This window comes from Lissotriton vulgaris, chromosome 3_1, assembly GCF_964263255.1.
Source record: "Lissotriton vulgaris chromosome 3_1, aLisVul1.2, whole genome shotgun sequence".
Lineage (NCBI taxonomy): Eukaryota > Metazoa > Chordata > Amphibia > Caudata > Salamandridae > Lissotriton > Lissotriton vulgaris.
This window is the reverse complement of record NC_141689.1, coordinates 2,108,239,781-2,109,311,396: the sequence shown is the minus strand read 5'-3', so window position 1 is coordinate 2,109,311,396 and position 1,071,616 is coordinate 2,108,239,781. Positions and strand designations below refer to the sequence as shown.

The window sequence follows — 1,071,616 nt, the reverse complement described above, 5'->3', positions numbered from 1 at the left end:
ATGTTTGAATTCATCTAACATTGATAAACCCAATACTCTAGGCACTGATATAGTGCTCTCGGTTTTTCACAAGTACTTCAGGGTTTTATACAAGTACTTCCAGGCACTAAAATGCTCTTAACAGCGACGGGCGATTGTTATTGCACTGTTTCCTTCAAGATGTAGGTGCTCATAGAAAAGAAACATTTTTAAGGGCTTCATAGTGTACATGTTAGCAGTTGTAGACGTGTGTACAGAACTACTTTGACACTCTATTCCGAAGGAAAGTGTGGTGCAATCTCCAGTGATGTGTCAACGTTTTATTATGGGCCTTCAAAGTTAGTATTAGACTTAATACGCTGGAAACGCAATTTAACTATGTGTATGTAAGAGGTTATATATATTTTTATGAAATGTTTAATTTTATTTTTTACAGATTTTCCTACAGACCACATAGAAAGTAATGTGACTTTCAAATGTTTCAAGAACGTATGCCAGGTAATATATGTACATAAACTAATGATTTGCATCATTGAAATATGACCTGGGACAGATTCAGCAAAAAGGGAGCGATTGTATTTTTGTTGTTAGTCTAAATTATTTTATAGAAAGTAAGTGGTGTCCGTGTCATACTGAGAAAATTGGAACCGATTTGGGATAAAGTGAAAGAACGTTATTTGATAGTTTATTGTGGTGGACAAACGGGGGAGGGCACTGTGTGCAAACATTTAATTCCTCTGTGTAAGAGCAAATTGTGCTTTGTTTATACGGAATACAAAGTCAAGGTTTGGTCTGCCTCTCTACACAGCCTCAGTTGACCAGCTCTCTCTTAGAGGGAAAAATGAACATTAGCCTATGTAACAAAGTGCAAAAAATAAACTATATGGTCTAAATCAAAGCTAAATGGCGCACTCTTGTTTCCGGGGCTCTAGCACAGCTAAAATAAAGTTCAGTTTCAGAAGGGCTGACAGTTTCTTGTCGCACATTGCTGATGTGAAAGGTTGTTTTGCAGCCTACGGACATGATGTGGAGGTGCAGATATGTAGGCATTTTATCCTCTGGTGTAAAAGCAACAATTGTGAGGCTGCATTTTTTTTTTAGTTCAAAATGATTTTATTGAATTTTAGCAAAGGAAAAACACAGAGATACATACAGAAAACTGATAAGTTAAATCATTAAATTACATGAAGGCGAATAAGAACAATCATAAATGAACAGTCATAAATAAATTACAGCGCACAGTACAATCGTCAATCAAAGGAGAACTAATAAACATGAGAGAAGGAGGGAAGGGAAGGAAGGAAGGGAAAGGGTGAGGATACATTTCATAGCATAATAAATTAGATAAATAGAGTTACCAATAAGAGCTAAAAAACATTATAATAATCAGTGAATGAAATAGCAACATTGAAAGAACATGAATCATAACTGTACATATGAATCTATAGGAGACCAGAAAGATTGAAAATGCATAGAATTATGATGAACACCTTGGAAAGATAATTGCGCACCTCTTCTTGTGAAGATAATCCAAGACCACCAAGCATGAACTGAAAGAGAAGTAGCATCTTTCCAACAAAAAGAAATTGATTTTAACACAGCCGAAACCAAAAAAATTAAATAACTTTGCTTCAGCATCTTCAAGAGGATTAATCAGAACAACAGATTTACATATTAACAATTTATAAGAAAGCAGATCAGAAATAGGCAACATTTTCAATATCACATTCCAAACTTCAGACCAAAATTTCATAATAATAGGACAATCAAATAACATGTGACGTAAAGATCCAGGATGTAAATTACAATGCCAACATAGGTTGGATGGTAATAATTTAGCTTTAAATAAACGTAATGGTGTCCATAAATAATTAAATAAAATATAAGCATTGGTTTGATAAAGTGAGACTGGTAACCATCCAGAAATACTATTAATCCAAATTAATGACCACGAATCAGTTGATAGGGAAATGGAAAGTTCAGTATTCCAAAAGGTGGAAATTATATCAACGTTGGAGCCTAATGAAAAGGTAAGTTTCTTATAAAATACAGAGACTGCTTTAGAGGATACAGAAACAGTATTGATATAAATTAAAAAATCAGCTGAGGATATAGATGGGATACCAGTAGGGAAGGAGTCTAAAATGGAATTACACAAAAATTGATATTTTAACAAATCGGACATTGGTAGATTGAATCTCAATTGGAGTTGAGTAAATGGAATAAATGCACCATCTAAGAAAACATCTTTAAGATAGTAAATGCCCTTATCAATCCATGAAGACCAAAAAGAGACATTTCTATTTAATTTTATTAAAGCGCTATGCCATAAGGACAAATGCACCGTAGAAAGTAAAGGAGATGCAAAATTAGAGTCCAAATCAGAAAAAATTCATCTTGATGATTTGATTATGGACGAGGAATGAATAACCTTAGAGGTAGGACACATAGTTAACAAGGAGGGCAATGGAAAAGGTTTTGCAAGGGAATTTTCAATATGAAACCAAATAGGAGGACTGACAATAGGTGAAATATTAAACCATAACGAGCTCTGCTTTAAAATAAATGCCTTATGATATAAATAAAAATCCGGTAGGGCAAAACCAACTTGGCATTTAGGAATCTTCAATTTTTTATAAGCAATACGAGGAGGTTTATTATTCCAAAGAAATTTAGATAATAGTGTATCAATATCCTTATAAAATTTGAGCGGGAATTGAGTTGGTATCATTGCAAGAGAGTAAAATATTTTCGGGGCAATATTCATTTTAATAGAATCCATTCTCCCCCACCAGGAAAGATGAAGGGAGGACCATTTGGAAGTTTTTTGTTTGACATAATCAAGAATGAAATCACAATTTAATTTTAAGGTAGCATGCAAAGATGATGAAAATAATATACCAAGATATTTCAACTTGTTCTTTTGCCAAACAATATCAGGTGAAGGTAACATATCGGGAGTACAAAGCATATTTAAGGGAAAAAATTCAGTTTTAGTAACATTTAATTTGTATCCTGACACAGCTGAATATTTGGAAATAATATCAAGCAATAACGGTACAGATGAGGTAGGATTACTAATAAATAATAACACATCATCAGCATATGCTAAAGTTTTAACAGTAACATCTTTGATGGTGATACCCTGAATATCATCGCACTTACGGATGGAATTAAGAAAGGGTTCTATTCCTAATAAAAATAAGAGAGGGGAAAGGGGACAACCTTGACGTGTGCCTCTGAAAAGGGAAAATTGATTAGAAATGTGGCCGTTAATAAACAATCGGGCAGTGGGAGCATAATATAAAGCCGAAACCATACGAATAAAGAGGGTCTAAAATTAAAGGATAATAAAGTTTTAAATAAAAACTGCCAATGGATTTTATCAAAGGTTTTTTCTGCATCTAAAGCCATATTACCAGCAGGGATAAGGAGTGAGGAACTTTGTTCAATGACATGTAATAATGTTCTAGTATTGTTAGCAGAGTATCTATTCTTCATAAAACCGGATTGGTCAGGGTGAATAATAGAATGTAGGACAGGAGCTAATCTAGAGGCAAGGATTTTAGCATATAATTTACAGTCTTGATTAATCAGGGAGATGGGACGGTAATTAGAGACAAGGGTAGGGTCTTTATCAGGTTTGGGTAGGACAACAATTAAAGCTTCTGAAAAAGAACCTGAAATGGTACCTGAGGAACTATTGTGAGAACAAATATGGTATAAGTGAGGTAATAAATGAGATTGAAACTCTTTATAAAATTCAGCAAGGATGCCGTCAGGACCAGGAGATTTATTTTTTGGGAGTGATTTGATGGCATTCAGGATTTCATCATTAGTAATAGGTGAATCTAACCCAAGTCTGTCAGAAGGAGAAATATGAGGTAAATTGGAAGCAGTTAAAAAAGCATCCATTATAGAATCATCGCAAAAATCTGGTTTATTATACAAGGTGGAGTAAAAATGTAGAAATGCTTGAACAATATCATTATGGGAAAGTGCAATTTTACCTTGAGGGCCTTGAATGGAAGTAATCTGCGTTTTATCCCTTTTAATACGTAGGTAATTAGCGAGGAGTTTACCATACCTATTGGTACTAAAGCGGAATTTAGCATTGGACTTAGAGAGTTGAATCCCAGCCCTAGTACTATGGATGGGGAACATCACTTACAACGCATTTATTACAACGCACTACCATTACAACGCAACCATTACAACGCAAACCATTACAACGCATTGCGCTGGGGGGCGCTCTAGGATAGGGAATATATTTAATTTACTATCCAACACCTTCCCTACTATCCACGGGGACTGGAGTTGGAATAGTAAATTAAATAAATCACTATCCAGCGCTTAAAAGCACTATGCGTTGTAGTGGTATGCGATGTAAAAACCGCGTTGTAACAGCAGGCGTTGTAATAGCCTGCGTTGTAGTGACACCAATCCCTATGGATAGCATTAAATTCATACCTAAGTGTTTGTAATTTAATTTTATATTGAGGGTCATTGGAAGTAATAAATAAATGTTCAAAGTGGGCTATTTGTTTCTCGAGAGTCTTAATATTAGAATTAAATTTTTTATTGTCATGTGCCATAATAGAAATTGTGGAACCTATAATATAAGCTTTAAACGCATCCCAACGATTAACAACAGAAGTAGAGTCTTCTGGATTAAATATAAAATAGTCTTGAGTTGTTTGCAACAATTTTGGCTTATGAGTATCGTTGAGAACAATGTCAGCATTCATACGCCATCTGGATTGCTTAGCAAAAGAAGACGACACATTCAAAACAAAAGAAATCATGGCATGGTCTGAAATATCAATAGTACCAATGGTAGGATTAGTTGCGGATTGAACAAGAAAAGGGGAAAGTAAAAAGTAATCAATTCTAGAGTGAGAATTATGAGCGTTGGAGAAAAAAGAAAAATCTTTACCAGTGGGATAGTGTAATCTCCAAATGCCAGCTAGCTTGGTGGTATGAAGAAAAGTTTTAAAAGCATGGAAAATCTTGGAGGAACGAAATTTAGAGGTAGATAATCTATCTAGTAAGGGGTCAGCAATAATATTAAAATCCCCACCAACAATCAAAGGATCTTTTCCCAACTTCAAAACTTTGGTAGTAACTGTACAGGATACAGGATACAGGATACAGGATCATCTGCTGTAGGGCCATAAATATTAAATAAAAAGAAAATAGAGTCATGAATTTTGATTTTAACTATAATATATCTCCCTTCAGAATCCAAAATCTTATTAAGAATTTGACAATGCAACCTTTTAGCAAAGAAAATAGCGACCCCATTTTTCTTACCTTGAGCAGGTGAGGAAACAAAAGAATCTACCCATTTTTTACTCATGTACTGCAAGACTTTATCATCAACATGCATTTCTTGAACAAAACAAATATCAGCCTTGCAACTACCTAAATAATCTAGAATTTTCGTATGTTTGATTGGATGTCGCAAACCTTTTACATTAAGAGAAACAATTTTAATATTATGAATGTTAGCCATTAAGATATAGAAAGAAGGAAGGAAAGGAATCAGAACAAGAAGAGTGAAGAAATAGCCAAGTTAAAGGAGTAACTCTATGTAGAGAATATGAAGGGAAAAAACGAAAAAGAGAGTAGAAAGAACAAACAAGAAACATGAATAGAGAGAAGGAAACGCACACCCGTTCCTCAAGCATGGCCAGTAACCGTTGAAGCCCATGAATAGAGATTATGCAAAGATGTGACAAATAAAGTCAGACTAAACCATTTCAAGTGTTAGGGTCTTGAGAATCCATGGATGGAGGAGCTTGTTGGTCGAGGAACAGCCGAAGATCTTCAGGGCGTTGAAAAGACTTGGAGACATTGTCTTTCCACACACGCATCGTAGATGGATCAAAAAGACCATACTTGAAACCAAGTTTCCTCAGCTGCGGACGAAGGGAAGAAAACTCTCTACGAATAGCCACAGTTTCCTTAGCAAAGTCCTGGTGAATAAAAATTTTGGTTCCATTCACTAATAATGATGGAATTTCTCTCACAGCTTTACGAATGAGAACCAAATGATGATGACGCAGTACTTTGAATATCATTTGCCTGGGCTTTGTATGTCGAGGATTTCGATGTGACGGGACTCTATGAGCTTTATCAATCTCAAATTTTTCTGGAAATTTAATATTCAAAAGACCAGGTAGAAGAGATTCCAGATATAGTCGGCAATTTGTCCCTTCAACATCTTTAGGCAAATTAAAAATACGAAGATTATATTGCCTATTGCGATTTTCCATGTCCAGCAGTTGATTATGCATTGGAACAATTCTAGCCATTAATGGCGTGAAAGCGTCCAACTTATTTTTATTATCTTGAATTTTAATGACATTGTCTGAAACTTTCATTGAAATAGAAGCCATATCTTTACGAACATTTTTTACTTCTGAGGCAATAGTGTCAGTTTTCAGACGTAATGCTTTAAGCTCCTCCAAAATTAACGCAAGAGAAGGTTCTGAGGATTCCACTACCTTAGATTTGGTTGGAGGAGGAGAAACCTGCTGCTTCCTCTTATTAGTAGTTGGATTTTTGGAATCCATTCTGAGGTGAAAAAATATTCACTAACACGTAAGAATAGTAAAGTGAAGAAAAGCCACCACAAGATGTGAGAAAAATGATGTAAATATTGACAAAAACACCAAAAGTCTCTTCAAAACGCAGCTAAATTGGACTGTAGGCGTGGCTAGGCCCAAGCCAGGCTCTGTCATAAATATTACTCCGCCCCCAGGCAGTCAAAGCCGGCAGTACCTGCAAGCGAAGCTGGGAGCAGGAACCATGGAGCCAGAAGAAGCACTTCCGCCGAAGGAATTCGTCCAAAAATCGCTCCTCAGGTAAGGAATAGTATGTGGAGGCAAGCGCCGCTATTTTCGCCGACTTTTTGACACAAAAATCGTCGTCAAAGGAAATTTCGGGCCGTAGTATTCACGAAGCTCCGGTGGCAGCGGCCATCTTGGTTGACGCGCTCGCGCGTCTCCTCTGTGAGGCTGCATTTTAATGGTGACATTTCTGCCAATATGTAATAATACAGAGTTGATTCGTTTTAATTCGGAATGTTTGCATCTCCCGGTAACAAAAATGGAAAATATGAATCCTGTGAAAATGGTAAAAACAGTACACTTGTTTGGCCCTCTTCTTCCTATCACCTGCCATGCTGTACTATATACAGCATCCCACACAGCATTACTTTTGTTCCTCCAGCATCACTCCGCTTCTCTACTGAGAGAGGCTGGAACGATCATTTATGAATGAAGTAAAAATTAAAGTAGCCCAGACCCTTTCTATCCAAACAATTGGGTGGACTAGAAACATTTCCGTAATCAGGGCACGTGCATTATAAAACGAATGTTAGTGTTGCCATAGGAAACCAATTTAGGATGGATTAGCATCTGTAGCGCCATAAGTATTGTTGGAAGCGCTAATGGGAACTCTGTGGCGTTTCCAATAGTTTAATAAATCCACAGACATAGCAAGTGCACCGCCTACCTTTGCAAGTTATTCATAAGGCAAACGACCTGAAATGAGTTTTAACTGTTTGTTGTTTATTCCTTTTCATTTTCTCCCTGTTTCTATAGAGTGTAATTCCAGTACAAAATCCACCTAATTTTGGGCAGACCTTACCACCCTGAGGGGCTTCTTGATGAGCCCCCTGCGCCCCCGGAGCATCCCTTTTTGTGCTGCTGTGGCTGCGCAGATTACAAACCTATTTCTATGAAGCCACATAAAGCCACAATGCGTAGCTTTGAATGGCCTCATGGATATTGATTACGGCAATGCGGCGCAAATCGCTGCATTTCCCTACTCTGCGCTCTGGAGGTGTTTCACAGTGTTACAGTGGGGTTTCCCACGCAATACCCATGGATCTTGACACTGCCCCAAATTTACAAGAGCATGTGGACCTGGGGAAGCAACAAATACTTACATCTCCCGAGGTGAGCCGTAACAAGGAGACGTTTCTTTATTCCTCCTCGTTATTTCCTCTTTCTTCGTGTGCTGCATTCTACAGCACACACTGAAAGAGGAAATTGCCTCTTAAGATCTGTGGGGGATGGTGCCCCTTCCTGCACAAAATAATCCAGCTAAAAACATAGGCACCCTTGCACCAGGGTGCCTGCGTTGGCGCTGGGCAGCCAAAGAGGTGCCAGCTCAGGGGGAAGGACAGGAATGCACCATATTTCATATGGTGGATTCCTTCCCTTTCACTTTGGCGTAGGGCAGCGTAGCAAGATAACTTATGCCAAATCCCCATAAATAAGGGACTCTATTTAGTGGACTTCGATCCAAATTTTTGCAAGGGATTTGCCATACATTCTTGGAGCAAAAGAGGATGGGCTGGCAGTATTTTCTTGGATTTTCCACTGACGGCAGTGGTTGCTCAATCTGCCTGCCTTGCACCTCTGACACAAAATACGTTTGCTCCAATATTATTGTGCCTATTTCAGGGCCTCTTTGTTAATAAGAACTTAAACGAACTTTAGTTTATATGGTGAAATACAATGCTACTAAGATAACACTCAAATACTAAAGCAGACATTCAAAAAAGTAGATTTTCAAAATGTATATATGTAGGCGTTTTATGGGGATTTAAACATATTGAAATGCATATATGCTAACCAATTGTCAGATGCAAAGTGTAATTTTCCCTACATTACACATATGAATATTCTACAGTAAATGTTAAATTGTTTGGTTAGTGAGCATTTTAATACACCGCTACTCACAATACTTCCTACACACCCATTATTCTAAGCAGGTACCCTGTTTTTTCTGCAATCTATGCTTGTCGGTTAACTTCTTAAAAAGGGTGTTACTTTCTTTAGGTTTTCAGTTCATAATTGAGGAGAAGCATTTCTCTGATTTGCATTAACACAGTTTAGTCTTAACTTACTCTCTTGACCCTACCCTTCACTAGTTACTTAAAGTTGATTGATGCCTGTTAAAGAATGTAGGAACATTGGTCTACAACTGCCTACTGTCATAGGTGGCAATTCATGCTTAATTTCCTTCTAAGACTAATTTCTTTTGAGACAAATTTGCCTTCTACACTTTAGCAACAACATGTTTCTTACTCTGGCTTGCTAATTTTATGCCTTCTTTTCCTTACTCTGTGTCCATGAATCTAGTAGCTTAAATAATACTCATTTTACTTTGACTAGGGTCATAAGATTGTGTATGCCATAGAATTAAGTAAAGCCTTATACTGAAAACTAAGGGAGTGAAGCATTCACCCAAAGCAATGTAATTTCTGAAAATAAACAGGAAATTACAGAAGGGTGGGAGAAAGTTAGCCAGTGTCAAATTGTGCCATTTCCACAATGAAGATCAAACACATTATGGAACCCCGAAAATATATTGGGCCACATGTACGACGAAGTGGCGGAGCGTGTCGTTAGCCTCTGGGCTTAACGACATGCTCTGCCACTTCAGAAATGCAAATGGCACCATATTTACAAGGATGTGGTGCAGCCTTGCATTCCCCCCGCGATGGCGCTAAGTTTCAACTTAGCGCCAACGCAGGCATCCTTGCACCAGAGAGCAAGGGTGTCTGTGTGCAGGGGAGGATTATGTTTTAGGAAGGTGTCCATTCCTGCACATAAACAATCCTAAAATGCCATTTTGTAACTTTCATGTGTGCTGCTTCATGCAGCACACATATAAGTTGCAAAATGGCATTTTTAAAAAGGTTTGTTTAGGTACAGGAAGGGGCACCTTCCTGTACATAAACAACCCATGGTATTTTGCTTTTTCCATCATGTATGCTGCACAAGGCAGCACACATGGAAAAAGCAAAAACGAGGAGAAATAATGCATTTCTCCTAATTTCGCCACCTTAAGACCAGGGTTTTCCTAGTCTTAAATTTGGCACTGACACCTATGTACGCCTCCCTTGTAAATAGGAGGCAGCGTCAAATACAAGGGGTGGTGCGGTGGAACGCCCACCACAACACCCACTGCATGCCCCTTTCGCGCTAAACATAGCGTGAAAGGGTTCCTTATGTACAAGGCAGCATTAAGCTACTTTAAGTGGCTTAACGCTGCCTTGTACATAAGGCAATGCCCCTATCGCCACGAAAAGTGACGTTCCCTTGGCTATAGGGGCTTGTATATGTGCCCCATTGTTTCTTAAAAACAATTCAATGTATGTATCACTTTAAAAGAGAATCCACAATATCAATATGTGATAGAACATACTTTTACATGTTAAGTGTTTATACTAGTAATTGATTCATCATTAAGAATTTTGCTTCCACTTTTTATATACTCAGAAGCATTTTGTGAAAATACAATCTCGTTATTAATGTTACGACTATATGAACATTTTGTAAAGATAATGTTGTTTTGACTGCAGGTCCATTGCTAAAACCTTTATTTCAGTTAATTAAGGAAACCTTATAGTGATAAAACTGTTTTTCAAATAACTTTTTAACATTTTCTTTCCATAATGAGTGTAAGTTGTACGCATAACTAGATCAAATGCATAATGTATACCACGTTTATGCACTAGTCTGAGGTTAAAAGAGAGAATCGGGTATGTGGTGCTCTGCTTGGTCCAGTGACACACAACTTCTGTGTGTAAGGGATTCTGAACCATTAATCAGCATAAATAAAATACCTGAGCCAGCTGAATGTAACTCTGTGGTCATCCAATCAGCCATCCAAACTTTATTTCGCATTTTCTATTGCATAAAAGGAACATACATTACAATAAATACAATACATAATCCAATATTTTAATTTTTCTTACATCAGATTAAAAACATATAAATAGTGAGCATAAAAAACATAAAAACGGGCGTGGCTTGGACGCCGATCGGGATGGCGGCGTGAGCTCGCAGCTCCGCTCGGAATCCCGCTAATTCTCCTGTTTTCGGGACCCTAGGCGACCCGAAGAAGACGCTCCTGCCCTCTGAAGTGTAAGGGGACAGCTGGGCACAATCGGAGAGTCGCTGGGGAACTGCTGGCCCCGAGGAGACCGAGTTGAAGAGGCGGCCGAGGTGTTGCCGAGGGTGCGAAGAAAATGGCGGCGAGGAGGTCGGACGGCCCCGAACTTCAGCCCTGAGCCAAGTTGTCGCCGACTGGCAAGAGATCCTGCAATCGGCCGATCGAGGCACTAGGATCGGCGGTGCTGTGTCCTGCGACCAGGGGACGCTGACCTGATTCGCCCAGGAGCTTGGGGACCTTCGTTGGCCACCGCCCTGGGACTCATCCTTCCCCCCTCGGGCTCTGAGGGGGGCGACGGAACGGAGCTCGCCTAACTGGTCATTGCTCCTGAGAGCGTCGGTGGGGACATTACACTGCCCGGTGCCCGGAGACTGGCACGGAACTAAGGGCGCCAACGCAAAACGGGCTCCTGGACCTGTGACGCAGCACCCTGGAATGGCGGCGATCGGAGGGCCGATGGCCGAGAGACGCGCTGAGGGGGACTCGGCGACACCAACTCGGCTGAGCGAGAGTCCCTCCCCGGAGCTTGACCAAGAACAGCGGCTGAACCGGCGTTTGGATGCCATACTTGATGCGATCACCTCAACTAAGGAAGCATTGCACCACGACATTGCCCAAGTGGCCACGGGCCTGGGGCTGCTACGCGCGGATCACGCGAAGCTGGCGGACAGGGTCAAGGACCATGACCAACTGTTGCTGGACCTGAACCCATCGGTGGTGACCGCGGAGCACAGGATCACGGACATATTGGCCCGACTGGACTCGCTGGAGCGGAGGGCGGAGGATGCCGAAGGCCGCAATAGACGGAATAACGTGCGGGTCGTAGGCCTGCCGGAACGGATTGAGGGGGAGGATGCGGTGGCCTATATGGAGAACTGGTTCCGCACTGTGGTAGCGCCGGAGGGGCTTACTCCTTTTTTCACTCTGGAGCGAGCCCACCGGGTACCTGCTCGCCCGACGGGGCTTGGCCGCCCCCCCCGACCGATGGTGGTGCGGCTCCTCCACTACAAGGACCGGGATCTCCTCATCCAGCGGGCCAGGATGTCGGGCCCGTATGAGGTGGAGAACAGTAAGGTTATGATCTTCCCGGACTACACTCAGGCGGTCCAGAAGAACAGGGCATCGTTCCTCGCGGTGAAGAAGGAGCTCAGGGAGGAAGGCATCCAGTACTCCTTGCTCTACCCGGCTAAGCTGCGGATCATAATGGATGGCTCTACGCACTTTTTTCAGACTCCGGATGAAGTTTGGCAATGGCTGGAGTCGTATAGAGCGGGGACGGACAGATCGCATAAAAGTAGGCGAGACCAACCCAAGCAGCCCCGGGTGAGGCAATCACAACGCATCAGATCCCGCAACAGGCGCCAGCGGGAGAAACGGGAGGCTCAAATGGCGGCGGAGAAGAGGGATGCGCTCGCAGCGACGGCGGCCATTACAGGGTCGCAACAGAACAGTGAACGGGCAGAAACGGACTCGGGAGGGGAAGGCAGCAGGACAGGAGAGGAACTCTCAGAGGCGGAAAGCTCGAAGGGGCCGATAGTGACCCCACAGACATCGGATGGTATCTTCTGCGGCTGAGATTGAATTGGGACTAGATCGAGACTTCATGGTAGGGTGGTATCCTGTTGATGGAGGGCGGGATGCCGGGAGGGGGAGCAGTGTGCTTCGGAGGGGATGAAGGCGCGGGGCGCGGGCTCCGCTTGCTGGGGTCGGCGGTGACTCACCCCCTTGGGCCCTTAAGGCCGACTGTGGTAGTGACCACAGGGTAAGTGTGCGAGAAGTTGGTTCTTCACTAACGGCCCCACCAGACCGCCGGGGATGCCTGGTCTCACCCTGGAGATACCCATTAAGGGACCATCTCTCAGGGAAGCCAGGAAGGGTTTCGCAGCGGTCGAAGCGCCTTGGGACCCTACGGGTAAGTAGTGCGCTATATAAATGCCAATACATTTACATTTACAAGGTTTGGATGGGGGCGGCCATTGGGTTCGTGTGCTCTGTCCTGGGGAGTGGGGTTTGGGAAGTTTTTCTGTTTCGGGTATGTTCGGGGGGGGCAACTGCATTGGGGGGGCTATGAACCTTCGTTACTTGAATCGGACTGTACGAAGCTGGAATGGGGACATTACCTAATTTGAAATGCCTGACGTGGAATGTCCGGGGGCTACGAACTATGGTGAAACGTCACAAAGTCCATGCATATCTAGTGCGCAGGGGGGTTCAGATTGCTATGCTCCAGGAGACTCATCTCACCAAAAAAGAGTGCGCTGCCTTGCAGAAAAGATGGCGGGCCAGGTGTTTGGCACCACTTACTCAGCGTATGCCAGGGGGGTGTTGATCTGGGTGAGGGCGGGGATACCCTTTCAAGTGCTGAATCAAGTAGTGGATCCGGATGGCCGGTTTGTGGCGGTGGAGGGGAGGTTATATGGACGGGATGTGGTTTTCTGCTGTGTATATGCACCGAACACTGATCAAGCTCGATACTTTGATAGCCTCTCGGGGTCCTTGGCCTCTTTCCTGGCGGGCCCGATAGTGGTAGGGGGGGACTTCAATTCGATCACGGATGTGGCTCTGGATAGGTCCCATCCCCCCCTGGTGGACTCCCCGGTGCGCAGGCTGGCCGCGCACAGGAAGGACTGGCAGGATAGATGGGGGTTGCTGGATGTCTGGAGGGAGCGGCACAGGGGAGCCAGGAATTATTCCTTTTATTCTGCTCTCCATGATCTGCATGTCAGGATTGATTCGGTGCTCTGCGGTGGATCCCTGGCCCCATTACTTTCCCACGCGGAGTACCTGGCTAGGACTATCTCCGATCATAACCCCCTATTGGTACACATTCAGTGGCAGAGAGAGCGCTCAGTGATACCAACATGGCGGCTTCGGCCGGAGACGCTTGAGGATTCTGTGTTCAGCGACGCGGTTCGGCAAGGCATTGATGGCTATTTCGGAGTGAATGAGGGCACGGCCACGAGTAGGTCCACTGAATGGGATGCAATGAAAGTGGTGGTGAGAGGGGTGTGTTTGGGTAGGTTCTCGAATGCTCGCACGACTGTGTTGAACGACCTCATGAAAGCGGAAGAAACTTTGAGGGACCTGGAGCGCCGCAGGCCGGCTAGGCCAGATTTACAGGCCCAGTTATTGGAAGCGAAGGAAGTGGTTGCCACCGAGACGGAACGTTTAAGGTGTTATGACTACAGGCAGTATATCATCAGGGCACATGCAGAAAGGGACAAGGTGGGTACCCTCTTGGCCAGACTAGCTAACCCGGAACTTAGGGGCTGCCCGATCCTCAGCATTAATAATGCGCAGGGTGAAATGGTGTACTCCCAGGCAGCGGTATTGGAACGTTTTAGGGGGTATTATGAGGAATTATACCAGAGTCAGCTGGGAGTGGGGGTTCAGGACATTGCGGAATACCTGGGGGAGAGGCAGCTTCCGGTCCTGGACGAGGAGGACGCGAAGGAGCTGGGTAGCCCGATCACGCTCACAGAAATACGGGTGGCCATCAAACATATGGCCCGCAACAAGACGCCCGGGGTGGACGGACTGCCGATTGAATTTTATCAACAGTATGTGGACAGCTTGGCTCCCAGGCTGCTGGTGGTGTATACGGAAGCTTTCGAGGCTGGGGCATTGCCGGGGTCCATGCGGGAGGCCTTGATTGTACCGCTCCTAAAACCTGGCCGGGATGCCGCGGATGTGAGGTCTTATCGCCCGCTATCCATGCTGACGGTAGATTATAAGATTCTGAGCCGCATCCTGGCCACCAGGCTGGCCCCACATATGACGGGCCTGGTACACAGGGACCAGGCCGGGTTTATACCCACGAGGAGCACGGCGCTGAATATCCGCCGCCTGGTGGGAATAATGGACGCCATCTTGGACGGGGAGGGTGCTCCGGCGGTCCTGTCCGTGGACATCGAGAAGGCCTTTGATAGTTTGGAATGGTCTTTCCTGGATGGAGTGTTAGAGAGGTTTGGCATGGGCGAGGGGTTCCGCAGGTGGACGAGGGTCTTATATACCTCGGCAACGGCGAGAGTGCGTTTGGGCGGCCTGGTGTCTGCGGCGTACCCGGTGGGCAGGGGCACACGACAGGGATGTTCTCTCTCCCCCCTATTGTTTGCTCTGGCGATGGAACCCTTGGCGGTCCATGCGAGGTCAGGTGACAGGTACGCGGGGATAGCCAGCGGCGGGCAGTGGCATTATATATCGCTATATGCGGATGACTTGCTCCTGTACCTAGCTGACACCTCGGGGGCATTGGTCGGAGCGATGGATCTGTTGTCTGAGTTCGGCCGGCTGTCGGGCCTTAAGGTCAATTGGGCGAAGACTTGTGTGTTCCCGCTGCGAGCGGGATCGCCAGTCCCTGGCAGCGATTTGGGCGTGGTATGGGAGCCCTCTTGCTTCACCTATCTGGGTGTTCGCATCTACCACGCGACTGCGGACTTATTGGAGGGCAACATTGGTCGCTGTGTCCGGGCACTGAGGGGCAGCTTGTCTTTCTGGTCGACCCTCCCGCTGACGGTTCTGGGTAGGATTGCACTTTTGAAAATGGTGGCGCTCCCCCGCTTCCTCTATTATTTCCGAACGCTGCCTGTCTGGATTCCCCAGGGGGTCTTTAGAGACCTGCGGTCAATGATTATTGGCTTCCTATGGGGGCATGGCCACCGTAGAGTGGCCCTGAGCCCGCTACTTCGCCCCAAGCTAGAAGGGGGCATGGCTGTGCCCGACTTCGAGCTGTATTATCTTGCGGCGCAGTTGCAGGTCCTTACACAGAACGTAGCTAGGGTGTTCCGGGGTCCAGAGGAGGACCGGGATCGGGGGATACAACGCCACGTGCTGTCCTACATCATCATGCAACAGAAGCTCGAGTTGCGGGCCCTCACCATGGAGGAGCGGACGCTCCGGCTGTGCTGGCAGAGGAGCCTTCGGAGAGCGAAGGCATCGCGGCCTTATGCACCGGAGATCCCGATCGGAATGCTGACGGCTTTGCCGCACGGGGGAGATTGGTCCCCGTTGTTGGATTGGGAAGAGGCGGGACTGCAGGTAGTAGGCAACTTATACATAGACGGGGCTTTGGCGCCGTTCGAAGCGCTCCGGGACCAGTTCGGGCTGCCCGATGGGGGTTTCCTCCTACACGCGGCAGTGGTGGCTGCCATACAGAAGCACTGGAAAGGGGGGCTCATGGAACCAACAACGACTATGGCGTGCCAATATGTGGTGATGGCGGCAGGTACGTTCAAGGCTGTGACGTGCCTCCATACTAGGATGCTGAATGAGGGACTGGAACCACTCCAAGGGCTCAAGGCTAAATGGGAGGAGAGCGTGGGCCGGCTCATACCGGATACGGCATGGGGCCACATCCTGCGGCGCACGTGGAAGTGCACGTGAAATGCGCGCTTTCAGCAAGTACATTTCTATGTGCTTCATAGGGCTTATTTAACTCCTGAGAAATTACAGCGGTACTTTCAGGTGCCGGATGCCCGATGCCCGCGGTGTTCGTCTCTGGGAGCGGACATGGACCATTTGTTTTGGGGGTGCTCACACCTGGGGGCCTATTGGGCGGAGGTGGGGGAACTCCTGAACGAAGTGACTGACAGGGAGGTGGAATTCGATATGGCGGCGTGCCTGCTGCTCTGGTTCCCGCTTACTAAACACACCAAGGTGACAAGCAAATTCATTGACCTGGGCCTGATATTGGCGCAGAGGGAAATATCGTGGCATTGGAAGTCCAGGGGGGGACCCTCACTGCGTAGATGGAAGAATGAATTGCTGCGGTGGTCTGACTGCGAGAGTGTGCTCCGGATGAAGCAGGCTGTCAAGATGGGGAATGAGAAGGCATTGGATGCGGCGCGTGCATGGGAGTTAGTGGTACAAGCTTTGCGTGATTCTTTGGTAGAGGATGAGGATGGTGAGAACTAAGCCGGTGGACACCGCGGGGCGAACACAAAAGTATGGTACCACGCACTGTAGTGGATCCATCCAATTCGACAGGACGAGGCATACACCTTAGCAGTTGCCAGGGGAGGGGGGGCTTTGGGGGGTCTGGTTAATGGGAGTTTGGGGTGGGCCGGAAGCCATTAGATGGTAGCCCGTTAGGGCACCTTGGATCTACTAGGATGGTGGGCACTGTGTGGAGTGTGGAATGGCTGGGGAGAGCGGCCAGGAGTGTCAAACCCATAGCGCCTAGGGCGGGTCCCGACAAGGGCGGTACCACTGATTATCACTGGGATGGCTGACGGGAATGATGTTGTGGGTGGGGGGGTAAAAGCAGATACGCAAAATGACGTTTCAACCATGGTCCCTATGGGACGTGCACCGTGATGTTTTCCTATTGTATGAAGTAATATGCCGCCCGGCCTCCGGGATGCGGGCTGAATGGCTGTGTAAGATTTGGATTTCTTATTGGACGGGGGGATATCACGAGTGAACTGGCTGATTAATTGTATCCTGTGGTTTATAATTCTGCAATAAAAATATATTTAAAAAAAAAAAAAAAAAAACATAAAAACGTACAAGATTTCCCGCCAATTCATTACACAATTCATCCGATAATTAATCTACCTACCTGACCCAAAATTCGAATGGATTATAACCGAAACACAATAAATTGCATTAATGATTCTGTGGTCAATCCATGAGCAAGCCAAAGCAAATCTACAACAGAGCATACAAATATAAAATACTACCCCTGTACTACGTTAATGCGCTGGCATCCAAAAACATATTTTGATTTTTCAATAACCTTTACATCTTTCGCATTTGTTTCAGTACTCTGGACTCAGCTCCAGAGATATGTTCATCACCTTCACTCATACTGAGGCTATATCCCATAGTGCCACAATAACGCATGCAAAGTAAAAGGAAAATCTTCACTCAGGAGGTTTGATGATAATGCGATAAATGGTTTGTGTAATAATATATGCCCAAGTAATAACAATATGAACTTGAATAAAAGTTAAAAAATACAAATACCACCGTGTCAAAAAGAAAAAATTAAATCATATTGAGAAATATACATTTCAAATGGACTTCTCTATTCCATCGTTGTTTAGCCGTGAAGCTTAAATCATGATATTCTTAACCCAGAAGCAGAATGAAGTCACAAATAAAGCCACAGTTGCCCCACACCCAGATGACAACAGTTACAAACTAGTACCCTAGAGATGACTCTACAACATATTTATAGAGCATCTCAAATGAATAGCCTCAGGGCATCCTAGATTAGACAAAGCCTTTGTGAAAATCAGACACAATACAAAAACAAGCTTTGACATTGCCAGCCAGTCACCCCTTTTAAAAGAAATGAAAATCTTTTAGCTTTACTAATGGATTTTTGCAGATGCTGTTGAACGTTGGCAAAAGAAACACAAATGCTTGTTTGCTGATGCTGAGCACCATTGGAAAAAAAGCATGATAATATATATGCATGCATCATTCATGCATGCATGGTCATTATGATGAAATGCGGCCCTGCATGGTGCCATATACACTTGCATAAGGTGTAACATGGCCACCAATTTTTTTGTTAACCATTGCAAGATGGTAGACACCTAACTTTAAGTGTTAAATAATAAAAATAAATAAAGGGGAAGCAAAGCATTTGGTATGGAAGGTGCAGCTCAGCAATAACTTGTAGCTGATAGTCCCTGAATAATAAAACAAGTATTTGCAATGCGGCTGCCCGAGGCCACTGCAGGAGGCCACTCAAGAGGGCAGCTCTCTAGTGGCATCAGGCACCCCACACCCCCCTTCCTCTTGAGGGGGCAGGGACTCTGGGGGAGTCCCCTTCCTGGGCGGGGGCAGGGCCACGTCAAATCCGGTGTGCGAAGCGGGGTGAGGGGTATATAGGTCCCCCTTACCACGCTGACACCCTCTTTGTCATGCCAGACATGCCGCGGTCGCTGCCTTGCTGAACACGCCATCTCGTGGAGTGGTGTGCTTTTGTGATGCTAGTGGTTCCATGCCCCCCACCTACCCCCAATGGTGTGGGCGGGCAGGGGGGGCGAGTTGATGTTTGTTCTCAGGCAAAGCCGGACGGCCATGGGGCGAGATGGGCCCGATGCTTTGTCTCAAAGATGGCGGGGCATCTTGGTTCTTTTGTTCTTTCTTCTTCGGGGTGAGAACATAGCCCCACAGCGAGAGCTGCTGACTCTGGAGCTATGGGAGGAGGTTGGAGCCTCTTGTAGCATAATGTGGACCGTGTTAAGTGCTCCGATAACTTTGGCGCTAATTAAAGCTAGACCTGGCCGCAATGTGGTTCTGTGCTTTGAATGTTACCGTTGTAGTGGCCAAAAGGTTTTGGGCTGGATTGGGGAGGGTCACAGGCCTGGTCCCGGGGACATGCAGGGATGGTGGTTGGTTCCGGCAGCGCTATTCGCTATATTAACAAGCTGGGGGTCAGTTCGCAGTTTGAGTCGTCCTGAAATATTGGAGGGACTGCTGCATATCTTTGGGTCTCCCGGCCGGCTGTCCACTGTGCATAAGGAGGGGTGTGTACCTGGATTTAGGGTATCTTCTGATCAGCCAAATCAAGAGTCAGTGTCGCTCCGGGGACTTGCCAAAGTTTGCTGTGTCTCTCGGCATGAAGCTCCTGAGATCTAGCTGTGGCAGCTTTGTGATGTCATACTAGCCTCTGGACACTGAGATGCTTCGAGACTTTTGGTTAGCATGGGGTGGCGGAAATTCCGGGGGTGCCTCTGCACGTAAGGTGTATGTTGGTTGTGCTGGCACACTTGGGACAGGTGTCGCAAAGATCTAATAAACGGCGCGTTGGGGGGCCGGGTGAGTCCGCATCTCGTGTTACCATTGCCCAGTGTTTAAAGCCACGGACTCTGACCAATGTGTGCTGGACGGTCTGTGTTCAAATCCGGGTGTGGTGGTTCTCTCACCCCACTTACTGGATGAATGATGTGGGCATGGCAACAGCCGAGCGGGCAGAGCGCCTTGTGAGGGTGCTTTTCCTGCAATGTAATTACGTATCGCCGGGGTTGCGGGTTTGACCCGGGCCGCAATATGCTGGGAAAGCAGGGCCTGCAATGGACAGAAACCGGGTACTGCAATTTGGTGTCTGGGGTGCACAGTAGGAGGGTAACTCGGGTAGAACCTCTTCCCTGGTTACCAAAGCTCGGCCTCGCACTCTGTTACCAGGTGGCTGCCCTTTAGTGCTCCTAATTAAGTGTAAAAGTCCCCTTTTTCCAGTGAATGAGGTCTGTTTTGCCAGGCACCGCATGCTCCACAACAGATTTGAAGTGAGGAAAGTGGAGTTGACATCGAGAGGGCCACTGGGGGTTTCAGGCCAAGCCCGCATGGGAAGACCACTGCTGGGGAGATTAGCTGTTAATTCCTGGCGAGCAGTGTATACTCTTCGGCCACTGCAGGTCAGCAGGTTGTAAATCTCTTCGGATTTGAAGTTTCAATATGAGGGAAAGTGGATGCATGCACGTCCCAGTTGTCCCTCAGTCATTTTATTTAACCGACGCTGACGGCCATTTAATCTGTTTTACATTGTTTTGGTTTCACGCACGAGTCCAGCAGGGCAATTGTGCGGGCTTATACGCAGCGCGTGGTCCGAATTCCATGTTTCCAGAGCGGTTTAGATTTAAATATGTTAACATTGTTTTGGTAATATGCACGCTGTTTAGTGATAAATTAGGACAGCGAAATGAGTAGTGCATGTTGTTTTCAGGTTTGCGGGCTACACATCCCTGATCAGGGCAATGCAGTGTAGTTGACGATGGAAGGGTTTGATTTTACAGTCAGGACAAACAGTTGGCCTGTTCGGACATTAATTCGGTCTTATGTAGCATTCCGCCATGGGTATTTACGCCAACAGATGGCGCTGCTCCACTATTCCTTCGAAGAAAGAATTCTGTAAAATGAATATATTGCGAGTTGTTTTCCTGGGTTGAGGACCACGATTGGTGTGGGTTTCAAGGCAGTCATTTGACAACTGTTTTATGTTAAAGTCGTAAAGAGCACACCAATAGGCAATCATGTGAGAGCCTTTTTCATGCAAGTTTATTTTACAGGACTGATTCTTTCGTTAATTGTTTAACAAGGGGGCGAAGAGTGTGCCTCGGAGCAAATGCACAGCGCTGCTCTTTTGCACGTGATTCAACTTTGTAGATCTCTTTATTGTTGCAGCTCCAAGTTTTTGGGAGCTTCTCTGGTTCGAGTGGGTAATTTCGGATGTTGCGATCCCTGGCCTTTATTGGGAGGAAGGGGCGAGGGGGGAGTGAGCAGACCACCAGACAAGTATATGTGTGTGAAAAAGGCCGCTTTATTGAAACAGGTGCACATTAACAAATTAAAACCTCGGCCAATGCCTTACAAAACGAAACCTCACTAAATAATCACTTCCTTAATTTCCCCCAGCCCAACCCCACCCCTAACACGTCATTGACCCCGCCCCCACCTGAACATTACATCATTACAAATCCAACAATGCAAAAACCCCGCATAAACATTTCAACTTTACAAACCGTCCAAACCATAAAACAAACTCCACTGTTTGCCCTCAAACCCCTCTTGGTCCCCCAACCTATGCAACCATCCCAAACAGTTGTCATTCCCAATTCCCCCTGCCGAATGTGCCAACCAAGTAAAAACCAACCACAAACTTACCAAGCCTGACAAAAAACAACCAAACCCGCACCGCACCTGTTCCAAGCGACAAAGATAACATACAACAGAGCCCATGTCCACCTGTTCCATCGAAAAACGCCCCAAAAAGAAAAAAGGAACAAGCCCAGGAAGATAAAAAGGAAAAAAGACCGAAATGAGCTAAACGAAAAAGAAATACGAAAAAACATCCCAGAAAATAGGGAGGGAAACATTTTTCTCACAGACAAACTCCCGGCCACCAGGTCACCGAACCTAAAATGGTGTCCGGGAGGAGGAGACAACAGAATTTATACTTGGGCTATAACTAGTAGGAAAAACCAGCCCAAACTCAAAAAATGCCCGGGAGACTGCAAAAACCTCTCCCCCCCGCCTGCCCTCCCAAACCGCCCGGGGGGGGGACCTCCCCGGGGTCGGCTGCCCCCCCAAACCCCCCTTGGGAGGGAGGGGCGAGGGGGGAGTGAGCAGACCACCAGACAAGTATATGTGTGTGAAAAAGGCCGCTTTATTGAAACAGGTGAACATTAACAAATATAAACCTCGGCCAATGCCTTACAAAACTAAACCTCATTAAATAATCACTTCCTTAATTTCCCCCAGCCCACCCCCACCCCTTACACGTCATTGACCCCGCCCCCACCCGAACATTACATCATTACAAATCCAACAATGCAAAAACCCTGCATAAACATTTCAACTTTACAAACCCTCCAAACCATAAAACAAACTCCACTGTTTGCCCTCAAACCCCTCTTGGTCCCCCAACCTATGTAACCATCCCAAACAGTCGTCATTCCCAATTCCCCCTGCCGAATGTGCCAACCAAGTAAAAAACAACCACAAACTTACCAAGCCTGACAAAAAACAACTAAACCCCGCCATCCAGAAAGCGGGGGGAAGAAATACACCCCCCTTTTTGCCCCCCAAAAACCTTGCAAAGATACTAAAAACGAAAAGGGTGGGATTAACCAGCAAACTCCTGAATCTTCTCTTCTTCTGAAGACAGAACTTCTCGCAACTCCAACAGATAAAGGTCCGTACCTAACCGAGAAAGGTGTACACCATCATCCCGAAAGAATTCCACTGCATCATACCGTATGTCACCATGCGACATTTGACCAAAACCCAGATCCCTGCAAAACTTAGCAACCTCTGAGTTAATCTTTTTCCGTGCCTTATCAATTGCCTTGGGCTTGTGATCTCCTCTCTAGGATCTCCTCGGTACCAATTCCACCCAAAAAACATGGCAACCCGCCCACTGCTGCTTCAATAGAGAAAGATCCTTCTTTATTGCACGTAACAGAAACACTCCCTTCACCTTGCACAAATCGTTTTCACCCAGATGAATAACTACAACATCAGGACAGGAGCCCCCACCCAACCAAGAATCAAGAGCAGGAACCAATTCCTTCCAACACATACCCCCTCTGCCTTTCCAAATAACATTGAAAAAACGTTCATTAAAACCAAGCAAAGATCCAAAATAGCTATCCCGTGCTTGAATCTGTGCCCGCTTCACTAATGAATGGCCCCCAATCCAAATGGTCAGAGCCGTTGACCGGGGACCAGCCACCAAACCTGGAATGAAAAAGGCAGCATCAAATTTCAAGACAACGATGATGGCGCAAGCGCATCGCCCACAGCAGGTCGTACATAGCGCTGAAAACACCTGAATGACCAACGCCCTAAGCGCATAATATCTTGCCCAGACCAACCCCGATTATGAGCCTCAGTTGCTGCCCTAATTCGAAAAGAATGAGTGCCATACTTCTTTTCATTCAAACCAATACTCTTCAAAGCCTTGCGGAGAACCATGCGCAACTGATAATCAGTGGCCCTGGCGCCATCTGCATGCTGAAAAACGCCAGCCTCCATAGCCCCACCAGAAACAGTACACCATCTCCTGGCCCACCGCAAAGGACATGTAATACAAGGGGAGGATACCTCCAACCAAACACCCTTACCCTTACCTCTTTGATCTATTTTTGAACGATGCAGCCATACATGAACCCCTTTCTCAGACAAATGAACATCCCCCAACCCACACCCTGATTGGACTTAGAGCCCAACAACTCCGAAACCCTAAATGCTCCAAAAAACACCCACACCATGAGGGTGGAAAACAAGCAAACCTCAAAATCATCCGTACAAACAGAAGGTAGTGCTTCCACCACCCGGGCCAAATTTTGCCAAGACAAGGGATTCCGAACTGACTGCTGTATACTGCTTTCTCGAGCCCAGCCCTCCAACAATCTCCTCCCCACTTCACCGGCCGAAGGAGAGTAACCCCAAAGGAGTTTACCCATAAAGGATATGCCCGCTAACTTCCCAGCAATAGTAACCCTAGATAACCCTTTATCTCAAGGACAGAATAAACTGAACCACATCATCCAGACGCCTCTAACCAGGTTCACGCCTGCAAGCTCCAGATGCCAAAAATTCCCTCCAAGCCAGGTCATTTGCGGCTCAAGTAGAAGAGGACAACGAACCTACCACCAACTGTAGGACTCTGTGTTGCCGACCTTCCATAGGTGCTCCGGCATGCGGGTCGGTGTCCTGTCCGCCTCCGAGGCAAGCCCATGGAACCTCTCCCACTGCGAACGAGACAAAGCATCCGCAATGTCATTGTCCACACCAGGAATGTGCAGCGCCCTAAAGCTGATGTCATATCTAAGGCACCCCAACACAAACACTCGCAGCAATTTCAGAATCTGGGGATCCTTGGCAGACTGTTTATTGATAATGTCCATAACAGCCTGATTATCAATTCGGAACAAAACTTTTTTATGGGCCAATTCCTGCCCCCACAGCGTCAAAGCAACCAACACTGGAAAAAGTTCCAGGAACGCAATACTTCTACCACCATTCGTCCACAGTTCCAGCCACTTTTGCGCACACCACCTGCGTTGCCAATACAAACCAAACCCATCACTTCCTGCTGCATCTGAGTTTTTTTTAACCTCCCACAACCAGTCCTCCTCTTGGGCCAAAGGCACTCCATTAAAGGAATGTAAAAAGGTGGACCACATCCGCAAATCCTTCTTTACTCCAGCTTTCAAACGCACACGGTGATGAGGCATATGATGGCCTGACAGAGCCCTGCCCAAACGCCTGCAGAAAGTTCTGCCCGCCCTCACCACCCTGCAAGCAAAATTCAAATGACCCAACAGGACCTGTATCTCTTTCACTGTAACTTTTATTTTGCCAACATTGTCTGTAAAAGGTCCAGCATTTTCACTTTCTTATCCTGCGGCAAACGAGCCTGCATAGATCTTGAATCAAGCTCAATTCCCAAAAAGGACAAGGTCGCGCAAGGACCCATGGTCTTTTCGGGTACCAATGGCACTCCCAAATAATTCATAAGGTTTTGAAATGTCTCCAATGCTGCCTGACACTCAGAGGATCCCTGGGGCCCCACAAAAAAGAAATCTTCTAGATAGTGGGTGACAAGCTCATGACCAGAACAGTGAGTGAAAAACCACTGTAAAAAAGTGCTAAAGGTTTCAAAAAGAGCACAGGACATCGAGCAACCCATTGGCAGTGCTTTATCCACGTACCACTTCCCCTGGAAATGGATACCCAGAAGACACCAGTCTTCAGGATGGACTGAAAGCAGTCTAAATGCAGATTTGATATAGCATTTTGCCATTTCAGCTAAAGGGTCCGCAGCCACCACCAAAGACATGGCCACATCCACAGATGAATAGGACACTGAAGCCGGCTCTTCATACATGAAATCATTCACCGATGTACCCTCTGGCCATGATAAATGTTGGATTAACCTATACTGTCCAGGCTCTTTTTTAGGAACGACTCCTATAGGGGAGATGATCAAATCCTCCAAAGGCCAATCAACAAAGGGACCTGCCATTCTTCCTTCAAGCACTTCTTTATCTAGTTTCTCCTGTACCACTGCTGGAAACTCATCAGCCGATTTCAAGTTCCTGGACCACCTCCGCACCCGAGGGCCTGAATATCCCAATCTGAAACCCTCACGAAAACCTTTTAACAAAATATCCTGAGCCCTCACATCTCCGTACCCCCTCAAACTGACAGCCAACTGATCAAACTTAACCGGAGTACGAGCCTTTGGGCCCAACCCCAGGAGCAGACTTCCCTCCTCTGTTAGCCTGGGATTGTTGGGAGGGGCCGGATGTGCTAGCACCCTGCTGGGACCACTGTTGCCCGCCTGCTGGTCTAGGCCCCCAGCATTTGACTGATGGGTGTCCCCTACCACATTGCGAGAAATCTGCATAACTCCCTTGAACAGAGCCCTTTGTTAAAATCCCAACAGGTCCCCCCTCCTGACTGTGAGACTGCTGCGCTGCCCACCCCTCCCCTGGTGGGCTTACCTTAAAAGGGCAGATAAACCAACGGTAAGCCACTGGCTGTGAAAATGGTCTTACCACCCACTGAAACACCCATCGTGTGTTGCCAAAGATCCGTGTCCAGTTCACCCCACTTGGCATCAGGGTCCCACGCCATACGGGCCCTGAACTCTTCATCATATTGCGCCCAAGCAAAACCACTACCACTGATCTGGGCTTTTCTGATAACATCCATGTATTTAAATAAAGCAACGCAGCGCTCCGGAAACTTTCCGCAATACACACTAGCGTAAATTAAAAATGCTGACGTCCAGTTTTCGATAGTCAGCGGTACCTTTGGGCGCTTAGCCAGCTCATATTCTTCCTCCTTTGAACCCTCCTTAGATCGCACCTCTCTGTGTAGCAGCTTCAAAAGCTCTACATACTCACCTTTCCAAATCCTTTCTTTAGTAGAGAGCATCAAATGGGCCCCCAAAGGCTTGGTCACACCCATATAGGGTAACTTCTTAATTTTCAATTCCTTGCTATGCAAAGGATCTTTTCCCTCCCCTGCGGACTCAGTGTTTGTGCCACTCTCAACTTTGGCGGCCGCACCCTCCCCATCACCCGTTCCCACCCCTTGAACTTTGACATAACTCCCCTTAAACAATTTACCTCCTGTCTCACCCACTCCTGAATCACCCCCGATCCCCACAGACACCATTTTTGGTCTGGCCCGTGGTTCACAAAGCTCACCTGGGTTTAAAACGGGGGCTTGCCCTGGCCCCGACCTCCATGCCATATGGTCCATGTTGTCCGCCATCCGAGGAACCCTTCCAGCTGGGCCGCGCTCTCGAGTTGGTCCGGACACCACTACTTTCTTTGCCTGCACTGCCACTGGTGCCTGTAAAACACTACGAGACGCATGAAAATGCCCCCCCCCCCGACACAGTATCACGTAATTCCCCTTCTTCGGGGCTTTCCTCATCATAATCCAAGAGTAAAGACGCCTCCAACCGGGGAGGGCTTAGAACCAACAATCTCTTATGAGCCTTACCAGGCTCTTCCACACCAGAATGGGCCTTACCAACCCTTTGTTGAACACTTAAAGGGGGAGCCGACTGTACACGCCGGTACTCCCCTGACCTTTTTATTACTCCTGTAAGGATGTGCAACAGAACAATCCATCCTCCGTGTGTGAAGATATGTAGGGGCCAGCGAGGTCGCGCCGGACCTGCATCTGCTGACCGCGCCGGGATCCCCCGCTGGTACGGAATGTGCCGCGCTGGGCTCCACCCTCCCTTCTCCTCGGTGAACATGGGCTGGACTCCGCCCTACCGAGTCTGCTGTCCCACACCGGTCCCTAACCTGAAAAGAAAAAGGTTGGACTGATGTGCCGGGCCGCTGACTACTAACCACACCCGGACCAACGGGCCCCCTCAACCAATCTCCCTGCATAATCCCCTTTTCCTGCAGCACCACCTCACCTGAAGGAAACCCAACCCTACGAGGTGGAGGGGAAGGCTCCACCACCTCCTCCCCACTGCTCCACTCCAGCATAGCCTGTAATACAGCAGACGCAGGACCTATATATTGGCCACCAGGCGCCACCTGCTTCTGAGCCCCTACATCACTAGCCTCCTGAAAAGCAAAACTCACTCCGCTCCCGCCCTTACCTGCTCCACGAACACTCTAAGACCAGGAAGGAAAAACATTGAGTCCCTCCCAAGACCCTGCTCTCACACCATGAGTCCTTCTCACGACTCCCTTAGAGGGAAAAGAACCAGACGGCAATACATTCAAAGGAACAACCTTGCTGGACCCTAATGGAGGAACAGGAGAAGTCAACATGCATGTCTCCTGACCCTGAGCCCCAAAAGACATATCAACCCAACCACCCGTCTGTGCCCACTCCCCGTCGCCTACTGTCCCACTATAGACAGAGACTACGTCACCCCTATTGGAAACAGGGGGAGAAAACAACAAGGGGCTGAATTGCCCCATAGCACCCTGATCGAAAACTGACTCTGCCGCTTGAACTTGAAACTTCTGTTGCTTCACATTAACCTCCTGCCCCTTAAAAGACGAATGAACAATGGACAGAGAGCCTGCAACCCTCCCCAACACACTCAAATTCGGCATAGAGTCACTCGTCGAAACATCCGCTAAGGCATGTCCATCTCCTTCGAACAAAAAGGTATTTAATTGAGGGAGCGACGGGGAGCAAGTAAAGCGCACCCGCTCCTCCCCCCCTACCCGGGTAACTGACACTGAAACCAACGCGGAGGCCGAAGCAGAACGCTTCTGGCCGCCAAGCGGAGCACCTCTCCTCCCCCGCTGCGCCGACACAGAACCCGCCCGCACCGAAACCGCCGGAGCCTGGAGCAGCTCCCGCGGACCCCCTGCAGTCAAAGCCTCTACCTGAGCGGCTCTTACCATAACCAAAGACCGCTGGGCCTCGTCACTCGCCACTTCGTCCATCTTCCATGCCTGCACATTCTGGGCCGATTTTTTAACACGAGAGCGGCCACGCTCGCTCAATGACCCGAACGAGAGCGCTTGGGGGTGACACAGGCCGCCACCACAGCGGCAACACCATCGGAAGCTTGACGCTGAGGCCGCGACGGGCCCTCAGTATTACCGATAACTAAGTCCAACCTCCCAGCCTCACGGAGAAGCCGAATAGCCTCCAAAACTCTATAGTCCTCAGCAGCCATAATTCAAGAATATGACGACAAAAAGACGAAAGCAACACAACACTAACACTAAATACCTCAAGACAAAACATTTTCTCACAGACAAACTCCCGGCCACCAGGTCACCGAACCTAAAATCAGACCCTCCAGTTTATCGCGATTTCGCGATTCACGAAAAAATCGCGAAATCGGCAGATTACCGTGATAATAAGCATATTGGCCGTGATATTATGCCTTTTATTGGCTGTGCGCCGCCTCCTCCCCACTCGTGTGTGTCAGCAGCTTCCCGGGACACACACAGACAGTCCGTTTTTGAGCTGCCAGCCGCGAGTACTTCACAGGTCATTAAATGACCTTTCACTTGTTAATGAGGCTTTTATGGCTGGAAGGGGGGGGGGCGCATTCTTTTCATCCTTTCCAGGCCGGGCCCCTTGGTTACGACCTGTGAAGCGCCTCGTTGTGGGCTGCACAGTGCATCGCAGCACAGTTGAAATACCTGAATACTGCATGTGTAAAATGCCTGTCCTGAACGCTTCCTCGCCTTCTCGACGTTTTCTCGATGGCACCACTGTTTTTGAATGAAGATATTTCACTATTGCTGAACAACTATGATACCAAAAGCAGCAGAAAAGATGGGGTGATGGATTCCATGACCTGGACCCCATGTTTCACATATGTTTCTAGTTCAGTTTACAGACGTTCTTTTAAATCCACAGGCAGCGACCACAGCAGTGTGACTCAAAACCTAAAGATGACTTCTTAAACTATTGTTTGCCTTTCACTAAATTGGTAGAGAATCAATCGGGCTAAGGATTGGGAATAATTTGTATTGCAACGTAAGATTGTACATTTGAAAGAAATATACACCATTACACATAATCATGTAAAATTCTCTCTTTTACAATACATGAGGGGTTTAATGACCCTGACATAGACAAGTGGCTACCTTGAAGCAGTTGTGTGCTCTTAGGACTCCCTTGAAATGCTGGCAGTTAACTTAAAAAAAACAATTAATGACTTCTTGTAGGTCAGTTTCCTCTCCATACTTCTTAAAAGAAGGTGGTGTTTTCTTCAACTTCTACTACTGGAGTCCTGTCAAATGCTTTGTGGACTAGCGCACATATTTTAACACAAATCATTCTTATCACTTATTAAGGAGGTTAATTCTAAGGTGATTACGTATTGTTTCCATGGGTGGTCTTGCTCAACATAGGTGACAGGAGTGTTACATTTTATGTAAAAATCATGGCTCGAGCCACATTCAGTTGAATGTAAGGATAACTCAGTAAATTCAACCTAGACTGGACTTCCTGACAGGTGGTATGGTGTCTGTTCATTGATTGATGCACTTTCATTTATGTGTAGGTTTTTATATCTGCATCTGTCCATGCACCAATTGTATACCTCTGATACTTAAACTGCCAGATATTTCATTTATTAAGCTGAATTGTAATTTGTGTGATAATTAACACAAAATCGCAGTTTACCCGTGTTAAATTCTGTAAGGTCAAACCTGCTGAAATTTATCAGGTGAAAAGGTTGCGGAGTGGAGGAGGGGTGCAAAACATTAGAATTTGGTGTGTTAAGAAACAATCAAGCTCGTTGTGTGATTTTGCTTTTATTAACTCGGAATAGTAAGTATTTACTGAATGAATGGATGTGTGGGTTATGGATGCATGAGGTTGTGGGGCGAATAGACGGACGCAGCAAGGAAGGGGTAAATTGGTGGATGGATACATTGGATAGAAGACCATATGGTGAATGTATAACTTGGTGAATGGAACGATGACATTTGGAGTGATGAGTGAATGAATGGTCAAACGAACAGTTTTAGTGGCAAGATGAATAGACAGAATGATGGAAGAGGTGGATTCATGGATGGATCCCTAAAGGAAGGGTGCATAGATTCTTGATGGAAGGTTTAATGGATGAATATGTGTATGGTAGGATGGGTGCATAACGCACAGTGCCACCAGCTGTGGATTGAAATTGTGAAAACTTGTAGCATGTATCTAGCTGTAATAGTCATTAAACTGACTGGATGTTAAAACAATTATATTCGCATATTGCACTTTGCGATTTTAAGAGCTGCTGGCTATTGAAAATCCAGTCCGACCCTGCAGAAGGAACACCCAGAAGGCTCAGTCTTCCCAGAAATCAAATTTACAAACACACTCTCAGAAATATGAAATGCTGCTGCGTCTCACCTCTGCTCTTTTAAAAGAGTTTGGCAAGCAGCTTCTAACGTGACTGGCCATCGAAAACATATTTGTAACCGGGACACATTTCCTGCTATAGTGAAGCAATTTAATGTTCACAGAGCCAAACTGGACGAAAGACACCTGTTTTCAGAGCAGATCAAAGGTTCGTTTCAAAGGTTGTGCGTTAGTGCACCACTGACCGCAGAAAGCTCTGTGTAACCTGACTTTTTTAGATACAAATCAAGTAATATATGCCTGAGCGTTAATGTAACACAGGCAGTCCATGTACATGAACACACACAGTTCAGTTACATATGGACACATAAACCATGCAGGCCTGTAGCATGCAAACATGTCTCTTAGTGCACACACCGACCATGCCCACGCCAGATGGCTCCAGTCTCTCAATGCCTGTTTCCTGCTGTGTCATTTATGACATCCCTATTAAGCATACTTTTTCACAGAAATCCCCTCAAGGAGTCCATAGTTCACTTGTCTGCCCTTGGGTTCCTCCCTCACAAACTGCCTTATTCAGGCTGCTGTCTGCCTTGCATGGTCACGCGTTGCTTGTTAAGAGCCACCTCGCCTCTGCTGAAAGACACATGGGTACTCCAGGAGACACTCGTTTACAGCAGCGCTCGTTTACAGCAGCAGCCAAGGTTTCAGATGGCTATGTGTGACATTTTCATAATATCAGAGTAATTATGAGTGACATTTCAATAACTATGAGTGACACTTTCTTGCAAGCAAAATCAAGCAATGAAGGCTAGGGAAACGAATAAACATCAGAAATGACAGCCATTTGAGCAATGAGAAACTCTAAAAAGACCTTAAAACGTCTCCAAAGCCACTGTTCATCACTGAGTCAACTAGTACAAGTTTATTCCTGACATTTTTGTAAGAATAACATGCTTCTTGAGTAAACTAACTGGAGTAAGTGCAGTGACCCAATACATAGCTGTCAAAGTTTGAGACTGCTTATGTGTGTCATAGCCATATATTCAGTCTTCTTACATGACATATAAATGTCTTATGTGTGGCACTTTTAGTGATGCATGTTAGAGAACAAAGAACTGAATAGAAATCAACAGTTATGCCGATGTAGTAAGATAGTTTTCACACATTAGCCCATGTTGTGGTACGTAAACTGCCTCAAAAGCGCCCAATGCTTCTAAAGTGCCTACTCAAGATCACTGACCTACTTTTTGCTAAGAGGGTCACCGGGCAGGTATATTTGGAATAGTAATAACCAATAAAATACATGTTTTGCGACCATGACTAGAGTTTAATAAAGTTGAATGTTATGTCTAGTACACATTACAGTTAAAACAAATGGTTTGTTAAGCCGAAACAGTTAATCAATGACAATGCCTGGTAATCTCAGAGAGTCACCACCAAAAATAACTTGAATCCCAGTGCCACTTTCATAAAAGCAACATCTGATCCACCCCCACTTTTAAACTGAACCATGTTAAGTATTTTAAAATGGTAATAATTAACATGGAAAACGAAATTCGTGAGTTTCCTTTAAGAATATGTGCATTCGCCAGTTTCAAGAGAAAACTATCCAACGGTGGCGCTGTGCTTAAGGTCAATGATAGAGCATTAGTAGTGGTATTAGTAGAACAGTGTAAAATGAACGTTTAGGCCAGCATAGCGAAATTATGTTACATCAGCCCGCCGCCCTGAGAAAAGTGTTGTGCTTGAATGTTGTGGACAGACTTAAGAAAAACTTAAGACAGATTTAAGACAGACTTAAGACAGACTTAAGACAAAATCCTATGTAGACAAAGAAAAGGGTTTGCATTGATGGACAGGAAGATGTGGTGCTCATGCGTGTATGACTGGTAAGTAAATTTGTAAGTACACTTGTATCACAGTGCAAACAGGTTAGGGGAAAAATAACCAAAGCTAACAACCCCTGCACTGGTATAGGAGACCTATACCAAACATATAAGAACAGAGTCCTGTGCACACGTTTCATAGGAAAATAGGTTCTAGTGTCAGAACCCCATCGTAAGGACAATGTTCATTTGAGTAAATGAGGGTCAAACTCCAGGTTTTTGCATGTGTTAAAGATTTATCATTCAAACTTGATCAGTACAAACGATAGTCGCCAGCCCTACACGTGTTTCGTCACACTGTGTACTTGATGTGACTCATCAGGGCTGGGAAGGACATGAAAAAAGCAAATAAAGAAAAAAATGAATGATATAAAAAAGGGGGTAAAGACATGAAACAAACGAAAAGTGACTTTATGTGGAGGGAGATCACCCATGTAGGTGTGGAGACCCTATAATGTGTAAAGACATGTTGAATGTGACAAAGAACATAGACAAGAATCAAAAGTATGGTGCAAAGGTGGTCTGACATACATGATTTAAAAATGTTCTGAACAATGAAAGCACACAGTAAATCATTTGATACGTAAATCCGATGATCCGGTACTTGTCCTAAGAGAAAACACAAAACGATTTCATGTCTACTTAGTGACAGACATGCCATGGGTGCAACACTAGTGAGGAACATTATACAATTGTAAATCTGGTCTGGCAAATATGCAGTACAAAAAAACTTGTTATAACAATTGCGGAGATCATGAAGGTATGGTGTGGCCTCTCATCAATAACGTATTTGAGAGAAACAAAAGACATAGCATGTGGATAATCGCCAGAGTAAGTCTGGTAGATAAGGCAGATTGCGTGACATGGCATAGAGGAGACCATGTTCTAATTAGTGGGGCTCTAAACAGGTGAAAGAGGATCCTAAACGAAAGTACCGGGCAGAAACTAATCATCATTATCAGATAGATGTGACATAGGTCATAGGTCCTAAACTGTACAACGCCATGGCGTGATTGTGTGACTACACGGTAAAAATGAAGAGATATGATCTCATTTTACTATTACACAGTTGTTACATTATAAGGTAAAAGGGTTAAAAGGTAAGTAAAACGGTTTCATGTACACGTATCATAATGTAGCACAAGTGTCACATAGGTGAGTATATATAAATAGAGAAGGGTAGCCCCCATGGGTGTCTAGTATAAGACAGAAAAAGAAAGTGTTAGAGTAGTGTATATCGAAAATCAGGGTAACTAAGTGCTAAACTGGGTGCTAGAGTATATCGTTGATGGTCTTAAAAGTGCAGATTAGTGAAAGGTTGTGTATCGGGAAAATGTTGCATTCTTGTTTCCAGGGCAACACTCCTGGGAGAGATACATTGTAGAGCTCTCAGCTGAGAGCAGCCTGGAACTTAACTGTTTAGGAACTCGGAGCAGCAGAGAGAGCCCGGGCACAGCCTGGCGCCGCTGGTGGCGCGCCTGGCAGCAGGTGGCAATTATGCGTGAAAATGCATTTCAGTGCGGTGATGCAGATCACCGCACTGAAATGCGTGAGCGTCACACCTGTTGCGTGACACACTGGCAGGACTGCAACCTCCTTCCTACTGAGAGAAAATAAAATAACTAATCCAGCGGCTTGCTTACAGCCAAGGGGCTTGTGCAGCACCCCACTCGATTGCCTACAGACTCACTGTACTCCGTGCCCCACTCTCCTACCCACAAAAAACAAGAGCAGCTACCAGCAGCGGCTGGCACAGGTAAGCACGGTGAGGCGAGGCAGGGGGGAAGCAGACAGACGACATGATGGGTATTATTTATTTATTAATTTATTAATACATTTTCCATCGTCTGTTGACTTACCTCCTCCCACCCCAACACACCGTGCTTACCTGTATCGGCTGCCGCTGGCAGCTAGGCTCCTACCCAAATGCACTGACGTACAGATACAAATACTGTGGACTGGGCTGCTGTATACAACCCCACATACAGTACATATTGCCCTGCCTCCAGACACCGATATGTACAGTGCACCGCCCTCCAAAATACAAGTACACTGAGGAGACCAGACTTCTGCCTATGCACTCACATGAAGCACATTGGGCTCCTGTTTTTAGAGACATACACTACACCCATCACTCAGCAGCCATGCTGCAAGGCCAGTTTTCTGCCTATAGATGAGCATATACTTTACCCCTGCATTTTATGCCAGTATCTCAGGCAAATGTACAGTAGCTAACGAGTCTTGCCTGCAGCTGGGGCACAGTGTCCCACCCCTCTGAGCTACCCTACCACCCTCAAGCGCTGTGTGTGAGTAAGCCCGCAATACTTGGCTATCCCGCATAATGACCCTAAAGGGACAGCAGTGAATAACAGGGGTGTACTTGGGTGGCACTGTACCGTAATGTTGCGGTACAGAAAGAAACTGAGACCATGAATGGGTGGTATTTTCCCAGCAGGTGGTGCTAAGGGTGGTCGCTCAGATGAATACGACAGACCTGTTATGAACATGACTTGGCCCTTGATTCCACAATGGCTTTCGGTTGTGTCTCTCAGGGCCTCTATGTGCTCAGCTACTAGTCAAGGGGCTGCAGCCATAGATTTCATAGTCAGTTCTATCCCATGCTATACCACCAGGTATAGGCTTTTCTGTGATGTTCACTGAAGATTGTTCTCTTTTCTCTACGTGAGAGGAACTGTGTGGTTTCAGGACCAAGTTGATGTTCTGGCTTGCTGTGTCCATTGTACTGTAATAAATGTACCCAAAATTAAAACTAGGATTAGCCAAAATAGAAGGGTAAGCACACCTGTATATGTAAATGTATGTATGTACACAATCCATAGTTCAATCCACGGGGAAATCATATATGTTTCTTTGAGTTGATGAAAAAGGTCTTTAATTTTCATTTTGAAAGTTTTTGTTGCTGGCTTGTCTCCATGTTCACTCGGATCATCGGAAAAGTCATCAAAATTGATAAAATAGCCAGATGCAGTTCTGTCAATTGGTGGGATTGCTTCCGGATTTCCATTGATCTTTGCATTATCTTTTGTTACATTTGTATAGTCTGAGGCTACATTGTTGTAGACTGGTGTTTCTTGGGCTGTTGCAATTTGGGTTTCAAGAGGCACAAGTTCTATGGCATTGTTGCATAGTCCTTTTTTATTCACTGATGGTTTATCGAAAGTGATTAGTCTTTCAGTTTGAACCTCTTGGATTGTAGCAAGATTTGGTCTTCTGCTATTTCTCGGGAGTCCACTGGGCCTACTACTTATTATCGGCCACATGATTGTGGTTTCACCAGGTCAATGGAAACAACTCTGTTTTCCTTTTTACCAGCAAGCGGCGGTGGTACTTCTGATCTTGTTCCGCTGACAGCTAAGACAGGTACTGCTTTTCGGTAAGAAGGCCCAAATTCCTTCTTCAACGCAATCTTTTCTCTGACCAGATCCCCAATCTTTGGAATCCAGACAGGTCTTGCTGGGACAGGTGGTTCTTCAGTGGATGTTGGCTTACACTTTATGCTACTCAGACTCTTTCTTGTTTTATTCAAGTCCTGTAAAACAGCCAAACGATCTTTGATATCAAAGCTTTTTTCTTCTACCACTGAAGTATGACAATCCAAATCCTGAATTCTCATTCTGGTGCCGAACAATAGTTAGTATGGAGTGAAACCCTTTAGAGAATTTCTTGGCAGATTGTTAAGACTACGTTGGACACTTGTTAGATGTTTGACCCACCCATCACCCAAACTAATACCCTTGCCGTTATAAATTGCTTTATGTCACGGTTTTTTCTTTCCACAACCGCATTTCCCTCAGGATGGAAGGGAGAAGAGTACCGCAGTGAGATGCCCATGCTACTCATGGCCTCTTTGTAAGCTCGAGAGCTAAACGCAGGACCCTGATCAGATTGTAGCATGCCAATTGCGTATGTGCCGATAAAGACTCGCAAATCTTTTATAACAGTTCTGGCGTCAGCCGAGCTCTGGGGCCACATCTTTCGTGAATCAAGTCTTAATAATTATGGGACCGCATTTGTCCGGTTGGACGTTTGCGCATAGATAGCCTGATGCTGTCTAATAGTGGTGTCTGGGCTGGTTTCTGGTCCGGTTCACAGCTGCAATCTCTGTTGCAGTCCTCACAATTTATTGCAAAATTGTAAATATCTACGCTCATTCCCGGCCACCAGTATTGTGATTGTAATTCTATCAGAGATCTCAATATCTCTTGGTGCCTTAGACCCAATCCCATGTGTGCTTCTTGTATCAAGAAGATTCTCCTGTTCGTGTTTGGAATTACTCTATCCCCCACTCCAGGGATTCGAGCAAACGGAACGAAGTTTGCATCAATTATGTATGTATTATTGAGTGGATAGTTGAGAGGTAATGCCGCATAGTCGCCTTTTAAAGAGGCTTTTACCGCCAGCATGGTTTTGCCATCTATTTGTTTTTCTGAATGCTTTTTAGTTGCTACGGAAGCCGGTTGACCAGCCTCCGCTGTGACTCTATCAACCAATGAATTCCCTACAACGTGAACGCCATCACGTCGATGACTCAGTGTATGTATCACGTGAGTCTTTTGTAGTTCTTTCTGTAAAAGAACTACTTGTTCCCAAAGCTACTTGTGCTTTATTGTGGCACCTGTGTCATCTTTGTAACCGTTTTGTATCCACTTCTGCAGGTTCTTATTGTAAGATTGGACTCAGTAATGAGAATCGCACACTATTAGTGTGGGTAATTCGCGATCGGCATTTTCAAGCGCCATCTTTAGAGTCCTTATTTCAGCTCGCTGAGCTGTACAGTTTCTGAATGATTCAGTTTTAGTTACTAGTGGTCTGAATTTACCTAAGCGCCAACGACCTTTAACAATCGCGCATGCGTTGTTGCAAATTTGCTTTTCCACAACAAAATGTTGTGCAAATATGTCTGTGTAGATCACACTGGTGTACTGTTCTAGAGGCAGGATTTCGGTCGGCAGAGGACATTCATATTCATATTCCATATTTTCTAATTTTTTCATTTTCGGATCAAAATAGTGTTTCACGTCTTCTGCAGCAAGAGCATTTTCCCATTTTATCCATTTAGGATCTAATGCCACAGTTTTTAGATTGCGTGGACTTCTTAATGCCTCAATGGCTGATTCTGCTGTATAAACAGTTATTCTCTTGCCTTGGGCTAGGGCTCTTTCTCTTGCTACAGCAGTTTGAACCGCTGACAGAATTTTTTCTGTAAAACTGAATTTCATTTCAGCTTGTGTGTACAAATGTAATTTGTACGCTATGGGTACCGTTTCTCCCTCATTAGAGGTCAGGTATGTGAATCCGCATCTTCCTGGGATGACTCGGATTACCAGATTGCGTTCGTTTGCGCGTGTTTGCAGTTTTGTTTTAGTTAACATGTCTGTCTGTAATGATCTCAAGATTTCTGTGTGTTCTTGAGTCCAATTATTCGGTTTGAAATCTGGTTTTATTAATTCATAGAGAGGTTTAACCCTCTCTGCGTAATTTAGAATGTATGTTCTTCCGAAATTCAGGAAACCTAGTATTGATTGTAAATTCTTCAGCGTTTTAGGTGCTTGGAGTATTGCACATTTCTCTAAGAAATTGTCTGCTAGGCTTTTGCCTTCGCTTGATAATTCGTATCCTAAAAATAGGACAGTTAGATGGGCTATTCTTGACTTTTTAAAGTTGAATTTGTAACCTTCGGATGTGAACCCAAGTATCATGGTGTTCACTCTCTTTAAGTGAGTCTCCAAGTCATCGTCTGTAAGATAGATGTCATCGACACATGATAATGCCTCATCATCATACATTTGTAGTAATTCTGTTACTCTTGCTGAGAATAATCCTGGGCTATTCTTGAATCCCTGTGGGAGTCGACAAAATTGTTCTTGTGACCCCATTATTGAGAAAGCGGTCAAATACCTGCTTTCTGGTGCAATGCTTTGACTGAAGAATCCATTAGAGATATCTAATGTCGTTTTATATTTTGTGCGAACAATGTTATTCATCAGTGCTGCACTGTGTGAATTTTGGACTGCAAAGGTTTTACAGCATGAGTTTAGATGTCTGTAGTCCAAAACTAGACGATATGAATCGTCTGGCTTGGAAACAGGAAACAAAGGATTGTTCATTTGTGAGGTGCATGTTTCAATCACCCCCTGATATTCAAGTTGATCTAAGATCTCTCTATCTTGTTTTTTAGCTTCTTTAACTGGGTACTGCCTCTGTGCAGTAGGTTGAATTTTTAATTGGATTTTGTGGTGAGGAGAATCCTCATCCCATCCTACATGATTTTTATATAAGGCAGGGGCTTGGGCCACCGCCCATTTTCTTGCCAATGTGTATTTTTTATGAACTGGGATATGATTTGAGAAGGCAGGCATAATCATTTCTTCGCCATGATGGCACTCCCTGACAAACTCTGGTGGCCAGTCTTTCTCAGCCAACAGGATATCATAGCCTTTGGAAAGGTTCTCCCAAAAGAGACCTTTTATTTTCCTAGTTTTATCTCCCTCTATACGTAATGTTATTTCATATAGTTTATGGGGCACGCTAACTCGCGTGTCTGCAGTTTCCGCCTGAATGTATTCATTCGTGTTCACTGTCTCCAGAAGATTCATCAGGATCTTGCGAGCTATGGTCACTTCTGCTGCGCTGTCTAACATTGTCTGGGCCCACTCTCCGTTTTTCAGTTGTGTCCTCAGGATTCTCGGCATGTTTAATTTTAATACTTGCTACCTTCTTTCTGGGAAATTTTTATTTTTTACTTTGATGAGCAGGTTCTTTGTCTTTGGACTTGACGTGCTCTTCCTTGTGTTCTGACTGTCCTCTTCTTTCCGATTTCTGTGAGGAAGATCGAGAAAGATCAAATGAGAAAGATCGAGAGGGACATGTATCAATGTCTTGATATCTGTCAGGTTTTCTTAATTTATCCCTATGAATGAAATAAGATTTGTCTACGCGCTACTATGCCCAGTGGGCGTCAAGGCGCCTAACTCAAAAATTAGCTGCGGGCAAACAGAGACACGAGCTCATTGATAGGCTTTGGTAAAACACCAAGTTTTCAGAGCTTTCTTGAAAAGATCAAGTGAGGGCTGTAGTTTGATCTCCAAGGGAAGAGGGTTCCAAAGTTGAGGTGCAAGGATGGAGAAGGCCTTGCTCCCCCATCTTGCCATCCTAGCGCGTGGGACTACCAGTTGATTAAGCTCTAGCGAGCGAAGACATCTGATTGGAACATACCTAGAGAGCAAAGAACCCAAGGCATCGGTCGGGCCTGCCCTCAGGGCGCTATAAGTAAGACAGAGAAGTTTAAAAGAGACTCTGAAAGGGATAGGCAGCCAATGGAGATTCTTCCTTGCAGAGGTCGCAGAGGACATCCACGGCAAGGCCAGAACAAAGCGCGCCGCGGCATTTTGCACAACCTGCAGGCGTTGAAGAAGGACCTTGTTGGCCCCGGCATAGAGTGAATTACAGTAATCCAGCCTTGAGCCAACGAGGGCGATCACAACCTGTTTTCGTGCCTGTGGGGAAAGGTAGTACGCGATTCTTTTCAGAATCCTGATGACACCCCAACAGGTGGCCACTGTCCTATTCACCTGCAGTTCCATGGAGAGCCGGGTGTCAAAAATGACGCCTAGGCTCCTAGCAGATTGTGTGGGTGTGGGGCAGATGCGCCTAGGCTCCTAGCAGATTGTGTGGGTGTGGGGCAGATGCCTAAAGATGAGGGCCACCACTCACCTGACCACATTTCCTGGTCTTTGCCGAAGACCAGGACCTCCGTTTTGTCACCGTTCAACTTTAATGAGTTGAGAATCATCCAGTCTGCAACAAGTTGCATACAGGACTTAAAGTTGGACGCGGTGACATTCACGGAGTGGGTCAGGGACACCATAATCTGCGTGTCATCGGCATACGACACTACCTCCATCCCCTGAGATCTTACAAGTCTTGCAAGGGGGGCCACGTAGATATTGAACAGGGTCGGACTCAATGCCGACCCCTGTGGCACCCCACATTGCAACGACTTGACAGGGGAGAGGTGATCCCCAAGCATCACTCGCTGCTCTCGCTGATGTAGAAAGGAGTTCAGGAGACTCAGGGCCGGTCCTGCTACCCCTGCCTCCCTTAACCTAGATGTTAAAGTACCGGGAGACAGGGTATCAAATGCTGCTGTAAGATCCAGCAGAACTAGCACGGTAGTCTGTCCCAGATCGACTTTCCGACGGATGTTATCTGTGACCTTCGTCAAAGCAGACTCTGTGCTATGTAGCTTTCTAAAGCCATGTTGGGACCCGTCCAAGAATCCTGAAGCATCCAGAAAGTTGGAAAGATGGTAATTCAAATGGGCCTCCAACATCTTGGCAGGGGCCGGCAAAAGGGATATAGGCCTAAAGTTCTTCAATAGACCAGGGTCAAGGGTGGGCTTTTTAAGGAGAGGTTTTACAATGGCCCTCTTCCATGCCACCGGAAAGATACCTTGCTCAAGAGCTCCATTCATAATTTCCAACATTGGAGGAAGAATAATGTCCCTACAGTCCTTTTGTATTCTCAAAGGAACCGGGTCCAATGGAGAAGCAGATTTCGTTTTATCTAATAGGAGGTTGAGACCCTCCAATGAGAGCAAGGGAAATTGGTTCAAGACTTGGGGAGAAGCCGCATCCCAGGATTCCAGATGTTTAACTCGGGAGAGGTCTTCCTCACTAAGAGTGTTCCTCTGTGATTGAAGAGCCACATAGATGTCATCTATTTTTTTATAGAAGAAATCTGAGATGTTATTACATAGCTCCTGTGAAGCAACCACGGGGTCGGGTACCTGGAGTGTGCATAAGGAGTCAACGATCTTAAAAAGCTCTTTAGAGGACGTGAGAGAACAGGTTAAGGTCTAAGATTATATCTTTTTTAAGAGGGTTCCCTCTGGGGAGACTTGTCTCTTCCAACCGTTGACTTATTTCTCCGTTGGGGAGATCTTCCTCTGGACTGAATTTTTTTTTCTCTGGGAGTGGATTGTTTATTACCCTCCCATTTCTTCTTTTGAGAATTAAGGTTGTTTTTAATAAAGGTTTTTTCAGGATTTTCAATTAGTTGTACTAATCGGTAGTTTGTACAGTCAAGTGTAATTTGAACCAAATCTCTATATGCTTTGTTAATTCTTTTATTTTAACTAAGAGTTCTTTGTTTGACATTCCTTCAATATCTGGGTGTGGTGTGTAGCTGGCTAGAACCGGCCACGTGGCTCCTGGTCTACCTAGTGGACCGAGCCTGGTGATATGATTTTGATGTTTCAGGGCGCCTTTAAATAAGAGCTGGTGCTCTTGGTATGTTAGTGGAATTTCAATCTCCTCGAAAGGAGAGTATTCCTCTGGAGATTCCGCTACTTTATAGTAGTGGAATTCACGTGTCACAGTATGTGCTGCTGGAAAAGTTATCCAGGAATAGAATACATCTGTCTGCCGATACTCATGTGCTCCTACCACGAATACAACTGAACCACCTCTTGGTGATACCCCATTTTCTATAAGTTTTAAAGTTATGGTTTTTCTTATGTTGACCTGGATGAGTATTGCATCCGGTTCTGTATTTTGGATGACTGTGTCTTCTGCTAGTCTCACTCTTTCCCTCTCATCCTCACTGTCTGACATTTTTACTGAAAGAAAGGTTTTGTTGCAGAGCAAGTTTTGAGGAAACAAAGATTAGGTGTACAATATTTTGGAACACTGTATCCTTCAACATTGACTATACCGTAAACTAATACATAGGATTCTCATCCTACTAAGTTTCGGCGGATATTAACCTTTTACCCACTCCAGACGTCTATTGGAGTTTTTACGAGAAAAAGGGGTCTGTGTGAAAAGCACAACTGAGTTACTCTAGTATCTTGCGTTAGATTATCGCCTTACCAAACGTTGGGCGCCATGTAGTGTACTTCCTATATTCCCAATAGGCTCTGCGCATTGAAATAACATAAACAGCAGTGTAGACGTAGGACTGAGGTCTCTAGGTCTCTACTGACTATGTTCGACTTAATTAGTTTTTGCCAGCTAGCTCAGAGGTCACTAGAAACATTCTCGAATGAATAGGGAGGAGTTAACTTCCCTGATTTAGACAAGAAGGGATTAGCTTCTGACAACCATATAACATGACAACTTTGCTCTCCCAGAATAAGGAGTAAATCTCCAGAGTCGTGTGAAAACAATAGACAGCTATTTCACTCAGTCAATCGTGCATGCTTAGTTCCACCAGAGTGCAGAGAAATAGAGAGACGGGCGTTTTCAATAAAAGGTGTTATTTTATTGAGCAGTCTTCTTTCTCGTGCAAGAGAAGTGAATTGCTATGATTGCAATACTTATCATAAAGTAAAGTGCGTACAGTAAAAGGAGTATTCTAAAATAATACTATAAAAGCATTGATATGGTTTCTTAGCCATATGTTACTTTAAAATATATAAAATATGTACAGACATAAAAACATTGCCTAAACTATCTCAACTGGTGCTTCTAAGATACGCCTACCCCGGTGTACCTGAGCTAAGCCTAATACGTGGGAAGGAGTAAGTAAGTTGCAGTTTTAAGTTAAGTTGGGTTTTTTGCCAAGAATCTGAATCAAGAATTCTCTCTAAGGTTTGAATCAGCTCCGTACCTTGGTTATAGAATGAAGGAGGTCTTGTATCTCGTTTCTCAGGACGGGATCTTCCAGTAACCTGCAAGGGTGACTGGATACACCAGAGCTGGATTTCTCGGCGTGAGATAAGGCAGCTTCTCCAGCGTGTCAAAGGGGAGGGGCGGCTTCCTTCGGCTCTCGCATCAGCTGGGCTTCGGATAAGTAGATAGCCGCTCTGCTCCACACCACCGTGTGTCTGCTTAAGGCAAGTGTTGGTATATTTATACCTGGAAGGTGCCGTGTTTGACGTAAGGTTGGACATAAGACGTCAATAAAGATGTCATTAAGAACTGACTGTCCCTTTAGTGCTCGCAGGAGTTCAATGACAAATCAAAACAAAGTCACGGGGAATCCCCAGGTTACTGAAGGTTTGGTGTGTCGAAAGAACTCGTTGTGCTCTCTAGGAATCTAAGGAAGTAGCCTTGCCGTATTTGGGCTGCGTGGGCTATTGCTGAATATGGGTAACATTCGTATGTCTTCATTAGGACATGATTTATCATAACCGCATAAGGACATGAATCAGGGATAATTAATTAGAGTCCTAGATACAATCACAACAAAGTATGTGGTCGCGTTTGGTCTGCACTCACCAGTAGTGTACACCAATCACTGTATATGAAACACAAATGCAAAGTCCAAATCCTCACCGCTGACCACCAATGTTAGATCTGGGGGTCTCTAGTTGGAAATTTGTTATCACCTTTGTCCAAATAGGGACCGTTACTTCTTAGTCAGGATAAGGGGACTCCTTAATAACCCCTGCTCACCCCCTTGGTAGCGTGGCACAAGCAGACAGGCTTATCTCAGAGCATTTGTGAATATACACAGAAATACAGTGATAACACTACAGATGGACACAACACAGGTTTTATAAAAATAGGTATTCTTATATAGACTTGAACACAAGACCACAAATGACAAAAATCCACAAAACTACACTTAAGGTTGCTTAAAAGATGATTAAAGTCTCTTAGTTCAAGTTGTTGATAAATGCGACAAAGTTCTCAACAAAGTACCTCGATGCGTAACGCAAAGTGAACAAAAGGCTCGCAATAGGGGAGATGCGTTGGTTCCGTGACCCTGGGGAACGGTTGCGTTTTTCCTCAATGCTTGCGCAAATTAGGGGACTCGTTGTGAGCCTTACCGGTGAAGAGGTGATGCGTAGGTTCTCGGCCTGCGGGCCCGTTGCGGTGCGCAAGATGGCGCCTTGTTGAGATGCTCAATCGGGTTCTACGGCGATGCGATGGCGACTCTCTCGATAGCGTCACGCTTCTCCGGTGATGCGACAGCAGGCAGCTTTGATGAACACACACTTCCAGGGAGATGCGGTGAAGGCTCGCTTCTCCGGCGTTGCGATGATTTCCGCTGCGGCGGTGACACGATTCTTCTTGATGCATCGCGCTTCCAGCTCCCAGCGGCTCGCAAGAGACTGGAGTCAGAATTCCCAGCAAGGAAAATCAGGAGGGAGGTGAAGTCTTTTGTCCCCGAGACTTCAGCAGGAGGCAAACACAGTTTAAGCCCTTGGAGAATATTCTGAGGATGAACGTCCTTCCTTTTCCTTTCCCTTGGCAATGAAGCAACCACTGCAGGCCAACCAAGTAAACAGCACACTGGCAGAGGGGAAGTCCAAACTCCTGCAGCTTCCTTGGTTCTTCTCCTTGGCAGAAAGGTTTCTTGTTCCAGAAGTGATCTAATTTCTTGGGATCAGCGTCCCAATATTTATGCCCCAAAATCCTTTGTTCTCTGAAGGCAGAGAGGCTTCTGCCTAGTCCAAACCAGTTCCTGAGCACTTTCTTTACATGACTCTCTTCTTCCTTTCACTGTGCAGGGCAGAGACATCAGCCGCCCCACAAGAGGTGGAGTCAGCACAGGGGAGGGAAGATACAGCTCTGGAGAACTCTGTTGACATGATTCCTCCTCTCCTTTCACAGTGCAGGGCAGAGACATCAGACAAGCCACAGGGGGTGGAGCCAGAATTGTAGAGGGAAGGCCCAGCCATATTCAGGTCCCAGGTGAAACTCCTCCCTCCCATCTAGATGCAGATCTCTCCATTCACCACAGGGCTGCCCCAGCCTGTCTCCTGGAATTCCCCAGCCCTGTCACACATAAACCCAGACAAGCAATACACATCCCAGCAGAGGCATGCTCAAATGGTTAGGCAAGCAAATACCTGCTTTCTAAAAGTGGGATTAGCTAACACAGAATATAAAATAAACTTTCATAAAAGATGTATTTTATTATTCTGAGTTCAGGCATACTAAATTTGAATACTAAATTTTAATTTCTACCATGTTCCCTGAGTCAGTTAGGATTATAAAATTGTAATAATCTTAACGGCCCATTCGGGCCTATGAGAACAGGTAGCCTTCAATAGTGAAAAACAAAAATGTCTGTAATTCACTATTAGAACATGCTGCACACAGCAGAGCATGTCCTACCTTATACTTACAATGCACCCTGCCCTTGGGCCTACCATAGGGGTGTCTAATATGAAGCAAAGGGAAGGTTTAGGTACTGGCAAGAGGGTGCACTTGGCCAAGTCCACATGGCAGTGCTAGATTGCACAAAGGCCTTGCAATGGCAGGCCTGAGACACACTTTACAAGCTGCTTCTGTGGGTGGCACAACCAGTGCTGCAAGCCCACCACCAGCATTTGATTTACAAGCCCTGGGCACACGTGGTGCACTGTACTAGGGGCTGACAGATGAAACAAATAACCCAATCATGGAATCCAATCAGTATATCAATTTAACATGGGGAGCACTTGCACTGTGGCACTGATTAGCAGTGGCACAGTGCCCAAAGCATACATCCAGCACAAACATATCAAAACAGAGGAGGCAATCCATCAAAATGGAAGGGAGACTCACGCCAATGATGCCTGGTCTAACATTGAACAGTATCAATATTACCTAAAATACATATACAGGTGTGCTAATGCTATTATCGACAACTGCAAGTTTTTTTTCTCCAAATTAGCCTGGTCAATCTGGTGGAGGCGTACCGCAGCCTCCATCTGAGGCAGTTTCCAAAATTCATTATATGCGGAATAAATAAAACGTTTTGTTTTAGGGGGCTTTAGACCTAAATGAAAATCAGCCAAATCGATGTCACCTGACAAATGAGAGAGGTGTTGTTTAACAGATGACAGAGTGGAATGTTCCAACCATTGCTGACATAATTTCCCCACGGAATATGTGGTAACTCAATGTGACTGTGGGAAGCGTGGATCAGGTCTACTTTGTGTAAGCAAACACAAGGAGATGATGGACGGAGTGCTGAAACTTTTCAAACACTCACCCCCAATCACAGATCTGGGTTGAATCGTCTAGACCATCAAGGTCCGGCACAAACATTTTAATGCCAAAGAGCATTTCATCTGGGGTCCGCACACCCAGAGATCTTCTAGGGAGATTATTTAGTGCACATTGGACTCCGTACAAATTAGTCAGCCTACCCCTGCCAGTACCAAAGATTCTAGCTATCAAAGATTACTTTAAGTCAAGGTTCATCCACTCCACAACTGAATTGCCCCTGGGCTAATGTGGAGACAAATATTGTACCTGCACCCCGAGAGACTTCATCGCATCCCGGTAAGCCTTAGAGGCAAACGCAGATCGTTGGTCCAAATGGAAGGTGCCACAAGCAAATGTCCCAACAAAGACATGCAATTCTTTAATGACAGTTTGAGTGTCAGCACTGCGTTGAGGCCAAACCCAAAATAATCTGGTGCATGAATCCACTGCAAACAAAATATGTTTGAAAGCAGTGTCAGATATCAAAGGACCGCAACAATTAAGATATATACAGACAAATGGCTGATTACAGATATAAAGCTGAGTATGTGAAAGACGTGCAACAGTAGAAGGTTTAATAAGTTGACAAATGTCACTAGAAAGAGCATATTTACTTGCTTGTTGATATAAACCACGCCACCAAAAATGCTGATGCAAAAGGGAAACAGGTGCATTCATACCAGCTTGTACAGAAGCAACAAATTCACGTGCGTCAATGATCATAGAAAGTCTGTGGTCCTTGTTGGGAATCAGCTGATCCCCAATGGATGGCATTGTAGCAAACAGAATCTGGTCAGACGACAAGCGGTATGTATAAAGTGAAGGGAAACCTTGGGGAAATTCTGTTCCATTCTTGGTCGCAGCAATAGCTGCCAAAATGTCATCATCAATTTTAGTCATGGACCTCGTAATTGCTGCTACAGAACAAGTGGCTACCGCAGATTTGGGTGCCTCATGAGCCAGGGAATTACTAACAGCATGTGCTCCCACACGTTGATGGAAGTATGAATAACATGTGCGAGCGGCAAGTGCTCCTTAAGAGCGGCCACTCAACCCAAATCATTTTATGCTTAATTGCGCTACTTTTAGAATCACGGAAATCATTTTGTTTCCAAAAGAATATGTTGTCATTAAAGGATTGTACATAGTAAAACAAATCGCACACTATAAGCGTAGGAACATCTGGATCAGCAAATTCAAGAGCCAAAACCAAAGAACTGTAGTATAGATTGTGGGTCCATTGTGGACATCTGCTATGTTAGCATGAGCTTCGCTGCCATAAGGCTGCTTTTGCACACAACACCACATGCGTTTATTTTGCAAGGCTTTATTTGTGCCCTTTTCACATAAGAACTGTCTGCCTTTCGCGTTCTCTACTGTACTCTGAAGTTTAGTCTGCACACGATGTACAAGGTCGATCAACAATGCCCCTTTTTATTCTGTTCTGGTCAGTCCCTCGCACCTAGACATAACATGACACACACAGCTGCACTACTGGCAATAGCATGCTTTAATATTGCAAGCTAAGCATGTTGTTCACACACTTGGAGAGACACCTTTCCAGAGAGAAGAGCTGTGCTTGTCCTGATATGTAAACCTTTCATCTAGGCCTTGAGGTATGGGGTCTGCAGACAAAGCCCAGAGGTCTTCCTTTTTATAATAAATTCTTTCTTACCCGGGGAGGGTGGTTAGACACTGTAGTCCTATTCCACTGTCTTTTTAAAATGATTTCCCAGTTTGTATTCTATGGAATTGTGACTATGCTGACTATTATATGTTTATGCATTTTGCTGCTAGTAATGTCACGTGTACTGTATACTGTACCATAGAGTGCGTTTGTTAAAATAAACATTTTAAACTATACCGCGTCTCTGATTACTCGCATTGTGCACAAGTATGAGTGAGTGAGCGAAAGAGTTGTCTGGCTCCCGCGATCTCTGAGAAGGGTTAGGATTGCCATGTTCTGGGTTGTCTAATCATTGGTAGCTTCGCTGTTAGTTGGAGAATGAATGAGACACTATTGCTAGTCGGTTTATGATTTTGGGTACTAATGTGGTAGGTCAGTACACCCCCTATTCACTGAGGTCCTAGGTTCCTGCGCATAGTTCTGTATATGTGCAGAATCCCCGCAACATGGCGCCGTCATTGTTTGGTCTGGTACTTATCTGCGAGACGCTTGAGTAGTGCTCGTGCTAGTCCACAATACCCTCACTTTGGTCTCCGGAGACAGCTGTGACGGTGTGACCTCCTATATTGATGTTTTTATAGGTTCATTCAAGCTTGAAGTTTAAATAAAAGGTTTCTCTCTTTATTCTTAACCCATTGTTGAGCTGCCGCTTATTGAGTTGTTCTTCTTTGCTTTTCATGATGGCGTTTAATATTTCACCACCTAGTCGCGCACCACTCAGGGCTTATTTGGCTCTACATTGGGTCCCTGATGCGGGTGTTGCGCTGATTTTCATAGTAGAAGGGGATCCAGCATACCGCTTCGAAGTGTTTTACTCATGGGTCACCTTTCCTGCGGTGGACGGAGCTGATAATCTGTTTCATGGATACACTGCCATGGCTGTTTCTTATGAGTATCAGCCTTATCGGTTTCTAAAGGTTCCACTCAGAGTTTGGCAACACCGAATTTTTTTTAATGGCGCCCTTTCTCACCCACTCATGCTGGTCCGTTTCGGTCCTTTATCAATAGATGGGGCCACATGGTCCGTTTTGGCTGTGTATGCCCTTCACTCGCGTGGGCTTACGACAGCTACATTGCCAGTACTTTGCGTGTTACACACTTCTTTGATGCTCGTACATAGAGGTGTTATTCAGTTCATGTTGCGCAACTACCAGGTGGGACCACCTGGTGTTGCTGCGCAACCTGCTGGACCTGCTGGTGTAACCATCAGTCCTGTCATGGTTAATTCTATAATGGACAAGCTCCCACAAAATAAGGATGATTTACTTTATTGGCTTGCTGAGAAATTTGGTCAGCTTGAAGCTGTTTTTCCCAAAACAAGTCCTGTGGAGAAACACAGGATATTGACGATAAGTTTAAAGACTTGCTTCCAGAGGTGGCTGATTGTACCACCTGGGGCAGGGTGTTTGCAACCATATATTCAAAGTGTTTTGACACTCCCTCTATGACTGTACTCCCCTCCATGATTAAACATGTTCAGAATGAACACAGTACTGATGAAGCTGTGAAGCTGGGAATGAGACTGGTGGGTGTGTTCGACGTGGTTGCTGATAGAATCCTTGCCAATGTCAGGAGCGAAGCAGTAAGCTTTCAAGTAGCTAACGGCTTGGAGGCTGTACCTGATGCGGACAAACCACGCACATTATTGAAGATTATTGCAAAGGCTTATAAAACAATAGGCCGCAACAGTTTAGGAGTTAAGCCTTTTACTCCAACGCAAACACAATCTCGAAAACAACAGAAAGCTCAGTCTGATAAAGACGGGCGTCCAGTCTTTCCTAAAAAGAACTGGAAAAATAAAAAACAGGGGCAGCAACAATAGAATCAGGGTTCGCGTGCTGGTTCACCGATGCCTGGAGCTTTTGAGCGTACTTATGACTTGCTCGACTATGGGAAAATTAAGACTCCTGATAGATTTCAGGTCCCTGATCAGCATTCTCATAATTTTTCACAGGACGCATCTGACTCTCGGGTCGATGGTAGGGATTGCCAGGATCGTGGCAAGAGCCATCCTGCAACACAGGGACGTGATCAGCCTCGTCAGTTTGACGGCAAGGGGAAACAAGAGGAGCTGCTACGCTTCCTTGCCCCATTTCAAAAGAAAAAGGTTGCCACGTTGACAACGAGATATGCCTCAGATGGTGAGAACCCGACTGCTGGATTGGACTTGGGCGGTGACTCTGCTCAACAGCGCAGCGGAAGTTACCATAATGCAGGAGGCACTGCGTCCTGGTCTGGAGGCGACAGCAACTGAAACCTTCATTACAGTAGAGACAGCTGACACACGAGTTGCCCCCCCAGATAGGCTGTATAACATAGTTTTTTGGATCGAGGGCGACATTGAGCTTGTAATCACTGGGATCTTTTGTGGAGAATCTGACCGCTTCCTATGACATTTTGTTAGCAGAGGCAGATTGGCCCCCCACCTTTTGTACTGGCCTCACGAGGCAGGAGGATGTGATACTTTAGAGTTTTTCACGTTACGTCCCCAAGGAGCATGCAGAGGCTTTTGCAGCTGTGTGGGCTTTGGCCCTGGTGCTGGCAGTGTACCGTAATCAAGTAGGCTGGGATAAAGATTCTCCGCCACATGAGATTCCACTGCAGTCTACACCTCAACCTCAACCCCAATATCCCATCCGGCAAGAGGCCAAAGGTCCAGTTTTTGATGTTCTAAACGAGATGGAGTATCAGGGAATGATTGAGACATGTGTGTCACCAATGAATAATCCTCTTTTTACTGTGTCCAAACCCGATGGGTCTTATCGCATAGTTTTAGATTATCAGCATTTGAACTCTCATTGTCGTACTTTTGCGGTACAGAATACCCATAGCTCTGCCCTTGTGGTCATTATTGTTTGTAAAAAACATAAAATAACACTTGACATTTCCAATGCCTTTTACAGTCATAACCTGTCCCCTGAATGCAGTCAATGGACTGCATTCACAGCCGGTGAAAAACAGACCATTTCGGCGTTTACCTATGGGGTATAGAATAGCCCCTGGGTTTTTGCCATGCGTGTTGTCTTTTTGTTAGACAGCAAAGACCCAGATGCATACTCGTATGTTGATGATATTTATCTCACAGACGACACATTATGGCAGCATCATTGCCGTGTTGAGCGCATCATCCTTGAGTTTGCAGACTACGGATACAAATTTAATTTTGCTAAATCACAAATCCCTTGCTATGCAGTGCTTTTTTGGGGCTATGAGCTCAATAATGAAGGTCGGGGCTTGGTACCCCACTTTCGGGAGAAATGCGCATACTTGCAATCATTAACTAACCTGAAAAAACTTCAGTTTTTGCTGGGATTTTTAAATTTCGGGAGGTCTTACTTTCCCAAGTATGCCCAGCATATCAAGCCTCTTTATGCTTTGGATACAACCTACTTTTTTCAAAAGCCATCTGTCTCCAAGAACATTCTGCTATTTTGCATTCTTTGCAGTCTGATTTTCTTGAATCTAAGTACTTGTTGACAAGTGATAACCAGACACACCTGGTGATACGAATCGTGCCAGGCACAGTGGGTTTCACTTATTTGACGTTCACTGAAAGTGACACCGTTCCTTTTGCATACAAATGTTATTTGTACACTTTGACTGAGATGCGGTTTTCCACTGTTGAAAAGGTTTTGACAGCTGTGCAGATGGCGGTCCTGAAGGAACGAGCACTGGCACATGGGAAATGCATTCTGGTGGTTATACCTTACCCTACTTTAGAAGCAGTGACAAAGGCGAGTGTACCAAACTCTAAACCATTACATCCCAGTTGGATTCCATGGGCAACTTCTTTGATGTCTCCTGATGTCAAGTTTACCTTTCACCCCTCTCTTCAGATACAGGAGTTCTTGCAGTATGAACACGTTCATAGACCCTACCCCTTGACCCTGCTTCAGGCAGGTCGCTCCCCAAGCAGCAACAGCACCGCCTGTTGTGCCTGTGATCCCCCGCTCGCTGCTGCTGCCACTGCCGCGAGATCGAGGCCCTCCTCCACACGCAGGCTACCATTCCTGGTGGCCAGTGGCAGGCCGTAGGTTGGTTTATTCTGCACTGTATTGCTTCTGTTGTTGTTCACTGTATTGCTTATGTTTTTGTCAACTGGTTCGTTTCGCTCCCCCTCTATTGATTTTTGTGTCCATTTGCCTCTTCTCCCTTGTACTCTGTGCCCCTTGGTCCCGCGCCGTCCTTGCCCTGTTTTTCCCGCTGCTGCGTCCCCTGCGGTCCCGCCTCCCTGCACTGTACTGTTTTGCCTCAGTTCTGCTTGCTTTTGCATACTGTAATTGCTTCATCTTTCCCCCACCTCCCCGCTGTACCCTGGGCCCTTGTGCCTCCTTTTGCCTTCTGTTTGCCTTGTACTCTGTGCCCTGTGACCCTTTTTGCCTTCTGTCTGCCTTGTACTCTGTGCCCTTCTGACCCCTTTTTCCCTTCTGTTCCCTCGCCCCTGGTTCTTCCCACCACTGCGTCCCTTCCGGCCCTGCCCCCCACTCGCCCATCCATCCACCCCCTCCTCCCAGCTGCTCCTCACTCACACCTCCCCTTCTTATGGCGACCACTGCATGGCAGTAAAGCGGACGCGTGAAGGGGGCGAGCCTAAGGCAAGCCCGTCTGCGCCCGTCGGCACCTGGACCGCACCCAGCACCAGAACCCCTGGCCCCCACGACCGCCACAACACCCTACACCGCTACAATGCCAGCACCCTCCACGCACTCAACACTGGACGTTCACGCTCCTGCTGCCTGGCCACCCCGAAGCATACCCAAGGACCCTTCTTCTGCCGGAACTTCTGCTTCACCAGCATCCAACTCACCAACCCACCGACCAGGAAAGAACCCAACTACCTCAGATGTATCCTTCTCAACACCCGTTCCGCTCGCAAAACGCTGTTGAACTCTGGGACCTACTCGACTCAACCTCCCCAGACGTCGCCTTCCTGATGGAAACCTGCTTGAACCCCTTCTCGGCACCCGACATCGCCATAGCCATCCTGGAAGGCTACAAGATCACCTGCAGGTACCGCATCATTGGAGTAGGAGGAGGAATCGCCATTGTCCACAGGAACACGCTCAGAATCTCGACCATGGGGCGTGGCTTGGACGGCGTTGGTGATGGCCGCCTAGCCTGTTCTCTGCCGCACAGGGGAGCGATCCTTTCGTCTTTTAGGGTCGGAAAAACACCTCTTCAGCCAAATGAACAGTGGTGTTGGGCTTTGGACCCACTAAAGCACACTCGGTGAGAAGTTGGGCGACAATTGCCGGCGGGACACACCTCTTTGCCGACATGCTGCCACGCTACTGGTAGAGAGCCCGGAGCGGAGCGCCGACAGCCTGTGCGGAGCCTGGCGGGAAGCGGCGGATCTGAGAGCCGCACACTGAGGGAAGGTGAGCCTTGGAAGATACGCCAGCTGATGCATGGCTCGCGAAATATTTAAGCTAACCGGCGTGGTTTGAGATTGCCGGTGACTCCGTGTGCCCGCCTGCCTGTCCCTAAGATGGCCGCCCACCAGCTACCTCGCTCATAGTGCGCTACAATTGCGCTAATATTACTGCCAATACCCAGCGGAATGCTCCAACGGCACAGTGTCTCTACCCCACGCCTTCCTGAAGGAAGCCCCTGATAGTATGAGCGCATTTCCAGCGGGGTTATAGCTGAAAATAGTGAGAGCCTACCTTCACTGGCGCCTGACCCCAAGATGGCGACTCTGCTTGATTTTTCCACCTCTTTTTCGGCGCCAAAACGGGAAAGATGAGCAAAAACAGTGATCTGTGCACTTTAATCAAATGGGAGGTTTACTCAATCAGCCCTGCAGTCCCAAGATGGCAAGCCTAACCTACCACTACTAATGACACATTGCACATTATCTCTTGGAGGTGCAGCCACAAATGAAATTACAGCCACTAGCAGAGCTTGACACATGAACATTAACCAGCATTGAGTAAGCCAAAGGTCCAGAGCAAGAGATCCAGACCGTATCTGGAGCACATCGACACTTTCTGCCAAAAACTCTGAGCCTTAAAGTCACAACCTAGGGGTCTCTGTTCGAAGACCTAACTCGTCCAGCGCTTTGACATCCTTCAGGCCACCCTGTCCTTTCTCGCAAACTGGAAGGCCGTCGCAATAGCGTCCACCACACACGAATCCCCTTCAAAATGGCGGACAGGGATGAGAAAAAGAACAACAAAAAGGTGAAACCGGAACCCTCATTGTCGGACTCTCCTATTAAATCGAGGGCGGACGTCAGCAGTACCCTAGAGGTGATCCTGAAAAAACTGGCAGAAGTACACGACCTAGCAAAATCAACCAAATCCAACACTGACTCTATGCAGCTGGAACTTACTGCAATTAGAGCGGACATGAGCTCTGTACACAAAAGCATAGATGAAGCGGAACAGAGAATTAGTGACTTAGAAGACAAATCTAATACTGCATCCACTTCCATTCAGCAACTCCAGGGATCAACGGTCCAACTCATGAAATGAAATGAAATGAAAGCAGGATTTGTATAGCGCATGGCTGCCCGTGAGCGTCCCAGCGCTGAGATTGCATATACAGCTGAGGTGAGGAAAAAGGGGAGGGGACAAGGGAAAGAAAGAAAAAAGAAGTTTTATTGTGGGAAGAGGTGCGTTTTGAGCAATTTTCGGAACTTCATGTGGTTGGGTTCGGCCCGAAACTGAGTTGGAAGCGCGTTCCAAAGAGTAGCGGCTGTAACCGAGAATCGGCGTCCTCCAGTGCGGGCTTTCTTTGCTCTGTGGACCGTAGCCAGGTTCCTTTGAGAGGAGCGGAGGGGCCTGTTGGGTTTGTAAGGGTATATCATGGTCTTCAGCATTGGTGGACCTAGGTTTTGCAGGGCCCTATGGGTGGTGCATAGGGCCTTGAATATAACTCTTTCTCGAATCGGCAGCCAATGGAGTGCTTTTAGTGCTGGTTTGGCAGAGAGTCTCCGAGGTGTTCCTGTCAGCATCCGAGCAGCGGCATTCTGTGTTCTTTGGAGAACATTAAAGGTGGCCTCTGGGGCTGCCAGGAAGAGGCCGTTACTATAATCTAACCTCGATAGTATTAGTCCCTGTATAAGTAGTTTTTGAGATTGTACAGGGAGTAGAGGGAGAATTTTCCTGGCTGAGCGGAGTAGGCCGACACAGGTGCCAGCAGTTTCTTTGGCCTGTGTCTTCATAGATAAATCCTGTTCTATCCAGAAGCCTAAACTCTTTAGTTCCGTCTTGGGCTGAGGAAGGGGACCTAGGCAGGAGGGCCACATGGCGGACGGGAGAGGTGACAATTGGTGACCCAGCAGCATAAGCTTGGTCTTGGAGCCATTGAGTTTTAACCTTGATTTAGACATCCACTCGTAGATTCCCTCAAGACAGTCATGGAGGTTTTTTATTTTTTCACCTTCAAGGGAGAAAGACACAACCATTTGGGTGTCGTCGGCATATGTTACAGCTTTTATCCCAAAGGGAGTTACCACATCCTCCAGGGGGGCCATGTAGGTGTTAAACAATGTAGGGCTCAATGAAGAGCCCTGTGGAACCCCACACTGGAGGTTAAATGGGTCAGATTTTATATTGCCTTCACAGACCTGGAAGGTTCTGTCCTTCAGGAACGAAGAAAACCAGCTGAGTGCTTTGTCTCTCACTCCCAGGTTGAGTAGTCGCTGGATCAAGATCTTATGGTCCACCGTGTCAAATGCAGAGCTTAGATCCAGGAGGATCAGTAAAACCGATCCCCTTGAATCCAAGATGCATCTGGCTTCCTCGACTACCTTTACCAGGGCGGTCTCTGTCCCCTGGCCGGGGCGAAAACCTGTTTGTGATGGGCGTAGGAGATTGTTGCTTTCAAGATAGTTAGATAGTTGCTGGTTGACTAGTTTCTCTGCAATCTTACTCACACCTGGTAAGAGAGAGATTGGGCGCAAGTTCGAGAAATCTGAAGGGTCCTGGCCTGGCTTTTTTTGAAGGGCTTTGACGATCGCATGTTTCCAGTTTGGGGGAACTATTCCTTGAGTGAGGGAGGCATTGATAAGATTTGTTGCTAGGTGTGAAATGACAGGGCCAATTTGTTTGAGGATACGGATGGGGGCAGGATCGGTGGGTGAGCCACTTTTCATGCTTGAAAGAGTTTTCAAGAAGTCTTCATTGGACAGTAGGTGAAAGCTATCTAAGGTCGGGCCAGTTGTGGAGGGCACCCGTTCCTCAGGGGGTTCATAGTTTGTTATGGGTGGGAGGGTTTGTAAAATATTGATGATTTTATTCTCAAAAAAGGATGCAATTTGATTGCATCTGGAGGTTGTGGGTTGCTCAGAGGAGGGTGGGTTAGGGGTTTTGAGTAACTCTTTAAAGATTTTATAGGTCTCTCTGGAAGAGTTGGATGCATTTTTTATTTTTTCATTGAAGAAGGATGATTGTGCTGATTTTCGTGCTACTTTGTAGGTTCTTATAGCTTTTTTATATTCGTCTTTAATGATAGGGTCCCAATTTTTCCTCCAATTCCGCTCTTTGATCTTACAGATTTTTCTAAGGTTTTTCAATTCTTGAGAGTACCATGGGGATTTGAAGGTGGTGGTTTTTTTAGTTATGATTTTTTTGGGAGCAACTGTATCCAGAGTAGATGTGAGCCATTTGGTGAAGTTTTCGTCAGCTTTTATGGGATCGGGGAGAGCAGAGGGGGCCGAGCTTTTCAATTCTTGAGTCCAACGTTCAAGTGAGAGTTTGGACCAAATTCTGTCATGTTCTCTTATTGATGACATTAGGGGGGTATTAGGGTCAATTTGCCAGGTAAACGGGATGAGGAAGTGATCCGACCATGGTAGTGGAAGAGTTGGTCGTATTTCTATTTTCGGCAGGTTGGAGAAAATAGGGTCTAACAGATGACCTTTGATGTGGGTTACCTCCGAATTTAAGAGGTGTAGGTCCAGTGATTTAAGTTCGGAGATAATGTCCTTTACGGTGCTGTCTGATCTATCCTCAAAGTGGAGATTCAGGTCACCCAGCAGGATAAAATTGGAGGTTGTGGTGCAGGATGAGGTCATAACGTCAAGGAGAGAGCCTACAAAATTACCTAAATTACTAGGTGGTCGGTATATGAGGGTGCCCGAAAGGGATTTGTTAGGAGTAATTTGGAGGGAAAAGAATGTGCTTTCGCAGTCATCGATTCCTCCTTCTTGTATCCTGCAATTAATGGAGTTACGGTAGACAATCGCTATACCGCCTCCTTTTCCCTTAGGTCTGTTAAGATGTTGTATCAGGTAACCATTGGGTAGCATATTCACCATGTCAGCTTCAGAATGGGGTGTAAACCAAGTTTCCGTAAGGAAAAGTATGTCCAGATTAATATCTTGGATTAGGATTTTAATTTCTAAAGAGTGTTTACAAGCAGATCTGCAATTGAGAAGGGCAAGGCTAACAATGTAAGGTGAGTGGCAAGTGACTGTCTGGGGGGGTTGGCACGATGGCGGGGGTGAAGGGGTAACGGTAGGTGAGGGTGTATCGAATTGTAAGAGGTAGTCCCGAGAGTGGATAATTCGATGATGATGGAAATTGGGCATAGTGGATGGCCCTGTGCCCGGCCTGGCCCGGACGGGCCCAGACGGGCTTGCCTCTGGCGCGCCTCCGGCGCGCCCGCTGCGCCCGCCCGCTGCGCGGACGAGATGAGGACTTCATTTTGTAGTGGTTGGGGCGAAGTCGCCCAGCCACTAGAGCGCTGTCCAATCCCCCTTCCAATATGGCGCCCGTGGAGTGAGTGCCTCGAGGGGTGTTGCTAAGGGAGACCGGGAGCCTTGAGAAGCTTCAAGTCATGCAATTATTCTGCATGAGAAAGCGACTCGCTCCGGTCAGAAGGTGCAATTTGGCTTCTGCCACAAATTAAACACAGTAATAACAGTGACACGATTAAAACAACAAGTAAAGTGTTTTTAAAAAGGCGCAAAGCGCTATTAAAAAGCGGCGCTTGTCAGTTTCAGGTAATAGTTTTAGAATCAAGGGTTTGGCCTCCCGGCTTCCGCCTCAGGAGAGATGCAATCAGGGAAAGGAGAGGACGTGATTGGAGGCTCTTTTGTAGTGGTTGGGGCCAAGTCGCCCAGCCACTAGAGCGCTGTCCAATCCCCCTTCCAATATGGCGCCCGTGGAGTGAGTGCCTCGAGGGGTGTTGCTAAGGGAGACCGGGAGCCTTGAGAAGCTTCAAGTCATGCAATTATTCTGCATGAGAAAGCGACTCGCTCCGGTCAGAAGGTGCAATTTGGCTTCTGCCACAAATTAAACACAGTAATAACAGTGACACGATTAAAACAACAAGTAAAGTGTTTTTAAAAAGGCGCAAAGCGCTATTAAAAAGCGGCGCTTGTCAGTTTCAGGTAATAGTTTTAGAATCAAGGGTTTGGCCTCCCGGCTTCCGCCTCAGGAGAGATGCAATCAGGGAAAGGAGAGGACGTGATTGGAGGCTCTTTTGTAGTGGTTGGGGCCAAGTCGCCCAGCCACTAGAGCGCTGTCCAATCCCCCTTCCAATATGGTGCCCGTGGAGTGAGTGCCTCGAGGGGTGTTGCTAAGGGAGACCGGGAGCCTTGAGAAGCTTCAAGTCATGCAATTATTCTGCATGAGAAAGCGACTCGCTCCGGTCAGAAGGTGCAATTTGGCTTCTGCCACAAATTAAACACAGTAATAACAGTGACACGATTAAAACAACAAGTAAAGTGTTTTTAAAAAGGCGCAAAGCGCTATTAAAAAGCGGCGCTTGTCAGTTTCAGGTAATAGTTTTAGAATCAAGGGTTTGGCCTCCCGGCTTCCGCCTCAGGAGAGATGCAATCAGGGAAAGGAGAGGACGTGATTGGAGGCTCTTTTGTAGTGGTTGGGGCCAAGTCGCCCAGCCACTAGAGCGCTGTCCAATCCCCCTTCCAATATGGCGCCCGTGGAGTGAGTGCCTCGAGGGGTGTTGCTAAGGGAGACCGGGAGCCTTGAGAAGCTTCAAGTCATGCAATTATTCTGCATGAGAAAGCGACTCGCTCCGGTCAGAAGACGCCAGTTAGCGGAATTGGAGGACAGAAACAGAAGGGGCAACGTTCGCATTTTTGGAATCCCAGAAAATGCAGAGAAAGATGCGAATTCCTGCGTAGACTTCCTAGAAGCTTGGATTCCGAAGATAACAGGGATATCCTTCCACCATGAGTTTGAACTCGACAGAGCCCACAGAGTTCCCAGCTACATCCCTCACGGATACAGAGGCCCGCGTCCACTGATATGCAAACCACTGAGGTACCAGCATACGGAGGCTATTCTTCAATTCGCAAGACGCAATCACAAAATCACTTGGGAAGGCCATATTATAACTTTCACCCAGGACTACTCGAAAGACACACTCGAAGTCCGGAAGGGCTTCCTGGCCCTGAGAGAAAAACTTAGATCGAAAGACATTCAGTACTCCTTTGTTGGTCCGGCGAAATTCAGAATCACCATACAGGGCAAACCGAAATTCTTCACGGACCCCAACGCACTGGCACAATTCATCGGAGACTCCCCACCGCAGAACATGGACTTGTCCAACGGCTCCTCAAACAAACGGAAGACCAACTCGCAAGAAAATATAAACTCGGGTACTGGTCATGGGTGACCCTGACAGGTCAATCTCAAGCCTCTATCTTGAAGTTGATAGTGCTCTCATTATTCAGTATCTTCTACAGTAGATAATAAGTCGAAGTAATCTTCACCCGTGAGCAGCCGAACATTCTGCTGCCGCTTCAGTTTCAGTTTCTGTTGATGCTTTGAATCTGTTTGACTCCGTCAGGTAAGACCGCTCAGCGTGCATACCGAGGTCACCTGTACACCCACTAATATCCTTGTCGAATGGTTTAGAATGGAACTCGCTTTGTGCTCTCTAATCCGAAATCAGGGCGTATGCTCTGCTTCATCACCTTTAACACCATGATCCAACCAGGGACTAAGTTGGTCCTCAGAGTCTTTATATGTACCTGTAGAAAGTCCCCTCATGTCATCTTGTCTTCTGATTGCGCATACCTTTTGTTTACGCATGTCTTTCATGTCTTACACGTACGAATGTACACAGTATGCGCGGCTAAATGGTCATGCTCAGGTACCTTTTCTTCATTACTCTTATTGAATATGTTCTTAAAACTTCACTCCTTAGTTAAGTTTCATGGTTACACGATTTATCAGTGTCTCAAACACTACTAGTTACTGCTTACTAGATACAGCTAGCGAATATTGTTAGTTACCTGTTCCCTGTTACAACCACCAATCTAACCCCTTCCTGTGCCGCAGATGGATGGCAATGCCGTCGCAGTTCCCAAGTTCTTTTGAGAGGGTAGGGGGGAGGGGGGAGGGAAGGAGAGGGAGGGAGGAAGGGGGGAGGGGGATGGGGGTAAGGGGGGGGGGAGGGGGAGGAAAAAATCTGATTTGTTTCAGCATGCTTTTTTTATTTGAGGTTAATGCTCTTTCTCAACTATATGTCAGCAAAAGGACTGCTTTCCGATAATTCATGGGGGCTCCCGCAAAGCACACACCGAGATTTAACCCTTCGCGCTACTAGCCTGCCCACAGTAATAGCCTACAGTACCATGTTAGCCACGAACCCGAAATGCGTCTGCTCAATCAGCACTATTGTAACAGCAATACACGTGAGACAGTACAGAACCAATGAAACAGCTTACTCATTCATACCCATCACACACCCACCACCCTCTAACATACTCTTCAACAACATAACACCTGAACAAGAGCGACACAATAGTAACCAATGACTCGTAATACATCTATCTCGGAGGGCCTTAACATTGTTTCCCTCAATGTCAAAGGTCTTAATCATCCGGTCAAGAGGAGAAAAGTTCTGGAGTATCTGGCCAAATCCAAGGGAGACATCCTACTCCTGCAGGAGACTAAACTGTCAAAAGATGACGCTGACTTTATAAATCAACATTGGATATCTCACAATCTTTGCTCTCCAGCGGTTAGCAAAAAAAGGGGGGTTCTCACACTAATAGCTAAGAAATCCAACATCTCCGTAGTTTCACATACTCACGATGATAACGGCCGCTTCGTCATGGCACACCTTCAGAGAAACGAAGATCATATCCATGTCTTGAACGTATATGGCCCCAACAATGACGATCCAGAGTTTTGGGATTCGCTAGCCCCGACCCTAGATTGTATCCCCCAGGGAGAACTACTAATTATGGGGGGTGATTTCAACCTGCCACTAGACCCAATCACCGATCGACACTCCAATTGCGCCTACCACCCCACTCGCTCACATACTAGTTTACACCGCCTATGCTCCAGATTCAACTTACACGACTCATGGAGACTCCAACACCCTGACGGCCGTGATTACACCTTCTACTCGCCTCCTCACAATTCCTACTCGAGGATAGATTATATCCTCATTAATAGCCCCTTCACTCATCTCATCGAAGAAACCAGTATTGCCCCTAAACTGATTTCCGACCACTCAAGCATACAGACCAAACTAGTGGGCTCCAGTTCCATTCTCCCCCCTAAAAGATGGAGATTCAATGACGAAATATTTTCCGAACCGGAAAACAAAAGAAAGATCGAGGATGCCATCCTAGACTACCTCAAATCTAATGACACCCCCGACTCAGACATAGCGAATGTTTGGGAGGCACTCAAAGCCACTCTGAGAGGAGTAATAATAGGCATTCGGGCCCAAGCTAACAAAAAATTAAACAAAGACTTGTCCACTCTGGAAGGGAACATCAAAAAGCTGGAAACCGCCCATATGGCAGATCTCCAAAACTCGATGATTTTAAACGACCTCCCCAAAGTCAAATATGAATACAACTCGATACTCAGTAGAAGGGCGGGGGTCTGGGTCAATAAGTTTAAGGCTCTAAGAACATGTGAGGGCAACAAAGCTGGGAAGATCTTAGCGTCATATCTAAAACATAAAAATAAGCAATTCAACATTGCCTCAGTTAAAGATAGCAACAACATCATCCAAACAAAGCAGAACCTAATTCTTAACACATTTAAATCATTTTACCAAGACTTGTACAAAAATAACCTAGACTTTGACTCGGAAGAGTGTAATAGATACCTAACCTCACTGGGTCTTCCTAAACTCAACGATACTGACAAGGACACACTGAACTCTCCGATTACCATACAGGAAGTATCAGCGTCCATTAAAACGCTTAAGTGTAAGAAAGCACCGGGTCCTGACGGGTTCTCAGCTAGCTTCTATAAAGAACTCACGAACTCCCTGAGCCCAACTCTCCTAAAACTATTTCAATCCTTTAGCGTAACTAAGGGTATTACCAATTCGATGAGTGAAGCTACCATCATAGTCATACCTAAAGAAGGTAAGGACCCTCTGCTAACCAAAAATTACAGGCCAATCTCCCTAATTAATTTAGATTGCAAAATTTACGCAAAGATCCTCGCCACACGTCTAAATTTACAACTCCCGAAACTAATTAGTACATCACAAGTAGGCTTCATGAAACAGCGCATGTCTAACGATAACACTAGGATCCTCTGTCACGTCATTGAAAAAGCCAGAATGTTTGCAGCCCCGGCCGTAGCCATTACCCTCGACGCAGAGAAGGCGTTCGACAGAGTCTCCTGGTATTTCCTCAAGAGCTGCATGTCCGCCTTTAACCTAGGAGAACCATTCACTGATTTGGTTATGGCCCTATACCGTTCACCTTCCGCACGCATTGCTATAAATGGTTCATTGTCGGACCCCTTCCCCTTAGAACAAGGGACAAGACAGGGCTGCCCCCTCTCCCCCTCACTTTTCCTCCTGGCAATGGAACCCCTAATTGCACATATAAAAAAAAATGAAAACATCAAAGGTGTGAAATTCGGAGATAAGTGCGTCAAACTTGCCGCCTATGCGGACGATATCCTGATTGTAACGGAATCACCGGAATCATCCATTACTGCACTAATGTCCACCATAGATAAGTACTCTTCCCATTCAGGATACAAACTCAACCGGGATAAATCTGAGGTCAAACCACTCAATATTTTGACCACCAAAGAGGTGCTGGGAGACTCAGGGCTATGTTGGCAACCAGAGTTTGTGAAATACCTAGGTATCGAGTTCGGTGACTCCCTCATGGAGACCCTCCATCGAAACGAAAAAATCACTTTAAATAAAATCAAGACGCAACTAGAGGGGTGGTCCCCCCGTTTCATTACTTGGTGGGGTAGGGTGGAAACCATCAAGATGATGATTTCACCTCTAGTTAATTACCTCATATCTATGCTCCCCCTAACCCTCACATCTGACTTCTATCACAAATTAGATATGGCCATCTCTAATTTCCTATGGAAAGGGAAAAGGGTAAGAATCAGCATAAAAAAACTTCGCTTAGACAAAACCGCGGGTGGGGTCAATCTGCCAGACTTTAAAAGGTACGAGACCGCATTCCTAGCCAAACAAGGAGCCCACTGGCTCGCTCCCTCACCTGACTATACCCCAGTATGGCTAGAAATTGAGGAGGAAATTCTAGACGGTATCTCCCCTAGCGCGGCCCTCTCATCTAACCTGAACAAGCTGACCCACTCTAAATCAATATTTCATAACACAAAATCTGCTCTCCTGAAGTTTGATAGAATCCTAGAAAACAACATCCGGGGCTCACGATGGGAATCCCTTTGGGACAACCGTAACATTATGTACAAGGGTAAACCCATGCACAACGAGACATGGATCAAAAAAGGCATACTGTTCCCACACCAGCTGTAGGCGGGGGCATACCCTATTCCCTTCAGTGACCTACAAATCAAATACGATCTTGCACCAATTGAATTCTATACCTTCCTAAACGTAAAAACGGCTTTGTCCAAAACCAAACTTTCCCCGTCACCACCCTCACTCCCACCATACCTTGCCAGGCTAAACAGACTAGGACACCAGGTTTCCTTTCTCTATAGACTCAGCCGTCCCCAACAATCTGGCCTTACTGCCCCAATTACACAATTCTGGAACAACCTTTCTTCCAGGCCAATCACAGACTCAGATTGGACCAACGCATGGATATCTTGCACGAGACACAAAATCAGCCCTACACTATCACAGACAAAATACTGGCTCTTACATAAGGCCTTCTGGACCCCAGCGCGATTGTTTGCACACAACCTCACCCCAGATGCCTTTTGCTGGAATTGCAAGCGCGCTGAGGGTGACTTGTCACACATCATCCTAGAATGCGACTGCGTGGCGCAATTTTGGGGGAAGATATTCGACTTGATCTCAAAGCTATTCCACATATCACCGGTAAAAGAGCTCCCTTACCTAGTTTTCGGGTTCACCCAGGACCCATCCCTTGATGCAGATGATAGAGCATTACTTGACCTCCTCCTCTCGGCGGCGGTTAAGACAGTCCTCAGTAACTGGAAGGATACCAGCAAGGCCAACTACGCAGGGTGGTTGAATTGGATAATCAGCTTACGTGGAGCAGACAATATTACACTCCTTCAGACACCGTGGCGCCCTCCCACGAGAAAACTATGGTCGACTCTTGATAACTACTTTACGTCACATAAACCACCTTAGATTGTCCCACACACCGTCCATGACCCACCAACATATGCTCCCCGACTGCCTTCATTGCACTATTGACTACCGTAGAAAATTGTCCTTAATGAATGAGTGAACTGCTGTTGGAATACAATGTCTGTTGCTAGATTGTTATTGGGTATGAGATACGTGCTATACTGTTCTAGGCTAGTTGCCAGCCATGTACTTTTGTACTGACATTTACTGTGATATATTGTAGCGTACAATACTTCTGATTCGTAAATTTATGACCCATGTTATGCTAATGGATTTGCTTTTTATTGTCTATGCTGAAACAACCAATAAAAAAACTTTTGAAATAAAAAAAAAAAGAATCTCGACCAACACAGACGACACCCTCAGCACCACCGAACACCTGCACTTCCAGATCCTCACCGACCCCAACACCACCCTCAGAGGAACCCTCGTCTACAGACCCCCCGGACCCTGACCACATTTCAGCGACTCCATCGCCAACCTCGTCAGCACACACGCCCTCGCCTCCATGGACTATGTCCACCTCGGAGACCTGAACGTCCACCTTGAGAACAACAACGACACCAACTCCACCACCCTGATCGACAACCCCGCCAACCTTGGACTCAGACAACTCGTCACAACACCCACCCACTCTGCCGGCTACACGCTTGACACCATCTTCACCGCAAGCCCCCACGTCTCCTTCAACCACACCACCGAACTCCACTAGACCGACCATCGCTGCACCCACTTCCCCTTCCAGAAACCTACCATGCACCAACGCACCCAACAGATGCCTCGCTGCTGTTGGAGCAAAGTCACTGAAGACCAGCTAACCAACACCCTCTCCCGGAGCCCACCCGCGGACCCCACCAACACCGCCGCCCGCAACCTCAGACACTGGATCGACGACTGCGCCAACACTCTCACCCCGTTCAAGAAACCCTCCAACAGTCACAACAGCAAGAAAGCCAGCTGGTTCACTGAAGACCTTCGGGCCTTCAAGCAAACCTGCTGAAAGCTGGAAAAGATCTGGCTCCATGAACGAACACCGGACAGCTACGCAGCCCACAAGAACGCTACCCGCAGACACCATCACCTCATCAGATCTGCCAAAAGGGCCTCCTTGAAAGACTGCCTAGACAACAATGCGCACAACAGCAAAGAGCTCTTCAACATCGTGAAGGAACTCTCCAACCCCAGCTCCAACACCAACGACGTCCCACCTTCGCAAGACCTGTGTGACTCGCTGGACCATCTTCTTCCACTGCAAGATCGCAGACATCCACAACAGCTTCAACACCACGACCACGCCAACCACCACTGAGACCAGGGGCGGCTTTAGGCTCATGGCTGCCCTGGGCAAGGAGCGTAGGTAGAGGGCCCCTGAAAAGGGGGTCTGGGTGCGGCAGAGCCCCCTGGAGCTCAGGAAGGTGCCAGCTAGCCAGCAGTGGGTAGGGAAAAAAAGAAGCCAATCATGAACCAGGAGGAATGCATGCACGGAGGCCAGTGAAGAGGGGGGGGGAGGGGTCAGGGTGTTTGGAAGTGGAACAGAGCAAGAGGCCGCCAAACTCCTGCCAGGGGCCGCCACGCAAATATGTATCCATCCTCAGAGGATCATTATATTAAGGATATATATTGGCGTGGTGGCCCCTTGGGTTTGGTGGCCCTGTGCAGGTGCACAGTTTGCACATGCCTAAGGCCGCCCCTGACTGAGACCTCCTTCCCCATGACCACCATCCGCACCAACCACCTGCTCTCCTGGACCAACATCAACGACGACGACACCATCAAGATCATGAACACCATCCACTCCGGATCTCCGTCTGACCCATGCCCACACCACATCTTCAACAAAGCCATCACACCCCATCTCCGGAAAGTCATCACCATCTCCTTCGAGACAGCAACCTTCCCACAGAGCTGGAAGCACGTCAAGATCAACGCCTTACTCAAGAAAGCCAAGGCGACCCTAAGGACCTCAAGAACTTCAGACCCATCTCCCTACTCCCGTTCCAGACAAAGGTCATCAAAAAGACGGTCAACAAACAACTAACCTGCTACCTCGAGAACAACAACATCCTGGACCCTTCCCAGTCCGGATTCTGCAACAACCACAGCACCGAGACTGCCCTCATCGGCGCCACCGATGACATCAGGACCCTGCTGGACAACGGAGAAACAGCGACCATCATCCTCTTGGACCTGTCAGCTGCCTTTGACACAGTCTGCCACCACACACTACGAACACGCCTCCAAGAGAAGGCCCTAGACTGGACCACCTCCTTCTCTCTGGCAGAACACAGAGCGTCCGAACTTCCCTCCTTCCGCTCTGAAGCCACCGAGATCATCTGCGGCGTACCTCAGGGCTCATCCCTTAGCCCAACGCTGTTTAACATCTACATGGCACCGCTCGCCCACATCGCCCGTCGGCACGACCTCAACATCATCTCCTATGCTGATGACACCCAGCTGATCCTCTCCCTCACCAATGACCCCCACACTGCCAAAACGACCCTCCACGAAGGAATGAAGGTCGTCGCTGAATGGATGAGGAACAGCCAACTGAAGCTGAACTCAGACAAGACTTAGGTCCTCATCCTTGGATCCACCCCTTCGGCCTGGGACGACTCCTGATGGCCGACCGCACTGGGAACCGCTCCAACACCCACCGACCATGCACGCAACCTAGGGGTCATCCTCAACCCCACCCTCTCCATGACTAAACAGGTCAACGCTGTCTCCTCCTCCTGCTTTTACACCCTCCGCATGCTCTGCAGGATCTACAAGTGGATCCCCTCCAAAACTAAATAACGGTCACCCAGGCCCTCGTCAGCAGCAGGCTAGACTACGGAAACGCCCTCTATGCAGGAGCCTCCGCCAAACTCCTGAGACGGCTCCAACGCATCCAGAACGCCTCTGCATGCCTGATCCTTGACATCCCTTTCCACAGCCACATCACACCCCACCTGAGAGACCTGCATTGGCTCCCCGTCAAAAAGAGGATAACCTTCAAGCTCCTCACCCACGCACACAAGGCACTACACAACACAAGGCCAACGTACCTCAACAGACGACTCAGCTACTACACCCCCACCCGCCAGCTCCGCTCCCCTGACCTTTCCCTCGCCACAGTCCCCCACATCCGAAGAGCAACCTCCGGTGGCAGATCGTTCTCCCACCTCACCGCCAAGACCTGGAACACCCTCACCATCCACCTACGGCAGACTCAAGACCTGCTGACCTTCAGAAGACTCCTCAAAACCTGGCTTTTCAAGCAGTAGCAGCATTCCCCACCCCCCATCACCTTGAGACTCTCATGGGTAAGTAGTGTGGTTTACAAATTGTATGATTGATTGATTGATTCATTCATTCATCCATCTCCTCTATCTCTGCTCCCTTTGGAGGAGTACAAATGTATCATTTACACAGATGGCTCGGCGCCACCGGCCACTGTTTCTAAACATGCTTATTCAGCAGCTTGTGCTATTGTGGCAGGTACAATGGAGAATCCCTCTGGATTAGGTATGGAACTGCGCTGTAGGTTCTTTTAGACCACGTGGAGGACTACGCTGAGAAGCCACGGAAATGTTTTACCATTGAAGAATTATATTTTTATATTTTGGACCCTATACATATCTGGAAATGAGAATTGTCTACGTGATTTAACCCACTTAGCCTTGAGAAAGCCCCGGCGCAAATCGCCAAGAGGGGGCGAAACACGTGTCGGCTGTCCTTGTTCTATGAATAAAAATAAAGAAACTTCACTGCAAACAAAAATGTCTCTGTCCTCCATATCACGATCTGGAAAGAACGGATATTAATCTTGGAAAACTGATTTAATTTTATGTGGAGATCACACTTACCACTTCTCAAAACAATGGAGAATTCAAGTCTGAAATAGTGCATACACAGGCACTTGAAGACTTTACCGCCTAATTGGCTGAGCTGCGGGCTCTTGTTCTTGCTCTCGAGTTTGCAGATCCAAAATAGTCTACTCTGATTGTGTGTGATTCTTATTACTGTGTCCAGTCGTTTAACAACAACTAGTTTTATTGGTCTCAGAATGATTATCTAGATTCTAAAGGCAGCGCAATTAAGCATAAAACGCTTTGGGTTCGAGTGGTGGACCTTAAACGTCTGCCCCTCACACAGGTTATTCATACTCTTGGCCATCAACGTGTGGGAGCACACGCTTTTGGGAATTGTTTGGCTGATGAAGCAGCCAAATCTGCAGTAGCCACGTGTACAATAGCAGCCGTTACAAGGTCCATGACTAAGATTGATAATGCTTCAATTACTTACCGGTAATTGCATTACTCTGAGTCCTACTCCCTCGCTTCCCTTACTTACAAAATTGAGGCATCCCTGCCTCACCAGACACCCGTAACCACGCGATTTGTCACGTGGGGACTATATATAGCCCCCAGCCCCCACATACCTCCCGTAATACCACATAGATCGAAACCACACCAAAAGGTTGGCCTGGACCACCAGGGAGGGAGGAAGGGAAGTAAGTAAGGGAAGGGAGAGAGTAGGACTCAGAATAATGCAATTACCGGTAAGTTATTGAAGCATTACCTCATCGTCCCTCCCTCGCTTCCCTTCCTTACAAAATTGAGATGTACAAAGCCAAACAGGACAACCAAAGAAGGTATGCAAAAAACAGGTTTATTAAAAAAAACACAGAAGACCAGGGAAAAACCACTATTCAGGAACCATAGTGGAAAGAACCCTGTGTCCAAAGACATCAGCACAGTCAACCTCCTGTCCAATCCTGTAATGAGATGCAAAGGTCAGCGGGGAAGCCCAGGTGGCAGCCCGGCAGATCTCTGAAATGGAAGCCCCTTGGACCTCCGCACAGGAAGCAGCCATGGAGCGAGTTGAACAACCCTGAACCCCCAAAGGAGAAAGGTGTCCCCCCTCTTTGTACGCCAAAGAAATCGGAGAACGAACCCAACGACTCAAGGAAGGAGTAGAAGGACGCAAACCCCTATTCACAGGACCAAAATTAACAAAAAGGGAATCCGAGAGACGGAAAGGAGCGACCCGCTCCAAATAGACCAGGAGAGCCCTCCTAACATCCAAAGAGTGAAGCCGCACCTCAGACTCCGAGGACGGGGAACCAAAAAAGGAAGGAAGAACCAGCTCCTGATCCCTGTGAAATTGAGAGTCCACCTTAGGACGAAAGGAAAGAATCGGTCTCAACACGATCCTGTCATCAAAAACCCGACAAAAAGGGTGCTTGGAAGAAAGAGCACCCAGCTCACCCAGGCGGCGAGCAGATGAAATGGCCACCAAAAAGAAAGTTTTGAAGGACAACAGGCGCAGATCCACAGAAACCAAAGGTTGAAAGGGAGAAGACATCAAGGCGTCCAAGACCAGAGACAGATCCCAAGTCGGAAAATGCCGCAGAGGGGTAGGAAGAACATTGCCCAAACCCTTAAAAAGGCAACTGACCAACCCCTCAGAATCAGAGAGATTGCCCCAAGAGCTCCTAAACGCCCTAATCGCAGCCCACTGCAAACGAAGGGAAGACACCTTCAAGCCCAAGGAAGCACCATCCTGAAGAAACAGCATCACCTCAAACAAAGAAGAGGAAGTGGGGTCCAAACCCTTGACAAGACGCCACCGACTGAAAGAACGCCAGTGCCGCAGGTAAGACTTGTTGGTCGAAGCGCGCCTAGCCACCTGCAGAGTAGAGGTCAAACCAGCCTGAACCCCTCGACGCAGAAGACCTAAGCGTTCAACCTCCAAGCCGCCAAGCGCACCCGCCCAGAACATCCTGTTGAAACGCTGGGAAGACCAAAGGGGGAGGAGACAGAGGCAGCAACCACTCCACCTCCGACCTCAACTCCACCAGGAGAGGAAACCAGGAGGCACAAGGCCACGCCGGAGCCACCAGAATCACAGAAGCCCCCGAGGACCGGACCCGCAGCAGGAAGCGGAGAAGAAGGGGGAAAGGAGGAAACGCATTCAGAAGCCCGCGTGGCCATGGGCAGGAGAGAGCATCCACCGCCCAGGCCGACCCCTCCCGACAACAGGAGACAAACCGGGACACCAAGGCATTCCCCACATCCGCAAAGAGGTCCACCACCGGATCACCCCAACGTAACGTCAGAGCCACAAACAACTCCCGACGAAGGCAGAAATCCACAGACGACGGAATGGCCCTGCTGAGGGCATCCGCCTGGGAATTGGACACCCCCCGAATATGGATCGCCGAGAGCGCCAACAGATGAGACTCCGCCCAAACAAACAACCGCCTCGCCACTAGGGCCAGAGAAGAGGACCTTGTCCCTCCTGCCTGTTGACGTAAGCCATGGCAGTGTTGTTGTCCGTCCTGACCAGGACCACGGAACCCCGCAGAAACCGGGAGAAGGCCAACAGAGCCAAATGGACAGCCTCCAACTCCCTCCAGTTCGACAACATCCTGCACTGAGCGGGAGACCAGAAGCCCCTGGACTGATGAACCCCCAGCCAGGCCCCCAACCCGAGAGGCTGGCATCGGTGGTCACCGCAACCAGAGCCAGAGGAGAGAGAGAGACACCCTTCAGCAAATGACCCCGAACCAGCCACCAACCCAGAGAAGATCTGATCTGAGGGGAAACCGGGATAGGAGAAGAGAGGGGAAGGCAATGGGGAGACCAATGCGCCAGAACATGAGCCACCAGAGTGTGCAAATGAAACCTGGCCCAAGGAACCAGAAACACCGTGGCCGCCATATCCCCCTGAACCTGCAGCCAACGTGCCGCCACCTGCACTGGATCGGACAGAAGAGACAGGATGTGAGACTGAATCTTGGCCACCCGAGCCTCGGGCAGAGTGACCACTCCCAAATCTGTCCGAAACCTGGCCCCAATGAAGAGACGATCCTGGGAAGGAACAAGGAACGACTTGCCCAGATTGACAAGAAAGCCGTGCCCCCTCAAAACGGCCAGCACCAAGTCTGTGTGATCGATAGTCAACTGGAAAGAGGGAGCATGAACCAACCAGTCGTCCAGATATGGATGCAAATAAATCCCCTGACAGTGGACCAGGGCCACCAACGGGGCCAAGAGCTTGGTGAAGACCTGAGGGGCGGACTTCAGCCCGAATGGCAAAACCGCAAACTGGAAGTGGAAGCCGCCAACTGCAAAGCGAAGAAACTGTTGATGAGTCCGAGCCACAGGAACGTGAAGGTAGGCGTCCTGTAAATCGATAGACGTCATGAAGTCCCGGACCCCCACCAACGGAATGATGGACTGCAAAGTCACCATCTTGAAGTGAACGGTCCGAACCCAAGCATTCACCCTCTTCAGGTCCAGAACCGTCCGGAATCCCCCTGACACCTTCTGGACCAGAAACAAAACGGAATAACATCCCAGACCTCGCTGCGCCAGCGGGACCGGAACGATCGCCTTCTTTGACAGAAGATCCCGAACCCCCTCCAGCAGAGCCTCCCTCTTGGACGGAGACCTGGGGATAGGAGTAAGGATGGTGCCCCAGCCGGGCGGAACTGCGACAAAGTCGATAAGATAGCCTCTCCTGATAATAGTCAACACCCAGTGATCCCTTACATCCAGCCGCCAAGCGTCCAGGAAAGACATCAGCCTTTCGCCCACAGGACCCGTGGGCGAAACACAGTCGACGTCAGGACTTCCTCTTGAAGGTATCCGCCGGAAGCTTGGGACCAGGCAAGGCCGAAGATTTCCTGGGCCTGAAATGGCGTTGACGAGCAGAAAAGTTCCTGGAGGACTGGCGGGAAGACTGAAAAGACGCAGAGGAGGAAGGCGCCGGATTCCAAAAACGGCGAGAACCAGAGGCAGACGCCTTGCCCTTGTAAGGCAGAGCATGCTTACGGTCTTTGAAGGCCTTAGTGACCATACAATCCAGCTGGTCACCAAAGAGCAACTTGCCATCAAAGGGAATCTTAAGGAGAGAGGACTTCTCCGAAGAATCAGCCTTCCAGTCACGCATCCACAAGTTCCTACGAGCCAACACCAAGGAGCCAGAGGTCATGGCCGCAGAGCGAAGAACATCCAAAGAGACGTCAGCCAAGAGCTTAGCCTGCTGCTCCATGTGGACAAGCAAGCCAGAGCAGTCCGACTCCTCCTGAACAGCCGTGGCCAGCTTGCCAAAGTCAGACACCAAAGACTGCGCCGCATACGCCGAGTAGATGCCAGCACGCAAAGACAAATTCCCAGCGGAAAAGGCTTTCTTCAGCGCACCATCCACCTTTTTATCCGTGGCATCCGAAGGCGAACAATCCCCAGGATTAATAGAAGTGCGACCAATAAGAGTGGCCAACATGGCATCCACCTTCACAGAGTGAGGAAGAGAGACCTCCCCCTCCTCCAGGGAATAAAGCTTCTGCAAAAAGCGAGGAACAGAGGCGCGCTCAAGGTCCCGCCATTCCCCCGAAATTAAGTCTTTGATGCGGCCATGAAAGGGCATAGCGAGCGCAGGAGGTTTAACATACTGGGGGAAAATGTCCTCAGACCCCATGGGAGCAGCAAAAGGAGTAAACCCCAAGTTCTCCCTGATATGCTGGAGAATAGCAGGCACCTCCTCCCTACGCACAAACTTCCCCGAAGACGTAGAAGGCAAGGCAGAGTCCGAAGAAGAAGAAGACGAGTCCTCAGAGGGAGAGTCCACCGGACCCCCCGCAACATGAGAAGACCTGCTCCTCGGTTTAGCACCTCTCGCATCCAGAGCCCGAGACACAGCAGCCTCAATCATGGATTGCACCTCAGAAGCAGAAAGGAGGGCAGAAGAATCCACCGGACCCTGGGACCTGGTCCGACGAGCCGGGACAGGCACCACATCATCATCATCAGAGGAAGACAAAACCCTCAAGCGCTTTGAAGTCCGCTTAGCCATAATGAAACTGACAGGGCAGAACAGCCGAGGCAAGCCCTTAAAAATAACGTGCAACAAAGCCCCAGCCGGGAGAAACCAATAGATGCTAAGATATACGAGGTAACCAATGAAGAAGCCTCGCAGAAATCAGAAACCAATCACAAAAATATCCAAAATGTGTGGACAAGCATAAAAAACGGCCCCAAATGAGGCCCCTACCGTAAAGGAGCATCGGAAAGCAGCCAGCTGAGAAGTCACAGCACATCCGCCAGCCGCCGTCTCCATTCCGGTCATCCGAACCGGAACTACAGCCCCAGCCACTCAGGGCCGGTGACTCCGTCACCCGGAACCCGACCGCCCAGCCGCCGAGAAGTGCACCGCAACCCCCAAAACGTGGTGGGGAAGGCTCGCCCATACCAGGTCGGCGCCGCCAGACCCAGGAAGGCAACTGCATGGAGGGAGAAGCCCTCAAAACAGCAGAGAAGACCGCAGCACCGCAGAACGGCCAGCGCGTGGGACGCGCGTCTCACAGTGGTGAGACAGAAAAAAACAGGAGGTATGTGGGGGCTATATATAGTCCCCACGTGACAAATCACGTGGGTACGGGTGTCTGGTGAGGCAGGGATGCCTCAATTTTGTAAGGAAGGGAAGCGAGGGAGGGACGATGAGGTAATGACATTTTGGCAGCAACCGCTGCAACTGCGGAGGGCTCTAATTATCCACAGGGTTTCCCTTCAAAGTATTCTTATAAGTTAACTCCTGAACAAGTTCCTTTTGCTAGAATACCTGACATTGGAGATCGGCTGATTCCCAACGTGGACCGCAGACACACTTTAATCAAAGCTGCACATGAAGTTATGGCTTTGGCCCATGCTGGAGTGTCCGCAACCGTTTGTATCTTGCAGCAACGTTATTGGTTGTGTGGTTTAAATAAATAGACCTATGTAAGTATGTAATTTTTTGAGAAGTTGGAGAACAAAAAACAAAAAAGAATTTGGTCCTTCTTATCGTGCACCGGTTCCAGTGCTTGGCTTAAAGGGTACTCAAACAGTCATTATACCAACACTTCCTGGTCCCAAAGACAACCGCTACATCTCTATTGACAATGTCAAGCTACAACATCTGTCATCGAGATGGACACTGTTGCTGATCATTTGCCTGCTGCTCCTGCTTCCTCCTGCAAAGTGGAAGTTGAATACCTATATCCCACAAGGGAGTCTTTGCATAGATTGCCCAACAATGCTTTACATCATGGCAGTTTTTCTTATGACTCGTCCTCCACCTCCTCAATTGGCCCTACAAAATTGACTGTTTTTGTCTTCTAGATTAAACAGACTTATTTGGTTCCTTCTTGGACATACATCTGTTTGGTCCTCATCCTGATTTTTCTCTTCCTGACAAATGGATTGGTTACATGGTTTTTCTGCTCATCAATGGACACTATTTGCCCAAAAGCTATGCTGTGAACCTGGTTGATGGGGTTTTGGCCCCCCACTCCTCTTCCCACATCATGAAGCGTGACCAGACTCTTGTTAAGAGGAGAGGTGTGGCTCAGTGGTTAGAGGCGGCAGACCTGTAATCAGAGAACGGTCCGGGACCAGGGTTCAATTCCCGATACGGCAGGGTCGTGGACCAGGGGTCAACGGACTCGATAATTCTCGCCTCAGTGCCAACTCTAACCTGGGATCATACTCGGTAACTCTGGGCATTAAGCTTGCCTCATCTCTACAACGGCCCCCCATAGACACCAGGGATGCCTGGTTCCACCCTGGAGATACCCAGTAAGGGACCATCTCACAGGGAAAACCAGGACGGGTTCCCCAGCGGTCTGCAGCGCCAGGACACTCGTTTAGAGTAACAGTGCGCTTTACAAATACCCCACATTTACATTTACATTTAACATTTCAGCGTTCCCTGTAGCTGATGGCATTGTCTGGGATACAGTGAATTTCCAAGCACATGGGCCGACAGAGGTCATCAACGTTCCAAACGTTTTTCGTGTCTCCATGGGTAATGTGGTAACACAGGACATACGTTCAGATGATTAGGATGTGCATGCAGTACAAGCATTGTTTTCAATTCAAAGTATTATTCTGCTTTTAATGCTGAGGATTTATATTTGAATTCTGCCAATTGTGCCGATTTGTTTTGTTATCAACACTATGGGCATCATTTCCTACATAAGACACATACTTTGCAATCTGTTGTTAATTACACACAGTGGGAACTTTATCCCACTCCATTGAAAGGGGGCTCAAAAACATTCAGAAGAAAATGTACATATGTCACAGACTTTGACAGGTCTGCTCCTGAGTCCTATTATTTTAAATTGAATATTTCCTCACCTCCCAAAGTCATGTTAACTCATACTAAATAAATGTATTCTAATTCTTTCTAATTCTTTCCGACATGAGCTGTCAGTAAGGGGTTATGATCATTGCAAGGCCACCATTGACTTGAAATCGATCTAGGGTTCAAAAATCTGACAGGTACGATGCACTGAAGCCTTATATTGTGCCTGTCTCATAACAGGGCAAATTATGTTTTTAAATGAACTTAGGGGTGCTGATTGATGACCGGCTTACCTTCCGACCGCAGGTTAATGCGCTGTCTTCCTCCATTTCCTTTTTGCTCAAATCCATTCAAAAGTTTCTGCCATTTATTCCAGGAAGTGGGGAAAAAACAGTAGTTACCACGCTGGTATTATCTCGGCTGGATTATTGTAACAGTCTGTTTCTTAATGCCCAACAGGGCATACTAAACAAATTGCAGGTCCTACAAAATTCTTCAGCTCGGCTTATTACGGGCCCCCCAAAGTATGCCCCCATTTCTCAGGAGCTAGTCAAACTTCACTGGCTCCTGGTGCGAAAGCGGATCTTGTTTAAAGCACTTTGCCTGGTGTTTAAGGCCTTGCGAGGCCTTGGGCCATCATTTCTCCAACAGTATTTTTTCTGGTATCTCCCGACAAGGCATCATAGATCTGCTAACGCCGGGCTGATTGCAATTCCTCGCATTAGGAAAGCATGGTGGGGAGGCAGAAGCTTTGTGCTGGGAGCAGCCAAGGCCTGCAATGCCCTACCCCTGGCTCTTAGAAAGATGACGGACCTCATGGCCTTTAGGAGAGCTCTTAAGACCTGGCTGTTCACTAATTAAGCTTTAATCGACTGTGCCTATGGAGTTTTCAGAGCGCCAGGACACCCACAGGTAACAGAGCGCTGTACAAATGTAAAAAATAAATAAAAATAAATACAGTGTACCAATCAACTTGTTTTGGCTAGGCCACTGCAAAGGAAATGAGCACCGCTGCCATTCCCTCTTCAGCTGAATATAACAATTGGCGCTCATGCACAAATTGAACCATTGAAACATTGCAAATTTTTATTCAAAATAACACGTTTAATATGTCTGAATTGGATCCATTGAGTTGGTTAGTTTGGCAGACAAATTCTAATGCCTGCCAACTATGTTTTCACAACACTACCCTAGGTTATTTGCAAGACAGACCCGACCCAAGATTTCCAGATGCCCATTCGGTAACAACCTATTCGGTTTGTAAATTATATCAACAGTGGCTGCAGCACTCTACACTATCGTCTGTTTTTTATTTTAATCTTTTTTTATTAACAACACACGAAAGAAAAAAAAAGACATTTATAACATCCAATTAAATATGGAAAAGAAAAAAAAACGGAAAAACAAAAAGAAAGCGAGGAGGGAAGATAAAAAAAGACAATTAAGCAAAATAGATATGGCTTCTTTACATATAAGTACTGATGGTAACATAGAACGTTGCAAAATAAAACAAACCAATCAATTATAAATCCAATAAAAATTCAGCAGAGGAGAACCAGGGTATTTACCCAATTAGTTTATGATATTACTAAATGATTTAAATAAAGGTACCCCAGATTTTATCAAGTTTCATTAATGATCGGACTCCTCTTATTTTGGCTAGAGCAAACACCATAGTGTAAATTTCTTTAACCAGAGACCACCATTCTATGATATGGGGCGATTTTGGAGATATCCAAACTCGGGTGATAGTCAATTTAGCACATGACAATAAGATAGTTACTAGATCTTTCTGTGGAATAGTAACTGTGTGTATATCTAATAGTGCTGTTGAAGCAGTGAGAGAGGGTGATCTAACAAGTTTTTGTTTCAAAATCCTGTCCAGGTCTGACCAAAACTCAGTCAGAGCCGGACAGGAAAATAACATGTGCTCCAAGTCTGCCGACACAAGGTCACATTTGGGACATTTTACCCGATTGCTTGAAAGGATATTCATAGACCATTTGGAAATCCTTTCTGGTGTATGGTATAGAAAAACATGTGGTCTTAAATTGCTGTAGTCTCAAACTCGAGGATTGTACTAGGTTAATAATACTACATAGGGAAGCAAAAATCTTTTTACCGGATATATTAAAGCCCAACTTTATACTCCATTTCTCCGCAAGTTTCGGACAGTCACTAATTTTATAAGAGTTAAGACATTTATAACCTTCACTAATTAAAGATGTGTTCTTAAGTGAGTAAAAACAGTTCCATATATCTGAATCCACGATTTCCCGAACCTTCATCTTACGTATAAAGTAATCATGAATTGTAGTGTAGTTCCTATTTTCCCAATAGGCCCTGCGCATTGGAATAACATAAACAGTAGTATCGACGTAGAAGTGCGGATCTTCCAGGCCTCCACTGACTATGCTAAACTTAATTGGGTTTGTTATCAACTAGCTCAGAGGTCACTGGAAACTTTCTTGACTGAATAGGAAGTGATCAGCTTCCCTGGCACAGCCAAGAAGGGATTCAGTTTTCCAACAACCGTGCAACATGACAACTTTGCTCCTCAAATAAGAGTCAATCTCTAGAGTCGTGTGAACAATAGACAGTTATTTTACTCAGTCAGTGGTTGTGCAGTCTACTTTCACAATATGTAGAGAATAGAGAGACGGGCGTTGTCAATAAAGGGTAACATTTATTGAACAGTCTTTCTTCTCGTACAAGAGAAGTGAATTGCCACAATTGCAAGACTTGTTATTATAAAAAGTACGTACAGTAAGATGAGTATTACGAAATAATACTGTAAAAGCATTGATATGGTTTCTTAGCCATACAATGGTTTAAAATGAATAAAACATATATACATTCATATATACATTAGGCTAAAATACTCAACTGGTGCTTCTAACTACGCCTACCCCAGTGTACCTGACCTAAGCCTAATACTTGGGAGGGGAGTAAGTAAGTCGCTTAAAGTTAAGTTGGTTTTGCCAAGGTTTGCTTCAAGAATTCTCTCTAAGGGTTTAGTCAACACCATACCTCTGCAATAGAATGATGGAGGTCTGGTATCTCCTTCAGGGGGTCGATATCCCAGTCAACCGCAAGGGTAGCCTGGAAACGCCAGAGCTGGATTTCTCTGCAGGAGAAAAGACAGCGTCTCTCTCAGCGCGTCGAGGAAGAGGAGGAGGGGCAGCGTCCGCGGGCAGCTTGCATCTGCTGGGCTCTTGCAGGGGACGGCTGTTCAGCTCCTAAGTTCACCACACCATTGTTCGCTAGTTAGCAGCGATAGCAGTAGCAATAGCAGCTATGGTATCATCAGCATAACAGCAGCTTCGTCAGCAGCGATGGCATTGAGGCAGCTAGCGTTTGCTTAAGGCAACGTTGTTAATATTTATACCTGAAAGGTGCCTTGTTTGACGTAAGTTTTTGGACATAAGACGTCAATAAAGATGTCACTAGGAAGTGATCATCTATCAGTGCTCATTAGAGTTCTATTACTAATCAAAACATAGCAAGCGGGGCTTTCCCAGGTGGCTGAGTTTTTATCTTGTTGAAGAACTCGGAGTGTTAATCTAGGAATCTTAGATAGTAACTTCTGCTATGTCATTGCACTAATTGGCTGCAAAGGAAGTGGCAGAGAAAGCGATTCTGAAATGTGGCTCTGTTCGTGTGAGGCCAGAGACGAGTTTCTGAATATTGCATTTGATCGGTTATGCCAATATAGGGAATAAATGGATTTATAGCCGTATAGGGGCATAAGGTCACAGTATCGATCAGGGTCCTAGATTAGAACGCTACACCCACTCCACGAATTCATGTCCATCAAATTACTAAAACTAGAGCAATAAGATGCATGTGTAACATTGCCCACCCCAAAATACATATATGCATTTGAAATAGGCGTATTTGTAATACGTGAAAATTTAGGTACTGTACGTTTTTGAAGCATAGAAATCATTCAAAAATTATAGCATATGAAATCAATGAACGATTCTGCAAAAAGAATTACACATGAAAATATCTCTGAATACAGAAAGGAAGGGCGAGATAATTTCATCACATATAAATGCATTGCAGTAAAATGTGCTAGAGGCTGGTGTAAAGTTATTATGTCTCTAGATGTATTTAGTAATAGAAGTAGAAGCTTCTGTTCTCTATGAATAGTTCTACCTTAAGCAAAGAATTTTTCGTGCCAAAAAAGATGAATATTAAAAAGTGTTCAATTCAAAAGAATTATTGCTTGAACGGGGAAAATAGAGTTCCAACGCTTTTAGCAGTTTTTGTTGTTCAAAACTGAAGGCCGAATTCAGAGTTCATGGAAATGCTGTGTGTCGGAATGCTTCTCTAAAGTTATTGTTTCTGTTTGGGTGAGAACATCATATCAGACAGGCTCTCAAAGAATTGGTCTACAAAATCAGGTGACAGTTCGACCAAATTCGATAGCGCTGTAACTTGGCAGGTGTGAGAATGATTGCTGTCATCAAAGGCTGGATCAGCAATGCTCACAGAAGGTCGTACCTGGGTGATATTGCTTTTATCACTCGCTCCACTGTTACCACCTAGTCGTAGCACAGGAGTCTCAATGAATGCCGTCATCAGGATTGGTAGCCGCTGGGGACAACACAATGCGTGAGCCGTTATCGGACTTAGCAAAGTATCGATATCCATTGGTACTGCTGATGGAAGTGAAAGACAGGTGTCCAACACGCACTCATCTCCGCATAGCATACATCGAAGTACAGGTAAGATGCAGTTTTGCCATATCGGTCTGAATGAAAGGAACCAGGTCATGTTTAGATCGCTCAGCCTGGCCAATCCAAGGACTCTAGTTATTCTGTCCCGGTAGCGGATTGCTAGGATTGTTTCTTCCATTCCCATAGGAGTCATGACTGAGCTGTGGCTTGCCATATCGAAGCAGGAGGGTCAAAAATAAAATCCCTGCTACAAGTCCCAAAAATAGGGGTATGCAGCCAAAAACAGAGTGGACAAAATTTGGAACGATTCCCAGAATTGCTTGAAATGGTGTTAGCAGTCCCGTAAAAATCATCTTAAATATGCCTGGGATGCCTGTGGCACTAGACAGGTTAAGGAGTTGGCTCAACATTTCTACGAAATGCACGGGGCAATTTGTGGATAAAAGGTCATGAACCTCCGTAGCTGTCCTTGCAACTAGGAGATCATACGTCTCTTTTGATGACGTGATGGGCACTGTTGTCTGCAAAAGCACAGACTTCATTTTGCTTAAAGTATCAATTCGTATAGAAGAGAAATGCAGACGAGGCCAGATGGGAGTCTCTATGTCTCCAGGCCCGCTCGGGAACAATGCTTGCATACAGCATTTGACCATGGAAGTTACGCTTACGAAATACGCTTTTCCTGGCAAAAGGCCACAACATCTGTGATCCGTTCTTAGAATGTAACTCCCATTCGCGAGTTGCAAAAAGAAGGGCTCTATCTTGGTTGCAGGTGTGACAAGCTGGTGGCATGAAAGGTTGTTAGAATTACCTTCACAGGCTCTGTGTAAATTAATACCCTGGCACAAAAGTATACCGCTTAGTGAATGTTTACAGTTTTCACCACTAAGAAATACATTTTTGTCGCTGTCACTATAGCATGAATGTGTGTATGGTAATTTCCATGCTGACTTAACATATCCTTTACCTAATTGTTCATACTGGCCAGTAGGTATGTATTCAAGGCACTTTTGAAATCGGAAAGTTGTTACCGGAATTGTGATAATCCCGTGTATTATCCATTCAATGACAGGACTTTCTTACATTGTCAATTATTATTATTATTATATTCTTATATAGCGCCAGAATCGACCCCCGAAGGGGTATCTCCACGCTTGCCTTGGGAACCCGTCCTGGTTTTCCCTGTGAGATAGCCCCTACAGGGCATCCCCAAGGTGAAAGCCAGGCATCCCGCCGCGGGGGGGGGCGTTGTGGAGATTAAGCAAGCTTAATGCCTAGAGTTGCAGAGTGTGAACCCATGATTAGGTCAGGCACCGAAGCGAGAATTATCAAGTCCATGGACATTTGAGCTCAAGACCCTGCCGCGTCGGGAATTGAACCCTGGTCCCGGGTCTGACCTCTGCTTCAGGGTCTGCCTGCTCTAACCTGTGAGCCACACTTCTCCACAATGGTAATCTCTCAAGTTTTTCGATGCTGAGGATTGTATAGTCTGCTCCTTTCTGTGCCAAGCTGATTTGTTTATCAGTAAGGTTAAAAATGGAATGACGTTGTGTTGATTAAACGCCAAGGCACATTGCCTGAACGAAGATTTTGCAGCGTCCAGCCTAATTGTACAATAGAACGTAATTGTGACTGGCCATGCTGTAACATTAGCAAGTCTCTGTCTATTATATCAAAGGCATAGGATACAATATTGTCCAATGAATATATTCTGGAGGACAGAGTCATTAACCCATTGTCCACTACAGAAAGTGATTTTTCCAAATTAATACGATCAATTTCTCGTATTTTTTCTGCTGTTTCAATTTGTGTGACTTTCCAAGCCTCGTTGTATGCAGCATAGATGCTGGCCGCTATGAAAAGCTTTTGACGCTGTTTGCGTGGTCCAAGAATGAAATCGCGCAAATCAGCACCATCTTTAAGTAAAGATAAGTGTTGCTTAATTTCAGCCAGTGTGGATGATCCTAGCCATTCAAGGCAGAGTTTCCCTACACTGTATGTTGTTACTATCCCTGGATGTTGTCTCTGGGAGTATGTAGGGTCTTGTCTGGTCATTTTTAACCCCTGTGTTTTGTTCAGGAATCTATCTTGACAGTTGTTTGTGTCAGTAGGCCAGATTAACCACTTTTTCCAATCAGGATGTGTTCTGTTAAAATGTAAAATTTTAGTTACGTCTATCTCAATATCTGTTGTTGCATTTTCAGGTATTGGTTTTGGAATAGACAGTTTGTTTAGGTCTTTGATCTTAGCTAGGCCAAGACAGGATGTTTGGTGACTTGTGTCATTTAAAAACATCATTTGTTCTGGTATCATGCAGGTTCTGAATAGTGCTTCTAGGCCTTGTACCTGCCAATCTTTTGTACCCCAAATGGTTTTTGTTTCAATGTTATTTTTCCAATAATCAAAACCAAATGTCATCATTTTTTCATAAAATGCTTCTGAATATATTAATTTAGTGTTTGTCAGCATTGTTTTCATTCCTGTTTTATCTAACAGTTTGTAATAAAACGTTTCTGCATCACTGGTGTTAAACCCTGAGAAGTACTTGAATTTCTCAAAGAATGTTTTAGAACTGCTTTTAGGTGGTGTAGCACAATATTCCCATTGATTATACTTAAAAACATTTCTAGGCTGTGCAGATTTATGCAAATAATGATCGCCATAATGTGTAAAACAGAACATCTGTTCATAACTAGATGAACCTTGTAAATAATCATGTTCTGTGAATCTAGCTGACATTACTAAATCAGACATCATGTCATTAATACTATTAAAGTCCCAATCATCAAAGAATGTACTAGTTTTTACAAAGTCACTTAAAGAAACCTTCAGTTAATGAGGATACTTCAGGATCTCGACCGGACCATAGATCTCATAGTCAGTTTTCTCCCATACTACCCCACCGGGTATTGGAATGGCTGTGACATTTACTGTTGACAGTTCTCTTGTCTTCACGTGGGATGATCTGTGTGGTTTGAGGACTAGGTTGATGTTCTGACTTGCTGTGTCCATTCAATTGTAATAAACTTTCCTAAAATTAAAACTAAAATTAGGCATAGTAGGAGTATAAATACCCCCAAAATAATCCAGTGCTCAATCAATGGTGCATCCAGATATACTTCTTTGAGTTGTTGAAAGAGTTCTTTTGCTTTTTCTTTAAAAGTCTTTTTTGTTTCTGGCATCACTTCGGGGTTACTTTGATCTTCGGAAAAGTTGTCGAAGTCGATGAAATAACCAGAGGCAGTTCTGTCAATTGTTGGGATTGTTCTTTCAATCTGTCTTTCCGTAGCACTTTCTGATGCCACATTATTGTAGACTGGTGTTTCTTGACGAACTGTTTCAATCTGTGTCTCAAGAGGCACGAGTTCCATGGCATTATTGCATAGTCCTTCTCTGTGCACTGCAGGCTGATCGAATGTGATTAGTCTTTCAGTTTGAACCTCTTGGATTGTTGCAAGTTTGGGTATTCTGTTGTTTCTTGGGATTCCACTGGGCCTATTGTTGATTATAGGCCACATGCTTGTGGTTTTACCAGGTCGATAGATACAACTCTGCTCTCCTTTTTACCAGCAAGGGGCGGTAGTACTACTGATCTTGTTCCGGTGACGGCCAAGACAGGTACTGCTTTTCTGTAAGAAGGCCCAAATTCCTTCTTCACCGCTATTTTTTCTCTGACTAGATCCCCAATCTTTGGAATCCAGACAGGCCTTGCTGGGGCTGTTGCTTGTGGTGCCTCGTCAGTGGTATCTGTTGCTTTAACTTTATGTTGCTTAAGGATTTTCTTGTTTCGTTCAAGTCCTGTAAAACAGCCAAACGATCTTTGATGTCAAAGTCTGTTTTCTTATCTTGTACCACTGATACTTGACTATCTAAGTCCTGAACTCTCATTCTAGTTCCGAACAATAGTTCGTATGGGCTGAAACATTTCAGAGAATTTCTTGGCAAATTATTAAGACTGATTTGGACACTTATTAGATGTTTGACCCACCCAGCATCCGAACCTAGTACCTTCGCTGTTATAGATCGCTTTATGTCTCGGTTTTTTCTTTCTAACACACTATTCCCTTCGGGGTGTGACGGACAAGAATACCGCAACCCAACTCCCATGCTGGCCATGGCCTCCTTACAAGCTCGAGAGCTGAAAGCAGGACCCTGGTCAGAATGGAACATGGCAATTGCGTATGTGCCGATAAAGACTGGCAGATCTTTTATAACCGTTCTGGCGTCAGCCGAGCGCTGGAGGCCACATTTTTTAAGTGTTTTTAGCCTTAATGATGTACAATGGGACGCGTTTCTCTTTTTTGATAGCGCGGATAGATTGCCTGATGCTTTCTATTAGGGCTTCTGACACTACACTGGCCGGTTCTTCACTGCGATCTCTGTTGCAGTCTTCACAGTTTTTTGCAAACTCATGAATGCCTTCACTCATTTCCGGCCACCAGTACTCTGGTTCTAATTCTCTCAGAGAGTCCTTGATTGTTTGGTGTCTCAGACCCAACCCCATGAGTGCTTCCTGTAATAGGAAGCCCCTCCGGTCCCTGTTTGGAATTACCCTATCCCCCACTCCAGGGATTCGAGCAAAAGGAACGGAGTTTGCATCGATTACGTATGCATAATTGAGTGGATAGTTCAGGGGTAGTGCTGCACAGTCGCCTTTTACGGTCGTTTTTACTGCCAGCATGGTTTCCCCGTCTATGTATTTTTCTGCACACTTTTTTGTGGCTACGGACGCCGGTTTAGTTGCTTCCGCTGTGGCTGTGTTAGCCAATGAATTCCCTGCAACGTGAACGCCATCACGTTGAGGACTCTGTGCGTGTATCAGGTGAGTCTTTTGTAGTTCTTTCTGTAAAAGAGCTACCTGTTTCCAGAGCAATTTATGCTTTATTGTGGCACCTGTGTCATCTTTGTAATCGTTTTCAATCCAGCTCTGCAGCTTATTATTGTAAGAGTTGACGCATAAATGAGAATCGCACACGATTAGTGTGGGGAATTCACGTTCTGCATTTTTGAGCGCCATCTTTAAAGATCTGATTTCAGCTCTCTGAGCCAACAGTTTCTTACTGATTCAGTTTTTGTTATTTTCGGTCTGAATTTACCGCACAGCCAGCGACCTTTAACAATCGCACACGCTGCATCGTAGGATTTGCTCTCTACGTTGAAATGCTGTACAAATCTATCTGTATAGATTATACAGGCGTATTGTGGGAGAGGAAGAAGTTCGATTGGCAGAGGATATTCTTCTTCATATTCTAAATCATTCAGTTCTTCGAATTGCGGGGCAAAATAGTATTTCACATCTTCCGCTCCAAGAGAATCTTCATACTGTATCCATTTCAGATCCAGTGACACTGTAGGCAGGTTTACTGGGCTGAATAGCGCCTCGAAGGCAGATTCTGCTGTGAGGATATTAATCTGTTTACCATGTGCTAATTCTCGTTCATTTGCTAATGCAATTTGCACTGCTTTCACAGTTCTTTCTGTGTGACTGAATGTTTTTTCTACTTGTGTGTACAAGTGAGATTTAATTGAAATTGGTACCTTTTCTCCCTCATTAGAGGTCAGGTACGTGAATCCGCATCCTCCTGGGATGACTCGGATTACAAGATCGCGTGTGTTGTCACGTGTATCTAATTTTGTTTTTGCTAACATGTCTGTTTGCAGTGATCTCAAAATTTCTGTGTGTTTTTGAGTCCAATTGATTTGTTTAAAATCAGGTTTAATTAGTTCGTAGAGAGGTTTAACCCTCTCTGCGTAATTTAGAATGTATGTTCTTCCGAAATTCAGAAAACCTAGAATCGATTGTAAATTCTTCAGCGTTTTGGGAGCTTGGAGTACAGCGCATTTCTCTAAGAAGTTGTCCGCTAGGCTTTTTCCTTCACTTGATAATTCGTATCCTAAGAATAGTACTGTCAGATGGGCAATTCAAGACTTTTTAAAGTTGAATTTGTAACCCTCCGCTGCGAACCCAAGTATAATGGTGTTCACTCTTTTCAAGTGAGTCTCCAAGTCGTCGTCTGTGAGATAGATATCATCTACGTAAGATAATGCCTCATCATCATATATTTGTAGTAACTCTGTTACTCTAGCTGAGAATAGTCCTTGGCTGTTCTTGAACCCCTGTGGGAGCCTACAGAATTTTTTCTGAGACCCCATTACGGAGAAAGCGGTCAAATACCTGCTTTCTGGTGCAATGTTTTGACAAAAGAAACCATTAGATATGTCTAATGTCGTTTTATATTTTTTCCTAACTATGTTGTTCATTAGTGCAGCACTATGCGAGTTTTGTACTGCAAACGTTTTGCAACATGCATTAAGGTGTCTGTAGTCCAAAACTAGACGATATGAATTGTCTGGCTTGGAGACAGGAAACAAAGGATTGTTCATTTGAGAGGTGCATTTTTCAATCACCCCCTGGTATTCAAGTTGATCTAAGATCTCCCTGACTTGTTTTTTAGCTTCTTGCTTAATGGGATACTGCCTTTGTGCAGTTGGTTCACTTTTTAATTGGATTTTGTGGGGAGGAGAGTCCTCATCCCATCCTACATGATTTTTATATAATGCCGGTGCCTGGGCTACTGCCCATTTCCTTGCATAAGTATATTTTTTGTGAATCGGAATGTGATTCGAGAAGGCAGGCATAATCATTTCTTCGCCACGAGGGCACTCCCTGACAAACTCTGGGGGCCAATCTTTTTCAGCTAACAGAATATCATAGCCTTTTGAGAGTTTATCCCAAAATAGAAACTTTATTTTTCTAGTCTTATCACCCTCTATACGCAATATTATTTCGTATATCTTATGGGGCTCGCTAAGTCTGGTGTCGGCAGTTTCAACCTGAATGTATTCATTTGTGTCCACTGTCTCCAGATGACTCATCAAGATCTTGAGGGCTATACTGATTTCTGCTGCACTGTCTAGCATTGTCTTTGCCCACTCCCCGTTTTTCAACTGTGTCCTCAGTATTCTCGGCATGGTTGATTACTCTAATACTGGCTACCTTCTTTTTCGGAAATTGAGATTTTTTACTCTGAGCAGGTTCCTTGTCTTTGGACTTGGTGTGCTCTCCTGGGTCTGACCGTCCTCTTCTTTCCGATTTCTGCGAAAAAGATCGAGAGGGACGTGTATCAATACTTTGATATCTATCAGTTTTTTTCAAATTATCCCTATTTCTAAGGTCATATCTTTTCTCAGAGGGCTCCCTCTGGGGAGACTGGTGTTCTCGAGTCGGAGTTCTTTCCCTCCGTCGAGGAGACCTTCCTCTGGGCTGGAAAACTTTTTCCTTGGGAGTGGATTGTTTATTTCCATCCCAGCTCTTTTTAGGAGTGTTTGAATTATTTTTAATAAATTATTTTTCAGGATTTTCGAGCAGTTGGGGCTTTACTGGTTTTCCACCCAAGCTGTCTCTACCTAATTCTTCATAGCATTTTTCTATGATTCTGGCAAGCTCAATTGGCTGATCTGTTATATCTGTTTCCTTCAACTTCTGGCGGATCGCCACAGATGCTGCTTCTCCTTTTATGTTGGCAAGTAATATAGCCGAGACCTGCTTGAAGTCTTTCAGTAATTTCATACCAAGAGTTAAGGCAGGTTCTGGACCGTATTCATTTTGAATCTGTCTTAGTACATCTGGTATTACTGCCATAGACGGAACACCATGTGTTTTTGTGTAAATGGAAGCAAAGACTGTGCCCCAAGTGTCACAGTCCTCCACGTGTGGTGCGATTCCCATTTGAAGGCAGATGGTCAAGATTCTGTGTTTCTCGATAGGGGTAGTATCCGGAAATACTGCCTCTATTTGAGTGATTTTTTGCCCTAACCAGAAAGGAATTTTTTCCCATTTGATGGGTGTTTTACCAAGACATGACTGTATGTTCTGTGGTGTAATTTTATTAGTGTTCCCCTGATGAGGGGTCAGCTGTGGTACATTAACAGCTGGTTGGACTGTTGCAGTCCGCATTACATATTGGACTAATTGCCTATGTATTTTAATTAATGTTTTTAGCTGTACTAACAGCTCTTCCTTTGACATTTTTGCAATGTCTGGATGTGGTGTGTAGCTGGCTAGAACCGGCCACGTTGCTCCTGGTCTACCTAGTGGACCTAGCCTGGTAATATGATCATTATGTTTTAGGGCACCTTTAAACCAAAGTAAATGTTCTTGGTATTTTAGTGGGTTTCAGTCTCCTCGAAAGGAGCGTTCCGGTGGATCCTCTACTATATAGTAGTGGAACTCGTGTGTTGTGGCGTTTGCCGCTGGAAATTTTATCCATGAATAGAATACCTCTGTCTGCCGATATTCGTGTGCCTCTATCACGAAGACGACTGTGCCACCTTGTGTGGATTTAAAATCCTTACGCTGGCCTTCAAAGCCCTCCACTCTGTCGGTCCTAATCATATCAGGAAGCGTACCGCTTTCTATGTGCCGCGGAGGACGTTGCGGTCAGCCGACTTGGCTAAAATGGAGGTGCCTATCGCCAAACGAGTTCGGATGGGAGGACGGTCTTTCCAACATGTGGCAGCCCGCCTTTGGAACGAGCTCCCTCTCTCCCTCCACAAAGCTAAGAGTCTCCTAGCTTTCAGGAAAGAGCTGAAGACCATGCTCTTTTCCGCGTAATCACTGTGACTGTAGTGTTGCTGCCTCTGTGTTCTTAGGTTTCAGGTTCTCTTTGCCAAAGCGCCGGGACACCCCTTGGGGTAGCCGTGCGCTCTAAAAGTACGGCCTTAACATAACATAACATAACATAACAGTCCATTTTCTATAAGTTTTAACGTTATAGATTTTCTTAAATGTGCTGGGATGATAATCGCACCCGGTTCAGTAGTAGTGTCGGGACCCTGCTGAGTCGCATCTGCTGCGGCCCCAGTGGTTCCGTTTTCTCCTGGCATTGTATAAATGCTAGGTTTGCAGAGCAGGTCTCCAAGGAGACAATGATTAGGTGCACAATATTTTGGAACACTGTATCCTTCAACGTTGAATAAACCAGAGCTTTACATAGGAATCTCTTCCTACTGAGTTCGGGCGGATTTTAACCTTTCACCCACTCCAGACGTCTATTGGAGTATTTACGGGAGAAAGGGGTCTGTGTGAAATATGCACGACTGAGTTACTCTAACGTCTTGCGTTAGTTTATCGCCTTACCAAACGTTTGGGCGCCATGTAGTGTAGTTCCTATTTTCCCAATAGGCCCTGCGCATTGGAATAACATAAACAGTAGTATCGACTTAGAAGTGCGGATCTTCCAGGCCTCCACTGACTATGCTAAACTTAATTGGGTTTGTTACCAACTAGCTCAGAGGTCACTGGAAACTTTCTTGACTGAATAGGAAGTGATCAGCTTCCCTGGCACAGCCAAGAAGGGATTCAGTTTTCCAACAACCGTGCAACATGACAATTTTGCTCCTCAGATAAGAGCCAATCTCTAGAGTCGTGTGAACAATAGACAGTTATTTTACTCAGTCAGTGGTTGTGCAGTTTACTTTCACAATATGAAGAGAATAGAGAGACGGGCGTTGTCAATAAAGGGTAACATTTATTGAACAGTCTTTCTTCTCGTACAAGAGAAATGAATTGCCACAATTGCAAGACTTCTTATTATAAAAAGTAGGTACAGTAAGATGAGTATTACGAAATAATACTGTAAAAGCATTGATATGGTTTCTTAGCCATACAATGGTTTAAAATGAATAAAACATATATACATTCATATATACATTAGGCTAAAATACTCAACTGGTGCTTCTAACTACGCCTACCCCAGTGTACCTGACCTAAGCCTAATACTTGGGAGGGGAGTGAGTAAGTCGCTTAAAGTTAAGTTGGTTTTGCCAAGGTTTGCTTCAAGAATTCTCTCTAAGGGTTTAGTCAACACCATACCTCTGGAATAGAATGATGGAGGTCTGGTATCTCCTTCAGGGGTTCGATATCCCAGTCACCCGCAAGGGTAGCCTGGAAACGCCGGAGCTGGATTTCTCTGCAGGAGAAAAGACAGCGTCTCTCTCAGCGCGTCGAGGAAGAGGAGGAGGGGCAGCGTCCGCGGGTAGCTTGCATCTGCTGGGCTCTTGCAGGGGACGGCTGTTCAGCTCCTAAGTTCACCACACCATCGTTCGCTAGTTAGCAGCGATAGCAGTAGCGATAGCAGCTATGGTATCATCAGCATAACAGCAGCTTCATCAGCAGCGATGGCATTGAGGCAGCTAGCGTTTGTTTAAGGCAACGTTGGTAATATTTATACCTGAAAGGTGCCTTGTATGACGTAAGTTTTTGGACATAAGACGTCAATAAAGATGTCACTAGGAAGTGATCGTCTATCAGTACTCATTAGAATTCTATTACTAATCAAAACATAGCAAGCGGGGCTTTCCCAGGTTGCTGAGTTTTTATCTTGTTGAAGAACTCGGAGTGTTAATCTAGGAATCTTAGATAGTAACTTCTGCTATGTCATTGCACTAATTGCCTGCAAAGGAAGTGGCAGAGAATGCGATTCTGAAATGTGGCTCTGTTCGTGTGAGGCCAGAGACGAGTTTCTGAATATTGCATTTGATGGGTTATGCCAATATAGAGAATAAATGGATTTATAGCCGTATAGGGGCATAAGGTCACAGTATCGATCAGGGTCCTAGATTAGAACGCTACAGAATTTGCATATATTTGAATCTCATAGCTTCCGTCAACTTATATAAGATTTTAAGTGTCTCAAAATACAAAAAATGTTGATACCATATAGATCCCCTAGAGTTTTAATCCCAGCAGCGGACCACATATCTGCCACACCATCATTAAAGATTCCAGGAAGTCTCGGATTACCCCATAATAAAAGTTTAGGGTGAAAAAACGAGGTTTTACACATTGTCAAAATCATAAACCAGATCTTAACTGTATCTCTGGGGGTCTTGAATTTCACCCTTAATAAAAACATATTAGAGTCAGAATCTAACATAAATATGTGAAAATAGAGTTGGTTATCCAGATTGAGTACGCTACGGAGACGACCGAAAAAAGTTGCCAAAAAGTATAATTTAAATTCGGGTAAATTAAGTCCACCTTTATCTAGAGAACGCTTAAGTAGCGCCATCGACCGACAAGCTTTCCGATATCCCCAAATAAAACTACTAAGTATCCCTTCAAGCCTCTTAAAGAAAAGAATTATTAAGACATAGCAGAATGGACCGGAAAAAATAAAGAAATTTGGGAATTACCTTCATTTTAATTTAATCAATCCGGCCTATAATATTCAAGGGGAGCTTATGCCATTTTTTTTAATAAGAGGGAGATTTCTTTTAGTAGAACATCACAATTGAACGTAATTACCTCACTTATTTTAGATGAGATTTTAACACCCAGATAAGTGGCTGCCCTACAGAGCCAGACACCGCCCCAAATTTATTGGCTTCAGCAGATATCCCCTGCAAAGCCTCTACCACATCTGTGGCATAAATAGCGATGTCATCGGCATACGCTGTGATTTTTTGAGAGTGAGGGCCAAATTTGAAAGGGGTTATTCGAGACTGTGTCTGTAAGGCATAGAGAAACGGTTCCATTGAGAGCGCAAACAACAAGGGTGACAAAGGGCACCCTTGCCGAGTGCCCCAGGATATTGTGAAGGTAGAAGACATCATACCGGCATAGCTAATTCTCACAGTAGGATTGTCATATATAGCTTGTATCCATCTTACGAATTGGCCAGTAAAACCAAAGGCTGTCATTACTGACCAGAGGTAATCCCACCCCACTCGGTCGAAAGCTTTCTCAGCATCCAACAATATCATACCGAGTGGGGTGGAGAGGGTCTCAGCTATATCAAAGGCAGTTATGGCCATATTTATATGAGCTGTGGTATCCCTGCCGATAACAAATCCATGTTGTTGTGGATTCACTAGTTTCGGAATAAATGGAGGCAATCGTGTTGCCAAGACTTTGACGAATACTTTGGCATCGGTGTTTATGAGTGAAATTGGTCTATGTGACCCACACTCATCAGCAGGTTTGCCCTTTTTAAAAAAAAATATCTTAGCAATGTTCCAAGAGCTCGGGGCCTTTCCGCTCTCGCCGATAAACCTAATTACCTGACAGAAAAGGGGTAGTAGCTCATCAATACAAATTGTGGTGGGCGCATCCCAATGCCACCATTGGGACCCCCGCCCCTAATGGCGGGCAGTCCCTTTTTCCGATGGGATGGCGGGCGGACAAAGTCCGCCCGTCATCCTAATGGGGGTCAATGTCTTTAACTGAGCCTAGTAGTACTATAACAAATATTGTTCCTAGCCCTGCCTCAATAATCCCCCCAGCATCATCTGCATCCAATGTATTTGACCTATCAGTGTCAGTTGCTCCCGGAGAACAAGAAGCTGGCACTTCGCCTTTCGATATTATATTACAGACTCTAACGAATCACCGACAGGAGGCGCAAGAACACTTTTTGCAGGTGAGGGATGATAACAGTAAGCTGCAAAACTATTTGCAAGAGATGACTAATAAGCTGGAGGGGACTACACAGGAGATTGAGGATTTACAGCTAAGGATGGTTGGCATAGAAGAAGGGGCAGCTCGTACAGAAACCACGGTGAACTAACATGATGCACAGATTACGAACCTTCAGCTGAAACTGGAAGATATGGAGAATCACCAAAAGCGACTAAACCTGAGGCGCCTTGGTATTCCTGAAGGAGCAGAAGGGTCGGACTCTAAGGCCTATGTTGTTAAATTGTTCCAGAAGGCATTCCCAGACTTATCGGATTGGGACTGGGACTCACAACTCCAAAGAGTCCGTAGACTGCCTTTAACCCCAAGGAATAAAGAATGTAAATGTCCTCGTCCTTTTCTCATATACTTTGGGAACTTTTTATTAAGACAGACAGTCTCATTGAAAGCACAACCTAAATCTCCAGTTGTAATAGAGAATGTCTCCTTTTTTGTACGGTCCGACCTTAGCAAGGCAACGATGGACAGACGGTGGAAGCTTCGTAAACTCATGGACCCATTTAAATCTTTGGGGGGGCAAGTGTTCCTACAGTAACCTGCCCGCCTTAAAGTAATTAAGGGTGGTCATACGTGTTTCTTTACAGATGAGAGGGAAGCGGAGATTGCGCTCTCTAAATTAGCCTTACAAAAGGGGGTGGTGATGGATGGAGCATCTGAATCAATCAAACACTCACACCCAGTCAAAAGATCTGGGTTTAATCCATCACCGTTTTTTAGCCCACTCTGTCACCCATGTTCAGACATGTCTATATGCAAATCAGTCTGACCCTGTGCCTCATGGGAAAAGTCCAGCCCGAACTGCCAAGCCATGTCTTCCCTAGACCGGAAACAAGCTTCCGAGGACTGGTTTCTGGCATTGCAGCCGTCTTAAGCCCGGCTTGCTTGTATCCAGTGGCAAAGTGAGCAAGGGACTCACGTCTGAGCATACCCTGCCACACTTATGGCGGCCAAAAAGCGGTACAAAAGGGGGTGGTGATGGACGAAGCATCTGAATCAATCAAACACTCACACCCAGTCAAAAGATCTGGGTTTAATCCATCACCGTTCTTTAGCCCACTCTGCCACCCCAGTTCAGACATGGCTATATGCAAATCAGTCTGACCCTGTGCCTCATGGGAACAGTCCAGCTCGAACTGCCAAGCCATGTCTTCCCTGGACCGGAAACAAGCTTCCGAGGACCGGTTTCTGGCATTGCAGCCGTCTTTAGCCCGGCTTGCTTGAATCCAGTGGCAAAGTGAGCAAGGGACTCACATCTGAGCATACCCTGCCACACTTATGGCGGCCAAAAAGCTGTACAAAAGGGGGTGGTGATGGACTGAGCATCTGAATCAATCAAACACTCACACCCAGTCAAAAGATCTGGGTTTATTCCATCACCGTTCTTTAGCCCACTCTGCCACCCTAGTTCAGACATGGCTATATGCAAATCAGTCTGACCCTGTGCCTCATGGGAACAGTCCAGCCCGAACTGCCAAGCCATGTCTTCCCTGGATCGGAAACAAGCTTCCGAGGACCGGTTTCTGGCATTGCAGCCGTCTTCAGCCCGGCTTGCTTGAATCCAGTGGCAAACTGAGCAAGGGACTCACGTCTGAGCATACCCTGCCACACTTATGGCGGCCAAAAAGCGGTACAAAAGGGGGTGGTGATGGATGGAGCATCTGAATCAATCAAACACTCAGACCCAGTCAAAAGATCTGGGTTTAATTCATCACCGTTCTTTAGCCCACTCTGCCACCCCAGTTCAGACATGGCTATATGCAAATCAGTCTGACCCTGTGCCTCATGGGAACAGTCCAGCCTGAACTGCCAAGCCATGTCTTCCCTGGACCAGAAACAAGCTTCCGAGGACCGGTTTCTGGCATTGCAGCTGTCTTCAGCCCGGCTTGCTTGAATCCAGTGGCAAAGTGAGCAAGGGACTCACGTCTGAGCATACCCTGCCACACTTATGGCGGCCAAAAAGCGGTACAAAAGGGCGTGGTGATGGATGGAGCATCTAAATCAATAAAAAATTCACAGCCTGTGAAAAGATCTGGGTTTAATCCATCACCGTTCTTTAGCCCACTCTGCCACCCCAGTTCAGACATGGCTATATGCAAATCAGTCTGACCCTGTGCCTCATGGGAACAGTCCAGCCCGAACTGCCAAGCCATGTCTTCCCTGGACCGGAAACAAGCTTCCGAGGACCGGTTTCTGGCATTGCAGCGGTCTTCAGCCTGGCTTGCTTGAATCCAGTGGCAAAGTGAGCAAGGGACTCACGTCTGAGCCATACCCTGCCACACTTATGGCGGCCAAAAAGCGGTACAAAAGGGGGTGGTGATGGATGGAGCATCTGAATGAATCAAACACTCACACCCAGTCAAAAGATCTGGGTGTAATCCATCACCGTTCTTTAGCCCACTCTGCCACCCCAGTTCAGACATGGCTATATGCAAATCAGTCTGACCCTGTGCCTCATGGGAACAGTCCAGCCCGAACTGCCAAGCCATATCTTCCCAGGACCGGAAACAAGCTTCCGAGGACCAGTTTCTGGCATTGCAGCCGTCTTCAGCCCGGCTTGCTTGAATCCAGTGGCAAAGTGAGCAAGGGACTCACGTCTGAGCATACCCTGCCACACTTATGGCGGCCAAAAAGCGGTACAAAAGGGGGTGGTGATGGACGGAGCATCTGAATCAATCAAACACTCACACCCAGTCAAAAGATCTGGGTTTAATCCATCACCGTTCTTTAGCCCACTCTGCCACCCCAGTTCAGACATGGCTATATGCAAATCAGTCTGACCCTGTGCCTCATGGGAACAGTCCAGCCCGAACTGCCTAGCCATGTCTTCCCTGGACCGGAAACAAGCTTCCGAGGACCGGTTTCTAGTATTACAGCCGTCTTCAGCCCGGCTTGCTTGAATCCAGTGGCAAAGTGAGCAAGGGACTCAAGTCTGAGCATACCCTGCCACACTTATGGTGGCCAAAAAGCGGTACAAAAGGGGGTGGTGATGGACGGAGCATCTGACTCAATCAAACACTCACACCCAGTCAAAAGATCTGGGTTTAATCCATCACCGTTCTTTAGCCCACTCTGCCACCCCAGTTCAGACATGGCTATATGCAAATCAGTCTGACCCTGTGCCTCATGGGAACAGTCCAGCCCGAACTGCCAAGCCATGTCTTCCCTGGACCGGAAACAAGCTTCCGCGGACCGGTTTCTGGCATTGCAGCCGTCTTCAGCCCGGCTTGCTTGAATCCAGTGGCAAAGTGAGCAAGGGACTCACGTCTGAGCATACCCTGCCACACTTATGGCGGCCAAAAAGCAGTACAAAAGGGGGTGGTGATGGACGGAGCATCTGAATCACTCAAACACTCACACCCAGTCAAAAGATCTGGGTTTAATCCATCACCGTTCTTTAGCCCACTCTGCCACCCCAGTTCAGACATGGCTATATGCAAATCAGTCTGACCCTGTGCCTCATGGGAACAGTCCAGCCCGAACTGCCAAGCCATGTCTTCTCTGGACCGGAAACAAGCTTCCGAGGACCGGTTTCTGGCATTGCAGCCGTCTTCAGCCCGGCTTGCTTGAATCCAGTAGCAAAGTGAGCAAGGGACTCACGTCTGAGCATACCCTGCCACACTTATGGTATCCAAAAAGCGGTACAAAAGGGGGTGGTGATGGACAGAGCATCTGAATCAATCAAACACTCACACCCAGTCAAAAGATCTGGGTTTAATCCATCACCGTTCTTTAGCCCACTCTGCCACCCCAGTTCAGACATGGCTATATGCAAATCAGTCTGACCCTGTGCCTCATGGGAACAGTCCAGCCCGAACTGCCAAGCCATGTGTTCCCTGGACCGGAAACAAGCTTCCGAGAACCGGTTTCTTGCATTGCACCCGTCTTCAGCCCAGCTTGCTTGAATCCAGTGGCAAAGTGAGCAAGGGACTCACGTCTAGGCATACCCTGCCACACTTATGGCGGCCAAAAAGCGGTACAAAAAGGGGTGGTGATGGACGGAGCATCTGAATCAATCAAACACTCACACCCAGTCAAAAGATCTGGGTTTAATCCATCACCATTCTTTAGCCCACTCTGCCACCCCAGTTCAGACTTGGCTATATGCAAATCAGTCTGACCCTGTGCCTCATGGGAACAGTCCAGCCCGAACTGCCAAGCCATGTCTTCCCTGGACCGGAAACAAGCTTCTGAGGACCGGTTTCTGGCATTGCAGCGGTCTTCAGCCCGGCTTGCTTGAATCCAGTGGCAAAGTGAGCAAGGGACTCACGTCTGAGCATACCCTGCCAGACTTATGGTGGCCAAAAAGCGGTACAAAAGGGGGTGGTGATGGACGGAGCATCTGAATCAATCAAACACTCACACCCAGTCAAAAGATCTGGGTTTAATCCATCACCGTTCTTTAGCCCACTCTGCCACCCCTGTTCAGACATGGCTATATGCAAATAAGTCTGACCCTGTGCCTCATGGGAACAGTCCAGCCCGAACTGCCAAGCCATGTCTTCCCTGGACCGAAAACAAGCTTCCGAGAACCAGTTTCTGGCATTGCAGCCGTCTTCAGCCCGGCTTGCTTGAATCCAGTGGCAAAGTGAGCATGGGACTCAAGTCTGAGCATACCCTGCCACACTTATGGCGGCCAAAAAGCGGTACAAAAGGGGGTGGTGATCGACGGAGCATCTGAATCAATCAAACACTCACACCCAGTCAAAAGATCTGGGTTTAATCCATCACCGTTCTTTAGCCCACTCTGCCACCCCAGTTCAGACTTGGCTATATGCAAATCAGTCTGACCCTGTGCCTCATGGGAACAGTCCAGCCCGAACTGCCAAGCCATGTCTTCCCTGGATTGGAAACAAGCTTCCGAGGACCGGTTACTGGCATTGCAGCCGTCTTCAGCCCGGCTTGCTTGAATCCAGTGGCAAAGTGAGCAAGGGACTCACGTCTGAGCATACCCTGCCACACTTATGGCGGACAAAAAGCGGTACAAAAGGGCGTGGTGATGGAAGGAGCATCTGAATCAATCAAACACTCACACCCAGTCAAAAGATCTGGGTTTAATCCATCACCGTTCTTTAGCCCACTCTGCCACCCCAGTTCAGATATGTCTATATGCAAATCAGTCTGACCCTGTGCCTCATGGGAACAGTCCAGCCCGAACTGCCAAGCCATGTCTTCCCTGGACCGGAAACAAGCTTCCGAGGACCGGTTTCTGGCATTGCAGCCGTCTTCAGCCCGGCTTGCTTGAATCCAGTGGCAAAGTGAGCAAGGGACTCACGTCTGAGCATACTCTGCCACACTTATGGCGGCCAAAAAGCGGTACAAAAGGGGGTGGTGATGGACGGAGCATCTGAATCAATCAAACACTCACACCCAGTCAAAAGATCTGGGTTTAATCCATCACCGTTCTTTAGCCCACTCTGCCACCCCAGTTCAGACATGGCTATATGCAAATCAGTCTGACCCTGTGCCTCATGGGAACAGTCCAGCCCGAACTGCCAAGCCATGTCTTCCCTGGACCGGAAACAAGCTTCCGAGGACCGGTTTCTGGCATTGCAGCCGTCTTCAGCCCGGCTTGCTAGAATCCAGTGGCAAAGTGAGCAAGGGACTCACGTCTGAGCATACCCTGCCAGACTTATGGTGGCCAAAAAGCGGTACAAAAGGGGGTGGTGATCGACGGAGCATCTGAATCAATCAAACACTCACACCCAGTCAAAAGATCTGGGTTTAATCCATCACCGTTCTTTAGCCCACTCTGCCACCCCAGTTCAGACTTGGCTATATGCAAATCAGTCTGACCCTGTGCCTCATGGGAACAGTCCAGCCCGAACTGCCAAGCCATGTCTTCCCTGGATTGGAAACAAGCTTCCGAGGACCGGTTACTGGCATTGCAGCCGTCTTCAGCCCGGCTTGCTTGAATCCAGTGGCAAAGTGAGCAAGGGACTCACGTCTGAGCATACCCTGCCACACTTATGGCGGACAAAAAGCGGTACAAAAGGGCGTGGTGATGGAAGGAGCATCTGAATCAATCAAACACTCACACCCAGTCAAAAGATCTGGGTTTAATCCATCACCGTTCTTTAGCCCACTCTGCCACCCCAGTTCAGATATGTCTATATGCAAATCAGTCTGACCCTGTGCCTCATGGGAACAGTCCAGCCCGAACTGCCAAGCCATGTCTTCCCTGGACCGGAAACAAGCTTCCGAGGACCGGTTTCTGGCATTGCAGCCGTCTTCAGCCCGGCTTGCTTGAATCCAGTGGCAAAGTGAGCAAGGGACTCACGTCTGAGCATACCCTGCCACACTTATGGCGGCCAAAAAGCGGTACAAAAGGGGGTGGTGATGGACGGAGCATCTGAATCAATCAAACACTCACACCCAGTCAAAAGATCTGGGTTTAATCCATCACCGTTCTTTAGCCCACTCTGCCACCCCAGTTCAGACATGGCTATATGCAAATCAGTCTGACCCTGTGCCTCATGGGAACAGTCCAGCCCGAACTGCCAAGCCATGTCTTCCCTGGACCGGAAACAAGCTTCCGAGGACCGGTTTCTGGCATTGCAGCCGTCTTCAGCCCGGCTTGCTAGAATCCAGTGGCAAAGTGAGCAAGGGACTCACGTCTGAGCATACCCTGCCACACTTATGGCGGCCAAAAAGCGGTACAAAAGGGGGTGGTGATGGACGGAGCATCTGAATCAATCAAACACTCACACCCAGTCAAAAGATCTGGGTTTAATCCATCACCGTTCTTTAGCCCACTCTGCCACCCCAGTTCAGACATGGCTATATGCAAATCAGTCTGACCCTGTGCCTCATGGGAACAGTCCAGCCCGAACTGCCTAGCCATGTCTTCCCTGGACCGGAAACAAGCTTCCGAGGACCGGTTTCTGGCATTGCAGCTGTCTTCAGCCCGGCTTGCTTGAATCCAGTGGCAAAGTGAGCAAGGGACTCACGTCTGAGCATACCCTACCACACTTATGGCAGCCAAAAAGCGGTACAAAAGGGGGTGGTGATGGACGGAGCATCTGAATCAATCAAACACTCACACCCAGTCAAAAGATCTGGGTTTAATCCATCACTGTTCTTTAGCCCACTCTGCCACCCCAGTTCAGACATGGCTATATGCAAATCAGTCTGACCCTGTGCCTCATGGGAACAGTCCAGCCCGAACTGCCAAGCCATGTCTTCCCTGGACCGGAAACAAGCTCCCGAGGACCGGTTTCTGGCATTGCAACTGTCTTCAGCCCGGCTTACTTGAATCCAGTGGCAAAGTGAGCAAGGGACTCACGTCTGAGCATACCCTGTCACACTTATGGTGGCCAAAAAGCGGTACAAAAGGGGGTGGTGATGGACGGAGCATCTGAATCAATCAAACACTCACACCCAGTCAAAAGATCTGGGTTTAATCCATCACCGTTCTTTAGCCCACTCTGCCACCCCAGTTCAGACATGGCTATATGCAAATCAGTCTGACCCTGTGCCTCATGGGAACAGTCCAGCCCGAACTGCCAAGCCATGTCTTCCCTGGACCGGAAACAAGCTTCCGAGGACCGGTTTCTGGCATTGCAGCCGTCTTCAGCCCGGCTTGCTAGAATCCAGTGGCAAAGTGAGCAAGGGACTCACGTCTGAGCATACCCTGCCAGACTTATGGTGGCCAAAAAGCGGTACAAAAGGGGGTGGTGATCGACGGAGCATCTGAATCAATCAAACACTCACACCCAGTCAAAAGATCTGGGTTTAATCCATCACCGTTCTTTAGCCCACTCTGCCACCCCAGTTCAGACTTGGCTATATGCAAATCAGTCTGACCCTGTGCCTCATGGGAACAGTCCAGCCCGAACTGCCAAGCCATGTCTTCCCTGGATTGGAAACAAGCTTCCGAGGACCGGTTACTGGCATTGCAGCCGTCTTCAGCCCGGCTTGCTTGAATCCAGTGGCAAAGTGAGCAAGGGACTCACGTCTGAGCATACCCTGCCACACTTATGGCGGACAAAAAGCGGTACAAAAGGGCGTGGTGATGGAAGGAGCATCTGAATCAATCAAACACTCACACCCAGTCAAAAGATCTGGGTTTAATCATCACCGTTCTTTAGCCCACTCTGCCACCCCAGTTCAGATATGTCTATATGCAAATCAGTCTGACCCTGTGCCTCATGGGAACAGTCCAGCCCGAACTGCCAAGCCATGTCTTCCCTGGACCGGAAACAAGCTTCCGAGGACCGGTTTCTGGCATTGCAGCCGTCTTCAGCCCGGCTTGCTTGAATCCAGTGGCAAAGTGAGCAAGGGACTCACGTCTGAGCATACCCTGCCACACTTATGGCGGCCAAAAAGCGGTACAAAAGGGGGTGGTGATGGACGGAGCATCTGAATCAATCAAACACTCACACCCAGTCAAAAGATCTGGGTTTAATCCATCACCGTTCTTTAGCCCACTCTGCCACCCCAGTTCAGACATGGCTATATGCAAATCAGTCTGACCCTGTGCCTCATGGGAACAGTCCAGCCCGAACTGCCAAGCCATGTCTTCCCTGGACCGGAAACAAGCTTCCGAGGACCGGTTTCTGGCATTGCAGCCGTCTTCAGCCCGGCTTGCTAGAATCCAGTGGCAAAGTGAGCAAGGGACTCACGTCTGAGCATACCCTGCCACACTTATGGCGGCCAAAAAGCGGTACAAAAGGGGGTGGTGATGGACGGAGCATCTGAATCAATCAAACACTCACACCCAGTCAAAAGATCTGGGTTTAATCCATCACCGTTCTTTAGCCCACTCTGCCACCCCAGTTCAGACATGGCTATATGCAAATCAGTCTGACCCTGTGCCTCATGGGAACAGTCCAGCCCGAACTGCCTAGCCATGTCTTCCCTGGACCGGAAACAAGCTTCCGAGGACCGGTTTCTGGCATTGCAGCTGTCTTCAGCCCGGCTTGCTTGAATCCAGTGGCAAAGTGAGCAAGGGACTCACGTCTGAGCATACCCTACCACACTTATGGCAGCCAAAAAGCGGTACAAAAGGGGGTGGTGATGGACGGAGCATCTGAATCAATCAAACACTCACACCCAGTCAAAAGATCTGGGTTTAATCCATCACTGTTCTTTAGCCCACTCTGCCACCCCAGTTCAGACATGGCTATATGCAAATCAGTCTGACCCTGTGCCTCATGGGAACAGTCCAGCCCGAACTGCCAAGCCATGTCTTCCCTGGACCGGAAACAAGCTCCCGAGGACCGGTTTCTGGCATTGCAACTGTCTTCAGCCCGGCTTACTTGAATCCAGTGGCAAAGTGAGCAAGGGACTCACGTCTGAGCATACCCTGTCACACTTATGGTGGCCAAAAAGCGGTACAAAAGGGGGTGGTGATGGACGGAGCATCTGAATCAATCAAACACTCACACCCAGTCAAAAGATCTGGGTTTAATCCATCACCGTTCTTTAGCCCACTCTGCCACCCCAGTTCAGACATGGCTATATGCAAATCAGTCTGACCCTGTGCCTCATGGGAACAGTCCAGCCCGAACTGCCAAGCCATGTCTTCCCTGGACCGGAAACAAGCTTCCGAGGACCGGTTTCTGGCATTGCAGCCGTCTTCAGCCCGGCTTGCTAGAATCCAGTGGCAAAGTGAGCAAGGGACTCACGTCTGAGCATACCCTGTCACACTTATGGTGGCCAAAAAGCGGTACAAAAGGGGGTGGTGATGGACGGAGCATCTGAATCAATCAAACACTCACACCCAGTCAAAAGATCTGGGTTTAATCCATCACCGTTCTTTAGCCCACTCTGCCACCCCAGTTCAGACATGGCTATATGCAAATCAGTCTGACCCTGTGCCTCATGAGAACAGTCCAGCCCGAACTGCCAAGCCATATCTTCCCAGGACCGGAAACAAGCTTCCGAGGACCGGTTTCTGGCATTGCAGCCGTCTTCAGCCCGGCTTGCTTGAATCCAGTGGCAAAGTGAGCAAGGGACTCACGTCTGAGCATACCCTGCCACACTTATGGCGGCCAAAATGCGGTACAAAAGGGGGTGGTGATGGACGGAGCATCTGAATTCATCAAACACTCACACCCAGTCAAAAGATCTGGGTTTAATCCATCACCGTTCTTTAGCCCACTCTGCCACCCCAGTTCAGACATGGCTATATGCAAATCAGTCTGACCCTGTGCCTCATGGGAACAGTCCAGCCCGAACTGCCTAGCCATGTCTTCCCTGGACCGGAAACAAGCTTCCGAGGACCGGTTTCTAGTATTGCAGCCGTCTTCAGCCCGGCTTGCTTGAATCCAGTGGCAAAGTGAGCAAGGGACTCAAGTCTGAGCATACCCTGCCACACTTATGGCGGCCAAAAAGCGGTACAAAAGGGGGTGGTGATGGACGGAGCATCTGACTCAATCAAACACTCACACCCAGTCAAAAGATCTGGGTTTAATCCATCACCGTTCTTTAGCCCACTCTGCCACCCCAGTTCAGACATGGCTATATGCAAATCAGTCTGACCCTGTGCCTCATGGGAACAGTCCAGCCCGAACTGCCAAGCCATGTCTTCCCTGGACCAGAAACAAGCTTCCGAGGACCGGTTTCTGGCATTGCAGCCGTCTTCAGCCCGGCTTGCTTGAATCCAGTGGCAAAGTGAGCAAGGGACTCACGTCTGAGCATACCCTGCCACACTTATGGTGGCCAAAAAGCGGTACAAAAGGGGGTGGTGATGGACGGAGCATCTGAATCACTCAAACACTCACACCCAGTCAAAAGATCTGGGTTTAATCCATCACCGTTCTTTAGCCCACTCTGCCACCCCAGTTCAGACATGGCTATATGCAAATCAGTCTGACCCTGTGCCTCATGGGAACAGTCCAGCCCGAACTGCCAAGCCATGTCTTCCCTGGACCGGAAACAAGCTTCCGAGGACCGGTTTCTGGCATTGCAGCCGTCTTCAGCCCGGCTTGCTTGAATCCAGTAGCAAAGTGAGCAAGGGACTCACGTCTGAGCGTACCCTGCCACACTTATGGTGGCCAAAAAGCGGTACAAAAGGGGGTGGTGATGGACAGAGCATCTGAATCAATCAAACACTCACACCCAGTCAAAAGATCTGGGTTTAATCCATCACCGTTCTTTAGCCCACTCTGCCACCCCAGTTCAGACATGGCTATATGCAAATCAGTCTGACCCTGTGCCTCATGGGAACAGTCCAGCCCGAACTGCCAAGCCATGTGTTCCCTGGACCGGAAACAAGCTTCCGAGAACCGGTTTCTTGCATTGCACCCGTCTTCAGCCCAGCTTGCTTGAATCCAGTGGCAAAGTGAGCAAGGGACTCACGTCTGAGCATACCCTGCCACACTTATGGCGGCCAAAAAGCAGTACAAAAAGGGGTGGTGATGGACGGAGCATCTGAATCAATCAAACACTCACACCCAGTCAAAAGATCTGGGTTTAATCCATCACCGTTCTTTAGCCCACTCTGCCACCCTAGTTCAGACGTGGCTATATGCAAATCAGTCTGACCCTGTGCCTCATGGGGACAGTCCAGCCCGAACTGCCAAGCCATGTCTTCCCTGGACCGGAAACAAGCTTCCGAGGACCGGTTTCTGGCATTGCAGCGGTCTTCAGCCCGGCTTGCTTGAATCCAGTGGCAAAGTGAGCAAGGGACTCACGTCTGAGCATACCCTGCCAGACTTATGGTGGCCAAAAAGCGGTACAAAAGGGGGTGGTGATGGACGGAGCATCTGAATCAATCAAACACTCACACCCAGTCAAAAGATCTGGGTTTAATCCATCACCGTTCTTTAGCCCACTCTGCCACCCCAGTTCAGACATGGCTATATGCAAATAAGTCTGACCCTGTGCCTCATGGGAACAGTCCAGCCCGAACTGCCAAGCCATGTCTTCCCTGGACCAAAAACAAGCTTCTGAGAACCAGTTTCTGGCATTGCAGCCGTCTTCAGCCCGGCTTGCTTGAATCCAGTGGCAAAGTGAGCATGGGACTCAAGTCTGAGCATACCCTGCCACACTTATGGCGGCCAAAAAGCGGTACAAAAGGGGGTGGTGATGGACGGAGCATCTGAATCAATCAAACACTCACACCCAGTCAAAAGATCTGGGTTTAATCCATCACCGTTCTTTAGCCCACTCTGCCACCCCAGTTCAGACTTGGCTATATGCAAATCAGTCTGACCCTGTGCCTCATGGGAACAGTCCAGCCCGAACTGCCAAGCCATGTCTTCCCTGGATTGGAAACAAGCTTCCGAGGACCGGTTACTGGCATTGCAGCCGTCTTTAGCCCGGCTTGCTTGAATCCAGTGGCAAAGTGAGCAAGGGACTCACGTCTGAGCATACCCTGCCACACTTATGGCGGACAAAAAGCGGTACAAAAGGGCATGGTGATGGAAGGAGCATCTGAATCAATCAAACACTCACACCCAGTCAAAAGATCTGGGTTTAATCCATCACCGTTCTTTAGCCCACTCTGCCACCCCAGTTCAGATATGGCTATATGCAAATCAGTCTGACCTTGTGCCTCATGGGAACAGTCCAGCCCGAACTGCCAAGCCATGTCTTCCCTGGACCGGAAACAAGCGTCCGAGGACCGGTTTCTGGCATTGCAGCCGTCTTCAGCCCGGCTTGCTTGAATCCAGTGGCAAAGTGAGCAAGGGACTCACGTCTGAGCATACCCTGCCACACTTATGGCGCCCAAAAAGCGGTACAAAACGGGGTGGTGATGGACGGAGCGTCTGAATCAATCAAACACTCACACCCAGTCAAAAGATCTGGGTTTAATCCATCACCGTTCTTTAGCCCACTCTGCCACCCCAGTTCAGACATGGCTATATGGAAATCAGTCTGACCCTGTGCCTCATGGGAACAGTCCAGCCCGAACTGCCAAGCCATGTCTTCCCTGGACCGGAAACAAGCTTCCGAGGACCTGTTTCTGTCATTGCAGCCGTCTTCAGCCCGGCTTGCTAGAATCCAGTGGCAAAGTGAGCAAGGGACTCACGTCTGAGCATACCCTGCCACACTTATGGCGGCCAAAAAGCGGTACAAAAGGGGGTGGTGATGGACGGAGCATCTGAATCAATCAAACACTCACACCCAGTCAAAAGATCTGGGTTTAATCCATCACCGTTCTTTAGCCCACTCTGCCACCCCAGTTCAGACATGGCTATATGCAAATCAGTCTGACCCTGTGCCTCATGGGAACAGTCCAGCCCGAACTGCCTAGCCATGTCTTCCCTGGACCGGAAACAAGCTTCCGAGGACCAGTTTCTGGCATTGCAGCCGTCTTCAGCCCGGCTTGCTTGAATCCAGTGGCAAAGTGAGCAAGGGACTCACGTCTGAGCATACCCTGCTACACTTATGGCGGCCAAAAAGCGGTACAAAAGGGGGTGGTGATGGACGGAGCATCTGAATCAATCAAACACTTACACCCAGTCAAAAGATCTGGGTTTAATCCATCACTGTTCTTTAGCCCACTCTGCCACCCCAGTTCAGACATGGCTATATGCAAATCAGTCTGACCCTGTGCCTCATGGGAACAGTCCAGCCCGAACTGCCAAGCCATGTCTTCCCTGGACCGGAAACAAGCTTCCGAGGACCGGTTTCTGGCATTGCAACTGTCTTCAGCCCGGCTTACTTGAATCCAGTGGCAAAGTGAGCAAGGGACTCACGTCTGAGCATACCCTGCCACACTTATGGTGGCCAAAAAGCGGTACAAAAGGGGGTGGTGATGGACGGAGCATCTGAATCAATCAAACACTCACACCCAGTCAAAAGATCTGGGTTTAATCCATCACCGTTCTTTAGCCCACTCTGCCACCCCAGTTCAGACATGGCTATATGCAAATCAGTCTGACCCTGTGCCTCATGGGAACAGTCCAGCCCGAACTGCCAAGCCATGTCTTCCCTGGACCGAAAATAAGCTTCCGAGGACCGGTTTCTGGCATTGCAGCCGTCTTCAGCCCGGCTTGCTAGAATCCAGTGGCAAAGTGAGCAAGGGACTCACGTCTGAGCATACCCTGCCACACTTATGGCGGACAAAAAGCCCACTCTGCCACCCCAGTTCAGACATGGCTAGTGGCAGGGTATGCTCAGACGTGAGTCCCTTGCTCACTTTGCCACTGGATTCAAGCAAGCCGGGCTGAAGACGGCTGGAATGCCAGAAACCAGTCCTCGGAAGCTTGTTTCCGGTCCAGGGAGACATGGCTTGGCAGTTCGGGCTGGACTGTTCCCATGAGGCACAGGGTCAGACTGATTTGCATATAGCCATGTCTGAACTGGGGTGGCAGAGTGGGCTAAAGAACGGTGATGGATTAAACCCTGATCTTTTGACTTGGTGTGAGTGTTTGATTGATTCAGATGCTCCGTCCATCACCACCCCCTTTTGTACCGCTCTAAATTAGCCTAGCATGTTATAGGGTATATCAGAAATTTATTGAGTATCTTTTTTTTTATATATCCTCCGATGTCAGGCCAGGTATATTTCTGTTTCTTCTCTCAATTTATCTGTGTAGAGGGGAATCGATATTGAGTATCTACCGCAAAAGGGTTGGATATGTCTCCTCTCATCTCTTGAACTTTGTTTTTTCCTACTCCCGTTCTTTAGTGTTTTTCTTCTTACAGAATATTTTTGGATTTATTAAAACTGCAACAGGAATCTATTTTTTTACCTGTTTTCCTTTTTTTTTAGCTAGGTTGGGTTGCAGGGTGAGCCCCGTGCTGCTCCTCTGCACGGCTGCCTATACAGCGGCAGCAGAACATAGAGGGGTGTTCCCCCCTGAGAGATAAGTGGGAGGGGGTGGGCAAGCTGGTGGGTGGTTTAGCGAGTGGGGTAAAAAGTTTTTTGAAAACAACACGAGAATGAGACCTGTTAAAATTGCTAGGAGGGAGACATTTCTTTTTTGCAGCAGAATTGTAAAGTTAACACATTTTTTAAATGGTTCAGCAGAGCTGTTTAGCCTGGACCGTTGTAGGCCTTAATAGTAAGAATAAGAGACGACTCGTACAAGAGGAACTAAAAATGTATAATCCACATCTAGTCTTACTATCAGAGACTCATATTGCTTACACAGATAGAAAGCTACTGGGGCAACTTGGTTATGATGTAATAACCTGCTCAACACTAAGTGCTTCAAATCAGAGGGGTCGCTTTTCTTAAAGACAAGCGACTTAGAGTAGAAATTCTTAAAACCGCCCTAGACAATGGTAAGATGGGCCATAGTGCATTTGGTTGTAGAAAATTGTAAATATGTATTTTGTGTTGTTTATGGACCAAACTTAGATGATTCTTTTTTTTTTTGACCGGTTAAATATGGAACTATTGGACTGGGAAGGGGAACTTGTTTTATGGGAGACTTTAATTGTATAATGGATTATGATTTGGATACTACCAGACGTGGTGCTTTTCATCGAATGCGTAAATCACGCGCCACTATTTTAGAAATAGGGCGTATTCATAACATTAGGAATATTTGGCGAAGTATCTACCCCAACACAGCTGGATATACATACTACTCTGTGCCCCATAAATTATGCTCACGCATAGATAGGGCCTGGGCCACAGACAGGATATTGAATACTAGCTCTATTGAGATATGTCCACGGGTCACTTCAGATCATAACCCCATTCTCCTTGTTTTTAATACCCCACAAAAAAACCAGAGCCCTAGGCTGTTTTCTTTTCATAGGTATTTATTATCAGATATGGAGTATGTTTCACAACTTAAGATACATCTTACAGAATTTATTGAAATAAATCTCGATTCTACCTCACCTATCATAGTTTGGGATGCATGCAAGGCCAGTATACGGGGGTTCACGCAACAATTTATTTTAAGACAGAATTCGGAGCATCGAAAAACAACTAAAACCTTGACCACTAATATTCTATCATTAGAGAAGCAATTGGCTATAGCTTTACACCAAGGCTCCCAAAATGCTGTTGAACTGGGTTTAAATTTAGCGAACCTGAAATTCTACACTATTGTTTGTTAAGCAACACCGTTATCGTTGTTGTCCAATGACATTACTTTGGCCAACTTTGTCTTGGGACCGAGGGTTCCTAGAACAAAGAGTTTAATTTACACATCTTACAATGAAATATGGGAACTTTCTCAAATTGAAGCTGTGTCTCGTTTGCAGGAAATTGACCAAGCAACCTTAGAAAAGGTTCTTGGTGTTGTCGACAACAGTATTAGTATGCTATCTTCCCGCATTTATACTTTAGACAATATTGTTTCTTCTCTTATAGTTATTGTACTAGAAGATGTGTCTCTATTATATCATGGGCAAAATCAATTGCGTTCTGTAATGCAATTTGCATGGACTTTAAAAACTCTGAAAATGGGGTAGGTGCCATGGGATTATTTGAATGCCTCTGCTTTGTTTTTACAGTTTAATTTAACTGAGAAAAAGCAGTTTTTATCCATGAAAGAGCAATATACACTCTGCTATATATAGAAAAAATAGACCCTTTACCCTTTTCTGTAGCTGAAACTGATTCTGATGTTTGGGGTAAACACCCAAAATATCGAATTTTAAATATCGAGAGGACACAATATCGAGTCAAAAATATAGAGAGGACAGATTATCGAATTCCCAAAATATAGGTGTGTAGAATACCGAATTTGAGGTGAGAAATATTGTTTCCCATAATATCAATTTTTTTAGTGTTATGTATACTAGTATATGTGGTAAAATTATATAATATTTTTGTAATGTATTTTTGAATTTTTTTAAAGTTATTAATTTTATGTTACACCATTTTTGCATATTTTATTTCCGTAGTGGGTTGTGGGTTTATAGGGGAATAGAGTGGGAAGTAATTTAATTATAATCTATTTCGTAATATTTATTTAGAATTAATTAATTATATGTAAATTAATGTTTGTGTAATTTAATTCTGTAGCGGGTCGTTGGTTTATAGGGGAATAGGGTGGGAAATAATTTAATTAAAATTATCTATTTTATTATTTAATAATTTAATATATAATCATTTATATTGTTACGTGAATTATTTATTTTTTAATTATATATTAATTGAATAATAACAAGTAATACATTATTTTAAATATGTTAATTGTGTGAAAAAAGTATTATTAGTAATTCATTAGATATTAATAATAAATAATGAATTTGTTAATATGTTAATTGTGTAAATTTTTTTAGGAGCAGGTGGAGTGTTGATAGGGAGAGTAGTCTGTGAAGTAATTTAATTTTAAATCAAATTTCTTTTTATATAATATTTATTAAAAGTTTTTTTTTTTTTTTTGTAAAACAATTTTTATTGCAGATTCCAATGCAAGCATTACAGTAAATTTGCAAGTATGTTTGCGCGGGACCCCAGATTCTCACATTCCCTCCGAGTAGTATTCACACAGCCTCATAACCCGCATCCCGGAGGCCGGGTGGCGTTCGTCACAATCAGTGCATCCTCTTCTCCACCAAGTGTTGGCGTGGCCAGTGGTCAACCGCTATCTGCTTTTAACTTTTATCAAGAAGCCCCCCCCCCCCTCCAGCATCCGATCAGTGTTCGCTGCGATTCCTGGTATCATTAGGATGCTTCACCGCCCCCCCCCTTTCTCCCCCCCCCTCCCCCGGTGTTTTATGGTGTCCAGTGCCTGTGTCCGGTAGCAGTATACTGAAGTGTGTTGGCAATCTACGGAGTTTGGAGTTGATTATTGAGTGTGTGTGTCCGTAGTAGGCGCTAGGATCGGCACCGCCTCCCCTGGGACCCCTGGGCCCACCGCTTCCCCTTCCTCCTCACTCTCCACTGCACTATCCCTGAGTGCTTGGACTAGGATTTCCCACGCCAGTGCCATTTCCTGAGCTTTCTTGTCTGACCCCCGCCGTGCTAGTTGGTATATGATCGTGCTCTCTGCCGCCGCCCATTTCTGAAACTCGGTCAGCCATTTCCGGTGTGTTGGCGCTGTTTTTGATTTCCACCCCCTGGTGAGCTCCCTCTTCGCGATAAGTAGGCCCATGTCTATGAATTTGCTCGTCAGTTTATTCTTGCGTGTGTGCGGAAACCAGTGTAAGAGTGTAGTCGCACCATCATATTGCAGAACCCTGTCCGTGACCCCGTTCAGGGTGTCGCCCACCTCCCTCCAGAAATCCTGCAGGTGTGGGCAGTCCCTCAGCATGTGCAGTAAGTCTGCACCTAACAGCGCACACCTGGGGCACGCTGCGTCCACTGCGCCAAAGTATTGTGCTATTTTATTCCGGGTAAGGTAGGCTCTATGAAGAATGTAGAGATGTATTAATTGGAAGCAGGCGTTTCTGGTGCTTTTCCTGGCTCTCTGAACTAATTGAGCCCATGTCGTGTCCGGGATCTCTCTCTGTAGGTCTGCCTCCCATTGGCCTTTTAGTCGCGCAAGAGGCTGCAAATTGTCCATGAGCAATCTGGAGTGCAGACATGTGATTGCCTTGAACGTCCCTGCAGCCATCATCGTGTATTGGCACGGCTGCGACGTCGTGGGCTAAAGCAGTCCCTCCCCCCAGTGCGCTTGAATCACCCGCGTGCAGTAAATAGTCCCCTCTCGGGAGGTCGTATTGCTCCTGTAAGGTCTGGTACGGCGTGAGCACCCCGTCAGTATAGAGGTCCCCCACCATCTGCAGGCCAGCCTCCTCCCAACCTCGGAGGGCCGACCAGTTACCGCCATGTGGCAACGCTGTGAGCATACCCAGCGGGATTTCGGGCGCGTACGGGTGTCCAGGACCAGCTCGCCTTTGCATGCGGTTCCAGCACAGCCTCAGCGATCGTTCTTCCTGGGATAGCCCTCTGAGTGCTAGCTTCTGTTGCAGGGTAATATACGCCAGTACATGGCGGGGGTGCCAATATCCCTCTCATGCTCCGGACCACGGTACACCCTTGCCACTTCCTGCGTGAAAAATTGCAGCTGGGCAGCCAAATAATAGAGCTCGAAATCAGGGACCGCGAGTCCACCCTCATTCTTCGAGCGGGTCAGGGTTGCCAAAGCTATTCTCCGCCTGCCAGTGCCCCACAGAAAGGACACCACTTGGGACTTTAGGCGTCTAAAGACGCTTCCCGGTATCCACACAGGAAGGGTCCGAAAGAAGTACAATAATCGCGGCAGGGCAATCATTTTAAGCAGAGATACCCGGCCTGTCATGGACAAAGGGAGGGTGGCCCAAAAGGTCATGTTACCCTGCAACGTTCGGATACAGCGGCCTATATTGCCATCCAGTAGGTCTGCGGGCTCATGGTAGATATGCATCCCCAAATAGGGTAGACAGTTCGGTTCCCAGCGGAGTTCGGGACGGGCAAAGGGGCACCGCTCCGCCTTCCGGAGAGGGAAGAGGCAAGTCTTCGCCCAATTCACTTTTAGGCCCGAGACATCCCCGAACCGCGCCAGTAGGCCCTCCGCCCCCTCTACTGCCTCTTCGGCATTATCCAAGAACAGTAGGAGGTCGTCCGCGTACAACGATATATGGCGGTGAGTCCCGCCAACCTCCAGCCCCTGGTAAGAGTCACCTGTCCTAGCCAGTGCCGCTAATGGTTCCATCGCGAGGGCAAATAACAGGGGAGAGAGCGCACACCCTTGTCTAGTACCCCTATGCACCTCATATCGATCCGATATCAACGCTCCCACCCGTACCCAGGCGCCCACCGATGCATATAGCACCTTCGTCCACCGCACATAGCCCTCACCGATGCCAAAACTTTGCATCACCCTGTACAAGTAGTTCCATTCCAGGCTATCGAAGGCCTTCTCTATGTCGATCGCCATTACCATAGGGGCTCTGGTGAACGATGGGGGGTCTGCCACTAACCTCAGCAACCTGCGAATGTTGTGTGACGTGTTTCTGGTGGGTATGAAGCCCGACTGGTCCTTGTGGACCAGATCCTGCATGTGGGCCACCAGCCTAGTTGCCAGTATAGTACTCAGTATTTTATAATCTGTCGTCAACATCGACAACGGTCGGTACAACGCCGGGTCAGAGCTGTCTCTACGTGGTTTTATTAAGGGAATCATGATCGCCTCGCGCATCGAGCGGGGCAACTCCCCTTTCTCTTTTGCTTCGTTATATATTATTTGGAGCCGTGGGGCTAGGATATCTATATATTTACCATAAAACTCAACTGGCAGTCCGTCTATTCCCGGTGATTTATTGCGCGCCATTCTTTTTATGGCCCCTCTAATTTCCGCCAAGTCAATCGGGCCCCCGAGGGCTTCCGCTTGTTCCTGCTCTAGACGTGGTAAGCGGACCTCAGACAGCAGGGCTTCCATCAACTCGGCTCGATCCACCGGGCCCCCCCTATAGAGCCGTTCGTAATACGCTCTAAAGCAATGCAATATGTCCGGCTGGGTGTTGTATGTAGCGCCATCCGCACCTGTCAGGGACAGTATCGGGGTAGCGCCCCTACTGGGATTAGCCAACCAGGCCAGGAGTGTCCCTGTCTTATCACCCTCAGCAAGTGCCTTAGTTAAGTATGTCTTATAGTCAAAACTACGAAGGCGTTCCACCTCCACCGCCACTGCCTCTCGCGCTGCGCATACCCTGTCCTGCAGTTCGGGGTGGTTGGGCCGTTGTTTCTCAGCTTCCCTCAGGGCCCGCTCGGCCTTGTCCAAATCATCCACCAGCGTCCGCCGTGCCCCCGCAAATTTCCCTATACAGTGCCCCCTCACCACGACCTTGAGCGCGTCCCATTCCATGGCCCTGGAGGAGGCAGTCCCCTCATTCTCTGCAAAGTATTGGGAGATCCTGTCTTCCAACGCTCCGCTGAACGGTGGGTCATCCAACGTGTCTGGGCGAAGCCGCCACGTCGGGATCGGCGAAACTTCGTTCATCCAAGCCAGCGTGAGGAGTAAGGGGTTGTGGTCCGATATCGTGCGTGCCAGGTACTCAGTCCGGGCAACCAACGGTAATACCGACTGGGAGCACAGGAAAGCGTCTATGCGGACGTGGAGATCGTGTATGCCCGAGTAGAAGGAATAATCCCTCACAGTTGGGTGTTGGACGCGCCATGCGTCCGTCAGGTCCCACTTCCCCTGCCAGGATGATCTGTGTCTCGCTAGTCTGTTAACTGGAGATGCATGCAGTGGCGGGTGTGATCTATCCAAGGTAGTGTCCTCTATAGAGTTGAAGTCCCCCCCCCTTCAGCACTGGTCCAGTTAAATAAGAGGCTAACTGCTTGGACAGCCTAGTGAAGTATGATGCCTGCTCTACGTTCGGCGCATAGGCGCTGCAAAGCACTATCTGGCGACCCCTGAGCAAACCCTCGACCGCTACATATCTCCCGTCTGGGTCCACAGTGTGCCTAGTGACCTGAAAGGGAACACCCGCCCGGATCCAAATTAGTGTCCCCCTGGCAAACGCTGAGTATGTGGTGTGGAACAGGTGACCCCTCCATCTCCTCTGCAGTGCGGCACCCTCTTTTTTAGTTAAATGGGTCTCTTGCAGAAAGGCAATATGAACCCCTCTGCGGACCAGGTGGGAATATATCTTGTGCCTCCTCGTCATTGAGTTCAGTCCCCGCACATTCCAGGACACACATTGCAGCAAACCCATATTAGCCATCGCCCCAAGTTGTTCGATTTAAGTCAATAACAGTTCGCATCCGGACACCAGACACCATCCCGCCCCCTCCCGCCCCCAACTCCCCCCCCCATCCCCCCTCCCCAACCTACACCTCGAGTCACCCCAACTTCTCCAGGTCCCCCCTCCCCCAGAACAGGACCCAACTGCAAAGAAGTTGCTCCTATCCAAACTGGTGAGCTAATGTGCTCACTAAATTTTGTAGACTGTAGTAAACACTACAGAGGCCTTATGGGCCCTACGGCACGTGAGCTGGCTACTGAACCTTTCAAGCCCTGTCCCCATACCCCCCCGCCCCACAGTACTCAATGCGACTCATAAAAGAAAAGTCTCACAGTGGTCTGTCCCAGTGTTCGTTGAGGCGTCGCCTTCAGGTTCTCATCCCTCCGAGATCGCGGACAGCTGTCAGGCCTCGAAGATCTCCCCTGAAGTCTGTGGCGTGACCTTCGGGCCCCTGGCACCCTCCAGCCCCGAGAAGTCAGTGTCTGAGCCCGTGGCCAGGGCTTCCGAGGCTGATTCCCTCGCCGATTGGACTGGCGCCGTTCCCGATACCTCTTTCACTGCCTGCAGCGCTGCTCTCCGTTCGTCTTCCGTTTGCGAGGTCGTCGGCTTTCTGGACCCCCGGTTGCGCCCACGGAGCTGTCGCGATCGTCTGACTGTCTGTTCTGGCGCTCCTCCTCGGCCCTAAATCGAGCCTCGTCCGTTCCTGCTTTGTAGGTGTCCCACCAGGCCCATGCCTCCGCCGATGTTTCAAAAAACAGCGCCTTGTCGTCCACTATCACTCAAAGTTTGGCCGGGAACAGCAGCGAGTACTGCAACCCTTCTGTACGCAGTTCCTTTTTGATAGAGAGGAAAGAGGCACCCTGTTTTTGGGTCTCAAATGTGTAGTCCGGGAATAGCGTAACTTTACTATTGTCCACTTGAAATGGGCCAGCATCCCTGGCCCGCTGCAGGAGCCAGTCCCGGTCCTTGTAGTGGAGCAGTTTGATGACCACTGGGCGTGGCGGCAGACCCAGACGCGGGGGCCGGGAGGGCACGTGGTGCGCCCGCTCCAGGGTGAAGAAGGGAGACAGGCCCTCCGGGGCAACCACAGTCTTTAGCCATTCATTCAGGTAGCCCACCATGTCCGTGCCCTCTTTTTTTTCTGGAAGACCCACCAGGCGCACGTTGTTCCGCCGACTGCGGTTTTCAGCATCCTCTGCTCTCCTCTCCAGGGCTTGTATCCGCTCCATCACGTCCGTGAGCCGTCCCTCCATTGATTTATGTGCCGGCACGACATCCTTCAGGGTGGCTTCCGCATCCTTGACCCTGTCCGACAGTTTCGCGTGGTCCGCACGCAGAAGCCCCAGCCCTGTCGCCACCTGTCCAATATCCTGATGCAGTGCCTCCTTCGTGGCAGCAATGGCGTCCAGTATCCTGTCCTGCATCAGTTGTAGCTCCGTGGGAGGTTGTGAGGAGTCTTCCGGTGTTTCCGTGGCTGGGCTCCCATCCCCTTTGGACCCCTAGGCTTCCCCATCTTGCACCGTCAGTGCGGGTCCGGGTTCCCAAGGCCGGTCGGGTGACGACGATGACCCCTGTAATAGGCAGGCCACTGGCCTCACGGTGGCTCTGTCGCGAGCCGGTCGTCCAGCGGTGCACCGACCCTGCGGAACAGTTTTGTGGGGATCGAACCGGGCACTAGGTGTGGGGACACTGCCTTGGGGCCACTCAGGGTCCTTCTGTCTCTCCGAGCGCCAGGTGCTGGGGGGTCTGCGCTAGGGTCCGTGAGGCAGGCTCCGTCTCCACTCCCCCCCACTCTGCTCCCCCTCAGGCCCTCCTCACTGTGCAGCTGCGTCGGTGGGCCAGAGCTGCCCCCACCCTGAAGAGAGAGCAACCAGGCCCGAAACCGGGGTATAAAGTGTAGAGCACAGGAATCCGTTGCGGGCGCACCGCCCTCCCCCGGCCTCGGCTCTTCCGCATCACACAGGTCTAGTGCGACGGTGCTGCGGCCGGGCCCAACACTCCTCCGGGCCCCTCACAAAGGCAGCACCACTGCTCAGTCGGGTCCAGGGATAGTCAGCCGCCCATCAGGATCGCTAGCCTTGAAGCCGGGTCCCAGAGCAGTCCTCCCAGGCGGGGGTGGGCTGCCCCAGGGCAGCTTCTATGTCCGGGCCCCTTGCAAAGCCCTCCAGGGACAAGGCCTGCCGTGTATCGGCCGTTTATGGGCGCTCCGCCAGGGCCCGGGACCGGGCAGCACCCACAGGGGGCGCGGGCCTCAAAGCCGGGGCCCAGATTGATCGCCTCGCGGAGGGGGCGGAGCCTCGCCAGGGCACCACCCGCGATCGGACCTCGCACTGACCTCAGGGTCCGCCGGTACACTGGACAGCCTCAGCCTCTCCCCGGCAGTCCGGCGCTTCGCTTCTCCCCTCTCTCGATCAGTGAGACCTCAGGGGTGGACCCGCTGCTGCCGCAAGTCAGGACGCTGCCATCTTGCGCTCGGTGTCTCGGGTGCTCCTCGCCCTGCTGCGTCCTCTGTGGCTGTTTCCACGGCTCGCCACCCCAACCGGGACAGACCGGGACGTTATTTCCGGGATCGACCCGATTTCCACGGGGATCCCGGGTCTGGAACAGGATGAACGGCGGATTATGGGCAGAGGGTCGGGAGCCTCATTAGGCTGCGACCGTCTTCATCGGCTGCTAGCCACGCCCACCATAAAAAGTTATTTTATGGTGTTAATTGTGTGAATTAATTTAGTTATGGTGGTTATTATTTTTATTGTTAATTATCATTAGCTAATTATTTAATTCTTAATTAACTATGTTAATTGATTAATATTTTACAATATTGAAGGTAACGTTTATAGGGGAAAATGGTGGGCGGTAAATACATGTGTATTAATTAATTAATTAATTGTTAATTAATTTTAATTATATTGCAGGAGTGGGTATACTAAGTTATTCCCCTATGCTATCCAACACTTTCCCTCCTATTACACCTGTTGGAGTTGGAATAGTAAATTATTCCAACTCGCTATACAACATTTTCCCTACTTTTACACTCATTGGAGTGGGAATAGTAATTTTTACCCACCTGCTATCCAACACTTTCCTTATTGTTGCACTGACTGCAGTGGCAATAGAAATGTTTACACTACCGCTATCCACTCACTGGAGTCAGAATAGTAACTTTTACTCACCTGCTATCTAACACTTTCCCTACTGTTCTACTCACTGGAGTGGGAATAGTAATTTTTACCCACCCGCTATCCAACACTTTCCCTACTGTTCCATTCACTGGAGTGGGAATAGTAATTTTTATACTCCCGCTATCCAACACTTTCCCTACTGTTCCACTCACTGGAGTGGGAATAGTAATTTTTACACTCCCACTATCCAACACTTTCCCTACTGTTCCACTCTCTGGAGTGGGAATAGTAATTTTTACTCTCTCGCTATCCAACACTTTCCCTACTGTTGCACTCACTGGAGTGGGAATAGTAATTTTTACCCGCATGCTATCCAACACTTTCGCTACTGTTCCACTTACTGGAGTGGGAATAGTAATTTTTACATTCCCGCTATCCAACACTTTCCCTACTATTAAACTAGATTGAGTGGGAATAGTAATTTTATATCCTATGCTATGCGATGTTTTCACTATTTTTATATTCAATGTAGTGTAAAATAATATTTTTGTAAAAAGTTTTTTAATATAATAATTTATTATATCTGAAATATTTTTATATTCATATTATATTTTTATTTATATATATGTAATTGTATTTTAAATTATATCTTTAACATTTTATAATTAAAAATAAATAATTATGTTTTAATAATATTAAGTTATATATATATAAAAAATGTATGTTTAATTTTTGGGTGGATTAAATATATTATTTATTAATTTTAATATTTTTTAAATAATTTCAAGTATGTTTTACCTAATTATATTCATTATTTAATTAATGTAATATTCATTGTATGACATTTTAAAAATTCTATATTTTAGAAGACGATGGGGCCCATTAGGATGGCGGCCTACAGGTGCTGGGACCTGCCGCCAGTGGTGCAGTGGTCCCGCACCGGTGATTAGGATGCCAGAGGCACCGTGGCAGTGGCATTCTCCATTCCCAGCATTGTGGTAGGCGGTGCTCACAGAACCGCCCGCCACAATGCTGGGAATGCACTGCGTGCATTGTCATGCACAATGTGACAGGCACTGTGAGGTGCCTGCCACCATGTCCATGACATTGTAAGTGGGTACCATAGGTACCCCCATGTACACCCCGCACCCCCAAATACCGCCATCCCCCTGTGGGCGGTGGCGATCCGCCCTACATCCTAATGGGCCCCTATATTTTTAACAACTATATTTTGGAATCGATATTTTGGTACTTACCTGTTTGTAGATAGGTAGAGAATATTTTGTCTGTCGATATTCTGGCAACGATATTGTGTCCTGTCGATATTTTGTCCCTCGATATTTCGTCACTGATCCGCTGTTTGGCTAATTCATGGGGTTATATCTTTGCCTTTCTCACTGTTTCAATTCAGCTCTTGTATGAAGCACTACCCGCTAGGCCGCTTTGGACCCCTGGGTAGTGCTTTTCTGCATGAACTGTGGTCTTTGCCTTTTGCCTACCGATGTTTGCGGGAAGAAAAAGAAATATACCTTACAGGGGAGGACTGTGATTCTACAGTAGGTCATTCCCTTGTTTGCAAAAATATAAAGTTGCACAGAGCATGTAATATGTCAACTCTGAACCTTGCATGTGTTTTTAAAGGTAATCCAGTTCCCGCTATAATTCCCACGTTCACTTTGCTTACTAGGGGTAGTTATCTTGTTCTAAATAACCACGAATGCTGCGGCTTGCTGGCTGGCATACCATACATAGTGACGGTTTCACAGCGCATAATTTGTTGTAAAAATGTGCTTCTTCCTCCCCCGCTTGGCCCGCTCGATAGTTCAATTTGGCCTTCAATACCAACTTTGAAAGCAGATTTTAACAAGTTAAGCAGATTAAAGGCGCTTTTAACCCAACAAGAAGTCGCTCTTACTTCTGCAAGAGAAGCCTTCCGCCTGCAGGTGGCTAGCGATGCTAGCAAAATTCAAATGCTTTTAAAGACTAACCTCCCACTACATTTTGGAGAGTAAATACACCGCATATTCAATGCGTCTGATACATGAGGCCTTGCACATTTTTTTAAAGCTGTCGGCTTTGGCCTTGTGACTTCTTTTTAGACAATATTTGGTGTTATACCTGCATTCATTCATTCTATCTTTTCCAGGGTCTTTGGTAGATTTCCTTTAATACTGGCATTAGCTGCTGGAATCCTGCCTCTACTGTGACTGCTGCGCAATGGCTGCTTTTCGTATAATGCTGCACAGACCGGGCCCGCTGCAATTGCTCAGTGACCGTATGCATGGATGCTTCGGTACACTACCCATGGCAACTCTCAGTGTGTCTTATGGGTTGTCCTTCCGCTTTGCATATTTTACTTGCGTGCAACCAGTCTTCACATGTCTGCAATGTCTGCTTACTTGGGCGTTGGATTTCTCACTCACCAATACGTCATGCTCAGACCTGGATTTTGACCAGTTAATGGGTCCCTTAGTGGCCCATAAGCGGGACTGTTCTGGGATTGGCCTTATGGCGAGTGCGGCTGCACTTGGAGTCTTGGCTCAATGGGATATCTGTGAGGCAGCGCAGACTCTCCTAATTCATAGTTACATCGAATATCATGCAAGTTGTTCGGAGATGCTAACGGAGGCACCCGAGTATGAGGAACAGACATGTTCCTTTGATTTGCTAAACTGGATGTTATTGCTTTTTTCTACTAGCAACAATGATGTACTTCTGGAGGGTGTTGCATTTTTTTGCTTCTACACTCTGATGGATTAAATTCGGCAATTCTTGGATTCCAGATGCCTTTCTACAATATTACTTTTTTCTCCCTAATAGGTTTTCTTTTCTCTCCCTTCTTTGTTATTCGTTTGATTTGATTTTAAACCCATAGACGCATTTGGACTTTGCTCGCACTTTTTGAACTCTGTTTTCATACTAGGTCTACGAACGATGGACTTAACGGGGTAGGGTGTAGTATAGATTTTGGGTCCATTGTCAACACCTGCTAAGTGAGCATGAGCTTCGCTGCCATGAGGCTGCTTTTGCGCATGACACCACATGCGTTTATTTTGGAAGGCTTTATTTGTGCCTTTTTCACATGAGAACTGTCTGCCTTTCGCATTCTCTACTGTGTTCAAAAATGCCTCTTGTTATTCTGTTCTGGTCAGTCCCTCGCACCTGGACATAACATGACACACACAGCTGCACTACTGGAAATTGCATGCTTTAATATTGCAAGCTAAGCATGTTGTTCACACACTTGGAAAAACACCTTTCCAGAGAGAAGAGCTGTGCTTGTCCTGAGATATAAACCTTTCATCTAGGCCTTGAGGTATGGGGTCTGCAGACAAAGACCAGAGATCTTCCTTTTTATAATAAATTCCTTCATACCCGGGGAGGAGGGTCAGGCACTATAGTCCTATTCCACCGTCTTTATAAAATGATTTCCCCGTTTGTATTCTATGGAATTGTGACAATACTGACTACATTGTGTTCATGTATTTTGCTGCTAGCAAGTGTACTGTACCATAGAGCGCGTTTGTTAAAATAAACATTTTAAACTATACTGCGTCTCTGATTACTCGCATTGTGGACAAGTATGAGTGAGTGAGCGAAAGAGTTGTCTGGCTCCCGCGATCTCTGAGAAGGGTCGGCAGTGTTGTGTTCCGAGTTGTCTAATCATTGGCAGCTTCGCTGTTATTCGGAGAATGAATGAGACAGTATTGCTAGTCGGTTTGGGATTTTCGGTACTTATGTGTTAGGTTGGTACACCCCTTAGTCACTGATGTCCTGGTTTCCTGTGCATAGTTCTGTATGCGTGCAGAATCCCTGCAACAGAACTTAGATCTGCCAATTGAGCCGTGCAGTCTCCAAGAGACTGTGTGTGCACCAAGTAGGATTTAAAATCCCCATTAACAATTTTTCCAGCCACAATTGCGCATACCACCAAATAAACATGTTTAGAACCAACGGCTGACTGTGCAGATCCATCAGTGTAAACAATGCATTTGTACTGATCAAGAGAATGCAATGACAGAGGGGGGGAATAAACATGTTCATATTGTAAAAACTCCTGTGTCTGCAGAGAAGGATCAATATAAAGTTGACAGGGCGTGGCCAACCATCATGGCCGACCGGACATAACTCTGACCAACTCCGCTGCAGGCCCAGCCATATACATGATTTTGGTGGCACTTCCTCGTAACAGGGTCGCCTGATCCACTTGGGCGCCAGGTGTGCGGAGGCTCCCTGGTGGCGATATTGGGATCTCTGGCGATGCGTGCGGCATAGGAGAATTTCTGCTGCAGGAGTCACCAGGTGAGTGACAAGATGGCGGTTTTCCCCCCGCTGGGCCGCCGAGATGTGCATTGCGGTCCCGGGGGCATCTAGGGACCGCGCGGGACCGTGGTGCCTGCAGATTCCTGGGGGCTCTTGGGACTCCTCTCAATCGGACCCGGGAATCGGAGCTGCCTCCAGGGGGTAGCGCCCTGCTACATTAGCGCCCAAGGGAGGAGACACGCTCCAGCTGCTGAAACCCCTGAATGCCATCTAAGCATGGGCGGAAAATCCGTTTCGCTCGCGGATTTTGCGGATTTTCGGTAAATTCGCAATCCGCGAGATTCGCGAATCTCCCGCAAAATCCGCAAATCCGCGAGCAGTGGATTTTGCTCGCACTGCTCGCACTGTTCGCGTGAGTTCGCGGCTTCCCAGTACAACTTCGCGCCCCGCGAATAAGTGCAAAATTGCAGAAATACGATCTTAGCAAAACTGAAACTACTTACCAGGTTCGAAAGTTCAGGCTCATCATTAGTAGCCATTTCCTGTAGTGCTTCCTGAGGGGCCCCTCCAGAGTTCAGTTGCCAGTTGCAACTATTATGTGACCCTGCTCTGAACCTCAGAATAGTTACACATATGCCACAAAGGTCCTGAATTACAGCTAAGGGAGACAAGCAGGAGCCAGGCTGGAAGTTCAAATCCATTAATCAGCCCCTAATTCATTATTGTCAGTTGGGGCAGGGCAGGTGTTGTAACTAATTTTGCAACAATGAAAGCACTTAGCAAGTGCAAAAGATCACTAATCAGGAAGCACTAAGGAAGCAGGTGCCAGCTAAAAAAATATTCTGTGACACATTAATCAGCCCCAAATTAATTCAGGTCACTTGAGTCAGGGAAGGTGTGCTTGCGTTGCCACAATAATGTACACTGACTGGACAACCAGAGGGTGCTGTGATGAAACAGAGGGTGGCATGGGTGGGCCAGAGGGTGGGATGAGTAGTCAGAGAGTGGCAGTGGTGACAGAGAGTGGCAGTGATGAAGAAGAGTGTCCCAAACAGGCTGGACACGTAGAAACAACAAGTTCGCGAAACTTGCGACCCGACAGGTAAGTTCGCAATTTGCGACATTGTACAAAACCCTTGCGAAGTGGCAGAAACCCGCGCAAACACACAAAAAAAAATCCGCAAATTCGCGAGAATTCGCGGATTTTGCGGATTGCGAGTTCGCAAATCCGCAAAATTCGCGAACGCGAGATTCGCAAAATTCGCCCATGCTTAATGCCATCTAACTCGCTCCCTTATCACAGACTGCTTAGCCTTGACAAACTGGCGAAAAATTCCATGGTTGACCTACATATGGAACTTCTTCAAAGACCTGGGCCATGAGTCTTACTTTGAAGATCCTGCTACGATCGAAGATATTCCCAGGAAACAACTAAAATCAATGTGTTTGGTTCACCTGAGAGAGTTACGGAATCAAGCTGAGATCTTAAAACCACGAGAAATTCTTACTAACAAGACTTCGCTTTAACATTTTTTTCCGTTTAGTCTCATTTCCGGAAACCCAAAATTGGTTGCGCAATCTGATGAACTGTCCATGTGATGGAATTTCCCCACAGTCAACGATCCACGTTATTTTATTTTGTAAATATTACAAACTTCCACAAAAAACGTGGATTATTCCACTTCTTCGATCCAGTGGTCACAGACAATGCTATTCTGCGTTTCTCTTTTTGCAGTCTCTGAACACACGCCACAAAGCTAAACTTATAGTGACTTTCCTTAAAGCAGTCATCACAATACGTCAAAATGTTCTAAACTAATCAGAAGCATACAAAACTGTAAATTTTATTTTTAGTATGTTTCTTTGTATTTCGACTTATTTTTAAACTCATTTATATGCTGAAAGGTCTTTTTTATTCTGTATGTACTTTTTATGATTATACAATTGATAATCGAATAAAAGTTTATGAAACTGAACTGAAACCCCTGGGAGCAGTGGGGAGCCCTCTGTAGAGCCGAGGCTGACACTCGACTGGTTCGCTCCTCACTTCCGGTACGGAGAGGAGAGGGGGGCTCCCCTACACCAGTGGAACCAGCTGTAATAATCCCGGACAAGCGGTGCCTGACCTTGGCATCGGTCTGGCACCTGCATGCAGGCCCGTGAAGGGGCGCCCGGCTACGTGCTTTTGCCCATTGGGGAGATCCTGGCTCATGCGACCTGGCAACGCACCTGGGGGGGCCCTGGGCCAACCAACACCCCAACTTACAGATACTGTTCATGTGTGGCCCTGTGTGGGGGGCGCCCAAGCAAATGGTCAGAGAGAAGCTGAGGTGCCGTTCTGGGGGGTTCCCCTGAGACTTTGGGACGAGGCGCAGTCTTGATGTGGTGACCTCTGGATGGTGAACGGCTGCTGGGCTGAGAAAGGGGGCTGACCGCAAAGAGATTCGCCACACATGAGAGCATCAAGTTGCTGATTGGAGAGGGGCAGCGGTCCACCGGGACATACATTGCCTGCCCTCAGTAAGGTGCATGCCTGACTTCCGTTAGCCATCTCTTGGAGGGGTCCCTGGCTGCAAGCTGCAAGTGGCTACAGAACACCCAAACTAAGCGCCTGTCTTTCCCTTAAAGATGGACTCCAGACCCAGCGACACCTTATTATGGCATCACTGAGCATCTGTTACCCGATACAGGGAGGTCCCCCAAGCAAATCAGTGGGGCAGAACGGAGTAGCTGGTGCAGATACCAGGTACCCCCATTCTTTTCTGCTGTGGGGAGGCCCGAGCAGGCGGTGGGCACGGGTTCCTATGCCACCCAACAAGGCGCAGCCCACAAAAGTCTCCAGCTTCTTTACCCGCGCTAACAAGGGGACAGTCAGTGAGGAGGCAGCTCGGTCGGACGGAAATATGGAGCCCACACAAGAAGACCTGATGGCCTTGCTGCGAGAATTCAAACAAGAGCTGAGAGACGATGAAAAGGCTGATATGGGGGCCTCTTTTGATGCATTTAAGGCCAAAATGGGGGGCCGACCAGTGGCCCTGCAAACAAATGTCGACTTAATCGGAGCCCACACTCTAGACCTCGGGGCAAAATACCAGGAGCCGGAGGACCACGTGTGGCCTTTGGAGGCCCAATGTGGTGACCTTCATGCTCAGCTGAAAGCCACAGTGCTCATATGCGAATATCTTGAGAAGTGCTCCCGCTGGATAACATTCGTGTGAGGTGCCTGGTGGAAGGACGCGAAGACCCAGACCTGGAGGCCTTTATGGTGGGGCTTTTCTTGATGGTACTGGGAGACTTTGAGCCGAACGTTTGTCTTTAAAGGGTTCACAGGGTGGGGCCTCCAGCCCTGGGAGACTCCAGGAAACCCAGAAATGTTCTGTCCAAGGAGCTGGTCCTCCAGAAGGCGCGAGCCCTTGGCAAAGTGTCATTCCAAAATGCAAAGTGTTCATTATTTCAAGATGTAGCCCAAGCCACACTAGCTTAGCGCCAACAGTTCAGACCGGTCACAACAGCCTTAAGAGACCGCAAGGTTAAATACTGAAGTACCTAGCCCTTTGGCTTAGCTTTTTTCACTCAACAACAAGAATTATCATTGCACAGAACTGGAAGAGACTGCAGCTATTCTGGGGATCAAGGTGCCCGCCCGACACAGGCGGCAGAAAAAAGAGACATGGAAACTGAGGCAAGATCGAAGAAGCATGGAGGGTGGGGGGCCTGGTTGCAGCAGCGGAGAGCTGGCAAGAACACGACAGGCTGATGTAGACCTCTAATTATAGCATATACATAGGCTATCTGGTTTTAGGTTTAAAACTATAATAACTGATAAAACCCCACTGAAAGGAAAATAGCCATAACCGGTGTAAACTTATAAACACTGAAAAAACACTGTTGCAACCACAAACTAAGTGCCATTCAAAGAAAGGAAAAGATGAGTGAAAGAAACATTTTTTATTTCTTCCTGGAGGGGCCAATATAATGTAACTTTGTTATACAAGGTAGCATCAAGAAAGACTGGGCTAACATTATTTTGCTTGAGTTTTGTTGTTAAGCGATGTCACTAAAACATTGTCTCTTCTTCCTTCTGTTCTTTTCAGTTTTGTGGTCTTTGGTCTAAAGATGCAGTGTTTAGAAGCATGTTTAGGTCTTATTTAGTTATCTTATAAACTGTAGAGATTTGGGAAATATCAAAATCAAATTTGATATTTTGACTATATTTGATTTCACTGATAGGTAAAAGAGCTGGTTTCATAAGAATCTTTCCTAATATGTACGATCACATTTACCCACAGTTAGAGAATGGGTGAAATCCTTTGATATATCAGCCCCCTTTTCTAGTGAGTCAGTATTGATTGCAAGTGAATTGCCAAACACCCCAAGCTTTAAACATTCAATGCAAGATGTAGTGACAGGTATATGTGAAAAGAATGTTCTCACCAAGCATCTGAGATAGTGGTGAACATGACACCAGACGTTTGGTAAAAATGGAACGCATTGTCACTTGGGATGCTGCTTGAAAAAGTTCCTACCAAGCTCAATAAAGATTGGAGTGATATTGTTTGTATTTGCAGTAATTCAGCTGCATATGTGAAACAACTGTATGATGGTTTGTCAAAATCGATACCTGAGCTGAAGTTCTTCCCTGTAAGAGATCCTTGTCACTTGCGAGATGGTATGCTGAAAGCATCTTTAGAATCTTCAGAGTTATTGAAGAATGCTATTGACTTTCTAGTCCATTCTGGTGCAATAAAATGTATTTGGACCCCATATAACCTGTGCCCACGCTATCTATACACTTGTAGTATCAGTGCAGAAAGCAAGCAATAATTAAAATTGCATTAAAATTCCATAAACACTGGAAAAACACTGTTCTGTTATTGTAATGGAGCGAAAATGTGTAACCACTGATAACCACAGTTTTTTTAATGTATTGAAAAACCCCCCAAAAAAACACCAAAATGTACCAAAAATAGAAACTGAAAACAGGAAAGCCTACATATACAAGAGTTTGTTTGTTTCGCCCGAGTGACCCAGATAGTTTTTTTTAAAAACCTTTCTATTAAACAGTAGTTAGCTTTCATAAACATGATCAGAAACTTACATTGGGTTACGTACATTTTCAATGGCATACACATACTACAATGCAAAGACATGTTGTTGTATTAATAGACCCTTTGCAGTCCCCCATTCGAAATCACTCGGTCCCTGTGCCCTCCCCACCTAACTAGTCGAAATCGCCCAAATACCCTGTAGTCTTCCCATCGTTGCCAGATTTTCTCCCATTTCTAGGGGCATCCCCTGCATTAATAAATTGTCTCCGCTGCACAGCACCAGTCCAGGTCTTTTTTCCACTGGGAGACTTTGGGCGGTTGTATTGACCCCCACGCAATATTTCTCTTAGCTGCCATTGCCGCCACCTGTAGCCAGCTTTTTGTTGATATTTGGGTCAATTCAGTTCCTCAGTCGCACACAATATATGCTATCTGGCATCCAGGGAGATCCCCCGCTCCACCACGTCTGACATAATCCGGACCACCTTCCACCAGTATTTCTGTATAATCGGGCAGTCCCACAGAATATGAAAAAATATTCCCTTCTGAGCACACCCCCTCTGACACTCCTCAGTTAAAAAGTGCCCTAATTTAAACATAAGTGTACTTGTACAATAGGACCTGTGCAGGATCCGCAGTTGGACCAATCTAAAGCGTGCCCGGATTGCCACCTCCCTTGGGCTCTGTAGTGCCTTTTGAGGGTGGCAGGCTTTTGCATGGGCCTTGGGCGCATACAAGTCAGTCATCAGCCACCCCGACTCTCATGATGATTCTGAGGGTGGGGGGTGGAAATTTTATGCCCTAAATGCCACTTAAAGAACTCTTTAGCTAATGTTACATGTGCGCCACAATAGCCGTTTTACAGGCAGTGGAGGCAGAATTTGGTCAGCCCCAGATATCGCTCGAAATGAGGTTCTCCTCTGTGAATGAGAACCCCAGAGCTCAAAGTTATGGTGTGTACCTGTTAATGTTCAATTTGTTTTGGTGTCACTGTACCTTTTGTGATTACTTTGCATTGATTTGGTGCGGTGGGGTGTGGTGAGGGGAGCAGAGAATAAGATTCCAGGGGTGCAGTTGAAGAGGCAAACTGACACATCCTGTGGTGATTGATGGGGGTTAATTGTTTAACATGGAACGTGAAGGGTCTTAACTCCCCTAACAAGAGGCAACGGATCTGGAAATTCCTAATTGACCATCAAATTAAAATATCGACCCTGCTAGAGACAAACCTCCTACATAAAGAGGAACAACGGCTGAAACGTAGGGCATATCCACAGACCTTTCGCCCCTCGGCACACACTAACCACAATGGGGTGGCTCTTCTTTTTCACTCCTTAGTCCCTTTTCTCCACCACAATACTAAAACAGACAAGGAGGGGAGGCTTCTAATGGTCAGGGGTGAACTTCGGGGAAGATTTTGCACTATCGCCATGATCTACGCACCCAATACCGGGCAATATGATTTTCTGTGCTCTTTCCTAGCCTCGCTGGGTGGAATCGCAAGGGGCAACATCTTATTGTTGGGTGACTTTAACCTGATATGGGACCCTGTCTTTTACACTACACACTCCCATAGAGCGGTGGGGGGGGGGAGGGGGTGCTTAGCAAATCACTTAAGGCCGCATTGCAGGGTTTGGGGCTACTGGATGCTTGTAAGGTTGCTCATCCCACGACCTGGGACTATTTCTTCTTCTCGCACTCACATAGGATATACTCCAGGATCGATCACGCATTCATTGGTCGGTCCCTTCTCCACACATTGTCGGGTCCCAGTTCCACCCGATTTGCCTCTCTGACCACACCCCTCTAGAATTGGTCCTTGAGTGGCCCACCCCACACTCTTAGCTTGTCAGGTGGTATTTCCCCAGCTTCCTCTGCAGGGATCGGCTTCTTGGGGATGAGCTTAGAAAGACAATCACCGAGTACTTTGACCTTAATGATCCGGCACAAACCTCACTGGCTAACAATTGGGACGCCTTGAAGGCAGTAATTTGGGGGAAGTGCATCGAGCTCGACGCTACGCTCCAAAAACAGCATATGGGGTAACGTCTTCTCATCGAGGAGGAGCTTCGAAAGGCTGAGAATGAGTATAAGTCTAACCCCTTGACCCAATCCCTGCGTAAGGTTACGCAGGTTAAGGGGAAGTTACAGGCCATCTTCCCTAATGGGGTGGAAAAGATCCTCCTGCGTTTGCAGGCCCGCAGCTACGAGGGGGAAACAAAGTGGGAACCCTATTGGTGCGCCAACTGCGAGTGAGTCAGGAAAAGGAGTACACAAGAACATAATAGATGGGAAGGGGATTTCCCACCACAACGAAACAGGGAAAGCAAAAGCTTATGGGAAATTTTGTTGCTCCCTGCATACCGCAGATCTGTTGGACACGAAAGTACAGGACCACTACCTAGAGGCTTTAGATCTGCCCCAGGTCCCGGCCTCCACGAACGAAGACTTAAATAGACCCATTTCCACTGAAGAGCTCCAAAAGGCAATAGACTCTCTTAAGCTCCAAAAGGCGCCCGGCCCTGATGGTTTCAATGCCCACTTTTATTGCACATTTGTGTCAGAATTAGTCCCTCGTCTAGTGTTACTCTTTAACGATATAGCTAGAATGCAAAGGGTGACCTCTTCTATGGGAAAGTCACTTATCTCAGTTATCTCCAAACCGGAAAAAAACATTCCCGGCCTATAGTGCTTCTGAATCTGGACGTCGAGTTATACTCTAAAATATTTGCCTCGCGCCTGGAGCATGTTGTGCCGATGCTCGTGCAGCCGGATCAGGTGAACTTCATCAAATGGAGGCATATTCATGATAACCTCCGGAGGGTGGTATACATTATAAAGAAGGTACAGAGGAAAGGCATACCAGGGGCCCTTCTCTCACTGGACGCAGAGAAGGCCTTTGATCGGGTTGACTGGGGCTTTTTGACCCGCACACTACAGTGGTATGGTTTTAATGAGACCCTCATTGGAATGATACGGGCAAATTACTCCGCTCTGCGAGCCCAAGTCTTGGTGTATGTGGTGGCTTCAAAACCTTTTAAACTTTCCCTGGGAACTAGGCAGGGGTGCCCACTATCACCCCTGCTGTTTGCACTCAGCATTGAACCTCTCGCAGAACGCATTCAGTCTAATCCAGACATGGGGGGATCCCCTTTGGCACAAACAAACACAAGATTTCTCTCTTCCTATGCTGCTTCCAATCACATGGCCGCAATCTTCTCTTCTAGCCATTGAATCTGAGGTTGCCTCATATGAACAGGCCTCAGGATTTAAGGTGAACCTCTTGAAATCTTTTCTCCTTAACTTAACCATATCTAAGTAGCCCATGCAGATTATTAAACAAGCGTCCCATTTCCAAAGCACACACAAAGACATCACATACCTAGGCATCAAACTCACCCCAATCTAGATTATATACAGAGCTAATTACCCTCCCTTGTTGCGCCAGCTTAAAGATGACCTGTCCAGGTGGGGGGGCAGCCTATCTCTCCTGGATACAGCGAGTCAACGCCATCAAAATGAACGTTCACCTGCACCTGCTGTACCTTTTTCAAGGTCTACCTATCCCAGTAGATCGGGCTCTCTTTTCTGAGCTGAAAACAATGATTACTAAGTTCATTTGGCAGGGGCAGAGAGGGCAACTTTCCAACCGTGTGTTAACCAAGTCGTGAGAGGAGGGGGGATTAGCCCTTCTGGATTTCTTGGGATACTACAGAGCAGCCCAACTTAGAGTGATCACGGAGTGGTCCCTCAATGAATCAGAAATACTTTGGCCCTACATGGACCGAGAAATAATGGGCAGGACAATTTGGGAGCTCTTCTGGAAACAGAAACACAACCGACCACGCAATGCCTTTATCAGCACTCCTATGGCTACCACATTAAGGGTTTGGGACGAGCTAGCTAGATCCACGCCTCTTACCACCTTCCCTTCCCCCTACTCTCCCAGCCACTTCAACCCCGAGTTTCTTCCGGCGCTTCGGGTTGGGTCATTCGAGGCCTGGCGATTGGGTGGCTGTCTAATGCTTTCTCATCTGTTTGAGCAGGGGAAATTGCTGACATTTACGGAATGTGTTCGAGCCTTTAATATCCAGCTCGCTGAGGAATATCATTACACTTAACTTAAGCATTGGGTCCTGCAACCGCAGATATGGCAGGCCGCCACTAGGGATTTACTCCCAATGGAAAAATTTGCACAATCAAGGGCCTCCACGAAGGGGACCATCTCTTTCCTTTACTCACTCATAAGGGCTTTGGGATCTCACCCCTCCCCTAGACACCAAAGGTTCTGGGACTCGGTCTTATCCACCCCATTAGAGAGGAAACAATGGACCTCCCTCTATAGGGACATCCCCAAGTACAATCGTTCCATATTTTTAAGGGAGGCCCACTATAAAATTATGTACGAATGGTACCTACACCCTCAGAAGCTACACACTATCTTCCCTAATTCTTCTGGAGGGGCTGCAGACTGCTAGGGGGTTTCAGGCATATCTGGTGAGACTGTCCACGAATATAACCATTTTGGAAGGAGGTACTTTCGCAAATCAAACCAATTCTGGGCTATCCGATCCCAGACACGCTAGAACAAACTCTCCTAGGGATTCGGGATCCCAGACTGAAGCGCCAAACGCAGGGGTATCGCTCCATGATATGGCTGTGCCTAGGGGCATCCAAGATGGCTGTGGCAGCTGCATGGAAGACAGTGGAAGCCCCCTCCCTTACCCAATGACACAACAGGTTCTGGTGCGCACCGGTGATGGAAACAATGGCGAATATTGAGGAAGACTCAAGGAAGGGGTTCGACTATGTTTGAGCTCCCATGGTTAAATATCTGTCAGAGGGTCTGCCTTTGTTTGCACATGGGCCACGACTGAGAGCTCTCCATCTCTTTCATATCTAGAGCTTCAGTTGGCTCCCCAGATTTTCTGGGGTCGGGGTTTCCTGGGGGCCCCCTCTCTCCATAGACTTGCTCTTGCCCGCCACCAAGTTCTGGGGGGGATAGGGGAGGGGAGAGATGAACACCAAGGAGTTTTATGACCTTCCACGAAAACCTGTTGTATTGTGACAAATGCTGTGCCCATTGGAGACCTGGAAGGGTCATGCTGAGAGCATTGTGGGCTTGCCGAGTCCTAGAAACCAAACTGTATATGATACTTTAGCTTTCTGTAACTCTGGGCCTAACAATACATTGGTGTCTCCTGCCAAGGTTTGTTTTTATTGTACTGTTTTATTTCTGAAACCAATAAAAATAGCTGACGTCAAAGAACTAGCCCATTGTATCCAGCATGGATATAAGGCTTTAGAGTTCGGGACACTAGCCTTTGTAACTGCTTCTAAAGCAGGTATCAGAGAGACCATGAAAATGCGTTTACCCTGAGAAAGAGAGCGTTCTTTCTGAAACGCCATATGGATGGCAGTCAAAAACATTTCTAAAGAAGAGAAACACATCTCTGCCGAAGTGTACAAATGCGCTTTAGATGCAACGGGACCCTGTATGTATATCCTTCCGAACTTCAAAAAACCCAGAAAATATTGTAACTTTTTCAGCACATTTCTCTAGAAAGTGGGGGGCAAACCCCCTACCTTCATTGGTGAGTTCGTAACCCAGAATAAAAACTGCCAAACAGGCAATATGCAACTTGGCAAAGTTTAATTTGTATCCCACAAAAGACATTATATTGCGGTCCACACGCACAAGATGCAGTATCAATTTATCATCCATCAAATAAATGTCATCAATGTAAGAGAAAGCATCAGGGTCAAGATCATGTAAAACAGACACTATGGGGCTCATTAGGATGGTGGGCAGACTTTGTCCGCCCGCCACCCTAACGGAGAACGGGACCGCCCGCCATAAGGGCGGGGGTCCCGTAGGGGGAATTAGGCTGTGCCCGCCACTGGGGCGGGCACGTCCTCCATGTTTTGCATGTGGCGGGCGGTGCACTCTGCACTGCCCGCCACAATGCAAAACACTTGTGAACGCATTTACATGTGCAAAGCGGCAGAAACCGCGCGTTGCCTGCCGCTTTGCATATGCAAATGTGGGGGGGTACCATGGGTACCCCCCCTGTTCTCCCCCTAAACTGGCATCACCTGGGGGCCCCGTAGGGGGCAGCCGCAGCAAATACCGCCTGCCTTTCCGTGGCGGCATTGCCGCAACGGAAAGGCACCTATATGTGGCCATTGTTTTATGGCTGGCTGTGTCCATTGGACACCGCCACCATATTATTCCATTACCGCCGCGGTCGCAAGGCGACCGCGGGGGTAAAGCGGCAGATGGTCTTTCCGTCCGCCATGCTCCCCCCCGTATTAGGCGGGGAGAATCCAGGCATAGGTGTCGGGCGGATTGCCTCCGCCAGGCCGGCGGTGGCTATCCGCCCGACATCATAATGGCCCCCTATGCGTGCTGCAAAAACGCTGGGCCTATTCTTATATCCCATAGGCAAACGTGTATACCTCTTATGATTGCCGAGGGTGCTGGATGCTGTAAGATCGCGGCTCTCAGGAGTCAAATTGTGACTGTAAAAACCATTGGAGATATCAAGAGTCTTTTTATATTTTTTACGAACAATGGTATCGAATAACGCAGAGCTGTGGGTGTTCTGTACTGCAAAGGTACGAACATGTCTGTTCAAATGACGGTAATCCAAAACTATACGATATGAACCGTCTGGTTTCAATATCGGAAAAAGAGGACTATTTATCGACGAAACACAGGGTTTAATTACACCCTGATATTCCAATTGGGCCAAGATTTCACGCTTTTGCGTTTCGCTTGATTGGATATTGTGGTTGTGCCATGGATCACAAAGGAATTTCATGTACCAGCAAATCGTTATCCCAACCCACTTTATTACAATACACAGTTGGGGCTAGCGCTAGCACCCACTCTGACATGTATGCTTGTTAAGCTTCCTTCCGGGATATGATGCGAAAAAATCAAATAACATCTTCTCCTTTAGAAGAAACTATAACAAATGGGGGAAGCCAAACAACCTCCACCAACAAAATATCACAGGAAGAAGTAAGGTTGTCCCAAAAGCCCACCAAAAGCCCACCTTAATTGTACGTTTAATATCACCTCCAATTTGGAGATCTATCTCATGAAGCCTATCAGGGGTGCAACTTGTGTGTCAGCTGTTTCCACTGTTATGAACTTGTCAGTTGCTTTCGCCTCCAGACACTGGTGGAGTGCCTCCCGCACTATGGTAACTTTGGCAGCGCTGTCAACAAGTGTTACCGCCTATCTCCAATCGAGAAGCAGGGTTCCCACCATCTGAGGCATACTTTGCAGTCAAAGCTGCAACTTTTTGCTTACGAAATGGGGCACGATATTGAGGTGGTCCCTCCGGTTTGGCTTTTACGTCAAATTGGAGCTGCATGGACTCGCCTTCTCTGCGATCCTGACATCTTCCCCCGCAAACTGTTGATCCAACGATTCCTGAAAGGAAGAAGGAGAACAAGGATCAGGTACCTGAAACCTCTTGGGTGTTTTAATTTTAGAGCAGTCAATCAAATCATATCTATGTTCAGAAGAGTCCGGTGTTGGTGAACCAGCACAAGAACGAGTCTTTTTAAGAAACACCGGATGACCCTCCTTGCCCAGAGGGGATTTATTTTGTACCTGAGTATAAGGTCTGACTCCCAAACTAATGCGACCCAATGATGTATATACATCGCAATAACGATCAGTAACTGCCGCTGCCGAACAACGTCCGCCACCGCTGAAAGATGGTGACGCACTTGCAAGCTAACTGCTTCACCTTTGACATTGACCAGAATAATTTCAGAGACATAGGTACCATGCCCACTAATCTCATCCCCAAATCCAGTGCTGGACCAGCCCCGTGCTCATCTTGAACCGTCTTTAGAACGCTTGGTAGAACGCTCATGAAGGGGGTGCCAAAGCACAGTGTATACACTGCAGCAAGCACCGTCTCCAGGAGATGCAATAAGCCAAAGCAGCAACAATACCACTCAGTAAACTCACTGTAAGAATCCTATGTATCTCAACAGGTGTAGTACGGGTAAAAACATACAATGTAAACAACAAGGACACCCTGTTCGAACTTAATGATTCCTTAGGACAGGGAAATAGACTGTGTGTATATCATAGCATAATAACAAGCAGAAGGGAAGGAAAAAATGCAAAAAGGAACCACAAATACACTTAAATGCAAAAAGACACTTTTTCATTTAATAAATGTTCATATTAAAACCAAAGATACATTAATGACAATATTACATATAATTCAGCAAAAAACATGAATAGGCAAATTATACAGTATTAACAAAAAATAATCACATATTAAAAAAGACCATAAAGTGGCAATCAATGCTTTCCGACGCGCGTTTCGGCGTTACAAGGACGCCTTCTTCAGGAGCCACAATTTCTGTACATAGAAATTCAAAAAAATGGCTATTGCAAACTTTTATTCCCTTAGATATCCTTAATCAGTCTTATTCCAATGATGAAGGAAATATATCTTTTTCTAATTAATGTAAGTGTTGAGAAATTCCATGCAGTGTATAGTCTCCACTGTCAATAAAATCGCATTCTCTATTTCATAAAAAAACTTCGGAGACGTAAAAGTAATTATTCTATACGCTGCAGGTAGACGCACCAATTTGTGCTCTTATTTAGAAAACCCAGTTCGTCGTTGTCGACGCTGATAACGATCTATCGCATCAATTTCACAAGTATATGTGGATTATGCTCCGTGAGTGTCGTTTCAAGGATGTATAGAGCTATATATGAGAAAACCAAGACCCTCAGAAGCGGTGACCAATATTATCACATTAAGATGTCGAATTTGGGTAAGAATAGCGAGAGACTGTATACTGGATACGATCTCCAACGGCCACAGGACGCCAGCGGCTATCCTTTGCAGCGTCTTGTCCGAGTATACAGTCTCTCGCTGTTCTTACCGAAATTCGACATCTTAATGTGATAATATTGGTCACCGCTTCTGAGGGTCTTGGTTTTCTCATATGCAGCTCTATACATCCTTGAAACGACACACACGGAGCATAATCCACATAAACTTGTGAAATTGATGCCATAGATCGTTATCAGCGTCGACAACGACGAACTGGGTTTTCTAAATAAGAGCACAAATTGGTGCGTCTACATGCAGCTTATAGAATAATTACTTTTACGTCACCGATTTTTTTTATGAAATAGAGAATGCGATTTTATTGACAGTGGAGACTATACACTGCATGGAATTTCTCAACACTTACATTAATTAGTAAAAGATATATTTCCTTCATCATTGGAATAAGACTGATTAAGGATATCTAAGGGAATAAAAGTTTGCAATAGCCATTTTTTGGAATTTCTATGTACAGAAATGTGGCTCCTGAAGAAGGCGTCCTTGAAACGCCGAAACGCGCGTCGGAAAGCATTGATTGCCACTTTATGGTCTTTTTTTAATATATGATTATTTTTTGTTAATACTGTATAATTTGCCTATTCATGTCTTTTTGCATTTAAGTGAATTTGTGGTTCCTTTTTGCATTTTTTCCTTCCCTTCTGCTTGTTATTATGTTATGATATACACACAGTACGGGTAAAAACAGCCATGAGTTTCTCAAGTTTTTCTGCAAGCCAGTAAGGGAAATCATCCCAATTCTGAGGATGCTTGCCCATCACTGAATTAATCATGATGGGACTAATGACAAGACTACCACAATGTCCAGGTGGTTATGGAGCGCCTCCAGCCAGAGTCACTTGAATATTCTGTGACATAAACTGTATGGCAGCTCTATGTATATGAATCAACCTTGTATGTAATTGACGTAGCTCTGTAAGAGGAACATTGAGATAATTGGGATGTGGTGTAACACCAGCGAAAATGGGCCACTTAGCTCCATCGGCTGATAAGAGGCCTAAACAAACCACAGAAACAGGGTGTGGAAGGGCACCATTAAAGCATATGGTATGCTCCCAGGCTGCCAACTGAACTTCAAGTAATCGATAAGGATGATAATTCCACTGAACCGCGGCCGCTGTATATTCATGAAACAAATTATCTGTCCCATCCACCGCTAGAAATGTAACCCAAGAATAGAAAACTTCAAAGCGGTAAGCTGCATCCGCCTTGACAACAAGCAGCATGGTTAGGAGCCGTAATAGCGACCGCCATCACATCAACAAAAAGGAATAAAGCAGTAAAACGGTAGCGCAGGCTGGGAGAAGCCAAGATGGCGATCGGAGTGGACTCGTAGGCTCCCGGCTCCGCAAGCCTCCAAGCCCCGCACTGCAATCCTGCTCATGATCCTGTGATCGCGCTATAGCGGGGGGCCGGTGAATGCGCACAGGCATCACTCGCGTGATCCCGATGTCTCTGCCTGCCTTTTAACCGGAGAAATCCTCGAAGGTAGCTGGCGGCCTCACCAACCCTGGAGCCGGGACCTCTGCCGTGAAATACGGCCGGGTATCAGCTGATCAACAGCGGCCAGCTGGTCCTGGGGGGAGCTGGCCCTCCGGGACGAAATCACTACCGATGGGAAAACAAAAGTAACGCTAAGTCTGCAGGAGCGCTGCTTGTCACTCTACGCGATCAGAGTACTTCCTCGAGATGGGGCTCACTGGGCATACTGTTTAATTGCTCGAAGTTGGAGGTGAGCTGTATTGTTTCCATTTTCGAACTTGCCCGGTTTTCGCGGGCCGCTCCCGAATTTGCTACTAACCCTGTGTCGGAGAGGGGGTGACCATTACCGGAGACCGCTCCTTAGACGTGTGCTTTGGAGGCCTTGGAGATTCGGATTGTAGCCCGCCCGAGCTGGCCTCGCCCCTGCTTCACCTCCATTCTTCCTACAAGGTGGAAACGCCTAATGGCTGCCTGAATAAGATGGAGTGCATTAACATGCCTATTGAAGTGCTACGTGATGGGAAGCGCAAATCACTGCGTCATGATATGGTGTTGGGAATACAGCCTGCACTGTCCTGTAGCGACGTTCTTGCTGCCCTTGGTGACCTACAGTCCGTGTGGGAGGATGGTTCCCGAGAGTTGGGAAGAAAGCTGGACGATATCGCGCTCACACTGGGGCGACTACGGTCAGATGGCTCCCAGATGTGTGAGGATCTGCCTCTGCCTGTCTTTGAGGTGGATACTATGGTTCCGCATTGGTGCGGAGGGGAATGGCTGATCCCGAACTGCGTTGGTGCCTGCGGACAGCTGTCCGTCTGCTTCTACTATACTGAAGGATTTTTCTTACAGCTGAGGACTGTGGCTTCGTCCTTTGTTCCGCCACTATTGGCCCAGACACTGTTCTCGCAACTGTTGGCTCCAGTGACTACCTCCTCTTTCCTCTCCCTTGTTCCCTTGCTGTGGAATTCGTGTCATCGGACGGAACTGGGGGTGATGGTCGTCAGTGCAGATGGATCTATTGGTGATCGGCAACGTCCATTTTGTATTTTCATGCCGCTCTTCCGCCTTGCGAGGGCATTTTGTTCTTTTGTGTTGGCTGGGACGGGCTTTACTCGGCGGGCATACCTCGAGGGACTCACTCGAACAGGCCAGGGCTAAGTGGTTCTCTTTCACAGTTGATGTTTAATTGGCTGGCGGGGGATCGGATCGGAGTGTTCCTATGACACACTTATTTGCGCAGTATGTGATACCTCTCCCCATTTTCTACCGTATTGATTGCTTACTGTTGTTGACTGTTGCTCTTGGGGTGGAGGATAAATTTGTAGCAAGGGAGACCGGGAGCACGTAGGGAGGGCCCTCCTCCGGCTTCATATGACCTTTTTCTTTTCTTTCTTTCTCTTTTCTATATCTATATTTCGGGTACTCTTTTCCTGGGCGACAGACACACTGCTGGGGGGGGGGGGGGGGGGTAGGCCGTAGCCTCTGCATGCGTGTAGGGTGGGGGTTGGGGGGGGTTTGTTTGTGCGTTTTAAGTTCCTATGGGCCTTTATTTCTTCTCTTCCTTTCCTTAGTTCTCTTCATCTTTTCTTTCCCTTCTTCTGGATCAGCTGGGAGGCTCGGTAGGGGGTGGGTAATGACTGGTACGAAACATGAATATGTGCTCTTTTTCCTGATATGCGTATCAATGTGCCGCTCTTCCGACTGTGGTTTACGCTCTTTTGATATCCTGTGGTATGCATTGCCCACTCTGTGCCTTTGGCGGATTGTATGGCTTCTGATCCTTCTTCTTTTCTAAACTCTAAAACTCACCTTAAAATTTTTTTAAAACGAACCTTAATTCCTCCTGTGTCTCAGCAGTGCGATATGTCTTCAGTGTAATTTGGAATGCTCGCTATTTTGTGTTGAGGTACTACTAAGTCACCTTATAATTTGCGTATGTGCTTCAATTGACGCCGAGGCCGGGCGGATGGTTGTAGGCCCGTAATTGTCTGCGGATATTGCACAATAAAGGTTTTTTAAAAAAAAAAAAAAATTTAAAAACCGTAGCGCAAACCCGGGCTACAAAGAAAAACAAAACCTTATAAATTCCAAGCTTGAAAAACCTAAAAAACACAAATATAAGAGGCTAAGCCCTCATACCACGGACGTTTCCGGAAACCGAAGTGGGGGGATTGTGGACAAGCACAAGCACTACTCAGGGGTCTCCTGAATTAGTACCAGACCAATCGTTGGTGATGCCATGTTGCAGGGATTCTGCATAAATACAGAACTATGCACAGAAAATGGAACCATCGGTGTATAGGGACTGAGGCTTCCCACCACCTTAGTACCCACGAACCCACGACCGACTAGCTATAGTGTCACACATGCTCTCCTACTCCCTCACAGAGAAACAAATGACTAGACACCCCAGAACACAACGCTTCCAGATCTCTCAGGAATTGCGGTAACAAGACACACCTTTCGCTCACTCTCTTGTACTCATCCACAATAAGATCTGACTGAGACACGAAACAGTTTAAAATATTTATTTTAACTAACGTGCACTAACATGCAGTATACGAGCCACAACAAGCAGGAAAATGCATAGTACAAATATTGTCAGCATAGCAGTCAGTCCATAAATCATGAAGGTAGATGTCATCATGGAAAGACAATGGAGAAAGGACCATAGTGCCTAACCACCCTCCCCTTGCCAAGAAGAAGTATTATTATATAATAGAAGAACTCTGGGCTTTCTCAGCAGACCCCATACCTTAGCCTATAGATGGTAGATTCTACCTCATGGGTGCTCTTCTCCCCAGAAAGGTCCCTTTTCAAGTCTATGTCACCTATTCGTGCAACCCACTAAAAACCCAAGTACACTGTCCAAAGAACAGCTGCAACTGAATGTTTTGTCAAAGGGCCATGGACTGGCCAGAACAAACTAACAAGAGGCATTGTTGTTCAAACTTGCACATAATGTTCAGTCAAAATCCCAGGAACATGCAGAGAGTGAACACATCGATGAGTTCTGGTGTGAAAGCAGTCTTTGAAATTATTGCAAAAAATAAAGACGTGTAGTAACGTGTGCAAAGCAGCAGGCAAGCTGCAACATGCTCATGCTAAGTTAGTGAAAAACGACAATGTACTTTTGGGCGACGTGACACTTACTTTCCACTCCCCTCACATACACTGTCTTCATCTCAGACGTTATTTCTAAGTGCTGTTGCGTTTTTGCCTGGTTGTAGCACGCCTTGATCCGCAGCGGATCGGGATGAACCTCAATGATAAGGCATGCCACTAAGATGCAATCCTGGTGTGTGGCTGGTATGTTTTTCTAAAGTTTCCATCGCAGTGGAGAATTTGTCATTTTCTAAGCTCTTCCCCCTGCTGGGTTTTTCTATTGTTGACTACTTATGACAGCTGCCACATGGTGGCGCAATTTGTGTAATTTGAAGATGAGCAGAAAAATAGTTGTTTGTTAATCCAACATACATTCAAAACAACTAATATCTGCCACACAAGCCATTCTTAAGGCTTTGGCGGCCTCCAGCAGTCTGAATTGTCACACTTGTAGCAGTGTGATGATTAGTAGTTGGGTAAGTACAGTGAGAATGTTTGGTGCAAACTGCGGTGGCCTCCTGAGGAGGGGCCCAGAACTTATTTTTTTTTTACAAATTAAGCATTGCACCCATCTTTTCCCTCTCTCTATGTTTGTCTCCTCTCTGGTCAGTTACACCCCCACCTTTCCACTTTGCTACTTTTTATTCTCCTCCCTCCGATCACCTCTCTCCTCACCTCTATGTCCACCCTTCCCTAGTCTTTCTTACGCTTCCTCTTATTTTTGGCTGCTGCTCTCCTATTTTCCTTTCATTCCACTCCTTGTATCTAAATCTGTCATCTGGCTGAGTCAATCTGCCTGGTCAGAAGGGTGACATGAGCATGGATGCAGCTGGCACACTCCACAGGCAAGGACACCAGACTCGCACCTGTCTGAAACCAAGCTGCAATACATTGTAGATTTAGGACACGGTACAGTCTGGACTTAGCTGTGTTGATCAGGAATCAATCTGTTTGCACATGAGCTACTGCGTATATTCTGTTTTGTGCCTGATCAAGACAGTTATCCAGTCATGGGTTGAGACGGATGCCCTTGTCGTGAATTAATGATACCAATGGACCACAACCTTAGAAGAGACTCTCCGAGCAGATTTCAGCCGGAAGGAGAGAACAGTGAACAGAAAATGGCATGCCATTGTTGCAAACCATGGACATTTCTGATGAGCTGGTCAGATTGGATGTGAAGATATAAACCTTCCAGATCCAACCCTGCCAGACACTTCCTTGCCAGAATCAATGGAATACAAATCTGCAGTACTTTTTTGAATGACTTGTCTCTATTTATAGATTAACTACCTTTAAGTTTCTAATCAATCTAAATCCCCTTAACATCTTTGGAACCAGAAAGAAATGGGAGTTAACTCTTACACTCCATTCCACCTGAACAATCCCTACAGCTCAAGTTTCTGAAATTCAACACTGTCACTGGTGAAGGAACGTTTGAATTCTGCCTCCCTCTGGGTCGGAGATTAGAGAGATAGAACAGACAGGCACAATTAAAGGTCTTAGCTGGTGGATAGGTGATTATTTATTTATTTATTTATTTAAAGTTGTGTGTAGCTCAAACTCACTCAAGTCAACATCTCAGCACTTTAAATTTGGGTTTGACACAAGAGTACAAACAAACCAATAATAGTATTTATGTATTTACAGTACCAATCAGGGCTTTGCAATGCTTGGATGAAAGATTGTCATTTTTATGAAGTTTTATGTTGGTATTGAATGAAGGCATACATGTTTAAACACAGTAAATATGCTAATCTGTTGATCTCCAACCCCGATGATTTTAATCTTTTGGGTCCTACAGTTTACAGGAAAGTGTTTACTTCCAGAGTCATGAGACCTGTACATTTGGAGACGTTGGCCTCATAATTTACTTCTTAGGAGACTGCGCACAAGTCGTTTAAGGTGTACTTATCAATTATTAATTATTTTGGTCATTCCTATCTTAAAAGAAATACGTATGATATATAACTTTGGTCTGTCCTGACCCAGAGATATCTTGTTTCAGGTTTTAGGTGCTGCCTCCGAAAAGGATTGATTGAGTTTTTAGTAAAAAAAAAACATATTGTGAGCCAAGAAATAAGAATACGTACGTTAATTCAAAAATATTGAAATCTATAATGTACAAAAGAATGGTAGAGCAATGCTTCTAATCCTATCAGTGATCAGGTAATGGCCAAGAGACAACTTTACTTATGTCACCAGCCTCATGTTTCCTAAAATATCCTGGTAGAAATAAATACTTATACTCATATGCACAGGGGCATTCAGTCTCACCACTTCATCCAATGGGCTTGCCAACTATCACTCGTATTCGGAATCCCGACCCACAGAATGGGCCAGACCACTTGTGCGAATGGCAGCGTTAGGCTCACAGTTGTCTAAAAAGCGGCACACTTCACTGCCTGGCAGCTGTGCAATTACTTTTTTTTTAAATATTTTGTTTTATTTGCTTTATTTTTTCATATGACAGATGTTTGCAAACAATACATTTAATAAATGGGTTCTGGCCAGGGCTTTGCCAGTGCTTGTTATTTTAAGTGTCTAAGTTGGGAAGCATTGCGACTCTCTGTGCTGTGCATGCTGCTTGCGAGATGGTTCAACCCAGGAAGGTGTACCCCCTGTATAGTTGGAGTCCTAGTCTCTTCAGCTACGAATAGGGTAGGCCCCCTTGTGTTCCAGTGAAGCTGTCAACTGAAACTTCTATTGAGTGTGCCTAGCCAACCATATGAGTTACAAACAGGAAGTATTTGTATGGCACTATTTACAATTTGCTGGTAATCTCTAATGGATCCATTAACAGGAGTTAACAGGTCTAAGGGGTTTACGAGCAAATTGAAAAACACCTCAGACCCACATATGTTCCAATGGGGACAGCAGCTGTCAAAGCCCCTGAAGTCACTAGGAGGTGAAAATCCAGGCAAGAATGCGGACTAACTAGTGGGTAGAATGTGTTAAATTCGATTTCCCCATTATTCCCCATTACTAAGTGGATCTTCTGGGTCCAACCCATAATGGGCTGTTGAGATGCCATTCCAGTAGTAACAATGTCTCCAGAAGCCACAATTACTGGAGCCCTTAACAAACCAATGTCTTCAGCGGGTAATCAACTGTTGCCAGATCAACTTGTAGGACCAGGGTCTGACTGGGCTGGTCCCGCACATCCGTACGAGGGCTGTTTTTTAGCAGTTGTAGACCGGCTTTATGTCCAGGTGGGCTTGACTTATTGTCAATTTCCCTGATATCACCACTTTGTTTTTTAGATATCTGTTTCGTTATTTGGGCCACTTTAATTTATGATCCCTGGGCCTATTTTTTGTCCCATTTTTACCTTGCTTTGGACCACGCTTTCAATAAACACTTGTAAAACCATATCCTCAAGCTGAGCCCTGTAACATACCATTTGCATTTGTAAAGTGCATGTTCACCTGTGGGCACTTGGCGCTGAGATGCTTATTGTTACCGAAATCGAATCCACTCATGTTATTGATCTCAAAAGGACGAAGGGCTTAGTGGAGTCACAGGGATTTGAACCTGTGACCATGAGGTGGAACACAGACCTCCCCCGTGGATGCATCAGCCCACTAAGTCATCAGACGCAGCTACCAAGTCTGCTTGCCTTTCTGCTCATTGAACGCGGCTGTTGTGAGGTTCTGAAGTCTTCTTTTCAAAACACTCATAATTGCAGTCACACTTTACACAGCGAACCTTGCAGTGTACACTTTTATCACAGAACTGCATGAAAGGAGCTTAGAACGGCGCGGATGCTAAACAATTTAGTCACAATTGGATGTCCTTCAATGTATTTCCCACTGCCTACCCACTGGTTACCAAGCAACAACGAAAATAAAGCCGGTGAAAGTAGATTTCAAAGAAAACGAATACATCTTCCTGTGCCTTTCCATTCATCTTTGAAAGCGATGGCGGCTCAAAGGCTCAGCACATCTGGCACCTCCTGCCTCATACATGCCAGCAACCACCAATCTTGCTCAGCAGGCAAAATTAGGTGAACGGGGTGAAATGTTCTCCTGTCGCCTACTTTTATAGAGAGAGCGACCAATTAAACTTTCTAAAGACAAGTAAAATAACACTGAGCCGGCTGTTAAAAATTCCAAATTGCTTTTTATGTCACGATTTTAGATGGGAGCAACAGTTTTTCTTGGACAAGGGTTTTCTTGCTACCACGTGCACTTTAATTTTTAATTCTGTTACAGGTGTGTGTGGCTACTGACATCTTTAGAAAACTGAGATCTGCAGCTTTGCCTGCACCAGGAGTGGTTGTATTGTATGTTTAGAGACAAAAGTCCCAGGTCCGCTGTCACAGCTTACCATTTGTCGTTTTGTCCCTGAATTTTGTTTGTATTTTTTTGGTTTTGCAACAGGTTCAGGGGTCCCACGTCCCCTGAGACTTCCCACACTGCAGACTGGTGCCTCTCAGGACCACTGTATTGGTGAGCCCTGCGGCTGGACCCAGCATCCTTAATCCCAAGATCGTGGCACCTTTGAACTCTCAGAGGGAGCCCTTGCTGCTGGCCGCATGATAGTGTTGGTGAGTTTAGAGTCACCCAGGCAAGCTGCCTACTGGTCTGACCCTGTAGATTAATTTGAGAGGCTCTAGAACATGATAGCCCCTTTGTGTTTATGTTTTAATGTATTTATTAATATAAGAGTTTGGCGGATCGGTTACTATGTCACAAATGTTTAAGATTACCTGTAACTGTTTGTGCATATTTATATTCATGTAAGAAGAATATCTTTTGCACAGTAATGGATGAGTGCTTTCCATAGAGGATTGTCTTCCTGCTTCATATTTGCTTAATGTTTATCGTGATGGAATTCCCGTGGGTTTTCAACAGCGGGACCCCTAAAGAATTCACTTGAGCCTTTGAAGGTAGGCAGAGACACATGTTATCCTATGCTCCTCTTTGACGGAGGGAAGACTAGACACGCCTGATTGGCTCGACTTTTCAAATTGTGAGATGCAATGTGCACTACACTGGTAATAGGCATCAGCCTGCCTGAGTAGCTTTGGAAATAGCTGTATGACGACATATTGAGTACAAAATGATAAAATTGCAAAAATGCAATTGCAACAGTATTGACATCCCTATTACTGTCTTTCGTAAAAATTAATATAAATAACAAAAATATCAATAACAAAAATATTGCAGTTAAAAATATTGTGAAACAAGCATTATCCAACACAAAAATTGATAAACAAATATCTAGGACACAGTAAAAGGGACACAACACTGCCTAAATATCGATAACAAAATTAACAAACTCTAAGAAATAAAACGAATCCTCCAAAATGAAAATATATAATAAATTACTATAACATGAAATAAAACCTGCATAATATATTAGAGACATACAAAAAAAAGAATGAGTGTATTCCATATAAGGTCGACACAGAAAATCAACTTCTATCCAGACCTTTAACTAATCAAATTTTAAACCAAAACAGCTAACAAATACAAAGAAAGCCCTCATTGAAAAGGAGAATAAATAAAGGAGAGGAGAACATACCAAACAGTTCCACCTGATACCAGCTTCCCAGGAGACCATCATTGTGCCAACATGGGAATCGTTCCTACTTAAGGAAAGAAGCAAGGCACTTCAAACGTCACAAAAGTGAGTACATAAGATATATTTAAAACCTTGAACCTAAAACAATGGTAACTATAAATATATCAATCAACTAAACACTTAACTAAATTATCTTTTTAATACATTTTATATCCCTAATGCAGTCTAGAAATCTTAAAAAGTGACAACCCGATATGCAAAAACAGAAGTCAGAAGCTCATAATAATTTAAAAACATCTGAAAAAGCACTCTTATAAAGTAAATCTAATATATACAATGTTTAAAGCAATATCTTAAAATCTTTAACCGTAAAAAAATAAATACAGAAGTTTAAATATAAAACATGAAGTGTAGGATGACCTCCCCCCTCCAGGTCGTTGTTGGCACTGTTACTAGTCATGTAATGTTAAATTACAGCCTAATGCATTGTGTGTGTTCTAGTAATGTTTGGTTCCATTGAAAAAAATAAACTAACAACCCTGAAATCAGTGATTTGTAGGTGAAAGATTCGGGACTGGAGTCACTGTCTTTAGCAACTTAGAGCACGGTGGTCACACTAATGCTGTTAAAAAATAAAAGTATAACATATTCATCAACAGCTATTTAAACAACATATTTTGTATTTATAAATCCAAAATAGAAATTAAAGAGAAAATAGAAACTACCAATTTGGAAAAAAAAAAGAAAATTAATAGAAACCCTAAAATGAAAACGACTAACACTTAGCGGAACAAAAATAATGACTTTAAATTGTGAAGCATGAAAAATGTATGAATTTAATAAATATGTCTAAATAATTAATATTGATTTTATGTAACATATATTTTCATAATATTATCATCGCATATACCAATATGTGAAATATAGCAATGTGCATAACATCACAAAAAGTAACACCCCCAATTATGTCACCTATGATTAACATATATCGAGTAAAGAACTTAGTACAAATAAAAGACCCCATTTGACATGCACTAAATATTACTTCAACCACAGTTAATAAGTAGAAACATTTAAGGAACATAAGCAGCCTTCCAACATAGCAGAAGTGCATTTCAAAGAGTAGTGCAAAACCTAATGGACGCAAACGTGAGTTCCTCTTCCCCAAAAAGAACAATATTAAACAATATAATCATAAATGTTCTGAAAGAATCAATGAGGTAGATAGCTACAAACAATTTCTAACCTAAAATGACTCAATTCAATTCAGTAACTTTATTCAATCCAATTAAAAAACATGGATCATAAAAGTACAATACAGGTTAAAAATAACAAGACATAAAATCTTAGTAGAAAATGCAAGATCAAAATGGCATTGAAGAGTCTGTATTAAGAACACTTCAAGCTTAACATTATTCCAAAAACTAATTAATTAATTACTACCACGGGCAGATGGAATGAACGCTAAAAACTTCACTCAAGGTCCGCCAAGAATACAATTGCCTACTTACTTATTCACAGCGTGATTAACATGCCCGAGTTCAGAATTCCTAACGACCAACATCTTCCCAAATAGTGTATAGAAGCTAAGATGTCTAAAATGAATTCTACACAATGCAACCATCACATTTAAAAAACCCTAAAACAGGTTCTAATTACCTAATAAATACATTTATTTTTGAAGGTTATGACAAAGCCTCCCTCAAGTGTCCCTCTAATTAGCTCCATTAAGTGCTGAGTCATAGGTTATATAGGTCAGATAGCCTCTCAAAGCATCTGTGGCTTCTCAGGCATAAAGGAATATAGCTAAAGAAAAATATTTAAGAAAGTACAAAGCAGGGTGGCATTGAGTAAAATTATAACATAGTAAAAGAGGTAAAATATATCTTAATCTTTGTTCCTTATAGAAGCCACAGAAGGAAAAATAAGTGGAGGTCAGATTGCTCTGAGGTATAATTACATGGGCATGTTGTCGGTTCGTTAAAAGTATACCTCTTCACAGGGAAATCCAACATCAAATGGATAGGTTCATTTATAGCCTCAACAGAATGAATCTATGCTGAGGGTTCCTTACCTTTTCTAAATACGAGTGCTAACCCTCTGTTAGAGGCCGGTCATTTGGTATAACATACAAGGGATTTCGCATACATTTTTCCCTTTCTTTCATAATCTGCCTTGGATAAAAATAATTTCTTTAGTATCATTTTTGGGAATGAAATGCAGGAACTAGGGATCGTGAATAAGTCAGCTAATCCTAAAGAAGTCAGAGTGGTCCTTACATACTGCAACCATGTGATTTTATGTACATTATCAAATGACAAGCAGTTATTTATTATAATTTGAGTTAGGTTGACCGTGTCCCTTCTCCAAATTGAATGACATAGCAGAATAGGAGCAAGCCTTATGGTATCAGTCGCATAGGTTCTAGATGGCTTACATAATTAGAGCAAGACCCAGGAAGGCACACAACCCTCTTAAAGAAACCATCCTCTAATTTTTGTATAGAGTCTATTGTGGCCGTTCCCCAGACCCCTGCCCCATACATCGCAGCATAGATGGCCTTAGCTCTATAAACCTTTTTTTATGGGCACAAATGGTGTTGATCCCAATTTTGTAATAAAGCTGAAAATGACTGCCAAGCTTCTCTCCATTACTAGGGCCCTGTTTTCTACCATACTTGACTAGGATTGTTTTTTGCTTTTTATCAAACAAAACCCCTAAATAGGCTAAGGTGTCCACCACATCCAGTTTTCATCTCCCCATATTAAAGTATGGGATTCTTTTAGAGGTTGTTACCCCTGTCAGTAATACAAAATATTTAGACTTGTTTTTCCTCAAGTCCAGTGTTTTCACAAAGCTCACAAAGTCCACTATAAGGCGTTGTAAAGCCACCCCAGCTCTAGCTATTAAGACCGCATTGTCAGCGTAAGCCAAAATCGGGAGTGTAAATGAATTAAAAGAGGGGAAATTCAGTGTAGAACCTGCAAGTGCGGCCACAACCCCATTTGTATAAATCGAAAATAAAAAGGGGGCAGGGACGCAACCATGTCTAACGCCCCTCATAATCTGAAAGGTCAATGTGTCATTTTTACCATAACGCACATGTGCAGTAGCTTGGGAATACAGCTGGCAGATTAAATTGATTAATACTGCGTCAATACCCATCACTTCCATTATATTCCACAGTTTAGAATGGCTCACACAGTCAAACGCGGTTGTTAAATCCATAAAGGCCATGTAGGTCTGACCGCTCTTTGCTGTGGTATATTTATTAATAGTTAGACTCAGGTTAAGATACTGATCTATCCTCCCTCTACCCCTTTGGAAGCCATAAAAGGCTGGACTCAGGATATTTTTCACCCTAGCCCACTCTTCCAGCCAATTTAGCAACATACACAATCAATTTCGAGGTATTAGGTATTATCCAAAAGGGAAATTGGTCTGTAGTTCTAGGGTTTTGCTCTGTCTCCCTTTTTATAAATTGTAACAATTATGCTAGTTATCCCTGAGGCTAAGGGACTCAGCTTAGATATGGCATTAAATACATTAGTTAGGAGTGGGGCCCACAGATCTTGGTCCTCTAAGAAGAAATCAGTAGGAACCCCATCTGGGCCTGGGGCTTTAGCACTACTGCACTTACCCAGCCCATTTCTTACTTCTTCCAGATTAAATAACAAGTACTCAATTGAGGCTGGGCTGCACTGATTGGGTCTTTTGGGGACTCATTCGTGGTCCCAAAAGTCTGCTCAAAGCAGGCCACCCAGGCATCCTTGCTGACTTGAGTATCTAGTGCAATCTCTGTGTTATTTTTAAGCATGGGCGGAAAATCCGTTCCGCTCGCGAGATTCGCGAATTTCCCGCAAAATCCGCCAAATCCGCGAGCAGCGGATTTTATGGCTTGCTCGCACTGTTCGCGTGAGTTCGCGGCTTTCCAGTTCAACTTCGCGCCCCGCGAATAAGCGCTAAATTGCAGAAATACGATCTTAGCCAAACTGAAACTACTTACCAGGTTCAAAAGTTCAAGCTCATCATTAGTAGCCATTTCCTGTAGTGCTTCCTGAGGGGCCCCTCCAAAGTTCAGTTGCCTACTTGCAACTATTATGTGACCCTGCTCTGACCCTCAGAATAGTTACACATATGCCACAAAGGTCCTGAATTACAGCTAAGGGAGACAAGCAGGAGCCAGGCTGGAAGTTCAAATCCAGTGACACATTAATCAGCCCCTAATTCATTATTGTCAGTTGGGGCAGGGCAGGTGTTGTAACTAATTTTGCAACAATGAAAGAACTTAGCAAGTGCAAAAGATCACTAATCAGGAAGCACTAAGGAAGCAGGTGCCAGCTAAAAAAATATTCTGTGACACATTAATCAGCCCCAAATTAATTCAGGTCACTTGAGGCAGGGAAGGTGTGCTTTGCTTTGCCACAATAATGTACACTGGACAACCAGAGGGTGCTGTGATGAAACAGAGGGTGGCATGGGTGGGCCAGAGGGTGGCATGAGTAGTCAGAGAGTGGCAGTGGTGACAGAGAGTGGCAGTGATGAAGAAGAGTGTCCCAAACAGGCTGGACACGTAGAAACAACAAGTTCGCAAAACTTGCGACCCGACAGGTAAGTTCGCGTTTGCGAAATTGTACAAAACCCTCGCGAACTAGCAGAAACCCGCGCGAACACAAAAAAAATCAGCAAATTCGCGAGAATTCGCGGATTTTGCGGATTGCGAGTTCGCAAATCCGCAAAATTCGCAAACGCGAGATTCGCAAAATTCGCCCATGCTTAGTTATTTTTTTTAAAAGGGAGCGCTTATCACCTCCCAGAATTCCCTACTATTCTTAGTAATTGCTGTCTGTGCCAGATTTTCCCAGGTGGCTTCCCTCAGACCACTTTCTCTAGATTTCTGGGCTTATACACCTTGTATAGTGCCTTAATCTGGATCTGGTATCGAGGTTGAGCTTTAAGGGTCCTATGCAAGTCCTTTAGGGATTTTGTACAAGCCTCATCAAACTATTGGCTTACTGGGGCCTCATTAGGAATTTTAAATCGAGTTTTATTTCCCCAAGTAATTCCAGGAATATTCGTGGCAATGAATCAGAGCATAGATCAGGATCTAAACACTTTAATACCGTTTCCAACTTATTAAATAAAGTCTGTGGAGCTACTTTTACTTTGTCCATTTGAAAGAATTTTAATTAGTAGCCATTCTTTCTAGCCAAAATCGGCTTTGGTACCTTTACTGTTGGCAGAGTACTATCACCCTCCTCTTTCATCACTAAACAGAGGATTGGATGGTCACTGAAATTGGAAAATTTAGTGTCTGTTCCGCAGAGGGGTTCAGAGGCTACTACAAAGTCAAATGTAGGCTCATACTCACTGCGGACAAAAGTTTTTGCAAAACCTCCTGTGTCTGGATATACCTCGTTCATTTTTTCCAAATTCCTGATGGATAGGATCTGATTTAGGCTATTGCCATATTTATGATGTGTAAAATGATAAATTGCATTGCCCGCCAATTCCACTAAACCGTAAAATCAATGTCCATTGAATGTTTACATAGACGGACATTAAAATCAACTACCCACAGAAAGTTAATACATATTTTTGGCAGTGCTCTAAAATGACTCATAACTAGAGCAAGAAAAATCACCAGCCAAGCCTCAAAACCTTCTGAGTAATAGAAATTCCCGTCCATTTAAAAGTCACTCTACAAGCCAAAATGTCATACTCTATGACATCAAAAGATTTATATAGAATTAGAATTTGCTTTACAGCCAATAACCTACTAAAGTTCACTGAATATGCTACCACTTTGATGGAGGAGGCATTTAAATATTTCCCCCCACAATTCACACAAATATACACAATGCATGAACGGCAAGACAATGCTTATACATTCCTACATATATGCATTGTTGCCCAACAAGCAAAACCAGCGATTCCACAAAATATTAACAACTGTGAAAGACAAAAACAATAACCATAGCCCACAGAAACTCTTAATGCTCTTTGAACAAGCCATGATTTAAACAGTTCTAAAAGCTGATCTCTTTACAATGATGCAATGCTGTTGCTGTCTCTTCAAACAAGCCTTGAGAAGATACTTCCAAATATCAAAACAGAATATGGATGCCAATTGACAACTTGCATATGAAATAAAAAGCTAATAGCCCTGACCAATGCACCATCGACAGAAGTCACCAAACAAAATTACCTTTTTTCAACACCAATGACAAAAAACGATTTCCCTTATTAGAGTACTTTGAGGACACCTTAATGGGATGAATGAACCATAGGTAGCAGGTGCCTACCCAAGTTCTACACACACTGTCGAAACATTTTCCCTACAGGCAAAAACACAGTTGCAGGGTGGCACAACTCCTTCCAAGTCACTTGTTGGAAGGATCCACAAAACACTGTACCAATTTATAGAGATATTAAGAAAGGAGCAAAGTCATCAAGAATGAACACTTGCACAATTTCGAGACAAAAACTAAGATTATTAGTAGTCAAACAAATAAAACAAATTGCACAAAATACTAGCCAATCAAGTTCTCCTTTTTACAAACAATGAAGGCCTATATTATAAAGAGGCTATTATAATCACATAACTATAAAACATTACAGAATAGAAAATACACTTCTACACAAACAAACACAAGCTAACACCAAGCTATAATCATTATCCTGCATTTAATTATGTATTGATTATTATAATAATAATATATTTATAATCATTCCGAAGCAATCCCAAATCTTAAATCAAACTTGAAAGACAGAAACCGGAATAAAATAATACATACTAATATCATATTAATATTAATAATTTTTTTTAAATAAGAAAAATCCAACACATAAAAATGTATTACAGAAAGTCCACCCACAAATGTAAATATATATCATATAAATATCAAATTTAAGTAAATCATCTCATGAGAATAATAATTATACATTTCAAAAGTACAATCCAAAATATAACAATAAATCACAATACCCATAATACAAATACAAATACAAATATAAGAATATATTATTCATACATAAAACACAAATACATCTCACCAACCTTTCAAAGTACAGTTAAAAATAGTTACTTGCATTTCAGTAGCTGAGGACCTTGAACAAGAATGCTAAATCCCTCATTGAAATACTAAGCCACAAGAAAGATCTTTTTATAAAAAATCCCCCAAAATTGAAAAATACTTAAAAAAATGTATTTCATGCCAAAATATATATCACATCCTTTGACTCTCATTAAAACCCCACAAATATATAAAAGTATGATCAATAGCACACAAAAACAGCACAAATCATGGAAAATAATTATAAAACTTTGTACATAAAATACCCAATCTATTTTCCATCTAGTGAAAAAATGCAATCTGGAACACAAATCTTCTGTCCACCACTGTAAGGTACTTGCAAATAAGGAAACAACATGTATCTCCCCCATGATGCAAACAATACCTATGAAAAAACAATTTAAAAACCTTTAAAAGCATACTTCAACACATTTATATACCATATGTACACTTAAACTACAAATGCAACACTATCTTCAAATGCAAAAACTCTAAGCATTAAGGCCAACTTACTATATTTCCTAATCCTAACTAACACAAACACTATAACCTTTTGAGCCTACACATACTAATTTAACTAATTACCCAACTGGTCACCTAGAATCTATGCATGTATATGGCACCTCTATACCGTGAGCCTAGTCAAAAGGCAGCAGATAGCTGCATACGGTTAAATGCAATAATAGGGCAACAACATGGTAAAGAATTGTGTTCTTACCTGAATAGAAGAACCACACACAAGAATTGCTATCCGGTAGACTGTTGCCAAAGACCAAATTAAAAAAAATAAAATAAAATACAGCAAAGAAATGGCGACAAAAATGGCATTAAAAAAGACTGCATTGAAGCAATGGAGAGAAAATGTTACAATGTCAAACAAGAAAAGATAATTACAGTGTGCAAGAGAGTCTAAACAATGTTTGTTCAGCTTTGAAAAGTTAGAAAAATGTACAATGTAAATATAAATATAGTTGTCAATGCTGCCAAATAATGAAAAAATATTTACAATAGTTATTGCTATATAAAATGTACTTTACATTTCAAAATATACTCATGAAATGACAATGATTAGGAAAGGTTGTGTTACAAAGTGTACTTAAAATGCTTAGGGCCCAATTAGGATGGCGGTGGGACCACCACTGACAGCCCGTCGATCATTGGGACTTTTAAATTCGGCACGAATCAGCTGGCCGCCAGGTTAATAGACTTCCAGCAGCAGTTGCGTGCAGCCGGATATGCTTGGGCATTTGGTGGATAATCTGTAACGCGGCAGCCCTGCCGCGCCGGCTTGCACCATCTCATGAAATAAAGAGAGGCTGAGGTGAGAACGATTCCTCACTGACATGGCACTGTTGTTGGGGCATGAATGGACCAACGTTTTAACCGGAGCCCTGTTGAGGGTATGATGAAAATTGCTGCCATGGGGCCGATGGAACCCACTGAGGGTAACTACACGTTCCAGCATGCTCCTGGGCACTATGCCAACCCACTAAGGGCAGGACGAGAAATATACAAATGGCATGCTGGCTTTCCTGATGACCTTTATGCAGCCGCCCCTGAGGAAGAAGTTTAACACTTCGAAACAGTGTCGGGCATTGTGACTTTTAAATCCGGCATGAATCAGCTGGCCGCCAGGTTAATAGACTTCCAGCAGCAGTCGCGTGCAGCCGGATATGCTTGGGCATTTGGTGGATAATCTGTAACGCAGCAGCCCTGCTGTGCCGGCTTGCACCATCTCATGAAATAAAGAGAGGCTGAGGTAGAAACGATTCCTCACTGACATGGCACTGTTGTTGTGGCATAAATGGACCAATGTTTTAACTGGAGTACTGTTGAGGGTATGATGAAAATTGCTGCCATGGGGCTGACAGAACCCACTGAGGGTAACTACATGTTCCAGTATGCTCCTGGGCACTAAGCCACACCCACTAATGGCTAGACGAGAAAAATACAAATGGCATGCTGGCTTTCCTGATGACCTTTATGCAGCCGCCCCTGAGGAAGAAGTTTAACACTTCGAAACGCGTCTGGCATTGTGACTTTTAAGTCCGGCATGAATCAGCTGGCCGCCAGGTTAATAGACTTCCAGCAGCAGCCGCGTGCAGCCGGATATGCTTCGGCGGATAATATGTATATATATATATATATATTCGCGCTCTCTCCCTGTTGTAAACGCGCGCCATTTCCAAGATAAACACTCCAGCAATAGAAATCAGCTACAGTACTTTGGATTTGATCACATTGTAGACAGTATTAGGGGGGGGATAGGCTACACAAACTAAGGAGGTTAGAGTCCCGATACATAATAGACCTGATGACGAAACATCCCAAGGGACTTAATGCAGGAGAGGAATTAGCATCACATATTGGTTTTTGAATAAGAACTATGAATAATGATCATACTAAGGAGACCGTTCCCTAATACGTCTTGTCAAGAACACTAGCAACTTGATACTGTGTAGCACTAACGAGAAATTAATTTGAATGATGTTGCTTTTGTTTTGTTTACTAATGTAAGTTTGAATCGTACTTTATGAACTTTTCAGAAAACTATGAAACTTGGAACTCTTTGAAATTTTCAGTATTTTGTTGACTAAAATGCTAATGAATTTTGGATTGCAATAACTGAGAGCATTAATTACGAGATCTGACTTTGAGCAAACCCCGAACTAATTGCATATTATAATGAATGTATTATGTGGAAACAAATTTTGACAAGGGATACTGGCCGATCCATGGCTTAATGAACCAAAGGAGATGTACATTGTCATGTAAATCTGGTGGGGCCGATACACGGCTGTATAATTTTGTTCTTTGTGCGCATTAAATATGCCAAAGTATACTTCTATCAGAGAGTGATAGAAAGTGAGGTAAAAACTACCAAAATGGCGTTGTGACTGTCAGTGGCAACACTTAGCTAAAAACAAACCGATATACGGAACTATCAATTGATTGTGGACCATCAGAAGATGGCTTCTGATACACTGACCTTAACATCGCCAAACCTTGGCAGTATTTTATCATTAAACTACAGCCGATATACGGCAGCATCATGCACTTTGTGGACACTTTAAAATATTGTAACCAATATTATTTCAAAGCGAAGGACAACACTTTGGATAATAACGCATTTAACAAAACATAGTTAAAGTGTTCAAATGGAAAGAGTGACTTAAATGTAAATCTCGATATGAGCACACAACCAATATGGTGGTAGAATTGAGTCCCTTGTTTGTTTTCATTATGAAAGTTACGTGGATGTGAGCAATGAAACATGGCGTCTCCTCACAATGTTTGTAACATTGAGGAAGGCGGAGCGCTGAAACGCGTCTGTTGCGAACGAAATAAAGTTTAACTTGGAGAATTATTCCCGGAGTGCGTGGTTTCTATCGGAGTGGAGGATTGGAAACCTTGAGCGAGATATATATATGTGTTTAACACTGAGGTGGTAATTCACACTGAGTCGGATATCTGTACCCCTTGGTGAGACTGTAATCATCCGGTCAGCATGCTCTTCAAGGAAAGGATTGTGATAAACGGGATTAAGTCATGACTTTAAGTACTTCGAAGCGGCGGTCAGAGGTCATGTTTGGGCAGACTTTGTTTGTATTAGCTCGGGAGAGCTTTCTGGGACAATGGCAATCTCTAGAAAATACAAATAGTGACGATCGACAGCATGTGTTCCGTTTTAACACATTTCATGCATTTTATTTTAAACGCAGGCAACATAGGATGATGGGTTTGGCTACATATTTTATATGCCCACAATATTCCCACTATGGACTGTACTGGGAATTCACAATTATACTCAAATGCCCGTTTTGTTTGTATGCTGGTATTTACCACTAACTAAATATTTGCACTGTGCAATGTATTTTATGTTATGTCTTACCTGCTACAACGCTGATTTCAGCTGTAAAAAACATTGATTTGGTGCATTTGGGCCTTGAGTTGATGGGCTACTAGTCAGTATGTTTACTATGTCCATCAAATAGGTCCAGAGGGAAGGGCTATATATCTTGCTTGAATATTGGCGCCAAACCAGATTGACAAAGGCTTCTAGAAAGCCGAAACGCGTCTCTCCATGCCTTTGGGATTGAGGGCGACATGACTGATTAAACAGATGCCGAATCTTAACCACCTCGAGTCCGTGCCTTCTTCTATGGAATATCTGTGGGAGCTGGATGTTGGGATCATATATATATATATATATTACCTACTGGCGATAGCCAGTAGGTATATATAGTTAGGATTTTTTCTCTATGGAACTTTTGAAAATTCTATGTCTAATAACTTTGGCGTTTGTGGACGGAATTGGCTGAAAGTTTCAGGGAAATGGCACATTTTGTTTCTGAGCAGCCCTTGAAAATTTGGGGGGGTTTCGTCAAGGGGGGGCCGAGAAAAAAGGGGGGTCCCAAAACGCGTTTTTCCCATGTTAATTTCCATAGGGCGGTTGGCCTCACTTTTAGCTCGAACGGCTGAATGGATTTGCACGAAACTTGGCAAAATTGTAGGGACTGTTAGCCCGATGTGCCTTTGCTAGGTCTCAATATATGTGCTTCAGTGGATTTTGAGAAATTAACGTTCAAAAAAAGATATATATCTGTAATAGCGCTCCGGGCAGCGCTCCGGTTCGCGTACTTTTCGCGTAACGGAACTTTGCGATGCGAAGCTGATTGGCTCTCCGGTGTCTGTCAACATTCTAAACAGTCCGGAGCGGCCGCCATCTTGTCTCTCGGTAGGATCGAGAGACAAGAGGAGGCCAAAACAAAGGGGGAAATGAAGGAAAGGGGGCAAGGTAGACCCCTTCTGACCCCCTAGGATTGATGAGGGGGATATTAAAGAGTCCCGCGGGGCCCAAAAAAAAATTTAAAAAAATTCCGATTTTTTTCGCCGTAGAGACGCGTCTTGGTACGCGAACCGGGCAGCTAACCGGGCAGCTAACCGGGAAGCTAACCGGCAGTGTAACGGGAGTCTGAGGAGTAGCTGATTGGCTGTCAACATTGTAAACAGTCCGGAGCGGCCGCCATCTTGTCTCTCGGTAGGATCGAGAGACAAGAGGAGGCCAAAACAAAGGGGGAAATGAAGGAAAGAGGGCAAGGTAGACCCCTTCTGACCCCCTAGGATTGATGAGGGGGATATTATAAAGCCACGCGGGGCCCAAAAAAAAAAAATCCGATTTTTTTCGCCGTAGAGACGCGTCTTGGTACGCGAACCGGGCAGCTAACCGGTCAGCTAACCGGGAAGCTAACCGGCAGTGTAACGGGAGTCTGAGGAGAAGCTGATTGGCTGTTACCATTGTAAACAGTCTGGAGCGGCCGCCATCTTGTCTCTCTGTGGGATCGAGAGACAAGAGGTGGAAACAAAAAAAGGTGAAAATGAATGAAAGGGGTAAGGCAGACCCCTCCTGAACCCCTAGGATTGATGAGGGGGCTATTAAAGATCCCTGCAGGGCAAAAGAAAAAAAAATTGCGATTTTTTGCGGTAAAGGTGCTTCCCGGTATGTTAACCGGGCAGCTAACCGGCAGCGTAACGGGAGTCCGACATATTGTGTTTTTTGAACGTTTGTGATATGTGCACGTGTGGATTTTGTCTAATTAAGGTTAAAAAAAATATATATATATCTTTAAGCGTGCTCTGGCGCGCTTACGTTTTGGGTTTGGTGTGCGCTGCAGAGACGATACGTCACGGTTATGCGATGCATCATGAGGCGTCTCACGGGCTACGTGATACTTCACGTAATAAAGAATATATTTCACAGCTATAGATATTAGCTTTTAAAAAACCAATGAAATTCACAGAAAAAACCATAGGTTATAGACCATATATAGTTAGGAATTTGCATTTACAAAACCTTGAAAATTCACTGAAAAAACCATAGGTTATAGACCATATATAGTTAGGGATTAGCATTTACAAAACCTTATTTTACTCACACAAAACCATTGAAATTCCATATATAGTTAGTTGCACTAACTATATATCGCGGACCCGCAATCCACTGCTAATGATGTCACATATTACATCATTCATGACATGGTCAGTGACATCACTGATGACATCACTGATGACATCTCAAATGACATCACTGATGACATCACTGATGACATCTGAAATGACATCACTGATGACATCACTGAAATCTCATTTGACATTACTGATTACATCACTGATGATATCATTTATGTGATAATACATCTTCAGACTCTAATATAACCTTAGATACACTCAGTGTAAACAGGCACTCACAGACTGTCACACATCCATAGAGTTACTCACACATCTAGTCAGTCATGCAAAGAATCAATCACATCTCCATTTCATCAACTATACAGTTATACACACCTTACTTATTCAAACATATACTAAGACATATTTACTCTCTTATACAATCCCTGATACAAGTTCACAATGATTCATACAGCCACTCTCACATTCACTGGCTCTTATGTTCAGTTATTTATATATGTCAACTCCCACATGGACTGTGTTTTACATATGTACTTACTTTGACATGTAGCACTGAGATATCCATTCACTCACCAATACACTCATGCACACAGTCAACTGTCCAAACAGCTGTTTCTACATGCACTTTTGAACCCATACACCTAGGGAATCAACTGCTCACACATCTATGCACAGAGTTATACACCTCCCAGCCACCCACACACATACTCAGTCTCCCATACAAATACTTGGGCAACCATTCAATAACTCATATAGTTACTGATATAGCTACTGATTTAAACATGCAGCAGTTTACAGAACAACATATATAATGATTGCCAAATTAAGACACTTTAATCACTAACCCATGCACTCAGTGAGACACATTTAATCATTCGCTCATACAGTCAGTCATGCACCTACTAAATCCTTCATCCAGACACTTATACATCCACTCATTCTTCAATATGTAAGACATATTTTAACTTTACAGAAACATACAGTCACTGGGTGTTGTCATCAGTGATGTCATCAGTGATGTCATTTGAGATGTCATCAGTGATGTCATTAGTGATGTCACTGACCATGTCATGAATGATGTAATATGTGACATCATTAGCAGTGGATTGCGGGTCCGCGATATATAGTTAGTGCAACTAACTATATATGGAATTTCAATGGTTTTGTGTGAGTAAAATAAGGTTTTGTAAATGCTAATCCCTAACTATATATGGTCTATAACCTATGGTTCTTTCAGTGAATATATATATATATATGGTATAAAGAAAGCTGAAAGGGATATGAGCACTAAATAAGTTAACTTTCTGAGCGACCAGTAGAGATTGTGCATATGACTAAAATACTGTCACCTCACACCCGTCACAGTACCCCTGCTAATAATGTATGAATAAATATGTTGGAATTTTTACTTTAAATAAACATTACATGAGTATTAGCATATTCTACAAAACAAATTTACTACTCCCACTCCAACCTAAACAAAATTAGGGCAAGTTGTCAGATTTGTCAGATGCTAAGTGCCAGGTCTATTGCTTATACTGGGAAATCTTGTCTCTGAGGAAGAGATAATCCCTTTCAGTAGCCACAGTTCTAGGGGATGATTGTGAACATGACCTTTAGAATGAGCCCTCTAAAAGAAACCACAGTGAAGGAGGGGAAAGTCCTAGATATAAGAAACTTCTTGTGTGAAATCTGGTTAGGAGACAGCAACTGGATATAAGAAAATGACCAAACCAATTGTAGGAATAAAGGTAGCTCATGCCAGAAAACAGAAGCAACTGACCTGGAGCAGGACTAGAAGAGAGGAAAAACCACCAAGAAAAAATTCATGGCAAAATTAGAAGGGAGCAAAACGTCAGGAGCAAAGAACCCGCCTGAAAAAAGGGAAACTCCCTGATGTATTTGCAACACATCTAACCAAACCCTGAATGCCCTTTTATAGTGAGCAGAGGAGCGAAGTAGGTGGTGACCACGAATTGAATCTGTCACATTGGATTGGGTACTTCCCTATAAAGGAATACCAAACTTAGCTTTTCCACTAGCAATGAGAGGGCAATAACTATGCCTCCGAACCCACAGAACAAATGCACGAAACACTTAAGTGCTCCTGAACCTTAAAGTGTGTCAAGCTCTGAGTGAACAGAGGCTTGAACGCAATTAAATACTTACATGCAGAAAAGAGGAAACTTTAATTGCATGATGTTAGCTATTAATATAGGCAAATTCAGCATATGGTAATAGGTTAGCCCAATTATCACAAGTTGCATTCCAAAAAGAATGTAAGGCCTGCTCCAAAGTCTGATTGGTTCTTTCTGTCAATCCATTAGTCTTTGAATGGAAATCAGATGATAGTACTTTTGCAATACCTAAAACGGAGCAGAGTGACTTCCAGAATTCAGAGAAAAATTGAGTCCCTGATCAGAAATTATTCTAACCAAAAATCAATGGACCTAAAAAAAAATTCTGATGAACATCACTGCCACCTTTTGTGCTGTAGGAAGTTTAGGCAAAGCTGAAAAGTGTGCCTTTTGGCTTGAGTAATGCCCAACGTTGTGTTGTTCTATTTGATTATATAAAAAAAATTGAAGACCATCAACGATCACCAGAACCATTGTCTGGGATCCTTCACTGACTCAGAAGGAATTAACTTACTTGTAGGTCTGAGAGTGTCAATTTAAAATACAATAGGTTGAATATTTGGGGTATATTTTGACTCCCAAAGTATCAGCAATGATGGATAGGCTGGCCTCAATGTCAGTCAGAGAAAATAGTTTCCTTGGGTTTACCAATCTATACCACCAGTTTATAAATATTATGTTTTCAAACTTACTAATAACATCACAAACATTTTCAAGAAGATGCCATAGATGTAGTCTTGAGAGCAGTACTATTGCAGGATGACAATAAGGATTATCGGGACCACCCATCTTCTATCACTTTAGAAAAGTGAAAGAAACTATTCAGTTCTGGAACGAGAACTCCTGGCTATGAAGGAAGCTTGCACAGAACGGAGGCATCTTTTCTTAGGGCCCAGTATGATTTGGAAATTCATAGACCTCATCTGAATCTGCAGGTGTTTCAGACTGCTCAGTGTTGAAATAGTCACCAGGGCTGGTGGGCCTATGTCTTTTTGCAATATCACTACAACATCACATATTTCAGGAACCCAGAACAGGATAGCAGATGTTTTATCTCAGTGATATCCTGAAGATAAAAATCTAAATTTTCGGAACATTATTCCTCCAGACCGAGTCATAGTCGTTCTTCCAAGAAAAGCTTGGCAAGCACAACCACAAGTACCTCTGGAACGAATAAGAGAATTGGAGCAGTACAGTCTACTTAAAAACAATGGGTTATACATTTTTCGCTCATCCTTATGCCTTCTCTCTAGCCTCAGAACCATACAACAACTGCCCATTTGCTGGACATTGGGAAATTAGAAATACATTACAAACGTTATCTCAGGGATTTCAGAGGATGTGGAAATTTGTGTCAAAGTTGTTCCATATGTACTCAATGTAAAACTTCACATGAAAGTGCATTTGAGTTACAACCCTTACCTATTGTTCCTAAACTTTGGTACATAAAAGCAAAAGCCTTCATTGTGGAACTTCCACTTTGCCATGGACAGAAAACTATTATTTTTACAGTTGATAACTTCTCAAAGATGGCACACTTATCTGAGGTAATGTTAATGCCAAACTCATTACAGTAGTTCAATAATCAATAGTATTGGTTATGCTATGCTCAATTTAATTCAGGCCATCAATGTATACGACGAGATCTCTGCTCTGTGCCATCTAGACCATTGTAATGCCCTATCACTGATATACTCTTGCCCAGTTCGATAAAAAGGACATAATAATATGTCATTTTAAATTTGTTTATTGCCAAAAATACATTGCATATTTGTTGGTGTGAATCAAATGCAATGCACATATTTTTTAAAGATAAAAAGACCTTAACTGTAAATATCTAAACACCTCTTGGGTGGCTATTCCAAATTCTGCACGCACTATTTTTTAATGATTTGAGTATTCCTTGAGTTAATGATTAATGTACGAAAGTAATTTGAAGCCATTGGGAAACCTTAGGTATTTCAATTTGGTTAGAGATCAATGGGTTCATTGTCAAATACCCACTCGAGGTAATTTGAGCTTTTTAGAAAAATCAAGTCTAAGTCCTACAGTGACATATTAGATGTTCTTCGGGTGCTATAGAGCAGTGGTTCCCAAACTTTTGACGCCTGTGGACTCCCATTAAGTCACTACTGGAAGCTGGGAACCCTCAAGCAATTTGTAGAATTTAAATTTCAAACATTAATTTGAACAAAATAAACACACATGTGCACACATATTTACAAGCCCCTACCCCCAAGGGAATGTCACTTTTTGTGATGTTCCCATGGCGATAGGGGCTTCGCCTTATTTACAAGGCAGCGTTGAGGCACTTACCGTGGCTTAACGCTGCTTTGCAAATAACGCCCCCTTTCATGCAATACTTAGCGTGAAAGAGGTGGGCAGTGGGTGTTGTGGTGGGCGTTCCACTGCAACACCAATTGATTTTTATGCTGCCTCCTATTTACAAGGGCAGCGTAAATAGGAGACTGCACCAACATTAAAACAAGGAAACACCTGGTCTTAACTTGGCGAAACGAGGATAATTGCTTTATTTCTCCTCGATTTTGCTTTTTCCATGTGTGCTGCCTTATGCAGTATACATGGAAAAAGCAAAACGCCTTGTTTTGTTTATGTTCAAGAAGGCGACCCTTCCTGCACATAAACAATCTTAAAAAAATTACATTTTGTAATTTCCATGTGTGCTGCATTAAGCAGAACACATAGAAGTGACAAAACAGCATTTCAAGATTGTTTATGTGCAGGAAGGAGGACCTTCCTGTAAATAAACTATCTTCCCCTGCACACAGATGCCCTTGCACTATGGTGCAAGGGTGCCTGCATTGGCGCTACCCTGCTAAATGTAGCACCAGCGCGGGGAGGAAATGGAGGGCTCCACCATATTCTTATAAATATACTGCATTTCAGAAGTGGCGGAGCGTGTCGTTAAGCCAAGGAGGCTAACGACACCCACCTCCACTTCTGTTGTAAATATCCCTCTTAATATTTTATGTTGAAAGAATTTGCAAAAAACAAAATAATTTAATCGGAAGATTGGTGCTGCATCCCTGTGACTAACTTTTAAATGACTGGTTTTATTTTACAGTACGCGGCTCCTGCGCCTGCCAGGGCCAGAATGGAAACCAAAAGCAGCCCTAGAAATTGTTTTCAGACCAGTCCCCATACGGTGCATACCAAGTGCAGTGAGTGAGCCTGGCCACTACAGAGAGGGCTTTGTAAGGCTCTCCCCCAAAAGATTTTGGCAAACAATGTTGCAGTCTACAACACATTTATCATTACGTATTGAATTTTATTAGCTTTTAAAGAATAGTAAATGAAAACCTTACTATGCACCAGGGAACAACAATCTGGGAAGAAAAATAAGTTACTGACAAAAGCAGTATCCCACTGACCTATGCACATGAAATACATCTTTTTAAATGCATGGTACACGTTCTTTGCAGTAGGCATATTAACCCTCTGTGCTACATTAGATAAGTTAAAGCTACCACAGGACAAAACTCTCATCCCTCTCCTGCAGGTACATTAATCACTGATGTTATCTAGACACTTTTATTGTTGCTCGAAAACTGCAATGATACAGGAAACTTTGCAGTGCTTTTAAAACTGCTGCCTGCGGACCCCCTGGGAATGTGTCAAGGACCCCTAGGGGTCGCCAGACCACAGTTTGGGAAACACTGCTATAGAGGACATGGGAATCAAAATAATAATCTATTTGGGTGAGTTATCTAGATTTTCCTAGATGAATAAGGTGTTGTGGTTGAAAAAATGTGTCTGTCTAATAAGGCAGGCATACAGTGCAACCCAGTAATAATAGTGGAAATAGTTTTTTTTTCCAGCCACCTCTGAAATGTAAAAGAAAAATTAAACAATAGAAATGTATCTGTGGTGAACAGTGAAGAATATGATCAAACACTCCAGTTGCTTCAAATAAGAGGATGAGAGTTTGATTAGAATAGTCCTAAACAAAAATAAAAGCTTTGGCAGAATAACAATCTTAATATTTGCATGCCAAATCCAGGAAGCCCCTCCTGTTAGCCAGAAGTCTGCTAATTTCGCAATAATGTGGTTTTCAATTGACAGAGAACAATCCTGCAGAGGACTGGGTAAGTCAGACCCTCATGTAGTGAAACTTTTGGACCTCATATAAATGTTTGAGGAGTGTGTATCTACTGAGATAATTTTGTTGTTTCAATATTTAATTTGTAACCCGATAGTATTTTGCAACGATTACTGGATTCCTGGAATATTGGTAAATGGAAATATATTAGGTGTGATAACTAAGAGAAGAGCAACGTAGACAATGAGTTTCACAGTCGTTTGAAGGTTTCAAACAAGTTCATTTAAAGGGTTGTTGCTTTGTAACATCCAGATCAATGGCTAAAGTTTACAGAGTTCCACAATGCATTTTATTTTCTCACTTTATAATTGTGTTATTAAGCCTACTTGATAGTGGCAATGTACTACAATAAAAAGCACATTTTAGAATGCAGGTTTTTAACTTCCTTACAATGAGTTTTGCATTGAAATGAACCTCGATAGACAGGATGTTCCAGAGGGCTATAGGTGTAGTTGAATTGAACTGACTGAAAGGCATTTATGGCTAACCCCTGATCTAGCCTTACCCTTCATCAATCATGATGCCTCAAGTTCACCATTAGCTTTGGCCTTGGATCCTTTAATCCTCCAGCCAAGGACTCATGCAACAGTATGCGTAGAATCCATCACTGACCTGTATCCGGAGGGTGCTCATCATGGCCCGCTAGAAAAAGGGAAACCTAAATCAGTGGCAAGTTCGGGTACAAAACGTAAGAAGCATGTTGTAGAGTCTTCAGTGAATGGTGACTCTGGTGAGGGTAGGACATGGGTTTCTCCACAAGTAGGCAGGGAGCATCCAACATGGGTGACCAACCTGGTGGTGGATTTACAGGTCCAAGTAAAGGTCAATGTTAAGCATAAACTTAAGACTCTGTTGGAACGGGTGGATAAGCTTGCTACCTTGGTTGAGTCTTGGGTAGGCAGACAGAGACAGACTTATTTGTGGATATGGATTCCAGATTAGTATTGGGAGGAGCAATCTACAATAGCAGATGATTTACGGACTCAACCCCCCTTAGGATTGCCTCTCTATAGTCCTTGGATTGACTTGACCCCATAGGGCCCTGGAACGAGAGATCTGAACACCAGAAGGAGCTTTTGGGGAGCCCAATTCAACAGGGGGAGTTTGTACAGCAATGCGGGTATCCAAACCAGGAAGGGAACAGGTAAAGGAGTGTGCTGTTGGAGAGAGAGGAGTTGAAAGCGGCGGATGGCATGGACCTTTTGCCTGGTCCTTCCCCAGTGTGCATACTGGCATTCAATTGCCAACAGTGGGTGACTTTAAAATCCCCATCACCCATATCTGACCACTCTGATGCTAGTAATGGCTTAAGGCCAATGGGGCTGGAGACTACAAGCCCACTCCTACTAGATAATGGCACATCAATGTCTGGTGTCCAGTCTCATATCCCAGACAACTGTGCGGGCCCTCCTAGGCTGCAGGTACTTAATGGAAATTTGCAGGTCTCTCCACCAAATTGGACAATCCGGAGTGGAGGGCATTCATAGAACAACATGAGATCTGCATGTTTTAGGAAACCGGGGCTAGGGTGGACATGCATAGATTAGGCTATGCGTCATTTAGCGTAGCAGCCATTTCTGGGGGTAGGGGAAGCCCTCAGAGGGACTTTGTTCCTGGGTCATTGTGCATTTGGACTGTGTAGTGAAACAGATAGAGACATCTTCACATTATATTCTTTGTATCTTCCTGATTTTTCCTATTAAGGTCAGAATTCCCCTCATAAATGTCTATTCCCGGCCAGTTGGCTATAGCCATGAGTCCATGACTCTTGATCAATTGACCGCCTTTCTCCACACCATTCCTGACAATTAGTGGGTGATCGTAGGTGGTGATTTCAACTGTCAGTTCGAGCCACTGAATGGCTTGATTGATGGTAACCTCAGTGATGAGGATCTACATTGGGCCATGCCAGAGCCCAACATCCACCAACTTGGGCATGGACTCCACTGATGCTGCCAATGAATACCCTCACACTGAATCTCTCATTAAGAGCATGCAATGGCCGTAGAAAATCTGACACACCGTTGAATTACACTTTTAATAGACCGGGATATGACTCTGTTATAGACTACATTCTGGCAGATACAAAACTTTGGCATAGAGTGTTAGATTTCAAGATCGTGCACCGCTATGATAGTGACCAAAATGCTCTTATAATTTTGGTGATCTCAACCTGTGCTAAGGGTGTATCTGAAACACAACCACCACTCGAGTCAAGACTAACACTGACCAATGGCAGGAGAAGAGTTCGATGGGGGAATTCTGTCAATCTCAAGAAAAGCTGGCCTCTCTATACCAAACAATCATCTCATTTCTCATGGCCGCAAACCAATTTACTTTGACAGACGGCATTCCTACTTCTCTTTCGAAAATCTTTGATAACCACCAAGATCTAGTATCTACTATGGCTAACATTTTCTTTCCCAACAAAGGAATAAGGGGGATTAGAAGATCACGACACCGCTGGTATAGTGATAGCTGCCGTATGGCCAAGTCAGATCTTATCACTGCTATAAAACGTAAGGATAGGCTGTTAATAAGACAAAAAAGGGCAGCCCACTAAAGTACAATCGATAAAAAAAAGAAGATGGGAATGTCATAAATGGGACACCCTGAGAAGCGCCCTAAGTACCCGTAATATGAGGTCCTTTTGGAATGTGGTAAAGTCAAGCTCCTTAGAAGGAAAACTGGCCCTAGAACTCACTATAGGGGCGGATGTTTGGAAGGCTCATTTCCAATCCTTACATATAAGGGTAGATGATGAGGATGGGCCAGCTGATAATGAGCTTTGCCCCCCCAAGCCAATTTGTCTTCAGTACTAGCGCCCTGTTGTGGGAGTGCTGCTGGGCGCTGAGGAGGGGTGGGGGAGGGAGGGGGTGGTAAACTACGGATTATGGAAGATTAGAGGTAAGTAAACATATAAATAAATAAAACAAATTTCGTTGCGCTCGCTGTATGGCATTTGTCGATGCAGCCCCCACAAGGAAATTTGTTTTGTTTATTTGTTGGTATACTTACCTCTGTGCGGCCGTATTCCAGAGTTTATTACCCCACATCCTACCCCTCCCCTGCCCCATGTCAGCGCCAAGCAACACTCCCATAACGGGCCGCTACTGGTCTTGATGGCCTTATGATCTCCTTGAAGGAGATAACTGATGCATTGAGCAGGGTAGCACCATCCAAGGCCCCAGGGTTAGATAAGATCCCCGGGGACTTCATCTATAGTGAACCTACCATCTGGATCCCCTACCTGTGGTCTTTGTTTAATGCTATCCTGCAAGGAATGTCGATTCCCTCCACCTGGGCGGGGGTCGAAATCACACCAATCAATAAAAATTGATCTCCGCTTCTCCCTATTAACTACTGACCTATCAGCCTTATCGACGTAACCCAAAAAATATTAATCCGCGTACTCTTGGGGTGACTCCTGAGCTGGATGGAGGAGCACAATGTTCTTAGTCCCCTCCAAGCTGGTTTCAGAGCGAAGATGGCTACAATAGACCACATTTTTAGGTTACAATTACTACATTGGAAATCAGTGTGTATAGAGGGTGGTAGTCTCTACTTAATATTTGTGGACCTAAAATCCACAAGGATCTTCACTCAGTCCAACCCTCTTCAACATCTACATGAGCCCCCTCGCAGTCATCGCACGCCAACACAACCTCAACATCATCTCCTACGCCGACAACACCCAGCTCATCCTCTCCCTCACCAACGACCTCACCACCGCCAGAGCCAACCTACACGAAGGGATGAAAGACGTCGCCGACTGGATGAGGAACAGCCGCCTTAAACTGAACTCAGACAAGACGGAAGTCCTCATCCTGGGATCATTACCCTCCGCCTGGGACGACGCCTGGTGGCACCCGGCCCCGGGCACCGCTTTCAAACCAACGGACCACGCACGCAACCTGGGCTTCATCCTGGACTCCTCCCTGTCAATGACCAGACAAGTCAACGCCGTATCATCCTCGTGCTTCAACACCCTGCGCATGCTCCGCAAGATCTTCAGATGGATCCCCACTGAAACCAGGAAGACCGTCACCTAGGCACTCGTCACCAGCCGACTGGACTACGGGAACACCCTCTACGCCGGAACCACAGCCAAACTTCAAAAAAGACTCCAACGCATCCAGAACGCCTCCGCACGACTCATCCTGGACATCCCTCGACACAGCCACATCACCGCACACCTGAGAGACCTGCACTAGCTCCCCGTCAGCAAGAGAATCACGTTCAGACTCCTCACCCACGCACACAAGGCTCTCCACGACCTGGGCCCAAAGTACCTCAACGACCGTATGACCTTCTACACGCCCACCCTCCAGCTACGATCGACCAGCCACGCATTCGCCACCGTACCACGCATCCGCAGAGCCACCGCCGGAGGAAGATCCTTCTCCTACCTGGCAGCCAAGACTTGGAACTCCCTCCACACCCACCTTCGGCGAACCCAAGACCATCTCTCCTTCAGGAAGCAGCTCAAGACCTGGCTGTTCGAGCAGTAACATACCCCTCTCCCCCAGCGCCTTGAGACCCTCCCGGGTGAGTAGCGTGCTTTATAAATGCCATGATTGATTGATTGATTGATTGATTGATTGAATTTGACCTGGTACTGAGGGACAAATTGGGGGCAATCTTATTGGATATGGAGGTTCCAGCATACCTTTTTCACCATTGCAATTTTATGCCAACTAGGTACGGCAAAAAAGGTGAACTCACTGCCCAATACCTGTAGAAAGAGACGTACACCAAGGTTGCGTCCTAGCCCCAACCCTGACTCTTTTTTGCCTTTTTATTAATGGTTTAGTTGAGTCATTGACTGCAGGGAAGGATATTGATGCCCCTAAGTTGGTGAACCATAAAATACCTGCCATGATGTTCGCCGACTATACCCCCTGCTCTCAAAGTCACCCATGGGAATTCAGAGGGCCCTAGACATTTTTATTTTGTTTATAAAACTAGGGGGCTGGAGATCAACCTACAGAAAACCAAATACATGGTATTTAATGCAAGTAATAGTACCCGCTCAAATCCTCACCAAGATGGGAAATCCCTGGAGAGGGCATTAGTTTTTTAATACCTTGCTATCACGCTCACCAAATAAATTGACTCGGGGGTTCAAACTAAGAAAGCAAGTTTAAAGCTGGCCCAGACAAAGAGGAGACTGACAAAGGTATATGGGAGCTGTACCCACAAATGTGGTGGCCCGGAGGTGGAAATTTATAGAGCCCTAGCCAGGGGGGCTGCCCTGTATGGAGCTGAAATCTGGGGTCACTGCTCAACTGGCTCTATATCAGGAATTGAGAACTCTTTTGCTAGACAATTAGTGGGCCTTCCCCCAAGCTCCCCGTTCACACCGCTTCACGTGGACCTTGGGATTAGACTGGACCAATCACAGAAAAAGCCACTCTTAGACCTCCTCAATTCTGGCTATGTCTGTGGAGTACCCCGGAATTGGCTGCATACAGGGAAGAGCTGAGTGAAGTACTGAGTCTACAGGGTGCGGGCAAACTACCATGGCTGGCTTTTATTAAGAACAATCAATCAATCAATCAAGACACTTATTAATTATTATTATTAATTGGGTTTTGTAGAGCGCATAGTAACCCGTAAGCATCCCAACGCTGAACCAAGACAGTCAAAAGAGAGGTGAGTCAGAGAGGAAAGGAAATCAAGGGAAGAGGTGCGTTTCCAGCATTTTCCTAAAACGGAGGTGATCTGATTCCGTCCTTAGTTTACGGGGGAAGGAGTTCCAAAGGTTAGCTGTGTTCACAGAGAATCGACGACCGCCTGTGCGGGCCTTTTTCACTCTGTGAACTATGATGAGGTGTTCGTGATCTGAACGGAGGGATCTTGTGGCTTTGTAGGGCATGATGAAGTTTTTGAGAATGGGGGGCCTTTGTCCTGTAAAAGTTTATGAGCCAGGCAGAGAGCTTTAAACTTGACTCTTTCTCTTACTGGGAGCCAATGAAGGAGCTTCAGAGCTGGTTTAGCCGAAGATCTGGCCGGGGTGTTGGTGAGAAGCCGGGCCGCGGAGTTTTGAATTCTTTGCAGTTTGTTGAAAGTGGATTCGGGGGCTCCCAGGTAGATGGCATTGCTGTAATCCAGCCTAGATAGAATAAGTCCTTGGATCAGCAGTTTGCGAGAGGTGGTAGGGAGCAGGGGAAGGATTTTCCTGACTGATCTGAGTAGTCCAAAACAAATGCCAGCGTTTTTTTTTGCTTGGGTTTTGAAGGACAGGTCTTCCTCTAGCCAGATTCCCAGGCTCTTAATCTCGGTTTTGGGGGCCGGAGGTTCCCCCAGACAGGAGGGCCAGACATTGGGGGGAAGGGAGAGCCCTCTTTGACCAAAAAGCAGGATTTCAGTCTTGGACCCGTTGAGTTTCAGCGCTGAGTTGTTCATCCACCCTGAATTTTGGAGAGACAACTGTGGAGATTAGATGGTTCTTGGTTTGGATGTGATAGGGACACCACAAGCTGGGTGTCATCAGCGTAACTAATGATTTTTACTCCAAATGGGGTAACTACCTCCTCCAGTGGGGACATATAGATATTAAATAATGTCGGGCTAAGTGAAGAGCCCTGCGGCACTCCGCACTGGAGGGGGACTGCTGGGGAGCGGGTGTCATTTTCCCAGAACTGAAAGGAGCGGTGGTTTATAAATGACGAAAACCAGGCTAGGGCCATGCCCTCCACCCCGATGTCTCTGAGTCGCTGGATTAAGACCCGGTGGTTGACAGTGTCGAATGCGCGCTGGGGTCCAGGAGGATCACTGCCACTGATCCTCCTTCGTCCTGAATGCATCTGGTCTCTTCCACTGCAGCCAGAAGGGCGGTGTCCGTGCCCTGACCAGGTCGAAATCCCGTCTGTGAGCTCCTGAGCAAGATGTTAGATTCCAGAAACTGGGAGAGCTTTTTATTCACTATCTTTTCAGTGATTTTACTGATTCCGGGGAGAAGGGATATTGGCCTGTAGTTGGCCAGGTCCAGTGGGTCAAGTGAGGTTTTTTTTCGAAGTGCCTAAACAACGGCCGCCTTCCAGCTGGAGGGGACCTTTCCCTGCAATGAAGAGGAGTTAATGAGGTCTGTAAGGGGGGGGGCAATGGTGGAAGCCACTTTTTTAAGGATGCGCATGGGCACTGGATCACTAAGCGAGCCACTTTTGATTGTGGCGAGCGAGCTCAGGGCTTCTTCAATGGTTACCGGACCGAGGGTGTCTAGGTGGATGGTAGGGTGGTCCGGGTGAGGGCTGGAAATAGGGTCAGCTTTGGGGTGACCTTCGTCGTTGGTACTGTGGTCGACTGGGGGTAGGGTGGCGAGAATTTTCTGGATTTTTTCGTCAAAGTATTTAGACAATTTGTGGCATTTCTCCTCGGAGGATTTGGGATCAGGGGGTCTATCCGACCGAGGATCCGGGATTTTGAGAAGTTCTTTTAAAATGATAAAGGTTTCTCTGGCTGAACAAGAGGATTTTTTTATTTTTTCGTCAAAGAAGTGGCTTTTGGTGTTACGTAGTGCAAGTTTGTAGGATCTTATGGAGGCACGAAATGCGTCCTTTTTGACTGTGGATTTGTCCTTCCTCCAGGTACTCTCTGTCCTTTTGCAGTCTTTACGTAGTACGTTGAGCTCGGGGGTGTACCAGGGGGGCGGGTTCACTATTTTGGCTCGTTTCACGGTACTAGTTTTAGGGAGTATGCAGTCCAGTGATTGAGTGAGCCAGGAGTTAAACTGTGTATCGGCGGTGACTGGATCTAGGGCCGGGGGGGGGGGGCTTCCCTTAGCCTGGAGGCCCATTCTTCGAGCAAGAGTTTGTGCCAGCGTCTATCTGTGACCCTGGTAGTGAGCAGTTGGAGTTGCGGGACCTGGAGATGCCAGTCAATGGGAATCAAAAAATAGTCTGTCCACGGGAGCTGGTGGGGAGAAAGGGTCTTGAGATCAAGGAAGTTGGGAAAGACGGGGTCCAGGAGGTGCCCTTTGACATGGGTCACCTCAGAGTTCACCAAACGTAGGTCACAAGAGGTGAGATCCATGAGAAGTTCAGAGGCAGTAAGGTCCTTGGGGTCTAGAAAGTGGAGATTGAGGTCACCCAAGATAACAAAGTTGGGGGATGTCGTTGCCAAGAGGGTAACAGTCTCAACGAGAGCGCTAGGGAACTTAGAAGGGGCTCCTGGTGGCCGATATATCAGTAGACCAGAGAGGGAGGTTGCAGGTGAGATATGAAGGGCGAAATGGCAGCTTTCGCAGTCATCGATATTGCCGTTATTTGTTCTGCAGGCAAAGTGCTCTCTGTATATTATTGCCAGGCCACCTCCTCTTCCGAGGGGTCTGTTTTGAGAGTGGATTTGGTAGCCGGGTGGAAGGGTATTGACGATGTCAGAGTCGGTGCAGGGGGTGAGCCAAGTTTCCGTGAGGAACAGAATGTCTATGGCCAGATCTTGTATGAGAAGGTTTATCTCAAGAGAGTGTTTAGGGAGGGACCTACAATTGAGGAGGCCTAATTGTAGGCCGTGGCATTCTGCGCCGGCATAAGCCGGGTTGCAAAGGTCGCAGTTAGAGAAGGGTTTTTCTCCTATATAGGTGTAAGTACAGTTGATGTTTTTTGATGGTTTAAGTGCGAGGAGTTTACCTTGGCTGTAAGTAAGTCGGCTCTTCGGGGAAATGGGCATAGAGACTGGGCCTGGGGCCGACCGGGCCCGGACGGGCCCAGACGGGCTTGCCTTAGGCGCGCCCGCTGCGCCCGTCCGCTGCGCGTCCGTGGAAAGCACATTTTTCATAGGGGAAATTCAGGGCGTGGCCTACTGTGAAGGGGCGTGGCCTGAGGACAGGCGTGGTGATGGCGCCGAGTAGCGAATTCCCTATCCCGCGGCAGCGTTAATCTCGGCTGCGCGGGGGTCTCAAAGATGAATAAGTGCCCAGGAGACCACGAGGCAAGCTAGGAAGAGTGTGATTCTTTAAAATAACAGAAGTTATAAAGCACACTACATATCTGTGAAGGTCTCAAGGCGCTGGGGGGGTGCTGCTACTGATCGAAGAGCCAGGTCTTGAGGAGTCTTCTGAAGGCCAGTAGGTCTTGGGTCTGCCATAGGTTGGTGGGGAGGGTATTCCAGGTCTTGGCGGCGCAGTGGGAGAAGGATATGCCGCCAGCAGTCGTTCTTCAGATGCACAGGACTGTGGCGAGGGTGAGGCCGGCGGAGCGGAGCTGGGAGTGGGGGTGTAGAAGCTGAGACATCTGTTGAGGTATGCTGGGCCGGTGTTGTGGAGAGCTTTGTGTGCATGGATGAAGGATTATTTATAATGAATGAATGAATGATTATTTATAATGCGCGAACCTAGCCCTAAGGGCATCAAGCCGCAGACTAAAACATAAGGTATATATAAAATACATAAACAAAAAGATAGATTTAATAATAAGCCTGAGAGAAGAGCCAAGTCTCCAAGAGCTTCCGGAAGGCAATCAAGGAAGGTTGGTTGGAAAGCTCGGGGGGGAGGTTATTCCACAGTTTAGGGGCCAGAGTGGAAAAGGTTCTTCCTCCCCATTTCGCCTTTTTGAATCTGGGAACCGCAAGCAGATTTCTTGAGGATGAGCGAAGGGTTCTCTTGGGAGAGTAGGGACTAACCAGAGTCTTTATACCATCAGGGCCAGAGCCGAACACGGCCCTGTGGGCCAGACATATGAGTTTAAAGGAAATTCTGGCATGTATGGGTAGCCAATGGAGATCCTTTCTGGCCTGAGTTGCGGATGATAGCCTTGGAAGGTTTAGGACCATCCTAGCAGCAGAGTTTTAAACCATCTGAAGACGATGGAGGGCTTTCTTGTTTATGCCCCCATACAGCGCATTGCAATAGTCAAGCCTGGAAGATACCAGAGAAATTGTTGACTGCTTGCGAGCGTCAGATGACAAGTAGGAGGCAATCTTTTTTAGCATGCGGATGGTATTACAGCAGGTGGATACAGTTCTGTTTACCTGAAGGTCAAAGGAGAGGGCTGAGTCAAAGAGAACGCCAAGGTTCCTGGCCGAATTGGTGGGTTGGGGACAATCTCCCAAAGAGGGAGGCCACCAGTCTTTGGACCAGATGTCATGGTTTCCTCCAAAGGCTAGGACCTCCGTCTTCTCACCGTTGAGCTTCAGGTAATTGCGTACCATCCACTGAGAGACCGCTTCCATACAAGTTCGAAATTTGGAAGCGGCCTCCTTGGTCGGTGAGGTAGTAGAGATGATCATTTGGGTATCGTCTGCATAAGTACTACAAAATGTCTCCTGATGATGAAGCGCCTGCACTCGAGGCTAAGGGATAAGCAGACTACAATCCCCATGATTCTCAGTCGCGGAGGGATTATGTTCTGCTTAACCAATCAAACGTCAGCCTGTAACAAACAAAAAATGTCCACTTACGCAGCCCCGGCACCTCCCCATACAGCCCAGATGGCTGCAAGGTGTACCGACGGGCAGGTAAGTGTACGCTGCCACTAGTAAATATATCTCTAATATGAGGAGGATATGCGCGTAACAGGATAACATGGTTACGTAATGATTGTTTTTAACATTGAGCACCTACGAGGACCGCTATGCCGGGACCTTTCGCCATTCACCTGACCCAACAGGGATCGGACACGGAGCCTGCAGAGTGGCGCGCACAACCATAAAGAAGGGAGGGGCCTCCACTCGCAGGGTCTCCGGGCTCTTTGAAAGTCATTAGAATCTTAAAAGTTCACTATAAAACTTACTGGGTCACTAGGGTTCTCATACCCCTATCAAGCATCTTAACATAAAAAAATCTGCAACCAACGCGCCACTGGGCAGCAATATATAACAGCGAGAGAGATCTGTCTAGACAAGAATATATCTGAGGATAACTTAGATATGTACCGCCCACGTTTCATAGCGATTACAGTGCTTGGGTGCTATGAATAAGAAGCAGAGCATGAGAGATGGCATGCACTTCAGCTAACAACAGAAGAGATTGGTGTATATGCCAGGTCCCGGTCTCTTCCGCATAGATTCACAAGGGGAAAGGGAGTATAGTTCCCTAAAACGAGAATTCTACTATAAATTATGAGACTGCAGAGATGACAATGTCTCTTATTAAACACGGTGAGACAACCTCTGAGCGTGGGATAACTAGTAGGAGAGTATACAATTTACCGTAAGAAATCCTTTTGGAAGGAGGAGAGCGTTTTCATTTATCAAACAGAGCACTTTCTTGTCTAGCGTTCGCGAAGGTTTTTATTATGACTTTACATACTCATTTCTCTACATCACAGAGCGGTGCACCATCTTCCTGAGCTGTTGCCAGGTGAGGAGAAGCACGTTCCTCTTGAATGCGAGGTGGGGTAGAGGACATGTTGGAGATGGGCCGAATAGAACCCACATAATGAGTAATTGTTTCGCATAAAACTTATGGCATTAGATGACTTATACTAACTGTAGTACTGTTATCTTATTTTTGTATGTGTCTTTTTATCTATGTTGTCTGTGTCTTGATGACTTGCGCACTGGGACATCTCCTTTACACACAGGAGGACTACCAGGATTGAACAGGTGATATCTGTATCAATTTTTCCTTTAATCAGTTTGAAGCAGTAGCAAATACTTAGGTCCTGATGAAGCGGTAGATACCCTTTGGATCTTTAAATAAACGCAGAAACATGTGGACCAGAACATCCAGTCAGTAGCTATTTCCTGAACCTACTGGCCTTTTGCACTGAATTGTTTTTATCCCGTTGGAAGTGGACAGCACCAGAATAAAATGTCATTTGCGTTCACTCCCCAATTTTAATAGAGCACTTTTTCTTTTTCACAACTTTTCCATGCACTGCTTTCAGTTACTAATACATACCAGCCACTAGTTCTTTGAGTCCTTTATTCAACAGGATTAGCCATTTCCATTCTACATTAAGTGAGGTGGCAACAACAGGGACTCTCCACTCTGGGAAGTGGTCCAAATGATGAAAGGGCGGCAAAGGAAAAGTAACTGATGGATATCTCTTCACATAGTGAGATATTCTGTTGTGTGCTCTACTAACACACTTAGAGTACACATAGAGTCATCTAGACACACATAGATTTATTGTAGACCCACTGTTATTCTTTTTGTAGTACATATTGTGTTTAGGGGCTGTAACTGTGTGGTCGTTAAATATTCCCTTGGACCCTCAACCCACCCGTTTGTAGTTATTATCGTCCGCATAAGACAATATTTGATACCCAAAGGATCTTATCACCTCTGCAAGTGGGGTAACATAGATGTTGAATAACAGGGGACTCAGGGCAGAGCCCTGAGGAACCCCACATTGCACATCCTGGGAGGAAGACAGAAAGCCACCGAGCTGAACCCTTTGCTGTCTCTGAGAAAGAAAAGAAGACAGGAGACTCAGGGCACTTCCCTTCACCCCTATCCCCTTCAGCTCTCAGATGAGAAGCCTGAAGGTTATCCTCTTGTTGACTGGGAGCCAGTGCAGGTCTATCAGGTGGGGTGTGATGTGGCTGCGGCGGGGGATGTCGAGGTTCAGACGTGCTGAGGCATTCTGGATGCATTGCAGTCATCTCAGGAGCTTGGCCGACGATCCTGCGTAGAGAGCGTTTTCGTATTCCAGCCTGCTGGTGACGAGGGCCCGGGTGACTGTTCTTCTAGTTTCGGTGTGGATCCACTTGAAGATGCTGCAGAGCATTCGGAGGGTGTTGAAGCAGGATGAGGCGATGGCACTGACCTGTTTAGTCATGGAGAGGGTGGAGTCGAGGATGACCGATAGGTTGCGTGCGTGGTCGGTGGGTGTCGGGGCTGTTCCTAGTGTTGTCAGCCACCAGGAGTCATCCCAGGCTAAGGAGGTGGACGCGAGGAGTAGGACCTCCGTCTTGTCCGAGTTTACCTTCAGTCGGCTGTTCCTCATTCATTCGGCGATGGCCTTCATGCCTTCGTGAAGGTTGGTTTTGGTGGTGTGAGGGTCTTTGGTGAGGGAGAGGATCAGCTGGGTGTCGACGGCGTAGGAGATGATGTTAAGGTCGTGCTATCGGGCGACGTGGGCGAGGGGTGCCATGTAGATGTTGAACAGTGTCGGGCTGAGGGAAGAGCCCTGGGGTACGCCGCAGATGATCTCGGTGGCACTGGACCGGAAGGGGGGAGGCGGGTGCTCTAAGTCCTGCCAGAGAGGAAGGATGTGGTCCAGTCCAGGGCCTTCTCTTGGATTCCGGCATTGTGTAGGCCTGTTCGTAGTGTGCGGTGGAAGACCATGTTGAATGCAGCTGACAGGTCCAGCAGGATGAGGGCCCCTGTTTCTCCATTGTCAAGCATGGACCTGATGTCAATGGTGGCGACAATGAGGGAGGTTTCAGTGCTGTGGTTGCTGCGTAACCCAGACTGGGACGGGGCTAGGATGCTGTTCTCCTCGAGGTATTAGGTCAGTTGTTTGTTGACAATTTTCTCAGTGACCTTCGCCCGAAACGGGAGCAGTGAGATGGATCAGAAGTGCTTGAGGTCCTTGGGGTCCGCCTTTGTTATTTTGGAGTAAGGCGTTGATCTCGGCGTGCTTCCAGCTTTCTGGGAAGGTTTCTGTCTCAAAGGAGATGTTGATTACTTTCCGGAGATGGGGTGAGATGGCTGTGCAGGCTTTGTGGAAGATGTGGTGAGGGTACGGGTCTAGCGGTGATCCAGAGTGGATGGTGTTCATGATCTCGCTGGTGTCCTCGTCGTTGATGCTGGTCCAGGAGAGCACTAAGTACACAGATTGCCAGCCACACACTTACTTAAATCCTCTATTTTTGAGGGAACAAACCATAGGAGACTTCCTGGTCAGTACGGGTATATCATTCAAACCCTTTTATTATTTATTTGTTTTTTATCTTTTTTTAAGTATTGATGTATGAAAGGGACACCTTATCGTTTTGTACACCTTATATACAATTATTTACAATTCACGATTATTTACAACACAAACACATGCACATAACTAGTTGTATTATACAAAGTGAATTGCTCTGATATATATATGCACTCAAATATTCATACTACGAAGAAAAAATCATCCGTAATTCCATAAAGACCAGAGTCAAAAGTATAAACTTGATGACAATCATAAATCAATGAACTACAGTTGAATGTAGGCAGTTCAAAAAAGGAAAAATAGACTTCAAATTAATTCATTCAGTCCATTCAACCAATAAATGGCTAATCTTTTTACGCCAACGCGTTTCGAATCCGGTATGTCAACTCTACGGATTCTCATCAGGGCTCTGTCTTAATACGGGAAATCTGCAAGTGTATAAAATAAAACTTGTTTTAGCTACATTTCTGACAGTTGTTTAGCTTCCAACTACATTTAACTCGGATTCCTCATATTACCTGTTGAACCAGCAGCCGCCGGTCAAGGGTAGGGTATTAGTTCTGACTGAGTTTCTTTTCTTTTCGGGATCTAAAAACAAACGCAGGTATCATGACCTGTTCTTGCTCACTTTCTAAGACCAGAGTGGGGCACATATGTTATCAACATACCTTACTGGATCATGCTCGTGATCCTACGTTTCCACCAAATGGGAGTTAATTTTCAGTCTTGTATTACAGCCTGAAAATAATGAGAATAACGTTTTACGCGCTTTTTATGCACAGACGGAGAGAGTATGGCACTCGTTGCTCTACTCGGCATACCTGCTCTGAGGGATTCCTCGCTTGGGCTGTTCGTATTCTAATCGGTTGCAGCGGTAAACGCTTTCTAACCATGTAGGCACCGCTTTCCTCAGTCCTTATTATTTGCGCTCGCTTTCCCTAGAGGAAATAACAGCGTTTTATTAGGTTTCTGGGGCTACTGCAATATTGGTGGCAAATCAAACCCATGTTAGCTCTAGACTTACTTGAACAAGCTGTGACTCGGCATCTAGCTCTCATTCACTTAGTTTGGCAGCCATGTTGTAACATGGTTTTGGACCTACTTATAGCTACTTGCTTGGCGGCCATCTTAGAGTGGGGTCGCTAGAGAAAGCTCTCTTTCACTTAGTTTGGCAGCCATGTTGTAACTTGGTTTTGGACCTACTTATAGCTACTTGCTTGGCGGCCATCTTAGAGTGGGGTCGCTAGAGGAGGCTATCATTTAGATGTGAAAAAAGGTGAATTTAAACCACATATAAAAACATACGCGCAATTACCATCAACCCTTTCTTTTGGAGGCACTATACTAGATAAAGCTCACACTCTAGATATTTCAGAAAGCGAGTTGAGCCCGCTGAGTGCGCTATTAAACTTAAGTATAAGGTAGGCCTCTTTTTTTAGTAGAAGTTTATCATGGTCAATGGGTCTAGACTGTTGCAGAACATATAGAATTAACCACTTTAAGTCATTCTCAGTGTGTTTATTTTCAATGCAATGCTCCACCATAGGTGCTGTAAGCACTTTATTCTTGATTCTAGACTTATGTTGCGTTATGCGCATATTCACTTGTTGTGTTGTCTTGCCTGTGTAAATCTTATTACATGGGCAGATGACTATATACACAACATTTCGTGTTTTACAATTTGAGAAACTTAAGTGTTTCCACTTAATATTCCCATGTTGGAATTCCTTCCCTTCCACAGTAGTCCCACAGGCCACGCATGTCCCACATTTATGATGTCCCTCAATGGGTTTCATTCCCCATTGAGACAATAGGTCACTCTTAGGTTTGGGTAATGCTATCTCGGCTCGGACAAGATGTTGTCCGATGCTCCTGTTCTTACGATACGCAAAAAGAGGACGGGGAAATGGACAGTCCAGGACTCTGGTCTTTATGGAATTACGGATGATTTTTTCTTCGTAGTATGAATATTTTAGTGTATATATATCAGAGCAATTCACTTTGTATAATACAACTAGTTATGTGTATGTGTTTGTGCTGTAAATAATCGCGAATTGTAAATAATTGTATATAAGGTGTACAAAACGATAAGGTGTCCCTTTCATACATCAATACTTAAAAAAAGATAAAAAACAAATAAATAATAAAAGGGTTTGAGTGATATACCCGTACGAACCAGGAAGTCTCTTATGGTTTGTTCCCTCAAAAATAGAGGATTTAAGTAAGTGTGTGGCTGGCAATCTGTGTACTTAGTTATATTAATGGTCCAGCTAGCCCCACGTCCCAGGACCTGACTCCCCCATTCTTCAAGTCCAGGAGAGCAGGCGGATGGTGTGGGTGGTGGTCGTGGGGGCGCTGGTTGTCGGGGCGGTTGCGGCGTTAAAGCTGTCGTGGATGTCGGCGATCTTGCGGTGGAAGAAGGTGGCCAGCGAGCCGCATAGGTCTTGCGAAGGCGGGATGTAGTTGCTGTTGGAGCTGGGGCTGGAGAGTTCTTTCACGATGTTGAAGAGCTCTTTGATGTTGTGTGTGTGTTGTTATCTAGGTGGTCTTTGAATAAGGCCCTCTTGGCTGTTCTAATGAGTTGATGGTATCTGCGAGTGGTGTTTTTGTGGGCTGCGTAGCTGTCCAGTGTTTGTACGCTGAGCCAGTTCTTCTCCAGTTTTCGGCATGTTCGTTCGGAGACCTGGAGGTCTTCGGTGAACCAGGTGGTTTTCTTGCTGGTGTGGTTGTTGGGGGGTGTCTTGAGTAGGGTGAGGGTGGTGGTGCAGTTGTCAATTCATTGTCTGAGGTTGCAGGCGGCAGTGTTCGGGTCAGTGGAGTCGGCAGGTGGGTCATGGGCGAGGTTGGTGGTTAGCTGGTCTTTGGTGACTTTGCTCCAGCCGCGTCAAGGCATCTGTTGGGTGCGGAGGTGCATAGTGGGCTTTCTGAAGGTGAAGTGAATGCAGTGGTGGTCGGTCCAGTGGGGTTCGGTGGTGTGGTTGAAAGTTCGGTGAAGATGGGGTTGAGTGAGTCGCCGAGGGCGTGGGTGGGTGCTGTCACGAGTTGTCTGAGTCTGAGGTTGGCAACGTTGTCGACTAGGGTGTTGGAGTTGGTGTTGTTATTGTTCTCGAGGGGAAAGTTCAGGTCCCCGAGGAGGATATAGCCCATGGAGGTGAGGGCTGGTGTGCTGATGCAGTCAGCGATGGAGTCACTGAACTGTGGTCGGAGTCCGGGGGGTCTGTAGATGAGGGCTCCTCTGAGGGTGGTGTTGGGTTCAATGTGGATCTGGAAGTGCATGTGTTTGCGGGTGCAGAGGGTGTCTTCGGTGTTGGTCGAGACTCTGAGGGTGTTCCTGTGGACGATGGCGATTCCTTCTCCAACGCCATTGGTACGGTCCCTGCGGGTGATCTTGTAGCCTTCTGGGATGGCTATGGTGATGTCGGGAGCTGAGGTGGGGTTCAGCCAGGTCTCCGTCAGGAAGGCAACGTCTGGGGAGGTAGAGCTGAGAAGGTCCCAGAGTTCGACGGCGTGTTTGCGGGCCGAGCGGGTGTTGAGAAGAATGCATCTGAGGTAGTTGGGTTCTTTGTATTGGTTTGGTGGGCTGGATGCTGGTGTAGCTGCAGTTCCGCAGGTGAAGGGTCCTTGGGTGTGCTTCGGGGAGGCCTGGTAGTAGGTGTGTTCTCGTCCGGGGTTGAGTGCGTGGAGGGTGCTGGCATCGTTGCGGAGTCGGGCGTTGTGGTATTCACGGGGCCAGGGGTTCTGGCGCTGGACGCAGTCCAGACACGGACGGGCGCAGACAGGCTTGCCTTATGCACGCAGCGGCTGCCATAAGAAGGGGAGGTGAGAGGGAGGAGCAGCTGGGAGGGGGGAACAACGAATAGGCGAGCAGGAGGTGGGCCGCACGGGACGCAGCCGCGGGGAAAGTGGTAGAGAATGGCAAGCGGGGAGAAACGGTCACAGAAGCAGATAAATATAGGCTACAATAAATACGGTCACAGGAGCAAATGGGGCACAATACAAAATCTAATACAAATGCAAGACTGAAACGACGAGAGAGCGAGCGGGGGGCGGGCCGCAGGGGATGCAGCGGCGGGGAGAGAGGGCAGACAATAGCATGCGGGAAGAACGGTCACAGAAGCAGATAAATACAGGCACAGAATACAATAAAAGACGGTCAGGAAACAGATGGGGAGTGAAACAAGTACAATACAGAAGCAAGTCTAGAGCAGGAAAGCAAACCTACGGCCTACCTCTGGCCACCAGGGATGAGGCGCAGGTGGTAGCCTGCGGGTGGAAGTGGGCCTCGGTTTCCCTCAGCAGTAGCGTCAGCTGGGCAGAGACACAGGCGCAGTCAGGTGGGGCTGCGGGCATGGGGGGCGACCTACCTACCGACAGGGTCAAGGGTCACACTCTTGTGGCCATGGGTAGAGGTAACTTGTGGAATAATGCAGATGAAATCTGCTCCACAACATCAAGGAAGGACCTGATAGAGAGGTATAGGGAGCATAAACATTCCCAGATACAGGGGAGGTCTATGTCTGGCTCACTGACTATAGTGTTTTTAGGAGCAAAAGATCAGTACAGACTAGAGCCTGCCCTGGATGATATCCAGCCGGTCTGTGCCAAGAAGTTATATTTGCAGTCCAGGCATGGGGTGCTTCTGTTGCGTGCTTTTACAAATAAATGGGCGAGTTCATCCAATTTGAGTTGTCTGGCCTGTAGCAATGCAGCAGAGACGGAATATCATGTAATGTGTTTCTGTCATGGATACAAGCAGGTGAGACATCAATGGCTTTTACAGCTCTGTAGAAATATGGGAACCAGCCACTGCTCTGAGGTTTTTAGGATATTGCAATATGACACCCACATGCCCATTGAGTTTTCAATATCATGATTATTATTCTCTATGTGGTGTGTACGTAGAGTCATCCTAAAGATGAGCCTATAGGTTTTGCCGGTCTATTACTATATATTTTATAAACCAGGCCTCGATCTTCTTTTAACATGAATGAAATTGTTGTTCATTTTTAAATGAGCACTTTGATCATAATGTGTTGCATACATTGTTTTTATATTATTCTATTTGTATATACTTTTGAATGACTTTTGAAGGTGAAGACCGCTTTGTTAGCACCATGACCCCCAGTGTTTGAAAAAACTGCAAAGGCTTTTATGCTGCTCATCCATTGCACACTCACTTTTATTAAATCCTATATCTACAGGTTAATGTTTGGACCCCTGAGGCTGGCATGTGGGATAGCCAAGTGTTTCATGTAACACTACTGTAATGCACATGCTCTTTTTTGTGTAATGATTGCACGTCTGGGCATACCCATTACATTATTGTGAAAAGAGCTACGCAAACAAATGATGGGTTCGGTGGTATGTCACAGGCCCTGGCCTCCTGGGATAGTAGAGGGTTTGATTCCATCATACTTCTGCTATCATCCAACCCATGCTGCACGTAGCTTTTGGCTGTGAAGTGGGGATTTTGCACAGGTCCTGGCCTACCCACTGCTGTTAACCCAGAGCCATGCACTGCAGGCATTGGGTGCAGGGATATTACAAAGTGGTTGCCCAAAGAACAAGCAGGCCCTCACAGATTCACTAGGTCATACTTGAATGCAAGTTGGTATGGCGAGGGATGAAATCAGGCAATATATGACGACCTACAAAGAAAGGATCCGGACAAAGAAAGCTGAATTCATAGAAACAGCTGATCAAAATAGCCTTAGGATATCCTTCATCAAGGGTGGGGTGAATGGAATATTTTGGGGAAAAAATAGAAAAAGGTATTTTTAAACAAAACATTACTACACCAAAGCTGGTGTCAGTTTGCCCACTGTACGACAGGATGAAAAATATGAAAGCCATCAGTGAAATTGTAGATGAAAGTTTGCAACAATTTGGGCTGTTAGTAGATTACCTATGGTTCGACAGTGGGATAATGCAGAAAGACATGAGTGGAATAGTTCAGAACGAGGTTCAGGCCCAACATTCTACCGTTATAATGTGTCTAGTTCTTTCAAAGTGAGTCGATTCGGAGTTTGCAAGAAAATTGGCTCCAAAATAAGTCATATTCTTAGGTAAAACCATTGAGGCTGCGATTGAAGACATTATTACTGAAGTGGCAAATGTATGGGTCCTAGAAAAAGACTCAGAGAAGTTTGTTAGATTAAAGAGGATGTTTTGTAGAGAACTGATCCCTACAGTCCAAAGAACCCCAACTGTAATGTTTAAAACAGACATATCATACACCCCCAATGAGGAAAGAGTGCATTTGAGCTCCAAATAGTTTACAATTAAAAACATTCCTCCCAAAATTAAAGAAAATTGGGTACATCTACTGAGTAGATGACAAATGACATGAAAACGAGTTCTTCTGTCATGGCATCCTAGAGGAAAGTGATGGAGTAGATGGTGTGGGGGGTCTGGACATTCAACAAATCTGTATGTCAATGGGAACAAGGCCTTTTTCTAAGGAAGCAATGCTATAAAGTAATGTATAACTGGCAAATCTTGCAGAAAGAAAAGTCCCTACCTTTACTCGACAGTCTAAAATCAATTGCATGAAAATAATTTTTTTATTGAGCTATGGTCACCACCAATCAATATGGTATCAGTGAACAGTGGCTCTTCATAGCAGCAAATAAAAACAGTTCGGCTGTGAAGGCCCTAGAAAAAATGGGGAGCTTCTGTTGATGAGCCCCGCATTTGCCCAATAGAAATTAGGTAGTCACCTGAGCATTTTTATCTTGGTCTGCCCAAATATGATTAGATTAGAAATAGGTTGGTATGATGGTATTTCTCCTGGAACTTCAAAATCCATAAATCACAGAGAGTGTGGCTGACTACCTCAATGAAGCATGGAAAAAAGAGTGGCTATCAGCGGAATAACACCAGAAGAGACATCAGTTAATCACTCTATGTTACTCCATACTAGACAATAATAAACACTTTCCTATCTTAGGGGGGTATTCACAAAGACGTATGTCCGATTTATCTCCACCTTATGGCATCAAAAGTGGAGATAGATTTAACACCCCATTCACAAGCCGGTGCACACTGCAGACATCTCCAGTATTCCTGCGATAACTGCCCCACAATTTATGTCCATGGTGGACACCACCAACTAACCCTAATGAGATGCAGAGTAGGCGTCCCCATGCAAAAACACATGAAAAAAACACAACACCACTTTCACAACGATCTGCCAGATCCGCGATACTAGGTAAAACCACGCGATAAGCTGGGGTAGCAGCAGGTATTTAACACCTGCCTCCTGCAGACGTAAAGCCGCCCGACTACCTGCAGTAGGCAATGGAGCCCCGCACACAGCCACACCCGAAGAACAAACGACAGTTGGTTTTGCCATTCACATCAGGTCAGGGCCTCTTGTGCTCTTCCCTTGTCCTCCTCTGCCATGCGACGGCATTGACATGGTCCGAGGTGGTGTGCCATCTTTGCCTCTTTGTTGTCAATGACAAGTTGGAGGTGACGTACAGTTGGTGGTGGTGTTCTGGCTCATCCGTGGTGATAATAGGGTTTTCCTGGTGACTGTACCCCGTCTTCGTCTTCCTCTTCTCATTTGCCTTCCACAGGCCCTGTATTCCTGGGAGTTCCTCCGTGGGGATTGTGGGGTTCATGTTGTCCTCTGCAATTGGTCAGGGTGCATCCGTGGTACTCCGCAGCTGATGTTGTTTTTTAGTGGCATTTTCCTTATGCTGTTCTTGTGCTTTTTCCTGCATTACGCATGGGTATTGCTGGCCTCTCGCTGGTTGTCACTGTTTTCTTATCGCGTTTGGGCACATCGCATCTTTTTACGCGTTGGGGTTTGTGTTTTTATCTTCGTCGCAGTGGTTGTATTGCGGACATTGGCCAAGTTTTCAGTGCACTATTGCATGGTACTGCCATGTTGTGAATTCCACGTTGACACAGGGTTATTTTCCAGTGATGTATAAAGTTGCGTTGACATTTGTTGGAGATGTTTAGCACACGTTTTTGTGAATATACCCCTAACAGTCTTAATAATATAACTCATGCCATCAGCCATCACAGAGTGAAATCCTATACCCTAGGCATCTGCCTATAGACATTTTTACACCTCTCACGCTTGTGGTATTTCTCTTGGATTTATAATCGTATATAGGCTGCCACACTACGGGGAAATCCATAACTACTTACTTCTTATTTTTGCTTCTCTCTATTTTGCACCAGCTGCTTTATATATTGGCCAGTAAGAATACATTCGATTTACCCTTGTTAATTAAATAAAATGTAGTGACAGCAGAACACACAGTGGAGTGCACCGCATACCTATGGTTCCCTTTGCAGTCAGACTTCAACACTGAGTAAACTACATATTTCCCCAGAGGAGATACAAAACCAAATAAAAAAATACTCCAGGAGATGCCAAGAGAAAGCCGCGTTAACACAGATCCACCTATTAGGGAGCTCGCCCTTTGCTATTGTGTTATAGATGGCGCCACAGGCGGTGGGAGCTCTGATTTGCTGGGCATTATTCGCCTCTTGTCCCAGAAAGCTGATCCCACCACAGAGCCTGTACAATGCAGCTTCCACCCGCTCAGCCCCTGACTCCGATGAATATAGTACCACAGGGTCACCCAGGACATCCTTGCCTCATCTCTAGCCCATTCCAATTCCTACCTGCTGAAGCTATCTTTGTGATGGGATATCCCCAGCAGCTTCTTGGATATTCGAGTCCCATTTGAATATATTGGGCCATATATAGGTAGCCAAATACCGGTCGGTCATGGAGAAATTCAGTACATTTCACCATTACCGGCCGGTAAATAGGCATGCACGATGTAGGGAACGATTTGGGAAAAAAGAATCGGTAAATACTGATTCCTCATCATCAAATCGGAATCTACTGATTCATGAATACCGAATCGGATAATACCGATTCGGAAAATACCGACTAGGAAAATAAGAAACACTAAAAACAATAAGAGATGTAGGAAAAAACGTTAATTAGGAAATCCATGAAATTTGGTATTTAAGAGTCGGTAATTACCATGGATTGAAAGCAGGTGGTAACCAGGTGCGGGCCATAAAACAGGCCCCAAAATCCAACAGTGTGATCAGAATGGCGGCTTTCTATGTGATTGCAAGGCGGCTACGACTACAGGCAGCAGGAGTGAGGATCTGGAGATGGGAGGAGCAAGTCTACAGACAGCTGATCACACTCTTCCAACTTACTGAGGCAGAGATCCATGAAAGGTACAGACTACACCCCCACACCATCCTGGACTTGATAAGGGACCTGCACCCACTCCTGGAGCACCCAACACCAAGGGCGCACGCCATACCACCACATGTGCAGGTGCTCTGTAGCCTACACCTACTTGCGTCTGGCAGTTACCAGGGGGTGATAGCTGGGGTAGGTGGGGTGTCCTAGAGCTACCTGTCCCGTTTCTTCAGGAAGTTCCTGGAGGCCACGATGCAGAGAATGCATCATTACATCAGCTTCCCTGGCACACATGCGGAACCGCTGAAGACCAAGACTGACTTTTACCAAATTGCACAGTTCCCACATGTCATCGGCTGTATTGATGGCACACACATCCCAATCTGCCCACCTGCAGTCACTGAGTACATCTACTGGAACAGAAAGTCCACCCCCTCCATAAATGTGCAGGTAATCTGTGATGCTGCCAACATAATCACAGACGTGGCCAAATTCCCTGGAAGCACCCACGACTCCTACATCTTCCAGAACAGTGGGATCTACACACGTCTGGCAGCGGGGTAATTCGGAGAAGGATACCTGCTAGGTAAAACACTGTGACACACCCTGATAGATACTGCAGATGTAGGTGTTGTTGTGCATGTGATTAATGGCTCTCTCTCTTTTCCACATAGGCGATAGCATATATGCCGTCTGCTCATTCATCCTCACTCCCTACCTGAACCCATCAACCCCGAGTGAGAGACGATACAACGTGGCACACAAATCTACACGCAACGTTGTGGAGCGCACCTTTGGGCTGTTAAAAAGCAGGTTCAGCTGCCTCAAGCAGAGGCACACGTCAGTACTCACCCCTCATCTGCTGTAAAATCATTGCAACTTGTGCAATGCTGCACAATCTTGCCACTAGGAGAGAAACAGCAGTAGAATTAACTCATATTGAGGATTATGATGATGAATTTGCACACCCTGAGCCCAACACAGCAGGAGTGGCACCAGCAACAGATGGGAGATAAAGACGGGCAGAGATCACGCGCAACTATTTCTAAGTAAGTAAGGAGACACAGCGAGTTGTTGTATGTACACAACGTAGTTTTAATATCTTGGCACTACGCCAGTACACAAAGGCCCAAATGTGCCAGTCCAATTGTTGCCATCCATTAGGGAAGTCCTGGGTTACTTTACCCATTCCAGTTCAGGGAGTGTGGGCAGCATCAGAGTCTGCGGGCACGCCCACTGGTGCTGGATGCCATTGGCTGGCTGTCCTCACTGGCTTTGTGTATTATATTGTATTGTATTGTATTGTCGTTCTTATATAGCGCATACTGTCACCCTACGGGTATCCTGTCGCTGTAACCTGAACAGTTGGACTCAACAGATACGGGCCTGATAGTTAGTGGAAGGTATTACTCTCATTTCTGGCAAATAGCCAAGTCTTCAGGCACTTTCTAAAGCAGAGCAAAGAGCTGGCTTGTCTAATGCTTTGAGGTAGCTCTTTCCAAAGGTGTGAAGCTGCTGTGCCAAAAGCCCTGCCTCCCATCCGAGATTTCTTTAATCTGGTGGTCATTACTAGATTTACGTTAGAGGAACGGAAAAGTCTGGTGGGCCTGTACCAGATGAATCTCTCTTGCATAGAGAGAGGGCCAGTACCAGCCCCATGCTGCCTTCTGCTCCTCCGGGTGTCAGTAACAGGGGGCATCATGCTGCTCCTACTGGTGGTCTCTTCGCTCTCCCCCACATACAGAGCACCAGTATTTGCCAACTGAGCAGTCAGCAGCACCTCAACTGCACTTGTCACCCTCACAAGGGCCCTGGAGACTTCACTGCTGCAGTGTGCCAGTCCCTCCTGCATGTTGACGTAGCGCCTGCAGAGTAGGGAAATGGCAGTGGCTAGCTGGTTCACTGCCCTTCTGTGTTGTTCAGACCTCTGCCTCTCCCTGCGCCTTGTTGCCCTGTCCTCGTCCAGCTTGTTGCACAGCAGCAGCACTGACTGGGACATGTCCCGCATGCCCGCAGCCATCTCTTTCATTCCCTTCGCCATTGAGCTGATGCCCTTAGCAATGTTTTTTACATTTTCATTTAGGTGCTTCATCTGTCGTTGGACCGACTGGATGGCCTTCCCCTGCATGCACTGCACCTTTACCATACTTGCCTCCAGGCAGCCGAAGACACCAGGACCCTCGCCATGTTGGTTTGGACTGCTGTCCATGGCCCTGGGGCGTCTGGCACCTGTGTGGGCCCCCTTCGCGGTGAACTGCTGATGAGCATTGCTGTCCTCAACTGCCACGGTTGATATGTCACCCCCACCGTGTCTTCTGCGGAAGACTCCATTTCCCGGAGTGTGCCCACAACATGCCTCCTGGTTCTTTGCACTGCAGGTGTTGTTGCAGCCGGTGACGCTACCAGTTAAGGTGAGGACAGGAGTAGTGGTGAGGCCAGCAGCTGTGGGGAGGCCAGCAGTTGTGGTGATGCTGGCAGGTGTGGGGAGGCCAGCAGCTGTGGTGACGCTGGCAGGTGTGGCGAGGCTGGCAGTGTTGGTGATGTCACTGTTGCTTGTGTGGTGTGCCCTACACTGGTACTCGCCTCCTGTGTGCCTTCTCTCCGGGGTGTACTACCTTCCTTGTCCTTGGGACGCCTGCGAGATGTCTCGCCTGTGGACAGAAAATCGTACATTAGCTCTGTGGTCCTGCAGCCCTGCTTATACAATTAAATTCTCATCTCTGAAACAATCGCTATTGCCTCAGCTTGCTCATCACTGATGTGTGTCACATGCCTTGTTGTTTGGTGTGTTGTCTGACATGGTAGGTGTTTCACTGACTACATCTCCCATAATGCATTGCTGGTGTATACTAAAACCTGTACTGGAGTGAGGTTCACTCTACCACATTGGGGAAGGGGAAAGGGAAGGGGAAGGGGTGGGGGTGATTGCTGTGCATGCTTCTTACCTTTTTTGGTGGCAGCTTGGGCTGAGCTGTCTGTATCCCAAATCCCACAGACGCTGTCTGGCTCTATGGTGGACTCCACCAGCTCCTCAAGCTCAGTCTGGGCAGGTGCCCTGTTCCTCCCTCCTCCTATCTGCCTCGCTTGTTTCTGGAGCTCAGCCATTTTTCTCTTTGTCATGCTCCGAAGGTCATACCACCTCTACTTGAGGTCGTCGATGTCCCGTGGGGTCACTCCAATGGCATTCACCTTGGTTAGTATAGCCAGCCAAATCTTCCTTTTGGCAGATTCTACCACCTGCAGGGACTGCTTGCCAAACAACTTGTGGTGTTCCTTTACTACCTCCTCCACAAGGACCTGTAGCTCCATGGTGCTGAATTTCACCTTCCTCTTTCTCTCTGCTCCTTCCCTTTCAGTGTCCTTAATAATAATAATAATAATAGGGACATTTATAAAGCGCTGAGTTACGCGCACCAGCGTGTCCACGTGCTGACATCGTGCTGTTTTCCTGGAGTAAGTATCCCAGTGTCTCAAGGGCTCTGCTCTGCTCCCCCAGCCTCTCCAGCAGCTTCAGATTGAGTGCACCTGCATGGGTGTGGCCACTTCCTGGTTGGGAGGTGGGGTGGTTGCACCGGATTGGCTGATTCCTCAATTGTTTCTTTTTTTAAATTGCCGATTCGGTATTTACCGAATTGGTATTTACCAAATCGGATTTTACCAATTATGTTTTTACCAATCTGTGTTGGGGATTCGGTATTTCTTTACGGAATTTTACTGATTCTGTAAATATTACCGAATTTTTTCCTACATCCCAAATACCGAATTCTTATTACCGATTCGGTAAAATTCAGTAATAATCGGTATTTAAGATTTGGTATTTGGGATTTACCTACATATGGCCCATTGTACTTTTGGTTTTCACTGTTAATTCTTTTAAAAACATCTGACCAGGTTTTTACGTTTTGAAAGCAGCTTAAACAGATTTTCTGCTGGCATGTATCATAAACATTTAGAAGGACTTTTTGACTAACAGGGTAGGGCATTGCCTCCAAATTGCAATTGCACTAAATGAAAGATGGTCAGGAGAAAACTCTTTGCTGACCTTTGTGATCTTCATGGCTGTATCTGGGGAGGCACTGGTTCATCTGATCACCTATTGCGTTGGTTGATGCTTTCGACATTAAGGGAAGGAAAACTGACGTTCACCAGGTACTGTTATCTGGGAAACAATTGACCTGATAATATATGGGCATTTTCAGGAAATATTCATTTAATTTTAGTATGCACCTTTGGCAGCACACAGTCTTAGAAGTGGGGCATGTCCAGTTCAGGCTAAAATTAGTTAGTAATAATAATTTTGCACCAGCATATCAGCAGCTAAAAAGAAATTAAACAAGCAACCTTTGCCTGGTGAACAAGGTTGACCTGGCTGAAACATGTATGTTTTATATAGGTAGGAAATCCTGGGCATGTTTAACGGCCTTTACCTGCACAGAAAAGTTTCCATTTGTTGCTGCTTTGTTCGTTGTTAGCTGTTCTTTCCGTCTAGTAAATACATATTTGTAAATGTTCTGAATTATATGGAAATGTTTTTGTAAGGAGGCCTAGATGACCATTACCTCCACCTTCATCTGCCTGGATGCAGTCCTTACACATGATACTTCGCCACTTTAGCAGAACCAATTCCCTACTACAACAATACCGGGAGAAAAAGGGTCATATTGAAATTTTAAAGACCAGCCCAGGTTCACATCCCCAAATATTAACTTGCAAACAACACAACAAACCGGGGGCCCAGGGGCCAATAATATGGCAGGCTATTTACACTTTCACAAAAGTAAAGTGGTGCCTTAGTCAAAAATAAGCCAAAAATAAAGAACTTACAACAGGAAAAGAACCAGCTCCAGTCCCCAGTCAAGCTAGGTGAGAATGTTAAAGTTTTTATTATTTACATATACGTTATCTTGTGAACTTAACAAAGAAAAGAACGCTTATGACTTCTTTATTTAATTTGTTGTAGATGCCATCTGCATTCCTTGATGCGGAGGATGTGTAGACTACAGGTTGTATTTATTCCAACCCTATTTTCGTTTTGTGATTAGCACTATATTCCTTTCGGGTATAATCATCACTTGTATATGTAGTAGCAATATTAGAGAGCAGAGGCCCAGAAGAAAGCCTTGGGATAATTGGCCCATTTGCCTGAAACATGTTGGCCCTATTTTGGCAGCTATTTGTTTAAACTGCCTTTTTTGCACTGTTCTGTTTTTAAACTAGGGGATGTGTCCATACCTAAATAAAATGTCCTCTATTTTGAGCCACATCACCCTATTTTAACTCACCACATATATATTTTTTTGCACTGCTCCTTATTTGTCTGGCGATCAACTATTAAGTTGCTCATTGTGTTTTCCACAGTGAATGTGGGTAAGATCCAGCCCACTACCAAAGGATTGGTGGTCTCTATGATCAAGAGACATCCAACTCTACCTGGTTGACCAAATGATAATACTGATCACATCGAGAAGTTGATGGCTATCCAGACAAATTTACCACATAGTTGACCAAATGATAATACTGATCACAACGAGAAGTTGATGGCTATCCAGACAAACTTACCACATATCACTATAGCGTTCTTTTCCTGTTGTAAGTTCTTTATTTTTTGGCTTATTTTTGACGTAGGCACCACTTTACTTTTGTGAAAGTGTAGATAGCCTGCCATAATAATGGCCCCTAGACCCCCGGTTTGTTGTGTTGTTTACAGAACCAATTCCCTTGCTGAAACTAAAAAAGTTACCCCAAGATGGCCCGTTACCCATGAGCCACCACAAAAGGAACAAACAAAGCACTTCCTGTAACATACCATGCCAAAGACCCAAAATAAACAGGAAACAGTCAACCGCCATGTCCGGGTTGGGAGGGCGGGACTCAGGACGGCATCCAGGAAGACCAGAACTCGTAGTAATGAAGATTACAGGTAAGTAACCGAGGCATTATCACACCAGTTGCCATGATGGCCAAGTGTCTTCCTACTGCACACAGTGGTTGTTGCTTCTAAAACCTTTGCTTGTTCTGCTGACATTTCTGCAATCATTCAACTTGGTCATTTTTTTGTGTGCAGTTTTATATAGTGCTAACTCGTACCAAAGGTATTTCAGCACTTTACATGAGCACAAGTTACATTACACGAGGACACATTCATTTTTTTGTAAGCTAAGGGAATATGAAGTGTCTGATTATGAGTATGGCAGTGTGGGAGCAGGGCAGCATGCCGCTCCCACACCGCCAAACCTCACTGCCAGATTACGTGTTTTATCGTGCTCTGGGGGAGTGGTCCTTTGGCTTTCTCACAGTGATGCCTACTAAAAAGGCAACACAATGGGAACGCCAAAACCTGTAAGGCAACACAATGGAAACGCCAAAGCCTGTTCCTGCACAGCATGGATTGTGCTGTCCATGCATGCAGAAAAGGGCGTGAATGCAGACAGGGGGGCACACCATATGCCCTTCTACATGCATGCATCCTCAGATCATGATGGAACAGAGGGACGCCTGGGATCTGGTGAAGCGATTTATTTAATTTATCAGGTTGGAGGGCCGTTAAGAGAACTACGTGATTTTGTGCCTGATCCTAAAATGGTGCCATTGTGCGACAGAAGGAAGTGCTCCTAGGCTTTTGGAAGGCTGCTTCACGTTACTGCAACTCTGTTTTGCCCGTCGACCTTGGATGGTGGTTGGAGGAGCTGCGAAAGCAGGTTAGAGTGGGACCACTCAAAGCATCTGCTTCATCATCGCAGTTCTGTGCCTGACTTTAAAATGGCGGACACGCAAGGATAATGAAAATCGAGTAACTCTTGGTCCTAGGGTCAAAAACCCTAAACCGATAATGGTCGATAAAATGAAACTGGAAAAAACCTCAGTCTACCCCTACCTGGGAATCTTAGTGGATGATGCGGTGAACTGGCGCAAGGCAATTGACGCCAGAAACCTTCACTTCCGTCGGGCAACATCGGCATTGATTTCTTTCTCGAGGAAACTGGGGAAACCAGCGCCACCCGAACTCCTGACCATATATTATGCAAAGTGCCATAGCGTGGCTACCTATGGAGCTGGAGTCTGGGGTTATGGACGCATAGATCAGCTACAAGTAACGGAGAATGGCCTCATAAAATACATTTTAGCCCTCCCTCAAAGTTCCCCGATATTAGCTTCGCACCGTGAGCTTGGTATGGAATATATCGTTGACACTATTCGCTGCCAGCCAATTTTACTGTGGCATCAAATATGGACCAACCCCGAATGTCATTTAACTCGCTCCCTTATTACAGACTGTTTAGCCTTGACAAACTGGCAAAAAATTCCTTGGCTAACCTACATATGGAACTTCTTTAAAGATCTGGACCACGAGTCCTACTTCGAAGATCCTGCTTCGATAGAAGATATTTCCAGGAAACAGTTAAAATCAATGTGTCTGAGTCACTTGAGGGAGTTACGGAACCAAGCTGAGATCTTAAAACCATCTAACGAAAAACTCTGTGCACAACAATCTGGTAAAGGCATACAAGCATATTTGACGTATTTCTTATCAAACCACGAACATTTTTTATTAACAAGACTTCGTTTTAATATCTTTTTCCGTTTAGTTTCATTTCCGGAAACTCAAAATTGGTCCCGCAATTTGATGAACTGTCCATGTGATGGAATTTCCCAACAGTCAACGATCCACGTTGTTCTATTTTGTAAATATTAAAAACTTCCACGAAAAACGTTGATTATTCCACTTCTTCGATCTAGTGGCCATAGACAATGCCATTCTGCGTTTCTCTTTTTGCAGTCTCTGAACACGCCACATGAAGCTAAACTTATAGTGACTTTTCTTAAATCAGTCTTAATAATACGTCAAAATATTCTAAGCTAACTAGAAGCATACAAAACTGCAAATTTTATTCTTAGTATGTTCTTTTATATCTCAACTCATTTTTAAACTCATTTATGCGCTGAAAAGCCTTTTCTATTGTATGTACTTTTTATGATTATACTATTGATAATCGAATAAAAGTTTATGAAATGAAAAATGTAACTCTACTGGGGATGCTGTTCATTGCCTGTTATCTGCATGATCATTATTGGAGGTACTCCGTGTGCTCCTTAAATGAAGGGTGTCGCAGCAGGATTGTTTTTGCAGACTAGGAAAACTTGTTCCTGAAATGGCGCCAGAAACGTTATCTATGGCTCATATAAATGGTAGAGTACACTCCCTAGGCACAGTAAGGTTCTGCTTGTCTCCCTCTTCTGCCAGTATATTTAACTGAGGGACGCATTACCATAAATGTCAGGGCCATGCTTCAGTGCTGCATTCTGGTGTATCACCGCAGGGGAGAGGAGGAAGAGCCAGGTTCTTACTTGGCTGCTCGGAGCTTCTGTTCCGCTGGAGCCCCCCTTTCATCAACTAAGTGAGGCGCTTAATTCCCCACCTAAACAACAGTATAAACAATCTCCGGACATCGGGTGGTCGGGAGCGTCTGACGCTGTGATCGCCCTTCCAACCGGTTGCAGCAACTCCAGGATACTGGCAAAAATAAATTTTTACCCTGCATTTTTAACCTCAAGATGGCGCCTAATAAGGAATGGACCTGCTTTTATAATGATTCGAAGCGTATCCAGGGGAACTTTTACCAAACTACCTACCCCTCCCCGCTCTACTTTTCACCACTTTCCTGCTACTGACCTCTGCCCTCACCTGTCCTGGCTCTCAGTATCCATCCTGTTCATATGTGAATTTTCCCTCATCATTTGAGATCTAGCTATTTTGTCTGATGCCCGATGGAGCTACCTGGTTTAGCTATAGGGGAGACAGCTCTGGATTCCCTCCTTAGACGTCACTTACCCAGTCGGTCTTTAGCCAGACTTCCTTTCATCTCTCCTGTCGTCTCTTCCCGCATCCTCCCTCTATTTATGTCTCTCCTCTCTCAATGTATTGAGACTGAACTATTTTGTCTGATGCCCGATGGAGATACCTGGTTTAGCTTGGCCAATGCCCGGTGGAGCTGTCCTATTGTAGTACTGAGAATTCTGGACCCGTGTTATAAACATCGTCGCATCATGACGATTTTGATATCAGCAGACCGGTAATGGTTTGAGTATTATGCACACGCACTTCCGTCATGATCGAGTGACGGAATCACCCAGAAATCAGCATTCCCGTTCCGAACCCTCGGGTTCCATTTTGTGAACGGCATCCATTTTGTGATTGCCCTCACATAGCCAAATAGCAAAAAGCCAAAACCGAGTCCGAAGGACACGTACACCCTTGCTGACTCCTCTGTGACCTGGGCAAGCTGACTCCTCTGCCCGAAGCCAAACCTGTTCGGCCATGTCCTTTCCCAGCGGCCGAACGAGATTCGTATCAAGGCACAACATATCATAAACCTTTTTCATTGCACACAACTCATGCCTAATCTTACACACACCTGTCCTTGTTTCTTGCTTTATGACTTGCTTTACGAGGAGGAGGTGCCCGATTTTATTGGGGGTCCGTCGATATCTGATGAAAATACTGGGCCTTTCCGGGTAATCAATTACGGGCTGGATGAAATGAAATATGGACTTGTCATCATGACTCTGCCTTTTTCTTTGTAGTGAAAATATGTGAATGGTCTACTTAAAATAAGGAATGTTTGCCTAAAGCCCATTATTTCGTATATAAGGAGAAGTCTGGCTTTGTAAAGGAGCAGTCTCCTGAGAACATACATGCTGTTGTACTTCTAGGATACCTGTTACTGGCTGCAGCCAATAAATACGATCTTTGACTTCACCTAGAAGACTCTGTGTTTCTGTAGTCTAAAACCGGAAGGACTCTGAGTTTTCAGGTGTGTTCCCTGGCACCGCCGGGTTCTAAAATACCCGGTACTCCAGTTGGCGCCCAATGTGGGGCGGTATCAGCGGTACCGGTCCAAGCCAGAGGTTCGTGAGGAGCTTCGTGTGAAAATTCCGGAGGACGGCCAACCACTTCATCGACCCCTGCATGTCGACGTGGTCCGAAAGTCTTTGCTGCGAGGTTCCCCGCGTCCCGACGGCTACGAAGGACTGCTGCCCTGACCATCGCCCTGTTTTGGACCCTTGATGATTGGTAGAGCGAAACGTTAGACGTGTCTTCTGGTGACGTCATCGATACCTCAGTTAAGTATAAGTGAAGCGTCTCCCAGTTCTTAGTTTGGTTCTTAGTTTTTGGGCATCCTTCGGGATCGTTTTGTTTGGAACTTGCAAGTGCCAAAACCGAAGGACTCGTGTATTCACGAGACTATCGTAGTCGATAAACCTTCGAAGTTTGAAGCTAGATTAGAGAGCGAAGATGCCTGGTCTTAGCATACTTGGAAATTTGTTTTGTCTTGGTTGTAATAAGGACTCCCGATTGGAGGACTCGTGTCTGGTTCCTCCGATTGGAACACCAACATATGAGCTCTATGTGAAACACGGCGTAGGCCCCATCACATATAATGAAGTATGGATCCGATACACCAGAAACGATGGTGTTTTAAAATGGCCCCAATATGGTAGTTTTGACACAGAGATTTTAGATAATCTAGAGGTAAAACTTTTTAAGAAGAAAGCCCGGCCGGCAATGTATGACTCTTTCCGCTTATGGCGAAAGGAAGCCAAACAGAAAGAAGTTAAATTAGCCAAGAAAAATAAGAGAGAAAAAGGTATCTCGATAATACAAGCCGCTACGCAGTTTAGAGATAACGAGGAAGAACAGGCAAACGAGCAACAAAACCACCATGGGAGGTAGATCCTTCTCCTACCTAGCAGCTAAAACTTGGAACTCACTTCCCACTCACCTTCGCCTTACTCAGAACCACCTAGCATTCAGAAAGCAACTTAAAACGTGGATATTCGACAAGTAACTCCCCACCCTTCCTCAAGCGCCTTGAGACCCTCTGGGTATGTAGCGCGCTATACAAATCTTTTGACTTGACTTGACTTGACTTGTTATACAACACCCAGCCATACAGCCCCTAGTTCTGCCACAGCCACCAGCTCCCCTTGCGGTGGCTCCTAATCTTCTGGTGCAGCCTCCTCAAGGGCCACCAAGCACACCTGCTCCAGCTGTGCTCTCTACGACTTTACCTATTGTCCTGACTACTTCTCCTAATACTCCTTCTGTTACTGCCTCCGCCTCTGCCTTACCTCACCCTGTATTTCCTCCTGTCCTTCCGTCAGTTTCTCCTTCCGTTCGACAGAGAATGGCCAACACTGTTACTGGTCTTTTCTCACCTTTCTTTGGGTCACCTAATACGACCCCTAACGCAGAACGAAGACAGTTGCGGAGTCAACTGCCTGACTATCAAGAGAGAGAATTACTGAATTGTCTAGCACATAAATGGGTTGTCGATCCCATAAGATATGATGTACAGTCTATCGTGGAAGCCTTCCGTCAATGGGAAGCATCGAAGCAGAGATATGTTTTTGAGCAAATGTGTGCTTTTCTCTGTGAGGATCTGAAGGAGAATGATCTGGAATACGATCTGCCTAAATTGTGCCCTGTGCGGTTTGAGTTTTCAGAGGGGATGATCGTAGGTCCCGATGTTGAGAAGGCGGTTGCGACATTGTTGTCGTACCGGAACGAGGAGGGCACTTCTCGGTCACTACTTGGGCACGACGGTAAGAGAAAGGCGCGACAGTATCCCATGAGAGAGGTTCCGCCGGTATTGAAGAAAGAAGTGGCCGCTGGTCCGGGTAATAATCCACCAGTTGTACCGGTTCACTTTCAGCGTGTTTGAGTACATGTTCCATGGAAACGAACAGAGGTTTTGGCTCTCAAACAGACGTTACCTGACCCCCGTAAAAATCCTGCAGGGTATTATAAGGAATTATTACAGACTGTAAGCTCATGTATTATGAACTTAGCCGATATAGACATGCTGTTCGGGAATGTGGTTCCACAGCCTTTATGGGGGAAGATTCGCCAAGCCGATCACGATCAGGAGTTAGGTGATACATGGGTCAATATTGCTGCTGTAGATAACAGACAAGTTGGTGGTGCTAAACCCGAGCATTTAATTGAGGAACTCCCTGGTAGAATCATCACTTACATGAAGACTCTAATGCCTGAGTTGCGTGTCAATTGGGACAAGTTGTCTGCATGTAAGCAGAAGAAAGACGAAGCAGTGTCTGACTTTTTCACACGGTTTGAAGAGACTTTCGTAGATCATAGCGGTCAGGATATGGCTACTGAAGGTGGCCAGAGATTGTTCGTCGACAAATTTGATCATAATTTACTTCCCGAGTTGTGTGGTAAATTGAAGGATTCTGGGAGTGCTTGGGCTGTTTCAACGTCAGCACAGATTTTAGCTACGGCCCAGTACTATGAAAATAGGCACAAAGATGAGTTAGAGAGAGAGGATAAAAAGACTAAGGAGTTAAAAACTAAAGTTCTGCTGCAACAAGCTTATCCACCCCGTAGTAATAATCAGCCCGATTATCAGCAGCCTCAGCAATATTTGAGAAACTCGCAAAGAAATGAGTCTTCTCAACAGCGTTTACCGTATGGACCCAACCAGTGTGCGTATTGTAAAGAGGAGGGCCATTTTAAGAATAGTTGTCCGGTTTTGTTGCAGCGTACAAATGGTGCCTCTGGTACGCGAGGTCGCGGTGTCCAACAAACGCCTAGAGGTAGGGGACGCGGTGCGTTCCCGCAAAACGCACGTTCGTTTCCACCACAGAATTCAATGAATAGTTTTGACCAGCAAAATAACGCGTCTGGTAGGACGACTCAGTACTATGCTGATGACTACTATGCAGGGGATGAAAATATGGAAGGTAATGATTGCTAGGACAGCCATGGACAAAGAGAGGGAGTTGTTTCAGTTCCAGTAGACCAGAACGGACCTTATGTTGAGGTTATTACATCAGGTGTGTCAGAGCCTTTTCTGTTGGATGCTGGTGCTACAAAGAGTTCTATTATGCACTCAAAACTCCCTGGCGCACCTTTGTCTGGCGAAATGAATGTTTCAGTAGGTTTTTCTGGCGCCCCGGTTAGGAACCCGATTTCTAGTCCTATGTCTCTTTCTGTTGGACCTTGTGAATTGGAAGCACCCCTTATTCTTACAACAGGTTGTAGTGAAAATTTGTTGGGATTGGATCTATTGAAAAGACTATATGCGACTTTGTACTGTTCTCCTTCGGGAGTACAACTTACACTAGGTAAGAGAGTGATTTCTCCAATGCACTTATCGAAGGATGAATTCCCGAAAGAATTGTCTTCTGTTCTGGATACTCTTTGGGCTACTGGTCCTAATGATGTGGGCCTTTTGGAAATATCGCCATATGTTGTGACATTGAAAACCAATGCTAGAATGCCGCGCATTTCCCAATACAAGATCTCTAGCGAAGGTGAGAAGGCATTGTTAGCGATCATCTATGACCTGATTGATAAAGATGTAATTGAAGAGAAAAAAGGCAACGTTTGCAATAGTCCTGATCTGCCTGTTTTGAAGCGCACTAATTCTTCCCAGCTACCTGTTTACAGGTTTGTGATTGATCTTAGGGAGGTCAATAAAGTAGTTGTGCCACAGTTTCCAGTCGTCCCTGATATCACTGCCCTATTGACTATGATTCCAGCTTCCGCGACTTGGTTCTCGGTGATTGACTTAAAGAATGCTTTCTTCAGCATCCCGATTGCCGAAGAGAGCAGGGATATTTTTGGCTTCAGTTTGGGAGGCCGAAGCTTCCGCTTCAAAAGCGCTCCTCAAGGCTACTGCAAAAGTCCATCAATATATAGCCAGGCTTTGAAAATACAGCTTGATATGATGGTTCTACCTGGTGACGCGACCCTTATTCAGTATGTCGATGATTTGTTAGTTGCCGCATATACTGAGGAGAGTTGTAAAGAAGCTACCTTGTCGTTGTTGCGTCATTTGTCTGATTTGCATCACAAAGTGTCTCTCTCTCTCGAAGTTGCAATATTGTCGACAAGAAGTGACCTACCTAGGTCACCTCTTATCGAAGGAGGGAAGGAAACTGACCCCAGAAAGAATACAGGCAATTGCAAAATTGAGTGTGCCAAGGACACAGAGAGAAGTGCGTGCTTTCTTGGGCATTACATCATATTGTAGGCAATGGATACCAAATGTTTCCTTATTGGCCAAACCTTTGGTGGCATTAACTTGTAAAGATACACCGAATCCCATCCATTGGTCTAAAGAGTGTCAGAAAAGTTTTTCAGAATTGCGCGATGCATTGTGTTCGGCTCCTGTGTTGGGTACCCCCGACTACAGTAAGCCTTTTACATTGTACGTCCATGAGAAAGAAGGTTGTGCATTGTCAGTGTTGACACAGTCTTTTGGGGACAAGCAACGTCCATGCGCGTATTTCTCGTCGACTTTGGATCCGGTAGCTAAGGCGCTGCCAAGTTGTTTAAGAGCCACAGCCGCAGCAGCTGTTTCTATCCGACAGTCTGCTGGGTTAGTGATGAAGAGCATGTTGATCATAATGGTTCCACATGCGGTGGACATTTTGCTAAATAGAACCAAGACACAACACTTAACCAGTGCTCGATTGTCAGGTTATGAGTTAACCTTGTTAGCGAGTCATTTCCACATTAAAAGATGCAACGCATTAAACTCAGCTACGTTGTTGCCGATTCCAGTTGAGACAGAGACCGCTGAAAAGCAGCACAACTGTTTCTTTAGGACAGAAGAAGAAACGAAAGGGAGAATAGATCTTAGGGACACTCCGCTTACTGAATGCGAGGGTACCTTGTGGGTTGATGGTTCGTGTTTCAAACTTCCGAATGGTGACACGACAGCAGCATATGCTGTTACGACCTTGCATACGATTGTCGAAACTGCACGCATCCCACATAACTCAGCGCAAGCAGCAGAGTTAATTGCACTCACGAGAGCGTGTGTTTAATCGAAGGGTATGAAAGTGACCATATATACTGGCAGCATGTATGCCTTTGGTGTGGCTCATAGTTTTGGGCGTTTGTGGCGTGAACGTGGGTTCTTGACTTCGCATGGTGCTAAGATCCAGCATGGTCAGCTGGTGAATGAACTTCTTGAGTCACTGACCTTGCCGTTACAAGTTGCGATTGTGAAATGCAGTGCACACAAAAAAATTACGGATGATGTTGGTCGCGGAAATGTGTTTGCGAATGAAGTTGCGAAAGAAACTGCAAGAAATGTGATGAGTCGAATGTATGTTGCAGGCCCTGCAAGATGGGTTGGTGACGTTGGAATGTGTGAAGATACGATTGAGAGTGTAAAGTCCATCCAAGCTGAAGCTACAGAGAAAGAGTTGAGTGTGTGGAGAGAGAGTGCGGGGAAATTGGATGCGAAGGGTTGTTGGGTTGAATTGTCATACCCGATGCGTATGTGCCTGCAGTGGTTACAATGGCGCATGGAATGGCACACATCAGTGCGAAAGGGATTTGCAAGTTGTTGGCTCCAGTATGGCAGAACACTAGAATTCCTAAGTATGCAGAGAATGTAGTCAAGAACTGTATGGTGTGTCTGAAATACAATCCTGGTAGGGGAACCCCAACTCCAGCTGGTCATTTTGCTCCTCCTACGCATCCGTTCGAGGTTTTGCAGCTAGATTTCATCCACATAGAAAGGTGCAACAATCTGAAATATGTACTCGTTGTTGTTTGCGCTTTTTCAAGATGGATAGAAGCATATCCCCTGAAAGACAATACTGCCGTATCAACAGCTAAAGCCCTTGTCAAAGAATTCTTCCCCAGATTTGGAATGCCGAGAATGGTCTGGAGTGATAATGGGAGTGAATTTGTGGGTCGAGTGATGAATAAGGGTGGGCGTAAAATCCGTTTCGCCGGTGAATTTGCGGATTTTCCGCGATTTCCCGATCCGCGAATCTCGCGAAATCGCGGTAAAATCCGCGAATCAGCGGGGACGAATTTTCAGCCAAGCAAGGGTTACAGCAGCAGGTGCAAAAGTTGAACCTAATTTCTTTGTAACCTTTTACAAAAGGGTTACAAACAAATTAACTTCAACTTGGACACCTGCTGCTAATTGCTTCCTGGCGCCTCGTTGCCTACTTGCAACTATTCTCTGACCCTGCTCTGACCCTTGAAGCAGGGTCAGAGAATAGTTACAAGTAGGCAACAAGGCACCTGTCCAAGGAATTAAACCTCATCAGGAAGCACTTACAGATATAAAAAACAGGAAGAAGGGAGAGGATGGCAAATACACCCATTTTGAGTTGTCAGGAGGGGTTAAACTAAAAGAGACCTTTACAGCACAATTTTCATATGCATTTTGCTAAAAATAAAAAGCTGTATGTTCTGTAGGGGCAACTCAGGACTCTGGCCCTTCTTTCTTTCTCTCGTTCTCTCTCTCCCTCCCTCTCTTTCTCTCTCTTTCTATCTATCTATCTATCTATCTATCTATCTATCTATCTATCTATCTATCTCTCTCTCCCTCTCCCATAAACGACTGCATGGGTAACTTTGCTATGCAAGCGGCTCGCAAAGACGCAAAAAGCCCCGTGAACACGCAAAAAACCCCGCGAACCCGCAAAAAACCAAAAATCCACAAATTCGCAAAAATTTGCTAATTTTGCAGATCGCGAATTCGCAAATTCGCGGATCGCGAATTGGCAAAATTCGCCCATGCTTAGTGATGAAGAAAGTATGTGAAGGGCTAGGCATACAGCAAAAGTTCCACGCTGCAAATCACCCCCAATCAGCTGGACTAGTAGAGTGCTATAATGGCACCCTGCAGCTTAAACTGGCCAAAATCCAAGCGAGCACTGGTCTTAAATGGCCAGACGCTCTGCCCTTGGCACTCCTTTCAACGAGAATGACTGTTCATTCAAGGGTGGGACTTAGTCCCTATGAAATTGTGTTCGGCCGCCCGGCCAACATATGGGGAGTACCAAGGCCGATCAGGTTCAGCGAGTTAGAACACCCTGTACTGCTTGATTACCTGTACGAATTGATGGCTAAATTGCGTGTTTTACACTCTACCTCAAGCCACTGAAGCTCCAGGACATCCTATCGATCATCGATCCTACGTGTTAATAAAGAACTTTCAGCGGACAAAGAATGATGAGCTGCGCTGGACCGGTCCCCATCTAGTGCTTCTCTCAACAAGATCGGCTGTTTGAGTGAAAGGGAAAAAACACTGGGTCCACGGGATCCATTGCAAGAGAGTCCCTTTACCTCTGCCGCACGACCGTAGGGTCCAGGAGGGAATCGCTGACTCTGAGGCTGAGACTGTGCCTCGCTTCCTGCCTTTTAGCGATGCACGTTTAAAAGGAACAACTTCTGAACAGGAAAGCGATAATGTTTTGCAAGCAGCTGTGCCTCTGTCAATTCGATTGAACACTACAGAGCCTGAACTCTTTTTCCAGGACCAGACAGCACCTGGAAGAAACCGTTACAATTTGAGACCAAGAACTATTACTATGGACAAATAAAAATTCTTTTTTCTGTTTTTGAAAGTGCAGCTCTCCCATCTGAGAAACTTGCTTGTTTTTCGAACCGCCATCCGGGTTCTGCTGCTAGGGTCGCGGTTGCCCAAGTCTTTGGGGTGCAGCCGAAGACGTTAGGTCGACGGTTCTGGTTGGTCTAAGGGAGTTGCCCTGGACTGACAGAAGCACTCATTAGCATAGAACACCCTACCGCCGCGGGCAGCAATTAGAGAGGATGGAGTTTTTCAAGATGAAGAGACCTGCCAAATCAATGAACTTTAACTCCATGGCTGCTAGAGCAATTCCCGCTGGGTGCTGAAATATTCAGAAACCCATGCTCCATGACGAGCTCAGCTCGTCATGAGTGTATGAGAGGTGTACATCATGACGAGCTGAGCTCGTCATGAGCGTCGAAGGTGTTAAGACAAGAATGTGTATATTGATGACAAGAACACGATTTTTGATATTATGTATTTTCATGTTGCTTAGTGTAGTGACGTTTTTGATAGGAAATGTTTTATTCACTTTTCAAGTGGCATTTGCACCCACTACACAGCCCGCACCTCCTTCTCCTGTTTCCTCGCATATTTTTCACCCCCTGCCTGAACACGAGTCTGCTAGAAGATTGGAGTTTGTCAATAATTCATTCGTTCAGCTTTTACACCAACACCAATTAGTAATGAACACGACTAATTGTTGGGTGTGTGGTCTTATGCCACATACGACAGATAAAGGTATCCCATATTTTGTCCTGCCATTCAGCTACTATGGTTCTTTGTGGGTGTTTCAGACGATGTTCCTGTTTGCCATCGAACCATATTCCCCACGTTCCACGAGAAGTAACTCGGGCAAGAAGGCATTAGTGGTGGGAATCACAAATATGAGCAGAGATATTGACTCGTATAGAACGATTCCCCGAGATGAGTTGCAAGCTTACAGTACATGGAACGTAACAGAGTATGGAGTTACCTTGAGCGAAAACAAGCGAGCAAAGAGATCCTCCCCAATTTGGATTGTACCCCATCACGGTCACCTATTTCTGCAGAGAAATGGCAAGAACCCCAGAGCTCAGTTAGGGAAGAGTGTCTGTACTGAAGCGTATGTCTTTTCGTCTCAGACTTCCCCTTCATTCCTAGCAGCTAAGGGTACCTACTTCATCTGCCATGATAGGGCGTATACATGGCTGCCCCCTGACTTCTCGGGCACATGCTTCATTTCGTTCCTGTTGCCTCCCACCTACACGGCCGCGGCAGATTACCATAAGGCAAGGACGGTTAGAGGTGTCGTGAGTAAAGACGACACTGCGGGACAAGAACTTGGAGACTTCGTAAAAGGTTTTCTGCCGTTTTGGGGGCCTATGGTGAACAGCAGGAGCATTCGCCAATTGACTAGGGTGGTTGAATCCACTATTGTTGAAACTGCCGGTGCCCTTAGTAACCTGACTACTGAGCTCCAGTCGAACCGCCTTATGACTCTTCAGAACAGGGTCGCTTTAGACGTCATACTTGCAGACCGGGGTGGGGTATGGAAAGTGATCCAACCAAGTTGCTGCATTTTCATCCCTGATAACGCTCCGACAGTATACCAGGCCATCTCCAAACTGCATAAGATCTCCGAATCTATTCACGTGGATAAAGGAGACTGGTCACTGATGGGGTGGTTCTGGGAACTGGTATCCGCCTGGGGATGGAAGATTCTGATAGACATTGGGATGACCTTGGCCATTCTTTTCCTGTTCTGTCTGTGTGTACAGTGTGCGCCTGCAATATGTGGCCTCTGTGCTACATTGTGTAAAAGGAAACTTGTATCAAGAAACGAGCTAAGTAATAGGATGATGCTACAGCAACATCTCAATGACTTTATGAATACAGACCTGGACTCAGATTAGAATGAGTATTGGTTACTTTGCCTATGTAAGGGCAAAAGGAGGATCTGTGGTACTGAGAATTCGGGACCCGTGTTATAAACATCGTCACATCATTACGATTTTGATATCAGCAGACCGGTAATGGTTTGAGTATTATGCACACGCACTTCCGTCATGATCGAGTGACGGAATCACCCAGAAATCAGCATTCCCGTTCCGAACCCTCGGGTTCCATTTTGTGAACGGCATCCATTTTGTGATTGCCCTCACATAGCCAAATAGCAAAAAGCCAAAACCGAGTCCGAAGAACACGTACACCCTTGCTGACTCCTCTGTGACCGGGGCAAGCTGACTCCTCTGCCCGAAGCCAAACCTGTTCTGCCAGGTCCTTTCCCAGCGGCCGAGCGAGATTCGTATCAAGGCACAACATATCATAAACCTTTTTCATCGCACACAACTCATGCCTAATCTTACACACACCTGTCCCTGTTTCTTGCTTTATGACTTGCTTTACGAGGAGGAGGTGCCCGATTTTATTGGGGGTCCTTCGATATCTGATGAAAATACTGGGCCTTGCTGGGTAATCAATTACGGGCTGGATGAAATTAAATGTGGACTTGTCATCATGACTCTGCTTTTTTCTTTGTAGTAAAAATATGTGAATGGTCTACTGTAAAATAAGGAATGTTTTCCTAAAGCACATTATTTCGTATATAAGGAGAAGTCTGGCTTTGTAAAGGAGCAGTCTCCTGAGAACATACATGCTGTTGTACTTCTAGGATACCTGTTACTGGCTGCAGCCAATAAATACGATCTTTGACTTCACCTAGAAGACTCTGTGTTTCTGTAGTCTGAAACAGGAAGGACTCAGAGTTTTCAGGTGTGTTCCCTGGCACCGCCGGGTTCTAAAATACCCGGTACTCCACTATGCAGCTATAGAGAAGTCTTGCCCCTTGGCCGTCACCTACCCAGCCGGTCATCTGACATTGTTTTTCCTTGTCTCCCCGTTTGTGTCTCTCTCCCTCCCTCTTCGATGGAACTATGACAACGCCCCTTGGGCGGACCCCAAAACTGTTTTTACCTACCGCAGAGCCCGAGCAACCTTGGCCGATGCCCAGTGGAGCTGTCCTATACAGCTATAGAGGAGTCTGGCCCCTTGGCCGCCACCTACCCAGCCGGTCATCTGACATTGTTTTTCCTCGTCTCCGCATTCATGTCTATCTCCCACCTCCCCCTGTGATTCTTTGATTCAAATTGATGTAACTATGTAACCTGTAACTCGCTGATTCAAATGATATAACTATGTATTCTGTAACTCGCTGATCCTCAGGTTTGGGATAGGAGAGCAAGCCCTCAAATGGTTAACAGCTTTCCTGACAGGAAGGACGCAGAAGATCCAGTTGGCAGACCAGGTCTCAGACGTGGGCATTTTAGCCTGTGGAGTCCCGCAGGGATCAGCACTCTCTCTGCTCTTATTCAACCTGTACTTACAACCATTGATAGAGTCCCTGGCAAACATGAATTGTAAAGTCTTTAACTATGCCGATGATACGCAGCTGTTGCTGAGTATCGATAATACACCATCGGCTCAGTCTTTGGCCCAAGACATACTACGATTTACAGTGAATTGGATGTTGTCCAATTTGCTGAAAATCAATCCAGATAAAACGGAAGTGCTCGTAGTCTCAACCTCTACTTCCCCCTGGAATGATTTATTTTGGCCACAAGAACTAGGACCCACCCCAAAACCGTGCCGTAGTGTCAAGAGTCTTGGGATGAAAATTGACCAGGAACTTTCGATGGTCAACCAAGTATCCGCTGTAGTTGGTTCCTGTACCAACCTGATCAGGCAACTACGCAAACTCGCCCCCCTGCTCTCTAGAAACATGCTGCGAACTATTGTCTCCGCCACTATAGTGTCTCGAATAGACTATGGCAACGCGCTGTACCTCGGCCTTCCAAAAAACTCCATCAACCGTCTTCAGGTTATCCTGAACGACGCAGCACGTTTGATCTTTGGACTGCCAAGGAGGACTCATGCCTCCCCCCTGCTCTATAGGCTACATTGGTTGCCTATGACGCAGAGAGTAGAATTTAAGAGCATGTGTATCTGCCACAAAGCAATCCACGGACAGGCGCCAGCCTACATAAAAGAAAGGCTTGAGATATACGAACCTAAGCGCGCCTTGCGATCATCCGGATCTTTTCTGCTATCCTGTCCACGTTTCAAGTTAACAACAAAAGGAGGCAGATCTTTTTCAGTTCAGGCTCCGACCATCTGGAATAAGCTACCGGAGGCGCTTCGCAGAGAACCTAATCTCCTCCTTTTTAGGAAGTCCCTGAAAACCTTACTCTTCAAAGACGCATTCCCATCTCAATAGTCGGCTACCAGATCAGACACCTCTATATTCTTTTCCTTCTTTGTTGCTGTACTTGTTCAGTAGCGCTTTGAGACCTGTAGGTGAGTTGGCGCGATACAAAACACAGTTACAAATTACAAATTACAAATTAAAGCGCTCTGATACCTCCGGGTCTAGCCAGTGCTATATAAAACTTTGCAAATAAATTAAAAATTAAAAAATTACGACTGCCATGAGGCTGGTGGCGGTGATGAAACTTGTAATATGCTTGGTGGTGCCACAGTAGCACCGTCAAGCATACTGTGGCCTCAAACCACTGCCACCGCCGATCTATTGCAGTTCAGCAGGTCTGGTGGACCACCAAACTCGTAATTAGGCCCTAAGTGATTTGCCCACAATCACAGGATGTTGAGCGGAGGCTGAGACTCGAACCTGGTTCACCAGCTCCAAAGTCGGTAGCTCTGGCAGTTACACCACATCCTCTCCATCTCTCCGTTATTGTAATCTTCGTCATCATCCTGAGATCGGACTTTGCCCTCTCTGGCCTCAAAATACACCCAGGAGCTTCAACATTGCGCAAAATGTCTCCTGAAAAAGACAAAAAGAAAAAAGAAAAGTGCAATGGCATATCTCCAGGTTCAGTTGAGCACTGACTGCACTTATTCATTCTAAATATCGAAAATACACATCCATGCTGTGGAGTAAATATGCAGATATGAATTTATAAGAGGCGGGGCCAGAATGTAGATAGATGTGTTGATTTTTTTTAGTATGCTTATTTGTGTGATCATTGAATTGTATCAGAATGGACTATTCAAGGTGCAGCTATTGACTAGACACACTACAAATGTCACTTATCCTCGGGGATATGCACTTCAATTCCCTTGGGCCCATCAATGTTTCGAGTCACAGTACTTTTGTGCTGTTAGCTTCTGGGACTATTCAAGAGGTCTTACGGAAGGAGTGGATACTCCAAGAACCTTCACGTGGCCCCTTGTTTCTAGGGAAACCAGTCCAAGTACCTGAACAAAATGTACCGCAATTGCATTTTATTCTGTCTGTTTTACAAGCAATGCAAGGACGATCAGCTATTTTACTAACAACACCATAATAAACATTTCCTATCTGAAACTTAGAGTAACAGTGCACAGAGCATCAGCTTTAACATGGTCAGATGTTACCCAGGAGCTCTTAATATACTTATTTTAACAGCTCACACACTTGTACTATTTCTCTCTGATCTATGGTCGTGTACAGGCTGCACACCAAAGTAAAACCTGTAACTCAATGTATTCCTCAGTTCCGCTTTCCTCCATTTCGCACCTGCTGGTTGACATTTTTGCCAGGAAGAGGAAACTTGATTTACCCTGTTTAAGGAAAGAAAATGGAATGACAGCAGAACACACGGTGGGGTGAACTGTGTGCCAATGTTTCTGGCTCCAATCAAACTTCAGCGGCAGTGAGAGATGCTAAGAAATGGAAGTAAATACATTTGTCACACAGTGTCTGCAGGTATAAATTCTTTTCTTCAAAAAATATCTCTCCCAGTTGTATCTTCTAGGAGCATTCTAGATGAGCCCAGAAGTCTGCATGAGTCATCAATATTCATGTATTTTAATGACTGATTACTGGAAGCCTTAAGCGACTCCGTTTTCTACGATTTACATTGAAAACACAACGAAGGATCGTCATGGTGTTTTGTGGATCTTTTACTTTTCACACCTTTTTCATTTTAGTTTCCTGTCTGGCCTCAATCAGTGTCAATGGCAGTATATTTTTTTAAACAAGCACTGGCAAAGGCAATGGGCCAGGCATTATTATAAGTGGTAGTGCTTCTCCGTTGATTAGTAAGTGGACAATTGTGAGAAAGAACAGTGGATTGATGAATGGGTGAATGAGTGCATGGACTGATGAATTGTTCATTCACTCAATCAACCAACCAATCATCTATGTAGCCATCATTACATCTGAGCTTCTCGTCCTCCACCAGTCCTTACTGTTGCATAAGTAAGAACGGTGGTGGTGATGATGGTGGTATCAGCTGAAGACGCCTATTGCTTATGTCATAGAGCTATGGAATGTTGCTTTCAAATTTATAGCACAGGGGTAGAATGTTGGGAGAGTGAGGTACTGGGTTTTCTCGGAACCGATACTATCACAATAACCCAGCGGTGTCAGGGCAACACCCAAAGACCCCGGATTCCCCTGTCTTGGCAAACAGAGACACGGGATACTTCTCGATGACGTCAAAGACCAAAGTTTATTGGTTGCAACCAGGGACAGAGGTCTACGAAGTACACACAGGTAGTTCGACAGAGACTGCACCAACTCAATGAACGAAACTCGGTCTTTTATGCTGAAAATTATGCCTCTGGCAACATCACAATTTACATTCGGTGCATACAAATTAACCAATGAACAAGTAGCATTTCAAAAAAGTAACGAATCACGACAGTCAAAGTTAATCCCACTTTCCGTTGTCCAGCCCACCAAAACGATCTAAGTTTCCTGTTCGATCAGGCCGGACAAACCCACCATAAAACCTTCAACCCAGATCGATGAACATGTCGTAAAGGAAAGGCAGAAACAGATGGAAAGGAGATAGGGGAGTGGGAACCGTGTGTCATAAAGTCAAGGCACGTCCTGCTCTTTGATCTTTATCAGGCCAGCTGCTGAACAAGGAACTGGCACAGCGGGATTCGCCCCAGGCGAGGAGTCAGTTCGGCCAGGTCAACCAGAAGTCAACTAAGGCGTACGTGTCAAAGACTCGTTCGGCCACGATTCATAGAGCCTATGTTAGGGCAACCATACAAGATGGCTGCCACATACAAAATGGAACCCGAGGGTTCAAACTAAATCCTCAAATGCAGAGTGTTCTCCTATATCGATTCATACGAAAACACTCAGACACGTTACACTCGCCATTTGCGGTCTGTTGACACCAAGATCGTCCATTTCCGACGATCTTTATCAATCGGGTTTCGGAACTGTCGAACCCAATTCGGGACCACGGAACTACAGGGTGCACAGACAAAATATCGACTCCAAAATATCGAATGGACAAAATATTGAGTTAAAAATATCGATAATAATAAAATATCGATAACAAAAATATCGTTGGTCAAAATATCGATTAAAATAATGATTAAAAAAATATCGAGTACAAAAATATCGACAAAATATATATATATAGTCAAAGTAAAAAATTTCAATAATATGTAGAAAAAAGGTTAAAAAAATAAAAAAATGTATTAATAGTAATATAAATTGTAGTTAATGTTTAGGAGCGGGATGTTGGGTTAATAGGGGATAAGGGTGGGGAGTAATTTAATAATAATTATTTAATTAATATATGTTTGTAAATATTTTTTATTAATAATTAATTGGTAATTAATTAATATTAATTAGTTAATTAATTAATATAATTTTGTACATATTTTTAATTAGTAATTAATTGGTAAATAAATAATATTAATTAGTTACTTACATTAATTAGAGTAATTTATTTTTATATATAATTTTTAGTTATTGTTAATTAATTATTTGGGAAAAAATAATATTAATTATTAAATTAAATTAATTACAGCTAATGTGCTAATATATTTACTTTATTGTTATTGTTAATTAATAATTAATTTGTAATTAAATAATATTAATTAATTTTGGGTAAAGGAGTATTTTTAGGGTTCAGGGTCAGTTTTCAGTTTTTGGGTAAAGGGGTATTTTTAGGGTTCAGGGTCAGTTTTCAGTTTTTGGGTAAAGGGGTATTTTTAGGGTTCAGGGTCAGTTTTCAGTTTTTGGTAAAGGGGTATTTTTAGGGTTCAGGGTCAGTTTTCAGTTTTTGGGTAAAGGGGTATTTTTAGGGTTCAGGGTCAGTTTTCAGTTTTTGGGTAAAGGGGTATTTTTAGGGTTCAGGGTCAGTTTTGGGTTTTTGGGTAAAGGGGTATTTTTAGGGTTCAGGGTAAGTTTTCCCTACTGTTGCACCCACTGGAGTGGGAATAGTAATTTTAACCCCTACGCTATCCAACGCTTTCCCTACGCTTGCACTCTTTGGAGTGGGAATAGTATTTTTTACACTTCTGGTATCGTACGGTAATATAATAGTATCTTATTTAATTATAGTATGTTACTATATATATATGTTTTAACAAATAAGATTGTAAATTTTTTTTTATTATTTTAATTTATTATTTAATTATTATAAGTTAATGTAAGTATTTTTAAGTATATTTTAGTAATTAAATTTTAATATTAATTTAATTTAACACTGTTTTTAATAAAGTCGATATTTTTACAACTATATTATTGTAAACGATATTTTGTACTCGATATTTTTGTACTTACCTGTTTGTAGATACAAACTCGATATTTTGACTGTCGATATTTTGTCCACGATATTTTTGCAAGTCGATATTTTGTCCCTCGATATTATTTCAGTGATCCAACTACAGACCCTCCTTTTGCCCTATCATAGGCAATAAACCCAGACCCATTTTAATCTGAATCCGGATCTATATTCATCAGGTCATCGATATGCTGTTGTAGCATCATCTTATTACTATGCATTTCTCTCCGGACATGTTTCCGTACGCACAAAGTAGCACAAAGGCCACAAATAGCTGGAGCACACTGTACACAGAGAAAAAACATGAACAGAATCGCCAAAACCATGCCAATGACCATCAGAATCTTCCAACCCGAGTGGATATCAATCCCCATAACCATCCCATCAAAGACCAATCTCCTTTGTCCAGGTAGACAGAATCGGAGATCTTGTGCAATTTGGAAATGGCCTGGAGGACTGACGGAGCGTTGTCTGGAATAAAAACGCAGCAGCTCGATTGAATCAATCTACAAACTCCCCCTCGATCTGCCAGAATAACATCTAGGGCAACTCTATTCTGAAGTGTCATAAGTCTATCCGACTGGAGCTCAGCAGTCAGGTTACCAAGGGCACCGGCAGTTTCAACTATGGTGGACTCAACCACTCTCTCTCGTAAGCTGACGAATATTCCTACTGTTAGCCATAGGTCCCCAGAACGGCAGAAAACCCTTGAAGAAATCACCCAATTCTTGACCTGCAGTGTCTTCTTGGCTAAAGACACCTCTAGCAATTCTCATTTTGTGGTAATCTGCCACGGCTGTAAAAGTGGGGGGTAACAGAAAGGAAACAAAATATGTGCCGGAGAAGTCATGAGGCAACCATGTGTATGCTTTGTCATAGCAAACAAAGTAGGTACCCTTAGCAGCTAAGAACGCTGGGGAAGACTGAGACGGAAACACGTAAGTCTCAGCACAAACACTCTTCCCTAACTGAGCCTTCGGATTCTTACCGTTGCCCTGTAAACAATAGTAGCCCTTGTGGGGCACTATCCAGATCGGTAGAGGACTTTTCACACGCTGGTTAATACTCAGACTAACTCCATATCCAGTTACGTTCCAACCACTATATGGTTGCCTCTCATCTTTTGGAATAGTCTCTACTGCATTAGTCCCTTTAAACATGTCGACTATGCCTCTAGCTATAGGACTATTCTTTGGATTATCTCTCGGTGAACGTAAGGGGTCAACACTGTGGGCATATATGAACATGGTTCTATAAGCTCAAATCGAACCATTCAAACTAAAGGGCAAGACCAAATAAGGAATTCCTTTATTGGTTGTATGAGGCATCAAACCACAAATCCAGCAGTTCGTTGTATTGATCATTAACTGATGCTGGTGCAAAAGCTGTATGAAAGAATTATTGGAGAATTCCTTACGTCTGACTACCTCATATTCGGGCAAAGGGTGGAAAGAATGAGAGGAAACAGTAGGTGAAGGTGTAGATTGCACAGTGGAATTAGACGTCATTTTAAAAACAAATGCTACATAACCAACTATAAAAATTACGAAACTCTGTAGTAAAAGTATACATGGTATCAAAAAGCATTTCTTCGACATTATTTTGCAAATGCGTTTTTTAAAAGTCAGTGTCTGCACAGGTCTCTCCAACTCAAAGAAATCCATCCTAAACTAAAGTTGCTGCCCGCGGTGGTTTTATTGATTCTGCTTGAGAGTGCCTCTGCTGCACCCAGGAAGACTGCCTCGGACCAACAGAACCCAAGACCTAGTGTCTCAGGCTTACACTCCCTAGACTGGTAGCAACCGCGACCCTAGCAGCAAGAACCGGATGGCAGCTCAGAAAAACAAAAATACGTAGATCCTTGGTGGAGAGTTAACCTGCAAACAGTAAAAAAATCAACTTTATTAATCTGTTATTTGTCCTTAATTCTCAATCTCAAATTGTGTCCGTCTCTTCCAGGTAATTCTTGATCGGTAAACAAAAGATGAGGCTCGGTAGTGTCCAACCGCTCTGCAGGAGGTATTGATGCTTGCAAAAGACGATCACTCTCCAGTTCTGAATTAGTCCCAATCAAACGAGCATCACTGAACGTAACAAATTTCAGAATTTTTTCTGTTTCGGAATCTGCAAGACCATCCTGAACCCACTTGTCATAAGGTAAAGGTAAGGGTGCTTTCTTCGTATGAGAGCCGTGGATCCAGTGACGTTTCCCACGTACTCGCACCGCAGATCTCGTCGACAGAAGGACTTGGTAGGGCCCAGTCCAACGGGGCTGCTCGTTTTTCGTCCGCTGAAAATTCCTGACAAAGACCCAAGGCGTGGCCTGGATCTTCTGTAGCTTGTGGAAGAGAATTATATACCTGTTGGCGTAAAACACTCATTTTAGTTGTCAATTCACGCAAATAGTCAAGCAAAACAGGGTATTCAAGGTCACTAAATCTCGTTGGTCTTGGTATGCCCCAGATATTCGCCGGGCGACCAAACACAACCTCATACAGACTCAAACCCAATTTTGAATGCACAGTCATTCGGGTGGACAAAAGTGCTAATGGCAAAGCATCTGGCCATTGTAAACCAGTGCTCTCTTGAATTTTGGCCAACTTAAGTTTCAGAGTGCCATTATAACACTTGACTAAACCAGCTGATTGGGGATGATTTGCAGCGTGGAATTTCTGCCTAATTCCGAGACCGTCACACACTCTCTTCATCACTTGACCCACAAACTCACTTCCGTTATCACTCCAAATGATTCTCGGCAAACCAAATCTAGGGAAGAATTCTTTGATCAAAATTTTAGCAGTGGACAGAGCAGTGTTGTCCTTAAGGGGGTAAGCTTCTACCCATCTAGAAAAAGAGCAAACAACCACTAGCACATACTTTAAGTTGTTGCATCTTTCCATATGGATAAAATCTAGCTGCAAAGCCTCGAACGGATACGTAGGAGGAGCAAAATGACCAGCTGGTGTTGGAATTCCCTTGCCAGGATTATGCATCAAACACACCATACAGTTCTTGACCAAATTCTCTGCACATCTGGGTATTCCCACATTCTGAACAACATTCTGTCCCCTTAGCTGCACAACCTATTATAATGAATTTAATGCATCAAATTCGTAATCAGTGTATCATTAGTCCAATATTTATCATCTTCATCATCTTCATCTTTTTACTCCGTTTTATTCTTCAATCCATTCTATCCATTTCCATAAGAATTCCACTCTTCAAAAAACACAGGAGTCATCCTTTCCTCATGCCACGTTTTAATGTGAAATACCCAATGCATTTCGGGAATAATCCCTTCTTCGGGGGTTTCTACAGTATAAAAGAATTAAACTACATCAGTTTCACCAATGAGCATTATTTACAAACTACTTCATGCATGTTAGTGAACGTTATTTACAAGCGTTATGTGTATCAAACACTTTCTATCTTCAGTTCCATTACACTAGTATTCAACATAAATGCTGTGCTTAACAGATGCCTTCATTAACATGCACATAGAACAAACTGTTCAGTTCTCAACATTTCCCAATTTCACCTCCCACCTTCCTGTTTACTCATACGATCCCAGAGTGTTCCTTTCTCCCCTATCCCTGCTGCTGCCCAGCGATGCTAATGGTGCAAGCACGCTTACCGTGGCTTCTATTAAAAAATGCTTTCCAACTGCTGCTGACGCTGTCTCAACATTTCCTAGCCTGCTGTTCCATGTTGTAGACCGAGTGCCAAGTTACATCCCCTCTTCTCGCCGTTAGCAGCTTGACTGGCTAATTTACCCGTCCCCTGCGCTCACCAGCTTTTTCTAATCCCTCCCAAGGCCACGTGATTAATTACATGAGTTGCAGCTGCATAATCCCTTTTCTTCGTGTTACCTCTGCACCAAAAAACTCAATTCCCCATAATTCATCCCTCCTCGTGCCTCAGTAACCCACCTTCATTGTGCACATCAAAGTAACAGCTATGCTTGAAAACATGCTCAATGCAATGTCTAGGAACCAATTACTTATGCTGAATTTCCAGAGTGAAGTTCACTGCGCTTGCCCTGTGCTTCGTGTAGAATTGACATTTCATACATTGTAGGTTTAAAATATGCTAAAATACGGCAGTGGAACGTGACTACTGTGTCAACAATCTTAATCGCTCTGCTTTTACTCTTCGTGACCCTCTGAGTTTTCCTGGGTGCAACTCCTCCGTTAGGGCGGAAAAGTCATGAAATGTAAATGTAGTTGGAGAAATGCACACCTTATTTTTTCAAACTGTTCATTTACTCATATTACATCATTGGTTTTCTGAAATCTATATTAATCATTGTCGGCGTGCTAACTTTTGGCGCTCCACCCGATTGCGTCGCAATTAAGTCAAAACACAAAAAGAACAACATTCTGTCCCCTTAGCTGCACAACCTATTATAATGAATTTAATGCATCAAATTCGTAATCAGTTTATCATTAGTCCAATATTTATCATCTTCATCATCTTCATCTTTTTACTCCGTTTTATTCTTCAATCCATTCTATCCATTTCCATAAGAATTCCACTCTTCAAAAAACACAGGAGTCATCCTTTCCTCATGCCACGTTTTAATGTGAAATACCCAATGCATTTCGGGAATAATCCCTTCTTCGGGGGTTTCTACAGTATAAAAGAATTAAACTACATCAGTTTCACCAATGAGCATTATTTACAAACTACTTCATGCATGTTAGTGAACGTTATTTACAAGCGTTATGTGTATCAAACACTTTCTATCTTCAGTTCCATTACACTAGTATTCAACATAAATGCTGTGCTTAACAGATGCCTTCATTAACATGCACATAGAACAAACTGTTCAGTTCTCAACATTTCCCAATTTCACCTCCCACCTTCATGTTTACTCATACGATCCCAGAGTGTTCCTTTCTCCCCTATCCCTGCTGCTGCCCAGCGATGCTAATGGTGCAAGCACGCTTACCGTGGCTTCTATTAAAAAATGCTTTCCAACTGCTGCTGACGCTGTCTCAACATTTCCTAGCCTGCTGTTCCATGTTGTAGACCGAGTGCCAAGTTACATCCCCTCTTCTCGCCGTTAGCAGCTTGACTGGCTAATTCTATGTCAGGACAGGAGGCTCCGATTATGCTTTCTCATTTCTTTAATGAAATGCTCAGCAGCCAATCAAAAAACAGAACTACAAATCCCATGAACACTTGGGAATGACCCTAGAGGAAACACTATATAAGGTCCATAAATCAGTCTTTCTTCCTCTTTCTTTGCTGCTCCGCAGCCAGTTAAGTCACTTTTACCTTACTTGCATTGCTTTACTTGTTATTGCTCTGCTTTGGTTGTGTACACTTGCCTTATATTGCGCTGCTTGTACTTTAGTGCGCGTCGCTTGTGTACTCTTGTTCGGTTTCGTTGCCGATATTTTTTCTGCGTCCGTTGGCGACGTGTCTTCCTGGGAGCGTGTGTTCACCTCCCTGCGCCTGGCCGCGTCCTTGTGCCCGGTTGCTTTGGTGGAGTGGGAGCAGGGGTCGTCGGCTTCTTAGGAGAGCGCGAGCGCTCTCGAGCTGGTGTTTCAGCGGCAGCGACGTCGCGCATGCGCGTTGCTTGTTTCCGGTTTCTGGCTGTTCGCCTCACGCCGGTCGAGTGAAGGAACGCTTCTCACCAGCGCTCACGCCCACAGCCCTGAACTTTCGACCCCGTCTACGCCGGAGCACAGTGAAGTGTTTTGGCTGATAATTGTTGCATAGGCTCTGCCTAGAGTGGTTTATTGTTGGCAGGCTCTCTCCCTCCACGTTCTATTGTTTTGTCTGGAGTTTGGTATTTTACCAACCTCTCTCGGGCCTGCTTTGGGGTTATCACTCCCCCTTACTGGTATCACTGATACTCAATATTTTAGTCAGTCATCTAGTGGGCATTCATTTTTGTACCTTGATACAATGTCTGAAGATTACGACGCAGATGATGACTGCTATTATGACGAGGAGGAGGATGACTCCATGGAGTACAACCTGGTCGAGGAACTGGACAAGGGTGTTCAGTTTTCGGTAAACAAGGCCTTGGTTAGAGCCATTACCCCTCTAAAACGTCATCTCAATGACTATGCTGTTCAGCAAGGGTGGTTGCCGCCTTCTCAAAAGGCCGCAAAATCTCCTCACAACCCGCACAAATCGGACTTTCAAAGGCTGGCAAGGGCCTTGTCTTCCGACAAGCCCAAGACTTCTGCGTCACATACTGTGGATGAGTCGGACCAGGCTCAGGCCTCTTCCGAGCACGACTCTTCGCCTCCAAAGAAGCGTCTCCGCAAGGAGCGTTTCGTTGACGCTCCTGAGCGTCCCCTACTCTTGAATTTTGAACCGGAGGATATTATCCATCCTAATTCCACGTCCTGGTTGCCAGCCCCGGCAGTGGCCGCATATCTTGAGGCGCATGTTCGCCATCCCTTTGAGGCGCCGGTCCGGGCTCGTCTACGCTCTGAGTGTCCGAGACCGGACCTTGCGGACCACATTGCTGAAACCCCAGAGGTGGACCCCATGATGGTGACCTACCTCAAGAAGTACTCCAAGGACCCGAAGAAAGGCCTCGACCGCTCGTGGCGGTCCTGTCAAGACAAGTTAATGGACATGTTGGGCCCCCTCTCAAAGATCCTGGATTTGGGCTTCAAGGCAAAGGAGGCTTCAGCGACCGTCAATCCTGACGAGCTCATTGAATGGGCTCAAAGAGCTGTCTGCATGTTTGGCAATGTGAACTGCGCCATTTCTGCTGAAAGGCGACGGTCTATTCTCCTCAAACTAGACCCGAAATTGGCCGAATTAGCTACATCTGAAGCCGGTCCGGAGGCGCAGGGCCTTCTTTTCGGTCAACCATTCCTCAAGGAATTGACTAAATTTGTTTCCGCCTTCAGCGGCATTGACAAGGCGCAGGCATCTTTGCGCCGGGCCATGCGTCCAGTTTTCAGCAAGGCCGGACGACGGGGACGGTCGTTCGGCCGCGGGTCGCAGCAGCAGTCCCACAGAGATTCTTCACAGCAGCGCGGTGGTCAGTACGACTCCGGTTACTCCACCCGCGCAAACTTCTATCCTTCCCGGAAAGGAAAACGCCAGTACGGCAAAGGAAGATCTGGTGGCCACCAGGGACAATATCAGGATTCCGGAGCTACAGGTGAGCCTGATTGAAGCATGCGATGTGATGCTGGGGGGCAGGATAAAGTTTTTTCTGAACAATTGGCGCTTAACCTCCAGCGATGCTTGGGTGCTGGACACCGTTCAAGGGTTCGAGATCGAGTTCTATCACCCAATTCATCAATCCCGTCCGCCGACCCCTATGCTTTTTTCAAGTCACTCTCAAGCTTGTATGTCGGAGGAGATAAAGGTGCTCCTCAGCAAAGGGGCGATTGTTCCAACAGTACGCCATCCTCAGGGCTTTGTCAGCTCAGTCTTTCTGGTCGAGAAAAAGGGAGGCGGATCTCGCCTGGTTCTCAACCTGAAAGACTTCAACAGCGGGGTTGTGTACAGGCACTTCAAAATGGAGGGCATCCATCTTCTGCAGGATCTCCTTCGGGAAGGGGATTGGATGGTTCGTCTGGACCTGAAAGATGCCTATTTGTCCATCCCGATATACAGCCCCCATCGCAGGTTTCTCCAGTTTCAATGGCTGGGTCAGTTGTACGAATATCAAGTTCTCCCGTTCGGCCTTTCGTCAGCACCGTGGTGCTTCACGAAATTGCTGAGGCCGGTTGTGGAGCATCTTCGTTCCAGGGGGGTCAGACTGATTATTTACCTGGACGACATTCTTTTTATGGCAGATTGTCCTCTCAAGCTCCTACAGCATCTGGAGTGGTCCATCACCCTTTTACAATCTCTGGGTTTTCTAGTCAATATTCCCAAATCGGTTTTGGTTCCCGCTCAGTCTATCGATTTTCTGGGTTTTCGGATAGATTCGTTGACTTGCCAACTACTCTTACCCAACCAGAAACTCAGTTACATCAGGAGAGAGTTGACATCTGTTATTTCCAGACAGACTGTGTCGTTGAGGTCGTTGGCGCGTGTAGTGGGCCTTCTAACGTCCTCCATTCAGGCGATCTTCCCGGGTCCCTTACATTACCGGGCGATGCAACGCTTGAAAATCCAACATCTCTGGAAAGGTCTCCGATATTCAGATCAAATTCCTCTTTCGGAGGAAGTGCGGATGGAGATGCAATGGTGGCTAGACCACATGGAGGCCTGGAACGGTCGAGCCCTGTTCGGGTCTTCTCCGGAACTGGTGATCGAATCGGATGCCAGTCAATGGGGCTGGGGAGCCCGTTGCGGGTCCATCTCGACGGGGGGTCGTTGGTCGCCCCAGGAATTATCTCTTCATATCAATTGCCTGGAACTCCTGGCGGGTTCCTTTGCGATTCGGTGTTTTTCCCCCCTGCAGGCGAACTGTTGCATTCTTCTCCGAATGGACAACGTATCTGCAGTCCGCTATGTGAACAAGCTGGGCGGGACACGGTCCAAGATTTTAGCGGAGATTGCCAAAGATTTTTGGCATTTTTGCCTTCACCGGAAGATCACAGTTATTGCCGAGTATCTTCCGGGCCGCAACAATCAGGTAGCGGACTGGCACTCCCGTCATCTTCGGGACTACAGCGACTGGAGACTTCACCCTCGAGTCTTCCGCACCATTCTTCATCAATGGGGCCAGTGTCACCTAGACCTTTTTGCATCTCACCTCAATACGCATCTTCCCCAGTTTTACAGCTGGAGACCGGACCCATCAGCTCTGGCCACGGATGCTTTTCTCCAACAGTGGCCCTCGACTCTTTGCTATGCATTTCCCCCGTTTATGATGCTTCCCAGAGTCCTGGCTTACACCAAACGCTTTCGAGCGGAGCTGATTCTGATTGCTCCCTTGTGGAAAGCTCAGGCATGGTTTCCGGTTCTCCTGGAAATGTGCTGCGCGCCTCCTCTCCTTCTTCCCCAGAAGCGGAATCTGTTGCTGGATCCTCTCGGATATCCGCATCCCCTCATTCTCGCCGGCACTCTCCAGTTACTAGCGTGGTGAATTTCGGGGATCGTTGGTCGGTCCCAGGCATTTCTAGCGAAGCTGCCAACTTCATCAGTAACGCCTGGTCTCCCAATACCCACAAGCGGTATCGAGGAGCATGGAAACGCTGGAGTGATTGGTGTGTTCAACGGGAGGTTGATCCCGTTTCGGCGGATATCAGTCTAGTCATAAATTTCTTGACTTCCCTGGCCACGTCTGGTCTTGCTTACCGGACTGTTAATGGTTTTCGGTCGGCCATTTCGGCGGGTCATGTCCACGTTGATGGTAAACCTGTTGGGGAACATCATTTGCTTTCCAAACTGTTGAAAGGCATTCGCCTTGCGAAACCTCCCACTCCGAAGTACGTGTCTTTGTGGGATGTTTCGATTGTCCTGAGATACTTGGAGGCCTGGCCTTCTAATCTTCTATTGTCCCGGAAACAGTTGTCTGCAAAACTAACAATGTTATTATGTTTAGTTTCTTGCAAACGTGTTTCGGATATTCGGGCTTTAGACCTGGCGGGCCGCTCCTTCACTCCCGAAGGTGTTACTTTCACTCTCTCTAGAAGGACTAAAACCAACACCTCATCCATAACGTATCCTTCCTTCCCGGATCACCCCAATCTGTGTGTTGTACAATGTTTAAAGGATTACGAGGTGAGTACCGCTTCTTTGCGCGCAGATATGCAAGGTCAGCTGTTGATCGCTTTGCAGAAGCCTTTTCGCCCTGTAGCACCAGCTACCTTAGCTCGCTGGATGCGCTGGCTTATGTCCGAGGCAGGCATTGATGTTTCTGTGTTTGGGGCGCATTCTGCTAGGGGAGCAATGGCCTCCAAAGCCTTCTCCATGGGTGTAACTTTGTTTGACATCATGAAGGCTGCAGACTGGTCTTCGGACTCTGTTTTGAAGCAATTCTATTATAAACCTATTGTTAGTGTTGCCTCTGTAGTGGTAGACGAGCTTTGAACAAGCATAACCGGAGCCTCCTGTCCTGACATAGAATTCAAAATTTGCAAACATTCGTGACAAGAATTTTCAATTCTATTAAGGACAAGGAGGCGAGGATTATCCCACCCGGATTGTACTTATTTGGTATTATCATGTACTGTATAAAATTGCATACTGTTACAGTTGTGAAATTTTCTGTTTTTCCCTCCCCTGTATATCTTTTTATAGATATTGGGATATTACGGCTCTGTCTCTGTTTCAGGTTCTGACCAGAAGTGATATGGTTGATACACCTCGTGAGCCTCCTCTGTCTCCTTGCGCACGGATCCCGGATACTTCCATCTTTGTCTACAAGATCCTGTGGATTTCGGCGGCTTGCTTGGAGCTGATGCTGTTGCTTTACCTTGGATTGTTTTTTGATGTCGAACTTATTACCCAAAGAAAGAGGAAGAAAGACTGATTTATGGACCTTATATAGTGTTTCCTCTAGGGTCATTCCCAAGTGTTCATGGGATTTGTAGTTCTGTTTTTTGATTGGCTGCTGAGCATTTCATTAAAGAAATGAGAAAGCATAATCCTCGCCTCCTTGTCCTTAATAGAATTGAAAATTCTTGTCACGAATGTTTGCAAATTTTGAATTTACCCGTCCCCTGCGCTCACCAGCTTTTTCTAATCCCTCCCAAGGCCACGTGATTAATTACATGAGTTGCAGCTGCATAATCCCTTTTCTTCGTGTTACCTCTGCGCCAAAAAACTCAATTCCCCATAATTCATCCCTCCTCGTGCCTCAGTAACCCACCTTCATTGTGCACATCAAAGTAACAGCTATGCTTGAAAACATGCTCAATGCAATGTCTAGGAACCAATTACTTATGCTGAATTTCCAGAGTGAAGTTCACTGCGCTTGCCCTGTGCTTCGTGTAGAATTGACATTTCATACATTGTAGGTTTAAAATATGCTAAAATACGGCAGTGGAACGTGACTACTGTGTCAACAATCTTAATCGCTCTGCTTTTACTCTTCGTGACCCTCTGAGTTTTCCTGGGTTCAACTCCTCCGTTAGGGCGGAAAAGTCATGAAATGTAAATGTAGTTGGAGAAATGCATACCTTATTTTTTCAAACTGTTCATTTACTCATATTACATTTGAAGAGTGGAATTCTTATGGAAATGGATAGAATGGATTGAAGAATAAAACGGAGTAAAAAGATGAAGATGATGAAGATGATAAATATTGGACTAATGAAAAACTGATTACGAATTTGATGCATTAAATTCATTATAATAGGTTGTGCAGCTAAGGGGACAGAATGTTGTTCTTTTTGTGTTTTGACTTAATTGCGACGCAATCGGGTGGAGCGCCAAAAGTTAGCACGCCGACAATGATTAATATAGATTTCAGAAAACCAATGATGTAATATGAGTAAATGAACAGTTTGAAAAAATAAGGTGTGCATTTCTCCAACTACATTTACATTATTCCCACATTCTGCCAAACCGGAGCCAACAACTTGCAAATCCCTTTCACACTAATGTGTGCCAATCCATGCGCCATTGTAACAACTGGAAGCACATACGCGTTTGGCAGCAACCATCTTTGATGCTCCGACAATCAGTCCAACAACCATTCGAATCCAACCTATCCTTGCTCTCTCTCCATTCATCCAACTCTTTCTGAGTGGCCTCACTCTGGATAATCTTCACGCTCTAATTAGTGTCTTCGCACATACTTTTCTCTGGAACCCATCTCGCTGGTCCCACAACATACATTCGACTCATCACATTCCTAGCAGTTTCTTTCGCAACCTCATCCGCAAACGCATTACCACGGCCAACATCATCCGTAATCTTTCTATGGGCACTGCATTTCACAATCGCTATTTGCAAAGGTAACGTAAGAGATTCAAGAAGTTCATTCACCAGCTGCCCATGCTGGATCTTCGTCCCATGCGATGTCAAAAATCCACGTTCACGCCACAATCGTCCAAAGCTATGAGCCACTCCAAAGGCATACTGACTATCAGTATACACATTCACTCTTTTCCCTTTCGCCAACACACATGCTCTCGTAAGTGCAATTAATTCCGCCGCTTGCGCAGAATTGTACGGGATATGTGCAGCTTCGACAACTGTATGTAAAGTCGTCACGGCATATGCTGCAGTGGTATCGCCATTTGGTAATTTAAAACACGAGCCGTCAACCCACAAAACATCATTACAATCAGGAAGAGGAGTATCTCTCAGATCTATCCTCCCTTTCGTCTCTTCTTCAGTTCTCAAGAAGCAATTGTGTTGCTCTTCGCTATCATTGTCTGTCTCAAGTGAAATCGGCAACAACGTAGCCAGATTTAGGGTATTGCACCTCTTGATGTGCACATGGCTCGCTAACAACGTAAGCTCATACCCTGACAACCGAGCACTAGTCAAGTGCTGTGTCTTCGTCCGATTCAACAAGGTATCCACTGCATGTGGAACCATAACCACTAGCGTATTATCCATAACCAAACCAGCAGATTGTCGAATCGAAACAGCCGCTGCTGCAGTTGCTCTCAAGCAACTCGGCAATGCTCTAGCCACAGGATCTAATGTTGACGAAAAGTACGCACATGGGCGTTGCTTCCCGCCAAATTGTTGAGTCAAAACCGATAATGCACATCCCTCTCTCTCATGGACATATAATGTGAAAGGCTTGCTGTAGTCGGGAGTACCCAACACAGGAGCCGAACACAACGCATTTCGTAATTCAGAGAAACTCTTTTGACATTCGTCAGTCCAAGGAATAGGATTTGGAGTATCCTTAACCGTAAGAGCTATCAAAGGTTTCGCTAGAAGGGAAAATTTGGGATCCACTGTCTATAGTACGACGTGATACCCAAAAACGCACGTACTTCTCTCTGTGTCGTAGGGACACTCATTCTCGCAATAGTCTGGATTCTTTCTGGGGTCAGTTTCCTTCCCTCCTTCGATAAGAGGTGACCTAGATAGGTAACTTCTTGGCGACAGAATTGCTGTTTTGAAAGAGAAACTTTGTGATGGCAATCGTATAAATGAGACAACAAAGACACTGTGGCATCCTTGCATATGTCTTCTGTATCAGCAGCGACCAACAAATCGTCAACATACTGGATAAGGGCTGCACCTTCAGGTAAGGCCAACAAGTCAAGTTGCGTCTTCAGAGCTTGACTGTAAATTGATGGACTCTCGCAATAACCTTGAGGAGCGCGCTTAAAGCGGAAACTTCGTCCTCCTAAAAAGAATCCAAAGATATCTCTACTCTCTATGGCAATCGGGATGCTGAAGAAAGCATTCTTCAAGTCGATCACCGAAAACCAGGTAGCAGAAGCCGGAATCAATGTCAATAATGCAGTAATGTCGGGCACGACCGGAAACTGTGGAACAACAATTTTATTCACTTCACGAAGGTCGATAACAAACCTATATACAGGAGGCTGTGAAGAATCAGTTCTCTTCAAGACAGGCAAAACCGGACTATTACACACATTACCTCGAGTCTCTTCAATAACACCCTTGTCGATCAGATCATAAATTCATAAATGATCGCCAAAAGCGCTCGTTCACCATCGCTTGAAATACGATATTGTGGAATGCGCGGTAACTGAGCATTCGCCTTCAGCGTCACAACATATGGGGGAATATCTAACAGGCCCACATCATTTGGACCCGTAGCCCATAACGAATCTGGTAAAGAAGACAATTCCGGTGGAATACAATCTTTTGAAACATAAATCGGAGAGATCACATTCTCACCTAAAGTAAGATGTACCCCTGACGGGGAACAGTACAAAGTCGCATACAATCTCTTCAACAGGTCAAGGCCTAGCAGGTTCTCATTACAACCTGTAGTCAAAAGAAGGGGTGCTTCGAACCTACGAGGACCGACAGAAAGAGGCAATGGAACAGAAATCGGATTCATAACGGGGGCGCCAGAAAAACCTATTGAAACGTTATTAAAGCCAGACAAAGGTGCGCCAGGGAGTTTAGAATGCATAATAGAACTCTTCATAGCACCAGTGTCTAGCAGAAAAGGCTATGACACACCTGATGCAATCACTTCCACGTAAGGTCCACTCTGATCTACCGGAACCGAAAAAACTCCCTCTCTTTGTCCATGGCTGTCCTAACAATCATTACCTTGCTCCTCATCACCTTCAGCATAGTAATCATCTACGTAGTACTGTGTAGACCTACCAGAAGAATTCTGCTGTTGATCAAAACTGTTCATTGAATTCTGCGGAGGCAAAGGGCGCGCGTTCTGTCCGCGACCTCTACCTCTAGGCGCTTGTTGAGCACCTCTACCTCTAACACCAGGAGCATTATTAGCACGTTGCAACAAAACCGGACAACTGTTCTTATAATGGCCCTCTTCTCTACAATATGCTCACTGATTTTTTTTAATTTAAATTTGTTTTTATTGTTGCAACAAAGTATATCAGTACAGCGTAAACAATCCACCGACGTGGCCTCAACATTCAGCCACGAACAGCCATGCGTGCAACGTTTTCTTGTTTTATACGACTGGTACATATATACATGTCTTCAGTTACTCAGTACATTATAATCGTGCAAGGACGCCTGCCGGCTGGGAGACGGTGGAACAGCGTCGCCCTGGGGGCGATGAAGAATGACGGGCAGGCAAGTTCCCGTCATAATAGCGCAGGATCAGGGTCTGTACTTGTTCATATAACGGTGTTACCAGTGAACAGGGGGGAACTAAACTGTGGGAGGGAAGCATGTAGGCGCTAGCAGGGTCTAAGCAGGGGGATATTGACGGCGGGTGTCGGGAGGGGGGGGGTCATGGAGCCATGCAGTCTGCGCCCCAAAATGCGGGGGGGGGAAGGAGGGGGGATTGGCAGGGGGGTTGATGCATTCCGCTTAGGCGAGGTACTAGATGGGTGGCAGGACATACAAGAGTTTGTTAAAGGATACAGGGGGTAATCGGGACTCGATCCTGAGGTGGCTCACACCAGGTAGAGGCTACCGGCCTTCTCGGGCGGGGGGGGGGAAGGGACAGGTGGGTCTCCTGCCTGCGTGGACTGCCGGAAGCTGTGGAGGAGCATGGCCCATTCCATGGAGATGGGAATTTTACGCGCGCCCCTGGCTTCTTCTTCCCTCAGAGCATCTTCCTCCGCTGCCGCCCATTTACCAACCGCCCCCTTCCATTGTGCTATGGGGGGGCCCTCCGGGGACCGCCAGCGCATGGTTATGCATCTATTCGCCAACAGGAGCGCTAAGGACACGAAGCGCCTATGCACCGGTTCTTGTTTAGAGACGTGGAGGATGCCTAGTGCGCTGGACTCCCAGGTGGCCAGTGTAGTGAGACCTGTGAGATCCGACAGTGTGTCGTGTACCACCCGCCAAAAGGGTTGAAGGTTGGGACAGTCCCAAAACATATGACGGAAATTCGCGGCATGGGAACAGCATCTGGGGCATAGGAATGGTGTGGAGGGGTAGAACTTCTGCAATCGCGCTGGGGTGAGGTACGCTCTGTGTAGTATATAGTATTGGATGTTTTTGAAGCGTTCCTAGAGACGCGTTTTGGGGCCTCAAGTGCTTTAGTCCACTCTGAGTTGTGTAGAGCGCGGCCTATGTCCTCCTCCCATGTAGCACGCAGGGCCGTCAGGGGAGCATGTGAGAGTTCCCGGATGGATTTATATAGCCAGGTGACCAGGTGGCGACCCACCCCCATATGGAGGATAGCATGTATTACTGGATGCGTGTCTGGCTCGCCAGTTTGGAGATTGAAATGGGGCCGGTATCCTTCGAGCAGTTGCCTATATCTGAGGAATTGGCCCGGGGGAGCCCGTATTCTGCGACCAAGCGGTCGAGTGGTTTCAACTGACCCTCCTCGAAGAGCGATTCCAGATCTGTGATGCCACATTGGGACCATTCGGCGAACAGTGGAGCCGTGAAGTAGGAATCTTGCCTGGGGCTGCCTATCAATGGTAGCAGCGGGGAGTACGGGAGCCTGCTGGGGGATAACCGGTGGATCCGCATCATGCACCGGCGCGCTATCGCCACTTGGAGGGGGTATGTGCGCCGTGGCTTTCGTGCCGGGGAGGAGAAGACGGGTGAGTTCCGGGGTCGCGATTCTGCCGGTAGAGGTAACAGTCTCCTGAGGGTAACGGTCCGCCGTCCAGTAGGACAGCCATTGGAGCTGTGCCGCGAGGAAATATGCCTCGAAGGACGGAGCCCCGAGCCCCCCCTGCGTCGTGGGGAGTTGAAGGGTTTTCAGGGCGACCCTGTGCCTGCCTGCACCCCAGATGAGGTCCCCAAGAGGGAGTCAACGTCGCGGAAGAAGGACCTCGGCGGTATCACCGGAAGATTTGTGAAGTGGTAAAGGAGTCGGGGAAGCATCACCATTTTAGCTAGGGCTATCCGCCCTATCGGGGCCAGCGGTAGCTTATTCCAGAAGGCGACTGTCGGGCGCAGACTAGCCAGTATTCTGTGGTGATTGCCCTCAAAAATGTCTGCTGGAGAATGGTACAAGCGGACACCGAGGTACCGGGGAGCCTCCGCGGACCAAGGGAGTTTATGTGGCCCTAGCTCGACTTCCCGGGGGGGCAGGTCCGGGTGTAGAGGGTAGACCGTGGACTTGTCCCAGTTCACCTGCAGTCCCGAGGCGTCTGCAAATTCCGCCAGCGCTGCCCCAATGGGGGTTAGGTCCGTTTCAATATCTCGGACATATATGAGGAGATCATCCGCGTACATGGACACGCAATGGGTGCCGTCCGCAAGCGGTATGCCCCAGTCTACACCTTCCTGGCGCAGCCGAACCGCCAGCGGTTCGACCACCAGCGCGAATAAGAGAGGCGACAGGGGGCACCCTTGTCTTGTGCCTCGTCGAACTTCAAACGCCGGTGAGATGCGTCTCCCGATACGAACTGGGGTGGTGAGATCGGTGTACAGGAGGCGTGTGTATGCCATGAGTGTCGGGCCGACATTGAGGCGCCGCAGGACCGAGAACAGGTAGAGCCAGGTGAGGGTGTCGAACGCCTTTTCAAGGTCCATAATGAGGCAGGCGGCATGGGGAAATCTTTCACGCACTTGATCTTGAATATGGAAGACTCGGCGGAGGTTCTGGGAGGTATTCCTCCCTGGGACGAAGCCGCATTGGTCGGGGTGGACCAGCGGGCGTATGACCTGTGCATATCGATCAGCTAGGATCTTCCCTAGGATCTTACAGTCAGCCGACAGGAGCGTGATGGGCCGATATGACCCCATGTGGAGCGGATCTCTGTGGGGCTTGGGAAAGGTGACAATCACGACTCCCGTAGCGACTGAGGTAACCTCCCTAAATGGAGAGACGCCCCGAACATCCGTGACAGACGGGGGACTACCAGGGGAGAGAATGTCGAGTAGTATTCCAGTGGGAAGCCGTCTAGACCCGGCGCTTTATTCCGAGACATGGCACGTATCGCCTGGGTGATGTCAGAGGGAATTATCTTGGCGTCGAGTGTGCGCTTGTCGTCATTTGATATCGTGGGTAACGTCAGAGGGTCTAAAAAATGTTCCACAGGAAATGGGGAACAGTGGGCCGGGGCTCCGTACACTTGCGTATAATGGCGCTGGAATGCCAGGAGAATCTCGGCCTGCGATTGCACTAATACACCTTCCGGGTTGATAATGTCCGTGATTGGCTTGATTTCGGTATCCTGCCTCGCCATCCAGGCCAGAAGCGCCCCGGTTTTGTCTCTGTCCTTGTGTACCCTAGAGGCGTATGCCCTGAAATTGTACTTTCGGAGGACAGCGCAGGCAGTCTGATACTCCGACTAAGCCTCGGCCGTGAGCACGGCGTGTTCCTCCGAGTCATCAGGTCGTTTAGTGAGTGCAGCCAGAGCCTGCTCTGTGGTTAAAAGTGTCCGCTCTAAGGTGCGGCGGACCCCCACTACCTGTTTGATGCATTCTCCCCTCGCCACCACTTTAAACGCATCCCACTCCACCAGTACCGATGACGCTGTGTTCTCGTTGTGTGTGAAGTAATCTTGTATGCTGGATTTGTGTGCGTCTCTGAAAACTGGATCCGATAGGCATTCTCTAGGGAGGCGCCAGGTGGGGACCGGTGGGTGTGGGGGGCGCCAGGTAAGACGTATGATGTGGGCGTCGTGATCTGAGAGGATCCGACCCAGGTATTCTGTAGATGTTATCTTGGGGAGGATTGGTGCAGAGCAGAGGAAACGGTCTAGGCGAACTCGGAGGTTGTGCGGAATCGAGTGGAAGGAGTAAATGCGAGCCAGTGGGTGTAGGTGTCGCCATGCGTCAGTGAGTGCCCAGTGCGTGGTCCATGTCCTAAAGAGGTCTGCCTGTCGGGGGGCCAGGGAGTGTGTGGGGGGAGGATGCGAGCGGTCCAGGGAGGGGTTCAGTGTGCAGTTAAAGTCACCTCCCAGTACCCACGGAACTGCAGTGAACTGGGCCAAAACTCCCGTAAGGTGATCCCAAAACTGACCCTGATCCGTGTTAGGGGCGTAAATGCTGCCAAGGAGTACCCCTTGCCCATCAAGTATTCCCTCCAGAAGCGCGTACCTGCCCTCTCTATCTACCACTCGCCGGAGCACTCGGAAGGGAGTACCTGGCCTTACCCAGATTAATGCGCCGCGCGCAAACGCCGAATATTGTGTGGCACAGATGATCCCTCGCCATTTGGCCTGCAAACGAGCGAGTTCAGTAGCGTTAATGTGTGTCTCCTGCAGAAACGCTATGCCGGCTGACATGCGCCTAATGTAGGAGTATACAGAGTAGCGCTTACTGGGCGTGTGTAGGCCCCGCACGTTTAGTGTAAGGATATTAAGGTCTGAGTGGGGGACTGCCATTCCTGGGGTGATGTGGTTGGGAGAGGGGCCCCCCTGCAGCTCCCGTGGGCCGCCCGTGTATGTGTGCCATATGTGCTCCTGCGCGCCAAGCTTCCTCTAACGTGGGGGGGGGACTAGGGGAAGTAACAACAACTAGAACCTCGGGTGGGCAACTGTCCCAATACTGAGGATACGTCACCGGGGGTGGCATATCCAAACTAGTGTCCCACTAGGGGAGAAATTCAACAGAAATCCGTGGGGGTGGCAGCGTGTGTCGCTGCTGGGCCTGTGCGCGGGTCGGGCTCTAGCAGGAGAAATGTCTATCGCTCGCTAGCGCTCACAGACATCTTGCAAATTGGTCTAGGATTCTAGACGTCGCGCAATACAGCAGGCAACCATGAGAAGGATATAGCAGTTGACAGTTCAACCTTCACGAAGAGGTGGTATGTTGGCTGGCCAGGGCAGCGTCCAATGTGAGTGCCACAACCAGGGGGGAAGAGATTGGGCCGAATCCCGACATAGTTCCATCACTGTCCCGGTCTTTCTCAGGGGTGAACAGGTGTGGCTGACCTTCTAGGTCCGAAGCCGGGGGTGACGTGTGCAGTTCGGTCACCGCCCGCAGGGCGTCTCGTTGCTCCTGCATGATTTGTGTGAGGTCGGGTGAACCCGTTGGGGAGGATGCCTGGCTCTTGGGGTGGCCTGATCGAGCACGGCTCGCGCCCCGTTTCCTGGATCGTCTGGAGTCATTGTTGCGTGTCCTCTGGGGTCCGGGTTTAGGAATCAGCGGGCAATTAAATTCAGTCCAATCCTGCGCGTCCAATGCCGTATCGAAGAAGAGGGCTTTCCCTTTGTGGATCACCTTAAGGCGGGCAGGGAAGAGCAAGGAGTATTGAAGGTCGTTTACGCGGAGGCGCCTCTTGACTTCCAGAAACGTGGATCGCCGCTGTTGGACCTCTCGAGCATAGTCCGGGAACACCATGACGTGTTGGTCTTCCACTTGCAAGGGGCCCGCCGTCCGGGCCGCAGGGAGCACCGCGTCCCGGTCTCGGAAGTGCAGGAACTTGGCCAACATGGGTCGTGGAGGAAGACCGGGTTTGGGTGCCCGGGCCGGGACCCTGTGGGCCCTCTCAATGGAGAAGTACGGCGACCGGTCGCAGTCCGGGGTGAACGATTTAGTCCAGGATTCCATGTAGGTCAGAGGGTCCGAATTTTCAATCCCCTCCGGCAGGCCCAGGATGCGGATGTTACAACGTCTTGAGCGCCCCTCTAAATCCACTGTGCGCTCCCCCAAGGTCTCCACGCGGCGCAGGATCTCCTGCATGTCTGCCTCCTGCGACTTCACCGCGGGTTGTAATTCAGTCACGATCCGCTCACCCTCCTTCACCCTGTCCGCCAACTTACGGTGTTTATCGCGGATTAGGCTAATGTCCGTCGTCAGTGTGCCCAATCTCTCCTCCATCGAGAGGCGAGACATTTCGATTGCCGCCAACACCTGGTCCAGTTTCGCTGATAGTGTAGGGTCGGTTTGCGACGCATTGGCCTGCGTCCATGTTCTCGTTTGTGGCATCTTCTCGACGGCCATTTCAGGGACCGCCGTCGCCTGCGAGGCCCTCGGCTTCCCCATGGGTGCTGTCAAAAGGAAGAGGGGGGGCCCCTCGGGTTGTCGTGCGCCTCGAGGGTGGTAGGTCGTCGCCTCACAGCGTCGCCGGGTAGGTGGCAGCTCAGTGTCGGTCGGCTCCCTCAGTCTCCTCCGGCTCTGGGGCGGGGCCCGCTCCGCTTCGGGGAGCCCCTAACAGGGGTGTCAGAGGTGGCTTGCGGCCGCCGGGGCCGGTGGGCCCGACCGCGGGGGGGGGCGTGTGGGTGTCCTCTCCTCACCGGGGGGAGTGTGGCTCAGTGTCAGCGCTGATCGGCAGGGGAAAGGTCGGGTGGCATGGACCAGGAGGCTCTGGGGTGGCCGACGGCCGCCGGTAGCGTCTCCAGCGCAAGCGGGGCACTCCTACCCCCAGGGCGAGGTTCGCGTTTGTCCTTGGTGCTAGGCCTTCATGGGCGCCATTTTAGGGTCAGGCACCCGGGTCCACCGGGCTGTTTGTGGAGGTGAACATGACCTGGGTCCCTCGCTCGGGTGGCGACGTGTCCAATGACCTCCCACGGGGCCCGGAGGGAGGAGGGGGCCCCCGGGGTGCCGGTGTTGAGATCCTCGGGGGAGGGGGGAGAGATCAGTACTCACCGCCCTCAATGATGGTTACGGGCTTCAGGACTGTCCAGCCCCGTGCAGTTGGCGCGCTCGCCGGCTCCCCACAGTCCGCAGTGGCAGGGGCCACCGGGGTGCCGGCGCTGAGATCCTCGGAGGAGGGGGGGAAAGATCAGTGCTCACCGCCTTCGATAATGGTTACGGACTCCTGGAGTGTCCAGCCCCGTGCAGTTGGCGCGCTCGCCGGCTCCCCGCAGTCCGCAGTGGCAGGTCGGTCAAATCTGAGGGCTGATCAGGCTCCCGGCGGGGAAATAGCTCCGGTGTATTGGAGCCCCGGGGCTGCAGCCGCCATCTTGTGTGTCGGGGCTCCGGGACGGAGGAGGGCGCCGTCCGATGCGCACCCCCGTGGGCTGGTTTCACCTTCTCCGCGGGTTTCTCCGCTGTTGTCGGCTGGCCGCGTCTTCCAGGGTCGCCGTTTAGAGAGCCGACTCTCGGAGGCTCACTCGTCCGCCGGTCAGAGGTGCGCCCACCATTTTCGGGGTTGGCGTCACTCGGTGGCAGCAGAAGACAATCTGGCTCGCGTCGTCTGCCCGCAGCAAGTTCAGGTCACTCGGTGGATGCCCCAGTGCGAGGGGGCATCACAGGTGCTGTATTTGGCGAGTTGAGGCTCCCGGCGATCTCGGGAACTGGGCAAGATGCTAGCCCGATCGCGGAGCCTCAGCAGGACACAGCCGCCATCGTGGCTTGCTAAGCCACGCCCCCCTACAATATGCTCACTGATTAGGCCCATACTGAATACGCTGTTGTTGAGGAGTCTCGTCTCTTTGCGAGTTCCTCGAATACTGTTGAGGCAACTGATAATCGTGCTGATTATTAACAGGGGGTGGATAAGCTTGTTGTAGAAGAACTTTAGTCTTCAATTCCTTAGTCTTCTTATCTGCTCTCTCTAACTCATCCTTACGCCTATTCTCGTAGTATTGAGCCGTAGCAAGAATTGCGCCGACGTAGAAACAGGCCAAGCACTCTCAGAATCCTTCAACTTAGTACACAACTCAGGAAGAAGATTGTGCACAAATTTATCAACAAACAATCTCTGGCCACCTTCGGTAGCCATATCCTGACCACTATGATCAACAAAAGTTTCCTCAAAACGCGAGAAAAAGTCTGAAACAGACTCATCTTTCTTCTGCTTACAAGCTGACAATTTGTCCCAATTATCACGGACCTCAGGCATTAGAGTCTTCATGAAAGTGATAATTCTACCAGGAAGTTCAGCAATAACATCTTCAGGCTTAGCACCTCCAACTTGTCTATCGTTTGCTGCAACAAGATTCACCCACAAATCGCCCAATTCATTATCATCATCTGTATGCCGAATGACATTCCAGATGGACTGTGGGACAACATTCCCAAACAGCATATCTATATCCGCCAAATTCATAACGCACAAACTCACAGTGTGCGCAAGTTCTTTATAATATCCTGCCAGATTCTTCCGCGGATCTGGTAAAGTCTGCTTAAGCGCTAGAACTTCTGCACGCTTCCATGGTACATGGACCCACACTCGCTGAAAGTGCGCTAAAACAGGTGGCTGAGCAGCAGCATCAGCAGGTCTCCATACCGAAGGAACCTCTCGCATCGGATATTGACGCGCATGTCTCCTAACTGACGAATCTGGCTCAGACAGTCGTTCAGTAGGGACATCGCTACGGAGCAACAGTAACGTCGATACAGCTTTCTCAACATCGAGTAAACTCACAATCGTTCCTTTGTCAAATTCGGAACGCAATCGAGACAATTCTACAGGAACTCTACCCAATCCGTCCATCCATTGTTCATGGAGGAATGCACACATAAGCTCAAAAACATAACGCTGCTTTGGTGCTTCCCATTGTCGGAAAACATCCATAATACCTTCTAGATCATACTGGGACTTATACGTCACCCATCTACGTGCCATATGGTCAAGGACCACTCGTTCATCTGTATCGGGCAATTGACTACGCGATTGTCTACGCTCACTGACAGGAGACATACCCATTTGTCCCAAGATAGGAGTCAGAAAATTAGAAAATGCAGCGGTCATCCGCTGTCTAGGAGAAGGAACAGTCGGAAAGACAAGAGGAGACGAAACAGTAGTAGTAGTAGGATCCATAGTCGGAACAGACATAGAAGCAGTAGTAGCAGGAAGAGGCAAAGTTGGCAACCCTTGAGAAGGCTGCGCATAAGGAACAACAATCAACGAAGAAGCTGGCTGTGGAGGAATAACAGGAGGCAAAGCAATAGGTGCTTGCGCGGCTACAACCGGTGGTGGTGGTGCCGTAGCATTCTGCACATAAGGTGGTGGTGAATTCAGCAAATGCGACATCAAAGGGTCTTTCACAAGATCCTTTTCGTCTTTCTGCTCTTTAACCGGCAAGACTGGGTAGCATCTGTATACCGCTAACTTCCCCACTCTAACCATCTGCTCACTGTCTTTCTCTTCTACGTCATCTCTGTATGCAACGGCAGCTTGTACCATTGACATACCCTTTCTATTCTTCTTTGCTAACTTAATTTCTTTCTGTTTGGCTTCCTTGCGCCATATGCGGAAAGAGTCAAACATTGCCGGCCGGGCTTTCTTCTTGAACAACCTCACTTCAAGGTTATCTAAAACTTCTGTCTCGAAACTACCATAACGGGGCCACTGTAGGACACCATCATTCTTCGTATATTTTACCCAAATCTCATTATAGCTAATAGGACCTACTCCATGTTTTACATACAACTCGTATGTAGGAGTTCCGATCGGAGGAACCGGACACGAATCCTTTAACCGGGAATCCCTCAACGTACCACAACTAAACAAATTCCTAAGACTGCTAAAACCAGGCATCTTGCTCACTAGTCTAGCTTCAAACAACAAGGGTAATCTAAAAATCGATAAGCTCGTGAATACACGAATCCCTTGGCTTTGGGGCCTGCAGGTACCAAATCAAAGCTATCCACTAAAGGATACAAAACAAACTAAGAACTAGGAGACGCTCCCTTTATACTTAACTGAATTGTCGATGGCGTCACCAGAAGACCCGTCAATCGTCTCGCTCTACAATCGTCTAAGGCTCCAAAACAGGGCGACAGTCAGGGCAGCAGTCCTTCGTAGCCGTCGGGACGCGGGAAACCTCGCAGCAAAGACCTTCGGAACCACGTCGACATACAGGGGTCGCTGAAGTGACTGGCCAACCTCTGGAATTTTCTCACGAAGCTCCTCACGAACCTCTGGCTTGGACCGGTACCGCTGAAGTCGCCCCACGTTGGGCGCCAATTGAGGTACTGGGTTGTCTCGGAACCAATACTATCACAATAACCCAGCGGTGTCAGGGCAACACCCAAAGACCCCGGATTCCCCTGTCTTGGCAAACAGAGACACGGGATACTTCTCGATGACGTCAAAGACCAAAGTTTATTGGTTGCAACCAGGGATAGAGGTCTACGAAGTACACACGGGTAGTTCGACAGAAACTGCACCAACTCAATGAACGAAACTCGGTCTTTTATGCCAAAAATTACGCCTCTGGCAACATCCCAATTTACATTCGGTGCATACAAATTAACCAATGAACAAGTAGCATTTCAAAAAGTAACGAATCACGACAGTCAAAGCTAATCCCACTTTCCGTTGTCCAGCCCACCAAAATGATCTAAGTTTCCTGTTCGATCAGGCCGGACAAACCCACCATAAAACCTTCAACCCAGATCGATGAACATGTCGTAAAGGAAAGGCAGAAACAGATGGAAAGGAGATAGGGGAGTGGGAATGGTGTGCCATAAAGTCAAGGCACGTCCTGCTCTTTGATCTTTATCAGGCCAGCTGCTGAACAAGGAACTGGCACAGCGGGATTCGCCCCAGGCGAGGAGTCAGTTCGGCCAGGTCAACCAGAAGTCAACTAAGGCGTACGTGTCAAGGACTCGTTCGGCCACGATCATAGGGCCTATGTTAGGGCAACCATACAAGATGGCTGCCACATACAAAATGGAACCCGAGGGTTCAAAGTAAATCCTCAAATGCAGAGTGTTCTCCTATATCGATTCATACGAAAACACTCAGACACGTTACACTCGCCATTTGCGGTCTGTTGACACCAAGATCGTCCTTTTCCGACGATCTTTATCAATCGGGTTTCGGAACTGTCGAACCCAATTCGGGACCACAGAACTACAAGAGTTGGCCTGGGATGTTGGTGAATGGACTATGTTGTTTGGCTGATGTCTGGTGGGCTTATTGAACTGGTGAATAAAAGGAATATTTAACTCATTTCGTGCTGGACCATTACTTCGACACTACAATTATGGCAACAAGCTGAGGAAGACGTACCTCACCAAATGCCCGCTGAGATTTATGTGGCATACTTGAGGTACTTCTTCAGGCCTTAAATAAGGAAATCGCTGCCTGCCTGGAATATAAACAAAACCATGTTGGAACAAAGCTCTATCTATTTTTCAACAAAACAAACCATATGTACATTTACTAAAAGTAATATGCAGCATGATGTAACATCTTTAAAGTGACTAAGAACCATTTTTTTCTTCTGCTTGTCTTATGCAGCAACGGCCGGTTGTTGTTCCCAGGGAAATGTCCAGTGTGTGTGCCCCATGCTTAACTTCACGAGGCAATCAGTGCATGCTGTTTGAAGTGCGCATGCATTGTGCCAAAGTGCGCCTTACTGCGAGGCTTTCTGAATTGTGACGAGTGAAGCAGCAGGAAGACTAAAGCACATCTCACACCGGGGGATGTCTGAAATGTGACATGTGGTGCAGCTGAAAGACTAGCGCGCATCACATCACAGAGCTTCTTCTGATTTCATTGTTTTGTTTGTGCAGTGGAAGGGAGCATTATATAACAACATTGGCAGACCTTATTTCTCTTTCTGAGCCCTTCTAAAGTTTTTCTGTTAGACGTAAAGGGAACAAAGGGTCAATAATCTTTAAATTTAAAAAAAATACAGAAATGATAACATTTACATAATTTAACAGAAAGGAAAGCGCTAAAGATTTTACTCTTAACAGTTTTGAGTGTCAAACAAAGCAATCTTTAACCCTGTCATTCCTGGGCTACAAATTGTATAACAGTTAAACCCGCATCTGTACAACAACATGGCCAGTGCAAGTGTTTTTCTCCAGCCATCATTATTTTTACAAGTGCCAGGGAAACCTGCATTGAAATGGAAAAATTGGCACAAATCGTTTGAGAGTTATTTGATCGCCATTGACGGAAAAAGGTTTGATACTTAAAGGAAAAAATCATTAATGTTTGCTTTACTGGGAAATGCAGGTCAAGAGGTCTTTGAAAATCCATCAGAAGTGGAACCTGCAGCTGGTCAATTTGTACCAATGAATGAATATGAGGAAGTGCTGAAAAGGTTGGAGAAACATTTCATGGAAGCTCTGAGATTGATGGCAGAAAGACATGGTTTTTTCACAAGGAAGCCTCAGAAAACAGTTGAGGAGTACATTGCAAGTTTGGGTATTTTAACAGCTTCATGCACATTTGGAGATATGATAAATATTTACATGAAGGATGAGTTTGTTTTCCATTGTTATTAAAAACAATACAGGAAATAATTTTACCTTGCAGAAACCCGACATTGAATGAGATGATTGGCATAGCTAAGAGTATCAAAAGATCTCTTCTTTCAATAAAATTGTCATCCACTGAAAAAACACAAGGTCAAGCAGTGTGTGCTATTCATGATACATGGAATGAGTTGAAAGGTGGTGTCTCATCTTCTTCTAATATTCATGATAAAAATAAGTTTGGCAAACCAAGAGCAAGGAAAACTTTTGTGAATTACAGGTGTCGCTTTAAAATACACATAGATAATAATACTGGTTGTCCTGCACTAGGGGAAAGATGTGTAAAGTGTATAAAAAATGGGCATTTTGGGTCTGCATGCAGAAATGTGGAAAACTTTAGTAGAGTGAACGTGAGTTCAGTGAGTTCAGTGGAAGACTTTGATGAGGATATGTGCTCAAGCATTGTACTCACGGGGCACAGTAAACTTGGTAGGTTCAAAGGGCTGTTAGGTGTTGCTCATATTGGAGACGTAGAACTAAACATAATGGCGGATTCAGGATCACCGATTATGATTTTAGCAGATCATACCTTCTATAAGATGTGGAAAAATGTGAAAATTATCAACTCTGATGTTAATCCAAAAGCATTTGGATAGCTTCACATTGAGATGTTAATGTATTTCAGTGACATTTTGGAATGTAAGGGCCATTCCTTTAAAACCAAAATGTATGTTGCTTTCAAAGGTAGAGACATTGTGTGCTGGAAAGACCTTGGGAAACTGGGTATTTTACTCAAACCAGGTTCTGAAGAACAAGTAATATTAGGCGATTTACCAGTTCTCAGTGTAGATCATGAAGTTGGGGTACAGGACTCGATGAGATGATAGATAAACATGGTAACGTTTTTGCAGAACACATTGGTTGTGTAAAAGGGTTTCATCACCATATAAAAGAAAACGAGATTCCACTAACTCAGAAAGTAAGACGTGCCTTTATCAGTCAGACAATAGTTAAAAGATTTATTGACTACTTTGTGCGAAGATGGTGTCATTGAGGCCAATAATTCCACTGAGTGGGTTTCAGCAGTGGTAATTACTAAAATAAAAATGGTGAGATGAGGCTTTGTCCGAATTTGAGTACAATAAACACAAATATTGTAATTGACTCTCATCCTCTGCCTAGGTTACAGGAAATTTTTATTCAGTCAATGGCTCTTCATATTTTTCAATTATAGATTTGAAGTCTGCATAGCACCAAGTCAAGTTAACAGGGAGTTCAATGGATTTAACTACATTTGTTACACCATTTGGGGCTTTCCAGTAATTAAGATGACCTTTTTGCCTGGTGTCTGCTGCCAGTGTCTTTCAAAATTGATGGATCCTTTATGTGAGGGTATGCTGGGAGTACAAACTTCCCAAGATGACATTATGCTACATGCAAAAACTGTGAGAGATCATAATGAAATCTTGGATGAAGTTTTACGCATTACTGTAGGCAGAGGAAGGACTGTCAGTAAAGACAAATGTAAATTTTTGAAAACAGAAGTAGAATATTTGGGACATACTGTGTCTTCTGCAGGCATCACACCTACAGATGATTTGGTGAAGGCTATCAGGGAGGCAGCTACACTTACTAACAAGGATGCATTTAAATAATTTTAGGCATGAGCAAGTACTATGCTCATTTCATACACAGGTATGCATTCTTGGTTAAACAATAGAGAAGATTATTTTTTTTAAAGACACAATTTGACTGGTGTGAGGACCAGGAAAAACCTTTTATGGATATTGAACGGGCCATTTTGAAAGCACCAGTACTTAGACTGTATGATCACAAAGGAAGGAATATAATAATGGTTGGTGCCAGTGGAATCGCATTGGGTGCTGTTTTCAGTCCAGCTGAGCAAAATGAGGAGTACACTATAACATTTATCTCAGGAGGCCTAAGTGAGGGTGAAACGAAGTATAGTACCATAGAGAGAAACATGTTGGCTTGTGTTTGGGCAGTTTAAAAATTAAAGAATTATTTGTGGAGAAAAAGCTTTGAATTTGTGACTGACCACAAAACTTTGCTATACAATTTTGATGGGTGTTGCAGAGGAACACAACTGTGTCAACCAGATTGATAAGATTAATGTCCCAATTGCAAGAATTTAATTTTGAGGTGAGACTTATTTCCAGGGGGTTAAATAAAAGAGCGGATTGGTTGTCAAGAACACCAATCATGGACAAGGAAAAGAGTTTGGATCCTGAAGAACATGAGTGTGCTGTGGCAGTTTTAGGAGTTGACTGTTGTAAGGGTGTTATAAAAGCATGCCAGTGGAAAGAATCATTGGAACAAGATACTGTACTGCGGCAAGTATTAACTTATGTGATTAAAGGTTGGCTGCCTGTAAGGAATGAAGAACAAGCACTGAGGGGTTATGTGCAGGTGGGTGATGAGTTGAGTATAGAAGGTGATATTCTCATGAAGGCGTGATATTTTTGTACCACCTTTTACCCTTAAGAGAATGTTGGAGAAGTTGGTTCATGGTGGACTTCCAGGTGCCACTGCCAAAAAGGAAATTCTCAGGACTGGTGAATAGAATAATGGAATATTTTTATTAATTCTGTGTCCAGCCCATTACTTTAACACTAAGCTTATCTATGAGGTTTAGTTGCCCAATCCCAGGACTGGAAACAGACCAGGAACTGTTATGTCTGTCTTCTGGGTTTAGAGATATTCTCCCTACCTACATGGGAGCTGTGCCAGAGGGGAATGTTGGAAAGAATCCCCAAGCACGTTTTGTTTTAGAAAACAGGACAAAAACTTTAAAAACCTGAATAATTCACAAGGTAGATTAGCTCTTATCAACATGCGTGTACTCATTTAAAGTTGTGCTTGTTAAATGTTATTGAGCTGTATTGGTTCAGCAATCCTTGAAAACATTGTCACTGTTGTTTGCCAGTGCAGTAGGAATTAGTGGGTGCAGGTATGGCTCAGGCACGCTTGTTGATTAATTTGTTGCCTGTCACCCGCAAATGATTAATGTGTTTTCGGCAGTTGAATGTGCAATGCTTTAATGAGCAGGGTGAAAGTTATGGCACCTGTTCCCTCGGGCATTCGCATTACCCTATTGGGTCGGCAGGATTAGTGTGCCAGTGTTTGTACTTGTTGGCTAGCGCACAAACATGCGCATTTCAATATCTTGGCAGAAATTTCTAGTTGAGCGAATTCAAGAGGTGAGTACACCAGGTCACTGAAGTTATTTTGTGATTCTTGCTGTTTGTGTTTCATGATGGGAAAGCATTTAAAAAAAGGAGGCACTTGCCTCTTCTCCAAAAAGATGCTCCCCTAGTGAGTCATCTTCTCCTTCTCCAACAAAGAAAGAAATTAGGGCCTCACCAGATAAAGACCTGATCAGGAGGCTGGTGGTGGAGACTCTGGTATGCCTAAAGAAACGCAACAAAGATGTTGGCAACCAGGTGAACCAGGAAAGTCATTACTCTGACATATTGGACTCTTATTTCTCTGATGATTCTTCCCCTTCTCCACCTAAACACTGCCAGACTTGATTTTCCATGGGTTTTCCTAATACAGGGATAGAAGAGTACCCTAAGGATGCAGTTCTACAACAATTTAAAAATCCTGTTAATATGAGTGTACCTATCCATCAGCATGTTCTTGATGTGGTCATAAATGAGTGGAGAGACCCTGACAAGATTAATGTTCCTTGCTTTATGTTCAGTCTGTATCATTTAGAAGGGATAGAAGAGAAACTTCCAGTCTAAGTACATGTGGACTCTATTGTGGCTAGTCTTGTAGGTCGGTCCTCTATGGCCAAGTACATCATTTTGAAGGGTGCAGCAGACAACAAAATGGACAGGGCTCTAAAGAAGGTTTATGCTGCCTCCCCATTTGGCTCTTTGCAGTGCAATATAAGGGGTTTTTACAGCTCAGACCTTGTATCTGATTTTAGGGAACTGCTTAAATCTATGGAAGAGGGTAGGCAGTGGCCAGAATTGCTGGAAAACATGAAAAAGAAAGTTGAACTACTGTCAGATATTTCCTTAGATGCTGTATGGGAGGCTGCTTTATCATATGGGGTGTCCATAGCTGAGAAGCGGAATCTCAACAGACTAAAATACAGACTCCAATCAGAAGACTGCTGCCTTGAGAATGTCACTCAAAGGTGATTGACTTTTTGGGCCAGAATTTGGGGAAAAATTACACAAAATATTTAAGGAAAGGAGCGAAAACATTCCTTTTCCTTGTGCACACAGAGTCTACCAAAAAATGCATTCCAATATAAATCACGGTCCTTCAGAGCAGCCTTCTAGAAGATAGCAGAACATGGATCAGGCAGCACGATTCCAAGCCAGATCCTCTATCAGGAAAGTCCAGAGCAAAGGCAAACAGTATCCACATAACTCCCATCAGTACTACTTGACTATCTCAGAACAGTGAAAGCAGATGGTTTCAAGTACGAGGTTGGTGGCAGAATTTGTTACTTTCAGCACATGTGCCAGTCAACAGTGCTGAATAGATTGATTCTAAGGATTATCTGGAGAGGTTAGGAGATCACATTTGTTTCTCCACCAGTGCCTTTGGGAATCATCGCTGCGGTACCCAGGTCTCACAAAAAGCAGATGGTATTAAAGAAAGGCATTCTTTTATTGGTTAAAAAAAGGGCCATTGTTCCTATCCCAAAGGGAGAAGAAGGAAGAGGGACACATTCAATTGTGTTTCTGGTTCCCAAAGTTCAAGGGGGTATTTGAATTATCATATATCTAAAATCGTTAAACAATTTTGTGGAAAATGTACCATTCAAGATGGAGACACTACTGAGCATCATTCCCCTGATGGAACCGAATGCTTGTCTAGCCTCTCTAGACTTAATAGATGCATATCTGCATGTTCCAATGTGCAAGTCACATAAGAAGTTCCTATGGTTTTGTGTTTGGGAGAAACATTGGCAGTACAGAGTTTTCCCTTTTGGGCTCTTGTCCTCTCACAAAGTCTTCAAGAAGATAGTGGCATCGCTGGTAGCCACTCTTCATCTCAAATTGGTGTCAATATTCCCATACCTCGATGACCGGCTGGTTCAAGCCCCATCAAGCTCTATTCTGAAGCAACATATCGCCTTGACCTTTGATACTCTCAACCTTCATGGGTTCCTGTTGAGTCTGACAAAATGCCATATTTTTCATTTCAGGAATCTTCAGTATATTGGGGAACAATTCACTCCGTTGGGCAGGGTGTTTCTCCCCATGGACAAGATTGTCCATTTCTAGAGTCTACTGACTGATCTGCTTATGTGCAAAGAGCCCTTGTTGGTTCATGGGCAAGATTACATATGAGACTATTGCTGTATCACCTGCAATACCATGGCACCCTGTTAGTTAGGAAGAGGCCAATGGCCCGAAAATAAAAAAGAATTATATTGAAATGCGATTTTCTATTCTCTATAACTGTACTGGTTATTGTAATTTCTAGACTCATTTGACGGATTGCACATGCTAGAGCTGTGTGTGGTGTTTTTCGGATCTATTTGAATCGGTTTTGGGGAAGTAGGGTGAAATATTCCTCCTCTTTAAGTACCACAGATGAGATAAAGTCTAATTAGATATAAAGTGGGACACAAGTCTAGAAGTGCCACATACCCAAATGAATCACCCATTTGAGTGTGCCTGATTAAGCTTGCAGCATGTCCCTGTCATCGCTCTAATTAACTAATTGGGAGGGTTGATTTGCTATTTAGGGACATTCTGAGTCATTGTAAGACCATATGAGTCTTCATAAGAATTAGCACAAGGCTAATAAACATAACTCTACACGAGGCAGAATTCCAGATTACAATTTCATGGGTTTGTTGAAAATCATGATAATTACAGAAAGCAAAAAGTAATTAGTTAGTTCATTTGTTTTTCACAATCAAATTGTCAAAGTCATATTATGCAAGAGGACTAACATAAAGTCAACCTCTGCAGAAACCCAAGGAAAGAACTAAGTACAAAGCAAATAGACATGCAGGCAGAGTCTGGTCTTTTAAAAAACCGGGAGAGCTCTAAGTATAAATCAATAAATAGAGTAGAGCAGATTCTGCCTTCTAAGAAATAAGTCAAAAGGCTGGCTCATCTCCAAAGTAAAGCATTTTTAAAGAGTTTTCAGACAATAGGCGCACACGCATTCATAACATGAAATTATGTAAATGGACTGTACTAATATCAAACAATTATATATTCACAATCAGTAAAGACATCTTCTACTTCCATATGGGTATGATTGGTTAAAGAGGTACAAAATCCAACTCCAGAGATTAAATGAACATTAAATGAAACATTGCGCAATAAACTCCTTCTGCACATTCGTAACAACGAACATAAACTTGTAAATTAATGCTTTTCATTCTACTGAACATACGCTAGACAATTGCTGCTTAACAAGTTCAACACACACGGAGACCATGAATTGCCTCTAAATTCAAATGATTTTCTGAAAGAGATCAAACTCTTTAATATGCTGATTTTATAACACAGCTTTACAATCTTCGGTTTAGCTAATAAATAAGACATGTAGAAGACACAACCAGTTGCAAAAATAAAGGCACAATCTGAGCACTGCTTCCTCCAGATAAACACAAATATTTTATTTCAGACACCACTGTTGAAGCTTCTTTTCGATTATTTTGCTAAAATGGAAAATCCCACAGCACAAGAGAGAGAGACAGCTTTGTTCACATAAAATAATATCTCCCACAACTCCCCCCTCTGATGGTTTTATGGAAGCAATTATCACACAACACTACTATAGAATTTCTTCCATCATTGTTGTTTTTATAAACTTCTTCTGTCAGGCACTCAGTTCATCATAGGCTTGTGATTTCACCTCATCAAGCACAATTTCTTCCTTCTTGTTGACTTCTTTCTGCTAAAATTACACTCCAAAACTGTAAAGCAAATAAACATTAGTGCTACCCCCATTAAAATAAATATTATTACTGACCCGTTAACTGCTGAGGCTTTTCCACCCCAGTGCTGAATTCTTTTTCTGGCTGTTTGGGATACTTTGCACTTACGCCTCCATAACTTTTTGCCACATAAGGTAAACACGCCAAATTTGAGTATTGTTCCCAACATCATGGGTATCCAGGGTTTAGGAAATCCAATGAAGGGGACTAAGAAAATAGTCAAAAATAGATCATTTTTGGGGTGGGCTGGGGGAATGAGAAAAAGTGTAGCACAAGAAAGTGTCTGTTTCTTTTCCCTGAAAAGGGCATCAACAAAATATTGGCTGTGCTAAAATCACCAACCAACTTCCGGTTTGTGGTAAAAACAGTATGAAATTTATGGAAGGTCCTGGAAAGCTATACATTTCTGAAAAGTAGATAAAATTCTGAACTAAGCAAGGAACCATTTGTGTTGATCCCTCAAAGTATTCACAAAGAAAATAACTTTCGAAATAAAAGAATATTGAAAATAAATAGCAAAACACAGCAATTTGTGATAACGTTTTCATTTGCAACTATTGTTTATTTGGAAAAACAATCAACTGTTACATCAGTAGATTCTTCTGGTCGCAGGGATATACAGGGTTTGTAGGTTTGCCTAGGACCTGATGTACCCAGAGCCAACAACTGAGCAGCACCTTACAATGGTTTTTCACTGTGTACCGAGTATAGAACAATTCATATGGTATTCATATGGTAAAATATAAAGAGTGAAAAGTCGATTTGAAAGAAACCTATGTATTTCTGAAATGTGCAGATGCTGAGTTTGGAAACAGTGGGTATTTGTACATCTCTTAAATTATGGGTACCCAGACTAGCATGTGATTAAGAGGGCAATTTGCAAAATGTCTTTTTTCTTGCACACTGGCTTACATTTGGAAGACACAGATGCAGAGCAATTTAATTAGTAATAACAAATGTTCTACTATTCTGTATTCCCACACACCTTCCAATAAAAACATGAGTCCACTGGTGTTGCTGGGTCTAGCGCCTGCGACACAAAATACCCCGAAACTCGATCTTGAGACATCATATTTCCCATAGCTGAAGCCATGCTATTTTCTCCATGAGCAGCTGCACATTTTGATCCCTAGATCAGCTGCCACCCAGGAAAACCTACCATACCCAGACATTTCTGAAAACTACACATCCAGGGTTAATCAAGGTGGTGTGACTTGTGTGTTTTTCACAAGGTTTTCTTACCAAGAAGCTCTTGCAAACCTCCAACATTGGCTAAAAGCAAACATTTTACTCACATTTCTGTGAGGGAAAGTTCTGAACTCAGTGGGGTGATACATATTTCCTACCATCCAGCATTCCCCCATGTCTCTCTAGCTGTGGCTTTTGGGCCCTAATACAGAACGTCCCAGGGAAACCTACCAAACCTGCACCTTTCTGTAAACTAGACACCCAGGGTGTCCAGGGTGGTCAGAGTTGTGTGGCTCTCACCAGGCTTTCTGACACAGAAGCACTTGCAAACCGCAAACTTTTGCTAAAATAAAATGTTCACAATATTTCTGTGATGGAAAGTTATGGAATCTGTGGTGTGCCCCACATTTCCTACCATCCTACATTCCTACCTCAGCTGGCACCAAGGAAAGCCTACACATTTCTGAAAAGTAGACACCTGAGGGTGTTCAGGGTGATGTAATCTGTGTGATTCTCACCAGGTGTTCTTATGCAGAAGCCCTTGCAAATCAAACTTTTGCTAAAAACATACATTTTCCTCACATTTATATGAGGAAAGGTATGGAATCTATGAGGAGGCATAATTGCCCTACCACTTAGCATACCGCACATCTCAAAATAAAAATGGTACCTCAATTGTGTAGGTGGGCCTAACGCTGGTAACAGGAAAGGACCCAAAACAAAACAGGAACAGTTCAAAATTTTCCACTGAAAACTGACACTTTTTTAGGCATTTTAGTATTTTGTGGATTTTGGGCTTTAGCTCCACTATCATCCAGGGTAACACACAGAGGCACACATTTCTGAAAACCAGATACCCAGGGGTGGTGTGGCTCATGTGCCTCCCACAATGTTTTCCTACCCACAATGACCTGCACACCGCAAACTTTGTCTAAAATTATGATTTTCTTCATATTTGTCAGAGGGAAAGTTTTAGAATCTATGGGAATCCAAAAATGTACTATTCCCCCATGTCTCTCAATTAAAATGGTTACTCATCTTGGGTGAGTTGGCCCACAGCCTGTGACGGGAAGAGGCCCAAAACTGAGGAGTCATCAAGATTTCCTATTTGAAAAATTACCTGATCTGGCAACGCGGCAGCTGCTGCATTTGGACTCTGGCTTGTGGGCCACCCAGGAAAACCTACCAAACCCAGCTATTTCTGAAAACTAGACAGTGAGGGGAGTCCAGGGCGGGGTACCTAATATTCCCACAATTCACTGCGAACCTTGCCTAAAATGGAGCATTTTCCTTGCATTTCTGTGATGTAAACTTCCAGAATCTAGAGCGATTCACAAAATACCTGCCACCAATTGTTCCTCCACTTGTCTCGATAAAAATGCTACCCCACTTGTGGGGCTGGGCCTAGTACCGGCAACACGAAGAGATCAAACCAGTGTCAGCATGAGGTATGGAGAGCACTAGCCCATTGCCAGGAGAGCTGCTCTCACCCTTCTAAAAGAACATCCTGGATCCTAGTGGGCAGTTTGCCCCTCCTTGGGGCACAGATTGGATATAAAGACCTTCTATATGTGCCTGATGTGGCAAAATGACTATTCGTGTAATTGGGAGGTTGGGTCTTGGTCCAATGCCTAGGTGGCCCACCCTTACCCCTTTTTTATATAAATAAAATTCCTTAGGGTCTAGTGGACTTTCTGCCCTTCCCCAAAGCAGATGAGGTAAAAACCTCTTATATTGCTAAGTACTCTGCCTGATGTCTAGGTGGGCCACTTCCACCCCTTTTTCTGCTTTCTAAATGCATCTCTGATGTCTAGTGGGCTTTTTGAACCCCCCGGGTCAGATTGGAGGTAGTGACCTTCTATCTGCCCCATGGCGGGGCAAAAAGGCTGTTGGAATTAACTGGGATATGCTGATATGCCATATTTGCTGATCATAATTTCACAAGAGAAAAAGACTCAGCTGCTGGAGAAGATCTTCCCTAGCACTCCCACTTAAAGATTCCACAGCGTCAACGAATGCCCGATGAACACACTCGGGAGAGAATGCATGTGTCGGCCGGTGGCTGACACCCACACCTAAGAGGTTAATATGATTATTTTTTTGTAGTAGTAAACTAAGAACAATCTCACTGAACCATTAAACTATCTTAGAAAACCGTATACCCATAATTTCCCCTACACAAGGCTCTCTCTCATTCCCAGTGTTATTGATTATATTTACTAATTTCTCTCTGTTATCTGGTATATAGATGAGCAAGATGGTTTTAAATAGCCATCAAATAAATAGCAAACATCACTCTATTAAGTTTGGTCAGTACACCAGCAGTGTTATCATCCACATGATACACAGAAGAAGATAATTTTCTAATTTTAGCAACATTCAAAGGTACACCAAACACCTCTAATGGCTTTTGACCACTACTTTTATGTTTCACTCTTTTAAAATTCACTTCACCCACTTAAGTCAAACTACTTACAGGTTATATATTTGGGAATAATAATGCTAAATATCAAGAACCTATCCAAGCATTAGGAATATTACAAATGTTGTTGTATTACAAATGTGATAGATTCCTCTAAATATTAGATCTTTACCGTATATATAAAATCTTTCAGCTATAAAAATAAAACTACACATACTCATAGCTAAAATGTCTCAATAATCAGGCTGCATTCATATCAAACACACAACTCATTTCTTGTAACTCTAGGATGTATCTGTGAATCTCTAAACATAGTTTCATTTTTCAAGTGAAACTCCATTCCAAAGCACCAGTCATTCTAAATTCTCTAATAATGTTAGGATCTGCATCATTCAGTTAACATACACGTTTTTAATTTGTATTATTAGTATATTCACTATGAAACACAATGGAACTATTAAATGTATTTTAGTTGTATTTAGTCTTCTTTATGGTAACATCATAGTCTACTTCATGTTGATCTAAGTAATTATAATGAATTATTAACGATAAGTATTTGGAACATGACAAACCACACTTTAAGAGACGCTGGATATAAGATACTCCTTCAGAAACATAAGTTAAACGCTGTGTGCATATGTAACAATAACAAACATTAATCATATCTTAATATTTTATCAATGAATATGCAAAACTATTTGCCCCAAAATCTTCACTATGAATATATCTAGAATCTACTTTAGGAATTTCAGTGTCATTATATGTTTATGTTATAATATTAGGGTGGTTTCAACACATCATCCAGGGAAATACAGGCGCAGCTGAATACCAACTAAGATAGTAAAAATGAAAATCATAAAAACCATTTGGAAAGCCACACAAAATCTTTTTCTCTACGATTCCACCTTCTTCTGTTTAAAAAAGATATAGCCTTTCAATCTCAAAAACAAGGAACAAAATAAAAAGTCTTCAGGTCTTGTACAGTCAATAATTCAATAGGCACTTTAATATTTCATCTGCTATTAGAAATTCATAAATTGAAGAATGTCTAGCACACAGTTTATATCAGCATTTTGGAAAAAAAAGCTTAAAAACATGTTTCTAGAAATAATAATGTGATCACTAAATATGTGGATAGATCATTAGATGATAAGGCACACAACTTTCAGAAATGTTAAATGCTAGTAAATCCTACACTGTAGCCAGTTAGAAAATGCTAGTAAATAATAGGAGAGTTATTACAAGCATATTTGCAAGCATAAAAGTTATCTTAAAATCAATTCAGTCTCTTCAAAATCAAACAAAACATTTTTTATCACTCCTACATCAGGAAAATATGTAGCATCAGTTATTTCCGTTTTCAGTTCAGTGGTTTCTTCAAGGATGTTCATCAAGCAAATGGTATGTCATGTCAATTTATATATTGCACTAGTCACCAGTGAGTGTATCCAGGTGCTTGAGCAGCTGTGTAGGCACCAAAGTGCCAGGTCTTCAGCATCTTGTGGAACTCCAGAAGTGAGGCAGAGGCTCTGATGTGTTGTGGGAGGTTGTTCCATGTTTTGGAAGCAATGTAAGACAACAAGCAACGTGCTGCTCTGCTTTTGTGAATGGGGGATGCGATTGAGGCTAAGCGTAGGTATCTTTCAGGCTATTGAAAGTGTATGCGGCTGTTCAGGTATGCTAGTACAGTCATGCAAGGCTTTTTTATGTGTGCATGAGGAGTTTAAATTGGCTATGTTTGTGAACTCCAGAAGTGAGGAAGAGGCTCTGATGTCTTGTGGGAGGATGTTCCATGTTTTGGAAGCAATGTAAGACAACAAGCGACCTGCTGCTCTCTGCGTTTGTGAATGGAGGGTGCGATTGAGGCTAAGCGTAGGTATCTTTCAGGCTAGTGAAAGTGTATGCGGCTGTTCAGGTATGCTAGTTCAGTCGTGCAAGGCTTTGTATGTGTGCGTGAGGAGTTTGAATTGGCTATATTTGTGAAAGGGATGCCACAGGAGATCTATGAGGTTGATTGAGATGTGGGTATGGCATGGGAGGTTGAGTATGAGCCTTGGGGTGGCATTCTGGATGGTCTGAAGTCTGTGTAGGAGCTGCTTGGAGATTCCGGTGCACATTGCATTACTGTAGTTCTGTCTGCTTGTGATGAGCGCGTGTGTGATGGTGAGTCTGCTGTTCTGCGAGCCACTTGAAGATCTTTTCTAGCGTTTATAGGATGTGGAAGCACGCAGCGTTGACTGCCTTTACTTGTGTTGAGCAGGGTTACCCTCAGATTTCTGGCGTGGTCTGTGGGTGTTGTCTTAGGTCTGTCGGCCACCGGGAGGCATTCCATGGAGGTGTCCTATTTCTGAAGACGAGTAGTTCTGTCCTGTCGTGGTTGAGCTTCAAGCAGTTGGTTCTCCTCCTTTCTGCTACCATGGTCATGCAACTGGTGAAGATGGCTCAAATAGTGGTTGAGTTGTCCATCAGGGAGAGAATGATTTGTGTGTCGTCGATGTAGGAGATTAGGGTGATGCCTTAGGATCAGATGATGTTGTTGAGCATAGTCATGTAGACATTGAACAGTGTAGGACTGAGAGGCGATCCCCATGGGACTCCGCAGATCATGCTCTGGATCTCCAATTTAAAGGGTGGCAGTCTGACTTTTTTTGTTCTTTCCCATGAGGAAAGGCTAGACACACAACAAATGTCACTTTACCTCGGGGATATACACTTCAATTCCTTAGGGCCCATCAATGTTTCGAGTCACAGTACTTTTGTGCTGTTACCTTCTGAGACTATTCAAGAGGTCTTACGGAAGGAGTTCAAGTACCTGAACAAAATGTACCGCAATTGCATTTTATTCTGTCCATTTTACAAGCAATGCATGGATGGATCAGCTATTTTACTAACAACACGATAATAAACATTTTGTCTCTGAAAAGTAGAGTAAATGTTCACAGAGCATCAGCTCTAACATCGTCAGATCTTACCCAGAAGCCCTTAATACACTTATTTTAACAGCTCACACACTTGTACTATTTCTCTCTGATCTATGGTTGTGTACAGGCTGCACACCAAAGTAAAACCTGTAACTCAATGTATTCCTCAGTTCCGCTTATCCTCCATTTCGCACCTGCTGGTTGACATTTTACCAGGAAGAGAAAACGCGGTTTACCCTGTTTAAGGAAAGAAAATGGAATGACATGCGAACACACAGTGAACTGTGTGCCAATGTTTCCGGCTCCAATCAAACTCCAGCAGGCAGTGAGGAATGCTGAAAAATGGAAGTAAATACATTTGGCACACAGTGTCTGCAGGTATAAATTCATTTCTTCAAAAAATATCTCAGACATAATGTCCTCTCCCAGTCATATCCTCTAGGATGATTTCTAGATGAGCCTAGAAGTCTGCATGAGTCATCAATATTCATGTATTTTGATGACTGATGACTGGAAGCATTAAGCAACTCCTTTTTCTAGAGTTTACACTGAAAACATAACGAAGGATCCTCATGGTGTTTTGTGGATATTTTACTTTTCACACCTTTGTTTATTTTAGTTTCTTGACTTGCCTCAATCAGTGTCAATGTCAGTATCATTTAAAAACCAGCACTGACAAAGGCAATGGGTCAGGCATTATTATAATTGGTAGTGCTTCTCCGTTGATTAGTAAGTGGACAATTGTGAGAAAGAACAGTGGATTGATGAATGGGTGAATGAGTGTATGGACTGATGAATTGTTCATACACTCAATCAACCAACCATCCATCTATGTAGCCTTCATTACCTCTGAGCTTCTTGTCCTCCACCCAGTTTTTACTGTTGCGTTAGTAAGTAAGAACTATGGTGGTGATGATGGTGGTATCAGCTGAAGACGCTTATTGCATATGTCACAGAGGTATGGAATGTTGCTTTCAAATTTTTAGCACAGGGGTAGAATGTTAGGAGAGTTGGCCTGGGATTTTGGAGAATGGATTATGTTGTTTGGCTGATGTCTTGTGGGCTTATTGTACTGGTGAATAAAAGGTACATTTTAACTCATTCTGTACTGGACCATTACTTCAACACTACAATTATGGCAACAAGCTGAGGAAGAAGTACAACACCAAATGCCCACTGAGATTTTATGTTGCATACTTGAGTTAGTACTTCAGGCCTTAAGTAAGGAAATTGCTGCCTGCCTGGAATATAAACAAAGCCAAGGTGGATCAAGGCTCTATCCATTTTTCAACAAAACAAACCATATGTACATTTACTAAAAGTAATATGCAGCACGATGTAAAATCTTTAAAGTGACTAAGAACCATTTTTTTTCCTTTGCTTGTCTTAGGCAGCAACGGCCCGTTGTTGTTTCCAAGGAAATGTCCAGTGTGTGTGCCCCATGCTTAACTTCACGAGGCAATCAGTGCATGTTGTTTGAAGTGCGCATGCATTGTGCCAAAGTGCGCCTTACTGCGAGGTCTTCTGAATTGTGACGTATGAAGCAGCAGGAACACTAGAGCACATCTCACACCGGGAGATGTCTGAAATGTGGCATGTGGTGCAGCTGAAAGACTAGCGCGCATCACATCACAGAGCTTCTTCTGATTTCATTGTTTTGTTTGTGCAGTGGAAGGGAGCATTATATAACAACATTGGCAGACCTTATTTCTCTTTCTGAGCCCTTCTAAAGATTTTCTGTTATACGTATACGTTAAAGTGAACAAAGGGTCAATAATCTTCAAATTAAAAAAATACAGAAATGAATACATTTACATAATTGAAAAGAAAGGAAAGCGCTAAAGATTGTATTCTTAACAGTTTTGAGTGTCAAACACAGCAATCTTTAACCCTGTCATTATTGGGCTACAAATTGTATAACAGTTAAACCTGCATCTGTACAACAACATGGCCAGTGCAAGTGTTTTTCTCCAGCCATCATTATTTTTACAAGTGCCAGGGAAACCTGCATTGAAATGGAAAAATTGGCACAAATCGTTTGAAAGTTATCTGATCGCCATTGATGAAAAAAGGTATGATCCTGAAAGGAAAAAAGCATTAATGTTTGCTTTACTGGGAAATGCAGGTCAAGAGGTCTTTTAAAATCCACCAAAAGTGGAACCTGCAGCTGGTCAATTTGTACCAATGAATAAATATGAGGAAGCGGTGAAAAGGTTGGAGAAACATTTAATGGATGCACTGAGATTGATGGTAGAAAGACATGTTTTTTTCATGAGGAAGCAACAAAAAACAGTTGAGGAGTACATTGCAAGTTTGCGTATTTTACCTGCTTCATGCAAATTTGGAGATATAATGAATATTTACATGAGGGATCAGTTTGTTTCTATTGTTATTAAAAAATACAGGAAGTAATTTTAGCATGCAGAAACCCTACATTGAATGAGGTGATTGGCATAGCTAAGGGAATCAAAAGATCTCTTCTTTCAACAAAATTGTCATCCACTGAATAAACACAAGGTCAAGCAGTATATGCTATTTATGATACATGGAATGAGTTGAAAGGTGGTGTCTCATCTTCTTCTACTACTAATGATAAAAATAAGTTTGGCAAACCAAGAGCAAGGAAACCTTTTGTGTATTACAGGTGTGGCTTTAAAATACACATAAATATTAATACTGGTTGTCCTGCACTAGGGGATAGATGTGTAAAGTGTCAAGAAAATTGGGCACTTTGGGTCTGCATGCAGAAATTTGGAAAACTTTAGTTGAGTGAAATTGAGTTTAGTGGAACACTTTGATGAGGATATGTGCTCAAGCATTGTACTCACGGTTCACAGTAAACCTGGTAGCTTTAAAGGGCTGTTTGGAGTTGTTCATAATGGAGACGTAGAACTAAACATAATGGCGCATTGCGGATCACCAATTATGACTTTGGCAGATCATGCCTTCTACAAGATGTGGAAAAATGTGAAACTTATTAACTCTGATGTTAATCCAAAAGTGTTTGGAAAGCTTCACATTGAGATGTTAATGTATTTCAGTGACATTTTGGAATTTAAGGGCCATTCCTTTAAAACCAAAATGTATGTTGTTTTAAAAGGTAGAGACATTGTGGAATGGCAAGACCTTGGGAAACTGGGTATTTTACTGAAAACAGGTTCTGAAGAACCAGTAATATTAGGTGATTTACCAGTTCTCAGTGTAGATCATGAAGTTGGGGTACAGGACTCGATGAGATGATAGATAAACATGGTAATGTTTTTGCAGAACACATTGGTTGTGTAAAGCGTTTGAACACCATATAAAAGAAAATGAGATTCCACTAAATCAGAAAGTAAGACATGCCTTTTCAGTCAGACAATAGTTAAAAGATTTATTGACTACTTTGTGCGAAGATGGTGTTATTGAGCCCAATAATTCCTCTGAGTGGGTTTCAGCAGTGGTAATTACTAAAATAATAATGGTGAGATGAGGCTTTGTGCGAATTTGAGTACAATAAACAAACATATTGTAATTGACTCTCATCCTCTGCCTAGGTTACAGGAAATCTTAAATCAGTCAATGGATCTTCATATTTTTCAATTATAGATTTGAAGTCTGCATAGCACCAGGTTAAGTTAACAGGGAGTTCAAGTGATTTAACTACATTTGTTACATCATTTGGGGCTTTCCATTATTTAAGGTTACCTTTTTGCATGGCGTCTGCTGCCAGTCTCTTTCAAAATTTATGGATCCTTTATTTGAGGGTATGCTGGGGGGTACAAACTTCCCAAGATGACATTATGCTACATGCAAAAACTGTGAGAGACCATAATGAAATCTTGGATAATGTTTTACGCATTACTGTAGGCATAGGAAGGCCTGTCAGTAAAGACAAATGTACATTTTTGAAAACAGAAGTAGACTATTTGGGACATACTGTGTCTTCTGCAGGCATCACACCTAAAGATGATTTGGTGAAGGTTATCAGGGAGGCATCTACACTTACTAACAAAGATGCATTTAAATCATTTTAGGTATGAGCAAGTACTATGCTCATTTCATACACAGGTATGCATTCCTGGTTAAACCATTGAGAAGGTTATTTTAAAAAAAAGACACAATTCGACCGGTGTGAGGACCTAGGAAAAGCTTTTATGGAAATTAAACAGGCCATTTTGAAAGCACCAGTGCTTAGACCGTATGATCACAAAGGAAGGAATATAATAATGGTTGATGCCAGTGGAATCGCATTGGGTGCTGTTTTCAGTCAAGTTGTGCAAAATGAGGAGTACACTATAACATTTATTTCAGGAGGCTTAAGTGAGGCTGAAACGAAGTATAGTACGATAGAGAGAAACATGTCGGCTTGTGTTTGGGCAGTGGAAAAACTAAAGAATTATTTGTGGAGAAAAAGCTTTGGATTTGTGACTGACCACAAAACTTTGCTTTACAATTTTGATGGGTGTTGCAGAAGAACACAACTGTGTCAACCAGATTGATAAGATTATTTATTTATTTTTATTTTATTGAACTTATATTGCGCGCAGCTACCCGCAGTGGGTTTCCCGGCGCCAGGGATAGACTGGAGGAGAAATCAGAAAACAAGTAATTGCAAGAGGGAGACACTAGACCGGAGGAATCTGGAACTAGAACAGGAGGGTCTTCAGTTTTTTGCGGAAAGCCAGAAGACTGGTTTCTGTTTTAAGCGCCAATGGGAGAGCATTCCACATCTTGGGGCCCAGATATGCGAATGAACGGCCTCCCATTTTTGCCAGTCGGATTCTGGGAATCACAAGATTGCCACTGTTGGATGACCTCAAAAGGCGGCCAGGCTGATATGGCTGCGCAAGATTGTGCAAGTAGGCCGGAGCGGAGCCTTGGCGAATTTTGAAGAGGATGCACAAAGTTTTGAAGGCCACTCGATCCGAGATTTTTAACCAATGGAGGTCACGTAGAGCCTGCATTGCGGACATTCTCCTTGGGACATTACGCAGCAGGCGGGCGGCTGAGTTCTGTACAACCTGGAGTTTATTGATTGTAGCTTTATCTGCTCCTAGATAAAGCACATTGCCATAGTCGATATGGGACATCACAAGGGCCTGTACGACAGTTCTACGAGTGGACTCAGGCAGCATCCATATGATCTTTTGCAACCAGCGAAGGGTGTTAAAGCAGATCGCAGCGACCTTAGTTGCCTGCTGCCTCATCGAGAGTTTGTCGTCGATTAGGACACCGAGGTTGCGAGCAACAGGCACGGGGGTAGGCAGAGGACCCATGTCACTGGGCCAATGTCGTGGACCCCAGAGATCTTTTTGTTTGCCTAGTATGATCACCTCGGTCTTGTCTCCGTTGAGCTTTAGCAGATGCATTTGCATCCAAGCTGCAACGCGAGAGAGGCCGATTTTGAGGGCAGAGGTGTCCTGAGCCCTGCTGCTAGACAAAGAGAACACAATCTGCGTGTCGTCTGCGTATGAGTATATAGACAAACCGGCGTCCTCTACGATGGAAGCAAGTGGTCTGATGTAAATATTGAACAACAGAGGGCTCAATATAGACCCTTGGGGGACGCCGTAGGCAGAGGAATGAATCGCAGATTCAGCTTTGTTTGAGAAAACCTGAAAGGTGCGCTCATTAAGAAATGAGGACACCCAGGCGAGCGCAGATCCAGCAACACCGAGGGAACCGAGAGACTCCAATAGGATGGAGTGGGACACGGTATCGAAAGCAGCGCTTAAGTCAAGAAGAATCAGCGCAAAGGTCTCACCGCCATCGATACCGTGTCGGAGTCGCTCAGTTACCCCTAGGAGTGCGGATTCGGTGGAGTAATTAGCGCGAAAGCCTGATTGGGACGGATGGAGATATCCCATGTTTTCAACAAACTCATTAAGCTGGGTGTTAACATGGCGTTCTAGGATTTTAGAACAGGCTGGCAGCAGGGATATAGGCCTGAAGTTGGCAAGATTTGTGATGTCAGCACCAGATTTTTTAAGCAGGGGGACGACCATGGCATGTTTCCAGTCCTGTTCCACTCGAGATTCGGTGAGCGAGACGTTTAATAGCCTCATTAGGAATCTTCGTGGTTCAAGGTCAAGTTGTTTGAGTATCTTCATGGGGACTGGGTCCCGCGGAGATCCAGACCTGATGCTTTTTAAGCAGGATAGGAAGGAAGAGTCATCAAATGGTGTCCAGTTGTAAATAAACTCAGTGGGGGAGGTGGAGGTATTACAATACGGACCGTGTAGAGAGGAATCAGTTGGAGAGGGAAGGGAAGCAAGAGATTGATGGATGCCCTCAACCTTAGATACAAAAAAGTCTGCAATGGCATTACATTGTGTGGCATCTAGAGCCGGCAGTGCGGGGACAGTATCAGCTCCTGTGAGTTTTTTAACTGTGGCAAAAAGAGTTCGGGGACAGTTTTGCACTGAAGTGATTGTGGAAACAGTGTAGGAGGCCTTAGCACGTTTGCAGTTTGCATGATAAAGTTTTAATTCTTCTTTGTAGATCACTTTAGAGGAAGCTGAATAGGACGCCCTCCATTTCCTCTCCAGGGCTTTGCATTTGGAGCGTTGGATTTTCAGCTCCTCTGAATACCAGGCTGCTGGTGGGCGCAAGGATCTATGTTTGCTCCTGGATTGAGGGACAAGAGTCGATACTGCATCTGTCAGCCAATCAGAGATGGAAACATTCAGATTCTGGTCAGTATTGATGGAGGATGGAATAGACTCAGTTAGACGCAGGTTAAAATCGGCTATATTGAGCTTGTCCCAGCGATACGATGATTTAATTTCATCCGCATGGACCCTGGCAGAGTATAAAGCAGGTGGTAGTACAAAGTGAACCGCATAGTGATCAGACCAGACAAGCGGGCGGGCAGAGTGGGTACAGTCAAATGAGAGAGTAGAGATGATTGGATCCAAAAGATGGCCAGCATTATGAGTGGCTCCAGAGTTACAGAGTTTGAGGTTAAAAACCTCAAGGTCAGAAAGAAGGACTTTATTGAGGGGGTTGTTGACATCATCGAAGTGAATGTTTAAATCACCAAGAATGGTGAAGTTATTAGATTTTAGTAGTGTTGCTGATAAGCAATCAATAAGTGAGGGAATCCAAGGTGCGGCATTTCCGGGCGGCCGATAAATTAGCAGACCGGAGAGCGTCATTCGAGGATTAATCGTCAATTTGAACAGTGCAGCCTCACTACCTGGGAGATGTAGAGGTTCCAGTTTACATTGATAGATAGATTTATAAATGATTGCAATTCCACCACCTTTACCTAAGGGTCTGTCCTGATGCAGCACAACATAGTTAGGAGGGACGGCTGCGGCAATGTCCGGACCCGAGCTGGCCTGAATCCAAGTCTCGGTCAGGAACAGAGCGTCAGGTGATTCCTCAGTGATAAAATCGAAGATGTTTAGTTTGTTCCTAGGGAGCGATCTACAATTTAGGCTCCAGAAATGGAGAGGGGACGGGGAGGTGATAGGGCCCTTGGTGTCCCAATTGCAAGAATTTAATTTTGAGAGGAGACATATTTCCAGAGGGTTGAATAAGAGAGTGGATTGGTTGTCAAGAACACCAATCATGGACAAAGAAAAGAGTTTGGATCCTGTAGCACATGAGTGTGTTGTGGCAGTTTTAGATGTTATTGACTGTTGTGAGGGTGTTATAACAAGAGGGTACGCTGTGGCCAGAATTGCTGGAAAACATGGAAAAGCAAGTTGAACTACTGTCAGATATTTCCTTAGATGCTGTATGGGAGGCTGCTTTATCATATGGGGTGTCCATTGCTGATAAGCGGAATCTTTTCTTGACAGACTAAAATACAGACTCCACTCGGAAGACTGCTGCCTTGAGAATGTCGCTCAAAGGTGATTGACTTTTTGGGCCAGAACTTGGGGGAACATTACACAAAATATTCAAGTAAAGGAGTGAAAACATTCCTTTTCCTTGCGCACACAGAGTCTACCAAAAAATGAATTCCAATATCAATCACAGTCATTCATGCAGCCATCTAGAAGATAGCAGAACTTGGAACAGGGAGCACGATTCCTAGCCAGGTCCTCTATCAGGAAAGTCCAGAGCAAAGGCAACCAGAATTCACAAAACTCCAATCAGCACTAATTGACTATCTCAGAACAGTGAAAGCAGATGGTTTCAAGAACGAGGTTGGGGGTAGAACTTTTTACTTTCAACACATGAGGCAGTCAACAGCGTTGAATAGATTTTAAGGATTATCTGGAGAGGTTAGGAGATCACATTTGTTTCTCCACGAGTGACTTTGGGAATCATTGCTGCTTTTAAAGAAAGGCATTCTTTTATTGGTTTAAAAAAGGTCCATAGTTACCATTCCAAAGGGAGAAGAGGGAAAAGGAACATATTCGATTGTGTTTCTGGTTCTCAAAGTTCAAGGGGGTTGTTGGATTATCATAGATCTAAAATCGTTAAACAAGTTTGTGGAAAAGGTACCATTCAAGATGGAGACACTACTGAGCATCATTTTCCTGATGGACCTGAATGCTTGTCTAGCCTCTCTAGACTTAAGAGATGCATATCTGCATGTTCCAATGCGCAAGTCACATAAGAAGTTCCTATGGTTTTGTGTTTGGGGCAAACATTGGCAGTACAGAGTTTTCCCTTTCGGGCTCTTGTCCTCTTGCAAAGTCTTCAAGAAGATAGTGGCACCGCTGGTAGCCACTCTTCATCTCAAATTGGTGTCAATATTCCCATACTTCGACGACTGGCTGGTTCAAGCCCCATCAAGCTCTATTCTAAAGCAACATATCGCCTTGACCTTTGATACTCTCAACCTTCATGGGTTCCTGTTGAGTCTGACAAAATGCCATCTTTTTCATTTCCGGAATCTTCAGTTCATTGGGGAACAATTCAATACTCAGTTGGGCAGGCTGTTTCTCCCCATGGACAGGATTGTCCTTTTCCAGAGTCTACTGACTGATCTGCTTATGAGCAAAGAGCCCTAGTTGGTCCATGGGCAATAGTACATATGAGCCTATTGCTGTATCACCTGCAATACCATGGCACCCTGTTAGTCAGAAAGAGGCCAATGGCCTGAAAATAAAAAGACTTATATTAAAATGCGATTTTCCATTCTCTATAACTGTACTGGTTGTTGTAATTTCTAGACTCATTTGACGGATTGCATGTGCTAGAGCTGTGTGTGTGGTTTTTCGGATCTATCTGTATCGGTTTTGGGGAAGTAGGGTGAAATCTTCCTCCTCTTTAAGTTCCACAGATGACATAAAGTCTAATTAGATATAAAGTGTGACACAAGTCTAGAAGTGCCACATACTTAAAAATAAATCACCCAATTGAGTGTGCCTGCTTAAGCTTGCAGCATGTCTCTGTCTTCGCTCTAATTAACTAAATGGGAGGGTTGCTTTGCAATTTAAGGACTGTCTGATTCATCGTAAGACCATGTGAGTCTTCATAAGAATTAGCCCAAGGCTTATGAACATAACTCTACACGAGGCCGGATTCCAGATTACAATTTCATGGATTTGTTGAAAATTATAATAATTACAGAAAGCAAAAAGTAACTAGTTAGTTAATTCGTTTTTCCCAATCAAATTGTCAAAGTTATATTATGCAAGAGGACTAACATAAAGTCAGCCGCTGAGGAAACCCAAGGAAGGAACTAAGTACAAAGCAAATAGACATGCCGGCAAAGTCTGCTCATTTTAAAAATCGGGAGAGCTCTAAGTATAAATCAATAAACAGAGTAGAGTAGATTCTGCCTTCTAAGAAATAAGCCAAAAAACTGGCTCATCTCCAAAGTAAAGCATCTTTTATAGAGTTTTCAGACAATAGGCGCACACACATTCATAACATGACATTATGTAAATGAGCTGTACTAATATGAAACAATTATTAATTCACAATCACTAAAGACATCATCTACTTCCATATGGGCATGATTGGTTAAACGAGTGCAACATCTAACTCCAGAGATTAAATTAACATTAAATGAAACATTGCACAATGTACTTCTTCTGCACATTCGTAACAATGAACATAACCTTGTAATGTAATGCTTTTTATTCTACTGGACATAAGCTAGACAATTACTACTTCACAAGTTCAACACACACAGAGACCATGAATTGCCTCTAAATTAAATTGATTTTCTGAATGAGATCAAACTTTTTAAAATGATGATTTTATAACACAGCTTTACATAAGTCTGCTTAGCTAATAAATAAAATATGTACAAGACACAACCAGTTACAAAAATAAAGACACATTCTGAGCACTGCTTTCTCCAGATAAACACACATATATTTCAGACAGTTGAAGCTTCTTTTTCATGAGTTTGCTAAAATAGAAAAACACACAGCACAGGAGAGACAAAAAGCTTTGTTCACATAAAATAAACTCTCCCACAACTCCCCCATGATGATTTTATCAAAGCAATTATCTCACAACACTACTATAGCATTTCTACAATCATTGTTGTTTTTATCGACTTCTTCTGTAAGGCCCTCAGTTCATCATAGGTTTGTGCTTTCACTTTATCAAGCAGAATTTCTTCCTTCTTGTTGACTTCTTCTTTCTTCTAAATTACACTTCAAACCTGTAATGCAAATAAACATTAGTGCTACGCAATATAAATAATAAATATTATTACTGCCCCCTTAACTGCTGAGGCTTTTCTACCCCACTTTTGAGCTCGTTTTCTGGATGTTTGGGGTACTTCACACTTACGCCTCCATAACTTTTATCCGCATAAGGTAAACACGCCAAATTTGAGTCCTTGTTCCCAACATCATGAGTATCCAGGGTTTGGGAATTCCCCTGGGACTAAGAAAAGAACCAAAAATAGATAATTTTTTGGGGGGACTGGGAAATGAGAAAAAGTGTTGTGCAATAAAGTGTCTGTTTCTTTTCCCGGAAAAGGGCATCAACAAAATGTTGGCTGTGCTAAAATCACCAACCAACTTCCGGTTTGTGGTAAAAAGAGTGTGAAATTCATGGCGAGTACCGTAAAGCTATACATTTCCGAAAAGTAGATACCATTTTGAATTAAGCAAGGGACCATTGGTGTAGCTCCCTCAAAGTATTCCCAAAGAAAATATATCTTAACATGAACAAATACTGAAAATAAATAGGAAAAACAGCAATTTGTGACCACGTTTTCATTTGCAACTATGGTTGATTTGGAAAAGCAATCTACTGTTACATCCACTAGATTCTTCTGTTTGTGGGGATATATAGGGTTTATAGTTTTGCCTAGGACCTGATGTACCCAGAGCCAACAACTGACGTATGGCAAAATATATAGAATGAAAAAGGGATTTGAAAGATTACTATGTATTTCTGAAATGTACAGATCCTGAGTTTGGGAGCAGTGGTTATTTGTACATCTCTTAAATTATGGGTACCCATACTAGCATGTGAATAAGAGGGCATTTTGCAAAATGTCGTTTTTCTTGCACACTGGCTTACATTTGGAAGACACAGATGCAGAGCAATTTAATTAGAAATAACAAATGTTCTACTATTCTGTATTCCCACACATCTTCCAATAAAAACGGTAATCCACTGGTGTAGCTGGGTCTAATGCCTGCGACACATAATGCCGCAAAACGCGATTTTGAGACATCATATTTCACATAGCTGAAGGCACGGTTTTTTCTCCATGAGCAGGTGCAAATTTTGATCCCTAGCTCAGCTGCTCCCCATGGAAACCTACCATACCCAGACATTTCTGAAAACTATACACTCAGGATTAACCAGAGTGGTGTGAGTTGTGTGTTTTTCACAAGGTTTTCTTACCAAGAAGCCCTTGCAAACCTCAAACATTGGCTAAAAGCAAACATTTTACTCATATTTATGTGAGGGAAAGTTATGAGCTCACTGGGGAGCCACATATGTTCGCCCATCCAGCATTCCCCCACGTTTCCTGATAAAACGGTACCACACTTGTGAGGGTGGACCTTGCAACCCCAACCGGAAAGGGCCCAAAACACAACATGGGTAGATCACATTTTTCCCCTAAAAATCAATCTGTTTTTTGCAATTTGGGTAGCTGTGGCTTTTAGGCCCTAATTCAGACCGCCCCTAGGGAAACCTACCAAACCTGCACCTTTCTGAAAACTAGACACCCGGGGTGTCTAGGGTGGTGTGAGTTGTGTGGCTCTCCCCAGGCTTTCTGACACAGAAGCACTTGCAAACCTCAAACCTTTGTTAAAATAAAATGTTCACAATAGTTTTGAGAAGGAAAGTTATGGAATCTGTGGTGTGCCAACCATTTCCTATCATTGTGCGTTCTGCTACATCTCACAATAAAAGTGATATCTCTTTTTTGTGTGTGGGGTTAGTGCCCACGACAAGAAAGAGTCTAAAATGCACTTGGACAGATCACATTTGTCCACTTAAAACACCCTTTTTTGCAATTTCGGTACTTGTGGAATTTTGGGACCTACCTTAGCTGGCAGCAAGGAAAAACTAGACATTTCTGAAAAGTAGATACCTGAGGGAGTTAAGGTTGATGTAACATGTGAATCTCACCAGGTTTTCTTATGCAGAAGCCTTTGCAAATAGCAAACATTTGCTAAAAACATACATTTTCCTGACATTTATATGAGGAAAGGGTTGGAATCTATGAGGAGCCACAAATTTCCTACCACTTAGCATTCCCCCCCAAAACTCTAAATAAAAATGGTACCTCAATTGTGTAGGTGGACCTAACGCTGGCAACATGAAAGGACCCAAAACAAAACATGGACAGTTCAAATGTTACTACTGAAATGTGACACTTTTTTAGCCATTTTAGTATTTTGTGGATTTTGGACCTTAGCCTATCATCTAAGGTAACCTACAGAGGCACACATATCTGAAAACTAGATACCCAGGGGAAGTCCAGGGGTGGTGTGGCTCATGTGGATCCCACAATGTTTTCTCACCCACAATGCCCTGCACATTGCAAACGTTGTCTAGGATATGATTTTCTTCACATTTGTCTGAGGGAAAGTTTTAGAATCTGTGGGAATCCAGAAATGTACTATTCCCTCATGTTTCTCAATAAAAATGGTAACTCATCTTGGGTGAAGTAGCCCACAGCCTGTGATGAGAAAGGGCCCAAACCTAAGGAGATATCAAGATTTCCTATCTGAAAAATTACCTGACCTGGCAACGTGGCAGCAGCTGTATTTGGACTCTGGCGAGACAGTTATCCAGGAAAACCTACCAAACCCAACTATTTCTGAAAACTAGACAGTGAGGGGAGTCCAGGGTTGTGTACCTCACATTCGCACATTTTATTGCAAACCTTGCCTAAAATGGAGCATTTTCCTTGCATTTCTGAGATGTAAACTTCCAGAATCTGCGGAGATTCACAAACTACAAGCCACATATTGTTCCTCCACTTGTCTTGATAAAAATGGTCCCCCGGTTTTGGGGCTGGGTCTAGTACCGGCAACAGGAACAGATCAAACCAGTGTCAGCAGGAGGGAAGGGGAGCACTAGCCCGTTGCCAGGGGTGCTGCTCTCACCCTTCTAAAAGAACATCCTGCGGTCTAGTGGGCAGTTTGCCCCTCCTTTGGGTGCAGATTGGATATAAAGACCTCCTATATGTCCCTAATGGGGGAAGAAAGACTATTGGTGTTATTGGGAGGTAGGGTCTTGTCTAATGCCTAGGTGGACCACCCTTACCCCTTTATTAAATAAATAAAACTCCCTAGGGTCTTGTGGACTTTCTGCTCTGCTCCGAAGCAGACTTGAGGTAAAAAATCTCTTATAGGGGTAAGTACTCACCCTGATGCCTAGGCAGGCCACTTCCACCCCTTTTTTGCTTCTTAGACACATCTCTGTTGTCTAGTGGGCTCCATGAGGCATGCCCAAGCCACTCCCCACTCTGCCACCATCCTTACCTGGCGTCAAGGCCGGCATCCGCACCGGAACCCGCCGCCTAACCAGTTGGGCCGGGGGGGCCGTCACTCTCGGCGCTTCCTGACGGGGGCGTACCTGTAAAACACTTCCAACAACATTACTCATCACCCCCTCCCCCGTGTTTCCCCCTCTTCCTCCGACTCTTCCTCCTGATCACCGTCATCCAAACCAGTCTCCCGCCGCATGTCCCAGCTACCCCCTAGGGACTCCAGCCGGCTCAGCCCTGCCTTTTCCCTACTAGCCCTTATCAAGTCACCCAAATTCACGCTCTCCTTCCGCCCGTCCTCTGCATGTGATTCCACCACCTGCTCCACAGCATCCAATCTCCATCCCTGTCCCCCGGCGGCCGTCTCGACCTTTCAAGGTGGGGCTGGCGGGGACCTACCGCCCCGCCGTCCAACCTGCTCCCGCGAGCGGTCCCGAAGTGAAGCACGACCACCCGTACAAGGCTGAGCCGGCCCATCCCCTCCGTGGAGCGGAGCCGCATGCTGCTCACCCGAGCGCCTAGCCAGCTGTTCCTACCAAGAGAAGAAAGGTGGAGTACAGCATGCCGGGGAAAAAACTCCCCCCCTCCCCCAACTCCGCCCCCATCCCCCACCCCCTCCACGTGCCCCTACCCTACACCGTGGAGTGCCCCCCGCCGTGCCGGTCGCTGCCACCACCCCCCCATTTCCCCCATGCTTCTCCCCGCCCCCCACTCCACCTCCCATACCCCATACTGCACCGCTCCCCCCGCACCCCCCCACTTCGGTACTCCCCCCCCTTCCCGGCAATCCGCAACAGCCACCCCTCCTGAACCACTCACCCTCCCCTCCACCCCCACCCAAGACGTCCCCTCGCACCCTCTCCTCCACCCCCTGTCTACCCGTGGAGACTTAAGCAGGGTCTGCCCTTTCATCAGTGCTTGGTATCTATCCATGTTGGTTTCAGGTCCCACTCCTTGGTCGGTTTTCAGATCTTGCCTTCTGCTGCTCACGTGCTCGTGAGCAGTTCTCCTGGGCTTCTTTGTTGTTCCTGAGTTCTCTGTTCCTTTCGTGTGGTCCCTCCCCTTCCCTTCACTTTGTTACTTGCGGTGTTATCCGGCGCTATTTCGTGGTGCCTTGCACATAGCCTGACTAGGGCGCGGGACTCCAGCTCCCTTTCTTCTGCAAGGGGACCTTGTGTGTCGGGTGACATTGGAGTATAGGCATCAGCGCGGTAACCTGGACAGAGACGCGTTGTTTTGGAATCCATCGGCTTCGTTGTGCCAGTTTGGAGGTTTTCCGGTGCTTCCTGGGTTACATGGCACGGAGAACGCGCTGGAAGTACCTTTGTTTGTTGTTGCCTTGTTCTCTACAATACCGAGTTTATTGAATTCTAAACAAAGTCTAAGGTTTTTTTTAATGTCGTTTCTTCGACTTTTTCCCCCTTACTGCGGGTTTTTGTTCCTATGAGAGGATTGCTTCAGGATTCACCTACTTTGAATCGGCCCCTCCTCTGGATATCGTGTGCACCCATTGGATTCCTCCGTAACAAGCACCCTGCATATTAAACTGGTAAGGAGGTCATTGTGTACAGGTGGGGCATGGTCATGGATAAAGGGGTATGAGGGTTATTCCAGGTTAAGAGCAGACCATTAAAGTAGTGTCTTGTTTCATAGGTGCAGAGCTGTGGAGGCAGAGAATCCCCTGGCCTTTCCTACTCGGGTGGAAGCAATCTCTTGGTTTTTTCCCTTTTTTCTTTTTTTCAGCCCCCTCCCCTTTGCTCATTTAATTACTCATTGTCTATCATCTAGTGAGTGGCACATGGGCAGGGGTAGTGGAATGGGTCATACATCGCTCCTGCAGTGTACGGGCATTGGAGGTGGAAACTAACAGGCGACAGTGGTCTACTCGGTCCCACCACACTCCCCTCCCCCCTGATGAAGACCCCCAATCCAGCTCGCTCCCCCACCCCTCCTGCCTTCCTCCCCTCCATGTCCATCTCCTCAATCAGTAAGGGCGACCCCACCCCCTCCCCCTGCCCCCTGCCCTCCACCCCCCAGCCCCCACCCTGTTCATACCTGTGGATCCTGCAGGTACCCTTTCCAGGCCCCCCCCTGCCACAGCACGCCATCGCTGCCCCCGGTGCCTGCATACTCCGTCTCCCCCTCCCACCCCATCCCACCACACCTTCCAGGGTGCCTACACGCAGCGTCTCCTTCGCCCGACCCCCCCACAACTACAGGGCGCCCACGCTCGACGTGTCCCTCTCTCTCCCCACAACCTCCAAGGCGGCTACTCTTGGCGTGTCCCTCTTTCTCCCCCCCACCCCCCACAAACTCCAGGGCAGTTGTCCTCCCTGCACCCCGCCTCCCTCCCGCCCTTCTCCTTCCTCCTGGAACCACTTTCGCGGCGGCTCACAAGCCAACACCGCCGCCGTGGCCTCACCTGCACCTCGGGCTGAACAAGGTCCATGCACCCCGCCTCCCCAAGAAGACGGAGGGTCTCATGGACGCGCGAGTCGTCCATAATCGCCGAGCCTGCCATTCCGCCGCCTTCTAATCGCTCAACACGACCGACAGGAAACCAACCTCTGCCCACGGTAAGCCCAGCTACAGCCCACGTACAAAGCCCGCGCCGAACCACCATGCCAACCCAGCCAAAAAACGCTTGAGCACAGGTCCCTCTGGCTGCCGTGTCACTGCCACCAAAATAGTGACAAGTTACACAAAATGTCCGGTTTTAAACCCCCCCCCCCCCCAGCCCAAGGATGCCCAAGCCAGCCAAAACTAGCCTAAATGCCCAAAAGGCACCCAGCCCACGTACGGTGCTGGCTCTACCTCCCTGTCCCCCCACCCCTCCCGGGGCCCCCCGGGGGTAACAGGTCTCCCGGTGGTCAGCCACTCCCCCGCAAAGCCCCATTAGGAATATTAAAGATATTGTTTTATTACAAATGTGATACATTCCTCTAAATATTAGATCTGTACCTAATATATAAAATCTTTTAGCTGTAAAAATAAAACTACACATACTCATAGCTAAAATGCCCCAATAATCAGGCTTCATTCACATCATACACACAACTCCTTTCTTGCAACTCTAGGATGTATCTGTGAATCTCTAAACAGAGTTTCTTGTTTCAAGTGAAACTCCATTTCATCAGCACCAGTCATTCTAAATTCTCTAATTATGTTAGGATCTGCATCTCTCAGTTTACATACACATTTTTAAAATGTATGCCTCTACCTGTCTACCTGTCTCCACAGAAGTTAGCAAACAAAATCTTGGGATCATCTCCCTCAGGAATAACTTGACAACTGTCATTGCTTCACACCTCCTTGTTGGATATGTCTCAATCCATATTGAAAACAAACAAACAAACAATCATTGGTATATAGTTCAGACCAGTGGACGGTGGTATATCTACAAAATCTAACTGTAGTCTTATGAATGAATCTGTTTTTCCTATGTAACTTGTGGCTACTCTAATTTTTTCCCTATATTAACCTTCTGATGTGATACATCTCTGACACAAATTGTCTGCAATGATTGGGATAAAAGGATTAGACCAATTTTTTAAAATGTTTCTACCATTCTATCACATCCAACTTGGGTTGGTCCATGTATGTATCTTTCCATTTTTGGTAGCAGTAAATCCAGCTAAACAAACCTCTCATCTGTTGATTTCCATTGTTTGTCTTTATTTTGTTTACATCTTGATTTTCACTTTGTTGATACTTTGAATTGGCATTGAAAGAAAAGCATTTACAACTTCATTATTTGGATCATCTGCTTATGAAATGTCGTCAGAAATTGGTAACATGGTAGACAATTGAATGCAGTGTTTAGCAGTATCATCCGAGAACTGATTTTCCAATGTAATCAGGTCACTGCCACTCTTATGTGCAGCACATTTCACAACAACAATCCTTTTTGACAACTTCAATGCATTTGATAGACCAAAAATACTTGTGCCATTAATAACTGGTGTGCGGTCTTCATAAACTCCCGCTGGGACAACAATTGCCACAATCATGGACCACTCCAAAACCATATTGACTATCCGTGTAGATTGTAGCACCCAATTAACTGGTTATGCAACATGCTCTTGAGATGGTAACTAATTCGGCTACTTATGCCAAGATTACATTACACAAGTACGATGCTTCCATATTGTATGTCAGGGCAAAAACTGCATATGCTGTTCAAAGGGCTCCCTAATAAGCATGAGGCAGCCACAATTAAAATAAAATCAGCCAACTCAAATGGTTCATCTTGAATGGTGGTTTTTGGCTTGGTACATAAATCTGTTACATCAGTACAATCATACTCATCAATAATTTCTTCAACTTCGTTTTCATCTTTAGAAATAGGCACTAGTGCAGCACAATTGAGAATACTGCACCTTCAAACAGAAATCATTTCTGCAGGCAGGATTATTTGCTTATGTTTAGCAAAAAGGCTGCTTGTCGAGTGCTGAGTGGGTGTTCGAGTCAACAGTGTTTCAAATGAATGTAGTGTAACAAATACAATCAACGTATGACTCATTACAATTGTTTCACTCTGTCGGATGGCCAATACTGAGGTAGCTATGTCCTTCAAACACAAGGGGCAGTGCTGACACCACTGGGTCTAGAGTTGCAGAAAAAGAAGCAATTGGCCTCTTTGTTGTTGTAAGAGAATAGAAAGTACCTTTTCATGAATTAACCATAACAGGGTACCAAATACTCACATCCCTGTTTGTAAGTCTCTGTAGAGGCTTCACAATCAAGGGAAAGTTGAAAATCTATTGCCGACAGTTGCCAAACATTCCTAGAAACATCTTTACTTGTCTGCGTGCCAAAGGAGGGTTTGTTCTTGGACTCGTTCGTCTTTGTACACTTTACTCTTTCCTTCCTCAATTTTAGGTCCCAAATACATAACTTCTTTTCACAGTATTGCATTTTGGTGCCCATTAAGTCCATTTTCAGCCAAATGGTTCCACAATGCAATTGTGTCCAATTTACAAACCTCTTTTGGTTTTGCTCCAACCATCAAACCATCAATGTACTGTACCAGTACTTAGTCACAAGGCAATTTTAAAGATTCTAAGGGACAGATGTTCGTAGTGTATGATTTTCAATTACCAAATTATCTGATTGTTGTGATTAGCTATTTGGTACCGCAAACACCCATGTACCAATGTGTGTTTAACACATATTGGTATTGCCAGTAAGTCGCAAATGGACCTACCTCATTAATGTTCATGAGGTAAGTCTTGGTTTGTGATCCATTGGGAATCGCAAAAATCACACAGAGATGGTGGCCTGCTTGGGTCAACAGACCACCATGTCTGTGCTTGCTTTTCAATAAAGTGCTTCACTTTTACTTTTTTAAATGCAGCCATTTCCTTAAAGGAAAACAGAATGCATTTCAAAAAGGAAATGAAAAGTTTTCTTTTCATTTCTTAAGAGTAGGCAGTGGTCCGTGGGACCACTGGCTGCTCTTAAAAAATGTTTTTACATACATTCACCAAGGGGAAGGGGTCCCTCAGGAATGGGCTACAGCCTACTTGAAGTAGGTGGTAAAAAGTGAATGATTTGCGACCTCATTTTGGTTGCAAAGCATTCACACATACCATGGCGAATCAGTATTAGGAAGGGACACCCTAAATCCGCCCCTTTCTCATTCCGAATCGCAAACCCAGTTTGCAGTTTGGTAATAGGTCACTGAATCACAAATTGGGCCTTTGTACATTGGAAAACACCATTTTTCGGCTGTAAACGGATTGCGAACAAAAAAACCTTTGTACATCTGACCATAAACCTTTCCTGAGCACGTGCAAAAGATTAAGATGCTCTCAGTATATCTTTGTAGAATCCCCCACCAAACGAGGACCCTATTTTTAAATCTGAATCACAAAAATTAAACTGACTAATCAAATGAAGAACAGTAGAGGAAAATGCTGAGCACAAGTCAGTCACAGTGAACCACACTTCATCTGCTGTATTCAGTACCATGTGACAACATGAGATCACTATCTAATTTATTTTGCGCAAGTCTTGTACTATTCTCTATTTCCCATTCAGTTTGCATAAGCCTGTTATAAGTGAGTTACATACACTTCCTAGAACCTCTCCTAAAACATCCTGTTTAATCATCATTTCCATGACGGGTGTAAATTTATTTTTCTGTTTCACAAGTAAGTTTGCATTGAGTAGTATGGATATACACTGCATTTGGTTTTAGTATAATTTGCACTAGTTCCTTTCCTTTCCTTATCTCCGGATGCAAGCAGAACACATAAGCAGAAATAAATCCAGACAACCTTTCTTTCACTGGGTCCTCAACTCCACTCATGGTATGCAGGAACTGACTCAGCTCCACATTGTGTCGCTCTCATGATTTTCAAGCAATTGACCTGTTTCTGTGGAACCTTTCCTTTGTTCCTTTCAAATTTTCAATAACCTCACTATACTTTGGCATGACAATTCTCTCTCAGGGGTTTTTATTGGGCCATTGTGTTGTTGACTAACACTGAATGCATATGTCTTTAGGCACAATAATTGAGACCAACGATGCAGATTTTCCCAAAGAAACTACGAAATGGTCACATCTCTCCTTACCTCAGTATATCACTTTTCTGGTTCCTCTGTAAGCTCTGGAAATTTCTTTGTAAAAGTCCACATCGTGACAGGCTCAAGAAACATGTACATGCACTCCTCCAGGCACTTCTCGCAAGTCTCTTTCAACTGTCACTTTGCATTCAGAATCACTCTCACTCACAACTCTTTTCGACTTACGCTTTTACGGCTTCTCAGAAGTCGGACTCCACCCATATTTTGACCCTTCTACGGTTCTCAGAAGTCTGACTCCACCCATATTTTGACGCTTTTACGGCTTCTCAGAAGTCTGACTCCACCCATATTTTGCCATATGAACACCCCTGGTTCATGCAAACGTTTACAATACTCACAACAAATCCAAATGCAATTTCAAAACAAAAATCAAAGGCACAATGTACAATATCTATACTACTATTATAAAGAGAGAACTGTGTCCTTTGAGCCAGGTAAACTCGAAAAGTACACCACCAATCGCAACACCCAATACAGCGTTGGAAAGGGGAAGACCAGTAGATGGATATAGGCTATATATCTAAAAAAATATACGTTATTTAAAAAATATACAATAAAAAAAGTAGTCCCTTCGAAGTAGCGCCGGCCGTGTGCGCTAACCACGTACGTGCTGACATCATCATCGGAGGACGGGAGCGCAAGGAGGAGCGGCGGACAGGACCGCGGGGAGGAGCGGTGGACAACAGCGCGGGGAGAAGCGGAGAACTTAGCCACACTGGAGCAGCCTGAGGTACGTGAACCTCGGGGAGGAGCGGTGAAGTAAGGCGGACTGGAGCAGGATGACAGGTAAACTTTAGCGCTGCAGCGGGGCGTGTATATTGGCTTTGCTCGTTTGCAGCATCGTATGGACCGGGATGCCCGCCACACCTTCCACCACCAATCCCAATGGTAGGAGACAGACACAGTTTGAACTTTTGGAAGGCAGGGGGCCTCGCGACCCCCCCGGCCGTATTTATTAAAATATGAAACAAAATTTAAAACTTGAAATTAAAACGTTTCATTTATCATGTACAAAATTCAACTTTCATTACACTTGATGAAGACAGGTATCCAGGCTAACCTTAACAAACCTCTAATACAAAGATTTAACCAAGTCTAACATCATGTCATAATGCATTGCATACGAATTTTGTACATCCTATTGTTAGGGGCCAACGGCAAGGTCTTAACCTGTGTCAGATCCCTATCACCAAATTTCCGCCCTCTCGTGTGAGTGGCGCATGCGCAGAGGGCTTTACCCTCGTAGCCAACCGTAACTTCCCTTGTCATGGGGGCCCCCTTCTACTCTGCGCCATCTTAAGGTCATCCGAGTTCCCGTGCGGGGTAACCGTAAGAAGGACAGCATGGACTCCCCCCCTTTCCCCGCACTCTCTTCCGCCAGAGCGGATATCCGGCCCCCGGGAAATTCGTGGGAGGGGCATATAGCCGTCTCCCCGTGGGAAGGGCCTATGGCCGTCTCCCCCTGGGCGATCCCATCCATAATGGGTGCCGCCCCCCATGGGAGGGGCCAATGGCCGCCTCCCCCCGGGCGCTCCCATCCATAATAGGTGGCGCCCCCACTAGGGACCTTGAAATCACTGCTCACCGATCATGACCTTACCCCCACAGGCCAGATAGTTGACCGACTATCTGGCCCCGACACACAACTCCTATAGGTCATGTCTCCTCAATCCCACTAGCCAAGCTATTATGTCTCCTATCAATATGTCATTCCCCACCCTGGACAGGTGTACCCCATCGTCTGAATAACAGTGGTCCCCCCAGATGCACCTGTGAGGTATACTTTGAAGGTGGGTAGAACGAAACAATTTCTCCATTTTATTGTTGACCCTCTTTACCAAATGGTTCAACGCTGTCGTGGACCACCCCCCCATCCATACCCTCCTCGGAATCATGTGTGACCAACCTATCGTGCACCCCGGGAGTGTCTTTGCTAACCAACTAACTGCTGAAAGTATGTGTTCTATTAAAGCCTGTCTGCCCAACCTCACCAAGTCATTGCCCCCAATGTGCACTATGACTACTGATGGCGGTGACCTGTGCCGCCCTAACAATTCTTCCACAAAACCTTTCAGTCGGTCAATACACAAACCCCCCTTCCCATGGAAGGACACCCTGAAACCATATTCCTCAGATGTGTGGATCGTATCACCTGCCCTGAATATTTCCACGGCACGCCTCACGTATGAGTGGCCCACGACCCAGACCACTCGTCTTCCATTCCTTGTTCCTGAAGTGGTGGTTAGCTGATACTGGGCCGGTCCCAATTTCCGCCCTGCGTCACAGGCTCGTGAAACTGTAATCCAAACAAAAGACAACAAGCGTGAGTGCACTTCTTCAGTAAATTACAACATGTGCAACCGCACATAATGTTTGAAACAGTTTGAAGACCAGCGCCCCAACTGTTTAACATTGTCTGCCTGCAGACCCCCGGCCTTCGCTTCTGTAGCGGCCCCTATCCTAAACGAATGCGTTCCAAAATCACTCGGGTTCAAGCCCGCAGCTGCAATTGTGATCACCAGCACCCTCTGGAACTGAAACTTTGTTAACGGGGTGCCGTCAGCATGCTGTAGCAAAGCCCCACCCCCATGTCGCCCCCCTTTGTTTTAGGTAGGCCTCAACGTGCCTCACTGGACATCAGGGACTACCCGGAGCGCGCTGCAACACAATGCTACTCCCTTGGTCCTCCTGGTCTGTCTTTGACCTAGCAATCGTGATTAGCAGGGAATCCCCCCTCACTTGCGTGTGGTCCCTGCGCAGACCGCCCTCGGTATCCCTTTTATTGGCAGCCACTAGTTCGCCTACCCGCAGGGCCCCATAGAATGCCAACGCAAATGCTGCCCGGAATAGGACAACCTCACTAGGTGAGGAGCATGTCTCTTCTAGTTTAGCCAGCAAGGCGGTCAACCTGTCAAATCCTATTGGATGCCTGGTATCCTTTTTGCGCCCCTCTAGGCGCCGCCAGCCACGCAGCGCCTTTCTGACTATAAAGGAGTCCGTCGGGTCCCTGATCCCCTGGAGCTGAGCCATATGGCGGCCTTATACCGACTGGCGGTAGCCGCCAACCGGCCCTCCTCATGAAGTGCCACTAAAAATTGGGTAAAGGACCCCTCCTGACCACATCTATGCTCCCATGCAAGGCCCAAAAAGGCGCAGTACGAGCGGAACGCCTCTTCATAAGCTTTTCTTGTCCTGGGCACTAAACTGGCTGCCACGAGGTTTTGTAGACTGGGGCGCCGATTTGCCATAATGCTTCAGGAAATGGCGCTGCCACTAGCTCCGCTGAGGGTAAACAATCCCTGAATGCCTGCATTTTGAAACGAGAGAGTGCATCAGCTGCATTATTCAGTACTCCCGGCACATGTTTTGCCCCGAATTGTACATTTAGAATCAAGCATTTTAACACAATTTCTTTCAGCAATCGCAATATCCACTTGCAGCGTGCTGCCTGCTGGTTAATGCACTCAACCACAGTCATGTTATCAGACCAAAATATCACTGAGCGGTTTCGGAACTCATCTGACCAGGCCGACAACACTACCCAAATGGGGAATAACTCCAGGAAACCAATGTTGCTTGTCAAGCCACTTGTTTCCCACCATGCTGGCCATTTCAGGGCCGACCGTCGGTTACCAAGGATCGCGCCAAACCCCACACTGCCCGCAGAGTCGGTCCATAAACCTAATTCTGCTGCGGCTTTGCTCCAGACGACCCGGCCATTGAAATCCGCCAGGAATGCCAGCCAAATGAGCATGTCCTGGTGAACCTCTGCCCACAGCCTCGTACGATGGTGCCCCTCTTTGAGGCCAACCATGGCCTGGGCAATGGATCGGGAGAAAGGGCGAGCCATCGGTATAACCCTTAGTGCAAAATTCAGCTGTCCCACTGTTTGCTGTAGTTGTACCTTCAGGTACAACGTCGTTCCGAAGACCTTGCAACAAGGAGGCCCTGAATTTGGCGATCTTCTCCGCCGGCAGAGGGAAGCAACCCTCCACGGAGTCTAGTTCAATACTCAGAAACTCCAGGGAGGTAGTTGGACCCACTGTCTTACCTGGTGCCAACGGAACCCCGAAACCCCGCATGAGCACGCAGAATTCCTGCAATGCCCGTGCACAGTCCCGAGAGCCCGCCGGGCCGAGACACAGGAAATCATCGAGATAATACATCACATGTTGGTGCCCTGAGGCCTTCGAGAATGCCCACTCCCAAAATGAGCTAAACATTTCAAAATAGGCACAAGAAATCGAACAACCCATCGGCATGCACATATCCATGTAGTACTTCCCCTGAAATGCGAAACCCAACAAGTGCTGATCATGGGGGTGCACCAGTAGTAACCTAAATGCGGATTCAATATCCGATTCTGGTAACAATGCCCCGGGGCATAGGCGATTCAACATTACCACTGCGTCATCAAATGATGCATACCTCACACTGCGAATGCCTGCATCGATTGCCTCATTCACGGAAGCCCCCCTTGGTGCAGATAGGTTATGAATGAGCCTGAATTCTCCCGGCTCCTTCTTGGGAACTACCCCTAATGGGGAACACACAAAATTGGCCGTTGGTAGTTCACCGAACGGCCCCAAGCGAACCTCTTTTGCCATTTTTGTGGCGACCACTGTCGGGTTGTGCGTAACGGACAGTTGGTTTTTGCATATGGGGGCCCCCGAAAATCACCCGACGGGATCCTGAAGCCATACGAGAAGCCATCTCGCAGGATCCCAGCGGACACATGATCAGGGTATTTGTTCAGCCAGGGAGTCAAAGCCAAAATATCCACGGGCGATTGTTTAGTCATCCAAGGCACTGTGTCAATCCTACTTGGTACCCCCTTTTCCCCCAGTACTATTGCCTCTGGATCGGCAGCTAGTTTCGGGGTGGGAGGTGTTACCGCAACCTGCGCAGGCATGCCTGAACCTACATGTTCCCTGCGGCCTACTACACGTTCCCTTGTTAAAACCCCAACATACCCCTCGCCTATTCCCATTCCGGCCCGATCTAGACTGAGTCTCTCCCCTGTGGGCTGGTCGAAAGGGCTGTGGATGTTTCTGCTGAAAAGCCCTGAAGCCGTTTGCACTCGACCCTGATCCTCCAGCCGAGTCCGGCGTGAACTGCGCATGCCAAGATACAGTGTCCAAACAATCCCAAGTCAGTGATTCATTAAATTCTTTCAATTTTCTAAACGACACGTTATACCCTTTCCATGCGTCCCCTCCATATTTCTCATGGAAGCCCGTGATCCTGCTCTGGTAGCACGCAAGGTCTCCCAACAGTTCTGGTGTTCGCTCACCCATAATTGCTACAAAAACAAAAAAAGCCCTGATCCAGTTCATCATAGACTCTTCCACCCTGAATTCTGCCATTTTTGCCCTCCATTCACTGGGGTGCCACAAATCTTTCTGGGTCTTGGCATATTCTAATTCACGATTGTCCGTCAACAATGAAAACATATTAATATATTTATTGGCCCACACCATCTCTTTTGTGGGCATCGGAACATGTTTTGCCAGGCATTCCCACCTTGAAGGTACAGCGCCCTCCCCCATTATTGGGAGCTCCCTCTTACCGTTTTCTGTCGTACCTCCGGTCGTGTCCGTCGCCTTATTCTGATTCTCGACCGCGGCCGCGTTCGCCACCTGCAGAGGAATAGAAGGCACGTTCGCTGCTCCAGGGCCCCTTGCCTGCCTGAGCTGATCGATAATTTGCCTTGCCTCCTCAGCTGGATCTTCCGCCGCCGCGGATCCCCCCGCTCCCTTCTTCAACCAAGGCAACACCGCCGCCAGATGTATCGCTAGTTCCGGGGGTACTTAATCCTTATCCAGCAGTGTGATAATCACAGGGATTGGCAATCCCCCATCCGGTGCTGGTACCGGGCTGGCCGCTGGGGTTACTGGGACCAGCGGAACCTCCATCGGGACTGGGACCTCGCTAAGACCCCCTTTCCCTTTTTTCTTTTTTCCCTTATCCCCCCCTGGAATAACGTTCGGCAAAGCAGGCCCCACAATCCTCTTAGGTCTCCCTGAGGGCCCCACCTGAGCTTCCACTTTCTTCTGGAGCGCCGCTAGGCTGCGACCTAGGCGGTCCACTTTTCCAAATTTCCTGTCCATCGCAGACACTTGGTTTACCAGTGTGCGAAGCATCCGTTCCATCTCGGAGCTCTTTCCACTCTTGTTTACAGGCATATCCAACGTTCTGTTTTCTCTCTGCCTGATTTCCAGCAGCTCCTCGGATACGCCTCAACGACTGAAACAGAAAAAACAATGATTACCACGTTCAAAAAACTGCAGCTTGTTCCCTTGAGGGCTCACGAGCAACGAGTGGTGCAGCATTCAGAGCGCGGAAACAAGAGGACGCCTGCCTGGACCCCCGCGCCTTTTAACTTGCAGCGGGGAAGCGGGGCTGCATCCCCCTCCCGCCCAAAAGTGCACGGACTTCCGGGCGGGTGTTAGGACAACCCTCTTAGGCGGCGGGGGCGTGCTCCAACCACGCCACTTTGGGCATAACGGCCGGGACACGCCCCCCGCCTGCAAAGGTTTCCCGGGCGGTCGGTGCACCCAGCCATACTTTCGGGGTGACCGAGAGGTCACCCCTTTCCAGATGCGTGGCCACAGTGTTAGGGAGCAGGGCGTGTGCGGATGATTGGGGGCACTGAAGGTGGCGGTGAACTTGGGCTGAGGAGGTGGTTGGGGGCCTGGGTTTCGGCGACTGGGAGCAAGCCTGATTGCCCCCGGACAACGTGGGAATGGAAGTGAGCCTGGGGTTAAGCAGAGTTACCAATAAGTACCAGCGCCCAAAACTCTGCTTAAAAGTACGGGACCAGTGCAATTGCATGTCGGCGGGTGTAATACCAGCAAGCCTTATTCCCCCGGACAACGTCGGGGCTGGCTGCTTGTTAATACATAAAAACAAATAATCCTTTGTCTGCATACAGTAATACAGAAAGGACAGTGAATCAAACTCACCAATAGGTTTGAAACATAACCTGAAATCCATGAATTTTATCCTCATGCACAGAATAAAAATGCCACAATTCCTAATTAGTACTCATTCACATTTGACTATTAGGGATCATTTTAATGTCAACTTATTATAACCTGGTGCTATGCCTTATTTAGCAGACAATTTTATATCTAACTCAAGGTCTGCATAAATGCAATAGCTTTGTATAAATCACATAAACCATAAACACCTTCAACAAAATATGAATACAAGACAAATTACAATGATGTACAGTATACTACATTTAAAATGCTCACAGTTTTCGCTTGTCGCATGCAAATATAAATACCAAGACACAAATACTATCACCAAATCAGTATACCAAAGCACATGTTGCATAACTTCCCGTGCAAAAACCCAATTAATACGCACCAATCCATTCATTAGCTATCATGCGCAGGTACTCTGGCAAAGATCCATAATCTCTGAAATTCTCCAACTTTTTGCCAACCAAAATGTTTTCATTAATTAGCATAATCAGTGTTAATTATCTTAATTATTTAGCCTGATTGCTCGCATTGCCCACAAAAATCTGTTGATACTTAAGCAATAAAGAAGGTGCAAGATCAGTACTGTCTGAGTCTTCCTAGACCTTTAACATTAGATCAGTCTTATAGCAACCCCAAAAAAGAACTAAGTACTAGACAGCCTGACATATAGCCTGCTCAGTTAACAAACCAGGAAAGTTCTATGTATACATCAACAGACTAGCGCAGAATCTGCCTTCTAAGAAAAAAGCCAAAAGTCGGGCTCATCTCAACAGTGCAGCATTTCTTTGTAGGGTTACCATAGAATAAAAACACACAAATTCATAACATGACATTACGTACATGGGTTGTAACCTTCTACATTACTGCTTTTTATTCTACTGAAAGTAAGCCAGTAAAGTGTTACCTAATAAGATCAACACACAAAGAGACCATGAATTTACCTCTGAATTACAATGATCTTCTAAAAGAGAACAAACTCATCCACTTAAGTTCGTGAACAACCAATTTAGAAAATTATTTAGCAAGTTTATATAATAGGCTTTACAATAATCTGTTCAGCTAATGAATACCATGTATACAAGACACCAGCAGGGAACCATGGAAAGTTTCAAAATGAAGAACCATTCTGAACACTACTCTTTCAAGCTAAACACAAATATTACATTTCATACACCACAGTTGAAGTTTCTTTTAGGTCATTTTGCTAAAATGCAAATATATATAGTACTCGAAGAGAGAAAAAGCTTTGTTCACATAAAATAAACGTGCACTACAATTCTGCAGATGCGAATAGCTGTCAATGCAAACTAACTGAATCCTGGTCAGGCTAAGTAAACCATGTCTAAATTAGGCAGTATTTGCATGTTGCAAAAGAGTACCAAACACAGGACAAAGTGTAATAAGGCAATACATGGCAGACTCTCAAACCACAAGAACACACTGGGAAGACACTTCCATAGTCAAGGTTTCTAAAAGGTCTTCCTTCAGATAATAGAGAGGGCATGTATTATAGTTAGAAGTGTCTGTGTATGAGGAGAACTTTGAGGTCAGTTTTGAAGGCCTGGGAGGAGGAGGTGTTTCGGGGAAGAATAGTAAGGGGACGAGCTAAGAAGTGAGTCAAAGTCACAAAGTACCAAAGTGCAATGGTCATTATCAGACTTCGCATTTAAATATTGACTTAGTTTCAAGACACTACACTACGGCATCAGGCGCTGGAGGTATGCAAGTATTTGCCCCACCCAACTCATTATGAGAATGTAATGTGGACAAACTAGTACTCGTAACTGACAACTAGGCTTGGCCTTGGTAGCGTGGTGGGCATTGAGGGCCCCTCTCTCATTGCAGAGTATCCATATTGGTATATGAGGGAGGGGGGGGGCAGGTCTTCTAATGGATGTTTTATGTCTCAAATACAGGAATCGAGCTGGAGAACCGCCCTACGCATATGGGAGCCACCTGAACTATAAACAGGTATAAGGGTCATAGCACACTGGGGGGCAGTGTGCTCGGGTCTGGGACACCCAGGTTCTCCCCGGGTGTCATTACTGTCCCTGTTGGGGGGCGCGTAGGTTACAACCCATGGAAGTAATGCATTGGTAGCTAACTGGTGATTCTGAGCATAGCAGGTAGCTCCTGTGCAATAATTGGATGTTTTATCTGGTTAAACAACTGATGAGTCTGGACAATTTGTTGATTTAATGGGCAACAGTTGGGGTTTTCTCTCGGTAAGCAGTGGCAGAGTGTGGGCAAATCATGCTTCCCCGGTGACAAAATTGAAATGTGTTTTCTTTTAAACAACTGGTGTGTCGGGGCATATCATGCATCCCATGTGCAATAATGGAATGTGTTCTATTGTACAGCAACTGGTGCGCAAGTAAGGGGCTCTGATCCTGGCGATCGAGTTAGCAATAGGCTTACCTGTCAGTGTTGGTTAGGGGCTGTTTTCATGGATTTGTTCTCTCTTTCAGAAACGCTTGGGTTTCATTTTATAATGGTCAAACCACGCCTAGCAGTCCGGCCTGCCAGGGCTTGGAGCAGGACAATCAGATCAAGTACACAGGCACCACTCTGACAAGGACAGGTGGGAACGAAAGCAGGAATTGCCAGGGCGTGCTCCAGGCTAGGATCCTGAAGGCTGTTCCTGGTTAAGTGCTCTTGGGGGACAAGGTGGCAACTCGATTCAGACTTCATGTAGGGGAGTAGTAGAAGCAGTGTTAAGTGTAGCGGTTGTGCAAATACCATGACCCTCACACTTCAGCCAAGTGGTGCTCAGTTACCTTATTCAACTACTGGCCTCAACTCATAGATGACAGGAAGAATAACCACACGGGTAGATTGGCAGAAGACTAGTATGGTAAGCATTAAGGGGGTGCCCAGGGGTCTTTTCCAGTAGTTATCTGGAGGTCAGGACTTGTGACACACTATGGGGTTTGCACACAGCAGGGGAGAAGGCATGTCCAGGGGGTCAGGGGCAATGGTATGGTCAAGCCTGGACTTCCGTAAGAGCGAATTTCTGGCCCACGCTGAGACATTCACATAAGTTGCATCACCAGTGTCTTACACTCAGGCCCATTGGCAAGATGGTGATGCGGGATTAATTGCACAGAAGTTTGGGCCTGATTTAGCCACACATCCCTCCTCCAGGCTGACCCCACTAGGACCTGCTAGTCTGGCTCCGCTTTCGGTCTGGCTGATACAATAAGACTGTCCTGTACTTACGGTGCCAGGCTTTTCGGACTGACTGTGTATATTTGTGATACCCTGCTCCATCTGAGCTACGTCAGTCTCATACCTCACCAGGCAGTTTGTCTCCCAAAATATCGTACATATGTCTGTCTCACACATGCACACTTCGAGATTGGGTTATCTCACAAAGGCTGCCTCAAACCATGGTCTTCTTAGAGTTTCTTGCTGGTCAAATGGGAGTAATTACTGTAAGGGGTCTCCTGCATCCTCATTGTTTTAGTGCCAGCAAAAAAGTGTCATTCTTAGCCTTAAGGTCACTCATAATGCACCGAAAGGATGGAAATGTCACACAGGGCAGTTGAGACCTGGGCGGACATGGATGGGGGCGGCTAGCTCTCAGTTGGCTAGGCAAGGAAGCTATCGACTCTTCGAGGGTAGCTTAACGGCTAGGGCGGCCGACTCTGAAGCTGGGGACCCAGGTTCGAGTCCGGTGAAAGGCTCAAAATTAAAAATGTGTGCCTCTGTAATGCGACTGGTGCGATTGTAAAGCACTCTGATCCCCGGGGGAGTTTGCGCTATTTGGTAGCCTATTTATTTTATGCAACTAAGAAGCATGCAGTAAGCAAACAGTTGGCCTGGTTGAAGATGGTTGGCTCCATTTCTAGATGTGGGCAGGTAATAACAACAGTCTTAATGTGAATTGCAGGGTTCACACGCAGTGGAGGGCCCTGGGCTAGGTGCACTAGTTAGCGTGCGGCACGAGTCAGATTTATTTAGTGGTTATTCAGGTTCTAGGGTGGGGGGATTTTAGGCAGTATTTACATGCCCGAAAGTTGACAGTGGTCAGGAGACAGACATAATAGTTACTCTGCACGGTGTACTGGAAGGGAGATTGCTAAGTAGGTCTCAAAAGAGCTTTCAACGCATGATGGGAACAATTAGTGACCTGCCTAGAGAGGTAAGCCTTGTATCTAGGGACAGGACGCCTAGGTAGATAGCTTGGTCGGAGTACACAGGCAGGTGATTCCAGTGGGAGATAGCAGGCGGTGAGGTGTCTTTAAGGGATGGGCTAGGGACTTATAGGGCTGAAGTGGGTGAAACAGCTTTGGCAGGGACACAGATGGGTCCCCAGCGAATCCACCATGAAAGGGCTATAGCTAGACATGTGACCCACTATCTTGTAGTTCGACACCATTACTGGTATAAGTATCGAGGGTCACAGGTGGATAACAGGGTCCGGCCATCTGTAGGTTGGCACTTCACAAAATGTCGTAGGAAGGGACACCTTGCACTATTTCTTCATACCTGTTGTGACCCCATTGTTATGGGCACCAGGGATAATTTGAACATAACTATGAAGTTGTCTGGTCAATGTGGCAAAGTCGGGATGGATATGTTTCTCCATGACGTGCGGGAGGCACTGGAAGCTGCGGGATGTAAGTGGGGAACTCTGAGGTGGGGGGCTCTGTTATCGACGGCAGCCTCCTCCAGAGCTGTGGTGGAGTTACAGGGTGATCTGGAGGCAGACTGGTACAGTAAGGGTACCTCTGCGGCAGACTGGTACAGTAAGGGTACCTCTGCCTGGCACAGTAAGGGTGCCTGAGCCAAAGACCTGGAGCCGCAGGGAGGTTCCGGGGAAACCGCTGTGGTGCCCCGTTAGTTCTTCGGGTGGTTGGGGGGCCTGACCAACCGGGGGTGTGCCATACCACGCTCCACCCTGAAAGGGGCGGAAGTAGAATGCATGATCACGTGATCCAGAAGGGGATCTACAAAGGTGCTGCACTGTTCGGGCGTCGACCCACAGTGCCGGCTGGCTCATTAGGCAGGCGGGGCAGCGAGGAGCTGCCTGCCCTGGATCGCCCGTAAGATATCCCACAGATAACGGCATACTTTTGTGTATGAAAATAAACCTGTAGCAGTTCTTTACCCATAACAATGTGTCCGGTGTGATCATTATATGGGCAAGTGTATAAAATGCAAGGGGGGCGGATGACGGTGTGGGCACTATGCCGCTGCCCGCGTCCCCCACAGGGGGACATCAGCAGGGCAGCTCCCTTAGTGCCCATTAGTCGGAGCCCCCCCCTTCAGTCCTCATAGAGGGGGAGGCTAGGGCAGTTCACCAGCCCCTCCCCTGTCCAGGTGCACCAGGGATGTGCATCTGGGGGAGGGCACGTTGGGGGAGGGCTGGGTATTTAGGCCCCTGCCGCCCAGGAGGCGACCTCTTTGTTGGTCGTTCTGCCCTCTCTGCCGCTTCCTGTCCGGCCTCTGTTCCGGTCGTCCTGCGCCTGCCTGCCTCGCTGCACACACCCTATCCTCGTACCCAGCAGCTGGGCTGGTGGCATGCTGATTTGGACGTTCTAATGTTTTCTTTTGTGTTGCAGGCGGAGTTACAGGGCGATCTGGAGGCAGACTGGTACAGTAAGGGTACCTCTGCGGCAGACTGGTACAGTAAGGGTACCTCTGCCTTGCACAGTAAGGGTGCCTGAGCCAAAGACCTGGAGCCGCAGGGAGGTTCCGGGGAAACCGCGACGGTGCCCCGTTAGTCCTTCGGGCGGTTGGAGGGCCTGACCAACCGGGGTGTGCCATACTGCGCTCTGCCCTGAAAGGGGCGGGAGTAGAATGCATGATCACGTGATCCAGAAGGGGATCTACAAAGGTGCTGCACTGTCCAGGCGTCGACCCACCGTGCCGCCTGGCTCAGGCGGGCGGGACAGCGAGGGGCTGCCTGCCCTGGATCGCCCGTAAGATAACCCACAGATAACAGCAGTATGAAAATAAACCTGCAGCAGTTCTTTACCCATAACAATGTGTACGGTGTAATCATTATATGGGCAAGTGTATAAAATGCAAGGGGGAGCGGATGACGTTGTGGGCACTATGTCAGTGCTTCTCAGGTTAGTCCCTAGTCTATCCTTTCAGAGAGTGCCATTCCTGCCAGGGCACTTCCTGTCTCTTTAAGGAGTTTTTTATGCCCAGGCCAGTCCTGCTTTTCTCTTCTACCTTTCAAAGAAGGCCAGTTCTCCAAAAGCTGGACCGGCTCCATGTAAGAAAAGTGAAACAGCACAGTACATACGAATTGTGGCAAAGTCTTGAACAGCAACTCAACATTTTGTGGGATATTAACTTATTTGGAGAACAGGGCAGGGGATTTGGTGAGACTTTTCCATGAGTTTACTTTCCTAGCTAAGACTAACAATGACATAGGTGCTACCACTTACCCTTCACCGAGTACTACAATCACCACAGCTGATTTTGCAGTAAGTCTCCAAAGATCCAAGCGTTGTGTGCATTCTCCATCCAAGGATTTGCATATTGTTGGCTGAGAGGGAGGTCTAGTACGTAATTCAATGGATAGAGCAATCAGAGAAGATTCAATTTCTAGAATGGGACATTATAGAATATATATTGCTTGGTAGGATGCATAAGACCTTCTTCATTGTCAGGACCTTCTTTAACACCTTGGCTGCTAAGGCAATTTTCCTCCTGCGCTGATCCTTTAAAATTCCCATTGTTCATGACGAGCTGGGCTCGTCATCAGCACACGACCACTGTGCACCATGACGAGCCCAGCTCGTCATCAGCAGCGAAAGGGTTAAAGGTAAACAATGGGGTGTGGTGTCCTTTGCTTCACTTAAACATGACATATGAGCTTGCACAAACAGAACACTTTCGGTACATGCAGGTCTGTCACTCCCTCGAATCGAACATCCCGGCAGGGACGCTTCCCCCAACCTCGTCCCCCTTAGAGGACAGACTACTGGATGGCCACCATCCCCAACACGCCATCTCCCTCACTTACAAAAAAATCATTAACAACTCCCCAGATCTTTTGCAAACCCTGAAAACTAAGTGGGAGGCTGATGGGTTAGAAATAGATGAGGAGGAGTGGAACAGTGTGCTAGCATCCCCTAAGGAAGTGGCCATCTCGGCTCGACTCCGCTTGATCCAACTTAAGATCCTCCACCGGGTCTATATTTCAGGGACTAGACTGGAATTAATGGGCCGCAGTGTAGACGGGCTCTGTCGGAGGGGGTGTGGAGAGGCAGGGACATTCTTCCACACCATATGGGAGTGCCCAGTGCTCCAGGTCTATTGACGACAGATACACCAGTGCATGCAGGAGGTATGGGAGGTGGAGCTCCGGGTTGAGGCAAAAAGGTGTCTATTGAATATATGGGAGCCCACGGACCTGTCACCCCGTGGTAGGATCTGGGCCATGCTTGGCTTTGCTACCGCAAAAAGGAATATTGCTAGGCTGTGAGGGGTTGCTGGGCCTCCAAAACTTGGTCTCTGGAAGACAGACATGGACTGGTGCATGCTCCAGGAGAAGACAGTGTATGTGGCCAGGGGATGCCCACAGAAATGGGTCGGTATCTGGTCTAATTGGAATGAATATAGGGGTCACATTTGCGAACCCCCCCTGATTGCCAGGGCTGACGAGCCACTCGCACTTCTGAATGTACAATGATGAATTGTAAAGAACAATGTCCAAGGTACCCAACCCCTTACTCCCAATTGATTTCCTGAGGTATGATTGTATATCTTGCACTGTATGACTATGATGTACACCACTGTTTATTGAAAAGTTAATCTAAAAAAAGGTAAACAATGGCCTGGTCCTTCTTTAATGGATGAAGTAAAGGGTTTAAATGAGACTCTTCCGAATTGGCCCAGGAATTCGAGCAGAACCTTGCTCTGCCATGGCTTGCAGCATCTTTCTGAGTGAGCAGCCAAATGATCAATAGCTTTGACAGAAAATAAAGATTCTATCAACTCATCTAGGTTTGCTAACACAACTAAAATAATTAGGTGTACCACTTCTCCCGAGAATGACATTGGAGAAGTGGTAGCATTCCTTCTAACTGGGGGTAGTAAAGGAGAGTATTGAAAGGCGCCGACAAGACTGTATCCCAATGGTGGAGAGTTTAAAAGGGCAGGCGAACAATAAAGAAGTGGAGATTGTTCAAATTCCCTCACTGAGCTACAGAACACTTGCTCTGAGAAACTGACCTGACAGTAAGTGAGAAGGAGTGAGTGTGAGAATGAGTGAGAGCAAGAGTGAATTACTATCTAAACACATATTCCTTAGTAAAACATCAGCTGGAAATATTCACCCTCCTTGAGTCTGAAAAACCTGATGTCTTGCTGCTCACAGAAACCTGGCTCATCCCTGATTCTTCGCCTGATATCCTGGCAGCCTTACCCAATGAATATTATATTCTTCAAACTAATCACCCGCCAGGAAAAATGGGGACGGTGTAGCGGCCATCATCCATCAGGACCTTAAATTCACTGCCCTTACTTCTCTCTGCCTCCCCAAAGTAGATAACACTGTAATTAAATTTGTGTCCGAATTGGCCCCGCTAATGTGTTCTACTCTATAGGCCCCGAAACACATGCCCCTCTTTCCTTATGTTATGTTATGTTATGTTAGCTGTTTTTGTACCGCGCACAGCTGCCCCAGCAAAGGGGCGTTCTGGCGCCAAGAAAGGTATACACAACATCCCAATAAGCCGCAGAATCAGAGATTTTTATTAAAAAGAAAGGTTTTAATAGCACGTCTGAACTGGAATAAGTCTTCCAGTGCTCGAATTTCCGCAGGAAGAGAGTTCCACAGTTTTGCGGCTACTACTCGGAAGGAGCGGCCGCCAGTCCTACTCAGCAAGAAACGTGGGACAACAGACAGGTTCTGACCCAACGATCTCAGGGATCGAGAGGGGACATAAGGGGTTAGTAGATTCATCAAAAAAGGGGGGGCCGTGCCTTTAAAAATTTTAAAAGCCAGGCAAAGCACCTGAAACTCGATCCTCCGAGCAACAGGTAGCCAATGGAGCACCTGCAGTGCTCTTGAGACCGAACATCGCCTAGACAGTCCTACTACCGCTCTTGCTGCGGCGTTCTGCACTCGCTGCAACCGCATGAGTTCCGCCTGGTTTGTTCCAGCTAGCAGTGCACTGGCATAGTCTATCCTAGATAGTACTGAGGCCTGGACCACAAGCTGTCTAGTGGGGGCATCGAAGAATTTAAGTACAGGTCTGATGCCCCTGATAATGCCAAAACAAGAGGCAGCCACCCTCTTAGTATGGCAGGTGAAACTGATGGTAGGGTCCAGCCAGACCCCGAGATTTTTTATCTCCATTACAGGAGAAGGGGTCATTCCTAATTCGGGAGGCCACCAGTTGTCATTCCACCATCCAGGCTGCTTTCCGACCACCATGACCTCTGTCTTCTTAGTGTTGAATTGGAGACAGTTCTGATTCATCCAATTGGCCACCGCACGAAGCCCCTCGCAAAACTTGAGGGCCTCCACAGCTGAGTCCCCACTTAATGTGACCGCCAGCTGCGTGTCATCCGCATAGGAAACCATTGTCAGGCCCCAGCGTTTGACTACCGCAGCCAGCGGTCTAACATACAGATTAAATAAAGTGGGGCTCAAAGATGATCCCTGTGGGACCCCCAGTGTGAGCGGGTGAGAGGTAGATTTACCGGTTGGGATCGCGACCAGGAATGATCTCTCAGAGAGGAAGGAACGGAACCAACACAAAGCCGACCCCCTAACGCCTGCTTCCTCTAACCGCCTCAACAGGATCTCGTGGGACACCATGTCGAACGCGGCACTCAGATCTAATAACAGGAGTGCAGCTGTTCGTCCGGTATCCAGCACGGAGCGCAGATGTTCAACCATAAACAACAAGGCAGTCTCCGTGCTGTGTCCTGCACGAAATCCATTTTGAGTGGGATCCAAGATGTTGGCTTTGGCGAGATGGTCAGCCAGGATCCCATTCACGTGGGCCTCGGTGACTTTGGCAGCCCACGGCAGCAGTGAGATGGGGCGATAGTTCTCAGGTTTTATCGGATCTAGGGTAGGCTTTTTTAAAATAGGTGTTACTACCACTTGCTTCCACCTGGTGGGCACAGTCCCTGAAGCCAGCGACAGGTTGATGAGAGCTAGCTTGGGTGAGCGACATGTTGCCTGCATGTTCTTAAACTGGGCCGGTTTAAGTGGGTCCACGGGGGAGCCAGATTTGATTTTTTTTTGGCTCAATAAATCAAACCCCTCCTCAGAGAGGGGGGCCAGCAGGTCCAGAATCACATCATCGCCCATCGGACAACCAGCTGAGTCCGGATATTGCATGTTAGTTGGAAAGGTGCGGTAGATTGTGTGCACCTTTTGGATAAAGAAAGACGCCAGACTTTCGCAGTGTGAGTCTGTACAAATTTCCGCTGCAGAGGCCCTCTTAGTCATGAGGTCCTTTAGGACCTTAAAGATTAGTTTAGAGGGGTAAGGGCTGTTCCGAAACTGCTGCGCATAATATGCGGCACGGGCTCGACAGACCGCTCTATGGTATGCCTTAGTTAGAGTAAGATAGCAGGATTTAAGCGCGGGGTCATAAGCTTTCCTCCATCGCCTTTCTGCTTGCCTACAGTCTCTCTTAAGAGACGCTAAGGTCTCATCATACTAAGGGCTATGAACTTTAGTGCGGCAGTTGGATCGAACCAGAGGAATTAAAGAGTCCAGGGCCATGGCAATCCAATTGCATAATGATTCGTAGCCACAATTAACATCCGAGAAGGGAGGCAGAGGTGTCTTCTCTAGTAGAAGATAAAAGTCTTCTAACTTTAGCTTATTCCACTGACGTATGAAAGTGATTTTGTTCTGCGTCACGAAGAGAGGTTCCGGCATGGGAATAACTGCCTTCACCAGCATATGGTCCGTCCATATCAGCTGGATAGGGGGACATATAGTTATGTCCTCTAAATTGGTGAAGATCGGGTCCAGTATATGCCCGCCCTGATGGGTGGGGGAGGACACTCTCTGTGAAAGCTGCAAGGCTTCTAAGTCGGCTAGACAGCTCCGGATAGAGGGTTGGGATGTGCAGTCAAAGTGCAGGTTGAGGTCGCCTAGCACATTAAAATTAGCACAGCCAAGAGCCTCTGAGCTGATGACGTCCGGGAGAGCGGCCCTAAAGGCGGCATCGCAGCCCGGAGGCCGATATATTAAAAGACCAGTAAGACTATAGCAGTGAGAGAGAGAGATTCTGAACCGGGCACATTCGCATCCCGGAAATTTTAGTTCTTTCCATTCGCAGGGGAAGCGGCGTTTCACTGCCATGGCAATTCCACCCCCTCTCGAGCCGCGATTAAGAGTGGCCACGGCATAATCAGGGGGGAAAGCAAGGTTTAGTATCGCGGTGTCTGCATCCTGTAGCCAGGTCTCTTGTCTGGTCTTATCTGGTGACTATCAGTGAAAACTGAACCTTCTCGCACTCAAAAGTTCTAAGTTTAAGGTGAAATGGTGCACAAAGAGGTGTTAGGTGCTACCTGGGTTCCTCCTTCTGAGTCTTGGAGGTGAACAAATGTTTATGATAGCGCCATTCCAGTCGGGAATAGCGTCCCCAGAAGCACACAAAATCAAAACAATTCCTTCCAAGATTTGATACTTTCAGAATAAAGTTTTATTGAAGCTTTTTAAATGTTTCTAATTGTAATCCTTGATACTCCATCTAGTTCATAAATCAAAATTATATACAGCCCAATGCATTTCGGGCAATGCTGTCCTTCATCAGGGGCATTGATTTTCTAAAAAAAGATGAAACACAACGTGTCATAAATTTGTTTTCGAGTACATGTGAATTTCATAATGTTTAACACTATTTACTACTTGATAACCCTATGCTTGGACATATGTAAACAAAATCCATAAACATGATTAAACGTTGTCAATTGAATGTGATATGTGGCATCAAAGTCATCAAAATACATGAAAGTAACACAAGTTCATACACATAATAATCAATGTGATTGATTAACATCCTGCAATCAGTGAACCAAAAGGTGAACCAGAAAATAAACAAAGGTGGGAGAACAGAAATAAACAGATACCAAACCAACACGTACCTTCCAAACTGACTGACGTTTTTTTGTCATGTGTATCAATAGGTCAATTCAATACGTAAATCCAGATCAGTAAACCTGTGGCAAATGACAGTATTTTTCATGCGCTTAATTTTATGCGTATTAGGAATGGTGATTGTCAAGCAAAATGACAATGGTGTGTCAGCGGTCATACCTGAGAAAGTAGAAAGCCACCATCAGGCTAGAAACGTGAGGAGTGTCTACGGGTTTTGCGAACCGCGTTCTGAAAAAAGGAACCCGAATTACTTTAATTTTAAATGCCGATAAATTACGGGTTTAATTGGCCATGTAAGTAAAATACCGTGATTCAGGAAGCACTCACCTACTGTCTGGCGTTTTCATTGCACACGTGTATAATCCTGTTGTGTGTTCGAAAAAAGAAGTTTAACAAAGTTTTTGCCGGCGTCGGATATATAACCCTTCTGACCCGGAAGTAAACTACGGGAAGGTCTAGTAAACATGGAAAACGGACTGTGTGTAGTTTATGTGATTATCGGTCTGGAGAGTTAACATTGTTTGTGTTTTTCACAATGTACGTTGCGGAAAGAAGTGTACTAGGATAACTCCTATTGCCACAAAAGAATTAAATGTGAGATACGTAACATATGTCCGAAAATTACATGTCAAGTAATCATAATCAATCAAAGCACAATACATCTTATTCAGAGCGTGTAAAAAAACTTTAAATGATGGTCAAAATACATTACCAGATTATGGTGCATATATTCAAAAAACAGCGTGTGAACGATTATAATAGACCAGAATGGTGAAGAAAAATGTTTTTACTGTGTTTCTGTATTCACACACAGTTCAATAAAGTTCAAGGTGGTATGTCTTATTTACAAGAAGCAGTTTAAATCAACGCGTTCGTTAAGGCCCTTTGGTTGTGCCGTGTTCAAATGGGAGATCCAGAAAATTTCTCTTCTTAGTAAGTATTGTGTGTTATCTTTGCCTGGTAACACTGGAACTGATTCCAACACAAGGAAACGTACTTGGCTTGGAGAATGATTAAAGTTGTTAAAGTGCGATGCCAAAGGTGATTTTGCATTCTTAGTTCTAATGTTGCTTTTGTGTTCGATCATACGTGTTTTTATTTTACGTTCTGTTTTCCCAACGTAAGCCAAGCCACATGGGCATTTAATCAGGTAGATCAAATTCCGACTGTCGCACGTTGCTGTAACTCTTAATTTGATAGAGAACCCTTGGCTGGGGTGTTTGATTTCCGTGCCTTTTATGATTGCGTTGCAATTGCCACAATTGTGGCAGGGTAGCGTGCCCTTATGTTTGTTTGCGTGACTCTGTGATTTTTTGTTTAGTATCTCCTTGATGTTTGAAGATCTTTGGAATGCAAATCGTGGATTTTGTTGAAAAATACTTCTGAAATCTTCCTCCAGTGTCAATAGTGACCAGTTTTTTAATATAATTTTCTTGATTTTGGTACTTTCAGTCGAATATTTTGAAACAAATACCATTCTCTGCTCTTCTTTGGGCTTTGGTAGAGATTGTAATAATGATGTTCTTTCAATTTTGGATACCTTGGTTTTGGCTTCTTCTAGAATCTCCATTGGGTAACCTCGCTCTTGGAATTTGTCAATGCAGATTTGTATACTTTGGTTCAATGATTCCGTCGTTGATGAGATCCTTTTTATTCGCAACAGTTGCGAATATGGCAAATGTCTTTTTAAAGAGTGCTGGTGAAAACTGGCAAAGTGTAATAAATTGTTTCTGTCAGTACTTTTAGTAAAGACACTGGTTTCAAGTTTATTTTGAGTCTTCTGAATGAGTACATCCTGGAATGGTGCATTGGCTCTTTGTATGTTGTGGGTGAATTTGATCCGGTCGTTGACCTCATTCAAATCTTCGATGGCTTGTTCTAGCTCCATTTGCGTGCCCTTCCATAAGACGAATATGTTGTCAATGTATCTCTTGTATGTAATAAGATTTTTTGACCACTGTTCTTTACTCAAAATGTTGTCCAGTTCAAACCTGTGCATGAAAAGGTTTGCATAGGCAGGTGCGGCACAATTGCCCATAGAAGTACCAGAGCTTTGAATGTAAAATGACTCTTTCCATACGAAGTAGCTGTGGTATAAGGTAAAATTTAAGAGTTCCATGATGAATACCTTTAAACCATCTTCCATTTCTGATGACATGAGAAATGACGCTGTCGCATCTAAACCAAGATTGTGTGGAATTGAGGTATATAATGACTGAACATCGATGGTACAGAGTATCATTACACTGGTGAATAATGCTTTCTGATCTTCGAGTATATTTAGAAAATGGGTTGTGTCCTTAATGTAAGTTGACATGGATTGTACCAAAGGTTGTAGATGTCGGTCAATATATTTTTCAATTGGCTTGTGGATGGAATTAACTGTGGACACAATGGGTCTGCAAGGAGGATGGGTAGGATGTTTATGTACTTTCGATATCATATATATATATATATATATATATATATATATATATATATATATATACATATGGTACTGATGGATTGGTTTTGATGAGGTATTGTTTTTCTTTGGATCCAATTACACCAAGGTCCATTGTGCGGTTTATTAGTGTGGTCAGTATCTCTATGAATTCTTTCGTAGGATCTTTGTCTGTTTTGTAGTAGATGTTTGAATCATTGACATGCTCATTGACTTGGTTATCATAATAGTCTGTATTAAGAATAACAAGGGCGCCCCCCTTGTCTGCCTGACGTATGGTGATTTCAGTATTTTCTGCCAATTTTTTCAAAATGTTCCGTTCTTTATTAGAAAGATTGGTGACTCTCGACTTAGGCTGTTTGTAAAGTTTCTTTACTTCTTTACTTATGACCTTTTCAAATGCATCCAGGACCTTGTGACTCACCGGAGGGGTGAATTTACTTTTGTTTCTAAAACCCTTTAGGTTGTCCTTGGGTAGTTCATCTGTGGTTTTGATGACATTACTGAAAACGTGTCGCAAACGTAACTTTCTCATGAATTTATGGATGCATATTTGAGTGTCAAAAAGTTTGGAATGGAATGTTGATACAAACGTGGTTCCTTTTTGTAGAACATTTATTTCAGCATTTGATATTTGTTGATTAGAAAGGTTTATAACTAGGGTTTTTTACTCCTGGTGTTTTTTGAGATAGAGTCTTCCGTTACTTGACCTTTTGCCCCTCCTGGTTCTTCGGTTGATTTTTGGCCTCTCTCCAAAAAAGAATTCCCATTTTTATTTGTACCACTGGAAGTGGTTGGTTGCTCTTGTGTTTTCTTTGTAGGCAGTTGGAATCTCGAGGGTTGTCTCCTGGATTGAGAGTCGTCTGAGGATGATGTTTCATCATATTGTCTGTTTGATGTGAAATTTTGTTGCCTTCTCCTTGCATATATGTCAGCCCAGTTATAAACTTCTCCAAGCTTATAATCAAGCGTGTCACATTTGAATTTCCTGATTTTTCTTTTGTTTATGTCTTTGGTGTATGACTCCAATTGTTTGGTGATATCTTTTAGCATGTCATCCATTTCTTCTGCTGTTAGGATTTTACTTAAGTCCTGTTTTAATTGTTGTGTTTCTTTAGTCAGATCCTCAATTACTTTGGTCAGTTCTTCTACAATTAGCAATATAAGGTCGAGAGAACACTTATTTAGTATCGCTTGCCATCTTTCCGTGAATTTTGAATTGTTTTTGCACAATGTTGATTTGAGCGAGATGCGTAACCCTCGGGGGATTCTTTGAACTTTGTGGTAACGTATTAACGTGCTTGCGTGTAATTTTTGATTGACTGTTTTCTTTGACATGTAAAGCAGTTGTTTAATGTTGCTTTCTTTGGATCCTGTGCCAGGTAATAAAGTTTCACATTCTTCTATTAACGAGTATATGCGTTGTGTGTCATCTTCTGTGAATCTTAAAGTAGGAGCTCTTTCATCAGTAATCTTTATAATGTCTTCGAATTGCATTTTGTTTAATCGGTGGTGCGTAGGTTCGTGTGACTCAGAAAGGTAAAGACAATCAGTGAAAACTGAACCTTCTCGCACTCAAAAGTTCTAATTTTAAGGTGAAATGGTGCACAAAGAGGTGGTTAGGTGCTACCTGGGTTCCCCCTGACAGAAACAATTCATTACACTTTGCCAGTTTTCACCAGCACTCTTTAAAAAGACATTTGCCATATTCGCAACTGTTGCGAATAAAAAGGATCTCATCAACGACGGAATCATTGTACCAAAGTATACAAACCTGCATTGACAAATTCCAAGAGCGAGGTTACCCAATGGAGATTCTAGAAGAAGCCAAAACCAAGGTATCCAAAATTGAAAGAACATCATTATTACAATCTCCACCAAAGCCCTAAGAAGAGGAGAGAATGGTATTTGTTTCAAAATATTCGACTGAAAGTACCAAAATCGAGAAAATTATATTGAAAAACTGGTCACTATTGACACTGGAGGAAGATTTCAGAAGTATTTTTCAACAAAATCCACGATTCGCATTCCAAAGATCTTCAAACATCAAGGAGATACTAAACAAAAAATCATAGAGTCACGCAAACAAACATAAGGGCACGCTACCCTGCCACAATTGTGGCAATTGCAACGCAATCATAAAAGGCACGGAAATCAAACACCCCAGCCAAGGGTTCTCTATCAAATTAAGAGTTACAGCAACGTGCGACAGTCGGAATTTGATCTACCTGATTAAATGCCCATGTGGCTTGGCTTACGTTGGGAAAACAGAACGTAAAATAAAAACACGTATGATCGAACACAAAAGCAACATTAGAACTAAGAATGCAAAATCACCTTTGGCATCGCACTTTAACAACTTTAATCATTCTCCAAGCCAAGTACGTTTCCTTGTGTTGGAATCAGTTCCAGTGTTACCAGGCAGAGATAACACACAATACTTACTAAGAAGAGAAATTTTCTGAATCTCCCATTTGAACACGGCACAACCAAAGGGCCTTAACGAACGCGTTGATTTAAAATGCTTCTTGTAAATAAGACATACCACCTTGAACTTTATTGAACTGTGTGTGAATACAGAAACACAGTAAAAACTTTTTTCTTCACCATTCTGGTATATTATAATTGTTCACACGCTGTTTTTTTAATATATGCACCATAATCTGGTAATGTATTTTGACCATCATTTAAAGTTTTTTTACACGCTCTGAATAAGATGTATTGTGCTTTGATTGATTATGATTACTTGACATGTAATTTTCGGACATATGTTACGTATCTCGCATTTAATTCTTTTGTGGCAATAGGAGTTATCCTAGTACACTTCTTTCCGCAACGTACATTGTGAAAAACACGAACAATGTTAACTCTCCAGACCGATAATCACATAAACTACACACAGTTCGTTTTCCATGTTTACTAGACCTTCCCGTAGTTTACTTCCGGGTCGGAAGGGTTATACATCCGACGCCGGCAAAAACTTTGTTAAACTTCTTTTTTCGAACACACGACAGGATTATACACGTGTGTAATGAAATCGCCAGACAGTAGGTGAGTGCTTCCTGAATCACAGTATTTTACTTACATGGCCAATTAAACCCGTAATTTATCGGCATTTAAAATTAAAGTAATTCGGGTTCCTTTTTTCAGAACTCGGTTCGCAAAACCCGTACGACACTCCTCACGTTTCTACCCTGATGGTGGTTTTCTACTTTCTCAGGTATGACTGCTGACACGCCATTGTCATTTTGCTTGACACTCACCATTCCTAATACACATAAAATTAAGCGCATGAAAAATACTGTCATTTGCCACAGGTTTACTGATCTGGATTTACGTATTGAATTGACCTATTGATACACATGACAAAAAAACTTCCGTCAGTTTGGAAGGTACGTGTTGGTTTGGTATCTGTTTATTTCTGTTCTCCCACCTTTGTTTATTTATTTTCTGGTTCACCTTTTGGTTCACTGATTGCAGGATGTTAATCAATCACATTGATTATTATGTGTATGAACTCGTGTTACTTTCATTTATTTTGATGACTTTGATGCCACATATCACATTCAGTTGACAACGTTTAATCATGTTTATGGATTTTGTTTACATATGTCCAAGCATAGGGTTATCAAGTAGTAAATAGTGTTAAAACATTATGAAATTCACATGTACTCGAAAACGAATTTCTGACAAGTTGTGTTTCATCTTTTTTTAGAAAATCAATGCCCCTGATGAAGGGCAGCATTGCCCGAAATGCATTGGGCTATATATAATTTTGATTTATGAACTACATGGAGTATCAAGGATTACAATTAGAAAAATTTAAAAAGCTTCAATAAAACTTTATTCTGAAAGTATCAAATCTTGGAAGGAATTGTTTTGATTTTGTGTGCTTCTGGGGACGCCATTCCCGACTGGAATGGCGCTATCACAAACACTTATCTGGTGACTAATCATACCAGAATCATGCTGATGGGTGATTTTAATTATTGGGCAAATGATATGCAAGGTGGGCCGCAGTTGGCCGAGATGACTTAATTACTCAGTAATCTAAACTTCTCTCAATATGTGCTCACAGCTGCTCACACAAAAGGGCATATCTTAGACCAAAGCTGGACCATCAATATGGTGGTATCCGCAGTGTCCATTACTCCTTGTATATGGTCCGACCATCACTTGATTAAATTCATATTCATATTAAAGAATCCTACCATTAGTAAACTCCCCACAAATAAAGGGAGACTGGCGAGAAAGTGGAAAAACATCAATAATAACGATCTCGTCCCCACACTAGCCAACACTGCCCCTCAACCCATATCTGATGTCAATCTCCATGAGAAATCTAACTCTGCTTGGCTTCTAGCGGCCAGTGACAAACAAGCCCCATTCAAACAAATTAGACAATCCCGCCGTCTCGAGGCACAGCAATGGTTTAGTCAGGAATTAAAACTACAAAAACTTTCCCTCCGCCAAGTGGAAAGAAAATGGAGACGGAACTATTCACTAAAAGACAAAACTGCCTACCAATTGGCAATGAGGGAATATAAAATGTCAATCTCTAGGGCAAAGGCTATTTACTTTTCCTCTAGAATTTTAAATTCCAACAACCAGACTATGGACATTTTTGCCATTGTGGGTGAACTGTCCAATCCAGACAGAGTCCTTAGTAAGCCTCCACCGTCGCAGGCCCTCTGCGACTCCCTTAATAACTTTTGTATTGACAAAATTGCATCTATTAAATAATAATATAATAATAATAATCTTTATTCGGTTTTTTAGCATTTGCAAAACCATAAAAGATATCACAGTATACAAAAATTCACAATAAAGTTTGTTTAAAAAAGTACAGTTAAATATACATTTAAAAAGTGAAAATGCAGATGGAATAGAAATTAGTCCTCTGTTTTACAAGTTATTTCTGTTCCTCATGATACACTTTAGAAAATTTAGTACGTGATAAACAGTGCATTCGGAGTCCAAAATTTGAAGTGCCAGCATGGCTGGACGACATTGTCTGTGGCCCCATTTTTTTAGTAAAGGGATTAGCCAAATTTTTCGGTGGGTGTGGAAAAACTTACAAAACAATATTGTGTGCATGGTGGACTGTTGGGAAAGGTCGTCACATGGGCACGGGTCTATCTGAGTGTTCCAGTTGTTTTTTTCAGGGAAGGTCACTAGTCTGAAGAAAAGATTCATTCTGAACCTTGTTAGGAGCATCTTTTCATATGCTGTTATCTCCATGGTCAAGTATAACTGAATTTTCGGGGACTGCTGTGTCATAATTGCGTGGGTAACAGACTTTTTTACGATCTGTGAAGTCAGTCTCAGGGATTCCAGATGACCCAGCGCAACTTGCTTCAGTTCTTTTTTGGATATTTCTTTCAAGTTTTCTGGCGTGTGGAAGTATTTTTGTAGACCCAGGTCGAAAAAAAATGTCTTACGTAAGAGAGCCATGCTATTTTGTGGGCATGGTCCAAATCCATTGTGTCCTGTAGGATGCTTTTGGTCAGGGTGTTTTTTTCCGACAACCAAACTCGCCTCCAGAGCAAAAGAGGTTGAATTTTCATTAAATCTTCGATGTGTGGAATTCCCAGTTCCAAATGTGAGGCATAGGTGGAGGTGCCTCTTGGAATTGACAAAAGGAATCTCATGAAGATATTCTCCTCTTTTTGTATGGAGCCGGTGGGTGTATGTCCCCAGATCCCTGCACCATATAGTGCGATGGATTGGCATTTCGCAGCATAGATCTGTAGCAATTCTACTGGTGGTCTTTTTCCCAGTTTATTGGAGAATTTCATCAACGCCATGATCGCACGTTTGAAGAGATGCCTCCTGGCCTCAACCGCCGCTTTCCAATTTAGGGCGTCATCAATCATAATACCTAAGTAGGGATATTGTGAGGTCTTTTCGATTTTTTGATCTTTCAGAAAGATGGACTTAGTTGCTTTTCTTGATCCGCCGATTACCATGACAAAAGTTTTTTTGATGTTAATGTGCAAGTCCAAGGCACCCATAAAGTCTGCGTATTTGGATCAAGATTTCTGCAGTTCAATGGGGGTACGAGCTAAAATGACTGCATCGTCCGAGTAAAGGAGCACGGGGATCAAGCGATCTTTTGCTCTAGGGAGGTCCCCCCCCCCTCTCAACATATACTCTTCTAGGCCATTGGTGTACAAAGAGAAAAGGAAGGGGGCCAGGACACAGCCTTGCCTCACTCCCCGCTCTACCCTGAATGGTGCCGTCAATTCTCCTTTTGTCCCGTACCTCACTCTCGCCGTGGCTTCACTGTATAGCTCCCTCAAAAAGTCCAGAAGAGGAGGGTCTACCCCCATTACGCTCAGCAGCGACCAGAGCTTCGCATGTGAAACACAATCGGATGCGGAGGACAAATCCACATATGCCATATAGATGGAACCAGGTTTAGCGTGGGTATATTTTGATGTTAACAAGCTTAAATTTAGGGCCTGTTCGACAGTCCCAAACCCTCCCTGAACCCGAACTGTAAGTCCGAGAGGATGTTTTTGTCTTCTACCCATTGCTGTGGCTTTTCGAGAAGGACTCTGCCAACTACTTTGCCCAAGGAGTCGAGGAGCGAAATTGGTCGGTAGCACTTTGTGTCTTGTCGGTCCCGCTTCTTGAAAATTGGGACCATGATGGAAGATGACCATGACTCTAACAGGCCGAGTTTTGTTGTTGCAATACAAACTCTTGTGAGTATTGGTACCCAGGGGTCAGGCAGATGTTTAAATAAGTCGACTGGGACCCCGTCAGGGCCGGGAGCTTTCCCGCTCTTGCTTGAAGATAGCGCCATTTCTAGATCCTGCAGATCAACGTCCATAGATATTGGATAAACTACTGGGTAGATATTAGGATGGTGTTCTTCGCTAGTAGATGTCAATTTGAAGATTTTTGAGAAGTGGTTCACCCACGAATCCTCGTCGATGGCCACGTCTATCTTTGGGCCATTAGAGTCCATTAGCAAGGGGGATTTAACTATTTTCCAGAAAGCCTGACTGTCTTTCAGAAGTGCACTCTTATGTAGGGCGTTCCACAAAGATTGTTTCAGTTCTTTTTTCCTCGCTTTTCTGGCGGTGTTATACTCCCGTCGAAGAGCTTGGATGTTTGTTTTGTCTCTATCTGGATTTCCGAGAGCTTTCCTCAGATTGGTCTGTGCCTTAGTGCAGTCTCGGTTGAACCAACCTGTGGAGCTTGTTTTGTTTTGATTGGGTGTTTTGGTTAGCAGTTTTTTAACTTGCCCTGTTATTACGTTGAAGTTTTCCAAAATTTGATTTGGCTCCGCATGAGTGTCGAGACAAATCAAGATGTTATTATAGGCAGATTTTACTAACCGTGTTGTTAGAATATTGGGGTCCACTTTTTCCCATTTTATGGTATAACCGTTATTTTTGCCCAGTTCTAGCCTATTCTGCGTTAGAGTGTTTGCTATGGTTGCTATCAGTGTTCTTGGTTGATTAGTTTGAAAGATCAGGCTTAGAGCAGAATGGTCACTGAGATTGTTTTCCAGAATATTAAAGTTGTTGATTTGATCTTTCAGGCCTTCTGAGACTATTACGTAGTCAACGGTGGTCTCGTGGCCCCTTCCTCTGTAGGTGGGTTCTAGTTTGTTATTTAGCTGTTGGATGGGGTTTAAAATTTGCAGATCCAAATCGGATAGTATTTTGTTCATGGCAAGCCCCACTCCTGAATGGATTAAGTGGACTAGGGAGTTCTCATGTTCATCCACCACTCCACAGGTGTCGTTGTAGGGGCAGGGATGTAGATTGAAGTCTCCTCCCCAAATTATGTGGGCATTTTCCATTTTCTGTTTGGGGTGCCAATGTTCGGTTATTTTTTCTTGAATTAGGGAAAGAACATTCAAGAAATTGTCATCCTCTAGGTTGTTATATAGGTTGATTATTGTGATGCAAAGTTTTTTCCCAATTATGAAGGTAAGGATCTGGAAATTTGGTAATAAGTCTGCCTTGATGATCTTCATGTCAGAAATTGTGTTTGCTAGGTAGATTACCAATCCCCCTTTCGGTCTACCTGAGATGCTGGGAAGGGCGGGAGATGTAAATGTCCTGTATCCCGCAAGATGTAGAGGCGTCGTTGCCCAGGTTTCTTGTAAGCAAATAATTTGAGTGTCCTTCAAGAAACCAGCAGCCGAACCGTCCTCTATTTTGTTTCGGAGACCCGCCACATTCCAAAAGATCACCGGAAGCGGTGAAGATATGTTTTCTAAAGCTGAGTTTTTCATTTGTGGAGGAGCTGGAATAGAAGTGGAAGGGGCCAAGGTTATTTGTGAGGGCTCCGGGGATTTGGTTATTTGTCAATCGACCATTTCCAGGCCGCTAAATCGGTTCATGGTCGGTATACCTGGCCAGTTTTGCCCATTGATGGTATCTCTATAATTGGGCCCGTATAGATGCTGTGGTGGTCTCTCCCACTGCTCCCAATTTCTAGGTCTATTTTGTGGGCCCATAATCTGCCACAGGACTTCTCTTTGCTGATGACTTTGATTTACTGACCACCAGGGCTTATCGGAGTCACTATTTCGCGGCATTAGTTTTGGTCCAGCGACGTCTAACTCCCATGGCTGTGGAATTGGTTTCCGCCAGATGTTATCAGTGTCACGTATATAGTTATTGTTATTGTATCTTTTTGGGTAGAAGTATGACAGAGATCTTGTGGCGATTCCCCCTGAGGTGTTATTGTGTTCCCAGGAGCAGATGTATTCAGCTATACTGGGATCCTCAAACGTAATTACTACGCAGTCTCCCCGAATAGTTTTTTTTTCTATGGCCCACCCACGAGGTCCGGCAGACTGATGCTATTCTGCTTTTCCAAGGTGGCGGGACGGGGCGATTTGTATTCAGCCAATACTGGACTTTGTTCTTCAGTGACCAGTTGGGTTAATTCCCCTCACCTGTAAGTTCGGGGACACCCGTCATGACTACCACATATGGACATGCCTCAGGTGGCATGTTTAAAGTGGGTTTTTCGGTCAGTAGTCCCTCTCGGGGCTCCTTTTGTTTTTGGTGGATTTGTGTTTGTTGTGGCTGGGGGTTTGGGAGCAAGAGTGTTTGTGGTGACAGGGGTTTTAGAGGCAGGTGTGTTTATGCTTGGGGTATTTACTGTTGGTGTAGGATGGGAGTTGGATTGTGGGGGAATGGTCAGGGGCTTGGGAATGGATTTTTGTACAGTGGGAGGGTTTGGTACTGTAGAGAGTTTTACTGTGGATTGTTTTTTGGTCTGCGGAAGAGGTATGGTTACAGGTTTCTTAATTATAGGAAGTGTGGTCGTGGAATTTGGAACTGGCTTTGGAAGGGCTTGTGGGGGTATGGATTTAAGAGAGCTGGAAATTTTTGTTATTTGACTCTCGATGTTACTAAGTCTAGATTCTAAAGGGCGAATATAGGAATTTAGGAGGGAAGCTATCTCCTTGATTAGTCTAGCTGATTCTCTTTCTTTGCCTAATTATTGTGGGCTTGGGGGTTCTGGGATTGAGGAATCTTGAAGGTCATCTGGTAGCTGGTGTATCTTTACTACATTGTTGGTTGGGGGGGCAGAGTGATGGGGTAGCACTGCTGGGTTTGTATCACCTACCAAAACTATGAGATCGGTCGCTTTAGTATTTTCAGTGTGATCTGGAATTTTCCTAGCGTTCCTTTTCTTAATGGCTCCCTCCCGCCTCCCTCTCGTTTGCCTTACTTCTTCAGGGGTTGGGTCGGGGAAGATGTCTGGGGTTTTTTCTAGGTCGCTTTCTGTGAAAGTTACTGAGAGTTGGGAGGCTGAAAGGTCTACATTGTTCGGGAGGCTGAGTCTGTTTGCAGTCACCGAGGTTTGGGTTGGCGCTGACTGTACATCTGGGGTTCTTGCGGTTGCTAGTAGTCCCATTGAGGATCGACGTGCAATTGCAAGTTCGGTTGAAACTCTCCCCTCAATTAGGCTTATACTTTGGTCAATGAATGTATTTGCTTTGGCGAGAAAATCATCCATTGGACCTAACAGTTTTTCTTCTATCCCATTTTTTTTAGATTTTTTCTGCTTACTAGATCTCGTGTTCATTTTCCAATGAGTTGGTATAAGGAGATCTTTGAGTGGTGATTGTTGGGTTATAGGTGAGGTCAGAGAGGTGACCAGCGACGGCTCGTGGAGGGAGTTACGGTGGGGCAGGAGGGCGGGGAGGGGGAGGGGCAGGGTGGAGGTTGCTAAAAACCGGCATATGGATAATTGCAGGTAAGTAAACAATTTAATTAATAAAACGAATTTCGTAGTGCGCCTTGCATCGCAAAATGCAATGCAGTGCGAGCTACGAAATTCGTTTTATTAATTAAATTGTTTACTTACCTGCAATTATCCATATGCCGGTTTTTAGCAACCTCCGCCCTGCCCCTCCCCCTCCCCGCCCTCCTGCCCCACCGTAACTCCCTCCACGAGCCGTCGCTGGAGGTGACAGATACCTGTGTTTAGATGTCCAGAATGTAGAGGTTAGGGGGGTGGGCCGGACCGGACTCTCACGTTCTCGAACGGCCTCAAACGGCCCGCTCTTTGCCCGGTCTTCGCCCCGGGCTGCGACCCGCGCGCGTCCCGTGGTGCGCGTTCCAGGTGTCGCCTTTAAGGTGTGGTGGATTGTAGGGGCGTGGCTCTGTGAGGGGGCCCGGCTCTCACGGGAAGAGGACCAGCTGGAGCTGTTGTATGCTGGTCCTCGCAGTCCCGGGGCCAGCGCCTCACCCTCCTCTGCGGCCACGCGGTGGTTTCACGCTTCCTGCAGCGTAGATAGGCGGTGACTTAGCTACTCCCGTAGCGCAGGCAGTGAAAAGAAGGCTCCAGGCAACAGTGACAGCAAAAGTAAGTCCACGAGTGGCACCCGCGAAGCGGGTGCCGCAAGATGTTATCGGGCTTGGCTGGGGGCGTGGCTCTGTGAGGGGGCGCAGCTCTCACGGGAAGAGGACCAGCTGGAGCTGTTGTATGCTGGTCCTCGCAGTCCCGGGGCCAGCGCCTCACCCTCCTCTGCGGCCACGCGGTGGTTTCACGCTTCCTGCAGCGTAGATAGGCGGTGACTTAGCTACTCCCGTAGCGCAGGCAGTGAAAAGAAGGCTCCAGGCAACAGTGACAGCAAAAGTAAGTCCACGAGTGGCACCCGCGAAGCGGGTGCCGCGAGATGTTATCGGGCTTGGCTGGGGGCGTGGCTCTGTGAGGGGGCGCGGCTCTCACGGGAAGAGGACCAGCTGGAGCTGTTGTATGCTGGTCCTCGCAGTCCCGGGGCCAGCGCCTCACCCTCCTCTGCGGCCACGCGGTGGTTTCACGCTTCCTGCAGCGTAGATAGGCGGTGACTTAGCTACTCCCGTAGCGCAGGCAGTGAAAAGAAGGCTCCAGGCAACAGTGACAGCAAAAGTAAGTCCACGAGTGGCACCCGCGAAGCGGGTGCCGCGAGATGTTATCGGGCTTGGCTGGGGGCGTGGCTCTGTGAGGGGGCGCGGCTCTCACGGGAAGAGGACCAGCTGGAGCTGTTGTATGCTGGTCCTCGCAGTCCCGGGGCCAGCGCCTCACCCTCCTCTGCGGCCACGCGGTGGTTTCACGCTTCCTGCAGCGTAGATAGGCGGTGACTTAGCTACTCCCGTAGCGCAGGCAGTGAAAAGAAGGCTCCAGGCAACAGTGACAGCAAAAGTAAGTCCACAAGTGGCACCCGCGAAGCGGGTGCCGCGAGATGTTATCGGACTTGGCTGGGAGCGTGGCTCTGTGAGGGGGCGCGGCTCTCACGGGAAGAGGACCAGCTGGAGCTGTTGTATGCTGGTCCTCGCAGTCCCGGGGCCAGCGCCTCACCCTCCTCTGCGGCCACGCGGTGGTTTCACGTTTCCTGCAGCGTAGATAGGCGGTGACTTAGCTACTCCCGTAGCGCAGGCAGTGAAAAGAAGGCTCCAGGCAACAGTGACAGCAAAAGTAAGTCAAAGCTAGTATCCCCACCCATACCTCTCTAGCAAACTCCACTCAAACGGCTGGAAACCCCTACTTTCTCGAATCCTTTCCACTGCTGGACACCCAGACCTTCTATGATCTGTTGTCTAAAATCAGATCGGGATGCCCAAAAGACCACTGTCCTCCACATGTTCTAAAAACGGCTCTCAAGGCCTTTCCAGACCCCGTTCTAGATCTCCTGAACAACTCCTTATCCCAGGGTAAAGTCCCCACTGCCTTCAAGGAGGCAGCAGTGGTCCCCCTCTTGAAGAAACCTGGAGCCGATCCACTGACATTGTCTTCTAACTACTGCCCTATTTCCCTGCTCCCGTACCTAGCCAAAGTGTTAGAGGCCTATGTAGCAAAATGTCTATCCACCTTTTTGGAAAATTCTAACTTCCTTGACCCACACCAAGCTGGCTTTTGGCCTGCTCACGCTACAGAAACGGTAATACTGGTGGTACTAGACTCCCTGAGGGAAAAAGCTGACAGATCCATTCCCCAAGCTCAGGTGCTGCTGGATCTCTCTGCCGCCTCCGACACGGTCGACCATGGTATATTGGTGGACCGTGTCAGGGAGGCAGGCTTTCGGGGTCCAGCCCTCAGCTGGATCAACTCTTTTCTGAAAGATCGCTCCCAGGCAGTCTGCATTGTTCAATTCACTGTCCCTAATCTTGAACTCCGCACCTCTTTAACGTTTATTTGCTACCGCTGATCAGATCCCTGAAAGAAAGGAAAGTGGTCACTTTTAACTACGCTGATGACCTGCAACTATTGTTCATCATTGACAATTCCCATCAGTCAATATCAGATTTCCAGTCTACCATTCAATTCATCCGCTATTGGATGGACCACAACCATTTAAAATCAAACCCAGGCAAGACTGAACTAGTCTAGACTGGTGGCGGTCTAAGTCTGTTGGGTCCACACTATTGGCCTAACGAACTAGGCCCCCCCTTCCGACTCCCACCTCCTCAGCAAAAAGCTTGGGAGTCACCATAAATAATGATCTCTCCCTAAAAACTCACATAGGTTCTGTGGTCCCCTCTTGTTTTTTTCTGTTACGAAAAATCAGGAAATTAAGTAGACAACTCACCCAAACAGCTTTGACTCAGGTGGTGATAGCTATGGTCTTATCACGCCTTGACTTTGCTAACGCTATCTACCTCGGCATACCACTCTATCTTTCTTAAAAGCTCCAGATGGGACAGAATCAAGCAGCTAGACTGATATACAAACAACCCAGGTGGCAACACGCTTCCCCCTTCTTAAGGACACTGCACTGGCTTTTTATCCACCAGCGCTGAGCCTTCAAAGTCAGCTGCCTGGTGTTCAAATCCCTACATGGCCAGAGCCCTAAATTCATAGACTGTCTCATATCTCGTTACACTCTCTCACGCAACCTGCGATCGTCCCATCTTCAACTCCTGACTGTTCCAACCTTTAAACTGAAGCGCCAAGGGGGTTGCAGCTTTGCCACTCTAGCCCCAACATTGTGGAACACTTTCCCCTTGGAAATCAGGGCTAGTACTGACCTATTAAGTTTCGGAAGGTCTCTAAAAACTTAGCTGGTTATCAAGGCCTACGAATGAATCACCCGGCTCGGCTTTCCTAGATAGAGCCATTAAACCAATCGGTGTACGAGCGCTTTACAAAACGCTTTTAACATAACGTAACAGAGAGAAAAAGAGTGAATGACTGCATGAAGGAATCAGAGTGACTGAGTATGGGGTGTGAGAATAAGAGTGCAAGTGAATGTGAGTGAGTAAGAAAGGTTTGAGTCATATTAAGAATGAGTGAGAGTGAGTTCAAATTACCAAAATGAATGAGAGTAAGAGTGAGTGTGAGAGTGAGTAAGAATGAATGAGTACAAGTGAGTACCAATGAACTAGTGAGAGTGAGCATGGAAATTAGTGTGATAATCTTGTGTTATGCCTGCAAGCCTGCACCTGGCCCAATCATTCTGAAGGTCATTCTTAGCTTATAGAGGTACTGATGGAGCAAGGATTCGCACGTAAAGCGCCTTGCGCACAGACAAGAACCTCGCCTAATGTATAATCCTATTAACCCAGTTGTTCGTCATTTATTATGCGTTTTCCCAAACACGCGGGTGTCCCCAGGATGCTTGCTCGTATGTCTTATCCATACTAACGAAGCTTGCACTAAAGGAACGGCTGCTTCGCTGAAATTCAGTCTGCGCATGCGTCGGTCATACCCATGTGATGTGACGCACTCGCATTCTGGAGGGAATCTATTGCACCTGCGCACTGTTGCAAACATGGCCGCTTGTCTTTTACCACGCTCTGTGCTTGCTACAGCTGCTTCAGCCTATCTGTCCTTTCGCACTAAAACATAACACTATAGTTATTATAAAGTAAGGGATGTTTTAGAATTTATCATGGTATACAGTGTGATCATTATATATGTGATTTTAATTTGTTTTCGCTTACTTTTCATGTACCGCGTCTCTGGGGCTGGGAAATTCGGGAGCGGAGCCATACTTGAGGCTCTGCTGGGCTCCATCATGTGACCAGGGAAAAACTCTACTGCGCAGAAGCTGAAACCAGCCAGCTGGCTCCTGAAGCCCAATGCGCCTGAGAACCCAGCACAAGATGATGAAACTCACCTTGAAACCAAGAGACTTTGTTGCAACGCCTTGTGCACTTGTATTTTCTATTGTATTCCTATGGATGGGAACGTGAACCCAAGGGGCGGATAGGAAAATTTTGAATTCATGATGGGAAAGTTGAATTCTAGGAGGTGACAATGTCCGAGCCACCTCTCTTGACCAATCAAAATGTGGGAAACTGTCACTTGCAACATTAGTGGGTGGTCTGAGAGACCCCAAAACAGTATAACTGCCCTAGTTTAGCTTAGGAAAATTGTCCGACTTGTCCGAGTAGCAGACCTGTCACTGACCCTACGAACTCTATAGGTGCTCAATCTGAGAGTGCTGCGGAGCACTCTGTCCATACTTTCCACAAACTCCTAAGGGGTGGAAATAATCCTAAGTGCTGGCGAAGCACTTTGCTGGGAAAATTCGAAAACCCAATCGGGGTTACTGGCGGATTACTTGCAGGAGGGGGTAACGCAGGCGTTGCTGTCTGAAGCTGTAGGTGTTGGTCGTACCCTGGGAGGCCCAGTCTTGACCCAAAACCTGAGGGGTATCCTGTCCTGAACTGTCCGTGGGCTGTACCTGCTCGCATTCTGGTATTCCAATTCCTTGAGGGTCCTATCCCCGTCTTTCCAAACTGACCCGTGGCCAGGGTTAGTCTTCACTCCTATTTAGGTAAATATAAGGTGTGGGTTTGGGTTTTCTCATAGTCTTTTCTCTCACTTTAACTCATGTCCGTTTCCTTCTTCTTAAAGGGAATATTCTTGACTTTGATATTTGTTCTGGAAATGCCAAACCATATATGTTTTGCTTATTAGACTTGTTCCACATCTCTCCCTTCCTATTAGAACTTTGCCGAACTGTTGAATTTATTAGTATGTTCCAAGTTTTTTCCCTTCCTTTAGTATGATTGCGGTGAACTTAGCAAGAATAGTCTAAAGAACTTAGGTTAAGTACATGTTTTAGGTCCCATTCATATCCAATGTCTCAGTATTAAGCTGCAGTGACTAGTCCTGTTCTAAAATTCCTACCTTTAGTCTTCCCATATACTCAAATGGTCCTAGTTTTAATTCATAGTTACCTGGTGTTTTTGATTTTGATGATTGACGTGTTATTTTGCATATCGCTTATTGCCTTGGCATATTCTCTTTGAATTTCTATATACAACTTTTAACTTCATCAGGTGTCTGTGGTCATTTTACAGAAAATTGTGGATAAGTATGTTCTGATTTATAAAAGGTATTTTTCCTAGGTCCCCTGTCTACTATTTCCCTGATAGCTCCAGATCTGTCATAAGTATTTGTGCCTGTGGTAAGTCAGGTATATGGTAAGCAGAGGTGTAAGGCCAAACCTTAATTGCTCATAGAAGCGTGCAGGTGGAGAAACAGAATCCATCACCCAGTTCACCCCAAATGTCGGTAGTGTATTAAGTTTTTTGCACGCCAGAGCCCAGTGCGTGTAGAGAATTGGTGGACTCGGTGACCTGGGTGAACTGCGCGCTCTATCAGTAATTTTCTGGTAACCAGAGGATGGTTTAGACTAGTTAGATTAGGTAGACAGGATAGCTGATAAATAAACCGTGAAAATAAAATGTGCTGCTGAAATTTCTATGCTGCTGAATTTTTTTATTATTACACTGATTTAAAGATTTTGAAAAAATTTTAAGGATATATATGTCTATGTATATGAATTTTGCATTGCTGCTATTAGTGTGTATGCTATATTAACAAAAGAATTGTTTGTAAGTGTTCAGTGTAGTCCGAATCCCCGAGGAAGTATTTAGCTAACGGTGAACAGAATCCGGTTAGCTGTTGAAGTCACTGGTTTGAGTCATTAGTGCAGGGTTAGGAATAACTGGAAGCACTAATTAGGACCTTTGTTTGCATCTGAGTAAATGATAGCTACGAGTCCGTTATAAAACTTTCATTGCGATATCACCTAGTAAGGGTCGCATACGGAAGGAGTAGTAGGGTCTCCGAGGCTTGAATGGTAAGTAAATTAGTCCGCTGGTGAAAACCTGACTTAGTATAAATCCCAGGAAGAAGTGGATAAGTCAGGGGAATAGCAGGTTCTATTTTACGTATGTGAAAGGTTAGGCAAAGAAGTCTACCTCGAGTGAATGAAAAGTAGACAGAAGTGGTTTACTAGCAGCGAAAGAAAATTCTTTTATCTCTTTAGAACACTCAGACATAGTGGCAAACATTGCGTGTTGTTGACTAAGATTTGCATTCGCACTTTAGGGAAAGTAAAAAGTTTCCGTTACCTTGTGAAGGAGGGAGTCGGTCGGAAGACTGCTCTGACGTCACTCCGTGCCGCGCTGGTATTGGTCAAGACAGCGGGTGTGTAGTGAAGCTGAATTTGTGAAGGAGGGGTGAGTGCCGAAGCGTGAGACTCTGTCTTGCGAAAAGGCCGCGCACCCATTGGTTAAGAATTTTTGTATTCTCTAAGTTGATTGGGTACTACGAAATAAAAGTCGCGCTAGCATTGGAAGCACAAAGGTAAACAAAATTAATCAGGCCGAGTTAGAAGCGAGTCTGGAGAGTTGTATGTGGTATCCAGATTTTATACCGAATCCAAAGTATCTAGGATTTCATAAGGAGCAGATTGTACGAGGTAGACCACACATGATGTATGGAATAAAAAGGAAAATGTCATTTACTGATAAAATAAAGAATTTTTTCAAAACTGACAAACCCATTAGAACGAGGGAAGGCGTGCTCATTCCCCCGCCAAATACTCCTGCCTCTTTCATGATGTTTGATAAAGGGTACCACACCTGTGTATGGTTAGAAAACTGGGCAAAGTATACTGCAGATGACGGAGTGCTAGCATTCCCTGTTGAAGGTACATTTAATGGTCGGATCCTGTTTAACCTAAGGACCCGCATGAATGAATTACACCCTAGACCTAGGTTGACCCAGTATGAAGCCCTGGAAGAATGGGAGATTGAGGCTCTAGAAAGAGATAGACCCCGGATGGACAATGGAGTAAGTAAATGGTATCCGAGGGTTCAAGCGCAAACCAAAGAGCAGAAAATGAAACAGTGGAGGCAAAATATGATGACAGAGGGATTGTTTCCAATGATGGGGGTGTTAGAAGAGGGGAAAGGAAAATGTAAAGAAAAAACCCATCATTTAATGCCCGTGGGGGACTCAGAAGATGAGCACTTAGAAGATTTGTTAATGAAAAATCCACCTCCTTATGTTGCAGAATCAGAACCTGTGCATTCTCCAAACCCATTTTCAAAATATCCCAGATGCCGGAGGGATAGTGATACAGATGGAACGGGTACAGACAGTAAAACCAGTAATGGGGATGGGTTTTGTAGACCAAAATCTACGGTCCCAAATTATCAGCCGTTCGGAGAAGGTCCACCTCGGTTGGTCACTCCGACTGCTCCAAGTATTTATCCTCCCTTGGTACCTCAGGTATTGCATGACAATTCCGCAGAAAAGGCTTTACGAGAAAAGGAAAAGGAAGCCCTGGCTAGACAGCGAGATGATTTAGTTCGAACCATAGCCCAGATACATCCCCATCCTGATTCGCTGACTATTCCAGTAACTATTGGTCCTGCTATTCCACTGTATAGGGATGACCTGGCTAGTCCTCGTCCTCCTGTTATCACCCCAATTATGCCAACTCCTAGCATTCCACTCCCGAGAAAAGAAATGCTCATAGATGATGATCAAGAAAGTGAATGTGAATCAGTGGTTCTGATGGATATGCCCATCAGGGAAAACAGAACTAGCATGTCAGGATCCAGAAGTCAGAATAAGGCAAAGGAGGTTCTGATTGGGAGTACGTCGGGGGTTAGGAGTGCCACAGTAGTGTCCCCAGCAGAATTAGACAGGTGGACCAAAGAGCTGGAGAAAGAGACCACTCCCCAACCCAAAGCATTAGAAATATATAAATTGAGAATAGAAATAGAAGAGGTGATGGCTGGAAATGTGGGAGTGGAACGCCTGAACTCTTTCAGTGAAGAAGAGTTGCTGTTCATAAGTAAAAACCTTACCCGAAACGCTAGGTTGCTCCATGAAAGGTTATTGGACACTGCCACAGAAATGGGGATAGATATCAGCCGCTCCAAAATTCTTCAGAAACCCTACAGAGTAGATTTTTCCGACAAAGATTTGGAAAGCTTAAATGTAATGGGAAAACAGATCCAAATAAAGGAATTACTGAAACTCTTACAGAAATGGGGGGATGTAGGAAAGTGGAGAACCCGGTGGGCAAAGAAAAAGGAAGACAGTAGAGCGAAATCGCAAGCTTCAGAATATGTGCTGAAAGAAGTAACTCCCGCAGAAAAACTGTGCCCCATGAGAGAGGTCCCGGGGGAAAAATATGTCCATGTCCCTTGGTCCCGACAGGATATTGTGTCATTTACTAATGACTTCCCGAAATTACGGGAGAAACCAGTCGACTGGTACAGACAGGTCGAGCGATTCGTAAAAGTTCAGAAATGTCTTTTGAAAGACCTGGATGGGTTTTTCGACATTGTGGTTCCTGTAGATTTGTGGACCGATTGCAAAATTGAAATTGGTTGGCCCAGTGAGGAATATGCAAGAGACGAGAATACAGGAGCTCCCTCACCTGAAGTAATGAGGAAGTATGAACAAGTCATACACTACCTCAAGAAAAAGGTGCCCGCAAAGGAAACAGATTGGACCAAAATAGATAGAACCACCCAAGAACGCGACGAACCTGTCCATTCCTTTTATGAAAGGTTACTGCAAGTATTCAAAACTTACAGTGGTATCGATAATGTAGACATGAAAGACATGACCCATTTCAGTTACAGATTTGTGCTAGGACTAAGGCCTGAAATATCACAATGGATTCGAGATAATAAAATCAGTTGGCAGGGAAAACCTATAGATGATGTCTTGAAATACGCAAAATATTGCGAAGATGAAATTGAAAATAAAAAGAAGGCTCTCAAGGAAAAGGTAATGTGGGCACAGGTGAAATTAGCTGAACAGCAGGAAAAACAGTTAAGTAAATTAAATTCTAATAATAATGCTCAGAGTGCCACTGTTGGGGGAGGAGGGAAGCCCCGAACTAAAATGAGTCGAGAAGAGGCTATGAAGAAGTTTCTGTGCCACGGGTGCGGCCAGATAGGGCATTGGAGAGACGAGTGTCCACACCTGCAGGCCGGTAATGCCCCTGTAAATGGTTTAAATCCACAGGTGCAGAAAGAGGGGACAAGAAAGAACCAGCAACAGGTAAAATTACCTCCAGTACCTCGCGCTCCTAGACAAAATTTTAAGAATCAGGGTCAGCAGAATGAGAGGGCGGAAGTATGGGAAGTCGAGAATGAAAGAGATGCAGTCATTCCACAGTACTTGTTAAATGATACCTTTCTCTATGAAAATCAAGATTGACGGGGCCTGAGAGGGGAGGACGAGGAGTGCGTGCTTGGCGCCTCCTTACCGGTAGACCAGACTGGACCATACATTGAAGGAAAGGTTGAGGGAAAAGACGCCACCTTTCTGTTGGACACTGGTGCTACCAGATCTACTGTAAGAACGGTGGATGTTCCTAACCTACCCCTCTCGGGAGAAGCGATCCAAGTAGTGGGCGTCTCCAATCAAATAATAAGTACTCCAGTAACTGAACCAATGGAAATTTCTATAGGGAATTTTAAAGAAATGCACAGATTTGTGGTCTGTGATTCCAGTCCTGTGAACCTGCTAGGACGTGATTTGCTGTGCAAGATGCATTGTACCATCTATTGCACACCAAAGGGCGTCGAAATTCAGACCCCCGATGAAGATGGTCTGTACAAACTGATGTTGGTCAGACAAGACTCTGATATTAAACCTTTAACAGTTGAGGATTTACCTGAAGAGCTCCAGTTAAGAGTAGTACCAGAAGTGTGGGACTTCACAGGAAAAGATGTAGGCTTAATGGCAAATGTGGACCCAGTTAAAATAACAATAAAAACGAATGCTGTATACCCCAAAACCAGACAGTACAAAATGAGTGCAGAAGTGAAAGCAGGAGTAGCGACTGAGATTACCAGGCTGCTCGAAGCAGAAATAATAGAGGAAGTGATGAGCAGTCCCTGTAATTCGCCTATCATTGGGATCAAAAAGCCTAGTGGAAAATACCGGGTGGTGCCAGGTTTGCGCAAGGTAAACCAAATCGTTGTGCCTTGCTGTCCTGTTGTGCCCAACCCTGCAGTGATACTATATCAGATTCCCTGGAATGCAGAATGGTTCACTGTCATCGACCTGTGCCATGCATCCTTTTCCATCCCATTGCATCCAGAAAGCAAGTTCCTTTTTAGTTTTGAATTTGACAGTCATATCTATGTCTGGAATCGTGTCCCCCAGGGGTACACCGAAAGTCCATCGATTTTCAACCAGATACTCAAGAAGTGCCTTGAAACCCTAGTGCTGCCGAGAGAATCTGTTTTGGTGCAGTACATAGATGACCTATTAGTGGCATCTAAAACCCAGACGGACTGTGTTACCGACACAATTGCCTTGCTAAATCACCTAGGAAAGGGAGGACATAAAGTGTCGCCTGACAAACTACAATTTTGTAAGAACTCGGTGAAGTATCTGGGGCACCAGATAGAAAAAGGAATCAGGAAAGTTACTACAGAAAGAATCAAAATAATTAAAGCAATGGAACTGCCCAGAACTCAGAAAGAGGTGAGAATGTTCCTGGGAGTTGTGGGTTACTGCAGACAATGGATTGTAGGATTCGCAGCTCTAGCGAAACCTCTGATAAAATTGACCAAGAAAGGAGTAGAAGACCCCGTCAGTTGGAACAGTGAAAGCATGAACGCTTGGGTAACTTTGCGAAACTGTCTATGTACCGCCCCTGCATTGGGTATGCCTGATTACTCTAAGTCATTTGAACTATTCTGTGACACTAGAGAAAATTGTGCTCTTTCAGTCCTCACCCAGGAGCATGGACTGGTCAGACGTCCGGTGGCATATTTTTTGGCCACCCTAGATCCGGTGGCTGCCGGATTACCTGGATGCCTGAAGGCAGTGGCTGCTACGTGCGTCAGTCTGGAACAGAGTGAGAACATTGTCATGGGACATCACGTCATTGTATATGTTCCTCATTCTGTTGTAATCCTACTGACTAGAACTAAGACCCAGTACCTCACACCTAGTCGGCTGACTAAGTATGAGAGAATTTTGATTGGTGCTGAAAATGTAACCATTTCCCGGTGCAATGTCCTAAACCCTGCGACACTGTTACCTGTTCCTCTGGATGTAGAACTTGAAGAGGGAGGGGAACATAATTGCATCGATTTAACTGAGTTCAGTACTAAGCCCCGTCCTGACATCCGTGAGATAGCATTACTTGATGGAGATCTTACCGTCTTTGTAGATGGCTCGTGTTTAAGACATGAAAGTGGAAGACTGTGTGCTGCATATGCTGTGGTCACATTGACGGAAACCATAGAAGCATCTTACCTAAGCGAAGTGAAATCTGCACAGGTGGCAGAGCTCATTGCGCTAACAAGAGCATGTAAGAGGGGTAAGAATAAAAGAATAACTGTTTACACCGACAGCCAGTACTGTTACGGGGTTGTTCATGACTTCGGCCAATTGTGGTTGCAAAGAGAATTCATGACTTCCTCAGGCACCCCTATCAGGAATGGAAAGGTGGTGCATAACTTACTGGAAGCTATCCAATTGCCCAAAGAATTGGCTGTGGTCAAGTGCGCGGCTCACAAATCTGGAAATGATGATGTGACTGCCGGTAATAGGTACGCTGACCAAATTGCCCAATTTTGCGCCCGATACCAAATGTCCCTCCAAATTGCGTTGTGGGGTGGAACCAGCTGCCAACTTATGTTGTTTGAGAATGTGTCAACGTGGGAAGAATTAAAGGATTTGCAACAGGCAACAGACAGGCAAGAAAAAGGCAGGTGGGCAGCAGATGGATGCAAATTGAGAGATGATGGTGTGGTGGTAAACTCGACTGGGGTGCCTGTACTGCCTGATAGCTTGATAGACCCCATGATCAGAATGATACATGAACCAACACATATGGGAAGGGACGCAATGTGTCGGGTGTTTGACAAGGTGTTCTGTAATTCAAAATTCAGGAACCAGGCGGAAAGGCTTTGCCAGAGGTGCCTAGTGTGTCAGCAATTCAATGCAGGAAAAAGGACTGTAGTGGAACAGAGTACTATTGGAAAGGCAGTAGGTCCCTTTGTCAGAATGCAGGCAGACTTTATAACAATGCCTAGGTGTCAAGGGTATAGATACATCTTAGTCATAGTTTGCCTATTCTCCCGGTGGGTGGAGGCCTATCCCGCAAAGAAAAATGATGCCCTAACTACAGCCAAATTATTGCTCAGGGAGTTGATACCTAGGTACGGAATTCCTGAGACAATCGAAACGGACCAAGGTGGGCATTTTGCCAACGATGTCCTATAGGAACTCTGTAAAGCATTCAAAATGAAGCAAAGACTGCATTGTGCCTACCGTCCAGAGGCTTCTGGGGTAGTGGAACAAATAAATGGCACCCTGAAATCCAGATTGGCTAAAATGTGTGATTCTACAAAGATGAACTGGATAGAGGCTTTACCCCTTGTGCTGATGAGTTTGAGAAGTATCCCGAACCGAAAAACTGTCCTGAGCCCCCATGAAGTGTTAATGGGAAGAGTGATGCGGCAGCCATGGGTACCCGGACACAAACTGCTAAGCATTTCTGATGATATGGTACTAGAATACTGCAAGCAGCTGGGTGACCAAGTGCGTTCTCTCTCTCAGCAGATTGGAGAGACAGCTGACGAATGGCCAAAGACTCCAGCACATAAACTACAACCAGGAGATTGGGTGGCGTTAAAGAAACACACCCGGAGCAGTTGCCTGAAACCGAGGTGGGGAAAGCCAAGACAAGTGATCCTCGTCACTACAACTGCTGTAAAGTGCGCTGGTGTACCGAAGTGGATCCACGCCAGCCACACGAAGCGGGTAACTGGAGAAAACGCGACTGGTGCTGAAGGCAGCGCAGCTGAAGAGGCTTCCGAGGAAGAGAGTCCGGAGCTAGCTGACATCGAACTGCCGAGCACAAGTCGAGACGTTGAGTGGTTCCCCGCCGACGACCAGGTTCATGATCCAATACGAACCAGGAAATATTCCTACTTAGACAGTGAGTGGGATAGTCCAGGTGAGTTAGAAATAGAAGAAGAAGGTCAGGTCAACGAGACTCACATCACACCTGATCAGGAAATAGGCCAAGTAGGGTCAGATCAAAGCATCGAGACTCCTCCTGAAACTCCGGAGTCTGGAGAGGGACAGATAATAATTAGAGCTGACGTTCATGCAGAAGAAAACGAAGAGATCGAATAGCATGAACAGGAACAGATAGAAATAGACCAACGTGTTCAGGCAACCGAAATAAAAGCAACCGAAAATAAAAAACAAGTACGATTTGAACCTGAACAAGATCAGATTAGGGACCAGGCAGAAGAAATAGATGAAATACCTGGAACTAGTCAGACAGGTAGGGAAACAGAAGTGCCACAACAAAAAGTAAAAAGAGTGCACGAGGAAGGCCAGGTTTCCTCAACTACTGGGAGGCACGGAGGCAGAAGTGCACCCCGATACGTCAAAAGACTGAGGCTTAGACTAAAGACAGTCGAAGAAAAACTGAAAGCCCGAAAAAGGGCTGAAAGTGAAAGAAGGGCAGCCCGAGGCAAATCGCTAAGAAAGAGCGACAGAGTAAAGAAGCAAAATCGACTGTATCGGAGCCCTGAATGGACTTACTTTGTGTTGGAGGAAATTGATGAGCCCCACCACAGTGGCAAAAGTGACGAAGAGTCCACCGCTGATCGGAGTTCTGACGAAGACCCTCCTTGAGAGAACCTCAAAGTGAGCCTCTGGTACAAAGAAACGAAGAAAAGTAGCCAAAGCCACCTGTAAGCTAAAATGTCTGATTCGAGTGTCTCTGGAAGGTCCAGATTTGGGTGTTGCAAAACCTGTTGTAAAATATGCTTATGTAGTATAGCCATGCTAATAGTAATGTGGATAGGACTAACAGTTTTCTTACCTTTTATGATAAGTAAAAATCCTAACCTGTCCCCTACTGAACCAGAAGCAGTAGACGTAGGGGCCGTACCGACTGCAGAAACACCACGAAGCTTAGAAAGACGTGACAAACAAGTGAGTCTGACACACACACGACCTAACTTAGAAGCATCAGATGAGGATGGACTACACTTTCACAAAATGAAAAACAGGACGCATTTAAATGTTTTTGCTAACTTGTTAGTGCATTACGTAGAAGCCATGGAAATAGAGGACTGTTATGTCTGCATGAAGCTACCAACCTCAGTGGCTGAAGGCGTGACATATCACCATCTACCTTTAACCTATGGAATTTCCTGTAGTATATTAGCTAGCTTGTTTTATAGGAGCACTTTGCAGTACTATTATTCAAATGCTGACGTAGTATTTTCTGAACTTCCCATTAGAGGACACCTGAACCTTGTGCATGTTAGGAGTGAGGTGACCCGTTATATGGGAGAATATTTTCTGACTATAGGCAACCTAGATTTAGACGAAGCAAGACAAGCTAATCTGACCTGTTCTCTGCAAGAGCAGGAAAAGATGTTTATAAAGATGGCAGACAGAAGGAGAGAAAAGTTTCAGAAGAAGGCAAATGACGAAAAGGATAGAGTCCCTAGGTGGGCTGAGCACATGGATAACACCTCGCAAGGCGAAGCTAATCCTGCCTTGTTGCTGGATTTTGAACGAAAGGGGAAACTTTGTATCCATAGGGAAAAGACAGAGTACTATAACAATGTATTCATCGGTTCCAGCGAGTGTGAACATAATTATAAGGTAATTGGAGGTTGGGGTTTCAAAAATGGGTCAGAACCTGTGTTTCCCGGAATATATTATATATGTGGGAACAAGGCTTATTTCAAATTACCGGATCACTGGTATGGAAGCTGCTACTTTGGCATTGTTTTCCCGAAAATATACCATGTGAATAATGCAGCTGGAAGCGATGAAGAGACTAATGGCTTAGTGCGTAGTAAACGTGAGAGTGTAGGAGAAATTATAGGTGATATTTTTAGTGCACTGATACCTGGAATGGGGGTAGTTCTGAACACCCATAGAATCTGCAAATTGTCTACAGTAGTGGACCGGTTATCAACGGACACTGCTGCTGGATTCCTGATGGTCAATACTGAAATGGTTGCGATCAGATCAATGGTTTTGCAAAACCGCCTTGCTCTTGACACCCTACTAGCAAAAGAGGGCGGAGTTTGTAGAATGCTGAAGGCGCAACATTGTTGCACTTACATTCCTGATAAAAGTATCGAATTAAAACAATATGTGAAGAACATAACTAATTTGGAAAAAGAACTCAAACCATTGGAGGTTGACAGTGCCTGGACGAGACTGACTGGAGGTCTCTCCTCTATATGTAGTTGGTTTTCTAACCTAGGTAGAAATATTTTGTGGAAAATACTGATGCCAATAGTTGTGATAGGTGTGGTTGTATTGATTATTTTCATCTGCTGCAAATGCCAGAAATGCAAAAAGAAGTATCAAGTAAATAAGAGGGGGGTGAAGAGAAATATTGATGAACTAGAATTAGAAGAATTAAGAAATGAAGTCTACAAAAAGGTGAAAAATCACCACTCTCATAGAGAAGCTGAAAGAAAAATCAACAATAAGTTTGTTGAAATCCAAATGAGTGATGTGGATGAATGAAAAAGTTGGCATCTGTTTCCTTTATGTGGTGATGATAGTAAATATCATCAAAGAGGGGATTGATGGAGCAAGGATTCGCACGTAAAGCGCCTTGCGCACAGACAAGAACCTCGCCTAATGTATAATCCTATTAACCCAGTTGTTCGTCATTTATTATGCGTTTTCCCAAACACGCGGGTGTCCCCAGGATGCTTGCTCGTATGTCTTATCCATACTAACGAAGCTTGCACTAAAGGAACGGCTGCTTCGCTGAAATTCAGTCTGCGCATGCGTCGGTCATACCCATGTGATGTGACGCACTCGCATTCTGGAGGGAATCTATTGCACCTGCGCACTGTTGCAAACATGGCCGCTTGTCTTTTACCACGCTCTGTGCTTGCTACAGCTGCTTCAGCCTATCTGTCCTTTCGCACTAAAACATAACACTATAGTTATTATAAAGTAAGGGATGTTTTAGAATTTATCATGGTATACAGTGTGATTATTATATATGTGATTTTAATTTGTTTTCGCTTACTTTTCATGTACCGCGTCTCTGGGGCTGGGAAATTCGGGAGCGGAGCCATACTTGAGGCTCTGCTGGGCTCCATCATGTGACCAGGGAAAAACTCTACTGCGCAGAAGCTGAAACCAGCCAGCTGGCTCCTGAAGCCCAATGCGCCTGAGAACCCAGCACAAGATGATGAAACTCACCTTGAAACCAAGAGACTTTGTTGCAACGCCTTGTGCACTTGTATTTTCTATTGTATTCCTATGGATGGGAACGTGAACCCAAGGGGCGGATAGGAAAATTTTGAATTCATGATGGGAAAGTTGAATTCTAGGAGGTGACAATGTCCGAGCCACCTCTCTTGACCAATCAAAATGTGGGAAACTGTCACTTGCAACATTAGTGGGTGGTCTGAGAGACCCCAAAACAGTATAACTGCCCTAGTTTAGCTTAGGAAAATTGTCCGACTTGTCCGAGTAGCAGACCTGTCACTGACCCTACGAACTCTATAGGTGCTCAATCTGAGAGTGCTGCGTAGCACTCTGTCCATACTTTCCACAAACTCCTAAGGGGTGGAAATAATCCTAAGTGCTGGCGAAGCACTTTGCTGGGAAAATTCGAAAACCCAATTGGGGTTACTGGCGGATTACTTGCAGGAGGGGGTAACGCAGGCGTTGCTGTCTGAAGCTGTAGGTGTTGGTCGTACCCTGGGAGGCCCAGTCTTGACCCAAAACCTGAGGGGTATCCTGTCCTGAACTGTCCGTGGGCTGTACCTGCTCGCATTCTGGTATTCTAATTCCTTGAGGGTCCTATCCCCGTCTTTCCAAACTGACCCGTGGCCAGGGTTAGTCTTCACTCCTATTTAGGTAAATATAAGGTGTGGGTTTGCGTTTTCTCATAGTCTTTTCTCTCACTTTAACTCATGTCCGTTTCCTTCTTCTTAAAGGGAATATTCTTGACTTTGATATTTGTTCTGGAAATGCCAAACCATATATGTTTTGCTTATTAGACTTGTTCCACATCTCTCCCTTCCTATTAGAACTTTGCCGAACTGTTGAATTTATTAGTATGTTCCAAGTTTTTTCCCTTCCTTTAGTATGATTGCGGTGAACTTAGCAAGAATAGTCTAAAGAACTTAGGTTAAGTACATGTTTTAGGTCCCATTCATATCCAATGTCTCAGTATTAAGCTGCAGTGACTAGTCCTGTTCTAAAATTCCTACCTTTAGTCTTCCCATATACTCAAATGGTCCTAGTTTTAATTCATAGTTACCTGGTGTTTTTGATTTTGATGATTGACGTGTTATTTTGCATATCGCTTATTGCCTTGGCATATTCTCTTTGAATTTCTATATAAAACTTTTAACTTCATCAGGTGTCTGTGGTCATTTTACAGAAAATTGTGGATAAGTATGTTCTGATTTATAAAAGGTATTTTTCCTAGGTCCCCTGTCTACTATTTCCCTGATAGCTCCAGATCTGTCATAAGTATTTGTGCCTGTGGTAAGTCAGGTATATGGTAAGCAGAGGTGTAAGGCCAAACCTTAATTGCTCATAGAAGCGTGCAGGTGGAGAAACAGAATCCATCACCCAGTTCACCCCAAATGTCGGTAGTGTATTAAGTTTTTTGCACGCCAGGGCCCAGTGCGTGTAGAGAATTGGTGGACTCGGTGACCTGGGTGAACTGCGCGCTCTATCAGTACCAATGGCAATATCCTGGTGCTGGCATAGAGAAGGTACTTCTTAGCTATTACAGGAGGCATGGGAAAATACTGGTGCTGGCATACTGGAGCCAATTCTTCGCATGCCATGCACTAGTATGCTAGAGGTATTTCTTGGCATTATAGGCACCCATGGTAAAATACTGGTCCTAGCAATTCTTGGGATACAGGGTACTTGTAAAAAAAATGCTGTTGCTAGCATGAGTGAAGAAATTCATGGCACAGGAGACACCCATTGCAAAATGTTGGTAGCACATTGGAAGCAATTGTTAACTTATGTGGTTACCCTTGCACACTATGAAACAAAAGGGATCAACTCCTGCGGACAGTCAGATTTCATTTGCTGACACACAATGAAAGGATCTTCATATTTAATGAGAACATTTGTCTCTTTAACTAATGTATTTGAAAATGGTGTTTCAAAATGCACTGTTTGACCCGTTACAAAATGTGTTTTGTGGTGAGAAACTTCCCAAGCTCACTAGAAGAGGCCTCACTAGCTCACAACAATTTATGACAAGTATTACATCCCCACTTTCAGACATCATAACAGCACCCTAAAATAAGTGGAACCGAAAATAAACATTTATCTGTATTGTGTTGTTATATTAATCATGAAGTGATCGTGGAATTTTAGCAATGTCAATTATTGTGACGTCATTCAGGATTATGGTCATTTGACATCACTTTCTGAGAAGATTCGAAGTCATAGGTCCCCTCTTGTAATGTCATTAAGGTCAAAGGATATGTGATGTCACTTTCGTTACCCCAGGCATTGGATGTCTATGTTAACAACCAAATTAATTGTACAGGCTTTGTTGCGCTCAGCGTATTATTATGCAATGGGTGTATTATTTTGAGACGTTTTCTTGGATGAAGCCCTGCTGGGTTAAAATAGAATATTTGTGAAACTGTGGCTGGCTCTAACCCCAGGAGTGGCGAAGTGCAATATTGCAAGGAATTGGGCGGGACTCCTGCCCTGCTGAACTGGAGGACTGTAGAAATGGTCTTGATTGCTGCTGGCAAGCGAAACACACAATATTTTTGAGTAGAGGGTGCCCGAAGGAATGGAATAGATCTGGGGGAACTGGTAGAGTTACAGGTTATTAGGGGGAGTGAGGGGAATACGCGAAAACTGTTACCCCACTATGTTGGTTATCCATTTATTACCTGGTGAAATGCTACATGTACAAATCAAGGCATAATAGAAGCTGAGTTGACATTGTATTGTTGACCTATTGTTGTCTGAACAGACTGCAAGAAAAAGAAGTTTCAATAAACAAAATAATAATAATTCTTTGTAGATAAAATCCCATTGTGTCATTTGTCTGAACTTCCTGCGTTTTGTAAGCAACGACTCTTTTGTGCCATCACTCCCAGCAATTTAGGAAATCCACCAATCCCTGTGGGGTAAAAAAAAAATTGTAAACTCCCACGAGCCTGCAGAGAACAAAATGCAATTTTGAATGCCTTTCGCTTATTACATATCATGCAAATGCTTGGGTGAGGGCTCTCCTGGTAAACTGTCGACAAAGCATATTTTGTCAAGAGTCACATGAATAGAAGCAATCCTTTAGAAACCATTAATGCAGCCTTTCAAAAAATTGAATGTTCTTGACAAAAAGCACGCGCTGCCAATAACATCTCTTGTGGTCTGAAAATTCCCAGCTGATCTGGCGCAGGATAATCAATAGTTCTGACGTGTTTCATCAAGTACATACAAGATGTAATAAAAATTGCAACAGAAATCGCTTCCCCGTGCGTAAAAGAGAAGAGACGTCGGAAATATGGTGATCTATATGAAACTCGGATACTGAATTGAAAGCTACACATCCCAACATAAATAGAAATATGGTGACATTTAAAGGCGGTTTACTTCTTTAGCTGCTTGTTGAGAACTGTTGATATTCCCACTGCTCGTGCGAGCTGTGTAGCACTATACCCGACAGAAATGAAATACAAACATATCCGCGTATAAAGCGCAGCACAGACTGCGCGCACAAAACTGGTTTCATCCTGACAGTGGAGAGTGTTTGTTCGGCTTGTCAGGGGAGCTCGCAGACTCCTCTGGCGGGTTGAGACTCGAGGTCTCCCTGCGGCGCACAGGCTGCCCTGTTCGCCGGTTCGTGTGATGTAAGCACAGCCAAGTCCTGCGTATTAAAGCGCTGCTCTCCACTCCCCTCGCACAGTGCACGAGGAATCTGTGGAACAGGCAGGAAACAGAGCTCCACCGGGGCTGGCCACCACAGCACGCCCACCTCTGAGGGCGAAGAGAGACAGCGCCAAGCCAGGGAAGCTGCTGTCACACCCGCGGCTGAAATTCGGAGCGCCTCCGCCAGACGTTAAGTGCCCGGGGCACAGGGGCTTATAGTAGGTATGACAGTTCCGTTTGTTTTATGTATACTTAACTTGTATATTTTCGTTATATCCTTCTTAACTACCTGCTCTTGGTACGCAATTTGCTTCTGCAAGCCGTGTATGTTGCAATGCAGAGGCGTCGTGAAACCCCCCACCCCCCCCCCCCCCCCCCCTCCACCACCCATGGATGGAGTGATAAATGAGTGAAAGAATGAGTGAATGGATAGCTGGGCAGACAGGGGAAAGGATAGCGGAGTAAAGGGATGGATGAAAAGGTGAAAGGATGAGTGAACAAATAGTTGGATGGGCAACTGAAAGGGTGGCAGAGTGGATGGGTTAGTGAAATAATGGGTGGATAGATGGGTAAAAGAATGTGCGAATGGATAGGTGGATAGACGAGTGAAAGAATAAGAGGATGAATAGATGGATTGGTGAAAGAATCAGTGGCTGGATGGATGTATAGACGGGCGGATGGAGTAAATGGATAAGTGGGTAGACCAGTGAAAGCAAGGCAGTGTAAATGGATGGTTGAAGTAACTGACTAGATAGGTGGGTGGACAGGTGAAAAGATGGCAGCGTAAAGAAATGGATAGATAGGTAGCTGGACAGGTGATAGGATGGCATAGTAAATAGATGGATAGATGCACGTTGGCCAGATGGATGACAGAGTGGATGGCTGGATGGATGGTAGATTGGATGTGTTCATGGAAAGGAGAAAGATTGGGTGGTGGGTGAAAACATGAATGCATAAGAATGCAAAGGTAAAATAGGGGATATGTGGATGAACACTGATACCCAGATTTCCCTGAACACTACCCCCAGTTCAACCCCCCAGTTCTTTGCAGGACTTGTTTGATATTGGCCCTTAACAATGACTGGATGCCTATTCATAGGTAGAAGAACTTGCAAAGCATAAGGATATGCAACATGAAGAATGCAAATGATCTGATTGTGTCCTAACGTACCATGTTTGTTTTTTGTGCACCACAAAAGCCAATAAATATAAGTTTAAAAAAAAATCAGGGGGTGGATGAAAGTATGAATAGATAGATGCATGGATGGAAGAGACAGGGGGAGCTCTTCTAGGGAGGAGTCAGCTCATTTGCCTTGTGCCATCAGAGCTTTTATTTTAAAGCGGGTGGTACTTTAATTTTCTGGCTACTCCCTTGTTGTATGTAATGGGTCTGTAAACGGGTTGTGACTTCAGCAGCAGATGGCATGCCTTTCAGAAACAGATGGGTGACAGAAAATCTTCCGTGTCCAGTTTTAACACATTCCTTGCACTGCAACAAGGTCCCTGTCCGACCACAGTTTTGGGGTGTATTTGTAAAGGGCACTGTCACCCACAAGGGTATCCTGGTGCCTAGCCCTGCCTATGATAGTTTGGTTCATTGAAAAGTCAGGTCTTCAGATTCTTGCCAAATTCATGAATAGAGGGGGAGTCTTTGATGTGGAATGGGAGGCCGTTCCATGCTTTAGGAGGTGTAAAAGAGAACAGCCATCCTTGTGATCTGGGTCTGTGTATGGGTGGGATGTGTGTGAGTAGGAGTCCTGCGGAGCCGTGGTGTGTGGGTGGTTGGTGGAAGGAGATACAACTGTTCAGGTGGGTGGAGCCTGAGTTGTGTAGTGCCTTGAATCAGGGGTGTAACAAAGGCCCTCGCAGCCCCCGCGGCGTGGGGGCCCACAGGCTTACCCATACTGGAGGGAGCCTCCTCCAGTATGGGTATGAGTTGCGTGTCATCAGCGTAGTAGAAGATTTTGATGTCATGTGCTTGGATGACGTTGGCCAGAGGGCTCATGTATGCGCTGAAGAGGGTGGGGCTGAGAGAGGAAGCTTGAGGCACTCCACAAATGAGTTTGCAGGCTCCAGAGTAATGAGGTGACAGCTTGTGTTCTATCTGGTAAGAATGAGCAGATCCAGCGGAGAGCAGTTCCGTGAATGCCAATCTTGTGCAGGCTCCTGATGAGGGTGAGGTGTTAGACTGTGTCAAATGCTGCAGAGAGGTCCAGGACAATGAGGGCTATTGTCTCTCCTCTGTCAAGAACGATGCAGATGTTATTTGTGGTGGTGATGATTGCTGTTTCTGTAATGTAGATGGGCCGGAGTCTGGACTGCATGACATCGAGGAGCTGGTGGCTGCTGAGGTGGGCTGTATGGAATTGGTTGATTCGTTTCTATGAGACCTTCACAGGGTGTGATAGGATGGACATGGGTCTGTAGTTTGAAAGTGTGGCCGGGTCACAGGAGGGTTTCTTGATGTGTTTCCTGTGTTTAGAAATGTGGCTGAGTTGACGGAAGCATTGAGGATTGTTATTGGTGCTTCACTGAATGGTGGGAGTCCCTTGTTGAAGGCTTGGTGGGGGCAAGAGTCAAATGGAACCCAGAGTGGATATTCTTAATGGTAGAAGCAATTTTGGCAGTGCTGACAGCAGGCCATGAAGTCAGGTTTTCTTCATTGGTCGTGATGGGAAGTTGATTTGTGACAGTGACAGGGTCCAGTTATTGGTCACAGTTGCTGTATTTGGATATGCTTTTGTTACAGAAGAATTACGAGAGCTTGTAGCAAAGGTCTTGTGCTAGGGTATGTTGCAGGAGGCACAGTGAAATCTTTTATGATAGTGAAGTTTTCCTTTCTGCTGTTAGTGCTGGTGTCAATGCGATCTGCAAGAGCTTTTACTTGGTGTTGCATATCTGCTGGTTGTTTCGTCTTAGGGCTAATTTGCAGATGTCTATTTCTGCAGGGTCTTGACTTGTTCTCCATTTGTGCTCAAGTTGCTTGCAGTGGTGTTTCATCAGCCTGAGCTTCTTATGTTCTTGCCAATGGGTTACCCTGGAAGAAGCCAGAGTGTTGGTGCATGCAGTGATCCAACTGTTGAGGTTCTTAACATCTTTCGCCAATTTGCTGGTGTGCTCAGGCTGGTGCTTCGAGAGGTTGGATGTCCACTTCTCTCCTGAGAATCTTCTGCGGTGGGCGGTTCCAGAGGTGGTAGGCAGTGGCGGCTGGTGATATTTGAAAGTGGTGAGCTGTAAAAGTTCAGAATGTTTGGACTGGTTTGCAGCAACACTCTAACATGTAAAAATTACATACAACATGCCACATACACTGCATTTACTAACAAAACATTCTGCGTAATAATGCGCCCTATTCTTGCCACAGATTTTAGTCAACCATGCCACTGAATTTCCTCTTGTAAAGCTGCTTATTTCCATTACCTTGTTTACAAAGATGGCGAGTAGTTCTTGGGTCAGAGAAAGCTGACTTTGACATACCATACTACATGTTAGGCCTGGCATCTTTGGCGTGATTACCCCTATCTTTTTGCCTCTGCCTCCTGCCCACCACCGTGCCTATCTTGGACACTATGGCCTCGTATTGTTGACTCATGTCGGCTTTGAGGCCTGCAATGGCGGCCAACAGGTCCTGAAGGGACACTTCTGAGGAAGACGACATGTCTGTCCTCGGGTCTTCCAAGCCACGACTGGCGGTGCCGGGGGAACCTCTCGGTTGGGTATAGCGCTCGATCATGTTGGACTGGATCGACCCCCCCGCGAGTATTGGTCTTCCTGCGCTTCTCCGCATCGGGTTTCGTCGCCATGATGTATTCAGCACCGGCCAGGGACACCCGGGTGCCGCCGAATGGTGACGATCCTTGAACCCCAAAAGTCTAGATTCGCAAGAAAATGTCGCGGGCCACCTAGCCGGCACCGAGAGAGAAAGCGTTCTCAGCGAGAGCAGCAGAGCAGGATGAAGTTGCAGGTCCCAAGGAGTCCGAGACGAGAGGGCTGGAAACCGAAATTGAAAGTGGCACACCACCGGTGGAGCAGATGCCAGGCAGCCGTTGTTGTTGCATTACAGCTCGGCCATACTAGGCAGCAGAGACCCCGGTCACGTCGGGGGTTAGGCCAGAAAGTTGAAGTCGATGTAAAAATGGTCCCCAAGGTCCGATGTCGACCAAAAGAGGATCGACGGTATCAGTGAGAGTAGCACTTCGAAAGCCCATCGAAGCGACCAGGATAATTGCAGGATAAATCAAGCAAGGCGGCGCGGGTCTCAGGAGCTCTCTGCTCACGCGACCATCTTGGATGCCCGCGTAGCTCCTCCTAAAATACAAATTTTAAATTTGCATGTTAAACTTCATGATTCTTAACTGGGTGTTGACAAAACACAGATCTTTGCATTAACCACCAGAGAAATCTTAATTTATTAAAGAAAGAGATGGCTGCAGCACAACAACCCTTTGGTGTATGAGATCATAAGAAGCCTGCTTCCTGTCCCCATGGCTCCTCCTGCGCCCAGTGTTTCTGTGCCCCACCTGCACACATCATGTCGGAAGATGGTGATGACGTTAATATTTTGCACCCCGCCCCTTGGAAAAATTTCTGCAGACGCCCATGGGCAGGGAGGGGTGATCCTGCTCGCTGACCTACAAAGCAAATATCAGCTATCAGCCGCTAAAACCTGTCGATACTGCAAATTCGGCATGTACTACAGAGGGCATTACCAAAGCCCTCTGACCCATCACCACTCAAAGATAGGCTATTGGATGAACAAATGCCCCAAAAATATATCTCCCTCACATACAAGAAATTAATCAATAACACACCAGACACCCTAGTCCATTTACGGGAGCACTGGGAGCGAGACCTCGAAGCTCTGGAGGATGACGAATGGCCTGAGGTTTTGGCCTCCCCTAGGGAAGTGGATGTACGGTCCATGTTTCATCTAGCGCAACTAAAGTTTTACATGTTATTATGCATGCACTACTATGGTACAGATAGGCAGGGCAATGACTGCACTCTGCTCTAGGCACTTTAGGGACGTTTTTCCACATGTTATGGAGTTGCCCAATAATTCAGTGCTTCTGGAAATCAGTAGTAACGTGTTTAAACGGCATTTGTGGAAGCCACATGGAAGCCTCAGTAAAGCGGTGCCTTTTGAATATCTGGGAATCAACTGACCTCACCGGTATTGCTCAGATATGAATGGCTCTGGGTTTATTAGTGGCCAAGCGCAACATAGCATGGATGTGGAGGGCTGAACTGGCACCACAACTGAATGAATGGAAGCGAGACGTGGATTGGTGCATGTTGGAAGAGAGAATTGTCTATGAAAGCTGGAGATGCCCAAATAAATGGACTAAAATATGAAAGAAATTGGATTAATTATCAAGTTGAACTCTGTAACCCTTTTGAAAGAATCGGACTTCGGATCTTAAATCATACGCATTCTGATTCTAATGCTGGTCTGTGAATTGCAGATGAAGGGGTAGGGAGGCTGAGGGCTTTCCGAGATTGACGGGAAACTGATTATGATTGAGAATGACTTGATACTGCAATGGTCAATGCTTATTGCAATTGTTACTATGTTTGGCTTATTTGCAATAAAAAGATCTTAAAGAAAATCTAGGTGCTAATGAGGAAGTTCTTATGTTTTGCTTATCATGAACTTTAGTGTCCCCTCACTTATAGCGTAACCAGATGGCTCCCTGTCGCTGGGACACCACGTTTCTATTACTGAACTTTGATTTTTTGGTGGGAGGGCTCAAGGGGGTCGAGCTCTTTGCCGGGGCCGGTTTTCGGCCGATTTTGGTACAGGGCCAAATTTGCAGCTGTGCTGCAAAAAACGGCCCTGTAACAAAAACGTGTCCCAGCGGGCCAAAACCGGCCCCACCTGTACAGCGCACCAGGGGATTGCCCAGTGCCCGCTACGGCCAGTACGGCCCTGAATGTAGCCTCTGAATTCCAGGAGACTTTGCAAGATAATGGTTAGTGCGTATGGAATTATGGGCGCGATTCACAAAGGTAAACTGAGACGAAAGCCTAACTTTACGACTTTTAGTATTCATAAGGGCATTTACGAATAGTAAAGTTAGACTTACCTAAAGACCAAAACTTAAGTTTAACTGAGATAAAAGTCTAACTTTTCTACTCGTAAATGCCCTTTGTGAAAACCGAAAATCGTAAAGTTACACTTTCGTCTCAGTTTACCTTTGTGAATCGGGCCCTATATATCTAGCAATATTTAAACATCTTTTATAGCAGTAGGGCCACACACAATAGACACGATATATAGGCAGAATCGTAAAGAAGTACACAAGCGAGGAAACATAATCAACTTAGAAAGAGTAATTCTGCTAGGTACAAAAAGTGAGAGGGACTTCCAAAAGGTTTCTGGAACCTAAGTGATTGTAAAGCTTTGGATAATTATAGTCTAGCAAGTCTTGATGTGTGTGGTATATTTGTGTACCAAGGTACTGAAATGTAATGGGTTCTCATCTAAATGGCCCACTACTTATGTATATAGTGTGTGGTGTGTGCTCAGGATGCAAGGTGAATAGAGAAGATTTAGACCAATTCACACCCAAGCCAAATGCAACATTCGATTTCTGTAATATACATGCTATTGAGCAGACATCTATGTGCAAATCTTTAATATACAACATCACACCATCTACATACAACGAAATAGCATGTGCAGTGCTTAATTTGTGAAATAATAAGTGCCAGGGCCCTGAACAGGAGGCCACTGATGCTTGCATCTCCCAGTGCCCTGTCATGGCTGCCAATGATGGTACCAAAACGACTGCTAACCATCTCTCTCGCCTTCAAGTGCAACAGTTCAGATTATTGCTGGTCCCCAAAGCTAAAGGAATGGCTGGGGAGGCGGGCATTAGTATTTTTTATGTATATTGTTTCATGAACAACTGTTGTTAATGTTAATGTTAATATAAATTTATTGAGCGCTCGTACGCCCGGGGGCTTCATGGCGCTATAGGAAGGAACACAACGCACTGGTTAGAAGTAGAGATGAAGCGGCTCAGCAATACGCCTGGGAGAAGAGCCAGGTTTTAAGGGAGTGTCTGAAACTCAGAATGTTATCGCTCAGTTTTAATTGAAGAGGAAGGGAGTTCCAGAAGGTGGCTGCAAGATGGTCAAAGCAGCAGCCTCTTATAAGAGGGAACAATCAGAAGGGATTTGTGAGTGGACCGGAGATTGCGGGAAGGGTCATATCTGTTGAATAGATCTCTGATAAACTGAGGGCCAGAGTCATGCAGGGACTTAAATAAAATGCACCCAGTTTTAAAAGCTACTCGCTGCTCGACAGGCAGCCAGTGTAGCTGTTTCAACCCTGATCTGACAGACTGCCTTTTAGATTCAGAATAAGTCTGGCTACCTGGTTTTGAACCAGCTGGAGACATTTTAACTCTCCAGCTTGGAGCCCAAGGTAAAGGCTGTTGGAAAAGTCTAGTCTAGACAGGACCAGGAAAATGACGATCTGAGTAAGGGCAGCCGGAGAAAAAAAAAAACAGGCAATTTTCTTAATTTTCTTCAGTTGAAAGAAGCAGGATGACACAACTGCGCCTACCTGTCTTTTCAGGGAGAGATCCTCGCTGATAAAGATTCCCAAGCTCTTAACTGAAGATGACTTGGACGGAGGGGCTCCCATTCTAGATGGCCAGAAGCTAGGGTTCCAACTAAGTGCACTCTGCCCAGGCAAGACCAGTTCAGTCTTGCCTGGGTTGAGTTTCAAGTGATTGCAGCTCATCCAACTCTGGATATGAGACATGGTGTTTTGAAAATCTTCCACTGAGTCCTTGGTGTTTAAAGGAAAGATGAGCTGCAAATCATCTGCATAGTTGAAGATGGTAACTTTAGCTTTCCTAAGAGAATACAGAACGGGGCGTAGGTATAAATTAAAAAGCAAAGGTGACAATGATGACCCCTGAGGTACTCCACAGGTGGTAGGTATAGTGGGAGCTGTGAACGAACCCAATCTAACAGATTGAGTGCGGCCAGTAATGAATGAGCGAATCCAGCTCAGTGCAGGGCCCCTGAGACCTGCTTGCTCGACACGGTTGACCAAGATGGTATAGTCAAGCGTGTCGAACGCAGCCGAAAGGTCCAGTAGCACCAGAGCCTGGTGGATCCCCTCATCCGCATTCCGCCTCAAAGTATTTTGTACCGAAAGGATAACTGCCTCAGTTGAATGACATGGGCGGAAACCCGCCTGGTTGGGTGCGAGATACTCTGATTCTTCAACAAATTTGGAGATACAGTCGCAGACGTGAGCCTCCAATAATTTGGCACAGTAAGGCAGCAGTGATATGGGCCTATAGTTGAGCGGGTCCAGCGGGTTAGCTCCGACTTTTTTTATCAGGGGAATGAGGAGGGCTTTTTTAAGGTTGTCAGGGACTTTACCCTGTGAGAGAGATCCATTCAGCATGGAAAGCATGCCCTCAGGAGTAGTAGTTCCCACCTCTCTCAAAATATGTGGGGGGCAGATATCATCAGGTGAGCCTGATTTGACCCTGGCGAGAAGCTTAGATAGAGTGGCGCCGTCAATGAGAGGAAAAGATTCCAGGGTTGAAGGGTTGTAATAGGTGTCAGCCAAAAGGGAGGGGGACAGAGTGGTGAGGATACTTTGTTTTATAGTGCAGATTTTATTAAAGAAAAAAAGAATTCAATGAATTGCAAAGGTCCTGGGTGGGGGCCACAGGTTGAGAAGTTCTGTCACTGCCACTAAGACTTTCCACGATGTTGAACAGTTCTTTTGATTTATTGCGGGAATTAAGGATTTTTTCCGAAAAATAATCAGTTTTGTGTTTTTGGATAAGTTTCTGATAATCCTTTCGGGCCCTACAATAGTTGGCTTTATCTAGTTCTGAGTACGCTGTTCGCCACTTCCGCTCCTTTTGACGAACTTCAAGTTTTAAAGCTTTCAGATGAGGTGTAAACCACCTGTGAGCGTCATTGGGGTGGGAGCGGGGAAAATTAGAGCAAGGGGCATGCACGTCGGCTGCCTGAAGTAGCCAGTTGGAGAAGGCTTCTTCAGTCCCATCAATATCCTGATCTAATGGGGGGAGGGATGAAGTTAAAGTGTCAATAAAGGCAGAAATGTCAACGTTCTTCCATATTCTGACTTTCCCTCCTTTCTGAAAAGGCTGCTTTCTACTTTTTGCAGTGGTGATAGTAAAATGAATCTGCTCATCTCTAAATTAGATGAGCAGCACCACCATCTGGCAGAGTGCCATAAGTGGGGTGATGACAATTAAGTGCCAGTGAGGAGTACTGGAAACCAATTAAGTGCTGGTGCCGAGCACCGGAAACCGCAGGCTCAAATTAAATACCGAGCATGTGTTGCATCTGGCAAAAGAATATCCCAGATGTAACTCAACTATCTCAGTGTTGTGGCCAGTGGTACCACTGCCAAGGTGAACAGTAGATACAACAGGGAGCAGCCATGATGGGTGCCACTGACAACCTTGATTGCCAACGTTATCAGTATACCTACCTTGAGCCTAGTTGTGGGCTCAGCATACATCTCTCTAACCCAGTGCATTATATTTCTGGCCAAACCAAACCCAGCCAGAGCTGCCAGCATATATGGCCACTGAATGGTGTTGCATGTCTTCTCAAGGTTCGAAATTAAACAGGCCATTCAGATGGGGCATATTTGATTAAACGATAAAGGTGATGGATATTGAATAAAGTTCTCCTGCCCAGAACAAAACCACTCTAATCCTCATGATTCAAGTGAGGGAGTATTTAGAGTTATCTGGCTGGTGGGATCTAACCAACAATTTCGCATTTATTGTTAAGAAAGGACAAGGGTCTATATGACGAAAATTCAAATGGATCCTATCCGGGTTTAGGAAAGTAGACAACTATGGCTTCTCTCATCATTGGCGGGGGTACACTGCTGCTGTCACCAAATTATAAACCTTGGCCAGATAAGGGACCAGGTGGGTCAGATAGATATTATAGAACTCTTTGGGCAGACCATCTATTCCAGGGGTTTGCCAAAAGTCAGTTCCCTAATCACCTCCCATATCTCCCCTTCTGAGACCAACTCCTCCACAGATTCATGATGTTATAAGGATATTTTGGGCAGTCACAGGTCTTCTAAGAAGAGTTTTATGTTGCAGTAGGGCGTTCAGGTACACCACCATACAGAGCATTGTGAGATGAGTGAGAAAATGAATGCCATGTTGGGGGTAGTATATGATGTGAGGATAGGAGCAAATAGATGTAATCAGGGATATTGTTTTCTCCTGTCTAGCCAAATATGCAAGCAATCTGCTTCCGAATGGTTTCTGGCTGTAATCCATGCACCCCCTCTCTAGTAGGGATGCGTGATGCTCTGCCTATATTTCTGTGTAAAGCTGAAGCAGCAAGTTTTAGATGTCTCAAAGATGTTTCCAAAGTGCTTAGCTCTCTTTCAAGGATCATCTGGTGAGACCCTATCATAGATTGCATACAGTGACCTCTCATACTAGGCTTGAAAGCCTCCCATCCCATAAAGGGGGAGTCAATAGATCCCTCATTCGTTACAAAGTTTCCCCTGATACATTCACCCGAAGTGTCTTTGAAAGCTGAGGCTTCCAACATGGGGATTGTAATTTCTACAATGGAACAGGGACATGTGAGATTAGTAGTTGCATAGTGATACAGGTACGACTGTTATCCAATCTAACATAAATCAACAGTTGAGGATCAATGTGAAAGCCATCATGTTACAGCCTTAAAATCTGGTGTCATTGGCATGCATGGGAGTGGAGTGTGCGGTCGATCCAGATGAATAAAATGCAATTACAATCATTCTTCAGTCAGCCCCCAGAATCCAGCACAAGATGTGACCATCTTGTGTTGATTGATGATGGATTGGAAAGGAAATGGGGCTGTTCAGCATTAGGGGCATAAATGCTATTTATTTATAGTGGACATGCCCTAGATGTTCCAGGTCATGATTGATAGACTGGTTAATAGGGAAATAGGCCCTTATTTACAACAAACTAACTCAGCGCGGTGCTGCAAGCCATTTTGAGGTGCCAAACTGAGGGGTTTATTTATATGTCCCTTCCGCCCCCAGTGCCTCACTTTTTCCCATATTAAAAGTGAAGCACCGGCAGCACAAGGGGCTTTTAAATAAGCCCCATAGTCACTTACAAAGCACAGGAATGCGTCATATCTACAACAATATGACGGATCCCTCTGCTCCCCCTGCGCTGGCGCACAATTGGCTGCAATGCACTGACGCATGCACCCTGGCACCATGGTGCCAGGGTGCCTGCATTGCGGAGACATTGGTTTTGTGCAGGACGGGACGCCTTCCTGCACAAAAACAATCACAAGAGGTGATTTCCTCTTTCTATGTGTGCTACAAGATGCAGCACGCATAGAAAGAGGAAAAAACGAGGAGAAATGAAAACATTTCTCTTCTTTGAGCCTCCCTACGTCTCCCATGGGGAGGCATAGCATTCAGTCGCATTCCCAGGATTACGATTTTTCATTAATCTGTGAATGTGTCAGGTTCCATGAGAATTGCGTGGGAACACCCACAGCAACACCCATGGAACGCCCATTTCATGCAAATTCCTGTGTGTAAAGGGGCCGTATTAACAAGCACAGGAAAGGATTTTCATGTCCTTGTAAATAAAGAGCAGTAAAATGTGCAGCCAGTGTGTCCCAAAATGTGGTGCACCGACAGGGCAAGGGGCTTGTAAATAATCCCCATAGAATTTTTCTTTTAAAAATGAAACGTAGGTGACCCTGAATTGTGCCCAGCTGTAGAGGATGTGCAGATACATTTACTCTATGTGAGAGTGCTGTGACATATAAGGTATCCCAGTGCGTTCCTGAGCCTGACTGAAGAAAGAAAAATGCTTCCTCTCCTGCCAGAGTGAAGAAAATAGAAACCTTCTCAGGGGTCTCACTGATACTTGGTCCTTTTAAACCAAAAAAGAAGAAATTGGCACAGAAGCTGAAATATAAAAAGAATGCATTTATTAACCTCAGATGAGGGAGAATACGTCACACAATACCCTCAGAAACTGTAAAGAGTACAGAAAACAGGGGCCTTATATATGCTTAGGGTTACATAGTCGGTACAAAAGGGGGTGGTGATGGACGGAGCATCTGAACCAATCAAACACTCACACCCAGTCAACAGATCTGGGTTTAATCCATCACTGTTCTTTAGCTCACTCTTCCACCCCAGTTCAGACATGGCAATATGAAAATCAGTCTGACCCTGTGCCTCATGGGAACAGTCCAGCCCGAACTTCCAAGCCATGCCTTCCCTGGACCGGAAACAAGCTTCCGAGGACCGGTTTCTGGCATTGCAGCCGTCTTCAGCCCGGCTTGCTTGAATCCAGTGGCAAAGCGAGCAAGGGACTCATGTCTTAGCATACCCTGCCAACTTATGGTGAACAAAGTGGTACAAAAGGGGGTGGTGATGGACGGAGCATCTGAACCAATCAAACACTCACACCCAGTCAACAGATCTGAGTTTAATCCATCACCGTTCTTTAGCCCACTCTGCCACCCCAGTTCAGACATGGCAATATGCAAATCAGTCTGACCCTGTGCCTTATGGGAACAGTCCAGCCCGCACTGCCAAGCCATGCCTTCCCTGGACCGGAAACAAGCTTCCGGGGACCGGTTTCTGGCATTTCAGCCGTCTTCAGCCTGGCTTGCTTGAATCCAGTGGCAAAGTGAGCAAGGGACTCACGTCTGAGCATACCGTGCCAGCTTATGGCGAACAAAGCGGTACAAAAGGGGGTGGTGATGGACGGAGCATTGGAACCAATCAAACGCTCACACCCAGTCAACAGATCTGGGTTTAATCCATCACCGTTCTTTAGCCCACTCTGCAACCCCAGTTCAAATATGGCAATATGCAAATCAGTCTGACCCTGTGCCTCATGGGAACAGTCCAGCCCGAACTGCCAAGCCATGCCTTCCCTGCACCGGAAACAAGCTTCCGAGGACGAGTTTCTGGCATTTCAGCCGTCTTCAGCCCGGCTTGCTTGCATCCAGTGGCAAAGTGAGCAAGGGACTCACGTCTGAGCATACCCTGCCAACTTATGGCGAACAAAGCGGTACAAAAGGGGGTGATGATGGACGGAGCATCTGAACCAATCAAACACTCACACCCAGTCATCAGATCTGGGTTTAATCCATCACCGTTCTTTAGCCCACTCTGCCACCCCAGTTCAGACATGGCAAAACGCAAATCAGTCTGACCCTGTGAGTCATGGAAACACTCCAGCCCGAACTGCCAAGCCATGCCTTCCCTGGACCAGAAACAAGCTTCCGAGGACCAGTTTCTGGCATTTCAGCCGTCTTCAGCCCGGCTTGCTTGAATCCAGTGGCAAAGTGAGCAAGGGACTCACGTCTGAGCATACCCTGCCAACTTATGGCGAACAAAGCGGTACAAAAGGGGGTGGTGATGGACAGAGCATCGGAACCAATCAAACACTCACACCCAGTCAACAGATCTGGGTTTAATCCATCACCGTTCTTTAGCCCACTCTGCCACCCCAGTTCAGACATGGCAATATGCAAATCAGTCTGACCCTGTGCCTCATGAAATTTTTCTGGTCTACTATGATTTTCAACTTATCTGAGAAAAGGAGGGTATATTTCAGGCTTCGCTCACTGAGCTTCCTTTACACTTCCATGAAAGATGCCAGACTGCTAGAGTATAGTCTGGACCTATCATGATCTTGCTGCCATCACTAGCATGGTGTCCAACATTCCTGGATGCAATCAAAACAGTGTCACTGTCCCTAATGTTCAAGATTTCAATGGACTGTGGTGGGGTCCATGAGGGGCTGCTTGGCCTGAACCCAGTTTACCCTCTCCACCACAAACACATTTGAAAGGGCTGTCAGTGCTAGCTCTTTCATTAGCCAGGTTTCCAGAAAGCTAGTTGGTTCAGGGACCTTTATGCCCTTTGGGCACCCAACGATGCACATGTTGTTGATGCAGGTATATCACTCTGTATCATCTACTCTGCCCTCCAGGACCACATACAATATATAACTCTGTGACTTTCTATTGAAGATCCTTTGTGCAAGGCTGAAAGTCCAGGAGACTGTTCTCATTAGACTTAACTCTTTCTGAGCTCTTATGCTGGTCTTTGTGGAGCAAGTCAAGGTCAGTCGCTATAGAGTCTACCTTAGCCTCCAAGGCATTACTGATGTCAGTAATAACTACAAAGATCAGTTTGTCTGATCACGGAAGGTTAGGAACAGGTTTACTTCATGCCACTTCATTTGACAATTCCACTCATGGGGGAAGGCCTGTTAGGAGGCTCACTTCTCCCCATGTAGGTAGTATAGTGTCATAGCAGATCACTAGGAAGCAGCTGGAATGGTGAATGAGGGTGTGGAAAACACACAGGTATCAGCCCGCCTTACCCAGTGTAGCAATATTTATGTGTCCTGGAAGAGGAGGGGAAAGGCACGAGCAGCTAACTCCCCAAACCAGATGCCCATGTGATTGATAGGAATAACTCATATACTGGCAGGCCCTGCACAGAAACCCAGCTCCTAGAGATGCCAGAGTCCATGGAAGACCCCTCCTCCTACTAAGGATTGCAGGCCAGCATAGGGAAGTGAGTGGGGGCACCCACTCCCCATGTGAAGCTTCATCTGCAGAGTTGATTCTATGTGTCTCCACACAGTTTCTGGGTCAACAATGTGAGCCCATGAGAGCACTCCCAGAACTAAGGAAATGAAGAGTCACTAGGCACGCAAAGGGTGAAAAGGACAATGTCAACAAGTGAACACATTCAAAGAACAGTGCTCCTTACGTGAAGCCGTCCGCCATGAAAGAAAAGATCCCTGCTCCAGAATGGGTGACTCCAGGGCATGGTAGAGACGCCTGCCAAATCTTTAGGTATGGTCACACTGGTGCATCATTGATGCAGAATCCTGGGCCTCAGAGCCCTCCCACAACTCTAGAGGGGGGCACAAACACAGGCAGTCCTATCTTTTTATGTGCGTGGACTCCGCAATAGAAAAGATGCTACTAGTAAAATACTTTTGTGAATAGCAAATAATCGTAACCTTACAGAAAAGTGTACGTTTACCTTTATGCATCAGGCCCTGAATGCACATCATCTAAGAAACTTAGACACTTCTTGAGTTTTTGTTCATCCAACTCGCTGGGACTTGCACTATTAAAGGTATTCCAGAGACATGATGAAAAGTATTAAGATTATCTGAGTCTGCAGAGTCTCTTTAAATAGTGTTTTACTTGTCCAGTTTTATCACAATCCCATCAGTCACCCCGAGGTAGTGAGGAATTGACTAGTTTCATCCAGTAAAAAGTGCTGCATGTCTCTTGTCAGCACTACAGGTAGAGTCAGTGAAGTAGTTAGATGGGCTAAGTTGCATAATGGTAGTATCAAATGGCAAAGAGATTTTCCACTGGCTATCATCTGACGATGGAGGTTGAAGGGTAGTGCTATCAATGAAATGGGCACATTCCTCACACAACGTCAGGGGTAGTGCATGAAGGAGGAACTTGTCTGACAATTTCGTTTTGGGGGGTTTCTGGCTGAGCCTGTTTGAGATCTTCTGAAGGTGGCCTTGGCTTTCTGGTTTTTGTTCTTCTTTCTAAGCACCACTTTGCAGGAGTTTGGGGACATTCCCACTCAGCTGATCTTAGAGACTTTGTTTCTTCATTTAGATCACCTTGCAAACAATAAATTAATGTTTTGATCTAAATTAGTTTTGACATTTGTTTATTAAATGAGGGGGAAAGGGTTGTAAATTTGGTAATATTAAGCTCTCTTTTCATGGAAAGTAATATCTAGTGTGAACTACACCTTCCAGATACAGCTATATATAGAGAACTATTGTACTGGTTTCAGATTGTCACATGCTTTTTTCTTCAAGTGGAATAAGTTGTTTACAGTTTCAGTCACAACCTCATTGTAGTGTCTTGGTTAAGGGGACCTATCATCTGAGTGATTGATCTGTAAGTTAACATAGTCAAGGCAAACATCTCCAGATTGGGGAGATGAATCTGCTTTCTGTATTGAGCTCATGCCTGTAGTCTTTTATGTTGTTCCATAACTTTGGTTACTGTGAAGGAGAGTCAAAAAGGAATCTGTCATTGGCTTCATCAGTCCACCAAAACTGGGTCATGAGCCGATGGTTGCACACATCAGAGGTCATAAGATCTTCTTTGGAGCCCTTCTCATGGGTTGGTGTACGAGACCTTCATTTTGCAGGAAAGAAGTGCAGTGGCTTGCATTGCTATCACTAAAAGTGATATTGTATGAACCTAGTGTATCATTGCTAGTTAAATTTACACATACACCAAATCAGAAAGAATACTTGTCCTGAGATATCGATCTCCGTCAGATGCTACTGTGCAGGCAATAAAGCAGACCATGACCCAATAAATCTGTGATCAATTCGAAAAATGTTATTCAACACTTGACAAAGTGATTTTCCAACTCCCCAGATGCATACACCAAGTTTGAACCTTTCACAAAGTGTAGGTGCTAGGACTGACATACTTGGTGTGGTTTCCACTAACTTTTGTGCCTTCAGACTTCCTATTTTGCTGCCCTTGTTTTTGCTGGGCTTTGGACTCTGTGCACTTTACCCCTGCTAGCCTGTGCTAAAGGGCTTCTGCTCCCTCCCTAAAACATGGTAACATTGATCATTGAACTGATTAAAGATTTGATTAAATCATTTATTCTAAAATCCACTTTAAAGGAATGATGACCCCCATGTGTCTTGTTTCTTGGCTATCAAAATAACTAGGGGGAAACACACTTTAGTTAAATGTGGAGGGGCTTATTTACAGAATTTTGGGGTATGACAGCACCGCAAAGCATCTTGCCGCACTGGCCTACGCCAAAAAGAAATGACAAGAATGCACTGTATTTAAGCAACAGGATTCATTCCTGACCTATCTCCCTGCACTGGTGCAGTTTCGGCTGCCTAGTGCCAACATAGGCACCCTTGCACCATGGTGCAAGGGTGACTATGTTAGATGCCGGATTGTTCTGTGCAGGAAAGCGGAACCTTTTTGCACAAAAACAATCCGAAGACGAGGTTTCCTGTTTCTATGTGTGCTGCAGAACTCAGCGCACACAGAAAGAGGACATAAATGAGGAGAAATAGACGTATTTCCCCTCATTATGCTACACCTCGAGAGGTGTATGGTTTTGGTGCTTCTTCAGGTTTACATCACTTGTAAGTTAGGGTCAGCGTCAAATTCCATAGGTGTGGCGTGGGAAAACCCACCCCAATACCAATGGAACGCCTTCTGGGAGCAGAGTAAGGCGACACCGTGATTTGCACGGCGTCGCCTTACTCATCATTTATCACAGTGTCTTCTGTGTGGCTTCATAATTCCAATGAGCGCCCTGCATCATCCATGTACCTCTTTCTTGATACAAAAATCATGAATAACGCTACACAGCAAAAGTCACCGAAATGTCATAAATGAGGCCCTAAGACTATGAAATCTGTGCAGAATATTATTTTCCATCCTGCCCTTCTGTTGAACCTGCAGAAAGAACTTACCCAGGAATCTGCTTTGCTTCAGTAGAGCCTGTAATGTGGTCAACCGGCCAGCATCTGCAGACTGGAAAGCAGATCTTTTCTTGTGTACTCATGGTAGGTGGACATGGAGGATTCCTGGTGTGTTCCTCAACTCTGTCTCAGATCCATTTTGGTGTCTTGCTTCCCAACTCCTACAAAACTCTTAGTGGCAAATTTACAGATATTTCACGCAAAGCAGGCAAGCCAACTTGCATGGAAGTGAGACGTCGGAATTGTGGCATATTTAATCAACTCAAGCTCTTCTGCGACAACCAGCATGGTGTCTCCAACTTTTAGTCGGACAGACGCCTCAGATAATGCATAACGTGTACTACTGCGCTTTACCTGCAAATGCAATTAGCTAGGTAGAGTGCGAGCCTGAGTTGTAACTTAGACGAGAACATCTTCCCTGACTCCCTACAAATGTGGTTTCTTGAAAGTAAAATGCCACGGTCTCAAATACGAAGACGTAATGTTGAGTTTTACCCAGGAGCCTCTGGATCTTTGACTTTTGCAGCTCCTCGAAGCACATGTTCTGTAAATTTCACTGCTTGCTATTGAGTGTTATTATAAATTGTATGTTTCTACTACTATGGGCAAGCCACTCAATCTAAACGTTATAGTTAATTAGTTTGCACCATTCCTTTTTCATTATGGTCTTAACAATGACAGTTTTCATATTACTTTCAGTTTACCACTTTTCCCTAACTTCTGTTCTTCCTTGTCCTTTTTTTATTTCCGATGTCCTATCCTCCAACCTTGTAATGTATTTTGTGGAAGGCTGTGCTTCCCCACCTGCTGCAAGCCTTTCCTTTGATGTCCATTCTCCTTGTCATGCTGCCTCTGTCTGCTCTGCATCCACATGAACTTTATCTCAGTGTTTCTTGGCACTGCTTCCAGTCTGCACAATCCTCCGCTTGGGTCCTTTTCACGTTGCTGCTTTTTATTTCTCCACATGACATTGGTCTTGCTCATGCTTCTTCCACAACCTTATGCCAGAGCATGAGGCTTTTTGAACGCTGCAGCTGTCTTCTCCTAGTTCCTATGCTCCTCTCTGCTCCTAGTCCCCTTACTGCTTTCCTATTCTTACTCCTTGTGCTGTGGGTCATCCAGTGCTGTTCATTGGCCTGGTGCCGTGGTTGCGATCTTCATGAGGTAGAGCACTGTGCCAATATTTTTTGCTGATCTTCTGATAATGGTACTGGTGCCATGCTCCACTCTGACTGGATGTACCGTACTTCATCTTGTGTGATTTGTTTGCTGGTGCATCATGTACGATGATATTTAACTTGATTATTAAGTAGAGGTGGTTGGCCCATGGTGGGGGATTTGGAAATGCTGTGGTTTTCTCAATGTCATGCACACCCGTGCCTTACCCCCTTGTTACTACATAATATATTGCCTTTCTCAATAAACAAGTCATAACACTTTTACAGAGTTCCTTTAAGTTATATTCCACAGCTGCTAAAACTTAAAAAAAAATATTATTATTAATCACATAGGCAAAACCTGATGCATTTACCAATGCGTGTTAAAAATGCAATCTAATACACAATTGCCAAACATACTATTCTAGTCAGCCAGGCATTAATATAGTGTAAAAGTATCCACAGTGTGATTATCAGTTGTGTTGGGAGGGGGAGGTTAAAGGAATATTTGAAGTCCCTTCCCTTTTTCCCATTTCCAGCCAGTATATAAATGACAAAAGGTGTTAGTGATGGTCCATTACTGAGTGGCTTACTCATTTTTACCACTTGAAACAAAGCATTTTTATCAGCATGATATTTCTCTTGGTCAGAGCCTGGCACACACCCTGGGATCATTTAAGTCCCCCTCAGGAGTGCCCGTCCCCCAGTTTGAAGACCTCTGCTCTATGCTGGAGATGCCCTACGCTAACTGCGTGATGGGGAAGTCAGTTTGTACGAGTTCATGACACTATTTATTAGAAATGCTTAGAAAGATATCCTACCTAAAAACAGACTGGTCCAAATTTTGCATCTTTCCCCCTAGCCCCCTATTAGACTTGAAATATGCGCCAGTTGGCCCCACTGGAGAATTGGCAAGTTCAAATACTATGATGTGTCTCATTGCAATCAATTTAGACAATGCAGTTGTGGCCACATGCCATTCCAATCCAATGGGGAACAAGCTCCCACTGTTGCCAATAGAGAGGATGACCATAGCCCAAAGGTTAGTATTCCCTAGACTACTGTACTTTTGCTCGACATTGTGATGAGTGCTGGAAAGGCCATTTTTCTACAATCTGTACAGTCTGTTGGCAGGATTTAATTGTAATATAAGTTTGGCCCTAAATGAAAGACAGTGGCCCATATCCAAAGGGGGCCTGTGTGCACCACAATATAAAATAAAATACATTGAGAACCAAGCACAATCGCCGAAGAGGTGGCTTGAAGATGGAATCAACTCATCGAGAGATAATATACAGGCTAATCTGCAATTGCATACTATTCTCGAGTATATAATGAATATCAAGACAACTCATCCTTCACACTCAAATTTCCTAAGTGCCTTATTACGAGTTTGGCGGAACTCCAGTGGTGGCGGCACTGCGCCGTCCTCTGGAGAACCGCCAAAGCCATGGTGAGCCCGCAAGGCTGGCGGTCTGACAGCAGCAGTCTGTTGGGCTCATAGGAGAGCCTAACATGCAAACGGCCACTGTAAGAGCACAGACTATACGTTTCTGGACCGTGTGGCTTGAATGCCACACCCTGCAGGAACTGGGAGTGCAGAACCAGGGGGCACAACATGCGCCCCCCTGCTTGCATCCCCAGGTCCAGGAGCAGCAGGGGGCCCTATTAGGGCCCCCTTAGTTGCCTCTCCATTACCCTTTTCATGGCGGGCTCACCACCATGAAAGAGGCGGTGGAAAGCTAACTCAGAATATGCTCTGTGGTTCTTCAGCGGCACCACAAGCATATTGTGGCTCCTGACTGCTGCTCAACCACCGCGGGATCCTGGATCCCCGACAGCCGCAGCGATCCTGTCCTGTCTGACCTCCACACTTGTAATACTGCAGGCGGGCCTGCAGTGTGGCACTGGTTGGACCGCCACCACGAGTACGGTATTCCTATGGACCTCCATACTTGTAGTAAACCCCTAAGTGTGGCTAATCGTTGTAGGCAGTACTGTTTGACAAATGATGGTTCAATGTACCCTTCTACCTGGATATACCATTGTAATGCCAACCTAGGTTTCGCAAAATTGCAGAAGGTCATAACAAACAGTCTGAGTTGGAGACGGGTCTCACCACGGTTGGGGATTTCTATGAGCACAGATTGATACACCACTTCGCAATGCAAGTGTTTCACGTCTGTAGAGGCCAATTTCTGATGTACACCTGCTTGTCGGGCCACATTGCAGATGTGCTCAAGACGCAACTGAACCCCTAAGGTAGGATTTCCTGCACATTATTCTCACACATGGACGCAATCACATAATGATAACACTACTGTACAGCGCATTACTGCCCCACTGCTTGGCATATAAGTCAGAACTAAAAACAAGATGGGAATTCCAGGCAGGCCGGGAGATCCTGGGCACAAAATGGGAAAAAATGTTAGGATGCTAAAGACTAAAGTACACAAAATTCAATTATCTTCAATACAAATACTTGCTCCCCGGGCAGATGGGTCAAAAGTATGACAGCCAACACTAACTGCCCCAGGTTGACCAACGCAGATTTTTATTAAATGGAGTGGGAGTGACCAGCAATAGTCCAATAATTGGAAGATATACTGAACTCAGTTGCAAAAATTACAGGAACACATATTGATTTGGGTCCACTCACATGCTTATTAGGTTTACTGGCGAGATCATAGAAACTAAGGCCTGTGAATAAATTCATAGATCTGGCTTTGGTGCTTGCAAAGAGATATATATCCATTTCACAGAAATCCCCAGAAGCCCCATTGACAAATATGTGGTTGCATGAAATTAAAAGATTAATTGTATGCAAGAGGGTACTTTCATTAAATGTCAAAAACAGATGGGTAAAGACACATTATACACTAGCTGGGGCATGATATTATATATATTTTTTTAATCGTTTTTATTAAACAGCACGTTAGTACATAGTTCCACCCCGGGACCCAATCAGATCTGCCATGTCCATATAATAGTACAAGCATTTTTTATCAAGAAAACGCAACCCCAATCATACCTGTGACCCCCACCCTACCCAGTATTACAGTTTCTGTTATTAAGCACATAACAATTTATACAACATAAGTATGCCATCTCACATTAGCATATCCAACCTTTACAGTCATTTACTACACGTGCATTTATACATGATGCCCACTGCAAGTCAGGGTTTCCAAGTAGGTACACAGTCAACGGAGCCCAAAACTCTTTCAGCCTAGGGGCCTCGGGTACTTCCTCTGCATAAGCCCCCAGCTGTTCCCTGCAATATATCAAATCTCGGATGTTTTCCTGGTAGTGGCAGTTTTGGCACCCCAGCATTGTGCCACTGCCCGCCTGGCAAACAGGGTCGAGACCGCAACAAATCGCCTATTACACGGCTTGAGCTTCTCTACCATCCCCAATAAGCAAACTACAGGAGTGCACACTACATTTTTTAATACTACCTCAGTGAGCACTCTTGCTACTTGAGTCCAGAATGGCGATATTTTGGACAGCTACATGCAAGGTGCATGAAGTTTGCTTCATCCTGCCCACATCGTACACAGCGCGCATTCTCCCACAGACCATACTGCTGCAATTGACTCGCTGTATAATATAGCTGGTGCAGAAACTTGAAGTGAATAATACAGAGATTACAGTTTGCCGCCAATCGGCCAGTCAACTCACAACAGGACTGCCACTGTTCCAGCAGCATTGGGGACCCGAGCAACTCGTTCCACTTATGTGAGGGGTGTTCAGTGAGTTCGCTCTCTCTCATAGATGCATTATATAGTTTAGTTATCAGACCTCTAAGTTCCTCTCCCTCCAGCACCGCCTGTAGCGCCTTAAGTATGTTCGCCTCTGTTGGATAGTCATGGAAAATAGATCTGATTGCCTGCCGCAGCCTAATGTACAAAAAGCCCAGCATTATGCTGTGATCCCTCCTCGCCTGCAGATCTAGGAGTGACCGGAACTGGCCATTCTTATTCAAATCTCCCATTTTTTTTATCTCTGCCGCTCCTAGTGCTCGCAAGGCTGCTTGCTCATGGGTTGTGGAGATATCTGGATGCTTAGCAAGTGGTAGCGCCTGGGCATATAGATAATACAGCTGCACCCTCTTATCCAGAGTCTTCCATGCCCATGCAGTACATCTAACAGAGTTGATTTCAGCTCTCGGACTGTGATAGTGCCGCCACCACCAGGGAGACCGGATGCACAATGTCCACCTCAATTGCAGTATGTGGCAAGTATTGCTGCGGGAAGTACCAATAATGTGCAAACTGCACCTGTGCGCATAGATAGTATAGCCGCATATCAGGCGCCTCAAACCCTCCCCGATCGAATGGTTGGATAAGCACACTCCAACTGCACCTTGGTTTCTTGCCTACCCATACTAGGGTCAGTACAGTCAATTGGAGCATATTAAATAGTACAAGATTCAGCCGAATGGGGATATTGACAAATAATGAGAGGAGTTTAGGCAATATCGTCATTTTTGTTACTGAGATTCTGTCAGCTAGCGAGAGTGGTAATTTTGCTCACTGTGTCGCTTGCTCAGTAATCTGCATGATGACTCAGCCATAATTCATGGAAAGTACCTATTCAGGTTCCCTATGCAGCCATATCTCCAAGTACTTCACTGGTTCGGTGGACCACAACAGCAGGAAATCCAACTTATTTCTTGAGTGCCAGCCGTCAGCGGGAAAATTGTCGACTTTGTCCAATTTATCCCTAGTCCAGAATAACGTTCGAATTTCACATACTCACGCAGCAGTGCAAGAAGATGTGTGGCAGGCTAACGAACATAAAGCAACATGTTATCAGCATATAGGGAGACCAACTTTGCCGGAATTGCAACGCTGCATGGGCATGCTTTTGACGAAGTTTACAAGCCAAGGGCTCCAGCGCAAGCGAAAAGAGCATTGGCGACAAGGGGCACCCCTGCCTCGTACCCCTCCTTATTGGGAAGCCATCAGAAATCCAGCAATTTACTCGTATCCGAGCCACCGGCTCCCTATATAGTAGTTGAATCCATTTAAGGAAAAACGGTGGCATGCCCATTCGCAGTAGTACTGTAAATATATACTCCCGCCACAAAGAGTCAAACGCTTTCGCTGCATCAAGCAGCACAGCCACTGATTGAAAATCTGGCTCAAAGTAATGCAATGTTGCAAAAATAATGTGCAGGTTATGCTTCGTCGATCTAGTGGGTACAAACCCTGAATGGTCCGGAAGAATTTGTTTGGGTACCAGTCGCTGTAGCCTATTGGCGATCATCTTTGCCAAGATATTTGCGTCTATGTTGATTAGGGAAAGAGGCCTGTATGAGTCACACCTGTTTGCTACCTTGTCAGGTTTCAGCAGTGTGACATTAAGCGCCTCTGTGAGAGTGGGGTTGAGTTACCAAGTATTCAATTCAATTCAAAGTAGCTTTATTCGATTTTGCATACAGAATCATAAAAGCACAAAATTACATTCCAATTAAAACATTATCAAAAAAACAGTAGATAAAACCTTTGAAAGGATTTCATTATTACAATGGTTAAAATGGCAGATAAGTCCTATCTCAAATTCATTTGAAAGTAAAAACATGAATACAAGAGTTCATTGAACGTTACATGGACTTTCTGAGGGCTATAATGGTCTTCAAATAAGATGCCACTGCCTTTATCTCAAAAACAGTCTCTAGTAGCTTCAGTTTGCAGTACGCATCACGACATCCTCTAATACCCCATTTAGTAAATATAGGTTTTAAAAACTGTTTCCTAGGGCCCAAATAAAAATGACAAAAAAGGATAGAATGAATGTTTGATTGATTCAAAGACCCATCACAGGGACACTTTTCCAACTGTTTAGCCCAGTCATTACATTTAGGGAATGTTATCAAACGGAAGAATGTATCAGCCCGAAACCTGGTCAATAGCATTCTGGAATAAGGACCGCTCTCCATAGTTAAGTAGAGTTTCATTCCTTCCTGTTGAATGAGTACGCCGTTTAATTTGTTGATGTTTTTTCCTTTCTCGCTCAACCACCTTTTGTTGGCCAGATGTTCCATTATAGTCTTTTTCAGGGTGCGCTTAGAGATGGTTTCCAGGCACAACGGGTCTTTAAAATATTCTTCTTGGCCAATGTTTATAGACATGTATCTCACATGGTTTAACCATTTGATACTTCACCCCCCTCTAGGTTTAGGCAGTCCAAAACAATTTCCCTGTTCAGTGATGTTTCCGGGGTAGTCCAAATTTTATGCCACAAAAGAAGGGGACTGGCTTCAATCGTGTCCTCTACATAGGAAAGCCCCAATTCTCTATGGCTAAAAAAAATAGATAATGATTTTGGCGTGGCAAGCAGATACCATATACAATTATTTTCAGCCAATTGTATATGCTTGGTATTTGTAAAACTCCAGATTCAGGCGCCGTATGTACCAGTAGAGACACATCTAGCCTTGAAAATGTGTGTAAGTTCTTTGACCGGACGGCCACCAAGTTTCCTTGAAAAGTTTATTAGTGCTCCGGTGGCTCTACTGAATGCCAGGTTTCTAGCATGGACCGCCTTAGCCCAATTTCCCTTATTGTCAAAAGTTACTCCCAAGTAACAGAAAGTGGCAGTGTTATGTATCTTTTTCTGATTTAAAAAGATTGATTTGGGGGATTTTCTAGAAGGGCCACATCTCATGGAGTAAGTCTTCGTTACATTGATTGTTAACCCACGAGTGTTCATGTAATTGGAAAATTCCACCACCGCCCTCTGCATGCCGATGGAGGTCCGCGATAGTATAGCGGCATCATCCGCATGTAAGAGGATTGGTATGGTAGTCCCTACCACTAATGGATAGTCAAACTGAAACTTCCTCATATGCTCCAACACTGTGTTTGTATATAATATAAAAAGGAAGGGTGCAAGGATGCACCCTTGCCTCACACCTCTGTTGATGTGAAACCTTCCTGAGCATTGGGCGTCTCTGCCATACCTGACTCTTGCCCCTGCGTTTCTATATAGCTCCTTGATAAATACAATGATCTTATTATCTATGCCTAAACTCTTCAGCGTGTCCCAAAGCTTTATGTGGTCCACACAGTCGAAGGCAGAGGTCAAGTCTACAAATGTTATGTGTAGACTTTCATGCTTTGCCTCTGTATATTTAGCGACCAACAGAGCCCGGTTTAAACTCTGCTCTATTGTGCCCTTCCCTTGGCGGAAGCCATACTGAAGAGGGGTTATGATGTTGTTTTCTTCCGACCAATCTTGGAGCCTATTTAGGATGATCCTGCCTGCTACCTTCATCAATGCGTCCAGAAGTGAAATTGGACGGTAGCAGGCAGGATCATTTCTATTGCCCTTTTTAGAAATTGGCACCACAATTGCCTCAGGCCATGTAGAGATAAAACCTACGGTGTTAATGCTATTCAAAACGATAGTTAGGAGGGGAGCCCAAAGTTTTAACTCACTTTTATATATATCGATGGGGACCCCATCGGGTCCAGGTGCTTTGCCCGATGCACTATCGTTAATGGCCTTTAAAACTTCATTATAATCAAAAGTGATTCCCAGCGGAAACTGAGCGGGGGCTCTTTGGTTGATGTTGGACTTACACTTCCTCTTTGGTTAGAGTTATTATACAGATGTGAAAAATGCTCAACCCACACCTCCCCTGACACTACGATTTCTATTACGTCGTTGTCTCTGTTTTGGAAAAAAAGGTGCATTAACTGCCTTCCAGAAGGCGATGTTGTCATTTTTCTGGCAAGCTAGGTGTAAATTTTCCCATAAATCCCGCTTTAATTCCTTCCTCCTAGTGTCTAGTGCAATTCTATAAAGCTTACGTGCCTCTCTGACATGGACCACGGATCTTGGAGCTTCATGCAAAGCTGCTATTAAGTGTTTGTGCGCTGTAGAACATTCCTTATTGAACCAACCCTTTTTTTTTACTGAGATGTTTTTTAAATGGTTTCAGTAAAAGGTTTTTTATCTCCTTAGTAATTTCAATAAAGGAGTCTACGATTACTTGTGGACGTTCAAAGTCCCTCAGGCAGATTGACACATGGTCGGAAGCTCTGGTCAATAAGTTTATCAGGAATTTTTTGGGGTCCGCCTTTTCCCACTTAAGGGAATACCCATTTATTTTCCCCAGAGTTATGGGTATCGGGTACTCTTTTTTTTTTGCTTGTGGCTGCTCCCTTTACTTGCAACTCCATAGAAATCGGATAATGATCCCCAAAGCGAGTTTTAATGTCTCCCAGGATAAGGCTAACCCTCGATATCGGTGCGGTAAAAGTGAGAAGTCGATTACCGAGTTTACACCCCTTCCTGTAAAAGTTGGCTCAAAGACTTTCCTTGTTGCACAAATTTCGTTCATAAAGCCCAGGTCTAGCTCATAGATCACTTCATTGAGTTTAATCCCTATACCGCAGTGAGTGAAATGGGTCGAGTCACTAATGTCAATTCCCTGCAGAGGGCAGATGCCCAGGTCATTACTAGTACAGATGGTGCAATTAAAATCCCCAATCCAAAGGAGTGCCATATCTCCAGTCCCTACCTTTTCTAGTACCCCTATGCACTTCCTTAACCTGGAGAAGATATTATCCCATACACTACAGTGGGCATTGTTATAAAAATTGATTATGGTGAGTTTGTTCACTCCTGGCCAGCTAACCAGTAGGACTTGAAAGAAGTCCTCTGAAATATTTCTAATGACTTTGATACCAGCGGTATTAGAAATATAGGTGCAAAATCCACCTTTATTTCTACCTCGGGTGCTTGGCTTCCCAGGGGTGTTAAACGTTTGGTATCCCAATAAATGAATTTCATTAGTCAGCCATGTTTCCTGTATACACAGGATACTATATTTGTGAATGACTTTTAGCCATTCAGGGTTATTCACTTTGGTTTTCAATCCTGCCAGGTTCCATGATAATACAAATTGGCTAACTTGGATGTTCATATCGCGATCGGAATTATCCTCACCTGTTGACTATTCTCTTATTATCTGTACCTCTTGGGCCTTACTGGTACCCTTTACTTGTATGTCCATTGATGTGGCCTCTGCACCTTTCGAAGCATCTTCCCTGACCTGTACAAAGCCCTGTACCTTCCCTACATCTCCTTTTTTGTTAGATTCTCCACCCTCCCCGTGTATTTGTACCTGATGTTCCTCGTTATTCCTTCTGCTATCTTCTAATGGTGGCATAGAGGCATTAACCACCCCTGAAGGGTCAGCGTCTTTAGTATGTATAAGTCAGTCGACCCCCTCCAAACCCATAAGTGGGGCAAATTGGTTTATAATTGGTATGTTAAAGACTGAGGGCATCCCTGGTCTATTATGCCATTTTGAAATTCCGGGCGGTTCCTCCACCAAGGCTTTCGGATAGAAATAGTTAAGTTCTCTAACCCTTATACTACCCTCATACCCACCCGGTTACCAGTCTTTAATAAAGGTGACTGCGCTATGGTCTCTAAAGTTTATAATGACTATGTCACCAGGGGTTGTTTTAGGTCTCTTTCCCAACCATCCTGCTCGTCCGACATGTAGAATTTCTCCATTTAGATTAGCAGGTAGTGGCCTGTGTGTTCCCAACCAATGCATAGTCTTATTCTTTAGAATTTGATGGCTTTCGAACCTACCATCAGATATTTCAGGAACCCCTGTTAACAGGATGACGTAAGGTTCGGCCTCAGAGGGAAGATTCATTTGCCTACGTCTATCTGAGGTATATCTTGTCGCCAAGGGAAGGGGAATGGAGCTATTGGCAGATGGTTGGGTACAAGGTGCAACCATTCTATCACTTGCAATCCCAAAAGCTTTAGGTTTTTCACCGCCCTGGGCCTCTTTAGCTGTTATTTTTGCATGTCCCCCTGTTTATTTGGGAAGTGGAGGGTTTGGGAGTTTATGGTTATGCTGAGTGATAGATTTTACTGCTTTTTGGGCAGTGGCGGTTGGGGGTGGTACGGGCATTGAGGTGGGCTTTGGTGGGTCTTTAGGTACAAGTTTATTATCCGCTATTGTCTGTTCTATAGCTCCCAATTGCTTCGCTATTCTCTTAAGTCTCTCTACTACCGGGAGTATTAGTGATTTAATTAATTGCTCCAAGGTGCCCATTATATCGGCACTAAATAGATCTTTTGTTGGAAAGGTTGGTGGAATAACTATTTCAGGAGTTGTGGGTACGTTAGACACAGGGCTTTTTTTCTTCCAAAAATTAAGGTGGGTATTCTTAATCTTGTTATTCTGTATACAACTCCCCTTTTTCCTCTGTTTTTTCGGTGGCTGGCCTTGGATTCGGGATGCGTTTAAAGGTGTCTTTGGTTTTTGGGCAGACTCAACTTGTAGTAGTGATATGTCTAGAAGTGCATCTAATATTGAATTTTGGGCAGAATCTGCTTGCGGAGGTGAAATGTCCAGGAGTATCTCTACATCTGGGTTAGGATTACCAGAGGACATTAAGACATTTGTAGTTGGGTCATTGATTTCAGCCAATGGGGAGGTTATATCTTGGAAAAGTAGTGGAATGCTATCATTAAGGGGCGCCTCGTATCCCTTGCTCTCATGAATCGTAGCGGGAGGGGGTGAGACGGCGTGCTGTATAGGTCCCAAGGATGATCGCTTATTTTTAATTAGTTCAACAGAGCGGCGTCTCTCAGCTCGCCGCTCTGCGAGTGCAATTTCCCTGTCAGTTACTGATGTGGGCCGGATAACAAAGTTGTCAAGCGTACCTCGTTTGTCGCCTCCTGCCAATAGAGGTTTGTCCTTAGTGAGAGACATCCTCGGTGTAGGTACGTCGGTGAAAGGGAGGGGCCCAGACCAGCCTCCTCTGGCCTAAGAGGGCCCGCCCTTTGCCCGGGCTTTGCCCGGTGTCCCGCGACGCGGGGGCTCCTCCTGATTTATGCGCCACCAGGCGCGATGATGGTGACGTCTGGCCACCACGGGGAATGCCAGGAAATGTAGTCCAATGTCTCCCTCCACACGGCGGCGGCGGGAGATATCAGCGGTGGCGGCGGGAGGGAGATAGACTGTTCCAGGGGAGAGCGGTGCCCAATGGGTCTTGCTTTCTACGAGGTAGGGGACTCCAGAGGGTGGGGAAGCTCCTCAGGTCCGTGCTCTGCGTCGCCCGCTCCACCGGGGCTCCACCTGAATTATGGGCCGCCAGGTGCGATGATGGTGACGTCTGGCCGCCACGGGGAATGCCGGGAAATGTAGTCCAATGTCTCCCTCCACTCGGCGGCCGCGGGAGATGTCAGCTGCGGCGGCGGGAGGGAGATAGACTGTTCCAGGGGAGAGCGGTGCCCAACAGGTCTTGCTTTCTACGAGGTAGGGGACTCCAGAGGGTAGGGAAGCTCCTCAGGTCCGTGTTCTGCGTCGTTACCAAGTATCGTATGCCAGTTAGGTGTGGGCGGAAAATCCGTTCCGCTCGCGGATTTTGCGGATTTTCGGGAAATTCGCAATCCGCGAGATTCGCGAATCTCCCGCAAAATCCGCAAATCCGCGAGCAGCGGATTTTGCTCGCACTGCTCGCACTGTTCGCGTGAGTTCGCGCCCCGCGAATAAGTGCAAAATTGCAGAAATACGCTCTTAGCAAAACTGAAAGTAACTACTTACCAGGTTCAAAAGTTCAGGCTCATCATTAGTAGCCATTTCCTGTAGTGCTTCCTGAGGGGCCCCTCCAGAGTTCAGTTGCCAGTTGAAACTATTATGTGACCCTGCTCTGAACCTCAGAATAGTTACACATATGCCACAAAGGTCCTGAATTACAGCTAAGGGAGACAAGCAGGAGCCAGGCTGGAAGTTAAAATCCATTAATCAGCCCCTAATTCATTATTGTCAGTTGGGGCAGGGCAGGTGTTGTAACTAATTTTGCAACAATGAAAGCACTTAGCAAGTGCAAAAGATCACTAATCAGGGCGCACTAAGGAAGCAGGTGCCAGCTAAAAAAATATTCTGTGACACATTAATCAGCCCCAAATTAATTCAGGTCACTTGAGGCAGGGAAGGTGTGCTTTGCTTTGCCGAAAATAATGTACACTGGACAACCAGAGGGTGTGGTGATGAAACAGAGGGTGGCATGGGTGGGCCAGAGGGTGGCATGAGTAGTCAGAGAGTGGCAGTGGTGACAGAGAGTGGCAGTGATGAAGAAGAGTGTCCCAAACAGGCTGGACACGTAGAAACAACAAGTTCGCAAAACTTGCGACCCGACAGGTAAGTTCGCAAATTGCGAAATTGTAAAAACCCTCGCGAACTGGCAGAAACACGGGCGAACACAAAAAAAAAAAAAATCCGCAAATTCGCGGGAATTCGCGGATTTTGCGGATTGCGAATCCGCAAATCCGCAAAATTCGCGAACGCGAGATCCGCAAAATTCGCCCATGCTTAATGCCAGTGAGCGGCTAGGCCTGCCCCCCTCCCCATAGTACTGTGCCGTGCTTCTTCTAGATCTGTGCAGATGTTCTTGGTCAACTGTTTGAATGTGCTCGGTCACGAGGTTCCTGATTGTGTTGAGTGTTTCTGGTGCCGGGTTCTACTCATACACCCACTCCAGAGCGGAAATTTCTGTCGCCAGTTTACGTATTCTTCACCGCAAGTCTTTCAAGATTCTCGCCTGTGTACTAATACATTTTCCCCGGATTGTGACTTTAAATGCTTCCCATAGCACCCCTACACTCTCCACTGAGCCCTCGTTTTCCTTAAAGTAATTTCTTATCGCCTCCTCAATGCTGCTCTTAAAAACTGGGTCAGTCAAAGAAGCCTGCTGCAGCCGCCACGCAAAAGGGGGCCATTTACCTCGAGGAGTACTGGGGAGTGATCTGAGAGCGGCTTGGCCAAGTGACTAATATGGACCACCCATGTGCATCACAAGAAAGTGACACACAACTTTGCCTGTCACAGAAGAGTTGCACAGCCTGATACACTTTTGTAAACGTAATAACCACGTACTCAACGGTATTCTCAAAGTTCATCCATTTTATTCTCATTGTTTTGTCCATGTTTGTCCGTCACATCAATGAAATAAAGTTTTATCTTTTCACGCATTTTATTTTGCACAGGAATTGCCCATCCAGGCCTATTCACAGGCACGTATAAACTTCATTGCTCCATTTTAAACAGTTCACCTAATGCATTTCGGTTAATTTAAAACCTTCTTCAGGGGTATCTACAATGGTTTAAAAACATGCGTTAATCACATATAATTAGCATACCAGCTTCAAAGCATATATTTTTACCTCTTAGCACTTGATATCTCTTGGTCCTCCCCTCTAAACCAAATGAATGAATAATAACAGCCCAATGTCTCATCACCCATGTCCCCCGCAAAAACAAAATTGCAACCTCATAAACTCCAATATTCTGAACCCCACCGTAGTGAACCTAATTATCTCCCTTGAACCACCTGATGATTAAACCTCCCATACAACAAACATATAACCCCTCATTTCAACTTTCCTTCTTACAAGTACCCCGATTTCACTAGAAACTTCAATAAGGAGACATGGCCATCCCTAATGTTTACCTGTAAAAACTTGCAGTTTCACCCACGACATTCTCTCCCCATGAACCAACGTGTTGTACTGAGCGCGATCTCCCTCTATCACTCATTTTTATTTGAAACATTGACGTCCCTGTTGGACAGGCTCCCTCCCCGCACGACAGAGCCAGGACACCGACTCTACAGAAGCCACCCTCGCAAGCCACCCGTAACCCGTCCCACACGGGACACCTGCCCCCGAACATCGTCATATCACCGGCCTGGGCGTCCACCAGCACCATTGCCCGGGCCCAGCCGCCATCTTGGACACTGCACCACGAGGCCGCGTGGCCTCAGCTCGACCCTAACCCTGGGCCTGGCCAGGCCCCGACATCCCGGCACCACCATCCACCCAGGAGGTGATCGGACCACTTGGCAGGTCAATGGGAGAGAGGAGTGTCGATGGCTCTCCCCCGCCAGGTGCCGATCGCCCCCAGCCTCCCCGGGCGCTGGCTCCAACCCCCTGCTGGGTGTCTGGAATCCCTCATCCCGGACTTCCCGACCTCCAAGTGCGAGGGTCCGGACATCAAAGGGCGCCAGACCTATAACTGGGGTAGCTCCAGAGCAGGAAGGCAGTTGTATCCTGGAGTCGAGAGACACCGTGAAGAACTCATCCTTGACGGACTGCTGGCGCTGCCGCAGCCCTGCCTTGTGAACTGTCGTCCTGCCCGCTGGCGCTGCCGCGGCCCTCTGCAACCTTCATCCTCGTCGGGACCTGCTGACTCTGCCGCGGCTCGTTGTAACTACCATCCTCGTCGGGACCTGCTGGCGCTGCCGCGGACCGTTGCTACCTTCGATCTCATCGGGACCTGCTGGCACTGCCGCGGCCCGTCTGCCTACAACACCGAGCTCGAGGATTGCGAGCTACCCATCATCTCATCGCAACTGCCAGATTGGTAACAAGACTGTCCCGCTACCCCCTTTTCCCTCCAAGAGACTAGAATCGAGGGGACCCCTGAGTCCTGACCTCCTTGTACCATTCTACCGTACTTCAGAATTGCTTATAAAGAAACGTTAAACCTTATCCTTGTGTGGTGTCCATCTGTGCGGGGTGAAGTTACTTGTCTGTACGATCGCTGGAGACGGCTCTCCCCGGAGACCTCTCCTCTTGTTCTCGGCCGACCCTCCAGGTCCCGTCTAACAGTCCCTCTCTCTATTCAACCCGTGTCCCATGGTTCACCTGCCCCGCCTATCCAAACAGAAATTCAAAATGTGCCTTCTGAGCAAAAAAAATTGAAAAAGAACTAATGTGCCGCCCTCAATTTCACTAGACAACTACAACATCCACAATCCCTTGTGCCCATTGTTCCATCTTAACAAAAAACAACATTCTACGTGAGAGCCCAATAATATTACACCAACATTTGTAATTAATGTAATATTAACACACGTATTTAGTTGACCATAACACAGAGAGTCTTTGACGTGACAAAGTTGTTTTTAGTGTTCAATTTTCACTGTGTATGGGGTGCTGCCATGGTTGGAACGGCAATAATTCATTCATTTTGAAGTAGGTATGACGCACACCCTGTTTTGTCCAAAAGTTTCTCTTGATCATATTTTTTGTGCATGCCACCTCGGACGCAAGCCAATAGTCCAATCTGGACCTCGTCCCATGTACTGAAGCGATAAAGGCACTTTCCTTTGACCCTGGATGCCGCAGGCGGTATATATTGTGAATATTCCCAGCCTCCATCAACCCCATCAATGTGTCTGACGCCTGCCTGTTTGGTGCTGTCACACATCCGGATCTATCGATATTCACATCCTGGCAAATATTAAATTCACCACCCCAGACTATCTCCCTGCGAGGGTACATAGAAATGCAACGCCACACATCAGCAAATATGGCAGAATCATCCACACTAGGGCCACATATGTTGACCAGCAGGACCTTCACACCACCCAGTTGACCCTGAAGCAGCACCACCCTGCCCTTTTCATCCGTTTCTGAGCTAATCATTGTGAACAGCACATACTTCTTAACGAGGATCATCACACCACTGGAATAGCAGGAATAAGAGGCAGCCAGGTCCCGTCTAACATTGGTGGCCAGCGGCGCGATCCGAATCAACGCGTACCGTACAGAGAGTAACTCACCCCACGACTAAAAACCACAATGACAACCAAAGAGAGCGGATCCACCGAGAAATTCCAGATGGATAAATTGGAGGAGTACAACCATCGAGAGTTAAAACAGTTCTGCATAGAACTAGGCATTGCTACCACCGGTCTGAGCACGAAAGACGATTTCAAACACACCCTAGAATCTTGGGCAGAAACCGGGGCCGTCAGACCCCAGGACCAAAACGTCGAAACCTCAGAAACCAACACCACTTCTCCCGAAGAACGGAGAGCGGGTCTCTCACAGGAAGAGATCCAAGAAAGAGACAAAACCAGACTCCACGAATTAGAGTTGGCACGGCTCAAGTTGGACGGAGAGCTAAAACTAGCGGAGCAAAAACTGAACTTAGAACACTTACGGCTCCAAGAAGAGCGGGAAGAAAAGCAAAGACAAAGAGAACTCGAAGAAAAGTGACTGGTGTACGAACACGAGCGCAATCTAGCTGAAATCGAACTACGAAAACAAAACAAAGAACTAGGGGTGCCCGAGCAACCGCGCACCCCGGGCGCTACGGAACAAAAAGTCCACATTCCCAAGGACGTCGTCCGAGAATATTATCGGAACGACGACATACAACAGTGGTTCAAGGCCTATGAGATCGCCATGACCTCCCACCGGATCGATCGAAGTGACTGGGGAGCCGGTCTGTGGGGGAGGTTCGTCAATGAAGGCCGCGATGCCCTGCTACAGCTCCCGGACCATCAAATGACGTCCTATGACCACATGAAGGCCGCCCTCCTTACTAGATATGGACTCACACCCGAGATGTACCGCCAGAGGTTCCGCGACTGCACCCGGATCCCGGGTACAACTTGGGTGGAATATGTGAACTATTTTAGCAGAGCCTTCGAAGGGTGGATCAAGAGTAGCCGAGTCACCACCTACGAGCAACTCTTCAATCTCATTGTATGGGAGCACCTCTCCAACAACTGCTTCGTCGAGCTCAGGCAGCACCTCCTCGACAGTAAACTGACTGACCCTCGGCAGCTCGCCGCTGAGGCTGACCGCTGGGAGAGCACCCGCGTGGCCCGGAGTGGGCCAACCGAGCAGAACCGAAACAACCAAGTTCACCATCGTCCCCGAGGAGGAGGAGGAGGCCAGGGCCGGGGTAAAGATGCCGCCCCAACAGCTCCCGTCAACAACACCCCGCCCCCGGCTGGGCGGGGGAACACTCCGATGCGCCCAGGGTTCCGAGCCAATGTCACGTGCCATCGGTGCCAGCGGGTCGGACACTATGCCAACGACCCGAACTGCCCCAAGAACCAGACTCCCGGGCCCCGCCAGGTCGTGGCCGCCGCCCTAGGAGAAGAACAAGCTTCCGAAGAACATGAAGAATACGAGCAAGAGCAGCCCGAGTGGGAACCTGCCGCCATGGTCCTGGCTTGCCTAGGGGGAAGAGACATGGTCCCGCGGGTCCCTTTACCCGCAAACACCAGAAAATACAGCCAGTGGGTGAACATAAATGGACGCAAGGCCGAAGCCCTGCGTGACACAGGGGCCAGTGTGACGGCCGTCCGCTGTCACCTGGTGACCCCGGAACAAATCCTGCCAAACGTCCTTTGCCCTGTCCGATCAGCTGACAATTCCGAGAGCCTATGTCGGATGGCCTGTGTCCCCTTCGAATGGGGAGGAGTGTCCGGCATGCTGAAAGTGACTGTCCGCGATGATGCCCCCATGGACTGCCTCCTGGGGAACGATCTCGAGAGTTCCCCGTGGGCGGCCGTTGAAAGAAGAGAACACCTGGGGATGCTGGGCCTCCCCGACTGGGCGTGCGTAACCACCCGGTCCATGGCTGCCCGTGCCATCCCCAGACCCGAAGAGCCCGAATGGCCAGCACCTCCTCCCCCGATCACTCCAGAGGAAGACGCCGGCCGCCCTGACCCCCCAGAACAAGCCCCGGAAGAGCCCGCTCAGCCTCAGGACCTTCCAGACCTGGCTCAGTGGCGTCAAGAGGGGGGGCCCACCCAAGAACAATTTCGGCAGGAGCAAAAGACCTGTCCCTCCCTCGAGGGACTCCGACAGCAAGCCCTCGCCCAGAGCGCGGGAGACACCGCCGGGGCGCACTGGATCTACTGGGACAACGACCTATTGTACAGCGAGCAGAGAATTGCAGAATTGGGGGCCAGTCGGGTACTGGTGGTACCCCTCCGTTTCAGAGACTTCCTCTTAAACTTGGCCCACGATGTCCCCCTGGCTGGGCACCTGGGGCAAGATAAAACCTACAACCGCCTGGTGACACACTTTTACTGGCCCAAGATGCGAAATGACGTTTCCAACCACTGCCGGGCCTGCCCCACCTGCCAGGCCAGCGGCAAGAGCGGCCGAAAACTCAAGGCCCCCCTGCAGCCATTCCCCGTTGTCACCACCCCGTTCGAACGGGTGGGAATAGACATTGTGGGGCCCCTGGACCCCCGAACAGCACAAGGGCACCGCTTCATCCTGGTCCTGGTGGACCACGCCACCCGTTATCCCGAGGCCATCCCCCTTCGAACAGTGACAGCACCGGTAGTAGGCCGGGCCTTGATGGGGATCTTCTCGCGAGTGGGCTTCCCCCGGGAGGTCGCCAGTGACCGGGGCACAAACTTTATTTCAAAGTATATGAAGTCCCTCTGGCAGCAGTGCGGGGTCACCTACCGTTTCACAACCCCCTATCACCCGCAAGGAAACGGACTGGTCGAGCGGTTCAACCGCACCCTCAAGGGAATGATTATGGGGCTGGAGGAGCCCCTACGCCGCCAGTGGGACGTGCTACTACCGTGCCTCTTATTCGCCTACCGAGAAGTCCCCCAGAAGTCCCTCGGCTTCAGCCCTTTCGAGCTCCTGTACGGGCACCCTGTCCGAGGGCCCCTCAGCCTAGTGAAAGAAGAATGGGAGATGGCCCCCCTGAAAACCCCTCCGGATGTCTACAAGTACCTCCTGACCCTCCGCAACCAGACCAGGCGATTCAGGGAGATCGCTAAAGCCAACCTAGAGGCCAGTCAGGAGGACATGAAGAAATGGTACGATCAACATGCCTCCTCCATTGAGTTCGAACCTGGACAGCAGGTGTGGGTGATGTCCCCCACCGAACCTTGTGCCTTGCAAGATAAATGGACAGGACCCTTCAAGGTGGTCGAACGCAAGGGCCCTGTCACCTATCTCATCGACATGGAGTCCCCCCGAAACCCCCTCCGGGTCCTCCACGCCAACAGACTCAATCCACACTTTGTGCGCTCGGAACTCAGCCTCCTGATGGCTACAGACAGTGGGGCGGAAGAAGACTCCGAGCCCCTCCCTGACCTGCTGAGGACCCGGGAGAGAGATGGATCCGTGGACGGGGTCCGACTCTCCGATGCCCTGACCCCGGAGCAGCGCCAAGGCTGTCGGACCCTCCTATTGCAATTTGCGGACCTATTTTCCCTCACCCCCGGGGTCACCCCCTGGTGCCTTCACGACGTGGATACTGGGGACAGTCCCCCTATCCGTCACCGGGCCTATCGAGTCCCGGAGCGGGTGCGCGCCTGCATCCAAGAAGAGGTCACTAAAATGCTCGCACTCGGGGTCATCGAGCCCTCAGACAGCCCCTGGGCCAGCCCGGTCGTACTGGTACCCAAGGCGGCCGCCCCGGGCACCACCCCCGAGCTCCGGTTCTGCGTTGACTATCGGGGTCTGAACGCTGTCACCCGAACCGACGCTCATCCTATCCCCCGAGCAGATGAACTGATCGACCGCATGGGGGCTGCCCGCTACCTAAGCATCTTCGACCTGACAGCGGGCTACTGGCAGATCGGCCTCACCCCCAGGGCCCAAGAACGATCCGCTTTCTCCACCCCGGATGGGCACTACCAGTTCACTGTGATGCCCGTCGGCATGAAAAACGCTCCAGCCACTTTTCAAAGACTTGTGAACCAGGTATTGGCAGGCCTCGAAGACTTCAGCGCTGCCTACCTGGACGATATCGCAGTATACAGCCGCCACTGGTCAGACCACCTCTGCCACCTCCGAGAGGTCCTACAGGCCCTTCAGCGAGCTGGCCTCACCATCAAGGTCAGCAAATGCCAAATCGGCCAAGGGTCAGTGACCTACCTTGGACACCAAGTGGGGAGCGGTCTGGTGGCCCCTCTCCAACTCAAGATCGCTGCCATCCAGTCCTAGCAGCCCCCCGTCACCCAAACTGAGGTACGAGCCTTCTTGGGGCTCACCGGGTACTACCGGAGATTTGTGAAGGACTACGGCAGCATTGTGGGGCCCCTCACGGAACTCACATCCAAAAAGCATCCCAAAACGGTCAACTGGACCCCCGACTGTCAAGCGGCCTTCGAGAAACTGAAGGCCGCCATGTGCACCGCCCCGGTGCTCCAGGCCCCCGACTACAGCCGTGAGTTTATAGTCCAGACCGATGCCTCGGACCATGGCATTGGGGCTGTCCTCTCGCAGATGAACTCCGAAGGGGTCGATCAGCCAGTGGCCTTCATCAGCCGGCGCCTACTGGCCCGAGAACAGCGCTGGAGTACCATCGAGCGGGAGGCCTTCGCAGTGGTGTGGGCCCTCAAGAAACTCCGGCCCTACCTCTTCGGTACCCACTTCCGGGTACAAACAGACCATCGCCCCCTGCAGTGGTTAATGCAGATGCGGGGGGAGAATCCCAAACTACTGCGATGGTCCATCTCCCTGCAAGGGATGGACTTCACTGTGGAGCATCGCCCTGGTCAAGATCATGCCAATGCGGATGGCCTGTCACGCTTTTTCCGCCTCGACGGAGAGAGTCCCCATGAGGATGGGTGACTCTCCCCGCCTTCAGCTGGGGGGGAAGCATGTTGGACAGGCCCCAGAAGGGGGCTCGCTCCCTCCCCGCACGACAGAGCCAGGACACCGACTCTACAGAAGCCACCCTCGCAAGCCACCCGTAACCCGTCCCACACGGGACACCTGCCCCCGAACATCGTCATATCACCGGCCTGGGCATCCACCAGCACCATTGCCCGGGCCCAGCCGCCATCTTGGACACTGCACCACGAGGCCGCGTGGCCTCAGCTCGACCCTAACCCTGGCCCCGACATCCCGGCACCACCATCCACCCAGGAGGTGATCGGACCACTTGGCAGGCCAATGGGAGAGAGGAGTGTCGATGGCTCTCCCCCGCCAGGTGCCGATCGCCCCCAGCCTCCCCGGGCGCTGGCTCCACCCCCCTGCTGGGTGTCTGGACTCCCTCATCCCGGACCTCCCGACCTCCAAGTGCGAGGGTCCGGACATCAAAGGGCGCCAGACCTATAACTGGGGCAGCTCCAGAGCAGGAAGGCAGTTGTATCCTGGAGTCGAGAGACACCGTGAAGAACTCATCCTTGACGGACTGCTGGCACTGCCGCAGCCCTGCCTTGTGAACTGTCGTCCTGCCCGCTGGCGCTGCCGCGGCCCTCTGCAACCTTCATCCTCGTCGGGACCTGCTGGCGCTGCCGCGGCTCGTTGTAACTACCATCCTCGTCGGGACCTGCTGGCGCTGCCGCGGACCGTTGCTACCTTCGATCTCATCGGGACCTGCTGGCGCTGCCGCGGCCCGTCTGCCTACAACACCGAGCTCGAGGATTGCGAGCTACCCATCATCTCATCGCAACTGCCAGATTGGTAACAAGACTGTCCCGCTACCCCCTTTTCCCTCCAAGAGACTAGAATCGAGGGGACCCCTGAGTCCTGACCTCCTTGTACCATTCTACCGTACTTCAGAATTGCTTATAAAGAAACGTTAAACCTTATCCTTGTGTGGTGTCCATCTGTGGGGGGGGAAGTTACTTGTCTGTACGATCGCTGGAGACGGCTCTCCCCGGAGACCTCTCCTCTTGTTCTCGGCCGACCCTCCAGGTCCCGTCTAACAGTCCCTCTCTCTATTCAACCCGTGTCCCATGGTTCACCTGCCCCGCCTATCCAAACAGAAATTCAAAATGTGCCTTCTGAGCAAACAAAATTGAAAAAGAACTAATGTGCCGCCCTCAATTTCACTAGACAACTACAACATCCACAATCCCTTGTGCCCATTGTTCCATCTTAACAAAAAACAACATTCTACGTGAGAGCCCAATAATATTACACCAACATTTGTAATTAATGTAATATTAACACATGTATTTAGTTGACCATAACACAGAGAGTCTTTGACGTGACAAAGTTGTTTTTAGTGTTCAATTTTCACTGTGTATGGGGTGCTGCCATGGTTGGAACGGCAATAATTCATTCATTTTGAAGTAGGTATGACGCACACCCTGTTTTGTCCAAAAGTTTCTCTTGATCATATTTTTTGTGCATGCCACCTCGGACGCAAGCCAATAGTCCAATCTGGACCTCGTCCCATGTACTGAAGCGATAAAGGCACTTTCCTTTGACCCTGGATGCCGCAGGCGGTATATATTGTGAATATTCCCAGCCTCCATCAACCCCATCAATGTGTCTGACGCCTGCCTGTTTGGTGCTGTCACACATCCGGATCTATTGATATTCACATCCTGGCAAATATTAAATTCACCACCCCAGACTATCTCCCTGCGAGGGTACATAGAAATGCAACGCCACACATCAGCAAATATGGCAGAATCATCCACACTAGGGCCATATATGTTGACCAGCAGGACCTTCACACCACCCAGTTGACCCTGAAGCAGCACCACCCTGCCCTTTTCATCCGTTTCTGAGCTAATCATTGTGAACAGCACATACTTCTTAACGAGGATCATCACACCACTGGAATAGCAGGAATAAGAGGCAGCCACCTGCACCCCAGCCCAGCGTGTACCCGCATTTTCTCTTGTAAATTGATACTTGTATAGCGCACTACTCACCGCAAGGGTCTCAAGGCGCTTGTACGAATACCGCTGTGGAACCCATCCTTGCTTTCCCTGTGAGGTGTCCACTCCTGGGCACCCCCAAGGTGGAGGCCAGGCATCCTTAGTGTTGTGGGGGCCGTTGTGGAGATTAAGCAAGCTATTGCCCAGAGTTGCAGAGTGGGACTCCATGATTGGAATAGGCACAGAGGCGAGAATTATCAGGTCCGTGGAATTTTGAGCCCAAGACAAACCCTGGTCCCGGGCTAGACCTCTGCATCAGGGTCTGCCACTCTAACCATTGAGCCACACTTCTCCACTGAGATCTTTGTTAGGTGGGTCTCTTGCAGAAATGCGATCAGAACATCTAGCCTGTCCAGATACACTATAACAGACGAATTTTCTTGGGGCTATTTAGACAACGTACATTCCAGGTGAGAAATGTTATATTACCACTCATGCTACACAGGGTGTTATAGATGACTTGGCGATGCCCTATATAAAAAATATGTAAAAAATATGCTGCAATGGTTCAGATGCGATGCCTGTGCAAAGTCCCAAATGTCCTTGCCCCTTTCCCCACTATCCCACCACCCACTTCAGCACTCCCATCTTGCTTAAGCCCTCCCTCTACAAAGTAAACAATACCCCCAGAATACAAACGAACAATCGCAACATCTGGGGTACTCCCATGTGGGGAACAACAGAGTGCTACTGGCCTCCTACCTGAGCAGGAGGTGGCTGTTCAGGTCTACAGCATGCTGTATAAATTACAAGCACATGTTTAGGTACTATGCATCCTGGCGGCCCCCTATGTTAAGTGGAGCCGAACACCCCAGGGCAGTGCCTGCCACAATGATTCATTTTACAAATGCTAGAACCCTCACCCACTCGCAGGTGTATGGCACCAAACATGTTCAGCCTCGCGGTCTCTCTTCATTGCTCCTCCTCTTCCGGATCATTCGATGCTTCACGCCATCTCTTTTTCAGCTTTTTCACATGTTCCAGTGCCGCCTTGGAATTAGTGAAAATGTTAAAGTACCCCTCCTGGCCAATACCCTCCGCCTGCAATAGATTCTTCACTGTGCCAATCTCCCTTCTCACTACCTTCTCACTACCTGTACCGCAACTGTAAAGTCCGGGGAGAATGCCAGCAAGTTCCCCTGGTATTCAATTGCGCCTTTTTCTCTAGCCATTTGTACTATAGCATCCCGGTCACTGTAATTTAAGAGTCTAGCAATCATAGGGCACAGCACTGCACCGGTCTCGCAGCTAAGGAGCGGTGGGCACGCTCGAAAATAAACATAGAGGACAAGTGCTCTTGGCCAAAGATGTCTCTCAGTATAAGTTTCCATCCCGCCTGTGTTGGTGGACGGCGGCAGGCCCATAATTCTGATGTTGTTACGGCGAAACCGAGCCTCCAAATACTCGTTCTTTGCCTGTATAAGTGCCAGTACTTTCTCCATATTGAGGGTTTTGCTTGACACATCTCTGAGACCATCCTCAGTGGCGGAGATCCTCTGCTCAATCTCCCCCATTCTGGTGCTTTGTTTCTCTCCAGTTTCGCGGACATGTCATCCAGTCTGTAATTTAGCACGGCCATAGTCCCTTCGATGGATTGGAAAGGAGCATTGTTTCAAGCGAGGGTGTGTCTTCGCTTGGGCATCTGCCTTCGAGTCCGAGGCTGCTTTTTGTTGTGACCTGCTGGGTGTCCACACGCCAAATGTGAGGGGAGTGTCGCGCTGCACCTGCATAAATAAGACACAGGAGTCGGAGCTGTACTGGTTCACGTCTTGCTTTATTCCCTACCAGCACGTTACTGGCTCACAGACTAAAACCTTTTCCTGTTCCTGTTTCCTGTTTACGGTATAGCTGCCTGTCCTGTCTGGGTACAGGGCCAGGCGTTACGACATTACATCTCCACCTTTTGTACAGAGTCTCGTAGTACCTCAGATTTCTTCTACCAAACGTCTTGGCCTTCTTATCTGACGCTTTGGGCGGTTCTCTCGTTCTGGTAGTCGGATGTGAGTGTTGTCTCTGTCTCTGTTATCAGCAATCCACGGAGGGCTATATCTGTCCTGATCAGTGTTATCACTGTGACTCGCCGAGTCACTTGAGGTCTGACTCGAGGAGACCCTTTGGTGTTCGCGTGAGTGATACTTTTTGAAGTATGACACGTTCCTCGTTATTTGCTTGTTGTCAGCTTTTGCGGTGATCATTGTTCCTTTCTTTTTGCTGACTTGTAACGGGGTGTCGTGATATCGACTGTCTGCCTTTGTTCGACGGTCCTTTCGAACTATCACCCAGTCCCCTTCTTGTATGTGAGAGTCCTTGGCATGTCTGCGCCGATCGGCATACATCTTCATTTTGAGCTTCCTTTCTTGATCTATATTGACTAATGTGTTATGGTCGACGGTGATGGTTCGAGGTTGTGAGTCAGTAGTTGCCATGGGCAGGCGAGTGCGAGGTGCTCTCCCTAGCATGAGAGTAGCTGGGCACTGATTTGTGGTATTGTGTGGTGTGGTCCGGTATGCCCTCAATACCTCATTCAGGGTCTGTTGGATATCTCGATGCATTAGTTCAGCTTGTTGAATGGCCTTTTTGAGAGTTCCCATAAATCGCTCCACCATGCCATTGGCCTGGGGCCATAGCGGTGTGATCTTTTGGTGCTTGAAATTGAGGTGTGTTGCAAATTCTGTGAAGTCATGACTGTTAAATGGGGGTCCATTATCTGATTTGACTCTGAGGGGAATGCCCCATGCTGCAAAGATTTCATCCAGGATTGGGATAACTGCTGCAGCCCTGGTTGACGATATCAGGTGTGCAAATGGGAATCGTGAGTATTCATCCATAACAACCATGATGTATTGTCCTGACTGTAGTGGTCTGAAGAAATCAACTGCGACTTGTTGCCATACCCCATCAGGTAGTTCAGACATTTGCAGAGGAGCTGGCGGTTCGTCTCGGCTGACAAGTTGGCATGTTGTGCAGTCTCTCAGTGTTGTTTCCACCATTTGGTCCAAGGTGGGAAACCAAACACGTTCTCTCAAAGCCTTCTTGGTGGCATTTATCCCTCTGTGGCCTTCGTGTGCCAAGTTGATGACTCCTTGCCGTAGCTTGTGTGGGATGACGATCCTCCCCCCTCTCAGAAGGAGACCCGAGTCACTGATGGACAGTTCCTCATGAACCCGTTGGAATGCGGTCAGATCTCGAAGAAGTTGGTCGGACTCCTGTGAAGTGCTTTTCATGTGTCGCCAGGAGTTCGAGCGGACTCGGGTTATGGCAGCTTGTATCAGAGGGTCATTGGCAGATGAATCTTGTATGTCTTCCAGTGGAACAGTGGGAGGGCACGCTGCGTCAATGACGAAATGAATGTAGTCGTCAGCCAGAGAGTGAGCAGGTCTCGTGGTGTCTAGGGGGTGGCGAGACATGTAGTCGGCCGGGTTTTCAGCCTTACCAGGTTTGTGAATGATCGTATATACATAGTCTTGGAGGCGCAGTCCCCATCTTTCAATGCGAGGAGGCATCTTGGCGTTGGGATTGCCGAAGATCGTAAGAAGCGCCTGGTGGTCGGTGATGATTGTAAAATGTTTTCCATATACGAACAGATGGAAATGTTCGCATGCCCAGACCACGGCCAGGCTTTCCTTTTCCGGCTGGGACTAAGCCTTCTCGGTGTCTGTGAGACTACGGCTCGCATAGGCGATGATGTGACGTTGATCTGAGTTCTCACGATACTGTGCGAGAATGGCTCCCAGGCCTACAGGACTGGCGTCAATGGTGATTTCAGTCTTTTTGTTCGTGTCAAAGTAGGCAAGGTTTATGGCAGAGCTAACAGCTCGTTTGATGATGGTGAATGCCTGCTCACAGGCATCTGTCCAGTTGAAAGGCTGACCCTGGCGTGTGAGTTCCCTTAGTGGATAGCTGATTGTGGCGTAGTCGCGGATGTAACGCGCGCAGTAGCTTGCCATGCCAAGAAAGGAGCGGAGGTCGCTGACGTCTCGGGGAGTTGGTGTGTCAACAAGTGCAACTACCTTTTCAGGGTGGGGATTCATCCCTTCTCTGGAGAATATGTGTCCATAGAACTTTAAGGTATCTTTGTGGAACTCACATTTGGCTGCGTTGAGTGTGAGATTCGCGTTCAGCAGGGCATGACATACTCTGTCCAAGGCTGTGTCGTGTTCGGTTTGATCTTTTCCAAACACAAGTAGATCATCACTGTAATTGAAGGCGTTTGGGATGCCTTGTATGACTCTCCGAATGGCTTCTTGAAAGATCTCGGCGGCCGACGAGATGCCAAAGTTTAAGCGCTTATAGCGGAAGAGGCCCTGGTGTGTAGTAAATGTAGTGATGTACCTGGACTGTTCATGGAGTTCCAGTTGATGATAGCCTTTGTTAAGGTCGAGTTTGGAGAAGACAGTGGCACCATTGAGTTTTGTAATCATGTCACTTATATGCGGCCCAGGATGGCGTTCCCGCTCGATGACGGTGTTGGGTGCACGCATGTTGACACACAGTCTGACTTTGTTATCTTGTCCCCTTTTAGGGACTACTACCACCGGGGACACCCATTGGGTGGGTCCTGAGGTGCGTTAGATGATGTCAGTTTGTAGGAGTTCTTGTAGTTCGTCATCGACAGCCTGCTGCAGGTGAAAGGGCACTTTCCGGTGGTGTTGAGCGATGGGTGTCACTCGTTCGTCTATGTGCAATTTTACCTTGAAGTGGTTCAGCTTTCCGAGGCCTTTAAAGAGTTTCGGGAATTTGGCCACGATGTCCGGGGCATCTTCGGTCATGTAGAGGAGCTCGACTAATTTCAGTCTTTCCACTGTAGGTAGACTGAGTAGACAGTCGGCTATGTCTGGCCCTTCCACCACGTGAATGTATGCTTGGATTTTTCTGTCTTTGAATGTCAGAGTCGTGTGGAAGCGGCCGAGACACGTGAGGGGTTTCCTTGCCATCCATGTGAAGATGCGGACGGCCGCCGGCTCCAATTTAGGACGTTGTTTCATGTTGTTGTACTCTAGCGCGCATATGTAATTTAGTGACGCCCCTGAATCCAGAACAAACTTTGCTGGGTGTTCTCCTATCATGATGTCCAGTTTCGGATATCGTTTCAGACGGTCCGGATCGGAGACCATGCAGATGAATTCATCACTGTCTTGTGATGCCGGCGTGTGTGATGAGGAATCACTGGACGTGTTTCGATGTGATCTGTAGGAATTCATCGTCTGATGTCGGGAGCGATGAGAGCTAACGGAGCGGCGTCTGGAGTGGTACGGGCTCGCTGATTGACAACTGGACCTGGAGGAGCTAGACGATCGGTCTTCTCTTCCTCTGACAGCACGTGCATGATGTCGTGTGCTGCGGCGTGCAGGTGATGACTTGCGTGTAGATCGCTTGGCTTGGCACGCCACTTCGAAATGATTGTCTCTTCCGCAGCGATGGCATCGCTGACCAATCGCTGGACATTGTCCTGAATGTGGGTAATCTTGTCCACACCGGTAGCATGTGGGTGGTTGCTTGGTTGACTTGTCCTGCCTCGAGTCTCGTCTAGGCGGAGAGGTGCGAGACGAGTGCTTTGACTTGTGGGATCCGTGCGAGCTCGTTGTGTGTCTCGTTGTTCGGTGTGCTTGCATGCGGAAAGCGTGGTCTTTCCGTTCGGATTTGTGAGTTCCCATTCATTTGGCATAATTTTCAGCTTGGTCATTTATTCTTGTTAGTTCCTCGATTTCCTCCAGGGTGTATGATTTCTTTAAGAGTCTTCGACGCAGAGACTCGGACAGACAGCCATCAATGATACGGAGGCGTAGTGCGTCTTCTGTTTTGAAATTTTCGAACTCGCAGTATCGCGCCATTTTCTTGATGCGTATAATAAAGTCACTCATGCATTCGTCCTTCTCCTGAGTTACCTGATTGAAGGTGTATCGTTCATAGTCAACATTGCGCTTATGGAGGAACCGTCTGTCGAGAGCTCCTTTGACTTCTTCATAAGTTGCAGTCGCAGCATTCGGTAGGTCTTTGATGAATTGCGCTATCTCTTGACCTATTAGATTCCTCAGAGCCACTAATTTCTGTTTAGGGTCTTGCACTGACGAGCCTATCATGTAGTCTTCGAAATCCTCGCTCCAATTTTTCCAGGCAGGTCCCATGGTGTTGCCTGGTGTCAGTACCAGAGGTTGCGGTTGTCTCATGAAAGGTGCCCCCAGGGACACGTGAGGCGCCGTGGTTGTGCCAGCTTGGGATGCTGGACCTGCTGTCGCGTCTCCGTCCGTCGTGCTGTTGGCAGGGGTGAGAGACATTTTCTGTGCTGTATGTTACTTCTCTTTTTGTTGTCGAGATGTTTCTTTGGAGCGTTCCCGCTCTTCTCCGCACTCTTCGTTGTGCTCTTGAGGGTTGCCTGGTTTCAAAATGGCCGCTGCCCTTGTGACTTGGGATAGCCAACGGCCAGCGTCTGGTTTGCAACTGCCGCCGTGCGGGACGCTATGTCTTGGGCCTTGGTCGTGCCACGTTTTCCATTCACTCTTTGCTTTCATGCAGTTTCCACAGGACTCACCCCTTTCTTCGTTATCTCGATTGGGTTTTGACGTCCCTCGTGGCACTGCTGCTCAGGTATGTTCTCCCCCACGTGTGCACACACGTCGTATGTTTCTCGTCGTTTCTCTCGACGTTTGCTTCGGTATCGTGTTCTTTGTATGTTTCGACAGGCTTGTATGTTGGCTTCGGCAGTCTCGGCGTCGGTTATTGTTTCGCGCCTTTACACGCTGATGGGTGCTGACGACTGCGGACTCACTGGTCAGGCCGGGTGTGTCCGGCTGGGCTGCGTGACTGTGTGGGAATGTAGTGATCCCACCCTCGTCGCCAATGTCGCGCTGCACCTGCATAAATAAGACACAGGAGTCGGAGCTGTACTGGTTCACGTCTTGCTTTATTCCCTACCAGCACGTTGCTGGCTTACAGACTAAAACCTTTTCCTGTTCCTGTTTCCTGTTTCCGGTATAGCTGCCTGTCCCGTCTGGGTACAGGGCCAGGCGTTACGACATTACAGGGAGGTTGGAATTTGTCTGTCTTTCCCATTGCGGGCGTTCAGCAAGACAGCGTAGCAGCTGCAATATGTCTGCACAACGTAGACTACTGCAAATGTCCCCCACCGGTCAAACTCGCGCTGGCTGGTCTATGCCCAATGTCAGGGTCTATTGTGCATGTGCCGTCTCCCAAACCCAGGTTGTGTCTGCGTTTTTGGGGGAAGGCCTGCTGGTGGTAAAATGCAAAAAATGAAAAAAGCGAGCTAAAAAGATGTACGAATTATTTTAAAATAAAACATTACACTTAATTAAAAAAATACACTTTTGAACTAGTCTTTAAAAAAATCTAAATGTTTTAACAACATTTACTATGTATGAAATAAAAATATAAATGTTAGTGATTATAGGATGTTTTAATCATTGTTTAAACATGATTTATCATTTATAATATATATTTAAATGAATTAATTATGTAATACACATTTTAGTAGATGATTTAATGTGCTTTAACATTATATTTTATTACTTTTAGGTTAATCATGTTTTCAATTAAATATTAAACTCTAATAATTATCCCTATACTTTTAGGAAGCTCTTCCCACACAATTTAGTCAAGCCTGTCGTATAATTTGGTCCTCACCTGCGTCAGAATTCCAGGAGCCCTGCCTACAGGTTTAGAAATGTTTGTCAGGAGGGGGGTCCTTACAACTGAAAATGTTGACAGGGGGGTCTCGGCACCCAAAAGTTTGAAGACCTCTGCTCTACCCCATGTATAGGCATTTATATAGCGCACTACTTACCCGTAGGGTCCCAAGGCGCTTCGACCGCTGCGAAACCCTTCCTGGCTTCCCTGAGAGATGGTCCCTTAATGGGTATCTCCAGGGTGAGACCAGGCATCCCCGGCGGTCTGGTGGGGCCGTTAGTGAAGATGAGGCAAGCTAATGCCCAGAGTTGCCGAGTGTGATCGCTGATCAGAGTGGGCACCGAGGCGAGAGAATTATCGAGTCCGCTGACCCTGGTCCAGAAACCTGCCGCGCCGGGAATCGAACCCTGGTCCCGGGCCGTCCTCTGCTCTCGGGTCTGCCGCCTCTAACCAGTGAGCCACACTACTTCACCATGGTGGCCGAGCTCTCCACATATGTACGTAAAGTTACTAGTAGTAGCTTTACACTTGTAAAACTAGGTGTAGGTACACTCACAAATTGTGAATAGAAAACAAGTGTAGTGTTGCATATAGGTATAGTAGAAAAATATATGTGTGAACAAATGCACACATGAATATTTACCTTTGTGAATATGACCCTTTGAGTGTTATAGTATACTGCAGTGGTCTTGTGTTTAACTGTCGGGCCTCTTTTTTGAATATGTGAGAATATGTATATGTATATAATCGGCATATAATACTGCCTTAATTATGATGCGGGTAGTTAAGAAACATTATTCTGAGTCCAATTCTGCACACAGTCAGGCTGAATCTAGTACCTGTGTAAAAATTCTTCGCTCCCCTTTTGTGGTATTGCTCAGTTAATGCCCCTTCTGCAGACGTCTGTATAAAGGTCGCAGATTCAAGCACTTACAGGTAGATTCATCAAGCCGAAATCGGCTCGCAAAGGGCCAGATTCTGAGAATCTGGCCCTTTGCTAGCGCTATTTTTGCATTTGGGATTCATCATCCCAAATGCAAAAATCGCAGTTCTAGAAATCGCTAAATTGCGATTAATTGCATTTAAGGAATCTCAATTTGAGATTCCTTAAATGCAATTCATGAACCATTTAAAAATTGCGAATTCGCAATCTGGGGCTGCTATTTACCGCGAAGTCTAACTACGTGGTAAATAGCAAAAAGTTAAAAAAAATGCACTTTAGTGCATTTTTCTAAGTTGTATGTTACACACACACATGTCCTTTGGACATGTGTGTGCGCAACACCAGTGTACATTACCATTTCAGGGGTGCTACAGGGTGTCCTTTGGACACCCTGGCACCCTTGAAATTGCTTCCTTATTTGCGATTCGCTAATTGCGAATCGCAAATAAGGAACGACTCCCCATTCTTTCCTATGGGCCTTTAGGCCCATAGGAATTAATGGGAAAGCCATTCCTTATTTGAGATTAGGAATTAGTGAATCGCAAATAAGGAAGCAGTAGAAATCGCATAAAATATTGCGATTTCTACATGCATCCCGTTTTGCGAGTCTTTAATAGCGAATCCTTAAAATTCGCTATTAAGGATTTGCAAAACATGACCATGATGAATCTGGGGGTTAGCCTTTCATTTTTCTGAAGTAGGTTGTAGTAACAGCTGGGTTCGGCTATTGATGCAGACGACTTTACTTCTGTATTGTATGTAGTCTCTAGCTGCCCTTACTGACAAGCGAAATATCTATCTAAATCGAACCGGAGAGAAATGTATCGGCGACTGCACACAATATCAACCATTCCATATTCTTCTGAAATCATTCTATTCTTTCGTTTTAGCTTCTTTCCTCTACAGACTGTGCAAACAGCTCTGTATCACGTACTGAAGAACAATCACACCCTTCTGTTAAGAGATGTGTGAAGCATATTTTGTAAATACAGACACACAAAGACGATTTCGTGGCTAAAGCCCATATATCTTGCAGTGCTGAGCTCAAACGGCGCAAAGAGGTTATTTATTTTGTTTTTTGCGTTTAGCCTGATTTCCCACGTGGTCACTTTGCGTTGTTCCCTGGCTTCTCCCGTACATGCAATAGATTCGTGTTTTGCTCTAGGTTATTTTCGAGCTTATTTTTTGGGATGTGGAATTGGAGTTGTAACTATGTTAATATTAATGAGCCACTCTAAGAGCGCGAAGGGACAGATGCCTGGCGCTACACCTTGAGGGTCCTGGAAACACATCTGTGAATGTGGATAAACAGACGTTGTGCTGCAAGGCCTAAAGATGCAAGAGCACGAAGGCAATGGAGCAGAATCTGGGCTCTTGGAGATTCACGTTTTCTCGCTCTACTCAAAATTGTAAATAGATGATATGCAAATATATCGAATACAGCAGTGGAATTTACACTCTTTGGCCTGTACCTCAGTGGAATTTACACACTTTGCACCTATATTGTAAATATATGTAATGCACATGTATAAAATACAGCATTGGAGTTTACACTCTTTGGTGTGTACCTCAGTGGAATTTACAGACTTTGCACCACTATGCCATGCACCACAGTAGGATTTGCAAACTTTGCACTTCTATGGCGTGTACCACAGTGGAATTTACACCCTTTGGACCTCTCTGATCTGTATTGCAGTGCAATTTACACCCTTTGCACCTCTATGGCCTGTCCCGCAGTGGAATTCACACCCTTTGCACCTCCATGGCGTGTCCTGAAGTGGAATTTACACACTCTGCACCTCTTCGGCCTGTATCGCAGTGGATTTTACACCCTTTGCACCTCTATGTCTGAACTGCAGTGGAATTTACACACTTTGCACCTCTATGGTTTGTACCGCAGTGGGATTTACGAACTTTGCACCTCTATGGCGTTTAACGCAGTGGGATTTACGAACTTTGCACCTCTATGGCATTTAACGCAGAGGGATTTACAAACTTTGCACCTCTATGCTGCGCACTGTAGTGGGATTTACAAACTTTGCACCTCTATGTCGTGCACTGCAGTGGGATTTACAAACGTTGCACCTCTATGGCGGTACCGCATGTCGAGGTGGCCTGATACAGTAAAAGTCATTCTTGTAAAGCACTTTGCTGCTCCTTGGATGCTGGGACTTCACTATATGAAACGTCAGTGTTGCGGCATAAAGGGCCTGATGTACAAAAATGTTTTGTGGTCGTAAAGCCTGTGGTGTCTTCCTGACTCGCAAAAATCATTTTCTGAATTACAAATTAAATGAATGTTTGAAAGAGGACGCAGGATGCCGTGAAAATTATGTCTATTCAGTAAAAATGGATCATAGTGATGGAGGTCAGCTGTGCTGTGCAGGTCCTAAACCCGAAGTCTGGAGCCATTCTTGAGGGTCACAATAGGCTTACTCTTGTGGCAAAGGTTTAGCAACCCCCTGGCTGTATACGTTTTGTGATACCACTGATTAATATATCAGCCACATCACAAAATGCAGCCCTGTTCACAAACTAATCTATGTCAATTTGGCACATTCTGGTATCCAAACTTGGCTTCATACCTCGGACCCAGAGTTTTTTATTTTGTATATATACAAGTTTAAAAAAAACTGTGAAATAAATATTGGTCCGTAATAATGTTTTGTAAAGGACCCATGTGATAACCCTTGCCCACTCCGAAGTCAAGAGAAAAAGACGACGAGAGGATTCACAGGGCACGAAACCATCCTCAGACACTTGTTACGTTGTCGAATAAACGGTAGATCGACGTGAAGATTTGGGATTTGTGTTTGCACTAACTCAGCTACAAACGTTTCTATCGCGATAGAAATCCCAGTAAGGAAATGGCCTCAACTAGATCTAATCATGGCAAAAGGCATTTTGTACACTGGGCTGTATGTGCCCGGGAAAAAAGCAATGGAACCTCGGCTGGTTACATACCAGTATCGATTACAAACAGCGTCGGTATTAAACGCCAGCCGCTGTTCCGAGGTGCGTCTGGAATGTTCTCTGTTGCATTTGATAAACATAAAAAATAAACTAATAGCAGCTAAATCGACCGCAAAACATGTTTAACTAGATTTACCTTTTGGGTGTCTGTCTTCTTATTCTGAAATTCTGCACCCAGGCATTTCATTTATATTAAAAATATTAAAAGCTCCACAGTGTAATTCATCCACACACCAGATGGTGATGGTATGGATTATGGAACTGCTATCAGAAACAGCTATATGCCCCCTCAATGGTACCCTTTAATGCTCTTAGACGCGAGGGAGGTGCAAATCTCAGCAGACGGTCCCCTCCTCTGCTCCCTTCACTCCACATTCAGGTACATAGACAGCCGAGCAAAGTTAGCAAATTGAAATTATAATGTAGTGCAACATTGAGATAGCGCTTACTATTCTTAAATAGAGCGCTGAAGAGCTTGAATCATGGTTGGCATTCGACACCTTCTACGGTGTCCGGTCAGAAGTGTCTTTTCTTTGTTTTGAGTCTATGTTGTGCATGAAGGCCACCGAGGTGCAGCTATCGTGTTGTGGACCGCAGCTCTTAGCAGTGTTATGGATGAATACGTGTGATAGTGAAAAGCGTGAAAAGCGCGCAGTGTATGGTTTTCAATACGTTGGCAGCTTTGAACAGCTCCTCCTGTCCTTCCATGCATTTCTTATGATTGTAGTCCATTTAACTGACTACTGCACTGGGATATCCATTCTAGATATTTTGTCTCCATTTTATGGTCCAGAGAAGGCAAAGGTTGGAGGAAGACATGGTGGGAGGGGGGTGCGGGAAAGGGGGGGGGGGTCTGCTCTGAAGGACTTTAGTAATTACATCCCTAATCTCGTTGTCATTGTCAGATGTCAAGAAGCGGTCATAGTGTGTAGCTTGGTGGAACCTACAATGGTGGACTAAATTACAGTCCTACATTGGTTACCGGCATGTGGCAGATCTTCGATGCCTCTTCAGTTGGTGATGGCTGGTTTATTGCTGAGTGCTGGTACAGTACTGGATGATGAACATGACCGATAGCATTAACATTTTCTGTGAGTGTCATGCAATATAAGAACATTATTCTGCAGTCTGTATGTACTACACTTGACTGCCCGACCACTCAGTGCTTGTCTTGTGACCCTTGGAATCCACTACTTTGTGAGGGTGCATGAGGTAGCAGCAGGGCAAGTCCTTCAGAACTCCTCTAAGGTTATATACAGGAAAGGTCAATAGGAGTGCGATGGAATCTGAAAAGACTGTCATTTTAAAACCACTGAAGATCGGCCGGTCTGCAGATCAGGGCTAAAGATTTGTTGAATGCTGATATCAGAGATGTACAGAAAAAATACTGATCTTACGGCTCAAAAAGATATGGCCAATACTAATACAAATTTCAAAAAGAAAAACATAGACAAGCAATAGATAATATACATTTGACCCCAAATCTCAATGACTTCATCACAAATGGAGATTTACAGATGGTCCTTCTACCACTTGATGTGAAGAAGGTGTTTGATAGAATACACTGGAAACTCTTGAGTAAAACAGTCATTACAACTAATGTTCCTAACATTCAAATATACAACTTGGCAACTTTTGTACACCCCACCACTGCAAATAAAGTTAATTAGATGAGGCGTCAAGGATAACATTAACTGGGAGAACACGTCAAGGATGCCCATTGTCCCCAACTAGGTTTGCTTTGGCAATGGAACTCTTGGACGTGGCCTTCTCTGCAGGGTCATCTCCAAACTTTTTGCCTTAACCCTCCTGTCTCCTGAACCCATATTTGTTGGGACTTTTAGGATTCTGTCCATTTTGCCACTGATAACTAGTGCTAAAGTGGTTGTGCTCTCTTCTTTAAACATGGAGAAATTAGCTTACACCTAATTGGCATATTTATTTTACTTATAAGTCAAGTGGTACTACATGAACAGACGGTCTGTAAATTAAATGCTGCTAGTGGGCCTGCAGCACTCATTGTGTCACCCACTTAAGTGTCCCTTTAAACATGTGTCAGGCCTGCCGTTGCAGCCTGTGTGGGCAGTTTTAAACTGCCATATCAACCTAGTAAAATAAACCTTTTGCCAGGCCTAAACCTTCCTTTTAAATACATATGTCACCATAGGGCAGAGTTCATTGTATTTAAAAGCTGGACATATACTTTTAAGTTTTGCATGTCCTGGTAGTGAAAACTCTTACATTCATTCACTAATCTAGGGCATACCTCTCCAATAGGAAAATGTTGGATTACCTTATTACATTTATTATGTGATTTTTTGATTGGGGGTAGATAGAAAGAGTGAGTTTGGTCTCTAAAGAATTGTAATTTAAAAACCTCTTTAATGGTAAAGGAGAGAATGTGGCCTAACGACTAGGGCTGTAGACCTCGGAGCTGGGAACTGGGTTCGAGTCTCAGCAGGGACGCTCAACATTCTGTGATTCTGGGCAAATCACTTAATCTCACTGTGCCTAACTAAAATGAATGTGTCTGTCTGTAAAGTAACTGGTGCTCATGTAGAGTGCTCTGACACCTTTGGGTTTAGTTTGTGCTATATTAACTCCACAACCACAAAAAAAGTTGGATTTTAAGACAAAATTCTGAAAATGGCAGTTTTAGAAAGTTTAAACCTTAAAGGGGTTGGGCCCTTGTAAACAACCACTATGGGCCTCAAGCAAATGCAATCAAATTGTCAAGGAGGTGGTTGATTTGATTGCAACTTATTAATTAAGGACAAGGTAAACAACATTCTTGACCTGTGTTTTCTTTTCACAATGATTCAGTAGTATTTTTTTACATTCTTATCAACATATGAAAAAGATAGGCACTCTTCTTTAACATAAACGAATTGTACTGCATTAACTGAATTCAACCAGAAAGCGAATGTACTGCATTAAAGAAAAAAATCTAATCAAATACAATAACCTTAAAGTATGAACCTGTCAAACATTTAACAGACACACAAAAAGAGCAGGTTGAATAATCTGTTCAAAGTACACAAATGGAAAGAATTATTTTTGACCAGTCCACAGAGTTTTTTTAAAAGCTGAGGGGGCTAGTATATGGCTACTCTGAAAATGCCAAACCCTCATGACACCAGTAATCTGGGTTCAAAGGTCATCAAAATATGTTCAAGGAACATAGACAAAAGCATAGATCCGAAACAAGGGGTTAAAGACGCTATTTGAGCAACTTCTCTGATTGTGCTGGGAGGTGCCCGATTTGAGTTTTTGGATGGGCTGGGAAATGCTGTTATTTTTGCTGTATCCCACTTCAAATGTCTTTCAAACCAATATAAGTTGATGGGAAATTACATTCCACCGATTTGTTTCTCTAAATCGTATACCTAGAGGTTAAATGTTGGAATGTGTAAGAGGGGAGAAGACTTCAACCCAAAAGGGGGTTAGTGGTAGGTTACGAATGTGCACATTGGAACCCGACTCTTTGTAATATGACATTGCTCAATTTTTATCGCTTATTCAGCGTAGTCGATTTTCACGCTGCCCAGCATTTTTTGTAAATGTGTCCTTAGTTTGACAACAGTGTGCTAGAATATCGCTTGCAAAACAAATGTTAATTAATACGTTGTGTCACGCTATCAATCAAAGTTCTGGTCTCTTCTTTTAGAAATAAATACAGTGTTTCCAGGTGCTTGGGAACAAACATACTATACTGTCTGGAAATCAAATGAGCTCAGATCGATCTAAATGACAAAAATCTGTGCGCTAAACTTAAATTGGATCCAATTGCGCCCTCTTGTGTTCGTTTTCAACACAAGCGTTCCTCCTCCGTTTTTATACACAATAAAAGCACCTGCATCATATAATAATTTACCAAATAATAAAATGCTATATAAACACTGCAACACCGAGCATTTTGTGGGTGATATCATATCTCAACAGTATACAATGTAAGAAAAGCAAGTGTCTTGGGAGTCGACTCGAACTGACTCGATTATACGCCCACCCTCTGAGTGACATCTTAGGTTCTGTAATTTATCTGTGACCCAGACCCAGACACTCATGCTCTACATGCACACGCTCAATAAAAAATGCACTTTGTGAATTACTCCACTGCTGGCCCGTGACTCAAGATCGAAATCTCTTCCCTTATAATATCCTACGTCGAAGAGATCCAATAAAAACATGATAGCACATGTTACTCCTTTCCCCTATGATCTATGCTGAAAGGTGCTAATTATTACACAGAAGAATTACATATTTTTTTTTAAAGTTTACGTTTATTAAGAATAGCGAAAAGAACAGCAATACAATAATACGAAAAAGTCCTGTTAACAAATACATACGGAGGGCGTATATATATGAATGATATGAATATCATGCGGTGCAAAGATTAGGTAAATAAAATGTGAAGGAAGAATTACATTTCTTCCAGGGAGCTGTGATTAACAGAGTTGTGGTCCAGCTTAAGGTCCCATGAGATGTAGAAGGTGAACCGGATGTTCAAATGTTTTCAGTGCCTGCTGCTGTGCCTGCTCAGGCTTAGCCTGGAGCTCTGGGGTGCTGGTATACCAGGCTCTGCTTCTCGTCCATCTTCAAGCTCCTGCAGCCGCCATTCACCTGAGGTCAGATGTAGCACCTTGTGGTCTTTTTCCTGAGTATCCAGAAGCTGGGCTGGCACCCGGTGCGACAATCTTTGTGGCCCCCTCCCCCACACCCCCTAGACCTCCTCCTCCCATTCCCTTTTAAGTACCCTTCAGCGATGCTCCCCATCTCTTCATAGCCCTCTTTCGCATTTTATTGCGCACATTTCAATGTAGGTTGTCAGAGGGCTTTACATCACACACAGACATATTATACCAGACACCATACAAGTGTGTGAGTCCATTTATAGGTAATGTTACTGAAGACAACCAGGGCTACAAGGTGTAGGTAGGCATCATATACTGAGAGGGCTTCGTCTGGAGAAACAAACTCAGGATTTAAAACGTAACACAGTAGTTGGGTTTCTCTATACTAATAAGAATGTATTACTACCCAAAATAATCCATCTCGGCCACTTTATGCTAACGAAAGAATGAGAAAGAAGCAAATGAGGTTCTAAACTTACTCCTTGATGCCGGATTATAGCTCACTGGGCTATATTAGAGGGATTATAATTTATGAACTGCAAGCAATATATTTTTTATTTTTACTGAGTTTTATATAGTGCAAACTTGACCTAAAGGTATCGGGTATCAGAGCGCTTTACACCAACACCAGTTGTGTTACATGAGGACACATTCATTTTTGTTAGGCACGGGGAGATGAAGTGATTTGCCCAGAATCACAGAATGTTGCGCGTCTTTGCTGAGACTTGAACCTGTTTCCCCAGATTAGGGGTTGACCGCCCTTACCATTAGGCCAATGCCTCTCCCTAATAAATGTATCTCTGAGACAAAAGCAGTAACTACAGTGGCGGCTCGGCAGAGGAGCATCACCCCACTGCTCTTGGAGCAGTGTAGAAGCAAATATAAAATGATAATAACAGAAGTTATTTCTGCTATTATCATTTTATTTTTAGTGCCAGCCAGATTGGGCGGGACGGATTGAGCTCTCGTGACGTCAGGGAGGAGGAGTGGTTGCTGCATTCCATAGTGGCACTAGGCAGCTTGATTTAGAGCCAGAGCTAGTGAAAACGCAGGGATGTGCCGTACCTTTGTAAATACGACTAATCCCTGAATTTTCAGAATGGCGGAGTGTGGCGTTAGCATTTGGTGCTTAACCCCTTGGCCGCAGCGGTAATTCCGCCGCGGCGCTGGGGGAAGGTGGGGTGGTGCGGCGCCGCCATGCTCGTGACGGAACCACTCCGTCACAAACCACGGGCGCGCTGTGCTCATGAAGGAGTGGTTCCGTCACAGCCCCGCCCACTCATTAATTCCGCCACGCAATTGCGGAATTGCTGCAGCGCGGGCAGGGCGGACACGCCGTGATGGAACCACTCCGTCATTAGCTGGGCGCGCCCGTGGCTAGTGACGGAGTGGTTCTGTCACGAGCACGGAACGGGTTAAAGCTACGCTCCACCATTCCACTGCAAATATGCCCCTTAATTTAAAGACATACTCTGGGGCAGACTAGAAATCTCATGGTTCTGCTGTATAGCCAGTACAAAGATTAATGTTCTTGCATGCCTGCTATATTATACACACACACACTCTTTTGTTATTTCTCAGTGCTGTCCTTTTGAAAGTGACGTATTCTTGTGCAGCAGCTGACCTATTGGCACAAATGCTCGATGAGAGGACCTGATTGGCTGACTTTGCCTCTGAAATGACACTGAATGGACAATCCATGGGGAGACAGTTTGGGCATTCTTTATGCTTCATGTAAGTCTCAGTTGTACGATCTCTCAGAGCTTTACATCAATATCATATGAACCTACCTCTTATTGTTACTTGCTTTACTAGGGTTCCGGATTTTCTGAAGACTCATCTTTATAAGCAACAGATAGGCCCTGATTGCAAGCTGAGCAAAACGGCATTAATGCTGTCTTTTATTTGAGACAGCTAAAAGATGTCTGTTTTTTTCCTCACCTGTAAAATAGGTTGAGGCTTCAGCTGCAGCAGAATCTCATTTTGTGTTTTTTTCTAAAACAAGAGAGCATACAATGCTCTCCTGCTAGGAACAAGCTTTCCCATCCCCCCCGCCCCCCCCCTACTCCTTCCACATCCCTCTGTCACCCCACGCCACCTACAGGCCTATGGACACAGGTATCACGTGCTCAGTGGCGGTGGTAATAGTCTGCAGTAAAACTGCATGTAATAAGGCATTTGGGGCCCGATGTAGGTGGCCATTTACCGGCCGGTAACGGCCGAAATCGGCCGTTACCGACCGGTAAATGGACATTCCTGATGTAGGTGAGCCATTTTACCGATTCGGTAAATTTACCGAATCGGTAAAATACCGAATCGGTATTTTTTACCGATTCGGTAATTTCCTAATGTAGGTGGGACTCTTCTGGGTCCCACAGGCCAGTCAGATTCGGTATTTTACCATCCAATCCTATTGGATGGTAAAATACCGAATACAGGTGTGCATGCACATGTGTGCATGCACACCAGTGCCATGTGACACACAGACATGCCCTTAGGGCATGTCTGTGTGCCACATGGCACACGTGCCTGAATTCAGGGTGCTAGAGGGTGTCAAAGCGACACCCCCTGCACCCTTGCAAAAATTCGGTATTTACCGATTTGGTAAATACCGAATCGGTAATGCCCATTGATTCCTATGGGCTTCAATGCCCATAGGAATCAATGGGCATTACCGATTCGGTATTTACCGAATCGGTAAATACCGATTCCTTCCGATTCGGTAATTTTTAAAATGAAATTACCTACATCTGCCCTTCTCTTTTTTACCACTTCTTAAATACCGATTCGGTATGAGTCGGTATTTATGAAGTGGTAAAAAAGATTTACCTACATCGGGCCCTTCATGTGGTTTGGCACTGAAAATATCAGTCCCATACAGTATTCCTCAGCCTTTGGGGTCCTACTCATAATTATATGGTACTGTGGTGATTTTACCCTGTGGTAACTAAAATCGTATGCCGTTTTCCTGCGGCCTCAGTACCGTTCAACTCTGAATTATGGCCATAGAACTCTCTGAAGAAAACTCCTCCTTCCCCACCCCATTTACGTCCGCAACACACCATGCTCTGCCAACCCCCCTCCCCCCTACCCTCTCTTCCTTCACTATCAGCTCCCTCCTACACCATCGCTTTCACCATGGAATCCAGCATCAACTTGCTGAACTATAATGGATGCTGGTCTTCTGCAGAGCACTCCTTTTCTTTGTAGCAAGGTTTGCAATATATAAACCTCATATATACATAATGCTAACATTTATGCTAGTCTTTACCTTCTTTCCATTATAGAGACATTCCCAGGGCCCTCTTTGCACTGAATGGGCTGAATGTGACTGCTGAAATTTCTGGGATTATGCACGCTTTTTCTTCTAAACTGTCTCATACGTAATCCGGTGGCGGCGGCGAGGAGCGTTGCCCAACTGCTCTATGAGCTGTGCGAAGGAAAAATAAAATGACAACGGAATGTTATTATCACTTTATTTTTAGTATAATAGAGCAAAGTAAGGGTGGAGTGGGGCTGGGCTGGCGTCAGAGGGAGGAGTGGTTAGTGCACCATAAGTGCGCATGACAGTTTGGACAGTCATCTTGTGCCGGCCAAACCTTCATGCGCACTGTATGTTCTCCAGCCGCTGTATTGCAGAGCCTGGGTGGAGAACCAGCACAGGCTTACACTCCCTGTCTGAGCACCAAACCAGGTCACTCGACCAATCACGATGCTGTAGTCATGCTGGTAATAGCAGCGTTGTGATTGGTTAGGGAAGTCTGGGAGCTGCCGGGAACCAGTAAAACGGTGAAGGCCGGCGGCTGGTGACCAGAGATAAGTCTTCTTTTGTTCCTCATCCAACGACTGCTGCCCACACCCCATCACCACCATTCCCTGCCAGCCACTGTCCTGTGCAGTAGCGGCTCCTGGTAGGAGTGTTGCGGGGCGGAGAGGCGGGGAGAGGGAGGGGCAGGGTGGGGGTAGTAAAACACAGTATACGGCCGAACGGAGGTAAGTACATAAATAAATAAATAAAATGAATTACATTGCACACGGTGCAACACCAAATGGCGATGCAGCGTGCGCAATGTAATTCGTTTCCCCCTCATAATAGGTGTTCAACAGCAATATTGGCCTGTAAGAGTCTACTGCCAGGGGATCCTTGCTAGGTTTCAGAATCAGTGTTACTGTTGCTTCCAACCAAGACAGCGGAGCATTTTCTCCTTCCAGTAACATAGTGTTAAATAGGCCTTTCAGTACTAGTACAATACTGTCCAGAAGGCTAGAATATATGTCAACCGGAAGGCCTTCTGGGACGGCCGCCTTCCCACTAGCCATCTTTCTCAGCTGAACCCGGACTTCATCCTCTGTTATCTCAGCCATTAAGGTCCTTTTCTGGTCCTCCTTTAAATTAGGGAGTTCATTTTTCTCCAGCCAGGTCTCTGTATTCTCTTTCCCCGGGGAGATGTCCTCTTTATATAGGTGGCTCATATACCTGCGGGCTTCCAAGCCAATTTTTAAGTTGGTATCTAATATGACGCCTGTTTCGTCTTCTCTTAAACTGCCTATTAGGTTTCGAGATTTATCTACTTTAGCTTTCCACGCTAAAAGTGAGCCGCTCTTCTCCCCATATGTGAAATGTTGTAATTTACTAACCCCCATCTATCCAATAGCATCTTATCTAGGGCTCCTTGATATTCTGCTTGGAGCTGTTCTAATTCTTTTCTCACCACAAAAACTTTACTAGAGCCCTCCCATGCTGCATTTTGGAGCTCCTGTTCCTTACGTTTGATTGTTTTGGAGAGTTCTTCCTCTTCTTGTTTCTTGCTTCGCCTCTAGCCCACCATTATAGAGGTGTCAATATCTCTTAAAAAAGCTTAAAACGAGTCCCAAATAATTAGAATTTTTGCTGATCCCATATTGGCCTGGAAGAAAGCCGAAACCTTGTCCCTAATATTTGATATCACTCCCTCATTTAACAGTATAGTCCTATCTAAAGTCCACCTTGTTGTGCCCCTCTTGTTATAGTGCCTCAAGGAAAAATACACAGCCGAGTGGTCTGAGAGGATAGTAGGCAGATGTTTAATCTCTTCGACTGTTGTCAACACCTCCCGATCTATTAAAAAAATAATCAATGTGGGAATGGTGGTAATACTTCTTGCTATAAAAAGTGAAGTCTTTTTTATCCCCCATCTTGCATCTCCAGATGTCTGACAAATGTAATTCTTGCATCAAATCCTAAGTACCACAGTTGTTTTAGGGGGACTGGCATATTTAACTTTGGAGGTTCTGTCTAAATCCTTGTTTTGCACTACATTAAAATCACCTCCATTTATCACCGGGGCATTGGCTGATATTAGACATGTTTCAAGCTTAGTTAAGGCATCTGGATTATCTTCTTTCGGACCATAGTAGTTGGCACAAACTATTAGCATTCCTTGTATCCTGGGGTTGGCTACCACCCATCTCCCAGAGGAATCTGTCTGATGGCTTTCTAATTTGATGCCCAGATTACATCTTATGATGCTTGCCACCCCCCTCGTGCTACCTCTTTGGTCCAAACACACTACTTCCTGAACCCAAGTCAATTTATTAGACGCAGCACTACATTCGCCCTTTTCTAAGTGAGTTTCCTGGAGCAAGATGACACTGGCCTCACATTTCTTGAGAAATTCCAGAACCTGAGCCAGCTTTCTCGTGGATCTCAAGCCGTTTACGTTCCAAGATATGAAATTAACCACATTTTTACTCATCTTTATAGATTAATGCGCCCTTCCTAACATGCCTCCTTGCATTAAGCCCTGTTCACGTAGCCCACCACTACGCTTAAAAAGACCAAATGGCCACTACTTTTTGTTAGTGTCAAACAACTACAAAACAGAATAAGGACATATTTTTTTCTTTTTTTCCCTCATGCTCCCGCCATCCAGTGCACCCCCCCCCCCCTCCCCACCCATCCACCTTGGGGAACCCTCCTTCTAATCCCAAGGCGAAGAAATCGCTGTTCGAGATACCCACTAGCCGGGGAGGGGCAAATCCAAATTAAACACAAAGTACTACGTGTAAGGGTAACAGAAACTAATATCAGCATACATTTGATCCTCTATCTCTCTATGTACAGCTCTATTCTGGACCTTCCATCTACATCAACAAGGAGTCTACCTCTTCGGGATCTCTGATGGTGTACATTTTGTTCCGTCACATTATCTTCAGCATGGCAGGGAACTTCATCTGCACCTGGGCCCCCCTTAGAATGCAGATCATTAATTTTTGCGCCTAACTCCCACTGCCTCTGCGCTGTTCTCTTACCCATATCAGACCAAATTTGGTAACTGAGATCTCCAAACTTTAAGAAACGCTCCTTCAAAGCTCGCCCCAGCGCTAGCTCCTTGACTGAGAAAGTGAGACAGTTTATTAGTATCTTCCTTGGTGCTTTTCTCCCTGGATGTAACCTAAATGGGTCCCTATGCACCCTTTGCATCTTTCTGTCTCAGTCAATATCTGTCTTATCCTGGAATAACCCACCCAGCAACTTACACAAAAACCTTTAATGACAGAGTTCTCAGGAATATTCAGAAGCACTGTTCCCAATAAGCCTCGCGCATGAGCGTGCGCGCACAGAAGTCACCCTAAGCGTGCAGTGTGCTGTATTTAGCGCACACTCCAGTTCGTGCCGCCGCTTTTACAATGCGAGCGGCACGAAACAATGCTATTTCCTCGTTGGCGGAGATGACGATTCTTACAGTTCACAACTGCGGGGCTGATTGTGGTCCTTTGAATTAGTATTTGTGCAATTAACATGAATACTAACTCAAAGGGTCACAATCAACCCTGCAGCTGTACACTGTAAGAAAAGGAATGCAGAGTGTCAAACACGGTGTGTGCTAAAGCACACGCCATGTTTGACTTTGCTTTTCTTTTCTTAATTGCGCTCAATTGCGGGGCTGCTTGTGACTCTTCCTGTTGCCTTCCTCCAGCTGTCCTGTAAAGGAGAGATGAATGGTCACCCATAGAAATCAGCAGCTGCATTAATGCGACACTGTCCACTCGCTGGAAAACCTGACACTTTTGTAATGCATTTCCTCAGTTAAGCACTGCAGAAATGATCCCTGAAAGACTAGCCTTTAAATAAACGTTTGCAGCTCATACGGACAGAAAAAGTAAAATCTCTTCTTACATACAGTAAAACACGCATCAATGCCTGACAGGCACTGAAGCTGTCTCTTTCTCGTCACCCACTGCTTTAATGCCCAGGTGCCCTGGCAGTCACTGAAGCTGTTTCTCATCAGTTACTTCAATAACCCTCTAGTCCCAGGTGTCCTGGCAGTCACTGAAGCGGTCTCTCTCCCGTCACTGCATTAATCCTCAGTGTGACGAGTGAGAGAGGAGCCTGGCATTAGTAGCTTGTAAACACAGGGGCCGCGCACCCACAGCGTCACTCCTGTTCCAACACACCCGTGGGTGAGCAGGAAGGAAGTGGGCAACCACGTATCCAGCGGGCCTCCGGATCCTGCCCTGGCAGGAGGGGCGGTTTGCACTGGACTTCACCTGTGCAAGTGTGTAAACAGGAGCCTGAGGTGGGAGGGTGGAGTAAGTGGGAGGGAAAGTACGAGGGTGCAGTGGGAGAGAGCCAGCAGGAGAGACAGAGGCATCGAGGTGGAAAGAGAGAACCAGAGGCAGACTGCAAGATAAGAATGAAACAGTGACAGAGAGTGACCGGGAAAGACAGCACGCACGAGAATTATCGAGGCAGGAGAGACAAACCTAACCAACAAATTAAAAAGTGAAACTGCACCCGCGGGAATGCATCTTGGCAGCTGCTAAAAGCCAGTGCGGGCTGAAAACAGATGACATGGGTCCCTTTAGCTGTTTGTTTCCCACCCCTTCTTTCTTCAATTATCTCCTCCTCCATTCTTCTTTCTCACTGCCCTCCCACCATACTTGTCTCTCTCTTTCTCCCTTCTCGTTCTCTTTTCACTCACTTTCTCTCCCCGTCCCTTGTGCACCTATAATGGTTACTGTCTGGACACAAAATGCTATGTTTACTTCAGGCCGCACCCGGGGAAGGGTTCTGGTACGCACTATTCCATCCACAGCCCCACCCCCACGGAGGAGCGTGAAGTCAGGTCACCAGTGCACACTGCGCCTCGACAGAGGTGTAAAGCACTACATAACTACAGTATGGCGTGCCTCAATGCGCTACAGTAACATCACTGGCTATCTTACAGAATTTACATGCGTCAGTATCAAACTTACTTAATAAACAATGCGTTGATTTTAGAACAGAAATACCAACTCTTTTCAAGTTATCTGTTGTACAGAACTATAATGCCCACATCAGGCAGATCTAATCTTTATTACACAAATATGAATAAAAATACATTCAAATCAAAAATGTTCATTTTTTTCGACTTGGGGAGGATGAAAGGTAGATTTAGCCCTGCCAGGACTCAACCAGCAAGAGGGGCCCAATCTCTTCAGCAGGCGCGTTCACCTCTTGAACTTCCAAGAGGTCTCGATCTAGTAACAGCCACCAAACCCTCCCTTTGAACCCAGCTCTTGGCTAGTTTCCTAAATCTTCGTGGCCTTCTCGGGATTGGCCCTCCGTGGCTGAAGACGGCTGATAGCCAGAAACCGGTCCTAGGATGCTTGATTCCGGTCCAGGGAAGACATGGCTTGGCAGTTCGGGCTGGACTGTTCCCATGAGGCACAGGGTCAAGACTGATTTGCATATGGCCATGTCTGAACTGGGGTGGCTTGGTGAGCAAAATAACGATGGGTTGAACCCAGATCTGTGACTGGGGGTGAATGTTTTGCCATTGTGCAACATTCCGTTCATCATCTTGTTTGTTTTGCTGTTCAACCTATGTGGAAAGGGTATGCCCAGACGTGTGTCCCGTGCTCACTGCTCCACTGGAGTCAAGCTATCCTGGCTGAAGACGGCTAATAGCCAGAAACATGTCCTAGGATGCTTGATTCCGGTCCAGGGAAGACATGGCTTGGCAGTTCGGGCTGGACTGTTCCCATGAGGTACAAGGTCAAGACTGATTTTCATATGGCCATGTCTGAACTGGGGTGGCTTGGTGAGCAAAATAACGATGGATTAATCTCAGATCTGTGAGTGGTGGTGAATGTTTTGCCATTGTGCAACATTCCATTCATCATCTTGTTTGGTTTGCTGTTCACCCTATGTGGAAAGGGTATGCCCAGATGTGGGTCCCGTTCTCACTGCGCCACTGGAGTCAAGGTATCCTGACTGAAGATGGCTGATAGCCAGAAACCAGTCCTAGGATGCTTGATTCCGGTCCAGGGAAGACATGGATTGACAGTTCGGGCTGGACTGTTCCCATGATGCACAGGGTCAAGACTGATTTGCATATGGCCATGTCTGAACTGGGGTGGCTTGGTGAGCAAAATAACAATAGATTAAACCCAGATCTGTGAGTGGGGGTGAATGTTTTGCCATTGTACAACAAACCGTTCGTCATCTTATTTGTTTTGCTGTTAACCCTATGTGGAAAGGGTATGCCCAGACATGGATCCCTTGCTCACTGCGCCACTGGAGTCAAGCTATCCTGGCTGAAGATGGCTGATAGCCAGAAACCGGTCCTAGGATGCTTGATTCCGGTCCAGAGAAGACATGGCTTGGCAGTTCGGGCTGGACTGTTCCCATGAGGCACAGGGTCAAGACTGATTTGCATATGGCCATGTCTGAACTGGGGTGGGTTGGTGAGCAAAATAACGATGGATTAAACCCAGATCTGTGACTGGGGGTGAATGTTTTGCCATTGTGCAACATTCCGTTCATCATCTTGTTTGTTTTACATGCTTCGACATGGCACAATGCCGCCTAGTACTTTGAGACGCCTCTGAAATGGCATAGCTCCACCTGGTATTGTAAAGCACCTCGGAGATGGCACAGCGCTGTCTGGTATTCTAAAGCGCCTCGGAGGTGACACAGCGCTGCCTGGGATTCTGAGGTGCTGTCTGGTATTCTTAAGCATCTCGGAGGTGACACAGCGTTGCCTGGTATTCTAAAGGCGCTGTCTGGTATACTAAAGTGCCTCGGAGATGGCACAGCACTGTCTGGTATTCTAAAGCGCCTCGGAGGTGACACAGCGCTGCCTGGGATTCTGAGGCGCTGTCTGGTATTCTTATTTGTTACTATGAAGGAGTTAGGTCCTTAAAGAGTGGGGAAAGCTGGACCTTATTTACTGTATTTGTACGAAGAAAGTGCCCCCCACTCGTTTTTTGAAAAGCTCTTAGTTATCAGCAACACATCCACAGGAGTTACATATGTTCGGTATATTTATTTGTACCTTGAATCCAACAATTATTTAGAAAATTCTGTACATTTAATGTCAGAGAAAAACGCAAATGTGACATAAATTTTGACATTAACACCACAAATATGACATAAATTTTAACATAGGGAAAGGAAAAAATCACTAAATACATATACTGTACACAACAAGGCATATACGTCAGTGTTTGAGAGAAATCACAAAAGTCAACAATGAAAGATTATTTACACAGTAATAGACAAAGTCACAAGTGGAAGGAGATATCACGACATATGAATTGTGCCAGTCGTTGCACAACAATAGTGTTTCGGTCGTGTTAATTATTTATTATGAATGCTTGCTGTTGGGATCCCCTTCCTTGCCGACGCGTTTCGAACTTCATACATTAGTTACGAGTTCTCTTCAGGGCTTTGTTATTACTATCTGCCTGTGTGTAAATAGAAACGCTATTTAAATATCAATTTGTGTGCCTCATCTCCTAAGATCACTTAGGATCTTCTGCATTTAAAACGGGTTATTACCTGGGTAGTGGCCGGGTTTGTCCTATGTCTTGTTCTCGGTAATAGGAGTTTCAGTCTACAAGACGTTAAAAAATTGATTTAGAGTCAAGAAACAGTGTTCGCCCTACAATCACATCAGCAAAGAACATTGCTAGACATACCTTTGTTATAGTTTTGAGGTGCGGGGGGGGGGTTCTCCCTATGGCACGGGGAGGCGTCAGTTACCTGTGGGGGGGCGAGGAGGAAATCAGTACCAGCAAATTGGATTCTTTAAGAAGGCGGAAACATTAGGTTAAAGGACTCCCCTTACCTCGTAAGGTGCCCCGCGGGCTTCGGGAGTGGTTCACTTTACGCCTCAAAGTTTTTGGATTTATCGTCGCTACTCAAAATCACTGCGTGGTTACTCGCAGTCACTCGCCGGTCTCATGCGCTATTAAAAAAGAGATCGGATTGAGTTTTAGTTGCTCAATTTGACAACCCATCTCAGTGTCAGCACTCAAGCCCTCCGCTCACCTCTCACACAGCGATTCACTTCCCGAATGGATCAATGTCGAGGGCGGCGGTGGGGTTGCCTGGAGACTAAATGCGGTCACATGACCGTGGGTGTTCTGGGAATTGTAGTTCTGGATACGCGAGTGTCACGCAACTAACCCCTAAGTTTCAGCATTAATGCTATTACTATCGCTTTTCCTCCTCTTGCACCCTTCGTTAAGGGGTGGAGCTCGACGGCCCCATGGAGTCCCATACAACCTTTGTGTTATAATCTGGACACCTCGGACAGTGTTCAATCCATTTTGTGCGCTATTAAATTTTAAGATCAGGTAAGCCTCTTTTACCCAACACAGGTCACGAATCAAAAAAAAGGTGATAAGTGCTCCTATGGTCCAACACTTTCTTGACTTAGACCATAGTGAAATGGATTTCAAGTGGACTGTATTGTGCTCAGTAGTGCCATCAGGCAATAAGGGCCCAATTGACATCGAGGAGACCCTGCTAAGAAAAGAGGCTTACCTGATCTTAAAATTTAATAGCGCACGTGACACCAAATGGAGATGCAGCGTGCGCAATGTAATTCGTTTTGTTTATTTATTCATGTACTTACCTTCGTTCGGCCGTATTCCGTGGTTTACTATCCCTCACCCTGCCGCTCCCTGCCCGCAGCACTCGCACCAGGAGCCGTTACTGATCTTGTGGTATATCTAGTGTAAGAAATTGGAATGCTAGACAATGAAGACCAGCTACAATTTTTTACATGAACGTTGATTTAGCTCTCATAAGACAGCACTTTGACCCACAAAGGTAAACTGGTAGTTGAGGAATCTCTAGCTCTCTCCTGTTAGGTTGTCACAAGTGACATGGTTCGCTTAGAAAACGTAAACATAGGGGCATATTACCAAGCAATAGCGATAATTATCGCTATTGCTTGGCTAGAGACAAAAATTTACCGCTGAGCTGCGGCGATTTTTATCGCAGATAAACCTTGGTATTAGCAAGGTTTATCGCAAATGCGATAAAAATCGGCCGCAATGCATGAATATCTCTGAAAAGTCCGCGATATTCATGCATTACCGAGCTAAGGCTCTTAGCTATGGTATCCACCTCCCATTGGATAACATGGCTAAGAACTGCTCAGGGCAGGTGTTAGCTTTTGGAGATATTCGCGCTTAGCGCAAATATCTCCAAAAGTTGGTAATATGAGATAGCGATGTTAGCGACTGTTTCCAGTCGCTAACATCTTGGCACGCCCACTTTGCATGTCATTAGTGATAAATATCACTGACATGCAAAGTGGGGCCCAAGATGGTCGCTATCTCCTACTAGCTGTCGCTAACTGGTGTTAGCGACTGCTAGGTAATAGGGAGATAATTTTATCTCCGCTTTCTTGGCTTTTAAAGCCAAAAAAGCAGAGATAAACCCCCTTGATAATATGCCCCAGAGTTCCTACACACTATTTCTATGTCCCTGGCCCTCGTTCCAGTCTTTACTTGTGTGGTGCACCTCACCTCTGGGCAGGAAACGCCAGGAAACTACAGTAAATGCAGCTTTGCTCTTATGTAACTGGGTGTCATAACCAGGTTGGCATTCACAGCATCTTCTAATTTTTTCTCAGAATAAACAATAAGGTCCCAGCCGGGTTTGCACCCAAAACATTGGGAGGGGTGGAGATCACGTCTTGCAGTTTCATGGTTTCCATGCAATTCATATAAGGTGATAGAGAGCTTGGTGTAATTACCCAGAGGATTCACTGCATAGCATGGCTGTAAATTCCATTTTCCCCAGCATTGGGTTCTGCATCTTTGGTAATTTTCACATCCACCTCTCCAAGGATCAAAAGAGAGCAGCTTCTGCAGTATGTGCACATGTGCTCACTTTTAGGAAGGTTACTGTTGTGCATGCTCACAGTGTCACTTTGTCAAAGACAGTGGCGGTAATTGCGCAGTCATCCCAGGTGGGGTAAGGTGTGCCAAAACTATATTGTTGTGTTACTGTACACTCACACAAACCTATCTTGGGAAGGCGCTTATCTAGCTTCTTGTAACCATGGGAAAACGTGACAGGAAGTGTTATCCTTCAGAGCTTGCTTCCTATTCACCCTACTCCCAATCCCCCAAACCAGAGAGAAAGAGTCTAAGGATGAGAGGCTAGAGAGATTAATTATTTAGAATTCTGCTGTCTTAAAAGGCAAATCTCTCTATGGTTATTTCATCCAGAGCATGCTTGTCCTGAAGGAAGAGCTGGTTTAGAACAGTTTGTTACCGAGGGTAGTGATGCAGTGGTAAACCCTGCAGAGCTTTGGGGGTGTATATTGGAAAAGACTTTCCAGAATATGGTCTTATATTTACTAATTGTAGACTTTTCCTGTGAAAGCAACTGTCCAGTGTACTATGTGAATCATTAGCACCTCTACTTGTCAGTTAGGATCTAATTTTCTTTTGGTTGGTAGAATACTGGGTTGGAACAAAGGCTGCTGGCGGCCACGCATGGACTTAATGAACTGCCCTCCTTCAACCCATAGCTGGCATAAAAACAAGCATTGCATTGCCGATAGGTCTCGCATTTGGGAACTTATAAGTGTTTAGCCATGCAACAGTTAGTGTTGTTGCACCAAGGATATTCTGCTGCATAACAAAACATTTATATGGTCCAAAAAGCAAGACCTATTCGCTATGCCAATGCGTGTTTTTTTTGTTGCTGTTTTGTTTAAGTTGACAGATCTACAATAACTGGACATGGTTTTTGTTAACAGTTCTTTGCATCAAATGAACTGGTTTTCATTGCTCTGAATTTTGTTTCCATTCTGGTTGTAGGAAGCAGTCATTCCCCGGGGTGGTGGGGCTGCCTATCTGTGCGCATGCACCAATGTTTGCAAATGAGGAAAAGACTGGTGCAGGCACAATTTACAAGTGTGGAGTGAGTGAGCCCCAGGCAGCATGACTCACTCACGCAGGAGTTCATGCACTGCGCCTGCATACTCAGCATGGTTTAAGGAAACTCGACCCACTCCCTCCCAGGCATCGAACACATATTTACCAAGAAACAGCCTGCCTGCTGCACTGACGGCTGGTGGTGTGTGTGCCTGGTGTAAGCGTGCACCGACGGCTGGTGGTGTGTGTGCCTGGTGAAAGCGTGCCCCTACAGCTGGTGGTGTGTGTGCCCGTTGTAAGCGTGCACTACTGGCTGGTGGTGTGTGTACCTGGTGGAAGCGTGCACTGATGGCTGGTGGTGTGTGTGCCTGGTGAAAGCGTGCACTGACGGCTGGTGGTGTGTGTGCCCGGTGAAAGCGTGCACCGACGGCTGGTGGTGAATGGTGAAAGCGTGTACTGACGGCTGGTTGTGTGTACCTGATGAAAGCATGCACCGAAGGCTGGTAGTGTGTGATGGCTGGTAGTGTGTGTGCCTGGTGAAAGTGTGCACTGACAGCTGGTGGTGTGTGTGCCTGGTGGAAGCGTGCATTGACGGCTGGTGGTGTGGGTGCCTGGTGGAAGCATGCACTGACAGCTGGTGGTGTGTGTGCCTGGTGGAAGCGTGCACTGCCGGCTGGTGGTGTGTGTGCTTGGTGAAAGCGTGCACTGACAGCTGGTGATGTGTGAGCGTGGTGGAAGAGTGCACTGATGGCTGGTGGTGTGTGTGCCTGGTGGAAGCGTGCACTGACGGCTGGTGGTGTGTGTGTGCCCGATGAAAGCGTGCACTGACGGCTGGTTGTGTGTGTGCGTGGTTGAAGAGTGCACTGATGGCTGGTGGTGTGTGTGCCTGGTGGAAGCGTGCACTGATGGCTGGTGGTGTGTGTGCCCGGTGAAAGCGTGCACTGACGGCTGGTGGTGTGTGTGCCTGGTGGAAGCATGCACTGACTGCTGGTGGTGTGTGTGCCTGGTGAAAGCGTGCAGTGCGACTGATGGTGTGTGTGCCTGGTGGAAGCAGGAGCATTCACAGTGATAGAAGACACAAATGAAACTGACGAAGAGTGCGAGCAGAGGAGCATGATTCACAGCTAGAATGCACAAATGAAGCTGACCAGGAGGCAGGGGGAAAGGGAGGAGGGTAGTGCAATCAGAGGAGCCTGATTACAGCAATAAAAACACAGATGGCAGCTGTGCACGTGCATGAGCTCGTGAACGCAAGTTGTAGGCCAGCAAAAGCCTCTGGTGGCACTTGAAAAGCCACTTACTAAATGTCTCGACGAGACAGCGCATGCGCTGTCTCAGGCGAGATCTAAAACAGCAGAGAGGCGAGCCCTGGAGCATGGAAACAATGGGAACAGTGGTGCAATGGGCACAGGGACAGATGGTACGAGAACGGTACAGGCTGTGGATTTTGACCTTACACATACACAGGGAAGATGGAAGGCGTGCAAATGTAATCTGCCTTTGTAGAAATGAGGAACAAAGAAATAACAACAAGCATTGGCATAGCGAATAGGTCTCGCCTTTGGGACCTTATGTGTTGGGCAGAACTTTTGGCTATGTTGTAGAGCATTGTGGCTGCTGCGCATTATGTTGAAAAGTTATAATAAAAAGTGTTAAGCAGTTTTGTTACCTTTATACAAACAAAGACAACATTACATACAACTGAAAAACCTGATTAAAAAACTGATTTTTACATAAAAAATGTCTTCTAGTTTTTTTGTACTTGATGCAGTCGATTTCCTTCATAGTAGATATCAGGTCTTGGCATATTTGATGAGGATCTTAAGGAGCCATATGGATTTATCCAGATTACTTTCCGCCCATTCTTTTAACATTTGAGGGTTAGGGTTTTCGAAACTGGGGGTCAGCATAATTCTCAGTCATCTGGGGACCATACCAACATCACAATTCTTTTGTAGTGACTTTCCCTCCCACCGTTTCATTAATTCTGTTTTCATTAGCTTTTCCAGTGTTTTTTACATAGAGATTTATATTCATTGTTCGTAGCACTCTAGTTCACACTGCCCGATCTTTGCTGGCTATGCACAATGGGCAAATTGTCAAACAGGGCAGCCGCCGCGGCCTCGTGCTCAGGTAGCACGTCGATGGACATCATGCAAAGAATGTCAATGAAAACTTTCCTAGGTTGTAGCAACATTGGGGAGAGTAGGCTTATTCCCAGAATAACATTGCTAACATCACACCTCTTCAGACCTGTCAATACTATAGCCTATTGAAGACTTACCGCCTATCTGTGAAGTGCTGCACACGTCCTCCGACTCGTGTTGTGCCTCAGTCATAGCTGCTGACTCCCGGTTGTGGCTTTAGGACAGGAGGTGAGGACACTCTGAAATCCCTTCCAGGAAACTCTACTTTGCCAGCTGAAGAAAGAGTCCACATTGCCGGGCACAGACACCAGAATAAGTGTAGAACATCAAGTTTATTATTCAGAAAGCATGGTCCATGTGACACATTTCGGCTGCAGTCCTGGGCCCTTGATCACATAACGCGCTACTTACAAATGCAAGCTATATACAGCATACAGAAATGTAACCAAACCGTGATTTACATGTGAAGAGAGCACAGGTGAAAATACATCATAACTCCGCCCCCTAGGTGCAAACGAGCATGAACATGATTGTGACCACGTAGGTCATGAACAGTATAGACAGGCTTATGCTACCACATACATAAGCTATAGAAAGGGAAGGTGTCTGTATTTGCCTTGTCATGATTGACATAATGTGTGCGGGCGCGAGGTGAGTGTCATTAATGCAACAAAATGTGCATGAGTTGATCCTGGGTGCATACTGATATGTTATAAGCTGGAGGACCGGCGAAAGCGGGGCTTCCCCCAGGCGGAGCCACGAGGGAGCCGTCAAAAGGGCAGGCACAGATTATATAATCCAGCAGGGGAAGGGGGCCTGCTTGATTCCCTTGTGGGAGCGTGCACCATATGGCACCACCATATGGTGCTGCGTGCTCCCGCAAGGGAATCTCCAGACGTGCACGAGTTGCCGTTGCAAGCAATGCAACACGTGCACGTTTTTGTCCCAAAAGCTGTGCCGATCGCATTAGGACTCTCTCCTATGCAGCGCATGCGCACTGCGTAGGCGAGACCTAACAATGTCAATAGACAAACCTACCATTAGCACAGGAGATATATTCTATCAAACAACATATTGAGGTGCAATTGAGTATCTGGCACAGTAAGTACTTTGAGTACATACTGCTGAACTATAGATGAATGGCACTAATGATGATCATTGTTACGTGTGAAATTACTTATAGAATACTTCCTAGTGCCTATTGCCTGGTTTTCTAAGCAGTGAAACTATTCTGTGTTATTTATTTGCTTCAGAAGAAGCTAGGACTGTCTATTCTTTCTTTTTAACAGCCCTAATCTTCCTACTTGTAAAGAAAGTTCAATTCCTTTTAAACAGAATTGTGACCGGACATTTTTTACCTCATTACAAGATGCCAAGTTCATTGTGATGTGTGGTAACTTCTCTTACCAGACCGATCGTAATTATGTGTTTTGTGATAAATATTGGCATGTAAAGCCTACCAATATAAAAACACCCAGTACATCTACCTACATCTATCCCGTAAATTAAGCCAGGACTGTCTAAATTACCCGAGAGACTAATATGCAAAGCAAGTACATGGTTATCAAGTGGAGACCAGTAGTATTTGAGGCCCAATGACAACCTGTATAAAGACTGTTCATAAATAATTACTGTCCATGGAAACAAAAGTCTTAAATGTAGTGTGTGCGGTTAAAGTTGATTGAAATAATTCGTTAAAATGGTTGTGCAACTTTGCAAGATCCTTTTCAATACTATTCAAACTAAGTATTCAATGTAACCGAAGTTAGTGGTTTGATGTGGCAGGTGGTAATTCAGTTCTTTGAATTGGTGTCATACAGTGGTGCCATCCTTGTTCCCATTATTGTTCTGAGATTAATGAGCCGCTATAGTTTCTATTTAAACATGGGCTTGCCAACAAATGTATTTGAAGGCATTTCAATAAAAAAAATTCAATAGTGGGTATAACATGACTGAACCTCTTTTTCATTACAGGTGAATCTGTTTCAACAAAACCTGAAAACATGAACATCCTCATTAAGAACATCACAGTCACTACAGCGTTGGTGGCCTGGTCCCCAAAACAGTTGGCCTGCCCAGACAATTTCTACAGGGTACTTTATCGCACTAATTGGAATGGTATTTTATCTAGTTTTTCAAGACAGAATTTTCACCATGAAGAAATGGTGCCTGTGGAGCACCGTTTCCTTTCCCTTCGGAAGTTAAGCCCAGCCACGAGCTATGTCCTCTGTGTCACATGCCATGGGACTCACCCGTCAAGAGACCAGTGCACCGTATTCCAGACATTGGCCCACAGTGCAGCATCACCAGCCAGCAAGAAGGTGGACCTGTCTCTGGTGATCTGGCTAATCAGCAGTGCTCTTCTCATCATCCTAGCATTGATACTGCTCTATGGGTGCATCCGCGTTTGGTGCCGGAAGTGGAAAAGCAGCGCAATGGATTGTGGGTCTCCGAAACCTGACAGCAAAAGGAAACACAAAGCATGGCAGGCCACTGAGACTGAGACCACGCTCACTGAGGATATCTTTGAAGTGCCAACAGTGACTGTACTGGACAAGATTTCAGAATCAATGCCAGACATCTTGGTGCAAAAGACACTGGAGCGAAAGCACATTTTACTGCCTCACCGAGCTGATGCAGACACTTTGGCAATCCTGCCCCAAAATGTTTCTGAATGAACCGGTTCTCTTCATGAAGCATGGTGTTGGCATGTGGCCTGATTTATATGTTTATTTCTAGGCTCAAGCTCAGCCTATTAGGCTTTCAGGAATTTTCATTAGGAATTTCTTACTGGATACTGTCACTCTTAATCATACCTGGAAGATCATTACATGGCATCCTGGGTTGTATCAAACTATGTAGCAATACGCATTTGCTTATATTAATAATCTTCAATGCCCATGCACTTTCTATGTATTGAGACATTCAGACGTCTATGGGCATATATAGTCCGTATTACTAACCGCTGTGCTTTCCTTAAAATTCATATCCCAAACTGAAGTCTGGGCAGAGTCGGATTGGGACAGAAAATAGACCAGGCACTAAAATAGGAGTGGTGCTCCCATGATGTCTGAACTGGGGTGGCAGAGTGGGCTAAAGAACGGTGATGGATTAAACCCAGATCTTTTGACTGGGTGTGAGTGTTTGATTGATTCAGATGCTCCGTCCATCACCACCCCCTTTTGTACCGCTCCCATTAGGGAGTCAGTTATGTAAAAAGTACCCCATGTTTGAAAACCGGGGCAGTATTCAACTATATATAGACACTCTGGGCATATCTATGAGCCCCTTTGCATTATTCTTGTACCACACAATGTGGTGCAAGAATGCCACAAATTACAAATAAGATTCATGGGTGTTGCGTGTGTGCTTCCACACAACATCAATGGATTTTCACGCATTCCCAGATTTACAAGAACAGGTAAACCTGGGAATGCACCAAAAAGATACACCTCCCCTTGAGAGGTGTAACGAGGAGAAATATCATAATGAGCAAATTCTTACCGTAAGGGGAGGAGGCACATCCAATTCGTCTGACTTTGTTCTTATCACCATGGTACCTCCAGCTACAATGGATCATCTCCTCTGGGTTTTTTTTCTTCGTTTTATTTTCACATTCGTACACCTGTTCACTGTATTATCTTCCTTTTTTTGTTGCTATATCCCAATTGATGTTTATACTACCCCCTTGTCCTTTCTTTCTGCCTATTGTAAAGCGCTCAGATGTCCTTCAGGATCTTGTTCACGCTATATAAAACTTTATAAATAAATATATAGAAATTTCTCCTTGTTCTCTCCTCTTTCTGTGTGTGCTGCGTTCTGCAGAACATGTACAAATAGGAAAAAACCTCTCAGCAATGTTTTTGAGCAGGCCTTCCAGCACAACAACAATCCCGCACACAACGCAGGCCCCCTTGCACCATGATGCAAGGGTGCCTACATTACGCTAGGTGGCGCATTGTGCCCCAGCACAAGGAAAAGGATAGGAATGTGCTGTGTTGCCTTAAATACGGTGCATTCCTGCCCTTTCCCAGTGACGCAGTGTAGCAAGTTGACTTGCGGCTCTGCGTTATCATAAATATGGCCCTATGTGTCAGTGTTGCAAGGTATTGGAGACTACATGCATTTGTGCTTGCAGCAGGCAGTGTATGTAGTAATATCAGGGGAACAACAATAAAAAAGTATATGGCCTGGTACAAAAAGTAACCAGGACTCTAGCACGCACAAACAAAAATTCAAGTTCTCCAATAACACATTCAAGTTTCGTTTCCATCACATCTTTAAAGGTAAAGCATCACAAATTCATTTGATTATCAATCAATATTGCATGTTCAATAAACAATTCAATATCTCATTGTATTAATATATACATAAATCAAACTGAAGGGTTAACACAATCCAAATTAAAAACCCAATGCATTTCGGGGCAAAAAGCCCCTTCGTCAGGGGTCTGTAATAAGAAAAGAAAAAAGAAAAAGAAAAAGAAAAAGAGAAAAGGAGAACTCAGTTACTTTTGAGGCTTGTAAGGAAAGTGTCGGTTCTACATGTTAAATTAGTTAGCAAAGCTTACCACGTTTGTGGAGTTTCGCAACCAAATATAGGTTGAATGATTATATTTCGTGCAACTACGAATAAAAATAAATAAAACATCAAAAAACCACTTGTAATTAAGTGGATATGGTGAATAACCAGTGCTTAAAGTGTAAGCCTGTTTACCTGAATTTTTCACTGAAGTGAAAGCTGTAATGAGAAATACGTAAAGTATTCAAGGTTAGCAAGAACCAACCTAAAAGATAAACTCTGCACAAAGCTTTGAAAAGGCATATCATAATGCTCACCTGAGTCGGAAATGCAATGAGCAGAGAATCCTGCAGAATTTAAAGAGGAAAACTAATGAGCCTTGTATATCGCTATACAAAAGTTTAGTTAATAGGCTCTCCTGAATAGAGACAAACGTTTTACCTGCAGGTCTTTCAACAGCATCTTTATATCAATCCGTACGTTGCGCTGTAAACGAAAGAATGACAGTCTTCAAACAATGATAATTTCCGCGTTCCTAAAATTATGGTCAAGAAACAAAGTTGCGAGTGTGGTGACTGCTCTGAGGTCAGAGCTTACCGTGTTACGCGAAAGCGATTCCCGTAAAACAGTCTTCCCTGGCGTCTGCACTAGCCGAGTGCAGTCCTTTTTCGATTACGTTATTTACTCGTTGCTCAGTACGCGGAAACGAAAGAAAGACTTCTATCTGAAGTAATATAGCGGGCGCCATTGTTGAACGTCGCAAGCTGGTTGTGCTAAACTATTCACTCGATTAAAATAGTCCGGCGAAAAAATACCTCAGTTGGTATTTAGTTACTTTTTGTACCAGGCCATATACTTTGTTATTGTTCAGTGGGCAGGCACTAGTCTAGCGCAGCACACATACCGTATGAAGGTTTGAAACACCGAGTAAGTGAGTGCAGCACCAGTACACATCCATTGAACAACAATAAAAACCATCCAGGCAGATCATAAAAAAGGCTCACAAACAGGTAAAAAATTGGCTAACACCCTGACCCGTAAAGCCATTCATTCTGGCACTGCCAAGTTGCCCTATTGACCAGCCCGACCTGAGGGTGGGGTATGCTGTATAGGTATTATTTTCTGTACCCAATATTACAGTAATTTGTTTCTAAGGAGAACACTCAGTACAACACATCAGTGAATATATGCAAAGGTTCTTCATTGGTCGAGTCAGCGTTAATGGTCACTAGAACCAGGGTGGCCGCACCACAATTATATACAATGAAAAGCACAGTCTTCTAACTTTGGGGACGGCCACATTTGGTTATACCCAGGGTTGCTCTTGAGAGACAGGGTGCAGAAAGCATGCAGACTCTGATTTAAAATCTCTCCAGCAAAATAATATAGTGGTCACTCATGACCTCGGTTATCACCACTGTTAACCCCTACATTGCAATGATGAATGACTGAGCTTTACATTGCATTAGAATGTTTCCTGTATGGCCAAAATTTGCCAAATAAAGATTTCTTGAATTGAAAGACTCAGTTGACTCACCAATAAGAGTCAAAAACAGAACCATCAAAACTCTACGTTGAATTAAGAAGCAATGTTGACCAAGAATGGAAAAAAACATAAGAATCGACAACAACTTGAAACAACGCTGGAGGATTTAAATAAACAGCAACAGAATAGATCCTGTTAAAGTCGCATCACATGTTAGGCAAGCTCTTCCTGAGAGGGTAAAATTGCCTCGTGGACATTTGCAGGTCTCTGCTACCTTTGCTATCCCTCTCTATGGTCTTGAGTCACTAGGCATCTATCTATGCGCCTTCGCAGGCTTGTGTTAAATACCAGTTTTGGGGAGACCACAGCTTTCTGAAAGAGCACATAGGATACAGGGTGGAAGAGAAAAAAAGAGGGACGAGAACAAAGAAAGAGAGAAGTGAAGGGCACAGCGGCAGACGGAGAGTGTGAGTGTGTTCACGTGAGTGTGTGCACGAGCACGCAACAAAGGATGAAAATCTTTCTCACTCCCCAGAAAAAGAGGTAAAATAGGAAAATCCTTTTTTTTATCAGGCAAAATAAGTGGTGTGTAAGTGACAATGATAGGAAATATATTTTTGAGGTGGGGCTGACAGTGATAGATCGATGGTGCTTTGATAAAGACAATCTAAGAACTACCATGAAAGGGCGAGTATATCATATTTGTATTTAACTTCATAAGGTTAAGGGTTCATAGTAGTTGTAGCGATATGTCAGAGGAGTAGAGGGCTTAATTTGCCACTTGGGCTCCATCTATAGGAGGTCATTTTTATCTTTCGCTATTTGGAGGTTGGTGTTAGTTAAGGGAAGTTAGTTAAGATTCAGACACCATGGGGTATATTTGAAGAAAAGGACTGAGTGCAGAACTGCAGCAAATTTAGAAGAGCCACGAGCGCCATTTCCAAAGCACATGGATGTGCCTTATTTACAACAATACGGCACACCCCTGTGTTTTCCCTTGCACTAGTGCTAAAAATTACTGCCTAGCGCCAACGCAGACACCTTTGCGCCATAGCAAAAGGGTGCCTGCTTTGCAGGGAATTATTTTTTATGTGCGGGAAGGCGCTCCTTCCTGCACGTAAACAATCAATAAGGGCTATTTGTTACTTTCATGTACGCCTTCCTGCATTTAAACGATCATCAATCACATTTTGCTCTTCCTATGTCTGCCGCAGAATGCAGCACACAAAGAAAAATAAACAGAAAGGAGAAATAAAAGTATTTCCCCTTGTTGCGTCATTCTAACGTCTGCTCTTGCATGGTGTTAGTTTTTGGCGCTGCCTCAGATTTACAGCTCCTTTTAAATCTGCGGGTGCATCGAAAGCAATGGGTGTTGCAGTGGAACGCCCACAGCAACACCCATTGCACGCCCCTTTCACGCCAATACCTGCAGGAAAAGACACCATATTTGTGATGTTCCGGTGGTGCAATCCCCCTGTAAATATCCCACCATGGTATTGCTTTCATCTAGCTCAGTAAATGTATGTAGGGGTAGTCCATGCAGCAGAGGCAGAAAAGGAACCTGTAGAATACCTTGCTTGATAGGCTAAGGGTTGTAAATGATGGAAATAGCATGGAGTGGCTAACAATGCTGAAAGTAACTAAAAGACAAAGCAAAATGAGTACTGATGACAGCTATTTATAATGTATCAAAGGGAGACATGTGAGAAATATATAGTGGACCCAGAAGCCAGACTGAAATGTGTTCATTGTACTGTGGACCGAGGATAGATTGTCAGATGAATAAACACCAAATGCTCAAGGATCTGGGACAAAAAACGAAGTTGAGAAAATGGATAATGTTTGCAGGAGTGGTTTTGTTAGACATGATACCCTTGAGTGATAGTCCCACAAACCTATTGCTTTCACCCCCCCTATTTTACTGATTTTATTTTTGTTGGCTTTAGGACTCTGTGCACTTTACTACTGTTAACCAGTGTTAAAGTGCTTGTGCCCTCTCCTTCAAACATGGTAAAATTGGCCTACACCCTCAACAGTGGTCGGCCTTAACTTGTGACTTGGTCCCAATCTTGCGTGACTAGATACTTGTAGTTGGCGCTTAGTTCTTTTTGGCTCTGTTTTTCACTAACAACTTTAAAAATTCATATCTCCTGTCCTACTCATTGTATTTAATTTTTTTGTGTCATTTTATTTATTAAATTGTACCTGTTTTTCTAAATTGGTTTGGGATTTTTCTTGAGTTGTATTTTCATTTAATTACTGTTTGTGTGTTGTATAAATACTTTACACATTGTCTCTAAGGGACTGCTTATGTGCCAAGCTACCACAGAGTCAGTTAATCAATTAATCAGCTAATCACCCAAGAGGGTATCTAGGCACTGAGATCCAAGCTTCTCGGGTGGCCTCAGTTGAATAGCCAAGTCTTGAGTTCCCTTCTGAACTCCTGAAGAGAAGGTGATGTTTGGAGATGGAGGGGATGATGTTCCAGGACTTTGCGGCGAGGTAGGATACAGAGCGTTCTCCACTGTTGCGTCGGTGGTTGAGGGGAGAGAGAGGTGGGTAGCAGGAGTCCGGAGGGTTGGTGGAAGCACAGGCGGTGGTTGAGGAATGCTGGTCCTTGGTTGTGCAGAGCTTTGTAGGAGTGAGTGTTTGATTATGCTAGCTAATGCTCTTTAATGTCTTGTATAAGTTAGCATTCGCTATGCCATTTTCTTTGACTCTGCCATTTCTAATCTAATGTTCTAAACCAATCCTGTTTTATTCCGGGAAATTCCCCTTGCTAAGTTTATTTTTTTAAACGAAGACTTATTCCTGCCAGTGCATAGCTTACCCTTGGCAAAGGACCTCTCCCACCTCTCTGGCAGTTTGATCACAGCCCAGGGTGGAACGGCATTGAAAGTGTTCTGAGCTGTGCAAGATACGATAGTAGAATTTTTTTTTTGTCTTTACGATGTTCATCGACATCTGTTTGGAAAATTCCACTGTGGGCATGTTATGGGTTGACCATGCAATGCATATAATGTGTCTTTGTGCTTACTGTTGCTTAGTTCCCTCTATAGCACTCTCTCAGGACTGTGCAGACAAGGCCCGCTTATTAGCGCATATTCTCCACAGTTTCTTTGACTCTTCATTTAGCATGGAATGCTGAGAGGCGGTCAGTGGTGACCCGGGTGGCCTGAATCGGGTCACTTCCTTCATGAGTCAGGATCTTGAATTGGCATCTCTTGTGAACGGCGAGTCAGTGGAGTTTCTTCAGGTGAGGTGTGATGTGTGTCCATCTGCAGAGGCCGATGATGAGTTCACCATGAGTTATGTACAATCTGCAGTCTCTTCAAGAGGTGTGTGGTAATTCCTGCGTAGAGTGTGTTTACATAGTCCAAGTGGCTGATGACAAGAGCTTGAGTGATGTTGTGTCTGGTGGTGATTGGAAGCCATTGGAAGATTTTTCGAAGTATGAGCAGCGTGAGTAAGCAGGCAGAGGAGACTGTGTTGATCTGGTTCTTCATTGTGAGTTGGCTGTCCAAGATGATGCCAAAGTTCTGGGCATTGTCCATGGGGGTGGGAGAAGGTCCCAGTACAGCATGCCACCAGGAGGCGTTCCATGTGAAAGTGTTGTTCCCGAAGATCAGTATTTCAGTCTTGTCTGTGTTGAGCTTGAAACAGTTGTTTTGCATCCAGTCGGCGACACTGGTCATGCACAGGTGGAAGTTGGCCCTCGTGGTGGAAGAGTCTTTGGCTAGCGAGAGGTTGAGCTGGGTGTCATCTGGATAGGAGATAACATTCAGTCCATGGTTTCTGACGATGGGGGCCAGAGTTGCCATTTAGGTGTTGAGCAGAGTACGGCTGAGGAATGAGCCTTTGGGGTCGCCACAGATGATGTTCTTGGGCTCTAATGTGAATTGTGGAAGGCAGATTCTCTGTGTTCTTCCGGTGAGAAAGGATGTAATTTATTTGAGAGGTGAAGCACAGGTCAATTTAGTGACTTTTGTGGTTCACCCTGACAAGTATTGTGGTTGTTGTCTGAATGGGGCTTCCAACCCCTACCCCCAACCAATACCCAGTTTCCTAGAAGTCAGCCCTATTTTTCTTTAGAAGTGGAAGGATGAACCAGTTTTGAAACATGGATGGTACCACTGAGTGGAGAGCCGAGTCTTGGCTTTGTAGGATCTGAAAAATCTAAAAGTGAGCATAACGGGCTGACAGCCTGAAGCACAGGTATAAACACCTTAGTGGTGCTCGGGAGAAAGATTATTCTTAGGCAGAATGGAAGAAGCTAGCTAAGTACACAAACGGGTTAGAGATGAAAAGAGAAGCATTGTCAATGTGCAACAATTGTCATTGGTGTTAATGAAAAGTATGGGGCAAGATCTAACACAGATCTATTTTTGAGTAGTAGCAGGGAGCTAAATGTGTGAGCTATTTGTTGCAGTTGCTAACAATAAGAAATGATGAGGTCTTCAAAGCACTTTATTTTGCAATGCTAAGTGTACATGTACAGGTAACACATGGTGGTTTTAGTCTGCAGGGCCCCAATTTACAAAGGTGAACTGAGAAGAAAGTCAAACTTTACGACGTTCGGTATTCACAAAGAACATTTACGAGTAGTAAATGCCCTTTGTAAATTCCAAAAGTCGTAAAGTACGACTTTGCTTCTCATAGTGTGAAGAGTGCTTAAATGCTCTGATAGAGGGTATCCTACAGGCTCATGTTGAGAATGGAACTGGACTACTACCTAGTGAAGTAGGCACTGTGGACTCAAGATACAGAAGGACTGGGGGGTCTTCGGATGAACAGTGGGGTGTTCTGATGGCACCCTCAGACAAAGATATGGAGGTAATGCAGCAGCATTGTGATTGGTCTGAGCGTGCTCTGACTCGGAATAGGAGCCTGGGTATGTTCCCCACCATGCTGTGCAATGCAGCCTGGTGGGAAACATGCAAAGTGCGCCTGACTGTTTGACCGGGCCAAGACGGCCGACCAAGCAGTCATGCCCACTTTAGAGTGTGCAAAACACTCCTCCCCCGGCTCTGAGGCCAGCACAGCTTCACCCCGCCGGCACCTTTACAGCGTCAGAGAAGAGGGAAAAATAAAATGATAATAACGTTATTATCATCAGGTCGAGAAGTGCGGCTCACTGGTTAGAGGAGGCAGACCTGGAAGCAGAGATCAGCCTGGGACCAGGGTTCAATTCCCGGCTCGGCGGGGTCTTGAGTCCTAAAATGTCCATGGACTCGACAATTCTCGCTCCGGTGCCTACTCGATTCACGGGTTCACACTCTGTGACTCTGGGCAATAGCTTGCTTAATCTCCACAACGGCCCCTCGCGGCGGGATGCCTGGCTTTCACCTTGCGGATACCCTGCCGGGGTTATCTCACAGGGGAATGCCAGGACGGGTTCCCTAAGCAAGCGCTTAGAAACCGCTCGGTGATTTGCGCTATATAAATCCCTGTACATTTACATTTACATCATTTTATTTTTCTTGTGGGGGGACACTCCTCTGCCTTAGTGGAGGAGCTACCTTGGGGGCAGTGCCTGACTCACAAGACACCTTTCAGTCACGGCCAAGTGAACCGGGATCATACACGTACAGCACAGATGGGGACCAGCTCGATGCCTGAGCGGCATACCATGGGTAAGACTACAATGGTGTGATGGTTCAGCAAGGCACCTGAAATTGCTGCACCTTCCATGATGCTGCAGCCCTAGAACACTTTATATCTCCAACCATAATTACTTTGTCTTGTGGGGAATTGTTGAGCCTCAAGTGTTTAACTGCCTGATATGTTACAATTCACCACTAGGAACATACTCCTAGTGAGAACTGGGGTTGGGAGCTAAGGGAAGATGTCAGATTGCTTACAATTTTTTACATTACACATTGGGTCGGCATGGCAAAAAGGGCAAAGGGGCATGGGCATAGAGGGGGGATGATTGACGGCTCTGCCTTTCAGCCCCTCTGGTGTACTGACCTCTAGCGAAGCGAAAAGGTGTGTTTCCTTGAAACCTCATTTACTTAGTTTTACTTTAATTGGGATGCTATAATAATACGAGAGGATGATGGTGACTGAGATGTTTAAATTTATGTCCTAGAATATCAGAGGGTTGGCATGACTAGAGAAAAGACGAAGAGTGCATGCATATCTACAAAGATACCATATCTCGATTGCATTCTTACAGGAAACACATGTTCGGGGGGAGTGTATCCCTAGTCTCCATAGGAGATGGAGAGGGCAGTTGTATGCGACCTTGTACTTTGGATATGCTTGCGGTGCCCTGATCTGGGTGGCGCTTGGGGTGCCGTTCCGGCATAGAGAGCATGTTTTAGACCCAGAATGGCAATATGTGATCCTATATGGAGAGCTGGATGGGCGGGAGATCTGCCTGATAAATTTGTTTGCCCCAAACACCGACAGTGAACCCTTCTACAGCAGGGTAGCTACTGAGGCTTACCTCACGACAGACATAGTGTTAGCGGGTGACTGTAATTGTGTCCTGGAATGGATGTTGGATAGGGACCCAACACGGGGTAACACAAAACCACAGATGACGAGGCAATTGAAAGATTTAAAGGCAATTGAGGCGATTAAGGAGGTGCTGGATTCGGGTGGCAGGGCGATGCTGGTGATGTTAGATCTGTCGGCGGCCTTCGACACCGTCCCCCATGAGGGTCTTCTCGCAAGACTCTCAGAGATTGGTCTCCGGGGGACGGTGCTCCAGTGGTTTCGTTCGTTCCTGGCAGGCCGTCGACAAACGGTCTGGGCCTCTGCTTGCTCCGCCGAGATGTCGCCTTTGGGTGTCGGAGTTCCTCAGGGCTCAGTACTGAGCCCAACTCTATTTAACATCTTCATGACCCCTCTGGCGGCTCTGGCGGAGTCTTTCGGGGCTCAGATCGTTTCCTACGCTGATGACACCCAGCTCCTCTTCACCTGTGAGAGGGGTGCGGATTTCGATGGAGGTAGGATCCAGGGTTGCCTTGAGGCTGTATTTCAGTGGTTCCAACATAACAGCCTCAAGTGCAACTCGGATAAATCCGAGGTCCTCTTCTTTGGGTGCAGTTCGGATCCGGACTGGAAAGTGTGGTGGCCAGAGAACATGTTCCCACCAGCAAGTTCGTCCCAGGTGGCAAAAAACCTCGGGATTAAGATTGACAACGGCCTCACACTGCGCTCACAGATAATTGGTCTCACGGGCACCTGCTTTGGCCTGCTCCGGATGCTGCGTAAGTTTCTCCCTCTGTTATCGGAGGAACACAGAAAGATCACAGTGCAGGCGATCATTGGCTCGAGAATTGACTACTCTAACATTCTTTATCTCGGCCTGCCAGAATATCTGCTTCAACGGTTACAGGTGGTCCAGAATTCGGCAGCACGGGCCATTTTTGGACTATCTCGCCGCGCTAGAGCCTCGGGCCTCCTGGAGGCACTGCACTGGCTTCCTGTCCGGAAGCAGATAATTTTTAAGACCCTGACTCTGGCACACAAAGCTTTGCACGCCTCCGGAGCGAAATACCTCCAAAAAAGGCTGACCTTCTACCATCCAGCCAGGTCGCTGAGGTCAGAATCCTTGTTTCTTGCTGCAGTGCCTCGTGTTAAGAGGGCACACATTGGAGGCCGCTCTTTTAGATTATTGGCGCCCCAGTTGTGGAATAAGCTGCCAGTGGCCCTGCGTAGCACCCCAAACTTGTTGGCTTTTAGGAAGGGGCTCAAAACCTGGCTTTTTACTTCTTAGTTTTTTCCTGGGCTTTTCTGGGTTTTTTTTCTCTCTGTCCTTTATTTGTTTTTTCTTGTTATGTTATGAGATTGGTGTGCAATTCAAAGCGTCGGGACACTCTTCTGAGTAGCCGTACGCTATATAAAATCTAGTATAACATAACATAACATAACATAACATTTAAGATTTGTTGCAGAGCATTTGCTTGTGGGACATCTGTCAGGAGAGACACCCATATGTCAGTGTGTTCTCATGTTTTACACCGTCTGCCGGGATGTAAAGCTGATTGGATTGCGGTTTCATGTCGGCTGGTCGGATACAGGACGTAAGGGAGGTCACATATTTGGCGCGCTACCTATTGGATCACTCCTCACTATTGATATGCTTAGAAAAGGGGATCCTTGCCCCACCTCCCTCTGTTGTGCCTGCGTGCAGATATCCTTACAGACCCGCTGTTTGTGGGCATGGGGCTTGCGGAACTCTCCCACTATTTCCATGAAAACTGGGACAGTAGAGTTTATGACTGCGGTGCAGTGAAGGTCATGATCTGGGGGACTTGTCTTAAGAACTTATATGGGGTTCGTAGACAGCTTGAACGTGACTTGAACGAGACTTGGAGCAGCAAGAAACCTGCCTACTTGAGAGAGAAAGGTGCTTCCTTTCCAGACTCAGAAGCATGAGAGTGGCAGCAAACTCGTAAAGACTTTCTCGAGGTCTGGCACAAGCTGGTAATCATGCTTATACGGCGTACGGGCACGATTCACAGAACTAACTTAAGACAAGATCCTAAACTTACTACCATTTACTCATTTTGGTATTCACAGAAGGCACTTACTCATCTCACAGAAGGCACTTACTCATCAATGAGTAGGTGCCTTCTGTGAATACGAAAATGAGTAAGTGCCTTCTGTGAATACCCAAATTAGTAAGTGCCTTCTGTGATTACCAAAATGGTAGTAAGTTTAGGAGTTTGTCTTAAGTTAGTTCTGTGAATCGGGCCCTACTAACAGAGACTGCATGCAGAGGGCGATAAGACGGGGGCAATGCTGGTGCAGTTGTTAAAACAACCAGAGACTTGGGACCCAGTTTTGGAGATACGAGATCAGTCCGAAATGTTGGTTAACACTCAGCTAGCTATTAATGGGGTATACGGTATCACCTTATCCGAACGTATGCAGAGCGCATCCTGGGACTGTTGGACCGAGGGGTAGCCTTTCTGGCCAGAATAGATCACCCTCGATTGAGGATGGAGGATAGGATAGCAGTAATGGGTCTATTTCCAAAGAGGAACTCCTGGTGACACGGATTCGACAAAAAATGTCCAAGAAGTCAGACGGCGACGGCCTCCCAACTGAATTTTACCAAACATATGCAGGCGAGGTCGCCGGTAAATTACTAGACGTGTACCAGGAAGTGCTCCAGATTGAGCGATTAACTGACACTATGCGGGAGGCCCTCATAGTTATGGTGCTGAAGCCTGGTAAGAAGTAGAAACCTAATGAGACTGCATCCTATCATTCTCTTTCTCTTTTGAATGTAGATGTTAAAATATTAAGTGCCTTAGTGGCGACGAGGCTGCTCCCACATATTTCATCATTGATACATTCAGATCAGTGTAGTTTTATCCCATAGCATACCATAGCACCATGTACAACCTTTGTAGACTTTCCAACATCTTTCATGCACCACATCTGAGGAAGGGACCTTATGTGCTGGTGCTGCTCGATATCAAACAGGTATTCAATTCAGTTATATGGGAATACCTCTGGCAGGTGATGGAGAAGGTGGGATTTGGCCTCACAGGCCTCAGGAGTACAGCCGGGGGGAGAGCTGGGCACGCAGGCTCACCGCAACTGTAGGCCCCGTCGTGCAGTGGGCTGTTATCCACGTCCGGGGATGTCCACGTCTTGCGGTGATTCCGGCACTAGGCCCCGGTCGCCAAGCAGCTAGCTCCTCTGGATCTGCGACGGGGGCACGCATGCAAATGCCACGGTAGGCTCCCGCCAAGCAGAGGCTCTGCTTGGCGGGAGCCTACCGTGGCATTTGCATGAGCACCTCAAATGTACACGCATTCCATGGAGAACTCACCAAGGTTTGCACTGGTAAAACTCTGATTTACATGGGTATTATGGCATGCTCTTGCCGACTTGCACTGTGGCGCCTCATATTTACACAGATCTCATAGCACAAACACTTATACTAGAGCATCCCCAATTTGCACGGATCGTATGGCAGACTCACAGAGATTTACACTGGGGCATCTCCAGACTACACTGACCCTGTGACAGACTCACAGAGATTTTCACTGGGGCATCTCCAGACTGCACTGACTCTGTGGCAGACTCACAGAGATTTACTCTGGATCATCCCCAGATTGCACAGATCATATGGCCGACTCACAATCTACTATGGAGCATCCCCAGTTTGCACGGATCGTATGGCCGACTCACAGAGATTTACTATGGAGCATCCCCGGTTTGCACAGAGCGTATGGCAGACTCACAGAGATTTACTATGGAGCATCCCCAGTTTGCACGGATCGTATGGCAGACTCATAGAGATTTACTATGGAGCATCCCCAGTTTGCACAGATCCTATGGCAGACTCATAGAGATTTACTATGGAGCACCTCCAGTTTGCACAGATCGTATTGGCAGACTCATAGAGATTTACTATGGAGCATCCCCAGTTTGCACAGATCGTATGGCAGACTCACAGAGATTTACTATGGAGCATCCCCAGTTTGCACGGATCGTATGGCAGACTCATTGAGATTTACTATGGAGCAACGCCAGTTTGCACAGATCGTATGGCAGACTCACAGAGATTTACTATGGAGCATCCCCAGTTTGCACGGATCGTATGGCACACTCACAGAGATTTACACTGGGGCATCTCTAGATTGCACGGACCCTATGGCCCACTGACAGAGCCGTGCACTGTCCGGAGCACTTCATATTTACACAACTCTAATGGAGAACTCACCAGACTTGCACTAGTGCAACTCGGTTTTACATAGCTCTTATGGCACACTCACACTCGGGCATCCACTGGCGCTACTCCGGAGATATCTATTGTCTCGTGGGTGCAACAATTATATGACTATGGTAAAAGCAAGCTGAGCACCTTCTTAAAGTTCGAGAATAATTTATCACAAAAGTGAACTCTATTTCAGAAATGTTGCAGTGAGGAAACAAAGGGATCCCGATAAAAGTCAACAAAGAGCTCAGAAGCCCTAGAGAGCAGTCCTCTCCGATGACTTCTATGCGAAGTCCAGAGGTACACCCCTGTAGCACACTCTCTGTTACTGTGTTTGCGCAGGACTTTAACTTCAGGTTTAGACATTTGAAGTGGGATAAAACATAAAGGAGAGCTGGATTACTGTGGCAGCTGTCAATCACTTTTGGGCATTTTCACCAATGCAATTACCACCAGCAAAAGTCTGCGGTAGTGGTTGACGATTGTATGCACTTTTCACCAAAGGGAGCTCAATTGGCTCACAGTGAGAGACAGTGAAGATGTTGATACTTCTCCAAGCCATAAAGCAGCTAAAAACTATTCAGTTCCAAGAGCAGCGCTATACGAGTGCAAGTTCCTTCCACCCTTCATCATTCATTTATTCATAAGAGGGACGCGAGACGGCTGGGGGCGGAGGCACACATACATAGGTCGAGTTAAATGAAGATTAAGAGGTAGCCATAGAGAGGGGCAGTGCGAGAGAGAAGCAGAAGAGAGGGAGAGAGAGAAAAGAAAAGAGAGAGGGAATAACAGTTCTAAAGCTACAGGGGCGGAACGGGGGAGAGCGCTATGGGAAAATAAAGAAACTCAAACAGAACGACAGAGATAATTAAACAATGAGACGTGGAGAGGGAAGAAGGAGACGGAGAGAACGACCGATGGAAAGATAAAGACAGAGTCCGAAAAACTATTCAAGAAATAGGGTTTAGTTGTCTATAAACAGGGACACTTGCAATTATGTGGCTAAAGAAGACCAAACTTGGCCACAGGCGGCATATTCTATGTCAGTATTATTTACAGCATTATCCTTTTCAAGGCAGTAATACTATGTGAGCAAAGGGTGCGCTTTATTTGTAGCAGCTCAGCACTTGTATGGAGGGATTCACAGTTGAAAGGTGAGCAGTCAACCCTACCAAGCGTTTCCATCCTTTTGAGGTAGAAACATTTTTCTTAGAAAAGTGCTAATTATGCAGCATATTGTGCGTCATGTGACAAGTGGGGCAAACAGATAATTAAGTGGAAAACACCATGGTCGTGGAATCACTCATTCTAGTGGCCTGTGGTAAAAGAGACAGAGGCAGCAGCTAAAATCGCCCAATAATTGCAGAGACAGATAGGAAGTCTGCGAGAGGGAGCGTGACAGAGAGGAGGAATAGCACATTCTATAGACAGAGTGACAGAGAGAGCGCAAAGGGGGAAGCTGGCTTAAGCAGAAGATACTATAAACAGAGACAAGCTGACCTAGAGAGAGCTTCCGGGTCCCCGGACTGCGCCAGGGCCGGGTGGGCACAGAGCAGTCCAAGCGCCTGAATCCACAGAGCCAGCCACTGACACATCTGACCACTACTCCAGCCTCCTAGGCTTGCAGACTCACCTGACCTGAGGGCTGGGCCTGGCCAGCAGCTAAGCTTCAGAGGTCGGTAGGCGCGAGCGGACGGCCGGGCAGGCAGCAGAAGCAGAAGGTAGGAGCAGGGCAGGGCAGGGCAAGGGGCGGACCAAGATACCAGAGACACCTCATGCAGATCTCACTGGCATATGCTAACGGCAGGCAGCGGGCGGGCGCATTGTCATTCCAAAGGGGATAATCAGCCTCAATCAGCCTCAATCGGAATGACAATGGGCCTGCCCGCAGTCTGTGCTAGCTCAGGGAGGGGCTGCTGCAGCCTCTGGAGTTCAACAGAGAAGTGCGAGCAGCCCCTTGAAGCTGAAAAAAAAAGTTATCGGTTTAAGTAGGACTATTCTTGCCGTCCCGGGATGCTTTTTTTTAAAAAAGAAGTAGGGGAACGGACTGAAATCATTTGTAGAAGTAGGGGCACGCCGTGCCCTTCCGTCCCCGCCCACTTCTACCGCTGAGCAGAGCAGGATGGCTCGGCCGGACAGTGGCCGAGAAGACAATGCGACTCAGCTGCCGATGAGAAAGGCCGCGCCGCCGCCGGCTGTAGACGCAACCGGGCCTCCAGGCCCGCCGGTCCCAGTGTTGAGGATAGGAGATGGGCAGCAAGTGGTGCAGCTGGGCTCCGGCTGGGGCATACACCCACAGGAAGGGACAGGGCGGCTGGGCCGTAGGGGGAGCTGGTGAAATCCGCTCAGTGCAGCCTTCGGTGGAGGGGAGGCCACCCCTCAGCCATCCATGTGCACGCCGCGGCTCCCGGGTCCGCCGGTCACGCCACCAGAAGGGGAGAGCGGGTGACAGGTGGCTCACAGTCACGGAGGCAGATCACACCAGGCGGCCCCGGGAGGTCGCGAAGGCCGACAAGGTCAGGCATCAAGGCGGTGCAGCCCCCACCGAGCCGCGGGCCGCGTTCCCAGCTGCTGTGCAGACCTCAATGCCAGATATCGTAGCTCAGCAGCGGCGGCACGTAGGGCAGCTGGATGTCACCTGGTAGTGGATCCTGGTGTCACGGAACAGGGGGGAGACCGTCATCCCCACCAGCACGGCTCCAGGAGGCTGTGGGTTGGTGCTTTAAATCGGCAGTCGCGGAGAGGCGGTAAGGAATGTCTTACTGCGTCACCATCTTGGCCACGTCCCATCAGGTACGGTTTTTTAGAAAATTTTCTTACCGCAATTGATAATGAACCATCCAGGAAAATGGCACTGCTCTTCAATCACTTGCCTTTGTACCAGCACCATCTCTTTGCAGACAATTTTCAGAAGGGTCCAGTGTTCTTTTCGAAAGACATAATTCCTTTCGGTGCAAGCAGTCCAGTGAGCAGTCTGTGGATGAGTATATTGCAGTACGAAGGGAGCTGACTGCGACCTACGAATTTGGGAAACATGTCAATATATGTATATGTGACCAGCAGTTTGTCTTTAACTGCTTTCCTAGAAAAATAAAAGAATGTTGCTACATGTGCAGAAACTGCTCTCTTCTTGAGACCATAGACCTTGCTAAAAGTATTGAGAGGTTTATAATATGGTTGCAAGCCATCTCACATCAGAAAGGATCATCTCCAGTCAATTATTTTTCCCAAGAGAGTCCAATTTGTGCTGTAAATGTCAAGAATAATAAGGCCAGAAGGAGTCAGCATACATGTTTTAGGTGGGGCTGCAGGAGTCACCTGGGGAATAACACATCTTGTCCAGCACTGGGCAAGAAGTGCTATCTGAGTCGAAGGGTCAGTCATTTTCAAGCTGTGTGCAAAAATGTGGGTAGCAGTGACAAAGTTAAAATTAGCAAAGTGAGCCTGTTAGGAAACGAAAATAGTGTGCAGGAGGGTGTGGCCAAGTTCACCAATGTTTTGTTGACAGTTAATATGCCTGACATTTCGGAAAATTAAAAAAAATGAAAGTGCCTTTGTGTCTGGCAACCACCGATGGCAAGCTAGTGACTGGCAGATTCTGAAGCACCGGTCACAATGTTAGCGGACACTACTTTCTAAGAGCTATGGTCTAAATCTATGATCTTAGTTAGACCTGGCATCAATCCTAAGCCATTCAGGGAGCAGGATATTGACCTCTTGGGATATTTCCAAGCCACCTTAGAGTGCCTAGGAAGACAGATCAGAACAAATGTTTATGTGGCAGTATCATTGTGAGCTGGATGGATCTGCCTAAGTTGGGTATTTAGTTACATCCAGGCCAGGCATTACGGCAGGTTTATGTAATAAACTCCAGACTGTTCAAAACGCTGCTGCCCGACTGGTGGAAAGAATTCCTCCCAGACAACATATTTCTCCTCTTCTCCGTAGATTGCACTGGCTACCCATTGCTAAAAGATGTGTATTCAAGGCCATGACTCTGGCCTATAGAACCTCCAAGGGTAAAGGACCAGCCCATTTGAAAAGCAGCTTACGTCCATACCAACATGCCACAACTCTGCACTCTAATTACCAACTCCTTCTCGTAACTCCTAGATTTAAAAGGACTCGTTCAGGAGGGAAGACTTTCGAGGTTTGTGCTACCCAGCATTGGAACAAACTTCCGATTGCCCTCCGCACCTGTCAGACAGAATCTGCATTTCGAAAATCCCTTAAGACCCATCTCTTTTGCTTATAACTCCCTTTTCCTTCTCTGTAGTGCCCCTGTTACCAGATCTATCAGCGCCGGGACGCCCCGTTGGGGCAGCTGTGCGCTCTATAAAATACACAAAATAAAATAAAAATAATTGTCACTCACATAGATACAGGAGAGATGCCTGTCTTGTCCTTTACCTCTGCTGATGATGTGTTGTAATCTATGATTTCAAAATTTTCAAATATATTTAAAGATGAGATCGGAACTGTCAAGGGGTTTGAGCCCAGGTTCAATCTTAAGAGGGATGGCCCACCTACTGTGCATGAAGTTGTCCTATACCCTTGAGTGTGAGGGATGATTTGAAGGAACTATTACAGAAGTTGTGCTCCGAGGGAGTAATCCGATCCACTGAATCCACGGAATAAGTCTCACCAGTCGTTTTAGCTAGCAAATGGTTGGGAGTTCTGAGTCTTTGTGTTGATTTGAGGTCACTCAACCAGAATATTCTAGTGAATTGCCACCCTCTGCCTCACATCCAGGAGATGTTAGCCAATGTCGGGGAGGCTAAGTATTTCTCCACAATAGATTTACATTCAGTGAATTATCAGATTACTCTTAGTGAGGACACTTAATCGGTCGCCACGTTTGTGACGCCCCATGGTGCATATGATTATTTGCGACTGCAATGGATGCATTATTCGGGATGATACTTAATGCGCAGGTTTTTCAGGAGGACATCCTTATTTTAGCCAATAGTAAAGAAGGACATTTTGAAATTTTTGCATCAGGCGTTAAGCGTAATAGATGAGAGGAACATGACAGTCAAATCTTAAAAGTGTAAACTTTTGGTCTAACAAGTTGATTATCTAGGGCACACCATATCTTGGGAAGGTATAAAATCCAAGAACTTGTTGTCAGTGCTCCTGAGCTGAGGCCATATGTACCAAGTGGCAAGTCATTCATCACTGTTATTGCAGGCCAGAAGGGTATTGGTGCAGTTTTTGCCAAATGGGTGGCTGAAAAGGAGAACACAGTCACATTTGCATCCCGGATGCTTGAAGAGGTTGAGGTGCACTACAGCACTATTGAACGAAATGTAAAATGTAAATTGATACTTGTATAGCGTACTACTCACCCGCAAGGGTCTCAAGGCGCTTGTACGAATACCACTGTGGAACCCATCCTGGCTTTCCCTGTGAGGCGTCCACTCTTGGGCACCCCCAAGGTGGCAGCCAGGCATCCTTAGCGTTGTGGGGGCCGTTGTGGAGATTAAGCAAGCTATTGCCCCGAGTTGCAGAGTGGGACTCCATGATTGGAATGGGCACCGAAGCGAGAATTATCAGGTCCGTGGAATTTTGAGCCCAAGACCTGCCGAGGCGGGGAATTGAACCCTGGTCCCGGGCTAGACCTCTGCATCAGGGTCTGCCGCTCTAACCATTGAGCCACACTTCTCCACAAGAGGCTCTTGCTTGCGTTTGGGCAGTACAAAAATGTAAGATGTACATCTGGGGAATGGCATTTGACATTTTTACAGATCATAAACCATTAGTGTTCGTATTGAGTGGAAATGGGTTGGGCAAGTCTTCAGCCCGTTTAGTGAGACTTCTGTCTAAACTGCAGGAGTACGACAACAGTGAAAAGCACTCAAGGCCTATCTCTCCCATAGGATGGCATTGGAATTGCCTTATTACATTTTATAACACCTTTTGTTGGTGTTTTGTATTATTTATTATCCCAGCATGCTCTGCCGCTAGTGCACACCGTGACAGTAATACTGAGCTAAAACTGCAAACTCACAACAGTATGACTAGTGAAAACACATTTTAAGCAAATCAGAGAATGACACATATTTATAATGCACATAGAACCAACACATTTTACAAAAGCCTCCAGCAACCTCTGTGCTGTTACTGCCCAGAGATGCACAACACAATATGTTAACATTAGTTAAACAATGCATCAATGTTTTTCTACCAGGCCCACATAAGGAAGGTACTGACCTTGGGATTATTACTTTCATAGCACCAATAAAGTTTAGTTCATGATACACTGCCCTCAAAGGAAAATAACTAATTACGTCACAGTATCCTGTGCTCTGCAAGGACTGCAGGGCCTGTGGGGAGAGAAGACATGCAGGGCAACATTGAGAGGGAAAGGGATGAGCAGGAGGAGTCTGAAAAGGATATCAGAACAACATCCATTTCAATAACATGGTGTCTCAATAAAAGTGGCACAACTAAATCACGCTAATAAACAGTTCTAAATTTTGAAATATTTAGAAATCATTAAAAAAAATCATTAGCACTTAAAACAATTTGTCACCCAAAATTGCACATCTTAAAAAACATCATTATATTTGAAAGAGTTGGTGTTAGACCAGGTATCATTGGCGTGAGTCTCCCTTCCATTTTCTACTAATTGCCTCCTTTGTTTTTGATCCGATTTGCTGGTTAGATGCTTTGGGCACTGTGCCACTGCTATTCAGTACAACAGTGCAAGTACTCCCTATTTTCAAATGATGTATTGATTAGTGCCTCCATGATTGGGTTATTTGATTTACGTGTCAGACCCTAGTACAGTGCACCATGTGTGCCCAGGCCCTGTAAATCAAATGCTGCTGGTGGGCTTGCAGCACTGGTTGTGCTACCCACAGAAGCAGCTTGTAAAAGTGTGTCTCAGGCCTGCCATTGCAGAGCCTGTGTGCAGTCTAGTAGTGCCATGTCCACTTGGTAAGTGCACCCACTTGCCAGTCCCTAAACCTTCCCTTTCCTTCATATCAGAAACCCCTAAGGTAGGCCTACGGGTAGGGTGCATTGTAAGATTAAGGTCGGACATGCTCTGGTGTGTGTGGCATGTCCTAATAGTGAATTACAGCCATTTTTGTTTTTCACTATTGCAAGGCTACCTGTTCCAGATAGGCCAGAATCGGCAGTTTGGTTATAACATCTTATAATCCTAACTGACCCAGGGAACATGGTAAAAATTCGAATTTAGTATGCCTGAACTCAGAATGATAAAATACATCTTTTAGTGAAGTTGGTTTTAGCATTCTGTGTTTGAAAATACCACTTTTAGAAAGTAGGTATTTTCTTGCCTAACCATCCAGCCTGCCTCTGCTAGCTTGTGTATTGTCTGTCTGGTTTTGTGAGTGACAGGGGCTGGGGGATTCCAGGAGACAGGGTGAGTCAGCACAAGGCTGAATGGGCCTATATGCATGCAGATGGGTGGGAGGAGTAGCATCTGGGTCTGAATAGGGCTGTGCCTGCCTTCCACAATGCTGGCTCCACCTCCTGTGGTATGTCTGATGACCCTGGCCCACCCTGCCAAAGGAAAGCAGGAGTCATGTAAACAAAGTGCTCTAGGACTGCACAGAACTGGTTTGGACTGGGTACAGGACCCCCTGCCTTCAGAGGACAAAGGATTTGCTAGTATAAATACGGGGACCCGACCCCAAGACTTTAGATCACTTCTGGAACAAGACGAACATCTGCTAAGGAGAAGAACCAAGGAAGCGGTAGGAGTTGTACTGCCCACCTGCCAGTGTGCTGTGTTGCTGGGTTGGCCTACAGTGGTGTCTTCAGTGCCAAGGAGAGGAGAAGGAACTTTTAAAGAACTTTCATCATCTTGCAGAATATTACTCCAAGGGCTTAAACTTGTGCTTGCCTCCTGCTGAAATCTCAGGGACAAAAGACTTCACCACCAGCTCCCCTCTGAATTCCCTTGCTGGGAATTATGTCTGCAGAAGCCTGCGTGCCGCTGCGAGCTGGAAGCACAACGCATCGAGAAGAAGCGTGTCGCTGCCGCAGAGGTCGCCGCCGCATCACCAGAGAACCGTGCCTTCATCAAAGCTGTTACCCGATGCATCACCAGAGAAGCGTGTCGCTGCTGCAGAGGTTGCCGTCGCATCACCGGAGAAGCGTGTCGCAGGGCCTGTCACGACTCCAAAGCTACAGACTTCACCAACGGGCCTGCACGCATCGTCTTCACGCCATCGCATCAAAGGTGCATCTTATCGCATCGCACCGGATTGTCGCATCGCATCGAGGCTCCATCTTGCTGCATCGTAACAGGGCCGAAGTACAAGAATCTACACATCACCTCCTCTCCGGTAAGGACCAAGACACATCCCCTAGTCTGGGCAAGCATTGAGGTCAACGCATCCTCTCCCCCGAAGCAAGGAACCAACGCATCTCCAACTCTGCGAGCCTTTTGTTTGTTTTGCGTTACTCATCCAGGTACTTTTGTGAGAACTGTGTCGCATTTACCATCAACTTAAACTAAGTGACTTCTACCATCGTTAAGTCTATTTTACAGTATTGTGGATTTTGGTTGCTTGTGGTCTTGTGTTAAGTCTATATAAAGAATACTTATTTTTATAAAACCTGTGTTGTGTCTATCCGTAGTGTTTTCACTGCATTATTGTGTGTGGTCACAAATGCTTAACACTCTGCCTCTGAGATAAGCCTGTCTGCTCGTGACAAGCTACCAAGGGGGTGAGCAGGGGTTATCCAGTAGTGTAATCCCCTTTCCCTGACTTAGAAGCAAGGGTCCCTATTTGGTCAAAGGTGTATACCATTGCCAACTAGAGACCCCAAGTTCTAACAGTTGGCTGTTGTAAAACTTGTTGAGGTTGATTTGGTTGTAAGTGATTTGTTGAGGACTCTATGATGAGTGCTGTGCTTTGATAACTGTGTCATGGTCTGTGTGAAGTGTCACTGGTGTAGAAGTGTCTTTGGGATCAGTGTCTTTCAGTGTTAGACAGGCCTGTTGGTCAGTTGGACACTGCCAATCACGGCCACAAAAAATAAGAGCAAAGAGACCTTTGTGATCATGAAGTCCTTTACGGCTCCAAAGGCAAGCAGCAAAATAGCCCCATTGTCAGCGGATTGGACACACCTAATGGCCCAATCCTTTCACGCCAAAATAATGACAATCCAGCAGTCCTTTTTGGTGTCATCATAGTTAATACTGCCTTGCTGAGTACAGAAGAGGATTTAATTAGGCCTTTTTCATCACTGGTGCCCCCACAAGGCCCTCAGTTACTACATTTTCCGGCCATTGACTTTGGGGATTCACTCTCCTATCTGAGGTGCGTTAAATCCGGTTCACCAGTAGATGCATGCCCGCGAAGCTTCTACCAGCCCTTGCTCCCACCATAAACCAACACATCAATAAGGTTTTGAATTCCTCTTTGGCAGCTGATGTTATGCCGCCGCGCTGGAAACAGGCGAAAATCCTGCCCCTTCTAAAGAAACCAAGCGCTGATCCCCTCATACCCACAAACTTCAGACCTTTCTCCAGCCTTACGGCTTTCTCCAAAGTGATGGATAAGCATGTAAATAAAATAATAATGGAGTTTGCCGAAAATCATAATCTCTTGCACCCCACTCAGTCAGGTTCAGGGCTAACTATAGCACTGAAACAGCTCTGTTGGAGGTGACAGAACATCTAAAGCAGAAGCTGGATCAGGGGAGTAGAGCGATCCTCATATTGTTGGACCTGTAGACAGCGTTTTAAATGGTGCCACATAGGAGGCTACTCGATAGACTGGAAAAAATGGGCTTCGGGGAAGGGCTCTAGCCTGGCTAACTTCCTACTTGGAGGAGAGAAACAGGTGATTTGGACTCCTCCTCCAACTCTGACAAGTCAGAAAGATTTTTTTCCGGCCTGCCCGTTGTACACGATTGGAGTCAATGTTGTTCGTAAGAATTTTCTCCACCCGGTGTGGCTCAATCCACAGTTCGAAACTTGGGAATCCATATTGATAATGTTCGCTCTATGCATTCCCAAGTTCAGGCTTTGGTGGGGACCTGTTTCGGACTACTCCGGATGGTGAGAAAGTTTCTTCTGCTTCTCCAGTTGGATTTTAAGAGGATTGGGATCCAGGCACTGATCACATCCAGACTAGACTATGAGAACATCCTCTACCTGGGCTTGCCGGATTTTCTCCTACAATACCTTCAGGTGGTGCAAAATTCAGCAGCCAGGGCTATTCTCCATCCAAAACCGAGGTCCCACATGGCACCGTATCTCAAAGACTTTAGTAACTTTCTTTAAGGCTCTTCACGGCAAGGGGCCCAGCTATTTCAGACGGCGTGTTGGCTGGTACAACCCGACAAGGGCACTGAGATCAACGCCTGTGAGGTATGCTTGTGTCCCTAAGGTGCACCTGTAGGGGCGGTAAACCATCTAGCCTCCAGGTGGCACAGGCATGGAATAAACTTCTTTTGCCCCTTGTTTAAAACTTGGATCCTTGGGAGGTAAACCATTTCTTTGTAAGCATTGTGTGATTCGGCAGCGCCGGGACACTCTTTTTGGAGTAGCTGTGCGCTTTATAAATTTATGTCATTCATTCATATGGGCCGACTGCAAAGGCCAGTGTGAGCCTTTTTCTTTAGTGCCATGAGCCATGACGGAAACAAAAAAACCAACCTGAATGGGTAGTCCAACACTGGTCCCTTTTGGCTTTCTCTAATGCCGGTAAACTGGGCGGGTGAATTGTGGGAGTCAAATTAGTCAATACTGAATGTGGTCATTACAGATGGACCTGCCGTTCCAGAGAGCAGAGCAAGGTGGGAATAGTAATATTTTGGTTGTCATGATAGACAACTGTTTGCTGCATGAAGTTGTGGCGGAAGGGCTACATTTTGTGAGAGTGAGTGGCTGAGGCAACATTGAGAATAAATGAGAGTAATAAGGGGAGCTGTGTTCCATCTTTAGTTCTGGCCTTAAGGCTGAGATCTGATGTCAACACTAGGCCATGTGAACAAGAGGAATAGTTCATTGAGCACAGGGGCAATACGCATTAAGATAGACACAGCTCTCATTTTGTAGTGTGCATCTGTCAAAAGGGAGTAGTTAACAGAAGATGTATGCTATGCAAATAATTCGGAATTATTCACTTAAAGGCTATAGATACCAAATGGGTCCAGTTAACACTAGGAAAGTAGTAAATCCCAAGAGCTAAACCTAAGAGATCCCCAGCTCATATTTGCCTTGTAGTAACTGCCCAAGGCAATAATAAGGAGCATCATCCTACTGAACTAGCACCCATGGTACCTTTCACATACTCTGCAGACACTACTCAAAGGAGCCTGTCAGGGCTGTGCTGTGTGTGAACTATACAGCTCTCTTTGGAACATGGCTATGAAGTGAGTCAGGAGGGGTTAAAGCAGTAAGCTGTGCGTGGTAGATGATGCAAATAGTTTCCCAGCAAAATATACTTGTACAATCCAGCAAATAAGATCTGTGAATATGTAAATGCTGTACGCTTTCTACTAAAATATTAATATTTTTAGCTTTCTTATGTTCCTGTGTGTCAACTGTTTTGATTTTTTTTTCCTGTGGGCTAATGTTACTAGCCCCTGCTTATTTTTCCCCAGCTCTCCATAACCAAATGCTTCTACATCCCAGCTGATGCTGTAAGGGTTTCCCTTCTGTTCGATTTCAGAACTAAAAGGTTTTGGCATCAGGCACTGGGGGCATTAACAATTAGGAGCTGCATTACTGACTACAGTAGTAGTAATGGAAAGTTTCAACATACATTTTCATTCCTGCCTTTTATACTATGGGGCTTATTTCCAAGCCCATACGTCATTTTAATTGACGCACCAGCAGCGCTATGGGATTCCCCATATTTACAAGGGCATGTAAAATCACCCTACTTGACTTTTCATAACCTTGTAAATATGGCTCCCTTTCACACATAACTCTGCGTGAAAGAGGCATTCCATTGTGTTGTTGTGGGTGTTCCCACGCAATATCCATGGAACTCAAAGCATTCCCAGATTTGTAACATTTTGTAATTCTGGGAATGCGTCAGAATCCTACCCCTCTCCAGGGGAGACGTAAGGAGGCGCAACGAGGAGAAATACTTTTATTTCTTCTCGTTTTTTCCTCTTGCTATGTGTGCTGCATTCTGCAGCATGCATACGAAGAGGAAATGCCTTTAATTATTGTTTTTGTGCAGGAAGGTTTCTCTTCCTGCACAAAAACAATCATCCCCACAGCGCAGGCACCCTTGCAAAATGACAAGGGTGTCTGCACTGGCACACGGCTGCTGTTTGTGCGCCTGCGCATGGGAGGACAGGAATGCGCCACATCTATTAGGTACGGCGCATTCCTGCCCTTTTATTTTGATGCATGGCGGTGCAGCAGGAAGGCTTGCTGCGCTGCAGTGCATCAAAATGTTGTAAATGTTCAAACCTGCTTTGTTTTGATCTTTTTTGTCCTTATTCAAAATAAACGCAATGATCAGCCAGGAAAACTGTATCTGATAATATCACTTGTAGCTTTGGATACAGTAGCAGCCAGGCCTCTTTCAATTCCCTCCCCAGCAAAGGGGCAGCATGCACTGCAGGACCCTACCGTGTTGATAAAACAGGAGATTGTCCCAAACAGTAGCCACATCAAAGGGCAAATGCTCGTACTCAAGAGATCAGGGTACACTCTGCTGGCCCAATCTTGGATTATCCTGATAGTTTGGGCCCAGTCTCGCCTGATTATCTTCAGAGTTTGAGGCAAGAGAGTCAGTGGTGCGAATGCATACTGTAGGGAATTGGGTTCTTAGTTGTGCAGGATGTGAGGTCTGTGCAAGTAAGAGGTCCACAATTTCCCTGTACTGGGAACTAAGCACCCCATTGTAGTGCTTGACTCTCTCAGGGTAGCGAAGCAGAGCTGTCCAAGGCCTACTCATGGGAGGTAGTGTGGGCTAGTGATCACTATTCACTTGCACACAATAGTAAAACTCAGTGAATGATTGTCAAGTCAGTGCTTTTTCTTTAGAAAAAGGAAAAGTACATTTATTAAACACTCTGCTAAATAATACAAATTAATTTACAAATATATATATATATAGCTAATATATCTCGGATTACACTATGAAATCAGATTTGACCTCAAAGGGCCATGACCCTCAAAATAACAGTGCCCGCCTCTTATATCAGATACCACATTACCATATTGTTAGGGGGGTATCATTTTAGATAAAACAGGCTTATTGACTTTAACAAGGGTTCATCATATTACAAAAACAATAAACCACATGTTTCAATAAACAATAAACACACCATCATTGTGTGCGTAAATGCAATGATCAATAATAACCATGGGTAAATGCAATTTAAAAATGTCAATAAAGCATATCAACCTTCACCAGTAATCACTGTTGGCATTATTACTTGAATAACACATATTAAAATGAGGATAATGTGTTTGTGTACTTTTCAGATACCTTCAAGCCTAAAAAAACAACCCTAACAACAGCCCCCAGAGAATGCCTTCTTTATACACCTTCAGATGACATGAAGTGCAGTCTTAGAGCCAGCCTGCAGAGGGCACTGCTCTCCCAGTTGTAGATCAAAAGCTCTATCCTTGGGAGTTCTCAAAAAAGCTAAACAATATTATCCCCAGGTGGAGCATTTTGAGACCTAGGAGACATAGGGTCAGTGTTTCCAATTTCTTTGGGGCGAGCTGATGGACTCCTGCAACCCCATCCTCTACACTCTCTTTCAATTGTTGGTGGCTCCCCTGCCCTTGTTGGGGCTGTCGCAGTACAGGAAAATAGGCAAATTAAGGAGCCCCGCAGGGCATTATGAGCGCGTCCTTGGGAGCAGTGACTATCAAATAAGTGGCTTTCCCTCCGGCTGTGCCAGGGAGAGACACTTCTCCTTTCTTTTTGAGTGTGATGATCAGTTCCACCTGAGCACATCGCATACCCAGATGATGAAGGCGGCTCAAGGAGCCCACCCCAGCGGACCCTTGCTGGCTCTTCACCCACCTGGCTCCTCCACAGCCAGCACATGAGCTGTTTTCCCCAGCCCCTCCACGTGGGCAGGGTTTTGTAGATGTTGTGACCGCCTCCCTCCCATTAGACATGTCCCTGGGGAGTGGAGCAGACCCAGTTGAAGATATTGTCCTTCTTAGGGGAAATTAACTCAAAACCTTTTGCTTTTTCCTCCTAAGTCTTTGCCAACTTTCTGAGTATGATCTTAGGAATTGAGGCACCTTCTCACTTTACTGCACAGGGAAGGTGCATGCACGCACCTGGCCCGTACTGGGCAGTGGGCTGCGTACGCAAAGTGATCAGGTGCCATATCTCTATCTGCTCCATGGACAGGTACACCACATACCCGGGGCTGGCAAGGCACTGGCTAGAAGTGTTAGGCTAGAATCCTGTTAACCATGTATCGGGCCTCACAGCAAAGGCCTGTGGGGAGCCATTGTGCCCTTGCCTAGCCTGGCATCAATTACGCCTCAGCCAACCCTGAGTGGGTCGCCCATACCATGAGGGGCACCCCCCTCACAGAAGCCCTGAAGGGTGTAGCAGGGGTGATAGGCTGAAGGCTGGGTGGGGACACATGGATGTTCCCTTCCCAGGTAGTGTGGAATCCCCTGCCTTGGAGTTCAGCTCTTTTAATGGGGTATTGCTGACTCTCTCGTGTGGCCTTAGGGCTCTTAGCACATCCTTCCTGTTAAGGAAGTTTGGAAGTGCTTGTGCCTTCCCACACAGGGTAGGAAGAGGTGCTGACACGGTGTTTAGACCCATAGGCTGGCCAACACAGACCTGGGAGTGAATACCTTATGCTATTTCACATACGTGTCCAGCCTGCCGTGCAGGCTTGAGGATGCACCTTGGTACCTATGGTATTTTGGATAAGTGCCCGGCCTGCCATTGCAGGCCAGTGAGTGCATACCTGCGTCCCCGGTGTTCTGACACCCATGTCAGTGTCCGTGCGCTTGCACCCATGGTGCTAGTGGCATTGAGCCCGGTCTACTGTTGCTGGCTGGGTGTGAGTAATTGCACCCGTAAGGGGTTAACCTGTGTCCGGCTTTGATTGTGTGTGAGTGATAGTTTGCGAACTGCCTGTGATTCATGTCACTGGCAGATGGTGCTGCGGTATATGTTGATTTAGTGCCTAGAGCACAATAAATTTGACATTGGACATACAATATATCTGTGTGGGACTGTATTATCAGGATTGCCCAGATGGGCCCGGGGTGGACCGGGTTTCGCAGCGCATAAGGGTGCTCTCTCTGTGGGGAGGGAGGGGTGTCTAGATTAGGACTTGTCCCCAATGTTCATACTACTGATATCATTACAATACAAGTGGGCCTAGTACTGCCAGTAATATTACCAAATATGTTTTATGCCCAAAAGTACCTGATGTTCATGTCATAAAGACTGATTATGTGCACTGAATTCTAATGTTTTTCCATACATCCTGCACTCAATGTATTTACGAGTGCATGCTGTGCCTTTGCTTTACACATTGCCCCCGAATTAAGCCTGACTGCTCAGTGCCAAGATACCCAAGGGTGAGCATAGGTTATATGGTGCGTGTAATAACCCACAGTTGACTGGAGCAGCAGGTTTTGCCTGGCTAGGGGCATCTCTATAGCCAAACAGAAAGTGCTCGTTCTAACAACTATCACAATTGGGGAGGAGGGGGCATCAGCGCTCCCCCATCTTCTGATTCCTCTGGACCAGGAGATAGGGTCCCGGGCCCCTCCTCTTTTTGCAGGGAGCGCAATGGCGCTCCCCCTGTTTCCTTGTGTCAGCTCCAGGGGAGGTGGGGCCCCCAGGAGTAATTAAAGATGAGGGGAGAGGACCCCAAGCACTGACCCTCGCTGGGGCAAATAAACACCCTAGCTGCATTACAGTGGCCTTATCTTAAAAGGTAAACACGTGCAGTCCTTTTGCTATGTAATTACAGTGAGTGAGGCACGTAGTGAGACTCATCCACAGCAAAAGGTCCAAAACCGGGTGAGCCTAGAAACCCTGTGTCATATCCTGTATGTCCTGCACTTGAGAGGTGGAAAGGCCTTGACTGCCACAGTGTCTATGTTGCCCTTATAAAGTGAATCCTGTCTGCAGACATCAGGTGGGAACTAAGTAGGCTGATATAATAGCCCATGATGATATAATAGACCATGATGACAGAAGGGCACTAGTAATTCGGAGGTGGTCTGGGAAGAGCCTTCTTTGAGCAGACGGTACTCGAGGTAGTGCATTGATCCCAGACCTGCGAAAATGAGCTGAAGGGTAGAACGGAAAATTAAAAGGGAAACACAGGCAATGTCTATGGGACTGCAGGACAGGTATATGACAATATGCATCCTGGAAGTCCAGGTCACCATCCTTTCTACTGGAAAAAACCTGAGCCAAAGTGATCCTTTTGAAACTGTCTTTCAGCAAGAACGCATTCAAAGGCTAGAGGCCTAAGATAGGTCTGAGTCATTCATCTTCCTTTACAAGAAAGTACCATCCCTCTCTTTTTTTCACCACTGATCCCCACTTTCACCACTTCATCAATGGGGATCTTGGTGAGGAGCAGATTGACATCCTGCATAAGCATGGTCTGCCAAAACGTTGCCAAGTATGGGGGAATGTGAGGGGCAGATTAAAGGAAAGATAGGGCATATCCCTTTTGAACGATCAATAATACCCAGAGGTCTGAGGTTTGGCAGGGGGGGAGGAAAGATCTGATCCTGCCCCAACTGGTGGGTTGTGATCCTGAAAGACAGAATCCGAGTTGCTTGGGGACCACTGCAGTATTGGAGGAGGAGATAGTAGATTATTATCCTTGGTGGTGTGAAATGCTCCTTTAACACTAGCAGAGTCATTTAGTGATAGAGAATTCGGCTAGTGGAAATGCCCCAAGCGGCAATGGACTGCCTTCAAACTTTTATGCTGCACATCAGATATTTCTGGCTCTATATCCATACAGGCAATGTATATTGTGGATCTCATTGTGACCTCCAAAAATGAGGAAGACTTTAGTGGTGTTGCTCCACAAACCACGTAAACATCCTCTGGATGATATTTTGTGGCCCATTGTTTATTTTGAACCTACACTGTAAAATCCTTGGTAAAGTTTGGATGAACAGTTTGATTAATTCGTATCTTCCCAGACCTGTTACACAAAGACTTTTCTTCATCAAGCGTACGCTGGATGTTCCTTTTAGTGAATCACTACTGGATGGAAACTCGACTCCCCGCTATAGCACCCATCAACATAGAAAAGGCATTAAACACAGGGTTGGAAATATCTGTTCTCGTTGATAGCTAAAACTAAAGATAAAGATAGGAGTTGACAAGGAAACACAATGACATAACCTATGAATGTTTCATAGGGGATCACTTAAAGTCTATCTGAAAATATCAGTGTTAAAATGTATATGACCTTCAGAATGTCCTTGATAGGAGAGTGACAATCAATAAACTAATATTAACCTCTCTTTTAGAGAACCAGATACACAAATGCATATTAAAGTAAAATCCATCTTTTAACTGATATTTAATGGGTAGGTTGATGAAAAATATTGCAATGTGGTAGAGGATGCAGGCAAATTTCCTAAGTGGGGTTAGCATGCGGGAAACCGAAGAAACTGCACAAAAGGAGAGTCATTTTATGACCAGATTCTTTATTCTCCTTTCAGTGGGAATACAACACTACAAAACTGGTCGAATTCCTACTCATAGGGACAAGTATAGGCAATATGCTATGCTGATAGTTTAGTAGATACTGGATAATCAAAAGCCAAGTGTGTTAGCACAAGTTGAAAATTTATTCTTTGAAATGTGGAAATTATTTTTATATATCACCTGCATATTTACTTTTCTTAAGTTAAGGTTAGAATGCCACCTGTTAGGAAGCACTCAAACTGGGGTTGTCTGTACTCATTGCAGAGATAGCTAGACCAATTGTGTCTGGTTTTGAAAGACACTGCTACATCAGTCCAGTCCACTTTGCTGGGAGGCATTATTGCGCATGAAATCTTACTTTATACCCAATTACCAGGTAGAATGAATAATTTCCTAGCTTTAGTAACGGAAAGTTTCAATTCTATTAAGGACTCAGAAGCAAGGATTATGCCTTTCTTTCTCTTTCTTTATACAGCAGCCATTCAAAACAACAAGACTCCATTTCCCATCAACCCTGGGGAAATCTGTAGTCAAACAAAATTTTCCACTCAGAACAGTCCTGGATACACAAATCGGAGTCCTCCAGCCTCAACATAGTCTGCCCTCACTGGCCCTTCCTCCTCTTTCTTTGCGCGAAGTCAGCCGGAAATTAATCCTCAGGCGTCTTGTTTGTTCGCATCTGAACCTACGAGGACAAAAGGAGATATCCATTCACGAAAGGAATCTAATGCAACCAGAGAAATACAAAATGGTAGACATACAGAAAACCTTGAAATCAATCAAAGCAGAGAACTGAGTTCAAAGTAAGTACACAAATCTGTTATGCATGTCAGCAATGTCATAAGCTCAAAACACGTCAACCACCCTTAAAAAGAGAACAGAAATCCAAATTCAAGAACTTACTGAAATACGAGGTGCGAAATCGTCTGGCGATCCCTAGGGTGGGATAATCCTCACCTCTGAGTCCTTAATAGAATTTAAACTTTCCATTACGAAAGCTAGGAAATTTTTCATTTTCATTCTATGCCAGGGCAGGAATCGAGGATTAAGCTAGTTTAAAGCTTGCTCACCACGAGGTGAGCCATATCCAGCACCGGCTTGAAGTAGAACCTCTTTAAGGTAGAGTCCAAAGACCAATCCGCCACGTTAAGGATATCCTCCAAACGGGCACCCAAGCCAAATGCTTTCGAGGCCATTACTCCTTGCGCTGAGTGGACTCCAAAGTCCTGGAGGCTAAAGCCTGCTTCTTGCATAACCCACATAACCCACTGGGCTATGGTAGGAGAGGAGACCGCCTTAAAAGGCTTGCGTAAAGCGATGAGAAGTTGATGCTCAACTGGAGGCCTAAACTCTTCTGTCATCTCCTTGTAGGCTTTCAAACAGCGAACTACACCCAATTTGGGGAATCCGGTAATTCCGGATAAGAGATCACTGCAGTTTGGCACTTAGTTCGTCTATGCAAAGTAAAAGTCACCCCTGATGGAGTAAACATCTGTGAAGTGATGTTCAAAGCTCTAACGTCTGACACCCGTCTGCATGAGATCAAACACAGCAACATTGCTAGCTTGGCTGAAAGCTTTTTCCTTGATAAAAACCTGTTAGGTTGCCAGGACAAAAACAAGTTAAGAACCTGGTTCATGTCCCAAAGAGCCGAATAACGGGCCCAGGGGGCAAGGAAAGCTGAGTGCCCCGGAGAAGCTTGCAGACAAGAGGATGTTCCCCGATAGGGGAATGATTAAGAGGCACGTGTCCAGCAGAGTTGGCAGAACGAAAGGTGTTGATAGATCATGATGCTAGGCCACTAGAGGCCAAATGGGCCAAGAAATATAGGATGCATACTATATATGCGTCCAAGGGATTGGTACCCAGTCGCAGACACCAACGGGACCATCTGGCCCAAGCAGATCTATAGTGTTTGACAGTACTGTCTGCACACACCTTCGACATGAGTTCCTCAGCTTTAGCCGAAAGACCCAAGACTTCCCATCTTCTCCGGTAATCCTCCACGCCACAAGTCGTAACGAGTTCTGCATAACTAGAGGATGAGGTACCCGGTAGGGGTTGAGAATAAGATGTGGCAAAAGGGGGAGTAAGATTGGGGAATCACAGGAAAGTTGCAGAAGAACTGGAATTCCCACTTGAGATCTCCACAGGGGGGAGAGGACTACCAATTCTGCTCCCTGCCTCTGGACCTGCACTAAGACTCGGGTGAGCATCGCAAAGGGAGGAAATGCAAACCCCATCTCTAGGTTCCAGTCCTGGAGGAAGGCATCCATTGCCACTGCCAGGGGTTCAGTCTCCAGCTGTAAAACCGGGGCAGTTAGTGGTCGAGCCTCGAGGCAAACAGGTTGATTGAAAAGGGCCCCCAAAGGTTGTTCAAACTCTGAAAGACACCTGTGTCCAATTTTCACAGACTGGAATCCCTGAAGTTGCGGGACTGAAAGTCTGCCACCAAATTCTCCCTACCCGGAAGATACTCAACCGTCACCGACACGTGGTGATCCAGGCATTACTGCCAGAAGCCTGCGGCCAGATCGGAGAGGGCTTTTGACCTTGTTCCCCCTAAGTGATTGATGTAGCAGACCGCCGAGATGTTGTCCATCTTGAGGAGCACAGAGGACTGGATGGATTTCCTGGTCCAACAACGCACTGCAAAGGAGCTCTAGACAGTTGATGTGTAATCTACGTTCGTCTGAAGACCACAACCCTCCGGTAGCAAAATCTCCACACCTGGCTCCTCAAGCCAGAGTGCTGGCATTTGACTCAATACGTCTTGAGCTGAACCAAAGAATCGCTCGACTGTTCCAGGCTTCCATGTGCTGGAGCCACCATTGGATCTCCTCCCGGGCTTCCTCCGATAGGGACACCTTGTGGGAGTAAGGACACACCTTCTGCAAGTAAAACGCTTTGAGTCTTTGTAATGCGTGATAGTAAGGGATCTTGGAAAATCGCCTGGATAGAGGCGGAAAGCAGTCCCACTAACCAAACTAGATCTATGAGGGATACTTGACTCTTGACTAGGGTCCGTCACAACTCGTGGCGGATCTTTGTGACCTTCCGAGATGGAAGACCGAGAGTAGAGAGCCTTGAGTCGAACACGAAACCCAGAAATGTCAGACATTGTGATGGAGAGAGCATCGATTTTGGGAGGCGGGTTTCCTACATGTGAGACCAGCACTACTTTATCTCCAGTCATTGAGTAACATCCGTAGTAAATTTTTGTATGGCAAATAACTTAGTAGCGGCATCTCTAATTAAATTACGCAATGCACCACCGAGTATAACCTATTGACTGTACACCCTACAAAGTTCAAACTTTTTATCTTATGTGTTGAATTTTTATCTATTGCACATCTAATGTAATTCAACATTTTTATTCTATGTATTGTTTATAAAGTATCTGTAAAATATATTTTAACATGTATGGAATGTATGTCTTTTTATGATTTTATTTAAAATCGAATAAAGTATTTTGACTGACTGACTGGCATCGATTTTGCTTTGTTGATGGCAAACCCCAGACTCTGGAGGAGATTTACTGTCATCTGAAGTTGTTGATGAAGCTGACGAGGACACGCATTCATAAGAAGAAGATCGTCGAGGTAGACTATCATTCGAATCCCCCGAGCTCTCAACCACTCCACTACTGGCTTGAGAACCTTGGTAAAACACCAAGGGGCTGAAGACAGGCCGAACTGGAGGGAGGTGAACTCCAACGTTTGACCTTGCCAAGTGTACTGGAGGAAGCGTCTGTGGGGTTGAAAGACAGGAATTACCAGGTAAGCGTCCTTTAAGTCTAGGCGAACCGACCAGTCGGAAGGGTGAAGCACATCCCTGAGAAGATGGATACCCTCCATCTTGAAGTGGCAATATACAAGCCACTCGTTGAACTCGTTTAGGTTGATCACCAGGCGTTTGCCCCCATCGGTCTTGTCCATTAGAAACAGGTTGCTGACAAAACCCCGTGGGTGAGGCACCGAGGGGACTATTGCGCCTTTGGAAAGGAGGGAGAAAACTTCCCCCTCTACCAAAAAGGAATCCTGTTGGGAGAACTGGATAGGATGGGGTCTGGCATGCTGGAAGGGGTCCCCCAGAAACTCTATGTGGAAGCCCTGTATGGTTTGCAAAACCCATGGGTCCTCTGTGACAGAAGTCCATGCCTGGAAAAAATTCTCCAGCCTCCTACCTATTTTTAAGCGGGAAGAATGGAGGACACACACCGGTGTAAGATGATGCAGCTCCTCGATAGCCTCGACCCTTGCCACGTCTCCCTCTTGTGGTTTAAAAGTTGCCAAAGCAGGACTGGTCCTGATACTGGCCCTTGTTGGAGCCTTGCCCTCAAGGCTGGTGGTTGGCACCACGGCCAGTCGAGGGGCCCCTGCCTCGACCGGCCCTGCGGAAAACCTGGGGAAAAACTTTTTTAAAAGTGGTCTGCGCCTTGTCGAGGGAAGTGAATGTGTTAACACATTTTACGTTAGTGCACCCAGCACGTCTAGGAGCTTATCCTCAGAGGCTTCCCAGGATCAGTCAATCCCCTTCTTGGGCTCACACATAAACTTCCGGAGGAAGGTCGCCATGCGGGTTCAGATCTCTGGTTTCGGGGAGACCTTGCCGTCGAAGGACAGACAAGGGCACTCTGCCCGAAGGCAAGTACGCGCTTTTTTCTCCGGTGGCTTCCTGATGCGCATAGCCGCGTACTCTGCCACCTTATCTGCTGGATCCCAGTCAGAAGAGCGTGGGTGTACGATCTCGTCTGGATCAAACATGTCCGACACATCCGCTGAAGGTGTGGTGTGTAGTGGTCTGGAAGAACCGGTTTCACCGTCATTTTCCCTGCAGCGGTCTGAGGGCTAGGTAAAGGGCCTACCCTAGTCAGACTTGGCTGGGCAGCTACGAATGTCTGTTTAAGCGTTTGGTCTATTTTTTGCATGAGCCTTTCTTTAAATGGGGACATAGCCTCTCCTACTGCTCTGTAAATGGAAGCATCCACCACTTCATAAAAATCATCATCCCATTGGAGGTCGGTCAGGGCATTTTCCCCTCCCTGGGAGTTGTCATTGTACTCAAATTCCATGAGGATGGGCAGAAAAAAAAAATTCAGATGCCCAGATGAGTTGAGAAATGAGCAAGGTTTGGTACTCAGATTTGACTGGGGAAGCGCCAGTCTATGAAGGGCTGGGTGTCAGCCTGAGTGGATGGGCGAGAAAACTCGCAATCTTTAAATGAAGGGCGAGTCCTGGGCACATGTGTCTGGTGGCTTTAGAAAATACAGGCAAGCAGAAAAAAAAACTGGCCTAGGACTAAGTTCCCACTAAGCATTAAAAACGCTAAGTACAGGACCCAAACGGGCATAGGAGGTAGAAATACTGACTCCACCACACAGTGCAGAGTGGAGCGTTGAATCAAACTGCAGATCGGATTTAAGAATGCTGGCAATCCGATCGCAGTAAATATACATCTAACAGCGTTCTCCTCAGGCCAGAACCTACGACTACGGGGAGCCGCACAAGCCCTTCAGGGATTGAACGCGCGCTCCGTACCAAATGCCTCACATGCCCCCTGATGGTGGGAGGAGTGCGGGTGCACCAGACGAGCTGCGTTGGGGTGAAGACGCTCCTGCGGCTCATTAAATCAGGACGCTGCACTCATACCACAATAAAACAACCACGCGGTGCAGGGGAGGAATGGCGCACTCTCACCTGTTGAAAGCAGGGAGACAAACGTCGCACCTCCTCAGAAAATGCACCTGAAAGGGGCAGTATGCCCCGTCGTGGTGACAGCAATCCAAACTAGCAAACAGTGAAAAATGTACAATGAGCACAAGGCAACGCATAAATACAGTAATAGCGTATTATCCACATATAGCGGCGTGAGCAGCCCACAATCTGGCAATGGCCATCAACTGTTACAGGAATAACACCATAAAGAGTGATGAGGAAAAAAAAACTTAAGTCGGCTGCGCAGCAGCGAAGAAAGAGGAGAAAGGGCCAGTGAGCCAGTGAGGACAGTCTATGTTGAGGCTGGAGGACTCCGATTGGTGTATCCAGGACTGTTCTGATTTGACAATTATGTTTCGACTACAGATTTCCCCTGGGTTGAAGGAAAATGTAGTCCTGTTGCTTTGAATGGCTGCTGTATAAATAAAGTAGAGAAAGAAGGCATAATCCTCACCTCCGGTCCTGACATAGAAATATATATTTTACTGGTACATATTACCTTACCATAATTAGGTCTCTGCCCTCATGTGTCTCTTGTGGCTTACCTAAACTGATACATGCTGTTTCCAGTACTTAATTACTCGTCCTTAAGCGTGTGATGATGTCTCAAGTCAATGAATCCCAACTAATTATTATACTATGGGCTGGCCGCCCGCTCGCCCTCCAACATTTTTACCTTCCAGAGATACAATAATAAAAACTTTAATAATTATTTATTTCCCATAGGAAAAGAAATACTTCATCCTAACTAGAATCCGGCACAGGGTTGCACAAGTATAATGATGGCCAAAAGGAGGAAAATAGTTTTTCTCTTTAATGATAACATTTAGGTTTTTTATGTAGTTTATTTATTTTTAGCCCTCATATTGCAGCTGGAAACGTACTATTCTATGAATTATGAGCAGCTGTTATCAATTAACTCAATGGCCAGCTGGACAGTGACTCCTCCCAGCAAAATGCTAATGAGGGTGAGATTACTTCAGTTAATGCCAATAGTTTTAGGTCAAAATAATTATGAACAGTAACCCATTAAAATATTCATTAAGTTATCAGTACAACATGATTGTACCTCATACTTCTAGGCACATGATCCATGACGCTACAATTCATAATATGCATTTAACTATTTTAAATTTTTTTACCATGGAAAGTCACAATGTATGATGTTTAATTAACATCAATTCTTCCTGAGTGCAATCACGCAATGCTTTGCCACACTTATAGATGCAGAAAACATGTTGTTTCCAATACAGACTCTGGTGTTTCATTTCCAAACACTGGAATCATTATTTAAAGTTAAAAACGAAGCATTTCTAACTTATATTAGAATTGAACTACATTGGCCTCCAACGTACATGGAACTCTCATCAACACTCACTACTGGAAGGGCAACTCAGAGTACTGGAAGAACAATAAGTATTAAGTCTAAAACACAAAGTAATTCGGATGAAATAGCTTCCAAAATTCAGCTACATATTGTAACAACATTACTTAGATGAGAGATCTCGAAATGGTCTAATGGTTCATGTGTAATTGATTAGAAAACCACTTTTTGCATTATATCAGTCAAAAACAGAGAAAAATTACAACAGTATGGAAATTATATGACATGCACGAATATTGCTTGAGTGAGTTAATTGAGATTCCCTATGATATGTTTACACATTCCAACCAGCTAAAGGTTTCTGCTACCAACTTACTCATCTTTAGGTATTTAACTTCATAGAACAGAATTTTAAGTCTCTAATATAAATGGAAACATATACAAGTCCATTATACAGGAACGCTTTACAGAGAAATGTTTTTGCATTTTACATGAATGAAGAACCAATGTGTAAATGTAGACTTTTCCAGTCTGTTTATTTAATAATTACACAAATTCAACATCATGCACAACGTTGGTTCAAACGAAAACGTGAGAGATGTCACGCTGAATTGTAATTGTAAATGTTAGAAGTACGAAGAAACAAAAATACATCCTGACCAAAAGCAGAAAAAAAGAATGCACATTTAGACAATACAAATGAGATAAATTCAAGTTCTTCAACAACCATTTAGGTGGCAATCGAAGTCCCCACAAAAATAACATATTGCTAAGTAATTAGATAATCCCATTTCAAATGTTAAATATTTGCATTACAATGATTTCCATTGCAGTTTCACCAACTGGCACAGTAACAACTTGTGCACAGTAGAAAATAATGCCAAACTCATGATTTACATATGTGTTCTATATGCTGATTTCTCGCTGACCCAGTACTATAAAACATTTAGGGCCATATGTAGGTAGCCCCATTGCAATCGCAAATGCTGAAATACGCAATTTGGGCAGTGTGCTATGTAGCACACAAAAAGACAAACACAAAATAAGGAATCGCAAAATTTGCGATTCCTTATTTTGCGATTGCATTTAAGGAATTGTAAATTGCGATTCTTTAAATGCAATGTAGGAAGCAACCAAGTTGTGCGAATTGTGGCTTAAGGAATCGCAAAATACCACCAACCTCAGGTTGGTGGTAAATTGCGATTTCTTTGAAAAATGCACATTTTGGCATTTTTCAAAAGTGCCATGTGGGTCACATACGTGCAAACATGTTAATTTCAGGGGTGCAACAGGGTGTCCTATTGACACCCTTGCAACCCTGAAATTGCATTCTCAATTTGCGATTCTCTAATTGAGAATCGCAAATTGAGAATGTCTAATTCATTCCTATGGGCCATCTAGCCCATAGGAATGAATGAGAAGGAATTCCTTCTTTGCGAATCTCTATTTGCGATTCGCAAATAAGGAATAATTGGGATTCGCAAAAACAATTGCTAATCCTACCTACATTTCGTTTTGCGATTCTCTAATTGCGATTCCCAAAAAATCGCAATTTGAGAATCGCAAAACAAAAATTACCTACATATGCCCCTTAGACGTGTAAGAAAAAAATCAATACATGACTACCAAAAGTGTGATCCAGTGATCAATGCTGACAACGTTTTGAAGTAATCATACTTCATATATAATAATCAGTACTGTAAATAATTACTAATTGTTCTGAGTAGACAGGAACTTTTTATAACAAAAATTGAGATTTTGTTTTTAAAGCACTTTCTACCAACATCAACACAAATAGGGGGCAACATGGTTGAAGCATGTTTCAGATGTGCTGATTAAAGTTACGATTTCCTGATTTACAAAGAAAGTGAGAAATTTACTCCTGTAAAGTTAGTTCTACATTTCGAGCAACTTCTAATGTTCTTTGAATTTCCTAAAGAAATCAAGATGCACATCAATGAATAAACATTTACAAATTCAGAAATTTTGCAGATGTGCATTTACAAACAGGAAAATGAAATGAACAAGCATGCAGTTGCTGGCATATTTTCTATTTCTTCCAAAGCAAAACATTTTTCCCAGTGTAGAAATCCCTCGCCAACCTCCCAAACAAATTCTGCCCGCCTCCTTTTCCCCCATCTATAGAACAGATATTGTGCTGCTCTTGTCAGAGGTAAATCTAGAACGATTTTTAGAATAGGGAAAAAAGAATCGCAAATATCCACAAACCTGTCAGTTTGTGGGTTTTAACCTCTGTTTTTACAGGTATCTGTTTTAACCTCTTTTTCACATGGTATCCTTTTCCCATAAGGCTATTTATTCACAAGTAAAATTAAAGAATATACAAGTGCTAATTCATGTTTGGTGAATCCCAAATTTTGATTTGTCTTCATAAATGATGAAAGCTACACACCTATGTGTCCCTTAGATCCTTAAATATGCCCAGTTTCAGAAAGTCACATGAGAAATATGTTGATCATAACTCAGTTGAGCATGAGCAGGTATCCATATCCATGATATCTGAAAAAACAATTATGTAGTACTGCCGGCAGCATCAACACAAAAGTCAAGTAGTGGGTAGCATGGAGACAACACTGCGGTCTTATGTCCCGGGGGTGATCCTGGTAATGCGGGCTACAGATTGCATGACAGTGCAGAGTAGCTGCATTGTCACTTTCAAATATGATTTGTGTTTAGTAGAAATTGAAACTCTTCCTTTTCCTGCACTGTCAGCCTGGTCTTCTCACTGGCTAACATTTTACTAATAACATTTTTAGAAAAAACTCAAACATGGAAATTTAGAAGAAATGTGCTTTCAGCGTTCTTCTATTAAAAGAACTTCCCTAACAAAAACATATGGTCCACTTGATATACATAGTCTATATGGTAACATGAAAAATACTACAATCCTAAATAAATATATTTACATTTACTTACAATATAAATATGTTTTCCGTTTTATAAAACAAATATGTTTTGCAAAAAACCTAGGAAGATAAATGTCTTCATTGTCTTAGTTTTAAAAGTATTCAAAAACCGTGGTCTGCAAAAACGTAGGTAAATATCTCTGGTAGCGTTGGGTTTCTGAAGGAAACCCTTTCTGGTCAGATTAGTCTCCACTCTCCAAGACCTGTCCTATCATCTGCAGCAAATCGCCAAATGTGGGTCGTCCTTCTGGCTTCTGAAAATAGAAAATTGTTATATGTGATACAAAATAAATCATGTGAATTAATGTACAAAGCACTGAATCGTAACAAAAGATGGCGTACTCAAGCAAGCAGGGATTGTAATAAAGCAGGGACTGATAATAAATTCAGGGCAATTGTAAGCTCAGACAACTTTAAAACTATTAAATTTCAGACCCATTCCTGGAAAACAGGGCCAACAAAATAGACATTTGGGGCCCACTAATGTGAAACAAACAAAAACGAGACCCACTTCGAAAATAGTGTTGTATGCTTTTTTACTGTACTGGATAATAAACTTGAAAAACTAAAGTGGAACTGCCAATCTCAGATTGGTTGGTTGGTGTGACGTTGATGAGGGAGGTAATTACAGAGTCCCAATTCCACTTTCTAACTCTCTAGGAGACAGGTGTCACAATGGTGAACAAGGTGCAGAGGATGATGCAGAAACTGGGGAGTTCTGCGTTTTCTGTTCTTTGCAGTCTTCTGACCTTTGGCTCATTCTAAAGCGCAATTCATGATTACGTTCACAATGAGCTTATATCTGTCCTGCATTGTACACCAGAGACTGGACATGTTTAGAACTGTGAATCTAGTAGCTCCATCACGCTTTTCAACTCTTGGTCCATTAAAAAGTTTGGGACTTCCCAACCCCTCGTAGTTAACAAAAGATGTTCCTTTCTCATGAATTCGCCTTAAATGACAGTCAATGTCATTCTTTGGTGGCCCACTACAATAATACACATGCAATTTCCTGATTGTTCGCTATGGAGGCAGTGAGAGAAGTATTTCTCTACTGGGGCTAAAGTTCAACATATCAATGTGTTCCCCTTCTAACAGCACACATAAGATGACTGATTTTGCTCCTGAAAGTATGTAGCTCTCCCCGCTCTAGGACTGCCACTTTGCTGGCAGTGACTTTTTCTCTCACTCACTAGCTATCAAAGACCAACCACCCACCATATTTTTAACCATACCATATTTCCCTGGGATACCCTAGTTAACCTAATCTTGGGAGCGGACTGTTATCCATCAAACGTTCATTCAAACCACAAAGTAGCAATGACAATTGCTTCCTTTGTAACACCTAGGTTATATACAATAAGATCAAGATACTCAATACCTATTGATTGAGAAAACCAGGGCCCAGTCATGTCTGTTGATTTGAATCTTCTGCAAGCACTAGAAATGCATACATAGTCTAGTTCTTTCTGCTAGTGGCTAACTGTATAGGGACAGATCAGGTAGTTGAAAAGTAGTTGTGTTTTGTATACAATGGTAAAGAATGCAACCAAGATGAAGACTAAAATGATACATCTTTGAAAATGCAAGAGAGCCTGGTTGCAAAAAAAAGAGGAAGCAAAGTTTAAGAGAATGTGATACACAAGTGAGTTGAGGGGTTTACCGCAACTCTATTCTGGAAGCAAAAAATACAATAAAGTGCCTTTCTTGCCCAAGAAAAAGCTTGCTATAAATCAAGGAGAATGTTGAAGCAGTTTCTTATCAGTGAAAAAGAAGACATTTAGGTATCACAATCACAAGGAAGGGGGAAGAAAATGGGAAAGGAAACTGATCTACATAGTACAAGAAGGATACCGTTTTTCTGTTGAAGGTTTAAATAGTAAAAAAGTATCCACCAGCTTGCTGGTGGGCATTTACGGAGAGGAGCTCACAAGCAGAAACATGTAATACAATGCTAATGTTACCTACATGATTTAAGATGTGGTGAACTAACAGAAATAGTTGCTTTTCAGGATTTGTATTATGATGGATTCCTGCTAATATTTAATCTGAATGAATATCTGTGAGCATAAAACTGAATCCAGAGCTATTTGAAATGCAGCCCTAACATCACATGCTGCCGGAGTAGCACCCCAAAGGTATCATTCATAAGTGATGCTGGGGCTCTATAAAGGCTCTTCCCATGGCTGTGATATCAAGTGCACCTTCAGCCTCCAAACTCCAGAAGCAAGGAAGATGGAGAGTAGATGAAAGCAACCCAACCTACATTTTTGGCAGAAGCCATCAAGGATCAATACTTGGCCCTATGCTGTTCAACCTGTACATTGGGCATTTAGAATCCTGATGGAGGTGACAGGGGTTACGAACCAGTGTCAGTGGTACCCAGCTAGCTATACCTGAAAAAAAATTCCGTCAAAATTATGTTCACTCTGAAGATCTGTCTGAAAAACTTCAGATTTGGGTGTATTTAGCTTCCTCAAACTCAACACCCATAAAGTATAATTCATTCTCTTTCCTAGACAGTTTGGTACCATAATGATATGTCCAAAATACTTTGACATAAATATTATGTTCCAAATAGATTTCACAAAAGTAGAACTCCTATGGAGTGAATGATAGAAAATGTACACTTAATGGGACAATACTTTTGTGCACACTTTTTACGAGATAATATTTCTGTCAGTAGTCTGTTACTACAAAAGTGCAGTTTGTTAATACTGAAAAGTAATAAACTTACTCAAGAATGTTAACTTCCTTAAAAGTACAGTCTGTGAATTCAGCCCCCAGATATCCGCCCAGCCCAATGCTGGATTCGACAAACCATGAATATTTCAAAAGGTGGAGAAGTTTCAAAAGAGTAATTTCTTGTCTGTACAACGCTAATAAAAGAACTGTACTACTAAGCCTATAAGACAAATATTCTAAGAGCTAAATAGACAGCTAATTCATCAAAGAACTACCCAGAAGAAGATACCATACTGGGAACCCCTGAGAGGGACCTGTGAGAATCCAGACTGAATTTCAGTTTCTTTAAGCTGCTACCTGACTGGCACCAGTGACTGCAAAAACTATTCATAGTTAGACTTTTGGAGACGCAGACAACCTGGCGGAGGCATGATGCATTTAATGTGGTCCTGCAATACATTACAAGTATTTTGGCAAAGACTGGCTAACACAATCCGCTGCTTCATTTCTTCTCAGCACTAAACATGCTACATGACACCGCTGAGTCAACAGGAATTTCCTACCTAAAAAAGGGGTTGACACTTCCTTGGTTGTAACAAAGATGTACATCTTGAGAAAGTGGAGACAACAATATCAGTGCAACCCTAAAGACTGGATGAAAGAAATGGTGACAATAGAGACTCATTAACCGGTCATCTATAGGCTGCATAATCAATTCCATAGTTTTGACTTAATTTGGCCTGCCTTCCTACCATATTTGATTGAGTAACACCAGTGTAGCTACTGATCTCAGTATGCATTCCCTCTCCTTAATACTCCTATTCCAATTGTTTTCAAACTAAAACAATGTTTAACATTCTAGTGACAATCTATTGACTGAAGATGCACTCATTATGGTAATGTACTTTCCTAAGGATTATGGAGGCAGAATAGTACCACCTTCAGTTTCTACTTTCCTACTCATATGGTTTAATTTCCACAAACCTGCCCTTTTTTTTACTGTTAGATAGGCTGTGGATAATGCTGAAACGTGATTTTTTTGAACCTACAAATGTTTCTACTTATAGCATTTATTCTCTAGGTTTCTCTTAATAATGCACCAAAATTGGGCATGGCCGAGGCAGTCAAGATGAAGGTCCAGCACTAGAGGAGCTCACGCCACCCGAGGAAGATCAGTTGTTATCCGGCCTGGAAACGACGACCTTCATCCTTGCTGGGGTTCTTGCGGGACTCCGGGGCGCTGTGCGGGTCCCTCCTTACCTCATCCTGAGGCCACTGGATCGATGATGAGAGACAGCGCCTGGCGGGTAGCAGGGCTGTCGCAGGGACTGCATTGAGGGGCGGAGCTACTGCACACTGTGAGAGCGGATAGCTCTCTGAAACTGCCCTGGAAATGTGGGATCTTTCCAGGACCGTGGAGCCAGTCTGAAGTGGGTAGCTCTAGTGGTCAGTGTGTTCTGTCCTGGTGGGAGGGGCCGAGACTTCAAGGCAGTCGGGTGAAGAGTGACGATGGCCGCACCGCCTCTGGGCAAGGGAGTTGCACCAAGAGATGTGGGCAAGCAGAGAGCCTTGAGCCCGCCTAATCCTGAGCAAGAGGAACAGCCTGGGCTCTGCTGTGGTGGACACTGCTGGCCGTAAAACTGGGGTGCAATGAGGCCGGGCTTGAGGTGAGCCTGCACGCCGGTTCAGCCAGCTGAAGGCCTGTCTCTTCTCCCTGCCCCTGCTCTGTCGCTGGCCGAGCAGCGCGAGTGGGGTCAGGTCCCCCGAGGCGAGAAGACTCACGGCGTTGCCAGGGGGCTGGACATGGAGCAGTGGAGGCTGACAAGCTGGATCCCTGCAGTATGTTTATCATCTCGCTAGGCTGGGGGCTGGACCAGGCCTGGCTGAGTTGTCATGATTAAGGCAAACAGTTGCTGCAGTGAACTGCAGGGAAATACCTTGAGGGGCAAGTCAAGTGGAATGGCCCTGACTGGACTGGACCTGGCACACCAGGTGTGAATTTCTTGGATTTGGGCTCACTCCCCTGAACTGTCTGGTAGTGGCATTCTGTGGTGGGCCTCTGATGTCTTGAATGGTCGGAGATGCAGACTAGCCGAATGTGGAGGCTGAGTCGGAGCTCTGGTCGAGGATCTTGGGTGTTGCGGGTGAACTGTTGGCTGGTTGCCTCCAGAGAGCTGGGGAAGCGGTGAGGTGCTTCTGAGGAGCGGATTGGGGGCAGTGTAGGCTGTTCTGGATGCATCCTTCCATCTTCAGTCCGACCTCAGTGGTTGGTGCTTGCCACCTGGTGGTCTGACTGGTCAGTAGCTGCCCAAACAAAAATGGACCCGTGCACAGTCCCACGACCGCCCCGTATGGGCATAGTGAAGACTCAACAGAACGAGGACCTGGCTTGGCACAGCGGGGGCAGCAGATCTGGATGTGGTCCTTATGGCCATACAGGACTCCAGGGATGCTGTGGAATCCAAAGTGGACGGTCTCAGTGTGGACCTCTCCATAGTGCGCCATGACCTGCGGAATGGATGTCTCGGCTGTCTTCCTCAGTGTCTTCCTTGGCAGAGAGGGTGCTGAAATAGATCTAGGTGTAACAATCTTAGACTTATTGCTTACTGGAGTTGGTGGAGCAGAGAGGCCGGGCGGGGGTGCTTGATGACTGGTTCAAAACATGGGTACCTGAAAACAAATTGAGCTCCTTTTTTCGCTCCCTGGTCTCGAGGTCTCCACCGGGTCCTCCCCGCAGCCTGTGATCTTGAGGCTGCTCAACTCTAAAGAACTGGATGTTATACTGCAAGAGGTTCGTACCCGCCCTGACCTGCGATTCGACAATTAGAAGATTCTCCTATTCCCTTATTACATTAAGGCAGTGCAACAACAGCACCACTCCTTTGCAGAAGTAAAGCAGAAACTCTGTGCACTGGACTTACCCTACATGCTCCTATTCCCCACCCGCCTCAAAATCTTTTCCCAATCTCTTCTTTGACACACCGGATCAGGCTTGGGAGTGGGCAACTGAGCACTGCCTGTTACAACGTTCCCCTCTTGAGCCACGGAGGGCACAAAGGAACGGTCAGGATCGCTCTCCTCCCACCACTGGAGGGGGTAGGGGCAGTCGCGGTCCCGGTCCCGGAGGGCCTGGACCGGGTGGGGCGAGGAGCCGATGAAGAGGGCTCCGGACTGGCTCTGGAAGAATTTTCGCTGAATCTTACTTCGCCTGAGGAGGTTGAGACCCTCTCAGGCACTCCAGAGAGGTTCTGATCTGCAGAAGGGACATGGGCTCCTACTACCAGATTTCTGATCAATCATGACTTGTGGTTCCTTTCTTATTTGCATTGGTGGTTGGGTTGGGGGGGGGGCTGGAATTGCTGGAGATGACAGTTGGACGCACCACCTTTTCACTGGGGACCAAACCGTAATGTTTTATCTCTTTTTGTTCTGTTGCCTCGGCTATGGTTTGAGGGGCTATGCCTTATTACACAGTGAATTTTCATTGCCAGGCTCAGAATCCTTATGTGCAGTTGCCAACGGGCAGCAGTGGTCTTCTACCCCTCTAGTTAGAGGTTCTTGGCAGTTTCTTAGTTAGAGCGACAGATGACAGATGCTTCATAGGGTGAAGTGTGGGGTGAGGGGGTTTGGGGAGTAGGTAGCTTAGTTGGGCTAATGAGCCTGGTTTGTCCCTTTGTTCTTTTTCACTGTTCTGTCCTACTGTTTCTTTTTATGTTAGGTCAATAGCGGCGCTTACGCAGACAGCAGTGGTTTGCTTGGTATGGCATGACATGGCGGGCCGTGGGGTACTGTATCCCCATCTGTTCTGGATGGGTGCCACTCTTGGTTCTCTCTGGCTGAGTCATGACCTCCCTAATGATGACGGTGCTCTCCTAGAATATGAATGGCCTTCTGGACCGTATTAAGCGTTCTGCAGTATTAAGCGTCACAGGCCAGCAGTCGTTTTCTTGCAGGAGACTCACCTACCCAGTACGAACTGCCCTTTTCTGGGCATTTTGGCTATGATAGGGTTTATCATTCATTTCTTATGTGCGGCACCAGAGGAGTCGCCATATTGCTGCACAAGTCATTCTCCCTGGCAATCACAGAATGCCATACAGACACTCGGGTTGTTACGTGGGTATTGAGGGTCGCTTGGAAGTGAGGCACTACAATTTCATATCATGTTATATTTCCCTGCCCCTTTTGCAACCTTCCTTGCAATCACTGAGATTGTTTATCTTGACTCTACCTTAGGGTATCATGGTGCTATCACGCCTGCTTGCCCTCCTGGGTGGATTCGTTGGGCCTTTGTGATGCCTGGCATTCCTGCCACCTCGTCCAACGAGCCTATAAATCAGCAGCAGATCTTCTTTTAGGTCAGTGGGTTTGCATTCTCCCACGTGGTATTTCCGATCATGCCCCGTTGTTATTGTCGTGGGGAGTTAAACCCACCGTCTTGTGCCCGACCTGGAGGTTCAATGCCTGCCGAATTCCGAATGTGAAGCCTTTGTCGAGGAGGAATTAAGGAATTTTTTTTTAACTCAATGCAAGCTCTGTAGCATCAGCGGCGATGCTATGGGCGGCTAGTAAGCCCTCCCTGAAAGGCCTATTAAGGTCTCTGTCCGTCAAGCTGAGGCACTCCGGATGGCACACCTGAGCGATTCAGAGACCCAGATCCTACAAGTGGAAGCCGTTCTCCGCCGTCATGACACCAAGCATTTCCATTGTGACTTGACCATAACCCGTAAAGAACTGCAGCAGGTTTCTTTAGGTCAGATTTTTCTACGCTTCACCCTTGGGCTTGAGTGGGCCCAAGGGTGAAGCGTAGAAAAATCTGACCTAATGCGGTCTTGATAAGACACATCTAGCGTGCCTCATGAGCTGGCAAACAAAGGGTGTTCCACGCGGTATAGTTACCACTTCATGGAGCAATGCTTTAGTCCTACCCTTCTGCCACTCCGAGGGAGTGGCAGAAGACCGCATTAGGTCAGATTTTTCTACGCTTCACCCTTGGGCCCACTCAAGCCCAGAAGCCCAACTAGGTAGCCGATTTTTGCTACTTAGTTATAGGACTTTAGGCATATATTCTTTAGAAATCAAAATTGAGTATATTTTTCCTGTAGGGACCATCAGAGGTCCTGATGAGTAAGCAGTAGGGGACTGCTTACAAAACATGTTGACCAGGTAGTAAGCAATTAGCTCTACCCACAAAACCCCTTTTTTAACGTTCCCAGCCAGAGAAGTTAATAAATTGTATTTTTTCTACTAGCCAGGGAATTTTTTAATTTTGAATTCACATATTTAGGTCCCTACACTTCACTGACATCACTTACACTGCACCACACATAGCCTATCGCCACACCAACTAGTGCTCCCATGTAGCTCGTAGGTCGCAGCCCGCCCCGCCCCGTAGAGGGACGGGAAGACCCCCATGATGAAGCATGACACTAAGGGGTTCTTAGTGTGTGAGGGGTATTTTAAAAGCACATAGTGCCCTCGTTTTGTCATCTCAAGAGAGGGTTTTGTCTCACATTTAGACTACTATCACTTGATAAATAATTATTCACCGATACACATTGAAAGAATCCTGTTGTTTATATAGATCAGTAAGGAGGGTGATTCTATCATTACCTCTACACTTCCTCTACTGTTGTTTTGAAGGTGTGAGGCAAGCCAAACTGAGGGACTAGTGGGACTACTTGAAGAGCCGGGTCTTTAGCTTCTTTCAAAATTCTAGAAGTGAGGAGGAGGTGCTTATGTGTAATGGCATGTCGTACTATGCTTTAGGAGTGATGTAGGAGAGGTCTTGACTGCTGCATCTGATTTTATGTTTACGTGGGATGTGTGCAAGTAGGAGCCCGGACAAGCAGAGGTGTCTGAAAGGTTTGTGAAAGCAAATGCAATTGTGGAGGTATGCTGGGCCAGTGTTCTGTAGTGCCTTGCAAGGGTGGGTGCGAAGAATGAACTGGAATCATTTGTGAATTTTGAACCAGTGGATCTCCTTCAGGTGTGGTGTGATGTGAGTGCAGAGTTGGAGGTTGAGACTGAGTCTGGCTGCCCACTTCTGAATGGTCTGCAACATTCTGTTGAATTTTTTGTTGGTCCCTGCATATATGGGGTTTCCCGTAGTCCAGCTTGTTTGTGACCAGGTTGTGTGTGCCAGGTTTTCAGGTGATGATTGGGAGCCATTTGAAAATATTCCTCAGCATCTTTAGGGTATGGAAACATGAGGCAATAATCGCATTGACTTGGAAGGTGATACAGAGTTTGCTGTTGATGATGATCATGAGGTTCTTGGTGTGGGTGTCAGTCCTAGCTCTGCTGGCTATCAGGTAGATTCTCATGGCAAAATGCTTTTCTCGAAGATCACAATTTCGGTCTTGGCAGTGTTTTCAGACAGTGGTCTTTATCCAGTGGGCAATGTCAGTCATGCAGGCACTGAATTTGATCCGGATACTGGGCATCTTGGCTTTGAGGAAGTGAATGAGTTGCCTGCCATTGGTGAAGGAGAGAACGTGGATGTCATGAGAGCGATGCTGATGGCTAAAGGGATCATGCATGCATTCAAGAAGGTCGGGCTAAAAGAGGATCCTTGCAAAACTCTGCAGATGTGGTTGCAATTGTCCAAGGATTTTCCAGGCTGACTGACTGGCTCCTTACAGTCAGGAACGATCAGATCCATCAGAGTGCATGTCCTTGTAGTCTTATGTCATGTAGGCGTTGGATGTTGTTGGGGTGGGAGAACTTGTCAAATGGTGTGGAAAGGTCCAGGAGGATGCGGGCCATTGTGCCGCCTCAGTCCCGAGCCATTCAGATGCCATATGTGCCAACAATGAGGGCAGATTCCATGCTGAGGCTAGAACTGAAACCAGAATGAGTGCTCTCCAGGAGTTGGTGGTTGTTGAGATGTTTGATGAGGCGTCTGTTGATGATTTTGTCTAAGGCCCTGACCAGGAATGGTAGCAGGGAGATCAATCTGTAGTTGAGAGCGTTGAAGGGTCCGCTGAGGGTTTCTTCAACAATAGGAGGACAGTTGCATGTTCCAAGCGTCTGTTCTTTGGATAAGATTGGGAGGTGTTGGGCGAGGTCTATCGGGTGTGGTTGCAGGTTGAAGTTGCTGTATGTGGCAGTGACTTTGTTGCTGAAGAATTGATAGAGATGGTTGTATGAGTCCTATGAGGGGGTGATTGAGTTGGAGTCTGCGGCTAGTGAGGTGAAATCCTTCACAATGGCAAATATTTATTTGCTTCTGTTGGTTATGCCTGATGTGGTCTGCCAGCATGGAGCGTTTGGTGGTCCGGATCTTTTCGTGGCTGCTTCTTAGGGCAGATTTGTAAATGCTCCTGATGTATTGTCATGGCTTGTTTTCAATTTGTGGTCCAGTTGTTTGCAGTGGTCTTTCATAAACAAATGAATGAGGGCACTTTTGAGGGCAAGTTTAAAGCACAGGCTACTCAAAAGTGCCCAGCTCTAAGCACTGCAAGTCAGGTAGAGAACATTAGTTGCTAAATAAGTATGTTTTAAAAAATATCCCGGGTCTGGTGGCTTAGTAGACTAATGCGTCCACTGTAGGGGCCTGTGTTCGACCTTATGGTCACAAGTTCAAATCCCAGCAGGTCCTCTCAGCCTTTCATCCTCTGAGGCGGATAAAATGAGTACCATTGAGTTAAGTAACAATAAAAATCTGTTATTCAGCGACAAGATACCCTTGGGTGAATGTGCGCTTTACAAATGCACGTTATGTTATTTGTAATGTTTGTTAATTGAAGATGGACCTGGTTCCAGAATACATCCAAATACATGACTTGACTACAGAGGAGATCTGTTCTTCATAGTTAGGCAGGCCTCAAATAGTACCCGAAGTTCATGGCTGTAGTTGTCGTGGGGGTTATTGAGAACAGCCCATCCATCCAGACAAAGGGTCATGATGAAACAACAGAATTTCAGTTTAGTCGGGATTACACTGAATGTTGGTGGCACTGAGCCAATCCATAGCTAATTTTACATAGGCTGTAAAGCCCTCTTAACCTCTCTTCCAAATCAGTTTTATTGAAAAATGCACACAGCGGAGATCGGCACAGACCCTCAATTTACCATTCTGTTTCTGTGCGACTACCAAAGGAGATAGCCACAAAGAGGAGTCTACTGGTTCTATGATCCCCTTTGCACACAAAGAACTTAACTCCTTCTCCAAATCATGTCTAATACTAAAAGGAACATTCCTGAGCTTGTGTTTGATGGGTCGAGCACCATCTTTGACAATGATCTTGTGTTGGTAATCACAAATCTTCCCAAGCTCACCAGAAAAGACAAGAGGAAATTTGTTGATCATAGATTCAAGATCTACACTGTCACGTACTACAAGAACTTGCTCACTGGTCCCAGGTCTAAGTGCCATGCCGAACAACCCTTGGTGGAACCATCCAAGAATGTTCAAACCTTTGTGAGCAACATACACTTTCCCAGCAATCCTCCTTCCTCTAAATTCCATAATGCCATCGATGTACTCAGAGGGATCGATTTCTCTACCTTCATACGAAACAGCTTTTCGATCAGGAGGTAGGAGAAGTCTAGTGGGCCATGTTTTGCTAAAAAGTTCCTGAGTGATCATAGAAATGCTAGCACCTGAATCAACTAAAAGTCTTATAACTTTCTCCCCAACGTGGACATCAACATAGGGATCAACACACAGTTCAGGATTTCCCACTCGGACAGCTTCATCTTGTACAACCACAACCATATCCCATAACTCTTTAATCATAGAGACGTCCTCATTACCATGTAAGTTTTCATCTATAACACATTTAACAGTCGAAGAATATCTGCTTTTAGTGGCCTGACAAACTTTCGCAAAATGTCCTTGTCTGTTGCAGATCCTACAAGTGACAAACCTTGCCGGACATTTGTTTCCCTTCATGTGAGCTCTGTACCCACATTTGAAACAGACATTTTGTTGTAAAAAATATGAATTTTGTCTTTCAGCATAACTCGAACGTGGCTTTTCAATTTGATGTTGTGGCTGGCCAACTTGATGTACATCCTTGGAATCCTTGGTTCTGACAGCAGAAACTGCCTCATTAGTTTTAGGCTCAAGTTCCTTTGCTGACAACTGTAATGTCTCAATGCTTTTTGCAGAGCAGACCAGAGAATCTATCCCCGGGCTTGGCCAGGATTTTAGACTCGGCATTCAACAGAGAAATCGGCCTATATGAGCAGCAGATATTCACTATACGCTGGTCTCTGGGGAGCATTCTTATGTTACAGTTTTCGTTAAACATTTTATGCAACAGGGGTGCCACTTTAGTAGATGTTATTTTATATAGTTCAATTGGAAGCCCGTTAGGGCCTCCGGCTTTATCTGATGGAAGGTCTGTAATCGCTTTGGTTATTTCAGACTCCGCTAAATCCTGCTCTAATGATTCCTTTTCCTCTGGCCCAAGAAGTGGCAATCTAAGCGTAGCCAGTACATCCCAAGAGGTCACAGTGGTAGTTCTGCAATCTGTAGCATAGAGATGCTCATAATAATCTGAGAATGCCTCTGCTATCTGACTTTCACCCCGAACAGTGGTTCCATCCCTCCTCTGCACTTCCTAAACCCATCTAGAGGCCTCAGATTTCCTATCCAAACACGCCAGCAATTTGCCTGCTTTGTCTCCCACTTCGTATAGTTTTTGCTGTATTGCCCGATATCTGGGTTTCGCTGCCTCTTCAGCTATCGCCTTAAACTCTGCTTTCTTCAAACTCAACTGATGGTTCATTCCTATGTCATTATTACTGATCATGCTTGCCTCCAGGGCCACTATACTTCATTCTATCTCCTCCAATTGTGCATGCTTCTGGGTTTTTTCACCAGTTATGAGAGAGATTCCCTGCCCCTTGATCACCGCCTTATAAGCCTCCCAAAGTGTGCAGGCCGAATCCACTGTGCCAGTGTTTTCTGTTATGTACTGATCAGTTGCTTCATACATTTTGGTTCTAATCGCAGTGATTTGAAAGTACCAGGGGTTAATCCTGCCCAGACGTTTTGTCCTGAGGTCTGCCATTTTGTAATGGCACAAATTGAAGAAAGGTCTGATATTCCCCGGGCCATATCAAATTCTCTAAACTGGGGTGTCTGCTGGGCCTGTGTGAAAAAGTAAACAATACGTGACATGCTACCATGTGCCCACGAGAGATATGCTTACTGTTGTGAATTAGGATTGAGGCCCCTCCAGTTATCGTGTAGGCCCACAGCAGACACAAAGTCAGCAAATGTCATTCCCGCCTGGTCTTGCGGTCGTGGTGGAAGACGGCCTACTGTCAGGGACAGAGCTGCATTACAGTCACCACAGATGACCATCACCCCTTCTGGGAGATTCAAAAGGAAAGCTCCTAGTTCTGGCAGAATTAGGGATTTTTGTTTGGGAGGGATATACAGTGAGATGATATTAAAGACTTGTCCCTCCCAGCCACCTATAACCGCAACCATCCTACCCTGGGGGTCATGTGTTACCCTTGGATTTGTAAAGAGAAAGGAATAGCGCATCAATATACCAACTCCTCAAGAGCCCCTAGTATATCCAGAGTGTGCAATTAATTTATAGCCCCATCGGTTGAGCGCCGCCTATTTTGTGCCCTGAATGTGCATGTCGTGTAGGAGGACCACGTCTGGTGCATGCCGTTTCAAATATTAGAAGACTATCCACCTTTTTATTCTGTCTCCCATCCCATTGACGTTCCAGGACTTCACCTAAAACCCTTTATTTTTCACCCGTGGGACCACAAGGTCCAGTATCTCAGGGCCGACTGTGTGCTTGTGTTCATTCCGAGCTTCTTCCAAAATCTTTCCAGACATAACTTCAAATTAGGTCAGTCCCATAATGTATGGACAGGCTGATTTATGGGGCCACGGTATAGTCCGCAAATTGTCAAACCTCCCTTGTTGGCACCACAATCGTCGTATATGGCAAAGACTCTTACAACCAAAACAATCCTGGTTCTCAACTTCCCCCCTCTCCCTGCCTCCCTGCACTACAGGTTCAAACTGCCCGCTACCCCAACTATGCAGAGTACTTCTGACCCAAAAACACATTTTAAACATTTGAGGAGCAGAGGCCGCAGCCATAGCTGTGAACCCACCCCCCCCCACCCCCCCTCAGTCAGTCTCATACACACACCACCAGTTTATATTACCACCTGGATGAACATTTGCTCACTGTAGGATCATTGTGACTACCATCACCCTGGGAAGCCTCATTCTAAGACTCAAGGCCAAATGGACTCCCTGAGCTTCTACATTCACCTGATCACTATATTACTCATTGTTCCTTTGTCCAAGGTTCTCTTCTTTGGAAAAAACATTTAGCATTTCACTGCAGGCAGTCTATCTCTAAAGCGTACTTATCTCCCTATGCCTCATACAGAGACGTATTCGGTTTGGACCCATCTTCACTGCAGCACTTTTCCCCGATACGCTTCCTCTGCCAACCGTTTGCCATCCCTCCAGCCAGGACCAGACTTCCTCCGGGGTATCAAAAAAACAAGTTTTGTTGTCCGCCGCAACTCTTAGTCTCGCTGGGAACAGCATTGCGTATTTCAGTTCCTTCTCCATTAGAGCTTTCTTCACCTCCAGGAATGACTGTCTCATTCTTTGAACCTGAGGAGTGAATTCCAGAAAGAACAAGATTGTGCTATTTTCCCACTTCACTGGCGGTGCTGAGCAAGCCGCCTTAAGTATCACATCTCTGTTCCTGAAGTAAAAAATTCGGGCTATGATTGGACGAGAGGAGTTACCCGGCCGCGGCGCCATTCTGGCACCCAGTGGGCGTGCTCTACTGAGAAATATTTTCAGAGGCTTTTAGGCTGGAGATGTTGAAGGATCAACTCTTCCACAAAAAAGTCGACTGCCAGGCCCTCTGCTTTTTCTGGAACATCAAGAATGCGAACGTTATTACGTCTAGAGCGTCCCTCGGCATCCTCCATTCTGTTGTCAAGTACTTGCGTTAGCTCCCTCAATTCATCCACTTGCGCTTGTAGAGTTTTAGTGTCAGTTTGGAGCGCGGCGATAGAGTCTTTGTTTTCTTTAAGCCATGCTCCCATCTTATGCAGGTCTGCTCGCATTTAGTTCACCTCCACAGAGACTGTCTATCTTGCTCTCCAGAGTGGTTCGTACTTTTTGTATTTCAGCCATGATGTCGTAAAGGGTCGGAGAACCATCTTTTTCTGAGCTCTGCACTTGGTTAGGGGAAGTATTGGTATCTCCCTCCCCGGTTTGGCCCTCAGACCTCGGCTGGGCATATTTCTCCATTTTGGTTTGAAGGGCCGTCCAGTGTCCCGGGACGCTGCCGCTAGTAGTTAGTTAGAGAGGGAGGGGCCGGTGGGGAAGCAAGAAAGCATCCCGCCGACTACCAGGCGCAAAACACTCACCAGTGGCCTGTCGCAGTCTCTCCACCTCCACCACGTTCCACCCAGCTTCTGTCTCCAAGCCCTCACTCTTTTTATTCACAATGGTGCTGGTGATGTCACACCACACTTCGCCGGCGTCTTAAGCCTCTTTTCATGCCTTCCTTATCGCCGCTATGGGCCTGTCTCGTGGCCAGGGACCACTCCAGTCCACCAGTCGCCCCCTCAGCATCGCCTGCCCAGACTGTTTTCCTCTGAGTGGGAGGGGGAAGAGCACCAGGACTCCCTGTTATTCAGGGGTTGCTCAGGAGGGGGGGTCAGCAGGTAGCGATGTTGAGGCCTCACCTCCCCTCCACCTCCGGCACCCCAGCGGTGTCTTGCAGCGTCTTCCGGATACCCTTCATCCCCAAAGTCAATCAATCCCCCTGCTCTCAGGGCACCACAGTTGCCTCAAAGTCCAGCAGACCCTGGATTCACAGCTCCGGTCTCATTAGCAATGGCAGCCGGTACCAGTCTTACACTGTCTCCGGGCTCCTAGGCAAGGCCCAGTGGACCGCAAACTTGCATCAACACCCCAGCTGACGCTCTTCACTTCCGGCCGGCACCTCCCCGCTACGGCAGCTCGCCGCATTGGAGTCTCTGCCAGGCAGCCGTCTTAACTTCTCTCCCCGATGCTTTCATCCGCCGGCTTGCTGCTCGTACAGATACCACTGGTCTCACCCTAGCTTCCACAACCCACACTGGCGGTGCGTGCCAGATAATTAGTCAGATTGATGGTGGAATCTGCGGTGGCCGGTCGGAGCTGTCTCAAGCTGCGGCCATTCCAGTCGGCAGTTGGCCACACCCCCAATTGTTGAAATTCTTAATGGCTTTGGGGAAACTGTTGCTGTGTTCGGGTCAGTGGGTGCTGGGAGCGGTGTTCCAGTCCTTGTCAGTGATGCTGTTCCAATTTTGGCAATTTGGTCTGGCAGTGGTGCTTTTGCAATGGACCACTTGCTGAACTTGATGAGTGTATGGTCTGTCCAGGAGACTGATGTGGACTCGTCAACTCTGATGTTGTCAATGGTGGTAAAATGAGATCCCAGAAAGGGCTGACGACATGGGTAGGTCCCTTCATTCATTGAGTGAGGCCTAAGTTTCCAAAGTCTTCAATGATTTTGAGTTGGGGTGGGCATAGTCTTCCACATGGAAATTTAGATCTCCAAGTAAGATGTAATTGCTAACATCAAGGGCAAATGGTGTGATGAAGTTGGTGATAGTGTCAATGAAGGAAGTGCACGGTACCGGTGATCTGTAGATGAGAGAGATCCTAAGGATGAAGTTAGCTGCGACATGGAGCTTGGACGACAGGTGTTTCATATTGGAGGAGGACGTGTCCATGGAGGTGGATCAGTTGATGGTGTTCTTGTGGATGATGGCAATTCTTTCTACGGGCTTGTGAAGTCGGTCTTGCCTGGAGATCTTGTAGCAGCCAGGGGAATGACTGGTGATGCCAGGCGCTGATGCAGTGTTCAGCGAGGCTTCTGTGAGAAAAAAATAAGACTGGGGCGTTGTCGTGCAGCAGATCTATGTGGCGTGTTTGTTGAATGAGTGGGTGTTGAGTATTATGCATGTGAATTGTGTTTCCAGGAATGCGAGAGAATGGGGTATTGGGTGCTATCGGTGCAGGTGCGATGAGTGTGGTTAAGTACAAAAAACTTGCAAGAAACGCAGGAAAGCGCTTTTTGATTTTGTGTGGAGTGGCAGTCAGGATTGAGAGCATGGAGGGTTGCAGCGGGGTAGCGAACAGAGGACGATTGTCCTGGTGCGATTCACCCGCAAATGTGTGCAGTTCGGCTTTTATTTGGCCCACAAGCAGTGCAGCCGCCACCAAGTAGGTCCTGGGCACCAGAAAAGTGAGGTCACTTCCTGTACAGATGGATGATGGGGAATCCAGTGATGTCACTACATGTGCAGATGGATGATGGAAGATTCAGTGGTCACTTCCTATGCAGATTGATGATAGGAAATTCAGTGACGCTACTTCCTGAGCAGATGAATGATGGAAAACACTGTAGACACTGTACTCTTCCTGCTACTGTCACGAGTATTGTTTATTGCTCCTTTCCATAATATCTATTTACTTGTTTATTTCCTAATACAGTTAGCAGAAGCTCAACATTAAAAGAGTATCTGGTAACTCTAGCGTGTGGGCAGTCTTTTCTAATGCAGTGAATAAGTAATTGCATTCCCCCAGAGTGAACTGACCCGGGTAACAGCCAATGCTCTCTTCGTTATCGTGCACACCAGCAGCCAGCTCTTCAGTGGGATAGAAAATGAATACAGTTTTGTATAGCCAGACTGGGTTCAGAGGGGCGTCAGAGTGTTGTACAAAAATGTTATTCTTATTCCTCCAGGATTAATACAGAAAACTGGTGCGACAACAAGCATAGAAGTACAAGCAGTTGAATATTTTGTCAATATTTTACCCATAATATGAAATATCAATGTACATATAAAGGTTTGAGTTCTTTACTTCCTTTAATTGGTGATTGTCAGAATAACAGGAACACGTAATATACATATCAATAAGATTAAAATACATATCAATCTGAGGATTTCGTCTCTTCACTTCAGATATTTGCAATACTGATATGCTAGGTCATCAGATTTTTAGAATGTGCTGCATGCAGCCAACTTAGCATCAAACCACACATACAGTAGTGAAAGAAATGGGGAATTTTGCTTAACTGCTATTGCATATGCAGTGTAAAATAGACTAAAATGAATTTGTCCCAATCACATTACAAAATAATTGTTACAGGAACAAAATGGAAGAAACAGTGCACTGCAAACAGAGCAACAATACCAGTTCGCTTCATTTTTTATATGGTAGGTTTGCAGCAAAGATTTCTTTTGCTATTCTACATTGCACCAGAAGCACAATTAGTGCAATTCAGATTTGCCACAAATGCATTTGGTGGCCCATGGATTTTACAACAGATTAAATAAAGACTAGAAACATGCTGAGCTAGTTGAAGGAATTTGACAAATTGTACTTTTTTTTCAAAATAGTAGGCATGGGCGGATTTTGCGGATTGGCAATCCGCAAATTTGCGGATTTGCGAATTTGCGGATTGCGAAAATCCGCAAAATCTCGCTGATTTTTTTTTTGTGTTCGCACGGGTTTCTGCAAGTTCGCGATGGTTTTGTACAATTTCGCAAATTGCGAAATTGTACAAAACCCTCGCGAACTTGCAGAAACCCGTGCGAACACAATGTGCCCAGCCTACTTAACAGACATGCCGGCTGTGTGTGCGCCCTGGAAAGCCCACGGGTGGGGGGTGCACAGCACTTGCATCACCCTCTCTCTGCCTGCCATTGCGTAAGTAGCTGCAAAAACAGCATAGTATGAGCCAAAACATAAGAACAGGTATTACAATGGTGATGGTTAGATATCTCTGCTTTATTGTAGTACAGTGTATGAAATAATTGTGTGCCTTTTAAATTGTGACTGAGACTATTAACATATTTCTGTGCACCTTATGGAAAAATCTAGAACTGACAATACCTCTTAGAATTGTTTTTTTATTTTGAATAGATTAACATTTTCCCTAAAAATATAAACCTCTGTAAATAACAGCTTGGGAGGAAAAGGTGCTTCTGAAATGTGGCATGTATGATGTAACTATTTTACAATGGCGCCAGCAAGCTGCCAGCGCCGTTGTAAAATAGTTACAAAGTTAGCTTGCACAGGAAGCACTTGGATAAAATAAAGCAGCACCTGCTTCGTTTTATCTAGTGGTTCCTGTGCAAGCTAACTTTGTAACTATTTTACAACGGCGCTGGCAGCTTGCTGGCGCCATTGTAAAATAGTTACATGAGTGGGGGTTCAACTTTTGAACCCGTTACGTCCGCAGATTTTTTTTTGCGGGAAATCCGCAAAATTCGCGAATTGCGGATTTCCCAAAAATCCGCAAAATCCGCAGGCGTAACGGATTTCCCGCTCATGCCTACAAAATAGTCTATCCTGATGAAATTCATGCAGCTAGGTCTCTGGAATACCAGGTACAGCCTAAAACCTAAGACTAACCTAACCGTCTGTGCTGGGAGGTCACGATAGGATCCCTCACATAGTAATCCCTTCCCAAATGGTGCTTAAGGAATCAGCATGTTGATGGTGTACACACCTTAATGCATATTCGCCTCCATGCATAGTTCATCTTGGCAGAAGGCTGGTGGCTCCACGCCGTCACAATGGTGGAACTCCTGCCAGACCTATGCCCATATGATTGCACAAATTGGCACCTGTGTTATTTCTTTAACCTTAAATGCACACACTACAAACTTACCTCATGCCAGCAATTCATCATTATCTGATATACGCTGTTATCTGCCAGCTTTGGACGGTAGAGCCTCTGCCCTTGTGACACCCTGGTCACCACTTCCAAGTTGGTGTTATTCTCAAAGGGCATCTTGCCCTCTGTAAAAACCTCCCACATTAAAACTCCTGGAAAAGAATAGAAAGGGTCATGAAAAAGAAGCTCAGGTCATAGGTATCTTGTGAATAGGACATAAAACGGGCTTTATAAAGAACAAAAAATGTTTCATATCGTCAAACATGGAGACTCATTTTTAGCAATTATGACATTCAAACTCACCGAACGACCAGACGTCTGATTTGCTGCTGAAGCGGGTATGATTAAAAACCTCTGGAGGGGACCACTTCACAGGAAATTTTGCCCCAGATGAACTTGAATACTCGTCATCGATGACATGCCTTTGGAAGTGGAGAGCTCTGTTAGGCACTATACATACAGTAGTCAAGTGAAGGAATGTTAACGTTTTAGATTGCAATGCAAACTGAATTATTTGGGGACATGAAGCTATCAGGCTGATGATTGCCTTAGGGATATACAATAACAGTACATCAAAATCGGAGTTCATGTATCAATAAGTCTCAATTTTTCTTTCCGAGGATCCCCATGACCACTGTATGTTTCCCTCTCAGCCCCTCTACAACGGTGGAGTTCTCTCAGTCATGAGTGATATCAGAAGGCATCATATTACCCTTATCCAGGCCTACTACCATGAGTAGCCTAGCCTGCCAACAGACTAATTCAGTTGCGAGCCCTGTGCTTTAATCGCAGAATCTTTGAATCCAGTGCATCGCTTTCAACAGTCTCTTTCCTGCTGATGTCCACTTTCATACTTTGCAGTCATCAAGGACTCTTTGTATTAACATTCACAGAATCCACTGAGAAAGACCTTTGCCTTTTCAGATCAGTCTTCTAGAGCTTCTTGTCATTTTTTTCAAAAACACCTCAAAATGTTTTTCCCAGCCAGATGTAACTTTTCACCTTATTTGTGAACTACCGCTCTTACTGCCTAACCACACAAAGCCAAGCACCCACGTGTGTTACACAAGCAGTAAACTTCTCATCATTAAAATCAACACTTTCACAAGCACTATTGCTCTGAGAAACAGCACGTAGGATTCTGACTTTTTTTTAACAATCTTCACATTTTCACAATTTCTTAAATTGCTGACATATTAGGGCCTCGGGACATTAGGGTGCTGCTGAACACCACGGAGTGCATGTGCTCTAAACACTCGAACATATAAAGGAATTCCTTCAAAGTTATTTGTAATAAGAATGAAACATTTTAGGATAAAGTAATTAACACCTAAAGGTTCAGCAAGCATCTCATCATAAGAACAGTTCTTAAAGCAATTATTGTAACAGGAAGAAAGAACGACAACACAACACTGAAATGTATTATTTGTTTGTATTTAGGATTGTAGGAGATGATGTATTTATTTCACAGGATAACAAAATAAATCATAAATATCAAGGGGCAGATTTTGAAACATTTTGTATTAGGCTAGCGTCACAAAAGCGATGCTAACCAGCACAAAATATTTTGAGGGGAAATTACTTTCCAGCGCATAATTTATTTTTTCGCTGGAAAGTACCCTGCCTTTTGACACAAAACCCTATCTTCAAAAAACTGTAGACAGGGTTTTGCGCCAAAAGTTAGCGCCACTTCAAAGGAGGCGCTAACAGGAGACATGTTTTCATTCCTCTTTTCTTTTCAGACTTTGCATGCATGATGCACTGTGCATGACACATACAACTTGGGGGAAAGCTTTTATCTTTGTCTAGGCATGGTATTTTGTGCAGCAAGGGTACCCTTCCTGTACAAAACGTATGCTAGGCTCACACCCAACACCATGCGCTACACCGCTAAGGTGTGAGAACGGTGCTCTGCAGATAAAATCAGCGGCAGCGCTAGGGAGAGGAGAGGAGGGGCCATACCTCTGAAGATATGGTGCTCTTCTGCTCCCTCGCTGTCACGTAATGCACAGCGGCAGCTACTCCACAATAAAATCATGTTCTATCATAGTTTTATTTTTCATTAGCTTGCTCTGAGCCAGCGGGTGAAGGGACGGAACAGGGATGAGGCATGGGAGGAAGGAGGAGGAGTGCTATGTGCAATAAGTTCTAAGTGCTCATGTGTATTTGGCCTGCTGTCTCAGGCCGGCCCAACACACATGCGCACTTAGGTTTTTCCAACCTGGCTTCAGTGAACAGGCCGGGCTGGAGAAAGCCCACAGGCTCCCTGTACTGAGCGGAGCGTCTCCCAGCCCGCTTAGGCCAATCCCCCTGCGCTGCTCTCATAGCATGAGAGCAGCGCAGGAAATGCACACGGAGTCTGTCCCAGGGGCTGCTGGGACCAGGCAGAGCACAGGAGGCACAACGTGGGAGGTGGCCGGCAGCATAAGGTCATTTCTTTATAAAATATTATTATTTATTAACACACCCCGCACTCACTCCATCCGCCCCACCACCTTTTGTTTGTGCTGGCAGCCACTGGCAGGGCAGCGCAGCTTCTTTGGGGGCTGCGCTGCATGTTTTTGTTTTGAAATCTGCCATCAATAGTGCTGGTGCTTTTGGTAAGTTAGCTGCGCATTCTCATGTGTACGAAAATTGCCCACAATGAACACATAATGTGGAGGAAACATGTAAGAAAACGACATAAAGGTTTTGTAACAAGATAGGAAGATGCAGGTGAAATATATCTGTCTGTTTAGGAACTTAAAGTGAAACGCGACATTTACAATGTATGCCCAACAAATGGCCCCTACCTTGCCATTCCAAAATCTGACACTTTCACTTCTCCGGACTGGTTCATTAAACAGTTTCTGGCAGCCTGAAAAATAAATCAAAAGTCATTTTTAACGACTGTCCGAAAAAGAAGCTTCCTGCGCGATAAACTGTAACACGGCATATTATTTATGCAGAGACATGGGATTTTTTTTGAGCTTGTCGAAAAAGACCAGTCTGAGACTGGCAGTCTACACACAGCCCCAGAATTAGACAAAGCAGTATTCGCCAGTACAGGACCATCTGCCCGTCAACACCAAACCCGTAGTGCAGCGGTGCCCTCGCTCTAAGCCCGCATTTTAGCTGTAATGATATTAGGCAGAATCGAACATTGGCCACCCCGCTCCCGCCTCCCAGCTGCTCCGCCCTCGCTCCGCCCCCCACTACGCCATTTATGGCGGAGTCCACGCGTACGCGCAGCGGGCGCGCCGATTGAGCATCGAAGGTGCGCCAAAGGTAAGCCCGTCTGCGCCCGTCCGCGCCTGGACCCCTGGCTTCCGCAGACTTCAACCCTTCCGCCGGACCTACGACGCCACCGAACGCTACGGACTCAACGCCGGCCGAAGCCCGGGCTGCTACCGGGCCACCCCGAGACGCACCCACCGACCCTTCTGCTGCCATTCCTGCAAGTTCACCTGCTTCCGGGCCTGCACTACTCCTGCACCGATCAAGCCAAGCCACAGCAGCAACCACCTCAAGTGCATCCTGCTCAACACCCGCTCCGTCCACAGACACGCCGTCGAGCTGTGGAACCTGCTCGACAACACAGCCCCAGACGTCGCCTTCCTCGCGGAAACCTGGATGAACGCTTCCTCAGCGCCCGACATCGCCATCGCCATCCCGGGCGGCTACAAGATCATCCGGTGGGACCGCGTCATCCAGACAGGAGGAGGCATCGCCTTCATCCACAGGAAGTCCATCCTCATCACTACCAACACCGACGACACCCTCGCACCCGCCGAACACCTGCACTTCCAGATCCGCGTCAACCCCAAGACCACCCTCAGAGGCACCCTCATCTACAGACCCCCGGGACCATGCACCCAATTCAGCGAAGACATCGCCGACTTCATCAGCCCGCACGCCCTCCCCTCCGCTGACTACATCCTCCTCGGGGACCTCAACTTCCACCTGGAGAACAACAACGACCGCAACACCACCACCCTGCTGGACAACCTCGCCAACCTCGGTCTCAAGCAGCTGGTGACCACTCCCACCCACTACGCCGGACACACACTCAACCACGAGTTCTCATCCAGCAAGGGCATCACCTTCAGCCACGCCACAGGACTCCACTGGACGGACCACAGTTGCATCCACTTCAGCTTCAGAAGAACCACGAGCCACCACCACCAGCAACAGGTTGCCCGCAGAAACTGGAACAAGATCACAGCCGACCAGCTCGCGACCTCCCTGAGCATGAACCCTCCCACCAGCGCTACGAACCCAAGCCAGGCGGCCACCAACCTCGAAAAGTGGATCAGCGACTGCGCAGACGACCTCGCCCCCCTGAAGACCCCGCCTAGCAAGAAAGCCCAATGGTTCACCAACGACCCAACACCGCACAACATGGCTGCCCTCAAGCTCGCCACCCGCAAACACCACCAACGGATCCACGCCACCAAGAAGTCTGCATTCAAGGAACGACTGGACAACAACGCACACAACAGCAGGGAACTCTTCAACATCGTCAAAGAGCTCTCCAACCCCAACGCCGGAAACAACGACATCACCCCTTCACAAGACCTCTGCAACTCCCTGGCCTCCTACTTCCACAACAAGATCGCGGACATACACAACAGCTTCAGCACCCAACCGACGCACGCCACGACTGAACCAGCGCCCCCCACCACCACCCTCCGCGCCTGGACCCCGATCAGCACTGAAGTCACCATCCGCACGATGAACTCCATCCACTCCGGATCTCCGACAGACCCCTGCCCTCAGCACGTTTTTAACAAGGCAGACGCCGTCATCGCACCCCACCTGCGGGACATCATCAACTCCTCCTTCGACACCGCGACCTTCCCGGAGAGCTGGAAGCACGCCGAACTCAGCGTCCTACTCAAGAAGCCATCAGCCGACCACACCGACCTCAAGAACTACCGCCCCATCTCGCTGCTCCCGTTTCCCGCAAAAGTCATCGAGAAGTCCGTCAACAAGCAGCTGGCCGCCTTCCTCGAGACGAACGGATCCCTCGACCTCTCGCAGTCTGGCTTCCGGGCCAACCACAGCACCGAGACCGCCCTGATCGCAGCCACAGACGACATCCGAGCCCTGCTCGACAACGGAGAAACAGCGGCCCTCATCCTCCTAGACCTCTCCGCGGCCTTCGACACTGTCTGCCACCGCACCCTAGTGCAGCGCCTCAGCAACGTCGGAATCCAGGAGAAGGCACTGGAATGGATCATCTCGTTCCTCGCCGGAAGGTCACAGAGAGTCCGCCTCCCCCCGTTCAGATCAGAAGCCACCGAAGTCATCTGCGGAGTTCCTCAAGGCTCCTCGCTCAGCCCAACCCTCTTCAACGTCTACATGAGCCCCCTTGCGGCCATCGCATGCCAACACAACCTCAACATCATCTCCTACGCCGACGACACCCAGCTGATTCTCTCCCTCACCAACGACCCCGCAACCGCCAGAGCCAACCTGCACGAAGGGATGACAGAAGTAGCCAAGTGGATGACGAACAGCCGCCTGAAACTGAACTCAGACAAGACGGAAGTCCTCATCCTGGGATCCTCACCCTCCGCCTGGGACGAATCCTGGTGGCCCCCCGCCCTGGGCAGCGCACCCAAACCAACAGACCACGCACGCAACCTGGGTTTCATCCTGGACTCCTCCCTCTCCATGCCCAGACAAGTCAACGCCGTCGCCTCGTCGTGCTTCAACATCCTGCGCATGCTACGTCAGATCTTCCGGTGGATCCCCACCGAGACCAGGAAGACGGTCACCCAGGCCCTCGTCACCAGCCGTCTGGACTACGGCAACTCCTTCTACGCCGGAACCACCACCAAACTCCAGAAGAGACTCCAGCGGATCCAGAACGCCTCAGCACGACTTATCCTGGACATCCCCCGTCGCAGCCACATCTCCGGACACCTGAGAGATCTGCACTGGCTCCCGGTCAACAAGAGAATCACCTTCCGTCTCCTCACCCACGCACACAAGGCCCTACACAACCAAGGACCAGCATACCTCAACAGCCGCCTCAACTTCTACGCTCCCACACGCCAGCTCCAATCGACCAGCCACGCCCTCGCCGCCGTCCCCCGGATCCGAAGAGCCACCACATGAGGAAGGTCCTTCTCCTACCTGGCCGCCAAGACTTGGAACACCCTCCCAACCCACCTCCGCCTAACCCAGGACCACATTGCCTTCAGGAAACAGCTCAAGACCTGGCTGTTCGAGCAGTAGCGGACCCCCCCCCCCCCCCCCCCCCCCTCCCCTAGTGCCTTGAGACCCTCCGGGTGAGTAGTGCGCTATATAAATGCATTGATTGATTGATTGATTGATTACGTCCACCTGGGCAGGTGTCAGGACCTCAATATGTCTCATATGCAAATGGGGGACTTAGGATGCTGAATGATCTCACATCATGTCCTATTCGCAGCTGGAATCAATCTAGCAGCATTACATCTCGAGGGAGCCTGCGTATCCTCACACACCTTAGTGACGAAACCGAAAAGGGCTGTGCAGTTCATTACTAACTCTGAAGGTGATGCAGGTGAAACGGCGCATTTTTTACACAGGTTGTGTTTTTTCACCTAGGCGGGGGACAGCATGGCAGAGTGTTTTTTCTGCTAATGAGACGCCAACAGGGTTGTTCTATTTTTATATGGAAAGAATAAAGCCCTAAATAATTATGTTATTCAACACCACATTTTTATACCTGCTGTTCAGAGTAAGAATACTCCATCCCACAGTCAAAAAGGGCTGAAACAAGTCACTTAACCCTATTCATAAACCTATTTAAGAGACTGCACCCGCTGGATCTCTTTGATCTACAACATTCTGCTAGAAGAACAAAGTTAACTCAACCAGAACTACCAAACTGCATGAGGCAGAGCAGCATTCCATACATTTTATACAGAAGGAAGTTGGCGCCTGTTAGACCATGGCAAGCCATAGTACAGAGCTTTGCTGGAAGAGCTGAGGAGAAGACACAATGTCACACAAACTCTTGCCTCGGGGCAGGTACTAGATGAAATTGTCATGTCCTGACTGTCAATTATAATTTGATGGTGCCTGCCGCAAGGCCTTGCTGGGCCAAAAAAAAGACAACCAATGGAACACCCAACAGTTTGGCTTAGGAAGGGTCTGTCTTGCCGACTCCACACCAGGTCACGCATTTTTACCAGCGCCTGGTATAAATGGACTTCATGCAACGGTGCCTGGTGACAAGGATGACATCCAACACTTTGTGTGGCAGAACAAACAGGGAGTGAAGGGATGGGAAGGCGTACAGGTTTCGCGTGTTCCATTCCAAGCAGAATGCATCTCCTATCAAGTCTTTCCATGAAAATACAACCAGCAAATCTTTAGACACTACATGTTCTTTAGTGTGGAGACAAGATCTAGTCAGGGTTCTCCCCACTGTTGGAGGATGCCCTGCACCACCTTGGGAAGTAGAGGCCATAAATGATTAGCCACACGTCACCGCTTGAGCTTGTCCACTATGGCATTCAAGTATCCTCTTGCATTCAAGGATCCCGTCAGGTGGGTCACAATCAGGCAAATGCATTGACGCATCAGCCCTTCCTAATGATTCAGACACTCCTGGCACAGTTACCAGGACCTCACTCTGCCCTGCTTTATGCAGTAACACATGGGGGTGGTGTTTTCTGTGACAACCTACACCAACCTCCCCTTAATGGAAGGCTGGAAGGTCTTCAACGCCAGATGAATGTTACACAACTCCAACAGAGTGATATGGAACTGGGTGTCCCCCAAACCCACCAAGTCAGCAGTGACACATCTATCATCCCCACAGTTCTGGGAAGAAAAGGGAACCTGCCTCCGGTCCAATTGTGGTTGAGTGGCCACCACTGCAGATCATGTGTAGTCGCCTATGAAGTTTGAATAGCATCTGATAGGTTTTCTTGCACTGTGCTCAATGGAACCATGCATTCCATTGTAGAGCCCGCATGTGCCATGTTGCGAAGTTGACAGGGAAGATGTAGTAGGCTAAAAGACCAAGCAGCTTAAGACCTGCTCTCACCGAGATCAGGACTGAGGCTGGAATATCGGGATAACCACCCAAATCTTCTGGACTCACTCCAACAGAAGGAATCCTCTGCACAGGAGTCAGGTGTGACTTTGGCGTGGTGATTGTGAGCCCCAACGATGTCAGGAGGTTTGCTGTCCTCTGGAGGAGGTGTACAACTGACTGTCTTGAGCCCGCCTTTAACAGCCAGTCGTTGAGGTACGAGAAAACTGATATTCCTCGATCTCCTAAGATGGGCAGAGACCACAGCCATTATTTTCATGAGGTAGTGGTGAGGCCAAAGGGAAGCAGGGTAAACTGAAAATGATCCTGGCCTACCTGAACCACAGGCAACTTCTGTTACATGTTTTGCAGGTCGAAGGACACCATCCATCGCTCGAGTCAAAGGCTGAAAGGATGCGGGGTAGCATGAGCCTTCTGAATGTGTCCTTCTATAGGAAGGCATTCAGAAGACAAATGTCCAAGATGGGCTAAGGCCCCATCCTTCTTTGACATTAAGAAATAGTGCAAGTAAAAACCCTCCCCTATTTCTGAGCCTGGATGCCTCTCGAAAGCTCCTTTATACAGTAAAACTTGCACTTCTTGCAACAGAATAGAAAGCTGTCCCTCTGACATTCACTCTATGTGGAGAGAAGATTTGGTGGAGCAAAAAGAAAGAGTTGGGCATAGCCATGCTGAACAAAGTTGATTGACTCATCTGTTGGACTTGATGGATCGCCACACTGTAAGAAGGTGCTAGATCTTGCCTCCCACAGGGTGGTTGTGAGCCACTAGTGGCAAACTATAGAGGCTTGGAGGTTGTTGCCGTAGTATAAGGCAACTGGAAGGACCAATACCTTTGGTGACCTGCATGTTGCCTGCCAGATCCATGTTCCCAGCTTCAAAAGCACTGGAGTGATTACAGTAGTGGTTGGGGAGGCTCATGTTGCCGGTACTCAACTCTTTAGAGTAGCCTTGGAATTTGCTAAACTGTTGAGGAAACTATTTGGACGGGGTCAAAGAACTGAGAAAGAATGTTACGACCCTATTCTCTTTGAAATGTTCCATCGAATTTACTTGTTCACAAGCCTGAGCCATCGAAAGGCATATCCATGAGAGAGGACTGGAAGTCTCTAGAAAAGCCTACGGAGCCCAGCCACGCATGGTGGTGAAGAATCACACTGAGTCACTGCATGGTTTGAAACCTGTAGTCCTGTAGTCTTAGTAGTGGACATTGTTCCTTAGATCATTGGATTGTTCCTGTATTAGGAGTCATCGTAAGGCAGACGAAATTGGGAGTGGATCTCTGGATCCACATGAGAAGATGCAGAAAGAAAGGAGCTGACATCAGCAGGCAAGGGAGGCACCTATATGTAGCTCTGCTCCGTCACTTCCAGGCAAAAGATTTCTCACATTAGAATACTCAGTCAGTGTATGGCTACATGTCACCAATTAGTGGCACACAGGGGCAGTGGTGGCAAAAGCTTTCTAGATCCAGTCTGACGCCTGGTGAGAAGTGGAGCCAACTGCAGTTAGAAGTATCCATAAGAAATATTAGTCAATCTTTCTGGATCCATCCTGATGTCTGGAGAGCATTTCAAGGTGAGAAATCTGTGGTTAGAAGTATCGATCAGAAATATGTGTTTGTATATCCAGTCTCATTGAAAAGCAGTCAAGCACAGCAGCAGGCAGGTAATATGCGGATATGCCTGACTGCTTTCTAATGAGACGTAATAAAGTAACAAATGTATTTTTGATATTGTAGTGCATTTTTGATGAATTAATTTAAAAGGTGGTGCTACACTGTGGAGTGGAGCTTTTATTTGCTGAGAGGCTATGTCTTCAGCTTTATTTGGATCTTATTGACTAGGATTAATTATAACATGCTGAGATAAGGAGTCAATATGTAGAAAAAGAGATTACAGTAGGAGAGCGAGAAACAGAAGACGATAAATTGTATGGAATTAAATACATCCTGCTAAAAATCCAATTAATATATATATCAAGACAAGCAATGGCAAAGCCACTAGGTTTTGCCGATGCAAAATCATTTGGCTTTCTCAATCTTTCTTTTACATGCCGCACAGAAGTATAAGTTGATATGCAGCATGGCTTCAAGTTTAAAAAAAGCATTATGAGGCTGCCAGCATTGACTGTATCACAGCAATTTTGTTTTCTCTTTAAGCCATGCTGCACAGCAGGCAGCACTGCTCTGCAACCTGTAAAAAAACATAGCGCAGGGATGGTCAAGCATCACGAGGGCTTTAAACACATCAGAGAGCAAGCAAGCAGCTCAGCCTTTTTATACCCTCACTTGCACCACCTTTAACAGCAATAGGGGGGATTTGGAGAAACAACAACAAGTAGAGGTGATGTGAAGGGACTGCAGACGTATGCATGCCGAAAAGTTAACAATAAGGAGTGCATGTGGCCAGTGGAAGGACACTGACCACAGGAAGTTGTACTTAGTCCTTGATCCACAGCAGCAGGATGACTGAAAGCCTAGGATACAGCTGGAGGCGAGGAGGAGGCAATAGAAAGCAAGCAAACGAGAGTGACATGGGAGCCAACCATAATGGGTGGGCTCCAAGGCCCTTTAAGATTTGTTTTTTCTTTACAAAATATTTCACAGGTGAACCTTAAAAAGGGATATTTTATTTTGTATTACCTAGTTTGTGTGAATTTTTGATAATAAACATAATTCAACTAAAACTGAAATGCAACAAAAAAATTTGGGCGCAACTTATCTTACCAGGTCTCTGTGGATGATGCTATTTTCCTCCAGGTAGTGCATCCCATCGCATACATCAAGGCACATATTAAGCAAAATGTCCTTATGGAATTCGCCATGTCTTTGTCGAAGATAGTTCAAGAGGCAGCCATGATCCATAAACTCTGTAACTATGTACAGAGGTCTTGATATGGTACATACACCATAAAGCTGAACTAGTTTAGGATGTGTAAGGCGCCTGCAAAAATTAATATTGAATAGCATCTGTATAGCTATCTTTACATAGGTATATAAAATCCTCTATCAGAGAGACAGAATAAATCAAATGTTGCTTTGAACTGCAATGAATTCACAAAATAATATATTCAGTATTAGAGGTAATATTCTTGTCATCCTTAGAAAATAGGTTACTTACCTCCAACTTTGGCATCTTTCAGAAATTAATTTTATACAAAGAACATCTGTTCAAGGTGATACCAAATATTTTTGTCTTTTAAGAAATTTATGATTTTGACTTCTGCTGTGCCTGTCGTCCATTGACTAGGCCCCCACTACTGCATGGCTGCTTAAAGTCGTGTTCCCTTCATCTGTACACTAGTCCTATTTAACATGAGATTGACCTGACATTGTGGCAGGTCATAAGGATGAGAATGGGAGGTATCATACATTAGCAAGCAGTTCAGTACACTCTAAACTGGCTGTAGCAGCAAATGCCATCTCTGTTTTGGTCACATATTCACTTGTGTTATGTGGCTGATGAACTTTACTTATTTCCCCATAGCACAATGTGTCTTGCTGTCTTTGAATCCCACAAAGGCAGCAGAATGGCTCTGCCTGCAGCAGCCCCTTCTACTAAACTGCATTTGCCCTTAAAGTATTTATGGAATAATTGCAGCAACTAACATAATATGTATTAACTGCATGTGTTTTGGGTCAAATCCCTCAAACGCTGAGCCAGATCTTAATACTACATTTTTTTAATGGGATTAGCTATTTAAGATTTTCCACTGTCCTGCCATGGGTAATTAGAGCGTTAATCATACCTCTGAACTATGAATGGAATCAAATTAAGATATGCAGATGGGCAAATCAATGTCCAATTCCCAGCTCAGCCTCAAATCATCCTTGCATGATGGAGGGGAAGTGTAAGTAGATTTTGTGGGTCTTGCCTGGAAACTTTACATAATTTAGGAGATGAATTAACATAAGCTTTTTGACAACTAGTCCTTGAAAGGACTGGGGGCCCATTTAATATTTGGTGGAAGAAGTAATCTCTGTTGACCTGGCAGAGGAATTAATGTCTGCCAGGCCGAGAATACTGCGCGCAATGAATTTAGAAATGACCGCCAAGCCAACAGTAATTTCTAAAGGATTGGCAGCAACCGCTGTCACAGAGGTTTCTGTCAATGCTTTTTAAAGTTGGCCCCACAGCTCTGTCAACATGATGGAGCCATACGTTAGCCTTATTGTTTTGAATTTTCAAAAAGAAAATGTACTCCCATGGGGAAGGCTGTATTAGACAGTTATCACTGCTTCTTACTGCCAGGGTTTTCCAGACGGTGACGGGTACTGAAAACTGACCTGTATGTTCAACCATCTAAATTAAGTGGGAGGACAGAGATCATCTCAAACGGCTCTTTCTTCTTGGGAAGGGTGTAACCACATCTAAATTCAGTGGGTGGACCATCATCTTGGTGGCAAGGATACTCTGTTGCGACGGAGTACCCTTACCGCCAAGAATTGCAATCAGGCCCTAAGTTCTGTCTGCTACTTTATGCTTCTTGTCTGCTGTGCAGCAAGGTGGGTCTGAACTCCATTGTAGAGAGAGGGAAAGGGTTCGCTGTTCAAAGATTCTACTGCCCGGGGGGCGTGGCCACGGCGGCGAACGAAATGGCCGCACTGCCGTGAAGCTCCTCCAGGCGGGCTCCCAGCGACGGCGAAAAAGATATGACCCGCGTCTGCTTCCCCCACCAGCACCGCGGAGCCGTCCCCTGATGCCCTCCAGAACACCTGGGCGAGGTTTCTATGCCGCGGGAGCAACCAGACACTGAGCACACGGCGGAGGGGACCTGAGGCCTCCGAACCTCGGCGCCATCTTTCCTTCTGCGCTGGAGCGCCGGGTGAGTGCTGCTCGGCCTTGGCGGTTGTGCGTCCTTTTCCTGCTATTCCCCTGCCGGGCTCGCGTGGGCAGCACCCTTCCTGCGCGGCTCCCGTTTTTTCTGGGCTACTTGGTTCCCGGCGCGGGGCAGAGGCCTTAGGCCCGGGTGAGCACCGGGACCTGGATTTCGGCCCGTGCGGGCTTGCGGGTGGTGGCTGTGTGGCCTGGCAGGTGGTGGTGGGGGTGGGGTGCGCAGCTGCAGGAGGTCCCGGCGGCGGTCTCCGGTGCCATACAGTGGCCCGCCGTGCGATATCCGACACAGAGTCTGTGCCTATCTGCTCCCATACAGCCCTGACTCCATGATTGGGTTGCTCCCTGGTCGATAACGTCTGAAGTGGCGAGGGCCCATACACGTGAAGGGCCCGCTTTGGGATCACTGTACTGGCTGTGCCTGACCGCTATTTACCTAACATTGCTCATGGAGTTTGGGTCCTGCTTGCAGTGCTAGTACCCCGCCAGGTCTGCACGCGCTCTGGTGGCTTCGGAGGTGGGCCTCACGTCTGGTTACTTGATTCCTGTCGCTAGCTATTGTCGCTGCTTCTGCGACTGCTTCCCGCAACCTCGACGATGGGAAAACGGGATCCTTCTCAGAGAAAGCTCAGCTTCGATAAAACATCTCTCCTCACCGCTGACCCCCCGCCTGGTGCGGCCTCTGGCGCTTCTGGGATACCGGACGGTGGCGATGCAGCATCCATGATGGCCGCCATGATAGGGGAAATGCGTGCTGGCATCAAGGCGCTTGACACGCGCTTCGACAGCCTGGAGAAGAAGCTGTCTGACATTGGTTCCACGGTGCAGGCCCACGACACTCGTCTCGACTTAGCTGAGTCCAGAATTTCAGATGTGGAGGACGGGTCCTCTAAGGCGCTGAAGCAGCTGGAACGCGTCAAGAGAATTCTTAAGGACGTGGCCATCAAGAATGAGGACTTGGAAGCGCGTAGCCGGAGAAATAACATTTGTATCCTTGGTGTTGCGGAGACAACTGCCACCGGCCGGTTTGACACTTTTGTAGAACGTATCCTCATTGAACTGTTCGGAAAAGACACCTTCACGGCCGGCTTTGTGGTGGAGAGGGCTCACAGGTCACTGGGGCCTAAACCGCGCACGGGGCAATTGCCTCGACCCATTATTGCCAGGATTATGAACTTTCGCGACAGTGACGCCCACTCCAAGCTGCACGTGAGATGGGAGAAGTGCAGTGGCAAGGAAGCAAATTGTCCTTCTTTCCGGACTATACTCTTATGGTACAAGAGGCACGACGGAAATTCACTAGTGTCAAAGCAGCTCTTCGCAATCTTGGCTTGAAATACAGTATGCTCTACCGGCGCGGCTGAAAGTGGATGTGGATGGCCGATTCCGCATCCTTGAATCTCTGGCCGAGGCCCAAGACTTCTGTCATGCCTACAAAAAGGGTCCGGGCTCGGCTGCCGGCTCCAGGCCTAACTCTCCACCTCAATCCGACTCGCAGGCCAGTGCTGACTATGTTGGGTGACGGTCTGACTCTGCTGGACTACTTTACATACCAATATCTCGTATGTCGCGCAGCTGGGTTGCCCGCCCAGGGGTAGCGTTGCTTCCCCCTATGGCGTATGCCTGTTTATTTCGTTCTTCTTGGGGTTTGTTATTTTTAAGTTTGCAGATATGTTCTATTAGTATATGTAATCGGCTGTTGGTGTTCTGCACTGCTGTTCAGAGATTGTCTGGGTTTTGCCTCTCCTGGGGTGCTGGGAGGCTGGGTGGTGGGTGGGGGATGGGTTGTGCGCTTTTTTTGTGGCTCTTTTTCTTTTTTTTGTTCGATTGCAAGACTTATGGTATCGGCTTGTTGGGTTACCACTCATTGCTTACGTTCCTTGATCTGACATTATGGCCGGATTAGGTCTGCAGTCTGGGCCTTCCAGGCTAACATTGATGACATGGAATGTTCGTGGCTTAAACACCACTCGCAAGCGTAAACAGGTTTTACAATATGCCGACCGGCATAAAGTAGATGTCCTCTTCCTGCAGGAGACACACCTGGTGCAGGCTGACACGGCTTCCTTAGCGAAGGGTTGGGGTACTCATAGAGTGTTTGCAACCTACAGTAGGTACGCACGCGGGGTTGCAATTCTGATACATAAAAGGATACCCTTTGTTTTCGCTGAGAGTAAGGTGGATGTCGATGACAGGTATGCGATACTCTCTGGTGTGTTGTATGGTTACAAGATTGCCTTCGTGGGGGTCTATGGTCCCAATACTGACTCCCCGGCCTGTTTCCACGACCTGTACCTATCACTGCTCCACGCTAACATTGAGCTGCTGGCGATGGGGGGCGATTTCAATCTATTGATGGACCCGTGCAGGGATAGCACATCTCCCTCCCCAGATCGCAAACCACTTGCCTGTGCGGCTGTTGCGGCTATCTGTTCACACTTTTCATTGCTAGACGTAGAGGCTAGACGGCACGCTGATAGTCACCACTCCAGCTACCACAACACGAGCACCAGACTTGACTACTGGCTACTTTCACCGGGCTTAGCGGGTTGGATGACTGATCTTCGCACGCTTCCATGCACTCTTTCTGACCACTCCCCTGTGGTATTGACACTATCGATCCCTAGGCTGGGCGGCTATGAACGACAATGGCCTTTCCCAGGGAGAGCCTTAGCAGACCCGGTCTTTACGGAGGAGGTCCGTACTGCAATTGAGGACTATTTTGACATCAACACTGGCTCTGTGACCACTTGGGCCACGTTGTGGGAGGGGTTTAATGCATCACCAAAGTGTTGGGGCGCTGCAAGAGATCCGTGCTACTCTGAACCGCCTTGAGGCCGAGCTATTAACGGCTGAAAGTGAAGTCCTCGCTGACCCTTCGCCGAAACGCGAGGCTCGACGTCTCGAGTTGCTACTGGAGTTCAGTGACACCGCGGACAGGGAGATGCGGTTTAGGGGCAAATACCACACAGCGCGCCGATATGGTGAGGGAGATCGGCCTGGCAGACTACTGGCTCTACCCGGCGCGGCTGAAAGTGGATGTGGATGGCCGATTCCGCATCCTTGAATCTCTGGCCGAGGCCCAAGACTTCTGTCATGCCTACAAAAAGGGTCCGGGCTCGGCTGCCGGCTCCAGGCCTAACTCTCCACCCCAATCCGACTCGCAGGCCAGTGCTGACTATGTTGGGTGACGGTCTGACTCTGCTGGACTACTTTACATACCAATATCTCGTATGTCGCGCAGCTGGGTTGCCCGCCCGGGGGTAGCGTTGCTTCCCCCTATGGCGTATGCCTGTTTATTTCGTTCTTCTTGGGGTTTGTTATTTTTAAGTTTGCAGATATGTTCTATTAGTATATGTAATCGGCTGTTGGTGTTCTGCACTGTTGTTCAGAGATTGTCTGGGTTTTGCCTCTCCTGGGGTGCTGGGAGGCTGGGTGGTGGGTGGGGGATGGGTTGTGCGCTTTTTTTGTGGCTCTTTTTCTTTTTTTTGTTCGATTGCAAGACTTATGGTATCGGCTTGTTGGGTTACCACTCATTGCTTACGTTCCTTGATCTGACATTATGGCCGGATTAGGTCTGCAGTCTGGGCCTTCCAGGCTAACATTGATGACATGGAATGTTCGTGGCTTGAACACCACTCGCAAGCGTAAACAGGTTTTACAATTTGCCGACCGGCATAAAGTAGATGTCCTCTTCCTGCAGGAGACACACCTGGTGCAGGCTGACACGGCTTCCTTAGCGAAGGGTTGGGGTACTCAGAGTGTTTGCAACCTACAGTAGGTACGCACGCGGGGTTGCAATTCTGATACATAAAAGGATACCCTTTGTTTTCGCTGAGAGTAAGGTGGATGTCGATGACAGGTATGCGATACTCTCTGGTGTGTTGTATGGTTACAAGATTGCCTTCGTGGGGGTCTATGGTCCCAATACTGACTCCCCGGCATGTTTCCACGACCTGTACCTATCACTGCTCCACGCTAACATTGAGCTGCTGGCGATGGGGGGCGATTTCAATCTATTGATGGACCCGTGCAGGGATAGCACATCTCCCTCCCCAGATCGCAAACCACTTGCCTGTGCGGCTGTTGCGGCTATCTGTTCACACTTTTCATTGCTAGACGTAGAGGCTAGACGGCACGCTGATAGTCACCACTCCAGCTACCACAACACGAGCACCAGACTTGACTACTGGCTACTTTCACCGGGCTTAGCGGGTTGGATGACTGATCTTCGCACGCTTCCATGCATTCTTTCTGACCACTCCCCTGTGGTATTGACACTATCGATCCCTAGGCTGGGCGGCTATGAACGACAATGGCCTTTCCCAGGGAGAGCCTTAGCAGACCCGGTCTTTACGGAGGAGGTCCGTACTGCAATTGAGGACTATTTTGACATCAACACTGGCTCTGTGACCACTTGGGCCACGTTGTGGGAGGGGTTTAAGGCCACAATAAGGGGGGTTTGCATCACCAAAGTGTTGGGGCGCTGCGTGAGATCCGTGCTACTCTGAACCGCCTTGAGGCCGAGCTATTAACGGCTGAAAGTGAAGTCCTCGCTGACCCTTCGCCGAAACGCGAGGCTCGATGTCTCGAGTTGCTACTGGAGTTCAGTGACACCGCGGACAGGGAGATGCGGTTTAGGGGCAAATACCACACAGCGCGCCGATATGGTGAGGGAGATCGGCCTGGCAGACTACTGGCTCAACTGCTACGCCCGCCACGGCAGGCCACATACATCACTGATATTACAGACACACACGACAGGCATCACTTTTCTACCCCCGATATTTGCAATACTTTTTTAACCTACTACCGCCATCTTTACGCATCTGCCCTTCCAGATGATTGCCGCGACCCGGGGTCATATATTAACGAAATTGCCATGGTATACTTGGAGAAGTATATGCAAGAATTTCTGGCTCATCCCATCACATCGGAATTGATCGCTGAGGCCATTGACTCCTTGAGGGGGTCCGCGGCGCCAGGTCTGGATGGCTTCACGGCCGATTTTTACCAGGAATACAAAGAGGAGCTCGTGCCCAGGCTTGTTGAAGTGTATGCGGAGACTCTGGAGTCTGGTGTTCTTCCCCCCACGCTCCGGGAAGCGGTCATCATTTTGCTGCCCAAGCCGGGACGCGACCCCACGGTCTGCAGCTCCTACCGTCCGCTGTCGCTCCTTAATCTTGATTACAAGATTTTGGCCAAAGTCCTGGCGATGCGGCTAGCACTGCTGGTGGATTCCATTGTTTCGTCGGCACAGTCTGGCTTCATCCCTCAGAGATCAACCTCCCTGAATCTTCGTACACTTTTCTCGGTCCTCCATAGGATCGAACCCTCCACTCCGGAGGCAGCGGTATTTTTAGATGCCGAAAAGGCATTCAAAACTTTAGAGTGGCCTTTTTTCTTGGAGGTGATGCGGAGGATGGGCATGCCCGCAATGTTTGTAGCGACAGTGGAATTGCTGTATGCTGCACCCACGGCTCGCATTCGCCTAAATGGCACCATCACTGATAGGTTCACGCTCTCCAGAGGCACCCGACAAGGATGCCCCTTATCCCCTCTCCTTTTCATTCTGGCGATGGACCCTCTGGTTCGGCACTTCCAGGAGAAACAGCTCCAATTCCGCACTGGCCCTCTATTGGTCTTGCTTTATGCGGACGATATGGTCCTATATGTCCGCACTCTGGAGGCCAACCTGCAGCCCCTACTGTCGGAGATTGCCCGATTTGGTGAGTACTCGGGCCTCAAGGTTAATTGGCACAAATCACAGCTATTTCCACTCACCCCCGCCACCACACGGTGGCCGTGCTCCCTCCCATTGGAGTGGTGCGAGGACTCCATTAAATACCTTGGGATCCACGTACATCTTGACACTGTGTCCATCATTCGTCTGAACTATGGACAAGCCCTGGATTTCTTGGAAGATAACACGGACAGATGGCTTCGACTCCCTCTGTCTATGGCTGGCCGGATCGCCATTGTTAAAATGGTAATTCTCCCCCGTTTTTGTACCTTTTCAATAACATCCCAATCCCTCTAACCAAGGTCTTTTTCACACAACTACGCACTGCCCTGCTGCGATTGGTGTGGGGGGGTAAACACCCCCGCGTAGCCTGGCGCACACTGACACTGCCATACGAAAGGGGTGGCTTTGGGGTCCCGGATTTTTATCTCTACTATTTGGTAGCCCAATGTTCATACGCCCACCCTTGGTACCATCCAGATGCCAGAATTCCACATTTGAAACCAGAGGCTGATGCGGCGCTCCCGGTGTCACTTAATGCAGTCCTCCCCAAGGGTCTCCCTCGGGACCCACACGATACACACCCACTCACCACGACGGCCTGGGCTTGGGACAAGATCAGGCGCTTACTCCATATAGACACAATGTACTCCCCTGCCCTTCCTTTACCCAACCCACACTGCCTCCCCATAACGGGCGAATCTATGGTCCGTCGCACGCTATCCAAATTCCAGCTCCTCACGATCGGTGATTTGTTCCCCGACGGCCACGCCTTCTCTATGACAGAGGACCCCCGTTTCACCGACCGAACATTTATGGATGCTTTAATTCTCAAGAGACTGCGTGCGATGTTACGGGCTGCATTTCCCACATTCCCCCTGCCGCCTGATGACAATCCCGCGCTTACATTCATTATACAAAACGACTCAGGGGCTCACGTGGTGTCCAAACTCTATAAGCTGTGCTTGTCCTCTCTTCCATCGTCGGACGGGGTGGTACGCGCTGCATGGGAACATGATCTGGGCATGCAGATTTCAGACGACCAGTGGGAGGCATGTTATGCTATGACCAGGGAGGTCTCCATGAACAGTAGACACAAACTCATACACTTTAAATTCTTGCGAAGGATGTTTCACACACCAGCGCTCGCTCACAGGATAGATGCCAATAGACCCCATGTCTGCCCCAAGTGTAATACCCCGCAGGCGGACTTCGCAAACCTCTCCTGGACTTGCCCGAGACTCCACACTTACTGGGTAGAGGTACACAAGATTTTGGGTGACATATTGGGTTTGCCGTTAACTGTCACACCGGCAATCGCACTGCTAGGCTATGTGACAAATTTCCCCCGCAAACTTCGTAAATTGGCGTCCATTTGCTTCCTACTGACCAAGAGGGAGGTTGCTCTGCTCTGGTGTTCACGACGTGCCCCGACGATCACCTCTTGGCTTCAGAGTGTGGCATACTGCAATGTGAATATTGTGGAATATTCGGAACAACTCCCAACCTCTTCCCGCCTAAGTGACATCTGGGGTCCATACATTGCGAGAATGACCCAGGAAACACCATCTCAGTCACTTCATCCTAACACACCAACAGGGGTGGGCTAGTTCACTGGGGGATCCTTCGCTATACCCTGGACGAGTATAGACGCCAATGCGGCTCCCATGTGCCCTCCGATGCACCAGGCTAAGTGCTGGTCGTCTGGTGGCATGTTGCCCTTCGTGGTCCCTGGGTTGGCATGCCTGATATTCATGGAGACTGTATTGTGCTAGTTCGGTCCTCCGGCCCTAATTGTTACCCCCCAGATGTATGGGCTGCACTGTGCCGCCTGGGGCCGGATTGAGTGGTATTGGATGTGGGCTGCTGTGTCTGGGCTGGGGATGCTGTTTGATGTGGTGGTTGACACATCGCGAGCTGACTTGCTATATTGGTCTTGCAATTTTGTAGATATGATTTTTGTTTCTTTTATCTTGCTTTCCTTTGTTGGGATATCCATTATGTTCTTTGTAAATTTCTGTTGCCTTATTAGAAAATACACACCTTGTATCATTATCTATGGTCAAATACGCAATCCTACTGAGTACACCAGTGTTTTCCTTGCAATATTCTGTATGGTACATGATGTCATTTTATACTTGATATGTAATTGGTTCTTACAAATGTGGATTGCCTCAGTTGCTTGAATAAAGTGTTTAAAAAAAAAAAAAAGATTCTACTGCCCCCATCTGCCCCACAGAGGGGGGCAGAAAGACTGTATTGTCCGAAAACAAATTTAGCCCTGGCCCAAGTGACTGCTCCCCCCTACCTGGTGTCGAACGGGTGGATCCCTTCTAGGGATCCACTGCTAGGGATCCACTAGAGAGGGATAACATTGGAATGGGGAGATTCTCCCCTTTCCAATGATACCTCTCCTGTCAGTTCAGTTCAGTTCAATAAACTTTATTCGGTTAAAAACAAATAACCATAAAAGTAACAGACATAAAACAAAATACAATGATTACAATAATTACAATAATTACATCTCATGATTATTGGTGCAGTGAGGTAGATCAGTAGGAAGTCTAGGCTATTTCAATTAGCATTTGTTTCCTGAATTTAAAAACACTTTTTAAATAATTTAAAATCACAGTAACAGTTAAAATCGTGTCCATTTTCTGTACTTCTAGAAAAGCTGGGCGACATCTGGTTAAATTCATGTTTTTTAAAAAAGGGACAATGATTTTCCTACGTATGGCACTATAAAATTTGCAGAAAAAAAGGATATGAATATCAGATTGTTGTGACGTACCATCACACAAACAGGTGGGCAAAATGTGTTTCCATGAGTTCATGCATGGAAAAGACACTAATCTAAAAAATATTCAAAATCTAAAACGAGTTAAAAGAAAACGATCATAGTTAGTCATGGACAGGGATAAATATGGCTGTACAGTGTTAGTCTCACAGAGAGTAGGAAGGTGAGAGTGTACTGAGGGTTTCAAAATTTCCACTCTCTTCCTCTTATCCACCAGGTGGTCCAGGCAGATGGTTTTTAGTGTCTTCCTGAAAATGGTATCCATTGACGTTGGGTCCGAAAAATAAGAATGTAATCCAATCTCGGTTAGAAAGTGCTTTACATAACCCAGCCATTCCATTCTGTCCACATGGTCCAAACTGAGGGTGTCACGTAGCAGGGCCCGGTTCATAACGCATTCATTAGTAGTCCATACCCTATGCCACAGTAGGATAGGTTGAATTCTGATAATGTCCGTTATGTAAGGTTGGCCAAGTTCAGCGTGACAATTGAATGTGGCAGCACACTGTGGAACTGCTAGAACTCCCCTCAAAAATGTATTCTCTACCAGCTGGATTTGATCAACATTTGCATATCCCCACAGACCTGAGCCATACATAGCCACAGACAAGCATGTAGCTTTATATATGGTTAACATTTCTTTTATCGGCTTCCTGCCCAATTTTCTGACGAAATTTTGTAAGGCCATGATCGTTTTTATGAATAAAAGAGTTCTAGCCTTAATTGCACTTGTCCAGGAACCTGACTCATGGAATAAAATGCCCAAATAAGAAAAGGTTGGGGTGTTATCCAGTGGCACATTGTTTAAAAACATACGCTTCATCCGTTTACCTGGTTTTAGGCCACAATTCATTGTAAAAGTCTTACTACAGTTTACTAGTAGGTCCAAGTTCAACATAAATTTCTCAAAACTAACTACTAGTTTTTGCAGAGCGCGAGGAGTGCGTGCCATGAGTACTGCGTCATCCGCATACATGAGCGCAGGGATTTCCCTCCTCCCCACCCTGGGCATATCCCTACACTCTTGCAGCAGGTGACGCTCGAGCCCATTAATATAAAGTAGGAATAAAAAAGGTGCCAATACGCAACCTTGCCGCACTCCGCGACCTACACTAAATTGTCTGGAGCATTCTCCTCCCCTGCCGTAACGAACAGAAGCTGTGGCTCCACTGTAGAGTTCCCTCAAGAAACAGATAATGTTATTATCCACTCCCAAACCTTTCATTATACCCCACAATTTAGAGTGTGATACACAGTCGAACGCTGATGAAAGGTCGACAAAAGTAAAATATAAGCGTTCAGATTTTATCCTTATATATTTATGCTGCAAAAGCATTAGGTTTAAACCTTGCTCAATTGTGCCAATCCCTTTTTGGAAACCAAATTGCAAATCACTAATAATATCATTTTCCTCTGCCCAGCTTTGGAGTCTTGCCAACACAACACGTCCTAAAATTTTTACTGAAGAGTCAAGAAGGGAGATTGGTCTATAACAGGCACAACTGTTCCTATCCCCCTTCTTGTAAATCGGGACAATGACTGAGGTGAACCAGGATTCTTTCGGACCCATTGAGAGAGCTGCATTAAAAAGTTGTACCAACATAGGCCCCCAGATTTCAGTGTTAGCTTTATATAGGTCTGCCGGAATCCCATCAGGTCCGGCAGCCTTACCGCCTTTGGTAGATCTCAAGGCTAGAAGTACTTCATCAAGTGTTACAACCAAGTTGTAACTCTGTTGTGCATCCAGGCTAGAGTTAGGACCCCCACCATGGATGTCTTCCTGTGCCTTATAAAGATTTGAAAAATGATCTACCCATTTGTCCTCGTCTATTGCAATCTCGATTCGCGCCGTATGAGTTTCATATGGGAAAGGGGTGTTAATTACTTTCCAGAATGCAGCGGAATCTTTAGATTGCGAGGCCTCACAAAGGGAATCTATTGCCTCCTTATTTAGCGCAGTTTTCCTTACTTTCAGGGCCTGAGTATATGTGTACCTGCACTCTCTTATTTCATTTTTATCCCTAGGGCATCTGTGTACTGCCTGTTTTAGATTTTTCAATGCCCTAGTGCATGCGTTATTAAACCAGCTCTTGGGTCCCTTACCTCTACGTTTTGCCTCCACCCTTAGGCTACTTTTTATGTTTATAGCTATTATTCCAAAATGCTCAATAATTTGATCATTAGTGGAGTTGTCACTTAGGCAAATCCTAAAACTATTTGAGCACACCTCCCAGAGTTCCTTAAAAAAGGTTGTGGGGATTACTGTGCTCCATTTAAGTGTGTACCCATTTTGTCTCCCAAGGACAACATCAACCGCTGTCTCAACTAGAGGCGCGGCCGTCGATGGGTCTGGGAACAAATCTACTACCTTAAGACATTGTGGAAGGTGGTCACTTATGGGTAATTGGATGTTCGTAACCCCCAACAGTCTGTGATTAAGATTACTGGAGGCGATGATAAAATCAATGGTTGTCGCTAAGCCTCTACCAACAAAAGTCGGTTTAAAGGGTGTGGGTTCTAGGGCAGATTCATTTGCAAACCCTAAATCAAACATGAATAACAATTCATTAAGCAAGTCCCCCATCAGATTGTGATCAAAATGTGTCAAATGCATATCTCTCTCTGTCATTAGGCCACATAGGCCCTGATTCCCTTTAGTACATAATGAACAATTAAAATCCCCCCCCATAAGATTATCAACTCCCTTTCGTTTTTGTCTACCTCTAACTGAATTTCCTCCTTAAGCTGCTTCATTACAACCAGAATGTCATCTCTCGGGACATTATTATAGAAATTAATAATTAACACCACAGCTCCTTTAAAATTCCATAGGGTTATAATTTGGAAATAACTGGAATTTAAATGGCAATGAGCTTGTTTAATTTTAAGTTGATTTGAAACAAGCGTGGTCAATCCACCCTTGGCTCTACCAAAATGACCTCCAACAGCTGGTGTAAAGAAGGTTCTATAACCATTTACATGGATTGATTCCTGAGTCCATGTTTCTTGCAAGGCCACTATGTCCTGCCCGTTTATTATTGACTCCCAGGCTGGATTAGTGATTTTTTGCCTAAACCCTGCTATATTCCAAAACAGCAGTGCGCATAGATCATTCTTCGTCTGGGTCGGGCCATCTCCTACCTGTTCCCCACACCTATTATTGACAACAACTATGGGAGATTGCATCTGCTCCAGAGTATCACTGTCGCATGGTGACAAACTGTCAGAGTTAGGGACCTTTTGTAGAGTTGGCAGATCTTGGGGAAGCTCGCTCAAAGTCTCAGTACTTTTAGGGGGAACTATATCCTTGATAAAAGGGTGAAAAACTGGAGGAAAAAATGTATTCCCAGCCAGATTTTCTTGGGATGTCTGAGCTTGCTGTCAATCAACCCCATTCAGACCAGTGAAAATCTGGAAACGATTTTGGATAGGTAGATTATACATGTGTGGGTGGAACTCTCTGTTATTCCATGGTCTCCCTTGTGGGGGGTTAGACTCCGGATATGGTGGATATTGATTATTTAAAGAGGGGTATTGATAATCTAGCGACTGATGTCTGGGATAGAACACCTCCGACCTTTGCATGTGAATATGGGGGTCCTGAGCATTTACATAAACAGGATAGCCCATCAAAGGTGGTGGCCCCGTTGAACCGGGCCTATCCCATGGTCTCACGTTTCTAGACCCCCGCTGTCAGTGGAATGGTTTCTTAAATAGCTGCCTATTCCAGCCCTGTTTATTATGATCTTTTGATGGTGCATAGGGATAGAAATAGGATAAAAGATGTGTGGAGATGGCATTGCTGCTACTGGCATCAAACCAATCTCCAATGTGCCTCACGGCCCTATAATCCTTAAAATTAATGACTATTACATCACCCCTTCTATCCTTAGGTCTGACTCCCACCCAATAGGCGCGCCTTACACTTAGGATTTCTCCATTGATGGATGCAGGCAACGGTCTGTTGTCTCGGAGCCAAAAAGTAACCTTGTTCCGTAAGGCAACGTGATCTTCCCATTTACCTGCAGGTAGTTCTGGAACCCCTGCCATTACAATACTGAAAGGGGCAGAATCTGGGGGTAAATCTATAGTGTGGCCCGTCTTTTCTAAGGCAATGGTTGGTGGATTTTCATTTCTCGGATTAGTTGTTAAAGGGTCCTTTCTACCTCCCTGATTTTGAGGTCCCCCAGATTTAAGAGTTTGATCTTTAGTTACTGGGGCCGCCGGCTGAGTTATAGGCAGTTGCGGTGTGGGAGTTAATAGCGTGATCGTGGGGCTACCCGCTCTTCCCTTTTCTTGCACTGGTTTCTTTTTTAGCACAGGTGCTGGTGCTTTGGTTACTGGCGTTATAGGAGCTAATGTTATAGGGGGAGCTACAACTTTAGATTTTACAGGAAGGTTTGTCTTTACTATGGGATTCGTCTTAGCTTTTCCCGGGCCCTTTATTAGGTCATGTAAAAGGAGGGAATTCTGTTCAACCTTTTTCTCTATGATGTCTAAGTGTATACACATCACGTTGGTCTTATCCAGAATCGGTTGCATCACACCCCTGATTAGTTCTACAATTTTGGCCATCATGGCCTCTTCGCCTAATAAAGTTTGACCAGTTTGTGACTGTGGGGACTGAGCTACCCCTTTCCTTATCTTCTGAGCTCGATTACACAGTGGCTCACCCCCCCTTTTTTTACTTGTTCTTATAGTGAGGGGGGAAATAGAAGACCTGGAAGATTACTCAATGGGCATTTTTGGGGATCCTGATAACCTACCATTATCATTCCCTGTAGGTGAGTCCAGTAGTGATGAGCTAGTTGGCGTACTAGACAAAAGATGCTTGCTCATTGTAATGGGATCAAGAGGAAAATTATCAGTATTGTCTGTAATCCCTGATTGTGAGAAATCAATAAGCATCACGGAGTCTGTAGGTCGACTCTGTGAAGTAGCATCCCCCATTCCTCCCAAGTTTGAGGACCTCAACTCAAAAAGTAGAGGTGCAGTTCCGGGCACACTCCCCCCTCCTTGTGTAATTTTATGGCTTGCCTTGCTTTGCTTCCCCCTCCGTCTCACTCGGGCTTTCTTGAATCTTCTAGGGGATTCTTTAGTTACAGGATCATTTATTCCTGTAGATGATATGGCCAACACTGTGGGGGCTTGAACACAAGGGATTTCATCATGATGGCCCGCATGGACCATAGCTGTTACAATAGTTACTTTGCCTGCAGGGACCGGGTGTTCCTTTGCCACAGAGATATCAGGAACAGTAACTGGGGGCTCTGGTGCAATAGTAATAGCAGGTGAATGTTCCAAGCCCAGTGAAGCCCTCCTGTTGCTGTTAATTTGCGCTACCTTCTTTATAAGAAAATTGTCCATAGTAAGAGAGTGGAGTGGAGTGGAGAAGTGTGGCTCAGGGGTTAGAGGCGGCAGACCCGGAAGCTGAGATCGGCCCTGGACCAGGGTTCAATTCCCCGCCTCGGCGGGTCTTGGGCTCAAAAAATTCCACGGACTTGATAATTCTCGCTCCGGTGCCTTCTCAACTCACGGGTTCACACTCTGCGACTCTGGGCAATAGCTTGCTTAATCTCCACAACGGCCCCTCGCGGTGGGATGCCTGGCTTTCACCTTGTGGATACCCTGCCGGGGTTATCTCACAGGGGAATACCAGGACGGGTTCCCTAAGCAAGCGCCGGGAAACCCTTTGTGGGTAGCTGTGCGCTATATAAGCTCAAATACATTACATTACATTACATAACCACTTTAGTGGTCATAGTGGCTGATAGTTCCTTGCTCACTTAATACGAGATGTAAAATTGTAAAAACAGGATCTCACTCACGTAGTTAGGAGCTGCTCGGACGAGCAGTGAGGATAGAAGGACGAAAAGGGTGTGGCCCCGGCCCGGCTCCTTGGTCCCCGGAGGGCCACAGAGGGCCCGCCCTTTGCCCGGGCTTAGCCCCGGGCGTCCCGCTCGCGTCCCGCGACGCGGGTCTCCTCCTCCCTTTAGCCGGCTGGCTGTGCGCCCTGCTGGCGCGTTCCGCGTCACTCCCTCGCGCCGCCACGATGCCTGCCGGGAGTTGTGGTCCTCCCGGAGCGGCGGCGCGGTTTGCTGTGCCCAGGTGTGACTCTCGGCGGTGGCGGCTTGGGCGTCCGCTCTGCTCTTCCCTGCTGGCGTGGAGTGACTCTCGGCGGTGGCGACAGGTAAAGTGTTTAAAAAAAAAAAAAGATTCTACTGCCCCCATCTGCCCCACAGAGGGGGGCAGAAAGACTGTATTGTCCGAAAACAAATTTAGCCCTGGCCCAAGTGACTGCTCCCCCCTACCTGGTGTCGAACGGGTGGATCCCTTCTAGGGATCCACTGCTAGGGATCCACTAGAGAGGGATAACATTGGAATGGGGAGATTCTCCCCTTTCCAATGATACCTCTCCTGTCTTTCTACGTGTTCAGGGGGCTGATAGCCCCACGAGCACATAGAAAGTGAAAACGTTCACGCTGATTGTCATTTCACAGAAACTAGGGGAACAGCTCCCGGGGCTGCTGGGGGGGGAAAGAAAATCCCTCTCGTGGCCGCACCAGAGGGATTTTGGGTGCCATGTGTGAGGACGGCCAAGAGCCGTCCTGAGCACAGGAGCACCGTGGCTCAGGATGGCTACCGGCCATCCCGAGCACTGAAGGGGTTAAAATATATTTCATAAATGTTCTTAACATCTGCAGGGTTGAAAAAAGCAGCAGATTATGCACTGTGCTAAAAATGATCACCAACTTAAAGCATAGTTAGTTAAAGCTGCCTTGGAAGCACATCTGCACTGCCCCACTCTTTGTATTTCTACATGGGCCCCGATTCCTAGTTTACTGATAGGGAGGGCATAGAAGTTATGGTGCAGGAATTAACATTTCCAACCTGTATTTACACCCCCATACCGTTCAATTCTGAGTTTTGACGGCTGTGAAGAATACCAAGTGGGACTCGGAAATGCCTGGCGTTTCTGGTATGTTTATTTCCGAATCCAACTGCATTTCTTTGCAAAGACTCGTCCTTCCATTTGCTGGAAGAATCTGTGCGTGGTTTTAAAGACAACACACCAGGGCCTTGGATATTTCAAGTAACTCCCTCTGTCCAAGCTGTGCTTGGCCTCTCTTCCACTGATCTCCTGCTATGCCACTGTCCCTTTTCCTTTGCCTTTTCCACTCCAATACCGTACCACCAATTTCTCTGTGTGCACCCTCTCATCCCTCTGTATGCCTAGCAGTTTACCACTAGAAGCACAGCAGCCTCTTCAATTAACTCAAATCCATCCCTCCCTCTGTGTTTTTGTTCATTGGCGGAATCTCATTTGCATCCGTTTTGGGCAGTTATTAGCCTGTGCCGCTCTCGGCTGTCACATCAAGCTTTTATCTAACGCCTTCATTGCAGCATCTTAAATACCTTCTCTGTTTACCCTCGCCTCTAATCCATTACCATTTGCTTCCTCATCTTCTGGGACCCTTGAAAGCCCACAGTGTTTTAAAGCTGCATTCTTGTGGTCATGTTTGTCTACATTACTCCATTTGTATAAATTACTGTTACGTTGAACATTGGCACGTTTATTGGCCTCTTTCTGATTAATACATTGGGCTATTCCCACCCAATTGTATAACTCATTCATCAATCTCAGTTTTGAATATCTGATAAGGGCACTGGCGTACATATAAGTAAAAAACATTTCCATTACAAGGCCATTAGCTCTAACTCTAAAAAAATGTGAGACCTATTGCATTTCAAATGCTTATTTTTCAAGGGATGTAACGTTTTACGTTCTCTAAGTGAGAACACTTCCTTCATCTTCTGTTCAAGGTCTGATCATGGACAATTCCTGCTTCTTTGACAAAGAGCAGTCTTGCCCCCATCAACAGCAGGAACAATGGTTCATGGTAAAATTCAATACCATCAGGTGTGGCCTGAATTCAAGGGAAGAGTGGGAAGCCCTGATATAAATGAGATAAATTAGAGGAAAGTTGTAGAAAGATGGGAAATCTGATATGCTATATACAGGATATAAGTGGAATAGAGCAGGCAAGTCTAACAAAACACCCAATAGACACACAATAGATAAACCAAAACCCCTTAGACCACAATGGCTGAATATCCAAACCTATGGGGGAATAAGATAGGATCACTGTGAAATAGGGGGTACCGAGAGCTTAGAGTAAGTAACCTCTAGCTATTACATTTAATACAAATCGGCATTAAAAAAAACTGAACAACGCTTAAAATAGTCCCTTCCTGTCCTTATGCGAAGCATTTAAAACAACTATTAAAAAAGGATAGAAAACACGATACGATAATATTTCACTGTGAAACAGGGGTACCGAGGGCTTAGAGTAAGTAACCTCAATGAATTACATTTAATACAAATCGGGGCTAAAAAAACGGAATAAAGCTTAAAATAGTCCCTTCCCGTCCTTATGCGAAGCGTTTAAAACAACTATTAAAAAAGGATAGAAAACACGACACAATTATAAAAAAAATTGGGGCAAGTTTGTAAATACATCAAACCAAAATAAAATATTGAAATACAATTAACAATAAGTTTAGTGATAATACAACATGTATCAACTGGTTAAAAAAGTATTGGTTATAAAAATCTAGCACACGCAACCATAGTGCAAAATAATAAGAACGCCATTCAAAGATGGCGCAATCATACGTGAAGGTTCCACCGAATATGCGCAGGCGCGCGGTTCAGGTGAAACCAATCGACCTAATCAAAATTTGCATAAATACAGCGTGCCTCGTCCCTCGGCGTTGAAGGCAAGAGAACGAGGCAGAAACGCGAATTCCGAGCATAAGAGGTAAGAGAGGGGAACCAAATAGACCTAACATGCAGACGGGCCATCCGGCTCTTATAGAGACAGGGCAAACGAAGGGGTAACATAAGGGCAAACCCTAGAATATCAAAGTAAAGAAATTATTGTGAGCTAAGGGAGAACATGAGGGGGTACGGTCCCTGTGTACACGGGGACAAAGATTTTAATAACAGTGCCCAACAATAGAAAAGTGATGGGGCGGTCGCCCATCTGAGACGGGACTAAGGGTTCAGATTGGGTGATAGAATAAAGCCAAAATCAAACGCTGATAACCAACCCCTTAGGTAATACATAGAGGAGGGAAGGGCATAGCAACTGAAACAAGATAAACCTACGCAGCGGACTTAATGTTAACATAAATGAAAATCGGGAGATAGAATAAAGCCATATTAAACGCTAATAGTAAACCCCAGCGGTAGTACATAGCGAAGGGAGGTGTATAAACAATAGAAACTAGATAAACCTAGGCAGCAGATTTAATACAAATAAAAATAGGCAGTTCTAAGTTTAAGATGTACACATACATATGTACATTTGTTTACCCCGACAGAACATATCCAGTTCATCGACGGAATCACGCTGATATATGCCCGCTCAAGAAAGATTTTTTAAACTTTTTAGGTAAGGTGATAAAAACTGACCTTTACCGACTATATTACTAGACTAAACAACCAGCGAAATAGATGGGGGTATAGCCCTGAACAATGCAACGTCTAAAATGCAACACCCTTTGTTTTAATAGATATATATACAGACGGATCAAGAAGAGTGGAAGTCCCCTTACACACCTATAAGAAAGAGGAGAGGTCCCCTACCTTTATGCCCTATATTTGCGAAGAGGTAAATGGTCCTAACTTTTAGGCCTTCATAAGGGGTGGAGTTAGAAGGAACAGAGGAACTTTCAGATGAAACAACCTCACAAATAGAGGGGGGATATAGTCCTGAACAGCACTATGTCTTTTATCTAAATAGATACTTATACAGTCGGACAAGAAGAGTGGAAGCACCCTCACATATCTATAAGGAAGAGAAGAGGTTTCCCATCTTTCTGCCCTATAATTGTGAAGAGGTAAATGGCCCTAATTTTCAGGTTTTGGAAAGGGGTGGGATAAAAGGAATAGATGTACTGATAGTGTCCTTTATGCCCACATTAGGAAGAACTACACTTTATGTTAGAAGTCAGGATCCGAGACTAAACAAAACACCCTTAGTGGTGCTCTGTCTTACATCTACATGGTAAGAGTATGTTTGAGTGGGACGAGTCAAGCTTTGATGCGAGTTATGACCCTTTAACATCAGACAATGTATATAGTAGGACCTTTATACCCTTACCTATTTCCACACTAAAATGGAAACGGAGGGATAACATTTGTATAAATGAACATTTGGGATAAAATGCATGAACCTTACAGATGGAAATCACATGTTTTAAAGGGGAAAGGAGGGTCTCCAAGGCATATAAGACCGGATGCATGTAGCAAACGTAGGATCCCCGATACCTGGTAGAAGGTTATAAGAGAGACAAACTAAAATAACAAAAACGATATGATACAAGAGTGTTATAAATCAGATTTTTGCAGAAACATATGTACCTATGTGGTAAGAGCTTTAGATCATGCAATTGTGCCACAAACTGTTCAAAAATAGTGATACCTTGCTTCTCTCCCCATGCATTTACAGAAAGGGTGTTAAGCAATAGTCATTGAAGCCGGTGACCCCAAAGAAACGGCAGTCCTGAAGAAGGTGCTACAGTATCTAGTGTTTCCTGCACCGAAACGCGTTGACGCATTCTTTTCTTGTATAGAATCCAAGTAGGGTCCAGTGAGTAATAGATACGCATACATAAATGGTACTATTGACGGCACTTTTACATTAATCAAGGACCTTTGGATCCAGATATTAGTAGTGGCAAAGGTATTAGTAGGCCACAGTTTGTAGGGGGTTGTTGTTTTTTTATTGTGATTCAAGGATATATCTGCCTGTTACATTTGTTTTTTTTTTTAATGACTTCTTTGTTTAAGATTTAATTTAAACTTGCCTATGTATGTAATGAATTGTTATGAACATTTGTTTTTATTGTACCTTTTCAAAGATTGCCCTTTGAAATTTTAATTCGCCAATTTGTGTAAATTTTCTTTCATATATGTTTTTATTAAAAAGATTGTGAACGTTCAATTTTAGTGTGGAAATTAACTTTTCGCCATTATAATGTATTGAATTGCTTGTTCCTGTTGGTGGTTGAATGCTTAGACAGATGGGTATGGAAGTATAGCAAGTCCATACGTGAGTGTGTACCCAGGGATTTCCCTTTGACTGATTGTCACTGTACCCTGTTCCCTGGGGATAGTGGGGTACTCTCTCTCTAGATTTCTTGCCCCCATCAACAACTTATTTCTCATCAACAGCAAAGTCTGATTGTCAAATAAGAGCATTATGTTTCAAATGGCCAACTCCAAATAATTGTTGTCTATATCAAGGAAACACCACCCTGTTACTCATGGGCAGCAATGATTTCTAATTGGTGAGGTGTTTCGGGAGGTCGTTCCAGGTCTTGGATGCGAGGTATGAGAAGGAGCGTACTCTGCTTCTGGTTTTCTTGATACGAAAGAGGTGTGCTCTTGCCTGGACAGGGACTGAAGGTGTCTGTTGGGTTAGGAGAAGTTGAGGCAAGCTGGACCGGTGTTGTGGAGAGCATTGTAGGCATGGGTGAGAAACTTGAACTTACATCTTTGCTGGGCTGGAAGCCGGTGGAGACTGTTGAGGTGTGGATAGATGTAGTTATTTCACAGGATGTTCAGAATGAGTCTGGCAGCACCATACTGGTTGGTTTAGAGTCAGCATAGGACATGGGCTGGGATTCCAATGCAGAGGGCATTTCCGTGATCAAGTTTACTTGTGATAAGATCTTGAGTGACCCTTCATCTGGTGTTCCTTATTTGAAGGAAGAGTCCAGGCAATACGAAGACAGTGTGAACAAGACAATGAAGAGAAGTGGAAGTGCTTTTTCACATCCTCTATTTGACGACACTCCTAGTTTAACATAGACCACCCATGGAACAAATAAGTTGCTCCAAGTGTTGGGCTGTCGTCTGTTCCTATCCAAGATCCACCTGATATTAAAGTCACATTTAGAGTAATAAAATGGTGATGGTACTGTTTGCCTTGCTCCAGCCACAGAAAGTGTATTTTCTTTGAAAAGCTATGATAAGAGTCATTGAAGAAAAGCTAACCAAACCAAAAGGAATAATGTGTAAAGTCACCGTAATATAATTCAGAGTTTTTAAAATTGAGCAAAAATGGCACAGAGGTTGTCCCCTCAGTTAACTTCAGCAGAACCAAAAGGCCAAATAAGTGCAGTGAGTGAGTACTCTAATAAATGCTAGGCCAGTCAGGAATTATATTTTGAGGTTTGGATGAGGAATCGCCCTGGTTTAAAGTCTCAGTGAACAGCCTTTAACCCCTTCGCTGCGGGGGTTATTTTCCCGCTGTGCTGGGAGAGAGGAGGGCGCGCACGGCGCTCGCATGCTCATGACGAGCTCAGCTCGTCATGAGGCACGGCGCTTCTGTGCTCATGACGAGCTCAGCTCGTCATGAGCACACCCGTTCCCGTGGAACGCTCAGCACAGCAGGGGAATTATCCCCGCATGCGAGCATTCCACGGCTCATGACGAGCTGAGCTCGTCATGAGCACCGGAGCGCCGTGGCTCATGACGAGCTCAGCTCGTCATGAGCATGGAAGGAGTTAAGGAGATGGAAATGATAAGCTGGATGTGCATTTCCCTATTTCAAAGAGGTTATGTTTTTCATGTAAGTTTCTAAGGGTCATCACCATTGACAGATGTCCACAATTCTGGAAGCTTTTCATCAAGGGTGAAAGATAGGCATAGGTAGCTTTGCTAAGGTGATTTTTGTTCAGGGCCAGTAGTGACAACATATAGGATGTTTCAGCTTCTGGCCCCTTTAGGATTAAAAGGTTGCAGCTCACACAACAGACTAAGAAATGCTCTTATGAACTTGTGAGCCCACTCAGAAGTCTGTGGGCAGGTTTTTTAATGGAAGGATTTAGGTAAACATTAGGACACCATCCCTGACATTTTCTTCAGTAGATGCAGCAGGTAATCTTTCTCCTTTTTCCAAGCATGAACTGGCAGCTTCTGGTTTTTAGGGAAGGCAGTCTAGCTGTTAGTAGTCACATCTACATCAATCCCTAACTGCCCCTCATGCATCCCAGTTCCCACTTTCGGAATAGTGTGATACTGCTTGAGACTTGCCTTGTGGTTTTAGAATTCAGTTTCAAAGAAATGTAAATACCTGGTAAATATGAGAAAGGTTGTTCTGATATGGCTCCCACCCACCGCAAAAAATTCCCACAGTCTTTCTGCCCCTTACAAGCCCCCCGCCCACCCGGGGGCGGCAGAGAGCCCATTAGGCGCCAGCGATTTTGCTGGCTTTTAATATACGCATGCGCCCCCCCCCCCCCCAAAAAAAAATTGCCAGTCTTTCTTCTCCCTTTGGGAGCATATCGGGGCAAAAACCCCGATCCCCCCCGGAGTGGCAGAAAGCCAACTAGGCACTGATTTTGATTTTTTTTCACAATGTGCCTACCTGTGGAATTCTTTGCAAACTTAGTTTAAAAAAAAAAAAATTTTCCTCACATTTCTGTGATGGACAGTTCTGCAATCTGTGTTGATCCACTAAATTCCATCCACCCCACATTCCCCAAAGTCTACCGATAAAAATGGTACCTTACTTTTGTGGGTACGGCTAGTGGCCACAACAGAAAATGGGCCAAAACGCAACGTGGACACACTACATTTTTACAGTTAAAACTGACCCTTTTTTTGCAAAGTGCCTAGCTATAGATTTTGAACGCTAGATCTACGGGCACCTAGGAAAACCTAGCAAAGATATACATTATTGAAAACTAGACACTCAGGGGAATCCAGGATGGGGTGACTAGTGTAGCTCTCACCAGGTCATGTTACCCAGAATCCCTTGCAAACCTCAAACTTTGTAAAAAAAAAAAAAAAAAAAGCAAACACATTTTCTCACATTTCTGTGATGAAAAGTTCTGGAATCTGCATGGATCCACAAAATTCCACCCATCCTGCATTCTCTAAAGTCTCCTGATAAAAATGGTACATCACCCATGTGGGTGGGACAAGTACCCGTGACAGGTAAGGGCCTAAAACATATTTTGGAGACATCAAAATTACCAATTACAAAACAAGCTGGTTTTGCAATGGGGGTCACCTCGGGTTTTAGCCCCGGGAGCAACGGCCATCTAGGGAAACCTACCAAACTCACCCATTTCTGAAAACTAGAGACCCGGGGGAGTCTAGGGAGGTATAGGTTGTGTGGATCTCCCAACGTTTCCGTACCCAGATTCCCTGCAAACCTCAAATTTAGCTTTAAAAAAATCACTTTTTCCTCACATTTTTGTGTGGGATCACCGTGCTGGCATAAATGTCCTACCACCCAGCATTCCCCTTGGTCCCCTTAGTAACATGATACCTCACTCGTGTGGCTGACAAATGTATAATAGTCTAAAAACGTATCTGTTTAAAAATGTAGCATTTAAAATTCGCTGTGCTATTCACTTAATGCCTATATTTTTGGCACTTCGTAGTCACAGGCCCTTGCTCCACCCACACAATTGAGGTATCATTTTACTTGGTAGACTGAGGGGAACGCTGTGTTTAAACTTTGGGTACCTTTAAAATCCCCTTGATGTTGGAAGGAAAGGACGCAAATTTGGCATGGATACCTTATGTGGACAAAAAGTTTCAGGGGCCTAAGCAAGAACTACCTCAAATAGCTACAAAAAAAGGCTTAGCACAGGGAGGGTGGGGGGAGACCTAGCAGCGATGGGGTTCATAACATATGATTGGTTTTAACTTGGGATAGTATAATTGGCATAGGAATTGTGTATTTTGTAGGTGTGCAAAACAGTATAGTAGTGCCAATAAGTCCGATTTATAATTTTTTGTGACTTCAAGTTAATATCGGTTTTGTTACTCTCTTTTATTATTAAACTTTGACATTTTAATATATAAGTTGTGAAGCTGGATACCTACTGAGCTGTGGTTAACATTGTTGTTGTTACCTAAACTATCTACAGGGCAATAGAGCAAACACTCGTTTTTATTATGAAAATACATCTAGTAAAACAAGAAACCTAAAATAATGCTTCATAGGCCTTTTAATCACATTTAGATTTTAAATATTGCTTATACTGCTTACGGCTAGAGTAGCTTGATATATCGTAAATTAATTAATAATTATTCCATAAATGTTTAATATTATTAAGTTTAGAGCCAAACAAATCAGTAAAACACCTTAAGTGATAGCAATAAAATAACTGCCAAATGCACTATACGTTCAAGGTGTCACAAGACAACTATGCATATGCCTCTTGGCCTCTGGATGACAGGATTCCGACATCTATGTCAGACTGGAAAACAGGAATGGATCCCCATCGTAAAGGACCATTCAGGGAAAAATAAATAAAAAAAATGTTCCTTACCCACTTCTGACCACCGATCACCGACAACAAGGAATCTAGAATTTCCATTTCTTTGATGAAGTCTAATTTGTGTTTTGATTGCAGAATTTTTAAATTCAAATTTGAGGTTTTATGTCCAGACCACATCATTGTTGACGTCAGATCGGTTACCACATATGGACACTTACTAAAGTGACATCCAAGAGTGTTTTTGAATATCAGGGGTAACGTGTATACTATTATTGGAAGAAAGGGTTTGTTCAACACATTGTTTGCTATTGTTTCCCTGGTGGAACAATAGACAGTATAAACAGGGGGAATGATTAGGGTTCGAAGGAGATGAAAAGTTCATGGCTATTCCCTAAAGCACCGACCGATGCAATTGGATGGTTGTGCGATCTACAGATTGACTACAGCAGGTTTAAGCTGAGGTAGTGTGGCTCACTGGTTAGAGGCGGCAGACCCGAGAGCAGAGGACGGCCCGGGACCAGGGTTCGATTCCCGGCGCGGCAGGTTTCTGGACCAGGGTCAGCGGACTCGATAATTCTCTCGCCTCGGTGCCCACTCTGATCAGCGATCACACTCGGCAACTCTGGGCATTAGCTTGCCTCATCTTCACTAACGGCCCCACCAGACCGCCGGGGATGCCTGGTCTCACCCTGGAGATACCCATTAAGGGACCATTTCTCAGGGAAGCCAGGAAGGGTTTCGCAGCGGTCGAAGCGCCTTGGGACCCCTCCGGGTAAGTAGTGCGCTATATAAATGCCTATACATTTACATTTACATTTACAGGACAGCTTTTGATTAGTTGCAAATCTACCCTATAAAATAGTTGCACTTGAGACACTGTCACACCTATTGGACACTGGCGTCCAAAAAAACAAGTTAGAGATGTGGCCTAACAAACAGAGCTGCAGACTTAATGCCAGGGGAACAGAGTACGAGTCTCGGTGTTGGCTCTACAAAACACATGGGGAGGTATCAATTAATTTTAAATGAATAACAAATATAATAAATATCATTATAGTTACTGGATCGGGTGCATTCCAGCTGTACCAAAAACATGCGGATGGGAGGGGGAAGTGCACAGATCAGGCACCATCGGAGCCTGATGAGCAAAAATGAAAGACATGCAAATGTCGGACAAATATAATCATGGTTACAGGATTGGGCGAATTCTGGCTAGACAAAAAACATGCCGATGGGAAAGGGAAGTGCATGGTGCAGACAGGGGAGGCGCACAGAGCAGGCGCCATCGAGGTCTGATGAGCAAAATACATGGGTCGTATGTTTTAGCTCCAAAATGGAAAAGTCAAGCAAAAAAAGGTATGGTAAAGTACATGAAAGAGTAACAGCACATATAATAGGGCCAATCCTCAAGAGAGGACACAAAATTCCAAAAAGAAGGACTACTAAGGGGATGATTACGATCTCGTTAGCAGAGCAGTGCCACTGAATGGTCCCGGAATGCTTTCCTAACAATTCGGAGCAGGAGAGTCCGACTAAGCGATTTGGATGCATCCGGATATTATTCAGTTGGACTGAACGTAAGCACAGGCTCCCATTGAAAAAAGGGGAGGTTGGGGAAGTCGGGTACCCTGTGGCAGGCTCCCCTTGGTGCCTGCCACACTGTGTATGCATGGGTATGGGGACCCATTGGTACCCCTACAGGACCGATTCAGAGGCCCCCGGGAGAAGGAGGGCCTGCTATGGGCCCCTAAAGTCCGATTCCCACAGCTGTTTCATCTCAGGCAGACCAATTTGGGACGGCTGTCCAAATCGGTCATTGTACTCGCTCCTTCGGAACCCATCTCCATTGGGCTGTATGATTCAGCTCTGTACAATTCGGACAACCCGGACAGCTTCCTGTATTGTACTCGGTCGACCGGATAGGTGATTGATTCGGTCAGAAACAAGGCTTTCGAATTGGAATCTAATGCTTTTTCGAGCCTTTCCTAACAAGATCGTAATCAGGCCCTAAGTGTATTCACCAATGAAAAGCCAGCATTTTTAAAGGACAGCAAGAAGAAACAATGAAAAAAATGGGTGTTTTTCATGCCACTATCCATGTCTCAAAAAGACAGCACAAGCGCTGCCTAGGCGACACCTAAAAATCAGCTTTACAACATACTTTCTAACAAAAAGAACACATTTCTATCACAAGTCCTCAGATGATTTGACTAGTATCCTGGACCTCTAATGTTGTTGCTTCTGGTGACATCAAGGGAGAAGTTCTTACTAACAGGAATTTGAGTGAGAATTCTAATGGCCCTCTCTGAAATCTCTTTCGGGATTGAAACTCTATTTCCAAAGTAATCCAGCATTCATTAGCTGTTTTAGCATTGTGTCGTATGCCTTACTGTTCTGGGTATTTCATCACCTGATCTCTTCTGCCTCACCTTTATTGAATGTTCACTATTTCAGTTTCCTCATGTTAGGTTGGCCTTTGGGAGACTATTCTATGATAGTCAAATTGTTTGTTTGTATGGCAGTCCTGGCTTTTTGCCTGAGGTCGCCTGTGTCTTCTTTGCATGTGAATTCATAAGAGCACCCCCTGCTAATAAATTCGGTAAGCACTGACAAATGCCTAGAACAATCAATGGTCCCTATCTGGTCTTATAAATCTGATAAATGCATGTTTATTTGCACAAATACTATACATATGCTGTATCTGCCATCACAATTAATGTCTCAAGAAGCGGATGAGTGTCACTCTCTCTCTCTAACTCATGAGCATATGTTTAACTATCGGCAGAAAACAAGGACTAGAGGGAGTCTCTACAACACGTCATTGCTCTTTCCTCTTAGCTGAACACACAAGTCTTCTAAATATTTAGCAATTTAAGAAAAAGATTTCTGTCTTTGAAAGAAAAAACAATGGTTCATATTCCAAAGAGTTAAACTCCTTACCTGATAAGTTCTAAGTATGGTAGAAAGAATGGCTGGTCTACAAAATAAACTTACAATAGTAATGTTATGCTATTTGTTCATGGAATACCAGTGTAACACCACACCACACTAAAGAAGAAATCTGCAATTTGATGGACGTAAATTAAATTTATTAAAGAAGAAATCTGCAATTTGATGCACTAGTAAGATAAAAGCCTTAAAAGGCCCTAATCTTAGCAGAATTAAATCTACAACCGGTATACAAATAAAAAAGTCTAAGTTTTGCATTAACATATAAACATGTACAATGTATTTAATAGTAAGTTTACATAAAAATGATTTGATTGAAACTTAAACATTATAATTTTTAAGCGAGGCTATAACCAGATTTGTAAAGGTTTTCCTTTTGCTTTGACGATGCTTGATTTCTCATTAATTTAAACAGAAGCTACTTACATCATCACTTTAGCTTCTTCTATGAAGTCTTCCTCTTGCATGGCCCCTTCCCGAATTGCTTTGATTGCCACCTTGTATTGAGCCCTCCATTTACCCAAGCGCACCACTCCAAAAAGACCACTGCCTACTTCTTTCATAAATGTTAATTCTGATGGGTTTATTTCCCATTTATCTAAAAGAAGAAAAATACACATTAGATGTTATCAATGTGTCCTTGACGATGTCTTTCACAATGGAGAAAATGCACAATACAGTCTGTCTTGAGTAACAAAAACACGTTCACTAAAAACAAAAAGGGTTGCATGTACTAGCATTACAGCATAAGGGAAAAAGTGGCAAACAAACCCTAGGGCTGCTGCTTCTTTCTCATTTGTGTTGCAAAAGTAATTTCCTGAAAGAATATGTTCTAGGCGTTTTTTAGAGTGGTCAGCAGCTCAAATACAGATAACTGTCTACAATAACAAGCATTGGCAAAGCCAATTGGTCTTGACAATTCGGAAGCTATAGGCGTTGTCAATGTTAATGGGTTTGTGTACAGTGCTATAATTAGGGGGAAGGCCACAAAATAACACAGCCACGTCACAGAAATATCAGGGGCAGACTTTCTTTCGGTTTCACACTGATTCTAGGTAGGAGTAAGATCCAGAGTCAATAATGAATGAACATTGCACTAAATTGTGTTGTATATTTATTTAGGTTTGACACTGTTGACGGCGTTTATAATATTTTGAGCTCCTACAAGATAGTGTGGGCTATACTAAACCGCTCCTGGGTATGGTATAAAACGTTGACGAGCTGTTGACAAACAGTGGGCTAATAAAGCTGTGTTTAAGTACAAAATACTTATCACTGTTCGATTCTGTAGTTTAACTTAGACAGAAATTCACATTTTAAGACAAAACAAGATTAAAGGGGTGCAGTACAGACAAGTACTGAGGTGAAAATCAGTCATTGGAAATTGATATGATGCCATTGTGAACTACTTGACATATAGAACTGTTGTTGTGACACGAGAGAAACGTGGTTACAAAATTAATAGTTAACTATTGAGAGGAAAATAAAACGACATTGAAAATATACCAGTATAACACTACATATAGAAAATTTTTAACGCAATATAAACTTGGCTTCGGAAGCTGCTTTCCGCAGCCGTCATTTTGGGAACACTGCCCTTCTGGCTGCGTGGACAGTTACTGCCCCCATAATACCAACATGTAAGCAGCAGTTGAAGTGCATTAAATAGTATGGGAACTGTGATGCTGCATGCAATGGGGGTGGGGTCAGGGGTGTGGTGTTTCACCGTCAGGTAGCAACATATAAAATAATGAGCTGCTTACATGAAAAATAAATCTAAAAAGGTTGCTACTGTGGGAAACGCAGTATGGTACAATATGAAACCTCTATTAGTTAATGCCCCTTGGACGTCTGTGTGTAACTAGAGAGCCACATAATTAAATCTTGGTTGGTGAAGTGGAGAATAGTAAGTTGTGTGTTTTTTGTGATATGAGGTCACAGCCTGTGCCAGAATGTGCTGTGAACATGTAAGCTATTATTTTAAACCGGCATTACACACAGAATAGGATAGACTGCTACAAAATGAGTTTAAAGGTTTAAGGTAAAATTTTTCATCCAAAATATAAATGTTAGTAATACACAGACTGTACATAATGCAATTGTTTTTACATAACTGTCCCTTCAGACCCTGAGGGGTAGTAAGCACTATATAAAATCAATTATTAAAAGCAAACACTTCGCAGCTCAGTTGTTAACTCCTTGCAATACCACTCAAAAATAATAAATCTTTGTCATCCCAAAGCTTCACGTGAAATGATGAATTAAAGCCAATTCCAGCTCCCAAGCATCACTTACGTTTGCTGATTATCCTTTACATTTGCAGATTAACTTGTTGCGCACATTTGCATTTCTTTCAGACAAGCAGGCACTATGACAGGAAGGTTTGTTTAGCTGAATGCCCAGCCACAGGGGGAGAATGGAGGCAGGCCCGGACTGGCCGTTTTCAGCACCGGGCAATCCCCCGCTGGGCCGCATGGTTGGGGGCCGGTTTTGGGCCCCTGGGGGCCGTTTTTGTTACAGGGCCGTAGCTGCAAAAACGGCCCTGTAACAAAAACGGCTGAAAACCGGCCCTGGCACAGAGCGTGATCGCACCCACCCCTCTCGGAGGAGGGAGGGGGGGGGGGGCGGCCGAGCACTTTGCCAGGGCCGGTTCTGGTTCCCAGTCCGGCCCTGAATGGAGGAGCCTGCCCCAGAGGCAGCACAGCCATCACTCCCTGAGGCAAGCAGAGCCCAGTAGCGAGGCCTGTTGTTGGTCCATGCTCACGTCCGCAACTACAACTTGATCACCAATTTCTCCCCGATCTACTCCACATCGGTCCTTATGGCTTCTCCCGTCGGCAAAAGGTCGTCGCTGTGTCGGAGTCTCAGATCAGTTGGTTCCTGTTTCTGCGAAGGATGTCCAACTTGTGACCAAGATGGGGACAAACACACTTGAATTCGGTTCCGTGTCTGAGGGCCAGCTGATTAATTCTCAGTGGATGGCTTAAGTCCACCTCCAGAGGCAGACCAATAGGCACCTTTCGGCTTTGAAGAACTATCACCCACCGACGGACACGGGCGTTCTCCATGTTACGGTGACTTTTTAACCGTAACCAGCTCAACAAGTGGGCAGAGCTCTGTCGTTTGGAGGTACATGTCCTTTTTCTTCTTCCCCTGTTCTGAAGAGGCCTGAATGAATGGGCCAAAACACGTCGACTCTTTAGATTGGAGAAGTAAAAAAAAATCATAATAGCGTACATATAATTGGCATACACACTACTGATGTTTGAGGGTTCCGTTGTTACCTCCTGTGTGCATTTGTATTGGACTACCCCTCTATTGACTGCTATTGACTCTTTAGTATTGCAGCCATAAACAAATGTTTGTTGTGAAAGAGAAATTACTCACATCTATATTTTTTTTAATATGTATCTGTGATAACATTTTTTGTAGTGTTTTGTGACTGTACTAATTATTTGTTTGCCTGATAAAAAACACCTGATACTTGGAGGTGGAGTTTGCTTGTGATTTAAGATTCATATAGTAATGTTGGTTTGGATAGGTTAATTAAGGTCTTTTTGTATTAGAGTCATCCCTTCACTTGTTCTCACACAAATACCGTGTTTATATATGCTATACCCCATTCTCAGGTTGTGGTGGAGTAATAGGGCAAACCCCTAGATTGTGGAGCTTTGGTTTCACAGCATAGGAGGCTCCCCGAATTACACTTTAGCTGAAGCATTGAAACAATCAGAATTAACCATCCCAGGACAGTTGACTTTTTATAAAAAGTAGGGGAATGGTTTTTCATAAATCCAAAAAAGTACCAATGAATAAATAGTTGTTAAGAAGCATCGTCTTGCATTTGTCACCGATTGTTTGACAAAGAAAGTGGAGATTAGCTGGTTTCTGAGCCATAGATCATTACAGTATTATACATTGTGGCCTCAGTTCTTGGCAAACAGCCTGTCTTCCAGCAGAGATATCTTGATGGCAACCTCTCATCAACACAGCTGCCCTCGGCTCAGCTTTGCGCATCCTGTTTAAGAATAAAAAACAAGGGCTGCACGCTATAAAAAAAAAGCAGAACCATGTGCCCTGCAGCATATGCAAAGTAACATCTAGGTGTTGGAGAGACAATGAATCTGCCTGGAGAGAATGACAGGAGGTGGGAGAGGGGTGGAGGAGAGTTAAACAAAGAAGGAAGAAGGGAGGGGTGCAAATAACAATGGGAGGCATCATTTCTCTTAGAGAGGAAGAAGAGGTGCTGTCTGCTATAAGGACCAAGAGCCTTGGTGGGCTAAGGGGCTTATTTCTATGCAACACTGAGCAGCAATCTCTGAGCAGTTGCTAAGTGTGTGCTTTTGAAAAGCAACAGAAAAACAATAAACCCAAACCACTTAATATTTCATCCAATCGATGGAACAGCATCACATAAATATCTCAGCTGTGAGCTAACAGATTATGGGGTAAACATGGCGGGATTAACCCACCTCGCCAAGTCCCCAGTTCTGTTTGTCGTTACTTACCATGCAACTCTGTACAAATCCATGGCAGCAACACTTGGAGCAGCAGGGTGGGGGGGTGTTGGAGGTAATAGAACTATACTAATGCCTCAAATCAAGAGAAAATAGAGTTGGAGATCCGCTATAAAAAACTATTCAAGTTTGCTTTTCAAGTTAGCAATTCTCAACCTCTGCTCTCGAATGCACAGTAACTGAAATCGCCCACAAGGAGGTAACCCGGGAACAAAGCACTACACAAAACTGTTGGTGAATTTAGACGAGAAGGGAGGCAGGAGGAGATTTCCAGGCTGCTCGAAGAATGTAAACTAAGCAGCCATTCACCCCGAGCACTGGTGATGCTAATATTTAAGCAATTACTTCAAAGCCAGAGAAAGAACAGGCACTCTCAGAAAACAGCATCTGACATTTGATTTCAGTCTTTGAATGCACCGCAAAATGTGACGGGATTAGAACCAGATTTGCAGGCCTGTTTAACGGAGGTCAGAGCTAGTGAAAACACGATAGGTCGTGTAAAATGCCAGTCAAGTCAAAAAGGCTATATTTCGATAAAAATTATCGGCTCTTTCGCCTAACTGTTGTCCACCGCTCACTGGAGATCAATCTCCAGTGAGCGGTGGACAGCAGTTAGGCGAAACAGCCGAGCGGACCGCTCGCTGTTTTGCCTAACTGCTGTCCACCCCTAACTGCTGTCCACCGCTCACTGGAGATCAATCTCCAGTGAGTGGTGGACAGCAGTTAGGCGAAACAGCCGAGCGGACCCAGTGGCACAATCAAGCCCAGGATCCGCTACCTGACACCGACTCGCATGAGCCGGAATTCACTCGAAATACGAGTTTGTTTTCTTTTTTCCTTGTTTAATTATTTGGATCAAGGACTGCTAACTGTAAGTACACAGTTAGGACACTGAGACCGAGGGTTGGGTATACCTTACCGTGTGTATACCGCCAAGGTCTCAAACCACCTGCTCCTGACGAAAACCTGGCACCTTCCACTACAGGTTGAAACATGTAGACCATTGACCATTCACATAGATATTATCTGTAAACCTAACCAACGAAAGTATCATCCTGTTTTTTAATACTGACTAAGTAGCTTCAGAATAAAGTTTTTCTTTGGGGTTATACTTAGGCAGCTTTTAACTCACTTTTTCACTCTGCACTCATTCAAAGTACCCGCTCCACTGTAATCAGGTGTCGTAGCACACCCGGATGGCATTCGGCCGTCCGGATGGGACCCCGATGATGAAGCATGTCACCAACCAGGTTGGTGAGTGAGGGGTCTTTTAACAAAAGAACAATTTTCTTTTGGACTTTCCCCTTTTCCCAATAGGACCTTTTTAGATCCTTTGGTGATACTCCTCATTTTGTTTATATAGATTTAGGTCTAGGGGACCAGAAGTACCCCCTTCCACAGCAGTGGAGAATCCCTTACTCTCTCAGTTGTTTTTTTCATAACAGATTAGGGCACCATTGTGACCAGAACTCTGTGCAACTAGGATGCTCTTCTCTGGTGTTGTAGGGCCGGATACTGTGCTTTTCTTGATAATACTATCTGGGCTCCCAGTTAAAGTTCAGATGAAGGTACAACCAAAAACTGGTGTCATCCATGTTCTTGGCCATAACAGCCTGGCATGCTGATCATACATTGTGTTTTACATGTCACGATTCTAGCTATGAGTATTTCCCTTTTATTTATTACAATTATGTTGTTTTGTGTGTGTGTATAAAACATTTCAACAAAGGACTCTTTTGGCCAGGGTGAGTTAGAACTAGAAAGCAAAATTCTGAGATGGAAAATCCTAGTCTAGATTAATTTTCATTTTTGTGAATGTAAAAAAGATCATTCATTTTGATAAAGGTCTTGTCGTCTTAGCTCTTTTGTAATAGCTGTGAGAATGCAATATATGGTTTCTTTAATATGTCCTATGCTAGTATTTTAGACTTCAATCAAATATTCTATAAATACTGAATATTTTACAACCAACATCTCATATCTCTTATGAATGGAAATATACTATTCCAGGTAATCATTTGACAACATTGTATCTGAAAAAACTGTAGAAAGTGTCTTTACCATAACTGAAACCTGCAGTTGTAGGTGCAGCCTTCCTTTTTGGACACACTGGATATCGTAACCGTGTAACAAGACCTAGAGAAAACAACATTTATGATTAACCTTTATTGTACAAGTTTAACTTAAACTATACAGAGAGATTTTATATCTATCACGAGGACCAGAAGAGCTCCAGAAAGCCAATGTTTTGGGAGGCAATCCTCGTAAGAAACATTTGATTTCTGATTTTCATCTTTGTCTAGTTGCCAGTGGCAGGTATCCTCAAACCTCCTTGACTTCTTGCTTACATGTATGTTTTGCCGGCTTATTTGACAATCTCGAGTACATGAGAAAATACCATAAAGAGCTTCATTTATACGCATTTTCACATGGTGACTGGCAAAGAAAGCTGTGTGACATATTTTGGATTATTTATGTTAATAGGCATTTCAATGTGAATTGTTTATGAGTTTTTTCCAACTTAGAAACCTATAACATACAAAAATGGTGTAATCAGAAATTCCATAAGAAGTAACATTTTAACAGTTTTAATCCACAAGGATTATAAGGAACTTGACTGCCTCTGAGTTCTTCCTGATGTTTGCATTAGGCAGACAACCAGACTATTTGAATAATTAAATCAGTGTCTTCATTATTTCACAAATCTGAAAGTAGACAATGAAGTGCAGTTCTATCTCAGACAGGCGGGGTATTATGAAGAAATGTATGGTACACAATGGACATCACATACCCAACTCTCAACAAGATGTAGCAAAAACATGGTGGTACTGAACTCAAAACACTGTACTGGCACACTCCGACATAAAACTGGAACAACTCATTTGTGCACTGTAATGGCAGGGACAAGCACAGAACATTTCATGAGACAGCCTGTTTGAATAATCCCCAGTCAATGGTCAAGTTGGGTAGAAACTAACTCATGTGGAAGATGCACATTTGTCCTGTTATTACTGTGATGGTAAAGATGCTAGGCATTGATCTGCTGCTCCATAAAGCAGGGCAAACCACTACTCAGTGCTACTGCAGCATCATTGGACGACAAACAATCAGTGGTAGGATAGGAAACTCGTCATTTGGAAACGCAGAAACTGAAATCACATTTCCTTGATATAATTTATAATGAATAGTTGTAACCTATTGTAGTTTAAATATATATTTTTTATCAACAGATGGACATAAATTAGTGGTTTGCACAGCAACCAACTCCAAATTTGACTTTGGAAAGACACTTTTTGGGGGTGGGGAGCTGCCAGAAGCACAACGAAAACCAATTACCTAGAAAGCAACATAGTAACTCATGCTTGGGTTGAAGAAAGGGGATCATGCTTCTGATGTTAGCGAAGTGCCAAAGTGAATTACAAAAAACTGAATTGTGAACCTAAAGTGCTTACGCATGACGGGCTGTCCTGCCTAACTCATGGAGGGCATAAGGACCATCTGAGAATGATGTTTAAGATGCGCAGCAACCCTATGATGAAGCATGTCACCTTTTGTGAGTGAGGGTTCACATCCTTTTTTGCTGATGAAAAAGAACTATTCCATGTATTCCTTCCTACTGTTCGAAACAGGGTGTATAGGTTTATAGTTGTGACTACATACTTGTTCTGCCCTACACACTATCCTTCTAGGTTTCATCCCAGTCAATCCTTGTGGTAAGGTGACTTATCCTCCTTGCTTTTCCCCACACGATGGATGGGAGGATTGAAGGTATGCTGTTCTTAACCCAAAGTTCTGGAAACACCAGCCAACCCATGCTCAGCAGGAACGGACTCAGATATAATTTTGGAAAGCAGTAAAAAGAAAAAAGCTCTTTTGATGATCAGCTCTTTTACATAGATCACAATGTGCTCTTAAATAAACCTAGATATAGTCATGTCTGCTATGCGTGCTTTAAAAATAAAATATATAAGACAAGTAAATAAATAATAGAGAACATTATAAAAAAAACCCTGATGATTCGGGAATCCCAGGAGGAAAAAGTGTGAAGATGGAAAAGGCAGAGAGGAATTGGCAGAAGATGGGTAGGGGGTTTTCTCTGTACCAAAAGGTGAAACTAGTAAAACACTATTGCTTGGCTAATTGGATAATGGTAACACCTGAAACTTGTAGTAGAATATAAATAACTCCAACCATCGAACTAACCTCTCCAATACTTGAGGAATTTAGTCAGGTCTCCCCAGAACACATCACTCACCTAATTACCACTGTTTAATCCAGATCCCCCAACGATCCCTGCCCTCCATCCGCTCTCAAACTGATTCCTGACATCATAGGCCTTAACTTGGCAAACATCTTCAACTCGATGTTCAGGACAAGTACTTGCCCATCCATTTGGAAAAAAGCCATCATCAAACCTCTACTAAAGAAGACCAACCTCAATCCCTTAGATATTGAAAGCTACAGACCATATGCATGACTCCCATTCCCGGCAAAATCGCCGAAAAAAATCATGAACACTAAGCTAGCTCACTTTATCAATGAAAACAACCTACTTGACGACACCCAATTTGGCTTCAGAAAAGGCCACTATCTGAGACTGCCCTCATCAAAGCATCTGACGAAATCAGGAAGATACTTGATGGGGTGGCGCCGGGGTCCTTGTGCTGCTGGACCTCTCATCGGCCTTCGACTCTGTCGACCACACAATCTTGATCAATCGTGTTGCAGCAATCGGCATCACACATAAAGCCAAGGCCCTCCTGGCCTCCTTCCTTTCCAATCGCACTCAATCATTGACGCTCGTTGACTTCAACTTCCCTTCATTTGCCTTCCAATGTGGTGTACCTCAAGGATCCTCGTGAGTCCGACCTTGTTTAACATCTATGTGTTGGACCTAACGAGGGTCATCAAATCTTACAATATGGGCCTAACGTCGTACACCGACGACACACAACTGGTGCTAGCGGTCCATAATGATGGAGGGGGAGTGGCGGCTAACTTCCAAGAGGGAATATTAGCCATCAGTACCTGGAAGGCTAATAATTTCCTCAAATTAAACTCTGACAAGACGGAGGTGATGATCTTCAGTAACCTGTCCCCTGCCGGGTCTCCTTCCTGGTGGCCAGTTAAGATAGGATCACCTCCGTCTCCCGTCTCACCCCCAAATTCAAACCAATTTCCAACGTGGTACAAAAGCTCCACTGGCTGCCCATCAGGACAAGATCCAAGTTCAAGGCGCTTTGCATTGCCTACAAAGCAGTCCACAACATCGGACCGGAATTACTGAGAAAAACCCTCTGCCCATAAAACCCCACCAGATCGTAACCTACAGTTTGTTCCAGGTACCAAAAAAACCTCTTGGGGTGACAGAACATTCACGGTCGCCAGCTTCACACTTTGGAACAAGCTCCCCCTTCACATCAAGACCAGTCCCACTCTGCTCACATTCCGAAAACAACTATAGACCTGGCTCTTCAACCAACAGCCAGTCGTGCCAGCATTCCTCTGCCCAGTCCATAGTACCGAGACACCTAAGGGTATTTGAGCGCTTTATAAGTTGCATAAATAAATAAAAAACAAAATATTATTAAAAATACACCGTGGCAACATAGCTACAGTGTTCATTTTGTCACCATATAATTATCAATTTTGCCACATAAGATATTGCCTAGTCTTTCTCTCCCTTTTCAGCCTTGTCTCCTGTTAACCCCATTCGTTACCCAAAACCTAACCGGGAATAGAGTGGCCCCCTGCTGCTCTGCTGCTGCTTTGACAGGTTTGGGAGCCAATGCAGACCATATACATACAGAATTTTATTACCAAACACAACCAACTTACTGGAAAATAACGTTGTAAAACAGCCTACTATTCAGAACAATGCAGTCGCCAGTAGCACAAAAATAAACAACTGAACATGGGTACCGCTGCTACTGAATTCCAACAACTGGATCAAAGTAGCAAATATTGTGGGCCCCAACCAAACAGCAAACACCGCCATAAAGGGAGTATGAAAGGTACCTTAGCTAGGAAAAAAAGATGTTGCAAGGCTTGAAAGCACTCAAATGGTGCCCAATCGATGAAAGACTACAATTCGACATCCAGTGCACTATTCCCAAGGAATATTGTAATGCTGAAGTAGACAGAAATAAAATGGCTGTCACCCGTAGTGTTCTGGTTCGACCTACGGTCACCTTGGTGGAGATGGTCTCCTGAAGATCTTCAATTACCCACTCATCCACTGCCAAAGCAGTCACACACTAGAGAATGGGAAGGAAAGGAGCAATCAGGATTTGTCAGCACTGAGGCTGTTACAGGGCAGGTGTATTGGGCAAGCACATGGGCCATAATCGAAGCATGGTTGCATCTAAGTCACAGGAGAAGCTCGGGCAAGTATGAGCGGTGGGGCGGGATTCGACAGACAATGACAAGGGAAAATTAAATAGATAATACACTTTCCTGTGCCATCGTCTCCTAAGTCCCCCTCCCACCCCACCCACTGCTCTTACCTGCACGAGCTGCTCTTGCTAAGTCAGCAGCTTCACTAATGTACCCGATTATTGAGGCAGCCCAGCAATAGGCTGATTGTGGCATGCCACAAAAAGAGGCCAGAAGGTTGGCGGCAGTGTTGGAAGAGTGGCATTTGCCCTACGGGCTAACTGCATGGACGAATCCTCAAAAGCTTAGCTAGTATTGCATGGACAGAACACTGCCTTCTCCATTGCTTATCTCCTCTCCAAATCCCTTTGCAGCTTAAGGAGGAACTTGCAGCACAGTTGAGACTCATTTTGGTGCTCAAATTCTCCACACTTCCTTTGTTCAAGCGGTAACACTGCAGGAGAAAGATCTTTGCTGGAGGGAAACAATGTACACAGACAAGCCCACCATGAAGGGCGTGAAAAATGATGTGTGGTACCCACATTTGATTTTCTGGTTGACCACTCACGCTGTGCAATCGCTGGGATACAGGTAACACCGAACTTTGGTACCTTTCACATATATCCCCCTCTTGTGGTTCTCTGTAACCTGACCAGTGTTTCATTCATCCATAGAGCAATCATTGCAGCTCCACAATCGCATACAGGAGTGTACAGTTCAAGCCTTTTGGTAAATAATAATAATAATAATAATAATCCACATTTGTAAAGTGCACAATCACCCGTAAGTGTCTCTAGGCGCTGGGGGCCGTTGGGAAGATTAAGCAAGCTATTGCCCAGAGTCACATGGTGCTGGGCTAATCTGCCGCCGGCCCCGGGGATCGAACCATGATCCCCAGATTCCGGAGTCAGGTGCAAAGGCATTTGGACCTACACCGTCCTGCCTCTCTTGTGCATTGCAGATAGCCAAGACAACTTCTCTTAATATAAACATTAGCAAGGTAAGCTAAACAACAAGAAGTTGATCCTGCTGTCGTCACACCAGAGAGCTGATGGACGAGCTCACATCCATTAAGGCAGGCAGTTTTAGAGGAGTATACTGGCTAGAGAGATTAAATCCATTCACTCTAACATACTCTCATTCAAAATCAGACTAGATTCCAATAAAAGATGTGCCATAGACATTGAGAATCAACTGCAAAGTTCACCTGGTCATTGAGAATTAACTGCAAACATTACCAAATACAAATCTGTTCATCTGGAAGGCAGGAGCTGGAGAGAGAACATTAGCATTTTTGGGGCCCGAATGAGGGTGACGGTATGTGCGTCTTTTGGGTGTAAACTGGGTGCCTTCTTGACACTACCGCTGGAACGCCAAAGGGTGCACAGGTTGCACTCCCACCCCTCTGAGAAGAGCAGCAACACATGACTAATTATCATTTCCTATCTGTGTCATCAAAATGCTCAACGCGAAATAACTGCAGTCAAGTAATATGACCTAAACACAATTGAAGAAGGCACCATCACGACTGACTTCTCACAGTAAACTAACCTCAATCAGATGAAGTTCCTGGCACTGTTGTTAAAACTTTAGGAACGGGACACACCTTTTGGCCTCTAACAACTGGCTGCAATGCTCGTTTCACGATGGAAAGTCCAAAGAGTTTTAGGATTTATTGGATCTAGAAACATTTAATGGAGTTCCACAGATGTGTCATCTGTACCATCATCTTTGGATGGTACTACTTGTGAATGGAAAAGCACTCTTTATCGCCTTTCTAGATCCACCAATCGGACACTCAATAGAATACGGAGCAAGATAGGGACTTATCCATTGATCCTAATTCCTTTACACTAAAAGACAAATCCAGGTCACCACTGATTCACCAGGACACTGAAGCCATTGCCAACTCTCACACATGACTGCATGTACAAAATCCCCTGCACACTGTACAATGCAGGCCCTTTGATCTCCTTATTTTCGACTTCCTCCTCCACTCACACAACAGAAGACAGTGTATGCCTCTCTTGATAACATGGAGTATCCTGGGCCAATGCTTCTCACCCATCCACTGTTCTGTCTTGATGTGAGTGACTGACATAGTCCATAACCTGCATACTTTTTACTTGTCAATCCCAGGAATCAAGTAATTGGGTTAAGTGCTCATAGTGCTATTCCACACATCAGTACCAAAGCAACAAAAGCTGACAAAGGTGCTCAGTTTCAACCACACTCCTGTCTTACCCAAACTGGAGTCCCATTCTGGTCTCACTGTAGTGCTCAATAGAAAAGAATGACTGTCCCCTCTCTTGGCCACTATGTGCCCCCCATATTCCCGATCCTCTCACCGCTCATTTAATTGTACACACAAGCTGACCTCTGCCACGACATTCATCATATGGCTCTCTTCCTTCAGCTATGCAAACCGAGGACTAGTCAGAAGGCCTGTATCCAGCTGGGCCCTTCGTCCAACCCACTGCTGCCACCCAACCTCTGCGGTCACTATGGTCAGTCAAACTAGGCCAGGTGCTGTACCCAACCCTATACCATTGGTTAAAAACAACTGCACACGGCCTCCAGCCGTGCACTGTGGGTGTTTAGTGGCCAGGACCTGAGCTCTTGTCAGGATTCCGTGGTATGGATGCTGATGCCGAACCCGTTACTCTATGCGAGTTTACATGTACTCATTAGGACAGGCACCATGTATAAGAGTCTTACAGAAACAGGGAAGAAGTATAACAGAAGGCGAAACCCTGGAATCCCTGTTACGTGTGAATTTGACGTGTTTCAATTTCATGCAACTATTAAGAATTAATTATGCTATTAGGTGCCAAAATGGAATCACAATGATTATCACAACACCAATTCCTCATTATTTTATTGAACCATGTAATTAAGTGAATATCCACTATGAATCAAAGAAAGTCAGTATTTTTTTAGTGACAATGAATGTATTATCATTATTAAATAATCTCATGCTTTTGTTGGGTACATCAATAAATTACTATGTTCATTTGGTCTCTGTCAATTCACCTAAAGCTACTGATTGCTGATTAATCTGCAAAGAAATACGGTGGAATATTATTCCAGTGTGAATCTTAGGTAAACAGAGTATCTAGGTCTGGGCCTAGCAATTTCCCGCGTCGTAAATGGAGACTTTATTCTCAAGAGGCTTTTGTTCTGGCTATTCAGAGGGCGAGGCCACCGCTGGCCACTAACAGTGACTTGGCCAATAAGGAATTTAATCAGCTTGTGGCGACCACCTTGGATGAGCTTGCTCCTTTGAGTAAAGGCAAGGCCAAGGAGGGTAGACAACGCACTGCCCCTTGGTTCACACAGGAACTCCAGCACATTAAATCAAATTGTAAAAAACTTGAAAGGAGCTGGAGACGGAATCCCAGTGAACAGGGCAAAAGCAGCTATAGCATAACACATAGAAGCTATCAGTATGCAGTACGCAGAGCGAAAGCTAAACACTACCAATCTCGCATTGAGGAAGCCGAGAGCTCCTCACGGGAACTGTTTAAAATCTACAAGGAGATATCCTTGATCTCCAGCTCTAACGCCCCTGCATGCGATTCCATGGCAGAGTGCAATAGAGTAGCTGACTTTTTTTCCAACAAAGTCAAGTCCATTTATGCCAGGGAGGGGCATAGATTTTAGAGCCACTGTATTGCCTTTGGATCCTAGCACGTCCTTGCAAATCTTTGAGGTCCCCTCAGCTGAAAGTCTAATTAAGATCTGTCAAAGAGTGAAGTCTGGTTCCCCTAATGATCCGGCCCCTCCAAGGGTTATTTCAGAGGGTCTGGTAGGACTGGAACCGCACATAAGACATATCCTACAGACTTCCTTCTCCTCCCAGCGGGTTCCAGAGGAGTGGAAGAAGGCAATAGTATTACCTATTAAGAAAAAGCCAAATGTAAGCATAGAAGTGCTGGAGAACCTAAGGCCCATCTCACTATTGCCTTACCTGGCGAAAGTGGCAGAGAAGGTGGTTAATGTACAACTTACCGAGCACCTGGAGAGAGGGAATATATTTCATCCCTCCCAATCCGGATTCAGAGCAGGCTTCTCGACAGAGACAACTCTATTACGGGCCACGGAGACCCTAAGAGCTGGAGCGGATGCAGGGCACACGATGGCCTTGATCATGCTCGACCTCAGCGCAGCGTTTGACACTGTAGCTCATTCCATCTTGCTACAGTGTCTTAGCGAGGCTGGGGTCGGAGGTGCCGCTTTGTACTGGCTGCAGTCGTTCCTGACAGGACGATGCTTCCAAGTACAACAAGGGGCTTGTCGATCTGTAGAGATGCCACTAGACCAGGGAGTGCCTCAGGGCTCGGCCTTGAGCCCCACTCTTTTTAATCTGTATATGGCCTCCCTGGCTAAAGTGGTTCAGGCATTTGGGGTGGAATTGGTATCCTACGCCGACGATACCCAGTTGCTGATCTCTTTATCGCAGAACCCCGCCACTGCTTCCTCCAACTTTAAGGCCTGTATGCAGGCGTTAGCTGACTGGATGGACTCCCACTGCCTAAAGCTCAACAGTTCTAAAACAGAGGTTCTGGTTGTGGGGGGGAAGAGCGACAGCTGGTCGGCAGAGTGGTGGCCTCCATGTCTGGGTCCCACCCCCACACCATGTGAGGAAGCTAAGAATCTGGGAGTATGGGTTAACCCCACTATCTCCTTTGAGGGCCACATAAGGCGCCTGGTGGGTAAGTGTTTTGGGGTACTGAAGACCCTCAATAAAACACTAGATCTGCTACCCCTAGAAGCCAGAAGGACGATGACGCAGGCGCTGGTGACCTCTCGGTTGGACTATGGGAACATTCTGTTCCTTGGGTCCACCGAGGGATGCTTAGGTCGCCTACAAGTCATCCAGAATGCCGCCGCCAGACTGGTGCTTAGGAGACCGAGGAGAGCAAACTCGCAGAAGGCGTTGGATGCCCTTCACTGGTTGCCAGTGAAGAAACGTGTGTTGTTCAAATGCCTTCTGTTCTGTCACCGTATTGTCTGGGGCAGGTCTCCCGCTTATCTCCGGGACTTAGTCAGCCGTTATGAGCCGCCAAGGGCCCTCCGTTCAGAGGGCATTGGGCTGCTGACCGTTCCGAGGGTAAGGAAGGCCAGAATGGGCGGGCGTTCTTTCTCGCTTCAAGCCGCTCAGCAATGGAACAAACTTCCTCCTGCTATGAGGCTGGAAAGCAGTGAGACGGCGTTTCGGTCTAGGCTCAAAACCCTTCGGTACACTTTGTAGGGACGGGGGTTATGGATGAGGTCTGAGTGTGCTATTAGCTCCACCAGCGCGGGGACACGCCGTGATGGCGTTACTGTGCGCTTTATAAGCTCTTTTATTATTATTATTATTTAGTTAGCAATGAGAGGTTTCATGACTATAAATACTGTCATAGACCACTTGAATTCTATGCCAATTTAATCTTTATCGTTATATAGAAATGCACAAACTGTTCTTCATCCTGGTTATGTCCATATGGGAACTTGATTCTCATCCCTAATATATTTAGAGTGAAGCTGTCTCAGTTCCAAGGTCCTGTCTCAACTTCAAGATTTTTCCAGCATGCCAATTTCCTTAGCCTCTGCTCGAGTGCATCTTGTAGTATTGCCTGGCCATAGGTATGAAGCATCAAAGGTGCTGATCGCACCTAAGTGTTCAAGTACTAAGTTCTGTAGTTGGCATGTTGTTCTTACTACAAATATTAGTTGCACAGACATTTGAGAACATTTACTCCAAAAGTACTCTTAAATGTAACAAATTTGTTAATTTTGTACCTCCTGCCATTGCTTTCACATTCTGTGATGTTCCAACCCTGTTTACATGCTTTACAGTTTGCACATTTTCAGAATCCATTAATCTTTTTGTATGCACTCTTTTGGATGTTCTTTGGATGTCTCCGGATGTTTCTTGTTTTTGCACTTTGATATATATATTTTTACATTTGGATATGTGTCTGCATTATTATCAAAGTAACTCAACTACAATCTCAAATTTTACCTATAGTTAACAACCCTTATCGTCTGGTAACAGACAGTTAATAGGTCATAGTTTGCCTTCACACAATATTGCCGCTAAGTCAAATATGCGGCTAACTGAAATCAGGCAGTTGGATATGTTTGAACCCACATCACCTGCTTTGATGTGCCTCAACACTTTCTGGTTTTTTTTGTTGAATTTTTTTTTATTGACATCACATAAGTGTAATACATAAGTTCATAACATAAAACTAAATAAATATTTCAGGAAGCATTGGGTTTCCCCAAAGTGGGAGCTTAGTGTGAATTAGCGACAAATTACTTTTGGCAGCCATAGCCCGCCATATAAAAACACTGTCTCTAACTGTCTTAAATTTAACACGTTTAAAATAGTTTAAATCGTTAATGCGATAAAGAAAAAATGAACTATCATCGCCTAAGATCAGTATATATAAAGAATCTTTCTGATCGATCCCCAAGAGACTACGAAAGCGTCCGGCAAACGCTGCCCAAAAATAAATTTTAAAGTCTGATAAACCAAGGCCACCTTGTGTATAAGGTGATTTAAGAAAGTCAATGACACGCAGAGCCTTCTTAAAGCCCCAGATACAACTACTCAGGACTCCAACCAATTTAAAAAAAATTTTTAGGAAGACAGAAGGGAATAGATCTAAACAAGTATAAGAATTTGGGGAGTATTTTCACCTTTATTAAATTGCATTCCCCAAAAGCCCTATAGGGAGTTTATGCAATTGTTTTAGAATTCTAGCAGTCTCATCTAATAAAGGAGTATAATTTAAAGATATTATGTGGCCACTAGCAGTAATCTTGACCCCCAAATACGTAGCTGTAGTACAACTCCCCAGAATTCGAGAGCTGGATTTAAAATTAATGAGAACCTGTGTTTTGTTAGTGTTTAATTTGTACTCCGAGACTAATCCAAATTTAATTGCAGCCCTCTCAATGACTGGAACAGCTTCAACTGGATTAGTAGAAAAAATTGACAAATCATTTGCGTATGCTGTTATCTTCAGGCTGCTAGAAGTAGTCCTTAATGATTTGATATGTTTATTAGCTTGTAGGATATTCATATTGTTCCTGACTGACTTATTATATCTCTCCGCTATTTTTCGGCTCAAAGATTTTTTCATTGCTGTTCTTGCATCTAAAAAAGAAAGAGCTGATCCTGGTCTGGTTGACATCGTATTACCGCCTCAACATGTTGCTTATCCCTATTTTGTAAGACCATAATCAGTTTCTTCATATTACTTTTCCTTTGCTTATTCTGATGCCAAATATATTGTTGGGTCATTCCTCTAACATAAGCTTTCATGGTATCCCAAACTATCAATGGGAAAGCTGTCCCTGCATTTTCCTAAAAAAAAAAAACTCTAATTGTTGCTTCCTACTGGATACATATTCCCCATCAGTAAGCAGATATCTAGAAAAAGAAAATGGTCTCACATTTTTAGCTTTAGGAATAACTGTAAAAGATATCAAAATAGGGTTAGGGTCAGATGTCACCCGAGGGCATATTGCAATACCTAGTCCTGAAACTAAACTGTCAGAGACCCAGGCCATGTCGATTCTAGAGTAAGATTTGTACAGGGCCGAATAATAAGTGTAACCTAGGATAAGTGGATATATCTACCTCCAAGCATCCTGCAAAGATTGTAATCGGGCCATATAGCTGCCCTAACTTTTCGCATTCTACTAGTACCCCCTCTTTTTGTAGAAACGATGTTATAATCCATAGCACAATTAAAATCACCCATTATCAAACGTTCCCTATCCCAATTCAGCAGCTCTAAATTAAGAAAATCAAATATGCCAGGATCATCAGTATTTGGTGCATATATTGAACCAAATACATATTTGTTGCCACGAATTTCTATTTGGGCTAATGCCCATCGACCTTTTGGGTCAGCCATTGTCTTAGCTATTTTACAAAATAATCTTTCATCTTTTAATATAGCAGTTCCTTTCATGGATATTGTTTAGGAAGTACTAACAATTGTTTCATATCCCAAATGCTTTAACAAATGACGATCTTTATAGGCCAAATGAGTTTCAGTTATCAGAACTAAATGCGGTTGATGCAATTTTAACTCTTGCTGCACCAATTGTCATTTATTGGCACTATTGAGTCCGGACACATTCCATACCATAAATTTTATCTTAGCCATACTCAATTCTATTCCTTATCAATATTCCCCTACAAACAAAAAGAGCCCCTAGAAAACCCCACCCCCTCCCTGTTACTTGATGGAAGAATTCTCCCTTTGACAAGCTGACGCTGAATGGGCAGCACTTCAGAGCCAACCCTGCTACAGTAGCCACCCCACACCCGAACACACACCCCAAGCAAAAAGAGAAAACAGAAGATAAACAGTGTCATTTAAACTAATCCAAAAATACTAGTTGTGGTATCACTAGTAAAGCATATATATCATTTATAAGACTTCTGAGCAGCTTCCATTTGCCATTTAGCAATGGTCGACTTAACATCATGTTCATCATTGAAAAAATCAGACCGTCCACCTTTGAAGACCTTCAGATGTGCCAGTTCTTGTAGAAACACTTGGGCCCGAGAGCCTTAAGCGGATCAGTTGACTGACGGAGCTGCCAACGCCTATCCATAGTGATTTTACAGAGATCTGATCTAACAAAAAAGGTAACAGACTCCACAGTAACCGGTGTATAGGGTCGAGCATTAAGAGAAACTGCCTACCTAAATAAACAGTTCCCCAAAAAAAACTATGAATGGACGAGGGTATCTGCTTTCCTAGTTATGTTTAACAATGGGGAGCCTATGTACTCTTTGCAGCTGAGAATCCTAGTCCCAATCAGATAAGTCAAGGAAAGCCCTCTGGAATAGCTGTACAAGATAGACCCTGGGATCCGCTCCTTCAGGAATACCAACTAACCGCAAATTATGGCGGTATTGACCATTTTCTAAATCCTCAAGCTTAAGCTGAAGGGCTGAAATTTGAGTAACCTGTTTCCGAACCATAGTGTCTGTAAGGCTTACAGTTTGTTCCATCTCTCCAACTCTCTGTTGTAGATCCGATACATCGCTAGCAAGAACTCCAACTTTTACTGACATCTCCTGCAACAATTGTGACATCTTATCTGTATCTGATTTCGCCTGTATATAATGACCTTGAGCTTCAGTTCGTCGATCTCTCAAAAACTGCATAATCAAAGTGAGTGTTGGGTCAGAGTCTACCAGAGTATCCGGAGGCTGAGTTGTTTCCACTGGAAGTGATGCTGCTGTGGCTACTGTGGTGAATGCTAGTCGAATGCTAGCACCCATCTCCATTCGTTTTTCAGCAGAGCTGTCCCCTTTCTCAACTCGTTTTCCGACCAGAATACTGCTCGCCGTATTGCTTTCAGTATTATTCTCATTAGGGCTATTACCAGTGTTTCGAAAGACCATACTTTTCACTCCTCCCTTTGCTTGGACTCATTTACGGAGAGAGTTATTTTCTTACTTACATTTTCCATGCATGTTAGTTTGAGATAAGCCCTGCTGTAAATTGTCCTGCCTCTGGGATGTCTTCTTATTTTTGACTCTAGACTTAGTTTTCTTTCCAGGGGGGTCCTATTAAATCTGACACCAGCTCCTACTCCCGCTATTGAAGCTGCTAGAGTATTGTCGCTATGAGATGCCAGCTCTTCCCATTCCTCCAAGGCATTATTATACGTCTCTCCACTGTCAGCGCCATCATTGTTAACTACATTGTTAACTGCGAGCCCCAGATTATTATTCTCAGAAAGTCCGCCCCTCAGCTCCATTAGGGACTGACTCAATAACTCTCCCGTGTCCGGCGAACTCACTGGTGTAGGGATAGCCTGGCTGCCCTCTATAGACAGATCAGTCTCTGCATCTCTTTGTACCCCCATTTTAGTCCCAGCACCAACCTCAGTGCTACATTGTGTCCCGGACTGTGAAAAATGTTTAATCTCACTCAGACACGTGGGTACTGCCTCCAACAATGTTTCAGAAAGTTTGTTGCTATCATCCATCTGACTCACCGACCCGTCTGCAAGCAGCTCAGCAGCTTTGCCTGTCTGAAATAGACGCATTATTGGCTTACCGACAGCCGATCCTCCAACCTTACTCTCAGCAGCAGCAGCCTCTCTTGTATCCTCTCCTGTCTCAGTATTGGCAAGGGCACAAGCAGCCCGTGTCCCCCTCAGAGGATTCTTCGGAGGCACCATGTCCTGCCTTGAAAGCAGGATGGGAAGCCGAAAAGCAGCCCTGGCCAGTTGTGTGTCGAGCGGCAGCCAGACAGCCAGAGTATCAGCCTGAACGCCAGCAGCCCGCGTCTGCCTCTAGCAGCGCCAATTACTTGCATACGTCCTAGAGTCCTCAAGTTTTCTTCGCTTATCGTTCCTGGAATTTTGCGGTCAAGTTGGCCCTTTGGATTAGATAGATAAACAGCTGATTTAATCCATTATTTCCTCAGCTATTTCCTCCGCTCCGGGTCGAGCACAATTCCGTATACCGCCGAGTGTGGAGAGGCTTCCCCGTGCGGTGTGCTCCATGGCGGTGTCAGCCCGCCATCTTGCTCCTCTCACTCCGGCCTCACCACTTTGTGATGCATCAAATAATCAGATACAAAATTATTTGTCTTGCACACAAGGCTTTCAATGGAAAAGACCCACTTGCATGCAGAATCTAGCCAGTGTTTACCTTTCCAGAGGAAACCATTGTTATCCAAATTAGTACTTTTACGCTAAACCAAGTCCAAAAAATAAAGAATAACTGTAAAGTTCTTTGGTCAACACCTTGGGAATGATTTTAACCCAATACTCAGAAATAAAGTGTGGACAGGAACTAAGCCAGATAGGGACCTATATTTCACAATTTATCTTACTTACTTATCTCTATCTCTGGCACTTTCTTTTCTTTGCTGTTCCTACCCCTCCAAAGAGCTCTGAAGAAGCTGCGAGCACTATAAAAAACTTGAATAAAGAAAAAAAGTACTAAATAAACCCCTTAACAGATACATTCAAGCATTTGCTCCAATAATGATTAAAAGTTCGACTGTGTTGCATGCCAACCACTGTAACTCCCTACTGAGTGACTTTCTCAATCTGCCTCATCTGTAGATTCAGCTTCTAGGTAGGGGGTATACGTTGGAATATGTAGGTCAGAGTTTAGCTAACTTCTCTAATACTTTCACTCACACCTGGATTTCCAATTACATCCTGCATCAAAGATGTGGATTCCTTACTGACTTCCTTTGTGCATTGTTTCTGCTTTCTCCTTACTGACACCTTAATGATCAGTTATTGAAATGTTCTGTCGAAGCAGGTTTTGAAGGCTGGTGCTACAGTACAGGCGCTGGATTCGAACCTGGTTAGAGTTTACATCAGCATGTAAATCGTTTCACACTCTACTACTATACCATTAAAGCAAACTCCCCTCCTTAACTTTCTTTAGGCATAACATACAAAATAAAAGTAGTGTTTTAAATCAGGAGAGCTTTGAAAATGATTCTGCAATGAAAATGTTCCATTTCATGTTCAAGTAGGTTAGCAACTGCTTTGCAATGTCCTAGGCCCTTTCATAGGTCAGCTGAATGGTAGTAAGTCAGTCAACATACCTGCAGCATTGTGCTTATGATATTCAATCATCTCGGGAATGGATGCGAAGGTGTGTTTCTCTGCAAGGTAGTACTGCTTTGGAAAGTTTGATGTTTCCTTTATGTGGTAATGTCTTACTGCTGAAGAGCCATCTCTTAAAATATGAAACAAATTGAGGAAGAATAAAAATAAATCCTCCAGTACATGAAAAAAGTTTCACAAATTCAAAGGATTCAGGTAAAACTTGTGACATAATATCAAGACAAATTTGATGATCATGCAAGCCATACCAGGAGTCAAAAACACCCATATTTAAAAAAAAATAAGAACTTCATGCAACACTGAGAATGAAAACTCAACCCTATTCAAGAGAGCTTAGGGAATTTTATGTACAAGAAAACTCGAAATAATTGGGCCAAACCATGCATTTTATAGTACAATTTTAGAAGCTAGCAGTTAATTCTGAATAACTCAAAATATTCCAACATTTTAAAATGTGTCGTAGGAGCTAAAACGATCATACCCTACAGCAGTAAATAATGTATGTGGTGGGTAAAATACGTGCACGAAAGGAGGTAGTCAGTGAACACTATGCAATATTTCTGACGGAGGAGAGTCAGTGTCTGTCTGACATAGTCTGACTTATCTTAAGTTCTATGCTAGAGAAACACCACCAGTGTTCAGGACCATGACAACTGTGTGCTCATCCTTATTTATGTGCAAGTTAGCAAATTACTTAAAATTGCTGCTGTTGCAGAAAACAAAATCCCACTATAGTCCATGCTATTACATGCTGTGTCGGCCAACAGAATGCCTAGAGCTTTTCCAATCAGGCTGTATCTCAACAATGCAGGATGCTAGTGTAGTGTAGTTCCAATAGTACCCTTCATACAGGACCTACGCATTTGCAGATAACATATACTGTGGGCTTGGTGGCAAACTGACTCCGTACAACCCCATCAAATATGTCAGCCTATGTGTTTGCATTAGCTAGCTCACAGTGCTACTAGAATCTCCTGTTATCAGAGAGATTAGTTTGTGCAACTTTCAGAACATAATAACCTCAAACGCGTGGAAACAATATACTACTTTTCACCCAGTCACTCGTGCTTGCTTGTTTTGCTCTCAGAGAGATACACAGAAGAAACAGCTGAGCGTGTTACAATAAGAATTTATTGTACCGTTGTTCTTCTCATGTAAAATAAGTGCACTGCTATAACTGTAACACAGTAGCAGAGATATAGTATCAGCAGTACAGTGAATAAAAAGGAATAGTATAGCTCTACTATTTTTCAATAGTCATGAACCTATACATGAATATAAAATGCATTTATAAAATAAAGTGTGTGTCTAGATGTACCTGAGTGTACCTAGCATGTGATTAGGTGCTAAAGAACTATCTAGCCTAAGAGCCTTTATAGTCTAAGAGCCTAGAATCTAAGAGTCAAGAATCCCGCTAGGATTTAGTCAAACCCCCATACCTGAATAGTGAGAGTGTGGGACTTTGTCCTGGACTTGAGTTGGACACCCCGCAAGGGATGGTTATATCACTGTCAGCTGGAGCAATGGCATGCCGGAGCCGCAGCGCCTTCTGGTCAGTGTGTCATTCTTGAAGTCTCGGTTCCCTCCTGCTTACTGATAGCAAGAGGTACTGTATTTATACTGTCTATGTACGTGTGTTACCCTTTGTTTAGTATGAGGATGACGTTGGGGATAAAACCTTTGTGCGTGGATAGGAGAACTGAAGTATGCCCCCCTGGATAGTGTACTCATAAATTATTCATATCTGCTAAGGATGACGTCTTAGCAATATCAATCGGGCAGAATCCACCCTCGTCATGAACTAGGTGAAAGGTTTAGTCCTTAAAAGGCATCAGTCCTTATAAGGCATTCAGTCACTATAAGGGATTCTGTCCTTATTTGGAGTTATGTCCTTATAAGGCTCGTTCATATGAAATGAAGGGGAGATGATGTAGGGAAAGAGTACGATGTTCTCTAAATCTATGTCAGGGTACCGATGTGAAATATAACACTAGAACTGATTGGAGAATACTATTCAAATTTTGCAAGTGATGCGAATTATGAAATACTCAGGGCCTCATTTATGAGGCCCCTTGCGCCATCAGAAGTCACTGAGCCGCTGCTTGCACCACGACTTGTGGGCACCGCACTCTGCACCACCTCGCTTCACATTGTCACCCTGGTATCCCCGACGACAACGCTTCACGCTGACATAGACGCCGCTGCTTGCCCCGTGGTTTGAGGGCACGGCTCGTAAGTTACATGACGCACCACCCTCATTCTGCACCGCAGCCTTGGCCCAACGATGCCAGTGCCATCGGCTCTAGTTCGTCAGCCGACTACAGTGCCTCAGCAACTACGACGAAGCTGCTTGCACTTTTACCTGCCAGCACCGCGACAAGCATCGCATAACTTCGCACCAAAGCTTCGGTCTCACAGATGCCGCTGGATGACCGCCACCGAGCTGCTGCCTGCACCGCGACCTGAGGGTACTGCAGGCCGTACTGCTGCACTTCGCAACGCAGCACCCGACGCCTGCAGACGCCAGTGCGCCTGACTTCAACTGCGAGGAGTTCGATCTGCAACACGTGTGACTTCAAGGGCCCGACGATGCCTGTACCAACCTCCAGAACTGACGCCTGCGGACTCCTTGTTTTCGGAGCTCAATGAGAGGTCGCAAACGCACTGAATTTCTAAAGGTACGGTTTTGCGGGTCTTCCCGACACCGTAGTTGGCCCACTATGCCGCGGTCAGCCAGAACTGTTTGAATTTGTTGTTCACGACACCGTGATAGCCACAGACGGAGCTATCGACTTCAAGGATTTCTAAAGGACTGTTTTTTAGATATCTGTTGTTTTGTTCTTGTTTTAAGTATATAAAAATATTGGATTTTTTTCTAAATTGGTGTGGTGTCCTTTTGTAGTGCTTACACTCTATTACTGTTGGTTATGTGCAAATGCTTCACACACTGCCTCTAAGATAAGCCTGATTCCTCGTGCCAAGCTACCAAGGGGTTGAGCAGGGGTTATTTTAGGAGTTTAACTCCCTTATCCTGACTAGAAGGAAGGGTTCCTACTTGGACAAAGGTGCAAACCCTTGGTAACTAGAGATCTCCATTTCTAACAATACCCATACTGTCAATTTCAGTATTTCTGCCCTTAAAAAATGTAGTAACTTAGTGGGCATAGTGAGCCCTTGGGATCTGTGCTCATATGCTAATAAGTCAGGGATTCTGCCTATTTAGCACAGGCATTCCATGGGCTTGGCTTAAGGGTGGGATGAGGAAAAAGCTGCACAAATGTGATAGGTTGTTTGTGTAAAACTGCATGTGAGTTGCCTTGAAGTGCAGTTCATTAGTGTTTTTTGGAGTCCCAGTAGTAGATTCTTTAGCTTTAGTTTAGGAAACAAGAATATTTTTGTACCCCTGTTTGGCATTTGGGTAAAAGTATGGTTATTTTGATCCAATCATTCCTCAGCAATGGAAGTCAGCGGATAAGAATAGGTCCAGCGAACATGCACAACAATGGCATCCCCTATTGGCACATTGTGGGCCGAATTTATGAGGTTTTGCCGTAGGGCAGCGCCGCAGGCCTTCCTACTGCGCTGTCCTACGGCAAAAGAAAAGGGCAGGAATGCGCTGTATCTATCTGATACAACGCATTCCTGTCCTTTTCCCCTTCTCCGGTGCTCAATGGGCTGACATGTTGAAAAGGGGACGGTTGGGGTCTGGCAAGTGGGTGCACTTGCCAGGTTGACATGGCAGTTACAAACTACGCACATGACTCTGCTGTGGCAGGTCTGAGTAACCTTTTCAGGGCTACTTCTGTGGGTGACACAACCAGTGCTGCAAGCCCCCTAGTATCGTTTGATTTACCAACGTGGGCACTTTCAGTGCACTTTACTAGGGCCTCACCAGTAAAACAAATATGCCAATAATGGAAACACCAATCCATAAAATAATTTATAACAGGAGCAGTTGCACTTTAACACTGAACAGCAGTGAGAAAGTGCGCAGAGAGACTTAAGCAGTAAAAACAGAGTCAAACCCGGGAGTTCAGAACGCAAAAAGACTGGGGAAACACGCAAAATATGCCAAATCTAACAGGTATAAAATGTTGGCAAGACCAAGCTATTTTATTCAGTTCTATGCCTATTCGTAGACAGCAGACTCTACAAAGTCTGGGCTCCTCTGTACTCTAAGCCTCTTTCACTCCTATAACTACTTCTATCTCTTCAGAACCTCCTAGGTAAAAGTCTTACCATCAGAATCGGTCTACAGCCACACTATATCTCATCTCCTTCTCTGTATTCATTCCAATGTGTTTCTTCGATGGCTCGCATGTCTGCCATGTTTTTAAGATCACAGGTAAGGACATCCTCCTTTCTCTCTTGTTCCTCAATTTTCTGATGTAGAGCTTGCACCATCTCTGCCGCTCTTGGTTGAGCAGTTTCACATTGATCTTTATCTGTTTGAAGACTTAATCAGCTATGACAAGAAGTAATTTGTTCTGCATGTTATGCTTCTCCTTACCATTAACCAAATCCCTCTCTATGTCCCTTGCTGCCTGGTCACATCTCAAGATTACTGGGGCATTTATTGATTTTGATGTATATTCTTTTTTTGCAAAGAAACATTGTGACTGACTACTGGAGAATGGACCTCAGACCTAAGCTGCTTTCTAGGGTTCTCCTTCTCAAATGGCTGCCCCTTCACAAAGTGTACTTAGCTGCATTGAATCTTAGTTGCTACCTAACTGACCAATCAGCTAGGTTGCTTAGCAGCCTTACTCATTCTTCAATTGGTATAAAGTTATCAGGTCCATGATACATCTACGTGTCACTTTAACAGAGGCCTACCTATGTTTACACCCACGAAGAGGATGGGCTGTGGTACCTTGTGGGTGTCACTCCCGTGGTCACCTCTCTGCACAAGCTGAATTCCATTTACTAGCACACTTTGTTTCTGATCACTAAGCCAGTTCCTCAGCCAGCTCAATCAAAAGACCAAGAGTGAGGAAACATCACTTTTGATTGAGGTTTCCCCTTAGACCACAACCATCACCCTCCCTTTAATCAAATTCCCAAGCCACATAGTCAAATGATTTATTTATATATTGGAATGGTGGCTTGTAATATTAGATACTGGAGGTGACTTGCTTCATACTTATAATTCACTGCGGGGATTACTTTAATCCTTATAGTACATGGTCAAACCATCACCCTTCCCATAAACCACTTGAATCATTGGAGTGTTGCTCTTTCATATGAAAGAGGTAGGGTGTTTGTTAACATGAAGAATATATGTAGAAGCATTAGCCCACAAATAAAAATACTGTGGAAAAACGTTAAATATTTTTGGGAAAAGGACATTAGAATCATTTTAATATAGGTCAGATTTTAAAACAAATCTGTAGCTAAGAATGAGTACAAATATACAGAGAGATTCTATCTTTCCTAAAGTGCATGTTGTCACAAATGTCTCCTTTCTGCTCATAACTTTTTGTCTAAAAAAACAGAGCAGAAGAAGAAAGGCCCTTTGATTATGTTTAGTATGTTTATTATGTTCCGTGGCCTTTCTTTCCTCGTGGCTGCTGGTTCTTGAAGTTGGCACGGTGACGCCTCAACTCAACTGTAATATGTTATTACTGTTGAACAGCAAGGTCACTTCTTCTTACAGGCGACTAGAGGTGAGTTTTTTTGAGGGATTGTTACTCTCGTGTATTAAATATATGAAACATTATTTTCCCAAAGCAATATTGGATGAACCAATCAAGGCGGGAAAGGAAATCAAAACCAGCTTCGGCAAGAATGCTAAAATCCAGCCAAAATCTGCATGTTACTATGACCAAACTGCAGCCAATGAAGTATGGTTTGGCCATGACAGCTGTACTGCTCTGATAGCAGCCCCCAAGCCTACAGCCACCGGCAAAACCGAGTGGCGCAAAGGTAAGTCCGGCCTTGGAAAACACACTGTGGTGGGGATTGGAAATACTTGGATTGAAGGTTTTTCTTCTATAAATGTGACCTCCTTTTCCCCTCCAATGAAATTCAGCTGACAGGCCTCTTTCTAAAATCCTCCTCCCTGCAACTTCCTCAAACCAATTATCCACCGAGCCACAATGCGCCTTTAGTTCAGCTGGTTCCAGTTCACTACGTCTATTGTAATTGGACATAAAAGCATACTTTATGTGGACAGGGGATGCACTGTGCATACCAGTTTTACACAGTCTACTTGAAGATTGTGAATGAAAAGTCCATTTTAGAAGCCAATACAGTGACAATAAATGGTGTTCATGTGTGACCTGAATTATTGTGGAACAGTCACTACTAAGGTGGCATTGGCTGCTTCCTCCAAGCCGCAGCTAATTTGCAAGCTTGAAAAAGCATTGCAAAAACACGCAGTGAGTCCACAATTCCACCTCACTGGCCCTTTGTTTTTGCCCGGCAACAAGATCCCCATGTCGGCACAAACATCATCAGTTCATGTTTTAAGAAAATAAAATGCAAATCAGATGCGAAACTCACCCTTTAAACTTTGTATACAGAGACACAGTGTACATTCCCAGTTGGCTGGAGTCTCTCACCAGGAAACAACCTTCCTTGTCCTAGAAGCCAATCACAAAACAAGTTTTACATGGCAGGACAGGCATATTGACTCGAACACTATTTGCATTTTGAGCATTTGTATTCCATATTGATAATATCTACTCCTTACTCAAACACATGCAATAACACACGCTTCCCAAAGGCCCTAACTCAGCCCATGGACACAGTCAGAGTCTCAAAAAACAAAGATCACATTAATATCATGCCATTGCTGTATTCAAGTATCTCTAATTCAGTGTAAAAACGTTTTCAGTTTCTTTTAATTCGAACTCCACTATCGTCTCGGTTCCTTTAAGTGCATTCAGTTTTTCTGCGCTTTTCAGTTTTGCTGTCTTTATCTCCTAATTATTTTGTCAAAGTGCTTCCTCAGTAGCTTTGCGCTCACACCCACTATACTGCCATTGTTATTCTTTTTTCACACTGCCAGTCAGCTGTTTTAGTGTACCTCAGAGTTCCTCAGGGGTCCTCCCTGAGCCCAACACTTTTTAATGTTTACGTGGAGCCAATTGCGAAGATTGGAAAGGAATTCAATATCTCCATGACCTCGTATACTGACGATATGCAGCTGGTCATTTCCCTGGATCCAAAAAGTAGTAGGGATGGGGAGAGGCTGTCCTCATACCTGATTAAAGTCAAAGAATGGATGACGGCAAGCTGTCTAAAGTTAAATGGTGAAAAAGCAGAGCTGCTACTTAGGCAATACCTAGACCAATAATAAACTGGCCAGCCTGTCTGGGCAAACCACCCATCCCAGCAGATACAGTGAAAAATGTGGGGTTCTGGCTAAATACAAACCTTTCCATGACCGCACAAGCCAATAAAGTCATGTCAATCTGTTTCGGGCTTCTTAGAAGCCTACGGAAAATTCTAGCCAGAATACCCACTCAACTAAGGAAGACAGTGATCCACTCGCTGGTCACCTCGCGACTGGTTTACAGAAATTCACTCTTCCTAGGGACACCCAAATATGTCATTCAGAAGCTGCAGATAGCCCAAAATGCAGGTGCAAGACTGTTGTGCAACATCCCGTTACTGGAATCAGCGAAAAAGCACCTAAGGAAACTTCACTGGCTTCCAGAAGAGGCAAGAATTAAGTTTAAAACCTTGGTAATTGTCCGCAGAGCACGACGTACGAAAGACCCCCAAAAAATAAGAAATCTGATCTCGTCCTACATCCCAAAGAGACAGCTGCGCTCTAGCGCAGAAGAGAGGTTAGCTCAAACCAGGGTCTGTAGGGAAAAATGGGGAGGAAGATCCTTTTCCCATTTGGCCCCTAAACTTTGGAACTCCCTCCCACTGGAACTGAGGCTAATAGAGGGGGAGCTACAATTCCGTAAAAAGGAATGCAATGTCCATAGGGTCTATCTGTCTAATTTCAGTATCTGGTCACGCAGCGCTGGGAGGCCTAAGGGCAGCCATGCTCTTTACAAATCCCTCATTCATTCATTCATTCATTCATTCATCTCCCTATGTATAACTATGCTGCTGTCACACCGTGATGAGAATAGGCAGGTTCATCTGGTAAGAACGAACAGGAGGTTACACAAGGTGCAGGGACTCTGGACACAGGCAAAGCACCCCACCCACCCAACCACTGCAATCATTACAGGGGGGTTTGAAAAAGCTTCCTTAGCACTTCCAGTATTCTGGCACCAGCCTCCTGCCGCCTTACATTACCGTTCCCCACTAGCAGTAAGTTGTCCTGGCTAGAGGAAGAGGCCTACGGACATTGCAACACCGCCCAGCCCCAAACCTTCCTCCAGTCACACGCCTTTCAGTCCTCCCTGCTCTATTGCTCCCAGAAGGGGAGAGATTACAACAGCCTGAGTGAGAGAGCACAGACCCACTTGTCCTGATGCAGAATCAATTTTCCTCCTGACCATGGATACCACTGCACTCCCCTTAGGATGTTGTTGCTCCTCACTGGATCTGATCCTCCAAATAACATTTCAAAAGTTAAATGTGAGGCACATTATGACTTCACAATAAAAAAGAACAGATATTAAAGTGGAAACCATGATGGTTTCTTAAAGGCTGAAACCATTACAGAAGGCACAATATAAACAGTTGGAATCAATCACTCATTAATTCAATAAAATGCATGAAGTTCAGAATGCATGCAGAAAATGAATAAATAGAATCCAGCATAATTCAGTTCTAAGGACATAAATCAGTGTTGTAAATCAGAGGTCAGAAAAAGAGAGTGTCACCATCTAAAGCTCAGGGAGAGTGAGTCGACTTCCTCTGTGTACCGCTCATTTTATCGGATGAAATACAATAAGTTTCATATATCAGGTGTAAAAGATCTTGAAATCTCATTTGTCAACATTATCCCAGATTCATATTCTGAGGGGACACCTGAAACACCTTTACAGTTAATGCAAATATCGCTACAAATCAAAGTTAGGGTCTCATGAGAATCACTTCGTAGAGCCAATAGGTGAGACCATGGAAAAACATTCACCATGCAAACACAGCATGAAAATGAAGCTTGAGAACCAAGCATCAAGTTGACCATAAGATAATGGCATCGTATTTCAAACTACTGCTTAAAAAAGAAGTACTGTACGCTGAATACACAGTGTTGAAAGGACAAAAGGATGACTGTGTGCAGGGGAAAGATGACGGCAGACAGCACCAACCATTTGGAAAGCAATGCCTACATTGTTCATGTTAAAATAAACACAACTTTGTAACAGAATATCTAGAAGTCATCAAGTTAACCACATTGTGTTAAAACAATCATGCGCTTTCGGTAAAATGCTACCCCACCTTCCACCATCCCGTAAACTACTGCCACTTCTCTCATTGCCCCGCAACCATTTCACCTGGGACAGAGGCAGAGCACCAGGGCACGAAGTGCCACCACCAGAACCCCAGTGGCACCCCAGGGCAGCACTAACAGCTAAGTGCACAAATCTCCAAGACTGGCTAAGCGGTTACCATATCACACACCTCTGCCTATCAACCTGCCATGGCACCTCCTCCTCTTTTAAACAGGTTAGATTTCGGAAAACAAATTGAATTGGACCTGGAAAAACCTGTAATTCTGGCATCATCGGACCACCTAACTCATAATCAAAGCATTGAGTTGAATCTAAATTTAAGTTCCTACATCAGTAGATTCCCAGCTTCGGTTATTAGACATAGTGTTGCCCACACATGAGGGACTTCCCCTTTTTCAAGTTGCATCTAACCAGTGATCGCTTTTGCTAGACTGTACCCCCAAACTATCCACTTATTTTTTTTATACTTTATTTATTTATTTTACAGGTTTTATATAGCGCTGGCTAGACCCGGAGGTATCAGAGTGCTTTACATGAGCATCACATCATAGTTACAGGTTACATTGTTACAAAGGTTACATTGTTATTAGAGCATGGCAACATAGTTACTTGTAAGGTCAATATAAACAATAAGCACAAATACGAAAGGGGAACAAGCAAGCAAGGGGGGAGATTCAGGGGAGGGGGAAGGAGCTGGGGAAGTAGACAAGTAATGACGCATGGAAAGAGGAGGGAAAGGGCGACGGGGACACAAACCGGTAGACGAGTCAAAGCAACGTCCAAAGACCAGTAAGCTGTGATCCCAGGGGAAGTGGTATTACTTCCCTATCGCTGTTGCAGGAGGCTCCTTTTACGCAGTGGGCTCTCTCAGAGGGGTCTCTGAGACTCCAAGGCCTACATACTGGATCCTTCCCCAAAAATGGGAGAGGGAGTGCTTTGGCATGGGGTGCCATACCATACCTCAGCTGTGAGTGGCTCCTTTGGCGCAGTGGACTCTCTCAGCGGGTACGCTGAGACTCCAGAGTATAAATATTGGATCTTTCCCCAACAAGGGGAGAAGGAGTGCTTAGTCAAAGGGCACAAAAGACAGGGGGCTAGGCAGAGTAGCAGGCAAGGTGAGAGATTCAGGGGAGAGTGGATAGGAGCTAGGAGCTAGGGAGGTAGACAAAAGGGAGAAAGAGTACTAAATTGTAACACATTTAATAATCAGTTATTATATAGCGCTGGCTAGATCCGATGGAATCAGAGCGCTTTACATAAGGGACAATAATGTTTCAAATTACATCAGTTAAAAGTTACATAAGTATCAAGAAAAGCATTTAAAGAAAATAGGGGACATAGTGAATGGAGCAGGAAGGGTAAGGGGATAGAGTAAAGGGATAGGAGGAAGACAGGACGTAGAGACAAGGGGAAAATAGTTACAAAAGATACCAGAAAAAACTTTTTAGGAGCATAGAAGAAAAGGAAAATGGGGTGAGGAATGAAAAGGGGGTGAGGGCAAAAGGGATAGCGTATAGATACAGCGGAGCGACGAAGGGAAGGTTTGTCCAAGGTCCGGCTGGGTAGGTGACGGCCGAAGGGGAATCCTCGGCTCATCTCCTCCTCAGATTAGAATTGCACAGAATTGTGCAGGTAATCTGCATTGAATTTTCAAAGCAGTACCTTTTGTGTGTGCCCACAAACGCTTTGAATGCTTTACTTGTAGATATTACGAAAATCAGTTCCTCACAACTGAGCAACTTTGACACATTCATATCTTTGATTCTTGTCAACTCTCTGGCAGTGTTCAGTAAGATTCCTCCAAGATCACTGATAAGTAAAAAGGAAAGAAAATGGAGGCAGCAGGATTTCCTGCACAACTCTTGCATTTGTTTAAAATGACTTAGTAAATCCACACCAAATGCTATATCTTCTTTTCACTGTAACATCTACAAACTTGAATTAATTACCTTAGGGTTGGAACCATGTAGACATGTTTCAGACACATCCACAGCCATTTTCGTTTTATTAGATAAATGCAGGATTTCATATACTTTTGATCGTTTGCCTAAGGGCTATTTTTGCACTATGTACTTTTGTCTTACATTGTGATCAAATGCACCTGAGCTCCCATGACGATATTCTCTTTCTCTGTCCAGTCCTGGTTTTAGGAAAACAAATTTGCATCCCTCACCGTGGGGTTTATTTTAGAATGGCACTAGGATACTTCTTAGTACATCTTTTATTTGATCACACAATCAGGCAGTTTGTGTGGTACTTTGGAACAGGATATGTATGCAAGGCATGTTGTGCCAGGCTCAAGAGACCTATATGCTAGGGGTACTGCTAGGGTGATCATTAGCTAATAGTGCTCAGAACTTCAGAAGCTCTTCGGAAGTACTGTAGACCAGGGAGTCACCAATTGTTTAATGTCTATAAGAGTTCGCGAGGGAGTAGATTGAAGCACTGCGCTTTTTCATCCTTATGCTAAATAGCCTGATTTACATTTTACTCTGAGACCCAACTGTGTGGAGTTTTTTATATTAAATTTCTTGTTCTTAAATGCTCTTATATCTTCATTTGACTTTAACCACTTTCAGTTAAAGGTTCTCTCCATCTAACCAGTGAATAGATATAAGCAGACTTAAAAGAGGAGATGGAGGGAGAGTCAGATGCCAAATAGGGACTTCCCAAAGAACTAGGAGTATTGAGGTAACTATGGAATAATTTGTATATATGGCTATTCATCAGCACTCTTCACGTTAAGCACAATAATTGTGAATGTATCTTATCTTACCAGCCTATATGGGTCTCCCTCAATGCGATGTCACATCCTCCTATTCTGGGTGTAGTTTGGACAGTTAGGATATGATTCACAAACGTAATTTACACTTTTTGAGTAAGTTTGCTAAGTTTTGCTTATTGATAAAATCCAAGTGTAAGTTAATACTAAACAATTTCCACACACATAGCCAACTACTGGTACTGCAACACCCTCAGATAGAAAATAATGGAGGTAGGGAACTCAAATAAAACCCCATAGGAAATAATGTTAAAGGAAATTATTTAAATTAAAAAATATATACATATATATATATATATATATATATATATATATATATATATATATATATATATATATATATATATATATATATATATATATAATGTAATGGTATTTAATTTATTGATAGTTAAACAAACATAAATGTTCTACATATTTCTTAATTAATAGAAAATGTTCTAATACCCTAAATTGAATTTAACAATTATGGTAACAATAATTGTATTACATTTTAACCAAATAATTTGAATTAATCATATGCAGCACTTTTATTAATTATTAATGCACAATCAACAACAAAAAATGTTCTTCAGGTGGGAGTTCATTTTTTAATTTATAATTCTTTTAATTGAATTTGATATATTTCCGTAATTAAAGATTTATTTCAAAATTAAGGGCATCACTATGATGCCAGACGGTTGGAGCGCCGCTCGCCACCACGGCAGTGCGGGGACCACCCGACAGGCAGGTGGCATTCCAACTGCCCAATCTGGATGTGATCTCCGGGTTGGGGGTCAGAAAGTGGTATGTTTACACAGTGACCTATGCTGCGGCTCAGAAAAAGAGCTGAAGCACAAGCCACAGTGTAAACATAGCACTGCCTGAACATCAATGGTTTGTGGTGCCTGGCACACGGTGCATGGATGTGTGTGTGGGGCATCGTATGTGACCACAGGGCCACTTTACAGTGGCACACGGAGGCCCAGTTTGGGGCCCCTAAAGTCCAATTTCGACAGTCTTTTCATGGCGGTCGGAGAGCCATGAAAAGCTTGTGGGAAAGGGACATGGTAATCCCGATGGTGCTGCCTGCCTCGGTGCAACCTCCATGCAGGATTACGATTACAACTGACGCCCCAATGGGATCAGTAGATCCTGTCGGAAGTAGCGGTCTTTCCCCTGACCTCTGGAGTACGACCGCCTGCATTGTAACGTGGCAGTTGACCAATGGCCTGTCTGTCGACTGGATCGCCACCAACGGTTTGTCGATGGCAGTCCGCCTGACATCATAATAAGGCCCAAAATTAAGTTAATAGTGTTGTTCCATTTTTTTCACCCTCTACTTTTAAAATAAATATATAAAATCAATTTACATTCATATTTAGCATAACAAATAATATTTATGTTCGATGTACACGTTTTTCCCCCCTGGACTTTACCATGTGGGAATCATTTTACAAATGAGATTTTTAGACACAAGCTCTTTCCTCTCAAGCTATAAGTAAACCTTACAATGTTGAGGGTTGTCTAGAATCATGAATATTGTTGATGGCAGACCTTTGTGGATGCCATGTTTACACTGATGGGTCTTTAAAGAGACTCATATATTTGTATATGTTTTGCCACTTTGCCTACACACACATTTGAAGCAGAATGGGGTTAGAGATATAACACGCAAGTATTACATGCTAGTTTGAAGATGAAGACAAAGTGTTTGTCTAATGTGGCCTATGTAGGAAGATTTCTGGTGCTGCACATCTATCATAGAGACCGGGTATTAGCAATCATGTAACCATTTCTCCATATAGGCCTAGGAGAAAGTGTGAAATCTGACTCAGTCATGCAAGTGGACCTTTGGAGGAGCACCTTCGATTAACTGCAGCATATATTTTGGCATCCATACAGGATGGTAGAGGAGCTACACATATTGTAGGTGTAATGAAATAAGGCATGATATATGACCAGGTGATTCTCTCAAGCGCAACAGGAAGCAACCCAGAGGTCATTACATGACCAGCCATTGTAAGAGCTGTGCTGGCTCCATCCTTGAGCGAAGAAAGGGAAATAACCGTAGCAAATGTCTTGCTGAGTCCTTTCCAGTAGGACACAGAGTTACAGTTAGTAATGGGCATTACACAGCCAGCCTAGCTAAGTGTTATGAGGGTTAGTCCAGGAGTGGAAGATCAGCACTCCAAAGGTTGATTAGGAGTCAGTGGCACAGCCAGAGGAAACGTGTCCTGCGGACTCTGATGGACAACTTAATATCCCAACAGTAGAGCAAATTACACTTCATGCCTGAAAAAACCTTGGCATTTCTAGAATACAAATTACTTCAGGGGAACCTTAAACACAATAAATAATCTAGTAACAGCGATACACCAAATTACACTTCACATCAGAGGTACTGTGCATACAAAACATGGACAGCTCACAAATATTTTTCGGTAAAACTGAACTTCAAACAGATTAAAGATATGCTTTGCATGCCAAATCACTGTTCAGAACATTGACAGATTTCTTTTTACAGAAAAGCGTTACATCTTGGATGAAGTAGATTACCATCTGGCATATATGATGAGCTCAAGCAACTGGGCAAAATGAACAGATTTGTTGTGGGGGATACTCGATCTAACTGCATATAGTTCATCTTAGAATATCCAGCAGGTGTCAGACTGGATCCAGAGTATTGTGTGACAGTCTCCCACAAGCCAATAGGTGGAGTTGTGTGGCTCCACGTTAACTCCATATCGCTCCAGAAGTGACAGGGCTGAGACAAATAAAAACATGAGAGCTGACATCAGTTTCTAGTTCTTTCCCTTTCCATGCCCTCAGAGCAGAACGTGAGCAATTTTGGTAAGAGTGTGCCAAGTACAAACTTAAGACCTTTTTAGGTGTTAAAAAGACAGCACTCTACAGAACAGGGAGATATGAAGGCAGTGAAGAATCTGCAGTTAAAGTATGTGCCAGAAACAGCCAGGACCGGTCTGGCCATATCAGACACCGGGCGTTTCCCTGGTAGGCCGCTAGGGTGGGGCTGGTTTTGGGCCCCTGGGGGCCGTTTTTGTTACAGGGGGTCAGAAATATCGGCCGCCTGTAACAAAATCGGCCAAAACGGGCCCATGCAAACTGCTCAGCTTTACTCCCCCTCACCCCAGGTGAGAGGGGCGGGGGGTGGCTGAGCAGTTCGCCAGGGCCAGTTTCTGTTCCAGTCAGGCCCTGGAAACAGCGTTACCCAAGGTGATTAACTTGTTCTGATGGATACTTCTAAAAGCAGATTCCTCACCTTAGCATAGATAGCAAAGAAGTACCTCGCCAAGGTGGAGGGTCTGGTGATTGAACCCAGATCTAAGTCTTGCAGAACCAAGCAGGCAACATTTATTTTCCGCTGGACCCGACTGTCAAGCCGTAAGGTCTTCCTGAACCTATGCATGGACGCCCACGTTGCAATCTGGCATATATCAAGAACAGGTACTTCATGAGTAAATGCAGTAGTAGCAGCCTTAGCCCAAGTGGAATGGGCTCTCCGCCCGGGGGTTGCATTTTGTCCAGTAAATAGAAGATCTTAATGCAGAAAACTTACCACCTCAACAGGGTCCTCTTCTGCCATGCCATTCCTTTCTTTGCACCAGAAAACCCCACCATGACTGCCTACCATGAATGTGACTCACAAGTTTCAGCAAGGCTTTTGCCCAAGTCCGCAGCACTAATTTGTCCAGAAAAAAGTGATACAAGCGGGTGCACTGAAAGTGTCTCCAGTTCACTTATACGACAAGCTGACTTAATCGCAACAGGGAAGACAGTCTTCAAGGTCAGAAGACCCAGTGAGAAACTATGCATAGGTTTGAAGGATGTAAACCCGAGCAATGTTAAGACAATTGTAGATCCCACTGTGGCATCACATACTGTTTGGAAGGAAACAACTGTCAAACCTAATCACAACAGGTAACTGAAAGAAGGACAGTTTGTCTGGCAAATGTTGACAGGCCGAAAGGACCAACACATAACCTTTTAAAGTGAAAACTGCGAAACACTGCTAAGCTTAAGACAAAACAAACAAATGTCTTGACAACTACACCAAGTTCCAAACGTATCCCAGCACTCATCATAGACGGCTGTCATGGAGGGTATATCAAGCGGCGAGGATGAGAATCACCACTTCAGGTGGCAAACCAAAAGCAGTCAATTGCCCCAGCTTAGTTTCCATGCATGCAGTTATAAGTGAGCAGAATAAGATTGAGGACCCTGTAATTCTGTGAAACAGGAGGTCCTCCTGATGTAGTAGCTGACTGGAGAACTGATGCTCATGCTCAGGAACCCACTCTTTTAACTCAATTCAGGACCATTAGGAAGACTTGAGCATGGTCACTCTTGATCTTCTTTAGGTCAGGAAGGCATATAGAAGTACCTTGTTCCAGTCTAGCTAGATTGTGTCTTCTAATGAGTGTTCCTGCAGATACTCAAATGTGAAAAATTGCTAACACTGTGCATTTTTGACAGTGGTGAAAGGACCCACTAGGGCTGTCTCACTGATTGAAGATGCCTTGAGCCACTTTGGGTTATAGAAGCCACTTTGAGTCTGCCAGACAACGTTTACTCCGTTAATCTGCTCTAGCATTCAGGAACCATGCAGATGGTTGGGAACCAGGAAGATGTTCTTGTGATTCAGCCAAAAGACGCAAAGTCCCCTAGTACAGGACTCAACATCGTTCTGATTGTTGAAGTATTACATGGCAATAGTGGCCCATGAGAACCACTACCATCCGCATCTGATGGATGACAGAAAAGCATTCGAGGCCAGACAAATGGCACTTAGCTTCAATAGGCTGTTGTGCAGCTAGCCCTCCACTGGAGATCAGGGGGCTCTGAGCTATACTTCTCCTGGTAACCTCCCAAAGCCAGTTTCAATGAGTCTGTTGTCACTGTCAGCTCGGGGCAGTCAGTCAGCCATATTAACTTTATCCAATCACAGCCGGTAACCATAAAAGTACACACACACATAAAAAAAATCATATAAGTACTTCAAAACAGCTAGCTATTCATTTTAGGAAGACTGTTTCGCTGATCTCAGAGTGTCAGCAAGAAAAGCTAATCCATAGTCTCTACAATTATTGGCTTTCAATAAGAGTATAAATATTTTTTAGCATAAAAAACATAACATTTACAAAACAGAGTAGAATGAGTCAATGTTTGAGGATAAGCATCATCACAACGTCATATGTTTGAACGATCCCCACCAAACTGCACCAACGAGAAACAAGAAAGTGCGTTAAAAGCCTGTTATGATTCTAAACAGTAGGGCCCTCTCCAATGACCTGGCTATATAATAAATACGGCTCAATGCCCAGGGTAGTTTGAAAGTTGAGATACTGTCTATTACTGGGCCTAAGAAGCTCGTTTGCATCTCTATTAAGGCACTTAGGGGGTCATTACGATATCGGGCGGATTGCCTCCGCCAGGCTTGCGGTGGCCACCGCATACCTGGCGGAGGCAATCCGCCCGATTTCGTCTTTCCGTTTAACCCCGCCATATTAGTATGGCTTGGGGGACCGGAGCGGTCAAAAACACCGCCCGCTACTTTTCCGCTCCGGCCGGGGCGGAAAAGGAATAATATGGTGGCGGTGTCTATCAGACACCGCCAGCCATATTATAATGGGGTTTTCGGTAAGCCTTTCTGTGGCGGCAATGTGGCGGGTCCCCAGAGTGAAGGTGGGTGGGGGGGTGCACACGGGGGTACCTGTGGTACCCCCCGTGCATTTGCATAATGAAAGCAGCAGGCACCGCGCGGTGCCTGCCGTTTTCATTATGCAAATGCGTGCATTTACTTTTGACATTGTGGCGGGCGGTGCAGTGAGCAACATTTTCTGTAGTGAGGGCTACTTATGTTCAATAAAAATCTTCCAGACCTACTAATATTAGTGCTGTAATAGTGACCACTTGCAAACAAAACAGGTGATGGACAGAATGTGGATCAATGTCACACATTCACCCCAGTCCAAAGATCTGGGCCCAAATCCATCGTTTTTTTGCACTCCACACAGGGTCAGAGCTGATTTGCATATCGCCATTGTCTAACCCGGGGTGGTGTGGAGTGCAAAAAAACGATGGATTTGGGCCTAGATCTTTGGACTGGGGTGAGTGTGTGACATTGATCCACATTCGGTCCATCACCTGTTGTGTTTGCATATTCCGCCCTACGTGCGCTGGGGATGCCCAGACGTGGGTCCCAGGTACTCCACACCACTGGAGTCAAGCTAGCCGGGCTGATGAGAGGTGTTACCTCGAAACCGGTCCGGTCCTCGGATGTTTGATTCCGTTCTGGGAAGGACATGGCTTTTGTAGTTCGGACTGGACTGTTCCCATGGGGCACAGGGTCAGAGCTGATTTGCATATCGCCATTGTCTAACCCGGGGTGGTGTGGAGTGCAAAAAAACTATGGATTTGGGCCCAGATCTTTGGACTGGGGTGAGTGTGTGACATTGATCCACATTCGGTCCATCACCTGTTGTGTTTGCATATTCTGCCCTAAGTGCACTGGGGATGCCCAGACGTGGGTCCCAGGTACTCCACACCACTGGAGTCAAGCTAGCCGGGCTGATGAAAGGTGTTACCTCGAAACCGGTCCGGTCCTCGGATGTTTGATTCCGTTCTGGGAAGGACATGGCTTTTGTAGTTCGGACTGGACTGTTCCCATGGGGCACAGGGTCAGAGCTGATTTGCATATCGCCATTGTCTAACCCGGGGTGGTGTGGAGTGCAAAAAAACGATGGATTTGGGCCCAGATCTTTGGACTGGGGTGAGTGTGTGACATTGATCCACATTCGGTCCATCACCTGTTGTGTTTGCGTAATAGTGACCACATCACACAAGATTACATTAGTGGCTGTGCCATTCAAGTCTATCAGTTGTGAGCACATCAATGCATCAGGCAGGTCTACCAGCAGTAATGTAATAATAATAATTTGCAACGATCCGTATGGTTAATACATAGCAGTCAAAGAGTAATGCCCCTGGTACCAAGGTAATAATAATTCACCCCAACGCGGCATGATTTATCACTCGAATATTAAGGCATACGCCAATCCTGAAGACTTTACTGGCACTCAAATAATTGTTACCAAACTCAATGGTTAGAAAGGTGAATTGGAAATTCAATCTGAAATGTAACGTTTATCTCCAAACATCAATTTATGAGTAGAGATATCCTTACAGGTAGCTGAAAAGCTACCAATAGATCATGAAATACTCAATGGAGAAGCCTGTCCTAGAGTGAGCAAGTCATATGGCTCTGAAGAAACTGTTTTAAGGATGGATGATGTTTTCTATGAAAGCCTGAGGTGTTGTTTATCATTGGTAGGCTTCTGTAATCTTAATGTGTGGTCTTTTGGTGAACTCTCCTGACAGTTCATTCATGGAGGATGATTCCTGAGTGAATGGTCAGTAGTCAAAGTATTGTGCTCACAAGACGACATTGTTTGAGGGGAATTAACCTGCCACTTCCTAATCCTTTGTCAGAGGTATCCTACGAATGTCCAATATATCCACAACAGATGTTCAGGACATTCCAAGATACATTTACAATTTACATGCAATGCATCTACCATAACTCATGAACGTAGTCAGTGGTTTTCCCGACAATCTGGAAAGGATCTGTCTATACTGAGGCTATGTACCTACAGGTCCATGCAGCAATAATTGAAAAGTATGTGCTGTACATAAACTGAACTGGGGTGTATGTTTACATTCTATCCAGACAGTGGTAAAAAGGAAATTTAGGGATATACAACAGGATGGTCACCAGCCCAAATCTGAGCGAGTAGGAAATATAATATTGTTCCCAGCACCACGATTTAAAACTACAATGACACAGTTCTTGGTCCTACCACTATGTAAGACAAGTGATGCCATAGTTGAAAATGTGGACAGATAATTTTAGTAGTAATATTTTCCTTCTTTTTAGGTTGAACCTTCCTAAATTTACGTTTACCTTTCATATCATTTGTGGAGAAGTGTGGCTCACTGGTTAGAGCAGGCAGACCCTGAAGCAGAGGTCAGACCCGGGACCAGGGCTCAATTCCCGACGCGGCAGGGTCTTGAGCTCAAATGTCCATGGACTTGATAATTCTCGCTTCGGTGCCTGACCTAATCATGGGTTCACACTCTGCAACTCTGGGCATTAAGCTTGCTTAATCTCCACAACGGCCCCCCCGCGGCGGGATGCCTGGCTTTCACCTTGGGGTTGCCCTGTAGGGGCTATCTCACAGGGAAAAGCCAGGACGGGTTCCTAAGGCAAGCGCGGAGATACCCCTTCGGGGGTCGAATCTGGCGCTATATAAGAATATAATAATAATATCACCATATCAATATATGAGAATTATTAAATGCGTAAAACTCACCTCATTTTTAAGAAGTTGTTCTGCCTTACTCCTAATAACATTCCTGCAATACCATCTAATAAAATGAAATGGAAAAAACATGAAAAGAAAAACATTAATAAAACAGTGCAAGAGCAAAGCTTTTCCAATCATTTGTACTTAGGTGTGACATAACAGTATAAACATGTAAGACTTTTATATGGGTAAAATCTGCACAGTATTTGTTTATCACTATCAGTTTCCACATAATATTATTTACATCAAGAGCATAGTTCAAGCTTGTTGTTTTGATCAAAACCTCAATATAAAGAACATTTTCTAGTTGATACTTAGCCAATGTGCAAAATATTTGAAACATGGCCTCAGTATTCACTCACCCACACAGCTATCATTTTACACATGCAAAACATGGAGCAAATAGAGGTTTTGTAGGACAGCCATATTTAACATGGTGACTATGATGATGCTGGCCACCCAAAAACGTATAAATGGCCTCCTGTCACTGGTTCCCAATTCCCTCAGTATGCTTCCATGGAAATACAAAGTGCCTAAATAAAATTTTAAAAAATAGTCCCGGTCCACAAAATTTGAAGGCAGGCCTTAGTTGCAGTAGCAATGCCACCCAGAGCCTTCAACCATCCCTGTCAGTGGCCCGCCCGTCAGGTGTATGTCAGCTTGGTTAATATGTAGCAGGTAGACCAGCAGTTGCAGGCCTCATCAGTTGACAAACTCAAAAAGGACACTTCTCGTGGTTGGTAGAGGAGGGGGTAGATTACGGCCGGGCAGAGGTACTGACTCAATGATGTATGACAGTCATCAATTCATGCTCATCGTTGTTGAACACGTAGACTTTAATTTCTTTACGGGGATACTCCTTGTACCCCCTATTCTATTCTTCCTTCTTTCACTTATCATCCCACACCTCTCCTGTGGTCTTCTTAAAGTCCATACCTTCTTTACAAAGAAGATATCACTGGTGTTGCACTACTTTTATTCCCTTTTCAACTGTATCTCCACTCCTCAATGTCTGTTTTTCCTTTATGTTCTTTCACCGTCCACTCATTCCTCACACCTTCTGCGATCTAACATTTCTCCCTTCTTCCTATCATTTTGTCTGGCTGTGGCTTCCAAATCATGCTCCATTTTGGGTCATTGATGTAATTATTTTTACTGGTTTTTGTTTCACTTCGTGCTTCTGTCTGCCTCTCCTGTTGCTCACCCACTGTATTTAAGATCGATCTGCCTTCACAAATTATTACAACCTGGACTACACTGCTGTAGCATCAAGATTAAATATTTTTCTAGGAGATATACTATTGGATGTATTCCATTTTGCTTCACACTTAATAAATCAGTAACTTGAGTAAAGAAAGTGCGCCATCGACAGCATCTCCTAATATATAGGGCACTAATACTTAACTAATCAGTGGAATAAGATATTCAGGAATGCTGTCTTTGAGACATGCATCATAAATCACTCATAACATCTATGTACAAGACCGGTTAACCAAAACGTGATTTAACTATCTATTATATGTTACTTACTTATATATGTGCTTCAGAATATCGAACAATGGGCCAGATGTAGGTGGCCCATTACCGGTCGGTAAATCCGAAATTCGGTAAATTTCAGGTTTACCGACCGGTATTGAGCCATTTGCTACCGAATTGGTATTTACCAATTCTGTATTTACCGAATCACCCATGTAGGAAGAACTTTGAAGAGTGCTTCTATGTTTTAAGGATTCGTTATTTACCACCAACTATTAGTTGGTGGTAAATAACGAATACCTCTGTAAATGCAAATCTGTGCATTTACACCAGTGTCAAGTGGCAGACATACATGCCCTTAGGGCATTTATGTATGCCACATGTGCTCACAAGCACTATTCAGGGGTGCAACAGGGTGTCAATGTGACACCCTGCCACCCTTGACTCTTTCACTATTTTACCGAATCAGTATTTACCGATTCAGTAATTGCCATTTATTCCTAAGGGTCTCCAGGCCCATAGGAATGAATGGCAATTAGTGAATCAGTAAATACTGATTCGGTAAATTCCGAATCTTAACGATTCGGTAATGTTTACCGATTTTTTTGCTACATAGCATTTACCGATTCTAAAATACCGAATCGGTAAAATTCGGTATTTTAGAATCTGTAAATGTACTTTACCTACATCTGGTCCAATATTTCTTGGTGCAATGTCATTAAAGTAACACAATTTTAATGCTATTATGGTTTTCTTCTCTTTAAGTAATGCAGGATTTGTGATGAAAAAAAATAATGAAGAACAATAATACAGTTTTCTATATGGCCAATTGCTTTGCTGAAGTTACAAATGGAGTGGCCTGCAAAAGCTGGACCTAGAATAATTAGACAAGCAACAATGTACTTACTCATATTGGTCTAGGTTGTTTGATTTTTTCTCTGTTACATAATTACTTGGAATATATCCTTCCATTCTGAAAAATAATAAATACACATGTCATTGTCTATAGAACAGAAACATAACTATGTCTTCTATGTTTTCATGAATAGGCACAGCATAACTGCAAATCAAATGCCGATTGTATAAAGCATTCGTTCTCCTTACAAAAGAACAGTTATTAATCAGTGTGCTTATTCCAGTGCGGTGACACATTCTTAAAAATAGGGAGCCCTGCCTCCCTCCTTAATTTTTGTTTCAATAATTCGCCTAGTATGACATAATATAACGCCCTGTGCCTCAAAGCCCTCTAACCGCTTTTATATATCTGTGTAGGCAGACACAGTAGGACATCAATGTATTTCTAATTATTGAGGATTTATAACCAATAATCATAACAGGAAGTGTTAGACTTGGCATCTTTTGGCGTGTTTCCCCGGTCTTTTTGCTATCTGACCTGGTTTGACTCTGTTTTTGCTAGTTTAATGTCTCTGCACACTTTCTCGCTGCTGTTCAGTGTTAAAGTGAAAGTGCTCCTGTTTAAATTGTAAAGTGCACTGAGTGTGCCAGGGTCTGTAAATCAAATGCTACTAGCGGACCTGCAGCACTGATCGTGCCACACACATGAGTAGCCCTGAGAAGGTAACTCAGATCTACCACTGCAGTATCTATGAGCAGTTTAGTATTGCCATGTCGACTTGGAAAGTGCACCCACTTGCCGGACCCTACCCTTCCCTTTTTTTACATATCGGTCATCCCTAAGTTGGGCCCAAGGTACCCCTGTGGGCAGGGTGCAGTGTATGTGAAAGGTAGGACATGCCCTTGTTTGTGTGGCATGACCGGATAGTGAAATACTGCCATCTTCCTTTTTTCACTATTGCAAGGCTACCTGTTCCCATAGGATAGATTGGAGAGTTTGCTTATAACATCTTATAAACATAACTACCTCTGGGAAGATGGAAGGAAAATAAAGTTTAGTATGCCTGAACTCAGAATGTTAAAATGCATCTTTTAGTGAGGGTGATTTTGTAGTGTAGTTCCTATATTCCCAATAGGCTCTGTGCATTGGAATAATTTATACTGTAGTTTAGACGTAGGACTGAAGTCGGCTAGGTCTCTACCGAATATATTAAACTTAATAGTGAGTGTCAGCTAGCTCAGAGGTCACTAGAAACCTTCTCGAATTCACAAGAAGGGATTAGTTTCTGACAACTGCATAAACATGACAACTTTGTTTCCCAAGAATAAGAAATCAATCTCTAGAGTCGCGGATCTGGCCTGTTCAGTTTTAACCCCTATGTTTTGTTCAGGAATCTATCATGACAGTTATTGGTGTCTGTGGGCCAGATTAACCATTTTTTCCAATCAGGATTAGTTCTGTTTTGTGTTAAAATATATGGTACGTCTACCTCCTTTTCTGTAGTGTCATTATTCTCAGAAGTGGGTTTAGGTAAAGACGGTTTATTTAAATCTTTTATCTTAGCCACACCAAGACAAGAAGTCTGTTGAACAGTGTCGTTTAAAAACATTATTTGGTCTGGTAGAACGCAGGCTCTGAACAAGGCCTCTAAACCTTGTATCTGCCTGTCTTTTATGCCCCAGGCAGTTTTTTGTCTCAATGTTGTCTTTCCAAAAGTCGAAACCTAATGTAGACAGCTGAGCATAAAAGTTTACAGAATAAATTTGTTTCGTATTTGTCAACATTGTTTTCATTCCTGTCTTATTTACATTTTTTTAAAAAAACGCTTCTGGATTTGTAACATTAAACCCTGAGAAGTACGAAAACATTTCATGAAATGTTTTTGCGCTGCCTTTTGGTGGCGTGGGACAATGTTCCCATTGATTATATGTAAAAACATTCCTAGGACTTGCAGATTTGTGCAAATAGTGATGACCATAATGATTAAAACAATACATTTGTTCATAATCTGATGACCCTTCTAAATAGTCATGTTCAGTAAATTTTGCAGACATTTCTAAATCTAACATCATATTATTAATAGTCTGAAAGTCCCAATAATCAGAAAATGTGCTGGGTGATACAAAGTCACTTAATGAAACCTTGAACTGGTGTTGAATATTCAACAGATGCACCAGGCCATAGATGTCATAATCAGTTCTATCCCATGCTATACCACCAGGTATAGGAACGGCTGTGATGTTCACTGATGACAGGTCTCTTTTTTCATGATGGGATGATTTGTGAGGTTTTAGGACCAAGTTGATTTTCTGACTTGCTGTGACCATTGTACTGTATTTTCCATCTATCATTTGTCCCAAGCTTAAAACTAATATCTGCCAGAGTAGGAGAAAAAATACACCTAAACCAATCCAAAATTCAATCCATGGTGAAACCAGATATGTTTTCTCAAGTTGATGAAAGAGTTCTGTTGTTTTTTCTTTGAGTTTTATTTGCCGGCGTATCTTCGGGTTCACTTGGATCCTCAGAAAAGGTATCAAAGTTATGAAATAGCCAGAGGCAGTTCTGTCAATTGTTGGAATTGCATCAGGATTTTTATTAATCTTTGGAGTTGCTTCTTCCTTTGTCATATTGGTATAGTCAGAGGCTACATCATTGTAGACAGGTGTTTCTTGACAAACTGTTATTTTGGGTCTCAAGAGGCATGTGTTCCATGGCTTTGTTTCATAGTCCTTCTTTTCTTACTGCAGGTTTCTCAAAGGTGAGAAGTCTTTCAGTTTGAACGTCTTGGAAAGTAGCAAGATTTGGTCTTCTGCTACATCTTGGGAGTCCACTGAGCCTACTACTTATTATTGGCCACATGTTGTGGTTTGACCAGGTCGATGTACACGACTCGGTTCTCCTTTTACCAGCAAGGGGCGGTAGTACTACTGATCTTGTTCCTTGGATTGCTAAGACAGGTACTGCTTTTCTGTAAGAAGGCCCAAATTCCTTCTTTACCGCTATCTTTTCCCTGACTAGATCCCCAATCTTTGGAATCCAGACAGGTCTTGCTGGGACAGGTGTTTTTTCTTCAGTGGCTGTTGGCTTTTGTGTTGTGTTACTCAGACTTCTTCTTGTTTCATTTAAGTCCTGTAAAACAGCCAAACGATCGTTGACATCAAAGGTTTTTTTTTCACCACTAAAGTATGACAATCGAGGTCTTCGATTATCATTCTAGTACCAAACAGTAATTCATAAGGAGTGATTCCCCCCAGAGAATTTCTTGACAGATTGTTAAGACTATGTTGGACACTTATTAAATGTTTGACCCACCCATCACCCGAACCTAATACCTTATCTGTTATGGATTGCTTTATGTCACGTTTTTTTTTTTGCACTACTGCATTACCCTCAGGATGGAAGGGACTAGAATACCGCGATGCAACGCCCAAGCTAACCATAGCCTCCTTGTAAGCTCGAGAGCTAAACGCAGGACCCTGGTCAGAATGTAGCGTGCCGATTGCGTATATGCCGATAAAGACTTGCAAATCCTTTATAACAGTTCTGGAGTCAGCCGAGCGCTGGGGACACATCCAAATAAATCTTGTGCAGGAATCCACTGCGACCATGATATATGTATAGTTGCCGTCCCTTGTTAAGGGACCACAGTGGTCCAGGTAAACACACGCTAGAGGTTTATCTGAAATCAGAAGGGGCGTCTGTGCAGGACGTTTCACTGTAGAAACTTTCATTTTTTGGCAGATTTCACATTCTAGAACATAGTTTCTAGTTTGTTTCCTCATGCGTGGCCACCAATATCTCTGTTTTAATAAAGATACTGTGGCAGAAACTCTTGTGTGTGCAGAGGCGAGCCCTTCATGTGCTGCTAAGATTAGTCTTAACCTGTGTTCCATGTTTGGGATTGCTCTGTCCCCCACTCCAAGGATTCGAGCAAAAGGAACATTATTCGCATCAGTTAAATATGAGTACTTTACTGTGAAAGCCTTTTGGGAGTGTCTTACCACTGTCTTTGACTGAAGCAGCGACAGCTTGCATTATTTCGCTGTCTATGTTTGTTTTTGACGAGTGATTGCAGCTACGGAAGCTGTTTACACAGCTGCCTTCGCGGCTTCATCAGCCAATGAATTGCCTGCAACGTGAAGCCATCACGCTGATGACTCAGTGTATGAATCACGTGAGTCTTTTGTAGTTCTTTCTGCAAAAGAACTACTTGTTCCCAAAGCGTTTTATGCTTAATTGTGCCGCCTTGTGCGCCTTTGAAACCGTTTTGAACCCAGTTCTGCAGATACTCATTGTAAGATTGGACGCAGTAATATGAATCGCACACTATGAGTATGGGTAATTCGCGATCGGTATTTTCAAGCGCCATCTTAAAAGATTGTACTTCAGCTTGCTGAGCTGTACAGTCTCCGAGTGATTGAGTTTTTGTGACCATAGGTGTGAATTTGCCTTCGCGCCAGCGACCTTCCACAATCGCACATGCAGCACTATAGGCTTGTTTACCCTCAATTGCGGGTTGTGCTTATCCGTCTGTATAGATTATACATCCCTAATGTCCAAGAGGCAGAATTTCGGTCGGCAGAGGACATTCCTGTTCGTGTTGGAGAAATTCTTGTGTTTTCAAGCTGGAGTCAAAAACGTATTCAACGTCTGTTGCAGCAAGAGAGTTAACCCATTGTATCCATCTTGGATGTAAAGCTTTAGCATTTGGGATGCTTGCTTTCGTCACTGCCTCTAAGGCAGGTACAGGTGTAACGATCATTATGCGTTTACCCTGCGCCAGAGCTCTCTCTTTTGATACTGCAGTTTGAACCGCTGTCAGAATTTTCTCAGTAGAAGTGAACTTCATTTCAGCTTGTGTGTAAAGTGTGATTTGTATGCTATTGGTACTGTTTCTCCCCCATTGAAGGTCAGGTATGTGAATCCGCATCACCCTGGGATGATTTGGATCACAAGATTGCGAACGTTTTAGCGTGTCTGTAACTGTGTTTTTGCTAACTTGTCTGTTTGGACTGAATGCAGAATTTCTGTGTGTGCTTGAGTCCAATTAGTTGGTTTGAAATCAGGTTTGATTAGTTCATAGAGAGGTTTAACCCTTTCTGCGTAATTCAGAACATAAGTTCTTCCAAAAATCAGGAAACCTAGAATGGACTGTAAGTTTTTCAGCGTTTTTGTAGCTTGGAGCAGCGCACATTTCTCTAGAAAGTTTGCTGCTAGGCTCTTGCCTTCACTTGATAACTCGTATCCTAGAAATAGGACGTTGAGGTGGGCAATTCGTGATTTCTTAAAGTTGAATTTATACCCTTCAGAAGCGAACCCAAGTATTATGGTATTCACTCTTTTCAAGTGCCTGTCCAAGTCGTCATCTGTAAGATAGATGTCATCAACATAAGATAATGCCTCATCCTCATGCGTTTGTAGTAACTCTGTTACCCTGGCTGAAAATAACCCTGGACTATTCTTGAATCCTTGGGGGAGACGGCAAAATTGTCGCTATGTCCCCATAATTGAGAAAGCGTCAGATGCCTGCTTTCGGGTGCAATGTTTTGACAGAAAAACCCATTCGAAATATCTAATGTGGTTTTATATTTGTGCATTTTGTAGTGCAAAAGTTTTGCAACAAGAGTTTAAGTGTCTGTAATACAATACCAGACAATATGAATTGTCGTGTTTGGAGACAGGAAACAAAGGATTGTTCATTGACGAGGTGCATGTTTCATTCACCCCTTGGTATTCAAGTTGATTTAAAATCTCCCTGATTTGTTTTTTAGCTTCTTGCTTAACTGGGTACTGCCTTTGTGCAGCAGGTTGATTTTTTTAACTGGATTTTATGGTGAGGAGAATACTCATCCCATCCTACATGATTTTTATATAATGCTGGAGCCTGAGCTACTGCCCATTTTCTGGCAGAAGTGTATTTTTTATGAATTGGGATGTGATTTGAGAAGGCTGGCATAATCTCTTCGTCATATGGGCACTTCCTGACAAATTGAGGTGGCCAATCTTGTTCAGCTAGTAGAATGTCATAGCCCTTAGAGAGCTTTTCCCAAAAGAGTGCTCTTATTTTTCTAGTTATGTCCCCCTCCATCTGGAGTGTTACTTCATATAACTTGTGGGATACACTAACCCTGGTGTCGGCAGTTTCAACCTGAATGCATTCATTCAAGTCCACTGTCTCCAGATGATCCTTCAGGATCCTGCGAACTATGGTGACTTCTGCTGCACGGTCTAGCATTGTTTGAGCCCACTCCCTGTTCTTGAGTTGTGTCCTCTAGATCCTCGGCATGTCTGATTTTTAGACTTGCTACCTTCTTATTGGGAAATTGAGCTTTTTTACTTTGGTGAAAGGGTTCTTTGTCTTTCGACTTGACACGTTCTTCCTTGTGTTCTGACCGTCCTCTTCTTTCCAATTTCTGCGAGGAAATCTGAAAAGATCGAGAGGGACGTGTATCATTATCTTGATATCTGTCAGGTTTTTCAAATTATCCCTATTCCTAAGGTTATACCTTTTTTCAGAGGGCTCCCGTTGGGGAGACCTACCTCCCCTTTGGGGAGATCTTCCTCTGAACTGAGAACTTTGCTCTCTAGGAAGTGTCTGTTTAGTATTTTCCCACTTCTTTTTAGGAGTAGTGAGAATATTTCTAATAAACACCTTTTCAGGATTTTCTGTTAATTTAGGTTTTACTGGTTTCCCACCCAAACTATCTCTTCCTAATTCTTCATAAGATTTTTCAATAATACTAGCAAGCTCATATGGTTGATCTGTTATATCTGTTTCTTTTAACTTTTGGCGGATTGCCACAGATGCTGCTTCACCTTTAATGTTAGCGAATAATATAGCTGAGACCTGTTTGAAATCTTTCAGTAATTTCATACCTAGATTTAAGGCCGGATCTGGACCGTATTCATTTTGAATCTGCCTCAGAACATCTGGTATTACCGCCATGGACGGTACACCATGTGTTTTTGTTAAGCATGGGCGAATTTTGCGAATCTCGCGTTCGCGAATTTTGCGGATTTGCGAACTCGCAATCCGCAAAATCCGCGAATTCTCGCGAATTTGCGGATTTTTTTTTTGTGTTTGCCACTCTGTCACCACTGCCACTCTCTGACTACTCATGCCACCCTCTGGCCCACCCATGCCACCCTCTGTTTCATCACAGCACCCTCTGGTTGTCCAGTCAGTGTACATTATTGTGGCAAAGCAAAGCACACCTTCCCTGCCTCAAGTGACCTGAATTAATTTGGGGCTAATTAATGTGTCACAGAATATTTTTTTAGCTGGCACCTGCTTCCTTAGTGCTTCCTGATTAGTGATCTTTTGCACTTGCTAAGTGCTTTCATTGTTGCAAAATTAGTTGCAGAAGAAAACAAGGTAGTCCCTCTTACTGACTCAAAAAAGGGGATAGCACTTGCTTATATAATGCCACTGTAACTCACGAGATCTTAACAATTGAAGCCACTCATAACAATTTATAACAAATTATAAAAATCAACAATTCAAATAAAATATCTTAGTCATTTATTAAAAGAATTTTTTACAATGTTAAACATCAGATAACTGTGCCACAGAAAAATATTAAAAAAGAGTGTCAGCATCATGCAAAAATGATGTACATCTCTCGGGTATACACAATACACAATTTAAAAAACAACAATTTTAAAAAAACAAGTTGTCGACGCAGCGTTTCGGTTCTTAAGTTGACACCTTCATCAGGACAGGGTTCTATGCAATAGAGAAACAACGAATTAACACCACATATTTCTTTCACAGTTCATAAGCTTCGTATCTCAACCATTGCTATTTTTTGCAGCTTATCTGTTGTATTCCTATTTGATGTCATTCTCAGAATGTATTATGCCTTCTAGAATTCTGGGTGTGTGACATTCACTTTGCTGTGACTCTCACTGGTGACTACTGCTCTTCGCTCCCTGTGGATGTTAAGTTGTCATTTCTGGAAATAAACCTGTTTCTACTTAACCAACGCTTGGACCTCGTTTCTACATAATTTCTGGCGACGACTGGGAACTACAGCTACTCCTACTGTTGGAAGGATCTCCTAGATGACAACGTTCACTTCTCTTGCCTATTTAAAATTACTGAGGCTACTTTCCTATCAGTTCTACCGACGTGCTACCTTTTTCTCCATGAAATTGTCATTTCAGAAGAGCTAACCGTGAGTTTTTTTCACCTTTTACTTGACTTTAAAGATTTTCAACAGACTAAGCCTTACTGTCCGTTGAACGCGTCCTTTGAACGCGTGGAATCCCTGCACCCGCCTCGTCTGCGCTCGCTGCATCCAGGCAACACTCAAGAACTTCCATTTTGCCTGGCAACGCCGAGGATCTTCTGTCTTCTCTCCGATCCCGGAAACCCAGTGCATTCTGGGTATCAACCTCTCAACTTCGTGACGTCTGACGTCACAACGTGCCGCCATCTTGGTTGGGGATCGAAATACAACCTTCACGAAGCTGCTTTTCTTTTCTTCGTAACTTCGTCATTTTTACTCGTTTTTTCACCGGATTTGCTGTCTAGGTGTCCGCTAACCACAAGGTACTGGAATCTTTACTTTTATTTATTTTTTTTATTTTTCTGATTTTAGTCAAAAAAAAATTATTTTACAAACATGTCCAATATTTCAGCTCCACCTCATTTTCTACAAACTGCTGGTGATCCCAATATTGAATGGGATTTATGGCACCCTATGTTCCTAGCCTACGTTGATGTTCTTGAGAAGGATGGTTGTTCTGCTAAACGCAAATTAGCCCTTCTCAGACACTGCCTTGGTGGAGCTGGCATTAAAGAGTTTGACAATCTTCCTGCAATTGATGATGCAGGAGATATGGATGTGTTCGAGAAGGCCTGTGCTCAAATGAAAATCCGTTTTGGAAGAAAAATAAATACTGTCATGGAACGCTTCAAATTTTATTCACGTGTTCAAAAACAGGATGAATCCATTGAGGATTATGTTTCTGCTCTACGTTCCCTAGCTTGTTCTTGCGCTTTTGAAACAATCTCTTATGAACAGGTTCTTAGAGATCAAATAATGATGCGCACTAAAAGCAAGAAAATTCAGGAGAGACTTTGGTTAGGCACAGAATCTTCGTTGAGCTCTGTCATCAATATCGCTAAAGGCATTGAGCAATCCGAATTGTTTGTCTCGGAAATCAGAGGCCAAGTCTCTAAACCTCAAGTTCCTGAAACTGAAGTCTCTTTAGTAAAAACCCAAAACACATCTTCTAATTTCAATAGGTTACCTCCCAGAAAGGACTATGAAAAGAAAACTCCTGAAAATAAGAACGTTATTGAAAACAAGCCTCCCTACAGGAGAAATGTTTATTGTTATAGATGTGGTAGTTCTAGTCATTTGGGTAATTATAGAGGGTGTCCAGCTTGGGATAGAGTGTGTGTTAAGTGTAAAAGGAAAGGACATTTTGCCAATGTTTGTCGTTCTTCTCAAAGGGTCAATTACATTTCACAGGAAGAGGAGGAAGTTTTACAAAGTTTCAACTGTATTCTATCTGTGGATGATTGTGAACAGAAAGAGTTTCCCTCTTACACCATTTTAGTAGATAATCAGCCCATTCTCTTAATGATGGATTCATGTTCGTGGTATTCCATCATTGGTTTGAATCTTTTTAAAAATCTCTGGGGTAACAGAGAACTTCTGACCTCTGACATTTCTCCAGGTGGCTACACTGGAACAAAAATAAACATGGAGGGTTTCTTTTGGGCTGATATTCAGGTTGCCGATAGGTTCGCAAGAGGGAAAGTTTATGTTGCCACCAAAGGTGTCGCCATCTTAAGTTGGCCACATCAACGTTTACTTGGCATTAAACTTGACCCAAATGCCAATTCCCCCGTTTATTTAGGCGAACCTTATGTGTTGAGTATTGGTGATGTGGAAGACAATTCCCTATTTGTAGAATACACTAAGAAAATGTTCCCTGATGTTTTCAGAGATACTTTAGGTAAATTTGTTGATTTTCAACACAAGATCATCCTGAATGATAATGCCATTCCAGTTAAACACAGGGTCAGGAATGTCCCATTGGCCTATCGTGAGAAACTAAAGGACATTTTGAGCGATCTTGTTTCTAAACATATCATTGAGCCCATCGAATCATCCCCTTGGGTTTCTCCCATTGTTTTATCGCTCAAAAGTTCTGGGGAACTCCGTCTGTGTGTGGATCTCCGCAGTTTAAATAAGGAGATTTGGGTAGATAAACATCCTCTCCCTAATATCCATGAACTAATTTCCTCTCTCACAGGTGCTACAGTTTTTTCAACCATTGATTTGGCTAGCGCCTATCATCAGGTTGAGTTGCACGAAGATTCCAAAAAGCTTACAGCTTTTGTGACTCCTGAAGGCATGTTCCAGTATTTGCGTATGCCTTTTGGACTTGCTAGTGCTGCTTCTGTGTTCCAACGCCTGATGAAAGAAGTTCTTCTGGACTGCAAAGGAGCTATCGCGTTCCAAGATGACATTTTGATTTTTGGGGCTGATGTCATGGAACATGATCAGAATTTACATTGTGTGTTGTCTCATGTGCAAAAAAAGGGTCTTACTTTAAAGTTTAATAAATGTAAATTTAGGCAATCTAAAGTTGAATATTTGGGACATGAGATCTCAAAAGATGGCATAAAACCTAAACTTAATCACGTAAAAAGTATTACAGATGCTCCCATTCCTTCCTCAAAGGAACAACTTTTGTCTTTCTTAGGACTCACCGAGTTCTATGGGAAATTTGTTAAAGATTATTCCACTATTGTACACCCTTTGCGATCTTTACTCAAAAAACAGGCTAAGTTTGTTTGGGGTACAGAGCAACAAACCTCTTTTGATTCCTTAAAAAGCAAAATTGTCAATGCTCCCTTTCTCAAACCTTTCTCTGTCCACAAGAACTGCATTGTTTGTGTAGATGCCAGTAATGTAGGGCTTGGTGCCGTACTTATGCAAAAGGACCGTTTTGGCGAATATGTTGTGTCCTATGCTTCCAGGACTTTACGGGACGCTGAGTTTAATTACTCTACTATAGAGAAGGAGCTTCTTGCTTGCACTTGGGCTACTCAGCATTTTCGACAATTTATCTGGGGCACGAAGTTTATCCTCAGGACTGACCATAAGCCGCTTGTTAACATGTTATCTGCTGGTGGAGGTCGAACTCTCACTGCTCGCCTGGCTCGCCTTGCTGCTAAGTTGCAAGAGTACCGGTGCGAGGTTGTTTACGTCCCTGGACGGTTGAATGTACATGCTGACTGTATGTCACGCTTTCCCGTTAGCGATACTTCCAATTCTTCTCCTGATGAATGTGATGTTGCTTTCTCTCTAAGTGATGTTAACCTAATTGGTGGCAAGGATGTAGGAAATTTTATCACTGAAAGTGTTTGGTCTGATGCTATGAGTCATGATGTGGTTCTTGCCAAGGTCAAAACCTTCCTGAGCACTGGTTGGCCTGAGGAGAGGAAGTTGGACGGTGATTTAGCATCTTTCTTCAAAGTTAAAGATGAATTGTCAGTAATTGATGGAATGGTCTATAGAGATGACAAAATTGTTCCTCCCCTCAATGTCCGCGAATCCATTTGCATGCTAGCTCATGAAGGTCACATGGGAATGTCCACCACTAAGAGGAGAATCAGAGAGTACTATTGGTGGCCTAGTATGGATGCCATGATTGACAGGTGGGTAAGGAATTGTTCTCCTTGTTCCTTGAGTGACAAATCTGTCAAACCTATTTCTTCAGGGTTTTCCCCTATAGAATTTGTGTGTGGACCTTGGAGGAAGTTAGGGATTGACATCATCAGTCCTTTCAATTACCAGTCTGGAAAAGACATGTTTGCCGTAGTTCTCGTAGACTACTTCTCCAAGTGGCCAGAACTAAAAATAGTTGAGAAAGTTAATTCTGAGGTTGTAGTTGAATTTTTAAATGAAGTTTTTTGCAGAGAGGGTTTACCAGAAGAAATTGTCTCTGACAATGGTCCTCAATTTTTAAGCGAAGTTTTTTCTGCTTTTCTAGGAACTTGTGGTATTCTCCACAAAAGGGTTTCGAACTATTCTCCACAATCCAATGGCCAGGTGGAACGTTTTAACAGAGTGATTAAGGAGTCCTGCCAGTTGGCTCTGCGGAGTGGATTGAAGTGGAAAAAAGCTCTGCAGGCCACTTTGTTCACCTATCGTATGTCCCCCAATTCTGTTACTGGTTTGTCTCCCTTTGAAATGTTACGTTGCAGGAAACCCGGTACCAAGATCTTTCCTTGGTGGCTGAAGACGAAAGATTCTGGGTATTTAGAGCTGGACATGAATAGTGTTAGAGACCGCATTAGTAAATACCAAGACAGAATGGTTAAGAATTCCCCGAAATTTGTCTCGCCCAAAATTTCTGTTGGTGATTTGGTCAGGGTGAAATTTGGAGGTATCATTCCCAAAGGCATTTCTAGGTGGTCTTCGCCTGTCAAAGTCATTGAAGTCTTCAGCAAAGCTGTTAGAGTTGAGGGTGGTAAGATCTGGAACTTCAGGCGTATTTCAGCTTGCAGATCAAATGTCATAGATGAGAAGCATGTCCATTCCGATCCCATTGCCTCTGATTCTGGTTTTCATGGGTCCCATGAGGTTTTTGATCATCTGCATTCTTCTCAAGTACCTCTGCCTCGAATTTGTCCTAACAATATTCCTTTTCAGGCGGTTCCGTCCAATGCTCACCATGTTGTTCCTCAAAACACTTTACCTCAAGATGTTGTTTCTCAAAATGTAATTGCTCAGGCGTGCTCTTCTCCGCCTGTCAGCTTACGCAGTAGTTCTCGTGTAAAACATGTTCCCGTTAAGCTTAAGGATTATATTTGCTCTTAATTTTGTTTTCCTTTCTCCTTTCCCCTTTTCCTCCCTTTCTTCCCCTTAGGGTTTATCGTTTTTTTTTTGTTTGTTTTTCGGTGGGAGGTGTGTTGTATTCCTATTTGATGTCATTCTCAGAATGTATTATGCCTTCTAGAATTCTGGGTGTGTGACATTCACTTTGCTGTGACTCTCACTGGTGACTACTGCTCTTCGCTCCCTGTGGATGTTAAGTTGTCATTTCTGGAAATAAACCTGTTTCTACTTAACCAACGCTTGGACCTCGTTTCTACATTATCTAGTTCTTAATCACCATCATCTGTTATTATAGCAAAGGGGCAATTTTCTCACAAATATATTTCATTTCTAATGAGTGGTAGTTTTTCTTAAGACATCTTTAGGACAACAATCAAAGTGACACAAACAACCGTGGCTACTAGATCTCATGAGCTACATGGAAAGGTCTCATGGAGAATGCTCCATGAAGCATTAAGTATCTAACGGTAATGCAATGCAGGGCATCATTTAAGTCTATTCTGGCTGCCAAGATGATTATGCTGCATGGAAAGTTCTGTGAACTTACTTTTTATCAAAAAAAACGGACTCGTGTGGTCTTCCTCTGTTTTAATTTGAAGGAGACAATTCTTAGTTCATGGCAGAATATCACATGAGTTTCAAATGAATTGTAACAGTTGTAAAGGGGGTCTCCTTATATCTGAAAACACATAAGACCTTCCATTAAACAAATAGGTGCACATTTCAGTTTGATGCCAATATGTGTGCATAACCCATTTTATAAGAGAATTACCTTGATACTTTAAAGGAGTTTTCATTCAATGGAGAAAAAAGGAGCCACCGATATGTAGGACAGTTTTTTTCAAAAGGCTTCCTTTGAGAAATTAAACAGGGAATTCGAGTTAGGTCCCAAGGTAGTATGATACTGTAAAGATGTACCAATTCAACAATCAATTATACAACTCACCCCTTTCAATGAGGTACCAACGAAAAATGAAGCACGTGACTGGATGGCGTCAGGCTATTTTCATTCTGTAGGGATTGGTTCCTTATCAATATTCTTGGGGGGTTTTTTTGCATTCACCACCCTGAAAATACATGCAATAATGAAGCGTTTATCTGTCAGCCGCTACATTAGAGTATTTGACCTATTACAGAATCAATGGCCAAAAGTCTGAATCTATGGTCGGTTAGACATTGTCTATGCTAAGACAAGCAGGCCTTAACTAAAATATCGGGGTTCTAATAAATCACGATATTTATGCATGTGTGATCACTTATGTCAGAAGAACGCTATTAGTCATTCGAATTTAGAGTATTGGCTCAACATTATTAGTCCATTGTTAGGCACATCTTCGTGCTTCCTTTAATAAATTACTAGTCGGTGTGGACGGTTTAACTGCCTAGGTTTAAAGCGCAAATACTGGATACACTGCTCCCCACTAAAAAATAAATTGTTAGCGGTTTGTCGGGCCGTCTGTCAGAAAGGCACCCTCCCCTTCTTGAACAAAGCGGGAAATGCTCTGCGATATCTAGTTTCTATTAGCAGGGGTTCACGCTTACCTTGCGTCCGGGATTCGGCCTCCCTGCTCCTTTTTTCACTCCAGTATCATCGGGTTGTCGTTCCCTATGCAAGCACCTATGTGTATTTAAAGTGAAAAATTTCGCGCCGTACTCTGCAAGTCTCGCGAGATCGTGGATGTTATTTACGAGTCATTTGGGTGCGACGTCATTTAATGAACTACCGGAGTAGTTCTTTGTTGAATTTGATCATTTTTTTAAAGATGCAATCCGACCTTTTTATGTTTCTACACTGGTCGTTTGTTATTAATTCCAGCGTTTCACTGACTGGATTATATACTAGTCGTTAGGCGTGTTGTGCAATGCAACAACGTATATTGGACTACCGGAGAAGTTTTTTGACACATGTGTCCCTTTTTTGTTGCGATGCGACCTTTTTTGCGGAACTACAATGGTAGTTTGTTTATTATTTCCAGCGTTATTCTGATTATGTTTAATAGACTACTGGGGTAGTTTATCAATCTAATACGACTTTTTAATCCGATATTGTGGCAGTTGTCTGTGGGTTAGTTTCTACCTAGTTACTGCTAAGCCACCATGGAAATGTTTCATATCGAGCAGTATTAATTTGGGAAAACACACAAACATCTGTGTCTTTTGCCATATGATATTTTGTGATGATTAATTTAATGGGTATATCCTATTTTTGTAAATACACAAGGCACCCATGTTTTTCATGAATTCATGTGGCTAGGCTAAAGTGTTATCGCCACAATTAAATAGTACTTTATATGGTTTTTGTTACCCAGAAAGCCTGTTTACCAAAGGATTTGGAGGATTTTTGTGAATCATATGTAAATAAACTGGAGAACAAATATATTGTCTAAAGAAAAGGATTATTTCTATAGCAAAAGCCGCTCCCAGTCTTCTTTGCTATTTAATCCGGTTCTCACGGTATTGAATCGGGACATGAAGAATTGTTCCCGTTTTTTTCTTTTAAGATCTATGTCACCTCCTCTTAGGTTCATTTGGATACTTTCCACACCACACCAGGCAATATCCTTAATTGTGTGGTTGGCCTCCTGCCAGTGTTCAGTTAAGGGGGCTCCTCGTTTCTTAGTACGAATCGCTGATTTGTGTTCAGTTATTCGTAGTCGTATTTCACGACTGGTTTCTCCTACATATATTAGGTTGCATGGGCATCTGATCAGATAAATGAGGTTTTTTGACCTGCAGTTGATGAATGAATTTATCTTGTGTTTTGTCTTATTATGTTCTATGCAGTCTCCCTTAATGATGTTTTCACAATTGCAGCAGTTTCCACAAGGAAAAGTTCCAGTGGGAAGAGGTGCATTATTGATGCTTAATTGTGTAGTGTTAGGTACCTCTCTATAAGTGTGAACCAAGGTTTTCTTTATGGTTGGGTTGCGTCTAAATGCAAACATAGGTTTGGCTACTCTCTCTTTATTTGGTTTGTTTATCAACTTCCAATTGCGATTTATTATATTTTTAATTTTATTGCTGATACTGCTGTAGTTAGGCACGAAGATTAAGCGTTTTTCTTCTTGTGCATTGTCTTTCTTGGAAAAAAGGTTCTCCCTGTTATAATATTTAGCTCGCTTGTGGGCATGTTTGATCATGCGCTTAGGGTAGCCTCTTTCAACAAATTTTTTAGTTAGCACAGCTGCATGTTTCTCAAAGTCCTTCATATTGCTGCAGTTACGTTTTAGTCTTAAAAATTGCCCGAAGGGAATGTTATCCTTCTGGCAAGGCGGATGGTGGCTGGAATAGTGGAGCATGGTGTTCCTGTCTGTCTTTTTTGTAAAAAGCTCCACTTGGAGTTTGTTGTCTTCATGTTTGATAATGATGTCAAGGAATTCGCATTTATGAGCATCATAATTTGCTGTGAACTTCAAGTTGGGGTCTCCCAAATTTAACCACATGAATTCTTTAAGAGTATCCTGAGATCCTGACCAAATAAAAAAAACATCATCGATATATCTAGACCACTCTGATATATTTTCATAAAAGGGGGCTGTGGGGTTAAAAATATGAATGTTTTCAAATTGAGATACATAAAGACAGGCCAAGCTGGGAGCGCAGGTGGCTCCCATACTGGTCCCCTTTATTTGTTTATAATATTCCTTATTAAAAATAAAGATATTATTTTTTAGGACGAGGCTGACACAATCAATGATAAATGTTTCTTGTGAGTTAAAATCCCTGTCTGTTGGGCAGAGTAGTTCCTTAATCATGTTTATTGTGCTATCTTGAGGTATGTTTGTATACAGTGCCTCGATGTCGAGGGTCACTAAATACTGAGTCTCTGGGTTGAATGGTAATTGCTCTACCTTTTGGATTATAGCTCCTGTATCTTTGATATACGCCTGTTGTTTTGTCACGTACGGTTGTAGGAAAACATCCGCGTATTTACTGAGTGGCTCAGTCAATGAGCCGATGCTAGCTACGATAGGCCTCATCGAGGGGTCAAGGATATTTTTATGGACTTTGGGTAGTCCATACAGGGCAGGTGTGGTTGGGTTACTGTTCCATAAAAATCTGTACTCTTCCTCACAAATGGCAGAATCTTCCTTTGCTAGGTCTAGTGTACCTCATTTATCTGATCAGATGCCCATGCAACCTAATATATGTAGGAGAAACCAGTCGTGAAATACGACTACGAATAACTGAACACAAATCAGCGATTCGTACTAAGAAACGAGGAGCCCCCTTAACTGAACACTGGCAGGAGGCCAACCACACAATTAAGGATATTGCCTGGTGTGGTGTGGAAAGTATCCAAATGAACCTAAGAGGAGGTGACATAGATCTTAAAAGAAAAAAACGGGAACAATTCTTCATGTCCCGATTCAATACCGTGAGAACCGGATTAAATAGCAAAGAAGACTGGGAGCGGCTTTTGCTATAGAAATAATCCTTTTCTTTAGACAATATATTTGTTCTCCAGTTTATTTACATATGATTCACAAAAATCCTCCAAATCCTTTGGTAAACAGGCTTTCTGGGTAACAAAAACCATATAAAGTACTATTTAATTGTGGCGATAACACTTTAGCCTAGCCACATGAATTCATGAAAAACATGGGTGCCTTGTGTATTTACAAAAATAGGATATACCCATTAAATTAATCATCACAAAATATCATATGGCAAAAGACACAGATGTTTGTGTGTTTTCCCAAATTAATACTGCTCGATATGAAACATTTCCATGGTGGCTTAGCAGTAACTAGGTAGAAACTAACCCACAGACAACTGCCACAATATCGGATTAAAAAGTCGTATTAGATTGATAAACTACCCCAGTAGTCTATTAAACATAATCAGAATAACGCTGGAAATAATAAACAAACTACCATTGTAGTTCCGCAAAAAAGGTCGCATCGCAACAAAAAAGGGACACATGTGTCAAAAAACTTCTCCGGTAGTCCAATATACGTTGTTGCATTGCACAACACGCCTAACGACTAGTATATAATCCAGTCAGTGAAACGCTGGAATTAATAACAAACGACCAGTGTAGAAACATAAAAAGGTCGGATTGCATCTTTAAAAAAATGATCAAATTCAACAAAGAACTACTCCGGTAGTTCATTAAATGACGTCGCACCCAAATGACTCGTAAATAACATCCACGATCTCGCGAGACTTGCAGAGTACGGCGCGAAATTTTTCACTTTAAATACACATAGGTGCTTGCATAGGGAACGACAACCCGATGATACTGGAGTGAAAAAAGGAGCAGGGAGGCCGAATCCCGGACGCAAGGTAAGCGTGAACCCCTGCTAATAGAAACTAGATATCGTAGAGCATTTCCCGCTTTGTTCAAGAAGGGGAGGGTGCCTTTCTGACAGACGGCCCGACAAACCGCTAACAATTTATTTTTTAGTGGGGAGCAGTGTATCCAGTATTTGCGCTTTAAACCTAGGCAGTTAAACCGTCCACACCGACTAGTAATTTAATAAAGGAAGCACGAAGATGTGCCTAACAATGGACTAATAATGTTGAGCCAATACTCTAAATTCGAATGACTAATAGCGTTCTTCTGACATAAGTGATCACACATGCATAAATATCGTGATTTATTAGAACCCCGATATTTTAGTTAAGGCCTGCTTGTCTTAGCATAGACAATGTCTAACCGACCATAGATTCAGACTTTTGGCCATTGATTCTGTAATAGGTCAAATACTCTTATGTAGCGGCTGACAGATAAACGCTTCATTATTGCATGTATTTTCAGGGTGGTGAATGCAAAAAAAACCCCCAAGAATATTGATAAGGAACCAATCCCTACAGAATGAAAATAGCCTGACGCCATCCAGTCACGTGCTTCATTTTTCGTTGGTACCTCATTGAAAGGGGTGAGTTGTATAATTGATTGTTGAATTGGTACATCTTTACAGTATCATACTACCTTGGGACCTAACTCGAATTCCCTGTTTAATTTCTCAAAGGAAGCCTTTTGAAAAAAACTGTCCTACATATCGGTGGCTCCTTTTTTCTCCATTGAATGAAAACTCCTTTAAAGTATCAAGGTAATTCTCTTATAAAATGGGTTATGCACACATATTGGCATCAAACTGAAATGTGCACCTATTTGTTTAATGGAAGGTCTTATGTGTTTTCAGATATAAGGAGACCCCCTTTACAACTGTTACAATTCATTTGAAACTCATGTGATATTCTGCCATGAACTAAGAATTGTCTCCTTCAAATTAAAACAGAGGAAGACCACACGAGTCCGTTTTTTTGATAAAAAGTAAGTTCACAGAACTTTCCATGCAGCATAATCATCTTGGCAGCCAGAATAGACTTAAATGATGCCCTGCATTGCATTACCATTAGATACTTAATGCTTCATGGAGCATTCTCCATGAGACCTTTCCATGTAGCTCATGAGATCTAGTAGCCACGGTTGTTTGTGTCACTTTGATTGTTGTCCTAAAGATGTCTTAAGAAAAACTACCACTCATTAGAAATGAAATATATTTGTGAGAAAATTGCCCTTTTGCTATAATAACAGATGATGGTGATTAAGAACTAGATAAGCTGCAAAAAATAGCAATGGTTGAGATACGAAGCTTATGAACTGTGAAAGAAATATGTGGTGTTAATTCGTTGTTTCTCTATTGCATAGAACCCTGTCCTGATGAAGGTGTCAACTTAAGAACCGAAACGCTGCGTCGACAACTTGTTTTTTTTAAAATTGTTGTTTTTTAAATTGTGTATTGTGTATACCCGAGAGATGTACATCATTTTTGCATGATGCTGACACTCTTTTTTAATATTTTTCTGTGGCACAGTTATCTGATGTTTAACATTGTAAAAAATTCTTTTAATAAATGACTAAGATATTTTATTTGAATTGTTGATTTTTATAATTTGTTATAAATTGTTATGAGTGGCTTCAATTGTTAAGATCTCGTGAGTTACAGTGGCATTATATAAGCAAGTGCTATCCCCTTTTTTGAGTCAGTAAGAGGGACTACCTTGTTTTCTTCTGTTCTCTTCACTCCTCGTCCCTGGATTGGATTCTTGAGGAGACCTCCCTTTCTGCTTTGCAAAATTAGTTACAACACCTGCCCTGCCCCAACTGACAATAATGAATTAGGGGCTGATTAATGGATTTGAACTTCCAGCCTGGCTCCTGCTTGTCTCCCTTAGCTGTAATTCAGGACCTTTGTGGCATATGTGTAACTATTCTGAGGTTCAGAGCAGGGTCACATAATAGTTGCAACTAGCAACTGAACTCTGGAGGGGCCCCTCAGGAAGCACTATAGGAAATGGCTACTAATGATGAGCCTGAACTTTTGAACCTGGTAAGTAGTTTCAGTTTTGCTAAGATCGTATTTCTGCAATTTAGCGCTTATTCGTGGGGCGCGAAGTTGTACTGGGAAGCCGCGAACTCACGCGAACAGTGCGAGCAAGCCATAAAATCCGCTGCTCGCGGATTTGCGGATTTTGCGGGAGATTCGCGAATCTCGCGGATTGTGAATTTACCGAAAATCCACAAAATCCGCGAGCGAAACGGATTTTCCGCCCATGCTTAGTTTTTGTGTAGATTGAAGCAAAGACTGTACCCCAAGTGTCACAGTCCTCCACATGTGGTGCTATCCCCATTGGTAAACAGATTGCCAGACTTCTGTGTTTCTCATGAGGTGTACTATCAGGAAATACTGCCTCTATCTGAGTGATTTTTTGAGCTAACCAGAACGGAATGTGTTCCCTCTTTGCGGATAATTTACCAATGCCTGACTGTATAGTGTGTAGTGTAATTTTGTTTGTGTTCCCCTGGTGAGGGGTGTTCTGTGGAATCCTTATAGCAGGTTGGACTGTTAAGGTCCGCATGACATATTGAACCAATTGTCTGTGTATTTTAATGAACTGTTTCAGCTGAGCTAACAGTTCTGGACCTGTCATTCTGTTAATGTCAGGATGTGGTGTATAGCTGGCTAGTACCAGCCATGTTGCTCCTGGTCTTCCTAGTGGACCGAGCCTGTTAATGTGATTTTGATGTTGTAGGGCGCCTTTAAACCAGAGCTGATGCTCCTGGTAAGTTAATGGAATTTCAACGTCCTCGAAAGGAAAGTATTCCGCTGGAGTATATATATAGGAATGTGAATTCACATGACCCAGACTGTGTTAGTTGAACAGATATGTGACTGTTAGTTACAGAAAGGCAGAACCCCTCTGGCTTGGTTTGCTTCCGTGCTGGAGATCAGCAGAATAACATGACCTGGGATTTGTTTGATTTCTTTTTTAAGTTGACTGCATATTCTAAAAGCATCACATCTTTGTTTTGGTCTCTTGTTTATTAAAATGTGTTCACCTGTGTAGGACTCTCATCTATGAATAATATTAATGTTGTTTCAATCTACTGAAAAAGTACATGCATTAGGTGTCCATGTTATTTTAGTGAAGTATTCTAATCAGAAAGGACTTCATTTTTATATGTGCTCGATAAGAGAGAATGAGAGGTCACTGTCATTGACAATAATGCTTAAATGAAATGCACTGCGGTATCTAATTCCCCATACATTAATAAATTACTCAAAGGAATCTGATTGGTCTAGTGGTTTTGATTAATAGATTCTGTGCCTCTCAATGTATTTTAAATAGACTTTTGGCAAAGTGCATTCATGATCTGATGTTGAACCTGGGAAAAAAAACTTCAAGGTAGACAAGCTGCCCGAGTTAGCCTAGGTTACATTGGTGCGGTCCTGAAAGAAATAACCAATAGGACCAACCAAACCCCTTACATAGAAGTAAGAAAAGATTCGATAACATATATTTCAAGTGACACCCTTGAAGCAACAGTTCCTTGCTGATCGGGTACAAACGCCAGGGCTGAAACAAGGGGAGTGCAAGGGAACAGATCAGACCATTGGGGCCTGGGAGAATCCACCCAAGTTACCTTATTCTCATCACAGTTTGATAAATTGGAATGTGGCATCTCAGGCAATGAGGTTTGACGGTATTTTGTAGAAGAGCTCTGACCTGATCACACACCATATGTTCTTTTTTTGTGCTCCTAATATGCCATCTTGGTTAAGAAGCTATGTGAACATGAGTGCTTGTCTATCTACCCTAGGATCTCTTCTGCCACAACAAGCTGTTTTTCATCACATCTTTACCTTGGTCACAAGGAGTTGCTGAATCATCAAAAGAAGTGAAAGCAGTGTCAAACATTACAGTACCTAACACATTTCTACTTAGCAGATAAAATATAGTGTATAACTTTGTAGGAGGGTTTGATTTGCCAATGGTTTCAAATAATCTTTTCATACACAGCCATGTAGGGACCAATAGACAAATGAGAGGCCTTGAACATTCAAGTATACCTACATACGAAGCCACTCAGTAACCCTGCTGGCATTGGACAGCAAACCTTTCAATATAAAAACACCCAAAAGGTTAAAAGGAGAGATTAATGTACTACCTGATCTATTTAGAAACAAGTGAAGATCTAATACGTTTCCCAGGTTATATTTTTATATTTCAATTTAGACTCAAGTGACACATGATCAACCACAACAAGAAGTCAGCCTACACATTGTATTCTTTTTCATTAGAAATATGTTACATTCACAATTGTTGATCATATTTTATGTGCTGTGGCAGAATATTAGTCCTCGATTGTATACGATATCGGTATTTTCTAAGATTAAAATCTTTTTGAGCTGGATACAGCTACAAAGGGAAAACAGATTAACTTAGAAATAGGAGTAGAAATAAACATGCAAAATCACTGTCTTGTAACTTCACTACAGTCCCTTCTGTAATCTCTAGTTCTCCAAAAATACCATATAGCAAAGAGGAAACAAAGGAGGAGAAGAATTGATAGAACACTTTCACCATTATCACAGTTAACTTCTTGACTCCGAATGTTTAGCAAACATGTCATCCCTACAGCAAATATCAATTTCAGAAGGGCTCAGGGCTCCATCATCTTATAATACAGTCCTTGGCCTGGGGTTACCTCCTATGTTCAAGGAGAGTTCTGGCAGCCTCCAGTTGGTGGGAAGGTATATGACCTGCCTTCACAAGACTCATTGAGTGGCACAAAGAACTATAATGAAGCATTTAACGCTCATGGTTAGCAACTTCTTTTATGGTCACACTGACCAGACAGCAGAAGGAGTCTACTTCTGAAAGACCCTCTATGAAATTAAAGTGGGCTAAAAGCCTGCCCATTGCTTCCCACTGGTTGGCTTTATTCGGACTCTCATTTGCTTGCTTCTTATTCAATTGCTAGTCTTTCCTTCTTGTCTTTGTCCATCCCTTGGACCATAACCTCTTTATCATCCATTTGATTGCCATTTGAGTGGCTGACTTGTTTACTTCCACTGCTCACTTTTATGGAACTACTTTTTATTACTTTTCCAGCTCTCTATGAGACTGTATGTCCAGTCCCTCCCCCCTCACCACCCAAGTCCCTTCCAACTCTAAGGTTTGCTCCCTCCAAGCTCATTTATAGTGACGAAGTAGATCACAGAATAAGTCTCTAGTACTTCGCAAGGTGGGGTTTCCAATAGATTTAAGCAGATAAAATACAACATGGTCCACATGACATACCTCTCGCCCAAGCACCTACATACTATTGATAGTTCGAGAGACCCAAGGTGCCCCAGATGTCACTATGCACCGGCAGATTTCCCACACATGGTTTGGTCGTGTCCGACGATGCAGGTATTCTGGGCAGCTACCCTAGAGCATCTGTACAGAGTAACAGGATGGAGGGTTGCCTTAGATGTGCGTACTTGCCTCCTTGGATTGATTCCCTGAGACCCTAAACGCAAAACCAGCAGGAAGTTCCTGGTATTGGGGCTTGTGACAGCTAGGCGGCGAATAGCGATCCACTGGCTGGCACAGCATGGGCCGCTGATAGAGAAATGGAAAGCGGACTGTAGGAAGGTGGATACCCGACTATGGTTAGCCCCGACTTTTTGCCTGGTGTTTTGCTGGTTTTCCGACTTAGTTGACCTGGGGCCCTGCCAATCAGGACCCCAGGCCCACTGCTCTCTCTCTAAACTGGATTCCATGTACCTTAGGTACATTTCCAATTGGGACTGGGCCACCTTGTCAGACCCTGTAACTCAGGGCATCGGTGTACCCAGGGCCTACCAGGGGCTGAAGCATGTATTATGCCACCCCTGGATGGCCATCTAAATCTGACACAACTGGCTGCACGACAGCTGGGGCAACGTAGCGTACCCGATCGTTGCTTTAGGTATAGTAGCCCTATATCTAACCACACAATGGACACCCGAGTTCCTATCAGACACTCCTATGGCAGGCCTTGACAATCCTGAAGGCAGAGTGCTTGGAATCGTGTGAATTGGGTTCTGGCCCGAGCCGAGCCCGGTTGCAGCTGGCGGAACCAAGACCCAATGGCTGTTCCATGATAACGCGTGCCATATCGGTAACTTCGGTATTGCGTTATCAAGACATGTCGAGTAAGGTGTCATACGAATCGGGATGCTACCCCCTCACCAATTCTGGCGACGAGGTTAGCATTCCGCCCTTCTAGAGGGACACGACATGTATGTAACTGTGAACCCCGGTTAAAGTTAACTAAAGCCTCAGCTCCACAAAATGGATGCTGCCACCACAGACACGAGTCTGACCTCCTGCTGCTGGGAGCCCTTCCAAGCGAGGAGAGCTTGGACAAAGGGTTTCCTGTCAAGGGCGGTGTTCGCACCGACCCAGACAGGGTTTGTGTATTCTGGGTAGGTAGGGCTTTGCGAGAAGGTGACTGCGGAGTGGCACCCCGGTGCTCACTACGCATCTGCCGGTCAGAACCAGTTCCAGGGGCGCCAGCCCCTGACCTGGGGAAAGTCCAGCAGGGGAGAGGGGTGTAACTACCCCCCTTCCTGGTCCCACCCTTAGGGCAGGACCTAGTCATGTACCCACCCCTTTCTTTAGGATAAAGGCCGGAGCGGGGACCCTTCCAAATTAGATCATCTTTGAATCAAGAATACTTTCTACGGGGAGGAGCTTCGCGGGCGACCAAGATGGCCGCGTAAGCTCGGAGCTCCGTGGACCGTCCGATCCACCGCAACTATCCTGCCTGAAATCCTGGTCCACATTGGTGGCATTGTAATGCTGGTGGCCTGCTGAGGTGGGGACTGCAATCGGCTTCCGAATCGGTGGCTCCTGAACAAAGTTACGTCGAGCTGAACTTCGCTCCGTGACGGTGCCATTGTCCCTCCGGACTTCGTCACTTCGCACGATTGGACTGCGTAGTGCCCGCCTGCCGCCCTTGTTGGTGAAGCAATAGCGCTCCTGCTTGAGCCTTCTACACCCTGGTCTTGCCTTCTTGATTCATCTGCCTTTCGGCTGTGGACCCGGACCTGTTGCCACCTCGCCTTTGTTCTCTCGTACCCATCATGGCGGGCTGAGGGGACCCGGATAAGGCATCGAATAAAGGTGGTCGGGGCAAATCGCAGACGCAACATAATCGCATGGAGCGATACGTGAACCTCAAGTCACCACCTACATCAGGGGCCGTCTCCAAAGGGACCCCGTCGACTAGCCAACTAGACGGATCGGACCCCACCCTCGTGGACATCATGGGTGCCATCACTAGCCTTCGTGCCGACATGCAACAGCAGCACGAGACTCTGACCCACAAAGTTGATTCCATGGCGGTTGATATCACCCTTATACGGGCCGACTTGGGCAAGACCAACGAGCGTGTGAAGGCTCTCGACATCAAGACCTCCAGCCTCACCTCGGACGTTTCCGAGTTACAGACTGGAGGTCCGCAATATGCGGACAACCGCTGATCTTTTCTCGAAGCGGCTGGAGGACTTCGAGGGGCGAGCCAGGCGGCAGAACGTCCGCATAGTAGGGGTACCGGAGGGCTCCGAGAATGACGCAGCTGACCTATTTGTGGAGGACTTGGTTAAGACTCATTTGGCGCCCTCTGGACTGAGTAATTTCTTCTCAGTGGAACGTGCTCATCGTGTACCGGGAGGCCCGCCGAAATCGGGAGCGACGCCGCGCCCGATTGTGGCGCGCCTCCTCAACTTCAGGGACCGGGATGCGATCCTTCAGGCTTCCAGATTGCATGGACCACTTCAGTATCAAAATGCGGAGGTGCATTTTTACCCTGACTTCACCAGGCTTGTGCAGCGTCAGCGCTTGAGCTACGCGGGGGTGAAGAGACGCCTCAGAGACTTGGGTCTCAAGTACTCAATGATGTTCCCCGCGAAACTCCGTATTGAGTACAAGGGACGTGCCCTCTTCTTTGAATATCCTGAGAATGTCAGTGAATGGCTGGACACTGTTTCACCTACTCGTGATGAACAGGAGGATGAAGCTCGAGGCGCTTCTGGTGGAGCGGAGCGGCAAGACTGAACTAGGGGCTGATGCTACCCCCGCCTCGAATGACCGCCGGACTGGTGCTTTGTTACTTAATGATCTCTCCTTTATTTACATGGTGGGTGGCGGGACGTTTTCACAGGGATTCCTTACTCCTCTGGGTCTTTCGTAGAGTAGTTAATGGGGCGACAGGCACACTGCTGGTTGGGGGGGCTTTTTAGTCTACTGCAGGGGTGCAGGGTGGGGGGTATGTTGGGGACAGTTATTTTGTGTGTTGTCTTTTCCTTTCTTTCTCTTGTGTGGCAATGGGTCATTGGTGCTCCTGAACTGTTTTTGATGCGGGTGTATTTGGGCATTGGGTGGGGCGGGCAACGGGGGGATGGGGGGTAGAATGTTAAGAATTCTCAGTTGGAACGTTAACGGGTTGGGTGACCGAATTAAGAGAGGGGTGGTGATACAATTGATCAAACGTCACATGCCAGATATTGTTCTTCTCCAAGAGACGCACTTGGTGGGCAACGCCTGTAAGGCTTTGAATCGCAAGGGTTACAAAATGGTGGTGCACTCGGGGTTCTCTTCCGGCTCCCGGGGGGCGGGCATCCTCGTGCGTGCGTCCCTTACCCTAGAGATAGAGGACACCTTGATTGATGACAGGGGGCGGTACGCCGCCGTGGCTGGTAGATGGGAAGGGCGTTTCCTCACGTTGTTTTCTGTGTACGTCCCCCCGGGGCTTCAATCTAGTACCTTCCAGGACCTTGGTGGTGCCATCTTGTCTATGCCGGCTGGCCGGTTGATAGTGGGGGGTGACTTTAACTCAGTTTGCTCTGGTCTGCTTGATCGTCAACCGCCCCGCGACCTGCGTAGTCCGCAGATGTGGCTGCCCTCCTTTCTCGAATCCATGGGTCTGGTAGACGGGTGGCGACTCCTACATCCCACGCTCCGCCAATTTTCCTTTCTCTCGGGTGCACACGGGAGCCTTTCTCGCATTGATTATGTCCTCACATTGGCCTCGGACGCATTGGCTGTTTCCGAAGCCCGCTTTCTGGCTCGGGGCATTTCTGATCACTCCCCGTTATTGGTCTCCTTTGACTTTGGGGTGGTCCTGTCGGAGCGACCGGCCGCGGTCAATCCGTGGTATTTTCGTAACATCAAAACCCGCTCCCTCCTGGCCAAAGCCATTGATCTCTATTTCTCCGAGAACGTGGGCTCGGTGAGGTCGGCCACTACGCTCTGGGAGGCCTTCAAGGCGGTGCTCCGGGGTGAGGCCCAGGCGCTCATCGCTGCGGCCCGCCGGACTAGGGATTCTGACATGTTGATGGTTGAGCAGGAGGTCCTGCGTCTCGAGGCCCAGCTGGGGCCCGAACCGGACCCCTCTGTCTTGCATACCCTCTCGCTGAAACAGGCGGAGTACCATGCCTTGGCCACGAATGCCGCACTTGCCCTGGCCAAGGAACAGCAGGGCCGCATCTATGATGTGGGCGATAAGGCTGGGAAGTTGCTGGCCTGGTTAGACAGGAGGGAGATGGCCAGCCGTGTGGTGCCCGAACTCCTCGGAGACGACGGCGTGGTCCTTACGGACCCTAGTGCTGTCGTCGATTCATTCGCTGGCTACTTTCGGGGGGTCTATGAGTCTGCCTCGGAATTTTCGGATATTGACTTACCCTGCCTTTCCGATGATGAGAGAGCGGACTTGGATAGGGACATCACCGCCGACGAGATTGACCTTGCGATCCGCTCCCTACGGACCGGAAAGGCCTCCGGGCCTAACGGCATTCCGGTGGAGCTGTATAAAATTCGCTCGGATGCGGTCTCCCCGCACCTCCGGAAAATGTTCTTGGAGTCTTTTGAGAGGGGCTGTCTCCCCCTGGATCAACGACTGGCCACTATCGTGGTCATTCATAAGGAGGGTAAGCCACGGGACGTCTGTCGATCGTACCGTCCTATATCTCTCCTCAACGTGGAACCCAAGGTCCTCGCCAAGCTGCTCGCCAACCGGTTGATTGGCGTTATTAGCGACCTCGTGCACCCCGACCAGTCGGGATTTATCCCCCACCGAAACACCGCTCTCAATCTGCGGCGCCTTCATGGTGTCATGGCTAGGGCCCATACTCTCGAGGAGCCGGCTGTCCTCGCGTCCCTAGACGCTTCTATGGCCTTCGACTCTCTCGAGTGGCCTTACCTTTGGGCAGTGCTTGCCAAACTCGGGTTCGGGCCGGTCTTTGTGCGCTGGGTGAAACTATTATACGCGGACCCGATGGCCAATGTCACGGTCAATGGCCGCCTGTCGGCGTCATTCCCCCTACGTCGGGGTACTAGACAGGGTTGCCCCCTGTCGCCTCTTCTGTTTGCCTTGGCCCTTGAGCCGCTTGCGGCTTTATTGCGTGTGCATCCTGACCTGCGAGGCATTACATGGGCCCCTGGCTTCGAGGACAGGGTCTCCCTGTACGCCGATGATATCCTGCTCTACCTGACTTCCCCCTGCAGGTCTGAGGAAATATAAATTTTTGGTCAAGTTATGTTCCCTAACGTGTACCCCACCGTCTCCATGTACGAGTTTAAAGTGCATGTAACTTCCATCCTGTGCCAGTTATCAAGACGCAAATACATTTGCGTCCAACGTCAACATGCCCTCTTTCAGACCCACCCTGAATGGGTTAAATATTCAGTTCCTAAGTATGCCATGCCAACGTCTTTTTGTGGTGCACTTTACACGTTTTCCAGCTCTGGCGAAGTAGGCCCTGAATTCTGCCATCGAGCCTTTTTTCTGCCTTCTGACTCTGAAAGCCTCAGCCCAGGCTGTCTCTGTACCCGTGACCTCTGTCTTACTCCCTGCGCGGCTCACCGCGTTTAGCTCAGCCTGCTGCCTGCCAAGACTGTATTCAACCTTCGAATTATCTGTTCCGCTCCTCGAAATTGCATTCCTGCTTACTAGTTTAAGTAAACATTCCCCCAGCTGCAGAGCAAAAGGGCCCGGCCTCACTGTCTCCGTGCAAGTAATTCATAGCCTCTGTTACCATGGAAGGCCCATGCCCCCACTCTCCTCATGCAGGCACTTAGACGCTTATACACGCACTCACAGTCAGTATAGAATAGCTTCTGCCCCAGAGACCTTTTCCGTCCAGATAATATAGTTCCTAAACACCAGATATCAGATATGATAGAGGCACGAGTTGATCTGACATGCCAAACTTCTGTCTCTTTCCGTTAGTGTAAATGTCAAGTCCCCTGCACCCTCCAGTTTCACGTCAATCACACGTCATGCAGCTGCGTGCGCATCCAGGCCTCAGATTTCTGCTGACATTGCAAGATTCTGCTTTTGTTGCCACCCACTTATGACACCTACATGTGACGTTTCTAGCACACACCTCTATGTTCACGCCTAGTTCACGCCTTCTAATTACGTATCACTATCACGTGTGTGTCTTATCTTGTCTCTCTCAGCTGTTACGCCTACTGTATTGGATCCTATCATATGGTTTAAGTATATAAGCTATGTATTGTCAATAAAATATTGCTCTATCCCTTCCTGCACCCCTGTGGTGGCAGGAATATGATATCCGGTTCTAGAACCATTCCTTTTTAAGGAATAAAACCCCTAAGAACTCTAACACCACGGACTCTGTCTCTTTCTTTCCGATTGAGTTATTATTGATTAAGTACTTACCTGCATAGAAATTAGGACGGTAAATCAACTATTTACCACATTATTTTGGCGCCCGAACAGGGACCCCTCCCCCACCTCACGCACCGGTTGGTGCGTTGCAAGCTCTGTCCCCTGCCATCAGTTAGACGGAACTACGCGTACTGGCAGGATTTCCTGTATCTCCCTCTGGCCCACGGAGGTGACGAAGACTGCGATCAGCACCCAGACGAGGCGGTGAGGAGTGCGGAGGATCCCGACCAGAGCCTAGCCGAAAGAAGCAAGGTCCGAGGTGTAAAGAGGCCCACCAGTTTTCCGAAGTATCCACGTGTCGAGTCGAGTCGAGTCCGGTCCAGTCCAGTCGAGTTTTCCGAGGCCTTCTGTTTCCGTGCTTCCCGGTGAGTACCATTACTGGGACGTATCTAGACGGGTGCATTATTATGTATCCGGTAAAGACGGGTTTGGGTACACAAATTCGGTCTGCACTGTTTTAGACAGTGTATCTGTACTGTTTAGCAGTATATCCGATTATTCAAGTTCTTGCACTGTTCTCAGCAGTATATCTGTGCTGTTTAGCAGTACATCCAGTATAGGGGGTAGTCATATATGTTTCTAATGTTCTCGTGTGATTAATGTCGTGGTATGAGTGATTGTTTTTAAGGTGCATTTTTGTGTTCTTGTGTAACTAGTTGTGTCTAGAGTCAAGCAGCAAGGATTGAGCATTCAGTATTAAGTAGACAAGATGCCGTTTTTCAATAAGTTAAAGCAGATAGGAACTAGGAAAGGGATACTAGAGGAAGAAATTCCTATCCCCCCTAGGGACACGCCTGGAAATTACATGTACCACAAGCATGGCATAGACGCCATATTGTATCTAGATTTATGGGCCGATTATACTAAGCATCTAGAAGAAAAATACAGATGGCCCGCTACAGGAACATGGGATGCCGAGTGCATCCTTAAGGTAGAAGAAGCTCTATGGAGAAAGAAAGCTAGACAATCACAGAAAGATGCTATAGAGTTATGGCGTAAGGAATCACATAAACGAGCCGAAAAAGAACTCCGAAGAGAAGATAGACTTAGAGAAGCGCCGGATAGAGTCCGAGAAAACAAATTAGTTAATGAAGGGATCCGAGTAAAAGCCGAACAAGTAGACCGTGCACGAAACAATCTTGTAAATGGTATGTACTTAGTGGCCGAGGGTTCGCCAGAGGCCGTTTCAGAAATGCCGAAGAACCTACCACCACCACTGGTTCCAATTAAAGTAAACCACAGGACTACTAAAGATATATTTCTGAATTCCTATCTAAATGATGTAGCACCCGCTTACACCAATCCACGTGCCCACGTCCCGCCTACTGACGGTGACGGAGATGGCAACCCGCCTCCAGACCGCACCCCGCCATTACCGCAACAAGTTTCCCCTGACCGACAGCCTGTCGTTCCTCCACCTCCACCACTTCCCTCACCTAAGGTTAAGATACCGAATCCGTTTGCGCCTGATCCTACTAAGAGACAAGTTCAAATACAGATACAGACTCCACAGAGAGATAACGCTCAAGCCTCAGCTTCAGGAGGTGCGACCGGGGGTCACCAGACCCCGCCAGCAACACACAGATTACACCTTAGGGATATGCAGAAGCATTTTTCACTCCAATCACCCCGTCTCGACATACTAAAAGAACCGCTTCAAGTTTGCAGATACGATCCAGTCCCCGGTAAAGACGATAGGATGTTGATAGCATCGCTACGTTTACGTCAAGCTACAGATTACCTAGTGTTATTCTCAGGAATGAAAGAGCATCTAGATAGGATATATCATTTTGTCCGGACTGGGGAAAACCCTGAAAGTATTAAGGAGGCCATGGCACATCAGAAAGTTGACACTCAAGCATATATACTACGTTTTTTCATAAATTGCTTAATAAGAGAGCGAGACAGGCCTGAGACAGAACAGGATGAAATGGATGCCCTAACCAAGTGGGGTCAAAATATAGCCGAAGGAAAGCATGATAAACAGAATTGCATAGCCAGTATGTACAGGAAAATAAGAAGAGCAGTAATAGAAGTACACGAAAATGAGAAAGAAGAAGCTTCCTCTGAGGAGGAGGAAGGATCTGAAGAACCAGAAAAGACTACAGACACAATAGCGTATGTAGGTAAGGGAACTTACCTTAGGAAAGGCATTCGTCCAGAAAGCAAGAGAGTTTTTCTCTCTGGCATATCAAAACCGAACTCTCCTGAACATCAGTTCCAAGACACTGATAAAATGCTTCGAGAACGAATGGGGTACCATGTGCTCAATTCTATGGATGAACAAGAACTAGCCCGGTCAGCGGTACTGTGGGCTGACAATCCTAATATATACACTGATGACACAGTAGCACAGACATTTCTGAACCTTTCCCCAGACGAGCAGAAATTAGCAGGTGTATACATGATTCAGCACCTCCTCACGTTACACAGAAAACAACATTCTGATCCAGGTCCCTTACACGATACATTAGAAGCACTACTCATGGATAGATGGAGAGGCCTAAGTACCAAGTTAGTTCAAATAATTCTAGAACAACGGCACAGATATAACACTTTCTTAAGCTCACAATACGTTCCCGCTCCGCCCCCAGAAAGGAAGATGTATCATATGGAGCGTCTTCATGGTCTCGAAAGTCAGAACCCATTACGAGAAGTACACCCAGTCATGGGTGCCGACCATACCCTGAAACGTGTGTATGTACACACACCTCTGACCAAGTTAGAACTATTGGAAATGAAGAAACTAGTACCATGTCACGATAAAGACCCTGCAGGTTTTCACAGAGAACTGAAGGATATGTTACTGATGGGAGATTATACATATGCAGATATCATGAAAATGTTAAAAGTATTGCTGCCCACCGGCATCTACGAGAAACTGAAGGAAAGAGAGTGGGAGGTGGGAGAGAAAAAGATTATATGGGCAGAAATAGAAGTCGAGGAGAAACTTCGTACTCCAGGGCTAGGCCTTGGGGAGAAGAAAACTAAAGCATTAACAGGTTTAATAGTGCAGGTTCTGCCAAGATTACTGACAACTCGAAAGGAAGACTGGGATGCAATCTCAGCCTGTAAACAGAAACACGATGAAGATACTAGTGATTTCTATTCAAGATTCGAGAAATGCTTTATTATTAATAGTGGCCTTAAACCAAGTAGCGAGTCATACCCGCACCTTTTTGTATCCAAATTAGTCGAGAATTCCCTGCCACTAGTCAAGAACCGCGTGGGGGGCGTGGCTTGGGCGCCGATGGCGATGGTCGCCTGAGAGCTCGGCTCCGGGACTGAGCCCGTGATTATCCTGTAAATCGGAGGCTGCGGGGCACCCCGACCCCAGCAATCTGTTGATCGGCCCGACGGAGACCTGCCGGGGCCCCTGGCGGAGTCCGAACGAGTGGTGACCCGGCGGAAAATCGGAGTTTGTGGTACTGCGGAGAGCGACCCAACATGGCGCCCGGACTTCATTGTCCCCTTGGCCGGATCCACTAGACGGATGGAACACCACTAGCAGCGGCGCACCCCCTGCCCTGCCGTCTCACGGAGATGTGAGGACCTGGACATCGGTCAGATCGAACTCTATCAACGAGGAACGCACTCGGACGGGCAGTTGCCCCCGTTATAGTGGCTCCTGCACGTGAGCGCCTGGAGGTCCCGACGGTGGCCCCACTCCCTACACTGCACTGGGCTACTTTCTTCTGGCCGGACCACTTCCATGGGAGGCGCAACCCTTTGGCGCCGCAGATCATCCGGAGGAGTCGGTGATCCTTACTCCGGGACTCTATCGGCCGCACGGGCCTGCCCGACCTGGCGACGATTGTCTCCGCCTCCTCCACGGTGCCCTCAGACGACGTAGTGGTGGCACGAGCCGAAGCTGAGGAGGTCCAACAGGCCCTGGAGACGGGGGGTTCCGGCACTCGACCTGAGGCCCAATAACCGGGAGAGTCACGGCCGGCGCTTGCACTCGGAGAAGCCCACTCCTGGACCAGCACGGTGTGCTCCCGGCGACATGGGGAAACCTAGAGGAGCCAAGGGGGCTACCCCAGCCGCCTCAGACTCAGAGTCCCAGGACAAAGAGGAACGTGGGGACCCGGAGAGTTCTGGTGGTGCACCAATGCAGCAGCAATTTGACCGCGTCTTGGAGGCGATTGCGACCACGCGCTCGGCCCTCCAACAGGACATTGCCCAGGTAGCGACAAGCCTAGGCCTCCTTAGAGCGGATCACGGCAAACTCTCGGACAGGGTCAAGGAAGTGGAGAGTTCGGTGAAAACTTTGGAGCCGGCGCAGCGAACCCTGGCTGCGACTATGAAGGATGCCCTGTCCCGGATTACGGTCCTGGAGCAGAGAGCGGAGGATGCGGAAGGCCGTAACAGGAGGAATAACATTCGGGTGGTGGGCCTGCCGGAAAAGATTGAGGATGGCGACATGGTGGCATACTTGGAGGCCTGGCTCCGAGACACGGTGGCCCCAGAGGGTCTATCCTCCTTCTACCCCCTGGAGCGCGCCCATAGAGTCCCAGCCAGGCCACCACAACAGGGTCGGACCCCGCGACCGGTGGTGGCACGGTTGTTGCACTTTCGGGACAGGGACCTCATCCTCAACGCCGCCAGACATAATGGGCCGTTCAAAGTGGCGAACAGCCAGGTGAACATCTTCCCGGATTACACCTACGAAACTCAACGTAGACGGTTTTCCTTCCTGGCGGTCAAGCGAGAGCTCAGGAGCGAGGGCATTCAGTACTCGCTCCTATTTCCTGCGAAGCTCCGCATAATTGTCGATGACAAGACTCAATTCTTTGATACCCCGGAGGACGTCTGCAACTGGCTCGAACTCTACAGAGCAGGGAAAGATGGCTTTGGCTCCTCATCACAGCAGACGACGGAGCCGGAGCAGAGACGGCGATCCAAACGAATTCGGAGTCGCCGTGGCCGCTCAGGCGGACCCTCGACAGCGGAGACATCGACGGAGCGGAGGGGAGTGCTGGAGATGTTGTCTACGCTATCTGGCTCACGGGACGATGCCATTGAGGAGGAAGCGGACCCTGGTGACGAGGGGGTGCCAACGGACTCCGAGGAATCGGTGACTGATAGCGCCCATACGCCGGTGATCACACCGAAATCGGTGGAGGACCTTCTAGATGGACAGGGGTAACGGGGTGAGCTATTTCCTTTTGGGAGGGGGCCCGGCACGGGGGTGGGGGGTGCCGACACTTGATGCTGACTCCCGGGGGTAGGGGGAGGGGGGGCCTGGTTTTTGCCCCGAATATGTTTGGTACTGTTTCGGGCTTATTTTAGTCCTGGTGGCCTGAGCGTCGAGGGCCCACTGCCTCCGCCCGGCCCGCACCTGGCCCTTAAGGCCTTCCTACGGTGGCGACCGCAGGATTAGTAGGGGATAGTGGGGTTTTTGGAGGGTATGGTTTGGATGGGAACTGGATGGTGCTATTTGGGTCCTGTTCTGGGGAGGGCGGATGGGAGTTTGGTTAATACTAGGGTTGTTAAGTTTTGGTTGGGGAAAATGGCCGCCATCAGTGCTGGGGTGATTGATGTCCTTTCTTTGTTGGGACCCAGATGGGGGGACTTTGCGAGAACGATCTGGGACAATGGCTAATGCTGCTAATCTGAAATGTGTAACTTGGAACGTGCGGGGGCTTCATACCATGTTTAGGCGGCACAAAGTCCACGCTTATTTAGTGCGTAGGGGGGTACAAATGGCGCTGCTGCAGGAAACACATCTGAACAAGGCGGAAGGGGCGGCGCTACAGCGTAGATGGAGGGGGCAGGTCTTTTGCACTTCGTACTCCGCGTATGCCAGGGGGGCGCTGATTTGGGTCAGAGCTGGGGTTCCCTTCCAGGTCACGAAAACAGTGATAGATCCAGAGGGGCGATATGTGGCCATTTCGGGAACCTTGGGAGGGAGAGACTTAAACGTTTGCTGTGTGTACGCTCCTAATGTGGATCAGACCGCCTTCCTCTCCGGGTTATCGGGCTCGCTAGCCCACTTCTTCTCCGGGCCCCTCCTGCTCGGTGGAGATTTCAACTCGGTAGTGGATGTAGACACTGACCGATCGCATCCACCCCTACCTGATTCTCCGGTTCGCCGCGTGGCTAAAGGACGTAGGGACTGGCAGACTCATTGGGGTTTAACGGATATCTGGAGGGCGCAGCACCCCACAACTAGGGACTATTCCTACTTCTCGAGCCTCCATGAGCTGCATGTTAGACTGGACGGGTTCCTTGGCTCGCCAGAACTAGTTTCGGCAGCGGTCCGGTCTGAATATCTGACCAGGACCATATCAGATCATAACCCCCTCCTGCTGGACCTTCGCTGGTTCCCCGGGGTGCCTGCAGTGCCCACCTGGAAGTTACGGCCCGAGATCCTTGAGGACAGTGTTTTCAAAGCGGACCTAGGCGATAAGATCTCGGAGTACTTTGCGTCCAACGGTGGCACCGCGAGCTCGAGAGCGCTAGAGTGGGACGCTTTTAAGGTGGTGGTGAGGGGATACTGTATTTCTAAAAAGGTCGGCATGAGACGAATTATCCTCGCCGACCTAGATGCAGCGGACCGGAAACTCCGCGAGCTGGAGCTCCGCCGCCCCGGGCGCCCTGAATTGCAGACAAGGACAGCGGAGGCGAAGGAGGCGGTGGCGTCGGAGGTCGAACGCCTCCGCTGTTTCGACTATAAGGCCTATACGGTTCGGTCCATCGCAGAGGGGGATAGGTCGAGCGCGCTGCTGGCTTGGCTAGCCAACCCTACGCGCCAGTCCTCACTGACGACGTCCATGCGCAGGGCAGACGGGACGGTGGTGTGCACTCAGCCTGAGATTCTGAGTTGCTACCGGCAATACTACGAAAGTTTATACTGCAGTCGCTCTGCCCGAGACCCTGACTTGCTTGATAATTATCTACAGCCCCTGGAGCTCCGAACAGTGGAGCAGGACGTGGCGAAAGTCCTGGGGTCCGACATAGACCTGGGAGAGATCCGTAGTGCCATTAAAAAGATGGCGAGGAATAAGACCCCGGGCCTGGACGGCCTTCCGGTGGAGTTCTATGCAGCTTATGCTGATCTCCTAGCCCCTAGGTTAGTGATAGTCTACAGAGAGGCGAAGAGGCTTGGGCGACTCCCGGGCTCGATGTGCGAAGCCTTGGTGGTTCCCCTCCTCAAGCCCGGAAGGGATTCATCCGATCCGGGGTCTTACCGCCCCTTATCTATGCTGACGGTTGACTATAAAATACTGAGCAGCATCTTGGCCTCGAGGCTGCTGGGGCACATGAACTCCCTGGTACATGAGGACCAAGCTGGATTCATCCCCAGGCGTAATACGACCATGAACATTCGCCGGTTGTTCCGCTTGCTGGGGGAACCGCTTGTGGACGCCCCGTGCCCGGTTGTCTTATCGGTAGACTTAGAGAAGGCTTTTGACAGCCTGGAATGGGACTACCTTGGTGCTGTGTTGCGGAGGTTCGGTCTCGGTGAGGGCTTCATCAGGTGGACCATGGTTCTGTATGCCTCTGCATCGGCCAGGGTTAGGGCGGGACCGCTCATTTCTTCCCAATATCTGGTGGAGAGGGGCACGAGACAGGGATGTTCGTTATCCCCGCTTCTCTTTGCACTGGCGGTGGAGCCGCTCGCACTGCACCTCCGGTCGGGAGCTCATTATGCGGGCCTGAGGACTTCTTCGGGCCCGCACCACATTTCACTGTATGCAGACGACCTGCTGCTCTTCCTCGAGGACCCGTTCGCTGCCTTACATGGTGCTGCGACGGCGCTTACGGAGTTTGGGGAGGTCTCGGGCCTCCGGGTAAACTGGACTAAGACCTGTCTATTCCCGGTTCGCAGGGGCACCCCTAGCCCTGCTCTCAGCAGGGAGATTAGATGGGAACCTGACTGCTTTAAATACCTGGGGGTGTACGTCTATCATGAACCATCTGACCTCCTGGATGGGAACATTGCCCGCGGCACTCGTGCACTTCGGGGCAGCATTGACTTCTGGGCCACGCTACCGCTCTCGGTGGCAGGGCGGATCGCTTTGCTCAAAATGGTGGCGCTTCCCCGGTTGTTATATTATTTCCGGACGCTGCCAATATGGATCCCTCCAGCCACATTTCGACTATTACGGTCTATGGTAGTCGGATTCCTCTGGGGCTGGGGCCGCCGGCGGGTGGCCCTTAAGACCCTGATGAGGCCGAAGGACGAGGGTGGGCTTGCAGTGCCGGATTTTGAGAAGTATTATTTGGCGGCACAGCTCCAGACCTTCACCCAGGAGATCGCCCGGGAATTCCGGGGCCCAGAAGACAGAAGGGGTACGGGTATAGCCAGGCATGTTCTCTCCTTCATAGCGCTGCGACAACGCTTGGCCTTACAGGACTTGTCGCTTGAGGAGCGGACCGTTCGCCTGTGTTGGAACCGAGCTCACGCCCGGGGCCACATGAGAATACCGTATGCGCCCGAAATACCTTTGGGAATGCTGACGGCGTTGCCCCATGGCGGCGATTGGTCGCGGTTGGCGAACTGGGAGGACGCAGGCTTACAGCTGATAGGTGACCTATACGAGGACGGGGCGCTTTTGCCCTTTCAGGAGCTCATCGATCGCTTCGAGATTCCTCGCGGCGACTTTTTGTTGCACTCGGCCCTTATCCGAGCGATTCAGGCGCACTGGAAACATGGGCAGGAGGAACCCCCTTTATCTCCGGTATGCCAATACGTGATGATGTCTGCGGGCACGGTGAAGGCGGTCACTTGCCTTTATGGGAGACTGATCAATGAGGGGCTGGCTCCCCTCACTACTCTGAGAACCCGTTGGGAGGTGGACATTGGCAAGGAGATCCCGGAGACGACCTGGTCCCAGCTGGTGCGGCGAGCCTGGAAGGGCACACGCCACGCCCGCTTTCAATTGGTCCACTACTACGTGCTACATAGAGCTTATCTGACCCCGGTGAAAATCAGGCGATATTTTGCTACGAATTCAGCGGACTGCCCCAGATGCCCGGCCCAGGAAGCGGACCTGCTCCACATGCTGTGGGCCTGCCCAGGATTATCATCCTATTGGGTAGAAGTGGGGAAGACCCTGGAGGAGGTGACGGGGAGATCCTTATCGCTTGACGCGGCGGTGGGACTCCTGCACTGGTTCCCTCATACCCCCAAGAACAAAATATCCAGCAAATTCATCAATCTAGGGCTGCTCCTTGCTAAGCGGGAGGTGACCAGGAACTGGAAGGCACGAGCTGGTCCAACGGGAGGCCGGTGGCACAGCGAACTTTTGAAGTGGGCGGCGGGGGAGAGCACACTGAGATACCAGCTAGCTTGGAGGCAGCGTAATGAGAAGGCGCAGGAGGCAGCACTGGAGTGGGAAACGTTAGTGCAGGCCCTTAGGGATTATTGCGCCCCCAGCGATTCTGACAGTGAGGATGCAGCTCGCCCCATGTCCCGTTAGATGATTGAACTTTTCAGCTCTGTTTTTCCCCATGGGTCCTTTAGCAGATCCTGCTGCGGTAGTTACCGTGCGCTGATGGCGGGGGTGGGGTAGGGGTTACTTTGGTTTTTAGCCTTTTGAGGGTGGGATTTTCTTTCTGGGTTTATAGGCTTGTTTGGAAAAGCAGATGACAGACAGTGGATTATCCGGACCAGCTTTGGCGTCCTGCTGAGCCCCCATTGACTTTCGCCGCCCGACCCTAGGGTTGTGGGCTGAATGGCTGTGTACGAGAAATATGGCGGGGAGACGGAGGGCTGTGCCTTATTGATTTTGCTTGTTTTATAATGCTGGTCGATTATGTAACGCTTTACTGATTCCTGCAATAAAAATATATTTAAAAAAAAAAAAAAAAACTAGTCAAGAACCGCGTATACACAGTGGAGAGTACATGGCAAGCAAATACCTCATCCCAGATGTTGCAAATGTTACAATACCATCAGAACAGAATCAGAGAAGAACAGGATCATGAACAGAAACGCATGAAAGACACGAAAATGAAAATGTTAGTGGCCCAGTCGGTTCCAGCCGACGGCCAGAGAAAGGGTACGACCCAGACCCAGAATTCAGCAGCTCCCGTTAAAGGGACATGCAACCATTGCAAGCAGCCAGGTCACTACGTACATGAATGTCCAGTCTTGAAACACAATATAGCAACAGGTAAAACTAAAGAAAGACCGCGTCCGCCTAGACAAGACCATGTCCAGCAACAGACTTCACAGAATACACAGCCGATGCATGCGTCGCCACATTCAGTACAGACCGTAGCAGTACCACAGTCACAGCCACAGCCTATTGCCGCGACTCAACAAGTGTCACAGCAGATGTACCAATATGCCCAATCTGATTACCCCGATTATCCACGTTACACATGAAACAGCCTAGAGAGGGAGTTTGGTTTGCCTCTTATTGAAATTCCTGTAGATCAAGAGGGTCCTTACGTGCACAGTCAAGTATTGGGAAAAGACAGTAAGTTTTTAATTGACACAGGGGCAAGCCGCACAACAATCAGTCATAATGAAGTCCCAGGGGCACCCCTCTCAGGCTCACAGAATGTTTCCCTTGGTTTTTCAGGACAGCCTATTGTAAATGAAGTATCGAAACCTGTCCCCTTAGCAGTAGGTCCATTATCACGTGTTACAGACCTGTTACTAACGAAATCATGTCCAGAAAACTTGTTAGGTATCAAAACGCTGAAGGCTCTAGGAGCCGTAATATGCTGCTCTCCGGAAGGAGTTAGACTCTTCCTGCGAGACTTCAAGGGCCACTATGTATTACGAGAGTTTGATGTCAGATTGAAAAATGTACCAGAACACCTGTGGGCACAAGGCCCAACTGATGTAGGCTGCATGCATATTACACCATATCGTGTTACACTCAAGCCAGGTGTTGTCTTACCTCGAATCAGACAATACAAGTTACCACCCGATGCTGTAGTGGCTTTACTGGAAATCATTGAAGAGCTTATTGCCCAAGGAGTGGTTGTAGAGACCGACTCCAATATCTGTAATTCCCCTATCATTCCGATTCTTAAACGTACTGATCCCAATGCACCGCCAGTATATCGGCTGGTGATTGATTTACGAGAACTGAATAAATGCATTGTTCCACAGTACCCTGTGGTTCCCGATATCTCATCCTTATTGACTGCCATTGATTCAGAAGCGACGTTCTTAACTGTAATTGACCTCAAGAACGCCTTCTTCAGTGTGCCCATTGATCCAGAGAGCCAATATCTCTTCGGATTCAGTTTAAATGGACGAAGTTTCAAATTTTCACGCGCACCTCAAGGATTCACAGAAAGCCCCAGCATATATAGCCAAGCACTGAAAAGACAACTTGATTGTATTCAAATGCCAGTTAACACTGCTTTACTGCAATACGTGGATGATCTGCTGATCACCGCACGAAGTGAGCCCGAATGTGAACAAGCATCACTGACGGTTCTACATTTTCTGGCCGACAAGGGACACAAGGTGTCTCCTTCGAAGCTACAATTCTGTGTTCAGCAAGTTGTGTACTTGGGTCACTTGCTGTCCAAAGTGGGGAGACAGCTCACTCCAGATCGCATCCAGTTAATTGTAAATATGCCTCAACCCCAGACACAAAAGGAAGTGCGGGCCTTTATAGGTCTCACCTCGTACTGCAGACAATGGATTCCCCAGTATGCATTCCTAGCTAAACCACTCATTCAGTTAACAACACAGGAGGCAGCGACTTCGACTGCCCTCCCTTGGACTCAGGAACATACACAGGCTTTTGAGGAATTAAAGAAAGCTTTATGTCAAGCACCAGTTCTAGCGACACCATGTTACAGCAAACCTTTTACACTTTTTGTTACAGAACGTGATGGTACAGCATTGTCTGTCCTCACTCAAGACCAAGCAGGTTCACATAAGCCTTGTGCTTATTTTTCAAGTACATTGGATTCAGTAGCCCAGGCACTCCCTACGTGCTTAAAGTCAGTTGCAGCGACAGCCTTAGCAATCAGACAGAGCGATTCAATTGTATTAGGACATCCATTAACAGTTCAAGTCCCAAATTCTGTAGAGGTTCTTTTAAACAGAACTCAGACTCAACACTTGACTATAGCACGACTGACAGGTTATGAATTGACACTATTCCAGCCACACATAGAAATCCGACGCTGTAGCATCCTAAATCCCGCAACATTGTTACCTTCGAGTATGACAGATCCAGCCCCACATGATTGTATAGAGATCATTAATGCAGTAACAAAGCCTAGACGAGATTTAACAGATGTCCCACTGACAAATCCAGACCTGACACTTTACGTGGATGGTTCATGCATGAGAACAAGTACAGGAGAATTAGTGGCCGCATATGCAGTGACCACTGAAACTGAAGTCAAAGAAACACATCGTATTGACACACTGTCTGCTCAAGCGGCGGAGCTCATCGCTCTGACCCGAGCCTGTATACTAGCCAAGAACAGAAATGTTAACATATACACAGATTCCCGCTATGCGTTCGGAGTCGTACACGACTTCGGAGTGTTATGGCAAGAACGAGGTTTTTTGACCTCTCATGGTGCCAAGATCCAACACGGTCCCCTCATTCAAGCACTGCTAGAAGCAATACATCTGCCCTCGGGCATATCCGTCATGAAGTGTAAAGCACATACTAAAGTTACGGATTCTGTTTCCCAGGGTAATGACCTGGCAGACCAGACAGCAAAACATACAGCATTGACTCACACCCAGACTACTGATGTGACAAAGACGATAGTACCAACACAGTGTATGTCAGTTAGGGATCCCACCCTAGATGTAATAGATATCCAGACGCATGCCACTCCAGATGAAATCAAGAAATGGACTGAACTAGGAGGGATTCAGACAGATCAAGGATGGATGACGAAGGGAAAACCTACATGGTTTCTCCCTGACTCAATGGTTCAAATCATGATAAATACAGCACATAGTCCGGCACATCTAGGAGAGAAAGCTATGTTAGACAGTTTACAGAATCTCTGGTATAACAAACACTTACGAGCAGCAGCAAAACAGAAAGTGCGTACTTGCATGATCTGTTGTCAGTTCAATCCAGGAAAAAGCGTCCCTGTAGAGCAAGGTGGATTTCATCCTCCCGATCACCCTTTTGAAGTCCTCCAGATGGATTATATCCAGATGGACCGTTGTCGAGGATTCAAATATGTCCTCGTAGTTGTTTGTGCACTTTCCCGTTGGACCGAAGCATATCCAGTCCCAGATTACACTGCCCCGACCACTGCCAGGCAGCTGGTTCGAGAATTCTTCCCACGGTACGGCTTGCCTCGTGTCGTGTACTCAGATAACGGACAGCCGTTCTCATCCGAACTCATGAAACAGGTCTCCCTGCTGCTAGGGTATCAGTGGAGATTCCATTGTGTCCGACATCCCGAAGCCGCTGGCCTTGTAGAAAGGCACAACCAGACTTTGAAAACACGCCTTGCAAAAATATGTAAAGAGAAAGGGGTCGACTGGATAGTCGCCCTGCCAGTTGCATTGTTCTATATGAGGATGGTTCCTCATTCGAGATCAGGGCTAGCCCCGTATGAAGTGGTCTTTGGCAGACCACCGAATATGTGGGGGACGCCCATGCCTAAGAAAATTACAGATGTTGATTGTAATATGCTGACAGATTATCTTGCCTCCTTGATGTCTGCACTCCAATCATGTCGTTCACAGGTTGCTGCAGCCTTCCCTGACAACACTGATGTAAAGCCACACGATGTCCGCCCAGGGGATACAGTCCTGATTAGGAACTTCGACAGGAAAAGCCCGCTGGAGCCCCGCTGGAAAGAGCCGAAGACCGTCCTTCTTACAACGAGGACCGCGATCAAGGTGGAAGGCAGAAAGGGGTGGATCCACACGAGTCATATTAAAAAATGCAATGAACTGATGCCAGAACCAGACTCGTCCACCCCCTCCAAGGACTGCCTCGAATCTAGTGACTGTAAAATTCCTAAGCGAGAGAAAACTCCTCAAGAGGAATACCGCACAAAGCTTCGATCTAGCAAGTCAGACGGTTTAATTGTTTAAGTCCTCCCCTAGGTGAATCGGTTAAATAGTTTCTGACATGTATCCCCTAGATCGAGATAGAGAGAGAGAGAGACAACTCAAGAAACGTACATATTGTAAATCACTCCGCAGTCACTGTATAGTGACATTATTGATTATGTTTTTCCTAAGTCTTCTGATTATTGTTGCGAGTATATTGCTTCCCATATACTACCCTATCTTCAAGCGTGAACAATCTGCTTACAATGTTTCTGCTGAACATTCTTTTAGTGAATTACCGCCCCACGAACTGTCCTACAGACTTGCGCTGCGCAACAACACATTCATTAGTATGTTACACCACTCCCATCAGACTAACAATGCTACAAACTGCTGGATATGTGGCCGACTCCCTCCCTATCAGAAATACAAGGGAGTTCTGCCTCTCTTCCCGTACCCGTTCACTCACAATGGCTCCTGTGGTGCATGGTTTAGATGAATTAATTCCTTAGATTCTGATATTGCTGTTTTCGAGGGGAATTGGATTTGGGGAAACCTGAACCTAGTTCTGCTCAACGTCTGCTACCCTGACAAGAAGGGACTTCCCACCAGGACAGGAACTGATCTAGAAAATGAAGTATATGGATTAGGTAATTATACAATTAACCTCATGATTCTCACTGTTGAATCCGAAGCTGCACCAGTCCTCCCTGCTATGTCAGTATTACCAGTCACAGGTGACTTATGTGTTAAAAAGAAGGGTTCAGTACACTTAGGTCATAGTAAATGTACTACCGTGGTCGAATTCAGTGATCATGGCAAGTCTTCCTTTAAAGCTACTCGTCATTCCTATTTTGTTTGTGGTCATACTGCATACATACGCTTACCTCCAGATTGGGATGGTACCTGTTACATTGCCTTCCTTCTGCCACCTGTTTTCCTAGCCCCTCCTGATTATCATAGAAATACAAATCTAGTAAAGAGTAGACTCAGAAGAGATCTCCCGATTGTCGACTATACTGAAACGGCATGGGAGCAATACACAGATTTCAATAAAGGCTTCTTCTTCTTCACTGGCCCCGTCCAAAACAGTAAATTAATACGAAGATTAACCAGAACACTCGAAGCAGTAGTAAATGAAACTGCCTCCGCTCTAGGTAACTTAACAGAGGAGCAGTCTGCTATGCGGATTGTTGTCCTTCAAAATCGTCTTGTTATTGACGTCATCTTGGCAGATAGAGGTGGAGCTTGTAAGGTCATCGGGTCAAGTTGCTGTGTTTTCATTCCAGAAAACGCGCCAACTGTATACAAAGCTATTACACGTCTTCATAAGATTGCAAGTTTGATACATCAGAATCCAGGCACCTGGACTTGGTCCGGTTGGTTCTGGACAACGTTGACTGCTTGAGGATGGAAGATCCTATCCTTCCTAGGCATTGCCCTCGTCATAGTATTCAGTTGCTGCCTGTGCCTACAGTGTGGGCCAGCGATTTGTGGACTGTGCGCCACATCGTGCATTGAACATTCCAGTTTTTTCTCAAACCGCCAAAGGAAGAAAGAAGAGCAAATGATGTTACAAGAACAGACTGATCGATTCATGAGGATCGATATATCATGAAGGGTCCGTATGGAACAAGGAGGGAATGAGGAAATATAAATTTTTGGTCAAGTTATGTTCCCTAACGTGTACCCCACCGTCTCCATGTACGAGTTTAAAGTGCATGTAACTTCCATCCTGTGCCAGTTATCAAGACGCAAATACATTTGCGTCCAACGTCAACATGCCCTCTTTCAGACCCACCCTGAATGGGTTAAATATTCAGTTCCTAAGTATGCCATGCCAACGTCTTTTTGTGGTGCACTTTACACGTTTTCCAGCTCTGGCGAAGTAGGCCCTGAATTCTGCCATCGAGCCTTTTTTCTGCCTTCTGACTCTGAAAGCCTCAGCCCAGGCTGTCTCTGTACCCGTGACCTCTGTCTTACTCCCTGCGCGGCTCACCGCGTTTAGCTCAGCCTGCTGCCTGCCAAGACTGTATTCAACCTTCGAATTATCTGTTCCGCTCCTCGAAATTGCATTCCTGCTTACTAGTTTAAGTAAACATTCCCCCAGCTGCAGAGCAAAAGGGCCCGGCCTCACTGTCTCCGTGCAAGTAATTCATAGCCTCTGTTACCATGGAAGGCCCATGCCCCCACGCTCCTCATGCAGACACTTAGACGCTTATACACGCACTCACAGTCAGTATAGAATAGCTTCTGCCCCAGAGACCTTTTCCGTCCAGATAATATTGTTCCTAAACACCAGATATCAGATATGATAGAGGCACGAGTTGATCTGACATGCCAGACTTCTGTCTCTTTCCGTTAGTGTAAATGTCAAGTCCCCTGCACCCTCCAGTTTCACGTCAATCACACGTCATGCAGCTGCGTGCGCATCCAGGCCTCAGATTTCTGCTGACATTGCAAGATTCTGCTTTTGTTGCCACCCACTTATGACACCTACATGTGACGTTTCTAGCACACACCTCTATGTTCACGCCTAGTTCACGCCTTCTAATTACGTATCACTATCACGTGTGTGTCTTGTCTTGTCTCTCTCAGCTGTTACGCCTACTGTATTGGATCCTATCATATGGTTTAAGTATATAAGCTATGTATTGTCAATAAAATATTGCTCTATCCCTTCCTGCACCCCTGTGGTGGCAGGAATATGATATCCGGTTCTAGAACCATTCCTTTTTAAGGAATAAAACCCCTAAGAACTCTAACACCACGGACTCTGTCTCTTTCTTTCCGATTGAGTTATTATTGATTAAGAACTTACCTGCATAGAAATTAGGACGGTAAATCAACTCTTTACCACAGGTCCCTTATCGTGGCCTGTGATGTGCTCCGACTTTTCGGAAGGTACTCTGGCCTGGTTATCAACTGGGCCAAGTCCTCCCTATATGTCCTCAAAGGAGATACTCCGCGTCTCCCCAGAGGCTGCGACATTCAGATTGCCGCACGCGGTTTCAAGTACCTGGGCATCTACATCTCTGGTAACCCCAAGTTGAGGTATGATAACAACTTACTCCCCCCTCTCCAGCGGTTGCGGCGGGATGTGGACAGCTGGCGTAAACTGCCGCTCTCCCTTCTTGGCCGTGCCGCTCTGTTCAAGATGATGTCCCTGCCCAGGTTCCTATACGCACTCCAAAACGCCCAGGACCCGGTCCCGGCGCGCTACTTTCGTGATCTTGAGGGCCTCCTTCGGACCCTCCTCTGGGATGGTCGGCCCCGTGTTGCCATCCACAAACTCACACTCCCCTGGTACGACTGTGGCATCGCCCTCCCAGATGTGCGCCGCTACTATTGGTCTTCGCAACTTGCTGCCCTCAACCACGGATTTTATGGCCCTGTGGGAACCCCCGGATATGCCATGGATAGATGGCTGATGGGCGAGGGTAACTACTACCGGGCCCATTACTCGAAGTCTTTTGACCGGCGGTTGGCGGGCCCTTCCCGTACGGCGGTCCGCATTTGGCGGGCGGTTACTAAGGCACAAGGGTGGCAGGGCAGACTCACGAGGTTCACTCCCCTCTTTGATTCGGACATCCTAGGTAGACTATGGCACACCAAGGGTTTTGATAAGTGGGACCTTATCGGCATCAGCAGGGTTGAAGATATGCTCTCCAGGGGTTCAATTAAGACCTTCCCCCAGTTACAAACCGAATACCAGCTGGGTGCGACGGAGTTTTTTCGCTACGCTCAACTGAGACACGCGCTGCTTTCGGCCTTTCCGCCGGACGGCGTCATTCCTGAGAGCTCCCCTCTGGAAGACAGGATACTGGACGGGCACATGCTGGATAGTGCAATCTCCCTCTCCTATAAAAAATTGATCAATGTGCGCACGGACCTCCTCCTAAGTTTGAGAGACCAGTGGGTGGCGGATGGCCTTGAATTGGACGATGAGGATTGGCAGAGCGCAGTCTCTTCCCCTAAGGAAGCTGCCATTTCTTCCCGTCTTCGTCTCGTGCAATTTAAGATCTTGCACCGAGTGTATATGACAGGGCCCCGATTAATGCGCATGGGTTTCTCGCCTGACGGTCTCTGCCGTAGGGGCTGCGGAGCTCTTGCAACCTTTTTGCACATCCTTTGGGAATGCCCGGTAATCGCCTCCTACTGGAGGAGAGTGCACCGGGTTATGGAGGAAGTGACTGGCGTGGCTGCCCAAGCGGAGGCCCGTAGATGCCTCCTGAACGTATGGGAGCCCTCCGATCATAACGTTGCACAGACTAGATGGGTTACCCTTGGGAACATGGTGGCTAAGAGGGACATAGCCCAGAAATGGGGTGCATCCGCGGCCCCCCTGCTGGTGCAGTGGAAGGCTAACATGGACTGGTGCATGTTCAGGGAGAAGACAGTCTATGTGGCCAGAGGGAGACCTCGAACTTGGACTAAAATTTGGGGAGCGTGGAATGAGTACAGGGGAGATGTGTGCTTACCGCCGGAATCACTCAGCCTACATGATAATGTGTCTCCCTAACCTGTGACGCCAACTGAACTTTACTGTCTATATTCTCCTTCTGCCTCCCCCCCCCCTCCGCTTTTCCATTCTGGTAACTTCTCCTTGCTGCATATTTCCCTGCCTCTCCCCTGCCCATCTCTGACACCCAGCGTCACACTGCTCCCGCTGCCACTTTCGCGCCCTTGGGTGCCCTTTTGTTGAACTTCATCTAAAAAAAATTAACCTTCGATGATGATGTTTTACTTGTTTGACACTACTTCTCTCCTCGTAACCCTGCTGCCTTGCCTCCGGGATGTTAGGCTGAATAGCTGTGTGTTCTGATTTAAATAAAGGTTTTCAAAAAATTTTTTTAAAAAAAAAAGAATACTTTCTACAAAAGGACTTCGAGACTCTTCTCAAGATTTCTCCCTTGTGGCTAAGGAGTAGTCACCCTGCACCAGCGGGCACCATCTAAGAACTCTGCGGTTTGCTGCAAGTCCTTCCTCAAGGAATCCGACAGCCCAGCTCGACGAGAACCGGCTTCCCTGGCACCTCTGACCTCTACCCACGTCGTCAGCTCAGCTGAGATCTGTGGGTGTGATGAGACCTCGAGGGACCGGCCATCATCAAAACCTGCACGCTTTCTTAAATCAGCACGACCATCGAAGCAATTCTCTGGTGAGTGCTCTGGGGTCCGAGAAGCCCCGACCCTGAGCCGCTCCAGCACCGAAGCGCAGTCTCCCAGCATCTCCACGATCTGCGTGGGGCCCTTCTGCTCGCTGCTCAGCACGTTGTCTGGTCACTAGCCGCTGGCTTGTGCCCTTCTCTGACGACATCCGACAACCAACGCTGCTGGTCTGGTTGCTCCAGACTGGCCCTTGCTTCCATCTTTGAGAGAAGCACCCCGGACCCTCCTGGTCCACTCAAGACGCCATTTTAGGCCCACCCCGTGGCCCTGAAATCTGCCAAGGCTTGTTGCCCCAATCCTGGGCCCAGCGACGCCAACAGCATCAACCTTCGTGGGACAGCTCGCACCTCCATCCTGGACGCCGACAACGCCTCATGGTCCGTGAGACTGCAGAGCCTAGCGTCGCCCACTCACCTAGTCGAGGTGACGGCCAACCGGTGCCTTCCTGGTACCCTCTGACTACTGGCTAGTAGTACGAACTTGGTCCCCTCTGCTTTCAGGTATCAACGATCTCTGATCCAGGCTTGGATCTCTACGAACTATTCAGCACTGGTCGCCGGCCAGCAACTCCTTTTCTTCCGGCTCCTGGCTCGTCAGCGAAGACCCCGACGCCTGTAAGACTTGTGCAGCCGCAGCCCTCGTGGCTAGGTAACTTCGGCATTTCGGTGCCTGCATAGCCTCCTTACTTTAGGGTCCCGAGTCCCCCGCTTCCGACTTGCCTTATCGGGTCCGCCCGAGACCACTAAACTTCCCGTGTCCTCGGACACTTGTTTAAATTGTGCACTTGAAGTATTTTCCTAAGAGTTTTGGTTTGTGCTTAGTACCCTGTCCTCATAAAGAGTCCAGGGCTGTTGTGATTCTTAATAAATATTCTGTTTATTTTCATAACACTTGTGTGGTGTCCTTTCACTTGGGGTTCAAGGGGTATGTGATGGTATAACAGCTGGCTTAACACGCCCTCTAGAGTTTAGCCCGAAGACTGCTCGTATCCACGCTACTAGGATAGCTGGTCTAAGGTTGACTTACAACCAATCACCATAAGGGTCGTTTGGAACGATACATAGCGGTCGCTAGAATAGCGAACGCTGCATATCGGGCCAACTTCTCACATTGGTGAGCAGCGGTTGGGATTTGAGCTTGCTGTTGTTTTACCACGCGTATCCTAAGAACATCTTGTGAAAGATCGCATAAGTACTCCAGGTACATATAACCTAGCTTAGAATACTCGGAGTTCTACGGAACCAGCTGTTGTAGCTCTTCAAGGCTTAGCACACCTTGGCTGCAACTCTTAGCAAGGGCTCAGTAGGTAAACCCATAGTGTAGGTAGGTGCATCACTTACACCACACTAGAAACAGCATGTCGGACAAAGGCGGAAACTCTGAGTCTCCCCTCGTGTCAGTCGACCTTCCACAGGTCACCTCCAGATATGCTGCGCTTAGCTTTCATGAGATGCGACAGATCTGTACGTCTCGAAAGATAAAGCAGGGTGCAAACCCTACCATTCCGTTTCTGATTGGTCTCTTAGAGACTTATGATGCCAGGAAGGCGGGTAACACCGACCATTCTCATCCCGAAATGGAAATGCCTCCCCTCGAGGGAACCCGAGGTGACCCTGACCTTATCCATCTCTCTGCCGAGGGCGAAGAGGAGGACGAGGAACCAGAGACATCTGGGGAGGAGGCAGACAAAGGTCCAGTCATAGTTAGTCAGCTAACTCAGGACAACTTAAGCCGGCACGAGATTGGTACTAGGAGACCCCTGGGGCCTCTCTCGGGCCAGCTTAACATTGGGAACGGACGAGTTAGGTCTCTGTCGAGAGGCTCTAACAGATCTGTTCGAACCAATGGCTCTCGAGGCTCTGCTCGAAGAGGGATGACATCGCCTCAGAGAAGAGTGTACGAAGCAAAGGAGCGGGAAGTCAATCTGCGGATCGAAAGGGAAGAACTTGCCCTAGCCAAAGAGAGACTCGCCTTTGCTCGAGAGCAAGAGTTGAGTGGGACGATTCCCACTGGTGGCAGCATTCCCCCACGGGAACCCAGGAGTTTAGACACTAAGCACCTGAATAAGATAGTGCCCCCCTTTAAGCAAGGGGACGACATCCACAAATGGATTACTGCTTTGGAGCGGGCCTGCGCTGTACAGTGCGTCCCCCAGAGTCAGTGGGCAGCTATCTTGTGGCTCTCCTTTGAAGGTAAAGGTAGAGATAAGCTCCTCACTACTAGAGTCGAGGATGCTAACAATTACCAGGTCCTGAAGAACACACTGATTGATGGGTTCGGCTTAACCACTGAGCAGTACAGGTTGCTGTTCAGGGATACCCAGAAAACTCAGTCTCAGGACTGGTCTGACTTTGTCGATTGTGCCACTAAGGCTTTTGAAGGCTGGCTACTGGGAAGTAAGGTTACTGATTTTAAAGGATTGTACAATCTAATTATGAGAGAGCAAATCGTAAGTAATTGTCAGAACCAGTTATTACACCAGCACCTGGTAGACTCTGATCTGACCTCTCCACAAGAATTGGGTAAGAGGGCGGACAAATGGGTCAGAACCAGGGTCAGGCCGAAGAACCAGGGTGGTGACCAAAAGAAGGAATCGACCAAGCCTCAAGAGAAGGGTGGGAATAAATCTTCTGATCAAACCACAAGGCCCCAAAATTCCTCTGAAAAGGGTGGGTCCCCAACTTCTCCCAAAACCCAAAAGAAACCTTATTGTCACACCTGCAAACAGGTGGGCCATTACAAAACTGACAGCAGTTGTCCCAAGGCCAACAACAATAAGGAGAACATACCCCCAAATAAAGCTTCCCAGCCTCCTGTTACTACTAGTAGTAATCCCCCAGGTGGTGGGAGTGCCCCCAAGAATCTGGGTGCATTTTCTTTGGGAGTGCCTGGGGACTCTGGCCTAACCAGGTCCCCTGACTTAGATACTCTTGTCTGTGAGACTGGCATGGGGTTTGCCAACTTCACCGCCTGTCCCAACACTTTGGGCAGGTACAGACAGGAGCCCCTCATCAATAGTTCAAAAGTTGACGCCTACAGAGACACAGGGGCTAGCATCACCATGGTGGCTGAGAGCCTAGTCCCCTCGAGGCAACTTATGCCTGGTGTCACATACCAGGTAGTGAACATTGATGGAGTGCAGAGAGATCATCCCATAGCAGGGGTAAATCTCAGCTGGGGAGGTGTCACTGGTCACAAAAGAGTGGCAGTGTCACCAAACTTGCCTGTAGATTGCCTACTGGGGAATGATTTGGAGACCTCAGCCTGGGCTGAGGTAGAGCAAGAAACCCATTTTAAAATGGTAAACCTCCATGGTAAGGGTAGTGGGGCAGTGATAGCCACAGCCCCAGTCCAAGATGTCCTCCCTGAATAGGTCAGGAGGGCTGTGCCAGTCGCAGCCCTATCCCAGAAAGATGCCTTTCCTGAACAGGTTGGCAAGGCTGTGATGGTCACAGCCCAAACCCAAACTGAGTCCCTTCCTGAAAAGGTTGGTGGAGTTGTGATGGCCACAGCTCAAACTCAGACCGATAATAGTGTTGTGAAGCCTGAAACAATGGATCACTCCACTCAAACAGAGAGCATTGAGGAGGAAGAAAAGTCTTCCCCCTCCCAGACACTAGGTGAGAGCCAGCCTCCTCAGGGAACTGACTCTACCCCTGGTGAAGGAACTGCCCCAGAGGTAGTCAGGCCTAGCCTGGCAGAGCCCCTGATGACAGTGGAACCTTCCCAGGTGGGATCCAGTCTGGAGCAGGTAACCTGCCCCTCTCTACCCTGCGTCAGTCAGCCCAGGGCTGTAGAGGTCAGGGAGGCCAGTGGTGGACCCCAAAGGGCCCCCTGTCCAAAAGAATTTCCCAATCCGCAGATTAGGATCACTGAAGCTAGTAGCCCTAGCCAAGTGAAAATAAAACACATTCCTGAGGGATCCCCCTTAAACTCAGTTAGGGAACTCCCACAGCTGGACACTGCGGGGCACAGCCAAACATGGGGCCTAAAAACCCCTAACCTGACCTGTCCCTTCAGTAAGCCAAACAGAGGGACTCAGCCTCCAGCTTTAGGTAGCCAGAGGTTGACCCTGAGAGCTCATAGCAACTCAGTACTGGAAAGAAAGGCACATATGGTGGAGAGTGATTGGAGGAGGTTGAACCCGACAGTAGTGGAGTCTCACTTCAGTACTCCATTCCCACACCAGCCTTTTACTTTGCCAAAGCACGCCACAGGTAGTGATTCCCTATGGTGGAGACCCTCAGATACCCTTAGGGTGAGGGGTTGCTTAGTGGACCATGATACAGGGGGTAACCATGCCAGTGCATGTACCACCTCATATGGCCACTCAGGCAATATAGGCTTACCTGGACAAGGATAGCCTTATCTCCTTTCGTTTGGGGGGGGGGGTTGTGTAGGAAGGTGGATACCTGACTATGGTTACCCCCGACTTTTTGCCTGGTGTTTTGCTGGTTTTCCGACTTAGTTGACCTGGGGCCCTGCCAATCAGGACCCCAGGCCCACTGCTCTCTCTCTAAACTGGATTCCATGTACCTTAGGTACATTTCCAATTGGGACTGGGCCACCTTGTCAGACCCTGTAACTCAGGGCATCGGTGTACCCAGGGCCTACCAGGGGCTGAAGCATGTATTATGCCACCCCTGGATGGCCATCTAAATCTGACAACTGGCTGCACGACAGCTGGGGCAACGTAGCGTACCCGCTCGTTGCTTTAGGTATAGTAGCCCTATATCTAACCACACAATGGACACCCGAGTTCCTATCAGACACTCCTATGGCAGGCCTTGACAATCCTGAAGGCAGAGTGCTTGGAATCGTGTGAATTGGGTTCTGGCCCGAGCCGAGCCCGGTTGCAGCTGGCGGAACCAAGACCCAATGGCTGTTCCATGATAACGCGTGCCATATCGGTAACTTCGGTATTGCGTTATCAAGACATGTCGAGTAAGGTGTCATACGAATCGGGATGCTACCCCCTCACCAATTCTGGTGACGAGGTTAGCATTCCGCCCTTCTAGAGGGACACGACATGTATGTAACTGTGAACCCCGGTTAAAGTTAACTAAAGCCTCAGCTCCACAAAATGGATGCTGCCACCACAGACACGAGTCTGACCTCCTGCTGCTGGGAGCCCTTCCAAGCGAGGAGAGCTTGGACAAAGGGTTTCCTGTCAAGGGCGGTGTTCGCACCGTCCCAGACAGGGTTTGTGTATTCTGGGTAGGTAGGGCTTTGCGAGAAGGTGACTGCGGAGTGGCACCCCGGTGCTCACTACGCATCTGCCGGTCAGAACCAGTTCCAGGGGCGCCAGCCCCTGACCTGGGGAAAGTCCAGCAGGGGAGAGGGGTGTAACTACCCCCCTTCCTGGTCCCACCCTTAGGGCAGGACCTAGTCATGTACCCACCCCTTTCTTTAGGATAAAGGCCGGAGCGGGGACCCTTCCAAATTAGATCATCTTTGAATCAAGAATACTTTCTACGAAAGGACTTCGAGACTCTTCTCAAGATTTCTCCCTTGTGGCTAAGGAGTAGTCACCCTGCACCAGCGGGCACCATCTAAGAACTCTGCGGTTTGCTGCAAGTCCTTCCTCAAGGAATCCGACAGCCCAGCTCGACGAGAACCGGCTTCCCTGGCACCTCTGACCTCTACCCACGTCGTCAGCTCAGCTGAGATCTGTGGGTGTGACGAGACCTCGAGGGACCGGCCATCATCAAAACCTGCACGCTTTCTTAAATCAGCACGACCATCGAAGCAATTCTCTGGTGAGTGCTCTGGGGTCCGAGAAGCCCCGACCCTGAGCCGCTCCAGCACCGAAGCGCAGTCTCCCAGCATCTCCACGATCTGCGTGGGGCCCTTCTGCTCGCTGCTCAGCACGTTGTCTGGTCACTAGCCGCTGGCTTGTGCCCTTCTCTGATGACATCCGACAACCAACGCTGCTGGTCTGGTTGCTCCAGACTGGCCCTTGCTTCCATCTTTGAGAGAAGCACCCCGGACCCTCCTGGTCCACTCAAGACGCCATTTTAGGCCCACCCCGTGGCCCTGAAATCTGCCAAGGCTTGTTGCCCCAATCCTGGGCCCAGCGACGCCGACAGCATCAACCTTCGTGGGACAGCTCGCACCTCCATCCTGGACGCCGACAACGCCTCCTGGTCCGTGAGACTGCAGAGCCTAGCGTCGCCCACTCACCTAGTCGAGGTGACGGCCAACCGGTGCCTTCCTGGTACCCTCTGACTACTGGCTAGTAGTACGAACTTGGTCCCCTCTGCTTTCAGGTATCAACGATCTCTGATCCAGGCTTGGATCTCTACGAACTATTCAGCACTGGTCGCCGGCCAGCAACTCCTTTTCTTCCGGCTCCTGGCTCGTCAGCGAAGACCCCGACGCCTGTAAGACTTGTGCAGCCACAGCCCTCGTGGCTAGGTAACTTCGGCATTTCGGTGCCTGCATAGCCTCCTTACTCTAGGGTCCCGAGTCCCTCGCTTCCGACTTGCCTTATCGGGTCCGCCCGAGACCACTAAACTTCCCGTGTCCTCGGACACTTGTTTAAATTGTGCACTTGAAGTATTTTCCTAAGAGTTTTGGTTTGTGCTTAGTACCCTGTCCTCATAAAGAGTCCAGGGCTGTTGTGATTCTTAATAAATATTCTGTTTATTTTCATAACACTTGTGTGGTGTCCTTTCACTTGGGGTTCAAGGGGTATGTGATGGTATAACAGCTGGCTTAACACGCTCTCTAGAGTTTAGCCCGAAGACTGCTCGTATCCACGCTACTAGGATAGCTGGTCTAAGGTTGTTGACTTACAACCAATCACCATAAGGGTCGTTTGGAACGATACATAGCGGTCGCTAGAATAGCGAACGCTGCATATCGGGCCAACTTCTCACACGGACCTGAAGGAATGGGCATTGGCGGAGGAAGGGCACATACGTAGTACTAGGAGGGATGCCAAACTCACGGAAGTGTTGCAGGCGTGGGGGCTAATGGTTCAAGAGATAGGGAGAAGCTCCCCCAACTCTACACAGTGTCGACTGGTGATAGGTATTTGGGAAATGAATCTCCCAGACAAGGGGAGAGACGAGAGGATACCCCTGACTGAACTGATGTTAGATGGACCTCTAGGTGGGTGGGCCCGGTAAAGGGGGAAGGGTGTCGGGAGGGGGGGTGTTAAGTTCTAAGTTTATATGATTATCAATGACAATGATCCTACTAATTGTCGGTTCAGTAAGCCCTTAAGAGACGACCTAAATTGGATAAATTACTGCTGCTACAGTACTGCTTGTTGGGCAGAGTTGTCTGTGAGATGTAACTGTTAAAAATGTGAAGTGTACCTTAAAACCAAACAACAATAAGGATTTTTTTTTTAAGTCTCTAGGTACTTACATCAGCTTGCTGATGCAAAACACTTACCTTCCTATTTTGCTAGCGAGCATAAAATCTGCCCTGACCTAGGAACACATCCAGCTACTTAATGTGTAAGCGGCATACCGCTCTTACTGTTCCCAGAGAGGGCCAGCAGTACACCAGTTGCTCTGCATTCCTGAGAAGTGATAAGATCAACTCTACTGAGATCATGCTGCTGCAGTGGTACTTCCACAAGCAAAGCAAGAAGAGTTAGGTAATGCCTCAGTCTTGTTTAATTTGGAGAAAAGTGGCCTGCATTTTTAAGTTTTGCCTGAGATAACGCCTACGCTGTCATTGCAAAGTCTTCTGTAAACAAAAAACAAAAGCTTAAAACAGGCTTAGAACCTGCCAATTACTTACCATTGGTTGGCTTTGACATCACTCTCATCTATTTGCGTCTCATTAGTCAGTGACTCTCGCTTCCACTTTCTCTTTCTATCTTCCTGTCTTCCCTGAAGCATGCACTAAGTACAGCTTCCTGTCTGCTGCTAGTGTCCTTCCACTGGCCACATGCTTGCAGGGGTAATTTTTGTTTTTAACCTGGTACTCCATAAGATTGCATGTGTCTGCAGGCCCTCTCTACCACTCCCCTCCTTCCCAGACCCTATTGTGTCCTTGTTACCTGCCCCCATTACTCGGACCCCGTAAGCCCATTCTGCCCATCCCATTCACCTTGTTGCTTGCTCCATCCTTCCCACTTCTCCTGATTTGTCAGCGCTTGCCCCCATACCTCCCACCCCCTCCTCATTCTTCTTTCTAGCCCCATCTGTCAAAAAAAAGGGCCATGACGCTGTCAGCACTGGCTGGTTCACAGCACTTTTTTTCTAAATTTTAGCCTGAAAGTAAAGAAAATAGTACTGCTGCAACGCTGTCAATGTGCTTTCTGCTTTATTTTTCTTTACGTTAACACCTTGGCTGCTAGGCGTTTTCCCCTCCTGTGCTGAGAATTACCATTTTGCTGGTGTCATGACGAGCTCAGCTCGTCATCAGCACAGCTCAACTGTGCATCATGACGAGCTGAGCTCGTCATGAGCATCGAAAGGGTTAAGCCATGCTGCACAGTAGCCAGCACTGACCCATCCATGGAATGGAGGCTGTGATCAAGACAATACTGCGGACAAAATAACATGGCGAACAAAGGCAGAGACGGTGAGATCAAAGTAACATGGCAGACAAATTTCAAGGCAATGTGGCCGACAACAAGAGGGGGTTTGTGCAAAAAGCAACAACACTGACAAGAGGAGGGAAGGTGGGGGCAAGACAACAAGGCAGACAATGGGAGGAAGGTCGGAGGCAAGCATCACAGTGGACTACATGAGGGGGAACAGATGGTGGGGACAAACCAACATGGGGAGGGAGAAGTAAGTGAGAGAGCCAGCTAAAAAAGACACACTCTCGTAAAGTGTTTAAAAACAAAGAAAAAAGTAGCCCTAAAAATGAGCAGGAGAAGGACACAAATAATGCATTCATGCTTCAGGGGAGGGACAAACACGCAAACAGGAAGAAAGCCTACTGCAGCTGATCAACAGGACACAAACAAGCGAGTTGCAATGAAGCCAATCAATGATAATGAATGAAAGGTCTCTAACTTCACTAATAGAAACAACAGAGACAGGGTGTGTGCAGTCTGGGATAGACCTAAAAATGTGATACAGAGTGCTTGCTTACCCATACTTATCTCTTGCTTTCCACCAATGAAGGTCATTCTTTTCAAGTATGGTATATTCTTCTCCGGTCACCAGCTTCAGATCATGTGATTCAGTAGCACTGAAATCAAACAGTGCTATTACAACCACTTCTTCCTCTTCTTCTTCCTCTTCTTCATCTGGTGGAGGGGGTGGAGGAGGCCTTGGCTGAAATAAAATAGACATTTTAAAAAAAGGGTGAACTATTATGAATTCAAATGTTCAAACCTATAAGCTAGAGGTTCTTAACTTTTTCACTTCTGTGGACCACCACATAATTATTGGAACCTGGACACACCATTGAATCATTATTGGAATACGGGGACCCCTTCTGAGTCATCAGTGGTACCAGGTGGCCCAGTATAAGCACTTTCGATAACCTAAACCGCAAAACAATTCCCAAAACTACAGACAAACTCATTAATCAAATACAAAAATTATTAAATATTTTAGTTGATTAACAAAGACAAGAAAAATCAACATTTTTACTATAATGGGCAGTTTGGAGCTTTTCTACATTACATTAAGGCCACCCATCGTCCACATTATATTTGGTTTGATGCACTTGCCCTGCTCTGAAAATTGACCTGAGGATACCTGTTAGAAATTGGGTTACTGATTGACTGGGTTGTGAGTCTTGGTCAAGTAGCAAACACAATACTAGTCAGGGTAAGCCACAAGCAAACCCCAAATCAACCTGTGCTCAATCCTCTGGTAGCTTGGCACAGAGCAGTCAGGTTTAATTCACAGGTAATGTGTAAAGTGTTTGTGCAACACTTCAAACACTAAACCAGTAAACACTCCACACAAAAAGATCCCACACCAGGTTAGAACAATAGAGCAAAATTTTATAAATAAAACAAGACCAAAACAACACAAACCCAGTTAGTAGCACTGGAGATATTGAATTTTAAAGGTTTTAGAGTAAATGGCCCAAAAAAAGTGCAAAGTGCCAATTATGGATATCTGGTTGCGCTGGACCAGGACAAACTCATCTGGATCTGCATTGAAGAAAGCATCGGTTTAGAGATGCGACGAGGCTACAGTGCAGGGTCCTGTTGCATCGATGGTGAAGATGCCATTGACGGGTCTTGTGATGCTAAACCCGCCATCAAAGATGAGGCGCGCAGTTGGGACGATGCGCTGGTTCTGAAGAGCTGTGAGGCTGCGATGGGGAGTTTGGTGTCTATGTCGAGGCTGCCATCAACAAGAGATGCAAGGCTTGCACAGAGGATGCGTCATGCAGTGGCTGTTCCCAATACGATGCGGGCTGTGGGGGCGATGAAGTACTTTGTGATGGGTCCAATCCATGCAGCAGCGGAGATGAGTCGGTTCTGCTCGGGTTTGCGCCGAACAGCAGAGGTGATGCGTTGGTTCTGCTGGATCCACAGAGGTCCTCTTCCAAGGGTCTACGACTGTGGGGGCACCACTTGGCAAGGTACACTCACACATCGCAGGTTCCAGGTTCAGATGCAGATGCAAGGTTGTTAGAAGCTTGGTATGTCCCTACGGCTACAGATCAGGAGGCCAGCCTGCTAGCCCTTGAATCACTTTGGGTTCTGTGTTCAAGTGATGCAGGGCAGTTCTTCTCACCCAGGAAAAACAGCAGTAGATCAGCGCAGCAGAGCAACAGTTCCTTTAGATCAGCAGAGTGGCAGTCCTTGAAGCAGAACAGCCGTCCTTCTTCCTGGCAGAGTATCCACAGGTCCAGAAGTGTACTGAAGTTGTGGTGTCTGAGGTCCTTCTTTTATACAGAGTTGTGCCTTTGTAGTGGGATGAAGCACCTAGAGGCATGCCTTTGAAGTGCACAGATACCATGCCTTGGCTACAAACTAGCTATAGGGGATATGCAGCCCTTTTTGTGGAGGCAGAACACAGCCTATTCAGGTGTAAATGAGGCTGGGTACAACTCCTCCCTCCCATCCTGCCAGTGATGGCCCATTCTGTCAAACAAAAGCTCTTGTTTGTCGCTGTCTAGGAGGAATACACAAAGCCCAACTGCCAACAGCGCCCACTTATGTGATCAGAGACAGCCTGCAGGCACCATATGAATAAGACAAAAAAATGGCAACTTTGTAAAAGTGGCATTTTCAGAATTGTAATTTAAATCTGACTTCGCCATAAATTAGACTTTTAAATTAGGATTCCAGAGACACCAAACATTACCCAGTAGCATCTTTCCACTTGGTAATTACATTCATAGAATATAATAAGGCAACTTCAATGTTATCCTATGGAAGCGATAGGACTCGCAGTAGTGAAAAACAAATGTAAGGGTTTTCTCCACCAGGACATGTAAAACTTAAAAGTAAATGTCCAACTTTTTAAATACACTGCACCCTGCCCTTGGGACTGTCCAGCGCCTACCTTAGGGGTGACTTCAAAAGAGGCTCCTCAAGAGATAAGGTTTTCAAAAGAAGAGAGGAAGTTAGTGACACAAAAGATGGAGGAATTTTCTTCTAAAGCAGCAATAAAGGAAGTGAGGGATGGTGTTCTGGGCTTTGTCAGCAACATTTGTAGATAAAAAAAGACCACTAATAAATTTGAAATAATTAAACGGGTGCGTTGTATATCATTTAAAGATGGAAGGAATCCATCTTTTGAGAGCTATGTTAAGGAAAGGAGATTGGTTAACGCAACTGGATCTGAATGATGCATATTTAACAATTCCGATTTGGGAGCCGCATCTGACCTACATCCAATTCAAATTGATGGGAACATTTTTGGAAATTCTAGAGTCTCCCATTCAGACTCTCATCTGCACCATGGATTAAGGAAGGTACTTCATCCAGTAGCAGCTTGTCTGCGGGCGAGAGGAGTAAGACTGATTATATATTTGATAGCATTTTAGATGACAGATTAATAATGGGTCAGGACAAGGAGATTATATACAACACACAGAGATGAATATGGAACTGTTGGAGTCACTGGGGTTTGTGATAAATAGGCAGAAACCTTGTTTAATACTGGGTCAGGAAACTTTCTAGATTTAGTAGTAGATATGGTTTGAACAGAGCTGAAATTACCAGGGGGGATATTAAAGAGGTGGAGAAAGGAACTGAGAATGGAGGAGGTAACCTTGAGAATGATGGCAAGCATTCTAGGATTGTTATTATCAACATTTCAAGCAATGTTTTCAGTACCCTTATATTATCGGGCCCCACAGAGACTGAAAATGAGGAGTCTAAGAAAGGGTAGGTCATACTCTCAAAGTAGCGTTGGATCAGAAGTCGAAAGAGGAAATAGGCTGGTGACTCAGGATTGCGGCGGCTTAGATTGGAAGAGCAATTTTCGGGGAGCACCCAGAGATAATGATAGAATTAATTGCAGTTTGGAAGGTTGCCATTGTTACTGGGTTCTTTTGCAATACGCTGTTGTACACAAGAAAATATGAAGTGCTATGTAATTCTCTGCATCGACAATGTGTCACCAGTAAGGTATGTCAACAGAATGGATGGACCTCGATCAAAGGACATAGCGTATATGGCAAACAATGTTTGGGAGTTCTGTTTGAAGAAAGGGATTTCAGTTGTGGTGAAGCATATTCCTGGTCTAAGCAGTGGTGCAGCGGATTGTTTCTCGAGAAATTTCCAGGAGGCTTCCAGTAATTGGAGATTGAACAGGTAAGTTTTCTGGAGGATTCAGGAGAAATGTGGTCCAATCGGAGTGGACCTGTTTGTGGATGAAATGAATGCACAGTTGATAACATTTTTCAATTGGAGACCAGACCCAAAAGCTTAGGGAGTAGATGGGTTCTGGCAAGTTTAGAGGGGACTAACATCGTATGCTTTCCCCCCATTTTCAATGTTGATGAGAGTTCTGGTGCAGGGAGACAGAGGTTGTTGTAACTTTGAGCTCCCCATTCTTGATCTCAGTGAGAATAGATTATCCAATTTATATTCCGAGGCTCATTAAATTGATTCTGGGTCATCAAGGAGAATTCCAAAGTATAACAGAACAAGGCCTGTTGACATTAATGGCATGGAAGATTTCAGGGGACAATGGGAAATGCCAGGCCTTTCAGCAGAGGTAATTAAACTTATATCAGAATCCTGGTAAAAGGGAACTAGGAAAGCATATATATTGGCATGGCAGAAATGTGTTTGTTGGTGCTTTCAATGAGATTATAATCCTGTTTCAACAGATGTAGTAAATTATTTAACAGAACTGTTTGAATATGGACTCTCATACAGAATGATGAAAGTCTAAAGGTCAGCTATAGCAGCAGGACACTTTGATAAACGTGATGTCTGTATGTCAGAATCTGGTGGTTAGGAAAATCATGCATTGCATGAGGGCACTGAAACCAACGGTGCCTAAGTATACTTTGTTCTGGGATGTAAAAACAAGTTTTATCCATGGTGGAAAACTGGGGTGATAATATAAACCTGACATTAAAGCAGAGTTCCTGAAAGTTGATGCTGTTATTGTGTTTGGTGTCTTTTAGAAGGACATCAGATGTGAGGACATTTGATGTATCAAGTAGGGCTTATCAACCTCAGGGAGTTTATTAGAAGGAGAACAAAGGCTTTTTCAAAGACAATATTTTATCATTTTTTTTAGATTGAATGAAAGAAAGACTGTGTGGTATATTGTTTGAAGGAATATGAGAGGAGAACTGAGAGTCTGAGGTGAAATGATGAGGCACCGTTGTCAATTTCCTACAGGTTACCACATAAACCAGTTTTACCAGCAAATTTGACAATATGGGTGAAAGAGGTGTTGAGAGAGGAAAGTATGAATGTAAGTAGGTTTGGAGTGCACTTGGTGTGGGGTACATCAGCTTCAAAATCTTTCGCTTTGGATGGAGGATTGCAGGAAATATTGAGAGCTACAGACTGGTCAAATGAGAATATGTTTAAAAGTAGCTACTTTAAGCCTGTGGTAAACGCAATTGATAATGTGTTACAGGACTTTAAATAGTATAATGTTAGCCTCTGTGCTGTGACATAAAATTTAGATTTTCCACAGCCTGGTGGGCAGAAAATCTGAATTTTATTAAAGACACAGAGGCAAAGATTATCCCACCACAGTTGGAACCCACTCTAGTAGCATTCATTTTTTTCCTTCTGATTAAAAGGAGACTTCAAAGTGAGGAAATGGAATGTTGGTAGATACAGTTTTATTCTTGTTGGACTTTGGCATTCTCATTCTGATTTATCTTCTTCGCAGCAAATGAAGTAGTAAGAAAGCAGAGTGTTTCCGAAATGTATAGTTCATTAGATTGTTTTAAAGATATAAATTCAATTATGTTGGAAATGAGTGTGGACTTTCCACTATTACTTCCAATGTTTTAGGACGTTTGAGGTTCTCAAGGAGGGATACACAATCTGGTCAGTGCAGGGCAGTTAAGTCTGGTGGCATTGAAACTTTCAGGAGAGTTTGGAGGAAACCAGGACTTTCTTCAGAGGCTGCAAGGCGTATCGAGGAGTCTTGGGCTCCAGGAAACGAAAAAGATCATTTAAGCCCTGCCTGCATTTGCTACTTTGGCAGCGCTGCACAATAGATGTATTCATATTGCATGCAGGACTGTGCTAACAATGTACATGTAAAACAAGTTTACATTTGTAAGCACTTAGGATGCACATATGTATCTGCATACATTCGTGCTTGAAGTTTAGAAGAAATGTCCATATGTCTTCTGCACAGCAATGCGCGCAACACTGCAGGATCCAATTAAAATCAGACAGTGCCGTGGGTTTATGCGGTTGTTGCAGAGGGTCTTGTGCAACCTGCAGGGTACATGTTCTGATCACATAAAATAACAAAGTAAGTGATTCATCTGCCGCATAAATCAGCCAGTGAGTTGTTTAGCACAAATCTGACTCCTTTCAGAACTAAAACAACCTTTAACAGCTGGGACACTGATAACATGCAAGCCAATGAGTATGGTAGCAACATTGTGAAGCGCAAAACCAGTTCAATTTTTTTGTGTGATGTGAAGAGAGTCGTCATTAGATTGGTTATCCATATATGTGTGGGTATACAAGATAGATTATATGTTATTAAATAGACTCATTTGCCACTTGCTGCTGTTACTTACATCTTTGCTGCTGCTGGTTGCCCGTAGTGGTTCCCTGGTGGGACGAGGTCCCAGGGTTGGAGCTGCCTCGTCGTCGCCGCTTTGCCGCTGCCGTGCTTCACTGGGGAGGAGGAGGACTACATATCCCAGAGCGCTACCCTTCACCTCCAGCTGCCGCGAGTGAGGGGGAAGAGTGTCAACGCCCATATAGCGCTGCCTCTCCCCCGCGGCGCGGGACGTAGCCCAGACTAAGCCCGGACCAAGGGCGGGCCCGTCTGTGCCCGTCCGTGTCAGGACGAGGGAGGGCCACCCCTCTAACATCAGGCTCAAACTAATTGAAGAGAACTGTCTTTTGTACCAGAAGTGGCGGACGTTGATTGCAGGCCCCTACCATTGGAATAAGTGTCATTATGAGTAAGCGTAAGCCCGCAGGTCATAGCATAGGGGGCAGCGAAGCAGGCACCCTGGATGCATTTATTTTGAGAGCCGAATCTCTCTGAACGCACCAAATCCAGCTAAAAGAAAGAAGATTGTCCATGGACCTAATTCCTCCGTCAAGAAGCTCTTCACTTGGTCCTATAGCATTATCTAAATCACCTCTTTCGAGGCCATTGGAGCAAGCTACAAAAACAGACGTAGAAGAGGATGAAAATGATGGTTATACGCAGGGCCCTGTGACAGCTGGTTCAAGGGTGGATGTGCAGTGGAAATGGTCCCGGTAGCGCTCAGTAAGGAAGGTGTGGTCACAGACATGAGGGACACAGGATTGGGCCCGGGCTCGAGAAAAGTTGGTGAAGTTTTAATCTCGGATTTAGAAGTCACTTTCATATCGCCCGCGGACATATCGGAGTCAAATATTGGCCAAAACGATGGGACTGTGATTACACGCTCCAAAAAGAAGGCAGTATTGGGAAACAGTGAAAAGTACACAGCGAAGGCCAGGCCTGTAACGAAATGTACAAGGGGTGTGGGACTTACTGGCACTAAATCTAAATATAAACAAAAGAACAATTTGGCACCCCCCGTCAAGTCTATACCGCTGAGGGTCGAGACCAATAATAAGGGCAGCGCTGATTTGTTCCAACTTGGGAAGTCTAGTAGTGAGGCGGAGCCGAAGGAAATGGGCACTCACTGTGATATTTAGGCTAAATTCCAGAGGTTAATAGACAGGGCCCTCAAACCTCTGCTGGAGAAACTAGAGTTCAGTGAGGATAAACTTAATGAACTGGGGATGTTGACTGAGGAGAGGGGAATTGTCAATGGTGAAGGAAAGAGCCCCTATGAGGTGGAAGGTCAACATCCCGACCCCGTCCAGGTACTGAAGAGTTACTGGGGGGTGAGGGGGGGTCAGGGAGACTCACGGAAGAATGTTAGTGTTAGCACGGGAGTTGGTGGGCCGGGTAAACAGCGCGGAATGCAGGACGGAGGAAACAGAGGGTTGGAAATAGCGAAGCACCAGAGGTGAGGGGTGTAGGGTATGCCCCCAAAACAACAAAGGGCGACGAGGGGGGCTCCAGTGGGTAATTTTGAAGCTAGAAAATTTGGGGGTGGGGCCCAAGGAATTGAAAGGCTGGTGAGCTTAGATCTTTCACCTGCTTCTATCCCATATACGTTAGTCCTGGTTGGTGTGCCCACTATGAAGGGGAATACTGTTGAACCCACAAGAATGTTGATTAACAAGGTAGCTCATTGGCTATCTAGATATGCAGGGTTTAGCATGGCAAACCATAGTCAGATTCTCATGGCCAGAGCCTGGATAGGTAAGGCAAGTAAGTCTTCTGAGGGGGACTGTATAGTTGTGAATTTTAGATTTCCCTGGCTGTACAGGAGGCATTTCACTCTTTTAGAAGTCGTCCGTGGGCGGAGGACTGCTCAAGTATCGGCCTGTTACCACTGGGGTTCATTTACAGACAGGGTCCTAACGGCCCAGGGGGAGGAGAGTTATATAGCCGCCAGGCAGTCCCCCCGAGGAAGGGGGGTGGGCTGGTACTCCCATTAACCAACAAATATGCCTCTCTTTACTTGGGAAGAAATCTTAGTTATGTTATGTTATGTTATTGAAGTGGATTGACTACAGGGAGAGGAACCAGGACAAGAACATGCATTAAATGTGGCTATCTTACACTCAACCCCACAGTCTGAGGGCCAATTAAGATGTGCTGTTTCAAATGTGATCCATCCTCTCGTAATACAAGGCCACCTAGGACAGAGGTTTGTCAAAGCAATGATAGACCTACTATAGGCATTTGCCCCTCTTTAAATTTCCCAGGGAGCTCTTTCGAATTAGTCTCCTGGAATATAGCAGGACTGTCAGCCAAGTTCCGGAATCAGGAATGGTTGCAATTTATCAACAAATTTAAAATAATTTGTGTGCAAGAAACCTGGGAGGTAGATTGCACCAATTTCCATCAAGCTGGGTATAAATCGTTTGGGGTTCCTGCAAGCAAGTCAATGGCCGGAAGAGCGAGGGGAGGACTGCTGATATGGAAGGAAGGGATATGGACTGATTTAAAATGGAATTCAGATGATATGAGGTGCCTCCGGTTTAAAAATAGGGGCCTTAATATAATTCTGATTAATTTTTATAATACAGGAGGTTCCAGAGTGAGAGAGTTAGATGAAAGACTAAGTTCGCTGATGGGGCAGAAGCAGGGTCCAACGGTACCCATGCTTTTAATAGCTGGGGACTTTAACTGTCATTTGTGCACAAATCTTTTACCCATTAGAGAAGACTGGACCTCTTGAAGCTTGGAGAAGGGCCCACACTTCGAGCATATGCTGGAGGGTAGGTAATTGAGTAGGGTGATGAAAGATTATACCCTTGTACACACGATGGATCTAATGGCCGTGGAGCCTAACAAATCGGTTAACCCCACATTAACCCCACATTTAAAGGAAGAGGTCGCAGTACCTTTATTGATTTCATATTAGTGTCCCAATTGCTCAAAAAGTGGCTAATAGGAGCTGCAATAGAGTTGAGTTGTTGTGATCATAATACCCTAATATTGTCGGTACTAGAGTCAAATACAAGTATGGTTACAAAGAGGGGGGAGGGACAAATCTAGGGAAGGTTACGGATCAGGGCAGGCACTTGAAATGGTCAAGGATCAATGGTGAAAGTTTTTATAGGTCTCTTGTAAAAGAAGGAAAACAGCTTTTAGAGGAATGTTTAGATGTATTAGTGGAAGGACCACCTTTAGTGGAGGCAGTTGAGGAAATAGGTCGCCTGATACATGGACTTTTGCAGACGACAGTGCAGGGTAAGCCCAACAATGATCCCAGATGGTTCGATAGAGGGTGTTCACTTGCACAGAGGGATCTAAGGACTCCTCTAAGAACTAACCCAAGGGACAAAAACAGGGTTATGCAATGCAGGATAATTTATAAGCAGGCAGTAAAGTGTAGGAAGAGTGCACTCCAATCACAAACCTAGGAGGACTTGAGGGAAGCTGCTGAAAGGAAAGATATGACCACCTTCTGGAAGATTGTTAATAACCCCTGTTTTCAGGATGCAAATAGCCCTCAGATTGGATCCAATCTTCTACCCGAACAGTGGCTGGAGCACTTTAGAGGGCTCTACAACCGTGGGGATAGCGAGGCACAGGCTAATGAGGGGTGGGAGGGGAGGTGGAATGTCACATTAGAATTCACCTGGAAGAGATCATTATAGGCATCCTGGGTCTCACCCGAAATAAGGCACCGGGACCGGATGGGATCCCCCCGGACCTTTTTCTAAGCAAGGTGGGTTTATGGGCCCCAATCCTAACAAGAGTAATAAATGCCGCCATAGCCACGAGACTTCCCCGCTCGTGGTCATCTGCTATAATAGTCCCCATCTTTAAAAAGAGAAACAGAGATAGCCCCCAGTCTTATATCCCTATCTCCCTTATAGATGTAACTGCCAAAGTGCTGGGACGTGTTGTTTTAACTCGCCTGATGAACTGGGCGGAGGAACAACATATTATTACTGACGTCCAGTACAGATTTAGGGCCGGATGATCAACAACTGACCAATGCTTAAATCTATACTTATTGGTGGTTAAATACACCATTGCCAATAATGAAGCAGTATATTTGGCCTTTATGGACTTTACCGCAGCATTTGATTGTGTTAATAGGGAGAAGTTGTAGGTTTTAATGAGTAACTTGGGGGCAGTTCAAGATCTTATAAAGATTTTGAGAGCCCTACATTGGAACACCTTGGCTAAAGTCAGGTATAATCTTGAGGGTGGAACTACTGAATCTTTTCTTTGCACTAGCGGTGTGCGACAGGGGTGCATTTTGCCTCCGTTCTTGTTCTCCCTGTACATAAATGGTTTAGATCAAGCACTAATAAGTCTAAAAGTGGATTCACCGAGAGTAAGTAGAAGAGCAATCCCTGTCCTGCTTTACGCAGACGATGCGGTCCTGTTGGCACGTACCCCGCTGGGATTACAGCATCTGCTAGATGGCTTCGTGGATTTTAAGAACAATTTAGATTTGTCTGCCAACTTGACCAAGTCGTATGTTATGGAGGCAGGGACTGAATCACATATTTTTTTTAATTATAGAATAGGCACTCACAGCCTACGGAAGGTGCAGTCCTTTTCGTATCTGGGCATATTATTCAATGGGCGTTTACATTTTAAAGCATTCATAGAGGAGCGTTGTAGCAAGTTAGCGACAGCACAGGGGCAATTATGAACTTCGGCTGTAGATTGAGACGGTGGTCCCATGAGCAAATGAGGAACTTGTATAAGTTTGCTGCTCCAAAGTGGCATATGGTGCGGAACTTTTGGGGTTCATTGACTCTGACAAGCTGCAGGTTGAGGAGAATAAATATTTGAGAAGACTGCTCAAAGTCCCACAGTGTGTTCCCTCATACATCGCTCACGAAGAACTGGGTGTAGCATTTATAGGGGACAAGGTGCAGGTCAGGCCCCTGTTAGCATTGCTAGAGATTTGGGTCAATCCAGAGGCCTTGCTGACCAGGCATATAATTATGGACTGCCTGGGTAGGGACAGGGGAATGAATATCCCATGGCTGAAGTATATATAGGTCGTTTTTGAAAGCATTGGCTGCAAGGATCACTTCCTAAAGCCGACCGGAATTATAGGTCGGGATCAGGATAAAGTGAAGGAGATGTTTTCTAACTATGAAGTCTCATGTAGAGAAGAGAGGGAATGGGGTAAACACACAGTCAGAGCTTATGGTTTAGTGAGGACCTGTGAAGGAATGGAACCTTATCTTGCCCTCATACACAACGCTCATGATAGATTTTTAATTACACGTTTTAGGCTCAACCTTTTACATCATTTATTGGCAGATCTGGCAGGTTTTACTAGTGCAGTTGAGCTCAAGGGTCCCTGCGGCTGCGACCTCTGGTCTCCGCAGGATACCCTTCATTTTGTATTATTCTGCCCTTTTTACTCATTACCCAATCACCGTTTTTTAGTTAGTCTGCTGAAAAGGCAAAATATAAGCACGCTAAGGTGGCCCTATTATATACACAAGTGGCCCAAGATCCCTTGACCCTGCTCTGTATCACGAATTTCTTGAGGTTTGCAGTAAAATTGAGAGAGACAAGAGGGACCTGTTGAAGTAAGCCCCCCCCCCCCAAAAAAAATCACGTGTAATATGTGGGGGCTTGATGGGGGTTCAATGAATTACAACTGGAATAGCTTTTGTATTTTCTTTTAAACTGTACATTATTGTTGTTTTAAATTGTACTTTTATGGTATTCTTGTTAAATGCCGAATAAAGTAATATATTGACTCATTTTTTCCTTCCTAAAGAAAGTCAGAATAAAATCATTTTAAAAACTGCTATTTTTTGGGTGGCATTTCAAGCATTTTCATGTCTCAGTTTATCTGTCACCTTGTGAAGTGACAAACAGATGTGTCACTTCTGATATATAATTGACCAGAACTGAAACCTACCTGACCACAACTAAAAACGCTCTTGTTCATTCCCTCATCACGCAGCCAATGGGCTCTCAGCATGAGTCTTTCAACTGCACACAGAGCAGCAGGGTGCATAACAAGGGTTTTGTTTGGCCAGCACTTCCAGTCCTGTTGCCCTCGCTCCCCCCAGTCCCAGCAGAGGGGCGCGGACCACAGTTTGAAGACTATTGCTCTACATTGACCACAAAAAGTGATGAAACGTTAGAAAAGATCACAAGTAGAAAGCAGACCGACCATTTATTGCAATAATCTTTAATGATATTGCATAAAATACCTACCCGTTTCTGCTGATTTTTTCTATTTGTTGGTATGATGGTTTACTCTTTGGTAGCAAAGTATGTACATCCAAGGAGAATATAAGAAATACTGCTTGAAAAATCAATGAAGATTATAAAAAAAAAAAGATTTCAAAATGCTACCACTCGAGCCATATTTCTATTTCCCTGCTCATTCTATTTCTTCTTTCCATCTCTCTGCTCATTATACAATCTGCACTGGTTGCCTGCCCCCAGTAGAATTAGGTTTAAGGCCCTCTTCTTGGTTCATCTGACTTTTCATCACTCTGGTCCCAGATTACTTGCTGTGCCAGTTTCGTCACTTAGATCAGCCTCCCAAGAATTATGCCTTGGATGGCCTTAGGCTTTCCTTTGCCTAACTGACGACCATTCGGCCTTTTGCAAACCTTTAAAAACTCATCATAACTCTGCTCCGTATTAGTGGTATTTCTGTTCCCAATGCAAGGTTAGTGCATCTTGACATCTGATAACAGTTCCTTTAAACAAGCATTGATAAAGCCAATAGGTCTCGGCAATGTCCGAATTACTGGCACTGTCATCGTCAATATCTTTTAGATCTCTTCCTGTAGTAGTCTGTAAGGTTTGCGAGGGAAGCTTCTATGTGGCAGGCAGTTGACAAAAGTGCGACAGCTATTACTGAACTGATTTTCCATTGATCTCAAAGATAGCCATGACTACTGACAACCAAGGATACTCACTGGCAGAAATAGATGTATTTTTCAAGTACTTGGTCCATACTCCAGCGGAGAGCCAAACACAAGAAGAGACATGATGCTTGCATGCCATGGACAAACGGGAACGAAGGATACTAGAGCATAGTTGAAGCAAACAAATGGTAAGCCTATGGGCGGGATGTAGCCCACAGATTGCAAACAACAAGTCTTGAATATACAGCGCAGGTGATGTCTAGCCGAAACCACTTGTCTATACAGCATCAACTGCAGGGATGCCTATTAAAAAGACCCACATTAGGGAATTAGGGAGACTGGATGCTGTCACGCAATGCAATACCTCAAGTGAAAAAATGTTTGAATGAAACAATGCACAGTAATCAGTCCAAAGATCACTTTTGTAGGTCAACCACCAGGCCATGCAAGGAACAACTTGTCAATCTGGCAGGTAGGGATCCACTTCAGTACTTGCAACGGCCTTTGCTAGCACACTCCAATGTACATCATTCGTTAGTAGTTACAAAAATGAGCAGGTGCCCCCGTTAAAGCTGTAACTCACATCCCTGTATTTTTAAAGTGTAATAAAATCAGACAAGTGGTTGAGAGCTGGGAGTAGGGGAGGGATTCTGAAAAGAATCCCATTCAGTCTTAGGGTCTCAACGTGAAAAGAATCAATGATTGCCTTGTGACGCACACACAAAATGAACCACTCACAATGGTATTGCAGTAAGTAGCAATCCTTCTCCTGAAGCAATTGTGGGTCTAACTAAAAAACCCAAGCTAGGCACCTTAATTCGAGTGATGACTAGAAACTTTATGCACCAGAAGTTGGACTTGAAATGTCACGCACGGAAGCAAAGGATAGGTGACGATCGGAACAAATAAAGTGTTTCCCCTTGCACACATAGCCAACAAAGGCGTCTGTGAAACCAGCAAAAGAATAGCATGGTTCCAGCTGAGAAAGACTGGATATGGTAGAGAAATCCCCGCTGAAACCACATGATACTTGGCACCACAACAGCAATTTTTATCATATCTTACGTGGACGCTCCTTCCTACACATACATTCATTCGTCTTAAGCCATAACATTTTGTAAAGACATCAAAGAGTTGTACTCCCTCGGTGCCAAATCATCTAAAATGTGCCACTATCTCATGGACCTAGGTCGAAGCTAAACCATAAATGGGACATTTCTTAATTCCATTGTGCATTTCTAATTATAAAGTACCCAAAGGCACCACACAAGGTAAAAAGGCTCACAACAATGATGCTTAACGATCTATTTTAGTACAAGTCGCCACCCATACATGGTAATCTATGGAAGAGCTTCGTAAAAGAAAAGATAAAAATGATCGTCAAAATCCACTGAGAACTACATGCTACAACAGCAACAGACAGAAAGAGCACTTGTGCATCACAAAATGCAGCACTTTTCTGTTTCCACCAAAATATGTTTCATCTTTCAGTCAGACTGAAAGGAGTTAACGTCTAGACTGCATGGATAGCCATCAACAGACTTGCTCTTCCACCAGACCTTAGCTTTGATTCTGCCACAGTCTAATTTGTGTTCTGTTGGGGTCTGGCGGGTAAATGCCTGCACATAGCCACAGTCAGCATTCATGTGAGTGTAGTAAAAACTAATGGACTACCCAAAGGTTTTGTAGACAAAGTAGACAGGAGTCGGTTCTGGAAGCTCCAGCATTTCTGTACCAGAATTTGGTACTAAGGAAAGTAATCATTACATATCATAATGGAGAGATATAACACTCCAATGAACAGTGTCTAGAAGTGGGGAGAAGTGGAGAAGGAAAGAAGCAACATGGATGGAGAGAGGGTGGGAGCAGACGAAACAAGTGATAACATAAGCAGTTGTGTGGCGTGCCTAAACAACGAGAAAAAAGTAGCTCCAAAAACTGGAGCAGTGGATGGAAACAAGTACTTGGTCAATGGTCTAGGAGAGGGCCAAACACAAAAGAGGCATGAGTCATGACACATGTATGCAATGGGCAAACAGGAATGAAGGATACAAGAGCAATGATGGAGCAAACAAATGGTAAACCTAAGGCCGGGCTGAAACCCACTGAATTGTAAACACCATGTCTCTTCAAGACAGTGCATGCGCTGTCTAGCCGAGACCCAAAAGGTCTTGCTGCCTACATATTTAAGTTAAATGTTTTGAATGGTAGGCTTCGGAAGACGTTTCTAAAACAGAGGAATACAACCAAAAAGAAAACTTGCAAAGATAAGTGTGCAAATCTATACTACTATTATAATGAGAGAACTGTGTCCTTTGAGCCAGGTAAACTCGAAAAGTACACCACCAATCCAAACACCCAATATATGTTTGAAAACGTTTGGGCAAGCAGAAGGACATAGGCTATATAAATTTAAAAAATAAACGTTATTTAGAAAATGTATATAAAAAAAAAAGTAGTCCCTCCAAAGTAGCGCCGGCCGCGACGTGCGTGCTCACGCCAGGAGCACTGGGAGGAGTGGCGTCCGAGGAGCGGCGGACATGGCGCGGGGGAGGAGCGGTGACCTGAGGAGCAGCGGACAGGCCAGCGGCGGTGCGAGCAGCGGAGAGGCAGGCATGGCGCGGGGGAGGAGCGGCGGCGGACAGGCGGTGAGGAGCAGAGAGGCGAGGAGCGGTAAACTGAGGAGCGGCGGATCAGGGAAGCCTCCGGGGACAATGTCTGGGCAGGTGGGTGTCGGGCCGCGGTGAGGAGCAGAGAGGCGAGGAGTGGTAAACTGAGGAGCGGCGGATCAGGTAAGCCTCCGGGGACAATGTCGGGGCAGGAGGGTGTCGGGCCAGGTGGGGGACGGGGATCGGCTGAGGAGAGTTCACAAGATGCACAGATACTCCTGCTACCATTTGGGGTTACTGCAACACGCTGTAGTATGTTGGGCCAGGCGGGGGACAAGATGTTGGGATGCACAGATACTCCTGCTACCATTTGGGGTTACTGCAACACGCTTTAATAATGAATAGATGCATGTGTGTCTTTATGGAGCACAGAGGCGAAAGTCAGAGTCTCGGGGGGCATAACAATCACCACCTCATCTGTCTTCCCATTCACTGTCAGAATCTACTTGGTAGTAGACCCCACCGCGAAGACAGGTGAACGCACCTTACACTGGGGCAGCCGGGGGTCGGGGCAGGCGGGGGACGGGGCGGGCGGGGGCACAGGCTGCTGGGCAATGTCGGGGCAGGCGGGGGTAGGGGAAGCCTGAATGCTCCCGGACAAGGTCGGGACGGGCTGCTAGTTAGCACAATAAAAACGTAAACCTTTTTTTTCACAAAATAAGGTCATTTGCGGAGCATCCCGTTACGCTATAGAAATATAATTTAGGTGTTAACAGCACCAATCTAAAATGTACCATTTATTTTGCTTATGGGAAGAAGCATGAGTAGATATATTTAAGTACAATTTTTAGAAGACACATTGTTTTCTATATTTATATATAAATATATACTTTCCTTTAAATGTACACTTATGTTCAAAAAATGTATGTGGTGTAGAAGATAGCTGTGGCACATGCATAAGGAAGTTGAAGGCCAAGCAAAATTCCAGTGACATAAATAAATGTATTCTGAACTGCATCAGCAATTGTGGTGCATACACTTCATTTCCTTCGAGGGAAGGTAAAGGGCACATCTGAGAATAATCCTGTAGACTGAAAGGGACTAAGAATGATATAAATAGTACTCCGCGTTTTTATTGTGCAAAAATATTGCAGAACCATACCTGCCACGGAAGGACAACCAAGCATTCTAGAGAAAGAGAGGTTAAGACAGAGCAGAAAAATGCAATTATTAATGAGAGCCTCTGCATACACAGAACGATATAGAAATCATTCAAAAAAAGATAACCCAGAGGTTGATGGTTGTAAAAGAATGTTCAGACTGGGAGTGGCAAACAGAAACTACATAGCAAATTACTGGATTTTTGAGATCCGAGTTTGACTTCCTCTAATGAATGGTTGTATGGATATTTTATACATGCTATAAGAAAACAGCCAAAATACACAAGCACAAGTGAACATTTATCATCATATGACGATATGAGTTGCATGTATAATATCATAAACAGTCATAGAAAACTTGTCCTCCTAAACTCACTCGGAGTCAGCAAAAATTCCATATGAGAGATCACAAAATAGAGAGCAATTAACCATGAGTTTTTCTTAAACCATACTAAGGGACTCAAATCTTCCTATGCTTATGTGGATCTCCACAGCCTTCATTGGTGGGTTCTTTCAGAACCAAACACTCATCTGTAGGTGGAGTCTTTCAGAATCATGCACCAATTCAGACCATGGAACTAGTTCTCAATTAGAACTTCGGCTCAGCTGCACACTAGTTCTGCTCTATGTCGCACTAGGCCAGGAACAAGCGTAAGTTACAAATTATTTTATGCATCTATTGGTATCTAGCCTACATAATATGCAACAATGCCAACCTATGCCCTCTTTATGAATCAGCTTAAATTTAGTGCAGGAATACAGAGGGACTGGAATCTATGAATCTGGCTTGTATACCCACAGCAAAATCAGAAGATTATGCACTTTCTCCCCAGAATAGGAAAGCAGTGATTGGACTCAGAGATACTTGGTCATTTACCTGGGGCTTTTTCCTGATTCTGTTGAAAACACTACTCTGAGTTGGAGGAAAGTGTCATGATTAGGGCCACAGGGTGGCAGAGTAAGGGAGAGGGATGGGCAGAAAGAGGCCTGGGCAGCCTTCAGTTTGCCCAGGACATGCATGGTTTGCTTCCCTGTGCTGCTGAAGGGGTGTGATAGGGGCCAGGCTGTGCTCCTGCAGCAACAAAGTCAGGCCCGGTGTCTCATGGCCCCGAATGATCAGGTCTGTAGTTTTCCAAACCCATAGTTCCAGGCCCAGAGAATCTTGTAATTCTGAGTTGTGGAATTTGACCCAGAGTAATGGTTTTGAGTGAAATATCCCAACTCATAATGAAGGCCTTAGTGGGCAATAGAACTGGCCAGCTTTCCACCTGTGGCAGTACCTTAGTCACTTTTCTGCCTAAATGATTGACGTGACAGAGGTTTTGATCCCCTATTTTCCCAGTATCTGACAAAGATGCTTACGAGTGCAATAGCCTCTTGAGATAACTACACTGAATGACGTTATACCAACCCAATATTGCCTCCTGTGTGGAAGCCATAAAAGCATCTTGCTAGTCCTTATATTGCTCACCAGTTTAAGTCTCCCGCCATCCTGGGAGCTGAAAATGCTTTAGGGGGGATCATAACAAGAGGCCTATGCACCTGGACAAAACACTGGAATTATTTGCAGCCAGGAGCGAGTGTTCCCTTGATAGGTAAACATGCATCAACATCAGCTCCTCTCATCCTGGGACTTTTCTTGGTATCAGCTTCCCGCGCAGTAGTGGATGCTGCAGATCATAGCAACCTGGCAGTCTCTATCAGGATCTTCTGGAAGTATCTTGTGTAATAATTTGAAATTAAGGACCTCTCCTCACAAGTGGTCCATTGGTGGGCCCTTTATAATGGATCTTATATGAGATGGGAATTTCTGACATAACCTTTGGAATGTCTAACATAACCTGCGTACATCAATATGCTAGTTTTAGATGCATTATTATCAACCAATAAGGGAAAATAACATCAATTCAGAGTACACTGTTTTTGTTAATATTATTATGTGACCTTGAGATAGAGATAACAAGGCACTTGTCCAAGACTGATGTTGCATCAGGAGTGTTCATCGATGTCATTGTCTGAGTGACTTGACACTTTCACAGTTTCTTGGGAAGATAAGGACAGACAACATCTGAATCACAGGCAGACATGTAGACGATTAGGCAAAAATAGAGAAAATGGAGTCTCGGCCTGTTCAAGATAGAATTTGACTTTAGGCACTTTACATCATCCACAGCTTGTATATGTGAATTGTGACGTAATGTGGGCAGCGATATGTATGGGGTTGTATCTAACTGATAGGAAAATGTATGCTCTCAAAATAATGCTTCAGGGGTGGCTGGTGAAATTTGAAAGTGGTGGGGCGTAAAAGTTGTGAATTCATGTTATGTAGTGAGCAAACCCTATTGATATATTGGGGGAATAAGGGTTTTCTCCCCTCAAGAATATTTTGAAAAGAGTAGAGCAAATAGCGCATTTTAAAGCTAACTTAATTCACACATTTTGTGAGGAAGCAAAGTTTATAAAGCAATTCTGAATGTACACGTCTAGAACTCACGTATTTGAAGGTGCTCTCGAATTACGGTTGCATAGATGTTATGGCAAATGTATGTCTTTCTCTAATATTATTAAATTCCAGAACACATTAACTCCTTCAACTCAACTCGATTTATTGAACTGCTCCACTCTAACAATATCCTAAAAAATCCTGCACAACAGAGCACACTAAACTCACAACCAACACACACACTCATAAAACCAACACAGCATGAGAAGCATACCCTTGGAAACATGTCTGAGCCCATCAATATCAAAAACAGAATCCATCTGCAGCACACATCAGAGACACAAAATGACCCACTTTAAGCATGATGCTGCAAACTACGTAGCATGCATACTACAGAACATGATATACCGCACTCACATGCAATCAACAGTGCTAAATGCACACAATTTGCGCATCATACAATAGAAGCATCCACAGGACAAGCCCCAGTCCTGGTTCAGAGACTCACAGCCATGACACTGCGCTGCTAGGAACAAAAATATATGAAATTTCAGCTATAAAGCACACACACGTGGGAAGAACCAGAGGAGAGTCCAACTAGCAGAAAAGGGGTAAATGGCATCGGCTTGTCGACTTGCACTCGAGCGGCATACATTTCAGACGTGAAGAAGTTACAAAAGTAGAGATATGGACAACTGGCTGAAAACGAAAGAGTTTAGATGCCTGACTTAAGAGTTTTACAAATGTTCTAAAATAAATAAAAATAAAAATAGCCTCTCCATTAAAATGGGAAGATGGGCTATCATTTCAGCACCTTGAAGATGTTTTGGCAGACCGAGCAGAGCTATATAAGTGCATGTATTAACACATCAAATCGCCTGTGTCATCCTAGCCATCCTTTTGTTGCATTCGATATCTGTGTTTCATTCAGTTGATATGTGCGGCGTTTCGCTTGGACTGCATCCTTGCTTTAACCTACATCTTGGGCTGTATTCTTGCAATGATGATAAACGTGGGGATGAACCTTCCACTCTCCCGCCCCTCCCCCTAGACATCTCTTGTCTTAAGAGACCTGGGGTGGCGCTGCAGGTTCCTTAGCGCCTTGTACTGATCCGAAGCTCTGATGGATTACAGGACCGATCCCAGACAAAGGATTTGGAATCAATCAGAATTCCGTCCGAAGTGCCACCTTCCCTGTCCACAGTGGCCCCACTGTGGGGTCATCTGTTTATACTTACATTGCATTATTTAGGCCTGGGCGGTAAATTCCGTTTCGCTCTCGCGGAATTTGGGTAATTTGGTGTTCTGCGGAGAACGCGAAATTGCCCAAAATTCTGCGTTCCACAACTTCACAAAATTCTTTGCTTGTTCGCGTTCTCAAAATGCGTGTTCGCAAGCTATTTCCGCCTGAGCACGCAAACAGCGATTGTGAACAGGAAAAAAGCATCGCGAACAAGCAATTCCGCGTGTTTGCGGAATTTCTGCGTGTTTGTGGAGATTTTTTATCATTTCGCAGAGATTTACGTAACACGATTACGCAAATTCCGGCCACGGATAGCATTATTGCCAACTGTAGAGTATCTCTGCACCCTAAAGCCTCAAATGCAGCCAATAACAGAGAGTACTTTCCACATAGTGCACACTGGAACCTCTCTAGGCGCTTGGGTGTTAGTGCCTGTTAAGGTGAGGGGCTGAGAGCGCTGTGTTGCGGACATTACTGAGACTCAGTGGAAAGAGACTTAGCTGTTGCTCATCTTCCTAGACCCCTGTCTCTTCCTTCCACACTCACGCTATGTGTCCCCGAAGACCCGTGCTACTGTGTACCCACACCTCCTCAGCCCTCTCTTCCTAGCAGGTAGTCACGTGTCTTTATTGAAGGTTTCACTGCCTCCGAGAGTTGACAAGCAGCAGAGGAGAGAAAGTAATACAACTCAGCTGACATAGGTATCTCCCACTGGCTTATACTCAATGCAGAATGCAAGTCCTACGAGATGGTGTATTTAATATATGTATTATAGCGCCTATATACAAGGTGCTTTGCAAAATACACAACTAAACGGTACTGTACGTAATGTGACTGGTGTCTCCATAGCTACAGCAAGCATTTACAATGCAATGGTCTCGCCATTCTTAAAGTTAGAGCTATTGGCATTGCTCATGACATTATTTTTATTTATGCCTTTTGTTTTTAAAACATAAATAAATGGCATTGTAATTTACAATGCCAATAGCTTAATCGCTCGCAAATGCGAGACCTATTGCATTTGCACCCACACAGAGCCACACACACAAAGCCACCCCCACACACACATACAGAGCCACCCACACAGAGTCATTCACATAGAGCCACCCACACAGAGCCACACACACAGAGCCACCCACACACAGAGCCACCCACCCACACACAGAGCCACCCACCCACACACAGAGCCACCCACCCACACAGAGCCACCCACCCACACACAGAGCCACCCACCCACACACAGAGCCACACACACACACAGAGCCCCACACACAGAGCCACCCACACACACACACAGAGCCCCACACACAGAGCCCCACACACAGAGCCCCACACACAGAGCCCCACACACACAGAGCCCCACACACACAGAGCCCCACACACACAGAGCCCCACACACACAGAGCCCCACACACACAGAGCCCCACACACACAGAGCCCCACACACACACAGAGCCCCACACACACACACAGAGCCCCCCACACACACAGAGCCACACACACACACAGAGCCACACACACACACACACACACAGAGCCCCCCACACACACAGAGCCACACACACACACAGAGCCACACACAGAGCCACACACAGAGCCACACACAGAGCCACACACACACACAGAGCCACACACACACAAAGACACACAGAGCCACACACACACAGAGCCACACACACACACACAGACACACACAGGGAACAGCGGCCTGAAAAAACGCTCACAACGAGGGAACAGGGGGCAGGAAAGCAAGCACAACCAGGGGGCAGGAGAGCAAGCACAAACAGGGGGCAGGAGAGCAAGCACAGCCAGGGGGCAGGAGAGCAAGCACAACGAACGAGGGGGCAGGAGAGCAAGCACAAAGAACGAGGGGGCAGGAGAGCAAGCACAAAGAACGAGGGGGCAGGAGAGCAAGAACAACGAGGGGGCAGATGCCAGAAAACAGACACAATCAGGGAACAGAGGCAAGAAAAGCGAGCACTCACCGGAGGACTCGGCAGCTTCTCTACTTCTTCCGGCGGCGGTCCAGCAGAAATGGCTCCCGAAAAAGCCCCGACATTTTAGGACTGGGGGGCGTGTTTTTCATTCTCTCCTCTTCCCATTGGCTGGAATGTAAAATTCCAGCCAATTGGAAGAGGAGAGAAAGAAAATAGAAAGAACGTAAAAAACACACCCCCAAATCCGGGCTTGAACGGAGTGACGCCCCTCTCCTCCAATGGCTGGCCTCCGTTTAGGAAGCCAGCCAATGGAGAAGAGGGGCGGGTTCAAGCCCCCATACTGTAAAACAAAATGTCTCACCAGCGAGACTGCGCAAGCGCAGCCTACGCAGGCCGAGACCGAAAAACGGTCAGTCCATGATCTAGTGCACTCACATCAGAAAATTGTTACTCTAAATTGCCGATTTAATCCTGCCTGCAAAGTGAGCATGGCTCCCATCAATCGTTATTAACTTGCCTTATTGAAAACGTACTTATCCTGCTCCCTTCATAGACCTTAACAGATATCTGGTCCTCTTAGGACTAGACTACAGCAATATTACTGAGCATACAACAGTTTCAGAGATACATACTCCAGTGGCCAGCATATACATTAACTGAATTAACATATACACTCAACCACTACCTTGATGTTGAACGATTGTACAACCTGCACAAGGCCTTCTAGGGCAATTATCTTCAAAACCTTAATACATTAGCACCAACAATTTGAAATCAATTACAATTTCTCAGATCAACTACAATGAACTCTGATTAAAAAAAAAATATGAACGAGGCCAGCCACTAGTCATTCACTTTATGACATGCTTAATCAAACATTGAGAACACAACAAATTTACCAAATGTTCAAGAATTACCTGAAATGGAATGAGCCCTATTTAGACAGGTTCTTCTGACTACACTGTCACAGAGGTATTACCCACCCCTCCTTCATACCCCTCCAATGGCAGGACTGATTATCCTTCTTGCATCTGGTTAATCAAGCTAAACTCATGCCACCAAGCACATAACCCACCCAAGAGAAGTTCAAGTCATCCACTAGACACTAATTCAGCGATCCTATGGGTCTTACAGTGCTCCAATTATTGTGAATGTTAACTGGCAGTTGTATACCACACAATCTGCTGCTATAGTGGCATCTCTTTGCCCTTTGCTAGGCTAAAGAGATACTTTGAAAATATTTTGACTGTAGACAAGCAACTACTCTGGTTTTGTGGACACTGTCAATCTCAAAAATCACAAATGCTCATTAGAGCAAAGGAAGGAAATGTACATCTCTCTCCTATTTTTCAAAATAAATACTTACATAACTTAGAGAAAGTCACTCCCTGTATTCCATAGAATTTCCTTACAAAAGTGTCTAAATATTGATACTGTAATCACAGATGGGAAAGCCTTAGGAACCTGAGCTCTAATTTTGCATAAACTAAGTTGTCAAAATCTGGCTGCATGGTAAAGTTCCAGATTAACATGAATATGAAAATGTCTTTCCAAATACAGAAGGCAACAATGACCCGGCAACCGATCCAGAGGTCAGAGATATGACAACCATAAAGGAGTGACTAGGAAATCGACAACAATCTCTAAATGTTGGACTAAGAACAAAATGGCTGTATTAATTCATACTTAAAATTATACCATTTAGACATGGCTACAAAACACCAGCTAGTTGTATTTGGTAAAAAAATACTGTTTCACATTGACAAATGTTTAAAAAAGGCACCATAGTGTGTTTTGGACCATACATGGGTGAAAAACAGCAGATTGTAAACATACATCTGGATCCTCCACAACAGAGTGAAAATGTATCACATAAGCATACTCTATTTCTCCCATTAACAATGACCGACAAAAAAGCTGTTACACCTCCTCTTTGTGGGAAAACAGCAGGAAAAGTCAGAAAGATAAGGAGTTGTGCCCACTTCTGCCAACAACATCCCTTTGGAGGAGGCAAAGTTAAGCACACTTTACAGTCCCCTCCATCTTGAAGATGAGGGGACTCCCCCAACCCTGATTTTGCACTCTAGGGATTGATTGTGTGTAGGATGGTGTCCCTATATTTTTTTGCTAAGTATACACTAATTTGTATGCAGGATCTCATTCTAACTAACATAGGCTGTGGTTCTTTTGATCATTCATAAAGGTATCGTGCTTAGAAGAGGAAGGAGTGACTGCCAATCACTCCTTAGTAGGAAAAATCTTCCAAGAAATTCAAAATTGGTCCCCTGAGCACTCTTGTTATCCAGTTGACCAAAATAAATCACGATACTGGAAGAATTCTGGAATCTTCTTCTATTGTTCTATCCTCGCCAACACATGTTTCATCATTAGCTGACTTCATCAGGGCCAGGGAATCATATCATAAAATACTAAATGTTCAAATGTATATATATTTAACGTTTTTTTTTTCAAAACAAAGCAAAAAAACAGCAGACCCTTCCAATCCAATACCTAATCAGTAACACCTTAACCAAAAATAGGAAACTTTAAAAGAACATAAGGTAGAACTAATTAAAATTATAATAAATGTGAGTGAAGTAACAGCATAACCTCATGTGTCACAATAGCCAGGCTCAACTCCATATAGTGGAAACAAAATATACCCATCATGCATGTGATTAGAAAGTTATGCTACTCCAAGTTAAATACTCAACACTATGCACTATTCCTCATTACATAATCAAATTCAAATAACCACCTATGTGTGTGACAAATACAAGACTAAACATCTTTAATCAATAATTTTCGCTTATGGAAACGAATTGTGCATCCGAAAGAAGGTGAGACAGAGTTTGTTGGTAAGAACTCTGTTCAATTGCATGAATATTTTGTCTGATAGTCGACACGATCACTTGTACACTGGCCTACATTTGGCAAACAAATAGCTGTATGAAATCTGTGAAATTAAATAGACCATGTGGCAAACACATAAAACAGCAACCTCCTTCTGATGGAGGTTGCAGAGCATTAGAAAAAACGGAAAAAACCAATATTCGTACCTATAATATTACGCCCCACGATGCTGTGGATACCACAATATTTTTTTAAAGAAATGATGGCCTAACTATATTTTTATTTTCATGTATAGGTGGAACATCACACATTGACTATGAGTCACATCCACTGCCCATCTTTTTTAAATAAGGTTAGCTGATGTGGACCAATGGGATAAGGAACTCTGAGCAGGTTGTGCATGACAATTAATACTTGTGCACACGTTTAGGGTGAGTAAAGAATGCTGTTGCCAGACTCAGTCTGCCATCTGAACAAAGCTAAAACTGTGGCAGATAGGACCCAGACTCTATTGTGTATGGCCTGATACCCTTTTGGGTAGTGACAGTGAATGTGCTTTTCCTTTTGGGGGTAAGTGTAAGACCTGTGGTGTTTTTAGTACACTTTTGGGTTCAGTGTAAGACCTGTGGTGTTTCTACTACATTTTATGTTTGAGCTGGTTTGAATCATAACTTTTGATTAATACATGTTACACTGACTAGTTCCAGATCTAGAGCAAGTGTTTTTTTAATGTACTTGTCTAAAAAGCATATTTATCTTTGCCATCCAGTAATAAAGTTGCCACTTTGAGCTGATTTGCCCAGTGGCATTAACTGATGTGCTTATCAGCTGTGGGGGTGAAAGGCCTCCTTGAGCAATAAGCTAATTCCGTGGAGAGTAAGATCCTGACACCGGAGGAAGGGAGTGGGGTTATGAGTTTCAAAGTGATTATGGCCAACTCCATGTTAACTATGGAAGGTGAAGCCCTCAGTGAGTTTGTCTCGTTAGTGTTAGCTTTAGTGTCACCAGTCATCTCCTCTCACCGTTGTCACTAAGTGAGAATATATCCCGAATCCCAGCAGTTGTCTGCAGCCAAGCGGAGAGACTTGGTAAGTATAAACAATTAACGCTGCAGTTCCTGCTAAGGTCGGAGTTAAAGTTTTAATATAATTGTTAGATATTTATTCAACAGGTCAATTAGGTTACAGCAGCCTAGATTTTAGAGTTGCTCTTGCACGAGTGTAATTTCCGAGTGTAAGATATTAATATGTTTCCCTCGTCTTAATTGCTGATTTCACTCGCAAGAAAGTATCACTGATAGTCGCCCAAATGTCCCTCATAAATACACGAAAATTATGAAAATGTCACAGATTACAATCTGAAACCTTGGTTGCTATGAACCTCCCAAGGCCACCAGGAAGCACTTTTGTCCAAGGTTTCGCCATTCTTTAGGTTGCTGGTCCGACTCCTGAAGCGGCCATCACGGAGGCAGAGAGATTTCGGGAGGGTGGGGGCGCGGAAGCGGGGCGATCACCAGTGATCTGACGACCCATATAACACCGTCCGGCACCGGGCATCCAAACAACAGAGCAATCGGACACAGTGCGTGCGGTAAACTCCCTCTGCATTGGCTCTCCCAGCATCACGTTACAGCTCGACACAGAGAGCCCAGTTGGAAAGACCTGGAACTCACCTGCTGCGGGCGGCAGTCGGCAGACAGGGGTGCTAATTAAATGATGGCCCTGGCAGCGGTCACGGTGCCTCTCTAGGATCACGGTAGTTACGCGCACTTTAAATTGTAAAAGCCCAGTGCGCATGCGGCATGAGTGACCCACCCCACCCTAAGTGAATTAAGGTGCGCAGACATGGGGGCGGAGGAGACACCTACGTGAACGCACTGCGCTGCTGCACACCGGCAGTCCCAGTCCGGCACTGATAATTAAATGTAATTAAGGCTTACAATGGAGAAACAAAGAGCTGAAATAATGTAATACCAGCACTGTTCCACGAGTCATCTGCATCGGTGGCTGACCACGCTCCACACGTCAATGGTTGTGCTTTTTGGTCAGGTTGGTGCAACTGCGGAAATGGCGCGAGACAGCGCAGTGGGAGCGCACGTCGCCGTGAGCGTGCACATCGGATCGCCGGAGAAGACACACCGACCTCCGAGGCTGCCGACCTCCGAGACTGCCTGCTGCCTACACTGACCCGCTGCAGAGGGAGAGGGACACACGGAAAGAGCCAGGTGAGTGGGTGGGGGGCAGAGAGGGAGGGTGTGCGTGTGTGTGCCAGCGTGTGTGTGTGCCTGCGTGATTGTGAGAGGCTGCTGCTGTGAATGTGGAGCAAAAGATGTGCACGGCTGGGGGGGAGGGGCCAGGGGGCGCGTCCACGAGGTGCAATCGGCACTCGTGCACCTGTCTAACTCCCTTGAGGAGCAACTTGATGACAATAGGTCGAGAGAGCTCGACCTAAAAATAAGGGTATACTCTGTTAAAGACAACAGGTGGTCCTTCAGCAGTTCCTAAAATAGAGAAAGCAGAGGCGGAAAGATTGAAATCAGGAGAAATGTCCAAAAGCAATGAGCAAGAAGTGACAGGAAACTAAAACATAAGAACCCGAGTGAGTTCTGAAAACACAGAAGACACTGAAAACTTGAACAAAGGGATGGAGGTGGGATGCAAGGAGATATTAGAAACATAAGTAGGGTGGAGCAAGTAAGTGTAGGGACTTATAGAGCATACAAGATGGCGGAATATGAACTAAAAGATGAGCGGCAACCAGTAATGAGAGGCAGGAGTGCCTCATTCAAGAGGGAAAAGAAGACAAATGTAAGCTTTTCAAATACACTGAAGCAGAGTGCCCAGATACTTTAGGAGGGTAACATATGGCTTAGAACTATAGCAGATACGAGACAAGGTCAGGCGCTGAAGCTAGATTTTATGAATATTATACAATGACTAACTAGATTATGAAACACCCTTTTCTCCAAATTTACATGAGTCCGAAGAACATGGGTGACACTGCTCTCTTAACCACTTCAAATCCATGAGCAGTGTCTCCCTTGGCAATGCGCTCCAGGCAGCAGTCCAGGGGAAGAGGTCCTGCATTAACATGTGCAACCGGCCCCACACACCCCTTACCTCCTCGTTCAGCAGACATCGGAGTCAGGCAGCGACCGCGCAGCTGTGGGCATCCGTTCACATCTAGCCAACCATATCACAGCTGATCCCACGCCAGGGCACACGGGGGTCCACAAACCCTGAAGCCTTCTCCTCCAAGGAGCTCTCCTGACCCTGTGCAGGCCAGGAAGCAAACCCTGCTCCGAGTTGAGAGACAGCCTCCTTCCACCCTGCGCTGCTTCAGTCACGTGCACACAGACTGCACCAGAGGAGAGGCCCAGCTAGAAACGTGCCTCTGAACCAATCCAAATACTTCTCCTGCTGTTAGTGGTGCCAGGATTGGCTGGGTCAGGGGACCTCAAAGCTCACACTGAGACAAAGCTGCAGCTTTGAGTCACCGGCTCACTGAAGAACATGTGGAGCGGCCTCTAGTGTGCATGTCGGGCTGACCGAAAAAAGGCAGCCACCCAACCCGACATGCACACTTGGGCCCAGGAGTGTCTCAATAATGTTAAGGAAGCCCCACAACTCTCATGCCTGCACTGGCTTAGGACCCACCTCTATTTGCAGTTTACAAAGGTAATTTGTTCACAATGGGGATTTGGGGCCATAATATAGGGGGGGGCAACGCCACAACGCCCTAATGGAGGCACCGCCCCTGTAATGCGGCCTTAGTCTCTTTGACACTATTGCCTGCTATTTTGCTGTTTTGTGGGAACATTTTTTTAGGGTCTGTTTGTTACTTCACATGCTGCATTACAGTTTGCACATTGAGCTTTACTGTTTATTAGGCTGACCCAGTTAGGGAGGTCGTCTTCCCTACTATATTCTAATAACTATTCTAGTTGTTTTCAGTGCTGGCGCAGTATGTGCAGACAAGTCCTGCAGTATTTAAACCGTTATACATAGAGAAAGTGGTTAGTTTGAAGAGCATTTTGTAGCTCTGTGGTCTTTAGGTCTCACCTGCTACACAGCATATGCACTGTATTTTTCTAGATATAGTGTAGGCTAACCAAGAACATAAAGGGGCATACAGGCGGCTAGTCATTGAACATACGATGGCTTATCATTGGTTGACTTTCCTGTTGCTCTCATTTACTTGATCTTAATTCATGCCCCAGCTTGCCAATCTAGTGTTTGTCCCTCCCATGGAGCATTGCCTCTTTACCACCACTTTTGACCGGTTGGCTTCTATGCTTTCGCTGCTCGCATTTCAAGTACTTCGTTCTTCTCTTGGGTTAAGCGTTTAATGAGACTGAATAATTTTCTAGCAGTCTCCCTCATGTGCTCCGCTTCCCCTGCACTCCATATTGCTCGATGTGGTCCATGTGCGTCTACTCTACCCCTTCATGTTGCGCTTGCCCTTGTGTATTTCCCCCATGCCTTTATGTGGTGCTCTCTTGCAGTTCGCTTCTCCTTCCTACCTCACACCCCTATCATGCCCTCTTATCTCGCCAATTACCTTTCCTTCCCAAGTCCCCAACTCTTCCTGTTACTTGCTTACCCATGTGCTTCTCCCCCACCAGCTTCATATAGCTCTCTCGCACACTGCTTCTCCTCCCTTTACCCTTGCCCTATGTATTGCTTCCACAGTGTTGCTTGAATTGTTTTCTTTTTGGTAACCAATCCAACTTACATTGATGACTTAAGAGAAAACAAACACCTGTGTCATTTTTTATGTTGCACACATGTGTGGTGCATATGCCTACTAAATGACAACATTGGGAAAGCTAATAGGTCCCAAGGGAGAAATTGACAGTTTTTTCCAATGCTTATTTTACTATTGTTGCTGACTGTTTATTATTCAACAATGCTGCACTTTGGTTTCTACCCATTTGTTACATATTGTATTAGACTATGAAGAGTTCTCTGTTGTGTGGGAGGAATCCAACTGGGATCTATGTTTTGATTTTGCACAACGCATTTTACAGTTTGCACGTTATACTTTATTTTGGGGGCGGGGTGACTCTGTTACATCAGAAACCTTCCCTTCTACATTGTGTTCACTGATCAAGTTGCTTTTGGTGCCAGTTGAAGAATATTCACAGTCTTTAAACAGTTGAACTACATGGTAGTGCAGTGGGCGTATGCAGCTGGCATGTCAAAAGCAAGCCTGTATTTGCCTCGTTCATGGACAGGACCCTTGGCCTAGGAATTCTGGCTCATCTAAGTTAATTCTGTGAGGAGCTTCTCACCTTGACAGCCATTGAACTAGATAAGCAACATGTGTTTGTTTTTCACAAGACTACACTTAGTAATATGGGATCTGTTAGCCCTACTAAACATTAGTTCTTTAATGACGCTCTACTATGATGTATCTAACTTTAGTCTCAATCATGATTTTGACATTTTCTTTGTAACAGTAACTTCAATTTAAGAAATCTTTTTTTCTGAGACATGTTTAGCGGTCCCAAAGGCATAAATTGCTCATGTGTACCACAAGGGCAAAACTGATGGGGTGAAGAGCCGTTGACTATACAAGCCTTTGACTCTGAGTTAGTTTTGCTGTGTCTTTTTTAGTATTTTCCTTAATGCCTGTACTTCCATAGTGGACATTTTGGTATATCACCCATGAGAACTGCCACAAATCTCAGCATGGAGTTTGATAACGTAATTTCCCTTACATGCGAAGTGCCTCTAAATGTATTGCCTTAGAGTACTTCAATATCTGGGTAGATACCCCTGGACCTCAGGTTGGTTGACGGGTGATCCACATTCAGACGTAGTCAATTCGAATCGATACCTACTCATGAGCCAAGCATTCGCTGGACTTTCCGCTTGCCTCTGTAGATATTCGTTATATTTATTGTAAATGTTCCTGGAACCTGGTCAGATCATGTACTTGTTTTTTTAATTGCTCAACCACTGTAAGTCTATAATATCTGCTCTCTGCTATCCTCTGTCATGCCTCGGTCTAAACAGAAGTCTAAGAAATTGTATTTTTTGGGTGGTCATCCCCATTAATGTGGACTGATGTTACTGGTATTTTATCATGCACAGTGGGGCACTGCTGTCCAGTACCCAGTGTATGTTCTGACCCCCAAAACATGGTAAAATTGGTTAGCTCTTTAATTAGCATATTTCACTTTCAAGTAAGGAAATAGGACATTGCACAGGAAATACACAAATGGAGTGGAAGAGTTAAATGTCATCTGGGTACTGCATCCAATTTGCCCTCCACTAGGCTGAGAAAGGCTTCAGGACTAACTGAGCAGCCTGACTCCTGCAGCTTTTAAGATGTAAGCAAACCTATCAAAATAACTATTTTTGACAGGAAAGTACCCTACTCCCAAGTATTTAATAAGTCACCCCCAAAGCAGGCCTTGTAGTTCACAGGGTAGGATGCCTAGTTTTTCCAAATGGTAGATTCAGTGTTGCATGTACCTACAGAGACTAGCCTCCAAAAGCAATTTTCACTGTAAAAAGAGCAGTAGCTGTCCTTTGAGGAAACTAAAGTTCAGAATAAAATCATAACTCTGCCATCTTTGGCTTGGGACAAGCTACTGGAACAATTCAAATGCCATTTTTAATGTATATTCAAAATCCAACTCATTAGTAAAGTCCGATTTTCAATAAATATTTAGGAAATGTGACTTTTAAAAAGTTAAGGCTTTGTCTGCCTCCAGGAGGCTATGTAGCTTTACACAGTTGGCTCCTGTCAATGCTTCCCCTAAAAGAGATACAAAGTCTGCTCTAGAGGCAAAAGCAATATCGTAAGCCTTCTGGTATGTGGCTCCTATCAGCCCAGCAAGGGCAGCTGGGCAATGTTCAGGAACTTCCTTAACTTAAAAGAGACCAGGGTGAGGACTACCTAATCATAGTTAAGTGTAAAGGGAGACCTGGGGAAGAAAAACCTTTGTTCCCTGGGCCCTCTGTAGCCACGTTGGCACCAGATCAGAGGGTGGGGGAGCTGGTCCCAGAAGAAGTTTAGTGTAGTTGAGGAAAAGGAGACTGCTCATTTCCCAAAACACACTTATGGCTGGTTCAGCAGCAACCTCCAGGGGCAGAACAGTGCAGCCATTTTGGATGTGTTTATGAACAGCGCACTCTGGGATAATTAGCAATAAGGCAAGCACAATGTGCAGCAAAAGTAGGGTGTGTTGCACCTGGAAACTTTTTCTCATTATAAGGGGGTGCCCAGGAGTCACCCCCCATTCACGAGCTATTAAATACTACAAAACAGCACCACACTCACAGTTCTTCTGAACACTCTCTGAAACTGTGGATGAACAGAAGAAGACTGGACTTGCTGTTTGGGACCTGAGTTCAATTTGAAAAAATATACAAAAATAGTATTTGAATTACCTGAAGGGATGAACCTGCTCCCTCTTGTACCCAGGACTAAGAAGTGGACTCCAAAGGTCTACAGGGATCCAACAAGCTACAGGAGACCTTTTTTCAGACATGCCCAGCTGACCAGTAGCAACTCGACATGGAGTGGACCTTGCAGGTGGCCTCTGCTGGATTGAGTCCTGGCCCCTAAGTGCTGTGCCTGAGGTCCTGGGAGCATTAGAGGTGACCAGAAGGAGCTGCTCCAGAGTGTCTGAGCAGGTAGGAACATTTTTGGACTTCCTAGACCTTCAGAACTTCAGCAGGACCTTCCAGCAAATGAGTCCTATTTCAACTGGACTTCGTCAGATACAGCTTCAGGCTTGTCCCACTGGAGAATTTTCAGTTCCATAAAAAAACTATGGGCCTGATTTATCACCTTAGCTGCGTGTAAACATTTCTCCCCAGTGCTGCGCTGTCCATTAGAACTAGTGCTGAATGGACGTTCAATGGTCGTGCGCAGCACTGGGGAGGTAGCGCTGCTGACGACCATTGGCCGTCAGCAGCACTTAAGGGGTTAAAGTTTGGGGGACAGGTTACTCTGTCACAAACGTGATGGATTTCCTGTCCACTGTATTTCAAGTGCCATTGGATATAATGCATTTGTAATATGGGGGACAGGATATTCATCACATTTCTGACAGAGTAACCTGTCTGCTGAACTCTAAAACAGGCCCTAATTCTGAAGGTAGAAATCTTGACTGGGCAAAGGTGTGAAATGTATCTGCCTGATAGGAGGACTTCGGTGACTGCAAAATTTGAATTTCTCCACCAAAACAAAACTTCAGCCAGACCTCGTCCAGCAGTTGGTCATCTCCAATAGAACTTCCTCAAACTTGACCTGCTGAATTTTGTTTACTTCTATTTCAGTCAGAAGGTAAAATATTTGACCAGGACGACTCCCTTGGTGTACCTGATGCATTCTCGAGCTCATTCGGCCTGATGATGCGCCTAGGTCCCAGTTAACTGTTACAGTAGCTTCTGTGACAAACCCTCTGACACACCATAACACTGTGTGATTAGGCAAATCTGTGCCTAGTCTAATAGAACTTCACTGTGTTGTTGTTTGCATATCAACGTACCTAACATTTTTACCAGTTGTTTCACTATGTTTGGTTGTGGTTGTTGCTCACGTGGGGTCACTATGCACATATCTTGTTTCAAATTTGACAATGTAATGAAAATTATGTCTTATAATGTAAATATATTTGCATTGCTACACTGGAAACATACTATCCGAGTTGTTATGATTATATACTGCAATAGTAGGAGTACTTTTAGCTGTTTGTATCCAATAATTTAGTATATCATGAATTAAAGTAATTTTTCCTGTGTGTGTACAATGGAGTTTCTATAGAATGAGTTCCATGTAAACAATTGTTTGTGCATCCAGGTTTGCATAGACATTTGTGTTCCTCTTGTTCTGGTGAAAAACCTTCTAAAAGTGGCATTTCCAAAATAGTAATTTAAAATCTGACTAACATTAAAGAGGATTTTAAATTACTAATAAAATTCGTGTAAGAAGTATTTTTTAGCTGCTCTCATAATGAATGTATCACTTACTAAATGTTATGATGGAACCAGTGTTAATCTTTGGGAAGCTAGCCTTGTCACGGTAAAAAGCGACTTTTCATTAGCCAGGGTATGTAACATTTAAGTAGCACCTTTACATATGAGTCTTTAGGGCCTAACTTAGGGGTGACTTATATGTATAAGTAAAAAGAAAGGTTTAGGACTGGCAATATGTTGGTTTTGCCAGGTAGAAATGGCAGTTTTAAAACTTCTCACACAGGCTGCAACAGCATGTTTTAAATTGCTACTTTAGTGGATGACACAATGAGTGCTGTAGCCCACTAATGCCAATTAATTTACAGGCCCTGGGGACATGCAGTACCATATTCGTGGGACTTATGAGTACATTAAATGTACCAATCAAGTGTATACCAATTTTACCATGTCTGAAAGGGAGAGCTTAAGCATGTTACCATCGGTTAGCAGAAGTAAGTTATGCATAGTCCTAAAGCCAACTTAAATGGGCTCAGCAAATATAGAATACTGAAGGCAAAGATCTGGGGAATACCAAGAAAAAGACGGGCATTTCCAACACTGATGGTACAATCAAAGGCATGAACGTGGTCTGTTCATTATAGATAGATGTGCCAATGACTTGAAGAAGGCAATTTGACACAGTTTTAGGCAGTACTGTTGCTTCAATCTTAATAATAAAAATTGGTCTGTATGATGTGCATAGATCTCCTGGCTGTCCAGGCATTCGGAGCTCTATAACTATGGCTCCTCGCAGATCAACGGGTAACTCAACATCGGGAGCGATCAGTTGTACATACTGTGAAGATGATGAGCTAGAAACAAGGAGAATCAATTTAAGACTTGCATTGGGTTAGAAGCCATTAGGGCTCTGGGTTTTTGCCCAACTGGATCTCTCTTATAAGTGCACTTATCTTCTCCCCTGACATGAGCATCTCCAGAAAATGTCTCTCTCCCAAGCACACCTCCTTCACAAGCATCAAGGTTCTCCAAAGACATGTGTGGTAAAGGGGGAGGGGTGGTGAATGGTTTTACACATTGCCAAACAGAATTAAGCAAATACATCATCAGTGCATGAATGTTCATAACTAAGGGACTTGTCTCATTTTTAAGCATTCAATGTGTAGCATACTTGCTTTCAGGAGTGCAGTAACCTCCTGCTCCCCCATTTTTTAAATCTTAAAATGTAACCCATCACTCTACCTTCCAAAGCAGGTTTAAATGTGTCCAAAAGCAACATATTGTTTTATAACCACATATGATAAAATTTCAGTTATTTAGTGTGTGCAGCAAATACTAGAAAAAAATATTACAATTGCAAATGTAATCCTAATTTATATACATATATACATCACAATACTTATTCAAAGCACTATAAATATGTGAGCTTATATGTACATGTACTCCTTTTTGGGGTAGATTTTGTTGCTGTCCAGCACCTAGTTATGTGCCCTGACTACTGAAAACATGTACAATTGTCTCTGCTCCTAATTTGCATATTTAACTTGCATGTAAGTCCCTAGTATATGGTTTAAAGTGTAACCAGAGTTTTTACGTTGCTACTTCTAAAGTGACCATACAAACCATGTCTCCAGGCTTGCTCATGCAGACTGGGTGTGCAGTTTTAAAACTGCAAATTTAACCTGGCAAAATAAACCTTTAGCCAGGCCTAAACCATCACTTGTAATACTTATATGTCACCCCTAAGCTACGCTCTACATGTTCATAGGGTAAGGTGCGTGGTATTTAAAATTTAGCACAAGTATATATTAATATCATCACAGTGAAAAATCCTCCAAAAACGGCTCACTGTGGCAAGGCTATCTCTCGCATAGCAAACCAAAAAATTACATTATAACACCATATAAAGGCTAACTTCCATTTAGGAATAGCTAGCAAAATACTTCAAGGACTCATTTATTAGTAATTTAAAATCCAACTTAATGATCAAGTAGGATTTTATATTACTATTGTGAAAATAAAAAATATCAGGTTGCTCCAGTTTGGAGCATTTCTGCAGCAGAAAATCCATTTCAGCAAGACATTGTAGAGAAGGCATCCAGCTTTGGGGAGCTCTCTGGCTACAGCTTGCAGCTTTGCCTCACCGGAGTATTCCGAGTTACAAAAAGCTGACTAGGTCCAATGGTAGAGCTGTTCACCGGGAGAAGGCACCAAAAATATCCAGTCGTCAATGGACCTTCCTTGGCCGCAAATTTTGAATTTCTCCCACTTGGAGCTTACCCGCCAAAAGTCAACGGCTTTACTGGTACTTCACCGACGGCTCTCTGGCCTCATGTAACCTATCTCAGATACAACCAGTTTCCTTGTCCAGCTGAAGGTTTTTGACTTTCATTTCATAGACTGAGTCAGAAGGTAAAATGTATGACCGGGAAACCCTGGTTTCTGTATCCAAATTGTGCTCCATCGCATTCAGTCTAAAACCTTAACCGTTTCCCAGTCTAGGGGGACAACGGCAGAGTGACCAGCTGTGCCCCACTGGCGCTTTGCACTTTTTTGTGCTTTTTTTAATCAAAAGCTTTAATAATTTTCCATATTTGATTTATGTTCTTAGGTGTCATTTTATTTGTTAATATATTCTCTATTTTTACAATTGTAGTGGGATTTTTTATTGTGTTGTCTTTTTGCCTTTTTAACTGCTTTGGTACTTCTAAATGCATAAAACATTTCCTTGAGGGAACACTGTATGCTTGGTGCCACGGTAGAGCTCAGGGTAAATTACTGAAACGTTTACTGGATCTAACAAGGATAGTGCCATTATAACCTGTGATGGATTAACATCCAGCCCAATTAATAATCCACTTTCTCACAGTACTTAATGCCCTTCATTCCTTTTCTAGAAGAAAATATTTAATTAGCTTCCTACAGTGTGTTTTGAATCCTAAATACTCCACACTATATTAATACAAACTCTGTCTTCTGCATTCATGTCAGAAACAATACCCTCCGGTGTAATTCAGAGGCATGCTTAGTTTTCCTGTGGTGGGATCTCAGGCCCATATGTACGAAATTCCATTTTGCGATTCCCATATAGCGAATCTGTGGAAACTGCTATTTGGGAATAGCAACATAGAATATATGTAATCTGTGATTTCCCTATTCATATGGATTCACATTTGCTATTAAGAAATCCCAAATTCGGAAATTGCATATTTGTGATTCGCAAATGTGGAAATGCAAGATACATTCATACAGATGGGCCTTAGTTACAATTATGAATCACATTTTCAAGAAGCTGCGCACAGAGTTATGTATTTTTTAAGGTAAGAGGTTGAAGGGCTGACTGCACCGAAATTTAGAGCCACCTTACATCGCTGCACTCTTGGTCCGAGAACAATGCATGCTGTGAATCATTAGATCAAGCGAACAATACAATGGCCAAAACTAGACTTGACTTTATATATTCAGACCTTAACCTTTATGAATAAAACATAACGGTCCGTTTTTAACTTACGTCACTAGTTGAATTTTTTATTTTTCTCACTAGTAGAGCATTTTTATTTTTTTTATCATTTTATGATATATTTATGCATGTACAAACATTTACAAAACTATACATGTCAAACAGACAAATTTACATATATTTACAAAAAATTCTAAACATCCTACCAACAACATTCATACTTCACTCATACAGCTATACATAGAAGAAAATATAATGTGACCCTTTGTCAAAAAAACAAATCCTATATCCAAAGAAATGGTAGTGTCTCTGTACATTAGCAGTTTCGTTTTGTCAAAAATGTACTTTGAAGATAAATCCTTATTCTGAAACTAAAACAGATCCATTGTTATTTCTAATTGACACAGAGTCCGGTCAGGTCGACGCGTTTCAAACCCTAATTGTGGGGTTCTCATCAGGACCAACACTTTCTTATAAATGTGGACTGACACCACTGGCCAACACAGTAGTAGTAGGAAAACACCAATTTCCGATGTCAGACTGGTTTTGGAGTGTGCAGATGAATAAACCGGGCTATGAGAAAGCATGGATTTTGTGCCCGTTTGGTTTTTAAATTTTGACTAAGTCAAAAGTCGACCTTGCTATGAAGCGCCGGTCGCGTCTAACTGGATACTGTTAGACGCGACCGGCGCTTCATAGCAAGGGCGACTTTTGACTTAGTCAAAATTAAAAAAACAAACGGGCGCAAAATCCATGCTTTCTAATAGCCCGGTTTATTCATCTGCACACTCCTAAACCAATTTGACATCGGAAATTGGTGTTTTCCTACTACTACTGTGTTGTCCAGTGGTGTCAGTCCACATTTATAAGAAAGTGTTGGTCCTGATGAGAAACCCACAATTAGGGGTTTGAAACGCGTCGACCTGAACGGACTCTTTGTCAATTAGAAAAAACAATGGATCTGTTTTAGTTTCAAAATAAGGATTTATCTTCAAAGTACATTTTTGACAAAACGAAACTGCTAATGTACAGAGACAATACCATTTCTTTGGATATAGGATTTGTTTTTTTGACAAAGGGTCACATTATATTTTCTTCTATGTATAACTGTATGAGTGAAGTATCAATGTTGTTGGTAGGATGTGTAGAATTTTTTGTAAATATATGTAAATTTGTCTGTTTGAAATGTATAGTTTTGTAAATGTTTGTACATGCATAAATATATCATAAAATGATCAAAAATTAAAAATGCTCTACTAGTGAGAAAAATAAAAAATTCAACTAGTGACGCAAGTTAAAAACGTACCGTTATGTTTTATTCATAAAGGTTAACGTCTGAATATATCAAATCAAGTCCAGTATTGGCCATTGTATTGTTCGCTTGTTATATTTGGCTTAGCCTTACTGGGTTCAAAGCCAGAACCCTGTGGTGTATTTTCCCGTGAATCATTAGATGTCACAGTGCTCAGTTATATTAACTAGCTTGTTTTGTGCTAATACGTTATATGCACTATTACTGTATTATCATATAGATTGCCTTGGTGTTTCTACTTCACTGTGAATATTTTATGCTGCCACAATACAAACTGCATAAACAAATTTTCTTAGTATCGTCTGCAATGAACAGTTTATATCTGGACTTAGTGTACATTTATCATTAGAATGACTTTAAAGTCAGTGTTTTAGTGTTACTAGCACAGCATTTTAGAAATTCGCTCTTTGCCATGAACTAATTTAAAAATGGCATGCAAGAACTGTAAATTTCTTTTTACCACAAATAAAGGTACCATCTACTTTGTGGAGTATTATGAGTAACTCTCTCCATTGACATCATGTTTCTGCGGAGAAATCCAAGTATTTGTACTTTAAGTTAAATATATGTGGAAATACGAAGCAGAAACAATAATTGTTCTTTCTATTTGAAAAACAATGAAACGCTCACTCCGGTGCAGGGCTCCGTTTGGAATTCTCCCTAGGTGCAGGAAAAGGTAGACATTGCGCCTAATCCTCTGGTAACAAGCACCAGCAAAAAATGATTTAGGAAGAACAAAATTCCTTTGCAAAATGTGGATGTAAGTAAACTCGTGTTTAGACCCAAGAGGAGTTATCACCTTCATTGAACGTATTCCACTCCCCACTATCTCATTTTCTCTCCAAGCCATGGCAGGAAGATATATGGTGGTTGAAGAACTGTTCTGCTGGTTCCTATGTTCCACCTGTCAGCCCTTTGATGCACTTTGTGGAACCCACCCCTGTCTTTCTCCGCTAAATTTCCATTCATGCCTGACAGTGCAGGGTGGAAGCGGATCATAAGGCTGGAAGGCACCGCCAACCCCCCACCCTCATCCTTCCCCCCTCTAGGCCATATTAAAAGTGGTTAGTGAACACCACCAAACCATTCTCAAATGGTGGGCGTTTGTTGGGCCACTAGGAGGAACAGAGCTGACGATATCAACATGTGAATGGTAGCAGTGCTTAATTTGAGCCACTGGTTTCCGGTGCTTAGCACCGGCACTTAATCATCATCACCGGCACTTTTTACAAGCACCAGTTAAGGCACATTCATTTAAGGGGAAATAAGTGATTTGCCCAGAATCACAGGATGTTGAGCCAGCACCGAGACTTGAACCTGGTTCCCCAGCTCCATAGTCAGCAGCTCTGGCTGTTATGCCACACTCTCTCCCCACTTTCATGGTCAATAGTCGATTGTGTTTTAGGTGGCACTAACAGGAGAAATGGGCTGGAGCAAGCTGCCGCCTGACAAGAGCCTCAGTACTTATTTTTTAACAAATTAACCGCTGAATGGTAGTGTCTCTTACTCCGCTGTATCTTGTAATTGGCTGCTGGGATGAGAGCAGTGCCTGCTGATCTTTCTTCAAAGGTTTAAGCTGGGTATTTATGACTGCTATTGAGATGAAGCCATTTTCTTTCCCAGGCCAATAAACTGACTACTATTGAATTAGCTATTGTCTTTTGCAGCACTTAGGACATAAATTGTGGTATTGAACAGTTATTGTTAATGTACTATAAGAATAAGAATATGAATAAGAAATCCAATTGCCTTTTGGGTGGTGTAGTGAGTGGGCAGCAGCAGGGCAGGTGATGAATCATGCAGAGAAATGTCCTGTGGCCTATACATTTCATTTGAAAAGAGCTGCCCTTCAATGTTCTATTCATTTATTTAAGACCATCCGTGAAAAAGTAACAGGTTGCAGTCTTCTTGATAATTGTACTGACACAAATATTTGTGACATCATTACCCCAGAAGGCAATCATTTCTACTTGGGTCACTTTGCCCTCTCATAAAGAATACAACTTTTCTTCCACTGGTCCTTCCTTGTAACCTTACTGTTCTTGTTTTCAACTGTCATTCCAAGTTCTCAGTTTGTGAATCCAAGCATTTCAATCATGTGTCAATCCCTGTCACACTTACTATCACGATAGTTCCTCCATCGCATTATATTTAGGAACAACACAAGAAGCTGTTACAAATAGAAAGTTCATTTATAGCTGCATTCAACAACTTGATTTTTTATGAATATCCAGATTAAAGCTAATACATTGATGATAAACATTACATTGAATTTTTCTTTCAGGAAATCTGGAGGAACTGTTAGAGAAACTCAAAACTATGTTAAACCAAAACCTAGGTTCATAGCACAAGTCACAGATAAGAGAGTTGATCTATTTTAAAAATGCTTTTGCTGGTTTTAAGGCGTATCAAATATGATAATATAAAATATCGCAACTTGCCAAGACAAGAATTGCTAGTTTTAAAGAAACTGCATTAAAAGGAAGACATATAATCGAGATTATTTTTCTTTTATTAGTTTTATACAGCGCACACTAGACCCGAAGGTGTCAGAGCGCTTTACATGAGCCCCAGTTGTGTTACAGTAGGACACAATCATTTTTGTGAGGCACGGGGAGAGTAAGTGATTTGCCCAGAATCACAGGATGTTGAGCGCCCCTGCCGAGACTCGAACCTGGTTGCTTAGCTCTGAGGTCAACTGCTCTATCCGTTAGGCCACATCCTCTATCCAAGGGAGATTAAGGTGTAGCATTTGTCACCTTTGAGAACAAGCCAATGAAAGGAAAACTGAACGAAAGTGGAGCATGGGAATGGAAACAAACGATAAAAAGAGCAGGTATTAAAGCCCTAGGGGAAGAGTGGCTTTTTGAACGTCCGTTCTTGTTACAAGAATCATTGAGAACACTAGTGATCTATAGCATTCCCGAAGCTCACACAACTCCAAGCATCCCAACATCTAAACATATGGCTCCATATATAAGAAATTACACAATTGCAATGCGGTCTTTACCACACATGCCATTGCTCAAGTCTGACATTGATAAGGGAGCATTTGGCTATTTTCTCTTGTTTGTTGTATTCAGGTCCTTATGTTACATCCAAGATAGAATGTAGTGAATAGAAATGATGGTTTGTGAATGTTTAATTTATAGCATCTTTTGGCCGTCCTAGGAAGGCAGTTGCTGCCAGTCTGGGAAGCGAGCGGTTGCTGCTTGAGATGCTCTTAATAAAAACACCATACCAATACCTGCTGCGGCTAATACTTCAGAAAAACTCACAATTTGACGCAAAGATATCCTAGTTTTCAGACTTCTAATATGAAGTGAGGTTGTTTTTGTATAATCATTTTTCAAAGCAGCATTGTGTGCCTCCGCTTCATATATGGATTTTCCTGAATTTGAAGGAGGAGGGTGTATAATCCACCGTGCACAAAAAAGGGAGGTGGACACGCCCGGCCCATCTGCAATTAAGAAGGTCGCTTTGTCAAGTAATCTCTTAGTCTCCATCTAATCTAAAAACTCTAAAATATAAGAAGCATTTGTGCTGAGTTGCTTACTGGGAACAAATCCAGTTTGCTCCTGTGTAACATAACAAAGGAAAGTACCCATCTTTTAGAAGAGTTACATGGCCAAGATTTTCACATTAATTTTGCAATCACTGGTGAAAGTTGGGTTCAAGCCATTTTATAGCCTTAAGAAAAGATTGTTAGATGGCGTGGTATAAAGTTTTGGGCCATCCAATTAAATGTGTTTTACTGATGCACAAAGATCCCTACAAATGGCCTTTATATTTTATCCCATGGCCACCTAATCGTGAAAAAGTTATATTTATTTATATTTTACAAATGCCCCTTAGATTTTATCCCATGGCCACCTACTGTGGGTGATTTTCCATTGACTAAAAGCTTAATTGTGACAAATATGTATTTTTCCTGCTATCTCCTAATTCCATCAAGGGAATTAGGAAATACTCTGTTTTTCTTGATACCAAAACGTTACTAATAAGAACTGCTCATTAAATCCTTACTTTAACCATTGAGCTTTCTACTCTGGATACACAAGATTCGATGACGTGCATATAAGTAATCATGATAACCATACTGAAGTGATTCCCTTGGAGAAAGAAGCAGGTATCTCTGGAAGAGTTTATTATGTTCTAACCAGCCCCTTGTGCTCTGCTCTAAGAGGCACCTGCCCCACAAAAGCTTTCTGCAGTCCAGCACCAGAATTCCCCCCCCCCCCCCCCCCCCCGCCACCGAATAATAAAATAAGGAAACCCCACAAACTGTCATTTCAAGGGTGACCTTTTTTAATGTCAGTCACTTCTCTTCTTGCTTTACATGTACTTAATTCTGATACTTTTCACCGTCCAAGCCTTCTTGTCCAATAGATTTTTAATCTTTAACAGACATATATAAATACTTGTGAGAGAATTTAACACACACTAAATACCGCATATGTAATAATTCCTAAACATAAACTAGTCCAGGGAGCGATTGCTGATTTCCGTGGGACTGCACTGCCCACTCTAGACTGGATTGGTTCTCTTGCCCCATTCTTAAGTAAAGAAAAGGAACCTTTTTGAACAATCTGCTAGCAGAGATTGAAAAAAAGACTAGAAACATGGACAATTCTGGGAAGCCGTTGGCAGGCGACAGGGACCGGACATAGAGACACCGTTTTCAGGAAGAGTGGTGGCTGCACTGCTCTGTTTAACCTGGGACACAGAGCTTCCCTCTTTGTCACCCCCAGCTAGGCAGCTCCATAACAATATACAAGGACCACAGACACAATTCAACTGAATAAAACCTTCTATATAAACTGACCAAAACACAACAGAGGCAGTTGGTAACGCACAGGGATTTCTTTAGTACAAGAAAGTGCTGGACAGAAATTCCAGCAAAATTTAGAACAGGGGTCTCCAACCTTTTCTGTAATAAGAGCTACTTATGGTCAATAAAAGTGATCCCGAGCTAGTAATATTGTTTGAGATGTAATAGACCACATCAGACAAGATTTCATTAGTGGCCATCCTATGCAAGTTTACCAGCAGTGATTACCTCTGAGCTTCAGGCTCGGTTGCTAGCAGTAATGTGAACATGCTTTGTCAATGTGGAATGCCCTTTACATTGGTAATACATAACAGCCTTAGTTGCAATGCCCTGCCACCAAGTTAATATTAGTAATACAAAAAAAGGAAAGCGAGACCCTTCCCAGCCATGGGTTCGGATATGATACCAATAAATGTGCTGCAAAGTGACCCTGCGAAGTGGAATGCTTTCTTGGGGCCCCTCTTTCATCATTGCTATGCTACTGCTCAAATTCCTTATTCATGGACTCGGAGTATCATTATTCCAATATTAAAAAAGGGCACTCGACTTAACCCTGGGAACTACAGACAAATTGCAATCTTGGATGCTTCAGGGAAAATATTTGCAGCAAGTATCCTCGAGTATTTAAGGGACTGGGCTTTTTCAAAAGGTGTAACCCCAAAGTTTTAATCGGGTTTTCGTCCCAATCACTCTGTGATTGACAACAAAGGAATTTTAAACTCTATCATTGATAAGTATGTACTATCGAAATCGTAAATAGTATATAGTCTTTTTCTTGATTTCTCAACAGATTTCGATAGAGCTGATAGAACATCTTTTTGAAGGGAACTAAAGAAAATAGGGATCCCAGATTCACTATTGAGGTTGATAGTTGTTCATCACACCTCAACTTGCTGTAAAGTTCAGATGGGAGAACACAAAGGCCTGACCTACAAGATATACACGCAAAATGACCTAACGGCTGCCTCCTAGCCCCCCTCCTGTTATCGCTTTATATAGGCGATCTTCCAGAGATCTTTTGAAATGTAAATAATTTTCCTTCAAAAGTAGCCTACAAAAAATATATGCATAGTTTTCGATCTTATCCTGCTGGGCTTACAGAGAAATATAGAAGTGCTTACTAAATATACAGAGACCGCACCAACGGAGTGGGAGGGGGAATCGCCATCATCCACAAGGACACCCTCAGAGTCAACACCGACGACACACTCACCACTGCCGAGCACATGCACTTCCAGATCCACACCGACCCAAACACCACCCTTAGAGGAACACTCGTCTACCGACCACCCGGACCACGACCACAGTTCAGCGACACCATCGCCGACCTCATCACCACCCACGCCCTCGCCTCCACGGACTACATCCTCGTCAGAGACCTGAACTTCCACCTCGAGAACAACGACGCCAACTCCACCACCCTGATCGACAACCTCACCAACCTCGGACTCAAACAGCTTGTGACGACACCCACTCACACCGCTGGCCACACACTGGACCCCATCTTCTCCGCAAGTCCCCACGTCTCCTTCAACCACACCACCGAACCCCACTGGACACACCACAGATATTTCCACTTCACCTTCAGGAAACCCACCACACACCACCACACCCAACAGGGGCCACGCTGTTGCTGGGGCAAGGTCACCAAGGACCAACTGACCACCACCCACGCTCTGGGACCACCCGCTGACCCCACCGACCCCAACACTGCCGCCATCAACCTCAAACAATGGACCAACGACTACCACAACACCCTCGCCTCACTCAAGACCTCCGCAACCAATCACACCATCAAGAAAGCCTCATGGTTCACCGAAGACCTACGGACCTCCAAGCGCACCTGTCGAAGGCTGGAGAAGAACTGACTCCACGACCAAACACCAGACAGTTACACAACCCACAAGAACGCCACCCCCAGACACCATCAACTCATCAGGACCGCCAAGAGGACCGCACTCAAGGACCGCCTCTACAACAACGCACACAACAGCAAAGAGCTCTTCAACCTCGTGAAAGAACTCTCCAACCCCAGCTCCAACACCAACGACATTCCACCATCACAAGACCTGTGCGACTCACTAGCCACCTTCTTTTACAGCAAGATCACCAACATCCACAACAGCCTCAACACCGACACCCCTACATCCACCGCCGAGACCACCACCCCGGCGACCTCCACCCGCACCAATCACCTGACCGCCTGGTCCAACGTCAGCGAGGAAGACACCATCAAGACCGCGAACTCCATCCACTCCGGATCCCCATCTGACCCATGCCCTCATCATGTTTTCAACAAAGCCAGTACAGCCATCGCACCCCATCTCCGGAAAACAATCAACATCTCCTTTGAGACAGCAACCTTTCCAGAGAGCTGGAAGCACTCCAAGATCAACGCCCTACTGAAGAAACCCAAGACGGACCCCAAGGACCTCAAGAACTTTTGGCCCATCTCCCTGCTCCTCTTCCCGGGTGAAAGTCACGGAGAAGATCGTCAACAGACAGCTGACCCGCTACCTTGAAGACAACAACATCCTGGACCCCTCCCAGTCTGGCTTCCGCAGCAACCACAGCACCAAGACCGCCCTCATCGCCCCCACCGATGACATCAGGATCCTCATGGACAAAGGAGAAACCGTCGCCCTCATCCTTCTTGACCTTTACGCAGCCTTCGACACGGTCTGCCAGCGCACTCTAACAGCAAGCCTCTACGACGCCGGAATCCGAGAGAAGGCCCTGGCCTGGACTCCGTCCTTCCTCTTCAGCAGAACCCAGAGCGTCTGCCTCCCACCCTTCCGCTCCAAGACCACCGAAATCATCTGCCGCGTTCCACAGGGATCCTCCCTTAGCCCGACGCTGTTCAATATCTACATGGCACCACTGGCCCACGTCGCACGACAACACAGCCTCTACATCATCTCCTACGCCGATGACACCCAGCTGATCATATCCCTCACCGAAGACCCCACACCGCCAAAGCCAACCTCCACAGAGGAATTAAGGCCTTCGTCGAATGGATGAAGGACAGCAGGCTGAAGCTGAATTCAGACTAGACGGAGGTCCTCATCCTCGGGCCCACCCCATCAGCCTGGGATGACTCCTGGTGGCCCACATCGCTAGGAACAGCCCCAGAACCCACCGACCACGCGCGCAACCTGGGGGTCATCCTCGACTCAGCCCTCTTTATGAGCAAGCAAGTAAACACAGTCTCAGCGTCCTGCTTCAACACTCTCCGTATGCTCCGCAGGATCCTCAAATGAATCCCCCCCGACACGAGAAAAACTGTCACCCAGGCCCTCGTTACTAGCAGACTGAACTACGGGAACGCCCTCTACGCAGGAACAACAACTAAGCTCCTGAGACGGCTGCAACACCTGATGTGTGGGTGTGATGTGGCTACCTCGGCACGACTGATCCTCGACGTCCCCCGACGCAGCCACATCACACCATACCTGAGAGGCCTGCTTAGGCTCCCTGTCGATAAGAGGATCACCTTTAAACTACTCATCCACGCACACAAAGCCCTACACAACGCCGGACCAGCATACCTCAAAGACAGACTCAGCCTCTACACCCCCACCCGCAGCCTCCGCTCTGCCAACCTCGCCCTCGCCACAGTTCCACGCATCCGGAAATCCACCACCGCCGGCAGATCCTTCTCCTACCTCGCCGCCAAGACTTGGAATACTCTCCCTACCGACCTACGGCAGACCAAGGACCTACTGGCCTTCAGGAGACTTCTCAAGAACTGGCTTTTTGATCAGTAGCAGTTCCCCCCACCGGCACCTTGAGACCCTCACGGGTATGTAGCATGCTCTACAAATGTAATGATTGATTGAGAAACAAGTTTCCTAAAGGGGAATATTTCCAAAACAAAGGTAGTTCCCTTTAGGGGTAGGAAATGCAACATGTAAATTGATACTTGTATAGCGCACTACTCACCCGCAAGGGTCTCAAGGCACTTGTACGTATACCGCTGTGGAACCTATCCTGGCTTTCCCTGTGAGGCGTCCACTCCTGGGCACCCCCAAGGTGGAGGCCAGGCATCCTTGGCATTGTGGGGGCCGTTGTGGAGATTAAGCAAGCTATTGCCCAGAGTTGCAGAGTGGGACTCCATGATTGGAATAGGCACCGAGGCGAGAATTATCAGGTCCGTGGAATTTTGAGCCCAAGACCCGCCGAGGCAGGGAATTGAACCCTGGTTCCGGGCTAGACCTCTGCATCAGGGTCTGCCGCTCTAATCATTGAGCCACACTTCTCCAACATCCACTATAATTGGTAACTAGATGGCACTAAAATTGAAGTGGTAAAAGCCTATACCTATCTCAGGAGAGTCTTTTCTCAAACCTTAGAAGTTCATTCTCATCGTCACAAGATGAACCAAAAGGCAGAAGCGTACATTTACACTATGAGGAAATTCTACAATTATTCAGGCAAGAGACATTTTCAAGCACTTTTTGCACCAACAATAACCAATGCCACCGAGTATATTCCTTTAGTCAGATGGAACGTTTTGAATATAGGGGAAGGAAAATGTTTACATAAATGAATGTTATTAAGTCAAGCCGTCCCAGTACAGATCCTTTGTTTGGAATTCGCCATCGTAAGTGCATTTTCAATAGCCTTAGCAAATATAATTAGAAGGGCTTTCAAACTTCTGCATGCAGAAGAAGGCTCTTTCAGGGCCTTACTGAGTTATGACAGCTTTAATTCAGGGAAAAAACATGTTACATTTCAAACAACTCTTAAGACTGCTCTACAATGCTTTCAGTGTACTGAACCCATTCTTCAATCCTGGTCTCCAGCCCACCGGAAGCATTTTCTGAAAAATGCGACTCCCCGTTTAAGTTTCGACCTTGACAAGGCAAATTGCCTGCAATTATCTCATTACAACTCTAACACTTTTACAATTGAGTTTAAGTCCCCTCAACAATACACAAGTTTAGCCTTGGAAAGTAATGTTAGGAGATGTATCACCATATTGCGCAATACAATGGAATAACCTTGAAGATGACAGTGGGATATGTGATAAATGCAATCATGGAAACCAGGACCTAGTACATATCTTATGGTTATGTTCAAACAAGGAGGTAGTAGGGGTTCAAAACCGTTTTATAAATCCTATAGCTTTTAGATATAACCTTTCCTCCTTCACCGATATAAGCGCTTTTTTTAAATGTCCACCAAATTAATTTGTTTGCTATAAATTGTACAAATGTATGAAATGTGTTCTATTTTTGTTTTAAAAGTGATTTGTATACTAAGCTTTAAAATATTTTATGCAAGAATTTTATGTTTACAAACGGCATTATGAATTGAAATGAAATACCAGTATTTGTATAGCGCACAGCTACCTGCGAAGTGGTGTCCCGGCGCTGGGGGCCCTCCGGAACATTAAGCAAGCTATTGGCCAGAGGCACATGGTGCTGGGCTAACCTGCCGCTGGCACCGGGGATCGAACCGTGAACCTCGTAGTCCGGAGTCAGGCGCCCTGGCCGCTGCGCCTCACCTCTTCCACTTGTTTTTTGTTTTTTTTTAAATATATTTTATTGATTTTTCCAAATATGACAACAGCAATTGGCATAACGCACAATAAGTGTTCAGCAGCATCAATATTGTAACATCATACGTGCTTTACGATAATTACAGTGTCACAGTTACTTATACAGCAGGTATTGCTGAGCGGTGGCACTCAGGGGTTGAACATGATGCAATTTGCCATGTCTGTTTGAGCATGCATAAGTAACAACTGAACTACCATACGCTGTTATTGTGTGATGGGCAACATGTAGCAGTTGGTAGTGCTTAAGTGACAATGATTTGTAGTGCAGCTAACAACTTGGGAAAGAGAACATACAACTAGGAGCTGAGTTGGAGGATCTCATCCACCTTCCAACGTGGGTCTCGCCTGCTCTTCCCACACCTGCTGCCCTGTCGTGTGGCCCTTTGCGAAAGCACGTGTTTGAGCGTGGCTGTGCATTACATGGTCTAGGGTTGAGTGTCTTGGACTGGTGTGGAAATACAGCTTGCGTGTGCGATATCACTCTGCCAAATTGGTCGTCTGCAGGGTCGGTACTGGTGTGTCTATGCCCTGTTGCAGCGTCGCCAGAATTGCATCCCAGTTTGCAGAGATAGGGACTTCCCTTAGGCTCACGGTTTCCTCGCGCCGGATCGCTATGCTTTCCACCACGGCACATGAAAGCGCGGAGTGTCTCCACGCCTGTATGCGTGGGGGTCGGGGGCTTTCCAACTTCTGGTAATTCATCTCTTGGCTGCCACCATGCCTAGGTCTAGGAACCTTGAGGTTACCTTGGTGTTACGGGTTCTGTGGAATTTGTGTGACAGGTATGTCGGCCAATCGAAGGGTATATCGTGTTCAGTGCAGGTACGGATTGTGTATCCTGTAATTCCATCCAATATGTGCTGAGGCTGTTGCAGCTCCAGCGTATGTATATGAAATCAGCGTCGAAGGTGGCGCATCTGGGGCAGGCAGTATCAGCACGATTAAAATATCTGTTGATTTTGGCAGGGGTGAAATACACTCTCTGGGTGATATGATATTGTATTTGCCTGAATCTCATGTTCTGGGAATGCTCACTGGATTGGCCAGCACCCGCGCCCATTCTGCGTCTGATAGTTGACGGCCCAGATCGTGCTACCATTTGTGATGAAGGGGGTCTAGGCTGATCACTGCATGTTGCCCGAGTAAGGCCGCGAACCACCACGTGAGGTATCTGCTCTGTCCCATGACAAGGTGTGTTTGTGGGTCGGTATCGAGATTGGCCCATTTCACAGTTAATGTAGCCACTAGCGAACGGTGTAGAAGGGATTGGCTAGGGGGGAGCCTTTCATCTTCCATCAGTGTCGCATAGGAACGAGTGAACCATTGCGATATAAGTCTCAAAGGGACTGAATGCCTGCTTTGTGCCATTTCTGTAAGTCAGTGGCAGTAAGTGTAGATTGACCTCTGGGGGTGCCTTCCAGAGGTAGCGTGGGGGCGTAGGGAGTTATGTGTCGGGTTATGTAGAGGCTCCTTCTATAGCATCTATATGTCACGTTGAGCATCAAGGAATCTGGGAGTCTTGCTTTTGAGCCAGGGTGGAAGATCCTGAGGAGCTGGGGCAGTGTGTGTGACGGATGTGCTGTTGTCTTGTTTTCGGTCTGCCATCCATCTAGCTATCCACTCTAGTTGGGCTGCCAGGTAGTAGCATTGTAAGCTGAGGCCACTAGGCCTCCATGGTCCGTGGGTAAATATAGTTTCTTCACTGCCACTCTATGCCGGCAAGAACCCCATATAAAGTCTCTGGCCATCCTCTCCAGAGTGACAAAGAAGAGTGGAAGCACGTAAATGGGCAGGTTAGCAAAATAAAAAAGGAATCGCAGCAGGGTCAGCATTTTTATGAGTGCAACTCTACCTGTCACGGCAAGTGGGAGTGTGCTCCAGAATTGCATCTGGGACCTGGTGGCTGTTAGCGCGATGCCTAAGTTGCCATTGAAGAGGTCTGGCGGTTGACAATATATTTGTATGCCTAGGTATCCGAATGTGTCTACGTTCCACTGCACCCTTCCCCTGTTAAGCACAAGGCCCAAATCATGGTTTCCTACTCCGAAGGCATATAGTTTAGATTTGCCAACGTTTACCTTCAACTCTGATATGGCCACAAAGTCCCGTAGGATCTGGGCCAGTTGTCCAGGCATGTCATTTATGTTCTTCAGGTAGACCAGGAGGTTGTCTGCGTACAGTAAACCTTTGTGTGGGTCATCGCCTTGAAGGATGCCATCATTTAATTGTGTCCTTATCATTTACGCCAGAGGTTGCATTACTAACGCGAAGATGCGGGGGGATAATGGGGAGCCCTGCCTCGTCCCTCTTCACACTGGGACTGTGTCCGATACGTATGGCCCCATCTTTACCCTTTCAACCGGTTCTATGTAGAGCTGACAGGTCATCTGTAGGAAGGTGGGGCCTAGGTTATATTTCCAGAGAGTTGCAAACATATAGTCCCACTCCAGGGAGTCAAATGCCTTCTCGAGATCGAGTATGAGGCAGCCCGCCCTTGGCCATGCACATGCGGAATAAGCTGCAACCCGAAAGAAGCGGCGTAGGTTGAGTGAGGTACTCTGGGATGGTATAAAGCCATTTTGGTCTGGTGGACCAGACCGGGGACCACCTGTGGAAGTATGTCTGCCAGAACTTTCGCTATTAGTTTGTAGTCAATGTTGAGTAGGGCGAGGGGTCTGAGGGAGATCATGTCCGCGAGGTCCCTGTCGAGCCGGAGTAGGGATACCATTTGTGGCTTGTGCAGGGAAGGACGGAGCTGTCTTGTTTCAATGGCAGCTTCATAAAGGGTGTGTAACACTTGTGCTAGAGACACCTGGTATGCCTTGTAGTACTCAGTTGGGAGTCCGTCAGGCTCTGGAGTCTTCCCCGAGGCCAGGGACAATATTGGCTCTGTGATGTCCTCTAAAGGTAGGTACAATAGTAATGGTCAGAGTCTATAGATTCAAAAAGACAATCAATGTAGTATATGCATACAATTATGTAGGAGGCAAAAGATTGCTCAATCCAAAGTGTGCTTCACTTTTTATTCATTATTCAAGCACATTATTGCTTAGGTACCCAATTCAAGTCATTGAGTACCCGGATTGTATGGAGTAACTCTCAATTCAAAAATCTAAGATACAGTATTTGTTGGACCCGGCCCATTAGGCAGGTTCACCCCTAGACTTTTTGCGTTTTCCTAGCCTATTTATGGAACCTGGTATTGGTGATTTTAGGCCTCTGCGCACTTTTTCACTGTGGTACAGTGTAAAGTGCTTGAGCTCTCTGTGGATGAATGGTGAGTGACCTGCCCTCCCATAGGAATGAATGGGGAATATGTATGCCCATGGTAGTTCCTGATGCGTGGGGAGTGCCGGGGCGAGTTTGGTATGAGAGAACTCGTGAGAATGAATGCTGCAAAATGATGTATGCGACATGGCTGTGTCTAGTCTAGAAGTCCTACTTTTGGAAGTTGGCATATTTGTGTAAGTTGGTGCTAGCGTGTGATTGGCTGGTGAGCCTGGCCCAGAGTGCATGGGCCTGCTTGTGGATTGACTGTCTGGTTTGAGGATGACAGGGGCTGGAGAGCCCAGGAGGTTGTCTGAAGTCAGCCCATGGATGAAAGGCAGCATCTGCTGCCAGGGAAGTGGGAGGAGATGGCACCTGATAGTGAAGGGCTGTTCCTGTGTAACTACAAAGCTGGCTCCACCTCCCGCTGGGCGACTGACACCTCTGTCCCTGATACTGAAGGGGACTTCCCTCTAAACCAGTCCAGCTGGTTCTCACACTGCCTGCTTCAAAGGACTTCAAAGGTTTTGCACTGTATAAAAAGGGGTTGTATCCCCTTCCAAAATTGTTCTTGTTTTCAACTTGAATCTGCCAGGGGCTGCTGCTGCTTGAGCTCAGGGGAATCCCTGGCTCTGCCCAGCCCTGGGCACCTGATGGACTTTCCTGGACTCCTGGGGGACCCCTCTGCCTTGCTGGGCTGATGGGGGGGACTTTTGCTTTGCCCCCTGGGACTCTCTGGACCTTTGTGCAGCATGGTGGAGCTGCGTTTCTGGAAGGACCCTTTGTACTTTTTGTTCTAGCGCTTTGGGAGCGCTTTATTGCCCATAGCGCTTTCGAGCGCTTTATTTTTGATTCTAGCGCTGAGGAGCGCTTTGCCAGACTTGCGAGTGCCCACCTCGCTTATTTGTACTTTTAATTTTATTTTCGGTATTACCGATATTTTGAATGCCTCCCCGCCTGCCTGCCTAAAGGAGAAGGGCCGCTGCGCTGCCCGCAGCGACCCGGAAGTGGATGGCCAGCCGGCCAATCCCTGCGCGGCCGGCCGGAAGTCCCGCCCCCGCAGCCCGGGTGCCGAGGAATGGCGACCGCGAGGGGAGAGAGAGAGAGGAGGCAGCATGGCGGCCGGATCGCAGGGCTCCCGTGATGCGAGGGAGCCCCGCTGCAGGAGGAAGACCGGCAGCAAGGAGAAGCCTGGCGGTGCGAGGAGGAGGGCAGCTGCAGGCGGGGCTCCGGTGTCATGGAGAACCCCGCGCTGCCTCACGAAGAGCCTGCCGACACCAGAGGAAGATTGCCGGTGAGTGGGGCAGACGAAGGGGAGGGGCGCCGGGACACATTGTCGGTGTCCGCCCCCCCCCCACGCAGTAGCGGGAGCTTGCGCTCTTGCGGGTGTGAAGCCACGAGGGCTTCAAGGGCGGCCCCAGATGGCAGTGGGCCGCCCCAACGTTACGCAGAGTGCCAGAAGGAAGCCATGAAGGCTTCATGGGCGGCCCCGGTTGGCAGTGGGTCGCCCCAACGTGCACAGAGCCCGGAGAGGCTCCCCGCCCCATTTTATTGTATTTAGAGCCCTGAGAGGCTCTGGGGGACATTTGGTGAAGTAAATGGAGAGTCAGGGCGGCCCCGTTTGGCAGTGGGTCGCCCCAACGCTTTGAGAGAACCTGTGTGGCTCAGAGGGGCCATATGTGTTTTTAAGAGCCTGTGTGGCTCCAACGTTTGACCAGTGTTGGCCAGAGCCTGTGTGGCTCCAACGTGCACAGTGTATGTGTTTTAGAGCCTGTGTGGCTCCAGCCTGGGCGCAGTTTGCTCCTAAGGGCCAGTGAGGGCCCTGGCGCAGTTCTTTTGTTCTCCAGGTGCCCAGCACTTAGTGGGCACCTGCCACGTTTAGGCTTTTTGAACTTTAAGACTGGCGCTGCATGGCAGCGCAACCCTGACACTGAGACTCAGGGCGTCTGAGCCCCAACAAGGCCCTTGGCCTAGGGACTGCCACAGGTGGTGGCTTATGGGAGTCTGCGCAATGGTATGGTTATTGCACCTCTGAATGTGATCTTTTGCATCATGTGTTATTCCTGCACCTCTGAAGGTTCTTAGACCTCATGTGATTTTTTGCACTATTGCTTTACTCTTGACACCTCTGAATGTTTGATGCATTATGTGTCTTTCTTTTCATGCGCTGCACCTCTGAATGTTTAGTCATCATGTGTCTTCTTGCGCAGCACTCCTGAATGTATTTTATTGCATCATGTGCTTTATTCTTAACACCTCTGAATGTCTTGGGCGTCATGTGTTTTCTCTTTTCTACTCCTCTGAATGTAGGTTTATTGCATCATGAGTAAGGTATTCTTTCTAAGACCCCTAAATGCTGAGTGATACTTAGGTGGTTGTCTTTTCTACTCCTCTGAATGTAGGTTTATTGCATCATGAGTAAGGTATTCTTTCTTAGACCCCTAATGCTGTGTGATACTTAGGTGGTTCTTCTTCCTTAGTACAGGTGGTCCTAGTAAGGTCCTGGTTCCTGTTACCAGTGGTTACTGGTTGTTATCTTTGATAATTATTTTATGTTACATTTATTCCTTATTCTAGAAGTGATTTTTATATTCTACATTTTATCTAGAAGTTCTATATCTGATTTTGACAGGCGCCCATGAGGCCCTGTCTTGTGTACATAATCCCTGTGAATATTGCCCGTGCCAGTTGGCACCATGTATATGTGTGATTTTATCTGATGTGTTTTTACAATACAAAAGTTATTTTTATAATAACCTTGTGTGGAGTCTCTTCTGTGGTGTGCCTAGTATGTTGTTGCTGTTGTGCGCTGGCGCAAATGCTTTACACATTGCCTCCGAGTTTAGCCTTACTGCTTGTGCCAAGCTACCAAGGGGGTGAGCAGAGGTTATCTTGGCGTGTGACTTCCTTGCCCTGACTAGAATGGTGGTTTCTGCCTGGCTTTGGCGTCAGCCTTAGCCTACCAGAAATAGCCAGTTCTAACATTGTTGGTCAGCGGTGCGGATTTTGGACTTGTGTTTGCGCAGTGCCATAGCGACAACTGGCTACATTACAAAACTCTGCAATTGTTTTTTTCAGATAGTCACATGTTTGGGATTATTGTTTTTGATTTTTTTTCCTCAAGAGTCTCATTTTCAGATGTGTTTCTGCACTTTATGTTTAGTGGCAGATGAGAGAAATTGACAGGGCGGGACGCCATTAGAGGGGGGAGGTTCCCATAGATTAGGAATCCCTTGCTGGGTCCCGTGTCCAATCCCAAATCCTGTCCCTGTGTGGGTAGATGGAAGAGAGGGAGTGTGAGGAGAAATGACTAGCTCAGGAGGGTGGTTGTTCCCTGAGTGTAGTGTGTGTGTCTGGATTCCCCAGTGTGGTAGGATCCAGTGGTGGCAGCTTTAATGTGTCCAGTGTGTTAATTCCCATTCCCCGCTCCCAGAGTTTGGTACCTGTGTCACGTGTGGTCAGGTTGAGTGATCAGGGGTGGTGGAAACTGCCTTACCAGTCCGAGGGGGGGGAGTGTGCGAATGAGTGATGTGCTGAACTGGAGGAGTTGGTGTGAGTTTTCTTTTTGTTAAAGAGCTTGCATGAGAGGTGTACCTCTGGTGGTGTGCAGGAGGTCCTGCAGAGGCACTGGACAAGAAGGTGGATGTCTGGCGGTGTGCTAGATGTCTTGCAGAGGCATTAGGAAGTGGTTCCAAAAGGAGTGGCTTGTGTATCTGATGATCCTGTAAAGGGGAAGAGGTTCATGTGTAACCCAGCTTGGTCCCAGTAGTATGGTAGGGGTGTAGGGGCTCACGCCCTGTCTCAGTGGAGGCGGAGTGAGTGTGGGACGGTGTGTCCCACATTGGCCTGAAACCCTATCTCAGGGCCTGGAGGGTTCCCTAAGGGAGCGCCAGGTCAGGGGCCTAAGCTGTACATAGGTCATTTGAGGAGGATCTTCCTGTGTCTAGAGGACGGGGAGTGTCTGTAAGCAGAACTCCGGCGGTCCTAGTGTTGGGCAGTACCGCTCCTAAGTGGAGGGTGCAGAAGTCCTGGCTCGCTGAGCATTTGACCGTCTAGAGTGCTTGACCATTTGTGGGGCCTCTGGAGGTCGTTCCCCGAGGAGGGGGGAAAGCCAGGTTGGGGTGTGGCCTGACCTGGAAGGAGTACTGGAGGAGAGTGTGTCGCTGATACGCCGCTGGCGTGTGCTCTGTCTAGCCTGAGACATACTGGAACTGGAAGGGGGTGCAGAGGGACGGTGTCCTTACTTCTGACCCCGGCGTAACCTGAGGGTTTAGATCTTAGGTTGGGAGATTAGGAAACTTCTAGGTCAAGAGGAATCTCTACCAAAGTGGATCAGCTGAAGAGACTGAGGGGGCTGCCCTTGCTGTGAGTTCTGGGGCTCACCTGCAGTTTGTTGTTTTCACCAAGGTAGAGGAAAGGGGACTTTGCTGTGTGCTGTGTCCCCCCACCTGCTTGAAGAGGGACTGTGCTGTGTGCTTTGTACCTCAGAAGTGAAATAGTTTCCAGGTGGTAGACCAGTGATGGAGTGAGGTCCTGATCTGGTAGGAGAATTGTGTTCTGGTGAGTGCTTCTCTGTGAGGGTGCGGAAACCCAGAAGTAGAGGTAGGGTGGGGCATTCTTGCTCGTGACCTCTGGTCAGCTTGAGGGTATGGTCCCTAGGTTGTTGGATCAGTGGTAGTTGTAGCTACACTGAGAGAGAGAGTGGAGAATGGCTATTGTATGCCAGGGGTTACTACCCCCCACTCTGTGGATTAGTTAGGACCTGTGATTTGGATGGCCTATGGCCTGGTCTTGGCTGTGGATGACTAGTGTGTACCAGTGGGGTACCCTAGTTGAGTCAGAGAGTTATTATTTGGAGGAAACCATGTAGGTTCAGAGTGGCGAAAAACTGGACGGTGTCCCTGCTGTGCGAGGCCGTGTCCGTGGTTTTGTCGCCCAAAGCAGTGAAGCCCATCAGTGGTGTGATTGGTCTACCCTGCGTTTTGGCTGGAAGGGGGTTGTGTTGGACCCGGCCCATTAGGCAGGTTCACCCCTAGACTTTTTGCGTTTTCCTAGCCTATTTATGGAACCTGGTATTGGTGATTTTAGGCCTCTGCGCACTTTTTCACTGTGGTACAGTGTAAAGTGCTTGAGCTCTCTGTGGATGAATGGTGAGTGACCTGCCCTCCCATAGGAATGAATGGGGAATATGTATGCCCATGGTAGTTCCTGATGCGTGGGGAGTGCCGGGGCGAGTTTGGTATGAGAGAACTCGTGAGAATGAATGCTGCAAAATGATGTATGCGACATGGCTGTGTCTAGTCTAGAAGTCCTACTTTTGGAAGTTGGCATATTTGTGTAAGTTGGTGCTAGCGTGTGATTGGCTGGTGAGCCTGGCCCAGAGTGCATGGGCCTGCTTGTGGATTGACTGTCTGGTTTGAGGATGACAGGGGCTGGAGAGCCCAGGAGGTTGTCTGAAGTCAGCCCATGGATGAAAGGCAGCATCTGCTGCCAGGGAAGTGGGAGGAGATGGCACCTGATAGTGAAGGGCTGTTCCTGTGTAACTACAAAGCTGGCTCCACCTCCCGCTGGGCGACTGACACCTCTGTCCCTGATACTGAAGGGGACTTCCCTCTAAACCAGTCCAGCTGGTTCTCACACTGCCTGCTTCAAAGGACTTCAAAGGTTTTGCACTGTATAAAAAGGGGTTGTATCCCCTTCCAAAATTGTTCTTGTTTTCAACTTGAATCTGCCAGGGGCTGCTGCTGCTTGAGCTCAGGGGAATCCCTGGCTCTGCCCAGCCCTGGGCACCTGATGGACTTTCCTGGACTCCTGGGGGACCCCTCTGCCTTGCTGGGCTGATGGGGGGGACTTTTGCTTTGCCCCCTGGGACTCTCTGGACCTTTGTGCAGCATGGTGGAGCTGCGTTTCTGGAAGGACCCTTTGTACTTTTTGTTCTAGCGCTTTGGGAGCGCTTTATTGCCCATAGCGCTTTCAAGCGCTTTATTTTTGATTCTAGCACTGAGGAGCGCTTTGCCAGACTTGCGAGTGCCCACCTCGCTTATTTGTACTTTTAATTTTATTTTCGGTATTACCGATATTTTGAATGCCTCCCCGCCTGCCTGCCTAAAGGAGAAGGGCCGCTGCGCTGCCCGCAGCGACCCGGAAGTGGATGGCCAGCCGGCCAATCCCTGCGCGGCCGGCCGGAAGTCCCGCCCCCGCAGCCCGGGTGCCGAGGAATGGCGACCGCGAGGGGAGAGAGAGAGAGGAGGCAGCATGGCGGCCGGATCGCAGGGCTCCCGTGATGCGAGGGAGCCCCGCTGCAGGAGGAAGACCGGCAGCAAGGAGAAGCCTGGCGGTGCGAGGAGGAGGGCAGCTGCAGGCGGGGCTCCGGTGTCATGGAGAACCCCGCGCTGCCTCACGAAGAGCCTGCCGACACCAGAGGAAGATTGCCGGTGAGTGGGGCAGACGAAGGGGAGGGGCGCCGGGACACATTGTCGGTGTCCGCCCCCCCCCCACGCAGTAGCGGGAGCTTGCGCTCTTGCGGGTGTGAAGCCACGAGGGCTTCAAGGGCGGCCCCAGATGGCAGTGGGCCGCCCCAACGTTACGCAGAGTGCCAGAAGGAAGCCATGAAGGCTTCATGGGCGGCCCCGGTTGGCAGTGGGTCGCCCCAACGTGCACAGAGCCCGGAGAGGCTCCCCGCCCCATTTTATTGTATTTAGAGCCCTGAGAGGCTCTGGGGGACATTTGGTGAAGTAAATGGAGAGTCAGGGCGGCCCCGTTTGGCAGTGGGTCGCCCCAACGCTTTGAGAGAACCTGTGTGGCTCAGAGGGGCCATATGTGTTTTTAAGAGCCTGTGTGGCTCCAACGTTTGACCAGTGTTGGCCAGAGCCTGTGTGGCTCCAACGTGCACAGTGTATGTGTTTTAGAGCCTGTGTGGCTCCAGCCTGGGCGCAGTTTGCTCCTAAGGGCCAGTGAGGGCCCTGGCGCAGTTCTTTTGTTCTCCAGGTGCCCAGCACTTAGTGGGCACCTGCCACGTTTAGGCTTTTTGAACTTTAAGACTGGCGCTGCATGGCAGCGCAACCCTGACACTGAGACTCAGGGCGTCTGAGCCCCAACAAGGCCCTTGGCCTAGGGACTGCCACAGGTGGTGGCTTATGGGAGTCTGCGCAATGGTATGGTTATTGCACCTCTGAATGTGATCTTTTGCATCATGTGTTATTCCTGCACCTCTGAAGGTTCTTAGACCTCATGTGATTTTTGCGCTATTGCTTTACTCTTGACACCTCTGAATGTTTGATGCATTATGTGTCTTTCTTTTCATGCGCTGCACCTCTGAATGTTTAGTCATCATGTGTCTTCTTGCGCAGCACTCCTGAATGTATTTTATTGCATCATGTGCTTTATTCTTAACACCTCTGAATGTCTTGGGCGTCATGTGTTTTCTCTTTTCTACTCCTCTGAATGTAGGTTTATTGCATCATGAGTAAGGTATTCTTTCTAAGACCCCTAAATGCTGAGTGATACTTAGGTGGTTGTCTTTTCTACTCCTCTGAATGTAGGTTTATTGCATCATGAGTAAGGTATTCTTTCTTAGACCCCTAATGCTGTGTGATACTTAGGTGGTTCTTCTTCCTTAGTACAGGTGGTCCTAGTAAGGTCCTGGTTCCTGTTACCAGTGGTTACTGGTTGTTATCTTTGATAATTATTTTATGTTACATTTATTCCTTATTCTAGAAGTGATTTTTATATTCTACATTTTATCTAGAAGTTCTATATCTGATTTTGACAGGCGCCCATGAGGCCCTGTCTTGTGTACATAATCCCTGTGAATATTGCCCGTGCCAGTTGGCACCATGTATATGTGTGATTTTATCTGATGTGTTTTTACAATACAAAAGTTATTTTTATAATAACCTTTGTGTGGAGTCTCTTCTGTGATGTGCCTAGTATGTTGTTGCTGTTGTGCGCTGGCGCAAATGCTTTACACATTGCCTCCGAGTTTAGCCTTACTGCTTGTGACAAGCTACCAAGGGGGTGAGCAGAGGTTATCTTGGCGTGTGACTTCCTTGCCCTGACTAGAATGGTGGTTTCTGCCTGGCTTTGGCGTCAGCCTTAGCCTACCAGAAATAGCCAGTTCTAACAGTATTCAATTACTTCATTGAATCACACAGTTGCCTTAAAGCATAATTCACATTTGATAATGTAGAATTTATCAGAAGAGAGCAGCACAGTAAATATCAAATCATCGTATTTCAACGCGCTCAAAGTGATGGAAAAGGGAAGTTAGATGGGATAGGTGTGATGGGAAAGAAGTGAGGACTAGGTAAAGGTGGTTATGACCTTAAAACAATCACAGTGCTATAAAATACATCCTTTACAGTCTAGATTAAGATCTGCAGTTCCAATACACTCTTAAGCATAGGGTCCGTTTTGCTCTGTTAATTATTCCTATGCGTAGAGAACATGTAAAGTCTGGTCTACGTTTCGACCCCCTGGTTGACGGGAAAGTTAAATCCTCAGGCTGGGGTCTTCTTCAGGACAAGGAGAAACAGGAGCGCTTATTGTGAGGCCCTTGGGTGGCCATTGTCATAGGACCGTCAAAGGTTCCTTCCTGGTTGTAGTTGTGCAATTATTGGGAACAGGACATTTCCATTTCTAACATCATGTTGTTACAATGGTCGCACCAAGCCAAACGCTGTTGCAGTGTAAGAATCATACAACCCACGTGGTTCGTTAGCTTAATCCGTGAGATCTGTCTCCGTGAAGCTGCCTCCTCGCTGTCACCGCCGTGAATGAACGGTTCATGCACAACTACAACCAGGAAGGAACCTTTGACGGTCCTATGACAATGGCCACCCAAGGGCCTCACAATAAGCGCTCCTGTTTCTCCTTGTCCTGAAGAAGACCCCAGCCTGAGGATTTAACTTTCCCGTCAACCAGGGGGTCGAAACGTAGACCAGACTTTACATGTTCTCTACGCATAGGAATAATTAACAGAGCAAAACGGACCCTATGCTTAAGAGTGTATTGGAACTGCAGATCTTAATCTAGACTGTAAAGGATGTATTTTATAGCACTGTGATTGTTTTAAGGTCACAACCACCTTTACCTAGTCCTCACTTCTTTCCCATCACACCTATCCCATCTAACTTCCCTTTTCCATCACTTTGAGCGCGTTGAAATACGATGATTTGATATTTACTGTGCTGCTCTCTTCTGATAAATTCTACATTATCAAATGTGAATTATGCTTTAAGGCAACTGTGTGATTCAATGAAGTAATTGAATACTGTATCTTAGATGTTTGAATTGAGAGTTACTCCATACAATCCGGGTACTCAATGACTTGAATTGGGTACCTAAGCAATAATGTGCTTGAATAATGAATAAAAAGTGAAGCACACTTTGGATTGAGCAATCTTTTGCCTCCTACATAATTGTATGCATATACTACATTGATTGTCTTTTTGAATCTATAGACTCTGACCATTACTATTGTACCTACTTTTACTGACCCAGGTCAAAGAGTTTTCAGGGTATACCCCATTGTAACTCAATACTCTGTGATGTCCTCTAGCAAGATCGGCTCGTTTAGCAACTCGCTATGTGTCGCCGTCGTCTCGGGTAGCTGTATACAGTCGAGGAAGGTTGTGAGGCTTTGTGTATCGCAGTGTCCTTGAGATTGATACAGTCGGGTGTAGTTCTGTGTCATGGCTGTGAAGATGTTGCATTGTGTGTATATTCGGAGTCCTGTATTGGAGCGCAGGTTGCCTATTGGGCCGCAGGGGTGCTCCTGTAGAATTAGCCAGGCAAGTAGTCTGCCTGCCCGATCAGCGGTGGCATGTGTTTGGGCCGTGTGGGCAGTGTAATTATGACAGCCGAGGCGCTCTATCAGTTTGGCGTCCTTTGTGCACAGCGTCTACAGGTCCCTCACCCTACCCATCTCTTTCATATTGCAGGAGCAGTGTTTCTATTTTGCCAAAGGCAGTGGACAGCTGTTTGCGTATTTTCCAGTAGAATTATGTACAATTGTTGATCTTGTAAGAGATCTATATCTATAAAAATTAAATTAAATTAAAAATCAGTTTTAAAAAATCATCTTCCCAACACCATTTGATTTTTCTCACTCAAATATCAGCTTTAAGTATATTTTGGAAATTCAATCACTTTTCTCCACACATCAGCCCATGAGTTCTGATAACACATTAATATTCATATACATGCTTCTCAATTTTGGAATACATAAAATAATTCAACCAAGCACAAGCTTTTAATTTAGGTAACTAGTCAGCACATAGGAAAGCTACTTTGAGATACCTGGAGAACGACCAGTAGCTCACAAGATATTCGTTGGGGAACCCTGATTTAGCAGGATGTTTGAATTTCTTAGCACTATGCCATTTTTTTATACTTTATGCATTATTTATTTTTATTCTCCAGTTTATTATATATTATTCCATGATTTTCCTGAAAACACTGAAAACGACATGGGGAACTCTAGGGATCTGAGGGACCCTACTTAGAGAACACTATCACATTATAAATGCAGATAAAGACACAGGGAGTAAACTAAGACGCATAATAGAGAAGACGATGAGGCTACAAATAAAAAAGTAACTAGTGATGCATACTGAGGATAAGGGAAAGGAAGTGAAACTCATTAAATGGAAAATGCATTAGAACAATACGGTTTTAAAACCTTATTCAGTAACAGCAATATGCTTACCTTTGTTTTAGGTGTTGGAGGGAGAGGTTTTCTTGTAACTAAAACAGAAAGATGACATACTTGAGGTTGGTCCTAAATTACACATATAAACATTCCCTTGCTTGCCAGCCCTCAGTATAAATTCACAACTGGATAATACTCAATGTGTTTCAATAAAACATGAAAATATAACGTCTATGCACTCAATAAGCAAATGTAAGTATACATATGGTCTACAAAGAGCAGCACATATTTCAGATGTTGCACCTATTCAGACTTGTGTGAAGTATCAAGGAAGTGATACTTGTCAGGATACAGGAAACATCTTTCGGGTCTGATTCTCAAATGAAATTTGCACCCCGGTTCTATTTTAGTTACTTCCCAGCAGAGGTGCAAATTTACAAAGTGTTGGAATACACAAAGTTTTTCCAAGAGCCATCCAGGAACTCTTCAACAGTTGACTCCTCCCTGCAGCATTAAAACTCATGTTGAGAGTAGTTGAGGCTCGTTTCATGACATTTAGGAACCCAGGTATGGACAAAAAACTATCCAAAGGCATCAAATCCACCCCAGTGTCAATGCATGTCAAACTGCGCACAGGGGTTTACGGCAGCTGTACTCCGCACTGAGTCTGGTCGACCAGTCAGCGGTCCCACTGGAGCTCCTGGCTGAGAGGGTAAGCACAGTCATAAGGAAGGTCCAGAGCTTAAATCAGGACTCTGGGGCACAGGCTGCGGCACGCTTGAAGATTTCCCATATATAAAGGCACTCTTTGCCTTTCTACCTTGATATACCACTGCGTCCACTTAAATTATTGGGCTGCGGCAGACAGTTAGTCATTCCTTGATGGCAATTATCACATTTTGTCAGTCCCTGTTTCAGTGTCCTGGCTGGCCATAGGCATGGGGCAACACCGTCAATTAAGAGGGTTATAAGGATATGAAACAGCAGACTTTCTCAAGACCTCTGAACAGGTCAGCAAATTCCACATAAATGTGATGAAAAAGGGCCAGATTCTAAAAAAGTCAGGCATTTATTTCAACATTTAATTTAACATTACTGAAGTACATTTCAGTTGTTATTAGAATTCACAGTACTTCTAGGGAGTTGTTTCAGTCACAGCTTACCAACAGTTCTGGAAGTGAATTGCCAAACGTCTGACATTTACCCCAACCATTAGGCACAAGCCTGCTATTGTATAGTTGCAACTTTTTATCAGCTGTGACATAAAATGCCGAAATACTATGCGAAGGTTTGCATTTTTTTAAATATTCTTTTATCTTTATCAAAAAGATATTCTAATATCTTTTTGCAACAAATATCTAACAGCACTCTTGATGCGTTTAATTTTGCCCTAGATATTCAATTTGTTTATCTTGATGTTTGCTAACATGCTCTCTCTTTCATATGAAAGAGCTGTGCACTAACACCAAGGATTTAAGTGGTTTGTGAGAAAAGTGATGGTGCGACCATGTATTATAAGGAATAAAGTACCTCCTGCCGTACATGATAGGGATACTGCAGGTCACCTTGGATTTTCATAACCTTATACAGGAACTTAGCCCTGGCGTTGCTCCCCTATCTGGTCATGGAACTCCTCAGTAACTTGATATATCCTTATAATGTTCAGCAGGGGATACTGAATCCCATAAATCTTAATTACTCTCCATTTCAATGGTGCTCTGCATATCACAAGAAGCCTTTGTAGTGGGAGCATAAACCACTGAGAGTTCTCACCAGAACAAAAGGTGTGACCTACAAGTTACATTTGATCTCTTCAACAAAGGCATGAACCTACTGCACTCCCTTTATTAGGCGTCAAACCTGAAGACTAAGTATTCACTTGCCTATTTTACCAGTATTCAAAGCTGAACACAAATGAAATCAAACCGACCTCTATAGACAGCATGTTCACCCACTGAGCTATCTAACAAGCTGATACACTTGATTTGCTCACATAGTTGTATGAGAGCCCAGTGGATTAATGTCCCCATGGTGTGAATCTGTGGGCAGCTTGAAACCCACATATTGATGTCTTCAAGACAATTCAGATTTTCAACCTTCTAGGGCTGAAGAAATGAGTATAAACATATGTGTTAATAACTGTTATTTACAGTGCTTTTAAACTGCAAGGCAGTATCACCCTGTCAAACACATGCGCACAAAAGTCTGCACCTATTGTGTGAGAGAATCAGTGCTGGAAAGAGCCCTTTTCTATAGTGGCAGTGACTGAAGGCTGGTAGTTATGCAGTTATATAAAAAGTACCAGGTCTCCACATCTGCCCGAGGTTAGCCTTAGTTCTGGCCCTCAGAAAAAGAATAAGCTGGTGTTGCCACAATGTTGCAAGGATGAGCAAGGGGACCAGGGTCTGCTGAGTCACTCTTCCTCTTAATAATTGTCCCCATATCCATCTGGAGCCACCAGGAAAAGAAACATTTGATGGGTGACGGAGACAAGAGCTATTGCACTTGTAGCCTTCTTGACAAAACAAGTGTAAACTGATGCTCAGAACATGTCTGGAGGGTACGGTCATCATTCCTGCTTGAGTAAAGCTGCTCTCCTTTGAAAGCTCCGGCCAACAATTCAGTTGTTGAAATGCATTGGTCTGAAGCGATAACGAGGATGATCACTGTTGGAAATCAGCCTACTTGAACTCAAAGATGATTGTGAATTGCAGGATCTGACTAGCATTTTACAACCTTTTTATAATTTGAACAAATGTAACCATTTTATTGCATTTCACCTCCAGATTAACCCTATGCATATTTAAGTTCATGTATGGTCAGCACATTCATGCTAGAGCAGAAACCCCTCATTAAAACTTTGAAAGGTCTTTGTAGCAGGCGCTGACACAAGGGAAGAGAGGTTGGTGGAGCTCTTCACATGGATGTGTTTGTCAGCTCCGTGCATTAACCGCATCGCTGCGGCGCATTTTCCCGGGGTGCGCTGAAAAATGCGAAATCCCGCGGTTCATGACGACCTCAGCTCGTCATGAGCGCACGACAGGTAAACCTCATGACGAGCTGAGCTCGTCATCAGCGCCGAAGTGGTTAATGGTGGAGTGTCTGGCCCAGGGAGTAGTGGAGGTCTAGTCTTCTGAAATACATTCACTTGGAAGGAGAAAAGCAGGGCCTGTATTAAAGGCCAAATGTAGGTTCAAATGTACCATTCGTCTCAACATTTCTAAAATGTACGTGGAGAGCCTTCATCTCCCTCACTCTAATAACATTCTTTAAATCCTACTATGGCTTTATCCGATGTTTCTGATTCAGTGCTCCTTCGAATACACCTTCAGACACAAAGTTGCTCGACCACCTCTTGAAGAACAGGACAAGAAGTCTGCAATCCCAACACAAATAAACTGAGCTGTTGAGTGTCTGGAAAAATTGTAATTGTAATTGTAATTGTATTTATATAGCGCTTACTAACCCTGACTGATGCATGTGAATTAATCGAAAAACAAAAAACTAAGAACCCACATTGGAGGAAACCAAATCATGGAAAAGTAATCTTAAGGAAAGGCAATTTTAAGAAAATACACATAAATCGAAAATTAAAGGAAAGATCATTTTAGGGAAACATTCAAAATCAAAGACTTGAGTCAAGATTAGGGGTAGGGACAGTTTTTCGGTTCAGGGATAGTTGATGGTTTGGGGGGAAGAGGAGTATTTAGGGCTCAGGGATGGGTGGGGTTTAGGGGTGGTGAGGGGTTTTTAGGGATCAGGCATGAGTGAAATGTAGGGTGGCGAGGGTTTTTTAGGGTTCACAGATCAGTGAGTTTAAGGGTGGTGATGGATTTCTAGGGTTCTAGGAAGAGTGTTATGTAGGGATGCTGAGGCTTTTTAGGCTTTACGGATAGATGACGTTTAGGCTGGTGAGTCTTTTTAAAGTTGAGTCATGGGTATAGTTTTGGGGTGGTGAAGTGTTTTTAGTGTTCAGGAATGTGTTGAGTTTAGAGTGGTGTTGGGTGTTAAGGGTTATGGGGTAGGTGGAGTTTATATGTAAAAGATTTTTTAGGGTTCAGGGATGGCGGAATTTAGGGGTTGTGAAGTGTTTTAGGGGTCATGAATGGTTGTTTTTCAGGAGTGGTGAGAGCTTTATAGGATTCAGGGATGAATGGAGTTTAGGCGTGGTGCAGGATTTTAAGGAATCAGGGATGGGGGTGTTTAAGCGTAGAAAGAAGTTTTTATGGTTGAGGAATGGTTGGAGTCTAGGGGCAGTGAAAGTTGTTATGTTAAGCAATGGGTAAAGTTTAGGAGCAGAAAGGGCTTTAAGGATTCAGGGATGGGTGGACTTCAGGGGTCAGAAGAGTTTAGGTATGGTGAGAGGTTTTTAGGGTTCAGTCATGGCTGCAGTTTAAGGATAAAAAGGGTTTTAGGGTTCAGGAATCGGAGTTTTAGGGGTCAGGGATGGATGTAATGGATGCATGGGGGCATTTTTTAAGGGGAAGGATGGTGGTGATGGTTCATAGAATTAAAAGCATCCAGTTTAATTATTTGACAAAGTAAACAATATGAATACAAAATAACGTTTCCTGACAAAGGATTGAAAAAAATACCTTCAGCAAAACGGTTTCTTTGAAATAAAGGCCTGCAACAATTTCAATTACACTTTAAGAAATAAGTATGCAGAAACCAGTTTTTAAAAAAAGGCATTCTACGAATTGGTTTCTAAGAAATGGCAAATGCCATTTATCCTGATGTTTTCTATCAAACCATTTAGGTGAAATGGTTTCTCAGTATTGGCATTCCAATAAATAGTTTTTCTATGAAAGCACAGACAACCATGAGTCTGACGTTGTGTTAAAGCAATTTACGGTACTTCAGAACTCAAGATTAGTGGTTAGTCCAGTGGTTAAATGTTGGTTATTGCAATTAGCCATGTGCTCTCAAGAAAAAAACATTGCATACATTTACTCCAATTACTTTGTGATAGATTACATTAATACCAGTTAGGGGTGATCACTAGTTGGAGCTTAGTGATTTCAGGTGAATGATTGGTGAAACAGATATGCTGGTGGAGATTAGGTAATGTTAGGTTGAAGGAATAAGGTTTTTAAGCAGAAAATGTTGTGATAATGCCCTGTGGCCTCTGAGAAGGGCCACCTCTGGTACCCGCTACCTAAGTGAAGTATTTGAGGGTCCGTCTTGGATGGGGGGAAATCTTACAACATGAAGATTTATGTGGTCTCCAATTCTTGCTTCGATCTGCTTTACCTTCTTCTCCGAAACCATCACAGCACCAAAGCTTCCTGGTTATTGTTCTCAAAACTAAAGTTAATATATTGAAACACAGTCTGCATGAATACTTTAATCCACTGTTACCGACAAAACCTAAAAGAGAACATGGAAACCCAGCCAGCTTCTATCACAGTCCTGGCAACGCCTGTGCCTTCTCGGTACACCCAGCAACAAGGTTGAAGATGTTCAAACCTCAGGTATCAACGTTTGGTCCAGAGGAGGCATTACTGGTTAACACAGTCTGAACTGTACTTTCTGGTTATGCAAATTGAGGTAATGCATGCTCACTGGAATACTTACTGTCTCCAAACAGATTGTACTCTTCACAGCCCGGTGCTAGTTTGTCAGTTTGTCTGCAACATTGATAAATGCCTTCTGTCCAAAACTGAGGGTGGTACTTGGCAAATATGTTATTGTTATTCTTTATCACTGTAATTGACAAAAACAAAAGACTAAGCAAGCAAAATATTTAAAGACATACAGTCATTTATGTGAGACACATAAAGCTAAGGTTACACTGCAATGCACTAAATTTTTGTAAACAAGAATCGGTTGCATAAAAGATGTACCCGGCTTCTTAAGCAAACAAATAAATAAAGTTGTACGTTTCCTCTTATCTTTGAGGTAAGTTTGTGATTATTTTTTTTAATTCACATATGTGTCCTGGAGTACATCTTTGAACCTATGACAGTCGCAGTTTCTAGGAGTACATCAGGGGCGTAGCTTCAGAAGGGTGTGAGGGGTGTGACCACCCCCTTCCAACTCACCAAATAAATGCATTTTTGGTTTGAGAGTTGAGCCTGGGGGCCCTGAGTCAGGTACTCTTTGCCTTTGTCAGATTTTCTCACGGTTTTTAAGGATAGAAGCCAACCTAATGCAACTAAGTAATGAACATGTGCCTCATGGAACAGTGTACCCCAAATCTTGATCATCCCTCCAACCTACAGGAGAGAGGAGTTGGCCTAACGGCTAGGGCGGTCGTCCTCGTATCTGGGGAACTGGGTTCGAGTCTCGGCAACGACGCTGAACATCCTGTGATTCTGGGCAAATCACTTAATCTCACAGTGCCTAACAAAAAAATGAATGTGTCCTCATGTAACGCAACTTGCTATGTAAAGCACTCTTATACCATATTCTGGTCAAGTTCGCGCTATATAAAACTCTGTAAAATAAATAAAAATATACCTTCGGCATAATGTTTTTTATTTAGTTGGGAAATTTGCGATTCACACCTCCTGAATCTCACAGACTTAGCTACGGCCCTGAGTACATCTCTAAAACATTTATGAATTCCCACGAAGGCTCAAGTATGAAGGCACCTCAGCTTGCGAAGTTATACGTTTATGGATGTTCCCAAATTTCTATGGTATTCTCACCCACTACATTTACTTACGAGAAAAAGTATGCAAGAGTAAATCTTTTAACAACCATAAAGCACATTGGGTGTCTACTTTGGACTTACACTACTAAAACGGTGACTATTTGTGCATCTGAGCTGTCTGTGAATAAAGCCTTTAAATTGTACTTCTCTCGAAGAAGGACTTACATGAGCAGGGCCATTGGAATTATTAGAATTTGCGGCCTTGGTATTTTCCAAATATTTATAGATTTGCTGCAATTAATACATAATCCATCTTCTGCTGCATAATCTGCAGATTTTAACAAAAAATGCTTTTGTTTCTAGCCTAAATGGATCAAATGCTACTGAAAACTTGGCAACGTGTTTTGCAGGGAACTGGGAGGCCTTTACAAAGGGTGAGTGGTTACTTTTCTGTTGCTTGTTGGTGTATTTTTGTTTTAAACCGGTATTAATGAGAGAAACCCCTTGTCCAAATAGTTTTAACGTGTACAAATTACAAAATAATGAAGTGATGCTATCATAAAATGTGGGACACTTTGCCTGGACACCTTGCCTGCTTGCCTGTTGTGCTGTCTACGCACCCTTGGACCCGCGCCTACCTCTTGGACCCAGCTTTGCAGCTCGCCGCACCCGCTCCGCGGGTGCCGCTTCGCCGAGGGTCCTGCTGCTGACTCTGCCTGCATCCTACTGGGGCATTTCAGGGCGACCTTTGGGAGCTGGAAGACTTGAGGGCTGCGAGCGTGCAGGGACTACCTGATCCAGGTGTCCCTGCGAGACCGATTCCATCTTCCGGTCCGCTCTCCCTCTAGCTCCGCCCCCCGCCCATCGGAAGGCCGATAAAACCAACTGTGCAGCCCTCGACCCCTGGGACACTTTGCCTGGACACCTTGCCTGCTTGCCTGTTGTGCTGTCTACGCACCCTTGGACCCGCGCCTACCTCTTGGACCCAGCTTTGCAGCTCGCCGAGGGTCCTGCTGCTGACTCTGCCTGCATCCTACTGGGGCATTTCAGGGCGACCTTTGGGAGCTGGAAGACTTGAGGGCTGCGAGCGTGCAGGGACTACCTGATCCAGGTGTCCCTGCGAGACCGATTCCATCTTCCGGTCCGCTCTCCCTCTAGCTCCGCCCCCCGCCCATCGGAAGGCCGATAAAACCAACTGTGCAGCCCTCGACCCCTGGGACACTTTGCCTGGACACCTTGCCTGCTTGCCTGTTGTGCTGTCTACGCACCCTTGGACCCGCGCCTACCTCTTGGACCCAGCTTTGCAGCTCGCCGCACCCGCTCCGCCGAGGGTCCTGCTGCTGACTCTGCCTGCATCCTACTGGGGCATTTCAGGGCGACCTTTGGGAGCTGGAAGACTTGAGGGCTGCGAGCGTGCAGGGACTACCTGATCCAGGTGTCCCTGCGAGACCGATTCCATCTTCCGGTCCGCTCTCCCTCTAGCTCCGCCCCCCGCCCATCGGAAGGCCGATAAAACCAACTGTGCAGCCCTCGACCCCTGGGACACTTTGCCTGGACACCTTGCCTGCTTGCCTGTTGTGCTGTCTACGCACCCTTGGACCCGCGCCTACCTCTTGGACCCAGCTTTGCAACTCGCCGCACCCGCTCCGCGGGTGCCGCTTCGCCGAGGGTCCTGCTGCTGACTCTGCCTGCATCCTACTGGGGCATTTCAGGGCGACCTTTGGGAGCTGGAAGACTTGAGGGCTGCGAGCGTGCAGGGACTACCTGATCAAGGTGTCCCTGCGAGACCGATTCCATCTTCCGGTCCGCTCTCCCTCTAGCTCCGCCCCACGCCCATCGGAAGGCCGATAAAACCAACTGTGCAGCCCTCGACCCCTGGGACACTTTGCCTGGACACCTTGCCTGCTTGCCTGTTGTGCTGTCTACGCACCCTTGGACCCGCGCCTACCTCTTGGACCCAGCTTTGCAGCTCGCCGCACCCGCTCCGCGGGTGCCGCTTCGCCGAGGGTCCTGCTGCTGACTCTGCCTGCATCCTACTGGGGCATTTCAGGGCGACCTTTGGGAGCTGGAAGACTTGAGGGCTGCGAGCGTGCAGGGACTACCTGATCCAGGTGTCCCTGCGAGACCGATTCCATCTTCCGGTCCGCTCTCCCTCTAGCTCCGCCCCCTGCCCTTTCAAACTACTATAAACAGTGTGTGCTCTCCCGCAGCGCGGGACGCAGCTCGGGGCGAAGACCGGGCAAAGAGCGGGCCGTTTAAGGCCGTTCAAGGACGGCAGAGGACGGCCTAGGCCCTGAAACCCTGTCTCATTGCTCTGAGACCACCTATCAGGTAGGACAATTGTTACTCTGCCCTCCGTGAAGCCACAGACACTTAACACCTGGTATAGCCTGTTTATTGTTAAAGCGAACCATGCGGCATAAAACAAGAAGCTGTACCAACAAAGCTGCGGAGGTAGCTCAAGTGACTGGCCCCATTGACCTCTTCATCTCACGAGTAACCGAGACAATCGATAAGAGCATTGTACTCCTGGAGAAAAGAGTTTCCCTGGACCTCATGCATGCCAAACGCTCTTCCCTGGGTTCCCTTGTAAACGCAAACTCACCCTCCCAGCAAGCCTCGAATAATTGCTCCTTGCCCTTGCCCCTGACCACTACGGGCACTGTTACAGTACCGAGTGCCGTCGACCTGTCAGTTACCTGTTCAGAGTCTGACCCGTCCTTCGTGGATCTGGAGGCGACCCCAGATTTAGAAGCCTGTCGGACACCCGGAGAAGCGGAGACAGGCCTGGATGGGCTAAATGCCAAGTCGACCCCTTATGTGCCCAGTGATTCCAGGGGAAAGGTTACCTGTATTCCTACAAAAGTAGTAACCAAGTCTAAAACCAAGGAGCCTAAACTCAAGGAGAAGTCCAAAGCCAAAACTAGCAATCATAATCTGGTGACACCTACTCCGCAAACAACGCCTGGCATTCCATGCTGGGTCGAAAACATGGTCACGGACCTCAAGCATGATCTTGAAACCACAATAGTGGCTCAAATTAAACCCTTGATTTCCAAACTGGATAGACTAACATCGCTCATTAACACCAAATGGGCCAATAAGATCAATGAGCCTGGGCCTGTCCAGAAACAAGGGCATAGAGAACCACCACCTAAACCCCACCCGCCAGCTAAGGTTACTAAGTCTACAACTGACAAGGCGAAAATCCCTCAGCCTTCCAAAGAACAAGTTGTACCACATCCTCCCCACTCAGGGAATAACCTCCCCCAACTATCATCAAAAGTAGTGAGCAACCCCTCACCGGTCCAGCAACCAGCTGCTGGATCAAAATCTACAACTTCCCAAGCCACGGACCCCAAGGGGAAACTTACGAACACCCCAGGCCCACACTCTACCAATAACTCTGAGGCCTCCAAGCCAAGGCAGACTCGTTTTAAGTCTATTAGTCTGCCACCAGAAGTTTCTCCTTTTGTGGTGGTGCTGACTGCTGTCCCCCCGCTGAAGGAAGGAGTTAGAGAGACTCATGTAGAGTTAAGAAATAAATGTGCCCAGTGGCTTCAATTACATAGACCACTACCTAGTAGTATGAGTGGGGAAATTCTTACTGTGCGCAGAGGGGATTGGGTGGGAAGAAGTAAGAAAACAATATTAGGGGATGTAATTACTGTCAACTTTAGAGATGTGGGGGCTGCGACCTTTATCTGTAATGCACCTAATAGCGGTCCTGCCACCCAGATCAAACCACTCCCCTTATCCTACTTCCTCCCCAACTCGACAAGACCCAACTTTCATCGGCCAAGCAATCAAGGGTTCGCACGACCCCCCCATTATGCCTCTAACCATTGGCAGCAACCGCCTAACTTCCCATCCTTTGTCCCTCACCATGCTGGCCCGCAGTGGCAACAACCTTTCCACCCCTTACCTCCTCCTTTTCTTCAACCTACCCAGCAGTGGCAACAACTTCCTCATCCATCATTTACTAATCAGCAATGGCAGCAGCCATGGCAGGATCCGTCCCCATCTCTGTCCTTCAACCCTTCCTATACCCAATTTGCCCACCCAAATAGGTACTGCGTTTTGGATGAGGTTGATTGACTTTCTCCCAAGGGAGGTTTAGATACTAACCTCCTTAGTGATAACAACAGCAAGAATGATCCAGTGCTGGGCACATCTCTCCCTATAAATTCAGAGGTGCTATCACCCTTACTAACTAGGGACAGTAGTGAACCATTAAATTCCCAATGCACTGTGATCTCAGACGGAAACTTAGCAAATGACAAGCTAAAAATCCTTAGTTGGAACCTTGCTGGGATTTCAAGGAAATTAGGTCTCCCGGAGTGGAATGCCCTGGTCGATGCACATACAATTTGTATATTCCAAGAGACATGGGCCATCGAACCATTACATCGGGTGGGGTATGTCACTATCTTCACACCAGCAATAAAACCCAAGGCAGGGAAGGGGCGGCCATCGGGGGGGCTTATTATTTGGATAAGTGTACTCCTTAACTGCAGGATAATCACCAAGAAGCCAAGAACACCGGATATCCTTGGTGTTTCTTTATTGGGCATACGGGGAAGTATGAGTGTTGACCTCTATAACGTCTATATCAGGGGAACAAAAAATGGGTGTATTTCACCTACAATGATGGAGCTTGAGGCTCAGTTAGGAGAGCAGAGTGGACATGGGCATATCCTAGTAGCTGGGGATTTTAATTGTACATACGAACCACTCCCCCTTGAAGGAGTTTTAGATTTAGGAGAAGAGGATAACAGATGGGGAATCCCCACTCTCTCTATCCCACCCATTAGACGCTGGACCCGCAGTGCAATCCACCTAAATGCACTTACACTGGAGTTTGGCTTAAGAGCTGCAAACGGTCGCACCCGATCTGACCTCCAGGGTGCTCCCACATTTAACAGAGTTGGTCGAAGCACACGGATTGACTACATTCTGCTGGATAGGGGCCTCTGGAGCCATGTTCATGACATGGTTATCACCAGCACCATAGAGAGCGATCACAATCCACTCTCCTTATCTCTAAAAAATCCTTGGCCTACTGAAGTACTCCCAGTCCCTCTAAGTCGCCAACAGGGGATTACTGTTGCCACTTGTGGCAGGCGTCTAAAGTGGAGTAAGATAATGCTCAATACCGACAAACTATCTGCAATAGGTGAAGTGGCTAAGAGCATGCAAGCTGATATTGGCTCGATTGATCTAACCGTAGCAGCAGACCAGGCCACTGCTATATTTGAAGCTGCTGTAAAAACCATAGGTGACCTTTTTTGGATCCAATTGCCTTCAGGGAAACAAAAATCTCTACAAAAAACCAAAGGTAAACATGATTGGTATTCAGCAACATGCAGGAAGGCCAAATCCCGCCTAATAGAGGCAGTTAAAGGGAAGTCCCCCCCACTAATTCAAATTGCCAGAAAAGATCACAAAAAGGCCCTACAGGTAGCTAAAAGGGAATGGGAGGATGCCTACTGGCTAACCCTTAAGGAAGCCAGTATGAAAAAAGATTCTAAATCCTTCTGGGACACCATAAGGGCACGGAACAGACCGGATAGCGACCTCGTAACCTGCAATATTTCGGGGCAGGTATGGGAGGATCACTTTTCCAAACTTTATTCCTGTCATAATGATTTGAATGAGAGAGCGTCTGTTCAATCCTCTCCGTACATTAATTATATTCTTCTACCCAGTGATCCTGAATTCACACAGAAGGAAGTAGAATATGCCATTAATTCCATTACTCCACAAAAAGCTGCAGGACCTGACGGCATTCCGGGGGACCTGTTAAAATCTGATGGTGTTACCTGGGGCAAATTAATCCACTCCCTCCTTCTTGCCATCTGTAAGGGTGCCCCCATTCCGGCATCATGGAAGGGGGCAGAGGTGGTTCCCATCTACAAGAAAGGCCCAAGGGATGACCCGTCCAATTATAGGCCGATCAGCCTGCTAGATGTAACCCAAAAAGTTGTCGGTAAAGTTATTCTACTCAGGATTCTTAACTGGGTAGATGAAAATAAAATACTTACCGATTTCCAGGCCGGTTTTAGAGTAGGTACTGGAACGATAGAACAGGCCTTTAGGCTTATGATGCTCTACTGGAAGGTGGTAGTGATAGGCAAGGGTAGTCTTTATCTCGCATTTATCGATTTAAAGACTGCCTTTGACCTTGTCCCTCGGGACTTACTGTGGAGGGTCCTGGCTAACATGGGGCTCCCACAGTATCTACTATCCCTATTAGTTAGGCTCCATCAGCACAGCTTTGCCCAAATTAGGTGGGGCTCTGGAGGGGAGAAAACGGGCTGTATTCCGGTCGAGAGAGGGGTCCGCCAGGGATGTGTTCTGGCTCCCACCCTTTTCTCTTTGTACATTAATGGGGTGGTGGAGCACTTACTCAAAGTTCCATCTGATGAACCATCGCTGGCGGGGGTTCGTATACCGACCCTCCTCTTCGCGGATGACACGCTCCTAATCTCCAAAACGCCCATGGGACTACAGAAACTCCTGGATAACTTCCAGTCCTTTTGCACTGATCGGGGTTTGGTTATAAACACCAACAAAACAAAATACCTTGTCCTTAACCCCCCTAAACAGCATGTGCGTCCCCCTATTTTAAACACTGAGCCCCTGGAAAGGGTGAAAGTGTTTGACTATTTAGGGATACGCATTTCAGACAAAATGGATTGGTCTCCCCATTTAGATAAGATGCTGCTGAATCACAAAAGGATCACAGGTGCCCTATTGAGGGAGCAACGTTCCAGTTCGTTCAAACCAATAGGAACAGTCCTAGAGATCTATGCTGCCAAGGGTGTCAGCTCTGCACTTTACGGAGCTGAACTTTGGGGCTTCGCATCTTCAAAAGCTCTCCAAAAATCCGAGAACAATTTCTGTAGACAAATAATGTCCCTCCCTCAAAGCACCCCACTTTTACCCTTATTCATGGACTTTGGCTGTACTCAGATTGGCGAAATTGCGAATTTTCGTCCTCTTTTATTATGGGCCCGTATTTGGCGAGTAGAGGAACTTAGTGCCTACGCCAGGGGACTGGAAGAAATAATGGCGTCACCACATTGGGCCAGAGTTAAATGGCTAACAGACATGAAATCCCTATTGACGAACCTGGGCCTTTCGGACTTTTGGTTAAGCAGAACCTCTCCTCCAAAGCAAGTACTTAAAAATTTATATCGGGATTGGATTTGCTCCCAAAGGCATTCTAGTGTATCCATTGGAAGGCTCACTGAGGATTTTCTGAAGTTTAAAGACATTCCCAGGCGTGAACCTTACTTAGATATTATCGGGAAACCGTTTGCACGATCTCTGTATTTTAAATTTAGAACGGGTACCTTGCCATTGAACACTTTCACCAAAACATGGAATTCCTGTCTATACAAAACCGACCTATGTCCTTCATGTCTAGTCTACCCAGAGACATTAGCCCATTTTCTATTTGTTTGTAACGAATATGCCAAACCAAGAAGGGCGTGGCTGAAGAATTTGTGCCGACAACTGGGAACCAGGAGCCATGATGTGGCAATCAGGATACTTGTTTCGGACAGCTATGTACCCTATGCCTGTGCCTTAGCTAAATTTTTATTCTGGGCTTGGGCTATTCGAGCCAGAAAGCTTAAAAATACTGTTTAATTCCTTCTTACACCATATTTATTCTAGCAAATGTTATATTTGTTGCTATTAACTGGATATATGTCATTCATTTTTTTAACTTGCTTTTATGATAATGAAATTTTATCGAAATAAAGCTTTTTGACTTTGACTTTGACTTTGAAAATGTGCTGCATCATTCCAAATAATTTGCCTTTTCTTGCCACATAATTTAGTCAACCCTGCCACATAATTTGGCGCTCCCTTGCCATCTAATTTCCCGAACTATAATAAAAAAACATACGAAACCAAGACAAACACTAAAGTGGTGGTAAGCAAGTGGCAGATGCATCTCAGACATAGTTTAATCAAGCCCTTTAGAAGTTTTCAACAGCTCATTTACCTTCTTTTATGTTCTTTACCCACTGGTACCTGCTATCCGCATTAGGAGCAAAAATATACAGGGTATTGGAGTCGTAAACAACCTGAAAATAAAACACAAATAGCACAATCAAATAAACGGCTAGTAAAGGGGAAGTGTGTTAATCACTGAAAAGGATGCAAACACATTTGTGCTAAGATTTTCAGCAGTGACCACTATCATTTGCATCAGTGTAATGTTTATTTCAACCAGTGTATTCACTCTCTACGTCATCTTCTTCGTCCTCTGCCCCCACCTCCCACTGGACCCAGATGCCCTTCTTGGAGTGAATAACTATTTCCTGTCCACTGACTCACTGTACAAGCTTTGTATTGTTTCTGTCTTTGGAGAAAGTTAGAAGAATGCCATCCGTGGGTGCCCGGGGGCACTAGAATATATTCAGCGAGGAGTGTGCCTGGTGCTCTTTGTTCTGTGGGATTGTTTGAGTGATGAATATACCACATTAGTAGATCATGAGCTGACCTCTTCCTCCAATCAACAATCTGGGCACCACAGGATGACTGAGAAACCTCTTACGTCAGGATGTCCTGTGTGGCAGGGTTTTCAAATCGTCCAAGGTGAGGCCTTTTCTCATTATATCATTTATTGCGTAATTCGTACATGACACATGATCACCTGAAGTCAGGCAAGCAGGGTACATTGCCTCATTAACTACCCTTAGTAATGACATCTTAGGTATGAGCCTATACCGACTAACGATGCTTGTTGTGGTATATTGCCTTAATAACATGATACTACTAAAATAAAACTTTTCATACAGTATCAGCATTAATGTTAGAATCCCTAACAGGTTTTGTGCATAGGTCTTCAAAGAACTACTCATGATGAACAAGTTACTTACCTTCAGTAATGATGTATCTGGTAGAGACATATGATAGGTGCAGATTCCTTACCTTAGAATCTTCCCCAGGCGTCAGTCTGGATCTGGAGATTTTTTCTTCAGTAGTACCCGTGCGTGTCGTTAGGGGGCGTCGGTCGGCTCCACATCCGTCATCGGCATCTTGGGCGCCGGGATGACGTCGCGGGACCTATATAGACTCCGCCCGTTCTGCGCCAGCCTATTGCAGATCTGGAAAGAGCAAACCTTGGCCATTTTTTGGCTAACTTTTTGTCGACATCTTTTCGAGTAGCAGACTCCTGGTGCGTCGAGAATGTCCCAGTGATGGACCGGCTTCATTCCCTGTGGTTCATGCCACGGGATGATATCCAAAATGGATCCGTACCTTGTGTGACTTTGGTGTCTGGACCGCGACCACAACCCGAAGTCATGCTCCAAGTGCAGGGCCGTGAACCTTAAGGCTTAGCAGGAGCGGTCTCAAAAGCTGCTGGAGGCCTGACGCTCAGCTCCGCGTCGATCCCGTTCTCATTCAAGGGAAAGGTCTAAAGAACGGTCACCGAGCCCACACTCCTTACAGTCCAAGTCGGTAGGGAGATCTTCGGGTAAGTCAGGGAATCACAAAAAAAAGTTGAAGAAGCACAGGCGTTCTTTGATTTCTCCTTGTCTGGCGGCCGACACAACGCTGGTTCCATTCCTCCCTGCTCAGCATTAGTTCACAAAGCAACCAAGCAGAGCATTCTGGTTACCAAGGGCTCTCACCCCACAATGGATTACCATGCACCAACACCAAGCAACAGGGAGCCTTGACAGGCTACCACCATATCCAGGCACAAAACTATATAGCCTGTCTCTCCTATGAGAAAGGACGACCATCTACAGGCCTGGGAGATACCTCCATCCCAATGACATTTCCTGCTGATAAGCCAGGGAGAAGCCCCATGAAGCAATGGCATTTAGTAATATTACCCCGTCACTAACTATTGACATCAGCCTGATTCATCATATGTGCTTCAAAGTCAAAAGTATCTTTATTTGGCCAAATGTATGTGATCATAAAAGCAAAAAAAATGAAATACACCCACAGCAATCACAGCAATAATAAGATAAAAACATAGATAAATAGGATCATTTTAAAACACCATAATAAATGTGCTTGTAAGCTAGTTTATGGCTACGTTTTGAATGAATTCAGCCCAACATGGAAATTGTAAGAAACTGGGTTAGTGGTTGAGAGGGGTGGAAGCTGCACTCAAGCAAGAGCCACAGTCCTTGTCAGGATGAAATGCAAGTCTCTAAATTAAGCTGTGCTTCACCCTCTGTTAGCTTGCCACAAAGCAGTCAGTATTTATGTAGCACACAAATAGTAATGAAGTGAAAACACAACACAAAAAAATCCCAAACCAATTTAGAACATTTAGGTTATAATACAGAAAATTATACCAGAATGAAAACAATCCAATCAGTAGCACCACAGATATAGATTTTTTAAGTTTTAGGTAAAACTAGCACCAAGAAGTAGAAAGCACCACTTGAGGTTGTATGATCGCACTACACAGGGGGAAAGTCACAAGTTCAGGGCAACTGCAGAGGACCATGAGTTGGTTCCAGGTTAGTCCTGCTGAAGAGTCACCTTCTCAAGTCCAGTGTGAACAGTTCCATTCACACTGGAGGGAGCCACAAGGAAGAGGCTTTCAGCACACGAGCAGGTCGAGAGTGTGGACAGTCGTAGCTGCAGGGCGACGATTTGGTCGTCAATGGAGTTTCGCATTGGTGGTCATCGAAAGCTATCACTGCTCAGCGCAAAGAGCAGGTCTCGTGTTAGCGATGATCGCAGATGGTTGCTGACAGTACAATTAGATGGTCTCAATGGAGCTTTGCAGTTGCAGCAGTCGCAAGGAGCCCATAACGTCTGTATCTTCACCTTTTCTTCAGGAAGAATAGAACTGATGCCAACAATGGGTCCAGGACTTGAGGGCACCTTTTTGGGATCAGAACTTACACCAACAGAGGCCAATAGCAGGCTCAGGCAGGTCCAGTTGGTGCTGGGCAGTTGTTAGGCAGGCCTCTGGAAGCTTGTTGTGTCCCTGTAGCTCACACAAGAGGTCGGACAAGTGACACCTGGAGTTACTCTGGGTAGCCTGGGATCAAGGGGGTACACATAATGGCTATAAATGAAATTATGAGGCAAATCTAGAGACCTGCTTTATGATAAACCTTCCTTTATTGGCATTCATGTGAGATGTTAGGCATTTAGATGAACATAAAACTTTCAGTGATTGAGGCTCATTCCTTGGAATTTCCATTGCGGGTCCGTGGAGGCTGTGCATAGCTCCAGTTAAGCAATGAATATGCAGTACTACATCTGATGCAGACATCTGGGTGTCAGTCGTTACGCTAATATGACTTTTTTTCGTCTTTCCTCCAAATACATTGTTTTTAAAATCTAACCAATATGGTGATCTTTTTCTATCGGCAAACGGGTTGGCAGCAGACATTTTGAACTTGCATGTTTGTGTAACAAGGGCTTGGACTTTGAACCCTAATCTTTGTGTTTATCCAGAGAGGACCAAAAGTATCTTGTAAAAACTGAGCAGTGCTGAGATGAAATTGGTGAATCATGTCACAGCAACATGGCTACTTGTCCCAATACTTCTTCACAAAGCTGAACAAACATGTAAATCAGAATGCTACCTATATGTGCATGGTTAAATGCATCTAGAAGACATTTAAAAAACAAATCATAGGCTTTTACTTTGGAGCAAAGAGCAGAAAGGGCTCAGTGGCAGCTTAGATATGACAGAGAGAACATCCTTGCTGTTTTTAGATCCACTGAATCTTCTAAAGAAAAGAATGAGAGAAACAAAAAGTGGATAAGGAAGTAAGAATAAGGTAATAAAAAAGAGGGGGCATGAGAAGGGAGGGAGATGTGGCTTGAACGTGGCGAGAGAAAAACGGCAGTAGGGAGAGAGAAAGAGTGCGCGTGAGAGAGAAACGGGGATAGAGAGGGTGATTAGAGAAAAAGACAGAGCGATTGTGAGGCCGAGAGAGAGCGGAAGAGGGCAAGCAAGGTTTATAGACAGAGATGTGATATGTGAGAAAAGAACGGAGAGAGGTGAGAGAAAGAGGCAGAATAGTGATAAATGAGTTCATAAGAAAGAGAAATGTAGACAGAGTGAGAAAGAAAGGTGGAGGGATATATTGAGAGAGTGGAGCTCAGAGCAATTAATAGGTACTGAGAGAGGTGAGAAGGCAATAGAGCGAGAGTGAGAGAGAGAGACCAAGACAGTGGGTGAAACATACAAACCACCGAGTGTGCAGCCAAACAATAAAAGCAGTGCTCCTGCGAATGGGATTCTTAAGATATATTACAGCTCCAGCGCGTGTGCTGCCAAACAACAAAATTAGCACTCCGGCGTGAGAGATACCAAAGAATAATATTAGCGCTCGAGCGGGTGTGCAGCCCAACAACAGAATCAGCGCGCCTGTGCATGGAATAACGCAATAGCAACATGAGGGCTCCAGCGGTTGTCAATTTAGGCAGTAAATAACAGATGTGTCTCTGGCCAGTCAAGGAAAAGAAACAAAGTAGAATACCAACATGGTATTATTCACTGCGCCACGTGGTAACCAGCGATTAGGGACCGGGCAAGAAAGCAAGGAGGGCGGCTTTACAATGCCACAACCTTGATACTCTTAGGTCAGAAACAAGGCTTCAGAACAGGCTCCTGAGTCCCAAATTGAGAACATTTTTAAAGTTAAGATACCCTTCTCCATAATAAACATATTCCTGGGCACTCAGTCACCACATTGGCCTCAGTTACAGTTAGACCTACAGTTAACTGTTGATTTTCACTTAATAACCTCAAATTGGAAACATGCAGATAAAGTTACTGTTAGATCCTGGTGGAACGCTGTGTGTTTCCAGCATAGACTAGATACTAATTACATCTCCCCTATCTCACTAGGTATTAAAAGAGACCTCTTATGGCTTCCACTAATCACATACTTATCTTTCTTTATCTGCCTTTCCTAGTGTTAAAGTTGTCACTGTATCAGATGATGTTAGGAAACCGCCATAAATGTTACTCTTTGCCTTCTCTTTCTGAAACGATCAGAAGTTATTTGTTCTCCTATAGTTTTTACCACAAACTTTTACATTTACTTATTGTTATGCTTACAGTGTTAAACCAGTTATTGTTTTCGCCTTTTATTCCAATAGTATAATTTAATTACATATATCTCTACCCCCCCCCCTTTTTTTAGGTCTCGCCTTTACCATTCCGCAGGAATGGGAAATGGGGAGAATTCAAGTCGGCTATTTTCTCTTCAAACCAAAGGGCTTTCAGCCGCGGTTTTCTTGCAGTTCACGTGAATCACGTGATCAAACATGCACGAGCATTCACTCCCCTAGCAGCACTCCTCCCACACCAGCAACTCCCCCCTCCCACACCAGCACCTCCCCTCTCTCTCCCCGCAAGCACAGCCTTGCCCTTTCCCACACCAGCACCTCCCCCCTCCCACACCAGCACCTCCCCTCTCTCTCCACGCAATCACAGCCTTTCCCTAGCAGCACTCCTCCCACACCAGCACCTCCCCTCTCTCTCCACGCAATCACAGCCTTTCCCTAGCAGCACTCCTCCCCCCTCCTACACCAGCACCTCCCCTCTCTCTCCACGCAATCACAGCCTTTCCCTAGCAGCACTCCTCCCACACCAGCACCTCCCCCCTCCCACACCAGCACCTCCCCTCTCTCTCCACGCAATCACAGCCTTTCCCTAGCAGCACTCCTCCCCCCTCCCACACCAGCACCTCCCCTCTCTCTCCACGCAATCACAGCCTTGCCGTCTGGTTATTTTATTCCTCTTCTTTCATTCAGCCATGATCTCACTCCTCCTACAACACCCCGCCTATCCATGCTGCTCTCCTCCACCTCCACTTATTTTACTTCTCACCCCCAGGAGCCTTGCTCTTCTTCCTCTTGCCAGGCTCTTCTGACGTATCTGCCTCATCCTTGTCCTCTAGTTCCAACTCTACATTAAGGTGCGGAGGTTCTTCAAGCAGCGATTGATGCTGTTTCACTGCCGCCATGTTCAAGAGAGAGAGCCTAGGTCTGACCGGAACACTGTGGATCCTAAAACAACTCTGATTCAGGGGACCCGGATTTCCGCTCTAACATCACTCTATGATTCAGCCATCACCAGTCAAAGGGGATGCCGGGACAGCTGCACACAACATTACGGAGCGCTCATCTGTAAACATAGAAAACGGACTTCACCACTTTTTTTCCACCGAGGGCTCCTTATAGAAACACGTTAAAAATACCCAATTAAAAACAAATGACATCATATTTTTTACTGCAGCTCGTGAGAACCCATTTCAAAATGAGCTTTAAGTTTTCACGAGCAGCTGAGCTATACTATTTTCGATATGACAATCACATTGGAATATAGAGGCAAAATAGCTCAGATCGTAATAACCATACACGTATTCTGACGCTTTTAGCTAGTTAGGAATACATTTTCACAAACACTTGTTTTAAGGGGCGTTTAGAGCCAACGAAATAGTTAAAGTATATTGTTGTTGTTCTTTCTAGCTACGCCTCCACACTCACCAACCGACCCCCACTGCGCCTTGGATCCCAGCTGCGAAACTTTTTATGGCGTTCAGCCGCTGGCTGCATGATTTCTTCAGTCTAAGTGGAGTCACTTCAGATTGCAGTACGGATTATCAAACCATGTACTCATTTATTTTAATTATATATTTACTTAGACACTTAAGGTAAACAAATATGCCTGGGCGTCAGGAGCTTCGAAAACGGCAAACTGAAATCGAATTTTAGAACCAAAAGCTCAATTTAGCACTCTAATCTTACTTTTACGAGCAAAATGTTTCCACTTCAACACTTTATCTAAAGTCCTGGTCATCAGATTCATTGCCCGCTCCCATCACTAGATATTTTAAGCCACTTGGGCTCTATGCCATACTAATTGTTTGCAAGACATGAACACACTCGTATAGCGAGTTCGCCATTCCTCCACGCTCACTCCCAGCCCCCCTTTGCGTATTCACCCCGACCGGCTGTGCATGCCTACTGGCTTTGTCACCATTCCTCCACGCTCACTCCCGCAACCCCCCCTTAAGTGTTTACCCCGACCGGCCATGCATGCCTACTGGCTTTGCCACCATTCCTCCACGCTCACTCCCGCCCCCCCTTGCGGGTTCACCCCGACCGGCCGTGCATGCCTACTGGCTTTGTCACCATTCCTCCACGCTCCCCCCCCCCCCCTTTGCGTATTCACCCCGACCGTGTCACCATTCCTCCACGCTCCCACCCGCCCCCCCCCTTGTGCGTTCACCCCGACCGGCCGTGCATGCCTATTGGCTTTGTCACCATTCCTCTATGCTCACTCCCACCCCTCCCTTGCGCGTTCACCCCGACCGGCCGTGCATGCCTACTGGCTTTGTCACCATTCCTCCACGCTCACTCCCGCAACCCCCCCTTAAGTGTTTACCCCGACCGGCCATGCATGCCTACTGTCTTTGTCACCATTCCTCCTCCCCCTCTCCAGCCAGCTTCCCCCAGGCCGTAGCAGCACTCCTCCTTAGAACAGTCCTAGCATATCACCGGCATGTGAGGCAGGCTTGGCGCCAGCCGGTTAAACTGAGCATCGGATAATGAGGTGCCCTTTGCAGCCATTCTGCTGCTATCAAGCACCCATCCTGCCCTTGTTTGTCGCCATTTCCGCGATGACAAAGGCCGGTGTGGGCTGTGCCTGTCCAGAACATTCTTGTGTTGCACCCCTTGCCGTTAAAAATTTAAACCGGGTTCGCATTACAAAGCAGAACTCGCCTCACAACTTTTAAAGGTCAAGAATAAACTAACTAGCTTTCAGCCTACCTTCAGGGCCAATGTTAACTTCGAGATAATAAGAAGGCAAATAGTATTTTAAACGCATAAGCTAAACAAATGCATATTTTTGTCCGATGTTTACATACGAAACTGTTTTCAAAGTGGATTTTTTGTGTCGCTTGGTTTAAACGTGTCACAAAAAATTGCCAGACCTGTAGCAACAAGTTGGCTTTAGGAGAACTACTACTGATATATAATATGTCGACGCCATGTTGTTTTAGTGAATCAAGAGATTCTAGTCGCCGCACCTCTTATGAATTTTTTGCCAACTTTGTATGTACCAGCAAGTTGGCTAGCAATAGGCCCTTAATGCATTTGAGCTTTGTGATAGTTTGTGAAAGGTTGATATCGCTATATGTTCTTTTGTATTCCCTTGTTTTCTAATCACGGGGTCGCCTCAAGTTGCAGAGAGTGCTTAAGCCTAATCACACATCTTCATACAAAGGGGTTCCAAGTTCTATTGGCAGAATGACACACATGCAACGCCACTCGTACATGTAACGCCACTCACACATGCAATGCCACTCACACATGCAACGCCACTCACACATGCAACGCCACTCCACCATGCAACGCCAGTCAAACATGCAACAACACTCACACATGCAACGCCACTCACACATGCAACGCCACTCAACCATGCAACGACACTCAACAATGCAACGCCACTCAACAAGCCAACGCAACTCTACAACCCAACGCCACTCAACCACACAACGCCACTCAACCACGCAACACCACTCAACAACGCAACGCCACTCTAAAACGCAACGCCACTCTAAAACGCAACACCACTCTAACACGCAACGCCACTCTAACACGCAACAACACTCTAACACGCAACGCCACTCAAACACGCAACGCAAATCACACATGCAACGCCACTCAACCACGCAACGCCACTCACACATGCAACAACACTCAAACATGCAACGCCACTCACACATGCAACGCCACTCACACATGCAAAGCCACTCACACATGAAACGCCACTCAATAACGCAACGCCACTCCCACATGCAACACCAGTCACACATGCAACGCCAGTCACAAATGCAACGCCACTCAACCACGCAACGCCACTCACACATGCAACGCCAATCACACATGCAACGACACTCAAGAACGCAACGACAGTCAACTACGCAACGCCACTCAACTACGCAACGCCACTCAACTACGCAACGCCACTCAACAACGCAACGCCACTCACCCACGCAACGCCACTCACCCACGCAACGCCACTCACCCACGCAACGCCACTCACACACGCAACGCCACTCACCCACGCAACGCCACTCACACATGCAACGCCACTCACACATGCAACGCAACTCACCCACGCAACCCCACTCACCCACGCAACCCCACTCACCCACGCAACACCACTCACCCACGCAACACCACTCACCCACGCAACCCCACTCACCCACGCAACCACACTCACCCACGCAACGCCACTCACACATGCAACGCCACTCACGCATGCAACGCCACTCATGCATGCAACGCCACTCACGCATGCAACTCCACTCACACACCCCCTCACCCTCAAACAACTTACACTCACACACCCACGATCTACTCACACCCATCACAACACTCTCACACTCACTATACATCACACACTCTCAGCCACAAACCACCTCACTCACCCTCACCCTCACACACCCTCACCCTCACACACCCTCACCCACAGTCACACACTCAACATTCAAACTCGCACACCCTCACTCACCTTCACACCCTCACAACACTCACCCTCACTCACCCTCAAACTCTCACCTTCACTCACCCACACCTATCATCACACACTCTCACATCCCATTACCCTCACCCCCTCATCTTCACACACCCTCATCCCATCACCCACACTCATACTCACACCGTCACCCTCACTCAACCTCACACACCATCACACACCCTCACACCCCCTAAACATCACATCCAATCACCCTCACACCTTCAAAGTCCACCCTCACAACCCTCACTCATGCTCACACCGGCACCCTCACTCACACTCACACACCATCACACACCCTCACACCCCCTGAACCTCACATCCAATAACCATCACACTCACACCGTCCAAGGCCACCCTCCTAATCCACCCTACAACACCACCCTACAACTCCACCCTCCAAAATAACTGCGCATCTATGTTAATGCAAGCAAAGCTTTTGCAGTGCGACTTGATGTGTACCTTACCAAAAAAAAAATGAAAAAATTTTACATGTATAATATTAAAAAAATTACTGATGTCTTTGAGTTTGGATTCAGCGCTAATAACAGCATCAATAAACATTACATAGGTCTCTTAGCTTCAGAAACAACGCATAACAACATTAATACATTTGAAGTGTACAATATTCACGGCGAAAATATAAACACTTATAGCCATCATCACAACAACTCTCACTCACACCAACTCACACCCTCACACACAGCCTCACACAACATCACTCATCCTCAAACTCCCTCACAACCTCAAACACCATCACTCAACAACACACCCTCACCCTCAACAACCTCACCCTCACACACCCTCACTCACCCTCCCCCACTCACCCTCACACACCATCACTCTACATCACCCCCTCACCCTCACACCCCCTCACCCACCCTCACCCACAGTCACACACTCAACCTTAAAACTTGCACACCCTCACTCACCTTCACACACTCACACCCTCACAACACTCGCCCTCACTCACCCACACCTAGCATCACACACACTCACACCCCATTACCCTCACCCCCTCACCTTCAGACACCCTCACCCCCTCACCTTCAGACACCCTCACCCCCCTCACCCTCACAACCCTCACACCCTCACTCATACTCACACAGTCACCCTCACTCGCCCTTACACACCATCACACACCCTCACACCCCCTGACCCTCACATCCACTCACCCTCACACTCACACCGTACAAGTCCACCCTCCGACTCCACCCTACAACACCACCCTACAACTCCACCCTACAACTACTAATCCACCCTCCAACTACTAATGCACCCTCCAACTACTAATGCACCCTCCAACTACTAATCCACCCTCCAACTCCAAAAGTAAATAGCATTAGGCAACATTTAATTCAATAACAAAACATCAGATTACACACTTGTAGGTATTCAAAAATGAAAACTTAATGCATCGCAAGGACAGTGCACAAATTAATACATAAAAACGCAGGAAAGGATTGTTAAATATAACATTTTTTACAGAAAAAAATAAATACAAAGAAAAAAGGGAAACATCTGAATACACAGCGAGTAATACACCAATTTAAAAGGGGACAAAAACCTCTAAAGGACACAAATTCACAACATAAAGCAGTCACTAAAGTAAGGGGAAATAAATAAACCATTAAACAATGGTGGAAAGAATCCACAAAACAAAGAAAGTGCGTAATCACAAGAGCACTAGACCTCACATCCTACTTGCAATTCACTAATAAGTACAAGAAAGTATCTCACTCTAACTAAACAACAACAACAATACAATTTTTAAAGGTGGCTTCATACTTATACTTTGCCACAATTAATGCACATCTGTAGTCGGAAATTTATAAGGAGGTAAACATTGTCTCGAATAAGCAAACACAGACAAAATCAATGCGCATCTATGTTAATGCAAGCCAAGCTTTTGCAGTGCAAATTGATGTGTACCTTACAAAAAAATAATAACTTTTGACATGCATTATATAAAAAACTTTACTGATGTGTTTGTTTTTTGATTCAGCGTTAACAACAGCATCAATCAACATTACATAGGGCAGGATTAGCTTTCTCAAAAAACGCTTCACAACATTAATACATTTGAAGTGTACAATATTCACGGAGAAAAAATTATCACTTATAGGCATCATCACAATGACTCACACCCTCACCCACCCTCAGCCGAACACACCCTCACTCATCCTCACCCTACATCACACCCTCACACTCTCACAACCTCACACCCTCAATCACACTCATACCCTCACACACCATCACTCACCAACACACGCTCAGCCTCACTCACAACATCAAACGCACAGACACTCACATCCACTCACACTCACACCATCCAAGTCCACCCGCCAACTACACCGTAAAAAAAATAAATCGCGTTAGGCAACATTTACCCTCACCCCCTCATCCTCACACACACACTCACAACACTCACACCCTCACTCATACTAAAACAGTCACGCTCAATCACTCTCACACACTGTCACACACCCTCAAACACCCAAACACTCACATCCACTCACCCTCAGACTCACACCGTCCAAGTCCACCCTCCAACTACACCCTATAACTACTATACCACCCTACAACTTTACCCTCCAACTACAACTCCACCCTCAAACTCCACACATAAATAACGTTAGGCAACATTTATTTTAATACGTACTAATCAGATTACACACTTGTAGCTATTCAAAAATGTAAACTTAATGCAACGCAAGGACAGTGCAGCAATTAATACACAAAAATGAATAAAGGGATTGTAAAATAAAACATTTCTTTCACAAAGATCATAAATACACAAAATAATACAACAATTTAAAAGTGGACAAAGCGAGCTAAAGGAAACAAATTCACAACATAAAGCACTTACTAAAGTAAGGAAAAATAAACCATTAAACAATGCCAGCAAAAATCAAAAACGCAAACAAAGTGCGCAATCACAAAAGCACGCGACTCTGGTGTTGCTCTAACTCATGCTGCTGTTGCACGAAGTGTTTCGGAGGTGCTAAGTGCACAACAACAGGAACAACCTACACCAAAACAGCATCAAACAGCATCAAAAGAGCACAACTCAACAACACAACAACACTACTAACCACCACCCCAACACCACTATTCAACACAACATTATCACTCCGCAACAACACATTAACACAATGCACCAACACAACAACACTCAGCACATTAACATTGTCACACTGCAACACTACAACATCGCTCAGCAACACCAGAACAACAACCAATAACACCACAACACCACTCTCAAGGACCACATCATCACTCGCAAACACCACATTAACACTACACAGCACCACACCAACACTCCAAAATACAACAGTACTCAGCACCATCACAACACCACTCTCCATCCCCACATGGACAAAACAACAACACCACAATGATACTAATGTTTAAAAATTAATGCAGCTGTGTTGATAAGTGTTGCTAGGCTGCTGGAAAGTGATGCTGCATGTGTTGTTAGCTCTCGCCCTCAATATACCTATCTAACTATCTATATAAATCACAAATTAACAACAACATCTATACAATAATAGCATTACACCACATTTCAATAAATAATAAACAATACAATGCATTCATGTAATAATGGACTAAAGAACACGGCAAAAATAACACCTACACAATAAGACCTTGCTAACACATAAAAAAACTCTTGTAAATTACAATTAAAATACCATTCCTGTACATACGCCAATAAACAAAATCAATTTACACCCAAAATATGCACTTGAAAAAAGGATCAAAAGTAATACACTCATGTTATTAACAATACAAGACCAATAATGTACATACGATACCTGAAATAATAACCCAACACCTACTTAATATATACCGATTCTATCGAAGCATAACAATACTTTAATACATTACATTACTAATAATTAACAACTCGGAAACAAAGGGAAATACTATTAGCAAAAACAAAAAAGTACACAAAATCAATAAATGCATAAAATACACACTTTGACTATACCTTAAAATCAATACATTGCTATACATTACATAAAATTACATTACAACATTTCACATTCACAATTTAGAAAGTTCAATACATATTTAATAATATACATACGATAACGTAAACAATGTTGCGATACACAAAAGTATAACATTAATAATAAACTGTAAAAATTAATCAAATACATCTCTACATAGTCTATAATACATTCACATCATACATTAAATAGTTGTAAAAAAAAACCTACCTGTCAAACGACAGTTCCCGAACATCTGGGGATTTCCCAATTAACGCACGTCAAACGCAACGCTACGTCACCAAACGTAGCCCTGCGATTGGCTAAGGATTACGTCATACATCAAACACATTCAGAATACACAAAAAAGACTAGAACGCTAAACACTTAACGTAATTCACATAAAGGAAACACATAGCGCCCGCCATTTTTATTTCAATAACACTTCATACACAACGTTAAAACAAAAAACATTACAACACATAACACATACTTAAAAATAAATGCATACAAAGACATGTTAGAATAAAATACATACATGCAACACAATAACACTCACACATCACATCTTACAATTGCTATAAAACAACAAACACAAAGCATAACGCAACAACATATAATACACTACATAACAAACATATATACAAAACTATTAATACACACCATCACAAAAACACAACTACTCAACTATGCAAAACACAAACAACACTCAGCACCAACACATCAACATCTCTGCAACAGGACAGCACCACTCACAAATAATCCAGCATTACATGCAACGCCACTCACACATGCAACGCCACTCACACATGCAACGCCACTCACACATGCAACGCCACTCACACACGCAACGCCAGTCACACACGCAACGCCACGCACACACGCAACACCACGCACACACGCAACGCCACTCACACATGCAACGCCACTCACACATGCAACGCCACTCACACATGCAACGCCACTCACACACGCAACGCCAGTCACACACGCAACGCCACGCACACACGCAACGCCACTCACACACGCAACGACACTCACACACGCAACGCCACGCACACACACAACGTAAGTCACACATGCAACACAAGTCACACACGCTACGCCACTCACACACACTACGTAAGTCACACACGCAACGCCACTCACACACGCTACGCCACTCACACACGCAACGCCACTCACACACGCAACGCCACTCACACACGCAACACCACTCACACACGCAAGCCCACTCACACACGCAACTCCACTCACACACGCAACGCCACGCACACACGCAACGCCACTCACACACGCAACACCACTCACACAAGCAACACCACTCACACAAGCAACGCCACTCACACACGCAACTACACTCACACACGCAATGCCATGCACACACACAACGCCACTCACACACGCAACGCCACTCACACACGCAACGCCACTCACACAGGCAACGCCACTCACACAGGCAACACCACTCACACATGCAACGCACCCACGCAACACCACTCAGACATGCAACACCACTCACACATGATACGCCACTGACACATGCAACGCCACTCACACAGGCAACGCCACTCACACAGGCAACGCCACTCACACATGCAACGCCACTCACACATGCAACGCACCCACGCAACACCACTCAGACATGCAACGCCACTCACACATGATACGCCACTGACACATGCAACGCCACTCACACATGCAACGCAACTCACTCAAAGCAACGCAACTCACTCACGCAATGCCACTCATCCACGCAACACCACTCCTCCACGCAACACCACTCATCCACGCAACACCACTCATCCACGCAACAACACTCATCCACGTAACACTACTCGCACACGCACGCAACACTACTCGCACACGCACGCAACACACACATGCAACGCCACTCACACATGACACGGAACTCACACATGCAACACCAATAAAAAATGCAACGCCACTCACACATGCAACGCCACTCACACATGCAACGCCACTTACACATACAACGCAAGTCACACACGCAACGCCACTCACACACGCAACGCCACTCATACAGGCAATACCACTCACACATGCAACGCCACTCACACACGCAACGCCACTCACACACGCAACGCCACTCACACACGCAACGCCACTCACGTTGCCAATAGGTATCGCAGTAGGAAAGTTGGAGCCATTACAATTGCAAATAACAATGCCTTTTATTTTTTTTATCATTTTTAAAACATAAAGGGCTTTGTCATTTACAAAACCAATAGCTCCAACTTTCCTACTGCGAGACCTATTGGCAACGCCAGTGCTTGTCCTTTTCTTGGTTCATAATGTATATTTTCCTCTTTATATACAGCTTGATAGTCTTATTTCCCCTTTTTATCTCGTTTTCCATACAACTATTATGTTAAATAGGATATGTTGTAATTATTACATTGCTGTTCTTTTGCTTGTTTTTCTTAATAAACTCAAACTTTAAAAAAAAGAACAGGCTCATGAATCTACGGCATCCAGGAACGTAGCGAAATACGAAACAGTGTCAGGAAGCTGGAAGCAGGTTTAAAAGTGCTGTAAGCCGGAAGTCCCTTCTGTGCTGCCAAACTCACACATGACATGATTGCACCAACTGGACTCCGTAATAGCAGAGGTCCGCTGAGGCAATGAGTTCCTGTTTGATTAGGGCACTCGCAATGCCATATGGTGAACAAGTTAGATAACAGTCTTACAGCCTTTACTAAGGGTTGGAAATCTCCATCCAAAGGATGGCTCAATGTCCAGAAACATGACATTAACGGAGAGGATGCTGAAAGAACAAGCACAAGGAAAATGGGGAGTTTGATTGTAAAGGCGCGAAGAGAGCAGACACGGAAAACACCTCACATCAAGTTATACATATAAAGAGAAACACTAATTAATCGACCCCTGGAGTTCTCTTCAAGAAGGCAAGCGGCCGCGGACGTGAGTGCTTTTCGCCGAGCATTCAGCGCACAACAAACAAACCGAACGGATAGGAAAATACAAAGCACCAACACGAGCAGCCGTTCACAGAAATCCTCCGCTTACAGAACTCCATACAAGCAAAGTGCTGCGCCAACAGCGACGGACAGTAACAGAATTTAAACTGCTAAAACAAAAGAACCCTTAACAATCCGGCGCATGTACTTCCTGTGGATGCCATAATCAGAAGAACATCACCCTCTCAGAAAAATCATCACTTTCAAATTCAAGAGCACTGACGAGAATCCCTGTACTTAATGCCTAGGATTCAAAACGCATAGGCATATGATATAAACACAGAGGAATGAAGAATTGAATTCCAGTTTGTAAACAGAGGAAAATCACCCCTGCCACAGACATTTAAGTGCTCCCTATGTAATCTTTGATATCAGATTCAGAAATTTTGAGACAGTTGTTGTGTCGTGTGGTGAAGACAGGACTGCCCTAGGGAGATTGCTCTGGGACCTATACTCCGGGGCATCTAATCCTAGCTAGGCCTAACACGTGGCCTTATAATAAACTCAGACGGACACTGGGAATAAGTTTGCTTGTTCGGTCTGTGCGTCTCTCTCTCTCTGAACGCCCGCGCACGTGCTAGACCTCTTTTTATTATCAGGAGTCACATGACCAACGCGTCCAGCCCTCGGGGCGCCGTGGGCGGACCTCCAGGAACATAACATTCCTCCTAAAACAAGGAAAAACCAAAAACGCAAATATGAACACATTTAAACGTCACTTTTTCTTTCTCGTGAAACATTGGGACCGATACCTTCAGCGTCCTTTAAATGCCAGGCCACACTACCAACCACTCAGTTCAAACTGCACATGTATATATGTAAATGGGAACAGTCTTACGTAAAGTAGTCTCTCAGCCAGCCGGAGGGGGTTGGGATTATCACGTAGCTGACGTTGCGACCCCTGGTGAGTCAGCAGTTCCGCTCCAACCTCCAACTCGTGACTTGGCGCCTCTCTGTCTGCCCCCTCCGGATCTGGGGCCTCATTCAGGGCCTCCGCGTCACCTCCCACTTCTTCTCTGGAAACCTGATGCTCGCTACTTCGCCTGACCTCGTGACGAGTTGTTGATTCAATGGCTGGCACATTGGTTGCAGTTTCAGTTTGACCACCGCCCGGCTGACGCTCTGATTCGGGGGCTGAAGGATAATACAGTTTGAAATGAGACACATTGCGAGTCACCCTGTCTCGTCCTCGAATAGCCGTGAGGAGGGTGCCTTTCACTCCAATAACTCGCCATGGTCGCTTCTCATAGTTAAGTCTAAATTTGCCACCGGTTACACGATTTCGGATGAGCACCACATCACCTCTTTTGAAATGCGGAGCCACAGCCCGGCGTCTCTGGCTGACTTTTTCACATGCGGATTTTCTTTTCTTCGCCACTGCTTGTTCATTTATCATTTCAGGTGCCCACTGGGGGTGATGAGGGATGGAGTCAGTTATCACCCTTCCTAGAAGGAGGTGTGCGGGGGCCACCCCTGTTGTGGAGTGCGGGGTCTGGCGATAGCTCCGAAGAAACGTAAAGATGGCCATCTCCACTGACTGTCCTTTGTCGTGGGCAATACGGATAACTTTGTTCAAGGTCCTCATGAACCTCTCGGCCTCCCCATTGGCTTGAGGCCACCGAGGTGTTATGCGCCTGTGACGTGTTCCCAGAGACGACAGGTAGGCAGCAAAGTCTTAACCCTGGAATGGCGGTCCATTGTCTGTTCGGAGTTCCTTCATGGCTCCGTGAGTGGCAACGATCTTTTCTACCTTGGGGATGACACAGTCTGCACTGGTGCTTGCAACGATTTCGACTTCCGGGTATTTTGAGTGGTCGTCTATCATTACCAGCGTGTGTCTTCCATCCGGGAGACTGCCGAAGTCCATACTGACTCTCTCCCAGGGTCCTTGTGGCCGGGGTTCCACGATGATGGGGGCCTCACGGGGGTTGTCCCCCGTAACTTGACAGGCCGCGCACGATCGCACCACGCTCTCCACCATGTCATCCATGAGCGGGAACCATACCTTGGTCCGCAGGCGGGCCTTCGTCTTGACCATCCCCTGGTGTCCTATGTGGGCCAGTTGTATCACTCGTCCCGTAAGAGCCGTTGGGATCACTAGGCGATGCCCCCGCAGGAGGCATCCCGCCGCATCTTCATTTAATTCAGCCCTCACGTGATACAGACTGTCCATGATCTTCTGAGCCTCAGGGGTGAGCACCTTCCAGCCCTCCTTAGCTTTCTGCCAGTTGGCAGTTCGGAGAAGGTCCTTGGCCCGCTGTATGCAAGCATCCTGAGCTGTGGCGCTCACAACCTCTTCCAATGATATGGGACGCGGGCATGACCTGGCCACGACCCACTGTACATATGCTTCCGTCTCTTCTGCCTCGTCCATCTCTTCAGGGGTTGCGGGCCGAGGGTGTCGTGAGAGGTAATCCGCCGGATTCTTTGCCCCTGGCTGGTACTCGATATTGCAATTGTATTCTTGCAGTTGTAAGATCCATTTTTCTATTCTTGGGGGTGGCTTGGATGAGGTTCCTGAGAACAGAGCCAGCAGCGGTTTGTGATCTGTCACCACCGTGAAGGGCTTGCCATAGACGTACAAATGGAAGTGACGACATCCCCAATGTATTGCGATGGCCTCTTTCTCAATTTGTGAATACCTTTGTTCTGTGTCCGTGAGGGACCGGCTGGCGAAGGCGACAGGGGACCAGTCTATCTCATCTCGTGCCCTCTGCATCAGAACGGCCCCCAGTCCTGCCGGTCCAGCATCTACCGCAATGAGAGTGGAGTGTCGCGGGTCAAAGAACGCCAGCGTGGTGTTGCTGGAGAGTGAGCTCTTAATGTCCTGAAACGCCTTTTCCTGTTCAGGTCCCCAGCTCCATGGGGTGGAGTCTTTGGTTAGTTCACGCAGGGGAAGAGTCAGGTTGGCCAAGTCTTTGATGAAACGGCCACAGTAATTTACCATGCCGAGAAAACTCCGGACTTCCGTGACCGTCGTGGGTGGTGGTGCATCCTTGATATCTTTACCCTTGTCAGGATCCGGGTTGACGCCTTCGGCTGAAAACACATATCCGAAGAATCCCAGTTTGTTCCGTAGGAATTCGCACTTGTCTCGGTGCAGTGTGAGCCCTGCACTTCGGAGTCTGCGAAAGACTTGCGCCAAGCGTTGGTTGTGTTCTGGGATTGTTCGTGCGTGCACCATGATGTCATCGCTGACATTTATTACTCCTGGTATGCCAGCAATCAGCTCCTGGATCACATTTTGGAAAACTTCGGCGGCGCTGGAGATTCCAAAGCTCAACCTGGTGTATCTGCGAAGTCTAATGTGGGTAGAGAATGTCGTGATGTTCCGGGACTCCTTGTCCAGTACGAGTTGATGGTACCCCGCCCTGAGGTCCAGTTTGGAGAACCAGCAGGCTCCAGCCATCTCGCCAATCAGGTCATCTATCGTGGGGGTGATGTGGCGCTCCCTCTTGATGGCAGCATTGGGTAGGCGCATGTCCACGCAAATCCGGACCGCTCCAGGCTGTTTCGGCTTCCTCGTGACCACGATGGGCGACACCCAGGGGGTGGGACCTGACACTTTCTTGATTATTCCAGCTGCTTCCAGCTTCTGCAGTTCTTCCTCAACCAGTGGTCTCAAATGGAACGCGATGCGACGGTGTCACAGGGCCACCGGTTGCACAGTGGGGTCCACGTGCAGATGTATCTCTCGGCCCTTGAAGCGTCCAATTCCCTCAAACAGGTCAGAAAAGTCCACAATCAGTTGTTGTACCGATTCTTCATGCACACCAAATGTGAATGTGACCACCCCCAGGTCTTCTGCCGTCCGGCAGCTCAGGAGCATACCTTGACCCTCTTCCGACACAAAGATGTTGGCTCGCGTGACCTTGTCCCCGTGTCGGACTGTCGCTTTAAACTTTCCACGGATGCGGAGGGGAATGTCTTGACCGTAGGCATAAACGGTGATCGGAGTGGAGCGGAGACTGGGAGAGGTAACCATGTCTCTGTAGAGGGACGCACTCATGAGATTTATCGAGGCGCCAGTATCGACTGTCGCCATGATGTCCTGATCAGCCACCTGGATGGAGCACTGGGGCAGCGTTCTGGTGCGTCTAGTGGCGGTGCCGATCATGTGCACCTTGTGTACGGATCGCTCCTCCTCGTCATCGTCCATGTCACTGTTGCTGGGTTCTCCTTCCGCACCTTCGTGCTCAGCAACCGTGTGTACCGTCTGGCGAGGCCTGCTGAACTTCTTGGACCTGCACACTTTTTCGAAGTGGTTCATTTTTCCGCATCCTGAGCACCTCTTGCCCCGTGCCGGACATTCTGGCGCCGGGTGTTTCGGGCCACCGCAGTAGCCACATGATTGCGCTGAAGTTCCGCTCTGCGGGGTTGTCGTTCTTTTGGCCCATTTGGGTGTTGGCCGGACCTGTATTTTGTTAACTGGTTCCATTTTCATGTTGGCTTGTAGTGCCGCTTCCATGTGGGCTGCCCTGGCTTTGGACAGCTCCTTTGTGCGACCTAACGTGAGAATGTCTGGCAAAGGTTTCCCCGACTCTTCCAGTATTCTCTCGCGCAGCTTAGCAGAGGCGCACCCTTGGATGATCTGGCCCCTGATCTCCTCCGTGACGTCCTGGAATCCACATGTCAGTGCTAGTTTCTTTAGCCTGGAGTGATATGCGTCCAGTGACTCATCTGGTAGTTGCCGTGCTTGCCGAAAGATGAATCGTTCATAATCCTGGTTGGCCATTGGTTCGCAATGCGCGTTGAGGGCATTGATTAGAGTATGATGGGTCTTGGGGGTCGCCTCCGTAAGGGTCCGGGAGATGGAGTGGATGTCCTTGCCACCAAGATGGAGGACCATGGCGCGCTTCTGTTCCTTGTGGACCTTGGTGGCCTCGAAGAATATTAGGAGCCTGTCCACCCACTCCTTCCACTTCGGTGCGAGAGTGGAGGGCGCACCCTCCACCACAAACGGTTCAATGGGCGGAATGGTAGCCATCGCCCGGGACACTCCGGAGCAGGCCCGAGGGCAGCCGGGGGAGGATCCGAGTGGGCACTCCGGTTATTGCGGAGAGAGCGGCGGATGCGCTCAGACGAGACGAGTTCCACCGGTCGGGCAGAGTATGGCCCTTGCACTCCAAAGTCGGGTGGCAGGGCGATGCCTCGGGACGAATCAGCACCACGTCCCCTCGAGCAGCTAGGCAGGACCGGGCGCCGACCGGAACGCCTCGCCAGGCGTGCCGAGGTGCGATTCACGCACGTGCAGCCGAGCACGGTGCGGCACCGGGCATGGAGGGTCAGTGGAGGGAAGACCTCCCGCGACCAATCGAGCTCCTGTGCGCAGCAGGAAGGTGCAAGCCAGCGTCGCTCACCTGCAGAGAGCCAGGGGTAGAAGTCGTTCCTCCAGGCGAGCAGAGCGGGGGTGTGCGTGACAGCAAGGCACGAGCACCGCGGGCCAGTGGGAGCACCCGCAGCCGCCTCACCCCAGAAGGGGCACACGCACACCCTGAGCGAGGGATCGACAACCACCCTCGTCGCCAATTGTTGTGTCGTGTGGTGAGGACAGGACTGCCCTAGGGAGATTGCTCTGGGACCTACACTCCGGGGCATCTAATCCTAGCTAGGCCTAACACGTGGCCTTATAATAAACTCAGACGGACACTGGGAATAAGTTTGCTTGTTCGGTCTGTGCGTCTCTCTCTCTCTCTCTGAACGCCCGCGCACGTGCTAGACCTCTTTTAATTATCAGGAGTCACATGACCAATGCGTCCAGCCCTCGGGGCGCCGTGGGCGGACCTCCAGGAACATAACAACAGTCTAGGATCAACACTTCTGTACACCATCTATATTGGTGTGAGAGTTTTAATGTTTTGGATGTCTGAATATGACTAGACACGTGTCTTTTGCACAACTGAATAAGTAGCAAAAAAATAAAAAACTTCTTTAAATAAAAAGGTATAAATAAAATACTGGATCAAACAAAAAGTAACGTGTTTGGCCAGGACACAAACTGATTATTGTCTTTAATCAACGAAAGGCTCAGGCAAATACCCCTTGTTAAATATAGAAAGAACAAGCACAGCGCAAGCGCTGTGCAGGCAATGAAAAGGAGTACTTTGGTAAGGAGGATTGAAACAGTACTTGGTCGCCAGGAAACTGATAAGAGAAGCACACAGGGAAAATGCGAGAAGCAACAGGAAACAGTATGCTACAGCCAATAGAAATGGAGGGAAAGTAAGTGGCAAGTACAGGAACCAATGAAATGGAAGGGCAGCAAGGGGGTGGGATGAAAGTCATTTTTAAGATTTATATTAAATACAATGGATTTCACAAGCGCAGCGCAAGCACTTTACAGGCGAAACCTAATAAGGTAGGTTTAGGCTTTTGAGTTGGGAGGTTTTTCACTGCCAGGACATGTAAAGGATTAAATATACATGTATTGTATTGTATTGTAATTGCATTTATATAGTGCTTACTACCCCATATGAGGCGTCAAAGCGCTTTTTCGGCGAGTAGCACGCTACTCCGGGACCAATAGAGGATTAGTGTTGAATTAGTATAGTGAAACATGCAAGTACATTTTAGGTGGTGGATAGGTTAGTCAGTTATTTGGATTTGGAATGATAGCAGAAGGTAGAGGAGAACAAAGGTTTGTATTTCAATAGCGCTTGTTGACGCACGCTATTCAGGAAGCCTATAAAGGATTAGTGGTGAATTAATATGGTGAAATATGAAGTAATTTCAGTGGTGGATATTAGTCAGTTACTTGGAGTGAGAAGAATAGCAGAGGGATAAAAGGGGAAGAAAGGTTTGCATTCATATAGACTTGTTCCCCTGATGGGGGTTGAAGCGCTTTTCTGGCGAGTAGCACGCCACTCCGGAACCCATAAAGGATTAGTGTTGGAAATTAGTATAGTATAAATATGAAGTAATTTCAGTCGTGGATATGTTATTCAGTTATTTGAGTAGTATATTAGTATAGTTGAATATGGAATTTGAGAAGTGAACATGTTAGTCTATTAATTTTATTGAAAAGGATAGTGGAGGGAGAAAAGAGTGAAGGATTTTTTTTAGGTCTTAGCAGTAGCAGGAGGCTTTTGGATGAGTAAAAAGGGGTTTTGGAGGGGAGGAGTCAGAGGGAAGAGTTTAGAATGGTTTGTTTTAGGGGATCGGTATAGTAAAAGAGGTGTCAGACGATGCAAGGAGGGGTAGAGTAGGAGAGAGGTTAGAAAGGGTTATTTTGGCGATCATAGTAGTGGTATGGGGTTTGGGATAAATGAGAGAGTGGATGTAGACGATGTATTGATAGATGTATAGGATGAGAGATAGGGTAGTGCAGTGGAAGGAGTAGTAGAAAGAAGTTTGAGATGAATCAGAAGGTTGGGCTAGAAGATATATTGAGCGAAGTATAGGCTGAGAAATAGGGTAGTGCATTGGAAATGCTAAATTAGAAGAAATTGATAAATATATAGATCCATAAGTACATTGAAAGTATATAGATATATAAAGGAGGTAAGTATATGTAGATTAAAGATATTGATAGAGGCACAGGATGAGAAATAGGGTAGTGCATTCTATATGCTTTTTCAGGAGAAAAGTAACAGACACACAGATCCAAGTACATGGAAAGTACATAGATGCACAATGGAAGTATGTACATGTAGACCAAAGATGATTTTTAATTATTTATTATTATTTTTTCTTTTAACATAATATTATTTTACATGTTTATACAAAGTAAAACACAAAGATAGGTACATATCTATAGTGAAAACAATTGCTTATATATTGTGGTGCATGCTGGTACATTACTCTGTGCATAGTGTTGTGCGTGGTGTACATTTGGTGTGAGTGTGTTGCTCTGTTTGTGGATGGTGTGGGCTGGGTATTGCTAAATGAGAAAAAGGACATAATTTCTGGCCCTAGTCCCGACCAGTCTCGAACAGGATCAAACAGGCAACTGCCCTTGTCCTGTCCGCCCTTAACAGGCTCAAACAGGCAGCTGCCCTTGTCCTCTTCGCCCTTAACAGGCTCAAACAGGCAACTGCCCTTGTCCTCTCCACCCTTGGCCTCGACGCCCGGGCTGAGACGCCCTAAGCCTGGCCTCTTATAGCCCTAGTAAGCAGGTGACCCCTTCAGCCAATGAGAACCCTAGCCCTAACATTATCCCATTACAACACTAGACCTAAAATCTAGAGCCAATAGGAAACCAGGACCGTACAGCCAATGTTAGCCCTAGTCCAAGCACCCAATAAGTTCAAAAACCTTGATTTCTATGTCTAATAAAGGCCCTAGCCCAACCAGTAGTCCCAACCCAAGTCCAAGCAACCAATGGCACAGGTAGCCCTAGTCCCTACTTCGCTAGAAAGCCTAACCCTACTCTTAGTTCCAAAACTAGTCGAGCAAATAATCACACCAGAAGCCCTAGTCGCTACTTCCAATTAAAGGTCTAACCCTAGCCCTAGTCCACCCTACCAATAACATAGGAAGCCCTAGTCCCTACTTCCAATAGAAATCCTAACCCTAGCACTAGTCCCAACCCTACAATGATTGAATCACAGACCCAGAAACCAATAAGAACCCTCAAATACCAAATTAATGAGGACATCAACCCTAATCCATGAGAAACACCAGATACAACCACAAATCAGTGTACACATGTACCAACCACTAGCAGACCATTAGGGGCCAGATGTAGGAGCCAAAATACCGGTCGGTAATGGCCGATTTCGGCCGTTACCGACCGGTATTAAGTATTTGGCATGTAGGGGCCCTATTTTACCGATTCGGTAAATTTACCGAATCGGTAAAATACCGAATCGGTATTTTTTACCGATTCGGTAATTTGCAGATGTAGGTGGGACTCTTCTGAGTCCCACAGGCCTTACCGAATTGGTATTTTACCACCCAATCCAATTGGCTGGTAAAATACCGATTCCAGGTGTGCATGCACATGTGTGCATGCACACCTATGCCATGTGACAAACAGACATGCCCTTAGGGCATGTCTGTGTGCCACATGTCACACGTGCCTGAATTCGGGGTGCTAGAGGGTGTCAAAGTGACACCCCCTGCACCCTTGCAACATTCGGTATTTACCGAATCGGTAAATACTGATTCGGTAATGCCCATTGATTCCTATGGGCATCAATGCCCATAGGAATCAATGGGCATTACCGAATCGGTATTTACCGATTCGGTAAATACCGATTCTTACAGAATCGGTAATTCAATTACCGATTCTACCTAAATCTCCCCCCTTCTATTTTACCGATTCATAAATACCGAATCGGTAAAATTCAGTATTTATGAATTGGTAAAATATACTTATCTACATCTGGCCCATAATGTCCCAGACACCTCAGACAAGGTTTGCTGGCCAGGGAGTTGGAAGCTGATTTCCTGTTCAGAATCTCCTAGGAGACAGACAGGCTCAATCCACACTTTGGACTACTGCAGATAAAGGCTTCACTAACTTGAAATCTAACAATACTGTTTGAATAACACTTTACTCCCTCTGTTGGCCAAAAATCGAAGTGCACAGGCCCTAGTAAACACAGTTTAAACAGCTCACAGAAGCACCCTCTGATGTAGAATATCCCTGTTGCTGCGGGGGGAGCAGGGGGCTGGTTTCACTCGCTTGTGAACACAAAATGGTGGCTGCAGGTGCACTGTTTTAACATACAGGTCTTAGCACAGAGCAAAGGAGAAATTTGGAGGGAAAACAGATTTGTCACCAAGGAATGAAAGGGATAAACTACAGAGGTTGGACTTCAAATCCCACAATTCAACACGTTAAATGGGAGCCATCATGGGCATGGAAAAACCACAAGTTTAAAACACAAAACAGGTGAAACAATAGGCAATCACAGGCAGGTCAAAACTACAATTTTAAACTATAACAAACACAGGCAAAGACAGTAATCACAGAAAGGGAAAATCGTTTTTTAAACTTTAGGGTCTATCTTAGGAGTGACTTATAAATATTAAAATGTATGTTTTAGACTTGGCAAAAGGTTTATTTTGCCCGGTTGTAATTGCAGTTTAAATCTGCACTACAGGCTGCAATGGCAGCCCTGCAACATGTTTCAAAAGGCTACTTTAGTGGGTGGCGCAATGAGAGCAACAGCCCACCAACAGCATTTAATTTACAGTCTCTGGATACATGTAGCACCATTTACCAGTGATTACCAGAAAATTAAATGTGCCAATCAGGTGTGGGTCAATTTTACCATCTTTCCAAAGGAGAGTCAAAGCACCTTACCTAGGATTAGAAGGGACAGATTCCTAAAAGCCAACAAAAATGGATTCAGAAAAGGAAGCCAGAGGAAGGCAAACATCTGGGATGACCCTGCAGAGATGCCCAAGTCTGACAGAAATTACAAAGGATTCAAGGAACCTGCCAACTCACATGGTGACACTGTGTCACATGATTTAGGCTCACTTCACACGGTCTGCTGATGAGGAGCAAAAATCACACGGTGGCAAGGAAAACGAAGTGAAAAACACTGTAAACAGTGGATTTCCAGCTTGCGTACGCAGGCTGTAAGTAGCCTATGTCCATTAAAAGGTGTGAAAACACCCCAGGACATCGGCGCCAGCCGGACATGACCCTTTGTCTTTTTTTGGGAGGGGTTGGGGGCTTGGTGAGGGGCAGAGTGCCTCTCTGCACCAGGCCCCACCCTCTCCAAGGCCCTGGCCCTCCTCACACAGTGAAGTCAATCAATAAATCAATCAGGTGTTTGTTAAGCGCAACTACTCACCCGTAAGGGTCTCAAGGTGCGGGGGGAGCAGGTTTCAGTCCATCCAGGAGGGGGTCTGTCGAAGAGCCAGGTTTTGAGGTTCCTCGCAAAGATGGGGAGCAATGTTGTCTGTCTGAGGTAGAGCGGAAGGATGTTCCAGGCTATGGCCGCTAGGAAGGAGGAGCGGCCTCCCGACCTGATCTTTCTAGTGCGGAGGACCACGGCATAGGAGAGGGGGCTGATCTCAAATGCAGGGATGACAAGATTTCTCACGTGGTCTCAGCACTAAGAACCTCTCAGTTCTGAAATGACAGCCCTGCTCTCCTCCTCTAGATTCTTTTGGGCAGTGTGAAAGGCCCCATATCTGGTTGGTTTTACACTAACTGTTCTTGGCATCATGTTGGGTGTTATTTTAACTTATGGCCTGCATTGTGATCTGATGGCCGAGTTAGACACGAAAAAATACTCAGTAAAAGTAGATGAGACATTTCACGTGTTCAGTCAGTACAAGAAAAGAGCAGAAATAACCCTAGCACTCGCTGACTAATTCACTGAACATAGATGACTTTAACCTACAAACCTCGCGCCAATTATGCACGGTCACCTTAGTAGCATTGTGGCCCTTCCCCAGTGACACCATAGGATCATTGCGTTATTTCCGCTGGGGCACTACCGGAGCCCTCGCTATCTCCGCTGGGGCACCACAGGAGCCCTCGCCATTTCCACTGGGGCACCACAGGGGTCCCCGAGCACGAAGGGGCTAAAGACAAGTCCTTGGAAGGCCACCTCTGTAAACTTACCAACTGCACGCACACATTTCAGTCATAATGAAAGCTTAAATATATATCATGACGTTGACGCAATAGCTGTATTGCTTCAATATGCGCCTTCTGCACTCAAACGTAAAGATATGTATTTACAACCCCGTCCCATCATGCCCCTTTTCAGCAAAATCCATCCTTCTAGCTACACGTGACGCCACCCATTCATTCATTATGCCTCGGTGCCAGCTAACTCCCACCACCCCTTTCCACCTGGACCGATGCCCAGCGCGGTGTGGTTGTGTCGTGTCCTGTGGTTGGTGGTTAAGTGTTTCTTGAGCAAGTGCATCAACAGTTGAAACGTCTTAGAAAGCGGCTGTAAAGTTGCTGTGATCGAATTCTGTAGTAAGAAATGGCTGTAAGAAAAGCAGCTGACAAAGCTGCAACTAAAACCCCCCCCTGAAAAGATGCGCTTTAAAAACAATACCGAGGAGACCCAGACTTAATGAGAGGGGAGCTACTGTATGCATGCCCAGTGGTCAAAATATGAAAATAAAATACATATGAGAAAAAAAAGTTCTACTCCTCTTCGAGTAGCAAGATCAGGCTCGCAGTCGAACTTTTTTTTAATAACACTTAGTATTGCTTTTCCAAATAACAAAAAATAGTGAAATAAAATAACAAATGTGCCATTTGACTAATCACTCCCAATATTACAGTCGAACACTGAATGAAGCATTGGAGAGGCATGCACGTGGCTCCAGGTATAGACCCTCTACCCAGAATTACATTTCTGGTAAAGCAACAAACTGGTGAAATGAAAATGTTAAATGTGACATAATAATGCACGAAAACGTGATGGAAAACAACCTTTTTCAAGCAGTACCTTAGGTGTAGTAGAGTTTGGATCCCAACCAAAGACCAGGGAGTGTTTCCAAGAGGCTTTCGGGGGACAGACTCGGGCAGAACGGACGATACAAGTACTAATGACAATAAACACCAGTAAGCATAACATATATCTTTTTCCAGACTGAAAATTGTAATTGTATTGTAATATATACGTGATATTGATGAATTTCCAACAAATGTTGTACTTAAAGTCCAATTTAAAGGATGAAACACTTGTTGGCTGTTGTGCAGTGCCAAAAGAATTAGCTGACTGAAGTGCCAAATAAAGACATGTTATACTTATAAAAAGAGGAATAAATAAATAATGTTACTACGTGATTTTGCATCTCATTGGGAATTCCTCGGATACTGTATTATTATTATTGAGCGCACAGCTACCCGGAGGTTTCCCGGCGCTTGCTTTGGGAACCCGTCCTGGCTTTTCCCTGTGAGATAGCCCCCACAGGGCATCCCCAGGGTGAAAGCCAGGCATCCCACCGCAGGGGGGCCGTTGTGGAGATTAAGCAAGCTTAATGCCCAGAGTTGCAGAGTGAGAACCCACAAGTGACATTGATATTGAGGGCTGCCACCAATCTGTGTGTTTTTACATAATTCATTAATCTTTACGATCATCTCAATGTGGATCGTAGGCAGCGTGTTGTATGCGGTGTGAGCACCCTCTCAATCTGAAAACTACCCATATAGAATTGCATATCAGAAGAAAGGGAAGAGCAGCTTTGTATTTCCTACCGTTGCCATAGGTTACAAGTAGATTCCCAACCAGGAGCCAGGGTGCATTGTGCTCTGCCTACAGACTTTTTTACAGCCTGAATCTTTAGTGGAACCAGGCGACAAGGTGCATTGCACACACTAACATGCTTCATGCAGCCGCTCACTGATGCAAAGAATGGAGACTCACTAGATATCAAACTGGGGATTTTAGGGAAGGCGAGTTTCTGATTCAAGTCAATTCCATAGCACAAGCCATCACATCCAAGGACCAACCACCTGAAATTGTACTAGGGATTCCAAAACTATTTAAAGCAGAGTTGCTATATTATAGAAGCGCAGAAGAAACTGACCTGAGTCACAAGTCAACCAGGGGTCTTGCGGCTAAATGTCTGCAACAGAAAGGTACCAGACAGAGTTCAGGTGGACCACTGAGACAAAAAGTTCAGGATCGCAACATGTGCTAAGATACAGGAGAATACCCCACGGTTGACACCCAAGGAGTCCACAAACCTTTTTTGCTTTGTATATCAGTAAGAGCCGGGAGCAATCAAGATTTCCAGTGAGCACCCTCAAGATACAGAGCTCACACTAGGGAGGAGGGTAATCCAGTGAGAGTTGGAGCACACTAGGTTAAGAGCATGCGACACACCAAAATTGTAACTGCAGTACCTCTGGACCTGTAGCTCATAGAAGGATGGTTCCAAGAGTTTAGAAGTCACTGCATTCAGTCACACACAATGAAATGCAACCACAGATTTTATTAGCAAGAAGAATATCCTAGTAGTTCTCCTCCTCATATGTGAGTTAAGGAGACACAGGTAGCACACACAGTGGTAGAAATTCGTCAATGCCCCTCTTAACGATCCATCAAAAGGCTCCAAACCCACAACCAGATGAAATCTAGGGCAGGTGTACCGGTCGCAGGTCAGACTTTCCAGAAAAAGTAGTCAACCAGTGCCTCTGGTATCTCAGATTCTCTCACGATGTAACCTGATGCTAGCATGCTTCGCATGTGGACTCTTGGCTGGGATGCAGATACTTGTGGCTACAAGGAAGGCTTTCTCACTGAATCAGCCTTCTTTTCAGATCTCTATCATCGGTCGCATTGTGCTGTCTCCTCTCAGGGCTGCAATGCTCAACACTGGGGAGTTCAGCTCATCATCTCCCCAGCTGAGTCAGAGGCTTCAATGTTCTATTCTGCCGCTAGGCTAACCCAGCATGGAGGAAGGCATCTGCATGTCTCTCACTGCTGATGCTGCAGAGTTTCATCCCAATTGGTACAAGGCAATGGCTCAAGAGGACCAGCATCTATTCTAACCCGGTGTCACTGGTGGAAAGTGAGGGAACTTGTTCACATGTATTTTATATAGCTTCTAATACTGGAGGGAAGAGGTCCAATGAGATATTGATTAGAGTCTGATAGGGCAGTCTTCCCCAATAGAACACAACTGTTCATGAGAGGCTTGCTCTGCCAGGCACAACAATTAGGCAAAGTAATCCTAGCTTGCCACATTGGTGTCCTCCAAATGATATTATAGCCCATAAACCAGACTCTTTCAAAACACCGGAAGGGTTTCTGAGGCACGGGCTGCTCCAATGACACAGACTCCAGACTGAGTTAAACCTAAAACAGGAAATCTCCATTGTGCCATAGGTGCCGTGTGTGCATTCACGCAGCACACATTCACCATACCATACTCAAGCAGGTGACACAACAATACACAGGCTACAATCAGCAGGAAGAGATGAACCCCGGTATTGAAAAACAGAATAGGTTCTAAGAGGTTCCTTAGACATTGCTCCCAGTGTTACTGGAATCAGCTGCCTCCAAGCCCAGATCACTGAGAGGAGTCCATGACCACACTCTAAACTACGACTGAGTGCATCTCCAGCACAGCAGCTCTGCTGTTAAAACAATAAAGCAAGCATTGGCATAGCCAATAGGTCTCGCCTTTGGGACCTTATAAGTATTTAGTTATGCAGCACAATATCCTTGGTGCAATAACATCAAATGTTGCATGGCTAAACACTTATAAGGTCCCAAAGGCGAGACCTATTGGCTATGCCAATGCTTGTTAAGAGTAGGCAGTGGGCCGTGTTGAAGGTTCCATATAATGACCATGATTCGGGTAAGTTTCTTATAGAGTGAACACTTCACTTTATGCCATTCAGACACTGCCTTCAGTCTTGAACTTTTCACCTACCAAGTCAATGATTCCAGGTGTGTTAGCATAATTAGGTTAAAGAAAACAAAACAGGACTACAACACCCAGAATGCATTAGGCTACTATACAGAAGACAAAGACTAGATAAAGTGTCCGCACTGAACTAGAGGTTGGTGATCACCCTAAATATATTTATTAAATTAAAGCATTAAAAAAGTGCACTTTTACGGATTTCAGAGTGTGCACCATCTTGCATTGAAGACGACAAAAGAAGCCATTTTGGCACAATAAACACATCAAGCATGCAACATTTAGAATAATGGAGCAGATTAAGAAATGTGCTCAGGCAGAGGATGAAAAGTACACTACTAATAGGGTGGCTACCGCACTGTAGGTCACAACAGACACTATCTCCAGTACTGAACTATTCACTTGCAAACCACTGAATTTTAGTTGTGTTAGTGTAATTAGGTCAGTGGAAGATTAACAAGACTACAATACCCATAATGCATTAGGCTATCACACAAAAGTCCGAGAGTTGAAATAGTGTCTCTGGAAGGAGGTGGTCACCGTACATTGCACTCACTTTTACCAGCTGCTCTTAACATGTGGGCATTAGAGTGTGCGGCTAAATCAGGGTGCGGGCTGTGCTCTGGGTACTTGAGAGAGTTTCAGGAGTGAGACAGGCTTTCCTGTAGCTGATACAACCGTTTCCATGCTCCACCTGCCCCTGGTGGAGGAAGGGGTGGCTGTGCTTCAGCTATCAGACGTTCAGTGCCATGTGTTCAAGTTTCCTTCTTCAGTGAGAATACAGCACACAAAAACGACACTTGATGTGCTGCAACAGTTGTGTGAATAAAAACGTTTGCACCGATTCCTGTACTGATGCGGAATCTGTGTTTGCCTTCTCTGCTGAAAATTGCACAGCAAAGATTCTCAGGGCTCGACAAATCTAAAAAATCTCACTTGACCTGCAGGTCGAGTAAGTAGACTTTTCTACTCGACCTAACAGCAATGCACTCGACCCACAATTGATCGCATAATGGACTTTTTTTCAAAACATTTGCAGCGCCAACAGCCCAGGAAAACGTTGGCCAACCAACCCCAATTTGGAATGCGCTCTAATCAATGGTACAACACCAGTGCAGCTTCTGAAATAACTCACTATCGAGACTAGTCTGCTCTTGAGTATTGCGGGTTCTGATATGGGGGAGGGAGGGTTATACCTGTTCAGTAAAACTAAAAGGTCTGCCTGACGCTTCCCCCTCCCAAAGCCTAACTCTGGGCCTAAACTTACTTTTGGGAAACTGGGTGGTAATTAGTGGTCACACAATCTGCACAATCCGCACCTTAGAGGTGATGGTGACACTGTCTTGCGAGCAAAATCAAGCAATGAAGGTGAGGAAACATACAGATATTCACAAACTACACCCAGAATAGTAAACATGTTCTAGTAATGCAACTTGCATAGCAGTATAAACTCTGGGAAGACATTTAATTTCCTTTGTACCTTCAGATAATAACTGACAGAAGTTCGGACATTTATAAAAGTGCAAGTAGAAACCCTATGGTGCAACACAGCCCAATCAAACTCTCCACATGCGCTTCATCCGGGAAAAGGCAAGCAAACTTTTTTAAACAGTGAGTTTATATAGGCACAGCACAGACAGTCCTGTAAACAAATTGCACATGGTCTGGCTTGACAACGTAGCTGTCACCAGGCAATTAGAGTGAGCATTACTAGAGAGGGACTTTGGCTCTGCCCACATGTTGGGAGCCATTTGAGTACATGTTTTCAGAACAAGTGCCTCCACAAAAAAGTGCTTTCTTTGCTCTACAGTGATCATTTTGTTTTCTTATGCAGCAGCCTGAGATTGCATTTTCAAGGGCACAGTTAGGACTTGCTTGACAGTGCAACTGTCATTTCTACTTAGTACAGCACCAATGTCATTCTAATTCGTTGCTTCCACAATAATGCAGCATATAATGCTAATTTGCACGTAACGCTTTACTGAATATTACAACATTGACATTCATTTTCAACTGACATGCACAATATATCGAATCTTATTAAGACCAAAGCGATAAAAATTCAGTGCAGCGTAAGCTAATTACACAGATTACCAAATCAAATGTGGACGGTGCAATGCCTCGGTTAAGCACTAGCATAATCCAAAACCAGAGAGGTAACATAACATAAATAATTTAGACAACGAAACGAGCCAAGGAAAAACCGCAAAATAAAGGAAGTTGCTACCCATTCAGTTCAGAAAGTGGCAACACCAAAAACCCGTTTGAAAGAGTAGTTTACATCATGTAAATGTCAACGTTTTAAATTTCACTCGTTTCACTGCTAATCGAGTGGCCCTGTCTTTCCACAATGACCGTGCTGCCATCTAAGTGGAAATACAAGCTCCTTTATGTCTGTGAAGCTAGCAGCCTAAATACTTTTACAAAACAAGTGAAACATTTTCAGCAAGAGTTTTCCAATCGCCCTCACAAATAGGGCTGCAACATGTCACACCGAAGAACAAAGCAAATGTTTAAACATATCACATGACAGCCCGCTCCTTGTGAGCAAGGGGTATCTGGAACTGCAGCAGTTGCAAGTGAGGCTGGAGACAATACATATGTTTTCAACACGAACATCATTGCTTTCTCGAATTTTCACATTATACCACCAGTGGCATGAGCTGTTCCTTCTAATGACGACGGCTCACACGTGTGCACATGAACATGCTACCAACTGCCCAGCAGGCGCACCAGTCCATAAGGCGGCACCAAGTGCACCCTCACTTGGAGGAAAACAGTGAACAAAGCATTTTATAAGCTTATATTTTTCTATTCACGGTTCTCACTCTCAAGCTAAGGTGTCCACGTCTTCGAAAGAAAATCTATAAAACCAATGTAATATTATGCCTCTTTTATTATTCTACGACTTGTATGGCACAAGGGCAGTGGCGCGCCGTTCACCTTCAGCAAAGGCCGTCACACCAACTGCAGCTTTCCCGCCCCCACAAGATGGCCCTTAAATTTATCTTTATTACCCCGAATTACAGTGGAAGGGGAAGTCGTGGCATTATTAATGGACAGGATGCCTATTGCGACCAGCCTCAAATTATTCACAGGCAGTGTCGAGGAGCAGACCATTCTCGTAGGCCTTGGGGAGTGGTAATTACAGGAGGGATGGAGCCGGAGCTAGGCTGGGGAAAGGGTGAGACATGACGGATCAGTCAGCTCAGCTCAGCCTCGTTAGATGAAAAGAAATTTAACCGCAAGTTGTCAAAACTGACTCACCTCTGCCAAATCGCCCTGCACTCTGTCCCGAGTCCCGACTCCACCGAGGAGAGCGCGTGGTGGCGTGCTACGTCACTGCAGTACTTAAGGCAGCACAGCGCGGGGGTAGGCCAGGGCCGTCATTGGTAGCGCTTTCGCGCGCTACAAGATTGACGGCCCTGGCACCCAAACAATAGGCAGTGCGTGCATGATGCATGATGCCCATCGTGCGTGCGTGCATGATACATGCTGCCCCCTAAAGCCTTTCACCGCACACCGCATCGCAATGCTGCCACCTAAAGCCTTCCACATGCTACTGCACCTACCAGATAGCACTCGCCAGGCCGGTCAAGTAGGCCTTGAAACTGACTCGACCTGCACAAAATTCACTCGCATTTGCGAGCGGGCGAGTACATTTGTCGAGCCCTGAATTCTAGACAACTTTCCAAGGACGTTGCGTGTGTGTGGGAGGGGGATGCATTTTCCCTCTCAATTACACAGAAATCACTTACAGGAAAAGACCATATTTGCTCTGGCAGAAGTTGTCCTTGCTAATGTAGATGTCAGCTCACTTAGAACATATCAGATATTTTCTTAGAAAAAAGCTCAGCTAGAGAAGCATTTTTGCAGATAAATATGGGACGGTGTAGAAACAATGCAAAGAAAACAAGAGAGGAAAGCCATGCTGCCGCACACGCACGCTCCGAGGCTGTGTCGGGTCACGAGTGGAGTGAAGAGGCGGGGAGTGCAGGCTGCAGCGGGAGCGAGAGGCGTAGGGGTGTACCCGCGAGTGGTGGTCGCGCGGTGGGGAGAGCTCTTTTTCAAAGCACATACTCGTGCTTGTGGCGCGCCGCTGCGCACTCCTGCAAGCTGTATGCCGCCACAAGCACGAGCATGTACTTTGAAAAAGAGCTGAGAGACGGCTAAACATCTCCTATGCAGCGAATGTGCGCTTCATAGGCGAGACCAAACAAGGTAAACAGCTTTCAATGGGCTTGAAAACACTCGGGCCACTCAGCAAAAACACAGCATTGTGCTTTAGAAAAGACAAAAGATGTAGAATGACATCGCAGACTGCGCACTGCAAAGCCATAAGTCCGTACTCTGGGGCTCAATAGCCTCTTGCGATGACAATCGCCATGTCTACCCTTCTGGTTTGTATCCAATAAAAGTAAAGCCAAATATTACAATTAACTAAAAGGCCTAAAGTTCAGAAGATGTTTGTAATAGTGTAATTCAATAATTTGGCTCCTTATTTTACAGCTTAGTGGTGTTTGAGTGAAGAAGAACTTTTCTGCCATGCATAAACCTTGTGTCCCACAAAACCCTCGTGCCCGTCCTTCAGTCTGTTGAATGGTCATACAGAGTACAAAATCACTGACAGTTTCCTCTTTTTCACCACAACAAATGTGCTACATAAACAACAATCATCATACTCTGACAGTCGAAAACATGACCTGCTGGAAAGGGATACAAGCATCACCCAAGTGAATGGATGCAGATCTGTTCAGGAAAACGAAATCAAGGTTCTTGTTGTGGCGAAAGGAGAGCATATTACAGCTGTGCAAAGAAGTCAAAAGGATTAATCTACATTTTTTTGGGGGAAGACAAATTTTCATTAGAAAATTGCAGAATCCTAATATTGGCACTAAAGAAGAAAGTGATGCATTTGGGGAGAAAGCCGTCTCCCTTTTTGTCTTGACTTGGCCTAGATAATGGCACTCATCAAGGTAAAGAAGTTGGGGGAAAGCGCCTAGTCACTTTAATTCGCTTCTTTATGAGGATGGGAGTTGTAGCGCCATGTGTCTTCCAAGCACATTGAGGCAAGGCCTTCCTAGATACCATGCCTGCAGACAATGAACAATAATGAACTAATATTTACCTGAGGGTGCAAACAAAAGAGGGGGGGTTGTTGCCTGGGTGGGCAAGGGGGTCTCTGTTATGTATTGTATTGTATTGTAAGTGCATTTATATAGCGCTTACTGACGAGGCGTCGAAGTGCTTTTTCGGCGAAGGCAAAGGATGTCGAATCAGGGAAATTATTTTAGCTATGCTGTGTGGTTTTCTCTTATTTATATTTCTCTACTCTCCTCTTTTGGGGTCTGTTTCAGATCCATTTCATTACAGTAGGCTGCAGCATAAGAGGCACTGAGCTAAGTGCTAAAATTATATTTTCCTTATTGGTGAGATACTGGGATGGAGAGAATGCCCTGGTGTCATGAAGACAAAGCATTGAGGCACAGCCTTACACTGTTTGAATTATTAAACACATTTAAGCCTAAGTGCCTTTAAACTTTCTTTAGCTGCATAATTCTATTTAGAGGCTACACTAGCAATACATCCATTGTAGCAGCTCTCTCCTGGGAGCATACAGAGTCCAATCAAGCAGCCGAGCAGTACACAAAGTAAATGGCAGAAGAAACTATGGGCTTTGAACTCTTAAATTTGCTTCTTGTGAGAGAGTCTGTTCCAGATATTTAGTAGGTGTCAGGCAAACAGTGAAAGCACCGTAAAAATGTATTTCACTTCCTCTTCCATGCTGAATTATTGGCTGTAGTTTGCTAACAATTCAGGTCAGTGGTGTCAGTGCTGAATGATAGGTAAAAATGAAAGATACACATTCTGTATCTATGCTGTCGCTGAATTGGACCACAGTGTTACTGGGTATTCTTGATGCACAACCACAATTCCCGCCAATTAGTCAGGCTGAGTGTCCTCTCAAAAAAAGATGAATGAAGTAAGATGAGCAGTTTATCATTTGCTCTCTCATCAGAATACATGCAATATTACCATATTGTCTCACTGAAAATCAAAGATCATTTGAGTTAACTAGCAGAAAAATTCCTGTATGTGGGTTCATGTCCACAGCTATTTTCAAGTGGTAATTGCTTTCCACAGACAAAGTAGCATCTGTGAAAAGTATTCTTGCCTGTGAGATTTCCATGGAGTATGAGCAGCTGTAGTAACTTGGAGCCACATATATCGATAGTGGAAATAGCGATTACCTAATTGCGCTATTCTGCAAATCAAAATTAAGTAATCGTTACAATTAGGTAATCGCTGTTCCTAATGTATGAAACGCTACGATTTTCATTTAGCGGTTCCGTGCAAATAGACCTACCTCATGAATATTAATGAGGTAGGTCGCTATGTGCGACCCATTGGGAATTGCTAAAATCATGGGATGGTGGCCTGCTGGGATCAGCAGACCACCGTGTCCGTGATTGCATTTAAATAAAGCAATAATATTTTTAAAATATAGCCCGTTTTCCTTAAAGGAAAACGGTTTGCATTTAAAGACAGAAAAATGCTAAGTTTTCTTTTCATTTTTTAAGCGTAGGTAGTGGTCCGTGGGACCCGGGGGACAACTGCATGCTCTGAAAATACTTTCCCTCTACCCTTACCTAAGGGGAAGGGGTCTTTTAGGGACCGCGTTCCATTTTCAAAAAGGTTACCACCTACTTGATGTAGGTGGTAAAATGCTAATATTTTGCGACCGCATTTTGTCGCAAAACATTCTTACCTACTGCTGCAATTCGGTATTAGAAAGGGACGTCCTAAACACGTCCCTTCCTAATACCGAATCGGTTTGTTTTCACAATTCCAAACTGCGAATCCGTACCATGTTACCGAATTGCAAATTGGAATTTATACATACCAAAATGAACCTTACCAGTCGCAAATGGGGCTATTTGTGACCTGTAAAATGCATGATCCATGTAGCCCAAACTGAGAGACTTCGTCAAATCATGAAAAATTATTTTTTAAAGCAGAGGAACGATAATAGTTTCAGAGACTATTTTTGTACAAATTTGTGCTCTACGTCTGCTATAAAAAGACTAGTGCCTCATCTGTGTACCTATTGATGTTCACCTCTTAATAAGGAAATGGCTTTAATTGAAACCGAAATTCAACGTCAGTGGAAATTTCATGAGGTCTGTGATGAGCCAAACTGAGATTATGTTTTTTTGCTCGTGGACATTCATGGCAGATATGTCCTCATGAGAAAGGACAGCCAAGTTGGCAAAGACGGCACATGTGACCCATCTTCGGACAACCACTAGAACCATATAAAAAAGGTCTGAGTTAAAGGGCTAAGCAACCAATGAGACAGAATTACACTGAGAGGTTTATAAGATATGCAACGCGAGGTGTCCTTTAATGGCTATTCAGAGGATATCAAACTACGCAGATAGATGTCTGATAGTACGAAAGGAAAATATCACCAGCACAAAAGAGAAGAATGTTCAAATTAGATTAAACCAAGTTCATCAATATTTAATCAAAACAGGGAGAGCACAGACATTAATCAGAATCATGCAGCTACAAATTCATCAAGTTAGTAGGTCATCCAAGGGAGCAGAGTTCCAATAAACCAAATGAGATATCTACCCATATCCAGGCATCCCTTTTTCAATATTCATTAAACTATGCCATTGAGAAAAAAATGGTTAAACACCTGATGGCCACATCGTTCCAATATACATCTATCCCACCATGGTTAAAAAAAAAAAAAAAATGAGAGGTGAAAAATCACTTTTTGGATTTTGACAAGATCCAGTTGATATCCATCCCAACCATTTGTCAAGGTTGGGTAACAAGCATAATATTGGACTAAATGACCTTCTCAGTTTTACATTTCATCCCAACTCAAAACATCCAATCTGGTAGTCAATATGGTGGTATAGTGGCATCTTGATTAGAATCTTTCCCTCTGGCATGGCCTACCATTAAGCTTATCCAACACCATTGGAGGATTGGTAGTGTGGGGAATTGCCGTCTCTCAGTGAGAGAGCCAAGCAGAAACATAAAATGGGCTTTTAAATACCAATTTATGTGTCTGCTTCTCGCACTGCGAGAAAGCAAAAGGCAGTGTTTGGTTGTGGGCGGGCGGTTGGGCGTTCCTGCTCCAGGCAGGGGAGGAGTGGCTTGCCCACTGTTGTGGGCAATGACTGTTTGGATGCACACTCTGCATTTTCTCTATGTAGAATGTATGCAGCCTACATAGAGAAAATAGCCTCCCTATAGACGCCTGTGGGGTCGACTTCCTAGCCAATCACAATGCTGCAATTGCAGCATTGTGATTGGCTTAGGGGAGGAGAGGGAGGCTGCCTGGTTTCTGTAAGGCGCAGAGAGAGGAGGTGTGATGCGGGACCGTAGGCGAAGGTAAGTATACATTTTCTTTTAATTAACCCCCCTGCGCGACATCCCCCAACCACACCTACGAGGCATGCCAGCTGTGACTGCTTTGAAGGTACGTAAGTGTAGGCCACATGAAAAGGCTGTACAGTAGAAGGGATGTAGAGAGAGGTAGCCAGCGTTGTAAGGAAAATCACTGCAGCCTACTGACTGTATCTCGAATAGTGGTGGCAGCTAGCACACACAGAGGCCGCCCGCAACCAAACATAAAATGGCAATAACTGAAAGTTATTACCATTTTATGTTTCTGCTTCTCGCACTGCGAGAAAGCAGTGGTGCGACGCTCCTCTGCCCTAGTGGAGGAGCCGCCCCTGTCTAAGACAAGTAGCAAAGGAGTATCTTTGAAGCTTCTTTATCTTTATTGGTTTTAGTTGCAGTATGGTATTCAAGTATAGCAGCCCCACCAGGAGCAGCCTATTTGCTGTTCAGCCCATACTCTAACTGTCATACCTCACTACACAGGCCCCCAAACAGTCCATTCATCTCCATCATACCAACATTCCACTCAGAACACTCACACTGGCTGAGCATCTAGTAGCCCAGGTAACATAGGAGATCCATTAATACCTAAGCAGGCTATAAAATATCCCCCTCCCCCTTTTAAAAAGAAACTAAAATTAAGATACTAAGTGGAAACAACTATTCACATAAATGTACACGTGAAGAAAACAATTTCAGAACCCAGAGATGCAAGGTAAAACAAAACATCTCCCTAAGATCTGAATAGTAAAGAAAGCAGAGAGGATGAATAAATAAATACACAAGAAATATCATCCATCCTCCCCCATTATAAAAAAAAACATCACAATGATGACACAATGTTATCTAAAACGTCACAAGAAACTAGCCATTTGACCAGCAAATACTCACAAGTACTAAATGAAAAACTGAAACACATCAAGACCCCTGAAAACACAGCAGACATGGGAGTGAAGCACCCGACCATACATCACAAAACAGGCAAAGAAATGTAATGAGTAGCCAAGAGTATACACTGTAGGACTGTACCCCATCCCAAGATCCCTCATGTAAGGAAAATAAATCTAAACGGAGAAAATGGGACTAGAACCCATTTGGATACACCTCATGTAAGGCTCAGAAAATTGCAACAATGGGACTATAACCCATAATGAAATCCTTTCTGTAAGGGTTATTTTTCTATGTAAACCGTGTAAACGGGACTAACACCCATTTAGCCACCCCTCAAGCAAGGGTCAGAAAATAGTAGGAATAGGACTTCAAACCATAATGACATCCCTCATATAAGGGTTTGTAATGTACAGCGTAAAAATGGGACTAAATCCCATTCCCGTCCCTCATGTAAGTGAGTGTAAAATGCACTGCAAATACAGGCAAATTCCACCTCTAAGACGATCCATCCAGAAAGGGTATGTAACTACAAACCTAGAGAAGGGTGAGCACTACCCACTAAAACACTAAGACCACCCTCATGTAAGGGTACCTAGACTAACCAAATGTAATGTGCAAACCCAGCCCACAACGCAATCCCAAGAGTAGAGATGAATACAGTTCAATGTAGGAGAAATATAATGTGAAAAAGTCCTCACAACAACTTTGTGTATGCTGTGAGAATACAGTAAAACGAATATGGCAAAACACCAAGCAAAAACTAGAAAAACCTCAAGAAAAGCAGAGTAACTTTTGAACACAGCAAACATACCCCCAAAAGTCACTGGTGAGACATCTCACCCCTACTGCATGCAAGGTGACTCATACCAACCACGCCAAACACAAAAAGTCCATACATCATGTAAATATGAGTACTGTCCAAGCGTATACTTAAAAACTCAAATTGCAGCATTAATTGGCTCATACCTAGGCAATGAATAAATCATGTAATAAAACAGTGTAACAGTAATCATGTCCCAAAACAATAACCGGATAGGAGACCCCCCAAAACCTTTTTAGTGAGCGATATCTCACTCGCAAAGTTATGAACAGTCATCCTCATGTTGGTAATCTTCTTGTCTGTAACATGTTCATCTTCAGTCAGACCAGTCAGGCATGAGTCTGTCTCCAGATCGTCACCAAAATTATGTTGTGATGAATGACTAGTAGATGAAGAGTATCTTTGAAGATTCTTTATTGGTCTTAGTTGCAGGATGGTATTCAAGTACAGCAACCCCACCAGGAGCAGCCTGCACGCTGCTCAACCCATACTCCAACTGTCACACCTCACAACACAGGCACCCAAACATTCCATTCATCTCCTTCACACCAACATTCCACTCAGAACACTCACACTGGCTGAGCAGCTAGGAGCCCACATAGAAGATGCATTAATACCTAAGCAGGATATAACACACTGTGCCTTCTTAAATGAAAGCCTTGAATGAGTTTATGAGAGTGTGAATTTCAGATCTATTAGTGGCATGACTACCAACCTAAAGCGTGGGAGAACAGGATATGCCAGCAGAAACATAGCTTTTTATAGCCTATGCAATTTTGAGACATACTCATTTTGCTCTCTTCTCCTTTTTACTGTTGTGCAATTCAGCAGCAGACAATGAGTATAACTAATAAAATGTCAAGAAGAGTAAAGTAGATAGTTTTTCAGCATTATGCCACAAACACACAACTTTTACTTTATGCTACCATACGTAAACCTAGATGGATTTTATGCAGCAACGAAAAACAGGATATACCATAGATTTCTCGTTACTAAGCACCTATATACTATGCACCATGCGGCTGCTATGTTAGTTTGGGTATACATGAATGTGGTAGGTGTTGCTACATTCAATTTAGCTTACAAAGGGTTAATTCGAGATGTGAGGTACTTGATTTATTACCGCTATGTTACACTTTTGCAGATCAGCTGTGCTTCAAGACGGGTTTATTATTCAAATCAATCCAGTGCATATGTACACAACCTTGAAATTAGTTGAAGGCTTTGCAGCACATTTCAAATTTGTTCTTTTCTTCAAGCACACGTGCAAGCAGCAATGTCACGGAATTTGCATGATTAAAAACCAGACAGTGCCGTCAAACACACATGCACCACACCACACCACACCCAAGGTTGCTCCAACAGTCAATGCTGAATTATTGCAATGGAGCAAGAGGTCGAGGGAAGAGAATGTCATGGTAGCAACGGGTAAGATTCCATAGGTTTGTAAAATAATCCAAGAATATAGTTAAGGGAGATGATTAAGGGATGTTTGGGCACAGAGTCAAAGTACTAAAGTACAAGTATTAGTAGAGGTACTAAGGCATGGCAATTTTTATTTCCTGGGTGGAGTTTGCGGAGTTCAAAGGGAAGGGTAGAGGTAGGAGGATATAGGTAAGGTTAGAGGTGCAAATGTATGGGTAGCAGAAGAGGCTCTAGGTTAGTGAACGAGGTAAGAAGAACAAGTAGGGGTAGAGATACTACAGCATGGGTAGAGATACAAGCATTACAAGCATGTAGATGGCATACAGAAACCAGGTCACGGCTCAGAATAGAGCTATTAGGGTGTAAGTAAGTAAGTAAAACATTTATTGTTTTTGATTGATTAAAACCATTACAAAAATACATTCTAATAAAACATTTTGATAAACTGACTTTTTCATCAATACTCTGATAAAAAAAAATGTATGTGTCGAGACATGCATGAGTAATTTAAAAGTGCACAGTGTTCAAAGTTCATTTTGCTCAGAGTGTCTGGGGTCTATACGCTGGTTGCAGTACCAAGCGTCCTTTGCTTGGATGCTACTAGAAGCCGGAACTTAACAAGCTTCCCATTTAGTTGTGGATCCCGTGGGTTGAATCATGCAAGTACTGCTTGTCTCCGGGTACGTATACCTCGTTCATTAAAATACGTTTTTAGCAGGCCAACCCTTTCCTCATTTAGCTTAATGCAAGAGCATATTATAGGTTCAATGTCCTCATTTCCAACTCTGCATAGCCAGTATGAGTTCCTGTAGTTCTTTCTTAGCCATGGTGGAAGATGAGGTATGGCTGGCAGGATTCCTAACCTGTGTTTTAGAAAGGCTTCTTTAGACTTCCTGGATTACCCCAGTTCAAAGTATGCCTGTGATCTAAATGATTTGTAGCTGCACAGAGTCATCCATGCATTGCTCCTGTGTGCAAAAGCCTCTTTGTCTTCTGAGAAATAAAGTCTTGATAACCTTATTTACAATGTGATTAAAGTGCAAATGCGTTGTTGGAATTTCCCATAGGTTGTCTAGTCCCGTTATGGCCACTGATTCCTCGAAGTGGACTTTAGCCGGCGAGGTAGATGTGCTGCACAGTTCCTGCCAGAGCTGGTGGTTCAATGTATTCCTGGCAGAGGTCTTAATTGTATGCCAGCACTTGATATACGAGCCCCGCCTTGCAAGGAGTTGCTGCGTTAGACCAAGCTCGAGCCAAATCTGTGCTGGCGAGGTGTAAGGAGGGAGGTTTAGCATTATTCTGTATGCTTTTGTCAAGGTGATATACAGCAATGAAGCATCCCTGCCTCTCAGTACCTCGCTGCCATATGTAACTGATGAAGGAAGTTTTGCTTGCGCAACACAGAGAAGTGGGCCGAATGTTGGTCCTGTCAATTTTGTTTTGACTTGCCTAATCGGTGTCGCGATCGCCATTCCTTTCCTCTTGATGGCAATGAGCTGGTTCGCGAATTGGCCCCCCTTGGCGATCATGACACCTAGGTACTTATACACATTGCAGTTGGTAATTGCTGTCCTTTCCAAGTGACCAAGAATGGGACCGTTTTTTTCCATTTATTGTCAAAGTTTTAGTTTTGTCGATGTTAACTTCTAGAAAGTTCTCATCAGCGTACCCATGCAGTGTGTTGAGTAGCCGCTGTAGACCTACTTGAGAGTGGCTAGTTAGAACGACATTGTCCGCATAAGACATGCTGGAAATGGTTTTTCCTCCTATTCCAGGGGCGTGCGCATTACAAGCAGTGAGGGCTGTTGTCAGATCTGCTGTATAAAGGTTAAAGAGACAGAAGTTGCGAGAACGCACCCCTGCTTGAGGCCTTTGATTGTGTGTATACGCATCGACAGATGGGAGCCATTGCTGAGCTTGACCTGTAGCCATGTGTTGGAATGTAATTCTATTAGAAGGTTCAGGAGGGACGGAGGAAACCCCCAGTGAGCCAGTTTCTTCTAGAGGTTAGCTCAGTTGACATTGTCAAACTCCGCCTTAAAATCCATAAAGCAGAAGTGGAGAGTTTGTTTGGTTAAAATTGCTTTATCAATAAGTAATGACATTGCTAAAAGGTTGGTTGTTGTTCCCGTCTCTCTACAGAACCCTGTTTGAATCATATTTTGCTCTGTTGCCCATTCTTGTAGCTCAATAAGTAGGTTCTCCGCAAAATATTTTGCCTCTACATCAAGTAGTGCAATTAAATGGTCGTTTTTTGGTAGGGTTTTGTCTGCCACTTTATAGATTGGTGATATGATGGAACGCTTCCATGATGCGGGCAAACACCCAGTATGCCTAGCTGAGATGAAGATAGGAGCTAAGGTTTCTGACCAGTATTCTGGGTCTTGTTAAAAAAGAGATGTTGGACTCCTATTATTAGGGTGTAGGTAGGGTCTTGGCAGGGGCAGGTGAAGGATAAAAAAATGTGTGGAAGAAAGGTGGAGGTGGGGGATAGGTAAGTGATGGAGAGGGCGAAAGAAAAGAGAGTAGAACTGGAGGAGGAAGGAAATGGGTTGAGTAAAAAAGTGGTTAGTGAGATCCTGGCTATGTATAACATGTTCCATGTGGCATAACCAATTACCATTTGTTGTAAATAAAAATACAGCTGTTAATATTTGTGTCAGTTCCCTTCAGCCATTGGTTGTTGAAGCTCAGACATCTTCAGCCACTATTTTGAGACATCGCCAATAACATCTTGGTTCAGCCCATAGGAGTATTTCTCTCTCATCGTTACGCTACTGGCTATTGGACACATTAATTTGCCTCCTATAGAGTGCTTCTATTGCCACTACAATGATTGATTTGATTTATGTATTTGTAAAGCGCCACTATCACTCCAAAAGGAGCATCCTGGTGCAGTGTGGAAAAAACCAAAGAGAATCAGACAGGCATGCGATGTATCTCAATTTATTCGAGTGAGGAAAAGAATGCACTGATTATCCTATGGCAGCTGTTTGTCTGCGATTTTATAAGTAAAGATTTTATCCAGGCTAAGGTGGTACGAGATATAGCACAGTTTTTTATTTGGGATCGAAGAATGTCATGGGAAATGGTATCAAATGCGACTGAGAGATCTAATAAGATCTGCACCGCATTTTTTCCTTTATCTAAGGTCAATTTCAATAAATTAACCATTTCCGGTCAAATGCTTAGGACAGAAACCGGATTGGCAGGAGTGCAATATACCAGCTTCTTCAAGGAAAGCAGTGAGCTGTTTATTGACCAGTCTTTCTGCAATTTGCCACAGATGGGTAATAGCGAGATGGGGCGAAGTTTAGAGAGTGTGGAAGGATCCATGACCTGTGTTTTTTTGCAGTGGTTTAACAACTACTAGTTTCCAGTGTGCAGAGACTGTCACTGTGGCCAATGACGAATTAATTATGTTGGTAATTACTGGGTTAACAGTATTTATGATCTTATGAAGGACAGCAGGAGGACATGCATCAAAGGGGGAGCCTGATTTGCAAGAAGCAATAGCTTGACGTGACTGTTCCAGTGAGATTCTATCAAAAAACCTGTTGGGACAGTCCTGTGTAGGTGGGATCAAGCTCTAACCCCCAGATGCATCAAGCCCATTTTCTGCAAATTTTAAATTGCGAAAAATACCAAATCGCAGTTTAGAATTCGCAGAATGGGATGCATCAAGAAAAGCGACTAAAAAAAGCGAATCGCAATCGGCCGCAATTGCTGATTGTGTTTTTCGCGAAATCGCACAAAAATCGCAGAATCGCCCGTTTTCCATGTGCAAATTGCGAACTCGCAATTACCGAAATCGCAAATTGCGATCTCGCTAATTGGGAGATCGCAAAAACGGGAAGTCACATTTCAAGCACAATGATGACAACACAACCAGGAAGTAGGCAGTTCCCTCCCTCATTCAGAACACAGAGCCTGAGAGTGGAAGAAGCACAGCCCAGAGCTCCACAAGACCCATCCTGCAGCACCACAACAGGACACAAACAACAAAATAAAATGTCCCAGGAAGCAGCAGGAAGCAGTGCACCAGGCAGAAAGAGAAAAATAAAATTCTCTGAACAGGAATTGGAGTTCCTCATCGAGGGAGTATCGTAGGACCATGACAGGCTGTTTGGCAAGGAGTCCCGTAGGGTGCCTGAGGCCGACAAGAGGCGCATTTGGCTGCGCATCCGCTCAAAGGTGAACTCAGTTGGAGTGACCCAGCACTCCATTGATTAGCTGAGAGGTCGTGCCAAAGAACGCATTGCTGAGAGGCTGGGGGAGCAACATGCCACCGGAGGAGTAGACCCCACAGTTGCACCCAACACTCCACTCGAAGACCTGGTGGAGGACACCCTCAATCCTGCAGCCTGCGTGGGGGTCACCTGGCTGGACATCTCCCGACTCACCCAACAATCCCAAGGTAAGTGCCATGCAACTGCGACCCCGTCCCCTAACAATGCCCATGACTCCAGAGCTAGTCATTTGATAACCCCAGTAATGCAGGCCATGCACACCTGAAATGCCCTATTGCATTGTGGGACCTGTAATGTGACAATAATTCCCGGATAGCCACACACAGCCAGACCTGTCAAGTGAAAGATATCCCTAAAGCCAGTCAGGAAATGCAAGCCTGCATGCATGTTGCAACATCCCATGTGCAAGATACATATCATTAATCATGCACCCATTTACATCACAGGTGCATCATAACAACCCTGCACAGACAGCGAGGCACTCCACATTGAGGAGAACCCTGAGGACACAGAGGGAGAGGGCCATCCTGCCCCACGAAATGGACCATCACAACCACCAGCAGCAGTACCACCACCTCCCCATGTAAACAGGCCACCCCTGCAGCCACAGGAGCACAGCAACCACCCCATGTGACACCCATGGCAGTGGTACAGGCCTCACCACCACCCAGGAGGCAGACACGGCACACAGCCACTGTGCGATCTCAGTCCAGCGGACTGATGAGGCAGCAGCGCAACGTGTCATCACGCGCTGGCCCGGGGGAACATGTCCGAGATCCTGGGCTGGCCATAGAACACAGAATGCTTGCTGTCCACCAGAAGCAGGCACGGCACTTGGCAGCCATCCACCTGCAGCTCAATAAGACAGCGCGAAACGTGAGCCAGCTCATGGAAAGCATGCAGGTCATGACCGCAGATGTCAGGGAGAACAGCCAGATCCTGGTGACCCAGCAGGACATCACCCGCCGCCGCCACCGCCAGCTGCTGACCCGCCTGTCAGCATACACAAGATCCAACCATCTGATTGGTAATACCACCTCCAAACTTTCGCGCCGCTCTCTTGCGATGCAAATTCAGATGGTACAATGCTGCCAGGACGTCGCCAGGGCGTTGGAACAAGTCACAACAGCTGTCCAGAGTCTGCAGGTGTCTGGCCATGGCCAAACAAGTGGGGGGGATGATGCCAGTGAGGGCACATCAAGTCACAGCAGCCTGTCCATGCCGGTGGTAACCGCATGCCGCCGCAGCACAAGGCCCACTGCAGCATCACGGGCCAATAGTGGCATGGAGGACGCAGAGAGGCGACCGGGTGGGTCCGGCCGGAGGCGCCAGTGACTCTATGAACTCTAGCAGCAGGGCCATGCTGATAAGACAAAGCGATACAAAAGGGGATGATGGACGGAGCGTTTGAGCAAATCAAACACTCAGCCCCAGTCAACTGATCTGGGTTTAATCCATCACCATTCTTTAGCTCACTCCGCCACCCCAGTTCAGACATGGCCATATGCAAATCAGTCTGACTCTGTGCCTCATGGGAACAGTCCAGCCCGAACTGCCAAGCCATGTCTTCCCTGGACCAGAAACAAGCATCCTGGGACCGGTTTCGGATTTATAATCCTCATCAGCCGTATGCTCAGACGTGAGTCCCTTGCTCACTTGGCCACTGGATTCAAGATAGCCTGGCTCCTTGTTGGGTGCTGCATCAGGGGGTCAAGGTCCCGGATGAGCTTGGTAACCATTGCCCCATTCAGCCTGTACTTCGAGTAGATTTCCTCCTCAGTCTGGCCCAGGAGTGTGATCCGCTGCCGGAAAATTCGCTCCTGGATCCTGCGTCTGTTCCTGGCTGCAGCCTGGAGCCTTCGCCGCCTTACCACCATGTAGAGTCCTGGCATTTTGAATGTCCTCATGCTCCTACTGTGTCTAATTAAGTGTGTTTGTTCAGCCCCGCACCTGAATCTAGTTTTAATTAAAAAACATTTTTTTTAATTTTGAACTTTATGGTTACCACCTGGTTTGAGTTCTCCTTAAATTGCGCATCGCAAATAGCTATTTTGAGGTTTTTCGCTAATTGCGATTTTTCATGGATTTGGTTTGCGATTATTTTGCAATTTCGCAAATAAAATCGCAGAATCATTGGAACATCGCAATTTCAGAATCGTAAAGGGGTTCCACCTTGATTCTGCGATTTTATTTGCGAAGTCGCAAAAAGTATTTTGCGATTTCGCAATTTGGTTGTTTTTCATTTCATGAATTGCGGTTCATGGAATTGCGATCGCAATAGCTGTTTCGCAACTATTGGGATCGCAATTTGTGTTGATGAATCTACCTGTAAATGTTGAAAATGCATATGTACTAAAGTTTTTTTTAATGTTAAGGATTTTTTGTTTCATGAAAACAGAAATCTGATCACATAGCATCTGTGATGGGGGAATTGTTTTAGCTAAAATTTAGGGTTAGTAAAGGGATTTTACAACTGAGGGGTATTGTTTTCATAGGAGCACCATTTGCCATGGACAATTTGCTTAAACACAGCCATCGTAAAAAGAAGGCTTCCCCCACTAAAAAGAACACATTTACTGGATTTGTGAGGCGCACTAATATTTTGTTTTTGTAATCCCAACTTTCTTTTCATATAGACAGTATTTGGATGTCCCGGGGGCGCATGTACGATTATTTTGCATGCCCATTTAAAAAGAGGCATTCGCTTTTATGAGCTCAGTGATCCATGACTCATCTCACGGTGCCTTTGTGAATCAGGGTCCACTTCTAATCAAAGCGTAGGTTCTATAGCTGTCCTCTTTATGTCTAAGAACAGTGAGGACTGATGGCAACAAGGTGTTTGTTAGACAGCTCACACTGAAAAGAAAGGACTCGATCTCGTGGGTGAGTTCCTCTCAGTGGGGCTTCCAATGTGTTATGTATAAAGCTCCAAGAAGTCTCTGCAGTCTCAATTTCTGTAGTTTGAAGAAAACCCTGTATTTATATGAGCCCTTCCTGAAGCACCTTAGTAACTGGGGGGTAGGGAGTTGTCAGGCATGTGATGTGAGCCATGAATGGTACTGTAAAAGAATTTCCCTTGAGTCTCAACACAGAGCAATATTTTCAGGAGTTCTTTGTATCTGGGCTTTCATCCAACATTCCTCAGCTGCCAGACTTGAGCCATTCAGCGTCCACGACTTCATCTGAGTAGGATTCTTAAGATTTAACCATTTCCACAGTTTGGGGTCTTACGGTGGGTGCCTGAAAAGTGAATACCACAAGAGAAGTAGACTCATCAGGTCTTGAGCAAGTCAAGACTGGGGCTTAACAGGAGTCCTGAGCCTTTTCACGGTCATCATTTTTTCTCTAGTGCAATGGCACAAGTCACAATGTTGATACTTATGACCAAAGGTTTTTCATTCTACTAAACAATATTATCACCATGCGCGCTAGAGGAATTCCGCTCGCACGCTGGGTTTTGCGGAAACGCACTTTGCGTGACGAGCTGGGCTTGTCATCAGCGTGCGAGGAGGCTACGCCATGACGAGCCCAGCTCGTCATCAGCGTCAAAGGGGTTAAAGGACGGACTGCAAGCTAAGCACTATCAACGCCAATAGGTATTGCTTCAATGTGCCAATATGTGAAAAATAAGAATGCACCAATGTTTCCATATATTACTACCTTAAAGGTTCACTTACTGGCTTTGCCAATGCTTAATTACATATAACAGTTGCCACAAAATTATGGTGAACTATTAACACAGTAAACAAAGCGTATTCCGCTTATGGAAAGGGGCGACCATTCGGTCCCCCCGAACGTATGGTAGGGGGCCCGGATCCCCCCGGGAAACCATTTTGGGCGGGGGGCGTGTCTTGGCTGGTATGCCCGAAGCGGCGTAGCCGGGGCGCGCCTTTTCCCGCCCAAGAAGGGTTGTCCTAGACACCTACACCGTTGGCCACGCCCCGTAGGCGTACCGGAGGAGGGTACACGCCCTCCCGAAGAGGAATAAAAGGAGCAACAACCCGAAGAAGCATCCTCTTGTTCCTGTGCTTGGAAGCTGCACCCTCTCGTTGCACGTGAGCCCTCGACGGAACAAGGAGCAATTTTGAGAACTTGTAATTTTTGTTCTTTTGTTTTTCAGCGTCTCCCTTTCGATCCAGGACCTCGTTGCGCAGCAAGGACCGAATATCCCACAACGATGCCTGGCAAGAGGCCCGGAAAGAAGGCAGGGACTGAACAGATGCTTCGCATGTTGATGAAGGATATGGCGAGCATGAAAAAACAGATGGTGGCAATGAATAATACGGGCAGACCGAAGAAGGTCATCGGGCCAGCATTGCCGGGAGTAGTCCCCGCGGGGAGAGGTAAAAAGGCTAGGAATGGGGCGGCAGGGGGGGAGGCCCCGGTTCCCGAGTCACCCCCGACGAGCCCGGTTAGTCCGATGGAGGCCCCGGTCCCGATGCCGGACGCGGGCCAACCGATCCCTGTTGTAGTTACGCCCACTAATGGGGAGGACATGCCTCCTGAATTGGCCGCCCAGTTAGCCGCATGGCTCGGCAAAAGTACCGAGGGTACGACGGCGCCAGGAGACACGGCCGAGGAGGCCAGGCTACTAATGAAGCAGTTGCGGCAATCGCGAGATGCTGCAAAGGCGAATCTCCCTCTTGTCCCCTCACAGGTTCCTCCAGAATGACCGGCGTCTGGCGGTGGAAAAACAGCAGGACCGGCGGTGGATTCGGGTAAGCAGCCATTGCCAATGGCAGGGGAAGGGGTGTTGCCTTCAAGAAGGGAAAAAGTGGTCCAACATATTCCGCTGGCCACGAAGGAATTGATTTGGGCTGATAAATATGTGAATATGTTTTCTCTCCTGACTGATCATCACGAGGTGGAGTATGTTAAATCTCAGAAGGATTTATGGCACCCGAGTGTGTGGCGTGCGAAAATGGCGGGTTTCAGGGTTGATGAGACGATCTCAAATTGGGCCAGGGCGTTTGCAATGTTTACTGCGGTCATGGGGGAACGTAGGCCCGAGGTTTTGTCGGAATTAGCCTGTTATCAGACACGTATAATGGAGTTCTATGACACGTATGAGGGTGATGTGTGGATGGGTTATGATAGTAAGTTTCGTAAGGCCAAGGAGCACGATTCATCTCTGACGTGGGATTGTCTCGACTCCATATCTTGGCAGAAGCAGCTCATGCCGGGCGCGACGAAGTCGTCTTCGCTCGGCGGGAATGGGTCGGCGCCCTCCCGCCATCAATCGGCGGCGCTTTTCGGACAGGCCCCGCAGTTGACCACCAACCGAGGAACGGTGGGAATGGGGGTAGAAAAGGGGTTTGTTGGAACTTTAATAGAGGCAAGTGCACGAGGCCACAAGGGACATGTAAGTTCAGGCATGAGTGTGCGGGGTGCGGTCACTCTTCACACCCCGAGACTTCGTGTAGAGCCAAAAATGGTGACACAGGGGGTAAGGGAGGGGCCAAGCAGGTCTAATGTCGACCACGGGGCTTCACTACCTACCCCCGTAGATATCATGGCAATGATCCCCTGGCTAAATGAATACCCTGATCATGTCTCCGCCGGGGTGTTGCGGGACGGTTTCTCGTATGGTTTCCACATCCCGGTGGGGAATTTTCAGGGGGGAACACTGTGTAAAAACCAACTGTCGGTCCAGCAGAATACGGCCGTGGTGGAAACTAAGATTGCAAAGGAGGTTGCCCGTGGCCGGGTGGCCGGCCCATATAGGCAACCGCCAGTTGCTAATTTTGTATGTTCACCGCTGGGAGTAGTCCCCAAGAAGGACCCGGGTGAGTTTAGGTTAATTCACAATTTGTCGGCTCCTAGGGGCCTATCGGTGAACGATGCGATTGACCCAGGAGTTTGTTCGGTGCGGTACGCATCCTTTGATGAGGCCGTCGCCATGTTGAATCGCCTGGGGCCCGGAGCGCTGATGGCTAAATCAGATATTGAATCAGCGTTCCGGTTGCTCCCGGTACACCCTCAGGATCAGCGTCTGTTAGGTTTTATGTTCCAAGGACGCTACTATATGGATAGATGTATGCCAATGGGTTGCTCCATCTCTTGTGCGTATTTTGAGAAATTCAGTTGTTTTCTCCAATGGGCGTTTACCAGAGCTACGGGCTATACACAGGTGATGCATTACCTAGATGATTTTTTGTTCTTGGGGTCAGCCGGTGACACGGAATGTGCACAGGCTTTGTTGGAATTTTGCAATCTCATGAAACGGTTCGGCGTGCCATTGGCACCAGGGAAAACGGTGGGACCATCTACCTCACTCGAGTTTCTTGGAATTGAGCTCGATTCAGTGGAGGGATGCTTCTGTTTGCCCAAGGACAAAGTAATGAAATTCAGGGCTTCTCTGGAATCGTGCATTAGCAAAGAAAAAGTAACTCTCCATCAGTTGCAACAAGCAGTGGGCCAGCTTAACTTTGCCCTTAGAGTAATACCAATGGCCCGCCCTTTTTCCCGCTCTATTGCCCAAGCCATGGTTGGTCTCAAAGAGGGACACCATCGCACGAGACTGTCTGCAGAGGTTCGCCAGGATATGCGCATATGGTTGGCATTTCTGGCGGATTTCAACGGTCGAGTGGTGTGGAGCAAGCCACCAGCATCCTCGGACGAGCTGGGTTTGTGGACCGATTCGGCGGGGAGCGTTGGATTTGGCGCCATTTTTGGTAATCGATGGTCGGCGCAAACATGGCCGGCGTGGTGGCACACCAGTGGGCTCACAGGTAACATTGGGTTTCTTGAGTTGGTCCCCATTTTTGTGGCTTTGAAGGCATGGCCGGATGAGTTTCGTGATCGCTCAGTGGTGTTTTGGTCCGACAACATGACCGTAGTTGAATGCATAAATAACCAGGCAGCACGCTGCAAGTGGATATTGAGATTATTGAAGGAAATCGTACTACTTTGCATGAGACTGAACATGCAGTTTAGGGCGAGGCACGTGCCGGGTGTGTTGAATCATGCGGTTGATGCGCTCTCTCGTTCCCACATGCAGGCCTTCAGGGGTTATCTACCCTCCGCGGACCTAGTGGCGGCACCATTCCCCGAAGCTCTCTGGTTGCTCGGTGCCCCGGATTACAGGACCTCGTGGGAGCAAGCCTAGCCCCCAGGACAAGGAAAGCGTACGAAGGAGCGTTTCGTTACTATTGTGCATTTTTGGGTCCAGCAGGAGGGGATAACTGGGGTCAGGAGGAGTATGTCCTGAAGTTTTTAGTAGCACTCCATAAGGCGGGCCGATCAGCAGCGACGGCTAATACGCACCGGGCCGCCATTGCATTCATGGCGCAGGCGCATGGCATCAAGGACCCCACATCGTCCTTTCTAGTAAAAAAGGCACTGCGTGGGTGGCAACGCCTCGAGGGTCATAGAGTAGACGAAAGGCGCCCTATTGGGTTTAAAATGTTGTCCCTGTTGATGTCAGTACTCCCCGCGATATGTTCCTCCCAGTCCGAGGCAGTGCTATTTCGGGCCGCTTTCGCATTAGCATTTCATGGGGCTATGTGGGTGAGCGAGCTGGTAGCAAAAAAAAAGAAGGATATGGGGGGAGGTCTGTGTCGAGAACACATCCTGATCAAGGGTGATTCAATGGTGATCACGATAGCCAGGTCTGAAAACCGATCAGGGTGTGATGGGGGACAGTATTGTTGTTCAGCGCATGCGAGGGTCCCCCATGTGCCCAGTACAATGCGTTGAGGAATATTTAGCGCAAAGGGCGGTAGCATGGGGGGGAAGCTTGCTGAGACACACTGACGCCACCCCACTGACAAGGTTTCAGTTTCAGCGGGTGTTAACTATGGCAATCGCGGCAGCGGGTTTGGACCCGGGCGATTTTGGGACCCATTCCTTTAGGATAGGGGCTGCTACAGAGGCTACAGCCAGGGGTCAGAGTGTGGAAATGGTGAAACAATTGGGATGATGGTCCTCGAACTGTTATAAAAGGTATGTGCGGTTGCACATGTTGTGAAGCCAATGTCATGCACTCACGCTTCTTGTTTTTGTTTGGTTTACAGTTTCGCGAGCATACAATGCGGGGCGGACTGTGCAGTCGACCCGACACCTGGGGATCAGCGGTCAAAGACCAGCGGTTGAGGAGAGAGTGGTGTGGGTCGTGGGCCACTCATACGTGAGGCGTGCCGGGGACGTATTCAAAGCAGGTGACATGATTCACGCAGCTGGGGAATACGGGTACAGGGTGACCTTCCACGGAAGGGGCGGGCTCTGTATTGACCAGTTTCAACGTTTTGTGGAGGGACTGTTAGGGCGGACAAGGTCACCGCCGTCTATAAACATAGTACACCTGGGAGGCAATGATTTGGTGACGCTCGGTCGGCGGGTACTCCTCGAGCAGGTTCTATCCACTGTTAGCTGGTTGGCGAGAAGGATCCCGGGGCGCACAATAGCATGGTCGCACATTATTCCCAGAAAGGTGTGGCGGGGGGCCCTCTCTATGTCAGCTTTGAATCATTCAGTAAAGAAAGTCAATAACAAGCTTGGTAGGTTGTTTCGTTCGGAACAGTTGCACAGTATTCCGCATGGATGTATTCGGGGGGATTACATGTATCTCGAAGATGGGGTCCATTTGTCCCGGGAGGGGAATGTCTTACTCATAGGAGACTTCATAGCATGGTTAAGGGGTTTGTAAAGCATGACCTTTAGTAGGAGTTTGTGGGGGGGCCGGATAGCCGGTCAACTATCCGGCCTGTGGCGGTAAGGTCATGATCGGTGAGCAGTAATTTCAAGGTCCCTAGAGGAGGGGCGCCACCCATTATGGATGGGAGCGCCCGGGGGGAGGCGGCCATTGGCCCCTCACACGGGGAGGCGGCACCCACTAAGTATGGGGTCGCCGAAGGGAAGGCGGTCATAGGCCCCTCCCAGGGGAGGAGGCGGCTCGATGCCCCTCCTAGGAATTTCCCGGGGCCAGGATATCCGCGACGGCGGATGTGATGAACAGTGTGGGGTGGGAGGGGGGTCCACGCTACCTTCTAGACACCTCACACGAGTCCTCGGACGACCACTAAGATGGCGTTGAGTTAAATAAAGGGCCCCCGCTAAGACAAGGGAAATTGGAAGTTGGCACAGAGGTACAGTTCTCTGTGCGCCCGCACCTCACACCGTGAGGGGGGAGTTCTGGTAGTAGGGATCTGACACCGGTTAAGACCTTGCCGTTGGCCCGTAATGTTAGGATGTACAATTTTTTATTTAGAAAGTATGCATTTGCAGGATGTTTAGACTCGGCTAGGAGAACCTTTGTATTAGAGATTTGTTAAGGTTAGCCAATAAACGTGTCTGCATCGGAATGTTATCAATGAAAAATTGTACATGATATGAAACGTTTATTTTAATGTTTTAATTTTGTTTCATATTTTAATAAATACGGCCGGGAGGGTAACTCCCTCCCGCCTTCCAAAAGTTCAGAACTGCGTCCGTCTTCCCATCCTTGGGGATTTTGATGGGAGGGGGTGACAGGCATCCCGGCCATATGGAAAGGGGCGACCATTCGGTCCCCGCGTACGTATGGTAGGGGGCCCGGATCCCCCCGGGAAACCATTTTGGGCGGGGGGCGTGTCTCGGCTGGTATGCCCGAAGCGGCGTAGCCGGGGCGCGCCTTTTCCCGCCCAAGAAGGGTTGTCCTAGACACCTACACCGTTGGCCACGCCCCGTAGGCGTACCGGAGGAGGGTACACGCCCTCCCGAAGAGGAATAAAAGGAGCAACAACCCAAAGAAGCATCCTCTTGTTCCTGTGCTTGGAAGCTGCACCCTCTCGTTGCACGTGAGCCCTCGACGGAACAAGGAGCAATTTTGACCCACCCACCAGCCCCTTATGGCAACGTTAGTAGTGCGATAAAAAATTGATTTGCTGTGATAGTATCCTTTTTGGTTGTAGTGGTTATTAAAGATGTTGCTGTTTTATTGCAATAAAATGATTTGCTTCATAACATTTTCTCCCCCAGTGCAGCGGAGTATCATAGTCTAATTGAGAAATGTGTTGAATAAATATTAGAATGTTAAGTTATTCGCTTTTCTTCAATAGGTTCATAAAACGTCGTATTTATTTTGGTCGGGCGGTAAGGTCATGATCGGTGAGCAGTAATTTCAAGGTCCCTAGAGGAGGGGCGCCACCCATTATGGATGGGAGCGCCCGGGGGGAGGCGGCCATTGGCCCCTCACACGGGGAGGCGGCACCCACTAAGTATGGGGTCGCCGAAAGGAAGGCGGTCATAGGCCCCTCCCAGGGGAGGAGGCGGCTCGATGCCCCTCCTAGGAATTTCCCGGGGCCAGGATATCCGCGACGGCGGATGTGATGACAGTGTGGGGTGGGAGGGGGGTCCACGCTACCTTCTAGACACCTCACACGAGTCCTCGGACGACCACTAAGATGGCGTCGAGTTAAATAAAGGGCCCCCGCTAAGACAAGGGAAATTGGAAGTTGGCACAGAGGTACAGTCCTCTGTGCGCCCGCACCTCACACCGTGAGGGGGGAGTTCTGGTAGTAGGGATCTGACACCGGTTAAGACCTTGCCGTTGGCCCGTAATGTTAGGATGTACAATTTTTTATTTAGAAAGTATGCATTTGCAGGATGTTTAGACTCGGCTAGGAGAACCTTTGTATTAGAGATTTGTTAAGGTTAGCCAATAAACGTGTCTGCATCGGAATGTCATCAATGAAAAATTGTACATGATATGAAACGTTTATTTTAATGTTTTCATTTTGTTTCATATTTTAGTAAGTACGGCCGGGAGGGTAACTCCCTCCCGCCTTCCAAAAGTTCAGAACTGCGTCCGTCTTCCCATCCTTGGGGATTGTGTTGGGAGGGGGTGACAGGCATCCCGGCCATATCAGTATGCGACCGAGGTGCTTTCTAAGCAGGGTTCAAACAGGTAGGCCGGTAAGTACATAGTATTTCAGAACACTTCAGAAAAGACCAAAATCCTTGCCAGTCTTTCACAACCCAGCAGCTGGGATTAGCTACAATGTCTGTTGTCCAAGTAGCAGTTCTATGAACTCCTAGGAAGGACTTTTATCACCGACTCTTTTTTTATTCTTGTAGGATACCACCTGTACAATAAGGACCATTTTTGAAAAAATTTTAAGGAATTATCTTTGAGGTGCTATTAAATACTAGTTGCTCTGGTTTAATGTGCAAGTACTACAGTGAATATAGTTTTGTGTTTTTAGTTTATCCGGGTCTGTTTTAAAAATGATTTATGTTTTATATGTACCTTTTTTATGACTGATGCTCATTTCTTCTAGAAGAAGCCTTGTGCTTGACCTGCTTCTTCAAGCTAAGAAATGTAGGACCTTTTACACACCTCATCCCTGCTCATCCACTTTGTGAACCACTTAAACCTGTGTTGCACTTGAGTTTCGATTGAGTACTAAAAGTTGAAATCCCCATATTCCTTTATCAATTGCAGGGAAGAAAAATGTTCCTAAATTGGTGGACAGGACTGCACTGTTAAGCGATAAACAATCCTTTTTTATTGATAATACTATACAGAATCTACTAATGCTCCGTTTTTTGAGAAATAGAGAACAGAAAAGCATAAAAACTCACAGCGTCTATAACGGATACAGTTATGCAGTGAGAAGATAAGCAACATTTCTCAGAAAAAATAAATAAAACCCAAGCTGTCTACGAAATTTGGCTGCCTCTACATTATTCAAAAGTGTTTCAGGTTTAAACATGTATGTCCGAGGACATGGCTAGGGTCATAGCATCAATAAAAGATCAGTCAACAAAAGGACTACTACATCTTGATAATATACGCAATTTCAATCCTACACCAGGCCCCGTTTGCCATACCATATTTTGACACAGATCATGTGTTGCCTTGCATTTAACCTTAATATGATTTCCTGTTTACTGAATGTCAAACCCATAACACTCATAATCTAAAAGTTCGGTCAGGGATTAGTCAGTTATATCTCTATAGGGGCCTCTTTATTCCGAGTGTTTTTCAATGTAAATGCCTACTTGAATACAAGTGAGAGGAAATGTGATGCTGTCAACCAGTGTGGTCCAATACCATGCATTGAAAGATAAGAAGCAGTAGAATATATGCTTCTGATAAGTGAAAATCTCGAAGGATTGCTTGAGAAAGGAAATGCTGAAGAAAATAACTTTTCTGCACAGAGAGACACAAGGTTGACTCATCTTATTAGGAACCTGATAGCGCTCGACACACAGAGGGACATTAATTACTTCTCCCACGCACATACCCCTCGAGCCAACAACTCAATGGTTTCCCCCACCCGAGCTCGCAGCGCCGCTTTGTTGTGTTGCTAAACACTATTTGCATTTCTATACCTTGATAAATCCCGAGCTAGCGGAATACAAGCACCTCGTTGTAACACCTGCCGACGCGCTGCTTTGCCCACTCCCCTAGGCGCCATTCCTGTCAGATGCGTTATTTCAGTCCCATCGGCCATTAACTTACATCCTTTCCTCTTTCTGCACCGCAGCAAAAGACACACTTCCAAAATGGAGGCCGTCTGGGAGAAGCGGGCTACCATTCTTACTCACTCGAGGCCTAATTAACGCCTATTCGTAAAAAAACATTTTATTGGGAGGTCAGGGAACATTCGCAGATACAAACAGAGGATTGCCTGACCACACAAAGCACTCACGGACAGCGGGAGATGCGCCTGATAATTAATAGTATTGAGAAGACGAGCACTGCGGCTTGCACCATCAGACTCATTGCCTCCCCTCGCTCACCCCATAGATGCGATTGCATCAGAGAAGCCAGCACGTGAGCGGCGTTCTGGATAAGCTCTGATCTCGCACCAGCGAGGCCAAAGAATGAATGTGGGGCTCCATTTGCTCCAGTTATCGAGCTCCCGGTGAAATAAGTGGGGGAGACGCCGTCCACCCGCATGGTACCCCGACTCAAGCCCTGGTTGTAATTTTGGAGGAGATTCGAATCCAGTGAGGAAACATTTTGTGAAATATTCAGAACCCACTTCTGGATATTTTTTGCTGCTTTGTTTAGTTTGTGTATGGAAATCCACAACGGCTCTGCGGATCTCGCTGCGAATCCCACAAAATATATATAAATATATACTCAAGAAATGGTGCAGTATGTGTATGGCACAGGCAGAAAAGAATGGCTTACCAGAGGGAGAGGGTTTCACTTGTGCCCCAAGTAGGCGACACCCTTGTCATAATATGTAAAGTAAACTCCCTGGATGGTGAAATGATGAACACACAACTGGTGATTGGCCGCAGCATGGCGTCGGAACAGCTGTGCACAGTGACCCTCCATTCAGCAATCCTCTGCTCGAAAGTGTGGTTTGGCCGTATTCAGGGTCCTCCATACATCTACACATGGGTGTACCCCCCTGTGGTCTTTCTGTCGTCCACGAGTGGGATATGCCTAGAAGTGGCCCAGCAGTTTGTGTTCAAAAACATGGTAAATGTTTTTAAGGTGTTTTAATATTGCCTTCCACAGATTCACCGGCACGTTTAGCGATGAGCAAACACTGCAAAACATAAAACCCTTTTCAAATTTGAATGTGGTGCAATCATTCTTGCACACAACATAATGCCCACCATAAACCTTAGGATCAAACTGAACCTCAGGGATCCCATTAACCTTAATGCTCACCAATACCATATCAGAATAACATACGTCACTGCTGCTTCTGCTCTTTAGGTTCCGCACACTCCCCGGCCCTCGCAGGCCTCTATGCGCTACAGCCCCTGGCACGCTCTCCCATTGGTACACAAGCCTCAGCGCCATGCACGCTGGATTATGGCCACACCACGAGCACCATGACTCGGGTCTCAGGGAGACGAGTACCTCACGGATGGTGATGGCTGCCGCTGGTTGGTTAGCCTGGGCGACACCCACAATCCTTCACGGCAGGACGGTCCGCACCTGGCGACACATACCACTGTGCCACAGCGCTTAGAGGCTGCTAAACCGGCCGAAAGCCACAGTCATTGTACTTAAAGCAAGTTACTTATTCTTGCATATATTCTAGTACGGCCCAGGTAATCAGTTTCTCCACTATGCAACATAAAGATTATTGTAACTATGGTTGTGCTAGCATTTTAGATTAATCTATACATAAACCAGCTGTGCAGTGTTCGGCTTGCGTAATAGTATTGGGAAAGTGACTACTTATCCTTCGCACCCCTAATCTATCTATCACTCGTGTAATACGGATTTGCAGGCTCTTAACACGTGTTATCACAGCCCTGCGCCTCTGCAACTCTGTGGTAGCAAGTGCTATAAAACAAGCGATTATATCATTTGGATGCTACGATACAGATCAAAAAGAGGCCCTCGCCTGCTGCCGCTTAACCTTCACCCTTCCCCATCCTGCTCTGCTCGTGCTGCAGCAACTCCCCCTCAAGCCTGGACTCTTCACTCTCAATGAACAAACAAGTCAGCGCCGTATCCTCTTCCTGCTTCAACATTCTTCGCATGCTCAGAAAAACATTTCGCTGGATCCCCTTCGAAACTAGGAAAACAGTCACCCACGCCCTGGTCACGAGCCGACTGGACTACGGAAACACCCTCTACGCAGGTACCACCGCTAAACTCCAGAAGAAACTCCAACGAATCCAAAACGCCTCAGCCAGGCTCATATTAGACATCCCACGCAACGAACACATCTCTGGTCACCTTAAAGACCTCCACTGGCTACCCGTCAATAAGAGGATTACTTTCCGACTGCTTACCCACGCACACAAATCACTCTACGACATCGGACCAGATTGCCTCAACTCTCGACTGTCCTTCTACACCCCCTCCCGCCAACTACGCTCTTCCGACCAAGCCCTCGCCACTGTACCTCGCATCAACAAGACCACCATGGGAGGCAGATCCTTTTCTTACCTGGCTGCTAAAACATGGAACTCACTCCCCGCTTACCTCCGCCTCACCCAGAACCACCTAGAGTTTAGAAAGCAGCTTAAAACGTGGATATTTGACAAATAATCCTCCTCCTCTTCCTAAGCGCCTTGAAACCCTCTGGGTATGTAGTGCGCTATACAAATTTTATGACTTGACTTGACTTGACTCACTCCTACGGGATGAGCTGCCAGGTTTCCTGCAAGCTAAGAGACCTGAAGATTCCACAAATTATTACAGAGCCCAAATATCATGAGAGTCCGAGAGGGCATACCTGGCCTGCATCCCTCTTCTAAGCACTGTTTTACAAATTGGTGTTCGTGTTAAAAGCACTATAACGCACGGCGCTGGAATTTGAGTAACTGCAAATGGACGTTTTATCCTTTGTTTTACGGCTCAGAACCATTTAGAATGCGTGGCTGAAGTCTGCGACTGCCTTCTCTCTTCCTGACATGGATGAGACAGAGACTAAGAATTTTTGGTTTGACGGCAGTGCATGTTTGTAACAAAATGATTTAATGGACATCACCACCAGCATAAATAACACAAGAGTTGGCGAAGCCGGTAGGTCTGGTTTAAATTGTGAATCTTGGCTAAAACATAAAAAGACTTCTGCAGTGGAAAATACAACAAAACAACATTGTCAGAGCCAATGGGTCTCGCCTATGGAAGCTATTGACTTTACAAATGTTTTGTAACCAGTCTGTGTAGCAGCGCTGCTACTGTGCATCATTGCTAAAAAATGTTTTTTTAAAAGCGTTATGAATGATGCAGCTAGCGCTAATGCATTTTTTTTAAAGCTGGCAGACAGCAACGGGTGGAGAAGAAAGTCTGGGGCCAAACTGATAGAGGGTGGGGTGGAAGGGATGAGGACAAACACATGGACAATGGAGGATGGCCGGAAGGGGCTAGGGGAGGAGCACAAAAGGTGACATGTACACAGGGAGACAGTGAAAACACACACACTTTTGTAGACAAGAAACAAGTCAGGTCCCGGGCCGGCAGCCAATCATAGCGCCGCCCAGGGAATGACGTCACGGGGGTGTCCGGGGCCGGCAGCCAATCACAGCGCGGCCCGGGGAATGACGTCACGGGGGTGTCCTGGGCCGGCAGCCAATCACAGCGCGGCCCAGGCAACAAGGGGCGGGACTTAAAAAAAGAGTCAGAAACGCCCACGATTCGCGTCCTGACGGGGGAAACAGTGATGGACAACCATGTCTTCCAATGGCTAGCCTCCATTTATGGAGCTAGCCAATGGAAGAAGGGGCGTGTTCAAGTCCCCCATACTGTTATAACATTAGATTTCACCTGAGCGAAACGCTGCTTGCGCAGCTTTCGCCAGGCGAAACCTAATGAGCAAAAGATAGGCAGCGAATGATAAAAAGAAAAGAAAGAGAAAAAGAGAAGAACATAAACACGCAGGACAATGTGTACAAAACAAATGAAGTAACAAAGACGTGGGCAGCTGAGAAAACGCACAATACTGGAGTAAAAATGACAGACTTTGAAAATTGCCCACGGAGTCAGAATCTTAATGTATGCAGTCGGAAAGGTCAGTGGGAAACAGCAAGATTTAAGATGCGCAGAACGCCAAAGACGTACCTGAAAGGGGTATTTGTTCTGGCAAGGAATAATCCCACCATCATTCTTTACGATCTCCACACACTTGATTTTTGTGACATCCACAGACCCCTTTTTGTTTTTCTTCTGTCAAAAAGAGAAGAGATATGGCAATTAATATAAGGACAAGGTGCCAGAGCCCTATTTTGAAGCAACTATTTCCTTAAGGTAACACCCTATACTCTAAAAATGGAAGCGCGGAGCGGGTATGGTGTTAGCTACAGTTCTGAAACTAGTGCTGGCCCATTAGCCAATATTCACTGTGTCAGGAAAGGACTGATGTTACTCTCTTATTCTAATGACTATACTACCTATAATTTAAATCATTTACAAGTAACATAACAGAATGCAATAGCAGTGATATTTACAATATTTTACGAGTAATTGTAAACCATATGACTATAATCATCAAAGAGGTTCCACAATCATAGAGTTTCAATGTGCAGGACAAGTGTTTGCTGGTTATGAAAAGGATCAATCTCACACACTATGTGGGGTGTCACTCCCTCTATTATTGACAAAAATACCGCTGCATCGGTTATTCAACTTAGGCTTATCCACTCTTCCGCATCTGAACTTCCTAGCCTCTAACTTGCCACCAATGTATGGCACTTATTTTTCATTAATAAGGCTTAATGAAACCGGGTCTTGAAGTATCCTTTGAGCAATGCAGGTCTTTTGGAGTTTAGAGGATATAATGCAATCAAGAGAACACTCAGCAGAGCAACATGTCCGCTGTCGTCCACTTTTGATTCCACTAATTGTTTAGAATATTATGGGCCATATTATGTACGCAGTGCATTTTCCTGGTTAGCACTGGGTGCACAAGCACTAAACAGGAAAATGCGCTGCATTATGGTGAAAGCGCTGCCCCCAGGGCAAGCGCATTCATGTGAAAAACTGAGCGGTTGCTTTAAACCCGCTCTGTGTTTTCACACTGCAGGCGGCAACCCGCTTGCACTTTTAAAGGGAATTAGAGATCCCTTACAGGTGGGAGCAGTGAGTGACTGCACCCGCCTGCAAGAAGATGTCTGGAGGGTCCATGGGGACCCCTTTTTTCCCCTACCAAAGGGATGCAATCAGGGGGCGAACTGACAGTGTGCCACTTTTTAGGTGAGCCTCCTTAGAGGGGTTCCCTCATTTGCATGGGGCCACGACCCCATGCAAATGAGGGAACGCCCTATTGAGGAAGCTCTGGGGCTATGTGTGTGCATCACTTTCAGTATACTTTCATTAAAACAGAAGGAGCCTGATAAGCATCTGCGGCCCCTTCTGCTATACCAAGGTGCGCCAGGGTGCACGCAAAGAGGGCGCAAACGCCCCTTGCGCTACCGGGGCACTTCTAAAATATGGCCCTAGGAATTTGAGTCTGGTTTCCTTTTTTTCCTACTTAAGAATTCGGTGAAGATACACATGTTTTTTAAGTACTTTCATTAAAAATTCTATACACTCAATATATCATTATCTAGTACTGACCACAATCCATATTCCTCTCTCTATCAGATTAGTTTACCAGAGTGGGGACTCACACTGAACTTCTTTTCAGAATAACATAGCCTACATAGTTACATACCTAGTGTAAGGAAAAAGAATGAACACAGACTCATTTAAGATTTAACTTGTATACAGTTGCCTACAACTGTAGGAATATCTAGTAAAGATGGGATAGTGAAACAAAAAAATAAGCGCAACTCCAGCCAGACCTATTTAAAAATAAGAAGACAAACAATGGTACCTATACTAGCATTCCCTTATGAAAGCAATCGGTTATCAACTCGTTCAAATATTCAAGTTATTTACCAGTAATGATGGATCTCTAGACTTCTAGTCATCAGGATTCTAACATAAATTGATGACATCACATATGATGCTTTTTGTCCTATCCCCTGACCCAAATCAGATTCTTTTTTAGAGGATCAATTACGAGGTGTGGCTCCAAACCAGATAGGAATGTAGCGGGGCACACGCAACATCTACAAAGGACATTTATGAATACTGTTTAGTAAACGAGTAACAATGTCTTCCACAACTTTGGTTTTTCCTCACATATTTCGTTTTCTGTAGACACATTTCATATTATTACTGTTGGCTGATGGTGGGGGGCTGACCAGTGGACAAAATTGATTTTACCATTACACAGAGACCTAGTAAATGAAGAAAAAACACAAACTATCCGTCAGAGAAAGCAATACAATTCTGAACTCGGCACAGAACGCTTACCTAAATAACAAGCAGATTGCTATATTTTACATAAAAGAAAAAGGACCTACTTTTTTTTTTCCAACTCTTTTTTTGTGACTGTGACAATTATTACATGTTACATTCAATCAATGTACATTCTATCAGTCTTTTCACTTTTCTTTAACTTTAACTGTCGGCGTGTTAACTTTCATATATATCTTTCTTGTCTTGTCTTGCATCTCACCGAATATCATTCCGTTACAACATTTATCATTTGCATTCAAATTACAGTATCGCCTGTATGTTCAACTGTCCCATAACCCCTTCCCTCCCCCTCCCTGTCTCCCGGCCATTTCCTTGCGTACACTCTGTATTCTTGATGTATTGGCTTTAGTCTGTTCAGAGATTGTTTCAGTCTTTAGGCTTGGTTAACTGGTGTATCTTGCATTTGCATCTGTACGCGCTAGTATTCCATATTCCGTGTGTACGATCACATGGTGTGTCCCTGTGACATTTCTAGGTCTACATCCTCCATCTCTATCAACATTCGTTCCCATTCTATAGGATATTTACGGAGCCCTTTCTCTTCTTCCCTACGCAGTTTCCGCTTTGCCCCATTTTAACAAGTCAGAACGCCATATTTCTACATTCGGGGGTCTGGCCGATTTCAACCTCATAGTTATAACCCTGAGTGCCAACAAGAGGGCTAAGTCTAATAATTTCAGTTGTGCTTTACAGGTCTTGGGTCTCTTCCTGTGTCCTATCAGGCAGGGTAGTGCCCCCTCAGGGATCTGCATGGCTGTGACAGTGTGTAGTGTGTTTCTGATCGTCACCCAGTAATTGCGTATTCTCGGGCATGTCCACAACATATGGAGTATGCCTGCTTCGTCCTCCTGACATCTGGGGCGGTTGTGGGGGGTGGCAGGGAACATTCTGTGGAGCCTTTGGGGGGTGTGATATGCCCTGTGTAAAATCATGGCCTGTATGAATTTGAATTTAACGTTTCTGGACACTCTCCTGTGGTGACCTTGGATGATCTTCCATTCCCCGTCCGTTATGGCCTCCCTGTGTCCATAGCCCAAGCCTCCCTGAGTGTGGTGAGGGGCAAAGATGCATGTTCTCTAATGCCCACATAGAGCCATCTTACTAGGTGTCCCCCGTCCCCATATAGTGGAGGAGATGGACCAGTTCATGTTGGTCTGGCTTAGTGTGTTGTGGAGCCCTTGTACGTCGTACATAGTGGGTCACCAAGGCGTGTAGAAGGTACATTCGTGGTGGGGCACCCGTGGATTGTGCAAAAGAGGCATGATCCAGTAGAGTGTTGTCCCCGAACAGGTCACCCACTCTATCCACCCCCGTGTCCATCCAGGGTTGTAACCCGCGTTGTGTCAGGCTCCCCTGTGGTGTTGGGAGCCCCAGGAGGGAATGTTGTCTGCGTAGGGAATGGTCCCTGCTGTGTACGCCAATGCCTTTCGCCAGCACCGCAAAGCAGTGTGTAACAGGGGGTGGCAATCTCTGGGGATCTTGGCAGCGGGCAGTAGAAGGGAGTGTAGGTCTCCACATGCCAGTCTGTCTGTTGTGAAAGCAATCTTGTGAAGGTCCCTACCCGCCACCCAACGCGTCAGCCATTGGAGTTGGCTTGCGTAATAATAACTTTGTACGTCTGGTACGTCTAGGCCTCCCTGTCTGGTATTCAGTTGTAGTTTCTTGAGACTTATTCGCCGTCTTCCCGAACCCTATATGAGGGTGACTAATAATGTGTTCAGTGTGGCAAAAATTTGCTGTGGAAGTAGCACCGGCAAGTTTACAAAGTAGTATAGTATCCGGGGAAGTAGGACCATCTTTGAGATCGCCACCCGTCCCATGACAGACACGGGCAGGGACGTCCAGAAGTTCACAGTACCTCGAAGACCATTGATCACCCTCCGTACGTTACCCTCAATCTGGTCTTCCTGACTTCGATACACATTAATGCCTAGGTATTTAAATGTGGTCGGTGCTACTTGGATCTCATAGGTACCAAACTGTATATGGGAAGGTCGTTGTCCTTCTCGGAAGTAGAAGCCTAGGGATTTTCCCGGGTTTATGGCCAGGCCAGAGATATTCTCAAATCGTTCAAAGATGGTCGCTAAATGTGAATGATTTCCATGCAGATCTCGGAGGAACACCAATATATCGTCGGCATATATGGAGATCAAATTATGGGTTCCTCCAACTGATATGCCCGCCTCCGCTGCCCTAGCTCGGAGTGCGATCGCCAGAGGCTCCAGTGTGAGCACGAACAGTAACGGCGACAGCGGGCACCCCTGCTGGGTGCCCCTGTGGACGTCATAACTGTCCGAGGTATACCTGCCCGTGCGTGCTCTAGCCGTTGGATTTGTATACAGCAGACAAATCCACTTTATCAGGGCATCCGGGAAGCCGAAGCTTCTTAGGGCTTCAAACATGAAGTCCCAAGTCAGGGAATCAAATGCTTGCCGGAGATCCAGGGCTATGCAGCCGGCATGTGGCAGATCCTGTGGGGTGGTCGCCATGAGGGCGTGGAGTCGTCTCGTATTCTGGGAAGTGCTCCTCTCTGGGAGAAAGCCACATTGGTCAGTATGAATAAAAGGACCTACTTTTATGTAAAATAAGGTTATTTTATGTAAAATAAGGTTTTTTCCTTTGATTCTATACTTGTAAGTCCATTTGAGCTGAAGGTTCGTGAAAGTATGTAGTTCCTAATTATCAGCTCCAAAACCTCCACTTGGTACAGATTACAAATGTGTTCCCCACATTAATTGAGGGATTATGTCTCAATGATGAAAAGTAAACTCAGATAATGATTTCATGATTTGATAGTATTTTATTGAAAAGTGCTGTTAAATGAATGATCCTAATACATTTAACTTTCTATTAGGCTTTCAAGATTAAATTCAACTTTCATCATTTCTTTTTAGTCTTTTCATCAGAGTGACCTCCTTGAACAGTTAATCTAATGGCTTGGTTTCCATGAATTGGTTTAAAATTAACCAGACACAAAAAGCCAAGTTAAGATCCTCAATGACCATTTCTGACTTTTAACTTCAGTCCCAACCAAAGCATCAGCTACTTAAAAGTGTGAGGTTCTAGGGACCATAGATAAGTATATAACCAATAATGTAATAGCAAATATCAAGGAATTCTACAGCAGATCACAAATATTTAAGGGTTTAAACATAACATCCATTTTAACAAATTAATTTGGCACAGAACCCCTTTGAACCATTAGCATTTCAGCACAAGTTTGAGTATGCAGGCAAAGAATATTATTGAACTCTCTGAATTCATTTAATGCATGTTAGAGCAGCATTTATTCTCAATTCAAAACAGAATGAAGAAATCAGAACAGAAATAAAAACTCCATAGATAAAATAGTGTAATCTCAGATTTACCTAAAATGTATAAGGTAGGCTTTGCCTCCACCCAGAGGTGCACTGCTCACTCATCTCATGCTATTAACTATTTAGTCTATCAATACGCCTCTCAACAAGTGCTTCTCTTGGACTTCATGAGGGAAAATTGTATACCTGAAAGGTACACTCAATTATCAGGCTGTTTATCTCAATTATTTATCTCTTGTATACATTCTATACAGAAAATATTCAGGTTTGCTACCTTTTTCTCTTCATTGGCAACGTCAATAGGACAGACTTCAATGTGATAAACAGTGCTGTAAATGCAACACATGTAAACCGCATTTGTGGTGTCCACTTTTAAATGCCATTGGACTTTAATACATGGCATACCTGCAAACTTCTTACTTTGCTAAAAATATAACTGTTTCATTGGGGGTTTGGAGCCAGAGGAAGATGGCGGGGTGAGCTTGCAGCTCCGTACTAGGGAGACAAATAACCTTAAAAAAAATATGCTATCAGGTCTCCTTTAAGAAGGTAAACTAGGTCTATGATCATCGCTCATTGCATGGAGCAAGATGACATAATAAGAGCCTCCTAACTTGGTCATTTGAATCGGTTCACGGAGTACGTCTGTGCCGCTGAGTTCCCCCACAACTACCAGTACGGGAAGTGGAACGCAGACCAACAGGATCCCTGCGATCCTTGCCAAAACCTTATGCCACCAGAATGAACCACAACACAATCACCAAGTAAGATCTTTAATTATATTTATAATGCCAAGCAAAAACTGGAAATTCGACATGTTTTCAACCTTAATAAATCAGCCACAAGCTCTGCCTGACCTTAACATGGCATTTGGTATGCAATAATGTCAACTATGATAATACAATAATGGCGCATACTAATACAATATTGCATAGTTCCGCCCTTAACACATCATAACAATAAATAATCTTTTTGCAGCAATAACCCCAAGCTGCATATAACTGCCTAAAAATAACACAGAACATTTGTGCTGATAGCCAATACGCCTGAAGTATCCAAACACGTGTGCTCGCTAACAAAAGTTACAGATGCACCGGAGATTGTTGTATCTTAAGTCAGCCAAGCAATCATAGAACCGGTGCTCATCAAGGAAACAAAGCGCTCCACTAATTGAAAGGCCAGTCCGTTTATCCGCTTCATCAACGAGCACATTGGAGTAAAAAAAAATTAAATGGCGGCCGTACAATAGCACTTGTTGGATCCTCCACATAGTTGGGCATCAGTCTGGTTACTTATTATGGACAAATATCAGGATAAAGATACTAAAATGCTCGGCTCTTATATTACAAATTGCCAGGAAAACGGTGCCATGAAATGCACTAATGGGTACATGACTTTTCCAAAATGGTGTCTGCCTAACGGTTCACGCCAAGTATAACGAGCTGTGCACATCTATCACCCAGCACAATGTGCACGTTTACCACCTAGTACAATGTAATATCATGTTGGACACAATGTGCTCTCAGGCCTAGTAGGGTGGAAGCCAACTGACAGAGAGTGAAGACTCCAGCAGAACTGAGTGCCCTTGGCTCTCTCGCTCGACTACTGAATTCTCACTAATCTCAAAAGACCACCACAGCACTACAACAATCAGCTAGGTCACTCGCCTTATTGCTGTGGCAGACAGTAACTACATCCTAATTCCAATACATATAAAATCACTGTGGTAAACAGTAATCTACCAGTGGTAAACAGCAACCTAAATTAGCCACAATACTACAGTGCTATGGTGGTTGCGGCACTACAATAACCACTTTAATATCTTGGAAGTTCACAGAACAACAGGACTATGGATAACAAACACCTGACAACCCTGAAAGTCATAGCAATGAGATCCTATCAAATGCCAGAAGAAACGCTGCAGAGTAATAAAGCAGCCTACTCCAAAAAAATCACACCTCTTGTTTAAATATGACTGAAAAAGAAAACAAAATGAGTCTAAAGAGGGTCAAAGCCGATGTAGACTCACCAGTCAAAAATAAGCAGGACATTAAAGCCACTATGGAAATAATACTAAAAAAAGTGTGGATATACACAAATTAGCCAAGTCCACTAAAGAGAGCACTGATAACATGCAGAGTGAGATTGCTGCAAACTGCCAAGACATCAGAGAAGCTAACACCAGAATCGCAGAGGCAGAGAGTAGAGTTAGCTTCTTGGAAGACTCAGACTCTAAAATGGGTAAAGTAATACAAACACTCAACATCACCACAAGCTCACTGTCCAAACACCTTTTAGAGCTGGAAGACAGGAACAGACATGGCAACCTACAGATCTAAGTAATACCAGAGGGAGCAGAAGACTCTGCGGAATCAGGCATCTCCTTTCTTGAGCACTGGTTCGCACAAGCCACAGATCTGTCATTTAACAAACCTTTTGCATTTGATAGTGCTCACAGAGCTCCAACAAAGATGATCCCAAACAATAAATTTTTCTAGGCCAATAGTATGCAAGCCACTACGCTACCAATATGTTGCGTTGATCTTGTCTTTCATGAGAAAACACAATCATATACTATGAATGGGCCATAACATCTTCATATCTCATGACTATTGTAAATCTACAGTGGAAACAAGAAAAGACTTCCTAGACTTCTGTCCAGATTGAAAGCCATCAACAACAAGTTCTCTTTTGCAGGCCCTTCAAAATATTGCGTTCCGGTTCAAGGCACTTCAAACATCTTCTCTAATTACATCACTCTCAAGAAATTCCGTGACAATAATGAAGTGGCGCTATTGGACGTTTCCAGCCCTGACCAGACTAATTCGAAATGTAAATATTAACCTCGTAATTTGAGTAGCTATAAGAAAGTGTTGAACTGATAGTTGCTCTAACGTATCCAGGTTGTCCAATATATCTACAGATGTAGATACACTACAGTTAGCGCGAAACCTCCAACCAATACTACACTTGCACTGCAAAGTGTATAACCTTCTAGAAGATTTGGATCCAAGAGAGACGGTCGCAAGGAAGAAAGACAACAACCCAGAAGAAGCAGCTAAGTGATCTACTATGGTGTAGTGCCAGTGCCTGTTGTATTAGTTTTTGTACCAAACTGACAGTTTTACTTACCTGTAGGCCAAAGGGTCTAATGCATCATACAGGTTAGACAAATGTAACCTAGAACACCTAATATAAGAGAAAATTAGTTAGTATTAACTAGAATTATATCGGATACATATAAGGGGTCGGACAACTATTAGTTTTGTGGGTTTTGCGGTCATAGTTATTCTCAAGGATAGAGGCTAACATTACTAATCCTTATGTTAAAAAAATTAAGAACTTTGTCAGAGATCTTCGCTTTAAGTCTACTTGTTTCATGCATATAACTAGTTATGAAATGATGTCTCCCTGGATCCCTGGAGGAGTGGTTCTTCCTCCAATCTCCATGCCTGTATTCCGGGGTGGGAGATTTGGGGGGGAGGAGGGTTGGGGGTGGGAGGGACAACAGGGGAAGAGTACTGTTTATTTAAGAATGTTACTTTTTTTATCCCTTTTCTCAAGTGTACGTAAATGTTATTTTTTGTATTTCTTCTGTCAGCACTACTGGGAAATGCCCAAAACACACAAACCAACAAACAGCAACAAATACAATACACATTTCTACTAAGAGAATACACGATACTGCAGAGTTGATCCCATACCAATGCCATAAGTAATCTCCGAGATTGTCCCAGTTGGAACGTTTATTCCTACGCGAATCTGCCTGTATGCTCTAAACACATTATTGGAAATGCCCAACAACATAGAGCCAATTACACACTTTCCTTAGGAGAGATCTCTTTTATAGACCAAATACTGAACCCTAGCGATTGCGTCACCAGAGCAGGACATTAAGATAATCTCCCTGAATAATCTCCCTCCCGGCTCCTTACTTAAGGGGACCGTAGGGGACCTCAGCTTGTGACCGCTCAGCTCTCCTTAGGGCTTGGTCGCTCCACCCTCTGCTGCCGCTCCAGCCTGCCTTGCCTTGCCGCCTCCTGCCTGCAGTTTCCCTCGAGCGCCGCCCGCAGCTCCTGGGATCCCTGCTGCCCGCAGACCCTTGGATTTCCCGCCGCTGCCTACCTGCGGCCCCGCCCCCCTGCGACTCCATTCGCCGCCCCGCCACCCAGCTGCCCCTCCCACCCGGCTCCTTACTTATGACGCCCCCTGAGCGACCGCGCAGCGGACGCGCGCAGCGGGAGCACCGATTGAGCGCCGAAGGTGCGCCAAAGGTAAGCCCGTCTGCGCCCGTCCACGCCTGGACCGCGCCCAGCGCCAGACCCCCTGTCCCCCGCAGAGGCCACCCCACCCACCGGACTTACCACGCATCCGAACTCAACGCACTCAACACCGGTCGGATCCCCGGCTGCTACCGAGCCACACCAAGACGCACCCACGGACCCTTCAGCTGCCATTCCTGCAACTTCTCCTGCATCCGGACCTGCACTGCACCCGCACCCGCCAAGCCGAACACCAACAGCAACCACCTGAGGTGCATCCTACTCAACACTCGCTCCATCCACAGACACGCCGTCCAACTCTGGAACCTGATCGACACAACATCACCAGACGTCGCCTTCCTCACGGAAACCTGGATGAACGCCTCCTCAGCGCCCGACATCGCCATCCCGGACGGATACAAGATCACCCGGAGGGACCGAGTCAATCAGACTGGAGGAGGCATCGCCATCGTCCACAAGAACACCATCCGCATCACGACCAACAACGACGACACCCTCACAACCGCCAAACACCTGCACTTCCAGATCCACACCGACCCCAAGACCACCCTCAGAGGCACCCTCATCTACAGACCCCCAGGACCCCGCACACAATTCAGCGAAGACATCGCCGACTTCACCAGCCAGCACGCCCTCCCCTCCGCCGATTTCATTCTCCTAGGGGACCTCAACTTCCACCTGGAGAACAACAATGACCGCAACACCACCACCCTGCTGGACAACCTCGCCAACCTCGGACTCAAGCAACTGGTGACCACCCCCACCCACTACGCCGGCCACACGCTTGACCCAGTCTTCTCCTCCAGCAAGTACATCTCCTTCAGCCACGCCACCGGACTCCACTGGACGGACCACAGCTGCGTCCACTTCAACTTCAGAAAGAACACAATCCACCACCACCAGCAACAGGGTGCATGCAGAAGCTGGAACAAGATCACAGCAGACCAGCTCGCCGCATCCCTGAGCCAGGACCCTCCCGCCAGCTCAGCGAACCCCAACCATGCCGCCAACAACCTCACAAAGTGGATCAGCAACTGCGCAGACGACCTCGCCCCTCTCAGGACCCCGCCCAGCAGAACCGGCTGTAAGAAAGCACCCTGGTTTACCGACGAACTCAAGAGCTCCAAGAAGAACTGCCGCACCCTCGAGAGAGACCTGGCACAGAGACCCGACACCAGACAACATGACCACCCTCAAGCTCGCCACTCGAAAACACCACCAACTGATCCACACCACCAAGAAAACAGCATTCAAGGAACGGCTGGACAACAACGCCCACAACAGCAAGGAACTCTTCAACATCGTCAAAGAGCTCTCCAACCCCAGCGCTGGAAACAACAACATCACCCTACACAAGACCTCTGCAACTCTCTCGCCTTGTACTTCCACAACAAGATCGCAGACATACACAACAGCTTCAGCACACAGCCGACGTACCCCATGAGCGCACCAGCGCCCCCCACCACCACCATCTGAGCCTGGACCCCTACCAACACCGAAGAAACCATACGCACCCACCACGTCTTCACCAAGGCAGACTCAGTCATCGCTCCCCATCTACGAGACATCATCAACGCCTCCTTCGACACCGCAACCTTCCCGGAGAGCTGGAAGTACGCGGAACTCAGCACCCTCCTGAAGAAACCTTCAGCCGACCCCACCGACCTCAAAAACTACTGCCCCATCTCGCTCCTCCCGTTTCCTGCTAAAGTCATCGAGAAGACCATCAACAGACAGCTGGCCGTCTTCCTCGAGACGAATGGCTCCCTCGACCTCTCGCAGTCCGGTTTCCGAGCCAACCACAGCACCGAGACCGGCCTCATCGCAGCCACCGACGACATCAGATCCCTGCTCGACAACGGGGAAACAGCGGCCCTCATCCCCCTGGACCTCTCCACGGCGTTCGACACTGTCTGCCACCGCACCCTAGTGCAGCGCCTCAGCAACGTCGGAATCCAAGAGAAGGCACTGGAGTGGATCATCTCCTTCCTCGCCGGAAGTACACAGACGGTCCGCCTCCCCCCGTTCAGATCCGAGGCCACCGAAGTCATCTGCGGCATACCACAGGGATCATCGCTCAGCCCCACCCTCTTCAACGTCTACATGAGCCCCCTCGCAGCCATCGCACGCCAACACAACCTCAACATCATCTCCTACGCCGATGACACCCAGCTGATCCTCTCCCTCACCAACGACCCCGCCACCGCCAAGGTCAACCTACACGAAGGAATGAAAGACGTAGCCGAGTGGATGATGAACAGCCGCCTGAAACTGAACTCAGATAGACGGAAGTCCTCATCCTGGGATCGTCGCCCTCCGCCTGGGACGACTCCTGGTGGCCCCCTGCCCTGGGCAACGCACCCAAACCGACGGACCACGTACGCAACCTGGGTTTCATCCTGGACTCCTCCCTCTCCATGACCAGACAAGTCAACGCCGTCTCCTCGTCATGCTCAACATCCTACGCATGCTACGGAAGATCTTCCGGTGGATCCCCACCGAAACCAGGAAGACGGTCACCCAGGCCCTCGTCACCAGCCGATTGGACTACGGCAACTCCCTCAACGCCGGAACCACTGCAAAACTCCAGAAAAGACTCCAACGGATTCAGAACACCTCAGCTCAACTCATCCTGGACATCCCCCGACACAGCCACATCTCTGCTCACCTAAGAAACCTGAACTGGCTCCCCGTCAACAAGAGGATCACGTTCCGACTCCTCACCCACGCACACAAAGCCCTCCACAATCAAGGCCCAAGATACCTCAACGACCGCCACAACTTCTACACTCCCACACGCCAGCTCCGATCGACCAGTCACGCCCTCGCCGCCGTCCCCCGCATCCGAAGAGCCTCAACGGGAGGAAGATCCTTCTCCTACCTGGCCGCCAAGACGTGGAACTCTCTCCCCACCCACCTCCGCCTGACCCAAGACCACCTCGCCTTCAGGAAGCAACTCAAGACCTGGCTGTTCGAGCAGTAGCGGACACCTCCCCTCCCCAAGCGCCTTGAGACCCTCCGGGTGAGTAGCGCGCTATACAAATGCCTTGATTGATTGATTGAATGTAAAGGGTCTCAATCATCCAATCAAAGCAAAGAAAATCCTTAACTAAATATACAAACAGAAAGGTGACATCATTCATCTGCAGGAAACAAAGATTGACCCACAAGACTCAACTCACTTAGAACCTATCAATACACTGATGTAGCAAGCTCTACAGCAGTGGGCAAGAAAAATGGCATGTTAACGCTCATCTATAAGAAATCCAAAATCAATCTGGTCTCAAGCCCATCTGATACACAGGGAAGAAGGATAATCTTAATGTTAAACAAACATAATATTGAATTCTTTATTACCCACACAATGCACCCACCAAAGATGGCCCTTTATTTTGGGAGGAACTCTCAACACAACTTAATTCAATTCCTGACTCAGCCACACTCATATTTGGTGGACATTTTACATTACCCCTCGACCCTGCACTAGGCCGAAACTCACAGTGCTCCATCCGCCTGAACAAATCACATAAAGCACTCCGAATCTTATGCAAAAATTTGAATCTGATAGACGGCTTAAGTACACAGAACCCTAGAGAAAGGGACTATACTTTCTATTTATTCCCACATAATTCATATTCACGCATAGATTACCTATTTATATCCGGAAACTCCATAAACAAGATTGACCAGACTACCATTGAGCCAAGGGTGATCTCAGATCACTAATTTATCACCCATTCTATCACTGACCCTGCACCTTGCACAAAACAGCCTCTTTGGAGATCAATGATGAAATCATCTCACCTGATAATAACAACCAACTCATTGAAGAGACTATTAGAAACTTTCTCACTGAAAACAAGGTAAGCAACATCTCAGAACTAACACAATGGGAAGCATTATAAACAACAATAAGAGGAGTGATCCTCCAAATAAGATCCATCATGAATAAAGAGGCTAACAGCAATCTCCTAAAGTTAGAAAAAGCCATCTGAGAACTGGAGAAACAGCACATCTCCTCCAGAGATAGCCTAATCCTAAACAAAACAGTGAATAAGAAATATGAGTATAATGATATAAAGCACTAGAGCAGGCATCTGGATCAACAAACAAAAAAGTATCAGACTATGTGACTCCAATAAAGCCGGAAGACCTGAGCATCATACTTAAAGTTCAAACTCCAATAATGCACCATCAACTCACTAAAGGATAAGGATGGCACATACCAATCTGAATAAAATAGCAGACATATTTGAAGAATTCTATCAAAGTCTATATGATAAAACACTTCTCTAGAACACTTAAAAAGCAAAGTGATTTGGCTGAGAGTAACATACCCACACTAACAGAGCAAGATAAGAACTCAATTAATGGCACAATAACTACACAAGAAATTGAAGAAGCTATAAAAAAGACTTAGAACGAGTAAAAATGTCTCCACTTCTCTAACCTCACCTCTATTGCGTCTTTTCAACTACTGTCACAGGACAAGTCAAGAGTACCCCAGTAAAAGCCATTATAACGGTTATTCCAAAAGAAGGTAAAGACCCCTTCATCCAAAGAATTATAGATTAATTTCAGTGATAAACTTGGACTGTATAATTAATGCCATGATTCTATCCCACCACATGCAAAAACACATCGCCAAACTTCTCCATCACTCGCAGGTGGGTTTCTTAAAACACAGATTCTCCGGTGACAATACACGAATCCTATGCCACGCACTAGAGAAAGCCTAACTAAAAAAATCCTCCAAAGTAGTTATCACGCTAGATGCTGAAAAACAGTTTGATAAAGTTGACTTGTCATACTTAAAACAGCGATAGAGAAATTCAATTTAGGAGATATGCTAATTTGTATTATCATGGCCCTGTATCACAATTCTAGTGCTAATGTAAGAGCTGGAGGCACTGTCTCTTCGTCTTTCGATTTAAGACAGGGTACAAAACAAGGCTGCCGCATCTCCCCCTCTCTATTCCTACTATCCATAGAACCCATCCTATATCATGTAAGAGAAAACCTGACATCGCCATAGCCATCCCGGAAGGCTACAAGACCACCCGCAAGGACCGCACCAACGGTGTTGGAGGAGGAATCGCCATCGTCCACAGGAACACTCTCAAAGTCTCGACCAATACCGACGACACCCTCAGCACCGCCGAACACATGCACTTTCAGATTCACACCGACGCGAACACCACCCTCAGAGGAACCCTCGTCTACAGACCCACCCGGACCACGACCACAGTTCAGCGACTCCATCGCTGACCTCATCAGCACACACACCCTCACCTCCACGGACTACATCCTCCTCAGGGACCTGAACTTCCACCTCGAGAACAACAACGACACCAACTCCACCGCCCTGATCGAAAACCTAGCCAACCTCAGACTCAGACAGCTCATGACAACACCCACCCACGCTGCCAGCCACACGCTGGACCCCATCTTCACAGCAAGCCCCCACGTCACCGTCAATCACACCACTGAACCCCATTGGAACGACCACCACTGCATCCACCGCACCCAGCAGATGCCTCGACGCCGCTGGAGCAAGGTCACATAAGACCAGCTAACCACCACCCTTGTCCAGAGCCCACCCGACCAACCCAGACACCGCCGCCCGCATCTTCAGACAATGGATCGACAACTGAGCCAGCACCCTCGCCCCCCTCAAGGCACCCTCCAACAGCCATACCAGCAAGAAGGATACCTGGTTCACCAACGACCTCCAAGCCTCCAAATGAACATGCCAAAAACTGGAGAAGAACTGGCTCCGCGAATGTACTCCGGACAGCCACGCAGCCCACAAGAACGCCACTCGCAGACACCATCAACTTATCAGAACCGCCAAGAGGGCTTTATTCACAGACCGCCTAGATAACAACGCACACAACAGCAAAGAGCTCTTCAACATCGTGAAGGAGCTCTCCAACCCGCTTTCACAAGACCTATGCGACTCACTGGGCACCTTCTTCCACCGCAAGATCACCGACATCCACAACAGCTTCAACGCCGCGACCCTCCCAACACATACTGCCCCCAAGACCACCACCCGCACCAACCTACTGCTCTCCTGGACCAACATCAGCGACAAAGACAACAGCGAGATCATGAACACCATCCGCACCGGATCACTGTTAGACCCATGCCTTCACCACATCTTCAACAAAGCATGCACAGCCATCGCACCTCAACTCCGGAAAATAATCAACATCTCCTTTGAGACAGCAATCTTCCAGGAAAGCTGGAAGCATGCCGAGATCAACGCCCTACTCAAAAAACCCAAGGTGGACCCCAAGGACCTCAAAAACCTCAGACCCATCTCCCTGCTTCCGTTCCCATCAAAGATCACCGAGAAAATCGTCAACAAACCCGTCCCAGTCCAGGTTCCGCAGCAATCACAGCACCAAAACCGCCCTCATTGCCACCACCGATGACATCAGGACCCTGCTTGACAACGGAGAAACCCGTCCCAGTCCAGCTTCCGCAGCAATCACAGCACCGAAACCGCCCTCATTGCCGCCACTGATGACATCAGGACCCTGCTTGACAACGGAGAAACAGTGGCCCTCATCCTCCTGAACCTGTTAGCCGCCTTCGACACGGTCTGCCACCGCATACTATGAACATGCCTACACGACGCCGGGATCCAAGAGAAGGCCCTGGACTGGACCACCTCCTTCCTCTCCGGCAGAACTCAGAGCGTCCGCCTCCCCCCTTCCGCTCCAATGCCACCGAGACCATCTGCGGGGTACCCCAGGGCTCTTTCCTCAGCCCGACGTTGTTCAACATCTAGTTCAAGTTCAAGTTTAAAATTTGTATAGCGCACTACTCACCCAGAGGGTCTCAAGGCGCTTGAGGGAGGAGGGGTGCTTTACTTATCGAATATCCAAGTTTTTGGTTGTTTTCTGAAGGAGAGGTGGTTCTGTGTAAGGCGGAGGTGGGTGGGGAGAGAATTCCAGGTCTTGGCCACTAAGTAGGAGAAAGACCTTCCCCCCATGGTGGATCTTTGGATGCATGGGACTGCGGCGAGGGCTAGATTGGACAATCGAAGTTGGCGGGTGGGGGTGTAAAAGGACAGGCGTGTGTTGAGGTATTCGGGTCCTAGGTCGTAGAGGGATTTGTGTGCGTAGTGAGGAGACGGAGCGTTATTCTCTTGTTGACGGGGAGCCAGTGGAGATCTTTCAGGTGTCCGGAAATGTGCGCTTGGTGGGGGTTGTCTAGGATGAGTCTGGCTGAAGCGTTTTGGATGCATTGGAGTTTTTTCTGTAGTTTGGTTGTGGTTCCAGCGTAAAGAGTGTTTCCGTAGTCCAGTCGGCTTGTGACCAGTGCATGGGTGACTGTCTTTCTTGTTTCGGTGGGGATCCAACAGAAGATTTTTGTGAGCATGCGTAGGATGTTGAAGCATGATGATGAGACGGCGTTGACTTGTCTGGTCATTGAGAGGGAGGAGTCGAGGATGAAGCCCAGGTTATGTGCGTGGTCCGTTGGTTTGGGTGCGTTTCCCAAGGCCGGTAGCCACCATGAGTCGTCCCAGGCGGAGGGGGATGATCCTAAGATGAGGACTTCCGTTTTGTCCGAGTTCAGTTTTAACGGCTGTTCTTCATCCACTCGGCTACTTCTTTCATCCCTTCATGTAGGTTGGTTTTGGCGGTGTTTGGGTCTTTGGTGAGAGAGAGGATCAGCTGGGTGTCGTCTGCGTAGGAGATGATGTTGAGGTTGTGTTGGCGCGCGATGGACGCGAGGGGACTCATGTATACGTTGAAGAAGGTGGGACTGAGTGATGATCCTTGTGGTACGCCGCAGATGACTTCGGTGGCTTCTGATCTAAAAGGGGGGAGGCGGACTCTCTGGGTTCTTCCGGCGAGGAACGAGATGATCCAGTCCAATGCTTTTCCTTGGATTCCGACGTTGCTGAGGCGTTGTATAAGGATGCTATGACAGACTGTGTCGAAGGCTGCGGAGAGGTCAAGTAATATGAGGGCAGTTGTTTCTCCGTTGTCCAGTAGGGCTCGAATGTCGTCTGTTGCTGCGATGAGGGCGGTCTCGGTGCTTTATTTGGCTCGGAAGCCGGACTGTGAAGGGTCGAGGGATTTGTTGGATTCGAGGAAGGCGGCTAGCTGGCTGTTGACGGCTTTCTCAATGACTTTGGCAGGGAATGGGAGGCGCGAAATGGGGCAGTAGTTCTTAAGTTCAGTGGGATCTGCTGTGGGTTTCTTCAGGAGGGCACTGAGTTTGGCATGTTTCCAGCTTTTCGGGAAGGTAGCGGAGTTGAGGGAGCAGTTGATGACGTCTCGGAGATGGGGTGCGATAATGGAGTCTGCTTTGTCGAAGATGTGGTGGGGACATGGGTCAGTTGGCGATCCTGAGTGGATGGAGTTCATCAGGCGGATGGTGTCTTCAGTGGTGATTGGGTTCCAGGCGCAAAGGTTGTTGGAGGGGGGTTTTAGTTCGGAGGTGGGGGGGGTGGACTGGTCGCCGAAGCTGTTATGTATGTCAGCGATTTTGTTGTGGAAGAACGAGGCTAGAGAGTCGCAGAGGTCTTGGGATGGAGTGATGTCGTTGGTGCCGGCGGTGGGGTTGGTAAACTCTTTGACAATGTTGAATAGTTCTTTGCTGTTGTGGGCGTTGTTGTCGAGTCGGTCCTTGAATGCTGATTTCTTGGTGGATCGGATCAGTTGGTGGTGTTTGCGGGTGGCGCTCTTGAATGTGGCCAGATTGTCAGTGGTTGGGTTTTTTCGCCAGGCTTTTTCGAGGGTGCGACAGATCTTCTTGGATTTCTGGAGGTTGTCATTGAACCAGGGGGCTTTTTTGCTAGCTAGCTTGATTTGAAGGTTTTTCAAGGGTGCTAATTCGTCAGCGCTGTGGGTGATCCATTGTGTGAGGTTGGAGGCTGCTTGGTTTGAGTCCGATGTTTTAGCAGGGGGATTTTGTTGAAGCGATGAGAAGAGCTGGTCGTTGGTAAGTTTGTTCCAGTTTCTGCGGGGAATTGGTTGTGGGTCGTAGTCTTTTTGTAGTTGAAGTGAACGCAGCTATGATCCGTCCAATGGAGAGCTGTTGTGTGATTGAAGGAGATGTGCTTGCTGGAGATGAAGATTGGGTTGAGCGTGTGTCCTGCATAGTGGGTGGGGGTGTCAACGAGTTGTTTGAGTCCGAGATTGGCGACGTTGTCCAGAAGGGTGGTGGTGTTGCTGTCGTTGTTCTTTTCCAGGTGGAAGTTGAGGTCTCCCAGTAGAATGTAGTCCTTGGCGGGGAGGGCGTGTGGGCTGATGAAGTCAGTGATGTCTTCGCTGAATTGTGTGCGGGGTCCTGGTGGCCTGTAGATGAGGGTGCCTCTGAGTGTGGTCCTGGGGTCGGTGTGGATCTGGAAGTGAAGGTGTTCGGCGTCTGTTAGGTTACCGTCGGAACTAGTCATGATGCAGATGGTATTCTTATAGACAATGGCGATGCCTCCTCCTTTTTGGTTGTTTCGGTCCTTTCGGATGATCTTGTAGCCGTCCGGGATGGCTATGGCGATGTCGGGCGTTGATGAGGCGTTCATCCAGGTTTCTGTAAGAAAGGCGACGTCCGGTGATGTGGTGTCGAGTAGGTTCTAAAGTTCAATGGCATGTCTGTGGACCGAGCGGGTGTTGAGCAGGATGCACTTCAGGTTGTTAGTGTCGGAGCACTGTTTGGAGTTTGTGGATTTGGTGTGGGTCCTGATGCAATCGAACTTGCAGGAGTGGCAGGTGAAGGGTCCGTGGGTGTGTCCTGGGGCGGATTGGTAGCAGTCTGGGAGTCGGCCGGGATTCAGTGCAGAGAGGGATGCGGAGTCGTACGTTATGCAGGTGGAGTGGAATTTGCGGGGTCAGGGGGTCTGGCGCTGGGCGCGGTCCAGGCGCGGACGGGCGTAGACGGGCTTACCTTTGGCGCACCTTCGGCGCGCATGGGGCGCGTCCGCTGTGAGTGAACGCTGCGCGCAAATGTCTTCGTCATATGTGGATAGTGGAGGGGGGTGGGGCGAGGGAGGAGCAGCTGGGAGGCGGGAGCGGGGCGGAGGGACGGGCTACGAGGCACAACAACAACAAAATGGCTGCAAAGCAAAAGCGAAACAGGGCGAGATTGGGGCACAGTCTGTGGTGTCTCAAAGAAATGGGCAGAAGCACAATCGGGCACAAATGACTCACAAAGCAATGCGATCAGTGAAATACAATGTACTTCAAACGATCGTACCAGGCAGCTCTTAATAACAGTGCAGGCAATGAGAGCAATGCTACAGCAATACAGCGCTACGATTTAACAAACAAGCACAAATTATATTACAAGAGACAATGTCAGCAAAGCGAGCAATGCGCAAATCAGCTGTTAGCACCAATGAACAGGGAGCGTAATAGCGCTACGATACCAGGAGCCAGGGAGCGACCGCCTCTGAGCGAGTCCATGTCGCCCGACACCACGACCTCAACATTATCTCCTACGCCGACGACAATCCTCTCCCTCACCAAAGACCCCAAGGACCTCAAAAACTTCCAACCCATCTCCCTGCTTCCGTTCCCGGCAAAGGTCACCGAGAAAATCGTCAACAAACAACTGACCCATAGTTTGGACACACATCGGGCACATCTAACTTGACACACAGTTATTAAAGGGGCAATGTCCTATGTTTTCTTGTTAGTAGTGGGATGACTACAGATAGAGGTTCACAGGGATTTGATTATAGCCATATCAGATCTGAACTGATACCCTCTGAACATTATCAACAGACTATTGCTTAGTACATGTATTACAGGATTTCTTTTGCCCACGTCAACTAATCAGAAATGCGCTGTTTCAAGTTCATAAATATGTCACAGGGTAGTGACACAGTGTGATATCCCCTCAAGAACGCCCCCTCACCAGCCACTTTTAAAAATTCTCAGCTGTGTTCTACATTATTTTGGGCAATTTCTATTCATCCCAGTCACACATTTCAGTTCCCCTTTTGCAGGGCTCTACTTTAGTTTTCGCTCATACACACTTCCTGTTGATCAACCACCCGCACTGAAAAAAAATGAATGGCATCTATTCTCTTGAGGGGTGTCATGTTCACTAATGCTCGTGCAGGATAGAAACATTACTAGTGCCCCAGTGTCCACAGTAGAAACACCAACTTCAGTCTGCAGGATCCTTAAAATCAACTTTATATTTTGCAGATAGTGCCTATAAAATCCAACCTCGCTACCAGTTTTAGAGGGAGCTACTTAATGAAAAATCAAATGGAAATGAACAAAACAGAAAATAAAAACAGAGGTTTATAGAATCAAGGACAGGATAAAAGATTTGCCTCAGAAGAGGAAAAACTCACATTTACTTAAATTAATCTAAGTGTGAAAGCAAGCTCTTAAGGGAGGATGTTGGGCTAAAATAGAGAAAGCACTATTGGATAATCTGGAGACCTCCTTACCCTACTGCTTGTTTCTCTTAAATCCCCAGTGATATGGATATTTCGTCCAGATCAGATTGCTTACTGAGGGCAACTCCCTTGAAGGCTATACACCTTAACTTGAAATTTTGTCAAAGGTAGGGGAAGAGATAATAAAGACAAATTATTAAAGGTGTGGTGTGTTGGACGATTTCTTATGACCCATCATTAGCGGTGCAACCACAACTAAAAACGCACATGTCAATTTATGTGCTTTTTTAAATATTGAAGAACAGGGAAAACGTTTTGGGCTAGCATTATGAGAAAATAAGCTGAGAGCTAGATTTTAGAGGTAGCTGCATATATTCTTGGTCTGCCAGAGAGGGATTCCATTACCTTGCATGAACATTTTGCGATCTTTGAGCGGGAGTCTCTTGTGCCCGGCACCCAGAGCTGATGAGTTTGTCCCATTGTGGATCTCGATGCATGTCTAGTACTTGGCATGTGCAGGAGTGAGGTGATGTTATGCTTCGTCAAAAATATGTATTTAAAATAGTGGTCTGCTGGATGGTGCTGTTCCCTCAGAGCTGCAGAAGTTGAAATGAGAGGGAAAAGCCATGCAAATGAGAGCCCCAGAGCCTCCCTCTGCTTTTGCATATCATAAAAGAGGGGAGCAGCAAAGGCAAGCACCAACACTTCTCTCTGCCCAACCTTTTTTTCCTTCTCAGAGCCTTTAATCCAGCTCACTCACCCAAAACCCCATGTTCCTTCAGTTACAAATCCAGACTAATCAGCAGTGTCAACCAATTAGAGCATGCTGACTAGCTTCCCCCCTCTACACAATAAAGAAGCTAGTTAAAAGCCTCATGTAAGCATGGGTCATGTCTCCAAACTCCTTGTGGTGAGCAATAAATTCATGCCACTATTAGCAACGATCCCCTGCTGGTCATTGCGGCAGGTGCAGCAATTCAAGAAGGCACCATTATCATAAAGGAGGTGGGGCCTGAATATATCTTAGACAGCAGGAATCAGTAAAGGCACCCACTAAGGAAACATCATGGAGCCATAAGTATATTCTGGGCCAACAATCGATAAAAGCATCCTGTTTCCACTAAGATATCAAGGTGGCAGGTGACAATCACTTCCTTGAAGATTAATCAATGGATTCCTCCTTCTTTATATTTTGGGGAGAAAGGGGAGTAAACATGCCTTTAAAAATTAGGGAAAGGATCTGCTGTTAAGATGGCCACAGATGCTATGTTGGATGTCGTCGAAAAAATAATGAATTGGAAAAACATGCACTACTATTCAAATGGGTACAACAACAGGGAGAGAAATTACCAAATGGCTTCCCTGAGAGGAGTAAAATTTGTAGTGCAAGAACGCAGGATCATACAAGCAAAGCGAAAGGAATAAGGACAACAATGGTGGAAGCCACTGAATGTTGTAACAAGTCAAAGGTGATGGCAAAAACCAGACTTTCAAGACAATAGCCATTATTGGCAGACCAATACAACACAAGTATTCAAGACACTGTCAAGCTGGAAATGAGTTAATTTAGAAAAGACCAGAATGCAGACCAGGATCTGGCTCAACATCCTCACCGTGAGCAGAACTGCTACTTCTTCTCCTGCAATTCAGACAAAAAATGATGATACCTCTTTGCACAGAAAACTGTCACGTCATTAGTTAAGTACCTACCTCTCCTTGCCTCCTTGTTCATTTTTTGAATATGTACCTAGAGATCTATTCCTCCTTCTAATCAGTGCTCAGCTACACTGTATTAGTATACTTTCACACATACAAACAGTGGGAAAAGACAGAAAACTGTGACCAGTAAAGTATGCCTTATGAACTCTCAAGAAGTAAGCAAAACGAAAAGCCAGTGCGAAGGGGAAGAAAAATGGAGGATACTTGTATTTCAGAAAGGATTTTTTTTATTTTTTAATGCTGAAAAACACGTCTTCCAAATAAACATAATAAAGGAAGTGTCAAGGCAAGCAACTTTGAACAAGAAAAGTAGGTAGGGATTCTAACGTAGGTAACTAAGTAAGAAATAATGATATCAAATACATAATGTAGCACAAGAGCAGGTAGATGTAGATGTACCTAAGAAGATTATGTGTAAAAAAATGTAGATCACAAGGAAGAAGATGGATGGTTAAGAGGGGGAGGGGCTCGGGAAGGTAAAAACTAGGAGAGAAGTTCTTGAAGGAAAAAAACTGAGGTATATGCATACCATAGAAAGAAATGTTTTATTTTAAAAAGTAAATAAAAAATATAAGGCCACACGTACGTAGCTTTTTTGTTGTTGCAACGCCTCTTGTATGTACAGAACTCTATTTTTCGATTCGGTAACCTAATACCGAATCTCACAATTGGTTAAAGATTAGGTATTAGGAAGAGAAGTGTTAAGGGGTCCCATCCTAATAGCGACCTGCAGTGCTATGAGCGAATGTTTTCAGGGCCGGACTGGCTACTGGGCATTTTGGCATGCTGCCGAGCTGGGGGCTGATTTCGTTGATGGGGACATGCGTGTGCTGAAAAAAATTTGTTTTGCTTTGTTTATTTCTAAGCACACGCAGGTCTCCATCAACGAAATCAGCCCCCACCGCAGTGACATCAGCCCCCAGCTCGGCAGCATGCCAAAACGCCAGGTAGCCAGTCCGGCCCTGAATGTTTTGCGACTGAAATATGGTCTCAAAACATTCACATTTTACCACCTACTTCAAGAAGGTAGTAACTCAGTCGCAAACAAGAAGGGTTCCCAAAGACCCCTTCCCCTTTGTGAATGGTTGTGTAAATGTTTTTAGGAGCATGCACCACGTACCTCTTATAAAATATACCTGAATTGTTTCATTTTTGTTTTTTAAATGCATCCCGTTTTCCTTTCAGGAAACCAGACTGCATTTAAAAAAAAAAAGAAAATAAACGTTGCTTTATTGAAAAGCAAACACAGACAAGGTGGTCTTTTGTCCGCAGGAGGCCACTATCCCTGCGTTTTTAGCGATTCCCAATGGGTCGCAAATTGTGACCTACCTAATAAATATTAATGAGGTAGGCCGATTGCAACCACATTAGAAATCCCTAAATGTGTCAAGGTGTTTGCGATTTCCTAATAGTGAATTGCAAATACTAGCTATTAGGAACTCGTAAAATGAAACCTACGTACATGCGGCCCAAAGTGTGCAAGAATAATGAATGCCAAACCCTGATAAATCAGAAGCAGATGCTTTTTGGTGTTAAAGATGGAAGACAGCGTCAGAAAAGTGTACTAATAAAGGCAGACTCTGCGAGAGTGAGAATGTGGAGGCGAGATATGTAATATAATGACCAGGACGCATGAACTACGTAGAAACAGGGGCTAATCACCATTTCTTTGTGGTGAGTGAATGGAGGACAACGCGTGCAAAAGACAGGTGGGAGTCAGGAAGCCAAAACTGGCCTGACAAACGAGTCACCCGGCGGAAAACAGGCAGACAAATGCCATGCTTTGAAATACAACACAAGGCACACAGCTGCTTTGAAGACCCGGAGCAGAGGACGGCAGTGACATTTACTGTAGGAAACGTCCAAGACAAAGGGCTTGCATCAATCGGTTGGTTCTTTCCAAGTGTTTGCAGGAAACCTGCACACAAAGCACAAGAGTCCCAAACGAAGGTCATAGTAAATATAAGGAAGGATATGGAGACCACACTTGATCAGAAAGTTGAGACAAGGGGGTCAAAGTAAATATATGCACTGAAATATATGAAATACACTCATTGCTTAATCTGTGTAGTTGATTGCCATTGGTTGGCACCGGCTCTCGTTTTGGGGACCAGGACTTTTTTTCCATCCTCAAAATGTAACCCAAAGGGGATTGGGGTGCGGGGGGGGGGGCGAGAGTGAAAAGGGAGAAGGAAAAAGAGAGAGACTGGAAGAAAGCAGAAATGAAAAAAATCAGCAAGAGTCACAAAGGCAGACAAGAGAGACAGAAGGGGTGGGATGATGGATGAAAGAGGTCTCCAGTGTACTTAAAGCTAACCAGTTTTGGTATTCTGCTGTCAATTGGCAGTAGTGGGCTTCTAAGAAAAATAGGAAACACTTTGGGCCTCTGCACTACTCGTTTTTGTTGTTGTTTCTAGTTTGTTTACATACACAGCATTGCACAGAACATACTTTTATGAAATTAAAAGACTGAAAATATATTAGCATTGGGTACAATTTCCTACGTGGGATACTGTGAAACAACTCCTTTTTAGGTCTCACTTGAAACAGTGCACGCACTGTGGTTTGCAACATCTTTTTTTAACTAAAACTTAAAAAGTGCATTGAACTTGTACGTTATTTACCATTGGTTGGCTTCATTGTCACTCTCATTTCTTTTGTCTTCATTAGTCATCGGGATCTGGTTTCGTTTTGCCAGTCTTGCTACAGACACTTTGAGGAGGATTTTGGTTTCACCTTCTTTTGATTCGACACATAAACAAAAGCACTGTAGGGAATCAGCTGTGTGTGCTTTACAACTCCCTTCCCCTTGTTCGCTACAGTTTAGTAATTTTAAATGATGGACTGCATTTTTTGTTTGGCTTTTTCTGATCCATCGCTTGATTATCTCCGAAGCCTAAATAGTGAACAAATGTCTTGCCTTGAAGAGAATGGGCTTCGATGCGTGGCTATTTAGAGGTCGCCAGGGGTTGTAGCTGCAACGCCTGGCTTGCTCCATGCGACTGCTGGCACCGCCTTTGCGTTCCCTGGCCTCAGAGGTGGCAAAATCAGTGGCTGAGAACACAGGGGTGGCTGCGCATTCCTTATTTTCAGCACATTTCTCTTTATACTAATAGTGAATAATATCCAATATCCACTAATAATGTAAAACATGCATTTGCAATGCAATAGCTCTCGAATATGCAATAGTGTGAGCTATTGGTATTGTAAATCGCAATGCCTTTTATTAATGTATTTAAAATAACTGCAAATGGTGCATAAACACAGCTTGCAGGCTTTGTAAACACATTGCCATTTACAATGCCAATAGCTCAAACTCTTGCAAATGCGAGACCTTTGTGGCACCCGTGCCTTAGCTTTTAACATCATAAGCTAAAGTGTGGATGCTGCGATAACTTCAGAAGTAAAGAAATAGACAATAAAGTTTTATTCTATTTCTTTACTTTAAAAGCAATAACGGTACCCACTTTTTAGCTTAAGTAGTTGAAAGCTAAAGCGTGAGTGCTGTGACTGTAACAAAAGCAAACAAATAGGAAAAAAAATGGCAGGTGCACATTTTTTTCTATTTATTTACGTTGGTTACAAATGCAATTTTTTTTCTATTTGTTTACTTTTAAAGCAATCTTGGCACCCGATCTTTAGCTTATAATGGAATGGAGAAAAAAACATTGAGGGAAAGCGTGTCCTGCCTGCAACATCAGGTAGGACAAGCTATTTAAACAAATAGTGCTAGGAGGCTGTAATAAAAAGCCTACAGAGTAACAACACATGTAACAGGAGGTATCCTCATGGGAGGTTACAAGAAGAGAAAAGGTGGTACTAAGGAGGGACTACTAAGCCTATTGACCAATGAAAAGCCACGATTTACAAAGGACAGGGACAGGAGCCAATTAAAAAGATGTGCGGAAGCTGGATGGAGCTTCATACCCTACCCTGAATGCAGCGTGTCTCGAAGCGCTCCCAAGGCGAGACCTAAAAATGAAGCACACTTATCTGGACATTTGGTGGCAGTTGTGGTAAGTAAAAACGTTTTTAAATGTATGTAGTATGCGTGCTTGCGGGTGAGACTGTTTATGTGAGATAAGAGTGTGTGTATGTGTGAGCATGTGTCTATGTGTATGTGTGTGAGTCAGAGTAATGGAAAGGTAGTGAGCAAGATTGAGACCCAAATTTACTATCCTTTGACGCAAGGCAATGCTGCACCAATAATGCTGCACTGCTTTGCGTCAAAGCGACAGAGAACAAATACACCATATCCCCTAAGATATGATGCATTGTTTCTCTCCCTATGCGCTGATGCACTTTTGGTAGGCACACGCCATCGCACACAACCTTGTGCTATAGTGCAATGTGTGTGAGTACTCCGAAGCACAGATTTGGACTGGAAGGGGTTCTTTCCACTACAAAAACTATGCTTTAAGGCTTTTCACAAATTGTATGTGTGCATTACAATGCAGCACACATGCAAAGCTGGATAAACCAGGAAAAAAGAAAATATTTCTCTTCGTTATGCATGCCTCGAAGATTCATAAGATCTTGGTGCAAATTCCTCTCTACCAATGTTTGTAGATAGGGATTTACATCGAAACCTATGGGCGGTTGCATTGAAACACCCATGTCCCACCCATGGAACGGCCACTTGATGAAAAATAGCATAAAGCGGTGTATAGCGTAATTTTCCATTACTTTGGCATACTATCCAAAGTAAATCAGGATTTGCATTGGATAGTAAAACCCACCCTAACACTTTGCACTGGGTTTGCATCACAGAAGTGTCGCAAACACGTTGCAAAGCGTTAGTAAACCTGGGCCTGAGTATTAGTTAAGAATATGTGAAAGGGGGTGTAAGAGAGTGTGAGTGTGATGTTAGAGTTATGCAACATGCCTTACTGTATAAATCTGGATCAAGGTTCATATGATGTCAGTTCCCGCGATATCATTGATGTCAAAGGGTATGTGATGTCACGTCCTTAATCGATGCCCATGCTTCTACAGCACCAGCTGCCCTTTCATTATATTCTTACCTTGACAAGCTTCCCATCAGGTAGTACTGTCTTTATACAATTTCTTCTATTTATTTTCATGGTCTCAAAGAAGAAAGGTTAAAGTCTTGCAGCAGTGGAGACCCCTTCTCTGGCTAATCTTTCCCAGTGCTTAGTTTGTGAAAGAAAGAGTGCTGGTGCCTGAAGCCCTGATCAGCAGTCCACGGCCAGTGCAATTAAATGGTGTGCGCCGAATACCAAGGCTGTGTCTTAAATCCACCTCTTGCCTCTTTAATCCACTACCAGACACTCCTTGCCCCTTTAATGCACTCTTACAGTTCCCTGCTTTATCTCATTGTGACTGTTTTCAATTTTTCTCTTCCTGTGTCTTTCTGTTTGTTTGTTTTACCTTCTCTCGTTCTCAGGAAATGTCTGATGAGCATAAAAAAGTGCCAGTCCCCAAAAATAAGTGCCGGTGGGCTCCACTGGCAACCATCAGCTCAAATTAAGTACTGATCTATCCCCTTTCTACTCTGGCCTCGCTCAAGGGGTGTGTTCAGCTGTACAACAGATGTCACCTCCCTCTGTTCAAAGTGAGGCTTTTGTTTGCATCTGCCGGCTCAGAACTAAGTTATCGAGTCAGCGATATGGTCACACATGTACCAAAGCTGCATGCACACTGGAGGTGTTTGTATGATGAGAGCCAGTGTGTGCACTGGAGGTGGCTGCACGATGAGACTTATGGCTAAGGTTACTAGATGACGAATTGTCATTGGAGTCACTGTGTCCCAGTCCTCAATCAATCAAGTAGTATTTGTATAGTGCAGCTAATCACCCTGGGGGGTATCAAGTCCTTGTGCTGCAGGTATCAGTTGAAAAGCCATGTCTTAAGTGCCTTCCTGAAGTGGTTCAGCAAGGGTGAGATGTGGAGGTGGAGGTGGGGGGGTGTCCCAGGCTTTGGCAGTGAGGTGGGAGAAGGAGTGTCCTCCGGAGTGGCTGCGGCCTGTGTGTGGTGTCTGGGTGATCGCGATGTGTGTACAGCAGAGATTTCTGGTCGGCTGCTGGATGATCAGGCAGTGGTTTAAGTAGTCAGGTCCTTGGCTGTGGAGGGCTTTGTAGCTGTGGGTGAGGAACTTGAACTGGCATCTCTTCAGTACGGGAAGCCAGTGGAGGCCTTTCAGATGCTGGGTGATGTGTCCTCTTTGGGAGGTTGAGAATCAGTCTGGCTGCTGCGTTCTGGATGGCCTGGAGTCTCTGCTTGAGTTCGGTGGGGGTGCTGGCAAAGAGTGTGATGCTATAGTCGAGCCGTCTGGTGATGACGGCCTGTATCACTGTTTTCCTTATGCTGATGGGGAGCTATCTGAGGATCATGCGGAGCATGAGGATAGTGTTAAGCAGGCTGAGGCAATGGCGTTGACTTGACGTTTCAGGGAGAGTTTGCTGTCTAGTATGATGCAGAGGTCGCGGGTGTAACCTTTTGGCGTGGGGATAAGTCAGAGCTCTGCTGGCCACCAGGAGTCGTTCCACACTGCGTTGTGTCTGTTAAAGATCAAAATTTCCATTTTGTTCATGTTGAGTGTAAGGCAGTTGTCGCTCATTCATGTCACGACATTCTTCATGCAGTTGTGGAAGTTAGTCTTTGTCAAGGTGAGGTTTGCTGAGAGTGAGAGGATGAGTTGAGTGTTGTCTGCATAGGAGATAATGTTGATGTCATGGGATCTGACTATGTCTGCGAGGTGTGTCATGTCGATGCTGAAGAGGGGAGGGCTGAAGGAAGAGTCTTGGGGTTCTCAGCAGATGATGTGCTTGGTTTGTAAGGTGAAGGGAGGGATGCAGACACTCTGGGGGTCATTCCGTGAGAAAAGATGCCATCCATCTGAACGCATCACCAGTGATTCCATTATGGTTTAGTCAATCAATGAGTTTGTTGTGGGAGACGGTGTTGAAAGCTGCGGAGAGATCAAGGAGGATATGGGCTGCTAATTCTCCTCTGTCAAGTAGGCCTCGGATGTCATGTGCTGCTACGATCAGCGCTGTCTTGAAGCTGTGATTGATTCTGAAACCCGGTAGGGTCCAGCAGTTTCTTTCCAGATGTTCTGTGAGTTGGAGATTGGTGGCCTTTTCCAGGACTTTGGCAGGGAAAGGGTGTTGGGAGATGGGAGATGGGGCAGTAGTTCTGAAGCTCTTTGGGGTCTGCCAAAGATTTTTTGAGGAGGGGTGTGAACGCATGTTTCCATGCATTGGGAAAGGTGGTAGTCGATGTGGAGGTGTTGAGGATGGTGGTGAGCTGGTGGCTGATATTGTTGCTTCCGAGGTTGAAGAGTCGGTGAGGGCACGCGCCGTTGGGTGCTCCTGAGTGGAATAAGTTTATCAGGGTGGTAGCTGTCAGTGTGCTAAGCTGTTCCCATGTGGTGAGTGGGTGGTTGGTGGTCGAGGTAGTTGGGTTGCCGGATCGGTTGGAGGGTTGGAGCTCGATGTTTCAATAGATGGATGCTATATTTCTGAGGAAGTGATTGGTGAGGGAGTCGCAGAGTTGCTGTGAGGAAGTGATTGAGTTTTTGGTGGCTAAAGGGCAGGTAAACTCTCCGATGATGGTGAAGAGTTCCTTGGCCCTGAGCATTGCTTTAAGCTCACTGCATTTTGGGAGCGGCAGACATGGTTCACCTCAGTTGTCAATTTGGATTTCATTTCGCACATATCCAAGATAGGCCGAGCTGAACCCTGCAGGCAGCAGCACACCGCGCTGTGTCAACTCACAATCCGCCATGCAGAAACACACTTAAGCCTCTTAGCTTCTTCTTAACTCCTCAAATTTTCCTCTTGTTTTAGGCTGTTGCCTCTTCACCGAGGCTTACACAATTTTACAATGGAAAGACTGCACTGATACAATATCCCTCTCCTCACCTATTGCCTCCAAAAAAACTTTTCCCACTCAGACAAACTTCTCCCAACTCCCAGCTGCGATTCACACAGGCTCTCGAACTTTTGGTCTAACCCTTGGCGTGCCATGAGAACTTGGAAAATATTTTTCATTTAAGACTTTTTCAGAATCTCATAAAACAGCAACAACTAAAAACCCCACTTCAATATCCCTTATTTAGACTTTTGTCCTTCCTCAATTTATAAGGCTTTGCTTTAATCTCACACAGCTGATCATTATAACTAGAATGAAAACTTAGATAAAGGCTTCAGATATGAGGCAAAAATAGCTACATACATTACAGAGAGCCTAATCAAGTACTAGGAGATTGACATTACAATTATGTTCTGTAGAATGCTAACAGAATAGAGAACAAACAGAATATTTTACTGTTTCGATACCCTCACGAGTGACAAGCAGCGCTCCACAAATCCAGCTCACATTACATGATCACAAAAATAAGTGCTTTAAATAGTTAGGGACCTACTCCTATCAATAATAAACAAACAGTACTTTTCAGAAGAAAAAGGTTACTGTGGATAGTGCAAAGCTGCACACCTCCATCTATTCCAAACGCAGATGAGAACAAATGATAAAAGGAAAACATACAGGCGGCACCGGGAGGCCACTTTGGCAAAGGTATTCCACCTACCATGCATGGATGTAGCCAAGCCTCACCACCCCTTAAGGTTAAGTAGTCTCACGCCGCATCTTGAAAGGAGACCGAGGTAAACCTATTACTAACAAGCATTGGCAAAGCCTGTAGATCATGCATCGGCTTGTTGTAAATATGGGTTGCTATCCTAAAGCTAATTTGCTACCCACTGATATTTTTCTTACGCAGAAAAAACTGCATACTCATCAGAAACTATGGTAGGGAAGATTCTTAGCAAACCGTAACAAATATGGAGATGTTAGCTCCTCACACCCCCTTGAGGCAAACTGTCATTATTGCAGAGATTGAGAATACAATCAAATTAGGCTCAAGTGAGGCAATAAAACTTTCATTAACTATACGCTCTGCATACTGCAAATTCAAGAGTAATTTCCTTGTCGTTCCTCGGTGTGAGCAATGTTATAATTCCCAGACTGTTGCAGGGTGGGTAAGGAGGAGTGTAACTGGATACGGTATTAAGTTGAGTGTTAACCACAAACCTATGGTCACAATCTTTACTCCACAGGATTCCAGCAAATTGAAATCAGCACTGGAAATTCCACTCCCAATTATATTTTCGCAGCAATAGGTAGTGATAGGCTTTTGTTTCTTGATCAAGAAGACCACCCAACAATCTAAATTTGAGACTAATCTACAGAATTACTTTGTGGGCCTCTTTCATAATGTTAAGTAACTAGCTGCTTCGGCCATGTCCAATTTTAGATCACCCTTCCTTTAATTCAGATGTAAATGTCAGACTGAAATAAATGACAATGCAGACGTTTATCTTATGAATTAAGTTAATTAGCCTGTTTTTTTTACCAGCTGGCGTGGTATAGCGCTCAAGATCTTCCTGCCTCAAATCCAAAGTTGTACATAGGCAGTTCCTTCAAGGTCTTCTTGTACAGAAAGCGTTAAATCATGTTACTTAATTTTTTGTATCTTTGCACCGGCTATTATGTGTGACATCCACGTGTCGATGAACAAGCCTTTCCTCCGTAGGACAGAGAATGTATTTCGAAATGTTTAACCACAAGCCAGTTCAAACGGCTCAGGAAGTGATGACACAGCTCGCTGAAGTCTTGAGATACGCTGAGACAGCATCCTGGATCCCAAAATAATGTCCTGCGAGTGACAGCCTTAGCAGGCTTGGGTGATGCAAAAACAAGTGTTGTTTGATCAAGAGTGCTCTTGGCCCTACGACACCAGATGCAGAAGCAAAACGCACAGGCCACCCTATCCATCAACCAGATGCTTACAAATACATGGGGTTTCAACTGTTTTCCCTAATCTCAATTTGAGGCGATTGAAAGTTTTTTTACTGTCTGACATTTCATTGTAATGAACTAAAATGGAAGGAATGCAAAGAGATGCACAACAAAAGTAGGGTCTGCTCACAGCCACACACAGTGTTTATGCGCAAGATACACAAAAAGACAACACATTCTAGTTCTACGAATAAAAACAAAATGAAGATGAACAGGGAGTAGGTGTGCGCTCAGTAACCACCTTACTGGGATGGTAGTCATGCAGTAGCCAAGAGGAGCTCAAGATTTAGCAGACAAGATTGACCACAATTTGAAAGTGCTGCTGATTATTAAAGACGAAATGGAACTAGGAAGTCCTGAAAGTGGGATCAATGCTAATACTAACACAATATGAAAAGGGTTGGCTTTGTTTGGGTACACGGTATAATGCTGGACGGGAGATAGAAGGTTTTAAGACAGTCAGTTTTTTCCAATACTGGGTACACAAAGTAATGCTGCTCTGAGATTTATTGAAATTTATGCGATTAATGCATTAAAGATCATCTCAACAACCGCCAAGGATAAAGGTGCATCAGGTGGACTGACTACATGATGTATCATGTAAAGGACTTTGGACATATGGGGTGCTTAGTTTCAGAGCATAGTTTCATTTTCACAATGATGCTAAATAGCGTTTGTATAGCATATTCTTACCTTCTGTATGGTGTTTTTTTTGGGGGGGGGGGTTTATATAACACAAACTCGACCCAAAGGTATCAGAGCGCTTTCCACGAGCACCAGTTACGTTACACAAAGACACATTCATTTTTTTAGGCACGGGGAGATTAAGTGATCTGCCCAGAATCACAGGATGTTGAGTGTCCCTGCCGAGACTCGAAACCGGTCCCCGGGTTCAAGGCCGACCACGCTAGCCCTTAGGCCACATCCAGCACTTTTGGAATGTAGATAACCTTGTGGGTCTGGGACCTGTGTCAAAGAAGCCTGGTGTTCGTATCCTTGGTTGAATTTCGAACTGTTTAGTGGTGAATCATATTGGACAGACGCCGGCAAGGATTAATATGTTGTTTGATGAGTCATTACAATGGAATTATCAGCTGGACACTTATGGGTCTGTGTGCTGCCTTATGTGAGTTGGTATGTGTTCAGAAGGACACCGCTATTTGTTTTCATTCTACTAGACCTATGATTGCCTATTGCTGGTTTGAGTAGTTTTAATAATTCCAGGCAACTTTGTCCATTATGTGGCTTCGATGCCATTAGGTACGTAGCAGAAGATAGCCACTGATACATCGGTATCTCATGACTGATAGTTACAATAGACCAATGGCTGCTGAGAGTGGGCTGATTGACATTTGACTGAAACCAATAACTAAGGGGATTGACTGACCTCTTACCATACCTTATTATAGCAGTCTTCCAGTAGACTTCAATGATTTTCTGTGCAACTAATTACTGCCCTATGCAGCTGGCTCGGTCTGTTCAATTTCAGCTGCTGAAAATAAAATACGAACAGCAAAATGTAGATTCTCCTGGGGTGATGGCATTTATTTTGTAGGATAGGATACTGAACACTCTATCCCAGACACTGTATTGTTTAAAATCATTTAAAATGCTCCTCTGTGGTATGTGAAAACAGGAGGACTTTCCCCACTACTGCTGTAACTTGCTGTCACCGGCGGGGCTTGGAGATTTATCCTGCTCCAGAGATGTCAAGGCAAGGAAGGATACCCTGCCAAACACTAGGCCTTGAGAGTCGGTTTGACACTCTCAAAGGAAACCGGAGAGGAACACTCCGTTTCCTCTCTCCCTGGTGTGCTTAGACGTTTACACATTGAACAATGAGGGTTTGTTTATTCTAAAAGCCAGCGAAGTGAGTGCTTCTGCCACAAGAACATTACTGAAAAGGTAGCAAAAATTGAGATCGGTAAAAACCACGCTGGTTCCACAATTCTGCTGCGTCACTGACCGGAAAAACGTTTCAAGACTTAAAAAGTCATCCAATGTCGTTACTTCCGCCCAACAGCCAGTGATAACACAGTGCGGCGATCGCCTGTTTACTGCAGACTAAGGCTGCTGGAGAGGCTTCTGTGTGATGAAAGTCTGGAAGACGCTCTTGCATAAAGGAGGTTTCATTGCCCTGGTAATTTCCAGAAAAAAACGGAAAGCCCGTGCACACTCAATTTTTGTGCTTTCAGAGAAAAGTTAGCCACCTGATTATTAAGATCCTATTGCAAACCAACTGGAAGAAAAAAAGGGATCGTCAAACATTTAAGGGGCTATTCGAGCAATCAATGCCAATTGCCTCCCGAGAAGACAGAGTGCATCTGCTATCAAAGCAGATTATACCTCAGAAACTGAAGAGACGTTTCCTAGGACGAGGCCTATATCCCCTTTACCACCACTGCTACAAAGCCCACCGGTCCCTAATTGTGATAACATCTCGTTGTGAAGCATCACCTAATCTGTTTTGCTTGTATCAAAAACCAAGTCGTTTAATTTTAGTTATTAACTTAATTGAGGCCTCTTACACAAAGAGGAAGGAACAGTACAAATGCATTGCAAGGAAAGTCTTGCAATATCAGTCCTGAAAGGCAGTCAAACGGAGTTGAAACTTTGAGCCACTTCAAGGGGGAAGTTCATTTTAAGTGGTTCTTCAAAAGTCTCGAACAGGGTAGCAGCCATTCATTCCACCGTGTTGGATTTAGGAGAGTAAAGTACTGTAAGGAGGAGATGCCAGGTGAAGTGAGTCTACAAAGAAAAGAGCAGAGAGTGAAGGGACTTGATGGAGAGTAGACTGACACAAGAACAGAGGAACAGATAGATACAAAACAGAGATGAGTGAGTCACTGCAAATACTGCGACCGAAATGTGGGCGGGCAATGCAAGTTGACACATGAATTCTGAATGATTTTAGTGTCAAGTCTTGAGGCAGGAGCTTCAAACATGAGGGAGGAACTACTCAGGTAGAAGAGAAATCTTCTTTATTTACATGTTAGGTCCTTCGGTACGGGGTATCTAGATCTAGTCAAGGCGTTATCCTCCCACCAACTGTAACTATCTACCAGCTTCCACTCCATACACACACCAAAGTTATATTTCATCATCATTCACCCCCAGCATGCCGGACACTAGCTCAGACATGCAGGATGATATAGATTTTAATTTCTTACAAACAATAAAGCAAAGGTTAGCCATTCCCTATAACATACGCGGACAACCATTGACAACACATTTTCAAGATGTCTGCATTACAAATTCACCCAACGACCTCTTAAATTCTATATTAGCTACGCAGGCACACAAAGAGAAAAATGCAGCCACAGTAATTCTGCAACACGTCAAGGAGAGCTGTGCAACCCTACACAATATGAGATGAGGCTTCCCACAGTTCAGGTCAAAGAAGATAAAATAAGTAACAAGTTGGATATTACTAAAAGTGTGCAATGCTTGTGACCTTCTCGAACATGAGGCCCTCCCTTCACTTACAATGACACCATACACCATTTATACATGTAGGCAGGGTTTCATTGTAACTGTCTTCCAGCTTCCACTACCTACACACACAACATTCAATCTCAGCATTCCAGATACCAACGCAGGCATGCAGGGAACAGGGATGTGGAGGACACTTCACTTCGGTTTACAGGGTGAAGAAGGAAGTGACAGATCAAATGAGACTTTGAACATTTCAGAGGAAGAGAGGTAAATTTGTTAGCTAAGTAAATGCAAACAACCTCAAAACAATTAACAGCGCAGAGGTGAGTAAAAGCCAAGAAAAAAACCAACCTCTTTATGGTCGTCAATCTCCGACGGGCAATAACGAGGGAAAATTCATTATTAATTTAATTTTCCCTCTGCATTGTCCCTCAAAATCCCCCCTCCCCCGGCCCCACCGCCCAACCGCTGTTACCAGCAGGGACCGCAGCTGATCATTATAAATTATTTAATGACAAAAACATTTGTTAAAACCACTTCTTTCAGTTTTGTGTTAAGAACCCGTAAATCCATATATTAGATCATTAGTTCATATTATTTATCAGCCATGTTGTCCCTCTGTATAATCTTACAGAATGTTACATTTGTAAGGATATTACTATGTAACTTCATATGAAAAAACTATAAATACATTTATTTGAAGAATCATACAGAGCACACGATGCAAAAACTGCACCTATTTTTACACACAATTAACCATATTTATTTGTGATACTGTACCACAAGCATTTTGTTGACAGTAATTTATGTTTCAGCATTGCTGTTTTACTATACATTACTGGAAAATCTAATTCCTGCACATTTCTACCATATCCACACCACTGTAAATTAGCACGTGAAAGCGGAATACATGCAACTTTAGAAAAACGCGAAGAAAAAAGAGGAAAAGAACAATAAGAAAAGGATGAAAAGACATGCATTCTACTACAAGATTATTCATTTATAACATCATATAGCATATGACTCATCAATATTAAAAAAGAAGGTCTTGAGACCCCTGTGAGTGGATCCTCTTGGATCTCTTGGCTGCAACTGAAAGAAAGAAATTCAGATCTCACTTGAAAGATTGGCCACTTCTGGCCATGTACTTGACAATGCATTGTCCAGGTTTGAGTTCTCTCTGCGAATTCATTCTGACTAAGCAAAATCAAAAATATTCTTCTTGCAGACCATACCTATCCACTGTGGAGTCCCCAAGGCTCTGCTCTGTCTTCAACATTTACATGGCATCCCTCATCACCATCTTGAACTCTTGTGAGATGAGATTTCACATGTATGAAGATGATACACAGCCCTACCCAAGGCTGTATCACAAACTTAGCATGCTCAGTTTCTTTTAGTGCTTCACTCATGTCAACAGGTGGCTAGAAAACAACTAGTTATGCTTCAATGGCGAGAGGGTAGCAGTCATAATGTTAAGGCAAGTCAACACCAGGCTATCCGTCTTCCCTGGCCTACTTAACTGGGTCCTCCGCCAAGGCCTGTGGATAAAACGTACAACTTGGGAGTATTCTTTGACAGCAACATTCCTTTCATCCACCATCTCCAACTATTAAAGCAGATTTTGCCTTTGCCGCACCATTCCTAGAAAGGTTCTCTGGCCATCAGAATCGAAAACAACATCACTCGTCTTCACTCTGTAGAATTGGCAAGACAACAAAGCACCTGCCCTAAAATCTCTTCTTTGGATCCTAGTAAAAGAGTGATCAAACTTCCCAACCAGTTGACTGTGTACAAAGCACAACTTGGTCGTAACACACCTATATCACGAAACTGTTAACCTCATACCTTCTAGCCAGGAACGTAAGATCTTATAAAAAGGACTCTAGTTAGTACGCATCATTAGATACAAAATATTTGGTGGTTGTTGTGTACAGATATAGGAACCCATCCTGTGTCTTTAGATCCATAACTGGCAAAATGACTGCATCAAGTTCATGAGACAGGTGAAGTCCCATCTAATTACCACGGTAAGACTATCACTCTTCCCACTGGATTTGAACTTCTACTGTTAAAGGCTTTACTTTCTTCATATTTTCACTTTGGTTACTATCCCTATCATCCTATTCACCAACTACCACTGACTTCCAGGATTTATTCTTAGTATCTGGGCACCTCTTCACTCCATCGCTTCGAGGAGTGCTCTAGAAAAAAAGTTAACACACACACAAAAATATAGAAATACACAAACAAATAAATAAATAAAAGCCAAACAGAAATCAGAGGGAATAATTGTTTGGAGCAACCCTCCATAAAAAACTCTTTTAGTGTTCCAATGTTACTGAAATATCAAACCTGCAAAGGTAGAGACTTAAGTGGAGTAAAGAACAGATGATGCAATAGCATGTTAAGGAAGAATGCTTCTACAGATACAACACGGGTCTTAACTCCCAAGCGCATATGAAACATGTTTAAAAACCACAAGAGCCAACTTGGTCTTGGTTACAATATTTTCAAAGGCTACAAATCATAAAGAAGCGGTCAGTGAGGCTTATGTTCTTATTCCACCTTCCTGATGTACTCATTTGCAGAAGAAAAGGAAAGAATCTCACCGAACCTTCCTTACACGGACACACATTGTAGTAGTGTTTCTAAGAGAAGTTGCCTTTGGGGCACACCTCGACTGTAGCTCCCTTTCCTAACAGCTCATTACCTTGAGTGTTTAAAGCATTGGAGCGATGCACTATTCTCGCCCCTTCTGTAATCCACTCTCGTATCCCTTTTCTCACCTCCCTTCCGCTTAGAAGGTCCATCAGGCCCTGTCACAGGCATGCTATGCCGCTTGCTGCACGCTCTGTGAGGTGACGGCCCACTTGATGTGCTATTAGATAATTTCTTGGACCTACCTGAACTATTTTCAGATTATTTCAGACACATTACCACAAAGTCAACTTCTCGTACAGAGCACGCCAAAATGGACACATAGTAGCTGTAAAGTTTATTTCAAGAGTCTATACAATGCATTTTCAAGATGAAAGAAGTGAATAAGTGTGCTCTCCTTTGCATTGAATCGATGGTCAGACGACTCAGTAAGCTAGGCTGTTGTTGCATACATCGAAGGGAAGCCTGCATAACGAAGGTGTGCTGTGCCCTGTCGGTGGCGAGCCAGCCTTTCACCCCTTCCGAGAATAATGGGGCGAATACAACTGAGCAGAGCAGTAGTAACACCTGTAACATACACAGCTACAAAACGGCTTGATTCTAGTAGCAAGCACTGCATAAAATCATGTTCTATTGTGTAATGAGGTCTGCTTCTCAATTGAGTTTCCCTTAATACAAAAAAACCACAATCTTCATAATCATGAATATCGCACAACGGAGCATTTGTGCATGAGCATCTGAGCATGAACGGACATGCACGACCATTTGTGCAGTCTTCGAACACTCTCTAAAACAGCTCCACAGGAGACATTCGGCCTGATTCATCAAAGACCCGTTTTGCGAGTCTTTAATAGCGATTTATAAGGAATCGCTATTACAGACTCGCAAAACGGGATTCATGTAGGAATCGCTAAATAAAATGCGATTCCTACATATTCCTTATTTGCGATTAGCAAATTGCTAATCGCAAATAGGGAATACTCCCCATTCATTCCTATGGGCCAAAAGGCCCATGAATGGGGTGTAGTCCTTATTTGCGATTAGCAATTAGCTAATCACAAATAAGATAGCGATTTAAAGGGTGCCAGGGGTGTCCAAAGGACACCCTGTAGCACCTCTTAAATGCAAATTTAAACAGGTGTGTGTGCAACATGCAACTTAGAAAAATGCTTTTAAAAGCATTTTTCTAAGTTTTCGCTATTTACCACGAGGTTTGCCCTCGCGGTAAATAGCGGGCCGAAATTGCGAATTCGCAATTTTAAAATGGATGATGAATTGCATTTAAGGAATCTAAAATACAGATTCCTTAAATGTAATTCCTCGCAAAATAGCGAAATCGCTATAACCGATTTTTGCATTTGGGATGATGAATCCCAAATGCAAAAATCTCACTCGCAAAGGGCCAGATTCTCAGAATCTGGCCTTTTGCGAGCGCAATTCAGCTTGATGAATCAGGCTGATAGTTCCTTACTCTGGACCAGGCTCTCCAAAGAGTAGCTGGTGAGCTAGCAGTAGCTCTCTCAGTACCTATGAGTAGCTCTCCTGGGTGCAGCCGAGCCTATTATTATAGGAGCTTTTGCTTTGTTGACTTATTATATGTAAACCAAAAGTACAAAAGCATGTATTCGGGGGAAAAAAGTATGTCTTTTCATAACTCTTAAGCTGTTTGGAGAAACATGGTTGAATTTTCAATATGTATTTAAAGCTGCTATTTAGGTTGGAGAGATTTACTACTCATATTATTACATTGGTGCCAGGGGATTGTAGCTATGGCTTTTATGCATTACACATATAGAGGCATTTCAAATCGATAATATTTTCTACTTTACTAACGGCAACCCTGCAGCGATGTAATCACTGCTGATAATCCTAGAAGGGATGGTCACCATTACATCACTACTATTAGTAGCTCGAGATGATTTTCATTGAAAAAAGTAGATCTTATTACAGAAAAGGTTGGAGACCCCTGCTCTGGACTGTAGCGGTGACCATGCTGAATAGCAGTCCGTGGTCATCCTCAATGCCTGCATGATCTCTTCACCATTCTACCAAGATAAAATCTTTATACCTGGTCTCTGTAGCCTCAAAACAAACGACATTTGTACAGGTTTACAGTTCCTTCTACCCCTGCTATCCTTCTGCATTCCACTCTTTCCTCTTGCCCCTTCACTTCTTCCACTCTGTCTATCCCTCGCATAATCTTCGATTTCCCACTTTCAGCTTTACTGTAAAATATGAATTTTATGCTCAAAATGTTTTCTAGATCTTGTTTTGTCCAATATGTTTATGCTATGACCAGAAGATATGCCATGTGTAGAAAGTGGATGCCTGGCCTTTTTCCCACATAGAAAAAGTTAAAAATGAATACATAAAATTGGCGCAGCTTGTGAAACAAGAGTGGGACAATCAAATCAATTTCCGGGCCCATTTGCTTTTCATCAAAATGGAGACACGGGTTTGCTCAGTTTTTCATGACCATGAACTGGATCCAATTCAAAAGTGAGCAAAGGTGAACATTCATTGACAAATGCTATGGTATGCCTGATGCCAAAGATCCACTAGGATAAAAGTCACTCATATGTACAGAAACTGACACCCCGCTATCTTCAGACTAAGAATCTTCGACCTAAAAAACCATAAGAGATCAACGGACCAACACGTGTAATTCTGGAAATTGCTGTAAACGAAACTAGTTAAATCCATTTTTAACTTATCCCTTTTTTCTCATATCTAAAGAACGTTGGTCCGGGATCTCAGAACTACTAGCCTTCTTTGGAAGACTCCTTTTACCATCATATCGGTAAGTTTTATAGTGGAAGGAGATGTAACCTAGAGCCTGACTTGAGCTTTGTTGGAGGGTACTTTGTTTCAAGCACTGCGGAGTACCCTATGCACTAAAGTGATGCTCTGCCTACCTCATTTAGAATCAGGTAGAACTTCAGTATGGAGATGGCGAAGATTACTTGTCTACAAAAAGACCTGATGGACTGTTGGCCATGTCTCGCATGCACAGGTAAAGGCACAGTAACTGATGAAGCGGGGATGGGGACAGGGATGAAAGAACTCTGCAATCCAGGTAATCAAGGTGGGCTTACAGTGTGTATCGCCGAAGAGGGAAAGAAGGCAAGTATTTACATTCTATTGATCTTAGAGTGAAGACTGGCATGCAATGTAGGGCTGCCAAGGCACCTTCAGTTAAAAGCAGGCTAGGGACCTGGCGATTGGGCAGCTGTGGAATTAGGATCAATGTGACAAGTAACACATGCTGAAGAGTGGGGAAAGCAGCTCGAGACTTGGGGCATCCGATGCAGGAGTTACTAGCCGGTCAGATGTTCAGCCATCTTGACCACACTTGCCTAGAGGATAAACGAGGAAGCCAACCAAGCTTGCACTGACGGTGCAGCAATATTCTTTTGTACATCTTCTTTTAGGAGGACTCTATTTGATCGTCGTCCGTAGCAATGCACACGTGATCAACTGAATGCTGACCACAATGTAGTTTTGCTATGCACACTATAAAAAATAACATTAAAAAAAGCATTAAAAAAATGCTTCCTCTCAATGTGTGTGGTGCTGTGCTACAACACATTGAAGGAAAGTAATATTGATATAAATCAATGACGCACAACTTAATGTGCAGGACTTTCCGTGTGACTAGTGGTCACGTTGCAGAGCTGCAAACGCTAGCTCTGTGGACGAGCTGTGGTTGTACAGACGGATGTGAAGAAGAGAAGAGAGACAGAATAATAACAGCAGCAAAAATATTAATACCAAAAACTTGGCAAGTTGCAGACAGGCAGGTGAGCCTCTGATATTTGCATACTTTCCTCCAGGGGAACAAACATGCTCAGGGTTTAGAAGCAGACCAGACAATAGGGAGTGACTGTCAGTGGGGGGAGGGGTATACTTCCTGTACAGTTATCACTCATCGACATATTTGTTCACAGGAAGCATCTGTAGGAGATAGGAAGAAAAACAGTTGTGCAATGGAAAGTCACTAAAGGGAGAACTTTCACCAATTTCACCTAAGATATCTGCTACCCAAACTTACATGCAGTCGTTTCAGTCGATTACAACTAAAATCAGAGTTTTGTAGCAGGCCCAAAGCTCTGCTGGACTCTACTGAGGCATATAAAACATCTTTAATCATGGTGAAGCTCCTTGTGACTGAACTAGATGATGAATGAATCCATAGGCTAGGCCTCCCCTCTTTCTGGGCCAAGTAATATTAATAAAATAAACACATAATTATTCGCAACAGAAAAAATTATGTTGCCTCGTAACAGACAGAGCAATTATTTAGGGGAATGTTCCACCCCATCTACCCCTGAAGCTAGGCCCCTGACTATAATGAGCCCATTGCTTACCATTTGTTGGCTTCATTGTCTTCTTCTTTGCTGCTTCATAATTGGCCAGGTTATGCCGGCTTCGATTCATCTTTTTTCGTGTGGAGCATGGACCAACTACTGATTGATTTAGCTTGATTAGTGTCTTTCCGCTGTCTATCCACTGCTTGTGCTGTAATTCAGGTATTGAGACTTCCCGATCTCATAGCTTAAATCTCCCACATTATCTTTCACTTTCTCAACTGCAATATTAAAGCTCTAAGGAGATTCATAGCATTTGTTTCATACAATCTGTTTCTCCAAAGATACTTTATTTCACTCAGAACCTTGGAGTATCTACCAATCTGTGTTGGTACAGAGTCAGTATGGCAGCAGTAGAACAGCTTTCAAGTCTTTTTTGCTGTCAATTGGAATAAGACTTTTTTGCATGATAAGCAACAGTGTTCTTAGATCAGCACCTTCTGTTTCGGAAGGTGCTGATCTAAGAACACTGCTGCTTACCATGCAAAAAAGGTCTTATTTCAATTGACAGCAAAAAATACTTGCTTACACAAAGGGTTTATCGGATGAAGTCCAAACTAGATAGCCAGAAGGGTAGGGCTGAAAACTGTTGAGACGTCAATATCTACCTACAAGACGAAGCCACTGTCAGCAATGAAAAAGTGCTAAAGATGGAGGAAATCCTTAGTGCTATCAGAGCCAAGAATGAGGATTTGGAAGCCTGGTCCTGTTGGATTAACCTATGCATTGCTGGCATTCCAGAATCGGCTAACCTGGGCAAGTTGTATGACTACTTTGAATGCCTACTGGTCACTGTCTTTGTCAGAGACAGCTGTCTTCACATTTGCTTTAGAAAGAGCGAATCACTCATTAGGACCTGGAGCTCCCCCTGGAGAAGTCTGTCACTTCATCATTGCTGAGTTTTATGGATCAATATTTTTTCAATAACTGTGCAGGAGGTAAGCACTGAATAACTCTCCATCAAACATATGTTGCAGTAAGCGATATCCCATATGCCATGCTGTGACGGTGCATTTAAAGATAATGCCTTGTGTGAAATCTGACAAATTCGATGTACATAGACAGCATTCATTTCACTTCTTCTCCCACTCCTCTCCTTGTGAGCACCATGGATACTGTAAATTATTGACCGTATCACCCTACCAGTAAGAACCCGTACCCCTGTGTATATGTACGGCCATTCTAGGCACCATGGCCCTTTTTACCCATTAGACTCCCCAGCCTCCCTCCTGCGCGTATCTTGCACCCCCTCTCTCATGTATAGGCCATGAAACCCGCTCCCTTTGCGCGACCCTGATGTGAAAGGTAACCCTCCTGCTTGACCCAGGTCTTCTCCATTCCCCTCTCGAAGAAGCATCCTTCGCCTCAGCTGACATGGCCCCCCCAGTTGTATCTGGCTGCCCCTGTTCCCCCATGTACAGGTCGTAAGATCTCTCTCTCTCCCTCTCTGCGCGGCTCTGATCCTGCACGCACCCCGTCCCCCCTCCTTCTCCTCACATGAACAAGTCATAAACCCTCTTCTTCCGCAAAGCCCTGTCCTTGCGAGTCACGGCCGCGCCTGACCAGCACCTCCTCCCCTTCCATGAATGTCCCTCTGTTGACGAGCCTTCCCTCCACGCTCGATTGTCCACGCAGGCCTGAATACCACTCCTTTGATGACCCCTTCCCCCGAGTCCGGCTGACCACACATGTCCGAGGCCATCGCCTAAGCCAGGAGATACCATTTACTGCCCTTATTGTATGCCTAGCCACCCCACCCCCTGGGCCATGATCAGGCGCACACATCCTACGACACACTCAGCTGCATGATTGCCCTCCCCTCTTATCAGCAGGTCAAGGGTCCCCATTGTGAATGTATGTGGAATAGGATCATCACGAGGATTATAGGAATGTTTCCCTTTTGCGACACATTGACCTGATTGTATCATCAAATGTTCTGCAAATGTATAAAAGCCGGAGTCTCACGCTCACTTGTTAGAGCACCTCCCGAAAGACACTGTGTTTCGTGTCCGAAATGACATGCTCTCCTCATGAGAAATAAACTCTGTTCTTGATTCCTGCTCCCAGCGCCCGTCTCTTTATTTTGGTAACTATTCAGAATGGGAACTAAGAGGCGGTTTGCGCCAGCAGCCTGGGCATCGATAGAATTGTGGGCTCACTTTCCACAATTGGCGTCCCAACGCGGGGTCCATCAGTGACATAGGGTTCGGTAAGAGAGATCCAGACGAAAAAGTGAACGTCTAAAATGATCGGGGTATGCCTGCCTTGAGAGGGCCCTAGCCCGGCTGCCGATCGACAGAACTTCACCAATTCTGAACGGACCTCTCTTGAGTGACCTATTGTCCTGACTGGAATCCCACAGGTATGCTACATGGAGTAAGAGAACGATCGGGCGCTGGAGGAAGGAGTCGAAGAACTGTCCGTATGGTCCGGTCCGGGTAAGATTAAGTAGGGTGTTTTTACGCCTGATTGGTAGGGTGGCTCTATCCACCTGATTGATTGATTGTTTGTATTGAAATCGGTATTTGTATACTGATATTGTATTGGTTGGTATTGGTTCATTTAGCTTTGAGGGCTACTTGACATATTGGTTCTCTTGTGAGAACGAGACATTCTCTGTTTGCAAACAGCGGCGAATAGGAACGTCGTCCCTCTTTGCAGATAGAGAAGGGTAGGTAATGCAGACTTTTGTCCCCGTTGTAATCCGTCATGCCTACTTTTCTCCCCACTGATTGTTTGAAATCGATTAATAATCGATTGTTGCTCTTTGAGATCTTCCCTGTCTACAAACTGAGACGAATAGAAATATTCTGTCTTCCTTTTTGGATAGCGAAGGGCAGGTAATGCAGACATTTGTCCCCGTTGTAATCCGTCATGCCTGTTTTTCTCCCCACTGATTGGTTGGTTGCCTGGACATTGTTGTTCCAGGAATTGTTTCGTTTGAGGTATTTTCTATTTGCAAACAACGTAAAATAGAAACACTCTGTCTAGTCTTTGCAAGTAGAAAAGGGTAGGTTATGCCCCTTTGTGAATTCGTCAGTCCTACCCACTCCCCACTGGTTGGTTATTGTGGGGTAGCTCGCATGGTCCGCCCAGGAGACTACTCTTATGGAGGACATATGCTCTCTACTCATGGGCCATTTAATAGAAATAGACCGACTGGTCCGTCCAGGAGGCTACCCTAGTAAGTGGAAGTACATCGCTCGGTCTGTCCAGGATGATACCCTAATGAAGGAATATATGTTCCCCTTTTGATCGATAATCTCGTTCCACCCCGGACCATTTATTGGAGGGGACTCGTCTGGTCCGTCCAGATGTACCCCCCTAGTGAAAAGGACACATAAAAATATGAAGTGATCACCGTTCCCTACTAACAAAAAGCTTTAGCTCGAAACACGCTAAGGAAGAGAAAGAAAAATAAAAAGAAATCAGGCCAAGTCAGTAACCCCCTGATGAGCTTTTGACTTCACCAAAAATAAGAAACATTAGAAGTAGTTCGTAATAAGAAATGTAAAATGGCGAAAAGATTCGATATCAGAACATAGCCACGAGGTAGCTAGGCTTCACTGCCTGTTCCTGTTCCCAACATGTCTGCCTCATTGCCCGCCCCGCCCAAATAACGGTCACATGAAATAGAAACAACTCAATAGGTACCTACCCCCATTCCGGAAGCTCCCGAAGTGCAACAGGCCCGCGGTTACGCCCATCCGGAAGGCGAGGCCTGAAGGCACGAGGGACTCGCCTGCCCACGGTCAGAAGGAGACGATGTTGGGCAGGCGGTCCAAAAAGGACAAGGACCTCTCCGTCTTCTCCCTTCTGCCGCCCTGCAGGCCGCGGGGAGAGAGGGGGCTGTCTTGCCTCGGCCGCCGACCACCTCTCTCTCTCACCCGATCCGGCTCCTGTTGAGGGCCGGAGCCAAGGCGAAACGACAGCGAATCAAGTAGTCCCGCCACATTTCAAATTCGCCGCATGCCATCGTCTGCTGGTCCAGAGCCGAAGCCAAGGCAAGAACGGCGGCAAATCAGATAGTCCCGCCACATGCCAAATTCACCGCCTGCCTTCATAGGTATAGGCAGTCCTGCCACATTCCACGCTCCCTGGAGAGTCGAAGGTAGTCCCGCCACATGTCGCCGAGGGAAGGGGGGGGGCTGTCTTGCCTCAGCCGCCGACCACCCCCCCCCCCCATCATCAATGGCTGGCATGGCCGATGTCGAAAACTATGGAGCCGGGGAACGGCGCAGGGTCGCTGGAAGGGGGAGGTGCCGCGAACGGCCCTCCCCCACCTCCCTCCAGGTGGAGGCTTCCAGCGACACCCCAACGCTCTTCGCTTAAGGGTCAACATCAAAAAGAGGTCCTCTGCCCAGGACGGGCACACGCTCCATATCGCCTCTCCTCGACCTTGAAGATTCTATAAGAGCCGGGGGGCCCCCGACCCTCTGCATGGGTGCCCCCGCCCCCTTCACTGGGAACCTCGACATCGGTGCTGCTCCTGCCGGCACCAGACTTGGATCGGAAATGGCTAAGATACCGCCACGGCACAGGCTTGTTCAGTTCCGGAGGAACATCAGAATGACCCGGTAGGAAAATTGTTGCCGCCCTTCCCACTCTTTGACTCATGGTCCATATTGTTAGACTGTTAACCACATTGCACGAGACTTTCTGAACTGCCAATGGAAAGTTCTGGGCCAACCTTGCGAGACTAGAGACACTCTGACTATGCTAGAACTCGCCTGACCCCACCCAAAATGGCGCCGACGCGAAATGTGACGTTTTTAATGAACTTTGTTGCACCCTGATCGCGCAAGCTTTTTGCACCAAGATATATATAACGTTTGGATAATGAAAGTAAATATGAAGGGTATTGAGTATGTGCTTGAACAATGAATTGACTTAAGGGTGGGTACTGTTTATGAGTTGGGAAATGAATTGGTATAAATGAATGATCATTGGACGATGTATTTATGAACGTATTTAAGATGAATTACTGACATGCATCATACTTGCTCTGAAGGAGAGTTTAATATGATTTTATTGCACTGCCGCACTTTATACAATGAACTGCCACTAGCTTCGTTCTTCCCATGCACAGTTCCAATCTGCTCCGTGGCTAGCCCACCGGGTTGTAGGCCTGTATTTATGTGTCAACCCTCTTTATTAAAGGTATTTTGGAAACGAAAGCATCATTGTAGCGGATTGCATTAATGAGTTTTGAATGAATTACTACTATGAGCAACGAGAAAGTATGATGAAGGCTAAAGGTTAAAAAGGACCCGATATTTAGCAGCCACACTATGTGTGACAGGCGGCCGGAAAGGTGCTTTAGAAGCCCTGAAACGACACCACAGAAATGCCACCTGGCCGCCACCCTTGTACCCGATCAAAAGAGGGTTACGACCGAGTAACTCATGTAGATAGGCAGTTCGCCAATGATTATCTATCTGACATTACTGGTCAAATCTGGGCTTAAACGCCGAGATGGTAAAGAAAGGCGGTACGTGAAGATGGGTCGAGTATGTGGTAAGTAAAAACATTTCCGGGCTCCTACGTGCTGATGTACTTTGAATGCTGCCACCCCCACCCCTTCTTTTCCCTCCCTTCTGCAGGTCACGTCGGAACGTCGGCTGAAGTGTGGAAGAGCGACGGTCAGACCACCGACGAAAAAGGAAAAGAGGGAATATGTGTGAAGTCGTTATAACGATAGGTTCTTAAAAGAAAAGACGTAGACTTAACATGACTGTTCTTCCTTAGGACATAGCGACTGAGAGGATGGACTGACATAGAAACTGGACAGGTACTGAATGACGAACAAAATTTTGACTAGAAAGGACGTATTAAATAATGTAACCGGACGTTTGAATAGGTAGGGAAAGGACAAAGAAAATCGTACGAGTAAGGGTTGCCACGGCGCCACCCGTCTAGGAAGTTAGAAATGTCGCCGATGTTCAAAATGCACTACTCCCTTTCTCACACTCTTACAGATATAGCCAAGCTGTCCGACTGTTTTCCCGATCAATACTTGCCGTTGCCTCAGCCTGGAGAACTTCCCACCAAAGGAGGGAACAGAAAAATGGTTTAAGATCCAACCATGGGTAACTAGCATGACCAGGTTAATTTCCGATCAGCCAACGGAGGTGTGAGTATTGGTAATTGGGAACGCTCACAGGCGTGACAAACGAGAAGGAAAAGGGGGGAAGGGCAGGACGAGCTAAGCACATAGATAAATAGGATAGTAACGATATGTAGAAAATATAAAACAGATCTTGTAGACTAACAATTGTTTCCTGTCTCGTCGTGGATGTCTTGTATATGCGTAATATATGTGCCGTCTTCCCTGTCTGAGTCTGTGTGTATGTAACGTACGAATTTGTGTCTCCCCTCTGTCTGTATCTATAGGTCACCTGACCTTTGCCGTTCTGTGTTGTGAGCGCACTAAATGACCTATTTTCGTACACGTCTCTCTCTCCGCTCCTTTTTGTCTCTTTCTCTATCTCTCTCTGTCTCTCCTTACATGTCATACGTGTACCGAATGGCTCGTTTAGATTGCGGACGACTCTCACTCTCTATGAGAGTCTCCCTATTTGTTCCTCGCTCATTTGGTAAAATTGTGCCCCACCGGCACCACTCCGATTTGATACGTATTTGAACACGAAGGTGTTCAGCGAAATTGACCAAAACTAAAATGACTGTATCTTGCCATGTTACTGCCTCTCCTTTCTGCAAAATGAATGAACTTGAATTGGCTAAGAAGGAAAGGACAGGTAAGACGACTAAAGTCCCCCAAATCAGGCCATTTATAGGGGAACTATATGTCAGTGGCATCCTATGTCTGTTCTTCAGAGGCGAACGCCAAACGCCTAGATTGACACCCAATACCCAGATTACCCCACCCCTTTGCACCCAAGCGCAAGCGCCCGAGGCATCCCCGCCCCACTTTTTGATAGAACCGCTTCCGTTGTCCCCGGTATAAACATAATGATCATGGGTAGCTGCTGACCCTTGAGGATATCTTGTTTTGCCCGACACTCGACGATAGCACCCCCGCCCTGTCTGAAAATGTTAGCCGGTTCTGAAGGGAAATGCTGCGCTAATGTTGAAAATGATGTAATGCACAGTTGATGGAAATATTATCTTGTCCTTACTTGAATCATAAATGGGCCAATGAATATACCTGCCATAAACTCAGTAGGAATGCTGACACATGCACTGCTTGGTAATAGACCTCTGACTGTGACCAATGACCATAAGGACTCAAATGCGAAAAATTGAGGGAGGAATTCACATGCGTAGATATCTTCTTCTGCCATTTCTCTAAAACACTGTCTTGTACTCATTCAAAGATGCACGATCACCGAAGGAGATGGGTCGGATGTGACGTACAGCCTGGCTACAGATCCTGGGACACGTGTGACCTCGACCAAAGGTGGAGCTGCAGAGCAACAAGATACGGACGAGACAGCACTTTCGACGTGGAAAATGAAAAATGACGGGCTGCCCTGAAGCCCTCCGTCTGCTAACCCACGTGTGCCTGGAGTCTCCGTCCCCCTTCTTTGGGCCCGATTGATGGGCCTGCCTGCTTGTTATCCTTTGCTCCCTTGGTCCCTTTTGTGTGTCCCAGGAACTCTGACCCAACTCCGCTCACTCTTTCTCCCATTGACTGTTTGAACGACATCCACCCACCTTCCCACGTGACTTTTTGCCAAAGGAAAGAGCTGCAATTATGTGGGAAGAGGGTGTTGCAACAGAACTCTAGGTGCCGAGCATAAGGCGCCGCCAAACGGACTGTTTAGGGAACAGGACTGTGGTCTAACAGCAGAGGACTGACCGCACCCTGCAACGCGCCAGGATAGAACCGAGCTGGACCCATAGCTCCATCGCCGGTGCTCAACAGCGCCAACGACAAGCACTGGGATTAGAGCCTACCAGTGATGGCTCGCTGATAAAAAGACACTGTGACGAAGAAATACTGTGCATTGAACTGAATTCCGCTCTCAACTGCCTGGTCAAAACTGTTCATTGGTCACATTTTTTAAGTCAGAAAGCCTTGTGCTATGTAATGCGTTTAACTGCTAGGAACACACCGAAAATGTAATTTCGTATGTACTGCATTCTTCCCTTCACCTTAACTGTCTATGATTGTGCGCCACATGTTAGTATCGACAAAGTGCTAATTCGTCATCGATGCTTGCCTGCCCGTAATGTCATCAGCTGTAAAAATGATTGCTGCTATGTAAAAAGGGGCGACTGTGAAATCTGACAAATTCGATGTACATAGACAGCATTCATTTCACTTCTTCTCCCACTCCTCTCCTTGTGAGCACCATGGATACTGTAAATTATTGACCGTATCACCCTACCAGTAAGAACCCGTACCCCTGTGTATATGTACGGCCATTCTAGGCACCATGGCCCTTTTTACCCATTAGACTCCCCAGCCTCCCTCCTGCGCGTATCTTGCACCCCCTCTCTCATGTATAGGCCATGAAACCCGCTCCCTTTGCGCGACCCTGATGTGAAAGGTAACCCTCCTGCTTGACCCAGGTCTTCTCCATTCCCCTCTCGAAGAAGCATCCTTCGCCTCAGCTGACATGGCCCCCCCAGTTGTATCTGGCTGCCCCTGTTCCCCCATGTACAGGTCGTAAGATCTCTCTCTCTCCCTCTCTGCGCGGCTCTGATCCTGCACGCACCCCGTCCCCCCTCCTTCTCCTCACATGAACAAGTCATAAACCCTCTTCTTCCGCAAAGCCCTGTCCTTGCGAGTCACGGCCGCGCCTGACCAGCACCTCCTCCCCTTCCATGAATGTCCCTCTGTTGACGAGCCTTCCCTCCACGCTCGATTGTCCACGCAGGCCTGAATACCACTCCTTTGATGACCCCTTCCCCCGAGTCCGGCTGACCACACATGTCCGAGGCCATCGCCTAAGCCAGGAGATACCATTTACTGCCCTTATTGTATGCCTAGCCACCCCACCCCCTGGGCCATGATCAGGCGCACACATCCTACGACACACTCAGCTGCATGATTGCCCTCCCCTCTTATCAGCAGGTCAAGGGTCCCCATTGTGAATGTATGTGGAATAGGATCATCACGAGGATTATAGGAATGTTTCCCTTTTGCGACACATTGACCTGATTGTATCATCAAATGTTCTGCAAATGTATAAAAGCCGGAGTCTCACGCTCACTTGTTAGAGCACCTCCCGAAAGACACTGTGTTTCGTGTCCGAAATGACATGCTCTCCTCATGAGAAATAAACTCTGTTCTTGATTCCTGCTCCCAGCGCCCGTCTCTTTATTTTGGTAACTATTCAGAATGGGAACTAAGAGGCGGTTTGCGCCAGCAGCCTGGGCATCGATAGAATTGTGGGCTCACTTTCAACACTTGTAACAAACCCCATTTTGCAATACCATGAAGCACAGGCCCATTTGGGAAAAGCTTTTGGCCACGCCTCCACAGGTCTAGTGACATGGAAGGAGAAACCTAAATCTTTGTGAAGCAAGGCTGATTTAAGCTGATGGAAATATCTGGCCATTGCATGTAACACTGCTGAGATGCAGACAATAACCCACCAGGGAATATAGCTTTAGGAATAGATGATTCATTAGCTAAAGACTAACATGCCCCTTCTTTGGTAGTCAAGGTACTCACTGCAGCTCATGGGGAAGACCCAGAGGAGGCAAAGTCTCACATGCTATGATACATGATCAATATTATCCTTGATAAATCCTTGCAGTGTTGACTATAACTTAGGCAACTAAACAGATGCAGGGCTTCTATAAACCCAATTTGGTAAGATGTGAGAAGTGGAGAAGCAAGCTAAGGTGACTAAATTGAATGCAAAATAGTCCAAGCTGACAAATATGTCCCAGCAATCACCATCAGTAAGGAGATGCTGCTCATCCGAGTTATTAGTTTGGCATGGCATGCAAAATGTAGGTGGGAAAAGTTAATTACCTGGTTGGGTGATTGGTGTGGGAGAGGGGCATGGATGTTGGGATATGTTGCTTAAATATAGATCACAAGACACAATGTGCAAGTCACATGTCTAACATATATACCATTAGGCAAGTGAGAGGTCAGCAGGCTTTAACTGTACTCCCATGTAACGTGTAGCACAATGGCTAACACTGCCGTGGAATGTCAGGGGGCTAAATACCCATAGAAAAGTTAGGCAGGTTTTAGCATTTTAGCATACCTGGATCCCTGCAAAACAGATATGGCATTCCTCCAAGAAACATCTGATTAAACAGGCGGAAGCTAGGTTTGCATCGAAATGGAGATACCATAAATCACTGTATTCATACTGTGTATACGCCAGAGGCACATGTATCCTCATTAAACTTGGCCTGCACTACAAGCTATTATTAACTGTTAAGAGGAATACAATATTGTCCAGGGAATACTAAGTGGAAAGCAAATCACACTCAATATGTACACCCCAAACACCGATGACTGAGATTTTATTCAGCAGGTTTAGTACAAGAGCTTTTCTTATGGGGATCAATTTAAACTTTGTGCCAAACCAACTTCTGTGCCATTTGCACCAACCTGTCTGTCCTCATCACGCAGTGTCAGCCATATTATCAAATATACTGATGGCCCATACCCTGTATGAACAGGCATTCAAATTTGTATATCAGCTCTTTACTCACACACAAGAGACACCCCAGTTTCCTGTAAAATCTTCAGGCTAAATATATCTGGGGCCGCATTATAGAATATGGTGCAATCTCCCTGTAGGACAGAGAGCACCTTTCAAAAGGTGCACTCAGTGCTAACAACGGGAGTGCGCCGCATTATGTTGAATGCGCTGCCCCCAGGGCAGCCATGAACTCATGCTGCTCTGGGTACAGCGCATTTAAGTGAAATACAGAGCGACTTTGAAGCAGCCGCTCCGTGTTTTACTGTCCAGGCAGGAACCCACCCGATCGTTTAAGAGTGATTAGAGATCCCCTTGAAGGCGAGTCCATAGGACCCCTTTTACCCCTTCAAGATGGCTGCTATCAGGGGATGCACAGTCAGTGCGCCTCCTGACAGCTTCTTTGCCTCTGCGTCTATACGGCACAGGTGCAGAGGAAAAGTGATTCCCTTATTTGCATGGAGCCACGCCCCCTTACAAGTGAGGGTGCACCCTCTGGTGAAAGCACTGGCGCTATATGGGCGCCAGTGCTATCTGTATTACAGAAAGGACCGCACACTCATCTGTGGCCCTTTATGTAATACCAAAGTGCCCCATGGGCACCCAAAGCGGGTGAAGCGGTTGGTTAGCAGGTTTTTACCAATCAGTGCGGATACCAGGCTTTTCGTTACTTTACTTACAGTAGGGCCGGATAACACTGGACTACACTTCGTTTCATTTACCTTAATTTAGGTACTTTACCGAGGGCAATATATAACAATATGAAATGAGAAGTATAAGTTGGACTTTTTCAATATAAAGGCGCTAGACCGAGAGAATAATGTTAACTGGTATAATGATTATTAATCGTTACTAAGGTTCAGTAACGTTTGCAATCATGTCTGCAATACAAGAAAGTAATCGATTAGAAAGTATCTGTGATATTATGCCACATATTAATGTTGCAGGTAATTCTACTACATCATGAAGAAAATCATATGACTTGATGTCGGTTACTGCCACAATTGTATATGTTTCAGCAACGGACAATACCTGATTTAAGCTGCACTTACTGGTTAAATTGATAGAGCTTACCACTCTGTAATGGCGGATCAAATTGCACTAAGAATCATGTGACCTGTACTAAACATGTTCAAACCCTTGTTTATGTTTATTTAAACATGCCGGATCAGTCGGAGTTTATCGTGTGATCAAGACATATTTCTGGTGTCGAAATGCGTAGCGTATTTGGGAATAAAGACAAACTTTAAAGCAACCTGCTTCTGAGTGCGCACTGCTCAACAGCATTGAAGAAATTTGAATATATATATATATATATAAAAACACAAGGTTGCCCCCATGAGAAAGCCACACACAAAGGAGTACAGCACAACACTCCGCAAGCAGCAGCGTTCGATCAGACTGCGTGTGCTCCGTCTGGCCATACGCGTTTCGAGCTCCCTTGAGCCCTTGATCACTGGCGGCATGAAGAGGGAAACAGGTAAGTAAGAACATATATATATATATATATATATATATATATATATATATATATATATATATATATATATATATATATATATATATATATATATATATATATATATATATATATATATATATATATATATATTACCTACTGGCGGTCGCCAGTAGGTATATATAGTTAGGATTTTTTCTCTATGGAACTTTTGAAAATTCTATGTCTAATAACTTTGGCGTTTGTGGACGGAATCGGCTGACATTTTCAGGAAAATGGCACATCTTGTTTCTGACCAGCCCCTGAAAATTTAGGGGGGTTCCGTCAAGGGACGGGCGAGAAAAAAGGGGGGTCCCAAAACGCGTTTTTCCCATTCATTTTTCCATAGGGCCTTTGGCCTCACTTTCAGCTCGAACGGCTGAATGGATTTACACGAAACTTGGCAAAATTATAGGGACTGTTAGCCCGATGTGCCTTTGCTGGGTCTCAATATATGTGCTCCAGTGGATTTTGAGAAATTAACGTTTAAAAAAACAGATATATCTGTGACAGCGTCCCAGATAGCGCTCCAGATCGCGTACTTTTCGCGTAACGGAGCTTTGCGTAGCGAAGCTGATTGGCTCTCCGGTGTCTGTCAACATTCTAAACAGTCCGGTGCGGCCGCCATCGTGTCTCTCGGTAGGATCGAGAGACAAGAGGAGGAGAAAAACGAAGGGGGAATTTAATGAAAGGGGGCAAGGTAGACCCCTCTTGACCCCCTAGGAATGATGTTGGGGTTATTAAAGGGTCTCGTGGGGCAAATAATAAAAATTTGATTTTTCGCGGTAGAAGCGCTTCTCGGTTCGCGAACCGGGTCGCAAACTGGTAGCGAAACGGGAATTCGCCATTTTGTGTTTCGATTTATTAAATTACTAGATGGAGGAAAAGCAATGTGAGTATTGGGTATAAGGGGGTATAGGAGACGTATCCTGACCCCCTATGTTTTCTGAGGGTGGTTGAGGAGGCTCATATATGTTTATACTTGCGCGTGAGCGTTTTTTTTTTTGTTTTTTTTTGCCGCTTGACTTCTGTTAACGTTCGATTCGAAGGAAATTAGGAAGTGTTGATCGCCATTTTGACACTGCGAGTAAATATATTGTTAAAAATGATTGTTATAAATTAATTCATATTGATAAACTTTGTCTGCACCATCTTGCTTTTTTTCCAATGCCACACTTTTGTCGTGCACGGCAGCCATTTTAGATGCCTTGACCAGACCCACTCTCTGCACGCCGCCGATCCTCAGCATGGCTCCCCACCCTCGCAAGCATCTCCCCCATGCACTGGTCACCCCCGCGCTCTCTCTCATGCATGGGCCATAAACTTCCCCCATCTGCGCTGCTCTTCCCTGAGAATCACACCCTGTGCCCGCCCGACACCTCCCTTTCACCCTATTCACTACCGCACCCTCTGACACTCCTCTTCCTCTGTGTCTGATTGTCCAGGCCGGTCCCAGGCTATCACCTAGCCCTGCGGATGTAGTTTATGGCCCCAACTGTAAATAATCACCCCTGTTCAAAGGAGTTACAGTAGATCAAGGTCGCCACATCATGAGATCCGTCACACCACACGCGTTCCTACTATCTGATAACGATCCTGTATTGTGATTGGGGTGGGGATTCTCACTGTAAGGGTGTGTGGGACCGAGCCTGAAGCGGAAGATTCCAGGGATGCCTTTTTGTACATCAAAGTCTTCACAATTATGTGTCACATTAAAAATATATAGCACTCCAACAAAGTTGTAGGATTATAACACTTTAATAACTTATAAATATATACAACGCTCCAACAAAGTAAACACGTTAAAAAAACTTTTTAAACAACTATTTACATGAAATTGCTTTAACCAGGATAGACAAAGAAATGACACTGTGATGTAAAAGTATCTGAAAGAAATGCCAAGAACGTCCCATGTGAAAGTGAATTTTATCTGGCAATTTTTTTCTTTTCCTTCTCATGAAAAGAAATTTAATGCCAGGTTCGTTACCTGCCTCATCTGCAAAAAAAAAAACTCTCGAGAGGGACCGAAAAAAAATATAGCTATGGTAATCATACCATGCATTGGCACATGGAGAGGTGGCACCCTCTTAATTATTCTAAAGCACAACTTCGAGATTTGGTGGATAATCCCCGACCGGCAAAAACATCCACCAATGACTTAGCAATAAGTGAGTCAGAGGCAAGGGAAACGTTCCCAAATCTGTAAAAGAACTTTAGGCAGATGAGATTGACTTGTGTAGCATGTGGAAAATTAATTTCATGCGGAGAGATGAGTATTACTTTAATAAATAGATCATATGAAAATCATCAATGTCCAAAACGTACTAGAAAGTAATTTTTGTCATTTTTGAGGAAGAGAGATAACCTACAGTGGTACGGGGTCATTTTCGTTTGTACTAGGGGGGCCAGGTGACATTCGTTCGGGGTGGATTAGGGGCATTTAAAACAACTTCCCTGATACAGGTAGCATATAAAGTAGAGGCTAAATACCAGGATCTTTATCGATTGCTTTATGCTGTACAAAAATGAAAAACACACAACAAAGCTGGACCATTCATATTTTCAATGTTTCTGCGTACTATACTTTTTAACCCTTAACTAATTGAGCTGCTTCATTTCACCTGCTTTTTAAAAAAAAAAAAAAAAAAATCGGAAACAGTGGCCATTTATTCGAAACTTACCAATCTACGCGTTACAACTACGTTTGCTTTTTCAAAAACCTTTAATAAAAATGTTGGTGCCCAAATACGGGCTTACAACCCCGTGGGCCGGCCACGGAGCAGGCTGGAACTGTAAATGGGGGGGGTGGGGGTATTTATTTGTGGAAAACATAACAGAGTCAGTGGTCGTTGATTTCATAGTAAAAAGTGCGACAAGTGCAACAAAATCATATCGATAATTCATTGTGAGCAAGTACCAAAAGTGTCGACAATTCGAACCTTCAATAATAAATACAGTAATCAATGATGCATTAGAACTTATAATCAATTCATTGTTCGAACGTGTAATCAGTACCCGTCCCATGTCAATTCATTGTTCGAACGTATAATCAATACCCATCCTGGATCAATTCATTGTCCGAACATATAATCAGTCTTATCCCATATCAATTCATGTGCTAAAAACTGCATACATATCTTATGATATCAAGGCTGAGCAATCGGGGCACAACAAGGAGTTGAGAGTTTCATTTGTACCGGCGCCATTTTGGGTGAGGTCAGGAAGGTCCAAGTATAGTCAAAATGTCTCCACCAACTCGTGGTTGGACCGGGACCTCTTTCGGCAGTCCAAAAGTTTTCGTTGAAGGGTAGCAGAGGGGACTGCTGACATGAACCATCAGTCAAAGTGAGGTGGGAGGCAACAATCTCTCCTACCGGGTCATACAGGTGTCCCACCGGAACTGATCAAGTTGGTAGTCTTGCAGGATTTTGGTGATTTCAAGACTGAGGCCGGCGCCGGCATGAGCGCGCCGACGTCCCGCGGCTACGTCGTGGTCGTTCCGTGGGTGATCATGGCAGTCATTCCCCATCGGGGGTCGGGGGCCCCCGTGGCTCTTATAGAATCTTCAAAGTTGAGGAGAACGTTTCTGGACGCAGGAAACTAGAAGCGTCGTTGCACCGCAACAGTGGACGAGACCCCCGCTCGGTGAGCGGAGCATCATTGCCTCGCAATAGTGGACGAGACCTTTTGTCGGGTGAGTGCAGCGCCGCTGCATCGCAAGAGTGGAGGAACCCTTTTGTTGGGTGAGTGGAGCGTTGGGGGTGCAGCTGAGGGGCCCCCACCTGTGGGGGTGGGAGAGGCTCGTTCGCGCCGCCTCTCCCTCCCAGCGCACCCCACGCCGACACCTGGCGTTGATATCCGTGATGTCCGGACCAGGCGATAAGAGGGGGGGGGGGGTCGGAGGCAGAGGCAAGACATCCCCCCCCGTGGCCTGCAGGGCGCCGCTTCAGGCCCGAACGGGGAGCTGATATCAAGCACACGTGGGAAGCGGGTCAGCGAGCCAGTCTAGAAGAACACCCTCCGGCCTTGTTGACTGAAACTTCATGGACTCACGCCAGGAATTCAAGGCAGCGAGCACGTCGCCAAGTGTAGGAAAACCTTTACAGTATTCAGCAAACGTGCCGACACCTGGCGTTGATATTCGTGATGTCCGGACCAGGCGATAAGAGGGGGGGGGGGGTCGGAGGCAGAGGCAAGACATCCCCCCCCATGGCCTGCAAGGCGGCAGAAGAAGGGAATCGGGAGACCAGTACATTTTGGGACATCCACCCCACGGCTGATGGCGGTTAGCCGGGCCCCGCCCTGCAAGTGTCGAGGCCTCATCTTCCGGATGGGCGTAACCGTGGCCCTGTTGCACTTCGGGAGTTTCCGGAATGGGGGTAGGTATCTGCTGATTTGTATCTATTTCATGTTACCGTTAATGGGCGTGGCGGGCGGTGGGACAGACATGCTTGGAGCAGTGGGGGGGTGGCGGAGCCTAGCTACCTCGTGGCTGCCGTAACGTCAAGCTTTGCTTTTTTCACCACTTCCATGTTTCTTATTTCTAGCGAAGTCAAAAACTTATCAGTGGCCTACTGATTTTGTTCGATTTCTTTCCCTTCCTTTTCAAGTGTGTTTCATGCTAAAGTTTCTGTTTATTAGGATACAGTGATTACTTCGTATTTTACATATGTCTTCTTTATTAGGGGTACTCTCTGGTTGAGCCAGATGATGTACCTCTAATAAATGGTCCGGGTGGAACTAGTTTCTCAATCAGTGGGGAGTAGATGGGCATGACAGATTACAACGGGGGACAAAGGTCCGCATTACCCACCCTTCACTACTTGCAAAGACTAGACAAAATATTTCTATTCCACGTTATTTGTAAACAGAGAATACCTCGAAAGAACTATTCCTTGAACAATAAATGTCCAGCCTATCAATCAATCAGTGGGGAGAAAAACAGGCATGACGGATTACAACGGGGGACAAAAGTCCGCATTACCTATCCTTCACTATCTGCAAAGGGAGACAGAATATTCCTATTCTTCTCTGTTTGTAGACAGGGTCCGATTATTGCTCTTTGAGATATTCCCTGTGACAGGGAATATCTCAAAGAGCAATAATCGATAAAAAATTTGTAGGATTATAACACTTTAATAACTTATAAATATATACATCGCAAGAAAAACAGTAAACACCTTAAAACATTTTTTATTAAAACAGAAGCAAAAATGACAACTAACAGTAGTGATATCCTGGGCGGGTGATGGAACTGGGATTGTTAATGGAAAAAGATCTACAGAGAAAGGTATTGGTGAATTATACTTCTCCGGAAATTTAAAACTCACAAATGTTTTATTTGTGTAATCGTTTCAGGTCAAACGGATTGTGGGACAATGTTCAGAATGGAAGAGTCACCAAAAGGCAAAAAGTTCCGCTTGACCCCGGGAGCCGGCCGCCTATGTCGGGTGCGATCTCAGGCTACACCAGGGCAACAAGACTTGGGGAGGGGGTCGGAGCCAAGCGTCTTCTCCGAGTCCGCGCCATCACACCGCCCCTCGGGGGCCTCCGTCAAGCGGTTTAGGGAGGTACCGTATCACATTGTTTTCAAATGCAGTCAGGTCCACAAATGGCCCCCACTTACTTTGAGAATAGTGAAGCTGCAGCAGGTGCAAATAAGGTTTAGGCAGTGTTACAAGCGCTGCTCAGAACTCTGAACTATGGCACCCAACATCCAGGACTTATGCCATTTGTGCAAGGCAGTGACATCGAAGCAACTCAGGGACCAAAACCATGAACGTACACTCATGTATGAAAATCTTACTATTGATGGTTGACTGAGGCCAAGGAGATCAGAGTGCATGAGTCTCATGCTCGATCGATTGAGCTAGCCGGATCGGGCAACTAAAAGTATAAAATAGTTATGTAAATAGTTATTTAATAAAATGTTTTACCCTGTTACTTTGCTGGTGTGTTGTATATATTTATAATATTTGCATAGAGTTTATCGTTATTTTGGGCGGGGTGGGTGGCGGAGCCGAGCTGTCTTGCAGCCATCATGGTGTGGAGCTCAGTTCATCTCACTAGTTTCGTATTTCTCATGAAGGGTTGTTCCTAATGTTTCTATTTTAGCGAGGTCAAAAAGAGATGCCATTAGTGGCCTACTGATTTTGCTCGATTACTTTTGTTTTTTTACACGATTTTTCACTATCTGCAAAGACTAAACAGAGTATTGAGACTCTGTATTTGTTTGTAAATAGAGAATGAACCAAAGAGAATCAATTCTAAAACAGTAAATGCTTGGATAACAATCAATCAAATGGAGAGACAAGCAGGCACGACGGATTACAACGGGGGCAAAGGCCTGCGTTAACTACCCTTCACTATCTGCAAAGAGAGAGTACTACTAAGAGAAAAGAGGGGGGGGGCAGCGTTCAAAGCATATCAGCGTGCATAAACACGAAAATGTTTTTACCTATCACGTACTTGACATTTGACAGCTTTTGATATTTGCTATTAAAAAACCATTGAAATTCACTGAAAAAACCATAGGTTTTAGCCCATATATAGTTAGGGATTAGCATTTACAAAACCTTAATTTACTCGCACAAAACCATTGAAATTCGCATATATAGTTAGATGCAATAACTATATATCGCGCACCCGCAACCCACTGCTGATGATGTCACATATTACATCATTCATGACATGGTCAGTGACATCACTGATGACATCACTGGTGACATCTCAAATGACATCACTGATGACATCTCAAATGACAACATCCAGTGACTGTATGTTTCTGTAAAGTCAAAATATGTCTTACATATTGAAGAATGAGTGGATGTATAAGTGTTCGGATGAAGGATTTAGTAGGTGCATGACTGACTGTATGAGGGAATGATTAAATGTGTCTCACTGAGTGCATGGGTTAGTGACTAAACTGTCTTAATTTGTGCATCATTATTTCTGTAGTTCTGTAAACTGCTGCATGTGTTGATCAGTAGCTATATGAGTAACTATATGGGTTATTGATTGGTTGCCCAAATATTTGTATGGGAGAGTGAGTGTGTGTGTGTGGGTGGCTGGGAGGTGTGTGACTCTGTGCATAGATGTGTGAGCTGTTGATTCACTAGATGTATGGGTTCAAAAGTGCATGTTGAAACAGCTGTATGGGCGGTTGACTGTCTGCATGAGTGTATTGGTGAGTGATTGGATTTCTCAGTGCTACATGTCAAAGTAAGTACATATGTAAAACACAGTACATCTAAGAGTTGACATATATAAATAACTGTGCATAAGAGCCAGTGAATGTGTGAGTGGCTGTATGGATCATTGTGAACTTGTATCAGTGCTTGTATAAGAGAATAAATATGTGTTAGTATATGTTTGATTAAGTAAGGTGTGTATAACTGTATAGTTGAGGAAATGGAGGTGTGATTGATTCTTTGCATGACTGACTAGGTGTGTGAGTAACTCCATGGATGAGTGACAGTCTGTGAGTGTCTGTTTACACTGATTGTATCGAAGGTTATATTAGAGTCTGAAGAGGTTGATCGTATTATCACATGAATGATATCATCAGTGATGTGATTAGTAATGACAAATGAGATGTTATCAGTGATTTTATCAGTGATGTCATTTGAGATGTCATCAGTGATGTCATCAGTGATGTCATTTGAGATGTCATCAGTGATGTCATCAGTGATGTCACTGACCATGTCATGAATGATGTAATATGTGACATCATCAGCAGTGGGTTGCGGGTGCGCGATATATAGTTATTGCATCTAACTATATATGCGAATTTCAATGGTTTTGTGCGAGTAAATTAAGGTTTTGTAAATGCTAATCCCTAACTATATATGGGCTAAAACCTATGGTTTTTTCAGTGAATATATATATATATATTTATTTACATTTTTTTTTAAACCTAACAATTCAGGTGGCTCCACAGGAGTAAGTACGTAAGTAAGTAAGTAATCTTTATTTAGCATAGTTACTTAAAACCATTGCAATATAAAAATGAATTAAGAACAGAAAGGATAAAACTACAGTTTTAAAAGACTCAAATATTTAAAATTTAAAATGTTCACATTTCCTTATGACCGATGTGCTTGTATTTGGACTTAATATTTGTAAGTTATTGCTCAGTGTCCTCATGAGCTCATAAGGTCAGTGAAACAGTCAGCAAAGTGATGTCAAGTCGGTTGGATTGGGTCAGTTATGGATTGAGTTTTTTGGCATCTTTTTTCCAACTGCCTTCAGGAATTTTACAAAGCTGCAGTTCAAGCCAGGGTCATTAGGATGAAAACATGCGAGGACCGCCGCCCTTCTAGTGCGGATCCCTTGCCGATTGAAGTGATGTTTTAGCCAGCGTTTTCGTTCGTTCCATAGTTTTTCACAAGAGCATATCAAATGCAGCATGTCCTCTTGTGCCAAGCCGCATAGCCGACAGAGGGGGTCAGCTTTGATTTTGAGCCAGCGTGGGAGATTTTGAGTACAAGGTAGCAGGCCCAGCCTGTGCCTTAGAAAGCACATCTTGACACTTTTGGAATAACCTTCAGCCACATAGCGCTGTTGTGCTTTAGTTGTGTACGAATTCAGAGTCAACCAGCCATGTGTTCTCTTCGAGAGGGTTTCCTTGTCTTGCAACCATGATTGATTTTTTACCAGTTTTTTTAGATTTGTATGACTTGTTGGAGTGTTCCAGAGCTGTTCTAGACCTGTATTCGTCAGGCTGCCCGTGAGGTACTTAGCTGCTGCTGAGGAAGGATGCTGTTCTAACTCCTTGCACAGGTTTTCATTCAGGGTTCCTTGTTTTGATTTCCTCACTTTGTCCCAGTCTATCACGTAGGCTCCCTGCCTTGCCAGGAGTTGTTGGTCAATGCCAAATTCGAGCCTGATTTGAGCGGGTGAGGTTTGCTTGGGTAGACTGAAAATAATTCTGTAAGCTGCTGTTATAGTGTTATCAAGAATCTTAGCATCCCTTCCTCTGAGTGCCTCACTCCCGTAAGTAATTGTTGGAAGAAGTTTAGCACGAATTACTTGCGTCAGGGGTAACAGGGATGGGCCGGAGAGTTTGTGATTTAGCGCCTTCAACGAAATCGCTAACGAAAGACCTTTCCCTAGTATGCTTGTTCTCTGAGCCAAGAACTGCCCGCCGTTGTCGATCTTCACTCCTAGATATTTGTATGTTGGAGTTTCTTCGATTCTTGTCGTGTTCCAATGCCATGATGTTGGTTTCCTTTTTTTCCTGCTGATGGTCATTGTTTGGGTTTTCCCCAGATTTATTGTAAGATCGTTCTTACTTGAGTACCTTTGTGTTGCGTCTAAAAGATGTTGAAGTCCTACCTTAGTGTGGCTTATTAAGACGATATCGTCTGCGTATAGTAGACAAGGTAGCTGGAGCCCTCCTAGTTTAGGGGCGTGGGAATTGCAGCCATTTAGTATTGGGACAATGTCACCTAGGAATAGGTTAAAAAGCGTGGGGGCCAGGACGCAGCCTTGCTTTAGGCCCTTATTAGTCTGTATGGGCCTTGATAAGGTGGATCCATACCCTATTTTTATCTGTACCTAGGTCTCTGTGTGCAGGTTGATAAGCAGGTCCAGCAGGGGTCTCGAGATCCCCCAGTCGTTCAATTTAGACCACAAAAGCTTCCAATTTACGTTATCGAAAGCTGCCTTGTAGTCGATGAAGCAGAGATGAATGGGCATTTTGTTAGATTCTGCTTTGTCTATGAGCATACCCATGCTCAGGATGTTCGTCATCGTGCCTACTAATTTAGCGAAACCTGTCTGGTTGGCAGGGATTAAGGATCTCTCTGTAGCCCAGGCTGTCAGCTCTTCAAGAAGGGTACCTGCAAAGTATTTTGCCTCGTTATCAATTAAAGCCACCAGTCGGTAGTTGTGTGGGGAAGCCTTATCTCCTGCCTTATAGATTGGGGAGATAATAGAGACCCTCCAGGACCTTGGAATGGTGTTGAATTGTCGTATTTCCATAAAGAGGGGTTCCAGGGCTGCTGCACAGGAGGCTCCAGACATAGACCAATGTTTCTACCACCTCCAGGGGCATTTCGTCAATCTACAATGCTACTATAGCTGAGAACAATAAACATCACGCCTAATAAAGTGGAAAGAAATGGTCCACTCATCAATTTACAATTATTTAGTTAATGACTACTGAGTTTATTTAATGTGATAATAATCTCAGAAAAGAAATATCCTAGAGCGTCTAATGACCCATTCACTTAGCTGGAAAAACAGTGAGGAAGACGTAAACATCAATAAGATTGCTGAAAAACACTTGAGGTCAAACAGGTGAGTTTTGAGTCATTTTGTAAATCTCACATGGCCCGTTTCTGCTCTTAGGGAATCTAGCATAATATTCCTGAACTTCATAATTATAACTGAAAGCATACGACCTACTATCCTAGATTTTCTGAACTTTCATGTCCTTAACAAATGTTAGGACGGGGATCTGAGACTACTAAGAGGGGTGTATTGTGAAATCAAAGTAGACATGATGTCTCCCTCTAGAGCAGTAAAGAGTGTTATGACATAAACAGAGGGCCTTGAACAGGCTTCTATTTCAGATTGGCAGCCAATGAAGTTTGGTAAGGTGATTTGAGAAAGAAGCTAAATGATTCAGGCCTCAAACAAGTCTCACAGCAGTATGTTGTACTACTTGGAGACTCTGAATAAAATATTTGAGACCATTCAGTAGTGCATTGCAATAATCAAAGCAAAATAAAATCAACGCATGAATAATTGCAAAACTGGATGTTGCAGGAAATAGTGGTATAATTTTCCAGATGACTTTTAAAAGGAACATGCATGAGGTAACTGTTTTATTTAAGTGTGACTTGAAAGTCAGATCAAGATCGAGTGTGACTTAAGTTTCCAGCCTGGGCTACTGGAGCTGGTAGTGTACCAGTTTTGCTGACCATCATGCATGTCTCCATAATGATTAATTTCCAAAAAGGACCACTCTTTTTCCGTTTTAAGCTTAGGGAATTGCTCCTCATTCAGACGGTTAGATCCGCTTCGCAAGCAGAGAACTGTTGTGGATCACCATCCACTCTTAACATGAGTTGGGTGTCATCTGCATAAGCAAAGAAATGTTGACCAAAAGAGTCAATCAACCTCCCCAAAATAGAGACACAAATTGGAGAAGGTCAGGCTCCATGCCGATCCCTGCGGGACCACTATGAGATAGATTTGGCAGGGGAACGAAAGCCTAGGTGAACAGTCTGCTTACACTCGGCCAGAAAGAAAGCAAACCACTTTGGAACCTTTCCTGATTCTCCCATCTCTGCCAGCCGCTCCAAACGGATTTTATGCACACTAGTGCAGTTACGACTCAGCATCTAATATCGCACAGTGTCATTTGTGGCCTTACTGAGTGTCATCTCTGTACTCAGGCCTTTTCTAAAGCCCGACTGAGCTGGGTGAAGGAGATTATTAGAGTAAAGAAATGTGCATGGTTAAGTGTTTCCCACTGATTCTGTGATTTTACTTAACCACAATAAGGTGGTCTACAGACGGATTCTTTAGGAATATGGTAACCAAAGGTTCTTTCCAGACAGGGTGAACAATCCCCTTATGTAAGGAGAAGTTACAAAGTTCTGTAAACACTGGTAACAGTGTGTTTGTAACTGTTTTTTAGATGTACAACCTGGCATGGATCGGCTGAAAAGGGGACCTAATATTGGCCCAAATATTCCAAGCATCATCCATAAGAGTACGGATTGATCTCATTGTCCTGGTTAGCTGGCCTTTCATCCTGAGCTAAATATGCTAATAGTTTAGTGATCTTTTCTTGGCAGAAGTTTGCTATGTTATTACATAGTTCTTGTGAGGGGCTGATGTGGCACGTGGCAGCTTCCGGGTGGGCCAGGTGGGATTTTTTTATTCTTTTATTTGACGATGGTTTTAGTGCTCTCTATAAGTTTTTACGAGCTTTCTACATTACCCCAATTGAGCTTTATAGAGCTGGCAACTCTCTTTCGTTCCTATTTTTCACCACCTTCTCACATTTTTTACATGATTGTTTGGTAATTACACATTTTTTATTATACCAAGGTACTTAGGGTGATGGTTTTATTAGTACCAGCTGTTTAGGATTGAAGTTCATAATATCTGTGACCTGAATGGGATCTGACTGCTTAAGTTTTGGAGTGGGGTTTTGTAGGCACAAGCCCCAATCTTAAATGTTTCGTTTTTTCCAGAACAATTTCAGGTCGCACTCCTTGCAAGCTGTCAACACCGAAACACATAATTCACACAAATGTGTAAACAATTATTAAAATATTGTACATAATGTATTCCAAACATTTAAGCAATATATAGACAAATCACTGACGTCCACATGTTCTCATTCACATGATGGTATTTAAGGCTAAGTTACATATTTTGATAAAGCACCAAATCCCAGAATAATGGGACCATATAAAAGGGTGAAAGAAACATTGTTTTTAGTCTGCTCCTAAACTTTTCAAGTGACTATTCTGCTCTGAGTGAGTGTGAGAACTGATTCCAGGCGTGTCCCTCTACTCCCAAAAGATCTGACACCAAAACCCAACATTACAGAACTTTGACATGGAAAAAAGGTTTCAAGTTCCATTGTGGGACATATGTGCTGGTTCGCATTGCCATGGAAGAGTAGACCTTTCCACTCATTGTTGAGTAAACCGAGTTAAGGATCTTGACGTGTATTCTTTTGTCCAATAAGACTGCCAAGTTATTGGGGACAGCACTTCCACAAATGTTTGACCCGTAAATGTATGGAAAGCATTTCTTAACTTTTGAGAGGTAGTGCCTACTCAGTCCACCTCAGACTTAGTAGTTCACATGGATGTTAAACATTTCTGGAACTCGTGTTTGCAGTATGGAATTACATCCAGAAGTCTAGTGTTTTAATAATGTAAAGTACTTTTAAAAGTTGTGCAATACTGATGTTAACCTAGTGGACTCTCCATAGGTATTCTGTTAGCATTATTATGGCATATGTTTCTTGCATTATAGGTCACGTTTTTGTACACTATTTGCAGGCCCTCTACCCTAAAAGTAACCAACAGCTTAATTTGAAAATAATTAACCTCTTCCATGCTCATGACGAGCCCAGCTCGTAATGAGTCACAATGGAGCTGTGCTCATGACGAGCTGGGCTCTTCACAACTTCCGCGGTCCGCCCACGCGCGATTGATTCCCCGCCTGTGCGGGCGAATTAATCAGTGGGCGGAGTCATGACGAGCCCAGTACGTCATGAGCACAGCTCCACTGTGACTCATGACGAGCTGGGCTCGTCACGAGCAACACGGCGCCGCCCCCCTTTCCCCTCAGCACCGTGGGGGAATTATCCCCGCAGCAAAGGGGTTAACACACCCTCTGTCATGAGGGGAGCATGAAAAGCCCACTGATGGAAGTTGGGTTCATGCATTTCATTCTGTGTTGATAGGGAGCCTCCTCACAGGTGGCCACAGAATGGAAAGTCCTGTGCCGCCAAGACAATAGAGAAGTGTGGCGAACACTCTACCTGGAAACATTGCAACTTCAGCAGCTAAGGCTCTGAGAATCCCATGAACCTGGTGACTGCTTCTCAGATTCCTAGGTGTTCTAAGTCTCTTTTGGCCACATGTATCATCCCGGCCTTTTGCGAATTCCAAATTGCGAAAAATAGGGAATCGCAATTTGGAATTCGCAAAATGGGATGCATGTATATTTTCGCAAAATATTTGCGATTCGGTAAAAATCGCAATTTTTACCGAATCGCAAATATTATGAGAATTCCAAAGTGCGAATTCGCAATTCCCATTGATTCCTATGGGCCAAAAGGCCCATAGGGATCAATGGGAAGGCTCTAACAAATTGCGATTTTCTTTTTGAAAATCGCAATATGTTAATGCATTCCAAGGGTGCAGAGGGGGGTCCAAAGGACCCCCCGCCTGCACCCCAGAAATGTAATTTGAAGTGCATGTTTCATACACACATGTCCTAAGGATATGTGTGTCTGAAACATGAAAGTTTAAAAAATGCATTTTCAAAACGTTTCTCAAATTACCACGAGGTTCAATCTCGTGGTAATTTGCACCTCCTAATTGCTAATTCGAAAAACAATCAAGCATTGCTTTTAAGGAATCGCAAATTTGCGATTCCTTAAAAGCAATCGCATTTTTGGAAATCGCTAAAAATAGCGAATTTCACAAAAATGCATGATGCATCCCAAAAACTTATTTAGGAAGTGCAAACGGCCGAATTTACCGATTCGCACCGTTTGCACTTCCTAAATAGGTTGATGCATGTGGGGGTTTGTGCTTTCACTGCTACCAGATTGTTTGAGAAGGTTCTTTCTCCTTACTTAACAGTAATGATTGGGTACCCCTTTCAATATGAATAGACAGTGCAGTTCCAAAGACCAAGCAATAGTGATATGGAGAGAAAGTTACTTTCTGGAGTGATTTTATCAGTGCGGTTTAGTGCATGTTTCTATCATTCCCTATTTTGAAGATTTGTATTCTTCGCTTAGTTTCATCATTTCCAATTTTACCAAAACAATGGTTGTTTTGTGTGTCTAAAATCACAACCAAATCACAGTATTTTCACATCAGTGTAGAAAAATTGAAACATGAAAATGTTGAATAAGAAAATAAGATGCACCATTGAAGGAAAAGACAATGAAAATGTATCTAAATTATCAGAGTCAATAATTTGTCATTGTTTGTGGGGGGGAGAGCACAAACACACAGTGAAATGTGATCTAGATGCATGGGTTTTCATAGGTAAGGGTTTCTCAGGATATACAAGGCAGTCTACCTAATATCCCCTTTGCAGCTGCATGTGTTCTGTTAAACGCTCTATGACATTCTTCAGCAGCACTTTTGATTTCTTCGCTAACTTTTATTTGTTCACAGAGTTTTTTACCGAAGACCTGTGTATTGCAGATTGCACTTTACACAACAAGGAACGTTCCTTACTGTCATGTCAGACACATTCCAGGGATGTGTTTCAGCATGAAGTTTGCAATCCTCCAACAGCTGCCTCCTAAAAGACATGAAAGTCAGGAACACACATGGGAGGCGTTCCTTAAAACTATCTCAACCAAGCTATTGATCTCTATTTCTGTTTTAATCAGAAACATACAAAATTATTTTACAGTTTAAAAATGTTTGAAATCTTTGAAATCTTTGATTGCTAATACATTTTGATCCATATAACCAGCAGTTTGCTTAGTGCGAAATATCCATATTATTGTGGTGCACGCTGTTCTAAATAAAAGCTGTTAAAAAAGAACATTTACATGCAGAATTAAAACATTAGGAACTTATTAAAAGATCTTTAAGTTGCCCACACAAATTTGACTAAAGGTCTATCAAGAAAAATGTATAAATAAAAGCAGAAGTAACACACATGTTTCTTACCTCTGGGCGACCTTCATAATAGGTTAATTTTGAGCTTGTAAGTACGAAAAATCGCTCCTTGTAATTTAATGGGGATGTCCTTTTCTTTTGTTGTGATCTTTTAATCAGGTTCTCCTCAATAATAATTTCCAGATTCATCTTGACCTCCTTATCACTGTTTCTCCAGCCATTGAAAATACTACCCGCCAATCTAAAGAAAGAAAAGTACAACATTATCTTTCTGGTTAAGAGGATGAAGACTGCAACATGTTTATCTTTACATTTTTATAAAACATGTCATTCATCATCCACATCTGTCATTCAAAATAGATCTTGAAACCCAGAGCCTTTGAAGCCTCTCAGAAAATACTAAATCAAATAAAAGAAGATAGTGTGGTGATATAACAATATCACAAACATATGTTAGTTGTCCAACTCTTTCACATACAGCAGAAGAATGTGGTTGTACAACAGCACAAAGTACTTTACCGACAGAGTTTACTGAAACTACCCCTGCATGAATGCAGAAAGGTTTCAGCTTGATTAGAGCTATCTGAAAAAACTCATGTAATCAATGTTTGAATAAAAGAACAATAGAAGCTAAAAGAGATAGAGAGAGAGAAAGCAAGAGATTGTGAAAAATCTAGGGACCACACTAAGAACAAGTATAGCAAATGAGTCACACCCATTCCGCAGGAGAATGGTACGGGTGTAGAAGGTAGCCATTTGTGCATCGTGGAGCACATTGTTACAAATATATTACTAAAGCATGGTGTGGTAGCATACTGTCATTTACAGACACCACATTTTCCACTGAAATGGCCACACAACTTGCACTGATATGCAGTTTTATGGGCTAAAACTATATGTTGCACAATCTATAATGTATGGGAATCGGTTTTCAGCACATATTTACCAATCACACATCAGAAAGTAGTGTTCAGATTTGTTTTGATACTATTAAAATCTTTGCTTCAATCATATTCAGAGTTACAAAGAAAGTGCTTCATTTGTACTTTCCTAACTGCACGTATATGGTACAGTTATTTTACAAACATTTAAATGCTGTGGGTTAGAAAAAAATGATATCCTACATCCTTTCCTTTCACACTTCCTGTACCCCAGCAAGATTGACAAACAGTTCCCTTTGCAAAATCATCTAACTTTGTAATCCGACAATGAAAAATAAACATCAATCTCCATATTAAAAGAATAAGAAGCAATTTATCAGAATACATATCCTGACATTTTACCTCTGTCTTTGAATGCACAGCAAATGTGACAATACAAAAATACAATTTAAAGGCATCTTTCATGCTCATTCATCTTCTGAACTCCAGCATGGTTATTTTGGGGGCGCCACAAAGCACTCCCCAAATAGCCCTTTTGTTAGACTGTGTGTGCTCTTTGATATATTTACTTGACTTACACTATGGTATTTTATTCACTGGTTTATGGCTTTTGTTTAGGAAGTGCTTCAGGGGCGGCTCTGGGCTCATGGCGGCCCTGGACAGGGAGCGTAGTAGGGGGCCCCTGAAGAGGGGGTCGGGGCGGAGCGCGGAGGCCAGTGAAGAGGTTGGGGGGGGCGGGTCAGGGTGTTTGGAAGTGGAACAGAGCCAGAGGCCGCCAAATCTCTGCCAGAGGCCGCCACGCTAATATGTATCCATCCTCAGAGGATTATTATATTAAGGATATATATTGGCATGGGGGCCCCTGGGGTTTGGTGGCCCTGTGCAGGTGCACAGCTTGCACATGCCTAAGGCCGCCCCTGAGTGCTTGTTGTCTGGTTACCTTGTCCTGTCATAAATACAATATGGCATTCACTAACCATCCTTATTTGTTCATTTGTTTTACTTTGTGGTCCAGATAGGATGCTGTTGGAGGTACAGCTTTTTGGTTCACATAAAGAAGTTGAGTACATACATAGGTGGTCTTAAATGCAAAACAAATACTGGCATTTTACCAAAGGTAACTATCATTCAATATTTTGATGTGTATGTCTTTAACAGTCACCACTTACAAAGTACATTTGACTTGTGGACCTGTTTTCATAAAACTCTTTTTTAGCTTAACTCTGCATACGAAGCCTGCTCAGCAATGGGGTCCCACTCCCTCCTTCAATTTTGCTGTTCCTCAAGACTTTGCTTCAAATGTAGTGTTTTCAAGCACCATGACTGCAGTTTTAATGTTGGTGTGAGATGTACATGTATTGTAGTTCTGTAATTCGAATTCTTCAGCTGTATTTCTGTACTATTAGAATTGTATCAGTTCTTCTGTGGTGGTGGTATCTCCGTAGCTGTAGTGAGGTAGTAGTTCATCTGTGGTGGTGCACTGCACTGTGGTGTTGTAGTCGGCAGTTCTGTAGTTGCGCGGCTTTATTAGTGTAGCTGTCGCACTATAGCTGTTGAGCTTTATTGTGATTGTGAACTTGGTGCTATTGTTTTGTTGTATTGCAATCTGCTCTTTGGTTGCCCGCTCCTTAATCCTCCAGAACTGGGGGCCGGAGGATGTCCACGACCAACTCGAATGGGTAAATAAAATTAAACAAACAATGGTATTTGAAGAAGCATATGCTATGAAGGTTGGTGCTACAAGAAAATTCGATGCTGTTTGGAAGTATTTTAAGAATTTAGAAATTATGGCATGAATGGAAATTTTATAGATCTTGCACTGTAACACTTTGATGGTTTAGCACGTTGCACTTTTTGTCTGCTGAAAAAAACACACTTAAAAAGCACTAGAGTACTCAGGAACTTTTTTGCACCTTTTCAAATAGTATAGGCAGATCGTCCCTGAGTACTGTAGCACTAAGCACTTTAGCATTTTAATAGAAAACTTATATAGTTGTAGGCAGTTTAAGATGCGGCCTTTTCACTGTAGTAACATGTTGATTTTTAATATGTTTTGCTATTTTGATCCTTGGCATTGCTAAGAAACTTTGCAGTAGAGTTAGACACACACTGATCCTTACTTGCAATAGCTGATATTCGTGTTTTGGCCATAGCTCAGCTGCAATAATGAGACGGACACCTCAGATAAAAGGATAGATGGGAAGTCGCAACTCTAACAACAAAGGGCCAAGGGGGTAGCCCAGCGCAGCCTCCGATCCCTTATGGGTGCAGACAGGCCAACTTTTGCCGGGGCACATCCAGCGCCATTGGATATTCCAAGCCCTTTTAAAGCACAGTGTGCATTGGAACCCCTCCTCCTCAGGGCTCTGTGGGCTGATGTCTTCGAGGCAAGGAAGTCCTCATTCAGTCTGCAGGCATCACTGTAATGTGTTGGAACCCCTCCTCTTCCTGCTCATGGCTCTGTGGGCTCATATCTTGTGGGAAATGCAGACCCTCGCTCAGTTTGCAGGCATCCCACGTTGCAGGATATTACAAGCGCTTTCAAAGTGCATTGTGCAATGGAGACCACCCGCTTCGTCTGCCGGCTCATCAATATGCATGAGGTAAGTTGCAAATTGCGACTCACCATGATTGGTGGTCATCAAAGGGATAGTGTCCTGCTGAGGGCTGCAGCTCTTTGTCCTTAAAGGAAAATGGGCTGAATTTATTTTCATTTTGTTAAAGTTTGTTTAGGAATTTGCACTGGTCCCCTGGACACCTCTGTCCATTCCAGACATATCTGCGTTTCACAGTCACGCTTTTGCGGATAGGTTACCACCTCCTTTGAGCAGTTGGTAACTTATTATTGGGTTGCAACCAAAACTACCGTCACAGACCATTGACATACACTACTGTGCTCCACGGTTTGAAGAGGGATCCCTTAAACAGACCTGTTTTAAAAGCTTGATTAAAAAAACATATTTAGCATTTGAGTAATTTGTTGCTGAATTGCTAAATGGGTTTAGTATATTTAAAAAAAGTCGTTAGCAGTTGCGAACCATGTGAATCGCAGGCTCTGTGACCACTAAATGGTTTCATACATGTGGATGTAAAATATTTGTTCTCATGTTTATGCTTTTTTGTATTCTTCCTTTTTCTATCCCTCATTTACCACCTCATGTCAAGATCCAACACCTTAACAAGTCAGTGTACCCTTGAGGGTTGTATTTTGGAACCCTCTGGTAAAATAGCAACAAGGAGTAGTATAGAAACTCTTCCAGTTTTCTTCGCACGGGTCATAATTAGGTTTGATCCCCACTAGAGGGTATCTAAGCAGATAGCAACATCTCAATTTAAAGAAGAAACTGACATCAACAGAAAGATCATGATTGTAACTAAAAATAATAGTGGGATATCCCAAGTCCCTGAGTGCATTGAAGCATTGACCAAGCTCACATTTCATGGCATTTCTTTTCAATCCCCATTTCTACTTTGCTGGTACTCGCTTTCAGTATTTTATGGCCAGCATCCTGGGTCTCAGTACCTTGCACCTGTGAAGATGGCACTTGCTGACAGCAGTCTACTGACTCGGACTCCTGCAAACTAAGGATTCTTACGGTTTGTTTGCATGAAGATGAAGCATACTGGACATTCTTGCATTTAAAGCGAATCACAATTGTAAATACCTAAAAATAAGTGATCTTTCTTTACACAGGTGAGTGGTGACCAAACTCATATCTCTTCTGTTTGGCTACTTCCTCTGGGTGGGGCTCTGCTATGATGTTACGTGGTAACCATGTAGGGTGAGGTCATCGCATTGCCTACCTGGTTCTAGAATCTTCTCATTCGCCTTCAAAAAATGGATCCGCCTTAGAATGGAGGGGACAAGGCCCTTTCACTGTTGATGGAGCAAGGTTTTTTTCGCTAAATGAAACCTTCTCGAATTGAACCCTCAGTATCACTTACTAATAGTGTGTTGTGAAAAACGTATGCGGAAAGTGTCTAACATGAGGAAAATGCTACAGCGCAAGTGCAAAACTGAAGCACTGAAGCAGCCCGCAAAGGCTTTTCTAGGCAGCAAATGCTTTTGGCTAATAAAAGGACTAATGCTGCTTTATTTCACTTACTAGTGTATATTAGGAAAGTAAAATACCATTAACTTGGGTTGCGAATGGCTAGATGCAACACTGGGTGGGTGCATAAAATTGAAAACTTTATAAGTGATTAATTATGTCTGTGTTCATTTTCTGTAGAAGCATGGTTTTCTACGCTGCAGGAAATATTTGGGTTAATGAAAGAAATAAAGTTGTTTACTTCTGAGCAAGAAGGGGCAGGTGTAAGACAAATGTCATTCACGGGTCCTATGTGCCTGCCAAGAGTCCACATGAAGAAACAGTTTTGTTTTTCGAGAGAAGGAACACTTCCTTTGTGAAACGGCACAAATGGACAGTGTGACACAGAGTTTGCTACATGATCGGGTTGGAGGAAATATGTACTATGACAGCAATTCAAAATTGTATTTCCTGGGGTGGAAGTTGATAAGATGAAAAAATTAACAATAAGTTGTTGAGCTAATGGACATGAGGAGAATGGTGTGACAGTACCACTTCCTTAACTAATCAAATGGTGAGAAATTGTCTGTTCCGACAAGTGTGGGTTGGACATTTTTGGTATCCAGGTATAATTGAGGTTTCTGGTGGGAGGGTTTAGGAGAGAGATTGCGGTTTCCTACCTGTTTGAGGAGAGGCTTGTGTTGCTGTCTCCTATTCTTGAGCTGGCTGTTCTTGTCTGCTGATTCCTGACATAGTCTTTGCCTCTTCAAATCTTCTTGAGAGGCCTTACTGCTCTCACGGCCAGAGAGTACTTTTCCTATTTCCTATTGGGTTAGTATAGACGGTAATCTGAATTTGCATAATCAATTGCAAATGTATTTTCACTCTGAACCTTCTGTCACTTCGCCTTTCCACTCCTTTATGCACTGTCAAAGAGATATCATTTTGTCATTTTCTCCAATGTTGTTTCTAGTGATGGTCTATGATTCATACTGTATTTGGTATAGATTAGCATTTTCACATTATTTTAGCTAAAGTATTATACATATACTAATGAGTTTGTCTTTATTAGAGGTACTTATTCTTGATTTACGAGTATATTTAGAATCAGGTATTAGTTTTCCTAACCCTGTTAACTTAAAAAAGATTACATCGCCATAAATTATATGTAGGACTAATGATGACAATTGGATATTGGAAAATTTTGTATTACACTCATCCAGCGGGAAGGGACTTGTTGGGTTATGAATTTGGGCCTTGTCAGTGAAAATGTATCAGTACCAAATCGCTGGATCACTGCTTAAAGGCATTCATGCCTCTGGGAGAGTAGTGTAAATAAATCTGAATCAGCAACATATCCGGATTTTTAATGAACAGTCAGCGCACATAGTTCTCTAATATAATCAGCTTAACAGTAGCTGATTATAGTCTTGATGTATAGCTTCTTCCATCACAAGCAATTTTGTGAGTCTTTGACCTTCACCAAGAACCACTGCTCTTAAAAATTTAATTTCTTGAGGTTTGTACCACATCACATCCTGCTCAAAACCCTGTTCAGTCGCCGTTGTCTTAACCGTTTCCATCAAGGCTTCAACTGTGAGAAAAATTAGATCTGCTCAGTGTAACATTAACTTATTTAACCACCATGTGTTCTTGAAAATGCTGAAACACGTTAACCAGAGCTTCCCGTCTCATAGCCTAGGAGCATACAGCCATCTGAACGCATTCATTCTGAAGAACTGCTGCACAAAAATCCATCTATATGTTAATACTTCTGTTGATGTATCAAAATCTAGATATGATGTTATGCCTGCTGTCCTTTCCTCTGACTTTCACAAAGCTCTTCCCTGCACTTGTCTATTGAAACAGTTATTCTTACAAAACATGTCACCAGTTCTAGAAACTTGTAAAATTGGGTGTAAATGTGTGCTGTTTCACTTCCGGGAGAACAACTCCTTGGTCAATGCCAAGAGACCCACAAATCCATTTTCCCGTGAATCCACCGAAAATTCAATTCTGAAATTTGCTTTGACACAACCCGGACAATATTGTTGCTGACCTTCACTAGAGAATTACAACTCTAATACTTCATTGGAAGGGGCTACTTCTTAAATTAGAAAATGGTCCATTTAGTCACCCATGGTGGGGGGTTGGAGTTATTTCTGTCTCTTTGCTTTGAGCAGGGTATCTGTCAAATCCTGAGGTTTCCCATGTGGGTTTTTGATGCTGGCTTGGTGGCTTTTAGTAGATCGTTAATGTTAGGCACTATGTTGTTTGTTAGGCTTTGGCAGAGACATAACAGAAAACCAAGCTGAAGAACATACACTATTCTAGAGGTCAGACACCACCAAGAACACCCCCCGACAGTTGGCAGGGAGATATGTTGTGATTATCTGCTGCATGGTGACTCCCGAATGGCCAATGAAGCAGGTATATCAAAGCAAATGTTATATTTACAGCACTATTTCATTCCATATCTGGTCTCATTTGCTCACCACTGTGTGCGTCAGAAGCAGGACTGGTTTGAGACAGTTGTGATGAGAAAGGTGGGCAGAAAGACAAGACACATCTAGCAATATCCCTACTCCCTCAGTACACTAATAATCGTGTTTATGTGGACTACTATTCATGGGCACGATCTGGGGCCTGTCACTCAGATAGACTCTCCATTGCAGTGACACTCTTATCAGTCAAGTCAGTACCCTGGGGTCAGAAGGCCACTCTCAAGCAAGATATGCTGGCAGAGAAAGACATTCATCTTCTCCAACTCATCCATGTATCAGCTCCAAAGCAGCATTCAACGATTGCAACAGAAGTAGGCATCAGGGAAGACCCAGGGAAAAAACAGGCCACATGGATGTCGCTGTTGAGGACTACATGTGTATCCACAGTACTCCTCCAGATGGCAGGTACCAGCAAGCTAATCTTGGACGATCTGCGTACCATGATGCCAACTGGGTTAGATGAGAACAGAAGAGTAGCCACTTCGAGTAGCCTCAGGCACTGGGGCCCTGTGCTATAAATTCTCGCTTTTGTTGGGGGGGAGGGGGATCCATTGTGCTTTTATTACCCTTCATGGACTCGCCCTGAGCTTTAGTGCCAATATAATGTAATCAGGAAGTCTCCTAGTCGGAATGAACTGAGCCACCCTCAGCGGATGAGTAGGGAAGATACCCTTGAATTCAGAGAGTGGTCAGACAGCTACTGTAATCACAGGAATTGATGGGAAACACCCAGAGAGTGCAAAAATGTAAGTCTTCTGACACCATGACAGTCTCCCTTCGCTAGTTCAGAGCTGAGTCATATCAATGTCAATCTCACCCTGAGTCTGATGTCTGATGCAGAAATGGGTAGGTGAGTTCAGACAGCAAATCAACACCTAGTGCACTCTCCAGCAGATGGAAACATTACCAGAAATGTAAATGGTTTCTCTACTCATAGATGATCAGTCAATTTGGTTCTGCATAGGGGTAAATCGGCTTACTATGTCAAGCGATCAGGGAGTCACCCTGCTGGAAACCACCATGACCAAGTTCCTGGCTTGTTGTTTTTTAGACCTACTAAACCTATGACTACCTTTTTAAACTATTGTTTCCTTTTGAAAAATTAACCCACAAATAAACATAAAGCCAAACAATCCGATGAGACACTGCAGGAACATTCAGGTGCCCACTCCCAAATCTCAGCAGGAATTTTTCACTAGAGTTGCAAGAAACCCATGCACCCATTGTGTTCACAGATGTTTATTTTAAATTGAAAACACACCTGAGAACCTTTTTTATTAAGAATTGGAGCATGCTTTTTCCCCCATACACAATATAAAAGATCTGTCATATAGGATTATAGGTTATATTCTTCCAAGGCTTACACATTTCTTGGATCAAAACTATACACGTAAGGTTTATTTCTTCAAAGGGTGTAAGATAGTCACATTTTGTTGTTCTATTGCTGAAAAAGGTGAACATACTGAATTTTACCATTAACAGGAAATTAAAGTGAAGCGATGAGTGGGGTAAACCACAGTCCCGCGAGTACCAGGCCACAAAATGAAAATGAAAAAGGCAGTGCAACTTGAGAATTACTATGTACAGAAACCAAGAGCATATTTCTTGGCATTCTTGATTTTCCCCACAGTGTTGGCCCTGGTGCATTGTTTTCGTTTGTGTTTATTTAATGATTTAAGGTACTGTAGAGCCAAAGCAGAGTGTTAATTAACTGGTTAATAAAAGAAATACAAGATTGAAGAGAGGCCACAAGAAGCAGGCTAGCAGCAGAACATACGGCTTGCAAAGAGTGTTAATGGGGAACTGATTCCACCAAAGACTAAGGTGAAATTAGGGATGAAAGACTAGAGGATAATACACTCTAGACAAGGGATATACTTGAAAACAGGAGGACAATTACGTAGATATCACTGTTAGTCCATTTGGCGTTGGAAGATAACCAAGAGACGCAGTTACAAAGTGTAAAGTGATTGGAAATGTTAGTAAACGTATGCTGAGGATTTGGGGGAGAAAGTCAGTGTGTAGTGTGTGTAGAGGAAGACATAACCTAGGTTCTAGTGACTGGCACAACCAGCGAAAATGATATGTATTAATAATTTCTTTTGAAAGATATGGATGAATAGGCAGCTTCTCTAGCAAATTCTGCTGGGCGGATAACTGTAGTACAACAAGGTTACCACTTCTATGTGGAGTTTTCGTGTTTCATTTTCATGGGCTCCATCTTTGTTTGTACCAGACAACTAGGCAGGCTTCTGTCCTCCTATAGAAATTGATTGCACTTCTAACAAATCCAGGAAGTAGACTATCTTCAAGGAAGGTATTCTATATGTGTGGTCAGATTGCTATCGAGGATACAGTGAATGACAGCAAGGACTTGAGCATTATTCAGAGAGAAGGAAGAACAGCTAACAGACGGAGAAAGGCCACTAGCTCAATAAAATGTAATGTTTCAGACATTTAAAGGTGAACTTGACTGCAGAGGCAAGACACCATCTAATAGAGAATATCATATTTGACCAGAAAAATTGATTCCATTTGAGAAGAAGAAGCCAGACTGACGCTGAAGTAATTCGCGGGCTGTTATGAAACTTTAAAATAGAAGTCCTCTTTTGTTAGTCTGCCGCAAAGTGCTTTGTTTTGAACCATTGAAATACAGGGGTTATCTCTTGAGAAGTTGAAGAGTATGAACCTTAACACACTGACTTATAAAATGTATCTGTATATATATTTTAGAGTGTTTTAGGGATAGAATTGTGGTTTGCAAATGACATGGACAGAAACAGAGGCTGAAGGGGTAACATACCAAAAGGATTTGCAGTGCAAAGATTAGAAATTGCTATGCAATGATTTCATAGTGCTAGAGAGCCGTGACAAGGCTTTTGATACACGACTGCAACTTGGTTACATGTTTATCCATGCAAAAGTAGGCCTGAGCAATGTAATCAACAACGGGCACGGGTAAGGGGGCAGAAGAGTCAACGAACATCGCTTTCAGGGATCTGATCTCCCAGGGAGTTGAACAGAGCACTGCAAGGTTCGGGCTGCCTATCTTCTGTGTCCTGGGGAGGGCAATGGGATCCCTCTGGACTTCTAGGTTGTGTCAACTTTTGGCCTCTCATTGCTGTGCTGTGCCCCAGGTATGAGGGACCGAGGCCTGTCATAAATGTGCTGGCCTCCCCAGGGGCAATTCTTAGTGAGGTGAGGGCCCCACGCATGCCCACCCCTCTCAACAATCAAATAGTGATGCGCTGACCTCTGAGTAATGGCCTACCCTGTGGATAATCTAGGGAAATCACGTCAGAATGGGCGAATCCTGAAAAAGGCACCACTCGGTCCTTGTTGAGCCGATTTTCTTGATATTGGTCTCAATGTATTCCTGGTGGAGAGCTCTAGCCACCAGGAGCATTTAAATCAAGCATGTTGGCTTCTAAAGGTTTGCACCTTCCAGGAAGCTGGTTTTACGGGCTCCCTGCACAGGTCTCCTTCTCTACCTGCCCTCCCTAACTACCATGGCCTCCTGCCTATCTTGAAGGGCACCCAGGATAGCAGTAAAGTCCAGATGTTCCCCCAACTGGTCCACAAGGGGTGTAAGGAGGCCAGCTTCACAGGCTCAGGAGAGACCCATCTAGCCCAAGCGGAGTGGGGCAGCTGCAGACAGAGTCCTTAGTCCATTAGGCATCAGGGAGATTGTCCTTTCAGCTGTCCTTAGGGTTGTTGTCCTCTCCTTCCGGGTCCAGGGTTTTGCTCTCCTTCATGTTCTGGGGATGCCACTTTTATGCCAAGTGCCACCCTGTGGGCGGGGCACACCCCTTTGTCCAACACTAAAATGGGTTCTGGTCAGTTTCTTCCTTGCCCCTGGGTTTAGCTCTGGCCTCGGTAGTAAAACAAAGGCAAGGGCTGGACTATGCAAGGTTCGTTTGTGTGTGTTGAAGGCGGGACCCTTTGAAGGGTAATGACGGCAGGGCACAACTTATCCCCAGCCATCCTGTCACGTGAACCCTCTACACCCAGGCCTGTTTTTGTTCACATTTCCCCATGGGATATCCAACACCTCAGACGGTATAATACTTGCAGAAAGGCTCCAGAAATTTTAGGCGGGAAAATTGCCAACTTTCTCAAAGTGGTATTTCTAAGATAAAAATGTTTAAATCTGGCCTTAGTATTAAAGAGGATTCTAAATGACAATAAAAATGAATGGAAGAGGTATTTCTCTAGCTGCTCGCCATCTGAATTCAGCATTTAATAAATGTAACAATGTAGCTCAGTGATTCCATATGGCAGCAGCCATCCTTAATACAGTGAAACTCGTTTCTGGGGATATTTCACTGTAAGGACATGTTCAACATTAACTTCTACATTTCCTACTTTTAAATAATGGCACCCTGCCTTTATGGGCAATAAGGCCTACATGCAAGTGGCTTATTTATATTTAAAAGGAAGGTTTAAGTCTGTCAAAAAGGGGTATTTCGACAGGCCAAATTGGCACATGCAGGTTACCTGTGTGCAGCTATCAGAGCGCGCACAACTGTAGTCTCTCATGTGCAGCGTGCACCTGTGCACACATGCGTATGTACACATGTCCACCTGATAACCAGTCCAGTGCCCTTTACACTAGCTGTGTCACAGCAGCTTTATTGTAGAAGGCAGACACTGATGATAAACGTGTGCAGTTCAATTAAAAGGCAAGTATTGTGAGTGAGATTCAGGTAGTGAGCCTCACCCCCAGTAAAGGTCCAATAACTGGGTGACCTAAAGCAAAAATATCCTGGCATACTAAATGGTCAGAACCCATAAGCAGCAATACTGATTATTACCAATGGAGCAGGCGATACTTGCCTGCAAACTTGCCCCTATTTTACGTCTGGTAACAGTGGTTTTAAACTTGACTCACCTTTTGGCTGCTGAATTATAAAAGCTTTCTGGACCTTTCGAGAATTTCTTTAGACAGGTTTCTGCTCTGGCATCTATCTGTTTTGCATTCTGTATTTTTTTGTCTGTCTAATGTATGTGATATTACTGTGGCTGAGAAAGGCCACTATGATGTCTGTGTTAATGTACCCTTTATAGGTCGAGCCTTGACAGCGCTTGCGCTGTCTGCAAGACCTGTTGAATTGTATTCTATGTGTTTTAAAACTTTAAGTGGTTTCTATTGGCTGTTGTGTTTGCCATTCGGAAATGCAGGCTTTTTATTGGTGTTGTTTAGCAACTGTCCCTCCTTTGTGTGCTTGTGGCGATTTCACTTGGTGACTATGTTGTTTGGCCATCACACTGTGTAGCATGAGATGGCCCATGTTTATGTTTTCTTTCAGTTTAAGGGGACGTGCATCTGGTAACAATATCCCGATCGGATCGCAACTACAGTGCAAATTGTTAGGTCGAACCTAGACAGCGCATGCGCTGTCGCAAGACCTGGTGTAAACACTATACTGAGTGTAATCCCGCCTGCTGCTTGGGATAGGTGCACTTCTCCGCTACTCTTCTTGTCCTGATACATAATTTCTGGTTTTGCCAATCAGCACCGACCAACTACAGTTTACTTACGCTGTAGCTGGTTAGTTCTTCCCTTACGGATTACTTGGTTTATTTCCTGCTTGTGATTCCCCATGGTGCCCGCCTAATGGTATGCTGTCCACATTACTTGTTTTTTTTGTTTCCTGCCTCAGCTTATGTTCTGATGCACGTGTTTTTGTCTTAATTATTTGAGTTCATTTGCAAGCAGTTTCCAGCAGCAACATATTTCAATTCGTATGCAATGAAAATCCATCTTCACATCATGCTTTTGTAATTTATGTATATTTTTTCGCTCAGAAACTGTTTATTTTTAAACAGAGCCATGTTGGTTACTTGTTTTTCGAATGGCTTTTCTCTCCGCTAGATTGTAATAGGTTTCTTTTTCTTTTCGTTGAGCGTATGCTTTTAAAATATGGATACTTACTATTTATTTATGTTTAAATGGAATGTGCATGACCGCCACCTCTCCCACGCCCACACCTGTGGACATCAAGACCCCTTACTTCTCGCAGAGAATTGTGATAGGCGCTACATTTTAGAAAGATCCATGAGCCTAGTAAGGCTGCCCCATTGACAACTAGTACAGTTGCTCCCTCAACATAATGATCGGTTCTTAATTGATGTATGCTGTTTCTGCGCACGCTCGTGCTGATCCGCTGCACTCGGTAAATAATAATAATAGGGGCATTTGTAGAGCGCTGAGTTACGCGCACCGGCGTGTCCCCGCGCTGACAGTGAGAAAAACATAAGACAGGGAAAACAGTGCTGGCAGATCAGGATTATCTAGTAAAGAGGTGAGTTTTTAGCTTAGCTCGGAACTTCATTTCCACTGGCTCCAAGCGAAGGTCCACTGGGAGTTTGTTCCAGTAGTTGGGGGCCAGGTGCCTGAAGGACCTACCTCCCATACGGGCTTTCTTTATCCTGGGAGTCCTCAGCAGTCCTCCTCCCGCAGATCTGAGCGCTCTAGATGGTTCATAGGCTTCGATCAGTTTCTGCAGGGGTCGGGGCGCCCTATCCTGCAGAATCCGGTGACATGTGCAGAGGGCTTTGTACTCAACTCTGCTCTTTACTGGAAGCCAGTGTAATTTTTGGAGTGCCAGCTTCCCGGGCGCCCTTCTGGGCAGCCTAAGAATCAGGCGTGCCGCCGCATTCTGCAGCACCTGAAGGCGTGCCACGCTTTTAATCGGTGCCCCCAGGTACAGCAGGTTCCCATAGTCAAGCCTTGCGGTCACCAGGGCATGCACCAAGGTTTGGCGGGCTTCCACTGGCAGAAGGTCAAGAACTTTCCTTAGTCTCTTCAGGACCCCAAAGCAAACTCTTACCACCCGATTGATCTGAGGCCCGAAGGTCAAAGCCGCATCGAACCAGACGCCCAGGTTTTTGGCCTCCTGACAAGGGGCAGGAGTTGGTCCAAGACAGGATGGCCACCAGGCTGACGACCAGGCTGACTGGGCCCTCCCTACCACCAGCACCTCTGTCTTGCTGCCGTTTAGCTTCAAACAATTCTTGGCCATCCAGTCGGCAAGATCTTTCATGCACGATTGGAAGCCATCTGCAGCAAGACAGGGCGCGTGCGACAGGGAGATGACCAGCTGCGTGTCGTCAGCGTAGGTTACCATGCGACAAGTGCCACATACAAGTTGAAAAGGGTCGGGCTCAGGGACGAGCCCTGAGGCACGCCCTGGCCCAAAGGTACCCCTCTAGAATAATGGTCCCCCTGCCTCACTTGAAAGCTCCTTCCTGTAAGGAAGGACTGGATCCACCTCAGCGCGGTACCGGCGATACCACCTTTGCTCAGACACTGCAGCAAGGTGGAATGTGCTACAGTGTCAAACGCCGCGCTGAGGTCAAGCAGGATCAAGGCCATGGTTTGCCCCTCGTCTACGCCCTGTCTCAAATGTTCGGTTGCCATGAGAAGGGCGGACTCTGTGGAATGACGCGGCCTGAAACCAAACTGCGTGTCATGGAGCAAACCCACCTCCTCTACATGCTTCATGATTTGGGTGTTCACTACCTTTTCAGCCACTTTGGACAAAAAAGGTAGGAGTGAGATGGGCCTCAGATTTTCCAACACCTCAAAACCAATGTGAGACTTCTTTCGAAGGGGGAGTACCACCGCCTGTTTCCACCCCTCAGGAAGTATGCCCGATTTAAAGGAGATATCCAAGACGTGCCTAATGTAAGGCTCCAGGACACTCAGGCTGTCCCCCAACCGCTTAGGAGACACCGGGTCCATAGGGGAGCCAGATTTTACCGAGAGGCACGTCCTGACCAGTTCCTCAGGGGGTGGCGTGATGAAATTTGTGAGAGATCCCAGAATCTCCATCCCCACTGCCGTGGCTTCAAACTCAGCCCCCGTGGGAGGCGGATTGGGGAAGGTCGAGTAGATTTTCTCCACTTTGGTGGAAAAATAGTTGGCGATGCGGTCACATGTTTCAACCGAACAGCTCTTCGGGTCAGCGGACGAGTCGATTGTAGTCAGTGACTTGTAGATACAGAAGAGCTCCTTAGCAGAGTAAACAGACTGCCCGAATGGCCAACTGCCCTTGTCCATGTTAAATACCCTCCCTGCTACCTCCCACCGCAAAAAAACTTAAGTGGTCTGGCATGCCCAGTGCGACTGCTTTTTATCAGCACACGCCGCTGTTATCCATGTTGCCCCCTCACACACCCTCTGTGTTGCCTCCTGCTGTCCTTCCAATCACCAGTCATACCAAAAGCACAACTTTTCAAAGCAAAGGCATCCTACCAATAAATGTTGTTGAAAAAGCAACAAGCGGCTTCATAAAACTAGCCCTTAGTATCGGTAAATGTGAAGCGTACCCATGCTTGTTGAAGAAATTAGTCCGCTTGCATGGAAATATTTATTTAAATATACAACATTATGTGGAAGCATTTCTGAAAATCATTGCAGTGTTTACAATCAAACCAAAATACTGATGCACATCACAGCTATGCAAGCAGACTGGCATTAATTTCCATAATTTATTTTTTAAAATAACTTTCTTAATGTGCTTAAATGATATACATACATACAAAAAAGCCTTGGCAAACGTGGTCATGTGCCCACATTCACACATATAAAACAGACGCTAAGGCACGTAATGTAACAGTGCAACCAGCACCGTGATAAAGCCAACAGTGCATAGCTCGATATATTATTTGGAAACCTTATTAGCTCCTGTCATGTCTTGCCTTGCAGACTCAATTAGTTCTCCCCAATTATGTAGTTGCAGCACTTCTTCAAGCCACTAATTGTAGCTGCTCACCTACAGACCCTGCACAAGCTCACCAGTACCAGGACATTCCTACAAATACACAGCTCTTGAATCACCCTCCGAGTACTCACTGCGCTCCATTTCATTCCTTTACGGTCAATATTTGTACGTTTTAAATAAGAAATAGTGGCGCTGGATACATTGAGGGACTTTTTTGTTTTCACAAATGCTGTATGTGGAAATGGTGTTTTCATGGATCCCAATATCTATTTCAATGAAGTTGCGTGCACGGACAAATTCAGTTCTAGCTTTTCGTTCTGCAAAGCCTCCCTCAGTCTGAATCTTGATGGGCAATAACTTTAGTGCACAGAATTTCTAGGCGGGATCTGATTTTATGTAGGCCTCCCCCTCAATATTACAAAAATAATCCGCTCTCGTAGAAATTCATGTTAATTTTGAGTTTATACCACCTTCAAATTCTACAGCACACCAAACAATTACACTCCATAACACACAAGCGAACTCCACATAATTTTATTACTCAATACCACATAACTACTATCCCTATATTTGCACTATACAAATCCACCCATTCCACACCACAGAATTCTACGCCACACAATTCCACAACTAACACTTACAACCCAACCCACATATTTCCACTACACACCACATAAATGCACTCCATAACACATCGGTAAAAGACATTCACATAGATTCATCAAGCAAAATTGCGATCGCAATAGCTGCGAATTAGCTATTGCGATCGCAATTAACAGAAAAGCAATTCATGATGTGAAAAACACAGAAATTGCGAATTCGCAAAATTAAAATAGCAAAATCACAAAATAAATCGCAGAATCTAGGAGGAACCCATATAGCGAATCGGAAATAGCGAGAATCCATGGATTCTGCGATTTATTGTGCGATTTTGCTAAATAATCGCAAACGCAATTCATGAAAACTCGCAATTACCTAAAAATCGGAAAATCGCTATTTGCGAGGTGCAATTTAAGGAGAAGCAAAATCAGGTGGTAACCATGAAGGAAAAAAAAATACAAAAAAAATAATCTAAAGAGCCACAGGTGCAGTCCTGAACAAACACACTTAAGGAATCACAGAAGGAGCATGAGGACTCTCACAATGCCAGGACTCTACATGGTGGTCAGGCGGCGAAGGCTCCAGGCTGCAGCACGGAACAGACGCAGGATCCAGGAGCGAATATTCCTGCAGCAAGTCACCCTTCTGGGCCAAACTGCGGAGAAAATTTACCCAAAGTACCGCCTGAATGGGGCAATGATCATCAAGCTGATTCGGGACCTAGACCTCCTGATGCAGCACCCAACAAGGAGGACCAATGCCGTGCCCACACATGTCCAGGTCTTGTGCAGCCTGCACCTACTGGCCTCCGGAAGCTTCCAGGGTATAGTCGCTGTTGCAGGGGGGATATCTCAGAGCACCATGTCCCGCTGCCTAAGGAGTTTCCTGGAGGCTATGCTGACCCGGCTACACCACTACATCTCATTCCCGAACAGCCAACAGGACTTGAATAAGACCAAGCTTCAATTCTACAACGTTGCGCAATTCCCACATGTAATAGGGTGCATTGACGGTACCCACATCCACATCTGCCCACCAGCACAAACGGAATACATGTATCACAACCGCAAGTCCTACCACTCCCTCAATATCCAGATTGCGTGCAACGCTAAGACTTGCATCACGGAGATAGTGGCACAGTACCCGGGGAGCACACATGACTCCTTCGTATTCCGGCACAGCGGCATTCACACACGACTGGCCAGGGGAGACTTTGGCAAAGGACACCTACTAGGTAAGTACACATGCCCCCAAATAGTACACTGTGATAAGGTAGCTGCGCAGAACAGGCACTCACCATCTGCTCCTATCATTTAGGTGACAGCGCCTAAGGTCTCCGTGAGTACCTCTTCACCCCATACCTCAACCCTGCAACACCACAGCAACGGTGTTACAATGCTGCACACATACGCACAAGAAATTGCTTTGAGAAGAAATTTGGCCTTTTGAAGAGCAGATTCCGCATACTTCACAAGACTGGTGGGGCCATCAAATACGAGCCTGAGGTCTGCTGCCGCATCGTGGCCGTGTGTGCAATCCTCCACAACATTGCTACCAAGCGCAGGATACCTGTAGAGATCTCTGGCAGTGAGTCGGAAGGGAACAACCGACCACCTGCACATGTGTGTCATGCACGCGGTGAAAATCCTGCAGAAGGACACAGGCGCCGCAACCAAATCACCATTAACTGTTTCTAGTGCACCCACTCGCCACACCCAACATATCACTCATGCATGACAATAGAAATGATGACATGAGTCAGATTAACTTTAACAGAATATTTGTTATTGTTTTTTGCACAATAAAGTTGGAATTTTTCACACAGTAACATGAGAGCCATATTGAGTCATATGTCCTATGTATTTGAGGCGGGCATGCTTGTCTCAGCAGCATGGCCCTTCATGGAACTATACAAATGTTCAATGGCGCCTCTGGGCGGATGCTCCCAATCTTCTTTCCATATCTTCCTTTGGATTTGCCCGTGAGGCAGCAGAGGGCCTGGTGCTGCGGCAGGGTGCTATCACCAGTGGCACGGATTGGCTGCTGTGGCTTGAATTAGCCTCACTAGTGTCATCCCCCCCCACCCGCCTGGCCATGGCCAGTTGCCTGCATACCCTGCACTGCAGTGGTCACTTGCTCCAGTGCCCTTGCAACATCCTGGCAGCACTGGACCATTTGCACTTGCATGGCCAAGGAGCGTCGTGAGAGCTGGGAGGTCGCATTCCCTATGATATAATTTGACCGCGTGTACGCAGACAGGTGGGTCAGCAGCTGCCGGTGTCTGCACCGGTTGACGTCCCGCTGGCTATACATGGCCTGGGTGTTGGCCTCCACTGCAGCGGTCATCCTCTCCATCCGGTCTGACAGCTGTCCAACATTCCTAGCAGTCTTGTTCAGCTGTAGATGTATTGCTGCGAGATGACGGGCTTGTGTCTGGTGGATGTGGAGCATACGGCGCTCAATAGAGAGCCCAGGTGCCCGCACATTCACCCCCCTGCCAGTGCGTGGTGTGGTATTGGGTGGCTCCCTCACCAGTCCGCTGGACTGGCTCCTCACAGTGGCAGTGCGGCGGGTTTGTTTTCGTGAGGCAGCTGTTGTTGTCTGCCCCACTGGTGTGTGAGTCACACACTGTGGTTGTGGTGCGCCTGTTGGCGCTGAGGTGGCACTGTCCACATGGGCAGGTGGTGGTACTACCGCTGGTGCGGCAGCTTGCCCTGATGGTCCTGCGTGTGGGGATGGATGGACGTCTCCCTCGGTGTCCTCAGTAATGTCTTCAATTTGTAGGGCATCGCTATCCGTACTGGGTACTTCAGCGCCACCTGTGATGTAAAGTGGACGTTGATTAATGACATGTATCTTACACATTGAAGGTTGCTACATGCATGCAGGCTACCATTCCCTGACTCGCTGCAGGATTGACTCTCACTGAACAGATCTGGCTGTATGGGGCTAGATGGTAATTGTGGTCAGACTACATGCCCCACAATGCAATAGGGCTTTTGTGGTGTGCTTTGGCTGCATGAGTGGGGTTTCTAATGGGATGATCTGGGGTCATGGCCATTGTTAGGCGACAGGGTCGCAGTCGCATGGCACTTACCTTGTGTATCTTGGGTGGGTCGGGAGGAGTCCAGCTGGGCTACCCCCACGCATGCCTGGGGATTCAGGGTGTCTTCTACTCGGTCCTCAAGTGGGGTGTTGGGGGGGACAGTGGGCTCTCCTCTTCCTGTTGCGACACGCTCCCCCAGCCTCTCTGCGAACCTCTCCTTGGCCCGCCCTCTGAGGTCGTACCACCGTTTTTTTAAATCATCCACAGAGCGCTGGGTCACTCCCACAGAATTTACTTTTGCGCGGATGCGCACCCAAATCCTACTTTTGTCGGCCTCAGGCACCCTTCTTGAGTCCTTCACAAAGAGGCGGTGGTGGTCCTTGCACACTCCCTCTATGAGATATTCAAGTTCTTGTTCCGAAAATTTTATTTTCCTTTTCCTTCCTGAGGAAGTTTCCCCTGCAGCTTCCTGTGACATGTTCTGTAGTGGGGTGTCTCCTGGTTTTCAGCTGGAGGTACTCTGGAGTGGAGCTCTGAGCAATGCTGCTTCCACTTCAGGCTCACAATGCAGAATGAGGGTGGAACCTGCCTACTTCCTGGTTGTGATGTTATCACTGTGCTCAAAATGCGACTTCCTGTTTTTGCGATCTCGCAATTAGCGAGATCGCAATTTGAGATTTCGGTAATTACGAGATCGCAATTTCAACAAGGGTATCGGCTGATTCTGTGAATTTTATGCGATTTTCGGAAACTCGCAATCGGCGATTGCGGCCGATTGCGATTCGCTTTTTTTTTTTAATCGCAATTTTTATTGAATCCCATTTCTAAATTGCGATTCGCATTCCCTCGCAATATAGGAATCGTAGAATTTGAGATTGATGAATCTATGTGAATGTCATTTACAAAAGCAATTGCTCTAACACAACCAAATGCAAGACCTATTGCACTTCCAATGCTTGTTTTTGATTTCATTGTGTGATTCCTACGCTCCTCCACCCCACCGTCTCCTTTCCCTCCCCCCTCTGTCACGGGGGGGGGGGGTTGTGCTGCTGTATGAGGTAATTCTATCAGCGTGGCGCCCTTTCTTCCTCGTATTTACCCTGCTCCTCCACCCCACTACCCCACTGCTCTCCCTCCCCAACATAGCTGCCAAGGTTTCAGGTTGCTTATGTGTGACATTTCCAGAATTTCAGTGTAATTATGAGTGACATTCAACAACTATGAGTGACATTGTATATTTATGTACAAATTAATTTTTATGTAGAGCGCTGTACCTGCCTCTTGGCGCTCAAAATGTAGGTGTACCGCAGGCGCGTTTATGCACCACCAATGTGCTGTTGAGAATGTACCAGTGCACTGGAAAACATCTGAGGCGTAAGCTTACGTTCACGCAGGGCTTTAAGTGGGATGAAAAAACTGAGGGGTCTCTGAAAGGGGCGTGTTCAATGTAATTAAGGGCGTGGCTTAAAAACACCTAAGCTAAAAATCTGTGTTTAGCACAGTATGCCACCCAACTTGTATTTTGCTGTTCCTGTCATTGCGTCTAGATATATGGTACAAGTCACATCATACGTACAAGTCAGGACTATTGGCTTTGTCAATGGTTACTAGCATGCGTGCAACGTCCATTGGGCTCAAAGAGCTTCAGCCCCCTCCCCCAGTCGTGTGTGTGTGTCAGCCCGGGGCTGAGACAGCTTCCCAGGCACGCACACAGCTGCACCTGAGTACTTCACAGGTCTTTAAAAGACGATTTACCTGTTAATGAGGCTTTGTTGTTTTTTCAACCCTTCTTAGAGACCCTGCATCTTCACTCTGCCGATTGCTGGAAGAGTTAACATATTTGAGAAACATGAACGCAGACAAATACATACTTAATAACACACAAAGCACAGACACTCGCATATATTAAAACACGCATAGAAAATCATACACGCCCAAGAACAGAAGATACACAGACGCAATTATACACAATATATTTATATGTACAATAAACACAGTCATGCAAACACAGAACGTACAAGAACACACACAAGCACGTATACAGACTCATAAACAAGCACAGGAGAACGGAGGCACAAACAAACACATACAGACCGGCACTAGAACACATGTAAGCACACCACCCAGCCAGTGCACTGTGTCTCCCTGCCCAGTGCCCTGGGTGAACCAGGACTCTCACCACCCAGCCAGTGCAGTCTCTCTGCCCGATGATCTGGGTGCACACCATCCGTAGTGCAGTGTGTCTCCTTGCCCAGCGCTCTGGGGGCACACCATCCGTAGTGCAGTGTGTCTCCTTGCCCAGCGCTCCGGGTGCACACCATCCGTAGTGCAGTGTGTCTCCTTGCCCAGCGCTCTGGGTGCACACCATCCGTAGTGCAGTGTGTCTCCTTGCCCAGCGCTCCGGGTGCACACCATCCGTACTGCAGTGTGTCTCCTTGCCCAGCGCTCTGGGTGCACACCATCCGTACTGCAGTGTGTCTCCTTGCCCAGCGCTCTGGGTGCACACCATCCGTACTGCAGTGTGTCTCCTTGCCCAGCGCTCTGGGTGCACACCATCCGTACTGCAGTGTGTCTCCTTGCCCAGCGGTCTGGGTGCACACCATCCGTACTGCAGTGTGTCTCCTTGCCCAGCGCTCTGGGTGCACACCATCCGTAGTGCAGTGTGTCTCCTTGCCCAGCGCTCTGGGTGCACACCATCCGTAGTGCAGTGTGTCTCCTTGCCCAGCGCTCCGGGTGCACACCATCCGTAGTGCAGTGTGTCTCCTTGCCCAGCGCTCCGGGTGCACACCATCCGTAGTGCAGTGTGTCTCCTTGCCCAGCGCTCCGGGTGCACACCATCCGTAGTGCAGTGTGTCTCCTTGCCCAGCGCTCCGGGTGCACACCATCCGTACTGCAGTGTGTCTCCTTGCCCAGCGCTCTGGGTGCACACCATCCGTAGTGCAGTGTGTCTCCTTGCCCAGCGCTCCGGGTGCACACCATCCGTAGTGCAGTGTGTCTCCTTGCCCAGCGCTCTGGGTGCACACCATCCGTAGTGCAGTGTGTCTCCTTGCCCAGCGCTCTGGGTGCACACCATCCGTACTGCAGTGTGTCTCCTTGCCCAGCGGTCTGGGTGCACACCATCCGTACTGCAGTGTGTCTCCTTGCCCAGCGGTCTGGGTGCACACCATCCGTAGTGAAGTGTGTCTCCTTGCCCAGCGCTCTGGGTGCACACCATCCGTAGTGAAGTGTGTCTCCTTGCCCAGCGGTCTGGGTGCACACCATCCGTACTGCAGTGTGTCTCCTTGCCCAGCGCTCCGGGTGCACACCATCCGTAGTGCAGTGTGTCTCCTTGCCCAGCGCTCCGGGTGCACACCATCCGTAGTGCAGTGTGTCTCCTTGCCCAGCGCTCCGGGTGCACACCATCCGTAGTGCAGTGTGTCTCCTTGCCCAGCGCTCCGGGTGCACACCATCCGTAGTGCAGTGTGTCTCCTTGCCCAGCGCTCCGGGTGCACACCATCCGTAGTGCAGTGTGTCTCCTTGCCCAGCGCTCTGGGTGCACACCATCCGTAGTGCAGTGTGTCTCCTTGCCCAGCGCTCCGGGTGCACACCATCCGTAGTGCAGTGTGTCTCCTTGCCCAGCGCTCCGGGTGCACACCATCCGTAGTGCAGTGTGTCTCCTTGCCCAGCGCTCCGGGTGCACACCATCCGTAGTGCAGTGTGTCTCCTTGCCCAGCGCTCCGGGTGCACACCATCCGTAGTGCAGTGTGTCTCCTTGCCCAGCGCTCCGGGTGCACACCATCCGTAGTGCAGTGTGTCTCCTTGCCCAGCGCTCCGGGTGCACACCATCCGTAGTGCAGTGTGTCTCCTTGCCCAGCGCTCTGGGTGCACACCATCCGTAGTGCAGTGTGTCTCCTTGCCCAGCGCTCCGGGTGCACACCATCCGTAGTGCAGTGTGTCTCCTTGCCCAGCGCTCCGGGTGCACACCATCCGTAGTGCAGTGTGTCTCCTTGCCCAGCGCTCTGGGTCAACCTGGAAGCACACCACCCAAACAGTATCTGTAGTAAACACATGTACTTACTACCATTCTTATGTAAGTTTAGAATGTATCTGTTTGTATCTTCCATGTTATTTATGTACTCTGAAGTCCTTATGTAATGTAACTGGTTTTACTGTAAAGCGCTCAGGTAAAGTTTGCGCTATATAAAAAAGCATAATAAATAAATCCCTAGGTGTCCCTCCCCGTCTTTCTCCTTCCTGCTGTACATTGTATTTTCAATTACTATTGCCTGCCTATATTTGCAGCACTCTGTCTGTCTTCTTCACATACCAAACGTTTACAATGCAATAGGTCTGGTATTTGGAAAGGATTTAGCTATTGGCGTTGTAAATGACAATGCCTTTTATTTATATGTTGGTTTTCAAAACGTATAAATAAAAGGCATTGTCATTTACAATGCCATTGGCTTAAACTCTCGCAAATGCAAGACCTATTGCATTGCAAATGCTTGTTTTTCTTGGAAGCACTGCCCTTTTCTGAAAACCTTAGTGCAGTTGCGGCCACTTTGAGTAACTTGTGATTTCTGATTTTCCACGAACAGCTTGTGTGTGAAATGAACTGCAGAGGTTTTGGCCACAGTGTCCAAAGTCAGCAGAGCTAATCACCACACATTGGTTCACACACACAGCACAGAGTTCATACCACAACTTACGGTGCACTTCCCCTACCCCAACTGAGGACAGCTTACAACAGCACACTTGGATTGTGTTTGAGAAGCAATGATAACATGTATACCAGAATGCAGAAGTGCCCCATCACCCTTTCATTAGCAGAGTTCATTCATTCCAAAACCTTTGTTTACGTGAATAAAGTAGTGATATAAAATACAGGTACATTGTGAAATAGATGCTGTATGTGAGAAACATCGAAGGGCCACTTACGCTTTCTGGAATGCACACACTAAAATGAATCAATGGAGCATAATTATTATCATTGAAATATTTTATTTTAGGATATTTTGTAAAAGAGCCATATCCTAAGAAAGGTTCCCTAGTCCTCATAGAAAATTCATCACAGTCATGAGTTGGTGCTAGTATGTTATTCATGAAAACTTCAGTTAAAAAGACACTTTTTCAGATTTTTAAGGAATTTTAAAGGCTTATTAAAAATGAGAGAGGTGGTGGATTCCACAGAATGGGTCATTGGGCTCAAAAAGCTTGGCTACCCAGTTTATTTTCAGCTACGATTTTGGAACACCCAAATAAGTAGGTCAATTGAGTTGCTTCACATTTTCTTTTCTCGAAAACGGTGGCTTCTAAGTTTAGAAGATACAATGTAACTGTAGAAGGGCGTCAGTCTCATGATCACATTCCTTGAAGGGAAGTAAAGTTCTGGCTGCCTATTCTGAAAATACTAGAGTTTATACTTAACTGGCCATTGCAAATTGAATTACCCAAGTCCAAACCCCATTCTACAAATGCGCTCTTTGCTATAATTTTTGTGAAAAAGAAATGAAAGGAAAACGTCCAATGACGAACCATGAAATAAGAAACGGTTTTAGTAGTTAGAACTGTTTGGACAGCTCAAGACTGTAATCAAACACTATTCCTAAATTCCTACTATTCTAGGATGCATACTGGGACTGGGAAAAGTATCTCTTGAAACAGATGATAATGCTTTTGGACCTTGGATCTAACTTTTTGGGTCTGGTTTTAACACAATCCTATTCAGGAAGATTCTCAATATTGGCAGAAAGCCACCAATGCACCCAGCTCACATTTCCCTCTACCTGATCACTATAAGGAAGGCAATCTTAGGTGAAAGCCGCAAAATACCTGCTCCCTCTATAGGCTCAAATGGTTGCTCTTGGAGACCTTTTAGAACTATTGTCAAACCTCAAAAAGCTACTGGATTAGGAACTACTGGCTTCTTTACCGTAACACTCTTTAGGAGTCTAGAGCTTTAATGGTCTGACAAGGGATATGCTTGCTAATGGTTCCCTAAAGACTCTAACTGCTGTCCACTGAGAAGATAAGAGTAGCGAGGGAAACACTTTTAAAAATCTCTCTTAAAAAGTCAAACATTTTGAATGGATTTATGACAGAATCCTGCATGCATTTCCCACGCAGGCCTTTACTCCCTAATCACTACCTCAAATGCAACAACTTGCCTTTGGGAAGGGGGGGGACTGGACTTTGGAATAGTATAAATTACTATTTCAACTCCAGTCAGTGTATCAGTAGGGAAGGCGTTGGACTTAAAATCCAACACCAGTCCAACAATGTGACGCGTGGTAACATTGCAGTCAGGGTAGTGACTACGTGTAAAGGCAGGTCGTGGTTCCGCCTCCAGGTAAAGGATGTTTCCCATTTGAACAGACCGCAGGATTTTGGATCCAATTTATTGCCCTTGCACCAATGTTGGCAGTTTGCCCAATGTTTATCAAGGGGTATGAGTTTGGAAGTTTCCCTCGAGGCATGAATATGAAATGCAACTCCCCTTGAGCAATCCAAATTCTCTACAGCGAGAATCTCTATTTGCAAGCCCTGAAGTCAGACTTAGTATATGTTTTGGTATGAGGTCTGGAAATTTGAGAGGCGAATGATGCATTGGCAGATAATAACACTGTTCAGCTGCTACCTGTATAAGCAAGGCAACCATGCCCTGTTTGGTCAATAAGTTGATATGAAGATCCCTGCCCTACCATCTTCTCCCAAACCTTGCATAGTACCCTCTGTTAAAATGGGAATTGGAGGAAATGGCTAAAGAGTTCCATTTGGCCATGGAAATGTTAGTCAATCTACTGCCCAAGCCTGCTGATTCAACCTCTTTTAACAATACTGGGGAATCGGAGCATTGACTGGGAGGCAAACAATTCCAGAACACTTGCTAACTCAAGTTGAACATTGTCGAAGAAGGCATGCTCCGAATGAGGTTGTCTGCCTGCCTGTTGCATTTCCCTTGTATTTACTACAAGCTCAGAAAAAACAACCTGGGTTTCCACCCAGGAGTGATGGACATAGCAACCTCTCTTAAGATCCTGTTTTTCATGCTCCCTTTTGTGTAGATATAATTCTTCGCCTCCTGATTGTAGGTTCTGGCCAACACAGACTTCTCTTCTTGGTGACAAGCAAAGGACTGTATAGTTTTCCAGACGGCCATCAATTCACATCAATTTGAAAAAAATTAACAGCTAGTGCCTTGAAACATTTTTGACTTTTTTCATGGTGTCTAGAGTTGCTCCCCAACCCCACTGCCTGGCATCTATTGGGAGTTGGATACTGAAAACAAATTCCTTTCTGAAGCTTCTCTTGAACCAACTACCACTGAAGCTGTTGTGGTAACTTTGAGAATTAAGAGGTCCATAGACTGAGAATGTGATGAATCATTGGTTTGAGATGGAGAAAAGCCAATAGAACTACCCCTGTAGTCACTGCCGTCAGCTACTGGACATTTAGCCAATCCCAGACTGTTGCCTGAGGAAGCAATAAGACATCTGAACTTTTTTACTGAGTCTGTAATCTTTGCTCTGGCCTAAATACAGTCCCCTGATGGGTGTCAAACAGGCCACCTATTAATGTTATCTGTGGAATTGGCTGAACACTTAAATATTTCCAATTTATGATCAGTCCCAAAGAGTCACACCATTTGCATACCCTCTTCATACTGGATTTGGTCTTTAAAAAACAGAAAGAACCTGAAATTAGTGAATCATCAAAATAGAGGAATTTGTGTATGCCTTGCAATTGTAATAAACGTTAAATCACAATGCGGTGAGCCTGTGTTCCTCAGAACCTGGGTTTCATATGCTGTACAGAACAGAATTGGTTCTGTCGAAACATTGACTGCTTAGTTGTACAATTTTATGCCTGCATGACTAAATCATGTATGAAAGTGGAGAAAACACAATGAGTTCTATGCAATTCAATTGCTGAGAATAAAGTGTATTTAGGTGATAAAATGGATTTTAGTTCCAAAAATCAAACATTGAGGTACTCAATAGGAGATGAGTGAAATAACCAATTTTTCCCCACAGCTTGCTATTGTAATGGCAACTACAGGAGCTAATACCTTTGTGGATATTATCAGATCTGTTGAGAGGCTGAAGGGAAGGGCTCTGACCTGATGATGATGATCTTCTCTGATCGGAAATCTAAGATATTGCTGATTTTTCACTTGAATTGATATGTAAAAATAAGCACCCTGGATTTCTAATGTTACCAAATAGTCGCCTTGTGCGACTATTTGGTAATTATTGGTATTATTGGTTGTAGCGTTACCATCATGAATGATCATTTGTGGATCAAAAAAGGTGTAACATTTACCTCTCTTACACAGATTTCTGCACCATGTCAATGAGTTCTGAGCTAAACAACCTGGAACCCAAAAATGGAAGGTGATGGATCCACAACCTTTGGGTTTGGTCAATTTTGCAAAGTTTACAGCGAGAAACCTTTGTGATCCTAAGAGAGCTCATGCAACAGAAAGGGATAATCTCTGTGAATGATCAGCCAGACTGTGAGTCATTCCAAACCTTTTTCCTCCAGAAGGTACAGGATATCATTACTGATATCAACGCACGCTTAGTCACTCCCATTTTGTCCACGCCAGGGGCTCAGGTGCCCCCCAGGATGTTAAGCATCTTTCCTCCTATCCACGACACACGCCTCGAGGAACTTGTTGGACAGACTAAATCTGGCTCTTCTATAGATCTATGCCCCCCAAGAATTTTTAAAATGGCACTGCCAGGTATCCAGCCCCAGGAGTTGAGTTTACTGAATAACTCACTGGAAACAGGGTATCTTCCTATCCAGTTGAAGGAAGCTAGGGTCTCCCCACTATTAAAAAAAGCAGGCACTGACCCGAAGGCCTTGAAAAATTATAGGCCTATCTTGCAGCTTCCTTTCCTGAGTAAGCTTTTGGAGAAGCACGTCCTAGGCACTTTGGCCGGCTATTTGGAGGAACACCGCCTCCTTCTCGCCAGGCAAGCAGGGTTCCGATCCCAACATAGTACGGAACTAGTAATGGCCGCGGTCACCGACGAACTGAGAGTCAGGGCAGACAATAAACAGCCGTGCGCCCTGATTCTCCTAGATCTGTTGGCGGCTTTCGATACGGTCAGCCATACCATCTTGCTGGACCGTATCGCGAAGCTGGGGATCACAGGCCAAGTGCTAAAGTGGCTGGAGTCTTTTCTTTCAGGTCGGACTCAAAGGGTACAGCTGGGTGATCAGCTATCGGGGATTAGTGATGTAACATGGGGTGTGCCCCAGGGGTCAGCGCTATCCCCCCTGCTGTTTAATATCTATCTGCAGCCGCTGGTTGAGGAGCTTATGAGCCGGAACTGTGAAGTCTTCAACTACGCAGATGATACCCAGCTTCTGGTTCAGCTGGAAGATACTATTGAGGCCCAGGAATCAGTGAGGAATCTGCTTAGCTTCACGGTCAACTGGATGACCCACAATCTGTTGAAAGTGAATGCCGAAAAAACAGAGGTGCTGGTCCTCAGTAACCTAGGGAACCCCTGGAGTGACCTATACTGGCCCCCAGAGCTAGGTTCTACTCCCCCTCCTGGTAGGGTGGTAAAAAGTCTGGGTTTGAGGATTGATGCAGACCTCTCGATGGCTTCCCAAGTCGCAGCCGTGGTTGGCTCTTGCACGGGTGTATTGAGGCAATTGCAGGAATTGGTACCCATCCCATCAGCCTCTACCCTGCAATCGATTGTATCTGCCACAGTTATTTCAAGACTTGATTACGGCAATGCACTATACCTCGGCTTGCCACAGAAGCTGTTGAGGAAGCTGCAGGTAGTACAGAACGATGCCGCAAGGCTGATCCACTTCCTGCCTAGAAACTCTCACGCCACCCCCTTACTCCAAAAGTTGCACTGGCTACCGGTCATGTACAGAGTACATTTCAAATGTCTCTGTGTGGCCCACAAGGCTCTCTTTCGTAAAGCACCAGAGTACATAAAAACACGTCTCATGAGATACGTTCCCGGTAGACCTCTGCACTCAGGGAAGACCTCTAATCTGATTCAACCCAGATTCAAGTTAAAAACCAGAGGAGGCAGAGCCCTGTCTGTTCTTCTCCCACAGTTGTGGAATGCACTTCCGACTACTTTGAAGGAAGAATCTCAGTTACTGCCCTTCAGAAAGAAATTAAAAACCCATTTATTTAAAAGGGCAATGACTCCAGCATAGTCGATGGGTAGCCTGAGGGACTTGGGTTAACAGTGTGTTGTGTTGTTCTGTTTCTAAGCGCTTAGAGACCGGCGGTGATAGGCGCTATACAAATAAGCAATAACATAACAAACATAACATAACAGTGGAAGCCATAACAGTCTCCCACAGCCGTCGACACAAAGCTTCAAAGGTGATGTTAGAGATAAAACATGCTAATAATCACTTATTAGTCCAAATCTGAGAGGGATCTACTCTTTCCGGCACGCGGTCAAATAATGACTGCAATTCTTTAAGCAGTCCCTGGAATACATATGGTGCATATGTCTCAGACCTTAAAGCAAAGCCCTCTGAAAAGATTACCCCACCTTCCTCTCAGCTGCATCTGGAAGACTGGCTTCTTTCCAGGCTAGCAATTAGGAGGATACCATACTGGCCAGAGTGTAATTCACTTTGGGAGTCTGTAGAAAAGTATCTTCAAAGCCATCTATGTGGTACCTTTTAGGTAGACATCTTGGGAAGGACACCCTATCACAAGCCTTCCACTCCTTAAGCATGATATTTTCATGAAGAGAAATTCAATCTGTCGCTTTTGAGGTACACTGGGCAAAATGTATCCTCTATTGTTTTAGTTCTTTGATCAAGGTAGAGACTTCTTTCCTATGTCTCAGAATTTCCACTAATTGCTGTCCTTGTGGGATATATGTTGTTAGCACGCATACGTTTTCCACGCAATTTTTACAACGCAGGATCCCTTACAACGCATACCTTTACAACGCATGACATTACATCGCAGATACTATTACAACGCATACCATTACAACGTAAGTATAGGTAAGTATATAATTTTTTTAAATAATGTAATTAATAATTTTTAAAATAATTTAATTATTTAAATTAAATTTTATTAAAGAATTTGTAAATATATATGTAAAAAATACCCCTGTACCCCAAAACCCAAACCCAGCCCTGAACCCTAAAAATACCCCTGTACCCCATAACCCAAACCCAGCCCTGAGCCCTAAAAATACCCCTATACCCCAAAACCTGCCATGAACCCTAAAAATACCCCTGTACCCCAAAACCCAATCCCAGCCCTGAACCCTAAAAATACCCCTATACCCCAAAACCCAAACCTAACCCTGAACCCTAAAAATACCCCTGTACCCCAAAACCCAAACCCAGCCCCAACCCTGAACCCTAAAAATACCCCTGTACCCCATAACCCAAACCCAGCCCTGAACCCTAAAAATATCCCTGTACCCCAAAACCCAAACCCAGCCCTGAACCCTAAAAATACCCCTGTACCCCAAAACCCAAACCTAGCCCTGAACCGTAAAAATACCCCTGTACCCCATAACCCAAACTCAGCCCTGAACCCTAAAAATACCCCTGTACCCCAAAACCCAAACCCAGCCCTGAACCCTAAAAATACCCCTGTACCCCAAAACCCAAACCCAGCCCTGAACCCTAAAAATACCCCTGTACCCCATAACCCAAACCCAGCCCTGAACCCTAAAAATACCCCTGTACCCCATAACCCAAACCCAGCCCTGAACCCTAAAAATACCCCTGTACCCCAAAACCCAAACCCAGCCCTGAACCCTAAAAATACCCCTGTACCCCAAAACCCAAACCTGAACCCTAAATATACCCCTGTACCCCATAACCCAAACCTAGCCCTGAACCCTAAAATACCCCTGTACCCCATAACCCAAACCTAGCCCTGAACCCTAAAATACCCCTGTACCTCATAACCCAATACCCCTAATAAATGTATTAATAAAAGATAAACTTAACTATACTTAGGTTGTAATGGTATGCGTTGTAATAGTAGCTGCGTTGTAGTGTAATGCGTTGTAAATACATGCGTTGTAAATACCCTTGCGTTGTAATGGTTTCGTTGTAACAGTACTTCGTGGTAACGGTTGTATACCGTCCTTGTGTAATGTAATTTGTAAAGCGCACTAATACCCCAACTGGGGTGTCCTGGCGCTGTAACGCATACCGCTGTGGAACCCTTCCTGGCTTTTCCCTGTGAAATGTCCACTCATGGGAACCCCCAACGTGAAGCCAGGCATCCCAGCGCTGTTGGGGCCGTTGTGGAGATTAAGCACGCTATTGCCCAGAGTTGCAGAGTGGGACCCATGATTAGAATAGGCACCGAGGCGAGAATTATCAGGTCAGAGGAAATTGAGCCCAAGACCCGCCGAGGCGGGAATTGAACCCTGGTCCCGGGCTAGACCTCTGCATCAGGGTCTGCCGCTCTAACTATTGAGCCACGCTTCTCCACTTGTGCAGCCCAATCTCCTAGGACTTCTACCTGGTCTTCCTCAGCATCAGTATTCAACCGCTGCCTTTTATCAGGAAGTTCACATAAAGCAGACTTTACTGCTTATTTAAATTGAACTTCAAGGACTTTGCCTCAGAGTGAAATCATTTCCTCCCCTCCCTCTTCTTCTTCTATGTGTCTGCGCTTCTCAAAGCTTTGAGCAGACTCCATTAAAGCACTTCAGAGTGTCTCAAAGACCAGACTAGGACAGTGATCGTTATTTAAATAGCTATCTTAGCAACAAGTTCTGATCTTAAGAGGTAGGAATTTCTGCTAAAATATCTGTGCAGCTTGGTTCATGTTTAAGCGCATTGGAGCACGGAAAAGTCCTGGATGAAACAGCGCTCCCAACCCCAGCTCCGCACATGGGCAGTGAGCATTAACTGAACCCCTGCTAAAAACCCAGGAGATTTTGAGTAGAATAAAAGTTTCATAAATAAAAAGAATAATTCCGAAAAGTCTGCCCGATGGACAGAAAACTGGTACGATGCTAGGGAGGGAAGAGGTAACTTTTATGGTAATTACTGGAATAGAGTTTGGGCTAGTGTTTAAAAAAACCATAAAGAAGCTTGTGAGAATGCCTGTCCTGATGGCAGGCCGCCTCCATAAGTCATTATTTACTGGGACGAGGAGCACCTCCGAAGGGGAAATTGTGGTTTATGCCTACCTACCCACAAAGATAAGCATTCAGACAGATCACTCTCACTTACCTTCTCACTTTTGAGCATAGTGGCAGCAACTGCTGCAAGACAACACAGGGATGCATAATGACTACTGTAAACTATGCCAGGCCATCATAGAAGAGAAAAGAGTGCACCAAAAATGTCTTGCTGGATGTTTTTCATCACTGCAATATGCACTGCTGCACAGCAACCCAATCTCATTTTCCGATCTTCAGTCACCTGTGCCGGTTTCTTGTCCACTCTTAAGGGTAAGAAACACCACATGCATCCATGAACGTCATTTAAAGGTCGCCAGGAGTGGCAGGTGCAACCCCTAGCTTGCCCTCTGTGACCCCTGGAACAGCCTCTGGACCCTATTTTCGGAGTATTTTTCACTACACTAATACTGAATAATATTTTATTATTTATTATTAGTGTAATTAAAAAAGTGGAAAATGGACCTTTGATCACAAATAAGGTAAGTAAAAAATGCATTTAAATGCATGTTGAGTGTGTGTTTGTGGGTGAGAGTGTATTTATGTGAGTGAATTTAATTGAATGTTATGCTTGCAAATCTGTTTTGGACCCTGGCATACTAAAGGTAATTCTTTTATAGAGATAGCCTGTGGTAAAATAATGTTGCTGGCATATTTGAGGCAATTCATAGCCTAACAGACATTTGTGACAAAATACAGCAGGACATTGGAGGTAATTCTTTGAACAATAAGCACCCGTGGTAAAATACTGTTAGTGTCATACTAGAGGTAATGTCGGTGCTAATATATTGGAGGCATTTTTGTCACAAAGGAGGATAGCCTGACATATGCCATCATGACATACTGAGGTAATTTGTGACAATAGGGGGCACCTATGATACATAGATGCCATAAACATAAACATTCTAGCACTGGGATATTGGGGGCATCCATTGTACATGGTTCATCCATGACAAAATGCAGTCCCTGGTGCAATGGAGCTAATATTTGACATATGGAGGTATCCATACCACATTTTGAAAAAAATGGGGTCTATTCCAAGGGAACATCAGGTTGTATCCGCTTCGCACACTTTGAAATGACTTGAAAACGTAATGAGTGCCATTTCATAGCCTATGAGGTTTAAGCAAATGTATTTGAAAATTGTGCTTTAAATTGCATTATATGACCTCATTCCTTTCACAGTTTTCTAGGGGGAGGAAGGTCCCTTTTAGAAGAGGTCTAGCTTTTTGGCTTTGCTTGCTCATTACCATACAGTGTAAGATTTACTTCCCAGAAATTTCAAAGATCGAAAATAGAGGTTTCTGATGTCACTGTGGTTAATGTCACATGACATGAATTCCTTGGGAACAAAACAAGGATAAATGGTCATAGGATGTCTCTTCCTGTGATGTCATTACAGATAAAGGGCTTGTAATGTTGCTTCCGCTACCCCAGGCATTTTGATGAATTGATGTCCATGCCTGCATCATACCCCTACCACACTATAACTGGAAACAACTAACAGCACACTGACCGGATGGCATAGGCAGAAGCAGGCAGGAAACAGAGCCAACAAGACAAGCTAAGCTGAAACCCACTTGCTGTTGTTAACCGGGAAGATTTCAGGACGCGGAGAGCGGTTGAAGGCCAGTAGAAGCAAGAGATTTTGTGCTTTCCAGGTTCAATCGACTGCAAGCCATATTGGTTCCCCTCACACAGGGAAAAAGCAAGATGAAGGAATGCTGGGGCCTGCATATGACTTGTCTGCATGCACAATCCTTGTACTCACTCCTCAACTCTCGTAACACCGGCCGCTTCTTTAGTAACACACCGAAAATCCACTCAAAGCCACATCAAGTAAGCCTATGCTTTTTAGTACTTCGAAAGGAAACAAACACACTGTCAGTTGAGGCAGCCTGCTGTTCTGTAGAGGACACAGTACTGAGTGTTTGTTTCTTGTTGGACTTCTATTGCTTAAACCACTGGAAAAGTTAAAAGCTGACGAAATATGTCCCGATTGTGTCCTCCTACATGGAGGCATGGGATAGTCACTATAGCCAGGTATGCATCGATCAAGTGAGTAATTCTGGCAGCTGGAGCCGCGTGTTCCCTTTCTTGTGGGCTTCGGTTGGAGCTTTCAAGGGCGACCATGGGAAGCTGTGGCTGCATCAAAAGGCCTGTCCTGTCTCTTGTTCTCCACTGAGGAACTAGCGAGGAGCTCGCGCCTTCCCAATGCAGGTCCTGATAGTAAGCCGGCAAACTGACCTCACACTCCTTCAGATTCCAAGCAGCGAATGGCTACTCTGTGGACTGGTCTATGGTATAAATGACATTGTCAACAAAGCTAATGGTGGTAGGAGGCTCACCCACTCTATGTATGCCACAATGTGAATGACACTTCAACAAAGCAATGCTTGCATGTGGCTGACTGAAAGCCTATTCATGAATTATTATTTTCTACAATTTATTGTTTATTATTATGTCCAAAAGATCTGAAAATGAAGCTGCCTTTGTGCTCAAATTCCTCTTTTAGTTGGAAAAACTAAGGTGTCACATTTTCCAAGTCAGTTGATCGGGGCAGCTGTTTTTCCAAACGGAATAATCTCATCAGCCTCCAGCAAATAAACAACGCTCTATAAAGCGTAGCATTAAAATCAGGCTGGGATGAACTTTAGTTTGGCAATAAGCGCCTCCTACACACAACACTGGAGACCCCTAGACAGGGATATTCCCGATTCCTCCCATGACAGACTTCACATCAATGAGCCAGACTTACTGCAACCCACCAGAGTAGAAGCCTGACGCCTGGGATGTTTACAAGGCTGGACGCTATGAAAGAGGAAGGAACCGTGCTGCAAAGAGTGGCAAAGGTCACCGGAGCTGCTGTAAAGCTGTCAGCACTGAGTATGTGAAGCATCACATTCCAACAGTAGTGAACCTTGTAAAAACAAAAGCTGCCTGAGACTGTTAAATCTTGGAATAAATACCAAACGAAAATTCAGTAGCAATGCCTAGTAAAAATCGTAAACTAGAAATGCTTCCTGGCTAGCTTTCTTCATCTACAATATACATGGGGTATTATAGATATGAAAGAAAAAAACTAAACACGCTTTTCTTCATTTTTGGTATGAAAGTAAACTTCAAACGCACCCATTACACCTGACAAAATAAGATCATGCTTCAAGGCGACTGCACACCTGTAATTAATATGTGCTTTGGGTTTCCGTCTTGCACAAACTCTTACATCTTGTGCTGGCATCTTAACTGACACGCAGGTCCATTAATATTCCATTAATGTTCTTATTGAAAAGGCAGGCGCTGAAAAATGAACCTTATGCAGACGCTCCTGACAAGAAAGATACAAATCTGGTCGAACAGGTCGCATGATGCTCCGGTCTTCAACTTAAACCCTATTGCACATTTCTCAGTCGCCCCACTTTGTTCACATTCCGGTGAAGTCTAAGGGGTTTGTGTATGGAAGTGTGGAAGTGGCAAGGTATTTCGAAATACTTCTTACACATGTTTTTCTTAGGAGATTCGTTCTATGACCACAATGTTTATGTATGGAAGATTTACTAAGGGAAAATATAATATTCCACTTTAGTTGTGAAAATAATATTTCAGAAGAGATCGCACAAATGCTCATAGAGCAAGTCAATGGACTTACTTGTGCATATAGATATACACCCAGATATTCTTTTAGAAATATCACGATATTTAGAAGATGTTCACTTTTGCAATTCCATCATTATGATTACTAAAATAGCTAGTAAATATGTGCTTTAAAATATTCTCTTTGACCTATTTGCCTCCAACAGTACTTTTTCTCCGTTCAAAAAGTTTGTATTGGATTTTATGAAAAGAGAACATATTCACACAATAAGAACAATGCAAGTATCTTTTACAGGTTGTATTAATAAGGTTGTATAAGTAAAATTGAGAAGGTTGTTTGTGTGATAGACATGTTTGGAGCATTGCTGATGGATATGTCACAGGGGAGAAAGATGGGCGAAAATAAAAAGAGTAATAAGAGAGAGGAGGGCGAGCCATTCTTTAGACAGGCTTAGAATGAATTTTGTATTTGTACATTTGGGGTGTCCCCAATATAGGATTTTTGTGAAGGGGATTATTAGTGGTAATAACAGTTTGTACATGTGGTTGAGGTATTGGTCATAGCTATGGGGGTTTTACATTTTGCATATACAGGTCAGGTTTATTGCACAGTCTGTGTGTAGATTGGGAAACAACCTTTACAACGCAGTCATTACATCGCACTACCTTTACAACGCAATCATTACAACGCAACATTCTTTACATCGCATGCCATTACAACGCAGCCATTACATGACATGTCACTACAACGCATGTCATTACAAAGCATGTCACTACAACGCATGCCATTACAACGCAATATAAGGTAAGTAATGAAAAATAGTAATTTTTACCCCTACACTATCCAACACTTACCCTACTGTTGCACTCACTGGAGTGGGAATGGTAATGTTTTCCCCTACACTATCCAACACTTACCCTACTGTTGCACTCACTGGAGTGGGAATAGTAATTTTTACCCCTACACTATCCAACACTTACCCTACTGTTGCCCTAAAAGTAATATGCGTTGTAATGGTATGTGTTGTAATGGTATTCGTTGTAATGGAATGCGTTGTAAATGTAGTTTCTAAAAATGTGTTGTGATGTCATGCGATGTAACATCATGCGTTGTAATGGATGTTGCGGTGTAAAAACTGCATTGTAAAGGCATGCGTTGTAAATGTTTTCGTTGTAACGTCATACATTTGTGAAGATTGGGTGTTAACCTTTTCCATGCGCCAGACGGCCAGCGGCCGCCCGCCGCTGGCCGTCCGACCCATGGAAAAGGTTAACACCCAATCACGGTGGGTATGTGCGGAGGACGGCCGGCCAAACTGCACATGCGTAATTTTTTTCCGCACAGCGCCGAAATGTCCGCCGCGGCAAAGCACTTAAGGTTCGTGTTGACTGCTGAGTTGCCCGCGCTTCTGGTGAAGCAGGCCCAAGCCCGCCTGGTGTGGTGACCTCCAACACTACTTTAATTGGGTATACTTGCATGTTGACCTCATTCAGAGGTAGCCAATGCCCCCATTTAATGACCAACGCAGAATGGAAAATGGAAAACTGGTACACAGAAATTTTGCACCTATTTTAACTCAAACATGTCAATTTCAAAGAGAAACACAGCTGGAATACCAAGTATTGTTATAAGACTGTAAAATAAATAAAACAATGCAACTGAATAAAAGAACACACATCAAACACAGTAGAAAAAAACACAATACTTTGCAACAAAGTAGCTATTTTCTGTGCCGAAATGTTTGCTAATCAATACAGCATTATCATGGAGAATTTAACGGGCACACCCGAGGAAACCTGACTGCAGGGTTACATCAACAGCTTGAGTTATCTATTCAATACAAGTGCTAGTTCAACAAACACTGACAATGCTAACAGGTCTGAACAATTTATATAACTGATAACACACTATGAACCACAAGCTGCTACCGAAAGGGCGCCTAGCACTAGCAGAAATGAGTTAGGAAGAAGAGCAATGCTAGCAAGAAAGGTGAACGAGATTGTTAAATGGGCATTGAATAGAAAGAGGTGGAAAATTTTCGTGTTTAACTGCCAAAAAGAGATAACAAGGCAGCCAAGCGGTTCTTTATAATGGGCGGAGGAAGGGAGACATTTACAATGAATGAGCACAGCATACATGAAAAAAATGCATGAAGTAAATCTTAGCTGAAGATATAAAGGTCCCTGCTCATGAATAACAGGAAGACAATAATGATAGGAGCCCATGAAGGCCCTTCAAGTGTATGGCAATGGATGATCAAGCAGGAATATCGAAAAAGAATCTAACGATTGAGTGTACTTTTACTTGTAAAATATGTTGTCATATATTTTAATGGAGCCACTTTATAGGAGGAGGAATGATACCATCCAATGTTCAACAGTGTGTTAGTTGGAGAGAGAGAGACTCCTCTGGGCTCATCCAAGATGTGATTGACAGTCACAAACCAATGGCTGAAAGAGGCTGACTCAAAGCCCTCTCTGTGTATTGGAAGCAATAGGCCAAGCTGGCAGCTGCTGCCAGGCCAGACTTAAATTAAGTAGCTATCTAGAGAGAAGGGTATTACTGTCTGTTTCCCCAAGAGCAATGTAAGAGAAATTTGCTAAAGTAGGATGCAGAGGGAAATGTGTAAAATATTATTTTATAAGCGCAAACTCGAACCCGCAGGTATCAGAGCGCTTTACATGAGCACCAGTTGCCTTACAAACTGACACACTCATTTTTGGTAGGCACCGCTAGATTAAGTGATTTATCCAGAATCACAGGACGTTAAGCAAAACCAGGTGGTTTGGAGATAGGCAATTTTGATGTCACCTCACTACGTTTTGGGCCCTTGCCTGTTGCGGGTGCTTGGGCCTCCCACACAAGTGAGGCACCATTTTTATCGGGAGACCTGGGGAACGCTGTGTGATAGGAAATTTGTGTGAGCCCGGTGATGCCACACTTTCCTACACGAAAATGTCTGAAAAAAGTGTTTTTTCCGCTAAAACGAGGTTTGCAAGGGATTCTGGGTAGGGAAACGGGGGATCCATGCAAGCCATACCTCCCTGGAAGCCCCAGGGTGTCTAATTTTCAGAAATGTGTGGGTTTGGTAGGTTTTCCTAGATGGCCGCCGAGCACGGGGCCAAAAACCCAGGTGACCCCCCTTGCAAAACCAGGTGGTTTGGAGATAGGCAATTGTGATGTCGCCTCACTACGCGCTTTGGGCCCTTGCCTGTCGCAGGTACATGGGCCTCCCACACAAGTGAGGCAGCATTTTTATCGGAAGATCTGGGGGAACACTGGGTGGTAGGACATTTGTGTGAGTCCGGTGATGCCAAACTTTCCCACATGAAAATGTGTGAAAAAAACTGCTTTTTTTCAGCTAAAATTGAGGTTTGCAAGGGATTCTAGGTAAGGAAACGTTGGGGGATCCACGCAAGCCATACCTCCTTGGAAGCCCCTGGGTGTCTACTTTCCAGAAATGTGTGTGTTTGATAGGTTTCCCTAGATGTCGGCAGAGCTAGGGTTCACAAACTACAACTAGGCACTTTGCCAAAAAAGGGTAATTTTTTACTGCGAAATTGAGGTATGACCACGTCGTGTTTCCTGTCGCGGGCACTAGGCTGACCCACACAAGTGAGGTACAATTTTTCTCGTAAGACTTTGGGGAACGAGGGGTGCATGGAAATTTGTGGATCCACGCAGATTCCAGAACTTTCCACCACAGAAATGTGGGAAAAATGTGTTTCTTTTGACAATTGTTTTTGGTTGCAAGGAGTTCTGGGTAACAGAACCTGGTGTGAGGCAGTCAGGTCACCCCATCCTGGATACCCCTGGGTGTCTAGTTCTAAAAAATGTATAGGATTGCTAGGCTTCCGAAGGTGCCGGCAGAGCTAGGGTTAAAAAACGACAGCTAAGCACTTTGCCAAAAATTGGGTCATTTTTCACAGCGAAATTGAGGTGTGACCATGTTGCGTTTTGCGCCGTTCCCTTTGCACCCCCTTTTTCTGAATCGTTTTGTCCACCATAAGCGTGGAAGGGTATGCTCAGACATGAGTCCCTTGCTCACTGCACCATCAGGATTCAAGCAAGCCGGGCCGAAGACGGCTGTAATGCCAGAAACCGGTCCCCGGAAGCTTGTTTCCTTTCCAGTATAAGAATTGGCTTGGTAGTTTGGTCTGCCCTGTTCCCATGATGCACTGGGCCAGGGACAGACTAATTTGCATGTAGCCAGGTTCTGAGCTGGGATGGTGCAGTGAGCTAAAAAACGGTGATGGATCAAGCCCTGATCTTTGGACTGGGTAGGAGTGGTCTGCTTAATTCGGACACTCTGTCCATCACCACCTCCTTTTCTGAATCGTTTTGTCCACCATAAGCGTGGAAGGGTATGCTCAGACATGAGTCCCTTGCTCACTGCACCATCAGGATTCAAGCAAGCCGGGCCGAAGACGGCTGTAATGCCAGAAACCGGTCCCCGGAAGCTTGTTTCCTTTCCAGTATAAAAATTGGCTTGGTAGTTTGGTCTGCCCTGTTCCCATGATGCACTGGGCCAGGGAAAGACTAATTTGCATGTAGCCAGGTTCTGAGCTGGGATGGTGCAGTGAGCTAAAAAACGGTGATGGATCAAGCCCTGATCTTTGGACTGGGTAGGAGTGGTCTGCTTAATTCGGACACTCTGTCCATCACCACCCCCTTTTCTGAATCGTTTTGGCCACCATAAGCGTGGAAGGGTATGCTCAGACATGAGTCCCTTGCTCACTGCACCATCAGGATTCAAGCAAGCCGGGCCGAAGACGGCTGTAATGCCAGAAACCGGTCCCCGGAAGCTTGTTTCCTTTCCAGTATAAGAATTGGCTTGGTAGTTTGGTCTGCCCTGTTCCCATGATGCACTGGGCCAGGGACAGACTAATTTGCATGTAGCCAGGTTCTGAGCTGGGATGGTACAGTGAGCTAAAAAACGGTGATGGATCAAGCCCTGATCTTTGGACTGGGTAGGAGTGGTCTGCTTAATTCGGACACTCTGTCCATCACCATCCCCTTTTCTGAATCGTTTTGTCCACCATAAGCGTGGAAGGGTATGCTCAGACATGAGTCCCTTGCTCACTGCACCATCAGGATTCAAGCAAGCCGGGCCGAAGACGGCTGTAATGCCAGAAACCGGTCCCCGGAAGCTTGTTTCCTTTCCAGTATAAGAATTGGCTTGGTAGTTTGGTCTGCCCTGTTTCCATGATGCACTGGGCCCGGGACAGATTAATTTGCATGTAGCCAGGTTCTGAGCTGGGATGGTGCAGTGAGCTAGAAAACGGTGATGGATCAAGCCCTGATCTTTGGACTGGGTAGGAGTGGTCTGCTTAATTCGGACACTCTGTCCATCACCACCCACTTTTCTGAAGCGTTTTGTCCACCATAAGCGTGGAAGGGTATGCTCAGACATGAGTCCCTTGCTCACTGCACCATCAGGATTCAAGCAAGCCGGGCCGAAGACGGCTGTAATGCCAGAAACCGGTCCCCGGAAGCTTGTTTCCTTTCCAGTATAAGAATTGGCTTGGTAGCTTGGTCTGCCCTGTTCCCATGATGCACTGGGCCAGGGACAGACTAATTTGCATGTAGCCAGGTTCAGAGCTGGGATGGTGCAGTGAGCTAAAAAACGGTGATGGATCAAGCCCTGATCTTTGGACTGGGTAGGAGTGGTCTGCTTAATTCGGACACTCTGTCCATCACCACCCCCTTTTCTGAATCGTTTTGTCCACCATAAGCGTGGAAGGGTATGCTCAGACATGAGTCCCTTGCTCACTGCACCATCAGGATTCAAGCAAGCCGGGCCGAAGACGGCTGTAATGCCAGAAACCGGTCCCCGGAAGCTTGTTTCCTTTCCAGTATAAGAATTGGCTTGGTAGTTTGGTCTGCCCTGTTCCCATGATGCACTGGGCCAGGGACAGACTAATTTGCATGTAGCCAGGTTCTGAGCTGGGATGGTACAGTGAGCTAAAAAACGGTGATGGATCAAGCCCTGATCTTTGGACTGGGTAGGAGTGGTCTGCTTAATTCGGACACTCTGTCCATCACCACCCCCTTTTCTGAATCGTTTTGTCCACCATAAGTGTGGAAGGGTATGCTCAGACATGAGTCCCTTGCTCACTGCAGCATCAGGATTCAAGCAAGCCGGGCCGAAGACGGTTGTAATGCCAGAAACCGCTCCCCGGAAGCTTGTTTCCTTTCCAGTATAAGAATTGGCTTGGTAGTTTGGTCTGCCCTGTTCCCATGATGCACTGGGCCAGGGACAGACTAATTTGCATGTAGCCAGGTTCTGAGCTGGGATGGTGCAGTGAGCTAAAAAATGGTGATGGATCAAGCCCTGATCTTTGGACTGGGTAGGAGTGGTCTGCTTAATTCGGACACTCTGTCCATCACCACCCCCTTTTCTGAATCGTTTTGTCCACCATAAGCGTGGAAGGGTATGCTCAGACATGAGTCCCTTGCTCACTGCACCATCAGGATTCAAGCAAGCCGGGCCGAAGATGGCTGTAATGCCAGAAACCGGTCCCCGGAAGCTTGTTTCCTTTCCAGTATAAGAATTGGCTTGGTAGTTTGGTCTGCCCTGTTCCCATGATGCACTGGGCCAGGGACAGACTAATTTGTATGTAGCCAGGTTCTGAGCTGGGATGGTGCAGTGAGCTAAAAAACGTTGATGGATCAAGCCCTGATCTTTGGACTGGGTAGGAGTGGTCTGCTTAATTCGGACACTCTGTCCATCACCACCCCCTTTTCTGAATCGTTTTGTCCACCATAAGCGTGGAAGTGTATGCTCAGACATGAGTCCCTTGCTCACTGCACCATCAGGATTCAAGCAAGCCGGGCCGAAGACGGCTGTAATGTCGGAAACCGGTCCCCGGAAGCTTGTTTCCTTTCCAGTATAAGAATTGGCTTGGTAGTTTGGTCTGCCCTGTTCCCATGATGCACTGGGACAGGGACAGACTAATTTGCATGTAGCCAGGTTCTGAGCTGGGATGGTGCAGTGAGCTAAAAAACGGTGATGGATCAAGCCCTGATCTTTGGACTGGGTAGGAGTGGTCTGCTTAATTCGGACACTCTGTCCATCACCACCCCCTTTTCTGAATCGTTCCCTGATGCAGGCACTAGGCCGACCCACACAAGTGAGGTACCATTTTTCTCGTACAACTTTGGGGAACGGTGGTGGGTCTATAATTGTGGATCCACACAGATTCAAGAACTTTCTACCACAGAAATGTGGGGAAAATGTGTTTTTTGTTACCATTTGTTGGTTTGCAAGGGATTCTGGGTAACAGAACCTGGTGAGAGGCAGTCAAGTCACCCCAACCTGGATTTCCCTGGGTGTCTAGTTTTCAGAAATGTATAGGTTTGCTAGGTTTCTCCAGGTGCCGGCAGAGCTAGGGTTAAAAAGGTACAGCTACACACTTTGCAAAAAAAGGGTACATTTTCATTGTGAAAATGTGGTGTGTTCAGGTTGGGTTTTGAGCCCTTTCCGGTTGTGGACACTATGCCTACCCACACAAGTTAGGTACCATTTTTATCTGGAGATTTAGAGTAAATCAGATTTGGAAAGCAACTGTTATTACCTATTGATTTTTGATGCATTTCTGCCTTCCAAATGAAAGCCATTGTATAAAAAAGAAGTCATTTTGAAAAATGACCAATAATTCTCATGCTAGTATGAGTATTCCTAATTTTGAAAATATGCAAATTTGTACTGTTTCTAAACTCAATATTTTGTTCCCATTTCAGAAATACATAGGTGTCTTTCATACTGATTTTTCCACGTATACATTTTCACACAATAATTGCTATATACCCGGTGCATAATAAAAAGCCACTGCAAATTGCTACTCAGTTTTTGACTATGGGTTCATCTGGTTCCTGGTGAACCTGCAAGTCCTATATATCCCCACAACCAGGAAGGTCCAGCGGATGTAACGGTATTATGCTTTCAAAGAGTTGTCATAATTACAAGAAGTTACAAGTGAAAACGTTGACACAAAAGGCTGTTTTTTCAACTAATTTTCAATGTTTCCAATATTTAACTGTTAGTTTCTATAAAGAAACCTTGAGGGATCTACACAAATGACCCCTTGCTGAATTCAGAATTTAGTCTACTTTCCTAAAATGTATAGCTTTCCAGGATCCATTATTGCTTTCACACTCCTTTTGTACCATTAACTGGAAGGAGGTTGAAAGCACAAAAAATAGCAAAAATAGGCTATGTCCCAGAAAAATGCCAAAACTGTGTAAAGAATGTTGGTTTTCTGACAAAATTCTGTCATTCCCTAAAAGCTAGGAAAATTGTGATTTCGGCCCCACAAACCCTTTTTTGATAACATTTGCAGGGAAAAACCCAGACGCTTTCATTTGTAGCCCATTTTTCCCAAAACCCCCAAAATGTTGCTGTATTTTGGCTAATTTCTGGGACCCCTCCTAGGGATTCCACAAACCCTGGGTACCTTCAGAATTCCCATGATGTTGGATGAAAAGGACGCAAAATTGGCGTGGATACCTTATGTGGTCAAAACGTTACAGGGGCCTAAGCGCACACTACCCCAAATAGCCCAAAAAAAGGCTTAGCACGGGGGCGGAGGCCAAGCAGCGAAGGGGTTAAGAAGCTACTCTTAAATAAACAAAACATGCAAAGCCTGTTGGTTCTGCATGATTTCCTTTTTTTTCTGAACTCAAAGCACAATGATGCAGTTGTGATCGCTTTCAGACAGTCGTCTACTGTGATCTATGCTGAAGTTAGTATAAAATGTTAAAAATCATTACTTCAGGTTGCGTATCTGTAAAACATTAACCTACTTGGAAGAGTAAATGCATGAGGTATTTTAGTAAATTTTGAAACAAAATCTTACTGCCCATATGTTTTGTTCATTTTTAACCAAGAAAGCAAATATCAAAAGACCCTCAAAATAGGAAATGTTCACCCAATAGACAAAGTAACATCGCCTCTCTTTACAGTATGTGACAAATAAGGCAACACCTAAAAAAGATAAAAAAATGCAAAAATGTTTTATCAACCCTTTTAATTGCATTTGTTTAACCGCATCGCTGCTGCGGCGATTTTTACGCTGTGCGGCATTTTTTAAATTACCGCGATACATGACGAGCTCAGCTAGTCATCAGCACACGCCACCCGTGGGTGATGATGAGCTGAGCTCGTCATCAGCATCGAAGGGGTTAATAAATATGGTATCCTGGCTTATGCTATTTATTTCTTAAACGTTTCATCTGAGTTGACGTGGATGTATTTTTCTCATCTTACTTTACAGTTGCAGCTGCCATGTTTCTGCATGTATTTAAGCTGAAAACCTTCAGGCACCCTTCAATGTCTGTAGAACTTTTAGTGCCTTAAGACTCCCAGCTAGTACTGGTCGCGCACAGTGCAACAGTCTTTTTTGGCGCCCCTCCCTCATTTCCTCCTTCTCCATGAATTCACTCACTACCACTCACCAACAATGCACCTAATTTTTCTATTGGCCCTTTCTGACAAACATTTAATTTTTTTTATAGGGCTACTATTAGTTTACTTACACTCAGTTCTGTGATCTGCATAGTACACAGTCTTTGTAGCAGGCACATTAGCCCTCTGCGCTATGTGGGTGACAGGAGTGCCCAGCTGAGTGCACGGTGAGCGATGCGACAGTGTGAGAGTGGGGTGAGAGGAGTGACTGCAGGGTGAGTGAGGTGATCATATGAATTTGGGTGCGGATGTATGTGCAGAGTGGGACAAATTAATGTAGGATTAGTGATGGGCTTGTTTGAGTAAGATTGCAAAGTGAGCAGTGAGTGGGACAGGTGAGTGACGTGTTCCATGAGTGCAGGGTGAGTAGTGTGCTTGTGTGACTGCTGGGTGAGGTACAGGGTGAATAGCGTACGTGCATTGTGAATGCAGAGTTAGCAGTGTGCTCATGTGTCCGCAGGTTAAGTGGAGAGAGAACGGTGTGAGTGGCATAAGAGCTGTGTGGTCAATGTGAATTCAGGGTGAATGGTGTGAGTGCATGGTGATCAGTGTGAGTGCATTGTGATGGCTATAAGAGCAAGGTGAGTGGGAAAGTGAAGGGTGAGAATGAGGAGTGAGTTGTCTGAATGCAGGGTGCATTCACAGACACTTGGAGTAACTCAGCATGTTAGGGTTTCAGATATAAGTTTATTGCTATTATGACATTATATTTAGGGACAGGGCCGGACTGGAAATAGCGGGCACCGGGCATTTTCTCGATAGGCCGGAAGGGTGGGGGCCGTTTTTGGGCGAATGAGGGGACGTTTGGTATAGGGGGTTGGTTTTGCAGCAGTGCTGCAATATCGGCCTCCTCTACCAAAAAGCAGCTGCAGTGTTTTTCACGCGCACCCCGCCCCAGGCCCCACTCCCTCCTTCTTGGCAGGTCAGACTCAATTGCCAAGGCCGGTGTGCGTTCCCAGTCCGGCTCTATTCAGGGATCGAGGGTGGAGTAAATAAATATTGTGCTCATCCTGCAACAAACTTCCAGTCTTGTGATCAGGGTTGCCAGCTCATTATATTGATGTCCCAGACATTACAATAATAATCAGTCATCTGAACCCTATTTTCAGCACTCATCTGTGCATACATGGAACAACAAATATAAATAGAAAGCATTTTTAATTGTGTTTTAGGGCAGTCTAAATGATCCATGACCGATAACTAAAGGGAAAGAAGACTGAATAGTCACATTACAAACGAATACATATGATTTTATTTATAACCCTATTTAGTGTCAAGACGAGGCCTTTGCAGGCTCTTTAAACAACACATGGCTGGTATTTTTCTTGTGGCAACCCTACTTTGTATTTCTTTTCATAAAATGCATTCTCACACTACGGCAGTAAAAGTAAAATATAAATGTAAGGAATAGGCATGGAGGACCAGGGGGTATAGAAGCCAGAAAAAAACTAAGCCTCTGTAACCAGTTTACAAAGGTATGTAAATATGCAAATGGTCTTTAAAGATCTGTGAAAAACTCGGGCGTGCCGGAGATAAGACTCCAGACACTACCCAGCCGATGCCACAGTAGCTCGAGCTGCAGCAGCCCGGGCTGAGCCACAAGACCCGGGTGGGGGAGGGGCTAAAGCCCTTTCAGCCCTATGGGTGTTGCACGCCTGCTAGGTCGCCACATTATTATACAAACTTTATTCAGCAGTAACTCCGCCATAAAAGCGATGGTACATTAAGAACAAAATTAAATTCATTAAACAACATGTTTATTCTTCGTGCAATAATCATACAAAAGTCACTGTCATTCTCCTGGTAATCTAAACAGTTGCAATCTTTAAAATAACTCTTAATAGTACATTGGAACAGCATTAAATAATTACATAGGTTCCTATAGCATAAATACAATCATAACATTTTACACATTTTCCTGTGCATTTACTTCAACTATCGATCTAGCATCAGTCCATGGTAGCGCTCTCCATCTTAGTCAAATATGGTTTTCCTAGATCTTAACATTGCACTTAAAAAATGTGTAACAACATACACTGTACGATCAGTTTGCAATAGTTGCAAGTGCAAAAGGGCAACATGTGCTTGCCTGAAGCCCATTTCTTTTACATAAGGTTCAAGAAATTGTTGTCTATGATTGGTAAAATATTTACAAACGAAGACAAAATGTAAAATATCCTGTGGGGACAAATTGTTGCAGCCTGTCCGCAGTGCGTGCTCCAAAACCAGGAGGAGAGGCAAATAAGTGTTGAAACATATTAAATCTAAAACGGGTAATTAAAAAACGTGCATGTGGACTAGTTAAAATTGAGAGGTAAGGGTCCATGCCTAGCGTTGATTTAACTAGCACATGAGCTCTTACGATGGGCTTATGAAGTTCATTCCCTTCATGCTCAACGCTGTTTGCTCTAAAGAATAGATCCACAATTACTGCTTGGTTAAAAGAAGCCTCTTCATTGGACCATACATTTACCCAGCAGAGCAGGGGCTTAACTGCAACTAAGTCTGTGATATATTTGACCCCCAATTCCTTGTGTACAGCGTATGTGGGTGTTCCCTGTGGCACTTTTAGAATCTGTTAAAAAAAAATCTTTTGGGTGGTTTATAATTTTTCAACTGCCTTATAATCCCAGATCTCACTTTCATACGTGGCTTTGGAAATACAAAATGCCTGATATAGTTTTAAGATCACCCCCGGAGAACATGACCCTAGTCTATGTGCATAATTTGCAAATGCGCCCACGTTTTTTTCATGTCTTTTGCTTTTTCCTCCTTCAGGTTATTCCAATTTAATTTATCATCAGATAAAATACCCAAGTAACTAAAAGTCAGGAATTTTGCTAAATTAGCAGTGCCTGCCTTATAGGTTTTTGAACTAGTCCCCTGACGCCCTATTTCCATAACAAATGATTCAGTAAAATTGAGTGATAAATCCTTCTTGTTCATGAAGGAGACAAATCCATCAATTAACATTTGCAGTGCTCTGGGTGCTGGAGCTATAAGCACCGAGTTGTCAGCGTATAACAGGACTGGAACTGGTCTAGTACTTATTCTCGGGGTGTCAATGTTTAATGAAATCAGATGGGATTCTAGCCCATTAATGTATAGTGTAAAAAGAAAAGGGGCAAGAATGCGCCCTTTACGCACTCCTCTTGAACAGCTTAAATGATCAGTAAGCCCTCCCTCCTGAGCAAAACATACAATAAACTAATATTAAAGATTACGGGACTCTGCACTCCCAATGTTACTACATGTAAGGACCTTCGTGAATCAAGCCTGGATTTCTACCTTCTTAACAATGACAGGGAAACAAATAGATTTTTGTCTTTGTGCATAATAATAATTAAAAACCTTACCCTAGGGGCCTTAATTATATACCTAAACACACCCAGGCCTTCTTTTTGTTGCCTTGTTTCCTTTTCTTCCTGCCTGCTGTGGTGGAAATGACCCCACAGCTCTAACTGCTTGTCTGACTCTGGGTTTGAAAGGACATGCCACCAAAGCGATTTGCAGGCTGAATCATGACTTTATCTACAGTAACATCATTTTTACGGTTATCGCTTTCCTGTGGCTTCCTAGGAGGAGCCGGGTGCGTGCGAAAGAAGGTGTCTTTGTAGCACGCTCAACTAAATGCATCTCTCATCAAAAACGAGAGTGGCATTTTATTTTTGAAACAAGCACTGGCAATGCCAATAGGGTTGGCTTTGACTTACAATTACAGCTGCCTCTTCAACCAGTGGAGAGTTTATGCACTCAATAGGTTATTATGCATGAAATATGTCAATCACTCTTGCACTCCTGCATCCCTTCATTCACACATAGTTTCATTGTTGCATTCACCATCCTACCAATCAACAATAAAACACACACAAACTGAACAAATATATGAAAGATAAACTAAAAGAATAAAAGCTGAAAAAAGTACTGCTTAAATATAGTAGGCATATTGCAATAAAATCAAATAAAATATATCAACAGGTGTATTGCAACAGTGTTGTACAAAGTCTATCTATTGTTTTAAAGTTCCAGCATGGCAGTCACATTTAGAAACAATGTGTTGGGCACCTTGGAAAAGTACAACAATGATACACTATGCAAAATACCAATTCAAGATAACCATACTCAACAGTCATCTTGGAATAGTATTGAGGATAGTGTAACATTTTGGTGCAGATCGAAGATGGCTGACACATTTTTTATGAATATGGTGGCAATTGTAGAAGGGTAAAACAATGACAGACTGTTACAATTCATACCAAGATGTCTGCTAGATTCAGAAAAAGTGGTTACTAAGGAAATAAAGTAAAAGGAAAAGAAAAAATGAAAGGGAACCTATAAATGGAGAAATTGAAAGGTGGCCCTCCATTCTTAGTATTGAAGCATAATCGGAAGTTGTGCACATGTGATCAGGAAAATGCCATCACTGTAAGGGCAATAAAGCCTTCGGCTGATTGAGCAGACCCATGCAGTTATGTTGTCATCGGTAAAAGCAGAATGCAAATGTGACTCACACAGACCAGTGGCAGAAGACGAAGACACTCTATGTATTTGTACGTATGCATTTTTATTTGGCCAGGTTAAGCGGACATGCCCATTAGGGCAAAATATGTTATCGCACGGTGGTCTGAGTTCTATTGAGGATAGAAGCTAAGGGGGTCATTACGATGTCGGGCGGATTGCCTCCGCCAGGCTGGCGGTAGCCACCGCCGGCCTGGCGGAGGCAATTCGCCCGACATCCACACTAGTTTTCCCCCCGCAATACTCGGCGGACGGAGAGACCGTCCGGCGATTTTCCGCCCCGGTCGCCTTGCGGCCGGGGCGGAAAAGGAATAATATGGTGGCGGTGTCTATCAGACACCGCCATCCATATTATGATGTTTGTATTTAGGTGCCTTTCCGCAGTGGCGATGCCGCCCCGGAAAGGCATGCGGTCTTCACTCTGGGGGGAAGGAGAGGTGGGGGTGCACACGGGGGTACCTGTGGTACCCCCCTTCATTTGCATTTACAAAGCGGCAGGCACCGCGCGGTGCCTGCTGCTTTGTAAATGCAAATGCTGAAATGCATTTTTAGCATTGTGGTGGGCGGTGCAGAGAGCACCGCCCGCCACAATGCTAAAAATACAGGATGTGCCCGCCACTGTGGCGGGCACATCCTAATACTCCCTACGGGACCCCCGCCCTTATGGCAGGCGGTCCCTATTACCACGAGGATGGCGGGCGGGCAAAGTCTGCCCGCCATCCTAATTACCCCCTTAGTGTGGTAGGCTCCAAGGATGGAAAGGAAGTCAGCTGGATAAAAGCGTGAAGCAAGAATGCATAGGAGACATGTTGCTGCACCCACACACTGTAAACACAGTTTGTCTTTGTTATGGGCTCCCATTGGTGACAGGAAGTTGACTTCCGTTTCACAAAGTAGGGAAGAGCACGTCAGCATGAAGTACTCATCTTAGAGGGGTGTATGGAAACAGGGCACACAGGAAATATTTTAAGTGGCAACTCTTTGCGTCGGGATTGCATTGCTTTTTTAACAGAGTGGATGTAAAGTGTTGAGTTTGTATATAAAATCCAACGCAAATCAGGATTTGCATTGGATGTAACCTAAAGTAACGCAATGTAGCCCAATACGCTGCCTTTCATTACTTTACATCAAGGGAGCATTCCATACGAGGTGCATGAGCATTCCCATACATCCACCATGGGTTCTGACACAAATTCCTATCTCCAATATTTATAGACAGGGATTTGCACCACAATCCTGTGCCTCGCTGAGGCAGGCATAATCAGGAGAAATATTGTGTGCTGTACACATACAAAGAGGAAAATGCCTAATAGTATAGTTTTTGTACACGAAGGAACCCCTGTACTAGAAGGAAATATGCTGACCACAATGCAGACACTTTTGCATTACAGTGTCTGCGTTGGCGCATGGCAGTCAAAAGTGCACCAGCGCCGGGAGAAAGCACAAAAGTGTCCCCTCTTAACAGATATGGCGCTGTTTTGCTCTCTCCCTTTCACACAATACAGCACGGCAACCTTACTCGCTGCGTTGCGTGTCCCATTTGTGAATCTGGCCCAATGTGTTTTGTTGTACTCTTCATCTCGGTTGGTTCAATCCCTCAGAAACGTCTGGTCAATGAACATGCTCAGAGATGCACCTTTGAGCCAGTCTTCCTCTCAGCACACCAAAAAGGAAGCTACCTAAAGTAGAGATCCACTTTTTCTACACTTTTGTTTTAACTTGGCTATTGTGTGTGAACATACAAGGAGAGGTAAGAGTTTAATCACCTTTTTCCATTCAATAAGAGTTAGACATTAGACCACCAAACCCTTTTCGGAGAATTTAGATTTTCTTCCTTACAATTGTTCTTTCAGTAATATAAATGTGTTGTAGTGTCCAAACCTTACCAAACAAGAAGCTAAGGGTTCAAGATTATTCCATGTTTTAGCAATTATCAACAGGCTACAGCAGTGGGCACAGATCAGAACAGTTATTGGCCAGTCGCATACTTTACTGCAACCCCAAACAAAACCAGAATCAGACTGAGTGTCCACATTTTTTTTTTTTTTGGAAAACCTTTATTGAACATTTGCAATCAAATACAGACAAGGGCCTACAACCCCCAGGGCTGGCCGCTAATCAAAGGATCTCCATACACAAATCATACCGGTTGCAAAAGTAAGTCAATTTAAACACAGGATAGGAGGTTTTCATTTTTAAATAATAAGTAGAAGAGTCGGGTATCGCACAGTGTCTCGGATCACGGAAAAGGGCAAGCCAGGAAACAACGTGTCCGAAAAAAAGGACTCGCTATCCACTGAGTCGACGGAGTGAGACATGAGTCATCAGGATAAACTAGCGCCTTTTGTTCGTCGACTCCATCAGTACTGACCGCCCCAGAGCACCAAAACCCTGAACAATCAAGGTACAGGTATAGAGATCAGGATGCTAAGAAAGCCGAACCCACTACACTAACCCGAAAAAGAAAGGAAGAAAAAAGACAAGAAAAGAGGAGGAAGAGAAGAGGCCATAGAACAAAAACAAAAACGAACACCCATCCCCCAGCCCCCCACCCTGCACCCCTGCTGATGACTACGGCCACCCCCCTCGCAGCGTGCCTGTCGCCCAATAATAGAACCCGAAATATAGAAGAGAGAAAGAAAGAAAAGGCAAAAGACCCTACTCGTGAGGGAAAGCGGAGGAGGGCATGTTTCTACGGACTCCCGGTATCCTTCCCCCGTCATGACCAACCCCGCCCCGGACTCCGTTAGATCAGAAAAGACATAATCCCGTTAAACCTATGCAACAGTGAGTGACCCAAATAACAATCTCAACCCTGGCCCCGTCTATCAAATGCACTAAAGTCATTGGTGAAAGAAAACCCTTTCCACAAAGCTGAAAAAAGTGCCACAGTTCTCGATATGGATGATTGGTAAAATGGTGTCCCTCCCCGTCTCCAAAGCCAAGCTGTAGCCCATCCGCCATCTTGAGAGACCGACAGGGGAGGGGAGTCAACAAGGTCCAAAACAGCAAAGGACAGAAAGTAGACAATTGGAGAATAGGGATATCTTGTAAATGTTCCAAGGGATACACAATCGGGGGTTTCAACGGCTCCATAGGGTGATCGGGCGCAGTACCATCAGGCAGATCCAGTATAGTAGGAGCAAACACCACTTCCAGCGCCGGGTCAAAGCAAGTTTCCGAGAAAGATGTTAAAATGCAGGCCGATTGCCGGGGCGTGGGTGTCGAGTCAGGGTCCGCTCTCAGAACTGCGAGGCCATCAGTCGCAGACAACAAACTGCAAGTCCGGACTGCAATAGTTCCCCTGAGTGCCACAAGTGCCTCCAGCACCGTTCGCAATGACGGGCCAGTTCGTGCCTGCTCCGCTAGCTGCATTTCTTCCTCCAACATGGTGGTCCCCACGGAGTGGCGCCTTCTCCGGGGCAAAGTTAGACGGAGCAGGAGTAATCTGTGAGGGACTGAAGTTTAGCAATCAATAATACGTAGCGAGGCACCGACCCGGGGGGACCGACGAAGCGATTGCCGAACCCCCGGTCAGGGACCCCCGCAACACATCGCCATGCGTCACTCGTCTCCTCACCTACTGTTGAAACACCAGGCAGTTGGCGGTAGAATACCAATCAAAAGTCTGAATGTTCCGGAGAGCGGACCCCACCACATACAGCAGTCTGTTGTTGTTCAACTCGGAAAAGCCTGCACTTGAGACCCCGACGTCTCCGCTGGATTAGGCCTCACGCAACCATCGACGTATCTCCGCTCCACAACTGCGGAGAAACTCCAGGACTGCACCACTGGAAAGCAGGTCAGATCACACACACGGATCCGGTGCGGGAAACCAGGATAGTCAACAGGATATCAGGCCGAAAGACGGAGGTCGGCGGAGCCGGGAGACTATGCGGCCATCTTGGTTGGTAACGTAGCTCCTCCCCCCGAGTGTCCACATTTTATAGTTATATTACACCTGCTTTATCTCATGCTGCCAGAAGCTGAATTTCAATGATGCATCCTATATGACATGACAAATTCCTGTTTTTGTTGACCTGCTTGAATGATGTGTAGGTGTCACAGCTCACCAACTGGGTAGAGCCTCTGTGGTTATTGCACCCTGCAGCCTCAGCTCTGCTCTCTCTGCCCCATGTGTGGTCCCCACTTCAAGCACCTTTAGTTCTCCTCACACACTTCTGCCTGTATGATGTTCCTATACATGACGCCTGTATCGTGTGCACTCAACTTGCTTCTCACCCCTTTGCAAAGGCGTTTTTCTTGGCACATCACATGTCAATTTTAGCCACAATGTCATATCAACTACTTGTTCCATCCTGGCGTCTGTACTCATAAGTGATGGTTAGTTACCAATTGAAGAGGACGAAGCTGGAGCAAAATCCAGTATGTTCTCTCTCTGTAGTGGATGAAAACAATGCCTTCAAGTACCTTTCGGCAATGGCTAGAGAGGAGATTACAACTACTAATGCATTAGCTTTCAGAGCACCCCATCACCTGTCCTGTAAGGTAGAAATCTTCTAAAAGGCTTCTTCAAGGCTCGTGATGCACATCAAATGGAGGGAACTTTACTTACCCCACCAGTAAAAACCCAGGTACTGGCATCACATCCAGAGCTCGGTTAAAAACGCTATTTATAGAATCCAGTTCCGTTTTCTGAGATGATGGCTAGATTATGATAGATTGCTCAGGACCACCTCAGCAACATTCACACATAACCTCTTGAAGAAGCTAGTCATCTCCTTTCTATTCTCCTCTTTCCAACTCTCTGTTTCACCTGTCATTTATCAAAATACATTGTCTACTCATACTCTGCACTGTAATCTTCCATGTTGAATGACAGTTGTTACTTCACAGGTGATTACATCAGAGGTTATTCTATCGCAGTCATTACATCAGAAGTACCATTACATTGAAGAACTTTATATCGTGAGAACTTTACTTAACTGGTTAGTAGTACAAATTATTAAAAATAAATTATAATAAGATTAATGGTAAGTATATATATATGGTAAGTATATATATATTAAAAGCTAACAGACAGAAATCTACATATCCTGTAAGACAATCAACTTGCCCCACCTATTTGCAAATCAATTATGCCGGCGGACACAGGAACATTAATGGATTTTTGTTTAATAAAAACTGACCAGCAATATCAATGAATTACAAAATCGTTAAAGTAAAATTTGACTTTATTGCTGAGAAAAGTGATATTCGCCTTAATTACTGAAGCAAAACAATAAATGGTCTTGAATAACTGACTTCAGGTCCGGTATTTTGGCTATACTGGTCTATAAAGCAAGCTGCACCATATTTGCACATGACATCCATCCATGTTGGTGGCATGCAGAAATATGTATTACAGAAACATCATGCTGCCTCAATACCGATGACCAAAATATCGAGCCTGGAGTTAAGAATAGTAAATCTTTATTCACCAATTGCCTTCTCAATATTTCGGTCTTCAGTATTTTGTTTTTACTATCCCGATATGCTGAAGTCAAAATGAAGGTGGAGTACCTCAGTGTTGGAGTAAAAAAATGAAATTGATAAGAAGTTCTGTGCAGTTGGGGAGGTGCTGTCTGTCATGAGACGCCTGGCCAGCTTCCAGCCTAATTGGTTCTTCCCCTTTCATCTTGCCTTGCTGACATACTCACTTCACATACACACAACCCACCTGCATGGCACTTATTCCCGGGACAGGCAAACACACCCATTGCATAAACACATAACTGCACTACAGATGCATAGACCGATGCACTACTTACTGCACAGGCACAAGCCCCAAGAGGGCACACACCCCTAGAGACATACTGCCCACCCCCACGCAGACATAAACACACCCACTATAGATAGACCCAGGCACTCCCTATTAACAAGCACAGCCCCCCACACCCCCAGGGTAGACAGAGACAAACCTTTGTGCAGACATACAACATCTGTGAAGACACACATCTACTGCAGAGATACATGCCCTGCACAGACACACATACACATCCTGCAGAAACACACCTATACCATGCACAGACACAGACCTCCTGTGTACAGATGGAACATCCTCTGTAGATTGACACATAGTCACCCTAAGCCCAGAGAAACATCCTCCGCATAAACATGCTTGCACACACAGGCGAGACTCGCATGCCTTGCAGACACACTATGCACACTGTGAGAGGCAATTATCTGTACCAGGTCTACCTTCAAGCAAAACAACTTCATAAACACTTCCTAAACAGTAGAGGTTGCTGCCTGGATCAGGGGATGACATGACACAGTTACTCAAAGTGCTGCTATGAGGGTGGGCTGACTTGCTAGAATGTGGATGAAGATACAAGAAAGAGAGAAAGGGTCAGTTACAGTCAATCTCTGCTAGTGGTGAACTGACCAATCGCTCAATCCAGCTACTGTGGGATGGACCAGGCTGTACCAATGGTTTTCCGGCCAGTGCTCAGCTGGCTGAAAGTTGGCACCTTGCTGATGGGGGAGGGGGTTGCTGTTCTCTGTGTTTGTATTCCTTCTTTTTAGCAGCTCTAAAACTAAAACAAATGTGCTTCTAAAGCTGCTGTGAGCAATACATCTTCTGTGATTCAGCTATCCCCCTTATACCATGTAAACAAACACAGCCCTGTCATAGACGCCACAGCAAAGTTCCTGCAGAAAGTGTGCAATGTTGCAGGGAATATCTCACATGCCTACTCCTAATATGTTAGTCTGCACTGTCCAGTTCCTGAAACTGTTTTATACCGAAGTAGTAAGAGATGACTGTGCTAATAGAAAAGTCACAAAGCTTACTGACAGGTTGGTGTCCTTCTTATGCTCAGCAGCATAGGCAAAGTAATTTATGCATTAGGCAGTACCTAACAGGAAATGTTTGCATAACATGTGCCTAATCTGGACCTGACTGGAGAAGAGATACTGCCCGCAAAGCAATCAACAGATTTCCAAAAGGCTAATTTTCTATTCTAAGGAGCGACATTCTACAAATGCATAAGAAATACAAATGTATGCTGCAGAAGGGGAAGGGTTCCAAGGAAGTACGTTTTGGATTATGTGGCAAATAGGTCTAGTGTGGGTCCATGACGGCAGGTCCGAATCCATGGCCAGACTTTCAGAATTAACACTGATTATCCATATTAGTTTCCAATGAGAATAAATGAACATTTATTTATTTTATGTGATAATTTTAAAACTCTAGTATGGATTTGGCCCTTCTTGGCACACGTTGGAAACCCCTGTACTCTTTGGCTGTTTAAAGCTCTCGAGTTTGCCAATGCTTGTTTCATCTTTGGTTCGCAAATGGCACTGCTTTTTAGTGTGATAGCCTCAAAGTGTAAATGTGCACTTGTAAAAAAGATTCACTTACACCTACTTTTTCTTGTGAGCAAATATTTTCTGAGGTGTGAGAACAGGGTGTTTCAGGGTGGGAACGCCCTGGGAAGTTTGAGCAAACCCATAAAATAATGCATTTGAGAGTATTAACAAAACGTTCCACAGCCCATTCCCATCATGGAGATGGCTAAGGGCCTTATTATGAATTTGGCAGTTCGATGGACTGCCAAACTCATGGTTGTTCTATAACAAGTAGGACAGTCAGACCGCCATGGGAACGCTGCTGCCACCAAGGACCTGTGATCCCTGGCGGTCTTGCGGTTGTCTTGCAGCAACATGCTTATGAGTTTCCTCTCTTCCACGATGTTCATGGAGGTGACTGCCCATGCCCTACAGGAACTTGCTTTGGCGTTTCTATTGTAGCGCCTTTTTTATAGGCACTGTTGTGGGACTGCCAAAGAACCGCCCACCAGTGACAAAAAAAAGTGTGCAGTCCCGCTCCTGCACTGCCCAACCCATAATAAAGCCCCAAATATTTACAAATTTCAAAGGTCATACTAAATCTATGTCAAGGGTGGCAGTGGGATAAAAACGAGGTAGGTAAGGGTCTTTTTTTCATGTGGCTAAATAAGAAAAGAGTTTTAAAGTGTAGCTGCACTGTAGTGCTAAATTTACACCAATGATCAAAGTGCAAAGTATGTGTATATATATGTGTATTTATATATACAAATATATACAGAGAGAGATATATAGATATATATCATGTCATATAAATATATGATTAAAATTATTTTATATAATATATTTTTAATACTTTGTTTTGAGATTAATCTAATAACACCGTTTGTAAAGTAATTAAAATGTAAATGCCATTAATGTGAATGTACTTTTAAATTATTAATTCATTTCTATGTATATCATTTATTTTCACTTCACTGAACCCTAAAAAAAGCATACCTACCGCTATACACTACCTATCTCTGAACTAAAAAAAAACTCTTACTGTCAACATAACTACCCATCCCTGCACCCTGAATCCCCTTACTAACCTGTACACTACCGGTCTCTGAAATTTAAAACTCCCATACACTATCCTTCCCAGAACCCAAAAATCACTTACTAAACCTATACACTATGCATCCCCAAGCCACCCAAAAAAATACATACTTGTTTTTATATTTGATGAAATTATCCTATATCAACCTATATAATATTCGATTAAAAAAACATTAATCATTATTTAAGAATTATTAACGTTACATAAACTTAAAATATAAATGACTGCACATAATATTTACTCAGTTATTTATTTTAAACAAGGTAGGTAACAGGGAAAAAGGGGCGCACAGCAAAGAGTTTGGCTAGGGGTAAGAAATGCACATATCCAAGGTGATTGCTTCTAGGCAAGAAAAGGAAGGTTACCTAACTTCCCAAATGTTCCCTGAGCTTAGGCCAGGGTGTATAAATTATATCAAAGTTCCTGCCGAGCAATCTGTTAAACATTCATAATATTTTCAGAGTTCATACAATTGATTTAGACTAAACAAGTCTATATATTGTCCAATAGCCAGTCAGACACCAGAGTCCTGAAGTCCGTTGATCCGTATTTTATTTCAAGATCCCAGATTTCAAAATATTCGCAGTAACAAATACAGAAGAAAAATCTATTGAATCTAGGTAATGCATATTTTGTTAATTATGTATGGCGAAATACCTGAACGTTTTGTTGTTAGTTACATATTGACACCGGGAGTCACATAGTATTTATTAGATTTTTTAATATTTTGTCACTTAAATTTGGGAACTATGTCTCTTCTTTCACTTAGGTGGTGACTGATTTATTAATATTAACTTTTCCAATAAACAGTAAAAGTTTATTGTTGCTGGTATACTATACCATGTTCTTATTATTTTGGCTTGCAGCCCTGAGGAAGTTGTTTAGGCATAAGATAGATGCCCAACGAAACACGTGTTGGCTGCAGAGAATGTTTTGAACTTTGGCTACTGCGAATATTTTGAAATCTGGGATCTTGAAATAAAATACGGATCAACGGACTTCAGGACTCTGGTGTCTGACTGGCTATTGGACAATATATAGACTTGTTTAGTCTAAATCAATTGTATGAACTCTGAAAATATTATGAATGTTTAACAGATTGCTCAGCAGGAACTTTGATATCAGTTATTTATTTTAATCTAATTTTTAAAAATGAATTACTTATTATTTCTTAATCTTTAATAATAAATTACTTAATAGTAAATTAATTAACTGAATTAACTATAAATAAAATGTACATTGTGTATGTTGGTGTGCGTGTATATATATCTACAAGAATAGTGATTAGTTTTAGACACCTATGGACCTATTCACAAATTGGATTTTGTAGTAGGTTTAGTAGTACTACAATAGTACTACTTACGTACTATAAAATTCTATTCACAAGCCTAAATGCAGAGGATCTGCCTCTACCTTTTCTACTTGTTTCTGTCTGGATATCTGTGCCCTGACTGCTGAGTCTGTGCACATGTAATTACACGTTTTAGTAGTAAGTGTGGGATGGACAGGAAGATTTGGTTAGAAAATGGGGAATATTTACTACTAAAGGGGAGGGATTAAGAGGGGCTACGGAAGTGTAAGGGAGGGGGTTGGGGAGGTACATCCACCCGCCCACAAATCCATCTTGGGTAAGCTAAAAAGGATCCAAAACAGTAGCAAATTACTACAGTTCACAGCTGGAGTTAAGTTCGGCACTACACACGGCTAACCACTGGTTCAGCAACACCCTCCCATAAACAATAATGGATGTAGGGACTTAAAATAAAACTCAATAGTAGGTAATGTTAAATTAAATTACATTATGTCAAATAATTAAAAATAGAAATCATTTATTTAATGTAAAAAATAAAATATTTTTTATTTTTAAAACATTTTTTGAATATAAAAATGTATATAATGTTAATTTTATTGAGATGTAATGTAATTATCCTTAATGAAATCTATTCATCACTTTTATTAATGCATAACTCAAAACATTTTTTATAATTTAAGTTTAAAAAAAATATTTTAATATAATATAATTAAAATAATTGCATAATTTAGCTTAAGTTACTAATGATATAACCCCTTTTTACATTAGTCTGCATTTAAAATAAATGTATATACTTCATTTACATTAATACTTAATATAAAAATATGTTTAGAAGAGGTTTTAAAGTTTAATAAACTTTTGCACTTTTCCTAATACTTTATCACGGGGCAAATAGCTCTCCGTGATAAAGGAACTATATAAAACGTTTAATAAACCTGAAACAATGAATACAAATATTGTTATGATAAATATTAATGCCCATTAATGAACCCTTTCCGTGCTCGTGACGGAACCGTTCCGTCACGAGCCTCGGGTGGGCTAGACTGGTGACGGAACGGTTCCGTCACGGCCCGATTGCCGCGCATGCGCGGCGTGAATTCCGCACCTGCGCTGACGTTCTAAAGAGCGGGAGGGGCCGTGAGGGAACCGTTCCGTCACAAGCACAGCCCACCCGAGGGCCGTGACGGAGCGTTTCCGTCATGAGTACGGAAGAGCCGCGCGGCCCCGCCTCCCACTTAGCGCTGCGGCAGAATAGCCGCCGCAGCTAAGAGGTTAACTATATATTCAATTTATACTTAGAACAAAATAACAAAAATGCCATAGCACTTCGAGTTGCATTTTTCTAGAAACAAAAATGATTCTGAAAATATTTCAGTATGAAATGTTAAGTTTTTCAATTATTTTTATATTTATTTGGTCTTCTTATGCAAACCACACTTTAACTACTCAAACATTAAAAGTTCTAAAGCTATAGTTATAATTTACACACCACCTTCAAATTACTATAACTTTACTTAGTCTTTATAGACATACCAATTTAAACTACACAACTATTAGAAGTGATAAAGTTAAAATTAATCCTTAAATTTGAAATTTCATTACAAGAACGGAGGCTACATTATGCAAAGTCTTTTATTGCAGTCTCCAAGCAGCCGCATGTGTCATAATACAAAGGTTCCAAAAGAACATTGAAACAAGCTAAGAGATATGACATGACAACCATCTGCCTCTTTTAAATGCGGCTCCGAGCAGATAAGTACTCCCCACCTCCACCCTTCTCCCCCCTCTCTCCAAAGATCTGCAATTTATGGAGATCTCCCCCTTTTCGCCTTAGGTGTTTTCCATGTATTCCCTTCTGCTAACCATTTTCCCTTTCAGCTCTAAAAAAGGGGTAAGTTTATAAGTAATATATATTTCTCATACCGCTGTCCCACCGCACACGTATTCAGTCCTGCGAGTGTGTGCCTAAACGTTTTCACGCTCGCGCTGCCCATGGGACAATGTGCGCTTTACACCCTCACTCGCAGCAGTTTTCCCATCGGTCGCGAGCGAGTTGGGAGACTCCTGAACTTGGACGGGCGCATTCATGGGCTTTATCTACCCCCGTCCACCGCGGGTGTACCGCGGTAAAGCCCTGCCTCAGCTGATTCATGTATTTGCGTAGTTAAACATGTCCAAGCCCGTATTAGAGGAATTACCCTTGGCAACAGGCACGCCACGTGCATAGCTTGCCAAGGGCCTTTCCTCACCCTCCTCGCAATCGTCGGTTAACAATCAGCTGTTTCTTCTCCTTCATCGTGCCTCGGTTAGAAATACAGTTGTATCAAGCCTGCCCATTTATTTATTCGCTCATTTTATTAATATTAAAAAAAAAGAGGGGAAAGAAGAAATAAATAAGGTAAGGGTTATCTACCTTGGACTCTGTTTTTATACATTATTATAAAAAAAAAAGAGGAAGGAGAGAATGAACAATTGTCTGACTCTGATTCAGAGCAGGCTAGCACCACTCTTCTTAATTTTGAAAAGGAGGGTTTTAGACTATTACTCCAAAGGGAAATGAGGTCATGCATGTTAGAGACCCTTGGTCAGGTCATGCCCCACAAAAGGCCCCGCCCTTCTCAAGAGGACGAGATTAATGAACCCCCTTCCTATGATAATCTACATCTAAGGGGCAAACAAAGTAAAAAATCTAATAATATTGAGTTTACTATCCCTGTGAGCACTGGAGGTCCTAGCACCTCTTCAGATATAGGAGGTCTTAGCACCTCGAAGCAAATTGGAGGTCCTTGCACCTCAAACCCGAAGGTTGTCCTTAGCGATACATCATCTGTGGGTGCCCATCGTGGCCCAACTAATTTGGATGCCCTTAGCAGCACGTTGTCTCATAGTGCTCAGCATGTCATGGGAGACTTCAACGATGATAAATCAGACGTACCTGATGAGTACATACTAGAATTAGACAATGAGGATGTTGGCCTTTTTAACATAGAGGGTGAACTTCCTACATCCTCAAAAGATAATATTCTAGACGCCTTGGGGGAAGAGATGTTTTCTCCCCTAAATTTAAAACATACTCAATCTTCTCAATGGTCCCCACAGGATCATGTTTCAAAGTTTATTAAAAAATGGATCTGTTTTCCCCTTGAAAGGGAGACTAGAAATATACTTAGAGGGGAGTGCTGAAGAAAAAGCTTGTCATACGCCCAATCTGGATCCTGAGCTTATAAAATTTCTCTTCAGGCTCGGGCGTGATCCCAGGAAAGGGCCATAAAAATCATTCAAGGGCGGAAGAGGTTATCAACAATACAACACCCCTTACTTCTACTCTCAACGTGGAAGAGGAAACCGTCCGAGAGGATCAAGATCTTGTGCTTCATTCAGCTCCAATCCTCCAAGTAAGTCCTCCACCCTTACCCCCTTCCCCTTCTATCCCCTTAAAGGTGGGAGGCAGACTCAAACATTTAAAAAAAAAATGGAAAGTAATAACTCAAGATCCTTGGGTCCTTTCCTCTGTAAAGGGATTTATGATAGATTTCGTTCAAACTACGTTTCAAACTACCTTACCAAGAGACATCCCTATTTCCTTGGAGAAAGAGAAAATAGTAGAGGAGGAAATTTCTTCCATGCTCCAAAAAGGTGTAATAAACGAGGTTCCCTTGGATTCTTTAACCTTCGTAAGTACTTAATTCCTCGTGGAGAAAAAAGGGAAAGGTTGGAGACCTGTAATAATTTTGAAAAACCTCAACAAATTTCTTGTTTACAGGCATTTCAAGATGGAGGGTATCCACTTCCTGAGAGACCTTCCCCTGAAAGAAGGCTGGTTAGTAAAATTAGATTTAAAGGACGCAATTTCACCATTCCTATGGCCCTGATCCATGAACCATTCCTCCAATTTATGTGGAAAAATCACCTTTACCAGTTCCAGGCCCTTCCTTTTGGTCTTTCTTCCGCTCCATGGTGCTTTACCAAGGTCATGAGGGGGGTAGCTTCCTTCCTGAGGGAACGGGGTATCCGCCTTATCATTTATCTCAATGACATTCTGATAATGTCTCAAGACCTCCAACAAATTCACCTAGATCTGGAAATGGTCATGAATCTTCTAGAAAGCCTAGGATTCATTATCAACAAAGAAAAGTCTATCCTAAACGCCTCGAAATCTCTGAATTTCCTGGCCTTCACTCTGGACACTTCCAAGTGTCTCCTTCTCCTACCTCCATCCAAAATATCAAAGATCAGGAAGGAGATAAGACATGTCTTAAAACAAGAAGATCTCCCTTTGAGGGAACTAGCCAGACTCCTAGGCCTTCTATCTTCCTCTATCGAGGTGATTTTTCCAGGCCCTCCGAATTACCGGGCCTTGCAAAGGATAAAAGGGAGAACTCTAAAGTCCGGTCTCTGGTACGAAGACCGAATCACCCTAGATTTGGATGCCAAATCAGAACTAATCTGGCGCCTGGAAAACTTGGAAGCATGGAACGGGAAAGCAATTTTTGCTTCAGAACCAGATTTTGTTTTGGAATCGGATGCTTCCCTTCAGGGTGGGGGCGCATGTCTCCTGGACCAGAACACGGGATGGATTTGGTCTCCGGAGGAATCATCTCACCACATAAATGTTCTTGAACTTACTGCTGGCCTTTATGCTCTTATGAGCTTCAAACATTCCCTCCAGGGGAGGTCGGTCATTTTGAAGATGGACAATATTTCCGCAGTGGCCTACATCAATCGTTTGGGAGGTACGAAGTCTGCCGACTTTTCCAACCTAGCCAAGAGACTCTGGATGTTCTGCTTAGAACACAAAATTGCCCTTAAAGCGGAATACTTCCCAGGGAAATCAAACGTCTCTGCTGATTGGAATTCCAGATTCCTTTCGGACTTCAGCGACTGGAAACTCAACATCGCTGTTTTCGACTCGCTGAATTCGATCTGGGGTCCTTTCGAGATAGACCGTTTTGCGAGTCATCTCACTTCGCAACTGGAGCATTACTTCAGCTGGATGCCAGACCCCGGTGCTCTAGCAGTGAACGCATTTCTTCAACCCTGGTCAGGGATCAATGCATATGCTTTTCCCCCATTTGCAATGATCCAGAGAGTTTTACAGAAAGTGAGACAAGACCAATTCTCTGTAGTTATAATAACTCCCTTCTGGCCGTCCCAAGCATGGTTCCCCACAACTCTAGAGCCGACATATGACCTTCCCTTTCTGATACCTTCTCTAGAGAATCTCCTTACAGATATAAACGGAGATTCCCACCTCCTGACCCAGACAGGGAGTTTGAACCTTCTTGCTTGGAGAGAGTCAGGAGATCCAACGAAGTCTCAGGACTTTCGACATCAGCTGCTACTCTCCTCAGAGAGTCATGGGCGCCAGAAACTCACTACAGATACAATAACATCTGGAATCGGGTGTTCGTTGGTGTCTGGAAAGGAATTTGGATTCCATACAGGCACCTATGGTTGTTGTGGTGAACTTTTTGGCTGAACTTTTTGACAAAGGTTTAAGTTATAGATCTATAAACTGATATAGATCTGCCATCTGCACAGGTCATGTTCTTGTCAACGGGAAAACAATTGGTAAAAATGTCATTATTTGCAGAGTGATGAAAAGCATTTGTCTGAAAAGACCCCCGAAACCAAAATATGATACCCTCTGGGATGTGAACTTGATTCTAGATCTTTTCATCTCATGCCCCGACAATTCTCTTTTACATAGAAAACTTCTCTCCTTTAAACTCGCTACTCTTCTTTGCCTTATCTCTTGTCGTAGAGTTTCTGGCGTTAAAGCTCTAGAGATCTCTAACAGATCTTACAATTTATTTGGAGTAAAATTTGAGGTTTACAGAAGAACCAAAACCATGTCTGACTCAATCTTCTATCCTCGTTGCGACCCTTGCCCGAAACTTTGTGTAGTTGAATGCATGAAAATGTATGATCAGAAAATGTCTAACCTTCGTTCTATTAATGAGAAACAACTCCTTATTTCCTTTATTAAGCCTCAAAGCCATATCCTCTACTTCCATTGCTCGATGGGTTAAGTCTGCTATGAACTTAGCAGGTAATAAGGTTGCCAAATTTCAAGCTCATTCGCTTAGAGGTGCTATGGCGAGTAAATCACTATGGTCTGGAGGTAAGTTGGATGATATTCTTAAAGCTGCAGACTGGTCTAACGCTAGTACCTTTGCTAGACATTATTGTAAACCAATTGATCACATGTCTAATGTCGTTTTACAAGGCTACCAACATGCATGATGTAGCCTCCGTTCTTGTAATGAAATTGTGATTCTCCTATTACCATGCCTAGAGAATCTGGATTTCATTAAAGACACAGAGGCTGACATTATCCCACCCATCCTATTCCCTTGTGTTTGGTGATTTCTTGTTAATTCACATTTATAATTTTATTGTTTCAATATTTTCTCATTCACATGTTATGCTTTGATTCCATTTTTATTTCTCATTTACTGTTTGTGCAGACTTTTTTGGACAACAAGATTTTAATTACTTTATTTCTTTTCAGATAATCCTTCTTCATTAACTACGATTTTCTAGATACCTCTGTGTTTGGTTACCTTCTTCACATCTCCGTTGGATTGGATGGAAGCCTTCAGTTTCTTCTTTCGTGCTGATGCCTTTGAACTTACTTATTTTCTCTTCGCTTGATTTAAAAAAGGCAGATGGTTGTCATGTCATATCTTTTAGCTTGTTTCAATGTTCTTTTGGAACCTTTGTATAATGACACATGTGGCTGCTTGGAGACTGCAATAAAAGACTTTGCATAATGTCAGCCTCCGTGTCTTTAATGAAATCCAGATTCTCTAGGCATGGTAATAGGAGAATCGCAATTTATGCACACCTTCAAATTACTATAACTTGTGCACCTCTGTACACACAGTTGGCAAATCACTAGTTAAAATTTGGGTTGTATAGAAAAAATAAATACAGTTTCCTTAACTATAACTGATCTTTAACCTTTATTTTTTTCATTCAATTCAAATGGTTTATATATATTTTTTTATAAAAAAGTGTTTTAAATCATAGAGTGGAGTGTCATTGAGTGGACTGTCAGAGTACAGTAGAGTAAAGTGTCGTACACTGGAGTTTCATAGAATGGAACAAAGTGGAGTGGTGTAGAGTTCAGTGGCATACAGTGGAATAGTGTACAGTGGAGTGGCACAGAGAGGAATACCGCAGGGAGGAGTGGAGTAGATTCATGAATAGTGGAGTACCGTAGTGTGGAATAATGTGGAGCGGAGTGAAGTGGAGTGGCGTGGAGTGGAGTGGAGTGGTGTACAGTAAAGTGGCATAGAGTGGACAGGCATAGAGTCAAATTGCGTAGAGTGGAGTGGTGTACAGTGGAAAACTGTAGAAGAGAGTGGCATAGAGTAACATACAGTGAAGTGCTGTAGAGTGGAGTGGCATTTGGTGGAATGGCAAAGAGTGCATTGGCTGAGAGCTGAAGAGTATAGGGTGCAGTGGAGCAGAGTGGAATGGCATACACTGGACTGGCGCAGAGTGAAGTTGCATAGAGTGGAGTGGCTAAGTGCATAGTGGTGTAGTGCGGAGTGGCATAGAACAGAGTGCCATAGAGTAGCGGAGAGTCAAGTGGCGTAAAGTGGAGTGGCATAGAGTGGAACAGCATAGAATGGAATAGCATAGCGTGGAGTGGCACAGAGTGGAGTGCCATACAGTGAAATAGCAAGGAGTGGAATACAGTATGGTTGAGTAGCGTAGAGTGGAGTGACGTAAAGTGGAATAGCATAGATTAGAGTGGGTGTAGAGTTGAGTGAAGTAGAGTGACGTTTAGCGGAGTGGCGTAGACTAGTGACATGTCTTATAGTGGAGGGACATGTGGCAGATCGGAGTGGTGTATCGTCGAGTGGAGTGGCATGTTATCGAGTGGACTGGCAGGTCGTCAAGTGGAGTGGCATGTGGTAGACTGCAGAGGTGTGCTGTAAAGTGGAGTGCGATGGGTATCAGAGTGGAGGGGGGCTTTAAAGAGGAGTGACGTGTCATACAGTGGAATGACGTGTCGTACAGCGGAGTGGCGTGTTATGTCAGAGTATTGCTTAAAAAGACGTAACGTGAAAATGGCTGAACACATTTAGATGAAATGTGTCAGAAATATAGATTATGGGGTGCAAGGTTATTTTGGTAGGAGATTCAAATTGTTTTAGCAGTATTAAAGTTACAGGGCCTCCCTCACAAAGGAAAACTTAAATTTTTGTTTAAGTCTATGATTGTTTGATATTCACAAAGGAATTTTACGAGCACTATCTTTACAACTGCGGAGTCTCTCCACATAAAAAGATAGGACAGTCTAGTCTTTTTATGTGCGGAGACTCCGCACTCGTAAAGATAGTACTAGTAAAATACGCTTATGTATGAGTGTATATATCTATATATATTTAAAGTAGAAATAAGTTAATTCAACATTATTCTATGTGTTGTATTTTAACTCCCTGCCATAATTATTTTCTATGGGAGGGTGTTGCAATATCATTAGTTGGCGATATGTGGTTATGGAATTGCTACTGCTCTTTTTTGGCTGTAATAACTTTGCACTCATAATTTTGGATTCACCCCATTTCAGGCGGTGGAGACATGTAAGAGCACACTTTGGATTAACTTTACACTCATTGTTGCAAAGTGGATAATATGAAGTGGTAAATAAATAACTTCTCTTGGTAATAAGACACCAAACGCAGTCTAGGGCTCGGAATAGATCTCAGAAAAGTTCTGATGCTCAACCCTGGTAGCTTTGCTGTGAGCAGGCAGGCTTGTAAAGCATTTAATAAAAACACCAATTCATTAAATTATTAAGAAACAACACGCAATAAAAATCCAACAAATCCAACAACAATTTATAACAATAGGAAATATTTGTATCATTAAAATGACACTAAAACGAAACACAATCAATGCGGGGAACCTTAAATATGACTTTTTTAAAGATGTAGCACTCTAGGGCACATAAAAACCCATAAAACTTATTGGGACATCTGGTCGTGCTAGAACGGGACAAAGTCAAAGCTTCAGGCCTCCGCTGTGGAGCCCTGTGTGGCTACCCCTTGTGTTCTGCCTTGGTCAAAGTTTTTACCTTCTGACTTAGAAATGTTTCTCGAGTTTTTTCTGTTGGGGTCACTCGAAGCTCTCCACTACTCTGTATTCGGTGAGGCTTCGCCCGCTTGCCTTTCAACAAGCTCCCGGTCAAACTTATGGAAGTCAGACCTCTGGAGCTTTCCAGCAAGATGAACCAAGCCAGGTCGCAATTGAAGGTGGGCGGCTTGACTCTTGCGGTTGGGGCCAGTCAAGTCTGTCACCTTCGGACTTAGAAACGTTTACAGAGCTTTTTCTCCCAGGGTCCCTTAATGCTCTTCACCAGGCTAGATTCAGGGAGGGTTCGCCGGCTTAGGTTTCGATCAGCTCCCGGTCAAGCTCTCGAAGTCAGACCTCCAGAGCTTTTCAGGGGGACGAAATCTGAAGGTCAGGCCGGCTCACAGTTGAGGGTCCTCGGCTTGGCTGGTCAGGTCGAGTCGGTCCACTTATGGAGTTTTTTTACAAAGTTGCACTAAACTTCTGGAACGTCTTTATGAAGTTTCTCTGAGGGTCCCAAAGTGTCTAAAACTTACTCGAGAGGTCCGGAAGCTCCAAGATGGTCTTTGAAAGTTTGGAACTTCAATTCCCACAATCCACTTGGACAAACTCTTACAAATCAACTGGAGTCACTGCAGGCTGGGGATTCCGGGGGGTGATGGTCCAGGTGAGCTCTGTTAACCAGTATCTTGCACATGAGTAGGTTTGATCCCCAGTACTGCAGGTCCAGAATGTGCAGCAGATGCAGTCAGTCAGAGTGCAAGGCCTGATTGGTGCACATAAAACTTCCAGCATGAACCCCTTCTTGTTTCAAGCAGCTGATCTGGGAGGCTTTGCACCTCTCAGATACTTCTTCTGTGTTCTCTGGGATCTCACAGTTCCTGTCCAGTGAGGTTCAGAGCAACACCCCAGAGCATGTTTTTTCCTCCAAAGTGTGACACAATGGTCTTCCAGAAAACACTAGTTCTCCAAAATTCAATATGACTGAAGTCTCAGCAGAGAGGCAAGAGCTGGCTAATCCAACCTCCAGGATGGCCCAGCTTCACAGTCTACCTCCCCCTGGCACCTGCACATTCCTTCCTTAAGTCTACCATCTGGCTGGGTTCAGAGGGAATGCTGTAAATGGACCTGGCTGATTCTGCCTGTCCCCTCCTTCCTTTGATGATCATGGCTTATGACCCCTGCACTGGCATTCCTGTGCAGAAGAACCCTCTCCTCCCAGCATGGCTCCTCACTCTAGGTGCCACGTATCCCTTCATCAATGCAGCCAGGCTAATCCACTTAACTCTGACCAATCAGAGCAGACCACTAGAAGGCTGAATTTTGGCTTACAGACAAGAAAGTCTTATAACTTCTGTTCTGTACGTTTTAGGGTACATTTAACAACAGCATGTTGTTGGATTTATCAATTCCATTCTCCCAAGCCCTTGAATGATATTTTCTGCTATGTCTAGCATTAGTAATAAATTAATAACTGATTGTCATCTTAACCCATGTGGCTGGGGAGCTACAATGGGGAAAATGAACAGGGTTATTAATCGAACATCAGGGCTTATAAAACATTGTTTTATAAGGACCCTGCCTATATCTACAGGACCCCCAACCCTGGATGGATTACCTAGGGGAGACTTTAGGGGTACTCAATATGTGGAAATATTGTAGATCCTACCTCCACAGTGCACCTAGCACAAAAGTCGATTTTTGGAAGCACTTTTGCTACAATGAGGTAAGTAAAATGTGCAAAGTCACTATCTCCAAATCCTCCTTATAAATACCTGACTCCCCACCCCTGGGACACCCAGGGGAGAACCTGGGGGTATCGAATATGCTAGAATATTGTACTATATACATTTGTAAGTGCTCCAAACACAAAATGTCGTGTTTGGTCACAATTTACATTTTAAAAGCAATCATGCAACACAGGGCTGCTTTTAAACGGACCTCCGGCTCTGAGCAGTGAACACATGCCAGTGCAGAAAGGGTTGCAGGTGTCTGAACTGGGGAAAGCTCGTCAGCACCCCCACCCACAAGGCAGAACACACCCTCAACCCCATATTCGCCGTAGGGAACAAAATCATCTTCAACCGCACCACACAGCCCCTCTGGACAGACCACCGCCGCGTACACTTCTCCTTCGAATTAACCACTGCACACACACCACACCCCCTTGAAGGAATTGGAGCAAAGTCACTGAGGAGCACCTCAACTGCACCCTCAACCACAATCCCCCCACCATGACCAACGTCAACTCTGCAGCCAACAAATTCCACAGATGGATCACCAAATGCGCAGACAAGCTCGCCCCCCTCCGCAACTCCAACAGACAGCGCCCCATGAAGCCACCTGGTTCAACACCAACCTCCAAGAATCCAGATGCACATACAGACATCTCGAGAAAGTATGGAGAAGCACCAAAATCCCAGAAGCTCGGACCACCTACAAGAACGCCATGACAGAATACCACCAAAGCATCAGATCCTCCAAAAAGACCTTCATCCAAGACAAAATCCCCGCCAACTCCAGCAACTCGAAAGAGCTCTTCAGCATCATCCAGGAATTCACCAAACCCCCAAGCGAAGCCTCGGACGTCACTCCTTCCCAGGACCTCTGCAACAAACTCGATCCTACTTCCATCTCAAGATCAAGTCCCTCTACAACAACTCCAGCAAACAGACACGCGAAACCATGCCCACCCCCAGCAATGCCAGCCATCCTACCATCTCTGCTTAGACCCCGTTCACGACCGAAGACACAGCCACGACCATGAAGAGCATCCACTCAGGAGCCCCCACAGACCCCTGCTCGCCCCACATCTTCCAAAGAGCCGCCACCGACATAGCACCCAAGCTACGATGCCCCATCAACACCACTTTCAAATCCAGCACCTTCCCCATCGACTGGAAACGTGCGGAGTCAAGCCCCTCCTCAAAAAGCTCTCCGAAGATCCCAACAGACCTCAAAACTACAGACCCATCTCTCCTCCCTTTCGCGGTGAAAGTCACCAAGAAGATTGTCAACAGCCAGCTCACGAACTTCACTCTCACTGCCAGACTCCATGATGCCAGCATACAGGGAACTGCCCTCGAATGCATCTGCTCTTTCCTCCCCGCCTGAACCCAAAGAATCAGGCTCCCGTCCTTCCTCTCCGAACCCACCAAGATCAACTGCGGAGTACCACAAGGATTGTTGCTCAGCCCCAAGATCTTCATTATCTACATGGCCCCCCTCGCTGCCATTGTCAGACAGCATGGACTCAGCACAGTATCCTACGCCGACAACACCCAGCTCATCCTCTCCCTCACGAGGGAAACTGACACCACCAGACACAGCTTCCAGGAAGGAATGAGAGAAGTCACATCCTGGATGAACAGCAGCTACCTGAAGCTCAACTCGGAAAAGACAGAAGTCCTTGGACCAACCCCTTCAGCATGGGAAAACACTTGGAGGCCCTCTGCAGCCCCCCTTCTCCCACGGACCACGCCCGGAACCTCAGCATCATACTCGACTCCTCCCTCACCATGACCTGACAGACGAACGCCGTCTCCTCCTCATGCTTCACCACCCTCCGCATTCTCCGCAAGACCTTCAAGTGGATCCCCCCAAATCCAGAAAGACCGTCCCCCAAACAATCATAACCAGCATCCCTGGTCTGGAAACTCCAGACCATCCAGAACATTGCTGCCACGCTCGTCCTCAACATCCCAAGACACAAACACATCCCCCAGCACCTCCAAGACCTCCACTCTGCTCCCCGTCAAGAAGAGTTACCTTCAAGCTACTTACTCACGCCAACAAATCCTCCACAACACCGGACCCAAATACCTGCACGAAAGAGTCTCCTTCCACGCACCCAAGAGAAACCTCCGGTTCGCTGACCTCGCTGAAAACCTGCACATCTGCCGAGCCACAACGGGTGGAAGAGCCGACTCCTGCATCGCGGCAAAGACCTGGAACGTACTCCCGCTCAACCTCAGACATTCCCCAACTCTACACACCTTCAGGAAAAGCCTCAAGACCAGGCTCTTCGGCTGATTCAGAGCTGCACGACCTTCACCTCCCCAAGAGCCTTGAGATCCTCACGGGTGAATAGTGAGCTTCACAAATGTCTGATTGATTGGTTGAAACTGCCATGCCCTGTTATATACTAGGGACTCAAAGGACGTTTTAATCCCCCTGCCCTATTATGTACTAGGGCCTTATAGGGGAGGTCATGCCAATCATAGGGGTACCCTAACCCAAAGTGTATCCTAGTGTATGTAGGTGTTTTCACTGTACTCTAAATGTGTTTTCAGAATAACACTGGTTCGGGGCCTGCCTAGCATAGCCCAGGGCACTCTCAGATACAGGAAACCACCATCTAGGGGTCTCAAATGGGGCACAAAGTGGGGGAACAATGCAAACAGGTCCTGACCTCCAGCACTCGTAAATTGTCAATAGCCCAAAATAGTTAAGTTCCTCAAAAGTGTATAAGTAAACGTACACATGCAGATTTAGTTATGTGCACGTTTACAGTTGTGAATATGCTGCTTAAGCAGCACTGAATTCTAAAGACACTAGGAATTCCTTTGTGATTTGGCCGGGATGTGAATTATGCTATGAGACAAATTGTGCAGCACCTGTTCACCCAAATGGCCTCATTGCACTAACCTGCATACACAACTAACTCTAGAAGCAGAGATTAATAATTAATAAAAAGTTGGAATACAGGCATGTTTGAATGCATCTCCAAAGTTGTAGGCAGGCTGCGCAGTAATGGGATTCAAGGGGCAAGACATTCTATGGGACTACTGGAACAGCATGGCAGCCTGTGTATTGCACAACAAAGCGTGGGACCTACAGGTAAAACGAAGAGGTTGAATGAAGAGAACATACAGTTCAAGACATGAATATTTACATTTGAGTAACAGTGGCAAAAGGTCCCAAAAGAGCTCAATGCATATGGATTTAAAAGAGAATATTAGAAAAAATTTAAAACAGGCACAAAAATTTTATCACAGACAGACCCAAATGTTCAGGTGCCAGTGATTATTTCTTACTACCTCTAGGGCAGAACACTTCAAACTGGGGGACGCGCCCCAAACTGGGGATCCATGGCTGTGTTCCCAGGTGGCCAGGTCACTGCAGGCACCGTGTAAAACTGATTTACAAGTTGATGACACAGGCAAAATCCCCATAAAGCAGATGAGTCACAGTTCTGCTAAGAACCGCAGGCAGGCCCAGCACCAGCTGAACATAAACGATGCATATTGCAAAAACCGCTGTCGTGAAAATAAACAGGCTGAACGAAAAAAAAACACATTTGAATAATTACATTTCCCATCATAATGGGAGCTAAGAATAACTGAGTTACTGTACCAGAGTAACCGAGGCATGTGCTGCGTTTGTACAGACCCCTGTGTAAGTTGGGGGGCTGTAATTATTCAGAGGCACACAGGAGGTTATAGGGGAGGCCTACACTCAGGAGGAATAACAGACACAACCACACTTAATTCCAGCCCGTGCCATCAGCCACGAGCACTGACGTCACACTTTATTTTGCGGTGGCAACATTGTCTGGTAGAAGCCGGCTGGCTCACTACAACCCATCCCACCAAAGGCTGGTTCAACAATACACTGAAAACGTAACTAAACCACACAACTGTATATCAATGATTGTTTAGTCACCAGTACGTTCGGCAAAATCATTTCAGCATAGGAAGTTCTTCAAACTTGTACTAAGCAGTGGGTTGCTCCTCAGCCGGTATGGGTGTCCTCCTCGGGTGTGGGAGCCCCTGCCGGCTCACTGTTGGCTCCTGATGACGGCTCGTTCTCCAGAAGTTCTTCCTCGTTCCCCGGTGCTTCTTCCATCTCAGACAGCTGAGCATCCCCCGTACTCGTGGGTGTGGTAATTTGCTTATTCCTCTCTGACTGGTCCCGGGCCCACTACCTTCTTGACCCATGATGCTTTTCTCACTATTTGTTGTCTTCCTCTTTGCGCCGTGATCATGGACCCTTGAACACGTATCACCTCCCATGGTTCCCTCTCGAAGGGTTTAGGAACTTCGATCCTGGGTGTCGGTTCTTGACAACCACCTGGTCTCCTCGGCGAATCTGGCATTCCCTGGCTTTCCCCTTCTGGCTCGCTTTGTCATTGGTCTGCTGTCGCTTGGCCTGTGTATGATCACTGTCCAGCATCAAAGTCATACCTCGGGCTGGTGGGCACGACGTCTCTCACCTCCCTCTGCGTCAACAGATCGCTTGGGTCACACCCTATGGTGGAAAACGGGGTCTGACGATATGCACATAACAACTACTGTAGGCACCCTTTGAGGTCTTCTTCCTGGTCTACCCCAGTCCGCAAGGCTTTGTTCACGGTTCTCATGAACCTCTCCACAGCGCAATTAGTTTGGTTCCACTGAGGCATATTTTGCGATGACGGACGTTGTGTAGGTTCAGATACTCTCTGAATTCCTTCCCTTGGAAAGGCGGCCCATTGTTAGTGCATATCGCCACAGGTGTTACCAACAGAGCGAAAGTCTTGTCAAGTATTGGCCTCAGGACCTCAAAAGATGTTGAATGTACCACCTCCACCACAGTAAACTTGGAGTAGCTATCCATCAGGACCATGGTGTGCACCCGTCATGGAAACTCCCAAAGTCCATGCTTACATTGGCCCATGGCTTGGTACTGAGTGCTTCTGGGATTATGGAGAGAGTTGGAGGTTCCACCCCTGTTATCAGGTCGGCATGGCAACCCCTCACCCTGTCTTCGATCATCCGATCAACACCGGGGAACCACACCTTGGATCTGATACGGGCCTTTGTGTTCTCAATCCCTTGGTGTCCCTGATAAGCAAGATCCACCGTCCTTGTCCAGAGTCGCAATGGTATTACCAGACGTGCACCCCTGAGAATCACGCTTGGCAACCTTCGCTCAGCTCCTCTTGACATTTCCACAGACTGATCCTCGCCTCTCTTTCATCATCCGTCAAACCGGTTGACTCTTGAAAAAAAGCCTTCCACTGATGAAAGTGCAAGGTTTCCTTGACCGCTTGTAAGCAGGCATCTTCATTGGCAGCTTGCATGATTTCCTCCATCGACAGCGCTCGGGAACATGCTGCGTCCAAAATCTGCTTTACAAATAACTCTGACCCTTCATCAATCTCGGACGGTGCCACTTGCGGATCTGCAATGGGATGCCTCGACAGATAGTCAGCAGGGTTGTTCACTCCGGAGCGGTAGATGACTTCAAAGTTATAGTGTTGGATTTAGACTGCCCACCTCTCGATCCTGGGTGGTCCACTCCTGGCCGTGCCACCGAACAGCAGAACAAGTGGCTTGTGATCAGAAACCACTGTGAACTTATGGCCACAAAGGTAGATATCGAAATGTTGACAGGCTCACCTGATGGCCACGCCTCCCTTTCAATTTGGGTGTATCTCGTTTCCACAGTAGTAAGCGCACGGCTGGCATATGCAATGGGTACCCACTCTCCGCCATCATCCTGCTGCAACAACACCACTCCCAGTCCCACCAGGCTGGCATCGACCACCAACGCCGTGGGATGTCCAGGCTTGAAGTACGCCACTGTCGCTCCCATCAGCAGTGCTTCTTTGATGTCGGTAAATGCCTTCGCCTCCTCACTAGACCATCGCCATTTGACATCCCTTTTTTTAAATAGTTCTGAGCGGCTCCAACAGCGTAGACAGGTGTGGGATCAAAATACCACAGTAATTGGAGATTCACAGAAAGCTCCTCACCTCTGACTGATTCTGGGGGTCCGTCGCAGCTAATATGGCTTCTACCTTCACCAGATCCACTTGCAGTCCTCGAGCCGAGAATCGGTAACCAACAAACTCCACTTCATTGGTGTAAAACTCGCACTTTGTGGAGAGTTAAACCCTGCTCTACGAGCCGTTGCATCGTTGCCCGAACTTTCACACAATGTTCTTCGAGAGAATTGGGGAAGATAAGGACATCGTCCCTGACATTGATGACATTCACCAGACCAGAGAGCGCCTCCCTGATTGCGTCCTGGAAGACCTCCGCCGCTGCCGACACCCCAAAGCTGAGGCGCTTGAATCTCCGGAGCCCCACGTGGGTTGAGATTGTGGTGATGTGGGACTGTAATTATTCAGGGGCACACAGGAGGTTTCAGTCCGCCACGAGCAATGACATCACACAATATTTATACCCCCTGGTCCACGCCCGGCCCAGAGAGTAGCGGTGGCAACATTGTATGGTAGGAGCCGGGGGGCTCACTACATCCTGCATAAGATCCTGTGCTTTACTCCAACTGACCAGCTGCAAATGTTTTTACCGGATCTATCTGCAACGCATGAGCTTTTGAGCATCTCCTATAGCCAGTTTTCAGTTACTTTGCTTGACTGCTTATTGAGGCCCATAACCCCTTTTTTTTAAAATAAACTTGAAACCTGCCTACATGAAGGGCCACTGGAATAATATCCGGGACGATTTGCTATATGGTCGTGTCAGTGTCAGGCTAGCATATAGGGCAAACAGACAGTGCCTGACACACTATTCTGACATGTTAGTGTGTGGGCCGTTTTTTACCTGTTTGTGGGCCTGTTTTATGGTTGGGTGGCCGGGCCTATTTTTAATGTTGGTTTTCCTAATATTGCCACTAACATTGCCTGCAGCAAACACAAATGCATGCAGTTTCAGTTACCTTGCAAAACACTTATATAACATGCAGTAGCAGCCGGGAGGAGGGAGTGCTGCCGGGAGGTGATGCAGGGCAGGGGAGGGGCACGGTGGGGGCTAGTAAAGTCCGGGATATGGCCAAACGGAGGTAAGTATACAAATAGATAAATAAAACTAATTTCATTGCGCGCGATGCATCGCATTTGGCTTGTAAAACCAGATCTCCCTCTTTTATTATGCGAATTAGAGTTAAAGTTTAAAATGTGCCTGCATATTATCCTACCCTCACACTATGGGGCCTCTGGGAATTGCACTTTCTATTAAGAAACAGTTTTCCATATCATTATTATATATTAATTATGTACTTGCTTCACAAAGACACTCTTACAGGTACATGCATCAAACTCGGCATTTGCGATTCCTTAATTGCGATTTTTAAGGAATCGCAATTAAGGAATTGCAAATGCCTATGCATCAAGAAATCGCTAAATAAATTGCGATTTCTTAGAATTCCTTAATTGCGATTAGCATTTTGCGATTCGCAATTAAGGAATCCCTTCCCATTCATTCCTATGGGCCTAGAGGCCCATAGGAATGAATGGGAAGACAATCTCAATTTGCGAATCGCAATTAGCTAATCGCAAATTGAGATTGCGATTTCAAGGGTGCAGGGGTGTCCAAAGGACACCCTGTTGCACCCCTGAAATCAAACAATGCACATATGTTGTGCACACACATGCCCTAAGGGCATGTGTGTGCACAAAATGAAAGTTAAAAAAATGCATAAAATAGCATTTTTCTAACATTTCGCAAAATTACCATGAGGTCCAACCTCATGGTAATTTTTTCTCTCTAATTGCGAATTCGCAATTTTTTTTAGGTTCATGCATTGCTTTTGAGGAATCGCAAATTTGCGATTCCTTAAAAGAAATCGCACTTGAAAAAAATTGCTAAAATAGCGATTTATTCACTTTTAAGTTGATGCATCCCAAATAGTGATTTGGGAATCGCAAACGGCCGAATTTTGCGATTCGCACCGTTTGCGAGTCCCAATTCGCTTGATGCATGTGCCTGTTTATGTTTAGAATTCAGGTTTTATGTCCTCTTCCCACCATTGCCCTCCTCCTGCCACCCAGTGCTTAGTGGAGGCCGCAGCGTGACCCCATTGGGTGGGAATCAAGATGGCGGACTGAATAGGCGTACGAAGAGGGTGCTCCGCTTGCTAGGGATCACACTTGTTAGCGCCAGTCACTTCAATGCACTTCTACCAAGGAGTTCGCGTTATCCTTGCGCACATTTACTCCTATGAGCATCGTTTCTGTGGAAGCATTAATAATGAGGCTCGCTTATCGTATCAGAGCTGGACAGCCCACCGGATTGAGGCGCAGCTCCGGACGTCCCCGGTCAACTACAGCAGAATCGTGGTTCACGAACGAGGGTGGCGCAGTGGGATGAGAAGTCAGACTGCTTCTGCTCCGACCTTTCTCATTGATGGAAGCAGCCCGATTGTGGTACTAATAACTAGGCTCGCTTACCCGTAGAAGAGCTAGGCAGTCTGCTGGAGGCGTGGTGGACTGGGGCGCTGCTCCAGATGTCTGCGGACAGCTTCCGCAGAACAGGACAGTACAGTTACAGCAGGATTGGCGCTCACGAACAAGCGACTTTCGTGGGAGGAGAATTCAGGCATTGTTTCTACCCAGACCTTCCTCATCAATGAAAACAGCTCTCGGACCCCCTGGGAGTCCACAATGGCATTGTCCTCTGCAAATGAGGTGGTGGCCTCCCACATCCCATGAGCACCCGTGAGATGGAATGAGTGGCAGAACGCTCTTGTCAAAAGGATTAGCAACTGCTGGGCGTGGCTTGGCGCCGATGGTGAAGCCGGCGCCCGTGTGAGGCTCGGCTGACGCCTCGGGAGACATACCCGTCACTACCCGACTTCTCCTGCCACACAGCTCCTACTTGAAGGCGGAACACCTCAGGACATCGCCGCAGCCACTTTCATTGTTTGCAATGCCCTGATATCGGAGAATTCACCTCGGCAGTTGATGGCTTCATTCAAGGTATTGCCGCGGCCGCCATTTTATGATGCTGCTGCTCGTTTTCTATGAACGCCGCTTCTGTGAGGAACTTTTCTCTCATCGCAACTGCTCGCTTTTAGAGCTTTGAGCTTTCGATATAATGCATTGGCTTGCCTTCCTCAACACTTATTAGCACCTCATTTCTCTTCCATGAACCTAACAATGAAGGGCTGCTACATCGTTTCCTCCACATGGGTGCTTTATGTTCTACGCCTCATTTCCTGTTAACCATTGGAAACCGCTCGCAGTTGCACATAGCAGTCCCTTTTATTTAAGCTTCTGCTGAACTTCTACTCTACGCTGTCTTTCACCGGGTGATTAATACTCCGGTTAACAGTGCGTTATCATTTTCTGCTTTTGACTCGTCACATTTATTGATCAAGGGAGCTACCAAGCTACGCATTTTGGCTTATTACTATGCCAATGAAGTGAATGCTGCAGCTCTATCCCTCTACTTCCTCTCACTAATTTACGCAGTCATTGCTACTCACTTGCTATGTTCTGTTGGTGGATGTTGGACCTCCTTTCGATAGTTTTTTCAGTCTGACCCCATCGTATCCAGCAATATCTTCTTGAACTTTTCATTTTTATCTTTTTCCAGCTTTAACTATTACGTATCTACCTGTATTGAGCGCTTTGTAAATTGACATTGGTTCTTATATTTTATATGGGACGGCTCAAACTTATGTTGCGCTTACACTCCAAATCTGCGACGAAGGTGGCTTTCGTGAAAAATTCAAAAGTGTTCTCTACTTTCTCCAAACTAGAGGACTCTCTTACTTCTTCTGCCTCTGACACTGCCATGGAACCTTCCCAGACAGCATCAGGGAAAACCAACACCAAGAGGTTGAAGAAAGATCCTCCCTCGCCTCTCAAATCATCTCCGCCTGTTTCAATGGAACTCCTTATGGAAGAGATAAGATCCTTTCAACCTTTTTTGGAAGAAATCGGGACACTGCGTCCTTTTATGGAGGAAACCAATGCCAAGCTTCAAACCCTTACAGATAATTGGTCGCAAATCGAAACCAGAGTCTCTTCAATTGAACAATCTGTAGCTTCCTTCCAGGAAACTCATACCGTGGTAACTTCACAAATTAGCGCGCTCAAGAAACAGGTGGAGGAGTTGGAAAACAGAAACAGACGGAATAACCTACGTATTTACGGCTTGGTCGAGGGTCTTGAGGGTTCAGACCCAATCACTTTCTTCCGATCCTTCCTTCCTAAGTTGCTCCACCTGCCAGAAGGTACGACTCTTAATATACAACGTGTACACCGGCTGGGGCGTCTACCTACATCTGCTTCAATGTCGCAGCGACCAAGAGGTGTCATTCTCTATTTCCTGGAATATACTGACCTTCTGAAGGTCCTTATGGCCGCCAAAGCTTCACCGAAATTATCATGGTCCGGTTCTCCCCTGTTCTTTGCTCAGGACTATGCAAAGGCAACTGCTAATCGCCTTCTTAGACATGAGAGATTTCCTTCGTTCTATGGGTGCTAGGTATGGACTGTATCATCCCTGCTTGTTTAAAGTAACCTACAACAACAGGACAACCACCTTTGAAGATCCGGAACGCCTACAGAGCTTCATTAATGCACACAAGACTACTGCCATGGACTCTTCTGGGCCTTCCTCGTCGCATCCTGGATGAACAGTTGCCGTGCTGGTTCTTCTTCTTCTGATGTTTTTGTCTTAGATATATCTTTGCCCCTCTATTTTGCTCTGCTCCCTTGCTTGTTACTCCCCTTTGTTTGTTTAGCTATCGATTGCTCCCTGTTCTTCGTTGTTCTCATTTGATTCATGTTTGTAATCGGTTTTGTATTTTCCCATTTTGTCTTTGCAGGACTCTTCCCTGTTCGATGATGTCTCCCTGGCTTACTGCCCGGCTGTCCACGTTTGTGCTGCCTCGCCTAAAGGCCCCTCCCCCCCCAGCTCCATTTTGTATTCTCCTTTTGTAGATATGTTCTTCCCCTACCTCCCCTTGTTATTTTGTTCCCTTTTTTCCCTATTTTTCCTCTTGTGTTTCAACTTCCTTGTCATTGCAGCGGTTCTAACTTCTTTTCTTTCAGGTCGTAGTTTTTCCTTCTTTTTTCTTTTCTATCAATAATTTTCTTGAACTTCTCTCTCATTTTTTCTTTGTCCCTCTTTCTTGCACGTTCCTTCATCTCTGCAAATTCCCTCTTTGTTTTTCTTTTTTTTCGCCCTATAATGCTTCTTTGTTCCCTTTTTCTTCAATCTTCCTCATGGGTCTTTCTCCTATTCTCTTGTATGCTTCTTACATACGCTGGTTTTTTCTTTTTCATTCTATCCTTCTCTCTCCTCTCATATTTCTCATGATTTCTCTTCTTTTTCTCGATTTGCTCGCATTTACTGATTTTTACTTAGGTTTCATTTACAACAACTTTGTTGCCTTACTGTATAAGTCATGTCTTTGAATATAGTTTCTTGGAATGTTAAGGGTATTAATTCCCCAATTAAGCGTCAACGCATTTTATCTCACTTAGCCAAGTTAAATGTTGATGTTGCTTTTCTTCAGGAAACTCACCTTTCTGATGTAGAATCTGCTAAGCTTAAAAGAGGTTGGGTGGGAGACGTTTTTTATTCACAAGGCGATGGTAAACGAAATGGTGTTGTAATTCTTTGTCGCAGATCACTTCCTTTCACAGTCATTTCCCAAGAATCTGATACTAATGGTAGATGGACACATGTTAAACTGTCGCTTAGAGGTGTTCCAATCTCTCTTCTTAACGTTTATGGCCCCACCAATGGTGACCCCCTTTTTTGGGCTGAGTTTTCTCCACGCATCACCCAATTCATGGATGATAATTTTATTCTTGCAGGAGATTGTAATCAACCTCTTGATCCATTTTTAGACAGGAAGTCTGATGCCACTTATATCCCCACTAAATCACATAAACTCTTTACCCAAGCTATATCCCAACATAAGCTTGTTGATTCCTGGCGATTATGTAACCCAACTCTGCAGGAGTTTACTTTTTATTCATCATATCACCATTCCCAATCTCGGATTGACTACATTTTTGTTTCCCATGATCTTGCTCAAACGCTTACTACAGCAGAAATTGGTCCGATTCTGCTATCGGATCATGCCCCTGTAGTGATTAGCCTAGAGGTGATCCCCAAAGTTGATGGACCTAGAAGATGGCATTTTAACAATGCCCTCCTTTTAGACTCAAAGTTTTCCTCTTCCTTTACTGCCTTTTTTGATGAATTTTTCCTGTTTAATGATGTCCCGCCCATCTCCAAACACACTGTTTGGGACGCTTTTAAAGCAGCTGACCGCGACTTTATTATTAGTTATGTCGCAAAAAAACGTAAAAATGCTCGCCAATTTACTAAATCCCTCCTTCTTGACATTAAGAGATTGGAACACGCCTATTTTACGTCACATTCCACAGACAGTCTGACTGCTTTGGTTGCTGCTAAGCTTAAGTTCAACGAAAAATCTACTGAGGATGCTTCACTTTATCTACTTAAGTCAAGTGCTAAGTTTTATGGCGGTAGGAATAAGGCTGGGAAGATTTTTGCTAATTATTTAAAGGTTAAGCATAACAAAATAACAATTGACTCTGTTTATGACACCAATGCACACTTGCAACATAAGGATGCTGACATCCTTGCTGCCTTTTCCCGTTTCTACGAGACCTTATATACTGCTGACACTCAACCCTCCACTCAATCCCTCACACACTTCTTTTCAACTATTCAAATGCCTGCACAGTTCCCCCTCGATCTCTCTTCTCTGGAAACTGACATCTCACAGAAAGAATTGCTTACTGCTCTCCAACAGCTTAAACTTAACAAAGCTCCCGGCCCTGATGGTTTTACCGTTGAGTTTTACCTTCATTTCTCCAAGTTACTGATTCCAAAGCTCCATTCCCTTCTCCATTCTTTTGCTGACTCAGGTACTTCTTCAGGGACCTTCTCAGATGCACACATTTGTCTAATACCCAAACCCGGGAAAGATTTGCAACACTGCAAAAACTACAGGCCAATTTCCCTTGTTAACATTGACCATAAAATCTTTGCCAAATCATTAGCGATAAGACTAGACCATTTGCTCCCTGACCTCTTAGGTGAAGAACAGTCTGGCTTTGTTAAGGGTCGTTACATTACTGATATCACCAGGCTTTTATTTAATATTTTATCAAAATCTTCCCATCTTCAACATTCCCTCGCGGCGAAAGCCCTGGACGCTGAGAAGGCGTTTGACAGGGTTGAATGGCCTTATCTTTTCCATACTCTCGGATGGTTTGGATTCGGCCCTAAATTTATTTCCCTAATCTCATTATTATATTCTAGCCAATGAGCTGCAGTTTGTGCCAATGGTCAAGTATCCCCTTACTTTGACCTTGGCAGAGGTGTCCGTCAAGGCTGTCCCCTTTCACCTTTTCTTTCTAACCTTGCTTTAGAACAATTTTTATTTAAGATACGCCAAAACCCCGATATTCATGGCTTTCAGACCACGGAATCTTCCGTTAAGCTAGCTGCTTACGCGGATGATATCTTACTCTTTATCTCGAATCCTACTGTCTCCATCCCTGCTTTTTTGGAAGAAGTGCGGAATTATTCCTCTTTTTCTGGTTATAGACTCAATAATGACAAGTGTGAGATCCTTCCCCTGATGAAATTCACCTTTAAACCTGATTTCAGCGCCTCTAATTTTACTTGGAGCCCTTCCCGCATTAAGTATTTAGGATTGCACATTACCCCCTCCATCCCTGACACTGTTTCCCTCTGCCTTACTAAGTGCATTCAAAAATTATCTGACCTCACTGCTAAGTGGCACCCTCTTTACTTGTCTTGGTGGGGTCGCTTAGATACTATTAAGATGATGTTATCTCCCATTGTTCTATATACCCTCTCCAACCTCCCAATCTCTATCCCATCCAAATTTTTAAAGAAAGTCAACTCAGTCTTGTTATCCTTTCTATGGTACAACAAAAAATCCAGAAAGTCCCTGGCTAGACTCATTCGCCCTGCTTCCGAAGGGGGAGTTAATATTCCGGATTTCCTGACTTACCACAAGGCTTTTCTGTTACGTCAAGCCTCCTTTTGGTTACAAGACCCTGATTCCCCTTGCCCTTTGTGGACCAAGATTGAACGCCTCTTCCTCTCCCCTTTCTCTTTTGCTGAATATATCTCTTTTTCCCGCAAACCCTCCTCAATTCCCACTACTATCCATAAATTCACTGTCAAACTCCTCTTGTCCTCTAACCCTTCCCCTCCTACGAACATTGCTGACTTCCTTTCATCTACCATCTGGCACAATAAACTTCTTCTAATTCGAAGCAAACCCTTTTATTGGAAATCTTGGAGATCCAAGGGGTTGCTTTGGATTTAGCAGTTATTCTCACGATCTACCTTTTTGCCTTTGCTTACCCTTTGTTCTACCTTTGACTTGCCCCCTTCCTTTGCTCCCAAATATCTTCTCCTCAAAGCAACGGTTATGGACACCTACACAAGACTTTCTGGGGCGACTCCCTCTCCTATTTCACCTAGCCCCACTCTCCAACTACACTCTGTTCTACGAACCCTTCCTAAAGCTTCTGTTGTCTACAAACACCTTCGTGCACGCACACTCCCTAGACCCAAGTTCAAAGTGGAGGAACACTGGGAAAATGACCTCTCCACAACATGGCCAATCTCTCTGTGGGATAAGATTTGGACGAAAGTTCGTAAAACTTCCAGAGCGGCATCCTTGACACAATCTATATTTTTCATATATAATCGAATGCTTCACACTCCCTCTACACTCCATAAACAATTCCCTACCACTCCAGATACATGCTGGTCTTGCTCTCTACCTAACGTCACTTTGTTTCATATGCTGTTCCTCTGCAAAAATGTGCATGCATTCTGGTTACAAGTATGGGCACAAATTAATGTTATCTTTTCTACCTGTATTCCCTTTTCTCCTACGCATATCTTTTTGGGTAGTCTCTCTCCATGCTGGGATGAGACAGATCTCTTTGTTCGTATTGTTGACTTACTATTGGCTGTTGCATTTCAACAAATTATTGTTAATTGGAAATCTTCTTCTAATATTACATTCAAGGCATGGTGGTATAATGTTTGTCACAATCATAGACTTAATAATGCTTTTGTTTTTCCTGCCCAGTTGGCAGCTAAACGTGCAGATTTATGGCTCCCGGTTACATTGTATCTAGATAAATATACTACTCGTTCTTTTTGCCTTTTTGCTTTTTGCCTAGGACCTGCACAACAGGAGGTTCCTAAGCCTCCATGATACCCTCCCTTCATTCCCCTTTCCAGAGGCGCAACTAGAGCCAAATTTCGGGGGGCTAAGAAAAAATTTCGGGGGGGGGGGGGGCTGAACCTTTCATCAGTAGGCAGCGTGGGGCTGCAGGGGCTCTTAGAAGGGGTGAAACAACTGCAAGGCCTAATTAACATTTAAATGGTCTTGTAACGACCTGTGAAACGTTCGGGTGCGGCTCTGTGTGTGCCCGGGATCTGTCTCATGAAGCCCGGTGAGTTCAATGGGTGTTGCGCGCCTGCCCCTTTCTTTGTTATTGTATTTACTGCATAACGTTTCGTGCATTTACCTTTATTGTATCATTATCATACCATTTCTTCTTTCTTTCTCACACCCATGATGAGTTTATCAATTATCATTGTTTTGTTAATTTTTACATTGTAATCTGATTGTTCTTCCTATATATATATATTTTTTTTTTCTTCTTCTTTTCCCCTCCCTTTTCTTTCCTCATACTTCTTTTGCTGTATTATGTATACTTATTTTTACCATGCTTAATAAACTTTAGTTGAACTTAAAAAAAAGGATTAAAAACTGCTAAACTTCTGCCACAGACCTGGATATCGGATTACACACAGGAAACTGAAGGTCGGTGTTGCCGTTTTGATCCTGAGCTACCAACCTCTTTGTATACAAAGGAGCGGTTTGGTGCGCCAGACCCCAGTATCTAATAGGAGATCGGCTACTAATAGTGCCACTTGCTGGTTCGGGCAGCCCCCCCATATCTATCCATTTTGGCACAATGCATATGTGCAATTAACATTTTTGGTGACTGTGGTTGGCAGTACGGGGACCCCATTTAGGGCTCTATAGGGGACCATCCTCTGATCCCTTCTTCAAAATGGCAGGTAAAACCACATAAACTGAAACAGAGAAAGGACTAACTCACCCTACTCAGATACATAAAAAGAGACAGACGACTACACATCACTGCTTTCTACAAACAGGAAGAAAGTACCAAGCAACCCATACTGCTTATTGAAAGGGACATAAGACTATCTCACAAAGAGGATTTATACAGGGAAAAAGTTATAGGACTACCCTCAGACCTGAGCCATCATCTGTGAGCCAACATCGTATAATAGACGGCCATATTGGACTGGCCTCATTGCCAATGGGACAACCCAGAGCTGAACCAGATATCATCCCATGACACCCAAATCCACAAACACACAGGTGAGATTACTACCCAGCCCCATCTCTTCTACCCAGGCAAGCACCACTGCCACACAAACGCCTTCTTGGGCTTAGCTCCAGTCTCCCTTCTCTCCCGCCCCCAACTATCAATCCCCTCCAGCCTCACCTCATGCCCATTACCTCCCACTCTTCCATCTCCTGTAGCAATCTCCCCAACTCCATCCCTGCCTATACAAGTTACGCCCCTTAGCTGGCCCAAATGAGTGTCACGCATAATTGCACCCCCCACAACCTCTCCTATTAACACCCTTCTCACCCACTTTCCTCTACTCCTTCCCTCCCCTATAAGAATTGACTCCACGATGGAGCCTGCAGGACAACACACCTTTACCATTAAGTACCCCCTAAACTCTAAAAAAAAAAACAGCCAAAGGCTACAAACATAATTTGTTCAAAACAAACCCTGAGTCCTTTCTCTTGGACCCCTACTTCTCAAATAATAAAGGATTTATAATGAATACCTTCATTTTTTACACAAAGAGAAGAGCCCAATAAAGTCAAGACTTTCTTGCCCTATTCTCGATCTACTCCTCTAGGAAAACAGCACAGGGGCTCAAGATCTCGATCATCCCATTTATATTCTACAGAGCTGCAGCCACTATCAACATCTATCACAATGGAATCATACTCATACAATCTTCAGACCGAAACGTACTCCTATTTGACAATATCTTTCCTCTAATTAAGGAAAAAGTAATGTGATCCTATCTCCTTCCTTCGCTCCCCCATTTCCAGAACGCTCCCGAACATCCGTTCTAAAGCACCTTCAAGACAAACACCTCTTACAACCCATCTCTCATATTCGCACAGTCCAATCCCAGCAGATACCCTAGGATACAATTACCATACCCCTAAACCCAACAGCACCCAGCTTACACCTAACACCAGAATAAGTAGCTTTCCTCCCACTCTCACTCCAATTACGCTAAACATCACCACAGCCTCAACACCTCCTCACATCTACTCGCTACATGCCCCTCCGCCTCCCCTCACTCGTCCCCTTTACTCTCCCTCTAACCATCCACGCGGACCTCACTATGCCGACACAGGCTATGTGAACCCCCCAAGCCACATCCCTGTTCAATCCTCACTGTAATGACCTCAATGACCCCATAGTCAATAGTCTCAAAGACTTCCTCACAGACCTAGACATCACCCAAATCTGCAATAACCCCACACATGACGAGGACTCCATCCTAGACTTAGTCATTTCCAATGTGGACTCCATTCAATTGAACACAATCCTCCCCTGTGATAGGTCAGACCAACATTGTATCACATGCTTCAATAATAAAGCAGTAAAAATACATTCAAGCCCAACCTAGAAAACCCAAAATATGGAAAAGGAACTGTTAGAAATGGGATTTCGGGTTGGCTAAGGTATGCACCGAAGCCAGGCCGGAATCACCACTCTAGTCAGGATAAGGGAGTTACACTCCTAAAATAACCCCGGTTCACCCCCTTGGTAGCTTGGCACGAGCAATCAGGCTTATCTCAGAGGCAGTGTGTAAAGCATTTGCACATAACCAACAGTAATACAGTGTAAGCACTACAAACGGACACCACACGAGTTTAGAAAAATATCCAATATTTTTATATACTCAAACAAGACCAATTACGATAAAATCCACAGTACAGCACTTTCAAAAGAGTTGCGTTGCAAGATGTCTTGAAAACACAGTTTTTTGATGTCGATAGCTCCGTCCGGGCTATCACGGTGTCGTGAACAAGCAAGTCCAAACAGTTCTGGCTGGCCGCAACGTCGCGGGTCAGCTGTGGTGTCGGGAAGACAGCCAACAGTACCTTTCAGAGATGCAGGTCGTCAATGACCTCACGTTGTCAAGCCTGTTGTAGGTCGATCTCCTCTCTGATGGAATCAGGAGCGCTGGCGTTGGCAGGCGTCGGGTGCTGGGGAGCAAAGTGCAGCGGTGCGGAGGGCAGTGCCCTCAGGTCACGGTGCCAGCAGCAGCTCGGTGGCAGCATCAGAGGGTGTTGTCGGTGAGACCAGGGTCGCGGTGTGAGGTGAGGGTGGTGCTCGTCACGGTGCTGGCAGGTCACGGTGCAGCAGTGGCGTCACTGAAGCGCTGTCAACGGATGACAACTGGAGTTGATGGTACTGGTGTCGGTAGGCCAAAGCTGTGGTGCGGAATGAGGGCGGTGCGTCGTATATCATTACGAGCTGTGCCCCCGAATCACTGTGCAAGCAGCGGAGTCGAGTCCGGCATGGAGCGGCGTTGTCGAGGATGCCAAGGCGTCGTCATGAAGCAAGGCAGTGCGGAGTGCGGTGCCAACAGGTCGCGGTACGAGCAGCAGCTCGGTGGCAGCGCCAACAGGCATTGTTGGTGAGACCAGGGTTGCGGTGCGGCAGTGCGGCGTTTCTCTCTGCGGTGCCTTCAGGACACAGTATTGGCAGCGGCGTCATGGAAGCCATCGGACTTGAAGTCTTTGATGTTCCTGAGACTTCGTGAACAGGGAGCAAGCTCTACCTCATGCCCTTGGAGATACTCAGCACCATTAGAGAAAGTTCAGTCCAGTCCTTTCAATGCCCAAAGCAGAAGCAGCAACTGCAGGCCAACCCAACAAAGCAACAACTGAGCAAAGGGACAGTCCTCCTCCTGGCAGCTCTTCCAGCTCTTCCAGCTCTTCCAGCTCTTCTTCTTGGCAGGCTCCTTGATTCAAGCGAGTTCTGGGCCCCAATATTTATACCAGCAAATCCTTTGTCCTCTGAAGGCAGAGGGGCCTGGACCTAGTTCACACCAGTTCGGGATGCATTCTGCCAGGGTGCACCTTCTTCCTTTGTCAGTGTAGGCCAGGGTCCTCAGACGCACCATAGGAGGTGGAGCCAGCATTAGGTGAGATCAGCCCTATTCAGACCTAGGCGCTACTCCTCCCACCCATCTAGGTAATGATGTGCCTATTGAGCCGGCTGAATCACCCCAGCTCCTGTCACTCACAAACTAGACCGACAACACACATGCTAGCAGAGGCAGGCTGGATGGTTAGGTCAGAAAATACCTACTTTCTAAAAGTGGTATTTTCAAATACAGAATGTTAAAACCAACTTCACTAAAAGATGTATTTTATCATTCTGAGTCCAGGCATACTAAACTCGACTTTCTACCATGTCCCTTGAATCAGTTAAGATCATAGGATGTAATGATCAAACTGCCCATTCTGGCCTATGGAGAACAGGTAGCCTTGCAATAGTGAAAAACGAAGTAGGCTGTAATTCACTATTAGGACATACCACACACACAAGGGCATGTCCTATCTTTCACATACAATGCACCCTCCCCATGGGGGTACCTTGGGCCTACCTTAGGGATGACTAACATGTAGCAAAGGGATGGTTTAGGGACTTGCGAGTGTGCGCACTCGCCAAGTCGGCACGGCAGCCCCGGGCTGCGCACAGGCTCTGCGATGGCAGGCTAGAGTTACACTTTACGGGCTGTTTACTTGGGTGGCAGAATCCAGTGCTGCAGCCCACCAACAGCATTCAATTTATAGGCCCCGGCACACGCAGTGCACTTTTTCTTTTTTTTTTTCATTTCACAAGTTTTTATTGGTTGTTTCCAAAAGCAGAACAAGGAATACAAAAGACATACAATAAGAAAGCATAGGCGATACATCTACATTCAAATAATATGGCAGTGTAAACAATAAGACTGTTACAACGTCTTAGATCTGGATAGATTAATAACTGAGAACAATATAAGTAAGGCAGAAACAGAAACTATGCAATATTAAATGAGGGCAAGAAGATATCCGACATTAATTTCATGACTATCATGTGCACATAAATGATGGGTGTTGGTACACAGATTATACTCCTCCCCGGCGGGGTTAATCTAAATTGATTCCGGTCCAGGGAAGACATGGCTTGGCAGTTCGGGCTGGACTGTTCCCATGAGGAACAGGGTCAAGACTGATTTGCATATGGCCATGTCTGAACTGGGGTGAGCAAAATAAGGATGGATTAAACCCATATCTGTGACTGGGGGTGAGTGTTTGCCATTGTGCAACATTCCGTCCATTATCTTGTGTGTTTTACAAATACGGAAAACCCAGCAGCTGTAGAATGATGTAAACATAAATCCAGTGGCCCTGAGTTTAAGATAGGCTGCCAAAAAATGATTTAGATTTTAAGATAAACAAGTGCTTTCAAAGAATACATTTTAGTATTAGGTAATTGGACTGTACCTATTACATACAGTTTTATAAAACCATTAAATGACACTTTAAACACGGTAAACACTGCTACAAAAAATAAGTACCACTGACATTGACAAGGCTTATTTGTGCAAGACCAGCAGAATGTTGTGGCAAAGTTCCAACTACTTTCCCTAGAAATGATTAACTTTTGTGCTTTTATGATTTGTTTCTAAATCGAATACAGCTTGTGAACTGAACTGATTAACAGAAGGGGTTATAAAACGAATGTAATTTAAAAGGGCATGCAGTCTGATGCCACACTGCCTTACTCATAATTCCTGGTTTCCATTAGCTTTCTTACCAGTAGATCTGAAAATTAATTATCATCTTCCTAATGTTTCTCATCAGTGTCTGAAGAATGCACGGCAGAGTACTCAACATTTGACATAATAAGCTTTGTGAGGCGAACAAGCTGTAATGAGACATGCTTTCTAGGTAATGTCACTAGACACACTTTAAACAGAACCAACACCCAGGATACTTATCTGCAGAGTTCAGGGCAGTAACTCCCAGAGAGTAGCCTGATCTGTCACCATTGTTTGACTCTACCTGGCTGGCCTCCGCCCTTGCATCTTCTTCCTCTTCCTGAACGAGCATTTCCCTCTTCGGACAGGTTTGTTTTTTAAATATAATTTTATAAGTTTCTATAAGATGCACTAAAAGTATTAAATTTCATTTCATTTTTCGAAAATACCTAAAACCGTTCATAAAGCACATCACAACACCTACTGTTTCAGAGACCACAACTTAAAATACACATTACTGAAGTGCACACTCAAGGCAGAAAACATCCCACCGATTGTGTACTAATAAAATAACCATAAGTATCTGCAATGCAGATTCAAGAAGGGAACCCACGCGGCCACATCAGCTCCAACGTTGACTACACGTCTCTAATTTTGAGGGCAATTCATTACAGTGCCACTTGCCTCATAAATCCCTATCTAAGCATGTGGTCAATAAACGCATGGAATAATTCCGTCCAGCTAATGCTGTCAGACACTATATATATGTGCCAGGTTCGAGTGAAAACAGTCTGTATATAAAATAGCAAATGAGAGTGTACATTATCGTGCTAACATAAAGGAGAGATATCACAATTGCGACTCCTTTTCTTTGTATCTAACAGTGTGAGGACAATCCCCTACATTTTACCTATACCAAGAAAGAAAAGCCAATTAAAAGGGCTAGCAACACAGCGATTTGCCATTCAATAAAGTCTGGGTAAGTGCAACCAGAATCGAATTGTAGACCATTAAGAACCGACCCCTGTCAAAATAATAGGGTCACACTTGCCTTTTTCTCTGCAGCTAAATGCAACTAGATATATAAACAGACATTGGTGGCTCCTATTACAAGAGCGTGAGCGTTATCAGCATCATTAGAAGGTATATATTTACTCTTTGAATTTTCATAGATTTAAACAAGAGCAAGCAAAAATATTAAGCATGATTATGAATGTATTGTTGCAATTGCCTACAGATACCAGAACTCTTCTGTTAAATTCAGAACCCATAAGTATGCAGTTCGCCTAACCCGGATCACGTAATCGGGCCTCTTTCCGACCATGGTTAATCTGGATGAAATAATTAACCCCAGGTAATAACGCCATTGCTACACATATTTCGTGTACCAAGCATATTAACTATAATGTTAATATAGACCGCCAGAACTATAGAGCCTGGTGTCTATTAACTGTGCCCCTCCATAACCTGTTTTCAACAATACCAATAGAGTAACCTACCAATAACATGGGTCTTCACTAGAGCTAATTATTAATAGATAAGACAACACTGCAGTAAGAGCAAACAGAGAAGGTTTATGTAAATGTGTCTTAAACAAACGGATCTTAATGATGAAATAGTAATTGTGTGTTTTCTTCTAGAACTGGTCCTGAAGAAGGTTTTTAATTGTCACTTTCAACCGAAACGCTGCGTCGACCCCTGTTCTTGTGAACATTTTAACCAACATTGTATTTTTGTATATGTTTTTTGATTGTCTTTGTTTTTAATCAACTGTGCCAACTTTTTATACATATGATTGTAAAAAAAAAAATTGTGATGATGACCATACAACAATTTTCTTGAATAAACGTACAAATACATAATTGAAAACATTTTGCTCTTTTTGCTTAACCTTACCAAAAGTGGAACCATATGTGATGTGCATGACCATTAGTCATATTAATGTGTTGACTTATAGCTGATTTGGACCGATACGGTCTTAAGAATATAGTGGAATTTGGACAAAACATTGGAACTGGAATATACGAGGTTTTGAGAAGAGGATATTTCTAATGAGGAATGGTGAATCGGATTGACATAGTCACTGATGAGCCCTGAGGAAGTCATTGTGTATATATGTATCACGACGAAACACATGTTGGCTGCTATCTCTGATGAAGAAATGTATTGTACCTGTGTGAAGAAAAGGACATGAAGAATTAAACATTTGGACTACTAACTCCAGGATATTGGATTTAAATTTGAACATTGTATTCAGGAAACTGTGCCAAATTGATTGGGACTTATTGAGCGTTTTGTTGAATATAACCTGTTGTGATATTTATGAGTGCTTGGGAGGTAATATTTGGTTTCCCATTTGGGAATGCAAATGTAGTGATGGAGGGCTGCTGTCTCATGCAATCCATCATCCCAGCATGCACAGTCAATCACAAGGGGATCGTAATTAGGAACCTGCTCAATTAATATTCATTAGGCAGATCATTTTGTGATCCTCCGCGAATGGGCATGTTACAATCTGGACTAGCACAGGGGCCACATCGCAAAGTGAGAGGCAGGTGACAAAAAGTGAGTGTAAAATTTACACCAACTACTTGTGAGCTGCTTGTGCGAACATCAGGTCTAGAATCCCATAAACAGTGGCAGAGCACCTTCAGACGTCTAAAATTATAAGCAGAAGTTATGATCCTCCAACCTCACCTTGAACTTGCTATCAGGTGTCCGGAACACGCCTCAAAGTCCTACCCAACGGGTTCTACTCTGGACTGAGTTACTAAAACTAACTCCATTCCCTAAGCCTCCATCTTCACTGTCGTAGAAAACTCATCCTCCCTTGAAGGTATATATGAATATTAATTGCGCACAACTACATACTGTTACCATTTAGAAACTATCTCCTCCTGATTCCCAATTATCTCAATTTAAAACAATATATTTATATCCTGAGGAAAATCCAAACATTTAAATTACTTTTTGTAATTCGTGGATGCATTTATGAAGCTCAATGATAAAATAAAATGTGTGGCATCACCATCAGCGTACACATGCCCTTCTGATAGTTTATCTTTCTTGGTATGATACTGTGCTTTTCCATTACCCTCCCTCTACAGTGTTTCATGTTATGTCATAGGTTGGTATGTTTGGCAGAGTAGTATGTGGCACTGTGTATCTGTGAGTGTATGTAGGGTCCCTGTAATCCCGGATGTCAAAATGTGGGCGAAATCGCACTTTTCCATTGGAACCAGATTCCACTATTGTCAGCTGGGTGTCAGAGAAAGGCTGAGATGAGTGAAGGTCTATGCTGCTGATGGGGTGTTTGAGGAATTACGTAGTTCTATATGGACTTTATGGTGCATGTACACTTGATGATAAAACTGCCTCTTTGGCGGGTGGGGGGGAATTTATAACAATCTGCCTCTTACTGTCAGCATAGCTTACATGCAGCAGCACGTTTGTTAAAATGCTCCAAAGTGTATACCAGGGCTTCAAAACAGACACAAACCTTAATCTTGTAATGTAAATTGTGCAGTTACAGTTGGAGCAAACATGGATGTTACCCAGCTTCACAGTAAACCAACATGTAACATGGATTACTATTACTGTTCAATGACCCCTCTATGAAGGTTCATATGGAGCAGTCATTGGAAAAGATGCTCAACACGCAAAGAAGCAGCAGCCATCTCACAGGTGCATGCTTACCTTACAGTAAACAGGTACACAACACTTTTAGGGATATAAACGTTCACCCTAAGTAATTCACTTTCACAATCAGGCTTTCTATCATAGTCTCCATGCATCAGTCACCTTCATATATAAACGTGTGCTACCGACAACATGCTGAGCGTTGTGTGTGACCAGTGCGTTGCGCTTCAAGAACACTCCCGGCAAAATCCTATTAAAAATAACTGTGGTATCAGCTCGCACTGCTGAGCTTTTCTTGAGACTCACATTCAGGAGCACAACCACAACCAGATATTGCGTTAAGCATGCCATTCCACACCACTACTCAGTAGAAACTGGCCTTATTTGACTACAAAGATTACCGCTGCCATAGCCAGATCTTTAGCCTGGAGACTGGAAGTGCTTCCTTAAAGAATAAATCAGTTAGCATGTCAGCATGACTCCAGCTAACTTGTACTTTCTAGTACTCAAGGTTTGCATACCGATGGGTCTGTTACAAACTAGGTAGTTTTTATGTTTATGTATTTCTTCCACTGCACCTCCCAAGAATTACCAATACTGGGAGTAGAAACACTCCAGAACACTTTCTGCCTCGGTCCGTTATGTCTGTTATGAGCGCCAAGAAACCGTCTCGGTGTACGTGCGCGGTACAAATTTTTTAACATAACATAACATAACAGTGAGAAGTGCTACCCAACCCTCCAATTGTGGAGAGAGAGAGAGAGTTAGAGAGACATTTTTACGAAAAATGTAATTCACCATTGTCTTTGGAGACTAATTTAGCAAATGGTTTGAATTAAAGTTTATGGATAAAGCATCATTGATTTTCTAAGGCAAGTATTTTTCAGGGAAGGGATCCGCAATCACATAGTACAGATAATGGAGTGTTCATCAGGTCACTGGAATTAAGAGTTTGTAATGGGAACATGGCAATTCTCACATTAAGTGTTCATTAAACCATCCCCAAAACAATGGACAGGTGAACTGACCCAATAGGCTTTCTAAAGAAACCCTACAGTTATCTGAGTCTGAGAAGGTATCTGTAACGCAAGTAATTTGGATGAGGTTGTGGCCTCCTCCACAGCTCTCCATAAGATCACAGGAAAGCCCTATTTGAGCTGCTGAGGGGAAGGTTTGTGGTGTCAAAGTCATACCCACATAGAGTGAAGTGTTGGGAGAAGTGGGAGTCCCATAGTGTTAGTGGTCAGAGGTTGAAGGTATGTGAGAATTTGGCACTGAAGCAGTTTGCAAGAAATTCATTTATGATTTTAGCAAGACAATGATGGAATTTAAAATTAGTATTTAATTTTATATGCACAAAAGTTCTATATTCAAATCTTAGGATAGCATGTTTGGGGATCCATTCTGCAAAGGGTACAATATTTGACTGTCTACCTGGAGGCTCTCCTATTATGTCCAGACAATGCTGGTCCTTCTTCACACCCCTGGTTCGGAGGAGCAATGTTAGGGTTTGATAATGTTTCACAATATTTGTTTTACTTCTAGGGTCTCTGGTGAAGAAATAGGAGGCTTTGACTGCATTCATTAGCTGCTGAATTAGATCCACCATTGGTCAGACTTACTCCTAACTGATGTCCCCTTGCCGGCAAGCATTCAGGGTGGATGTCCATTTCAAGCGCTTAAGTGAAAGGCTAAAATTGTCTGCAGTACAAGTTACTCATGTGTAATTCTAGTTATGCATCATATGAATGGAATATTTGCTCATCCCTCAGGTGCAAGCTCCCAGAATACTTTTGCAACATGTAAAAGCATATCAAATGGTGGAAATTTGGCATTTTAAAGGAAACAGTTATACTTAGAAACCAAAGTAAGGCTGCATTTTCAGGAAAATTACAGCGTTTTCTTTTAAAAGAAAGCAGAACGTACATCAAAACTACAATCCAGCATGAACTCTAACCTTACTCTCTAAAAGCATGAACTCTAACCTTACTTCCTAAAGGGAAAAGAAGAAACATCTGGAAATGAAGGGAAAAGCAGCCGGATAGCCAGAATACATACAAAAGAATAGAGATCCTGTAACTCTTACCTTAAGGAAACTTACAGTTACCATATTGTATAATGCCTTGTACCTACAGCTGCTCCCCAGCCTCTGACTCATGTAAGGAGGACACCAGGACTGAGATAAGATTTCTGTTATCTTTTGGAGATAGTTTTCTCTCAAAGACCTTTCCTTTAAAGGTTTTGACAGAGTAGTTAAAGTGGAAGGTAGATTGGGGCTTGACAGGAAGGGGATAATGTTGAGACAGCTTTAACAAATGTCTTAAATAATTATTTTTACGTATGCCTTCTCAATTAGTCAGCAATACATTTGCTAAGGGGACTAAGATTCAATGCTTTGGTGATGTTTGAATTTGAAGGGTACTGCTCCACATGTATAAAAATGCAGTTTTGATACCACACATTTCAACCGCAGTGCTTAAAGTTAGAATAATTGAAGCCATACCTTAAATTTCCATTCTTGAGTCTTAGAGAATGTTTCTGCATCTATCAACATAGCTGTAAAACAAAAAAGGATTATTGTTTTGTGAATTGCTGAATTTTAAAGTTGACTTTTCAGCTGGCATGGGTTCAATAAGATTAATGAATTTCAGCATGCATTAGAGCATATGTTTGGAGTAAAAATAATTAACACTAAAAACACTATTGTTCACTGAAGGGTGAATTCATGCATGGTCCCTGATAGCAGAGTGTCCCAGTGGTGTGACAAAAGCAATGATTAACTAACCACCACAAGAGTATGGCTTCTATCAGCATGTGGGATCCCCAGTAGTGACACTCAGATGAGGCATGATGAAAGGAAGTCGGAACACAGCCAGGTAAGTAAGTACATTTATTAGATCCAGTCAAGGCGACACCCCGGCAGCAACTGCCGCAGTTAGAACATTGCACTTTCCACGCAGGGAACCTTGCACAGGAGCATTCTACATTCTAGGGAAGGAAAGGTAGTTCCCAACACATGATCATTCAAGGATAATGTTCACCCACTCGAGGTGAATATCTTGCCTCTCCCTGCAAAGCTCCAAGAATATAGGTCGCCCATGGTGCCATGTTCAAAGGCTGCAGCTCCAGTTATGCCATGAACCACTTTGTGTGTTCTCCTCCGTTTCGCCAGACCGGCACCTACTAAAACTTGTAGCATCACCTTTTGGCCCTACCATTTACCTCAGGGACAGCTTCATCGGGTGCCCACACAATGTAGACAGGCGAGGTGGAATGAAGATGTCTCAGGCTGTATCCAGTTGAGATGGACCTAAGACCATTTCTTTTGGCATACAACAATGTCCCTTGTCTCTCTGCTTCCTAATTGGGCTTCAAAGCTCTCCCGGGAGACCATAGAAACAAAGCGCCTCTCAACGACTTAAATGCGTAGTCATCTAGACCTTGGTTAGCCAAACCCCTGCGGTTTACCTGCGTTCGTTCACACTAATTGGACGGTGCAGCAAATGCAGGTTACACAAGCATTTAGCTCTGTTTCCATAAGTGAAGTTGCTGCAGTGGGCTCTACTCATGACGTGGCTTCAAGGGCAGTTATTGGGATGGGAGTAGCAAGCACAGCATCAATCACCTGCAGCAGAGTGGCCCTCCATGCAGGGTGCATTCCACCACTTCAGCTTGTGCAAGCTGTGGCTTCCAGGCCAAGTATTCTTTGTTAAATCTGAGAGTACTTGCAGCCTCTAGGCCAGTTTAGGGCTTCACAATTCCGCAGTGATTTGATTTCCTGGCTGCTCGGCGACACAGATTGACACGCTCTGGTACAGTCTTATTTACATGTCCTCATGACCTGCAGTGAGGCGAATGGATCCCCTCACAGTAAAGGTCACTTTCTTGGGATTGCCTGCTTTCACTGGATGCTCCTTACACCAGGAACACACTTTTTTGGTTTGTGCCCCGCGCATTGCCTGCACTCAGCTCTGCCATTTGTCAGTAATGTTCATCTTTTTGCATTGTTGTGCCCGTATTCTTGTGTTTCTTGTGTTTCTTTTTCCAGCAGTTGTTCTTCCCCCCTTTTGCCCCTTGTTGCCTGCTGTAACTCTCACCCGCTCCCACCTCGCTCTTCCTGCCGCTGCGTCCCTGTGGCCCGCCCCTTTGCTTTTCCCATTTGCCGCCCTGCTCCCGCCACCCAGCTGCAGCCCCCTCCACACCCCCTCAAATGGAGGCTGCGCAGCGGACGCGTGAGGCATGCGCGCTGCTGGCGCTCTGAAGGTGCGCCTAAGGCAAGCCTGTCCGCGCCCATCCGTGCCTGGGCCGTGCCCAGCGCCAGAACCCCTGCAAACACCACGGTGCCCGACTCCACTACGACTCCAGCGCCCTCCACACACTCAACGCCGGACGCTCACGCATCTGCTGCCTGGCCGTCCTGAGGCGCACCCAAGGACCCTTCTCCTGCCGGAACTGCAGCTTCACCAGCATCCGGCCCGCCAACCCACCTACCGAAGAACCCAACTTCCTCAGATGCATCTTGCTCAACACCTGCTCCGCCCGCAAACATGCATTCGAGTTCTGGGACCTACTCGACACCAACACCCCAGACGTCGCCTTCCAGACCTGGTAGAACCCCTCCTCGGCACCCGACATCGATATAGTCATCCCGGAAGGATACAAGATCACCTGCAAGGACCGCATCAACAGTGTAGGAGGAGTAATCGCCGTCGTCCAGAGTTCCAACCAGGATTGACGACACCCTCAGCACCGCCAAATACCTGCACTTCCAGATCCACACCGACCCCAACACCACCCTCAGAGGTACCCTCGTCTACAGAGCCCTCGGACCCTGACTGTATTTCAGTGACTCCATCGCCGACTTCATCAGCACACACGCCCTCGCCTCCACGGACTACATCCTCCTCGTGGACCTGAACTTCCACCTCGAGAACAACAACGACCCAAACTCTTCCACCCTGATCGACAACCTCGCCAACCTAGGACTCAGACAACTCGACACTACACCCACCCACTCCGCCGGCCAGACGCATGACCCGATCTTCTCATCAAGCTCCCACGTCTTCTTCAACCACACCATCGCACTCCACTGGACCGACCACCACTGCATCCACTTCACCTTCTGGATTCCCACCACGAACCACCTCACCCAGAAGATGCCTCGCCGCCACAGGAGCAAAGTCACCATAGACCAGCTAACCACCACCCTCGCCCAGAGCCCACCTGCAGACCCGACTGACCACGACACAGCAGCCCGCAACCTCAGACAGTGGATCAACCACTGCGCCAACACCCTCGCCCCGCTCAAGAAGCCCTCCAACACCCACACCAGCAAGAAAGCCAACTGGTGCACCGAAGTCCTCCAGGCCCCGAAGCGAACCTGCCGAAAACTCGAAAAAAACTGGATCCGTGAACAAACTCCGGAAAGCTACACAGCCCACAAGAACGTCACCCGCAGACACCACCACCTCATCAGATCCGCCAAAAGGACCTCCTTCAAAGACCTCCTTGACAACAACGCACACAACAGCAAAGAGCTCTTCAATATCGTGAAGGAAATCTCCAACCCCAGCGCTAACACCAATGACATCCCACCTAAACAAGACATGTGCGACTCGCTGGCCACCTTCTTCCATCACAAGATCACAGACATCCACAACAGCTTTGACACATCACCACCCCGGCAACCGCTGAGACCCCCGCTCCCACGAATACCACCCGAACCAACCGCCTGCTCTCCTGGAGCAACATCAACGACCACAACACCATCAAGATCATGAACACCGTCCACTCTGGATCCCCAGAAGATCCTGCCCACACCACATCTTCAACAAAGCCAGCAGCACCATCGCACTCCATCTCCAGAAAACCATCAAAATCTCCTTTGAGACACTGACCCTCCCGGAGAGCTGGAAGCATGCTGAAATCAACGCCTTACTCAAGAAACCCAAGGCGGACCCCAAGGACCTCAAGAACTTCCGACCCATCTCCCTGCTTCCCTTCCCGGCGAAGGTCATCGAAAAGGCCATCAACAAACAACCGACCAGCTTCCTCGAGGAGGACAACATCCTGGACCCGTCCCAGTCCGGGTTCCGCAGCAACCACAGCACCGAAACTACCCTCATCGTCGCCACCGATGACATCAGGACCCTGCTGGACAACGGAGAAACCGCGGTCCTCATTCTGCTGGACCGGTCAGCCGCCTTCGACACGGTCTGCCACCGCACACTACAAACACGCCTCCAGGACGCCGGAATCCAAGAGAAGGCCCTGGACTGGACCACCTCCTTCCTCTCCGGCAGAACACAGAGCGTCCGCCTCTCCCCCCCTCTGCTCCGAAGCCAATGGGATCATTTGCGGCGTACCCCAATGCTCATCCCTCAGCCCAACGTTGTTCAACGTCTACATGGCACCGCTCACCCACGTCGCACGATGGCACAACCTCAACATCATCTCCTACGCCGACGACACCCAGATGATCCTCTCCCGCGCCAAAGACCACCACATCGCCAAAACCAACCTCCGCGAAGGAATGAAGGCCGTCGCTGCCTGGATGAGAAACAGCCGACTGAAGCTGAACTCGGACAAGACTGGGGCTGATACCAAGCAGGATTAGTCCCAGCAAAGGTACAATGAAGCATTAGATCTCTGCAACAGATTGTGATCAGTCTCCCTGATGGAGTATTACGATGACAGAAGTGAAGGCCTGGCCTAGAAACTTTCTCACCTTTAAGAAGAGAAACTACAGTCGTACTCCCCACGGAAACCATCTACAAAATAGCAGTGTTCAGGAGAACTAATCAACAGCCCCGTCGAAAAAAAAGGCTACAGGAATGCAGGCAATATGCTTCACCAGTCAAAGGAAGATATGCTCAACTTCCATCTTGTGCCATGTTACAACCCTGGGTATCCAAAATGGATTACGTTGGCCTCAATATTCAGACTAATGCATCATATAAAAAGCCTGTACCTGCAGCCTATCTAGACCTCGCTTTCTCGCCATTTAAACGTAAATACCTAAATCTAAGGCTGGGCAACCTCCCAACAAATGCTGATCAACCGAAATGGAGGCCCCAAGAAAGTAAGGAATGCGATTTATGTGGCGCAGGAAGACAAGGCCTCATCCAACTGATTTGCATTTGTCCTGTTCTGAATCAGGAACGTCGGAGTTGGCTAAAGGCCAAGTTCAAGCAACATGGAATTCGCACCTGTCGGTCTGCGATCGTACAAATCCTATGCTCAGCGGATCCTCAATTTATCTGCAGAGCAGTCAAATTTATTGCCAATTTTGAGAAAAAGCGAGGGCTATTGGCAAAGACTTGAACCTGCAACATGAACTCTTTATCTATGTGGCTGAGCCATGGTCCTTGAACAAGTTTATCCTGAAGTTCGAATGATATCTTCATTTTATAAATTTTATCTTTCATATATCAATGTTAACTCCCTGCTTTTTAAACATTGTGGTATTTTATATTTTGTAAGGGTTTTTATTAACTATACAATAAAGAATGTATTTATTTCGGTTGGAAATATTCAGACTAATGCACACAGTCCTACTACCATACATGTGTCATGCATTCACCATACATACCCATAAACTCACCATGCGCACAGGAAATCAGTGCTAGGTTCTGGGTTTCCCATCAAAATGGACATTTACATGAGAGTGGTCAACAGACTTCACTCTCACTGACAGAGAAATAAAGATCTACTCACACTGCCAACCACAAAACATAGTAGGCTACCATCACCACTTTACATAATACACCTAAGAAAAAGACAGCAGTCCACTTATTCTATGAGAGCACACTTGGTGCACCCCTCCAGGTCTCAGGATAGGTCCCAGGCCTCTACTAAAATCGGCAAGAACATGCCTACTTCTCTAAGCCCATAGTAGATTAGCCTCACATCAAAGATAAAAATAAAAGTCAGGACATCAGTTTCACTTGTGATCGGGCAATCAGGATACTCAAGAATACACCCGTAAACCATGCAGGGGACATTCCCGTCCCAACAGATTCCAACGAAAAGGCTGGTTTTAGGCACTGTTTGGGAAACCATCTCAAGGGAGGATGGTGTGAGTGGCAACCACCTCTTACCTGGATGGATATGCTCACATATTCCTTTGGCATGTAGGATTTCCTTTACTTGGGTTTTACTCAACCCAGTGAAGGAAAGTTCCAGAATACGCATTATCAGCACACAAGCTCACAGGTATGACCTTTTCCAGAAGTTGAGTCACAATCTACATTGGAATAATATCCCAATGCTGTCAGCGACGGGACCCGCTGTAGCCCATCTAGGACTGAGCTTTGCTGAAGACTCCTGCGTAATGAAAGGGCTATGCAGGGTTTTCTCTGGGCATATAGTGATGCTCACCTGACAGCGCGAGTACCAGTTAATGACGTTTTGTCTCACTCATTACCTACTGATAGAGGGACCCAACAAGGCGCCCCTCTCTCCCCATGCTATTCACTCTGGATATTGGGCTCTGACAGGACTATGCAGAGTTTTCTCTGTGCATGTTTGCTGATGACCTCCTTAACTAGGTAGGGCACCCACAGGTGTCTGACCTGCATTTAATACAAATCCTGAAACATTTTGAAAGATTATCCAGAATGTAGGTCTACTTGCCCATGTCAATCTTATTCGTGATCAGACTTCTCACAGGCACATATTGTGGTCCATGGAATTTAAGATTGTAATGGAAGGCTTTATATGCTAGGGGTCCACATAGGTTCCTGTCATTGTGAAGGTGGGCATGCAATACTCTCTCCCTGGTAGAATCTATGCAAAGGGATCCACAGCATTGGCCCTCTCTCCCATAGCCTATTCTTGCCTACATCACAATCATTAAGATGGTCTCTGTGTCTCATCCGTACAGAACATTCACACTGCTGATTTTTCCATACTGAATCCCCCACTCATTATTTTAGCATAATCAACAGCTTTCTTTGTGGGGGACCATGCTCTGCATATCTCCATGCCCAGGAACTGTACATCACAATATGATGAAACATGAGGCACGATGAATACTGTTTCCTACTATCAGACATCCTCATAGACTGCAGAATTGCTAAGTATTTACCAGTGAATTATGGGTATAACTTCTTATATAAAAAGGCATATCACATATGACCTCCCTTTCTTCTACCCCGCATGGCACCATCAACATGTGTGTGCCTCTGTGTTCATTATAGTACTGTATTGGTTTCTCGTGAATCTGTCATGTGGTTCATATCTGAGGCTTTGTTTTTCTTCGAGTTCATTCAGTTTCACTGTTTTGTGCAACTTTTAGATACCAATAAAAAGACTTATTAAAATTTTTTTACTAATAACTGTAACATATTCAACAGGGGTTGAATGTAGCTGCCTACTCCTATCAAAGAACAATTTAGAATTAACTGGATCCAATTATAGTACTGCCTGCAAGTGGAAACTTTAGGGGGCACTTGGGTATAACTTCTTATATGTTTTCTCCATGATCGTATGGTCACCAAAGAGGGAAAGGATGAAACAGAAGTCCAAGAACAATCACCAACAGGAGTCTCCACTCCTCACCCACGCACACAAGGCCCTCCACGACGCGGGCCCCATGTACCTCAACAACTGCCTCGCGTTCTACACACCAACTCGCCAGCTCCGCTCCGCCAGCCTCGCCCTTGCCATCGTCCCACGGATTCGCAGAGCCAACGCTGGAGGAAGATCCTTCTCCTACCAGGCAGCCAAGACATGGAACTCCCTCCCCACCCACCTCCGACTGACACAGGACCATCTCGCCTTCAGGAAGCAACTCAAGACCTGGCTGTTCGAGCAGTAGCGACCCCCCTCAGCGCCTTGAGACCCTAACGGGTGAGTAGCGCGCTCTACAAATTCCTTGATTGATTGATTGAATCAATTCTCCCAAAGTCAGCAATGATGGTAGGTGTAGTAATACGTTCGAAACACCGGGTTCATGATTCTCCCAGATTCGAGTCTTGGTTGACTCGTCCACCATTAACACGCACTAAGCCAGTTTTGAAGTCTAATCACTGTGAAAATTCATTCATGAATTCAAAATTCATGAAGCTTAGATCATTATTGATAAAAAATATTTACAACAATTACAACTGAAATAGTATACAGCTCTAACCCAGATGGCTCTAAGCGCTTGAATAATACATGCTACTCATTTCAATTTCCTAGCAAGTCATGTCAGACTGAGTTTACTTCCTAGGTTAGGGTTGTAACCAACTTCCCATAGGCTAATATGGCAGGAATTAGGATGTTTCCGTGGGCATTGCATTAATATCACTTGAATTGAGGCGAGCTGGTGTAGAAATTCATCCCTGACCTATCATGCCATAACAATGGCAGTTGTTCACTATATAAATGTCAAAATAAAAATGAATGATGCCATTCTAGAAATGAAAGTGTTCACCTTTAACTGTCCAAATCCTCAGCATAGGTCCCTTTCAAATGGTCCCTTTCAAAGACCAAGCCTACCATGCTACACATGAGGAACAGGGTCAAGACTGATTTGCATATGGCTGGGTCCAGACTGGGGTTGGTGTGGGGAGCAAAAGAATGATGGATTAAACCCAGATCCTTGCGACTAGGGGGGAGAATGTTTGCATTTTTCAGCATTCTGTCCATCATTTGGTCCTTTTGCTTTTGTCACTGTAAGTGGGAAGGGTATGCCCAGGCATGGATCCCATGCTCACTACGCCACAGAATTCACGCTACCCTGGCTGATGAGTGGGGATACCCCGAAACTGGGACCAGGATTCTTGTTTCTGGTCCAGGGAGGACCTGGCTTAGCAGTTCAGGCTGGACTGTCCCTACGAGGAACAGGCTCAAGACTGATTTGAATTTGGCTGGGTCCAAACTGGGGTGTCATGGTGAGAAAAAAAATAAAACGATGGATTTAACTCAGATCTATTGACTGGGGGTGAATGTTTGTATTGTTCTGCATTCCTTCCATCACTTGTTCCTTTTGTTAAAGTATTTCATAAGCCGCTCACAAGGAAGAGGCGTTCTAGAAGTCTAGAGTAAGGGGCGAGGATATAGGAGTATCATGAAGTTGCTCTCAAAGAAGACAAAAACATATTTCCCATGAAAAATTGAGATCTTATTTATTATTTCAGAGTGAAAAAGTTGTGTTGGTGCTTTTCTAAAAAATATACATATAAAAATACATTAGTTATACAAGGTTTATATGTATATTTTTTAGAAATTGTGTGGCTACTCCAGAAGAAGGCGCTGGTTCGCCGAAACGCGCGTAGAGACCCAATTTGCCACTCTCAACTTTTTAACCTATCTATTATGTGTTAACATTTACTGTTATAAATGTATGATATTGTATGACCTATGATTCTATGTATGTTTATTGTTTTTAATTTCTTGTCTTATGCCATATGTCTTTTTAAATGCTTAAAAAATCAATAATAAAACTTGTATTTTTCTAAAAATTGTATAGCCTATTGTCCTTATATATATTATACTATGAATCATTAGTTGCCTAGGTTGTTTTTTGTCAAATATATAATGTCTCTTTCAGCCCACTGATTTCTGTTATTTCTCAAAGTGAGTTTAGGCTATTTAATGCAAATGCGGTCATATCGTGCTGATTAAACTACCTGGATTGCATGTGCATGTACATATATATATATATATATATATATATATAAGCTCCAAGGTTCCCACCTGTTGGAGACGCACTCTGACATCCACTGCAGCAACCTTCATGAGGTAAAAGCCGGATCAGCGGGCGGATCCAGTTTACAGCATGCCTGTCGATTCACGCCGGAAGCGTTTCATGCTCATTGCACCCTTCAGAGGCGCGACAGTCATTTTGGCCACACCTCCCACTTAAAAATATGAGCCCTCCAAAGGGCAACTCGAATGAGTCGGCGTTGGTTTGTGGGTCTTGTGGTGTGTGCTTCAGTTATGTGCCGCTGTCTGAGATGTTTCAAGCCCACCAATGGGCTATATATATATATATATATATATATATAAATACACACACATATATATAAACACACATATATACATACTTACATATACATATATATGTATATGTCTATATATATATATATATATATATATATATATATATATATATGCATGTGTGTGTATATATATATATATATATACACACAAACACACATCAGCCGCGGCTGCTCCAAGCCCCAGGTGGCAGGGCGGGGGGGGGACTAAAAAGAACACAAAAAGCCATTTACCTGAAATGGCCGCTGCCTCTTCTTCATCCCCTGACATCTACCTGCACTCTCGGTAAGCAGTAGGAACCACCTGCCCTCCCAGCCTCCCCATAGCCAATCACAACACTGCAATACAGCATTGTGATTGGTATGAGAACCCTGGATCGGCGCTGAGACGGGGCCTGGGAGGCTTTGCATGTTCCTCACCAGGCTGTGTAATGCAGCTTGGTGGGGAAGATACAAAGTGTTCATGACTGCTTGGCCGGCCCAAGAGTGCCAGCCAAGCAGTCATGCGCACTTCAAGCGTGAAATCCACTCCTCACCCTACTCCGTCAGCCCTGCTTTGTTTGAGAGCCACTGAAGTATATAGAAAAGTATATAGGAAAAATAAAATGCTAATAACAGTAGTTATTAGCATTGTATGCTTTGCAAGATTGACCCAGGATTGCTGTTCCTTCTCTTAACAGAACCTTGAGAAATCGCTGGTCCTACTAACCACCTAGGGCGAAACACATGTAGGCTGTTGCAGTATTTACAATATAACCCAAATAACATTCTGGAAGAACAAGGATATAACCAACAATTTAGGTCATGAAAAGAATATAAAAAGAATGTTAAAAGTGCATTCTTCAAAAACAAACAGAATTCAAATGCGATTTTTTTTTGATGTTCGAAACACTTGCTAATTAAGGAGGAGAAGATGCTAAAATTATGCTTTAGTGTTACATAAAAGAGGCTGGAAAGGTACAGTGCCTCGTGCCAATCTCCTCCACCCATCAAAACCAAATTTGGGCAATATCATCCGGGATCAGGATCTCTGGACCTTCGGTGAAACTGGGAGTGTCTAAGACATAGTTGTGCATCAAGTTCAGGGCCGGACTGGCCATTGCGGGCACCGGGCAATCCCCCGGTGCGCCGCGAGGGTGGGGGGCCGTTTTGGGCCCCTGGGGGCCGTTTTTGTTGAAGGGCCGTTCATGCAGCATAGCTGCAAAATCGGCCCTGCAACAAAATCGCCGAAAACCGGGCCCAGCAAAGAGCTCAGACCTCCCCCCCAGGGGGCCGGCTGAGCACTTTGCCGGGTCGGTTTTGGTTCCCAGTCCGGCCCTGATCAGGTTTCACAATTTGTGAGTTGCAAAACCTAACGGTTGTACAAGTGGCCCATAATGGCCCATAATGTACTATTTCTGGCATCAGATTAGCACCGCAGTCCAGGGGAGCAAGGGAAGGGAGGGCGAGGACATGATGATACTCCGCACCTGTGAGATGTCAGGTAATATATCAATTCTCCCGGTAGCAGTGGAGAAGATGATGTGATACACGCCCAAGCTTTAGAGACGTGATCTACTGGTCAGCTGTTTGTATGGCCCAAAAGGTGTCGTCCATACCTCATACATTGCAATTGCTTGAAGACCAGGCAGGGATGCAGGCAACAGACACGTAATGCTCACAAACTCCCAATACTGTTGGGCATGTGCAGACACAAAATGCCATCAATTAAGATAGTGGTTCATTACCTGCATGGCTGTTCGGTGGGCTGATCCAAAATGTAAATGGTGCTGCCTATAAGGCAATGACTAAATAGGGCTGACTCATGGCCCCACTCTATGTGTGATGAGGACACTCCAACAGAGCAATGGCTGAAGGTAGCTGACACAACCCCCTTCTATATATTCTGACTGTTGCCTAGGAACATGACATACATTGAGAACATGCATACATACATTCTTTACTATTACTAAATACCTAACAGAGGATGGTTGGAAAGATTAACTCAATAATTCTTATTATACACTGGATATTATCTCTAAAATCAAATTCCATTGTTGAGGCGTGTCTGCGCTATTACAAAATAGACCCACAATATTCAAATTAGCTGTGGTCACATTCTAGGTTGTCCTAAGATACATAAGCAACACAAAACACATTTCAATCATTAACAAGCATTTGCAATGCAATAGGTCTCGCATTTGCCAGCGTTTAAGCTATTGGCATTTAAATGACAATGCCTTTTATTTATCTGTTTTGATAATTAACACATCAATAAAAGACATTGTCATTTACAATGCCAATAGCTCAAACTCTTGTAAATGAGTGACCTATTTCATTTCAAAGAAGCGGCCGCCATTGTCTGGGGCTACTTGGAAAGTGAAAGCGCGCATGGTGTGCTAAATGTTGCAGGAAAGTATGTTGTGCCTGCAGTAAGTGAAACTCATGAAAGAAAATAGTGCTTACAGACTAAATAAGACATACCATGTAGCAACCGAAGTAAAAGGGCCAGTCCCAATGAGAGGTTACAAATGAAGACAGGGCGGTACAAAGGAGGGACTAACAAGCCTATTAACGAATCAGAAGCCAGCATTTACAAAGGACAATGACACAAGCCAAGGAATAATATGGGCGGAGCTTCAAGTCCATACTCGAATACAGCATGCATCACAGAGCAGCGCATGTGCTGCCCAGGCTCAACCTAAAAAAATTGGTGGGTGGAAAGGAGTGATTCAATGTTTAACCAATACTAATTTGCCTGGACAGTAAGCAATTTGATAATTGTATTGCTTGCCTATCAGCACAGTAAACTCACAATTCTCATGTGGACCTAGTGATCTTTTTCTTAGCAAGATACATTAAGACAAAACTGTGATAGCTAACAAAAAAGCTGGATGCTACCCTGGATGCTAAAATATGCTGTTCTGCTAGAAATGTCAAGTAAATAATTGGTTGGCTTTACAAGAACCTCGGTGTGAATAAATTCTATTACCAGTGACTCTCCCCTTTTGCATTGCCTGAATTTTTGCAAGCCTGATCATTCCACAGCCCAGGTGTCAGTAAACTGTATTTGGTCTCTTTTGTGTGTTTTCTTTAATTTGTGCTCTAGAGAAATCAGCCAGTGGCGAAAACAGCCGGTAAATATAATTCTTAATACTACCTTTTCAATGTCACAGTACCATTAAGCACGTTTATTTACGCATTTACTTGCAACACAAGTTGGCCTTTTCTTTCTTGCACTGCCTCTACATAGTCTGCCTCTAAGAGTTGGTTGGCAGGCTAGGGAACAGTCCCATTGCTGCCGGTTCGCACCAAATGAGATATCATCGTTATAACAACAATTAGCATGCTGATTCTTCAAAGCCTATACCTATAAAGGTAAAATCTAAATTACAAGTCATGGGAGACAAGTGCTGTTGGATAATAAGCTTGGAGCAATAGGTGTCAGGCATGGCAGGATGCCTCTTGGCAGCACTTTAGTCACAATAGGATCACATCAAAAATTCTGGACAGAGATGAGGCAGCAGAACTGGGGACTAGACAATCATGTGTCAAGCTAGCTTCTGAAAGTCCGGTAATGGTGGGTAAGGGTCAATGTAGAGCCGTGTGGATTTCACACTGGGTAGGTATGAAGAGTCTTGATGACTAAGGGCCCGATGTAGGTGGCCCAATACCAATCGGTAACGGCCGAAAATACCGATTTTCGGCCCTTACCGATCGGTATCCAGCCATCGGGATGTAGGAGGCTGAAAACCGTCCGAAACTGTATTATTACCGTGTGGTAAATTTAATTACCTGGTACTGAATTTCTATGCGGTAAAGTCAATAAGAATAACTCATAATAAAGAGGCAAAATCCGTGATATTTGAGGTTTCTCAAAAAGGGTTTTATTCCTTAAAAAGGAATTGGGTGATTAGCATATTGGCTCGAGCCAAGGTGGCATACCGTTCCGTCACCACGCAGGTTCGGGAAGGGACAGACTGACAGAGTCAATAGTCATATGCGAGTATGCAAGTATGCGACAATACATTATTGACAGGCATTCATATATATAGTCAATGCATTACAGTAAAGGCATATGCAAGAGGCGTAACAGCTGAGAAGAGAGATAAGGGTGCATGTACGTAATACAAAAAGGCGTTACAATAGGCGTGCATGAAGGCGTGAACACGAACGTCATTTAACATGATGTCACAAGTAGGCGGATCCATGAGTGAATCCGACAGTGTCAGCAGAAATACATGGCAGAGATGCGTGCGCAGCAGTATGACGTGTAATGTACGTGTAACTTGAGGTGTGAAGGGGGACTTGACATTTAGCCCTACATGTGGAGACAGAAGTCTGGATGTCAGATCAACCTAATCCCAAATCGTATCTAATATCTCATGTTTAAGGAACTGTATTATCTGGAAGGAAAAGGTCTCTCGGACAAGAGGCTATCCTATACTGACTGCGAGTGCGTGTATGAGCGTCGACGTGTCTGCATGAGATGCGAGGGGTGCGAGGGAGGGCATGGGCCTACCATGGAAACAGAGCCATGAATTACTTGCACAGAGACAGTGAGGCCGAGCCCTTTACTCTGCAGCTGGAAGGATGTTGACGTGAAACTACTAGACAGGAATGTATTTTCGAGGAGTGGAGCAGATAATTCGAAGGTTGAATACAGTCTTGGCAGGCAACAGGCTGAACCAAGCACCGTTAGCCGAACAGGGAGTAAGGCAGAGGTCACGGGTACAGATGCAGGCCCAGGTTTGAGATTCAGAGTCAGAAGGCAGGAAAAGACTCGATGGCAGAATTCAGGGCCTACTTCGCCAGAGCTGAAAAACGTGTAAAGTACACTACATAAAGGCGTTGGCATGGCATATTTAGGAACGGACTATTTGATCCATTCATGGTGGATCTGAAAGAGAACATGTTAACGTTGGACGCAAATGTATTTGCGTCTTCATAGCTTGAAGTGGAGGGAACATACATGCACTTGTAGCGTGTACACTGAATCGTTGGGGTCTAAGATAGGGGACACAATCGATCACAAAATTTATATTACCTCATTCCCTCCTTATCCCCTACGGACCCTTCATGATATATCGATCTGCATGAATCGATCAATCTGTTCGTGTAACATCATTTGCTCTTCTTTCTTATTTTGACCTTTTGAATGGGATTTTGAGTGCGGAATACATGATGTGGCACACAGGCCGCAAATCGCCGGTCCACATTGTAAACACAGGCAGCAACTGAATACTATGAGAAGGCCAATGCCTAGGAAGGATAGGATCTTCCATCCCCAAGCGGTCAACGTTGTCCAGAACCAACCGGACCAAGTCCAGGTGCCTGGATTCTGATGTATCAGACTTGCAATATTATGGAGACGTGTTATAGCTTTATATACCGTTGGCGCGTTTTCTGGAATGAAAACACAGCAACTTGACCCGATGACCTTACAAGCTCCACCCCTATCAGCTAGGATGACGTCAATGACGAGACGATTTTGAAGAACAACAACCCGCATAGCAGACTGTTCCTCTGTTAAGTTACCTAGAGCGGAAGTAGCTTCATTCACTACTGCTTCGAGAGTTCTAGTTAATCTACGTATCAGTTTACTATTAGTAACAGTACCTATGTAGGGGAAGAAACCTTTATTGAAGTCTGTGTATTGCTCCCATGCCGTTTCAGTGTAGTCGACAATCGGGAGATCTCTTCGGAGTCTATTGTTTACCAGATGGGTATTTCTGTGATAATCAGGAGGAGCTAGGAAAACAGGTGGCAGAAGGAATGCAATGTAACAGGTACCATCCCAATCTGGGGGCAAACGTATGTATGCGGTATGGCCACAGACAAAGTAGGAATGACGAGTAGCTCTAAACGTGGATTTGCCTTGATCACTGAATTCGATCACAGTAGTACATTTACTATGACCTAAGTGTATGGAACCATTCTTTCTGATACATAATTCACCTTTGACTGGTAACACTGACATAGCAGGCAATACTGGTGCGGCTTCGGATTCAACAGTTAGAATCATGAGGTTAATTGTGTAATTACCTAATCCATATACTTCATTTTCTAGATCAGTTCCTGTTCTAGTGGGAAGTCCCTTCTTGTCAGGATAACAGACTTTAAGTAGAACTAAGTTCAGGTTTCCCCAAACCCAATTCCCATTGTAAACAGCAATGTCAGAGTCTAGGGAATTAATCAATCTAAACCATGCCCCACAGGAACCATTGTGAGTGAACGAGTACGGAAAGAGGGGCAGAACTCCCTTGTATTTCTGGTAGGGAGGGAGTCGGCCACATATCCAGCAGTTTGTAGCATTGTTAGTCTGATGGGAGTGATGTAACATACTAATGAATGTGTTGTTGCGCAGCGCAAGTCTGTAAGACAATTCATGGGGAGGTAATTCGCTAAAAGAATGTTCGGCAGTGACATTGTAAGCAGATTGTGCACGCTTGAAAATGGGGTAGTATATGTGCAATAATATACTGGCAGCAATAATAAGAAGGCTTAGAAAAAACATAATCAATAATGTCACTATACAGTGACTACGAAGTGATTTACAATATGCACGTTTCTTGAGTTGTCTCTGTCTATCTCTATCTCGGTCTAGGGGATACATGTCAGAAACTAATTTAACCGATTCACCTAGGGGAGGACTTAAACAATTAAACTGTCTGACTTGCTAGACCGTAACTTTAGTCTATATTCTTCGGAGGCGGTTTTCTCAACCAGGGGGAGTTTTGAGTCAGTTTGTGGAGGAGGGCAGGGCTTAGAGTCCAAGTCCGAAGGAAGTCCGTGAAACTTTTTGATGTGGCTCGAGTGCAGCCATCCTTTTCTGCCCTCCAATTTAACAGCCGTCCTTGTCGTCAGAAGAACCAACTTCGGGGTCTGCCAGCGGGGCTCCAGTGGACTCCTCCGGTCAAAGTTCCGCACGAACACGAAGTCGCCAGGGACCACTTCATGGGGCTTCACCTCGGTGTTGTCGGGAAAGGCTGCAGCTACCTGTGAACGACAAGATTGTAGTGCAGACATCAAGGAGGCAAGGTAATCTGTCAGCATAACGCAATCAACATCTGTGATTTTACGAGGTATAGGCGTCCCCCACATATTTGGTGGCCTACCGAAGACCACTTCATACGGGGATAGCCCAGTTCGAGAGTGCGCAACCATCCTCATATAGAAAAGGGCTACTGGCAAGGCTACTATCCAGTCAACGCCTTTCTCTCTACATATTTTTGAAAGTCGGATCTTTAGAGTCTGATTATGGCGCTCCACGAGACCTGCTGCCTCGGGATGCCGGACACAGTGGAACTTCCACTGATACCCTAACAGGAGTGTTATGTGTTTCACAAGCTCGGATGAGAATGGCTGACCGTTATCTGAGTACACGATACGGGGCAAACCATACCGTGGGAAGAACTCGCGAACCAGCTGCCTGGCAGTGGTCGGAGCAGTATAATCTGGGACTGGATATGCTTCTGTCCATCGGGAAAGTGCACATACGACTACGAGGACATACTTGAATCCTCGACAACGTTCCATCTGGATATAATCCATCTGGAGGACTTCAAAAGGGTGATCGGGAGGCTGAAATCCACCTTTCTCTACAGGAATGCTTTTACCTGGATTGAACTGACAACAAATCATGCAAGTACGCACTTTCTGTTTCGCTGCGGCTCGTAAATTCTTATTATACCATATGTGTTGAATGCTATCTAGCATTGCTTTTTCTCCTAGGTGTGCTGGGCTATGTATAGTATTAATGATGACTTGAACCATAGAATCGGGGAGAAACCATGTAGATTTTCCCTTCGTCATCCATCCCTGGTCTGTTTGGATCCCTCCTAGTTCAGTCCACTTCTTAATTTCATCTGGTGTGGCATGTGTCTGTATGTCGATTACATCATGTGCGGGATCCTTGACTGTCATGCAGTGTGATTGTGTCGGAGCTATTGTCTTTGTCAAGTCAGTTGCATGCATTCGATTCTGGGCAGTTTGCTTAGCTGTTCGGTCTGCCAGGTCGTTACCCTGGGAGATCGTATCGGTAACTTTTGTATGTGCCTTACACTTCATAATAGATATTGCAGTAGGTAGATGTATTGCATCTAACAAGGCTTGAATGAGGGAACCGTGTTGAATGTTGGCACCGTGAGAAGTCAAGTAACCTCTCTCTCGCCAGAGGACTCCGAAATCGTGAACGACTCCGAATGCATAACGTGAATCAGTGTATATGTTAACTTTCCTATTTCTGGCTTGAATACAGGCTTGTGTCAGAGCGATGAGCTCTGCTGCTTGAGCTGACAGGGTGTCGATACAATTTGTTTCTATAACTTCAGTGTCTGTCGTGACTGCGTAAGCTGCCACTAATTCTCCTGTACCTGTTCTCATACATGAACCATCCACGTAAAGTGTGGCAGGATTCAATGTGCTGCAGCGTCTGATTTCTATGTGTGGTTGAAACAATGTTAATTCATAACCTGTCAGTCTTGCTATGGTCAAGTGTTGGGTCTGTGTATGATTTAAAAGAACTTCCACAGAATGTGGTACTTGTACTGTCAATTGATGTCCTAATACTATAGAATCGCTCTGTCTGATTGCTAAAGCTGTTGCTGCGACTGATTTCAAACATGCGGGTAAAGCTTGGGCTACTGGATCTAATGTGCTAGAAAAGTAAGCACACGGTTTGTGTGAACCTGCTTGTTCCTGAGTGAGGACTGACAAGGCAGTACCTTCACGCTCTGTAACAAAAAAGTGTAAAAGGCTTATTGTAACATGGTGTTGCTAAAACTGGTGCTTGACATAAGGCTTTCTTTAAGTCTTCAAAAGCTTGTGTATGTTCTTGAGTCCAAGGGAGGACAGTCGATGTCGCTGCCTCCTGAGTTGTCAACTGAATGAGTGGCTTTGCTAGAAATGCATATTGGGGAATCCATTGTCTGCAGTACGAGGTGAGGCCTATGAAAGCCCGCACCTCCTTTTGTGTTTTCGGTGGTGACATGTTTACAATTAACTGGATGCGATCTGGAGTGAGCTGTCTCCCCACTTTGGACAGCAAGTGACCCAGGTACACAACTTGCTGAACACAGAATTGCAGCTTTGAAGGGGAAACCTTGTGCCCCTTGTCAGCCAGGAAATTTAAAACCGTCAGTGATGCTTTTTCACATTCGGGTTCGTTTCGTGTGGTGATCAGCAGATCATCGACATACTGGAGTAGGGCGGTGTTAACAGGCATGTGGATACTGTCAAGTTGTCTTTTCAGTGCTTGGCTATAGATGCTGGGGCTTTCTGTGAATCCTTGAGGTGCGCGTGAAAATTTGAAACTTCGTCCATTTAAACTGAATCCGAACAAGTATTGGCTTTCTGGATCAATTGGGACGCTAAAGAAGGCGTTCTTGAGGTCAATTACAGTAAAGAACGTTGCTTCTGAATCAATAGCTGTCAGTAATGAAGAGATATCTGGAACCACAGGATACTGTGGTACAATGCATTTATTCAATTCGCGCAGATCAATAACTAATCGATAAACAGGTGGTGCATTTGGATCAGTACGTTTAAGAACTGGAATGATAGGAGAATTACATACATTGGAGTCGGTTTCCACGACCACTCCTTGTGCAATGAGCTCGTCAATGATTCTCAGTAAAGCCACTACAGCATCTGGAGGTAACTTGTATTGTCGAATTCGTGGTAATACCACTCCCGCTTTGAGTGTGACTCGATATGGTGTAATGTGCATACAACCTACAAGTGTGCAGGTACATTCTGTAACCGGGGATCCATGTCTCTTAATACATAATGGCCTTTAAAATCTCGCAAGAATAATCGTACTCCTTCCGGAGAACAGCATATTATAGCTCCTAGAGCCTTCAGTGTCTTTATACCTAACAAGTTTTCTGGACATGATTTTGTAAGCAATAAATCTGTAGTCCGTGTCAAAGGACCAACTGCAAGGGGAAGTGGCTGTGATACTTCATTAATAATGGGCTTTCCTGAAAATCCAAGGGAAACATTCTGTGAGCCTGAGAGGGGTGCCCCTGGAACCTCATTGTGACTGATGGTGGTCCTGCTTGCCCCTGTGTCAATTAAAAACTTTCTGTCTTTTCCTAACACTTGACTGTGTACATAAGGACCTTCTTGATCTACAGGAACTTCAATAAGGGGTAAGCCAAACTCCCTCTCTAGGCTGTTTCATGTGTACCGCTGGTAATCGGGGTAGTCATTCTGTGCATACTGGTACATCTGTTGTGTCGTGTTCTGTGTTGCAGTAATAGGCTGTTGCTGTGGCACTGCTACAGTTTGTGATGAAGCTGACATAGGCGGAATATGTTGTATATTCTGTGGTGCTTGTTGCTGGGCCTGATCTTGTCTAGGTACGCGCGGTCTCTCCTTGGTCTTACCCGTGGAGATATTGTGTTTCAGAACTGCACAATCGTTTACATAATGACCTGGCTGTTTACAATAGTTACATGTCCCTTTAACAGGAGCCGTTGAATTACTGGGCTGGATCGCACCCTTTTTGTGACCATCAGCAGGAACTGACTGGGCAAATAACATTTTCATTTTCGTGTCTTTCATACGTCTCTGTTCATGTTCTTGTTCTTCTCTAATTCTATTCTGGTGATACTGTAACATTTGTAACATTTGTGAAGGGGTGTTAGCTTGCCAAGTGCTTTCGACTTTCAGTACTCTGTTCTTAACCTGGGGCAGTGAATTCTCGACTAATTTCGTTACAAAAAGGTGTGGATATGATTCGCTGCTGGGTTTCAGGCCGCTATTAATACCAAAACATTTCTCAAATCGAGTATAAAAATCACTAGTGTCTTCATCAGGTTTCTGTTTACAGGCTGAGATTGCACCCCAATCTTCCTTTTTCGTACTTAATAAACGTGGCAACACTTGTACTAACAATCCTGGTAATGCTTTAACCTTATCCCCAAGCCCTTGGCCTGGAATTCTAGTATTTTCTTCGTTTTCTAATGCAGTCCAATCAATCTTTGCATTTCCCACTTCCCACTCTTTTTCTTTAAGTTTCTCATAAATACCAGGAGGCAGTAATACTTTCAATATCTTCATAAGGTCGGGATAAGTATAGTCACCCATGAGTAACATGTCTTTTATTTCACGGTGCAAACCTGCGGGGTCTTTATCATGGCTAGGTACCAGTTTTTTCATTTCCAATAATTCTATTTTGGTTATGGGTGTGAACACAAACACACGTCTAAGTGTATTATCGGTATTCTGAACTGGATGCACTTCTCGTAACGGATTCTGTCTATCCATGTGATACATTTTCCTTTCCATGGAGTGTGCTGAATCAGATTGTGGACATAGAAAGGCACTATATCTGTGCCGATGTTCTAGAATTACCTTAATTAGATCGGTACCTAGACCTCTCCACTTATTTATGAGTAGTTCTGCTAATATATCAGGCAGGGGGCCTGGATCGGAATGTTGGCTTCTATACAATAGAAGTAGGTGTTGTATGTCAAGTCAAGTCAAGTCAAAGCATTTATATAGCGCACTACATACCCAGAGGGTTTCAAGGCGCTTAGGAAGGGGAGGTGGATTATTTGTCAAATATCCACGTTTTAAGCTGCTTTCTGAACGCTAGGTGATTCTGGGTGAGGCGAAGGTAAGCGGGGAGAGAGTTCCATGTTTTGGCAGCCAGGTATGAGAAGGATCTGCCTCCCATGGTGGTCTTGTTGATGCGAGGTACAGTGGCGAAGGCTTGGCTGGAAGAGCGGAGTTGGCGGGAGGGGGTGTAGAAGGACAGTCGAGAGTTGAGGCAATCTGGTCCGATGTCGTAGAGTGATTTGTGTGCGTGGGTAAGCAGTCGGAAAGTGATCCTCTTATTGACGGGTAGCCAGTGGAGGTCTTTAAGGTGACCGGAGATGTGTTCGTTGCGTGGGATGTCTAATATGAGCCTGGCTGAGGCGTTTTGGATTCGTTGTAGTTTCTTCTGGAGTTTCGCGGTGGTACCTGCGTAGAGGGTGTTTCCGTAGTCCAGTCGGCTCGTGACTAGAGCGTGGGTGACTGTTTTCCTTGTTTCGGGGGGGATCCAGCGAAATGTTTTTCTGAGCATGCGAAGAATGTTAAAGCAGGAAGAGGATACGGCGCTGACTTGTCTGTTCATTGAGAGTGAAGAATCCAGGACGACGCCAAGGTTCCGTGCGTGGTCTGTCGGGATGGGTGCATTTCCGAGGGCTTCCGGCCACCAGGAGTTGTCCCATGCAGAGGGGGATTTACCTAGGATGAGGACTTCTGTTTTGTCTGAGTTCAGTTTCAGACGGCTTTGTTTCATCCATTCGGCGACTTCTTTCATTCCTTCGTGTAGGTTAGTTTTAGCGGTGCTGGGGTCCTTGGTGAGAGATAGGATCAGTTGAGTGTCATCCGCGTAAGAGATGATGTTGAGGTTGTGTTGTCGGGCGATGGCCGCGAGGGGGCTCATGTATACGTTGAAGAGGGTGGGACTGAGTGAGGATCCTTGTATGAGGATCTATCATGTATGTACCAGCTAAACGCTGTTCACTTGGTGTCATATTCAGAAATGTGTGTGCTAACGCATCATCACTATATTTCTCGGGACTATCAGCCCATTGTACTGCTGACCTCGCTAATTCTTGTTCATCCATAGAATCTAGTACATGGTACCCCATTCGTTCTCGGAGTCTGTCATCAGTAGCTTGAAATAAGTGTTCAGGAGTTCTTGGATTACACATGGCTTCTTGAAAAATTCTTTTACTTTCTGGACGCACTGGGCGTATTGAATTATTAAAGGGCCGTCCTTTACCTACATACGCTATCGTTTCTCTAACTGGTAATTGTGCTTGTCCTGTAGCTTCTTCTGGTTGCTCCTCTTCTGAGGACTCAAATTTGTCTGATTCATTTTCTGGTTCTAACTGTCTTGTTTCATGTATTTTTATTACTACGCTTCTGATTCTTTGATACATGTTTTTTATACAATTCTGTTTATCATGGTTCCCGTCTGCTATATTCTGACCCCATCTATGAAGTGCTTTCATTTCCTCCGGGTCCATCCCCGGCCTATCTTGTTCTCTTATTAAGCAGTTTATAAAAAACCGTAATATCTTGGCTTGAATGTCAACTTTCTGGTGAGCCATGGCTTCCTCAATACTCTCCGGTCCTAGCCCTGTTTGGACAAAATGATATATTCTGTCTAGATGTTGAACCATTCCGGGTAGGGTCAACAAAAAGTTGGTGACCCGTCTTAGTCGTACTGATGCTAGTATTAATCTTTCATCATTTCTACCGGGTACTGGATCATATCTACAATCCCCGAGACGCTCTTTTATTATATCAAAATCGGCTGATCGAGGTGTACGTTGTTGTGCTAGATCCCTGTAAGTCCATCTGTGTACTTGTGGAGGTGTCTGGAAACCTATCGCCCCTCCGGACGCGCCTCCTGAGGCACTGGCTCCAAAGGGGTTGTTCGGGTGCAAAGTGGGAGGAATGGGTGCGGGAAGAACTGGAAGAACGGGAGGAAGACCAGGAGGGACATTCGGAACGGGAGGAAGAGGTGGAGGAGTAGCTTGTCGCGGGGGTAAGGGCTGATTGTCTCGAGGTCGAGCGCCGCCAGTAGGAGGTGTGCGCGGCGGTGCAGTATTAACATACGCGGGCGCTACATCATCTAGATAGGAAGAAAGGAAAATGTCCTTCGCGGTTTTGGGATGCATTTTGGTCGGGAGCATGGGAAGTGGTAGATCTTTCGATACTTCCGGGGTGGCCTTAGGTAAACCTTCGGCCAGAAGAGGATACATACCATTCCTAACGGTGTTTAGTTGTCTATCTACTTGTTCTATTTTTACTCGGATACCCTCCTCAACTAATACGTTTTCTTGGGCCTTGTCTGAATCCTCTTTCCTTTTCTCTTCTTTTCTAAGTGCTTTTTCTGTACGCCTATGCGATTCTTTACGCCACAATTCGATGGCATCCTTCTGTGACTGTCTGGCTTTCTTTTTCCGTAATGCTTCTTCTACTCTTATGATGCAATCTGAATCCCATGTCCCTGCAGCGGGCCATCTCTGATTCTCTGCTAGATCTTTAGTGTAGTCCACCCATAAGTCGAGAAATAGAACGGCATCTAGTCCGTGTTTGTGGTACATAAAGTACCCTGGAGTGTCCCTAGGTGGAATGGGAACAGCTTCCTCGAGTATCCCTTTTCTAGTTTTTATCTGTCTTAATTTGGAGAATAACGGCATCTTAGAAATCTGGCTACTTGGTGCTTACTCAGATATGAACACAATGAACACAATAATCACAATAATGACGATCGAACAATCACTCATACCACGACATTTTGAGACACATTAAAACATTTTGAGATGAACAATAACAATTAGAATGTAACTCGCTAACTGCATAATACTAGATACACTGCTCAACAGTGCAGACTGGATATACTGCTAAACAGTACAGATACACTGTCTAAAACAGTGCAGACCAGGTCTGTGTACCCAAACCTGTCTTGACCGGCACAAACTAATGCGCACGTCTAGATGCGTCCCCAGCAACGGTACTCACCGGGAAGCACGGAAACAGAAGGCCTCGGAAACTCTGGACTGGACTCGATTGGATTCGGACTGGATTCAGACTCGACTCGTGACGCAGATACTTCGGAACTTCGGAACCTGGTGGGCCTCCGTATACCTCGGATCTTGCTCTCTCAGCTAGGCTCTGGTCGGGATCCTCCGCACTTCTCACCGCCTCGTCTGGGTGTCGATCGCGGCCTCAGTCACCTCCGTTGGCCTGAGGGAGATACAGGAAATCCTGCGGGTACGCGTAGTTTCCGTCCGGCTGTGGCAGGGGACTAAGCCTGCAAAGCACCTCCGGCGGGTGAGATGGGGGAGGGGTCCCTGTTCGGGCGCCAATTATGTGGTAAATTTAATTACCTGGTACTGAATTTCTATGCGGTAAAGTCAATAAGAATAACTCATAATAAAGAGGCAAAATCCGTGATATTTGAGGTTTCTCAAAAAGGGTTTTATTCCTTAAAAAGGAATTGGGTGATTAGCATATTGGCTCGAGCCAAGGTGGCATACCGTTCCGTCACCACGCAGGTTCGGGAAGGGACAGACTGACAGAGTCAATAGTCATATGCGAGTATGCAAGTATGCGACAATACATTATTGACAGGCATTCATATATATAGTCAATGCATTACAGTAAAGGCATATGCAAGAGGCGTAACAGCTGAGAAGAGAGATAAGGGTGCATGTACGTAATACAAAAAGGCGTTACAATAGGCGTGCATGAAGGCGTGAACACGAACGTCATTTAACATGATGTCACAAGTAGGCGGATCCATGAGTGAATCCGACAGTGTCAGCAGAAATACATGGCAGAGATGCGTGCGCAGCAGTATGACGTGTAATGTACGTGTAACTTGAGGGGTGAAGGGGGACTTGACATTTAGCCCTACATGTGGAGACAGAAGTCTGGATGTCAGATCAACCTAATCCCAAATCGTATCTAATATCTCATGTTTAAGGAACTGTATTATCTGGAAGGAAAAGGTCTCTCGGACAAGAGGCTATCCTATACTGACTGCGAGTGCGTGTATGAGCGTCTACGTGTCTGCATGAGATGCGAGGGGTGCGAGGGAGGGCGTGGGCCTACCATGGAAACAGAGCCATGAATTACTTGCACAGAGACAGTGAGGCCGAGCCCTTTACTCTGCAGCTGGAAGGATGTTGACGTGAAACTACTAGACAGGAATGTATTTTCGAGGAGTGGAGCAGATAATTCGAAGGTTGAATACAGTCTTGGCAGGCAACAGGCTGAACCAAGCACCGTTAGCCGAACAGGGAGTAAGGCAGAGGTCACGGGTACAGATGCAGGCCCAGGTTTGAGATTCAGAGTCAGAAGGCAGGAAAAGACTCGATGGCAGAATTCAGGGCCTACTTCGCCAGAGCTGAAAAACGTGTAAAGTACACTACATAAAGACGTTGGCATGGCATATTTAGGAACGGACTATTTGATCCATTCATGGTGGATCTGAAAGAGAACATGTTAACGTTGGACGCAAATGTATTTGCGTCTTCATAGCTTGAAGTGGAGGGAACATACATGCACTTGTAGCGTGTACACGGACTCGTTGGGGTCTAAGATAGGGGACACAATCGATCACAAAATTTATATTACCTCAACCGAATCGGTAGATACCCCGAATCGGTAATAAACCGAATCGGAAATACACCGAATCGGTAAAAGAACGAATCGCTAACATACCGAATCGGTAAATATACCGAATCGGACCATGTACCGAATCGGTAGATATACCGAATCGGTAAATAGTCCGAATCGGACAATCTACCGAATCGGTAGAGTTACCGAATCGGTAAATTACCGAATCGGACAGGCAAAAACTCTGATAGAGATGTAGGGAAGCACAGAAATACCGATTTTGCCTCAAAATCGGTATTTCAAAATCGGTATTTACCATGGATTTGAATCAGGTGGTAACCAACTGCAACCTATAAAATGAGACCCAAAATGCAATGCTACTTGCAGGATGGCGGTAATTTTATGTCATTGCAAGGCGGCTACGGCTACAGCAGGAAGGAGAGAGGAAATGGCAAAGAGAGGAACAGGTCTACAGACAGAGGATCACCCTGTTCATGCTCACAGAGGCAGAGATCCTACAGAGGTACAGGCTGGACTCAGACACCATTCTGGAGCTCATCAGGGACCTTAAACCACTGTTGGACCACCCCACCCCAAGGGCACACGCCATCCCAACGCACGTGCAGGTGCTATGCAGCCTACACCTGCTTGCGTCTGGCAGCTATCAAAGTGGAGTTGCTGCGGTAGGAGGGGTGACCCAGAGCAGCCTGTCAAGGTTTTACAACAAATTCCTTGACGCCATGATACAGAGGATGGACCAATACATTTCTTTCCCTGCAACCCATGCGGAACTGGTACAAACATAAGCAGACTTTTACCAGATGGCACGATTCCCCCACATCATCGGCTGCATTGATGGCACGCACATTCCGATTTGCCCCCCTGCTGACACAGAATACATCTACCGCAATAGGAAGTCTACGCACACCATCAATGTACAGGTGATCTGCAATGCTAAGTGCACCATCACAGACCTGGTAGCAAAATTCCCAGGGAGTACCCACGACTCGTGCATTTTCCAAAACAGCGGCATCTATGCACGGCTGACGGCTGGGGAATTTGGTGAAGGATACCTCCTAGGTGAGACACATCATCATAACCCCATAACAAAATGTAGCACTGTAAAGTACATGTATGCATGTGAGTAATGTTACCCCTTTTCCTTCTAGGCGACAGTGCATATGCCCTCCGCTCATTCATACTCACCCCCTACCTCAACCCCTCTACACCCAGCCAAAGGAGGTATAACCGGGCCCACAAAAGCACAAGGAATGTAGTAGAACGGACCTTTGGCATCTGGAAAAGCAGGTTCAGATGCTTGCACAAGAGTGGAGGTGAAAGGCAGTATACCCCCATCACCTGCTGCAAGATCATAGCTGTCTGTGCAATGTTGCACAACCTTGCGGTGAAGAAGGGCACTGAGGTGGAGTTGTCAGACTACGAGGACCATGACGACGACGTTGCTGTGCCACAAACACAACCTGCTAGGGTGTCTACACCAAGTGATGGCAGATACAGACGTCAGGAGATAACAGAAAACTATTTCTGAGTGAGTACAGATGCACAGACAGGTCATGGATGTGAACAAAAAGAAATTTAATAATGTTGGCACAGCGTTACAGCACTGATGTGCAACAAATCAAATAAGTACAGTAAAGGTGGGGAATGTAAATGGGCCGGGTTGCCTCACAGACCCTGGCAGTCTCACTTCCTGCTGCGCTTTGCTGAACCACTGGAATGTGGCTCCCCCCTTCTGCATGTCCGGCTGCCTCAGCAGAGCGCCTGGTGCTCCGGCGCGGCTCAGACACAGCACTGGCTGGGCTGCTGCGGCTGCTGCTGTCCCCAGCCTCGGCCAGGTCCAGGGCAGGATTCACCACCGTATTGGAGATGATGAGGGCCTCCATGGCAGTGGTGATGCGGGCCATGCCCCTGGTCACCTCTGCAGTGTTCTGAGTGAGGCAGTCCTCCATATTTGCCCCTCGGCGGCATAGCAGGGCGGTAGCTGCGGCAAGCCGGTTGATTGCCCGGTTCTGTACGCGGGCATCCCTGCGCCTAGTGTGCTCATGCTCCTCCATCTTTGCACACAGCTGTGTTATGGCAGTTGTCATGCGCCCCAGTTCTGTTGCTATTTCCCGGTTACTTGCCACGAAATTCACAAAACCCTTCGACATCTCCCCCATCTGCAGGTTGTGTTCCCGCAATTGGCGCTGGCAAGCCAGGATGGACTTGGCCTGCATCTGTTGGATCCGGACCATGCTCCCCTCCAGCCCTTGGAAGAGAGTGCCCTCCCATGCTGGTAAAGCACTGCTGGAAGTGCGTGTGCGGCGCCGATTGGTGCTGCCCTGCTGGGTGGCCTGCTGTGCCTCAGGTGTTGCAGGTGTGGGTGCTGGTGCCTGACCTGCAGCTCCCTCCATGTTGGTCAATGGGGCCACAATGATCCTCCTGGCAGGAGATGTGGCAGGTGCTGGCTGGGTCCGTGTGGGTGAGTTCTCCGGTGAGAACTGCAATGGGGGAGATAGTGACAGTAGGGGGGAGTGGGGAAATGAGAGGGTATGTCCTGGGTCATCCTCATTAGCCATGGCACTGCTGTCCTCCTCCTCCTCCTGTGAAGGAACCATGCTGCTTGGCCCTGCCACCGCACTGTCCGCTGGAGCTGGAGCTGTTGCCTGTGGAGCTGCTGCTCCACTGCCTGATGGTGCCCCTAGGTATAAAGAAGCATTTGTGAACTGAGTGCAAATGTCTTACAGTCACTACAATAAAAGCATTGCACATATCATTTTCTATACTCGGATTCTATTTTTAAGTGCATTGCAGTTTAATGTGCACTGGCATTTGTTACTACATTAGCTGACTACATTTACCATGATGCATTGCTCATGTATGTTGCTAGCAGTACTGGGCTGGGGTTTGGCTGTGCATTGGGGCTAAAGGGGAGGTGTCTGGTAGGGTGTGTCATGCTGCGCATGCTTCTTACCTTTTGATGTAGCTCTGGCTGAGCTGTCCAGGTCCCCAACTCCCACCACACTCTCGGTCTCAATCGTCGTGGACACAAGTTCCTCCAGTTCAGTGAGGGGTGGCGCCGGGTTCCTGCCTCCACCGGTCAGACCTGCCTGCTTGTGCAGCTCCGCCAATTTCCTCTTGGTGAGGCTGCGTATGTCATAAAACCTCTTCTTGAAGTCGTCCAGGCTCCTGGGGGTGACACCAACTGCATTCACCCTATCACCGATGCCACTCCACAGCTTTCTCTTGGTGGACTCAGGGACTGTGAGGGACAGCCTCCCAAACAGCTGCCTGTGCACCCTCACCACCTCCTCCACCAATACTTGCAGCTCTATGCTGCTGAACTTGACCTTGCGCTTGCGCTCAGCCTTCTGGCTCTCAGAGCTGCTTGCCATTTCCACTGTGATCAGGATTGTGCTACCACTCTCTCTGCTGCTCACTCTGAAAGCTCTGCTCTGGCTGCCTCTCCAGAAAGTTCTAATGAGTTGCACCTGCCTGGGTAGCCACTCCCTGCTAGGGTGGGGGAGGGTGGTTCCACCTCATTGGCTGTTGTCATTAGTTTCACTTTTACTTGCTCGCCAATTCCGTATTTACCGAATCGGTATTCACCGAATCGGTATTTACCGATTCGGTAATTGCCGAATCGGTAAATAGCGATTCGGTAATTGCCAAATCGGTAAATAGCGATTCGGTGTTTACAATGCATTCCTATGGGCCTTTTGGCCCATAGGGTTGTATTGCCATTACCGAATCGGTATTTACCGATTCTGTATTTACCGATTCGGTAAATACCGATTCGGTGAATACCGATTCGGTAAGTATCGAAACACGATACCGATTGTTTCCGAATCGGTATTTTACAGATTTTTTTTTTCTACATCTCATTTTCCAAATTCAAAATACCGATTCAGTAAAAATCAGTATTTTAGATTCGGTACATGACTTTTACCTACATCGGGCCCTAAGTGCAGTAGGTTCTGGAGTCCTTTATCGCCTTCTTGTTGCTTCCAACATTCCTGGACATTACTGCATGACAAGTATTCAACATCCTACAATAAAGACTTCTAATTAGTCATTCAATCTTTAATTTACAACAAAAGTCCAGGTTGCTGCGTCTTGACTTCATTTAAATATTTCCCATGAACTAGGAGGTATGATGCTTATCACCCTTTCCACACTCTAGAGAAGGAAACCGCAAATAAATGAAGGTCCCACCAGTCTGCCTGCTCCACTTGGACTGTTTAGGGATGATCCCATTTATAGGGTTGGGACGCTCTACAAGTTGTAACCCTGCCTCCAATTTCCCTCCTTCGTCAATGACCGAACAAAACTCTGAGTGGGTGTATCTTGAAAGAGGATGCAATATTCTGAATAGTAAGAGGGCTTTTAAAATCTGTATTAACTCTTCACCCTTTAGAGGGGAAACTCCTCTCTTCTCTCCTGTAGGATGGCCCAGGGTTATCAGACCTGCTTTTTTGCCACAACCCTCTTGCCCATCTCTGCCACAGACACTGGTCCTGGAGTCGTCCATGGAGAATGGCGTTGACTTGAGACAATAAGTACGCAGTCTTTCCTTCCATTTGGTGGAAGGGTTTATTTTGTACCTACTCCACGTCTGCGAGGGAACCATGCAGTACTATGAAGACAATGTTGATCTGAATTTATTACCACTCTGTCACTCCCATAGACCTCTGTGGATGCCTTCCATAGGACGACTTTAAGAAGAAAATCTCAACGCATGCTTTTCCCATACAATGTGCTGCTGAATTTTAACTAACCAGGAAAAACAAGTGAACAGTGGGTTAAATTAATGCAGCGAGAAACCCTTACTGCATTTTCCTGAGTCAGTCACATGAGATTTATTTATAAATGACACACTGTACTGCGCAAGTGTCAGTTAATCTGCCTTACCTCTAAAAGACCAGAATAGTTAGGACAGTTAGTCACATGCCAGGTTTTCTACAACATGATCAACAGACCCAGCACTACATGAATATTACATGTTAATTTTATTTTACAAATAAAGTTGAGATGTTGTGGGCTTAGTGGCTCTACTAAGTTACTCATCCAGTAAGTATGGTGGCAAATGTTGATTTCTGAAGACCTGCGCTGTCTTTGCCCGTAAATATCAAATACATAAAAATAACAATATTAATTGACACAATATGCTTCCAGATGTACTGGTTGCAAATTGTGAGCCAATCTATATACTAATAGGTCAGTTTGTAAAATTCTGAATCGGAGTGGGTCATAATCTGACCTACCTCATGAAAATTAATGAGTTAGGTTGCAAAAGGGACTCACTGCGATTGGAGGCCATCACAGGAATGATGTCCTGCTAGGGTCAGCAGACCACCATATCGGGGATTGTTCTTTAACCCCTTACATGTTCCTGACGGAACCATTCCGTCATGAGTCACGGTTGGGCTGTGCTGATGATGGAATGGTTCGGTCACGACCACGCCCGCGATTGGAATGTCCAGCACAGGGCTGGAATTCCTGCCACACGCAAGCGGTTAATAAAGTAAAACAAAAAAATCAAGAAAAACTAAAGGAAACTGGGCTACTTTGATACAGAATGAACATTTTCAATTTGCATTAAAAAATGTTTCACTTTTTCCTAAAGTTTGTTTGAGAGTTGGTAGTGCTTTCCTGAACTACTACCTATTCCCCAACAAACGTTTGATTTTTTTCAATTCACAATACATTACCACCTCAATTTAGGAGCTGGTCATTTTTCAACGTTTTGTGCCTGGTTTTTAGTCGCAAAACATTGACACATAAGGTACTAATTCGATATTTGGAAGAAATGCCCACAAGATGCCCCTTCCAAATACTGACTCTGGAAGAGGTTGCAATCCTATTTTAGGAATGACTAGTTTACCGGCAGCTAAAATGGAGTTTGCACATTCAAAAACACATTCTAATAGTTGCAAACTGAATTGGATGCTTTGTGACCATAAAAGTGCTTGGTACATCTGACGCAAAGTTTACAGAATTGAGAGTAGGCTACGAGATAGTTAAAGGGACACAAAGGAATATGTGTTGCATATATTTTAAATTTAAATTTTCCACAGTCTTAGAGAAGGCTGGAAGACTACAAACCTTTACGTGAAATACACATATATAACCTTGCTACAAATAAATCAAGAAGAGGTTTGGGAAGCCATAACAGGCAGAATAAAAGGGGAATGTTCTAAAACATTTTTGAGGGCTCACATGCTCCTCTGAGGCTTGTTCCCTGAGCCACATCTTCAGCAGAATGGGAAGCTTCAGTTCAGAGGGTGGCTACAACCAATGAAGAAGAGCTAGATTTCTTGTGACGATAAACAGAAGTCTTAATCCTATAATTTAACAGAAGAAGAGTCAGATGCATTATGAAGAGAAACAGAAGACTTAAACCTATATTTTGACAGAGAGGAAGAATGGAGATGTACTAGTGACTTCAGAGTCATCACGTATTTGGACAGTGTGAAAGAGGAATTGCGGCAAAGGTATATAGTTGTAGAATGGTAGGTCAAAATATCAGATTTTAGGAGACACCATGCTGGAAAATTCTGAAGCGCCTAACAAAGCGGTGGCGATTTGGATTTACCATCAAGCAGTGGAAGTAGGAAAGTAAACAATGTGACAGAAAACATAAATATCAACAATACTCACAGGGAATTAAAGTTAGTGTAAACACAAACAGTAATGGAAGGAACTGAGCAGACAATGTGTACTGATAGTATTGGGGAAGATAGGCAGTTGCAATGGGGAAGAAATACTTGTAAGCCATCAATTTATAGCAGGGGTCTCTAACATTTTCTGTAATGAGAGCTAAAACAAAATACTTTGACTAGAAGTACTATCACAAGGCTCTATAAGCGTCAATAGAAGCGTGGTCTGTAGAGATGTGTGAACATGTGGTTGAAGAATGGGATATGTGTGCATGAGTGACTGAGAGCCTCTGTCATAAGCACTTATGGCACAGGACATATTTTTTGCCACATATGGCACAGTTAAATATTCAACACAAACACACAACCGTATTTTTAAATGGGAGAAATGTAATGTGCAGATCAATGTTCTGCAAACATGTTCCTAATATGGAATATTTTTCAGCACTTTACATTTCTGCCATTTAAAAAAATAAATTGTTGTATTTTTCAGTTATAAATATAAAAGCGTGTTTATCAGCCAGGGGGAGTAAGATGCCTGCTGTGTGTAAATGAAACACTTAGAAACTGGAGAAAATTAAACTGAAGAGTTAACTTTATCTTTAAATGCAATCCATAAAACTCATTTACATTTTCTCCTATTTCAAAGTGCAGTATTTACAAACAGCAGGTATTTTGTTCTTTGTTGCCTGTGCCATATTTATAACAGAAAGATACAGCAGTTTGTTTAAATGGGAGGAATTTATAGTGAAGAAATTTAAAGCACGCATTGAAAATGCAATAGGTTTTGCATTTTTTTAAGTTCGAGCTATTTTATTGTAAATGGCAATGTCTTTTGACTACCAAGGGAGGAGTGAGGTAGCAGCGGGGGCGTACTGCCGAAATGCTCTCTTGGAGAGTGATTGGCCAAAAGTAAATCAAACAAGGAGACACAAAAACAATTAAGAAAGCGTGTGTGGACCTTATAAGTGTGTAGCCATGCAGCACATTTTTTAAAACTAAGCTGTGTCATAAAATAGCTTTGCTTCACCCTGCCTATGGGCACACGCATATAAATATGGCACTGTGCCTATTGCCGGCAAGATGCCTGCTGTTTTTACATGTGAACCATTGAAATGGGATAAAATTAAAATGAAGAGTTAACCTAATAATTGTTAGCATTTCATTTTAATGTTTTTCCATTTCAAAGCATACAGATACCTCATTTTGTGCTAACACTCCCATATTGAGATGACAAGGACTTTTAACTAATGGTTAAAAACGTCAGTGGTTCAGTTCTGCACCTCTGTGACCCACCCTGGAGCATAAATATGAGCGGGGCACTGCTCATTATCAGGCCTTGCTATCTGCAGTCTGATAATAATGTAAAATAAACACAGCCTTTCCTTAAATTTAAAAGGAAAATCCCCAACGTACTCATTGCAGTGCTTTGTTTTTTAATTAACTCAAAGCAGCAAGCTACTCTGAAGGTGTCTGTGAGCTACTGGTAGATCCACTGGTTGGAGACACCCAATTTATAGGTGTCCATCAAGTTGGAAAATACTGCTCCTTACCAGAGAAATTGCATCTATTTGTAAAAATGGTAGGAATACTACTGAACTATAGGGAAGTAGCTCTCGGATATTATAGATACAGATTGCCTGAAACCTTATCTGTGGGGTTCCACAAGGATCATCACTCAGCCCAACCTTCTTCAATGCTAACATGATTCCCTCTGGGAAGCATCATCTGCACCTACGACATCGACGTCTATCCTATGCTGACGACACCCAACTCATACTCTCCCCCTTGGACAACACCCTATCACCCAGACAAAGTTTGTCAACTGCATGAACGAAGTAGCAGACCGGATGAAGACCAACTGTCTGAAACTTAACACCGACAAGACAGAAGTCATGATATTCAGGAAGTACACATCATCTAGTGGCTGACGAAACTCGGATCCATCCCACCCCCCTTGAATTTTGGGATTATCGACAACCAACTCAACATGACCTCCCAAGTCTACGCCGTCACATATTCCTGATCCACATCCTGCGAATGCTGTAGACAATCTCCAAATGGCTCCCAAATTGCTTCCAACCAGCACCGGCAGAACCATTTTTCATGCACTTGTCACAAGCAAGCTGGACTATGAGACACCATCCAAGCCAGGATCAACAAACAACTTATCAGACGACTTCAAACCGTCCAGAACTCAGCAGCTAGAAACACTCCCAAACTACCATTCCACATGCATATTACAACGGATCTCAGGAATCTACACTTGCTTCCAATACACAAACAATCACAATTTAAACTCCTCATACTCCTTCGAAGAATTACACAAGATCCAAGTCTGAACCAGAAACCCCAACCTCTGCCCACCTCTACTTGTATACTCCAATGCATATACAGTGCCAGAACTGACAGTCACGCCTTCTCCTACATCACTAGCAAAGCCTAGAATGACCTGCCATTACATGTCAGAGCAGCCTCTTCAGTTCTTGAGTTCTGCAAGTAGCTAAAGATATGAATCTTCGAATAAACTCTCACCAGGCCTAGGCCTGCCTAGATAAGCACCCACAACACCGCCAGGATACACTCCCGGGTGATAGTGTGCTTTACAAATACCCATAACAGATATAGAAAAGGTTTGGGTTTTCTCAGCAATGCATTTGACTTCAGAATAGAAGTTCAAACTACATTTCAACCACAGGATGTGGCCACAATATTTGATTATCCAGGGTTCACATTTTCTTAGTTGTTTTAGGGAAGACCTAAGGGTGCAATTTGGCTACCCAGTTCTTTAAAACACGTGGCTGCACTTTTCCTTTAGTCAATGGGGAACGTTTGGAGGGTTTGAGAGTGAGTAATTCAAATGGAAAGTTTTAATCACAGCGAAACAAAGAGCTGAATTGTGGAGGTCATAAGCAAAATATTGCCTGATCTTGTGGCTCAGTGGTCTCATGCATCCACTTCTGGGGTGGGCATGAGCTTAACCATGTTGTCACAGGTTTGATACTGGAGAGTCGACTCAGACGTTCACCATTCTTGAATAGAACTGAGATGGGTAGCAATAAACATTTATATAGTTTAAGGTGACTCTCACTTGGGTGCCACCCGAGAACATTCTTGAAGACCTGCCTTTTCCAGAGAGAGTAGATGTCACAGACATTTTTGCATATGTCAAACAGTCTCTAACCGAAAACGTTGGAGAGTGAGAGTAAGGAAGCCTATCCTTCGCATTGGAAGATGCACTGTATGTGCTTTTCAGATAGATAACCTCGCCTCAAATCCACTTTTGAAAAAGCAGGCTATTTAGGAAATACAATTGCAGGCCCTGCACATCTCTGTAACATCTCAGTCACATTGTAAGGTAGACCATGGAAAAGGGTCATCTTTGGCGTGGAATGACGCTATGGAAAATCCCAGGTCACTTGTGCCAATCACAAGTGCTTTAGTTTAAAATAACATAAACCTTTTCTGGATGATCAATTCAAGAGGCAAGAATACAAGAGCCACCACACTTGTTAAATCTATAGAACATATTTATAAAATGTGGGAGCTATTAATAGGTTTATAAACTCCTGTTCATTATTTTACTATGGCAGGTGCATTCTGACCTCAGAACACGCCTGTAGCAAGAAAATGATGCACTTAGTCACCTGTAATAAGCTATTACAGGTGATCAGTGATGTCACTGTGCTCCAGTGGCAGAGCAACCTACACTATGGGTGAAGGAAGCTGGTGAGCTGAAGTTCAAACTCTGCACTGGCAGCAGTTTGCAAAACAAACTTACTTCACAGAGACATACCTCATGGAGGCACCCATCAGCCTCATTCATTACCTCAGGAACTACTGTCCCTCTTAGGCAGACTCCAGAAAAAAACCAGCACAGCACCAGTTTGACCAAAAGCAAAAACTACTTATTTCATGGACATGTTTCAATTGTGTTTTATCAGCAGAGCTTCGAGCTCAGCTGATAAAGCACAATTGCAACCACAGAGGAAAAAGTGTCACCATGCAATGTGAGACGCCGTAAGCTACTCAGCCTGTTAACTCTGCATATGCTGCATACTAGGAGAAAGCTTTATTTCAAGATTGAAAGTATGGACACAAAGAGAATGAAGCAAAGGGTTGTTTCCTACAAAGTGAGGAGTGTCTAAAGGTGTCATATGATAGAGAAGACTGCCAAGGCTCATGTTCCATGGGATACCATGCCCCCTTGTTTTAAATTTTTAAGGATGTTGACGTAATCTTGGAGAGCCATGACCAATAAAGGCACTCAGAGGGCTACCTCGTAACACCTTATTGTATTGTATCGCATCAGCATTTATAGGTATGCACCTGTTACAACGCATTCGTTACTCCGCACTACCATTACAACGCGACTTTTATAACGAATACCATTACAACGCATTGCGCTGGGGGGCGCTATAGGATAGGGAATAAGTATAATTTACTATCCAACACCTTCCCTAGGGTCCACGGGGACTGGAGTTAGAATAGTAAATTATACTTACCACTATCCAGCACCCCAAAGCGCTATGCGTTGTAATGGTATGCGTTGTAATGGTCGCGTTGTAATGGTAGGTAGTTGTAACGGTATGCGGAGTAACATGGTACATCCGCATTTATACAGAGTTTGCTAATCCTAACGAGGCACTGAAGCACTTTCTGGAACGGATAGCACCCTACTTCACAGGAAGCTAACAACATTGAAGAATTTACCAGCCAGAGAGTATTACAGTTTGTCCAGCTGTTCCTCACACATCTATCACGCTGTTATAAGCAGCCTGCAATGCAATCGGTTATATGAAGCTGCCTCAACCCATCATGCAATATTTCACAAAGTGGGTGGTTATGCAACCCGTCATGGACTGGTCATGCCAGTGATAATGCATGCAGTCGTGTATGGTCATGCACAAGCACATGATGGGAGTCAGGTCTGTGATCATGCCTGCACTCATGCCTGAGGTCATGCAAGGGTTGAAACTGTGTGCATGAATGCACAGACATGCATATATATGCACCCACCTTCAGCTCAACAGCAGTCTAAAGATTGGTAAAGCTCTGTTAAACCCAGAACATGGACACCTTCAACGCGTCACAAGATATGTCAGTTCGGTCTGATTCACTTCAGCTGGGTATGGATATGATGCAGACAATTTTAATTACAAATCTATTTTTATAAGGTATTTTAATGATAGCAGGGCTAAATTATTATAGTGGTTATTGCCTTCAGTGGCTGGAACTTTTAGGTTCGAGTTTCCTTAATGGAATATATCACGATTAGTAATAATGCACAAGGCACCCAGTGGGCAGATTTATGGAAACTATTTGATGCATTTCAATACTAACAGACCTTACCAGAGAGGAATTATAAGTGCAGTGTCCTAATCCAGTGCTTGAACATAGCCTCATAAACAAACCTATTCATTTTGATGTATATGGTTAGGGAGCTTTTAAATGAATGAATAGCAATACTGATAATTTAAAATAGAGAGTACTTTATCCCATGAATATTCAGTAGCATTTAGTAGAACAGCAGCATAGCGAATATCAAAAAGGTTACAATTCAACCGGAGACTAGTCAAAGGCATGGTTTAACTGTGCGATTTTAAAAGGTTAATGAAAAAAGCCAGATTCCAAAATGTTCACAAACTACCATAGCAGGAGACCAGAAGGTGCAGATGATGATTGTGTAATATAGGGTCAGATTTATTTGTCATAATATAACAATTGTACTGTATTGGAGGTGGAAACACCCTGAAAGTATGTTTAAAATCGTTGGTTGTATGCATTGGGTGTTTGATGTATACTGTATTAAGATTAGATGTCTAATAAAAGAGTTTAATGTATTCTGTGTAATGACCCGACTTTTTTGAAACTAAAGTTCTATGGGCAGAATGTAGTGCTATTTTTACTAACCTAAATGTCAGCATGTATCACAATATTAGACCATCTCAATGCTTTTGCTCTAGAAAAACATGTCCTTGATCTAAGCCAAGCCAGGTAGGACAAGCAGAAGACAGCTAGACAAAATCCAGCATGAAATGCTGCCTCGTGATCATTTCCCAGACCCAAGCCAAACCTGACAGAAATAAAAGAGTTAGGTAAGCTTTTATCAAAACTTATTTTTCATTTATTTAATACAGAACACCTACAAAAGAATATGTTTTAAAATATCAAAGTTTATATACAGCTTGGTTCACGAAACCCCATGGCAAATTCTTCTTTTATTTTTTGCTTTACAGTTCCAATATGGTTGAAGGCCATGTGGTAGTAGTAAACTAAAAATTAAAACGAAAGTGCACAGAACACTTACAAATGAAGGAAATGGCCTAGTAACACTTGGCAGCGTTAGGGCACTCGGAAAAAATGTAATTACATAAAAAAAAATAACATGACCTTGGAAAAGGAGCATCACTTGGGAAACAACCAAGTAACAGGAGGGATGATTGTTGCGGCCCTCCCAGTTAAAAAAAGTTATAAAAACTCATGACTGCCCTCCTCCCATCAGTGCTGCTTCGAGAGAAAAACAACATGCTGGGTCTTATGTTCCTCCAGTGATCCCAGGCAGTGCTCAAAATGCCCAAATTGTCTGGCCAACATGGAGATGCTGGTGGCTATTTTGGACAACATTTCCATAAAAGAGCCATAAGTATAGAGACTTCCTTACAGTGCCATTGCTTCCAATTCTGTATCCCTCATTAGGCTCTTCAAATGTTGAATACTTCTTCGTAGCCTTCGTGGATTTAGTCTTTTCAATGTGGCTGTCTGAATAGAGATTGCCATATGCCACATCCACTTTTACCGCTGGTTACATTGCATGTTTCTTAAGTTCAGCTACCAAGGTGTTTCGAACTCATAATATAATAGCAATTTTAAACTGCGTCGAGAAATCAAGAAAAAAGTTATCAACATGGACCAAGGCCCTTGTTCCTGCATCAAAATACACCATCTTTTCAAATGAAAATTGATTCCTAAATACGGGAAATTCAGTCTTGAGCCAGTTCAGCACTTGAAAGAGGAACCTGAAGTCCTGCAAAAGCACAATTAAGACTGCATATTTGCCTCTGCATCTGTTTAACAGCTCAGAAAAGTAGCTTTTAACAATTTGGAAACAAAGGAACAGGAAATGGAGGAAGTGGCTGTAAAGGCAGGTCTTCAACACTGCGAGTTACGCTGATTCATAAAGACATGTTGTGCACATAAAAGAAAGATTTTAGAAAACAAGGATGAGGAAACCAGAGAACAGGCTTAGGCAGAACCCAATGTGAACACTTGCCTCCAGGATGCAGGGTGGGAATCAGTGTGTTTTTCCTGTGAATACCAGCATGCACTCTGCCACATACCAAATGTTCCTTCTTACTCACGTCGGTCTTAAGCCTAAGGCCAGTTAACTATTGGCCTTCTGCCATTGCTTGTTGCAACCCAGTCCTCCTCCACTGCCAAGGCTTTGCCAGCTTTCTCTGTATTCTATGGTGAAAGCATCCATGAGGAGAAGAGGCCATAACCTGATCCCTACTCCACCTATTTCCAAGGCAAATTGTTCACCTGTACTGTCTCTTGTATACTTCCATTCTCACAATGCTCCTAAAAAGCCAAAAATTGGCGTGTAGGGCTTTAAAAAAACATAATTGAATTGGAACAAATTTTAGAAGGAGAGAGGTATAGTAAAACATGGCAAGATAGCTGCCAAGTGCATATGCAGAACAGCTGCCCTGATTTGAATTTTCAAATTGTCCTAAAACGATATAAAAGCTGAAACCAAGGTAACTTCATCCATTAACCTCTTTAGTGCTAAGGCAATAATATTTTACTCCTCTAATTTCCATTGAAATGAATGGTAAGTGCATGACGAATTACCCTTGTCATTAGCATCCAAGGGGTTAATTGATGATTTACTCTATTTTTCCCAGTGTGCCATGCAGCCGCTGTTTTCCAGAACGTCTAAAAACGTAGTCACGATGAAGCGTGACTAAGTGTTGGATTTCAGAGGAAACCTCGAGGAGTTATGGACTATAGCATGCTCTGAACCATAGACTTTCTGGAATTTGAAGTCTTTCAAATCACATCGTCATGGCAAGTGTGCATGGAAAGTGCCCTCTAGCAGAGATTACTGAGCACTGATCATAGACTTGTGACATGGGTGGGTGTGCCTATGCACCAATGTACAGTGACGTTGAACTCCTAGGTGCTCCCTGAGTACCTAGGGGGCGAGGACTGAAGGAACTAAGGAACCGTGTTGTTATCCAAAGCACAATTAATAGGCAGAAACAAGAAATGTACTTTCAATTTTCACAAATGTGATAAAGAATAAGGTTTATAATATGCCACAAAATGACACACTAGAGAAAATTAGCTGTTGGTTGAATCAGGATGACATCGAGGGTGTTCGGGCCGAGTGCTCTGTATACCTCTGTGAGTTATGGAGATTATACACATACCACAGACTAGGGTATATATCACAGAGCTTATATGCACACATGCCATTCTATTAGTTCCAGAGCTTACAAACACACATCCGAGTCTAAAAGTTACAAAGCTTATATATACATATCCCATTCTAGGAGTTCCAGAGTTATTCAAGAAAGAAGGGATAACGCTGAAAAGGTCTAAGGAAAGATGTTCACAATGCTGAGACAACAAAGGTTGGGTGGAAAACCAACTACAGCTTAAAGTGGGCCACAAGATAACGGGATAATAACAAAAAAACAAAGGGAAAACAACTCAAAAACACCAAGGAAGAACTGGGTAGGGTAACAGTCCGTTTAATGGGACTTCAATACTCGTGGAAGAGATGGTGTGGAATTGACGAACAAAAGCAAGAAAAATCGAGCAATACCTGAAGGCATCAGAACTAGGATCACATGCAGCACCAGGCCACGACTTTCATAATGGTAAATGTATTAATGCACCAATGTAAGACAGCAGTGAAAAATATGCATCAAAGGTAACTGTGTGGAACTCATTGGGTAGATTAAGAACAACAAAAGAGGAAGGCGTAGTGACGGGAAAAACATTAGACGAAATGGCAGAAGAAAGTGAGGTACAAAACCATGTGGACGATCCAACCCAATCTTGCAGAAGTGAAGACTGAAAAACTGGGGCACCGGTCAGGACCCTAAAGAGAACTAGCAAACAGATAAACAGTTGTGCAAAAACAAGAAAGAAGGAACAATTTTGAAACTGAACTGTAGCTGTATCATCAATAAGTATAAACGTGGGTAATGTTACACTATATTTTCCCTGAAGGGCGAACTTTGCGAGGCAGGACTAGCCTCGAATTACCATTTCTCAGTGAAGCAAAAATCTAAATTGAGAATATAAATTCTCAATATTTACATTGGATAGTTCTTTATGTCTATCAATATTAATGTGGCACTATGCCATTTAAACCACCATTTAAGTTTTTACAGCATAAAGGCGATCCACCATTTTCTTGCAAACGGTGGAAGGAGGAATTCATTACTTTAATGTTAATATATTTTTTAGGTTCGGAAGGACCACATTTTATTACATTGTTTGGTTCGGAAGGACTGCTGGTATTCATGACGTTGCCACAAGTCATACACCAATAAAGGCAATGGAGATACTGGTGTTTTTTTAAGAAGTATTGTTGAGAATAGAATATAGATTTAAACCTACTTAGTACAGCTTGGAACAGATTTAAATTCTATGTCAGGACCGGAGTCGAGTATTAGGCTTCTCTTTCTCGCTTTATTGCTCACAGCAGCCTTAAAAGAACATGCCACTTTAACAAACTACATTTCCCATCAGACACTGGGAAAGGAAACAGTGTCCAATCAGTGTCCAATCAGGTTCACATCCCTCCTTTAACCAATCCTGTATACGCTCTGTATTCCTTTTTGTTTGCTGCTCCAGCAGCCTACAGATGAGTACCCTTTCGTTTCTCTTTGTTATTGTGTCAGATGTTCTGTTTTATCGCAGATTTTTCCCTAATTACAGCTGTCTCGGCTCGCGTTACGGCACGCGAGCGCCTGCACTTCCTTTGCCCAGTACTTAAACGGCCACTGGAATGATTTGTCCACCTTTGCGCCCGTTTACCAGAGGCTCTCACATCGCGTTGCGGTCTTTTGACCACTAGGATGACCACGATCGACAGCATCCACGCGCTCAGCGGATTTAGCTCCCAAGCTCCTGCATGTCTTCGCTAGTAAGATTCAGTGAAGCGATGCGGCGATATCCCCTGGGGAACAAATTATCACATAGTGCTTTCACAGTCTCTCTGCCACATGGCATGGTACATTGGAAAGTCCTGGGCATTTCAACTGCTGTGGTGATACTCGCCAGAGCATGGGTAGACAGCACTAATAAGAGATACAGGTCCACTTGGTCAAGATGGTTGGGCTGGTGTCATCAACGACAGCTGGATTCCGTGGGGGCGGATGTTGTATGTATCTTTAATTTTTTTGCAGATTTGGCTTACTCTGGCTTAGCTTACAAATCCATCAATACCTTTAGGTCTGCGATTTCTGCATGTCATATGCCAGGCGATGGTCACCCAATTGGTGAGCACCCTCCAGTGTGCAAACTTCTGAGGGGAATGAGGTTCTCGTTTCCTCCAGAACCCAGGTATTCCCGACTGTGGGACGTGAACCGAGTTCTCAACCTTTTTAAATTCTGGCCATTGAATAAATACCTTTCTCAGAAGCAGTTATCAGTAAAGCTAGCTACTTTACTGTTTTTGATCTCCTGCCGCAGAGTCTCGGATGTCAGAGGACTGGATTTCAACAGGTAGAGTCTTTACAATGGACGGGGTCACCTTTACCCTCTCTAGACATACTACGTGTAACTCTAGATCTGTTTCGTACCCCTCTTTTTCACTGATTCCTAAACATTGTGTGGTCTGTACACTGAAGGTGTACGAGTCTGTAACGGAGGAATTCCATCCTCAAGGGGAGAATCAACTGCATATTGCTCTTAACAAGCCACATAGGGCGGTGCTTTCACTTACTATTGCCAGGTGGGTCCAGTGGGCCATGCAAGAAGCGGCTACTGACATTTCCCAGTTTGGGGACACTGTGAGATGGCTTCTAAGGTTTCCCCCTTGGTGCCTGTTTGGAGGACATCCTTAATGCGGCGGATTGAGCCTCAGAGACTACTTTCAAGACATTTTACTTCAAACTGGTCACACACCTGGCATCCCTGGTAGTGGAGAAGCTTAACACTAGCCTAATCCTGGCCATTGGTCCTGACATAGAATAAAACATTTCCTAGCTTTCGTAACGGAAAGTTTAAATTCCATTAAGGACTCAATCACAATGATTAGCTTGCCCTTTAGCGTATGCTGCAGATTCCCGCCCAATACAGGTGGTATTTTGCATTCATGTTATGGTCATATAGTTATATGGTGGATCTTGTATGCACTTTCCATAGACGTTCTAGGTCTTATTTTGGTACACGGGTACAACAAGATCTTGATTCAGTTTGACTGCTTTAAAGTTGTTCCTTCACAATTGTGGTTCTGATGCCCTTGATTAAATTCTTTCAGGATCAGAGAACCCCAAACAGGACCAATATACAGTGGATTAAGAGATGTTCGCAGATCTACAGGATCGGTTTAAGGAGGGAAATGAACCTGATTGGACACTCATTAACTGTTTCCTTTCCCAGTGTCTGATGGGAAAAGAAGTTTGTTAAAGTTGCAGGTTCTTTGAAGGCTGCTGTGAGAAATAAAGCTAGAAAAAAAGCCTAATACTCGCCTCCGAGTCCTTAATAGAATTGAAACTTTCCATTTCGATAGCTAGGACATTTTTCGTTCTATACCAGAGAGAAGAAAGATGGTAAAATATTTGAAGAAATTCTGACTGCATTAAGAGAGCTTTCCATGATTTTTTTTTTTTTTCACAACAGATTTTATTGAGCAGTTAAGGCAAGGGAAAATTATGGCTCTCCGCAGTCAGGAGATCACCACCAACAGTTATGGTACAGTTTGTTACACATGCACAATTGTCCGATCAATAGTGAAGTAGTGTGGCTCACTGGTTAGAGGCGGCAGACCCGAGAGCAGAGGACGGCCCGGGACCAGGGTTCGATTCCCGACGCGGCAGGTTTCCGGACCAGGGTCAGCGGACTCGATAATTCTCTCGCCTCGGTGCCCACTCTGATCAGCGATCACACTCGGCAACTCTGGGCATTAGCTTGCCTCATCTTCACTAACGGCCCCACCAGACCGCCGGGGATGCCTGGTCTCACCCTGGAGATACCCATTAAGGGACCATCTCTCAGGGAAGCCAGGAAGGGTTTCGCAGCGGTCGAAGCGCGGAGGTACCCCTTCGGGAGTGAGTCCTACGCTATATAAGCACACAATTAATTAAGCACACAATTAATAAAAAGAGAAAGGCTCAAGAAAAACGACCCCATATCCCACCCTACCCCACCAACTCCCAGTACCCCACTACCCCCCAGATCCCCCCCCTTTTCCCCCCACCCCCCCACGCACGTGTGTACAAAACTGCGAGTAAGACTTAGGTGCGGTGTGACAGGTATGCCACAGAACTTAGGCCAATGCAACACATCTCATTCATATGTCTTCCTCTCGTTCCACTGGGGGATGCAACGACAGCCCCCTATAATCAGCCCACCGCTTCCAGATTTTAAAATGCTTACGGGGGCAACCCCTTGCTTCAAACACCGGTTTCTCGAGCCCCATGTAGTAATCCAGTCCTGCCTTCCATGCAGACAAGGGGGGGGGCTCTCTCTCCCTTCCATGCCCGGGCCAGATCTCTCTTAGCCACAACGAGTCCTAACAACAGTAAGTGGCGTTTGTATATGTTTCCACCAATACCCTCCATGACATGCAGCAACCCCAGCCGGTGAGTGCGGGGGAGATCCCAACCCAGGACCTCAGACAAGCAGCCCCATACACCCCTCCAAAAGACAGACAGTCTAGCACACGACCACACCGTATGCAGCAGCGTACCCGGTGCAGCCCCGCAGCGCAGACACTCCGGAGACTCAATCAGTCCCGCTTTCCACAGTCGCTCTCGGGTGTAATAGGCCCTATGGAGATACTTAAATTGGATGAGCCGAAGCCGCATAGCGATAGCAGCCCCTCGCGGGGACTCCAGGGCCTCCCTCCAATCATCCTCGTCTAAGGGACCCACATCCACCTCCCAAGCTTTCCATGAATTTTAACTTTAGGGAAATGTGTGATGAAATTATTAGAGACCAAATCATTATTCATGTCAAAAGCAGGATTATCCTAGAGCAGCTTTGGATGATGGGAGATCCTAACCTACAGGATGTTATAACTACTAAGTGGCTAGATATGTCTGAGAAACGGATGATGTCTCTACATGTTTGTAATAAGATGTGTAGTAGCAAGACTGAAAGTGTGTGTGCGCTAAGTAATGATAAGGAAGGAAATAACAAGTCATCGTGTTTCAGGTGTGCTAGTGGTAATCATTTAACTTCTTTCCCTTAGCGCCAGTCTATAGGGAAGAACTTAAAAAATATGAGTGAATGGGACATTTTGCACGTGTGTGTAAAGAAAGGTTCTTCTAAACCGAAAAGTAAAATTTCCTATGTAAGTGAAGGAAAATATTATGAGTGAAGAAGGTGCAAATGTGAGTGTGAACATACTATGGAGAATGGGACTGGTAGAGATGTAGTATTGTCGATGAAACAAATAATTGGAAATGATGTTGAGAATTGTGAAGTGAGACTTCTTCCCAAATGTAATGTGTAAATAATGTGGAACTGATGGCAGATTCTGGATCACAATGGATGATTATTGTACAGGACTATTTCCTAAAGAAATATAAAGAAGTGTGGAGATTGGATGAATTAAAAGAAAGTCTGATTTGATGGTACTACAAGGATATTGTGGGGTATGTTGAAGTGAGGATTAAGTTCAAAAACAGGGTTGTTCAGATCAAGCAGTATAATGCTCCGAAAGGGTGTAAATGTGTTAGGATGGAAGGATCCATTAGAGTTGGGTGTAATATGGAATCGTAGATTCAGGAAGCAGGTTTTACTGAATGAGAATGCTTGTGAAAAGAATTGGATGGTGTCACAATTTCCCAAAGTTCTCACTGAAAAATTGGGAAGGCCACCACACAGAATTAAGGTAAAAAAAGGTGCTAAACAGGTCAAACAAAAACTCAGAAATGTAGCCATCAAGAGAGAGAAGAGTTCAAACAAATGCTACTGGGAATGGTAAACGAGGGAATTATTAACCCCTTCCGTGCGGCCGCGATTTTTCCCGTGTGCGGCCGCCGGACGAACACGGGCGGGCCATGACGAACCCCAGCCGTCATCAGCACACGGGCACCGTAGTGCATGATGGCTGGGGTTCGTCACCAGCATGGAAGGGGTTAAAGAAGTGGAGTCATCCGAATGGGTATCACCCATCGTTCTGGCACGTAAAGATAATAATAGTTTGAGATTATGCACTGACCGTAGGGTTGAAGGGTGTTGAATGCAATATATATAGTAGTGGCTGGTTACCCTTTCGCTCATATAAATGAAGTAGTGTGTATGTTGGAAGGAGTGAGAATCTTCTCTACATTAGATCTAAGGTCAGCATACCATCAGATTGAGTTGACAGAGGATTCATGACATTTTACTGCCTTTCTTACACTATAGGGGTTACTCCAGTTGGGGAGAATGCCTTTGGGTTAGCCTCTGTAGCATCTGCATTCCAAAGAGCAATTTTTCATTTATTTAAAGAGATGGGTGGGTTTGTGAAATGCTTTCAAGATGATATTCTCATATATTCAAGAACTGAAAAGGAGCATATGGAGCATATCAAAAAAGTGTTTGCAGTTTTGGAAAAAAAATGGATTGATATTGAAAGAGAACAAGTGCACATTCTTTTGTGACTCTGTGGAGGACATAACTTGTCAGGTGAAGGGATGATTCCAAAGAAAGTCTTTGCCCGATACTATTGATAAAGCTCCTGCTCGTGATAACAGGGAAAACCTCTTTCAATTGGAGGACTGTGTAAATACAATAGTACGTTTATAATACCTTTTGCCACAGACGGAACCTCTCAGGGAACTAGCTCATAAAAATGTGGAATTTGTATGGATTAATGCTGAACAAGCTGCTTTTGAATTCATCAACACTGAGATTGCGATAGCACCTGCCTTGAAGCCTTTTTGTGTGAACAAAGAATGCATCATCACTGTGGATGCAAGCATGTATGGCATTGGGGAGCTTTATCTCAAAAGTGTGGGAAAGATTAATGGAATGTGTCTTGCTTCTGCCTCTCACACTTTAAATAATGCTGAGAGGGGGTATGCTATAATAGAAAAGGAGTTGTTGGTGTGTGTATGAGCCACTGAACATTTCTGCAATTATATTTGGAATTTCCGGTTTGTTTTGCACACTGATTATAAACAATTTGCAGGGATTCTGGGTGAGGCTGGAATGCCACTGGATGCACTGCCAGATGTCAAGGTTGTTGGAGTATGGGGGGCGGAGCTAGCCGCGCTAGGAAATGGCCGCGCTTTAGGCGTGCTCTCCAGATCGAGCCCCTATCCTACAATAATCATGGGTGTTTGATCAATATTAGCTGCAAAACCCCGATCAACCTGTGAGAAGGGAACCTGGGCTATCCTCCGCTGCTCCTTTTCGGTGCTCTGGGCAGACCCTGCCGTGATTGTTCCAGCTCGCCCCGGGAGCTGTGGAGGGACCGCCCCGCCGCACCTCGCCGTGTTGCCTCGGCGTGTGCCCGAGGCTTCGGGCCTACGGGGTAGGCCACTGCGGACGCTGCGGGGACTTGGGAGGCCCTGCTCCCTCATCTGACGGACACTACCTGGCCGCGGGGCGTCCTCCTCTGGCCTCTGGGACTGCGCTACAAGGAAGGCTGGGCCTCATCGAGGTTGGAGCTGCTGACCGGATTCGAACTGGCGTGCACTACGCTGCCCTGAAGGTGAGCGCGATGCGGGCTGACTCTTGGCGCCGGAGGCCCCATCCCCCCATCCTGCTACTGCCGGCTGTGCTGGAGATGGCGCAAGACAGTGGGCGACCTGGGTATAGTTGCACATAGTCGTCCCTGCTGCAAAATAATATCGGCGGTGTCGCCTGCGCTGGGGGCTGACCGCGACATCCTCCCTGGCCTGGCTGGATATTTGCTCCTTCTGCCGTGCCGCGCTGGGTGCGACATAGCTGCCGATTCCTCCCCTACCTGACGGCCTCCTGCGGTGTGGAGTCTGGCGCTGTGCGGTGGCGTACGATGCTGGGCACTGATGTGGGGGCTGTGGCACGTCAAGTGCTGAATTAATCTCTGGGTGGACTCCCTGGTGGACTGGGGCGGCAGCTACCTACTGGGCCCTATGGCGTGCTCGCCTCCAGAGTGAGATCTTCCTTTAACCTCTGTGCCCTCGCTGTTGGGATTTCCATAATTACACGTTGGCGCTGGAGGCAGTGGGGCACTGTGTCGCTACTCTCTCCCACACCGAGCGCGAGCATGGGCAAGCCAGAGAAAACTCAAACTAAGCTCCACTTTGACAATCAATCAAAAACCTCCATGCCACCTGCTGATCGGCATGGTCACAGGCAAGATACTACATCTCATCCTGCCCCGCAGGCTGCTGGGGAAGTCCAGGCCATGTTCACGACTATCCAATCCACCCTCACTAATATCGATGGGAGAATAGATTCACTAGCATACCGGGTGGATCGCATGTCGGAACGATTAGACAAACATACGGAGCGTATAGACATGGTAGAACGACGTATTTCCGATGCTGAAGACGCCGCGCAGCAACTCGAACTGAAACATAAGAAAGTAGACAAGATCTTGCAGAACTTGGAGGCCAAAACAGAGGTTTTAGAGGTGAGGTCTAGGCGGTGTAACCTACGCATTTTAGGAGTTGCGGGAACGACTCGCACTGGAAATATGGAAGCTTATGTAGAGTCTCTCTTGTCCACTACCCTTGTGAAAAGGAAACTGAAAGACAATGGTGTTCCCTATGCTATGCTCTATCTGGCTCGTTTGAAGATGACTCTGGAAGGGAAGAGCGTGGTCTGTAATACCCTTCAAGAAGTACTCAAATTCCTACAGGCAAATCATCCCCATAACACCGAGGGGGCATCAGGCCGAGCAGGACCCCCCTTTGGATGCGGAATGAGTGCCTAACCTGGGGGAGATATTATCCATCCTTTGGGATTGGTTTCCAGAAGTAGACGATGCAGCTGTTTCATTAATTCTTATTGAGTATCCTTCATTGGCTGGTATTGTTCACTGATACCTACGGGCGGGACTGCATGACTGAAAGTTGCATTTTCTTGTTTGAATGCCTCTACGCAGCTGTACTGTACTCTATCCTTGACACTGTAGTCTGGTAGATTAAAACACCCTACACTTTCACACTCACGTATTGTGAGTATGGCTTGATCCCCCGGCAACCATCTGCTGGGTTGATGGCGGGCGACTGCCGCCCCCCCTGTGTATTCCACACTGGTTGCCCCTTGTTGGGACACCCCTGGACAGATAGTTCTGTATGTTCATGGGCTGTTCCCTTGTCCTTTTCTTAGTTTTGAACTGAGGGTATCGGGAATAGGCTTTGTCCTAATTGGGATGGCGAAGTGGGTGGGGGGGTGCTGGATGGGAGTTTGCTATGGTTGGAACAGTCACTGCTCATTTTTATTTTCTTGCTGCCTACCGATCCGAGAGACTATGCAAATGTTTACAATGCACATGGTATATGTATGTAAAATTGATGCAATATGATGGCAATGGGTAAACCTTTGAGGTTCATGACATGGAATGCAAACACTTGGCTACAGATGGGCAGAAAATTCACTATCGCCAACATATTCTTCTTATGCCCGTGGGGTATTGATCCTTATACGTAGAGGGGCCCACTTTAGCCTGGGTCATACAGATATAGATCCACAGGGTAGGTACACCATCGTCACTGGCATGCTACCTGGCACCAGGCTGGGCATTGTCAACACCTATGGACCTAACGTGGATGACCCGGACTTTTTTATGTCCCTATTTGCTAAATTACGAGACCTGCCACCCCTGGAGTGGTTATGGGGGGGGGGGGGGGGGGGGGGGGGGGAGAAAGCACACACTCGTCCACTGTACACAATAGCTGGTCGAGGCTAGATTACTGGCTAATAACAGACACACGAGGTTAATGTACATAATTATACACAAATAACCTCACACTGCACCATTTTAATAATACCAGCCCGGGGGCATATTAAAAAGTTTTTTATTCACCCCACGAGCTTGGTATTTTTTAACTATCACTTATCACTTTTTCAAACCTTACCACTCATGAACAATCATTACCCTACACACACCACACATAGTCTGAATTAGTGCTCCCACGTAATCGTCGGTCGCAGCACGCCGCATCCCGTAGAGGGGTGGCAAGACCCCGATGATGAAGCATGACACCAAGTGGCCTGTTGGTGTGTGAGGGGTATTTTAAAAAACACTAAGTGCTCCCCACCACAGTAGGGATCACGTCCACCGTCCAAGTGGATTCTATTCTGTTTATGATATATACCCGGGGAGACCTAATCCACTTTCTTTTCTCTCCCTCCCTCTTTTGTTAAGAACATAATAACAGACCATGCATCCACCTGGGCTACAGATATACAGCACCTCCCTAAAACACTTTCGGACCACAAGCCAGTTGTCTTGTCACTGAATGTCCCCATGTATACACCACCGCCCTTTGTGTGGCGCTTCAATGCTGCGGCATTACTGGACCCTTTATACAAGGAGGCCATACATACTGCCATAGAGGACTTCTTTAGTGACAACGCCCAATCTGTAGACAGTGCAGGTACATTATGGGAGGCCTTCAAGGCGACAATAAGGGGGGTCTACATCGGTACCTCTGCAGGCATACTAAAAGATATACAAACACAGTTGCAAACCTGCGAGAACAACATCAGCACGCTGGAAGCGGAGTATGGTTCCACCCATAATACAGCCACACTAGGGAAATTGCGGGAGGAGGTTACCCGATATAACCAATTAGCAGATGATGAAATACGATATACATCCAGATGCCACAGGGCGCTTAGACTAGGAGAGGGAGGCCGCCCGGGATGCATATTGACGCAGAAAATACACACAGAACACAGGCAACACACGATTACACAAATAGAGGATGATGCGGGACGCATACTCTATGACACCCCGGGTATACTGGCCACCTTTGTACAAACATACCGGGAATTCTACACCACACAACACACAGCCACAGAGCCCGAAATCATACAATATGTTGAAGATATAGCGCTGGTGTGGTTGTCAGACATCCTCCGCGAATACTTAGCACAGCCGATAACGGAAGAAGAAACATTGGCAGCCATTAAAGCACTACCAAATGGGAAGACACCAGGACCGGATGGGTTCACTGGAGAATTTTATAAAGCTTACTCAGAGGAGATAATCCCTCATCTCCTCGAGATGTATGACGAGGCTTATGACAATGGCATCCTACCTCAGATGTTAAGAGAGGCGCTCATAGTAACAATTCTGAAGCCCGATAAAAACCCATCGAAGGCATAGTCATATCAACCCTTATCGTTAATAAACACCGACGTTAAAATATTGGCTAAGATCATCGCCTCAAGGTTACAACCCCTTATGCCCACAATTATACTGCCCGACCAATCGGGCTTGAACCCCGATAGGTCCACCACGCATATTTTACGTACAATCTTTGCTTACTTGCACCAACTGAACCCAGACCTCCAGGCAGTGGCGGTATTATTAGATGCTGCCAAAGCATTCGACTTGGTAGAGTGGCCATACATGCTTACAATTCTGCGACGGATTGGCCTTCCCCCAAGACTGATAACATGGATCACTCTTCTCTACACAGACCCCTCAGCTCGCATTAAAATTAACGGGTGCATATCGGACTCCGTACCTATCCAACGTGGTACCAGGCAGGGCTGCCCACTTTCCCCTCTCCTTTTTTTGATTGCGCTGAAACCCCTAGCCTGTAAACTACGCCAGAATTATGCCCATACTGCACTCAGATTTACGCTACGACCTGTTAGTATACCGCTTTATGCGGATGACATGGTCTTATACCTCCGTGACCCAGAGAATCACCTATCCCCCGTGCTTCGTGAATATGAGAAATTTGGTTGGCAATCTGGACTACACATAAATTGGAGTAAATCTGCTATAATTCCCCTGACTGATAGCACGACAGGGCCACAACCGGACTTCCCCCTTGTTTGGCAGGATGACCCAATTAAATATCTTGGGATTTGGGTGCACAGAGATGCAGAACTAGTTATCAGACAAAACTATGGAACGGCAATCGACCGCATAGAAACACAAATACAGAGATGGATATCGTTCCCACTCTCACTAGCCGATCGAATATCCCTGTTGAAAATGGTGATTCTGCCTAAATTACTGTATTTGTTCATAAATATACCTATTCCTCCCCCCTCATCGGTGTTTGCCAGACTCCGTGCAGGCTTCATAAAGTTAATCTGAGTAGGGAAGCAGGCTAGAATAAGTCTCCAAACATTAACCCTCCCTTACAGTGCAGGCGGGTTTGCGGTGCCTGATGTGTACCTCTACTATTTATGTGCTCAAGCGCACTTCGCGTACTACTGGTATCACCCAGTGCTGTATTTGCTGCATCTCGTGGTTGAGGATGGCGATGCTAACCCGATACCACTGACCAGTATACTATCTCACACCAGATCCCACCTCACAACGGAGGAGATAAACACTGTGCGCACCACTTCTCAAGCATGGGAGCGGATTAGTCAACTGGCACACAAGGCTCCCATATACGTCCCTAGCCACCCATTGACACATCACTCTAGATTGTCAGTCACGCTAGAGAAGAACAACATGGCTCTGTTAGAACAAGTAGGCATTTCTACGCTGGGTGACCTGTACCCGAATGGCAAGTGCTTCGCCCCGGAAGACCTATCCTACTTAAGCAGTCAAACACTCCTGTTTCGATTCCTTTATCCCAGGCTGAGAGCCGCTGCCCGGGAACTATACCCTTCCTTCCTGGACGAGCCCCCTACTTTGCAATCGCTACAAATGCTGCTGACGTCAACCACCCATGCACATATTATCTCACGGTTATACCAGCAGGTCCTATTGTAGATTGGTGCAGATACAACAAAAGCTCGTAATAAATGGTCCGCCCTACTGGATGCGCCCCTCACGGAGGAGGACTGGACAGCTAGCTGTACTTTGATCACACTCCTTACTCCTAAAAGTAACCTCCGTCTTATTCATTATAAGTATATTCATCAAACATATATCACACCCCACTCAAATAGTATAAGTATAAATTGAGGGAGGATGCTATGTGGGACAGACCAGGCGGACTTTGCGCACCTTGCGTGGTGCTGTGAGAAGGTGCAGCAATACTGGATAATGGTCACAGATCACCTGGGGAGGATGGTGTCTTACACATTGTCATGCACTCCAAGATTGTGTTTACTCGGCCTTGATGTGCCGCTGAGGGCTATGAGAAAGAAACTTGTGGCCATAATGTTACTGCTGGCAAAGGGCAGGGTATCGATGCACTGGGATAGCAGGCGAGCTCCGGCGTTTAAAGATTGGGTGCTAGACGCCATTGATTGCAGAGATAATTTTATGCTATATGCGGAGGAGCTGCCGGCTGCTTCTAAGCCTTCAGATATATGGAACCCACTGACTGAGTACTTGCGTGAAAATCCTGATTTGATCAGGACGTCCTCTGGTTCCTTGCACTGAACCTCACAACACTTGCATGACATCTGTACCTGATATGCCTGTCTGTCTCTTTATTGTATTTGATGTGCATGATTGACAATGTGCTCCTTATATGCTTTGAGTTTTTGGATTAACATGTGGAAATGAGCTTTGTGCTTCTATAATGCTTGTGGCTGATTCTCAGTTTGTTATTTTTACTCTTCTTTGACAAAACTGATAAATAAAAAAAATTTAAAGAATGAAGAAAAAAAAAAAGGTTGTCGGAGTATTATTAAAAAAATATGTTAAAACATATTTTATTGATTTTATAGATATCAATACGGTATGAGTGTACAATAAAGGACATATGGCTAAACATAATTGTAAGCATACAGTAGTAGCATTCCACAACATATACAATATCAAGGATGATATACATTTGAACATAAGCAGCAACAAAAACCACATCGTACCAAGCCATAGCCTGCGCCTAAGTCTGTGCCCACCTCTTAAGTTGCATTCTGCCCCCCATGTGGGTATGTGGTAGCCTGGATTAGTAGCCATATCAGTTGTGGCAGGAGTATTGTTTTAAGGTGGAGTTTGTAAGAGAAATGTGATGGCAGAATACTTGTCTAGACGACCTTGTGATGGTGACAAGAGTGACAGGGATAATCTTGAGAATGATATGGTGGCTAGTGTATCAGAATTTGTATCAAATATGTTCAAGAGCCTAGATGAAGGGAAATGGAGAGAACATGAGGATAGAGATGATCTATTGCAAACAGTGAAAAGATTTGTGGTAGAAGGATGGCCTGGGAAGAAGGATGTACCAGGAGGAGCTGCGCCATGTTGGAAAATGGCAGCGGAGTTGGAGATGAAAAGAAATATGCTTTTCATGGAGAGAAGTGTATTTCACCCAAAGGTATGCAGGATATTATTCTAGCCTTGGCACATGAGGGACATCCTGGTGTGTTCTCTATGTTGAGGCTATGTAGACGGGTCTCAACAGAATGGCAGAGAGGCTGGTAAGAGAATGTGAGGTGTGTGCTAACAATGAGAAGATATCAGAGTCTTCATGGGGAAATATAGTGTTAGATATTTCAGACCCTTATTATTCTTTACCACATGATGTTCGTTTTGCATTCGTTTTGGTGGATTACTAGTCTGGATGAAGGTGAAGTTTTTTGCCCATTCCACTACTAGCGCTGTTATTGAATTCTTCAAGGAATTTTTTGTTAGGGAAGGATACCCAGAAGTATTGGTCCCTGATAATGGTGTGCAGCTTCAGTCTCATGAAGTGGAGAGTTTCCTTAAGTATAGTAAGTAACATTTGTTGTGTCACCACTGCTTTGTATGAACACCAAGGAAGTGGCGAAGTGGAGAGAGTCAACAGGGTTTTAAAAGAGAGTGTCACTAGGGCACGCTATTGTGGTGGAGATTGGAAGGATAAGTTGTTGTTGTACCGTATTACTCCGCAAACCAGTAGAGATCCGCCCATCTAGATTGTTAAAAGGGATAGATCACATGCCCAAATTATGCTATTGATGGTTCAGAAAGAAGCATGTGATAGAAGAAAGGAATTCGGATATAAAAAATGTTGGTCTGAGAATAAAAGTGAAGCAGGATTAAGCCAATCAAGCAATCAAGCATATGATGCCAAGTAGAAGGTTAAAATGCGTTTGCTTGAAGTTGGTGAGTGGATGGAAGTACCTAAACCAATCATTATGACCAAAGCTACACCAAAATTTGGTAAAGCTATGAGGGTGGTCAAGGTTTTACAATAAAAGTGTTGATACTTAGGATGGTAAAGTGTGGAATTTGAGGATACTAGCGAGTGTAAGAGTAATGGTTGGGTGGTAACAACCAGGATGAAAGCTTTTTTTAGTGAAAGTCAGTAAATCTCTTGAGCCAATGCGTAACAGTCAGCACAATCAGTTCACTGCTGCCAATGATTAGATGAAGTCATGGAACTAAATGTAGCACAAAGAGTTGGAGGGGAGGACTGATTAAATCAATGACTCTGTGGCTTCTAGGGTTAAGGAAGCAAACTGTGAGAGGCATCCACATGCTGAACAAAGACTTTGTATAACTGCTTGATCATAGGTTTTGAATTTTCCATGTATTTTTATTTATTTCAGTGGTGAGATATGTTATATTTGAGTAATGATAATTTGTGGTTACATATTCTGTGTGAGTTTTGTTTTAATATTGTACAATGCTTGTTTACAGGATGAATTCTGGAAAGAGATGCTCTGATGGAGCAAAGGTTTGTACAAGGGACCAGTTGCTGTTATTGGCAATACTGTGCTGCATGAGGAAATCCAGTTCCTCACTACTTTGAAGTATTTTGCTTTCTTACAAAATGCTATTATGGAAATATAACATTTATATGTGATGATTCATGGTCATATCATTAAGTATCAAGAATAAGCGAAAATAAAAAATAAGAATTTACATTAAACCACAATTCGGCTGATGGGGTGTGAATGAAAAACGGTGCCTCTTGAATTTTAAGATCTGTTGTTTCAGGATCACAATAAATAAGTACTTAAAAGGACAATAAAGTGCATCGTAACATGTTTTGCTATTAAAACATTTGTTGGTAAACAGATTAGGTGAGTACTCCTAATGCAAAACACCAGGCCATGGACTCTAAGTCATTTACTTATAAGTACAGAGCTCAGTAGGGCCAGCGTCTTTCCATATATCAATTTAGATTAGAATTCTAAGTTGATTTCGTAGATAGATGTAATATTCAGTTGCAAAAGATGAAGTTGGTTATGCGCACAAAAAGCCTGGATTCACTTCCATGATGTGCAAAACGTTCTTTGCCATAGGCAGATCACTCGCTGACAAATGACACCTAACCACATGCAGTTTCAATGATTCTTCTCCTGAACACACTTCTTTGAGAACCCAAAGAAGAGTCTTCTTTAATTTGGTGGTTCAATGTGAGGGACACAAAGACATTCACTTGTCGGCCTACTAGTTATCAAGATTGGGTTTTGCTCCATGCTGGACTGCTGACCTTGGCAGATATTGCACATGTTCAACTGAATAATCTTCAAACATATACCTTTGATGCATCAGAACTGCATCGTAATAAGATGTTGTAAACACCTGTGATTGTTGTAGATCTACGTCCACCACTGGAGCTTCTTTAAAGGTAGGAGGTTCTTGGGTACCCCCAGTACTTCTCAACAGCGATACAATATTTCTAATGAGAAAGGACCAGCACTTCTCAGTAGTTAATAAAAACTGTGTGATATTGAGGACCCGCATTACTATATTTCTACTTCAAGCATTGTCCCTGTCCCCTTCCTCAGGAAGCAGGAAAACAGATGCCGTGGTGGGCCCGGGACCACACGTTTGTTACTCAGTCAATGTCTTTTATCTCACACTTTTGTCATCAGTGTCATGAAAGGACAAGAACCAAATGACATGAAATATGATTTTTGAATATCTTTGAGAAATGTATGTCTTTGGCTGCCGAAATAATGTATAAAGTGGCACGATTTTAAGAATAGGACTTTTGGTAAGGACCGATGATTCAACCAAATTTGCCTGAAAAGATGCAAAACCAGAGGTTAGGATGTCTTTGTTTAGAAGCAGTATTGAACAACTACTGAATGCTGAGAGGATGAGAATGATTTCAAGTATGCAACTTCCTCTTTCATGCAAAAGTGTAAAGAGCGGGAGATTCTGCCCAAGTAATTAGGCCACACTGAAACAGATCCACTAGCAAAGTTCACAAACTCAGCAGAAAAACCGGTAATACAACACAAAAATAATGCGGATCCAAGATTTCCTGGCAAATGTATGTTTTTTTTCTCAGCAACAGAAACTGGTATATTTCTAATTTTAGCACAAAAGCTAAAAGTCCCTGACTTTGCTTATCAGCGCAAGAGCTGATTAGTGACTGAAATTACCAAAACAGAGATGGGTGAAGAAGTTACCACCAGGGGCATCCTGTAGGATGTTTGTAATGGATGAAGCCAAACTGCTCTGGCCTTTTACTAGATAAGGTAAAACAGGAATTGGCAAAGCAAATAGGTCTTACATACTAGAGCTACTGACTTTGTCAATGTTTGAATCATGCTGTACAGCAGCCCAGAGGCACCTCTCCTTCCCCCTCTCCCCCAATGTACAAGCAAACAGACAACAGAGTGTGGGTGGATGTTTAAAGACTAAAGACGACGGAGGGCCTGATGTGTTTGGGTCAGCTACAAAGACAACAAGAAGTGGGTGGGGCGCTGCCGGCAAACAACATGGCCAAAGGAGAGCAAGTTAGAGAGGTGGGAGAATTACACAGACAACAGAGAGTGGATGGGATGGGCGTCATGGCAACACAAACAAAAGAAAGTCAATGGGAGGGACTGGGAAACCACACAGACCATGGAGAGTGGGTGGGAGGGACAGGGAACCACACTGACAACAGAGGGGGCAAACTACACGAGGGAGACGGCTGACAAACATGCACTCTATCAAGTGCTTAACCCCTTCCATGCTGATGACGAACCCCAGCCGTCATGCACTACAGTGCTCGTGTGCTGATGACGGCTGGGGTTTGTCACGGCCCGCCCCTGTTTGTGTTGTTTACAGCACACCAGGGGAATCGCGGCCGCACGGAAAGGGTTAAACAAAACCAAAAAAAGATAGCGTCCGAAAAAAATGAGCAGTGGAAAGATACACATAATGCATCCATTGTCCTGGGGAGGGACAAATATGCAAAGAGGGAGGAAGCCTACGGAAGCAAATATTAGTGACAAGAAGCCAATCAATGGTAAGCTGCTATGCCCCCTGCAAGGTAACAAAAGGTCTCGCAAGAGGCAGCTTATGTTCTGTTTTAGGCAAGACATAAAAAAAAAGAGATGGTGTGGGTAATAAGATGGGAATGGGCGAAGGCTGACCAGGCAGGGATTGCAAGGGTGTGCATGGAGGCAAGCACATAAACCTGATGCAAGCGGTGTTACATCCTGCAGGCAGACTTTTTCAACTAGAGTAAAAAAGTATTGCATGCTAGCACAGCTTCTTTTTTTTAGGTCTGGGGTTGGCCATGACCTTATATGTATATTATACTTATTTAAAAGGGCTTTCAATCATCTCTCTTCACCCACTGGTCTCTTGTTGTCTCATTTCCATTGTGCTTCCGCCCTACTACAGCATACAGCATGGGCAATGGGTCATACTACTTAAGCCTCTGGTTAATGTCACTTTGAGTGACTGCATTTTGCTCTTTCACAAAGTGCACATCCAAACACAAGGATTTGCCTTTAGAGCATGTATTGCCTGGTGTGATCCCCTGGCACATTTGAATTTAGCAAAGGGCACATTCCAGCTTTATCAGTTCTTCTCTTGTTCCAATACTGTTGCAATTTCCTTTTGAAGTGGATTGCTGCTATTTTACTGCATATCATATTGTATTCCTGGACTCTGTTTTGCCAATGGTTCTTTGATAACCGTTGCCCAGGAAGAAAATCAAACATTGTGGTGTTTCATTTGCAGTACACTTGTAACAGTTTTATTTAAACATAGGTGAGGTGTTATTTGGGTTTTAGTATCCAATATTTTATACTATGAACCCTCTTTACGTCCTTCTTTCCATTTTCTTTCTTTACATCTTTCTTTCCTTCCTTCTTTCTTTTCGGTCTTCTTTTTGCCTTTTTTTGCTTTCTTTTATGCCTTCTCCCTTTTTTCTTTTCTTCCTCACTTCTTTTCTTTCTTGTATATCTTCTTTCATTCATAGTTTTTCTTTTTTGCCTTCTTTTTTCTTTCTTACCTCCATTTTTCTTTCCTTCATTCCTTTCTTTATTTCTTTATTTCTCTCTTTTTTGTTTTTTTTCTTTTGCCCTCTTTCATTCTTTTTCCTTCTTTCTTTTCTTGCCTGCTTTCCTTTTTCTTCCCTTCTTCTCTTTCGTTTTGGCCTTCGTTCCTATTTCTTTCTATCCTTCTTTCCATTACTTTTTTGCATTCTTATTTATTGCATTGTTTACTTTTGTCCCTTTTATTTCCTTCTTCCTTTCTTTGTCGCCTTCTCTCCTTCTTACTTTTTTAGCTACCTTTCTTTCTGTTTTATTTTCTTTCCTTCCTTCTTTTTTTTGTCTTCTTTCCTTTTTTCTGTCCTTCTTTCTTTCTTTTTGCCTTTTACCGTTATTCTTTTTGCCTTCTTTCAATCTTTGTTTCGCCATTTTGTTTCATTCTTTACTTCTTTATATATTTTTTCTACTTTCTTTTTTGCCTTCTTTCTTCTTTTCCTTCTTTCTTTCCTTCTTTTTGTCATTCAGTTTTCTTCCACCTCCTTTTCTTCCCTTTCTTTTTTGCCTTCATCCCTTTTTTCTTTCTTTCCTTCTTTTGTTTGTGCCCTCTTTCCTTCATTCTTTATTTCCTTCCTTTTTTCTACCTTGCCTTTCTTCGTTCTTTTTGCCTTTTTGCCTCCCTTCATTCCTTTTGTTTTGCCTTTCTACCTTCTTTTTCTTGTTCTTCTTCCTTCCTTTTTGTGACTGCCTTCCTTCATTTTTTGTCTTCTTCCCTTCCTTTTTTCATTCCTTCCTTACATTCTTTCTTGCCTTTTTTCTCAAAGGCATGACTAGCAGCCAATTCTAGACGGATGGCTTTTTTTTAGGTCTAGTCAGCCAAGAACGTTTGATTTCAGACCTCATCCATTAGTCTGTGATTGTGTCATTCACATTATGTTACACCCTCTCCAGCATGCATCAATGGGCAACGTTAGCCCACTTTAGCCATTGACTGGCTTCAATAAGAGCTACGACATGCTGCCTTTCACAAGGAGCACATCCAAACACAAGGTGGTTCTCTTCAGTGTTGGGTGTACCATGGTAATGTGCGCTTTTTTTGAGGCCAGAAAAAACACGTTTGCCTTCAGCCATTTTTTTATTTTATAGATTTAATATGGGCCTGGTAGCCTCACTAACAATACATTTTTGCACAAACCATGTAAAAACAAGAATTGCTAAAAGACTGTCGGACAGCCCCAAACCTATTAGCTTTGCAAATGCTTGTCCTGACTTGCAACTAGAAATACATTCAAGTCATGCATACAAGTGCATCGCCACTAATGTAGTCTTACACCGCTGTAATGCACCTCACTAAGAAAAACTATATGTCTCTGTAACATAGGTATTATGTGTACTTTAGTAGCAGGATTGCTGTCGCACCTATTTGAAATACATTGACTCAATACACATTCGAAGCTGTGCCTCCTTGAAATTGGTATAATTCTGTTATTTATACATAATTAACTAAAAACAGATAGCTAGTATTACTGGATTGCAGAAACCACCATGCTGATATGCAGGTTACATCTGTCAGTGGGCATGCTGTTTTAATTGCAACTAGCTTTTCCTAGAAATATGGCATTATGTAAAAGAGACTTTGGTAGGTGTATAGGCACTGTCATGGCTGCAAGCGCAGTCAGAGTTGATGAGAAGGTTTTTCAAGGTACAATACAAGCAACTCAGAGCTGGAATGAAAGCTCGTCTACTTCTGGCATTCATTTGTATTCTAGTGCTTTTAGTTTTCTACCACTAGAATAATCACAGACAGTCTCACCATCCTGTGAGCACAGTGTTTGTCTATTATAACAGTGCACATGCAGTTTATATTTTTATGTTCATAGGACCTATACTCTACATAACAAATAAGCAACACTAATAAACATCCCAACTAGGGAATTAACTATATAAAAGCTTATTAGTTATACAAACAAGTACTATGGTCCATTAGGAAACAGAATCTATATAACTTAGCTGCAGATCTGATACTCTTATCCACTATTGCTTTAAAGTTTTTTTTCTACCATTACTTTGACGTGTTTTTTCTACTATTAGAAATTTGGAACTACTAAGCCAGAGTGTATGGTAATGACTAACATTCAACAAGCAATTCACACCAGACATGGACCATCTTGTGCGGACAGTCAACTCCTATTAATTCCTGTGGAAGCGGCATTGCAATTCGCTGAAGACACCAACGCTTTAAATGGGAAAGGTCCACCCAACATATTTTTTCACTCATTCAATGGCCCACAATACCAAATCTCTGAGACATTCAGCCGTTTCATCTGTTCCCATCTAACTTTCACCACTGGTTTCCAACTTTAACAGGTGAAAGTTAACACATGACAACCACAATCTTTCTCCTTCCCATTCTCTGAATTATCGGTTGAAGTCAAAGGGAGGAACATACATCAGGGAGTTACACCAGGCGTCTGACAGTAACACTCTGACCTCCAAAATGCCTAATTTGTTCACTTGAAATTGGGCAAAGAGACTCTCCTTCCCCTTTTTAATATATTGCTATAATCCTGGTTTCCCCTAACCCCATCAAACCTGCTCATCTGACATGCCCTTATTGTCCTATATCGCTGATAAATACGGAAGCTAAAATATACCCAATTCAATTCAAATATAGCTTTATTCGATTTTAACAAAAGAAAATCATAAAAGCACATTTAATACAGCATAAAAAATGAGTTGAAAGCTCAATCATAAAACATAGAAATTGGAAGTAAAACAAAAAGATTTAAGATTGTGCAAATTATGGCTGTCGGGGAACAGAAGTCAGTTAATTCATGGACACTCTACACTTTACTGCAAATTTCAGGAAGCTAGCAGCTGCGGTGATTGTAAGTTCATCTTCAAGCATGTATAGCTTGAGTAAGGCTGGCCTGCACTGTCTTAAGCCCCACAGTTTCAAAAGTGGGAGAAGATGTTTCCTTCTGCCCCAGTCGTAAAATTTGCAAAATAAAATAACGTGAATGTTGGATTGCTTAGAAACATTGTCACAGGGACAGGCCACCAGAGTAGTAGACCAGTCATTTATGGTGGGAAATGTTAGTAGACGGAAGAAACCATCCGTCCTCATCCTTGTTAGCAACATTCTCGTGTAGGTTGTAAGAATCGGGGAAAGATAAAGGGGAATGCCGGCATCATAAAGTAAGAGGTTGTGGTGAACAATTGATGGTTTATTACCTTCGAGGTAGGAGCGTCTATCTGAAAGTAGACCTAAACAGCGAGCCTTGAGGTCCTTTTTAGAAATAGTTTGGCACCTAGTCGGGTTAATATACAAATCAGCCAAATCCAATGAGATTAAAAATGTCTGTACATAGGCGAGCCAGGGTATTTTTCTTGAGTCAGTTAGGGCCATACAGTCCTTGATCACGTCTTGGTTAAGCACCGTTTTTTCCGAGGACCATACTTTGTGCCATAGCAGAATTGGTGCAACTTTGATTGTGTCCGAAATATGTACACGGGCTAGCTCATTGTGACAGACTGAGGTAGAAATAGATCGAGGAACAGCCAGCAGGAATCTTAGGAATGCATTCTCGCTGGTTTGTATCTCTCCACAGTCCGCCAGACCCCAGATACCAGCTCCATATGTTGCGGTGGAGACACATTTAGCTGCAAATATATCCAGCAAAATCTTAACCGGTTTCCCACCTAGTTTTGTGGCAAATTTCTTTAAGGCTCCAATTTGTCTGATAAAAGCCAAGTTTCGTGTGTGTACGGCATTCTTCCATGAACCTGTGCTGGTAAAAAGTATTCCCAGGTAAGTAAAGGTTTTCGTGAGGCTGATCTTGGTTGCATCAATGAACGTGTTGCAGGAAATGTTCTTTTTTTTACTGCAACACATTGTAAAAGTTTTGCTTACATTAATCTTGAGACCTCTCGAACCCATGAAAGTTGAAAAGGCTGACAATGCTTTTTGAAGCCCTAGTTGAGTCCTGGACATGATAACAGCGTCGTCCGCATATAAAAGAATTGGAACTGCCAGGCCATTTATTTTTGGATAGTCGACATCTAATTTGGCCAGGCAGTCGGCAACACTGTTGATATACAGATTAAAAAGAAAGGGGGCAAGGATGCAACCCTGCCTGACCCCCTTTTTGATAGGAAACTTGCGCGTACAGGCTCCGTCCTTTCCGAAGCGAACCTTGGCCCCGGCTCCACAATACAGTTCTTTTATAAAGGCTAAAATGTTAGGGTCAATACCCATGTCAGTGAGGGTAGACCAGAGTAAACTGTGGTTGAGGCAATCAAAAGCAGAGTTTAAGTCCACAAAAGTCATGTATATATTGCACCTTTTTGCCATCACGTGTTTGTCGATGATCAGAGCTAAATTTAAGCATTGTTCCACTGTCCCGAGACCAGAAACGAACCCATATTGAAATTTAGACAAAATGTTATTTTCCTGAGCCCATGATTGCAATTGGTTCAGCAGGACTCTCCCAGCCACCTTCATCATGGAGTCCAATAAAGAGATTGGTCTATAACATTTTGGGTCCGTTCTTTCACCTTTTTTAAAAATGGGTATTATGATCGCTTCTTGCCAAGTTGCGGGGAATCCTTTGTGGGCATAAGAATTGAGGACGTTTGTAAGAATAGGTGCCCATAGTTGAATATTGTCTTTAAAAAGATCTATAGGAAATCCATCCGGGCCGGGGGCTTTGGCATTGGAGCTTTCAAGGATAGCCAGTTCCACTTCTGAATGGTTAAAGCAGATGGATAGCGGGAACGACTGTGTGTGGTTGCTTTGCGGCTCATTACTCTCCATTGGTTGAGTTTCGAGGTTAAGTGGTTCAATCTGGTCAACTAATTTATACAGTTCGGTAAAATGACTTATCCAAACTTCTTCCGTGATGGCAATTTCTATGAGGTCTGTTGACCTATCGCTAAAAAAGGGGGCATTGACCTCCCTCCAAAAGGCCGTATTATCTCTTAAAGTACTTGCTTTCAACAAAGCTTCCCAGGCCGCAGTTTTCAATTCCTTTTTTCTGTTTTTAATTGCCTGTTTATAAGCAGCACGGGCGGATCTTATTTCCACCCGGTTTTTTGGAGATTTGTTAAGGGTAGCCTTCAGAATGTTATGAGTGTTTGAACACTCATGGTCAAACCAACCACGGCTCTTGGAGACATTGTTTTTGTTGTAGTTTCTAGTCAAATTTTTTCTAATTTGTAAAGCAATTTGGTCAAAAGCAAGGATAATTTCTTGGGGATTGGGAGGGTATTCTAAACAAGACCGAAAGAGATCAGGGGCAGAGTTGATCAGATTTTCAAGGAATTTCGTTGTCAATTTTTGCCCATTTTATAGTGTACCCATTTCTCGATGATAGAGATATAGTATGTGAGAAGAGGTTTTCTGTGTTGCTCCCAGACTTGGTTCCACTGGAGGGGGAATATATTTTGGCACTGATTGGATAGTGATCGCTCAGAACCAGCTCCTCTCTCCTGATTTCTAGGGCGTCGCCATGATGACTGTGAGACAGGAGGATGAAGTCTATTGTCGTGAGCGATCCCCTACCATGAAATGTGGGTAAAAAGTCGGTCGGGGGCATTGTTAAATCATTAAAGAAGCCCAGATCCCATTCATGTAATAAATTGTTCAGTTGGGATCCCATGGTTGAATGTTCGAAATGGGTAGTATGTTCGCCATTTGGGGCTCTATGATCACATACCCTGGTTCCACTGTGTGGGCATAGGTGACAATTAAAATCTCCTAATATAATTAGACGTCTGTCTAAGCAGGACCCTTCCATACCCTTCTTTATAAGTTTGGAAAGAAACTCTATGAATTTTGGTTGGTCATCTCTCTGTGCACTGTTATATAAATTTAAAATGAGAGAGCGGACAGCCTCTTTCCCAGACATTTTGAAGGCCTGTAGGGAGGGACCAAAGGACTTTGAGCTAGGATCAGTTGGGGCGAGCTCAACGCGTTCTAAAGATACATTAAGTCTGTTTGAGACGTAAAAACAAAGACCTCCCGAAGGCCTACCTCTGCTTGACTGGATGGCTGGGGTAAAGTGTGTACTATAGCCGTCCAGATTTGTAGGTGTCAGATCCCAGCATTCCTGAAACGCTATGATGTCAAAGGTATTTATATAGTTCAGGAAGGTAGGGTCCTTTACTTTGTTTGAAAGACCGGCTATGTTCCAAGTTAAGATTGACATATATTGGTCATGGTCAGAGTGGATTAGAGAAGGGTGAGGAAGGCTTAAATCAGAGGTTGAGAGCAAAAGGGGAGCCAGAGATCCATCAGTATGTGCGATCATAGGCCCAGGCAGGGACATGTTAGAGGAATCCACAATGAGTTGGTCCGAAACAGGTTCCCCAGTTTGACTTGGAGATGGCCCTAAGCTATCAGGAGACGGGGGGTTTTAGTCTTGTTATTGAGAGATAATTGGTTGCTTGATGGTCAGTCAACCATTTCTAGGGTTGAAAAATAATTGCTAGTTGGTGCCCCCCTCCACCCCTCTGCATAGGGTTGATCTCTTCTTGGATTCCAAGGATAATGATCCCAGTCCCTCCTCCTATTACGCGTTTCTACTTGAGACCAACTCCAGCCTGGGGATTGATTCCAACTAGGAGGATAATCTTGTTCGCGAGGAAACCTTGGGGGATAGAAAAAGGACAGACGATTGGTGTCTATACTTCCCTTTCTCTCCAAGGTTGACCAGGAACATATGTAACTGACTGTCTCTGGGTCGTCGAAATTAATGATAATACAGTCCCCTTGTGTTCTTTTCCTTGTTTCCCCAATCCAGGGAACTCTACGTACCATGGAAAGTCTGCTTTTACAATGTGAGGGAAGGGGTCTATTAATATTAAGCCACTGCATGACTTTATTTTTTAGTGACCAAGTGGATTCACTCATATTTTTCTCCAGTTCTGGGACCCCCGTGAGGATCACAGTGTAGGGGCTTGCCTCTGGAGGAAGATGGACTGGCCTCTTTATTCTAGCTGGTTTGCTGGTAGTATCATCAGCCTGTTGGACGGCCAAAGGTTTAGGTGAAGAGGGCTTTGATTTGATTCTAGGGGGGTCAGCAGTTGTAACTGGCTTTTCATGTGCTTGTTTAGTGGTACCCTTAGTGTCTATTGAAGGCACTCGTGTGATGATAGAGGTTTGAGGGGTTTTTCCTGTGGGTAGGGGGGTTTTATGCGTTAGGGATGGGGGTGCAGGTTTCTGTGCAGTGACTGCCTTAGTGTGATTGGCGGTCGTGGAAGCTGGTGGGGCTAGGGTAGTGGTAGGTGGTTTAAGATGACTAGTATGATTGATTAATCTGGCAATCTGCTTCTCAATGTTATTTAAGGTTCGCTCAATTGGTAGTAGTTGGGATTTTATGAGATCCTTGATTATGTCTAGCACTTGTGCATTGAGCTCAGGGTAGTTCATATTGGCAGCATCATGTCCCCTCGAAGCGTTATCCGGCAATGCAGCTGTTACAGAGGGATCGTCCACATTAACAGACAAGGAATGAGTCGCATTATTTCGATGATTGGTACGAGGGGATTTTTTAGACCTAGTATGCTTTGGTAGGCAGTGCTGCTTGGTCTTAACTACTGGCCTTGTGCTATCTTGTTTGGGAATAGCACCCTCCCTTGACTCCTTATTGGTTTTGGTGGGGGAAACTACTACTAGAGGTGGCGACTCTATCAGGGGTTGTGACTCTATCAGGGTTAGCGGGGCAGTTTGGGTGGGACTAATTGCCAGAGTGGGTGTTTTCTCCAAGTCTTCCAGGGTAACTTCCCCTAGCGATAAATGAGTGACAGATAGGTCGACACTCATTGGGATAGTGTGTAGTTCTGCACGAATTTCTTGCAGGAGTGGGACATTGGTTTCTTGTTGGATAGGTGTTTTGGCTAAAGCCAGAAGGCCCATTGAGGATCTTCGTGCTGCAGCAAGGTCCTGGGAAACACGTCTTTCTAGGAGTACGATCCCCTGGTTGATTGCATCATTTGCCTTCGTGATGAATTGGTCAATTGGGCCAGTCACCTGACCCACTCCTTGAGCCGTCTTGTTCCTCATGGCCCTTGTAGTCATAATGGCGCTGTATTACACGTGGATTGGTATGAGTAGAAGGTAATGGCAACGGGCTACCAGGAAGCAGTAGAAATATCAATAGGCAAGATGAAAAGGAATAGGCCCAGACCAGACTTGCCCTGGCTTGAACGGGCTTAAACGGGCGCGCCCTTTGCCCGAGCTTCGCCCCGGGCTGCGACCCGCGCGCGTCCCGCGATGCGCGGTAAAGGCCCTGCTTAAGTATCTGTGAGGTGAGGTGGGGGCGGGGCACTGGGAGGGGGCGCGGCTCACGCGGGAAGAGGAAACAGCTGATGTTACTGACGCTGTACCTCGTAGTCCCGGGGCCGCGCCTCTCACCTCCTCTGCGGCCTCACGTCTCCTCCCTCTGGGTCACAATGGAATTGGCAGATGAAAGCTACTCCTGTAGCAAAGTCAGGTCAGAACTTGAGAAACGCTGGAACAACCTCTGCGGCGAGCGGCACCCAAATATCTTATCTGCTCGTCTGACCATGCCCTCTGCTCATTGGTTTCAGTCAATCGTAATGGCTTTGTCCCAGGATGGGCACCAGTCAATCATACGGACATCCAGTTAGGCAACCACGCTCACCAATTTGCATAAGTTCCTGTTGGGTACTATAGATCCAGCTGTGGAGGGATGGGTTGATAATGGGATCAAAGGCTCTCTGACCCTTTAGCCTGTATGCTCTTTAAGAGATCAACACAGACCATTCATGTTGAAACTCACCTCATTAATGCATCATTATAAACCTTGTTTGATTTCCCTGTTACCCCAGGTAAGATTTAGGATTGTAGACCCAAAAAAGTGGCAAAGCCTATGACCACAATATTAACCTCCTGATTATTATATTCATTATGTTAACCCCCTGCAAAAATGTTTTATCTGCTTTTCTCTCTGCACATCTTCAGCTCTCCATTGATGTCTAAATTGCCTTTTGGTGGTTTTGAGCAACATAATCTTGATAGATGTTGGCAATTCTAATTCTCCTGATCTTATCTGTTATTATAAACAACGTTTAATCAAGTATAGTGTTAATCAGTGGTATGTGATCACACATGTCTTAAGCTTTCCTTTGGCTTACGTTATTTACTGGTATTTTCTTATGCGATGGCCAAGCAGATATGGCAGTTTGTTTTGTCCGAGCTGATCCATAATGTGTAGATTGAAAAAGAATATTCAAAATAAAAAACGAAAAAACTAATAAAAAAAGTAAGAGAGGCAAGTTACTTTATTAGTTTTCCTGGCTGCATGAAAAGAGATGCTGCACCTAAATAACAAAACATTGTATGTCTCTCTTCTATTTCTAAAGTGTCACCGAATTGGTTACAAGAGTAGGAGTAAATGTGCATCCAATGTGATAATGTGGAGAGAACACCCACAGAATTGGGCGTAAGGGAAGCACTTTCTCCATGTAGAAAAACATTTTCCCTATACTTTAAAAACTGTTTACATGCGCAAATTTACTTTTGCTAACCGCTACACATACATAAATGTATGCTCATATGTTGCTCATGTAGATGCTTTTGTAGGTCAGAATTCCTGAAATGTTTTTGGAATTCCGAAAAAAATGCAAATTTGTTGAATGCAGATGTAGATTGGACCCCATGTTTTCAAACGTAAGCCATCTTCTGTAAGAGAAGAAAAAAGAAAGGGAATGGAGTAAGAGGTATACAGTGGGAAATGAAGAGAGGAGATTGAGAAAAGTGAGAGGCATAATATTCAGAGGAATAAAGAGTGGCAAATGAGGAATGAATAAAAAGAAAGGAAATACAAAGGAAAATGAAAGCACAGGGCAGTGCATTATTCTTTTGACGTTGTGATAGAGCGCCTTCACTGTAGTGCTTGGCAGCTGACGTTTTCACAGAATTTGTTTATTGTAAATAATTAGGTTGAGTATGCTATGTGGCAGACAAGTACATTTTAAAGTTTAATAAGAAAAATCAGCTGGCCATTTCTCTCATGGTTACGGAGATTTTCCAAACACCAAGGGAAGAAAGCCACACAGGAAGTCACAAGTTTAATTCATTCAGCCTGACTAGGGACAGGAGTACAGTGCAACACACATGCAAAACCATTTTCAATCAATCAAGGAACTTGTAAAGTGCACTACTTACCCGTGAGGGTCTCAAGGCGCTGAAGGGGGTGAGGGGGGTGCCGCTACTGCTCGAAGAGCCAGGTCTTGCGGAGTCTTCTGAAGGTGAGCAGGTCCTGGGTCTGCCGTAGGTGGGTAGGGAGGGTGTTCCAGGTCTTGGCGGCGAGGTAGGAGAAGGATCTGCCACCAGTGGTCTTTCGTTGGATGCGGGGGACAGCGACGAGGGTGAGACTTGCAGAGCGGAGCTGGCGGGTGGGGGTGTAGAAGCTGAGTCTGTAGTTCAGGTAGGCTGGTCCAGCGTTGTGTAGCGCTTTGTGTGCGTGGGTGAGGAGCTTGAAGGTGATCCTTTTGTCGACCGGGAGTCAGTGCAGGTATTTCAGGTGGGGGGTGATGTGGCTGCGGCAGGATACGTCAAGGATCAGTCGTGCGGAGGCGTTTTGGATGTGTTGTAGTTGACGTAGGTGCTTGGCTGGGATTCCTGCGTAGAGTGCGTTGCCTTAGTCAAGCCTGCTGCCGACGAGGGCCTATGTAACAGTTTTCCTTGTTTCGGGCGGGATCCACTTGTAGATCCTGCGGAGCATGCCGAGGGTGTTGTAGCAGGAGGAGGAGACAGCGTTGATTTGCTTTGACATGGAGAGGGAGGAGTCGAGGACGAATCCTAGGTTGCGTGCTTGGTCGGTCGGTGTAGGTGCTGTTCCCAGCGTGGTTGGCCACCACGAATCGTCCCAGGCAGAGGGGGTGGGACCGAGGACGAGGACCTCAGTCTTGTCCGAGTTCAGTTTCAGGCGGCTGCTCCGCATCCAGTCGGCGAAGGCCTTTATTCCTTCTTGGAGGTTGGTTTTGGCGGTGTGCGGGTCCTTGGTGAGAGAGAGGATGAGCTGGGTGTTATCAGCGTAGGAGATGATGTTGAGGTTGTGCTGGCGGGCCACTTGTGCGAGGGGGGCCATGTAGATTTTGAACAGCATCGGGCTGAGGGATGATCCCTAGGGTACGCCGCAGATGATGTCGGTGGCTTCGGATTGGAAGGGTGGGAGGCGGACTCTCTGGGTTCTGCCGGAGAGGAAGGATGTGGTCCAGTCGAGGGCCTTCTCTAGGATCCCGGCTTCTTGGAGGCGTGTTTTTAGGGTGCAGTGGCAGACCGTGTCGAAGGCGGCTGAAAGGTCCAGGAGGATGAGGGCTGACGTTTCGCTGTTGTCAAGTTGGCGCCTGATGTCGTCTGTGGCGGCGATGAGGGCTGTCTCCATGCTGTGGTTTCATCTGAACCCGGACTAGGAAGGGTCCAGGATGTTGTTGTCTTCGAGGTGGCGGGCCAGTTGCACGTTAACGAGTTAACGGTAACGAGTAGTTTTGAAGTCACTTGGGGTGCGCGTAGGCTGCTCTTACGGTGTGCGTATGTACGACGTACCCACGCAATTCGCGTAATTGGTTTTAAAATTAATATATGCTTATTAAAACTAAATAAATACTATTTTCATGATTACCTCAGATAATGTCTTGCCTTAAAATTTACATTAAATACATAGATATATCTTTTAAAACATTTGTTTAAGTATGATGGCAAAGTCTAGGAAGCAACAAAATCTGGTATCAATAGTGTTCCTCCCAATTCTTAGTTAGTGTTGCGCTGAAAAGGTCAACTAAGGTCTGCAGAATTGTTCATTATGGAGACACAGTATTGAAACACAGAGAATCCTGCAGAAACTCAACGAAGGCGAAGAACATACCCATATGGATGTCTTTTTTAATGGTTCAAAGGTAAAGTGGACTCATTCAGGCCTGGGGGCAAGTGTGACCTAGAGTGCACGGAGCATGAATGCGGTATAGAAGATGCACAGATTGGAGGAAGAGATGTAAACAGACCACGGCAATACACCCAGAGATATCATCTTGGAAGAGAGCTGGAAACCGAGCTATGGCATAAAGTACCCTACTATAAACTTTGCCTTTGGCAAGAAGCATAAGCAAAGGTCCAGCTAGTGGATAGGGACTTGTTTAATGAGACTTGTGACAACACATCACATTCACCTGGAGATGCTGCTTTCAGGAAGATGGATACAGACATGCCAGGATGACTTCAATCTGGTGTGACCAATCTAGGTACTGCAACAACACACAAGTGTGCCCAGTTGTATCTCATCCTCCTCGAACAGTTCCAGGACTTGAGATTCCAATGATGATGTGCGCCAGGCGTTAGAGGTACATAGAATAAAATCATGGCAGTCATCACTGCTTACATACTGATATTAGTGTTATTTGTTCTTTAAATTTGTTCAACTTGTTTCTCCACATGCCAGGCACACCGCGCCAGCTTACATCAGATGGCCACACTCAACGAAATGTGATAACACCAAGCAAAGGCTCACCACACTGAACAGCAGACACACGCACCAGTCACAGTGATTGGGCACACACATCTTCTGATTTACTAGTGTTGCTCAGTGTGCTTGACCAGAGGAGAGGGCAGCAAGGGGATATGGGCACACTTGCAGGGAATCGGAAACATGGCAATGTCTGGTGCTCTTTTTCTCAGGTCAACACATGAGAATGGTGGCCACAATCAGAAGCCGGGTGGTGGTTTAAATGCAAATGAGTCCAGTTTCGGTACAGGATAAATTTGCAATTTCTATCGCAATGCTGTATTACTAAAATAGTGATTGCAGGGAAGTGTAGCAATAGTGTTGTTGGTAAACTACTTTCAAATGGCTAAGAAATGGCTTGCTTGAGCGATGTGCTAGATTGACGGAATAATCATAATATAATAATTTGAATGGCTGATAGCAGTCCCAACAAAGGATTTATTCACATTTGTAAACACGCCCCTCAAAAAAAAGAACAAGCATTGGAAATGCAATAGGTCTCGCATTTGTTTGAGTTAGAGCTATTTGGCATTGTAAATGGCAATGTTTTTCCCTGTGTATTATGAAGTATGTGGTGCATATTGGTATTATGTGGGTTGCATTGTATTAGTTTGGTGTCGTATTGTGTGGTGTGAAATTCTGTTGAGTGGATTTGTGTAGTGGAAATATGCGGCATGGTGTGCTGTGGAATTAGGTGTATAGTACTTAATTGATAGTAATTGTACTGGAATTATGTAGAGTGAAGTTGTGTGTTATGGAGTTTATTATGAGGAATGGTATTGTGCGTTGTGTAGTGACATGTTGTGAATTTGAATTATGTGGTGTGCTATTAAATTGGGTAGCATGATGTGGTAATCTATGGTGTGGATTGGGGGTATGTGGCATTTTGTGGAATTGTGTTGTGCATTTGAAATATGCTGTTTGGTGTGAAGTTATGTTGTGTGTATTGGAAATGTGCAGAGCTGAATTGTGTGGCCTGGAACTGTGTGGCGTTGAGTGAAATTATGCTTATTGGAATTATGTGTCATGGTGTGGAGAGCGTTTTTGTGATTGTTGGTATGTGGCATACAATGCATTTATGTGGGGTGTATTAATGTTGTATTGAGTAGAGTGTAATTATGTGTATTGTAATTCTGCAGCACTGAGTGGTATTATGTGGAGAGTAATTATGTTGTGTGGTGTAGAATTGTGTGGCCTTGAATTGTGTGGTGTTGAGAGGAATTAAGTGGGATTGTTTGGAATGTATTATGTGGTATTGTGTAGGGTAGTATTATATGGTGTGGAATTATTTGGCATGTTGCAAAGTTGAATTTATTTGTGCAATACCCATAATTCTCTAAGTTGCGAGAATTAGAGCTATTGGTGTTGTAAATTGCAATGCCTTTTACCCATCTGTTATGGAGCGGAGGGGATATTGTGGTGTGGAGTGGAATCAAGTGGGTTGGATTGGAAGTGTTAGTTATGGAATTGTGTAGAGGGATTGTGTGATGGAAAGACTGGAAGGGTTGGGGCAGTGTTAGGGGAATAGCAAACCCAGCCTGATGTGCAACTCACTGGCAACGTAAAAGGTGAAAATGATGGTGCTTTTTAGTAAAAGTAAAAAATTCCATGTTACCGCTTCAGATATACTGGAAAGACTGGGCAGGGGCAGTGGCATGGGAAGTTCCTGCTTAGAGTGCTGCTCACTGCCACTGTAAAATATAAAAAAAATATGGTGGCTTTTAAAACTAGATTTGCTATAAATGTGTGTCTGCAGTGGGAGGGCAGAAAAGTCTCTAATCAGTAGTTGTATAGAATATATCTTGTAATGCCAACAATATATCTCTCAACACAGCTGTTTGCTGCCGTTCATGAACCACAAACGATGTCACAGGATGTAGTGACACTCATACATTGTTGAAGGCAAACGATCTGACTTTCATGTACTAACGCTTTGAAATGTTGTAATACTTTATTCGACGAAAATTCATCATAAAAGTACAAACATACAAATATATAAAAGACAATTAATCCAAAGTACTACAATTACATCTCATAAAACCAAAAGTAAAAACAATGTTTAAAACAATGTCTTCCCCTTTCCCAGATTTATACATTGCCCAACAGTCTGGAGCGTATTAACCAAGCGCCCCCCAGGTATTGGGCCACCCCACTAACAATGTACATAGAGACGCAATTAGTTGTAATAATACGTAGGGCTGACCTATGATCTTTTACACCCAATTCCCTGCATACAAGTTTCAACCATTTGGCTCTAGCAAATTTATATGCTGGGCAAGCAAATAAAAAATGGGCAAGAGTTTCCTCAGGACATTGGCAACCTGGACATTTCAATTCAATTCCCCCTTTAGATTTCCATCTTTCCAAAAAACTTTTAAGGGGCAGGGTGCCATACCTTAGTTTCAGGAATAGAGTTCTGTGACTGGCTACTTGGATAAAATAAAAAAATAGTTCCAACTTCATGGATGGTTTATGAGCAAGGACGCTTTGAAATAACATTAGCGTCTGACTAGATTTGTGTGTGTTATCTACAAGCTACAAAACATGAACTCAAGCTCTCATCAAAAATATCTTCATATCATTAGCAAGTTATGTTTTGGACAAGGTTTCTGTAAGTACTGCCATTTGTCCTCTGTTTCTCTTGTGGGCAGAGCTGGGAGAATTCAAAGTAGAAAACATCCAATAAAGTGTCGGTGTCACTTTAACCTTTGGCCATTTTGGGCGATTCACAGTGTTTAGGGCCAATTTACTGTTGAGACTGTATAGTGCATGATAAGATCTCTGCAGACTAAAGAGCCAGCCAGCCTGCTTCCTTTGCACATTGTCACTTTGATGTCAACGTATGCTTTAAACTTTCAACCTATGTGTCAAGAACTATTCTTGCTTTTACACCTGGGGCATGTGAGAGGCAGAGTGTCTTTCCCTTCTCGTCTATATTTTCAATTTGCAGGCATTACGCTCAAATTCCGGGGTATTACATGAAAGAAACAGGAAAGAAAAAAAAAAGTTACAAAAAGTTACAAAATTGCGGACATAAAAGTGATTCAGAAAACAGGTAACCAACACTTTCCGTTTTAACAAAAAGAAACAGTAACCATACATATTTTCAATGTACAAGCGCAACGAAAAAAAACTATTATAATATAGCAGACATAAAAGTAATTCGTAAACAAGTAACCAAAACGTTGTATTAAAATAAAGAAACAGTTTCAAATCGCTCAACTCCACCTTTTTCGGCCAAAAAATAGGTAGCATGGAGTTGTATAATTCTTTCAACAGTGTTACAGCACTATGAAACCTCACTACAATGGCAGCAGGCACGACTTTGCAGTTTGTTTTGTTAATATGGGATTCGGTCACGCACAGTCATAAACACATACCAAAGTATTTTAACCATCTCACGTGCCAATTCATTTCGATATATTCCCCTTGTGCCTTTTTAACCCAACAGGAAGGCCCTGGCTTGAAATGAAGAGAGGAACAGAGAACAAGCCAGAAAGAAAACCAAAGTCCAACGAGTTTTTAAGTGATAAGGAAATGGCAAACTATGAACCAGACTCCAAAATGAAGCCCACAGAAACTGCTAGAAACAAACACAGATCTGCATGGATGACGCACAGTTCTGAAATTACCTGCTATCGGCATGTGTGTGAGCCGCCCCACAGACATATAGACAGACATGCAGACACTCTGAGAGACAGAAAGACAGGGACACTTATGTACGGACAGTCAAACTTCTAGACAGTTTGACAGACACAGATTGTCAGAAAGCGGCAGACACTCATGCAGTCAGGGAGACTGGAACGTCGTCAGATAGAAGTCAGAAAAAAGAAGGGGCATATACAAATCTTATTTCAAACATTATATTAAAAAAATAAAAAATAAATTTATCTTATTCTGGCGGGCTACCTTTGTTACAGATGCCTCTTTTACAACGCATGCTTACCTACTATATTTTGATTGTTTTATCCTATATCAATTGTATCACTGACACTTGTATTGTGTATCTTCATTTGCTTTTTCATAATAATAAAATTCTTTGAAATGAAAAATAAATAAATAAATAAACACGCACATAGTCTAAATTATCACAAAGAACCAAAGCGTTGGTAAAACCATGCAGAGAGCATGTATGTGGGCATCAGAAACCTATCTGTTTATTTTTCAAAATGTACACACGCTTAACAAAGTGGTTTAAAAACGATTTATTTTCTATTAAAGAAAGTGCGAATTCATTTAGAATGCATTCTGCTTTGTATTTAAGTAATTATTTAAAGCACAATAAAAAACATCTGTTTGGAACGCATTTTACAACAAACTCCGTTTATAACGTGGGAGAACAAAGCAAGGAACAGGCAGTTGCAGCCAATGACAGGGAGCGCAGAGCAGCTGTGAGGGGCGGAAAGTGTTCTTGGAAGGGCAGGGAATATTAAGTGAAGTGGTAGCAGCAGCGAGGACAGAGCGAAAGACAAAGTAGTGCACAGAAGGAAATGGCCCATAGTGAAAGGATACATGTAACAGGGTAGGTCTCTAGGGCAGAACAAAAGGAGGGACTACTAGGTGTATTCACCATTGAAAAGCTAGCATTTCTAAAGGAGAATAAGAAGAGCCAATGAAAAAGTGGGCATTTTTTGAGGCCCATATCTTAGGTACTGCACGTCTCTTCGAGACAGCGCATGCAGCACATGCGCTGCCTAGGCCAGACCTAAAAATCGGTTATACTCAATCATGGACTGTTTTTTCAGCAAAGTTCCTGATTAAATGGATAACTGTATTTATTTTAAGTTCTCCCCCGTCATGTAATCCCAAAAATATGTTACTGGTTACTTGCACAAATCACTTCAATTAAATAAATAAACCTGGTCACCTGGCCGAGGCCAAACATATATGTAATCTACTAAATCTAACAGAAGTGCAAACAATTCAAAGATTCAGAAGTTCAGACGCCAGAGTAAAAGTCAATATTGTGAAAAGTGCAAGCAGTGTAAAATCAACTAAAACCTAGATGTGGCTTAGTCAACAAATTAACAGGGAGAGTCGAGCTAAGGGATGTGTTGTAGCGTAATTAGGTAAATAGAGTACAAACGATGTTCTACAAAAACAATTGTTCATCCTATGTACACTCATCTGCATGCTTTTACAATGCAGTAACAAGGTTTTTATCATGTTTCTTCAACCTATAATTCGTATAGTTGGTGCACAATTATCATTTTTCTATCAAAAGTGTCATAACCAGTTTATGTGCTCATTAATGAGCACATAAACTGGTTATGAGGGGGTTATGAGGTGGAGGGGGGCCGAGCGGCCCCCCTCCTCCTTAGCACTGCGGCGGAATAGCCGCCGCAGCTAAGGGGTTAAAGGATTCAGCAGTTTATCTGCTTCGTCAGTTGGCTCTGGCTTTAGGAACCTGTGCATGAGCCCAGCCTTGAAAATATTTGACTAGTAAATTAAGCATCCTGTAATATAATATGATAAAGTCTTTTCAGAATGTAATAAAAAAGTGTTTTTAACATGCTGAACTGTTTCACCTTAGTCCCACTTTGGGACAGTATTGCTTCATTATTTTGACATTTTTTAAACACGGTAACACTAAGCAAATATTTCACCTTATCAGTCCCAGTTTATAACCAAAATATGGCAATAAACAACAGAAATATGTCTAGTCATCCGTTATGAAGGGCCTTCCACTACACAGTGTCGCCACATTAGAAGCTCACCTGGCCCTGGCCGGGAGCAGCACGGCTCCTTAAAACCCTGGCGGTCTTGTGCAGAGCCAAGCAGTTCACACACACCTCTTTCCTCCCACTCCGTCCCCTTTATCCCTCTCTCCCTTTGCAGGCCATTTTCTTTCACCCCTTTTTACAACTGCTGAACAATACCCATTCAACCTCTTTCTGCACCTTTAATCATCTCTTGCTGTTCTGTTTTTTCAATCCCCTCATCTCTAACAGTCTCTCTTGTTTATCTCTTGGCCTCCCTGGGCCCATCTCCTCTCTCAGCCCTCAGCACTTCTCATTCACCTCAAGTCTCTCCCTTCAAATTTCTGTCTTATCTATTTGTATCTTACACTTCTCCAGTCCCACTATTCATCGTTCCCATCTCACCTTTGTTCTTCCACACCTTCTTGAACTAACGTTCCTCTCACCTGTTACCTCAGCACCCACCCCAGTATTCCCTATATTCCCTTTTCGCTGCTCCCCCTCCCCCTCACCCACGTCTGAACAAATTCTTTTTATACCTCATGGATCACCTCTCAGCTACCTTGTCTCACCCTTTAATGGTAGCTCTCCTCTCTGCCTTCACACTCACCTCTCCTCTTTTGTTTCCGCACTTCCTTCGCCACTTCACATTTATCTTCATCCCTGACCTCTCAAATTGAATTCTCTGACTCCCTTGCTGCCCTCCTCACTTCTCTCATCTGTCTTCTCCCATCCCGTCTCCCCTCACCTCTCACATCTTCCCCTCCCACCCCTCTCATGTCTATCACATTGCCTCTCCTCAATTCTTTCACACCATCCACCCCTTCTCTCCAGTCCCTTCTCACACCTGCATCCTGCCTCTCACCTCTAGCTCCACAGCCCTCTCCTTGCCTCCCATTCGGCCTCGCACAACCCCATCTCCCATCAGTTAAAGTATGTCTGGCCCTGACTTTCAATATCTAATAATCACACACAGACAATGCCTTGTCAGTCCAGGCTCCTCCCCTTCATCCCTATAGTGTTATCCCCCTTCAAACCCTCCTCTGTCTCAACCAAGCACACTGCCCTTCTGTCAGCTGCATGATGGCGGTGCCATTTCTAAAGGGGGAAGAGCACCTGCAGCCTTCACCACAGCCGTATTGGCCCAACCCTGCCTCAGGAAGAAAGTAAAAGGCACACAACATGTGACGCGTCTGGTTGGATTCTCCTTATTTTCATATGTTGAATACTAAATGATAACACATGATTGAGTTTTGTTAAGAATCGCTAGTTTTGTGTTCAAAAAACCTTTTTTGTTTGAAAAGATTGTTCTTTCCCGTGGCGCAGGTGGGAGTGTGACTGCCTACCTTGGGAACAATAAAGCACAGATGGAAGTGTCAGATTGAAAAGCATGTGGGATAACATTGCAATAAATGTCGAAAAACAGAGGTCAGTAAGTGAAATTCATGCTATTTACCAAATGTAACTGGCTTGGTAGATGCCACTGGGACAGTGCACAGTAGGGTTTTAACCCCTTAAGTGCTGCCTCGGTGCATTGGCCGACGGCAGCACTACCTCCCCAGTGCTGCGCACGACCATTGGACGTCCATTCAGCACTAGTTCCAATGGACAGCGCAGCACTGGGGAGGGATGTTTACTAGCAGCTATGAGGTTAAGGTGTGCAGGCAGTTGTCAGGGAGAACTGAGCTGATTGCTCAATGCCCATTTGGCTCAAAGGGCTGCAGCTGCAGCTCCAGCCTCCATTCCCCCTCCCCGTGTGTGTCAGCCTGGGCTGAGACCAGAGGCTTAGCTAGAGCTTGTGGCGCACAGGGCTATCCCTCAGATTGCCGCCCCTTGCATCCGCAGGCTTGTGATTGTGTGCGGTAAAGTCTTGACTCAAATTTTGCATCCCCGACTACGTATGCGAGGAGCGCTGGACAAAGAGCTACATTCAGGAAATGCCACAAGGCTTGAGTAGGCCACATGGCTTGGTGCCCTCCATGCTGCCTGCCTGCATGGAGGGCCCTCCATGCAGGCGTGCACCTTTTTTCAATTACAAATGTACCATGACACCAGTCAACACAGAGGTGTTTACTTTTTGATGCTGTGGGCCAATACCACTCTATGTTTGTTAGCGCTTAGACATACTTTTGTTTGGTGTAGGCAAACACTGCGCCGCTCATGGAATATATATTCTAAAATTACGAGCAGGAAAATCAGTCGCAACTACCCCCTGACTGTCCACCATTTGCACTTGTTTTCATTTGCTTCTGTGCTATCAAACTAAGCTATGACGTGCTGCTTTGCATCACACTTATCTGACTTTGTGTGGTTTCCTACAGTTTTGCACTATCGCCTTTTACGCCCACTTTCATGAACTATTGAGATTTCACTTTTATTAACTTCTAGCGCAAAACTCATTTTGAATGTGAAGAGTGATCATCTGCATAGCTGATTGCACCCCCCACTTCCTTTTGTGCATTAATTGTGGGTTTCTAAAGTGCTAGAATCGACTCCCGAAGGAGTATCTCTGCGCAATAGACCGCTGGGGAACCCGTCCTGGCTTTCCCTGTGAGATGGTCCCTACTGGGTATCTCCAAGGTGAAACCAGGCATTCCCTGCATATGTGGGAGGCCGTTGTGGAGATGAGGCAAGCTAATGCCCAGAGTTGCCGAGTGTGATCCCTGGTTAGAGTAGGCACCGAGGTGAGAATTATCGAGTCCGCTGACCCTGGTCCACGACCCTGCCGCGTCGGGAATTGAACCCTGGTTCCGGGCCGTCCTCTGCTCCCGGGTCTCCCGCCTCTAACCAGTGAGCCACACCACTCCATGCATGCGCCAGCGCTAATAAAGCCTGGCCCAGAGAGTTGTGCATGAATCTTGGAAGTATCTCTCAGATGAACAGAAAAGTGTCACAGGGCCACGCGCGCCAGCATCACCTACCCACTAAATGACAGTGCACTCGTTGCTGCGCACAGATTGCAGGGCCACCACATCAGCGCCATTATTTCCCAACAACGGATGGTGTTGCTGTCCAGTCACACCCATAGGGGTCCAGGCTCCAGGACCAGACACTATAAGTAACTGCTCTTATTTCCTTCACAGGCTCAAGCTCTAGGTTGCTGTATTTCCTTCCACAGCCACCCCCTTGCTCTCCGAATAAACCTTTTCTGTATAACGAAATAAACCTGAAAGAACTATCAGTGAAAACAGAAAACAATTATTTTCCCAATGGTAACTAGTTTTACGGGTTGCATAGCCAGTTTCTGATATTTGTGTTTCCCTCGTCTTCATTGCTTGATTTTGCTTGAATGAAAGCGTCACTCGTTGTTGTGGAAATGTCGCTCATAATTACACTGAAATTATAAAAATGTCACACGTAGCAATCTGAAACCTTGGCAGCTATGTATATATTTATACAAAAAACCTATGCACACAGGCGTGCTGTAAAATGTGACTCGAGTGAAAACAGGTCATAGTGTATGTACCTCCAGAGATACACAGGGAATGTCACAGGCCGGACGTTTAAAGCCCTGATACAGTCACTGTATAATATAACACGCCTACACTGCAATAGCATCCTGTCTAGGCACTCACGCCTAACAAAGAGTTGTTCACAGTTTTTCCAGCAACAAATGGTTGCATATATGGCTATTTTCAACCCATTCCCAGGACGCCTACCTCCCAGCATTTCTCTGTATGTATGCCTTTGAACTGCAGTCTTTCTGGAGCGAGTGACAAGCGCAGCGAGGCTTTTAGCCTTGAAAGTGGCACGCTGCGTTTTGCGTCACTGCTGAATTTATTTTCAGGGCGAGGGCTGGCCAAACATTAAACCCAGGGCAGTCATTGGTAGCGCTTTCGCGCGCTACAAGATTGACGGCCCTGGGACATCACGGGACCCACAAACGCGGTACGTTGAGCACCGCAACACGTCACTGCAGGCAGCCTGTACAAGCAGGTGCATGCACTGGCCTTGCACTTCAACACGGGGGGGGGCGAGTGGCACTGGCGTCCCGTTCGGGTGGACTTTATAATTTATTTGGAGACACTGACTGACTGACAGTAGTGTCAGTGTCCCCAAATAAATTATAAAGGCTGCCGCCACGGGCCACAAGTGCCGGGGACGGGCAGCTGCCGCCCACAAACGAGTGCCGCCTGCGGCGGAACGCCCCCCTCCACCCCTCCCCCCCCCGCACACCCCTAGCTACGCGGCTGGCTGAGACAGCTTCCAGGGGAACAAACTGAGGCAGTTTTTGAGCTGTTGTGGTCTGGCATCAGCCTCATTGCAGCCTCACTCAAGTACTTCACAGGTCTTTAAAAGACCATTTACTTGTTAACGTGGCTTTGCTTTCACCCGTTCTTACAGCATCTGCATCTTCAATCTGCCAATTGCTAGAAGAATTGCCCCCCGCTCAAAGGTTTTATTAGGCCCCCCCTGAAACTTGACACTAGTCGCGCCTCTGGGCCTGCATGCTCACTACCAGGGAAGCAAGTACACAGAGAAGTGTGACCTACACAGGGATTTCCATTTGCACATAGTGCATTTACCTCTGGAGTTTGATCCTTAGCTTTTGTTAAAAATAGCTAATTTTGTTTTTGAAAGAACCCTTTTTATTTGAAAAGGTTGGTCTCGGTGGCGCAGGTGGGAGTCTGACTGCCTCCGAACAACTCCCCCTCCCCCTCCAACTCCACCCTACACCAGAGGCCGGGATAGCCTATGTAGGCTTTCCCCAAGCCAAAACGGAGGACAGAGTACGGCAAAAGTTAACAACGTGAGGGCAGAGCAGAGTGAATTCAAAGACAGCAGTGTGGGAAAGGGCGGTGTGAAAATAAACGAGTGTTCTGGATTCCATTTCCCAGAAGTGAACTTAGAAACATGTCTGCCCATCCCGACGTCTTGACGGCAGTGACATTAGTAAACTGAGGCAAGTCAGAGTGCAGCCAAGGTGAGACCCGCCCCGCAGGGCCCCCTCCACGTCACTGGCCACACGGTGGCCGCTGAGTGAAATGGTTCGATGGCTTATTTGGGAACTTAATTAGTATAAAGACCAATTATGTTTTGTACATAGCCTAGACGTCAGGTCATCAGAATGCTTTCAAACCAACCAGCCGCCGATTGAAGCGAGTCATCCAGGACCTGCGTCTGCCACACCTATCCCCAGACCCACGTTGCCCCATGGTGGACGACCCAAGGGACCACGGACGAGGGTTGATGGCCGGCTATATATATATGCGGGCCAGGGGTTTGGGGGGCGGGCACGGGGCCAGTGCAACTCAAGAACACCGGGATAGGGTGGAGGCGCACGGAAAAACAACGGGAGTTGGGCCAAGGTGTGGGCAAAATAAAGTATGTGCCATAGAGAGCAAGTGGCTGCCTCACTGCCACGAGGCCACGCAGCTGGCCCCTGCTCGCTGGATACAGGATGTAAGACCACACGACGCCAGACAAACGGCGTCATCGGCCACCAACATCTTCCCTCATTGAAGCACATTGTAGGAGCAAACCTCAATTAAAGGTGGCACTCTTCAAGGGTCTAGAGCGGCCGGCAACGCGAGGCACCCCACTAGAGCACTGACTCCATCCGCCGGGGCCATGCCAGGACAGTGCTGCTGCCAGCAGCTCCAGCTGCTGAGAACAATGAGGCCCGGCAAAACACATGATTGTCTACCTGCCGCCACTGCCCAGAGCTCCTACAGGTCTTGAGGGCACCTGTAAGTGCACCTCCTGGGCCTCAGTCTGCAGGCGCAGTCTCTGTGCCCCTTGCCCCTTCGCTTCTGAGGGCACCCAGTGTGAAGCAGCGCCGGACTCTTTGCAGGCAGCAGGCCGGACTACAGCTGCGCTGGTCAGCGCCGTCTCGGGCTGCGAGTGCCGGAATTTCTCAACCTGTGAGCCCGGGCTGTAGTGGTAATAACCAGCTGCGATTCGCTGCTAGCTTCCCCTTGCTGCCACGCCAACAAGGCTTTGATCCCGTAAAAACGCTAAAACACGTGGAGCTGGCCGCTCCCATAACGGGGCTGCTTCGATTCTAGAGGTCGCCTATGCGACGTGATGGTGAGGCCAAAGTGAATAAAACCCCAAACCCTGCCCCCGTCCCAATCCCGTGACACAGCCCCCCCTGCAGGGATCGCACCGACACCAGCGGGCCTTCTGCGGGGGCCGGACCAAGGGAATTGCAACTAGAACGGGGTCTCACACGGGCACAGCCAAACGTGGTGAGACCGAGTGGGCCCAGTGTTGGAAAGGGCTTTTGGCCGCACTCACCTAACCTCACGACGCGACCACCACTCAACCTCGGACAGCGTGTCCGGTCCAAACGGGAAACGGCCACTACAACGCGCCCGTTTCCACGCACACCATAACCACGCATGCATTACAACGCATGCGTGGTTACAACGAGAAGCCTTTACCACGCATACCTTTACTACGCAAAACGTAGTAAAGGCATGTGTGCTGAAGTAAAAAAAAAAAAAGGGGGGGGGCTTGTGGGGGTCTCCCCCCCCCCCACAAAATAAAAGCGTGGGTTTAAAAAGAAAAAGACGCACCTGTTTTTCAAAGAAAAAGATGTGAAGGAGAACGGCGTCTTAATAGGAAACGGAAAAACACTTCCGCTTCCTCTTAATGACGTACACTGTCACCACGGCAAAACAAAGAAAAGGAGAGGTAAGGAGGAATGAGCGGGTGGTGTAGCGGAGAGTAAAAATAAAAAAGTGCATTTTTAGGGTGAAAATCCGTTAACATGAAAATACCATTTACATGCATACTTTTACAACGAAAATCGTTGAAAAAGTATTCGTGTAAAAGGTATTTTCATGGTAAAGGATGTGCGTGGTGACTGCATTCCGTTGTAATGCATGCGTGGTAAAGGCATGCGTTACAACGGAATGCGTTGTAAAATCATACAACCCCCCCTCCCCGACGCGCCGGACATGACGTGTCCAGCGCGCCCTGTAAGGGGACCCCTCCTATAGTCCCGAAGAAGCGAGTGGGGAGGCGCCTAAATGCCACTAAGAGGGGGCCGCGGGCAGCCGCAATCCCGACGCCCTGACGGCAGTGACATTAGTAAACTGAGGCAAGTCAGGTGTCGTGTATACCTTAAATGTGGCCTAGATTCCTATTACAAATGGAGCAAGATTACAGTCTATTAAACGAAACACCAGGTTCTTGTATAAGCAACCCTCTGAACTCATGTATTTGAAGGTGCCCTGATATGTGAAGGTGCCCTGATACGTGATATTTAAGAAAAAAGGAAGGTCAGTGAAATAAAATATTTGCTTAGGATCACACAATTTGCGCGTAGGGCTAGCTGGACTGAACAAGGGTTGTCTTGTTTCACACTGTGCACTTCTGCCATTAGATGTGTTTCACTTTATATCCCCGTTTTACATCTAAGGTTTATGCTTTCCCTTCAGTTTTTGATGTATGAGATCTGAGCGTGGGTGGCAGGCATAAGCCACATTAAAGCTCATTTTGAACTTGAGTCCAAGAGGACCTCGGGCTGAGCCAGAGTTGCCGGCTCGAGCCCGCCTCGAGCTCTGTTTGCCTCCATTCTAGTAAAACCCCGTCCAGAACCAATCATTATCGTTCTACCTCTCGCACTCCCGATTACTTCCCAGCAACCCCCACAGGAAGACTAGAGCGTCGAAATTTACGGCACCTTGAAATGATTCCGCAGGCTAGACTCTTGCGAAATGGCACGTGAGCACCGGATGGGAACAGGACGTTCGACGTCGAAAAGGAAAGTGAGGCTAATTAATATGTTATACATGCCTTTTTACTGGTAGAGGCGACGTTCTAGCCAGTCTCTCCGGTTCAGTGAGCAGTAATTTTATGCCTTGGGCCTGACAATCATGTCTGAACATGGACAAAAATAGAGTTGGTTATACACAGGTCAGCGCATTTGTGAAAATACTGAAGATTCTGTGAGAACTACGTGAAGACTAAATAAAGATCATAGAATTTGCAAGACACACTTGATAAAGCTTGCGCACTGTAAGGTCACCAGGGTCAGACTTGGGCAGAAACTAAGCCTAGACAGTACAATAAAAGTGACCCCTTATCAGTTCATTAGATAGCGAGAAAAAGTAGTCCACAGGTTTGAACTTCTAAAAACACACTTTACAGAGGATTTGCAAGGTATGGCAGACTGCATGGCTAAATTGTAGAGTCAGACTAACAGAACAAGGATCCGGGCACCAAAGTAAAAGTCGCCCTCATTAGTGAATTAGATCATTTAAATGTGACTCATGTTTGCAAATGGGCTCAATTTTGCATTTGTAAGGAAGGGCTGTGTAAGTGTTTTGCAACATATGCAAGACTGTAGGAGATTGAACTTGCTGCAGGCAGGGTTTGTTTTAATATCATGGGAATAATCTGTAAATCTTCACCTGCCAGACTCTATAACAGGCCCATAGGCAGTCAAAATAAACTAGCCCAAGCAGACCAGCCCATTGGGCACTGCCTGATTGCCCTATAGGCCAGTCCAACCCTGAAAGTCGCTGACACCCTCTGCAGCTGTGCAGTCCGACACTTCTGTCTTCTACTCCTGTAGTTCCCCCCTGTACGTTTTACTTTGACAAAGGTTTGTGGGCCTAAACCTACTGAGCCCGTTGAGGGTTCACATGAGGACCTGTGAGTGAGAAGAAGACCGTGCCTTCCCATTCTCCTCTCGGGTGAGGGAAAGACACTTTCAATCTGACTGGCTGCAGCTTTGAATTTGTAAGAGTGCCTGGACTCTGGCTGGCACTGGCCAATTGTCCGCTGTGGAAATAGAAGCTAGAGCTGCCAGGCACCTCACTGAACATCACTTGGAAAAAGAGTGTGGCAATGGTAGGCTACCGACAGCCTCCTGTGATCCTGAAGTCCTGCTGAAGCCCTGCCTCGTGAACCTGCTGCTACGTTCACTGCATGGAGGTCCAAGCTAGCACAAGGAGTCCTCCATCACTGAAGACCGCCTTACCCTACTCACAAGGCAGAGAAGGGCTGCTGATGAATCGACATAGACAACTTCAGATGTTTGCGAACATCCACAGACGCCTCACCATGAATGAAGGTGGGTGCCTGAGCTATTGGCTGCAACAATTACAGGTGAGAAGACAGTGATTCTGCCTGACGAGCACATCCCTCTTACCCCACAATGTGTTATTTCAGGTCCTTTTCCTTCCCCTCCATTTGACTTTTTATTAGTGGCGGTAGAGCACTAGGATGGCCGGATCCAGAGATCTCTGAGGTCTGCTCAAAATCATGAGTGCTTCTGAACTTATTGCACCGGGTTCTTTAAGGCATCCAGGTCAACGTTCCTACCCACTGCCCACAAACTCGATGCACACATACTCTAAGACGGTATCCTTTTTCCTTGCAGGTGCCCTGTTGTCATTTGTGTGGCTTTTTTTGTTCTTTAAGTGTTTTTGAACAATAGATTTATGACCGCCAATGAAAAACAGCCCGCAGTGCTTAATTTGTGAAAAAATAAGTGACGGGCCCTTGTCAAGAAGAGCCAGGCCCTTGTCAAGAAGCCACTGCAGGTTGCACCACCCACTGCCCCCAATTATAATACCAACACTACTATTCACTATTACACTTCTTCAAGTGTGGCGATTCAGACTATTGTAGCCCCCCAAAGTTACAAGAATGGCTTGGAGGTAGGTACTAGCCATTTTTAAGGTATATATGAATTGACAAACTGTTGTTGTGTCGTCTCTAAATTAAATAAACATTGCTACCATGTGGCAGCCCATCGTAAGCGATATATCAAACTGCAGGAAAACCTGCAGGTACGAGCACTGTTCACTGGGTTCAATAATCCTAAACCCTCTAGTTAAGCATGAATAAACGAAAAGATTAACACAAGTTTAACATAAAGGTATTTATATGTAGTGTCTTTGAAGAATCTAAAGCATATTGCAATCATCGAAGCATTGCCACACTTGAAGAAGTGTAATAGTTAATAGTAGTGTTGGTATTATAATTGGTGGCAGTGGGTGGTGCAACCTGCAGTGGCTTCTTGACAAGGGCCTGGCTCTTCACTTTGTTTTCCGACTTGACAGCGGAAACAGTACCTGAGCACCAGTGGATGAGCCACAGACTTATATATATTGCTACTATTGTTATAAGCATTGGTGTGCACCTTCAACCCCCTTTCTCTACTAGACCATCATAAGCGCCAGGGTTGACAATTAAGTGACAGTGCCAAGCACCGGAAACCACTGGCTCAAACTGAGCAGTGAGATATCCGAGCACCATCCCATTCGGACAGGAAGATGCTGTTCAAACGATTCACCAGTGTCCATAAACCTTCCAGTACATTAGCTTTTAGTGAGTCTTGGGTTTCCCTATCCATACTGCCTTGCACTGGTGCCTTGTTTTTATGGTCTGGCTTGAAAGCTCAGATGTCACAAGATAATTATGTGAGAATCACCAGGAGAGGGGCTTTGGCTCCGCCCACATGTTGGAAGCTAGGAGTAATTGTTTTGCGGTTCATTGCTCAGATATGGACTTCTGTACGTACTTTAAGGGTCTTTGGGTCAGCCTCCTTCAGCCATTGCGTTATTTTGCACCAGGATCTTCAACCACTGGCTTGCTACATTGTCAATCACATCTCATCACACAAATTTATTTTATCTCATCGTTTTCCTATTGGCTGTTTTGGTGTGCCCTTCCACCTCCATTGAAATGTACAAAGTACTAGCTTACAACTGTAATCAGTCATTGAGATGTCCTATACCAGAAGGGAGTGACTGTGACAAAAGCATCAGGGAGGTGCATGTTACAGAAAAAAAAGATTACTTTACTTTCCAAAGCATATCTTTTTAGTTGCTTTTGTCTGCGTTTGCTTTTCAATACACAAACAAGCACTGGCACAGTCACCCCATACAAAAGTCAAACTTAATGGCTGTGCCAAAGCCTTTGCCAGATGGATTTATAAAACCTATGAACAAGAATTCCGGTGACTGAGGGAAACAGTGATTTGGACTGATGCCCCAAGAAACTTGTGAACAACTTACATCCTTAACTGAAGCCTGACCAACTATTTGCCATGCATGGTTCCTATGGCTAAATGCAGAGATAAGAAAGCCCTAAACTGTGAAGATGCCATACACGTTTAAAACGTATAGGCGACCCAAGCCCATTCATTACATCCACTTGCCACCACATATTTCTTTCCGCTCAGTGCATTAATGCTTCTACTGTACGGATCTGTGGTTGATCCCAGAAACACAGATTTGAATACTGGGAGCCCTCTCAAGCTTTCATCCTTCTGAGATCGATAAACTATAAATCATTGAGCTGGGTAACAACAAATAGTCACAATTTGTCATTGAGTGAGGAGAGGTTGTTTCGTTGCAAAGCTGGCAACGTTGGCGCCAAATAACCTGGATTTGAATCCCAGCCTTGCCGCTTGAATGAGAAGGGTGTGATTTTCTGAAAACCATTTCATCTCCCTATATCTAAAAACATGTCATATCGAAATGTAATTGTGTAATTCACCACTCCACTTACAAGACCTTTCAATACATCCCAACAACCCCCATTAATGTACAGCACTGCGATGCCCACCAGCTACTTATTGGTATAAATACCCATTTATACATAACAGCACCAAGAGACCCCCTTAAGGGTTTACAGAGACAAAATACACATTTTACGTTATGCTTGCCTTTTTTCATGGAGGTAAGTACACGTTATGACTCAGCGTGTCGCCATTCTTAGTTCATGCATTTATTTCCATCCAAAAAGTATGGCTTTTTATTACCGAATAAGGAAGAACATAACTTCTATTTGCACTCATACATGAGACCTTACATACACTCATTCTTAGGTCTCATTAAAGTTAAGAGAAGAACATCTGCCTCATTCTGCACGTAGCTTTCAGGGCAGCCACCTTCATTCAAAGAACTGTGTGGCAAACTCTAGGGGAAGTGGCAAGAAACAGCCCACTAAGAAGGGTTACGAGAAAATGCTCTGCTTGAAAAATACATTCTTAGCCAACAGCTTCCACTTCTGGTAAGACAGAGGAGAGCTGGGCCAGACACTTATTGGCGTTCTCTGTGTATCCTGCAGTGGTCTGGTGATAGAATAGAGCTGGGTTAGACACTCGTTGTAGTGTTTTGTGTATCCGGCAGTGGTCTGGTGACGGCATACAGCAATCTCCTTATGAAATAAACATACCAGAGACCTTTTTTCGTGGAGAAAATTGCTGCAGTTTTATTTGCATACTAAAATATGCCAACATGGTGGGTTAGCTTATGGGCGATCCAAGGGCAGGCAGCCCCTCCGCCGCCTGCCCACCTGAAAAGCCAAACTGCACCGTGGCCCTAGCCAATCGGTACTTACCAATTTTGTTGGAGGGGTTGCCACCCCTCACTGGTGGATCACCAGTCCACCCCTCTACTCACGTTCCCTAAGGGGGCAGAGCGTTCCAGGCTACCCCCGGTTGCTCAGGTTAACAACTGCCCGTAGGACTAGCCGGATGCTATCGCTCCTCCAGGGTCCACCGTGAGGACTTCCTGGGGATATTTGGCTTTGGCACTCTTGTGCTCCTGAAGTGGGTACCCCTGTGTACCTTTCAGCCTCTGGATTGCCCTGTAACTCGCCACAGCTCTGGGTGTGGCAACCGTCACAACCAGGGCCCCCCACCAAGGCCGGCATTCTTACCTACCAAGATGCAAATTTGGACGCGCCTTGACCCTGAAAGGTCTGCTGGCTCTAAATCACAGAACTCTGTTGATACTCGTCTTCCTGGAGTCCTATTATCGCCCTCATGGGCTGGAAGGCTAGGTGAACCTGCTGCAAGCTGGACCTGTGACCATGTGTAAAAACAGTCCCCTACCGGGGGTCCAATAGTCCCAAAGCTTCCATCTTTCTGAAACAAGGACTGCCTACACTTGTAGAGCTTAACACCATCGATGCTAGTGTTATTTTCCTCCTGTGCTGGAAAGCTTTGATCCCCATTGTTCATGACGAGCTCAGCTCGTCATGAGTGTATGGAGGTGTACACCATGACGAGCTGAGCCCGTCATGAGCGTCGAAGGAGTTAAACCCTCTCGAGTCATAATTGTTTGCACTGTCAAGGTAGCCTAGGTGATTGCTCCCTTGAGTCCAGTATGGGGCCTACTTCACACTTAAAGAAAAGCCCAATAGAACTGGTGGCTACTAATGTTACTCCCGCCTGCATACACTAAGCTCAGAAAAGGAACACTTGCTCTATGACCCCTCGGTTCTGGCCTGGCCTTCCTAAAGGCCAGGATATATAGAGCGATAAAGGCTCTACTCGTTCCTAATGGATGGACAGACATACAAACACGTAGAGACAAGATGAGGCATGCTACCCTGCTCCAAACTCTGCGGAAACAACCACATGTGCAGGCTAGCCCAAACATCCGTAAAAGCAAGCAAACCAACAAACCAACTCCAGCACTCAGAGGTCATGCAGCCACTCCATGGCCCAAATACTAACCAGGTGAAAATATGGATGGTATTGAATGACCCATCTCTCGGCCCATGCTTGCCACACTTTTAAACGTATCACCCTAGTCAGTAAAACAATGCTGGGTAGCATGTAAAGCTAAGCCCACGCAGAACTCACCTGCCTGTGCGAGCAGATCAAGCATTCATCGCTCCCCAACCCTTACGAACTGTTGATGATAATGCTCGGCTGTTATTCCCCTTTTGCCCCACCCAGCTTAAAACAGCTGGACATGACCCATTTCAAGGTTAGGATACTAGTCAAGGGCATGTCGGAAGTGAGGCATGTCAGGGTGGCCAGTCCTCCCTTCAGATCAAAACAAGGTATTGATTTACAAGCCTGCTCATCTTATTGCAGAAATCGTCCCCACATGCTGGCCCAGATGTACCTTAAGGGGTAATTATCTTGCAGCATTATCCAATGTGCCAACTGCACGCTTAAAAGTACTTATTAAAGCCACCCGCTGTGCTAATGATTCTGGTCCGAACCCTGATGCTCTTGGCATTGGACAAAAACATATAAGCTGGCGTCTGAGCTTGGTATTGCCTGCTGCATGGTCCAGCCTCCTCTGCTATTATCCCCGTCAATTAGCTCATCCCGTGAGCCATGCTATGGCTAACTCGTACGGATAACACACCAGATACCACTTTGTGAGAAGGCCTGATCAGCCTGCACCGAATCAAATGTGCCACCAGCAGGTTTAAAGATAATTTTGTCATGCCACCCGTGGCTTAATGGTTCTGACCCGATGCCTTGCTCTGTCTTTGGCATTCGCTTACAACATTTCAGCTGAAGTCTGTGTTTGGCATAGCGTGCCGCATGGTTCACCGTCTTCTATCGCTGTCTCCCTATATATGATCCACCCATAACCTTACCCCTCCAGCAAGCCTAGAGGTTGTGGGTCAATCTGCAGGTCTCATTTTATGTTTATGTTTTTCCTAAACCTGCCTCTAATTCACCTGCTGGGTACAGCAGTGGGCCCTGCCAGGTTGTCTCCCTAGTTTGCTATCAAGGCTGCCATGGATCAGCGCTGAGCCAGGATGTGCCGGGCCTCACCTGTTAAATTGGTTCACCACGCTAGACGCCCCAGTGGATGCCCTTTCCATGGCGAGCTCCGGCATTCTAACCGTCAGAACTAGGCACTCAATGGTAAAGGGGGCGCAAAGACAACCAGACTATTCTACAAGCACCACGCTACTAGCAACAACAAGCCAAACAAAAGTCACTTCCGGAGTCAGCGCACCTCCACCGGAAACCTTTTCCTAACTATGGGCAAAACCATTTTAGCAAACAAAACAGATGACGCTTGGACTGCTGACCAATCCTGCGTGCCCATCTTATAATGGTGAAAGTGTCAACCGGGGTCGTGACCCTCACATTATTACACAGAAAATGCGAACATGTCAGCCAGATGCTATGAGGGGTTTGAAAAGATTCATTTTTTACAATAGATGTGTTGAACTCGAGCTTTTTACTTTGCTTTTTCCTCTTTTAATTAGTGTTCTGCCTCACTTCCTTTGTGCACTAGTTGTTGCTGTTTTGTATAGCACGAACCCAACCAGCAGGTAATGGAGCGCTTCACGTGAGGACCAGTTACATTACACAAGGACACAGGACACAAAGACCCGGGGAGGTTAAGAGATTTGCCCAGAATCACAAGTTTGTGAGCCAGTGCCAAAACTCAAGCCAAATACGGCCGCTCTGGTGGGTATGCCACATCATTTGGATTTGGTATTCTGGTGAATGACAAAATTCCCAGTGAAAAAGTTTTTTTTTTCTGGCCTTTGAGTTTGGGACTCATTTATGTTAAAATACTCCCGGTGACTATGGCAGTCTGCGCATGTGAAGAGGTGACTATTTTTTAGTACGTTTGACTGACTCGATGTTTATTGTGTCCTACTCGCCTCCCCCACCGGCGTTGGTGTTGTTGGCTGAGCCGCCGGATCATTTTGCCTTTAGTGGACCCTCGTCAGTGATAATTATGGGTAAAGACAAGGCCTCTTGGGCACCCGTCTCAAACACCATTATACGGTACACCACGACGAGGCGGCCCTCCCACAGATTAACAAGGCAGTCTGTGCCGCTGCAATGGGGGATACCTCTGAGGGGGGGATCCCTCATTGCTCCGGAACACCAGATACAAATGATCTCTCTCGATGTCAATGTATTTATGATGTGAAGACCAGGGCTTTAAGTGGGATGAAACAATTGAGGGGTCTCTGAAAGGGGTGTGGCAAATGTAATTAAGGGTGTGGTTCAAAACACGTAAGCTAAGAATCTGTGCTTAGACTAGTGTGCCGCCCGACTGTATATGGCTGTTTCTCTCATTGCATCCGGATATATAGGGTTACCAACTGGCAGGGTGCAAATTCAGGACAGTCAGTGTAAAAATTCAGGACAAAGGGTCAAAATTCAGGACAAAAATTCAGGACAGAAGGTCAAAATTCAGGACAAAAATTTGGGACGAAACATAAGTTTTACAGACATATCAGAGGAGGTGGCACAATAATATATAAATAAGTAAATAGACAACCAAAATAAATACAAGTCAAAATAAGTTTATATAAGGTTGATCCAATCGTGCACTTCACAGTTTTTCAGTATGCGCGCAACTTTGCAAAACGACATCGGGCACTTTCTGCAATCAAGATTTGTGCTAGTAACAATAAACATTAATAAATAGTACTTTCTATGTGTATGTTGAAATCTGTCTTTTAAATGTACAGTGAAAACGGTGTTAGTTATTTTATTTGTATTTTCTCCAGCATGGCGCCAAAAAAGTGTGTGTGTCTTGTAAATGTAAATGTGTGTGTCTTGTAAAGCGCACTGCTACCCGGAGGCGTCCTGGCGTTATAGACTGCTGGGGAACCCGTCCTAGCTTTCCCTGTGAGATGTTCCCTCCTGGGTATCTCCAAGGTGAAACCAGGCATCCCCGGCGTTTGTGGGGGGCCGTTGTGGAGATGAGGCAAGCTAATGCCCAGAGTTGCCGAGTGTGATCCCTGGTTAGAGTAGGCACCGAGGCGAGAATTATCGAGTCCGCTGACCCTGGTTCACGACCCTGCCGCCTCGGGGATTGAACCCTGGTCCCGGGCCGTCCTTTGCTTCCGGGTCTGCCGCCTCTAACCGTGAGCCACACCACTCCAAAACAAAAGCAGAATGCTTTGCACTAGTCCCATGCAGGAGAAGGCACACCACATGCTGTCACTACAATTGGGCCCATTAGCACTTATAGAATGACAATCAGCTGCAGTCTCAGACTGACAATGGGCCGCTCCACAGTCTGCACGAGGGAGGTCCGGGAGGAGCGGCTACAGGCAGCCTCTTCCGTTTAAAAGATAAGAGCAAGAGGACCGAGTGAAATCTTTTTAACTCACGGGGCCTCTCGCATGGGAAACAGCATTCCTTTCTGAGATTTCCCATTTCGATTTTAGTATGATGTTAATAGGCGTCCGTAATTTGGGATCCCGAAATTACGGATGCCTTGTGGACATCATACTAAAATGACGGACGGTCCGTGAAATTTACGGGCGGTTGGTCACCCTACGGATATATGATATAACAAGTACCATCATACCTACAACAAGTCAGGACTGTTGGCTTTGTCAATGGTCGTTAGTTGCATCAGATAAATAAGCAAAAAACACAGTTGATGGACAGAATGTAGAACAATGTCATACATTCACCCCAGTACAAGGATCTGGGCCTAAATCCATCGTTTTTTTGCACTCCACACCACCCTGGGTTAGACACTGGCTATATGCAAATCAGCTATGACCCTGTGCCTCATGGGAACAGTCCAGTCCGAACTACCAAGCCATGTCTTTCCCAGACCGGAATCAAGCATCAAAGGACCGGTTTCTGGCTATCAGCCTTCATTCAGCCTGGATAGCTTGACTCCAGTGGTGTGGAGAGCCTGGGGCTCACGTCTGAGCATACCCAGCCCACTCGGGGTGAAAATTGCAAAAAACATAGTTGATGGACCGAATGTAGAACAATGTCATACATTCACCCCAGTACAAGGATCTGGGCCTAAATCCATCGTTTGTTTGCACTCCACACCACCCTGGGTTATACACTGGCTATATGCAAATCAGCTATGACCCTGTGCCCCATGGGAACAGTCCAGTCCGAACTACCAAGCCATGTCTTTCCCAGAACCGGAATCAAGCATCCAAGAATACAGAACAAGGTCATATATTCACCCCAGTACAGAGATCTGGGCCTAAATCCATCGTTTTTTTGCTCACCATGCTATTCCAGTCTGGAGGACCTGGCTTGGCAGTTCGGGCTGGACTGTTCCCATGGGGCACAGGGTCAAGACTGATTTGCATATGGCTGCGTTCAAACTGGAATGGAATTGTGAGCAAAAAAACGATGGTAGTCCGAGGCCGTCCGCAGCCTCTTGCAACGCGCCACTCTCCTGCCCCTCTCAAGCCGGGACAGAATAGGCGGCACTCCGGCAGCCGCAACCTCCCATCCGCACACCAAAAACAGGAGGGTACCCAGGCCGCCTCGAACCCCAGGCCGCCCACACTAACAAGTTTGGTTGGCACAGACAAAGGCCCTACCTGGCCCGCACTCACCACCCACTCTTAGGCTTGCTGTAGGTTCCCGCTAATGCGGGCCCCAACCCTCTTGAAACTAATTAATACATAGGAGAGGGATGGGGGGGGTTTGGACGCTGCAATGGAAAATCTTGCCCCCCTTCCCCCATTTCCCCCTGTTGCCACCAGGGCCTGCACCAGCCCGCATACTCACCACGCCCCCAGCGGTCGCGGCCCCGGAGCAGCTGTAGCTCCTCAAAGTGAGGCCACCAACAATGCATCTGTCTCCACCCCGTCTATACGGGCCTGCCCGTGAGTGGAGAGCCATCAATATTCGGGAAAGGGCGGACGCTCGACTAAGGGAAGGACGGAAGTCGGACACCGGCCGGGGGAGGTGCATCACCCTCCCCCCCCCAGTGCACACCAGTTAAGCTGAGGAGATAAGGGAAGGGGGGATTTACGGACTCCCCATGTATCAGCTCCTGCCTGACCAGCGACACGTCCGAATGGCGTGAAGGGTAGCGGCCAAAAAAGGACGCCAGGGGGGGCGGGCGAGGTACTTATATCTATTTCCCTCCCCACCCGTGCCCGGAAATGTCATGTGCGCGTGGAACCAGGGAGGGTCCCTCAGCACTAGGCTGTATCGTATGCTCTCATGTGGCACTAAAGCGGACACCCTCTAATGAGGGTCCCTTGCATGGACCGCGGGAAGCCACAGATCACAGGTTTCAAAACCAGAGTGATAGAACCTCACTGGGTCACTCTTTCTGGCTGAAGAGAACGTGCAAACTTGCAGGTGAAGTCCTCCAAACACAAGACAGCTCACAGTGCAGAGTACGCGCAGGAGACCGGAGTAGTAAATTACAGCGCAAGATTTCCTTATTTTTCTCTGGAAATATGCCCCATTACAAATATATTTGCACATATAAGTTAAACTTCCAAATGCAACAGCATGATTTTTTAGTGCACATTCACGTTGATCATATGTAATATGACTCAGTGAGATATACATTTATGTGGTATTAACTCTGATCCTATGAGTAGAGTGCAGGTAGTGTACGGTCGGCATGACCGGAAAAGGTGTTTGAATGTTATTGGGGAGTCACAAACTTTGTCTCTGCCTATTAACAGTATATAAAGGATTAAAGATTTACTCCTGCCAGTGGAAAGGTGGGAATGGGAAGGAAGCCCCCTCAAAATTGGTGGGAGGGTTATCATACACCACACTCTGAATAGAGGGTCAGATGTACAACCATACTGTTTTGTGGGTCACAATTTGCGATTTTTTGTGAATTGCTATTTAGCGATTCCCAATGGGGTTGCAAATGATCTGCCTCATCAATATTCACAGGGCAGGTAGCAATTTGCCACCCTTTGGGAATGGGCTACAATTACAGGGATGGTGGCCTGCTGGGGACAGCAGACCACCATGTCTGTGTTTGCTTTTTAAATAAAGCAACTTTTTTTTTCAAATGCGGCCCGTTTTCCTTAAAGGAAACAGGATGCGTTTAAAATAAAAAAAAAATAAAAAATCTTTCAATTTTTTAAGGTCAGGCAGTGGTCCATGAGACCACTGCCTGTGGACCACTGCCTGCTCTTAAAAAATAACTTTTACTGTCAAACACAAAGGGGTCCCCTAGGGACCCCTTCCTCTTTGCGACTGGCTTACCACGAATTTGAAGTTGGTGGTAACTGCCATTGTTTTGGGACCGCATTTGAGGTTGCAAAACAATCGTACAACCCTCTACTACTTGCTATTAGGAAGGGACGCCCTTGGCACGTCCCTTCCTGATAGTGACTCGCAAACTCTATTTGGGTTTGTACATGCTATAGCCCTTTTTCTGGTCGCAAACAGCCCGATTTTCCATTTGTGACTGCTAAAAACAGTGGTACATCAGGATCCTTCTGTTCAGCATCATTGTTATTATAAAGACTGCAACCATTGTTAGAAATCCTTAAGGAACTATAGCCTATCACCTGCAGATGGAGCAGAGCCTTGCAGAATCGGTGCATTTTAATTGACAGAACATTTAAAATACTCTCTAGGGAACATCATGTGCCTGTCTTTAATAGTTCTTTAGAGGTTTACAGGTAAACAGATGACCTGGTGTGAGTTATGAAGCAGGCTGACATGTCAAGGGATGGCAACGAAAATTAATACATTCTACTGAGAAATATGGCCCATATAATATTCTGTAGCGCAATATTCTTTAAGCATGATCTCAGCCTGATGTATTGATGATCATTTCTCCTTGACACATTTACCTCGAATGTAGACTTGAAAAGTATTGGCAAAGTATTCTGAGGGCATTATTCCCCTTCACCGCTTCACTATGGGGAACTTTGTACAGTGTTCCTGATGGCTATTATTTTTCCTTGCACAATATGCTTGATGAGTATTATGTTTGCTTTTCCTCACTTTTTCTGTTCCGGACGCTCTCCCCTACTGCTCATTCTCTTGTCCTCTTGTCATATGTTCAACTTTGTAATGTCGACCCAATGTCTGATGGACATAGGCAAGATTTTTTGGAGTGGCAGCTCCTGCATGATGGGAAAGTGGGCCATTAGAGATCAGTTCATTCGGAGGTCACTATTTAGATATTATTTAAATATTGGTCTTTAAAAAAGAGACCCCCCATTCTGTAAACTGTGGAAACGACGTGACTGTTCTATGAGTCCTAATCCAGACGTCTTTGAGTTGAATTTCTAGTGGTTGTCGTTTCGGTAGATTTTCCAGGCTAAATGGTGAAAGATCCCCCTATAAATGAGCTTTCCACATTACATATTATATTGATTTTTGTGGAAAATGAGATTTAAAATTCATCACTGCACCCCATTCTTTTGAAAATGTAAGCGAGTGGCAGCAGAGATGGGGTGCACATTCTTCGGCTTAAAATTTGTACCTTGGAACCTTTTAACAACCCCAGTAGACCTCCAACATCTCCACAGGAAGCACAAACCCCACCCCCCCTATTTTCTTTTCTTCTTTTCTTTTCCTTCTCTCCCTCTCTCTTGAGGGCCAACTACCCAGCCAAGCGATCGACAATCAATGTCACTACTGTACTGTATTGTAATATACTTTAAAAAAAAACAATAAAATATTTTGAAATAAAAAAAATGACTTGGGTATTTCGGCACTTTTATTATTTAGTAACATCATGAATACTTAAACTACATTTTTCTGCCTTTGGTCTCAATTACACACTACTTCAGCTATGCTCTCCTGCAAGATGATATTAGTGAGAAAAACCCTTTACCTTGGGAAGTAAAAGTTTAAATGCTAGACTGAACTAGGGAGTACTTATGCGAGTGGCCACCTAATCTGAAACAGGTGCATGTTACAGACTGCAGAGCAGAAATACATTCTGAACACTAGAGGTGGGTGACCCAAAACAATGAATCAAAAGCCGAGACAGGGGCTTGGCTCCAAGAGACATGCATTGGCCAAAACATTAAAATGGAATCTAAAAAAGCGCAACAAACATCATACATATAAAACATTATAAGGTCTCTTCAAATTAAAAGAAATATATTGCTTTAACATGCGGAATTGTTTTATCTTAGTGCAACAGATTGTAACACTGCACTGAGAGGCATTTATTGAAAGTGATTTTTAAACATAAATTTAGAAACAATCATTCTCTCCCGAACTGATGACAATGACATTAGTGAACTAAAAGGTGAACATCTTGTCATGTGCATCCTGCATGAGGCCTAGATTCTCGTTACACATGAAGGAACATGATAGTCCATTAAATCAAACATGAGAGGTTTTTGTACCGTGCACATCCTGAACTTATCTGACATGCTTCCATTCGTGATAATGAAGAAAAAGGGGGCTCGATGAAATAAAATATTTGCAATAGATCACACAATTTGGTCAAGTAGAGAAGCTGGAATTTATCTTTTTTTTCTTTTTTCACATAATGAAATTCAGCTAGTAGATTGTTATCTCTCTCTCTCTTCTGTTTTATATCAGCAGTTAATGCTCTGTCTTCAATTCTTGGTGCATGAGGTTAGAGCGTGGGTGGCAGGCACATGAAAGCCGTGCCTGGGGTCCAAGGGAAGGTCGAGCACAGACATAGCCATGCATCAGACTCTAGCCTTCTACTGCACACCCACCCACAGCGGCAGCAGGTCAGAGTCATGCTGGTTAGACTTCACTGTCATCCCCAGACTGTCACCACAGCATACTGCATAGACAGAAGGTTTGATCTCCGAGCTCATATACCATAGCAAATAGATAATATAAGATTTGACAACGAGATGATGGAGCAAGCACAAAGAAAACATATGTTTCACTACAACATGCAAGAATGATTAGCAAACAAAGGTGAGTCAGAAAGTGATACTTTGAAGCAGTCTGTCAATATATTATGCACCTTCCTTCATGGTTAAGGCAAAGAAAAGTTGAAATCAGAATGAAAGATACAGAGTTGAGAGGTAAAATGGACAGCCGAAGGGTTTCAGCTTTCCCAAACCAAGAGTCTAGGGCCCAAGCAAAAGGCCATTTCAGTTCTAAAAGTACTTTCAGGATCAAAAGTTGCGGAATCTACATCTGCAAGGCATTCATAACTGGTGACCTTGCAGATCTTCATCCACTTACAGTCGCATAATATTATGCAGGAGTAAATCACACGCCAGGGGTAAAGAAGGGGTGATGAAGATGTGGATTTTCTTGAAAGTTTTGGAACAACCAAAAATATTTGTTTGTGACTATTAACAAACTTTCCAAAAAGCATTTTTCACCCTGGAAATGGTCAGAGATTTACACCAGTGTAAGGCTGGAGTAAATTCCTTTCTATGGAGGGAAGGGAACCATAACACCAAACTTCACAGAGGTCTCAGGAGTGGGTTTCCGCATTGAGAAAATTATTTCACTGGAGGAAAAAAATGGGCAACGGCACAGTGGTCTGCCCTTCGAACAATGCAGAAATCTACTGTGTGTGCAATCCCACAATGGGGAAAGTTGCTGCCAAAGTAGTGATGACTTTCCTACGAGTGTGCTGGGAAAGCTCCGCCTGCTGCAGCTTACTACTGGCACATTCAGTGAATAGCCAGAAGTCATAAAACTATATCCGAGCACAGAAGTGCATGGTTGGAGACTTGTGACTTCTTTGTGTATCAGGTCCTTGGGGTGAATGGGCGGCACTGGGAGGCTGTTTTATCCCTCAGATCAGTTCCTTTGTATTTACAGTGCCAAGCAAGCTGCCAGCAGGGAGAGGGGCAAGTACAATCCAGCCTTAGACAACGGCGACTGATGGAAAACCTATCTAAACAAGCATTTGCAATGCAAAAGGTCTCACAATTATTCAAGTTTGAGCTATTGGCATTGTAAATGACAATGCCTTTTATTTTTGTTTTTGTTTTTAAAACATAAATAAAAGGCATTGTAATTTACAATGGCAATATCTTAAACTCGCGTAAATGCAAGACCCATTGCATTGCAAATGCTTGTTAATATTCTGTAGAAGCGTGGTGGCAGAAAAGGGGTAGTAGGGATTTAGCATGCTTCGCTCCGGCTGGGTTAGAAAATACACCATTCCACCCAATGCTTAATTTGAACCGGTGGATGTAGCTGCATGCACGCCGACTTAGGTTCGACTTCAGTAGTTTACAGAAATATTGAGCTCTCGTATTTTTATCCCACAGGAACACTGCCAATTAAAGTTTCTTTTTGTTATTGTCGTCCTGTGGGAACAAATTTGCTGTCCATTCTGGACATCCAATTCTGAGACATCAAACATTGCATTAAAGATCAAATGGCTAAAGTGCTTGCTTGCCATGTTGAGTACAATTCCTGGACATCCACCATCATATTAAAGATCAACTAACTACTGAGCTAGATGTGTCAAGTACAATCCACCGTCACGTTAAATATAGAGTAACTACAGAGCTTGCTATGTCGAACTCAATTCCTGGACATCCAACTTCCCATTAAGGATCGATTAACTATAAATCTTGCCTTGTCAAGTATAATTCTTCTTGGACATTAACCATCCCAGTAAAAATCGTCTAACTACAGAGCTTGCTATGTCAAGTACTATCCTGGAAATCCATCATTACTTTAAAGTTTGAATAACCATAGAGCTTTTAATGTTGAGTACAATTCCTGTACATTCCCCTTAACATTACACGACCAACAACAAGGCTTGCAATGTCACAAATCAACAGACACACCAAGCTATATAAACACTGTTGGCATTTACAATAGTACACAGAAAGCACTACATCCATACAGTCAAGCTGTATGCAAGATAAACTGATGTGTTTAGATCCAAGAATATGGAATTAGTCTATAAATACTCTTGAGAACAGATTTTATTTCTGAGGTATACTATGACAGTACTGAGGACTGAACTCCTCATACAAAATAAGCCAAGGATCAGGACACTTGACAGATGATGTTCAATCTATGGATCACCAGAGAACTTCAACCCATTCGCCAACAAGAAGAGGCTGTAACAAATCTTCCTACTAATGGCCCTTTTTGCAATCCACCAATTGTGCAATCTAAAAAAGATAACAATATGAAGTAAGTTGGGTCTGGTAGAAGAGTAAGGGAGAACTAAAGAGCCTCAATGGTTTCACCAGTTCTGGGCAACATGGGGATAGCGGCTGTACCACCACACTGACACTACAACCAGCAAATGTGTCACCAATGCCAGTGGAAAGGAACATACACAATGTAATTTAGCAAAAACGCTACTAAACTTCCTCTAAAAACAAATAACTGACTACACCATGCATTATGAGATAGATCAAGCTCTAACAATAGCTGAGCACATCCACATTCCTGAAACTATGGGAAATTGACTTAAAAGTTAATTTCCCCACCATTTCACCAAGTTTAGGACTGTGCTAAATCCATCTATCTGGAAAACTTGGAACATTAAGGGGATCTGAGTGTCCCAAATCTCGATCATCACCGCCTGGTGGCCTCATTAGCCTGTATCCTTTTTGACTGCAGGTGGTAGGAGTTTGTCTGAATTCACACAAAGAAGCATTAAAAAAGAAAAAAGGGGATTTGTATGCACATCTAGCAGTGGTTTTTCTTTACCTAAGTGTGGAAAATTACCTTACAGTGATAAAAGGAAGCTACAGGCGCAGAGGTAAGAGCAATCGCTGTATTAGCCAGACCGTTATGTAGGAGAGATGAGACAACCTCTATAGAGGCAAGAGATATATGTCAGAATATAGGTGATGAACATCTCAGTACCATACCTGTGGGAGACATCGTGAGGCTTCGTCTGAGGTTTGCTCTTCCCCCTCTTAAGGGGCTACCGCTGACCGTCCTAATCGCTCCCGCACCGGCTCAGCGGGTGCCGCTTCCCGCGGTCAGCGAGGGGCAAGCCGGCAGTAAAGAAACAGCGAGGAAGCTACGGGAGGCGGAGCAGTCAGTGTTTGGAACTACACTGACCAGAAGGCTCAGCGCAGCCCCAGGAGTTACCGCCACGCCCACTGGACAACACGCCCCCCACCCAGCCAGGTGCAGAAAAGCAAGCGCTTCTCAGCATTCAAGCGGGACACCATACCTGTGGGAGACATCGTGAGGCTTCGTCTGAGGTTTGCTCTTCCCCCTCTTAAGGGGCTACCGCTGACCGTCCTAATCACTCCCCGCACCCGCTCCGCGGATGCCGCTTCGCGCGGTCAGCGAGGAGCAAGCCGGCAGTAGAGAAACAGCGAGGAAGCTACGGGAGGCGGAGCAGTCAGTGTTTGGAACTACACTGACCAGAAGGCTCAGCGCAGCCCCAATAGTTACAGCCACGCCAACTGGACAACTCGCCCCCCGCCCGCAACGCCCACTTTTAAGGCGTGACAGCCACGTAGCGGGACGTCGAGCGAAACCCGAGTAAAGGGCGGGCAGTCTGTGGCAGTCAGGGGCTGACAGAGGCTGGGCTGGGCCAGGTCCTTAACTTCTCCTACACTGGTCCTGAAAGGTACTGTGACATTGCAAGAGGGTAAAACCCCAACCATGTCTACTCGCTCTGGGAAACTGCTCAGAACTGGGGGGTGAAGGGGCTGGGGGGAATCCAACGATAGGAACCATGGATAGGTTTATAACTAGAGTAGCGGCAGTCATAGAAAAGGAGATGGCGATGACGGAACGTCGCCTCTCCGGGGATTTCTCATGCCAGTTAGACGATCCTCCCTTGGCTCTGCGGCTAAAGCCTTGTCACCTCTCCAAATTATGGCTCCACCCCCACTCATTATAGAAGCGCCTGAGCATCCCCGGTTGTTTGAAATAGGCGATAGTATAGACAAGTTAGAGAACCTAGTAGCACAGTTAACACCAGGTGTTGCCAGTGACGAGACTGTGGGAGGGGGTGTTGTACCTTTACCTTCCCCTGTTACCGGTCAAAACTCCCCGCTGCCAAACCCTGCTCCTCCTGTGGGTCTACCACTGCCCTGTGTGTTTCAGGGTGTTCCGAAACAAGTTAAGAGGAAAAGGGTTGTGAGTACACGTAAAGGTAGCCATCCCATACTTTTTAAGCGCTCCAGGAAGCAAGGATTAAGGCCCACGGGTGCAAAACTAGGTAATGGTCAGAGCCCTGAGCATTTGGATGGGTTGGGAGAGCCTCCGTCCCAGGAAATGGGACGAGATATCAACAAACCACCCCCTATCCAAGTCCCAGTTTGTCTGGACCAAATTACCGATGTGCTTAACCGCTTTCTGACACCGCTTATAGATCAAATTAAGAGGGTGGAGGCCAGAGTAAATAGTCTTGAGAAGTCGACTCTGACAACTTCTTTTCACTCAGAACTCTGATTAAACATCAGACTAGGAATAGTGAGGACCTCACATGTGGCAACTTGGGTAAAGGAGCAACAGTTGTTGCTGCTCCGGTGCAGGATTTAGTTCCACCAAAGGCAGCTTCCCCAACACCACCTAGTCTGGCCCCAACTCTTATTACCACCGCCCTACCTATGCTCAAAGCAGGTCCCGCTGCACATTCTATTCCAACTCAAGGGAACCCCACAAAGGTCTCTAAAGAGCATAAGAAACCAACGCAACCAAAGGCCCCAGTGGGTGGGTGTAATTCTAAACCTAAGCAACCACCCCCAGATAGTACTAAGACCAAGGGAGATGGGGCAGCTCCGTCAGCTAACCCTGTCAAAAGTCACTCGGCAGTACCTCTCTTAGCTGCACCCGCCCTGAAGAAAGTGTCTCGCGTTCCCTATGCTGATCTCCCCCCGGACTGCCATCCTTATGTCGTTGTGCTGGTTAAGGTTCCACCCTTGCTAGATAACCAACTAGAGACCCACCAGGCCTTAAAAAATAAAAGCATTCATTGGCTAAAAACAAATAAACCACTCCCTGCGGGCATAGACGGACTAATCCTTGGTGTCCGAAGGGTGGGTTGGGTTGGAAAGAGTAAGAAGCAGCTGGAGGGAGACTCCGTTATTATCAACTTCCAGGATAACAGAGTAGCCAGATCGATCTGTACCCAAGACCAAGTGGTAGGTGGCCCTGGAATTAGCGCAGTGGACCTGACCTATTTTTACCTGAGGGCTGGTAACCACGCTATTTTTAGGCCTATAATGGGGGAAACGAGTAAGGGTGCTAGTGGTGGAATACGTAGTACATTTGAGCCCCTTTTCTTTCCCCAGACCGGGTGGTCAGGTCAAAATTGTGGCCTTAGGAGCTACTGACTTGAGGTAATGGGAGGACTGGATAGGGGGGAACTGGGCGAGTCCCCACATGGCACTGCATTGTCATCTAGTTCTCCCTCCCCTAATAAAACCCAAACTACACCACCGGTTACCTCCGATCCTCCGGGGGATCTGGTTTCTATTGGCTGTAGGGGACCACTGCCATGCTCGGACAGGGTAGCTCCATGCCAAGAGATAGTTTCCCCATACGCTCCAGCTGTGACGGACCAAGTCTTGAAGGTCTTCAGCTGGAACGTTGCTGGAATAGCCAGAAAACTGGCATTGCCCGACTGGAATGCATTAGTGGAAGAGCATTCCATATGCATTTTCCAGGAGACATGGAGTAGGGAGCCAGTACACAGGGTGGGGTACTCTGCTCATGCCATCCCAGCTGTGTGCCCAGATCTGGGCAGGGGACGACCTTCGGGGGGTCTCCTAATCTGGGTAGCCTCGTCCCTAAACTGTAGGGTGGTGGAAACCAAGACTAACAGCCCAGACTTGCTTAACATCACACTGAAGGACGCCAGGGGTTGTGTTGTTCTGAATATATTCAATGTCTATGCTCGAGGCACTAAGGGGGGAGGCAGTCTCCCACAATCGCACGGTTGGAGGACTTATTAGGGGCAACTCCATACAAAGCCTGCACCTTGGTTGCAGGTGATGTCAACTGTACGTTCGAGCCCCTGGGCTTGGATGTTACCCAAGACCAGGATGAGGAGGATGGTAGGAGGGGGATACCAGTCCTAGAGCTACCCCCGATTAAAAAGTGGACAGAGGTGGCACTACAGCTAAATGCCCTTAGCATAGAATATGGCGTTAGGGCTCTTAATGGAAGGACTAACTCGGATAAGGGGGGTGCCCATACATATAATAGGCCCAACCACACATCAAGAATTGATTACATCTTGCTTGATGTGTGTCTATGGAGCTCAGTGAGGGATATGGTAATAATACCTTCAGTTGAAAGTGACCACAACTTGCTGTACCTCACTCTGGCCCCCTGGAGGTCTGTTAGCAGTGGGGGCTCTGTACCTAGCTCCACGGTTGACCTAGGTGAGTCGGAGGTATCTCTTTGCGGTAGGCGCCTGAAGTGGTCAAAACTTCTCTTGTCTGCCGGAAAACTTGAGGCTGTGTCCCAACTTCTGGCCCTAGCCCATCATAACTTAGGCACAGTCGATGGAGGTTTGGGGGAGGTATGTGAAGTATTTTGTGAACTAACTGGGGGCCTGACAAATCTGTTCACTGTGCGCCAGGGGCACACTGGGGTGAAAGAAAGGGCTAATAAAAGAGAGGGCTGGTATACCCATAATTGTAGGTAGGCGAAAAAAAACCTAGTTGAGGCAGTAAAAGCAAAATCTCAAGTCAGGACAAGAGAGGCTAGGAAGGCCTACTCCAAGTCTATCCAGATAGCAAAGAAAGAATGGGAGGAGAAATTCTGGGATGATTTGCTGGCTGCTAGCAAAGGTAAAGATGAAAGGGGGTTTTGGAAATTGATAGGTTCCCGTAGTAGACCCGATGATACCCTGAGGACCTGTACTATTCCATCTCAGAGCTGGTTTCACCATTTCGAGGCCTTATATTCAGCGATAGAAGGGCCCCTAAATGAGCCCGCTGCATTTCCCTTTTCGATGGAGGCTAGCACTCTTGGTCTGTTTACACCGCGGGAGGTTGAGAACGCCATTAAGACCGTGGTCCCATTGAAAGCTGCTGGCCCGGATGGGCTCCCAGGGGATTTACTGCGGGCCTACCCATCTGACTGGGGTCTTATAATCTCTGCCCTCTTGAATGCCATCTTGGAGGGTGGCCCGATCCCAGAGTCATGGAGAGGGGCAGTGGTAGTTCCCATTTACAAAAAGGGTAGTAGAGACATCCCAGGGAATTATAGGCCAATAAGCCTGATTGACTCCACACAAAAAGTAGCCGGAAAAGTTATCCTGGGGAGAATCCTCCAATGGGTGGATGAGAACCAAGTTCTATCGGACTTCCAAGCAGGCTTTCGCTCAGGAAAAGGCACAATCAAGCAGGTCTTTAGGTTAACACTCCTCTACTGGAAGGTGGTGGAACTTGGCAAGGGCAGTCTCTATTTGGCTTTCATCGACTTGAAGACTGCCTTTGACCTACTTCCCAGGGAGGAACTCTGGAGGGTTCTCCACGGTCTGGGCCTGCCCCCGTATATCCTGTTTCTCCTCACCAAACTTCACATGAACAACTTTGCCCAGGTTCGTTGGGGGAGAAATGGCGAAACAACAGATAGGATCCCGGTTTGTAGGGGTGTTAGACAGGGCTGCGTGTTAGCTCCCACACTCTTTTCCCTATATGTAAATGGTGTGGTGGAGCATCTGCTACAGGAACCTGCGGACGCACCCTGCCTGGGGATGTGTGCGGACCCCAACATTGTTGTTCGCGGATGACACTCTCCTAATTTAGACGACCCCCCAGGGGCTCCAGAAGTTGTTGACCCGTTTTCAGGACTTTTGTGTAACCAGAGGGTTGGTGATAAACGTAGAAAAAACGAAATATTTGATACTACGCCCACCAAGGAAACTAGGTCGTCCTCCCACCCTGAACTCGGTCCCACTGGAGAAAGTGTCTGAATTTGATTATTTGGGTCTACGGTTGAACGACAAAATGAGTTGGTCTTCCCACATCGACAAGATGGTTCTCTGCCACAAAAGGGTAGGGGGTGCCTTACTAAAGGAATTTCATGCATCCTCCAGATCTTCAGTGGCGCCTGTAATCGAGATCTACAAGGCTAGGGGGGTCACTTCTGCCCTCTATGGCGCGGAGCTATGGGGTCACTCTAATTTGGATTCCTTATCCAAGGCCGAAAACAAGCTCCTGAAGGACCTCCTAGCTCTCCCCTCGAGCACCCCTACAGTTCCGGTGCTATTGGACTTGGGTTGTAGAAGTATCAAAGACCAGGCCCGACTTCGCCCATTGCTCCTATGGTCCCGTATATGGAGGGTCCCGGAACTAAAATCCTACGCTGAGGGTTTATCAGAAGTAATGAACATGGGGGGTTGGAATACGATCAAGTGGTTGAGGGACACAAAAAACCTTTTGGGGGAACTGGGCCTAGGAGATTGTTGGACCGCAAGATCTGCCCCTCCCAAGGCAGTCCTCAAAAAACTATATTGGGACTGGGTCTCTAGCCAACTAATTGGAAATCCACATCACTGTAATTCGACTGCAGTGTTCCTCAGAATAAAGGATGTGGTATCATACGAACCCTACATGGACTTAATTACTATGCCAGCGGATAGGGCCCTCTACTTCAAGTTTAGAGTTGCACTCTCCCGCTTGGAGCAATTGTTTCTAAGTGGAAGTCCCATGCTCATTTATCCCCCTTTTGTGCACGCTGCCCAGCCAGGCCCGAGACGGTGGCACATGTACTTTTTGAGTGTCCAGACTATATCCACCCAAGGAGATACTGGCTGAAACCCCTCTTTAAACGCTTGGGAACACGCATGCATTCGGTGGCTCTCTGAATTCTATTGACTGATACCTCGCCTTTTATAGTTTGTGGTGTCTCCAAATTTTTAAAACGTTGCTGGTTGATACGTTGCAATAGATTGTCTATATCGGTTTAATCTCTTTTTAGCTAATTTATTTTAGGGGGTCCCCTAAAATGTTATCCTCTTAAAATGTATGACATACTTACACTTTTTGTAATGTTGTTTTTATAATGTATGTTATGCTTGTAAGATGTCTTTGCATATCGAATAAAGCTTTCAACCAACGAACCATCTCAGTAGCTGAGCGTTCACAGGCAGTGAAGCTAGCAGTAATTTCCAGAGAGAGAGGGAGCCAATAATATATAAAAGTGTAACTGCGGAGAATGCAAGACATTAGATGTGGCTTTAACAGGAGGCAAAATAGACATATGAGCCATAACCTCGATGGACACCTCATCACCATTCTTCCAGAGACTCAAAGGCACCAATATTACTTCTGTTAATAACTCCCACATTGGATTAGAAGTGTAGTAAATGACCAACCTGTCTGGTGTCTAAGGCACTGTGGTAAAACAAAATATTCAACAAGCAGCGCTTCAAGAGATGGTGGTTAAGCCCAAATATGCAAAACAGTATGTCAATTAGAGTAGGCTAATATCAGATCTGCAGTAAAGGCCATAGTGAAGTGGTCTTATCTTGAGGAAAGGAACCCAGTTACATATCAGTGCACACTAGACATGTGGGATGAGGTACATCGTAAACCTCTATAATAACTTAGAAAAAAATGCCTATTTTCTGTCTTTGTTTTGCCCTGGAGGAGCTCGCTGTATTTAACCAAATTAGAAATGATTGTGGAGAAGTGTGGCTCACTGGTTAGAGCAGGCAGACCCTGAAGCAGAGGTCAGACCCGGGACCAGGGTTCGATTCCCGACGCGGCAGGGTGCTGAGCTCAAATGTCCACGGACTCGATAATTCTCGCTTCGGTGCCTGACCTAATCATGGGTTCACACTCTGCAACTCTGGGCATTAAGCTTGCTTAATCTCCACAATGGCCCCCCGCGGCGGGATGCCTGGCTTTCACCTTGGGGATGCCCTGTAGGGGCTATCTCACAGGGAAAAACAAGGACAGGTTCCCAAGGCAAGCGCGGAGATACCCCTTCGGGGGTCGATTCTGGCGCTATATAAGAAATATAATAATAATAATAATAATAATAATGATCAAACAATCAATTATCCTCACAAATGGTTCCATTCTTCATGCTTGGTTCAGGTGGTCATCTGGTCCATGCTGTGGTTTACACCTAGTCAATAAATATTAATGTTTCTTAAATACTATTATACATTCATTGTACTCTTTATTACTCATTATTTTGCTTGCTAATCTTACTTTCTTTTCTTTAGTGATATTTTAATGCACTTGAATTAGATTACCAGAGTGATCACTCCTTAGAATCCATTTACAGAGTTTGTGTACCCAAAATATCAGTCACCGAAAGTCAACTTAAGCCCCCCAGATTCTTAAAATATTCATTGTCTAATTGAAATGAAATATTCATTAACCATACACCAACAAACTCTTCCATGCCCCACTCATTCCTCTCAGAAGAGGGCACAAGCAAGGTAAAAGTTGAATCTACAATATACCGTATTCAAATCCATGCTCGGAAACACCAAAATGTCTAAACAAAAGTGAATACTGAGGTAAACTGATACAGAAGGCCTCAATGGCTTATTAGGTTGACCTTGTGCCTTTGTTTTTTTATTAAATATACGTGACGGTACCAGAATAAAAAACAAGCACCAACCATGCCAAATGGCCTGTCTGTCAAATGACAAGGCATTGCACCTAGGCAAGCACAAATGCTGTGGTGGTAGGTTGGTAATGGTGATGCTGATAAAGGGGGAAGTGGTAATAGTGCTGGTGCTGATAGCCCTTGTGGTAATGATAATGGTAGCGGTAATGTAAATAATGGTGGTCATAATGCCTCACATTTGGATTCTGACTAAAACATTAAAATAAGCCTACTACACTAAGAAAAGGCAAAAAGACTGCTTTCAGACTATATTAAATGTTTGATCATTTGGTGTATTTTTTAGATGTAAAAAGTCTCCTCATGCATTGTATCAAGCACTCCCTACATAGAATATGTTGTGAGACACAAAACAGAAATAGTCCTCCGGGTGGTACCAAAGCCAGACTAACTGTATATTCTAAAGAATTGGTAACAATACGTCATGCAGAGAGATGTGGTGTCAATTCAGACCTAAAAACACAAGTACATTAATAAGACAATACAGACTGGCTGCAAATATTGCTGTCACAGGTTTTGTAACCCTACCTAACTGCCACAGAAGCGAGCAATCATCAAAAATGAAAACCACCATAATCCAGACTTCAGCCTCAAGAGGAACCATGCCTGTTCCCAACTGCCCAATTTATTTTAAATAATTTCAATGATAGACCCTCACAACTTGAAGAAATGCAACAGTCATCATAGAATTCATGGGTATAGCCTCCTTCCACAAACACCGTACCCTGCAGTTCAACAGAAAAAGTCATATAATCACTTGAATGAAATATAAAGATGTACACTCTACCGTACCCTCTCTAACTACTTCCTCCACTGAATCAGTCTTAGAATCTTTCAAAAGGCATAATTCTTGCAAATGTGTCTTTTAATGAGGGAGGGAAGGAGGGGAGAGAGGGTTGGAGTGAGGGAGGTTAGGGAGACTCTGGAAGCGCCCCCATCTTCGCACGATTGGACGAATTGACAACTGCTTTTCAGGGATAAATCAAGGACGACACTAGATTCCCTTGAGCAACTAGATCACAATATAGGAAGCACCACCTGTGTTCACCTGTGTTCACCTGCCATTCCAGACTCCACGTGCCATACTCTTCGCCCTCTACTCTAACAGGTATACAAAATCATCCAAGTACACACTAGGAAGCCTTTACAGAATTTTTTTTATTTATGTTTTTTATTAGCTTTTTGTAAAAGTAACAACAACAAGGCAAGAACCTCAGGAACGGTGAGGGAGCCAAGTTATAGACAATACACAGCAGTGAATACATGTTTAGTGTACAAAGGATCTCTCAAACTAAAGCACATGGTTAAAAATTCCCAAATCAATTAAACGCATCACCCTCATCTGCCCTTGGTCTCAGGCATCTTGCAGGTAATTTTTAGGTCTCCACAATATGTTTTGGGCCCTTTCCTGCCGCAGGTCCTTGGCCCACGCACACAAGTGAGGTACCATCTTTATCGGGAGACTTGGGAGAATGCCGGGTGGGTAGACGTTTGTGGCTCCCTGCAGATTCTATAACTTTCCATTAAAGAAATGTGAGGAAATGTGGTTTTTTTTACAAGGTTTGAGGTTTGCACGTGATTCTGTGTAACAGAACCTATTGAGAGCCACACAAGTCACCTCACTCTGGATTTCCCTAGAGGTCTAGTTTAAATTTTTTTTTAGGTGTGCTAGATTTCACCAGGTGCTGGCTAAACTAGGGTCCAAACTCCACAGCTAGAAACATTGCAAAAAAAAGGTCAGTTTTCATTGGAAAAATGTGATGGGCCCACGTTGCGTTTAGGGCCGTTTCCTGTTGCAGGCACTAGGCCTACCCACACAAGTGAGATATCATTTTTATCGGGAAACTTGGGGAAATGCTGGGTGGCTGGAAATTTGGGGCTCCACACAGATTCCAGAACTTTCCATCACAGAAATGTGAAGAAAATGTGTTGTTTTTTTTTTTTAGAAAGTTTGAGGTTTGCGTGGGATTGTGTGTAACAGAATCTGGTGAGAGCCACACAAGTCACCCCATCCTGGATTCCCCTGGATGTCTGGTTTAAAAAATGTAGAGGTTTGCTAGGTTTCCCCATGTATCGGCTGAGGTAGATTCCGAAATCCACAGCTAGACACATTGCAAAAAAGGGTCAGTTTTCACTGAAAAAATTTGATGCGCCCACGTTGCGTTTGGGCCGTTTCCTGTCACGGGCACTAAGCCTATCCATACAAGTGGGGTACCATTTTTTATCAGGATATTTGAAGGAATGCTGGGTGGGTGGAAGTTTGTGGCTCCCCGCAGATTCCAGATCCTTCCATCACAGAAATGTGAAGAAAATGTGTTTTGTTTTACAAAGTTTGAGGTTTGCAAGGGATTTTGGGTAACAGAACCTGGTGAGATCCTCACCCCATCCTGGATTCCCCTGGATGTCTAGCTTTCAAAAATTTACAGGTTTGCTAGGTTTCCCTAGGTGCCGGCTGAACTAGGATCTAAAATGCACAGCTAGGCACATTGCGAAAAAAGAGTCCGTTTTGAGTGGAAAAAATGTGATGTGCCCATGTTGCATTTTGGGCCGTTTCCTGTCGCGGGCACAAAGCCTACTCAGACAAGTGAGGTACCATTTTTATCGGGAGACTTGGGGGAATGATGGATGAGTGGAAGTTTGGCGCTGCCCGCAGATTCCAGAACTTTCCTCCAAAGAAATGTGAGAAAAATTTGCTTTTTTGACAAAGTTTAAGGTTTGCAAGGCATTCTGGGTAACAGAACCTGGTGAGAGCCACACAAGTCACCACATCAAGGATTCCTCAGGATGTCTAGTTTTCAAAAAGGTACAGGTATGCTAGGTTTTCCCAGGTGCCGGCTAAGATAGGGTCTAAAATCCACATCTAGGCACATTGCGAAAAAAGGGTCAGTTTTCACTAGAAAAATGTGAAATGTCCATTTTGTGTTTAGGGCTGTTTCCTGTCGCAGGCACTAGGCCTACCCACACAAGTGAGGTACCATTTTTATCGGGAGAGTTAGGGGAACACAGATTCGTAGAACAAGTGTTATTACCTATTGACTTTCTGTGCATTTCTGCCTTCCAAATGTAAAGCAATGTGTAAAAAAGAAGTCACTGAAAAATGGCCTCTAATTCACATGCCAGTATAGGTACCTACACTTTCGGAGATGTGCAAATAACTATTGCTTCTAAACTCTATACTTTCTTTCCATTTCGGAAATACATAGTTGTCCTTGATACCTATTTTTAACTCTTTATATTTTACCAGATGAATAGCTATATACCTGATACACAATGAAAACCCATTGCAAGGCGCAGCTCAGTTATTGGCTCTGGATACCTCGGGTTCTTGGTGAACCTACAAGTCCTATATATCACCACATCCAGAAGGGGCCAGTGGACGTAATGGTATATTGCTTTAAAAAATCTGCCATACTTAGAAGGTACAGTTGAAAATGTTGCACAAACTCAATTTCAATTTTTTTTATTTCAACTGTTAGTTTCTATAGGAACCCCGAAAGATCTGCACAAATGACTCCTTGCTAAATTCAGAATTTGGTCTTCTTTTCTGAAATGTATAGTTTCCGGGATCCTATTATTGCTTTCACACCCATTTCTACCACTAACTGGGAGGAGGTTGAAATCACAAAAAACGAAATTTTAGTTTTTTGGACAAAAGTCTGCCTGTCCCTGAAAGCTGGAAAGATGGTGATTTCAGCACCACAAACCTTTTGTTGATACCATTTGTAGGGGGGAAAAAAGGCTTTCTTCTGCAGCACTTTTTCCCCATTTTCAAAAAAAATGTTTGCTGTATTTTGCTACTTTCTGGGTCCCCTCATGTGCAATCCACAAACCCAGGGTACCTTTAGATTCCTCATCTTTAAGTAGGGCCCAGGTGCGGAGAGTACGGCCCAGGTGTGTAGATTCAGGACTGACTGCAGACGTAAAGATATGACTCGTAAATGACCTCTGTAATTACCAAAAGTCATAAATGACTTCTGTGAATACCAAAAGTCACAAAATTAGACTTTTGTCTCAGATTACCTTTGAGAATCGGCCTCTTACTCTATAATCATCTGCACATACTGGTTCGCCTTGCAGAGGTTCTCTCCATGGCCCAACTAAAACAATGGGTGGTCGCTCCAACCCATTCGGGCGGCCATATTTTGGATTTGGTATGCACAAACTTTGACATCAACATGGCCCATCCTGAGCCAGTACCTTGGTCTGACCATGAGCTCATCAGATTCGCTTGGCCTCTGCTGTTCTCTACTGCGATCCAGCCTCAAATTGCCCACACACCGAAGATCAATTTAAATACTCTTTCAGCTGGTCTTGCTGCTTCTCGCCCATTGCTTCCTCCTGACATTGATGCTGCAGCCAGCGCTTTTAACCTATGGGTGGAGCGTGCGACTGCCGCAACAATTAAGAGCAGCCGGGTCTGTAGACTTCGCTCTACCCCTTCTAAACCTTGGTTTTGTCCCGCTCTCCGAGACATTAAATCAGGCTGTAAAAAGCTGGAAAGGCTATGGAGACTAGCTTATCTGCTTGAGGCGAAAAAGGATTTGCGGACTGCACAGAAAAAGTACTATGCAGCCATCAGATCTGCCAAAAGTAGCTACTACGCAGGGCGCATCAGCAAAGCTAATAACAATAGCAAGGAAATATTTGCGATTGTCAGTAGCTTTGTATCCCCATGTGCTTCAAAACCTCTGCTGTCCGCATCAGAAGAATGGTGCGAAGAATTATCTGAGTTCTTCGTTGAAAAAATTGCCAAAATTCAGGTGGACTTGCAAAATGTTTGTAATAGCCCTTCTTCTCCTCTAACAACTTCGCTTCCTTTAATGCCAAGTCGCACCGCCCAATTGGCCAATTTTACTCCTCAACTAGATTCGGATATCACTGCCATTGTTGCTGCCTTAAAATCCGGATCTCCCTCTGACCCATGTCCGGCCAGAGTACTTGCGGGTGTAGCGGAATCGGTGGGAAATGAGATAACCCAAATTATTAACCTCTCGCTCCACTCAGCTACCGTCCCTGACTGTTGGAAACAAGCAAAATTGCTCCCACTATTAAAAAAAAATGGACTTGATCCGGCCACCCCGTCCAATTTTCGACCAATATCTTTGCTGCCAGCGCTTGCAAAAGTATGCGAAAAGATTGTTTTTAGTCAACTAGAGAAATTCGTGGAATCCACGGAGGCCCTACACCCAGCTCAGTCTGGCTTTAGGGCAGCCTATAGTACAGAGACGGCTTTAGTCGAAATATCGGAGGCTATTCGGGAGTGTCTTGACGGGGGTGGCAGAGCGGCTCTGATTTTATTGGACCTCTCTGCTGCCTTCGATACGGTGCCTCACTCCCTTCTACTCTCCAGACTAGCCGATATAGGTATTACTGGCTCCGCATTGGACTGGCTGACCTCATTTTTAAATAACCGTACGCAACAAGTTTGGTTGCCCCCCTTTGCTTCCACTCCTAAATTGCTTTCTACTGGTGTTCCTCAGGGGTCTATGTTAAGCCCTTTGCTTTTCAATATTTATCTTACCCCTCTGATCTACCTGGCTGAACAGTTAGGGGCAAAAATTATGGCGTACGCCGACGATACGCAATTGTTGTTTACTTGGCCCAAAGATAATTTAGATACGTCGGCGGCCCAATTATGCCTATCTTCTGTCTTCCAATGGTTAGCTAATGCCCAGTTAAAATGTAATGAAAGCAAGTCCGAGATCTTGCTATATGGCTCTTTCCCTGAGGATTTTAGTGACTGTCTTTGGCCTACCGACCTACCCCCTCCAAAAGCTGCTTCGGGCCCAGTGAAGAATTTGGGGTATTGGTTCGGTAAGAACCTTAAGTTTGAAGACCATATAAATAAAGTCACTGGAGTCTGTTTTTTCACTTTAAAAACTGTGCGCAGGTTTTTCCCTCTATTACCGAAAGAAGCGAAAGAGACTGTCATTCGGGCACTAATACTCTCTCGGTTAGACTACGCTAATGGACTGTTTTCTGGCCTACCGGCTTACCTGATTCACCGCCTTCAGGTTATTCAGAACGCTGCCGCCAGACTTCTGTTCAATGTCCCAAGGCGTTCCAGTGCTCGACCTCTTCTCCGTGCTTTGCACTGGCTTCCTGTTGCCCACAGGATTTTGTTTAAAATCCTAGTGTTGGCGTATCGAGCCATACATCACACTGGGCCTGTCTACCTGAGAAATAGGTTCTCCTTGTATGTTCCCAATCGCCCTTTGCGCTCGGCCAATCTGTGCCAAATGGCTGTCCCCAAATTCAAATATTGTAGACTTGGCGGTCAATCGATTTCAGTGAGAGCAGCGAAATCCTGGAATACTCTACCTCTTCATTTAAAAACTGCATCGACTCTCTGTTCCTTTAAGAAGAGTCTAAAAACCCATCTTTTTAATATTATAGCCTAAATTTCCCCACTCCCGGTATTCCTTGATATTTACGCTCACCTAGTCTGCTCTGCCTTCAACGCGCCAGGATACTATTTTTTTAGTAATAGAGCGCGATATAAAAGCCTTAATAATAATAATAATACTACTGACGGCAAAATCCCCATCACAATTATTCCCTTACTCTTTTATCCACCTGCACACTACTGATGACAAAAGGGATATCATAATATCTTGTTTTATACACTGTTTAATTGCGATTTTTTCTCTTTTTTGTTTGCGGTGTCCAAGCACTGAAAGTAACAGGCCCTACTACAATTCAAATTAATTGTGCTCCTTATAGGAATGTTGGAGGTCACTAATATCTTTATGCTCATCACGAACAAGTCTCTTTGTGGTCAGATACACATTACTGATTTGTGAAAGAAGATGCCATATCCAAAGGAGTCCCTTTGACATGGTATGTAGCACCTGCCCACTTTAACATCGTCTCAAGCACTGCACACCATGCTGACCCATAAAACTCTGAAACATTACTGATATGACCCTGACATCCAAATATCTAAAAGACTTGAAGGAGTAATCACAAAATGTGGACTGCATCATTCAATGCCTGGGTTTTATGAATGGGGAAAATCTGCAATTGCACATATCCCCTGTATTTTTCTTCTCCTTTTTTCTCCACGTAGTAAAGTTTCTCAGTAGAGGCATCAGTTCCTCTACACCTCTTGAAATATGGGGGGTTTCTGAAACTATTCTATCGTAGGTGCATACATATTTTGAGTTATTATTATGGGTGGGAAATGCTGATAATTTTTCTAAATACCTGCTGAGCTTCTACCTTGTGGGTGCTTCCATCATCAGTAGACACCCACTGAGCCTTCCTTGGAACTTCATTTTCCCACCACTTAACCGCGCTTCTGACTTCTATAAAGCTTTCTGCAACACGTAGGACCTTAGGGGCCTTAGTGTTCCAAACCTCCATCACCACAGCCATGTGGGCCCATTAACCTGTATCCTCTACTGACAGCAAGTGGTGGGAGTTTGTCTGAATATCTGATGCTAATGTTTTGACAGAGTTCAAGTACCCTTGTCTCAAGCCCACGGGGTTGTTCCTCCTTGAACCCAGAAAAGTGAAGGCAAAGGGAAGGCATGTAAATGTATTGGCATTTATATAGCGCACTACTTACCCGTAGGGTCCCAAGGCGCTTCGACCGCTGCGAAACCCTTCCTGGCTTCGCTGAGAGATGGTCCCTTAATGGGTATCTCCAGGGTGAGACCAGGCATCCCCGGTGGTCTGGTGGGGCCGTTAGTGAAGATGAGGCAAGCTAATGCCCAGAGTTGCCGAGTGTGATCGCTGATCAGAGTGGGCACCGAGGCGAGAGAATTATCGAGTCCGCTGACCCTGGTCCAGAAACCTGCAGCGCCGGGAATCGAACCCTGGTCCCGGGCCGTCCTCTGCTCTCGGGTCTGCCGCCTCTAACCAGTGCAACCAGGCATTGCGATAAATAACTTAAAACACCGTAGCATTCTGTCTTGGCAACCTTGCCCACAGTGCAAATAGTAAAAGGCTCGAGCAAATAATTCATGAAATTCACAGAGAACAGCCAACTCAGGGCTCATCCTTGAGCGCCAAGCTTTTCAACATCTGAGTAGCCCATTTAGCCCAGTTGGTCAAATCCTGCGGGTTTGGAATACTTTCTTATGCAAATGACACCCAATTGGTTATCTCATGTGAGCAAGACACTGAGAACGTCAAACAGCGATTAGTCGCCTGCATGAGGAAAATTGCCCTCTGGGTGTCCCTCAATTGAATGGGGACAAAACAGAGATTCTTCTGTTTGGCAAAACCCAGCTCTATTAGTCAGATGACTGGTGGCCAGCTGAACTTGGCCCTACCCCTGTGCCCAGCGGAACAGCCAGGAATCTAGGTTTACTTTTAGATGACACTATCTATGAAAGACCAGATTACCTCCACCTGCGGCACCTTCTTTGACATACTGCGCCTTCTCCGGAAAATCTTCTAGTGGCTTCCTCCGAGTTCCCGGAAGACTCTCACCCAGGCATTAATCATCACTTGCTTGGGTTATGGCAATGCCCTGTTCCTCGCTTCAAATGAACCTCTTGGTTTTTTTTTATTTCAAAAGATTTTTTTAGAAGACTGTTTACAAAACAGTACAGAGTAAGTCGAAATGAAGGCATTACTGGTATGCTGTAGTTACACGCATGGAAATGATACAAACTGTCTTGCTGAGGCGCTTGAGTGATGGTTATACATAAACAGCTTGAACCCGGCGTTACATACAGGTTCATATGCGTTGCCCCCGTCGGGAGGAAGAGATAGTGTATAGAGGTAAGTAGGACGAAAGACAAGAAGAAGAAAAGGAGAAACGGACACGAGTGTGGTGTGTTGTGGGTTGCATGACTACAGAGTTTGCTGATGGGTGGTGCCGGGGGGGGGGCAGAGGGGGGAGGGGGAGGGGACCATGAGGGTGTCTGGCGGTGCGGTGCTTTCACAGCGGTTTTTGTGAGTCAAGGTATTTGTCTAGGGAGAGCCACATCTCATTGCCCCGTCCAACTTGAGGTGTTTGATTTTTTGTTATGTTGTCCGCACCCCATAGGAAGGTGACCCAGTTGAACCAGACTCTGAAAGTGGCCCTCCCCGTGTCCTTCCAGTTAGAGAGGATTGTCTTGGTTGCCGCCGTGAGGAGTAGGTCAATGAGGCTCCTGTCATTGGCAGAGTGTATATCTGGGGCCATGAATCATTTGTTATGCTTAGGAGGTCTAGTTGTGGAGTGTACCCTGTTACATTATAGATGAAATCTCTTACTTTCGCCCAGAATGTTTTAACTTTAGGGCAATGGACAATCATGTGCGCTAGGTCTCCTTTCTGTTTCTGACAGTTCCAACATAGTTCGTTGTCTATGAGCCCGACCGCTGCTAGGCGTGCCGGGGTCCAGTACGCTCTGTGTAGGAGCCAGAATTTTGTTTGTGCCAATGTGGTGGTGACTTTGTTCCTGCTTGCCGAGGACCAAAGGTGAGCTTTTTCTCTCTCACTAAAGCGCCCGGCGTGTAATGTTTCCCTGTATTCTATGGCGTTACTGTTTAATCTAGATGTTTTTGCCCTTAGTAGTTTATATAGGTATGACGTTTGGTGCCCAAGTTTGTTGGGGTTTGTCAGGTATTGGTGTATTGTTGGTACTTCTTTGCTTAGTCCTGCTTTGGTGATTGCTGCCTTAATTTTAAGAAAGTTATATAGTTCTATGTCTGGGAGGTCATACTTCTGTTGTAGGCTGGAAAAGGTGGATGGGGACCCGCGTTCCTCTAGTTGGGATGGGGTGTGGATACCTCGCTGGAGCCAGGAGGTTAAGGTGAGTATGCTGTTCTTGTATTTTATTTTTGTATTGAACCAAATGGATTCCCATTTTGTATTTTTTATGCTTTTTCCATTCTTTTGTCTACTTGTAAGAGGGTGTTTTTTGGTGTTCCTGAGAATTGTGTTGCTAGCTTCCGGGTGTTTGTTAGCAGTGAGGAGGGCCGAAGGGTTTAGGCCGCCCAGCAGGGCTCTTTCTAGTTCCAGCCAAGCCGGCGTATAACCCTGTTCTGGCGTGAGCCAGTATATGCCTTGTCTGGCAAGGCAGGCTGTCTGGAAGGTCTTAAAGTTTGTGACGTTGAGCCCCCCCCTAGGTCCTTACTGAGCCTAAGTTTCTGGCGGCTAACCCTGGCTTTTTTACCCCTCCAGAGGAACGTGTTAATCATGGTGTTCAGTTTTTTGTGAAAATCTTCAGTAACTATTAGTGGCAGCATGCTCAGCAGGTAGTTAACCATAGTGGTTATCATCATTTTGATTGTTTCTACCCTACCCCACCAGCTGACGTACTTGGGGGACCACGTGTCAAGCCTGTCTTTTATTTTGTTTGTTAATGATTTCTCATTGTGCTCAAGTGTTGACTTGAGGTCCCTGTCAAAATAGATACCTAGGTATTTTAGGGCTCCCTTTTGCCAGTGTAGGCCCGAGGATCCTAACACATCCCTGGTGGTGTGAACGTTGAGTGGCTTGCATTCGGACTTGCTTCTGTTAAGCTTGAACCCTGCTACTTTGGCATATACGTTGATGGTATTCATTAGTGCATCTATCGAGGGCTCGGGGTTCGGGGTTCTCTGTCATGATGAGTATTTCATCGGCGCATGCTGCAAGTTTGACCGTGTTGCCATTGACCTTCATCCCTTTTATCTTGGCGTTGTTTCTGATCATGGCCAGTAGGGGTTCTAGGGTCAGTAGGAACAGTGCTGGGGACAGTGGGCAGCCTTGTCTGGTGCCTCTTTCCAGAGATAGGGCCTCAGATGTGCCCCCATTCACTACAACACGGGCTTTGGGGTCCTTATATAGCGCCATCAACATTGACTTACAGTTCTCACCTAGGCCAAACTTCTACATGCATTGGTCAAGGAAGGGCCATGAAACTCTGTCGAAGGCCTTTTCTGCGTCTAACGAGATCACTGCTGGATTTGTATTGGTAGAGGCATGGTTTATTATGTGGCATAGGAGTCTTGTATTGTCTTGGGATAGTCTATTTTTAAGGTAGCCCACCTGCGTTTTGTGTATGAGGTTTGGGAGCTGTGCGTTAAGTCTCCCCGCTAATATTTTTGCGTATATCTTGCAGTCTACGTTAATTAGAGAGATGGGTCTGTAGTTCTGCGGGAATTGTGTGTCTTTCCCTTCTTTGGCAATGACTATGATGTTGGCCTCTGCCATTGAGTGTCATTTTCCCTCCTTTGATGCAGTGTGCGAAAACCTCTTTCATTGTGTTCCTAATTAGGGGGAGGAAGTGTTTGTAGAATTTGGTTGTGTAACCGTCCGGCCCAGTGCTTTGTTATACTTCAGGGCCGCTTGTGCCATGTCTATTTCCGCTTCTGTAATGTCTAGCTCTAGTGTTGCGCGTTGGGCCTCTGTTAGCTTTGGTAGGTTAAGCTTGCCTAGGAGGGCTGCTCCCCCATCTGGGTTTAGGTCTTTGTCTTATAGTTCCTCATAGAATTCTTTAAAAACCCTGAGGATCTCTTTGCGGGATGTTTGAGATGTCCTGTTGGCGTCAGTCATGGCTGCGATGGTATGTTGCCTTTGCTTACTTTTAAGGTATGAGGCCAGGGCCTTGCCTGCTTTATTCGCTGAACAGAGGTTTATGGCTTTGTACCTGTTTATCCATGTACCTGCTCTCTAGCTTAAAATCTTATTGAGCTCATATTTTTTCTCGTCAGGGTCATCAGTGTGTTTCTGTCAGCTAGGTTGACGCTGTGATGCATCTCCAGGTCTTTGATCTGCCCCTCTAATTCTAGTATTGTTTTGTTCCTGTCCCTATTCATTCTAGACTTGATGCTTATTATTTTCCCCCTTATTGTGGCCTTCATAGCATCCCAGAGTACTCCCATGTCTATGTCTGGCTTGTCGTTGATTTCTAGATAGTCTTTAATGGCTTCCTCTATGGCGGCAGCATTAGCTGGATCTCTAATGACATCGCTGTTGAATCTCCATCTAAAGCTTGTTTGTTTGTTGTGACGAACGCTAAGTGTTAGGCTGATGAGGGAGTGATCTGACACTGTTCTTGGTGCAATCTCTGTGTGTTCTATAAGGTGGGTGTGAGTGGCTGAGATCAGGATGTAGTCAATTCTGCTGTATGAGTTGTGGGGGTGGGAATAAAAGGTGTAGTCTCTGGGGTCTGGGTTTTGGAGTCTCCATGGGTCCCTGAGGTGGAGTTTGGCGCATAGGTTCCTAAGTATGTGTTGAGACTGTGTCTGGTGGCTGGTTCTTTGTGGGTGTCTGTCTATGGTTTGATCTAGTACCTGATTGAGGACCCCTGCTAGTATCAGGAGCTCATCTTGGGGGAGACTGCCAAGTTTGTCCCCCACCTCCCTCCAAAAGGACTCGTCCTCTGTGTTTGGGCCGTAGATGTTGGCGATATGTACAGTTTCCTCCCCACGCTTCAGTCGGGTTATTAGCAGGCGCCCATCGTCTTCCGCATGGCACTTGTGTAGGGTCAGTCTGGCTTTCTTATTTATTAGCGTTATTACCCCTCTCTTTTTGTGAATGGCTGGCGAGCATAGGGTTAGCCCTAACCAGTTCGCCTTTAGGAGCTGTGCGTCCTCTTCGGAAAGTTTAGTTTCCTGAAGGACGCACAGATCGCTTTTTAGTTTAGTTAGGTAGTCCATTATCTTCTGTCTCTTTATCGGGTGGTTGAGCCCTTTAACGTTGAGTGAGGTTATTTTTAGGTCTGAGAGTAGCTGGGAGTTGCTATGTATTGTCATGGTTTGAGCTTCTTATCGCCCTTACTTGGTGTTGTCTCTGAGGGGTTGCCCCCCCTACATTTTGGTCCATCCCACCCTCTGCTGGTGCGTCCCTATGTGCCCAGTCGGGTTGGTCTGATAGTCGTGCTGGCTGGGTATGTATGTCCATTAAGAATGTGAGAATTAGAGAAAGAAAGAAATAAATAGAAGTATATGATCTGTACTGGCCCACCCCCCATACCCCCCTGCCCCCTCTCCCCCTTCCCCCGCATTTCAAAAATTGGTCGTCCGTCAGCAAAGTTCCCTCCCCCATCCCTCCCCCCCCAGGGTTTCTTCATGAACTATCTAGGGTCTTGGCCCCGGGCTTGACCAGGGATCATTAGTAAAGGATATACATTTGGTCCATACGGAATATCTTTGCGTTGTTGGGTTCCCCCCGTCCCAGGGTGAATGAGGTAGGCGTGCTACCCTTGAGGTAGGACCAGTGCACTGAGTTATTGACAGGGTCCACCCCGGGACTGAGGACCGTCTTCTTTTGCAAATTGAGGTTCTAGATAAAAACTATACAGTGAGGTAGAGTTGTTGATCTCGTGATTTGAGTTCTCTTGTGTCCATGATTATTGACCTTTGCAGGAGTGGTCCGTTGCACTCGTGTTGTCCAATGATGATCATCTCTTCGCAGTGTCTGAGCGTTGCGCCTCCATATCCTCCGGTGGAGGGCCCGGGTAGGTGTCTTCTTAGTTTGCCCGGATCGTCAAAAATCAGGGTGTGCCTCTTGTCTACGATCCTCAGTCTTGCCGGGCCTGCGAAGCTGAAAGTGATGTTGCCTTCCTTATTCTTTCCCGCAGTGCCAGGAAGCCTTTTCTTGTTTCGACGGTTTGGCACGAGAAGTCTTGTGTAATTATTATTTTGTTGTCTTTCCACTTTAGGGTCTGGTTTTTCCTAGCCACTGTAAAAATGGCCTCTGTTTGCTGTGACCTAAGAGGTCTGCAAATGACTGGGCGTGGGCCACGTGCGTTTTGGAGCTTCATCGCTGGTACACGATAAGCCTTGTCCAGTTCGAAGCGTCTGTCAAATTTAAGGCCGGTGATTTGTGGGATGAGCTCCTCTAGGAGGGCTGAGCAGGATCCTGGCTTATCCTCTTCCCCTTCCGGTACACCGAGTAGTCTTATGTAGCCTCTTCTTGTGCGGTCGTCTTGCTCAGCCAGCTGCTTCTGTAGGCTGCTGGTGGCTTTGGAGACCGAAACAGAGCTCTGCTTGACTGAGTGTTGGCATCCTCGATGTCACTGATTCGCGATTCTGCTGTGTCGATCCTGTTATTTGTGTTGTGTTGGTCTGCCCTTATAGCTGCTAGCTCTAGTTGCATGTTGTCGATTGTTTGTTTGGTGGACTTAGCAACCTTGTTACCTTTGTTGACTTTCCTGAGGATTGTGTCCAGAGATGTATCATTTTTGAGCTTCAAGGGCGAGTCTGGAGGGTTGTTTTTATATTTCTTTACCTCGTTGGCTCCTTTTCCTTCTTGGTTTGACATTTCGCTGAGGCGCCTTCTGGCTAAGTAGCTGTCTAGCCTGCCTCCTTTCCGTTGTGCGGCCGAGTTAGAGTGCTCTCCCAGTGGGCCCGGTGGGGGTTTACTTGTGTGCTGGCGGTCTAGTCTGTATCTGCTTGGCTCTCGGATGGACCTTGTTCTTGTTTTTGCTCCCGCCAGTTCCGCTTCAGGGAGCCAGCAGGAAGACTTGAGGCGGGGTTATCTTTCCCGTTCTATGCTCTATGCCTTGTTTGCTTTAGTTCTTTCATGTCCTGGGTGATATTGTGGGGTGTCCCTTCGCCTCACTCATGTGTGCGCGCTTCTTTGCTTTCGCTTTGGGTGTGCGCTGCTGTAGGATAGGCCCCTGCCTGTTCGCGCTACTGGTTGCGTTACTCCGCAAAGCTTACTCTGCATCGGCGTTTGCCCTGCTGTCTGGCACGTTGGTTAGCACGCGTGCTTCTGCCTACCGTGCTTGGCGCTTGTTTCCTTCACAGTGTTGTTCGCACGCTGGATGTATGGCCTTGGATGGGTGTATTGCAGCCAAGGTGGAGGATGCCCGCCTGCACCTTCAGTTTCGTATTCACCTTGGTAGTGGTTCACTTTCTGGCGTTAATGCCGTTGCCACACACTGGCACTGATTGCACTCGCTTCTCTGGTCTATTGGGTACGTTCGCCAGCTTGTGCCTACAGGGACGATTGCCCATTTGTGTGCTCAGTGCGTTTGCCCGTCGATCGTTTTGTCCTAGGGTGGATGCGCTCCTGCCAAGATGGCCGCTGCTTGTCTTTACCTTCAGTTTCGTATTCGTCTCGCTAGTTGTTTCACTTTCCCGGCGTTGCTGCCGTTGCCACCTGCTGCTCCTGATTGCACTCACTTGTCTAGTCTGTTAGGTACCTTCGCCAGCTTGTGGCCGCAGTGGCGATTGCTCATTTGTGTCTTCTGTGCAATTTGCTTGCCTGTCCTTTGGCCTTGGGTGCGTTCTCGCCAAGATGTCCGCTGCCTGTGTACACTATCGGTTTCGTTTCTGTTTCTTCGGTAGTAGTTGATTCTCTTTTCCTGCTTTCGCGGTTGCCACCATCTGCCCCACGTTGCCCTCCCTCGTCTGGTCTGTTATGCGTGTTCGCCTGCTTATGACCTGAGTGCGTGTCACTCTTTTCTGTCGTCTGTGATATGCTCGTTGAGCATATGATCTCCGTGCGTTTGCCCGTCAATCGTTGGTCCTGGGTGGGTGTGCCCTCGCTATGACGGGCGCTGCCCGTGTGCACCTTCCGCTCCGTTTACGCCATAATAATTGTTCCCCCTTTCCCGGTGTTGCACTCGCTGGTAATCACTTGGCTGGACTGTGCTAGCTTGTTGTTTGTTGGCCAAGATGGCCGCTGCCTGTGTGCAGCTTCAGTTTCGTATTCGCCGCGATAATTGTTTCCTTCTTTCTCTAGGTTTGCCGTTTCATCCGTTGCCCCTATTTACCCTCACAGGTCCGGTCTGTTAGATGCATTCATCTGATTGTGTCCACAGTGTTGAAGATGCTCGATTCCGTCTACTGCGCTTTTGCTATCAATCGTTTGGCCTTGGATGGGTGTGTTCCGGCCAAGATGGCCGCTGCCTGTGTGCACCTTCAGTTTCGTTTTCGCCGCGAGTGGTTGTTGCCCTTTTCCAGCGACTAATGTTCTCGTTCTCCCCCCTCCTGGCACTCACTTGGTCTGATAGCTCAGGGGAGTTGTTTTGCTGCCGGTTCTTCTCTTTCTCTCAGACGTCGGACCACTTTCCTTGCTCGGGCTAGCTCCAGTGCGGCGCCATTTTCTCGCCCCTGTGCGCCTATCTTGGTCTGGTGTTGAGGCTGTTTCTCGGCTTGAAGCTCACCTTGGCTGTGGTGGCGTACACCTGTGCGTGCTCCTGGTGTTCAGATGTCCTTACTTGCTATGTGCCGGTTTCAATTATGTTGTTTCGCTAATGTAATCGCGGTTGTTTCCCTCGGGTTGGTGGAGGTAACGGACTCAGGCGCCCGTCCTCATTGCTGTCCAAGCCACGCCCCAAAAATGAACCTCTTGTATCTAAAATGCAGTTGGTTTAAAACACCGCCACCCGCATGGTTAACAACTTGCCTTCAAGGACACCGTCAGTTCCTATGTTTAGAACCCCCCACTGGCTCCCCATTAGAAAGAGAGCACTGTTCAAAGTTCTGTGCCTGACCTACAACTCTCTGTCAGGCTCAGGTCCAAAATATCTACAGGAGAGACTCATTCCATACCTACCTGATAGGATCCGGAGATCTAAAAATCTACTTCTTCTATAGCCTCCGCATATCCGTATGTCAAAATAAGGTGGCCGACATTTTTCTTATTTCATCCCGCACCCGTGGAATAAGCTCCCTTTGTTCATTTGTGCAGGTTTCAGTTTTTCTGTGTTTAAAAAAACATCTTTAAACGTGGTTGTTATGATCAGTTGCCTTGTACACAACCTGCCTGTCAGAGCGCCGAGATATCCCTTCGGGGTCGAGTCATTGTGCTATATCCAGAACCAATACACATAACATAACTCTTCCCACCTGCCCAATAGTAAAACACAGTCGTTGGCCAAATGCTATGTAGATTGCAACAAGCTATCACATAAATGCTATCATATTTTTGGGGTGCATATCTGAACCCTAGAAGGCAAAATATGTTTTGTTGTGTCTAAATTATGATACTATGCTTTCATAGGTGTACAAGAAAGGGCAAATCCTCCTAAACAAGCAGCTCTGAATTGATATTTAGTTTATAGAGTGCAATCATTTCATTAATCATTAACCACACAGTGTCCGCGTTCCAACCCGTACGCCTTCTCCCAGAGTAAACTGACTGCTCACCCTTCCTACCACTGGAGAGTCGAGTGTATAAAGGCAAAGCGTTTGCTCTCAAGGTGGACTGCAAACGACTCCCAAGGACCTAAAGCACCCACCGAGGGCACCCTGACAGTAAATAATTCCCCCCGCAGGCCCTGGAGAAAAGGCCTCACATGTATCTTTCTACACATGCCTCTGTGCAACAAGAAACACGAGAGAACGTGAGAGAAACTCACTTCCTGGTAACTGACGCTGGCACCACAGAAAAACTACAATAGGCAAGAAATATGCTAACGTTGGCAGAAACCCGAGAAGGTGCAAGGAACAGTTCCATCCAGCGTCTATAAAGGACAGTCTACAAAAAGACAAAGAATGGTTACTGCAGTTACACTATTCGGGAGTGAGACATCTCAGTGAGTTAGCTGCTCGCTGTTGAAGTGTGCATGCAGCTTGTCACAGGTTCGAGCCTAAGATAGGCCTGATTCACCCTTATATCCTGTTGAGGTCGATTCGTTGAAGCGGTCTCAATAAAAACAACGAGTACTTAAGAAACCGTTCACTAATAATGCCATGTGGTTTAAGGATAAGCTTTTCTCTTTTTTTAGTTTTGTTTAGCGCTACCAGCCTAGTCACATTATGGTGCAAGGCTCATCGCTGTGAGGCCTTTTCTTAGTATCCCAGGGCAGTCAGAGGTTGCTGGGCAGTATGGTGTGTGGGTTCTTTTGGTAATCATTGTGGTCCAAGGCCCAACAATACTGTTGGACTCAGATGACCATGTCACTCGTTTTGGACACTTGATGATCCTGAAACAACGAAGTCGAGCAGTAATGGCTTACTTTGGGGTGATTGAGGTTAGAAACTGATACAGCTTCATACAAGAAATAACACGAACTCAGTGTTCCCTTACTGCTGCACACTCAAAGACGAATGGAACCTTTTTGTACAATGGGACTAAAAATAAATGTGGCTCAACAGAACATGTTATCTAGGCCAACTTTGCTATTAAACTAACATTCACGCATCACTATATTACACATGTAATATGTAAATGAAATACCAAGTTATAGCAAAATTGTGATTAGAAAAACAGTCATTACCCCATCACAGATTGCATTTAACAATTAATTTACACTGATACTCTCCTAATATGAGGACTCTGCAATGTGCTTTTCAGATAGGCCAGACCTATCTTTTTACGTGTGTAGTTCTCCGCTTCACTCACTACTAACTCAGAGTTTGTGAATAGCAAATGAATTGTAAACGTACACAAACGTGTACGTTTACTTCGGTGAATCAGGCCCTATGATTTTTCTAGGCCTGTGTTTCAAAGCCTCTGGTTGCAAGATTGGTGTATCCGGGAGGCAGTCATCACACAGTGAAACTGATGAAGGAGGCAGAGCCCCACAGTTCACCTGGTAGCTACAAGTTGTGAGACACAAGACAAAAATAGCCTCTGGGAAAGAGCCACTTAAAATATATGTGTATTTCTGCATAGGAATAAAGGCATAAGCTGTGCTTTTCAAAAAAACACATGAAGGGAGACACATGACCCTGAAAGGGAAAGAGAAAGCAGGATTCTAGTCCAACGCGCAGTAAATAGGACAGAAGACTAAGTAGAAGAGTCCAATCAAGACTCATTAAACCTTGTCCATCATGTTTGCTTACAACAAAAAATAACATAGATCCAAACATGGCTATCCCACTTGAAATTAGATCGCTTCATCCCCAGCACATAAAGCGGAATCAATGGCATTCATCGCTGACACGTGTCTGCTTCATGGAGCACTTCAACAGGAAAGTTAAGAGACCATCATCACACTAGCTTCTCGTCCTCCAGAAAAAAAGTGAAACCGAACTGAAAGCTGCAGTGCAAGCCCAGGTCCACTCACACCAGGATGACATCAATGGTCAATGTCATCTCAATGGGCCCTCCAAAATGCCTGGCACCCCTGAAAGACATCAAACATGCAGCATATTGCCTCATCAAAGCACTGCAGTTCAATCCCGCAAACCCAACATTGAATCATATGCATGGATTCCCTCTCCAGACTAACATCAACTTCAAGTCCCGCTGCATCAACACCAAGGCAGCTAGAAACACCTGTGCGCTCCTTGAGAGAAATGAGTCATCTCAGGTGTACAGGGCCGCACCTGCAGCTGGGCTTTTATTACCAGAATGGAATGAGGCAACGCAGGAAGTAAAGGAACAAAAACCAGATCTTTTCCTTTGATGTGCCCATGATCTGAACAACATCCGGACTGCATTGGAACTGCTCAGACCCTCCTGCAATTGCAAAAGAAACTGTTGGCACATCTCTTCATGCAACAGACCCACCCTACACAACAGGGCCCTGCATGGCACATGCCTTATTGTAAACAAGCATTGGCATAGCCAATAGGTCTCGCCTTTGGGACCTTATGTGTTTAGCCAGAACTTTTGGCTATGTTGTAGAGCATTGTGGCAGCTGTGCATCATGTTGAAAAGTTATAATAAAAAGTGTTAAGCATTTCTGTTCCCTTTATACAAACCAAGACGACATTTTATACAACTGAACAACCTGATTAAAAAAAGCTTTTAACATAAATAAATGTCTTCTAGTTGTTCTGTACTTGCACTGCTGGTAACTTCTTCCTGCCTGTTCTCATGCTTGTTTGTTATAATTTTTTTTGTTATGGGGGACATAAATAACAGGGGAGTGGAGGTTGTAAAAAAGTAATTTAATTAGAACACGAGCAGCGGACGGACACTGGGGGAGAATCAACAGATGCCAGATTCCAAGGGCACACTGACGTGATGCTTAGGTAATGTTTAGGTGATGTTTAGGTGGTGCGCTGATGCAGAAAGGTGGTGGTGAGTGATGTTTGGTGCTCAGGTGGTGCCACTATATGGTGTGGATTGAAGGTACATTGTGGATTGTGGAGTTGAAATATGTTGTTTGGTATGTAAGTATGTGTTGTGTATTGGAAATGTGTGAAGTTGAATTGTGTGGCCTTGAACTGTGGTGTTGAGCGAAATTATGCCTAGTGAAATTGTGTCATGGTGTAGAGTGCATTTATGCTGATTGGTGGTGTGTGGCATAGAGAGCATTTATGTGGAGTGCATTTATGTTGATTGGTGGTGTGTGGCATAGAGTGTATTTATGTGGAGTGTATTTATGTTGCATTGAATAGAGTGCAATTATGTGGTTTGTTATTATGTAACACTGAGTGGTATAATATGGAGTGTATTTATGTTGCATTGAGTAGAGTGCAATTATATGGCATGTAATTATCTGGTACTGAGTGGTATGTGGAGTGTATTTATGTTGCATTGAGTAGAGTGTAATTATGTGTTGTGTAATTATGTGGCAGTGTTATTATGATTCGGATCTAGTTCCCCCTATATAAAACTAACCAAAAAAAAAAGTGAGTGGCCTTGACAATGCTGGTTTTACATGGCACTTTTGCCGTTCTCATTGTAAGGGAATCGGAAGTCCAAATCATCACGGATATCTATTAATTTGAACAAGGTCACAATTTCATAAGTGGGGAAGCCGGGATCAGAGGTGGCCCCAGAGCTAGCCTCCTGTCTAGTACTTATGAGGCCTTCGGTGGACACCAGGACGGAGGTGCTGCAGGGGCAGAGAGGCCACGTGAACTCACGGTGGGAACAGGAACTGGAAGTAGCCGTCTTAAACTAGATTGCTATCTGAGGGCCTAGAGGCAGCCTGACAAACAGAGGCTTCCTGTTACTGACCCTTAATCCTCTGAGCCCGGGGGCTCTGACACTCCTTTCATCAGAACACACAGACCTGTGGCTGCCAGGAAAAGGCAGGAAAGCGTGTCCCATAAACTCATTGCTTACTAGTTATTTCGGAAGTAGTTCCGTTTTTGGAGATATTCTGTTGCTCCTAATACCCCTGACAAGGCGCTGAATTATTGAAGTCACTCAAAATCTTCTGCAGAGACACTTTCTACTGAGAAAGTAACCTCTTTTTATCTTTTAGCCTTTGTTGTTGATGCACATATATTTGAATTCAGACACTGGAGGGGTTAGTGCTGAAGGAGGTGTCGGCTTGTTGGCTTCCCTGCTAATACTTGTGGCCCAATTCACGCTATGTGCACCTCGGCTAGTAACCAGCACCAGTGATTGTACCCTTTTAAATGGATTTACTCCTGCATACAGGGGTTTATTTACAAGCCCCTTGCTCCACTTTTGCATCATTTTTCCCATAATAAAAATGACGCAAAAGTGGCGCAAGGGGCTTGTAAATAAGCCCCATAGTTCTGCAAGAATTACATAAACGTGAGTGAATGTAGCTTCTTGCAACAGCAGTTGGATAAGGGGACGTTTGGGAGAGGGGACTGGGCGGACAAACTCGTAAATTCAAAAACCTTTTGCAAGGAATGTCTCACCCTGGAAAAACTGCAGTTTAACTCCGGTGAAAAGCAGGAGTAAATGGATTTGGAAGAGTTGTTGTCGACGGGTGTATTCCACGAGGAAAACAAAATAAAAGTAAATGAGTGGAAATATACTGATTTGTTGGATTTACACATGCAGCAGAAATGTTAACTTAGTCTGTTTCTATGTCGTAAACATGCATGCGCGTAACAAGCAGTGGCGCGCGCCGCTCTCCTTTTAACCCACTAACCCCCTCATCCTGCTGGTTTTTGCTGGCGTTTTGTATGCGTTGGTCGGGTCAGTTAAAATTTGAATACTAAATCCAGTGATGAAACATAAAGTACATTGAGCGCAGCGTGAGCGGAGACAGAAATAACAAAACACAAGCATTGCAAAAGTGCTTGTGCTATATATAAAACTAGTGTATGGCAAAGCAACCAAACAGCGACCAGAGATCGGGGAATCTGTGTTCGAGCCTCTGCCTGGGGTCAACAATCTGTGAATCTGGCAAATCATTTACTCTCCACCTGCCCAGCTAAGTCTTTTGATTTCAATCAAACAAAAAAAGACGGCATACGGAGACAAGCTGATTTAAATCAAACAAAAGATAACAAGCAGAATACAAAGCCTATCACTTATAAAAATGGATGTAGATCCTACCTCACTTAATTTTTCCAGTATGCCCCTTCAGTTAGCATCACATAATCTACTTATACATGGTAGAATGGAAAAATTTGAAGCAATATAACTTTCAGCTACACAGGCAGCGGTGCTCTGGGGTGGCAGACAGGAACATGACGGACATGCCATTGAAGCCGTTGGGGATCGTGCAGGCTCTGAGCAGGAAGAAGATGGTGAGCTGGAAGGACCCCCACACACCCAGGAAGGAGATCGATTGGTCATAATCTCTCATTGAGGTGCAGAGGCGTTGGCACAGAAGGGGCGGCGACCAGGGAGCAGCTCGCTGTGCTGGGCAGAAGGGTCTCGTTCTTGCATCGGTCACCCGCTCCACTGCCCTAAAACGGTGCCTGTACCTTCCCTTGATCCTTTCCTTTCTGCCTTACAGCACTGCCTCTGGCCCTCCTGTCCTGATGATGATCCTAAGTACTATGGATCGAAACACCGTCGACTTCCCAGCGAACTCCTAGGCGCCCTTTACTTAGTGGTTGTCATAAAATGATATATGCAAAACTGAATTGTTTGAATACTAAATTGTTTTTACGCACTGTATTTATTTACGCACTTTTCACTTTGCGCCGACCACGCTGCTTTTCACTGTCACTTGCGTCGCCGTAGTGCCACCCACTTTGCACTCGTGCACCTTGTACAATATTGGGCTATCATTGGTTATTTATTAATTGCAGTGCTGACACTAACTGTCCATCGACTTCCCAGTGAACTCTTAGGCGCCCTTTACTTAGTGGTTGTCATAAAATGATATATGCAAAACTGAATTGTATGAATACTAAATTGTTTTTACGCACTGTATATATTTACGCACTTTTCACTTAGCGCCGACCACCTTGTACAATGTTGGGCTATCATTGGTTATTTATTAATTGCAGTGCTGACACTAACTGTAATTGCTATTGTCCTACGGAATTTTTTCAAATGTTGATATAAATGATGCTTTGAGCACATATGAAATTCATATTAAGTCTGCTTGTTTCTGTTTGGATAATACTGTACGGATATCCTTTTTAATTGTCCATAAATAATACCAGTTGGGATATTGTTTCTTATACACATCCTTCTACCCCAATCCCAACAAGGTTGATGGGTTTCTACTCCTGTTTTCTTACACAATCCTTCTAATGGCATCACCAGAGTCTCCTGTCACAAGCAGAAGGGACTTCATGAGAGGCTCAACACTGCAGCACAGACAACTAACTAATGACACGTTTAGCAAAACGAATTACGCTGCGTATCCCGTACTGCAACAACGCTTCCTGTCAATAAGAGTGAGACACAGTGGCAGAGCTCTCCCTTTGGTGGCTCATCCAGTCCACCTCCCTGAGGCATCTTGGCACTGATAAATGTGTACGGGGGCCCGGAGTTTGCAGCTGGAGGCACGGAGCGACCCCTCAGAATCACAGTCTGAACCGTAATCTGACTTCTGGGCACGCAGCACGGTGCCCACAAAGTAACACCATAAACTGGGGCTGGGGGTGGCAAGAGCACGATGCGCATGCAGTGGCTCTTGACTGTGGTATGATACTGGGGGCGCGGGGCTTTGGGTGTGCCTTGAGCATGAAACACACGGTGGGACTGGCAGCCTGTGATGAGAATCTGGAGACTCTGGAGACATAAGACATGTGGCACGGCACCCCAGTATGATGCCGCCACCCACACGCACACCGGTCCATCCGCACACGCATTCTAACTGTAATGAGTGACTGTCTGAGTTCTGACCTCCATCGCATCAGTCAGACAGTCATCATGATCTCACACACACTCACTGACTGACTGACTGTGTTAAAAACAACTTACGTAGTTTCATCCGAACTGACAGTCACAGACTCTCACACTGTTCGTCACTCGAAGAAGACAATGACTGTACAGTCGCGAGGTCTACGCCTACGCTCACTCTCCTCATGACTCTGGTGTTGTTGTTGGCAGTCCATGCCAGGGCGCGGTGACGTCCCCACAGCGGCCAACACGGGCCAATCACCACTACATGGTTGCCAATGGCCACATGTGATTGGCCATACAGTGCGGCAGGCTGAGCACAGCCACCCACCAACCAACCCACGCGCGGGGGCAGCACCACCATCCTCGTGCGCGGTAACTCAGTCAATCCTGGCGCATCATTAACATCGTCACTGCGCCAGGATTGGCTAAAGAGCAGGGCTAATACTACAACCTTTTCTTTCCTTCTCATCACACCACACGACCTTTTGCCTCATTAGGAACTGCATACCCTCTTGGTTTCGATTCATTACGGGCATGCAAGCTGGACCTCAAAAAACCCTTAATCCCCTTCTTTTGAATAATAGGTGCAGTTGATAAGGTCATCTGGAGTGAGAAACCAACCAATTGATTGTAGAAATCACAGACAGGAGTCTCAGACCCAAAGTGCTGGAAACTCATTTACTGCGGGCAAATGAGTGGATCACGAAACTAAAATTTAATGTACCTTATGCAATCTGAGACATGTCTGGCACTAATAGAAGATAATAGATCGCGTAGAATTTGCTATTACTAAAATAAAGAATTGCTAACCTGAAACGAGCAGGATAATGAAAGTAAACTAGAATTTGTGAGACAACGCTGAAGCAGAAAAACAAAGCAACAGGCCTATTAAAATGCTTTAAAATTCACAGATTAGTTGTAATTTTCAGATAATATGTACTGTTGTCCAGTAGTTTCTAACCCAAAACATGCCTGGTCCTCCAAAGACCTAAAACCAAATATCACGCCTGGTTTCCTGCTGTATCACTTTACCTCTCTTCACACTTGCAAATTAAAAACACCGAAAAATAACAAGTATCCCTTTAGCCTTTCATAAACAAAAGCATGCACGCTGTTAAGCACTCTGCAATTCCATGCACAAAGTGTAGAATATTCCTGGTGTACTCCACACGTGCAAATTGAAGATATATATGTGACCCCATCCATCCCTTCCACATGCCCAGTAACCCTGTTCTCCTATGTCCCTCAAATTGACACCATAGTTAGTTCTGCCACCTACGGGTCCAGAATATGCTTGACGTCCTCCATTACCTCGTCCCTGGTTCAAACCATATCTAGCATACTGCTCACGCAGACACATAATACATTATTGTATTCCACTTTCAAAAGCAAAGCTGAACACACCATGAAAACTTAAATATACATGCTGAATAAAGCAAAAAGTTGTCACTTTCTTGCTGCAGGGCAACTGAAGCACCGATTATGTAACAAGGAAATTATTTGCAGTCATGTATACGGTCACGACAGAATGGTATGTACCGTCTCATGCCATGTAGAATGTGACACTCCATATAATACGACGTCGTGGTACTGTTTTACAATATGAGGTAAACATATTCGGCTGCCGCAACTTGAATTTTGAACACAAAAAAAATCTGAAAACAGTGAAACGCATGGAACGATTTGCAAGTTGTACGGCTAGAGATACCGAGTAGTGAAAATTCTGGAACTACCGTTAGACTTGCGAGATGGTAAACAGCGCCTGTGGTGTTCGAGGTCGAGCATAAGCTGCTCGGAGATCATAGTAGGGACGCGGGATGCGCAACACTGCGCGTTTAAGCGAATGGTTAGGGCCAAAGCACCTGTATTCCCGGGCAATTTCAGTGAAATCGTAAAGAAATTATACTGCTGAGTTCGTTTTACAAACAACACAGGATGCAGTATACTGTCACTGATTACATTTGAAATCAAATCCAAAATCAAACAAAAAAATTGCTCACTTTAAGATAGGATTTTTTTCGGTACCTGTTAAAATGCAATAGAGGATAGAAAGCGCTTGTTGAGACAGTAAATGTGACTTTTGCGAGCAAAGGATTATTCCCAGGTCAGGGTCAAGGACCCAATCGCAATCTGACCTTAAGTTCCAGTTTCACAAATCCATTGCCCAACTGCTCAACTCAAAAAATGAAATTGTTGTGTTCTGTAACCGAGTTCACATGTTCACCTATTCCATGAGCGATGTCAGATAATTCGCCTTTACAGGACAAGGGACCACATTTTGTCCACTTCTTCACGGAGAGGCTAGTTTTGGCTCCAGGCCAGAAGGCTTTCAGCAGGTCAAGGAAACCGCCGTCCACTCACCTGTCAGCCGCTGTGTCCCACTTGAGGTACGCCGGAGGCGCGCTATCCAGCGATGCGGTGTAATAGCAGGTGTCCCATGCGATGTGTACCCTCGACTCCTCTGCGAGGCGCGCACAACTCTCAAATACAGCGCCCAGGAAAGTCCGGCTCAAAATGGTACAGACAGGGCCACTCTGGCACCTGCATCCTCCGAAGCCGAGGCAGCGCCGAAGTTTGACACCTGCTCCTGTCTAGGAATGCGGCCGTTCCGAGACAGCCACTGCCTGCAAGCGGGTCGCTCTGAAAGGGCGGGGCGTCCAGAGCAGGCACCAGCTGTCACCCAACCGCACAGGACCAATCAACATGATGCATGCCTTAACCAATGGGAAGGCAGATGTGGCTCGGGCTACCCATTCCACTTGCTGATTGGTTTAACTTTATTTCTCGCTTGAGCTACCTTTTTAGTTTCCTCTTGCAAAACTTCCTGCTAGTGTATGTCAAAGAGCACGACTCACAAACCGAGTCGGTATTGTTTACTTCCGTCTGTTACTGTCAGTGGCATCTCTAGAAGTGAATTTTGGGCGAGGAGTGCCCATTGGGCCACGGATAAAACTGATCTTGGGGCTACGGGCAAAGGCTAACGTTTAAATCCGACTTTGTATGAGTGTGCGTGTATACATACACACATACATACAATTCAGTTTGAAATATGTCAAGCAATCAAACACTGCTTTGCAAGGAAATGTGGTTGGACACAGTAATGTGTGGCGCAAGTTACAGTCTTTGTTTTTTCTGTTTCTCCTGTTGGGACATTCAGCGACTGTGGTGAGTGCCATAAGGCGGTTGGCAGGACAAACAGAGCTGGGTAAAAAAATACCCCATATTGGATTCCTCTAGAGATGCCACTCACTACGTTCCTGCCTGTTCCATGCCACCGAGTCTTCTCAATTAACACCACCACCACTTGCTTCAATATTCAGAAGACATTTTAGATACTGTTGTTACTAATAACATTTGAAAACTCTCTGGGTAATTAATATACATCATGTATTTTGCTTGAATTACTTTGTCGAACAAGATATTAGAACATTGGAAGGTTGGGCGCTCCATTGCAGTGCTCCCTGCTTCTACAGGCCGGTAAAGGCCCGCAGAGCAACATTCTAATGTTCTTCAAAGGCTTCTCGAAGCTCGAGGGAATTTATATCCCCTCGAGCTTCGAGAACTCTTTGTTTAATTTGTTAGAAGATTCTGCCCTCTAGTGGCAGACTGGTCTAATAGCCTTATAGGCCTTCGTAGCAGGGCTATACCGGCTATTAAAGTCCCACTGTCTCCTTAAAGTCCCTCGCCTTCGGCTCGGGCCTTTAACGAGCCTTTAACGATTCAGCGGGCCTTTAATAGCCGGTATAGACTGCTACGGCGGGCTATTAGGCTATAGTATGCAGCCGCTTTAAGTGAGAAGAAAAAGTTGATGGGTGATTCTCTACAAGAAGTGTGGCAAAAGAAGCATATCTACAAATCCTTCACAAGCAGTAGGGCTATGTAAATAAGGGTGTGTTGCGCACCTGTCAACTCAACTTCAGTTGGTGGGTGTCACACTATTTTTAATTATATTTACTTCATAAAAGGCATTATATGTCCATTGAATTCTATAATGTCACTCTCGCTGCAATCCTGCATCACCCTCCAAAAATGTTCAAATATTTCTCCATCATGTCTCACCCCTGTTAGACTTGGCATCTTTTGGCGTGTTTCTCCTGTCTTTTGTCTTTCTGACTTCCCGGTTTTGACTCGTTTTTGCGGATTTAGTGTCTCTGCGCACTTTCTCTGCTGTTCAGTGTTAAAGTGCAAGTGCCCCTGTTGAAATTGTTATTATGGATTGGTTTTTCCATGATTGGCATATTAGATTTACTGCTAAGCCCCTAGTAAAGTGCACTGAGTGTGCCCAGGGCCAGTAAATCAAATGCTGCAAGTGGACCTGCAGCACCAATTGTGCCACCCACAAGAGCAGCCTGTAAATGTAACTCAAGCCTGCCATTGCAGAGTCTGTGTGCAGTCTGGTAATGCCATTATGGCCGAGATACCCGCCACCCCCTCTCAACACAATCCCCAAGAATTGGGAAACCGGAAACAGTTCTTGAACTTTTGGAAGGCGGGAAGGGAGTCACCCTTGCCGGCCGTATTTATTAAAATATGAAACAAAAGAAAACATTAAAATAACAGTTTCATATAATGTACAATTTCATTTCCACATTACGATGTTGGCTAACCTTAACAGATCTCTAATACAAAGGTTCTCCTAGCCGAACTAACATCCTACAAAACATTTGACTTGAAATTGTACATCCTAACGTTAAGGGCCAACGGCAAGGTCGTAACCGGTGTCAGATCCCTAAACAAGAAATACCCCCCTCACTTGTGAGAGGGGAGACCGCACAGAGGCGTACCTCAAGTGCATTTACCAATTTCCCTTTGTACTTGACGGGGGCCCAAATAAACTCGACGCCATTTAACGGTCGTTCGAGGACTCGTGTGAGGTGTCTAAAAGGTAGCGTAAACCCCCTCCCGCACCCCACACAACTTACCCATCTGCCGTCCCAGATGTCCTGGCCCCGGGAAATTCCCCAGGAGGGGCCGTAGCCCCTCCTATCCAGAAAGGGGCCTTGACCACCTTTCCTTTCCTTCCGGCGGCCTCTCCTTAGACAGGACCGCCTCCCCGTTGAGGGGCCAATTGGCCACCTCCCCCGCGCGCTCCCATCCGTAATGGGTGACGCCCCCTCATAGGGATCTTCCAATTACTGCTCACCGATCATGACCTTACCGCCCGACCAAAATAAATACGACAGTTCTACCTAAGTTACTAAGATCTATAAAGCAAAACAACATTTATTATCAAGCGTAAATACTGATCAATCCTTGTTCAAAATTACTTTATTAGCAAAACATACTGAAAATAACCAATCTTTATTGCATCGTTAAGAACTTTCCCGACAATCATCACAACCTGTAAGAAAACAGAGAAAACCAAAGATACTATATCAACTGTATTTACAACGAATCGCTGTCCTCAGGGGCTGGTGGGTGGGTCAAAATTGCTCTTCGTTCCGTCTCGAGCTCACGTGCAGCGGGTAGGTGCAGCTTCAGAGCACAGGAACAAGAGGATGCTTTCTTGGCTTCCGCTCCTTTTATCCGTCTTCAGGGTGGGCGTGAACCCACCCCCGCCTGCCTCCAAGGGCGTGGCCGGCCGTGTTGGTGTCTAGGCCAGCCCACTCTAGGGCGGGAAAAAGGCGCGCCCCGGCTACGCCGCTTCGGGCATACCAGCCGAGACTCGCCTCCCGCCCAAGATGGCTTCCCGGGGGGATCGTGGTACTCGACCATACGTTCGGGGGGACCGATTGGTCGCCCCTTTCCATATGGCCGAGATACCTGCCACCCCCTCTCAACACAATCCCCAAGAATTGGGAAACCGGAAACAGTTCTTGAACTTTTGGAAGGCGGGAAGGGAGTCACCCTTCCCGGCCGTATTTATTAAAATATGAAACAAAAGAAAACATTAAAATAACAGTTTCATATAATGTACAATTTCATTTCCACATTACGATGTTGGCTAACCTTAACAGATCTCTAATACAAAGGTTCTCCTAGCCGAACTAACATCCTACAAAACATTTGACTTGAAATTGTACATCCTAACGTTAAGGGCCAACGGCAAGGTCGTAACCGGTGTCAGATCCCTAAACAAGAAATACCCCCCTCACTTGTGAGAGGGGCGACCGCACAGAGGCGTACCTCAAGTGCATTTACCAATTTCCCTTTGTACTTGACGGGGGCCCAAATAAACTCGACGCCATTTAACGGTCGTTCGAGGACTCGTGTGAGGTGTCTAAAAGGTAGCGTAAACCCCCTCCCGCACCCCACACAACTTACCCATCTGCCGTCGCAGATGTCCTGGCCCCGGGAAATTCCCCAGGAGGGGCCGTAGCCCCTCCTATCCAGGAAGGGGCCTTGACCACCTTTCCTTTCCTTCCGGCGGCCTCTCCTTAGACAGGACCGCCTCCCCGTTGAGGGGCCAATTGGCCACCTCCCCCGCGCGCTCCCATCCGTAATGGGTGACGCCCCCTCATAGGGATCTTCCAATTACTGCTCACCGATCATGACCTTACCGCCACAGGCCGGATGGTTGACCGGCTATCCGGACCCCCCACAAAACACTCCTACCTAAAGGTCATGCTGTAATCTCCTTAACCATGCTATGAAGTCTCCTATGAGTAATTCGTTCCCCACCCGGGACAAATGAACACCGTCTCCCAAATACATACTGTCCCCTTTAATACAACCATGCGAAACAGAATGCAGTGAACTCGAACGAAACAATCTACTCATTTTATTATTAATTTTCCTTACTGAATGATTCAGCGCAGAAACAGAAATAGCCCCCCGCCACACTTTCCGTGGGATCATATGGGACCATGCAATTGTGCACCCTGGAACTCTTCTCGCCAACCAACTTACCGTGGAAAGCATCGCCTCAAGAAGAAGTCGTCTACCAGTGGTCACCAAATCATTGCCCCCAAGATGTACTATGACTACAGACGGCGGTGACCTCGTCCGCCCTAACAAACCCTCGAAAAATGATCGAAACTGGTCAATACAGAGCCCGCCCTTTCCGTAGAAGGACACACTGTACCCGTATTCCCCAGCCACGTGAATCATGTCACCTGCTTTGAATACGTCCGCGGCACGCCTCACGTATGAGTGGCCCACGACCCACACCTCCTTTTTCACAGCCGGCAATGTCTGACCGCTGGCCCCCCGGTGTCGGGTCGACTGGACAGTCCGCCCCGCCTCGTAGGCTTGCGCAACTGAAAACCAAACAAAAACAAGAAGCGTGAGTACATCATTACAGCTTCACAACATGTGCAACCGCACATACCTCTTATAACAGTTCGAGGACCAACGCCCCACACGTTTTACTTGTTCAACGTTCAGACCCCTGGCTGTAGCTTCCGTAGCAGCCCCTATCCGAAAGGAATGGGTCCCAAAGTCGCCGGGGTTCAAGCCCGCGGCAGCAATCGACATCGCAAGTACCCGCTGAAACTGAAACCTTGTCAGTGGGGTGGCGTCAGCGTGTCTTAACAAGGTTCCCCCCCATGCTGCCACCCTCTGTGCTAAATATTCCTCTACGCACCCCACAGGGCACATGGCAGACCCGGGGATCCTCTGGATGATTACGCAGTCCCCGATTGCATCCTGATCGGATTTGGACCTGACAAACGAGACCGTCATTGTCTCCTCCCTGACCTGAATGTGTTCCCGGCACAGTCCCCCCATCGTATCCCGCTTGTTCCTTGCCACTAACTCGCTTACCCGCATAGCCCCATGGAATGCTAACGCAAATGCGGCTCGGAACAACACTGCTTCGTACTGGGAGGAACATGTTATCGGTAGCACGGATAATAACAGGGCCAACCTATCCAGACCTATCGGGTGCCTATCATCAATTCTGCGACCCTCAAGGCGTTGCCACCCACGTAGAGCTTTTTGCACAACGAAAAACGCTGTCGGGTCCTGGATCCCATGAGCCTTTGCCATGAAAGAAATGGCGGCCCGATGCCTCTGGGCCGTGGCTACTGACTTGCCTGCGTGACGTAAGGAGAGCAGGAATCTCACTACACTCTCTTCCAGACCCCAAAGCTCCCTCCCGGCAGTACCCAAAAAGGCCCAATAGGAACGGAACGCCCCTTGATATGCCATCCTCGTCCTGGGTGCTAAACTCTCTCCCACAAGGTTTTGTAGTTCGGGGCACCGAGAGACCAGAGAGCTTCGGGAAAGGGTGCCGCCACCGGGTCCGCTGTGGGCAGAAAACCCCAGAAGGCCTGCATACGGAAACGAGAAAGCGCATCAGCCGCTTGGTTCATCACCCCCGGCACGTGTCGCGCCCTAAACAGTACATTCAGTTGCATGCACAACAACACAATTTCTTTGAGCAGTCTCAGAATCAATTTGCAACGTGCTGCCTGACTATTGATACACTCAACCACGGTCATGTTATCAGACCAGAACACCACAGAGTGATCCCTAAATCCTTCTGGCCATGTTTTCAAGGCCACCATAATAGGGAACAGTTCGAGAAAAGCAATGTTACTTGTCAACCCGCACTCATGCCACCATGACGGCCATTTTTGGGCCGACCATTGTGTACCCCATATGGCGCCAAAACCCACACTCCCCGCCGAGTCTGTCCATAGCCCCAACTCCTCGGAAGACACTGCTGGTTTATTCCAGACAATTCGACCATTGAAATCCGCCAGGAATGCAATCCAAATGCGCATGTCCTGGCGAACCTCTGCCGGGAGCCTCGTACGATGATGTCCTTCCTTCAAGCCGACCATGGACTGTGCGATCGAGCGGGAAAAGGGGCGTGCCATCGGCATTACTCTCAGGGCAAAATTCCACTGACCCACCACCTGTTGCAATTGATGCACATTCACTTTCGTTGCACGAATACATGTCTCAAGGGATAACCTGAACTTTAACACCTTTTCTTTAGGTAATCGAAAACAACCTTCCACCGAGTCGAGCTCGATCCCCAAAAACTCGATCAAGGTCGAGGGGCCCACCGTCTTACCTGGCGCCAATGGCACACCGAATTGATTCATCAGGACACAAAATTCATGTAAAGCCTGTCCACACTCAGAATCCCCGGCTGCCCCCAGAAACAGAAAGTCATCGAGATAGTGCATAACATGTTGAAAACCTGTCTTCCTCGTGAATACCCACTGCAGAAAACAACTGAATTTCTCGAAATAGGCACATGAAATTGAGCATCCCATTGGCATACATTTATCCATGTAATAGCGACCCTGAAACTGAAAACCAAGGAGACGCTGATCGTCTGGGTGTACCGGGAGCAACCGGAACGCTGACTCGATGTCCGATTTGGCCATCAGCGTCCCGGGCCCCAGGCGATTCAACATGGCAACGGCCTCATCGAAAGATGCGTACCGCACCGAACATACTACCGGGTCTATTGCGTCATTCACGGAAAGACCACGTGGGGCTGATAAATTGTGTATCAGTCGAAACTCACCCGGGTCCTTCTTGGGGACCACCCCTAGAGGAGAACACACAAAATTAGCAACTGGTGGCAAATCGAATGGACCGGCGACACGACCTCGAGTCACCTCTTTCCCAATCTTTACCTGCACCACTGCCGTGTGCTGTAAGACCGACATTTGATTCTTACAGTCCGGTACCACCCGAAAATCCCCCACTGGGATGCGGAAACCATATGAAAACCCGTTCCGTAACACCCCAGCGGAAGCATGATCTGGGTATTCGCTGAGCCAAGGAATCATTGCCATGGTATCAATCGGGGTTGGTAAAGGCGCCCCTCGGACTATATTAGACCTGTTTGGCGCCTCCCTTACCACCGTTATCACCCGTTTTGGCTCTGCACATGGACTCAGGATGGGATGGCTGCCCGCACCCCCCACACTCATGTCTGAATTTGCATGACCCCTGGGGCCTGGTACATTTGCCCCTGTTAAAGTTCCAACAGATCCCCTTTTTACCTGTGTTGCCACCCGGCTTCGTGTGGAACTCGTTACCTGTACTCGTCCGAAAGGGCGTCCCAGAGTTTTGGCGGGAGGATTCCCCCCCGTTACTCCCTACTAATGGCACCTTCAACATCCCTGTACTTTCCATTTTTTGCCAAGACACAGAGTCGTAACAATCCCAGGACAACAACGGGTTGTGTTCTTTAGCTTTTCTAAACAGGTTATCGTAGCAGAACCACTGATTGCCCCCATATGCCACAGAATACTCCATAATACGTGACTGATAGATGGGTAACTCGGTCAACAACTCAGGTCTGCGCTCCCCCATGATGGAAGTGAAAATTCCCCACGCTCTGCCCCAAGTACCAATGGTCTCGTCGACCTTAAAGGCGGCCATTTTTGCGCGCCAAACACTCGGATGCATGAGCTCCTTTTGACTCTTTACATGCTCGATCTCGTAATGGTCGGTAAGCAATGAAAACATGTTTATATATTTATCCGCCCAAATCAATTCCTTGACTTCTAGTGGGACGTGCTGGGCAATCTTCTCCTTTCGAGAAGGCGCAGACTCCCCCCCCCGCAATCGGCAATGGCCGCTTACCTGAAGTAGACCCCACGCTTGTCGCCGAACTTGGGCCTGCTGTACTTCCAACCGCCGGGACCTGCGGGGGAACAAGAGATGGAGTCTTCGCAGCCTCCCTAGATTCCCGCAGTTGCCTCATCACTGCCCGGGCGTCGTCAGCCGTGGCGCCCTCGCTATCGTTTCCCAACCACGCTGCCAATTGCGCCGCTAACTCGGGGGGCATATCCTCCTTGTTCGTAGGGGTGACCACCACAGGGATTGGATTCCCCTCCTTTGGCGCCGGGGTTGGCTCTTCTCGTGGCGCTTCGGGAACCGGGGCCCCCCCCCCAAATGCTCCCCTTCTGGGCCTCTTGCTCCTTCCACCGGGAATTGTTCCCTGCAAAGGCCGTTTCGATCCTCCCTCCCCGTCCTTAGCCTCAACCTTTCTCTTTAGATCGGCTATCTCCTTCATGAGTATGCGGAGCATCTCCTCGGTACCGACCCGCTTTCCGACCTTCTTCGGCATTCTTAGACGGGATATCTGTAAGACAAAAAGAAGGATTACAACGCTCAAAATTGCTCTTCGTTCCGTCTCGAGCTCACGTGCAGCGGGGAGGTGCAGCTTCAGAGCACAGGAACAAGAGGATGCTTTCTTGGCTTCCGCTCCTTTTATCCGTCTTCAGGGTGGGCGTGAACCCACCCCCGCCTGCCTCCAAGGGCGTGGCCGGCCGTGTTGGTGTCTAGGCCAGCCCACTCTAGGGCGGGAAAAAGGCGCGCCCCGGCTACGCCGCTTCGGGCATACCAGCCGAGACTCGCCTCCCGCCCAAGATGGCTTCCCGGGGGGATCGTGGTACTCGACCATACGTTCGGGGGGACCGATTGGTCGCCCCTTTCCAATAGACTTGGCAAGTGCACCCACTTGCCAGGCCCTAACCTTCTCTTTTCTTACATGTGAGTGACCCCTAAGGTAGGCCCAAGGTACCCATGTGGGCATGGTGCAGTGCATGTGAAAGGTGGGATATGCCCTCATGTTTGCGGCATGTCCTGATAGTGAAATACTGCCAATTTAGTTTTTCACTATTGCAAGGCTATCTGTTCCCATAATATAGAATGGGGAGTTTGCTTATAACATCTTATAACCATAACTACCCCTGGGAACAAGGTAGGAAAATAAAGTTTAGTATGCCTGAACTCAGAATGTTAACATGCATCTTTTAGTGAGGGTTATTTTTTCCTTCTGTGTTTGAAAATACCAGTTTTAGAAAATAGATTTGTTTCCTGCTTAGCCATCCAGTCTGCCTCTGCCAGGATGTGTATTGACTGTCTGGCTTTGGAATGACAGGGGCTGGGGATGTGCAGTGGCTCCAGAGAGTCTGGCTGAGTCAGGGCTGGGCTGAACAGATCTGGGCTGCATTTAGAGTAGGGGTAGGAGATTTCCTTTCACCTGAATGGGTCTGGTCTGCCTTTCACAATGCTGTCTCCACCTCCTGCCAGGAAGCTGGGCAAAAGAGGACAGAACTGGTTTAGACTAAGCACAGACACGCTCTGTCTGAGAGAACAAAGGGACTGAAGGACTGGGCTAAATTAAGGCCCCGCGGTGCCAGGGCACAACACCTGAAACCTTCGTGGGGATACCTGTTCCGGCGTACAAATTACAGAGACACGGTACACTTCCTTCGGCGTCAAAGATCAGCGTTTATTTACTGCAGGGACACAGAAATCGCTAGAAGTACAACAGAGTGTATGTTCAGAGAGTCTGCTTTGAATTGCAAAAGTGGATCGCTCCTTTTATACACATTTTCGCCATTGCACAACATACGAACAAAAGGTTACAACTCAGTTCCCACAGTAAACTTCAAAAGGGTCGCATTCATGTTTTCAGAAACCCGGAACATAATTACAGTAACATTGCCGGTTCTCAACTGTAAAAGTACGCTATCCCACCATTAGGCACATTCCATTCTAGTTGTAAACGAGCTAAGAGAAGGGACAGAAACAGGTGCAAGGAAAACAAAGAGACAACAGATTGAAAAGAGTGTGGGGGCAATATCGGAAGCGTGATCACAGGATCAAAGGATTTGAGCCTAGCGCCTGCAAGGCTGAAACAATAGACCGGCACGGCAAGATGAGCCTCGAGCGGAGCCATCTGCCTTTGCTGTGTCATTCCCCTAGCCATAAAGACACACTCAAAGGAATATGCATCTTCCGCAAGAGCTTGGGAATCCCAGGGTCATCAGGCGGACATTGTACGTTCGCCGACTACGTGAGGGCAAGAAACAAAATGGATGCCGTATCTAAAATGGAACCCGAGGGTTCAGATGAAAAAACCCGTAAATAAGACGAACCCTTCCAAGTAGTGTAGCGAAAACACGTACACCTACTAAACTCATCATTTGCGGTTCGTAGATACCAAACTCACCCATATCCGATCAAACCCAAAACGTCATTACGATTCTCACGGAACCTCAGACGCTCCTTTTGCCTTCATGTAGGCAAGCACTAGTCGATATCAGAATCAATATCGATATTCATCAGATCGTTTAGATGTTGCTGGAACATTATTCTATCCATCAATGTCTCTCTGGTAACAGATGGCCTTCTTATACACGTTGTAGCACAGAGGCTACATAAGGCAGGACCACACTGTACGCAAAGACAACACGTGAACAGAAACGTCACAACAACCCCTACAATCATCAGAATCTTCCAACCCCAAGTCGACATCAGACCCCAAAACCATCCTAGAAGCGTCCAATCACCTTCGTCCACGTGTATGGACTCGGAGATTTTATGCAACTTCGAGATGGCTTGATAAACAGTTGCAGCATTATCAGGTATGAAAATACAGCAGCTCGAATGGATCACCTTGCACACACCACCTCTGTCTGCGAGAACAACATCTAGAACCATTCGGTTCTGTAACGTCATAAGTCTATCCGCTTGAAGCTCTGCTGTCAGGTTACCAAGAGCACTTGCAGTTATATTAGCAGTTGATTCTACCACACGAGTCAACTGTCTCAGGTTCCTACTATTGACCATAGGTCCCCAAAACGGTAGGAAACCCTTAAAGAAATCTCCTGCTTCTTGACCGGCAGTGTCCTCTATGCTAATAACGCCTCTCACAACTCTAGTCTTGTGATAATCTGAGGCAACTGTAAAAGTTGGTGGCAAAAGATTCGCAATATAACATGTGCCCGAGAAGTCACGGGGCAACCACGTATAAGCGCGATCATAGCAGACAAAATAAGTACCCTTGGCAGTCAAAAATACAGGGGAAGAGAGCATAGGTAACACGTATGTCTCAGTACAAGCACTCTTCCCAAGCTGAGCTCTCGGATTTCGACCAAGGCCTTGCAGACAAAAATGACCTAGGTGGGGTACGATCCAGATTGGACACGAGCTCTTAAGCTGTCTATCACCCACTGACATACTATACTCGTGACCCTTCTTCCCCGGAGTACCTGTGCAGACGTGGGATCCTGCTGGGACGCCTCTGACCTCCGTGGACTGCTCGCCGCTCCCGCTGCGCGGGAGCCACTTCGCATGTGGGTGGACCCACCAACGCGAACCTAACTTTGCCTGGCTGCTGGCTGCCGAGGGAGACCGTCAACTGAGGAGGCTACAGGGGTAAGCGCAGCAGGGACTCGCTATCCCAGGAGTCCCTGCATGACCACGAGTCATCGGTCAGCGCCCCCCTGCGTGCCCCGCCCCTACCGGCAAACAGCTAAAAGTGCAGCGGGAACCTGCCTACTTGTGACCCTTCTTCCCCGGAGTACCTGTGCAGACGTGGGATCCTGCTGGGACGCCTCTGACCTCCGTGGACTGCTCGCCGCTCCCGCTGCGCGGGAGCCGCTTCGCATGTGGGTGGACCCACCAACGCGAACCTAACTTTGCCTGGCTGCTGGCTGCCGAGGGAGACCGTCAACTGAGGAGGCTACAGGGGTAAGCGCAGCAGGGACTCGCTATCCCAGGAGTCCCTGCATGACCACGAGTCATCGGTCAGCGCCCCCCTGCGTGCCCCGCCCCCACCGCCACTCTACAAGATCAGAGGAGAGCCCGTCTTGCGGGACGCAAGCGGGACGCCGGGCGAAGCCCGGGCAAAGGGCGGGCCGTCTGTGGCCGTCCGGGGCCGGTAGAGGCTGGGCTGGGCCACCCCCTTTCCATCGAATCCTACGGCTCCAATCCCTCTGAGCCCAACTGTAGGTCTTGAACCCATTATGTCCACCAGATCTGGTAAAGCCCTGAGGGGCGGCGGAGCAAGCACTTTAGGGGCTTCCACGATGATTGGCACCATGGACAAATTTATCACTCGGGTGGCTAACGTCATTGAAAAGGAGATCGCAATGACGGAACGCCGCCTCTCACTTGACCTCCTTCCATCCAAGCGCTCATCCTTGGGTGCTGCGGCACACGCCTTGTCGCCGCCTACTTCCATTTCCAACTCACTTCCGCCTGGGCCCCCATCCGACGAGCAACACATTGTAGCGCTAGAGGCAGGATTAGATAGGATAGAAAGCCTCATATCACTCCCTTCCCCAAGCAGAAGTGTACTGAGGCTATAGCTTCTGGACCATCCCACTGCTCAGTCAGCTTTCCCGATAACAGGTCTCATTCGGATCCTATTGTCCCCTCACCTGACCCACAACTATTTCCCCAGACTAGACCTTCACGGGCACATAGGAAAAGGAAAAGAGGGGTTAACATTCGGAGGGGAAATCACTCCATGCTCTACAAGCGCTCTAGGACTCAGCTCCATAGGGGTACCACACACACAGATGCTGGAGAGCTGGAACTCCCCAGGATTTCTAGCTCCCCCCAGCACGCAGCTGAGTCCCGGATACCGTCCCCCCTGCCTCCAGCAACACCGGCCCTACCAAAACAGGGTACCTCTCTCGAGTCTCTCGAGAAACTGGTAAGATCTCTGTTTAATCCACTACTCGACCAAGTTAAGAACCTGGGGGTCAGACTGGACAACTTTGAACAGGCCACTAGGGACAACTTTTTTTCCCTGAAAACCCTGTTGAAAGTGCATCCTAAGCCTAGTGAGATCAACCCAGATAGGAATGTTGCTAAAGAGGTCCCAGTAAGCCAAACAACCAGAGTTCAGTCGTCATTGCCGGCCAAAACACTGGCTACAGGGAAAGCTTCTACCCCAGCCCCTCTAGCCAGTGCGAAGCAGGTAAGGCCGAGTGATCCCACTCATGTCGTTCAGGTGCACGGCATTCCCCCCACAGCAGTGACGGCATTCGCGCCGAACCCTGCTCAAAAGATTTCCCAGAAGAAAGGGGCTGGTCCATGTAGGAGAGTAGGGTCTGCAATCCTATGATCACTCAGATTTTTTGCTTTTGTTTCACTGGTTTACGACTTTCTCTGGCTGTGGGCCTGCTAATCAGACCCACAGCCTGGCTGTTCTCTTTCTAAATTACGATATGTACCCTAGGTGCATTTACCAATTGGTACTGGGCCACCTTATCAGACCCCGTAACGCAGGGCATAGGTGTACCCAGGGCCGCCAGGGGCTGCAGCATGTATTATGCCACCCCTGGCTGGCCTCTTAAATTTGACACAACTGGCTGCACGACAGCTGGGGCGAAGACGTGTAACCACCCTTCGCTTTAGGTATAGTAGCTCTATATCTAACCATGCAATGGACACCCGAGTTCCTATCAGTCACTCCTATGGCAGGCCTTAACAATCCTGAAGGCAGAGTGCGTGGGCTCGTGTGAGCTAGGTTCAGGCCCGAGCCGAGCCCGGTTGCAGCTTGCGGAATCAAGACCCAATGGCTGTTCCATGATAACGCGTACCACATCGGTAACTTCGGTGTCGCGTTATCAAGACATGTCGAGTAAGGTGTCATACGAATCGGGATGCTGCCCTCTCACCAACCCTGGCGACGAGGTTAACATTCCACCCTTCTAGAAGGACACGACATGTACGTAACTGTGAACCCCGGTTAAAGTTAACTGAAGCCTCAGCTCCACAAAATGGATGCTGCCACCACAGACACAAGTCTGACCTCCTGCTGCTGGGAGTCCTTCCAGCGAGGAGCACTTGGACAAAGGGTTTCCTGTCGAGGGCGCTGTTCGCACCGTCCCAGACAGGGTTTGTGTATTCTGGGTAGGTAGGGCTTTGGCGAGAAGGTGACTGCGGAGTGGCACCCCGGTGCTCACTACGCATCTGCCGGTTAGAACCAGTTCCAGGGGCGACAGCCCTGGCCTGGGGAAAGTCCGGCAGGGGAGAGGGGCGTAACTACCCCCCTTCCTGGTCCCACCCTTAGGGCAGGACCTAGTCATGTACCCACCCCTTTCTTTAGGATAAAGACCGGAGCGGGGACCCTTCCAAATTAGATCATCTTTGAATCAAGAACTACTTTCTACGAAAGGACACTCAAGACTCTTCTCAAGATTTCTCCCTTGTGACTAAGGAGTAGTCACCCTGCATCAGCGGGCACCATCTAAGAACTCTGCGGTTTGCTGCAAGTCCTTCCTCAAGGATCCGACGGCCCAGCTCGACGAGAACCGGCTTCCCTGGCACCTCTGACCTCTACCCACGTCATCAGCTCAGCTGTGATCTGTGGGTGCGACGAGACCTCGAGGGACCGGCCATCATCAGAACCTGCACGCTCTTAAAAACCAGCACGACCATCGAGGTAACTCTCTGGTGAGTGCTCTGGGGTCCGAGAAGCCCCGACCCTGAGCCGCTCTAGCACCGAAGTGCAGTCTCCCAGCATCTCCACGATCTGCGTGGGGCCCTTCTGCTCGCTGCTCAGCACGTTGTCTGGTCACTCGCCGCTGGCTTGTGCCCTTCTGTGACGACATCCGAGAATCATCACTGCTGGTCTGGTTGCTCCAGACTGGCCCTTGCTTCCATCTTTGCGAGAAGCACCCCGGATCCTCCTGGTCCACTCAAGACGCCATCTTAGGCCCACCCCGTGGCCCTGAGATCTGCCAAGGCTTGTTGCCCCATCCTGGGCCCAGCGACGACGACAGCATCATCCTTCGTGGGACAGCTCGCACCTCCACCGTGGTCGCCGACAACGCCTCCTGGTCCGTGAGACTGCAGAGCCTAGCGTCGCCCACTCACCTGGTCGAGGTGACGGCCAACCGGTGCCTTCCTGGTACCCTCTGACTACTGGCTAGTAGTACGAACTTGGTCCCCTCTGCTTTCAGGTTTCATCAATCTCCGATCCAGGCTTGGATCTCTACGAACTATTCAGCACTGGTCGCCGGCCAGCAACTCCTTCCTTCCGGCTCCTGGCTCGTCAGCGAAGACCCCGACGCCTGTAAGACTTGTGCAGCCGCAGCCCTCGTGGCTAGGTAACTCGGCATTTCGGTGCCTGCATAGCCTCCTTACTCTAGGGTCCCGAGTCCCTCGCTTCCGACTTGCCTTATCGGGTCCGCCCGAGACCTTAACCTTTCCGTGTCCTCGGACACTTGTTTTAAACTGTGCACTTGAAGTATTTGCTAAAGAGATTTGGTTTGTGCTTAGTACCCTGTCCTCATAAAGAGTACAGGGCTGTTGTGATTCTTAATAAATATCCTGTTTATTTTCATAACACTTGTGTGGTGTCCTTTCACTGGGTATTCAAGGGGTACATGTGTGGTAAACAGCTGGCTTAACACGCCCTTTCGAGTCTTTAGCCTTAGACTGCTCGTATCCACGCTACTAGGATAGCTGGTCTATAGGTTGACTTACAACCAAACACCATAAGGGTCGTTGGAACGATACATAGCGGTCGCTAGAATAGCGAACGTTGCATATCGGGCCAACTTCTCACATTGGTGAGCAGCGGTTGGGATTTGAGCTTGCTGTTGGTTTGCCACACGTATCCTAAGAATATCTTGTTGAAAGATCGCATGAGTACTGTTAGTACATATAACCAAAGCTTAGAATACTCTGAGTTCTACTGAACCAGCTGTTGTAGCTCCTCAAGGCTTAGCACACCTTGGCTACAACTCTTAGCAAGGGTACAGTAGGTAAACACGTAGTGTAGGTAAGTGCACCACTTACACCACACTAGAAACAGTATGTCGGACAAAGGAGGAAACTCTGGGTCTCCCCTTATGTCAGTTGACCCTCCACAGGTCATCCCTTCAGGATATACTGTGCTGAGCTTCAAGGAGTTAAGACGACTGTGTCACTCCAGGAAGATTCAGCAGGGGTCTAACCCCACAACGTCCTTTCTGATTGGTCTCTTGGAGACTTATGATGCCAGAAGAGCTGAGAAACTGCGTAGCTCTTCTAATCCAGAAGGAGACATGCCTCCCCTCGAGGGAACCCGGGACGATCCTGACCTCATCCACCTCGCAACTGAGAACGAAGATGTGGAGGAGGATGAGGATGAGGATCTCTCTGGGGATGAGGCAGATAAGGGACAGGTAGAAGTCGTCAGACTAAGCAGGTCCAACTTAAGCAAACATGATAGCGGT

The 1,071,616-nt window shown here is 45.5% G+C and overlaps 2 protein-coding genes and 1 pseudogene across 3 annotated transcripts; 1 reads left to right on the top strand and 2 right to left on the bottom strand.

Annotated features, from left to right (window-relative positions):
* Positions 1-391,200: 391,200 nt before the first annotated feature.
* Positions 391,201-391,367, bottom strand: LOC147728884 (small nucleolar RNA U3; annotated as a pseudogene).
* An 11,194-nt stretch (positions 391,368-402,561) lies between these two features.
* On the top strand, positions 402,562-403,642 carry LOC147728883 (fibronectin type III domain-containing protein 9-like). The gene has a single exon (XM_086963357.1). It carries the CDS (start codon positions 402,562-402,564, stop codon positions 403,234-403,236), a length of 675 nt encoding a protein of 224 aa, XP_086819483.1. The 3' UTR covers positions 403,237-403,642.
* A 38,804-nt stretch (positions 403,643-442,446) lies between these two features.
* Positions 442,447-1,055,379, bottom strand: TEC (tec protein tyrosine kinase). 2 transcript variants are annotated; one of them, XM_086962679.1, is made up of 19 exons: positions 1,054,865-1,055,379; positions 918,130-918,182; positions 820,057-820,246; positions 749,296-749,400; positions 685,187-685,268; positions 676,149-676,277; positions 670,629-670,666; positions 607,385-607,569; positions 549,341-549,406; positions 546,964-547,018; positions 532,943-533,022; positions 526,417-526,550; positions 510,500-510,574; positions 504,348-504,519; positions 475,014-475,230; positions 467,040-467,104; positions 464,551-464,669; positions 464,242-464,399; positions 442,447-445,116 (listed from the first exon to the last, which is right to left on the bottom strand). In XM_086962679.1, the coding sequence occupies exons 2-19, from the start codon at positions 918,168-918,170 to the stop codon at positions 445,045-445,047; spliced, it is 1,983 nt and encodes a 660-aa protein (XP_086818805.1). In that variant the 5' UTR covers positions 918,171-918,182; positions 1,054,865-1,055,379; the 3' UTR covers positions 442,447-445,044. The 2 variants fall into 2 exon arrangements, with proteins under 2 accessions (XP_086818805.1, XP_086818804.1); XM_086962678.1 differs by having other exon boundaries at positions 1,055,091-1,055,379.
* Between the last annotated feature and the right edge of the window lie 16,237 nt (positions 1,055,380-1,071,616).

Bases quoted from the DNA above. Each gene is read 5' to 3' on its own strand.
- LOC147728883 (XM_086963357.1), top strand. From the start codon at position 402,562: ATGAACATCCTCATTAAGAACATCACAGTCACTACAGCGTTGGTGGCC.
- TEC (XM_086962679.1), bottom strand. From the start codon at position 918,170: ATGCAGAAACATTCTCTAAGACTCAAGAATGGAAATTTAAG. The intron at 676,278-685,186 runs GTAAATGAGCTG...TGTCAATTACAG, and splicing joins GGTAAAGAACATAAAAGAAG to TGATAAAGAATAACAATAAC. The intron at 475,231-504,347 runs GTAAGTAGCTTC...TAATTTTTGCAG, and splicing joins GAAGAAGCTAAAGTGATGAT to GCGCCTTACACATCCTAAAC.